General features: G+C 38.4%; 21 protein-coding genes and 1 long non-coding RNA gene across 36 annotated transcripts in view; 10 read left to right on the plus strand and 12 right to left on the minus strand.

The window, feature by feature from the left end:
* LOC131426477 (uncharacterized) overlaps nt 1-58,066 on the minus strand; it is a 125,014-nt gene extending 66,948 nt beyond the window's left edge. Inside the window, exons 1-4 of one of the 2 annotated variants that reach the window (XM_058589240.1) lie at nt 57,836-58,066; nt 38,825-38,901; nt 14,118-14,271; nt 12,842-14,020 (exon numbers count right to left, since the gene is read on the minus strand). In XM_058589240.1, the coding sequence (XP_058445223.1) occupies nt 13,252-14,020; nt 14,118-14,251 (903 nt within the window). In that variant the 5' untranslated portion in view covers nt 14,252-14,271; nt 38,825-38,901; nt 57,836-58,066 and the 3' untranslated portion in view covers nt 12,842-13,251. Of the gene's footprint in view, nt 1-12,841; nt 14,021-14,117; nt 14,272-38,824; nt 38,902-57,835 lie in introns of those variants that run through there. The other variant, XM_058589241.1, reaches the window with a different exon arrangement.
* A 200-nt stretch (nt 58,067-58,266) lies between these two features.
* LOC131426480 (DNA damage-regulated autophagy modulator protein 1) lies at nt 58,267-60,242 on the minus strand. Of its 2 annotated transcripts, XM_058589244.1 has the most exons (6): nt 60,032-60,242; nt 59,877-59,975; nt 59,638-59,759; nt 59,335-59,564; nt 58,979-59,269; nt 58,267-58,916 (listed from the first exon to the last, which is right to left on the minus strand). In XM_058589244.1, exons 2-6 carry the CDS (start codon nt 59,939-59,941, stop codon nt 58,842-58,844), a joined length of 783 nt encoding a protein of 260 aa, XP_058445227.1. In that variant the 5' UTR covers nt 59,942-59,975; nt 60,032-60,242; the 3' UTR covers nt 58,267-58,841. The 2 variants fall into 2 exon arrangements, with proteins under 2 accessions (XP_058445227.1, XP_058445226.1); XM_058589243.1 differs by having other exon boundaries at nt 59,877-60,242.
* A 3,025-nt stretch (nt 60,243-63,267) lies between these two features.
* LOC131425689 (uncharacterized) lies at nt 63,268-68,253 on the minus strand. The gene is made up of 5 exons (XM_058587764.1): nt 67,946-68,253; nt 64,491-64,615; nt 64,195-64,416; nt 64,044-64,142; nt 63,268-63,983 (listed from the first exon to the last, which is right to left on the minus strand). Exons 1-5 carry the CDS (start codon nt 68,040-68,042, stop codon nt 63,744-63,746), a joined length of 783 nt encoding a protein of 260 aa, XP_058443747.1. The 5' UTR covers nt 68,043-68,253; the 3' UTR covers nt 63,268-63,743.
* Nucleotides 68,254-71,119: 2,866 nt separating this feature from the next.
* LOC131426482 (26S proteasome non-ATPase regulatory subunit 10-like) lies at nt 71,120-72,070 on the plus strand. The gene is made up of 3 exons (XM_058589249.1): nt 71,120-71,353; nt 71,414-71,662; nt 71,714-72,070. Exons 1-3 carry the CDS (start codon nt 71,237-71,239, stop codon nt 72,041-72,043), a joined length of 696 nt encoding a protein of 231 aa, XP_058445232.1. The 5' UTR covers nt 71,120-71,236; the 3' UTR covers nt 72,044-72,070.
* Nucleotides 72,058-95,604, minus strand: LOC131426481 (leucine-rich repeat serine/threonine-protein kinase 1). Of its 4 annotated transcripts, none has more exons than XM_058589246.1 (11): nt 94,853-95,604; nt 87,753-87,947; nt 87,524-87,689; nt 79,988-80,147; nt 79,629-79,910; nt 78,989-79,480; nt 75,865-78,925; nt 74,643-75,797; nt 74,025-74,581; nt 72,662-73,967; nt 72,058-72,574 (listed from the first exon to the last, which is right to left on the minus strand). In XM_058589246.1, the coding sequence occupies exons 1-11, from the start codon at nt 94,907-94,909 to the stop codon at nt 72,230-72,232; spliced, it is 7,776 nt and encodes a 2,591-aa protein (XP_058445229.1). In that variant the 5' UTR covers nt 94,910-95,604; the 3' UTR covers nt 72,058-72,229. The 4 variants fall into 4 exon arrangements, with proteins under 4 accessions (XP_058445229.1, XP_058445228.1, XP_058445230.1 ...); XM_058589245.1 differs by having other exon boundaries at nt 78,989-79,501; XM_058589247.1 differs by lacking the exons at nt 87,524-87,689; nt 87,753-87,947; nt 94,853-95,604 and adding an exon at nt 86,517-86,835 and having other exon boundaries at nt 78,989-79,501.
* Nucleotides 95,605-97,687: 2,083 nt separating this feature from the next.
* LOC131426483 (phenoloxidase-activating factor 2-like) lies at nt 97,688-110,331 on the minus strand. The gene is made up of 4 exons (XM_058589250.1): nt 109,902-110,331; nt 103,335-103,459; nt 98,579-99,181; nt 97,688-98,520 (listed from the first exon to the last, which is right to left on the minus strand). Exons 1-4 carry the CDS (start codon nt 110,094-110,096, stop codon nt 97,884-97,886), a joined length of 1,560 nt encoding a protein of 519 aa, XP_058445233.1. The 5' UTR covers nt 110,097-110,331; the 3' UTR covers nt 97,688-97,883.
* LOC131426485 (mitochondrial import inner membrane translocase subunit TIM44) lies at nt 101,248-103,300 on the plus strand. The gene is made up of 4 exons (XM_058589251.1): nt 101,248-101,423; nt 101,515-101,616; nt 101,722-102,392; nt 102,451-103,300. The coding sequence occupies exons 1-4, from the start codon at nt 101,421-101,423 to the stop codon at nt 102,977-102,979; spliced, it is 1,305 nt and encodes a 434-aa protein (XP_058445234.1). The 5' UTR covers nt 101,248-101,420; the 3' UTR covers nt 102,980-103,300.
* A 48,153-nt stretch (nt 110,332-158,484) lies between the features above and the next one.
* LOC131428616 (ATP-binding cassette sub-family A member 2-like) lies at nt 158,485-163,353 on the plus strand. Its single transcript, XM_058592665.1, has 8 exons — nt 158,485-158,702; nt 158,757-159,066; nt 159,240-159,365; nt 159,433-159,541; nt 159,601-160,951; nt 161,006-161,052; nt 161,111-163,121; nt 163,188-163,353. Exons 1-8 carry the CDS (start codon nt 158,485-158,487, stop codon nt 163,351-163,353), a joined length of 4,338 nt encoding a protein of 1,445 aa, XP_058448648.1.
* Nucleotides 163,354-193,299: 29,946 nt separating this feature from the next.
* On the minus strand, nt 193,300-763,622 carry LOC131426486 (uncharacterized). 4 transcript variants are annotated; one of them, XM_058589253.1, is made up of 31 exons: nt 763,415-763,622; nt 762,579-762,873; nt 732,968-733,040; nt 600,459-601,768; nt 565,305-565,543; nt 564,275-564,568; nt 519,589-519,821; nt 518,929-519,530; nt 518,683-518,864; nt 518,418-518,621; nt 518,234-518,349; nt 518,024-518,162; nt 517,446-517,927; nt 516,532-517,385; nt 515,993-516,465; nt 496,394-496,864; nt 496,041-496,322; nt 446,178-447,549; nt 285,994-286,005; nt 244,810-245,042; nt 243,717-244,371; nt 233,184-233,513; nt 226,620-226,889; nt 218,762-219,136; nt 208,915-209,123; nt 208,514-208,849; nt 207,418-208,342; nt 199,695-200,000; nt 194,420-194,694; nt 194,198-194,353; nt 193,300-194,132 (listed from the first exon to the last, which is right to left on the minus strand). In XM_058589253.1, exons 4-31 carry the CDS (start codon nt 601,765-601,767, stop codon nt 193,902-193,904), a joined length of 11,565 nt encoding a protein of 3,854 aa, XP_058445236.1. In that variant the 5' UTR covers nt 601,768; nt 732,968-733,040; nt 762,579-762,873; nt 763,415-763,622; the 3' UTR covers nt 193,300-193,901. The 4 variants fall into 4 exon arrangements, with proteins under 4 accessions (XP_058445236.1, XP_058445238.1, XP_058445239.1 ...); XM_058589255.1 differs by lacking the exon at nt 763,415-763,622 and having other exon boundaries at nt 762,579-763,037; XM_058589256.1 differs by lacking the exons at nt 762,579-762,873; nt 763,415-763,622 and having other exon boundaries at nt 226,620-226,886; nt 732,968-736,023.
* Nucleotides 424,005-455,186, minus strand: LOC131426489 (uncharacterized). Of its 6 annotated transcripts, none has more exons than XM_058589260.1 (3): nt 431,082-431,314; nt 430,187-430,356; nt 424,005-425,134 (listed from the first exon to the last, which is right to left on the minus strand). In XM_058589260.1, exon 3 carries the CDS (start codon nt 425,064-425,066, stop codon nt 424,059-424,061), a length of 1,008 nt encoding a protein of 335 aa, XP_058445243.1. In that variant the 5' UTR covers nt 425,067-425,134; nt 430,187-430,356; nt 431,082-431,314; the 3' UTR covers nt 424,005-424,058. The 6 variants fall into 6 exon arrangements, with proteins under 6 accessions (XP_058445243.1, XP_058445244.1, XP_058445242.1 ...); XM_058589261.1 differs by having other exon boundaries at nt 430,187-430,402; XM_058589259.1 differs by having other exon boundaries at nt 430,187-430,421.
* LOC131426487 (uncharacterized) lies at nt 473,925-477,248 on the minus strand. The gene is made up of 2 exons (XM_058589257.1): nt 476,998-477,248; nt 473,925-476,347 (listed from the first exon to the last, which is right to left on the minus strand). Exons 1-2 carry the CDS (start codon nt 477,011-477,013, stop codon nt 474,129-474,131), a joined length of 2,235 nt encoding a protein of 744 aa, XP_058445240.1. The 5' UTR covers nt 477,014-477,248; the 3' UTR covers nt 473,925-474,128.
* LOC131426494 (uncharacterized) lies at nt 477,759-479,851 on the plus strand. Its single transcript, XR_009229100.1, has 3 exons — nt 477,759-478,980; nt 479,052-479,442; nt 479,516-479,851. It is a non-coding gene; the product is annotated as an uncharacterized LOC131426494 (long non-coding RNA).
* On the plus strand, nt 528,974-530,564 carry LOC131426491 (GDP-D-glucose phosphorylase 1). 2 transcript variants are annotated; one of them, XM_058589265.1, is made up of 3 exons: nt 528,974-529,243; nt 529,309-529,692; nt 529,769-530,564. In XM_058589265.1, the coding sequence occupies exons 1-3, from the start codon at nt 529,082-529,084 to the stop codon at nt 530,198-530,200; spliced, it is 978 nt and encodes a 325-aa protein (XP_058445248.1). In that variant the 5' UTR covers nt 528,974-529,081; the 3' UTR covers nt 530,201-530,564. The 2 variants fall into 2 exon arrangements, with proteins under 2 accessions (XP_058445248.1, XP_058445249.1); XM_058589266.1 differs by having other exon boundaries at nt 529,115-529,247.
* LOC131426488 (uncharacterized) lies at nt 660,187-663,808 on the plus strand. The gene is made up of 2 exons (XM_058589258.1): nt 660,187-662,347; nt 662,402-663,808. The coding sequence occupies exons 1-2, from the start codon at nt 661,490-661,492 to the stop codon at nt 662,639-662,641; spliced, it is 1,098 nt and encodes a 365-aa protein (XP_058445241.1). The 5' UTR covers nt 660,187-661,489; the 3' UTR covers nt 662,642-663,808.
* LOC131426493 (uncharacterized) lies at nt 706,385-720,221 on the plus strand. Its single transcript, XM_058589269.1, has 3 exons — nt 706,385-706,542; nt 719,648-719,970; nt 720,088-720,221. Exons 1-3 carry the CDS (start codon nt 706,397-706,399, stop codon nt 720,219-720,221), a joined length of 603 nt encoding a protein of 200 aa, XP_058445252.1. The 5' UTR covers nt 706,385-706,396.
* Nucleotides 720,262-721,354, plus strand: LOC131426492 (uncharacterized). The gene is made up of 2 exons (XM_058589267.1): nt 720,262-720,631; nt 720,700-721,354. Exons 1-2 carry the CDS (start codon nt 720,262-720,264, stop codon nt 721,026-721,028), a joined length of 699 nt encoding a protein of 232 aa, XP_058445250.1. The 3' UTR covers nt 721,029-721,354.
* Nucleotides 763,623-778,406: 14,784 nt separating the features above from the next.
* LOC131426025 (uncharacterized) lies at nt 778,407-788,792 on the minus strand. The gene is made up of 2 exons (XM_058588426.1): nt 788,769-788,792; nt 778,407-780,746 (listed from the first exon to the last, which is right to left on the minus strand). Exons 1-2 carry the CDS (start codon nt 788,790-788,792, stop codon nt 778,407-778,409), a joined length of 2,364 nt encoding a protein of 787 aa, XP_058444409.1.
* A 65,200-nt stretch (nt 788,793-853,992) lies between these two features.
* On the minus strand, nt 853,993-906,505 carry LOC131426495 (uncharacterized). The gene is made up of 3 exons (XM_058589270.1): nt 906,323-906,505; nt 905,468-905,603; nt 853,993-856,455 (listed from the first exon to the last, which is right to left on the minus strand). Exons 2-3 carry the CDS (start codon nt 905,483-905,485, stop codon nt 854,752-854,754), a joined length of 1,722 nt encoding a protein of 573 aa, XP_058445253.1. The 5' UTR covers nt 905,486-905,603; nt 906,323-906,505; the 3' UTR covers nt 853,993-854,751.
* Nucleotides 906,506-935,825: 29,320 nt separating this feature from the next.
* Nucleotides 935,826-939,198, minus strand: LOC131426496 (glucose-induced degradation protein 4 homolog). Its single transcript, XM_058589271.1, has 5 exons — nt 938,320-939,198; nt 937,879-938,046; nt 937,703-937,816; nt 937,507-937,625; nt 935,826-937,428 (listed from the first exon to the last, which is right to left on the minus strand). Exons 1-5 carry the CDS (start codon nt 938,464-938,466, stop codon nt 937,365-937,367), a joined length of 612 nt encoding a protein of 203 aa, XP_058445254.1. The 5' UTR covers nt 938,467-939,198; the 3' UTR covers nt 935,826-937,364.
* A 3,004-nt stretch (nt 939,199-942,202) lies between these two features.
* On the plus strand, nt 942,203-944,228 carry LOC131426497 (dynactin subunit 4). Its single transcript, XM_058589272.1, has 3 exons — nt 942,203-942,623; nt 942,682-943,865; nt 943,934-944,228. The coding sequence occupies exons 1-3, from the start codon at nt 942,495-942,497 to the stop codon at nt 944,154-944,156; spliced, it is 1,536 nt and encodes a 511-aa protein (XP_058445255.1). The 5' UTR covers nt 942,203-942,494; the 3' UTR covers nt 944,157-944,228.
* A 4-nt stretch (nt 944,229-944,232) lies between these two features.
* LOC131426498 (small ribosomal subunit protein uS11) lies at nt 944,233-945,393 on the minus strand. Its single transcript, XM_058589273.1, has 3 exons — nt 945,312-945,393; nt 944,815-945,061; nt 944,233-944,571 (listed from the first exon to the last, which is right to left on the minus strand). Exons 2-3 carry the CDS (start codon nt 945,049-945,051, stop codon nt 944,353-944,355), a joined length of 456 nt encoding a protein of 151 aa, XP_058445256.1. The 5' UTR covers nt 945,052-945,061; nt 945,312-945,393; the 3' UTR covers nt 944,233-944,352.
* Nucleotides 945,394-950,592: 5,199 nt separating this feature from the next.
* On the plus strand, nt 950,593-953,248 carry LOC131426499 (ER degradation-enhancing alpha-mannosidase-like protein 2). The gene is made up of 2 exons (XM_058589274.1): nt 950,593-950,805; nt 950,867-953,248. Exons 1-2 carry the CDS (start codon nt 950,687-950,689, stop codon nt 953,121-953,123), a joined length of 2,376 nt encoding a protein of 791 aa, XP_058445257.1. The 5' UTR covers nt 950,593-950,686; the 3' UTR covers nt 953,124-953,248.
* The last annotated feature ends 25,378 nt before the right edge of the window (nt 953,249-978,626 follow it).

The following is a 978,626-nucleotide window of genomic DNA, read 5'->3' on the forward strand; positions in this document are numbered from 1 at the left end:
CAGAGGCAACCGTACGGAATATCTGCTGCTGCTGCATACAAGGATCACTTCCGCGCCCGCCCCACACTAGACTGCCGAAAACTACGACACAGGCCTTGCGGACAGCCGATACAATCAACATGAATGTTGTTGACATCGTTCTACCAGATAGAAAGGACGACTATTTCGGTGCTATCTCTCGTTCACAGATAGCAAAATTTGCATGTGCTTGACAGCGAGCGAATGGCGTTGAGTGCTGGAAATTGGATAGAGCCAGCAGCATGTGATGGAACCGAAACACACTAGACCAAGTGCCGCCGGGAGGATGTCGCTATGATGAACCAACGGGTTCCCGAATAATCATGTTCTGTATTTGTAATGTTATAGCCAGCGTTTCGTATTTCTGATGTAGAGCCATTTTTTCTTTTTGTGATGGTTTATTCAAAATGGTAAAAAGTTACAGTGGAGAAAATTGGCGCAGAATTTCTAGCTGTTCGATGTGCCATAATGGCGATCAAGCTTGTCTGTTTGATTTTAATGAAGCAGGCTTTGATTTGTACAATCAATGTCAGTTTCTGAAAATCTGCAGCATGCTGCAATATTTTAATTAACCGTTCTGTCGACATTTTTGTTTTTTTTTTTTTATATTACGATGCATGCAATCAGGTTCTGCTTCAAAACGAGAAAAAACGCGTCAAATACTGCAAGTATAGCCAATCTGTTCCAGAATTTGCTCCAAAAGTAAAAAAATTATGTCAACTTTGTGATCGGTGATATCATTTGTAGCATTGGGCTCCAACTCCTCATATTAAAAATGGATCAACAATGGACCTCTGTCTGCCGGGTTTGTTGAACGAAAAAAATGGCATTCGGTACAAAGGTCTGTTTCAAAATCGGCAAACGAAGGCCCCGTGTTGGCCTCCCGTTGAACGATTGATTGGACTTTCATTGGACCAATGATCCAACGTATTGCACTAATGAAGGACCACCGTTGAACGTTTTTTTTTTTCTAAGAGGGTTGATCTAGACTGCCTTTTAAAAAGGCTATTTTTACCATTTTTTTTTTTGCAAATTATTGTAGTTGAAAAAAGACAAATCCTGCAAAATTGACAAAATTGTGGTGCAAATGGTGTTCACCAAATTAGTCTAATTTTCGAATGAAAAAACTCATACATTGGAAAAAGTCGAACTTTTAAAATTTTAAGTCAAATTACAGAGAACACCGTTCTTTATTGGAATGAAATTTTGTCCCAACACAGACATTTATGTTCCCTGCCAATCTTCCATATGTTGGTTTTACAAGATGATATCACAAAAGAACAAAAGAAAATTCTCATTCAGCGAATGTTGTGAGGTTATGTCATGTTCGCAGAGAACCTAATAACTCAATATCTTTTTTTTCTTCTTTTCTACCCTCTGTGGTTGCTATGAGGTATGAAGTTTGTGTTGATGAGAAATCGAATACAGAAACGGTAGTAACTGGAAAATCATGGCACTCTTCACCTTTTTGTCTCTTATTGTCCATGTTCACATGGAAACTGATGTCATTTGATACAAGGAGACGGTATGTATATCACGTCAAACATATGAAAGAAATGTTATCGTTGCACAATTATGTTGACATTTTGAATGTTCTCATTAACAAACCGACAATAGCGACCATTCAAGGAATGATTGATTTCTCCGAACGCCTGTATTTGGCGATAAATTCCAAATTCTCGGTAAATTTTTCAAAAGGGCGTATAGGCAAGTGACAGTTTCTCTTTAATCACTCTCTCTTTCGATTATTGTGATGTGATTAAAAAGATTTTCTTTGATATCACTATTCTGTTTGAAAGTCGAAAGTTTCAGGTATCACTTCGTGCAAAGAGTTGAGTGATAAACGTGGAAACCACTTGGTAATTAATAGAAGAGAAAGTAAACAAAGAGAAACTGTCACTTGCTTATACGCCCTTTTGAACAATTAACCAAAAATTATACTGTTTTGTTTATTGTTATGTACGATTCAGACGATCCGGCTTCTTCCGTCACCGTCACCGGAACGTCAACCTCCGTCAAAAGTAGTCAAATGAGTTTCCCCTTTGCGAATTCACACGATCCAGCAGAGATCCGGAACGTCAACGTCCGTCAACGGCAAGCTCCGTCAACATTTCTCCGAAAGAAAATTTGACGGTATTGAGCTGACGTTTTTTATGTACACGCTTAGAAAAAGTTACTCAGAGTTTGAGTACTAGTTACTCATTTTCAAATTATACATGGAAACGTCAAAAATTGAGTAGTTGTCATCAATGATGTTGAGTAACTCCTACTCTAAATTTGAGTTTAACGCAAGAACTCGTTTTTTTGTTACTATTCGCAAGATCAGTCTAAAAGTTGTAATAACCATTTGTAGCAACAGGTTGTATATTTTGTTAGTGAGATCGCGTATTTCGAGGGTGAGTCGCTCAACACAAACGGTGTTGTGTCTGCAAAAACCGGAATGATAAACTCCGTGTTGTGCTTTAGAATGGAAACGAATATGCTCAAATGTCATTTATGAGGAATAAGTGTATGATTGGTGCCTGAGCATAACTGACATGTATGTTAATTTGCAATTGACACACTACTCCAAGCAACCACCATTTGATATAGTATTGAGTTCAATTACTTAATATTTTAATACAATACACTCAGAAAAGGAGCATTTTTTTTGCAAATTTGGTATATGTGAAATAAAATTTCACTCAAAATTTGAGTGATAGTTACTCCAAATACAAATTATAAAACGGAATACTTCGACAAATTTTCAAGGACACATTTTGCATCGTGCGGTACACTGTCAGAGTGACAATGTACTTTAACGAGTTTTCTGTAAAACTAGCAACACTGAAGGGTAAGAACAAGTTCACCATAGTTACTGTTTATTATAGTGAAAAATAAATAAACAAACAGTTTTTATCTGATAATCAAGATCACAAGCGAAATGTAAGTTAAACAATAATCTAGAATGGTTAAGCCACCATGAATATACTACTAGCTGTATTGATAGTTGTAGATTCGTGGGTGTTTGTGTTCATTTTTCATCTTTTGTGCTAGTGCCGGTGATATTTAGACTGATTGTTGCAGTTTAATACAGTAACGATAAACATAAACAAAAAAGTTTGTTTTGCACCGTAGCAACTAGCATAAAGCGTTGCCAGAAACGACCTTCTTCCACATTTTCAAACTATCGCAATGAAAGGGAGTAATTTGCTAGGCTTACTTGTTCAGGCTGTGAACCAAATATTGGCGGTTCGTTTGTATGGGACTTAGGGGTATTATTATTTGTATTTGGTTACTCTATTTTTGGTACATGTACAAATAAAGTATTACTCAGTAAATGAGCAGATTTTACCCAAATATCGTTTCCAGTGGAAGAACTCAAATTTGAGTAACTTCGGAGTTACTCTAAATTAGAGTTGTTCCACTTTTTCTATAGATGAGTGAGATCTAACTCATTTTTGAGTAACTATTTTTAAGCGTGTACACAATTCAGTTGAATTTTTCAAAGTTCTCATTAACAAAACCGACAATAGTGACCAGTCGCTCCTAAAATACAATGAATGATTGATTTCTCCTAACGCCTGTATTCGATGATAAATTCAAAATTATACTGTTTTGTTTATTGTTAGTCTTAAAGTGACATTCATAAATGAGTGTCATTATCCGTGCTGCCAGTTACAACTTTTGGCAGTTGGACACGATATCGTTTATGATATGCCGAAAATACTTATATGGGACGTTATATTATCGGATATCAAGCTCTAATGTGAACTCATTTTACTGTGTACGAAACTACATTAAAAGTTATTCTTGAAAGAACTTTTCTTCGATAATTGTGAACGTCAGTTGTCTCACAACGGATTAATTTTCCGTTTAATAAGATTACGGCATGTGAATCCGTTCTTTTCATCTTTATTTATAAATTATCAGTACCCGGAGAATGTTCGCAGTCACAATATTGCCATGGTACGAGTAGAATCTCAGATTCTTCCAGTCCATTTGTAAACAGTCCCCCCCCCCCCTCTGTTCTGGTTCCGCTGGCTTCTTTCACGCTTTGCTTGATACAACCGGTACAACAGTATATGCAATTTCACAACAATGCTGCTGCTGCCTCGTTGCTAATGGGAGCCTCGTCAAGAGGGAGCCAGGCGCCGGAAGCACAACAATCAGGAACACGCGGAACAGCAGCCGATGATAGCTGGGAAAATTACTCCTATGTGGGAGAAAGTGAACGTAATAAAAATTTAAGACCGTAACTTAAAATCCGCTATTAATTTTCCAACCCGAGCAGAGACGGTGCTTGCAAGTCGAGCACGAGAGCAAATGAGATCCTCAAGCGCAACCCACTTTACTTGCCACTGGAGAAAGAATGGACGTGTTAGTCGTAAGGCAGGGCAGAATGACGATTTAATTTAAGCCTGGGAATGCGTTTCCCTCTGATTACAAAAGTTGATTAGGCTAGCTGCAGAATTAGCCTCTCTTGCCCCATCATGCTCTAAAAATAATAACGTTGAACTAGTGCCGGTGGTGGGAAAAAATATTGTTGAACATACCACCAGTAGAAGTTTTCTCAAGGATAACGTTACGTAATTGCTGTCGGTCGAGGTGCTGCTGCTGCTAGTGCTGCGTTTTAGTTCCCCTGCGGCTCACGCTGATGAGTTTTTCTCATCACGACCGACCGGGTCTAGGAAGGTGTAGATAAATCTTTTCGAGAAGCTTCTATGCCTTAGGCTTACAACCATTTATTAAAGGGAAGAAGGAACTGCCATTGAACAGTGATTAACCGGGTGGCTCCATCGGATGCCGGTTAATTCATTATTGATTTAGATTACCGCCATTTATGGCATCTATTAATAGTACATCTAAACGTCCCATATCCACTCCAGGCTGTCTGAAATCTGAAATTAAAAACCATATAGTCAAAAGTGAACTCTGAACTACCTCACAGCTGCAATTAGGCGTGAACCACGCCTAATTAAATTGCCCCACACTGGAAACCACCCGCTGCGAAATGGTCGCTCCATAGAATTATAAATCCATGGCCTATTTTGGGTTGCGGTTGCTGTTCATGCTGAGAGTGACTTTCACAGCAAACCGCAGAAGGCCGGGTTTTTTTATTTCGACCAACCAAAAACCAAAGTTTGACCGCTAGCGTGAAATGACGTTCAATCGACCGGCTCGGCTAGAGATTGGAATGAATCAGAATCGATTTGTTTATGGAGCGTAGTAATGAGAGTTGCGTATTTATGAGTTTTTGGGCCGGAAATAGTGACTATTCAAGTAATTGACTTGATTAGTGACTCGTGCTATGCTGTTAAAGTACTGCGGAACGACCATCGTTTCATGTGTAAGTTTGTTTATTATTGGAAACTGTTTGGAATTAATCATAGCTCAATTTGAAATTTCCCAGAGTCCTCTGATATTCAGCAATGGTACATCGAGCAAAATGTGAAAATGTGTCAGCTATCGTGATAGACTTCAAAGCACACAAATTTCTTCCTTTCATCGTGAAACCCTAAAGCGAATCAAAAACGCAATTTCTCGTAATCTCGTTTACGGAATTTATTCAATTTATCGCCACAAGATTGATTCAGAAAGAGCTCAGTTGTAGCCTGAATGGAGAAGTATCTTCTCCGAAGGGGTGGCCCCCCACTAACCAGAGGCCCCTTCCAGATATTCCGCACTATTCGAACAAAAGCGTCCGGGAAACAAAGGGCGCTTCTCCGGCACTCCCTTCTCATTAGTGTCGCATTAGTTTCTGCGTGTAAACCGAAACGTGGCAACTCGACGATAGCGTCGTGACAGCGACAGGAGCGCTTCGTGTAAACACGAGATACTCGCTTAGCCCTCCCCTGGCCTGTCCCCATGACTGAATGACTGTCTGGGGTCGGGGTGTGGAAGGACCAGTCAGTCGGTGAGTGCAAATATTATCACGAACAGCATGAGCTGCCTACAGTCAGTGCCAGCGGGAATGTATATCGACAAAAGGGATGCTCAAAGTAACTGTCATATAAATGAAAATTTATTTGCAACGGGTGGAATTGAGGAATCCTGTTTTCCCGGTGACTCGACGGAGCACACACACACACACACACATCTGCATGTTGTTCACTCCACAGCCTCGGTTTGGCGACAGCAGGCACAACGGAACAAATACGTGCCGGGCTTTGCTTCCGGGGAGAGGTAGTTTTTCGCCTAGGATGAAAAATTGATATTTTAAAGCTTCTGGTGCACCGTCAGCGGCAAACACCTGGCAACACTCGTTGCTATGGAGTTACACGATACGGGGAAAGTATTGAATAATTAACTTATTTCAGCTTAATTGTGAGTTTTTCGCACCATTTACTAGTTTCAACGTTTTCAGTAAGCGAAAAACAAGCCACCTAAAATACGGAACTTCATCACGAAAGTTGAAATTTGATGAACCTCATCCAACCTGTAGAGGAGTATAACTTAACATAATGTGCTTATTTAGTGCGAAACCATATAAATGTTAACTGAACTTCAAAACCCCCCATGCGATTCCTTCTCTATTGGGTGAAAAACACTTAATATTAAGTAATTTACTGGAAGCGTGTAATTCATATATCATCAATTCATATTTCACTCTCTATAAGTACAAAAATTGAGCATTATCAAAACAGTAAGGCAACATTCTAGAAAACTAGAAAACTTTTAGAGCCATTAGAACGGCTGATTTTGTGTGACGCTCTCCATCGTTGTTCCCTTTTTGTTGTTTTTTCATCAATGCAAACGACTAGCAGCTGTGACGTAATCGCTCTTGTCGGAGGCGAAGCTAGCTTTGCAAACGACACACAATACATCTGCTCGCAGTGGCGATAGAATCCAAACTGATCCCATTTTTGTTAAGAGGTTTCTTTTTACGTGATTTCGTCTGTAGCTTTTTCACTAATGGGCGGTCCAAACGGCTATAAAAGTAGCAGCATATAGAATTTTAATGTCGATTATCTCATTTCGGATTTGTATTTTATTGAAAGAAACTATCGGGATGCTGTACGGGATTTTTTCCTGTCTTTCAGAAGGACCAAATTGTGGAACTCACTACGATATTAAGCACTGTTCGGAACATTTTTCTCGAATGATTTGTTGTGCAGCAGCAGATATTTCGTTCTCTTCCTCAGAACGCGTTCTGATTGGCTGGTGTTGACATGGGTCAAATGAAACAGGTTTTCCAATAGTGTACTATTGAAATACTTCAATGCTGTTTTCTGTTGCTATACACGTTTGAGTTGAAAAATTTCGATTCTATTGGTAGTTAGATTATATGAATCCTTTCACAGATCACTGAGCTATGAGCTTTAAAATTACGAGAAAGGCAAACGCGCCTTATGAATTATTCTCTTTGATACTCGTTTATACCAAACATTTCAGAAAAGTTTAATTTTGAATTATTTGAGATTATGTCGCACAACTGAAAATTTTATCATAAAATTGTGATCATATTTGCGATTGCATGTAGCAAAAATTATGTTGATTCGTTAGATACAACAAGAGATATTCACGATCAAAAACTTATCACTCTCTCAGAGGGTACATTTTGAAAAAGCGCCCCATAGTAAAGTAAGTCATATTCACGACAAAAAAATATTGATGCCAAAAGTCTTAGAATTGCATGAAACGTCGAGTTTTAGTGTCATCTCGAAAACATTTTTTTTAAATCTACTTTTTGTCGGTTTCGTCACTTATACCATCATATCTCTGGAACCAGGAGTCCCAGCCATTTAATATTTAAACTTAATCAATGGTTAAACGAGCCTAAGTTTGTTAAAATAGGTTTAGCCATCTCTGAGAAAATTGAGCGATGAAAATATCTTCGAAAAGTTCACACACACAGACATTTCCCGATCTCGTCGAACTGAGTCGAATGGTATATAACACTATGAGTCTCCGAGGCTCCGTTCAATTCTAATACCTTTCTATAGAGAAAGGCAAAAACCTTATCGACGAACAAAAAATTTACTTCAAAAATTTAAAATCGATTTACAAAACGAAACTATTATTGATTTCGAAAGAATTTTGTCCCAAGATAGATAATAAGGTCACCTACCAACCTGATCTTACATTGAAGATGGGAACATTCAGTGAAAAAAAGTTTTTAAACAAGAACTATTTGTTGTCCAAAATGAGTTTTTCCTATCCAGTGTCTTTTTATTAAAAACTAACCTAAACTGAAAATCATAATCATACAAGATTCCAATGAATCTCAGTTTTGGAGAAAATTTTTGCCGAATACCCTGTTGCTAGTTGTCCGATATTTACAGAAAGCGTCAATGGTGGATAAAAAAAGTTTTTGTTAGAAAAACTTTTTTCCCTTTAAAGCGTCCATCCTACAACAAAAGGGAAGGTTGACAGTAAAAATAATTATCAATGTTGGGACAAAATTTCATTCAAATAAAGGTTAGCGTTTTTTTTACAAATTGACTAGAAATTTTAAAGATCGATTATTTTCAGTGTAAAATTCCTCGAATAGTATTTTTTCAGTATTTTCATTTGAAAATTAAACTTATTTTGAAAACATCACCAGCACAATGAATTTTTGCAGGATTTGTAATTTTTCTATCTTAATTAATTGCAAAAAATTGGTAAAAATGTCTAATCCTTTTCAAAAGATAGTCTAGATCAATTTTGGAAAAATAAAATGAGCAAAGTGGCTTTTTGTTATGGAGTATATGTGCTGCCAACTCCGAATACGATTTTGCGCGAAATTCGAATCCTACACTGCAAAAAAAATCTGTTTTCAAAACTTTTTAGTCAATTTACAAAACAAGAGCATCACTTTCGAATTCGATGAAACTTTGTCCCACCAAGGTAGGTTATTATGTTCCCATCCATACTGTTTTGTAGGCTGAAGGGGTAGTTCAGCCCTTTTCAAAAAATAGTCTAGATCAATTTTGGAAAAACAAAGTGACTGCAATATGACATTTTAGACAAAGTGAATATGATTTAGCGCAAAATTTGCCACATTTGAGTCAATTATAAAACGAAAAATTTTCAACAAACGACTTTTTCAAAAAAAATTTCAAGTATGTTTAATTTCCATGCGTATGGAAATTAATCATCATGTTCTGAAACCCCTTCCGAAAAACTTTTCTGGGTAGGCCCCTGCCTACATACCATCGGAAATATGACCGTCAATTTATGATAACATTTTTAGTTGTTTGACATAACCACAAACAATTCAAAATCAAAGTTTTCTGAAATGTGTAGTATCAACGACTTTCAAAGAAGAAAACTCATGACGAGTGGTTGTATTTCTCGTACCCGCGAGAATTCGGTTCCAGATACCAGAGCTTAAGATTGTCACGCATTCTCAATGAAAGAATCCAATCCAACAGCGTTCATATTCATTATTTTACTGTCTCGGTCGTAAATGACCGCATCCACAACAAACAAAGAGAGACAAAGCATTTTTGTCTCGCATTGAAACAACAGAGAGTATCGTCGCTCGTTCCTCTTTGATTGGACGAAGCCAAACTAACGTCTGCAGGGAGAATCAGTAGAATTTCAATTATTGTTCTTTCATCGAACCTCTATGGAAACCAAAAACTACTACAAATTCGAGTACCAACAGGTAAAAATCATTGTGAATCGTGTTCTGTCATTATCGGTTCTCAAAGCTTCGGTTGAATATCGACACGGCACAGTATACGATTTTCGCAACGGATTAGTTTCTGTTCGGAAATCAGATTTCGAATTCAGTTTCAGAAATCAGGTTCAGGTTGAGAATGAGTGTTGAATCAGAAGTTCTGAAACTTAAGACCAGAATCCAGGGCCAGAATTCAGATTCAAAATTATGTTGAATTTCCAGACTTCAGTTTTGATATGCATTCCACAATCCAGATTCAGAATTTCAGAATGCAAGTATAAAATTTGATTCCGAAATTCAGTTTCACAATTCTACAAGTGTAACTGAATTTCGGAGTCGAATGTTGGATCCGAATTTGAAAACCAAATCCTGGACCGGAATTCAGTTACCTAAAATCAGCTGCCAACCAAAATCCAGGTCCTGAGTTCAGTGCTAAAGTTCATGATCAGAATTCAATGCCGAACCAAGTTCCTGAGTTCAGTTCAATAATCCATTTTATTCGTATTCACATCATCCAGTAATGTCTCTGATATCACCCATCCACATTTTGTTGACGTGAATACGTCTTTTCTTTGACGTATCCATTCAACCAGAAATGAGCGGCTTCGTCACTGAACACAATTTTTCGATAAAAAAGTTGACCTTCCTCCAACTTTGCCAGCGCCCATTGATGATTAGATTGTAGACCAAACTTAACAAGTTTGACAATGAAACAAGACACGATTCGCGCGTGATCTGTCAAAAACAGTGTTGCCAAAAAGATACCAGCAAACAAAATCACCCTTCGGTTTATTTTGAATGCGAAATTTTGGAATGTTGTTTCGAAAGCAAATGAAGGTAAAACATTTTACCCATTTACCATTACATTTATTGAAACAACTGCGGTGTGCGTTAAATGATAAATGGTAAAAGACCTTTATCACTATTTTCCGACATACCAGAGACTTGGGTGATTCACATTGTTCAGATGCCTAAGCCCAACTCCTCTGGTAGAAGGTAAAAGTTAAGTTACTAGAAGATTTCTGCTTGCTTAAATGACCCTCTGTCACGTCTCACCTTTCCGTTCTATACATTCACATCCTTGCTCTTCCTTCTTCTTTCTTCTTCTTCCTTTCTGGTTGGCGTCACCTCACTTGAGATGACGCCGAATTGATGGCACAGCAACTAAGGCTATATTGCCAGTTAATTTTCGTTTATAGTCCAGTGGACTTTCTTTTCACTTGACTACAAGCGAAAATCTCGCTGTGTGGCTGCGTCGAATCGTCAAAGTACGGCTGAAAATCCTTTCTTTCTTGCGAAATACTCGAATTTTCCCCGGACTAACACGATGCAACGTGCTCACCTGTTGAGAGTTTCACCGGAAGTGCTCTTCCTTGAATACTATCATTCTATAATTTTCATTGTCTGTTTCTACAAAAAAATGGTCTCTGGTTAGGAGAATATCGCAAAAAGAAAAAAGAAATATTGACTACTAAACTTAGTCGTTAAGAAAAAAAAAGAGTTAAATGATGATAATTCCCATTATTTTATTAACGAACTAGTTCCAGTAGCCCATCAATCAATCCCACCCAATAATATCTGGAAGTCTTCAAACTTTCTTTCTCGGGCTCGAATTTTCCCAAGTGGCAAATCATCGTTTAGTTACACTCGAATAAATTAAATTCAATTTAATGCCATCGATCGATTTCCGTCCTGCCTGACACAAGGCGTCGTTTGCATATACCTTCCCAGGATATATGGAACTAGTTCAGCGGCTGTGATTGCCCCCCATCCTTGGGAGGGAGAAGATAATCGCTTTAAACCACCCGCCGCCCACTCAACAGAACAATCCGATTAGCTGAAGAGGCTGCCGTCGTTGATGTTTGCTGCTGTACAAGTAGGGGGGTGGTAGCCGACGGTGAAGTAGTCGACAAATATAACACCCCGTTCCAAATTTCGATTTCCCAGAATGGACTGGTCTCTGTCTGTTGGCGAGGCATCCCGGAGCAGGAGCCAACGTGGCCAATGCCAATGAATGGAAATAGAAAACAGAGTAAATAATTTTGCAATTGGCGAATTTCGTCTTGAACGTTACGAAGAACTCTTCCACAAATCTACGATTCTGATTTCAGATCTTTAGTAAAAATTTAATATAATTGTCAGTCAAGCACAACCCTGCTAGCACTTTCCGTCACTTTTCGACTATGTCAATTGACAAGCTGTTCGACAACAGCAGCTTGCCATCAAAGTAGCCTATGTGATCATAATAAAACAAAACTGAAAACTTTAATCAGCATTTTTGCTATCATTTTGTATTAGGAGATGACTTTTTTCGGTCATTCGTTACTCAAAAATAATTATTTCACTTAAATGGCCAACGTTTTGAAGAAACAAACCTTCGAAGCGTTGGAAATTAGCGTGAAACGGTAACATCATCCATAACTAGGAGAAGTACCTGGCTATTTCTTTTCTTTGTATACGTTTTGCTTACGATTAACTCAGATTAGACATCTTAGTTCCATCGCATGCTCCCTTCCCACACTTCCACTTCCCACTCCAATCGAATTTAAACAAAGAAATCTACAACAGATGACAATATGGCACCACCGCATTGTTCCTAGAGTCGAACTCAGTCAGTTCTCAGCAGATAGCAGAGAGTCACGAAGCAAAACCCGCAGTACAGGGAGGAATGATGCGTCTGAGCACAATTGAATTTGACATAGATTTATCGTGCCGCAGGTGGTACGTGACAGTCCGCACCAGATCGTTAGACAACCACATGGACCGCGCGTTAAAATCCTCACATCCTTTTCATTGATTTGGATTCCGAGATGTGTGAGATGCTATATTCCTGGTGTGTTGTGACATGTGAAACGTGACAGGAAACCTACCGCCATCGCTGGTCAGCTGGTCATTCCGAGGCATCACCTAGCTGAAAACGGTTCAACTATTACAGCCGCAATGGACAACCGAACCCAACCTCTCTGGCTCTGGTTTGATGTGAAAGAATCATCCATCATTCCCAATTTCCGGACCGTCGGACGTGTCGGTGGTCGGCAGTCTATGATAGAAGTAATGTGATCAGATGATTGACGAAGATTGGATAGAAGCAACAGCCTTTGTTGTTTGCATATTCTGAACCACTGTGCTGTCACTCAGCAGTCAAAGGGTTTCGTTGCTATGGATACCACAATCAACAGATCAATGTCATTCGCAAACTGGTGTTTCTTTCAGAATAAAATAACGTACGCATGATTGAGTTCGTTATAAATTATTTAATAAAACTTAATTGTAAAATTAAAATTCACAATTGTATAATGTAATACTGTTTCGATATTGTCATCTCCTGCTTATGTGCTATGCACCGATGTGTAGAGCACGAAACCTGTCCGGCAGTCCCTCATCCTGTGCCTTCGCTGATCCGCCGTTGCCATGTCATGGAACGTAACAAACCTAGCTGTCAAAGAGAAACTAGAAACTGGGAAGAAACAACTCACAAAACAAAAAGCAATGATCACAGAATAACTATCGACTAAGAAAAGACCCATAGAATAGAAATCTTTCGATGTGCAACTCCGATTGGGATTGAGCTAGCTTACAACCCATTCCTGTTACGTTTACATCAGTGTTCACAACACCACTTTGACCGGAGAATCATTCGACCCTCAGCCGATGGCCCACCCAAAACCCAAATACATACTACAGTTGTGATTGTCCTTCTTGATACGATCGCGCACTTCCGGTTCGATGAATTTCTCGTGCTTGGAGTTTTTGTCGGTGCTCAGGGTTTGCTTCAGTAGCATCTCTTCCACACCGGACGCTACCTTGGTGTTTTGGTAGGATGAAATTTCGCTCTCGAACTCCGTAACCACGAAAACCCATTTCGGAATTTCGAACCGGATCTGACACAGCAGATCACGAATGTAGTCGAACTCGTCGATGAACGTCTGGTAGACCTTGTTGCCGAATCGATTCGCCAGTTTCATCTCCAAGCGCCACTCCTGCTGCTGTTCGACGGCCGAAGCCGAAACAACGGTGGCCGACGGAGTTGTCGGACGATTGGGGGTTCCACCGTTTGCCGGTTTGGAGTTGATGAATGAGTCGTACAGCTTGGAAAGAATCATCAATCGCGAGTGGCTCGCCTCGCGTAGAACAGTCTGCTTGGTAAGTTTCAGTGCCGCCGTGACGTACTCGCGAACCTGAGTCTTCTGCTTCTGGATCACGTGATAACGGGTTGGATTTTCCAAGCGAGTCTCCACCTGCAGCACCTTCTTCGGCAACTCAATATCCATGTTCTCGAGCGGAAGTTGAACCGAGAACACCGACGACATTGGAAGCGGTGATGGACTTTTCTCATAACTCTTGAGCTGTTCACGAAACAGTTGCTGCTTGAGCTGAGTTCGCGATGAGCTGTTCAGATGCGGGAAGCTTGTTCTGCGAAATTTGATAACACAGTGTTAAAATCTTATCCTAGAGAGAGAGAGAATGAAAAACCAATCCCAAGCACCAACGGAACGGAACGGAGACTTACTGATCGAAAGTGGCGACCGTGGAGGACTGCAGGTCCTTGACCACGTTGATATCGGCCGACTTGTCCAGCAGGGAAAACGCATCGTCCTCGTAGCGACTGCAGTCGACGTCGACCAGAATGTGACAGTTGTTCATTGTTTTGGGACCGATCGAAGCTGCGAGATAAATACGGACGGTTTAACTTAGAGGGTTTTGAAAAAAAAGCTTAAAGGTTTGGACCCCTCGAAGCTTTCTAGGCTTCGAGAAGGTTTTAACACTAAATCTAACAAACAAATTGTTTAGTCTAAAATCCAGAGATGTACTCTGGTAAGAGGATTGAACATCGATAAAAACAAGTGACAGTCGGATGGTGCAAAATTTGGAACATACGACGGGTTAGAGGATAGTTCCCAATCCACTGTTATCCAAACAGTTTTGGACAGAGTTTCCTTCTATTTTTTGTTAAAATACAATAGCAATAAGTAACTATTTGGAGCGCCAAACTATTGTCGATACATTTTCTATACTCAAATTTATCAATTATTTAAAAAAATTCGAGCGAGGCTAAGCCGTTCGACATCTATTCTTTTATCTTCGAAAAATTTTGATGCATTAAAAAATACAGGGATTTATGGATTACGTCACATATAAGAAGTGTATCAAAAATAAGCTATCCACATACATTTGTGTTGTACACATGTATTTGTGATGGTTTTTTATGTTCAGATCACAGCATGCTGTGCGTTTGGCTGTCAGCTTTCGTTTGTTTACTTGTTTGTGCGGTTCGGATTCTGCGTTTTCAAAATGTCGCGTATTGAAAAGGAAATGAAAATTAAGGTTCCGGACACATGGCTAAGTGAGGATAAAAACATCATTAATCAGTTTTTGGAACACCTATTCTTTGGATGAGCTACCAGGAAGAGACAGCAAACCCGGTTTTTCCAACCCGGAACTGGACCAGAAAGTGGTATCTCTAATCATGAAGATCAAATCAATGTCAATACGTGATTTGGCCAAAAACGCAGGAACGAGTGTCGGAATGATCCAGCTTATCAAGAGGCGAAATCATCTGAAGGCCTACAAGAAGCAGAAATCTCGAAAAAAAAGTGTAGAATAGAAGAAGCGAGCAGCAACAAGGGTTCGGGAATTGTATTCGCGTCTTCTGCAGTGTCCCGATGCATGCGTTTTGATGGACGATGAGTCTTATGTAAAGGAGGACTCAAAAACCCTTCCAGGTTCACAGGTCGGGAAGGATGTGAGCGATGCGGACAGGTCGATTCAAGTGGAAAAATTCGGTCGAAAGGTACTGGTATGGCAAGCAATATGTTCCTGTGGTTTGAAGTCAACCATTTTTTGCACTACCGGAACTATGAATGCAGAAATCTGTCAGTCTGAGTGTATCCAGAAGAGATTTCTGCCTTCATAAAAGAAGCATAGTACACCTTCACTGTTTTGGCCGGATTTAGCGTCGGCTCACTATGCCAAAACCACTTTCAATTGTCTTGCGGAAAAGGGTATAAATTTCGTTAAGAAAAATATCAATCCACCAAATTGCCCACAGCTTCGGACCCATCGAACGTTACTGGGCAATCGTGAAGAGGGTCTTCAAGAAGACTGGTAAGGCAGCTGGGAGCATGCAGGAGTTCAAAAAAATTTAGGCTCAAGCGTCCAAAAAATGCGATTCAACACTTGTCCGGAACTTGATGAAGAGCGTTCGATCAAAAGTTCGAAAATTCGTGAAGGAATAACTTAAATTTCATCCGGTTTGCATTATGCTCAAGTTTAACCTCGTACAATAAAGGATCAATTTTTAGTTTGAATAAAATATCGTTTTTTATCATAATTTGAAAGAAAAAAAGCTAAATTTCGATACACTCCTTATTATTACATCTCTCGAACTGGAAATGCTTGCCTTAATCTTTCAAAATTTGATCAACATTTTTATTTTTTAAATAAGCCTAAGTTTACGAAATTCGTTGACTCAACTTCGAGACAATTCAGCTAAATGTGCGCTTTGTCGGATCCGTCACTTATACTATTATATATGCGGAAACAGATATGGCAGCCATTTGATATCCAAACGAGCCTGGACTTGTTCAAATCGACTCAGCCTTCTCAGAGAAAATTTAGCGGTTAAAAACAACGCGTTTTGTCGGTTACGCCACTTATACCGTTATATCTCCAAAACCGGAAATGACAGCCATTTGATCGTCAAGTTTGATTCACTATTCAATAGTAACTTCCAAACAAGTGTAGGTTAGTTACAAGTGGCTCAGCCATTTCTGGGAAAATTTTGATACGATTTGTCAGATACGTTACTTATACTATTATATAAACGGAAACAGATATGGCAGCCATTTGATCTTCAAACGAGCCTGGACTTGTTCAAATCGACTCAGCCTTCTCAGAGAAAATTTAGCGGGTAAAAAACGACGCTTTCTGTCGGTTACGTCACTTATATCATTTTATCTACAGAACAGAAATATTTGATTCTTGAACCAATGGCTTAACAGTAGCTTTCAAACGAGCATACGTTTGTTGAAATCAGCCATCTTCGAGAAAATGGAGCGGTAAAAAAACACGTTTTGTCGGTTACGTCACGTATGACACTATAGCTGCCGAATCGGAAGTGACAACCATTTGATATGCGAACTTAATCCATTATTCAAAAGCAGCTTTAAAACAAACCTAAGCTTGTTGAATTTGGTTCAGTCGTATCCGGGAAAATTGAGCGGTAAAAAAAATCCTGAAAAGTGCACACACAGACATCTTCCGATCTCGTCGAACCGAGTCGAATGGTGTATAATAATATCGATCTCCGAGGCTCCGTTCGAAAATCGGTTTACCAACAATTCTGTTAGCATACTTTGCAAATTATTAGAGAAATTTCGCTTTAAGCTCTTCCGTCGGTCGTGCATGGGCCCTAAGAAAAATTAAATTGCCATACTGAAAAATATTAAGAAATCAACGGTTCTCGTTTTGAGCAACGTTATACCAGGTCGTTACGTATTGAAATAGTTTTATCACACTTACACTTGTGTTCAATTGTGACAATTGAAATCTAGCAACGCATCAAAATTTTGCTCTTGTATCGCGAAAATCCGTCTTACTCGCATGCCATTTAGACGAACTTGTTGAACGTGACCGAATCAACTGGTATCCATATAAAATTGTTCTGGGAACGTAAGTCGACTACTAGAGAGACTGGATTGCGAGGAAAATCGGAAACCAGGGAGGCATAAACGTGAAAAAGAACGACCAGCTGTTTTAAATGGAACCCCATCCTCTGAATTTAAGATGTCGCAAGTGAACTAGAAGTGTCGTCTACAATCGAACATCGAACTAAAATATGAGTCGGACTGTCGACTTACATGAAGGTGGTGACCCCCATTCGTGACGATAAGAAAAACTAGCTGGCTAGAGTTGGATCGCGGAAGCTGTGCATGAAGATGCTAACGAAATTCTGTTGCATTGTACAAAAACGTGGTAAAACATACATCAAAATAGACAGCTTCCTGGAAGGAAATATCTTACGGTAACAGGAAGAGGAAAGGAGGTGGCAGAATTTTTCAAATACCAGAAAATTTATATACTGGAGTGCCTGGGGAAACGTACGTTGCCTTTCCTCAAGCAACACCATTGTTTCGTTCTGTTTTGGGCGGATTTGGCATCTTGCCATTGCAGAGAAAAGTTGCTATCAACGTCGTTTCCAGGAACATGAATCCTTCCAGCACGGTCGAGTTTCACCCACAAGCAAAACGTTGGGATGTTGCCAGGCGGAACGTCACGAAGATGCGAATGTTGTACAACAGGTAGTTCGCGTTTACTGAGAAGAGTAAGCTCGACAGAATATTTTCTCTTCAGTTTATACGAACTGAACAAAGCGGAGTTTCTGGTAGCCATGAACAAGACTGTTAAAATCTAAGAAATTCCAAGTTTTCAGAAGAACTTCTAGAAGTGAAGAGCTGCTCGGGTGTGGTTTGAACAGCTGCCTTTAATACCGCTAAATTTCGTATTCATTTCACTAAGAAGTGTAGGGCGGTTAATTCTATGAGTCAATTTATCAACAATCTTATAATCTGTGAATTCAAATAACATCGCTTGATTTTCGGTAGAAAACGAATGAAACTGCGTTGATGCCTTGGTTCTTTCGCAATCGTTGAAGTACAGCAAAAATATTCATGATCATCGATGGCTTTCTCGAGTGATTCCTGATGAAACACAACCTGACAGAAGACAGTCTCTTTGGAATGACTTGATTCACTGGAGTATGTTGTTATGTTGAGTATGTTAAAATCAAGCACAAAAACGTTCTTAATCCATCTAACAGTGAGATGATACTTTCTTTTATGAATTCTCATGTGTTTTTGCATGAATATTCGTTGTTAGTGTTGTCGTGTTGTTTGTTGACAAATTATTTTTAATAATTTATAAACGCATTCAGTTTGATTATTAATAATAAAAATTTCTGGTTTCTTCTACATTTTGAACATTTTTAGTACCTTTAAATTTTATCCCTTAAAAATTGTGGTTAGGAAAAACGACAATGTATAAATCAATCTTTTTTAGACATATTTTTGATTGAATAGTTGTTTGAGGCATATTTGAGTCAACGCCTGAGTTAAGGTACTATGGATTTTTTCTTGTTTCGATTACAGAGGTATAAACCATAAGGTCATTCGCCTCTTCGGTCTAGAAAAACTTTCTGACCTTATGTGCGCGGTTGAGAATCGAACCCAGGTGGGTTGCGTGAAATGAATTGACTTACCCATCACGCTATACCCGTCCCTAGTATGGAAAAATGTTCCATTTGACGAAGCGTTCCACTCGATATTACAGTGAGATTGGAAGCGTTACGTTAAGTTGAAGCAAAAAATCGTTGCATACGATAATTTCCTTTTGAGAGTTACAATTCAAATGAGTTTTGTGGAAATTATGAATGTATGAAGGTAAACGAGTTACGATGCGTTACTTTTTGTAAGTTATAGGTGTTACGAAGCGTTACATGCGTTACTTTTATGTGAGCGAAAGGCGTAACGAAGCGTTACATGCGTTACTTTTTATGAATTTTAAACGTTACGAAGCGTTACAAGAGCTACTTTTTTGTAAGTTATAGGCGTTACGAAGCGTTACTTTTTTTGTAAGTTATAAGCGTTACGAAGTGTTACATGCGTTACTTTTCTGTAAGTTATTGGTGTTACGAAGCGTCACTTTTTTGTAAATTCTAGGCGTTACGAAGCGTTACATGGGTTACTTTTTTGTAAGTTATAGGCGTTACGAAGCGTTACATGCGTTAATTTTTTGATTTTTCGTTACATGCGTTACTAGTCATGATCCAAAAACCTGCTTTCGTCGGTGAACGTAGAAAATGTTTTTTTTCTCTTATTAGAATGAGGCCCAGAAACAAAAGCAACAGAAAACTGACAACTCAAGGCTTGAATTGTTTTTCATCGGGGTTTGTTGAATGTCCAACTGTACGTAGTTCATCCCACCAACACCGGGTCCTGGAATGCGACTCAACCATCAGCACAGATGACATCAGTCATTCAACAGATAAGAAGTTTTCGCTTTTGAACAAACATCAACCTGATTGCTACTGCGACGCTACGTTCGAATGAAACACCTTCCTATCTGCCGAAAATCCACCGACGTCACTCTCCCAGGGTGGAGGGTGGCAACAAATCAAGCCTTTTTCATCTCATGCCCCAGGATGGGTAGAAATCGATCGATAAAAACACCGATGTGAGAACATTCACATGATGGGATGCTTCATCGTGCGGAGCGCTTGGAATCCGGGCAAGAAAACGATAGATAAAAATGATAAGGGAACACTATCGATTCTCCACTGGCCGTAGTTGGCTCCGGACGATGGTTTGATGGAATCAGAGAGAGAAAAAAGCTAAATGTGTTTGATGTAGCGTGATGGGACTGGGACAGATTTGAAATTAGTTTATGTCATTCGGAAAATTGGTACAGATTTGTGAGTTGTTTTTCAGTTTGAACCAATTGGCGTTTCATTCGACTTAGACCTCGCATTTTCTAATCTCACTACTGAGCTACAGAAGAATCTAAGTCATATTTAAACAGTCTACAAAAAGGGATATTCATTACTATGACAACGGTCTATCATCTCGTTTTAATGCAAAAGTTTTAGGTGCTAACCGATACGTAGGAAGTTTCCTAGGCATTTCTACCTAGTCTGTGAACCTTTCCTTTAGAGTATCTGCACCAATGGTTATCCTTACATTTTCTTTTACAATCAGCCGGAAATACCAAGATACAGTATTCAATTTCCCGAAGGTTTCACTGAAAAGTTCTCAAGTTTCTATTGGACAGAATTGGTACCGAACAGTAGTAGGCTGCGTCAACATCTAACAAGCTTCGATGTGAATACATTTGCCCTATACGGGTCTGCTTTCATTTCCACACTCCACTATCATCAGTCAATCCCCCTTCGGGAGGCAACAACGGAAACAGGCAACGACAATGGAGTAACAAGATATGGAATCCCTTGTTAACACAGGCCCAAGCGCAAAAACATGCACACATACGTGGTTCCCAGTGATATACGGTTACCCAACACTCGTTTCTCATAAAAAGCATCTGTAACATGAATTTACTCTGGCGCACCCCGCGGATGTTAATTCACTACGATGAAGAAGAAAAAGAAGCGAACGTTGCTTTTCCCTTCTTGGCTTCGGAGAGAGGTTCCTTTTTTTTGCTGTCCGGGAAATCAGAAGAAATTACAAATCAAATGCCGAAATGGTTAAACTGGGATTCCTGTGAGTGCCTACCAAATTCCAGAACGTTCTAACGATTTGACGTATTGTTTAACGGAGCGACGGTAGGCGATGTTTGCTTTGATCAACCCATGTTTTGTTTAAAAAGACCGCATTCTGATTTGATTCAAACGTAATTTTTTGAAAACCAGTTGGAATCCTTTTCGGACTGCCAAGATCCATGCCAGCACCAACCCAAAAAAAAATCAAACAAAGACCTGAACCGCAGCAGTGGGTAGCTAAGGCTGCTGAAACTGCAATAACAACAGTCGGAACGACTAATCTCATCACCCCGAAGAAGATGAGTCTGATAACAGAACCCGGTGCCAAACAAAGAAGACCATCAAACAAACCCGAAGAAAAGGATTTCATTGTTTTTTTTTGTTGCAAGCATTTTTTTTCTCCGTCCACACGGGACCGACTGTCATTTGGAATGAGTCTGAAGCCGGGATGAAATCATTAATCATAGGAATTTCCAGATGCCTTAGCATTTATTATCACATGGAAACCCTCGGCGGACGGCAGCGGGGTTGGCGAAATTGGATTACAAATGCGCACGGATGCGGAAGACAGTCTGATTATGGTCATTAGTGATTAATTAGGACCGTTTTCCAGCCACCGGGATTGGATATGCCCTTTTTTTCTTTGCTGTAGTATCTACACTTTTTTACGTTACACACGTGTTGATTCGTTAAGTAGATTCCAGAATTAAAAAAAAAAAACATGGGAATCTTCTTCTTCTTCTTCCTTTCTGGTTGGCGTCACCTCACCTGAGATGACGCCGAATTGATGGCACAGCAACTAAGGCTATATTGCCAGTTAATTTTCGTTTGTCCAGTGGACTTTCTTTTCACTTGACTACAAGCGAAAATCTCGCTGTGTGGCTGCGTCGAATCGTCAAAGTACGGCTGAAAATCCTTTCTTTCTTGCGAAATACTCGAATTTTCCCCGGACTAACACGATGCAACGTGCTCACCCGTTGAGAGTTTCACCGGAAGTGCATGGGAATCTTAAGCCTGCGAACTTGTCAAATGTCAATAAAAACGTAATCGTTTACCTGCAATCCCTCATAAACTGGATGTTGACAGGTGTTTTGCGGTCGTTATCAGAAAAAGGGTAATTGCATAATTCATATAATAATATCCGTTCTATTTGTGTGGTTCCATGTAATTAAGTACATTAGAAAAGTCGTGTTACTCCAGTTTTATACTATGTTCACACTATGAGTTAAAACAAGTTTTAACTCTGATTTCATGTTTTAAGCGAAATAACATGCGTTATTTCATATTCAGAAACGTCACATTAAAACATGTTTTCCCGAAATAACATGATATAATTGTCAGTAAAGCTAGTATTTTCAGTCACTTTACGACTATGTCAATTGACAAGCTGTTCAACAACAGCAGTTTTCCATCAAAGTAGCCATGTAATCATAATAAAACAAAACTAGAAACTGGTACCAACGTTGCCAGGTATACCGATTTCTCGGTATTTATACAGATTTTTGCCGTCTATACCGCAATACAGATATGTACTCCCGAAATACCGATGACTCACGAATCATACAGATAAGTACCGATTTTGGTTTTTAGCTTGAATAGACATGAGAAAAGGTTATCGTGGGACCTTTTTTTTGCTCACCTCTTGGTGACATTTTCTACTACTTATGTAGAAGTGACTCGGATACCGATATGGTACAGATAGATTTTTGCGCCGAATACAGATTTTTGGAAAAACGACCTGGCAACGCAGACTGGTACAACCACTTTTGTTTTTTAATTGAAAAATTACTTTTCTGATCATTTTCAGCTCAAAAATATTCGAAACGTTGGCAATAAGCGTGAAACGATAGTATCCTTCATAGCTAGGAGAGGTACCTGGCTTATTTCTTATTTTTCGGATGTTGTCAAAATTCTTTTTTCTTTCCTACCTGCGACTTGGGCATTTATGCAGTTTGTTTATAAACAAACTCAATACCAAGTAATATGTCATGCGTATAACATAATCTTAGTGTGAACAGTGCGGTTTTAACTTTATATTACTATCGTTAAAACATGTTATTTTCTGCAGGTGAGAACATAGTATTATGAGTCCTTATAATTTGCAAGTAATCAGAGCTTCTTCATCACAATAACAGGGTTGCCATATATTTTCATGGATTCTGTCACAGATCATAGGTTTTTTCACATTTAAAATGAAATTACTAATTTTAATGGATGTTCCGAAAAACTGACAGAATTGTTACACTGAGGAATAAGCAACTAAGAGTTTTACACCGCTAGAACATCATCAGAGATCAACTTTTTTAAGAAGTATCAAGAATGTATCATAACGGAAGGAAAATCAATCGGATTTTGATTGAGAAGAAAATTTAATTTGTATTCCCTAGACATAGAAACCACGAGTCGTTAAAATCGTCTATATATGTGATGTGATTAGTTTGTAGTATGGATTGGCTTATACTGAAAATATCTTTAAAATTTTTTGTGAACAGTTGGTACATGGAATGTTAATAACAAAACAAATTCTGAATTAAATTACAGAACCAAATTTACTACGAATAATGTAGGCAAAAAATAATACTTATTAATTACTTCACTACCCAAAACCTGAACTCAAATTGTAAATGAAAACGCATCGTATTTAGTTCTGAAGGTGAGTGGTGTATGATTTTAGAACTAAATACCATGCGTCTCCATCTGATGGTCGCTAGATCTGACTTGTCGCTAGAGAATATTACCTATTGAAACTGTAACGCTTATGGTTGATAGAAAAATGTTATCAATTTCAGTACAACAGTCACACCTACCAGGTAGAATTTTGCACGTCTTCGTACTAGAATTGCTCCAATGCGAGTGTTAAATTTTGAAAGTATGACGAGAAAAAACAAAAAAGCCCAAAACAATTTCGAAAGTTGGTGGATAGGAAGATTGTCTATAAAACTTCTAAAAAAATCTGCAAAGCTGTGAAGTCTGCTTACACGGAACCGCAAAATAACCTAATTTTCAGTACATTACACCGATTCGGGGGTTCCGTTCAATAACCTAATTTCAGGTAAAGTGGCTCTAGGTAGTTTCCGTAAAGAACGTGCAAAAATACTTAAAGATTAGTTATATCTACTCAATGGTAAGTTATATTTACTCCACAGTTGAGTCGTATTCAGGTTGATACAGTTTACTTAATTTTAGCTTTTTGAACGAAACTCTTGCCGTTGGGTCGTTTTGCTCTTTGTATTTTGACAACAATGGAAAGAGCGAATGAAAGAAAAGATTCAAAAGAACTTGTAATTATGTAAAAAGAAGTCAAATAATAGGTAGTTTTTATTTTCCGTGTATAAAAAAATCGGCAAATTTACATACAAATCTGCGAACTAGTCATCTGTGGTTCTTATGCACATTACTTCGATATTCTGTGGCGACTCCGTCGCATGCTAATTCCCGCTGAAAACCACAATACTGCACTGAAAATCATTTTTATCTATTTTTTAAGAGAAATCACGCATTGTCGGGCTCTTCTATAAGCTACCCAAAATTAGGCCGTTATCTGCTCAAACTTTGACTTGATCGTAAAAAATGGGAAGCGTGCTTTGTTATGGCATAACACTTTGGACAAACTAACATTTACCTAGATGAGGTCATCATTCGTTACCTAAAATTGGGGAGATGCACATTAACAGTTCGGCTGAAAAGTTCGAATCGTTTAATAGAAACACGCATTTTTTTGCCAAAATTCGTTTTTATTATTCAACATAATTGCCATCAGAGGCGATACAGCGATTATAGCGATCTTCCAACTTTTCGATACCATTTTTGTAGTACGATTTGTCCTTTGCCTCAAAATAGGCCTCAGTTTCAGCGATTACCTCTTCATTGCTTCTAATTTTTTTACCAGCGAGCATTCTCTTGAGGTCTGAGAACAGGAAAAAGTCACTGGGGTGCCAAATCTGGAGAATACGGTGGATGAGGGAGCAATGCGAAGCCCAATTCGTTCAATTTCAGCATGGTTTTCATCGACTTGTGACACGGTGCATTGTCTTGATGAAACAAAACTTTTTTTAAATTTTGTCCTTCAAACGCTCTAATAACGCTAAATAATAGTCACTGTTGATGGTTTTTCCTTTTTCAAGGTAGTCGATGAAAATTATACCATGCGAATCCCAAAATACAGACGCCATAACCTTATCGGCCGATTGTTGAGTCTTTCCACGCTTTGGGTTCGGTTCATCGCGTGCAGTCCACTCAGCTGACTGTCGATTGGACTCCGGAGTGAAGTGATGGAGCCATGTTTCGTCCATTGTTATATATCGACGAAAAAAATCGGTTCTATTTCGATATAACAGCTCCAAACACTGCTCAGAATCATCAATACGTTGTTGTTTTTGATCGATTGTGAGCTCACGCGGCACCCATTTTGCACAAAGCTTTCTCATATCCAAATATTCGTGAATAATATGTCCAACACGTTCCTTTGATATCTTTAGGGTGTCAGCTATCTCGATCAACTTCACTTTACGGTCATTGAAAATCATTTTGTGGATTTTTTTCACGTTTTCATCGGTAACACCCTCTTTTGGACGTCCACTGCGTTCATCGTCTTCGGTGCTATATGACTAGTACGAAATTTTGCAAACCACTTACGAATTGTTGCTTCGCCCGGTGCAGAGTCTAGATAAAACTCATCAAGCCATTTTTTTGGTATCGGCGGCACTTTTTTTCATCAAAAAGTAGTGTTTCATCAACACACGAAATTCCTTTTTTACATTTTTTCACAATAACAAAAGTAGCTTCACTCAAAATGCAATATCTCACAAACTAATAATCAGACAGCTGTCAAATTTATACACGTATCTTTTGAAGGTTGGTACTAACTGAAAATGGTATGGATTTAATTCTAGTGACGCCCTCTCATAGAAACGATACGAACTTTTCAGCCGATCTGTTAGTTGATTTTGGGAAGGTTTTGACCCGGGTAGCGACTGGTAAGAGTGTATGTCCAGTTATTACCCGCTGAGAAAGCGATTAGATTTTGTTGGCCGTTTGTTGAATTCGTTGAACGGAAAAAATAAGGCGCGGTTTAATGGTCTGTTTCAAAATCGGCAAACGAAAATCCCGAATCGTCCCCAACGTTGGACGATTTATTCGACAACGGTCCAACGTTTCGGACCAATGAAGGACGTCGTTTTGACGTTTTTTTTCTTACAGGGATATTAAGACCACCAGAAGCAGTGGTGCCAGATATATTTATTAACAAAATAAACTCAATTATTGAGTGAAAAATTTTGACCTAAAAAAGTGGAAAGCAGTGAATTGATTAATTAGCGGTAATTTGGAAGTTCTCTAAAAAAATTACAAAGCAAAAATAATTGTGATAATTTTTATAACAAAATTTTCCAACTTTGCAGGTTTTATCAGTTGATAGCCTAACATAGGTGCTTGGAGACAAGCTTTTACGCCAATTTCTTCAATTTACCATAAACGGTAATATGATTTTAATTCTACACTAATCAATTGCGACAAATTTTCGATAATTTTCGGGAGTACAACTTGCAGACCCATCATCTGTTTGTAGATTTCGACTCAGTGACACAAAATGAATTGTGACGGATCATGTTAGAATATGGCTTTCCAGTAAAGCTAATTAGACAGACTCGTGCGACGCTCAATAGATCAATCGTCAAGATAGCTGGTACGACATCCGATGCTTTCGTGACGTTAGATGGATTGAAGCAGGACGACGCGCTCTCAAATTTGTTGTTCAATATAGCGCTCGAAGATGTTGATACGAAGGTCCGGCGTGCAGAAAAACGGAGCCATAATCAATAAGCCATGCATGCTTCTTGATGTTTCGGAATACATTGATATTATTGGTATTGGATCGTAGAGCTGTGGAAGAGACTTTTGTGTCCTTCGAGAATGAAGCTGCGAGAATAGGATTGACGATAAACTACATGGTGACTGGTAGAGAACGGGACAGCCCAAACGGTCTAGGATCCGGGGTGGAGATTGATGGGGTAAGAAACGAGGTTGTGTCTTGGAACACTAGTGACATGCAATAATGATATTAGCAACAGGAAACATATATATTCCAGTACTCGGCTTTGAGAGAAAAATCCTGCACTCAGTAACCGGCGGTAAGGAACAGAACGGAGAATAATGGCGCAGACGAATGAATCACGAGCTGTACCAAGTATACAAAAATGCGGACATTGGAAGGCTTATAAAACACGGCAGGGCTTCAGTGGGCTGGACATGTAGCAAGACTACCGGAAGAGCGAATGACCTACGTGATACTCGGTGGCTAAGGGTCGTCAAGTTCGTTCGGTCATATTCCGGATACGGGATGTACATCATTAAAGTAAAATAATTAAGTAGTTTTTACCAATATCTAAAATAACAATTATCTATCTAGTAGGTGAATATGACATGAGCACTCACTACTTTTTTATCTATGAAACACCTAACTATTACTGGATTATGCATTGAATAGCTTCTAGAGGTCAGTCCATTGAAAACTACGTGAAAAGCAGGGTGAATAATATCCACATAACTTTTCACGTAACTATAATGTAATTATTTTTGTGAGTGTTATGGAATGAGCCATTATTCGGGCCCTATGTTTGGTTTTCCGTGAATAACTTTTCCTACCATCGCCAGATTGATTTGCGAAAACTTTCTTCTTCGTTAAATTTCATACAAAAATAACAAATACACTGATTTTTAGAGTCTGTACATTGCAAAATGTCCTTTTCCCCCATACTAAATCCCATACAAACTTTAAACTGAAAATATAATTTCAACGATCGAGCTAAAATTTTGCATAGTTACTATGGGGCTCTAAGAGAAACAACGAAAAGTTTGCTGAAGGAAGAAACTGAACCTTTTCATTTTTTCCCATACAACCTTGTCCCACCCTAATCTACACCCGAAAAAAAAAAGCTTATCAAAACTCAAACTCTTTCACAGATACCGGTTTCCATATCACAACGAAAGCTACTCAACAATCGCAAAAAAATGACAATTTACCGAATTTCCAAATCCCCAAACGTACCACTCCCGTTAACCTTTTCGATTCCCCGCCTTATCCCGTGGGAAGCCGGCATCGTTGGCATTCGCACAGTACAAACTGAGAAAAGTTCCTCCCGTCCAATTTCGTGACTACGTCAATAGAGTCGATGGTAATTTGTAAATCGTAAGCCTCGCCGAGCCCTCTGCTCTCTGGACCGTATCAGGTGATGTTCGGACAGACCACCCCTCCCCCCGGGATCCAAGGTGGGAGCTAGTAAACACCCATGCAATCCAAGTCGATGATTGGAAAAAGTAGAAATCCAATTTTACCCCACCGTTGGTCGGATGCAGTTTGTAGGGACACGTAAAGCCGTTTCGCATACTTGACGGTGTTCAGTGCTGGGAGACGATATATGTGTAAACGGAATAACTTTTCCAATAGTTTCACCATTACGTTGAATCGATGTTCTTAGTTAAAGAGGGTTAAACTTCTCAAACGGATCGGTTATATAGTTAGCTGGAATGAGTGTTTATGAAGAAATCGTGCCACCAATTTCTATTGTAAATTCATTCATTTAAATTGTTCTACCTAAGCTTTAAAATCCTCTGAAGACAACTATCCCAATGGGAATGCTGGTTGAGATAGGGAAAGACTTTAGTTAGATATCTAAATATGGTTTCCAACTCGACCGACATGGGAGGTGAATGAATTCTGACAAGTCAAATAAAGAATCTACCGTCCCTAATTCCGGCTAAACATACGCGTTTACTTGACCGTGCGTCTGACGGCGGCGAGGGAATGTGCCGACTGTAATAAAAATTTCTCACATTTTTGCTTCAACTCAACGTTTTTTTTTCCTCTTCTTTCACGTCCGACATCTGTTGCCGTGGGCTTTCTAGGGGGTGTACCGGGGGTTTGATCTGATCGGTTGGTAATAAAACCAGTACGTCAGTGCTGTCTCATCGGAGAAACCACAAATGCGGCCAGGCCAAGAGTGAGGAATTGTGTCGGAAAGTTGAGTTTGTTCGAGCGTAAAAATTTCCATCGTTATAAATTATTCAACTTTTGCTACCGATCGTTATGGCATTCCGTGTACATCTCTTGGAAGAAACTGGATATTCAAACGCAATACCTTTAACGATTTAAAAACCACTCATTGGTAATGTCCAGCAATCAATCCCTCAAATCATCCGATTTTCTGAGTAAACAGCTTATTCACTTCTACCAGGATTTGCTTTTTGACTTCTAGCGTCGCACTGACACTGGAACTGACAAGCTGGTCGACATGAAAAGAAACGTCAATATATATGTACTAAACATATAAACATCACCAGAAGCAATATAATCCGCATGAGAAGTAAAACTAAGCCAAGTGAAGCAAATCAGCTCAGCTGTTTTTTTTTGTTGGGGTCTGGAATGCTCGAAAAGCGCAATTCATCACGTTTCTCGTGTGATTGTGAACTGAAAGCACCATAACTGGAAGATATCTTGAAACTTTCGGCAGAGGGCGTCAAGAGTGATGCTTATAAGCCGCATCATCGCTTTTGGAAACGAAGTTGATTCTGACGATAGTACATTTAAAGTACGGCATAATATGCATGGACATTTCTTTCAAAGTCTCGTTTCTGAAAGATGGCAATCCTTGGAAAAGCTATTTGCATTAAAATTATTCACCATGACATTGAATGTGGAACTCTAACTGCTCTCCGGTAGAATGTTTATTTGTTTACATCATCTTGACAACTTTTTTTTTTTTTTTTTTCATAAATACGTTTATTTCATAGGCAATATACATAAGTTTTTCTTCGCCGTGGCATCCACAATACATAGTAGTTTAAACCTAATACATTTCGAATATCATATTAGTATGTTGGTACTCATTAGTTAATCTAAACACTGTTTTTATCAAGCGAGTTGCTATTTTAAATTACATTAAATAAAATACATTTATTTTGTACATGATCTTATAACTATTTCAGGATTGTTTGTATCAGTTCACCACTTATATTCAATATCCTATAGTTGGCTATTGGTTGAACTCATGGAAGAGAAAACAGTTTAACATAAAATAAAATTTAAATTGGAACTCCAATGGATTTAATGAAATGATAAAGAAGTTTCATGTATGGAAGGTCACGACAAGCAAGAATGTCGCGAACTGGGACATTGGATAGTCTACCTTGGGTACGCAAGGAATTTATTAGTTGAGATCTGACATCACGAAACTCCACGCATGTCCAAACAACATGGTCAATATCGCGGTAACCTTCGCCGCAAGCACAATGATTAGTCTCGGAAAGTCCAATTCGAAGGAGATGTGCATCTAACGTGTAGTGATTGGACATGAGTCTGGACATCACACGAATGAAATCTCTACTCACATCCAGTCCCCTGAACCATGCCTTTGTCGATATTTTAGGAATAATTGAGTGCATCCACCGACCCAGATCATCTTTATCCCAAGAAGCTTGCCAGCTGGCAAGTGTTCTTTGGCGAGACGCGCTATAGAATTCGTTGAAAGCAATCGGTCTCTCATAAATTTCACCCTCAATAGCACCACGTTTGGCTAAAATATCGGCTCTTTCATTGCCTGGAATGGAGCAATGAGCCGGAACCCAAACTATTGTGATTAGATAATTATTATTCAATATGTCGTTCAGACACTGTTTTATTTTACCCAAGAAAAACGGTTCATTTTTGCCAGCAGCGTTTGAGCGAATGGCTTCAATTGCACTCAGACTATCTGTGAAGAGGAAATAATGGTTTGGAGATAATGTGACGATTACATTCAAGCTATAATGAACTGCTGCTAACTCTGCTATATAAACAGATGCAGGTTCTTGAAGCTTGAATGAGGCCGAAACATTATTGTTGAACATACCAAACCCTGTCGCTTCTTCCATTCGCGATCCGTCCGTGTAAAACATTTTCTCAGAGTTAATATGCCTGAACTTACTTGAAAATATTTTTGGGATTTCCATAGAGCGTAGGTGGTCCGGGATTCCACGCACTTCGCGCTGCATGGATGTGTCGAAAAATAAAGTTGAGTCAGGTACATTTAGGAGGCTGACACGGATAGGAATATATCTTGAAGGGTTGATTTCCTGTGACATATGGTTAAAATATACTGTCATGAATTTTGTTTGAGATCGAAGCTCGACTAGTCGTTCGAAATTATTAATTACCATGGGATTCAGCACATCACATCTTATTAGCAGGCGTGATGAAAGCTCCCAAAATCGATCTTTTAATGGAAGAACTCCCGCCAGAACTTCAAGACTCATTGTATGTGTCGAATGCATGCAGCCTAAAGCAATTCGCAAACAACGGTACTGAATTCGCTCAAGTTTGATAATATGAGAATTTGCAGCGGAACGAAAACAAACGCATCCATATTCCATCACTGAAAGTATCGTTGTCTGATACAATTTTATTAGATCTTGCGGATGAGCACCCCACCAAGACCCTGTTATTGTTCGAAGAAAATTTACTCTTTGTTGGCATTTCGTTATCAGATACCTAATGTGTCCTCCCCACGTGCATTTGGAATCAAACCACACCCCGAGGTATTTGAAAGTCAAAACCTGTTCGATTATTCTTCCCATCATATGAAGCTGAAGTTGCGCGGGATCATGCTTTTTTGAAAAGACGACCAGCTCTGTTTTCTCCGCAGAGAATTCGATACCAAGATGAACAGCCCAAACGGACAATTTATCTAAGGTATCTTGCAATGGTTTTTGCAGATCAATAGCTTTGGATCCAGTAACTGAAACCACGCCATCATCTGCCAATTGTCTTAGTGTACATGGGGTTACTAGACAGCTGTCAATGTCATTCACGTAAAAATTATAGAGGAGCGGACTGAGGCATGAGCCTTGCGGGAGACCCATGTAGCTAATTCTGATTGTTGCCAAATCGCCATGTGAAAAATGCATGCGTTTCTCTGACAAAAGGTTGTGCAAATAATTATTTATAACCGCTGGGAGTCCATGTTGGTGGAGCTTGTCTGAAAGAACATCAATGGAAACTGAATCAAATGCTCCTTTAATGTCTAAAAATACAGATGCCATTTGTTGCTTTTGAGCGAAGGCAATTTGGATGTCAGACGAAAGTAATGCAAGGCAATCATTCGTCCCTTTATTTCTACGGAAGCCAAACTGAGTATCTGACAACAAACCGTTCGTCTCGACCCAAGTGTCGAGACGTCGTAGAATAATTTTTTCGAACAATTTTCTGATGCAGGACAACATCGCAATGGGTCTATATGAGTTGTGATTGGAAGCTGGTTTCCCCGGCTTTTGAATGGCGATAACTTTCACTTGTCTCCAGTCAGGTGGAACAATATTTTGCTCAAGAAACTTGTTGAACAATTCCAACAAACGTCTTTTTGCGAGGTCGGGCAGATTCTTCACCAAGTTGAATTTAATTCTGTCCAATCCAGGAGCGTTATTGTTACAAGACATGAGTGCTATGGAAAATTCCATCCTTGAAAAGGGGCTATCAATGGAATCATCATTTGAAGAAGACTCCCTAACAATGCTATGCGTAGGAACGGAATCTGGACAAACTTTCCTCGCAAAATCAAATATCCATCGATTCGAGTACTCCTCACTCTCATTTCCTACGTTACGATTCCTCATTCGTCTGGCCGTATTCCAAAGAGTGCTCATTGAGGTTTCTCTTGACAAACCTTCCACAAAATGTCTCCAATAGCTGCATTTCTTAACCCGAAGTATGTTCTTGTACTTGGTTTCTAAAACCAAGAATTTTTCAAAATTCTGAGGAGTTCCTCCTCCTCGTTTTAAAAACGTCTTGAAAGCATTTTGTTTCGCGTGTTTAGCATCTGAGCACTCTTTGTCCCACCAAGGATTTGGAGGTCTTCTGTTAGACGATGGACCAAGAAATCGTTTGGTTTGGGCTTGTTCTGCGGCCTCCAGAATCGAACAAACGAGGAAGTCATATTCTTCAAGTGGGGGAAGCTCTTCCATTGAAGTTAAGACACTTGAAATATTACTTTGGTATTTAATCCAGTCAATATTTTTTGTCAAATCATATGGAATATTAACTGAATTAGCAATGCCTTTGTTACTGCTAATTGAGATGATGATTGGTAAATGATCGCTACCATGTAAATCAGGAAATACTTTCCAGGTGCAATCTAGTCGAATTGAAGTCGAACAAAGAGATAAATCTAATGCACTTGGACGTGCAGGAGGTCTTGGGATCCGTGTCATGCTACCCATATTTAGTACCGTCATGCTAAAATTGTCGCAAATATTATATATTAGAGATGATCTGCTATCATTGTAAACGGAACCCCACATCATTCCGTGCGAATTGAAATCTCCTAAAATCAAACGTGGAGCAGGAAGGGCTTCGACAATTTCATTAAGCTGTCGTTGTCCAACTTGAGCTCTTGGAGGAATATATACCGAAGCAATGCAAATGTCCTTTCCTTTAATGTTTATTTGACAAGCAACAACTTCTATACTAGAAGTCGAAGGAATGTTTAATCTATAAAAGGAATAACATTTCTTAATTCCTAAAAGCACTCCACCATACGGGGAGTCTCTGTCGAGACGTATAATGTTAAAGTCATTAAAATTTAAGGCTATGTTTGATGTAAGCCATGTTTCGCACAAAGCAAATACATCACATTTTTGACTATGCAACAAAACTTTAAATGAATCAAGTTTTGGCATGATGCTTCGACAATTCCACTGCAGGACAGTGATTGAATCATTTGCGGCGGATGATAAATTATCCATCAAATGATACAAAACCTGAAAGAGCTGGCCATTGAGCTGATAACTGTTTCAAAAAAGTTCTAGCTATTGGAAGGAATGCTGTTATGATGGTCTTTAGAGGTTCAGAAATATTGAATGCAGCGAAAATCCATTCTACAATTTCCGAAAATTTCAGTAATCCTGTTGGTGAATGTGAAATGGAGCCCACTGGATTATTGTCTTTTCTTGAGCTAGTTCCTGGATTGGTTTGTGAATTTGACAAACCAGGAGGCACAGTTTTTGGTTTTAAATTTGGCTTTTTAGCTTTAACACGGGGATCTTTTTTTGAAGGTATAATTTTAGGTGTCTTTTTTGGTATTTTGTGGTTTGTTAATCTCCTCTTAACAGACCCTTGAGGAGTGACAAACGAGGTATCTTCACTATTTCCGTCAGAGTCAGATTCCTCTGGCTCCGCAAGATTTGAAAAACCGTTTTCGGTTTCCAAAGGGGAGACATGTATGACCGTTTTGAGCATTTCTGCATATGTGCGCTTAGACCGTGCTTTTAAAGAAAGCTTCATTTTGTCTTTACGCAGCTTAAATGCAGCGCACACTGAAAGATCATCATGAGGGCTTTCCCCACAATAAACACATTTTTCAACATCTTTATCGCAAAGATTATCCTTATGAGGCCCTTGACATTTGATACATTTGGACTTATTACTACAGTAAGTAGCTGTATGTCCGAATTTTTTACAGTTCGTGCAATTCATAACATGCGGTACGAAAAGCCGAACAGGAAGACGAATTTTATCGATATAGACATGGCTAGGCAATGCAGATCCGGCAAATGTTACGCGAAACGAATCTGAGGGACGATAAGACTTTTTTCCATCGACAATAGATGCTGAGTACAATTGTTTGCACTCGAGTATCTTAACTCCCTCAAGCATGGAGTTTTTAAAACGGCCAACTCCATTTTTAAGTAAATCATCTGCTGTCAGACTTGCTTCAGTCACAACACCGTCAATTTCTACCTCCTTCGATGGAATGTAAACTCGATATTCAATAGCAAATAATTTACAGGTTACAATATCGTTTGCCTGTTTCAAGTCGTTAACTACAACTCGAATTTTATCTCTATTAACCTTACAGATTTCTTTAACTTCAGAGAAATGTGATGTCAAATCCTTTGTAATTTGCATCAAGTTTAAAATCTTTTCTTTTTTTCGAAGATAGACTATCCATGGCCCAGTGGTACCCTGTGGATAATGTTTAGCCCTCGGAGTATTTAAACTTTTACTAGTATCCGGAATCGGATTCGGATGATCTTCCATGAGATCATCCATTACATTAAATTTTTTTTGTAAATTAATAATACCAAAATAAAAACTTATGTTTAGTAAAATTTCAGATATAAGAAATAAAAAATAAATTAAATTAAATCTACCTTGTAGCTGATGTCTCTGTTCCTTTATCGTGAAGAACGACGTGAAGCTCTTCCAACGATTTCCAATTGGCAGTCTTTTGCTGTTTCCAATTGGCAGTCTTCTGTCGTTTACTGCTATCTCAGTTGCTCTGCCGTCGTTGTGAACACCACTGCACTTGCTGTACCTGACCCCAGGTACAGTGCTTTTGCTCTTGGTGGCGATCAAATGCGATGCTTGCAGTGTAGCACCTCGCGATATATGCCGTCTCTTTTGATCCTACGCAGCGTACAAATTCAGGTACCTGGTAGATCAGCACTGGGTTGCTTTAGCACCTCTGTGCCTTTGCACCCCTTCGTCTTCGCACCTTTATGCGATGGCACCTCTGTGACTCGTCACTTCTATGCTCTCGCACCTCTGTGTCTCTACACCTCTGTGCGTATGAACGGGATGGCCTTCGTTGCTAGCTTTCCAGTCGGGAAACGCCCCGAATATTGCGTTTGCTATGGGCAGTTTAACTACCTGAAGCTTAGAATTGTCTCGGTAGCAGCCGTTAACTCACGAGCCAGTACAATCGAAACACAACCTCTTCGCTTGAATGGTTTTTACTGAATGATCTTGACAACTTTGATGACCCCGATTAACCGATAAATATATGCTAGTATAAAATTTATTACAGCACTATATGTATTCGAACTGTATTAGACAGAACTGAAACCGGATTGTTCGAACCAAGGTAGAGTTTCAGTTGAATATTCTGTAGTAATTTCGGAAATGTCTGAGGTAATTGATTGTTTAAATTGCAGCGCCTGTACAAAATCTGTGTACACTTCCCACAACATCATTGTAGATCGACATCGTTTTGGTGAGCAAAAAAAAAACATTTTCACTGTATCTAACTTGTCAAATAAAATATACACACTTAGAAATAGTTACTCAAAAAGGGTGGATAATGTTACAGGCATAACTGCAGGACGTGAGTACAAATAAATCTGACATGCTTTTTTCTCACTTCCAAATATCGATAAACGTTCGTATAAGTTGATTGATTGTGTGAATCAGTTCCGGAATCCAATCTAATTGAGGCGATTCAGTTGCGTCTAACGCACAAGAAGAAATCGATTTTCGACTATGGTATACTTTTATACTTGTCCAGTTGAACATCGGAACTGATATGTGCCTGACAAACTCAAAGCTGGCGTCCGAGTGCGAAAAAGACAAGCAAGGCGCTATGCATTTTGCTCATTGTTTCCAAATGTTTGGGAAAACTTGATTTTTGACTTATTTCTCGTTATCTCAAACTGTTGAAAATTTAATCATTGTGAGCTAATCGTATTTCTGATGGCACGAAGAAAGAATTATATTGCTGCATTTAACACAATTCGAGATATTCACGATTAAGTTCAACACATTCTTCTACGTAAGACGTAACGTCAAGATGAGTAAAATCAGGCCCTGTCAGCTTGGAGCGAAATCAATCTTCAGTTCAGAAACGCCATCGCACGGCATCACATTCAACATAGCATATCAATTGTATGAGTTCGCAGTGCAGTTATTTCGGCGCGCCCGAAGTTGACATTTCTCTCTCCTATTTCAATGTACGCGATTCGATGCAGTTTCCAATGATTTCTTCGGGAAATGTGAGAGCTGGTTGTCTTGTTAATGCAATGTCTTTGGTACAATCTACCTTGAACAATTCTAGAAAAGATTACCTCATCTATTACTCAAATTTTGGTTCTTCATTTTTAACTGATATTTGAGTAGATTTTGCTTGTTTACTGCCTAACTTTCAATTCATACCAAGTCTTTTTTTCCAATTCTCTGAATTATTTCTTAATTTTTACATCGCAATTTCCTTGCCATTTCAGCATCAACTTCTCCGAATTTTTCCTGTACTATACTCTGCCTTTTGTAATTACCATCAGAATTATGCGAACACAAGTTACCAAGCCTATTGCATTGATGGTATTGACAATAATTTTGTTTCGTGTAAGGGTCGCATATGTTAACAAAAATAAGTTTCATTTCAAGGGGCGAGTCGCTTAACACAAACTATATTGTGCCTCTAAAAAAAACACGTAATATACTCTGAGCCTAAGTGTGCCACTCTATGCCCCATGAAACAGCTACTTGTCAAAACCAACGCATTGTGTTAATGTGTGATTGGAACATTGTTCTAAGCGTCCTCCCCTTGTTCCATTTGCTTTTTCACATCTCGTCTTCGACTCTTTAGTAAATTAGTTAGTTAGTTAGTAAATTTGTAGTTATGCTGTAGCGCAATGTCTTTACAGGCATTAATTTTTGTTGTTTGCTAATTATTTGTCGATTTTGAACCATTGGTCCGGGGTTATTCAAATAAAGCTGAGAAATTTGGTATTTCATATGGATAGAGTGACTATAATCAGAGTGCCGACAGCTGTTCGTTTGGAATGACAGCTCCCAGTTCCAAACGAGCAAACGACCTGTCAATTCAATGTAAAGCTAATGGAATATTTTGAATTGTTGCCAACATTACGGATGATATGTCGTCACTCTGGTTATAGGCACTCTACATATGGACAAATTTTTAAATCTGGTTTGTTAGGGCATATTCAGGAGTGTTCTAGTTCTAGATGCATAATTTATGTCAGTTTTAAAATTTAAATTTAGAAATTACAACTAAATAAACTGGCTGCCCCAGCAGCGTTTTATCTGTGTTTCAAATATAGAAAAAATAGAACGGCAGTGTATACCAGTTTTAAATTTGACAGTAGAACTGGTGGAATAAATAAAACTAAAACGGATTGCTGGGGATACGTTTGTTTCAGTTTCATTTACATTATAGACCACCCATATGAATCTTGCAGCTGCTGAATTTGCTCTTAGTGTCTGTCGAAATGAGAAAAATATCTGGAACATTGGCAACTCTGCCCGCAACATCTGTGATTCTGGTGATTTTGCATACACTGCATCGGTGTGCGTAACAGAGACGTCAAATTGTTCAACATAAAAGTGGTTTGGGTGTTTTGTGAAATAATTCGCAGATCCGGCCGGATAAAATTCTCATCTAAACCATGTCCGATCTGGCGGAGTTGAAGAAAGCTATCGAGGAATACCAAAAGGTACTGCAGCAGAAACCTAACCCGGAGGATTACATAACGGATGAAGTCATCCTGGAATTGTTCAGACCCACTCAGCCGGATGGCGATCTTTCGGCAACACAAGCGGCGGTAGAAGTTGCCAAAACTTTTACCAACATCCGTCTACAGACCCTGCAGTTGGCGGATAAACTTGAGGAAAGGATGGATCAGTTGAGAACCCGTGAATTGCTTATTACTTTGGAGCAACACAAGATAGCGGATTTGGATTTGTCCTTCTTGGATTTGCAGTACCGTATGAAGAAAATTTCTGAACAAATGAATAAACAAAATAAATCATCCAATTTCAATATGGAAAACGGCAAATAAATTTGTATTCCGCATATGTTGAACAAGTCCAGTTGTTTTTTTTTTATTAGCTTCGACTCGTTAGCTTCCCACAAATTACGGTGTAATATTGATTTGAATAATACAATTACCACAGTCTCGAGTATTTTATGTTAAGAATCATATGTTTCTATCATAAAGTCTAATGAGCAAGGGTTGGATATTGAAATTAATGTCAATAATAATAATGTCAATCAATGTAATTTCTTTGTGTTCGTGATAGTTCATTAAGTTAGAGCCACGCTCCGCATATGATCATTTTCTGTATTACAAATGTAACAATCGATATAAATGTACAAACAAATTAAAGTACGAAGGAGTTTACCTACCTTTTGCTGCTACTCTGCTGAACTGTGAAATAAACGATGCTTTGAGCGAATTTCTCGGCGGAAGAAAATAAATGACTCTGGAAATAAATAGGAAATTGAACATAAGTAACGAAATTCGTGTTGGTGGCTGGATGTTGTATGCCACTTTGATAGTGGTGCTGATAGAAAATGGTGAACTTCAATTTGGTTTTTTGAATTTAATCTTAAAAATAATGAAATGCTAAATAATTTCACATTCCATTATTTTCAAAACCGTTATTTCTTGCGTTGTGAAGCACGATTTAAACATTTGATTGCGACAGTTATTTTCAATCTTCATTTATCTGTATTCGGTTCTGAGTTGTAGCTTGGTAATAGTCTCGAATCTCTATTGAGAGAATCTAATCTGATCAATTCAACTCAGGACTGATTTTTAAGCAGGGCGAATGTTTTTTTTTATACCTGCAATCGTTGTAACTCGGGTACAGTTGATGGTAGAAACCTGGTATCCAAGAAATTGTTCATACGTGCAAACCAAATGGTTTGTCATACTGAAGATGGGTGCAAAGTTTCATCCAAATTGAAGTAAATGCAGTTAACTTATAGAATCGCTCAGATGGATTTATTTTTCAATAAGTTTGGCACAGTAAATGAACTGATAATAAGTACTATAACCACAATACATAAAGCATAAAAAATACTTCGGAAAACACATAAGTATTTATTTAATTAGCCCTAAAACCTACACTTTTTTAGCGCTTAAAACTAATTATTATCAGTGTTTATCTACACTATATCACACTCGCAAATAGGCTTTTTTGAAAACCGTTAACCGAAGAAAATAGCCAAGGATGCCAAGTCATTTCGATCGTCCCACGACAAAAGGGCCTAACTGCAAATGACAGTTTCTCTCTGTTTACTTTTTCTTTCGCGATTTACCGAACTGATTTTATATTTGACGCTTTACTCTTCGCAAAACTTTCAAGGTAAAACTACAAGCTTTTAATTTCTATTGGAAAGTTTAGAGAATTTGCAATAATGGCTCCGTAATAATCAAAAGAGAAAGTAAACAAAGAGAGGCTCTCATTTGCAGTTAGGCCCTTTTGTCGTGGGACGGTCGAATTTTTAAAATAAATCTGTAATCGAATCACAAGGGGTCCTTACACGATCATTGAAAGTTTCATTACTAAAGAGTAATGTAGTTTTTAATGAACGTGTAAGGGCAGTAACGATGAATTCTCCATACAAATTTCGGATATTATTGCTTTAGTAATAATTGAAAATGACATTAATCATTCTAGTGTAAGAACCGCTAAAAATCAGTTTGTGCAAAATCTGTGCACACTGCCCATAACAGTTCTGATCGGAAGTGTTTTGGGACATCAAGTGGAGATAATTTTCACAATTTGAGAGTCGCGATGAGCATCAAAACATCGCAGTGTTTGGGGAATATTTCGAATCGGAATATTTCGTTTGAATGCGAATTTTTGCGTTCTGTAACTCGAATGAGTTTAAGTTTCCTAAATACATAATTTCCAATCCACGTATAAATGTGTTGGTGTGACTATTTTTCAGTGGTTGTATGGTGAATGCTACAATTTGCACGATCGATTTATATGTAAACACCACTTCAATTTAATATGCTTTTTCAAAATGTGGAAATGAGTACAGCACAATAAATGTGCAAAACACTTAAATCGGTCAACTCTTTTTCAATTGAAATCTATGTGGAAAACTATGTGACATTCACATGAAATGCATATAGAATCTAGAGGTAACGATATATCTGATCGTTTTTGCATAGTGCATTTCATATAAACGTAGCATGATTCGCACAGCTTTTACACTCATTTTATGAGTTAAGTGTTTATTTTCATGAATTTCATGTGTTCTACAAGCAGTGATAGATCGAATGCTTTGCAAATGATACTAGCGTGCAAATTATTTTCAGTGTAGTGTGAGTATATCTCGCAAATACTCAGTGAGTTTTGTCGAGCGGTGCCAATTATTGAAGACATCACGCGTTTTTTAAAAGTTGAGAAAGGCATAAAACCGTTTATGAAAATCTATAATACGTAATGGAACTGTTTTTACCTCAGTGTAAGATTGAACCCCCAACAAACTTTGACTTCGGCTCGCACACATTCTAGTTTCGTATAAGAATTGATCTGTGCACTCTGCATCGGTGTGCGTAACAGAGAAATCAAAATGCTCAAACAGGTGATATTTAAGTTATAAGGATTATAAAAATATATAACAAATTTTATCATTTTTTTTTCAAAATCGTTGAGAGTTTCGAACCACTTCACTTTCAATCAACAAACTGCAACGCGAAAACTCAAACCAAATGCACCTATTTCCGTCTTACCGTTTGAGTCAGTGGCTCAAACAGAGACAGCGGCAGATTTATGTATATGAGATGAAAACTGGAGCTGAGATTAATTACCATTGTCCTATATTTATATATTACCCATGGAAAATGAGGTTATTAATCGGACCAGCTGTGCAACGTATTAGACTAACGAAGGACTTCGGTTGAACGTTTTTTCTTACCGGGTAGCGAAGAAACATAAGCTTTACTTTATTTATTGCAGTTACGAATTCTCATCGAGTACAGAATCATCCAATCCAATTTCTCTCTAGTTTTATAGTTACAATTCGGAACTGTGAACGTACACGTCCAACTGTTCCCTCCAATATTTGCTCAACAGTGCCATCATAGTGCCAAGAAGATTCATTGATATAAAAAAAAACTCAAAAAAGAAACATCCGTTTTGGCATCTGCTTATTTTCGTCTGGTATAAAACTGATGACAACAGGAAATGGTATTTTGCCGAAATGTGACATTTATCGTGTAACTGATGATTAGGGCTAAAAAGTCAACTGTCAAAAGACATTTCAAATATCCCGCAGGGTTTGGATGAATGAAGCAGTGAAGATGAGTATACATGCTTCACGGCGTATGATATTCATGAATATACCTGCTTTATGAACCATGTCGCTTTTGAGGAAGCGTGAGCCTTGTTGCTTTATTGAAGTGGCTGTCCATGCACGAGAATAGAAGAGAGCGAACAATATTCACCCCTACTACTGTTTCTCCTTCTCTCGGTAAGAGAGAAGCTCTAGCCCCATAATTCACTGCAAGCAAATTAGCTTCACGGTGCAAGATAGTGATGAAGATTGAATATTCAGTTTTCGCTAGCAGACTGATGACTGGCTCTTAACTGTCGCATGTTTCTTCGAGGTCCGAACGCGATTCACATTTGTTTATACAGAATTGCACATACAGGTGTGCACTGCCACCGCTCGAGCGTTTATTAGAGTAAAGGTTTTGCTGTAATGGTAACATGTGTTTCTTACAGCTCTCGAAGCTTATAGCAATACACAATGAAAATTCAATGAAAAAATGTTCAACGCGGAATACTGATTAAAAGACTTATTTTTCATCCTACTGGTTGATTACCTATCATGCACTACTACGATTAAACCCAATTAAACACTATTCAGCAGGAATTTGATTTACACAAGTAACAAGAGTTCAGGAGCTAGTTTCTCTCTAACAGCCAGCAAACGAAGCGTTTGTTTGTTTTCAGTATTTGGTGAGATCACCAAATCGCCATTGCGAATTGCTTCGCTCCTGTTACTTCTGTTTATAAAATTCAAGTATAACTAAGAATTCTTACCCTCTACTAACTTGACACGAGTTGAATAAGTGATATGCAACAGTTTTCGTGGCAGAAAGTCATCATTAACAGCGTTCGCGTCGGAGAGCCAGTCATCAGCCTGTTAGCGAAAACTGAGTATATAATCTTCATCACTTACTAGCCCCGTGAAGATCGTTAGCTTGCAATGAAGTGTTTGTGAGAAGAACGACGTTCAGGACCACGAGAGAGCAAACTGTATTCACGGCTACTGTGCTTCATGAAGACTCTAATACCAGCACACAATACCATCTGTGCATATGTGGAATATATTTGCTTCCACTAGCGTTTTGTTTGTGTGGTTCTTTTTGGCTGGAAAGGCGTCCTCTTTGTGAGCGGTGGAATTGTTCGCTCACAATGCAATGGAAACTATATATTCATTCACCGGTGAATGAATATTCCAAACCCTGAATATCCGTTATGGATGATGCAACATCAACATGCCAGAATGTTAGTTGATATCCCAAATCCGGAAGGTCTTGTTTCGAATCAAAATGTAGAACCTAAGCACTGCTGCTTCTTTGGGGAGTTTGTTCGTTCGGTCTTTCATTTGTAAGTACGTGCTGTTTACTAGACCGACTTTCTATTCCACATTTGCCATAAGCAAGTTAGGGTGACCGGAGATGAAAAATCACGGACGACAAAAGATAATTGTGTACTGTACGGCAAGGAAGCTGTAACTAATGCAACTGATGAGTAGTGCATCCGGTGAATGTTGAAAACCTGCAGATACGAAGAAGCATTTGTAATCGAGTTATCAGAGGGCCCCTAGTGTACAGATTCGCAAATAGTTTGCACTCAGCATTCGTTTCCTACTCAGGCAAAGCTTCTTGGTACATGTAGACAGCAAGGGTCTAGGAGAATTATGCGATGTTGTTGTAAATCACTTACCTTCGGACCGGTTGGAAAATTTACCTTAATGAATATGTAGGTTTGCATAATGCTGTACCGCTAGAGCAAGGAAACTGGAAATTGGATGCTGATGATTTGGAATGTAAGAACATAGCACATAGGAATAGATAGTAATCGACAAATTAATTCGGATTTCAACGAAAAGGTGATGATGAAAGTTTCACTGAGCGTTCACCAGCACAAAGGAAATTGGTATGCGATGTGTCACTGCTGTAAACAGGAAATAGGTTTCACAGGAAATAATACGAACCAGCAAAGCAAAAACACTGACAACTGTTCATCAGGAAAGGACTAAATTTACAGTTTAGCAGTCAGTTCGTTAATTGTGTTCCATTTACGAACTATGGAAAATTTGAATAGAATTTAGCCTAGAGAAACTGACCACTCTAAAAATCAATTTTATTAGATTTTATTTTTTTTTCTAAAACATTGCCGGAGACGCTAACTCAGTATTTTCTCAAATCGTAAAATAAAAATATTGGACTTTCAGACAGCTGATTTGCAGCCATAGATGCTAAGTCGACAGATCGTCTGAATCTTAATCACGAATCAATTCCGACAGATTTCCGAATCAACCGGTTGTAGGCGAAATTCATTCGGAATCGGTTGTTGCACTGGAGTTGCAATTTATTCGGAATTCATAATGATTTTCACATGGATTTCCCAATGAAAATTTCTCGTCGATTCGGAATTGATTCGGAATCCATTCGGATCTGATAATATGGGAGGGCGTGTCTTACAAAAGCAATCACTAAAATAAAAATTCATGTTCGATTCACTTGAAAAATCACGTAAACTGGTTTCAAATGTCAAATTTGACCAAACGTCAAACAATCTACGTGAATTTCCATTGTGAAAAAATCGATTTTGAAAATGGCGAACAGTGGCCCTCAAAGTGTGAGTAGTGTAAATATTTGCGAGAAATGTTATTTCTTTACAATTTTTTACTACATCGACCGGACCTTTCCAGTATGAAAGTTTCCATGTGTTCGACTGGACCGAGTGCCTGCGTGAGTCCGGAAGTGTGTCCGTTCCTGTCGGATACTTCAAACAGGCAGTTGGTCCACCGAAAAACGAGTTCAGAATCGGTGTGAAGCTAGAGACACTGGACCCATGTAATGCGAACTCAACCTGCATCGGTAGTGTTGTGGGAGTTCTCGGATCTCGACTTCAGCTTCGGTTGGATGGCAGCAAAGACACCATATTAACAAGATAGCCAGCTCTCACATTCCCCGAACAAATCATTGGCAACATCTTTTTTTGCGAACATGGCGCCCTCAGGCGAGTCCGCATCGAATCTAGTACATAGAAGTATGGAAGAGAAATGTCAAATTCATGCGCGCCAAAATAGCAGCACTGCGCACCCATACAACTGACATGATATGTTAAATGTGATGCCGTGCGATGGCGTTGCTGAACTGAAGATTGATATCGCTCCAAGCTGACAGGGTCTGATGGCAGTGACAACAAAACGATTTCTGGAGGCTTGTCGTTTCGAGACCCCACGACAGTTGTTAAAACTGGAATAAATGTTTCATTTTTCATGGCATTTTTCATTTCCTAGATTTATATAAAAAACGGAAATCTCCTTTTTGACTTCAACCAGTATGTAAAATAGTAATTCTCTGGTATCTAAATTTGATATGAACTGATAGGTAAATGTGATATGAGCGGTACATCATATTTTACCTATGAAACACGTAGCTTTTACTGGATTATTAAACAGTTTTTAAATGCCAGTCCAATAAAACCTACGTGAAAAGTAGGGTGGAAAATATTCACATAACTTTTCACGTAACTATAACATGATTATTATTTTGAGTGTAAGCAAATCTAGCTTATATCCCGCTTGCACGTGCCCGGCAGATTTCCCCGCAGACACCTGGCAACGTCTGCAAGAAGGTTTTGCCGGAATGCTTTCATGGAATGCTCTTCTAGTTTTCAAACTTTCTGCAGATTTGTTTGTAAATCTGCAAATTTGTGAAATAAGCTGGAGACATGTTTTAGTTGCAGACTTTTGAAACTTATACTTGCTATCGACGGTGAGGTAGTCCACAAAAAGTATACCGTGACAAACCCAAAGACTTCATGACCATTCCGCCCCATTTAGCCTCCCTGGACCACTTCGGAGCACTCGTGACGATTTCAGTCTATTGTCGGTTAATCATTTTGGCGTATAATAATGGATCTAGACTTCGTCAAGAGCATAGCCGAACATGCTTCCGAAGTGCGCTTGTCAGTTGAAAAAGATGATTACTTATGAGTATTTAAAAAGAATGTTAGTGTTTCAAATAGCCTTAAAAAAGATTGCTGAAATCAAAGCAACGATATTGTACAATATACGTTGTTCACTCAAAACAAAAATTTGTGAGTTAAAAAACGAGAAAAAGAACACCGTTTACTAACCCGCTCGTGTTGTCGACTGTGTATGGATTTAGTTTTTACAATACGCGAGCTGAACTGAGCTGAACATTTATTTTTCATCATCTTCGACTACTACCAGAAGATTCCAAGCATTGAAATGCCGCTATATGAGATTCACGGCGAACACAATTGTTTGTTTAAACCGAGTAAAATCTCAAGTATTGAAACAAAGAAACACTTTTACTGATGAAAATTGTGGTTTTTACCAAATGCTCTTTGCGTGCTCATATATATAAACGTAAATCCAACCGAAAGTAATGAATGGAAGCAACACCTTCCAGTGGAAACCTTCACTGAAAAAAGGGGAAACGAGTTAAATAATTACCAGCAATAGCAACATCCGAATTGTGTCAGAATTACGGCAATAGTGGCAATGTTTCTGAAAAGGTTTCCTCGTATGTTTTGTGTTTTCAGTACAAAACAATGGGTTGGCTAACACTGGGCGACTTTCTCATGCCATGCATAGAGCGTTTCCATTGTGGAAAATGTCCCCAATTGGGTGCCATTTGTCAAAACTCCAGACGATCCCGTCAGCAAGATAGCCCCAATGTTTTTACCGGTGCTGTGTGAGGGGGGGTTGACTAAACTATAGTCTTCGGTACTAACTGACCAGGCACAGTAGGAATCGTTTTGAATGGGAACCTGCTGAGAACTGGTGGGGTTTTTATTTTGGGCCCAGAGGTGTTTCCCGTTTGCGCTTATCAGAATCATGAATCAGACAACAAAAGAATTAAATGAGCGCAGTTTTTCTGGGAAACAGAAAGATTTTTCCGAGATATTAATTTTTTCAATGCACTGAACGGCGCTTTAGCGGAGGTCTGGTGTAAATATGTTTTTTTTCTTATCAGATTAAAATGCAGATTCATCTTATTCGGTTTTAGGTAAATACACCTGTATATTTTCATTTTTTTATTTCGTAAACTACTCTGGATGGTGAAGTTATCATTTAAAAAAAAATCATTTCACTTCTTTCGTAAGAATTCAAAACCTGCACAAGAAAAGGTATGATTTTTTGTGTCTCTTTTGGGAATGAACTCACTAGTGACTATCTTGTTTTTAAAAGCATTTTTCGGTGGCTTGTTGAACCTGCACCAACGCTCTGTCTCGTGTGAGGTCCATTTTGCATTGAACCCTGCATGCTGATCAATACCGACGCCGGCTACGTCCAAATGCAGATCTGCTTCAGCGTTTCCAAATATTTTTCCACGACTTGTGCGACATGAGGCCGAACGTTGTCATGCAGGAGAATAACTTTATCATAATGTCTTCTTTGCTTGTATTCCGACCGTTCTTCTCGTGATGCACGGCTCAAACGCATCAATCGCTGCTTGTTGAGTCACTTCCAATAATTCTGCGAGCTTCTTTTGCGTTTGACTTTTCGACTGTTTGTGAAAAACAAGTCGAAGTAATATGAACTGAATATTAGTGACCAATGTTTAACCTCTTGAAATTAACTATATTTACAATATTAATAACAGCCAGAGCCTTCTTTTGAAGACGGACCGAACTAATTTGTACTCCCAATATTCCTCATGTATAATAGTGGAGCAGTCTAATAGGGAATCGACTGTTAGCAGAGATTTGTTGATTTGATTCGGGAAAATCCCTACTAAGCTGTTTAAATTTCCTGTCCCTGTTCGTTGACGTGAATCTTGTAGTGTTTGAGATGACGGTGACGGAATTATTTTGGATGCAACCATGAGATGCAAAAACTATTAGCTTTTCATGAAAAACGTATTTCATAAACCATACGTAGAACGTCTTTAAAAAAAACCGACAGAAACATCGATCAACGACCGACAGCAGTCAGTCATCTTCCCTATGGTATAAATACATAGTATCGAAATACGGCTGTTGCCCGCACAAAAGATAAAAAGGTCACCCCGAAGGAAATGCTGTTATCATATAAATTGGAACCAGGCGCAGATCCAACACTTGACAAAATATTTTCCATTTTTTTTTCTTTTTGCTCAACCTTTTCATCTCGTTCCGCAAATTTGCAACGAGGTTGATGGTGTTTGTTCTTGAATTCATGGATGGGCTCGGCCTCCAGTAGGACCGAATGAAAAAAAAATCAATAAAACAGATAAACGAATTCGCGTTCCACTATGAGAGAGAGAGAGAGAGAGAGATGATATTAATATTAAGCGATGTTATATACAGCTAGTAACCAAGTATCAATGCAGCTGAGATTGAAGGCGATGTTTTATGTGTCAGTTTAAAATAAAAGTAGGCAATGACTATTGATGTCAATATTGAAAGTTTCGACACCTAATTTTCAATCCTATTCTTCTGTCACTTTAGATGCGCTAATGGTGCAAAAATCAACTGCAACTAAGATTCAACTTTGAAAATAGTCTATAACTCTCGATTCATTATTCATACCGATCCGGCATCGAGCTTCCGAGGCACGAACGATACATTATTTTTGACTCTGCAAAATATGGTGCATTATGTGCCCTTCAGCACTGATGTCCGACTCCGGGATAGTCAAACTGGAGCCATCTGCTGTTTCACCCGATGAAGGCGGGGCAGATGAGGTAATACCAAAACTGCGGTACTGCGGGAGAGGAATGTGGTTTGCATCATGGGGTCGTCGCTAGCGCTAGCGGATATTGTCCTTTTGAGATTCCACCAATGGGGGAGGTACCCTACGGAGAAGTAAGGTTAAAGGCGCACACCCAAAAATACCAACATTCTTCCTCATCCATCGACACCGGGGTCCCCTTTCTTCATCAAGGCAAAGAACGTGTGACGGAAGTGGCATACGGCTCGTCATTGTTATTCGCCAGCATCCGGGGGGGAAACGGGGGGAACGAACGGACTTTTTTTTTGCCCTGAAAAGCTTGTATTGAACCATTTGCGGCTTATTTGTATTCATAAATGTTGACTGCCATCATCGATCCACAGGTTCGCCCTTTGTCAATCCTCATCAGTGAAGCTCAGTTGGGTTGGGTATGCATATGTAGGTTGAGTGGTCCTTCGGCGAAATGGCACTTTGCGTTCCTGTCCGGCATTCCGGTGAATGGAGGGACCACAGCACCAGTCAGTTCATTGGTATTTCCTGTGTCAGTACCCATCACGCCACGTACGGTTGGAACATCTGTGAAAGCTTTTATGGCGCGGGATTTACGTGTTCAATACTCATCCTTACAATACGGACATTGTGATTGCCAGTTGGGCCTGGCAGTCATCGGAACGAGACACTGACAGTGACACATGTGCGTTCGAATTTTATTTATTTTTTTCTTTCCTTCAATGTTGTAACAGTTCTGACACTTTTATTCATTACAAATGTATCAATGCATACTTCGATTTCTTAGACCCTTCACGTCTCTATTCCATTTTGTATGAGTTGCGCTATTTTATGTATTGCAGTTCGGAATAAATTCCGAATCGATGTAAACTCCAGTAGAACAACCAATTCCGAATGAATATCGCCACTATTCAATTGGTTCGAAAATGTATCGGGTTTGAGGGAACAAGCGTGTAAATTCATTTTCTTTTTCTCCGATTTTGAATGTTTTCGTGCGGGTTTTAGTTTTAAATTCGGATTGAGAATGAATATTTAGTTATATGAAATTTAAAAATCTTGAACTTAAAGCTTAGCCGGATAAACAAGAGGACTGGGAATATGATTTCAAATGCAATGCTTTTTATACTATGTTCATACTATGAGTTAAAACGAGTTTTACCTCTGATTTCATGTTTTAAGCGAAATAACATGTTTTACTTTTACGTTATTTCATACTCAGAAACGTCACATTAAAACATGTTTTCCCGAAATAACATGATATAATTGTCAGTAAAGCACAACCCTAGCTAGCATTTTCCTTCACTTTTCGACTATGTCAATTGACAAGCTATTCAACAACAGCAGTTTTCCATCAAAGTAGCCATGTAATCCTAATAAAACAAAACTGAAAACTGGTACCAACGATGCCAGGTATACTGATTTCTTGGTATTTATACAGATTTTTGACCTCTATACCACAATACAGATATGTACTAAAAAAAACCGATAATTCACGGATCACACAGATAATTACCGATTTTGGTTTTTAGCTTGAATAGACATGAGAAAAGGTTGTCGTGAGATTTTTTTTTGCTCACCTCTTGGTGACATTTTCTACTACTTATGTAGATGAGATTCTGATACCGATATGATACAGATAGATTTTTGTGCCGAGTACAGATTTTTGGAAAAATGTCCTAGCAACGCAGATAGGTACAACCATTTTTCTTAGTGTGAACAGTGCGGTTTTAACTTTATAAAAGGTGATTTTTTTGAGGTTAGGATTTTCATGCATTAGTATTTGCTCAGATTTTTTGAGGTTATGATTTTCATGCATTATTATTTGCTCAGTATGCTCTGACATTTCATCATGAATAGACTTACTAACGAGCAACGCTTGCAAATCAGTGAATGGGCCCTAGAAAAGTTGGCAGAAAATCCGCTTTTTTATCGACAAATTTTGTTCAGCGATGAGGCTCATTTCTGGTTGAATGGCTACGTAAATAAGCAAAATTGCCGCATTTGGAGTGAAGAGCAACCAGAAGCCGTTCAAGAACTGCCCATGCATCCCGAAAAATGCACTGTTTGGTGTGGTTTGTACGCTGGTGGAATCATTGGACCGTATTTTTTCAAAGATGCTGTTGGACGCAACGTTACAGTGAATGGCGATCGCTATCGTTCGATGCTAACAAACTTTTTGTTGCCAAAAATGGAAGAACTGAACTTGGTAGACATGTGGTTTCAACAAGATGGCGCTACATGCCACACAGCTCGCGATTCTATGGCCATTTTGAGGGAAAACTTCGGAGAACAATTCATCTCAAGAAATGGACCGGTAAGTTGGCCACCAAGATCATGCGATTTGACGCCTTTAGACTATTTTTTGTGGGGCTACGTCAAGTCTAAAGTCTACAGAAATAAGCCAGTAACTATTCCAGCTTTGGAAGACAACATTTCCGAAGAAATTCGGGCTATTCCGGCCGAAATGCTCGAAAAAGTTGCCCAAAATTGGACTTTCCGAATGGACCACCTAAGACGCAGCCGCGGTCAACATTTAAATGAAATTATCTTCAAAAAGTAAATGTCATGTACCAATCTAACGTTTAAAATAAAGAACCGATGAGATTTTGCAAATTTTATGCGTTTTATTGTTTAAAAAAGTTCTCAAGCTCTTAAAAAATCACCCTGTATTACTATCGTTCAAACATGTTATTTTCGGCCGGTGTGAACATAATATTAGGTTCACAATCGAACAAACAACTGTAGGAGGGAGATGCTTTTTCAATCCAATCGCATGATAGAAAGTTCCGTAGAAAAGTAATTAACAACGCACACACTCTCCTACACAAATGCTGCAAATCGTGATCTCTTGCTGCTACACAAACGAAACTACGCCATTGCAAGCGATAGAAGCACCGCACAGACGGATTCAGGAAATCTCCTAATGTTGGTCACTTCCAATCCAATAAAAACGCTTCCGTTCAAGAAGTTGATTGTTAGCCAGCTAGGACAGAATCAAACATTTTGGATACCACTACGAGAGTCATAGTGTTAACCAGTTTATAATTGGTTGGCAAAGAAATAAGCCGGTGCTAGACGAAATTTCGTGCAGTAACTTACTTTATGATAAATTCTTGAGATGTTCACTCAATTTGAGCTTGAATGCGTGCTTTCCAAAATTTCAAATTATTGAATTGAACTATAATGTTTTTACATTTTGGAAAAATCGGAAGTTAGTCTAAAATATTATATTCATATAAGAGAAATAATAATAATAATAATATTAATAATAATAATAATAATGATTATAATAATAATAATAATAATAATAAAAATAATAATAATAATAATAACGATGTTAATAATAATAAATAAATTTTTACTGTGATCATTTCCACTTATCTCCGTAACCGGAGTTCGTATCCGGATAAAACTCAATGAAAAAAGGGTGAACGAAGTATTTATTATTGGTATCCCAACACACATGAACTCAGAAAAGGAAGTTATTCAGCTTGACGATTTGAGTGAAATCTGAGTTTGTTAACCTGACTCAGTAGTGTAGTAATAAAAAGGCGGGTGTACGAATAAAAAATATTGTACAGGTTTTTTTTATGTTCAGGAATAACCTAGAATCGAATTTTGGGGCCGAATGCCGAATAATTCTGGACTTTTGAACTTGATTACTAAAATTGTGTTGTGGAGCTGAATTTGAGACCAGGATTCTGGTTCGGCACTGAATTCTGAACCTGAATCCAAGTACTCAACTCTGGACCTGGAACTGTGGCAGACCCTGTCAGCTTGGAGCGAAATCAATCTTCAGTTCAACAACGCCATCGCACGGCATCACATTCAACATATCATGTCAATTGTATGGGTGCGCAGCCCTGCTATTTTGGCGCGCACGAATTTGACATTTCTCTCCCCTACTTCTATGTATGATATTCGATGCGGACTCACCTGAGGGCGACATGCTCGCAAAAAAGGATGTTGCCAATGATTTGTTCGGGAAATGTGAGAGCTGGATATCTTGTTAATATGATGTCTTTGACTGTAGTTAATGGGTGTGAAAGGATTTCAGCTGTTTCCGATCAATGATTGACAGGTTGATGAATTGTGTGTTAATCTTTAAACATATGAAAATTTTACAACTTACCTACCTTTTCCATAAAATCAATTATTGAATTATGAAGTTACGCCCTCTTGCATTTTCCATGAAATTAGCTACAGGGCGCAGTTGCGAAAAATCTGCGTATGATCGGTAATTATGAAAAAAAAAATAGTTTCTTATAGCTATTTAAGTATCGCCCTCTTTCCCACTGACTGCATGATTTTTCAGTGCTAGAATTTTTCGCCTGAGTTGGGTGCTCGATCAATCCAATTCTGTATAAAATGTTCAAAACGACAAATGTAACAACCTAGGACAATACCACAGCCTGGGTAGAGATAATTATTCATTCTGAAAACCTTCTCCCCTTATAACATGCGATTATTTATAAAATGTTATATCAGCCAAAAATATAGCTCTGAATTCATTTTGATCATAATTGTTTAAAAATAAAACGTTTAATTGAAACAGTTTAATAAAATTTTTGGATAATTTATTTTTGCAGAGTTTATCAAACAGAAGTATCTAAAGATTTGGAGTTTTTCTCAAGCACAACCAACATAATCAATATTATCGTCCATATCACACTTTGTTATTTCAGGCTTTCTTTTTGTATCATCCAGTAATTGTTAAATGTACTCGTATACTTTCCACATTGACAGGACTTAAAAACAAATTGAACTTAAATATTATAAAAATTAATAATTTTAAATAGATGATCCGAAAAACAAAATATGCAATATCAAACTACATTGTTACCGATGATACTGATAACACTTTTTCTACCACCCTACAGTGATATTAATGTCAACAATTTGTACTTGCTTATGTCAATTTCAACCAATCACGAGCTGGCCCGAAACTGGTTCTCAAAGTGGATTAACAATTGTCAGGTCCTGTCCCATGTAACAATGAGAGATTCTCTTTGTTTACTTTCTCTTTCGATTATTACGAAATATTCCTGCTTTTTTCGGTAATTTCTTCAAGACAGAATAAAAGATGATAGCTTTAGTTATTATTATCGGTAAATAAAAAACGAGAATCTCTCATTGTTCCATTCGTCGTTTTGAACATTTTATACAGAATTGATAGTTACATTATAAATGTCATTCAATATTCGCTCATTTTATGAATGTGTTAGTGTAAAAGTCAGACGACTTACGCAATTTCCCTAGACTCCAGTTAAAGGAATGGATGATGCCTGACTAAGGTAGGCCTCCCTAATTTCCAGCGAATTTCAATAGTTTATGCTGAAATTCTAAGAACTAGTTCTGTATATCCGAAAAACTTGAAAACTTAAATTTATATGTTATATGTATTTATTTAAAAATAAACTGAAAATCAGCACGTAAACGTGTAAAAGCTAAAAGAAGACGAAGAAGACGAATTGACTATTCAGTCCGCATCTTCTCACTCAATTCCGACAGATTTCCGAATCAACCGGTTGTAGGCGAAATTCATTCGGAATCGGTTGTTGCACTGGAGTTGGAATTTTCACATGGATTTCCTGAGGAAAATTTCTCGCCGACTCGGAATTCATTTGGATCTGCTAATGTGGGCGGACTGAGAAATATTGATATTGACGCTTTTGTATGGAAAATTTCGCATTCGATCGAAATACACAATGAATTTATATATAGTCAGTTGTATGACAATTTTCATTCAAATTTAACTAAAAATCAGCTCGAAAACGAGTAAAATGGTAGAGACGGAAGAAGAAAACGAATAGAAAATTTAGTTCACTTACTCATTCAATTCCGACAGATTTCCGAACCAATCGGTTGAAGGCGAAATACATTCGGAATCGGTTATTGCCAGTGGCGTACCGAGGAAATTTGGCACCCAGGGCAAAATAGCAAAATAAGAGATTTGGCCGCCCCCATCGTTGGTTTTGTGACATTTTTCGCTCACCAGACGACTATGACCGATTCAGTGACGGCTGTTAAAACCAAAATAACATGAAACATTCGCCCGTCTTCTAGTAACTCTGCGCTTTTCGATAGAGATTTTTCGCTGCACATATCCACACCAAATTTCCTTTTGGGTGCTCAGTAATTATTTTTACGGTTAAGTATTGTGATTTATCCAATCCAATTTACAATTATCTGTCAATGAAGTACCGGATTTCGCAAATCGTATAAAAATATTACAGACTCATCACTACTGACATGATCTGTAAACTTCGAAATGTCATAACTTTTTCCCAATTCAGTAAAAGTTTGACCAGTTTTCAGCGAATCAATTGATGATGATGAGTGATGAAAAATATCAGTAAACATTACTGATTATATTGGCACATTGTTGCAAAGCCGATTAACCGGTAGCGATACCTGCCAATGAAAAATGGAACCAAGAAAAGAAGGATTCTTTCGGAAATATTCATATCGGCAGTAGTGATTTGCAACATTTCTATCGTTTATCCAATAGTACAAACAGATATCGGCAATAAAAGGACACTCGGAGTAGAAGAAATTCGATATCAATTACTACTACTTTTTTTAGTGTAAACTACGATTAAACATAAAAATCTTCAGAAATGTGTGAAATTAGGTAAGGTTAGGTTTTTTCGGATCAACATTTTTTTTAAACAGAAACCAGTGTAATGTTGATTTCTCAAGTACTAGTATGTATAGCGATCGAGGACTATTTATTTTGGATACTTTATGTTTTATTTCCAGGCATTTAAAAAATGGTATCAAACCAAGTTTAATGCTCTATTCTGAATAAACGGTAGATTTCGCACAATGAACTAAGATCAACATTACCACCTCAGAGTAAAAACTTTTCTTCAACTTCTACTATGATTTTTCAAATGAATTTTCCCGTTTTTATGAGAAATCGTTGAAAAGGTGGAGTAATTCGAAGTTTTTCTACCGATTTGACAGTTCTTGCTGAAAGTATCATCTCTAAACAAGCAGCGCCTCTACATCTCAGTTTTTCGACAATGCCAATCGGTGCGAATCATATATCAGCTGTTTTCCAAAGATGGACGAATCTTACAAAAGTAAACAAATCGGGTTTCTCTCTCCTACCAATAAATGCTTCAAAATCATACAATTTTGCCTAAATATTCGGATTCTACAAAAATCTCAATCTTACACTCAAAATAATAATCATATTATAGTTACGTGAAAAGTTATATGAATATTTTCCACCCTACTTTTCACTTAGTTTTTAATGGACTGGCATTTAAAAGCTGTTCAATGCATAATCCAGTAAAAGTTACGTGTTTCATAGGTAAAATGTAATGTACTGTTCATATCACATTTATCTATCAGTTCATATAAAATTTAGATACCAGAAAATTACTATTTTATATATTGGTTGAAGTCAAAAGGGAGATTCCAGATTTTGATATAAATCTATGAAATGAAAAATGCCATGAAATATAAAATATTCATTTCAGAAAATTGTCATATAATTCCAATGGCTTAAAGAGCAACCAATAACGTCGTGGTATCTCAAATCGTCCAGAAATCGTTTATGTTGTCACTGCCATCCAACCGAAGCCGAAGTCGAGATCCAAGAACTCCCACAACACTACCGATGCAGGTTGAAGTCGCATTACATGGTTCCAGTGTCTCTAGCTTCATACCGACGGCCTGTTTGAAGCATTCGGCAGTAGCGGGTAAACTTCCGGACTCACGCAGGCACTCGGTCCAGTTGAACACATGGAAACTTTCATACTGGAATGGTCCGGTCGATGGAGTAAAAAATTGTAATTAAATAACTTTTCTCGCAAACATTTACACTACTTACACTTCGAGGGCCATTGCTCGCCATTTTCAAAATCGAGTTTTTCACACTGTAAATTCACGTAGATTGTTTGACGTTTGGTACATTCACGTAAACCTTATGTGATGACTCTATTCATTTTAGGGGATGCTCGTATAACATTCATTTTCGTCACGTAAAATATTCAATTTGACATTTGAAACCATTCTACGTGATTTTTCAAGTGAATCGAACGTGAATTTTTATTTGAGTGTAGTAATACAAAAAACTATAAAGGGCAAAACTGTCGTTCCATTTGTTTACGTAAGTTTCGCCCTCCGTGTTCCATGACAACAAACGGGGCGATACTTCAATTGCTAGTAATGAAGGGCGAAACTTTTTTTTTCTTTATTTCAGATGGTTTCTGAAACTTTTACTACTGGAAATAGTAAATGAGACGATAAAGTTACTCGCAGATTTGTCTTAGTCGCGAAAACCAGTCAATTTCATGAAAAATGCGCAAGGGCGTATCTTTATAATTCACACAGGAAGCATAAAAGTAAACAAATCGAAAAAGGGCGAAACTTTTTCTATGTTGATTTATTCAGTGGATATAGAAAGTAACTGGTAAAATTTGCATTGCCTTTTGCCAATTCATCGACTAATCATAAATTGATCTGAGAATATACGATAATTTCTAAATACGATTTGAAACCAAAATCGAAACATTTATCGATGTTTTTCTCCTTTTGCTGTCAGTGTTGGATTCGCCGTTCTTTGAAAATAGCTGATATGTCAAACAGTTTCATTTTCGGGAGTCAAAACTTAGGCTGGCTTCGAGAAAACTACGAGAACGTACTCAATTCGTTATAATTCCTGTAATTTCGTGATAGTTAGCATGAGGTGGGTGTTCAAGGGAGGAGGGGTGGATGATGGTTCAAATGAAAAATTTGAAAGAAAAGTTCGTCATCCACAATATTGACACCGTAGAACAAATTCTGAGAACGAAGTATGAATTGTCAAATTGTTTGACCTTTTATATAATAAATATTCTACCCCCTGCGCACGGGCCTGGATTACTATATATGTGAAAATTAAAAACTATAGACAGTGAGTAAGTAATTTTATCAGAAAGAAATTCATTCGTTGAACGGAAATATTGAATGATTTTATTTTAATTTTTAATTTGTGTGCTTCCTTAGTTTTACGTGTTCTAAGTTAAATTAACCGAAAAACATAAATACTTTACAGTTCACGACGTTATTATATTTACAATTTGGTCTGCGCCAATAGTGAAGAAGGGAAACAAGAAGACTTTAGGTACAATTACCCTACATATAGGCAACTGTATAGGATCTTAGTTACGTTCATAGACTATAAACTGATGAGCCGAATGAAGGTGGTGGTAATTATTGCAATCTTGTTTCGAAAACATCCACGAAGAAAAAAAAAATAAACAATTACATAATCAATGCAGATGATGCGCATTTATGTGTTATGATTTAAAACGATCACCAGTATGTGTTATGTAGAGTGACCAGCTAATGATAAAAACGTCTGAATTGCGTCATTTCTCACGAAAAAACCAGTTTGGCTTTTGTTTTCTTTTGCATGTTAAGTGTTCCGCCATAGCACACATCTTCACTTGTATGTTGACTTACCTTATAAGAACTGAAACTTTTCAACCTTTTTTTTATCAATAAACCGATAGGTTTGATGTCTCCAACTACCGCAGCAGAATCAAAAACACTTTTAACAGGCCTAAATTTTCCCAACGAAATGAACTTGAAACAAGTTTGCTAGCTAACAAAAACCAAATCACGTCCGAACTCGAGTACAGTATGAGGGCACAAGAATGACACGAATGTGGTGAAATTCGCTCAATGTATGATTTTATCATGCGCAATCCATTAGCGTGGCGGTCGTCTCGCGCATCGCGCCTCAATCGGTGTTATCTAGTAAGCGGCGTTTTTTTTTGTTTTGATTGACATTCGTTCAATTCACCACTTCTCTTTCACAACGTGGTGAATATCGTCAACGCTTAGCTCACTCACTAGAGCACTAGCACTGGAGAAACAAAACTTCAGCGATATTTCTTTTTCTATGGCGTTTATATATTTTCAAACTTAGATATCTAAGACAAACCCAGTCATGCTTAAAAAAAACTGGGATTAGAAGTAATATCACTATACTCAAATTCATATGATATGCACAGGCTTACAGATAGCTAGGTCGGTTTAAATTATCGCTAAAGAAAACGGTCAGCGTGTGGAGAGCTTCCAGAATGGCAACCAGCATCAGCGACATCGACAGAGAGGCAACCTTGCGTGGGTCAAGTTTTTCCCGAAACAACTCAAACAACTGCAGCTCCGAAGAGCAGAGATCCAAACAGGAATCGTTCAAACCCACGGGAAGCTCAAACAGCCCAGTGCCGTCCAAGGTTTCGATTTGACTGTTGAATGAATTTTTAATATTGATGATACAGTTCAATCCATCGCAGATCCGTTCCACATTCGAAGCAGTATGCCGTTCCTGGTCTCTATTTTGTTTCAGAAGATGAAGATCGTTCAGACTTAGCGATCGTTGTTTATGGATGAACCGGGAAGATGGCGGAAGTTTTGCTCGGATGTCCAACATTGGAGATGATTCGGAAGAACTCGAAACATATCACGAATCGGAGCTAACCGGCTCGGTAATTACTGGTTCGTAGTATTGTGAATCTTCAACTTCGAGAAAAATTAACTGGAAGAAAAATAAAAATGTAATAACATCGTGTACTCGAACACACCGACTCGGTGACTTACCGGTGGATGATCCAGCTGCATCACCCGAAACTCGTCGGTGAACGTAAGAATGTAGAAGCAGAAAGCCGTCGCAACTATCCACTCGGAAATGGAGCTTGCCACATGATATTCCCAACCTCCGTCCGACGGATACCATTTTCGGGGATCGGTCCCATTGAACAAAATATGCGAAATAACGCCCGTGATGGAGACGATGATGAAAAAGATAGTGCATATAGCCGCGATTGCCAGTCGAATGTGAGCTTTCATCATCGAACCGATATACGGCTGCAGATGGTAGGAAATGTAGGCCTGAGAATGGAATCGTTTTTAGGATAGTACATTATAAATACTAACTGCTTAACTAAGTCACTCACCTGCATCCAATAGTAAACCGTACCAAGACCGAACGCAAGAAACGCACCTATGTAGTGCACGATGCGTACGTTCGTCTCCTGGAAGTTACCCACAATGCTGACACCCAAACATGAGCCCATACCGACCCAAAAGGCTCTTCCATTCAGCCGTTCCGTTCCCCTTTGAACATCGGGATGTCGCAGAGCGATTTCCTGGATTTGCCTAAAACGGACGTAGATGGTGATGCCCACTGGAACATGAAAAGATAAAACACAATGTTATACATTTCCTGGCGGTCATACTGCGCAGCATTTAGTACTTACGCAAAACACATCCCAGACTAATTAGTTGTCCGAAAACGCAACTTTCCGGCGAATAGGTAGCTGCATCGCTTATGTACGGCACTGTAGGCACAACGTGACCTTGCAGAACTGCAGCGATGTATCTGTTTCAAAACCGTAGGAGAATCATTGTATATCGGTGCTCTTGTTAGAAAGTCATTAAACTACACTCGAGCAATGATGATTCATGCAAGCCTTCATTACTTAACACAGATACTCACGTTCCAATGAAGGTAAAGTTGAAAAGTAAAAACACTGAGATTGGTAGCAGGTAAAGCTGGGACATTTTGGTATCTTCTAGCGTTTAGGAACCTGGAATTCTACAGGAAACGGGCAGTAGGGAAATAGAGTTGGGGAGAAAAAAAAATCCTTTTACTTTTGTCTAACACTCAAGATTTGAATCACAATTAATCACAAATTCGCATCAACCGAAGTGGATGCATCTCAAACTAGATGACTAATTGCATCATATTCGAGAGAAAATTGTACTGAAACAAGGCTGGAAAAATCCCCGGCCTATGTTATAAACTTCTAAACTGTGTATGTAATATTATTGTGCTCCGTTCTACTTCGATCTGTCAAACCCATCGCGATTCACCTCACAATTTGAAACCAAAATTATGTGAGTGAGGTAAGCCCCCATATCTGTACTAAAAAGCTGTCACCCCCAGACACAATGTTGCTAGCGGGTTTGAAAGCCAGCATAGAGAGTATCTTCTGGCACAAGTTTTTGTGTGGTAATTTAAATGTTTGAATTCCGTTTAACAGATTTGGTTTTAATGTTTCCAATTAGTTCGTAGTTGCATTATTATCTGAACTATCTTCCGATGCGAAACATGACCTTTTGCTTCGACGTTGCCTTACTTGATCGAATTTTTAGCATTATAGGGTAACGGCTCCAGCAGTCATCTCAAATACGAAAACGATTAGATAGAGTGAGATCGGCTGTCTCTGTTCGATAGATTGGTGTTAAGGAAGAAATGTAAAATGGTTCGCTTCGAGTTTTTGCGTCGCTATAACTGCAGTATAGTAATTTTCACTGGTGGATAACAAAGATCGCGATGCGAAAAGATAGCGACAAATGCCGCAAAGATAGCGAAACTGTCATTCGCCCTTCGAAATCACAAACCGGAGAAAAATATTTTTAAATTGACCGTCAAATGACAATCGTTTTTTGTAACCAGAATAATTATACAATGATACTTTGTATTCATCGACGTTTTTGTCTTCAAAACCACGCGCTTCACTCGAAACATTATCAATATTAACTATAAAAATAAACGACCATGAAAAAATTGTAAATCGTCTACTCTTGAAATTCAGTCATCTTTGACAGATACATACTTGTTGATGCTATAATTGAACAAACAAGTAATTCTTGTTGCTAGAGAATATTACCTTTCAGATCTGCAATTGTCTTTAATCCACCAGACGATTTATTTCTCTATTCGCTCTAATTCTTGATGTAAAAATTCTGTAACCTTCAGTACAACAAGCGGCGAAGGGGTTAAAACAACTGCCCAACTCCTGGGCAGAGATGCCGTGTCAATTTTTCACGTTTGCACTCCAATGCAAGTGTTAAATTTCATAACTATGACGAGAAAAATCAAACAAGATATCTGACGCAATTTTTAAAGTCTGTAAATATGACGACTGTATATAAAAGTTTCAAAAACCTGAAAAAAATCTGCAAAATTTGCAGTCTGCTTAAAAAAAGAAATCGGCGAATTTACATTTACAATTAAATTCGCTATTCTGCGGCGATTTCGTCGCATTCTATGCCACGCTGAAAATTACAATATTGAACAATGTTCGAACTATTTTTTAGGTGACATTGATTCCTAGAGCTGAAGCAAAGATATCATTGCAATTCGTTGATTGCAAGTCGAGTAATAGTCGAGTCGAGTAAATAACATGGCGACTCTACTCAGTTTTCAATTTTTTCAGAACTTCGTTAAGTAAAATTAAAAAGGCATGTCTTGATAGAATAGAATTTTCCACCTTTCCTTGAAACTTGAATAGAATAAAAGTCACATCTGACAAAAAAAGTGAGTTTTATTCTGGAGTTTAGTACCCCTATTGGAAACCGGTATAACCAAAGTCGGTTTGTTTAGCTATCATCTAACATAACCTAGAAATTAAAACAGTTTAGAGTCAAATTCTGACGATTTTCTACGTTTGTTTGCATCGTCATTTGTATATCGGGAAAATTATCGTGCAGTTCCTCGAGCAGTTCATGAGAATTTTTCAAGCATTTTATTGGACACTTTTTCAAGTAATTTTTCAAGGTTGTTTCGAGTAGTATTCCTAAAGTCTAAAACTGAAATTTTTGTCATTTTTAATGATGACTAAGTAATGATATTTCAAATTTGCGTAGAAATCATGTCATTACTGCACCATACATGTTCATTAAAATTATATCATTTTTTAATAATGACACTTTTAATGATCGTGTAAGGTCCGCTTTTAAACACTCTCTCTTTTGATTATGGTGATGTGATTAAAAAGATTTTCTGTGATTTCACTACTCTGTTTGAAAGTCGAAAGTTTCAGGTATCATTTTATGCAAAGAGTTGAGTGATAAACGTGGAAACCGCTTGATAATTAATAGAAGAGAAAGTAAACAAAGAGAAACTGTCACTAGCTTATATGCCCTAATGAAAAATCAACCGAGAATTCTGATAGCACGAAGAAGGAGTTATGTTGTTGCGTTTAGTACAACTCAAGATATTAGCGGCTCTTACACGATCATTAAAAGTGTCATTACTAAAAAGTAATGACACTTTAAATGATCGTGTAAGGTCTACGAGTTCAGTAATGACACGAGTAATGATGGAATTCCGGATTTTCCATCATTACCAACATTATTTCTTCTTCATCTTTTTTTGTGGAAGTGCTGAATGTCTTTAGAACTATACGCGAAAAAATGACAAAGTGTAGATTTAAATTGATAATATTTCATTAACCTTAACGTTTCAATGGCAAATCAAATTTATTTTCAGCTAAACGAAAATAAAAATATTGCTATTGCTATTGCTGGAGTAGTTACAAACACTCATCATTAATAATGAACGTGTAATGCTAAAAAGTAATGATGTACAGTAATGCAGTAATGACGAGCGTTTGAGCAGAAGTGTCATTACTTAGTAATGACACTTTTAATGATCGTGTAAGGGCCGCTATTCATGATAAGTTCTACTCATTCTTCCACGGGGTGATTTTTGAAAAGGTGCACCATACACTGAAAATCATTTTTATCTATTTTTTAAGGAGACATAACTCATTGTTGAGCTCTTCTATAAGCTACCCAAAATTAGGTCGTTGTCTACTCACACTTTGATTTCATCGTAAAAAATGGGTGCTTTTTTATGGCATAACACTTTGACTAAACTTACGTTTAACTAAATTTTGAGGTAATCACTCGTTACCTAAAATTGGGGAGATGCACTTTAGTTTATTTTGGGTAGGTAGCGGCTGGTAAGAGTGTAGTGAAGTAAGACAGTTGAACAAAACACCGGGTTCACGCGGTTTAGATTGGAGGACGCAGATTCTAAATTTATGTAAGCTGAGCTATTTTATTTCAATGAATGTTACATTATGCGGTATGAACAGTTAAGAATTTTTCCTAGGCATATTTTTACTATTACACCTCCAGAAACTAGGTATAAAAGGATATAATTGGTAAATGTACAGTTCGGTTCAAGGCGAGAAAAACAAAAGAATTTGCTGGTAATGGTCTACTAAGTTCGATGATATTGTGCATAGGCTTACTTTTAATTATTCTCCCTGGTATTTTAAATCTAGTTAACATATAACCTTAGCAAAAAATTTTATCTTTCAACTATTTAAACTATCTGCATTTGATGCAAAGCTTAACAACGAATAAACTAGCTCAAACGGAAATAATATTGTATCTATGTAGCGGAACGAAACAAATCCGGACTAGGTAATTTGGTCATCTATGGCAATTCAACATTGGAACACGGTCTCGGTAGTTTGACGAACTTCCCGTGGGGACACTGACTAGCCTGCGCTCGAGTATGTCGCACACTTGTTGTTCCCTTGACACTTTCCGAGTTTGCCCGCTGCTATTTTGTAGTCAGACAGTTTTTGATCGGAGGCAGTGAAGTACTACCGGCACCTCCTCCTCCTAAGCCACCACCATTCCCTGACTGCTGCTGATGGTGGTTGTGATGATGATGTTGATGATGATGATGTTGGTGTCCATGTTCCCGGGTGTTACTTTGCTGCGGCTGTTGCATGCACTTGTTGTGTTGACAGATCTGTTTCCGTAGTTCGGCTAGTTTCTTTTCCATATCTTTTTTACGCTAAAATGAGAAAAATCTTTTTTGAACATTATCAAATGGACAAGTTTTTTCCGTCCTTACCGAAATCTCAAACTCTAGTTTATCCTGAACGATGTGAATCTTCTTTCTCAAATCCATAATTCCTCTGACCAGGTGGTCTGCAGTGCTTTTCATATTCGCCTAGAACAACGGGAAGAATAGACAATTTTCAAACTAATCAGTGGAAACTCACCATAATTTTTAGTTTCTCAGGCGAATGGGGTAAACAGCTGGGGGCGTCTCCTTTCAAGGGACAATTTTCCGGCAATCGAGCCAGACAAGGTCGTCTCCGGCGACATCCCTCTAGGTGCCAAGTCACGTGTTCGATTTGATGCTGCAGTTTGGCCTTTTCCCGGCATAGGGCTTCACCCTTGGCCTGCAGCTCCTCCAACTGCCTTTTGCGTGCTTCGTCAAACTGGAAATGGTTGAAAAATCGAGTCCAACTAATATCGAATAACTTTTAGTGATACCGATAATATTACAACAAACCTTTGCCCGTCGTAGACTTTCCTCTTCTTGCATATCACGAAATTTCAGTGCCAAATTTTTGTAGTTTGATTCGATCTCATGGCGTTCCTTCAGAACGTTGTTGATTGCCTGTAACACGTTGATTTCTGAAAGAATGAAAAATTAGAAAATGTTTGGAACTTTCCATTGCCTCGTCAACTGAATTTATCACGACATGCCCTCTAAAAGTTATCTGAATCTCAGGCACCGTGAATGCTGTAGATTGCGTGGGACTACTAGAGAATGTTATGTTGTCTTTTTCAGAGAAGGATATGTTCTTGAAATGGAACTATCTAACTATTTGCAGAGAATGATAACTAAAACTGTATCATCTTTCAATCTGTTCTGAAAAAATTATTGAAAAATACAAAAATATTCCGTCATATGGTCCGTTTAAGCGGCCCTTACACGAGACAATATTATTGTCAATACAAGGAGTATTGACAATACTTTTGATCGTGTAATGGAAACTTCATTGGATTGACAAAAATATTGTCAAAAAATCAAAACCGCTCATCAATCCGACAATACTTTCTCTCAAGAGAGAAACTGTTAAATATGTGCAATGACCTCTTCTCTCAATATTTTAATATTCATTTGCAATATTTAAAGCGCAAAACGCTTGAATTTTTCGAAAAACTCGGACTCAAGTTATCAGGCCAATTGGATTGATGGTATTGATAATACTTTGGATTGACAATAATACTGTCACGTGTAATGGCTGCTTTACACTTCTGCTGGCTGCCAGCATTCTGGTGTCAGTGTACTGCCTTCTTAGGAAAAAACGTTCCACGGTGGTCCAATGATTGAACGTATTGAACCAACGAAGGACCACAGTTGAACGTTTTTTTTTTTCTAAGAGGGCAGTACACTGACACCAGCATGCTGGCAGCCAGCAGAAGTGTAAACGCTACAATAACTGAAAAAGAAAGCAAACAAAAAAAAGCGGTTAATTTTAAACTTTTGGTTAAAATCTGACACTTGAGTGGTTATTTTGTATCGAGTAGTTAAATTCAACTAAAACTGCGGCCCATTTCAAAGTTTGCCGGATGGAAAGTTATTTGGGTTTAATTTGCACTGGAAATAATGTTGACTAAAGAATTGATATTAGAATTTTCTTTGCAAGATTTTTTTCAGTGTCGAAAATAACAATCGATCTGTCAAAAATAACCATGCTCTCGAGCAGGGTTATTTTTGACAACATCATGTTAGCCGCTCGAGTGTCAGATTTTAACCAAAAGTTAAAATTAACCGCGAAATGTTTCGCAGCCTTACACCCTCATTGAACATAACTCAAAATTGAGTGACACACCACTCAAATTCATTAAAAAGTGCACGTACTCTGAACTTGAGTTACACCTATCTACTCATTTTTGAGTGAGGAACGAAACTGTCAAAATTTGAGTATATTTTACTCAAAATAAGGAATAAATATTTTTTTCAAAATTTGAGTTTTTCGCAATCAAAATAAATAATTTTTTTCTCGTTAATGTTTATATAAAAAGATTCCCTAATTAATATCATTCTTCTTTTTTCTTAAATAGGAAGGGCAAAAAAGTGATTGAAAGCCGTTCAATTTGACCGCATTGGAGTCAAAATTGAACGATTTTGATATGCTTATGTAGGATCTCTCACTTAGCATAATTGAAACCACAAAATTAGTATTGAACACATCTATGATTGGTGATTCTTGATTTCAAAAGCCGGATCTAGAAACGGTAATGAAAACGGGCGTATTCTTGCATTCTTAAATTTGATACGAATATTCCGATAAAGAAAACGCACTGAACTCCTAGAAGTATTTTTTTCACTCAAATGCTTGAAAACTCAACGCTTTCTCTAATTTTTCGAATAAATGCGAGAGAACTCATGGCCTTAGTCAATTTTACTCCAATCCATACTCAAATTTTGACATATTGTTTCAGTTTATGAATTTAAGTAATCGCAACTCAATCCATGAGTTATGTCCAAAGAGCGTGTAGGACATTTGCTGTATATATGTTTGCTCTATAATCTTTATATTCTCTGACAAATGCAACAACTGCAAAACTAAGTGTCAAGCATATAATAAAAAGTATATCCAATAAATTGTCAGTGACTTTTAAAAACACCGTACCAGCAAGTGATAGTTTCTCTTTGTTTATTTTCGCCTCTCTACTCTACCCATTAAACTAAACAAGAAATCATAAACTGTCAGTTGGTATTTGAGAATAATGAAAAAAAAACTGTCATTTGCTGATACACCTTTTGAAAATTAACTGTTTTATCAATTGGTACCAATTTGATTTGAAGCTAATTTGAATACACTTACATTTACAATTGAAGTGTCGAATCAAATGCGACGAAATTAAATGTAAACCACGTCATTCCAACGTTCAAAATTATAAATTGATTTGAATTTTCTTGAAGCTGGATCAAGGCAATCAAGTGCATAGCCCTAATGATCTCCCTTGACTTCCATGCCCTAATGATCTCCCTTGACCCTCTTACGCATGCCAAATATTACTACCGCAACCTGATTCCACGAAATACCTCCAGAGCAGGCAGTGTTCCCGGTGTGTCATTATGAGGCATTTCTCCTGTCATTTGCGAGTTAAAACGCAAATCCAGAATATCGAGTTGTTCCATAATCGTTGGGTGTTTCGTTGTTCCCAGCAACCGAAAACACAAGAATATTTATGACCCCATAACCCGATTTTGTGGCAGCACAGTTAAAACGAAAACGGAACGCTTTAGACAGCTATCCGCAAAAGAAAGGGGGGGTTGAGTTCGTATGTATCCCACATTACCATTTCAAAACGATTGCCAGCGATTTTCCTGGATGGAGCGGGAAATCGCTGCCCCGAGCGTATTACTACGAGGGGTTGGGAGTTCGTTGTCTCTGAACTGAACCCTCTGATCAACCGAAAGTAAACAAACAGATGAATACCATGTCCTATCCGTTGGGTAGGTTGGTGAGGGAAACATTCGTGTTTGGCTTTGTTCCGTCGAGCAGGGAAGCAAACACTGCGATATCCTATTTACAGCATGATTGTTGGATCAATGGTTCGCAATGTCGTTTATTACCATGCACAACACAGTGAAGAGGTAGACGGGAGCTTGTCTCCAGAAATTGTGTGCGAAACTCTAAAGTTTTGTCATTTGAAAAACTTGTTCTGCCTCAATCTGTTCTGAACTGGTGAGGGTTAGGACGAAGGACATTAATCGATACATTTATTCTTGTGTTATTATAATAAAACTCATAATTATCTTAAAGTGCAAAGTATTGGTGTGTAGGAAAGATGGATTTTGGGATTAAAAAGACTCAAAATCAAAGTATTTTTGATAAGCGTGCAAGTCTTTCAAGATGTAAAAAGTCTGCAGATAAACACAGTAATAATTATTTTTTGCAAAAAAAAATTAAAGTTTCTTGAGACAACAGGAAGGAGCAAACCTACTTTCTTCGTTTTTGCTGATTCGTTCCTTAATTTCTCCCAAACTGGCTGGCGAGAGCATAGCGTTTGTGGACGGGTGATTATCCCTTTCACAGAACATAGAACTAATCAATTCACTGCAAATTTAGGCAATTATTTCAGTGACACTTGAATCAACCTTTTCACTGGTTTCTATATTCACATTGTAATAAATGTTCGTCTATCTAGACGCACTCTGGATGAAATGTATTCGGAATAAGAATTGCATTCAACCTATCCTTAAACCCAATGTCCTAATTTTTCGTTTATTTAAACAACTGCACCGTGCGAAAATGTTCGATCGATTCGAAAGACAATGGCAGAATGAAATCTGGTTCGTCGTTGACGCGGAACCACTCCACCCCTGAGGACTGGGAATTGTTTGTTCGGTTGCCACATGGCGACCAGCTGGTACTACTCATCATCAGCTGTGGGCATGTCTGGATCACTGTTTTGATTCTGCAAAGCTAATTCCTACATTATGTTCAGTGAAAAACTTCGTTCTCATCCAGTGGGGCAAGATTTTCATGCACAAGATGCTTTTGTTCTATTTCAGCCATTCCCCACCCGTGGTTAGTATTCATTTTCTTTCGCGTTTCGTCTTCGACTCATTATTGCTGCAGTAGTTTAAATTAAACTGCTATCTCCACCCAGTAATTTAATTTAAACCGCTAAGCAGACGTAAAGTTCACTCTATTTAATAAGCGTCTTTTTGACTATTGCCATAGCGCAATGACTTTTCTGATGTCTTTAACGTACGTAATAGTTTAGTTACTCTGGCTTTGATTCTTGTTGGGCCTTGAATTTTCAAATCTACTACACTAAGAACTAGTATTGCTAAGCTTGGTGGACTCTGTTCAACTGCAAAGGGACAAAGCAGCTCAACATGAACTGTTACGCACTTACGAGTCGAAGACGAAGCGTAAAGAAAACTAAGAATTCTCCAGAATAGTTTCACAGCAAAAGTTTTTTTTAAATCAATAAATAAATTACTGTATCAATTTAAGCATATTTTTTACATATTTTTTCAAACACTCATACTTTTTTTAATCTCGGCAAAAGAATTGCCGATATTTGCACCGCCAAGTACTCGGTAATTATCTCGACAAAAGATAGAATTGCGTAGTTTCGGCACTCTACAATTTGACAAACATCAGTTATTACCGAAATCAACAAAAAGTTTACTATCTGTTCGGCATGACCGTTACTGAATTTTCGGAAAAAGTAACGAAGTGAGATTTACTAATTACTGAGCCTTCAGTAATTGAAAGTAAACATATTGATAATTGGGTATTAAGATTTCATTTTATTTCCGCATAAACATACAAAAATATACTTAACATTACTTATGTACGAGGACTAAGCACCGAATATGTTCAACAATAATTTGTAGTTACTTTACTTACTGAATAGATCGTAGATTCTCCCGTCTTCCTTTTGGACTTAAATCCATTTTTTTTCTTATGACCACCGGAAATTATCTCCGGAATATAGTAATTTTCACTGGTGGATAACAAAGATCGCGATACGACAAGATAGCGACAAAATGCCGCAAGGATAGCGAAACTGTCATTCGCATCGATTCAACCCCTTCGAAACCACAAACCAGAAAAAAATATTTTTAAATTAACCGTCAAATGACAATCGTTTTTATAACCACTCGAAACATTATCAATATTAACTATCAAAATAAACCACCATGAAAAAATTGTAAATCGTCTACTCTTAAAATTCAGTCATCTTTGACAGATGCTATTATTGAAATAATTCACCACGCTGAAAATCACAATATTTTGTCAGAAAATAACTGCGTATGGACAAGCGTAAATCTAAAACGTAAATGACAGATGTCTAGCCTAATTCCGGCAAAAGCTAACCGATATTCCGAGATTTCGGCGAATGCATTTGCTGATCTCGAGATAATTGTTAATCACCGATGAGTTCAGCATATGATTTTGCCAAATCTCGGCAAAAAGATGTGCTTTGCTGAAATATCAGTAAATCTTCTTCCTCTGATTTGCTCAGTGACAGTAAATCTACTTAACGAATCTCGGAAAACATAGTATTGATTACAGGAATTCAGTGAAATTGTGTGTTGCCGATGTGTCTCGGCATTTTACACACTAAGACTTGATTCCGTTGTTCGGTAATTTTTTTGAACTTACGGTAATTATTTGAAACATAATTTTGTAAATTAATATAAAACTTATACGGTGATTCTAAATAGCCGCCGAGTACGGTAAAAAATCAAGCCGTCTGTATGGTAAAATTAGCTTCTAGGTACCGAGCTACTGTGAATTTTGATTGTCGTGAAAACTAACTGTCAAACAGTTATGAAAATTTTCCGCAAGTGTTTTTCAATTGACCAAACGATAAAAATTCTTGACAGGCTCGTCGCATGGATTACGGTACAGATGCACATGTTTTTAATACATCAGTTATTTATCTAATTGCTGCCAACACATATTGTTCTGGTAAACTCGACGGATTGTGCAGTGTGCTGGAAAACGTTCATTATTCCGAAGTATCATTATTTTCTTAACTTTTAGCGGCAGCAACGTAAACTAATGTACTTTACTCGATTCAATGATAAATATTTAAATCCGAAAAACAAAATCGTCAACTGGAAATTTGGGGTGTTTCATGAAATCCGAAAATCCACTTAAATCCAGAATTTAAACAAAACTACCGAACCTTTCGTTAGACGATTTCATTTGGTTTACAGAACTGTTCGGTACTTGTTTGACAGTTCAACCAGATTTTTATTACCGAACGATCAGTAAACTAAAATTCCGAATTCTAAGAAAAGTTCTAAGTTTGTACTTTTAGTAATATCTGTATAAATCTATATTAAATTTAGAAAATCTGAATAAAATAGTTTTGTACTATTTATTCGCTATTCAAAACGATCCATCGTAGAATCATTGCAATGCAAAGTTTAAAAAATCGTTCAAGCTGAGCACTATTCATAGATTTCGAAAGACTTTTTGTTAGACTTTTTCCTGGATGTCAATTTTTATTACGAGTTAACGGTTTCATTTACCACGTGGTCACTGTTCTAAAACATAGTCACCTCAGCCATTAGCTGGTTCTGGTTCATGTCCTCACTCAACATTCACCACTCGTCAGGAGAGAGGAAAAGTGACAGCACTGTGGTTGTTTACATCCTAGTATAACCTTGAAATTATTTACACGAAAACTGATATATCATTCAGTATTGTTCAAATTTTTATCCTGTTAGGCAGATTTTAGTCGCTGAGCATTACAGTTACAACAATGACTCAACCTGCGGTTGGTGCGGAAATGCCACTACATGATCTCGCTCAACAGGACTACCACGTCCTGGAGGAAATGATTACCACAAAACCGACTCTCATTACCAAGAAAGATTCCGTAGGTACCGGTTGGTTTTGTTGAATTTTTCAATTGAATATATTTCATAATATATTCTAGAATGACCGTTTCCTAATGCATTGGGCAGCACTGCGAGGCCGAGATCTCCTGGTAGAAGAACTGCTGAAGAAAGCTCCGGAACAATTGGATGCTACAGACGATACCGGCGCTACCCCACTGATACTGGCAACACTCGGCGGTCACCTGGGTTCGGCTAGAATATTAGTCGCCAAGGGTGCCACAGTGAATCATCGCAACGGCCAAGGTCATTCGGCGTTACAATATGCCTGTTCCAAGGGCCATTTGGAAGTAAGTAGTGAAAATAATTTTTAGGAATTTTTATTCAAGACTTAATTACAGATTGTCAAATATTTAATTGAGCAAGGAGCTGACATCAATGTGAAAGATAACCGCAACGATACATCGCTTCATCGGGTGGCATCGCAGGGTCGACATGAAATTCTAAAGTACCTGCTGGAACATTCGGCGCACGCTGACTGTCAGAATGCCGAAGGAAACACTCCACTGCATCTGGCCTGTGAAGACGAACAGAACTCGTGTGCGATTCTATTGGTTGAACATGGAGCTCCCGGTAGCATTGAAAATAAAGAGAAGAAGACCCCGTTAGATGTTGCCCGGCCCGGGTTACGTCGGATTCTGAAAACTAAACTGGGAATCGGTGATGAGTAGTAATGAAGAAATCGTTTTTTTAAATAATTTGCAAACTGTTTATCTTTATTCAATCTCACATCTGTTGTTTACAATGAATTAGTGAAGGATAAACTGTCTTTCTAAATAATCTGAACATTGGGAACGTGTTGCCTATATGCTATTATTTGAGATCACAGAAAAAGTTTAAACATCTAATATAAAACTTTAAAATGGCGTCCAGTGTTCCGCTGTCCAGATCAGAGCATGCATGTTGTTCGATCGGTCTTTCAGTAGTGACTCTTTGAAGCGCTTGTCCTGGTTCGCAGCCGACGGAGTGGTTACGTGCCCGGTGGTAAAATCTGTGTACCGATCGATCAGTGACCGGTAGCCACGACCGATAGTGACCAACATCGGACTAGGACCTCCGTACAGCGGAATGATGCAACGGACGTCTTCTTCGAATGGGCGGAAAATTGTGATCGGTCGAAGGCTTTGCTTTTCCACAATGATGATGCAACCCCAGGTCGTACCGACGTACAGTTCTCCGTTCAGGGCTGCCATTGCACTGACCTATGGAAGTTAAAAAAAACAAGACATTCGAGATCAAAGATTCACAAAGAAAAGTAGAAATAAAACTCAAAAACAAAATTTCCCTACCTGACACTTTCCGGGACTGAGATGCTCATCGATCGCAATGCTCTTCAGGCTCTCCGAGCACGGTACCAGCTTCGAACAGTCCAACCGGTTCTCGATATGCTTCCCCGTCGAGTTCCACTGGTACAGAATACAACCGGGTGCCACATAGGAATAAACGTAGTCATCCGAGGCACACAGCAGTCCGACCGTCAATCCTCGCGTCGGCAGAGGAGCCGGAAAGTGCGTCAACTGATGCTGGCCCGAAACGTGCGAGTTTTTCAACGAAAACACATTTATTGCCCCGTCGGCATCTCCACACCACAGTTCGCAGTCGGTTTCGTTTTTCCATAGGGGACAGACGCTGTACAAGCGTTCCCCAGAGCCAAGTTCAGACAGTACGAAGCTACCTTCGGCAAGTACGTACGTACTCGGTACCAACGTCGAGTCCAACAGAAACAGGCGACCATTTTCTAGTCCAGCCGCGACACGATTAAACTTTTTCAGATAGACCAAAGCCACGACCGGGCACGGTTGTGCCGGTTCCAGAGCATAGGAAAACAAATGCGCGCAGTCTAACGCATTGAACGCATAGATATTTCCCTCGGCATCACCGACCCAGACAGCCTTTTCGACGATGCAGGCAGTGGTCAGTTTGATCTGTTTCACCTGATGAGGAGTGGCCGGATGTGAGTGGTATCCGCTTCCACTTCCAACCGTCTTCACGGGTGTTGTTATCAGAGGGCACAGTATGCGATGATACTGCTGCCAACCCTTAATCGAACCCAGCAGGATGTCGATGCGTGAATTTGAACACGGTAGCCACAGCTCGTAGGCCGAAACAACCGACTCGTCGTCTGTATTTGCAATCTGACATGCGATACCGTCCATAGTGTTTCCCGAATGGGACAGAGATATCACATCAATCAAGTGTGTGAACTCGGGGGCGCTCGCAATCGACACAATTTGACTAGCCGAGGGTCGAACCTTTGGCTGCTGGTCCCAGCAGAGAACCATCAGATCCAGACAGTAGGACGGAAAATGAGTTTCGCGTTGCGTAAGGACCGGACGACCGCCTTCCAGGATGCACTCCTTCACTGCTTCGTGACCTTCGAACGGTTGTCTCAATGCAATCAGTTCGTACAGGAACATACCGAACGAGAAACAATCCACCTTTTCCGTGTATTCTTCTTCGCCGTTATGACGCATAATTTCCGGTGCCATGAAGCCTTCGGTACCCCCGAATCCTTTGGAACCGGAAGGCAGTGTAATACGGCTAATTCCGTAGTCGGCTACCTTGATGTGAACTGCATTCGAAGGGTGATCGTCACTGAAAATCGACCAGAGTAGGATCAAATATGACAATTGAAAGCAAAGCTCTACTCACGTATGTGGTTCCGGGAACTCCCACACCAGAATGTTCTCCGCTTTAAGGTCTCGATAGATAACCCTTCGTCGGTGCAGATACTCCATAGCTTTAGCAGCTTGTAGAACCAGCGACTGGAAACAGTACGGACCAATGCGGGCTCCACTACGACGAAAGTGCCGCAGTACGGCATCCAGGGCCCCCTTCGGTGCCAAATCCAGTACCAGTGCCAACGGTTGCGTGCAAACCCCAACCAGTGGGACGATGTTCGGATGTCGAAGTGTTAAAAGCACTGCCAGTTCCTGTCGAGCGGTGCAGTACGCTTTGCACGAATGCTGCAGCGGATCACGCTCCCACTTCCCCAGAGCAGCCTTGTACGCTATAATGGCACTTTGTCGAGCTCGGGGTCCTGGCGCAACCGGTTGAAGCATCTTCATCGCCACCGGAATCACGGCTCGTGAACCCCGAGTTTTGCATGTCGCTTTGAAGACAAACCCAAAGGCACCTCGTCCCAGTAGCGGACCTCGGCTGACATCCTCGGATTTGATGAGATAACTTTCCGACAGGTCCATGAAATTCTACGGAATGAAAATGGGTTTAGATATGACGTTTCCCGTTAACGAAAGAAGCCACACTTACGACATCCGGTGTAATTCGGCTTAGTTCGATTTCTCCATGGATGGGACAGTTAACGGACCGTTTATCGTATGCCGCCAGGATGCACTCCTCCACCATCCACGAGTAGGACGGTGGTCCCGGTAGATCTCCAGCATTGACCAGAGGATGTCCCTCGATCGAAGTTGCCCGGGAACTATCGGCTGACTCTTGACCAACTCCGGAGTCACAGTCGGACCATCCGACCGAATCCTGCGACTTTCGAGCGGAAACCAGTTCATTCAAAATTCCTGGCAGTTCATTTAGTCCGCTCGGTTCACCGAATTCCGCCCTCCGATCGGCCCCCAACAATTTGTGCAGAGTCGGCCGATGTCCGTTTGCTCCTCCCGAGGTTGGTTTCACCTGTGATGGGAAATTTGGAACGTGGCGATCTTCACAGTCCCGGAGACACTTCGGACACGGTACCAAGCGGGTTACCAGAAAACGACCTTCCGAAGTATGTACAAACCTCGTACCCAGCGTTGGGTACCAATCCTCCAGCAGTAGATCGATATGGTCTACACTCAAAGCGAGCAGCTGCGTCACACATTGGATATTGGCTTCGACTTCGACTGCACTGAGCTCCACTCCGATTTCGTTTAGCTTTCGAATATTTTGACCGTGACAGGGAAAGTAGATCTCCAAGATGGAGCTGGAGGTCAGATCGATATCGCACCAAACTCCATCCTGCTTCAACTTGAACCGATTCATCGGATTACGATATGGAGAGTTTGGACAGGTCACCGAGATTTCTCTCATCTTGAAGACCAGCGTCGATCCACAGTACAAGGCAAGTCCGGTTTGCCAAACGGCCCAGTGAGAGTGCAGGTTCGCCAACTGACTGATGTCCGGATCGGATGCCACCTCCTTCGGAAGTGGATACAAACAGCGGATTGCTTCCACAACCTGATCGTCGGCTAGAACTCTGGTGATTAGCCGGGACCAGAATCCGGATGGAAAGTAGGACATGAGCAACAGTCTGGAAATTGATTTTTCTGGACGTGGCAGGGTCTGGATGTCGCAGGCACTGCTCATAACCGGCGTTTGAGGTTCCGAAATGATCGGTTCGTACGAAGGATAGTTCGTACTCAGCGGATTCCGGCGGGTACGCATGACCCAACCCCTGGATCGGGTTGCAATCTGTGAAGCAGAAAAAAAACAGATCTCGTAAATCACAAACGTAATTTGCATCTTGGCCGAATTTTACCTTCACGGTCACCACTCTCTCCGCAGTGCTGTCTTCTTCAATTGGTAACAACGATGGGATCAGAAGCGTCCGAGCGTCCCACGAAAGCGCCACTTCAAACTTGTTCAGTAAACTTACAATATAGCCACGATTATCGCTAGTTCCTAAACATGAACTTTTGAAAACGTGCTGCAAATCGTCCATCTTCATAACTCCAGTTCGAGCGAACGGGTTGATTTCTCGAACCGTTACCACATGGGCTAGCATATCGCACAGCCACTGCGGATCCAGGAAGTACAAATCTCGCAGCGTCGCGTCATCGTAGTGCAGCACCACTCCGTTGTCGTGCAGAAACATGGTAGCTTGGTTCAGCTCGGACCAGTCTCGGAACCCTTTGAAACCTCGCAGTTGCATTTCCTGTGTCACCATCTGACGATACCGTTCGGCATCCAGCACCGGATCGGCACCGAATTGTCTCAAAGAGGAGGAAATCGTTCCGACTACGTCTTCCAGTGCCAAATAACTTGCGGGGACTCGTTGATACAGTAGAGGTTCCTTGCATCCCGGTGGTCGAAGCGAAAACGCCGTATCGTAGATTAAATTCGCTAGTAGTTTGATGTTGTGACCTGTTCTACAGCTTACTTCAATCGAATCAAGAACCCTCGGTAGTCCGATCTTCTCCGCATCCGACACTGCAATGAATCGATCTCGAATCACCTGTTGCAGCTCTTCGGCTTTCTTGGCCGGTAACGTCTCCCCGACAGCATCGTAGTGTGTCCCAACAATAATCACCGGTGAGTTCGGTGCCCGTGCCTGAATATTTCCCAACCACTGCAGAACCTCCGCCAAACCCTTCCGACCATCGATAATACGCCACAGCACCAAATACAGACTTCGCTTGGACAGAAAATACTGATGCGTTGCGTAGTACTCCTTTTGCCCACCGAAGTCCCAAGTCCGAAAAACGACCGGACCGTGCGTCGAATGCCCTCGAATCTTCTTCTCGCAAACCCAATCGCCAATATCGACTCCGACCGTGGACATGTTTATCCCCCGACTAGTCTTTGTGTTGATATTTTTATGACCCATCCGTTTAGCCCAGTGATCGACCTGTTTCTTACTGCGGGTCGGTCCCTCGTTCCGTAACTGATCGAACAAACTGGTTTTACCGATTCCCTGCACTCCGACCACCATCAGCTTCATTCTGGCGTAGGGCCGAGCATCTTCGTAGACCGACTTCAAATAACCAATGATATCCATCGTCTTGTACTTCTTGCTGTCGATCATCGACCGCAACGGGTCCTGCAACGAACAGCCACGTGTGTTCAAATTCCACAACCTCGACAGCAGTCCCATGTGCGGTGGCAGCTCGGTCACATCCATGTTCCCACTGATGTTCAAAACGCTCAAGTTTGTCAACTCGTGAATCGAAGGTGGAATTTCCTTCAGTGAATTATTGCTGATGTCTAACATCGACAGATTGGGAAAGATTAGTCGAGACTTCGCTACCCCAATCAAACTCCACTCGGCATCCTCGGATTCACCGAGCGTAGTCACGTCGTCCGTCGACAGTTGAATTCGCGTCAAAGAATTATCTGCCAGAACCAGCGTTCGAAGGGACTCCAGCCGAAGATGTCTCCGGTGGACGCAGACACTTTTTAGTACAGCAGTTCGCAGGGACGTTATGTTGTTCGAACTGGTGGACGATTTGACCACGGTGACTTCGTTGGAGTAGGGTGTTCCCGAACTTCCGGTACTGCTGGCCACCGAACTCTTGGAGGAGTTTTTCTTCGGTTCCTGCGGATTGTAGCACATCAGATGCGGATCGGAAGCAGCGATTCGTGGTAAACTAGGCCAGCAGCTGATTTCGTTGTGTCCCAGGTCCAGCTGTTTCAGTGATGCTGGATAACTGGTCACATGACCCATCGAGCGAAGGCTATTATAGGACATGTTGAGACGCGTTAGATTAACGGCCAGACAGGGAAGGGCCAGCGGAATGCTGGTAAACAGATTGTTCGCAAGATTAAGACTGCTCAACTGGGAGACGGTGTGATCATTCTTGGAATCGGGTAGACGCAGTTCCTGATCGGTAACCTCCAGAGACTTCGACCAGATGTGATGTTTCACGATCTCCAGACTGGCGACGTTACGGTTGCGACTTAGAGAATCGATGTTCTCTTCGTAGGAGTACGCATGGAAGAGACATGCTTCGGTTACGGGTGAGGGCGGCTCGGTTGCGTCACTGGCGATATCGGCGACATTCGGAAGCGACGGGAGATCTTTCAGGAAGTTGAATGCGACGTTGAACTCTTTTAGCTTCGGAGACTTCCACAGTTCAAACGGAAGCTCCTGGAGTTTGTTGTTCGACACATCCAGGATTGTAAGGCTGGGAAGTAGGAAAATTCGAGGTGGAATGCATTCGAGGCGATTGTCCTGCAGGTAGAGTTCCTCCAGGACGGGACAGTTGTACTCCATCTGAGCCAATTTGGGAGGATATCGTTTTTGCTGTTGCTGCGATAAGTCGATATCCTCCGGAAGTGGTAGATTTTCCAAAGCATTTTGAGCTGCATTGAGATAGCGCAAACTTCCAAGGGTAAACATTTCCGGCGGAAGTTTGGACAGACAGTTGTGCGAAATGTCAATGCGGGTTAGTGCTCCAAGCGCAAGTTGGTGGCACCGTGGATGGCCTTTAAGCTTGGGATTACACTGAAGGACGGCTTCGCTAAGCCAAGACATTTTGATCATCGACAGCCGGCAATTGTTACTGTGCCAGTTGATCATGGTTGCAGTGCTAGGAAACAGGGAACTGTAGGTGAAACTACCGACCAGGGGCAGTGAGCTGTATTCTGCCTCTTGAGTAAGTGCTTTTTTATTGATTTTGTAATCCGGATCTGCGTGAGCTTTAATCGACAGAAGTCGGCAAATGATTTGTTCGTCCGAGTTTTGGATGGCGATGCTGAGTGCGATGGATTGATCATCTTTGGCACCGTATTTGAGTAGCAGATCAACCATAGCCAGCGATTTTTGACGGGTTGCTTCCGCCAGAGGAACATTCGAGAAGCCGTAGATTTCATCTGACATCCTGAAACAATGATAGAAAAAAATTCAATATCTAGTTTGCGTTTTGTAACATGCTTTCACTCACTTTGGATCGTTCTGATCATCCACCGCACGTGCGATCACGTTTGGATCGGCACCATTTTGGAGTAGGAGAGTTACCACGTCCAGGAACCCTCCTCGAACAGCCGCTAAAAGAGCCGTTTCTCGGGCGGCTCCACACAAGATATTCAGATCGAAAGGGCATCTGGTTTCGACATTTTCGTCTCTATCGTCACTGTGATCCTTACCCAGACTCAGCCGGGACATGATCGATTGAATGCCGAAGGAAATCCGTCGATTGGAAGGGCTCAACGGGTTCGCTGATGGACTGAGAGCCTCAGCCGCTCGGATCGAGTCGTCTGGATCTCCGTCACCGTCGCCCAAGCAATGACGGACACATCGGACTTTCCAATTCAGAAGCATCTCCACCAGCTGACGGTTTCCAAGCAGGCAGCTTACGTACAGTGCCGTCTGCCCTGTGACATCTTGAGTGTTGGGATCGAAGGCTAGACGCCACTCGAGTTCGCCGCTAGAATTTCTGCAAGATGGATTTTTGTGTCTTCGTGGTTAGATTGGGTTATGATGAGAGTGTTAATTACAAGGATCGGAATGGATGAAGGAACACAAAATGAAATCGATTATGATGATGGGAGTCACAGAAAAACAAAAACGTTGATCTATCTTACCGGTAGGAGCTGATTAGCTCTTCCGGATATGGATGTTTGATTAACAGTTCAACCACCGGACAGTGTCCGTTGATGCAGGCCGCGTGGAAAGGCAACCATTTTTCCACGGTTAGCTGCTGGACCAACACCGGGAACCGATGCAGTAGCATGGAAGCAACCTTCGTGTGTCCATTGTGAACCGCTGTGTACAGTGGTGAGTATTTCGTGACGGCATGGGCCCTTCCGTCAGCTCCGGCACCCAGTAGCAACTGTACGACCCTTTCCGATCCATTTTGGGCAGCACTAAAAATAATATTAAGTTTGAGGGATCAAAGCAACCGATGCGTTGGAAATCAAAGCAAAAACAATGGAAGACCTACATGAAAAGCAGTGTATTCGCTCCTCCCGGTGCCATGTTTACCAGAATTTCTCGCTCCGGACCGATGCTGTCCAGCAGTAACTGAACTAGGGTTTCATCCGATGCTGTTACCGCTTCACGCAGGCTTTTGTGCTTCTGCGACCGGATCTGCTCGCGGGTGTCTGTAATGAAGAGAGAGGGGAAAAAGCTTTGATTGGCGATTGAGAAAAAATTGATTTGTTCCTTCGGTAGAGTCGTCTTATTACCAGAAAATTCTCAGTTTGTCTGCTGTCAGTGCAGAGGTCTGTTTTTCGTTGTTGAAACGGACTTCGTTATCCAGCCGAAAATTTTTATCAGCTTGTTTTGACGTGAATATGTCATATGCGGAAGAATTGGTGGAACTTTATCGTGAATATCTCGATTTGTACTAAACGCAACATCATAATTCTTTCTCTATGACATCAGATATATGATCAGCAATTTATGATTAAATTTTCAACAGTGTGAAATAACCCTAAATAGATCAAAAATAAAGTTTTCTGAAACTTTTGGAAAAAATGTGGAAAACTCATCACGCTTGCTTGCTTTTTTCGCAGTCGGATGATGATTCAGAGGCAGTCTCTGTCCGGATGTTCAACTAGACGACTATAAAAGGCAAACCGTGCTCTAAAGTCGATCATGGAGCTAGGAACTGTCACATGAAAAGTGGGTACGGGAAATGTGCTGAGCCCTACAATACCAACTCTTCACAGCAATCCGCTATATCACAAAAAGATTCTTCCTCCCGAATCCCTCCTGGATAGGGCAATAATCAACCACAAGGAATGGATGATTTATTCTCTACTGAACAACTGATCGTCATTTTTGAAACAATGACGACAAAACTGCGAAACGGCAGAACGCGGTTTAGCCATAGGCAAGATCGTCATCGAATACGTTTAATAATGAGTTGATTGTAGTAAGTGAAAGCTATATCCTTTTAGAATCCGGAATAATAAAATCATATGTATCTCGGTAACGAACTGACGTACAAGTAAGGGTTTAACCGTTTAAATTCCGCTTCATTATTGCCAAAAATCTCTCGAACTGCGGGCAGTTGGGTGGATTTATGTTTGTATCGATGAAATCTCCGTTATTATCACGATACCACTGCACAGTGGTTTGAATCGACAAAAACGTGAACTTAATTCTCTAGCCGTTAAACCGTTGATCCGATATACATAGTTCCTTTGAAGAACTCATTCACAAAAATATATCTCGTAATTTGATCACAATAAAAATGTGCAAAGCCTACTACGATAAAAGTTCATTTCAACAACTTTTTTCCCTTAAGAGATAGAAAAACGATGTCTTCTACAAAGTTTTAGAACTTCTAACGAGAAAAAACTTTGCCGAAGAAGCTGTAGGTCTAACGCAAAAAGTTTCGGATATATGAAGCATTTTCGTTTGAAACCACTTAAAATCAATTTTTAGTACATAACTTTTTTCGCAATTATTTTCAGTGTCTACTATGTTCGAGACAATTACTAAAAACGTAAAATTACACATTTTCGTTGAAGACTGTGTACGGTTTAGCCTTTTCCCTAAAAAGTTATTTAACATTTAAACTTTTATATACACTAACTTTAACTACTAATAGGAAGCAGAGTCACAGACCAAAAGGTACATACATATACTTTTTGGAAAGCTTAAATCAAGTAATATAAAGTTACGAAGTGTGTAGGGTGGCTTTTTTAATGTGTGAATGAGACAACAAAATATAGAGAGCTTTTTTGACCATTTTCTTAAGAAAACAAAAAAATCACGAGATATTACCGACTTCAGTAGAAAATATAATAGAATTGCAGTAAGGCAACAGATTAGTTGCAAATTCGCTAAAACCAAACAAACTTGTTTTTGTTGGTTATTATTCTTTATTCTTAGTCTGTACACATTTTTATACTCAAGTTTAGGCATTTCTCTTTAAAAAAAATGTCTAGTCTCATAATTTACATAATTTGATTTGATACTTTACTGTATGTAACGTTGAACCACTCATGCATTTTATTGTAATATTATCATCGACCAAATGCTTCAGCATTTGTATTATCAACCAACTCTTTAGTATTCTTAAAAATAATATGCGGCGCTGCTCTCACCAACACCAACAGTGCATATTTGGAGCAGGAAATTTAATATAAAGTTACTTCACTGTGCTTCATTTGTCAATATACTGTAAAAGTAAAACTAAGCGTCAATTAAATAAACGGTCATATTCATTGAAATTAATGTATTCCAGTTTACTTTTACCTACATCGAGAATGGTTTTGAATCGAATTTATTCAACTGATGTTCATTTCATAGTACTATTTATTTAGAAATCGTGTGAATTTCATTATTTTTTCCAGTGTATGGCTTAGTTCATAAGAACGAATTTCGTATAACGACATGATTTCACAAAAAGGATTTAGCCTTTCAAGCAGGCTACACTTACACATTTCAACACATAAAAATTAATCTCAGAAGACTTAAATTTAAACGATGTTTTTGGGCGTGCTGGTAATAGTGTAAGATATCACCCTTGAAATGCATTGGATTGGAATTAAAAGAACGGATAAGGAATATTCTATTAACAGAAAGTAAAACTTGTCGAAATTTAATGAGAACGTTAACATGCTTCTTTAGTTTGATCAATTGCATACAAGAATGCATCATAAAATTATATTCAATCATAACACCATTGCACCAAAGCTACACTAACGACCGATTCCAATTTTTGAACATTTCCGACAAAGCTCCTTTTAATAAACCAAAAATAATCGTTTTAGTAAATGTTTTTGCTAAGAAAATGGTCAAAAAAGCTCTCTATATTTTGTTGTCTCATTCACACAAATTAAAAAAGCCACCCTACACACTTCGTAACTTTATATTACTTGATTTAAGCTTTCCAAAAAGTATATGTATGTACCTTTTGGTCTGTGACTCTGCTTCCTATTAGTAGTTAAAGTTAGTGTATATAAAAGTTTAAATGTTAAATAACTTTTTAGGGAAAAGGCTAAACCGTACACAGTCTTCAACGAAAATGTGTAATTTAACGGTTTTAGTAATTGTCTCGAACATAGTAGACACTGAAAATAATTGCGAAAAAAGTTATGTACTAAAAATTGATTTTAAGTGGTTTCAAACGAAAATGCTTCATATATCCGAAACTTTTTGCGTTAGACCTACAGCTTCTTCGGCAAAGTTTTTTCTCGTTAGAAGTTCTAAAACTTTGTAGAAGACATCGTTTTTCTATCTCTTAAGGGAAAAAAGTTGTTGAAATGAACTTTTATCGTAGTAGGCTTTGCACATTTTTATTGTGATCAAATTACGAGATATATTTTTGTGAATGAGTTCTTCAAAGGAACTATGTATATCGGATCAACGGTTTAACGGCTAGAGAATTAAGTTCACGTTTTTGTCGATTCAAACCACTGTGCACTGGATGACTTCCATGCTGTAGTAGCAACTTGCCAAATCTTCCCAAAAACTCACGGGAAAGGTAATACGCGGTTTTTGGATGCATTTTTCTTTGTACAGCTTCGAATCCATCGTCTTATTCGTCACGAACACTTTGGTCTTTCCTCCGCAGCTGCATATACCTTGCCAAATCATCAGTTTTTGGTAAATTTGTGCATAAAAGCAAACTTAAACTTCGCAGGAACATCTCCTCGTACCGTTGTCATTCAGAATTTTTGGCCAGGAAGCTGTCCGAAATCCGACCAGACGTAGGTTTCGTCGTCGATGAGCAGGCATCCTTGGTACTTCGTCAAAACCTGACAAAACTTTTGTTGACGAAGTTTTGCTACGTGTGCGTCATTGAAGCGAGATCTGGCTATTCTGGAGCATTAGATGTGGGAAAACAGAAGACATTAATAGGAACGGGCTCGTGCTTGCCAAAGACTACGAAGCTGCATCAACCAACGCGACTTTTCAGATCGGGAGTTTATTCTATTTTAGATATATTCATTAGCAACATCGTCATAGATAGCTCTCCGATTGTCCGATCTCTCTTCCGGGGACTTTCCAGTGATATTAACGTTGGGATCTTCCACAGAAACAGTGTCTATTCAACTGCGGAGGAACTATCATCGCACCGATGGGGTCCAATTTCAACAAATCCAACTTGGTAACATCGGTTTCCCATTAGATTCCCCGATAGAAATCGATGCAGCGCTATCATCCAGCATTCAACCACAGTCGCTCGTGATAGGACGGTTCCAGTACAACATATGCCAAGTATCTCTCTTCAAATTGACAATGTCACCAAGAAACTTAGCCGACTTCGAAACATCTACCGAATGCAGTATCAACGAACTGGCATTCTAGACAAGAAAACCACTGTTAACAACCTAACTAGGACAAAATTCTCCCACATTCAAGGCCCTTCTGGTCCTTAATGACGGTGCTTAAGAAAAAAAACGAAGTCTATAACTCCTCTGATGTCCATCCCGGACGCAGATGAAGGAATACCTTTAATCATACTAGTAGAGAAGGCAAATACGCTAGGCCAACAATTTCGGACTCAACATTGATAATCCACACGAAAGAGCCGTTGCCGATAGCGTAGCTGAAGTTGACCAATCAGACAGCTTAGTTTCCGAGGAAAGTCGAGTCACTGCGAATGATAATACTTTCAACATCGAGCAAAGACATTGGAATATTCGCTTATTTGTTCTCTTAGCTAAAATATTGAACAGATGCTGGGAGAGAATAAGATGGCTGTGGAATAAGCAGTCCCGGTTTGGCGGGCGGGACTGTGCGTTCGAGCGGGGCTCCAGCGCATTCCAAGTACGATTTTGAAGATGGTCCTAAATTTGTCCCTTTGGACAGGGAATAGTGAGGTACATGAGATGGCTTTCCTGGATCTTCCTAGAACAAACATTTGAACAATACTGCACGAAACTTGAAGGGAGGTACTCAGTCTCTGAAATACAATTACGTATTACGTTAAGGATAATTATAAGTAGGTATTGAACATTACTATGTAAATCAAGAGTAACTACAACACCTATAATTAATAACGAATCGTATGAACAACAGAGATGAAAGGCACAGCTTTAGTAGATGATACCCGCTCGATGTTCGCTTTTCCACACCTTCTGTCCCGTCCAACAACGCTCCTGTAGCACTACGACATCGAAGTTACGAGGATTTAGTTCGTCGTATACCTATATCCTATTATTGCCTGCAAAAGCTAGTGACTTGCAGTTCCAAGTTTCCAATCGTAGTTCTTATTTCGTCGCTTATGTTTATGCCAATTATTCCTGGTCGTATTATCTCCTATATTATTTGCAATTGATGTTTCACGGGTTCCAGCTAGAACGATGACGATCTCGTTGGTGGGGCTTCGACCTTGGATTTAGCCAGACGAGAAACGGCATTTCTTATTCAATCGCTAGATATCAGAACATATGCAGCTTCCACCGGGGTTGATTACTTGATCTCCGCAAAAGTTTATCGTATCCCAGTCTGTCCCACGTAGAGGTAAGGATAGGAGTTATGAAAGTGGAGGATAGTGAACCACAATTAGATCCATTAAGCGCCATATTTCAGTTAGTCATTCACCAGCACTAATCACACAATATTTATCAATTTGTTTTACCTTTTCGAGTCTTGTTTTGTCACAGTAAATTTGGATTAGGAACTGGGAATCACTGGCCAGTTTTTCAGACCGCGATAATCCCTTATTTAGGGCTCCCATGTAGTGATCAAAAAATCGGCTGAAACTAGGCGAAATAGATGACATTGTTCGCACCAACTCAGTTCTAATTGATTGTATTGAATTATCTTAACAAACGATGATTCCGTCTGCTAGATCTAATTAGGCAACACTTGCTTCCCTCCTAAACCCTCTTCGCCGCGAAGAAGGCATCCTACAAACAGCCATATTTGAGTCCGGGCCACCAAGCAGACAAGTTCAATTAGGCAACGTTTTGCGGTGATGATGCGTCAAAAGCGGATCGGTTCTGCGGTTGACTGCCGACTGCGCACGATGCAAACCTGCATCAGCCGGGTGGGTTCGATGAAGCATAGCAGACTAGTGATCACTTCCGTTCGGAACGGTGCAGGTAATTGATTGTTGCTAAAATGCGGTTGAGGATGGTTCGTTGCGAAATGATCCACCGAAGGGGGCTGTGGTTTTCTGATGAATATTTGATACGTGCGATCGGATACCGGTTGGATTTAGTTTTGAGCATCGGAACGGTAACAATGTTTGTTTCAAACACATTAAATTTCCAATTTTTCTTCCTCCATACGGTAGATGATTTCGTGAATCGCCCGCAGCATCTGCTATCGATTGGTCGATGGGTGCGGTAACAACGAGGAAAAATTAACGTTGCACCCACATCGAATGACCTGGTCTGCCGCCGTGTCACTGGCGGACGAAAGAAAAAAAAATCGATAACACTTCACTGTTCGTCTTCGCAGCACCACTTGTTGGGAAAAAATTTGCTGATTTGACACAAATTCATTCGGTTTAAAGTAAATTAACTTTACCAATGACAGTTTATTATCTAATGGTTACAAACCTGGGATTTTCCATGGTTCAATGACCTCATCCACAAAGTAGTCGCAAGCATCTAGGGCACGCTCGGCTCCGGATTTAGGCACCTCACGAAACTTCCAGGACATTTTGTGTGCCACTCAAATGACAATCAAACATATTTCCTCCGAAATTAGCAGGCCATGATAACACAACCTTCCCAAAATAACTAGTCTTTATAATGCCACGGTAACTATAGTAACTACGTTCTTGATCCCAGCTACGAGCGTTTTCAGCACCGTCGCAACCACCGAATCCGATCAGACTGTGCGTCAGCACCGAGAAAAAGAGCAACGAAGCCTTCATGCAAACGGAAAAATCGATAACCATCATGGGGATGATGACGGTGTCATCGCAAGGCGCGCTCCCCCTTCCAGTCCAAACACACACCGAGAGGAGCTTTCGGTAGCAAAAGCCGAACGACCGCGTGCCTCCCAGAGGTGGTGCAGCACACGAACAGTCACGTGGGATCACAGACCAAAACAAAATACAACCGCATGTAAACAATGATTACTGGATCGGTCGGGTGTGGATGACAGGTACGGTACGGTGGCGTAGCACGTGGTGCGCAGCTGTACATGCGCTTCCCGCTGTCTCGTCACCGTCGTCGTCGTCGTCGTCATCGTAGTTTGTTTTGATGATTCGGTCGGTCGGTCGGTGATGACGATGGGGCGACTGCATCAAGGGTGGATTTTCTTTGTTGGGCACTTTTTTCACTTTTGACAGAGCTGATTATGCCACTTTTTCTATGCACTTCGAAATGATCCACCGAGAAGTGGTGTATAAAAAACGGTTGTAAAAGTAGACAACGGTGTTAGTAGAACAAAGAACCTAGTCAACCGAAAGGGGGAATTGGTTTGACAATCAACACGTGCTTGCAGATTATAGCAAAAAAAGGGTTACTGAGATTATCAGAACACTAGTAAAATATTGTGACAATCGCAGCATTGCTGTTTTGATTGCTGTTTCCTGACATTTCATTTTTCTACTCACCCGCCGCTTGCTTCAGCAAACTAATACAATCCTCGTGTCCGCTGCGTTCGGCAAGATCCAGTGCCGTCAAACCGTTCCGATCTTTCGAAATGAATGACGCACCCGCATCCAGCAGTTCCTGAACATTCCGGACGTGTCCGTGTTCGGCACTTAAATGAAGTGCACTCTGGGAATCAAAACAAACAAAATAAACAAAATAATCGATTTATTTCACAGCAAAACCACTCACCTTACAGTCCCCCCGTGGTCCACAGGTGGCATCGATACTGGCACCGGCATTGATCAGCATCGGTAAACACCGGGAGTCGGCCGTGATGGCCGCAGCGTGGATTGGGGCCCGTCCCCAGGAATCCAAGCAGTCAATCAGATGGGTTTCCTCCTGCAGCAGGTCCTCCAGTAGCTCTACGTTGTCCCATAGTGCGGCCTTGAAAAGGGAAAGTTGACGATTAATCACCAAATCCAGTGCACGGTGCCAGTGGTGCACTGGTGTTCGACGGTGGTAAAGCATTTCCGTTCCGTGACCGGCGGTGGTCGCGAGTGAACTGATTCCGGTTCCCGACTCCGGGGATTAGGGTGACAACGCGAAAACGGATACGAGAGCGCTGGCTATGGTGAACAACCAGTGGAATGACCGATTACGGGGTTTTATTCACGGAAGCGACTCGAAAAAACACACTGACCAACATTTGATACCGTTTGGCACAAATTGGATTACGAAGAACGATTTGTGGAACTAAGCTGCATTGTTGTGACATTCAATGTTAAGCATCAGTTCGAAGTCAAAGGGTCAAAAGGGACATTGGATGTTTGGTTTGATTTACGTCCATACCCACGCCCACAGAACCACCATGGATAAGGAAAACATGCAAAAATAATCCATGGAATTGGTGTTCACTTATGTGGAAACAATTGGGATTAAGCCAATAAAACATAATTTTCTGTCATTTGATACTTTACACAATTCGGTGCGTAAAATAGGGTAAGGGCTCCCTATTACATCTCAGCTCCAATTTCCATCTCATTCCTTCACCTTATAACTTTGAACATTAATCATATCTTTAAACGTACCTGAACAAAACTGTGCAACGTTTTAAAACATTTATTCTAGGTTTTGCCACACTTTCCAATTGAAAAAAATAGTTTAAAAAAAACCTTCAACGATCGCTTTATTCATTTAAAATAAACTCACTTTTTCACATAATTACACCACTATTTAACGTTGGATGACTATAGTTAGTAATGTTCACTTTCCACTTGTTTATTCAACAATTAAAGACTTCTGAAATTACCTGATAAGCAATGAAAGCAATGAAGAATATGAGATGAAAATTTGCACTTAATTCACTTGATTGCGTTTTGTTTTCATCTCATTTCGTATCGCAGGGTTGCCAAGTTTTCTCATAATGTTAAATAAAAAAAAATTTTTTTTTCTTCTTTAAATTATCATCAACAAGTATTTTTGGTATCCGTGACATTAGTTTAATTATATTATTGATATTAATATATAAATAAAACTGTTTCGGATTCTAATAATACCAAATAGAGCGTGTTAAATACTAATCAAATAACCATTGTGGCAAATCTAGTTGCACTGGTTTCTTTCCGCTATACGTCACCATAACACTGTTAAATGTGTGTGTTTCATCGGCTGTGCACAGAGATGCCAGATATTTTCATAGAAAATATGTATCTGCTCTATCTGTTTTCACTAATAAAATGAATCAAATTCAAATTGGTTGTAAATTTTAATATAAATGTTTATCAGTGTTCATCATCAAACATTTGAACAAAAGATTTCCATTTTAACATGTGATTTGTCCGTTGATTAATAAACTTTTAAAGAAGTACTGCAATCAAATACTAATAGATACTCAGAGGGAAAAGTCTAACGTTTTACTTCTCACTTTTTATGAACCTTTACAAATCTGTATTAAATTTAGAAAATCTGCAATCTGATTTAACGAACGCGAACGCAAAAATCTACACAATACAGATAAATCTGTATGAATGGCATCTCTGGTTCTGCATTTTGTTTTTAGAAGGGCTAATGCCTAACTAGTAACAATTCTTTTTTTGTTTTTTTCAAGTTCTCCAAATTAACTGCATAGTAAAATTTTAAATTTGAAACGAAAGGTAATAAAAACGATCCAAAAAATTTTAAACGTCGAAATGATTCCAAACTGTTTTTTAAAATATCGTGTGTTGTGTCATAGTTAGCATTCGGCCCTTTTTAAGGAAAATTCTAACATTTTGAACCTGAGAGTGTAATAGTGCAATATTTTGGTTTTGATTGCTGTCGCCATTGCTAATTTATGGGATGAATAAAGGACCAACGATAGGATGAATATAAAACCTTTGAGATGAAATTAGGAGCACAGTAGTGAACATATCAGAAGGGTTTTAAGCTTTTTTTAATTATTATTTTAATTTCCAAGGAATGTGAATCAATTCTCCATGTGGAGCAAGGCGAATTGAGCAGAAATATGATAAAATCATAGTGATTTTAGTGGCAAAATCGGGTTTTTAAGGTAACGTTCTTACAAATAAGATGAAATAGGGAGCCCTTACCCTATATCAAAGACATCATATTAACAAGATATCCAGCTCTTACATTTCCCGAACAAATCATTGGCAACATCCTTTTTTGCGAGCATGTCGCCCCCAGACGAGCCCGCATCGAATCTTATGCATAGAAGTATGGGAGAAAAATGTCAAATTCGTGCGCGCCAAAATAGCAGGGTTGCGCACCCATACAATTGACATGATATGTTGAATGTGATGCCGTGCGATGGCGTTGTTGAACTGAAGATTGACTTCGCTCCAAGCTGACAGGGTCTGCCTATATGCAACTGGAACGGTAGATCAAAGGAGAAGGCACTGGCCGTTAGAAGCGTTGGTTGTTACATGTTCGAGCTGTGACCTTCTCAGCGACCGAAATATAGTGATACTGGCCATACAATTGTCTACATATTGGATACCATTTTTGTTCAGAACAGAAGGTCAAGTTCCACAACATTGGATGTGTTGTTACTCATAAACGCGTGTGTGTTTTTTTACGCGTGTAAGTGCCATTTGTTTATATGTCAGAAATTATTTTTCGGATCATTCATTTCGAGTTTGTACGTTGTGTTCCAAATGTTGCGAATTGAATTGAATACTTCTTGGTGCAATGAAAAAACTTGCAGTAGGTAATGTTAGAGACATAACCGCGAAATTGACGTAGGACTGCTGTCGACAAGGACTTTAAAATGCACTTTTAAATCATTCATTTCAAGTAAAATCATATTAGTTCTTTCTAGAAATACTTTGGAACCAAAGGTTACCATTTCTCCTACTTTCAACATAGTTGAAAATCGATTGCTTTTTGTGAGGCGAACGGCGCACAAAGTAAATCTGCCACTTGCTTGTGTGCTCTTCCCTACAGCACTAATGTACCGCACTGAGTGCAAATCGCGGTAATCACACTAAAATATGGACGACACTTATTCTGATTGAAATTCGATCGTATGAAATCAAATTAATAAATATGAGGAAATCGAATTACCTCTATGTTGGATTTGATATAGTTACACTGGAAAAAGTTATCAGTTAAATGATTTGATTGGTTCCGTTGTGTTCATACTTCGATGTATTTTCCTGGACTTGTTTGAAGCGAAAGCCGTTCTGCGAACGGTGCACTTAACAAATCTAACGGTGAAAATGATAAACAAAGTAGATCAAAAGCTCAACACCGCTTTTCCGATCGTCCGGCAGTAGAACCGCTCACAGTGCTGAATAATTCAATGCTGAAGCAATTTTTATGAAGGAACTTTCTTTTTACGTGATTTCGTTTGCAGCTTTTTGTCAATTTACGGTCCTAACGGCTGCGAAAATAGCAACATGCTGAATCTTGATATTATTTCATTTCGGATTAGCATATTTCAGCGAAAGAAACTATGCAAATGCTGTACGAGATTCATTTATGGTTTTAAGAAGGGCCGAATTGAATGGAATTCTCTACGATATTGAACGCTGTTCGGAGCATTTTTCTCAAATGCGAAGCAGCCAAATGCTGGTTTTATTCACACGAATTGGTACGAATTTCGCACTGCGAAAACTAGTCAAAGTATTCTAGACTTGCACTAAACTGATGATTTTTACCTTTAATTTGCAAAGAAGCAACCTTAATAGTTCTTTAGAGCTATCAACTGTTCATTTTCTTTTTATCCAATGCAAACGACCAGCAACTGGATGACGCAATCGATCTTGTTTGTAGCGAAGCTGAATTGGCGAACGATCCGAAACACGTCTGTTCACCCGGCCGGTTGATTCCAATCTCTGAACCAATTTCGTTTAAAAGCTTTCTTTTTACCAGATTTCGTTTGTAGCTTCTTCACAAATGGGGGCAGTCCCAGCGGTCGATGTTTTGATGTCGACTATTTCATTTCGGATTTGTATATTTCAGTTAACGAAACTATCAAAATGCTGTACGGGATTAATTTATTCTGGCTTTCAGGAGGACCAAATTGTGGAATTCTCTACGATATTAAACACTGTTCGGAACATTTTTTCTCGAACGCGATGCAGCCAAATGCTAGCTAAGCTTTATTTGCGTTCGTTTGGTGCGAATTTCGCACAGCGAAAAGTGCACATAGCTTATCGAGTTATTCTAGATTGGCACTTAGTTAATGATTTTTTACCATCGATTTGCAAAGAAGCAATCTTAAGTTAAGTTCTTAAGACAACATTTAGTCATTAGAATGGTTGATTTTGTGTAATGTTCCCCATCGTTGTCCACTTTTCGTTTTCTTTTTCTCCAATGCAAACGATCAGCAGCTGGATGACGCGATTGCTCTTGTTTGAAGCGAAACTCATAGAAGAACTAGTTGTTGTTTTTTCTGCGTTTAGGCCTGAAGAACGGAACCTAATATTCGTCATTGACTGAAGTACCAGTTGAATAAGAGTTGGCAGAGCTACGTAGATGGCATGCTACGCACTTCCGTTGTGTCTTCGTTCATAGATTATCATATACTTAAACTAGCAAACGGGCACAAGGGCCTTTTTATAGACTTGGTAGATTTTTTGCTTCGTGTTTGGACCTATTTTTTCACTATTTGAACAATGCTGGCGTTGTAAACGTGATATTAACAACAATTTTACGCCTTCTTCCATTCGTTTCATGAAGGAATTAAAAAAACGACAAGGATCAGCCCCATGGGGTTGTTCGAGCCATTGATGTGGAACAAGGTAACCAACATTTCTAATGATCGACATTTTTAATTAATCGCCACACTTTTGAATCCGCTAATGCACGAGAGTCTGCTTAACCGAACCGAACACGCGAACCCTGAATATAGACTCTATTTGTCGTGATTTGAATTTGTTTTGCAACCGACGAAATTACATCAATAGCCCAAATGTATGCAATTATATGTTTGTACATGCTTGCGATACGGATATCGATATTTAAGCTTCTCTTCGCCAAGTTTGTGTTCAAGTTTTGTATGCAAGCAGTTATTTTTATAGCGTTTCTCTACCATTACTACCATTCTGCGATTTCGATTGAAGCGATAAACTTTTTTTCATTATCAATCGAATTCATCTTATATAAATTAGAAATTAATCTTATGCACTCTAAATTTACCCTGGTGTAGTTGTCAATTTCTCAGGCGAAACGACATAACATGGAATTTTATCCGAGCTTGCATGACACAAGATCAGAGCATACCAATTAAAGCTTCAAATCGTTTTATAGCACTTTTTGTCTTGCCGTCCAGCAACAACCTACCTCTAGCATGCTATGGTTTGGCAAGCTATTTGTGGCTGTGGTACTATATCACAATTTTTCATCACAACTTCTTTCATGAACATCAAAATATGTCTCGGGAAATGTTTACAAAAACCACTTCTATACATGATTCGAAGTCACAAGAATTTTACTGGTAAAATGTTATAAAGTCGGTCCACGTAAAATCTCCGATTTATTTCATAATAAACATTTATTTTCTTTTTAGTTTCGAGGAGTTTCAACTCAACCAGAGCACAGTATTTCTCTAACGGGCGAAGTACTGGACAGTTTGGTTGATTTGCTGTTGTTGGTTCTTGTATCGTATAGGACGGATTTCGCTTAGTGACAAGAAGCCAAACCGGACCAAAGTAGACCTGCAGACTCGTGGCTTCTAATAATCGCAGTTGTCACATGAATTTATCGAGAGGTATTGAGTATATTTAATCTACCTAAAGCTTTGAAATGCTTTGATGTACAAAGCCGCGAATTCTAATAAGTGTTGAAAAAGTTTTCAAAACACATTTTCCCTTTTTTTTCTCTTGTTTCGCATTATAGATAATATCTGTCCTTCTGTTCTATTTAACAAATTGAAAGTAACAACATTACGAGCAGACAAATTCGCAAGAGCGACCCCGAAAATGAAAATCCCTTCCACGAACTGAGCAGTCCATCGCTCGAACAGAACCAAACCGTTGTTTACCAGACGTCGTCGACAATTGAATGAACAGCGAAGAAGGAAAAAAGATCCCAAGCAATTTACTCAACAAGCGAGCTACTAACGAACAAAACGATTCATAAACACGGTATTTGTGCGAGGTTGCATGCACGAGAGGATTCCAATTTACAATGTGCTTTGGTAATAATAAAATTGCGACAACCAACTTGCCAACAATCGCTGCGTAGGGTTCAATAAACACTGCTCAGTTGGTTTAAATCTAGTTTCACACGAGCCGCAATTTTGATTCTAATTGTTTCTGAAGGTAAATTCTTGTTTTTCAGATTCCACGGAACGCTTCGATGTAGCAAAATAACTATAAATTTCTCCAAGGAAATGAACAGCAAAACAACCCAACTAATGTAAACGAACTCCGGCTACATGGTCGCTACTTTATGGATTTTTTTTGGGACGTCAATCAACGTCGGCGGGCGTCACGCACCGACGCTTACTCGAAAACCTTCCAGGCCGATTTCGGTGCCTTTCACTGGCAATGATAAAGCGATTGAATTGAAGCAAACCTTTGCCAATCAATTTGCACTGAAAATAATAATCCTCCGTTCATAGCATATCAAAGTGGTTCGAACGATAATGTGGTTCTACAGCAGTGAAAACATGCATAACTAATGCGTGGTTTCATTGCAGCATAATCACAAACTCAAGCTTCGAATTCCGAACTAGCCTTTTCGGGTTGGGTAAGAAGAGCGACAGCAGCCACCAAAAGACAGAAAATCGATATCGCTCAATTGCTTTATGCTGCTCGGACCAGCCGAAAGGAGTTCAAGGCCTCACGTGGAACGCTTCCTAGCGAGGTGATCCGAAAAAAAAAACAAAATTATTTCATTACCTGATGCAGAAGCCTTCCGGGAAAGTCCTCGCCTTCCGGCGACGGAGTCGAAGTCATACTGACACAGCACCTTCACTCAATTTGGTCCAGATCTGTTGTTCCAGATCATAATTCACCAAGTTTTTCTTCTTTTCCGTCGAATTAAAAGCAAAGCAGCACTAACCCAGATCCAGTTTCATAGATTATCGGCAGTGCACGGGGATGGCACTGATGAAGGCGAAGATAATTTATGGCAGTTTCTCCCCTGGCTCCGGGCAGTTCCGATTCACCGATTCACACACAACCAGGCCGGAAATTACCATTTATAGCACTGGAGGCCAGCAGCAGTCAACCGATTCGTCCCGTAAATCGAAAAAGTTTGGTGTTTCGCTTCAAACCGAGCTCAATTACGTTAGTTGGATTCGATATCGCGAACTCTACGATTGCGCAGGTGTGAAAGAACTGAAAACTTTTCGACACCCATCCAAAGCACAGCCTTTCGGCTCTTTATGGTGGAGTGGATAAAGAGAAATGAAAAAACAACCGACCAACACGAACACCATCAGCCAATTAGTTTGGTTTGTTTTTTTTTCTCTCGCGGTTTTTAGGGATCAGTTTGTTTGTTTCGATGTTTTGTTGATACTCCACGAGACACCTGGGGAACGTTTACACTGCGAAACATTTTTCCGAACCTATTCGTCTGAGTTTAACCTGTTTAGCAGCGAAAAATTCAGAGCAAATCGATAACACAAGCCAACCCCAACAGGAGAGTTTATTACTTTGTTGGTAAGCAAACTGTCAGCTGTTTTTGACAGTAGTCATGCGCAATAAAGTTTACTTGCGATTTTTGCGTTTCCTTTAGACCAGGGCCGTACTCAGTGCAAACGAATGTACTTAGGATGCGAGCACAGTGATTCAAAATCCGACCACAAACAGAAATTTTAAATTAATCAAAGAATCACTTTAAACTCAATTATAGCGAGATGGACCGTTATCGGTCTCACCTGTCAAAAAGACATAGCAAAGAAAAAAAAACTCAATTATAGCGATTTAGAAGAATATCAGCCAACCGAACAGATTTACAAATGATATTTTTTTGTTTGGAAGGTGACGTTTATGCGAAGGTTTTAGAGTGTTTCACATTAGGAAAATTTATCGGAAAAGTGCAGGATTTCAAGAAAATTGCCAAATAATACCCCATTTGCTTTCACCACTCCATAGAATGCTACGCAATTTTCGACCGGCCAATTGATTTGAGATTTTGAGGAATTCGGCTTTTATTTCCTGTCAGTTAGGGAGGAAATGGAAAGTTTCAAACATTTTGTAAGTTACCGCGTCTATTTGAACCATCAGACGATCAGTTTGGGCGAACATTACTCGTCTTCTATTCCTAGCTTCATCATAATTTTGCCAATGCATTGTACACCTTTTTAGCCGGATAATTAAAAATTGTTGTTTTTTCTCGGGGAGCTGTTTATATAGCCGTTTTATATAATAGTATGATCACAGATGTGTAGTGCTTGAACAAGCCATCTTTAATACATAATACATCTAATGAAAAAAGTATCTTCATAACTTTACTGGCTTGAAAAACCTCTTGTGAAAGCGTTATTTTTAGAACAGCTAAAAATTACCTGTTTTTGAAAATGACACTGAAGCTCAGTAGACAGAAATCTATAGATTTAAGATAACCGAACATTTGATTAACTATTCACTAAAAGACGTAGACATAAACATACTGATTAAAAACACGTTACTTTTGCGAAAAGCACTGTAGGTGCCAAATGAACAGCTCACATGTTTTCGGATTTTGGTATTGTACAAATTATGTTCAAAACCGTCGAACCAAATTATTCATTTATTTTTTTAGTTACTAGAAATGTTTTAGTAGGATCACTATAAAAAAACAAATCGTTTATCAAGGCAGGTTATTTTAGGAATCGTGCTTTCCTTTAAATTCCAGATTTTACTCACAACGGATGCAATTATTGCAGTCGCTTAGCGTTGAAATTTTATTCGAAGACAACATGATTGAGATGTGTAAGACAAATTACCACCGTTAACTCAAACACCAAAACTGTTTATCTCTCAACATTATGGAGCTATTCCATTTGAATTCGAAGGATGTTTTTTTTCGGCTTATATTTTGCATAAGATTTTGTAAGTGCTTGAAATAATTTCCATCAAGAGATAATCTTTCAGCGATACGAATTTCGCCGGGACAGCAACAAATACAGAAATTAGAGGAGCAAGTGCAGAATGTACAGAACAAGTGCTTAGGTACAGAAACAGGTACAGAGTGTACACAAAATGAAAAAAAAAATACAGAAACAATCACACAAATTACAGGAACCAGTTCAGAAAATACAGATTCAGTAAGTACAGCAATAAGTACAAATTCGAAGGCCAATTCAAAGGTGGAAAAGTTTTTATTCCCCACTTCTCAATGATGCCCAATGATACGTCATTTGCATTTTACAATTTCCCATCCGTTTGGCTTTTCTGTTGCCGTCAATAAAGCTCAAAGGAAATCGTTAGGAGTTTGTAACGGGAATTAGCATTTTTTCACATGAACAATGTGCGCGTGTCGGCTAACCAGCTTTCCATAATTGACTTTTAAAAAATACATTCGGAATTAATAGGCAGGAAATGGTAATCGTGTGTACGACGAGTACGTGAAAGGCTACTTTCCTATCACGCTTTGTTCGTCAGTTTAGATGTAAAACTATTTGAAGAACGAATGGATCCAATTCTAAGACCAAACACATAATTGAATGTCATCTGAATAAAACTATGAAAAGACATTTCAATTGTACCAAAACACTATTTAACTTCAATTAAGCATTATAGTGAGTATTCAAATTTTGTAGAATTGTATAATGATATATTAATACCTAATGCTAGTCACCTAGAAGAGTATTTTATTTCTTACTGTTTAATTCTTATAGAGATATAAACGTACTAAAATCACACATAAGCCACACATGGCATTTTCAAACCGCTTTCACTTCATAGTTAATTTCACTTACCGCAATTCCTTTCCTAGTTTTATTTAAAATTTTATCTCAAAATACACCACATTATCATCTAATCCATCGATCTGCCTTCTAATCCATTCCACCTGAGCCGGCACAGATGCCAGCACTACGGGAAGACCCCGTCCACAGCTGACACCCCACGACATGAGACCGACCAGCACAAACGCACCATCGTGTTCGCATACGAGCGGACTCCCACCGGAACCTTTGCAGGAATCCTCGGCCGTTGTGCCACCAGCACAAAGAAAACTCTTGTGCATTTTGAATCTCCGCCCAAGGCTGGTATCGGACTGCAATCTGGGCTCACAATGTGCTTCTGGCAGCAACGGCATAGAAACAAATCGTTGAATTGATTCTTCCTGTTCGGGAGTACCCGGAGTTGCACCCCACCCGGTCAAGATACAATGACTACCGTAGAAGTTGTCCTCTTTCGAAGATGGTAGACATACATTAGCGACATTCGTAAGCGAATCATTCAAAGGAATGTTGAAAATCAGCACGGCTACGTCGTTGTACAACGATCCTGAATAATAATTCGGATGAAGGATAATGCGGTCCACGGTTCGAAGCTGCCTGGGAAGTTTCTCCAGTGTATGTCGGCGGTCCCAATCTCCGGCAATGATTCGGAAGTTACTTGGATCGTTGCGGGAACTGAAGGAAAGGAAATTTTGTTTATAGCTCCAGTTTTATTAGGAAATTAGTTTCTTACTTAGCAACACAATGGCCAGCGGTCACCACGGCTCCAGAGGTAATCAAAGCACCACCACATTTGTACAGAAAGCTGCCGTTGCCGATACGCTCTTCGACGTATATTGTCCAGGGGAACTCTCCAAAGCTGACCGTTCCGCTGTGATGAACCTCAACTCTTTCATCATCATCCATAAAATGAACACGACTCGTCAGCGGTGCCCTACGCTGACCGCATTTTTTCTCCCGTTTCCCTGGAGTTGGACGACTTGTTTTTGCCGTGGTTGAGGGTCTAGTCGTGGTTGTCGTTGAAGTTGTTACCGTTGTTTGAGATGGGATCATCTCAAAAATAAACTCAGCTTCCGGTTCGAAATCATCGTTGTTGAACTCTTGCAGAAGGGATGATATTTCCAATAGGATATCCGGTTTTGAGTTGGTTGGAGGTGGCATTGAAGCCGACTGAAGATCTGCGGGAGGTCGCAAGGGTAATCCACCAAGGGCAGCCAACGTGGGTCTCGGTGTAGGTTGGGTAGGCGGTGGTGGCAAATGAGGAGCGTGAATATTTACGAGCGGAATGATGTCTTTATGTCTGCAGCAAGTGTTTCCCGGTCCACAGAGAGCGTCTCTAAAGAAAAGGTAAATAAAATAAAACAGAAATAAGCAAATAATACTAACACACTTTGTTTTTTGGGGTTTTGTCTGAAAGTTGTTTTGACAGTGTAAAGTGACGTCTCTACTCAGTATTGTTTTGTAAATCATGAATGGTTAACTTCAGAACAACGATTCCAAATCGTGAAAATTTATTTTCCAAACCAGTACTCAATTAAAACTGTTTATAGCGCAAAATTCTCTTCAGTGATGAGGGGCATTTTTGGTTGAATGGATATGTTATCAAGCAAAATTACTGTATTTGGGGACGGGTATAGTGTGATGGGTAAGTCGATGCCTTTCACGCAGCCCGCCTGGGTTCGATTCCAAACCCCGCACATAGGGTCAGAAAGTTTTTCTGGCCCGAAGAGGCGAATGACCTTAAGGTTAAAACCTCTATAATCGAAACAACAAAAAAAACTGTATTTGGGCCAAAGATAATCCCCACGCCACTCAACAATTACCGATAAATGTACTGTTTGGTGCGTTCTATGGGCTGACGGAATCGTCGGTTTTTATTTCTTTAAAAATGAGGAAGGACGATGCGTTACCGTGAATGGAAATCGATAAAGAACCAAAATCATTTAATTTTTGTTTGCCAAAGATACAGATGTTGACGAAATGTGATTTCAACAGGATGGTGCCACTTGTCATACCGCGGCCGAAACAATCGACTTATTGGAAGAGCATTTCAACGACAGCATTATTTCGAGCAATGGACTGGTGAATTGTCTTCCGTTTGGTCATTGGTTTATGTGAATAAACCAGCAACGATTGATGCTGTGGAAACTAATATTCAACGTGCCATTGCTGAAATACGCCCTCAAATGCTTGAAATGAATGCTTGCTTGGTCGAAAATTACAGTTTCAGGATGACCTTTGTGCAAAATAGTTGTGACAGCCTGAAGAAGAGAAAATAAAAGAATATATTACATTTTATTTACGAGTTTGATTCTTTTTCCGAACGTAGAAATATATGATATATTCCTACTGATTGCATTCAAAGCAGACATGACACACACATAGTCAAGAAAAATATTATCAAAACGACAGTTTGTTCATAGCGTATCATGAATGTATAGATAAAAATAAGAATTATAACTTATCGCTTTGAAATAAATGCGGTTTTTGCGAAAGTCTCCATGATTTATGAAAATTATTTTTTGTGATTCATCGTCATTTTTGTATAAAACTATTTCGTGGCGTTAAAACTTGTGATTACGTTATGAAAATGAATCATGAAAATCCATCATATTTCCTCGTTTCTTGCGTTTCGAAGTTTATTTGATGTCAATAAAGGCTACGGCAAAGAATATCATAATAGCGGCCATGAAATTTTCTTTAATGCAAATTACACTTAACCTAACAAGCAATAAATCAAATAGCCCACAACAAATGTGTCATAAATGTACTTTAGAATCCTCAAATTTGCTCTGAGTGAAACCGTCATCCAGCACACACACCAAACTAGATTTATGAAAAAATTAACTGACAATAATGTTTCAAAGAAAATGTTTGAAAGAAAATGTAAGAGCGCTTGCGTGGTTTTATTCTAGTACAAATTGTTTTATTTTCAGTCCAGTTGTTAGTCTAGGTAAAGGATTTTATAGAAGCTTTAAAAACTATGATATTACTTGTCAGAAGACACTTATCACAGTTGTCATAAAACAGGTGATTTGTGATTGGAAAATCAATTAAAAACTCTTGAAAATTTCAATCAAAACCATAAAGCATTCGAATTGTTATTTCGGATAGGCTAGGCTAAGTTGATCATTAATTTTTTTTAAAACAGGTTACGGAACACTCTTTATATTTATCGCTATGCGCTTAACGAACACTGCATCGTCTGGAAGTCCTCCTCGAAATAATTGTTAATGCAATGCATTCCATATAACCAAATAAAAGCGAGTGATTTTGTAACAAAGGAAACACCACTTGCCCCATATTACCTATATCTGATGAAACGCAAATACGCCAACCGCAATGGCGCAGAAAACGCAACTATCGATTTGACAGTTCTCTCGTCCTCGCCTCGTTTGACGTCGGTTTATTTCATTATTCGTCGTCAACGTCGTGCGTTCGGTTGTTGTGTAAAATTATTTACGGTGAAAATGAAGTTTTGACCAGCAATTCTTCGTGTTTCGAATAAAATTCACTCTAGTTTATAGTCCGCGGACTGTAAGGAAGACCAACCGTTCCGCAGTCTCTAACTCAAAATGGTAAGTATGACAAATCCGTGATGGTCGACCTTGAGCAATGCGCTTCCGATTAGTTGCACTTTGAATTCTTCGGTTTCTTTCTCCATCACAGCAGCGATTAAGTAAAGCAGGAAGAATTGCCGTCCTCAGCCGGACGACGGCTTTGACTAGAACCACATCCCGCTTGCAGAATGTCACTCTCCAATGCACGGCGGTAAGTTTGTCGAGAAGAACATTAGTTTGATGATGTAATCATCGCCTCGCACTGAATCTGAAAGCTTGTGGTTTGAAAACAAAATCGATTTCCGCTCGTTTGCAGTGTTACTCTTCGCGGCGGCCAGGTTTCTTTTCCCAAGTGCTGGACAATATTAAGAACGAGATGGAGAAAAACAAGGAGATGAAAGATAATCTGAAAAAGTTCCGAGAGGAAGCCCAGAAGCTGGAAGAATCGGATGCACTGAAAGCAGCACGGCAAAAGTTTAACACCGTTGAGTCGGAAGCCTCCAAGAGTAGTGAAGTACTGAAGGAAAACCTGGATAAAATTCGGGGGAAGGTTTCCGAAGTGCTGGACGAAGCTGCTAAAACCGACATTGCCCGGAAGGCGGGTCGAATCGGTGAAGAAATCGGTAAAACCGCCAAAGGAATGGGAGAAACGATTGCCGAGAAGGGGCAGGAATTGGGGAAAAGCGGTGCCTTCCGTGGTATCTCGGAAGCCACCAAAGTAGTGCGCCAGGAAATCGACAGTCAAGGCATCGGGGCTCGAGTTTACCGGGCACCGGAACAGCTCAGGAAACGGATCGAAGTCAATTTGGCCGACGCGTCACGAATCTATGAAGCCAACACCGAAGCCCTGGGTATGGAGCTACACAAGGATAGTAAGTTCTATCAGAGTTGGGAGGATTTCAAGAACAACAATGCCTACGTGAACAAGGTACTGTCGTGGAAAATGAAATATGACGAATCGGAAAATCCCATGATTCGGGCTTCGAGGTAAGTTGGATTTAGACTAACAAGCGTCAGAAGAGAATTGATTAAAATTTTATCGCAGACTACTAACGGACAAAATGAGTGACGTGATGGGAAACCTGTTCTCCAAGACGGAACTGTCGGAAACGTTGACGGAAATTTGCAAAATTGACCCGAACTTCGAGCAGAAACAGTTCCTGCGGGACTGCGAAAACGACTTCATCCCGAACATTCTGGAGGCGATGGTTCGCGGCGATCTCGAAGTGCTGAAAGATTGGTGCTTCGAGAGTACGTACAACATAATTGCCACACCGATTGCACAGGCCCAGAAGGCCGGATTTTTCCTGGATTCCAAAATTCTAGATATCGAAAATGTGGATCTCGCCATGGGCAAGGTGATGGAACAGGGCCCGGTGCTGATCATTACGTTTCAAACGCAACAGATCATGTGCGTCCGGGGCAGCAAAAACAACGTCGTCGAAGGCGATCCGGAAAAGGTGATGCGATGTAATTACGTGTGGGTGATGTGTCGGGATCCGAACGAATTGAACCCCAAGTCGGCGTGGCGATTGATGGAACTGCAAGCGAACAGCACAGAACAGTTTGTGTAGGTGGCGGCGGTGGTGGAATCGAAGTGGTGTGAGCTATCATCGTGCGCAGACGGTTGTTCGTTACGTTGGTCTGCGTAGTTGTGGGATAGCACTCAGTACTCAGAAACTGTTCACCGACGACTCGTCGTTCCTGTCTCTGCTTTTATCACGTTTGTCAGAGTGGGAATTGGAATGTGGCGTCACCAAGCCGGAATCTGCTGTACCGTACCGCAGTGAGGGGGGGAACTAACGTTAAGATGTATTTTATTTGATAAATCATAGAGCCGTGAATTATGATAACAAATAAATGAGTTTTTTCATTTTTTTTGTTAAACGAGTAAATGGCGGGTGTTTTTTTTGTTCTGAACAATCTTACCTTCCCTGTTTTCCGTCAGTGGCGCTCCTGCAGCGTTCGCTAGGGACGCAAATGCAATCCGGTGAGTCGTCCGATGTCTCTGTGAAGGCGTTGTCTTGCAATCGAATAGAATCGAACTCGGTTTCCTGGTGAGAAAAGATAATATAATTATGTTTGGAACAACATCCTTGATGCAATCACAAATGAGAAGACAGTTTTTTTTTATTTGATAAACATGACAATGAACATTTAGAATAAAAAGTGTTCGTTTGATGAAACTACCCTGGGTTAATTTCAATTTTCTCAAGCGAAAACGATAGAAGTCATTCCGGTTCGGATCGGATTTCCAATTAAGGCATTTGAAGCCAATAGCAATCGGAGTTCGCGTGGCAGATTTGACACCTAAGGAAGGATGCTTGAAAACAAATTCGCTTACCAAACAAGCAAATAATGTGACAAAAACCGAACGAAGTTTTCTTCTGAACATGCCATAGAACTAAATGAAAATTCATTTCTGTTGCAATCTATCATCATGCCATTAATGCAGATTTTGCCATGATACTGTGCTTCTCAGATCGATGAATCATTTTCTGGATAAAACATCCCTAGACACCAAAAGTTCGGCTATAAGGGGATGATTCTTGAAAGTCACATTTTCTCAACCGAAGCACTTCGTCTTGAAACTTTATTTGATATCAATTTCAGAGAGTCATGAAAAGTTCGACAGGAATTGCTACGGAATCGCGCCGGCGTCCGGTGCTTCTCCGGTTTGGACAGCAGTGACAATGTGGAAAAGAATTGTCATGGACAGAGGACAATAAGAAAGTAAATGCGCGATGATGATCGATGTGCTAGAAACGGGTGCCGAAGAAAACTGCTCAAATACAAATCCGATGGATAAAATAATTTCGGATTGAAGATTTCGGGAAGAAATTAGATACTACGATTTTTTAGAACTTGAATTTATATTGTTATAGACAACTTCCGAAGCGGCTCATAAACTGGGAGTGGAAATTTTTGTTATGTTGTATTAGCAAAAGTGCGATTTCAAATGTAAATCCGTAAGAATTCTTTTGCTTAATTAGGTTTTTTACCGTCACTGCTAACCTCAATCTGATGAACACATTTAAATAGAGTTTAAATAGAGTTTCAAAACATTTGTTAACGATTCGTTTCATAGTTTTATTAAATAAAAGTGACTAGTTGTGAATTGTAAAGATGATTGTTTGAGATGTGTTCCTCGATTTTGTTTAAACTTGTTTGTAAACAGTACCGCTGAACGTCACGATAAAAAATTTAATTAGGTTTTGCACGATGACGAAACAAATGAACTGCCGATGAACCAAGTTCATCTTTGACAGTTGCCGTGTACTTGTTTTGTTTTGCGACTGTAAGTTAAAAATTGAAAAAAATGGCGAACAAGTGCCTGTTGAAAACGTATTCCACAGTGAAGATAACTAAAAAGATTGCCCTGTATGTGTTTCTAGCATCAAGGAGCGATATTAGGTTTTTTACCGTCACTGCTAACCTCAATCGGATGAACACATTTTGACAGTTCAGCGGTACTGTTTGTAAACAGACTTTTTTTGTTTGTTGACAAAATGGATGAGACTTTTTACGGTGCATAGGACCTAAATAGAGTGTTAAAACAATTGTTCACGATTGGATACGGTTTGATTTTGAGATTTATTGAATAAAAGTGACTATTTGCAAAGTGTATAGACGATTGTTTAAGATGTGTATTTCGATTTTTGTTTAGGCTTGTTTGCAAACAGTACCGCTGAACTGTCAAGGATGAATGCTTGTTCATTTGTGACGTCACGATAGAAAATCTAATTAGGTTTTGCATGAACATGACATAACCTCATAAAAATGAACAGAATGAACTTTTTTTGACAGTCGACGTGTACTTGTTTACAGTTTAAAAGTTCATCGTTCGAATGTAAAAATTGCAAGTCGCCTCACACTCAACAGATTCATACATATATCGCTCCTTGATGCTGGAAACACATACAGGGCAATCTTTTTAGTTATTTTCACAGTGGAATACGTTTTTAACAGGCACTTTTTCGTCATTTTTTCAATTTTAACTTGCAGTCGCAAAACAAAACAAGTACACGGCAACTGTCAAAGATGAACTTGATTCATCGGCAGTTCATTTGTGTCGTCATCGTGCAAAACCTAATTAGGTTTTGCACGAACATGACATAACCTCACAAAAATGAACAGAATGAACTTTTTTTGACAGTCGACGTGTACTTGTTTACAGTTTAAAAGTTCATCAGAAGTTCATCGTTCGAATGTAAAAATTGCAAGTCGCCTCACACTCAACAGATTCATACATAAATCGCTCCTTGATGCTGGAAACACATACAGCGTAATCTTTTTAGTTATTTTCATTGTGGAATACGCTTTTAACAGGCACTTTTTCGTCATTTTTTCAATTTTTAACTTGCAGTCGCAAAACAAAACAAGTACACGGCAACTGTCAAAAATGAATTTGATTCATCGACAGTTCATTTGTGTCGTCATCATGCAAAACCTAATTAGGTTTTGCACGAACATGACATAACCTCACAAAAATGAACAGAATGAACTTTTTTTTGACAGTCGACGTGTATTTGTTTTGTTTTGCGACTGCAAGTTTAAAATTGAAAAAGTGCCTGTTAAAAACGTATTCCACAGTGAAAATAACTAGAAAGATTGCCCTGTATGTGTTTCCAGCATCAAGGAGCGATTTATGTATGAATCTGTTGAGTGTGAGGCGACTTGCATTTTTTACATTCGAACGATGAACTTCTGATGAACTTTTAAGCTGTAAACAAGCACACGTCGACTGTCAAAAAAAGTTCATTCTGTTCATTTTTGTGAGGTTATGCCATGTTCGTGAAAAACCCAATTTAAATTAGAATGAACACAATGAACACATAAACAAACCACTGATAGCTGTCAAAATTGATTCTTTTTGTTAATTTTTGTGAGATTATGTCATGTTCGTGCAAAACCTAACTGACTATTCATTTTCACCCTTCTCTCTCGCGTGCAGTGAATAGTTCAGGGTTGTTCGAGACAGGTGTGAGTAATATTCGCACTGAAGATGGATGAATGAATTAGTTACACAAAGAATATGTGCAACATTGAAGGAAGGATGCTTGACAGTTTTCCTTATGAAGGCAATCGTTCGCCAGACAAACAAAGAATATGTTTGTTTCGAAATGTGTGGACTTTCAGCAGAACAACGTCGAAAAAATGTGTACAAATGGTGCACAGAACGCGGACTGTCACTGAAAAAGATAGCAAAAATGGAAGGAGTAAGTGAAAAAGCCGTGCGAAATGCAATCAGGAAGTTCGGTTAGGATAACGCCTTTGAGGATAAACCGAAAACGGGTCGAAAAAAAGGTCCTGATAACCCTCAGTTGGATAATCGTATACTGAAGCCGTTCGAGCAAAAGAAGGAGGTTTCAGTTCGGGATGTGGCCAAAAAAGTGGGCACTTCGAAGTCAAATGTTCTTCGTGCTAAAGAACGTTTGAATCTTCGAACCTATAAAAAGCAGAAACAACCAAAACGTAGTCCGAAGCAAGAAGCATCGGCCGAGGAGTCGAAAGCTGTACAATACGATTCTTGCTGGAAATTTGAACTGCATAATCATGGACGACGAAACCTACGTGAGTCTCGATTACAAATCCTTGCCGGGACCACAATATTATACGGTGCGAGAAGAGCAAGTGTTAAACCAGTCCGAGACATCGATTGAAGTCGAAAAATTTGTTAAGAAAGCTTTGGTCTGGCAAGCAATTTGTAGCTGCGGTAAGATTTCGAAACCCACTGCACTTTCATCACCACTGCTTCAATGAACAGCGAAATATACATCAAGGAATGTTTACAAAAACGAACGACTTCTACCCATGATTCGAAGCCACAAGGATCCTGTTGTTTTCTGGCCAGATCTTGCTTCTTGCCACTACTAGAAATCAACGGTAGAATTATATACTACCAAAAATGTCACTTTCGTCCCAAAAGACATGAATCCACCAAATTGCCCACAACTTCGACCAATTGAGGAATTTTGGGCATTAACGAAGGCACATCTTAGGAAACATGTCTCGGCAGCCGATACCATTCAACAGTTCGAAAAAGATTGGAAAAAAGTGTCAAAACTTGTCGCCAAGAAGTCTGTACGGAATTTAATGAGAAACGTTCGCAAAAAGGTGCGCCAGCTAGTCTACAATGGCTAAGTAGCAAATGTTGAGAATAATATTGTGTTGTTGTAGTCTAATATTATCAGTATATCGAAAAAAAATTGAATATCTAACACTTGTGAATTATTTACAGCGAAATCAAAGTTCGTCCATACTTTCTGGGACAGTCTTTATACTCATTCTTATTTGACCAATTTATGGCCGTAACACCACTTACGCATTCATCTTCTCGCTTTAATTTTCTTACTCATAAATCTCACAAGAATTCAATGATTTACTAATCACGTCATTCTTACAACTAATAGATTGATTTGATTCTGAATTGTAACACATCGGCTGAAAAGTTCGTATCGTTTCTATTAGAGAGCGCCACTAGAATTAAATCCATCAAAGGAACGTGTTGGACATATTATTCACGAATATTTGGATATGAGAAAGCTTTGTGCAAAATGGGTGCCGCGTGAGCTCACAATCGATCAAAAACAACAACGAATTGATGATTCTGAGCAGTGTTTGGAGCTGTTATATCGAAATGAAACCGATTTTTTTCGTCGATATATAACAATGGACGAAACATGGCTCCATCACTTCACTCCGGAGTCCAATCGACAGTCAGCTGAGTGGACTGCACGCGATGAACCGAACCCAAAGCGTGGAAAGACTCAACAATCGGCCGGTAAGGTTACGGCGTCTGTATTTTGGGATTCGCATGGTATAATTTTCATCGACTACCATGAAAAGGGAAAAACCATCAACAGTGACTATTATATAGCGTTATTAGAGCGTTTGAAGGACGTAATTAAAAAAAAACGGCCTTATTTGAAGAAGAAAAATGTTTTGTTTCATCAAGACAATGCACCGTGTCACAAGTCGATGAAAACCATGCTGAAATTGAACGAATTGGGCTTCGAATTGCTCCCTCATCCACCGTATTCTCCAGATTTGGCCCCCAGTGACTTTTTCCTGTTCTCAGACCTCAAGAGAATGCTCTCTGGTAAAAAATTTAGAAGCAATGAAGAGGTAATCGCTGAAACTGAGGCCTATTTTGAGGCAAAGGACAAATCGTACTACAAAAATGGTATCGAAAAGTTGGAAGATCGCTATAATCGCTGTATCGCCTCTGATGGATGAATAATAAAAACGAATTTTGGCAAAAAATGTGTGTTTCTATTAAACTATTTGCGACTCATTTGCGACTCATTGTCCACCTGTTAACAATTTTGAGTTTGCTACCCACTAAAAAAGAGCTAGAGCCCACCATTGGGGGCTGTAGGGACCACTTTGGTAATCACTTTGGTCTACTGTATTGACATTCAACTCACTGATGGTGTTGAAATGCCCCGGTAGTTTGTAATTACTGAGATGAAATTTCTCGGTAAAATTCTCACAAAGCATCAACAAATCGAGAAGCTTTAAATTCCACCTGCAAAATGGATCACAGCAAGAGCATTCTCGACTCCATTCTCATTAAGAATAAAATGAAAATGCTCAAGAAAATGAACTTCAGCGGTAATTTTTAAGCGCTAAGTATTTTTATTTACATTAACTCAAACCATCCGAAAATACACTGTTCGCAGTATGCTTTTGAATCCGTTGGTTAAATTACAGGAATATGTGGTGTGCCTAATGAAAACTTGTTTCACGATTATTTTTACCTACATAAGGAATGTTTACTTGCCATACGAAATTACCATTTTAAAACGTTACGGATGCTATGAAGAGGGGGTTTGACTTGCGATTTTCTGTCTTCCTTCTCAACCAACTGACACAATTCGAAGCATTAGATAATTATGATAAAATCAGCAGATAAAATAGTTCAATCAATTATATTTTAGTTGGAACAGCCAGGGCTACAAACAACAATTGCAATGTTGTGATCAGGGGGTTCTCCGTGCAAGGTTAGCTGGTTTCAAGCACCGTGCAACCGCATGAAGACAAAATTTGAATGTGTGAACACTGCTTAAACACAGCATTTGACAGTGAACTAGAACCAAAGAACCAAAATTTTCAGCTTCAAGCCAATTGTATGCAGATGACAATCCTGATGTCGAGAATCCTAAAATAATTTGTAAATTCTGGTCACAAATCTGTATAAGCTAACTCCATTCTTTAAAAATAATCAGACAATACTCCTATTGCAGTTTTACTATTTCTTGGCTGAAATTATGATCATAGAGGAATAAAAAAAATCCCCGGCTTTGTAATCACTCATCCGACGAGTAAACAATCCTTTATCACTAGCAAGAATCAAAACGCCTTGATCTTCCACACTACGTCACCTTGTAGACAGACACGAGAGAGTCAATAGCATTCCAGCAACTACCAATAATAACAAACAACTTAGTTACTTCAAGGAAATGCGCAATCGCACGGATCTTATGCACTCACATTGTTAACGACGATCGCTTTCACGTCCTTTTCTTCGCGGTATTCTTCCGCTTTCTTGACGAGGTTCTCGTTCTTCCACCAAAAACTACCGTCGATCTGTGCGTCGGCTTGAAAAACTGACCCTGGCGAACCAAGCAGGCTTTGACCGAACACTAGCACCAGTAGAACACGTGAGACGTGATTTGATGATTGCATTTTTTATTGGTTCGAAATTCGGTTCCACTTCAACGCCTACTATAACCGGAATATCCCGCGCGCGACGAACACATTTAGCGAAGTGGAGAACATCGGACGATTGCAAAACATATTTATTAACATTATCAGTTTCGTATGTTGCACCGATCGTCGTCGGTTGTTTCGCCATTCGTGTGTTTAGCAACGAGCACTAAGCGCTAGGAGCTATCTAGCCGATGACGCGCGCCATTGGTCAGAACTCTCGGGCCGCTTCTGCCGGTGGTGCATCTCTAATTAGTTGATGGTGATTTTGGAATTTTGATGCCACGACATGTCACAGTGAGGTGTTCAATGAACTTCGATCGTGAATGTGACTAGCAAATCCCCGGCAAGGTCACAGTCAGTCAGCTCTAGCCGGATTTCGAATGGTTTATTCATCTTCATAGAATAACAGTAGGCCTTGCTGCAGCAAAGAACGTTCTGCTCGGGTGCCGAGTGACTCGTAGTAGACTGCGGCAGGTGTTGCTAGTAGTTGGGGAAATCCCAAAATCACGCTCGTGTTCAGTAAGTGAGTGGTGGTTGCCGATCGAAGTTACGCCGACCCTGAACAGCTTCCGCAACGAGAACACTGCAAGCCTGTAGCCGGAGCCGGGGATCGAATGTGTAACGATCAAGTTTAGGTCAAGTGCCTAACGAAGTGTAAGATAATTACAAGATGTACGGTATTGACCGCAGCATGTAATTATTCATGATTGACTCATAACGTACTTCAAATGTTCGTTAAGTTTTAAATTCATTCATTGATTAAAAAAGTCAACACAAATTATTCTACAACTCTAGAACTACCTTCCTCAATCGCTTGAAATCTCAATTTCGTAATGCTGATGGTCCAAATTAAAATGGGCGATAAGTTTAATTCGAGTCATTTGCTGAACATTCTATAACTTTCCTTCGACCTACAACCATATCCCTACCGAGCAGGGCGACATCTTTCAGTAAGTTATTTCATTGAGTTTGATGAAATTAATTAAATTCAAACTTACGGAGCATTCACTTGCCAACTAACTGCGTGCCTTCTCACGGGATCTCGTATGTATGTAGAAACGATGTCATCCATAAATTTATTCAATGCGCTTCCGACCTTCGCTTTCAGCCAGGAAAGATACAGGATGTGAACATAATATAATGGCGTCAGCAAAAGTGCACATGATCCCAAAAGTTATGGCGGCTGGGCCAGGCTGCACGTTTCGGATTGCGTACACCCAAAATTGAACGGCACTACGAGTGTTTCGAAATATGCAAAGAGTGCAAAATATATGAAAGTAGATGAAAAAAAAGGAAAACTGATTTTTCGTAAATGATTTCAATGCTATTGGTTATCAAGTAGGTAAGTTTGACTAAAATTAGGACTCAATTCAAAATTCTAATGATCCTGTTCGTATACAGAGCAAACCGTGTTCCGAGGTCGTTTCATCGACCAGCCCCGCCTCATTGGAATATTTACATCAAATGGATTCGAAAATTATAGAAAGACTTTCGATCCCTTGCAATTGGCAAATAAGCAACGCGTATTTAGTTTATGTTCTTCAGTTTTGTATAAATAACGACTATTTTCCGATCTTACCAATACTGCAGTTTGCATCCAATGTCCTGTTTCTTACAAATCGTATCCAAATATTAAGTCTTCAGAACAAGCCAATTACATTCTTGGGATATAGTATTACAGTTACTTTTACTCATTAGATACGTTATATTTGAACTTTGAAAATTAAAGGATGAGAAGAAAATGGGAGTTTGTGGATAATGCTGTTTAAATAGAAGCACGTTGAAAAAAGATTGGATAGTTTAACGTTGATTTAAAACCATATTAAGGTGTTCAAATTCACAAAGCAACAGGACGACAAGCCGAAATAGTTGATCTATTTGAAAGATTTAAAACAATTTTTACATTTCATAGGAGTGCTTAAATACATTCCAGTTCACACCCTCTCATTCTGCTACTAACGCAGTCGGCGGTAGCACCCAGTTGACGCCGTTCTATTGACCGAATGTCATCATAGGCACACGAGAAGGCATGAGAAAGGAGCACTTAGTTATCTCACAACAAAAGTCACTAGCAGTCTATAAGGCACTGAAACTTTTCATTTGAGTCTCAAATTGTGAAAATCTTCCCAACCCCTGTCTGAGAAAATGAAGAGAGTCCGGTTTCTCAGTTTTTAACCACTATTTATGGGACTTCCGGAACATAATACCTTTCATTTGAATCGAAGTTTTTTTTTGGAATATCGGTCCAACCGTTTCTTAGAAATTGGTGTGATTTCCGATTTGGGTACACTCCTCAGAGCCGGGAACGAAGATTCGGTATGCCCAAAATCAATGTATTAGATCATCACCTAACTAAACCTGTTCAATTGAAGAACTATACGAGCAACTGAAAGTGTTTGGCTCGATTTTGCAGTATCTCTTGAAAATGCAATTTTTATACTTATGGTATTGTAAGACATTTCATTTGAACCTAAGCTTGTGAACATTTTACTCCGTTACTTCGTAATCGAAAGTCAGGTTAAAATTCAGTAGCATGCTACGGGTCTATAGGATGTTTTTTTAAGCTGATATGAAGAAAATCGGTGAAACGATCTCTTAAGAAAATCAACTGCACTTTATTTCAATTTAGTTTGCTCATTTTACTCCGTTACTCTCGAACCAACAGTTCGATCCGGGTGAAATTCAATAGCAGACTATGAAACCTTGCATTTGAATCTAATGGCGGTTTTGCTTGAAGAAAACCCCAACCCAGTTTCGATCTCAACTGCTGTCAAACGTATAGACTCCAAGCGAGAACAGTACAAGTTTGTAAAAATCCGTTTAGCCATCTCCGAAAAATTCAAGTGCACATTTTTATAAATACATATGCACAGACATTTTGTGTACTCGACGAACTAAGTCTACATACATAAGTCTATGATATATGACACTCGGCCCTCTGGGTCTCGGTTCAGAAGTCGGTTTGCACAGTGATTGCATAGGCTTCCTACATTAGAAAGGAAAAACCTAATTGAAAATTTAAACAAACCATTTAATTGATGAACTTTATTTATTCAGAGCAGAGCTGATATCTGTCATTATAAACTAGCAACATTGTACGATAAAGATTGGATCCAGCCCGGTGGCAACAATAAGGCGCTTCAGCTAGTGCTATCGTAACCAACATCTCAGTCCTTCGGGGCCATCAAAGCTAGCAAGTCAGTGAGAGCAAAGTAAACAAAATGAAGTAAAATACAACACTTCATTGATTGCGAAAGTCAGTATTACAATTTGGCAGCGCACGTTTCATATCGATATCACATTTATAATCAAACATAAAAAAATCAACTTTCACAGCTAAATATCACAGATATTTAGCAACAACGAACTTATATACTTCTTCGTTGTTTTCGTCTTTGCGGAAAAGATGATGGTCACGAAAACATGGCGGCCTAGCAGGGACTTGATTGGATCCCGCATGGGCATGGCTGCCAGATCACTGACTAAACGCTGCCAGTGGGAAAAATATGGCTGGCAGACATTCTGGTTCAGCGTTGCCATTTTCCCTAAAATGTGTATTCGGCGCAAAAATCTATCTGTACCATATCGGTATCAGAATCCCGTAACATAAGTACCAGGAAAATGTCACCAAAGCTCATTTGGGCGAGCAAAAAAAAGGTCCTCCAGCAACCTTTTCTCATGTCTATCCAAGCTAAAACCGGAAATCGGTATTTATCTGTAGGATCCGTGAATTATCGGTATTTTTGGAGTACATATCTGTATTGTGGTATAGAGGTCAAATATCTGTATAAATACCGAGAAATCGGTATACCTGGCAACGTTGTTCTGGTTACCGACTGTCTCACCGCTGCCAGACATACAACTCAAACGATACAACCGTATCCACCAGGATTTTTCCATATCGAATTCTTTGACATTTTCAATGAAGGTGAAAAGATGAAAACGCTTGGCTAACTAAGATACAGGTGACTATGTCCCGCATAGCGTTTTGCGCTACGCTTGTCGGCTGCTCGGCCATCCATGGAAGTTGACCATCAATGTCAATTTCCCTCTCTGAGCAGCCTAGATAGCCGTGTAGTGTCGGTAGCGGCTTCCCAACTGGCTAAGAATAACGCTACGGTCCACCTGTACCGGTGGTATAAGTCCACCAAACAGGTAAGCCGTGTGGCATCCGGCGGAATTATTTTTTACCAAGAATTGATCCACTGGTTTCCTGTTCCATGTCGTAAAAGGCCACAAAAATAGGAACTCCTAAGTCAAGGTGTATTTCCGTGCCGATGGCTGAATGGCTGCAGGAGGTTAAACAATGCAGTCGTGAACGGAATATCTTGGGATTTTCCCTTACTGTGTTAAGCGAAGCTCTGGCACAGTGGACGACTTCTTTCTTCGCAACTCGTGGGATTTAAATGATTAAAACATTTAAAAAAAATCCTTACATGGTTCGCTATAGGCGATTATAAGCCAATATATTTGGTTTCTTGTAGTTGTTGTACGGTAAGTGCTGGAGGTGGAGTGTTCCTTACTTTAATTGATAATGGTTAGAGTAGCACAAATCAATCTCCAGCATAAACGTACAGCAACTATGAATCTATCCAGACTTCTGCAAGAAGGTAAAGCTTCTTTAGCTTTGGTTCAAGAACCATATTTCCAAAAGGGAAACTTCTACGTTGGAAAATTGTTAAACCCAGTCTTTGTTGCCTTTAACAAGACCGGAATGACTAATCCACGTGAAATGCCTCGAGCATGCATACTTGCAAATAGTGCTCTCGATGTCTCTCTCATATCGGAGCTCACAACTCGGGATATTTGTGCTGTCACAGTTGGTATGACTACTGATGGCATAGACAGGAAATATGTCTATTGTTCGGCATATTTGCCGCATAACCAACCTTCGCCAAGCGATGACTTCAAAAAGGTTGTATCATACTGCTGCAAAAGTGATTTACCGCTTGTAATCGGCAGTGACATAAATGCTCACCATATCATTTGGGTCAGCACAGATATTAATTCGAGAGGCTCTGATATGATGGAATTTGTGAGCAGTACAAACCTGCACATAGTCAATGCAGGAAACCGTCCAACTTTTGCGAGATCTGGCAGAGAGGAGGTTTTGGACGTAACTCTCTGCTCTGATAGAATTGCGCATGAGTTGGTGAATTGGCTCGTCTCCGATGAGCTCGAACCTTCGTTGTCTGATCATAAGTACATATTCTTTGATCATTCAAACGTTAAATTTGATATTATCACATATCGTAATCCCAAATCTACAAACTGGGACCTCTATGAAGAGGGCTTGGCGACTAGATTTTACGGGTACCAACCAACAATTGAAACCCCAATTGATTTGGAAAATGTTGTCGACGAGACAAACTCACTCATAGTTGCAGCATATGAAGAGGCTTGTCCACTTCGGATTGTGCGAGCTACTAGAGGAACTCCTTGGTGGAATGCTGAACTTGCTAGACTAAGGAAACTATGCAGAAGAGCTTGGAACCACCGTCGCAGAAATGGGTCGGAGGCATTCGTGTTGGCTCGAAGGGCTTACAAAAATGCTCTTCGATCGTCTGAGCGAAGTGGTTGGAAAAGCCTCTGCACAAATGTCTCTAGTCTCAACGAGGCTAGCAGATTAAATAAGTTACTTTCGAAGTCTAAGGACTTTAATGTCAGTTTCTTAAGAACTTCAGATGGTGAACACTTGTCTGATGAAGGTGATGTACTTCACTATCTTTTTAACACTCACTTTCCAGGATGTATGGATCCATCACCGACAGCTCTTCCCGAGACTTTTTCAGGTAGTTACGATTCTTGGGCCCTCGCTCGAAGCGTTGTGACGATTGAATCGGTCAAATGGGCAGTTGAGAGTTTTGCTTCGTACAAGTCTCCTGGAAAGGATGGAGTTTTCCCAGTGTTACTGCAGAAAGGGTATGAACATTTCAAACATGTTTTGAAGAAAATACTTACTTTTAGTCTTGCGACAGGATATATTCCAAGAGCCTGGCAGGAAATAATTGTCAAATTTATTCCCAAAGGCGGTCGCGACACTTATGAGGAAGCGAAGAGTTTCAGGCCTATCAGTCTAAGCTCATTTCTTCTTAAAACAGTGGAACGCATAGTCGATCACTATATCAGAAATGTTAGTTTGGGCCTGCATCCGCTACATGGAATGCAACATGCTTACCAGCGTGGAAAGTCCACTACAACCCTGTTACATGATGTTGTGTACAACATTGAAAAAGCTTTCTCACAAAAGCAATCTTGCTTGGGAGTTTTCCTAGATATTGAAGGTGCCTTTGATAACGTGTCTTTCAATTCAATTCTGGAAGCAGCCCGTGGTCATGGCATACCTTCAAGTATCACAAATTGGATACACGCAATGCTTAGCAATCGACTTCTTTGTTCATCGCTTCGGCAAGCAGAGATTAGAAAGCTAAGTGTCTGTGGGTGTCCTCAAGGTGGTGTACTATCCCCACTTTTATGGAACCTTGTCGCTTATTGTTTTATTAAGGAAACTTAATAACCTTGGATTTCCGACTTATGGTTTTGCCGACGATTATCATATATTGATGACCGGTATAAGCATTAACACTCTCTTTGATTTAATGCAGCAAGCCCTGCGATCTGTTGAACAATGGTGTTGTCAGGTTGGATTATCTGTAAATCCGGGCAAAACATCAATGGTGCTTTTCACTCATCGTAGGATAATCACAGGAGCTCGTCCGTTGCAGTTCTTTGGTTCAGAGGTCACTGTGGTCGAACAAGTTAAATACGTCGGGGTTATTCTTGACTCAAGACTGAATTGGTCTGCTCACATTGACTTCAGAATTAAAAGAGCTTGCATGGCTTTCGGCCAATGTAGACGAGCTTTTGGAAAATCATGGGGACTCAAACCCAGATATATTCGTTGGATCTACACAACTATTGTTAGACCAATTTTAGCATATGGATGTCTTGTATGGTGGCAGAAAGGAGAAGTCGCGACAGTTCAGTCAAAGCTAAATCATCTCCAAAGGATGGTCCTAATGGCGATGACAGGAGCATTCACGACAACTCCTACTGCTGCTCTAGAGGCGCTACTGTGCATTAAACCACTACATGTGTTCCTAAAACAAGAAGCATTATCTTGTGCATATCGTCTTAAGGTTACAGGGCTTTGGAACAGTAACCCATTAGATTATGCTACCAGCCACACTCGCTTGTGGTCTCAAATGGTTACGTGGGATGAGTATTTACTCGCTCCTAGTGACCTAACTCTCACATGCAGTTTTCCTTTCAAAACATTCAATGTGAGCTATCCTTTTCGTGAGAAATGGTTGTCTGGTTGTCTGGAACGACAACTTGATGAACACATAGTTTGTTATACGGACGGTTCTCTGTTGAATGGTCGTACTGGTGCTGGTGTCTACTGTCGTGAAATGAGGCTGGAGCAGTCTCATTCACTTGGTAGATACTGTACTGTGTTCCAAGCAGAAATCTACGCAATTCTGTGTGGAGTACAATCGGCACTTCAGCAGAGGATCTGTGGTAAACGTATTTATTTTTGTTCCGACAGTCAGGCAGCCTTAAAAGCACTCAGTTCGAATGACTCACGGTCGAATCTAGTGATCGCATGTCGAACTCAATTTGAAGACCTCAGCATTTCAAATGCTGTTTACTTCTTATGGGTACCCGGCCATTCTGGTATTACTGGAAATGAATGGGCTGATGAGTTGGCTAGAGCTGGTGCAACGAATGATTTCGTTGGTCCTGAACCAGCTTTACCACTTTCAACTAGTTGGATAAAGCACAAGATTCGTTCTTGGGCTGTATCCAAACATGCCAGCTACTGGCGCAGCTTGCAAACTTGCGCTCAGACAAAAGCATTTCTACCAGATTTAAATCTGAAAATGTCAAAGTGTCTACTGCATTTCTCCAAGCATCATTGCAGTATTCTGGTCAGAGCTCTGACTGGACATTGCAAACTCAATTATCACATGGCTACTATTCAACGTGCTGAGTATTATTCGTGTGATTTGTGTGAATGCGATTATGGTACTTCATATCATCTGATATGTAACTGTCCCGCATTGACGCAGCTACGTATCCGGGTTTTTGGTTCTCCATACATGGTTGAGTCTGTGTATGCGGAGCTAAAATTGAAGGATATTCTCTCGTTTCTTACCCAATGTGGTAAGGAGCTATAGTCAGAAGGGTTCATCGTTCTTCCTGGAGTGAATGAATCCCTTCTGTATTTACCTTAAATAGGGTTTAGCAGATTGTTTGGCATCTTTTAGGGGGTGCCGAATTTATTTCTGCTCGTACATACTGCGAATCGTTCTGCATTCTTCCGGGAGTGCAGAATGGTGTCGCTTTTGTAAGATCTTCAAATCCTCTCGGGGGTTGGAGGTTTTATTAACAGCGGACTGTTCGGGACCTCGTAGAGGTTCAGAATTTACTTCTGCTTCCACTAAATGTGATCCTCAGCAGATTGTTCGGCATCCCTTAGGGGTGCAGAATTTACTTCTGCTTTTATGTGTTTTTGTGTCGTCAATTTTTCCCATCCTCCTAGTCCAACCCTTACCATTTCCTTTCAATCCTTCCCTCTTATATATCGGGAAAATGATGCTAAAAACAAATTGATGGCAAGGCACAAATCTCCAAATATCAAGGGGAACGTGCCATTTGAGCCAATTTGTTCTGATTCCTGATTCCTGATCCACCAGGATTTTTCCACATCGAATTCTTTGACATTTTCAATGAAGGTGAAAAGATGAAAACGCTTGGCTAACTAAGATACAGGTGACTATGTCCCGCATAGCGTTTTGCGCTACCTGGGCAGCCATGGCCACCAGACGGCTACCAAAATTGATTCAGTGACGGTTGTCAAATCCAATTTGACTAAACAAAGTCGCCTGTATCTAAGTTAGCCGAGCGTTTTCATCTTCTCACCTTCGCTGAAAATGTCAAAGATTTCAATGTGGAAAAATCCTGGTGGATACGGTTGTATCGTTTGAGTTGTATATCTGGCAGCGGTGAGGCAGTCGATCACCAGAATGTCTACCAGCCATATTTTTCTAGCTGGCAGCGTTTAGTCAGCCATCTGTCAGCAATGCGTATGCGGGGTTTTGCGAAATTGGATTTGACAGCCGTCACTGACACAATTTAGGTAGCCGTCTGGCGGCCATGATTTTGGGCATACTGTTATGCACTGACGTGTCAAAAACGAAACATAAAGTATACAGTTTTAGATTAGTTTGTGATTTATCTATACATAATGTAACTTTTGACTTCCGGTGAAACTCTCAACGGGTGAGCACGTTGCATCGTGTTAGTCCGGAGAAATTTCGAGTATTTCGCAAGAAAGAAAGGATTTTCAGCCGTACTTTGACGATTCGACGCAGTCACACAGCGAGATTTTCGCTTGTAGTCAAGTGAAAATAAAGTCCATTGGACTATAAACGAAAATTAACTGGCAATATAGCCTTAGTTGCTGTGCCATCAATTCAACGTCATCTCAAGTGAGGTGACGCCAACCAGAAAAGAAGAAGATAATGTAACTTTTATCTTAATTTTAGTGTCAAATCCTATAAGATAGTTCTGACGGAAAGGTTCAATTTATTCCTACCTACTTTTAATAGAATTTGTAAAAATCTGCATAAAATTTTGAAATCAATATATTAAATCTGTACGCACAGTTAAAAATCTGCCAAATACAGATTAATCTGTATAAATGGCATCTCTGCTTGGTACCGTTGTGTTTGTGAAAACAAGTTTCGAGTTAACGGTTTCGGATTCCTTTATCGTGATTCGTGTGCACAAAATTAAATTCAAAATAAGGTCCGGTTCGTGATCGCGTCGCGTTAGTTGGAAGCTGCAAGTTTGTCGTTAAGGTGAAATGTAGCGTCATAAAATGCGCGCAAAATTTTATCCGCTTCAGTTGAACGAACCGTCGCACAAAGCATATCAAGAAAAACGGACACATAGAAAGAAGAACTTTTTTCAATGATTGAGCGCAGTGGGATTACCTCTCGTTATTTTGGCTTGTAAATAAGACTGGACGGAATGGATTTTTGAGTCCTTCACACTATGAATATATGCTAATTCAATCGTTATTGTTAGTGATTACTCTTACACTAGAGCTATAAATCATGAGTAAATTTGAATGACTAACATGAGGTTATATGTATATGTATTGTCCAACTTGCTAACCATGTATATGACTGTTGTTTATCAATGTTTATCACATTGTTTGTATCACGATAATACTTGGATTTCATTCAGTAGCTTGTCAATGATGAAGTTATAGTTTTGCTATAAAAATTGCTACAATCTAAAATAATAAATGTTATACGATATCACACAGCCAGGTTTTATTGCTTCAGCAACATCAATGTATTGAACTCAACAGATATGGACATTATTAGCATTATAAATGACAGTTACTTAGAAAATAAACAACTTCTTACAATACCCATGTCATTATATTCTATTGTATTGTATTCGTTTTAATTTCAACACATAACCCAATACTGCTTAAATTCGTGTGATAATTTTATATGTAATTTTTGCTCACGATATAATGCCACCGTGCCCACCGTGCATTTCTCACACCACCTCAATACGAAACAGCACATCGCAAGCAATAAAAAAGATGCGGAAAAGTTTATGTAAACTTTTTCAAATTTCGGTTGTTTTAGCTAAAATTTTATAATTTTGAGTTGCATTTTCAGATTCTTTGTTAAATTTTGCTACAAACACTACTTTTCAGTTTTAAAATCATCCCCGTGGAACGGAACAGTAACCGTTTATACATTTCAAAAACTAATTACGGCTCGGCAAAGCAAAATTTCAAAATTCTAAGAATACTTAGTTATGATAAATTTGATTTCGAAAACTTAAGTGTTTTTGGTTTTTCGAAAATCGGTCTAGTTTTTGAATAATTGATCAAAAACGCGATTTTCGCATTCCGCTACATTTCACCTTAAATCCCGTGCTGACCCGGTCGTGGTTTTTTAAGAAACGTGTCACAAATTTACCAACATTTTCTTTATTAATTGCTGCTGCTAGTGTGAAGTTTGAAATTACACCCCAGAAAAAAAAATCTACAAAGTGCGTTTCCCGATCGTGCGCGTATTCGGTTTCTGGCCGCTGTTATTTTCGTTAGTTTAATCATTTTGTTGTGCCGGTTATCTACTGGAAAAAAATCAAAAAAAAAGGTAGTGTTCAGAATGCCCAAAAATAGTGAAAAAAAGTAAATGTGTCGTGCATGAAAATAGCGTCATTTGAAAAATCTGTGAAGAAAAAAGCTAATTCGTCTATTTGTGTGTGTGCGTGTGTTGGCTGCAATGAAAGCTTTCGATGCCGCGTTGCTTGCCAGCAAATGCGAAGGTGCTGAGTGCGCGATGTTTGTTTTCATGCGATGTTTTTTAGGCGGAAGTTATAAAATGAATATAGTTTTGAAGAAACGTAGGCAGATGAGATGCAGGAAAATCCGTATTTTTATAGTCTTATTCCTAACTTTGCGATGCTTGAATGTGGTGAGTATTTCAAAGAAATCATTTCAATTTCGAAAATTTGGGCCAACTGAATATTTTATTTACGAGAAATAATTCAAACCTTCGGTAGTTCTGTATAAAATGTTCAAAACGACGTATGTGACAATGAGAGATTCTCTTTGTTTACTTTCTCTTTTGATTATTACGGCACTCTAATGTCGTTTTCGTTTTTAAATTGCACTACACTGCCCATACTTGCATATCAGTCCCATATGGAAAATCGGCATGTCGAGAAAACGACGATTAAAATTTTATTTCCGATTTTTTTGATTTATTGTGCTACCTAATGTTAAATCATGGTATTATTACTTGAAATATCGGTAATACACCTTTACTATTCCAATATTGCAACAAATGAAATTATTGAAATTTGCACTAAATGGGACTGATATGCGAGTATTTTGCATATGGGACAGACATGAGTTGATATATTTTTTACAGTTTACTGAACAAACCCTCAACTTTTATTGCAATTTCTGAAAATATATTGAGGATAGATTTCATTCCTCAAGCTAACTCAAAATTGGCGAAAATCGATATGGGACTGATATGCGAGTATGGGCAGTACACCGGTGTAGCGAAAGCTGCACCTAAACCGTTCGTTTTTACCAATTGCACTACATCAGTGCTACACTTTTTCTGCACCGATGCCACTGTTGTAGCACTCATCAAAAGTTTGGTGTAGCTCTGTGCAATGGAATCGGTTATTGTAGTCAATGGTTACTGTTTATGTTTTTGTCATTTTTGTTCGTTTATTCATGCCTCAGTGTAGCACTGCACCGGTGTAGTGCAAATTAAAAACGAAAACGCCATAAGCAATCCTTCTCTCCAATCATTTACCGATAATAATAACTAAAGCTATCATCTTTTAATCTGCTCTGGAGAAATTACCGAAAAAAGCAAGAATATTTCGCAATAATCGAAAGAGAAAGTAAACAAAGAGAATCTCTCATTGTTACATACGTCGTTTTGAACATTTTATATAGAGTTAGCTTTTATATTTTTAAAACTTCATACCCATAATGTTGTGATCTCGGAAACTTCAGCGCCGCAAACCTTTTTCTGGTTGCCAGACAAATTTTGGGAAATGTCAAAAATATATATTTTTGGAAGGCGTCAAATATATTTACGTATATCTAAAATATATAGCAATGTTCAAGTCATAAGTTGAAAAAAAAGGATACAATAAAATAGAATTCTAACAATCTGCTCGGTTTTGGCTATAATAATTTGAAAACTCGAAATTCATGTGAATATTAAAAAAAAGGTATATGAGCTTCATCGGATTCGTCATTTTTAAAGTTGTAGTGTATTGTTATGAATAGCCGAAGTTTTACTACTCGTATTGTCTATGGAAACTACCATAGAAACGTATCATAATCAAATTTCAGATTGATTTCACCAGCAATGATAACTCATGCCATTTTTTTGGCCGGTTTGACAATGACACAAGACACGATTCACGCGTGATCTGTCAAAAACCGTGTTGCCAAAAAGATCACTCTTTAGAACACATTTCAAAAAACTTTTTATTGCAGATAACATGTGAATATTCGTACTTTTATAAGATTCCTAGCAGACATTTTTCATTTTTTTTTCTTCCGTTTGGCCCAGACCTATTCGATCCATATAGGTTATATTTCCATTGTATTATAAATTTCGATTTCTTGTGCGGTGAAAAAAAAATCGGCTGAATAGAAAAATGATCGAATTTCTGTAAATTCGACAAACAATAACAATCAACTGTCAAACAATGACCTCTTGGAAAATTTTATATGGGTGAAATTCGTGAAAAATAATAAAAAAATTGTTATTTTTTCAAAAATTTGATTGATAAAACAGAAAATGAAGTTTGCAAGGCATCTCTCGCCGATAATAACGTGAATAAGTGAAAAAATTGTTGCTAATTAGTTACGGTAGTTTTAAATTTTTCGCTCAGTATGTTTTTTGTCATATTTTAATAACTTCGTTGAATTCATACGAAGTTAACTAAGAACCCATCCTGAATAAGATTGAAAACAGGTCGGAACCCAGTAAATAATTTGTTGTTTATTAGTTGCTAATTAGTTACGGTAGTTTTTAAATTTGCATTTGCTCAATTTTGTTTAAATTTTTCGAAGTACTGCACTAAGTTCATATAACGTCCACAAAGCACTTCTCCCAAATAAGCTTGAAAGCAGATCGAAACCCAATGAATGGTTTTGTCCTTATTAATTAATTACGGGAATTTTGAATTTGCTGCTCATGTTTGCCTTTCTAGAAAGGTTACAATCACTGTGAAAACAGACTTTTGAACCGAAGTCCGGAGGGCCGAATGTCATATACCATTCGACTCAGCTCGACGAACTGAGCAAATATCTGTGTGTATGTGACAAATAATGTCACTCGATTTTCTCAGAGATGGCTAAACCGATTTCCACAAACTCAGATTGAAAGGAAAGGTCTGATGGTCCCAGTGGGGTCTCGTCCTCATGTGCACCTCGTGCACTACACAACCGGTCAAATTGAAGGAATTAACTGCATTCCCATCCGCATTCAATTATGCTTTAGATTCTCTTTTTATTCGAAGAAATCAGGTCGCGATTTTTATCCACAGTACAATATGCACATATTCTTTGTGAATTCGAGTACTTTGACTTGTGCACCGAAGCTGCGTATATTTACACAGATTTCATATACATCCAACTTAAAATTAATATCTCTTGTCGCAGTGTTAGTGTCCTTCCCGTGCACATAAGTTACTGCATAGAAGAAAAGGAATCACTCAGCTCAGCTCTGAGATTTGTTGTTTTCTCTGTCACTTTTGGCTCCGTGCGAACTTGTGTGCACACCTTCAGTGACTTATGCTTATGGCAGTTGAAAACAAATTGCTGTCTCAGTTGCAACGTTGCAACTCCTTATGTATCGATGCTACGAAATAAGTTCCCATCCAAAAGTAGATAGTTATTTCATTGTCTTGAAAAATACAAGCGAATATCCTTTTCTCAATCTTTAGTTTTCAATCACAACGTACTGTACTTTAATTCACAACGTATCTGATATTATACCACATAATCAGTGCACAACCCGTGAATTTTGTCACGAGACGCCACTGGATGGTCCCGAAGATCGCTATTGAATTTTATCTCGATCCGACTTCCGGTTCTAGAATTACAAGGCAATATGTGCAAATCTATGAGAAAATGCGCATTCAATTTTCTCGGAAATTTTTTAACCGATTTTTACAAACTAAAATGCAAATGAAAGGTCTTGAGATTCTTCAAAAAGTCCTCAAAAAGTTGATCCAAATCCGACTTCCGGTTCCGGTATTACAGTGCGATTAGTAAAAATTTTCAATTTCGCGAGGATTTTTTCACAAGCGATGGCGAAACGAGGTGTACATTTCTATAAAATTTACTGATAAATTCATCTAGTTGGCAGACCTTGTTAGTTTGTGTACTTTGGGACTACTAGTGCCCGGTTTCCGCTTCCGAACGCACCGGTGATAGTAAAGAAAAACTCCAAAAACGGAACTCAATTCGATTTCTAAGCAACGGTTAAACCGATTTTCACAAATCATGATTCAAATTAAAGCTCTCATTGTCTTTAAATATACTTTGAAATTTTATCAAGAACCGACTTCCGGTTTCGAAATTATAGGGCGATGAGTGTCAAAACATTCAAATCGACATTTAAAATGGCGTTGCAAAACTAGTACGCATCGGTACGTGCGGCTTTGCTCCGTTCGCAGCATGCTTTGTTCAATTTCGTATAGCGTGCAGGGTTGTTACATTAAAATTTTCAGCGGTCAAAAAGTTCAAAATGAGAATCACTCAATTTTCTCAAAGATGATTTGATCGATTTCCACAAACAGGCTCAAATATAAGTTCCTATAGTTTCATAGGTTGCTGTTTAATTTCATCCGAAACCGACTTCCGGTTCCAGAACTATAGGGTAAAGTGTGTTCAATCATTCAGTGCGACGATGCAAAACAAAGAAAAATTCTTATTAACTTGACATAACTGTTTACAAATTGAAAAGGTTATGAATATAAGTAATATGAAAATGGCATCATTACACCACTAAAAAAACCAAAATAATTTTTTTTTCAATTTTCTTTGAGTACTTCGCTTATGAACTTCTGTGAAGTTTACGAAGTATTCAAAAGAAAAATTAAGCAACAAATTCCAATCCACCGTAGCTATTTAGCAACTTATTAGCAACAAACTATCCACTAGATGATGATTTGCTTTCAAGCCTGTTTCGAAAAAGTGTTTCGTCAATTTCATATGAACTTAGCGAAGTACTCGAAAAACTACAGGGTCCGGCACTCGAAGTGTAACCAATTAAAAAGGCCATAAATTCAGTTTGGAAAATTACTTTTACTTAATTCAAAGTACAAAATGTGTAAAAATAATCCAAAATTCAGAATCAAATCGCTTTTGCTCGATATGACCACCTTTTGCCTTGACTTGATGACTTGAGAGAGCGAAGGAGTTGCTTCGTTTGGCCGAAAGCGGTCAATTTCCGAACATTGTATTTTCTGATGAGAAAATTTTTCCAATTGAGCAATTCGTAAACTCTCAAAACGATAGGGTTTATTTGACCAACCGTTCATACGAGAATTTGAGTCATCGATTGGCCACCAGGAGGCAGCACCCGCAACAGATAATGGTTTGGGCCGCTGTAACCGCAGATGGGCGCTCTCCAATCGTTTTCATCGAGCCTGGCGTCAAGGTAAATGCGACATATTATCGGGAAAGTATTCTGGAGGTTGCTTTGAAGCCGTGGGCAGACAAACATTTCGGTGGCAGACCATGGACGTTTCAGCAGGACTCGGCACCGTCTCACAAAGCTCGAGTGAACCAAGAATGGCTGAAAAAAAAACGTTCCGAACTTCATCACGTCCACACAATGGCTCTCGAATTCACCAGATGCGAATCCAATGGATTATTCTCTTTGGGCCATTTTGGAGAGCAAAGTCCGAACTAAAAGATACACCAGTCTCGAGGCGCTGAAAAAAGTTATTGTCTGCGAGTGGGCCAAAATACCTGCAAGTCACATTCGGCCAAACGAAGCAACTCCTTCGCTCTCTCAGGGCAACAAGTCAAGGCAAAAGGTGGTCATATCGAGCAAAAGTGAATTGATTCTGAATTTTGTATTATTTTTACACATTTTGTACTTTGAATTAAGTAAAAGTAATTTTCCAAACTGAATTTATGGCCTTTTTAATTGGTTACACTTCGAGTGCCGGACCCTGTAAAAACTGAATTGAGCAACAAATTCAAAATTACCGCAACTAATAAACAACTTATTAGCAACAAACTATCCACTATTTCACGCTTATTTAGCAGAGGTGCTTCGTCAAATTCATATGAACTTAGCTAAGTACTAAAAAAATTTAAAAAATGAGCATCAAATTCAAAATTACCGTGACTAATTAGCAACCAATTATTTACCTATTATCGGCAATAGGTGAGGTATTGTTCAGCTCAGCTCATGTTCATGATTGAACAGTTACTGGAGGAATAAAGAGAAAGGTAAAAATGATTTCTTGAACATTCTATGAGTGTATTTCAGAAAACTTGAATATCATTTAACGATAGTCAAGATCAGCAATGCTTAAAATTAATAGTAGTTTATTTTAGTCGCGGAAAAACTCGGTTCCAGTGCCTTCAGTCCTATTGCTCACTACTCCATACAGTTTCTGTCGTCCCGTAAGCCGTTTATGACTGTATCCAACTAGACACGAAGGCAAACTGCACGCTTGCAGTTTTATAAGTTATTACTGAGCGGAACTGGAGAAAAGTGGAACACTTTGATCCCCGTATGCTTTGGGTGTAACTTTTTCACGACATCCGGGGTGAAACGATGCTGCCAATTTGGAATGCTAGCGTGATGTTTGTGGCAAAGAATCTCACCTTCACTGATAGCCCGTATAAGCTAATTATATTTGAGAAACTTACACCGGCACCGGGTGTGCGATATTTGACGATGACGATGCTGGAGATGTGAACGATAACAGGAAGAAGTAGTGCACATTTTCATTCATTGCGCGGCGAAGACGCGCCGAGTCCCGGAAAGTTGCTGAGTCCTAAAGACACTAAACTACGTGCTCCTTCTTCTGGCGGTCGGGTTTAAAATTTATGACTTTTCTGATGTCTGCTCCATGCATGAATTAGATTACAGTGTGTACGCACTTGAAAGCAGGGCACTGATGGCAACGATGCCAGCACCAGAAGCGGATGGTCGACCCGGCGGCTGATGTTGCAAATTTGCACAACAACAACAAAGGAAGCAGCAACTGCTGTCACCACCACCACCACGACCAGCAGCTCTTTGACTGAATTTCCCCGGCAAATGATGATGATGATGATGATGCTTACGATGCTCGGTTGTGGTCCCCACTTCAGAGGGATATTTAACTTCTCGACCATGATTGTTGTGCTCGGCAGGAGAACTCACTCTTGGCTGTGGTTTCCCTGTGGACACTTGCACTGCCAACCATGAAGCTGTGTTTATTCGGTTGATTAATGACAGTTCTTTCGAACCGCAGCCGCAGCTTGCTGCGATGAGCACAGAGTGGAGTTTTATTGACGTTGCCAATCAGCTGCAGACATTTTTTTTTCTCTATCAGATTGGTCGCAATCGCATTTTGAATTAAAGGTTGAGATTGATTAAAAGAATATGCGAAAGATTAGCACACGTTTCTAGGGCCTTGCTTATTTGAACCCTCGCCAAGTTTGGGCAAGAACCAATTTAATGAAATAACGAATATGAGCGTCTAACCAACGAACGAACCATAAAGGATTATAATAAAGTGTCGACCGAGAGAGCTATGGGGAGAGGGGGGGGGGGGCGGATGGGGTTCAACGAAGGGAACCACAAATTGCCATATTTACCAGCGATAAAACCAACCATTATCAGCCATTATTGTTTTGCCGATGTGCTTCACCGAAGGCGGCGCTCTGACGACGGGGAGCTCTGAGATTTTTCCGAGCGTTTTCTTTGCGGTTCACCACCCGTCGTCACCGGCGGCAGTCGATAAGGAAACCAGCGAACAAGAGTCATTCATATAAAAGCATGGTTTTGTTTGGAAGGAATCAAGGTATGTCCCGATAGAACCGTTCACCTTTCGTGCACTACGAAGGGTGGAGGGGGGACACTTTGCATAGTTCGAGGTCATCAGCTCGATTGAAAATAATCGTTACCGTGGTTGCTCTATTTTTAACCTTCATTTATTTGTGAACTGGGAATATCTTTCGGAAAGTTACCACCCTATTTGGGATGGCATCTGAGCTGTGAATAGACGGAGAACAGAAGAAAAAAAACCGGTACTTAAATAAGATAATTACTGTTACTTACGACACACCACACACAACTTTAGACTGACCCGAGATTCAGCAACAGTGACCGAGTGACCATAAAACGAGGTCCCATTTATAACGGTCAGCTCGTAAATAATGAATGCAGACTGATGGATTTTGTGGTTTGCCTTCGTGGTACTGAAAAGAGTCATTATTCAAAATGTGTTTTAATACCCAATAATCTAAGGCGCACGATAAAATTTTACAATAAATGAACTTGTTATGATACCGCATTACGGTTTTTTGTCGGGAAATGGTGTAAAGTTTTGGCTGTCATGGACCCAAGGAAGCTATTCTTTGTTGTGGATATCGTTTACCAGGGTGGCAAGTGACCGGGAAAATCGGGTAAAATTCGGAAATTTGGTTTCACCGGGAAAAATATTACTAGCTCACATATGAGTAACAGTTGTTAATGTTGCATAATGACTTTTTTTTCAACAAGTGAAAAGTAGAAGACAATACCCAATTTTGCGTTTGAGCAAGATGTTCAGTAAAAGTGTTGAAACCAACTTATTGTCCCATACAGGTTCTATGTTGAACATTCCATTGGAAATTGGACTAACACCCCATGTCTTGTCCAACGATTTTTAACGGTTAGTTATTGGTAGATAACTTGAAAGTTATTGGTAGATGATCTGAATGTAGGTCACCATCACGTCGGGGTCACCAGTGAATTAATTTTTGGATACAGGAGAGCTTTCGGAGCACACCTTTTTCACGTGGCACAGGATTTGTGCTACTGTTAATTGAATTCATTTAAGGTTAGTTTAAACTATTGAAATGTACTAAAACTATAGGCGTTAGTCTGCTTCTTATTTGCATATATAATCTTAGTCATAATAGTATCAGGTGTACAACTTTGCTTCCGCCGTTTTCCGATAGGTGGCTGTACCGGCTGAGGCTGGTCAAAATACATAGATGATAATACCTTTAAAGTGAGTGTGTACAGTGCCTAACGAATTGTCATCACCGTTTCTGTGACAGTTGTTCTTGTTTTCGTATTATTCACGCTCGAAAATGTCTGTTTATGTGCCCAACTCTCGCCATTTGCCGGAAGTTTTACTTTTCTGTTACAATTCGAAAAAAATGCAGCTAAAGCGCATCAAATGCTCTCAGAAACTTTCGGTGATGCTGCTCTGAGTAAAAGAACGTGTCGGGAGTGGTTTCAAAGTTTTAAAAATGGTGATTACGATGTCGAAGACAAACATGGTGGTGGAAGAGAAAAAAACCTTCAAAGATGAACAACTAGAAGCATTGCTTGATGAAGATTCGTGCCAAACCCAAGAAGAGCTTGCCGAATCGTTGGGAGTGAGTCAGCAAGCCATTTAAAAACGCCCCAAGGCCCTGGGAATGATTCAGAAAGAAGGAAACTGGGTGCCGTACGAGTTGAAACCGAGGGACATCGAGCGTCGTCTAGTTGTACGTGAGCAACTGCTTTAAAGACAAAATCATAAGGAGTTTTTACATCGAATCATAACCGGTGATGAAAAGTGGGTTCGATACGATAATCCTAAACGCAGAAAATCATGGGGAAAGCTATTTCGTCGAAGGCAAAACCGAATATTCACAGCGCCAAGGTTATGATTTGTATTTGGTGGGATCAGCTCGGTGTGATTTACTACGAGCTCTTAAAACCGGGTGAAACCATCACAGGAGATCGCTACCGAACGCAACTGATGCGCCTTAGTCGCGCGCTAAAAGAAGGCGGCCACAATATCAAGAGCGACATGGCAAAGTCATCCTCCAACACGACAATGCTCGGCCTCACGTCGCAAAAGTGGTCAAAAAGTACCTGGAAACGCAGAAATGGGAAGTCTTGCCTCACCCGCCGTATTCCCCAGATGTCGCCCCTTCGGACTTCCACCTATTCCGTTCAATGGCACACGGCCTGGCACATCAACATTTTCAATCCTTTGAAGAGTTGGAAAAATGGATTGCTCCATGGATAGGGTCAAAAGAGGACTCCTGCTTTCGAGCCAAGATCCGAAAATTGCCGGAAAGACGGGAGAAAGTTATCGCTAGCGACGGACAATACTTTGAATAATACATCTGTAAGCACTTTTTTGCAGTAAAGCTATAAGTTTTGAAAAAAACGACGGAAGCAATTAATCCTGATAATTCGTCACGGATTCCAGTTACAACGACTCGCTGCTTCCCTCAGGAAACACATGAGGAACAGGAGAGAAAAAATATGTAAGATGAAAACTATATTTCAAATAAACCGTTATTACAGCTTTAAGCTGTCGGTAATGAAAAAAACCTGTTTTAATCTACCTATTGGTTTAATGATGCCTTTCTCATATCAATCATACTATCATATATAGTACTGTGGTATTCTTAAAAAAAATTTCCTTCGATTCTTGAAAGAATAACTGACATCGGTTGTAATAAAAAACTATCAATTGGAGAAGATTTGAGGTCGGTTTAGAAGTGTTTTTTGCGGTATCTCGCCCTTTTCAGTGATGGTATAACATTTTTAACACATTTTACCCTATATTTCCGGATCCGGAAGTTGGATTTAGGTTAAATTCAGGAATTACGTATGGGACCGTAGGACCTTCCATTCGAATCTAAGTTTGTGAAAATCGGTGGCGCCATCTGTGATAAAAGTTAAAAAAACATATTAGTTTTTTTGCACATTTTACCCCTTAACTCCGGAACCAGAAGTCAGATCAGTTCAAACATCTCCGAGAAAGCGAGTGACAATATTGGTCACACACAGACATTTGCTCAGTTCGTTGAGCTGAATCGAATGGTATATGACATTCGGCTCTCCGGGTCTCGGTTGAGAAGTCGGTTTTGAGAAAGGCAAAAAGGATGACATGACTTATGTACCTTAGATATGTGTATATCTAATGATTTTAAATTGAATTTATTTACATGAAAATTTAAAACTTTTGGTCTGATAGGCTATTGCACTATGGTCCCAAACGGGAAATTAGCGTGACAAAAATATTTTCACTACTAAATATTAGTTTTTTGTAGTTGACGTCTTCACAAAAGTTGTTTGTAATCAAATGGTGCTCCTTTTGATGAAAAAGGTTACTAGGGTGAACCTTATTTAAATTGAAATCTGAACACTAACTTTCTTAAATAAACTCACAAATGATACAATAAAGTTGTAGGAAATTTTATTGCGAGCAACTTTCTTAAAAAAAGCACCTCTCTAGCTTTTCATTTGATCGAGTTACATCAATTTTCCCGAGTAAAAGTAGGGTGGCTCCTGAAAAATCTTTTTCTTTTTATGAAACGATGTATGGAAAAGTTGCCTTCAGGAGAGTTGTTGATATCTGTTTAAAGTTTGAATTTTTTGTACAGATTTACTGAATCAAGCGACTGCCGATTGGCAATATTTGGGATATGAGGTAGGTAAACGAATAGGTTTAATAATAACAAAAAAAGAGTAAAATAGGCTTGAAAAACGATCATGTCTTGGTGAAATATTTGATGGTGTCATTTGAAAACAAAGGGTGTAGCCGGGTAAGCATATAAAAACTGCCCCCCAAGTTGAAACTAAATCGATATAAGCTGTTTAAAAGGGTTTGTATTAAAGATGATTTTCCCAAAATTTTAACTCTTCAGCAAAAAAAGATTGAAAAAATCAGGAATATTTTAGATATTAAGAGCAACTTTTCTGATTTTTCTGAAATTTGAGGAAATGTATCTCATGTAAAAGCAATGTTCAAAATTTTCGAGTTTTTTATTCGCACTTACAATTTTGAGATCACTCTAAGTTTTACATCAAAGTAAATTACACTGTATTATTTTCAGATTTTTAAAAAATGTGTACGGGTTTAATATCAGACTTTTAAAAAAACAAACCAATCGAAAAACCACGCGTCTCGATCAAATTATCATCCGAGGGAGACGCATGGTATTTAGTTCTAAAATCATACATCACATGCTATTAGAACTAAATACCATGCGTTTTCACCTACAACGTGAGTTCAGGGCTTGGTTATTGAGGTAATTAATAATGATAAAAGATTTTCATACCTGATATTTTTTACACACGCTCGTATGCCTGTCTTGATTTAGCTAGCAATAATTTAAGGAAACAGTTCGTTTGCATAGTTAGTTTAGAGTTTTTAATATACGGTTTATAGTTTTTATTTATGAACTGTGGTAAGTCACTCTACACGGGTAAAAATCCGTTTCCGGTACCATGATTTTTTGATCATGAAATCATGAACCAAACTTCATGAGCAAAATGATTGATATCATGAAAATTTTCATGAAAGATGTGTTATTGTTCATGATATCAATGGTTTTGATCATGAAATCATGACTTATTATTCATGATTTCATGATTTTTAATCATGGTTCCGGCAATAGATGTTTATCCGTGTACATTTGTATTAAATTTATTGTATTCAAATCAAATAAATCAACAAATACTTTTTGGCCAAAAAAACCGAAATCTAAAAATTGAGAGTTGTGACCGTTAGTTGATAGGTATTCCCGATTAAAAGTCAATTTTCTTAAGTCTACCAACATTCTGTATCTCATCTGCACTTTGCCGCAGATGATTCACAATCCTTCATCCATCTACAAGTGCTTAGTTTTTTGTACGATAAATGGAAAACTTCTCGCAGTAGAACACTGTGCTCGGCCAAAGTATAGTTTTTGACTCTGTATATTAACCGGGAGCAGCAAGAGAAAGCACCGGAGTAAACTTATTCTAATCGTTCGCACTGGGGAGAACTGGGAAAAACATTCGAAATGAACAAAATTGAATATTTACTCCACTTTCGTTCGATTGCCTTTTTCTTTTTTTTTGCTGTTTCGGTAAAATTATTTTCCAATTCTGTGGTTCAGTGCTGAAAAGTAACAGAACAGAAACTATGAAATATTCAAGTAACATGTTTGGCCCGAAGCTGATGAAAAGTACAACAGGGAAAGTTTTCCCGGAACATCTAGAAAAAAAAATCTTGTGAAGATACGCCTTCTCAGATGTAACAGATATTCAATCTATTCTGAAATTTTTCGAATTATTAATTGTGTCATTTGTGGATTTACGTCACCTATAAACATCATAATTTTTTGCAGTGTAGTCTTAGTAGGCCGATGAATAATATTTTGACACTGCGTTCGCTTCAACGCGTATAGTGGAAATACGATCGTCGTTGTAAACATCACAGTTCTGTTTTTTTCTTCAAACAGAAAAAAAAACAACCCGTTGGTTTCGTTCCGTTTTTCCTATGGGAGCCGTCCTGTTCGCGATGGCACTGGCACTGAACCTCTTGCAGGATCAGCTGAAAAGAACGAACAAAAAACAAACAACTAGCACGAAACGGACAGAGTTCGGAATTCAATGGGAAGTGAAATTTCCACATCAAATTCATTATTTCGGTGCATGGTTTTTCACTCACGGACTTTTCTGGCAGTTGCAGAAAGTGGAAACCAAAAAAAAAGGAGAAGAAAAAAAACCTATTCAAAATACAAAACAACCGGGTACTCAACAATGCATAAGCTTCGCTTGGAAGCGTTAGCTTGGAATTATGAAAAAGTCAGACGGACGTCTCAATGAGTGGAGGCCTGTGTGTTGTTCTGACACGGTGCAAAAGTGTGGAATGGATGCAAGAAAAAAAAACAGAATTAAAACAAAAAATGAACTCAGACTATACAATCAGCATGTTTTTGTTTACACACACACTCGAACAAAATGCAACCCCGAAAATTGTTTTCCACCTGTTTCAAATGACTTCGTTCTGGTCGCGCCGGCAGAAGCCGGAATTCCCAAACGAAAGTTCTGTAGGGAGAGAAAATGTTTATCATACAACTACAAACGGAACATCGAGTTTGTTGCTATTGTATCATTTATTTAACTCCGATTAAGTTTATGTTGAAATTGTCAGCAGCGTGAGTTTTTCAAAAATAACTCAAAGTTCAAGTTTCTAAAATGTTTGGTATGAACGAGCATTAGGGTAAAATTCAGTGCCAAACTAAGACGCGGAAAATTTCAATTGAACGACGAATCATCGCACAAAGCGTATCATGCAAAACCGACACATAGATTTATTTGGTGTGGTGGGAAGCCCCAAAAGCTCAGGTCGCGCGCTCATATTCATCTTTTCTCAATTGCATTAAGCTTCTAAATACTGAACCTAGATTCGGGAACTGAACAAATATTTATTGAGCCCCGGCTTTAACCTAATTGTGGTCGTTGGCCGGGGTGGAATGCTAAAGTAGAATACAGAACCTGGATTCAGGTCCGCCTGAATTCTGAACTTAATTTAAGGTTTAGAATTTAGTTTCAGAATTAAGTTTCAGAATTTGAAACTGAGCGTCCTGAACTGAATCCTAATTCTGGATTCTGGAACGAAATTTTTGAAAATGGATTCTTGACGAGAATTTTGAACTGAATTTCGTTCTGAATTCGAAACCAGAACTCTGATTTAGGCTTTCAACATCAGCTCTGGAACAAAATTCGGGATATATTAAATGATATATCTGAACTCCGAACCTGAATTTCGGAACTGACTTCTGCTGAATCAGAATTCTTTACTTCAGTTCCATAACATAGTTTCTGAATTCAGAGTCAAAATTCAACTCCTACATTCAGTTTCAGAATTCAAGTTCAGATCTGCTGCATGCTGGAACTAAATTCGGAACTTGGATTCTGAAACTAGAAATTGGAATTAAATTAATTTTATTTATTTGAGTTCAAGTTCAAAATTCAGTTTCAGAACCTAATTTGGAACCTGTAAATTGAATTCTGAAAATGAGTTCAGTTCCAAAATTATGAACTCTTTGTTTGGATTCCGAACCCGATTTTTGCAACTGAATTCTGAGCCTGTCCAAAGTTACAAAGTTAGTTAATGAATTAAGTTTCAGTTTCTGAATCCTGGTCCAGAAATTAGGCTCTGACGTAGATAAATAAAGTTGTAAGCATCGGATAAACTCCGCAAACCGGTTCTTTTCAGAATCAATAAAATATTCCCAAAGGGCTATGCGAAGTGTTCCTCCATTCAGTATGCAAATCTAGATAAAATCATACTAAATGAAAAATGTATGTCGTCAATAAGTCATACTTTTCAGTTCGTGCTCGCATCTCAGCCAACGCAGTCGAAAATCGTTTGCGGTCGAAGCAAAAGAAACAAAGACAATACAGTGCAGTGAACAATAGAGTGTACGGAATGGTCAAATACGATTTAACAAAGCCTGAAACTTGGCCAACAAGGCCAAATTCAATTTGTATAGATTTCAAGCGTTGCAAAGTTAGACCAGCAGCAAATGAAATTGAAATCTTACTTAAAGAACGAATGCATCTAGACGCTAATAATGTAACTAAGATTCAATTCAACAAGGCGTCTAACTGTGTGTACATTATGTTTAAACGTGAAAGCGATGCAATTGCATTCGCTTCGGTTAACAACGAGGTGCACAGCGTTGAGTGTGACAACATTAAATACAAAATTCCTGTGCACATGGTGGACAATGCCATACAAGTACGCGTGCATGACCTCCCCCCGCAGTCCAGCGATGAGTATGTTCGGGAAACTATGTCGCAGTACGGTGAAGTTCTTTCCATCGAAAGGGAAGTATGGCGGAATTTTTTTCCGGGTATCCGGAATGGCGTGCGAGTGGTACGTATGCAACTACGTAAAGCAATTCCATTCTACATCATTTTTAATCAAGACGGGAAACATCCGTGTAAAACGCTGATTACGTATGAAAATCAACTGGTTACATGTCAGTTTTGTGAACAACCTGCACACTACGGCAAACCTTGCACTGAAACTGCAAAAACAAACAAAACAAACAAAAACAAGGACAACCGCTCAACAACGGAAACTAGTGAGTGCAGTGCTCCTGTTTCAAAATCACCTTCACCATCTAACCAAACAGCAACTGCAGCCAATGTACAACAAGGCGCTTCTACAGTAATTAGCAACGAGATCAAGACTGCGAATAACAAGGAAAACGAAAAGAAGACGGAAATCAACAATGCCACCGATGCGTCAATGGACGACGAGACGAGCCACGAACAAAGTGCCCCTCAATCCTCGCAGGAGGGAAATGGAAGCTCCTCTCCCCCTAGAAAAAGGGTGACAACGAGATCGAATACAAAGAATTTTTTATTTAAAAAATCGGCTCAATCGGCCACGTAAAGCTTGTACGCAAATAGGCCTGAATAAAGATGTCTTTTAAATAAAAAAAAAAGTCATACTTTAGTATAGATGAACCGTTACAATTCTGGAAACGAAACAGTGAAAGTGGCAACATTCACACAATCGACAAATACGAACGATTATCGATACTCGCAAGTGCGATTGAAACATATTAGTTTTACTCGTATTCACGTCCTCCAGTTATGTCTCTGACATTACCCACCCGCCTGTTTTGAGTGTAAGAAAACAAAATCGCACTAAATCGTGTGTGCATTTGATTTTCTCGAAGATTCACCAACTTAGATTCAAATGAGTCCCTTGGTCCCTTAGGGTGCTATTTAATTTTACCCGGATTGAACTTCCGGTTCGGGAGTAACGGGGTTAAATGTGCAAAAAATGAAGAAAAAGTGTACTCGATTTTCAAAGAGATCGTTCAACCGATTTTCTTCAACATAGATTCAAATTAAAGGCCTTATAGTCCCATAGGGTCCTATTGAATTTCATCTGAATCCGACTGCCGGTTTCGGAGTTACTGAGTTACATTGCAAAATCAATTTTAAAAGTGCACTTGATTTTCTGAGAGATCGCTTATCCCATTTTCACAAGCTTAGGCTCAAAATCGGAATTACAGGCTGAATTACAATTCTTCAATTAGGCAAGTATGGTTAGTTGATTGCCAAATACACTAAGGTCTTTTTTATGCAGTTTTTTATTCGACTTTTTTATGCGAATTTTCAGGGTCATGCGGGTTTTTTTTATGCGAAATTTCAGAGTTATGTGGATTTTTATGCAACTTTTCAGAGTTATGCGGTACGTAAACTCGCATAAAAAAGACTTCAGTTTTACGTTGATTTTGGGTATACCGGATCATCGTTCCTAATTCCGGAAGAACCGGAAAATGCTCCTGTACTACTTCTAAGTTCTTCTGAAATTTATTCAAAACCGTTTCAGTTTATAGGTTATGCCAGTTGCTGGTCAAATGAACCGATTCCAACTAAACCGGTTCCGGTAGTACTGGAAATAGTAGTCGAAAACTCGAAAACCTGTTTTAATCTACCAAGTTCATCTGTGGTATTCTTCAAAATAATTTTCTTAGATCCTTGAAAAAATAACCGGAATCGGATTGTTTGTGGGTCTATTAATAATGACTACCGAGCTGGAAATAGTTTCGAGGCCGGTTTAGAAAATTGTTTACGTTTTTTATGTTTCGCCCCTTCAAGTGATGGTATAAATATTTTAACATACTTTACCCTATAATTCCGGAACCGGTAGTCGAATCCGGATGAAATTCAGGAATTTCGTATGGAATCACACGCGTTTATGAAAATCAGTCAAACCATCGCCGAGAAAAATGAGTGAGATCCATTTGGGAAGATATGGCCTCTATTTTCGGTACCTCCGGAGTTGGAAACCGGGAACCAGGATAGCCGAAACAAGCTGATGATGACGTTCGATTAGAATAGTTTTGGGACCAGTTTAGAAAAAAATACGTTTTTTGTTCCGCCCACTTCAATGATGGTATAAAATTCTGAACACACTTTACCCTATTATTCCGAAAGCAGAAGTCAGATCCAAATGAAATTCAGAAGTTTGAAAAAGGACTCTCAGTTATAATCAATGCTTTTAAAACTTGTAAGATTAGTACCTGCATTTTCATTTTGTCGTGAATACGACTTACTTTACTATGGGGCGCCTTTTCAAAATTTACCCTGTATAAGAATGGGTAGAACATTATCGCGAACATCTCTTGATGTACTCAAGCTAATAACATATTTTTTTCTACAATCTATCGGAAATAACAGATTGGCTGAAAAGTTCGTATCGTTTCTATGAGAGGGCGCCACTAGAATTAAATCCATACCATTTTCAGTTAGTATCAACCTTCAAAAGATACGACCTTTTTTTCGACCCGTTTTCGGCTTATCCTCAAAGGTGTTATCCTCACCGAACTTCCTGATTGCATTTCGCACGGCTTTTTCACTTACTCCTTCTATTTTTGCTATCTTTCTCAATGACAGTCCGCGTTCTGTGCACACAATTTTTCGACGTTGTCGTGCTGAAAGTCCACGCATTTCGAAACAAACTAATAAAAACGAATAAACAACTGCACAAGTGGTTAGAGAAGAGTGTGAACAACAGGACGCAGCCATACAAATTGACAGATTCTGAACTATTGCGAAATGGCAGCGGTTTTTGGTTGCGTCCATACTTTCTGGGACAGTCTTTATTGAACACCTGTCATCACCAGTGGCGTCCCGAAAAAATTTGGCGCCCGGGACAAAATAAGATTTGCCGCCCCCATCGTTGCTTTAGTGAGCAGAAAAATGTTGAACTGCGGGAAAATGACCTGGATGAGCAAAAAAAAAGGTATCAAGGATTGGTTTGCTGCCCCCCTAAAAACGTTGCATCCGGAGCGAATGCCCCCTGTGTGAAATTACTTAACACTTCTTATAGAATTGAAAGTAGATAACACTATTGATTTGATTCATCAGAACCAAATGTATTAAGATCGAAAATAATCCCGTTTGAAATTATCCATTCGGCTCTGAACGCAGATTTTGCAGATGACAAAATCGACTTATCAATTATCAAGTTTCAAGTTCCCATTCCGGTGTAATGTAATCGTATAAGTGGCACATCCTACAGGCCGCTCAATTTTCTTGGAGATGGTTCAAACGATGTAGTCAATCATAATCTTATTCGGAATGAGCTTCAATACGGACTCGGATCAAACGTCATCGCTCATGCATAGCCATAGACTACAATCTAAAGAAAACATGTACATTAATTTTTAAAACACCGACTCACACTGAACAAACCATGTAATTTTGCGTTTCAATAGATAGCACATAAAAGCAGCATTGCAATTCACTTAAATTTCGAAACCGGAAGTCGGATCCAAACAATCTTTTGTGGAATTTTGTATGCGGCCACAAAACCATTCAATTTGAATTTAAGTTTGTGAAAATCGGTCCCACCATCTCCGAGAAAAAATTGTGCAAAAAATGGTACATACACACAGGGCTTTTTTGTGGGGGCATGCAGCGCCCCTAAAGAAAATTTCGAAAATACCACAGTGACTCATCTGGGCATTTTTCAGTTGATCATATTTATCAATTCGTAAATGAATCTAACCAGACCAACAAATCGGAATAATGTTGACACCGATCTAGATAATATCGTCCCAGATTTTTGCGTTATCAACCATTTGGAACATTTGGAATGTGGCTACTTTTTTTAAGTCGTCGCTTGTTTGACTGCTTGAAAATGTTTCAACACTCATTACCTTGTAGGTCAGGAACCGGGAGTCGGTTCCTGATGCAATTCAGGATTTTCGTATGGATCTATAAGATCTTTCATTTGAATTAAACTCTTCTCATTAATACTGCCCATATCGTAGCAGTTACAACGAGAGAATGCGAGAGAGAATTTTCGCAGATGAACTTTGTAATGAATTTTTTTGGCATTAAAAATGCCTTACTCTTCACTATATGGGGCCGGGTGTCAATTAAAAGTTTCAAAAATAGTCGCGTAACCTTTTTGTGTCATAATTTTGAACGTTAATAACTCGGTCATTTGTTGATGGATTGTTATAATTTAACAACCAATCGATTCGGAAACTTTTAACTTAAACATGTATGACGACGTCTTTTCAGTATTTCAATAGCATACTATTGAAAAAATGGTTGGAACTGACCTATGTTTTTATCCACCAATCCCTGTTGTGCAAAATGACGTCAACTTCTTGTTCGGCATAGGAGGCTTTGCGTCATGCATAAAAAACACCGTATCGTTATGCGTAGTATGAAGAGAAATCTATAAATATAGGCTGCACAATATTTCTTTGCCTAGTTGATGTTTGACTGTGAATGAAACAAGTAGCTTGTCCAGTGAGCTGATGACTGGATTGTTCACTTGACGGATTGTCGCTTTTGCATTATGTGTTGGTGAAATTTCCTGTTGTCTGTGCAACACTGTGTTCGCTTGAGTATCTTATGTATCATCTAGCTATTGAAAAACCGAATCAGCGTGGTTTCCGATTCTTTTGAAATATCCCATGTATTTAGCAAATTTTTGGTCGATTTTGCCATTAAAAATGCCTTACACTTCGCTTCCCGAGGCTGGGTGTCAATTTAAAACATGTCATTTGTTGATGGATTTATATAATTCAACAACCAATCGATTTGGAAACATTTAACTTAAACTTATGAGATAACGTCATTTGAATATTTCAATTGCATACCATTGAAAAATTGGTTTGAATTGAGTATTTTATTTTGGTTTTCTGGTAACTGTCAGGCCAATTTTGAATTATCGGCGATAGATTTTTGGATCTAATGTGCAGCGCTTGTTTCTCGATGATTTGTTAATGGATTTTCCTAATTTAAATGATTCCAAAGATTCGATATTGTAAGCTTCAAAATGTTTTAATTTGGCAGCGGATCGGTTTGCATACTTAAATCTCCATTACCATAAGAACAAAACGGTGGCGCGCAAATGGATTCAGTATAAAGTTGTATTCATCTTTTTCATTGAATGTGACTGACAAGTTTTGTCCCACCAGGAATTAAACGAAAATTATCATCATAAAACAAAATAGTTTCATTTGTTCAGGTTTAAATCTTTAGGTTGTTTGTACCTAAAATTGAGCTTTCAAGTAACTTTGAAGTGTAGTGAAGTTTAGTGTATCATCATCATTATCATCTTAATTTTTGTATTTATTATGAAGACCCTAGAAACGTTTCATTTTTAATGTTATTGTGCTCGGTCGTGTCTTGAATACAACCCTCTAATTTTTTAATTTAAATAACTACACTAAAACATCCTTGATCCGTCCATCGATTCCGCTTTATTCTATAAATAAAACAAGAGTTTTCCGGTTGAAGAGTGGTCAGTAAATTAGCCAATACTGCCGTGGGGAGGAGGTTTTTCAGCGCATTTTCAAACTCCGCTTTCCGGCGTTGGTATCCCGGGTATCCGGGGCCATGGGAGAATGTGGCCAAATAAACCGCTGCAGCATCATTTGATTAAATGAACATTTTCCCATCCCTCTCCCGATCCGAGCGATCGAGTGCATCCTGATACGGTCGGCGGTTGGGGGTTGTGTGCTGACGGGACTATGATTACAGGATATTTTTTCAGGTGCTATCTCCCTGGCACAATGAAATTAAATGAACCTGGTTGGAGCTGACCCGAGCAGCCGTCGGCGGGGCACAAAACTCAGAAAAAAAAGCTCGATATAATTTTCCATGTTGGTGGCGCCACAATTTCCACTGGATTCGGTCCCCGAAGCACCGCCGTAAATCGGAGCTTGCCCAACCGAGATAAACACAAACTCATGAAAATCTACCCGCAGTATATTTCAGCCAGAGAACGTAAAATCTCGTACAGATATGTCATCCTGTCTGGTTTATTCCATATCACCTGACAGAAATACATTTTCGTTTATTTTCATTTTTTTTTGTTGCTTGCTGCGCCAGACTATTCCAAAGTAGTGCATTATAAATCATTCGACGAAAAGAAAATAAGACTCCCACCTGACGTACCGCACCGTACAGGAGTTGTTTACGTTTGAAAACCAGACATCTATGTGCCAGATGTGACCGCAGGGGAGATTCGGCGAAAATTTTAATACAAGAATTAAGACAACATTATTCAGATTTTCGAAATGTCTCAAAACAAAACAAAAAACACCGCGCGGTCCCCATTCGGTGCAGGTGTGCGGGTTGTGTGACAGGCGGCAATTCCATTACCAACAACCGCAAACTGTCAACGGATGAGAAATTGAACGAAAATTAATGTTCTAGCGGGTGCATCGTTTGTTCTAGCCGGACGCCGTTGTCGCACTGACCGTCCGTCCGTTCAACCAAATGGGTCTGGAAAACGGAAGTAAACCACCGAACAGTTTATAGTCGAGACACTTTATCAATTCGCTAGTTTTCTGTTTTTTGCGGTCACCTGCTCTGTCGACAAATTGCCTTTGCTGCTTCACGTTTACCCAGCAACATATGCAAATAATGGTGGCGGCGATATAGTGGCGCGATTTGGCTGACATACGTCAGTTATATTACACTAATTTTCAAGCCGGAGGTAATTCTCGTAGGTTGTCGTTCAAGATTCGTTGTTTTTTTTTTTCTAGAATAGAAAGTTCCATTGCTTTCAACAGGATCGTGATGTGATGACTAAGCCACGTGAAATGCCTCGTGTGAGTCATTTTTCATGACCGAGCTACGCGGTTGCGTAGCTCGGAAATCAGGTCCAAGCCACCGAAAGTTCCACAATTACTTACAACATTCACTTTCTTACTGCTTAAAAATTCACGCAGAACTTTTGAGAATTTGAAAGTACAGAACAAAAATTTAACGTGAAACTTTTGGCAACATGAAACACAAGAAATATGATCAACAATTCATGATTAGATTTTCAACAGTGTAAGATAACCATAAATAACTTGCTTGCCTTTTTCGGGCTAGAACAACAGTTTCCAAACGCTCAGATTGTGCTCTGAGAACCAGAAACAGAACTAGAACTTTTAGAATTCAAATTCTAAGTTCAGCTCCAGAATACGGGTGCAACAGATAAAACTGAGACTCTGGAATAGAATCCTACTTCTCGATCCTGGAACTTGGTTTTTTGACTAGATTTTGGAGCTGTCATTTCAAGATGCGGATCTCGGAACAAATTTTCAGATCAGATCGGAACTCCGAGCCAGAATTTTCAAACTGACATCTGAACCTGAATGCAGTTCCTAAGTGGAATTGAATTCGGAACTTGGGTTCTAGAACTAGATTTTGGAACTAAAGTTCAATATTTTGGAAGTTTCAAGTTCAGTAAACTGTTCTAGAATTAAATTCGGAACCTGGGATATGAAAATGAGTTAAATTCCAGAATTGTAGAACCAGATTCTTGAACTGAATCGATCTCGATCGATCTGGATGAAGCCCGGTGAACGACCAAAAGTTTAAAGCCGGGGCAAAATAAATGATAGTAATAATAATAATAATAATGATAATAATGATTTGAATTTCTAACTCAAATTTTTCAACTTAACTTGGAACTAGTCCCAGGTTCCGAATTTAGTACTTTAATTCAGTTCTAGTCATACTTTAGTATCGATGCACCGTTATAATTCTGGAAGCGAAGCAGCAAACGTTGCAAAATTCACACAATCAGTTAATCAACTAATACGAACAATTAACAGTTCGGCTGAAAAGTTCGTATCGTTTAATAGAAACACACATTTTTTTGCCAAAATTCGTTTTTATTATTCAACATAATTGCCATCAGAGGCGATACAGCGATTATAGCGATCTTCCAACTTTTCGATACCATTTTTGTAGTACGATTTGTCCTTTGCCTCAAAATAGGCCTCAGTTTCAGCGATTACCTCTTCATTGCTTCTAAATTTTTTACCAGCGAGCATTCTCTTGAGGTCTGAGAACAGGAAAAAGTCACTGGGGGCCAAATCTGGAGAATACGGTGGATGAGGGAGCAATTCGAAGCCCAATTCGTTCAATTTCAGCATGGTTTTTCGTTGTTGTTTTTGATCGATTGTGAGCTCACGCGGCACCCATTTTGCAGAAAGCTTTCTCATATCCAAATATTCGTGAATAATATGTCCAACACGTTCCTTTGATATCTTTAGGGTGTCAGCTATCTCGATCAACTTCACTTTACGGTCATTGAAAATCATTTTGTGGATTTTTTTCACGTTTTCATCGGTAACAGCCTCTTTTGGACGTCCACTGCGTTCATCGTCTTCGGTGCTCATATGACCAGTACGAATTGTTGCTTCGCCCGGTGCAGAGTCTGGATAACACTCATCAAGCCATTTTTTGGTATCGGCGGCACTTTTTTTCATCAAAAAGTAGTGTTTCATCAACACACGAAATTCCTTTTTTTTCCCTTTTTTTCACAATAACAAAAGTAGCTTAACTCAAAATGCAATATCTCACAAACTAATAATCAGACAGCTGTCAAATTTATACACGTATCTTTTGAAGGTTGGTACTAGCTGAAAATGGTATGGATTTAATTCTAGTGGCGCCCTCGATACGAACTTTTCAGCCGATCTGTTATTGATACTCGGAAGTGCAAAAGAAGCATTTCAGCTTTGTTCGCATTCACGTCCTCCAGTTTTGACTCTGACTTTACCCACCCGTCTTTTTTACGTTTCCACGCATCATTTAAAATTGAGTAACTAGTACTCAAACTCTGAGCCTGTGAGAAATCACCACTCAGTCCACCAATGAGAGACGTTTCCACCGGGCAGAACCTCCCACTTAGAAAGCGGTTAGATTTTGTTGGGCGTCGAGCGTTTGATGTACGGCTTACTGGACGAAATACTCGTACAGTTGTTTGTTTTCCCACAATAATAATGTGAAAATTGGGTGCTTTCTCCACATAAAAAAAATGTTGTTATTTAATCAGAAGTAGAAATATTCTACAGGTATGTAGTGTTTTTTGAAAAAATAGGTAGTTAGTAACTTCCACAAGCTACGGGGCTTCCACTCCTCACATTGAAAATGGTTCAATAATGGACCTTTGTCTGCCGAGTTTGTTTAAAAAAGAAACCCTAATGAGTAATTTTAAAAACATAACCGTATGACGTGAGTACGAATAAAAGAATCGTTCGGTGCTAAACATTGTAGAGTGCAATACGAAAAAAAAATTGTTCCTGGATTTTTTGTTTGTTTCGATTATAGAGGTTTGAACCTTAAGGTCATTCGCCTCTTCGGATCTGAAAATCTTTCGGACTCTTTGTGTGGGGTTGGGAATCGAACCCAGGTAAGCTGCGTCTCCATTTCCTGGATTTATTACTGATCAAAGTCCAAGTAGAGATCCGGATGCTATTGTATCTGGATCTGGATCTGGTCCGGTTCTAATTCCAGGTTCAGGATTTGGATGTCGAACTCCTAGGACGAGGCTCTGGATCAGTAATATGGTAAATCTAGGTTGCAAATCCAAGTATAAGTTCAAATCCAAATCCGTAAACAAAATTTGCGCTAGACCCTGAATTTAGAATTGGCAATGAATTCTTTGAATTCTGGTACTGAATTCCGAACCTGAATTCTGAAACTGGTTCCTAGACATGAATTTTGGACTTGAGTTCTGAAACTGAATTCTAGAAGCGAATCCTGGAGTTGAAATTGAAATTGAGCTTTAGAACTGTATTTTCAACTGCGATGCCATTTTCGAATGAATTCCTTAAGGAGAGTTTTACATCTCATTCGAACGGCAAAATAACAGAAAAAAGCAATTTGAAATCCAAGTTCATGTAAAATTCTCGTTTGGCAAGCAATTTGTAGCTACGTACTGAAAAGTAATGCTACGATAACTTTTCTACAGGGTCCGGCACTCGAAGTGTAACCAATTAAAAAGGCCATAAATTCAGTTTGGAAAATTACTTTTACTTAATTCAAAGTACAAAATGTGTAAAAATAATACAAAATTCAGAATCAATTCACTTTTGCTCGATATGACCACCTTTTGCCTTGACTTGATGACTTGAGAGAGCGAAGGAGTTGCTTCGTTTGGCCGAATGTGACTTGCAGGTATTTTGGCCCACTCGCGGACAATAACTTTTTTCAGCGCCTCGAGACTGGTGTATCTTTTAGTTCGGACTTTGCTCTCCAAAATGGCCCAAAGAGAATAATCCATTGGATTCGCATCTGGTGAATTCGAGAGCCATTGTGTGGACGTGATGAAGTTCGGAACGTTGTTTTTCAGCCATTCTTGGTTCACTCGAGCTTTGTGAGACGGTGCCGAGTCCTGCTGAAACGTCCATGGTCTGCCACCGAAATGTTTGTCTGCCCACGGCTTCAAAGCAACCTCCAGAATACTTTCCCGATAATATGTCGCATTTACCTTGACGCCAGGCTCGAAGGTCTGAAGTTGGTTACACTTCGAGTGCCGGACCCTGTATTCAAGAATCTGAAAGATTATCGAAACCGTGTGCCTTTCGCGAAGGGTTCTGTCCTTCCAAGGTCTGACTTGGCAAATTGTCACTATTCGAAGTTGTCTAACATTACGATGACGTCACTGTGATACTAATTTAACAGGGGTGCCTTTGATTTAAGGGTTCATTAAACAGGAAAAACCAATGGAGAACGATGGAACTACAAATGACGAGAAGTCTTTCAAGCACAAAAACAAAATTATAATTGTCAAAAAAAAGCGGGTGGGCGATGTCAGACACATAACTGGAGAACGTGAATACGAATGAAAATGACATGAAAAATTACATTAATAATAACGACGTTGTTCTGCTGAAAGTCCACGCATTTCGAAACAAACTAATGAAAATGAATAAACAACTGCACAAGTGGTTAGAGAAGAGTGTAAACAACAGGACGCAGCCATAAAAATTGACAGATTCTGAACTATTGCGAAATGGTAGCGGTTTTTGGTTGCGTCCATACTTTCTGGGACAGTCTTTAAGCGAAAAGGTAGTTTCTATTGCCAAAAATAAGACGGGTGGGTAATGTCAGAGACATAACTGGAGAACGTGAACACGAATTAAATTGACATGCTTCTTTCTCATTTTAGAGTATCAACAATCGTTCGTATTTGTTGATTGTGTGAATTTTATAACTTTTACTGTTTCGTGTTCAGAATTGTTACGGTGCCTTCATACTAAAGTATGACTTTTTGACGACAAACATATTCTACCACACAAATAGCGCTGGAGAGTGAAATTCATACTGCCATTTATTTATCTTCAAAGCAAAGTCTTGGCATTACATTTCTTTTGTGGAATTTTACTGACACTAATAAGTATCCTTCCAGGTCGGAACTCGAAATTTTTTTATCCACACTAGAACCTAAGTCAACTGGATCTGAATTCAAGAACGGAATTCGTAACCTGGGATTGGCTCAGAATTCAGTTGCAAAACTCAGTTTCGAAATCCAGGTCTAGAATTTCGGTAATGAATTTAGTTTTAGAATTGTAGAACTGATCTCATTTTTAGAATCCATGTTCCGAATTTCATTCTAGATCTGAGTTCTGAATTTGAATTAAGGAACTGAGTTCAATTTTTAAATTTAGTTTCGAATTCAGGTTCTTAATTCTGGACATAATTTCTGAAACTGATTTTACGAATTAAGATTTAAAACTGATTTCCGGAAGTGCATTCTGACATTGCATTCAGGATTTAAGTTCTGGTTTGGAAGTCAGCTACAAAACTTAGGTTCGGAGTTCAGATCCAGTATTTATGTTCCAGAATCTAGATCTAAAATTCAAATTCATTGAATTTTGTTCCAAAATTGTGCAGTTCCTGAATCAGAATTCTGGATTCCAATTCCTAATGCCTTACTTCGGAAAAGACAAGCAAGCTTGATAAGTTTTCCCTCTTGTTACCAGAAGTTTAGGGAAATTTTATTTTTGAGTTGTCTATGGACATCTCACACTGTTGAAAAAATGGAATCATAAAATGCTGAGCATATTTCAGATGGTATGGAAAAAGAGTTATGCTGTTGAGTTTAGTATAACTCGAGATATTCACGGTTGAGTTCTACCCTTTCTTCCACAGAGAGAATTTTGATAAGGCACCCCTTAGTAAAGTGAGAAGTATTCACGTCAATTACATTTTTACATGATTGAAGACAAATGAGGACTATTTCGTTATTCAAAAGCTAGATAAACCTATATCCGACTCCAATTAGGCCGATTGATACACGGTAGGTTTAGGTTTATGAAACGGTATAATATCAATATTTTGATGCCGATCTCCTCTCACTAAGAGATTTTTGCAATGCTAGGTAAAGATGGAAATTGTTAGGTACCAGATCCGGACAGTATGGTGAATGCATGGAATCTTCCCATCACCCGAAGTTTCTTACGAGCCACTATAGACTTTGTTTGGACGGAACACGACACCTAAAAGAATAGGCCAATTCTAGACGATTTTTGCAGTTTAATAGCTTCAAACGATTCCGCTGTATCCGATAATCTTTTGAAATTGACTTAGGTAAAGTGAACTAGAATGTCAATTAAAGACTGGAATCCAAAATTGCTGACTGTGGCCAAATCGACCATGACCAACGTTTCAAAAGTGTTTGGGGAGCGTCTGTCGACCGCCAGGAAGCTTGGAAACGGCGGCAATCGTAATCCGGACGTGACAGCGACGACGAAGAAGGTAGCGACGTAATATGAGTGGAATACTATCAGGAATCAGAACAAATTGGCTCAAATGGCACGTTCCCCTTGATATTTGGAGATTTGTGCCTTGCCATAAATTTGTGTTTAGCATCATTTTCCCGATATATAAGAGGGAAGGATTGAAAGGAAATGGTAAGAGTTGGACTAGGAGGATGGGAAAAATTGACGACACAAAAACACATAAAAGCAGAAGTAAATTCTGCACCCCTAAGGGATGCCGAACAATCTGCTGAGGATCACATTTAGTGGAAGCAGAAGGAAATTCTGAACCTCTACGAGGTCCCGAACAGTCTGCTGTTAATAAAACCTCCAACCCCCGAGAGGATTTAGAGATCTTACAAAAGCGACACCATTCTGCACTCCCGGAAGAATGCAGAACGACTCGCAGTATGTACGAGCAGAAGTAAATTCGGCACCCCCCAAAGGATGCCAAACAATCTGCTAAAACCTTTTAAGATCAATAGAGAAATGATTCATTCACTCCAGGAAGAACGATGAACCCTTCTGACTATAGCTCCTTACCACATTGGGTGAGAAACGAGAGAATATCCTTCAATTTTAGCTCCGCATACACAGACTCAACCATGTATGGAGAACCAAAAACCCGGATACGTAGCTGCGTCAATGCGGGACAGTTACATATCAGATGATATGAAGTACCATAATCGCATTTACACAAATTACACGAATAATACTCAGCACGTTGAATAGTAGCCATGTGATAATTGAGTTTGCAATGTCCAGTCAGAGCTCCGACCAGAATACTTCAATGATACTTGGAGAAATGCAGTAGACACTTTGACATTTTCAGATTTAAATCTGGTAGAAATGCTTTTGTCTGAGCGCAAGTTTGCAAGCTGCGCCAGTAGCTGGCATGTTTGGATACAGCCCAAGAACGAATCTTGTGCTTTATCCAACTAGTTGAAAGTGGTAAAGCTGGTTCAGGACCAACGAAATCATTCGTTGCACCAGCTCTAGCCAACTCATCAGCCCATTCATTTCCAGTAATACCAGAATGGCCGGGTACCCATAAGAAGTAAACAGCATTTGAAATGCTGAGGTCTTCAAATTGAGTTCGACATGCGATCACTAGATTCGACCGTGAGTCATTCGAACTGAGTGCTTTTAAGGCTGCCTGACTGTCGGAACAAAAATAAATACGTTTACCACAGATCCTCTGCTGAAGTGCCGATTGTACTCCACACAGAATTGCGTAGATTTCTGCTTGGAACACAGTACAGTATCTACCAAGTGAATGAAACTGCTCCAGCCTCATTTCACGACAGTAGACACCAGCACCAGCACGACCATTCAACAGAGAACCGTCCGTAAAACAAACTATGTGTTCATCAAGTTGTCGTTCCAGACAACCAGACAACCATTCCTAACGAAGAGGATAGCTCACATTGAATGTTTTAAAAGGAAAACTGCATGTGAGAGTTAGGTCACTAGGAGCGAGTAAATACTCATCCCACGTAACCATTTGAGACCACAAGCGAGTGTGGCTGGTAGCATAATCTAATGGGTTACTGTTCCAAAGCCCTGTAACCCTAAGACGGTATGCACAAGATAATGCTTCTTGTTTTAGGAACACATGTAGTGGTTTAATGCACAGTAGCGCCTCTAGAGCAGCAGTAGGAGTTGTCGTGAATGCTCCTGTCATCGCCATTAGGACCATCCTTTGGAGATGATTTAGCTTTGACTGAACTGTCGCGACTTCTCCTTTCTGCCACCATACAAGACATCCATATGCTAAAATTGGTCTAACAATAGTTGTGTAGATCCAACGAATATATCTGGGTTTGAGTCCCCATGATTTTCCAAAAGCTCGTCTACATTGGCCGAAAGCCATGCAAGCTCTTTTAATTCTGAAGTCAATGTGAGCAGACCAATTCAGTCTTGAGTCAAGAATAACCCCGACGTATTTAACTTGTTCGACCACAGTGACCTCTGAACCAAAGAACTGCAACGGACGAGCTCCTGTGATTATCCTACGATGAGTGAAAAGCACCATTGATGTTTTGCCCGGATTTACAGATAATCCAACCTGACAACACCATTGTTCAACAGATCGCAGGGCTTGCTGCATTAAATCAAAGAGAGTGTTAATGCTTATACCGGTCATCAATATATGATAATCGTCGGCAAAACCATAAGTCGGAAATCCAAGATTATTAAGTTTCCTTAATAAAACAATAAGCGACAAGGTTCCATAAAAGTGGGGATAGTACACCACCTTGAGGAAAAACCCAAGATATTCCGTTCACGACTGCAATGTTTAACCTCCTGCAGCCATTCAGCCATCGGCACGGAAATACACCTTGACTTAGGAGTTCCTATTTTTGTGGCCTTTTACGACATGGAACAGGAAAGTAGTGGATCAATTCTTGGTAAAAAATAATTCCGCCGGATGCCACACGGCTTACCTGTTTGGTGGACTTATACCACCGGTACAGGTGGACCGTAGCGTTATTCTTAGCCAGTTGGGAAACCGCTACCGACACTACACGGCTATCTAGGCTGCTCAGAGAGGGAAGTTAACATTGATGGTCAACTTCCATGGATGGCCGAGCAGCCGGCTGGAATACTAACCTCTTCATCCGGGATGTCGCTGACAAGCAAAATTTCCCATACTACCGTGCAGCGGGCCATGAAACGAGTCGGATTATCGACTTTTAAGAAGGTGAAGGTGGCAAACCGAGATTATAAACAAAACACGTCGGCAAAGTAGTGATCCCGAAAGTTGTATACGAAATAATAAGCTCACAAAGTTCGACTGTGTCGTCATGGAGGACGAAACGTATGTGAAGGCGGATTTTAAGCAGCTTCCAGGACAGAAGTTTTATACCGCATCAGGAAAAGGGGACGTGTCCGAAATTTTTAAAACCATAAAACTATCGAAGTTCCCGAAAAAAAACCTCGTCTGGCAGGTCATATGCACGTGTGGTCTGAAAAGCGGCATTCTTATTACAACGGAAAACACTCAACCAAAAGATCTACGTCCAGGAGTGCTTGAAAAAGCGGCTGCTACCATTCCTGAAGAAAAATAAAAACCTGTGCTTTTCTGGACGGATTTGGCGAGCTGCCACTATGGTAAAAAGGCAATCGCGTGGTACGATGTGAACAACATGGTTGAGGTACCCAAAGACGTTCCACGTGTTGCATATAATCCGAGATGTCAGGTTATACAATAAGTATAGCTAGCAAAACGAAAAGATCGCGCCAATTTTCTAAAGTCTGTAATTTCTGACGTTACATGTTAACTAAGAAATTTGATAATTCACAGTCAAATTTACAGACTTGGCATCTCTGCATATCACTGAAAATTTTTCACGGTTTGTCGTAAAAACTAAGGTGTCAGTAACTGAACACCTTGGGGTGCTGCTAACAGAAATGGTAGACATTTTGAAAATTACTGAAAAAATTTAGTTATGTAAATTTTGATAGCATCCGATATTAAATCACGAAATAGATCGATTCCACATCATATATATTCAATCCACTCACCTTTTCGATTGATGTTTTTCAATTTATGATACTATAAAAAACTTTTGTGTTGATTTTCACGCAATTGAAATTTGTTTTAAGCGCAGCAAAAAGTATGGTATGGTCTTAAAAAAGTATCGATTCTTGTCAAATTAGACAAATTTTATTGTTGTTTGTGTTGTTTATTTTCTACCAAAGAAAAGGAAAATTGTTATCATTCTATTTGCAGGACAAATTTTGTAGTCTTTTTTTGAAACAAGTAACAAACAAGTCATGAGATTTTTCATGCTAATGTCTGTATATAAAGTGATTAATTAAAAACTAGCAACACAGTCTAAAATCTGGGTAAAAAATGCTGTCAAAAAACACACCGAACCAAGGATGCCAGGATCACAGTTTAATCTGTGTTTAACAGATTTTCAATTTTCTGCACAGATTTTAAAAATGACACAGATTTTCACACACTCAAGCAAATTGAGTAGTAAAAATCATAAGGCAAATCTTATGATGCATCAAAAATCACCAAAATCATAATTTCATAAGATTAATATGAGCAATATACCTCTGCAACATACATCTCATCTATCACTATAATAGTTTTCATACGAACAACATATGAACTCCACAATATATGAGAGAAGTTATGTTTGTTATAGAAATTTCGCACAATATTCCTAAAAAGTTCGTATGAATTTCATAAGGCGTTTTATTGGAATTCCAATTTTCGTGATTTCATAAGGCGGCCTTATGATTCGCTTACGATATTCTTGTGGCTAAAAACCATACGAAATCATTATGAAATTCCATATATTTTTTGCCTGAGTGCAGATTTCTGAAAATGATCACAAATTTTCACAGATTCTGGGAAGAATCACAGATTTTTGAAATCGAGCACAGTTTAGCTCCAAAAAGTACAGAGCGGTTGAGAAAAAAGATATAGAGCGTGTTGGTAGTGAGACCTTTTTTTTGTTTTTTTTTTGCTCACCAAATTGATTTTGATCTGCTGTTATGGTACGGAAAACGGAACGGGCACAGATTTTCACAGTCAGGTTTTTGGCTTGATCACAGATTTTTGTAAAAATGACCTGGCATCCCTGCACCGAACGTTTGATTGCCTTCCCCTTGGGAAAAAGAATCATCCTTCATGGAACACCAGAGCTGTATGAATTTGAAGTCAGAATTGTACGATTTTGAAACACTCGAACCGCACTGGCATACTCAGTTGTCATATGTCATTTCTCACGGGAGCCAGAATTACACCTGTCAAGATTGTACCGATGTAATTTGCTCGATTTCGTCCAACGAGACAGCCACCGGTCGGATGTCGTCTTAGTAGGAGGCATGTAATAAAAGCATCGCTCAAACGCCTGTCAAGAGGAATCAAATTTCGCACACCGTTTTAATTAAGACAGCCGCACCTTGGGGAAATCTGTTTCATTATATCCTTCTGGAAAGGGTAGGTTGGAGTAAAACAATCACCGCATGAAATAAATGTTCAATAACTTGAGTTGAAAATGGGATTTGTTTGCTTCTGCTTTGGTAAGTGAAATATTAGAAAATGCTGTAGAACGAAAGCTTGATTCCTGTGTTCGGTTGGAACATTAAATGCGACAGTGTAGAAAGAAAATATAAATTGCAAATAGTCTATGTTGGATTTTTTCCTATTCTTAATTCAACATAAACGGCTAGCTGTCAAACTGTGTCAAAAGCTCATTCTGCAAAAAGAAAAAATCACAAATCCTTATGACATAACCCCTGACACAGGGAACTGTACTGGCACAAATCTTCCATCACCGTGTCCACGAGGGAATGGCATCCAACCGTCCTCGGAAGCGCGAAGATAGCACATCAGAGGTGCTTCCGCTTTCACTTCCAAATGTGTCAGAATGCCGTCAGAACCGATGAGTCGTGCACTGACTGAATGGACAAGGACAGGCGAGGACACACTCTCACACATACACTCACACAAGAGCGGTACCCTATCTGAGCGAATCGGATTATCATCAGCTGTCCTGGCGTGGCTGGGGGTGGGGGTGAGAGAACGATGGTTGTGTTTCAGTGTCAGATGGCATAAATCACTGCCAGACTACTACTCCCCGGATGCGACTTACCATTTTCGTTATGTTTAGTGGCTTGTTGTTGTTATCGACTCATCGTTGCTTCTGCTGCTGCTGCATGAACGAACGCAGTATGGGAAATGTGGAAGATTATTGTTCATATTTCAGCTGTCACAATTTACTAGATTTAGTTTTGTTTCATATGACAGCTTATTACATAGAATACTGCAAGAATTCCTTTACACAGTTGAGAGCGCACCGTCGATGTATATTTTCAACACAAATCATGACCGAACAACATTGTGTTCTTGACACTCAACGGGTTATCGTCATAACGCCCGAAAGCGTTTGGCGATTTAATGCAACACTGAAAAACTACTCTCCGCCTCCTTTGTTTCACGTTATTACCCAATCAAATTAGATGCTGTTCGTAAATTGTTTACCACAGGCAGAATATGATTGGATTATAAGTCTAAATTCCGAAGTTCCAGCATCAATCCGGTTTGATTCCCATCCCTGATCATGTGAGTGAATCGAATCAGCGAATGGACGAAAAATTTTCCTTCCGAATTCCTCGCGGAATTCATAACCAAATCCATATGCACGCGAACTCGAGTGCAACAATTTTACCCATCGTAATCGACTGACTAAAAAATTCCGATCAGATTCCAATGAAAAAAAAAAATATACCCATTTTCGGTTCGTTCCATCATTTGAAACTGGATAGTAAGTCTCCCAATTTTTTACACATATTCGCTATACCCATTATTAAAAATAGGATATTAATCCATTATCAGCGGCCCTTACACGAGAATTCTTTTTGTCATTTTTAATGATTTGATAGAAAACTCGTCATTACTGCACCATACACGTTCATTAAAATGATATTATTTTTTAGTAATGACATTTTTAATGACTCGTGTAAGGGCCGCTATATGAATTTTCCAAGTTTTGTCGGAAACGGGTCGAATAATACACAACATGGGTACTTCAATTTAACCGTGTAGATGTCTACACCAGAGATGCCAGACCTGCAGATTTATCTGTAAATCTACAGAATTTGTGTATAGTTCTGCAGACACGGTTTGTTACAGACTTCTTTCGCAGACTTTTGAAAATCAAATTTTTCGCAGACTTTCGTCAAAATTGGAGGCAAATCTTATGATGCATCGAAAATCACCAAAATCACCATTTCAAAAGATTAATATGAAAACTATTTCTCTATTATAATGTTTAGGGCTCTGCAATATAACACATGGATCAATAAGTCCCGAGACTAAAAATGGAAACAACATTTTTTTTTGCAAAATTTTTGTTTATTCATCAACACAATCACCTTTTAGGGTGATACAATGGTTCCAACGTTTTTCCTATTTTTCAATACCATGTTTATAAAAAAAATTATCTTTCGCTTCAAAATAAGCTTCAGTTTCAGCGATGACCTCCTCATTTGAGCCAAATTTTTTTCCCTGGAGCATTTTTTTAAGATCAGCGAAGAGCCAGTAGTCACTGGGGGCTAAATATGGCGAGTATGGGGGGTGGGGAAGCAGATCAAAGCCCAATTCGTTCAATTTCGCCATTGTTTTTATCGACTTGTTTTTGTTTCATCGAAAGCAATCCCGGCACCTACTTGGAAAAAACCTTTTTCATGCTCAATTTTTCATGAAGGATAGTAAATACACTTCCATATGATATCTGTGTCATCTCAGCAATCTCACGGAGCTTCACTTTACGATCTTTCATTATAATTTTTGTCACTTCACTCACATTTTCCGGTGTAACGGCTTCCACAGGTCTACCCGAGCGTTCCGCGTCATTTGTGTCGGTACGACCACGTTTAAACTCGGCGAACCACCGACAAATCGTTGCTTTTGATGGACAAGAGTCCGGATAACATTTTTCAATCAATTGTTCCGCTTGCAGGTTTTTTAACACATTAAAAAACAATGTTTTATCAATACACGAAACCCGGTTTTTTCCATTTTTTAAACAAACTACAAAACGACTTTACTCCAACCTCGATAACTCAGCTGTTTCTGGTCGGATCGACTTAAAATTTTGACCCGTTTCAAGCAAAGGTTAGTACTCTAGAAAGACGTGGTTACTGGTTTACTACGAGCGCCATCTCTGCTTTAGTCTCGGGACTTATTGATCCATGTGTTATATTTCATTTATCACTATTATAGTTTTCATACGAACAACTTATAAATTCCACAGCATATGAAAATTTCGAATGAATTTCATAAGACTTTTTATTGGAATTCCAATATTCGTGAAATCATAAGGCGGTCTTATGATTTGCATACGGTATTCTTGTGGCTAAAAACCATACAATATTCTTATTAAATTCCATATATTTTCTTATAGTTCAGCCGACTATAAAGCCAGTTGGACCAGCTGACAGAATCGTGCCTTGATCTGTGCGACTTTTTGGCTACTGAAGACTGTCCCAGAAAGTATGGACGCAACCAAAAACCGCTGTCATTTCGCAATGGTTCAGAATCTGTCAATTTTTATGGCTGCGTCCTGTTGTTTACACTCTTCTCTGACCACTTGTGCAGCTGTTTATTCGTTTTCATTAGTTTGTTTCGAAATGCGTGGACTTTCAGCAGAACAACGTCGAAAAATTGTGTACAAATAGTGCACGGAACGCGGACTGTCACTGAGAAAGATAGCAAAAATGGAAGGAGTAAGTGAAAAAGCCGTGCGAAATGCAATCAGGAAGTTCGGTGATCCTGGATATAGATCATCGATAGAAGTCGAAAAACTTGGTAAGAAAGCTATGGTCTGGCAAGCAATTTGTAGCTGCGGTAAGATTTCGAAACCCTTCATCACCACTGATTCAATGAACAGCGAAATATACATCAAGGAATGTTTACAAAAACGACTTCTACTCATGATTCGAAACCACAAGGATCCTGTTGTCTTCTGGCCAGATCTTGCTTCTTGCAACTACTCGAAATCAACGGTAGAATGTCACTTTCGTCCCAAAAGACATGAATCCCCCTAATTGCTCACAACTTCGACCAATTGAGGAATTTTGGGCATTAACGAAGGTACATCTTAGGAAACATGACTCGGCAGCCGAAACCATTCAACAGTTCGAAAAAGATTAGAAAAAAGTGTCAAAACTTGTCGCCAAGAAGTCTGTACGGAATTTATTGAGGAATGTTCGCAAGAAGGTGCGCCAGCTAGTCTACAATGGCTAAGTAGCAAATGTTGAGAATAATATTCTGTTGTTGTAGTCTAATATTATCAGTATATCGAATAAAATTTGAATATCTAACACTTGTGAATTATTTACAGCGAAATCAAAGTGCGTCCATACTTTCTGGGACAGTCTTTAACAGTTTCTTTCACTGAAATATGCAAATCAGAAATGAAATAATCGACATCACAATTCTGTGTGTTTGCATTTTTGTTTTACTATCATTTGTTCCGCGTTATTTAATTGAGCTGTCGTCACTCTGACTCGATTTTCAGTTCAACAACGTTAAAACTAGGTTCGAAACTAGCTTCAAACAAACGGTTTGACAGCAGTTAGGGTGGAAACTGAGTTAGGTTTGGCTTCAAGCGGAAACGACATGTGTGCTTAATTGGATCAGATCATAGCAACCCGCTCCGCGGCAAAAAAATTGATTGTTGACATTTTCACCTGTTTTTATTTGCAATGTCGTCCTTGCGGGAGAAATTTCTTTTGCTGCTGTGGAAAAAATTCCTGATATACAGAAGACATTACATTCGAACATTAGTTGAATTGTTGCTGCCACTGGTTTTCAGTTCGGTTGTCCTCGTGCTGCCTTTGGTGCCGATTAAAGACCCGTTGTTTCTACCGTTTGTTTCACAAGCTTCGCTGGATCTGAGTTCCAACAACTTGACAATTTTCCCGTAAGTGGATGTCTTTCATGTTTCCAGATATACTAACGCTTCTGTTTTTTTTAGAGCCGGAAAGAAGTTTTTGTACTTTCCGCGAAACAACTTGACCCAGGAAATTCTGCAGGAGGCAACCTCGGTATTGGGAATCGACGGAGCTGCTGGGTTGAGTTATGAAAATGAGTTAGAAGGTCTGTTCGATACTCGTTTCGTGGCTGCCGGTATTGTGTTTGAAAAGTTCAATCCGAAGGTGGTATCTTACGTTTTACGGTACCGTAAAACATCTGCCCGCGAGCTTCTGGCTGCGCAGCTAGCTATTTCGAATGCAATTGTACGAAGATTAGTTCCGACTGCGGTGATTCCACCAATTTCCGTCCGGGTAGGAATGTCCGCATGTGCAGTAGAGTAAAATTCTAACCGGAATTGAAGTCATTTCCAGAGTCCGGAAGTTTTCCACTTTCCAAGTTGTACGGTTCAATTTTGGGATTTATAATATTGATGGCATACACGTACGGATTTACCAACGCCGTTCACGAAGTCCTCGACAAAAAGCAACGGGAACGCAAACAGATCATGAAGATCATGGGATTTTCTTACGGCATCCAACGGGCGTCTCGGTTTGTAGCGCTGGTGATCATGTTTTCGGTTTCCGCGTCAATGATTTTGTATCTGTTGATGGTAGGATTTAAGTTGAGCTGAAATTCTTCTGTTGACTTCCGTAATATTTTTCTCTGTTTGGAAGTAGATTTCGATGACCACACACTCGAATTGGTTGCTGGTTTGGATATTTTTACTAGTTTACATGGTTTCCATTGTTTGTTTCTGTTCGCTGATCAGTGTGCTGTTCAACAACGGTACGATATTTCTAGGTTAGGTACATTCTTATGATTTCAACTGAAGTGATTCGTTTCAGGGACCACCGCAGTGGTAATGGCAGCAATCGCATGGTTTTTATCCGGTTTTCCTGCCATTGTCAATCATTCGTTTACCTGGAAATTGATGGTTTCTTTGCTGTCAAACTCAGCAATGATCTACGGATTGCACGCTTTGCTGCATCACGAATCGAATGGAGTCGGTATAACTTGGTCTACCTGCTGGGAGGGCACAAGTCCCACTGACCGATACAGTTTCGCAGTTTCCGTTGGAATGATGCTACTGGATTCTCTGCTCTATATGGCGACCGTGCTTTACCTGGAACAAATCCGACCTGACGCCTTTCGAGTACCGAAACCTTGGTATTTCCCGATACAGTGGTCCTTCTGGAAAAGACCAATCCACAAGCGAAGGGTGGTAAGCTGGATGGAGCCACAGAAATCTCCCTATATTCAACAGGATCCTAGCTCTCGAAAAGTTGGGATTCAGATTCACAACCTTCACAAGATCAACCAGCGAAATTTGGTGGCAATTGCTGACTTCACACTGAATTTGTACAGAGACCAGATCACGGTGCTAGTTGGTCACAACGGAGCTGGTAAGAGTACTTTGATATCGATCCTGTCGGGGATGGTTTCGCCTAGCTCCGGAACTGCCCTGATCAACGGTTACGATATTCAGGATGCTACCGAAAAAGCGCAAGCCTCATTAGGATTCTGTCCGCAGCATAACGTTCTATTCGATGAACTAACGGTTTCGGAACATCTGCGGTTTGCTGCCAGAAGTAAAACATTATCCGATTCCAGTGTGGAATCCCGCTATGCTTCTCTACTGGGTTTGGTAGACGAACTAAACTCTCGCTCCGATACGCTGTCCGGTGACATGAAGCGGAAACTGACCGTAGGAATGGCCCTGTGCGGAGGATCCAGTGTAGTTTTGCTAGATGAACCAACCTCTGGAGTCGATCCGGCGACTCGCAAAGCGATTTGGGATTGTCTACTGCGGGAGAAAACCGGTCGCACGATACTGCTCAGTACGCATTCCATGGACGAAGCTGAAGCTCTCGGTGGTCGGATTGCGATCATGGCGGGTGGAGAATTGACGGCCGTTGGATCACGGTCATTCTTGAAAAAGATGTTCGGCGTTGGATATCGGCTGACTTGTGCGAAAGCAGCCGATGCCCAGGCCGGCAAGTTGCTTAGTGTTCTACAAACATTCATCGGGGACTTGGAAATAGATGCCGAAAGTGACAGTGAAGTTTCGTTTGTACTGAAACAGGAAACTGCAGAAAATTTTGAGAAAATACTTAGAACACTGGATTCGCAGCTGGAGGCTTGTGGTATGACAAGCTACCGAATTAGTTATGTGACATTGGAAGAAGTTTTTCTGAAGTAAGTTGAACTGTCTTAGCCGAAAAGTTCCATACTGTAGACATTGCTTTTCAGGACCAGTTTAGAATCTCTTACAACGGAACGTGATCATCGTCAGTCATGTAAGTTTAAACATTGGAGCCGGAAATAACAATTTGAAATCAATTTCTTTTTCGACAGACACCACTAAACCTGAATTGCTGAAAGGTTTTCGTCTTGTGCTCAGCCAACTCTGGGCACTAGTTCTCCGGAAATGGCTTTGCATTAGCCGGGCTTGGCCAGAACTAGCTGTGCCCACTATGCTTCCAGTGATCTGCCTGTCGCTTCTGTTGATGGCTAAAACCAAATATCCATCGGTACGCTTCTCCGGCGTTGGTCTGGAGAATCACTTGGACGAATCGTCGGTTATCGAAGAATACAGGTCCCAGTTTCCTAGCGATCAGTTATTCAATTTTTCAGACCACAATCTGGAATTCGGTGCCACGTTTACCGAATTTGAGTACACGGCCTGGTTTAATGGACGGAACAGTGGACTTGCCTCGATATCTTTGAATCGTATTCACAATGCAATCTTGCGTTCCAAGTGTTCCGAGTGTAGATTATCGGTGTACCAACAGACGGTCCCATCGGAAAAGTCGGTCCGACGGCTTGACCCGAATCCGTTCCCAGACATCAGCTTAACTGTAGCGACCATGTTCTCAATGTCCATCGTCGCAGCTACGTTCATCCCGTGCTACATTCAAGAACGAATCGATCAAGTCAAGCTCCTACTGCGTCTAACCCGTGTCTCCTGCGGCCTTTACTGGATTGCGAACTTTGTATTCGACATACTGCTCTTCATGGTTTCGGTTGTACTGTTCGTGATTACCTTAATCTATTTCGATGTTCCCGACTGGTCCGATAGACGCGAAATCGTTGATCTTCTACTGATATTTGTCATGTACGCAAACGCATTTCTTCCTCAAACTTACCTACTGTCATTTTGGATCGATACCCCAGGTTCCGGATTTGTCTGTTTGCTAATGCTGAATTTATCCGCTGGGATATTTATCCCACTTGCCTTAAAGCTGGTGACATACTTCCCGTTCGAACCCGACAGATATCTAAGACTCTTACCTAATTTCGTTCTGTTCGGAGTTGCAATCAAATTTGACAACGCCGCGCGATCGAAGGAACTATGCGACGTCGTCAATCCAACCGATTTCATTTGCAGTGGCTTGATGTCCGACTTTTCGAGCTTACTGACAACTGGAGCATTTTGCTGGACGTTAATCGGTTGTCTTGAACAAAATCTACATCGAAGACTACAGTGCCCGAGACCGGTTCGTTCGATTGCCGGTAATCTACGCGGTGTTGATTCGGATGTGCTTGAAGAAAGACGACACGTCAGCCGAATGACTGTTTCTGAAATTGGTCAGCACAGTGTGGTTCTGAAACAGTTGAGTAAACGTTACGGATCGGTCGAAGCGGTACGGCGTTTAAGTTTGGCACTGAAGTCCGGTGACTGTTTCGGTTTTCTGGGTAGTAACGGAACTGGCAAGACAACCGTCTTCAAAATGCTCGTCGGCGATGAAAGCATCTCCTCGGGAGAGGTCTGGTTCAGCGGAACCGCTGGGAACCAATTCGAAACGTCGATAGGCTATTGTCCACAGTTTGGTGGCTTGCAGGGTTACCTCACTGGGATGGATCATTTTCGAGTATTCGCACTGCTCAACGGAATTCGTAAAGCCGATCGGATCGAAACAGTTTCCGGACTGGCTGAAGACTTGTCTCTCTGTAAGTATCTAAATGAGTGTACGCTGAATTACAACACTATTAGCAAACGAAAGCTTAGTGTTGCGCTGGCATTGATGGGTCCTTCAATAGTTTTGCTGGATGAACCAAGCAGCTGTATGGATCCCAAGTCCAGTAAACAGTTGTGGAACGTCATTCGCAATGTCCGTGATGCAGGAAAGACCGTAATTCTGGCCACTCAAAGAGTCGACGAAGCTGAAGCACTTTGCACGAAACTGGCTTTTATGGTCGGTGGAGAACTGAAATGTCTCGGATCAATTCAGCATTTAAGCCGCCGATTTTCGGAAGGTTTCACAATCGACATCCGTATGATGAAGGCGGATAAATCAGTTCTACTTGATCGAATAGCCAAGGTAAAAGCATTCATCAATCGCCGCTTCAGCAACGCACAGATGAGGTAATGTTTTTTGTTTATTTCTTCCTTCTATTAAACAATCACACTTTGAGAGGAATTCCGTTTCAGGGAGCAACAGGCAGAATATTTAAACTTTTTTGTTTCGAAAACAGACCTGAAATGGTCAATAATTTTCGGTATCATGGAAGCATCCAAGCAACCACTGAAGATTGAAGAATTCGCCTTCAGGAAGATTAGCTTGGAGCAAGCGTTTTCGAATTTGATGATGGATTGAAAAATAAAACGGATTCAAATGTTTTTGACTTACGATGATTTTATACGATTTTGACGTCGTACTTTAAACGATGGTGTTAATTTTTTGTTGAGTCCGAAGAATATGCTTCATTTTTGGTAGGAGCATAGGATCTTTTATTTGAACCTAAAAACGTTTTTTGTAAAAACATTTTCGCAGACTTTCAAAATTTACAAACTTTTTGAATCGCCGTTGCCTGTTTTGTTCAGTAAACTGATTCCGTGAATCATATTTTATAGCGAACTTGAATACCACAGACTTTGTTTTTGAATTCACAGACTTAAGATATTCGCCCTTATTCTGAATAACGACGTATTGATTTTTCGATCGAATGTAGTTCGATCGAATCATAGCTACCTTTGATTTTGCTAGCGTTATGGGGAATACAAATGAAATACGAGGGAAAAAACGATACGACGTTATTCAGAATAAGGGCGATTAAAAAACTACCATACATAATACTGTGGCATTCTTCAAAATAATTTTCTTCGATTCTTAAAAGAATAACCGAAATCGGTTTGTTTGACCGTCTACTGATAAAAACTATCCGCCCTTATTCTGAATAACGTCGTATCGTTTTTTCGCTCGTATTTCATTTGTATTCTCCATAACGCTAGCAAAATCAAAGGTAGCTATGATTCGATCGAACCACATTCGATCGAAAAATCAATACGTCGTTATTCAGAATAAGGGCGATCACCTGGAGAAAATTTGAGATCGTTTTAGAAAACTTTTTACGGTTTTCACCCTTTTCAGTGATGGTATAAAATTTTTAACACGCTTTACCCTATATTCCCGGATCCGTAAATCGGATCCTGATTAAATTCAGGAATTCCGTATGGGACCAAAGGACCTTTCATTTGAACCTAAGTTTGTAAAAATCGGTCACGCCATCTATGAGAAAAGTTAAAACAAATATTTTCATTTTTTCTGCACATTTTACCCACTAACTCCGGAACTGGAAGTCAGATCCAAATGATATTCAGGAATTCAGTGTGAGACCAAAAGGGCTTTCATTTTAATCTAAGTTTGTGAAAATCGGTTAAGCCATCTCCAAAAAGATTGGTGCACTTATTTTCACAATTTTTGCACATTTTATCCCATAACTCCAGAACCGGAAGTCGGATCCTAATAATATTCAGGAATTTCATATGGAACTACAAGACCTTTCATTTGAATCTAAGTTTGTGAGAATCGGTTTTGACAACTCCGAAAAAAGTTGGTGCACTTATTTTCACAATTTTTGCACATTTTACCCCATAACTCCGGAACCGGAAGTCAGATCCAAATGAAATTCAGTAATTTAGTGTGGGACCTAAAGATTTTTCATTTTAATTTAAGTTTGTGAGAATCGGTTTTGACATCTCGGAAAAAAGTTGGTGCATTTATTTTCACAATTTTTGCCCATTTTATCCCATAACTCCAGAACCGGAAGTCGGATCGTAATAATATTCAGGAATTTCATATGGGACTACAAGACCTTTCATTTGAATCTAAGTGAAAATGTGAAAATCGGTTCAGAAATCTCCGAGAAAAGTTAGTGCAAAAAAAACGTAACATACAAACATACGCACATACACACTCACAGACATTTTGCGTACTCGACGAACTGAGTCGAATGGTATATGACACTTGGCTCTCCGGGCCTCGCTTCGAAAGTCGGTTTTCACAGTGATTACATAACCTTTCTATGAGAAAGGCAAAAAGACGGGTGACGTCAAGAAACATAACAGGATTGTGTGAATACGAATAAAATGTATGGTTCAATTTCTTTGATATCAAATAATCTGAATTCTGGATCTGGAATTTAGAGATCGAATTTCAGGGTCGATTGTTAGAACTGAATTCTGGTGCTCATTTTTGATGCTAGAATCTGGAACTGGCTTCTAGAAGTGTATTCTAGTTTGTTGAACTGATCACGGTATCTGTGTTGTGGAAATGGATTTTGGAACTGAGTTCGAGATTCTGGCTCGACACTGAATTCTGAAACCAATTCCAAGTAGTCTGCTTCTAAATTTTAGTTACCTAGGTTCAATCCAGGATTCAGTTTGCAGGATCTAGAATTCAGTTCAAAAATCCATATCTAGAATTTAGTGGAAAAATCTTCAGAATTTAGTTTCTGAACTCAGTTACGAACTGTGGACCTGAATTTTGGGACCAAATTTTAAATCTGTATTATGAAACTGAGCTCTGAATTCTGGAACTCTACTCTGGCCTTAAATTTCGGGTGAGGAACTGAAGGAAGTTGAAGCAAGCTGCCTTGTAGTGCTTGGTGTCATCAACTAGATATAGGGTTATAGGTTTAGTTTTATTTATTAGTTTTTATTGTTAGTTTTAAGCCTTATTGTATCTGTTGGATCATTGTAATCTGTTGATACGAAAGATGAGGAGGTTTTATGCCTGCTGGAGAGAGAGATTGCCAAATTTCATCTCCATCGGGCTTTTCCCTGCTCCCAAAATAAACAAAATAAATAAATTTTGACCTGAATTTTGAGAATAAAAAAGAAACTCAGAACCAAACTCAAGAATTATATTATGGACCGTGATTCTGGTCCCAGTTCGACAACGAGGTAGTTTAGAACGAATGAAGCATAAAATTTCTATCTCTTTGCCTTTCTCATATAGAAAAGCTATGCAATCGCTGTGAAAACCTACTTTACAACCGAGGCCCGAAAGGTCGAGTGTCACATACCATTCGACTCAGTTCGTCTAGACAACAAAATGTGTGTGTGTGTGTGTGTGTGTGTGTGTGTGTGTGTGTGTGACAAATAATGCCACTTTTCACTAACTTAGATTCAAATCAAAGATCTTACGGTCCCATACAAAGTTCTAGAGTTTCATTTGGATCCGACTTCCGGTTCCGGAATTACAAGGAAATATGTGCAAAGGGCGTGGCCGGCTTTGCATATAAAAACTGCCCCCAAACAAAAAAAAATGATATACGCTGTTTGAAGGGTTTATATTGGAGATGATTTTCCCAAAGATTTAATCCTTTAACAGCCGTATTGGTGGAGTTAGGGTGGTCTTCTGATTTAAATTTGATCATTTTATTTCAATTTTTCAAAAACTATAAGGCAAAAAATTTAAAAAAATCAGGAATATTTTAGGAATTATGGAAAACCTGTCTGATTTTTTTTCAGAATTTTTCAAAATGTATTTCATGTGAAAAAACATTTTCTTTTAATCGTATTCACAATTTTGGTACCACTCTAGATTCAACATAAAAAATAAATCATTTATCATATATTACGCTATAAAATTTTCAGATTTTTAAAAAATGTGGACGGGTATAATATCAGACTTTAAAAAAAAAAAATCATTCGGAAAACCATGCGTCCCCATCAAATTGTTATCATTCGATAGAGACGCATGGTATTTAGTTCTAAAATCATATATCACATGCCCTTAGAACTGAATGCCATGCGTGCGTTTCCATCTGCAACTTTAGTTCAGGGCTTAAGGAAGAATTTCCATAAGGAAGGACCAGTGAGAGAAACATGAATCAGAACTTATGAATTGATAAATATTTAGGTTATAATATACGGTTTAAAGTTTTTATTTATGAACTGATAAGTCATTCTACATTTATTTTACATTTATTGTATTCACATCAAATAACAACTATGGCCCTTATTACCGTTCTCACTTCCACTTTCACATTCACTTCACCTACATGTCACTTCACTTGATTTTCCTTATTACCAGTATCACGCATAGTGAAGTGATCACTGTGGTGGAAAAACTCATTTTTTCAACAAAATGTTGGTGGCGTGATGTTCATAATGGCATCAAGTTCATCCAAATAATTACTTTTGCCTTTGAAGCGACTTCCGTACTGAGGACCTAAATTCACTTCACTCGATTTTCACCGTGAAGTGATACCGATAATAAGGGCATTATTATCGGTAAAATAAAGTGAAGTGACATGTAAGTGAAGTGAATGTGAAAGTGGATGTGAGAACGGTAATAAGGGCCTATATTTAGTAAAAATATTCTAAAGGACAATAAAATTATAGTTTTTTGCAGAAAAAAATATTCCTAGATACCAAGCGTAAAATCAAGGAAAATTCGAAACGAAGGGAAATCTAAAAAACTATCAGATTGAAGGTAAAATGTTCGTCGACGTTATGTATCACATGGTATGAATAACCAAGTTGCCTGAAATTGCTCAACAAGACTGCTAAAGTTTAACGGCTTAAGCGCGGATAAGGATACAAGAAAAGTAATACGTCACTATAAGAAATTAATCAACGGCGTATATACCCCCGTTTTTCAACAGCTACTTGGAGATCCACATGTCATACCTGGTCTCAAATTGTAGATGGAAACGCATGATATTTAGTTCTAAGGGCATGTGATAAATGATTTCACAACTAAATACCATGCATCTCCATCGGATGATGACAATTTGATGGAGACGCATGGTTTTCCGAATGATTTATTATGTTATAGTCTGATATTATACCCGTCCACATTTTTTTATATCTGAAAAATTTATAGCGTAATATACTCATAAATGATTTATTTTTGATGTAGAATCTAGAGTGGTACCAAAATTGTGAGTGCGATTAAAAAAAAATCGAACATGTTGAACTTTTTTTCACATGAAATACATTTTGAAAAATGCTGAAAAAAATCAAAAAGGTTTCCTATAATTCCAAAACTATTCTTGATTTTTTTCAATTTTTTTGCCTTAAGGTTTTTGAAAGATTTAAATAAAATGAAAATCAGAAGTACCACCCTAACTCCACCAATATGGCAGTTGAAGGGTTAAAATTTTGGGAAAATCATCTCCAATTCAAACCCTTTCAAACAGCGTATATCAATTTTTTCCTGTTTGGGGGCAGTTTTTATATACACCCTTTATTGGAAAAAGCGCACTTAATTTTCTCGAAATAGTGATAGATAATAGTGAAGAAAATCTCCAAAAACGGAACTTACTTCGATTTCTCAGCAACGGTTAAACCAATTTTCACAAATCATGATTCAAATTAAAGCTCTCATTACCTTCAAAAATACTGTGCAATTTCATCCTGATCCGACTTCTGGTTCCGAAATTATAGGGCGATGAGTGTCAAAACATTCAAATCATCATTCAAAATGACAATGCAGAACTAGTACGCGACGGTGCGTGCGGCTTTGATCCGTTCGCAGCGTGCTTTGTTCAATTTCGTATAGCGTACAAGGTTGCCACAGTAAATAGACATTTTATGCAATCTCTTGAACAATTGACTAGCGAAAATTGGCCCAGAGTGTTCTATATCATTCGACACAGTTCATCCAATTGAGCAATGTATGTATGTGTGTGAGTATGTGTCAAATAATGTCACTCATAAAGTAAAAAATCTCTTAGTCCCATAGGTTGCTATTGCATTTCACACCGTCATTCAGAGCAAAGATGCAAAAAAGGTTAATATTCTTCTAGATTTGGCTTTAAAAAGATTCAATTTGTAGGCTATATTAGTTACTTACTAACATCCTGCCAACATCGCTATTAAGTCATTTCGTCGTAAGCCATTTCATCGAATGGTTCATTTCGCCCGCGACCATGAATTAATCTATGAGAGTCAATCGAGTTTCAGAAAAAAACACAAAAATCGGTGGTTGAAAATAGAATAAAAATATTTTCTCATCACATTATTAACATCCTTAAACAGTCCATAATAATCCTGCACGGCAGTTCATCATCTACCCTAGCAAGAGAAACCACCAAGACCAAGCTGCCAAACCCGTATTAAAAAGTAACAACTTTCTTCCAGCAAAGTTCAACTTCTGAGCCCGGTAAAGTCCAGTCCAGCCGAACTTTAAACGAAACCTCTCTCCCACTGGGAATCGTGATGATTTCGAACCTAGGGCCCAGCCCCGAACGATCCCACCGAAAAGCGCCAATAAAATGCTTTCCTTTATGCACCATGGCCTACTCGATGAGTAAATAAATAATCCACCGAACTTTATGAAACTTCACTTCCCCTTGTTGCCATTGTTACGAACCCTTGAAATTGCCTCGAAAGCCAGACGAGGGCCGATGGCGGGTGGCTTTGATCGGTGGTTAGAAATCGGTAGAGAGAGAGCAAAAAAACACCGAAAAAGTTTTGAATTGATACCGTATATCAAATTTGGCTAGTCCGCTTTGTTCATTTCGGCCCAATTTAGCATACGGACAGGTTCTGCCGGAATGGAAATTGAGATGACATGTGTTACGGGTGTGTGTGTTTTATGTGCACGTCTTTATCGAATTGTTATTGGTTTTTATGGGAATATATTGATGTTTTTTTTTAACTTTCGGTTTACACGACTTTTTAACAATGTGAAAAGTGGTTTGATATGGATGATGTAATATCAGAATCTAAATTATATACATTACAGTTCTGCAGTCTCCTTATAGACTAATTTTATTCCAAGCAATGAAATTTTTCTCCAATCTTTAAATTCGGTGGAAATACAAATAATTCTGCACCCCTGTTCGATACTAACTAACTGATTCACGCTTCAATATCAGTATTGAATTCAGTTGCATAATAAATACAGAATACATTTTATTGGATTGATACGAAAGATTTCATGAAACTTACTGGTATGCATGCACGAAGCATTTCAAGTGGTCAATTAGCCCTCGGTGGTAAAGAGTTCATCATGAAACTGAGTTCGGTGGAATTTACAACGGGACAGAAGAACCATCGTGTTATTCTTGTCGTTTTCATCTGACCTCAACACAAAATGCCGTCCAACTGTTGGAAGTTGGAAGCTTTAAACCCAAATTTTTAGTACAGGAACTCGTGACTTGTCTTCGATGTGGGAAGCATACATGACACGTTGCTTCCATCTGACAGTTGCTTACCGATGTTTCAACTTCCAATATGATCCAAGAAATCTGATATTACTGTTTGTAAAACAACTGCAAGCGCCATCTTTTGTAGAACACTGGAAACTTATTTCGAGATCCAAATCTTCCGGTCGAAAACAAGCTATCAGCTTGAATCGGTATCGTTACAAATGTTTTACGTTTGATTGATTGAAAAAAAAAAGGTTGTTCGCTTATACGTTTTTTGACAGGTTATCTTAATCCCAGCGAAATTTGCTCAAACAATTTACAATCGCTTTCGATACATAATTTCGCATCACGGTCAGCCGTTAAATTTTGAAATAGGTTGTACTTTTAGTCAAATAGCTATCGAGATGTCAAGTTTCGATCAAAACGCTTTACATTGACGTATTATAAAGACTGTCCCAGAAAGTATGGACGCACTTTGATTTCGCTGTAAATAATTCACAAGTGTTAGATATTCAAATTTCATTCGATATACTGATAATATTAGACTACAACAACAGAATATTATTCTCAACATTTGCTACTTAGCCATTGAAGACTAGTTGGCGCACCTTCTTGCGAACGTTTCTCATTAAATTCCGTACAGACTTCTTGGCGACAAGTTTTGACACTTTTTTCCAATCTTTTTCGAACTGTTGAATGATTTCGGCTGCCGAGACATTTTTCCTAAGATGTGCCTTCGTAAATGCCCAAAATTACTCAATTGGTCGAAGTTGTGGGCAATTTGGTGGATTCATGTCTTTTGGGACTAAAGTGATATTTTTGATAGTATACCATTCTACCGTTGATTTCGAGTAGTGGCAAGAAGCAAGATCTAGCCAGAAGACAACAGGATCCTTGTGGTTTCGAATCATGGGTAGAAGTCGTTTTTGTAAACATTCCTTGATGTATATTTCGCTGTTCATTGAAGCAATGGTGAAGAAGGGTTTCGAAATCTTACCGCAGCTACAAATTGCTTGCCAGACCATACCTTTCTTACCAAATTTTTCGACTTCAATCGATGTCTCAGGCTGGTTTAACACTTTCTCTTCTGGCACCGTATAATAATGTGGTCCCGGCAAGGATTTGTAATCGAGTTTCACGTAGGTTTCGTCGTCCATGATTATGCAGTTCAAATTTCCAGCAAGAATCGTATTGTACAGCTTTCGAACCCTCGGCCTGATCGATGCTTCTTGTTTCGGACTACGTTTTGGTTGTTTCTGCTTCTTATAGGTTCGAAGATTCAAACGTTCTTTTGCACGAAGAACATTTGACTTCGAAGTGCCCTCCTTCTTTTGCTCGAACGCCTTCAGTATACGTTTATCCAACTGAGGGTTAGCAGGACCTTTTTTTCGACCCGTTTTCGGTTTATCCTCAAAGGTGTTATGCTCATCGAACTTCCTGATTGCATTTTGCACGGCTTTATCACTTACTCCTTGCATTTTGCTATTTTTCTCCGTGACAGTCCGCGTTCTGTGCACCAATTGTACACCATTTTTCGACGTTGTCCTGCTGAAAGTCCACGCATTTCGAAACAAACTAATGAAAACGAATAAACAACTGCACAAGTGGTTAGAGAAGAGTGTAAACAACAGGCCGCAGCCATAAAAATTGACAGATTCTGAACCATTGCGGAATGGCGGCGGTTTTTGGTTGCGTTCATATTTTCTGGGACAGTCTTTACTTCCCTAGCAGTATAATGAAACATGCTTTGTGATTGAATTTTTATTTTTGTTATGTTTTGAAAATGTTGTAAGATTTCGTTCTCCCGTACACAATATGCGAAATCGAACAAAGCACGCTGTGTGCTTCGTTCGCAAAGGCGGTAGTGTTTTCTGTTTCCCTACCAGCACGTACCGATGCGTACCGGTTTTGCATCGTCTTTTTGTAGGACGTTTTTAAAGTTTGGACACTCATCGCTTTATAATTTCGTAACCAGAAGTCGAATCTAGATGAAATTGCACAATATCTTTTAAAACAACGAGAACTTAAATTTGAATCAAAATTTGTGAAAATCGGTTAATCCGTTGCTGGGAAATCGAAGTGAGTTCCGTTTCGTAAAATTTTTCTTCACCAATGTCGATGCTTTCTGAACCGGAAACTAGTAGTCCCGAAAAAGGAATTTGCACCTCGTTTTACCATCACTTGTGAAAAAATATTCTTGAAATTTGAAAGGTTTTCGATTATCGCACTGAAATATCCAAACCAGAAGTCGTATCCGGAGCTACTTTTCGAGGACTTTTTCAGAATTTCAAGACCTTTTTTTCGCATTTTAGTTGGCGAAAATCGGTTGAGAAATTTCCTAGAAAATTGAGCCCGCATTGTTTCATAAATTTTCACATATTACCTTGTAATTCCACAACCGACAGTCGGATCGGGATAAAATTCAATAGCAGTTTATGGGATGTATAACGATTTGAAAGAATGTCAACAAACCTTTTTATAATAATTTTGAATTAAAAATTATTGATAACAGAATTTTGAAAAAAAACACTTGGCATCGCTGGTTGAAAAATGATTAAGTTCAGTCGATCGAGAGAACTTATTTTAAATTGAAATTTTGTTAGTACAAACAATGTTAACCTTCATTTGTTGTGGTGAAAACCGGGCTAAAATAAACAACTAACTTTATTTACTGTCACTCAACATTAATCAACTGAAACAAATTTGGTTTTGATAAAAAATATATAAACATAATATACCAGGAGCCAACAGCATTCATGAAATTCACTCGAAACAGTTCACAGTCGAGTCCACCTGGTGGTAAACTGCTAAATGAAATTATTACTCTGATCCTTTTCCCCCGCACTTATCATTGTTGTTATCAAATTAAGCATTCACAAACAAATCAGTATCAGCTTCTGTAGGTTGAATTAAACCCGTCAGTCATTCGGAATGATGAGGGGGGGGATGGCTCACCACCGGACCCCACGTTAAGTCCCCCACAAATTGAACACAACCGCATTCCGTGCCGTCCAAGAGAAGCGATCCTTTTGCTCTCTGCCAGGTCCTGGCCTTCAGAGTACGGCAGACAGGCAGGCAAAATTTTCCTACCCGAAGCCGAGAAATGTAATTTGTAGATTGTTTGCCGATGAAGTTAACACAATGCTGCTCGCTGTGTATATGCAAATTTCATCCCCAAGCGAGAAGGTTCTGGTCCAGTTTCGGAAAGGCGTGAGCGCCTCCGTGTCCTGTCGATGGTGGTGCAGAATTTAGCTGCAGACTTAGAGCGTTAATTTTGTGTATTGCTGACGAAACGTTCCCGTGGCAACCGCTCCGAAGGCAAATCGACGGTTCCCGGTCAGACACGGTTTGCAGTAGGCGTTGGATGATATTTTTGAAAAAAAAAAAACGGAAAAAACGGCTGACGTCTTCCCTTGCCTTTTCGGTGATGGGGGATGATTTGAACCAACTTGTTCCTTACTAAAAGTTAATTTGAAAGTTTTTTTTTTTGCGGGAGGTTTTTCCGACCCTGCCGCCCCAACTACGTTCAGATGTCCAGCTTCCGTCGGAACCACAACCAACCATAGATTGTAGTCGTTATCGGTTAGGAACCAGGGCCAAGGGTTCGTCAGCCGGTTTGGCCAACCGCTTCTTTTCGCTATCCGAGCATGCTTTCGTTCAGTCGTATAACCTCAGGCGAAATGCTGGTGCTTTTGCTTCTACTTCTGCTGCTGCTGCTTCTGCTGCAGATGATGATGAATATTTAGTAAAGTTTTATTATACGAATATATTTTACATAGCAACCGAGTCTGTGCAGGCGGGCGGGCGAGCCCCCTCGGGTCTCTTTCTTCCCAAACTCGACATTCATAGATAAGCAGAGCTGCATTCGTTTGGCGATGCCGGCACCTTCCAGAGTTACGTCTATTGGCAGGGCAAGTGGGGGCAAAACTAGCATTATACGAACGAGCGGAAATACGCGAACTGTTGTAAGATGTTCGTAACGAACCCGCCGGAAGCTGGATGAAAATTGCGAATAAATGACCTTTTCTGTTCAGTCACTGGTGTGCAAATTGAATGAAGCGTCTCGGAGCAATTAAACAGTAGTAAATCTACTACTGCAAGGCAACAGCAACGTTTGACGTTTATTCAGCTGCGTTGACCCAAAGAAGCATCCAAGTAAGCCAGCTGTTTACAATTTGGTAGTTGAAAGTTAACGAAATGGAAATGATGATGTCTATTTTTCCTTAATTGATCACATTGAATTGCCAATGGCCAACTCCAACACTCAAGTAAATTGAGTAGTGAAAATCATAAGGCAAATCTTATGATACATCAACAATCACCAAAATCATAATTTCATAAGATAAATATAAAAAATATACCTCTGCAATATACATCTTATCTATCACTATTATAGTTTTCATACGAACAACTTATGAACATCACAATATATGAGAGAAGTTATGTTTATCATAGAAATTTCGCACAATGTTCCTAAAAATTTCGTATAAATTTCATAAGGCGTTTTATTGGAATTCTTATTTTCGAGATTTCATAAGGCGGTCTTATGATTCTCTTACGATATTCTTGTGGCTAAAAATCATACGACATTATTATGAAATTCCATATATTTTTTGCCTGAGTGAACGACTTTTGCTCTGCACTGTTCAACGAGCAATCCGACTTGATACGCTCTAGATCTAGATAATTCTAGTGAACATCTTACAAGTCAGTTTGTAATTCTTTTTATAAAATGATAACCAGTTTGAATCAGCTAAGTAAAGCATTGTCAACATGCCAAAAATTTTGATCTGTAACAAAGAATGAATAATTTTCCTATTGGCAAAAATATCGATTATAAAAGTAGTTTGGATGTAAATTGAATGACTAAATTGACCGTCCCAAACAACATGCACAAATGTGTCTCCCTGATATTAGTCAATTAAAAATACTCATGGTTTATTACCATACATAGCTAGTGCCTGTTTTACTAGCGAACAAAGCGTTTCGTAAGCCCACTGCACTCAACCTCTGGAAATATCCCGTATTCATATGTGTCGGTTTTGCACGATACGCTTTGTGTGATGATTCGTTCAATTTATGCAGTTGGAATTTTGCGAGTCTTAGTTTGGCACTGAATTTCTCCTCACTGCTCGTTCATACAAAACATTTTAGAAAACTAAAATTTTGAATTATTTGTGGTTATCTAACAATATTAAATTTTTTTATCATAAATTGCTAATCATATTTCCATATTATGGTATAGAAGAATTTTAATGCTGCAGCGTTGAATACAACAAAAAATATTCGCGATTAAGTTCTACCCATTTTTAGTACAGGGTAAATTTTGAAAAGGCGCCCCATAGTAAAGTAAGTCGTATTTACGATGATCACTATGATCATTCAGTTCCTAATACTATAAACTAGCTCTGGAAAAATGATCATTCAAATTTATCGGGTCGATTAAAAGGGGAGCGGATCATATCGCCGAAAGCCATTTCGCCGAAAGTCGTTTCGCCGAATGCCATTTCGCCGAAAGTTGTTTCGCCGAATGCCATTTCGCCGAAAGTTGTTTCGCCGAAAGGGTCATTTCGCCGAAAGGGTCATTTCGCCGAAAGGGTCATTTCGCCGAAAGGGTCATATTGCCGAATGGGTAATTTCCCCGTAAGGGTCATATCTCCTGCATGTTATGTCTTCTGTATAACTGATGTGGCGCAGCCACATAACCGAAGCCAAGATGGCTCGGCGGCACAAAGCCGCCGAGCCGACGCCAGCTGAGTCGGCCGCCGACCCGCCGTCGGAAGCGGCGGCCTCTTGCATACAAACCTGTAACCGCCTCGTTTGCCCGGTCTACTCAAAGCTAGGTTTCTTTGCTTTAGTTTGGTCCGAACGAGCGGTAGCGAGGTCGGACAGCACATGAACCAAAACGATGTGGCGTAGCCGCATTAGATATTTTTTCATTTTCACTTAATAAACGGAAAATACCATCTACATTTGCCTGGTAGATACACCTATGCAATTGCTTTGGTGCTTACTAGCTAATAGTCAACAAGTTTTCTTGGGAACTACTTTCTGAGGTTCATGAATCAATCTTTATTCAAGAGTACAACAGTCAATCATTATTCAAGAAGTACAATGGTAGGTCAACAAAACGGGCGTTAAAGCTATCATCTTTCGTTTGTCTTTAAATTAAATTAATTCTAATTACGATTTCAAGACGATTTCAGGATTCGGCGAAATGACCCTTTCGGCGAAATGGCTTTCGGCGAAATGGCATTCGGCGAAGTGACCCATTCGGCGAAATGACATTCGGCGAAATAACCCTTTCGGCGAAATGACTTTCGGCGAAACGGCTTCCGGCGAAATGGCTTTCGGCGAAATGGCATTCGGCGAAGTGACCCATTCGGCGAAATGACATTCGGCGAAATAACCCTTTCGGCGAAATGACTTTCGGCGAAACGGCTTCCGGCGAAATGGCTTTCGGCGAAATGACCCTGATCCGATTAAAAGTTATAGTCGAAAACTTGAATGTTTTCTTCAAATGTAAAATATTTCAATACTATGAAGACATTCAAAAAGGCAAAGTCCTGTGTTTTGAGATGAAATTCAAAAGTTTCGTATAGAACCATAAGACCATTTATCTATATCTAAATTTGTAAAAAATCGGTAACGCCATCTCTGAGAAAAGTGAGTCAGTATTTTGAAATTGGAATTTTTACTCTAATCACCTCATAATTTCGGAACAGGAAATCGGATTCAAGTGAAAATCAGAGGACTATTTATTTAATCTCAATGTGTAAAAATCGGTCGCGCCATCTCTGAGAAATTAAAATTAGTATCCATATATTTGGTTATTTTAGGCCATAACTCCGAAACCAGAAGTCAGATTCAGGCAAAATTCAGGACTTTTGTATGGGTGCACAGGACTTCTTCTTTAAATCTAGGTTTGTGAAAATCGGTTAAGCTATCTCCGAGAAAAATTGGTGCAGTTATTTTAAAAAATTGTTTACACATTCTACATCATTTTTCCTGAACAGGGAGTTGGATGCAAATAATATTCAGGAATTCCGTATGGGATCACAATACCGTCCATTGGAATCTAAGTTTGCGAAAATCGGTTTAGCCATCTCCGAGAGAAGTTAGTGCAAAGCAACGTTACCTACACACACAGACATTTTGCGTATTCGGCGAACTGAGTCGATCGAATGGTATATGTTCAAAAGTTGGCATAGCCTTTCTATATGAGAAAGGTAAAAAAATATGCAAAAGCTTACGAGATTATCGCGGAAATTAAAGTCTGCTAACAAATAATGTTTTGGTTACCGTTTACGAACTTATTCAAACCAAGAAACAGAAACTAAGCATATATTCCACATTTCTTCCAAAGCTGAACTTCTGACGCAGTTGATTAAACACACTCAATTTTTGTAGTTTCTTAAACACATTATATTTTTTCGTTGAAACTTTTTGTCTTACTCATTTGGAAAGGGGGGAGCGGATCGTTTCGCCGAATGCCATTTCGCCGAATGGGCCAATTCGCGCGAAAGTCGTTTCGCCGCAGAGGTCATTTCGCCGAAAGGTTAATTTCGTTTACATCACATATTAAATTAGAAAACTGCAAATTTTGGTAATTCATCAAAATTGTCTATTTGTTTTTTTTGTCTTCTGGACAATTGATGTGGCGCAGCCACATAACCGAAGCCAAGATGTCGGGTCATAGGCGGCGGCCTCTTGCACACAAACCTGTAACCGCCTCGTTCTATTAAAAGCTAGGTTTCTTTACTTCAGTCGGTGTTGAACAGTCGTTCGCACCGCACGCGTATAGCTCTTGGCTCCTGGAATTTTTTTTCTGGCTACCTAGAGTTTCATTGATTCAAGGCTTCAGTCTTTTTCAAGACTACCTGAATCACTAACTAAGTGACTAAGTGATACAAAGAGTGATATTAGAGTGACTAAGAAATTAATCAGCCTTTTTTAAGGCTAGCTAGGAGTCTAATCGAAGACTACTTTAGCCTAGTTAATTTAATTTAAAATTTCATTCATTTCAAAAATGCCTGCGTCCAACCGGAAAGGCAACAAGCCTAAGGCTAAAAATAATTCAATACGGAATAAATCACAATCCGTTATTCAACATTTATCTAATAACATTCACGATCTTATAGAATCTGAATGTAAAAATAAAAGACAACGGACGGATTTCCCTTCCGCTGATCCTATGCCGTCTAACAATATTTACGAGATTCTTCCTGAATCCGATTGTAGCGACATAGAAGAAAATTCTTCAAAAATTCCCAAAATGGACGCTTGTCGTTCTGGGAAGAAACATCAATCTATGCCACCAGTGACGGTGATGATTTCCGACTTCAAAGCATTCCGTACTGAGCTTTCTACTTTTCTCCCGGAAGTAAAAGTCTCATTTCAAATCGGACGAAGAGGAGAATGTCGAGTCTTGGTGGATGGATTGGAAGATTACGAACGTCTTATTCGATATTTGTCCGAAAAACTTCATAAATTTTATTCATATGATATAAAATCAGACAGACCCTTCAAGGCTGTCTTGAAAGGCTTATCAAATGATCAAAGTATTGATGAAATTAAAAATGAACTAAAAGAAGTGCTTGGTTTTGCCCCTTCCCAAGTAATACTTATGAAAAAAGGGCGAATGGTACTTCTAAACCACGCTCTGGAATTTCCCATGAACTTTACCTAATACACTTCAATCGAAGTGATGTAAACAATTTGAAAACTTTAGAAAAAGTACGTTTCATTTCCCACATTAAAATTCATTGGGAACATTATAAACGGCATAATCGTATTGCAAACTTAACGCAATGTCGTCGTTGCCAAGGCTTCGGCCATGGAACCAAAAATTGTCATATGGATATACGGTGTTTGAATTGTGGTAAATCACATTCGAAAGACGTTTGTCCAATGAATGAAACCACTGATAAATTTTCATGTTCAAATTGCGATGGAAATCATAAATCCAATTATTTGAAATGTCCTGTCAGGGAAAAAATTTTGAACGCTCGTTCGCTTAGACAACAAGTCAAATCAACGACCTTAAATTTACAGAACATACCTGAAAAACAAAAAACCGTTACAAATGCCACGCCTAATTATACTAAGGCACTGATTTCTTCGAAACAAAAAACAGGTACGCCTGCCAATTCGTCTTCTAACGAAAACAATTTATTGACAGGTAGATCGACTTCGTCATCATCTTCTTCTAATGTCAGTTATGCTGGTATATTAGGTAGAAAACTACCTCCTATTTCTTCTAATGTAAATAATTTTAACGAAAACAATTTATTAATAGGTAGACCGGCCAAATCACCTTCTTCTAATGGCAGTCTACCTATCAATATTCCTTCAATGCCATTCGCTTCTTTAAATGAAGTCGATTTAGGCGATATAACTGAAAATAAAATGATCTACCTACAAAATCAACTTTTTCAAATGATCATCCGAATGAATTCGACTTCATCACTTTTTGAAGCATTTCAAATCGGATGGCAATTCGCAAAAAATATTATATTGAATTTAAAATTTAACAGTGATGTTAAATAATTATTTGAATATTTTAAATTGGAATGCTCGATCTTTGAAATCGAGTGAAGATGAATTTTATAATTTTCTCGAAGTTCACAAAATCCATATTGCCATTGTGACAGAAACTTTTCTTAAACCAAATGTCAAATTGAAAAGTAATCCACATTATGTGGTTCATCGATTTGACAGGTTTACTGGAATGGGTGGTGGAGTTGCCATTTTTGTCCAACGGCAAATTAAACATCGAATTTTACCTTCTTTCAATACTAAAGTTATTGAAAGCTTGGGAATCGAAGTTGAAACCATTCATGGAATTTATTTCATCGCTGGAGCATATTTGCCATTCCAATGCACCGGCGAACAATTAAATTTCTTTAAAGGCGATTTGCAAAAACTTACAAGATATCGATCGAAATTTTTCGTAATAGGGTACTTAAATGCTAAGCATGTCCAGTGGAATTGTAGGCAAAATAACAGTAATGGTAAAATACTTCATAATCAACTCTCAGCTGGTTACTTCACAGTTCTTCATCCCAGTAATCCTACTTGTTTCTCTTCCGTGAAAAACCCGTCTACAATTGATCTGGTTCTAACAGATCAAAGTCACATTTGTAGTGAACCGATTACACATGCTGACTTAGACTCAGATCATCTTCCAGTAACATTCAGACTTTCCAACGAAGCTATAATTAATCCAATTAGTTCTATTTTCAACTATCATTGAGCTAATTGGTTGGATTACAAATCTCACATTGAAAATCATGTGGATCATGAAACTATTTTAGAAAATTCTGCGGACATCGACACAGCAATTGATAATTTGAATCATTACATTATCGAAGCTAGAAATCTTTCAGTTCCCAAAGCTCAAACTAAATTCAATTCTCCTATCATCGATGACAATCTTCAACTGCTCATTCGGTTGAAGAATGTTCGTCGACGACAATATCAACGTTCTCGTGATCCTGCTATGAAAAACATAGTTAAGGATTTACAAAAAGAAATTAAACATAGATTTACTTTTTTGCGAAATGAAAATTTCGCTAAAGAAGTTGAACAAATTAAACCATATTCTAAACCTTTCTGGAAACTTTCTAAGGTTCTTAAAAAACCTCAGAAACCAATTCCTGCTCTCAAGGAAGGAAATCAAATACTTCTTACAAATGGTGAAAAGGCTCAAAAACTTGCTCAGCAGTTCGAGAGTGTCCACAATTTTAATTTAAACGTTGTGAGTCCTATTTAAAATGAAATCTCACTGAAATATGATCATATTTCAACCCAAGTGTTATCACACGATGACATTATTGAGACGAATTTTGATGAAATTAAATCAATTATTAGAAAACTTAAAAACATGAAGGCTCCTGGTAATGATGGAATTTTTAATATTCTTATTAAAAATCTTCCCGATGTTGCCTTGAAACTCCTGGTTAAAATTTTCAACAAGTGTTTTTCATTAGCTTACTTCCCAAAAAGATGGAAAAACGCTAAAGTAATTCCTATCCACAAACCTGATAAAAACCCAACAGAAACATCAAGTTATCGCCCAATTAGCTTACTTTCTTCTATCAGTAAACTTTTTGAAAAAATTATCTTGTTGAGAATGATGACTCATATAAATGAGAATTCAATTTTTTTACCAGAGCAGTTTGGATTTCGTCATGAACATTCAACTACTCATCAACTTGTCAGAGTAACGAACATGATAAAATCAAATAAATCTTCTGGGTTATCCACTGGAGTTGCTCTTCTAGACATAGAAAAAGCATTCGACAGTGTTTGGCACAAAGGTTTAATAGCAAAAATGTCTGATTTCCAGTTTCCTATTTATTTGATCAAAATGATTCAAAATTATTTAACTGATCGTACTCTTCAGGTTAGCTATCAGAATTGTAAATCTGAATTGCTACCCGTACGAGCCGGTGTTCCGCAGGGTTCGAGTGTAGCTCCAATCTTGTATAATATTTTCACTTCTGATCTTCCAAATCTACCCGTTGGTTGTCAGAAATCGCTATTCTGTGACGACACAAGTCTATTAGCCACAGGTAGAAATCTAAGAGTGATCTGCAGTCGCCTACAAAGAAGTTTAAATATTTTCAGTGATTATCTGTCAAAATGGAAAATTAAACCAAATGCAGCAAAAACGCAATTAATTATCTTTCCTCACAAGCCAAGAGCTTCTTTTCTAAAACCAAACAATAATCACATTCTCAAATTGAATGGCTTGGAATTGACATGGTCTGATCAAGCTAAATACTTAGGTTTAACGTATGACAAAAAACTCACTTTCAAGGATCACATTGAAGGAATCCAGGCAAAGTGTAATAAATATATTAAATGTTTATATCCTCTTATAAACAGAAATTCTAAGCTCTGTCTAAAAAACAAATTGTTAATTTATAAACAAATTTTCAGACCAGCCATGCTTTATGCGGTACCAATTTGGTCAAGCTGTTGTTCCACCAGGAAGAAAACGCTTCAAAGGATTCAGAATAAAATTCTGAAAATGATTTTGAAGCGTCCTCCCTGGTTTAGTACAAATGAGTTACACAGACTCACAAATATAGAACCATTAGATGTAATGTCACATAATATTATAAGCAAATTCCGACAAAAATCGATGCAATCTTCAATTGAATCGATTCGCTCTCTGTATTAGTTAGTAAGTTAGTATATAAGTTCCTTTTCCCCATTACACAATACAAGTAGGTTTAGAATTTTCCCTACACAAAAATCTCAGAATTGCGGAAGCAAATAATGTCCTCATGGTAATAACCAAATCATATATATAATAGGGCTGAAAAGTCACCACTTGTGGCTGAACACCCAATTTAAATCTTAATAATTTAATTTTAACTCATATTCCAATAAATAGTTATTAAAAAAAAAAAAAAGGTTTCTTTACTTCAGTTAGGTCTGAACGAGCGGTAGCGAAATTTTTTCATTTTCCCTCAGTATACCGAAATACTGCAAACAATTGCCTGTTAGATACTCTTATAAGGTCAATAAGTTTCTTAGGGAATACCGTTCTTAAGATTATGAAATAAAAAGAAAATAAAAATATCATTCAAGTCTCTCTGGATTATTTCAGAAGGACGATTCTAGTTCAACAAAACGGCAGGAAACATTGTCATTTTTTATTTGTCTTTATTTCGAATCAATTCCTATCACGATATGAAGACCATTGAAGAATTCGACGAAATAACCCTTTCGGTGAAATGGCTTTCGGCGAAACGTCTTTCGGCGAAATGACCCTGATCCATAGAAAGGTTGCAATCACTGTGAAAACCGACTTCTGAACGGAGGGTTTATTTGGGTTTGTATTCCGACTTTCGGTTCCGGAATTACAAGGCGATTTGCACCAAAAAATGAAAAAAAAATTGTCGCTCACCTTCCTCAACAGATGCCGTGACCGATTTTTTAATTTAGATCCAAACGAAAGGTTTTATGGTCCCATAGCTCGCTATTGAATTTTATCTTTATCCAACTTCCGGTTCCGGAATTACAAGGCAATATGTGCTATTCTATGAGAAAATGCGCAATTTGTAAATACAAATTTTTACAAACTAAGATGCACATAAAAGGTCTTAACATTTTTTAAGAAGTCCCCGAATCGTTGATCCAGATCCGACCTCCGATTCCGGCGTTACAGTGCGATTAGCGAAAATTTTCAATTTCATGAGTATTTTTTCACAAGCGATGACGAAACGAGATGCACATTTTTATAAAACTAGTTACTTAATGGATATATAAATCTACTTTGGGACTACTAATCCCCGGTTTCCGCTTCCAAAAGCACCGACAATAGTGAAGAAAATGTTCAAAAACGGAACTCACTTCGATTTCTCAGCAATGGTTGAACTGATTTTCACAGATCATGATTTAAATTAAAGCTCTCAATGTCGTAAAAGATACTGTGCAATTTCATCCAGATCCGACGTGCGGTACTGAAATTATAGGACGATAAGTATCAAATTTTTCAAACTATCATACAAAATAACGATGCAAAACCGGTACGCAGAAGAAAACAACACCGCCTAACACACAGCGAATTTTATTCAATTTTGTATAGCGTGCACGGTTGCCACATTTAAATCTATATTAACTTGACATAACGGTTTACAAATTGAAAAGGTTATGGTAGTTTAAAACCAAAGAAAGTTTTTGATTTTTTTAAGTTCGAAAAAAAATCTTGACAGAATCCTCTAGTGATGTTTTTTTTTTTTTGAAAAATATAAGTAATATGAGAAAGGCATCATTGAAGTCAAGTAGTTCAAATTGAACTGCTTAGTGCAAACTTAAACGGTTCAATTTGAACCGCTAAGCAGTCGTAAAGTTAAAGCTTCCTGCAAAACACTTTTTATCGTGCACCGAAGTGCCACGTCTTTACTAACGTGCCGAATTCAGGTATGGTCATTTATTTATTTATGGCATTAACTCCCGTAAACGACCCCAAAGATTTAAACTAGAACAATACGATCGTTCGAGGTAAAGACGTTGGAAGACCGTAAAGTTCAACGGGTAGAAGCAGGAACTTTTTTTTAATTTATGGTCGAAGTGCTCAGAGAAGCGAAACAAGAATCCGATATTCTATAATCGATACTATTGACGTTGGTCATCGAATAGTGGAAGAGGCTTTTCTGCCTATTAATACGAGCTTAGAACTGGTTATAATCTCGGCAACGATAAAGTGATTGGCAGAGAACGGGACAGTCTAGATGATATTGGATATTGTCATGACATATCTTAACCAAGAATCGAGAGAGAGAGAGAGAGAGAGAGAGCAATAATACAAAGCTTTTACCAGAGGGAAGACAGTGAGGTAACATTGAAGGTCGTTTGAATAGTCACCACTTGAATCTAAACCGAATACATTGAATAGCAAACATGCACCGAGAGAAAGAGAGATGAAATACAATCCTTTAGTCATCTTTCACTCCGGAAATGTGAATGCATTATATTTATCCGAATGATAAAGCGGCTCATTCAAGCGAGGTTTATTGCAAATGAAAACGACCTTAGAAATGTACGACCCGAGTATGAGCAGAAATCCTTGAGATGGGTTCTTCAGGGCAAAAATGTTTACCTCTATAGATTCCAACAAATACAAGTTTTGATTTAGTAGAGGCTGCACCACCGGTCAATGGGAGATGATAAATTTAATAGACAAGCAAATAACGCAAAATTCTCATTAGTTTCGATCTTCCCCACATGAGACGAAAGTTTTAAACGGGAAAACTTCAACAGTTCACAATCAATTTTTTCCCCGTAAATTTCCACACCATCGAATCATTTTAAATTGAACCCTGCACGAAAGCGATGGCCCTGCCGTTTCGAAAAAAAAAAACAAAGAACTCGGCCCCGGTTTCGAGACCCGAGGCGAAACATTTACATAATAGTCATGCGATCCGCAAACATCTCGGCGAGGAAACACAGAGTGCCGTCATAAACTAAAAACGCTTAATGTAAAAGCTTTCCACCCAGCCAACCACCACCCACCAACGCCGGTTTGGCCGGCCGCGGGGCAGACACGCGGACGGAAGTTAGTCTTACGATTGCAATGAAAACAAATCCTGCCCGGAAAGTTGCACAACGTGCAACCGGGAAATACGACCTGCACGTGATGTTATTACTTACCTTGTTTTCTTCTGCTTCATTCGGGCGCCACAGGATCAAGTGTTGCACCGCACTGCACTGGCGGCGGTCGGTGGTGACGACGTTGGCCAGGGACAACACCGTTGTGCCAACCATAGAACAAACTCCATCCGCAATAAATAGCTTAGTTGTAGAAAGTCCCAACAAAGATAGCCCCCCGACATCGGTTGAATCGATGCCAATCGCGTCGCTTTTTCGCTCGCCTGCTGCCGCCTGCAGCGCCTACTGTGTGTTTGCTGCAGCAGCAGATGGAGACGGAAAACTTTTGCTTTACTCGTTTGTTCGACTCGGTTGTTGTTTGAGAATGACAGCACTTCTCTGTCGGGATGCTTTGCTTGCTTGTGCTGCGACGGACGGCACGCTGGCTGTGTGCTGTGTTCCCTAACCAGTAAATAAGGGATAAATTTCTTGATGTTATATCATTATGTTATGACGCTACTGGAAGATGCGAGTTTGACATCAGTTCAATGTTCTGCATAGGATTCCAAACCAATTAAGCTTAGTTTGAAGCAATGACAATCGCGCAGTAGGCATTCAACCATTCCAAAGTAATAAAAAAAAACGTGCTTAATCCATCTAGCAGTGAGATGATACCTTTTTTTTTATCATCCACATGTGCTTTTTGTATAAATATTCTTCGGTGTTTTAGTTCTCATGACATTATTTTAATGACCGTCGTTTTTAACGGCTATTTGAGATTTTAATCACTCATTACTCGAAATGTCGAAACTGCAAATCGGATCGAATTTGAATCTAAAAATGTGACAATCGATTAAAGTTTACGGTTATTTAAGGTTCCACCAGAGCCTGTGTTCAGGAACCAGCATAACCCAAACCGATTCATATGACCATATGACTCATACATTGCAATAGTTTTGAGTCCAACTTTAAAGCTTTTCGGGATTGTCATCTTCTATATCGGTTTGAATTTCAAAAATTCATCATTCTGTAATTCCAGAATCGGAAGTCAGAATTGGATAAAATTATTGTTTATTGTGGAGCAGGGAAAAGCCCAGTGAAGCTAGTTTAGTTAAAACTTTCTCTCCAACAGGCATAAAACCTCCTCATCTTTAGCATCAACAGATTACAATGATCCAAATGATACATAATACACAATAACTTAAAACTATAACTTAGAAATTATACAATGATGAGAGAAAACTAATACTATATATAACTGAGAAACAGCTTTTTTAGAACATTGGGTCAGAATTCGTAAAATCGCCCAGAAAAAAATTATTTTTTTTTTCTTGTTCTAATCCTGATAATTTAGATCTATTTAATCATTAAAATGACTTGCCAAAAGAAACGCTCAAAAAAGTTTTGTTTGTACAAGTTATTGCAAATTGAAATTTTGTGTCACTTTTTCAACAAAACCGTGCCATTCTTCAACGAATAAACATATTTGAATGAAACTTTGACATATCACAGATAATACAATAAACTCAGACTTATTGTATAAAAATCATGAAAAATAATTTTTTTTCATATTTTTTTTGTGCAATTTCTATAAAAAGATGATTTTTTCTCATGTTCTGCGCCTTTGAAAAATCGAGAAAAAATATCATAATATGTAATAATCTTCAAGGAATCAAAATCCGTTGAAAAAATTGTGGAGCGGCGATTATTTTATAAACTATGACGAAAACAATGTCTCGCGGCATGATACTTTCGCACGCGCCTGATGTTTCGCAGCGCGCGTTTTCCATGAGCGTTGATATGGGGATCTTTTTTCTATTCACAGATGATGAAATAATGGAATCGAAAATTGTTTACATACAGTGAACGATATTTCATCTTTATTGTCAATTGTTAAAATTTATTTTATCTACAGTAGTTCATGAACGAAAACGTTGTCGGAGTTCGATATTTCTTTACATGCGATTTTCGTAGAGTCTACTGGTTGAAATGAATGATACATTCGTGTACCTTTAACAGTTTTAGCTTCCGTAAAACGAGTTTTTAATGCTGCTTGTTCATTTTTGTGATCGTCTTTAGAACAAAACTCGAAAACTATATTCTCAAAAGCATTTTCTGCCCACTGAAATAACTGATAAGGTGTTGATATTTGATTCTCGATAGGACGTTGCAAACTTGCGCGAGAGGCTAATCTTTTCACGGTTCCCCCTACTCCGTCACACGCACCCTTTCCGTGTGATGTCGCAAAAAAATGCCACTCGGCTTCAATATCGAAATCTGTTTTATAATGCAGAAGATTTGTAAAATTATACTTGTTTTTGTATTGACCTGCACAGCCGTCGGAAAAGAAGAATATCTTTTTGACATTCTCGCTTCCAAAAATGAAGTTCAAGCAATCAATCATCTTTCTGTTAAACAAATGCACTGCGACTGTATCATGCTTATTTTCTTCTGAGATAATTACGAAACATTCGTGAACAACTTTCGTCTCAACTTTGTGATAAATAACGTACGGGTGTAATGTTGCTTGATCGTTCGACCAATGGTAAGATTGGACTGCGTCTTGAATCTTAAAACTATAGTTTTCTGCGAAATCTAGTGTTACCAAAAATTCTCCATCCTCTAATATGTCTTTGAAAGTAGTCAATTGTTTCGCCTGGGTTTTGGAAACATAATCATGTTTCAGATACGTCTACAAATTCTGTTGTAAATTCTCAAGAAACTCGTCACATTTTTCAACTTTTTCAACTAACTCGCACCTTCAAAGCAAAATTAAATTCCGATGTTATGATTATATGTAATATGATATTCGGCATTTAAAATACTACATGAAAATAAATTAAAATTTCACCTATCAGTAGAAGTCCATTCTTTGAAACGAATTTCAACAACCCCTTCGGTTCTGAAGCGATCAGCAATATTTTTCAATAACGATGTGAAATCTGGACATTCATCACATTTTAATAAGCTGCAACACTCTTTTGGATCGGGACACATAATATTACTTGTCAAGTTAGCGATAGTATACGTTTGGCCAGTTGATTGTAACACGAAATTTAACCCATGAATTTTGAGTTTCATGTTTTGGTGAACTTTGCAGACGCAAACATTGTGGCTACCACTGCAACCAACAGGTACACAATTGGCTGGCCTCAACTTTGTGAATTTTGAAACACTAATTTTTATGTCTCGATATCTCTCTAAAAATTTAACGTGCAGATCTTTGATGTTGGATAGAAGCAATCTTTTTTGAACACTTTCCTTCTTCCCATTCATCATTATGGAAATACAATCCTTTTTTCCGGGCATAACACGACTGCATTCATCAGACTGATAGAAACTTATTATTTTTTCGACGGTAGTACTCGGTAATAAAGAGCGACGAATCTTTCGACTAGGCATTGCACCATATCCTGACGATTTGAGGATTTTCAGAGCAGTTTTAGCCATGTAATTCGTTACACCTAGCATTCTTTGAATTTTTTTTGTATTCCAATCGATTGGCACGGTGGTTATGATTGACAGTTTTTTTTTGTGAGCACGTTTCTTTAGATAATGCAGTTATTATCTGTTTTGCCGTCGCAAGATCTCTTTCAAGGTCGGATGATTTTTTTGGTTGTGCTGTTTTACTTTCACTCAAAATAAATAATTCTGAAAATGATATTAAACTCGTGATTACATATACGTAAAGAGAGTAAAATTAAATCAAGTTCATTACCGTCAAAATCAGAGTCATCCGATTCACTACTAGTAGATGTTTCTTCATCAGATTGATATTCTGAAATGGGAACTGATTTTTCTTGCAAATTCTGCAAGGGAACAGCGACATTCTTCTTTTGAATTTACATGCGGCATGTATTGCACACATATTTTCCGACCAAATTTGAAAAACACCTGTTCCAAGTCACCGTAATTTTCCTGAGGCCGGTATAAATACGATTGTGTCTCGACAAATTGAAGGGGTTACAGCACGCGTGTGGCGCAGGCATTCTCGAAAACAGGAAAACAGGAGTGAACAAGAATTGCACATGCACGAGCCAGTTGCTCAACTTTCTCCCAGTTCGAATGTTCAATAACACACACATTCACAGAGCATCGGTTCTTTTTCTATAGGCATCGGTTCTTTGTTCGACGGTGTGGATTTGGACGATGCCATAAGCAAATTCATACTCGTGATAGTAGTTTGCTTGTTCGGTTCGGAACGAACACGTTCTGCGTGTCTTTTAAATGTACACGAACCAGCAGACTCGCATGTAAAGAAATATCGAACTCGGAAAACGTTTTCGTTCATGAACTACTGTAGATAATATAAATTTTAACAATTGATGATATATCGTTCAATGTATGTAAACAATTTTCGATTCCATTATTTCATCATCTGTGAATAGAAAAAAGATCCCCATATCAACGCTCATGGAAAACGCGCGCTGCGAAACATCAGGCGCGTGCGAAAGTATCATGCCGCGAGACATTCTTTTCGTCATAGTTTATAAAATAATCGCCGCTCCACAATTTTTTCAACGGATTTTGATTCCTGAAGATTATTACATATTATGATATTTTTTCTCGATTTTTCAAAGGCGCAGAACATGAGAAAAAATCATCTTTTTATAGAAATTGCACAAAAAAAATATGAAAAAAATTTATTTTTCATGATTTTTATACAATAAGTCTGAGTTTATTGTATTATCTGTGATATGTCAAAGTTTCATTCAAATATGTTTATTCGTTGAAGAATGGCACGGTTTTGTTGAAAAAGTGACACAAAATTTCAATTTGCAATAACTTGTACAAACAAAACTTTTTTGAGCGTTTCTTTTGGCAAGTCATTTTAATGATTAAATAGATCTAACTTATCAGTACTAGAACAAGAAAAAAAATAATAATTTTTTTTCTGGGCGATTTTAAAAATTCTGACCCCATTACGAGAATGATGAAGGTCAAATACATTGCAGCAATAATTAAATAGGCGGCGCATACTAGTCAAAGGTTCGTAATAACCGTAGTTAGTTCTAGATGAGGATATTCTAAGAAATGGATGGACACGAAGAGTACGGCGATGAATATCGAAGTGTAACAATTGTAGAAGATTTGGACAGTCTATGCGAGCTTGTAGTAAATCACCAACAAAATGTCCTTACAGACGTCACGTCGAACAGAGAACAAATCTAGGTAAATCAGCTTGCAACGATCTTCGTAGCTCGGATGGGTCTCTCCACGGAAGACGACGAAGTGCAAAACGGATTCAAGTCGTAGAATGTATCGAAGGTAAAAAGGTGACTAAACGACAGATGCATACTCTTGAGTCGAGCGTATTAAGCTACAGTTAATTAATTTTGTCTTTGTCGATTTGGCCTTTTTGAGAAACCGATTAAGCGTTGAGAAACGATTCGATACTGGAACCGGAATTCGAAAATCGGTGTAGTCGAAGCCAGATAAATTTACCTGAGTAACTTTATAGTTCACATTTGTTTCAAAATGTTTGAATATCAGTGTAACAGTTCGGCTGAAAAGTTCGTATCGTTTAATAGAAACACACATTTTTTTTTGCCAAAATTCGTTTTTATTATTCAACATAATTGCCATCAGAGGCGATACAGCGATTATAGCGATCTTCCAATTTTTCGATACCATTTTTGTAGTACGATTTGTCCTTTGCCTCAAAATAGGCCTCAGTTTCAGCGATTACCTCTTCATTGCTTCTAAATTTTTTACCAGAGAGCATTCTCTTGAGGTCTGAGAACAGGAAAAAGTCACTGGGGGCCAAATCTGGAGAATACGGTGGATGAGGGAGCAATTCGAAGCCCAATTCGTTCAATTTCAGCATGGTTTTCATCGACTTGTGACACGGTGCATTGTCTTGATGAAACAAAACATTTTTCTTCTTCAAATAAGGCCGTTTTTTTTTTTAATTACGTCCTTCAAACGCTCTAATAACGCTATATAATAGTCACTGTTGATGGTTTTTCCCTTTTCATGGTAGTCGATGAAAATTATACCATGCGAATCCCAAAATACAGACGCCATAACCTTACCGACCAATTGTTGAGTCTTTCCACGCTTTGGGTTCGGTTCATCGCGTGCAGTCCACTCAGCTGACTGTCGATTGGACTCCGGAGTGAAGTGATGGAGCCATGTTTCGTCCATTGTTATATATCGACGAAAAAAATCGGTTTTATTTCGATATAACAGCTCCAAACACTGCTCAGAATCATCAATTCGTTGTTGTTTTTGATCGATTGTGAGCTCACGCGGCACCCATTTTGCACAAAGCTTTCTCATATCCAAATATTCGTGAATAATATGTCCAACACGTTCCTTTGATATCTTTAGGGTGTCAGCTATCTCTATCAACTTCACTTTACGGTCATTGAAAATCATTTTGTGGATTTTTTTCACGTTTTCATCGGTAACAGCCTCTTTTGGACGTTCACTGCGTTCATCGTCTTCGGTGCTCATATGACCAGTACGAATTGTTGCTTCGCCCGGTGCAGAGTCTGGATAACACTCATCAAGCCATTTTTTTGGTATCGGCGGCACTTTTTTTCATCAAAAAGTAGTGTTTCATCAACACACGAAATTCCTTTTTTTTCCATTTTTTTCACAATAACAAAAGTAGCTTCACTCAAAATGCAATATCTCACGAACTAATAATCAGACAGCTGTCAAATTTATACACGTATCTTTTGAAGGTTGGTACTAACTGAAAATGGTATGGATTTAATTCTAGTGGCGCCCTCTCATAGAAACGATACGAACTTTTCAGCCGATCTGTTAGATATCTTTGAGAAATCGTAGTTCGAATGAAATTTTTGGGTACATTTCGAATCGAAAACTGGATGCCACTAAAACTGAAATTAGTTTATTTGGTTATCAACTATCCAAATCTGCTAACCCGATAAACCTGATTAATTTATGTGAAATGGACATTTTTATACTACTTTTACACACTGTATCACCAAAACCGGAAGTAGGATCTGACTGAATAGAAAGATGTTTTATAGAATCTTAAAACTTTTCGTTTGAATCTTAGATGATTCTTAGATTTCATTTGAATTTTAAATCAGTTCAGCCATCTACGAGAAAAATGAGTTGAGCAATTTTAATTTTGTTTCACATATCATCCTGTAGTTCCGGAACCAGAAGTCGGATCCAAACATAATTTAAGAACCTCGTTTGGGAGTACACGACTTTTCATATGAATCTGAATATGTAGAACACGGTTGAGTCATTTCCTAGAAAATTTAGCGGAATTATTCGTCACACACGCATTCGCTGATCTCGACGAACTGATTCGAATGGTATATGGGTGTTATGTTCTTCCAGCTTTTATTGCTGTAAGTAATTTAAATCAATATAATTATGGAATTGCTTTCAACTCGAAAAATGCTGCCATCATCTGGTTTACATATGGCATATTCGAACGATTATGTTACCAAAAACGAACCGTGCTAAAATCGGTCCGAGGCAAAATGCCATGAAAAAGTATTCTGTAGTCTTTTTGGTTCTTAGAAACAATTGTCTAAAAAATCGTGTTCCACGTTGCTCCCAAACATTACTTTGTCATTCAGCGTTCAAAACTCTTACTACTGGAAAAAGGCGAAAAGTCGCGTACACAAAAGTATCGATATCTCCGTTAAAAATTGACGGATTTTGACAATCTATGGCCTGTTGGATAGCTATTACCGTGCGGAATCGAAGTCTAAAATAATATTCTGTTTTCAAAGCGAATTGTGACAGATATTGTCAAAAAACTGAAAATTTTGTCATCAAACTTCGTATAACTCAAAAAGTAAACATCCGGTCCCAAAACCATTCAATAGGTACAGATACACACATACACACACACACACGATGAATCGATTGGTATATGACATTCGGCCCTCCGGGCCTCGGAAAATTTTTCTAAAGTTTGAGCGAATTCTATACCTATTTTTCATATATATGAAAAAAAAGCAAAAAGCAGAGATGTCAGACTTACCGGGTTTGTTTCTTCTTCTTTTTTCATCTGGGGACGTGATACTAGCACATACTATACCAGACCATCGGGATTCGTAGAAACAATAGTATCCTTTCATGTGTGTATTATATTTTAATAGACTCTTCACAGGCTTGACAGACGAGACAGATTGAACTTGGGATTGGAAACTTTGGTTTCCGACCGGAACAGCTCCTTAATTTTGAAACAACTTCTGTTAACATTTTCTGCGCTGGGCTTAAATTCTTTCTCACAGATTCTTGCTATGATTAAACTTACTTTTTGGTATTTTCTGGTAAAAACAGTAGTTTCAGAAGCACATCTGAACCTTCAACTAGATATTTGCTATTTTTTTTTGTTTTGTTTTGTTTCAAATTCATTCGCTATGATAATAACTTACTAGACTTTCGGTAGACAACAAATGCGATCCGTTTCTCCCTAATGGAATATCCCGTCGGAGAACTTGTGTGGTTTTTTGCTCGCTTGATTATGTCAGTGTGAGTTGATTGATGAGAACTTACTTATCGACTATCGACTTTTATTTCGGTGAGAGTTTTAAATTCTACTGCTAAATTTCCAAAACAATGGACCGTCAACGTCCTGAGCGTTACCACCGAAGTAGGGATTACAGAAACCAAACCAAAAATCAGAGAGACATTTGGTAGACGTACGACTTTACTGCTCGGGAAACTCCGGAAGTTCCGGTTGGTTTGATTTGTTTTGGACTTTTGACGGAGTGTCTACTGGCTGATTCACCTCGTCCGGGGTTTGATCGAGAGAATAACTTGAAATGGCAGCTGGCGGAACTGATCGACGTACCAAACGGAGACTAATCGATCCTCGAATAATACGCAGCAGGTCAATGATTTGGGCGGTAGTCATCGTTTCCACGGATTCATCGTTAACCTGTTGACCAGTAGACAATGATTCCCGTAAGTAGATTTGGGCCAGCTAGAACATGTGGAACTTACCATAATAACATGATCACCAACTCGCAGTCTTCCATCCTTGGCGGCTACACTTTCGCTGTAGATAGCTCTGATCACCGTCCGGCCACTGATCGGATCCGGTGCTAAACTGAACCCAAGCCGACTGTTCCAGCGTTTGTTGAGCTCGACGGTGAAAATCTGAATACAGGTTGCAGTTAGACCTATTATTTTAATCTCTGATCCAAGCAGCGATCAACAACTTACCTTATTTCCATCACCGTCGGTTCCACAGTCAACCGATTCCAGTTCCCGTTCGGTAGTCGGTGTAGTCGTACTGGTTGTACCCATGGTGGCCAACAGGCTGGACTCGACATCGGGAGTGCCGTGCGTTAGAGTCGTCCCATCGCAGCTGGACAGAGTTTCAGACGTCTCGGTGGTTACGGAAGACGGAGTACCATCGGTTCGTCCATCCTGGCTTGGGGTTTCTTCCTCGTCCGAGGTCAGGGTGGCTCCTTTCCACTTCATGAGACTCATTTTTCCTGTGGAAAAAAAATGAATACAAATCCCTATATTCTTGTGCGACTACAAAACCTAAACGATAAATGAATAGATTAAAAAACTATTCTCAGCCCAATACTCAGCTATAAAATCGAAAATGGAGCATACGTATGAAGAATAATTTGTACCGAAACTTACGTAAAAATAGATGAAATGTGAAGACTTAGTTCAAGTTCTAAACAAAGTTCTAGAATACAGGACTAGAATTCAGGTTTAGAATTCAGGTTTAGAATTCATGCTCATAATCCATGTTCAGAACTTAGTTCCAGAGTTAAGGGTGACAATTACAGTTACTGTGTAACTTCAGAAATCCGCGTAAAAAACCGCGTATCTTCGGAAATCTGGGTAAAAATAACCGCTTAACTTTAGAAATTCGCGTGAAGAACCGCGTAATTTAAGAACTCCACGTAACAAAACTGCGTAACGTCAGAAATCAGCCTAAAAACCGCATTACTTCCGAAATCCATGTTTAAAACGCATACCTTCGGAAATTCGAAAACTACGCAACTTTGGACATCCACGTAATAAACACGTAACTTCGGAAATTTGTGAAAATCCGCGCAAAAAAACCCATGGCTTCAGATCTTCGTTTAAGAAAATTGCGTAAAACAATCGCAAAATTTCGGAAATATGCGTGATAAAACCGCGTAATTTACATACAATAATACATTTTCAAACCGCCTAACTTCTCATAATCCGTGTAAAAAATACGTAACTTCAGAAATCCGCGTAAAAAAAGTGCGTAATTTCGGGAATCCGCGTTAAAAACCGCATTACTTCGAAAATCCACCTTAAAAACTCGTTATTTCGTAATTCACGGGAAAAATTTGCTAAACTTTGGAAATCCGCGCAGAAAAATACGCATAACTTCCGATCTCCGTGTAAAAAAAACATGTAACTTCGTAAATCCGCACAAAGAAACGCGAAAAAACTTCGGAATTATGCGTAAAATAATCGCTTCCCTTGAAATAAAAAACAGCGTGAAAACAACGTACCTTCGAAAATCACGTAAAAAATTGCGTAACTTAATCCGCGTACAAAAACCCGTAACTTCGGAAATCCGCGTGAAAAAACTGCGTAACTTCAGAAATTTGCCCAAAAAAAACTTCGGAAATTCACGTGAAAAAGCGTAACTTTGCAAATTTACCGAAAAAACTACGTAACTTCGAAAAATGGCATAAAAAACCCATAACTTTGAAAACATGCGTAAAAATATGCACTTTACTTGACTAAATCAGCATAAAAACAGTGTACGTTTGAAAATTCACGTAAAATAATCCGTATGATTTCGGAAATCCGCGTGAAAAATGAGTGAGTTTGGAAATCTGCGTTAAACAAACCACAAAACTTCGGAAACATGCGTAATAAATAAAGACTGTCCCAGAAAGTATGGACACAACCAAAAACCGCTGCCATTTCCCAATGGTTCAGAATCTGTCAATTTTTATGGCTGCGTCCTGTTGCTTACACTCTTCTCTAACCACTTGTGCAGTTGTTTATTCGTTTTCATTAGTTTGTTTCGAAATGCGTGGACCTTCAGCAGAACAACGTCGAAAAATTGTGTACAAATAGTGCACGGAACGCGGACTGTCACTGAGAAAGATAGCAAAAATGGAACGAGTAAGTGAAAAATCGTGCGAAATGCAATCAGGAAGTTCGGTGAGCATAACACCTTTGAGGATAAACCGAAAACGGGACGAAAAAAAGGTCCTGCTAACCCTCCGTTGGATAAACGTATACTGAAGGCGTTCGAGCAAAATAAGGAGATTTCAGTTCGGGATGTGGCCAAAAAAGTGGGCACTTCGAAGTCAAATGTTCTTCGTGCTAAAGAACGTTTGAATCTTCGAACCTATAAAAAGCAGAAACAACCAAAACGTAGTCCGAAGCAAGAAGCATCGGCCGAGGAGTCGAAAGCTGTACAATACGATTCTTGCTGGAAATTTGAACTGCATAATCATGGACGACGAAACCTACGTGAGTCTCGATTACAAATCCTTGCCGGGACCACAATATTATACGGTGCGAGAAGAGCAAGTGTTAAACCAGTCCGAGACATCGATTGAAGTCGAAAAATTTGTTAAGAAAGCTTTGGTCTGGCAAGCAATTTGTAGCTGCGGTAAGATTTCGAAACCCACTGCACTTTCATCACCACTGCTTCAATGAACAGCGAAATATACATCAAGGAATGTTTACAAAAACGAACGACTTCTACCCATGATTCGAAGCCACAAGGATCCTGTTGTTTTCTGGCCAGATCTTGCTTCTTGCCACTACTAGAAATCAACGGTAGAATTATATACTACCAAAAATGTCACTTCCGTCCCAAAAGACAAGAATCCACCAAATTGCCCACAACTTCGACCAATTGAGGAAATTTGGGCATTAACGAAGGCACAACTTAGGAAAAATGTCTCGGCAGCCGAAACCATTTAACAGTTCGAAAAAGATTGGAAAAAAGTGTCAAAACTTGTCGCCAAGAAGTCTGTACGGAATTTAATGAGGAACGTTCACTAGCCAGCTAGTCTACAATGGCTAAGTAGCAAATATTGAGAATAATATTCTGTTGTTGTAGTCTAATATTATCAGTATATCGAATAAAATTTGAATATCTAACACTTGTAAATTATTTACAGCGATATCAAAGTGCGTCCATACTTTCTGGGACAGTCTTTAAAACCGCGTAACCTAAAAAATCCGCATAAAAAACGCGCAGCTTCGAAAATTTACATGTAAGCCGCGTTACTTCGGAAATCCGCACAAGAAAAGCGTAATTTCGAAAATCCGCTTTGAAAAACTGCGTAATTTCGGCAGTACGCTAAAAAAGTCCTCAAAACTTTAGAAATATGCGTAAAAACTGCGCAACTTAAAATCCGCGGATCTTCGGAAATCCGCGTGAAGAAACTGCGTAACTTCGGACGTTCGATATTGCATTAAAAAAAACGTGTAAAGAAGGCGTCAATGTTCGTTCTAATATAAAATTCCTGAATTCAGTCCCAGAATTCAAAATCAAAATTCAAAATTCATTTACATAATTCCGGCCTTCAAATTAGTTCCGGGTTAGGAATCCAGTTTAGTTAAGAATTCAGTTCCAGAATCCAGGTCCAGAATTCAACACCCGCATTCAGATCTTGAATTCTAGGTCAGAGCTCTAGAACGAGATTTTAAAATTGATTGAATTTTCTCAGCATTTCTTTGCACCAATCGACTAAAGGCTTTTTTGAGCGATTGTCAATTTATGCGGGATCCAACGTGAACAAATTTTTTTAACTACTAAATGTTCATGCAAAAAAAAAATCGTATAAGCTTATCACACTAATGCGCAAGGCTGCGTCCATTTCACGGTACGTCATATGGCGATCTTCCATTATCAGATTTTTAACAGCAACGATATTTTCTAGCAAAACAACTGGCTTTCGAACGACATTTTTTTAATTCATCGGTAAGCGAACTACGACCACGATTGAATTCGTTATACAATTTTTTTACAGTCGCATAGGATGGTGCTATACTGCCAAAAGTCGAACTAAGTAGTCTTGATAATTCATGACGAAAATCGTAATAATTATTCCACGAAAATGTTCACGATTCAATTCCATTTTTTTACTAAATTTAAATTTGTAAACTCACTGTAAACAAAACAAATTGCGCTCAAATGACATAATGTTCTGAAAATGGTAATGGTTAAAAAAAAATCAAACCTTTTTGATGAAAACGTCAAATCCACCGGAAAGCACTTAATGTTGCCAAGACTAAATACATAAGTAACAACCTACGTATTTCTAAATAAAGAACAAAATCAAAATAAAGACCACATAAGCTAATTTGTTCGATGAACACGCTAGGTTCCCCTCTTCCCCAATTAACAAAGTCATTACATTTAAGATTTTTATAATAGTTTAACACTCTTACTTATGCGACATCACCATCATATGCTTTTCGTTAACATCCGCAGAAAAAAAGCAGTGTTCCACCCTGGAAATTCTATTAGTTTATTTCTCAATATTCACTAAATCCATTCGTCATGACCGTAATGAGTTTCCACTGGAGGTAATCAACTTCGTCGTACGGATACGTACTACCGACTCCCATTTCGTTGAACAGTCACAACTCACACAGTGTACCGTTCGCTCAATAGAAATACTTTCAATTATATCATTATCGTTCCATTCAATTAACAGTCAAGAATGGCACCGGGATTGGACCGGAAACGAGGGCATCATCTCGCATTCCATCCCGTCGTCGTCGCCATCGTCATTATCATCATGATGATCAGCATCAGCTTTCGCAGTCAGCGAACACGGTGGTGAACGAACGGACGCCGGTGTCGAAAACTTCAGTACGATTTCTCGCCCGCCAAAGATAAGCGACATCATTTAAATAAATTTACAATCGGTAGCTCTGCTCTGCTGCTGCTGTGACAGCAGTTTTTCTCCGGCACCAGCCGAAACGAGGGTGCTGGTGGTGGTGGTGGTGGTAAGGAAAACTTTTTATCGCTTCCTAAAAGGTGACGGTGCCACAAATCCTAGGCTAGGCATCGGCATCGGCAGTGGAAGATAGTTTTCAAATGGATTCGAAAATTTGTGGTTAGACGAAGGAAAGTGGAAGCGGAAGTCTTGATGAAGGTAGGTAAGGCTGAAATGAGAGAGCGCCTTGTGAAGTTGTACCCAAGATCAGCAAACAAATTCAAACAGGCGCTCGCTGGGATATGATTGGAATGTATTACGGAAAAGTTTCCCCAGCATTGCCGGCTTGGAGACTTGCAACCAAGAAATACTTTTTAACGAGTTTATTTGAGAAGGTAGCTCAAATAGACGGGCCAAAAGGGAAGGATGAAAAATTAAAAGTTTTCCTTTCGATCTGTAGGCGGCGTAGCTATCGTGAAAATGGTGGAACTGTCACCGGCGGATTTGTCTCAATTCGTTGGACTGGAAAATAAACTAGAGAAGAAAATTATAGTGAGGGGGAACTAAAAAAAACTTACCACCTTTTTCGACGGCATCCACCACCTCGCTCGCGTTGTGTCCGGTATCCTTCAGTGGCACGTGCACGGAAGAATACAGCGGTGATTTGTGTGCGAAATGTTTCACGTAAATTGCGTCCGTCGAGTCCGCATTCAGGTCATTTTCCGTTTTACACGCCACCAGGAATGTTTCGCATGGAAGGCTTATGAACTGATCGTTCGTCCCCGTGGCCAGGTTGCCACCAGGGTTGTTCAGGGCGTACTGCGTTGGAGCATCCAGGGCGTCATTGTCCAGGTTGTTCAGTTCGTACGCGTTTGTGTTGGCCACTGTTCGAAAGGGGGAAAAAATTATATCATTCGAAGTCAAACCTGGGAGAGAATTAGGGAGTGTATCGAAAGTAAGCTATCCACATACATTTGTGTTGTACGCATGTATTTGTGATGGTCAGCTTTCGTTTGTTTACTTGTTTGTGCGGTTCGGATTCTGCGTTTTCAAAATGTCGTGTATTGAAAAGGAAGTGAAAATTAAGGTTCCGGACACATGGCTAAGTGAGAAGGGTATTAATATGCGAAAATTGGCGAAGCGGTTTGGAATTCATCATGCCAGTGTTAAAACCATCATTAATAAGTTTGGGGAACACTATTCCTTGGATGAGCTACCAGGAAGAGGCAGAAAACCCGGTTCTTCCACAACCAGAAAGTGCAGGGTTGTTGCGCTCGCGCGGATTTCGCGATTTTCACGGATTTCGCGATTTTCGCGCGGTTTCTGCTCAGATTTTGATACGATGGAGCGGATTTCGCGCGAATTTTAAGAAACATCGTTTCACATCTGTGAATCATTTGTTAAAAAAAAGTTTTATGAAGCCCCAAAATCTGAAGATGTGCGAACGTTTCAGCATTGACGAATTTTCACTTTGATAAAACAAAAAATGACGAGGAGGCGGCTCTAGCAAATACTTTCTTCAGTAGACAAAACTTCGATTTTATGCTCTTCGATCTCGAGTTGGACAAGAAAAGAAACGAAGAAAAGAAAGTTCAAAACGTTTATCTAGTGCTGGACCCGACGGGATTCCATCCGTGGTGATAATAAATTGTTTAAATAGTTTGTTGGTTCCACTATCCAACATTTTCAATTGCTCTTTGCGTTTTGGAATTTTTCGTGAAATACGGAAGAAATACTATGTGCTTCCAGTTACAAAAATTTCCAACTACCGTACTACTTCCACAAACCTACACTTCCGTACGTTCTTTACAAGCACGACTACAAGTAGATTCTATATACACTGAAGTCTTTTTTTACGCGAGGGGATACGTGCCGCATAAAAAAATCGCGCATAAAACCGCGTAACTTCGGAAATCCGCGTAAAAAAACATCAAAATGGAATTTTTTTGAAAGGCTGATTTCTTAGAAATGCATGAAACGTTCAGATTTGGTGGGATCTCGAAAAAAAAACAATTTTTTTGTGAAAATCGAGAATTTGAGAACTAGTAACTTCGGAAATCTACGTAAAATGGTAGAATATGGTGTAATCTAAAAAAAAATTGTAAAAATCGACTAGGAAGTTAGAAAAATTTTGAGATTTCCGAAATCGAAATTTTTTTATGCCAAATGTCTTAGAAATACATTGAAAATGGTCGAAAAGTGTCAGAGAGTTGATTTAAAATAAATTGGAATGACACCACATGCATTTCTAAGACAAAACAAGAAAACCTTGCAACTTCGGAAATCCTCGTAAAAAAACTTCGTAAAAAACGCGTTAAAAGTACCTCAGTGTACACCGATTTCTCAGCTGCATTCGACAAAATCAATCATCACATAACGATCTCCAAGTTAAGTAGACTGGAATTTATTGGATATTTTTTTAATTGGCTTCGATCATATCTAACTGGTCGTGAAATGATACTGAAAATAGGAGACTATACAACCTCACCATTTGCTGTTTCCTTTAGAGTTCCTCGAGGAAGTCACCTTGGACCGTTTATATTTTTATTGTATCTCAACGATCCAAATGTTTCGATCAAGTGAAATGAAACTATCGTTCGCCGATGACTTTGAAATATTTTATATAATCATAGCTGCAACTGACTCAGAGTTCAAACTAAGTAGTGTAACATCAACAAAATGGTTTGAAATGCCTCTTGTCAAGTTCGACTATGATATTTCGCAAAACTATACTCGAACGCGCATCGTCTGTTAAGGACCTGGGTGTTCTTCCATGTTCCATGTAAAATTTCAAGGAGCACATAGTGTTTACTATCTCCAAAGCCTCTAAGTTGTTAGGATTTATTTTCAGCGTTACTAAAAAATTCTATGATGTACATTGCCGGTAAGCGCTTTAGATCGCTCAACTCTAGAATATGCTGCTGTTATCTGGTCACCTTATTACCAAAACGATATCAAACGCATTGAAGAGATTCAATGTAAATTTGTCCGATTCACTCTCCGATATCTTCCATGGAGATATCCTTATTTCGATTTTTTACCTGTCAGTCGCGAAGGCGGACGTTTGTAAGGCTGGTTTTGAGGCAGACCTACTTCAGTCGCGAATTACCATTTCAGCAGAAATGTTACCGATTGCTCTGAGCTATTGCAATTGTTACAATTAGACATTCGACGTCGTAATCTTCGAACCTATATTTTCTTCGGATTCTCTATATTAGAACCAATTATGAATATAACGACCCCATTGCCTGCGTGTGCCGCATATTTAACTCATTTATTTCGGCTCTCATTTATCACGCAATGTTATCGTTCCTCATGTTATTGTCTCATTAAATTCAGTTACTATAGAAGTAACAGATTTAAGGAAGTGTATAATTTGGATGATTGTAATCTGTTCATGCAGAAGATGAGGAGGTTTCATGCCTACTGGAAAGTAAGTTTGGCAGAAACTAACTCCAGTACGCTTTTCCCTGCTCCAAACAAAAGAATAGAATATGAGAAGGAAGAAAAAAAAACATTCGGAGTAAAATTCGACAACAAGAGAAGGCGCTGTCTCAGAAAACAAAAGTTAAACAGGAGGCGATAAATAATTGAAACTGAAATTATGAAGATTAAATCAGAGCATCCTGATGTGATCTACCTTAAAATTCTTCTTACCGAGAAGGGAAAGCTTGCCGAGAAAGAAGATCTTGAACCAAAAAAAATGTCTTCGCAAAAATCTTTAACTTCTTTCAAAATCACAAAATTGTGGGCAATTTTATTTTCGCTTTTACATTTTCCATATATCAGAGAGTATATATCAACTTTAAGAAAAAGGAGAATTAGAATGAAATCTTTTTCATGGGGTTTCTCAAAGTGACGTGTTGTATCCGGACTTATTTCTTGTGTTTATATGACATACTCATGCAGATTTTTAGATAATATTCAAGGGAGGAAAGTAACATCTGCATAAAAATAGTGGTGTAAACGCTTCGCTCGAATATCTCGCGTTTTAGTTTACAACTTCGCGCGGATCTCGCGCGTTTTAGTTTTCGACTTCGCGCGGATTCCGCGCGTTTTAATTTTGAAATATTTCGTAACAACCCAGAAAGTGGTATCTCTAATCATGAAGAACTAATCAATGTCAATACGCGATTTGGCCAAAAAAGCATCTGAAGGCCTACAAGAAGCCGGAAATCTCGAATCAAAGTGTAGAACAGAAGAAGCGAGCAGCAACAAGGGCCCGGAAATTGTATTCGCGTCTTTTGCAGTGTCCGATGGACGATGCGTTTTGATGGACGATGAGACTTATGTAAAGGAGGACTCAGAAACCCTTCCAGGTCCCCAGTACTTTATTGTCGTCGTTGGGGAGTGGAAAAATTCGGTCGAAAGATACCGGTATGGCAAGCAATATGTTCCTGTGGTTTGAAGTCAACCATTATTTACACTACCGAAACTATAAATACAGAAATCTATCGATCTGAGTGTCTCCAGAAGAGATTGCTGCCTTTATATAAGCAGCATAGTACACCTCCACTGTTTTGGCCGGATTTAGCGTCGGCTCACGATGCCAAAACCATTCTCAATTGGCTGGCGGAAAAGGGGAATAAATTTCGTTGAGAAAAATATATCAATCCACCAAATTGCCCCCAGCTTCGACCCATCGAACGTTACTGGGCAATCGTGAAGAGGGTCTTCAAGAAGTAAGGCAGCTGGGAACATGCAGGAGTTCAAAAAAATTTGGGCTCAAGCGTCCAAAAAATGCGATGCAACACTTGTCCGGAACTTGATGAAGAGCGTTCGATCAAAAGTTTGAAAATTCGTGAAGGAATATCTTTAATTTCATCCGGTTTTCATTATGCTCAAGTTTAACCTCGTACAATAAAAGATCACCCTTCCGTGGCTTGTGGGCTTGACGGTATTGCAAACATCATCAGACACAATCAATTACAGTTAGAATTTAGTATAGATATATGTTACAGCTTTAGCTTAATTATTGAATTTAATGAATGAAATACGAAACGACTTGAATAAGATGTTGATTGCATTACGCTCCAAACATCAGGGGCTTGGAGAGGCCGGTAGGGACTCTCTTTCAGTGTACCTGTGGGGCGACGCGAGATTGTCGAGAACGAATTTCAACGACGGCTAGTCCACGTCATACCAATACATGCGCGAGCCTGACGCTTCATCGAAGTCGAAGAAAAAAAAGCGAGGTGGGTTATGTCATAACCGGATGGCATGGCATACGAATAAAATGAATTCTGGACCTAAATCCTGAAATTCAATTTTGATGATAGACTCTGGAACTGAATTCTGAAACTAAGTCCACGAATTGAATTCTGAATCTAGATTGTTGAGCTGATCACTGAACCTGAGGTCTGTAACGGAATTCGAAACCAGGATTCTTCGATAGTCCGATCCAGGATTCTATTTTCAAAATCGGATCCAGAATTTAGCTTCGAAACTTAGTTGTACAATCCATATCCGGAATATAGTTCAGAAATCTTCCGAATCTAGTCTCTGAATTCAGTTACACTTCTAGAATTGTAGAAGTGAGTTTTGTATCCTAATTCTAGACCAGCATTCTCTAACTGAAACCTGGTTCTGGGAAGCATTTTAGAAAAAAATTCTGGAAATAAAGCTGAGTTTTAGATCTGAATTTGATCCAGATTTTCGGGCTGCAGTTCCAGAACTTGAGGTTCAGAACTCAATTTCCGAACTCTGAACTTAAATTATAGATCCGAAGCCTGGGTAGGAGTTTTGCAATTGTACTCTGGCCTAAACCTCAATTTCAAATCCAGAATTCTATTTCAAAATTTATATTCAAGTAAAAAAATTTCTTTTCCAAATTTTAGCTTTAGTCTAGGTCTAGAACCAAGATCCTGATCTATGTTCCAGATTTCGGGTCCATAAACCAGGCTTAGAATAAAATTCTTAAATTTGGACCAAGTTCCAGAATTCTGGATCTCTATTCTGGAATATTAGATTTTGATTATGAAAATGAAAAATAAAATCTGGTCTTGGATTTTTAAACCAAATTTCAGAACTGAACACTAGAATTGGATTCTTGACCTGGATTCCGATCTGAACTGAATGAAACAACTACGCAGGCTTGAATAAAAGAAGCATCAATTTTTTACCTTTTTCACTTACCAAATATGAAATTTTAATATCGAGTTATTTGTGGTTATATTACTGGAAATTTTATCACAAATTGCTGAAATTTCCGATGACGTGTAAAAAAATTATGATGATACGTTGAATAAAACAAGAAATATTCACGACAAAAACCAATCTTCCAGAGGGTAAATTTTGAAAAGGCGCCCCAGAGTAAAGTAAGATGTAATCACGTCAAAAAATGTTCCATCGGTGACGGGTATAGCGTGATGGGTTAGTCGATGTCTTTTACCCAGCCCACCTGGGTTTGATGACCTTAAGGTTAAAGAATCTATAATTGAAAAAAAATATTCGGTAGTAATGGGAATTGACTTCAATCTGTTGCGACCTAAAGTATCGATACTAACAGTATCGCTCTGATGTAATATCGATACCAAAAATACCCGATTCTCGAAAGAAAGTATCGATACTTCAAAGTATCGACTCGGTATCGGACATCCCTAGAATCAGCACAAAAAAAACAGTGACCAAGTGGGCACCATAGCCTAGGATCGTCTGTGTGTTGATTTAAAATGGAAGCTCATAGAAGCAAATCTTGTCAATGGTCCAGTGTAGAACCGAAGCAAGGACTGCTGCCACTGTGACTACTTACAAAAAAAAGCCTGTTTTAATCCACCTAGTGGTGTAATGATGCCTTTCTCATGTCCATATAATATTGTGGTATTCTGTTCAAAATTTTTCTCTTCGATTTTTGAAAGAAACCAAGAGATTGTTTATGCATAACATACATAATAAAACAGTGCTTTGATTGCGTAAGTCATCTTTAAGAAAACGAAATTGGGTCACTATTATATGCACTTTCGGCACCGGAACCCGAGAACCGGTATAACCAAAGTCGGTTCGTACGGCCACCAACTAACATGACACACAAACTCTTCTAGTACGCACTCTGAATTACGATTTAAATGTTTGTTGCATCCGAAAATATTTTATGTGACGGTGTACAATATTAAACACACTTTACCCCATAACTCCGGAACCGGAAGTCGGATCCGGATGAACTTCAGGAATTCCGTATGGGACCGGAAGACCTTTCATTTGAATCTAAGTTTGTGGAAATCGGTCAAACCATCGCTGAGAAAAGTGAGTGAGATCTATTTTGGTATATTGGACCACGGATCAGGGTCATGTCGCCGAAAGCCATTTCGCCGAAAGCCGTTACGCCGAAAGCCATTTCGTCGAAAAGGTCATTTCGCCGATTCCTGCAATTGTCTTAAAATCGTAATGGGAATCGATTTAAAATAAAGACAAATTAATGATGATAACGTTAACGCCCGTTTTGTTGACCTACAATTGTACTTCTTGAATAAAGATTGATTCATGAACCTCGGAACGGAGTTCCCAAAAAAACTTGTTGGCTATTACCCACTAATCATCAGAGCAATTCCAGCAAATGTATGTGGTATTTTCCGTTCACTAAATAAAAAAATATCTGATTCGGCTTCGCCATCGATTTGATTCGTGTGCTGTCCGACCTCGCTACCGCTCGTTCGGACCTAACTAAAGCAAAGAAACCTAGCTTTGAGTAGACCGGGCAAACGAGGCGGTTACAGGTTTGTATGCAAGAGCCCGCCGCTTCCGACGGCGGATCGGCGAAACGACTTTCGGCGAAACGACTTTCGGCGAAATGGCTTTCGGCGCAATGACCCGCTCCCTATGACCACTATTTCCAGGATAGCCGGAATCGGTTTGTTTAGTTGCCTACTGATAATTACTATCGATTTGTGTAGTTTTGAGACCAATTTAGACATTTTTTTACGTGTTTTGTTTCGCCGGTTTAAGTGACGGTGTACAATATTGAACACGCTTTACCCTATAACGCCGGAACCTGAAGTCGGATCCGGATGAAATTCAGGAATTCCGTATGCGACCGTAAGACCTTTCAAAATCGGTTCAACCATCTCTGAGAAAACCTAGTGACACACACACACACAGACAGACAGACAGACAGACATTGCTCAGTTCGATGAACTGAGTCAAATGGTATATGACACTTGGCCAATTTTCACTAGTCGGTTTTTCAAGTAATTGCATAACCTTTCTATATGAGAAAGGCAAAAATAAAATATCGTTTTTTTTTCATAATTTGAAAGAAAAATTTGTGGATAGCTTATTTTCGATATACTTTTTTAAGAATATTACCGGAAAACTGGAACCGCGGTTTACGCGATGACATCGGTGTACTCCCACTTTCACCGGCCAGATCGAGAAAGTTAGGCCTTTTGTGGTGATCACCACCACTGTCCTGGTCATCGTACAAACTTTCGGCGTCGATCTCCTCATCCCGGTAGTACAGATCGTCCAGATTCGGTGGTGGTGGTGGTGGTTTCACAGCTGTTACCGCAGTTCCACCGCACGATCGGCACGATGTACTGTGGAAAACCCCCGGCGGGACCATTTGATGATGAGCCTGATGGGGGGAAGGAACGTAGGAACTAGCTTGACTGACGATGGTGGACGTTTCCGAGTCGGAATAGTTGGAGGTTGTTTCACCACCGGAATGCTGGTATCCGTGATTGTCGTACGATCGTTTCGACTGTTGTTGTTGTGGAAGACCTCGGCGCAGTCGACGCGGTGAAGCGTTACTGGACTTTACCGATGAACTGGTCGATCCATCGCCACCCGAATTCGGAGTTCCGGCCGTCTGCTTTCGATAGGCAATATCCGTCAGCAGGTTCAACGCTTCCGGGCGTAGGTTTGGCTTCGGTCGACCGGAACCACCATGTCCCACGGTGGAAGTGGATGCCGACGAACAAAGTCCTCCCAGAGAACACTCCAATCCGGTGGGGGACTGTGCGGACATCGGTGTTAGCGAATCGTCCCGATAGAGTCGTAGCTTCACCACGTCGGCGGCCTGTCGCAAAAATATCACAGCTTCTTCGTGGGTCATCTGTGCCATCGGGACATTGTTAACGGCGACAATTTTATCACCCGGTCGGATCCGGCCATCGTTTAGGGCCGGATCACGGACCAACGCCCGGACACAATGACCGAGAATAGATTCATCTTCCTTGCGCAGCGTGAAACCCAGCGATCCCTGCTGTTTGGTCAGGATGATTTCGAACTCCTGTTGGTGGGGAAAGAGAAAATATAGTGTAAAAACCTAGTTCCGCCCCACCGGAAGGGCTAAACGAGAACTAATGTCATAACTTTCCGCTCAATAGGAGACATAATTTTCGGAATCGTGCCCGGTATTAAACTAAGCTAATCTCGAGTGCAGCCCTCTCAAACTACTCACCCCATTAAAGTTGGCGGAATCCAGGGGCAGCGGCACTCCACCGTACGGAGCCGTACAATCCAACGTTTGCGGTCGATAAATATAGTGCTGCTGTTGCTGATAGTAATGAGGCATCATCATCATTTGCTGCTGTTGTTGCTGCTGCTGTTCCGTTTGTAACTGCAGCAACTGGTGCGATTGGAGCTCACCGCCGCCACCGGGCGGAACCGGAGCATTCCGTTGGGGTGGTTTCGGGGGTTCACTCGGGGGCGATAGTTTCCGGTATTGTTCGTCCTGCGGTCGGCACACCGTCAGTGTTACGTAGTTCGGTGCCGTTCGTAGAACTTCCAAGGCTTCCTGAAATTTAATAGCATTCGGTTTAGTGTCCCATGCTGTGCCCCCCGGGGGTGGTTGAAACTCACGTAGTTGGTTAGCCCGGACAGTGGAATCCCGTTGGACTCGAGCAGAATGTCACCCGGTTGCAGCATTCCGGTGGCCCACGCCGCTTGGTGGGGAAACAGTCGTTTGATACGGATCAGCCCGGGAAAGGGGGCGGACGAATCGGACCCTCCGGACACCGAAAGACCGAGTCCGCGCGTTCCCTTCGGTACCTGCACCAGAAATACGGACTCTGAAAAGAGCGACACAAAAGAGGTAGTGTTAAATCAATTGTCCAATTTAAATTGGGGTCATAAATTGGGGGCAGAGGGATTATTTTGTCATTTTAATTGCGTTTCTCGGTGATTCGCTGGCTGATGACAAAGCAGGTTGTTTGACTGTTTGACTTTCGCCTTGCGGCAGGATGTTTGCTGTTTGTTTCCATTTTCGGCTTCGACCGGAGAATTTAATTACGGAATTTTGCGGGTGACACAGAGTCAAGCAGTATTCAAGCAGAACACATCTGCTTCATTTCAAATTCGAAACCCGTTGCCATAAACAGACCGGTTCCACATTACAAAAGTGTCTCAAGTTCAAAGTCTCGAGAGTCGTTAAAATGCTTTGAGCACTGCAATAAAACGGGGTACTCATCGGTCTTTCCGAGAGGGGAGGGGGGTACAAAATAAGGAAGCTCACATCATAAAAAAATCTGCAATTGCCTCCCTTCTGTGGAACGAACCGGAACCCGGTGTACAAGTGGCCCAGACGAGGTCATGAATAATTTGAGTCTAAGGACCGTGTGCCGGCGCACCACCGTCGTCGTGTCCTTTCATCAATTCGCTCGCGCTCCACTTGGTACTGTATTTTTATTCAGTGCAGCAGACATAGCATGGGCTGTGGGGGCGCACAATAAAGAATGGCTCGAAGTTTTGCCTCCTCGGTGGAGGTTCTTTGAACAAAACAAAATAAAAAAAAAGTGCGAATTTCACATCGCGTGGGGAGGAAGAGGAGGCTTTTATGATGTTTTGCTCTTTGCCGCTATCATTTCCGCGTACTCGGATCCAGCATCGGGTCTCTCCTCGTTCGTCATTACGTTGTGAATAATGAGCGGCGCCCGTGAGTGAATGTGCCTTCAAATTACCGTTGGTTGCTGCGATGCAAAATGTAGTGCGCCGGCTTTCAGATGAATAATGAATAAAGTTTCACATCGCGTCGGCTTGTTGCAATGCATTTTACGAGGCAGAATGCTTCCTAAGCAGCTAAACTGTAGTTTTAGTATGAAAGCGAAGTTTGAGTGAACCAGATTCAATCAATGTAAGAATCAATGCGGCCGCAAATTTGCACTCTAGACGATAACGACGATGACAACAAACTGCTTTTTGACATATTACCACAAACGAATTTCCAGACATGACAGTCACGATCTTTTTTTGGCACACATCTACGGTCCTCCGTGAAACTGGCACCAATGGTGATAAATTGGTTGCACTGATGAGTTCCCATCATACATTCATAATGCAAATGTCAAACCGTGAGAACCCTTTCGATTCGGCAGCTCATTTGTATATATTGAGATTTTATGGCACACTTTGGTTGAAATGATAACAATGCAATTAATCTCGCGCTCCACCAAGCGGTGAGTGCGGTCATTTCAGAAGGTACCGGGAACGAACCACATTTTTTAAAAATATTTATAAGCACGTACATGTCTTTATTATTTATCTTTGATATTACATCACCGAGTAGTGCAAAGAAAACGGGTTTGATCTTAGCAACCATGTTTCGCTCTCTGTCTCAGTGAAAATATTTATGTTTTCTCCGAACTGACGATTTACCACGTGCATTAATAATTCAAAAGCTTTACGATCCGATCAACAAATTGAGCCTTTCCTATTACTAAATATCGTAGTTTCACTTCTCCGAATTATCTACTAATACAATAGATTTGTGTCGCTTTTAACCAGTCTCTGTCGTCTCCCTGCACACGGATCTCCTCTTTGGAGCATCACGAAATTTGCCTCTCCTCTTTGGAGCATCACCAAAATTGCCTTTTTCAAATCGTTGTAACTCGGAAACCGTTAATTGTACAAAAATGGCGTTCCGGAAGAAGTTGTAGGGAATCGATTGGGCACTCTAAAAAAATATACACTGAAAAATTTTTTGATTTTTTTTTCTCAATAATTTCAAAATAATCCGAAAAAGTTAAATAAAAAAAGCATGGTTTTAATTTTTTTTTTGATAATTTTTATTTTAAAGCTGTTTGATTAAACCTACAGGTTGATGGCTATCCCATCCGTGCCTTGCGAAAAATGAAGAAGTTACAGCTAAAACAATTTAAAGATATATTCGAAAATTTCAAGTTCTCGTTAAAAGATAATCATTTAAACAGTAGAATATTATTCTACAGTTTAAAGGCAATAAATTTGTTCATGATATGCTTTCTTCTAAAAGTAGCTGTTCTTGAGATACTTGGATATTTAATTATAACATCATTTTGTATATTTCCATGAATTGTTTATTTGCTTGCTATGGATCAGGGTCATTTCGCCGTAAACCATTTCGCCGAAAGCCGTTTCGCCGATAGCCGTTTCGCCGAAAGTAATTTCGCCGAAAGGGTTATTTCGCCGAATAACATTTCGCCGAATGACATTTCGCCGAATGGATCACTTCGCCGAATGCCATTTCGCCGAAAGGGTCATTTCGCCGAATCCTGAAAACGTCTTGAAATCGTAATGAAAGAATTGATTTAAATTAAAGACAAACGAAAGATGATAGCGCTAACGCCCGTTTCATTGACCTACCATTAGTTCCCAAGAAAACTTGTTGACTATTAGCTACTAAGCATCAAAGCAATTGCATAGGTGTATCTACCAGGCAAATATAGGTAGAAATTTCCGTTTGTTAAGTGAAAATGAAAAAATATCTAATGCGGCTACACCACATCGTTTTGGTTCATGTACTGTTAAACCTCGCTACCGCTCGTTCGGACCTAACTAAAGCAAAGGAACCTAGCTTTGAGTCAACCGGGCAAACGAGGCGGTTACAGGTTTCTATGCAAGAGGCCGCCGCTTCCGACGGCGGGTCGGCGGCCGACTCAGTTGGCGTCGGCTCGGCGGCTTTGTGCCGCCAAGCCATCTTGGCTTCGGTTATGTGGTTGCGCCACATCAGTTATACAGAAGACATAACATGCATGAGATATGACCCTTTCGGCGAAACGACTTTCGGCGAAATGGCTTTCGGCGAAACGACTTTCGGCGAAATGGCTTTCGGCGATATGACCCGATCCCTAGAAAAATATAAACTGAAAAATTTTTTGATATTTTTTCTCAATAATTTCAAAATAATCCGAAAAAGTTAAATAAAAGAAAAAGCATTTTTTTATAATTTTCATTTTAAAGCTGTTATTAAAACCTACAGATTGATGGCTATCCCATCCGTGCCTTTTGAAAAATGAAGAAGTTACAGCTAAAACAATTTACAGATATATTCGAAAATTTCAAGTTCTCGTTAAAAGATAATCATTTAAACAGTAGAATTTTATTCTACAGGTTAAAGGCAATAAATTTGTTCATGATATCCTTTCTTTTAAAAGTAGTTGTTCTTGAAATACTTGGATATTTAATCATAACACCACTTAACCATGAATTGTTTATTTGCTTGCAATATCTACATGTACATGTACATGAATAATTCTTCATTATATTTAAGGTTTTATTTATGTCTGAAAGCTCCGCCTCGCAGTACAAAAACAGATAAAAATTTTGCAAGTCTCTGTAAATTTAAATCAATGTATAACATTGATGCTGAGTGGCATTGAAAAAGGAAATACTACCAGCAGAGAATATATTATACACTGAAGTCTTTTTTTATGCGAATTTACGTACCGCATAAAAAAACCGCATAACTCTGAAAATTCGCATAAAAAAAACGCATAACTCTGAAAATTCGCATAAAAAAAACCGCATAACTCTGAAACTTCGCAGTAAAAAAAACCGCATAACTCTGAAAATTCGCATAAAAAAAGTCGCGTAAAAAATCCGCACAAAAAAGACCGCATAAAAAAGACCTCAGTGTATAGCGTTATTGGAGCGTTTTAAGGCTACATTTGCAAAGAAACGACATGACAAAAAAAAATCTTGATTCATCAAGACAACGCTCCGTGTCACAAGTCAATCAAAACAATGGCAAAACTACATGAACTGAACTTCGAATTGCTCCCACATCCACCGTATTCGCCAGATTTGGCTCCTAGCAACTACTGACTGTTCGCAGACCATCCCTTTCCCCAGTAAGAAATTCGCACGAATGAAGAGGTTATCGCTGATACTGAGGTCTATTTTGAGGCAAAAGATAAATCGTTCTACAAAAGTGGCGCTGGAATGAGGGAGATACGTTGATGAATAAAGTCAATTTTGATCCATAAAATCGTGTTCTCTTTGTTAGGCCCGAGACTTTTTAGCCCAAGTGTTTTGTTTAATCGCACTTTATTTAATTTATTTCGTAGTTATAACATTCCGGGCTAGACTGATCCAAAGCCCTAAGTATTCTGAACATTTTTCTGACTTCATTTAGATATTTTGGTTTGAATGGGATGATTTTTTAAACAATGATTTGGAAAAAATATCATGCCGCAGTTCAGTTGAGCACAAAACTGTTTGGAAAGTACGTTATTTTGGGTGTCTCTGTCAAAAAAAAACGCATTTCCTAGATTATAAACAAGGAACTTTATAAAAAAATTGCTATTTGCTAAATACTGTCCCAGAAAGTATGGACGCACTTTGATTTCGCTGTAAATAATTCACAAGTGTTAGATATTCAAATTTTATTCGATATACTGATAATATTAGACTACAACAACAGAATATCATTCTCAACATTTGCTACTTAGCCATTGTAGACTAGCTGGAGCACCTTCTTGCGAACGTTCCTCATTAAATTCCGTACAGACTTCTTGGCGACAAGTTTTGACACTTTTTTCCAATCTTTTTCGAACTGTTGAATGGTTTCGGCTGCCGAGACATGCCTCCTAAGATGTGTCTTCGTTAATGCCCAAAATTAGTTAGTTAGTTGTTTATTTTAGCCCGGTTTTAACCTATCGGTCATTCACCGGGGGAATGCCCAAAATTCCTCAATTGGTCGAAGTTGTGGGCAATTTGGTGGATTCATGTCTTTTGGGACGAAAGTGACATTTTTGGTAGTATACCATTCTACCGTTGATTTCGAGTAGTGGCAAGAAGCAAGATCTGGTCAGAAGACAACAGGATCCTTGTGGTTTCGAATAATGGGTAGAAGTCGTTTTTGTAAACATTCCTTGATGTATATTTCGCTGTTCATTACAGCAGTGGTGATGAAGGATTTCGAAATCTTACCGCAGGTTCAAATTGCTTGCCAGACCATAGCTTTCTTACCAAATTTTTCGATTTCAATCGATGTTTCGGACTGGTTTAACACTTGCCCTTCTCGCACCGTATAATATTGTGGTCCCGGCAAGGATTTGTAATCGAGTTTCACGTAGGTTTTGTCGTCCATGATTATGCAGTTTAAGTTTCCAGCAAGAATCGTATTGTACAGCTTTCGAACCCTCGGCTTGATCAATGCTTCTTGTTTTGGACTACGTTTTGGTTGTTTCTGCTTCTTATAGGTTCGAAGATTCAAACGTTCATTGGCACGAAGAACATTTGACATCGAAGTGCCCACTTTTTTGGCCACATCCCGAACTGAAACCTCTTTCTTTTGCTCGAACGCCTTCAGTACACGTTTATCCAACTTAGGGTTAGCAGGACCTTTTTTTCGTCCCGTTTTCGGTTTATCCTGATTGCATTTCGCACGGCTTTTTCACTTACTCCTTCCATTTTTGCTATCTTTCTCAGTGACAGTCCGCGTTCTGTGCACCATTTGTACACAATTTTTCGACGTTGTTCTGCTGAAAGTCCACGCATTTCGTAACAAACTAATGAAAACGAATAAACAACTGCACAAGTGGTTAGAGAAGAGTGTAAACAACAGGACGCAGCCATTAAAATTGACAGATTCGGAACCATTGCGAAATGGCAGTGGTTTTTGGTTGCGTCCATACTTTCTAGGACAGTCTTTATGCAGCAAAATACCACGATTTCTTGTATATTAAAACATAAAATTAATTCTACATAAATAAACATTGTCATAGTTACGACGCATGTAGCGATTTCTACGCTTGTTATTTTGTTTCAAACTGCAACTGCAACTAACGGTGAAACGAGTTCATCGATGGGGTCTTATTTGAATGGTATATGAAAAATCATTAGACCATTCCATATTGAGTTTATCTTTAAAGAGAAGTTTATCTTTAAAGGATTTGACATATACATCAGCGAGCGCAAAGAAAACGGGTTTGATCATAGCAACCTACACTGGACGACCGAAATTAGCTCTGCGCCTAATTCGTATTACTGTTTTTGAATTAGTTGATTTTAACAACAAATTAATAACTATGAAATTAGTTAAAATTGAGAATTTACTTTGCTTTTATTTTTAGAGAATGTGTTTAGTTGGCGAATATCCTGGACACAAACCAGCAATATTTCAATACAACACGAACTTCTCATTGGCAACTAATTTTGTTATTAAAATAAATAAAAATATGTTTCTATTTATCTATCACCATCATTACTGAAGGACAGTACAAAGAAAACAAAAATGAAATTGGTTTTATTAACAAGTTTGTTAGCCAAAAACTCATGAGAAGTGTCAAAGCAAAACAATCGATTAAAAAGCTAAAAAGGACAGCCTTGTTGAAACTGCTTGCAAATTGTTTTGATGTTTTTCGCATGTGTTATGATATATCCATATATAAATTTCTAAACCGATATGTAAAAATTACGTAAACTTTCAGTAGAAAATGTTTTGATTCAGAATTTGTGCGCATTTGAAGCGATTGTGCGTAATAATGTTTTTACGTGGAACATTGAAGTGAGTTTTGAATGTTACATGCTAATTGTATATGTCAAATGAAATTTTGTTTCTTCCAACCTTCCGGGCTACGCCATCCGGTGTACTACTTGTATTCGGTTTTTGTTTTCCGAGTGCTCAAAGTTTTCAGTGAAAGAGTCGAATAAAGAAAAAAGTGATTTAGAAGAAAAATTTTCAAAAAGTTTATGTCTCGTTTATGTCTTTTTCTCCAATACAACATCGTATTTACACCTGCCAATATAGAAAAGACAACCGCGACATAAATTCATTTCAGCAGTAGTGTGCCATCTAGTGGCTAGTAGTCATTACGGTGTTAACGTTTTTTCGGTAACATTGCGCCATATAGCCGCAAACTGCAGAAGCCAATTCAACCATTTATGTTGGTTGAAAACAACGTTTTATTTCTCTAATTCAATTAAAAAATTAGTTGAATGGAAATAAAGTGTGCCTTAGTTAAGAAATGACAGCACGTTTAATTGGTGAATTCAACTAAAAAAATAGCCATTTTAACAAATATTTTTTTATTATTAAGAGAATGAGAATTAAAAAATCTAAATTAGCAAAAGTAAGATTTTTTTTAGTTGTCTTAAAAAATAACTAACTTATTTTTTCACCAAAATGCCGATTTCAGTCTTTCCGTGTACGTTTTGTTTTCTGGTACACTGAGAAAAAAGAAATTAGGAGTTTCATAAGACTATGACATATGAATTAACTGTAAATCAATTTCATTAGGAGCTGAAGATTTTCATAAACAGTCTTATGATTTTCACAATTTTTTATCTACGGATGATATAATTATTCGCTCTATATATTTAATCAATAGTCCCTTATGTGAAAATGTCATAATTTCGACTTATGATTTCATAATTGACAAAAATGCGACCGAGGAAGGAAGTTCGGATCCAAGCTCTCCGGTTACTTCAAGACAGTCCGAAATAATAAAAGAATAATTCTCATATATTTCATCATTCCAGCATTGAATCCAACTGTTAAAATTTCCTTTGGAGAGGATATTTCGAAGAAGTGCAATGCACCATATCATAACGAAAAGGGAATAAATGTTCTTTTGATCAAGGCAAAACGATCAACTTGTATACCCTAGTCACGTGAAACACGAGTCATCGAAATCACAAATATATGTGTTGCGAATAGTTTGCAGAATGAAAATATCTTCAATGTATTTTTTAAACAGTTGGTACATGAAGTATAAATAAAAAAAAATATTTTCAATTAAATTGCATGGCAAAATTTACGATACTTATAAAATGATTATCATGAAACGTGACCAACGAAATTCATTCAAACATTTTTGTAAATTTCATAAGACTAGCTTATGGATATCTGGAATAGAAGTCATGAAGAATTTCCCCTCTATATCATAAGACAAAATTGTGAAATACGTTTATAATCCTTATGTCTGAAAGTCATAATTCGTTCCTATGACTTTCGAAGACCGTTTTGCCTAAGTATAACAATCTGATGTTGTTGATAATCCATCATCAAAAAAAAATTTTTTTGCGCAGTGCCGCATTAAGAAATCCTTGCAAAGGAATTAGAAAATATTTTTATTTTCTCAACTATTTACAATTGGTACTTCGTATTCGAAAATCTTAAATCGAAAATCGGATTTCAAAGCTAGCTAGCAGAGCTTCAATCTCAAAACTCTTGCTACAATTTATTGAGTTTCAAACCAAATCTCCACTCATCTAACGACCTGTTTAGTTCTAATTATTTCCGCAAACAGACGGAACCACCAATGCAAATACAACAAGTAGCACTACTTTTCAAAAACCCTTCCCTATTTTGGAGTGGCGCTCAAGCAGCCAATCATCCGTACCGTCAAGGTCAAAACGTCCGTCTAACGTTCCCGATGGTGTTGCAACCTCTTAAGCTGCAACTGCTTTAGTTTAGTAGCTCGGTCTAGTGTTCACAAGTAACCGCTTCACAATACTCAAGCTAGAGACTATTATGTTACAGGAAGACCGCTCCTGAATCACCACCACTGAAGAGGACCGACCAATTATTGTTGTACACTGGCAGAGCAGCCCGAGTCCGGTTTGGGACCGGACGGAACAAAAACGGCTCCCGGCGGGAGCTTCGGGTAAAGTGGTGCGGGTTTTCCCATCCTGCCCAGACCCATGTTGGCGGCAGTGAAATGAATCTCCGGTTTGTTGCTCCCCGGAAGACTAGAAAAGACTAGTACCTTTCGTTTCATTGTGGAACTTAGCCTTCCTGAATGCTACGTCAGTGAAAAGATGCTTCGGGAGAGTGGTGAAGGATCCAAAGTTGGTTCGATTTAAATTATCATCAGTTACCTGTCAGCCGGTTGGACGATCCCTCGGTCGGAACGAGAAAAGCAATTGAAAGTGAACGAACGAACGAACGAACGGGGAGTGAAAGCCAAAGACAGGGTGGCAGACATCCTTGTCAAATATTGTGTCGTCCGTCGGAGGGATGCTGAATTGGTTCCATTATGTTGTTACAATCACTCCCGACCCCCTCCCCGGAGGAATAGCAGCATCCCCGGACGAGGACGAGGAGTGATGAACGAGCAGCAACGGAATGTCCACAAGATGACAAACATTTGCCTCACGACACGTGGTCAAAAGGGCGCCCGGGGGTTGGAACGTTCCAAGCAATTCAGTTCAGGTGTAATTGTTTGGATTTCATTGTACGGCGTGTCGGATGTCGGAAAGTTGTCTGTCCGAGTCTCCCGAGATTTGAGAACGAACAGAACGGAACGAACGTCCGCCCGACGAAGGATGTGCTACTGAAAGTTTTATGCATAAATTTGATTTCAAATAACAAATCGCAGTAGCCTAAGAGACCCCAACGATGTGGGATGACAGTTTTCCGGGTTTCCCAGGCAACAGAGTAACATTTGACATTTGATTAAAAATAACATTGTGTGGGATTAAATTCTGTTCCGTCAATTGAAGTTACCTTTGGTGATGAAGCTGTATTCGGCACTGGCAATCAGACTCGTGGCCGCCTTCTCGTAGTTCCAGTAGCGCTGCAAATCGTTCGGCTCGATTGCACTGACCGGAAGCTGCTGGGATGATGCCAGAATCTCGTTGTACTGGGCTTCGTGCATCAGAAGCAGTGGCGGCGGCAGTTCGTCCTCCGGGGAGCGTTCGCTTCCGTAACCCTGATCACAGCCGGCATCGGCCGTCGTTGCCGTCGTCGTCGTTGTGCTGCTGCTACTGCTGCTGGTGTTGTTGTTGCCATGGATGTTCTGGCCGGTAGACGTTCGCAGAAGGGGCAACATCAGCTGATGGGGGGTTCCATTACCGAGGGCCAGTTCCTCCGAGTTCCGGTCTGGTGAAAGAAAAAGATAGATCGGGTTTGAAATTTTAATGGATTCGTTCGAGCATGTAAACCGAAAATTCGAAGGCTTCCTCGTAAGATTACCCATTTCGGAGCCCCAAGTGGGAAAGCAAAATGACCGCATTCACAGGAAATCCTTACGATTTTTGCTGTTCGGGTTTTTGGTTCGTTCGAGCACAGAATTTCATTAGGACCAATGTGAAGACTTATTCATGCATCTGTGGTTTCCATACGAGATCATGATGGCTAGCAGAACTAGAGCATTATTAAAGAGCATGTTTTAATATTCAAACGGTGCGGAGAAGAGATCGGTTTCTCTACCGTTCTTTCACAACGTTGTTGTGGTCGACCAGGAACTACTAACTCGAAAGAAAAACAATGCATCTCGCCTTAAACCATCCCATCTGACTTCCCGGTAACTTTCCCAGAGGCGATTTACGACCGGTGTACTGACAGTTATCCGTCGGATAAGGCAGCTTTAGCACAAAACTTACGAGCTTTGAAGTTGCTTTCATTCCACTTTTTGCGCCACTTGGTGGACGACTAACTTAGTCGTCTCGCAACGACACGGCTAATGTTTTGTCTAATAAATTCAACTAACCCGAAGGAAGGAAAGTTTTCCATATTTGGCTTCAGTTCTTCCGGCACCTCTGTGGTGGTGGGCTGTACCTGGCGGCATCTGGGCCAGGGATGAGCACCTGTTTTATTTCTATGTGTTTCTGTTAGCTGCAGTTTTGTGTTAAAATCGGTGCAGTGGATTTGGCATACCCAACAGTGTGTCCCGAACCACCACACAGACGAACAGTAAACAGAAGGTTCATTATTCAGCCTCGGTTCAGGATTTTCTTTGCAATCCACTTTGAAACTGGGTCATATATGGATCAAGTTGAAATCTCGGAATAGAATGCATAGTTTACGAGTTTTACAAGTAGGCTTTGGATTGTTGGATAAAACGATTGTCTTTCACACGCAGCCTACTTGAGTTTGGTAATTAATTTTACGTCTGCTTAACAATTTATGTTGAACCGCGAAGTTGCTTTAGCAGTTCAACATAAAGTGCTTATGCACTGATGAGTCGACGACGAAATGTGAAACAAAATAAAATAATTTGATCAGTATCTAACACGGAAAACAGATTGAAAAATAGGCTTACGATACCCTGTCCACGTTGAATTTCAGGCACTAGAATAATCAAAGTAAAATAAAAATTACAAATAACTCGCATAGTGGCAAGAGACCAAGTCAAACCAAAAAACTTGTTTAAATTCACCTAGTGGCGTAATGATGTCTTCCTCATATTACTTATATTTCCAAAAACATCACTAAAAGATTCTGCCAGGAATTTTCTTTAAACTTGAATAAAATAAAAAACTTTCTTTGAGTATAAACTACTATCACTTTTTCAATTTGTAAACAGTTATGTCAAGTTAATATACGCCCTTATTATGAATAACATCGCATCGATTTTACGATCGTATTTCATTTGAATTCCTAATAACGCTAGCAAAATCGAAGGTAGCTAGGATTCGATCGAAACACATTCGATCGAAAAATCAATACGTCGTTATTCAGAATAAGGGTGATAGTTTTTTATGTGGTACGCAATACAAAATTTAAACAAAGCACGTTATGTGCTTTGTTCGCAAAGGCGGTAGTGTTTTCTTTTTCCGTATTTGCCCGTACCGATGGGTACCGGTTTTGCATGGTCATTTTGTATGACGGTTTGAAAGTTTTGACACTCATCGCCCTACGGTTTCGGAACCGGAAGTCGGATCTGAATGAAATTGCACTGTATCTTTTAAGACACTGCGAGCTTCAATTTGAATCATGATTTGTGAAAATCGGTTTAACCGTTGCTGAGAAATCGAAGTGAGTTCCGTTTTTGGAGCTTTTCTTCACTATTACCGGTGCTTTCGGAAGCGGAAACCAGGGACTTGTAGTCCTAAAGTAGATTTATATATTCACGCATTTCTAAAGTTTGTGAAGCAGTTTTTGAGCATTTCTCGAATAGTTTTCCAACAGTTTTTGAAGATCTTCTAGAAACCGTTTTTTTTGGCAGCTTTTCGAGTAGTTTTTAACAGTTTTCGAGCAGTTTCAAGATTTTTTTTCAACTAACAGTTTTTCCAGCAGACTTTTTGAGCATTCTTTCGAGTAGTTTGTTTACCATTTTTCGAGCAGTTATTTCGAGTAGTAGAAGTATTTTTACAACATCTTATCAAACCGTTTTTTCGAGTGGTTTTCTGAAGGTTTCATGCATTTCTAAAGTTTGTGAAGCTGTTTTTGAGCATTTCTCAAATAGTTTTTCAGCAGTTTTTAAAGATCTTCTAGAACCATTCTTTTTTTTCTCACAGTTTTCTGTGCAGCTTTCCGAATAGTTTTCGAACCGTTTTCGAGCAGTTTCTAGATTTTTTTCCAATTAACAGTTTTTTCCCAATTAACAGACTTTTTGAGCATTCTTCGAGTAGTTTGCTAACAGTTTTTCGAGCAGTTATTTTGAGTAGTAGAAGTATTTTTACAACATCTCATCATACCGATTTTTTCAAGTGGTTTTTTAGGATTTCACGCATTTCTAAAGTTTGTGAAGCAATTTTTGAGCATTTCTCGAATAGTTTTTCAGTAGTTTTTTAAAGACTTTTCTAAGAACCATTCTTTTTTCTCACAGTTTTTTGTGCAGTTTTCCGAGTAGTTTTCAAACCGTTTTCGAGCAGTTTCTAGATTTTTTTTTCAATCAACAGTTTTTTTTTCAATTAACAGACTTTTTGGGCATTCTTCGAGTAGTTTGTTAACAGTTTTTAGAGGAGTTATTTCGAGTAGTATTTTCATCCTTTTTTGAGCATATTGAAAAATTTAAGTATTTTTTCGAGTAGTTTTATAACAACCTTATAAACAGTTTATTTGGAGTAGTTTTGTTCATCAAATTTTAAGGGTTTAATAAGTTTTTCGAGCAGTTTTGAGTATTCCTCGTGTAATTTTTTTATGTTCTTCTACAAATAGTTATATATGTAGCTTTCAAGCAGTTTTCGAGTAGTTTTTAAGCCGTTTCGGGCAGTTTTTAGAATTTTTTCCAATTACCAGTTTTTCCAGCAGCCTTTTTTAAGCATTCTTCGAGTAGTTTGTTAACAGTTTTACGAGAAGTCTTGAACCAGTTTTTCGAGCAGTTATTTCGAGTAGTAGGAGTATTTTTTAACAATTTGTAAAGCCGTTTTTCGAGTGTTTTCAGCACTTTTTGGAGATCTCCTAAAAATAGTTTTTTCTCGCAGTTTACCCAGTAATTTTTAGACCGTTTTCGGGTAGTTTCCAGAATTTTTTTTCGAGTTAACAGTTTTTCCACCAGACTTTTTGAGCATTCTTCCAAGTAGTTTGTTAACAGTTTTTCGAGCAGTTATTTCGAGTAGTATTTTCATGTGTTTATGAGCATATTAAAATGTTTAAGTATTTTTTCGAGTAGTTTTATAGCAACGTTATAAACGGTTTATTTGGAGTAGTTTTGTTCATCAAATTTTAAGCGTTTAATAAGTTTGACGAGCAGTTTTGGGCATTTCTCGTGTAATTTTTTCAAAGTTCTTCTACAAACAGTTTTATTTGCAGTTTTTGAGCATTTTTCCAAGTAGTTTTAAAATCGTTTCAAGTAGTTTCTAGAGTTTTCTTCCAATTAACAGTTTTTCCAGCAGATTTTCTGAGCCTTCTTCGAGTAGTTTGTTAACAGTTTTTCGAGATGTCTTCGAACACTTCTTCGAGTTTTTATTTCGAGTAGTATAAGTTTTTTCATAACAGCTTATCAAGTCGTATTTTTTGAGTGGTTTTTTAAGATTTCACGCATTTGCAAAGTTTGTGAAGCATAGTTTCCGAATAGTTTTTCAACAGATCTAGATACAGTTTTTTCTCGCAATCTTCTATGCCATTTTCCGAGTATTTTTTAAACCATTTTCGAGTAGTTTCTAGAGTTTTTTTTCCAATTAACCGTTTTTCCAGCAGACTTTTTTTAGTATTCTTCGAAAAGTTTGTTAACAGTTTTTCGAGCAGTTATTTCGAGTAGTATTTTCATGCGTTCATGAGCATTTTAAATTTTTTTAATTGTTTTTCCGAGTAGTTTTATAACAACTTCGTAAACAGTTTATTTGAATTAGTTTTGTTCATCAATTTTTATGCATTTAATAAGTTTGTCGAGAAGTTTTCTTCTACAAACAGTTTTATTTGCAGCTTTTTGAGCATTTTTCCGAGTATTTTTTAAACCATTTTCGAGTAGTTTCTAGAGTTTTTTTTCCAATTAACCGTTTTTCCAGCAGACTTTTTTTAGTATTCTTCGAAAAGTTTGTTAACAGTTTTTCGAGCAGTTATTTCGAGTAGTATTTTCATGCGTTCATGAGCATTTTAAATTTTTTTAATTGTTTTTCCGAGTAGTTTTATAACAACTTCGTAAACAGTTTATTTGAATTAGTTTTGTTCATCAATTTTTATGCATTTAATAAGTTTGTCGAGAAGTTTTCTTCTACAAACAGTTTTATTTGCAGCTTTTTGAGCATTTTTCCGAGTATTTTTTAAATCGTTTCAAGCAGTTTCTAGAGTTTTCTTCAAATTAACAGTTTTTCCAGCAGACTTTTTGAGCCTTCTTCGAATAGTTTGTTAACAGTTTTTCGAGCAGTTATTTAGAGTAGTAGGAATATTTTTTAACAAGTTGTAAAGTCATTTTTTCGAGTGTTTTTTTAAGATTTCACGCATTTCTAAAGTTTGTGATACAGGTTTTTGGGCATTCTAAAATAGTTTTTCAACAGTTTTTGAAGATCTTCTAGAAACAGTTTTTCTCGCAGTTTTCTGTGCAGTTTCCCGGGTAGTTTTTAGGCCGTTTTCGGGCAGTTTCCAGATTTTTTTCGCATTTACAGTTTTTCCACCAGACTTTTTGAGCATTCTTCCAAGTAGTTTGTTAAAAGTTTTTCGAGCAGTTGTTTCGAGTAGTATTTTCATAAGTTTATGAGCATATTAAAATTTTGAAGTATTTTTTCGAGAAGTTTTATAACAACTTCATAAACAGTTTATTTGAAGTAGTTTTGTTCATCAAATTTTAAGCATTTAATGAGTTTGTCGAGCAGTTTTGAGCATTCCTCGTGTAGTTTTTTTTTGAGTTCTTTTACAAACAGTTTTATTTGCAGCTTTTAAGCATTTTTCAAGTAGTTTTTAAACCGTTTCGGACAGATTTTAGAATTTTTTTTCCAATTAACAGTTTTTCCAGCAAACTTTTTGAGCATTCTTCCGAGTAGTTTGTTAACAGTTTTTCGAGAAGTCTTGAACCAGTTTTTCGAGCAGTTATTTCGAGTAGTAGGAGGTTTTTCTAACAGCTTATCAAGCAGTTTTTTTTAAGATTTCACGCATTTCTAAAGTTTGTAAAGCAGTTTTAGAGCATTACTGGAATAGTTTTTCTATAGTTTTTGAAGATCTTCTAGAAACAGTTGTTTTCTCGCTCTTTTCTGAGCACTTTTTAAACCGTTTTCGAGCATTTTCCAGAATTTTTTTCCAATTTACAGCTTTTCCAGCAGACATTTGAGCATTCTTCGAGTAGTTGCGACAGTTTTTCGAGCAGTTATTTCGAGTAGTATTTTAATCTGTTTATGAGCATTTTAATTTTTTTTGTATTTTTTGCGTAGTTTTATAACAGCTTTGTCAACAGTTTATTTGGAGTAGTTTTAGTTATTAATTTTTATGCATTTAATAAGTTTGTCGAGCAGTTTTCAGTATTTCTCGTATAGCTATTTTTAGGTTCTTCTACAAACAGTTTTATTTGCAATTTTTGAGCATTTTTTCGAGTAGTGTTTAGGCCGTTTCGAGCAGTTTTTAATTCTTTTCCAATTAACAGACTTCAGAAACTATCTTCGAGTAGTTTGATAACAGTTTTTTGGGATGTCTTAAAGCGCTTGTTCAAGAAGTTTTGAACTAGTTATTTCGAGTAGTATAAGTGTTTTTATAACAGCTTATCAAGCCGTTTTTTCCAGTGTTTTTTCCTTCTAAAGTTTTTGAAGCAGTTTCTGAGCATTTCTCGAATAGTTTTTCAACAGTTTTTGAAGGTCTTCTGTGAAGTTTTCCGAGTAGTTTTTATACCGTTTCGAGCAGTTTTTAGAATATTTTCCAATTAACAGTTTTTCCAGCAGACTTTTTAAGCATTTTTCGAAAAGTTTGTTAACCGTTCTTAGGGAACTGTCCAAAAAATCTTTTAACAGTTTTTCGAGTAGTGTTTTTACTGAATCTTAAGCATTTCAATTTTTTAAATTGTGAATTTTGAAAATGCACCCAGGTGAGTATAGAAAAGAAAGACGTAGTCTTACGTCAAAAACAATCTATTTGTCTATTTGCGTTGTGGGCCGTTCGACTTGAACCGTGAATTTTTGCAGAAAGCATGCCATTGCGCACCCATCTTTTTTGACATTCAAAATTTTAACCAGAACTTGGCGATGTCTGTTGAGATGTTTCATTCGAGCTTCTCTGAGCCATTGCTCACCGAGTAGTTTCAAATGTAAACTAACTTTCTATCAACCTCTCGTCAGTTCCAAGAATCCTCCACCAAAATTGCCATTGGGGACTCGACTGATTGGTGTCAGCTAGAAAATTGATCACTACCAGACGACAGAGAACTGCTGAAAGCTGCAAGCAAACAAACTTATTCCTAAGCTTCTTTCTTTGGTCTTAAAAAAACGCTACCGTAGAAACAGCAAGTAGCTTTGCTGTCATCACATATAAATTTAATCATTTTTCCTCAGACACCGATCATAGTGTAGCTCACCGCGAACCAACAAACGCTCCCGCGTATCGAGTTCATGTGCGCTGTGCAAATAGTAGCTCCGAGGAACAGTTCGCCACCCCATTCACGACGACAACGAAGACGACGACGGTTGACGGATTGAGGGGGAAGATAATAAATTCCCGCTCAGCTCTGGGTGCCGGTTAACCAAACCTTCCAACTGATCTAAACTCAGAAGGCAATAAGCGCAAATTGTGTGGAATTTGCGTTGCACTCCATAAAAAATCGATTTTATTTTCTGAGGTCCGCTTGTCTGTGGTGATGGTGATGGGTGAGGTTCAAATAGAAGCGCATCCCGCATCAGCTGGGTATGCATGAGCAAAATGAGCGCTTTGACTTCAAACCCGCTCCACCATCACCCACATCGGCAATGATTTTGCACATATTCCGTTGTTTAGTTATTCATGAAATGATTATTGGTGCAGCAGCAGCAGCAGATGCAGAGCAGACGATGCCTGATGAGATTCAATCTCATCACATCTAGTAGAGCGTGGATCAGAATATAGCAATCTCCAACTTTGTTCGTAATAAGTTATTAAGTAAGTCAGTTGATTAAAACTGAATAGCTTCCGCCCCGTGATTCATTACCGTTTGAAAAAGTGCAAGAAGAGACGGAAAACATTGGTGACCTACTATTACCAGAAAACATTTTGACAAAAATAAAAAAAACAAAAATTCTAAACTCACCTCCTGGGCAGCGAAAAGTTCTGCTTCCGAGTGCGGTAGACGAAATGGTTGAACCTTTCCCACTGGAACTGGAGCAAAATGGTGAACTTTGCTGATATGTTGGTGGTGGTGGTTGTTGTTGTTGTTGTTGCTGCTGCTGTTGTCGGCTTACAAAAGATCCATCTACACTCAAACAGTCCGGGTCGGCCAAACTGGACATGGTCACATATTCCGGTTGCTGTTGCTGATGGGATGCCAGGACATTCTTTAGGTGCGTTTGGAGAAACTCTGCTGAAACGGAGAACAATTTAAACTACATCATTTTAACGCGATTCAAAAGTTTCTTCAAACAAATTCAATTTAAGTTCGACACTGTTTTTTTTTGTCAATACAAATTTGCAGCACACAACGAGACTGACCCAACAGCCCAGAGATTTCCGCCCTGAATGCACCATATGAAGATGATAACAATGATCAGTACCCGACAGAAACAACAATCGATAGCCATTAATTATGACCCAAACAATGTACTTCAAGCGTGACGAGAACAAGCTTTTATGGGAATGGTTATCAACATTTCCCCCGGTGAATTTTCCTGGATGGCTATTGTAAAACATCCGATTCTCCAACCCAACCCTCCTTCTTCCTTTTTCCAAGCCGACTGGTCCGATGGTTGCAAAATTAGTCCCGGTATTCGATTGGGTTGGGAGATGGGGACTAATTAGTTATTGAATTTTGCAGCTACGGACGTACGGACGGTGACTGTAGAGTTGAGTAGCTCTGACAGTTTGTTCGATACGCCACAGAAATGTTGTGGGAAATTTTTTAATTCTATTTTTAACTTCATTTAGCCATCAAATTAATATATGAGAAATAGACGAATAGAGATTCCGAAAGTGTATGTAAAAAATCCGAGACTCAAAAATCAATACCTAAAAATAGAAAATAATGAACAGACAACAAAAAACAGAAAACCGAGGTAGAGAACAGGCAACGAGAGGATCAAAGTAGAACGTTAATAGTATAAGGAAAAATAAATAAATTAGGGAGTATATAATAGAAGATAGATTGTAGAAAACGGAAAGTAAAAAGTGGGAAGTCGGAAACGGAAAGTAGAAAAAATATAGTAGAAAGTGGAAAATCGGTAAGTGGAAAGTAGAAAGACGTAAGCGTAGAGTAAAAAATGGAAAGTGTAAGAAGAAAAATAGTAAGAAGAAAGTAAAAAGTGCAACGCAGGAAGTGGAAAGTGGAAAATAAAAGTAGAATAAAAAAGGAAATAAAAATCAGAAAGTAAGAAGTAAAAAACGGTAAATAGAAAATGAAAAATTAGAAACAAGACAGTAGACAATACGAAGTAGATAGTAGAAAGTGAGAAGTAGGTAAGTGGAAAGTAGAAAGAAGTAATTGGATAGTAGAATATGGAAAAATATAAGTAGTGAGTGGAGAGTAGAAAGTGGAAAGCAAATAGTAGAATGTGGCAAGTAGAAAAAACGATAGCAAAGAAAGGGGAAAAATGGAAAGTAGAACAAATTGGGAAATAGAAAGTGTACTTATGAAAGAATAAAGATGGTATAAGAAAGTAAAATAAAAATAAAAATAGCGATAGCAATAAAAAGTAAAAAACAGAAGATGAGAAGTGACATGTAAATAGTATAAACTAAAAAGTGGGAAGTAGAAAACGGAAAAAATGGTCAGTAGAAAGACGACAACAGAAAGTTTGAAAGTGAGAAGAAGTAAAAGAGAAGTAGAAAGTGAAAAGTAGATTGAAGACAGTAGATAGAAGATAGAAGAAAGGAAAAAGTAGCTAAGTGGAAAACAAAACGAAGTAAGCGGACATTAGAAAATAGAAAGCGTAAATAGAAAAGTAGTAAGTGAAAAGTAAAATGTAGAAAGCAGATAGTAGAGAGTGGAAAATAGAAAACAGATAGTAGAAAGTTGGAAGTAGGAAGAGGAAAGTAGAAAATGGAAAGTAGGAATAAGACAGATAGTAGAAAGTTGGAAGTAGGAAAAGAAAAGTAGAAAGAAGACAATAGAAAGTAGAAAGTGGAATTGAAAAACGCAGAAAGTATCAAATTTAAAGCAGAAAATGGAAAGTAGGTGAAGAAAGTAGAAAATAGAAAGAAGTGGAAAGTAGAGGGAAAAATGTTGAAGAACAAATAAGAAAATAGAACGTATTATGATGCAAGTATAAAAATGCTATCAGAAAGCAAAATATAGCTAACAAAACGTTAGAACTAGCAAAAAGACGCGCACAGTAAAGGCAGATAAAGTCAATAGCAGAGCGCAGAAGGTGAAAAGTGACATATGAATAGTATAAACTTAAATATATAAACTAAAAAGCTGAAAATAGGAAGTTGAAATTAAAAAGTAGTAAAAGAAAAGTTAAAAGTAAAAACCAGATAGTAAATAGTGGAAAGTGGGAAGTAAAAAGCGGAAAGTAGAAAGAAGACAGTAGAAAGTAGAAGGAAGATAGTAGAACGTGTAAAATAAAAATTTGCTAGAAAAATGGAATTAAGAAGCGGAAAGTAAAAAAATAACAAGAAGACGCGGACAGTAAAGTGAAAAGTAGAATGTGGAAAGTGAAAGTTAAAAAAGTTAGAAGTAGACAGTAGAAAGTAGTAGGAAGAAAACAGAAGGTAAAAAGTTGAACGTACAAGGAAGAAAGTACAAAAAAGATCAAAGAAACTGCTAAATAAAAAATGCATAAACTTGATAGATAACATTAAAAACAGATCGAATAATGTAAAAAATTGCAAGAAGAAAACAGGACGCAGAAAGTAAAAATGAAACATAAAAAAATGGAAAGTAGAAAGCAATACAGTTTAACAGAGAAAGAAGAAATTTAAAAAAAATAGAAAGATAAATGGATAAAGCTGATAGCAGAAAGTAAAAAGTAGCAAGAAGAATATATACCATTGCAAGAAGGAAATAGGACGCAGAAAGTAAAAAATAGAAAGTTGAAAATAGCAAGCAAAGTAGTTGAGCAGAAAAAGAAAAAATTAAAATGTATAAAAATGATAGCAGAAAGCAAAACATAGCAAAAATAATATAGGACGCAGTTAAAGAATGAAGTAAAGAGCAGAGAAACCAAGGTAAAAAGGAAGAAGGTAGAACACGAAAGTAGATAGTGGAAAGTAGAAAACCGGTAGAAGAAAGTGAAAAGTTGACGGCAGATAGTAGAAAGTGGAAAGAAGTAAGTAATAGATAGAAAGTAAAAAATGAAAAGTAAAAAGTGAAAAGTAGGAAGCGGAAAGAGGAAAATATAAATAAAAAAAAAGACAGTGAAAAGTATAACTTGGAAAGAAGTTAAGTGGAAAGTAGAAAGAAGTAAGCGGAGAGTATAAAATGGAATGTGGAAAGTAAAAAGTGTAAAGCAGGAAGAGGAAAGTGAAAAGCAGATAGTAGACAGTTGGTAATAGGAAGCGGAAAGTAGAAAGAAGACAGTAGAAACTAGAAAGCATTAATTCATAAGTAAAAAGTGTAATGTAGAAAAGTGAAAAATATGAAATGGGAAAAGAAAGATTTAAACAGAAAAAAAGAAAGTGAAAATAATGAAGCGATAAGTTGCAAGTAGTAAGAACAAATAAGAAAGTAGAAAGCATTATGATGCAATAGCAATATAACAAGAGGATGCTGACAGTAATAAAAGTAAAGTAAAGAGCAGAAGGTGAAAAGTGGAATATAGATAGTATAAACTAAAATTTACAATCTAGACAGTATGTAGTAGAGAGCTGATAGAAGAAGTGAAAAGTTGAAAGCAGATAGTAGAAAGTGGAACGAGGTAAGTAAAAAATGAAAAGTAGAAAGTGAAAAGTAGGAAGTGCAAAGGAGAAAGTGGAAATAAGAAATCAAAAAGTAGAAAGCAGAAAATAGAAGGTTGAACTTAGGAAATGGAAAGTGCAAGTGTAAAACAGAAAATGGAAAGAAGAGGACGAAAAGTAAAAAGCAATAAGTTGAACATAGACAATAGAGAGTAGTAAAAATAAATTAGAAAATATAAACAAGAAAGTAGAGAGTAAAAAGCTGAATTTAAAAAGAAGAAAGTATAAAGTAGATATAATAAACCAAAAAAATCCAAAGTAGAGAGAAAGGAGCAGAAAACTGAAGCAGAAAGTGTCTTGAATCTTGAATCAATAATAATTCATAACACAGAAACAAACAATAAAAAATCAAAACATTAATTTTTATAAAATCCAAAATCTTAGCTGAAAATGTGAAATATGAAAGCTTTCTAGTTCCCACTTTTAACTTCCCGATTTATTTTTCTGCCTTCCGATTGCAAATTCCTATCTTCACAGTTTTGAGTTCTACGTTCTGCGTTTTTTATTTTCTTATTGCTTTCTGCCATCGGAGTTCCACCTTCTCCTTCTTCTTTAGGCTTTTCGATTGCCCTCTAATTTGCGTTCTGGTTTCCGTTTTCTGTCGTTTTTCTACCTACTGATTTCTGTCTTCTGATATCTGCTTTTTATTTCTACTTTTAAGGACTGATTTTAGGCTTTCAGATTTTTAAATACTGAATTTTTAAATCACAGTCGGGTTTTGTTTGCTGTTTTTTTTTCTGTGATTTTTGCTTTCTGCTTTGGTTCTCTTTGGTTTCTAATAACTTCTGATTCTCTTTGTTTTCCTATTCTTCACTGTCTTATTTCTGCTTTCTGATCTCCGCTTTCTGTTCTGTGTCTTCTGTTGCTTTAATGTTGTGTGTTACTTGCTGTGTTCGGCATTTTGCCGTCATTTTTCTGGTTTCTCTGTTTCTCTTGCCTTTTCACATTTAGATTCTGATTTTCAATTGCTGATTTCTGATTTTTTTTTATTCTGCTTATTGCATTCTGCCTCCAGCTTCTAGTTTTTTTACGGAAGCTGTTCTGACTTTTTATTTCTGATTTCTAATGTCCTGATATCATCTTTCTGCATTCTTATTTCCACTTTCTGTCTTTTTTATATCAATTGCTTTTTGTTGTTCGCCTTTTTACGTTTTGCGGTTAGCTTTGCTTTCTGTCTTAAATTTCGTCTTCTAAGCTTTTTGCTTTCTGTCTTAAATTTCGTTTTTTTGTTATCAGCTTCCGACTTTATTTTCTTTGCTTTCGTATTTCTGCTTTACTCTGTCGAAATTCAGATATCCGATTTCTGATTTTCGATTACAGATTTCGGTTTTCCGATGTTCTTTCTTGCGTTTTTACTTTCTTCTTCATTGTTTTATGTCACTTGAGCCTATTTGTTCTGAATATTGATCTCTGATTTTTTCTTTCTTAAGATTTTCGCTTAAAGATCTCGGATTTCGATTTTCGCGTCTCAGTTCCCCCATTTTTTCTTTTCTTTTTAGTTCTGAACTATGATTATTGGATTTAAAAACTTTTCTACGTACTTCTTTCCACTTTCTATTATCTGTTTTCAACTTTGTACTTCTACTATGGGCTTTCTACTTTCTTGTTCATACGTTTTCTTATTATTATTGCATTCGAACTTATTTTAAATTTTTGCTTTTACATATCACATTTTTTTCAGTTCTAATTTCGGATTAAAAAAAATCTTAATTATTTATTTTTGATTTTTTTTTATCTCTTGTGTAGATTTGTAATCTTACACAGCAAAGTCAAAACTTCAAATTTCAAATCCATTGTTCAGATATTGCTTAGATTCTCATCTGAAGAGCGGATGGGATTACTTCTTCCCTGTCTGTTTCGGAGCGGAACCATTTATGTGCCAGTCTTTTTCGAATAATCTTCTTTCGTGCTAGACTTCTTGATCCTCCGGGCCGTGACCGAAAAGCGGACTGCAGTTAGCCCCGGATGTGGTTTTCTCATTCAACCCGGGACCGGCGTGGAGAGATTCTCCAAAATAAATCCTCTAAAAGGGCGTATGTTTTTTTTTTCGTTCAACATCTTCCTGGAATTCAGATCCAAACCACCCGTGCCCAATTATACCTTACCCGTCGGGATAGTCATCCGTTTTTTTTTTGTTTTTTTTTTCTTTCAGTCCGCTGCAATCCCGTTTCAACAAAACCGGTGGACGTGCGGAACTTCGTTTGAAGCCGTGCTGAAGGTATTTTTACACACTACGCGCAACCTAACACAATTCAGTCTTGTTTTTTTTCCGGTCGGCTTGGATGTTATCAAGCAGGCCATGCGAAATTCTTTTTTGAATTCGTGATTGCCATCTGAAAGTTTTCACCTACAGCTACCGGAGCTGGTGGTTTGAAAGTCACGTGTAAAGCGTGTAAACTGGGAAAAAAATATCGCGGGGAAAAATCTTCTGGCTCCGAACCGAACCGAAAAGTAAATATTTTCTCTTGTCCTGGTCTTACTCCGCCGGTGTTCCGCCCTGATGCGCTCGTTTTCGGAGAATTGAATTCACGGTCGCATTGTTTGCTGCCAGCTGATGGGTTATCATTCCACGTGGGATGTTGTTTTCCCTTCCCCAACCGACCGAAGGGTTTTGCTATTCGAGGCACGGAATGTTCCGGTGCTGCCACAAAACGAAGTTGTTTGCCAGCGGCGGCCCAAAAGAAAGTGCAAATTTTTGGGCTTTCGCTCAACCGTCGAGAGATCAACCACTAATTGGCTACCCGCTATTTGACGAAACACCTACCGTTCTGTTTGAAGACAGCCTCGCAGGCATCATCCGCGTCCAGGTGATTCGGTAAGCTGCCGCAAAACTTGTTCCGATCGTGTTGGCCTATTCCGATGCCGCCGCCGCCATTGTTACTGCTGGTCGGATGACAGTCATCATTGGCACCACTGCCGCCGTCCCCAGAGCCATTGACAAGACCGGAAAAATTCCCTCCCGGAGCCAGATCCGGCGGAACGTTGGTTTTGATTCCCCCGATCAGATGGTTGTTGTTGTTGTTACTGCTGCTGTTGTTGTTATTGTTGATGTACTGATACTGATACGATTGGGTTTGGTCCGACTTGAGGTTATCTGTGGGGGGTGGAAAAAGTTTTCGGTTAGTCGTTATAGTTAGGGAAAAAGGGGTGACGTAAGCGAAACACTAAAGCAATCAAGGGAGGCTTTGAGAAATGTTGGGCTAAAACTTTGTGATTGGGCATTGTCAATGGAATCAGGCGTTGGAAGTGAATATTCGAGCTGCTAAGGACCCAATTAAGGGATTGTTGGATCGTTCCGTTTGTAGTAACTCAACACAACACACAGCAACAAACACGAATCCCAGAGAGAAAGACATTCGTTGGAATTGTTTGACTTTCTTCCGTTCTTTACTGTCGGAGAACCGACTGCCGAGGGCTGAAAGTCAGCCGGCTTCCGGATGAAATCCGGGAGAGAGAGAGAGAGAGAGTGGTGGGAAAAAATTCCCAGACATTACCATGGTAATCGTATGCAGATCTCATCACCATCTCGGGCCAGGACTCGGCCAGCTCTGCTGGTGTCGTCAGCTTTTCTCGTTGGTTACTGTTGTTGTCCTGAATATATATATATATATAGATGTACACTTTTTTGTTCGACCAACACGGACCAACCACCGGGGAGAACGCGACGCAGTTGGCAAACGAGAGCTTAATCCAATTGAAAACAACGGTTAACGAGCGTAGAACTTTATGACGGCGAATGTGTTCTGGGGCCGAGTTCCATTTGTTTGCGGGGGGAAATTTAAAACAGGAAAGAAAAACAATGTTTCGTATTTTACTGATTAAGTTGTTGAGGTTCTGATTTTGGTTTTCCCCCCTTCCGGGAGATTTTCCCTGTAATGGATGCGATTCGGAACTGACAGATCGAGTCTCAGCAGGCCATGCCGTTTTGATAGTAAATAGTAAACAAATTGAAACTTTGGAACTACTCGAGAAAACCCTAAGAGTTGGGGACCTGATCCATTTTACTGAGAAAATATTAGCTTTCTTTCTCCAATAAGTGAAAAAGTCGCCCATGTTCCCATAACGGACCATAATCCAGATCCCTAATAAACAATTCAGGTATACAATTCGGGTCCAGATTTCCGGTCCTGAATCTAGAATTCAGATTCAGAATCTAAAATCCAGCACCCAAATCCTAGTTCAGGATTCAGGTCAACAATGCTGGTTCCAAAGGCAGGCTCACAGAATTCAACCCATATTTAGGATCCAGATCTAGAATTTAGGATTGGGATCTAAGTTCAGAGTCCGAATTGAGGTTCATAATTCAGACCAAGAATTAAGGTTTAGGACTCAAATTCAGGACTAAAATACAAATTCTGAATCCAGAACTCAGGTCCCATATCCAGGTTTAGAATACAATTCAAGATCCAAAGGTCAGGTCAAGAATCCAGACCCGCTGTTCAAGTCTACGACCAGAATTCAAGTATTCCTTAATTTCAAATTCAGGTCCAGAATCCAGGTTCCGAACTCAGATCCAAAATCCAATGCCAGTTTAGAGTTCAGAATCTAGGTCTAGAATTTAAAACTGGAATTTAGGCTCAGAATCTTTGTTAAGGTTCGGAATTTAGATTAGGAATCTAAGGTACGGAACTCATGTTCAGGGCCAGTATTTTGGTTTTCTATGTCATCCAATATTAGAATTCAGAACCATAATCCAGATCCCAAATCAACAATTCAGGTCATGGATTCAAATCGAGGACTAGAACTCAGGGTCAAGACTTACGTCTCAAATCCAGGCCAAGAAGGAAGAGTTCAGATCCCAAATCCGGGTTTCAGGTCTCGAATTCAGATTTCAAGTCCAGAATTCAGTACCCGAATCCATGTTCACTATCCAAGTTCATGATTCAGGTCAACAATACTGGTTCCGAATTCAGGTTCAGAATTCAACCCAGATTTAGGATCCAGGTCTAGAATTCAGGATTGAAATTTTGAACCAGAGTCCGTGTTCATGTTCAGAATTCAGATCAAGAAATTTGGTCAAGGGCCAGAATACAGACTCCGAATCTAGAGCTCAGGTCCCGAATAAAGGTTCAGAATACAGATCCAGAATTCAGTTCTAAGTCCAAAGGCCTACGTTCAAAATTCATGTTATCCAATTTCAGAATTCAAGTTCAGAAACCAGGTCCATAGTCCACAATTCAGGTCCCAAATCGAGAATCCAGGATACCTAGCCTTGGTATCACATTCCTGTAGTGGAATTTGACCTTCTGTTTCAACAGACCCAGGTTGGCGGTTCAATGCATAGGACGCTGGTCTTACAAGCCAGTTGTCGTATGTTCGAGCCCCGACCTGGAAGGATTCTTAGTGTCAGTAGGATTCATAGTACTAGCCATGTAATGATTCTGTACACTAAGAATCGGCTGCGAAGTCTGTTAAACAGAAAGGCCAAATTCCACAAAAGGAATGTAATGCCAGGACTTCGCTTACCATTGAAAAAGGAGAGCTCCGAAACAAAATAACACCAAATACTTTTCATAAATTATTTTACAGAACGATGAAGTGTGCCTTTTTTTCTTCGCACAGTATATGCCGTGTTTGCTGTTGACCAAAAACGAGAAAGTGTTGCTGATTCTGAGCGGCGCTTGTCCATGTTTAAACGTAACAAACCGGAATTTTTGCGTCGATATGTGACAATGGATGAAACAGGGATTCATCACTTCACCCCGAAATCAAAACGATCGCTGTAAAGGTTATGGCCTCGGAATGTTGAGATGTGCGGGATGAAATATTTATCGACTATCTTGAGAATCTTGAGAATGGAAATACCATTAACAGTGAATATTATATAGTGTTCGTTTGAAGGCTGAAATTGCAAAGAAACGACCGCATAGGGCAAAGGAAAAAAATTTCTTTCATCAAGACAACACACCGTCACAAGCCAATCAAAACAATGGCAAAACTACATGCATTGAACTTCGAATTGTTCCCACGTCAACCTTTATTCGCCAGATTTGGCTCCCAGCGACTACTGGCTGTTCGCAGGTCTGAAAAAAATTGCTCGACGTTAAGAAAATTCGCACGAATGAAGAGGTTATCGCTCAAACTGAGGCCTATTTTGAAGAAAAAGAAAAATCGTTCCACAAAAGTGGTAAAGACTGTCCCAGAAAGTATGGACGCACTTTGATTTCGCTGTAAATAATTCACAAGTGTTAGATATTCAATTTTTTTTTTCGATATACTGATAATATAAAACTACAACAACAGAATATTATTCTCAACATTTGCTACTTAGCCATTGTAGACTAGCTGGCGCACCTTCTTGCGAACGTTCCTCAATAAATTCCGTACAGCCTTCTTGGCGACAAGTTTTGACACTTTTTCCCAATCTTTTTCGAACTGTTGAATGGTTTCGGCTGCCGAGACATGTTTCCTAAGATGTGCCTTCGTTAATGCCCAAAATTCCTCAATTGGTCGAAGTTGTGGGCAATTTGGTGGATTCATGTCTTTTGGGACGAAAGTGACATTTTTGATAGTATACCATTCTACCGTTGATTTCGAGTAGTGGATCCTTGTGGCTTCGAATCATGGGTAGAAGTCGTTTTTGTAAACATTCCTTGATGTATATTTCGCTGTTCATTGAAGCAGTGGTGAAGGGTTTCGAAATTTTACCGCAGCTACAAATTGCTTGCCGACCATAGCTTTCTTACCAAATTTTTCGACTTCAATCGATGTCTCGGACTGGTTTAACACTTGCCCTTCTCGCAATGTTTAATATTGTGGTCCCGGCAAGGATTTGTAATCGAGTTTCACGTAGGTTTCATCGTTCATGATTAGGCGTTTTAGTTTTCAACTTCGCGCGGATTTCGCGCATTTTAATTTTGAATTTTTTCGTAACAACCCTGAAAATTTGCTTTTCGCACTTGATCTTTGTTCGACGCCACCTTCGATCTAAAAGCTAAATTTGTTTTACACAATGTCCATCAGTTCGACCACAGAATTCTAGTATGGCTCCAAATTTCAGTGTTATACAATATATCATAGAAATTGTACATTTCAGTCGGTCGGGAATAAAACATAGCTTATCGAAAAAAACTTACTTCACTAAACCCTTCCCAGGACACATTTTACATAACGGCTGGGCCCACAGCTGCAAAGTAATCATCATCCACGTCCAGCGCCAGCTGCGTTCGTTTGGAAATCGTCGCAGTAGGTGACAATGCAAAAAACAGGGAAAACCTTATCACAAATGACAGTCGGAAATGTCATCCAGCTCTAGCAGTAAATCGATTCCGTGGAAAATAATAAATTTTTCCAAAGCACCATCCGCTCACCAAAACGAAGTAAAACAATGGCACAAGAGAGCAACGGAAACAGATGATGGCGGTGCAAAGGACGAGCAAAAAAAAAAGAAAGCTAATTTATTTCAAATCGTCTATTTACTCTTCCGCGCGTTGGTCTCGCGGGTTTCGTGTGTTCGGACGGAAGCTGGTATAGAAATAACTTGAGAGCACCGAACAAAGCGTCTCCCGGTGGAGTGGTACTTAATTTTGTTTTATCTCGAAACAAACGATTCCCGGCGTTCCACTCAAGCAAGTCAAGCACAGCAAGCAAGAGGAGGAAGGGGTCGAATGGAAATTCACAATCAATTCCACCTTCTACTTGGCAGGGCTTATTACGAAATGCCAAATGAATGAATGAATGAACGAATGCCGAAGCACGCAATATTGGACGAGGAAATTGTAATCGGCTGTTTGATGAAGATGGTTCCCATCATCGTCACTTGGTTTTCGGGTGGGAGTCAGATTGGGACGGGACGGGTCGGATCCGGTCGGTCCGGTGTTCTTCGATCGGCATCAGAGTCCATTCAAAGTGGACAATTGTTACTTTCGGGTGCTTTATTTGCTCGTTAACCATTATACCGCAGCTTATCCCGGGGTCCACGAGGATGGAAAGGTCTAGAAGATGGACTTTGTTTCCTTGCTTTCGGTTGGTCGGATAATTTTCGGTAATGCCGGTCTCGGTCCATTCGCCGAAATTGAGAATCATCTTAATTTGCTATCATATGACGCGGCTCGTTTCGGTTATTTTTTTTGTATTTTGTTCCCAGTTCCCTGAATGGATCCAGTCGACCCGATCACGATTCGTAAGTTTTAATTAAATTTGCACTACGACCGGACACTCTCGTTTGGAATATTTTACAAGCTACCGTGCGTCTCCGTGAGGTTGCTTGCATTCGGTGGAGCAGGCAAATGGCAAAAAAAAATGGTAAACACATTCAGTTCCTAGCAAAACCAGCTGTTTTACGGTTGAATCCCACCGCGAACCAACTTCCGACGGAAAAGTGCAGCTGCCCGGGGCAAGTTTTAATATTAATCCTTTAATTTCAATTTAACTCCTCTTATTTACGAGGAGCAACTCCGAACGAGGTTCGAAATGGCAAATAGAAAAGCGGTCTCCACGTGCATCCGATGGTGGAATTTGCTCACGTACCCCGTGCCAACGACGACAACGCAATGAACCGGAAACCGGTTCCGCTTAGTCGGGAGCTTCGGTTACTTTTTGGTTCGAATTTGGGACACCGACCGACCGACAGACCGACCAACCGACGGACGGCATCTGCTTCGCGTTGCGTGAATCTCGTAGCAGGCGTGGGCTTGTCTCGTGTAATTAAATTACAATATTAATTAGCACTGGGGTTGGCAGAGTATCGGGGTTTCGGAACTCCAGGCAATGACAACGAGTTGCTGAAAATCCAGGCAAGCTTCGAGATTTGAGACTGTTTTCGGTTTGTTTTTTTTTTGCCATCTAATCGAATGCAATTTTTGGCATTTTTTTTTTGTTCAAACGGAATTGTTCAAATTCCGATTCAATAGAAATTTCACAATAATCAACAAGCAAACGATCACGATTGGTTATTTTGTACACTTATTTAAATTTTCGAAAAAAAGCAGAACTTGAGACCGCATGTTTTTTTACGGAAATAAAATGATTTCCCAGTACCGAATAATGTGCGTTATTTAGAGTACCGCAAAGGAATCGATTTAGTGCTCATAAATATTTCTTATTTTTTCGTTTCGTCTTCCACTTACCAGTGCATTAGCAGTTTATATTAAACTGATACTGTCACTTTACGGATAGTACTGTTTGCAAATCATTTTTTTTTGCAACGAAACGGTATTTCTAGTGGTTTATCGTTAAGTGGCGTTAGCAGCTCAACATATATGAATTTAGAAACTGAACTCAGGAACTGGATTCTGGTTGGCAGTTGATTTTCAGTTACTGAATTCCGGTCCGGGTTTAAGTTTTAAAATTCGAGTCCGAAATTTGGCAACAAAATTCAGTTACACTTGTAGAATTGAGAAACTAAACTTAAGAACCAAGTCTTAGACCTGCATTCTGAAGCTGAATTCTGAATCTGGTTTATGAAATGCATGTCCCAGAAAGTATAGACGCAACCAAAAACCGCTGCCATTTCGCAATGATTCAGAATCTGTCAATTTTTATGGCTGCGTCCGGTTGTTTACACTCTTCTCTAACCACTTGTGCAGTTGTTTATTCGTTTTCATTAGTTTGTTTCGAAATGCGTGGACTCTCAGCAGAACAACGTCGCAAAATTGTGCAGAAATGGTGCACAGAACGCGGACTGTCACTGAGAAAGATAGCAACAATGGAAGGAATAAGTGAAAAAGCCGTGCGAAATGCAATCAGGAAGTTCGGTGAGGATAACACCTTTGAGGATAAACCGAAAACGGGATAAACGTATACTGAAAGGCGTTCGAGCAAAAGAAAGAGGTTTTAGTTCGGGATGTGGTAAAAAAAGTGGGCACTACGAAGTCAAATGTTCTTCGTACTAAAAAACGTTTGAATCTTCGAACCTATAAGAAGCAGAAACAACCAAAACGTAGTCCGAAACAAGAAGCATCGATCAGGCTTTGTACTGCATAATCATGGACGACGAAACCTACGTGAAACTCGATTACAAATCCTTGCCGGGACCACAATATTATACGATGCGAGAAGGGCAAGTGTTAAACCAGTCCGAGACATCGATTGAAGTCGAAAAATTTGGTAAGAAAGCTATGGTCTGGCAAGGAATTTGTAACTGCGGTAAGATTTCGAAACCCTTGATCACCACTACTTCAATGAACAGCGAAATATACATCAAGGAATGTTTACAAAAACGACTTCTACCCATGATTCGAAGCCACAGGGATCCTGTTGTCTTCTGGCCAGATTCTGCTTCTTGTCACTACTCGAAATCAACCGTAGAATGGTATACTACCAAAAATGTCACTTTCGTCCCAAAAGACATGAATCCACCAAATTGCTCACAACTTCAACCAATTGAGGAATTTTGGGCATTAACGAAGGCACATCTTAGGAAACATGTCTCGGCAGCCGAAACCATTCAACAGTTCGAAGTTCGAAGATTGGAAAAAAGTGTCAAAACTTGTCGCCAAGAAGTCTGTACGGAATTTAATGAGGAACGTTCGCAAGAAGGTGCGCCAGCTAATCTACAATGGCTAAGTAGCAAATGTTGAGAATAATAATCTGTTGTTGTAGTCTAATATTATCAGTACATCGAATAAAATTTGAATATCTAACACTTGTGAATTATTTACAGCGAAATTAAAGTGCGTCCATACTTTTTTTTTTATTTCGTCAAGCAAATGTAGACTACATGTAAATGGTTTACAATGTTTACTTAGATACTACGCATTATTTCTACGACTAAGCTGTAATTTCATTTCATTTTTGGACATACCAAGGTCAAGATATTCGCAATATTGATTGTAGTGGCGCATTATACGATTGATTGGGCTATATTTTGCATAATTTGTTCTAGTGTTTCTTTCTAAAATTAATTTCCTGGTTCGTAATTGACGGCTAGGTGTATAAAAATTTAGTTGCGATAATAAAGAAGGTGATTGAATGCGTTGAGAAATAATGTCGCTGATAAAATAAAGCATTGCAAGGTCACGGCGTTCTTTAAGTGTTTGAATATTGATGAGCATGCAGCGTGCTTCATATGGTGGTAAAGGAAATGCTGTCCAGTTTAATTTACGAAGTGCATATAAAAGAAATTGTTTTTGAATAGATTCGATGCGCTCTTCGTGAATAATATTGTATGGATTTCATACTAGGCTGCAATATTCCAAAATACGAGATTACGCCTAAATCTCTTACAATTTTACATTTTTCTTACAAGTTGATTTCCTAGATGTATGTTTGTGGATATAGTTTCATTTTTCGTACTGAAAGTTATTGAGTTACATTTTTTCACATTGAGTTGAAGTAGACTTTTGCAGCACCAAATGTGGAATAGATTGATTTCGTTCTGGAATATTACAGCGTCGTTGATATTTTTTATTTCCATGAAGAGTTTCATGTCGTCGGCATATATAAGCACTTTCAGATTGTTGAGTATGAAGGAAATGTCGTTTATATGTAAAATGAAAAGGAGAGGCCCTAAGTGAGAACCCTGAGGTACGCCAGATGTTACATTAATTGGTTCAGACAGAATGTTTTGGAAGCGGACTACCTGTACACGATTCGTTAAGTATGATTTGAGCCATTCAAGAAGAGTATGTTTTATGCCATATTTTTGTAGTTTGTGTAGAAGTAAAGGTATGTCAATACGGTCGAAGGCTTTGCTAAAGTCAGTGTAAAGAGTTTCTACGTAGTTTCCGGCGTCCATTGCATTCAGAGTGAATGTCATAAATTCTAAAAGATTTGTTCTAGTTGAGCGGCCTTTAAAAAAGCCATGTTGTTTGTTTGTTATTACATTTTTAAGTTGATGAAAAAGTTTTTCGTTTGCAATTTTTTCAAATAATTTTGGAATGCATGAGATAATGGCTATTCCACGGTAGTTCCGAATGTTAGATTTTGCACCAGATTTAAATATTGGTACAAGAAAGGAAGATTTCCATGCTTTAGGAAAAGTACATTTATTAAGTGATAAGTTAAAAAGTAGTTGTAGTGGTAGTGTAAGTTCTTCAGCAAGATTTTACAAGTCTTTACTTGTATTTACCCTTGAATTTCTAATTTGCACCCGTATACAGAAAATAAAGATGTGTTCCACATCAAAAGAGTTTTTTTTAGTTTTGCAGATATTTACGCAAATTTCCGCGTAAAAAGAGACCTCAGTGTACCGATATAATATATCCCAATTTGTTGTATAACGTTCGCTGTTGTTTCGATCTTCAGTGGTTGTTATTGGTTAACTTAGTTGTATTGTTGTTTCTGTAATAAGCAGGGGTACGGCTAAACTGACATTTAACCAGTTGATTTTCATAGGTTACCAATGATTCTCCGCAAGTACAGGACGCCTTGTCGTAAGATGACGTAGGAAGGAACGTGAACAATTTTTTATGTATGAAGCATTTTATCCAAATGTTTTACCAGTAAAAACCGACAAAATAATATAAGACTAACTTTCAGGAAGCATATGTTGCACACAGAAAAAATTAATAACAAATTTCAGAAACACCAGATATATGCCACTCCGAGAGCTGGTGTTCGGAATCGAATACAATGTTTTAGTTTGTTTTAAATTGATCAAAAATCCATCCCCAGTTTGGAATGCCCAAGGCAAAATATGTTTTTTTTAATAAAATCCTATCAAAAGCAGCGGTGGGAATAACCAACGATAAAAAGTTGAGAACCGGTCAAATGAAAAGTTCCGAGGGAACAGCTGCAGGTTACAAACACACACACACAGTCAAACATACAGGTAAGCTGAAACGAACTCCCGTCGGATCCATCATCATTCGGAAAAGTTGAACTGTTAAATTTAATCACTGTTGCTGTTTAGCTTCTGTTTCCGCACCAACAAGCTTAAGCGCGGTAATTTAATTACAGTTTGGCAATTTCCGGTTTTGGATTTCAGTCGGTTTCTTTTTCTTTTTGCTTCAAATCTGCAATACGTTAAAATCGAAGTCCCTCGGAACCTTCGACGCCGTCGAGTTCGGTGAAATGGACGAAATTGAATTACATCAATTCGACACCGCGTCCCGTCGTGCCGGGCGCCGCGCGATGGCTGCTATTTTCGAGCACGTGGAACAGATTGGAAAACTTCGACCGGACCTGATCCGGTCCCGGTCCGGGTCCGGGTTTTATGCGATTTGATATTTTTTTTCTGTCCCGATTTTCGCATAATAAAGGCGTTATTTTTTCGTCCTACCCAGGCCGATCGTCGGTCCCGGAGGGAGAAATTCTTTCGAAAATAAAAAAAAAAAAGAACACGGAACATTGAATTTTTGAATGTCACTTCACTTCAAAAGACTGCTAGTCGAGTAAAATTAGTCTATAAACTTACCAGTCGATTGTGCCCGCCGGCCCGTCAATCCTTTCTCGTGATGCCGGGATACGTTGGATCCCATGATGGTGGCGATATTTTCACTACTATTAATCCCAGTAGGCTTAATTAAATTCTCTTCGTCGTCGTCGTCGTCATCGGCAACATCATCGCAACCGTCGACGTCGTCGTCGTCGTCGTCATCCAACGAAGCGCGGAGCACTAGATCGCTGTCCGGAAATGGGCGTTGATGGTCCGAAATCAGTTCGCTTAAGCTTCTACACTCAATTTCATTAGCACTGGACTTTGGCTGTTCGTTTTCGACTAGCAGGACAAACTGAGTATGGTAATTACCAGAGTTCGGCAGTTGATCTTCTTCTTCTTTTTCTGCTGCTCCCCGTTCCTCCCGCAAGCAACGAACCTTTTTACTGGGTACTTCACTACCGGAGTCCTGCTGCTGCTGCTGCTTCTGACTGAGTGGCACTGATGGCGTCGATGGCGAATGCCGCGGAATGGCACATTTGTTTTCACTACCGGCACTGGAAGTGACCGCGAAATTACTCTCACTTTGGTTTTGGTTTTTAGTGGTTTTGCAGTTCCTTTTATGGTGAGAGCTGGCGCTGCTTCCGCCGGCGCCTCGGAGCGACGCCAGACGCTGGACTAATTTGAATAGGACCTGTGCGAAAACAAAAGATGGGCTGGATTAGAGTTTGAGCAATTGGACCTGGTTCTGGTGTTGTGGCGTGAATTTTTATTCAAAACTAAATTCTAGTTGAGGGCAGAAAAAAATGTGCCTATTGGAACTGTTTCGTTAACGAGTTAAAGTCTTATTATTAGTATTATTTTTTTTTCAACACAGAAACAAGACAAATATTGAAAACTAAGACAGAACTTTAAATTAGATATTTTCTTTCGACCGAGAAAATGCTCTATCAAAGGACCCGTAGCTAAAGTACCTACGATTTCATTATTTGCTCAATTGATCAGATATCGCAAGTTACATTCACAACCATACACAATCATCGACCTCTTCGTTTGTTCCCTATCATTAACCAGATGTCGACATTTGAGCTTAACACAGAACCTTGTAGAACCACCCCTGTAGAACGCTCACCTGATCGGTTGCTGCGACGGTTCCGGCCAGAAACGATGACGACGATGAAGAACCGGAGCTGCTATGCTGGGACTTTCGGCACTTTTTTCCGGTAGATCTGTACCAAGCACCGATGGAACAGGGATTGCGTTTCACACCACCGGCAGTTTTTCCAGCAGCCGAAGCCGAAGCGCCGGATTCGATGGCGATCGCTGGCGCCTGCTGCCAGTCACTATCGGCGATTATTTGGTCACCTGAGCGGAAAGAGATGGTAAACATGTAAAAATATGTAATCGGGTTTATTTTCAAAATGAATTAATGATGATAATATGAGTTTTTGCAATGATTAAATGGAAACATATATTAAAGAAGCCAAATGAATCGCCGAAAAGATGTTTTTATTTTGGAAAAAGATACACTGAGAGGCAGGACTCGAACCTGCGTTCTTATGCAAACCATCCAGAAGCGTTTTCCATTTCCGCCACCCTGAGCTATGATAGATCCCATTCATTTGGCTTCTTTAATGTATATTTATACTTAATTATTGCAAAAACTAAATTTAGTTATGGCAACTTTACGTCAAACCAACTGAGAAACAATAAATCGTTAAAAACAATTACGAAATTTAATTTTCCGTAACAATCTGCTTCTGGCAGGAAAGGGCAGACTATCAAAACAGTCTTCATAGGGTCTGTCGCTGACGATAGCCAGGCAGCGACTGGCACAGTAGAGAAGCAGCGATGCCAGATAGTAATAGTGTCATTTCCGTAGATTGGCATTTTTCTCGGAAGCTCGCACGGTGAAAAGCTTTTTTTTTTTGCTCGCCTGACAAAACTAGTTTCCGTAACAGATCGGCTGAAAAGTTCGTATCGTTTTTATGAGAGGGCGCCACTAGAATTAAATACATACCATTTTCAGTTAGTACCAACCTTCAAAAAATACGTGTATAAATTTGACAGCTGTCTGATTATTAGTTTGTGAGATATTGCATTTTGAGTGAAGCTACTTTTGTTATTGTGAAAGAAATGGAAAAAAAGGAATTTCGTGTGTTGATGAAACACTACTTTTTGATGAACAAAAGTGCCGCCGATACCAAAAAATGGCTTGATGAGTGTTATCCAGACTCCGCACCGGGCGAAGCAACAATTCGTAAGTGGTTTGCAAAATTTCGTACTGGTCATATGAGCACCGAAGACGATGAACGCAGTGGACGTCCAAAAGAGGCTGTTACCGATGAAAACGTGAAAAAAATCCACAAAATGATTTTCAATGACCGTAAAGTTGATCGAGATAGCTGACACCCTAAAGATATCAAAGGAACGTGTTGGACATATTATTCACGAATATTTGGATATGAGAAAGCTTTGTGCAAAATGGGTGCCGCGTGAGCTCACAATCGATCAAAAACAACAACGAATTGATGATTCTGAGCAGTGTTTGGAGCTGTTATATCGAAATAAAACCGATTTTTTTCGTCGATATATAACAATGGACGAAACATGGCTCCATCACTTCACTCCGGAGTCCAATCGACAGTCAGCTGAGTGGACTGCACGCGATGAACCGACCCCAAAGCGTGGAAAGACTCAACAATCGGTCGGTAAGGTTATGGCGTCTGTATTTTGGGATTCGCATGGTATAATTTTCATCGACTACCTTGAAAAGGGAAAAACCATCAACAGTGACTATTATATAGCGTTATTAGAGCGTTTGAAGGACGAAATTTAAAAAAAAACGGCCTCATTTGAAGAAGAAAAAAGTTTTGTTTCATCAAGACAATGCAACGTGTCACAAGTCGATGAAAACCATGCTGAAATTGAACGAATCGGGCTTCGAATTGCTCCCTCATCCACCGTATTCTCCAGATTTGGCCCCCAGTGACTTTGTTTACGGATCAGTAGATTTTTTTTACGGATCCGTAGATCCGTAGAAAATGTTCGAATCCGTAGATCTACGGAGATTTCCGTAGATCTGACATCGCTGTAGAGAAGGCCACAAGCGATTATAAATATACTCTCCTACTCAGTGCTTGAGCGGAAAACAGGTATAGAGCGAGAAGACTAGTGTTTGTTGTCTGATGAACTGAGAAGATGTTTGGATATAAGGGGTACCGGTCGTGAGGCGGCTAACTGAGATGTTATTATGGAAATGTGTCTATCATAGCTCAGGGTGGCGGAAATGGTAAACGTTTATGCACGGTTTGCCTAAGAACGCAGGTTCGAGTCCTGTTTCTGAGCGTATCTTTTTTTTTTAAATCAAAAAATCATCTTTTCTGTAAGTTTCTCATTCCATTTGGCTTCTTCAATATATGTTATTACTTGATCACTTAATCATTGCAAAACTGAACTTAGTTATGATGACTTTACGCCAAACCAACTAAAAATCAATAAACCGTTAGGTGGCGTTAGCAGTTCAACATAAACTGCTGACGCACTGATGAGCTGAATGCGAAACGTAAAAAAATGAAAACTAGTTATGTGCACTTTAGCACAAAACGGTACACATGAGGTACCAAACCCCTAAATGAATAAATCGATGACAAAACAGAAAATAACGATGAAATTTTTCAAATACTTCTGTAGAATGCATCCTTTTTGTAAAATAACTAGCATTTATTTTCTTAAATTCATCAACAGTATCATCTGATAGTAGACAAGAGATGATTATTTCCTTAATTTTACAAGCCCTTTCTCGCTTGAAGATATATACAAGCGACTCGGATGGTCGCCGTTTAGTATTCTTCCGAAGCAAAATTGACGAATGTTTCAATCTGGAGCAAGTTTTGGCACCTGTAGAAATGACCTTCAGGTTAGTTTTTGGGTCGGGTTTCAGGTTCAAATACCCTACCCTTCTCTATAGGCTGCATAGGAAAGGGTAGAAATCGCTTCTTTGAGTATCTATTTATTTATTTATTTATTTCGTCAAGCAAATGTAGATTACATATAAATTGTTTACAATGTTCACTTACATACTACGCATTATTTCTACGACAAAGCTGAGATTTAATTTGATTTTTAAACATAGTAAGGTCATAATATTCGCAGTATTGATTGTAATGGCGCATTATTCGATTGACTGGACTGTATTTTGCATAATTTGTTCTAGCTTGTTTTTCTAAAAATAATTTCCTGGAACGTAATTGACGGCTAGGTATATAAAAATTTAATTGCGATAATAATGGAGCTGATTGAATGCGTTGAGAAATAATGTCGCTGATAAAATAAAGCATTGCAAAGTCGCGGCGTTCTTTAAGTGTTTGTATATTGATGAGCATGCAGCGTGCTTCATATGGTGGTAAAGGAAATGCTGTCCAGTTTAATTTACGAAGTGCATATAAAAGAAATTGTTTTTGAATAGATTCGATGCGTTCTTCGTGAATAATATTGTATGGATTCCATACTAGGCTGCAATATTCCAAAATAGGTCTGACATATGTAGTGTATAATAACTAATAGTACTGTTGTTGTACCGTTGAATTCCACTATGTTATATCACGTCATTACACTCTCACAAAGTCACTATTTTCACAGTCACTATTTTTCCGAAAGTGTATCAAACGTTATAATACAGATACGTATTTCGGAATGCTATTTGCATCCTTCTTCAGTGTATCGGTTTTATAAGTTTACTGAAGAAGGATGCAAATAGCATTCCGAAATACGTATCTGTATTATAACGTTTGATACACTTTCGGAAAAATAGTGACTGTGAAAATAGTGACTTTGTGAGAGTGTAATGACGTGATATAACATAGTGGAATTCAACGGTACAACAACAGTACTATTAGTGACAACATTCTACTAACAGCTCAAACAGAAATTTAGTGAGTGTATAATAATTTAATTGTGTATGGGTCCTGAAAGTTATGACTGAAGCGTTTAATAAAGCCCAGCATGCTATTAGCTTTATTGATTATGGTATTGTAGTGTTCCACAAAAGTGAGCTTGGAGTCTAAGATTACCCCTAAATCTCTTACAATTTTACATTTTTCTACAAGTTGATTTCCTAGATGTATGTTTGTGGGTATAGTTTCATTTTTCCTACTGAAAGTTATTGAGTTACATTTTTTTACATTAAGTTGGAGTAGACTTTTGCAGCACCAAATGTAGAATAGATTGATTTCGTTCTGGAATATTACAGCGTCGTTGATATTTTTTATTTCCATGAAGAGTTTCATGTCGTCGGCATATATAAGCACTTTCAGATTGTTGAGTATGAAGGAAATGTCGTTTATATGTAAAATGAAAAGGAGAGGCCCTAAGTGAGAACCCTGAGGTACGCCAGATGTTACATTAATTGGTTCAGACAGAATGTTTTGGAAGCGGACTACCTGTACACGATTCGTTAAGTATGATTTGAGCCATTCAAGAAGAGTATGTTTTATGCCATATTTTTGTAGTTTGTGTAGAAGTAAAGGTATGTCAATACGGTCGAAGGCTTTGCTAAAGTCAGTGTAAAGAGTTTCTACGTAGTTTCCGGCGTCCATTGCATTCAGAGTGAATGTCATAAATTCTAAAAGATTTGTTCTAGTTGAGCGGCCTTTAAAAAAGCCATGTTGTTTGTTTGTTATTACATTTTTAAGTTGATGAAAAAGTTTTTCATTTACAATTTTTTCAAATAATTTTGGAATGCATGAGATAATGGCTATTCCACGGTAGTTCCGAATGTTAGATTTTGCACCAGATTTAAATATTGGTACAAGAAAGGAAGATTTCCATGCTTTAGGAAAAGTACATTTATTAAGTGATAGGGTAAAAAGTAGTTGTAGTGGTAGTGTAAGTTCTTCAGCAAGATTTTTTAAAAATATTGGTGGTATACTGTCCGGTCCGGGTCCTTTTGAGGCGTCTAAGTTTTTCAGTGCTGTCGAAATGTCATGTTCTGATAGATAGTTTACAGAGATGGAGTTGGAAAATGCAGGTATGAAAGAGAAGTATTCACGGTCACGGTCAGTTTCTGAATAAGATGTATATACTTCTTGGAAAAAATTTGCAAAGTGATTGCAGATTTCTGTACTATTTTTCCCTACATGTTCGTCGAGGTGCATTTGAGATGGAAAATTGTTGCTTTTTAGTTTAGTTTTTGTGTAGTTAGAAAAGTTCTTAGGGCAAGTCTTTATTTCGTTTTCAATTTTGCGGTTATATTCTTCATGTGCTGTGTTAATGGTTATTTTAAGTTGATTGCATAGATTTAAGTAATTTTGAAGATGAGCGTCACTTTTTTCTTGTTTGTAAGTTTTGTGTGCTTTTTGTTTCCTATTTTTCAAATGTTTTAGTTGTGAATTGAACCATACAGGTAATTTGCTGTTATGATTTTTTCTTCTTCTTTTCATAGGCAAAGTTTCGGCTAATATTTTGTTTATAATGTGATAAAATTTGTTTGCTTTGTTTACTTCGACGTCGACATTTCCTTCTGTACTCAGTATGTTCCGCCAATTTATTATACTTAGTCTACACTTGACTACTTCAAAGTCAATTTTATTGTATTCCGGCACTTCCTCATATTCCAAGTCGTAGGGAAGGGATGCATTGTGTGTAAATAATGAATATTCAATTGCGGTGTGAAATGCTTCATTTTTCCATAATGGCAGGTTTGATGCATTCACACAAAAGTCTTCTGTGCAATTTGTGAAAAGAAGGTCTAAATATGCGTTTTGTTGATTTTTTACGGAGTTTACTTGATGTAGACCAAAATTAGAAATTTTGTCGAAAAAGTAGTGCAATGTTTCGTTTTCTCCTACGACTGGAAGTAAGATTGATTCATTTTCAATGTCAGAAATGAAGTCCGCATTACGTTGATTGAAGTCGCCAAAAATATTAAGCTTTACTTCAGGTTCCATATTCGAAATAATTGTGTCTAAAGATTGAAAGAATAATTCAAAAGAGAATTTGTTCGCATTTTCGGGTGGGAAGTAGACAGAGCAGTAAATATGTTCTTCTCCCAATATTGAGACTTTGGCCCATACATGCTCAAATTCTTTATATTTAGGAGTAATAATTTCTTCAGAAGTAAAGCAAGAGTTAATGGCTATAAGGACTCCACCTCCAGATTTTTTCTGACAGAGAGATAAATTTCGGTCGTGCCGAAATACGTTAAAATTATTTCCAAATACTTCTTCGCTTCTTACACTTTCATCCCAGCTGCTTTCAGTTCCAAGGATTACGTCGAAAGAGGAGGTTATTAAATTTTGGTGAATTTCTTTCATTTTGGCCGGGCTTTTCATGCGGTTGAAATTTTGGCAATAGACCAAAATTTCAGTCACATTTTGTTTGTGAAGCGAAGAAGTTTTTGAGAATTCTGGAATACTTACATTACTAATTCTTGTTTCTATTCCTTCGTCAAAGGGCGTCGTTATTTCCGAAAATTCGGCCTTGTAAAATTGTGTTCGGCTTCCCGGATTAGTTGGAGTCGGCGGGTACGTTCACTTGTCAAAAATTTCCCATAAGAGTCCAGGTCGGCCAGCGCTTCCTTAGGTTTCATTCCATATTCCTGATGCACTTCGATGAAGATTCGTAGGAGGTGGTCAGGTGTTGTTGGAAGGCCTTCTGATGCTAATAGCATTTTTATACTAGTTGGTGTCATACCCTCGATGCATACTGTAGGTTGTTGATTTTTCATGTATGACAAATACAGACGGACGACGTGCATTATTTTCGGGTCACGAAGCCTTGCTTTTAAGAAGCGTTCGTCGCCATTTGCAGATTGTGAATAGAGATGGTCGGGTATAGAAATTCTTATACCCGAACCCGACCCGTACCCGAGTGATCAGCAAAAAAAATTACCCGTACCCGACCCGTACCCGATTAAAAATTTAAAACATTACCCGTACCCGACCCGTACCCGGTCAATAATAAAAAAAAATTACCCGTACCCGACCCGTACCCGATAAAAAATAAAAAATTTTACCCGTACCCGACCCGTACCCGATTAAAAATTACCTGTACCCGTACCCGACCCGAATGAGTAGTAAAAAGTTTACCAAAATTCAGGATGGAAAAAATAAAGTGTTTTAGATAGCGAGCTAGATAGAGCGTATCAGGCTCTAGTTTGTAAGTAAAATACATTAAAATGCTTGTGTACATTTGTACATATAAATACACTGTGAAGCATGAATAGATTTCCAATGTCTTTGGAACTTTATACTCATTTACAAATGTCAACAAAACGGGAGTAATATCTACTCAAATTTTTCGAGAAGCTTATTGATCCAAAATGTCGTAATACCCGTTGTATTCAATTTTGGGTAAGTATGGTTTTTACGGAACAGTGCGACTTTTGATCTAATTCTTTAGAACCACAAGTAAGCGTGCTCATTATCTTGACACACAAATAAAAATTCACATTAAAATCACTTGAAAAATCACGAACATCCCCTAAAATTAATAGAGTATCATCGGTTCGTTTACGTGAATTGACCAAACATCAAATAATTCACGTGTATTCCCGGTGTGAAAAATTCAATTTTGAAAATGGTGAACTGTGAGGTGTAAGTAGTTTGAACATTTGTGAGACATTTTTTATGGTTACATTTTTACCTTTTTTTATAAGTATAAAAAATAGGTATAGAATTCGCTCAAACTTTCGAAAAATTTTCCGAGGCCCGGAGGGCCGAGTTACATATACCAATCGATTCAGCTCAACGAACTGAGCAAATGTCTGTGTGTGTGTGTGTTTGTGTGTGTGTGTGTGTGTGTGTGTGTGTGTGTATGTGTGTGTGTCCGTATGTGTGTTGTCAACTAAGAGGTCGAGATCTCAGAGATGGCTGGACCGATTTTGATCAAACTAGTCGCAAATGAAAGGTCTCCCCGTCACCCAGAACGCTATTGAATGGTTTTGAGATCGGATGTTTACTTTTTGAGTTATATGAAGTTTTATGTCAAAATTTTCAGTTTTTTGACAATATCTGTCACAATTGACCTTGAAACCAGAATGTGTTTTCAGACTTAGATTCCGCACGGTGATAGCTATCCAACAAGCCATAGATTGTTAAAATCCGTCCATTTTTAACGGAGATATCGATATTTTTGGGTAGGACATATTCCAGTAGTAGGAGTTTCACGCACTTAGTGATAAAGCGATTTTTCTGAGCAAAGTGAAACACGATTCTTTATACTGTTACATACAATTATTTCTAAGTAACAAAAAGACTGTGTATAGCATCTTTTTTCATGGTAATTTGCCTCGAACCGATTTTAGCACGGTTCGTTTTTGGCAACAATAACAATAATAAACGTTCGAATATGATATATATAAACCAGATGATGGCAGCATTTCCGAGTTGAGAACAATGCCATGATTAAATTTATTTAAACTACTTACAGCAATAAATGCTGGAAGAACATAACACCCATATACCATTCGAATCAGTTCGTCGAGATCAGCAAATATGTGTGTGACAAATAATTTCGCTCAATATTCTCGGAGGTGACTCGACCGTTTTCTACAAATTCTGATTCATCTGAGAAGCCGTATACTCCCAAACAAGCATCCTGAATTTCATTTGGATCCATTTAAAATAATATAACTAATTTTGCTCGTAGTTGGCTGAATCGATCTAAGATTCAAATTGAATCTAAGAACCATCTAAGATTCAAATTGAAGGCCTTAAGATCCTATAAAACATCTCGCTTTTTACTCAGATCTGACTTCCGGTTTAGAAGATTCAGGGTGATTAGTATAGAAATGTCTATTCCACGTAAATTAATCAGGTTATCGGGTTTGCAGATTTGGATAATTCATAACCAAATGAACTTATTTCAGTTTTAGTGTTTTTCAATTTTTGATTCAGAAGGTACTACGATTTCTCAAAGATGTCTGCACTGATTTTCAAACATTTTGATTCAAATGTAAACTGTACAGCTCCTTAGGTGAATTTAACTGACTTCGGCTACATCGATTTTCGAATTCTGGTTCCAGTCCGAATCGTTTCTCAAAGCTCACTCGTTTTCTCAAGAAATGCCAACTCGAATTTCAAAAACGAAAATTCAAATTAAAGGACTTACGGTCCCATACAAAATTGGTCAATTTTATCCGATTCTGACTTCCGATTCTAGAATTACAGAGTGATCAAATTTCAAAATTCGAACCGATGTAGAAGGTGACAATTCCAAAAAACTTGAAAGTTGGACTCAAAACTATTGCAATTTATTCGTTTTTGGCCATACGAATTGGTTTGGGTTATGCTGGTTCCTGAATACCGGCTCTGGAAGTACCCTAAATAACTGTAAACTCTGAAGTGAAACTTACGTCGACATTTCATGGAATGTTCAATCAACTGTCACAATTTTAGACTAAATATTACAGGGTAATGAGTGATTAAAATCTCAATTTGCCGCTTGAAATGACGGTCAATAAAATAATGCCCTGAGAACTAAAACACCAAAGAATATTAATGCAAAAAACACATGCGGATTGATAAAAAAAGGTATCATCTCACTGCTAGGTGGATTAAGCTCGTTTTTTTACTACAAAGCAAAATGAATTATGATTTTGATTTAAATTAATCTATCAAATATGCCCGTTTTGTAAGCCTCACAAACCCACACCAACGATGTTAACGGGAGCTGGTGGTTTTTACAGCCATTGAACTTCTGTTCCACCTCTCTTGGAACCCTCAACGAGTGAACACGGTGAAAATTTGAGCATATCGCGTGAAAAGATTTTCACCCGTACTTTTGCGACTGTCACGTATCGAGATTTTCAGTGAAAAGAAACGTAAACTAACTCGACGTCAACATTTCAAAAGGGCCTAAAGAGTGTAATCGTCACATTATCTCCAAACCATTATTTTCTTTTCATAGATAGTCTGAGTGCAATTGAAGCTATTCGCTCAAACGCTGCTTGCCAAAATGAACCTTTTTTCTTGGGCAAAATAAAACAGTCCCTGAACGTCATATTGAATAATAATTATCAAATCACAATAGTTTGGGTTCCGGCTCATTGCTCCATTCCAGGCAATGAAAGAGCCGATAGTTTAGCTAAACGTGGTGCTATTGAGGGTGAGATTTATGAGAGACCGATTGCTTTCAACGAATTCTATAGCGCGTCTCGCCAAAGAACACTTGCCAGCTGCTTCTTGGGATAAAGATGATCTGGGTCGGTGGATGCACTCAATTATTCCTAAAATATCGACAAAGGCATGGTTCAGGGGACTGGATGTGAGTAGAGATTTCATTCGTGTGATGTCCAGACTCATGTCCAATCACTACACGTTAGATGCACATCTCCTTCGAATTGGACTTTCCGAGACTAATCATTGTGCTTGCGGCGAAGGTTACCGCGATATTGACCATGTTGTTTGGACATGCGTGGAGTTTCGTGATGTCAGATCTCAACTAATAAATTCCTTGCGTACCCAAGGTAGACTATCCAATGTCCCAGTTCGCGACATTCTTGCTTGTCGTGACCTTCCATACATGAAACTTCTTTATCATTTCATTAAATCCATTGGAGTTCCAATTTGAATTTTATTTTATGTTAGACTGTTTTCTCTTCCATGAGTTAAACCAATAGCCAACTATAGGATATTGAATATAAGTGGTGAACTGATACAAACAAACCTGAAATAGTTATAAGATCATGTACAAAATAACTGTATTTTATTTAATGTAATTTAAAATAGCAACTCGCTTGATAAAAACAGTGTTTAGATTAACTAATGAGTACCAACATACTAATATGATATTCGAAATGTATTAGGTTTAAACTACTATGTATTGTGGATGCCACGGCGAAGAAAAACTTATGTATATTGCCTATGAAATAAACGTATTTATGAAAAAAAAGGGCCTAAAAACAATTGACAGATTTTCTTTGTTTACTTTCTCTTTCGACTATATCTGCGTTATTATACAAACGTTCGTTACATATTTGGTAATGTTTGAAACATGGAGATATTATCTTTCATCCTACACGAATACTTTGTAGGTACACGTGAAAATTAAGGAGATATTCACAAAAGAGAAAGTAAACAAAGAGCAACTCTCATTGGTTTATGTGCCCTTATGAAATGTTGACATCGAACTGGCAATATAGCTCAACTTGCTGTGCCATCAATCGGTGTCATTTCAAGTGAGGTGACACCACCCAAAAGTGAAGAATAAGAAGAACTTCTATGCAGATTTTCTGAAATAAATATTCATGTTTTTATGGGTAGAATCCTAATGATTTATATGTAAATTTTGAAAATCTCCAACCAATATTTAAAATAACAGTTTTCTGGTATCTAAATGTGATATGAGTACTACACTCCATTTTATATATAAATCAAATAATTTTTACTGGATTGTGCATTAAACAGCTTTAAAATGGCAGTCCATTAAAACCTACGTGAAAAGTAGGGTCTGACCGCAACATCTTAGAGCTAAGGCAGTGTGTCTTATTAAATATGTTATAAAAAAGTAGGGTGGAAAATATTCACATAACTTTTCACGTAACTATGATTGATCGTTTTTTTTAAATGAAAAAAAAATGTTTTTTTCTGGAAAAAGATGCCAGTTTTCAGGTCTGGTTCTAGGCGCGAATGTCAAAACCCCTTGAATCAAATTGTTTATTTTTCGGAACAACTGTTTTGCAATAAAAAATTCTCGTCAACGTGTAAACATATTTATGTGAAGTACAAATGGTCGGGTAATCGATCAGAAAAAAAAATTTACCCGTACCCGACCCGTACCCGAGTAAGCAGTAAATTTTTTTTACCCGTACCCGACCCGTACCCGATTGAAAATAAAATTTTTTACCCGTACCCGACCAAAAACCCGTCGGGTACGGGTCGGGTTTCGGGTAAAATACCCGATACCCGACCATCTCTAATTGTGAAGTAAGACGTACAATGGGAGGACGCATTGGATCAATTTCGAATTGGCTGTCTGTATTCATGTCCTGTGATATTGCAGACGTATTTATGTTCTGTGATATTGCAGATGTGGGTGGGGCAGCTTTGATGTCATTACTTCCTAAGACCGGAGTAGTGTTGTTTTGAATACTTCTTGTTCCTTTGTAAGGGTTGATTGTTTCACCTTTTTGAAAATTTATGAATTTTGAGGCAATATCTGCACCTGGATTCCCGGAGAATTGAACCCGTGCAGCTGCTAGTAAGTCTTTGTCCAAGGGTAAGGTATATTGTAATGACACATTATTGTTATTGTTGTGGCAGGTATTGTTACTATTAGTGTTCAAGTTGCTGTTGTAGTGCACATTATTGTCGTTGTTGTTGTTGTTGTTGCTGCTGCTGCTGTTGTTGTTGATGTTGTTGTTGTTGTCGTGTTTGCTGTTGTTGGTGTAGTTGTTGTTTTTACTGCGTATACTGTAATTTGTATTATTTTGCTGTTTCCGCTTCCGATGTTTTCGTCTGATGTTTGCTTTTTCTGCTTGTTTTTCTTGCAGTCGTCGAGTGCGCTGTTTTTTGTCATACTCGCTCCAGTCGCATTTCCATATTTTTTTGCTGCCGATGAAGCGCCAGCCTGACGTGACTTCCGAGTCAGCTTTTTCTTCCGGTGAAGGTTCAGCATACTGGGCACTGATTCCCATTTCTTCAGCAATACATGGATGAGCTTGAGGGACTTGCTCTTTATTCATTATTGCTTCATTGCACAGTGCTTTGATGTCGTCCAAAAATTCTTTCGATGATAAGCTGCATGGTGGGTCGATACTTTTTATTTCATTAATATTTGTTTGCACGCCGTCAATTTTGTTTTCGAAAAAAGTAAACACTTTTTCAAGGTTTACTTCTGTCTTAGTGGACAGTTGCTTGTTGGCGGTTTTTATGTCAGCTAAAAAAGTTTCGTCGCGTTCATTCAAAAGTGATGAAATGCGATTTATGACTTTACTGGCCGCGTTGCATGTATTAATGTTTACATTTTTTATGTCCGTTTCTAGCTTCAGCAAAAGAGATTCCATGCTGTCGAGAGCGTCATGTGATACTTTCATGCTTTTTATTTGTGCGAATAAAGCATGGTTTGCTTCAATTTGGGCACGGACTGTTTGGTTCAATTCCTGCTGTTGATGAATAAGTTTTTTCATTTGCAGTTCTTCGGCAAATTCCTGCTGACAGTCAATACAGAGAGGTACCATGAAGGTCCTTAATAATTCTTCGTGGTTTCTCTGTGTTCCCACGCAGGCTGCATGAAATTTTCGATTGCACTTTCCGTGACACTTCCAGAGATAGCGATTGTCGTAGACAGTACAATTACTAATTCCGCACTTCTCCATGTTTACGCGACGGTATGTTAAAAAATGATTACTATTTAAAAAAGAGTGCCTACTTGCACGTTTGCGTCGAAATAAAAAAGTTTAAAAAAAATTATAAAAATATTTATATATATATATATACGCGCGCGATATACTGCGACACGAGTCCCGTGAACACGTCCGTTCGGTTGGACGGATGGACAAAGAAAAAACTCCTACACCGTTCCGGTTGTGATGAAGCTGTGGCATATGTTTGGCGTAGTGACTAGATGCCAATTCAGGCCAGAATAGTGAGGAAGTTTTATGATTGCGTAGGAAATTAAAGCCAGATTTATTCTACCTTCGCTTAGTTTGAACGATCGGCAGCGAGGTCGGGCAGCATACGAATAAAACCCGATCCGTTGAAACTGCTTGGGCCTGACCCGTACCCAGGATTTCGTTTCGTGAGAGGCCCACAGATAACAAATAAAACGTCTAACTGATGATTATTTATTTGAAAAGTTCTAGTTTCGTCTAACGACTACAATTAAAGGAAGGAAGTAAATAAAATATAGGTGCGCCTTTAGTACCTTTTGTATCTTGGAAGTCTAAGTGCAGATTCAAAAGTACAAATCAATTAAAAAGAATACTATAATACACTAATACTTGCTGTCGATGACGTTATTTTTTTCGATATAGTCCACGAATAGTATAGAATAACAATTACAAAGAACCCTTTTTATGACCTCTCCGCTCCATTTAGCCTCCTTAGACTGCTTCGGAGCACTCGTGCCGTCTTTAGTCCATTGTTGGGTAATCATTCTGTTCTCTGGCTTATAAAAATGGATTCAGATTTCGTGAACATCTTCGAGTCTGCATCAGCATAACCAAATATGCTACCGAAGTGTGCTCGCGTTAGTAATTTTATTCCTCAGTAATATCTCTTTCATCTGTAGGATATTTCTCAAACTGTGGTATTTGCGCTCAATACTAATCTTTTGGGTGTCTGTTAGCTTGCGCAGCTTCATTTTCCCTTTTTTCCAGCATTATTTCATTTAGTTTTAACATTGTTCTTTGTAACTGCATCGGCGGGTTTCATTGGTAGAGCAGTTTTGATCATCACGGTCTCGAAACTAATATTTCACGGTGGAATTTGAAGGAACCTCACTATGGTTATTCGTTTTTTGTCTCTCAAGAATTTAGTAAAATAACGAACATATTTTTTTAAATTTTATGATAAGTATAAAAAATTAATGCGCAAAAAATATACATCAAACCAATCGGAGAAAGTGTCTGATTTCGGGAGGGGCCCCTTTTGTGTACGTGCCTGGCTTGGGCGATGAGTCAACTTTCAGCTTATGGTTATCAGATGTACAACTAGGCTTCCGCCGTTTTCCGATAGGTGGCTGTACCGGCTGAGGCTAGTCGAAATACATAGATGATAATGCCTTTAAAGTGAGTGTGTACAGTGCCTAACGAATTGTCATCGCCGTTTCAGTGACAGTTGTTCTTGTTTTCGTATTATTCACGCTCGAAAATGTCTGTTTATGTGCCCAATTCTCGCCATTTGCGGGAAGTTTTACTTTTCTGTTACAATTCGAAAAAAATCTGCAGCTGAAGCGCATCGAATGCTTTCAGAAACTTACGGTGATGCTGCTCTGAGTAAAAGAACGTGTCGGGAGTGGTTTCAACGTTCTAAAAATGGTGATTTCGATGTCGAAGAATAACATGATGGTAGAAGAGAAAAAACCTTCAAAGATGAACAACTAAAAGAGCTTACCGAATCGTTGAGAGTGAGTCAGCAAGCCATTTCAAAACGTCTCGCTAGAAGAAATGCGACCCCAATATCAAGAGCGACATGACAAAGTCATCCTCCAACGCGGCAATGTTCGACCTCATGTCGCAAAAGTGGTCAAAAAGTACCTGGGAACGCTGAAACGGGAAGTCTTGCCCCACCCGCCGTATTCCCCAGATGTCGCCCCTTCTGACTTCCACCTATTCCGTTCGATGGCACACGGCTTGGCAGATCAACATTTTCGATCCTTCGAAGAGATGGAAAAATGGATTGCTTATAGCGTCAAAAAAGGACTCCTTTTTCGAGCCGGAATCCGAAAATTGCCGGAAAGATGAGACAAAGTTGGACAATACTTTGCAAAGTTGTACACCTGATAGTTTTTGGATTAGTATCATCAGTGCAGTAACAGTTTGTGTTAAACTGCTAATGCCATCTCACGGTTCAACGTAAATTGCTGAGTAGACAAAAAGTAAATGCATTTTGCAAATCGCAACTGCTTAGCGGTTCACACTGAGGTCTCGTTTTACGCTGGGAATATGCACTGCGAAAAAAAAAACGCGTAACCTTGGAAATCCGTATAAAAAAACCGCTTAACTTCAGAATTCCTCGTAAACAAATGTAACATGAAACGTCGAGATCAAATGCAATCTAAAAAAAAAAATTTTTTAAACGAAAATTTTCTACGTGTCAAAAAGATGACTTTAAAAAAATCAGGGATAACAAATGATCTCGACGTGTAATGCATTTCTAAGACAAAAAAAGAAAACCGGATAACTTTAAAATTCGCGTAAAACTTTCGTTTAAAAAACGGCGTAGGAAAAGACCTTAGTATATTTTGAACTGTGAAGTGGCATTAGTAGTTCAACATAAACTGCTAGAAGGATTCTTAGTGTCAGACGGATCGTAGCACCAGCCACTCAATGGTTCTGGACGCTAAGAAGTCTGTTGAAACAGAAGGTCTACGTTCCACACAAAAAAATGTAATACCAAGGCTTTTTTAAACTGCTAAAGCACTGATGAGTCGAAAACGAAATGTAAAAAAATTAAAAAAGTCATATGCGCTTAGCAAAAACTGGTACCACGTGATTTTTTTTCTTCTGAGACGTCTAAAAGTGATTCGAAAAAAAAAGCGTTAACTGTACGTTTGCTTAGCGGTTTATGTTGAACGGCTAGATCAGGGGTTCCCAAAGTGGTCGATATAGACCCCTTGGGGGTCGATATCCTTTTTGCGGGGGTCAACGGAAACCAAAACTTATTATGGGGGTCAACGAGGTCTAGAAATCGACCGCCTATTGCGTGATATAAGTTGTTATTTAAAATATTCAAGCTAAAAAGTTGTGTGTTTATTTGACCATCCGCAGAAATTGGTAAGTATTTTACATTAATATTAAAAAAGTAAGAAATTGAACTTTCAAAGGAATTTACTAATGGGGGTCTGAGGCCTAAGTTAATTTTAGTAAAGGGATCCATGACCCAAACTAGTTTGGGAACCCCTGGGTTAGATGGTATTAACACTTCAACCTAAACTGCTAATGCGCTGATGAGTAGAAGACGAAACGTAAAACAAATGGAAATATTCTGAATAAATTAAATCTAGAGAACATATTTTTTGAAAAATAAACATGTGGGCAATGAGTTTATCCCTGTTTTCAGGTGGGTTATCACCAATTCGACAAAACCGTACTATCGAACAGTAGTTGTAGCACATTAGAATGTGCCTCGATTTATAGAACATTCAAGGATGACCCTGGTTCGAAGACATTATGTTCTGCTCGTGTATCAAACCAAAAATGTCTCATGTCTGAACAATTTCTAAAATCCACTATAAATCTTTCCATCCATCCATCCAGTTTGACTGCATCCATCATTTTTCATCGCAACCCGTAAACGATGACAACGGATAACAACAACACTTCAGTTTCCCCGGGTTCGGTAGGTAGGTGAGGCAAAAAAAAAGGTATACTAGTACGAGTACTCGTCTGGAAATGCCATTCTTCAACACAATACAACAATCAGCTCAACCCAACTCAACTCCCTCTCTTCCCGGTGTTCGCTTGTGTAGTTGTAGTTAGTGGCGAAGCGAGAGCAATCGTGACAAGTCGCAACAATGTTTTCCGACAAAAGTTCCGACTCGCTTCTGGCGTCGATCCAAGTTGGCTGTTCGAGGTTTGTCAACGAGTGACAGAGAGCAAAGCACTATATAACTATATATTACCTTTTCTTTGCGTTTCGTCTTAGACTCGTCAGTGCAGAGCAGTTCAAATTGAACTGCTTATTGCAAACTTAAACAGTTCAACTTGAACCGCTAAGCAGACGTAAAGTTAATGCTATTTGCAAAACACTTATATACTTGGTACCGAAGTACCACGTCTTTCCTGACGTGCCGAACGAAAACGTTGTTTTCGGCTTATTCTGGCCGATGCAGGTATGGTCATTTAGGGGTTATCCTATGTTTGTGCTTAGGGCTGTTGAACTGTTTAAGTTTGCAATAAGCAGTTCAATTTGAACTGCTCTGCACTGACGAGTCTAAGACGAAACGTAAAGAAAAGTAAAAACGGTTATGTGCCCTAAGCACAAACATAGGATAACCCCTAAATGATATATATTACCATTTCACAGATTTGTTTTGATTTGAAATACGCGAAATGAACCAATTTGCACAATCGACGGGCAACTCTTCAGATCGGCGAAAAAAAAATCCAATCTCAAATTGACCGTAATAACCGCCACACTAATGAAAGTCGATTCCACTTCAAACATTTCGGCATCGAAATCGTCCACACAGTTTAGACTAGGATGTCGTCATTCGTTCGTTCCATGTTCTATGGTCGGTCTGAATTAAGTCTGTGAAAATTCGTGCAGGAATCGAAGTAGGCCCAAACAAAAAAGCACCGAACGCTCTCTTCGGTTGTGATGGTGAAAATCAATCACCCAAAACGCAAGGCTTGCTTCGATTCGATACAGCCGCAAAAAGCCCTTGAGCGAAGTTCGCCTCCCCACAGAAGACGTTTTTGGTGGTCGTTTGGTGATTGATTTCGTCAGTCCTCTACCGGCAAGCGATGCCAGATCTACGGAAATCTCCGTTGAACTACGAATTTCGGGAAATCTAAATGGTCTACGGATCGGTAAATAAAATCAACGAAAATCCGAAGTCTTCTACGAAAATCTACGGATTTGACTAGAAAAAAACTTGTAAATTCATGTCTTCTGCGACCGATATATTCGAGCGACAAAATGTGAAATCTGTCATTTTATGCATGACGTTCTATTGCATTCAGTCATTTTTGGCTTTGCGTTACCCGCAAATGTCATAATTTTTGCTTTGTAGATTCATAGTTTACATGTGAAAATACTAATGGAAGTTTTAGCTCGAATCATGGTTTTCGACGATGTTTTAACACGTTTCGCAACAGATCGTGTAAAATTTCTGAAATAAAAATTATTCTTTACAAAAATAACTGCAGATAATTGTGAAATTGTTTTCTGGTAAGGTAAATTTACAATTCTGGTTTCGACACTGCATATGAAAATAGCAAGCTTTTCATTGGCTTTTTTCCATGAGTTTTCATTTTTTAGACGCTTTTATAAAAACTGCATTCGAGATGTGTTATAGATATTGACTGATTTGATACCGTTTAACCGTTTAAAATTTTGTAGTTCTGAAAAGGACCATTCGGTTTCGAAAGATTGCGTGTGTTTGCATTGTAGGAATTAGAGTGGCAGTATGAGACGGTTTTCTAAATAAGTTCTTCACGTTACTTCTGGGGTCTTGAAAAGGACCGTTAGTGGCTTCGGAGTTCTGGAAAGGACTATTTTGTTAAGGATGATTTCGTTTGAAGAATGGCGCCATTCCAAGTCATTTATAAGCTTGAGCCTTGAGCTAGAAGAAATAATTACATAAACGTAATTGTAACACAAGTCGTACAATCGCTCATATATGTCAAAATTTTATAAATATTTGAGTAAAAGAAACTATCAAAATGCTGTACGGGATTCATTTCAGAAGGGAAAAATTGTGGAGTTCTTTACGATATTAAATACTTTTTGAACATTTTTCTCGATCACGAAGCAGCCAAATGCTAGCTTTATTTGCGTTCGTTTGATGCGAAAGTGACACAAAACTAATCAAATTATTCTCGATTTGCTAAACTGATGATTTTTACCTTCGATTTAAAAAAAGTAGTCTTAATAGTTCTTCAGTTCACATTTGAAGCCATTAGAAGGTCTGATTTTGTTTAATATTCCCCATCGTTGTCCACTTTTCGTTGTATTTTTTGCCAATGTAAACTAGCAGCAGTTGGATGACGCAATCGCTCTTGTTTGAACCGAATACCTTCTACCCTTATTTCTATATATTCTGTACCTATTTCTGTACTGTTTGTATATTCTGTACGTTCTGTTTATTGTTTCTGTACTTGTTCCTGTGCTATCAATACGTTCTTAGCCTGTTCGTTTACTCTCTACAATTGTGTATGTTCTCTCTTCACATGTTCTAATACTTTTTGCACTTGTTCATGAGCTTCCTGTATTTGTTCCTGTACTTTCTGTATCTGTATCTCTACTTCTTACGCTTGTTCAAGGACTTTTACCTGTACCTTCTGTACCTATTCCTGTAGTGTCTGCATTTGTTCCTGAATTTGCTGTGTTTTTACATGTACCCATTCCTGTATTCCCTGTACCTGTTACTATACTTTCTGTATTTGTTCCTGCATTTCCTGTATTCGTTCCTCTACTTTCTGCACTTGATCTTGTACTTTCTGTGTTTTTTTTCATGTACCTTCCGTACCTGTACCTGTACTCTCGGTATCTGCTGCTGTGCATTCTTCACTTGTTCTTGAACATCATGTATCTGTTCCCTTGTTCTTTTTGCATTGTGTAATGCACTTTCTGGATTTGTACTTACTATTTTTGTACATATTTCTGCTCTTCTTGTACTTGTTCCTGTTATTTCTATTTAACTTTCTGTACTCTCTGCTCTTGCTCATGTACTTTCTGTATTTGTTCTTGTACTTTATGTACCTGTACTTGGAAAAAGTTTGTTTGTGCACCCCTAAGTTTATGCCAGGTGCACATACCCATATTGACTGATACGTGCTTCTAGCATAAATTTTGGTGTAAAAAAATTTCTTTCCCATTAAAATTACCACAATCTGTACAGCCAAAATTCGTTTCGTCCGAGATGTCAGTTTAGGCATTACACAAGTGTTTTGCAAATAGTATTAAATTCACGTTTGCCTAGCGGTTTATGTTGAGCCGTCAGGTTGCGCTAGCAGTGCAACAAAAACTGCTACGCACCGATGAGTCAAAGACGAAATGGAAAATCGGTCAAAATGGGTATGTGCGCCTAGCATGAATTTAGGGGCAAACAATTTTTTGCTCTTTCCTCTTCAAATAAATAACCATTATTGCCTTTTTCATATAGAAAGGTTATACAATCACCCGAAGGGCCAAATATCATATTCCATTCGACTCAGCTCGACGAGCTGAGAAAATCTCTCTATGTGTGTGTGTGTGTGTGACGTTTTTTGCACCAACATTTTTCGGATACGGTTGCACCGATTTTTACAAACTTAGATTCAAATGAAAGGTCTTGCGGTCCCATACGTAATTCCTGAATTTCATCCGGATCCGGAAATATAGGGTAAAGTGTTTTAAAAATTTTATATCAGCACTGACAATGGCGAAAAACCGTAAAAAGTTTTCTAAATCGACCTCAAATCTTCTCCAATTGATAGTTCTTATCAGTAGACGGTCAAACAAACCGATTTCGGTTTGAAGAATCGACGAAAATTATGTTGAAGAAGGCCACAGTTTTATATGTGATAGTATGATTGAAATGAGAAAGGCACCATTACACCACTAGAGGGATAAAAATAGGTTTAGCCTTTTTCTATAGAAAGGTATTAAATTGCTGGAAAAACCGACTTTCGAACGGAGCCTCGGAGACCCATAATGTTATATACCATTTGACTCAGTTCGACGAGATCGGAAAATGTCTCTCTCTCTCTCTCTCTCTCTCTCTCTCTCTCTCTCTCTCTCTCTCTTCTCATCTCTCTCTCTCTCTCTCTCTCTCCTCTCTCTCTCTCTCTCACTCTCTCTCTCTCTCTCTCTCCTCTCTCTCTCTCTCTCTCTCTCTCTCTCTCTCTCTCTTCTCTCTCTCTCTCTCTCTCTCTCTTCTCTCTCTCTCTCTCTCTCTCTCTCTCTCTCTCTCTCTCTCTCTCTCCTCTCTCTCTCTCTCTCTCTCTCTCTCTCTCTCCTCTCTCTCTCTCTCTCTCTCTCTCCTCTCTCTCTCTCTCTCTCTCTCTCTCTCTCTCTCTCTCTCTCTCTCTTCTCTCTCTCTCTCTCTCTCTCTCTCTCTCTTCTCCTCTCTCTCTCCTCTCTCTCTCTCTCTCTCTCTTCTCTCTCTGTGTGCGTGTATGTGCTCTTTTCGAAGATATTTGAACGCGTTCAATTTTGTCAGAGATGGCTGAACCGATTTTAACAAACTTGGGCTCGTTTGAAAGCTACTGTCGGGCCATTGATCGAACTCGAAGACTTTTGGTTCCGGAGATATGATTGTATAAGTGACGTGACCGACAAAACACGTTGATTTTTATCGCTCTTATGTATATAAGGGTGCCAATATTTTGGGATCACCTCTAATTTCATAAAGCGCCAGTGCTCAAAAGTTTAAGCACCTCGAAAAATGTCCTCAGCCAAAATTTGAACTAAATCGGACATGCTCGGCGGTTAAGGTTTGACAATTTTCGATCTTGAAAGAGCACCAATGGGGGGGGATGTGGGGCGGGCGAGTACGTGAAATTTTCAAAATCGAAATTTTTTTTTTATGCTGAAACTCTTAAAACTGCATGAAACGTCGAGATTTAGTGTCATATAAAAAAATTTTTTTTGAAAAAATCAGCTTTCTGGGACTGGGAATTATGATTTTTTTATAAGTCCCAAAAAGTCGATTTTAAAAAAAAAAATTTTTTTTCGAGATGACACTAAATCTTGACGTTTCATGCAATTCTAAGCCTTTTGGCATCAATTTTTTTTTTCGATTCCGGAAATTTCATGTATACCACCCCTCCCCCCCTTCCTCCTATGGTGATTTTTCAAGATCCATGAAAATTCCACTAAGTGGACTAAGAAGGGTTTTTTTCAGATTAACATCACTGTGCTCATACAAATAGGCAACGCAAATGTAAAGCACTAGTTTGGAAAAATGATGCTGACTGTGTGACACTGAAGCATGCTTTTGTGAACTATTCGAATCAATTTTAATCAATTGGTGTTAAAATTGGTATCCGAAATTATTTAATGAAATATATTTTCATGAGACTGTTATGAAAGAAAAGAAAGGCATTATCACACCACTAGGTGGATTAAGAGGCGTAACGAATGCTTGTTGTGGAATATGGCGTTCGTGCTCTAACAGACGCAAAAAGCAAAAGATCGCTTAAACAATTTAGAGATAATGATTTTGATGTGAGAAATGGAGAACATGAAAAACCATTAAAAAGTTCGAAGACGCCGATGAAAATGATACTTCTAGTCAAAAGCGAGTGGCAGCAGCAATACTAAATGTTGTTGTACAAAAAAATTTCTGACCTTTCAAAAGCCATGAGAAAAGTCCAGAAGTGTGGAAAAGTGTCCAAATCAAAAACACTTGTGAAATGTAGCTTCAAAGACACGAAAGAAAATCAGTTTTGCATCTGATTGTACCTGGAGATAAAAAATGGTTTTTTACGAATCCCAAACCATCAACATCCAGTTCGATTTGGCAAAAAGGTTTAATGGGATCAAAAAGGCTCATAAAATCTGGTGAAACTATTAATACTAATCGCTACCGACAACAAATGATCAATTTGAACCATGAATTGATCGAAAAACGACCAGAATGGGCCAGAAAACACTGCAAAATAGTGACATCTCGTGTGTCTATCTGACGTCTCGTGTGTAAACGAGTGACGACCGACTATTGGCCGTCGCAGAATTCTGCCCGCTGTGTTCACCAGACTTGGCCCGTCTCGACTTCCATTTGATTTTCATCGATGGGATACGCAAATGGACTGATAAGGCAGCAAGTCGAAGTCGAAAATTGGGTGTCTGCTTGGTTTGCTTCAAAAGACGAACATTTCTATTGACTTGACATCGATAAATTTCCAGAAAGGTGGTCAAGATGTGTAGAAAGTAATCCCAGTAGATATAAAATCATTTGTTTTTAAATTTCCTTTCGAAACTTACCTCGATTTCAGTGTTCAAGTGGGCAACGCAGCCTAGTTTCCTTAGACAAGAAGTGAACAACTAGTATTTGACTACGGAATTACCAGAGTTACAATCTGGCATCGCTGCCTACTAGCTATACAGTAGGGATGGTACTCGGAAGGCAAAGTATCGATACCTAGGGTATCGGGATACCGAAATTTTGGGAATCGATACAAGGTATCAAAAGGCAATAAAGTATCGATACTTGTAAGTATCAATTGATACTTGCACAGCAATCATTTCAAAATAGTATAGGTGAATGAATTCGCGACTTTTGGTCCATGTCAAAGATTATCCGCACGCCACTTTGTGTTGGAGCCATGATGATATTTTCTCAAAAATGTTCATGTCAAAACCTTTATGTCGATACATGAATACTACACTAAAAGCCAATTCCTATTGCCATTACGACGGTACCGAGGACAGACTGAACGGAAGCACCAGGCTCGCGCATGTATTGGTATGACGTGGACTAGCCGTCGTTGAAATTCGTTCTCGACAATCTCGCGTCCACGTCCACGTCTACGTCATACCAATCCATGCACGAGCCTGGTGCTTCATCGAAGTCGAAGAAAAAAAAGAGAGGTGGGTTGTGTCAGAAACATAACCGGATGGCATACGAATAAAATGAATTCTGGACCTAAATTCTGAAACTCAATTTCGATGCTAGACTATGGAACTGAATTCTGAAACTAAGTCCAAGAATTGAATTCTGAATCTAGATTGTTGAACTGATCACTGAAGCTGAGATCTGTAACTGAATTCGAGACCAGGATTCTTCGAGAGTACGATTCAGGATTCAATTTTCAAAATCGGATCCATAATTCTGCTTCGAAATTGAGTTGTATAATCCAGATCCGGAATATAGTTCAGAAATCTTCAGAATCTAGTCTCTGAATTCAGTTACACTTCTAGAATTGTAAAAGTGAGTTTGGGTCCTAATTCTAGACCAGCATTTTCTAACTGAAACCTGGTTCTGGAAAGCATTTTTGATAAGAATTCTGGAAATAAAGCTGAGTTTTAGATCTGAATTTGATCCAGAGTTTCGGGCTGTAGTTCCAGAACTTGAGGTTCAGAACTCAATTTCCGAATTCTGAACTTGAATTATAAGTCTGAATTCTGGATAGGAGTTTTGCAATTGTATTCTGGTCTGAATCTCAATTTCAAATCCAGAATTATATTTCAAAATTTTCCAAAAAAATCCAAAATTTTCTTTTCTAAATTTTAGCTCCTGAGTCTAGGTCTAGAACGAAGATCTTGATCTATGTTCCAGATTTCGGGTCCATAAACCAGGCTTAGAATAAAATTCTTAAATTTAGTCCAAGTTCCAGAATTCAGGATTTCAATTCTGGCCCTGGATAGAATATTAGAACTGGATTATTAACACTCCTAATACCAAGCTTAAAAAAGTTACGCGAAGCACCAAGCCTCAAAAAAAGTTGGAACGGTAACTTTGAGGTACCATAGCTCAGTTGTTACTTGACCAATTTCGATAAATTTTTCACCCTCGAATTTTGTGAAGTTTGTAGATTATTTTAAGTATATCATTATTGGCAATCTTTTAGGAAAAACTAATGAAAATCTGATTTTTCCCGTTCCAAGTTTTTTTTTCAAGCTCAAAATGTGCCCTATCTGCATTAATGCGGCACCTGCATCGCGAATCGGATATTGAGAACTTCAACTTTACCGAGTCATAACTTTGTTGTTAGTCAACCGATCTTCAAAATTTGTTCACCATTGGAAAGGTACTATTTCCAGAAATAAAATGCACTGAAAAACACGAAAAATAGGGTTATCTACCCAAAGTTATAATGAAAACTGTAGATAGATGACCTAAGAAAAGATGAGACTTTTTACTATGATCGTAAATATCTCGAAATTCAAAGCGATGACCTATATATTTTTATACATCATTCGATTGCTAGTGATACCATCTACAATTTTCGCTCAATTACCATTCCTACACAATCAGAAGAAAACATTGAGAAATCGATAAATTGATAAATATATATGAATTTTTCATTTTTTTTCACATGTTTGTATATAACTCGAAAATTAAAGCGATGACATGTACATTTTTTTGATTCAAAATATTGAAATCATTACCAGAAACAATGTATTGATGATCAAAATTATATATCCGTTCAAAGAATATCAAGAAATTTGGTACAAATACAGAGAATTTGTGTTATTGGGAAAATTTTGCCAAACAACATGAAATCAAAACTTTTAAATTTTATGACATATATTTTTGTATTACTTTAGTTGGAAATTTATTATAAACAAAATTTACAAAAAAACTGAAACTTGGATTTCACTGAAAATTTTAAAATTTTTAGTAAATAACCTAAAACTCTTAAAATATTTTTGTATTGGACAAACGATCCAAACAACTTTTATGCACAACCCAAACGCAGTTGATAACTACCAAAATTCAGATTTTGTTGTAGGTTTGTTGTAGAATCTCAAAAAATAGGTAAAAGATCGGAAATTTTAAAATTTCCGAGTTAAATTGCATTGCACAGTGGTCCGGATCCACAATTTAGGGGGACAAAAACATTTGTGGCTTAACCTTATACTTTAAAGCTATGATATCTTCAAAGCAAATGATCAATGAAAGATAAGCCATATTTTGATGTACATGGTATTAGGGTGGCTCTTATTATTAAGGTGATCCAAAACTTATTTTCCGGATGTATTGAGATAGAGGACTGCATTTTTCGGCAAAACTGTAGATAAACTTATATCGAGCAGCTTTGCTGAGGACATCATAGTAGTATCTGCAACGGTTTTAGTGTTACAGCTATTTTTAAAGAGCAACTTAGGGTGTTCCTCAAAAAATCAGATTTTTTGCTCTAGCATTTATATTTTTCTCTTTTCGTATAGGTATCTTTGAACATCTTTTAGAGTTTGTTAAAACCAATTTTTTAATGACTGGCGTGTTCAGGTAGCGTTTTCTGAACCGAAGTTATGAGCAAAACTAGTTCAAAAACAGGTTATTTTTAAACTGCTATATCTAACATTGAGGAAAACGAAAAAAATCCGTTTCTTGTATTTGACAAAAAATATTTTCGAGCATGTTTATAAAAAAAGGCGGAGGTGATATTTTTTTAAATTTTTTTTTTGAATTATGTTCATACATTGGATTTTTTCATTGAAAAATATTCGTGTCAGTCATTTATTAGCTATATAAGGTATTTTTGTCTTCTAAAGTGTCAAATTAATTCAAGTGCATATTCGGGAAGAAATCGTTCTGCATTCTTCGGGGAATGCAGAATGGTGTCGCTTTTGTAAAATCTCTAACGCCTCTCGGTGGTTGGAGGTTCTATCAACCGTGCATTTTGGCACCTGCAGATCGTTCAGCATCCTTTCGGGGATGCAGGACGACTTATTTCTTTCTGTTTTGTGCTGTTTTCCCACCTCACCCAATTCTCAATTCCCTTCCATGTTCCTTTTATCCTTCCCTTCCCTTCAGGAAGTTGATGAGAAGCTACGCAAGGCACGAATCTCCAAATAACTAGGGGAACATGCCACTTGAGCCAATTAGTTCTGATAACATAGGTGCAGGGTTTCATTCAGTAAAAAGCATTCAAACGAAGAGGTTGTTTTTCGAGACGAAGACAACTGTAAGCTGCAAATAGATTGGTTGGTAGGTGCTAATCGCAAAGGCTTCTGCAAAGCCAATATTCGGGGCGATTCCAGTTTCATAAGTGCCTGAAATAGTGGAACTCACTTCGCTGAGAAAGATGGCCTACCCGATCTGAGAACTGTTTCATTTTGTAGGTTACACTAGTTCATGCACTAGCTTTCATGTTTTCAAAAATCAAACAAAACTGTTTGAAGAATACATTTTTATATGAGAATAAGAGAGATATGAGAAAGGCATCATTACACAACTAGGTGGATAAAAACAAGTTTTACTTAATTTCGTATGATTTTTGTGCTAAATTCGGAATTCTACTTTTTCTAAATTGTTTACTAATAGAAAATTCAAATAATTTTCGAATTCTATACATTCCGAAATAATTCTAAGTTTGTGATATTTAAATTCTAATATTCTATCGATTATAATTGATGTCGTTTAGGATAGCGGAAAATTTAAGATATATTTTTTTGCTCTTAATTGCTAGTAAAACAAAAATCAAGCAATATTTATTTTTAAATTTAGTTGGTTTCTTTGGCCATGGGTTAGTATATGGATTTCGTATAAATTTACGTTCTATTTCTTTTTGTACAAAGCCATTGAAATAATTTAAAATTTCCGTGTTGTCACAAAATTTATTTTATTAATAGAAACAAATTCTACGTCTCTTTGAAACAGATGAAATCAAAACGGATTCCAATATTTTCACTTTGATTTGCAGAAACGTTGGAACGCAATATATATTAGAAATTTTGAAATTTCCGATCTTCTACCGATTTTCTGAGATTTTACGGAAAACCTAAAACAAAAAAACCCAATTTTAGTAGTTAACAATTCCGTTTGGGGTGTGCATAAAAATTGTTTAGATTTTTTGTCCAATACAAAAACATTATTATTTTTAGAGTTTAGGTATATTTACCAAAATTTTTAAGATTTTCAGTGAAATCCAAGTTTCAGTTTTTTTGTAAATTTTGATCATAATAAATTTCCAACTAAAATAATAAAAAAATATATGTCATAAAATTTCAAAGTTTTGATTTGTTTTTTTTTTTTGGCAAAATTTTCCCAATAATAGAAATTCTCTGTATTTGCACCAAATTTCTTGAGATTCTTTGAACGGATATATAATTTTGATCATCAATACATTGTTTCTGGTAATGATTCCAATATTCTGAATCAAAAAAATGTACATGTCATCGCTTTAATTTTTGAGTTATATACAAACATGTGAAAAAAATAGAAAAATTCATATATATTTAAAAATTCATCGATTGTTTAATGTTTTCTTTTGATTGTGAAGGAAAGATAGTTGAGCGAAAATTGTAGCTGGTTTCACTAGCAATCGAATGATGTATAAAAATATATAGGTCATCGCTTTGAATTTCGAGATATTTACGATCATTGTAAAAAGTCTCATCTTTTCTTAGGTCATCTATCTACAGTTTTCATTATAACTTTGGGTAGACAACCCTATTGTTAGTTTTTTTCAGTGCATTTTATTTGTTGAAGTAGTACCTTTCCAATGGTGAACAAATTTTGAAGATCGGTTGACTAACAACAAAGTTATGACTCGGTAAAGTTGAAGTATTCAATATTTTCTATGCGACGTTAATGCCAAAGGAAAGAAAATTGGAAAGCAGATAGGGCATATTAGGCGCGTGAAAAAAACTTGGAACGGGAAAAATCAAATTTTCATTGGTTTTCCTTTGCCAATCGTCTGCTACAAAGTTTTGGAATCAATCTACGAACTTCACAAAATTCGAAGGTATAACATTTATTGAGATTCGTTGAAAAACAGCTGAGCTATGACAGCTCAAAGTTACCGTTCCAACTTTTTTTGAGGCTTGGTATTTGGAGTGTTAAAATGAAAAATAAAATCTAGTCTTGGATTCTTGACCTGGATTCCGATCTGAACTGAATGAAACAACTACGCAGGCTAGAATAAAAGAAGCATCAAATGTTTACCTTTTTCGCTTACCAAATATGAAATTTTAATTTCTAGTTATTTGTGGTTATATTACTGAAAATTTTATCACAAAATGCTGATCATGTCTCCGATGACGTGTAAAAAAATTAGGATGATACTTTGAATAAAACAAGAAATTTTCACGAAAAAACCGCTCTTCCAAAGGGTAAATTTGTAAAAGGCGCCCCATAGTAAAGTAAGACATATTCACGCCAAAAAATGTTCCATCGGTGACGGGTATAGCGTAATGGGCTAGTCAATGTCTTTTACTAAGCCCACCTGGGTTCTATTCTCAACCCCGCACATAGGGTTAGAAAGTTTTTCTGACCCAAAGTGGCGAATGACCTTAAGGTTAAAAACTCTATAATTGAAACAAAAAAAAATATTCCGTAGTAATGGGAATTGACTTCAATCTGTTGCGATACTGTAAGTATCGAGACCTAAAGTATCGATACTAACAGTATCGCTCTGATGTAATATCGATACCAAAAATATTCGATTCTCGAAAGAAAGTATCGATACTTCAAAGTATCGACTCGGTATCGGACATCCCTACTATACAGCCTATCTACCAAAATCGATTACTTCCCGCAGGTCCGACGACGACAAAAAAATAAACGATAACCAATTCATCCGGCTCTGGATCCAATATTAGCAGCCTCGGCCAACTAATATTAGCCTATTTATTCATCCGGGTCGGCTGCGAGGAAGTGAACTCATTTTTCATCGGTCCAAGGTCAGGTCAGTCACATCATCGAACCTTTGGGCGGGCAGCAGTTGGATTGGTGTCTATTTTTAAAACTTTGCCCATTCCGACCCATGCAAAAGCCCAACCATAAGCAAGGAAGCAATCTTCCAATTCCGAATCTCGATGCCGCAACTTCCGAATGAATGCGGAATGAAGCAGGAAAACTTTCTAAACTTCAAGCGAAAACAAGTTAACCTATCGACGGCAAATAAATCACGACCGCACGATGAAATATGTTCCGAAATCGGTTTAATGTCCCGGAATAGGACTCGTCTTCAGGGCAGGGGAGGGCGGAATGGTTCTTCGTCATCCTACCGGCGAAGCGAACAAACAAACAAACAAACGAACGAACGAACGAACGAACGAACGAACATTCCCGGCAAGCAGAGAGAAATCGCTGACACTCGATTCCACCAAATGAATTGGTCCAATTGGGAGGATGTGTCTTCTATCGAGGAACCGCATTGCACCCGTTCCGTCGATGCTGCTGTCGATGACAGGACGCCATTTGTGTGTTTGGCTCCGGAACTGGAACACGATAGTGCGCTGATTTATTCTACTGCTGAACAAACAGCACTCGTGAGGCTGTGAGGCGACGACGATGACGACGACGAATGGCAACCTGGTGCCGAGGGTGCCCGAGTGCCATGCAATGCGTCTATGCAATCTCGTGACTGACTCCCCAGGTTCGTCATTATTGTTCAACTTCGGTAAACAGCGATCAGTCAAGCGAACGGGAACCCGGTTCCCGGTTACGCAAACACCGTGACGAGTCGCGAGAATCGGGATGCCGAATACCGGAAAAATACGGTGAATTGATGGACTTTGTTGCAATGTTTTTTTTTCTGTTCGACTCCCGAGGTTGCCGGTGTTGATTTTTCTGGGCACGCATTGTGCCCTTTCTTTCAACTGAACACAATTCATGGCCTACTTTGTTTGTTTATTCTGCGAAATATACGCGTGGAAAAATGTAACGTGGTCGGAAAATACTTCGAACAAATTTTCAGTTTTGATTTTCAAACAGCTTCTAATAAAGCTAATTATTTCACGTTTCGGCAGCAATGTTTCCTCTTTCAGTTCCGGCTAAGACAAGACCTGACAACTGGGGGGGCTGGTTTTGTTCCATTTTTATCAAAATCAGCCAATCAGGTACTGAAACATTCAGCTGATTTTTACGTGTAAGGGAAATCAAAGCCGCGTTGAATAAAATACAAACATTCAATTTTTCCTTGCGTTTCAAGGTAAAATTTAAATTGTATTTAGTATTTTTTAATTTTATTATAACTGCTATTACTATATAGCTAAAGTATTCCCCTATAGAAAGAATTTACTTTTACATTCTTACTGCTTACACTTGATTTTAGAAACCTAGATTTAATATACTTTCATTGCAAGAGTTGGATTTATAAAGGGACTAATTGGAATTATAAATTGAAACAGTAAAACTTAAGCCGAAAAAATAACAAAAAACATAATTCGAATGCAAGTATAATCACTCGATAAGTTTGAGAGCGAAATCGTTTTGTTGTTTGAGTGAACGGTGATAATTTGACTTCTGCCGCTTGCACATCTCAAACCTGTTGTCTCTGAATGAAATTTCAGAGCATTGCGACAGTAACAATTGCTGCATCCGTCGTGAAGATAGAGATTCACGTTTCTTGAACTCTAAGTAAATTTCGAATCCTAAATTGACCTGGCCTGTTCATTTGGCGCGCTACTTCATTACGCATATGGTTCGAAATAGTGGAGCACATGGATCTAGTAGGCTTAGTAAAATTTGCACACAAAACACAAACTTATCAGCCGCTACCTAATTTTGGGTAGAAGCCTATTAGTGCCATTTCGAAAAAAACATTTTTGAACAAACCGACTTTCTGGGACTAGAAAGTCATCTAAAAAATTTTTTTTGAATGAATTCTCAGGACTTAAAAAAAATTTGATTTTTTTTTTATGCCAAATGTCTTAGATTTACATGAAACGTCAAGAATTTGTGAAATCGAAAACAAAAATTTATTTCAAAGTTCTTGAATTGTTTGAAACGTGGCGATCTGGTGTTATCTCGAAAAGGTTTCATGCGATTATAAGACATTTAACATAGAAATTTTTTTTTCGATTTCAGAAAAATAAGTTTTACTAAGTCTCAGAGTCGATATTTCTAAAAAAAAATTCTTTTCGATATAACACATAATCTTGACGTTTAATGTAATTATAAGACATTCGGCATCGAAAAAAAATTTTTGGATTTCGGAAATCTGAAAATTCAAAATCCCAGAGAATCGATTAAAAAAGAAAATTCGAGATGACACTAGATCTCGACGTTTCGGACAATTCTAATGCATTTAGCATCAAAAAAGTTTGTTCTATGATTTTGGAAATCTAAGTCCCAGAAAGTCGATCTTTAAAACAAAAATGTTTTTCTGGATGACACTACATCTCGACGTTTTATGCAATTCTAGGACTATTACTATTAGGACTATTAGTATCAACAAAAAATTTTGGATTTTGGAAATTTCATGTGACAAATCTGGCACCACTGTAACCGAAACGTAATCCAGCAGTTGAGATATGCTATGTTGAAATAACGAATAGAATTGAAATATTGCTTTAGCGTATTTTTTGTTATTGTAAAATCAACAGCCATCAATTGATGTATTGGTCCATTTTTTTTGCATGGTTTGTTCGCTGATGGTTTGCAATAAAGATATTTCGATTTCTTAGAGATCAAGATGGTAGGTAACAGTTTAGTTTAGACAGAAGTGCACTGAAATCTATGTGATTATTAAAAATTGTTTGTTTTTTTTTTATGATTGAATGTTAAGTCCCTAATTCTTTCGTATTTTTTCAACTGTTTGACTTCCTAGAGCAAGAATCAAGTCTGGTGTGTTTCGTTTCTTACTGAATGTTATTCTACTACATTTTTTCACATTTGGTTGAAGAAGACTTTTGTTACACCAAGTAGAAAAAGAAAGAATTTCTAAAAAGATTTTCATATCGGAAATGTCGTTAACAAACAAGCAAAATAAAAGTGGGCCTCGATGAGATCCCTGAGGGACGGCGGAACAGACGTGAAATACGATCGAATGCTTCACTGAAGTCTGTATAAAGAGCTTCAATGTGATTTCCCTGGTCCAGGTAGCGATCAGGATATAGTGGATAAATTCCAGTTAATTAGCGGAAGTGGAACGTCCTTTAAAAAAATCATGTTGTATGTGAGTAATTCCATTTTTTTTATTTAACTGAACAGCTTGCCATTAACTATCGCTTCAAAGAGCTTCGGACTGCATGAAAGAATGACAAACGTCCGATAGTTACACGTGTCTACTTTTATTTTCTCTTTTGTACTTTTTATGTGGTATTTTTTTTACGATTTGCTCGTTATCGCAAACAAGATACTTTGAATTATTTTGTCGTCTAATTTTCTTCAATGGAACATCTTCAATTATTATATCATATATAAGTGTGTAAAAAAAATCGACAGAAGTTTCGACATTTACTTCGTTTCTAAGGAGTTCTTACCAATCTATTTCTCATAGCTATCATAATTTGCTGAGTGATAATCGAAAATCTCGTCCGACTGAAAATTTTGCGTACTCGACAAGCTGAGTCGAATGGTACATGACAAAGTCGGCTTTCACAGTGAAAAATGGAAAGGTAAAACATGCGAAAGATTCCGAAATGAAGCTCACTGCTACACACAAAGTTAGATTACAACGCGTGTCTTCATAAGTTGCGAGTCAATTACTTTTATCGTTCTTGCGGCAGAAATACGCATTGTTATAGCAAAGTGTTTCGGAAGATAAGTTGAAGCAGTGCAAAAAAGGTCTTTATCTGTAACAACTATATAGAGTTTCTGAAAAACAAAAAAGAAACAGATTTTAGATCGGAGCCTCCCAGGTCCACAGTGTTATATACCATTCGACTCAGCTCGACGAGATAATAAAATATCTGTCTGTGTGTGTTGTGTACATCCTCCTACACTTTTTCTAACCGTTAAATTTGCTCATCAATCTGATGCTCGTTTGAAAACAAGCTACTGTTTGGTCAATGGTCAAATTAAAAAAGAAATTATTCGATTCTCAGTTCTCAGTTAACAAAGAAATTCAACAATCATAATTCCACAGCGTACGAATTAGAACAGTAAAACCAAGGGGAAATCAAGTAAAACAGTTTCCAACAACTGTCACTACCGGCTTCATCACTGCGAATCATGGGGAACCGAATTTTTCCTACCCACACAGTCACCTTTCCATCTCATGGCTCAGCTAATCCGCCCATTCATCCGGGAGCTTATCTCAACTTCCAGCTGACTGCTGAAAATTATTGAATGTACTTTTGATTTTTTTTTCAATTCTAGTTCCGACACGCTTTCACAGTAGCGGTAAAAAGCACCTGCATAGCCCGTGTGTATCCACAGTCGATTCTGTCCCCCCCCCCCCCATGTCAGCGAGAGCAGTCAAGCTGTCACTAAACTAGATTGCTTCCGAATCCTGTGACACAAACTGTCACACGATGATGTCGCTTTTCAGCGGGAACCATTGAGGCAAACCGAGTCAAAGGTTTCATCTAGTTTTTTTTTTTGCTGTATCCTCACCCGCACGTAATCCCACGTAATTTTCTGACAAGTTGTCATTTCTCGCGGTCAGGTGGTGCCTCTGCCGGCGGTAGACCACACGTTGAGAATGTCGGTCTGTGTGTGTGTTTGTCTTCATTCCATTCCGGGGAAGCTTTATGCAGATGCAATCAGACCCACTTCACTTCACTGCTGCACAGGTAGGTAAGGTGAGGGTGGGTGGGTCATCCTTTGCTGAAGGCACCACCACATCAGCCGCCCGGTTTCCAGTCCGGTTATTTTGGCTATTTCCAGCCACTTTGTAAAGTGTCATGTTCATGTGGCAATTTTTCGGCATGATTTATGAGGTAAACTGTAAACGATAAAATATTTGTCAGGGGCAGCAACATATTCATGATTCACGAACACACGAACCCCCTGGAGGGGTGGTGTTTGTATTACGGCATAAAAACGTGTCCTATGAGTCCCTATAAACAACTGGCCTGGGGTTGTTCCGGCACGGTTCAAGGTGTAATACTTGTATCGTTTTTGAATTTAGCTTCGTTCATATATTCGAGCGCCTGATAATTCGATTAAATGCGAATTTGAAAGTAGTTTCAATGAGTTCTAGTTTTTTTTTTTTTCATAAATACGTTTATTTCTTAAGGCAGTTTACATAAGTTTTTCTTCGCCGTAGCATCACTTTTACATAATATTCTTATCCTAATTTAATTCTAACATAGTCACAACGTTTTAAATTTATTACAACATATTCTCTTATAGCTTAAATATCATCTTAGGTAACTCGTCATTAATTATGAAATCTACTCGGAAATATTATTTGAACCAAACTATTAACTTCTATAAATTATAAAATAAGCTGTTATTTTCAGACATTTTGTTGATAATTTCATAAACTGTTTCGAGTTTGTTTGTATCATTACATAATTTTTATTCTAATTTAGCTATTGGTTGAACTCATGGACGCAGCTGGGATCAGAACTAAGTCTTAAAAGGGGCCTTTATTAAATTGAAACTGTGAGTTCTAGTTCGACACGCAAGTTTTTTGTTCCATGAAAAATTGTGATTTCATCACCGTATCATAGCTGGTCGGTTATTGTTGATCTATCTATGATGATTTTTTATTCAAAAACTGATACTCTAAATCAGTGGTTCCCAAACTTTTCTGGTCGAATGCTCATTTTAAATATAATATTCGTGAATTATCATTTTACAGTTAACTCAAAATTTTAATATAAAATAGATAGATCAAATAACAAGTTCTTTAGTTACCGGGAAGTTTTCTGAGTTGTGTATCATCACATCCACAGTAGTTCAGTTGGCAGAACGATTTCCCAGAACGATTCGATTTGTAATTTTCGATTTCGTTTTTTTTTCTTCTATTGAGTCTGTCTTTCGGTTGGGCAATAAAGACTGTCCCAGAAAGTATGGACGCAACCAAAAACCGCTGCCATTTCGCAATGGTTCAGAATCTGTCAATTTTTATGGCTGCGTCCTGTTGTTTACACTCTTCTCTAACCACTTGTGCAGTTGTTTATTCGTTTTCATTAGTTTTTTCGAAATGTGTGGACTTTCAGCAGGACAACATCGAAAAATGGTGTACAAATGGTGCACAGAACGCGGACTGTCACTGAGAAAGATAGCAAAAATGGAAGGAGTAAGTGAAAAAGCTGTGCGAAATGCAATCAGGAAGTTCGGTGAGGATAACACCTTTGAGGATAAACCGAAAACGGGTTGAAATAAAGGTCCTGCTAACCCTCATTTGGATAAACGTATACTGAAGGCGTTCGAGCAAAAAAGGGAGATTTCAGTTCGGGAAGTGGCCAAAAAAAGTGGGCACTTCGAAGTCAAATGTTCTTCGTGTTAAAGAATGTTTGAATCTTCGAACCTATAAGAAGCAGAAACAACCAAAACTTAGTTCGAAACAAGAACCATCGATCAGCCCGAGGGTTCGAAAGCTGTAGAATACGATTCTTGCTGGAAATTTGAACTGCATAATCATGGAAGACGAAACCAACGTGAAACTCGATTACATATCCTTGCCGGGACCACAATATTATACGGTGCGAGAAGGGCAAGTGTTAAACCAGTCCGAGACATCGATTGAAGTCGAAAAATTTTGGTAAGAAAGCTATGGTCTGGCAAGCAATTTGTAGCTGCGGTAAGATTTCGAAACCCTTCATCACCACTGCTTCGATGAACAGCGAAATATACAGCGAGGAATGTTTACAGAAACGACTTCTACCCATGATCCGAAGCCACAAGGATCCTGTTATCTTCTGGCCAGATCTTGCTTCTTGCCACTACTCGAGATCAACGGTAGAATGTCACTTTCGTCCCAAAAGACATGAATCCACCAAATTGCCCACAACTTCGACCAATTGAGGAATTTTTTGGCATTAACGAAGGAACATCTTAGGAAACATGTCTCGGCAGCCGAAACCATTCAACAGTTCGAAAAGGAAAAAAGTGTCGAAGTCTGTACGGAATTTAATGAGGGACGTTCGCAAGAAGGTGCGCCAGCTAGTTTATAATGGCTAAGTAGCAAATGTTGAGAATAATATTCTGTTATTGTAGTCTAATATTATCAGTATATCGAATAAAATTTGAATATCTAACACTTGTGAATTATTTACAGCGAAATCAAAGTGTGTCCATACTTTCTGGGACAATCTTTAGATCTGTATTCTGGTCCTGAACACTGGATCTATGGTTATCGAACAAGGTTTCTGAATCTGAACCTGAATTCTGGACTGAGATTCTTTATCCAGATATGGATGAGCTTGAAGCAGATATCAGTACTTGAACTCGGAACATGGAACTGGATTCTAGACCTGGACCGGGATTGTTCTGGACCAGAGTTTTTTGTTTTCAGAATTTTCAGACAGAGTTTCTGAAACTAAACTTTGAACCTAGACTGTGGACGTGAGTCTTGACTAGTATTTTGCTCTTGGACTGTTAATTTGGACTGGATTCTGGACCTGAGTTGTCTAGTCAATCAATTATAAGCTTGAACTGACTAATTGACAGAGGTTCTAATGATACATAGAACAGGTTTCTGATCCCCAGGGTCCCCGACGAGTTTTCTGGATCTTAATACTGAATCTTGACATAGATTTTGAACCAGAATTCTGCCTAATTTGAATCAGAAATCTGCACTTGGATTCGAATTCTAGACCTGAACATAGTTTCTTAACATGAACTACTGACATATATTTTGAGTCTAAATCTGGAGCAGGATTCTACACCTAGATTCAGGATTTTAAACGGGAGCGGGTCATTTCACCGAAAGTCATTTCGCCGAAAGTCGTTTCGCTTAAAGGGTCATTTCGGGTTTATGCAATTACGTTGATGATTAGTGGTTAATAGCCAACAAGTTTCCTTGGGAGCCCTGTTCTTAGGTTCATGAATCAATCTTTATTCAAGAGTACAAGAATCAATCCCTATTCAATTGTAGGTTAACAAAATAGGCGTTCACGTATTATTATTAATTTGTGTTTATTTGAAATCAATTCCAATTATAGTATTAAGACAATTGCAGGAATCGGTGAAATGACATTCGGCGAAGTGATCAATTCGGCGAAATGTCGTTCGGTGAAATGATCCTTTCAGCGAAATGACTTTCGGCGAAACGGCTTTCGGCGAAATGACCCTGATCGATTTTAAACAAGATTTTTTACTATGAAATTTTGACATGCACCAGAATCGTGAACCTGGAACTAGATCCTGATTTTGGATTCTGAGCCTGAACCGGGAATCAGGAACAGAACTCTGGGCTTGGATTCTAGGTCCAAATTTTGTCCTTTGATTCTGGATCTGAGTTCTGTACCTGCATTCTAGATAAACATTCTAACCTTGGATCTGAACGTTGCCTACAAGATACTCTTCCAAATCCTTTGCCGTCGTCTATCACCGATAGCTAAGGAATTCGTAGGGTCATACCAAGCGGGATTTACTGGAGTCCGCGTCACTACGGATCACATATTCGCGATAAGACAAGTACTCCAGAAGTGTCGTGAATACAACGTACCCACGCATCACCTATTCATTGACTTCAAAGCGGCATACGACACAATCGATCGAGAACAGTTATGGCAGACCATGCACGAATACGGTTTCCCAGATAAACTGACGCGATTGGTAAACGAAACGATGGATAGAGTGATGTGCTACGTCCGAGTATCTGGGGACGCTCTCGAGTCTCTTCGAATCTCGGAGGGAGCTACGGCGAGGTGATGGACTCTCTTGTATCTTGTTCAATATTGCCCTGGATGGTGTGTTTCGAAGAGCGAGGATCGACACGAGTGACAAGATCTTCCAAAAGTCCGTACAGCTTTACGGCTTCGCTGACGATATTGATATTGTGACACGTAATCTTGAGAAGATGATGGAAACATACATCGAACTAAAAGCTGAAGCTGACAGAAGACCAACGCGCCCTTAGTGGTTTCGAAAGAAAGGTACTTAGGATCATCTATGGCGGAGTGCAGATGGAAGACGAAACGTGGAGACGTCGTATGAAACACGAATTGCAAGAGCTGCTAGCAAAAACCAACCATCGTACGGACAGCTAAAATCAGTCATCTACGATGGGCTGGGCATGTCAAAAGGATGTCGAATCTAATCCGACTGGGACAAGAAGAAGAGGGGCGCAGCAAGCAAGGTGGATCGATCAAGGTAAGTAAAGACTGCCCAGAAAGTATGGACGCACTTTGATTTCGCTGTAAATAATTCAAAAGTGTTAGATATTCGATTTTTTTTCGATATACTGATAATATTAGACTACAACAACAGAATATTATTCTCAACATTTGCTACTTAGCCATTGTAGACTAGCTGGCGCACCTTCTTGCGAACGTTCCTCATTAAATTCCGTACAGACTTCTTGGCGACAAGTTTTGACACTTTTCCAATCTTTTTCGAACTGATGAATGGTTTCGGCAGCCGAGACATGTTTCCTAAGATGTGCCTTCGTTAATGCCCAAAATTCCTCAATTGGTCGAAGTTGTGGATAATTTGGTGAATTCATGTCTTCTGGGACGAAAGTGACATTTTTGGTAGTATACCATTCTACCGTTGATTTCGAGTAGTGGCAAGAAGCAAGATCTGGCCAGAAGACAACAGGATCCTTGTGGCTTCGAATCATGGGTAGAAGTCGTTTTTGTAAACATTCCTTGATGATGATTTTGAGATCTGAGTGCAGAATCTGAATTCTGAACCAAAATTCGGGACTTCGATTCTGGACCAGAGTTCTTAGTCTAAACTTGGATACTGAACTTGGTTCCAGATTCTGGACCAAAACTTTTGACAGTTTTTGTTAAACCTAGGATTCTGGAAAATAATTCTCACCCTGGACTTGGACTTTGGTTCTGGGCCAGAATCCAGAGCGAATGACGAAGTTTTGTACCCTGAAACTAGATCCTGAACCTTGACTCTTCACCTAAAATTCTGGACATAGTTTTAGAAAATGAACCTGGATTCCTGAGTGGATATCGGGATCCGAATCCTGGGCCTGAGTTCTAGGTCTGAGGGTTCTAGACTTGAACCTGACAGGGATTCATAGATTTCCGTGACCTGAATTCTAAACATGAACCTGGACTTCAGTTTTGTACATGTACTCTTATCCCAGACCTAGATTCTGAATCTGAATTCCTGGAGAAATGTTGGGTCTAAACCTAAATTCTGATCCGGGAAGTAGGATTCCGGACCACAATTCTGGATTTGAACAAGATTTTGGACACGAATTCTGAAAATTCAACAGGGATCCGAGGCATCCATCCATGATTCAGAATGTGGACCTGGATTTTGATTAACATTCCTGTCTTTTCTGAGAGCCACGTACCACATAGTCTTCTGAACCTCTCACATCTTCAATCATTTTTCTAGTTTTAAAATTTTCTTTTTCAATTCAATTTCTAATATTTTCATGGAAACATAAAGCCATTCATCATATCAAAAATCGATCATCCTGTCGACGCACCGCTTCCGATTGGCCGGAATTAAAACAAAAAGTGCTGACAAAATAGTTGCTGTAAAATTGCAGTGTATTTTGCTTTCACACATTGGCATTGGCATGCGCGAGATGAAGCGGATGAAAAACGGGATAAACCACCCCCTTGTCGCTTCCCACCGGTGGAATCCTGCCCGGAACCAGTAGTAAACATGTTAATGAACTGCATTCGTCGACAGCTGTTGGGCAAAATGCAATACATTGATTCCCATCTGAGCGGCGGGGGTTTCGATCCCGTGATTGATGGAGACTTGGCTTTGGGAAAACCATCCGAATCGATATCCCGATTTCCCGAAGAGGAGCTGTGCTGGTTGAATGCAACGAAACGGAATGCTCAAATGGAAAAATGATTGATGAATAAATTCTTCATGGGCACTTCTCATCCTTCATCCTACATCGGAGCCATCTTGCGAGAAAATCAGTTAAAAATTCTTTCTCAGCACTACTGAGTGTGTGTGTGTGTGTGTGTGATTTTTGCTATCCATCCTAAAACGCATCTGGGTCATGCCGATTTCAACCGAATTGTTTTTTCCATTTTCCATGCCTCCCAAAACGAACGGACATCGAAAAAAAAAACACCGAACAGATCCAGTTCGGAGTGGTTTTATCAACGCTTTAGCCCCGGACTCGTACGACCATCAATACGTACACGAATAACACTGCTCCGTCAATCGAAGAAAATTAAATCGGACGGGCAAATCACCCGAGCGGCACCTTCCACGGAATCCGGGACGGAGCTTTTCCGGCAAGAACGAGCTAAGTTCTGTTTCCTGCGACGAATTGGGAATTGAGCAAAATACAGATTGTGTGTGTGTGTCCACACACACATTTTTGTCCCCATTTTAGCGAAAACGACGATGTTGGCGAGTGTGTCAATTCCGGTGGTTGTCAATAAAAAAACGGAAGAAAGTTTAAAGTGGTGATTTTGTTCTGAGAATCTGCTGGGACGAGTATCGCTTTTCACTGTAAATGTCTTCTCTAACGACCCCTTCCAGATCCAGAAGCAATTCCCGCTGGAAACGACGTCAGTACTTACGCGTTCGCCTTCGAAAGAGCTCTTACCGTTGGGTTGTCCTGAAATGAAACAAACAAATAAAAAAAAAATACAGTTAGCTTAGATCTTCTGACAGGCACAGGCTTATCGGTTGATTATCAGCTGATTTTAGTCTGACACACGGGCATTAAACGCTTATTAATAGATTGGAGCTTTCCGGATCGCAAAGCGCTCGTGGAAAAACGGAAAACAGCGACTTTCGCAGTGGCAATTATCAATTCGTAAACACATCGTCAACGACATTCCGTCGGGGTAAATATTTGATTCCCCATTCCGTTGCTTTTGGGGCCCTTGGGATCATAATAAGCATCGTCGGATCCAATTAATTTTCGCTGTTAATTTCAAGCCCAATTAATTCTGATGATCTAGATTATCTGCATTTGACTACTTTTTATGTTTTTTTTCCTGAGTAAACTTCACGAGTTAGATATATTAGAACCATATTCAGAACTGTTCGAATAGATGTGAAAGCAATACTGTACGGATTGCGGTGCAAATTGTACCTTTAATAGTCATTCAGAAGACTATTGGTCTTCTTTTAAGAAGAAAATCGTTTTTTTCGTTTGGAAAATATTGAACCGAAACGATTGAAGTAATGGTATTTTCCACACGAAAAAAACGATTTTCTTTTTAAAAGAAGACCAATAGTCTTCTGAATGACTATTAAAGGTACAATTTGCACCGCAATCCGTACAGTATTGCTTTCACATCTATTCGAATAGTTCTGAATAGGGTATCCAGGGGGTAAGATTCCAGAAATCATTTTGAGTTGAATAAAAGTTTATTTTTGTAACAAGCCAAAATAGTATCTTGGTAGAAAAGAACTGTTTGAAGAAGCTATGAAATCCTAGTTTCTGTGAAACGCTCGCACTTTGGACTTGATATTCTTCATTAAATTCTGCACAGTTACTCTTGTGACTTTCCTGGTGGCAGCTGTGCAGTTTTTTTTTTAAATCCTGCATGTTTTGGGATACTGTACCTTCCTTCCGAAAGTGCCGCTTGACAATTGCCCAATACCTTTCAATTGGCCGAAGATCCGGGCAGTTCGGTGGGTTGATGTCCTTTTCCACGAATTGTACATTATTTTTTTACACCCACTGTAGAACGGAGTTGGCGTAGTGGGCTGAAGCCAAATCCGGCCAGAAGAGAGGAGGAGCCTTATGCTTTCTGTACAGTGGCAGCATTCTATTCTTCAAACATTCTTCCTCGTACACCTTGGCGTTAATTGGGCCCTTCGTGAAGAAAATCGACGACCGCAAACCACAGGTACAAATTGCTTGCCAGACCAACACCTTCTGCCCAAACTTTTCCATCGCCACCGTGGTGTCAGCGTCGGCCAGGTCCTGGTACACCAATTTCGTCGTCGGTCAGGATGCATCCGTCTTTATTCTGTAGAATCCGGTTATACTTGGCCTGAACTTGCTGTACCAGGAACTTTTTCGACACCTTCTGTTTCTTGTACGTTTTCATGGAGTTCCGAACTTTGATCCGTTGAATCATCCCGATGCTGGTGTTGAACTGCTTGGCCAAATCCCGCGTCGACGCCGATGGGTTTTCCTGATGTACTCAACCACTTTTAAGTCCCGGCCGGGCTGGCTGGGACCCGTTTTCCTACCGGATCGGGGCAAATCCTTCATGGAAAGGGTCTTACCGAACTTCTCGATAATACTTTTGACACTGGTGTGGTGCACTTTCACCTGTTTTGCAATTTCTTTGTACGTGACACCACTTTCTGAGCACCAAGTATGCAGAATTTTCTTTCGCGTTTCCGGATCAATTCGACTTGTCATTGAAACGATAAACCGTACCGAAACCAATCGATTGCGCAGCTGTTATTGACATGTAAACAAACATGTCACCGCAAAACACGCTGCAAAAAATTAGGCCTTTTCAGAGTAATAACTGTTTGAAGGTTGCTAACTACTTATCGGTACACTCCTTAGTACATTTTGTTCGTTGAGGGTGTTTGAAGGGAAGCAGATCATTTTGCCGAAAGCCGTTTTGGTTCTGTCGAAAAAGCCGTTTCGTCAAATACCGAATACCATTCCAACCGTTCCGACAAAAGTTGTTTCGATCAAAGCCATTTCGTCGAAAGCCGTTGCGTTAAAAACGGAATGTCATTTTGTCGAAAACCATTTCGACCGAAGTTGATTCGGTTGAAGCCGTTTCGCCGACAATCATCTCAACAGAAGAGCCATTTCGTTGAAATCCATCTTGCCGAGAGTCGTTTCTTTCAAAACCGTTTTTTCGCCAAAAGTCATTTCGACGGAAGTTATTTTGCTCGAAACCACCTTGTCGAAAGTCATTTGGTGAAGGCCATTTGGTAGAAAACCATTTTGTTGAAGTCCATTTCGTCCATCCAACAGTTAATGTCGCTTTTCAGAACCACTCATTTCTTCAGTAAGCAATGTTAACGGACTTCACGAATTTCACTTGAATCGTTAAACCTACGATTCGAATGTTATTCCCTCATGTATCTATCTATCTATCTATCTATATATATAAAAATGCAGAGATCATTCTTTGTAATCGCATCACGTGAGAACGGATGGACGGATTGAGATGATTTTTTTTTTGTTTGATCAGTTTTTACCCCCACCGGGTTCGTACATCAAAAAAATTAGAAAAACTTACCGGAAAAGTGGGAAAAACCAATAAAGTTGTTTTGTATGGACAATGGAATTTTCCACTAAAAAAGTCGTCAATGGTTGCTAGATCATTGATGGGTGTTTGGCGCATAACGAGTTGCATAAGTGTTTGGCCGTCGAAGAAAGGAATACTAGATCGTTGAAAGAATCATTTGGCGCGCAACGAGTTGTTTTGTGTGAAGTGCATGCTTGATTCATGTGGTTCGTCATTTCGAGCTACGTGTTTAATTGGGTATCAACATTATTGCTTGCCAAATGATTTAATGATGGAACGCTTATGAGTGTTCTAGCTATACCGTAAACATGATCAAAAGTTCTGATACTGTTTACCAGAAGATGCAGTTAGATGTTTATTGTTGGCCATCGTAGGCGTGAGTTGATCAAATCACCTTATAAATAGAACGATTTTTGTACGAATCAATGATAAGATGCTGCTGTTTAAATAATGAGATCAATCATAGAGGTTTGCTTTGAATTTAGCATGCTGAAGTTCGTTCGCGTCGGGTGAATTCTGGTGGATTGAAAACCATTAGTTGTGAGATTTTATGCATTGACTCGAACGATAAGCTGCATACTGGTACAATCACTCCTCATCTTCACTCCTCTATAACAGAAGAACTGCACATTATTTTCATATAAAACTTTCTGATATAGATTCTCAGTGCCGAACTCCACCATTCATTAATTGTAGGTGGGGTACTAAACAAAATTATGTGGTGTTGACTAATGAGACGACTATTGATAAAACAATTAAACGAATGCAGTGTTCATGTAAAAGTTAATCGATACAATATTTAAAAGAATGGTAACTTGAACTTTCGAATGTCCAAGAATTACTCATTTTATCATTCGATTTTTTAACAATATCAAACTAACCATAGTACTCAAGGAGGAGTAAGGATTTGTAGATAAAGTGCGGAAAAATTCGACATAACACGGTTCATTTAAGTAAGAAGAAGATTTCTCGCATCTAAACTTTTACCGTCTACCAGAGAAGTCGAACTTAGCGATGCGAAACATCCGAGTCTCTGATATGTCAAAAATTTACTAAATAGTTACTGACTGACCAGAAGACATAAATTAAAAGTAAAAATAAAGCTTTATCGCTAAATTGATAATCGAAATTTTTTCCTGTGATTGTAACGCTACAAACATTCATCAAACACGATAAAATAATATCACCAGGCTAGCGAAAAATGACGAACTACAAGTCGCGAGTTAGCTTTTGTAAATTTGAATCAATTTAAAGTAGTCATCTCAGTTATTTTTGCTTCACTTTTTATTCCATATGTCGAAACCATAGCTTGAGAGAGATCAACAATCACTATTCGATGCACTGACTCAAAAGATGACGGCGATCGCTTAATTTTTGCGTAACAAAAGCTTTTAACATATTCACAATTTTGTTTTTGAATTCATCGTAGCCAAGTAATCAGTGAAATAACGAAAATATACATTAACAGTATAAGACGTTTGACAATTCTACTGTCCAAAAACATAAATTCAAAAAAAAAAATTCGGGCGAGACGAAGTTCGACGGGTCAGCTAGTTTATATATATTTTTCGTATTATTTGAGCAGGAAAATTAAAGGTTTCCTCATTCAAAGTATCGGCCTTTGCGACCATAGGTGATAATCTGGAGGGGCTAGGTCTGGTGAGTAAGACGCATGTGACAGCACTTCCCGCTCGTATTACTATCTATCTGCTCCCGGAACGGTTTGCATACGACAACTGGCTTGACAAATTGATATAATTGACTGTCCCAGAAAGTATTGGCGCAACCAAAAACCACTGCCATTTCACAATGGTTCAGAATCTGTCAATTTTTATGGCTGCGTCCTGTTGTTTACACTCCTCTCTAACCCCTTGTGCAGTTGTTTATTCGTTTTCATTATTTTGTTTCGAAATGCGTGGACTTTCGGTCGAACAACGTCAAAAAATTGTGTACAAATGGTGCACAGAACGCGGACTGTCACTGAGAAAGATAGCAAAAATGGAAGGAGTAAGTGAAAAAGCCGTGCGAAATGCAATCAGGAAGTTCGGTGAGGATAACACCTTTGAGGATAAACCGAAAACGGATCGAAAAAAAGGTCCTGCTAACCCTCAGTTGGATAGACGTATACTGAAGGCGTTCGAGCAAAAGAAGGGTGTTCTTCGTGCTAAAGAACGTTTGAATCTTCGAACCTATAAGAAGCAGAAACAACCAAAACGTAGTTCGAAATAAGAAGCATCGATCAGGCCGAGGCACAGTGGTTCGAATCAATAAAAACGTGGACATAAATTAGTAGCTGCCAAACCGTTCTTTTAATGCATATAGTTGCTTTGAAGAAATTATTTACAAATATATACCGCGTAATTTGATCCTATCATCAATTGTTCATGGCCTACTTTGACAAAAAATGTAACCATAACTTTTTTTTCTGAAGAGATAGAAATTTTCTTTCTTCTACAAAGTTTTAGAACTATTAAAAATAATTTACTTTGTCAAATATACCAAAAGTCTAGGTCGCACCGTTTCGGATATACAAAGCGTTTTTATGGCAACCCCCTTAAAAACAGTTTTTTATTCATAAATTGTTTCGAGTTATTTTGTTATGCATACTTTGTTTGGAATAATTTTAGAATTTATAAAATCGAACATTTTTGTTGAAGGTAGTGCATAGGTTTGTTCTTTCCTGGCAAAGTTATGCAACATTTTACCTTTTTTTTACCTAGGATAAAACCTTGCACCGAAGCGAAATATGCAACTTTATGCAGCTGATTTGTACAAAATTTGTAGGAAAAGATGTGCCCAATATCATACAAAAAAATCTAAGTGGAACTCGGTGGAACTTTTTTTTTAGGTCTTTTCAAAGTTAGTTTTAATTACTGAATTATGGCAACCCCCTTAAAACTAGTTTTCTAGTCATAACTTGTTTCGTGTTATTCTTTATGCATACTTCGTTTGGAATAATTGTAGAAAATATATAATTTCATAATTTTGTAGAAGCAAATGCATAAGTTTATTCTTTTCTGGGAATTTTACCTTTTTTTTACCTAGGAAACCTTGTGCCGAAGCGAAATATGCAGCAAACTTTAATAATACTTAAAAGGAGAACATGTACCTTATCCAATTTATTTTCCAATGAGAATATCTTGAGTGCTCTTTGTGTGACTCATTTTCACTATGGCCATGCTGAAACCATGAATGGTTAAGAAACAGAGGGCGTCACGCGTCTGCTATTTCTGTTACTCGCTTTTGCAGTGAGCGTCGCACGATCAACATCTCGTCTTAAAAATCGTGTTGCTTCGCGATAACTCAATTTATTTACACGATTAAACATGGAATCTTTTCGTAAAGGTTTGTACTTTAACAATACTTTATCATATTTTGTCTAGAAAACATTTTTCCATTTTTTAAATATGTGTTGAAGTTTTGATAATTTTTCGGATTTTCAATAATTAAAACTAAATTTGAAAAGGCCTAAAATTGCATATAGTTCCACTTAGATTTATTCTAATATTGTCAATTGTAAAAAGTAACAAACTAAAAATCGCAACAATTTACTTAAGTTGCGCGTGCAAGCACGAATTATGCGTGTTTACGCGCGTCCAGACTGGTAGTCGGAAATAGGATAGAAATATCTTTCATATATTTGCATACGTGCATAGCATGTATAGTAATAATCCATGGGGTATTCCACACAAAGCCTTTTTTCAACAGCCTGTACAATATAACAAAGATACAAAAATTCGTCCAAGGCATAAATGTACGGTTTTACCTATTTTTATATATATAAAAAATAGGTATAGAATTCGCTCAAACTTTCGAAAAATTTTCCGAGGCCCGGAGGGCCGAATGTCATATACCAATCGATTCAGCTCGACGAACTGAGCAAATGTCTGTGTGTGTGTGTATGTGTGTGTGTCTGTATGTGTGTTGTCAACTAAGAGGTCGAGATCTCAGAGATGGCTGGACCAATTTTGATCAAACTAGTCGCAAATGAAAGGTCTCCCCGTCACCCAGAACGCTATTGAATGGTTTTGAGATCGGATGTTTACTTTTTGAGTTATACGAAGTTTTATGTCAAAATTTTCAGTTTTTTGACAGTATCTGTCACAATTGACCTTGAAAACAGAATATGTTTTCAGACTTAGATTCCACACGGTAATAGCTATCCAACAAGCCATAGATTGTTAAAATCCGTCCATTTTTAACGGAGATATCGAAATTTCTGACTTTTCCCTTATTCCAGCAGTAGAAGTTCTGAGCGCTGTATGGCAAAGAAAGGCTTGGGAGCAACGTAAAACACGATTTTTTATACTGTTACATACAAGTACCAAAAAGACTGTGAACAGCATTATTTTTCATGACATTTTGCCTCGGACCAATTTTAGCACGGTTCGTTTTTGGCAACATAATCGTTCGAATATGACATATTGGAAAGATGGCAGTACTTCCGAATTCTGAACAATTTCATAATTATATTGATTTAAACTGCTTACAGCAATAAATGCTGGAAGAACAAAACACCCATATACCATTTGAATCAGTTCGTCGAGATCAGCAAATGCGTATGTGACAAATAATTTCACTCAATTTTTTACCTTATTTTCGACGATGACTCAACCGTTTTCTACAAACTCAGATTCATATGAAAATTCGTATGCTCCTAAACAAGGTGGATCTGACTTCTGGTTCCGGAACTACAGGATGATATGAGAAACGAAATTAAAATTGTGTAACTTATTTTCCTCTTAGATGGCTGAACCGATCTAAGATTCAAATGAAATCTAAGAATCATCTAAGATTTGCTGATTTGAATAGTCGACAACCAAATAAACTTATTTCAGTTTTAGTGGTATTCAGTTTTCGATTCGGAAGGCACCCAACAATTTAACTCGTACTACGATTTCTCAAAGATGTCTATACTGATTTTTAAACATATTGAAACAAATGTAAACTAATCAGGTGAATTTGTCTGACTTCGGCTACACCGATTTTCGAATTCCGGCTCCAGTATCGAATCGTTTCTCAAAGCTCAATCATTTTCTCAAATAAAGCCAAATCGAATTTCAGAAAAAAATTCAAACTAAAATAAACTTATAGTCCCACACAAAATTAATTAATTTTATTCAATGCTGACTTCCGATTCTGGAATTATAGGAGGTTGAATTTTTAAAATTCAAACCGATATAGAAGATGATAATCCCGAAAAGCTTGAAAGTTGGACTCAACACTATTGCAATTTATTCGTCATATGGCCATACGAATCGGTTTGGTTTATGCTGGTTCCTGAATACCGGCTCTGGAAGTACCTTAAATTACCGTAAATTCTAAAGTGGAACTCACTTCGACATATCATGAAAAGTTTAATCGATTGTAACCTTTTTAGATAGAGTAATGAGTGATTAAAATGTCAAATTGCAGCTTAAAACGACGGTCATTAAAATAATGTCATGAAAACCGAAGAATATTCATGAAAAAAACACATGCGGATTAATAAAAAAAGGTATCATCTCACTGATAGGTGGATTAAGCACGTTTTTTTCTTAGGTTTCAAATAAGCGATTCCATAAAACAATACGATAGCGTGACTGATACTGATTGATCGAATGCAATGCGACTAAGTGACATATTGTAATGATTTATTAGGTAACATTAACTACCTAGTTGATTGATTAGGTTGTAAAAAGTATTGGGAAAAGTTACTCATTTAAATGCTAACTTTGTAGTAGATACTTAGGTAATACAGATAAATTCAATGTAGGTAAATAAAAAAAAACTGTTTTTAAAATAAAGCGAATATCTCAAAAAATATTTTTTTAAATTATTCATATCTTCAGCAAAAATACTTGAAATGTTTTTTTCTTTAAAATGAGATAGAAAAAAAAATTTTTCGTCATAAACAAAATTATTGTTTTTCGAAATCGGTACCACCCCCTTAACAAAAACTAAGGTGCTACTTTCAAAAGAAGCGTTATATAATTTTGTAAGACTTCTTCGAAGACACGTTAGCTCTTAAAAATCAGTGAAATTAAAGACTTTTGACCGTCTTTTTCCAGTTTTGGACCACTGTGCGCCCTCTGTTTCTTAACCATTCATGGTTTCAGCATGGCCATAGTAAAAATGAACACGAATAGTACTCAAGATATACTCATTGGAAAATAAATTGGATAAGGTACATGTTCTCCTATAAGTATTATAAAAGTTTGCTGCATTAAGTTGCATATTTCGCTTCGGCACAAGGTTTCCTAGGTAAAAGAAGGTAAAATTTTGCATAAATTTTCCAGAAAAGAATAAACTTATGCATTAGCTTCTACAAAATTATGAAATTTTATATTTTCTACAATTATTCCAAACGAAGTATGCATTAAAAAAATAACTCGAAACAAGTTATGACTAGAAAACTAGTTTTAAGGGGGTTGCCATAATTCAGTAATTAAAACTAACTTTGAAAAGACCTAAAAAAAAGTTCCACCGAGTTCCACTTAGATTTTTTTGTATGATATTGGGCACATCTTTTCCTACAAATTTTGTACAAATCAGCTGCATAAAGTTGCATATTTCGCTTCGGTGCAAGGTTTTATCCTAGGTAAAAAAAAGGTAAAATGTTGCATAACTTTGCCAGGAAAGAACAAACCTATGCACTACCTTCAACAAAAATGTTCGATTTTATAAATTCTAAAATTATTCCAAACAAAGTATGCATAACAAAATAACTCGAAACAATTTATGAATAAAAAACTGTTTTTAAAGGGGTTGCCATAAAAACGCTTTGTATATCCGAAACGGTGCGACCTAGACTTTTGGTATATTTGACAAAGTAAATTATTTTTAATAGTTCTAAAACTTTGTAGAAGAAAAAAAATTTCTATCTCTTCAGAAAAAAAAGTTATGGTTACATTTTTTGTCAAAGTAGGCCATGAACAATTGATGATAGGATCAAATTACGCGGTATATATTTGTAAATAATTTCTTCAAAGCAACTATATGCATTAAAAGAACGGTTTGGCAGCTACTGATTTATGTCCACGTTTTTATTGACTCGAACCACTGTGCGAGGGTTCGAAAATTGTACAATACGATTCTTGCTGGAAATTTGAACTGCATAATCATGGATGATGAAACCTACGTGAAACTCGATTACAAATCCTTGCCGGGACCACAATATTATACGGTGCGAGAAGGGCAAGTGTTAAACCAGTCCGAGACATCGATTGAAGTCGAAAAAATTGGTAAGAAAGCTATGGTCTAGCAAGCAATTTGTAGCTGCGGTAAGATTTCGAAACCCTTCATCACCGCTGCTTCAATAAACAGCGAAATACACATCAAGGAATGGTCACAAAAACGACTTCTACCCATGATTCGAAGCCACAAGGATCCTGTTGTCTTCTGGCCAGATCTTGCTTCTTGCCACTACTCGAAATTAACCGTAGAATGGTATACTACCAATAATGTTACTTTTAAAAAAATGTATGTTGAACATTTCTCAATAAATCTAAATTTTTCTGAAAAAACAACTTTTTCGTCTATCGCGCTCCCATATTTACTCATAGTGCAATAAACTTCCTGAGTTGTAACTTACAACATATCAAAAAATAAAAATATTGAGATAATCCCTTTTCGAGAAAATTGGTACTGAATTGATATTTTCATGATGGTTTATTAATGTCATTCTCATAAAGGGTGTTTTTTTTCTAGAGCTTGCTGATTTGAAATTTAATAAAAAAAAACACATGGCATGTGTGAAATGAAATGTTCAAAAATTTTTTTATTCGGTCACGGCTATTTTTCACAAAGGTCATTCTGGAGGTCCAATTTCCGAGCACTTTTTCAAGCATTTGAGGGTGTGTTTCAGCAATGACGTCAAATCACACGAACCAATTCACCGATCCATTTCTTTTGTCGCTGAAATGTTCTTTCAATAAGTCGATTGTTTCGGCCGCAGTAGGACAAGTGGCACCATCCTGTTGAAACCATATTTCGTCCACATCCATGTCTTGAAGATTTGGCAACACAAATTCATTGATCATAGATCTGTATCGATTTCCATTTTCAACCAAAAATGCGCCTCATCACTGGAAAAAAATTTGCGCTATAAAATGTTTTAATTGAGCATCGAGTTTGAAAATAAATATCATCAACCTCTCTTAGCCCCCTATCGAAAGACGAAACGGGCTAGTATTGTCGTTCCCATTATGTGTACTTGGATCACTGAAGTTTTCTACGTAATATGGACCAACAGTGATAGTTCGTATTGAATCTGCTTCCGGATTTCAACTGAATATTCTAACAAGAAAAGAAATGGGGATCTCAGCTTCTAGATGATATTTCTTTTTATTTGAGTAATAGATAGATAGATAGATTGCATTGATACTTTAATTAGCCTCAGACTCAAACTGCTTCCAAAATCAATATTTTTTTTTTCGAGATAGTTATCTACCTGAATGGCCATAGAACGACCTAGTTTCCTGTCCATCTGTTAATTAACCTCATTTACTATTATCGCCTTCGGGAATGCAACCCGTTCCACCCGTTCGAACGTTTTCAAACCACTCCAGAGTCAAAGCTACGAACTAACCGAACCAATCAACGAGTAAAAAGAGGAAAAAAAAAAACACCGAAAATGACCATCGAATTGCAATCCTTTCCCTCTTCATCCAGCACAAACAAAATGGCAAAAAATAATTATTTTGGCAAGTTGCTAGGGAGTGCTCTTAAGTTGAAAAAAAAAACCGACTGACGTGTGTCGGGTTTACGTTCAGATGAGTGGGCAGAATCGATATCTCTAGTCCGGACTCGGGCTCTCGGACAAACCGCAACGCAGCAGCACACAGATGTTTTCGAACAAAAGTGATTCAATCGAGTTTCGAGTTTTGCAAGTTTTCAACTCAACGATCAGAATGCAGATAACATTTCTCCGATTATGCAAGTCGCATTTGTTGAATTACCAAGCTCGAACCGGTGAACGATTTTCTGCACATTTCTGCAAGCCTATTCAAATGTCAGAAACCCCTTTTTTTATTGTTGCATCAGCCACTTGCACTCTTCTTACCGGGAAGTGTAAACTTACCCATCAATTGCCTGCCCAACCTGACGTCTCATGTGTCGTGAGAAGCAGAGTGAAACGAATCTATCTTCGCCCGGTTGTCTTCGCTAGTCAGCAAGAAAGAAAAGAGATGTGTGTGTGTGTGTGAGGTGCGAGAGAAAAAGTAAAGTGTTGTAATAACAATCAGCACGTTGAAACCGGCAACCGAAGCCCGGTGAGAAGTGCAAAGAAAACAACAGAGTCTGCTTAGAGTCGTTTCTTTTGCCCACTCGAGTGGCAACAATTTTGGATCAAAGAGCGAAAGTAATTAGAACCGTAAAACCTGCCCGGCTTGCCGGAAAAGGCGGGCGAGGGTTAAAAAAAAGTAACATTGACATTAGCAGACTTTAGGCAATGATTTTAGTCACCATACAGTTGAAATCCGACACGACAACAGTCGGGCCTACTGATGTCCCGGAAGTAAACGGATTTCGCCTACCTGGATTTTCTTTAGAGCTCATTTTCACACGCACGCACATGCCACCGTGTATGATTTCAGCTTCATTAGCTATTCATGAAAGCATTTTACCAGTCTTGGATTGCAGGTCGTTTCTTGAAGGCAGCCGGCGGAGATTAAGGTTGCAGATATGCCTCCCGGCTGTTGCGAACAAGTAGTTCGAATTTATGAACTTCGTTCCTGGGTTTTGTTTTCGTCGGAGCCCGCGCGGCGCTTCGCAACACTGAATCCACCCACGCGAACACCCCATTTGTGGGGTAATTGTGGCGCGATAAAAAAGTACAATGTGCTCTAAAATTAGTGAATTGGGCGAACACACGAAACGGAGTTGATTACCGATTCAGTGTGAGTGTCACGGGAGGTCACATCCCCGAAACAAAACAAAATAAAAAAAAAACAACAAAACAGAAAATGTAAAACAATGCACACAATTCCCAACTGGGCAGGGCACGGTGGATAATCGATTTTGGTGTTCGTTGGTGGCAGGCAGGAAAGGTTTCGATGGGTGAGATGTTTTCCAGTAATTTTCCGGGTAGATAATTGGATCGGTGGCGCACACAGAAAACTATGTGAAGATGAATCCCAGCTTGGGTTTCGTTTGACAGCACATTGCAAAATGTTGCGTTCGTGTGGATGAGCAGTTACGAGGCTTTTTAGGACAATGAGAAAAAGTTGTCAGATCGAAAACATTCGTCGTCGTAACGCAAAGCAACAGTAAAAATTGACCAGAAACGAATTCTTGTTAGCAGAATATCAACACTTCTTGACTACATGAGGACTGTCCCAGGAAGTATGGAGGCTTCTGTTTCTGCAATGATCTCTGCATTCGACGAAAACTTTTTTCGCTGGAGAAACCTTTTAAGGATTGGAAATAAATAATAGTCACTGGGGGCCAGGTCCGGGAAATACGGGGGATGGTGTACTAATCCGTACCTCAAATCATTCAATTTCACCATTGGTTTTATGATTTTTGTTTCATCAGGACACCAGACGAGGTCTTTTTTTATAGCTTGATGAAAACTAGAACTCGTCGGACACGATCAGCTGTTATTCAAACACTAGTGGATAGAATAGTAGCTTTCGAACGAGTGTAAGTCTTTCGAAATCGATTTTTTCATCTTCGAAATATTTTGGTTAACTTGAAAACCACTGGGATTTTGTCGGTTACGTCACATATATTATTGCATCTGTCGAATCGAAAAAAAAACTCAATCGAGAGTTAAGTCACTTATTCTATTATATCTCTGAAGCCGGAATAAGAAGACAACCATTTAATTTTCTAACTTGATCCACTATTCAGTACTAGTTTTGAAATAAGCTCAGGTTCGTTAAAATCGGTTCAGCCATCTCTGAGAAATTCGAGCGATAAAAAAACAACGCGTTCTGTCGCTTACGTCCTTTATACTATTATATCTCTAGAGCCGGAAGTGATAGCCATTTGAACTTCAAATTTGATTCAAGATTCTATAATAGCTTTAACAGATCGGCTGAAAAGTTCGTATCGTTTCTATGAGAGGGCGCCACTAGAATTAAATCCATACCATTTTCAGTTAGTACCAACCTTCAAAAGATACGTGTATAAATTTGACAGCTGTCTGATTATTAGTTTGTGAGATATTGCATTTTGAGTGAAGCTACTTTTGTTATTGTGAAAAAAATGGAAAAAAAGAGATTTCGTGTGTTGATGAAACACTACTTTTTGATGAAAAAAAGTGCCGCCGATAACAAAAAATGGCTTGATGAGTGTTATCCAGACTCTGCACCGGGCGAAGCAACAATTCGTAAGTGGTTTGCAAAATTTCGTACTGGTCATATGAGCACCGAAGACGATGAACGCAGTGGACATCCAAAAGATGCTGTTACCGATGAAAATGTGAAAAAAAATCCACAAAATGATTTTCAATGACCGTAAAGTGAAGTTGATCGAGATAGCTGACACCCTAAAGATATCAAAGGAACTTGTTGGACATATTATTCACGAATATTTGGATATGAGAAAGCTTTGTGCAAAATGGGTGCCGCGTGAGCTCACAATCGATCAAAAACAACAACGAATTAATGATTCTGAGCAGTGTTTGGAGCTGTTATATCGAAATAAAACCGATTTTTTTCGTCGATATATAACAATGGACGAAACATGGCTCCATCACTTCACTCCGGAGTCCAATCGACAGTCAGCTGAGTGAACTGCACGCGATGAACCGAACCCAAAGCGTGGAAAGACTCAACAATCGGCCGGTAAGGTTATGGCGTCTGTATTTTGGGATTCGCATGGTATAATTTTCATCGACTACCTTGAAAAAGGAAAAACCATCAACAGTGACTATTATATAGCGTTATTAGAGCGTTTGAAGGACGAAATTCAAAAAAACGGCCTCATTTGAAGAAGAAAAAAGTTTTGTTTCATCAAGACAATGCACCGTGTCACAAGTCGATGAAAACCATGCTGAAATTGAACGAATTGGGCTTCGAATTGCTCCCTCTTCCACCGTATTCTCCAGATTTGGCCCCCAGTGACTTTTTCCTGTTCTCAGACCTCAAGAGAACGCTCGCTGGTAAAAAATTTAGAAGTATTGAAAAGGTAATCGCTGAAACTGAGGCCTATTTTGAGGCAAAGGACAAATCGTACTACAAAAATGGTATCGAAAAGTTGAAAGATCGCTATAATCGCTGTATCGCCTCTGATGGCAATTATGTTGAATAATAAAAACGAATTCTGGCAAAAAAAAATGTGTGTTTCTGTTAAACGATACGAACTTTTCAGCCGAACTGTTAAAACAAGCCTAGGGTAATTTGAATCGGCTTAACGAAAAAAACAACACATTTTGTCGTTTACGTCACTTATACCATTACATCTCCAGAAACGGAAGTGACAGTCGTTTGATTTTTAAACTTGATCAAATATGCTATAGTAGTTTTCAAACGAGCCTAGGCTTGTTAAAGTCGGTTTAGTCATCTCTGAAAAAAATTAACGATAAAAAAATTGTTGAAAGGTTCACACACATATACTAAAGACTGTCCCAGAAAGTATGGACGCATTTTGATTTCGCTGTAAATAATTCACAAGTGTTAGATATTCAAATTTTATTCGATATACTGATAATATTAGACTACAACAACAGAATATTATTCTCAACATTTGCTACTTAGCCATTGTAGAGTAGCTAGCGCACCTTATTGCGAACGTTCCTCATTAAATTCCGTTCAGACTTTTTGGCGACAGGTTTTGACACTTTTTTCCAATCTTTTTCGGACTTTTGAATGGTTTCGGCTGTCGAGACATGTTTCCTAAGATGTGCCTTCGTTATTGCCCAAAATACCTCAATTGGTCGAAGTTGTGGGCAATTTGGTGGATTCATGTCTTTTGGGACGAAAGTGACATTTTTGGTAGTATACCTTTCTACCGTTGATTTCGAGTAGTGGCAAGAAGCAAGATCTGGCCAGAAGACAACAGGATCCTTGGGACTTCGAATCATGGGTAGAAGTCGTTTTTGTAATCATTCCTTGATGTATATTTCGCTGTTCATTGAAGCAGTGGTAATGAAGGGTTCCGAAATCTTGCCGAAACTACAAATTGCTTGCCAGACCATAGCTTTCTTATCAAATTTTTCGACTTCAATCGATGTCTCGGACTGGATTAACACTTGCCTTTCTCGCACCATATAATCGAGTTTCACGTAGGTTTCGTCGTCCATGATTATGCAGTTCAAATTTCCAGCAAGATTGTATTGTACAGCTTTCGAACCCTCGGCCTGATCGATGCTTCTTGTTTTGGACTACGTTTTGGTTGTTTCTGCTTCTTATAGGTTCGAAGATTCAAACGTTCTTTAGCACGAAGAACATTTGATTTCGAAGTGCCCACTTTTTTGGCCACATCCCGAACTGAAATCTCCTTTTTTTGTTCGAACGCCTTCAGTTTACGTTTATCCAACTGAGGGTTAGCAGGACTTTTTTTTCGACCCTTTTTCGGTTTATCCTCAAAGGTGTTATCCTCACCGAACTTTCTGATTGCGTTTCGCACGGCTTTTTCACTTACTCCTTCCATTTTTGCTATCTTTCTTAGTGACAGTCCGCGTTCTGTGCACCATTTTTCGGCGTTGTTCTGCTGAAAGTCCACACATTTCGAAACAAACTAATGAAAACGAATAAACAACTGCACAAGTGGTTAGAGAAGAGTATAAACAACAGGACGCAGCCATAAAAATTGACAGATTCTGAACCATTGCGAAATGGCAGCTGTTTTTGGTTGCGTCCATGCTTTCTGGGACAGTCTTTAACCGACTTTTTCCAATGCCGTTTGAGCTGAGCGAATGCTATATAACACTTTGGATCCCCGAGGTTGCGTTAGTAAATCGGGTTTTCTAGCAATTCTATTACCTTTCCATAGAGAAAGGCAAAAAAACGAGGATCAATAAATGTGCATAGCAGCTAGTGTCACTTGCGATGCGAGTCCCGCGCAGCTCCAATGCTTTTCGTTTGGATGATTCCGCTCATGATCAGAAGCAACTGATTTTGAGAGAAAACACTAACTAAATGACAACTGCACTCAACTTTCTGTGAGAAGATTCACACCTGTAGAGAACATTTCATTTGGTTTGATGCAACCACACTTGATGATGCGATTTTATTTTATTTTGATTTCCGAAATAAAAGTTGGTTGTAGTTTTCCTTTTTTTATTGTTCGACATTCGATTAACTCAGTCGAACCGCAGAATTGAGGTTTTATTCAATTTTTGTCACGTTCTCCAGTAGAAAAACCATGAAACTCGACAAATGAGTAATTAAATGATGACAATTTTCTGTGGTTTTGCCTTGAACCGAGTGATTTGGTCTCGGATCCCATCGAGCACAAGTTGAACAATTTACGAGCTCGATTAAGGAATTCTGACACTGACGTAATGAAAATTCTCACCGTCGAAAATCCTTGAATTTGCGTACTGTACCGGTCTTCCTGGCGTACACGAACGATCAAACGTACGGCGATAAACTTTTATAGGATGTTCGTTAGAACCAGACTCGTTTAGCACATTTCCCGATCGCAGCAACTGCGTGTCGCCGCCATCAACTGTTTAAACCTTTAATTTAGCGTGCCGCAAAATTGCCACAGCCAAGGAAAGGTGTGGGGTGTGCTTCGAAACAAAAAATCAACACCGTGCTCCGTCACCGTGGAAACATGCTGACAGGGACTTTCGAATGAAATTTCACATTCTGTCGGTTTTTATCACAATCAGGAATCGTAGAAAATGTTAATATTTTGCGTTTTTTTTAAAGCTCGAATTCCGTTTTCAACTGTCGATTCACAATCACTTGAATAGAGAACGTGTCAACCATTCGATTAGTGCAGTCGCGTTATTTTCCGGACCGGACCAACCGGAAGTTCCGTTTCAAGTGGATATCGCAATTAAAGCCGAACAACAAATGGTTAATTTCCTGCATCAGTTCTCACACACCGAACCGCCTACGGGGCACGCTTATTGAATCACTTGATTTGATTAACGAACTGTATCCAATCAGTACCAATACATTATCAGCTCGCTTATCGTGCCGGTAAACAATGGAGTGGTAAATTATCACATGTAATTACAGGATCCTTTACGGTCTGCCATCGACGGCCATCGAAGTCGTGTCCATTGCAGGCACGGCCGGATCCTTGTTTGATTGGTTTATCCAGTCGCTGGATACGGCAGATCATACTTCCTAATGTGAAAATAATCACCACTTATTATGAATTCGATTGACGTGGCGCAAATGAATCAGTTGTCGAAAGCAAAGCCTACTGCTATTGAAAATGAGGCAAACAAAGGCTTCAATATAAAGCTCTAGTGATTTAATATCTGGACACACTGTTTATTTTAACTGTGACGCATTTCCTCCTCCAAAACAGCTGGAATTGTTTTGAATCTTTTCCTTTTTTCAGAGGTGAAAATTTCGTCACGATTCACTTTGTTTTGATGAAGGTCGCGAACCGAAAATAATTTTGGGAAGTCCTCGAAAACTCGAAATGGCTAAGTTAAAAAATCGCGAATTCATTGAACCGTTTTGATTTCTGTCGACACGATCACAGAAACAATTGTAGGGGAATGAAAAATCAGTAGCTACATTTGAAGTTGTTGAGAACGATTAGCGCAAAACCTTGGGGACTTGTCGCCAAGAAATTCCACGGCAGCCACTCGGAAGGATTCGTCTGCAAGAAAATGTTGGCTCTTTTGGAGCCAGTATGCAAGAATTAGGGTCATTTCGCCGAAAGAGTCATTTCATCGAAAGTCATTACGCCGAAAGGGTAATTTTGCCGAAAGTTATTTCGCCAAAAGCCATTCCGCCCAATTTTTCATTAGTCTTAATATCGTGATTGGAATTAATAAAATGAAGACAAAAAAAAACAATTATTTGAACTTCCGTTTTGTTGACCTACAATCGTACTTCTGAAATGATCCAGAGACCTGAATCATTTTTGGATCCTTAGAACGGAATTCTAAAAAAAACACTTGTTGTCCAAATCTTTCGGCGAAATGGCCCTTTCGACGAAATGACCCTTTTCGTCGAAATGGCTTTCGGCGAAATGGCATTAGGCGAAACGACTTTCGGTGAAATGGCTTCCGGCGAAATGACCCGTTCCAAGTATGCAACCAGGACAGAGCACTGAAGCAGAATCTTTTGGCCTAGAGAAGCAAAGCAAAGTCTTGGCATTACATTCCTTTTGTGGAATTTGGCCTTTCTGTTTCAACAGACTTCGCAGCCGATTCTTAGTGTACTGAATCATTGCATGGCTAGTACTATGAATCCTACTGACACTAAGAAGCCTTCCAGGTCGCGGCTCGAACATACGACAACTGGCTTGTAAGACCAGCGTCCTATGCATTGAACCGCCAACCCGGAACTAAAGAAGTACTTCCGAAAATTGTACAATGTGGCTCTCATGAATGACCCTAGCAAATTTGAAATGGTTTTTTTCGATGAATTTCAAGAAAACTATTGATCTGGCAAGGTATTTGCAGTTACTGACAAAAAAATCTAAGTTTTCGTTACAATTACGTTATGGATTCCGAAATGAACAAGTAGGAGTGCACAAAAAGGCATATTTGACCGTTCAGTTTATCCGAAGACTCATTGGAGAGAAGGCTTACCCTAAGAAAATAACAGGTGTATTCATATCAGAGAACAGGGAAACATATTTTCTCATTCTTCACTGACACTGCGAAACATATTTTTTGATTCCTTTCTTATATATTTTATACATTCTAAAAATCATATCATACAATGAATACAAGTTTTTGCTTAACAATTTGTTTACTGTTTCAAAAACAAATTTGCTTATATGGTAACAATCCGCATGAACGGATTACCATAAACCAACTATACCAGATATCGTCAAACGTTAAGGAGTGTGGTTTGGATGATACATGGAATAGGTTAAAAATTATCCCGTTTTTTTTAAACCGCTGTATTTCGAGAACCGTAGCATGTAGCAAAATTTGAATTAACATATTTTTCTTTGGAAATTTAGCATTCTTTCATAAAATTTTGTTGAAAAATATAGAAAAAATGTTTGCCATGATTTTCAAAAATTTGCATTATTTTGAAAATATGTAACTTTTTCGAATATTATCTCTATTCTAAAAATTTGACGGTATTTTACTTTGGACTAGATATTTGAATTTTAGGTGTTCTTTCGAAAATAAAAATCAAACAAAAAATTTTTGTCAACAATGCTAAATTTTTTACATAGTGCTTATAATTACCTAAAACATTTCAGAAGACACCAAATCGATTGGACCCACCGTTTCTGAAACATATATTATTGAAAATTTGTTTAGGATTTTTGCTTAGTCTCTCTTCAAAAATAAGGGTAGATTAAATAACGATTCTGCAAAATTTGAGCAAAATTTACGGTGAAATTGCTCAGTAGAGTAAAATGTTAAAATAAGTATAAAAAGGTCAGAGTGTATGCACTTCGAGAACACTGAGAAGAAGTTTACTGAAAGCTTTAACTATCGAAAGGCTGATTTAAAATCGATTAACAAATTTCATCTGCAAATAGCTAGAATTTGATAATGGAAAAGCCTTCCGAAAAAGCCTACAACGGATAAACAGTAAGCCTAAAAAGAAAAGTTTTCAAGATTTTAAGAATGAAACATAATGTAGTGGCAAAAATACGTGCCTGGAAGTGGTACAATGTAAATGTACGATAAATTCACAAAAAAAGTTTATGAAATGGCATGGTATTTGCAACTCCGGTAAAAAAAACCTGTTTTAATCCATCTAGTGGTGTAATGACTCATATTACTCATAACATCAAAAATATTACTGTGGAATTCGCAAAACACAACTGTTCATTGAATTGAAATAGGAAAGTTTGTTCGGACTTAACCACCGGCACGGTATTACTCTGCACTACCGAATGTGAAAATTTCATATGTTTTCAAGTGAATTTCAGTTCATTGACATTCGTTTATTCTTTCGGTCGTACTGATCATAAAATAGCTATAATTTTTATCAACCGCAGCACCGTCTTTTTTACCAATATCACACACTAGTAGCAGACATCTGTAACCGTTCCGATTTCTTCGTAGCGTGTACGAAATAGAACAAAGCACGCATCGTTTGTTTTGTGTTTTTTTCTTCTTCTCTCGGTGTGGTACGTATTGTCATTCTATATGGTGATTTAAAAACTTCGACACTCATCGCCGGAAGTCGGATCCGAATGAAATTTCACGGTAGCTTTAAAGATAATATAAGCTTTAATTCAAATCAAGACATGTGAAAATCGGTTCAAGCATCGCAGAGAAATCGAAGTGAGTTCTATTTATTAAGTTTTTCTGCACCACTTTCGGTGCTTCCGGAACAGGAAAAGGGGGAACTGGTAGTGCCGAATTATTCTTTAATACCCACAAACTAACAAACTCTGCAAATTAGAAGAATTTATCAGACAGTTGTTTTAGGTTTGTTCCTGTTTTTGACCATCGTTCGTGAAAAAACACTAATGAAATTGGTAATTTTCCAACTTATCACGCTCTAGTTCCGGAACCGGAAGTCGGATCTGGATAAAATATTCTAGAAAATTTTCAGGAAACTATAAGACCTTTCAATTGAATCTTAGTTTGTAAAAATCGGTTGAGCTGTTTCAGAGAAAATTGAGTGCACACTTTTTTTCTAATTTTCGCATATTACTCTGTAACTCCGGAACCGGAAGTCAGATCCAAATGAAATTCAATAACAACCTATGGGACCATAAGACCTTTCATTTGAATCTTAGTTTGTGAAAATCAGTTTAGCCGTCTCCGAGAAAAGTGAGTGCATATTTTTGTTACATACATACACACACACACAGAGACATTTGCTCAGTACGTGGAGCTGAGTCGAATGGTATGTACGTATATTTTCTTCGTGAATGTGGAAAAATGTACGTAGGTTACGTATCTCCCGCGTAAAAAGGACCTTAGTGTATTGTACAAGTATATTTGATTCAATTATGCATCAAAATCTGATACGGATTTTTTATGTGCTTAAATTAAAAAGTCTTAGCATGAAACGTCGAAATCTAATGTCATCTCAAACAAAATTTTGAAAAAACAACTCTCTGGAATTCGTGATAAAAAAATCAATTTCGGAAATCTCAAAATGCCACAGTCGATTTTTTTTAAAATAATTTCTTTTCGAGACCACAGACGGACACCACATTTGGCTTAAAAAATTTCCCTATGGTGATTTTTCAAGATAGAAAATTTCCAAGTTTTTGCCCATATTCGTCGTCGTAAGTCGTGTTTGGAAACATTCCTTGATGTATATTTCGCTGTTCATTAAAGCAGAGGTGATGAAGGGTTTCGAAATCTTACCGCAGCTACAAATTTCTTGTCAGACCATAGCTTTCTTACCAAATTTTTCGACTTCAATCGATGTCTCGGACTGGTTTAACACTTGCCTTTCTCGCACCGTATAATATTGTGGTCCCGGCAAGGATTTGTAATCGAGTTTCACGAGGGTTTCGTCGTCCATGATTATGCAGTTCAAATTTCCAGCAAGAATCGTATTGTACAGCTTACGAGCCCTCGGCCTGATCGATGCTTCTTGTTTCGGACTACGTTTTGGTTGTTTCTGCTTCTTTCTTCAAACGTTCTTTAGCGTTCTTTTTTAGCCACATCCCGAACTGAAACCTCCTTTTGCTCGAATGCCTTCAGTATACGTTTATCCAACTGAGGGTTAGCAGGAGCTTTTTTCGACCCGTTTTCGGTTTATCCTCAAAGGTGTTATCCTCACCGAACTTCCTGATTGCATTTCGCACGGCTTTTTCACTTACTCCTTTCATTTTTGCTATCTTTCTCAGTGACAGTCCGGGTTCTGAAAGTCCGCGCATTTCGAAACAAACTAATGAAAACGAATAAACAACTGCACAAGTGGTTAGATAAGAGTGTAAACAACAGGACGCAACCATAAAAGTTGAACCATTGCGAAATGGCAGCGGTTTTTGGTTTCGTCCATACTTTCTGGGACAGTCTTTAGCGTACATTAATTGAGCGAAAAAATCGGTGTGAAATGGCTTTGTTTGAAGCATATGAGCATCGATACCATGGATAAAATCAACGGTTCAGAGCTACAATTACTTGCCCATCCACCTTGTTCTCCTGATTCGGCTCCCTTGAACTATTACCTGTTCCTAAACCTCAAACCATCTTTGAGAAATCTATATGAGTTTCGTATTGAAATTTTAGACCACTACTTTCGTAAACCTGAAACCCTGAAACCAGTATAGCCAAAGTTAGTTCGTATGGTCATCAACTAATGTAACCTAAAAATTTAGAAGATGTTTTCCGTTTTCCGTTCGAATCGAAGTAAGGGAGCTATCTCGGACCACTTCTCAAAATCTATCACATCATCACAAGTCTGGTGAATTGTTGTGCTCTAGAAATGGACGTTTAGAAAGTAAACGTTGAGAAATGTAGTACAATATCCTCCTCTCGGTCACAGTCATAAATACTGATAGTTACAGTGAAAAAGTTAAAAGTGTCTGTAAAAAAACACCGGTAAAAGGTGCACCGAAAATGATAAAAAATGATAGATAAAAAAAAAAAATAATGTTACTGAAGATGTAGGACATCTTCAGTAACATTATTTTTTTTATCTAAGGGCCCCTCTTGAAACAAATTCCTGGATACGGGCCTGCTTTACACTACAACGAACGAGTAAATAGTATTACCAATCGTCACTAAGCGAACCCATTGTCGCAGATAACTGCGATCCTCCCGAGTATAAATAAACATCGTTAAAGTACAGCAAGATGATCAAAGGCCCGAGATGCTTCCCTGCCCTGCTGAATGCCCGATGTCGCCAAAAAGCCTTTCGAAACATAAACGTAACATCCACTAAATTTAATTTGTAAAATTTGCCACGAGACGCCACTGATTTTGTACCATTTCTGTCGCCAGCTTAAAGTTTTTAAACATTCGGATCCTTTGACTTTAGAGTTGTGATGTTTACAAATTTATGGTAGGATCCTCCGGGTTCACAACGCGTACAAACTTTCCGGAACGCACATCCGCAAATCGATTATTTTGTCTGTCAAACGACGTACAGCCTATTGCTGCATCCACCACGTCACAGTTTTGTAACACGATACGGACAGCAAAATTTATTTGCCACCCAGCAGAAAGCCGACAGCAGGCTCATCACACCCCGCTCGGTCCCTTCCCGTTCCGTCCCGTAAATAACCTCAATTTTCCAACGGTTAAATTCCGTTCTTGGCGCAAACCCTGCAGCGGGGTGCAATTCATGTTAAACCCGGTGCCCTTGTAACTGGACCGGACCTCTACAGCAATAGAAGACAGCGTATCCGATGCGGACACGGCAAAGGGAAGCGATTTTACATCTCGCATAAATAAGCAGTAAATTCCGACACGCAGCGCGCCGAGTAAAGCCGACACCGAGTGCAGCATAAAGGAGGAAACTCTGCTTCCGACCTGTACTGTATGAGCATCGAGGCATCCCGTCAGCATAAATCAAGAATAAACCTGGTTGGACTGGACGAACGCTACCGCCGGCCGGACGACTTCCGGGTCAGTTGAAGTAGCATGCCTTGGAAACCCGACGAAGGAAAAGTTGAAACGAGGATGTCAAACTCGGACACGGACGAAGGGAGAATCTTTCTTCATCACCATCATCGCAGCAGGCTGTGTGTGAAAACATATTCGCATCGAATCAAGACCTGGCACAATTATCTGTCAATCCAAAGCCCACCCACCAGGATCATTTCCTGGTGTCCTCTTCTGGTCAGTCGGAATAAGTGCCGTATTCTGTATTTGTACAGTTGTATACTGAATCGGATTTCCATCGTAAATAACGAAAAATCCCAAACAGCAACATACGAAAAACGCCTGATGGCAGATGAAAGCAAGCGGAAATTGAATGAGCTGTACGATTCTGAACATGACACATCTTAACCGGACCATTCCGTATGTCATCATTTGACAGGGATCAGGATAATTTACTACCGATGTTTGCTGTCCTTATTAACATTCATATTGGATTGTGGAGAAAAAAAATTCTCATTAAACACATTGCAAACAACGCCGAATGCAGCTGTCCAAAAACCGAGTGGCGAATGAAGGCTTCCAGCACCACTACCAAACGAACCGTTTTCTAATGTCGTTTACGTTTTTAAATTGCACTACACTGGTGTAGCGAAAGCTGCACTGAAACCGTTCGTTTTTGCCAATTGCACTACACCAGTGCTACACTTTTTCTGCACCGATACCACTGGTGTAGCACTCATCAAAAGTTTGGTGTAGCTCTGTGCAATGTAATCATGTATTGTAGTCAATGGTTACTGTTTATGTTTTCGTCATTTTTGTTCGTTTATTCAAGCCTCAGTGTAGCACTGCACCGGTGTAGTGCAAGTTAAAAACGAAAACGCCATAATATAAATTCCATCTGCATGTACGCATCGTGAAATTTCTAGTCAAAGAAGATGAAGAAAAAACAATGAATAAGTAATCGAGCATTGCCAAAACCGGCGGGCGGTAGAAGGGAAACTCCCGAGGGTTTGTTGCTGACCGTGAGGAGTGGAAACATTGGAGAATGTCTGGAGCAAATTTATGGATCTGAGTTTTCAAAGGCCACTCACTGAAAGCAATTCCGTTTTCAGTGGGACAAAAAAAAAACAATTCGGAAAATTCGGTCACGAATAGCAAATAATCCTCATTTGAATTTGTTTAATACAGCCAACACAACTGCTCTGTAAAGTGAAGTGAATCGGTTTCGCGTTCCGGTTGGAATTATAATCTAACGAGCTACCAATGTACCGGAGCTTAACGTAGAGTGGAAAATAAACGGTTCAATGATGCTTCTTTGTGGAAACCGTTTGTCATTTCTACTGTACTTTGGAGTTTGGAGTCGATTTTATTTGCATTATTATTTGTACTGTTGTCCAGTATTCGCAAGTCTCGGAAGTGCAAAAGTTTCTTGGTGCCGGATGTGACCGAATTTTCGTGCATCTTTGAGCAACTTGATGAAGCTGAATAAACATCGACCTGTTAACTTTGTTTAATTGAATTTGTCTTACATTTGCTATTCAGTGTTGATTTAATGAGAGGAAAACGCTCATTTTTTTCTCGAACTGATAAGAACCTGTGTTTGAATTCCGGATCTTGCAAATTGATTGCAATTGTTTGCTCCAGTAGAACAAACTTGTTTAAAAACTACAAGGATCAGCCCCATGGGGTTGTTCGAGCCATCGATGTGGAACAAGGCAACCAAAATTTCTAATGATCTACAATCAAACAGTTCAATCAATCGTCACACTTTTGGATCCGCAATTGCACTAGAGTCTGCTTAGATTGATCTGTATTAGGAACCAACACCGAACATTGTTTGTTTTATAGCCGACGAAATTACACCAATGTCCCAAATGTATGCAACTATATCTTTGTACATACCTGCGATACGTTTGTGATATTAAAGCTTCTCCTCGCCAAGCTTGTGTTTAAGTTTTGTATGCAAGAAGTTATCTTCATAGCGTTAAGTTTCTTAACCATTCTGCGATTTCGGTTGAAGCGATAAACTTTTTCTCATTATCAATCGAGTTCATCTTATATGAATTAGAAATTAATCTTAAGCACTCAAAATTTACCCTGGGGTAGATGTCAATTTCTCAGGCGAAACGAGCTTGCATGGCACAATATCAGAGCATAACAATTAAAGCTTCAAATCGTTTTATGGCACTTCTTGTCTTGCTGTCTAGCAACAACCTACCTCTAGCATGCTACGCGTAGGACTGAAACGTTAGCTATAATTTCGGTTCTATTTATAGATTCGCGTGCTTCCAACAGCTTCGCTTTTGCATCGATTGACCAATCAGAGCAATGCTTTTCCTTTGATATATCGCTTACTCCTTCAAAACCGTCGTCTTTGGCAGGGAAATCCAATATGCCGGAGATTTTTAGCAGACAAAATTGGACACTACTCGCTACTAATCAAAATTTCAATCATTTACAATTGAAAATACGTGGCTTGATACATTGAAATCTAATCTTAGAAATATTTCCAACCAAATAATGAAATAATATTAATAATTGATACAAAATATACTTAGCTGTAAGTCTTCAAAACCTGACCACATTTCTACGTGTATTTTTCCTTGAGTTTCTCATTTGCACCCCTATATAGAAAATAAAGATGTGTTCTACATCAAAACCACTGTTGGACTGTACATCAAGTTCGAAGATCAATCGTCTGTCACCTTTGGTTTGAGAGATAGAATATACAACAAACAATCGTTGTCGTCATGAACAATATTGATTTTCGTACGCACGTGAAGTATCTTGTGTACGAGCAGTGCGCTAACGAAACACAACATACGATGGGACTGATTTCGCTTCAAAGATTCACCAAACTCATTCCTCACTATCACGCTATCGAACAGCGACGCCCAATCGAGCAGTGCCACACATATGCAAATTGGAATAATGCGGTTCAACTTTGGAAAATTCTCTCCAATTTACTGGTTTAGCTTGGGAACAACGGTTATCCGGTTATCCGGTTATCAATATGGGTAGATTCATCAAACATAGCAATCATCGTTTGGCTCAAAATACTTCTGCTGAATGGAAGCTGATGAGCTCAAGTTATTTTCTGGTTCATTTTATTTGTGAGCTCTAGTTGAAGGTTGAAAATTGGGGTATGGAAGTAAGAAACTGATAGTTGTAAATTGGAAAATAGAAAACGGAAGTTCAAAATGGAAAATTAAAAATTAGTCACAGAAAATCGAAATTATGGTAACAGTTGACAGTTGATAATAGAAAGTTGAAAGCTCTAATTCGAGCTCTGAACTTTGAGTTTGAGAAAAAAAAATTATTTTGAATAACGACGTATTGATTTTTCGTTTCATGTTTTCTACCTTTCATTCTATATTACCTAATCATATTTCCGCTTTCGACTTCCGTCAATATGTGTTTATGCGCCATTTTCTATATTCAGTCTCCAACTCATACTTTCTATTTTCTTTACCCATTTTAAGACTCAATTTACTGTCTTGTTTTCCATATTTGCTTTTTTTTTGTAAGTTTTCGGTGTCACAAAGCGTAACATGCATTACTTCTATGTTAGTAAAATCTGTTACGAGGTGTTACTGGGATACTTTTTTGTATGTTATAGGCATTACGAAGTGTTACATGCGTTATTTTTTTTACGTATAATGACGTTACTTTTTTGTTTGTTAAAGACGTTAAGAAGCGTTACATACGTAACCTTTTTGTATGTTAAAGGCGTTACGAGGAGTTACATGCGTTACTTTTTTGTATGTTTAAGGCGTTACATACGTTACTTTTTTGTATGTTATAAGCGTTACGAAGCGTTACATACGTTACTTTTTTGTATATAATAAATTTAAGGCCATCGTCCAAGTACCATGCGCGCGAGTGGTTTTAGGAAATTTTCGATGTAAATTTTGAAATTTATCTTCAGGGTGAAAATGGCTAGAAAATTCGGATGATTTTCCGAGTCTTATCAAAAATAGCACAGAAAAAATGAGCTTTTTTGTAATCTTTCACAATCATTTGAAAAAATAATTCGATGAAATGATTTTTTTTTCAAAAAAAAGGCGGGTGGGTAATTTCAGAGACATAACTGGATGTCGTGAATACGAAAACAACTGACATGTTCCTTAACACTTCCGAATATCAATTAGTTGATCAATTGTATGAATTATGCAAGCATTCCCCTTTTTCACATTTTTCGCAAAAACAAATAAGGCTTCACTTGATCTCCATTACTGTGAATTTCACACAACTAAAAATGCACAAATCTAACCAAACTGTTCTAGATTTGCACTAAATTGAGGATATTTTCCTTCGATTTGCGAACAACAAATCCTAATAGTTCTTTAGAAAACTTTTAGAGCCATTAGAACGGCTGATTTTGTGTAATGCTCTCCACTCACTACGATATTCAACACTTTTCGGAACATTTTTCTCGAACGATTTTTTGTACAGCAGCAGATATTTTTTTCTCTTCCTCAGAAAGCGTTCTGATTGGCTGGTGTTGATATGGGTCAAATGAGACAGGTTTTTTTAATAGTGTATCAATACTCCAATGCTGTTGGTATACACGTTTAAGTTGAAAAATTTCGATTCTATTGGTAGTTAAATTATATAAATCCTTTCACAGATCACTGAGCTATGAGCTTTAAAAATACGAGCAAGGCAAACGCGCCTTATGGATTATCCCCTTTGATACTCGTTTAAACCAAACATTTCAGAAAAGTTTAATTTTGAATTATTTGAGATTATGTCACACAACTGAAAATCTTATCATAAAATTGTGATCATATTTCCGATGGCATGTAGCAAAAATTATGTTGATTCGTTAGATACAACAAGAGATATTCACGATCAAAAACTTATCACTCTCTCAGAGGGTAAATTTTGAAAAGGCACCCCATAGTAAAGTAAGTCGTATTTACGACAAAAACCTTATGCTGGCAACAAGGATCACATTCGGACACATTTTTGGAAAACCTTTTCACGCTTTTCATGGAAAATCAACGAATTTCATATAACCGATTTCGTGGAAATTTTTGAAATTCGTGGAATTACTATGAAAAGCGTAAAACAGTTTTCCAAAAATGTGTCCGAATGTGATCCTTGTTGCCAGCATAAAATTTTTTTGAAAAAAAATTCATTCCATCGAATTATTTTTTCAAATAATTGTGAAAGGTTTCAAAGAAAGCTCATTTTTTCAGTGCTATTTTTGATAAGACTCAGAAAATCATCCGAATTTTCCAGCCATTTTCACCCTGTAGATAGTTAAAAGTATTTCAAAGGTCTGCATGTTTTTGGTTTTGGCAAATTTTTTAAAATTTCCATCGAAAATTTCCTAAAACCACCCGCGAGCATGGTACTTGGACGATGGCCTTAAAAGTTTTAAAGCCCTACACGCGTTTTTTTATGTAATAGATGTTATAAAATGTTACTTTTTCATGTTCAAGGTGTTACGAAGCATTATCTGCGGTACTTTTTACTATGTAGTGAATGGCGTTTCGTGCATTTTTTTTGTGAGTTATATGCGTTATGCGTTACTTTTTTGTACGTTTAAAGCATTACGAAGCGTTACATGCATTACTTTTTTGTATGTCATAGGCGTTTCGAAGCGTTACATGCGTTACTTTTTTGTATGTTATAAGCGTTACAAAGCTTTACATGCGTTACTTTTTGTATGCTATAGGCGTTACATGCGTTACTTTTTTGTATGTTTAAAGCGTTACGAGGCGTTATGTGCGTTATGCGTTACTTTTTTGTAATTTTTAGGCGTTACGAAGCGTTACATGCGTTACTTTTTTGTATGTTATAAGCGTTACAAAGCGTTACATGCGTTACTTTTTGTATGCTATAGGCGTTACATGCGTTACTTTTTTGTATGTTTAAAGCGTTACGAGGCGTTATGTGCGTTACGCGTTACTTTTTTGTAATTTTTAGGCGTTACGAAGCGTTACATGCGTTTCTTTTTTGTATGATACAGGCGTTATATGCTTATGCTTTAATTTTTGGCACGATTAAACAGGTCACATGCATTACTTCTTTGTATGTTATAAGCAGAGCTAATAAAAGTCATTTTCATTGACTCAAAATAGACGAAAATGACGAACAATTACTGTCACTCTCAGCTTCGCTTACAAACGCTGAGAACGAAATCCATGTCCAGTCAATGACATAAGCGGGAGAGTAGTTTCAAAATTGTGTTTTTTCCTTTCATTTGCCCTTTCAGTCATTTGCTGTTTTTTAAGTGAAAATTCCATAGTATGCAGTGTCGATACTCAACCGAAGCTTTGAGAATCGAAAATGACAGGAAAAGGTTTCACAATGACTTCTACCCGTTGGTGTTCGAATTTATAGTAGTTTTGGTTTCCTAAGAGGTTCTGGGATGTAATTACTTCGATTTGGCATATGTTAGTCACTTTTTATATCCAAGCGTCACAGATTTTCAATACATCGATGACAGAATGAGAATTGAAATTCTGCTAATGCTCTCTGAAGACGTTAGTTTGGTTTCGTCATGTCATAGAGGAAAGAGTGACGTTGGCAATTATGCTCTCTCATTTTTTCGATGAGAAACGAAACTGCTTCGCCTCTCTTGGTTTGTTCTGGGGTCGATCATTTACGAATGAGACAATAAAATAGTGAAAATGAGGCTATTGGATTGGATTCTTTCATTGAGAATGCGTGACAATTTTAAGCTCTGATTATAAGCATTACGAAGCGTAATTTTTTTGTATGTTATAGGCGTTACGAGGCGTTACATACGTTGCATTTTTGTACGTTTAATGCGTTACGAGGCGTTACATGCATTACTTTTTTGTATGTTAGAGGCGTTACGAGGTGTTACATGCATTACTTTGTTGAAATTTATAGGTGTTACGAAGGGTTACATACGTTACTTTTTTGTACGTTATAAGCGTTACGAAGCGTTACATACGTTACTCTTTTATGTTATAGGTGTTACGAGACGTTAGATTTTGTATGCTTAAAGCGTTTCGAGGCGTTACATGCGTTACTTTATGTATATTACGAGGTGTTACATGCATTACTTTTGTGAATGTTACGTGTTAGGTGTTACGAGGTGTTAGATGCGCTACTTTCACTGTAAGTTCTAGATGTATGTTAAACGAATTATTTTTTTTATGTTATAACTGTTACAGAGTTACTTTTTCAAATGTTACGAAGCATTATCAGCGTTAGTGTTACGTCAATGTCAATGTTACGAGATGTCTCGTGCATTACTTTTTTGTGAGTTATGAAGCGTTACATGCGTTACTTTTTTGTGAGTTATAAAAGTTACGAAGAGTTACTTTTTTTTTGTAACGTATGATGAATGTTATTTTTTGTATGTGACTAGTACCGCTTCCTGTTTTATTTGCTTTGATTTATGATTTTTGTTTTTTATATTTGGTTCTAAACAAAATATTTTTTCATTGCATTTTTCATTTCCTGTTTCCTGTTTACAATTTTTGTTGTTTTGATTATATTTCTCATGTTATGCTTTTTGTTATATTTCATGTAGTTGATTTTCTATTTTGAGATTTTATTTTCCATTTTTTCTATTGCCTACGTTTTCAGTTTTTCGATTTATAGCTCTTTATTCCACTTCATATTATTTGTCTTGTTTTTTTTTGCAACTCTCATACTTCAATATAAATATATAACTATATATTCTAAATTTCTTTTTCTAAAATTTTCTACATTATTTAATGAAAATCTTATGTTTCTCTCAATTGCGTGAATGGTAATGATTTTTATTTGTTACAACTGTCAATTTTTTTCCTTTCAATATGTTTTTCAATTCTAATTACACTTTCATTCATCGATTTTCAGGGCATAATTATCCATAAAAAATTTTCCAGGTCACATTTTCTATTAGGTTTATGTTTTTGAGGCTTCAATTTTCTACTTCTGATTTCTTGTTTTATGTTTTCATGATTTCATTGTTTATTAACGTTTACCTGTTCCCCTTCGTTCTATTTTCTTGTATCTAGTTTCTATCTATAATATTCAAACTCTGTTTCTGTAGTAAAATGTTGTTTTATATATTTCATGCGTTATATTCAATATTTAATATCTTTATACAATGTTCGTTTTTTTTGTATTACGGTTACTTTTTACTCTTTTGTTCTCTTGTGCCTGTTCACTGGTTTCCCATATTACGCATATTTTATATTTAATGTAGCAGATTTTTTATTTTTAGATACCGATTTTCATATTTCATATTTTCATATCATTTATCCTGTGTTTTTAGTGATTTTTTTCCTTTTACATCTTCGAATTTCGTTCTTTTAGTATGTTTTTCAATGCTATTTAACTGCTTTCTTTTATTGATTTTCAAAGCGTAATTTTCCATTTTAAATTTTCCAAATCACGCTTACTATTAGGTTAGGTACAATTTTTTGTGGCTCCAATTTTCTACTTCTGATTTCCTGGTTCTTTATTAATTTTCATGTTTTCATTTTTTTATTAACATTCAACTATTTCCTTATAACTATAGTTGCACTCCGTTCTATTTTCTAGTCTCTATTCATAATTTCTATCTTTTATTTTTGTAGTAAAATGATCCCGATATTTCATATTTTACATTTAAACCACCCAATGGAATTTATCATCCTACGAAATATTTCTACAATGAATTTTCACATCCAAATATGAAACATCAGAACCAATCGCTATCGAACACAAAATCCAAACCATAAATGAAAATTAATATTTACCCATGTTCGATTGATCCGCTTTTCGGTTGCCCTTGGTTGTTCCAAATGTCATACCAAACCAACTGCAGACGAGGCTGAGCGCAGTTTGGTATCCAGTTGCCACCAGGTAAATCACCTAATCCTCTTACTACTTTTGGTTGCTGCTGTTGTTGTTCGTTGATTGATTTATCAGCCGAAGCACGAACGAACAAAGAACCGAACCACCACCAGCCCAAAAATCACTTCACTTTCGTTTATTAAATTTTTCTCTTCGATTTCCTCCTATTGATTAATTTGCTGCCCTCTAGTGCCAGAGTAAACACAAGCCTAGTTGAAACACACGCACACCTTGTTTCTGGCTCACGTGATCGGATCCGATTGAAGAAACGGGAAGGTAGGAAGGAAAACATGCGAGAAAATGGATTTTTTGTTTTCATCATGGGAAAATAGACGGTGCAGTTTACGTGGTTATGCGATTAAAAAAAAAAAAAAATAGAATCTGATGAGTAGCAATTAAAGGCGAGTGGTTTATGACAGATTCCATTCGAATGACGTTTTGACAGTTCTGCCCGTTGACGGAAGTCTGTTCGATCTGTGGTTACTTCGATCACTAAATGTTACATGAGCGTATCCCCCTCGAATTCGGATGTGCTCTGATTGTTTTTGTTTTTATTGTTGTGTTGTCGTGACTTGATTGAATTATCTCCGAACTCGATGAATCTTTTCCAAAGTATTGTTTATTTATTAAATCGATCATGAACGTGGCAGGCGTGGAGGATTTCCGGATGGATGATGACCCAAAACCGAATCCATTGACAGAGTCCGCTTGGGTCGGACAACACACTCTCATGGGAAATTTTAGTGTGAATCAGGTTTGAACATCGCATGCGAAAGAAAAGTGCTATGGATCATTACGCACGGAGAGACCAAAATCAGCTTTATGACGAAATAATTAGTTGGTTTTCTGGATTTTGTTGGCTATTGCTTAGTAGAACCAAAAAAAAATCCTGTCCCAGAAAGTATAGACGAAACCAAAAACCACTGCCATTTCGCAATGGTTCAGAATCTGTCTATTTTTATGGCTGCGTCTTGTAGTTTACTCCCTTCCCTAACCACTTGTGCAGTTGTTTATTAGTTTTCATTAGTTTGTTTCGAAATGCGTGGACTTTCAGCAGAACAACGTCGAAAAATTGTGTACAAATAGTGCATAGAACGCGGACTGTCACTGAGAAAGATAGCAAAAATTGAAGGAGTAAGTGAAAAACCCGTGCGAAATGCAATCAGGAAGTTCGGTGAGGATATCAGAATAAATTGGCTCATAACGGCACGTTCCCCATATTTTCGGGGATTTGTGCCGAAAATATTCGGTGAGGATAACACCTTTGAGGATAAATCGAAAAGGGGTCGAAAAAAGGTCATGCTAACCCTCAGTTGGATAAACGTATACTGAAGGCGTTCGAGAAGGAGATTTCAGTTCGGGATGTGGCCAAAAAAGTGGGCACTTCGAAGTCAAATGTTCTTCGTGCTAAAGAACGATTGAATCTTCGAACCTATAAGAAGCAGAAACAACCAAAACGTAGTCCGAAACAAGAAGCATCGATCAGGCCGAGGGTTCGAAAGCTGTACAATACGATTCTTGCTGGAAATTTGAACTGCATAATCATGGACGACGAAACCTACGTGAAACTCGATTACAAATCCTTGCCGTGACCACAATATTATACGGTGCGAGAAGGGCAAGTGTTAAACCAGTCCGAGACATCGATTGAAATCAAAAAATTTGGTAAGAAAGCTATGATCTGGCAAGCAATTTGTAGCTGCGGTAAGATTTCGAAACCCTTCATCACCACTGCTTCAATGAACAGCGAAATATACATCAAGGAATGTTTACAAAAACGACTTCTACCCATGATTCGAAGCCACGAGGATCCTGTTGTCTTCTGGCCAGATCTTGCTTCTTGCCACTACTCGAAATCAACGATAGAATGTCACTTTCGTCCTAAAAGACATGAATCCACCAAATTGCCCAAAACAGCGAAACACAAGATCTCCCCGTTTCATGCAATTCTAAGACATTTGGCATGAAAACAAAATTTTCGATTTCGGAAATCTCAAAATTTCGAATTGAATTTCTTCAAAAAACACTAGATCTCGACGTTCCAGAGTCATTTTTTTTCTAAAGAAAAGTGTTTCGAGATAACACAAAATCTCGGCGTTTCAAGAAATTTTCAGACTTTAGGCACAAAAAAAATAATCAATCTCAAAATTTCCTGTCGAATTTTTTCAAAAAAGAAAAATACGAAATGACACTCGATCTTGACGTCTCACACAATTCTAAGGCTTTCGGCATCAAAACAATTTGTTTCGATTTTAAAAGTCCCAGAAAGTCGATTTAAAAAAAATTGTTTCCAGACACTAAATCTCGACGTTTCATGCAATTATAAGATTTTTGCCAAAAAAAACCGATTTCGGAAATCTCAAAATTACCAGTCGATATTTGCCTAGAAAAAAAATTGTGGGACGATACTAGATCTCGCTGTATCAGACAATTTTAAGGTGTTTGGCATTCAAATATTTTGGAAATCTCATTTTTTTCCCAGTCTCAAAAGTTAATTTTTTATAAAAGAAATGTGCCTCGAGGCAACAAAAAATCTCGGAGTTTCATGAAATTCTAAGTTTTGGCGCCAAACAAAATTTTCAATATCGGAAATCTCAATATTATAAGTCGAATTAAAAAAAAAATGATAATAAATAAATAAAAATCGAGATCACATTAGCAGGGTTGTCACGATCGCGCGATTTTCGCGGATTTAGCACGATTTCTGTTAAGATTTTGATGCTATGGCGCGGTTTTCGCGCGAATTTCAAAACACAACATTCAACATTTGTGCATCATTTGTTCGAATAAAAAAAAGTTCTTTGCAAATTTTTGAAGCTTGTGAGTTCTATGAAACCCTACAAAATTAAAGATCGGCGAACGGTTCACCAATTAGTCGAGCTGGCCGAATTGGTGAATTTTCACCTTGACAAACCAAAAATTTACTGGAAGGTAGTTTTTTCAGTGGACAAAATTTCGATTTTATGCTCTTCGATCTCAAATGATACAAATTGCTATTTCAACAGAGGAAACCAGGAATTACAAAAACTTTTCGATTAAATTCGGGATCATTTTTGAATTGACTTCGATCTTAGCTATGGTCTAATGAATGGTAATGAAATGATAGTGAAAATAGGAGCCTGTACAACCTCACCATTTGTTGTTACATCTGGAGTTCCTCAAGGAAGTCATTCTGGATCGTTCATAATTTTATTGTATCTCAACGATCGAAATTTTTCGATTAAGTGTATGAAACTATCGTTCGCTGATGACTTTCATATTTCATATTTCAAAATGGTTCTAAATGCCACTAAATGCTCCGTCATCTCTTTTAGTAGCAAAAAGTCTGTATTCGAGGTTCGATCATAATATTCCACAAACTGTTCTCCAATGCACATCGTCTGTTAAGGACCTGGGTGTATTTTCTGGAATCCAAGTACCGTTTTAAAGAGCTCTCCAAAGCCTCTAAGCTAATAGGATTTATTTTTCGCGTTACTAAAAAAAATCTCTGATGTACATTGCTCTGTATTGCGCTTTAGTTCGCTCAACTCTCGAATATGCTGCGATTATCTGGTCACCTTATTACTAAAACGAAATCCAACGCATGGAAGCGATTCAACACAAATTCGTCCGATTCGCTCTCCGACGTCTTCCATGGAGATATCCTTTAAACTTACCCAGTTACCATAACCATTGCAAACTGATTGGTCTCGATTTATTATTGTCAGTCGCGATGTCAGTAAGGCTCATTTTGTGGCAGACCTACTTTAGTCGCGGATTAATTGCTCCGAGCAATTGCAATTGTTACAATTTGGCATTCGACGCCTTAATCTTCGATCATATTCCTTTCTTCGGATTTCCTATGTTAGAACTAATTATGGATATAATGAGCTTATGTTACTGTCTCAATAGATTTAGTTACTATAGAAGCACTAGATTTAAAGAAATGTATCATTTGGACGATTTTTTAATCTATTGATGCGAAAGATGAAGAGGTTTTATGCCTGCTGGAGAACAAGTTTGACACAAAACCCTTCATCACCACTGCTTCAATGAACAGCGAAATTTACATCAAGAAATGTTTACAAAACCGACTTCTACCCATAATTCGAAGCCACAAGGATCCTGTTGCGAAATAAAAGTGCGTCCATACTTTCTGGGACAGTCTTCAAATCAGGTCATCCTGATGTGGTCTACCTGGAAATTCTTCTTACCAAGAAGGAAATGCTTGTCGAGCAAGAAAATGTTGAAGCAAATAAAATGTCTTCGCTGTAATCTGTTTAACTGCTTTCAAAATCACAATTGTAAGCATTTTTATTGTCACTTTAACATTTTCCGTGCATCAGAGAGTATTAATTAACTAAGGACATCGGAAAATATGAAGAATAAAAATGAAACCGTTTACATGGAATTTCTCGAAGTAACGTGTTGTATGCGGACTTATTTATTGTGTTCATATGACAAACTTATGCAGATTTTTATATTATATTTAAGTGAATTTTCAAGTTCTGCGGAAAGTGTCACCTGCATAAAAATAGTTGTGTAACACTTCGCTCGAATATCGCGCGTTTTAGTTTTCAAGTTCGCGCGGATTTCGCGCGTTTTGATTTTGAAATTTTTCGTAACAACCCTGCATTAGATCTTGACGTTTCAGACAATTCTAAGACGTTTGGCACAAATCCAAAAGTAGAATTATGAATTAGTCGAAGCACCAATTTGTTTCTTTCCGTGCACTAACGTTCGGACTTCAAACAGAAAGGACAACAAAATTGATTGGTTCCAACCAACCACTTCGAGCTTACATCGGCTTCAATCCGACGGCATTTATGACGGTTGGGTCGTAAAATAAGTAATCTATAAGTAGTCTACTGTGCACAGGGTTTGAATTGGAAGGTTTAAAGAAAACAAAAAAACAACGCAAAGGCGGAGAGGACGAGAAGAAAAGTTGTTGATGAATCATAACTGCGGACAAATATTGGATATCTTCGGCAAACATTCGCTGCTGACGGCGACCATATCATTTTTGTCTTGCTAAGCCAACCCAATCACCCAATGTTCGATAGATGAGTTGACATCACTCCAAGTGTTTTGCAACCCAGTAGTAGTAGTAGTAGGCTATCGGATATTGTGTCAAAGCACAGTAGGCCTTGCTTCGGAGTGAAACAAATTTAGAACACGGGGTGATATCATTGCACAAAATTTGAAAACAAACACCCATTGCGGCACATTGTCACTCGAGTGCATCGTTTCGAATAGCTAAATATAGGCCCGAGGGGTTCACCACTAATGACTACAGCCATGAAGTTGGAAAAACCACAATCGTATCGAATCACTTGAGGTGGAAAATCACAATATCGTCTCGTAACCAAATTCGAGTAAACCACAGCTCGTCTCGTCTCCCGTCCCGTTGCCGTCCTTCGAATGGGTAAATAAATCCACTCAACATTGTCACCGCACGGCCTAACTCTTGACTCACGGCGAAAAAACGCGCGCGGTGCCGAGAAACTGGACCTTGATTCTTGATTTACACTGAAAAAAATTCCTCACTCGCGTTCTTCCGCTCGGCAGCAATTCTATCAGCTGTCATCAACAGGAACGGGAAAGGGAAGGGGAAGGGGAATGCGAACTGACTGCTTTAGACACAGCTGACTACGCACGCGCATCGCCGTGAGTCACGTTTCCCTTTCCGCACTTTCTTCTTCCGCCGCACAAACAAAACAAAGCAATCAACAAACCAACCAACAAACCAACCACCGATTCGCTTTTAACCAAATAATTTTTTCCCGACCGTTCCGAACGGCGTAAGCGGTCTAACTGTTTTCTGACAAGCCGGTTCAGGTTTTCAGGTTTTTTTTGCGCACGTCTGGGTGGGTTTGGCTGCAAGTTGCTGCACTCTGCCATCCGATCGGACGATGCGAGGGCGCCCACGCCGCACTCTCATTTTGCTCTCACTCTCTTTCTCCTTCTCGTCATGTGCAACTTGCATTCCGTACCACACACACACACTCTCTCGCGTGCAAAAATTCAGTTCCAGGGCCGGGTTTTTGCTCGATAAGCTCGATATCCATGAAATTCAGTCATTAGTGACGGGTGCCAAGCAAAAAAAAAAATAACGCAAAACAAAGTATGCGGCAGGCAGCAAATGCACCAACAATTGGGTTGTGTAGCAGCCGGGTTCGAATTACAGAAACTGTGGTTACCTTGGTTAGACAGCCAACCTAAGCCGCCTTCGATAATAATTTGAGTGCTTTAGTTTTGACAAACCGGTGGACGGTTGGTGAGTTTCGTGGGTTTTGACTGGTTCAAAGTTATCTACAAAACTAGAGATATAGCGAAAATGTATATTTTAGAAAAAAATTCAGGCCTACCAATTCGTGGATCTGCTCTACTATTGAGCTACCCAAGAAAAGCCTGTCTTAGAATGAAGATATATTTTGACAACTAAAATGGCTCAAGCCATAATCCGAACTGTACTGAACAATCTGATTGGGTTGCAAACAAGTCAACTGAACAATCTTGAACAGGTGTTTCATATCCTCGAGCATCTGATTGTGGTTTATTATCACATCATTCCAAACCCCATGAGAAAGTACCCCATCATTCCATACCTCTGTCCCAGAAAGTATGGACGCACTTTGATTTCGTTGTAAATAATACACAAGTGTTGGATATTCAAATTTTATTCGATATACTGTTAATATTAGACTACAACAACAGAATATTATTCTCAACATTTGCTACTTAGCCATTGTAGACTAGCTGGCGCACCTTCTTGTGAACGTTCCTCTTGGCGACAAGTTTTGACACTTTTTTCCAATCTTTTTCGAACTGTTGAATGATTTCGGCTGCCGAGACATGTTTTCTAAGATGAGCCTTCGTAAATGCCCAAAATTACTCAATTGGTCGAAGTTGTGGGCAATTTGGTGGATTCATGTCTTTTGGGACGAAAGTGACATTTTTGATAGTATACCATTCTACCGTTGATTTCGAGTAGTGGCAAGAAGCAAGATCTGGCCAGACGACAACAGGATCCTTGTGGCTTCGAATCATGGGTAGAAATCGTTATTGTAAACATTCCTTGATGTATATTTCGTTGTTCATTGAAGCAGTGGTGATGAAGGGTTTCGAAATCTTACCGCAGCTGCAAATTGCTTGCCAGACCATAGCTTTCATACCAAATTTTTCGACTTCAATCGATGTATCGGACTGGTTTAACACTTGCCTTTCTCGCACCGTATAATATTGTGGTCCCGGCAAGGATTTGTTATCGAGTTTCACGTAGTTTTCGTCGTCCATGATTATGCAGTTCAAATTTCCAGCAAGAATCGTATTGTACAGCTTTCGAACCCTCGGTCTGATCGATGCTTCTTGTTTCGGACTACGTTTTGGTTGTTTCTACTTCTTATAGGTTCGAAGATTCAAACGTTCTTCAGCACGAAGAACATTTGACTTCGAAGTGTCCGCTTTTTCGGCTACATCCCGAACTGAAACCTCATTCTTTTGTTCGAACGCTGGCGTCAGATTCTTGTCCACACCGAGGATGCAAAAAACGAAGCATCGCACAAAGAGGAAAGCGCACTTCTTCTCAGTGTCGAATAGACAGCATTTGAGTGTGTGCTTGTGGTTAAAGCAGCTGGTGCGAGTGAAACACATTGTCTTCGCATGAATCGCTCACACGCGCTCTCGTCTAAATACACCCAAGTGACCACTGGCGCGTGATGGTGAGCGAACACTTCTGTGAACTTCAATTAAGAGAGAGTAGATCTGGCCTTGCTATGAAAAATTTGCAAGGAAAACCGAAAATTTTACGATAAATTGTTTTATTTTGCTGATTTTGCGTGTCCACGCTTCTTCTACGCAAACCATACAGCAGAGTGCTCACCGGCCTGTACTCCCCTGTGAAAGTATCTGCATCCACCTCAGAGAATTTATTAGCTAATGCTCTAGCACTTTGGTGCGATTCAGTGGAAGAGGTAAAAGGAAATAAACAAACGCACTCATGATGCGTGCACACTTACACAACAGCGGTGTATAAATGTGAAAGAGAAGAGCTCTCGTTGAAGTTGTCAGTGCGAGGGGAGAAATTTTGCTTGCTCTTCGTCACACAGAGGTGATGGACATCTCTGTATACGTTTATCCAACTGAGGGTTAGCAGGACCTTTTTTTCGACCCGTTTTCGGTTTATCCTCAAAGGTGTTATCCTCACCGAACTTCCCGATTGCATTTCGCATGGCTTTTCCACTTACTCCTTCCATTTTTGCTATCTTCCTCAGTGACAGTCCGCGTTATGTGTACCATTTGTACACAATTTTTCAACGTTGTTCTGCTAAAAGTCCACGCATTTCGAAACAAACTAATGAAAACGAATAAACAAAAGCACAAGTGGTTAGAGAAGAGTGTAAACAGCAGGACGCAGCCATAAAAATTGACAGATTCTGAACCATTGCGAAATGGCAGCGGGTCTTGGTTGCGTCCATACTTTCTGGGAAAGTCTTCAAAAAAAAACACTATTAATTGAATGTACGAATTTATAGAAAACCTCCCGACAGAAATTTCATATTTTAGTAGGAAGCACATATTAATACAAAACGCAATAAAATTGCAACGTATTCTCTGCAGCCGGCTACCCAGAGCAATAGACACATGATAATATTATTCGAAAATTTACTAACAAACAAACGGTATTGATCAGCATGCAGGGATCAATGTAGTTTACACAATGTGAAACTACGTACTATTTCCAAGCAAGTTTGCAGGGTTAATTGGCTCTGATCAATAACGGAGTAACAACACAAGAAGGGGTTACTAATGCTAATGCTATTAATTATTTTTGAAAAAAGAATGTACATCAGTTTTGAAAAAGAAACAAGGCTTTTAGTGACAAACTCTATATGTTTAGTATCTTTCATTAAAATCTGACAGGATGCTACCAACTCCGAAAATGATTTGGAGCGAAATTCGTCTCTTGTAAATAGAGCAGTTAGTTTTTATTTTATTATTTTACGCAATGCGAAGCGAATTGGAACTCTTTTTTTGTATAAAAGATATTTTTATTCAGGCCTATTTGCGTACAAACTTTACGTGGCCGATTGAGCTTTTTTGTATTGGATCTCGTTGTAACCCTTTTTCTAGGGGGAGAGGAGCTTCCATTTTCCTCCTGCGAGAATTCAGGGGCAGTTTGTTCGTGGTTCGTCTCGTCATCCATTGCCGTGGTATTGTTGTTGATTTCGTTGCTAATTGCTGTAGATGTGCCTTGTTGTACATTGTTTGCAGTTGATGGTTGGTCGGATGGTAAGTTGTTAACTGCAGCTGGTGTACGTTGTTCTATAGGGGATACGTTGGATGGTTTCGTTGAAGTGGATACTTCCCTGTTGTTGTTGACTGTCACAGGTGTACTGGGGTTGATGGGAAGGAAGCACCATTGTCCTTTGGTGTGGTTGTCTCCTTGTCCGGTTTATCACATGGCTTACCGTAGTGAACAGCTTTTTGGCAATATTGACATGTGGCCATCTGATTGTCATAGGTAACAAGTGATTTGCACGGGATTCTTGTATCTTGACCGAAAATCACATAAGAAGGTAATAATGTATGCGTAATAATCGTACACCATTTAGAACACCGGGAAAAATATTCTTCCACTTTTCTTTTTCGATAGAGAGAATCTCTCCGTATTGGGACTTAGTTGTGCGAATATATGAATCGGTGACGCTTGAGGGAAGATCATGCACACGCACTTCTATAGCACTATATTCCGTATATACTGGAATGTTGTACTTAATATTTTCGTGTTCCACATAGTGCACATTATTATTGTCTTTTGCGAATTGAATTGCATCCAATTCTTCATAAAACTGGATGTAAACAACATTATTTGTCTTATTGCATTGAAGTAAATACACACGTTTAATGTCAAGATGCATTTGCTCCTTAAGCAAACCTTCAAGTTCTCGCATCGAAGGTCGAATTTTGCACTGCCAGAAGTCAACAACAATTGTATTCTTTCGTGTCGGCGGTAGCTTTTGTTCGATTGGTTCACTCATTTCGAGGTCGTTCTATTGTTCACTACACAACACTGTACTTGGTTTCTTCCGTCCCGAACGTAAGCGGTTTTGTTTTATCGACTGACTTGGATGAGATGTGAAAGCGAACTGTGAATTGGAACTTCTATAGCTAACCATCAGGATTATTGGTGCAGAAGCACTTCTCGTTTCGCCGGTTTTCCTGTACAAAGAGCAGGTCAAAACAGCGTCTGACTCGGGTCCAAGATGGCGGTCACATCACATGCAAGGGTTGATATCAAAGCCAAATAGCGAACCGGAAACGTAAAACAGCAAGTATAATAATTAAAAAAAAATCAACAAACAACTGTCACCGAAAATCATCATTATTATTTTGACCCATGTTTTTGTTATCAAACCCACACAACAGTAGGCGATGAAAAAATGGAAGGTTTTTTTTTCGAATCCCAATCTTTCATTTCCATGGTGACCAATTTGCAATTCTGGTGAACGAAAAACAACAAGTTCTCACGAGCCAATCAATCGGCCTAAATTGAAATCGAATAGGAACAGAATAGCAGATTGCTGACACCGGAAAGTCTAGCAGCTAGACGCAGACGTAGCTTAGCTCGTAAATGTCAAACCCATACGCGCGGTGAAGTGTGGTGAAATCGAGCGGTAAGTATTGAGGCGCTTTCGCAGCCCATCGGAATTCCGCAATGAACAGCATTTAAAAGTCAGAAACAATTTCAACAGTTTCGACCGGTGAAGTGTGTATGAGAAACCGACCGACGAGCCCGACGTGGAGCGGGGAGCGGGAGAATTTTCCTTCTCAATCCTGGTGCCACCACCAAGTGTCTGCTTCTACACAACGCTAGATGACTTTTCACATTGTAAATATGTATGAACAGAGATGGAAGAGGAAATGGCTTTGGTGGTTTGATGGTGGACAACGCTCCGGACAAAGTTTTGTGCATCCTCTTTTTGTCTCGTCGTTCGGAACAACGAAAGACTCGAGTGACTCCAAAACGTGAACAAACGTCAGCCCGAGACCGACCTACCCCAACAAATCCGGCCGCCTGAAATTGGACTGCTGAATGAGCTCTCATCTCTCTCTGTCTGTCCATTATCTGAATCCGACTGGGACAGCAGCGGTTCCGATATTTCTCTTTTATTTTCTGCATACACTTCCACTTACCGGATCTTTGCGCAGCCTACTGAGGTCTCAAAAACTTCAAGCAGAGTGCTCTCGGTGGTATTCACCGCGTCACCTTTCGACCCCTCCCCCCACCCCGGGGGCTTTTATGGTGTGCGGTAAAATAGTACGGCATGCAATTGGCATCACGCAGGGGTAGAACCGGACCAACCATAGACTAAGTAGACCTGTCTCTTTCTTCGTCGAATCGCTAGACTGTCTGACGTTTCTCACAGCAGTTTCTGCCGAGTCTAGTCAATCTGTGACAACGAAGGCACATGGCACATGCACCGTTTGACTGCCGCCTGCCTGCCTGTTCGCTGACCTATGAAGTGAGAGCATTATTTATGAAGCTTTGACACTCAGCGGAACTGACCGGCACTCCGAGGAGGTGGAATGAAGAAACATTCCATGTTTCTTTTTTCCCTCTCTCTCTCTCTCTCTCTCTCTCTCTCTATCTCAGTGTGTGTGTCTGTCTCCCCCTGTGCTTAACGAACTCGGCCGTCGGTTTGGGTTGGGCTGTTTGAATGTTAAAATGCCAACAAACAATCGGGCGCCACACGAAAAGGAATTTGCAGCAGTGCCGCTGGACCGACACCGAATGGCACTCTCTCAGTCGGCCTCCAAACACACTTTCCGGTGGTATGTTCCGCAATTGATGCAACATTTCGTACGACCACCGGACGGGTTATCGATCAATTCCCTTCTCTCTTTGCTTTCGAGGCACTTTTCGGCACCTATTAGGCCGGACGTTGCCGCCATTGGGATTGGGATCGCTTCGGAGGATTTAATGCTGTCAGAGTTGATTGCAGTGAGAAAGAAAGAAAAACTGGGTCACCAGATGCAACTTACGTGACAATGTGGTTGTTGTGTTTTTTTTTTACAATTTTTCCAATGGCGGACAACTTTTCAGGTTACCAGTGTCAGTGTCTCGGACCTGGAAAAAGCTGCCGGACCTACGAAAATCGCACGAAACAGAAACTTTTTCAATATATTCAGTCACCCTTTACTCGGTTAGGGTTCGTAGCTGAAGCAATTTAAGGATAGGTGTTTTCAAACAATTCATTTATAATACAAAAGCAGCAATTCCATGAGAAAAAGATATACCATCTCTCAGAAGTTCGTAATACTTGGTACTATCGTTCGCCATCGAGAAATATTAGACCCATATTTTTGCCAGTAGGTTGATCATTTCCATGTCACGGAGGATCAAAAATTCATAACTTGGTAATCACCATGTTGTCTAGAAATTCCAATAGTTTCAAGGAAAAATCCAGAAGCGAAAAAAAACTTGTAAGTTTGGAAGGGTTTTTGCGGTTTTCATGACTTGTACATAGAGGGCACTACACTGAGGTCTGTTTTTTTAAATCAACTTTGGGAAAAATTTTAACATTTCCGAAATTGAAATTTTGTTTTGATACCAAATGTCTTAGAAATGCCTGAAACTTTAAGTAAATTAAAAAAAGCGTCTCTGAGACTTAGAGAATTTTAGACCACGTAACTTCGAAAATCCACGTAGAAAAAACCGCAAAATTGAGGAAAAAGTTTTTTTTATACCAAATATCTTAGAAATACATGAAACTTTCAGATCTGGTGTAATCTCAAAAAAAATTCTCAAAAAAAGTTGTTTTTTAATCGTCTTTGTGAATCGAATCGGAATCGAATAATTTTTTTTATGCTTAATGTCTTAGAAATGCATGAAACGTTCAGATCTGGTATAATCTGAAAAAAAAAAAAATTTCTGTAAAAAGTTTTTTTTTAAACGGAAAATTTCGAGAATTCCAAAATTGAAATAAAAAATTTTTTGATACCAAATGTCTTGAAAATACATGAAACATTACGATATTGTGTAAACTCAAAAAAAAAATTCTCTCAAAAAACCTTTTTCGAAAAAAACGACGGAAGTTCCAGTTATTTAGAGGTTTTCCAAATCGAAAAATTTTTTTGATGCCAAATATCTTAGAAATGCATTAAGGAGTGTATCGAAAATAAGCTATCCACAAATCTTTGTTTCAAATTATGATAAAAAACGATAGTTTATTAAAACTAAAAATTGATCCTTTATTGTACGAGGTTAAACTTGAGCATAATGAAAACCGGATGAAATTTAAGTTATTCCTTCACGAATTTTCGAACTTTTGATAGAATGCTCTTCATCAAGTTTCGGACAAGTGTCGCATTTTTTGGATGCTTGAGCCCAAATTTGTTTGAACTCCTGCATGTTCCCAGCTGCCTTACCAGTCTTCTTGAAGACCCTCTTCACGATTGCCCAGTAACGTTTGATGGGTCGAAGCTGAGGGCAATTTGGTGGATTGATATTTTTCTCAACGAAATTTATACCTTTTTCCACAAGCCTACAAGAGTGGTTTTAGCATAGTGAGCCGACACTAAATCCGGCCAAAACAGTGGAGATGTACTATGCTTCTTATATAAAGGCAGCAATCTCTTCTGGAGACACTCAGATCGGTAGATTTCTGCATTTATAGTTCCGGTAGTGTAAAAAGTGGTTTACTTCAAACCACAATAACATATTGCTTGCCATATCAGTACCTTTCGACCGAATTTCTACACTTGAATCGATCTGTCCGCATCGCTCACATCCTCCCCAACGACGACAGTAAAGTATTGTGGACCTGGAAGGGTTTTTGAGTCTTCCTATACATAAGTCTCATCGTCCATCGGACACTGTAAAAGACGCAAATACAATTTCCAGACCCTTTTTGCTGCTCGCTTCTTCTGTTCTACACGTTGTTTCGAGATTTTCTGCTTCTTGTAGGTCTTCAGGTGAATTTCGCCTCTTGATACGCTGGATCATTCCGACACTCGTTCCTGCTTTTCTGGCCAAATCACGTATTGACATTGATTTGTTCTTCATGATTAGAGATACCACTTTCTGGTCCAGTTTCGGGTTGGAAGAACCGGGTTTTCTGCCTCTTCCTGGTAACTCATCCAAGGAATAGTGTTTCCCGAACTTATTAATGATGGTTTTAACACTGGCATGATGAATTCCAAACCGCTTCGCCAACTTTCGCACAGTAATACCCTTCTCACTTAGCCATGTGTCCAAATCCTTAATTTTCACTTCCTTTTCAATACGCGACATTTTGAAAACGCAGAATTTCAACCGCACAAACAAGTAAACAAACGAAAGCTAACAGCCAATCGTACAGCATTCTGTGATCTGAGCATAAAAAACCATCACAAATACATGCGTACGACACAAATGTATGTGGATAGCTTATTTTCGATACACTCCTTAAACGTCGAGATCTGGTGTAATCTTAAAAAAATTTATTTGAAAAAAATCGAAAATTTTCAAACTATCAAATTTAGGATAACACCAAATCTCGATGTTTTATGCATTTCTAAGACAAAACAATTTTTCGTTTGATGCCAAATGTCTTAGAAATACACGAAACAATAAGATATGGTGCAACGTAGTTTTTTTTTCTTTGAAAAAGAAAACAACTTCGGGATTCGGAGAATTTGAGACTGCGTAAGTTCGGAGATCTGCATAGAAAAGAAACCGAAAACTGAAGATGATGCCAATTTTTTTATGCAAAATGTTTAAAAAAATGCATGAAACGTTTAAACATGGTCTAATCACAAAAAAAAAGTTTGAAAAAAAACGACTTTGTGACTGAGAATTTCTGATCGCGACAAAAAAACCCGTAAAATTGAAGATTTTTTAGGATCCCAAACGTCTTAGAAATGCATGGTATATTCAGATTAGGTGTAATCTCGACAAAATTTTTTTTTATCAAAAAAAAACTTTTAAAAAATTGTTTTTGGAAAAAAAATTTGAGATTTCCGAAAACGAAATTTATTTTATGCCAGATATCTTAGAAAGCATGGAACGTTCAGATCTGGTGTAATCTAAAATAATTGTTGTTCTCAAAAAAAAATATTTTTCTCAACCAGTTTTTGAAACATTTTTTTTTATGCCAAATGTCTTAGAAATGCATGAAACGTCGAGATGTGGTGTAATCTGAATTTTTTTTTTGAAAAAAGCAGAGAGTCAGAGTTGTGATATAAAAAAAATCGGGATAACACCACATCTCGACGTTTCATGCATTTCTAAGACAAGAAAATCGGATAACTGAAAATTCGCGTAAAAAACGCGTTGCTTCGGAAATCCGCATAAAAATTACGTAAAGAAGGACCTCATTACATTATATATTTTTAATATTTTTTTAAATTTACCAAAAATTATAATTCAAAAACCGTAAATTTCGTTTGGCTAATTTTTTTATATGTTATGTGAAAAAGTTCAAATTTTCAAAAAAAAACGTAGTGCCCTTTTTCCACAAACCGTGAAAACTGCTGAAAATTTACACAACTGTCGCTTTCAATCACAAAAAAAAAATATTTTCGCATATTTTCTGGAAATTATCAGCATTTTTTCAGAACCTATCCACAAATTAAAAAAAAAAAATCATCGACTAAGTCACTCAAAAGTTATGATTTTTTTATGAGCATGGTTGATAAATGCATGATTTAAAATTTTTCTAAAATTATAACTCAAAAACGAAAAATTACATTTTTAATTAAATTGTTTGAATTTGTTATTTAGAAAGGTGTAAATTTAAAAAAAAATATACAAGAAAGTAGCACCGCCTTACACTAACAGTTCGGCTGAAAAGTTCGTATCGTTTAATAGATTCAGCGATTACCTCTTCATCATCGCGTGCAGTCCACTCAGCTGACTGTCGATTGGACTCCGGAGTGAAGTGATGGAGCCATGTTTCGTCCATTGTTATATATCGACGAAAAAAATCGGTTGTATTTCGATATAACAGCTCCAAACACTGCTCAGAATCATCAATTCGTTGTTGTTTTTGATCGATTGTGAGCTCACGCGGCACCCATTTTGCACAAAGCTTTCTCATATCCAAATATTCGTGAATAATATGTCCAACACGTTCCTTTGATATCTTTAGGGTGTCTGCTATCTCGATCAACTTCACTTTACGGTCATTGAAAATCATTTTGTGAATTTTTTTCACGTTTTCATCGGTAACAGCCTCTTTTGGACGTCCACTGCGTTCATCGTCTTCGGTGCTCATATGACCAGTACGAAATTTTGCAAACCACTTACGAATTGTTGCTTCGCCCGGTGCAGAGTCTGGATAACACTCATCAAGCCATTTTTTGGTATCGGCGGCACTTTTTTTCATCAAAAAGTAGTGTTTCATCAACACACGGAATTCCTTTTTTTCCATTTTTTTCACAATAACAAAAGTAGCTTCACTCGAAATGCAATATCTCACAAACTAATAATCAGACAGCTGTCAAATTTATACACGTATCTTTTGAAGGTTGGTACTAACTGAAAATGGTATGGATTTAATTCTAGTGGCGCCCTCTCATAGAAACGATACGAACTTTTCAGCCGATCTGTTACAAACCGTGAAAACCGCTAGAAACTTATGCAATGGCCGTTATAAACCACAAAATTCCAACTTTTTCTATCTACACATTTTTCCTAGAAACTATTGACCTTTTTAGTCAAACATATCCAAAAATTGAAAAAATCGGTTCTCTGGTTATCAAGTTATGAATTTAGTAAAAAAAAGCCAAAACGAAAGAATAAATTTTTCTACCCATCGTAACATAAAACTGCTTACTCTAATGACAAAATGAAAAATACGAGGTCGTACATCTTTTTCTCATGGGATTGCTGAAAGAATTCAACATTGATGAGCCGATGCCGAGAGAAGGGGATCCGTTTAAATATTCGCGGCTCTATACATTTACATTCACAATAGGATGACAATAGGATGCTTGTGGCTTCGAATCATGGATAGAAGTCGTTTTTGTTCCTTGATGTATATTTCGCTGTTCATTGAAGCAGGGGTGATGAAAGGTTTCGAAATCTTACCGCAGCTACAAATTGCTTGCCAGACCATAGCTTTCTTACCAAATTTTTCGACTTCAATCGATATCTCGGACTAGTTAAACACTTGCCCTACTCACACCGTGTAATATTGTGGCAAGGATTTCTAATCGAGTTTCACGTAGGTTTCGTCGTCCATGATTATGCAGTTCAAATTTCATTCAATTCTTGTACAGCTTTCGAACCCTCGGCCTGATTGATGCTTCTTGTTTCGGACTACGTTTTGGTTGTTTCTGCTTCTTATAGGTTCGAAGATTCAAACGTTCTTTAGCACGAAGAACATTTGACTTCGAAGTGCCCACTTTTTTGGCCACATCCTGAGCTGGAAACTTCTTCATTTGCTCGAACGCCTTCAGTATACGTTTATCCAACTGAGGGTTAGCAGGACTTTTTTTTCGATCAGTTTTCGGTTTATCCTCAAAGGTGTTATCTTCGCCGAACTTCCTGATTGCATTTCGCACGGCTTTTTCACTTACTCCTTCCATTTTTGCGATCTTTCTCAGTGGCAGTCCGCGTTCTGTGCACCATTTGTACACGCATTTCGAAACAAACTAATGAAAACGAATAAAAAACTGCACAAGTGGTTAGGGAAGGGAGTAAACTACAAGACGCAGCCATAAAAATAGACAGATTCTGAACCATTGCGAAATGGCAGCGGTTTTTGATTTCGTCCATACTTTCTGAGACAGTCTTTAACATCTTAACACAATTACCGCTCATTTATGCTCGTTTAAGGGGCGGATAGGATCTAACACTTAAACCCCTCCAAATGAGCTTGTAAACAAATCGGAACCCAGTCAATAGTAGGATGGATAGAGGAACAAATTCCAAATTACCGTAACATATTCGCAATTTATTAGAAATAAACTATCCATTGGGTTTCGATTTGTTTTCAAGCTAATTTGGGAGGGGTGCTTCGTTAACCTCATATGAACTAAGCGAAGTACTAAAAATTTAGCAAGAAATTGAGCAACAAATTCAAAATCACTCTTACTTCAATTGAAATAAACAAATAGGGCATTCTTTATAACACATTTCTTTGTTCGTCGTTCCGGTAGTGTGAAACTTTGACTTGCTCGACCACAGCTGGATATTTCCTGCCAAACCAAATATTTTTGTTTTTGGGAAACAGCCTTTTTCTTCGTCCTGAAATGCTCCTCTGCGCCATCCCGTTGAAAGGAAGATACCGGAAAGCGATATTTGAAGTCGTTTCAAAGACCAATATAGCAACTTTTGATTCGATAATATAGTTTAAAATCTCTTAAAATAATTTTTTTTCCCAGACGAGTTTTAAGAAGTAAAGTAAGTATAAGCGATTTCAACATGGCGACTTTTGATCAGTCGATATTCTTTGCAAACTTTACATGATTATTTTCTAAACGGATTCGAAGAACAAGTGCCGGAAAACGTTACTTAAGGTCGTTTTCGAATCCAAGTTTTCGAGATTTCTTTGATAAACCTCAAAGACGAATATTTGAAAAACGAAACTGATTTGAACTTAAACGTCAGAATGCCGGAAGACGACGTTTGAAGGCATTTCTGTTATTTGGAATTTACTTAACAGTCTACGACTCAAGAAGATTAAGAGCGGGGTAAAATGAATGAAAAAATCAATCGATTAAATTTACGTTATATTATAATTTACTTCGTAAAAATATTATTACTAAAATCGTATCCTTTCAAACAGGAGTGTTTCATGTGTTTTTATTTTGCAGAACAATATCCGTTTTACAAGTTAAAATTTGATTCGCAATGCATTCCAAAAAGTTTATCCTTCAGGTGGAACGATGGGAACGGGAATGATTTTACATAAGCAGAGCACTTTTCATCGAATCATCTGCACACAAAACTACAGATATCAGAACGTGATCTGTTTGAACGAAAAAAAAAAAATAAATCTCGGTTGATTCCAAAAAAATGAATTTTCCTGGAAATTTTTCCCATTGATCTGGAATTTTATTTATAGGAGTTTCAAGAGGAAAAACAACTGTTTTCCGTTAGCTGCACCGCAGATCTTCCAACGAAATGCTATTTGGAAACTTTTGCTTCGATCCCGCGGGCTGTTACTTCGAACTGTTTCTTCTGCCTCCTTCTCCTCCTGCCTTTAGGCTGCTTGGCTTCCATCATCGGGAAGGGAATCCCGTCGGAACTCTCGAGGAAGAAGTTTTTCCTCTCCGCTAAACTGTTGACTGGTGGAATGTTTGACTTATTGTTTTCCTTGCCTCACATGGAAATGGACGAGTTTGTAACGGGTAAAAGTTAGCAGGAAAATCGATGGAAAGTTTTGAAACCGTTTGAGTTACGACAGGCTGGTTGATGTGGGAAAACAAATTTTCTACAATTTAGCGAAAAGTTACAGCCGTTTGCTCCGTCGATAACTAATTACTTCGTAATCATCCATCGAAAGGTAAACTCAGCAAACGAGCCGCCAACTTTTCCATCGTTTCCAAAGACACAAACCATCAAAGCAATCCACTTTATAAATTAACAGACAAAATGCGAAAGACAAAATAATCGTTATTATTCTTCGTCTCGAAACCATACGGAACGACAACAACAAATGTTCCGAGTTCCGCCCGGTTGCGGTAAATTTGGTTCCGTCGAGTTGTTTTTCCCTCTTTCGCCGGCTGTTGGAAAGCCGAGTTTTCCCACCGATTGCAGCCACATTAACTTACTCAAACTCAAACGACGCCGCCGCCGCCGCCGCAGTCACCTCTGCCATCACACCGTCAGCTTGCTTTGCATATTCATTCAGTCGTTCAATTAAATTAAATTCAGATCCATAAGGAAAACAAGCAATCAAAACATATGGAGAGTAAGTGCGGGTACGGATGCGGCTGTGTGTGTGTGCGCACCGCGAAACAGCTCCGGGTACTTCAACAAATTAGTATAAGATGAAGTGAGTTTTGTACTTGCGGGCCCAACTCCTGTGGGATCCCGGAAACCGTGCAATCGTATTTCATATTTCGGTTGTGTGTTGTTGAACACCAGTTTCAACAAATCAGACTACTGATACGAATTTAATTAGTTGTTGTTTGGTTGTTTATCAATTAGTCTATTTGCTACAGTAAATTGTGCGAGTTCGAACGGAATCAGTTAATCACACTAATATTGTGCACATTAGTTCAGTTATTCGATCCCGCTATCATTGGAAAATCGTTTCAACAAACATCCAATAACGGAGTTGGAGGTCAATTAGTTCACTGCTCGCATCATCATCCATGTATGTCCATGAGGTTGCATTCGAGGGAAATGTAAACGGCCTTGTTCAACATCGATGAATTGAAAACGTTTGGAGCATTTGTGGGTAAAAAAAATCAATAGACCAAAAGTTAGATCCACTTTATTGCCCGCCTTTTGAACAGCAAAAAAAAAGTTTCACATAACGCTTCTCTTTGTGTAAACAAAGTACGTCTCTTTTTCGGTTCCAAAATACAACTACAGATTCGAGTTCTAGAATTTAGTTTCCTAATCCAGGTTCAGGATTTATGTTAAGATGTCTAAAAACCAGATGCAGAATCCACGTCTTGAATACAGTGGAAAAATCCAAATCAAATCAATCTCCAAAGTCAAGCTTAGAATTCTGTTCCAGTTTCCAGGCTCAGAGATCAGTTCGAGACTCTAGGCTCCAATATTCATTTTCTGAATCCGGAAATCCCAGAAGTCAGTTCCTGAATTTAGTTCACCAATTTAGTTCTACAACTGAGCTATAGAATCCGAAATTTAGTTGCAGAATCCAGATCCAGATTTCAAGTTAAAAATTGCAAAAATCAGTTTCAAAATCCAGGTTTTTCGGAGGACTCTTGAATTCAATCGCAGAATCCATCTCCAAACATCCAAAATTCGAATTCATAATTCATTTTCAGAGTCTAGGTGCCAAAGTCAGTTCAAAAATTCATATCCAGAACTCATTTCCTGAATCCGGATCCAGAGATCAGTTTCCGAATTTATTTCATAAATTTAGTACTAGCAATAGTATCCAGAAATCTGAACCAAAATCCAGGTCAAAAATTCCAGAAACCACTTTCAGGTCGAGAACTCAGATCCAGAAATCAATTGCAGAATCCAGTATTTATTTCAAATAATTCCTGCCAAACTGCGAAACCTAGTTCTAGAATTTAGTTTCAGAAACCAACTTTAGAACTCAGATCAAGGTTTCCGAAAGCCAGGTGCAGAATCCAGGTCTTGAAAACAGTTGCAAATTCCAAGTCAAGGAATCAGTTCCAAAATTCCGGCTCCGAAGTCAAACTGAGAATTCAGTTCCAAAATCAAGTTTCAAATGCAAATTGCAGAATTCACTTCCTGACATTAGTACCACGCTTCTGGTCTAGAATCCAGTTCCAGAATACAACCGCAGAGTCCAACTCCAGAATTTAGTTTCAGATTCCAGTGCTCAGGATTCAGGACAAGCAAACTGCAGAATCCAGATCACGAAATCAGTTCCAGTCTCCAAAGTCAAGCTCAGACTTCAGTATCAGAATCCAGTTCCAAACGCAAATTGCAGAATCCAGTTCCACTATTCATTTTTAGAGTCCGGGTTCAGAATTTAGTTGTTGATTTTTTTTATTTATTAAGGAGTTCTTGAATTTAGTACTTGAATTAAGATGTAGGATCCAGAATTGAGTTCCAGATAGGATCCAGATTCAGAATCTAAAATAAGAATTTCAAAAACCAGATCTTTCGGAGGTCGCAGAAACTAATCACAGAATTTAGTTCTAGAATTCATGTCCAGAATTCAGTTCCTGGATGTATTTTACGTATGCAGTACTATGAATATCATCCTTAAATCAGTGTCAAAATCTAGGTTCAATATCCAGAAATCACCACCCAATTTCTAGGTTCAGAATCCAAGTGAAGATTACCAAAAAAAACAGTCTTGGAATCTAGTTCTCTCGGAGGTTTTAGAAGAGTGCAATAGCAGAATCCAGTTCCAAAAACTTGATCCAGAGCTCGTGACCACAATTCATTTCTAGAATCGATTTACGAGTTTAGTACTAGTAATAGAATCCAAAAATCAGCACCAAATCCATCTAAAGAATCCAGGTTAAGAATTCCAAATACCAGTAACGGAGTGCAGGCCGAGAACTCAGAACCAGAGTTTAATTTGCAGAATCCAGGTCCAAGTATACATTTAAGTACTCAGATGATGAATTCAGCTCCTGAATTTAGCATTTTTAGAATTCTAGAATCCAGTTCCAGAAGACAATCCAGTACTAGAACATAGTTTCTGAATCCAGGTATTGAAAAAATCAGGTTCAGAATCCAGATCATATACTCAAGGTTCCAAAACTCAGTTCTCGAATCTAGTTTACGAATTTAGTTCCGGAATCAAGGTATAGAACTCAGATCCATAATTGAATTGCAGAATCCAAAAATCCAATTCCAGTGTTAAATTCTAGAATCCAGCTCCAAACCAGAATCAGAATCCAGAGCCTGAATTCTGCAACTGAGTTCGGGATCCGAATTTTTTGAATCCGTATTCTGGAACCAAAATCAGAACTTAATTTATGGACTTGAATTCCGCAACTTCTGATTCTGAATCCAGTCTATAATCCAAGGACTCAATTACAGAGCCCCGGTCCAGAATCCTACTCAAAAAACCTAGCTCCATAATCCAATTTCCGAATCCTGAGCCAGAACTCAAGCACTAAATTCATTTCCAGTTTCAGAATTCTGTTCCAAATCCACTTCCAAAAGAATCCAGGTTCAGAATACAGTTCCGGAATCCAGTTCTCATAGCCCACTTCATAATCCAGGTGAAGAATTTAGTTGCAAGATCCAGGTTTCGATTCCAGAATCTGAAACTGAGTTCGGAACCTAAATTTTGAACCTAGATTCATGAACTAAAATCTGAGCTAGAATTCAGGAACTTCAGGTTCGGAATCCAGTCCCAAATTCCCTAATCTTAGCCTAAGCCAAAACGTATTGTCAGAATCCTGGTCAGACTTCATGCTCAAAATTCAGATCCATAATCTAGTTCCAAAAGGACTCAGGCCCAGAACACGGCAAATCAAGAATTCCAATCCAGAAAGTCCGAGCCCAGAAAACTGTTCTAGAATCCAGCTCCAAGATCTTGCTCCAAAATCCAGTCCCCAAATCCAGATCCAGAAATCAAATATTGAAATCATTTCCCGAATCTAGTTACAAATCCAGGATTCTGTTTTCAGTTTTAAGCTCAAAATTGAGCTCCAAAAAAAAACTGGTTCAGAATCCATCTCCAGAACCCTGTTCTCAAAACCAGATCCATGATCCAGGTCAAGAATGCAGTTCCAGAAACCTGGTTCAAAATTCAATTCTTGAATTGAGATTCAGATTTCAGAACCTGATTTGGTAAAATCGATGCCAAAGTAGGAAAAAAATCTTCTAAATTGGACTCAAAATAGTTAGATACTGAGCAAACGAATCGATCTCGGATTCCAGTTCTAGATTCTGGAAGTACCAAAAACTCAAAAACGGAACTCACTTAATATTCTCTCAGGCGGCAGAGTTGATTTTCACAAATTCATATGAAAGGTCTTCTCATTTTTATCCGTAGGCTATTATTAAATTTCGTCCGGATCCTACGCGTCCCGGGGTGACGGTTCAATGCATAGGGCGCTGGTCTTACGAGCCCAGTTGTCGTATTTTCGAGCCCCGACCTGGAAGGAGTCTTAGTGTCAGTAGGATTCATAGTACTAGCCGTGCAATGATTCTGTACACTAAGAATCGGCTGCGAAGTCCAATTCCACAAAAGGAATGTAATGCCAGGACTTTGCTTTGCCGGATCCGACTCCCGGTTCCAGAGCTACAGAGTGATTGAGTTTAAAATCCTTAACCGTCATTTAGACCGACGAGGCAAAAAACGGAAAATTCCTTTTTATTTTATCTCAAAATTCCTTCAATTTCAAGGTAGGTTCGGTGCTGACAAAACGAACCGATTTCCGTAATACCGGTTCCCAGCTTCCAGTTCCGGAGATGATGGTCAAAAACCTTAAAAACGGAACTCACTTCATTTTCTTTTCCGAAGGTTACTATTGAATTTTTAAACAATTTAAACGCGCACACTTCTAAACGGAGTTGCTTCACTGTTTTTGCCATCGCGGTTTGAGTTCGACTGATAGAACTGTCAAATTTTGTCTGCTGACTCATGGGTTACTAACATTGATGACTTCATCGATAAGAGTGATCCACAGCGTCTCAGAAACAATTAGCATAACTATAACAATAATAATAAAGATAACAAAAAATTAATAAAAAGTAACTAGTAATAAGTAGCAACAAAAAAAAAAACAGTAACAGTAAAAATTGCAAAAATAAAAAAGTAGAAGACAATCGCATAGTTTTCAGACAGGGACATAGACAAAGACTACGAATAATACGAAGGTGAAGACTGAAAATAGAGACAAAGAAGAAGAGAAAATCCGAAACGGAGAAGGAGACAGAGATAGAAACAAAGACAGAAATCAAAACGAATACGAAACCCGAAACTGAAAATTGAAAATTAAGAGTTGAAAGTTGAATACGGATATTTGAATTTCATAAACTGAATATTTAAAACTGGAAATAAATAATCGGAACTCAAAAACTGGAAACTAAAAATTGGGAATTATGAATTTAAAGCTGAAAAAGTTGAAACTGAAAATGGAAAACAGAAAACTGAAAACAAGAGACCCAAAATCGAGATCCGGAAACTGAACAACGGCAACAGAACATCAGGAACCGATAAACGAAGCCAGAAAACAGAAAACTGTATCCCGAAAACTGAGATCCGAGAACAAATAATCGAAAAGAAGAAACTAAAAGCTGAAAATCGGAACTCTGAAATTGAAATTTTCAAGTGATTTCAATTCCAGAATTCGAATACTGAAAAAAAGACAATTGGAAATCGATGACTGAAAACAAGAAACTGAAACTGAGAAACCACAGACTCAAAACTGAAAACCGAAAACTCAAGACATAAAACCCGAAAACTGAGAAACAAAAATTTAAAGCGGATAATTGAGAACTGTAAATTAAAGACCGAAGACGTGCCATTTGAGCCAATTTGTTCTGATTCCTGAAAACCTGAAAGCATAAAATCCAAAGCGGAAACTCAAAAACTGAGAAATGTAAAACTGAAATCCGAAACTTAATACTGAAAATCGGAAACTGAAATTCGAAAATAAAATATTGAAACAGAAACACCAAAACTAAACACTGAGAACTGAAAACCGTAAATCGAATGCTGAAAACGAAAAACCAAAAACAGAAAAACCGCAAAATTGAGAACCGATAACAGAAAAGTAAAATGCAAAAGAATCCGAACATTAAATACCGAATACATTGAAGTCTTTTTTATGCGAGTTTACGTAACTCTTAAAATTCCGCATAAAAAAGACCGCATAAAAAAGATCTTAGTAAGTCTTTTTTATGCGAGTTTACGTACCATTCGCATAAAAAAACCGCATAAAAAAGACCTTATTGTATTGTGTATTGTTAACTAAAAGTAGAAAACTGAAAACCTAAAACTGAGAACTGAAACTAATACTGTGTACCAATGCTTTAAAACAGAGAACTGGGAAGCGCCACCTGGGAACAGAAATACGAAAACGGAGAACGGGAAACCGAAAACTGAAAACTGATTACCGAAAAACGAAGTACCGACAATTAACAACAAACAATCGAAAACCGGGCCGGTTAACAGTATTACGATGAACAAAACTAATGAACTGACGAAAACTGGAAACCGATATCTAAAACTTGAAAACCTGAAACTAAACACTAAAATAGTGAGAACTGAAAATCGAAAATCGGACACTAAAAACGGAAAACTAAAACAAATAACTGAAAAAGAACACTGAAAACAAAAAAAAAACTAAGATCTCAGCCGAAAACCGAAAATTTCAAACAGAAAACGGAGAATCGAATTTCACAAACTTGAAACAGAAAACTATAAACTAAATACTAGAAGAATGAGAACTGAGAAATCGAAACCGGACAGCAAAAACGGAAGATCAAAACTGAAAGCCAAAACCCAACAACCGAAAACTAGATACTGAACATTGAAATCGGAAAACAGAATAATTGTAATCCGGAAATCGAATATCATCAAACATAAAATTGAATACAAAAAACTAAAAATTGAAATCTGAAGATCTAAAATTGAAAACAGATAATTAAAAACTTAATGTTACCAAAATGAGAATTGAATAACTGAAAACTTCAAACAGAAATCTGAAAATAGCATTCTGAAATCTGAAAACAGTAAATCAAAAACTGAACACTGGAAAATGAGAACAGAAAAAAGAAACCGGAACCAAAAACAGAACTAATAACAGAAAACTGAAAGCTAAAATCGAAACATATATCTAAAAACTGAATAGTAGAAAAATTGAAACTGAAAAACGAAAACTGAAACAAAAAATCAATAAAACAAAAATTGATAACTGGTAAACTGAAAGCTTTAAAAATTCAACTATCGCAATCTGGATACTGAATTTTGAAAACTGAAATCCTAATACTAAAAATTGGAATCCGTAAACCCCCAGAAACTCCAGACATAAAACTGAAAACAGAAAACTATAAATGAGAGTTTAACAATAAACCAAAAACTGAATGCTAGAAAAATGAGAACTGGAAACCGAAAACGGTTACCAAAAAAACAGAAAAACAGCACTCATAACTGAAAGCTAAAGACTGTCCCAGAAAGTATGGGCGCAACCAAAAACCACTGCCATTTCACAATGGTTCAGAATCTGTCAATTTTTATGGCTCCGTCCTGTTGTTTACACTCTTCTCTAACCACTTGTGCAGTTGTTTATTCGTTTCCATTAGTTTGTTTCGAAATGCGTGGACTTTTAGCAGAACAACGTCGAAAAATTGTGTACAAATGGTGCACAGAACGCGGACTGTCACTGAGAAGGATAGCAAAAATGGAAGAAGTAAGTGAAAAACCCGTGCGAAGTGCAATCAGGAAGTTCGGTGAGGATAACACCTTTGAGGATAAACCGAAAACGGGTCTAAAAAAAGGTCCTGCTAACCCTCAGATGGATAAACGTATACTGAAGGCGTTCGAGCAAAAGAAGGATGTTCTTCGTACTAAAGAATGTTTGAATCTTCGAACCTATAAGGAACAGAAACAACCAAAACGTAGTTCGAAACAAGAAGCATCGATCAGGCCGAGGATTCGAAAACTGTGCAATACGATTCTTGCTGGAAATTTGAACTGCATAATCATGGACGACGAAACCTACGTGAAACTCGATTACAAATCCTTGCCGGGACCACAATATTATACGGTGCAAGAAGGGCAAGTGTTAAACCAGTCCGAGACATCGATTGAAGTCGAAAATTTTGGTAAGAAAGCTATGGTCTGGCAAGCAATTTGTAGCTGCGGTAAGATTTCGAAATCCTCCATAACCACTGGTTCAATGAACAGCGAAATATACATCAAGGAATATTTACAAAAACGACTTCTACCCATGATTCGAAACCACAAGGATCCTGTTGTCTTCTGGCCAGATCTTGCTTCTTGCCACTACTAGAAATCAACGGTAGAATGGTATACTACCAAAAATGTCACTTTCGTCCCAGAAGACATGAATTCACCAAATTGCCCACAACTTCGACCAATTGAGGAATTTTGAGCATTAACCAAGGCAAATCTTAAGAAACATGTCTCGGCAGCCGAAACCATTCAACAGTTCGAAAAAGATTAGAAAAAAGTGTCAAAACTTGTCGCCAAGAAGTCTGTACGGAATTTAATGAGGAACGTTCGCAAGAAGGTGCGCCAGCTAGTCTACAATGGCTAAGTAGCAAATGTTGAGAATAATATTCTGTTGTTGTAGTCTAATATTATCAGTATATCGAATAAATTTTTAATATCTAACACTTGTGAATTATTCACAGCGAAATCAAAGTGCGTCCATACTTTCTGGGACAGTCTTTATACTTCTTATGTTTAGTAAGAGTGTAATTTGTTAGAGACTGCAATTCCATTTCTCGAATCGGACGCATTCAAAATTCGATATTTCAAGTTCTATTTAACAGTAACTTGATAGATTTCTTGAATAACCAAACAAATTAATATTCCGACCTGGTCGACTGGAAGGGTCCTGTCAAGGACGCAAATTGACTTTCGTCAAACACATTTAGTCCGTCGGTCGGTTTTCCAGACCAAATCTCATCCTCTTCCGGGGCAACCTCGAGAACATATGTTTGCGGTTTCGATGCTAATTACAATTCATTAGTTGGAAATCAGTCTTCGGTCGCAAAGTGAACAGCCCAGAACCCTACAAGGAAATTGGTCTGTACCGTTGCCGGTATTGCGGTTCGTTCGTTCGGTTCATACTCTCTACGAAACCTCCGCTTGATTGGATTTTACACACGCTGTTTACTACAACTGCTACACCTTCCCCCGTCGATGACGATGGCGAAGATTTTAGTCACTACACCTTCCTGCCTTCTTCGGCTTTCTCAAATTACAACGAACCGGAATGTGCAGTGCGATTCCGTAAGATGATCGACGGTCCGGGATCAACGTTTAGTTGCTAATGAATTTCAATTAGCACGATTAGAATCAGTCCTTCTCGAGGAAATCCAAGCGATCAATCGGAGAGGAGCTTCTACTTTAAGTAACGATTTTCTTCTTTTTTTGTGTCTGTGTGAGACGAGAACCTGGAACTGGAACGGCTTCCAACTCTTGTAATTTAGTTTGCGTTTCATTTTATGCAAATTTTTCCTCCTCACTATCCTTTCCACTTGTGATTTTTTTCTTCTTTTCAACAATGCATCCATCCCTTTTCACTGTCGACCGGTGTCTGTCAGTCGTTCCAAAAATAAAAAAAGGGTCAATTTCAGGGACGAACTTGCTTTTGCAGCGCATAACATTGACCGACTTTCCCGGCTAGCTTTTGTCGAACGCTTGGAAATAAGTTAATTATAAAGTCGTTTTCACTTGCTGATTTCAGTATCCTCTTCGCATCGATGATCTAATTTATTTCTTTAGCACCTTTTTTTTGGCTAAACTGAACCGACCCCAGCTGGTCTACGATTTCAACGTTGATGTTGCTGCTGGTGCTGCTGTTGCTGATGATGATGTACTACGAATGCAAATTAGATACCAGGTTTCTTCTCGTTTTTCTCAGGAAAGTTCGGAGCGATGGAAGAAAATAAAAAAAACCATTTTGCACCTGAGTTTTCAAAGTTCTGCCACTTACTTTCCCATGACGATGATGATGGCACTTGGCATAAAATTGCCGGTGGTCGGTGCCGATAGGCCAGGAAATTTATGACTGTTGAATCGTAAAAGTAAAATCGTCTACGGACGGCTCCAAATTTCAATCCATTCCGAAAATGGAAAAGTTTGAAAATTTCTGCAATTGGTGAAAACATTTAGGAGAGTTAGTTGCTAATTAAATTTCAAAATTAAGCGAATTAAAAAATACTTAGTACGATTATTTTAGTTATTGAAATTTTTCCAAACGTCGACTCATCCAGCTCGCTCCAAAAAATACCATACTAGAAGTTTCTGGGATTCTAGAATGACCTTAATCGTCAATTTTCAACAAATTTTCACCCTACCCGAAAATGTTTAGTTCACAAAGAAAAATCGACCAAACGAATGACATTATTTTGAAACCTTTAATGACTCTAGATGAAAATTTCCTATGTCTATTCATCGAGCCCGCGTTCCATAAACGGATGGAGGTGGTGATCATGGATTATAAATACACTGAAGTCTTTTTTTATGCGAGTTTACGTACCGCATAAAAAAAAACCGTATAACTCTGAAAATTCGCATAAAAAAACTGCATAGCTCTGAAACTTCGCATAAAAAAGTCGCATAAAAAAGAACTTAGTGTACTTGAATTGTCTAAAATATCGACAAAAATGCCGATTTTTCATGGGTTTACCTTCACCCATACTGACGAAACTACCCATGCAGCATCAATCATAGTAACCCATGAGTTAGCACACAAAATTTGGCAGCTCTATCAGTCGAACTCTAACTGTGACGAAAACAACAGTGAAACAACTCCGTTCAAAGGTGTGTTTAAAAATTGGTGTGTTTAAAAATTGAATAGTAACCTTCGGAAAAGAAAATGAAGTGAGTTCCGTTTTTAAGGTTTTTGAGCACCATCTCCGGAACTGGGAGCTGGGAACCGGTATTGCGGAAATCGGTTCGTTTTGTCAGCACCGAACCTACCTTGAAATTGAAGGAATTTTGAGATAAAATAAAAAGAAATATTCTGTTTTTTCGCCTCGTCGGTCTAAATGACGGTTAAGGATTTTAAACTCAATCACTCTGTAGCTCTGGAACCGGGAGTCGGATCCGGCAAAGCAAAGTCCTGGCATTACATTCCTTTTGTGGAATTGGACTTCGCAGCCGATTCTTAGTGTACAGAATCATTGCACGGCTAGTACTATGAATCCTACTGACACTAAGAATCCTTCCAGGTCGGGGCTCGAACATACGACAGCTGGATTGTAAGACCAGCGCCCTATGCATTGAACCGTCACCCCGGGACGCGTCGGATCCGGACGAAATTTAATAATAGCCTACGGATAAAAATGAGAAGACCTTTCATATGAATTTGTGGAAATCAACTCTGCCGCCTGGGAGAACATCAAGTGAGTTCCGTTTTTTGAGTTTTTGGTACTTCCGGAATCTGGAACTGGAATCCGAGATCGATTCGTTTGCTCAGTATCTAACTATTTTAAGTCAAATTTAGAAGATTTTTCCTACTTTTGCATCGATATTACCAATTTAGGTTCTGAAACTGAATTCTAGAACTGAATTCCAGAATTGAATTTTGAATCAGGATTCTGGAACTGCATTCTTGACCTGGATTATGGATCTGGTTTTGAGAACAGGGTTCTGGAGATGGATTCTGAACCTGTGAACCTGCTTAAAACTGGAAACAGAATTCTTGATTTGTAACTAGATTCGGGAAATGATTTCAATATTTGATTTCTGGATCTGGATTTTGGAGCAAGATCTTAGGGCTGGATTCTAAAACAGTTTTCTGGGCTCGGACTTTCTGGATCGAATTCTTGATTTGCCGTGTTCTGGGCCTGAGTCCTTTTGGAACTAGATTATGGATCTGAATTTTGAGCATGAAGTCTGACCAGGATTCTGACAATACGTTTTGGCTTACACTCCAAAAAAAAAAATTGAATTTTACATGTGACTTAATCCCTCATACGATGTAATTTATAAAGACCTAATTTGTCAAGTGACGGAAAATTTTATTTGTAATGACTTAATGTTAGATGAGCTTGAATTTGACTGGTTTCGAATGTAACTTGCGTTCTGCTAGCAGGTGCGATTGTATGAATTTAAATGCACCATTTTCCAGCCAAGCAGATGCATGCTTCTGTGGCTCAGTCGATTAACAGACGTACATGCGATCCAATGATTCTCGGTTCAAGTCGCGGCGGTTGCTATCAGTATTCTTTTTTTATTTCAACGAATTTCATGTCATGGAGTTTTAGACACAAAATTAAATTTTCTTCCACGTGAATTTGCGTGAACTGCGACGCTCCATTTATGTGCATCTAATAAGATGTAAAATCACAGGGATTTTTTTAAGTGTGTAGGCTTTGATTAGGGATTTCGGAACTGGATTCCGAACCTGACGTTTCTGAATTCTAACTCAGATTTTAGTTCATGAATCTAGATTCAAAATTCTGGTCCCGAACTCATTTTCAGATTTTGGAATCGAAACCTGGAATTCTTCACCTGGATTATGAAGTGGGCAAACCTTAACAAAATAGCAAAATTTGTTTCCTCCGATAAACCACGCATGGTGTGAATTGATTGAGAACCGGATTCCAACGTGAAAAAAAAGGTACCGTTTAAATATTCGCGGTTCACATTTACGCCCTAAAGGGAGGGGATAACACAAGCAAAATAAAACAAACATGGAATGAAACGCTTCAAAGATGCTAATTTCAACATGAATTTGACCATTTCAATAATAAGAAAATCTTAATTTGAGTTCTTTGAATTTCATTTCTAAATATCTCGAGAATGGCTACGTTTATGAGAAAAATCTGTATAAACCATTTTAGTGCCTTTGATCTGTAGAACTACATTCCTGTGTTTAAATGACTATTTAGCAGAAAAAAAATGAAGTTTTGCAAATACCTTTGCTTTAGCTGCGATGGACCATCTGTCATCGATTAAAATAATTTTTGTTAGATTAATTGACCATTTCAGTGCCGATTTGCTTAATTTAGGTAAATAATCTTTGTGATTTAATAATTGATTATTGAAAGAACCGATTTATCGGTTACTACGATGTTTAAAACTTTTGACATTTTCCTCGCATACCAAATTGAATATTGCTATATATAAAGGAGCAAAAGTCACATCTGTCTAGGGTTAATCGTTTTGTCGTTTCACTCAAAACTAAATTCATTGATTTTATTGAATTTGCCGGATTGATACTCTCAAGGGAATTTTACTTCTTAATTTCTAAAAGACTATAGTGAAATTTACGTCAAATGTTGGTTTTAATAACACGAGAAATAAAAATACCGGATTTACATAAACGATATAAAATAATGTACGCGACTCTTACTTAATTTTCCCAAACTTGGAAAAGCATTTATTGTTTTTTCAGAGTACAATTACAATGTTAGAGTGCCTAATCGAAGCGAATGAAAGTATATGGAGACTTAAGTACAGAAAAAAATGTAAACTCGGGTTTGCTTGGAACGTTTGGGTCATTTTAAGTGACGTTTCTCCGTAAAGCAAGGGTCATCGGGGTATCAATCGGCATAACGAATAAACCTAGACAGATGTGACTATCATCCTATTTTTCTCTCTTTCCCGGCTAACTAGTTGAAAACTACGCCCGGGTTGGCGATTCAATGGATACGTACAGCACTATTCGACTCCGCCTTCGGGAAAAATTGAAAGATTATAGAAATTCAAACCAATCAAACAACCTCAACGAACAAGTAACGAAATTTACTTCCATTGGAATAAACAAATTGGGCATTCTTCACTGTACATTTCCTAGTTTATCGTTTACCGGTAGTGATGAAAGCTTTTGCTTGCGCGACCTCAGCTGCATATTGCCTGCCAAACCCAATACTGTTTTTTTTTTTGGAAAACTACACCTTTTTCCTCGTCCTGAAATGCTCCTCTACGGCGTTCCGTTGAAAAGAAGATACCGGAAAGCGATGTTTGAAGTCATCTCAAAGACCAGTATGGTTACTTTCGATTCGATAATATAGTTTAAAAGCTCTTAGAACGAGGTTTTTTCCCAGACGGATTTTAATAAGTAAAGACCCGTTGTTAGAAGTGATTTCAACGATTCAAGATGGCGAATTTTGATCAGTCAATATTCTTTGAAAATTTTTACAACATGCCGGCCAACGTTACTTAATGTCGTTTCCGAGTCCATCAAGATGGCGAGCTCCATTATTTTTAGGTTTCTTTAAAAACTCTCAAAACACGAATATTCCCGAAACTGATTTGAACATAAACGCCAGAATGCCGGAAGACCACGTTTGAAGGCATTTCAAAGTCAAAGATGCTGACTTGAAAAGCGCAAGTTGTTGAAAAATGGAATTCAAAGTTGTTCTATCGATACTCGACTAAACCGAATACAACATGGATATTTTCGGTGGAAGTTTAAAGAGCAGATGTCTTAAAACGAACATTAAAAAAACTCTTTTGTTTGGGCTTCACTTAACAGTCTACGTCGAGAAAATTAAAGCCGGGGTAAAATGAAAAATCAATTTAAAAAAATTACGTTTATTTTTGGAATTTACTTCGTAGAAAGAATTACTACAATCGAATACTTCCAAACAGGGGTTTCATATGATTTTTTTTTTATTTTGCAGAACATTATCCGTTTTACAAGTTGAATTTTAGTTCGCAATGCATTCCCCGAAAAGCTTGTCCTTCAGGTGGAACGATGGAAGCGGGTATGAATTAACATAAGCAGAGCACTTTTCATCGAATCATCTGCACACTAAACTACAGATATCAGAACGTGATCTGTTTGAACGAAAAAAAATAAATAAATCTCGGTTGATTCCAAAAAAATGAATTTTCCTGGAAATTTTTCTCATTGATCTGGAATTTTATTTATAGGAGTTTCGAGAGGAAAAACAACTGTTTTCCGTTAGCTGCACCGCAGATCTTCCAACGAAATGCTATTTGGAAACTTTTGCTTCGAGGTGGGGAATCCCGCGGGCTGTTACTTCCAACTGTTTCTTCTGCCTCCTCCTCCTTATTACTAGTTACTTTTTATTAATTTCTTGTTATCGTTATTATTATTGTTATAGTTATGCTGATTGTTTCTGAGACGCTGTGGATTACTCTTATTGATGAAGTCTTCAATAGTTCAAGTTTAAGCTGTTGCAATGATTTCTTTATTCTGGATTCGAAATCAAGGTTGTTAAAAACTCCTTTTTTTATTCTTAAAATAAATTTGTTCCTGTTTTCAAAGACTATGAATAATTGAATTTAATCTCTTAGAAATACCACTCTCCGCATCGCAATCAGAAATAATTGGAAATGGTAATGGTTTCTGTATTCGTTTTCTAATTCCGCAATAAATAGGTTATCATTTTTTTTTCTTCTTTTGTATCGTCTTAATTACGAACATGTTTTCTCAATCGTTTTATTTTTCAACTACTCCAACTGACTGTGCAGTCCGGGATTGGTTTACTTTCTACCGTTTCAGAATCATACCCTTATCAGCGCATTACTTTCACATTTAAACTCTTACAACCGTCTAGACAACTGCATCCCAACCCTTCTTAGAAATGACAACCCTTTCACGATTATCATTATCTTTTTTTGTATTCGACTTTGCTAGTCTAGACACTTGAACGAGTACCGTTGACTCGAAGAATAAACTCGACAACAGTGTTTTTTTACTTAAGTAAAATCATTTCTACGAGAAAATAACATTTGATTCAGGTAAATTCGTAAAACCGAATCTAAACCAGAATGAAATCCAAACGAACGGGTCACCAACGTAACTTCCAGGCTCCAAAATAAAAAAAAACTCCAAGTGCCAGAAAAATAACACCCCACAACAATGACGTTGACGACAAAACAATTGGAATCTACATGCTCCAGCCGTCCGTCAACCGATGTCAAACCGGAGAGCTGACGGCACGGGCAGTAGGCTTTGGAATGCGGTACATGTTTGCTTGAAAGGAGCTTGGTGACAACCTTTTCGCCCCGGCCTACTACTACTTAGGGGTATCGCTGTGACAGGTATCCGATTGCGTCACATAATCGCTTCTACGCGGAAGCCGCTGCTCTCCAACGACCCGGGCAAAATGATGTCGACGGTTGAGGACCGATGGTAAGCGGAGATTATTGCTGTACGGTTTTCGTCGCTTTTTTCTCGTTCCCAGGAGGCCGTGCGAGACAAGCTCGGGATCTTTTTTTTTTCTTCGGTGTAATGCTTCGAATGTAAAGTAGGCTGGTGCACCGACCGACCGAACTCTCACCAGGAAGGGATGTTCGTTTCGGGTTTCCGCTTTTGTGGGAAATTCGAAGAAATTCAATTTTCTTGAGGGACAGCAGAGAACCATAAATGGATTTGGATTTGGGCAATTGAAAGTTGGAAATTTTTAGAATATTTAATTTAAAATAGCCACAAATCGAAGCAAAACCCCTAATTAAAACCCAGACCCCAAGGAACCGTTCTCCGTTGTCCTATCATGAAAAATTATCGCAATGAACTTATCAAAGTTAGCCGCATTCCTAGCACCACGGGATTCAATTTGGGACCGAACTTTTCACCAACAACGCCTCATTATTCCGGCTCGTATGACCCCCCGGATTCATCAAACCCGGGTGGGAAGGAATTAAATTACAATGTTCGTCCGTCAGGAGCCTCCCCGATTGTTGGATCACTCTTCAGGCGAATCCAAAACGCAAACGAACTTGATTTGATTTCCGTGTACATTCGGGGACCGGAAATCCCATTCTGTCGGATTCGCTCCGTCCAATTTCATTTCGTATGAGTGAGAGGACATTCGGCAAATCATAAGTCATGAAATTTTACGACCCTTTCGCTTTGCCTACGGTCGAGGAGCACTTGTCAGTGTTCCTATACATGACTGTTGAATTAAGATTCAATCAAGATATGCGACCGAAAAAAGAATCGTACCAAGCGAAAGAAAGAAAGAAAAAAAAAACGAATAAGAAAAGCCTCCGAACACATTCGACTTCCGGCTCTTGTAGGCTTTGCCAATGATGTGGAAATATTTATGAGGTTCGATACTGTTCGTCCAGGTTCGTCTAACCGCAGCGTAGAATCCGGTGTAAGTTGCCTGATTCTGATAGGGACCAAAAAAAAAACGAAAAGAAAAACCTCCATGGCAGAAGAAACACTATGCTAAGCTGCTTAAAGATGCAACCAATCGTGAAACTATCCTTCTGGTGTTCGATGGGATTTCGATTCGGGCCAAAAAAAAAAAAAAGAGCTATCCTTTGTGATCCTTACTGAGGCAGATTGATAGTTCGGAATGGAAATTGAACGATTTGGTTGTGTGCCAACCGTTTTGAGAGTGTATTTATTGAACCGGTGTCAGAGCTGTCTTGAATTCGAAACAATTTTGAACGCGTATAACTCAGTCATTTGTTGATGAATTTACGAAATTTAACTAGTGATAGATTCAGAAACACATATTGCAATAGTACACTATTGAAAAGTCGGTTTGAATCGATGTATGTTTTCACGAGCCAATCACAGTATGCCATACTGATGTCATTCTCTTGATTTCTCTAACACGGTCGACGATCGTTGCTTCACACCACGCATTTCATTCATTCAGTAGCAGTTCTGCTTCGGTTGGTATATGCATGAAAATAAATACCTCACCGTTGTGCACAGTATGAACTTTCACACCGAACGGAATCTATACATATGTGCTCTGTCACATTTGTCTGCTCAGTCAACGTCTGCCTTCATGCAAAAGCGGATGGATGCAATATTTGCTTTGTCATCCGATCGATGAACTGTTGGCGAACTGTTCGGTTTTCAGTAGGCGGATAGCATTGCTGACGAGTAGCTACCTGAACAAAATAGTGACAAGAAACGCTGGCGAATTGAGCTCACCACCACCCAAAATTATGAATTTGGGACTTGAATTGTAGACCTGGACTTTGTACCGGAATTCCTGGACCTGAAATTTGAACCTGAAAGTAGATTCTGGACCTGAGTTCTGAAACTGCAATCTGAACCGGACCTTGGACCTGGGTCTCGGTTCTGGACGTGAAGCTTTGTACCAACTTGGTTGTTGGACCTGGACTCTGGACCTGAGTACCGAAATAGGATTTCAAATACCAGAATTTTGGACTTCGTCTCTGGGCCTGAATTCGGAGTCTGGATTTTTGAACCTGGACCTGTATATAAATCTAAGACCGTGATTCTAAACCTAGACCTGCATTCTGAACTAGGATCTGGTCTAATTTTTGACCTGGATTCAAAACCGGAATTCTGGACCTGAACTCTGAAACTGGATTCTGGATCTGGACATAAATCTGAATTTTTGATCAACAGCTTGGATCTTGGACCTACGCTCTGGACCTGCGTACCGAATTTGAAATTCAATTCTGGACCTTGATGTGGACCTGAATTTAAACTTTTGAACTGAGTTGTGGGCCGCCCGAATTCTGCAACTGGATTCTGGACTCTGAATCTAGAATTGTATTCTGGTCCTGGATTGCGGACTAGAATTCTGAATTAGGACCTCGTCTCTGGGACTGGCTTTTCGATCTGGATTTGGAACCTAGTTCTGGATTTGAATTTAATACCGCGATTCTACACTTGGACCTGAATTCTGGACCCCGAATTTGAACCAGGAGTTGAATTCTGAACTTGGATCTGGTCTGATTTTTGGAGCTAAATTTCGGACCTGAATTCGAATCCGGAATTTAGAACTTAAGATCTGAGCCTGGAAGTACGTTCTGGACCTGATTTGTGGAAATGGATTCTGCACCGGGCTCTGGATCTGGATTCTAGACCTGAACTTTTGATCAACAACTGTAACCTTGGACCTGGACTCGGGATCTGAATACCGAGCTAGGAATTCAGTTCTGGAACTTGATCTGGACCGGAATCCTGGACCTGAATATGAACTTTGGAGCTGAGTTCTAGGTCCGAATTCTGAGTCTGAATTCCGAATCTAGAATTGTATTCTGGACATTGATTGTGGATCAGAACTCTGAATTGGGACCTCGTCTCTGGGCCTGGATTTCTGGACCTGGACCTAAATATGAATTTAAAACCGTTATTCTATACCGGTTCAACAACTTGTATCTTGGACCTGGTTTTTGGACCTGAGTACCGAATTTGGAACTTGATCTGGACCGGGATCCTGGAGCAATTCTAGACCTGGACCTAAGCTTTGAACTCGGATGTTGAGCCTGAATTTCGGACCTGGGTCGATAAAGTGGAGGGTGATCTCAGAAGCGTCCGTGCCTTGAGTGGCCATGGACCGAGTTATGTGGAGACGTATTCTTGATACAACAAAGGACACCCCAGGCCTATAGCTGTTAGGTAAGGCAAGGTATCCTAAACCTGGGTTCTGAATCTGGATTCTAGACCTGAAGTCCGCGAACCAGGTTCTGAAATCAGCCGACAAAACACGTTGATTTTTACCGCTCTTATATATATAAGGGTGCCAAAATTTTAGGATCACCTCTATTTTCCTTAAGCTCTAGTACCCAAAAGTTTAAACACCTCGAAAATCTCGACGTTTCATGCAATTCTAAGCCTTTTGGCATCAAACATTTTTTTTCGATTTCGAAAATTCCATGTACTCCCCCCTATGGTGATTTTTCAAGATATATGAAAATTCCACTAAGGAATCTCTGTCTATTTGGAATAGAGCTAGTGATTAAAATTGCTCTTTTGTGAGATTGAAATCTGAACTTGCTCGACTAAGGAAACTTTGTAGAAGAACTTGGAATTACCGTGACAAAAATGAATCGACTAGTTTCGAATCAACTCCAAGGGTGAGTGCGCTTCGATTGTCTCAGTAAATTGGATCGAAATGTACAAATGTCTAATCTCAACGAGGCCAGCAGATTGATTAAATTACTTTATCTATCAACCATTCCAGACTTTCAATTCTGAAGCTAAGAATTTGAGCAATCAGCTTTAGAAATTGTCCATCAAGTAAAATGGGGTGAAAAAAAATTTAAGTTGAAGTCGGTTCTTTCTCGTTTCATAATATTTTCCAATATGAATTGATCCGACTTTACTCCGATAACCCAAAGCCTACTGTCACAGTGCGGTGTCATAAATATCAGGAAACCGAAGGCAAATTGCAAAAACCAATATCTAATCACAGAACGCCTATCTCGTAGTTGGTTTGTGAATTATATTTCTGAACAAAACTAATGAACAAAGTGTCTATTTGGACCTAGCAAGAGGAAATAATGAATGAACCTTTGCTCAAGCAGTGAGACTTTTGCTGAAGAATTCCCCTATTGGGAAGAAAATTGTGCGTTTCTTCTATTTCTGATAAAAAGAATCACTACTGAATTATGGTACCATAATTCCCGGTCGACCGATCTACAATAAATTACTGCGTGACAAAAATGCCGCACTGGACTAAACAAGATTTTTTTGTTCCGAACGTCACTCTTGTTTGTGCTTCCCACAGGAACATACAAACCGGAAAACTTTTCCAAAAGATATCTTAAAATTGATTGACACTCTCACAACAGAAAAACAAACACCAAATCTGCGCCTTCGAACGTTTCCCCATTTATCACCCAAGCAGAACGCCATGCCACTGCACGATTTTTAAAACTCAATATTGCCAACTAATGTTCGGTTATTTTTTTTTCTGTGAGAGTGGAAAAAATCGGCTTTCACCAAGACGTTCCGAGCTGATTCTAGCTGGCAATCATAAATCATACGCCTTCTATACTGCTGTCCCAAACGTCAAGTGAAAAGAAAAATTCGACGACCGACCGACTGAGTCTTCTGAGGTTCCACCAACTGATCGGTAAACTGAACGACAAACCACGTCCGTGTTCATCGTCCGGAAACGGAAAAGAAATTGCCATCCCTCGAAGTTTGAAGCCGAAAAACCAACACCGTCGAGAGCTGCTGCTGCTGCCCAATTCGACTCGTCTCCAATGCCGGTACATGATTTATGCGTTTTAAATTGTGTGTTTTCCCATTTTTTCGTTTGACCCCAAGGTCCAGGCATTGTTGTGAACATCAGATCTCAAAGTTTGCTGTGCCACGGAAGGCGACGCTTGATCCGGTGTTCTTCTCTAATGCGTGTATGAGTGGGGGGTGTCAGTCCAACGCATCCCGGTGACACATTTCGTTGCACATCAGTCAGGCTGGTGTAAGCCGGCATTTCCGAGCTTATCATCGAAGGTGGGTTCTGTGCTAGTTTAGTCCAAGGACAATCGTTCCAATTGTGAAACGGAGCTTGACGGAGGTCCGTTTGGTGTGTTTTGGGGAGCCCGTAGGGGTGTTTATATTGTGGGTAACCGAATTAGGATTCTATTTTGCACATTATTAGTCACCTTAAAGCTACAGTTATTTAATTAGACTACTTGAAGAAACTACAAACTTTTGAGTTTACTCCGTCCATTTACAGACCCTTTATTTATTTCAACCAACAGATCTTTTTTCAAAATTATGTTGTAAATTTTCAGATCACCAGCAAATGAAAGCTGCGACCCGTTCAGAAAAAAATAACCATCGTTAAAGTACAGCAAAAACATCAGTGGTCCTAGATGACTGCCTTGTGGGATTCCTGATGAAGCACAAAACTCATCAGATATACAATCGCGGCATCTTGACGGCAAGCCGTCGGTCGCTTAGGTTCGTCTAGTTTAGCAGAGATCCGTGTAAATGACGTCTGTACCGTAACCTACGAACACACAAATGCCATGTAACATAATTCGTAAGCGACAGAAGATTTGTAGCAGTAGAACGTTTTGGCATGAACCCATATTGAGTCTGGACAATATACTGGTTGAAATTTGGCTCAAGAACGGTAATTTATTCCCTTTTTTACGAGCTGGAAACATAAAAGAGGACGTCCACGGGTTGTGGAATATTCCGGTAGTTAACGATATGTGGAATAAAGACCAAAGAGGTGCTGCTAATCTGGCAGAGCATTTTTGCAGAACAATCGCCGGTATACCATCTGGTACTGAAGTTTTTTTTTATGATGCTAAAAGTCTAAGAATTGCATGAAACGTCGAGGCTTAGTATCATCTGGAGAATTTATTTTTTAAATTCGATTCTGGGACTTTTGAGATTTTTTAAATTGAAAATTTTTTGATGTGGATCACATCTTTATTTTCTTTATAGGGGTGCAAATCAGAAACTCAAGGAAAAATACACGTAGAAATGTGGTCAGGTTTTAAACACTTACAGCTCAGTATATTCTGTATCAATTATTATTATTTCATTATTTGGTTGGAAATATTTCTAAGATTCGATTTCAATGTATCAATAAATAATTGAAATTTTGATTAGTAGCGAGCAATGTTCTTTTTTTGTCTGCTAAAAATCTCCGGCATGTTGTTTTTTCCTGCCATACACGACGGTTTTGAAGCAGTAAGCGATATATCAAAGTTAAAGCATCGCTCTGATTGGTCAATCGATGCAAAAGCGAAACTGTTGGAAGCACGCGAATTAATAAATAGAAGCAAAATTATAGCAACAGTCCTACGCGTAGCACGCTAGAGGTAGGTTGTTGCTAGACAGCAAGACAAAAAGTGCCACAAAACGATTTGAAGCTTCAATTGGTATGCTCTGATCTTGTGTCATGCAAGCTCGGATGAAATTCCATGTTATGTCGTTTGACCTGAGAAATTAACAACTACCCCGGGCTAAATTTTGAGTGTTTAAGATTAATTTCTAATTTATATAAGATGCACTCGATTGATAATGAAAAAAAGTTTATCGCTTCAACTGAAATCGCAGAATGGTAGGGAAACTTAACGCTATAAAAATAACTGCTTGCATACAAAACTTGAACACAAGCTTGACAAAGAGAAGCTTAAGTATCAAAATCGTATCGCAAGTATATACAAAGATATAATTGCATACATTTGGGATATTGGTGTAATTTCGTCGGCTATAAAACGAACAATGTTCGGTGTTGGTTCCTAATCAAGACCAATCTAAGCAGACTCTCGTGCAATTGCGGCTTCAGAAGTGTGACGATTGATTGAACTGTTTGATTGTAGATCATTAGAAATTTTGGTTGCCTTGTTCCACATCAATGGCTCGAACAACCCCATGGGGCTGATCCTTGTAGTTTTCATGCCAAATATTGCACGAAATTTTGTCAAAATAGCACTAGATCTCCATGTTTCATGCAAGATGTTCAGCATACGAAAAAAAAAATTCGATTTCAGAAATCTCAAAATTCAAAGTCAAGAGTTTTTTTTCGAGATAACACAAAATCTCGACGTTTCATGTAGTCGAATTTTAAAAAAAAGGGTCAAGATGACACTAGACTCTCGACGTTTCTTGCAATATATCTGCATATCTGCCTTTTGAGTTTCGCTTCAAACAAGAGCGACTGCGTCATGCAACTGCTGGTCGTTTGCATTGGAGAAAAAGAAAACGAAAAGTGGACAACGATGGGGAACATTATACAAAATCAGCTATTCTAATGGCTCTAAAATCTAAATAACTCTTAGGAAAACTTCTTCGCAAATCGGAGGCAAAAATCATTATTTCAGTGCGAATCTAGAATAATTTAATTAGTTTTGTGCTATTTTCGCAATGCGAAATTCGCATAAAACGAGCTTTAGCCACTAACGGTAAGTAACCCAAAAGTAACGTCAAAGACGAAACGTAAAAATAATTAAAATGGTAACGTGCCCTAGCACCAAATTTGGCTAACCGCTGCTAAATGGCCAAACCTGCATCGGCCAGGAACAGTCGAAAACACGTTTTCGTTCAGCACGTCAGGGTGTTCTGATAGTAACAGAAACTTTACGTCTGCTTAGCGGTTCAAATTGAACTGCCGAATTTATCACTAAGCAGTTCAATTTGAACTGCTCTGCACTGGTGAGTCAAAGACGAAACGTAATAATAATAGTAAAGAACTTACTTAGACAAGCGGCCTTAAACTGCCGCTCTAATTCCTAGAATACAGTCGCAATCTTCCGAAACCGAATTGTTCTTTTCAGGACTACAAAATCTCAAACGGTCAAACGGTATCAAATCAGTTAATATCAATACACATCTCGAATGCAGTCCTAAAGACTGTCCCAGAAAGTATGGACGCACTTTGATTTCGCTGTAAATAATTCACAAGTGTTGGATATTCAAATTTTATTCGATATACTGATAATATTAGACCACAACAACAGAATATTATTCTCAACATTTGCTACTTAGCCATTGTAGACTAGCTGGCGCACCTTCTTGCGAACGTTCCTCATTAAATTCCGTACAGACTTCTTGGCGACAAGTTTTGACACTTTTTTCCAATCTTTTTCGAACTGTTAAATGGTTTCGGCTGCCGAGACATTTTTCCTAAGTTGTGCCTTCGTTAATGCCCAAATTTCCTCAATTGGTCGAAGTTGTGGGCAATTTGGTGGATTCTTGTCTTTTGGGACGGAAGTGACATTTTTGGTAGTATATAATTCTACCGTTGATTTCGAGTAGTGGCAAGAAGCAAGATCTGGTCAGAAGACAACAGGATCCTTGTGGCTTCGAATCATGGATCGAAGTCGTTTTTGTAATCATTCCTTGATGTATATTTCGCTGTTCATTGAAGCAGTGGTGATGAAGTGTTTCGAAATCTTACCGCAGCTACAAATTGCTTGCCAGACCATAGCTTTCTTACCAAATTTTTCGACTTCAATCGATGTCTCGGACTGGTTTAACACTTGCCCTTCTCGCACCGTTTAATATTGTGGTCCCGGCAAGGATTTGCAGTTCAAATTTCCAGTAAGAATCGTATTGTACAGCTTTCGAACCCTCTGCCTGATCGATGCTTCTTGTTTCGGACTACGTTTTGATTGTTTCTGCTTCTTATAGGTTCGAAGATTCAAACGTTCTCTAACACGAAGAACATTTGACTTCGAAGTGCCCACTTTTTATGCCACATCCCGAACTGAAACCTCCTTCTTTTGCTCGAACGCCTTCAGTATACGTTCATCCAACTGAGGGTTAGCAGGACCTTTTTTTCGACCCGTTTTCGGTTTATCCTCAAAGGTGTTATCCTCACCGAAATTCCTGATTGCATTTCGCAAGGCTTTTTCACTTACTCCTTCCATTTTTGCTATCTTTCTCAGTGACAGTCCGCGTTCTGTGCACCATTTGTGCACAATTTTTCGACGTTGTTCTGATGAAAGTCCGAGCATTTCGAAACAAACTAATGAAAACGAATAAACAACTGCATAAGTGGTTAGAGAAGAGTGTAAACAACAGGACGCAGCCATGAAAATTGACAGATTCTGAACCATTGCGAAATGGCAGCGGTTTTTGGTTGCGTCCATACTTTCTGGGACAGTCTTTATACTTTCGAATTCGAATTGATAGCTGATCAATTGCGTGAATTGTGAAACTATTGACGTCGATTATCTCATTTCGGATTTGCATATTTCTTGGAAAGAAAAAACGCCTCTATCAAGATGCTGTACAGGATTCATTTCTGCCTCTTAGAAGGAACAAATTGTGGAATTCTCTACGATATTTAGCACAGTTCGGAACATTGATCTCGAACGATTTTTGCACTTTTCACGAAACAAATCAAACTATTTTGGATTTTCACTAATTTGATGATTTTCATCTTCGATTTACGAAGAAGTAATCTAAATAGTTCTTTAGAGAACATTTAGAGCCATTAGAACGGCTGATTTTATATATTGTTGTCCACTTTTCATTTCTCGTTTTCTTTCTCTCCAATGCAAACGACCAGCAGCTGATGCAATCGTTCTTGCTTGAATTGAAACTAGCTTTGTGTACAAATCGACACATCCGCTCGCAGTGCCAAATGATGCGAAACTGGTTTAATGCGTTTAATCTCGCCTTGACGACCGGAAGGCAAATGAGAACTACGACCTGAGCGTTTGAGGTTTTTAACCACGCAGAAGGGACACTCTCCAATGCCGCTGGTTGAATACGTCTTCTCGCCCCGACGTCTGCTTCCATTCAACGCACAAGAAGAAATGGTCGATTTTCGACCACGGTTCCCCTTTTATAACGTTCAAGCGAAAGTAAAAAGTTTTTCGCGAACAATTTTGAGAAAACTTAATTTCCGAGTTGTTTGTGGTTATCTCACACTGTTCAAAATATTATCCTAAATTCCTGATCATATTTTTGATGAAATAGTGAAAGAATTATATTGCTGCCATTAATACAAGTCGAGATATTCACGATTAAGTTCTGCCCATTCTTCCATATGGCTGATTTTGAAAAGGTGCCCCATAGTAAAGTAGGTCGTATTCACGACAAAAACAACGTGTTTTGTCGGTTAGGTCACTTATATCATCATATCTCCGGAACCAAAAGTCACAGCCATTTGATTTTCGAACTTTATCAATGTAATATGCACTAACTTGTCTCCAAGATGGCTCAATCGATTTTCACAAACAAAAAACCCAAACGAAAGGTATTCCGGAACTGCAAAAAATACTTCTATTTTTGGCTAGAAAATATTCCGATTTGTAGGTTATGGTAGTTTACACCCGAAAAAACTTTCTTGTTTCTGTTCAATGAGTAGTTTTTATTTTCTGAAATTACTCCACTAAATGAAATTAAACAGAATTTTATTTTTATTGGTCGCCTTCACCGGTTTCACTAACTGTTCTCCGTTGGTAAGGTTTTTCTGAGACAAATTAAACCAATTACAGATTGGAAAACTCATAGCACGTTTTTTGTTTCAATAGTAATGAACCGAACATCTTGACGAAGGCTCTGCTGGTCACAATTTCTTTTTGAGTTCTATTCCCATCTATTATTCCAAAAAAAAAAAAGGAAAATGATCCTATCACCATCAGTTGGTTGCTCTTCGAGCTATTCTTCCTGGAAGGGACCTTTTTCTGAAAGAAATAAAACTTCAATTACACCAATAGTCGATTAAGAAACTCATTAAACTCTCGGGAGCAGTTTTAGGTAGACCGAAAATCGATCCCCCCCCCCCCCCCCCCCTTCCTTGGAGCTCCATTAACCTGCCACTAATGCATAGCCGACAAAGTTTCGCCATCAATTGTAATAATTTAGCGAAGCAATAGAACAACGCAGCAAGTGCAGAAAAAGTAATAACTATTTGCGTAAGGAATTAAAGTGCAAGATTTGCCTTCCTTCTCGTTCGTTCTGCAACAGATGCATTTCCATTTCCGTGGCGGGGCGCGCATTGCACCATGACCATGATAGACAGTGTTTGCTCGTTGGTCACGACAACGGGGAGGTTGTACGGCACTCTACGAAACTGTAGCGTTTATGCAGTGCTGGGTGGGGATGCTGGGTGAAATTTGCTGCAAGCGAAGAAAATTTATTTCAACATAAATTCACGTAACTTTATCGAGACTCGGCCGGGTGCTCGGTTTCTTCCCAGTCTTCTCCTCACTCCGCAACCAAAACGATGGGTCCGGTTGTTCTATTCCGAAACTCTCATCCTTTAAGAAGTGAAGGCATTTCTTCGACTTCATATTAAATTCTTAGAGCGCTACTGCTTCAACTTTGGATAGAAGGGCGCGGCACACACACGCACACCCCACAACCAAGTAGGCGTCGTTGTTTGATGTTACTTGTTATCCTGGCAGTGCTGACAGAATAGACGACGACGGCGACGACGGAAACCCCGGGTTTAGAAAATGTGAGCTGAGAACATCCCATTCAGTTGCTTTTCCGCTAGCGTCTACCGGCTTCGTCTACAGTTCCAGGAAATAAATGTCAGCTGCAAATAAGGATTATTTCCGCCCTCTTTACCACTCCCCGGTTGTACCGCGCCGGTCGTTAGTGAAGGGAAATATTCTGATGAAAAACGTGAAAGGCGTGGGAACAAACAGCCCGTAAGGTTTTTGGGAAGCAAATTTTAGCGGAAGGTGATCCAGAAAATACCATTCGATGTAGCGAAAGTCGCTTGCTGAAATTTTAGGTTCGGCTCGTTTACCAAATCTGGACAGGCATCGGGGCGGATGTTTAGTGCGAAAGAAAAGCCGAAATAGGAGATTAATCTGGTGTCATAAAATTTTAACTAAGCTTCGCTGTTGGTTTGTTGTAGGACCTTCGAAAATTAGGTGAGCCTAGAATCAGATGCCATCAACGTTTTGACTGGGCGGCCGGTTCGGGGTGGGGGAGAGAGAGGATTAATTAATGACCGACATGATGAGCTTTTAAGTGATTTAAATTATATGAATTAGCTACCATTTGTACGGCTCAGTAAATAAAAACCATTACACGAAATCCAAATCCAATGAAAATCAAAATTCGATTAGTTCGCATTTGCTATGCAAATGAAATCCATACCATTTAGCGTACGTGTCGTCACAAAAGCGAATGACTGCGGTCGAATGCCAACTCTACTAAAACTAAACGTTGCAATGCAAATGTAAAATAATAAATTATGAAATATAATGTTAACAAGGGATCAACACTAAGTGCATGCCGTTCGTTCAATGGGCAAAAATCCATAAAAAAAAGAGTACAACCCATTTGTTCAGCTTGTGGGGGTCATCGGCCCTCGTTATTTATGACAAATGGTTTTCCGTCGTTTTCCTCCATGCGGACTACGCTTCCCCCCCATCGAGAACCGGTCGTTTTTAACAAGCGGAGATGAGTGCTTCATTTAAATCATCAATGGACAAACCGACTGAACATCCAGCTATATTTTGTTATTTGTTGGAATAATTTATGAGGAAAATGCAATCTTGTGACGAGTTGGACAGCAATTTCCACTGTTTTCCCATCCAACCTACGGACGGACTGCTACAGTCCGAGTTCGAACCAACGGCCCCGAGCCAACATCGTCAGTTACAATAATAATTTTAAGTGCTGTGGACGAGACCGAGATGGACGAGGAAAAGTTGTACCGAGGTTGGTCCAGTTAGCCAGTGGCACCACTGGGATCAATTCCGGGTAGTTGTTTTGATAGTCAGTAGAATGAAAATAAGTGATCTGTCAGCTGAGTGATGGGGTAAAATGTAAAATTCCTGCATGAAATTCCTGTGTCAAAGCGAAAAAGACGGGTGGGTAATATCAAGAACATAACCGGATGATGCGAATACAAATGAAACAAGCTCATTACTGATATTGATAATTTTTTGTATACAGAAGATTCATCTCTCCAGTTCCGTATTACCTGGAACTAGAAGTCGGATTTGAATAATATTCAACTGCCACCGAAGGGAATGTAAGATCTTTCATTTGAATCTAAGTTTATGGAAATCAACTATACCTTCTTTGAGTAATCGTTCTCAAGTACTTTTGGAATCGGGCACCAGGAACCGATAAAGACTGTCCCAGAAAGTATGGACGCAACCAAAAACCGCTGCCATTTCGCATTTTTATAACTGCGTCATGTTGTTTACACTCTTCACGAACCACTTGTGCAGTTGTTTATTCGTTTTCATGAGTTTGTTTCGAAATGCGTGGACTTTCAACAGAACAACGTCGAAAAATGGTGTTCAAATGGTGCACAGAACGCGGACTGTCACTGAGAAAGATAGCAAAAATGGAAGGAGTAAGTGAAAAAGCCGTGCGAAATGCAATCAGGAAGTTCGGCGAAGATAACACCTTTGAGGATAAACCGAAAACGGGTCGAAAAAAGGTCCTGCTAACCCTCAGTTGGATAAACGTAAACTGAAGGCGTTCGAGCAAAAGAAGGAGGTTTCAGTTCGGGATGTGGCCAAAAAAGTGGGCACTTCGAAGTCAAATGTTCTTCGTGCTAAAGAACGTTTGAATCTTCGAACCTATAAGAAGCAGAAACAACCAAAACGTAGTCCGAAACAAGAAGCATCGATCAGACCGAGGGTTCGAAAGCTGTACAATACGATTCTTGCTGGAAATTTGAACTGCATAATCATGGACGACGAAACCTACGTGAAACTCGATTACAAATCCTTGCCGGGACCACAATATTATACGGTGCGAGAAGGGCAAGTTTTAAACCAGTCCGAGACATCGATTGAAGTCGAAAAATTTGGTAAGAAAACTATGGTCTGGCAAGCAATTTGTAGCTGCGGTAAGATTTCGAAACCCTTCATCACCACTACTTCAATGAACAGCAAAATATACATCAAGGAATGTTTACAAAAACGACTTCGGCCCATGATTCGAAGTCACAAGCATCCTGTTGTCTTCTGACCAGATCTTGCTTCTTGCCAGTACTCGAAATCAACGGTAGAATGGTATACTACCAAAAATGTCTCTTTCGTCCCAAAAGAAATGAATCCACAAAATTGCCCACAACTTCGATCAATTTTGGGAAGGAAATTTGGGCATTAACGAAGGCACATCTTAGGAAACATGTCTCGGCAGCCGAAACCATTCAACAGTTCGAAAAAGATTGGAAAAAAGTGTCAAAACTTGTCGCCAAGAAGTCTGTACGGAATTTAATGAGGAACGTTCGCAAGAAGGTGCGCCAGCTAGTCTACAATGGCTAAGTAGCAAATGTTGAGAATAATATTTTGTTGTTGTAGTCTAGTATTATCAGTATATCGAATAAAATTTGAATATCTAACACTTGTGCATTATTTACAGCGAAATCAAAGTGCGTCCATACTTTCTGGGACAGTCTTTATCGCTAAAGAGATAATCGAAAGGAATAAAAGCCTTCGTTCATATTTCGATGCTGAATTTTCACCAAACTTCAGTTTCGACATCGAAGTGATTTGTGCAAGATTTAATTATAATATTTTCATCAATGCAAAAATCTCTACTGAATAAATTTGCAACTGAAAAATAATAATTGCGATATTTTCGATGCACGTAGGGTGATCAATATGAACAACAATTTTTTTTCCATATTCCAAATAGTAATTATAGCGACGAAAGGGTGTTTTAATTCCAGCTGATTGATTACGCTGAACTATTCAAACTTAATAAAACGCTGTTTAGCATGTCTCTAAATTACAACAGACGCAGCTTTCGAATTATGGAAAGAACCCTTCTTAAATTGAAAGTTCATTTGATTCATTCGCGAAAAAATCAGTTCAAGAAATTTTCTAAAAAACTCAGTGACTTCCGAAATTTTCATTCATGAATCAAGCATCCACAAAACTCTGAACCTCGAAATTCACAAGTGATTTTCTGGGTCAGCGAAATTTGAAGACGAATTTTCACTCACAAAAATATCGCTAAAGAGATAGTCGAAAGGGAGAAGAGCCTCCGGTGATATTTCGATGCTGAATTTTCACTACGCTTCAGTTCGACACCGAAGTGATTCGTGCACGATTTAATCATAATATTTTCTTCAAATAAAAAATTAAATAAATCGCAACTGAGAAATAGTGATTGCGATGTTTTCGATGCACGTAGGGTGATCAATATGAACAACAATTTTTTTTCCATATTCCAAATAGTAATTATAGCGACGAAAGGGTGTTTTAATTCCAGCTGATTGATTACGCTGAACTATTCAAACTTAATAAAACGATGTTTAGCATGTCTCTAAATTACAACAGACGCAGCTTTCGAATTATGGAAAGAACCCTTCTTAAATTGAAAGTTCATTTGATTCATTCGCGAAAAAATCAGTTCAAGAAATTTTCTAAAAAACTCAGTGACTTCCGAAATTTTCATTCATGAATCAAGCATCCACAAAACTCTGAACCTCGAAATTCACAAGCAGGCCCGTACCCAGGATTTCGTTTCGGGAGGGGCCCACAAATATGAAATAATGCGTCTAAGTGATGATTATTGTGCCTTTAGTATTTTTTGTTTTATTTTTCATTGAAGAAGGATCTTTATCTATCTATCTTTTATCTATGTGTCAAGGGGAAGGGATCGATTTTTACATTTCTTCTAGTCCTAGTCCCATTGCTTGGATTAGACTTCTTGTTCCGGGAAAGCTGAGTGATGAGTATTAAAACCTTTCAATTTCAATGGTGTGTTCTTATAAGCCACGATGTAAGAAGGAAAAAATATTTCGAAACTATTCAGTAAGCTCTTCTAGTTTTGCCAAATTTGTTGGTTTCTTCGAACAGATGGTCAAGCCGATTTTAACAAATTTATATTCAAATGAAATGCCTAATCAATCCCACGTGATCCTATTTAATTTCATCAAGTCAACTTGCATGTCTGGATCAGAGATGCCTGCAGATTTGTTTGTAAATCAGCAGCTTTATAAAATAAGCTGTAGACATGTTTCAGTTGCAGACTTTTAAAAACCACGTTTTTAGAAGACGTTTCGAAAAATTTACCGATTTTTTAAATTGCCGCGATTTTATTTTTGTTCGCTATACCAATTCCGTGCTTCATTCTTTGAAGAAAATTTGGAGTTCGCGGACTTTTTTTCGAGTTTAAATTTTTGAATATATTTGAAATTTTACAGGGTGATGAGTATAAAATTTAAAAATAAAGAAAAATTTTCTTAGTAGCATTCAAAAACTCTAAAACGGAACTCACATAAATTTCTCAGAGCCCACACCGATTTTCAATCGCTCCAATAATTCACACTTATACTTATATTACCGAAATCAGTAATGTCCTGTTCTCTGGCGTATAATAATGGAGTAAGTCAACGGTAACCAACCGACACCATCATCATCAGCATAGACGAACATGCTTCTGAAGTGTGCTCGCGTTCATCTTTTTTATCCTGAGTATGCAAATGCAACATCCAGCGGCAGGACATCTTTTTCATTCGCAGAATCTTGCTAAAACTATGATATGTTTGCTCAGTACTAGTCTTCATGGCACTTTCTGATCATCCAGTACCATTTCCTTTCTTTTTGACATTGATTGTAATCACTGTGAAACCCGACTTTTGAGCCTCGAAAATAAATTCGATTGCAAAAAGAAGCAGGTTATTGAAAACTGGTTGGTAAGATCTTTTAATTAGCACATCTTGTTAGTGGATAACCAAAAACTCATTTCTGTTCCCAAAATGAAAATTTCTTTACTTCGATTTCGGGAGGGGCCCGGGCCCCTTCGGCCCCCCCTCTGGGTACGTGCCTGTTCACAAGTGATTTTCTGGGTTAGCAAAATTTGACGAAGAATTTTCACCCACAAATATATCGAAAGGGAGAAGAGCCTCCGATGATATTTCGATGCTGAATTTCCACCAAGCTTCAGTTCGACATAGTGATTATAGCGACGAAAGGTTGTTTTAATTCCAGCTGGTTGATTAAGCTGAAGCTGATAGAAGTAACAGAAGTGCAGCATTGTCAGCGACAATCAATATTGCATTGGAAGGTGGTAGGCACGATCTTCCGAAAGTCCGTACAACTTTTTGGCTTCGCTGACGATATTGATATTTGTTACACGTAACCTTGAGAAGATGACGGAAACATACATCGGACTGAAAGCTGAAGCTAGGCGTATCGGACTGGTCATATATGCGTCAAAAATAAAATACTAAAGAGGAAGAGGCTCTAGAGAAGAAACACTTAGCCTCCCCCCACGAATATTGATAGACGGTGACGATATCGAGGTGGTTGACGAGTTCGTGTATTTGGGCTCACTGGTGACCGCCGACAGCAGCAGAGAAATTCAGAGAGTTTTTTAGTTTTTTTTAGCAGGAAATCGTGCGTACTTTGAACTCAGAAAAACCCTTCGATCGAGAAAAGTACACCACCGCATGAAATTGACCATGCTAGGTAAGTAAGCGATATCCTGCGCTCCTGTTATTTCTGCATATGGTATTTAAACTAAATTGGGTTATATTTTTAATCAACTGCATAACACACTTTGTGATTGGTTATTTATTAATGTTATTATTATTATAACTAATAGTCAATCACTGCACTTGCTGCTTTTGTTGATGATACTATTCCATCACCACGGTATTGCTGAATAAACTTCGAATACATCACCACTACTGATCCACTGATCAATAGAGCATCAAATTGTAAGAGCATTTTTGTTTTCCATTTCAATCACTTTACGCGCACTGAACATTTTCAGAAAGGTTCAGTTTTTATTCATCGGCAAATTTATTCATCGTGTATTGTGCAAAGGGTTTAGATATAACGGCTATGAAAATTCATTTGTCGAAAATCATCTGTTCGAAAATCATATCAGTTATGTTCAATTTGTGAACTTTTTTCTTAAATCTCACCGAGGAGAATGTACGTTAGTGAACTTTTCACAAATGATTTTTTACCAAACAATTTCAGTGAGAATCGCGTTTGCAAAAAAAAATCAGTGTTAAACTTTTCTTTAGGGAGTTTTCTGGTCGATGTTTTTTTTTTATCTGGAAATCACTTTCAGTGAAAAATTTCAGTTGCAAATTTCGAAATCTAGATTTTTCCCCAACACTGATTGTGAGCTTATCAAATAACCTTCAAACGAGTGTAAGTCGTTCGAAATCGATTTTTTAATCCCCGACAAATTTTGTACCATTGGAAAACACTAGGATTTGTCGTTTACGTCACATATAGGATCTCATCTCTCGAACCGGAAATGTTCGCCATTACTTTTTCGAATTTGATTGACATTGTCATAGTCAAATAAGCCTAAATTTGTCGAAATTTGTTGAGTCATCTTCGAGAAATTTTAGCCGATAAAAAATGCGCGATTAGTCGGTTACGTCACTTATGCTACTATATCTTCCGAACCGGAAGTGACAACCATTTGATTTTCGAACTTACAATTGTTACACTTGTCTGTCTTATGTTTCTCCAGAACCAGGGATCAGATCAAAAGGCGGGTTAGGTAATGTCATAGACATATCTGAAGGACGTGAATACAAATAGCCATTTTTTTTATTTCACACTGTTGAAAATTCAATCATAAAATGCTGACCATATTTCTGAAAAAGAATTATGTTGATGTGTTCAGTTCAACAAGAGATATTCACGATTAAGTTATATCCAACAACTCTCCTTCAACAGGACGATTTTTGAAAAGGCGCCTCATAGTAAAGTAAGACGTGTTCACGTCAAAAATGTTGCTGAGATTTTAACTTTCTATTCTATTAGAATATGAGTTTATATAACAATTTGTTCGACAATCTCTCAGCGAATTGAGATTTTGACATGAATAGGTCTTAGTTTCCTATGGCACATCTTCTCAAAATTCACCGTTTGGAAGGTTGGGTAAAACTTAATCGTGAATATCTCGAGCTGTTCTGAATGCAACAACATAATTATTTTTTCAGGTTATTAGAATTATGATCAGCAAGTTTTGAAGTAATTGATTTTTCAACAGCAAACGGTAGTCTTAAATAACTCAAAAGTTAAATATTCTCGAACATCTGAAAAACAAATCACGTTTGCTTGAAATACATAGGGCCAGAAAGTATTTCTGACCCGAAGAGTCGAGTGACCTTATGGTTAAAACCTCTATAATCGAAAATAGTAGCATCAATTTGGCCCATCAATAGTTTTCCTGTACTTGCAGATCTGAATATATATTTTTCTTTCCTAAAAGTGTGAACAAGCCTACATTCTAGTGGCAAGACAAAACAGATGTCATTGTAGAACAGAGAGAATAGCAAAGGTCCAAGATTGCTACCTTGAGGCACGCCCGACAGATTCGGGAAACTATTTGACTCACAATTTTCAAATTTTACATTTTGAATGTTTCCGATGCACCTAGTTAACGAGTTTTCGGCAATAGGAGACTAACTAGGTCAAAACTATTGAATTAAGATCTGTATAAGTGTTTTGCGAACAAGTTGCAAATTCCACCAGGTAAATTTGAACATTCATTTGCAAAAGTCATGGTAGAAGAAATACCTATCTCCTTGCGTTTACTGTTTCCGAACAACCAGAAACGTTTTGGATTTTGTTTAGGATTGACTTGTGTCTGTAGAACATGTCTAGAATATAGCAAGTGGTTGTTGCTGGCGAGAGTGAATTCCTACTCAGTTGTAGGATTGCGTCGATTTCTGAGTGTCGAAGTGCACCTGTTATGAAATATGGAAAAGCCCGGTGGAGTTATTTGCTGTCAAATTTCCTCTCCAACAGGCATAAAACCTCCTCTTCTTTTGCATCAACAGATTACAATCATCCAAATGATACATTTCACTTGAACATAGTATTTCAAAACTAACTAAAACTAATTAGATAGTAACCCTGGGAACAATTTTTTGACATCGTCGTTTCGTGAGAGATTAAAGTCGAATGTATTGGAACAGTGGTAGAATATTCGGCACATGCTTGCATTTGGCATGGTAACTTGAAAGGTTCCAAGGGTATCCCCAAGGAAGCCGACGCAGAGCGAATCGTACAAATTTTCGTTGGATTGCTTCAATGCGTTGGATATAACAAAACTATTTGTGCTCCATGAAATTTAACTTTGAATCCACGAGGACACCAAGGTCCTTCACAGACGATGTACGTCCCAGAACAATTTGTGAAATATTGTAGTTCAAAACCATTCTGTTAATATTACACCAATTAGTCAAATTATTCAACCGCTTTTGTAGGAACTCTGCGTCAGTTGTGGATTTGAAAACATGAAATAATTTGAAGTCATCGGCGAACGATAGTTTCATGCACTTGATCGAAAAATTTAGATCGTTGAGATAAAGTAAAAATACAAACGGTCCTCGGTGACTTCCTTGAGGAACTCCAGAGGTAACAGCGAATGGTAACGAGGTACAGTCTCCTATGTTCACTATCATTTCGTGACCAGTAAGATATGATTGAAGCCAAATTAGAAATGACCCGTTAAATCCTAGTCTCTTTAACATTGAGATTGTTATGTGATGATTAGATAGAATCTACTTGTTGCCGTGATTGTAACGAACGTATGATAAAGGAAGTCTAGGATAATAAATGTGTAGACGTCGAACGGTTGGGCAAGTATTCTTCCATACAAGACCAGGTTGATTGTAATCTCCAAATAGCAAATGGGAAGTAGAAGGATTGCAATGCAGAATCAAAAAGCGTGATTTTGTTACTTGCCAACTCGTAGTTTAAGTTATATGTATCAAGTATCAATTAACCAGATAGGTGCTTCTGTGGCACAGCCGATTAAATTGTGTGCTTTGTGATCTGATGTTTCTCGATTCAAGTCGCACTGTTGCTATCGATCTATATAATTTTCAAATCACACAATTCTACATGTTTTTGAATATAAATTTGTGTAAAATATGACACTCCATTTATGTGCATTTTATTAGATGTAAAATTCCAGTTTTTTCGAACTATTACATATAATTGGGTTTGTGCGTTAGACGAGAGCGGACGTCCTCGTGAGGGCCTGTATGGAACCCTTTTATCTAAATTTGTGAAAATCAGCTCCGTCATTCCCTAGAAATTTGAGAGAGAATATTCGCCACCAGAGCTAATAAAAGTCATTGTCATTGACTGAAAAATAGACGAAAATGACAAGAAATCACTGTCACTCTCAGCTTGTTTTTTCTTTCATTTGCCCTTTCAGTCATTTGCAGTTTTCAGTGAAAATCCCATAGTATGCAGTGTCGATATTCAACCAAAGCTGTGAGAATTGAAAACGACAGAAAAAGGTTTCACAATAAGTTTTAACTATTGGTGCTCGAATTTGTAGTAGTCTTGATTTCCAAAGAAGTTCTGAGATGTAATTACTTCGATTTGCCATAATTTAGTCACTTTTTATAGCCAAGCATCACATATTTTCAATACATCGATGAAAGAATGAGAATTGAAATTCTGCTGTTTCTACCTGAAGAGGTTAGTTTGGTTTCGTCTTGCCACAGAAGAAAGAGTGACGTTGGCAATTACACTCTCTCATTTTTTCGATGAGAAACGAAAATGCTTCTTCTCTCTACGTTTGTTCTAGTGTCGGTCATTTACGAAAGAGACAGTAAAACATTGGAAATGAGACTGCTGGAATGGTTTCTTTCATTGAGAATGCGTGACAATTTTAAGCTCTGTTCGCCACACACACCGATATTTGTTGGTCTCGACGAACTGATTCGAATGGTATATGATACTCGGTCCTGCAGGCCTCGGTTCACAAATCGGGTTTTATAGTGATTGCATAGACTTTCTTTATGAGAAAGACAAAAAACAATCTTTGCTTCTTGTTTTTTTTTATTTCTACAATCTAGACTGGAGAATGTTCATCAACGCAATCGTCGAAATTTTGACCATCTACGAAAATAGCCCACTGTGTGCTCTATCCGGACTAGTCTTTTGACTCTAGGCGAAGCAAATTTTTTATTGTTCGCTACATTAAATGCTAAATCGAGTGTATGTGTGTGTCTTGTGCGAGGCTACCGCCATAGGTGCTACCGACATTTTCACGTTATTTTCCAGTGAAGTTTACGGCCTTCGCCGTCGTTTCGCACGTCGATGAAGCCGGTAGCGCAAAGATCCACCGTTGTTGAATCACTTCGGCAAATGGAAGTGGGCTTTTTTCCGGTCTCCTGCCGTCGAAAAGGCAAATCACAGCCACCAATCATAACGGATTCTTGCTTCTAGTCGAGAAAAAAAAGCAGGTGCTTCGGGTGCTCTACTCCGTGGCGGATGAAGAAATTTACACCGTTCCAATATTGATATTTATGAGACGTATATGAGATGATGATGCGGAAGAAAGCGTTGAACAGCCGAATTAGGTTATATTCAAGAGGAGATAAATTGATTTCGAAGATGGCGGCATTCGACAGGATGACACCTGATTTGAATTGCAAACGAAAACAAGGCTGCCAAAAAATAAAAAAAAAACACGTGCGCCTGCTTTGATCTGTCGTCTGGTGATGGAGACTCTTGGTGACTGGTAGCAATGACATCTCATCAGCATGATAATAGATCTCTGCAGTGCAAGCGAGACCATTTTTTTTTTTCGTTCGGCTACGTTACTCCTCTATTACGTGAAGCCTACGGTCTACTGGGTAGCTGTCAATTTCCTATCTCAATCCACTTAATCTAAACGAGGGTGGCAGCATCGAGCCGTGACCTCGTTTAAGTTTGGGTTTCAGGAGTTTGCCACTTAAAATGATACAGCGGTCAGGATATGCTTAGTTTTGCTCAAATTATTTGGGAAACAAAAAGGAGAAATTTGCATTTTACGCTTGAATGTTCCTAATTCGAAAAGATTCTGACCAAACTTCTACTGTCCACATTTTTCTCATAATTCTAATAAAAATATTCCACTTGTAATATTTTTAAACTTGCTTTTTACCACTGCCAATGAAAGTCGCCTCCCAGACGCAGTTGGCTTTGACAAATCGATCCATTGAAACACGACAATGACCAGCGGACATTGCCACTCACATACACAAACACACCAAGCAACGTTCCGATTGTTTATCCCTTTTTCGTAGCCAGGCAGTACATTCTGGTATTGGCGAAAAAAAAAACCGACGGCAATGGCGACAGCAGCTGCAGCGATAAAAGCATCGGGATTATGACCGGAATAAATTATGCAACCGTCGTTCTGTCGTTGGAATGAATGAATAACAAAACAAAAAAAAACAACAACAAACATTTCCAGTCTGGGTCCCTTTTTTTCCAAGGCTACCGGTGATGTCCTTCGGAATAGTTATTTAGTAGTTTTGATAGTTTTTTTTTTTACTTTTACTCAGTGCATTGCTCGTAGTAGCCGTCTTGTCTGTCGTCTGTTAGTCGGTTAGCGGGAATTCCTTAAAAATTTTCAATAGCTACTGCGATCGTCTTTCGCTTCGTGGGATGTAATGAAACGATACCATTTTATATACTGCAATAACCTCTGCAATCGAGAAGTTGATTGAATGCCCAGTTCAAATTTGATCCGGCACCGAAGCTCGATTGTTCCCGAACCAAGAAACATCGAAGTCGAAGTAAATAAAATAAAAACAGGATAAAGGGCTGTCACGGAAAGAAAATTGATTTCTCCCCTACTTCTTCTTCTTCTTCTTGAAGTGTTGAGTCCCGGTCGGTTCGGTTAGGGCGTTGGGAATATCAGCAGCCAACCGGTGGAAAGACGGAACAATTTTGAATATGGAAAAATCGACGGCAATCCGGGTGTGAAAATTGAATTTCCCTTTTCAATTTGTACTGCCGAAGAACGCTTTCGGGCAGAAAGGAAGTTGCCACGCTTGTGTTGTGGTTGTTGGCTTAGGTGAAAAAAGAAAAAGAAAAAAGAAATAAAACCGGAAGCCCACACAGGTGCACACTCGGTTGTTTGCGACTTTTGTGGTCACGAAGTGATGAATATAATTTTGGTATTATTCAAAACACTTTCTACGAGATTATTGAAAAACTTGGGATGCTTATCGGAGAAATGTCGACAACAAGCAAGTCAAAACATAAGGCACTGGTCTTACAAGTCTATTGGCGTATGTTTGAATCCTGACCTGGAAGGAATTTTAGAGTCAGTAGGATCCAGTTTCACACAAGACAAGTTTTTGAACTGCTTAATGCAAAACTCGGCAGTTCAATTAGAGCTGCTAAGCAGACGTAAAGTTTCTACTATTTGCAAAACACCTTTTGTTTAGCACCAAAGTGCCATTTCTAAACTGACGTGCCGAGCGAAAACGGATATTTCAACGACACTTTTAGAAATGAATCAGTGAATTGGCCTCCGCGCTCGTGTGATTTGATGTCACTCGATTATTTTTTGTAGAGACGCGTGAAGTCATCGGTTTATGTGGATAAACCAGCTACGATTGATGCTTTGGAAACCAATATTCAACGTGTCATTGCTGAAATACGTTCTCTAATGCTTGAAAAAGTGGTCGAAAGTTGAACCTCCAGAATGACCTGTGTGAAAAACAGTCGTGGTGGGATCCATTTTTGAGTCTATGGCTGCTTCTCGTTCGTGAAAACTGCTCCGAACAGTGTTTAATATCGTAGTGAATTCCACAGTTTGGTCCTTCTGAAAACCAGAAATGAATCACGTACAACATTTTGATAGTTTTTTTCGTTGAAATATGCAAATCCGAAATTAAATAATCGACATAAAAATTCTGTATGTTTGCTATTTTTGTGCCTTTAGGACCGCCCATTTGTGAAAAAGCTACAAACGAAATCACGTAGAAAGACAGCTCTTAATCAAAATTGGTTCAGTATTGAATCAACCGGCACTGTGAGCAGTTCTGCTGCGGGACTTTCTCAAAGCCAGTTTCGTTTCTAATAATAGCGATTGCGTCGTCCTGCTGCTAGTAGTTTGCGTTGGAGAAAAATACAGCGAAAAGTGGACAACGATGGGGAACATTATACAAAATCAGCCCTTCTAATGGTTCTAGATGTTAACTATAAACTATAAAAATAACATCTCTGCAAATCGAGGACAAACGTCATTAGTTAGTTCAAATCTAAAATAATTTAATTACGATTATATTTATGTAATGATTTCTTCTAGGTCAAAGCTAAAACTTACGAATGACTTGGACTGACGCCCTACTTCTTGGAATAAAGCTTGCTTCATTTAGAATTGGAACAAACTTTTGCTCATATTGTGGCGCTCCTGGTGGAAGGATTTGGAAGTTCCTGGAGCCCACGTGTCGGGAATTTTGTCAGCTTCACGTATGATTTTTGACATTCCGCAAGTCGAATGTACTTTGTAAACAATCAACATGGAAGCCGAAAGCAGGGAAAAAATGTGCACAGTTATTTGGAAAATCCATTATGGTCTGCATCTAGGCTAGCTAAACATCTGAAATGGCCCAGAAATACCGTATGGCGCGTTATCAAACGGTATAAGAAAACATTGACGACGATCCGGAAGCCGATTGAGAGGAATCCTAATCTGTCGGACCGTGATTTGGCCAGAAAATTCGGTGCTGCCCATAGTACCGTGAGGAGAACTCGACTCCGGGAAGGAATCAAGTCGTATCGAGCTAGCAAACAGCCAAATCGGACCATAAAATAGAATAGTGTGGTCAAAATTCGTGCTCGGAAACTATATGACCAGATGCTGACCAAGTTCGACGGGTGTCTTCTGATGGACGATGAAACCTATGTCAAGGCTGACTTCGGACAAATCCCAGGTCAAAAATTTTACTTGGCAACGGCTCGGGCACAAATTTGCAAGAAAATTTATGATTTGGCAGGGCATTTGCAGCTGTGGCATAAAAACGAAAGTTTTCGTTACAAATAAGACAATGACATCGGAACTATACCAAAAAGAGTGTCTCCAAAAACGATTTTTGCCGTTCATTCGTTCCCACGACCATCCCGTAATGTTTTGGTCAGATTTGGCAAGCTGTCATTACAGCAAAGTCGCTCAAGAATGGTATGCAGAGAAAGGGGTCCAGTTTGTTCCGAAAAATCTTAACCCACCCAACTGCCCCTAGTTCCGCCCCATTGAGAAATACATAAATCATGAAGAGGAGACTCAAGGCGAAGGGAAAGGTTGTCAAAGACATCAATCAGATGACGACCTGGTGGAATAAGATAGCTAAACCGATGGATGAAAAAGGTGTGCACCGCCTAATGAGCCATGTTACAGGAAAAATTCGAGAATAATTTTATCCGTATTTTTTTCTTAAAAGTATGAAGAAAACGCTACACTTGTATAAAAAAATATCTTGAATTCAATAATAAATACAGGCAATTGTCTTGGTTTCAATTATATCTGAAACAAGCTTTAATATCGTAGTGAATTCCACAGTTTGGCCCTTCTGAAAGCCAACAATGAATCACGTACAAAATTTTGATAGTTTCTTTCGTTGAAATGTGCAAATCCGAAATTAAATAATCGACATTAAAATTTTTGTGCCGTTAGGATCGTCCATTTTTTAAAAAGCTACAAACGAAATCACGTAGAAAGAAAGCTCCTAACTAAAATTGGTTCAATATTAAATCAATCGGCACTGTAGGCAATTCTGCTGCGGGACGTTTGCAGAGCCAGCTTAAAACACGAGCGATTGACCTGCTGCTGGTCGTTTGCATTGAAGAAAAATGCAACGGAAAGTGGACAACGATGGAGAACATTATACAAAATCAGCCCTTCTAATGGCTCTAAATGTTAGTTAAAGAAATCTAAAAAATGTTTCTCTGCAAATCGGATGCAAACATCATCAGTCTAGTGCAAATTTAGAATAATTTGATAACGATTATATTTATATGATGACTTCTTCTAGGTCAAGACTCAAACTTACTAATGACTTAGACTGCCGCCCCACTTCCTAGAATACAAACGCAAACTTCCGAAACCAAATGTTTTTTTTTTGTTTTTCAGGACTACAAAATCTCAAACGGTCAAACAATATTGAATCAGTTAATAGCTATACACATCTCGAATGCAGTCCTACGTCCATCTTACGTTTATGTCTCTGACGTTACCTACTCTAAGTTTTGTCACCAGTTCATTTATCTGTTTCTCGTTAAAACTGCTGTTCTGAACAGTCTAAATTAGTGATATTGAATGTCATCGAATGAATCTGATTTCTTTAGTTCGAAAAAGCTAAACACAAATAAGTCCCACATTATCTTGTTGTCATATCATTTGATGTTCCGTGAACCAGCATAATTTTTTGTCAGACTCGGAATTGACTCTGTCTCATGAGACGAACAATAAAACCGCACATCCCGATCGATGAAAATGTATTCGTACGATTTGAATAACCTCATCACAGGCCCTAGTTCCCAAGAGGACCACTCCAAATACTTAATCGCAGTAGGCCTGTTCCGATTTTGACAATTGGATTCCAGCTATTTTTTTTTTTGGTTCAGTCCCCATTCCGAACACGCTTACCTTTCGTCGTCGGATGGAAACCTTCGGTGAGTTGCTCGGTCGCTCCTGTCACCACCGACGACAACAACAACAACAGTGGGACGGTTTGTCAGAATACCGTTGGGAAGTTAACGTAGAATAAGCGACCTACCTGGAACGGAGAAAAAGTAGAGGAGAAAGAAACATTAGAAAAACTGACTGGGGCTGGACGGAAATTGATTCCTGGTTGGAATTGAATTGAAACTGCGGACAATCGGAAACCTAACTGGAATGCGGGTTTTGGATTGAACGTAACAACACGAAGCAGACTGACAGTCCGCCAGCCACGGGTTACTTAGATTGCAATTTTCTATTTTCCTTTTGGGATGAGTTCAAAACGCACATTGTATCAAATGTCATTGCTATGACACCGTCCCATTGCATGGCATCCTTCGTCGGTCCTTGGATTAGCTAGGGACATACCGACCAGGGTTTATCGACAACAGTAATCAACTTCAACAACTCATACCAAATTGACAGACGCTTGATTAGCGAATGGAAGCACGCCAGTGACAGTAAAAAAAAACAAGCAAACTCATCGCTCATGCGGTACTTCGTTTTTTTTTTATTGCGCAGTCAATTGAGGGGTTCTCGAAACCAAATTGACATTTCTCACATGAATGGTGAATTCCATTGCGAAGCGAGCCAGGAATCAAATAAAAGCGGTTGTCATCGACATTTTTTTTTTTTTCGAAACGAGTTGACGATGACGACGAATCCTAAATTGAGTTTGCACCTCACAGTTTTAACGGTACGGTTTAATCACACCGAATCCTCGAAGCAACCTGTTTCTATCCTGGAGATTACACCCGACTTAATTTCCCATCGACACGCAGTCAGTCGAATCGAGTCGAGTGATCAACATACCAACGGTGTCATCCATCGCGCGGTGGAGGTGACAGCAACGCATCGAACTGACACTTATCCGTCATGCTACGATTGGTTGAGTGCGCACTCACTAACACACACACACACACAATGACACAGAAATTTCACGTGGCTGCCTTTGATCGATTCATGCCGAGCTTGAGCTCGAATATGCGTTCAATACGTAATTCAATACGAGAATCGAGAAATTTGCATGAGCAGTGAATTTCAATATACCTACTTCCATTAGACTGCAGCGTTTCGAATAAAACCGACGGCGGCGGCGACGACCGCGAATGAAAATGATTTTAACGGTTGGGAAATGTTCACACAAATCTAGCATAATCCGTATATTCGATTTAGATTTATCGAAATGCATGCAATTCTAGGATGTGCACCACCACCACCACTTTGAAGTGTACTTTCATTAATTCTGTGCGGTTTAACGAGATCGGTTCCCGGTTTAATTAAAATATAAAGTTTAATAACTAGAAATCGATCGACCGACGTTTCGAAACGATCTGCGGCAAGCTTTAGAGCATGTAAGAATTTTGTTTTCCCAGTTTAATCAGCCACAGTTTTTCACATAATGCGATAATACTTTTTTTTTATTATCGTTCATTGCTTAGTTGAAGTTGAAGTTTTTATTGCTCCTCAGAAACATTTTCAACGTTGTAATTTCATTTTTTTAGGAAATGCCAAACTTTTCCTAACATTCCCTAGCATCATCATTTCGACACTAAAACGTCAGTTGCACAACATTTCTCGAGTGCGTGATTCTATTCGATGACATGCACCACGCTCAACTGTAACCCGACTGCAGTGACGGGTAGCCAAATCTAGCCAAAACTTTACACGGTCTTAGTGTGCTTTGGTGAATCGTGAAATGGGTTATTTCTAGGTACTCTTTTTTGTTAAAATCAAAAACTGCAATCATTTATCTGCAGCTGAGAATCACTTGCCAGATCAGAATTTTTTTTATGGATTTAAAAAAAAAGTCGAATTTATTGTAAGTATTTCGCTACATAATTCATGTTTCAGAGTCTGATTTCGAAGCCTGTTGGCGAGATAGGAACGATAGTATTAACATAGACGGAGCTTCCGGATTTGGTCTTTCCATTTGTTTATGGCTATGATAGCATTAGAGCATTCTGAATTTCCTCTTCTTGTTCTCAACATCTCCCAATGCAGTTGCTGATCGTGACAGAGTTACAATTTCCAACACAATCATCCTGAATCTCGTAAAGATTTGGCTAGGTATGGAACAATAGTCATGAGCAATTCTGTGCCAAATCGTTCATAAATGGCCATAAATTCTAACACGACACCATTCGATTTGCATGAAACTGTGCATGTGTGGTCGGTATGGCAAATAAAGTATTTTTCACTATTTGATTTTACGTTTCGTCTTAGACTTATGTTGAAACTATGTTGTTGGCTTGGGATATTACACCTAAGTGTAATATCAAAACTGACGTCCCGAACGAAACGAGTTTCGGCTTGCTTGCCGTACAGATTGTTGCTTGTTTCGTTCGGGACGTCAGTTTTGATATTACACTTAGGTGTAATATCAAAGAAGTGTTTTGCAAATAGCATTAATTTTACGTCTGCCTAGCGGTTTATGTTGAACCGTCAGGTCGGAGGTAGCAGTTTCAACATAAACTGCTACGCACTGATGAGTCTAAGACGAAACGTAAAATTAAATAAAATTGGCTATGTGCACCTAGCATAAATTAGGGAGTAAAAATGTTTTACCTCTTAAACTTACCTATTTTCCACTAGTCTAATGATTTTTTTCACTTAAGACTAATTTTTGAAAAGGGCGTAAGTGTTTTAAGCAGCATAATTTTTTTAAAACAATTATAACTCGAAATCTATAGATTCTGCGAAAATTTTGTCTAAGAAGAAGTTGTGGAGAATCAATTGAATTTTCAAACAAGAAACCTGTTTTAGTCCACCTAGTGGTGTAATGATGCCTTTCTCATATCAATCATACAATCATATAAAATACTGTGGTATTCTTCAAAATAATTCGATTCTTTAAAGAATAACCGAAATCGGTTTGTTTGACCGTCTACTGATAAAAACTATCAATTTGAAAAGATTTGAGGTCGATTTAGAAAACTTTTTAAGGTTTTTCCCCATTTTCAGTGATGGTATTCAATTTTTAACCCACTTTACCCTATATTTCCGGATCCGGAAGTCGGATCCGCATGAAATTTAGGAATTACGTATGGGACCATAGGACCTTTCATTTGAACCAAAGTTTGTGAAAATCGGTCGCGCCATCTATGAGAAAAGTTAGAACACATCGTTTTTTTTTGCACATTTTACCCCATAACTGCCGAACCGGAAGTCAGATCCAAATAATATTCAGGAATTTTTTATGGGACCTCAAGACCTTTCATTTGTATCTTAGTTTGTGAAACTCGGTTCAGCCATATCCGAGAAAAGTTAGTGCAAAAAACGTTACATACGCACATACACACACATAGACATTTTGCGTACTCGACGAACTGAGTCGAATGGTATATGACACTCGGCCCTCCGGTCCTCGGTTCAAAAGTCGGTTTTCACAGTGATTGCATAACCTTTCTATATGAGAAAGGCAAAAACACACGGAAAAAAATCCTCCGATTTTTCAAAAAAAAATTATTAAAATTATTTTTTTCAAAATTCTTAGTTATTTCATCGTAAGATTTTTGCCTTTCCCATATAGAAAGGTTATGCAATCGCTGTGAAAACTAACTTGTAAACCGAGGGCCGGAAGGCCGAGTGTCATAAACCATTCGACTCAGCTCGACGAACTGAGCAAATGTCTGTGTATGTGACAAATAATGTCACTCGATTTTCTCAGAGATGGACTAACCGCTTTTCACAAACTCAGATTCAAATGGAAGGTCTTATGGTCCCATAGATTGCTATTGAATTTCATTCCAATCCTACTTCCGGTTCCGGAATTACCAGGCAATTTGTGCAAATCTATGAGAAAATGCACACTCAATTTTGTCGGAAATTTCTTAACCGATTTTTACAAACTAAGATGCAAATAAAAAGTCTCGAAACTCTTTAAAAAGTCTCTGAACAGTGCGATAAGTGAAAAAATTTCCATTTCATGAGAATTTTTCAAAAGTGAAGACGAAACATAGTGTACATTTTTATAAAATTTTATTTAATTAGTGGATATATAAAACACTATTTTGGGACTAGGTTTCCGCTACTGAAAGCACCTATAATAGTAAAGAAAAGCTCCAAAAACCGAACTCACTTCGAATTCTCAGCAATGGTTAAACCGATTTTCACAAATCATGATTCAAATTAAAGCTTATATTGTCTTAAAAGATATGGTTCCTACTTGCATCCAGATCCGACTTCCGGTTCCGAAATTATATGGAAATGAGTATCAAAACTTTCAAACTATCATACAAAATGATGCAAAACCGGTACGCATCGGTACGTGCTGGTACGGAAAAAGAAAACATCACCGTCTAGCTTTTTTCAATTTTGTATAGTGTGCAGGATTGTCACGTTTACATTTATATTATGGCTTGCATGTCTTTTTTCATCTGTTCCAGAGATGTTCTCCGTTGTCGAAGAATTCCATTGAAATTAGGTCTTAAGATCTACAGAAGCTACTTTTTGATAATTTTTTTATGCTGTTCATAGTCGTGGAGCTACATACTGCTTACTAGCCTATTTTTAGGTTTTTTTTTTTTTTTTTTTTTTTTAAAATAACTATTTATTGGAATATGAGTTAAAATTAAATTATTAAGATTTAAATTGGGTGTTCAGCCACAAGTGGTGACTTTTCAGCCCTATTATATATATATATATATATATATATGATTTGGTTATTACCATGAAGACATCATTTGCTTCCGCAATTCTGAGATTTTTGTGTAGGGAAAATTCTAAACCTACTTGTATTGTGTAATGGGGAAAAGGAACTTATATACTAACTTACTAACTAATACAGAGAGCGAATCGATTCAATTGAAGATTGCATCGATTTTTGTCGGAATTTGCTTATAATATTATGTGACATTACATCTAATGGTTCTATATTTGTGAGTCTGTGTAACTCATTTGTACTAAACCAGGGAGGACGCTTCAGAATCATTTTCAGAATTTTATTCTGAATCCTTTGAAGCGTTTTCTTCCTGGTGGAACAACAGCTTGACCAAATTGGTACCGCATAAAGCATGGCTGGTCTGAAAATTTGTTTATAAATTAACAATTTGTTTTTTAGACAGAGCTTAGAATTTCTGTTTATAAGAGGATATAAACATTTAATATATTTATTACACTTTGCCTGGATTCCTTCAATGTGATCCTTGAAAGTGAGTTTTTTGTCATAAGTTAAACCTAAGTATTTAGCTTGATCAGACCATGTCAATTCCAAGCCATTCAATTTGAGAATGTGATTATTGTTTGGTTTTAGAAAAGAAGCTCTTGGCTTGTGAGGAAAGATAATTAATTGCGTTTTTGCTGCATTTGGTTTAATTTTCCATTTTGACAGATAATCACTGAAAATATTTAAACTTCTTTGTAGGCGACTGCAGATCACTCTTAGATTTCTACCTGTGGCTAACAGACTTGTGTCGTCACAGAATAGCGATTTCTGACAACCAACGGGTAGATTTGGTAGATCAGAAGTGAAAATATTATACAAGATTGGAGCTACACTCGAACCCTGCGGAACACCGGCTCGTACGGGTAGCATTTCAGATTTACAATTCTGATAGCTAACCTGAAGAGTACGATCAGTTAAATAATTTTGAATCATTTTGATCAAATAAATAGGAAACTGGAAATCAGACATTTTTGCTATTAAACCTTTGTGCCAAACACTGTCGAATGCTTTTTCTATGTCTAGAAGAGCAACTCCAGTGGATAACCCAGAAGATTTATTTGCTTTTATCATGTTCGTTACTCTGACAAGTTGATGAGTAGTTGAATGTTCATGACGAAATCCAAACTGTTCTGGTAAAAAAATTGAATTCTCATTTATATGAGTCATCATTCTTAACAAGATAATTTTTTCAAAAAGTTTACTGATAGAAGAAAGTAAGCTAATTGGGCGATAACTTGATGTTTCTGCTGGGTTTTTATCAGGTTTTAGGATAGGAATTACTTTAGCGTTTTTCCATCTTTTTGGGAAGTAAGCTAATGAAAAACACTTGTTGAAAATTTTAACCAGGAGTCTCAAGGCAACATCGGGAAGATTTTTAATAAGAATATTAAAAATTCCATCATTACCAGGAGCCTTCATGTTTTTGAGTTTCCTAATAATTGATTTAATTTCATCAAAATTCGTCTCAAAAATGTCATCGTGTGATAACACTTGGGTTGAAATATGATCATACTTCAGTGAGACTTCATTTTCAATAGGACTCACAACGTTTAAATTAAAATTGTGGACACTCTCGAACTGCTGAGCTAGCTTTTGAGCTTTTTCACCATTTGTAAGAAGTATTTGATTTCCTTCCTTGAGAGCAGGAATTGGTTTCTGAGGTTTCTTAAGAACCTTAGAAAGTTTCCAGAAAGGTTTAGAATATGGTTTAATTTGTTCAACTTCTTTAGCGAAATTTTCATTTCGCAAAAGAGTAAATCTATGTTTAATTTCTTTTTGTAAATCCTTAACTATGTTTTTCATAGCAGGATCACGAGAACGTTGATATTGTCGTCGACGAACATTCTTCAACCGAATGAGCAGTTGAAGATTGTCATCGATGATAGGAGAATTTAATTTAGTTTGAGCTTTGGGAACCTATTTTTAGGTTAGTTTGCGGATGTTCTCCGTCATCCAAGAACTCCATTAAAAATGGGTCTTGTGATCTACAAAAGCTATTAGAAGCTTTTTGATAAATTTTTAATGCTGTTGATAGTCGTGGAGCTACATACTGCTTACTAGCCTATTTCAGGTTAGTCTGCGGATGTTCTCCGTCATCCAAGAACTCCATTGAAGAAAAGGTTTTAAGATCTACAGAAAGAATTAGAAGCTACTTTATAATTTCTTAATGCTGTTCATAGTCGTATAGCTACATACTGCTTACTAGCCTATTTTTAGTTTAGTCTGCGAATGTTCTCCGTCATCCAAGAACTTCATTGAAAATAGGTCTTAGGATCTACAGAAGCAATTAGAAGCTTCTTCATAATTTCTTAATGCAGTTCATAGTCGTGGAGCTACATACTGCTTACTAGCTTATTTTAGTCTAGTCTGCGGATGTTCTCCGTCATCCAAGAACTCCATTGAAAATAGGTCTTAAGATCTACAGAAGCAATTAGACGCTTTTTGATAATTTTTCAATGCTGTTCAAAGTCGTGGAGTTACATACTGCTTAATAGCCTATTTTGAGGTTAGTCTGCGGAAGTTTTCCGTCATCCAAGAACTCCATTGAAAATAGGTCTTGAGATCTACAAAAACAATTAGAAGCTTTTTTATAATTTCTTAATGCTGTTCATAGTCGTGGAGCTGCATACTGCTTACTAGTCTATTTTTAGGTTAGTCTGTGGATGTTCTTCGTCATCCAAGAACTCCATTAAAAATGGGTCTTGTGATCTACAGAAGCAATTAGAAGATTTTTGATAAAATTTTAATACTGTTCATAGTCGTGGAGCTACATACTGCTTACTAGCTTATTTTAGTCTAGTCTGCGGAAGTTTTCCGTCATCCAAGAACTCCATTGAAAATAGGTCTTGAGATCTACAAAAACAATTAGAAGCTTTTTTATAATTTCTTAATGCTGTTCATAGTCGTGGAGCTGCATACTGCTTACTGGCCTATTTTTAGGTTAGTCTTCGGATGTTCTCCGTCATCCAAGAAGTCCATTGAAAATAGGTCTTAAGATCTACAGAAGCTACTAGAAGCTTTTTAATAATTTTTAATGCTGTTGATAGTCGTAGAGCTACATACTGCTTACTAGCTTATTTTTAGTCTAATCTGCGGATGTTCTCCGTCATCCAAGAACTCCATTGAAAATAGGTCTTAAGATCTACAGAAGCAATTAGATGCTTCTTTATAATTTCTTAATACTGTTAGAAGTCGTAGAGCTACATACTGCTTACTAGCTTATTTTTAGTCTAATCTGCGGATGTTCTCCGTCATCCAAGAACTCCATTGAAAATAGGTCTTAAGATCTACAGAAGCAATTAGATGCTTCTTTATAATTTCTTAATACTGTTAGAAGTCGTGGAGCTACATACTGCTTACTAGCTTATTTTTAGTCTACTCTGCGGATGTTCACCGTCATCCAAGAACTTAATTGAAATTAGGTCTTAAAATCTACAGAAGCTATTCGAAGCTTCTTTATAATTTCCTAATGCTGTTGATAGTCGTGAACCTACGTACTATTAATAGCATGTAGTATCACGAGTTTGGACCGCGTACAAGGTAAATCTGAAGGTCTGTACTCCAAGTAGTTTTTGGATGAATCAACTGTGGTAAATCAAGTAATGGTTATCATATTTTATTACCTACAGATTCGAAAGGTCTGCCGCCATAGAAAATCAATGCGACCAACACTTCACTTCTGTCAGGTAATGCTTTTGCCAATTTGGTCTTTCAATTCAATTACCTCGACGATAAGAACTCAATGGGAATGAAAACAGAATCACTTGAAACGAGGTACTTTACTCTATAAACTTGGATGCCATCGTATTTTTTTTTCCTTTATGTGCTATCAATGTTTGGTAATGTTCGAACATCGACACTGGTTACAACATTCCTCAAGCAAATACCTACCCTCCCCCTCTTCCTCTCTAGCCCCGAACTCACTCACAAGAGAATAAATACTTGTGTCCGAAAAAGGAGCAGCAGTTGGAGAAAATCATTATTGAATTACACAATCCCAACCGAAGGTGATCCGTCCGTGGTGGCGGCAGTTCGTTGACAGAAATAGGAGAGAAAAAAAACCTGAAAGAATAAGAAGACACACGTATTCTCGTACCACACGTAAGCCCTTAAACGCTCGTAAAAACCTTTGCTCAAGTCGTGTCACGTGCGCCATGTTCGCTGTACTACTTTCCCCTTTTTCCGAAGACTCGTGTCATCTGCTGCCGTCTCATGCCACAGTCCTTTTTTCGTTTTTCCTCCGGCAACCGACAATGGGTGGCCCCCGGCTTGGAGGATGTTCGAGAATGCATCCATCTGCTTGTGCTTGTGGTTGCGCCCGGACACGTCCTAATCGAACACTTGCGCCCGGGTGTTTACTGCCGGTGTGCTACGTTTTTCGCTCATTATCGTTCGAGGAGCATCGCTTTGTTGTTGCTCGTTTCATCCAACAGCAATGCCGAATAGTGAGCTAGGATACTAATTTCCAGACTAAATCATCCTTCAAATGCTCATTTCGCGACCGAATTTCATTCGCAGTTGACCCACTGTGCGCGTAATCCGGACGGCGGCCCCATCGAACCGGTCGTAAATTGGTTGTCATGTTCTCGACGGACTCGACGCGGGGGATGGTGATATCGATTCGGTTGCTTTGAAGCCGGCACTTTCTTGTACCTGATTTATTAACACCATTTGCGTCCGTCGGATCGGATCGTCCGAGACCCGGAGTCAGACCGGAGGGGGGTGTGTTGGAAAAACCGACACCGGAGAAGGTTCATGATTTCAATCTTCCAGTCCGGTCGTTTCAGTGTGAAACTGAACCAACCAGAGTCGGTGCCACGCTAATTGCCGTCGATCATCGTCACTTAGCTGACCAACGTTCCCCGGCTGGATTCCGGTGAGGTTGCGGTCTTCCCAAACCGCTTGAAACTGATTCAGGGCGCCCAGAAACAAACAGAAAAATAACTTCCCAAAAAGTTACCCCGCATCGCATCGCATCGCATCCCAAAAACTTGTTTACTTTGATCTAATATTTCAATGACTCCGAACAAACAACAATCCATTGAATCACTCAAACCGAATCGACCGTCAATTTCCGGCCAATTGAATCGGAATGGGTCCCTCGCCGGTGATGATGCTGCTGCTGCGGCTGCTGCTACCGTCTCTTGCCCCTCTTGTTCGGACCAACGGAAGGAAAATGGATTTCCGGAAATGTGAAGAACAGTACGAGGGCATTATTATACTTACAGCTAGTCAGGGACGAGGGACCGGACGGTCGGGAGAGGTGTTATGTTTCATCTTTATGAAATTTCCTCTCGATTAGATCGCTCGGGGCAAGGGCAGGGGCAGCGCGTCCAATCTCGTTTAGGATTGTTTTTCTTTACTGGACCGAACTCGTTCTTCGTTGCCAACATTTTGTTTTTTAGAATGAAAGACACCCGGCAAAATCTCTAATAATATACGAAAAAAAAAATCTAAACGTTTAATTACGACATAAAACTCAAATAAGCCAAACACACTAATATTAACGACTGTCCCAGAAAGTATGGACGCAACCAAAAACCGCTGCCGTTTCGCAATGGTTCAGAATCTGTCAATTTTTATGGCTGCGTTCTGTTGTTTACACTCTTCTCTAACCACTTGTGCAGTTGTTTATTCGTTTTCATTAATTTGTTTCGAAATGCGTGGACTTTCAGCAGAACAACGTCGAAAAATTGTGTACAGATGGTGCACAGAACGCGGACTGTCACTGAGAAAGATAGCAAAAATGGATGGAGTAAGTGAAAAAGCCGTGCGAAACGCAATCAGGAAGTTCGGTGAGGATAACACCTTTGAGGATAAACCGTAAACGGGTCGAAAAAAAGGTCCTGCTAACCCTCAGTTGGATAAACGTATACTGAAGCCTTTCGGGCAAAAGAAGGAGGTTTCAGTTCGGGATGTGGCCAAAAAAGTGGGCACTTCGAAGTCAAATGTTCTTCGTGCTAAAGAACGTTTGAATCTTCGAACCTATAAGAAGCAGAAACAACCAAAACGTAGTCCGAAACAAGAAGCATCGATCAGGCCGAGGGTTCGAAAGCAGTACAATACGATTCTTGCTGGAAATTTGAACTGCATAATCATGGACGACGAAACCTACGTGAAACTCGATTACAAATCCTTGCCGGGACCACAATATTATACGGTGCGAGAAGGGCAAGTGGTAAACCAGTCCGAGACATCGATTGAAGTCGAAAAATTTGGTAAGAAAGCTATGGTCTGGCAAGAAATTTGTAGCTGTGGTAAGATTTCGAAACCCTTAATCAGCACTGCTTCAATGAACAGCGAAATGTACATCAAGGAATGTTTACGAAAACAGTGTCTGAACGACATATTGAATAATAATTATCAAATCACAATAGTTTTGCTCCGTTCCAGACAATGAAAGAGCCGATAGTTTAGCCAAATGTGGTGCAATTGAGGGTGAAATTTATGAGAGACCGATTGCTTTCAACGAATTTTATAGCGCGTCTCGCCAAAGAACACTTACCAGCTGGCAAGCTTCTTGGGATAAAAATGATCTGGGTCGGTGGATGCACTCAATTATTCCTAAAATATCGACAAAGGCTTGGTTCAGGGGACTGGATGTGAGCAGGGACTTCATTTCTGTGTTATGTCCAGACTCATGTCCAGTCACTACACGTTAGATGCACATCTCCTTCGAATTGGACTTTCCGAAACTAATCATAGTGCTTGTGGCGAAGGTTATCGCGATATTGATCATGTCGTTTGGACATGCGTGGAGTATCGTGACCCAAGGTAGACTATCCAATGTCCCAGTGACCTTTCTTAAATGAAACTTCTTTATCATTTCATAAAGACAATTGAAGTTTCAATTTAATAATTGACCCTTTTGAGGGTTAGTTCTGACTCCTACTGCGTCCATTAGTTCATCCAATAGCAAAATTTTAATAAAATTGACGAGCTGATAAAAACAAACTCAAAATAGGTTACGAAATCAACAACAAAATGTATAAAAATTTCAGCTTATTTTATAATTTATAGCAGTTAAAATAAGTGGAATATGTTTTTTTTTGCAAGTTAAAATAAGAGGAATATGTTTTATTAAACTCAAATCGTTGTGACTATATTAGTATCATATTAGGATAAGAATTCTATGTAAAAGTGATGCTACGGCGAAGAAAAACTTATGTAAATTGCCTTAAGAAATAAACGTATTCATGAAAAAAAAGATCAATATTTGAAAAACTCGAGTTTCTTCGACCAAAAATCGAAGAATACCAGAGTCGGAGAGCTCAAGATTAGACCAGCCCGAAAGTTCTATAGATGAATAACAGTCGAAGAATCCAAGTCTTTCCCACTTGAAGAGTTCAAAAGACGAAGAGCTCTTGTGTGTATCAAGAATCGAAGGGAGTAAGAATCTCTTGAACCAGTAATGGCACTCCCAGAGCTCAAGCGAATAATTCATGACTAAAAGAATCAAACAACTCAAAAGTCTCAAAGAACCCGAGAGGCCCAAGTAAAAGAATCTCAGAAGTTAGGAATTAAAGACCCAAGAGCCAAAATCCAAGACCTGGTGAGGGCAAAACATCAAAAATCGAACTGTCAGGCAACCGAAGTGTCCGATAGCTCAACGGACGAAGTATGAAATAAATCTTCAGCAGGTCCTACGTGCTGATGGGCACGGCATAATCGAGCCGTACATAGTGATTGATGTTCCGTGGAGAGGGATCTGTTTGAATGCGTTAAAAATCCCACTTATTGGAGCGGAATGGCTTCGAAGACTGTGAACTTATACGTATACGAAACTGTCGTCTCTGTTAGGGAAATCCATGATGATGGCTTAGAAATTTCGGTTTTGTTCGTTATTAATTGATGTTACGACAAAAATATATAGTTATACTTAGTCGAATCGACTGTTTGTGTACGGGTTTAATTTCCATACTTTGAATTCTCATCTCAATATAGAATACGAAAATGTAGTCCTACGTCAAAACGAAGTTTTTCTTGAGTAAAATCGATCCGGATTTTACAGTTTTACAGTTAAATTCTAGAATTGCTCATTTGTTTTGTCGAAAGTTTCGTTTACAAGTAAAAAGTCAAGCTTTACACCATACTGCAAAGCGCATTGAATGAAGAAAGTTGCCGACGTTGGACCGACCAACAAATGCAACAACTTTAGATTCGTTAGTGCGGCGTGACCACAGTCAGGATCATCAACCGGGCTTGTTTTTCCTTCGGTCGAAAGGATAAAACGAAAGCGGGAATCCAACATGTTGTTAAACCGATTCCTAGGTGCCGAGGAGGGATACAATGACAACTTCATCTGTCTCTCCCAGTCAAGTTAAGTGCAAGCCCGTCGGTATCCTTCGAACCGATGCGCGACCTACATTACTGTCACGACGACGACGACGACGACGACGACGAAAACAAGGATCAGGAACCGCCGTTTTACGCGTTGTTCCGATGGAAAGACCTTCGAAAAGCGAGACCTCCTCCATCAGCGAGCAGCATGATACCAACCAAGATAGAGCTGTCAGTCTGACAACTGTTTTGTCACCGTCGCCAACGGTGCGTGCATAGGCTACTATGTTTGCATGTGTGTGAGAGAGTGTTCTAGCAATGTCGAAAATTCTCGAATAGTTTCTGGATAAAATCGAGACTAAAATAGATTTCGATGGATGCAACTCACCTTCGCATGACAGAAAAAATGAAACCGTCATTTTTTTTTATTCCAACTCCCCTTCACCCTTCGACAAACAGCTGAACCCGACAGTTGATTTAGGATGCTGGTCTAGTTCCCGGAACACGCAAAAGTCGTTTATCTGAACCTTTTTTTCTGCTCTCTGCCTTCCCTGACCAGTTGTCATCCATTTTTTTTTTCTTTCTTGCTAAACCAACACCGCCTCTGATTCCGGCTGCTCTGCAGCCCTTGACTGCTCTTCTGTCAAGTTCAATTCATCTTCGGTTAGAAGTGATAATTTCCTATAATTTACACCGCCTGGCGTTTCCCGGCCATCCAAGCCGCCAGGACCCCGGCTTGAACAAAAAGCCTCTTGCATAACAACGGATGTTTTATTTTTTTCCCCCTGCTCACAAATGAAATAGTAGGCCATGTACCGAAATACGAAACGTGAGGCGTGAGGCAATAATTTCAGTCGGCGTTCTCGAGAAAAGTGGGCAAAGAATGAGAGAGAGACAGCAGTTATGAAAAAGGAAAACACCAGCCCTGTCATGTTGAAGTTTGAAAATCAATAGAAAATGCATTAGCCATCGGACGTCGGACCGACGGACGGACGAAAACTCGGTCGAGCTGTGATTGGTTGTGTTTGCTGCGGATGACACAACATGAGGACCGCACTTCAGCAAAAGACGCAAGCAAGACTCACGACTGAATTGGCAAGGTCTCGGGGTTTGAAGAAGAAGAAGAAGAAGAAAAAACCCGGGACGATGAATGCCGAGAGAAGTGGCTGGCTGGCTTTCCAGCACTGGGGAGTTCATTATTCTTTCGACATTTATCCGTTCCGTTTTTCACTCAATTGGGGCGGTATCGGAACAAGGCGATGCGATAAGAAGGCGCCCAGGAAAACTTACTGCACGGAAGACACGAGTACGGAGGTAATCAGGAGAACGGTATACTAGAAAGTGTCAGCTCAAGAATATTATTTCCATGACGTTGATTGAACCAATTTGATTTCGAATCGAAAAGAAAATGGCCAATAATAATAACCTAGATCCTATTAGTATGTCCTCACCAGAATGCATGCATTTAGTTTGCAATATTTGAAGTCATTTATTGTGTTGGGAAGTTTTTTTATTTGTCTTCAAAACAAACCGTTCTGCTCGGTAAGAACGCAGAAGCAATAATGCTTTTATACCCTCTACTCAAATGATTGATGTCCATAATGATGTGACAAAACTCGTTTGAGTGGAGATAAAACTCAAATGAATTTTGTTCGTGGTTTTATGCTCAATATCTATGATATTTGAGCAATTCTAGCGAGAAGTCATAGAAAATAGGTGCGTGGATAATGCGACAGACATAATCGGATTTAACTGTTGAGCACATTCTGGACCTAAATCTTGAACAAGAAGCGCGATTCTGGATCTGAGTTCTGATCCCCGACTGGAAATTCAAGACTTGAATACTGGACCTAAATTATGAATGAGGATTTTTGACCTGAATTCCGATACTCGATTGTGGACTTGGATTCTTCAGATGGGTCTTGGATTCTGGACTCAAATACTGGACGTGGATTCTTGACCAACATTTTGAACATCGATCTGAATCCTTGATCTGAGTGCTAGGCCTGGACCTGAATTCTGACCCTGTATCTGTGTATTTTGAGCCTAGATTCGGGGTCTGAGTTCGGGATTCGGAGTCTGCATTCTGGTCATTCTTCACTTGAGTCCTGGACTTCAATTCTTGATATGAATTATAAACCTTAATCCGTATTTTGAGCCTAGATTCGGGGTCTGAGTTCGGGATTCGGAGTCTGCATTCTGGTCATTCTTCACTTGAGTCCTGGACTTCAATTCTTGATATGAATTATAAACCTTAATCCGTATTTTGAGCCTAGATTCCAATCCTAAATTTCAGACCAGTGTCTTGAATCTGGGCTGAATTCGGAACCTGAAACCTGAACTTGGGAAGTGAACCTGGATTCTGGTTTCGTAACTTGAATTCAGGATTCAGGTATCCTGGATTTGGTACCTGAACTCTTGATTCGGGACCTGACTTTCGGACCTAAATCTCTACCTTGAGCTCGGAGTCTCGATCTGAATTCTGTACCCGAATACTGTCCCTGTATTGTGGATTTGGGACCTGGATTCTAAACTAGAATTCTAGAATTGGGTGACCTGGAGGACAGGAATTCTGAACGCAGACCTATGAATTATGAACGTCAGTCCGTATTTTGAGCTTAGTTTCCTATCCTAAATTTCGGACCTGAACCTGAATTCTGAACTTAGGTAGTGAACCTGGATTCTGGATTCGGCTACTGAATTCTAGATTCAGGTAACCTGGATTTGAGGCCTGAATTCTAGATTTGGGACCTGACTTTCGGACCTAAATCTCTACCTTGAGCTCGGAGTCTCGATCTGAATTCTGTACCCGAATACTGTCCGTGAATTGTGGATTTGGGACCTGGATTCTAAACTTGAATTCTAGAATTAGGTGACCTGGAGGACAGGAATTCCGAACGCAGACCTATGAATTATGAACGTCAGTCCGTATTTTAAACTTAGTTTCCAATCCTAAATTTCAGACCTGAATCTGAATTCTGAACTTGGGTAGTGAACCTGGATTCTTGATTCGGGTACTGAATTCTAGATTCAGGTAACCTGGATTTTAGGTCGAATTCTAGATTTGGGATCTAACTTTTTGACCTATATCTTTGCCTTGTGCTCTGGCTCCGAATACTGTACCTGAATTTTAGATTAGGGATCTGCATTCTGGACCATGATTGTTTCGGCGAAATGGCCTATCCGACAACATAACCTGTTTGTCATAATATATCTGATGAAATGATCCATTCATCAAAATGACATTCGGAAACTTGGACTGTTCGGTAAAACAAACAGCTTGGTAAAATTAACGATTTAACGAAACAGCTTTCAGCGAAATTGCTTATTCAGTACAACGGTCAACTCCGCAGAGAACCCCATGCGACAAAAATATCCTAAGAGCCTTTATCAACCAAATGACCTACTAGGCAAAACGGCTTATTTTTTAGTGTCATTATCAAACTAGCCATGCAGTATTTTGTACGCTAAGAATGGCCATGCAGCCTATTGAAAAAAGGATGGTCAAATTTAACACAGGGAATGTAACACCAAGGCTTTGCTTCGGCTTATTCAGTAAAATTGTCCATTCAACAAAATGGCCTAATCGGTAAAAAAGTCTCTTTGGCACAATAGATTTTTGGTCGGTGGTCTATTGGACTAAAAGGTTGCAGTGAAGAAGTCGCACTTAAACCATCGAAAAAGTTCCAATAAATCGATTGCATTTGGAATTCCGTATTGTCGTTAATTGGTGTCCTCGAATACGACCAAAACACCGCTTGTGCTCTTGTCATGCAACAATAATGCTTCTAGGCTAAGCAGGACCCATTTGGGAAAATAATCTTTTTGACTCTGCGTTTAGTCAACACGCTTTCCTAGAATGATGTTTTCTCTACGAGAATGGAGACTAGTGTGAGTTATCAATATTTAAAAACTAGGAAAACCTAAATCCGATCACATTTCGAATCTTTGGTCTTTGGTCTGAATCGTTGGGACGAGACTAATGACATTTTATTTTCATGTGTTTGTACATATCTTTGTTACACACGATAATAATTGATGTTTTCAAAATTGTTTCACGAAATCAATTAGGAAACAAAATATTCTGTTCATCGGTCGGAATTGTTCCCACGAATACGGCGACGGTATTTCGTAACGACAATATTCGATCCGAGCCTATTTCGTTGTTGAATTGATTCGAAAGCATATTGCAAAGTTAATGAAATTTGTTTCGAAACCGCGACAATATTGAAAAGTTCCATCGCAACGTAGGCTCGGACCTCAAACAGTGTTGGTGCACGGTTATTCATCCTGGCCAGAGAATTCCGAACGCAAAGTTCCCGATTATAATGAACCTATTATCGTTTCCCGTGGGACAAGCCGCCGCGGACAAATTGCTTCGTACGTGTGCCCAGCGAAAGTTGAGCCAACCAGCCGCCGGGGAAATTATCACGATTTCATTTCCAGCCAGCTTCTAGCACTCACGGGGGGATTGTGTGCGTCTATTTGTGTGTGTGTGCGCGTTAACGTGTTTGTACACCTGGTGTATAATTTTCGCCGTCGCGTTTAAATAAATTGCTCCATACAAACGTGGTGCGCGAGTGTTTTTCAAACAGAACCGTGGACGGCAATTACCCGGAAGGGAGGTGTAGCAGTAATCAGACATCCATTATCGAATGAGAACAAAAAAAAACACGCACACACAGCGCCGCTTTTCTGGGATACGACGAGGTCGTTCGTTCTGGCTCTCGAATCCACTCGAGAAGCATGGCTGGCTTTCAGAGCGCGAATATAAAGCCCAGTCTTTTCCCGGTTGTGATTGCCGGGGATTACCTCGGAGGATGAGGGGGAAGGTGTGCTGGTAGAATACAACGACAATTCGAACTAAGTGGTATCCAAATGGATTTGCGTAACAATTGGGTCTATTTGGAAATGAAAGTTCGCTGATTAATGAATAGATTTTTTTTGTGTGATTGCATTGAACTATGGTTATTTTTAATTCCGTATTCGAGATTGATTTTCATTCAATTCAATTTTAAATTTTTTTCTTATGCTTCAACTATAAGCCTCCCGTATAACGAGGGACGGACTTCACCAAATTCACATCACAAATGCTGTTTCACGAGGTTCAGAACAAAAAAAAAACACCAACCACTTTCGAACGTAATCCGAACATCATCGAACTCATTTCGGATTGAGTCTGATGGCCCTTCTTATCAGTGGAAAACATGTTGTTTTCGTTCATTTCGGCTGGATTCTACGACCTTCGCCATACGAGCACAGGCCGCAGTGGTTGTTCCGGGTCGCATATAAGTTACGTACTTAGTCCCATTCACGCACGCACGTATGCACACAAACACACTCACATACACATCCTAAAGAGGCTTGGTTTCGTTTACGAAATCACGATAAAATGTTTTACTTGATCGTAAAATATGGCCTGCTGACGTTCGGTGTTGTATTTCTTTTTTCTGTGTTCCTTTTGACTTTGTCATGTATGGAAATAATTTGCAATCATTACGAAAGCCTTCTTCGGAAACCCAAACTCAGAGGGTTTTTTTGACAGTTTACTTTTTTTTTTGCTTCCTGCTCGGTGGCATAATAGCTCAACATAAACTGTTACACACTGATAAGTCGAAGACGAAACCGTTAAGAAAAATAAATACCAATATGTGCACTAAAAATTGTCCCAGAAAGTATGGACGCAACCAAAAACCGCTGCCATTTCGCAATGGTTCAGAATCTGTTGTTTACACTCTTCTCTAACCACTTGTGCAGTTGTTTATTCGTTTTCATTAGTTTGTTTCGAAATGCGTGGACTTTCAGCAGAACAACGTCGAAAAATTGTGCAGAGAACGCGGACTGTCACTGAGAAAGAAAGCAAAGATGGAAGGAGTAAGTGAAAAAGCCGTGCGAAATGCAATCAGGAAGTTCCTTTGAGGATAAACCGAAAACGGGGCGAAAAAAAGGTCCTGCTAACCCACAGTTGGATAAACGTATACTGAAGGCGTTCGAGCAAAAGAAGGAGGTTTCAGTTCGGGATGGGGACAAAAAAGTGGGCACTTCGAAGTCAAATGTTCTTCGTGCTAAAGAACGTTTGAATCTTCGAACCTATAAGAAACAGAAACAATCAAAACGTAGTCCGAAAATCGTAGTCTGGAAATTTGATCTGCATAATCATGGACGACGAAACCTACGTGAAACTCGATTACAAACCCTTGCCGGGACCACAATATTATACGGTGCGAGAAGGGCAAGTGTTAAACCAGTCCGAGACATCGATTGAAGTCGAAAAATTTGGTAAGAAAGCTGTGGTCTGGCAAGCAGTTTTTTAGCTGCGGTAAGATTTCGAAACCCTTCATCACCACTGCTTCAATGAACAGCGAAATATACATCAAGGAATGTTTACAAAAACAACTTCTACCCATGATTCGAAGCCACAAGGATTCTGTTGTTTTCTGGCCAGATCTTGCTTCTTGCCACTACTCGAAATCAACGATAGAATGGTATACTACCAAAAATGTCACTTTCGTCCCAAAAGATATGAATCCATCAAATTTCCCACAACTTCGACCAATTGAGGAATTTTGGGCATTAACGAAGGTACATCTTAGATTGGAAAAAAGTGTCAAAACTTTTCCCCAAGAAGTCTGTATGGAATTTAATGAGGAACGTTCGCAAGAAGGTGCGCCAGTTAGTCTACAATGGCTAAGTAGAATATGTTGAGAATAATATTCTGTTGTTGTAGTCTAATATTATCAGTGAATCGAATAAAATTTGAATATCTAACACTTGTGAATTTGTCTTCAGCCACAAGAATAAGGGCACAAGAATTGGTATTAATTTTCAAATAGTTCCAATACATAGATTTTGTTGTAGAACAAAGTTTCACACAAAATTAAACAGATGGATCCAATAAATCCAGATTGATTCCGGTAATCTTTAAAACTATTCTTAACACTCACGTTCTTTAATCGGTACACTTCCGCAATTGTGGAATAGGGATCTGGATTATGGACCTGAATTCTAGAATCGAATGACATGGAGGACGTGATTTCTGGACGTAGATTTGAACTTGAGTCCCGAACCTGAATTGATCTGAATTTTGAACCTTAACCTGGATTGTGAGCCTGGTATTCCAGTTCTGAATTCTGAATCTGGGCTGGATTCTGAGCCTGAATTCTGAATATGGACAATGAACCTGGATTCTGGACTTGACAGCTAAATTCGGGATTCGTTTGCCTAATTTTTGATTCGGGATCTGAATTTTGAACCTAAATGTGAGTCCTGAGTTGTGGTCCTCGATCTGAATTCTGGACCCGAATTTTGAATCAGGAACCTGGGTTCTAAACCTGAACTCTAGAATTAGTTGACCAGGAGGACATGATTTCTGGATGTAGACTTGAATACTAGACCTAGATATTCGACCTACCCTTGGCTAGAACCGAGTTCTGGATCTTGATCAGTATTCTGAACCGGTACCTAAGTTCTGGATTCGGAACCTGTGGAAAGTTCTGGCCCTGAACTTGAGTCGCGAACCTAAATCCTGATTCTAAATTCCGAACCTTTACCTGGATTCTGAGTGTAGATTCCAATCCTAATAAGTAGACCTGGATTCTGAACCAGTATTGTGAACCTGAGTTCTGAACTTGGACAGTGAACCGAGAGCTGAACTCTGGATTCGGGAACTGTATTCTGGATTCGGGAGCTGAGCTCTGGATTTGAGATCTGAATTTTCGAATCGGGAATTTTGGACCTGACTTCTAAGCCTGGATTCTGAACAAATATCTGAACTTGAATTTTGGATTCTGAGCCTGAATCCTAGATTTAGATTCTGGATTTGAATTCGGGACGTAGAATTGAGTACCGGACCTAGATTCTTGACTTGACTTTAGACCTGGAGTCGAACTTGAGAGTCGAACCTAAATTATAGATCTGAATTCTGAACCTTAATCCGGATTGTGAGCCTGGTATTCCAGTTCTGAATTCTGAATATGGACAATGAACCTGGATTCTGTACTTGACGGCTAAATTCTGGATTCGTCAGCCGAATTCTTGATTCGGAATCTGAATTTTGAACCTAAATATGGGTCCTGAGTTGTGGTCCTCGATCTGAATTCCGGACCCGAATTTTGAATCAGAAACCTGGGTTCTAAACCTTAGATTAGAATTAGATGACCTGGATGACATGATTTCTGGATGTAGACTTAAGTACTAGAGCTACCCTTGGACCTAGAACCGAGTTCTGGATCTTGATCAGTATTCTGAGGTTGGACCTGAGTTCTGGATTCGGAACCTGTATTCTGGCCCTGAACTTGAGTCCCGAGTCTAAATCCTGAATCTGAATTCCGAACCTCTACCCGGATTCTGAGCCAACATTCCAATCCTAATATCTAGACCTGGATTCTGCACCGGCATTGTGAACCTAAGTTATGAACTTGGACAGTGAACCGAGAGCTGAACTCTGGATTCGGGAGCTAAATTCTGGATTTGAAAGCTGAGCTCTGGATTTGGGATCTGAATTTTCGATTCGGGAATTGATTTCTGGACCTAAATCTTCAGAACAAATTGGCTCAAATGGCACCTGAATCCTAAACCTGGATTCTGAACTTGAATTTTAGATTCTGCGCCTGAATCCTAGATTTAGATTCTGGACTTAAATTCTGGAAGAAGACTTGAGCACCAGACCTGGATTCTTGACCTGACCTTTAGACCTAGAGTTGAATTTTGGATCTTGATCAGAAATCGGAACCTGAGTTCTGGATTCTGGCCCAGCACTTGAGTCTCGAACCTAAATTATTGATCTGAATTCTGAATCTTAACTCGGGTTGTGAACCTGGTATTCCAGTTCTAAATTCTAAACCTGGATTTAGAATCTGGGCTGTATTCTGAGCCTTGGATAGTGAACCTGGATTCTGGATTCGGTAGCTGAATTATGGACTTAAATCTTGGCCCTGAGTTCTGGTCCTACATTCTAAATCCTTCGATCTAAATTGTGGACTTGAGTTATGAATCTGAATTCTGAGCCAGAATTTCAGAGTAAGCACTTGGATTTTGAATTCTAGAATCGGAGTCTTGACGTAGTTCTGAATATTGGATCTGGTTTCTTGACCTGAATTTTTTCACCTAAACCCGAATTCTGAACCTAGATTCCGGATCTGAGCTGAGATTTTGAACCTAGATATCTACTCTGACCGTCAATTCTGAATTTCGAACTGAACTCGGAGTTAGGCTTCTGGATCTGGATTCAGGACGTTTTTTTTTTTATTCATTAATAATATATTTAAAGGCACACTGCTAATGCTCTAAGATGCCAAGAGTATTTTCTTATCTTGATTAACGACTAACTTAAAACTAGGGTATTATCATTATGGTAGTGACGTATTCCGGTCGCAATGGTCGATTCTGGCAGATTCAGTTGCAGTTGCAGTTGGCGATCGGCAATGGTCGATGGATTGAATGTAATACGAGTGTCTTCCAGATGACGATTCTACGTGGGTCCGCGAGAAACACCCCCAGGCCACGGATACCCGTCGGGTGGTCCGCATGTTGGTCATCGATTGGAGCAGTTTTCCGTGGACGATGATGGTGATGTTACCTAAGAGATTGAAAGAAACATGGAAAAGTAATTTTGTGGAAAACGGAGTGAAAAAAGGGAGTATGGGAACGAATGACTGAATACGACAAAGATCTAATTAGTTGACATCGAGATGGTGGAGAAACGGAGGAAAAGGGAACGAAAAAATTAGTGACAGCAAAAAGATCTTGTTATTTTCGACAGAGATGGTGGACAGACTAGGGATTGGGAGAATCGGGCGAATGTTAGTCTCGAACCTATAGGTGAAGATTATTCTTAGCCTCGACAAGAGAGAGGATATTACGAGTTACACTTGTATATTAATGTGTTTAAGGTACTGGTATATTAGAAGCATATATAAACTATCCCGACTCGCCAACACATCCCGAACCGGAACCTCAGGCGGTCTACCTCGGGCCCTAAGGGATTCCAGTAGCTGCGACCTGACGTCACGATACTCTACGCACGACCACACGACATGCTCGATGTCCTGATAACCGTCGCCACAGGTGCAGAGACCGCTCTCCGCGAGTCCAATACGCCGGAGATGTGCGTTGAAGGTGTAGTGATTTGACATGAGCCGCGACATAACACGAATGAAATCGCGACTCACGTTCATCCCCCTGAACCAAGGTTTCGTCGATACCTTAGGGATAATGGAGTGTAGCCATCGTCCCAGTTCGTCATTCGTCCATGAAGTTTGCCAACTTTCGAGAGTTTTCTGACGAGAGATTCTGAAAAATTCATTGAAGCATATTGGTCTTTCATAAATATCACCTTCTAATGCGCCCACTTTAGCCAATGAGTCTGCCTGTTCATTGCCTGGAATGGAACAATGCGAAGGGACCCAGACTAACGATATTGAATAAGACCGTCCAGATAAAGTTCTCAAATGTTCCCGTATTTTCCCCAGGAAATATGGGGGATACTTTCCTGGCTTCATTGCCCGAAGAGCTTCTATTGAGCTTAGACTGTCCGTGACAATGAAGTAATGGTCTTTGGGCAAGGTTTCAATGATCTCAAGAGTGTACTGAATGGCAGCTAGTTCTGCGACGTAAACTGAAGCTGGATCACTGAGTTTGTAAGAAGCGGTGATGTTTTGATTGAAGATGCCGAAGCCTGTGGACTCGTTGATGTATGATCCGTCAGTGTAGAATATCTTTTCACAGTTGACTGTTCTGAATTTGTTATAAAAAATATTGGGGGCCACTTGAGGGCGTACGTGATCCGGAATTCCACGAATCTCTTCTCTCATGGATGTGTCGAAAAATACAGTGGAATCAGAAGTATCCAAGAATAGGACACGGTTGGGCACAAACGAAGAAGGGTTAATATTCTGAGCCATGTAATCAAAATACAAGGACATAAAACGGGTCTGAGAATTGAGCTCGACAAGCCTTTCGAAGTTTTCAATCACCTTCGGATTCAAGATTTCGCATCGGATTAGCAATCGATATGAGAGATCCCAGAATCGGTTTTTCAACGGTAAGACGCCCGCCAACACTTCGAGACTCATCGTATGAGTTGACTGCATGCAACCTAAGGAAATACGCAAGCAACGATACTGGATTCTTTCCAGCTTGATGAAATGAGTGTTCGCCGCGGATCGGAAGCAAAAGCATCCATATTCCATAACGGACAATATCGTTGTTTGGTACAACCTGATCAGGTCTCCTGGATGGGCACCCCACCACGATCCGGTTATCGTACGAAGAAAGTTGATTCTCCGTTGGCATTTTTGTTTCAGATATCTAATGTGACATCCCCAGGTGCCTTTGGAGTCGAACCAGACCCCGAGATATTTAAATGTGAAGACCTGAGCTATGGTTTCACCCCCTAGTTGAAGCTGTAATTGTGCTGGTTCTCGCTTCCTTGAAAATACAACTAGCTCAGTTTTCTCCGTAGAGAACTCGATACCCATTTGAAGAGCCCATGTCGACAAGTTGTCGAGGGTATCTTGTAATGGTCCTTGGAGATCGGCAGCTTTGGGTCCTATAATAGACACAACGCTGTCGTCGGCAAGTTGTCTTAGCGTGCAAGATGTGTTGATACATTCATCAATATTGCTTACGTAAAAATTGTATAAAAGGGGGCTTAAACATGAGCCCTGAGGAAGACCCATGTAACTGAATCGTATTGTCGACAAATCACCATGCGCGAAATACATGTGTTTCTCGGACAATAGATTATACAAAAAGTTATTCAAAATTGGTGAAAGACCATGCTGATGCAACTTCTCAGATAGGATGTTTATGGAAACTGAGTCAAAGGCCCCCTTGATGTCGAGGAAAACTGACGCCATTTGTTCTTTACGAGCAAATGCCATTTGAATTTCTGTTGAGAGCAACGCAAGACAATCGTTCGTTCCTTTGCCCCTGCGGAAACCAAATTGTGTATCTGAAAGCAAGCCATTAGTCTCCACCCAATTGTCAAGACGAAAGAGAATCATTTTTTCGAACAATTTCCGGATGCAGGAAAGCATAGCAATCGGCCGATACGAATTGTGATCGGAGGCTGGTTTTCCTGGTTTTTGGATGGCGATCACTCGCACTTGTCTCCAGTCGTGTGGGACAATATTACCCGTAAGAAACTTGTTAAATAAATTCAACAAGCGCCTTTTCGCAGGGTCAGGGAGATTTTTCAACAAGTTGAATTTAATTCTGTCTAGCCCCGGGGCTTTATTGTTACACGACAAGAGTGCGAGTGAGAACTCTACCATCGAAAACGGTGTTTCGTTTGTATTTGATGTCGCGGCGCGGGTGGTCTTCTGTTCCGGAACAGAGTCTGGGCATACTTTTTTAGCGAAATCGAATATCCAGCGGTTGGAATATTCCTCGCTTTCATTCGTGGCGTTTTGGTTGCGCATTCGTCGGGCTGTGTTCCAAAGAGTGCTCATCGATGTTTCTTTTGATAATCCTTCAACAAACCGTCGCCAATAACCAAGTTTCTTTGCTTTGACTAAGTTCTTCATTTGCTTGTCTAACGCCGCGTAATTCCGATAATTATCGGGTGTTCCATTTTTTCTGAACTTTTTGAACGCTAAAGATCTTTCCGCGTTCAGTGATGAGCACTCTTTGTCCCACCACAGGTTAGGAGGACGGATGTTGGTTTTCGCGCCAGGTACACGTTTCGTCTGAGCTTGAGTCGCGGTGTCGAGAATCAAGTCAGCCAACAACGTGTACTCCTCCTCCGGAGGAAGTTCTTGTGTTGATTCTAGTTTCTCAGATATCGAATTTGCGTAGTATTTCCAATCAATATTTCGTGTGAGGTCATACGAAAAATTGATTGTCTCCGATGGTCTTAATCCGTAGGCGATTGAAATTACGATAGGTAGATGGTCGCTACCGTGGGGATCGGGGATCACCTTCCACGTGCAATCCAACCGTAGCGAGGTCGAGCATAAGGATAAATCCAGCGCGCTTGGTCTTGCTGGTGGTGCGGGAATCCGTGTCATTTCTCCGGTATTCAAAATAGTCATATTGAAGTTATCGCAAAGATCATAGATCGCGGTTGATCTGTTGTCATCATGAAGACAACCCCATCCCGCACCGTGAGAGTTAAAGTCTCCTAAAACTAACGTCGGTGCGGGAAGAAGTTGCATGATACTGCTGAGCCAGTGGTACCCAACTGAGGCTCTAGGGGGAATGTAGATGGAAGCAATGCAAAGGTCCTTGCCTTTCATTGTGACATGACATGCGACAACTTCAATACCTGGTATCGATGGGAGGTTAATTCGATAGAAGGAGTAGCACTTTTTGATCCCCAAAAGTACTCCTCCGTAGGGATCGTCTCGATCCAGGCGAATAATGTTAAAATCGTGGAAGTTCAGGGAAACATCAGAAGTTAGCCAAGTTTCGCACAATGCAAATGCGTCACATTTCAGATTATTCACAAGAATTTTAAAAGAATCTATTTTTGGGATGATACTTCTACAATTCCACTGTAAAACAGTGATTGAATCCGTGACCTCGGTGGATGAGTTAGCCATCGAAGGATACGATCGCTGAAAGAAGGGGCCATTTTGCAGTCAACTGCTTCAAAAAAGTTCTAAATGTAGGTATCAAAGCCATAAACAGGCTTTTAAGGGGATCAGAGATATTGAAGGTGGTAAAAATCCAGTCCACAACATCAGAGAATTTTATGAGCCCAGCACCCAGCTGATTCTCTGTTGGGTTTTCAGGGGCACTTGGGGATTTTGGTGTCCCGGGAAGTGGTGGGAATTCCTTCTCAGAATTGAGTTTTCCGAAACCAGGAACTTTTTGCTTCGGAGCTTTTTCTCCACTACTCCTAAATATAAATGTTGGAGGCCCATCGGAAGACATCTTCGAACCCTTACTTGGGAGCTTATGAGAGGATTTGTTTACTCTTTTTCTAAAGCTATGAGGGACCGCCGAAGATGTACCTTCCAATGGGTCGTCAAACTCGCTCTCGTCAGTTGACAAGCAGGTATAGATGTTCGTTGATTGTTTAGGGGGTGTGGCAGTCTTGAGCATGTCAGCAAAGGAACGCTTGGAGTGTTCCTTCAGGGAACGCTTCATGTTATCCTTGCGCATTTTGTACGCAGGACATGCCATTAGGTCATGCGGACCCTCCTTACAGTAAAGACACTTTTCAGTGCGTTTACCGCAAGAGCCATCCGCATGAGACCCCCCACAGTTAGCACAACGGAGTTTATTGCAGCAATGGGATGTTGTGTGTCCCAGTTGCTTGCAGTTGGTGCAGTTCATTAAACGCGGAACAAAAAGACGAACAGGGAGGCGCACTCGGTCCAGGAGGACGTAGTTAGGTAAAGCCGAGCCAGCGAAGGTCACCCGATACGAGTCTGATTGGGGATATGATTTGGTACCATCCCCCGCGATCGACACTGAATGCAATCGCTTGCAATCCAGTATCTTTACGGTCTTAAGTAAGGGGTTTTTAAAGCAACCCATCCCGTACTTAAGAACGTCTTCGCATGTCAAACTGGCATCGGTGACCACGCCGTCAATCTCGACTTCACGAGCGGGGATGTACACACGATATTCCCGCGTAAAGAGCTCGCATTGAACGATCTCGTTAGCCTGTTTTGCACTGGTTAACGAGACCCTAAGCTTGTCTGGGCGCACCTTGTCGATACTCTTAACGGTAGAGTATCGCTTTGACAGTTCTCTCGATAATTGAAGAGTGTTCAATTTTTTTCCATTTAATTTGGGCCGGAAATAAACCGTATACGGTCCGGCCGGGAGTGCAAGTCCGTCGGGATAATTTTTAACGCGGGGTTTGTTGCTATTAGCAGTTGTATCCATTTCATTATCTGGTGGATCAGGATTATGTTTCTCAATGTTTATCATGACACGGAATTGTATCCGTGCGGGTAAGAGATCTGGGGTACTATCAGGTAATTTAAACGACAGATAAAATAGGAAAAGAGAATATTACTTATCTTAAACAATAGCCACCAATGCCTGGCCTTGGTTAATCGGTGTGCTCCGTAGCAAAGCTCGGCCGCTGGGGCCACGCGTTGATTGAATTGTAACTGTGCCCGTGTGCAAAAAAACCTCTAGGAGGAAAAAAGCACACAGCACCGGGTCACGGCACCACTCCAAACGTTCGATCACTATTTAAAGTCTACAGACTTGCACTAGCACTTGAAATCGCCTAACGGTATTGTTTCTATTGTTTCGTGTTTGTCTGGTACACTGCTCACAGTAACAAAAGATTAATCTTTGATTGACCTTGAAGCGGATTAGCACGGCTATATACACACTTGCTCTACCACGAATTAGCATCCGAACGGTACGACGGTCGCGTTAGGATTCAGGACGTTGGTCAGTATTTTGAAACGAGATTGTGGACCTCGAATCTGTACCTGGACCAGAATTCGGAACCTTTTGATAGTGGTCCAGGATCCTGGAGCTTGACTAACTGACTGTTTATGGATTCCGGGTCTGTCTTCTGGACTGGGGTTCTCTATTCGGGTCTTCGATGTATATTCTTGAGTCCCTAGAGAGTAAAGTCTACAGTTTTGAGTCTACAGTCTCGAGTTCAGTTTTTAGTACAGTGCCTAAAGTCTTGAGTTTAAAGTCTACAGTTAGGTGTTTTGAATCTAACGTGTATATTCTTGAGGCTGGGTTCTTTAGAGTGTAAAATTTACAGTTTCAAGTTCACAGACTCACGTTCAGTGTCCTGAACCTATGGTCTTGAGTCTTAAGTCTAGAGGGTTAAGATCTGAATTTTTTGGTCCTGAGTCTTGAGTCTACAATTTAAACTCTGTACCTGAATCTGAGTTCTGAACCTGGATTGTGGACCATGGCTGACCTTGACCGACTGAAATGACATGTTTATAAAACAACCTTCTGAACCGGGATTCTGAAGTTGAATTCCTAATTCGAACTCTGATACTGTGATCGGGATCTAGAATGGATGAAACGGAAACACTGATGGAGAATTCACCGGCAAAGGAAGTTCTCACAACGTGGGACACCCGGATAGGACCTGAGGTTAGTCTGTTCGGTTAGAACATGGTTTCCGGTTCACTGGCGTTCCGGTGTTTCTAACCAAAGTTGATGCTTTTCACGCAGTTTCAGAAAGAAGCTAATTACCTTGAGGCTAAAGACCGCTTGATGGGCTCTTTCGAGAACCAAAAACGTTTTTTTTCTCAAATTTAACACATCACAATAAGGTAGCAACATGAGCCCTTAGTTTTTCATGTTATACACCAGAGACTAAATTCCGGGAATTTTTTTTTTCGTGGAAGTCCCACCTCATTTTGGCGTGGCAACTTTCATTCCAAACAAATAAGCTCTTCCAATTACCGATGTCTCTATTCATAATACCTGCCTACCTGAAGCCGGAACATTTAACGAACTCCATTCTACCGGCACTGAAAGGCATCGACTCGTGAAATGAGCTGCCAGGAGGGGGCTGGCGGTCAGCAACCTGTTTCCTATCTCCGAACATTGATCGATTCTCGCGACCGTGGCAGGAACGAGCACTCGATGGAAACAATTAGCTGTCCACTTTCGGAATTGTGGTCGGATAGAATCAACGACGACGACGACGACGACGACGAGGCGAGTGGTGTCGAAACAGGAAAAAAAAACGATGATCACAAAAAAAAAAGAATGACATTCAGTATTACCCTCGTTCCGAGTCCCTCAACTCATTGTCCATACCGGGTTTATTGTCTTCACTCTCACCATGCTGTCATGTTCATCATTCTCATCGGGCATCATCAGCATCATCGCCACCGAGGGCCGCCCGGTACCCGAGGTCAGCAGTTTTCGTGTCGTGTCGTGCCGAAATTGAATTTTTCTGTTCCAGCTCCGGCTAGGGACGTTTTGGTTTTGGTTTCGTTTTTTTTTTGTTATTTGTCATTTCGGTAGTCGCCGCTCCCCGGGTCGGTAGGGAATTTTCGCAAGAGAAAACCATTTTTCATCATTTGATTAGTCAGCTGACGGTGCAATTTGTTTGTGTGTCTGATGACGGAAAAGTTTCCCCCCAGAGCAGAAACAGCTCCGGCAGCGTTCGGATGGTGATTTCTTGAATGGAAGGCTGCTTAACAATAGTGTATATCGTGTAGTTTCAGGAAAATTGGAAGGTGACGTAATTTGCATTCATCGTCTATAAAAGTTAGTATCAACCATTGATTGTTCAGTGGTTGTTCGTTACAACTTTCACTGAAAGATGGTTTTTCGGTCAAGTGAATATTTATTTTTCGTTAAAGGTTGACGTTTCGAAGGAATATCCCTTCATTTTCAGGGCAAAGCTGCAAAAATTTTTGTCAAGGTGGATTGTGTAACGAAAAATATTTGTTGTTGTTTTGCCCTGTGAAGAGGAAGGCATTTTTCTTCGAAACGTCGGCCTTCAACGCAAATTAAATATTTTGTAAAACAATATTTGACTAAAAAACCATCTTTCAACGAATGACAACAAAGCGGTCGTACCGTTTCCGTGACAACTAACAAGAACATCATCAGTTTTTTTTATGTTTTCTCGGTGTTTCGTCCTCGACTCGTCAGTGCCTAACAGTTAACCTTGAACTATGATGTCCCCTAGCATTTCACAAAAAACCGCTAAGCAAACATAAAAGTTTAACTTCTACTTGGGCTGCAACTTTATGAGATCGCACTTACGAATCGAAGACGAAAAGTAAAGAAAAACTAAATCGATTATATACCCAAAGCACGAAATAGACTAACCCCTTAAACGTAATCGTAGGAGAGAGGTGCCTCACTAAGCTCATGTTCATCTTTTCTACCGTTCGTATTCGACTATTTCACACTGAACCGCTCAACTTGAAACAGTTCAGTTTTATGCGTTAAGTTCAAGATCAAATGCTAAGTGGTAAAGTAGTATAAGTATGACTAGATTAGGTGGTTAAATTTTACCCTTTATGTTTAAAATCCGCATAAACAAAATACTTTCTCAAAATTCGAAATTTTATTCGATTATCCCCATGTTTTATGAAATAAAAAATAGTAATTAACGTTAACTTTGACATCATTCATTCAATTTATTTCGGTTTTAATATTAAAATGCACGAAGCTTGGCTTTAACCCCAATCCCAGTCCTTACGACGACCTAAGAATCGAGTTTTTTTTGTGTATTATCCTATACTTTCTTTTTTCATTCACAATAATCACACTAGCTTAGGTTGTTTTAGAAGGTGGTCCAGTATTTTTCTATTGGGTGAAGTTCCGAAGTGGGATTGCAGATCTTGTGGCACGAAATGGTACAACTTTCTATTACCACGCTCTAGCACGTCATTCGTGTAGTGGCATGATGCCAAATCCCTCCAGAATACAACAGTGACACCAGATAAGTGAAGGATCACAGTTTAAACTATAATTTTATTTAGATAAGAGATAAGCTGTGTATATCATCAAATTTTCCATACAAAATATATGGCGCAATGATGACGATTTGCGACTAGAATTTTAAATAGTATTTCATTTTATTACACTATGCACTATGCTATCCTGCTCATTTCTGCCCCTTAGGAGTTATTTTCAATTGTTAAACGCGGTCGATAATAAAAATCACAGAAACAGGGGCTAGACTTTTATATGATGAAATGATTCTACTATTTTTTTTTATTTCATTTTATTAATTTAGAATTTTTATCAATAAAATTTCTTTTGAAACAGCAGTTTTCATTGATCTGAGTCATTTGATAAAGTTTTATCTAGAATGTATTATTCATTTGGTAAGTAGGAACTTTTAAATCTTTCGAGCTAGCACCTCTTCCTGTTTTTCTCTGTTTCTCGAATTATCATATTATTCTTTGAAAAAAAAAAATTTAGGCTAGTCGGATGAACGAGTAGTGTCATGATGCCAAATCCGGCCAGAAATTCATCGGACCGTCGTGAACCTTCAGGAGAAGGATCGGTCTTCCAAATAAGCCAGTTATAGGTGTACTCCGACTTCCGGAAGTACAAATCGCTTGCCCAATTAAAAACTTCGACATTTTCTGTGGCCAGAGGTTTTGGGGAATACCACACTTATCCTTAGCATTCACACACATATTTCCTGGATTCTGATTGATATTCGCCTTCACACATGCCTCTCGTTATCCTTTATTTCGTTTCGTATTTGCAACCGTATTCTGTTTGTTGTCACGGTCTGAGAACTTTTGAACTTAGTCCAACTCGAGTTTAGGTACTCTGCTGGTGAAATGTAAAACTCACAACTTTGGCAGTTACGCGTGCAGTGTGGCATGTGGCACCGTTCTGTTGAGAACGCATTTCGGTTGAGTTCAGTTCAGTTTCCTTCTTAGCAATAAAAATGTCCTATATTCTGGGCTTCATCATCTTTGAAGAAATCATGCCGTTAGTTCATAATTCATATCAAGTCTATGTTATGCGTTTTTTTTTTTTCAAAATAATGTGTTTTTCATACGGATTTTCGAAGTTTTACCTATCGTCTGCATTTTACTCCATGTCATCGGAAATAAGGCTTGTCCGGTTCGAAATCTGGACCCCTCTAAATACGTATATCTCTCGAAATACTTCAACGCGTGAAATATTTCGCAGACTGATGATGGTATGTCTGTTCATTGTTCAAAATCAATTTTCGGTGATACTACAAGCTTCTAGATCGAAGATAGCGTCAAAAGAAAAGCAAATGCGAAAAGCGATTGTGTGCGATCGCAATGGAAATCCGGATCTGTCAGAAAGAAAACTTGTAAAAAAGCTTGACTTTCCAGCGAACATCGTCCATATCGTTCTTAAATCTTTCGATGCACGTTTGACAACAGCCTGGAAGATAGGGTGCGGAGCAAAAACGGATCTCAGGAACAATCAAAAGGGTGCGAAAGAGAAGCAAAAATTGCAGAAGAGACCAGATCTTGCGGTACGTATTGTGGCTAGAGAAATAAAAATGTCACCAACTTTCGTGCATACTTTCAAGCACCGGTAGAGGTATGAAGTCGTTCAAGGTGAAAGCGGTGCCGAACCGTAATGATAAACAGAATGTGATGGCTAAAACCCGGGCTAGCAAGTTGTAACGCGAATATTTGACGAAGTGATAATGGATGATGATAGACATTAAGCTACTTCCCGGAATGTCCCATAAAAATATTTGGTTTGGCAAGCGATATGCAGTTGTGGTCGAGCATTTCATCACAATTTTTGCAGTAAACAAGGAAATATACCGTGAAGAATGCTTAGAGAAGCGATTATTACCATTCCTACGCTGCCCTGACGCTCCCTCACTATTCTGGTCTGATTTGGCATCTTGTCACTACGTTAAAGATGTTTTGGAATGGTCCATGTTGTATCGAAAGAGGCGAATTCACCTAACTGCTCGATCGAACAAACGTTCGTAGTTTCTGCATGCAGACTAATTTAGTAACTGTAATTCTTTTATTGTGCAATTTGCAATTCGATTTTTTCAGAATTCTGAAATCATTAAACACAATAAATACTCTAAACTTTTTCTAGAAGACATTGAGCGCTAATAGAAGAGAAAAATCAGCAGTAATCAAAATTTTGAACTTCATTACCTCTAAAAAAATCTGATCAAGCAAGCAATTTGTAGTTGCCGGAAAAATCCTCATTCTTATCTATCTGTTTAAAAAATTATTGTATTACAACTAAGAGAGCCCGAAGCATGAAACTTCCAAAGCACAGGAAGAAAGTCGATTATATTTTTAGTGCAGAACAATGATACCTGCAATCATCCCAAAAGGGAGCTCAAGACGGCGGTCGTTCTCGACGACAAAATTCCATCTTCTATTGTCAGGTACTACTGCCAACATAAACAAAAACAGAAGTGGTATACCAGAGTAGTCAGATATGATTGGTGTTCATCAAATAACTTCTTGCATTGCGACAAAAATTTTATTCTCTGACTGAGAGCAGGTCGGTACTACGATGGAACAACAGAAATAATAACAACGAAGTTGAAAGTGGCTGTTGAAAGGGCGCACCGTTGAACGATGCACGGAAAGACGAAAATTGATATTTTAAGCTATTTTCTTTGGTTCGACTGGTGATGTGTTTTTCAATCAACAGTTTCCTACAATGCGATCAATTGGAATCAGCAGATTTTTGGTTGTCAAACAGTTAAATTTTACCCGTACATCGACTTTCCGTGCTAGACGCTCCAACCGAAACGGGAGAACGGGATCCAAAAGGTAAACAGCCCTACACCGATTGTTCCTCCTGAATGTCACTTTGCATTGTCGATTTAATGCCGAGGGAAAAGTTATTCTGTGGGAACCTTTTTTTTATTTTGGCAAGCGCCAGTCGTTTATTTTGATTTGCTTTCCGCGGATTTGCTCTGCTTTGGTATGCAAGCTTTGTCGGTTTGGAAAGTACGACTGAAAGTGCTAAAATATTGGCTCCGGAATCCCCGTTCTTTTCGGCACGGAAACTGTTGTTCTGTTTGATTACGTTTTATGTGTGTAGTGGCACGGTTCAAAAATCCAGCCAACGAAGACGACGGCGAGGTGATTTGACTTTCTGGTAATTGCTTCACACTGGCTGGCGCGCCGCTGTAATAAATTTCCCGAGCTAATCTGCTTCGGGAAATCTGCCGCCACTCGGTTTCTCAGCCAACTCCAAAGCTCAAAGTTTCGAAGCTTTCCCCCTCTCTAGGAAACTGCCGACATCAGATAAGAGTAAACAAACTCCCTCCCAGAAGTAAGACGACGCGTGCGGTCTTTGGCGCCGTTGGCTTGTTGAAGATTGGTGCAAATATTTGTTCAATTTCCTCCCCAATTTTTGGCGGAACAATTCGGTAAACAAACACTACGAAGGCTGTTCTGCTGCTGACGGCGATGATTGGAGAAAGGGGAAGACGGGTGGTGGGGGGAGGAGAGAAAATGACTTCCGTTCAGGAATTCCCCGGCAACACGTGGAACAGATTAAACATTACATTCTTGTAAGTGTTGATCACTTGTGCTTGTACACACTGTCAAATGCGACTAAAGAATTCAGAATTGAATACCGAGGTGACACCTTTTGAAACATTATTGACTGAAAACAAGTTTTCTGTATCTGATTTTTTATGATAAAATTCTGAAATCTTAAAATTAAAATGAGATTGAAATTTCAATTTTGATTATTTTAATAAATTGTTATTTTCCGACTTTCCGTGTTTTTAAATCTATACATAATTTGGTTTGATACCTAATTTGAGATTTTTCTAATTTTAAAACTTGTTACTACAACAGAATCTTAACGTTTTGGCGTGATGATTTCTATTTTTTTTAAGTTCTACTAGTGATGACATTCCGGCCGTTCCGATTATTCCAAGAAGAATGCTTGGCATTTCTATCGCCGATTACGAAAATTTTAGAACGATATTATGTGTTCTGTTCCGAAGCTTCATGCACTACTTAATAAGCCGTAGTTCCGGTGCATTCGGAGGATTGAAATCCTTCGGCACAAAGTTGATCTCATTAGCCACTCATTACTACTTCAAAACAACTTTCGAGAAATGGCACGAGTCTAAATCCAGCCAGAACAGCGTAGGACCACAAATGGAGTGCTCTGCTTCCTACTTGAGCAAATTGCTTGCCAAATCATGTATTTTTTTTGGCAAAATTCGACGTCATCTGCGGTCTTACTTTTTCTTGAACATCAAATTCATGATAAGGACGTTTTTTTTGCGTCTTACAGGAAAACTTTACTCAACTGCAGTTTTTTCACCACATCTCTACAAAACTGTTTGGATTCCTCTTTAAAGTTTGAACTACTTTGAATCTATTCTGGTAACGTTTTTCCCTCTGATCAACAGTTAAACGCTCGGTGTATGGATTTCAAGCATGAGTTACCGAAGGTTATACAATGCCCAGTTTCCTGCCGGTGGCACCGAAGAGAACCGGATCTCAAAGGTACGTGTGCAGAATTTGTTTTACGACCCAGCAGTTCTTTCGACTTAATTTGTCATTAATACTGACTTTTCGCCCAAAAAAAAAAATCGGCTGAAGTGCATGTATTATTTTCGTGGGAAATCAATCAGACATTTGTAGAATGAGTTATTTAAGAAGAACCGACTCAAAGTTCGAGCAATGGCTCATTCCTTAATATAGTCTAGCAACACTGCTACTAGTGGTCGTAATATGATTTGACTTTCTTTTATTCTGCTATTACGATTGGCCGGAGTTATTGGATGTCTTCACGACAGTTTCTCAGCTGAGTATGAAGATTATTTTGAATTGACAAACCATGTTCCAATACTAATGGTAACACTTCATGCCACAGAACAAAATGAGGAGCAGATGATGGACAGAAACCGACACCAGTGCTCCAAAGTGGTCTAGGGAGACTCTACGGAAATTGAAAAGATGAGACGGTCTTTCTTACATGAAGCGTAACAGTAACTGTTTTTTAGCAAAACAATGCAGTGACACACAAGAGCACTGAAATCAACGAATTAGGACTATAATTGAATTCCCTTCCCACCTTCTGCGCCCGTTTTGGCTCTTTCAGACTATTATCTGTTTCTACACCTCCAAAGTTGGTTCAACAATAAAATGTTTAGCTCACGGCAGACCATCGACACCCTTACTTTTAATTGCATGTCTAGAAATAGATGAAATTATGAGTGAAGCTAGTTTAGAGTGTATGCACAATTTCTTCACAATCTGTCATGGTGTTATCGAGATGACCGTCCAAGAACAAGAGCTTGGACAAAAAAAAATCGAGCGCAATTGTGTAAAATACTGAGAGGTTTCACAGATGGATCGCGAAATATTGGGCAATTCGACCATGAACCATGTGGTAAAATCGTTCGAGGAGGATCCAGGCCTCTAAGCGGCGAGATTGCAGCGAAAGAAAGGCAAACGCTATCCAAACCAGAGCTTATAAAAGTAATTTTAACTGACTCAAAATAGACGATAATGACAAAAAATAAATGTCACTCCGAGTTTCGCTTGCAAATGTTGAAAATCCATCACCAGTCAACGACACGAGTGGAATGGTAGTTTCAAAATTGTGTTCTTTCTTTTGTACATCATTTCAGTCATTTTCGGATTTTAGTGAAAATCGCTTACTGTGCTGTATCCGATATTCAACCGAAGCAGTTTTGAGGGGTATTTACTTTGATTTATCATATTTTAGCCACTCATTATATCAAAACTTCATAGATTTTCCCTACATCGAAAAAAGCATGAGAAGGAGAAATTCAGCTGATTCTCCCAGCAGACGTCGTATTGGTTTCGTCTCTGTCATAGGGGAGCAAGTGATGTTGGCATTGATACTCTCTTTTGTTGCAGTGAGTGACGAAAATGCTTCGTCTCTCTTCGTTTGTTTTGGATGCAAGCATTTACGATTGAGACAATAAAAACCCTTCTTAATCCACCTAGTGGTGTAATAATGCCTTTCTCGTTCTTCAAAACAGTCTCATGTATTATTTTTTTATCTTTTTATTAAATAATTTTTGACACTAATTCGAGCTCAATTTTGACACCAATTAATTCAGATTGATTCGAGTGGTTCACAAAAGCATGCTTCAGTGTTTATGTCAAACAGTCAGCATCATTTTTCCAAAATAGAGCTTGACATTTGCGTTGCCTATTTGTAATCAGTGATGCTAATCTAAAAAAAGCCTTCTTAGTCCACTTAGTGGAATTTTCATATATCTTGAAAAATCTCCATAGGGGTGGGTACATGAAATTTCCGAAATTTTTTGTGCCAAAAGGCTTAGAATTGCATGAAACGTCGAGATTTAGTGTCATCTCGAAAAAAAAATTTTTTGAAAAAGTCGACTTTTTGGGACTTAGAAAAAATATGAAAATTTTTCTAAGTCCCAGAAAGTTGATTTTTTCAAAAAAAATTTTTTTTGAGAGGACACTAAATTTCGATGTTTCATGCAGTTTTAAGAGTTTCGGCATCAAAAAAATTTTCGATTTTGGAAATTTCATGTACTCCCCCCTATGGTGCTTTTTCAAGATCGAAAATTGTCAAACCTTTACCACCGGGCAGCACCCCTTAAGCATGTCCGATTTAGCTCAAATTTTGCATGAAGGCTTTTTTCGAGGAGCTTAAACTTTGAAAATAGAAGTGATCCAAAAATTTTGGCACCCTTATATATAAAAGAGCTTTAAAAATCAACGTGTTTTGTCGGTTACGTCACATATACAATCATATCTCCGGAACCAAAAGTCACAGCCATTTGATCTTTGAATTTGATCAATGGCCCGACAGTAGCTTTCAAACGGGCCCAAGTTTGTTAAAATCGGTTCAGCCATCTCTGAGAAAATTGAGCGCGTTCAAATATCTTCGAAAAGTGCACACACATACACACATACACACACACAGACATTTTCCGATCTCGACGAACTGAGTCGAATGGTATATAACACTATGGGTCTCCGAGGCTTCGTTCGAAAGTCGGTTTTTCCAGCAATTCTAATACCTTTCTATAGAGAAAAGCAAAACCCTTCTTAGTCCACTTAGTAGAATTTTCATAGATCTTGAAAAATCTCCATAGGGGTGGGTACATGAAATTTCCGAAATTTTTTGTGCCAAAAGGCTTAGAATTGCATGAAACGTCGAGATTTAGTGTCACTTCGAAAAAATTTTTTTTAAAAAAAATCGACTTTTTGCCCCGACAGCAGCTTTCAAACCAGCCCAAGTTTGTTAAAAACGGTTCTGCCATCTCTGAGAAAACTGAGCGCGTAGAAATGCAATGCGTTTTGTCGGTTACGTCACTTATACAATCATATCTCCGGAACCAAAAGTCACAGCCATTTGATCTTTGAATTTGATCAATGGCCCGACAGTAGCTTTCAAACGAGTCTAAGTTTGTTAAAATCGGTTCAGCCATCTCTGAGAAAATTGAGCGCGTAGAAATACAACGCGTTTTGTCGGTTACGTCACTTATACAATCATATCTCCGGAACCAAAAGTCACAGCCATTTGATCTTTGAACTTGATTAATGGCCCGAAAGTAGCTTTCAAACTAGCATAGGTTTGTTAAAATCGGTTTAGCCATTTCTGAAAAAATTGAGCGCGTAGAAATACAACGCGTTTTGTCGGTTACGTCACTTATACAATCATATCTCCGGAACCAAAAGTCACAGCCATTTGATCTTTGAACTTGATTAATGGCCCGAAAGTAGCTTTCAAACTAGCATAGGTTTGTTAAAATCGGTTTAGCCATTTCTGAAAAAATTGAGCGCGTAGAAATACAACGCGTTTTGTCGGTTACGTCACTTATACAATCATATCTCCGGAACCAAAAGTCACAGCCATTTGATCTTTGAATTTGATCAATGGCCCGACAGTAGCTTTCAAACGAGTCTAAGTTTGTTAAAATCGGTTCAGCCATCTCTGAGAAAATTGAGCGCGTAGAAATACAACGCGTTTTGTCGGTTACGTCACTTATACAATCATATCTCCGGAACCAAAAGTCACAGCCATTTGATCTTTGAACTTGATTAATGGCCCGAAAGTAGCTTTCAAACTAGCATAGGTTTGTTAAAATCGGTTTAGCCATTTCTGAAAAAATTGAGCGCGTAGAAATACAACGCGTTTTGTCGGTTACGTCACTTATACAATCATATCTCCGGAACCAAAAGTCACAGCCATTTGATCTTTGAACTTGATTAATGGCCCGAAAGTAGCTTTCAAACTAGCATAGGTTTGTTAAAATCGGTTTAGCCATTTCTGAAAAAATTGAGCGCGTAGAAATACAACGCGTTTTGTCGGTTACGTCACTTATACAATCATATCTCCGGAACCAAAAGTCACAGCCATTTGATCTTTGAATTTGATCAATGGCCCGACAGTAGCTTTCAAACGAGTCTAAGTTTGTTAAAATCGGTTCAGCCATCTCTGAGAAAATTGAGCGCGTAGAAATACAACGCGTTTTGTCGGTTACGTCACTTATACAATCATATCTCCGGAACCAAAAGTCACAGCCATTTGATCTTTGAACTTGATTAATGGCCCGAAAGTAGCTTTCAAACTAGCATAGGTTTGTTAAAATCGGTTTAGCCATTTCTGAAAAAATTGAGCGCGTAGAAATACAACGCGTTTTGTCGGTTACGTCACTTATACAATCATATCTCCGGAACCAAAAGTCACAGCCATTTGATCTTTGAACTTGATTAATGGCCCGAAAGTAGCTTTCAAACTAGCATAGGTTTGTTAAAATCGGTTTAGCCATTTCTGAAAAAATTGAGCGCGTAGAAATACAACGCGTTTTGTCGGTTACGTCACTTATACAATCATATCTCCGGAACCAAAAGTCACAGCCATTTGATCTTTGAATTTGATCAATGGTCCGACAGTAGCTTTCAAACGAGTCTAAGTTTGTTAAAATCGGTTCAGCCATCTCTGAGAAAATTGAGCGCGTAGAAATGCAATGCGTTTTGTCGGTTACGCCACTTATACAATCATATCTCCGGAACCAAAAGTCACAGCCATTTGATCTTTGAACTTGATTAATGGCCCGAAAGTAGCTTTCAAACTAGCATAGGTTTGTTAAAATCGGTTCAGCCATTTCTGAAAAAATTGAGCGCGTAGAAATACAACGCGTTTTGTCGGTTACGTCACTTATACAATCATATCTCCGGAACCAAAAGTCACAGCCATTTGATCTTTGAATTTGATCAATGGTCCGACAGTAGCTTTTAAACGAGTCTAAGTTTGTTAAAATCGGTTCAGCCATCTCTGGGAAAATTGAGCGCGTAGAAATGCAACGCGTTTTGTCGGTTACGTCAATTCTTCCGTCTGATTCGTCCTAACAAACAAGGAAGCGAACCGGACTTCATATCTTCAAGTTAAGGAAGATGCCTAATCGAACTCATAAACAGAATATGGTAACGAAACCCCTTACCGGAATAGTCCTAATAGACGACGTGTTTTTCGTTGGCAAGTCCCACCTGAATGTTCCGATAAATTAGTCAAGAATTCAGCAACCCGTTCACAAAGACCAGCACCATCAACGGCCAAATATATGAAGAAAAATGCTTCCAGAAGCTGCCTGCTGCCCTTCCTCCGGTCCCACGAATGTGACACTCTGTTTTGGGTTGAACTGGCATCGTGCCACTATGAGAGACCGGTGATGGAACGGTGAACTTCGCCCAATAGAAAAATTGTGGGCGATTATTATCAGCGCGCTCCGAAAATCAGAGAAAGGTTTTCAAAACCGACAAATTTGATGGGTAGCGAAAAGTCCAAGGTGCAGTCAAAATTATTCTCCGAACAGTGAAGAAAGCTTCATGGGTTATTGATTTTTACTAGGTATTTCTATTGTCAAACTCATTCAAACTTTATCTGCGCTTCGCAGTTGTTCGCAACCATCAAGTGTCAAGGTAGTCACTCAATAAACTAAACATTCAATCAAACTAGCAAAGGACCAATTTCCGGTTCTAATCCTTGTCTGTCATCGTTATCGCTTTTGTCGTATTCCGTTCGGTCCCGACTGCCGATGAAGCGACCTAGCTCTACACCTAGACGAAGAATCAGGAGGCAGGAGCAGCACAGTTTTCTTCGCACAGTTTTTACCGAGGGACATGACAGGTGCAAAAGTTTTTACGTGTGTGTTCGTGTGCTCCGTGTGCACCGGAAAGTAAGCAGTTCTTTGTTCTTGTCTTATAAAACGACGAGACGAGACTGTTTATCATTTTATCGTTGTTGGTGGGATTAAAAAACGCTTTCTAGCATCGAAAAAAAAAACGGCACACCATGCCAGTGCGTGACGGGTCAACTTGTTTCGCATCGTATCACAGTTTCTGAGCCAAAACAAAAAACCAGCGGAACGGGGCAAAAAAATACAAGTAAACTGGTGTCGTCACTGAATTTACACCCGGGATTTGCTTGTTGTTTTTTTACGAGCCGAAAATATGGCGAAATATGGGAACCAATTTGTGTTGTCATCAATTGCCAATGAAATATGTTTTTTTTCCGGATCGGATTTGGAACAGTAAAAAAATCAAGGCCTACTAACGGAAAAGTCACAGTTGATTGGCAATTCTGCAGTCAACTGGCGCCTGAAGCGCTGCAATATTTGCAACAATCGATACAACTGTTGGAACAGCTTCGAGAAAAAAAAGAGGGAATCAACGAGCAACGGAAAGGACGTGATATCTAGGCTGAATGTGTGAGTTTTTGTGCTTTGTTTTGTTTTTAGGTGAATATGACGTGCGAGGAATTCAAAGTTCGTGATGATGCCGATTATGATTTTGCTAGTTTCGTGCCTGTGTGCAGTCTATATATTTTAAGTGGCGTGTGCGCGGCAGGGCAAAACTAAACGTAACAACATTAAACATAGTTTATGTATTTCAGACCACGCTAGGTTAGAGCATTTGATTTCAGGGTAGTATCAAGCTGGAGCGATGATGCCGGCTAGTGTAGGACCGCTGGGGTCGACGTTGGACGACGACTGTGACCGGTTGCTGCTGCTCTGCCTGTTGCAGTTGCAAAAGTTGCCGGGAACTATCCAACGATTGTTGGATGCGAAGAAGCGCCAGCGACGATGTTGAATGTGACGTTGCCAGACCTCTCGACGATCGTCTTGTTGGACTGCTGGAATCGCCGGAACAGATGTCACTAAACTGAACCTGTCGACGTTGCTGTGATGAAGCCCGGCGAGACCGGTTGTAGAAACTTTCCCCGAACCCCGTTGACGCGGCTTCCGTGGTTGCCGTGGATGGCGATTTCGATCGGTCATCAACGGTGGAAAGTGATGATTCGGATCGGGCTGCGTCTTGACAGATATGATCAACTGTGGCCTGATCAACATTCGTTTGCTCCTCTTCAAAAGACAGTCTCGTTTCTTGTGACGTCGAATCAGGGGTTGAAGCTAAAATTTCATGAGAAATCACAGCAGGCTTTGTGCTGTTTGTTTCGCTCAATTCGCTTCCAGGTATTTCTTCTTCCTGCATTTTCCCCGACGTGGAATCAACTGATGACGGCTCCTGTATTGACATGTCCAACATGTCCTCCACTACCTCCTCAAGCAAAGGAATTGAAGTTTGGCTTTTAGTTTGAGTCGAATCTTCCGCTGCAACAGAAATCTCTTCGCTCTCGTCCAACTGAGGCTTGTCAAACACCGAAGTGGCTCCCGGTAAGTTTTCAAACGCCCCGACTTCACAGTCTTCCTCTCTGATCTCCGAGTGAACTGTGATCTTTTCACCGATCAAATTGTCCGAATCTTCCTCTACGTACCGCCGAACGGACTCGCAAAGGGGTCGATCCAATGCGAACGGTGACGGTTCCTCTCCGACGGATGGTCCCGAAAGTGTCGACAGTGAAGTGGAGGATGATTTAACTGACAAACTTTCAGGAATTGCTACTTCTGCTGCGGCTGCTGCTACCATCAGTTTAGACTCTCCGGGCAGTGCTGCCAGTATTCCCGCAAAAGTGTGCCGGCCGACATCGGATGGTGCTGTGAAAAAAGAAAACGACGCCAAAAGAAAGCAAATTTTGAGATTTGTTAGAATCGGTGCCACCCCCGGATCTGATTGGGTCACAAAGCCTCGTGCAATTTTTTTTTACAGCTCGGCCATCACATCACAGAGTTCAGACGGGTTAGAGTGAATATTAGGGCTTGTCAGACAGGCGGTGTTGGTTAGTAAAAGCTGGCGAAAAAAAAAAATGGAGAGCTTTTCAACATGCCATTCGCAAAAACATTCCGGTGAACAATAGGGAAGAGCCAAAGAAATTCCGGTCCCCGCAAACGGAATTCGCTTCTCGCCGGGGTGACTTGAAGTGTGTGTGTGTGTGTGTGTCGAATCGAGTTCGTATTTCTGCGTCGCATCATCAAATCCAGAGTTGACAGATTATATGATGAATGAGGTCTAGGGTGCCGGGTGCTTCGTGAGTTTTGTTTACGGAAAATTTGCGATACGGCTGAATAGAAGCGACAGAAGCAGTCACAATTAATCAGCAGTAATTTGTCACACTTCCACTCCAACGCAACGCGCGGTGGTCCTTCAGGCAAGTTTTATGCCTGTTTCCGGGACACGTGGACGACTGATTACGTGTTCGTTTGAATTCGTTTGAACACGTGATTAATTAATGTGCTTTTTCGCACAACTGGGAACTTGACCGAGGGGTCCTGGCGACGAAACTAGAAATGCGCGCTCAATCGGAATACGCAAATAACCTATTCCCGTGCTCTCCGCACAACCCGTGAAATCGATTGAACATTCGACATTCGGTCCAAAACAAAACTATGAACTAGTTTCCTCCTGTTCGGTGCCGGTTGATCGGTTCGTTCGCAAACGCGTCAACCGAAACAGAACAGAATGCACTCTGCCCTCGCCGCCGGAGCAAGCAAATACCGCGCCAGCTGGTTGGTTGGAAGGGTAAATATTGACTGATTGCGAGAGACTAGGGGAATCAATCGGTCAATAAAACGGATGGTTTGGCTTGTTAGCGCGGATGTGTGGTTTTTTGTTTCCATCCTTTTCTTGCTTTCTTTGCTGAACCAACATTAGCTAGCTAGATGCGGCTGTTGCTCGAATGTGCCACTGCATAGCAAATAGGAAAATAATGCGCATCGGGATGTGACGGAAAATAACTGATTGAGTTTCTAACACAAAATGTTCACGAGAAAAAATTGCCAGGAAAAAGGGTTCAGAAAAAAATCTCGAAATTTTTCAATAATACACAACAGTTTGGCAAGCTATTTGTAGACGCTGTTTGGAAATTGTTTTTTTTTTTTGGGGTCTTTTATTAGGATCCAAACTACGAGCTATTTGAACTTCTTTATTTCTACTGCATTGAATGAGGAAAAATTGATTTTTACAGTGAAAACTTGTTTAAAGACTGTCCCAGAAAGTATGGACGCAACTAAAAACCGCTGCCATTTCGCAATGGTTCAGAATCTGTCAATTTTTATGGCTGCGTCCTGTTGTTTACACTCTTCTCTAACCACTTGTGCAGTTGTTTATTCGTTTCCATTAGTTTGTTTCGAAATGCGTGAACTTTCAGCAAAACAACGTCGAAAAATTGTTTACAAATTGTGCACAGAACTCGGAGTGTCACTGAGAATGATAGCAAAAATGGAAGGAGTAAGTGAAAAAGCCGTGCGAAATGCAATCAGGTAGTTCGGTGAGGATAACACCTTTGAGGATAAACCGAAAACGAGTCGAAAAAAAGGTTCTGCTAGCCCTCAGTTGGATAAACGTATACTGAAGGCATTCGAGCAAAACAAGGAGGTTTCAGTTCGAAATGTGGCCAAAAAAGTGGGCACTTCGAAGCCAAATGTTCTTCGTGCTAAAGAACGTTTGAATTTTCGAACCTATAAGAAGCAGAAACAACCAAAACGTAGTCCGAAACAAGAAGCATCGATTAGGCCGAGGGTTTGAAAGCTGTACAATACGATTCTTGCAGGAAATTTGAACTGCATAATCTTGGACGACAAAGCCTACGTAAAACTCGATTACAAATCCTTGCCGGGACACAATATTATAAGGTGCGAGAAGGGCAAGTGTTAAACCAGTTCGAGACATCGATTGAAGTCGAAAAATTTGATAAGAAAACTATGGTCTGGCAAGCAATTTGTAGCTGCGGTAAGATTTCGAAACCCTTGATCAGCACTGCTTCAATGAACATCAATATACGAAATATACATCAAGGAATGTTTACAAAAACGAACGACTTCTACCCATGATTCGAAGCCACAAGGATCCTGTTGTCTTCTGGCCAGATCTTGCTTCTTGCCACTACTCGAAATCAACGGTAGAATGGTATACTACCGAAAATGTCACTTTCGTCCCAAAAGACATGAATCCACCAAATTGCCCACAACTTCGATCAATTGAGGAATTTTGGGCATTAACGAAGGCACATCGTAGGAAACATGTCTCGGCAGCCGAAACCATTCAACAGTTCGAAAAAGATTGGAAAAAAAGTATCAAAACTTGTCGCCAAGAAGTATGTACGGAGTTTAATGATGAACGTTCACAAGAAGGTGCGCCAGCTACTCTACAATGGCTAAGTAGCAAATGTTGAGAGTAATATTCAGTTGTTGTAGTCTAATATTATCAGTATATCGAATAGAATTTTAATATCTAGCACTTGTGAATTATTTACAGCGAAATCAAAGTGCGTCCATATATTTTGGGACAGTTTTTAAATGATGTAAAGGAACCTAGCTTTGAACCTAGTATATTTGAAAGTTTTAAAATTTTAGAAATAGTACTTTCTGACGTCGGATGTCTTAAAAATTCATGAAACATCAAAATCTGGAGTTGGCTCGAAAATAACCTATTTTTTTAAATATTAACAAAGTAATTTTTCTAGATTCCAGAACCGATTTTTTTCAAACATTTTCTTTCGAGATAACATCAGATCTCGATGGTTTATGAATAGCTGAGACATCTTTCATTGAATTCGATTTACGAAATCTCTACCAGTCGATGAAAAAGATCTCGTTCCGACGTTGACGTTTCAGGATTTTCTGAGACATCTGTCAAAAAAGTATTTGTCCGAAGTTATGCGAAGGGGACGGGTGTAGCGTGATGGGTGAGTCGATGCCTTTCACGCAGCCCGCCTGGGTTCGATTCCCATCCCTGCACATAACAGTTCGGCTGAAAAGTTCGTATCGTTTAATAGAAACACACATTTTTTTGCCAAAATTCGTTTTTATTATTCAACATAATTGTCATCAGAGGCGATACAGCGATTATAGCGATCTTCCAACTTTTCGATACCATTTTTGTAGTACGATTTGTCCTTTGCCTCAAAATAGGCCTCAGTTTCAGCGATTACCTCTTCATTGCTTCTAAATTTTTTACCAGCGAGCATTCTCTTGAGGTCTGAGAACAGGAAAAAGTCACTGGGGGCCAAATCTGGAGAATACGGTGGATGAGGGAGCAATTCGAAGCCCAATTCGTTCAATTTCAGCATGGTTTTCATCGACTTGTGACACGGTGCATTGTCTTGATGAAACAAAACTTTTTTTTTCTTCAAATGAGGCCGTTTTTTTTAAATTTCGTCCTTCAAACGCTCTAATAACGCTATATAATAGTCACTGTTGATGTTTTTTCCCTTTTCAAGGTAGTCGATGAAAATTATACCATGCGAATCCCAAAATACAGACGCCATAACCTTACCGGCCAATTTTTGAGTCTTTCCACGCTTTGGGTTCGGTTCATCGCGTGCAGTCCACTCAGCTGACTGTTGATTGGACTCCGGAGTGAAGTGATGGAGCCATGTTTCGTCCATTGTTATATATCGACGAAAAAATCGGTTTTATTTCGATACAACAGCTCCAAACACTGCTCAGAATCATCAATTCGTTGTTGTTTTTGATCGATTGTGAGCTCACGCGGCACCCATTTTGCACAAAGCTTTCTCATATCCAAATATTCGTGAATAATATGTCCAACACGTTCCTTTGATATCTTTAGGGTGTCAGCTATCTCGATCAACTTCACTTTACGGTCATTGAAAATCATTTTGTGGATTTTTTTCACGTTTTCATCGGTAACAGCCTCTTTTGGACGTCCACTGCGTTCATCGTCTTCGGTGCTCATATGACGAGTACGAAATTTTGCAAACCACTTACGAATTGTTGCTTCACCCGGTGCAGAGTCTGGATAACACTCATCAAGCCATTTTTTGGTATCGGCGGCACTTTTTTCATCAAAAAGTAGTGTTTCATCAACACACGAAATTCCTTTTCTTCCATTTTTTCACAATAACAAAAGTAGCTACACTCAAAATGCAATATCTCACAAACTAATAATCAGACAGCTGTCAAATTTATACACGTATCTTTTGAAGGTTGGTACTAACTGAAAATGGTATGGATTTAATTCTAGTGGCGCCCTCTTATAGAAACGATACGAGCTTTTCAGCCGATCTGTTAGGGTCAGAAAATTTTTCTGGCCCGAACAGGTGAATGACCTTAGGGTTAAAACCTCTATAATCGAACAAAAAGTTATGAGTTTTTCAATGCAATCATCTGTTTTTTTAATGTGAATTTTCAACGCGGCACGTTGAATCCTGCATTAAGAAAAGACCTAACTGTATGCTGCAAATGTCTAAGGAACACACTTTGTGACAATCTGGCAACCCTGCAGAAGGCTGTCCTGTGTAGTTCTCCGTTATATTCTATGTTTGATCTGGTGGGCAATATTTTACTGATAATCCGATTGATTAGTTAGGGTTTGCATATATCAATTTTTTAGTTGTAATCGTATTAATGTTAGTCCGGTTATATCTCTGACATTACCTACCCACATTATTGTTTTTTGGCGGCACTAGATCGACATAGTAGAGAATAAAGTCACTTGATTTGAGTGTATTCAAGTCATCTATATTCGCTTTACACTAGTCCAGGGCCAGTGCAAAACAGAGTAGGCCGTTAAAAACGGTAAAAGTTACCATGAAAATAATGATTCGCGTAACTTTACTCAAAATGAGAATTGAAATTTAGGGTCAATAAAATCAAGTCTAAGTTAGACCAAAAAAAAAAATAACTTACTTTCAGCAATCGATTTGTGGCAAGCCGCTGCTTCCAAACAATTTAAACACTTCTATTTCCAGTGTACACTGAGCACGTTCAAAGCGAACTGGATAATTCATTATTTTCCCGCAACTTAAAACTATATTCACATTTTGCTTCACTCATGGGCGCATGCATAATAAAAAACGCTTACAAATGGAAAATTCTTTTGCATTAATGCTTGCACCATTAATTCTATACACCGGGCACAAAACTAGTATCAAATTACAATATCATACATTTTCGCTTTTGCAATTTCACTCTCCTGGTGAACGGCGCACATACACACACACACACACACACACACACACACACACACACACACACACACACACACACACACACACACACACACACACACACACACACACACACACACACACACACACACACACACACACACACACACACACACACACACACACACACCGCTATTGACGATCGTCACTCATCATCGCTCATGATGGCACAGAGCCCTGTTGGATGATGATATGGTAAATAAGAAGCACTGAATGAAGAAACTTAATCGGGTCGACTTTTATTTCCGATATTTCCACTCCGTTGGAGCTTGGAGACTTTCCCGAATCGAATTACACATTATTTCCATTATTTATTGCGATTTCAAACTCACAGCCTACTGACAAATCATAGAAAAAAAACACCAAACTCGCTTATCATTCGCTTCCACAACCGGCAGGCAGGCAGCACTTTCTGTGATTTCTGTTTGACACCAAAGCAAAGCGTCGGTCGGACGTGTGAGGTACGTGCCCGAGCCGGCTTGGCATGCGGCTATTCTGTTCCTCTTGCTCCAACTAGCTTCCACCAGGGGAACTGAACCGCATCCGATTCACCTTTGCTCGTTTGTTTCACTTACTAATAAATCAATAGCTAGCGCGCGCGTCCTGTCCGCGCGCGGCTTTAATCAACGGAACGCGAATCTGCAGTAGTAGTATCTGGGCCAGTTTTTTCATTCCCGACTGTCGACGGTAAAAAAAAAATAGAAAACGATAAGACAATTACACCTGATGATAAACCGAACGCTTCCAAAGTCCCGAACGAACTGAGCGAGCGGGCTTCGCCGTGTTGGAAGCTAGAACTCCCCAGCTAGAAGGGCTTGGCATGGTTCGTTTCGGTTCTATTGGTATTGGGTGGCAGCACTCAGCAGCACAGCAAACCCCGAGCCCGAATGATTTTGCCAAGGCAACCGAAAGCGACCAAACAATCAACGACGACCAGTAGTCGATGACAGTCACTCAGTTTTGGTAGTAGATCACATTCGCACGGAAACGGTGCCATACGACGACCGGTGACGAGGACACGGTCTGATGAGTCCCTTTCATTTCTCAGCGCGATATATGCAAACGTGCACGGCAGAATGAACACCGTTATTATGCACGTGCTTCTACTGGCTGGTGGCTCGAACGAATCAGCCGATCAAAACAAAGAACCGGCGATTAGTGCAGGCAGAGTGTTCATTTCTGTCAGTCGGTCGGAGTGCGCGCGTCTGTTTTATGCCGTTGCTATGCCAAACAACTTGCAAGCGATGAGTGACGATTCTCGTATGCGGGTTGGAAGGAAGGACGCGGATTGGAAAATCAAAAAAGCGTAACAAAAAGCTTACGGTTTTCCCTTCTGTTCTGATGTTGGCGGTTTCGCGTCGGTGGTACGGTTCTGGTTCTCCCTTCCCTTCCCTTCCCTTCGAGAATCACCAGCCGAGATTGGTTGCACCCGGTCTGTTGTAGACTTCGGTTCCGGTGGCATCTAGTGCGGAACGATTCTGTTATGATATGTTATGAGTTCGCATTCTTGGGATCGTTTCGTTCGTGATGTAATGCAACTATTGTTTGAAGTCAGTTACATTCCAGCGTGTGAAACAGATTTGGAGGGCGCTTCATTTTTAGCTTGTTATGTTTGGAAAGAAAAATTCAAAAATACCATTATAGAACTGAATTTTTTGGGGACGACTTCGTGCTTATTCCTTAAAATTTGATTATTTTCAAACATCAAATCATTTTGAATATGAATATAACACACTTTTGTACCCGTGCATTTTCGAATTCGATGAAACTTCAGAATATGATAATCTGAACCACTTTATTGGGTGGAGTCACTCCACCAGGATGGCAAGTGACCAGAAAAACCGGGAAAAGGTCGGGAATTTCGTTTCACCGGGAAAAACCGGGAAAAAGTCGGGAACTAAAGTGCAAATCCGGGAAAAAAATTATTGAACAATAGAACGACCTCGAAATGAGTGAACCAAACGAACAAAAGCTACCGCCGACACGAAAGAATACAATTGTTGTTGACTTCAGGCAGTGCAAAATTCGACCTTCGATACGAGAACTTGAAGGTTTGCTTAAGGAGCAAATGCATCTTGACAACGTGTGCATTAACTTCAATGCAATAAGACAAATAATGTTGTTTACATCCAGTTTTATAAAGAGTTGGATGCAATTCAATTCGCAAAAGACAATAACAATGTGCACTATGTGGAGCACGAGAACATTAGGGACAACATTCCAGTATATATGGAAGATAGTGCTATAGAAGTGCGTGTGCATGATCTTCCCTCAAGCGTCATCGATCCTTATATTCGCGCAACTATGTCCCAATACGGAGAAATTCTCTCTATCGAAAAAGAAAAGTGGAAGAATGTTTACCCCGATATTCTAAATGGCCTACGTTTGTTACGCATACACTTGAAAAGGCCTATACCTTCCTATGTGATTTTCGGTCAAGATACAAGAATTCCGTGCAAATCACTTGTTACCTATGACAATCAGATGGCCACATATCAATATTGCCAAAAAGCTGTTCACTACGGTAAGCCATGTGATAAACTGGACAATAAGACAACTACACCAAAGGACAGCGGTGCTTCCTTCGCACCAACCCCAATCAACCCCAGTACACCTGTGACAGCCACCAACAACAATGAAGCATCCCCTTCAACGAAACCATCCAACGTATCCCCTATAGAACAAAGTACACCAGCTGCAGTTAAGAACTTACCATCCAACCAACCAGCAACTGCAACCAATGTACAACAAGGCGCATCTACAGAAACTCTCAACGAGCCCAAGACTACAATCAACAAGGAAAACGAAAAGAACACGGAAATCACACACAACACCGACGATGAAGCAATGGATGATGAGATAAGCCGCGGACGAAGTGACCCCCGATCCTGGTTGGATGGAAATGGAAACTCATCTCCCCCTAGAAAAAGGGCGACTACGAGATCCAATAGCAAAAAAAAATTTTTTTAAGTAACAAAAATATAAGCCAATCGGCCACGTAAAGCTTTTACGCAAAAAGGCCAGAATAAAAATTTTATTGCAAAGCAAAACAACAATACGTCGAACGGATGCATTTGCTGAATTTCTAATTAATCTATATATATATATATATATATATATATATATATATATATATATATATATATATATATATATATATATATATATATATATATATATATATATATATATATATATATATATATATATATATATATATATATATATATATATATATATATATATATATATATATATATATATATATATATATATATATATATATATATTTATATATATATATATATATATAAATGCAGAGATTATTCTTTGTAATCGCATCACTTAAGAACGGATGGACGGATTTACATGATTCTTTTTTTTTTGTTTGATCAGTTTTTACCCCCACCGGGTTCGTACGTAATAAAAATTAGGAAAATTTGCCGGAAAAGTGGGAAAAATCAATAAAGTTGTTTTGCATGGACAATGGAATTTTCCGTTGAAAATGTCGTCAATGATTGCTAGATCAACGATAGGTGTTTGGCGCATAACGAGTTGCACAACTGTTTGGCCGTCGAAGAAAGGGATACTAGATCTTTGAAAGAATCTTTTGGCGCGAAACGAGTTGTTTTGTCTTGAGATTTCACATGCATGCTTGAATCATGTGTTTCGTCATTTCGAGCCACGTGCTTAATTGGGTATCAACATTATTGCTTGCCAAATGACTCAATAACGGAATGCATATGTCTGTTCTAGAAAACCGCTGTAGGAAGGAGAAAAAGTTCTGATATCGTTTACCAGTTGATGGATTGTGTGTAATGGAGTTAAATAAATAATATTGATCATTTTGAGCGCGAGTTTACCAATTAGAAAATTTTTGAATGAATCTATGAAAAGATTGTTCTATAGAAGCGTCAAACTAATAGATTTTCCTTGCATTTTGCATTTAGCGCACACAATAAGTGGCAATTAGATAGCAATGATCAATATGATTATCATAATGGATTTATGCTGCCATTTTATATTTCATATTCTGAGAAGAATGTTCAAATTGGTAAGATCAATATCAAATTAAAATTTAAGCGACGTCTCTCTAAGGAACCAAAGTTCCACAGTACCTGACAGGCCCGTGTGGGGTTTTAAGAGACGGTTCAAGGGACATTTCAAAAGAACGGGAACAGGGGGTGGTTCAAGAGGTGGGGGGGGGGGGGATTCAAGGAGGGTGGAAAGTCAAGGTGTTGAAGGCGCACAAATTTGAAAGAAAAGTTAAAGTACTCTATTGTTCATGGAACCTAATGTTGAAAAATCTTCCATTGTGGGTATGGGGGGAGGGGAATTTAAAACCTCTATACCCCCCCCCCTGCGCACGGGCCTGGTACCTGAACAACATCCACTTTATTAGAGCCCTAAAGTACGCGTGGCACTTTTCGGAGCCCTAAAGTACGCGTGGCACTTTTCGGCAACTTGAATATTCCAAACAAGTTCTGAGAAAACTTTCTCGCTGCTCAAAAACTTTTTAATTTTGGTGATATTGCTTTTTTAACTAAAGCGAATGTGTGTCGAATTCCGTTTATTGTAGGTTAAGTAATCAGAAAAATAATGGAGATAAACGTTAACTACTTAGTCGTTTGACAATTCTGCTGTCCGAAAACATAAATTCGAACAAATAATTTTTGGGAGAGACGAAGTTCGACGGGTCAGCAAGTCTGTATATATAAAAATGCAGAGATCATTCTTTGTAATCGCATCACTTAAGAACGGATGGACGGATCTACATGATTCTTTTTTTGTTTGATCAGTTTTTACCCCCGCTGGGTTCGCACATCAAAAAAATTAGGAAAACTTGCCGGAAAACTGTGAAAAATCCATATTAGTGGATGCATTGTGTACAATGTGGATAAATAATGTTGACTATTGTGAGTTGAACATATCAACATATAGAACGATTTTTAACGAATTAATGACAGGATTCTGCTGCTGAAATAATGAGGACAAATAAAGAGATTTTCCTTTCATTCAGCATGCTGAAGTTCATTCAGCCGCTTCGAGCAAATTTTTAAGGATGGATTACAGGATGCTTAGGCTGCTTATGACATCATGAGATTTGTAAGCTGCTTAAGCCAAATCATTCCATGTTTCGAACTTTGTATTACTTGACCAATTACCAAATGTAAATCGTGAATACCATATCTGGAGGAGAAATCGTGGCATTCAAAAACCATTACTACTACTGTTTTATGCATTGGCTTGAACGATAAGAAGAATACTGGTATTATCACACCTCATGTTCACTCCGCTAGAACAGAAAAATTGCACATTTTTTCATATAATTCTCAAAACCGAACTCAGCGCAATTCGTTAATTGTACATAGTACTAATTAAAATGATGAGGTAACTCAACTAATGAGACGACTATTGATACAATTATTCAACGAATGCAGTGTTCATGTCAAAGTTAATGAGTGCAATATTTAATAAAATGATAATTTGAGTTTTCGAATGTTCAATACTTTCTTATTTCATCGCTAAATTGTTAATCGGAAATTGATCCTGTGATTGTCATGCTACGAACATTCATCAAACAAGATTAAGTATTATCATCAGACTAGCGGTGAAGCAGCTAATGGACAACCGCTCAAAAAAGGTTTATTCCTTCCGATAATCCATTATTATTTACCATTAATTTTTTTATAGTACTCAGTCTACAATTACAAACGACAAGTCGCTTTTGGAAATTTGCGGAATCAATTTCAAGTATTCATCTTGGTCATCTCTGCTCCACCGTTCATCTCATATGTCGAAACAATTAGTTTAAGGTTCTACAAACAATCATCGGGAAACAGCCATTGTTGAAAAACGCAATGGCAGTTTTCTCCACTATTACTTGATGGACCGAAGAAAACATCGTTTATTCAGAAAAAATGTGCTAAACAAATTGATATTTCTGTTTTTGAATTTCTGCTCGAAAACAGCTAAGAAAACTACGTTTTGCAACAATGGCTGTTTTCCTGGAAAGGTGAATTGCCCCATAAGAGAGATCTACATTCTCTGTTCAATGCACTGACTCAAAGGATAAAATGGCGATCGGTGCATTCACTTAATTTTTCCGTAACAAAATCTTTTAACATGTTCACAATAATTTTGTATGACATTTCTTTTTCGGGCCGAAGTTAATGTGTTGCATACGAATTCGTCGTAATTCGTTTATTTTAGGCTAAATAATCAGTGAAATAATGGAAAGAAGCATTACCGTTTGAAAATTCTGCTGTCAGGAAAGATAAATTTAAAAAATAATTTCAAGCGAGACGAAGTTCGACGGGTCAGCTAGTTTCAGAATAAATTTGCATAATATGATTGCAAAAGAAATGTTAGGTACCATGTTTAAAAACATTATGAAAAATTCTTAGGAGGCTTCATGTTTTTGAGTGGGTTAATGATTGTCCTAATTTCATCATTATTTGTCTCAGTAATGTCATCTTGAGACAATACTTGTGTTGTAATCTTGGTATTGATTTCAATAGGATTCACAAAATTTAAAAAGCTGTCGACTTTGACCTTGTCCACCGTTTGCAATGAGTATTTGATTTTCTTCCTTTGAGAGATGAAATTGGTTTCTGAGAGTTTCTAAAAAACCTTAAAAAGGTTTAGAAGGTGGTTTGATTTGTTCAGTGAATGTTTAATGTTTAATTTATATTAAAGAAGGATTTCATAGTAGGATTCACAAGAATGCGGGTGTTGATGTCGACGAAGAATTAAACTTGGATCATCTCAGTCACTAGAGGCATAGATTGTTGTTGTTTTTCCAGAGCGACAAGAGTCTATTTTAAGAATTTTAGAAGGATTTTGTTCTGTTTCGTATCGTATCGTATATGTTGTTAAATGAAATCTGGAGGAGAACTGTTTCTGGTTCATTTTTAACCTTAGGTATACTTTTTTTTAAACTATACTAGGCTAATATAGTATTGGAATACATTAGAGATGGGCAATCCGTTCACGAACAGTTCAACGAGTTATTTCTCCTCGAAGAGTGAGTGAATTTGAGTTCTTTATTTAAGAATGATAGTTCTCTATATAGAAATGAAAGTAATCGAATTCTTCGAGGATGTTTACAAGTTAGTTGCGTTTTCGGAATGTTTGCTGGTACGAGGAATCTGGTAGAAGTTACATACATTCGTGACCTTTGATAACGCATAAAAAAATTTAAACGATGAAAAAAATCATCATTTTTGCGAATTTTTTCGTTCAACAAAATAAATTCAAATGTTTTGCATGATAAAAAGCATCATTCGAACAACATTTTGTAATTTTTTCGTGGAAAAATATTGAGAAATAAGTCGGTGTAGAGATATTTTTGAGGACGCTTCTTAAAAATCACTATCCACTGTATCTCAGCGCAGACTAGTCAGAAGTGAACAAATGACCGCAGCATAGTTAGAGAAGAAGTTTTTCTAGACCCCAACGTTTCTGTTTGATTTTTTTGAATTTTTTAAATTTTTGGTGGTTGTTCAAAGTGAAAATTACGATTTTTCACGAAAAAAACGCCAGTCTGTAGCTGTAAAACCTCCTCAAAGTAACAAACAACGAAAAGGAAAACGTTGGGGTCTGGTTTTTTATATGTAGAAAATGTGTGCAAAATTTGAAAAAAAAAATGGTTCAGTAGTTTTTGAATGACGATGGACACGGACTTTCAAAACTTGCTTTCGAGAAAAACGCGTTTAAAGTTTTTTGTATATAAAAATAAATGGCAACAATTAAATACTCCAGGGAGCCAGTAGGGTCTAACATTTTCAAAAAATCATATTTTTTCTTTTATAATTTATAATTCTAATGAAACAATTCAAGAATGTTTTGTCAAGTTTTGAAGTCAATCGAAGTAGGAATCTTGAGCCTGTGCGCCGAGCTATTGCTTCTTCGTAGCATGAGATAGCCATAGATAAAGGTCCATAACTTCCAGAGTTTCGTTCGTGAAAATTTCACAGAATCTTCTTGAAATGTTTTACTATAAGACAATATAAAGAAAATAATAAATAGTTTTTCAAAAGTGTTAGACCCTACCCGCCCCTTAAGCAAATCCTAATACTCTCGAACAAAAACGTTTTGAAAGTCTTGTGGCCCAGCGTTTCGTTGGTAATGCTATTAGTTTTTAACTAACGATATCTTCTATCTTCTATCTTCTATCTTCTATCTTCTATCTTCTATCTTCTATCTTCTATCTTCTATCTTCTATCTTCTATCTTCTATCTTCTATCTTCTATCTTCTATCTTCTATCTTCTATCTTCTATCTTCTATCTTCTATCTTCTATCTTCTATCTTCTATCTTCTATCTTCTATCTTCTATCTTCTATCTTCTATCTTCTATCTTCTATCTTCTATCTTCTATCTTCTATCTTCTATCTTCTATCTTCTATCTTCTATCTTCTATCTTCTATCTTCTATCTTCTATCTTCTATCTTCTATCTTCTATCTTCTATCTTCTATCTTCTATCTTCTATCTTCTATCTTCTATCTTCTATCTTCTATCTTCTATCTTCTATCTTCTATCTTCTATCTTCTATCTTCTATCTTCTATCTTCTATCTTCTATCTTCTATCTTCTATCTTCTATCTTCTATCTTCTATCTTCTATCTTCTATCTTCTATCTTCTATCTTCTATCTTCTATCTTCTATCTTCTATCTTCTATCTTCTATCTTCTATCTTCTATCTTCTATCTTCTATCTTCTATCTTCTATCTTCTATCTTCTATCTTCTATCTTCTATCTTCTATCTTCTATCTTCTATCTTCTATCTTCTATCTTCTATCTTCTATCTTCTATCTTCTATCTTCTATCTTCTATCTTCTATCTTCTATCTTCTATCTTCTATCTTCTATCTTCTATCTTCTATCTTCTATCTTCTATCTTCTATCTTCTATCTTCTATCTTCTATCTTCTATCTTCTATCTTCTATCTTCTATCTTCTATCTTCTATCTTCTATCTTCTATCTTCTATCTTCTATCTTCTATCTTCTATCTTCTATCTTCTATCTTCTATCTTCTATCTTCTATCTTCTATCTTCTATCTTCTATCTTCTATCTTCTATCTTCTATCTTCTATCTTCTATCTTCTATCTTCTATCTTCTATCTTCTATCTTCTATCTTCTATCTTCTATCTTCTATCTTCTATCTTCTATCTTCTATCTTCTATCTTCTATCTTCTATCTTCTATCTTCTATCTTCTATCTTCTATCTTCTATCTTCTATCTTCTATCTTCTATCTTCTATCTTCTATCTTCTATCTTCTATCTTCTATCTTCTATCTTCTATCTTCTATCTTCTATCTTCTATCTTCTATCTTCTATCTTCTATCTTCTATCTTCTATCTTCTATCTTCTATCTTCTATCTTCTATCTTCTATCTTCTATCTTCTATCTTCTATCTTCTATCTTCTATCTTCTATCTTCTATCTTCTATCTTCTATCTTCTATCTTCTATCTTCTATCTTCTATCTTCTATCTTCTATCTTCTATCTTCTATCTTCTATCTTCTATCTTCTATCTTCTATCTTCTATCTTCTATCTTCTATCTTCTATCTTCTATCTTCTATCTTCTATCTTCTATCTTCTATCTTCTATCTTCTATCTTCTATCTTCTATCTTCTATCTTCTATCTTCTATCTTCTATCTTCTATCTTCTATCTTCTATCTTCTATCTTCTATCTTCTATCTTCTATCTTCTATCTTCTATCTTCTATCTTCTATCTTCTATCTTCTATCTTCTATCTTCTATCTTCTATCTTCTATCTTCTATCTTCTATCTTCTATCTTCTATCTTCTATCTTCTATCTTCTATCTTCTATCTTCTATCTTCTATCTTCTATCTTCTATCTTCTATCTTCTATCTTCTATCTTCTATCTTCTATCTTCTATCTTCTATCTTCTATCTTCTATCTTCTATCTTCTATCTTCTATCTTCTATCTTCTATCTTCTATCTTCTATCTTCTATCTTCTATCTTCTATCTTCTATCTTCTATCTTCTATCTTCTATCTTCTATCTTCTATCTTCTATCTTCTATCTTCTATCTTCTATCTTCTATCTTCTATCTTCTATCTTCTATCTTCTATCTTCTATCTTCTATCTTCTATCTTCTATCTTCTATCTTCTATCTTCTATCTTCTATCTTCTATCTTCTATCTTCTATCTTCTATCTTCTATCTTCTATCTTCTATCTTCTATCTTCTATCTTCTATCTTCTATCTTCTATCTTCTATCTTCTATCTTCTATCTTCTATCTTCTATCTTCTATCTTCTATCTTCTATCTTCTATATTCTATCTTCTATCTTCTATCTTCTATCTTCTATCTTCTATCTTCTATCTTCTATCTTCTATCTTCTATCTTCTATCTTCTATCTTCTATCTTCTATCTTCTATCTTCTATCTTCTATCTTCTATCTTCTATCTTCTATCTTCTATCTTCTATCTTCTATCTTCTATCTTCTATCTTCTATCTTCTATCTTCTATCTTCTATCTTCTATCTTCTATCTTCTATCTTCTATCTTCTATCTTCTATCTTTTATCTTCTATCTTCTATCTTCTATCTTCTATCTTCTATCTTCTATCTTCTATCTTCTATCTTCTATCTTCTATCTTCTATCTTCTATCTTCTATCTTCTATCTTCTATCTTCTATCTTCTATCTTCTATCTTCTATCTTCTATCTTCTATCTTCTATCTTCTATCTTCTATCTTCTATCTTCTATCTTCTATCTTCTATCTTCTATCTTCTATCTTCTATCTTCTATCTTCTATCTTCTATCTTCTATCTTCTATCTTCTATCTTCTATCTTCTATCTTCTATCTTCTATCTTTTATCTTCTATCTTCTATCTTCTATCTTCTATCTTCTATCTTCTATCTTCTATCTTCTATCTTCTATCTTCTATCTTCTATCTTCTATCTTCTATCTTCTATCTTCTATCTTCTATCTTCTATCTTCTATCTTCTATCTTCTATCTTCTATCTTCTATCTTCTATCTTCTATCTTCTATCTTCTATCTTCTATCTTCTATCTTCTATCTTCTATCTTCTATCTTCTATCTTCTATCTTCTATCTTCTATCTTCTATCTTCTATCTTCTATCTTCTATCTTCTATCTTCTATCTTCTATCTTCTATCTTCTATCTTCTATCTTCTATCTTCTATCTTCTATCTTCTATCTTCTATCTTCTATCTTCTATCTTCTATCTTCTATCTTCTATCTTCTATCTTCTATCTTCTATCTTCTATCTTCTATCTTCTATCTTCTATCTTCTATCTTCTATCTTCTATCTTCTATTTTCTGTCTTCTATCTTCTATCTTCTATATATAAAAATGCAGAGATCATTCTTTGTAATCGCATCACTTAAGAACGGATGGACGGATCTACATGATTCTTTTTTTGTTTGATCAGTTTTTACCCCCACCGGGTTCGTACATCAAAAAAATTAGGAAAACTTGTCGAAAAAGTAGGAAAAATCCATAAAGTTGGAATACTAGATCAGTGGAAACATTTATTTGGCGCACAACGAGTTGTTTTGTGTGGAGATCTCACATGCATACTTGATAAACGTTATTCTTCATTTCGAACCACGTGCTTATTTAGGTATCAAAATTATTGCTTACTAAAGAATGTGTGTAATGGAGTCAGATTAATAATATTGGTCATTGTGAATCAATGAAAAGTTTGTGCTGCAAAAGCGCTAAGGTCAAACTAAAAGATTTCCCTTACATTTTGCTTTCGAATGATTTAGATTACAGGAAGCGCACATAATAAGTGGCAATTAGATATCAATATTCAAGATGGATTGAGACTATTTCTCTACATTGTATACGACATCGTCAATCTGGTAGATGATGCTACAAGAACTGCCTGCTGCCTCTCAATGCATGAACCGTGAAAAATTATTCTACATTTTTTTGCTCCACCTCAGTATAGTCAGTATTTCACGGCCCTTACCAAAATAGATATAGTTTTGCAACAATCGGCGCTGTGGGGAATTTCCCAAGAAATAATCGTAATTTGACAATTATCCCAGAAAATCGAACCGGTTGTTTGGCACGCATCGAGTTGTTTTGTGTGGAGGTTTCACATGCATACTTGGTCCACGTGATTCTTTATGTTGAGCCACGTGCTTAATTGGGTATCAAAGTTATTGCTTACCAAATGACTTAATGACGGAATGTTCAGTCATATGTTCTAGAAAACCGCTGTAGACAGGCGAAAAAATTGTTGATATCATTTGATGAATTGTGTTCAATGGAGTCAGATGAATAGTAACATATTGGTCATCGCGAGCGCGAGTTTAACGAATCAGAATATTTTGGATAAATTAATGAAAAGATTGTGCTGTAGAAGCGCTAAGCTCAAAGATTTCTTTGATTTAGATTACACTAAGCGAACATCATAAGTGGCCATTAGATCAATGTTCAAGATGATTACCATTATAGAACGAGAATGTCATTTTATATTTCATATTCTGTGAAGAATTTTCAAATTGGTAAGATGAATATCAAATTGAAACCTAAGCATCGTCTCCCCAAGCAACCAAAAGTTCCACAGTACCTGAAGAATATCCACTTTATTAGAGCTCTAAAGTACGCGTGGCACTTAACAGAAGTATTTCACCATTTCACATTAATCGTTGGTTATACAGGGTGATTTTTTAAGAGCTTGAGAACTTTTTTAAACAATAAAACGCATAAAATTTGCAAAATCTCATCGGTTCTTTATTTTAAACGTTCGATTGGTACATGACATTTACTTTTTGAAGATAATTTCATTTAAATGTTGACCGCGGCTGCGTCTTAGGTGGTCCATTCGGAAAATCCGCTTTTTTATCGACAAATTTTGTTCAGCGATGAGGCTCATTTCTGGTTGAATGGCTACGTAAATAAGCAAAATTGCCGCATTTGGAGTGAAGAGCAACCAGAAGCCGTTCAAGAACTGCCCATGCATCCCGAAAAATGCACTGTTTGGTGTGGTTTGTACGCTGGTGGAATCATTGGACCGTATTTTTTCAAAGATGCTGTTGGACGCAACGTTACAGTGAATGGCGATCGCTATCGTTCGATGCTAACAAACTTTTTGTTGCCAAAAATGGAAGAACTGAACTTGGTTGACATGTGGTTTCAACAAGATGGCGCTACATGCCACACAGCTCGCGATTCTATGGCCATTTTGAGGGAAAACTTCGGAGAACAATTCATCTCAAGAAATGGACCGGTAAGTTGGCCACCAAGATCATGCGATTTGACGCCTTTAGACTATTTTTTGTGGGGCTACGTCAAGTCTAAAGTCTACAGAAATAAGCCAGTAACTATTCCAGCTTTGGAAGACAACATTTCCGAAGAAATTCGGGCTATTCCGGCCGAAATGCTCGAAAAAGTTGCCCAAAATTGGACTTTCCGAATGGACCAACTAAGACGCAGCCGCGGTCAACATTTAAATGAAATTATCTTCAAAAAGTAAATGTCATGTACCAATCTAACGTTTAAAATAAAGAACCGATGAGATTTTGCAAATTTTATGCGTTTTATTGTTTAAAAAAGTTCTCAAGCTCTTAAAAAAATCACCCTTTATTTCTTTTTTGGGCTCAAGCGAATGTGTGTCGAATTCCGTTCATTGTAGGCTAAACAAAATAATAATGGAGAGAAACTTTAACTACTTAGTCGTTTGACAATTCTGCTATCCGAAAACATAAATTCAAACAAATAATTTTTGAGCGAGACGAAGTTCGACGGGTCAGCTAGTTTTTACATAAAAATCGACCTTGAGAAGCGCAGTAGCCACATCAGCAACATTTAAAATTTGAGTTCGGTGAGAATTGTTCTTTCACAGTCTTGGCAATGCCTACTGTGGTGATTTATTTTCTTTTCTTTGCATAACGCTCTAGTTTACTGCAACTTTAACAGTGTCAAAATTGTGTTACGTTATTACGGGATCATATTGCAAAAATGTGTTTTCGTTATATAAAATTTCATCCTGGGAGACTTTCGAAATAATAAGCGTTATGTTATGCAGTTCTTATTCTACTGAAAAAAAATAAGTTGGTCTGTTTGAATCTTACGTATCTTACTTAGCAAAGCATTTAGGTCACACACTACGCCCAGAATTTTCTCTTTTTAATTACTGGATTCTTTAGCCTGTGTCATAAAATCAGTTGGAACGGAATTCCTTCTTAGTCTTCTTGATAAATGTTTGGTGTTTTAAGAACTATTCATGAGAGTTTTCTGTATTACATAAATGGGTCAGAAAAAATGGTAGGGAAGTAGGGCTTGTAAGGTTTAGGAAAATCTTTTTTTTTTACATTTTCTTGCAGTTTAACATGGACTTGGACATGGTCTCGCATCGGGTCGGATCGGGTGTATGATGGTTCTGTGTGTGTGTGCCTAAATTTCCCAATTGAAGTTTTGAGAAAAAAAATCTAAGCGCGTTTTTTCTGAAAACCAATTTTTCTAAGTTCGTGAACACGATCCTGCAAAATCTACTGAACCGATTCTTCTGAAACTTGGAACATACTTTCTTGGTATAAAATCCTCATCATATGTTCATTTTGCAGAATCAAGTTTTGGTGACACTACAAGCTTTTAGATCGAAGATGGAATCGGGAAGAGATCTCGTGCGAAAAGTAATTGTGTGCGGTTGCAATGAAAATTCGGATCTGTCAGAAAGAAAACTTGCAAAAAAGCTTGATTATCCTGCAAACACTGTCCATAACACTCCTAAATCTTTCGATTTACGTTTGACAACAGACAGGTAGGCGGAGAGCGGAACAAAAACGGATCTCAGGAACCACCAGAAGGATGAGAAGATGTAGCAAATATTACAGAAGAAATAAGATTTTTCAGTACGTATTGTATCTAAAAAAGTGAAAATCTCCAACTTTCGTGCATACTTCCAAGCACGGGCAAGGTATATGAAAACTACCGAACCGTAATGATAAACAGAATCTGACGGCTAAAACCCGGACTCGCAAGTTGTTCTCCTGCATGATAATGGACGATGAAACTTATGTGCTAGAGCACTTTAAGCAGCTTCCGGGAATGTCTTTTTATACTGCCATGCAAAGAAACGACGTAGAGGAATATTTCGACGAAGACGAAGAAAAAGGTCGTTTCCCAAAAAAAAATGATTTGGCAGGCAATATGCAGCTGTGATCAAAGCAAGCCAAAGCTTCATCACTACCGTAACGATGAACAAAGAAGAATGCCGTGAAAAATACCTACAAAAAGCACGAATGTTACCGATTCCTACGCAGTCATGAGGTTCTCTTGCTACTCTAGCTTGACTTGGCATCTTGTCACTGCTCCAAAGATGTTTTGAAATTTGATGTTTTTTGAGAGAACTCTCTCAATATAAACAACAAGCTACAACTATAGAAAAAAAATCGAAAATTTTGGACAGAAGCGGATAGGTAAATTAAAGTCAAGAGAGTTGATTCGAACATTGAGGCTGGAGTTTGAGTGGAACATTGTAGCTATAGAATGTTGCATTTGCTACTAACATTCCTAGGTTGAGGATGTGAAGGATCTGCCATCTCTCCGGTTGGCGGGGGAATCATGTATTAGTTGTTTTTGTAAAACAAAAACCATAAAATTTTACACCGAACCGCATACAAACAGCAAGAGCACAATCGATTTTTTTGCTACTCACCGTTTGTTTCCTGCTGCTGCTGCTTCCGATTGGTCGTCTGGTACGGCTTCGTGCTGCCCGTAGCATCATCTATCGCATCGTGCCGTCGAAGTTTTGCTCGTCCCCGTCGCTTCAACGACCCGAATCGGGTCTCGGCTTGTACTGATATACTGTTTTGTTTTTCCTGTTCCTCGGACGAGGATGAAAAGTACCCCGGTGATGTCGTTATCGTTCGTGGAGAGCTGCGATGTCGACTTTTTCCGTCATACCCACTGGGATCACTGCCGGCACTGGCACTTCTACGTGAGCGTCGTCTTCGCTGCTGGGTCGTCGTTCCGGGTTGATCAGACTTACGTCGGTACTGCGCCGGTCGCTCCTCGCTGACATCCGGGAGCGTGTGTGACAGCATGACCTTCGAAATCATCGCATCGATTTCGTTGATGGTATTGTCGTAACTGGACTCCGGAAAGTCCGTCATGACGATACGTTTTTCAATGGGTGATTCGTGGCGCTTCTCGTCCTCCAGCTGCTGCTGCTGCTGTTTTCGACGGCGTAAACTTCGCTGAGTGTGGAAACTTTCCTCGCGAACCATCAAAGTGCCGGCGTTGCTGCGAACCAGTTTGTAGATTTTGGATTTGTTTTCCGCTTTCTTGGGCTCTTCCACGATACTGATCTCTGGAATAGTTGGTGGTGCCGGCGATGGAACGATGGGAACCGGAACCGGTTCCTCTTCGGTCGAACTCTTGTATAGCTCACTGATTCTACCGAGAATTGAACTGGAACGGGTGGACATCGATTTGAGCACTTTCTTCTTCGGGGCATTCGGATCCGCCGATACGCCGATTCTGCGCACTTCACTGGCTGATTTACTCTTCTGGATGGGACAAATTTTACCGGCACCCCCATCATCATCATCCTCCTCGGCACGAAACTGAAGGAAACTGGTCGGCACCTTGTAACCCAGGCCTTTGTTTTGCAACTGCTCGAATACATCACTCAAATGCTCACTGGAGGTAACGATTTTCTCCCGAATCGATGAAGTTTGCGATCGCCGGTAGCGGTTTCTGCGATCCTGTGAACTTCTCGATTGCTCGGAAAGCTCATCCGCCGTCTTCTCACTGTTCACCACACGATCCGGTTTATCGAGTTCCGCCATCAGCTGCCCGGTCCGGCTATCGAACAGCTGTATCTTCGGGAAGCTGATGGCAGGCGATGAACTCGATGTCGTCAGTTCCCATTTCCAGGATTTGGGCCTTTTCAGGGACAGCCTCAGCAAATTATCCTCCCCGTTTGCCATGGAATTGTTGTAGTTGGAATCACTTCTGTCCGGCACAAGTCTTCCTTCTCCATTGCCGACGAACGCCGACGACATTCGGGCCGATTCTGACTGGACCTGCAAATTCGAAAAAAAAAGAAACAACCCATCAGTCCGGTGCGACCTGCCGAACGACACTGAACCTGACCATCGCTGACCTCGCCCGTATATTTTAACACCGGTCCAACACCCCAAAAATAAGCTGTTATTGTCGTCATCGCGTCGACACGTAGCCAAAAGTTCACGGCTCGAAAGTGTTAGAGCCGAAGCGCTTCATTTTTCACTGTCATCATTGGTCGTGATGTTTTTTTCCTATTTTTCTGATAATCGTTAGGCCAGTGACAGTTTGTCTGAGAAAGCAGTTTTTCATTACCCCTCTCCCAAAACGTCTTAGCTGCTAAAATTCCCCCCTGTGTGGTTGTACAAACAAATAAGTTTTACTTTCGAGTGCTCAAATTGAGTCTAAATCGAGATAAAATCACATCAGAACAAAGTCGCCGACATCGACTGGGACTCGAAACGATACACATTTTCCTAGCTGTGACCTTGTCGGTTGATTGAGGAAGTCGCGCACTCCACATGACGTTTCCACTCTGGCGCTTCCAGTATTTTAAGTCAACTGTCGAAGTAAAAAAAAATTCGATTTGTTCTAGAATAGGGTAATTTCATTCATTATTTCATTCACTCATTCAGACTCACCGACGAAGAACGATACACCGCTATCAAACGAAGGAGATATATTTCATCTTTTGTTTTTTTTTTTATCTAATTTTAGTTTATTTTCAGAACAAAACGATCATCCGCACGCCATTCATACCTCCGCAGCAGCAGCAGGTTTTTTTGGGTTGTTATTTTTAGGTTAGATTTTTTCTACTGTTTTGCTGTTGTGCAGACGACGACGGCTTACTTGGATCGACGCCAGCAGTAGGCAGATGATGCCGATGGTGCGAAGATTCAACAACAAATCGACCGATCCGACAGGTACAAAACCCTCCGGACACCTACCTACGCAGCCCCGGATCGATGCAACACGGTAGCAATCGAAAAACCGAAAGCGGCGGCTATTTTCGGCGGGTGTGAAAGTTGTTGTTGTTGTTGATATTGCAGACACGTAAAGTGTAACTTTCTTACGGGGTTCCCTGGCTGTCCGAAACAAGGTGAAACTTTGTTTAAATTCGTTTCATCGAGAAAGATGAGAGATCTCTAGATCTTGATTCAATAGGTTCAATAAAAATGACAAATAGACAAGTCTTCCATCCGTTATTATTGGAAACTACACACTAAACTTCGTTCTGGATTTTTTTTTGCATCCTTTGACGTGTTTTGAACAGCCGAACTACCGAACATTTTTACTCTACCGATGGTTCTACTGAGCACAAATAAACGTTTGTTGTCAGAGCACAGTACCTCAAGGTACCCCACTGTGATGAAACGTTATTTTTTACTGAAAAAAAATCAGCTGCCTTCAAATTGGAATAAGTACTTACAGACGACGGTATGAAATGGAAAGCAGCTGTTCCATAAGTGAGTCGAATGGTATGTGACACTTGTTTCTTCGGGTCTGTTGCGTAGTATTTCTATTTGAGAAGCCAAAATAACCTATGTATTGTCTAAAGAGTGTACGCAATCAAATTGCACCACAAGAAAATGCTCGGCAAATTTCACCCATGCAACCATCTCATCATCTCCAAACTTTCAGTGAACCAAATCAAAGACATAATTTAATTGTTTCTATGTTCGTTTCATTTAATTTTCAATACCATAACTACTCATAAGGTTTTGAACAAGCGTTTTGGGGAATTCATTAGCCTTGTACCAATCTAAAACATATTGCTAGTAATGGTACGAGGCCAAATCCGACCAGAAAAACGTACGACCTTAGAAATGAACGAAAACGGATTTAGACTGTTTCCGGGTGTCACAAATGGAGTGCTCCGCTTTCCACATGAGTAAATTGCTGGCCAAATCATGTATTTTTTGGCAAACTTTAACATCTTCGCTCAGACTTGTTTAGGTTCTTCCTGATAGCGTGAATAACCGCTTGTGATCTTTTTCAGCACACGGAGATCCATTTTTGGTTACTTTTTTTTCCATTCCGATCAACATTTGAACGTTCGTTGTACCAATTCAAAACACGAGAATGATGGGCACTATCTTTTGAAAATTATATCATTTCGACTCAGTGCTGATAAAAGTTTCTGAATGTTTTCAACAAAATTATGTGCAAAGTAATTTCAAACAAATTTGCAAAATGTATCATGAGTAAAATTCATGATATGAGGCATTTTTCTACGTGGATCTCTTAAGGTGAAATGTAGCGGAATGCGAAAATCGCGTTTTTGATCAATTATTCAAAAACTAGACCGATTTTCAAAAAACCAAAAACACTTAAGTTTTCGAAATCGAATTTAGCATAACTAAGTATTCTTAGAATTTTGAAATTTTGCTTTGCCGACCTGTAATTGGTTTTTGAAATGTATTCCGTTCCACGGGGATGATTTTAGAACTGAAAAGTAGTGTTCGTAGCAGAGTTTCACAAAGAATCTGAAAATGCAACTCAAAATTATAAAATATTAACTAAAACAACCGAAACTTGAAAAAGTTTACATAAACTTTTCCGCATTTTTTTATTGCTTGCGCGCTGCTGTTTCGTATTGAGGTGGTGTGAGAAATGCACGGTGGGCACGGTGGCATTATATCGTGAGCAAAAATTACATATAAAATAATGACGCGAATTTATGCAGCATTGGGTTTTTTGTTGAAATAAAAACTAGTTGAATACAATAAAATGGGTATTGTAAGATATCGTTTATTTTATAAGTAACTGTCATTTATAATGCTAATAATGTGCAATTCTGTTGAATTCAATGCATTGCAAGGTCTTGGTATTACATTTATTGTTGAATATGACCATTTGTTTCAACAGACTTCGCAGACAAGGAGTGGTGGAACAGTAATGGGAGAATACTGAATCTACACCAGGAAAATGTCTGGGTGTGGAAGTCTTAGAATTACATTCCTTTTGAGAAATTTGGCCTTTCTGATTTAACAGAATTCGCAGCCGACTCATAGCATAGCTTCGATTACATGGCTAGTGCTACGATCCTATTGACACAACATAAATAATACTTTCTACTTATTCGAAGATGATAATGAAAGTCAATTAGAATGGAATATATTGGCATTGAATGTATTCGATAAGTAAATTCGACCGCGCTCTACCATGCATGTCAAGTAAATACTTTTACGTAAATTCTATCTCATCGGCGGGAAGGGCCTGGTGAACGACTGACAAAGATATCAAAAATACTTGAATGTTCTCTTGTCTTCAATCGTTCTTTTGAAGGAGAATCCATGCTTGCTACTAAACTCAGGCATATACATGGTTAGCTGACCAACTATATACATATACATTTAACCTCATGTTAATCATTCATAATTACTCATGATATATAGCTCTAGTGTAAGAGTAATCACTAACAATGATGATTGAATCAGCATATATTCAAAGTGTGAAGAATTCTAAAATCCATTACGTCCCGTCTTTTTTACAAGCCAATCATTGAAAAAAGTTATTGTTTCTATGTGGCCGTTTTTCTTGGTACGCTTTGTGCGACGGTTCGTTCAACTGAAGCGGATAAAATTTTGCGCGCATTTTATGACGCTACATTTCACCTTAAAACCAGATTTTTACCCCTTAACAATCAAGGGAAATATGTTTCCCTTCTAAAAAATTCGTTATAGATTCTTCAATTACTATTAAATCGATGTTGTTTTTACTGAATGTTAAAGCAAACCTATTTTCAAGGCGACAAATGTGTTCCTGAACGAATAAGTAAAAAGAGCTATCAATCTTTATTGCACTAAAAAAGTTTGTGCAAAATGACGTTTAAAAAATAGAACACATCTTCATAAATGTGTTATGTGCAACGTCCACAAGTACATGAAATCCTTTCGTAGAATGCCATAACTGACTATTTATTTAACCATTCTTTCGTTGTTATCTAGCGAATTAAGGGTGAGTAGTGGTTCGCTATTCACGCTTCCGTCCATTGGTTCGTCATCACTGTTATTGTCGGAACAATCGTTACTTATTTCACAGGTGTTGGGTAAGTTGTTAACTGCAGCTGGTGTACTTGTTCTATAGGGGATACGTTGGATGGTCACAGGTGTACTGGGGTTGCTTGGGGTTGGTGTGAAGGAAGCACCGTTGTCCTTTGGTGTGGTTGTCTCCTTGTCCAGTTTACCACATGGCTTACCGTAGTGAACAGCTTTTTGGCAATATTGACATGTGGCCATCTGATTGTCATAGGTAACAAGTGATTTGCACGGGATTCTTGTATCCTGACCGAAAGTCACATAAGAAGGTACAGACCTCTTCAAGCGCATGCGTAACAAACGTACGCCATTTAGAATACCGGGGAAAAAATTCTTCCACTTTTCTTTTTCGATAGAGAGAATCTCTCCGTATTGGGACATAGTTGCGCGAATATAAGGATCGATGACGCTTGAGGGAAGATCATGCACACGCACTTCTATAGTACTATTTTTCATATATACTGGAATGTTGTACATAATGTTTTCGTGCTTCAAATAGTGCACATTGTTATTATCTTTGTTATTGAATTGCATCCAACTCGTTATAAAACTAGATGTAAACAACATTGTTTGGCTTATTGCATTGAAGTAAATGCACACGTTTAATGTCAAGATGCATTCGCTCCTTAAGTAAACCTTCAAGTTCTCTTATCGATGGTCGAGTTTTGCACTGCCTGAAGTCAACAATAATTGTATTCTTCCGTCCCGAACGTAAGCGGTTTTGTTTTATCGACTGACTTGGATGAGATGTGAAAGCGAACTGAAATCAAACCTTGACTTTCGTTCCAGAATTCAGAAGTTCTGAATTGGAAATCGGAATTTAAATTAAGGCACTGAATTCAGTTCCAAGCTCTAGTCAAGAAACCAGTACCGAAAATCTAGAATCCAGAATCTAGAATTAGGATTCAGTTCTAGATTCTTAGTTTTAACTTTTGAATCTGTATTCTGGAAATAAATTCTGAAACTGAAACCTGAAACTTAATTCAGTTCAGTTTCAAAATTCAATTCTGGAATTCAGTTTCAGAATCCAATCCAAATGAGGCTTCAAACCACGCAATAAGTCTCATTTTGCTACTGCTGGTTGAAGGCGACTCCTCACCACGACCTCTGTTATGGTTACTGTTGGTGGGAGATTCTCACCACGACATCCTGTCCCGTCTAACACATTAGAAAAATGATCATTTTTCGAATATAGTTTATATCTTACAGTCGTCCAGTTGAACATCGGAACTAAGACTGCTTTAAAACCGTAGTCTAAGTGTGAAAAAGACAAGTAAGCACAATGAGTTTTCCTCGTTGTTTTCAAAAGTCTAAGAAACTAAATTTTAAGTTATTTCTGGTTATCTCACACTGTTAAAAATTTTGGCATAAAGACTGTCCCAGAAAGTATGGACGCAACCAAAAACCGCTGCCATTTCGCAATGGTTCAGAATCTGTCAATTTTTATGGCTGCTTCCTGTTGTTTACACTCTTCTCTAACCACTTGTGCAGTTGTTTATTCGTTTTCATTAGTTTGTTTCGAAATGCGAGGATTTTCAGCAGATCAACGTCGAAAAATTGTGTACAAATGGTGCACAGAACGCGAACTGTCTCTGAGAAAGATAGCAAAAATGAAAGGAGTAAGTGGAAAAGCCGTGCGAAATGCAACCAGGAAGTTCGGTGAGGATAACACCTTTGAGGGTAAACCGAAAACGGGTCGAAAAAAAGGGCCTGCTAACCTTCAGTTGGATAAATGTATACTGAAGGTGTCCGAGCAAAAGAAGGAGGTTTCAGTTCGGGATGTGGCCAAAAAAGTGATCACTTCGAAGTCAAATGTTCCTCGTGCTAAAGAACGTTTGAATCTTCGAACCTATAAGAAGCAGAAACAACCAAAACGTAGTCCGAAACAAGAAGCATCGATCAGGCCGAGGGTTCGAAAGCTGTACAATACGATTCTTGCTGGAAATTTGAACTGCATAATCATGGACGACGAAACCTACGTGGAACTCGATTACAAATCCTTGCCGGGACCATGATATTATACGCTGCGAGAAGGGCAAGTGTTAAACCAGTCCGAGACATCGATTGAAGTCGAAAAATTTGGTAAGAAAACTATGGTCTAGCAAGCAATTTGTAGCTCCGGTAAGATTTCGAAACCCTTCATCACCACTGCTTCAATGAACAGCGAAATATACATCAAGGAATGTTTACAAAAACGACTTCTACCCATGGTTCGAAGCCACAAGGATCCTGTTGTCTTCTGGCTAGATTTTGCTTCTTGCCACTACTCGAAATCAACGGTAGAATGGTATACTACCAAAAATGTCACTTTCGTCCCAAAAAACATGAATCCACCAAATTGCCCACAACTTCGAACAATTGAGGAATTTTGGGCATTAACGGAGACACATCTTAGGAAACATGTCTCGGCAGCCGAAATCATTCAACAGTTCGAAAAGGATTGGAAAAAAGTGTCAAAACTTGTTGCCAAGAAATCTGTACGGAATTTTATGAGGAACGTTCGCAAGAAGGTTCGCCAGCTAGTCTACAATGGCTAAGTAGCAAATGTTGAGAATAATATTTTGTTGTTGTAGTCTAATATTATCAGTATATCGAATAAAATTTGAATATCTAACACTTGTGAATTATTTATAGCGAAATCAAAGTGCGTCCATACTTTCTGGAACAATCTTTAGTAGAGAATAACGGTGGCAACATCGAATAATGTAACTGTAATATAAATTCACTTAACCATGAGAAAAATATCTTATAAAGTACTGTAGAGGAAGGCACAAACAGTAGCAACTTCCGATTTTTGTTTTGACAATTGTAGCATTATTTCATTTCGTTCCAAGCACTCAAATGAAATTTGGTTTACATTTTCATACCAATGCATCGCGAATCAGTCACTGTTCGATTTGCATGTCATTGTCAATTGAGGAGGCGAATTTAAATTGATTTTTGGTATTATTTGATACAAATAGTTCGGTACAAATCGAGCAAATCAAATTTGAACCGTCTTGTACCTTGATAAATAAGCACACAAACAAGCACGTCTCACACGTCGTAAACATCGCAAGATCTACATCAAAGCAACCCGGTCTGGATTCGTCAGATTCCGTCGTTTTCGATGACGTTTCACTAACCCACCCAACCCAACAGTGGGTGGTTACCTCAGTTCATCAATCAAACCAGACGAGGGATGTTTTGTATCAGTGCTGTTCGATTTGAACGATTTTTTTTTGTCTCATCACAATTTTGGCTACACCAACCTGTTTTCGAATGGTCCTCCGACACTGACTCCGTAGCAGTACGATTTTGGAGTCTGAAATATTTCAATTAGATGAACTGTCCAGGATCACCGATGTGTCCGCGCGATGCGTGGCCAGTCCTCTGGTTGACCAGTTTGGCCACGGATTCCGGCGAAGCCAATTAATTGAATTCCGTTTCTGAATTGACTGTTTGATTGATGACCGAACATCAGTGGTCTGACAGTCAAATGTTTGGTGTGTGCTGTTTTCCTACCGAACGAAACGAAGGATCAACGAGGGTGAATCACGTACGCACACACGACGCACCCTTGCACCGATACCGTACGGAACGAAACCGATTCACGCGAAACGTCCGCGTCGCGGTCAATGGTGTGACTGAACCGTCGTTCCCAGTCGAGTCGGAGGAATTTGTGCGCCTGCGAAAAATTCTCACCACCTCGGCTGCTGACCGAGGACGAACCTGAGATGGATTCGGTGTGGGAGCAAATTGAGACTGATGCTGGTTCAGAATACGGTTGTCCAATAGGGAAATTTTCCACGAATGAACTGATTTTACGTGACAATTTATCACATTGTGGCATTTTTTTTCATTATTCTCAAAATAGCAGTCAGATCTAAGCAACCATCGTTGGCAACGCATAAATATCACCCTATTTGTAGGCAAACGTCGGACTGCGCAGCGCCAGCTGAAACATCTCTCTGCTGGGCACATTGACAGATGGATTATATTCCCTCATTTTCTCTCATATTTTTTGGTTGCTCAGGTCAAAAATATTCTCCCGTCGATTCAAAAAAAAAAAAACGCCTCTCGCGCACCATTCGGGACGGAAAATTTGTTACCAACTGCTGAAGGCCAAGTGTAACGATGTTTTCTTCTTTTCCATCTTCATCGGAAATTGGATTTTGTTTGTTGTTGAAAATTCGTTGCCAGGGCAGCCAGAAGCAGCTACCTGTCATGTAAAATAGAAACAAAAAAAAAGACTTCGCCTCACAATGCCAATGTTACTCATTAGCGGTTGTGCACTTTTTCGACGAGGCCGGGAGGGAATATGCTTCCTCGCGCTCTAAGCGAGTGCGCCAATATTATTGTTTTGGTCCGTCGGGCGGCGCATTTTTCCACCGCCGCCGCCATCACCTTTTAGAGTTTATTTTTGGAGCCGATTGTTTACATTAGGAAGTTTTCTTTTCACGGTTTCGCATCGGTTTTCGATCGTGTACCGTTGGGGAATGTGTTTTATTTATTTGCGCCAACTTGGTGCGAATTGTTGGTGGGCATATTTTCGGAATCATGGAACAAAGTTCGTGCAGGAATGAGTTTTCGCAATGAAATTCGAATGGCCTAGCAACCACCCGTTCAGTTGATGCGGAATGGCTCCACGGTAAAAATTTATAGTTCCAAAATCGTGGTGTTTGAAATGAAATATTATTTTGCTTTTCGATGAAACTAGTTGTCATTGAATCACAAACTGATTGAAATCGTTTTTTTTTCTTAGATCTAGATAAATCGCATTTAGAGTGTACTGTGATGTGCGCCGCGTGTGTTTACTAGAGGCGTGCAAAACAGCTCATTTTGGTGAACAGCTCCGAACCGATCAGCTCACCAAAGTGAATCGATTCGATGTATCAGCTCATCAGCTCTTTCAGTTTGAATTTAAGGTTCATTTTGTGCGTCATTTTTCTTATGCACCGGTTATCTTTCATATGCATGATCGAAATTGAATCATTGATTTGAATGCAATGCGAATTAACTTATCTTTAATTGATGTCGACTAAATTGAATCTCTTAAAGAGCCGAAGATTCGATCAGCTCGTAGGATGTTCCCTTCGTCATAATTTAGTGAACTGGGTAGCAAATGAGTGAGCTGGTGAGCTGCGGTTCTTTTGAAAAGAGCTGTGAGCTGTCAGCTCACTTCAATGATTCGATTCACTGGAACAGCTCAGGAGCGAATTGCCCATCTCTAGTGTTTACTGTCATTTGATAGCCACTCACAAATCGCATTTGCACGTAGAAGACATTATCGAAATTACCAAAACCTTTCTACGAGTTTGATTACTAAATAGACATTTTCTCGAAGAATTCTATAGCTTTGGAACCATGTTTTGTGTTCAAGCTGCAGTGCAACCTAACACAGAATTTTGCGGTCTTGCAAATCAGTCCTAACAGTTGGATCAAAATCTAGCGTCGAGATAGCTAGCTTCCGTTGCATTTGTGACGTAAGATGGATTGAAGTAGAGTGATGTGCTCTCAATTTGTTGTTTAATGGAGCGCTCAAAGGAAATGGAACCATCTTCAACAAGTTTCACATGCTTTTTGTTGATCACAGAGCTGTGGAAGCGGGCTTTGAAGTTCGATAGACCGAAAATTCTACAAAGAAGAAGTACATGGCGGCTGGTAGAGAACTAGTTTGTCAACAAGATCGTATATCTTAACGCACTAATGACATGCGATAAAGACGTTTATTGCGAGGTAAAAAAATCTATACATCTTGTTTCCCTATACGGCCATAGTTCATGATCATGGAAGAGAGTACAAACAAACAAGGCTTATAAAACACGGCAGACTGCAGTGACATGTTGCCAACTGATGGTCGAAGGTAACAAGTGCATTACGGGCAATCCTGGTGTCCTGACCGAATGTAACGTAAGAAGGTACACTGAGGTCGCGGGGGATACGTACAGCGTAAAAAAAACGTGCAAACAAAACTGCGTGACTTCGGAAATCCGCCTAAAAAAATCGCGTAACTTTGGACATATGCGTAAAAAACGCAAAACTAAAGAAAAAATTATTTTGATGCCAAATATCTTAGAAATACATGAAACGTCCAGATCTGGTGTAATCCCAAAAAAATTTTTTTTAATAATTTTAATTTAAATTAGGATTTAGAGAATTTGAGACCACGTAACTTCGGAAATCCGCATAGAAAAAAACTGCAAAAACGACAAGAAATTTTTTTTTTATGCCAAATATCTTAGAAATGCATAAAAAAAATTGAGATCTGGTGTTACCTAAAAAAAATATTTCTTTTAAATCGAAAATTAAAGAGTTGACTTAAAAAAGGTAAAAATTAAAGGTATCATGATTCCATACAAAACTGCCAAATTTCATCCGGATTCGACTTCCAGTTCCGGAATTATTATATGGTGATGTGTGTTAAAAATTGGATACCCGTCACTCGAACAGGCGAAACAAAAAACGTGGTCAAGTACGGTTTAACAAAGCCTGGAACTTGGTCTACAAGACCAAATTAAATTTGTATAGATTTCAAGCGTTGCAAAGTTAGACCAGCAGCAAATGAAATTGAAATCTTACTTAAAGAACAAATGCATCTAGACGCTAATAATGTAAGTGAGATTCAATTTAACAAAGCGTCTAACTGTGTGTACATTATGTTTAAACGTGAAAGCGATGCAATTGCATTCGCTTCGGTTAACAACGAGGTGCACAGCGTTGAGTGTGACAACATTAAATACAAAATCCCTGTGCAAATGGTGGACAATGCCATAGAAGTACGCGTACATGACCTTCCCCGCAGGCCACCGATAAGTTCGTTCGGGAGAATATGTCGCAGTACGGTGAAATCCTTTCCATCGAATGGGAAGTATGGCGGATTTTTTCCCCGGCATCCGGAATGGCGTGCGAGTTGTGCGTATGCATCTACGTAAGGCAATTCCATCTTACATGTTTTGTGGTCAAGGTGGAACACATCCGTGTAAAACACTGAAAACCTATGAAAATCAGCTGGTTACATATCAGTTTTGTGAACAACCTGCACACTACGGTAAACCTTGCACTGAAACTGCGAATAGAACATCTTCAACTAAAGACAAGGTCAACCGTTCAACAACGAAAACTAGTGAGCGCAGTATTCATGTTTCACCATTAAACCAATCAGCAACTGCAACCAATGTACAACAAGGCGCATCTACAGCAACTAGCAACGAGCTCAGGACTGCGAACAACAAGGAAAACAAAAAGAAGATGGAAATCAACAACAAAACCACCGATGCGGCAATGGATGACGAGACGAGCCATGAACAAAGTGCCCCTCAACCCTCGCAGGAGGGAAATGGAAGCTCTTCTCCTCCTAGAAAAAGAGTGACAACAAGATCCACTTCAAAAAATTCTTTATTTAAAAAATCGGCATATTCGGCCACGTAAAGCTTTACGCAAATAGGCCCGAATAAAAATATCTTTAAACAAAATTAGTTCCCGGGAAATGGACTAAAATCACTCTGGACGAAAAACACGAACGCGAGTGCAATCAATTCAACTGCAGAACTGACTACCGATAGGCCAGCTGTTGAAAAGTTCTAGAAAAAGTTACCGATTTCGGTGAAAATTGTGTACCATCGGAAGTTTACTCGACAGTAGCGAAACTGGCCAAAACTCTGTTCGGGCCTTGCGAGAATAGTAGTATGAATAGTAGAATGCAATCCAGGCAAACCTCTTCTCTATGGAATTTGAAGTTCTTTGACTTATTTGTAACGAAAGCTTGAATTCTGATCGACCGTAGCTGTAAATCGCTTGCCAAATCAGAGGTTTTCTTTCTTTAGAATTATTGAAACATAATTTATTCTGGTCGAAATTATCTCAATTAACATGCTGTATATATGAGCTACATCAGAAATGGTTTAGGGCGCGGATCACACTGTCGAAAAGCCGGGCAAAATATTAAAAAGTTATGTGTTATTCTGCATTGTTATATTTTTTCTAACTTGCTCATATATTTAAATACAGGGTCCGGCACTCGAAGTGTAACCAATTAAAAAGGCCATAAATTCAGTTTGGAAAATTACTTTTACTTAATTCAAAGTACAAAATGTGTAAAAATATTACAAAATTCAGAATCAATTCACTTTTGCTCGATATGACCACCTTTTGCCTTGACTTGATGACTTGAGAGAGCGAAGGAGTTGCTTCGTTTGGCCGAAAGCGGTCAATTTCCGAACATTGTATTTTCTGACGAGAAAATTTTTCCAATTGAGCAATTCGTAAACTCTCAAAACGATAGGGTTTACTTGACCGACCGTTCATACGAGAATTTGAGTCATCGATTGGCCACCAGGAGGCAGCACCCGCAACAGATAATGGTTTGGGCCGCTGTAGCCGCAGATGGGCGCTCTCCAATCGTTTTCATCGAGCCTGGCGTCAAGGTAAATGCGACATATTATCGGGAAAGTATTCTGGAGGTTGCTTTGAAGCCGTGGGCAGACAAACATTTCGGTGGCAGACCATGGACGTTTCAGCAGGACTCGGCACCGTCTCACAAAGCTCGAGTGAACCAAGAATGGCTGAAAAACAACGTTCCGAACTTCATCACGTCCACACAATGGCTCTCGAATTCACCAGATGCGAATCCAATGGATTATTCTCTTTGGGCCATTTTGGAGAGCAAAGTCCGAACTAAAAGATACACCAGTCTCGAGGCGCTGAAAAAAGTTATTGTCCGCGAGTGGGCCAAAATACCTGCAAGTCACATTCGGCCAAACGAAGCAACTCCTTCGCTCTCTCAAGTCATCAAGTCAAGGCAAAAGGTGGTCATATCGAGCAAAAGTGAATTGATTCTGAATTTTGTATTATTTTTACACATTTTGTACTTTGAATTAAGTAAAAGTAATTTTCCAAACTGAATTTATGGCCTTTTTAATTGGTTACACTTCGAGTGCCGGACCCTGTAATATAAATTTTGAGAATAGTTAATTGGATCAGTTTTTTTTTTACTTTTGACAGAACTTAGAATGTTTCTAAGTACGATATTTTTTTTTCTTTAGTTGACAAAACTGTTTACAAATAGAAATTCAAATTTGAATTAAAATTTTTCTGACATAATCCTGTAGTGGCGTTTATGAAAATATGAGTAATATGAAAACTTTTATGAAATTGAGGAAGTTTAATACTACTATTACTAAGCAAAATATATAATCCTAACTCATCTTTTTCGTTTTCTTCCAAAACTACGAATAAAAGTGAGTTGTATCGATTATTGCACGTTTCGAATCGTGCAACACTCAAACAAGTTTGACACGTCGGATTGTCGCCGAAACTAACAGCCTACTGAGACTTCAGGGTAATGTACCACGTGTCAAAAGTTACTTTTCGCTTGGACACTTTGCGGGAACGCACTGGAGGACGCGTCAGTTAATCGAAAGAAATAAGAACACAAAAAAGAAGAAAAAACAACACGAAACAATCTCTAGCCGGTGGCTGGAGGCGAAAGCGTGCTGCGAATATGATTTACGACATTTCATTGGGTAACTTTTCGCACCAACAACTGCGGTAACGCGGATGGGCAAAGCTTGAAAGCTAGTCAGCGGGAACAAAGTTGGTGACATTTGTTCCCGAAAAAAGGAAGTTCTCAGCCGGTATCGTACAGCCTGGAAATGTGCGTATTTATGAGTTTGTTTGCCCCTCGTGGCCATCATGACTGGCCATTTGGCACGATTTGGCATCGCCAAAATGAAGAATGATGTCTAAATATAATGGAACTTAATGTTGGCTATTTAATATTCTGGTTTGCGCTCGAGTTACGTTGCCGTTGCCATGGATATTCCGGAGGATGGATATAACATTATTTCTGTGACACTTTTTTTTGTTTTTGGTCGGATGTTCTACAGGAATTTAGGCCCCGACGGACTGACCGCTTGATCAAAATTGAAGGTGATAAAACAAATTATGTTTGTGAAAGTGAGTTTGCGGTTAAAGTTTTTGATCCTGTTCAGTTCAAAAAGTGTAATTCAAACTTAACTCAAAACGGCTGTTCGTGTTCAGTGTCGTTAATCAATTTAAGTATCTTTCACCCCCAGCAACAACCACCAACAGGATTGATAGCGAAATAGTATGATAATCATCGATAATGGCCTATAACAGGATCACTGATCCCTTTCTACACTTTTTCCGCGAAGACAACCGGACGAACCATCGCCGGCAAAGAGAAACAGGCACCAGTCGGCCGGAACGGGTCGTAATATGAAGGATATTAATCAAGAGGAGTCGTGATTTTCCATCAGCTTTACACGCCTTGTCTCTCGTTTGCCATTTCCCGGCAGTAGCCGGCCGTAGCCTGCTCTGATCTGCTGGCTCAATTTCCGCAAGGTCTGACAGAGTGACTAGACGAAGGGTGGGGGAAGAGTGACTTTTTCTCCGAAATGGTCGTAGTATGCCATGATGGGTGGAAGCGTCATACTCTGAATCCGCCATTGCATTTGTGACTGTTGTCCTAAGGGAAAGTGTTGGATGTCGGGAATTTTTCACATTTGAATGCAGTATCGCCATTCCTTTTCGGATCGGGAATCTCTTGCAAACAATTTTGTCGCCCTCATTTCGAATTCCGAACAGCTTCTTTCATCAACTTCTCATCACAAATTCATATTCCACACTCAAAACATGTTTCTCGGAATAAACTTCTGCTGGGCTATAGCCGGTAGCCCGTCGTGCTTCGCTTTGTCACTTGGGAACTTATCGATATTGTTCGTAGCTAACCTAATAATTCAGTTTGCCGTTCCTTGCATCTTCTTATCACGAACCGACGGCTCATTCATTATGGCACAACAGTGAACCCGAGCTCCATCGTCAGTGTGCTGTACCCATTTTTGCATGTAATCTCGTTTTTATTTTATCTTTTGTCAACGAGACATATTTAATTGACACTGAACCCTGTTTCATTTGGGATCCAAGATGAGCCAAGTAGAAGATTGCCTTATGCAGATCTGCCTCCTTGTGAATTCATGCACCTTTGTTTTTTTTATGCTTAAAGTTTTAGAAATCCATGAAACGACGAGATCTGGTGTAATCTCGAAAAATATTTGTTTTGAAAAATGCCAAAGAGTTGACGTGAAAAAAAATTGGGATAATAGTAGATTTCGACGCTTCGTGCAAACAAAACAAGAAAACTACATAACAGTTCGGCTGAAAAGTTCGTATCGTTTAGTAGAAACACACATTTTTTTGCCAAAATTCGTTTTTATTATTCAACATAATTGCCATCAGAGGCGATACAGCGATTATAGCGATCTTCCAACTTTTCGATAGCATTTTTGTAGAACGATTTGTCCTTTGCCTCAAAATAGGCCTCAGTTTCAGCGATTACCTCTTCATTGCTTCTAATTTTTTTACCAGCGAGCATTCTCTTGAGGTCTGAGAACAGGAAAAAGTCACTGGGGGCCAAATCTGGAGAATACGGTGGATGAGGGAGCAATTCGAAGCCCAATTCGTTCAATTTCAGCATGGTTTTCATCGACTTGTGACACGTTGCATTGTCTTGATGAAACAAAACTTTTTTCTTCTTCAAATGAGGCCGTTTTATTTTAAATTTCGTCCTTCAAACGCTCTAATAACGCTATATAATAGTCACTGTAGTGGTTTTTCCCTTTTCAAGGTAGTCGATGAAAATTATACCATGCGAATCCCAAAATACAGACGCCATAACCTTACCGGCCAATTGTTGAGTCTTTCCACGCTTTGGGTTCGGTTCATCGCGTGCAGTCCACTCAGCTGACTGTTGATTGGACTCCGGAGTGAAGTGATGGAGCCATGTTTCGTCCATTGTTATATATCGACGAAAAAATCGGTTTTTATTTCGATAGTACAGCTCCAAACACTGCTCAGAATCATCAATTCGTTGTTGTTTTTGATCGATTGTGAGCTCACGCGGCACCCATTTTGCACAAAGCTTTCTCATATCCAAATATTCGTGAATAATATGTCCAACACGTTCCTTTGATATCTTTAGGGTGTCAGCTATCTCGATCAACTTCACTTTACGGTCATTGAAAATCATTTTGTGGATTTTTTTTCACATTTTCATCGGTAACAGCCTCTTTTGGACGTCCACTGCGTTCATCGTCTTCGGTGCTCGTATGACCAGTACGAAATTTGCAAACCACTTACGAATTGTTGCTTCGCCCGGTGCAGAGTCTGGATAACACTCATCAAGCCATTTTTTGGTATCGGCGGCACTTTTTTTCATCAAAAAGTAGTGTTTCATCAACACACGGAATTCCTTTTTTTCCATTTTTTTTTCACAATAACAAAAGTAGCTTCACTCAAAATGCAATATCTCACAAACTAATAATCAGACAGCTGTCAAATTTATACACGTATCTTTTGAAGGTTGGTACTAACTGAAACTGAAAATTAATTCTAGTGGCGCCCTCTCATAGAAACGATACGAACTTTTCAGCCGATCTGTTAACTGCGAAATTCGCATTAAAAAACGCCTATCATCGGAAATTCGCGTAAAGCATCGCATAAAAAGATCACAGTGTACTCTAATAAAAATCCGTTATTGTCAGCCATTATAACGAACATGTTCGTATCTCGTGCCTCCCCGTAGGTCTATGGTTTTTGGTCATTTCATCCAGCGTCAGCTGGATTTGGTCAGATTCTGCGTTAGTAGTAAAATGAGAAAGCGCAAATAAAGACTGTCCCAGAAAGTATGGACGCAACCAAAAACCGCTGCCATTTCGCAATGGTTCAGAATCTGTCAATTTTTATGGATGCGTCCTGTTGTTTACACTCTTCTCTAACCACTTGTGCAGTTGTTTATTCGTTTCAATTAGTCTGTTTCGAAATGCGTGGACTTTCAGCAGAAAAACGTCGAAAAATTGTGTACAAATGGTCTGTGCACGCGGACTGTCACTGAGAAAAATGTCAAAAATGGTAGTAGTGAGTGAAAAAGCCGTCGAAAAAAGGTCCTGTTAACCCTCAGTTCGATAAACGTATACTGAAGGCGTTCGAGCAAAAGAAGGAGGTTTCAGTTCGAGATGTGGCCAACAAAGTGGGCCCTTCGAAGTCAAATGATCTTCGTACTAAAGAACGTTAGAATCTTCGAACCTATGAGAAGCAGAAACAACCAAAACGTAGTCCGAAGCAAGAATCATCGATCAGGCCGAGGGTTCGAAAGCTGTACAATACGATTCTTGCTGGAAATTTGAACTGCATAATCATGGACAACGAGACATACGTGAAACTCGATTACAAATCCTTGCCGGGACCACAATATTATACGGTGCGAGAAGGGCAAGTGTTAAACCAGTCCGAGACATCGATTGAAGTCGAAAAATTTTCGTAAGAAAGCTATGGTCTGGCAAGCAATTTGTAGCTGCGGTAAGATTTCGAAACCCGTAATCGCCACTGCTTCAATGAACAGCGAAATATAAATCAAGGAATGTTTACAAAAACGACTTCTACCCATGATTCGAAGCCACAAGGATCCTGTTGTCTTCTGGCCAGATCTTGCTTCTTGCCACTACTCGAAATCAACGGTAGAATGGTATACTATCAAAAATATCACTTTAGTCCCAAAAGACATGAATCCACCAAATTGCCCACAACTTCGACCAATTGAGTAATTTTGGGCATTTACGAAGGCACATCTTAGGAAAAATGTCTCGGCAGCCGAAATCATTCAACAGTTCGAAAAAGATTGGAAAAAAGTGTCAAAACTTGTCGCCAAGAAGTCTGTACGGAATTTAATGAGGAACGTTCGCAAGAAGGTGCGCCAGCTAGTCTACAATGGCTAAGTAGCAAATGTTGAGAATAATATTCTGTTGTTGTAGTCTAATATTATCAGTATATCGAATAAAATTTGAATATCTAACACTTGTGAATTATTAACAGCGAAATCAAAGTGCGTCCATACTTTCTGGGACAGTCTTTAGGATTGCTTCCTGCAGTCTTTCTGAGATCGCGAAATAGTCCTCCAAATAGTTAGGAAAGACTGGTGTAAAAAGATAAATTGTAAACTTCTTTTTTTGAGTGTGAATTGTCTAGCATAAAGCTTGCTTCAAATAGAATTGGAACAAAGACAATTGCCTGTATTTCAGTTATTTATTATTGTATTCAAGATCTTTTTTTATACAAATGTAGCGTTTTCTTCATACTTTTAAGAAAAAATACGGATAAAGTTATTCGTCACGGTTTTGAAGGAATTCTCGAATTTTTCCTGTAACACGGCTCATTAGGCGGCGCACACCTTCTTCGTCTATCGTTTTAGCTATCTTATTCCACCAGATCGTCATCTGATTGATGTCTTTGACAACCTTTCCCTTTGCTTTGAGTCTCCTCTTCATGATTGCCCAGTATTTCTCAATAGGGCGGAACTGGGGGCAGTTGAGTGGGTTAAGGTTTTTCGGAACAAACTGGACCACTTTCTCTGCATACCATTCTTGAGCGACTTTGCTGTAATGACAGCTTGCCAAATCTGACCAAAACATTACGGGATGGTCGTGGGATCGGATGAACGCCAAAATTCGTTTCTGGAGACACTCTTTTTGATATAGTTCCGATGTCATTGTCTCATTTGTAACGAAAACTCGTTTTTTTGCCACAGCTGCAAATGTCCTGCCAAATCATAAATTTTCTTGCAAATTTGTCGGCAAAAACAAATTTAAATTTGGCTGGAACATCCCCCCGAGCCGTTGCCAAGTAAAATTTTTGACCTGGGATTTGACCGAAGTCAGCCTTGACACAGGTTTCATCGTCCATCAGAAGACACCCGTCGAACTTGGTCAGCACCTGGTCAAATAGTTTCCGAGCACGAATTTTGACCACACTGTTCTATTCTGTTTAATGGTCCGATTTGGCTGTTAGCTAGCTCGATACGACTTGATTCCGTCCCGAAGTAGAGTTCTCCTCACGGTACTATGGGCAGCACCGAATTTTCTGGCCAAATCACGGTCTGACAGATTAGGATTCCTCTTAATCGTCTTCAAAATCTTACCACGCAATTTCCGGTCGTCAGTTCGACTCCGACGATCGGCTTGAGGGTTCCGAATCGTCGTCAATGTTTCCTTACACCGTTTGATAACGCGCCATACAGTAGTTCTGGGCAATTTTAGCTGTTTAGCTAGCATAGATGCAGATTACATTGGATTTTCCAAATAACTGCACAATTCTTTCCCTTCTTTCGGCTTCCATGTTGATTGTTTACAAAGTACAGTCGATTTGCGGAATGTCAAAAATCATACGTGAAGCTGACAAAATTCCCGACGCGTGGGCACCAAGAACTTCCAAATCCGTCAACCAGGAGCGCCACAATATGAGCAAAAGTTTGTTCCAATTCTAAATGAAGCAAGCTTTAGGAGTCGGAAAGTTGCGATGCTTTAGTCAATTTAATGTTTGTTCTGAGTTAAACAGTTCGACAACTCAAGGAGTGTTCAAATTTTTGCCTTTCTCAAACAGAAAGGCTTTGCAATCTCTGTGCAAACCGACTTTTTAACCGATACCCGGATGGCCGAATGTCATGTACCGGTCGCCTCAGCTCGACGAACCAAGGAAATGTCTGTGCGTGTGTGTATGTTTTTTTATTCAATATTATAATATAATTTTAAGACACACTGCTTAAGCTCTAAGATGCCAAGGGTATTTACTAATCTTAACTACGACTAACTTAAAACTACAATAGTATCATTATGTAATGTAGTATCGGGGTAGCGGATTCTCGAGAATTCTGCTTTCAGCTGGCGATTGGCAGTGGCCGGTGAATTGAATATTGCATGAGGGTCTTCCATATGGCGTTGGTGAATATCCATGTGGAAACAACCCCAGGCTACGAAGGCCCGGCGGGTGGCCCGCATGGTGGTCATCGACTGGAGCGGTCTTCCGTGGGCGGTGATGATGATATTGCCGAGGAGAATGAAAGAGAAGTAAATATTGTGGAAAACGCGGTAAGAAGGGGATGTGGAAACAAAATGTCTGAAAACGACAGAGATCTAATTAGTTGCCATCGAGATGGTGAAGAGGCAGGGAAGGGGGAACGAAAAGTGGGTGTATGTTTGTGTGTATGAAACAAAAATGTGCACTCGATTGCCTCGATGATGGCTGAACCGATTTTTACAAACTTAGATTCAAAAGAAAGGTCTTTTGGTCCCATAGGTTGCTATTGCATTTTACCCGGATCGGACTTCCGGTTCGGTAGTAACGTGGTAGAATGTGCAAAAGAATGAAGAAAAAGTGCACTCGATTTCCTTAGAGACCGCTCAACCGATTCTGTTCAACGAAGATTCAAATTAAAGGTCTTATGATGTCATAGGTTGCTAATGAATTTCATCTGAATCCGACTTGCGGTTCGAGAGTTACGGGATAAAATGTGCAAAATGAACTAAAAACGTGCCATCGATTTTTTCAGAGACCGCTCATCCAATTTTCACAAACGTAGGTTCAAATGAAAGGTCTTACAATCCCATATAATCCTTCAAAATTTTCAATTTCAAGAGCGTGTTTCGCCTTTCTCATATAGAAAGGCTATGCAATGCACTGATTTTCACAAACGTAGATTCAAATGAAAGAGCTTACGGTTCCGTAACCTGCTATTGAATGTCATCGCGATCCAACTTCCGGTTTAGGAGATACAGAGTGATATGCCGCAAAAATGTTTAAACGAAACAAACCGGAATTTTTGCGTCGATATGTCACAATGGATGAAACATGGATTCACCACTTCACTCCGAAATAAAAACCATCGTCATTGGAATGGAACTGTCGAATCTCATCCATCCAATGGAACTGTCGAATCCCAAAAGCACAACAATCGGCTTTATTGCTCGTTTCAACGTCGGATCCAAAAAAAATCTTCAACTCAACCCTGAACACTTTTGGAACTACGTGAACGAACAGAGGAAAGAATCAGGATTACCGACCTCAATGAGACTCGACGGCATTGAAGCATCTACCACGCTTGGAATTTGCGATTTGTTTCGCAAACATTTTAGTAGTGTTTTCTCTGAAGAACATCTAACTGATCAAGGAATATCTCTTGCGGCGAATAATGTCCCTCTTCGTTCTCCAATTGGATGTCATCCTATTATCTCAACTGCTACTGTGAGCTCAGCATGTGCCAAGTTAAAACGGTCATCTAGTGCTGGACCCGATGGAATTCCATCTGTTGTAATCAAAAACTGCTCTGGCAGCCTATTAGTTCCACTATCTATTATATTCAACGTTGCTCCTTACGTTCAGGAACTTTTCCTGAAATATGGAAGAAATCCTATGTGTTTCCTGTTTATGAAAAAGCAAACAAGTGTACGGTATACAACTACCGCGGAATAGCAGCTTTATACGCCGTATCTAAGCCGTTTGAAACTATAGCTTTGGATTTTATAACACATAATTGTTCTAACTACATAATTGAGACTCAACATGGTTTCATGTCGAATCGTTCGACGTCTACAAATTAAGTATCCTGTACTTCCTTTATCATACGTTCGTTACAATCACGACTACAGGTAGATTCTATCTACACCGATTTCTCCGCTGCGTTCGACAATATTAATCATCAAATAACAATCTCAAAGTTAAATAGACTAGGATTTAACGGGTCATTTCTGAATTGGCTTCCCTCATATCTGGTCGCGAAATGATAGTGAAAATAGGAGACTGTACAACCTTACCATTCGCCGTTACCTCTGGAGTTCCTCAAGGAAGCCACCTTGGACCGTTTATATTTTTACTTTATCTCAACGATCTAAATTTTTCGATCAAGTGCATGAAACTATCGTTCGCCGATGACTTCAAATTATTTCATGTCATCAAATCCACAGCTGACGCAGAGTTCCCGCAAGAGCAGTTGAATAATTTGACTAACTGGTGTAATATCAACAGAATGGTTTTGAACGCCTCCAAATGCTCCGTCATATCTTTTAGTCGCAAACAGTCTATAGTCAGTTTCGACTATAATATTTCACAAATTGTTCTGGAACGTACATCGTCTGTGAAGGACCTTGGTGTCCTCCTGGACTCTAAGTTAAATTTCAAGGAACAAATTGAGTTTACTATCTCCAAAGCCTCCAAAGCTGCAAGGATTCGTTTTCAGCGTTACTAAAGAATTCGATGATGTAACACATGGATCAATAAGTCCCGAGACTAACAATGGAAACAACATTTTTTTAGCAAATTTTTTATTTATTCATCAATATAATCACCTTTTAGGATGATACAATGGTTCCAACGTTTTTCCAATTTTTCAATACCATGTTTATAAGAAAATTATCTTTCGCTTCAAAATAAGCTTCAGTTTCAGCGATGACCTCCTCATTTGAGCCAAATCTTTTTCCAGCATTTTTTTAAGATCAGCAAAGAGCCAGTAGTCACTGGGGGCTAAATCTGGCGAGTATTGGATGTGGGGAAGCAGATCAAAGCCCAATTCGTTCAATTTCGCCATTGTTTTCATCGACTTGTGGCAGGCTGTTTTTGTTCCATCAAAAGCAATCGCGGCACCCACTTGGAAAAAACCTTTTTCATGCTCAATTTTTCATGAAGGATAGTAAATACACTTCCATATGATATCTGTGTCATCTCAGCAATCTCACGGAGCTTCAATTTAGATCTTTCATTATAATTTTTGTCACTTCACTCACATTTTCCGGTGTAACGGCTTCCACAGGTCTACCCGAGCGTTCCGCGTCATTTGTGTCGGTACGACCACGTTTAAACTCGGCGAAACACCGACAAATCGTTGCGTTTGATAGACAAGAGTCCGGGTAACATTTTTCAATTACCAATTTGTTTTTACCCATTAAAAAACAATGTTTTATCAAAACTACAAATGACTTTACTCCAACCTCGATAACTCAGCTGTTTCTGGTCGGATCGACGAATTTTGACCCGTTTCAAGAAAAGGTTAGTACTCTAGAAAGACGTGGTTACTGATTTACTACGAGCGCCATCTCTGCTTTAGTCTCGGGACTTATTGATCCATGTGTTAAATATTGTGGAAAACGCGGTAAAAAGGGGGTGCGGGAACAAAATGTCTGAAAACGACAGAGATCTAATTAGTTGCCATTGAGATGGTGAAGAGACAGGGAAGGGGGAACGAAAATGGTTTCATCTGAATCCGACTTCCGGTTCGAGAGTTACGGGATAAAATGTGCAAAATGAACTAAAAACGTGCCATCGATTTTTTTCAGAGACCGCTCATCCAATTTTCACAAACGTAGGTTCAAATGAAAGGTCTTACAATCCCATATAATCCTTCCAAATTTCATTCGGACACGACTTCCGGTTCCGGAATTACAAACTGATTGGTATATAAATTTCAATTTCATGGGCGTGTCATATAGAAAGGTTATGCAGTGCACCGATTTTCACAAACTTAGATTCAAATGCAAGAGCTTACGGTTCCGTAGCCTGCTATTGAATTTCATCCTGATCCGACTTTCGGTTCCCGAGATACCCAAAAATAAGGAAAATATATGCACTCACTTTTCAAAGAGATGGTTGAACCGATTTTTACAAACTTAGATTTAAATAAAAGGTCTTATAGTCCCATAGCCTGATGTCGAGTTTCATTTGGATCCGACATCCGGTTCTGGAGTTACAGGGTAATAAGTGAACATTAAGTACAAATTTTTCTCCGAAATGGCTTGACCGATTTTCACAAACTGAAATTAAAATTTCATGTGTTTTTTTTTTTCATAAACGATGGCAAACACAAGTACAAATCCCATAAAACTGACTGATAAATTCTTTGCTAAATTCATTGTAAGTAGACGGTCTATCAAAATAATTTCGGCTGTGCTAACGCAACTTTTGTTATTTTCAGAACAATGGATAAAAAAACAATTTCGTGTTTTAATTTTACACTGCTTCTTGATGAGAAAAAATACCGTTGAAGCGAAGCAATGGCTCCGCCCCATCGGAAACAACAATGAAACGTAGGCGGTAACACCAGAAAATATTTAAAAAAATCCACAAAATCGTTTTGAATGATCGAAAAGTGAAGTTGCGTGAGTTAGCTTACATCGTGAAGATATCAAAAGAACGTGTTAGCTTTATATTGCATGACCATTTGACTATGAGAAAGCTCTATTCAAAGTGGGCCATGTGTTTGTTGTTTGGTCATGTTTAAACGTAACAAACCGGAATTTTTGCCTCGATATGTGACAATGGATGAAACATGGATTCACCACTTTACTCCGGAATAAAAACGATCGTCATTTGAATGGACAGCAACTGGCGAATCTGATCCAAAGAGCCCAAAAACACAACAATCGGCTGGAAAGGTTATGGCATCGGTATTTTTGGATGTGCGTGGTGTAATATTTATCGACTATCCTGGGTAAGGAAATACCATTAAGAGTGAATACGATATAGCATTATTAGAGCTTGAAATATAAAGAACTGACCGCATATGACAAAGAAAAAAATCATCAAGACAACGCACTGTGTCACAAGTCAATCAAAGTAGTGGCAAAACTACATTAATTGAACATCGAATCGCTCCCACATCTACCGTATTCGCCAGATTTGGCTCCCAGCGACTACTGACTGTTCGCAGACCTGAAAAAAATGCTTGCCAGTAAGAAATTTCGAATACGAATGAAAAGGTTATGGCTGAAATTGAGGCCTTTTTTGAGGAAAAAGATAAATCGTTGTACAAAAGTGGTATTGAAATGAATAAAGTTGATTTTGAACCAAAAAAATCGTGTTCTCTTTGTTAAGCCCGGGACTTTTCAGCCCTAAACAAATGGAACTATTCTCCACAAGTGATTCGAACCAAACTGGGTACAGCCACGAAACCAAAATCAGATCCGGACCTAAACCAAAACACATCCTTCCATTCCCATCCAAATTCACGAACTGACCGCCAAGCGAAACACCAATCGAATCAAACTCCCAGTCCCAGTATCCACTGTTTTAGATCTCTTTCAAAGGTTCGGCAGAACAGCTGTTCCAGTGCAGTGCCGAAGCGGTGAGTTTGCGCACGTTCCGAGCAACTGAGTGCCATCGGTGTGAGTTCCTTTAAACAATCATCACCAATAAAGTGTGAATTCAAACGAGTCGCCTTAAAGCAGGCAACGGGAGATGCAAAGGTCAGTTGGTTGAACTTCAACTGCGGTACGGTCGACCGTCCCCAGATGGACCTACCGCACTGATGGGTTGAGAAAAGAGCATAAGTAGAAAAAGAAAAAAAGGAATCGGGAAACTAGTCGAAAGGGGTTTCTTATCGGATGAGAGATTGGTACACTTGAAAGAGATCCGCACAGCCCATCCCTGCGAGCGGACCGAGATGAAAGGCCGCTTTTATCTTCGTTCACATGCTTTATGCCGTGATTTCTGGTGTCTGCTCGGGAAAGCCAGATTGGGGGTCGGATTTCGCACCAACTGAGGAGTTGAAAATTGAAATTTAATTAATTCGAATCAAAGGAGCTTACCTACGTGGGGCTAAAATGGTTTGGTCTTCAATCGCATTCACGGACTAATCGAGCAAGCTGGACTGGATGAAAGATCCTTTTCTGTTATAAATAATTTACGCCTCGTGCAACTCGGTGCTCCTTTCGTCCAAAGCAAATTCAAAGAAAAAGGCCTCTGATTAAATCGTGGCGGTTCGTTCGGGGTTGTGGAGCGCGAAATTTGCCGGAAGGGAATGAAAAATTCAAATGTAAACTTTTGGCAGCGACACGATTCACCCGCAAGGAAACTTACGGAAGCGGCGCATCCGCCTTCGTGATCCGGGAGGCGTAGGTGAAACCTGTAGCCAGTACATCCAACAAGCGCCGGCAAATTAGTTCCGCTTCATACCGAAACTTGTCAAATCAACACAACTATTGTGAAGACGACGGTGCGAAGACGGTTCGGTTGAACTTTGCACCATTCCGAGTCGAATGGAAGTTGATTAACGAGCAAACTTAATCGTGCTAACGCTTGGCGCGGTCAAATGGAACCTACCATACATCATCAGTAGTTTATCTAGGACACGGGGAGCGGTAGGAGGCGAATCGGAAAACTTACCGTTACTTCGATTCCGTCACGAACTAGGTCGAAACCAGTGCGAAACAGAAAACTGAAATAGATTTGAAAGAATACAAACTAGCTTACCGTTGGATGGCCTGAGGATGGCGAAAAAAAATATATGACAGTCAGCCAACCAGCCGAGCGAAATCTTGTCCAACGACGAAGATAATTTTTCATCATCAAACGTTGATGGAATTTCCGGTTTCGCCCATGACGGACAGGTAAGACGACGGTGACGTCGGTTCATTTCTCTTCTTTTTTTTGGTTCCCAAGGACATTTGCAAATTAATATTAAAGTAGTTCAATTATGTACCAGCAGATGCGGACGGATTTTCTTTCGTTAGCTCTACCAAGAAAAGCAATTCCGGCCCAGATTCAATAAGAAGAGATATACTTTGCTAAAACACTTGCGACTGAACTGCTGCTTCCGGTTGCTCACTTTCTTCTCTCTATACACCAGTAAGTATGTAAGTAAGTATGTATGTATGTATGTTTGTATGTATGCATGTAAGTAATTCGATATATTTATACATCATAATCTGCTGCTCGATTGGCAGAGGGATTGGCGGATCGGGTGACTAAATTATCACGACCCCTTCCTCGTTGTAGCAGTCGGCGTGAAAGTCGTAAATGTTGAACGTTCGAAGGGGCCGTGTTCGCAACGGTTCCACCAGTGTTGCCAGTGGTTCCACCGGAGCTACGGCTTTCCCGTCACTGCTACTACTACCGTCGTTGTCGGTGTGACCGAAATCGTCGAACTTGTAGTTGACATAGCGTCTGATCGGAACCGTTTCCGGTTGAATGTTCGGTTCCGTCGTCGCACGCTTGAACGTTTCACCCACGATGAAAACACTGCCATCACTAGCGCTGCTGGTTCCACTTCCAATTGTGGCTGTGCCGGGTTCACTATAGTTAGGTTGAGTATTGTTATTGAGATTACACGGGATATGGTCGTTACTGGATTGGTTATAGGTTCTATAATAGCCGAGACCGTTTTGATTCGTCGTCGTCGTCATCGTCATCTTTGGTGGTTCGGTTTGCTCGGTAAAACATTTTCCTACATCAGTACTGTTAATTACATTTAAAGGAAGCACTAAATTATTGTTGTCCACGTCGAAGGATCGCGACGGTGATGGCGATGTGACGTATCGGACTCGCTGTAAGTGTTTATCGTCTTGGATCTGAACCGTACTCTTCGTCGGCAGGTGATCCACTGGCGGGGAACGGGGAGGCGGCGGCGACGGAACCGGAGGCTTTCCTTCCGAATCAAACGACGAGGACGAGAAACGTAGATTGGACTTCCGGTTGATGTAGACGATCTGATCGTTCAAGGTCACATTTTTTCGTATGCTTTCGAGTGGTTTACGATCCCCGTCGAACATGGTGTCAAACTCGTCGAAGTCCGCGCTGGGTTTCTTGAAAATATTTACACTTTCCATGGAATCCTGTGAACTAAATCGGGCTCTACCGCGTTCCAGAGCTTCCAGCTGCTTGTCAAACTTCTCGACCAGAGCGAACCGTTTCGACAGAGACTCACTCGAGTGTTGCTGATGATGCATTTCAGCCAGCACCGATTGTTTGCACTTGACCGGTTCTTCGTCACTTTCCGATAGAAACTCATTGAACCACTTCCGTTTGAGGTCCGAACTTTTGACCGTCTCCTGCAGAACTGCTGCCAATGGTTTGAAATCCGCTTCACAGTCCCTGGCACTCACGATCGGTTCAACTTTTCGGGTAATAAGTCTTTCCACTTTCACACTTTTGGGAACACTCTTCGGCTTCACCTTCTCCTGTCGTAGCGCAGTTACGCGAGTCGGAAGCGGAACCATGTGGGTAATTTCTTCACTCTCCGTACTGCCGCCGCCGCCGCCGCCATTGGCATGGTAACGAACCTCAATCTTCTCGGAGCCATTATCGATCGAAAAATCACTGGCCAATCGTAGCCGCCCTCGGGTCATCTTCCGAACTCGACCGAAATCGTCCAAATCGCTCTCCATACTGGAGCTGTACTTCAATCCGGACCGGGTAAAACCTCGTGTCCCATTCCACGATCTAATCGGTAGTTCTTCCGCTTCGTCACTGTCGCTTTCCTTTCCCGCGGCGTACCCCTGCTGCTGCTGCTGCTGCACCGTCAATATGTTATCCGCCGATCGAGCTCTCCTGCCGCTAGCGATGTCCCGAGCTGACGGCGGAAGCCACGGTTGTTGTCGCCGATCCAGGTTCTCCTTGGATCCCCGCTCGGCAATCCGGAACAGCTCGCTGCGGTTCCGCTCCAGCATTTGATCTCCCAGGTAAATCGTTGGCGGTTGGCGTTGCTGGTGTTGTTCCAGTTCCTGCAGTCGCTTCCGGAACCGTTTCCGCCGTGGAGGCGGTTCTATCACATTACGCTTGCAGGGGGAAAACTTCTCATGAACCATCACTTCCGAATGGAAGCTACTACCGCTACTGCCGACCGTCGAAATTCTTCTCGGAAGACTCAAGAGAATCCCACGCTTTGCTGCACTTCGATCGCACTTCAGTGCGTACAAACCGTAGTTCCCGGAGGGGGTAGTCTTGACCGTTGCCGAGATGGTCGAGATCTCCGATCGTTTCCGTGAGTGTCCCTTGGCAGTGGTTCCGACACTCGGAACCGTCACCGGTGCTGGTCGCGAAATGCTACCGGAAGTTGAGGAAATGACCGTTCCGACGTGTCTGCTGCGGGAGGCCAAACTGGTCAGTTGATTCAGATTGAGAATGGAGCCTCCGTTCCAGTGTTTTAGTTTTCTCAGCTTAGGCATCCTCAAAGGCGGCAGAAGACCTGTCGATTAAGTGCGATAGAAAGAGAATGAGAGTTATGTCGTTTTCGTTTTTAAATTGCACTACACCAGTGCTACACTTTTTCTGCACCGATGCCACTGGTGTAGCACTCATCAAAAGTTTGGTGTAGCTCTGTGCAATGAAATCGTTTATTGTAGTCAATGGTTACTGTTTATGTTTTCGTCATTTTTGTTCGTTTATTCATGCCTCAGTGTAGCACTGCACCGGTGTAGTGCAAATTAAAAACGAAAACGCCATTAGAAAGTTGTTGGTGTGTGAAGATACAGTAAATTTAATTTACAACAGACGTTGGCCATCATTCGATGCCCCCCTCCTCTCTGTCGAAGCTCGCAAGAAAACCACCGACTAGAATGATAAAGTTTTAATTGAAATTGTTCAATCGATTTTACACGTCTTGAGGCATGTTGTTTCAAATTTTCACAAACTCTTCGGACAGAAATCGAACGAAACCCACACAGCCTACTTACTGTGTTTCCAACAAACAAACAAACTGACATGTCATCGATTTCGGCGGCAATGAACATTCAATCGAACGACTGCTTTGATCGAGAAAAGAAAAATCCACGTGATCCGTCGTTCTCGGCCCAGTTAATCCAATTACCAGTGAGGGGGAGGCGACCGGAAACTTACTTTTAATAAAATCCATAGCTTGCTCGCATCGGTCACCGCAAACCCGACGGCATCATCTGTCGCAACACCAGCAGCCGCGACTTCCAACGAAGCAATTAATCCACATCAAAAAAAAAAACAAAGAACCCGTACGGGAATGGAAGAAGGTTGGTTGCGCGAAGTCTTCACCGGACCGAGACAGAGAGAGAAAGAAAAAGTCTGTCTGGACGGACAGGATAAGAACCACTCGATTTTGCACTCTAAACCACACTGGCTGGCCACTGGGTGGATTTTGGGTTGGCTCGGCAACACACCGTACTAATCACATTAAGATATTACGTTACGTTGCCCGTCCGGGACCCCGGTTTCTCGACCAGCATTCGGTTGGGAAATGCACTGTTTTTCTCTGCGGGTAAATTCATCGGGCGGCACTGTACCGAAGAGCGGTGTAATGGGTTTTCCTAATATAGGAAATTACTGTGTTGTTGTTTTGTTTTTTTTTTCGTATTTTTTTATTTTACAATCCACGAAGCTATCCTTGCATTGGCCTGCAGTGGCGTCGGTCTTCGGCGAAACAAGGCTGGGTTCAAACGAACCACGTCATGCACACAAATTTTTTACACGTTCAAAGATAACGAGCAAAACTGGGTCAACTTGACGCATTTTTGTTTTCAATCGTGCATTGGGAAAAGAATCATCATATTCCTCATTTTTGGTATGAGTGCGACTAGCATCATACCTAACGTTTGATTTTGACATTTTTTCTTCTGTTGTGAGAATTACATCTAGACAAGTAAAAAAACAACAAGTCTAAATTTTGCTCGCGTATCGTGAAAATCCGCACTAGTCGCATGTCAAATTGGCGCGAAATTATGAGTGTAGCAAAATCAACCGTCACCAGCCCAGCGTAATAAAAAGGAATCGGAGTGTGTTTGACGACAAAAAAAGTCAAAAAATGGGACCCAACTCCAAGCTCATCCAAGCTGTCACAAGCAAGCTGGAAGTGTCGTATACAACCGTTTCGACTATCGACTTATCAGCAAGTAACTCGAGGTTTCTAACCGTGACGATTAGTAACATAACTGGAAGAAACAAGGTCGAAGTTCACAAAGAAATATCTTGTTTGGCAGGCCGCCTATTACTATGGCTTCAAGAACGCCATTTACATCGTAACTGGGATCATTAAACAAGAAAATTTTGCCTGAATCTGTTGTCTTTTCGCAAGCAACACAATTGTTCCGTTCTGTTTTAGCGACTGAAACGGCTAAAAACTGCTTTTTTTAATCCGTGGTAGCAAATAAAGTCTGTCCCAGAAAGTATGGACGCAACCAAAAACCGCTGTCATTTCGCAATGGTTCAGAATCTGTCAATTTTTATGGCTGCGTCCTGTTGTTTACATTCTTCTCTAACCACTTGTGCAGTTGTTTATTCGTTTTCATTAGTTTGTTTCGAAATGCGTGGACTTTCAGCAGAACAACGTTGAAAAATTGTGTACAAATGGTGCACAGAACGCGGACTGTCACTGAGAAAGATAGCAAAAATGGAAGGAGTAAGTGCAAAAGCCGTGCGAAATGCAATCAGGAAGTTCGGTGAGGATAACACCTTTGAGGATAAACCGAAAACGGGTAGAAAAAAAGGTCCTGCTAACCCTCAGTTGGATAAACGTATACTGAAGGCGTTCGAGCAAAAGAAGGAGGTTTCAGTCCGGGATGTGGCAAAAAAGTGGTCACTTCGAAGTCAAATGTTCCTCGTGCTAAAGAACGTTTGAATCTTCGAACCTATAAGAAGCAGAAACAACCAAAACGTACACCCTTATTCCTGATTACGACATTTCGAATTGATTCGATCGAATCGATCAAATTCTATTATTGATTTCGATCGAAGAAATCCGTTATTCGAACATCGCTCGTTTAAAATTTCAACTCTAATCTCAGTAACGTTTGACTCCAAATAAATCGCTTTCCGTATCCAAGATACGAGATTTTCACGTGGCGGAATCAACATGTAAGTGATTTTTGTTTTGTAGCTATATTATAATTTTTTTCAACTTAAATTCATGTTTTCCATGGATTCAGTAAAGGTAAAATTTACATCGAAACAACAATTCGCGCAAATGATAGCGTTATTGGAAACAAGACCGGATGTTACAAAAGGATTTTCGAAGGTGAACGTTGCGCCTTTCTGGAATCCCTTGGCAACGGAATTAAACAGTTTGGGACAGCCTGTCAGAGACACAACAGGGTGGAAAAAAGCAAGTTTTTAAATTTCAATTATTTCATTTAATTATAATTCCTCACTTTTCTACATTTTAGGTGTGGTGTGATTACAAGTCGAACCTGAAGAGAAAACTGGCCCACAATTCGAAAGAGCTGCGTGCCACGGGAGGCGCACCTAACAAAGTGATAGAGATTTCTGAATTGGAGGAGCAAACTGTTGCTCTGACTGGTCTCAGAAACACAATACAAGGTATGTAAAACACATTGTCATATGGTGCATCTAATGACATTAGATAGTCGTGATAAGCAAAACTTGGTTGTAGACAACGGATAATTCTAATGACAATGCGGATGAGGAGACCACTTGTTCTAAACCAAAACGGTTGAAAATATCGACCCTGGATTTGCTGGAACAGCAAGCTGCTGAACAAAAAAAAATACCACGAAACGCTGGTAGACGCTCTTAACAAAATTCATATCAAAATGGAAGATTATGGATATAATATGAGAAGAATCTACAAAACATTGGATAGCATGGCTGAAACACAAAAATTAAAACTCGAAGAGCAGCGACGCCACAATAAAGCACTAGAAACAGCATACAAAGAAATATTACAGCTAAAACGAGAAATACTGGAAATGCAAATAAATTATATAGATGACAAATAATAAGAAAACTATCTATTTAATAATTTAAAATAAATTTTAAATGAAAATTTCAAATATAATCCAATTAAATTTTATTACGGTAAACTACAAAATTGTAACAGCTGTTCGTTCGGTAATTACTACTATTACGATATAAAATGCTTTACCCAACAAATATTATTTTACCATTTAAAAAAAAATTGAACTGATTTATTTAAAGAAATATGCAACAGTGCTAAGCTCATAGTAAAAATTTATGTGTTTATTGCATTCGCATTTATGTGTCGTCGTATTGATGACAAACGTTATGCAGGGCACAAGCAATATTAACTATACTGGCTGCCTTCTCTGGAGAGTAGCGTAATAGCCGGGCACCTAATATGCATCGAAATCGATTTTTAAGAACACCAATAGTTTTTTTCGATTATATTTCTTCCTTTACTATGCCTAATGTTGAAATCGCTTTCAAAGCTACCATTTTCTGCAGCACGATATGGAGTAACCAGCCATGGTTCGGTTGGGTAACCTACATCGCCTGAAACAAGTTTGCATTAAAAAACTAAACAATCTTCACGGCAATAAAGTTTACCAAGAATATTACTATTTGTATCTCCGTTTCTATAGTTCCTTTCAAAGAATTGACGAGCAGAGCTTATTCTCCAGATGTGAGAGTCGTGATTAGATCCTTGAAATGTTGCATCAATAAATCGATTTTTTTGTTGGTAATCACACATCTTCAACATTCAAACATGATTAAAATTACATTATTTCGGCGAACTTCATTACATTTACTCACGATTAAAGCTTTTTAACTATAATATCCTTTCCTATTATAATATAAGTTTTTGTCTTTACCTGGAGGAATTAATTAAACCGTTGTTTAGATCGATGCTGAGTTATAACATAGTCCTCTATTATTCTGGGAGCGTACAAACAAATAATACTATTTAAATACGTTCGTAACAAAGCACAACGATTCCGCACCTTTCATCGAGAACAGGAAATTTGAATATCGTCATCCATCGAATGTGGAGTTGCTCTCTGCCGTAGAGGTGATCATGTTGCATTCCTGGTTTCGGGCCCAACCCCAGAAAGTAATCAAGGGTTTCAATGTTTTTATTTGGTTTTTAAACAACCGAAATCCAATCTAAAGTTGAAGATCGGCTGGCTGAAGAGCTTGAGCGACCACCCCTGGTTGCTACTCCGTTACTGATCGGGATTAGCTGAAATTGTACAAGGAATTTCTAGATGATCCGACCTGGGACTGGCAAATCATCCTTCAATGTACATCTTCTGGTAACCCCAGAATTCATTGATCAGTACCGGCGCCGGCCACATATTCAATAAATCATCAAGTCATTTTAAGTCACTAAACAAAGGACCACAGATATCGTAGTTATGTTATGCAGAGTTATGCAAAGTGAAAGATACTCGTTACAAAATCAAGTTTCACAAGTAGCTCGATCAAATTTACAAGATAGATGGGGGACGGGTATAGCGTGATGGGTAAGTCGATGCCTTTCACACAGCCCGCCTGGGTTCGATTCCCAACCCCGCACACAGGGTCAGAAAGTTTTTCTGGCCCGAAGAGGTGAATGACCTTAAGATTAAAGTCTCTATAATCGATACACAAAAAGATAGATGAATCCACTGCAAGCTCCGGTTTTGAGTAAATAATGTTGTTATTGATGTTCATACATATTCAACAAAAATTGGATGAACAACGTGGATGTCATTCCATACAAATAGTTATGAAGTAGACGTAAAAATTGGAGAACTATCATCAGAAGAGAAATTAAGTAAAGAGAAACTGCCGTCTATCGATTTAACAAATATCATTCTTCGAAAAACTATTAAAATCAAATCGAATAAATAAATATCAAAAAAATATATATGAAAAAAAAACCTAGGAAACCTTTTCTATTCCTATCGTCCAAGTCTGATTATATGATTAATTAATCCTAGTCTGCTTGAGAAAAATTGAATTTTTCAAGTTCCAGAATCGCGACAACGACGGATTCCGACGCCTAAGGCACCTTTAAAAAAGCCTACATGAAAAAACACTAGAAATACAAGTCTCAGAGAGTCGATTTTTCAAAAATTTTCGAATCTGGCAAGCAACAACATTTTTTTCTTAATGCTCTGAGTTATGCGGCTTCATTTAATGCGAATTTCCAAATTTATGCACATAAACATGACTTGAGAGAATCCAGTTCAGTTCAACATGACTATTAACAGTCATCCAAACGGTTCGGAATCTGTCAGCAGGTAGTGAAGTATTTATTACGGAAGCCATCGCACAGATTATGTAGAGGGTAGCATTGAAAAAGAATAATACTAAATCGATTTGAATACTTAGCTTTTATGCTCATAGCCAGGTCCGTTCGAGCTCCGAGAGTCTTCCTTGTAGTAAAATCTCCCAAAAGAAAATAACGTATTCTTCACTACACTAGCTAAACAAATTAAGAGACACGCATTGGAATAAACCGTTTAGGATGTTTTTCAATTAATAGAAAAACTAATTTTCAATAAAAAAAACTTGACACGAAAATTTTTGACATCCAACTTTGGCAAGGCCTACTGCTCTCTTGAAGATCGGCTGGCTGGAGAAGCTCGAAACTCAAAACTTAACTCTTCACTGAATTTTCAATTTCAATATTTCCAGTTTATAAAACTGAATGAAAAAAAAAACATTCCAGAAAATCTTATGCGAACACATCTCTAGAAAAACTGGGAAAACTGCTCGAAAAAACCACTTAAGAATACTGCTGTGTTTTCTTTTTTGTGGAGTGCTTGATGAACAAATAAGGGAATAAAAGTCATCAAAAATTAAACTTATCTCCTAAATCCGCAGCATTGAAATCACGTATTTATTATGGAGTAAAATTCCAGTCGAACGTTACTAATAATAGTAATGACATTTAAAACGAGTGATGTTCAAAAGACAGAATCGCTCGAACGAAATCGATCATGCAGTTTGGTCGATTCGATCGAAGTAACACGAAACGTTATAATGAAAAACAGGGGTGTTTAGGCAATACTGTTTGTTAACCGTCAATCGAAACGAGAATCTCGAACGAAATCAATAATTGAAATTTCGAACTTGATCGAAAGTATGCTTTCGAACGAATTTCAAAAACGAAGTTATTAAGAATAAGGGCGGTAGTCCGAAACAAGAAGTATCGATCAGGCCGAGGCTTCGAAAGCATCGATTGAAGTCGAAAAATTTGGTAAGAAAGCTATGGTCTGGCAAACAATTTGTAGCTGCGGTAAGATTTCGAAACCCTTCATCACCACTGCTTCAATGAACAGCGAAATATACATCAATGAACGTTTACAAAAACGACTTCTACCCATGATTCGAAGCCACAAGGATCCTGTTGTCTTCTGGCCAGATCTTGCTTCTTGCCACTACTCGAAATCAACGGTAGAATGGTATACTACCAAAAATGTCACTTTCGTCCCAAAAGACATGAATCCACCAAATTGCCCACAACTTCGACCAATTGAGGAATTTTGGGTATTAACGAAGGCACATCTTAGGAAACATGTCTCGGCAGCCGAAACCATTCAACAGTTCGAAAAAGATTGGAAAAAAGTGTCAAAACTGTCGTCAAGAAGTCTGTACGGAATCTAATGAGGAACGTTCGCAAGAAGGTTGAGAATAATATTCTGTTGTTGTAGTCTAATATTATCAGTATATCGAATAAAATTTGAATATCTCGCACTTGTGAATTATTTACAGCAAAATCAAAGTGCGTCCATACTTTCTGAGACAGTCTTTAATACCACTTCGATCTCACCACTCTACAAAATTTTACGCCTTTTTCGACCTGGCCAAATTAGGTGAGTAAAAGTACTTTGAAAGGGCTTCTCGTGGAAATTCGACTACAATCATTCATTTCAGGAACATGATCATAGCGAGGCACCTCTCGTCGATGATAACGCAAATAGGTGAATTATTTTTTGTTAATTAGTAACTGATTAGCTACGGTAATTTTGAATTTGTTGCTTTTTTTTTTTAATTTTTCGAGTACTTCGCTAAGTTTATATAAATTTTATTGAGTACCTCTTCTAAATCAACTTGAAATCAGATCGATACCCAGTGGATGCTTTGTTGCTTATTAGTTGCTGATTAGTTACGGTGGTTTTCCGTTGGTTGCTTCTGTTGCTGTGAAATCTTGATTCTTTTAAGAAGCCCAATCGTATAAAACTTTCGAATTTCAAGATTCCTTATATTATAACGAAACTCAAATTTTCAATCGTGCCTAATTCTTTACAGTATATTACAAATGGACACAGTTGCAAAGTACAGAAAATGTTGTCTGAAATTTGGCTCAAAACTGCTTTAAATTGATGTTTATATCAGTTGAAGAACCAATTTGAGCCATGTCGGTTCCTGATTCCCAGTTCCGGAAGTACCGAAAAAACATGTAAAAAACTCTGAAAACGGAACAGACTTTATTCTTTTTATTTAATTTCAATAAAAAGTTTTTTTCTGTCGACTTACTTTACTTTACTTACTTGGGGTGCCTTTTCAAAATTAACCATTTGGGAGAATGGGGCAGAACTTAATCGTGAATATCTCGACTTGTATTGAGGGCAGCAACATAACTCTTTCGCCATTTCATCAAAAATATGATCAGGAATTTAGGATATTATTTTGAACAGTATGAGATAATCACAAACAACTCAAAAATGGAGTTTTCTAAAACTTTGAGAACAACGCGGAAAGCTCTTTACTTTTGCTTGGGTTTTTCGCGCAAGGACGACGATCTTCAACTGACTACGTATAAAAGAGGAACCGTGGCCGAATTTCTTCTTGTGTGTTGGATGGAAGCAGACGTCGTGAGAATGATTTATCATTTGCTTTCCGGTCGTCGAGGGAGCGATATTATCAACCAACAGCGACGGAGAGTGCACCTTCTGCGTGGTTAAAACCTCAAACGCTCAGGTAGCAACTCTCATTTGCTTTTTGCAAGCCGAGACTCTGGGTCTGCTCTTAGTTCTAAATTTAGTTCTTGAACTCAGGTCCAGTTCCATTTTCCAGAATTCTTCTGTTCGATTCTTTTTAGAATCATAATAATACCACAGACTAACAGACAGGACACTCAAATTAGATTCTTTAACCATATAAACGGTCATTTCGAATATTCCTTTATTTGGGACAGTACTCGCATATGTCATGATGGCGCTACGTTACCCTATCAAATACATCCTGTCTGTCATCTAGACTGTGTTTTTTTTTTTCATTTACCTACCGAGTTGCCATTCATACAGAATTATCTGTAATGTATTGATTTGTATACCTCCATGCGATTTTCATGCAGGATACAGATTAATTACATATTGCCAAAACTATATACAGAATTGTGCCTACTTCTAATCCTACAACGCAACACAAAATCGAACCCGTTTTGTTACAATATTTACTTGCTTCTGGTCTGCCGTCACTTAATTTCGGGTGAAAATCACCAACACAATCAAAAATAGTCTAGATGAACAACGTTGAGTAAAATAAATGTTTACCTTCCAACATCGCTAAAAAAGTTAAATATATTATCAACGTAATCCAATAATTTATTGTGACGATTCATTATCAAATATTTTGATGAAATCAGGCAACCCTGAAAGCAGCTGATCGGTGTTGACAAACGAGGGGAAACCAACTAGTTAAAAAACTTTTACGTAACACAAGGGGTGTACCGATAGTAAATAGTTCGCGCAGTACAATATAGGTGGAACTAGTGCATCACGAAAAATGATTTTTATAAGAATTTACTCATACTGTCATGTCTGTTAGTCTGTGATAATACTCCCAAAGAATTATGTGACATTTTACTGTACTCTACGCAACCCATTTTGGTAGTCGTGGCGAGAAATCGTCTTCAAGCTTCAGAGCTTAGTTCCGGAATATGGGTTTAGAATTCAGAGCCTGCGTGCTGAACTGAATTCTGGAAAAAGATTCCGGAACTGATTTCAGTTTCGAAATTGTAGTCTCCTAAAATCCAACCGAATTCTGAATCTGTTCTATGTTCTGAATCTAGTTCTTGAGTTTAGGTCCAGTTCCTATTTCCAGAATTCTTCAAATCGGTTCTTTTGTCCTGAATACGACTTACTTTACTATGGGGCGCCTTTTCAAAATTTACCCTGTACAAGAATGGGCCGAACTTTACCACGAATATCTTTTGATGTACTTAACCCAACAACATATTTTTTCCTACAAGCTATCGGTAATATGAGTAGGAATTCGTGATTAAATTTTCAACAGCGTGAAAAAACCCTACAAATAATTGAAAAACAAAGTTTTCTTAAACTTTTGAAAAAAATTCATCACGCTTGCTTGCCTTTTTCGCATCCGGACGACGGTTTTGAGGTAGTCAGGCACATATTAGAATATACTGAACAAAAAGAAAAAATTTTTGAATAAAACTGTTCATTTCTTTCATTGCTACAGACGAAACTGGATGTCGAGGTGAGGTTTTCCCACCAACATCAGTAAGAACCAACCAAGTATAAAGCGTGAAACGCTCAGGTCATCTTCTCATTTGGACTTCAGTCGTCAGGAGGAGCAGTCGGCAATGAAAGTAGACCTTTTGCGTGGTGTAAAGCCTCGAACGCTCAGGTCACAGAGCCAGTTTTCAGGATAATTTGATAAGCTTTGTGCAATTTTCGTAGTGCAAAATTCGCAACAGTGTTTAATATCTTAGAGAGTTACACAATTCTAGTAGTGAAAAAGAGGAAAGCTTACACAATGCATACAATCGATCGACTAATTGATATTCGAAAGTATAAAAAAATCGTGTCAGTTTTATTCGTATTCCCGACATCCAGTTATGTCTCTGACATTACACACCCGTACTTTTTTTGTAGAACCCTTTAGTAAATCGATTCAAAAGAAAGAAAGGAAATGCTACAATTAAAATCTTTGCCCCTTATTGTCCCGCTTCGCTAGGGCGCCACTGTCATCTTCTGTCTGCAGCAGTTAAAAAAAGGTTATTCTTTCATTATCTATCGCAACTATTACGTTTGCGATCGAGCTTCTTTTACTGGCATTAGAACGACTCAGAACATTGATTATCACTTCGAAGAAAAGAAATGGATGAGGTTTATCTATTGGGAGTGCGATAAGCAGTTCATTTATGTTGCAATCTAATTTGAACTGATCATTCCTTGTTTGTTTTTAATGAAATAACTAATTCCCAGTCAGGAGCTGACGAATAATTCGTTCGTGAGCGCTGGATGATGTTCGGTAATTGAATCATTCTAACAGATCCGGAAGACGTTTTGCACGTTGCTGCAGTTCCGGGCAGCAGCACTCAAACGCCAACACTAACTACCCTAATCATTAGAGTGCAGTTCGTTGCAACCGATGCACTTCACCTGGGTCAGTGAATAAATGAATCAATCTTTGCTTTCCTTTACTTACTAATTTCGACGATGACGACGAAGACGATGACGATTGAAGTAACAACGGACAGTCAAAGCAAATCAAATGTAAGCTAATTGTAGTCCTGATGGACGTGCGTCGGTTCGTCTGTCATACGACAAACAGGCAGGCAGGACAGAAAATCGATTCCGGGAAAAAGAAACAAGGAATCATCGGCTCGAAATGCTAAGCTGCTGCTGCTGCTGGAAGCCCCGAGACCGTGTTGATACACGACGTAACTAGCTTGATGAACCGTCGTCGTCAACACAAAAACGATGGGGTCAGCACTCGGTTGTTGTCACGATTTGGCTTTAAGGAAGCATGATGAAACCGTTTGTAACATTTCCGAGTTCTATTATAGTCCAAGCAACAACAAAAAATCGAATGTGAGTGAGTCGTTTGAGCATTTTATTCGATTCGATTAAGGACGTTGTTACGAGCGAATTTATGGCCGCCATCACAAACGATTATAGGCGGGAGTGGATTGCTGTCCGAAAAGCAGAACTCGGTTGGATCGCAATCGAAATCGAATCGATTTCCCACGAGAACAAACCAAAAACTTATTATTCGAAGTCGCCATCCAAGTGCCATTTTCATTCATAAACAGTTTATGTTAACTGTCTCATCAATTTCCGATTGCCACTGACTCTCTTTCTGTCTGTCTGTCGGTCTGTCGGTGGAAGTTTGGCAATCGTTCGATTTTCCAAAAGTGGGCAGTGGGACGACAACTCGCTCGTATCAGGATTCCACTTAATGGACCTTCAACCGAAGTCCATTTTTATCATCGCTTACGATTCGTGTTCCTGTGCTTCAGCTCAGGCCAGTAGCTGTGCACATGTGGAGAGAAAAAAAACAACAACATCATCATCATGATCCAAACAATAAGGGAAAACTTTGGCTAGTCTTTAAGTGCTCACACGCTTATGTTTTGTTTTATTTCTGTTGCTTCGTTTGCCCCTTCAAAAACAGCAGCAGCCACTTTCCAGGCATGTGTGCAACAGCAGCAGCAGCAGGAGCACACCGTCTTCAACCGGCGGAACAGTGCAGCAGAAGTTCGAAGCCATCAAAGTTGCACGATGCGATATGCTTCGGTCCGGCTTAAAGAGCTTATATACCCGGAAATGGGAAGTCGTAAAAACTAACGACAGTTGCCGCGCGGTGATATCTGTGTTAAATTGCACTTTTCTTGAATTGTCTTTCTACGTCCCGTAATCCGTTGCGCCGTGCCAGTCAGCAGCAAACACGGGGAACTTTGGGTTTGACAAAGGGTCTCGGGGACACATCCGAAAGCAGTTGAAAAAAAAATTGAAAGGCAGTAGTGGTGGAAGAGAAGTACACCCACCTCGCTACTGCACCGACGGGGTGACGTTTTATGGAAACGCACGGTTGATTTTATCTGTCCTCTTATGGACCGGTTTCGTCCGTGCCGTAGTCCACTACGTTGATTTTATGCCGCGATGGCAGATCTACGGAAGGATTAAATGATAGTCAGTGATTCTGAAGACATGTGAAAATACGGAAAGTGTCGATATGAGTCTCGTTTCTTGAGGGCTTATTTCACTAGATCTGGATGCAGTCTGAATGCTTGAAATTTTTCGTTGATTTTGCTCTGAGAAAGAGAATCTATCATACATAGTAGAATATTTTCGTGCGATTTGAAATAAAAATCTGTTTGAAGAAGTGCAAATCCCGCTTCTTGACAGCTTAATGTCGTATCAAATTTTCATACCATTACAGGGAAAAAACAAAGTAACCGTAGGTTTTTTTTATGAATATTTTTATTTCGGCTCACTTGCGTGGGTCATAAAAAAATATGTGTCTGTCTTTCTCATAAATAAAGGATATGCAATCACTGTGAAAATCGACTTTTATACCGTTTTCGTTTATTGATCAGAGCAGTCCGAAAGCTGACCCAGAGTCGCCCAAACAACGTTTGATATGTTTGTTTTAGCAACCTGAGGTCGCTCTAGATCGGACTCCAATCGCGTAGTTTCGCTCTGAAAATTTTCTCGGGTCGCACCACGCATCCATGCGAGTTTGTTTATTTTTTCTTTTTTTCATGAGTTGTTGTTTAGGGCGCGTACCACGTGTTCGTTTTACTCGGAGTCAGAGTAGCCCGCGTCTAAGTTCAAAACGAAAACGGTATTAAACTGAGGCCCTAAGAGCCGAATACTCATATGCCCTGCGAATCAGTCTGTCTGTGTGTGTGAGTGCAAAGAATATTTCGTGGATGGCTGAACCGATTTTTACGAACATTTTTTCACATAAAAGGTCATAATTTTTTCATAGAACGCAATTAAATTCTACAGGGTGATATGTTGAAAGAATATGCACTCAACCGATTCCAACAGATTTTGTCTTGTTTGGAAGTTCATATTAAACAATTGATCAAGTTCGAAGATCAAATGACTATGACGTCTCGTTCCGGAGATATAATGGTATAAGTGACGTAGCCGACAAAACGCGTCGTTTTTCATAAGGAGTGTATCGAAAAGTAGTTAGCAACATTGATTATTGAATGAAAAACTATTTTAATCCACCTACTAGTGATGTAATGATGCCTTTCTCATATTACTCATTACATCATAAATATAACCGTAAAATTTGCAAAAACAACTGTTTATTGAATAGAAATAGGAAAATTTGCTCGGACCTAATCTCACAAACTCTATAAATCTTGCTAACCCTGTAGTTCCGGAACCGAAAGTAGTATACACAACGAATTAAGAAATTCCGTATGAAACTGTAAGACTTTTCTTTTGAACCTATAAATTTGTGAAAATCGATCCAAGAAAAGTGAGCAAGATCCTGTTTGCAGTTTTTAATCACTATTTCCAATTCTTCCGAAACCGGATTCAGATAAACGGAATAGCCGAAGTTGGTTCGTTTGCTACCAGCAAATATGACCTACAAATTGGAACAGTTTTGAACGTAGTTAAACCTATACTTACTTATTTCGATTAAACCAATTAAACGAAATCTAACAAATGAAACGAACCTGCGTTTCTGTTACTTCTGCATATGTTAATCAATCTAAACAGCGTGAATCAGCAGCATAAAACATGTAGTAGGATTATTATTATTATTATTATTATTAACATCACTACACAACGTGTACGAAATAGAACAAAGCACGCCTTGTTCGTTTTGTGTTTTCTTCTTCTTTCGGTGTTGTACATATTGTCAATCTATATGGCGATTTGAATATTTTGACACTCATCGCCCTGCAACTGCGGAACCGGAAGTCGGATCCGGATGAAATTTCACAGTAGCTTTAAAGACAGTATGAACTTTAATTCAAATCAAGATTTGTGAAAATCGGTTCAAGCATCGCAGAGAAATCGAAGTGAATTTAGTTTTAGGAGTTTTTCTTCTCCACTTTCGGTGCTATCGTAGTGCCGAATTAAGTTTTCATGCCCACAAACTAACAGATCGGCTGAAAAGTTCGTATCGTTTCTATGAGAGGGCGCCACTAGAATTAAATCCATACCATTTTCAGTTAGTACCAACCTTCAAAAGATACGTGTATAAATTTGACAGCTGTCTGATTATTAGTTTGTGAGATATTGCATTTTGAGTGTAGCTACTTTTGTTATTGTGAAAAAAAAAATGGAAAAAAAGGAATTCCGTGTGTTGATGAAACACTACTTTTTGATGAAAAAAAGTGCCGCCGATACCAAAAAATGGCTTGATGAGTGTTATCCAGACTCTGCACCGGGCGAAGCAACAATTCGTAAGTGGTTTGCAAATTTCGTACTGGTCATATGAGCACCGAAGACGATGAACGCAGTGGACGTCCAAAAGAGGCTGTTACCGATGAAAACGTGAAAAAAATCCACAAAATGATTTTCAATGACCGTAAAGTGAAGTTGATCGAGATAGCTGACACCCTAAAGATATCAAAGGAACTTGTTGGACATATTATTCACGAATATTTGGATATGAGAAAGCTTTGTGCAAAATGGGTGCCGCGTGAGCTCACAATTGATCAAAAACAACAACGAATTGATGATTCTGAGCAGTGTTTGGAGCTGTTATATCGAAATAAAACCGATTTTTTCGTCGATATATAACAATGGACGAAACATGGCTCCATCACTTCACTCCGGAGTCCAATCGACAGTCAGCTGAGTGGACTGCACGCGATTAACCGAACCCAAAGCGTGGAAAGACTCAACAATCGGCCGGTAAGGTTATGGTGTCTGTATTTTGGGATTCGCATGGTATAATTTTCATCGACTACCATGAAAAGGGAAAAACCATCAACAGTGACTATTATATAGCGTTATTAGAGCGTTTGAAGGACGTAATTAAAAAAAAAACGGCCTTATTTGAAGAAAAAAAAAGTTTTGTTTCATCAAGACAATGCACCGTGTCACAAGTCGATGAAAACCATGCTGAAATTGAACGAATTGGGCTTCGAATTGCTCCCTCATCCACCGTATTCTCCAGATTTGGCCCCCAGTGACTTTTTCCTGTTCTCAGACCTCAAGAGAATGCTCGCTGGTAAAAAATTTAGAAGCAATGAAGAGGTAATCGCTGAAACTGAGGCCTATTTTGAGGCAAAGGACAAATCGTACTACAAAAATGGTATCGAAAAGTTGGAAGATCGCTATAATCGCTGTATCGCCTCTGATGGCAATTATGTTGAATAATAAAAACGAATTTTGGCAAAAAAATGTGTGTTTCTATTAAACGATACGTTCTGTTCAGCCGAACTGTTAACAAGCTCTGCAAACTAGAAGAATGTATCAGACAGTTTTATGGGATTTGTACCTGTTTTTAACCATCGTTCGTGGAAAAATACTAATAAAATTGGTAATTTTCCACTTATAACGCTTTTGTTCCGGAACCAAAAGTCGGATCCAGATCAAATGTTCTACGAATTTTCAGGATGTTGTAAGACCTTTCATTTGAATCTTAGTTTGCGAAAATCGGTTGAGTTGTTCCACAGATAATTGAGTGTAAACTTTTTCTCAAATTTTCACATATTACCATATAACTCCGGGACCGGAAGTCACATTCAAATGAAATTCAGTAGCAAACTATGGGACCATAATACCATTTATTTGAATCTTGGTTTGTGAAAATCGGTTCAGCCATCTCTGAAGTAAGTGAGTGCATATTTTTTTTCATTTTTTGTTACATCATCCTATATCTCCGGAACCGGAAGCCGGATCAGAATGAAATTCAATAGCAGGCTATGGGACTATGAGACCTTTCATTTGAATCTTTGTTTGTGAAAATCGGTTCAGCCATCTCTGATAAAAATGAGTGAACATTTTTGTTACACACACACACACACACAGACATTTGCTCAGTTCGTCGAGCTGAGCCGAATGGTAAATGACATTCGGCCCTCCGGGCCTCGGTTAAAAAGTCGATTTTCACAGTGATTGCATAGCCTTTCTATATGAGAAAGGCAAAAAGCGAAAAAAAACATATTTTGACATCAGTTGTCGATATATTGTAGAAAAATTACATTTTTATGCATTTCACTGATTATATTGAAGAAAATCCTAGTTTCTGTGAAACGCTCGCACTTTGGATTTGACATTCTTCATTAAATTCTTTCATGTTTTGGGACACTGTACCTTCCTTCCGAAAATGCCGCTTGACAATTGCCCAATACCTTTCAATTGGCCGAAGATCCAGGCAGTTCGGTGGGTTGATGTCCTTTTCCACGAATTGTACATTATTTTTTTACACCCACTGTAGTACGGAATTGGCGTGGTGGACTGAAGCCAAATCCGGCCAGAAGAGAGGAGGAGCCTTATGCTTTCTGTACAGTGGCAGCATTCTCTTCTTCAAACGTTCTTCCTCGAACACCTTGGCGTTAATTGGGCCCTTCGTGAAGAAAATCGACGACCGCAAACCACAGGTACAAATTGCTTGCCAGACCAACACCTTCTGCCCAAACTTTTTCATCGCCACCGTGGTGTCAGCGTCGTCCAGCTCTTGGTAGACCGATTTCGTATAATATTGCGGTCCGGGCAGCGCTCGAGTCTTCCTTGGCGTAGGTTTCATCGTCGAACAGGATGCATCCGTCTTTATTCTGTAGAATCCGGTTATACAGTTTTCGCGCTCTTGTTTTGGCCTGAACTTGCTGTACCAGGGACTTTTTCGGCACCTTCTGTTTCTTGTACGTTTTCAGGGAGTTCCGAACTTTGATCCGTTGAATCATCCCGATGCTGGTGTTGAGCTGCTTGGCCAAATCCCACGTCGACGCCGATGGATTTTTCCTGATGTACTCAACCACTTTTAAGTCCGCCCCCTGTGACTTTTTCCTCTTCCCCAGACTCAAAATTCCATTGATTGCAGGGAACGCGTTTTGAGACCATAGAGACCATAAAAGAGAATTCGCTGCGTGAACTAAAGGCCATACCTTCGGCGGCCTATGAAACTTGTATGGAAAATTGGATCAAGCGTTGGCATGCATGTATTGCCGCAGGAGGAGAGTACTTTGAAGGCGATAATAAAGAAATTTATTAAAATTTGAAATTTTGCGTTTTTTAATAAAATTCCGGTTCTTTTTTGATCATAAGGTATACGAGGTCTGTTCAAAAAGTTCCCGGAATTTCTTAATTGCGCGCGTCTGGAGAGTCCGGTGGTCAAAACTTTTTTTTTATTGTGTTGGTACATATGTCCCTAATGTATGGTGAAATTTTCAGCTGTATTCATTGTTTACATTCTGTCTTGTAGCGGCTGGTGTAGACGTGTTTTTTTGAACTCGGCGATTTTTGTTAGTTTAAACAATGGAAGAATTGAAGAGTCAAAGAATTTATATTAAATTTTGCGTGAAAAATGAAATAAAGTGTAACCAAGTGTGCGAAATGTTACAGAGAGTGGTATAAGCGTTTCCAAGATGGCCGCGAAGACGTTGAAGACGACGAACGCTCCGGTCGACCCAGCACGTCAATAATCGATGAAAATTTGGGAAAAGTGGAAAAAATGATTATGGATGATCGCCGAATCACTATTAGAGAAGTTGACATATCAGTTGCCTCATGCCATCATATTTTTTCAAATGTTTTGGGCATGAAACGAGTGGCAGCAAAATTCGTTCCAAAACTGCTGAATTTTGATCAAAAAAACAAACGCATTACCATCGCTCAGGAGCTGTTAAACGACGTCAACGACGATCCAAATTTACTTGAAAGGGTCATAACTGGTGATGAAACATGGGTGTACGGTCATGATGTCGAAACAAAAGCACAATCGTCCACGTGGAAGCACCCAACGTCACCAAGACAAAAATCGCCGAGCTCAAAAAAACACGTCTACACCAGCCGCTACAAGACAGAATGTAAACAATGAATACAGCTGAAAATTTCATCATACATTAGGGACATATGTACCAACACAATAAAAAAAAAATTTGTCCACCGGACTCTCCAGACGCGCACAATTAAAAAATTCCGGGAACTTTTTGAACAGACCTCGTATAATTGCGGAGAAAAAACAGGCTTTGAAATGGAACCTCTAAAAATCAATAGTTTTTGAAATATAACTGCCGTTAATTTTTTTCGGAGGTGACTGAAAAGATGTCAACAAACTTAGGCTTAGTTTTGGTAGATACTATAGGGTCATTGATCAAGCTCGAAGTTCAGATGGCAGTCAAATCCTTATCCTATCCCATGACAATCGTGTGATCCGCATAGACTAACTAACTAGATCCGTATTTTCACATGAAAATGAAAACCACGAACTAATGTTGACATAAATTTCATAGTAATTTTTAGATCCGAATTCTTAAGAACAAACAATTTTATAAACTTCAATAAGAAAGCATCTTGTTGCTAGCGGGAACTTCCTTTATTCCAACCATGTTTTGTCTTAAAAAAACGAATTATTTAATTAATACAGTACTATCATCACTTTTGTTACAATCTTCATTCTTCATATGATGTGGTTATTTTTTGAGAAACAAACGCCAAAGAAAAGTATAAAGCATACAACTGTAAGAACGAAAATATGTCTTGACAGTTCGAAGATACACACAAATTAGAAATCGATCCCAACTCCGCTAGGAAAAAGTGTTTATTTACGCTAACTGATCCAGTTTCACGAATGAATTTTCGAGCGGAAACAATTTGACCTCCAGTCATAATTTCCTAGCCTAGCTAGGTTAACGCAGCACCCAGTTGTGCAGTGGAATTTCGCGAGCTCCGAGAGGCGATTCCCCCCCAGCGTGGCTAAAACTGCAAGTAATGCCGAAAACTATACTGCAAACTTTCACAAGCGTGCAATAGAAGAAAAAAAAAACAGAACAACACAACACTTACCTTCCCCAGTTTATTAACTAATAAGTAAAGACGAACAAACAACTGGTGGATGAGTTAACAAACTGAGGGTAGGTAGAAGAACATACCGGACAGTGAGAAAGAACAAAATAAACACAAATTACGTTTCCATCACGGAGAAGTTTCCGCTTTTAATTAATTATAAACTATCTACTCCTGTTTGGAGGTTGCTTCGGAACCAATATGTTCCCTCTGGGAGCAAACAGGAAACTGTTTACTTAAAGCAGGAAGGATGAAACACAAAAAAACTAAACCTAATCAGCTATAGCAAAGCGAAACTCCTAACTAAAATAGAAACATGTTTTCCATTGCTTACAAAGCACAAAACAGCCAGAACAAAAAAAAAGTTACTCTCTTACGATCTAATATTACACATAATTATTTCTCAACACAGCGGAGAGAAAATAACGGAACACATACACGAAAGAAAAAACACAGAACTAAGATTGGTAGAAACTAGATAAAGACCTGCCCGTCCTCGGATGCGTTGGATAGCGATAGCTGGACCTTTCCGCCACTGGTGGGACGAACCGGCAGCATCGTGCGCAGACAGTCCTTGGCCGGAGTAACGGGAAAGCGAACCGGGCCGCAGTACTTGCGGGACGATGACAATGTTGCCGAAGAAGCCGCCGACAGCACAGCAGGGCCCATCGATTTCGGTGGTGGCAGAGATTTTGGCTGCGATCGCCTGGACGATCCGCTGGACGAGGTGGGACTGACCGAAGCCGGTTTGGTGTAGACTTGCAGAATCTGTGGGTTAGTTAGTATGGGTTAGTTTTTCTTTCCCAGCAAGGCGTTCAAGAAGCACAAGATTCGGATACCTTTGGCAGATCGGGCATACTCTTCGACGGACTTAGCGTTCCACCGAAGCTTCCACCAGGGTTTGTCGTCGTTCGTAGAATGATATCCGGTACGTTTTTGCTGTGGTGGTGATGATTTTGATTCGGATTCTGCTGTTGGTAAAATGATCGAATAGCCTCGAAATGATTGCCGATGTCATCGTACGGTTGCTGCGAAGGAGGAGGTCCCTGTTTCATTCCGTTTTTAGTATAGGGTGAGGAATGCAGGATGGCTTCCAGCTTCGTCGGGTAAATATCGGCCAGTGATTCCGACTGGCAAACACCGTTCGGCGGCAGCTGACCGGTGCTGATGTTTAACGTACTGGCACTGAGCGCCGGTCGGTGGTAAATTTGCGACAGCACCAGTTCCACAGTTCGGCCTGTGTTCTGCAGTACGGCGAGGGATTCACTGTACGGTAGGTTCAGCAGCGAACGGCCATCCACGGCGATTATCTGGAAGTGAAAAGAAAGCATTGATCAATATTAAAATTTAAAAAAATATCTCAGATGAAGTTGAAATTCATGTAGACTAGTTCAGCGGTAGAGCTAAAAGTTTTAGCACCTCAACAAAATTCCTATGCAAAATTTGAGCTAAATCGGACATGGGTAAGAGGTGACCTGCCTGACGGTCATAGTTTGAAAATTTTCGATCTTGAAAAATCACGTTAAGGGGAGGGGGGAAAAACAAATGCCTTAGAATTGTCTGAAACGTTGAGATTTAGTGTCATCTCGATTTTTTTTTATTGTATGAATGGTCTTATGGTCCCATAGATCGCTATTGAATTTTATCCCGATCTGACTTCCGGAATTACAAGGCAATATGTAAAATCTATGAAAAAATGCGCACTCAATTTTCTTGGAAATTTTTCGACTAATTTTCACCAACTGCGATGCAAATAAAAGGTCTTGAAATCCCCTAAAAAAATGATCCAGATCCGACTTTTGGTCTACTTTGGGACTACTAGTCCCTAGTTTCCGCTTCCGAAAGCACCGGCAATAGTGAAGAAACGCTCAAAAAACGAAAATCACTTCGATTTTCAGCAACAGTTACATTACATACGATTCTAACAAATCATGATTCAAATTAAAGCTCTCAGTGTCTTAAAATATACTGTGCAATTTCATCTAGATCCGACTTTTGGTTCCGAAATTATAGAGCGATGAGTAAAACTTTCCAACTGTCATACAAATACAAATTGATGCTAAACCGGTGCGCATCGATACGTGCTGGTACGGAAGAAGAAAACACCACCGCCTAGCACACAGCGTGCTTTGTTCAATTTTGTATAGCGAGCAGGGTTGCCACATTTTTTGTATAGGCTGGTTGCCACATTTATATCTATATTACTTGACATAACTGTTTACAAATAGAAAAGGTTATGGAAGCCAAAGAAAGTTTTTAATTTTATTCAAGTTTGAACATAAAAATCTTACAGAATCTTCTGGTGATGTATTTGAAAATATAAGTAACATGAGAAAGGCATCATTACACCACTAAGGTAGATTAAAAAAGGTATTTTTGTAGAAAAAAAGTACCGATTCGCGAAATTCATCTAATATTTACAACTATAGAGTCCATGTGGGCATCATACAATTAAATGCTTGGATTCTAAACTCGAAATCCGGGTTTAGAATTCAGTTGCAAAATTATTCAGGTTTGGAATCCAGATCAAAAATCATTCTTAGGATCCCGAGTCCGATTTTTTTTTCTAGAATTATAAAAAACTGATTTTCAAAATCCAAGTTCCAAATTTAATACTACAACTGAATTCTAAACCTGAAATCCGAACAACTTAATTCAGTTTTTAAATCTAGCTCCAGATTCAATGCTCCGAATTTAGTTCTAGCATGCAGGTTCTGGATTCTGAAACTGAATTTAAGAATTAAACTCAGAAACTGAATTCAGGAATTAATTTCTGATTAGAAAGTCACTTCTAAAATTCAGGTTTAGCGTCCAGATCTAACATTTAGTTCTAGAATCCAGGTCGAAAATTTATATCCTGAATTTTGTTCATGAATTTTAAGGATGAAATCTTAAATCAGAATGTTGTATTTGAATCCCGAACATAAATTATGGAGCTGAAACAAGTTCCATAATTTATGTTCGATTAGGATTCAGTTCCAGAACCAAAGTTTTAAATTCTAAATCTGAAACTAAATTCTGGAAGTAAATTCTAAACCTGAAACCAAGTCCAAAATCCAGGTTTTAAATTCATTTCCTGAATTTAATCCAATATTCAGTTGCCTGCTACTGCTGGTTGAAGGCGACTGCTCACCACGACATTCGACGTCCGAGCTTCGACCTGAGCGTTTGAGGATGTTCAACAACGTCCAGTTCGGTCTAACGCAAAAGAAATTAATAATTTTTTATCAAACTTTACCTTTTCTACTGCGTTACTTTTTAGTAGATTGTAGATATTAACTTGCGTTGCGTAACGATGCATTACTTTGTAATGAGTTACGGATACGAAACATAAAAAAGCAATCGCACTTTTTTCCATTATCATATAGAAAGGTTATGCAATCACCGGGAAAACCGATTTTTGAACCGAGGCCCGAAGGGCGCACACACACATACAGACATTTTGCGTACTCGACTTAGTTCGTCGAGTACGCAGAATGTCTCTGTGTGTATTTGAAATATTTTTTTGCACTCTTTTCTCGGAAAACCGATTTTCATGAAGTTAGATTTTAAAGAAAGGTCTTGAAACCCCACACAAAGTTCCTGAATTTTATTTTGATCCGACTTCCGGTTCCGGAGTTAGTGTGATCAGTGAAAAAAATCTTATTTCTAATTATATCCTTATTTTTCTCAGAGATGGCGTGACCGATTTCAACAAACTTAGACCCAAATGAAAAGTCTTATGGTCTTATATAAAACTTCCGAATTTCATTTGTATCAGACTTCCGGTTCCGGAATTATAATTTGATGTGTGTTAAAAATTGGATACCGTCACTTGAAGCGGCGAAACAAAACACGTAAAAAAAATTCTTAACTTGCCTCGAAACTATTTCAATCGGTAGCAATTGTCAATAGACAACCAAACAACCTTTTTTTACACACACTTTTTTACACTTCTTGTGTAATAAAAAAGTGTTTTGCAAATAGCATTAACTTTACGTCTGCTCAGCGGATTATGTTGATCCGGGGGTTCGCGTCAGCATAATCTGCTGACGCACTGATGAGTCGAAGACGAAACGTAAACTTAAGAAAATGGTTATGTGCACCTAGCATAAATTTGGGGGTAAAAACAAGCTTTTTCCCCTTCAAATTACCACTCTTTTATATCATTTTACTCACATAAAGCCATCAAAATTGTTGAATAAATGAGGAATTCGCAAAAAATCATTACAAAGTTTGTGACAGGGTGTTCCACGAAAAATTTCGAATTTAAAATGCAATAATAAAAACCCTGTTTTAATCCACCTAGTGGTGCAATGATACCTTCCTCATATTATTCATTTTTTATATTTTACAGCTGAATTTCCCCGAAATGCTACACTTTAAAAAAGTTTAGGAAAGAAATTTTAAGATTTCTGTTACACATTTAAATTTAAGTTGGCGAAAATCTCTTCAATCATATGTGAGAAAGTGAAGTGAGTTCTATTTTATCACATTTGATTCTTATTGTCGGTACTTCCGAAACCGAAAGTTGGATATCGCCATAGTGACAATCACTTCATTCAACCATACACTAATTAGACCTACATTTTTTTTTGAAATTCTCTATGGCGATATGAATTTAAAAAAAATGTGCCTGACTTGGATAAAATTCAGTAGATCAATCATGGTACTATCAATGGTTTGTTTGGTTGAAGGCTTTCATGGTCTGCATGCTAGAGAAATCAACTAGCCAAGTGACATTATTTCCACATTTTCGGTACATGTTACCCTGTAATTCCGGAGCCAGAAGTTGGATCCCTTTAAAATTCCGGAAGTTTGTATGGGACCATGAGACCTTTAATTTAAATATAGGTTTGTGAAAATCGGTTCAGCCATCTCCGAGAAAAATGAGTGACAATATTTGTCACACACACCCAGACATTTGCTCAGCCCGTCAAGCTGAGTCGAATATGACATTCGGTTCAAAAGTCGGTTTTTGCAGTGATTGTATAGCCTTTCTATATGAGAAAAGTAAACACGGTTTGATAGATTTCAATGTTTATACATTTATTTGAAAGGGTAATACATGAAATTTATTGATGAAAAATGTTTGGTTTCAACAGGACGGCGCTACGTGACTTACAGCCAACGAAACTATCGATGTTCTGCGAACAATCTATGAAAATAGAATCATCAGTTGAAATGGTGATGTGAATTCGAACGAAATTATTTTTCCTTATAGTTTCCTTATATTACATTTTGGTGGGGAAAGGGTTCCAATCAGCTTTTTACAGCCCTGTCCAAAATGTATTGCCCTCCCCGTTAATTTGTATCAGGCCGAATTAGCGCATGCGCGCCATATAAACGCCTCTTTCAATATGAGGAAATTATATTATTACCCAACAGTTTCTATTATTTATTCATGTTGGTTTCCTTACCTTTGGTCATAGTTTATATTCTGTTTTACCTTAATTCCAGTGTTCTATTCAATTGTGTTTCGTAAGTGTCTTTTGTTGTCCTTCTATTTTATTTCCATTCCGTACTTTTGCTGATGTTATTTTATTCCCTGAAATGTAAAAGTTATGTTTACGGATCGTAATATGTGAACTGTTCCTCGTCTACGTGGCGAATTTTGTCGTCATCTACAAGATAATTCTACAGTCAAGAAAAAAAATCAAATGAATTCATTGTTACCAGTAACAACTCACTTCCGTTTTTAATAAGAAAATAAATGCTCACTGTTATAGTTTGTCTCACGCTTGTTTAACGAAGAATTAATGTCGTTTTATTTTCGATCGATTAGATATCGCGAACATTCGCAAACAAACATTGGTCCTTCTGATCCGGATACTAAAGAACCGTCATCATGGATGTACTGTTAAATAAAAGAAACATCACTTTCGAGAGACTTCGAAGAGAACACGCTAGCGCGAAACAACTTTGTGAACAGGAACCACCCGGGTTTGAAATTCATGATCGGCTTCGGAAATTATCAGACCTGGAGGAACATTTCGAAAGGATCCAAACAGAAATCGAAGAAGCATCATTGCCAGACGATTTGTCATCGGCTTTGAATATTAGGACAGATTTCGAAAGGCTATTTTATGCAACAAAAAATTTGTACAATGCATTATTGACGACGGGAAGAGATGACGCAGCCAGTGACGTAACAATTGCTGATCCCGGTAATGATTTAAAACAAGCAATCCGTGTACTTCTTGAAACGCAAACAGCTTTGCTCACCAGACAAGCTGCAGCTTCAACGTCCATAGAGGAGTTAGCTGTCCAGCTCCGAGGAAACGCAACCGAACCAATGGATACTCAATTGCCGTCATATACTCTACCGATATTTAGAGGTGATAGGAAGCAATGGGCTTCATTCAAAGATTTGTTTTCCACCAGTGTCGACCGTAAAAATCTTACAAACGCGCTAAAACTGCAAATTTTAATTACACACTTGGAAGGTGAAGCGAAGAGCCTTGTAAGTAACTGCGCTATTACTGATGCAAATTACAAGCAAGTTTGGGATACTCTAGTTGAAAACTACGACAAGCCTAAATTCGCCGTATCGTGACTTGTGCAAGAATTCTGCGATCAACCTTTGATCAAAACTCCAACCCTTGCTAACCTTCGAAGACTCGTATCTACATCAGACGAGGTAATACGCCAGTTACACGCAATGGGGGAACAATACGAAACACGAGACCCTTGGCTCATCCATCTATTACTCAAGAAACTTGACGATAGCCTGCGATCCCAGTGGGCTCAGCACATTGTAGACAATGATTATCCGACGTTCAACGAATTGTTGCGGTTCCTCAAGCGAAAATGTGATGCATTGGAGACTTGCGCTGCTTTTGGTACAAAGAGTATTGATTACATGAAGCGTGATATATGGAAAGACGAGCGGGTAAGTCAGATTCCAAAGAAGGAAGTTCGAAGCTTAACAGTGGTTCAAAATGTTCCATGCCCGATGTGTACTGAGGATCACACAATTTATCAGTGCAATAACTTCAAGGAAGCAAGTGTTCAAGAACGACGAGATTTAGTTCAAAAGGCAAAATTGTGCTTCAATTGTTTAAGATCGAATCAAATGACGAATGATGTCAATCAAAGTCAGTGTGTCGAAATCCGGACTGTAAACAAAGGCACCACACACTACTGTGTCAAATGGAATCGAACGCAACATCCAATCAAAGTGAAAAGTCCCTGATGGAAATAAAAACAGAAGATAATAATATTCAGCAAATGCACTCATACTCAACCAGTCCTAAAACCAATAGTCCAAAGTATGTTGTAGGAACATTACCCACAGCTATTGTACGAATTAAAGGAAAGGATAAATACTACGAGATGCGCGCCATGATCGATTGCGGTTCGCAAGCTTCGTTAATTACAGAAAGTTGTGTTACACGTCTTGGATTACATCGAGCCAATGGCAACATTTTAATCACTGGCGTTACTAACTGTGCATCGGAAACCACAAGAGGTGTGGTGAACTTAGAAATCTCTTCGCGTTTCAACTTCAACCCTATTATCAACACAAGAGCTTACGTATTGAACAAGCTCACTCGTAATTTACCACAGCAGAAAATCGATACTACCAGTTTGAAGTGCTTGGAATCATTGCCGTTAGCTGATCCTGGATATGATACACCAAGTAAGATCGATCTTATTCTTGGCGTTGATGTGTTTCTTTCAATTCTAGACGAAGGAAAGGTTAAAGATGATTTCGGAATGCCAGTAGCGGTAAACTCACTGTTCGGCTGGTTGGTTGCCGGTCAAATCGGTAATTCGTTTACTATTCAATGCAGTACTGCTGTCATGAATCTTTACACCGACATCGATGTTTATTTATTATTTATTTATTTATTTATTTATTTATTTATTTATTTACTATTATTGTGTCCATCGGATACAAGATCTAAATGGACAATTAGAGTGGGAAAAAGCCCATTTGAGTTGAACTCGTTTGTCATTCTCAAACGGGCGCAAAAACCACTATCTTTTCAAGAACATAAACGAAAGTAATGAAACACAATGTAACTTAAAGCTAGTATCACAAATGTCACTAATAATATAACTTAAAAATTCAAATCACATCGGATCGTTTCAGTTTTTTCGCGAAATGACTAGATGATTCACCAAACTCGAAAAGATCCTCAACAGCGGTGAAAGTTCGAATGGAAGCAGTAATCGGTTCATTAAAGCCAAAACGAGTTCTGTGAAATCTCTGCTGAAGCAGTGATGTATTCCGCAGTGTCCTATTCGGTATCCGAAAATTTACTACAGAGCGTAATTCAGGAGCATCAATTTCCCCATTGATCAGTTTTGCAATTAATAATGCTTGTTGAATTTTTCGGCGCCGATGAAGCGTATCGATTCCTAATAGTTGACATCTATCCTGATACGGGGGCAGATTAGCAGGATTTTGCCAAGGTAAGTTTCGTAATGCCAGACGAACGAATCGTTTTTGAACTCTTTCAATGCGTATGCTCCACGAAAGTTGATAAGGAATCCAAACTACTGAAACATTCTCTAGAATAGGCCGGACAAGTGAACAATACAAAGCTTTCAAACAGTGAGGATCTCTAAAATCCTTGGCGATTTTACTGATAAAGCCTAATTGACGTGATGCTTTTGAGATGATCTGTGATCGTTGTAAATCAAATGATAATTTTTCATCTAGCAGTATTCCCAAATCGCGAACCTGGGTAACTCTAGTCAAGACTGAGCCATCGATGCGATAGTCAAATTTAACAGGTCTCAGAGTACGGTGAAACGTGATCACCTGACATTTTGCGACGTTGATTATAAGTTTGTTTCGACTACACCAATCTACGAACGATTCAAGTGCATTTTGCAACCGCCAACAATCCTCCACAGTGCGAATAACGAGGTACAATTTCAGGTCGTCTGCATATGTCAGTTTGCAATCAGTTCCCAAAGCAAATGAGACATCGTTGAAATATAACACGAAAAGCAAAGGTCCTAAATTACTGCCTTGAGGAACTCCTGAGTTGTTAGAGAAAAGTGATGATGAACTGTTGCTCAATTTTACTCGTAGAACTCTCCCGGAGAGATATGAGCTCAACCAGGACACAAGATGGGCGGAAAATCCGAGACGAGATAATTTGCTTAGAAGTATTGTGTGGTCAATTTTGTCGAAAGCAGCTTTTAGATCCGTGTAAATGACATCCATCTGAGCTTTAGCTTCCATGCTGGCAATACACTTTGAAGTAAGTGTTAGCAGATTTGTTGCAACTGATCTTCCTGGCATGAATCCATGTTGATCGAATGATATATAATTCCTTGCTCGATCTAATATAGCACTACTCACAATAATCTCGAAAAGTTTCGATGAAGCGGAAAGATTAGTTATGCCACGATAGTTTACAACATTACGACGATCGCCATCTTTGAATATTGGGCAAATGTAGGATTGTTTCCATATCCGTGGGAATTTAGCTTGCTCAAATGATCGAGTGAAAATAACACTTAGTGGTCCAGCTAAAGCGTCAATACAGCGACGTAAAATAACAGCAGGTAAGCCGTCGGGCCCAGGAGAAAATGAACTTTTCAGTTTTTTTGCAGCGCATTGGACCAACTCCGGGGTAACGATGAAAGTGTTTAAGTTTATCATGTCAACTGGAACATCCGAAACAGCAGCTTCCGTATCGCTACTTGAAGTGAAACTGCTCGAAAAAACACTAGCGAAATGCTTGGCAAACAGCTCACACGATTCCGAAACTGACACAGCCGTCTCATCGCCAAGAAATACATTCGAAGGTACAGATGAACTTTTTCTTTTTGAGTTAACAAAACGCCAAAAACTTCTTGGGTTGCGTTTCAGTTTAGTCTGCGTACGGAGTACATATGATTTGTATAAACTTGCATTGAGAGCACGGTAGGCATTAGCCGAGTGATGAAAATTACGAACGTTAACAGCATTTCGTAGACGATGCATTTTTCGCTGATATGAGTTTCGCTTACGTTTTAATTGTCGTAGTTCCCAAGTGCTCCAAGCTGGGGTGACAGATGGTCTGAGGCGAGGTACATTTTGATCAAGCCAGCTATTTATTTCAAAGCAGAAGATTTCTGCCATAACATCAACTTCTCTGGTAGCAAACAATAAATCCCAATCTACATTGCTTAAATAAACGGACAAAGCAGAAAAATCCACCAACCGGTAATTCAATGGGCGCATGGCACCGCTATCATCATTCCTTGTCATATCGGTGTTATCGGCAATTGTGTTGAAATGAATTTCAAGCGGTGGGTGATGGGTGTCCACGGGAAGCAGCGGGGTAGGGCTACGATCGACTACACAATCTTTCGAGCAAAACACAAGATCAAGTGTACGGCCAAGTGAATTATACACAAGATTCTTCTGACCAAGACCTAGAAATTCCATCCCATCGAGTAATGTGTGGCTAGCATATGGCAACAGAGAACTACTGCAAATAATACTAGTATCGTTTTTTACCCACTGCATTCGCGGCTGATTATAATCCCCACACACGAGAACTACATCCTTATCCGAACATTTCTCATGCAAGTCGTTCAAAGAGGCAATATGCTCATTGACTACGTTCACATCCTGGCTTCGATCTGGTGGAATGTAAATTGCGCATAGGACTAGATTTGTACCTTTAATTTTTGTAGAGATAGATATTTGTTCCAAGTTTCGTCCGTACGTTGTGTGTATCATTCTGCTAGAATATTGATGAGCCACAGCGATCAGCACACCACCGAAGCGTGTTTTATTACTATTTATTTGAGAACGGTCGCAGCGAAACACATTATAGGCCGTTCCAAATAACTGAAGTGAGGAAATACAATCGTCAAGCCCAGTCTCGGTCATAACAATAACGTCGATATCGCATTCAGCAGAGTTCAGGAACAAGTCATCGATTTTTGTTCTTAATCCTCAACATTCTGGTATAAAATCGAAATAGAGTTGGCCGATAGTTGCTGCAAAGGGCAAACATTGAATGCAGATAAACCAAATGAATCGTGTAAATACTCGCCTCTGGTGGGAGCCCTGGAGCTCCCACCGTCCGCTGAAATTCGTGTTGCATTCAAACAATTGCCGCCAGTGTTGGTGTATCTGCAGGATGATCGCTGGAGAAATTGATCGGTTGTCTTTCGATGTTTTTTGAAAACTCAACAAATTCTCTAAACAATAGACCAGTTGGCCAACATGCAGCGTTTAGTGCTTGTTGTTTGTGTACTGGATCCAGACCAATTTTGAATGAGATGTAAGTTAACCTTGATGAGTCCGTTCCTTTGGGTACTAAACGAATGGTATCAAAGGGAGCATCCAAATTTAAACACCGAGTGACTATTTTCTGTACATCCTCGTTACTGATAAGGGGATGAAATCCCGATAAATAGAGCCAGAATCTAGGCTGAGCTGCAGGAGGTGTAATGAAGGGAACAGAGAGATCACCAAAATCAATTTGATTAGTTCCGCGATCGGCACCTGGGCGAATAGCTTGACCATTTTCACCACGACGACGTTTTGCACCTATTGGCCATATCGGATTTCGTACAGGCGGCTTAGGAGTTGAAACATTGGAGATGCTATCGACTTTTTTGCTAAGCACTTCAACAATATCGGTCAGTTGCTGTATCTGTACATTGATATTGCTTTTGCATGTACTGGTGGATGTCGTATTTGGATTAAGATCAGCCAAATACGCACAAATGCTTCTACCATTTAGCATGTCTCTGCACTTCGTGCAAATAAACACCGCTTTACCTTGAGCAAACATATCTTTGCATGAGCGAAGATTGAAACCACAACAGTTTTGACTGATGTGGAACGGAGTTTCGCATAAGCCGCAGCGTACTGGTTCCAAATCGTTGATTTCATGGTGACACTCTCCGCATTGTTCTTTTGCCATGTTTGTTTTGATCAAGCTACGTTGATGAGCTGATGATTATATGACGCAATTGACTGGTATTGGTGCTAACGGTCGGTTGTACGCCAAGAACACAACAAGTTGGCCGAAAAAACAGCAAAATGCGTAGATGCGGTAGAAAACCAGACGAGTGTTTGAACTACTAACGATACCAGATGCACTGCCGGACACGATGGAATAAGAACGGATACGATATTTAGAATTTTACACTATAAAATCGCAAAATACAATGACTACGAGTCGCTTTCAAACTGTATCAGTTGACAAGGTTGCCAGGATGTTGACCGCACTTTACGTCAGTTTTGGGAGATCGAAGAAATCGTGAAACCTAAGCATCTCACTGTGGAAGAAAAAAAGGCTGTCGAAATATTTCAATCAACACATCAACGTGATGATGCAGGAAGGTTTACAGTTCGCTTACCAATGAATGATTCTTCATTAACGCTTGGAGAGTCATTGCCAGCGGCAATTCAACGCTTGAAGGCAATGGAGAGAAGGTTTAGTTCGGATCCAAACTTCAAAAACCTATATAGTGAATTTATGACCGAATACCTGAGGCTCGGTCATATGGAACGTGTACCGACAGATGAAATCAATATCGCGCCAGACAAACGATACTATCTCCCCCATCATGCCGTTTTAAAGGAGGATAGCTCCACATCTAAACTACGCGTTGTTTTCGACGGCTCATGTAGGACCTCAACGGGTGTTTCCCTAAAAGAGAAGCTGCTGGTCGGACCTAACGTAAACGAAGAACTTTTTGTCGTACTCACTCGGTTTCGGAGTTATGCCGTCGCATTCACCGCAGATGCAGAAAAAATGTATCGTCAAGTGAACGTACATAAAGACGATACTGATTTCCAGCGAATCGTATGGAGATTCGATCCAACTCAACCAATCGAGCATTATCGACTATTAACCGTCACCTACGGGACTTCCTGTGCTGCGTACCTTGCTATGGAATCATTACGACAAGCAGCTAAAGACAGTCAGAATGAATCGCCCATCGCGTCAGAGAGAATAAGGAAAAACTTCTATGTTGATTACCTTTTGTCAGGGGCTAATACACTCGAGGAGGCGATTAGGTTACAAAATGAAATCATTAAAATCACATCGGCTGCAGGTTTCAACCTCCGGAAATGGTCATCAAACATTTCACAACCGAGTACAATTCCAGAACAGTTCATACCTCTTAAATTGTCACCAGAAACAGAATATGTTAAAGCACTGGGTATTCATTGGTCTCCATTGGACGATTCATTTAGTTACCGTTTAAAACTAAACATCCATAACCAAAATACCAAGCGTAAGTTGTTATCGGACTCAGCCCGATTATTTGATCCTCTAGGATGGATATCACCCGTCATCGTTCGAATCAAAATATTATTCCAATCACTATGGCTCACTGACTTGTCATGGGACGATCCTCTACCAGTAGCCATTGACGACGAATGGAATAGAATTAAATTTACCCTCCATCTGATTGAAGGCATACATATCCCACGGTGGATAGCAAACCATGATGGTCGAATTGAGCTACACGGTTTTGCTGATGCGTCGGAGGTTGCGTACGCAGCAGTTGTTTATGCTAGATCGATTGATAGCAACGGAATAGTAAACGTGTCACTAATAGCAAGCAAAACTAAGGTTGCCCCAATTCGGCAAGTATCATTGCCGAGATTAGAACTAAATGCAGCAGTTTTATTAACTGAGCTTTTAAAACGAATACTTAAGGCTTTCGATCATCTGGAGATTCGTGTTTATGCCTGGACTGATTCTATGATCGTACTCGAGTGGTTGTCATCCCATCCTAGGAAATGGAAAACATACATCGCCAACCGAACATCAATGATATTGGATCTGTTACCTCGTAGCTCGTGGAATCACATACCATCTGCAGATAATCCGGCGGATTGTGCTTCGCGTGGCCTACTTCCCGCAGATCTAATTGATCATGTGCTGTGGTGGACCGGCCCAACAGTTTTGTACAACAAAAATGAAATGTGGAATCAAGAATCCGTTATTACAGCGTTCAATGTATGTAAACAAGATAGTACAGTCATTTGTTCATCAACAACCACCCTAAAGGTGTCGAACTTCAACGTAGAAAAGTACCTCCTGAATCGTTCTTCATCTTTGCTGTTCATAAAGCGAGTCCTGGCTTGGATAAATCGATTCAAGAATAATGCGTCAGCGAAGCTGACAGGATTGTCTGTATCAAATGGAAATTTGAAGTTGGTAGAAATTCAGGAAGCGGACACCCAGTTAATACGTTGTGCACAACATGACCAATTCAATGGTGACCTCGATCGTATACATAAAGGATTGGAACCCTTAGACAAGCAACTAAAATCAATTAACCCATTTTTAGATGGCAACGGCATAGCCCGAGTTCTGGGACGGTTGCAGAATTCGCAATTATCTTACGATAGGCGTCATCCAATAATTTTACCCAAGTCCCACCGATATACACATTTGTTGATTTCATATTTACATGTGCAAAATCTTCACGCAGGCCCTACATTGTTAATCGCATCCCTTAATCAACGATTTTGGATTTTGGGCTGTCACGCAGCAGTTACTACTGTAGTTAATAATTGCGTTAAATGTATTCGGTGGAAAGCTAAAACAGCTAAACAACTCATGGGAAGCTTGCCCTCGGTCCGAACGTGTGAAGGAAGAGCATTTCAACATGTTGGAATTGACTACGCCGGGCCACTTATTCTTCGTGCCAGCTCCTTGAGGTCGTCTAAAACTATTAAAGGTTATATTGCAGTTTTCATATGTTTAGCTTCTAAAGCTATCCATTTAGAGGCTGTTACGGAGCTCTCAACAAATGCATTTATTTGTGCCTTGAAGCGTTTTTGTGCTCGTCGTGGTGTGCCATGTCAAATATATTCTGACAACGGTACTAATTTTGTTGGTGCAGATCGGCAACTTCGTGAGAGTTTGAAATCTGAGAGTTTTGACGCTAGTGTTAGCCAGTATCTCAACAACTTAGGAATCAAATGGACATTTATCACACCCAATGCACCTCACATGGGAGGGCTGTGGGAAGCAGCTGTAAAAAGTATGAAGAAACATCTTCGAGTCGTCCTTGGAAATGAGATACTCACGTACGAAGCTTTATCAACTATTCTGGCTCAAATCGAAGCATGCCTCAATTCACGTCCGCTTTGCGCCCTATCAACATCGGTTGATGCTTGTGAAGCATTAACTCCTGGGCATTTCACCATTGGTCAGGCCCTGAATCTAATACCTGAACCTTCCGTATTGAATATAACTGAAAATCGTCTTGATCGTTATCAAAGGCTTTGTCGATATGTCGAAGAATTTTGGGATCGATGGAAAGGCCAGTTTCTAGCGACACTTCAACCAAGAAGTAAATGGAGAGGTGTGCAAGCAAACTTGAAGATTGGTGATTTGGTTATAGTTAAAAATGACAACACTCCTCCAGCGTATTGGGAGCTCGCCAGAGTTATAGCAGTCCATCCCGATCGAAATGGCATCGTTCGCAATGTCACTCTCAGCAAAGGCCAAACGGAGTACCAGCGACCCATACACAAGCTAGTGGTTTTGCCAAGAAATTGAGGCTAGCGCCTCAAGGTCGGGAGCGTGTTTACGGATCGTAATATGTGAACTGTTCCTCGTCTACGTGGCGAATTTTGTCGTCATCTACAAGATAATTCTACAGTCAAGAAAAAAAATCAAATGAATTCATTGTTACCAGTAACAACTCACTTCCGTTTTTAATAAGAAAATAAATGCTCACTGTTATAGTTTGTCTCACGCTTGTTTAACGAAGAATTAATGTCGTTTTATTTTCGATCGATTAGATATCGCGAACATTCGCAAACAAACAAGTTAGTTGTATGCAATGGTCTTTTTATTCTTACCGATGTTCCATTTTGTATCTAAGATTTCCTAAGAGTGTTAATTAAATTATTTTCCAATTTTTCAGCTCCACATTTATCACATTTGTTCCTGCTTTTCTTGAGTATCTTATTCTTTATTCCGAATTTCTTGGTTATGCTCAGTCATCCATTTCCGAAAAAAAAAAGAGAGACGAAAAAGGATTAGTGTTTTTTTAATGACATCTTTGTACGGCCGGTCATGATGGTTTGATGGAAAAAAAAACTGAGAACATGCATTTTTATTTAAATTATATTGACCCTTGGGTCCCATAAGTATTGCTACAACATGTTCACATTTAGTTGTCTTCAGTTGATCCTTGACAGTGGCAAGGCACAAATCTCCAAATATCAAGGGGAACGTGCCATTTGAGCCAATTTGTTCTGATTCCTGACCCACAATCGAAATGCATCACTACCAATTTGGTACAACGCACTCAAAGGCACGGTAAAATGTATATTGTATATATACACAAAAACACATACATACACACACAGTCACACACATACACACATGCATACATACCCACATGTATTCCACACGCAAGCATTACAACATTCAGTTACTATTTCTACTCTGATAGATCCTAATTAAAACTAGTGTGCCAATAGTCATCTCATTAGTAGAGTCACCATGTTATTTTAGCGATCACTCGACTTTTAATAATTGATTTGTGATAAATACAAAGTCTTTGCATCGTCTCTAAGAAGCAATAACGCATAGCAGTAGTTCGGAAGTGGTTCAATACTTCTGTTTTAGCGAAGCAAAATGCTCCAAATTTCATGTTACTTCTTAAAATAATCTATCAAACAGAGATAACAGAGCTCACTATAACTAATAGTTCTCGTATATGAAATGACTAATGGATTTGAGATGAATGGAGGTACTGTTACCCAATTTCTATCTCTTCTAATGATCGATCGTTAGTCCTGAGCTGAAACGGTGGCCTTTATTACCATTCTTGCATGCACTAACTCTTACATTTCACTCACATATCATCTCACCCATCAGGTCCCAAACGATACATCCTCACAATACAAACTGGATGAACATCGTTTGACAGCTATCAGTGGTTTGCCCATTGGTTAAGTCATTATTATTCCGTTCTATTTTACAATATTCTATCTCATTCCACAGTAATCCATTGTACACAAACCACCAATAAACGTCAAATATGGACTCGATTCACCGTTCACCTGTTGTCATCGTGTGAAACCCAATTGGGATACGTTCACTCCACTTAACTTCTACTTCTATAACACTGGTTATAGGAACCGGTAGTATGAAAATAAAACATAAAAAGAGCTCAGTTAAGCCCTACCGGCCTCTCCAACCCCGGATGTTGGAGCGTAATGCAATCAACATTTCACTCACAATCGAAAGGTATCATAATATACGGTTTGATACAACGCATACATACATACATGTATAAATATATACAGGCACCAAGGCATACTGACGTACACACATATATACATACATATACACACATGTGTACATACATATACATATTTACAAATATGTATTTCACACGCAAATATTGTAACATTGATTAAATAGTAAATTCTAATAGATAATAATTAAATTCATTGTGCCAATAGTCATTTCATTAATAGAGTCACCATATTATTCTTCCGATTACTCGACTTTCAATAAATGAATTGTGATGAAATCAAATACAAAATCTTTGCTTCATCTCTGATAAGCAATACCGCATAAAAGTAGTTCAGAAAATGTACGATATCGCTGTTATAGCGACGCGAAATACTCCTAACCTCATCTCACTCTCGAAGTCAATCTATCGAACAGACAAAACAGATCTCGCTCTAACCAACTTCACTCACATATCACCTCATCCATCAGATCCCACACGAGCACGACACAACCTCACAGAATAAACGTCAAATATGAACTTAATTCACCATTCAACTATTCCGTTATCGTGTGAAACCTGAGTGGGGTACGTTCACTTCGCTTAATTTCCACTTCACATCGGTAATAAGGGTCGGTAGTATGAAAATGAAACATAAAAAAGAGCTCAGTTAAGCCCTACCGGCCTCTCCAACCCCGAATGTTGGAGCGTATTGCAATCAACATCTTATTCAAATCGTTTCATGCCTCACTCAATAAACTCAATAATTAAACTAAAAGTTATATCACATATTTATATTAAATTGTAACAATAATTAATCGTATCTGATGATGTTTGCAATACCGTCAAGCCCATCAACCACGGAGGGAATTCGAACGAAATTATTTTTCACGAAAAATTCATGAATCCACCTTTCAAATATATAACCATTGAAATCTATCAAATCGTTTTTTTTTTGCATTTTTAAATACGATTTTTTTCTGAGACACCCTGAAGTATGAATTAATGAATACTGCAACAAGTAGTTGAACATGCGTATTCGTAATGTAAGGTGTGTCGGTGAATATTAGAATTTTATGGTGACTATCAAAGCAAAATTGATTGAAAATTCTACTAATAGACGCAAAAGGTGATTTATTAGGTAATATATTGATTCTACGTGAGTTTTATTACATTGAGAGTTAGGTAGATTTAACGTAGTGAAAATCGCATCCATGGATCAAATCTGGAAGGTGGAGATTCACTTTTCTGGACTTTTAGCAAAACTATGAATTATTGAAGAACCTGTCCACGTTGTTATTCCTTCTAATATCTTTTAATTTGTATCTGAAATTCCTTATATTGTTTTCGAGTGTCCATACAGGACTTTTCTATAATTTGGTGTGACGATATTTAACACAATTTATATACCTGAAATGGATTTAGAAACCATGCATCGCATACTGTACAATAGGGGTCTATTCTTAATTAAGCATGTAGTTCGAAATAGTGAAGCACATGGATCAAGTAGGCTCAGTGAAATTTTCTCGTCAAACAGCTCGTCGGCGGCAAACGATTTTATTAATGATATAGTAAGTATATTTTGCTCTTAAGTGGGCAAGCGTTGCACAACTCGATACGCGATGAGTGGAAAATTTTTAATTTTATACAAAACAGTTTTCTCGATTTTCCTAACTTCCCCGATGATTTTTCCTTATTACTTCTACACTTTATTGTAGAGGAAGTCAAGGCGCGGATAACATAAAAAAAAGAATCGCGTAAATCCGTGCAGCCATTCTTGATTGATGCTCGTAAATACATTTTGCAATTTTTGTAATAGAAAGGCTATTTATGGCTCTCAACATTAGAAAAAAAAACCTGTTCTAATCCACCTAGTGGTGTTATGATTCCTTTCTAATATCTTGTTTCATGCATTTCTAAGAAATTTGACAACAAAAAAAAAACTTCCATTTTGCGGTTTTTACTACGCGGATTTTCGAATTTACGCGGTCTCAAATTCTCATGAGCATGAACTTAGCGAGGCACCTCTCGCCGATGATAACGCAAATAGGAAAATAATTTGTTGCTAATTAGTTGCGATAATTTTGAATTTGTTGCTCATTTTTTTTTTATTTTTGAGTACTTCGCTAAGTTCATATAAAGTTAGCGAAGTACTCAAAAACATTAACAAAATGAGCAACAAATTCAAAATTATCGCAACCAATTAGTAACAAATTAGCAACAAATTATTCAACAGGCTTCGATTTTTTTTAACATTATTTGGAAAGAGGGCTTCGCTAACTTTATATGTAGTTGGCGAAGTACTCAAAAAAATAAAAATAAATTGAGCAACAAATTCAAAATTACCGTAACTTATTAGAAACAAATTATTCACATATTTGCTTTATCATCGGCGAGAGGTGCCACGCTAAGTTCATGCTCATCAAATTCCCTAAGATCAAGTCGGTTTAAAAAAAAATTGTGATTACAACAGATCTGGATTACAACAGATTTCATGCATTTCTAAGATATTTGGCATCCAATAATTTTTTTTCGATTTTTGAAATTTGGTGATTTTTCAAGATGGAACTTTTTCCAAATTGACCACCGTGCAATATTCGATTTAACTAAAATTGAGGTGCTCAATCAATTGAGCACGAAAATAGAGATGACACTTTTTTGCACCCTAATTACCAAAAAAATAATTTTCATTTGAATCTAAGTTTATGAAAATCGTCTCAGCCATTTTTTAGAAAATTGAGTGTACGTTTTACTATGAAAAAAAAATTGAGATGACACTAGATCTCGATGTTTCAGACAATTCTAAGGCATTTCTCATCAATTTTTTTTTCAATTTTAGTGATCTCAAAATTTGTCTAAGTCGAATGTCGATTTAAAAAAAAAACGAGATAATACTAATGTCGTTTTTGCTTGAGAAAATTGAAACTGACCCATAGTAGTTTCATTAAACAAACACTTTTCACGAAACTGTGTTGGTTTCGCACTTAGCAATAGGGATTTGAGCAAACCTGATATAAAGACCAGGTTCGAAACTATCTCGATTTTCAGTTCAATAATGTTGAAACTAGATTCGAAACTAGCTTCAAACCAACGATTTGACAGCAGTTAGGGTGGAAACTGGGTTGGGTTTGGCATAAAGCGAAAATGACATATATTAAAGCAATATATAGGAAATCCCACAGGATATGGGACAGTTATGCGTAGAAAAGCAGTATTGAAAATCAAAACTTTTTGAATTAGTGGAAACACCACCAGTCGCAACCCACCTGATCGCCAATCCGGACACCGGCCCGGGCACCGGGTCCACTCGGTACCAGATCCTTCACGTACACCGTATTGTCGTTGCCCTGCACGATGCTGATCCCGAGCGTGTACCGTGCACCTCTGCCATCATCCCCGCTGCTACCGCAATCCGCTATGCCACCGTCGGAGCTGAGATCATCGCCACCGAATGCGACCAGACGGGGACCGCCGCTGCCGTTTCTCCGTTGGAACAGAACCGATTCCTGGCTGCGCGATAGAAACGATCGCTTCCGATTCAGCAGTTGCGTTTTCGTGATTTGTGGCTGGTGATTTCGCTCGTTCGGATTAATGAAATCTTTCACCACTATCACGGACGTCAGAATGCGATCGTTGATTGCTGCACTGCAGCTCAGATTGTTGAACTTCTCCAGCAGCGTGTCCGAGATGGTTTCGTTCGGTAAATCGAAGTGACTGCTTTCGCCACGGATGTTTGATTCTAAGGAGAAAAAAAAGATCAAAATTATTAGAAGTTCTTTTGTCAGGATCCTCAATCGTAACCCACGTATCACACAGGCTTTCGGCGACAGAGTCTCTTCGCTTCCCCCGACGGATTTCTCATCAATCTTTTCCATGTAGTACATCGAACCCATGCTACTCTTGACGGACAGAGCGTCATCCACGCTACTCTCGATCAGCTGTCTGGGATCAACCCGCACAACTCGATCGTAATCGATCAGCATTTCATCGTCTTCGTTGAAACTTCCGTTGGCCAGATTTTGGTAGGAGTTGGCACCGCTCAGCGGATTGTCGTACAAATTGTCGAAGGATTTGTTCAGAAATTGAGTTGAAAATACTCTGGTACCCATCTTGACCCGGTTCCGATTCATGTTGTACGATTTGGAGGAATCGTCCGGCGACAAACTTAGCTCCGAAGAGGCCGGATAAATCGCAGGTGAACAGGACGAACCACTCCCCAAGGCCGGATTCTCGTTTTCTTTGTTCTGATTCTGTTGGTTTGCGATTTCGACGGTTTCGTTCAGTGCCGACGACGGCGGAGCACCTTCGACCGAGGATTTCGAACGTTTGAGCAGGAACTTTTGGCGCAATTTTGCCAACCGGTTGTCATTCAGCATTGACTTTTTGAGATTCCGCACCCGCAGAGCGGTAGTCTTCAGGGGTTTATCAATTTTGTCCACATGTTTAACATCGAAAGCAGCTTTTTCATCCACCTCGGCCACGGTCAGTTTCGGTTTGGCGGTTCCTTTGTGATCCGTTCCCGATGCCACCGTCGTTCGACCGGGTTCGACAATCGGAATGTTCAATTCGCCCGAAAGAGCCTTAATCGAAACGAACGAATTACGCAGTTTCATGTAGAATTTGTGGTGCTCCGAGGCAAGGTTGAAGGCGAAGTAGCTCCTGTGGAATAAATTGAAATGTTTACATTTACGAACCCTAGAAAATCGACTTGCATCTTACTTCCGACCATCCATTCGCAGTTTGTACTTGATCCGGGTTTTGTCCTTCGGATTCAGACTCTCCGTGCGACGAACCACCACACAAAACACGTGCTTCGAGAAGCAAATGTTTTCAATCTCCAGCCAATCGAAGAACGCATACAGATGCCGCTGGTAGCAGTTTTTGCTGTTGTTAAACTCCTGCTGAGCTCCCCGGGGATTGAACTTGAGATTCCGCTCGAAGATGGCCACCCCGCTCAGTGAGATGGCCACGTAAACCTCCAGCGTAATATTTTCGTCCGTTGTCCACGAGGCACTGTACAGATGCAAACCGTACTCCTTCAGTTCCTGCACGTACCGGATGAAATTGTGTTCGGCTTCCAGCTGATGCAGTCCGCGCTTGCAGAAGTGCGAATTGCGCAGGTACTTTGCCAGTTCCTTCTTCTTCCGGTACACTTCCTCCGGCAGGTAGTGCGAAATGGTAAAGTATTCGTTGTATTTCATCTGAAATCGAGACAGGAAATTAAATCCGATCAGTTTCCATTAGTTCCAACCAACTGGCAACGGAAACATTTCGTGAAATATTTCCCATCAACTCACGTGCTCTTTAAAGCTTCCAACTTCCACCTGAAGCGCCAGGCCACCCAACGTGATGAGGTCGTCCTCGGAGCACAGAACCTGCCTCTCGAGGATGCTTTTGCGCAGCTGCAGATACAGCAGATGTCGCGATTCCAAACAGCTGAAAAATAGGAAGAGATGCTTTTTCGTTTGAGAAGCTACCCCCAAAAATACGCCCAGAAAGCTACCAACCTGACACCGCGTAACGTCGGCAGGAAGAACTTTATCCGGAGATAAAGCGTAAAGACAATGTTTTCACCCAACGCGGCGGATTTTTTCGATGTATTGACCCAGATTTGCGGTGCGACCTGTTTGAAATGTAGAACCATCAGAACCGAACCGTCGTCATGGAACCGGTGAACGTGACGTGACTTACCTTGTAGACTTTGAGTTCGGGTGGTAGAAAGACAAAATCACCTCCGATGAGGGCACAGAGTCCAAGGAAAAAATTCTCCGACAGTTTTTCCATCCGAATGATGGCCTCGAAGACCTGTTTGGCAAGCGTCGTGGTGGGATTGCAGATGATATTGACCTTAGTTCCGTTGAGCATCAGAATCGTCACCGTGCGGCGATGCTGCGTCTGAAATAAAATCAGCTCAAATCCATGATTCAAAAGAGTACTAAACGAAAAACCACGGTACCTTAGCATCCGTGAGATCGATAACTTTGGGTACACTGTTGGCATTCCGGACAAACTCCGGTCCTTTGGACGATTCTAGGTCCAATGTTTCGATTCGACTGCTGGATTTCTGCAACGGATAGTCGTCTCTTCGTCGATCCACATTCGGTAGATTTGTCCGCTGAGTCAGTGGGGCTCCCAAATCTACAAACATAAAGCATAACAATTATTACTACCATTCATTCCCCAACAGATCCCTAAAACTCACTCGGCATCGACGTCGCATTGAAGCTCATCTCGTCAATCTTCCGATAGAAATCGGTTCCGCCACCGCCGCCGCCGCCGCTATCGATCAGATTCAGCTGATTGGTCGACTTGGACGGAACCAGACGGGTATTGCTGCGAAGTAACCGTCCCAGTGCCTGCTGCTGTTTCTCCACTTCCGCCATCTTCACCTCCACCATGGACACATCGATCGTGTTTCGTCGCAGGTCGTTCCGTTTGCGCATCATCTCGGCATTGTGGCGTCGGCGAACGACATGCAACTTTTTCGGATCCCCTTCGGTTCCGGCCGTTGCCCGGGTGCTCTTGGAGTAACCAATCGTGGCATAGTTTCGCACCGGTTCCAACCGGTTGATGGTGGTTGGCTCTGCGGTAGGTCGCGGTAGCGAACGAAACTTAGCCGCCCCGGTATCGGGTTCCGCTCGTTTCACCCGTAGATTGGCGGTGGAACCGAAATAGCGAGCCTGTTCCAAATCGTGACCGCTGATCGTGATACCGTAGTTGATCGGAACCGATGCGGTGGCACCGACCTTCCGATGGACCTCCAGTTCACCGTGATCCGAACTGCGACCCGAATCGGTGTCGCTTCTAGAAGGAAAACAGGAGAACAGTTAAATGGTTTTTTGTCACAAAATAGAACACTCACTTTTGCTCCTCGTAACATTCGGTGGTGGTGGTGGTCAATGGCTTAAGTTGCGGTGGTTTTGCGGGTGCTTGAAGCGGTGCTGGTGGTGGATGAAGAGGAGGAGGAACTGCTACAGGTGCCTGCTTGACCTCGATTCGCGTTGAAACGGATGCGACGACCTCCCTGAACAGATCGATCACCATGTGCGAGAACGGTTTGTACAGATGGTGATTCTTGCAGTAGTCGGAGATGATCTGAAGAAAAAATACGGAAAACAAAGAAAAATTAGTATCGAAAAACAATTTTTTTTAAATAAAATTGTGGTAATTTTGGATGCAGCAAGACAAAATAATGGAAGGTATTTTGTTTTGTCAAAACAGTCGATTGCGAATCCTGATACTGTTGGTTTCGGCAGTTTGCACGCTGATTTGGTCATGTTACACAGGTATTCTAGATGTAACACCATGAAGGCTGTAATCGCATATTATCGAAGCAACCGTCACCATCGTCTACATGGTAGAATAATAGATAAGTAGTAAAGAAACTGTTGATGCTTCTGACAGTCAAGGGGAAAACAATGAATTATGTTCTACTTATAATCAGCCATTGTTGAACACGCAAAAGCAGTTTCAGGGTGGCAAGTGAATTAGCGATTTCAATTTCCCGGTTTTTCCCCGGTTTTCCCGGTGCGCGAGACTAAAAATTCCCGGTTTGTTAACATGTCCAAAAAAACATCGAGAGTTGAGAAATAAGTATTTTCGGGTATCTCCTTGGAACTACGATTAAAACTCTCATCCACAGTTTGTCTAAACGAACTATTCAATCTTTTTCAAGACTACCACTGAATCAGTCTTTTAAGGGCTATCTGGAAAATCAGTCCTTCTTAAAACTTATGCAAGTTAGGAGTGTATTCTAGAAATGGGCAAAACCGTTAATTTCAAAGAACTGTTGAAAACTTGATAGTTGTGTCGAATGAATTAGTTCTATTGAACCGTTCTTTCGTTTTTCTGAAACTTTGTATGTTTTTTCGAAAATAATATGAAAGCTATAAATTATAAATTGTAGTTAACAGATTCAATAATAATAAAGTCTTTTTGCGTGTGTTTGAAAACTATTCTATTGAGAAGAACAGTGAGCTATCATTCTTCAATAAAGAACTCCAGTTTATTCAATCTTCGAGGGAAACTAGTTCTGTTGGACCGTACGCTGACTGACCATTTCTAGTGTATTCCATTTTTTTTTAGTTTGGTATGGTATAGAGTTAGAAATTAAAAATGAATGAACTAAAGCACAGCACTCCTCCCTCAAACCCGACTACCTCTAACAACCTGTGGCGTCTCGTGACAAAATTTACGGGTTGTGCACTGCTTATATGGTATGACGACGTTGCAACTGAGACAGCAATTTGTTTTCAACGACCATAAGCATAAGGCACTGAAGCCTCTCCTGAATGTGTGCATACAAGTTCTCACAGAGCCTATTTGACCAGTTGTGCAGTGCACGAGGTGCACATGAGGACGAGAGACCATTGCTAACAACATATACGATGTTCTTTCAGAGTTGGGTTTTGGCGAGAAAACAAAATCCTTCTAGAATTCTTAAAATATACGCTTGTCACTTTTGAAAAACAACAACAATGTATGCCTCTAGTGACTGAGATGATCTAAATTTGATTCTCCTATCATCGACACTGAACAGGCTCTTCCGAACTCTGAAAACCAATTTCAACTATCAAAGAAGGAAATCAAATACTCCTTGCAAACGGTGGATAAAATGAAAGTCGACAGCTCTGTCGATTTTGTGAATTCTATTGGAATCAATTCCAAGAATACTAAACAAGTATTGTCACAATTTGACATTACTGAGACAAATTTGAGTGAAATTAGGGAAATTATTGGCTGGCAACTAAAAACACGGCCCCTAAGATTTCTTAAAAAATTTATCAAACAAACATGTTACTTGATGTTACTTTTACCATTATGCATACTTATTCTGAAATTTGAAGAAAAGCATTAAAAAAGGTGACAGTTCCTCTTTCTTTACTCTTTTTTTCGATTATTACGGTCCTATAGGCAATCATTCTATCTTACACTTTGCATAGAATAACGACTGAAACTATCAACTTTCGATCTGCTGTTAAAAAAATGTGTGAAAATACTGTAACAATTGAAAGAGAAAATAAACAAAGAGAAACTGTCATTTGCACTTGGAATCTTTTCTAATATTTGTCGAGATTTAATAGAAATCCAGCATAAGTATCCAAATTATCCTTATTTTTCATCATGAGCATTCATTGTGCTGTTATTGATGCCAACTAAGAAAGCGCTTATTGAATTAAAATTGCTGAGGTGTTGGCACCATTTTCAATGAATTGAACCTGTCAGAGGAAAATAAGAAGTTTCAAAACTTGTACTGAACTCCTAGCTCAAACAAAAAACGGCCTTCATCTTTTCATTTGTTGTATCAGGAAAATCATGATGCTGAAAATCGTTACTAAGATTAGGACTAGTAAATTTTTTCCCGGATTTGCACTAAAATTCCCGACTTTTTCCCGGTTTTCCCGGTCACTTGCCACCCTGCAGTTTTCTCCGCTACTACTTGATGAAACTACAAACAACATCAGTTTATTTAGAAACATTAATTTCACAAACTGGTATCTCTCTTCTAAGCAAGCGATGCGACAAATCAGTCGTATTTATTTAACTGTGCTGTTCACAGTTACTTTTTCTGAGGAAAATAATTTGAGTTCAAGTATTTGTACATTAAACTCTGAGCAGCTGGCTGCCGAGAGTAGAAAATATGTTAAATAGTGCGTCGACTGTTTATCACATAATTTCGTCAAATTTCAAACAAACTTTTGGGCCTAGCAGAAAATTTCCTGCGATTTTTCCATGTTTCAGAGAATTTGAAAACAGAACAGATGAATGTAAATCGGGTTAGTAATTGTAATCATGCTCTTTTTTCAAGTTCAAATCATACAAAATGGATAAAAAATATTCACTTCCACTTTTTCCACAGTGAATGTGAATTTCCAGACTTTGCATTTGACTGTTTCCATTAATTATTGATTCTAAAATCCTTAAACGGTCATATAAATTGTGTAAACTTTGCGTCGGCTTAGTGGTTCAATTTGAACTGCTTTAAGCACAAATGAGCCGAAGGCGAAACGCGAAGAAATCGAAACGAATTATGTACTTTCTGTACAAACCAAGAACCCCTAAATGTTCTTCCATTAAGTTTTACATAGTCTCTTTGGTCACTTTTATATAACTGCAAATCGTCTATTTGCCTTGAATTGCCTTCCCCAGACAACTGTCTTTCGTATCTTCTACAGATTCCGCTTGACGAAGGCTCAATATTTTATTAGCTTGGGAACTCCCTGGACAAACAAGGAGTGTATCGAAAATAAGCTATCCACATACATTTGTGTTGAACGTATGTTTTTGTGATGGTTTTTTATGCTCAGATCATGCGTTTGGCTGTCAGCTTTCGTTTGTTTACTTGTTTGTGCGGTTGAAATTCTGCGTTTTCAAAATGTCGCGTATTGAAAAGGAAGTGTAAAGTAAGGTTCTGGACACATGACTAAGGGAGAAAGGTATTATTATGCGAAAATTGGCGAATCGGTTTGGATTTCAACATGCCAATGTTAAAACCATCATTAATTGGTTTGGGGAACACTATTCTTTGGAAGAGACAGAAAACCCGGTTCTTCCACAACCCGAAACTGGACCAGAAAGTGGTATCTCTAATCATGAAGAACAAATCAATGTCAATGCGTGATTTGGCCAAAAAAGCAGGAACGAGTGTCGGAATGATCCAGCGTATCAAGAGGCGAAATTACCTGAAGACCTACAAGAAGCAGAAAATCTCGAAACAAAGTGTAGAACAGAAGAAGCGAGCAGCGACAAGGACCAGGAAATTGTATTCGCATCATTTGCAGTGTCCGGATGCATGTGTTTTGATGGACGACGAGACTTATGTAAAGGAGGACTCAAAAACCCTTCCAGGTCCAAAATACTTTACTGTCGTCTTTGGGGAGGATGTGAGCGATGCGGACAGGTCAATTCAAGTGGAGAAATTTGGTCGAAATGTACTGGTATGGCAAGCAATATGTTCCTGTGGTTTGAAGTCAACCATTTTTTACACTACCGGAACTATAAATGCAGAAATCTATTGATCTGAGTGTCTCCAGAAGAGATTACTGCCTTTATAGAAGAAGCATAGTACACCTCCACTGTTTTGGCCGGATTTAGCGTCTGCTTACTATGCCAAAACCACTCTCATCTGGCTTGCGGAAAAGGGTATAATTTCGTTGGGAAAAACATCTATCCACCAAATTGCCCTCAGCTTCGACCCATCGAACGTTACTGGGCAATCGTGAAGAGGCTCTTCAAGAAGACTGGTAAGGCAGCTGGGAATATGCAGGAGTTCAAAAAAATTTGGGCTCAAGCGTCCAAAAAATCCGATGCAACACTTGTCCGGAACTTGATGAAGAGCGTTGGATCAAAAGTTCGAAAATTCGTGAAGGAATAACTTAAATTGCATCCGGTTTTCATTATGCTCAAGTTTAGCCTCGTACAATAAAGGATAAATTTATAGTTTGAATAAAATATCGTTTGTTACCATAATTTAATGGCATGAAAAAAACGAGAGGCCGGGTCCGACAGATCTATGATTTGATGTTAACCAAATACAAAAGTTGCGTTGTACAGAACGATGAAATATATGTGAAGGCTGACACTTCACAATCTATCGTTTGGCAAGCAATCAGTCAACCATTACATTAACCTCAAAAAGTTCTTCAAAATTGCCTGTTGCCATTTCTAATGCAGCATTCGTGAAAACTCCCTGTCTCAAACTGATTTGGCATCTTGCCACTACAATAATCAGTTCACCACATATGTATGTAACATTGATCTGCTAGAACCAGATTAATTGTAGAAGGATTTCTCTTGTTGGGCTACTCGGAAATAAAACTTGCGGAATTCGTACTTTCTACTCATTTTCTGGTTACTCCACGAGAGCATTTAGAGCCCTATTAATAAAATAGATCGTTTATTGCCTAAGAGGTACTCGCCCATACTCGCATATGAGTCCCATATCGATTTTCACCAATTTCGAGTTAGCTTGAGGAATGAAATCTAATATAATATCAACTCATACCTGTCCCATACGCAAGTATCCGCATATCAGTCTCATTCAGTGCAAATTTCAATAATTTCATTTGTTGCAATATTGGAATAGCTAAGGTATATTACCGATATTTCATGTAATAATACCATGATTTAGCATTAGGCAGCACAATAAATTAAAAAAATCGGAAATAAAATTTTGATCGTCTTTTTCTCAACATGCCGATTTTCCATATGGGACTGATATGCAAGTATGGGCAGGACATTAGAAAAAAAAATTTGCACTTTAGAATAGCCCGACGTGGCAGAACAACGGTTTTGTTCAATTTTAGGTATTTGTACATCTATGATTTCAAATTGGATTTTATAGGATGAGCGAGAATTGAATTTTCGGCATTAAAAATGCCTTACTCTTCACTATACGTGGCCGGGCGTTAATTAAAAATTAGAAAGCTATCCGCGTTAGAATGTTTGTCATAATTTTGAACGCTAATAAACTGGATAGATTACTATAATTTAATTACCAATCGATTCGGAAACATGCAATTTAAACATGCATGGTAACGTCGTTTCAGCATTTCAATAGCATACTATTGAAAAATTGGTTAGAATCGACCTATGTTTTCACTAACCAATCACGGTATGGCAAATGATGTCATCCTATTGATTTTTCGTGCACGGTCGACGGTTTCGATCGTTGATCTGCACCTAGAATTTCATATAGTAGCAGATCTGCTTCGTTCGGTATAGGTATAGTATTTACGTCATGCAAGAAAAGGTATCGTTCCATTCGGCATCGCATGAACGTTCGCACAAAAGGGAATCTGTAAATATATACCACCTTACAATTTTAACTTTAATCGACAGTCAGTCGCCAACGAAACAGGTAGCTTGTCGTTCGCTGGATGCTTGCTTTTTGTGGTGTGTCATTTTCTTCCATCTGCTGCACACCCGTGTTCGCTTGACTATATTGAATCTGTTGATTCTACGGGAACTAGCAGATCAATTCCGAACTTTTGGCGATAGATTTTTTTTATCCTAATTTGAAGCGCTTGTATCTCAGTAACTTGTTGATGGATCTGCCACATTTAACATGTGTGCAGTGCGACCTAATATGTGTTCGTTTGTGTGGGTGTTCACTGTGGAGGATTGTTGGATGACTTGAGGAAAACTGAAACTGAACACCAATAACAGTTCGGCTGAAAAGTTCGTATCGTTTAATAGAAACACACATTTTTTTTTGCCAAAATTCGTTATTATTATTCAACATAATTGCCATCAGAGGCGATACAGCGATTATAGCGATCTTCCAACTTTTCGATACCATTTTTGTAGTACGATTTGTCCTTTGCCTCAAAATAGGCCTCAGTTTCAGCGATTACCTCTTCATTGCTTCTAAATTTTTTACCAGCGAGCATTCTCTTGAGGTCTGAGAACAGGAAAAAGTCACTGGGGGCCAAATCTGGAGAATACGGTGGATGAGGGAGCAATTCGAAGCCCAATTCGTTCAATTTCAGCATGGTTTTCATCGACTTGTGACACGGTGCATTGTCTTGATGAAACAAAACTTTTTTTTTCTTCAAATGAGGCCGTTTTTTTTTTAAATTTCGTCCTTCAAACGCTCTAATAACGCTATATAATAGTCACTGTTGATAGTTTTTCCCTTTTCAAGGTAGTCGATGAAAATTATACCATGCGAATCCCAAAATACAGACGCCATAACCTTACCGGCCGATTGTTGAGTCTTTCCACGTTTTGGGTTCGGTTCATCGCGGGCAGTCCACTCAGCTGACTGTCGATTGGACTCCGGAGTGAAGTGATGGAGCCATGTTTCGTCCATTGTTATATATCGACGAAAAAATCGGTTTTATTTCGATATAACAGCTCCAAACACTGCACAGAATCATCAATTCGTTGTTGTTTTTGATCGATTGTGAGCTCAGGCGGCACCCATTTTGCACAAAGCTTTCTCATATCCAAATATTCGTGAATAATATGTCCAACACGTTCCTTTGATATCTTTAGGGTGTCAGCTATCTCGATCAACTTCACTTTACGGTCATTGAAAATCATTTTGTGGATTTTTTTCACGTTTTCATCGGTAACAGCCTCTTTTGGACGTCCACTGCGTTCATCGTCTTCGGTGCTCATATGACCAGTACGAAATTTGCAAACCACTTACGAATTGTTGCTTCGCCCGGTGCAGAGTCTGGATAACACTCATCAAGCCATTTTTTGGTATCGGCGGCACTTTTTTTCATCAAAAAGTAGTGTTTCATCAACACACGAAATTCCTTTTTTTCCATTTTTTTCACAATAACAAAAGTAGCTTCACTCAAAATGCAATATCTCACAAACTAATAATCAGACAGCTGTCAAATTTATACACGTATCTTTTGAAGGTTGGTACTAACTGAAAATGGTATGGATTTAATTTTAGTGGCGCCCTCTCATAGAAACGATACGAACTTTTCAGCCGATCTGTTAAAACTGTTGACGATTAGAAACGTCTCAATACTCAATATGGAAATTCGAATTGTGCTTGAATTATATATTTTTTCGAATGTCACTAGTCTCAAACTAATGTTTCAAAAATATGCGTGCGGCCCGGCAAGTAGCTCTAGGACGGGCACTGCCGGACGAGGCCCGTGCAGGTGGTAATGCTATGGGATTAGGTTGCGATTGCGCTAGTCTTTAACAGAAATCTATTTACGAATGGAACAAAAAAAAATTATAAATACTTCTTGAACTTGTTCAAACATTGTTAGATAAAAAGCGTACTGCAAAATGTACGGTTTTTTACAATCGATGTATTGTATTTTTCCATTTTTACGCAGAATATATGAACGTTAAAAATGGACCCAACATCACGGGAAAAACTCCGATTTTAAAAATGAGCAAAACTTCTCGGATCATGATCGATTTGGACTGATTTCGCTGAAATTTAAACGTAACGCACTTGTCGTTGTTGGGTATAACTTCAGGCGTGTTTCTGCTACGATAGTAATTTTTGTAACATAAATTCAGGCGTTATGTTTTAAAATATGAAGATATCAAATATGAATTGAATGGAATGGTGTGATGAACGTATTTTTTACGCGACATTAACTAATGTCTCAAATGATGTACATTTGAATAGCAAAACAGTGAACGTACGACGACGTACTTCTTTTAATCAGAATCATTAACAATTAAAATATTATGTTTTTGAAAAACGACGACGATTAAAGTAACGCGTTTACTTGCGTTCATTGCTCCAGTTTTGATTTTGTGTTTCAGAATTTAAACGTATAAACGAACAATAAGAAAAAAAAAAGGTAAAAACACGTGTGAATCAAACCTCTTAACAAGAAACTCTATGTCGAATATTTAAAATGGTTAGGTGAATCAATACAGCTTGTGTTGTTATATGTTATCTATGAAATAAATTAACCAAAGTGGTTAAACAAATTATATTTCTGATTTTTGTTTAGGAATCAGAACAAATTGGCTCAAATGGCACGTTACCCTTGATATTTGGAGATTTGTGCCAGGAAGAGGGTTCAAAATGATATCCGGGTAGAAAATTGGAGTTACGAGCTTTGAAGGAAATACATTCCTCAAGTAACGCATTTTCGAACCATGATTAACTTTCATGGGAGAAGAGTTATTGCGCATGGTTTCATGAGAAGTTAAAATGATTGGTTTCATGATTTTCTAATCATGACAGCAGTAACGGATTTCTTCCTGTGCACCATTTTATAAAAAAAAAGCAAATAAGGACACTGCTCGCTATTAATGAGAACTTCAATCACATGTAAAATTCAAAATAAGTGATGTCGGCCTTCCAAATCGAAGCGTAGAAATATATCAGATCAGTAGGCAAATAACATTACTAATCGGAAAGAAATTGCTGTAGCTGTGAATTAAAAAAAAAACCTGACTTTACTTTCCTTAAATTCTAATTTGCAATTGTATATAGAAAACAACGATGTGTCTCACACATCGAAACCAGGGAGCGCCATTCAAGGGTTGTTCGGGTGAATTCTTGATGCCAACAAGAGCGATTTGTTTCTTATGACGCAACAGTTGCTGACTACGCGCATTCACTGACAACTATTGCAGTTTATTTTGCAAGACGTGTAATCAAACACGTGTCTGAAAATAACCTATTATTAAACACGCGCACGAATGAGTGTCGCTCACGCGAGCATACTCCATTCTCTCTTTCTCTCGCAGTTTCATCCGTCAAAAGCGTCCGGAGAGAGTAACTCAGAAACAGTGACGAATGTAAACAAATCAAGCATCAAGAAGCTCTCGTAGTGCAATCCAAGTTGGCGGGGGCTAGTATAAAAGAATCGCGTAACTAACAATTGAATCATAACAACCAATCGGATCCTACAATGGTGGAGGCACCGCAGCGATTGGAGGATATTCCAAACGTGCAGCAAATTCTGGAATCTCGGTGGTCTTCGTTGCACGGTCAACCGGACGGCATCTTTCGTTACCAGCTGACAATCGAACGCGAGCGAGTGACAGACGGAGAGTACAGATTTCTAATGCAGGTAGGTAGGAGAGAAGTGCAAGTGAAATATTTCCCCTTTACCGCTGCTTTGAAATGTTTCACCAGCTTAACCGCAAACGAATGACGGAGCGTCGGAAGCCGGACATCATCGCCGTTTTGCAACCACCGTTCGATCCGAACCGTTTCAATTTCAACCGTGTCGACCCGCGAGAAGTGCTACTGGAGCTTCGAATCGGCAATAATCTCATGTCTTGTCTGGTCAACAATAGCCCGCTAACCGAAAACCATGTGCTGCTGGTTCCGGACCGAGAACAGAATCTACCGCAAGTCCTCACTGAAAGCAGCTTGCATGCGGTCGTTCGATTAATGCTTTCGTTGGAGGATCGCAACTATCGGATAGGATACAACAGTTCCGGTGCCTTGGCCTCGGTAAACCACCTTCATTATCATCTGCTTCTCATCCGGCATCGGTTGTACGTGGAAAAAGCGGTAACTACTCTCGTCCCCTCTTTCCTGCCTGTCTCAAACAGACCAAAATTAAACATGTTCCATTTATCCACCGCAGCCGCTCACTCTCCTGGGATCGCATCTGTACCGACTAGACAATCATCCTGCCAAAGCCTACTGTTTCGTACTGGAAGATCACGCCGACAGCAAGCCGTTCACCGCCGGAATCAGCCGTCTGATAAGCATCCTACTTTCCGCCGACATCGCTCATAATCTGCTGCTCACGTGGGACACCCGGCGAACCGGCCTGCGAGCGTTGATTTACCCCCGCCTGAGGATATGTGAAAACAAACAGGTGTCCCCTTTTAACGTGGCCTGTTCCGAGCTGAGTGGCTTCGTGCCGCTTGGCGATGAGTCCGATTTTGAACGATTAGACGAGCGTCAGCTGGAGGCGTTCTTTCGGGAGGCACAAGGCACCGACCTGTACGACCGCCTGGATTCGCTGGTGCTACAGGGAATGGCAAAGCATACCGTCGGAGGCGTCGTGTGAACCACACGCTCAAACTCAAAGTAGAGACGTACGGGGGGAGGCGGACGTGGAACGAAGAAAAAGAAGGGTGCTGAATAAATTATTGCGTTGGTGGGCGGCGAACGTATGATAAATGGATTTTCACCGTTTATTGTTTTGACTTGCGGAAAACCGAATGTTGTCACAAATGGTAATTTGGTGGGCGTGTGTGTGAGAAGGATGAGTTTGTGAGTTAGGAAAGGCGAGGGGAGGCGGGCATTAGCTTTTAATCGTGTTTGTTTGGATTACGATTTGGAGGGGATGGGTTCCGGGCTGTCAACAGAGGATAATTTTCGATGGAATAAAGAAGCTTCGGCTTTTGTGACACGGGGCTCCATTTACCGGACCGAGGTTGTTCTGAATTATGAAAGAAACATTTCATTCACGCGTAAAAATGAAAATTACACATACGAGTATAAATGTAGACAGTTATAGTACACAGTTCGAAAAAATCTTGTGATTTTTCATCTTATAAGATGCACATAACTGGAGCGTCGTATTTCACACAAAATTATATTTAAGAACATGCAAATTTGTCTGATTTGAAAATTACATGGCTTAAATTTGAACGAAATAAAAACAAAAGATTGATAGCAACAGCGCGACTTGAGCCGAGAAACATTAGATCACAAGCACATCGGTTACTCGACTAAACCACAGCGCTCATATCTGTTCATTAATTGATACATATAAATCCATACAGCGGCACTTGTTAGCCGAGTATAAATTACACTCGAAGCGTGTAAAATTCTGTGCGAGTGGAATATTGCGCCATTTGAAAAATCAAATAGTTGTGAAATGTATCGTTTGTAGAATTCTGTCATCTGTAAAATAAATATTTTTTTTTCTGTGTAGCTCAAAAAAGGGAACAGCTATAGAGTGATAAATAAGTCGATGCCTTCCACGCAATCTGTCTGGGGTTCGATTCCCAACTCCAGCACATAGGGTCAGACTTTTTTTAGCTGAAGAGGTGTATGACCACAACAAGGTTAAAAACCTCTACGATGAGAATAAAAAAAGTTAAAAAAGTTACAAAGAATACATGTACTAAAGACTGTCCCAGAAAGTATGAACGCAATTGAAAACCGCTGCCATTTCGCAATGGTTCAGAATCTGTCAATTTTTATGACTGCGTCCTGTTGATTACACTCTTCTCTCACCACTTGTGCAGTTGTTTATTCGTTTTCATTAGTTTGTTTCGAAATGCGTGGACTTCAGCAGAACAACGTCGAAAAATGTTGCACAGAACGCGGACTGTCACTGAGAAAGATAGCAAAAATGGAAGGAGTAAGTGAAAAAGTCGTGCGAAATGCAATCAGGAAGTTCGGTGAGGATAACACTTTTGAGGACAAATCGAAAACGGGTCGAAAAAAAGGTCCTGCTAACCCTCAGTTGGATAAACGTATACTGAAGACGTTCGAGCAAAAGAAGGAGGTTTCAGTTCGGGATGTAGCCAAAAAAGTCAAATGTTCTTCGTGCTAAAGAACGTTTGAATCTTTGAAGCTATAAGAAGCAGAATCAATTAAAACGTAGTCCGAAACAAGAAGCATCGATCAGGCCGAGGGTTCGAAAGCTGTGCAATACGATTCTTGCTGGAAATTTGAACTGCATAATCATGGACGACGAAACCTACGTGAAACTCGATTACAAATCCTTGCCGGGACCACAATATTATACGGTGCGATAAGGGCAACGGTTAAACCAGTCCTAGACATTGAATAAAGTCGAAAAATTTGGTAAGAAAGCTATGGTCTGGCAAGCAATTTGTAGCTGCGGTAAGATTTCGAAACCCTTCATCACCACTACTTCAATGAACAGCGAAATATACATCAAGGAATGTTTACGAAAACGACTTCTACCCATGATTCGAAGCCACAAGGATCCTGTTGTCTTCTGGCCAGATCTTGCTTCTTGCCACTACTCGAAATCAACGGTAGAATGGTATACTACCGAAAATGTCACTTTCGTCCCAAAAGACATGAATCCACCAAATTGCCCACAACTTCGACCAATTAAGGAATTTTGGGCATTAACGAAGGCACATCTTAGGAAACATGTCTCGGCAGCCGAAACCATTCAACAGTTCGAAAAAGATTGGAAAAAAGTGTCTAAACTTGTCGCCAAGAAATCTGTACGGAATTTATTGAGGAACGTTCGCAAGAAGGTGCGCCAGCTAGTCTACAATGGCTAACTAGCAAATGTTGAGAATAATATTCTGTTTTTGTAGTCTAATATTATCAGTATATCGAACAAAATTTGAATATCTAACACTTGTGAATTATTTACAGCGAAATCAAAGTGCGTCCATACATTCCGTTCCGTTAAGAACAAAGTCCGTTCCATTTACGGAGTTTTAGACCACTATTTCCTGTACTTCCGAAACCGGGAACTAGGAGCTGATATAGCCAAAAGTGGTTCGTTTGGCAAACAACTAAAACGAACTCAATTTGAAACAGTTTTGATTACTGTTTCTGGTTTCCGGTATGCATACCAAAATATCTAACATATCATCCTACAATTCCGGAACCGGAAGTTCAATCCGAATGAAATTCAACAGCATTCGATGAGATTGTAAAGCCTTTCATTCGATTCTAAGTTTTTTTTATATCGGTTCAGTCTTCTCTGAGAAAATTGAGTGCATATTTTTTTGCACATAACAACCTATAACTCTGAAAACGGAAGACGGATCCGGATAAAATTCAATAGCGTACTATGAAAAAGTTAGACCTTCCATACAAATCGAAGTTTGCAAAATCCGGTTCTGTCTTCTCCGAAAAAAATCAAGTGCATATTTTTTGCACATCCGCACATAGGTATTTTGATATCTCGACAAACTGATCGGAATGGTATATGACACTCGGAACTCTGGCTCACAGCAATTCAAGACGAATTTCACAGTGATTGCATATCCTTTCTATATGGGAAAAGCAACGCGTGACGAAAGAATAAAGTCGATATAACAAAACGGAAAATAAGAAATAAGTTTCAAAATTTACAACAACAACACAACTATTCTTAACAGATGGCGCATCGATTGGTTGAAATCATTTAATTTTGGGCGAGAAATTCGCAGTATCCGTCACTTGAACATTTTTTAGTGTCGCGAATCAGCATTATTCAATAAATGACACTTTTAACAGTTCTCACTAAACGACGCACACTTGCCATAGCTGCACTATCACTCAAAATAACGGTTTCGATCAATTACTTTACTATAAGCCGTTTGATACAGATTGAAATCTGCCTTATTTTTTAAGAGCAACACTTGTCGTTTTTGCTTCATGTCAAACCTAACCCAGTTTGTTTTTGAGGCTAGTTTCGAACCTAGTTTCAACGAAGTTGAACTGAAAATCAAGTCAGTTTCGAATCTGGCTTTAATATCAGCTTTGCTCAAACCCCCGATGCTAATTGTGAACCCAACACAGTTTCGTGAAAAATGTTTGTTTGATGAAACTACCCTGAATCAGTTTCAGTTTTCTCAAGCGAAACAGACACCGCTCCGTACTCCCAGTGATGCCATTTCTTCCCGCCTATAAAAACATTTGTTGTATATTGAAATAAATTCTAACGCGAATTTCGGTTCATTTTTGATACAAATTCATTGTGGTAGATAACAAAAGTATGCTTCAGCGGTTACGTCCAGCGTTGCCCGGTTTCCAGAATTATCTGGCAAATGCCAGATTTTTCTCGCTTCGCCAGACACTCTAACTAACCAGAGCTTTTCCCAGCTTTCACAAATTTTACCAGATATTGTCAGATATTTACGCTCCAGACGATAGATGGTGAGACCTTTTTTTACTTATGAAAAATAAAGCCCGGTCAAAATTTCCTTGTAACTCTCGTTACGTTACATATTCGGCAACATTCCTTGAACCAAATGTATTGAAAATAATACATTCGAACTTCCGGTTCCGGAGATGCTACTGATCAAATCTGATTAATATGTGCGTATAGAAAATTGTGCTATTTGTCGTTTGCGTCACTTCTACGATCATATCTCCGGAACTGGAAGTGTCAGCCACTTGTCAGATCTTCGAGCTTGTTCCACAATTCAATAGTAGCTTTTAAATGAATGAGCTTATGGAAATCGATTCAACAATCTCCGAGAAAATTGAGCCTATAGAATAAATCTTCGAGCTTAGCCGAATGGTAGATAACACTAGGATCTTCGAGGTTCCAAACGAAAGTGGGATTTTCCAGCAAGTCTGTAACTTTTCTATAGAGAAAGACAGAAAAGTTTTGATAGTAAATTTTGGTCGGTAGTAAACGATAACAATGGCAAGATTAACAGATAAAATTATAACATTAGAAAATTGAAAAATGAAAAGGTTTAAGAGTAAAGCAGACATAAAATTGGGTGAAGGGAACTCGGAACGGAAATACTAAAACGATAAATATTAAAGGTAAATAGATGAAAGGGTGAAAAGATTCAAAATAATAAATAATGGGATAAAATAAGACAAAATAAAAAAAAAACAATGATAAGGTTTAAATATGAACAGATTGTAGAAAATAAGATGAGATGAATATGTGTACTAAACAGTAAAACTTTTAAGGGAACAAATCAGAAAACAGAAAAAACGTATCATTTAGGGATTTTGGTATCTCATGGGTACCGGTTTGTGCTAAGTGCACATGACCATTTTCTTATTTTTACGATTCGTTTAATCGACTAATATTAAATCGACTAATATTAAGTGCATTAGCAGTTTACATTGAACTTTCAATGTCAATCAATAGTTCAACATAAACCGCTAAGCAGATTGAAGTTGATACGTTTTACATACACACTTTTTGTACCGAAGTGCCGGAAGAAAAAAACTTTGTGTGTTATTCAGGGGCTTTGGAGATATCTGGAAGGCGAAACGCAAAAACTAAAAATCGATATGCATGTGCTTTTAATCAATTCCAGAATTTTCAAGGTTACAAGTTTTAGATTTTTTCAACTTGAATTATGGGTAATTTATACAGAATGACAAAAGACGCACAGCAAATTCATGAAGCGACCTTCGTAATAATTACAATTCAAGTTCATGTAGCTTCTATTACATCGAATTCAAGTCTTTTTCCTGATTGAAATTTATTTGGAACTATTGCAAACGTACATACAGTTACTAGGAATGTTGTTTTTTTTTTAATTTTTTATAATGAAATAAATAAAGCTATGCCAATTTAGAATACGGAATAATAAATTCATCTGTATCTCGGTAACAAGTTGTCGTACAAATATGGGTAATACATCAAAACAAGGGTAATTCACTGTACTTTAGGGAAAAATATCAATACAAATTATTCCTCTTCGGTTCTAATGAAAATTCGCACTTTCTTCTTGATTTCTTACATCAAACGCTTTTGGAGTCAACTTTCTTGGCACCTTTGGATTTATGTTTTATTGATGAAATCTACTTTATTATCGCGATACCACCGGGATGGCTTCCCGGTTGTAGTGGCAACTCGCCAAATCTTACCAAAACTTCACGACACCTTCATGGGCTTTGATGAAAGGTAGTACGTGATGTTTGAGGCATTCTTTCTTGTACTGCTTCGAGTACATCGCCTTATTCGACACGAACACTTTGATCTTTGTTCAGCAGCTGCAAAAGCCTTGTCAAATCATCAGTTTTTTTTGGCAAATTTGTCCATAAAAGCAAACTTAAACATCGCAGGATCATCTCCTAGTTTTTTGTTTACTGTGCATTCCCCTATGCATTTTTGCCTTTCTCATGTAGAACCGAGGCCCGGAGGTCCGAGTGTCATAAACCATTCGACTTCCGGTTCCGGTATTACAGGGTGATGTGTGCAAAAAAAATTAAAATAAGTGCACTTACTTTGCACAGAGACGGCTGAACCGGTTCTCACAAACTCAAATACAAATTAAAAGTATAATTGTCCTATACAAGGTTCCTGAATTTTATTTTGATTAATTAGTGAAAAATTCTCATCTCAAATTACTTCCTCACTTTTCTCAGAGATGGCGTGACCGATTTCATCAAACTTAGATTCAAATGAAGGGTCTCAAAGTCCCATATAAAACTTCCAAATTTCATCCGGATCCGACTTCCGGTTCCGGTTTATATGGTGAAGTGTTTTAAAAATTAGATACCGTCACTGGCGAAACAACACTTAAAAAAATTCTTAATTTGCCTCGAAACTATTGCAATCGGTAGCCATTGTCAATGGACAACCAAACGGGAGCGGGTCATTTCGCAGAAAGCCAGAAAGGGCCATCTCGCCGAAAGGGTCATGTCTCCTGTATAACTGATGTGAAGCAGCCACATAACCGAAGCCAAGCCAGCTGGCCTCTTGCATACAAACCTGTAATCGCCTCGTTTGCCCGGTCTACTCAAAACTAGGTTTCTTTGCTTTAGTTAGGTCCGAACGGGCGGTAGCGAGGTCGGACAGCACATGAACTAAAACGATGTCGCGTAGCCGCATTTGATATTTTTTCATTTTCACTTAATAAATGGAAAATACCACATACATTTGCCTGGTAGATACACCTACGCAATTGCTTTGATACTTAGTAGCTAATAGTCAACAAATTTTCTTGGGAACTCCGTTCTGAGGTTCATGAATCAATCTTTATTCAAGAGTACAAGAATCAATCAAGAAGTACAATTGCAGGTCAACAAAACGGGCGTTAACACTATGATCTTTCATTTGTATTTATTTTAAATCTATTCTAATTACGATTTTAAGACGATTTCAGGATTCGGCGAAATGGCTTTCGGGGAAATGGCATTCGGCGAAACGGCTTTCGGTGTAACAACTTGATTCCGGCTAAGCTGGATCTCGTTTTCTGATTGCGGAAGCACCGGAAATAAAAAGTAAAATAATGTTTAAGCTCGCCTCAAAACTTTTCCAATCGGTAGTCATTGTCAGTAGATGGCCAAACATTAATTTGGCTCTCCTTTTTATTGGATTTTTGATGAACGACTTATACTTCACTTATACCGGTTCCCAGATTCCGGTTTCGGAAGTACCTCTTTTCGTTTCCTCAGAGATGGCATAACCGACCTGAGTACTGTCTCACTCTGTAGGTTATACTAGATTATGGACAAACCTTTTTGTATTTTAAGAATCAAAGAACATTATTTTTAGGAATACCACACATTTATATTTGAGAATATGTGAGCCGTGAGAAAGGCATCATTACACCTCTAGGTGGATTAAAACAGGTTTTTTTTAAATGTTATACTCAGTCCGTCAGCCTCGAAAAATTCGACTCGTGCCATTGCATTTCATTCGAATTATAGATGCGATTTCGGAGAAACGGATTGATTTAGCGCAAACAATAATTTAAAGAACCGGAACCTGTAAACTTGTATTGTCAGGAAAATTTACAATTTAGTTCTTCCACATAATTTTGCCAAAAATTTCTCATCGAATGAAAATATGACTAGAAATCGCTGCATAGAGAAAGTTTGAAATCTTTCCGAGTTTGTTACGCAAATGATTTATTCTGGGTTGTAGCGATGCCGAAGTTTTTCTCCCCTGTCTGAATTAAATTTAGCAGAACCCAACCAGCCCCGTTTTAAATTGCTGTGAATCAAGACGACACTCGCCAAGCCGATGCAGCAGCAGGCAGTAGCATGAAGGCAGAATTTGGGTTTGGAAAATGAAACCCGTGAAGGTTAGGAAGTTTGCAGAAGTTTAGGGCAAGCGACGTTGCTCTGATATAATAATTATGCTTGCGACGGGGTGTCCTGGGACCGCTAGCCCAAAAACCATCCGGAATAGTTAGATTAAAATTATCTTGTTTTTTTTTCTCAATTTGATCGCAGGACGAGAAAGGAGCCACCAAGCCATCGTCGATTCTTGCTATGAAATCGAGCGAGGGGAAAGTACATATTTTCTGATCGAGGACATCCTTTAAAAGAATGCCAATATTCATGAAGATTAGAAGAACCGAAATGAAAAAATGTTATATTGAATTCTTTAACCTAAAAGCACTATGGCATCTGTCATAATCACTGCTGAAGATGAGACGTACATAACGACTTCGGTATGAAGGTCAAGCTGCTACTGCAAAGTTTCGGTATTCACTAATTTTAACACAACGTGTAATGCCTCGTGCATGCATTATTTTGCCTAAGTTTTAAATTTTGAGATAGCTTTTCGGGAGAACTTGCTACAGTTTATCTAACAATGAGATGATACAATGTAGGTCTAGGACAAGACCAGTGGATGGAAAATCAATCGACCGAATGCATTTTCATTCAAAAGCTCATCAGTTGAATCTCTTCACAAAACGAACACCCTGTGCGCATTTGCCGGCATTTGGTCTTAAAATATGGAATAATTTTCCCTCCTCAAAGTATGCAGTGAATTATGCTTTCCGAGGTTGATCTACGGTGCAACTTCGACATCGACACAACCTTCAAACTATAATAATTTTCCGATAATCCGACAGACTTTGGCAGTAAAAATGCCATCGCCGATAGCCACTCAAGTGCCGGTAAAAGTTTCTCTAGTGACTGCCAATCGGCAGAATTCCTTCCTCCCATCTGCTTCAGTTCCATAGAGCTGTGTATGAATCGTGGTGAATGGAATGCAACATCCCGTCTCTCGCCCCGTCAACTTTTGCCCCAAAGCACTGACAACAACCCCCCCACTCTCTCCCCCGCACTAGGAAAAGTACGATAAAATTATTGCATTCTTCCGGCCTGAATCACATCGTCGTCGTCGTCGGCACCCTGGCAAGCATCCAAGAGGAGAAGAAAAGTTGCACTGGTGACACTACCGTCCGAATGTTTGCCAACCTCTTTGATAAACAACTCAAATCCGTGTTGCCAAACTTTTTACTTCGATCACATTCCTCACAGGCTTGTTCTGTTCGCTTTGATGGTGTGAAAAACTGAGCTCTCAAGGCCTACTTTGGGAGACGACACACTTGTGACAGTTACAGAAAAGCTTAGAAAGCCCATCACTCAAAACAACAACAGCGGCAAAAAAATATATATGTCACTACGAACAAAAGGAAAGCAGGTTCTCAGCTCAGTTCTTGAGGACACTCGCGCGGGCTAATCTTGCCAACACGCGCGCTGCTAAGCTTGAAACAATGTCGTCGTACGGAAGGAAACTGGCAAAAACAGTCCATGTTTTCAAACGTTTAATGACTTCTTCGGTGAAGTGGCCAAGTCACTTCTCGTACTCCTCCTTTTAGGCTGCAAAACAGTAAACAAGCCCTCAATCCTCATCATCCACAAACATACTTTGAAACTTTAAAAAGTGAGATAGGGGAAAAAGTTTCGTGTAAAAATCCTCCGGTTGGTTGCATATTTGCACATTCTCACTCCTTGCTGGCTTGACGATGCTAGAAGACGGGGGAGGAGGCCGGGGGGACAATACGCACTCATGACGTTTGTTTTGTACGCCCCTCCCCTCCCACGTACACTCGGTTGGAAAATGCTTTCCGGTTTTGTTAATGCTGGAAAAGGTGCCATCTCTTCATTCGTTTCTCTAATGCTAATTGTGAGCGATGTCGGCCGCGCGACGAAAAATAAACCGCTTTAAAGCAGTAGGCGGTGTGTCTCATCGTTGAGGAAAATTCAAATTTCAGGTAATAGGAGGCGTACTGAAGAAACAAAAAAAATTACAAGCGCTGACTAAATCTCTGCTGTAATCATAGCAGGTCAATTTTCATCTAGATTTATTGCCCGGTTTTGGTCTTGGCAGACTTGGGTCTGGTTATCATGATGCTGTCCCTGATCTTAACGGGACTTCTCGGTAGGCGCCCAGGTACAGTAGCTGTAGGAGAATAATAAAAATATAAAAAAAATAAAACAAGAAGAGGACCGAAATTTACATTCTTCCGACTATAAATCATGGCTAAGGAGGGTGACTGGATCTGGGGCTGATGGAATAAGACAGAACCCGTGGAGAGATTCGTCAAGATCTTTAGAAGGTTTAACCAATTAGGACCGGTTTTTTTTCCTGATGCAAATTAGCGTCGGTTAAAGTATGCAAATTGTATCCCTTTTAGCGGCCCGCTACTAAACTGTTGAATGAGACTACTCAATGGGGTAAAACTGTATAGCAGAGTAGCATTCCGATTCCGATAACAAACGCTATAAAACACAGGACTGATCGAAGCTCTATATAATCGGGTTTTCCTTTTAAGCTTGTGTTTCCCCACATCCAGAGTGATTTAATTGGTAGAACGATTTTTACGCAATGGAAAAGGTTGACGGTTCGAGTCCTGTGTCTGGGATAATTTTGTCGTGAATACAACTTACTTTACTATGGGGTGCCTTTTCAAAATTAGCCATATGAAAGAATGGGCAGAACTTAATCGTGAATATCTCGACTTGTATTAATGGCAGCAACATAATTCCTTCACAATTTCATCAAAAATATGATCAGGAATTTAGGATAATATAACCAAAAACAACTCAAAAATTAAGTTTTCTCAAACTTTGAAAACAACACGAAAAACTCTACTTTCGCTCGAGTTTTTCGTACAACGACGACGATTTTGTGGTAGCCAGGTACATATCTTCAACTGAACGTTATAAGAGGAAAATCGTGGTTGAAAATCGATCATCTAAAGCCTATGACGGTGTTTAAAATGAAACGACATAATACGGACAAAAAGTTTAGTGATCAACTGTACCTGATTCATCTGGAGAAGGGTTCCATCACCATGAGTCAACTGAAAACGATTAAATTGTTATTTCACATAATTATCGAATGGCAAAAGTATAAACCGGTACATCGAGATGTCACACAGTGCACGAACTGTTTAAACTACGGCCATGGAGCGAGGAATTGCCACATGAAAAGTCGGTGCGGGAAATGTGCCGAACCACACAATACCAACGATTCTAGATGAAATCGCTGTAAAATGTGTGAACTGTGATGGCGACCATCCATCTACCAGCAAATCGTGTCCCAAACGTGCTGAGTTCACAAAAATTCGACAACAGGCGTACCGCAAACAATCAACGCGCAAGAATGTTCCACAGAAGGATGAAGTTAATTTCCCACGGCTCCCACCGAAGAGGGATATTCCGAATTTGCCGCCACTTCCTCGCAGCAATCCAAAGACTTCAGCCGCTGGATCTCAAAAAGAATCTTCCTCAAGAATCCCTCCTGGATGGGGCAATAATCAACCACAAGCAAAGGATGACTCTGGTGATTTATAATCTGCTGAACAACTGATCGTCATTTTTGAAACAATGACAACAAAACTACGAAACTGCAGAACGCGGTTAGATCAAATCAACGCCTTAGGCAAATTCATCATCGAATATGCAATATAATGAGTTGGTTATAGTAAATTGGAATGCTTGCTCACTCAGGAGCAAAACTGCTGAATTGTCCGACTTTCTTCAAGAGAAGAATGCCGATATTGCTATTTTAACTGAAACTCATCTTAAACCTGAAATTTCTATTTTTATTTCCAATTACAGGATTCACAGGCTCGACAGGGCAACTACCAGAGGAGGGGGAGTTGCCATTGCCATTAAACGATCCATTCAGCACAGGCTTCTGTCAGCCTTTAAATTGCAACTCATAGAAGCCATCGGAATTGAGATTACAACGACGATGGGAGCCATCATCATCATTGCAGCATACTGCCCCAAACAAACCAATCTTCGAGATGGTACGTGTGCAACATTGAAGCGAGATCTGGCTATGCTCACTCGACGGCAGAACAAATTCATCATTGCTGGGGACCTGAACGCACGGCATGATTTGTGGGGAAACAGAAGACAGAATCGAAACGGATTCGTACTTGCCGAAGATTACGAAGCTGGACAATACAACATCTTCGCTCCGAATCAACCAACGCGACTTTCCAGATCGGGAGTTCATTCCATTTTGGATATATTCATCAGCAACATCGCCATAGGCAGCTCTCCGGTTGTCTTCAACGAGCTCTCTTCTGACCACTTTAAAAGTAATATTGACGTTGGGATCTTCACCAGAAACAGTGACTATTCAACCTCGGAGGAACTATTATCGCACCGATTGGGTCCAATTTCAACAAATCGCCGACCAACATATTAATATCAATGTTCCACTAGATTCCCCGATGGAAATCGATGCGGCCCTATCTTCCTTCCAGCATTCAATCACAGTCGCTCGTGATAGGACGGTTCCAGTACAACATATGCCGAGTTCCTCTCTTCAAATCGACAGTGTCACCAAGAAACTCATCCGACTTCGGAATATCTACCGGAGGCAGTATCAACGAACTGGCATCCTAGATAGGAAGACTTCTTATAACAACTTAACTAGGATAATCCAGGAAAAGAATATCTGAGCTTCGCAACAGGAACTTCCAGCAAAAGCTTCGAGAAATTCTCCCACATTCAAAGCCCTTCTGGTCCTTAACGAAGGTGCTTAAGAAAAAACCGAAGCCTATTCCTCCTCTGATCACCCCAGGACGCAGCTGAAGGAATATCTTTAATCACACCAGTAGAGAAGGCAAATGCGCTAGGCCAGCAGTTTGTGTGTTCTCACAATTTAGGACTTAACATTGTTAGTCCACATGAAAGAGCAGTTGCTGATAGCGTAGCTGAGGTTGACCAATCAGACAGCTTGGTTCCGGAGGAAAGTAGAGTCACTGCGAATGAGCTGATGGCTTTTGTGAAAAAATCCAAAAATATGAAGGCCCCCGGTTTCGACAACACATTCAACATTTAGCTGAAACATTTGAGTACTCGCTCATTTGTCTTCTTAGCTAAAATTTTTAACAGGTGCTGGGTGCTTGGTTACTTCCCTTCAAAGTGGAAGTTAGCTAAAGTTATCCCAGTTTTGAAACCGGGGAAAGATCCTTCCTTTTCCAAGAGCTATCGGCCCATCAGCTTACTCTCTGCCCTATCCAAGCTGTTTGAAAAGTCAATACAAAGGCGAATTCTTGCTTTCGCAGATGAACAGGATATATTTCTGGAAGAACAGTTTGGGTTCCGGAAAGGAAGATCCACCATCCACCAACTCACAAGGGTTAACGTCATCCAGCAAAACAAATCAGTGTTCAAAACGACTGCCATGGCAATATTGGATATTGAAAAAGCATTCGATAATAATTTTCCCATGTATCTTACTAAAATTATCAAAAATTATCTTGCAGCTAGAGCATTCCAGGTTTCTCTGAATAATGCACTTTCAGAAAGATTTACTATTCCTGCTGGTGTACCCCAGGGAAGTATCCTAGGTCCCATTCTATACAACATTTTTACATCAGACATCCCACCTCTTCCGGGTGGTGGTGTTCTGTCACAATTTGCTGATGATACTGCCATTCTTTACAAAGGTCGTGTCATTAATGCTCTGAAGAATGAACTACAGACAGGTCTGGACGCTTTAACGAAATATTTTACAAGCTGGAAAATTGTGATCAATGCAGCAAAAACTCAGGTCATCTTGTTTCCACATTCAAGATCTCCAAAACTTGTTCCATCAGACGAATGCCGAATACGATTCGGTGATGAGGTCATCCAATGGTCCGACGAAGTTATCTATCTAGGACTCACCTTTGACAGACATCTGATATTCAGGTCACATGTTGACAAAATCGTTCAAAAATGCAATTTGGTCCTTCTAAAAGGCAGAAATGAATCCTATGCAGCATTTTGATAGTTTCTTTCAATGAAATATACAAATCGACGTAATTCTATAAGTGCCTATATGTGTAGCCGTTGGAACCGTCCATTTGTGAAAAAGCTACAAACGAAATCACACAAAAAGAAACCTCTTAAGAAAAATTGATTCAGTTTGGCATCATGTGGCACTGCAAGCGAATGTGTTGCGGTTTGCTCGCAAAGCTAGTTTCAATTCAAACAAGAGTGATTGCGCGTCATACAGCAGAGCTGCTAAGTCTAAAAGACAGAAATGAATCCTGTACACGGTATCCATCGGAATTCCAACTCAACTCGTCACTCTCCATCGCGAACGCTTTCATAAAAGGTTCTATTCAGAGCCACCATTATTCTATTATAGAGAACTATACTGTTTATTACATAATATTCAATTGTGTCTCAGAATGTTTAATGTAACTAATCTGTACTTTAGTCTAGGTGCATCGTTTAAAATTCTAGTAGTGAAAAGGGGGAAAGTTTCACAATTCACACAATCGATCAACTATCAATTCGAATTCGAAAGTATAAAAAAATCATGCCAGTTTTATTCGTATTCACGACACCTAGTTATGTCTCTGACATTACACACCCGTACTTTTCTTAGAGCGAGAATGAACCGCTTATGTAGCATTTTTCAGTTTCTCCTTCGTTGGGCACAAATGTCATGCCAAACAAAGCAAAATTAATCGTTTTCTTCAAGAATACTGTATTTAATTAATGAACTAACAAGAACAGATTGTCGTTCCTCGGCAAAAACACTTATATTGGTAGAAATATTTTAACGGTCCTATAGAAAACACAAAAATTACGACGAAACGTTGAAACCATTAATGGTTCTGAAGTGGAGCATCGCATACAGGGTAACCTTTTTGCCTTTTCTATATGGAAAATATATATGTAGAAAGGCTGGGAAAACCGACTTTAGATCGGATCATCGGAGATCCGTAGTATAAAATACCATTCGACTCAGCTCGACGAGATCGGAAAATGTTTGCAAGTGTAGTTACAAAGTTTGAAGATCAAATATCGGACACTTTCGGTTCGGATATGTGCCGTAGTGATGACTAACCTTACTTCATTTCTAAACGCTCCATTTTCTCACATGACTCATCGAATTTCGATAAATTTAGGTTAAATTAGGCTGAATTCAGATCCAAAATCTAGTTTCTGTGTCCACATACCGAATTCAATTTCAGCATGCTTAATCTGATTTCGGAAAATGAACTCAGAAACTGGTTATAGGAACTACATTCTGAAACTGAATTTATGAGCTAAACTCGAAAACTGAATTCAGGAATTAAATTCAGGTTAAGGAGTTAATTTCAAAATTCGGATTCGGAGTTTAGATCTAAAATGTTGTTCTAAAATCCAGATATGGAATTTATATTTTGAACTTTGTTTAAGAATTCTGAATTTTGTTCCGAAATGAGAATTCTTGATTACGAATTCCGAACTTGAAGCACTTCCGTTCAAAGTTCTAGTCAAGAAACCAGTTCCGAAAATATAATTCCAGAATCGAGAGTTAGGATTCAGTTCCAGAGTCTTAGTTCTAACTTTTGAACCTGTATTCTGGGACTAAATTCTAAACCTAAAGTTAAAGGCTTTATACTACACAGAAGGTCTGTTTTGCTGCTGCTGGCTCAAGGCGACTGCTTGCCACGACGTCCGAAAAGCGAATGAAACCACAACTTAAGAATCAAGAGTAAAACCAGTTAACTTATGTTGGTAATTTGTGTATTACGTACATTTTTTTTATTTAAATTTGTTTTCGATTAAAATAAAATTATCGCACAGACTATTACTATACAACTACTATCATTAACCTAACATTAATATTTTAATTTTAAAAGCGTTTTTGTTCATTGTAAAATCAAATAAATGATAAACACTATTGAAGCGATGACAACAAACATCCATAGGATTGTTTTGACCGTACTGTGTGCGATGGACTGATCATCGAAGAAAGTCTGTTCTCCGCAATGATCTTCCAGGAATATTAAAATGGAATCTCTCCAAAAGCGCTGGGCAATCGATGTTATTTGATAGCAAGTCGAAGGACAAACAGTCGCTGAAGGAAAACTCGTCTGTTTTGTAGTGTAGGAAGATTAATCAGAGCGCAGCGATTTTCGTAGCTAGGTAATTGAAGACGGTTTTGCCATGGAAGTCGTCGTAGTGCAAATCGAATGAAACATTTTTGAACTCGTTCGATTCGATCGATGTGGACGTTGTGGTAGGGTGCCCAGATTATTACTCCGTATTCCAAAATACTGCGTACTAAAGCGTCGTACACTGTCTTTAGGCAATACACGTCATCAAAGTCTCTGGTGTTGCGTTTGATAAGTCCCAAAACTGCGTAAACCTTTGCCGTAACTAGAGATAATTGTTCGGTGAAACGAAGCTTACGATCAAGGACGATGCCCAAATCTTTGACAGCAGCAACGCGTTGAATTAGAACAGCCATCATAGAGTATACCGTTCTGTCACACCAGTCAATTTCTGTCACACCAGTCAATAACTTTGTCAACGTCCATTTGTAAGGCACAGCAATCCACAAGGCATACATTACTTTAGGCGACGATGATTCTCTACATAGGTCATTCACGAACAGTACGAAGAGTAGTGAACCTAGATGGCTTCCTTGGGGAACACCTGATATAATGTTGAAAGGATCAGAAAGAATAGATCCTACACGAACTGAGGCTATGCGATTTGTGAGATACGAAAAAATCCAATCTGTCAGCCAGTCGGGATTTATTTGGTACGTATGTCATAGATCTATGTATTCATATATGCAGTGCAACGAGTTTATCAAAGTGGCTTGCACGATTCAGTTTCAAACAATCTTTTTTAACGCAACACTCAATTCATCGACCACTGCCGATCGCCATTACGATTTACGAGAACCCGAGACGACATAGTCAAATGATACTATTATAGTTTTAAGTTAGTCGTTAAGTAAGATTATAAAATACCCTTGGCATCTTAGAGCTTAAGCAGTGTGCCTAAAATTATATTACATTATTGAATAAAAAAATCTTTTTTAACAATAATTTATTCTCAAATGAATGTTAAGCCTGACATTTTGGATGAAATATCAGTTTTGATCAATTTTTCACCAACGTTTGATGGAAAATTGCTTACATTTTATGAATGTAGATTTTAATTCTTTAATAAAAAAAAGTTAGCAACACTGCGCTTCAATGCATTTGTATTAGATGGCGTTACACAAAATAAACAAAACTAAATATTTTCTGTTACAAAAGCAGTTTTCGGGAAAAATAAATAGTTGTACGACAACATGCCATTTCCATTGCCTTTCGTGTGTTAAATTGAAGGTTCCTATTTTGCGGGTTTACTTATAGAAGGTATGTAAATTTTTATATCGCATTAATTTCTGCAAGAGGAAATCCATATAGGAATGTGTTTGTTGCTAATCAAATGTGTAAAGTAAGCTCAAACTGAAATAATTTTTCTCGATCAGTTTCAAGGAAAACGGAAGAGTTTTACGCTAAGATTTTCGCTTTTTTTGAATTGCAATTTTAAGCAGAATGAGCTGATTGGTTTATTTTTCAACCATATGGAAGATTTATTGATTAAAATCAGGAAAAGAAGCGCCGAAATTTGTTTTTACGCACACATTGTTGACATTACTCATACGCTTGCAAAGAGTCTTGCTCCTTAAACGTTTGAGGCTTTTTACCACGCAGAAGGTATGTTGTTTTGGCTATTGGTAGAATATCCTCACCACAACGTCCGGTCCCGTCTAACGCACAAGGAGAAACGGTCGATTTTCGACCGTGGTTATCCTCTCGTGAACTCGTCCATTTGAACATCGGAGCTGATTTGTGCCTGACTACTTTAAAATATTTAGTTATGGTTGTCTATCTTACAAGGTTTAAACAAAAAAATAATCATAAATTGCAGATCCTATTTCTGCTGGCACAGAGAAAGAAGTATGTTGTTGCCTTTTGTGCAACTCGAGATTCATTTCTACTCATTCTTCACCAGGGCGAATTTTGAAAAGGCTCCTCATAGTAAAGCAAGACGTATTCAGGTAAAAAAACACTTAAAACTTGCTTCAGATAAAATTGGAACAAAGACAACTGCCTGTATTTCAGTTATTTATTATTGAATTCAAGATCTTTTTTATACAATTGTAGCGTTTTCTTCATACTTTTAAGAAAAAATACGTATAAAATTATTCGTCACGGTTTCGAAGGAATTCTCGAATTTTTCCTGTAACACGGCTCATTAGGCGGCGCACACCTTCTTCGTCCATCATATTAGCTATCTTATTCCACCAGGTCGTCATCTGATTGATGTCTTTGACAACCTTTCCCTTTGCCTTAGATTCTCCTCTTCATGATTTCCCAGTATCTCTCAATAAGGCGGAACTGGGGGCAGTTGGGTGGGTTAAGGTTTTTCGGAACAAACTGGACCCCTTTCTCTGCATACCATTCTTGAACGACTTTGCTGTAATGACAGCTTGCCAAATCTGGCCAAAACATTACGGGATGGTCGAGGGATCGCATGAATGGCAAAATTTGTTTTTGGAGACACTCTTTTTGGTATAGTTCCGATGTCTTATTCGTAACGAAAACTTTCGTTTTTTGCCACAGGTGCAAATACCCTGCCAAATCATAAATTTTCTTGCAAATTTGTCAGCAAAAACAAATTTAAATTTGTCTGGAACATCCCCCCAAGCCGTTGCCAAGTAAAATTTTCGACCTGAGATTTGCCCGAAGTCAGCCTTGACATAGGTTCCATCGTCCATCAGAAGACACCCGTCGAACTTGGTCAGCACCTGGTCAAATAGTTTCCGAGCATGAATTTTAACCACACTATTCTGTTTTATGGTCCGATTTGGCTGTTTGCTAGTTCGATACGACTTGATTCCTTCCCGGAGTCGAGTTCTCCTCACGGTACTATGGGCAGCATCGAATTTTCTGGCCAAATCACGGTCCGACAGATTAGGATTTCCCTTAATCGTCTTCAAAATCTTACCACGCAGTTTCCGGTCGACAGTTCCACTCCGACGATTAATTTGAGGCTTCTGAATCGTCGTCAATGTTTCCTTATACCGTTTGATAACGCGCCATACGGTAGTTCTGGGCAATTTCAGCTGTTTAGCTAGCCTAGATGCAGACCACAATGGATTTTCCAAATATCTGCACAATTTTTTCCCTTCTTTCGGCTTCCATGTTGATTGTTTACAAAGTGCAGTCGATTTGCGGAATGTCAAAAATCATACGTGAAGCTGACAAAATTCCCAACACGTGGGCGCCAAGAACTTCCAAATCCGTCCACCAGGAGCGCCACAATATGAGCAAAAGTTTGTTCCAATTCTAAATGAAGCAAGCTTTACTACTACTTTGTTTCTGTCATCCCGGTCGCGAGGGGTTTATTTTTTCGACTATCTTGAACGAGCTATGAAAGCAAACTAAAAGTATTGAAGTTGTCCCAAATAACCACAACTCCACACAACACTTACCGGAAAGTCGTCTGATGAGTCGTCGTCCTTCCGGTAAGTCGGTGAAGAATCAACAGTTCTGTATTCCTTGATTTAAATTCTTCCCGAAAAGCAATGATGGTCTTTATACTGTTGAAATGCGTAATTTTACTTGACATAAATTCTGAAGTACCATTCTCTGAGCAATTCTCATTAGATAATTAGCAATAAAAAAAAACTAGATGAAATCGGCAAAGTGTACAGTCGGCTAAGAGCCGTCGTTTCAATGTAACTGTATTCTCCACCAAAAAACTGAATGCTTGCTCAGATAAATCTGCATGAATGACAATTTTCGAAGTTGAGTCCTGCAGGCAGTTAATCAACGTCACCAGCTTCAGATTTGTAAACTTGCATCACTTGCACGAACCTGCAATCATCGTAGTAGGCTATCGCAATTTAACACTGCGCCTATGCCTCCTATGATTGTGGCTGTATGCGTTTTTTTTTCATTTCGGTCTCTATTTAACTGACAACCTGTGCTCTGTGTTCGTTCATTTTTGCCTTTCTCTATAGAAAGGTATTAGAATTGCTGGAAAAACCGACTTTCGAACGGAGCCTCGGAGACCCATAGTGTTATATACCATTCGACTCAGTTCGTCGAGATCGGAAAATGTCTGTGTGTGTGTGTGTGTGTGTGTGTGTGTGTGTATGTGTGTGTGTGTGTATGTGTGTGTGTGTGTATGTGTGTGCACTTTTCGAAGATATTTGAACGCGCTCAATTTTCTCAGAGATGGCTGAACCGATTTGAACAAACTTGGGCTCGTTTGAAAGCTACTGTCGGGCCATTGATCAAGTTCGAAGATCAAATGGCTGAGACTTTTGGTTCCGGAGATATGATGGTATAAGTGACGTAACCGACAAAAATCGTGCTATTTGAACGCGCTCAATTTTCTCAGAGATGGCTGAACCGATTTTAACAAACTTGGGCTCGTTTGAAAGCTACTGTCGGGCTATTGATCAAGTTCGAAGATCAAATGGTTGTGAGTTTTGGTTCCGGAGATATGATCGTATAAGTGACGTAACCGACAAAAAGCGTTGTATTTGAACGCGCTCAATTTTATCAGAGATGGCTGATCCGATTTTAACAAACTTGGGCTCGTTTGAAAGCTACTGTCGGGCCGTTGATCAAGTTCGAAGATCAAATGGTTGTGACTTTTGGTTCCAGATATATGATGGTATAAGTGACGTAACCGACAAAACACGTTGATTTTTACCGCTCTTATATATATAAGGGTGCCAAAATTTTGGGATCAACTCTATTTTCGTAAAGTTCTAGTGCTCAAAAGTTTAAGCACCTCGAAAAAAGTCTTCATGCAAAATTTGACCTAAATCGGACATGCTTAAGGGGTGCTGCCCGGTGGTAAAGGTTTGGCAATTTTCGATCTTGAAAAAGCACCATAGGGGGGAGTACATGAAATTTCCAAAATCGAAAATTTTTTTTGATGCCAAAACTCTTAAAACTGCATAAAACATCGAAATTTAGTGTCATCTCGAAAAAAAATTTTTTTGAAAAAATCAACTTTCTGGGACTTAGAAAAATTTTCATATTTTTTCTAAGTCCCAAAAAGTCGATTTTTTCAAAAAAATTTTTTTTCGAGATGACACTAAATCTCGACGTTTCATGCAATTCTAAGCCTTTTGGCATCAAAAATTTTTTTTCGATTTCGAAAATTTCATGTACTCCCCCCTATGGTGATTTTTCAAGATATATGAAAATTTCACTAAGTGGACTAAGAAGGCTTTTTTAGATTAGCATCACTGTTCTCATACAAATAGGCAACGCAAATGTCAAGCACTAGTTTGGAAAAATGATGCTGACTGTGTGTCATAAACACTGAAGCATGCTTTTGTGAACTACTCGAATCAATCTGAATCAATTGGTGTCAAAATTAGTATCCAAAATTATTTAATAAAAGTATGAAACATATTTTCATGAGACTGTTATGAAAGAAGAGAAAGGCATTATCACACCACTAGGTGGATTAAGAAGGGTTTTTTTTATCTTGTTTTCATGGCAAGCCACGTTTCCACATAAAGGCTAACATCCGATGTGTAACAGCTGATGATATCCGGACGAGTTCAACTCGTTATTTTCTAAAGCCTCTAGGAGGAATGCGATGCGCCTGCCATCATCGTTGGTCACGATGTAAACGATTACAGGTGGTGACATTTTTGCGTGGGGCAGAAAAATTTAAACACCTGACCTGGCATCATCAATTTTAGTTTCAATCACTAAAACACTTCCCACCACTATTGCGAACTGCATCTTTTGTTGGTGTTTAGGCGTCATATTTCAAATCCAGCGAATGAAGACCAACTTTTACAAATGCGTCGTGGCTCGAATGGTTTGTTCTTTACTAAACAAAAGTGTACTCCTTCATTCAACGCGCTTCGGCAGAGGGCTTCCGTTGTGGGAGATTGAAACAGGACCGAGTTGTTAACTTATAATTATATTCCAAAAAGTAAGTTTAATTCACTTGATCTCATCTCAAAGTTTAAAACTAGACCGAAGCGTGCAATGAACGCCTGTTGGTGAAATATTAATTAATGAAAAACTATTAAATATAACCCTAAATTATGGGTTACTCATTTTTCATCTACCGCAGGTAGAACAAAGAGGGCATTTTTAATTATTACGTTAGCTCAACGTCGACTAGAATTCATCCCGATGTGATTCTGACATGAGGTTACAGGTTTTGTTTTGCGAAATCCGATCGAACACGGTTGGCCATTTCTGTTCAAATCTGCGCTTGGCTATTTCCCTTTTTTCGCATGACTCTTTCCCCTCCCCGAAACCCTCCCACTCACACAAACAACATTCGAAAATCGCAGCATGCCATTGTGAGCGAAATGCCGAAAGTGTCAAAAAATGAAATTTATTGCTTCATCGGTTGGAATTTCTCATGCACGAAATATGCTGGCTGATCACAAACAACAACGGAGAAAACAATGGCAGTCGGTTTTTGTTCTAAATGCATCAGAGCTTTGCTTTCACCATATCACGATTGAAATTCCAGGAAGGAAGAGGGGTTTCCCAAGTAAACCACCACCACTAGTATCTGATAAATATTTACGCCACATTTTGGAATGTTAGGTGAAGACTCAGCAAAAATGTAGCAAGAATGTATTGATCGGCTTCCCAGTATCAATCGTAAATGTCATTCCAGAACTCCATTTTGATCGAAAATGCATCATAGTTGGCTAGTCGCCAGTTGCCGTCGGGTCATTGCTCATCCCGAAAGTATGCAAATGTTCTCATGTCGGCTGTGACAGTGAAAAATATTAGAGATTACCCATTGGAGCGTTTTTGACATCCGTTCGGTTCGGTCCTAATCCCAAAATTTATCATGGGTCAATCTCCCAGGATGCATCTTTTCTCTCCAGCAAACTCGGAAAGGAATGGTTCATATGGCAGTGAGAATAAAAATAGTGCCAGTACGGATGAATAAACTGAAATATTTAAATAAGTTACGGGGAACTTACACACACCTACTCAATGAAGTAGAAGCAGTTGGGGTAAAAAAAAACACTTTAAGGTTCATGAAATTAATTTTACTTTAGCAAACCAAGTCAGCCAACCGGAAACACATATTTGCTTTCTAGTTTCGAGACCTAGTTTAACAAAGTTTCAGTTTCTAACACCATCAAGTCATGTGCTAGGCACCACCTTTCTTATACTACTTGCACCTGTCCCGAATAGATTTCTCTAATAAATGATTCATCGATCGTTTCGGAAGAAACCAATCCTGGATAGAAGCTCTGCAACTATCGGCTGAATTTCATTCGAATCGTACTTCCGACTTCGGAAGAGTTTGATAACGTTTATTATAATGCATTATAGAACGGTTTGGGATTTATAATCAGTTATAAGGGCATTTCAGTTATACATTGAATGTTTAAATTGACTGTCTGAAACAACATGCACAAATGTGCCTTCCTAATGTTAGTCAATTAAAAATACTCATGGTTTATTAGCATACATAGTTGATGTCTGTTTTACTAGCGAACAAAACATGTCGTAAGCCCACTGCACTCAACCACCGAAAATTTACCGTATTTCTATGTGTCGGTTTTGCGCGGTACGCTTTGTGCGATGATTCTTTCAATTCATGCGGTTGGAACTTGGTGCGACTTATTTTGGTACTGAATTTCACCTTAATGCTCGTTCATACCAAACATTTTAGAAACCTTCAATTTTAAGTTAGTTGTGGTTATCTCATACTACTGAAAATTCGATCATAAATTGCAGACCATATTTCCGAGGATATGGAGAAAAAATTATGTTGCTGCGTTAAAGACAAGGAATATTCGCTATTAAGTTCTACCCATTTTTGTACAGGATAAATGTTGAAAAGACGCTTCATAAAGACTGTCCCAGAAAGTATGGACGCATTTTGATTTCGCTGTAAATAATTCTAAATATTCAAATTTTATTCGATATACTGATAATATTAGACCACAACAACAGAATATTATTCTCAACATTTGCTACTTAGCCATTGTAGACTAGCTGGCGCACCTTCTTGCGAACGTTCCTCATTAAATTCCGTACAGACTTCTTGGCGACAAGTTTTGACACTTTTTTCCAATCTTTTTCGAACTGTTGAATGGTTTCGGCTGCCGAAACATGTTTCCTAAGATGTGCCTTCGTTAATGTCCAAAATTCATCAATTGGTCGAAGTTGTGGGCAATTTGGCGGTTTCATGTCTTTTTGGACGAAAGTGACATTTTTGATAGTACACTGTTCTACCGTTGATTTCGAGTAGTGGCAAGAAGCAAGATCTGGCCAGAAGACTACAGGATCCTTGTGGCTTCGAATCATGGGTAGAAGTCGTGGTGAAGCAGTGGTGATGAAGGGTTTCGAAATCTTACCGCAGCTACAAATTGTTTGCCAGACCATAGCTTTCTAACCAAATTTTTCGACTTCAATCGATGCTTTCGAACCCTCGGCCTGATCGATGCTTCTTGTTTCGGACTACGTTTTGGTTGTTTCTGCTTCTTATAGTTTCGAAGATTCAAACGTTCTTTAAGCACGAAGAATATTTGACTTCCAGGGTTGTTACGAAAAATTTCAAAATCAAAACGCGCGAAATCCGCGCGAAGTCGGAAACTAAAAACGATTTCATTTTTATTCTCCATCTTTTTCGATGCCCTTAGTCAAGAAGCAAGACATTTTGCAAACGTATGAGTAATGTCAACAATATGTGCGTAGAAACAAATTCCGGCGCTTCTTTTCCTGATTTTAATCAATAAATCTTCCATATAATTAAAAAATGAACCAATCAGTTAATTCTGACTAAAAATGCAATTCAAGAAAAGTGTCTTAGTCTAGAACTCTTCGGTTTTCCCTAAAACTGCTCAAGAAAAATTATCTCAGTTTCAGCTTACTTCTACTGACACATTTGATTAGCAACAAACACATTCCTATATGGATTTTCTCTTGCAGAAATTTTTCTCGTAGCTTCTATAAGTAAACCCGTAAAATAGCAACCTTTAATTTAACACCCGAAAGGCAACGGAAATGGCATGTTGTCGTACAACTATTTATTTTTCCGGAGAACTACTTTTGTAACAGAAAATATTTAGTTTTGCTTATTTTGTGTAGCGCCATCTAATACAAATGCTTTGAAGCAGTGTTGCCAACAATTTTATTAGGGAATTAAAATCTACATTCATAAAATGTAAGCAATTTTCCATCAAATGTTGGTGAAAATTGTTCAAAACTGATATTTCATACAACATGTCAGGCTTAACATTCATTTGAGATTAAATTATTGTTAAAAAGATTGTTTGAAACTCAATCCTGCAAGTCACTTTAATAAACTCGTTGTACTGCATATATCAATCTATGACATACGCACTGAATAAAATGTACGTAATACACAAATTACCAACACAAGTTAATTTGGTTTACTCTTGATCCTTAATTAATATGTATGGAAAATGTCACAGTGCTTACAATTGTGATTTTGAAAGAAGTGAAACAGATTTCATCGAAGATATTTTTTTTGCTTCGAGAATTTTTCGCTCGGCAAACATTTCCTTCTTGGTAAGAAGAATTTTTAGGTAAACCACATCAGGATGATCTGATTCGCTCTTTTTAATTCCAGTTTCCATTATAATAGCGCCTTCTTCTGTTGTCAGACTTTACTCTGAATGTCTGAGGAGAAAATCATCTTTTATTTTTTTATTTGGATCAGGGAAAAGCCCACTGGAATTAGTTTCTGTCAAACTTGTTCTCCAGCAGGCATAAAACCTCCTCATCTTTTGCATCAATAGATCAAAATCATCCAAATGATACACATCCCTAAATCTAGTGCTTCTATAGTAACGAAATCAAATGAGACAGTAACATAAGAAACGATTACTTGATAACATTACGTGATAAATGAGAGTCGAAAGAATTGAAACATTTGTTAAATATGCGGCACATGCTAGCAATTGGCTCGTTATATCCGTAATTAGTTCTAGCGTAGGGAATCCGAAGAAAAAAATAGTAAAACTACGACGTCGAATGTCAAATTGTAACAATTGAAAGCTCTATGTGCTCTTTAAAATTTAACTTGGTTTCCAGAACAGCCAGGTCCTTAACAGACGATGCGCGTTGGAGAACAGTTTGTGGCATATTATAGTCGAACTGGAATACAGACTTTTTGCTACAAAAAGAAACGACGGAGCATTTAGTGGCATTTGAACCATTTTGAAATATGAAATATGAAAGTCATCGGCGAACGATGGTTTCATACACTTGATCGAAAAATTTAGATCGTTGAGATACAATAAAATTATGAACGGTCCAAGTTGACTTCCTTGAGGAACTCCAGATGTAACAGCACATGGTGAGGTTGTACAGGTTATAATTTCATTACCAGTTAGATTTGATCGAGGCCAATTAAAAAATGATCCGTTTAAGCTCAGTCTACTTAGCTTGGAGATCGTTATGCGATGATTGATTTCGTCGAACGCAGCAGGGGAAGTTGAAAGCTTTGGCACGGATCCAAGCTGAGTCTCTGATATGTAGTCAGAGCAACTATGTGCTATAAAATCCAGAACTATAATTTCAAACAGCTTCGATACAGCGCACAAAGCAACAATTCCCCGGTAGTTGTATACTATACCCTTGTTCACATAGGATTTCTCCCATATTTCAGGAAAAATTCCAGAACGCAAAGAACAATTGAAAATGTTGGATAGTGGAACCAACAAACTATTAGAACAATATCTTATCACCACGGATGAAATCCCAGAACTTCTTCGTTTCTTTTATTGTCAGACTTCGCTTCGTAAGCATGTCGTGTAAATTTTGCTTTAAGAATGCGATTTAGATCATACAAAAAATTTGTTACCATATTATTGAAGAATCGCATTCCATTTATTACGTTCTTTGCATTATTGAATGTATTATCATTGAGACGATATCTTCCATCTGACATCAATATCCTTGAGTGCATAATGTTGAAATAGCAACTTGTATCACTCGAGATCGAAAAGCATAAATTCGAAATTTTGTCCACTGTAGAAAACATTGGCTAGAACCGCCTTCTAGTAAATTTTAGTTTTATCAAGGGAAAATTCGGCCATCTCGACCAATTGCTGGAACGTTCGCCCATCTTTAATTTTTTAGGGGTTCATAAAAACTCACAAGCTTCAAAAATTTGCAAAGAATTTTGTGGAATAATGTTTTTTTGAAATTCGCGCGAAATCCGCGCCATAGCATCGAAATCTTAGCAGAAACCGCGTCAAATCCGCGAAAATCACGAAATCCGCGCGACCGTAACAACCCTGGACTTCGAAGTGTCCACTTTTTTGGCCACATCCTCATTGATAGTTTATATTTTTTATGTTATATTTCATCATCAAAACTCAATCCACTTCGTGGGTAACAAAAATCTGATTAGGATAGTTTTCGTGTCAACTACCTTCGACAAAAATCTACCCCTTCGTAGAATCCTTTGAGTCGTCCATCTCTTCCTCGAAGTAAAAGTAGAATAAAATAATGGGAGAAATCCAACTAATTAAAACCTTCCTCTGATATTCCGCATCCTTTTTGCTCTCCGGACTGCTAGTCTACGGGTAGGAAAAATAAAACCCTTCCTCTTGTGGAACATTACGCCGCTACTGACATATGTCACCTTAACAAAAATTGGAATGCAGAACCCTCATTTTTTTGATGTATGTCACAGAAGTATTTCTGGTTCTGGTCACGTGACATTTTCTGTGGCGTTGGAAACCGACCCACATCCAAAGCCCGCCAAGTGCGACGCTGTATGACATAATTTGCCTCATTTAAAGAAACCATTTATTTCCATCTTCTAGCTGAGAACAAGTGATGCTCTCATAGATGTCTTAATTCGGTGCAAAGTGCTGTGACAAGTGACGCAAGTCCACGCGGGACTGAATTCATCCAAGTAGGCCTGCATCTAGTCGTGGAAAATTTTACCGGTCGGAACAACAGCAGGCCCATTGAAAGCGAGAAGCTGCATGAGTTTGTTCAAAATTGTGCACTTCACTAATTGAATCACAGGAGTACTACTTTTTTTCCTAGATTTCCGGGTTTGCAATGGTTTCTTGAGCTTCCTATCAGATTGTGGAATTGTTTGACGAAAAATTTTTATCACAAATGGCCTGCACTATCAGTCTCTTTGTTATTCTACAGTCATTAGATTGAAAAATATAAACCGACAAACTAAAATCGTTGATATTATGACACGTAACTTATGGATGATGACGGAAATATACATCAGACTGAAAGTCGAAGCTACATAAATATACGAGGGGGAGAGGTTCTGAAGCAGAAAAACTACGCTTCTTACCTCGAAAATTGATAGACGGTGAAGAAATCATACTTTATCTCCAATTTTGTGGAATTGTAGTATACAAGCCTACGCAAAATTAAAGCTGAATCGGAAATTTTTAAACTCGTGGTCCATCTTTTAAAAAACATTTTGTTCCAATCGAAAGACCGGTTGCAGAGTTAAGTGTTCACGAGTGTGATCGGTTTTTATTGGTATGAAGACTGTCCCAGAAAGTATGGACGCAACCAAAAACCGCTGCCATTTCGTAATGGTTCAGAATCTGTCAATGTTTATGGCTGCGTCCTGTTGTTTACACTCTTCTCTAACCACTTGTGCAGTTGTTTATTCGTGTTCATTAGTTTGTTTCGAAATGTGTGGACTTTCAGCAGAACAACGTCGAAAACTTGTGTACAAATGGTGCACAGAACGCGGACTGTCACTGAGAAAGATAGCAAAAATGGAAGGAGAAGCCGTGCGAAATGCAATCAGAAAGTTCAGTGAGGATAACACCTTTGAGGATAAACCGAAAACGGGTCGAAAAAAAGGTCCTGCTAACCCTCAATTGGATAAACGTATACTGAAGGCGTTCGAGCAAAAGACGGGGGTTTCAGTTCGAGATGTGTCAAAAAAAGCTAGTCTATAATGGCTAAGTAGCAAATGTTGAGAATAATATTCTGTTGTTGTAGTCTAATATTATTAGTATATCGAATAAAATTTCAATATCTAACACTTGTGAATTATTTACAGCGAAATCAAAGTGCATCCATACTTTCTGGGACAGTCTTTATTTGTTTAGATTAGACTTCCATGTCCGGAGTTACGGGTTGGTAAGATTGATTGACTATAAAATTCTTATTACTACCCTAGCAATGCCTTTAACATAAGTTTTACCTAGATCCAACTGCCGGTTCCGGAGTCACATCATCGTCTGTCGTAAATCAAGCTAGTGACCACTGGTAGTAAGGCTTGTTTGCGACTAAATATGGGCAGTCGTAAATACGTATATCTCTGGAAATGCTTCATGAACGCGTGAAATATTTCACAGACTGATGAACGTATGTCTGTTCGTTGTGTGAAATAAATTTTTGGTAGTAATACAAGTTTTTAGATCAAAGATGGCGCCGAAAGAAGAGCAAGAGCGAAAAGCAATTGTGAAAGTTCCAATCTTTCAGCAGTGCTGCCAACTATACCGATTTTTGATACAGATAAATACCGATTTAGTCCTCACCATATAGGTTTTTCGAGATAAATATTGTACAGATTGATTTTTCCGCCAAATACAGATTTTTGAAAAAAAAAATAGTTGGCCGCTCTGTCTGTCAGTAAGAAAACTTGCAAAACAGCTTGGTTTTCCTGTGAGCACTGTTCTTAACGTTCTCAAATCCATCGATACGCGTATGACAACAGCCAGAATGGCTGGACACAGAATAAAAACGGATCTTTCGGTACGTACTGTGACAAGAAACATAAAAATTTCTCAATCATGCGTACTTTTAAGTACCGGCAAAGTCGTCCAAGATGAAAACTGTACCGAAATGTGACGATATACAGATTGTGACGGCTGAAATCCGGGATCGCAAGTAGTTTCGCGAATATTTTACGAAGTTTTCCTGCCTAATAATGGACGATGAATCTTATGTGCTGAAAGATTTTAAGTAGTTTCCAGAATACTACAGTTTTTTTATACTGCCATGCAACGGAACGGCGTAAAGGAGCATTTCAGGACGAAGAAAAAGACCCCGTTTTCCAAAAGAATATTTGATTTGGCAGGCAATATGCAGCTGTGGTCGAGCAAACCAAGCTTCATCACAACCGAAACGGCGAACAAGGAAATACACTGAGGTCTTTTTCACGCAGGGGATGCGTACCACGTAAAAAACACAGAAACCGCGTAACATCGGAAACCCCCGAAAAAAATCGCGGAACTTCGCGTAAAAACCGCAGAACAAAAGAATTGTTTATGTCAAACATCTTAGGAATGCATGAAACGTCCAATCCTGGTGTAATCTGAAAAAAAAATCGATTGGGACGAAATTGAAAAATATTTCTTCTGAAGCCAAATATCTTAGAAATACATAAAACTCCCGGAAGAATGCAGAACGATTCGTAGTATGTACGAACAGAAGTAAATTCGGTACCACCTAAAGGATGCCAAACAATCTGCTAAATACTGCAATGATGCTTGGAGAAATGCAGTAGACACTTTGATATTTTCAGATTTAAATCTGGTAGAAATGCTTTTGTCTGAGCGCAAGTTTGCAAGCTGCGTCAGTATCTGGGCATGTTTGGATACAGCCCAAAAACGAATCTTGTGCTTTATCCAACTAGTTGATAGTGGTAATGCTGGTTCAGGACCAACGAAATCATTCGTTGCTCCAGCTCTAGCCAACTCATCAGCCCATTCATTTCCAGTAATACCAGAATGGCCGGGTACCCATAAGAAGTAAACAGCATTTGAAATGCTGTGAGTCATTCGAACTGAGTGCTTTTAAGGCTGCCTGACTGTCGGAACAAAAATAAATTCGTTTACCACAGATCCTCTGCTGAAGTGCCGATTGTACTCCACACAGAATTGCGTAGATTTCTGCTTGGAACACAGTACAGTATCTACCAAGTGAAAGAGACTGCTCCAGCCTCATTTCACGACAGTAGACACTAGCACCAGCACGACCATTCAACAGAGAACCGTCCTTATAACAAACTATGTGTTCATCAAGTTGTCGTTCCAGACAACCAGACAACCATTCCTCACGAAGAGGATAGCTCACATTGAATGTTTTGAAAGGAAAACTGCATGTGAGAGTTAGGTCACTAGGAGCGAGTAAATACTCATCCCACGTAACCATTTGAGACCACAAGCGAGTGTGGCTGGAGGCATAATCTAATGGGTTACTGTTCCAAAGCCCTGTAACCTTAAGACGGTATGCACAAGATAATGCTTCTTGGTTTAGGAACACATGTAGTGGTTTAATGCACAGTAGGGCCTCTAAAGCAGCAGTAGGAGTTGTCGTGAATGCTCCTGTCATCGCCATTAGGACCATCCTTTGGAGATGATTTAGCTTTGACTGAACTGTCGCGACTTCTCCTTTCTGCCACCATACAAGACATCCATATGCTAAAATTGGTCTAACAATAGTTGTGTAGATCCAATGAATATATCTGGGTTTGAGTCCCCATGATTTTCCAAAAGCTCGTCTGCATTGACCGAAAGCCATGCAAGCTCTTTTAATCCTGAAGTCAATGTGAGCAGACCAATTCAGTTTTGAGTCAAGACTAACCCCGACGTATTTAACTTGATCGATCACAGTGACCTCTGAACCGAAGAACTGTAACGGACGAGCTTCTGTGATTATCCTACGATGAGTGAAAAGCACCATTGATGTTTTGTCCGGATTTCAAGATAATCCAACCTGACAACACCATTGTTCTACAAGAAGAATGCCTAATGAACCTACCTAGCTATAATTCCTACGCAGCCATGACGCTCCCTCGCTATTCTGGTCTAATTTGGCATCTTGTCACTACACCAAAGATGTTTAGGAATGGTATAAAGTGAATGGAGTCCATGTTTTACAGAAAGAAGTGAATTCACCTAACTGCCCGGTGTGCTATTGGGCTCTCGTGAAGAGAGAACTTCAATATATACAAGCTAAAATTATAGAAAAATTTCGAAAATCTTAGAAAAAAGATAAACACATCGGTTGCAGTCCCTAATGACTGGAGTAAACTCAAAACTGAGCAGTCTTTTTAAGTAACCGTAATTAGTTTTGAGGTGACTGATAATGCACAATTATATGCATAAAAATTGCATCTTGCATTGAACCTACAGCAAATTTGTTTTATTCCAAATCTTATCTGTCCAGATTTTGTCGCGAACAAGCCTTACGCAGATTTATTTTAAGAGTGAACTTCAACTACGACTATATTAAGGAGTGTATCGAAAAGTAGTTAGCAACAATGATAATTGAAAAAAAAAACATATTTTGACATTAGTTTCGATATATTGTAGAAAAAATACATTTTTATGTATTTCACTGATTATATTGAAGAAAATCCTAGTTTCTGTTATACGCTCGCACTTTGGACTTGACATTCTTCATTAAATTCTAAACAGTTACTTTTGTGACTTTCTGGGTAGCAGCTGTCCAGTTTTTTTTAACTCCTGCATGTTTTGGGACACTGTACCTTCCTTCCGAAAGTGCCGCTTGACAATTGCCCAATACCTTTCAATTGGCCGAAGATCCGGACAGTTCGGTGGGTTGATGTCCTTTTCCACGAATTGTAAATTATTTTTTGACAACCGCTGTAGAACAGAAGTGGCGTAGTGGGCTGAAACCAAATCAGGCCAGAAGTGGCAGTGGCAGCATTCTCTTCTTCAAACATTCTTCCTCGTACACCTTGGCGTTAATTGTGCCCTTCGTGAAGAAAATCGACGACCGCAAACCACAGGTACAAATTGCTTGCCAGACCAACACCTTCTGCCCAAACTTTTCCATCGCCACCGTGGTGTCAGCGTCGGCCAGGTCCTGGTACACCGATTTCGTATAATATTGCGGTCCGGGCAGCGCTCGAGAGTCTTCCTTGGCGTAGGTTTCGTCGTCGATCAGGATGCATCCGGTTATACAGTTTTCGCGCTCTTGTTTTGGCCTGAACTTGCTGTACCAGGGACTTTTCCGGCACCTTCTGTTTCTTGTACGTTTTCAGGAAGTTCCGAACTTTGATCCGTTGAATCATCCCGATGGTGGTGTTGAACTGCTTGGCCAAATCCCGCGTCGACGTCGATGGGTTTTTCCTGATGTATTCAACCACTTTTGAGTCCCGGCCGGGCTGACTGGGACCCGTTTTCCTACCGGATCGGGACAAATCCTTCATGGAAAGGGTCTTACCGAACTTCTCGATAGTATTTTTGACACTGTTGTGGTGCACTTTCACCCGTTTTGCAATTTCGTTGTACGTGACACCACTTTCTGAGCACCAAGTGGTGCAGAATTTTATTTCGCGTTTCCGGATCAATTCGACTCATCATTGAAATGATAAACCATACCGAAACCAATCGATTGCGCAGCTGTTATTGACATGTAAACAAACATGTCACCCGAAAACACGCTGCAAAAAATTAAGCCATTTCAGAGTAATAACTGTTTGAATGTTGCTAACTACTTATCGATACACTCCTTAATCCCCGGATTTTCGATTACGGAAATCCCGTAAAAAGTGAAAAGAGTCCGGAATGGAATTCACTGTTGTTCATTTCTAGACTAAAACGGATTTCCGGTTCCGGAGTCACATAGGCATAAGTGCTCTATATTGTAACCAGTCATATGAGTATCGAAAAGTATTCCAGCCGTTTTTTTTTATCATATATAAAATGACAGTTTGTATGAATACTAGTTTCTTTTATTTCAAATGTCGAATCGAAACAAAATTTAACGCAAAATAAATCCTTTTCGCAAGGCCACCATTCATCGCTCAACTCGTCGTGTCGAGCGGAAACAGTGAATAAATGAATGAATGAATGGTAGATTGCAAACCACTTCAAGTATGTTTTCATGAATGCGTAAAAGTGGACCGGATCTGTTCACCGGGCACACCGTAACCAGGAGGAGATCAGCGGTACTAAAGCGGTTGTTTTGAACCCGACATTTTCACGGCTCGTTAGGTTTCTTTGAAAGCTTTTCAACAAGGATACCCCGCAGAGTTCCATGGCAAGCAACACAGACGGAACACAGAGATTCTTTCGAAGTCGTTTGTCCCCTTCCGAAGATTCAAAGGTACTGATCACGTTTGTTCCGGTCATTAATTGTGTTGGGAAATCTTTTTGACGCTCTGTTAGAAAGGAGAAGAAAAAAACTATTCCGTTTCGCTATCGGGATTCGAAAGGCGGACAGCTTTTTTCGTATTCGAAATGGCACCGAATGGGAAACTATTAATCGTAGTAAGCTGTGGTGATAAAACAATGGACGTTTTAATGAAGATGTCAAACGATTCGACTATTACTTACTTTGGGCGGGTGACTTTCAATATGTCGAGACTTCGAATTTATCCCCGGGGCGGGGAAATCTAAGGGTTCAACATAGTTTCAATTTTTACGTGAATTTAAATTCATCATGGCGAAAGTCCCATTATTCTATCATAACAGAAAAAAAAACAATAAACTACTCACATCCAGCAGAAACATCAGACTGGCCCGCTTGTACAGATTGGCTTCGCACATGGCCAGCACAACGTGGTCCAGCGGTGTAAGTCCGTCTTCGTCGGCACTGTCCGAAGCATCCGCATGTTTTTGCTGCTGTTGTTGTTGTTGCCGAATCCCATTTATTATATCGTAATTTTCCGAAGCCGCCGTCAGTTCTGCCGAAGCTCCTCCTTTCGCTGCCCTTCCGGAAAGGCGACGATAGTTGACCGAAAAGGATGAGATAGTTTTTTGCAGCGTCACTCCGAGCGAATAAATCCACATCTGTGTGTTCCGCCGGCCGGCCGGATGGGGGTTGATATAGCAGTTTGACGTGTTTTCCATCAGTAGTTACAAAGAGGGGGGTCGGTGGCGGTGGCGTTGACGGCATCGTCGTCATCGTTAGCAGCAGCAGCAGCATCATCACCGTCAAAAGTCAGCAGCAGTAGTCCCGAGCGATCCGGTGGAACAATTTGCATGAAAAGGAAAAGAATAGCCAGGGCAGAGAAGAACGGATTGAGTCACATGCAAAATTTAATTAAATTTACTTTTGATTTATTATTCGTAGCCCTGACGTGGGGTGGGTCGCGTTATGATGAAGTGGTAAAGTTTCCCGCTGGGGTGAGGAAAGCGGAAACTTTGAAGTTAGTCACGGATTAATTTAGTATGGAAGAGCGCGATGCAAGCGACGAAGAGCTGACAGTTGAATCAATCGCTGTCTTTCACCGGGCAATAGTGTGCCATGATTTTTGGCCAACCAGAAATAAAAGACTGAATGAAAGAAAGAAATTTCATAAAAGCTTCTTCTACTTTGTCGTTTTAGATTTTCAGCTCGCGGCGTAACGTTGTTAGTGTCAATCTGGATTCACTTTGAAATCGGTTCTCGAAAGACGAGTAGCTAGCTCTCTCGGTGTCTGTTCCTGATAATCGAATTTATTGTTTTGTGGGTGCGTGTTTGTATGTGAAAAAGAACAAAACCGTCCCCGTCTGGCTGCGTTTTGTCGGAAATCCGAAATCTCACCTTCTCTATATCCGACTCGGAGAAGTTAATCTTTTTGCCGAGACTGTTGACATACTCCGGTGACAGGTAGCTCTTCATGTCCAGGAAGGGTCCGGCGGCACTCGGCAGCTGCGATGTTGCTTGCTCTTGAATCAGTGGCTGCTGGACCGACACCAAATTGAACACGACCCGACCGCGGGACGTTATCTGCAGTCCGGTGGGCGAAATCAACGGTCGAACCTTCGTTATCGAGGGGGTGTCTGGAAGTAGAAAGATGTGCTGTAATTAATGACGGTTCGGTATGTGGAAGAATGGCTTTTGCCCTTCAGAACAGTGTAGGCGACATGAAATGAAATCAGTTTCTTAATGTTTTCTGGCTACGAAAGGTCACAACATTCCCGAAATTTATGGGAATATCTTCGTATTGGAATTCGGTCGAAATTAGTAACAAACATTAGTTTACATAATCATTCGTATTCTTTCAAGCTCAATAAAAATAGGGGGGCATGCAGCGCCCCTTTTCCATACTTGAGATACCATAGATATTTTTTTCCATCAAACGAAACCAACTGGCATGTAAAGCTTTGAAAACTTCTGATGTGAAATTATTTTTGCTTTTCTCATAATTCGATCACTGTGAAAACCAGCTTTTAATGAAGGGTATTATTGTACCATAGAGAATGTTTTCAATTTCATATGGATCTAACTTCCGGTTCCGGAATTACAGGGTGGTGAGTGAAAAACAGCAAATTTAATAGTTTACTTTCATAGGAGAAATCGAATATGGGCTGAAAAGATAAAAAAAATCATCACCTGTACCCAACCTGAACCCGGCAATTTTTATGATACCAGAATCCATCTCTACTATGCTGGTTCCCGGAAATTGGTCCAAAACCTCCAAAACGGAACTCAATCACTTTTCTCCGATTTTCTCGAACTTCGATTGAAATGAAATGACTCACGGTCTTTTACCAAATTCCTGAATTGGGTTCGGATCTAACTTCTGGTTTTGGAATTACAGGGTGATAAATGTTTGAAATTCCTAGTCGTCATAAGAGAGAGACGATGTAAAATAGGGAAAAAACTGTTTTGCACGATTTAAACAACCTAATCATTGCTCTAAACTGTTCCAATGATTACGTCGTGTAAATTCTGGACATACAAACAAACTTCGGTGCGAAGTACCGGAAATAAGGATGAAAAACCGGAAATAGGGATAAAAAAACGGAAATAGGTATAAAAATCTCCATAACAGGACTCACTCACTTTTCTCCGCGATGGATCATCCGTTTTTTTTAACAAAAGGCTCAAATAGAAGGTATTCCGGAACTACAGGGTGAAGTGTGCTTAAAATTTCGAGCCGTTATTTTGACCGATGCTGTAAAAAAACGATAGAAAATTCGAACAAACTTTCCTGTTTCTATTTAATGAGCAGTTTCTTCAACAACATCACAGTATTATTTCTGATAAATGAGTAATATCAGAGAAGCATCATTACACCACTAGGTGGATTAAAATAGGTTTTTCAATTATACTGATGTAAATTTATTCGATTCCATCCACAAAACATTCTACAGATTCCGTAAAATTGAATAAATTAGGGGGCATACAGCGCCCCTGATCATTAACAAAGATAACGATATAGATTATTATTATAACACTGAGGTCAGTTTTCACGAGTAGGGTAACAAAGGTATTTTTCCATCAACGAAATTAACTTGCAATTGAAGCTTTGGAAACTTCGGATGTGAAACTATTTTTGCTTTTCTCATCAAGTAAGGAGGCTACACAATCACTGTGAAATCCGACTTTTTATGAAACGCACTATTACCCGCAGAACTTTTTTGAATTTCATAGGAATTTGACTTCCGGTTCCGAAATTACAGGGTGGTGAGTGAAAAACTCTGCAAATTCATTAGTTTACTTTCATAGATGAATCTGTAAAGATGCGCTAATTTTTTATAAAAATAGTAAATAAACTCCTCCAGTTCACAGATCTGGCAAGTTAACGACCAAACAAACTGGTGTCGGATATACCGTAGGGACGATCGCGTGTGCAATTTCTTCAACCGGAACACCACACGTTTTTTTCAGAGCAAATTTCGGTCGACCAAATCTAAAATACTGGTCCCCGGAATCCGGTTCCGAAAATAGTGGTCAAAAACCTGGTAGTGGTTTTTCGAACTTAAATTCAAAGGAAAGGTTTTCATTTGTTAGAATCTGACTTCTGGTTTTAGAATTACAGGGTGATGAGTGCTTAAAATTCATAGAAGGAAAGGCCATGCAAATTCCGGACATACCAACTAACTTAGGTTATATCTGTCCCCAAAGATCGGTACCGAAAGTACCGGTAATAGGGATACAAATCTTCAAAACATGTCTAATTCACTTTTCTCCGAGAAGGCTAAACTGATTTTGTTTCAAAAAAAAAGGCCCAAATAGAATATGTATTTATAATTTCAAACCGTCATCCTGACCGATGCTGTAAAAACAGTAGGAAACCCGAACAAACTTTGTTGTTTCTATTTAATTAGCAGCTTCTCCAAGAACCGATATGTAATATTAATATTACTGATAAGATGAGTTGTATCAGAGAGGCATCATCACACCACTAGGTGGATTAATACAAGTTTTAAATTTATATTGGTGTAAATTTGTTCTAATCCATCCACAAAACATTTTACAGATTCCGTCAAACTGAATAAATTAGGGGGCATGCAGCGCCCCTGCTCATTAACAAAGATAACGATATAGATTATATCAACAACAGCAGTGAAAGAAAAGAAGCCGGTACACTGAGGTCAGTTTTCACGAGTATTTATGCCATTTCTTCACAAGGATTTCTGAAATGTTGCTGTTTTTCACGCCGATTTCCGAAGTTACGCGGATATTCGAAGCTACGCAGAATTGCGAAGTTACGCGTTTTGTTTACGGGGATTCCTGAAGTAACACGGTTTTTTAACGTTATGTTCCATGCTGTACGTATTCCTTACGTGAAAAAAACTTCGTTTAATCCACCTAGTGGTGAAATGATGCCTTTCTCATATTACTTATACTTTTAGAAAAATCATTAGAATATCCTGTGAAAAAATTCAATTTGTATGTAAACAGTAATGTCAAGTTAATAAAAAAAATTCTTTATTTTGCATCGTCACACGAAAAGATGGTTTGAAATTTCAAACACACTACACGAAAGAACGATAAAATTCAATAGCAACTATGGGACTGTGAGATTTTTTATTTGAGCCTAAGTTTGTGAATATCAGTCTCCTCATCTCTGAGAACAATGAGTGACATTATATGACGCATACCTACACACCTATATACATACATACATACACACGCAGACTTTGCTCAGTTCGATGAACTGTGTCGAATTTTCATAATGTCGGATAGTAAAAACAATTGATTGCCAATTACATCACAATACGCTCTATCTCTAAACAAAAAGTAGCAGTCATTTTCTGGTTCGATTTGATGACTGTCATTTCGTTGCGCTTTAATTTCTTACCATTTTCATCAATACAGAAATTTGATCCCCCGATACAGATTTACAGATTATTCTACTGAAAAGGATAGATTTAAATGTGACAACGCTGAACGCTATACAAAATTGAACTAAGCACGTTGTGTAATTCGTTCGCAAAGATTTCTTCTTCCCGGCCAGCACGTAACTGTTTTGCATCGTCATTTTGTATGACGGTTTGAAAGTTTTGACACTCATCGTCATATAATTTTATACCCGGAAGTAGGATCTGAATGAAATTGCACAGTACTTTTTGAGACAATAAGAGCTTTAATTTTAATTATGAATTGTAAAAATCGGTTTAACCGTTGTTGATAAATGGTGTTTTCGGAAGCGGGAACTGGAGACTAGTAGTCCCATCTGAAAAAATACTCATGAAATTGAAAATTGTTCACTTATCGCGCGCTGTAGTACCGAAACCGGAGGTTGAAAAACTTTTCAGAGTCAGACCTTTTATTTGCATCTTAGTTCGTGAAAATCGTTTGGAAAATTTCCGAGAAAACTGAGTGCGCATTTTCTCATAGATTTGCACATATTACCTTGTAACTCCGAAACCGGAAATCGGATCAGGATAGAGTTCAATAGCAATCTATGAGACCTAAGAAACTTCATTTGAATCTGAGTTCGGTGAAAATCGGTCAAGCCATCTCTAAGCAAAATGAGTGACATTACCTAACACGTACACACATACATTTTGTGATCTCGACGAACTGAGTCGAATAGTGTATGGTAACGCACAAAATATCGATTATTTTTTCGTATATAGAGTCCAAAATGCTACGCATCTTTCTTGAAGTAACCAGAAAAATAACCTGAAAGTACGAGTTCTTCAAAATGAGCTCTCCTCCGCTCGTTGCTGGTCAGTTTTATTTCCAAATAGCCCAACTAGTTAATCTTCTATGGGAAATCTCTTAGCAATTGTTCTAATGAAAGCAGATCATTGTCACATTCAAATTTTTCATTACGAACTTTCATTGTGCTGTTATTTATAACAACAAAGAAAGCTCTGATTTGATTTAGAACTCCCTTAAAAAGATCGTCGGACGAGACATGAAGTGTTGGCCCAATTTCCAATAGATTGGTCAACACAGAACCTGTATGGGACATTAACACTTTTACTATATTTCTCGCTCAAGCGCAAAATTTGGAGTTACCTTCTACTTTCCACTTGTTGAATAAAAAAAAACAATGATGTCGAAAATTGTTTCTGAAATTTGAGCTAGTAACATTTTTCCCGAGCTTGATTTTTATTTCAAATTTGTTTTAAAATGTTTGTGATATATAATGACAACTGTTGAGGAATGTGCAGGTGTTGCCGAATTCATCAGGTGTACAACTTTGCTTCCGCCGTTTTTTTTCCAAAGTTAAAAACTTCATTGCGAAAAAGTGCTTACAGATGCATTATTCAACTTTCTCCCATCTTTCTGGCAATTTTCGGATCCCGGCTCGAAAAAAGGAGTCTTCCTTGAAGCAATCCATTTTTCCAACTCTTCGAAGGATTGAAAATGTTGATCTGCCAGGCCGTGTGCCATCGAACGGAATAGGTGGAAGTCATAAGGGGAAACATCTGGGAAATATGGCGGGTGGGGCAAGACTTCCCATTTCAGCGTTTCCAGGTACTTTTTGACCATTTTTGCGACGTGAGGCCGAGCATTGTCGTGTTGGAGGATGACTTTGTCATGTCGCTCTTGATATTGTGGCCGCTTTTCTTCTAGCGCGTGATTAAGGCGCATCAGTTGCGTTCGGTAGCGATCTCCTGTGATGGTTTCACCCGCTTTTAAGAGCTCGTAGTAAATCACACCGAGCTGCTCCCACCAAAATACAAATCAACACCTTAGCGCCTTGAATATTCGGTTTTGCCTTCGACGAAGTAGCATGCCCTGGCTTTCCCCATGATTTTCTGCGTTTAGGATTATCGTATCGAACCACCGGTTACGATTCGATGTAAAAACCCCTTACGATTTTGTATTTGAAGCAGTTGCTCACATACAAATATACGGCGCTCGATGTCCCTCGGTTTCAACTCGTACGGCACCCAGTTTCCTTCTTTCTGAATCATACCCAGGGCCTTGAGACGTTTTGAAATGGTTTGCTGACTCACTCCCAACGATTCGGCAAGCTCTTCTTGGGTTTGGCACGAATCTTCATCAAGCAATGTTTCTAATTGTTCATCTTTGAAGGTTTTTTCTCTTCCACCACCATGTTTGTCTTCGACATTGAAATCACCATTTTTAAAGCGTTGAAACCACTTCTGACACGTTCTTTTATTCAGAGCAACATCACCGAAAGTTTCTGAGAGCATTCGATGCGCTTCAGCTGCATTTTTTTTTTCGAATTGTAACAGAAAAGTAAAACTTCCCGCAAATGGCGAGAATTGGGCACATAAACAGACGAATAATACGAAAACAAGAACAACTGTCACTGACACGGCGATGACAATTCGTTAGACACTGTACACACTCACTTTGAAGGCATTATCATCTATGTATTTTGATCAGCCTCAGCCGGTACAGCCACCTATCGGAAAACGGCGGAAGCAAAGTTGTACTCCTGATAGAAAAGCACGTGATTATTTACACCAATAATACACTGAACTTATTACTTAATAAGCTAGTAATACTTGTTTTTAAAACGTTTTGAAAAAGATTTGAAAGATAAATGCAAAATCACGCAATATGATACCGGGGCATTTTTTAATTGCATAACAGTTTTCAGCGCAAACTAAAATTCCAAAAAATGCAAAAAAGAAACAAAAATTATCCAGATCCAAAAACAAAACACTCATTGGAAAATATCGTTCCGACTGTTTTTGAGACGTGGTGACTGAAGTGTTTGCGATATTGTTCTTTTGAGACTTAATCAAGTTTAGTAAGTAAGGGGGCATGCAACGTCCCTGGTTCATCACCATAACATTTGAAAATATAGGAGAGACCGGGGCTTGTTGACCTAGTTTTGCTTTCGGAATTGCTATACCCTTTCTGGTTAGACTTTTTAATGGTTATTAACAATCAAATGCTGCGAAAGAAATCGACCAACCAACCCCAGGGTCGGGGTTGGTTGGCCGAGTTTGAAACACATCAAATGCATCAATGGCAAAAGTTTATTAGTAAAAAAAATGTTAGCATGCACCATTTTGTATTATGTTAGGTATGTAAAAAAACTTCCCTGCTCACTTCTTAGTTATTTTAGACTTAGTTCCGGCAACACTTTCACTAATACTTTTTTCAGCTCTCGCTTCTAGTTTTTCCTCCTCCAGCTTACGTATGGTTTCGTTTTTCTCCTCTTCGAATGCTGCTTTATTGAGGAATCGGTACAAATTTTGAAAAATTTGCTCGCCTTGGAGAGAGGTCTGACATTTTCAGGATGGCTTACTTCAGCAGCAGATTCTATACTAATGGACGAGTTTTGTTTGGGTTTGGGTCAATCAGCGACAAATCCTGTCAGGAATTCTAAATGTCAATTTCTATTTCCATGACATTAGAATGTCACTCTCGTCTACCTTAGATGCTTGAAGCAAACCTACTGATCAACCACTGTTAATTTTACAAAACATGTTTGAATTGTTCCACATCAACTTGAACAGCTTGATGATATTGCTCATACGAAATTTCATCAAGATTAGTATGTAAGGGGGCATGCAACGCCCCTGATTTCTAGTCAGAGCAATTTAAATGAATTTAACTAGATAATTACTCTCTCCAACGAAATTAGTGAATGAGTTCATTATTCAAACTGATAACTTATTCAGAAGCTTTGATCCTCCTACGAATCGGTTTATACAATCGTCTTCGGACAAGTTTCGTATACAATTTAACCCAGTAACTATTCCTATACAAAAACTCTAACGATTGCCATAACAAAGAAAGGTCCAAATTGAAACAAAAAATTTCATTTCATGTAATTTCACTGTTAATTTTTCCCAAGATAAACACATGATCAGAAACACCAAGGAAAAAAATTCTAGACCAGAAAATAGCTAATTAATTAAACTGCTATCTGTGCCCACGGCAACGTACCATAAATGTTTGCATTCCCAGAAATTAGCAGACAAGCTTCTAGGCGCTACACAACACCGAAAAGATTCTGTGTCGTGCAAAGATACACAAAAAATTCGAACGTGGCATTTGTTTATTTTCATTTGACCGACCACCTTCTTCTTCGTCCGTCGCCTGCTTGGATGCCGCCGTCGAAGCAGCGAATGGTCGATTTGACGCGATGGGCTTCCGAAGTTTGCTACTTCCAGGAGAAATTAGTGTGTGAAAGTAGATAAACGTCCCAGATGTCCCCCTTTCCTCTCTCTCTCCCATGCTTCGTTTCTCCCATCTCGAACCTTCTAGCTAGCACTAAGTAAATCTAATAAGGAACAAGCGTCTCGGCTTTTGCAGGATTTCATTGAAGATGGCAGCAATCAAAGATGATGCGATTACGCGAGTAAATTTGCGCTTCATCAATTTTTGTCGGGTGTTGAGATAATCAGTATTTTTTTTTCGTCTCCTGTTGTCTGTGCTAATTATTTTGAAGCGACGCCACACTTTACCTAAATACCTAAAAATTCCTTTCGATGAAGAAAAGGTGTCCATCAAGCTGTGACAGACCAGAGGAGGAGCCCCGTGAGCAACAGGTACGTTAAAAAGCCATTTGTCACATCGTACCCTCAGGGGGTTTCAGTTCTTTTTCCCCATAAATGCCTCGCATCCGATTCCGATTCTCAACAAATTTCCAACGAAACATATCAGTATCAAAAGCTATCCAATCAAAATATCCGTTTCAGGCATTTACTTTGATGATGGCGGAAGAACCGAAAAGACGAAACCTCTCCGCCGCCTGTCTCCTGCCCTGAATCGAAGAACTTCGTTTAAAGTTCGATTTTTTCAGATACGGTAACACATTTTTGCGTCATCCTCGTCCTTGGCACGTTCATTCATTGTCCTCAGGCGAAAGAAGTTCGCGAATTCCCTTTCGGTCGGTTACGACGGGAGCGAGAAGAACTAACAAATCGTACTAACATATTTCTTTATTAGCCTCTCCCCCGAGTCACGCTAGACAAACACCTATTGTAAAAATCAGCGAAACACGGAAGAGGAACGAAACCGTACGGACCGAAGCCATCCATCCCGGGACGACTCGAGACACCGTGTGACACCTCATTTCCGGTTCAGTTAGCTGGCGGCATACGAAGTTTGTCGTTCGATGATGGGTCGTCGCGCTCCCGCCGTCGTCCTGCGGTCGGGTAAGAATGGGAAGGAAGGTGTCGAGGCGAAAAATGTCATCCAATTCATTGCACACCGTATAGTGAGTGGGCTGGATGGTTGACGCGGCAGACAGAGTGTTCCCTGTCGTAGATTTGCCCGTGTCACTCGCAAAATTTGTGTCGAAGGGAGGAAGGAGATAAAATAAGCGAACCTACCACGTGTGTGACTGATGGAGCTGCTGCTGGTGGTGGTGGATGTAGTCCCCGGAAGTTTCCAGTAAATGATGACGGAAATTACGTACGAGTTGTTGGGAACGGCGCGAACTTGGTTTCTGCTGGCAAGCTTTGGGCGGATCGCAATCTCTTCGGTTTTCCCGATTCAGATTGAAAATTGAAATGAAACTATTTAGAGCAATTTTTGCGATATTAACGTTAGCTCCCGGAAGTAGCATGATTCGTTCGACTGATGCGAATTCCAGTTTAATTTAGAATGGAATATTACTTTAGTGTTGGTTTTTACAAGTGAATACCGTTTTTTTTTACATCGTCGCTCCGAACGATGGCTTGATTTTTTAAGCCCATTTCATCCTGTTACTCTGGAACCGGAAGTCGGATCCGGATGAAATTCAATAAGAACCTATCCCTACGAGATCACAAGATCTTTCATTTGAATCTTTGATTGAAGAAATTAGTCTAATCATCTTGGAGAAAACGATGACTTTCAATTCTGTTCTATTGCTAATCGTTACTAAATTATCAGTTAAGAGATCTGTCATTTAGAGGTTTCGGAACCTTGTGGGAGACCAGTTTGTGCAAAGTGCGCAGGACTAAGTTAATATTTTTACGTTTCATCTTCACCTAGGTGCACGAGTAGTTTATATTAATCCGCTAATGCCACCTCAGTATCTTATTAGCTAACAGATCGGCTGAAAAGTTCGTACCGTTTCTATGAGATCCATAACCATTTTCAGTTAGTATCAACCTTCAAAAGATACGTGTATAAATTTGACAGCAGTCTGATTATTAGTTTGTGAGATATTGCATTTTGAGTGAAGCTACTTTTGTTATTGTGAAAAAAATGGAAAAAAAGGAATTTCGTGTGTTGGTGAAACACTACTTTTTGATGAAAAAAAGTGCCGCCGATACCAAAAAATGGCTTGATGAGTGTTATCCAGACTCTGCACCGGGCGAAGCAACAATTCGTAAGTGGTTTGCAAAATTTCGTACTGGTCATATGAGCACCGAAGACGATGAACGCAGTGGACGTCCAAAAGAGGCTGTTACCGATGAAAACGTGAAAAAAATCCACAAAATGATTTTCAATGACCGTAAAGTGAAGTTGATCGAGATAGCTGACACCCTAAAGATATCAAAGGAACGTGTTGGACATATTATTCACGAATATTTGGATATGAGAAAGCTTTGTGCAAAATGGGTGCCGCGTGAGCTCACAATCGATCAAAAACAACAACGAATTGATGATTCTGAGCAGTGTTTGGAGCTGTTGAATTGCTCCCTCATCCACCGTATTCTCCAGATTTGGCCCCCAATGACTTTTTCCTGTTCTCAAACCTCAAGAGAATGCTCGCTGGTAAAAAATTTAGAAGCAATGAAGAGGTAATCGCTGAAACTGAGGCCTATTTTGAGGCAAAGGACAAATCGTACTACAAAAATGGTATCGAAAAGTTGGAAGTTCGCTATAATCGCTGTATGCTGAATAATAAAAACGAATTTTGGCAAAAAAATGTGTGTTTCTATTAAACGATACGAACTTTCCAGCCGAACTGTTACAGTGGTTTCGAATATGTAACGTAACTAAATAGCAACTAACTGGCAACAAACTAGACTCTGGGCTTCGATTCGTTTTCAAGCTTATCTGGAAGAGTGCTTCATTCAATTCATCTCAACTTAGTTGAGTACTCGTAGAAATAAAAAATAAATGAACAACAAATTGCAAACCATAATAACTAATTTGCAACTAATTAGTAACAAACACATCCACAAGGTTTTGATTTGCTTTCAAATTTTTTTAGGAGGGCTACTTCGTTAATTTCATATGAACTTATCGAAGTATTCGAAAAAAAAACTATTCAACAAATTAAAAACCACCGTAACTAAATAGCAACAAACTAGCCTCTGATTTTCGATTTGTTTTCAATTTTTTACTGGAGAGGTGCTTCGTTAACTTCACATGAACTTACCAAAGAACACTGACGTCTTTTTTAAGCGAGTGATACGTACCGCGTAGAAAAACCGCGCAAAAAAAACGCGTAGCTTTGGAAATCCACGTAAAAAAACCTCAAAATTTAAGAAACTTTTTTATGCCAAATATTTAAGAAATGCAGATCTGGTGTAATCTCAAAAGAATTATTTCAAATCAACTTTAGGGAAATTTTGAGATATCCGAAAATGAAATTTTTTCAAGCCAAATGGCTTACGCCAATTCACAGCGATTTCGGTTTTCAATCGCTTCAATAATGCACACTAATACTGGCTGTTTTCTGATTAGAGGTAGTCCTCCAAAAGTATACTATGCCGATCCCAGAAAACCGACATTGTGATCTTTTCATCCCATTGAGACGCCCTTCGCGGCACTCGTGCCGCTTTGAAACTCTCAAGCTGACTGTCTCAGTCTGGTAACGCCTACAACTCACACAAAAACTAACGCATGTCACGTTTCGTAACGCCTGTAACCATTGACAAGTAACGCTTCGTAACACTTGTAACTTACTAAAAAGTAACGCATGTATCGCTTCGTAACGCTTGTAACTTACAAACGAGTAACGCTTGTAACTTACAAACAAGTAACGCTTGTAACGTCTGTAACACACAAAAAAGTAACGCATGTAACACTTCGTAACACCTATGATTCATTCGTAACACCTATAACTTACAAAAAAGTCAGCTTCGTAACGCCTATAACTTACATAAAAGTAACGCATGTAACGCTTCGCAACACCTATGATTCACAAAAAAAGTAACGCATGCAACGCTTCGTAACTTCTATAACATACAAAAATAGAACGCATGTAACGTCTATGATTCACAAAAAAGTAACGCATGTAATGCTTCGTAACACCTATAACTTACAAAAAAGTAACGCTTCGTAACACCTATAGCTTACATAAAAGTAACGCATGTAACGCTTCGTAACTTCTATAACTTACAAAAAATTAACGCTTCGTAACGCCTATAACTTACAAAAAATTAACACATGTAACGCCTATGATTTACAAAAAAGTAACGCATGTAACGCTTCGTAACACCTGTAGCTTACATAAAAGTAACGCATGTAACGCTTCGCAACACCTATGATTCACAAAAAAAGTAACGCATGTAACGCTTCGTAACTTCTATAACATACAAAAAATTAACGCTTCGTAACGCCTATAACTTACAAAAAATTAACACATGTAACGCCTATGATTTACAAAAAAGTAACGCATGTAACGCTTCGTAACACCTATAGCTTACATAAAAGTAACGCATGTAACGCTTCGCAACACCTATGATTCACAAAAAATGTAACGCATGTAACGCTTCGTAACTTCTATAACATACAAAAATAGAACGCATGTAACGTCTATGATTCACAAAAAAGTAACGCATGTAATGCTTCGTAACACCTATAACTTACAAAAAAGTAACGCTTCGTAACACCTATAGCTTACATAAAAGTAACGCATGTAACGCTTCGTAACTTCTATAACTTACAAAAAATTAACGCTTCGTAACGCCTATAACTTACAAAAAATTAACACATGTAACGCCTATGATTTACAAAAAAGTAACGCACGTAACGCTTCGTAACACCTGTAGCTTACATAAAAGTAACGCATGTAACGCTTCGCAACACCTATGATTCACAAAAAAGTAACGCATGTAACGCTTCGTAACACCTATAATTCACAAAAAAGTAACGCATGTAATGCTTCGTAACACCTATAACTTACAAAAAAGTAACGCATGTAACGCTCCGTAAAACCTATAACTTACATAAAAGTAACGCCTATGATTCACAAAAAAGTAACGCATGTAACGCTTCGTAACACCTATAACTTACAAAAAAGTAACGCTTCGTAACGCCTATAGCTTACTAAAAAATAACACATGTAACACTCCGTAACGCCTATAACTTACAAAACAGTACCGTTTCGTAAAATGTAACTTCCTTAAAAGTAACGCGTCGTAACTCGTTCACCGCAAGAAGCTAACCCGGCTTTTAGCATTCATAATTTCCACAAAATAACTCATATGATTGGTAATCCTCAATTTAAGAAAATTCAACATTCCCTAGCTTCTTTAACTTGACGTAACGCTTCCCATCTCACTATAATATCGAGTGAAACGCTTCGTCAAATGTAACATTTTTCCATATTGGGGGATGAGTATAGCCTGATGGGTAAGTCGATGCTTTTTGCGCAACCCGCCTGGGTTCGAGGCCCAAACCGACCTGTGAACCGAGACCCGGAGGGCCGAGTGTCATATACCATTCGACTCAGTTCGTCGAGTACGCAAAATGTCTGTGTGTGTATATGTGTGTGTATGTGCGTATGTATGTATGTAACATTTTTTTTGCATCCACTTTTCTCGGAAATGGCTGAACCGATTTTCATGAACTTAGATTTAAATGAAAGGTCTTGTAACCTAACCCCACACAAAGTTCCTGGATATTATTCGAATCCGACTTCCGGTTCCGGAATTACAGGGTGACATGTGCAAAAAAAATGAAAATAAGTGAACTTTCTTTTCTCAGAGACGGTTCAGCCGATTCTCATAAACTTAGATTCAAATGAAAAGTAATATTGTCCTATACCAAGTTCCTGAATTTCATTTTTAACCTATTTCCGGTTACAGGGTGATTAGTGAAAAAATCCTTATTTCAAATTACTTTTTTACTTTTCTCAGAAATGGCGTGACCGATTTCAACAAACTTCGTTACGTATATAGCTTCAAAAACTACACCACTTTTTTATTGTCATTTATTTTACCCCGGTTTCATCCTCCATTTTATGTTGTTTTGACTCTGCTCTGCTTTGTACGGCCTACCGCTGCGTGCTTCGTTGGCAGTGGAGTTTTGACCATCACGTAGCTCTCGAAACCTCTATCTCACGGTGTAAAATATAGGATCAACAGCCCCATAGTATTCCTGAAACATTTTTTGTTTCTGTTTCTGATTTCGGGAGAAGGCAGTGCCCGGGCCTCTCACACAAAAGTTTCGAACCGTGTATATTTTTGTTGAGATCAAGCCTCTAGCTGGCCCAATACCGAATTTCATTACAATCTATCCATTACTGTTTGAATAACAGCTGATCGTGTCAGTTCCATTTTCCATCAAGCTACGGAAAAAAACGAGTTTTGTGTCCTGATGCAACAGCAACGGTGAAATTGAATGATTTGCGGTACGGATTGGTTCCTCCATACCCCGTATTTCCCAGACCTGGCCCCCCGCGACTATTATCTTATTTGATTGTACGTTTCGTCTTAGACTCATCAGTGCGTAGCAGTTTATGTTGAAACTGCTACCTCCGACCTGACGGTTCAACATAAACCGCTAGGCAGACGTAAAGTTATTGCATAAATTAGGGGGTAAAAATCTTTTACCTCTTAAACTTACGACTAGGGTAACGGCTCCCTATTTCATCTGAGCTCCTGTTTCCATCTCATCCCTTCACCTCAGTACTTTGAACATGAATAATATTTTAAAACCTACCTGAACCAAACTGTGAAATGTTTTAAAATGATTATAAAAGCTATTGTCACACTTTCCTTTTGAAAGAAATGGTTTTAAGTACTTCGGTACTTAAGTACTTTTTCGCACAATTACACTACCATTGAATACTGGATGACTTCATAATTAGTAATGTTCACTTGCTAAAGGGTGATTTTTTAAGAGCTTGAGAACTTTTTTAAACAATAAAACGCATAAAATTTGCAAAATCTCATCGGTTCTTTATTTTAAACGTTAGATTGGTACATGACATTTACTTTTTGAAGATAATTTCATTTAAATGTTGACCGCGGCTGCGTCTTAGGTGGTCCATTCGGAAAATCCGCTTTTTTATCGACAAATTTTGTTCAGCGATGAGGCTCATTTCTGGTTGAATGGCTACGTAAATAAGCAAAATTGCCGCATTTGGAGTGAAGAGCAACCAGAAGCCGTTCAAGAACTGCCCATGCATCCCGAAAAATGCACTGTTTGGTGTGGTTTGTACGCTGGTGGAATCATTGGACCGTATTTTTTCAAAGATGCTGTTGGACGCAACGTTACAGTGAATGGCGATCGCTATCGTTCGATGCTAACAAACTTTTTGTTGCCAAAAATGGAAGAACTGAACTTGGTTGACATGTGGTTTCAACAAGATGGCGCTACATGCCACACAGCTCGCGATTCTATGGCCATTTTGAGGGAAAACTTCGGAGAACAATTCATCTCAAGAAATGGACCGGTAAGTTGGCCACCAAGATCATGCGATTTGACGCCTTTAGACTATTTTTTGTGGGGCTACGTCAAGTCTAAAGTCTACAGTAATAAGCCAGTAACTATTCCAGCTTTGGAAGACAACATTTCCGAAGAAATTCGGGCTATTCCGGCCGAAATGCTCGAAAAAGTTGCCCAAAATTGGACTTTCCGAATGGACCACCTAAGACGCAGCCGCGGTCAACATTTAAATGAAATTATCTTCAAAAAGTAAATGTCATGTACCAATCTAACGTTTAAAATAAAGAACCGATGAGATTTTGCAAATTTTATGCGTTTTATTGTTTAAAAAAGTTCTCAAGCTCTTAAAAAATCACCCTTTACTTGTTTAATTAACGATTTAATACTTCAAAAACTACCCGACAAACAATAAAAGTCTTTAAAAATATGAGATGAAAGTTTTTCACTTAGTTCACTTGATTGCGTTTTGTTTTCATCTCATTTGGTTTGGCAAAGTTGCCAAGTTATCTCATAATGTTACAAAACAAAAATTGTTTTTCTTCTTCAAAATCTCATCAAAAAGTATGTTTTTTGGTATCCGTGACATTAGTTTAATTATATTATTGATATTCATATTTAAACTAAACTGTTTTGGCTTCGAATATTACCAGAAAGAGCGTGTTAAATACCAATGAAATAACCATTGTGGCAAATCTAGTAGCACTGGTTCCATTCCGCTATACGTCAACATAACGCTGTGAAGTGTGTGTGTTTCATCGGCTGTGCACAGAGATGCCAGATAATTTCATAGAAAATATGTATTACTTTGCATAGAAAGTTTATATCTGCTCTATCTGTTTTCATTAATAAAATGATGTTAAATCTGTTTTTACTAATAAAATCTGTTAACATCATTTTATTAGTGAAAACAGATAGACCAGATATAGACTTTCTATGCAACGTAATACATATTCTATGAAAATATCTGGCTTCAAATAGTTCAAATTGGTTCCAAATTTTAATATAAATGTTTGTCAGTGTACATAATCAATTATCTACATAAAAGATTTCCACTTTAACATGTGATTTGTCCGTTGATTAAAAAACTTTTAAAGAATCACCGCAATCAAATACTAATAGATACTCAGAGAGAAAAGTCTAAATTTTTACTTCTTTCTTTCTATGAACCTGTACAGATCTATATTAAATTTAGGAAATCTTTACAAAATCGGTACTTTGATTTAAACCAGTATGCGAACGCAAAAATCTATACAATACATATAAATCTGTATAAATAGCATCTCTGGCTCTACACTTTGTTTTAAGAAGGGCTAATGAATAAATAGTAACAATCACAGTTTTGTTTTTATTTAAAGATTACCAATTTTACTTTTCAGTAAAATTTTAAATTTAAAGCGAAAGGTAACGGAAACGACTGAAAAATTTTTAAACGTTGAAATGATTTCAAACTGGTTCTAAAAATATCGTATATTGTCTCATAGTTGGCATTAGGCCGTTTTTAAGAAGAATTCTGACATTTTGAACCTGAGAGTGTAATAGTGGAATATTTCGTTTTGATTGCTGTCGCTATTGCTAATTTATAGGATGAATAAAGGATCAACGATAGGATGGATAAAAATCCATTGAGATGAAATTAGAAGCAGAGTAGTGAACATTTCATAAGTGTTTTTTGTTGTTTTATGAACATTATTTTAATTTCCAAGGAATTTGAATCAAATTTCAATGTGGAGCAAGGCGAATGAAGCAGTATTATAAAATAGTTATAGTGATTTTAGTGGCTAAATCGAGGTTTGAAGGCGACGTCCTTACAAATGAGATGAAATAGGGAGCCCTTACCCTATTATCTATTTCCAAACCTGAAAACGTTTCTCCAGGGAAAAAAATTTTCGTCGAATTCTGAGGTCATTGCAACGCTCTAGATGAAGATTATACTGACGAATCGAAAGGTCGTTTCTTTCTTTGTTAGGCCCGGGACTACTTATTCCATGTAGTATTGTTGCGGTTTTCATATTTTATTGTAAAGCTTTAATCATCATCGTAAATAGTTTAATTGAAGTAACTTGAATTTCTATCGCAATTATTGTGATTTTTTACATTTTGTTTAGTAATACCATTCTAAATAAGTATGACATGTTTCTATTGAAAATTATTTGCGGAACATAAAATTTGAAATGTTAACAAAATAAACAAGAATTCAGCGCTTCTAAACCACTTCCTAAATTTTCCAGAAAAAAACGCTTTTCCTAAAACAACCCCATCATCCGGATCCTGTCTTCCGAAAACAGAGCAAGCATTCCAGAAAGCTTCCGCAAACAGGCAAGGCAGCTCGAGTAAATATTTCTCTTCATTCCGTAAACGCGGTTTCGAAGGAAAATGCGCTGCCGCTTCACCTCCTCTCTGGGGAGCTCATTTATATTTGATTAGTGGATCAACCGCGAACCGAGTGAATGGGTAGTAGTAGGACCCTCTTCCTCTTTCTCTCTTTTCAAGTATGAAACATAATCCATTTTCCGCGTAATGACTTCTTCATCGTCGTGAAATTCGTGAATTCAAGCTTCGTAATTTTTAGTTAATCAATTCCCATGCCCGGATGATTTCCTCTCATCTTCTTCTTCTTCTCTCTCTCTCTCTCTCTCTCTCTCTCTCTCTCTTTCTCTCTCTCTCTCTCTGTCACATCCATCCGAGCGGACCAAAAAATCCCATCAGTCCTGAGCTGAGAGCAAAATGATTGATTGGGATTCACGTGGCCTAATGCAAATAAGCGTCCTTGTTCTCGTGGAAAGTGCGGGGGGGTACGATTAGGTAGAATTTTACGCTTCATTCGGTGGTGAGTGTCTTCATTCGAAGTCCCGCACAGTAGGTAGTAGTAGGCTTTGCCTGTCTGTCAATCATGTTGTCGATCCTAGAAATTTACTCATTCGAGCTGAGGTCGGTCGTTTGGTCGGTCGGCAGAGGAGGAAGATGGATGAGGAGGAGCCACGCCAGTATATTCCGAGCGGATTCCGAACACACATTCACAACATTCTCCATCGTTGTTTAATTGGATCGGATTTGCATATTGTCGTGTTTTAGGTTCCATTACGATCATCCGTCTGTTCTGCGTGCTGTGCGAGAGTTGTGCGTTTGGTTGGACGAGGATTCCGTTCTGCGAGGGATGATGATGGTGATGATGATAATTGAATAGTTTTTCAATACGGGATAGGGGTTATAGGTCAATTACGGTCGAAGTGATACTGTAATCTCTGTAATGGATCTGTTGGCCGGTCTGCGCGTCGGACCGAGAGATTCATTGAAGGCCACCGGGTTCCATTATTTCCTCCATAATTTATGTTAGTTTATGCAATTGGTTGACCCAACAGTACTCTGAAAATAATTTTCAACAAATAACTTTTACGTAACTCGATAGAATTTATTACGTGTTTTCGGTTTCATACTCGCAGTGTACGGTCGTGTCTAAACCGAACTAATTATCATGATTAAAGTTAAACTTTAAACACGACACAGGCAGGACAATTCGAAAAACTAAATTTCTGTGTGGGAAATTTCTCAGATTTCGATTCGTCCCACATCCGGCTACGTTGTTGTAGGTGGTACGGGGGGGTTCTCACCCGCGATAATTGCTATCCTGTTGGCGCTTTACACTGTTCAATACCGAACCACCATTCTCCAGGAAACGTTAGTCAATTGTTAATGAAATTGTGAAATCTGAAACGGTTTACTTACTTTTTTTTAGCTCACATTTCGGAAAAAAGTTTGACAGCCGAAGCTACATTTTTTACTCTAACAATGAAATTTTCGCCTACTACATGGCCTCCATTGATCAATCAATCAGACTTGCGAATTGCCTGATTATAGCGAAGCAGGCGACGAACTATGGATCAAAATAAAAGCAGATGTTGGAAGTACGCCCCCCTAAAAATGTCGTCCTCCCACGAAGAAAATTTATATTGATACCTAATCGATTAAACTGATTTGTGCGGCGGTGGTCAGGAGGGTTTGTTGTCGATAGATCCATTTCCGTGATTAAAAACACGACAAAGCAGAACCGCCGCAATTTTCTTAGCAAAACCATAATTTTGCGGTCAGTAGTTTTTGGAGTAACGAAACCCGACCAAATTATTATCCCGACCCAACGCTTTGTGGTACTTGTGGTGACTTGCTTTTTGCTGGTACAGAGACCCACACACACACACACACACACACTCATTCGGGTAATGTTTTCGTTGGAAAGAGGAATTTTCCCGGTTGAGTTGATTGACTTGGTGGTGCGTAACAAAATGTATCCTTTCTTTGATTGCATTGTTCAATAGTGTCATTCAGCGTGGAAACGTATTGTCATTGTTTCGAAATGCTTCAAGAAATGGCAGACTTCAGGAAATCATAATCCAGAATGTAGTGAAGTTGAGAAAATTGTTTACTGTTTTTGAGGCTGTTGTTTAGATCGTTGATTTAGATTTTTGAGAATCTGGATTAGCATTAGCATTGAAGACCGTCCGTGTGTTGCTATTCCGTTATTTATCAGAAACAATTAAGCTTGTGAAATGTTTTTCTGAAACGCATGCTGATCAATCCTTTGTATTTCCATGTGCGTCACAGGGAGGGGTTGTTTGTTAGTAAATCGTCGAATAATATTATCATGTGTTTATTGCTCTGGGTAGCCGGCTACCGAAAATACGTTTCAATTTTAAAGCGTTTAGTATTAATATGTGAGTTTCCTACTAAAATACGAAATTTCTCCTGAAACTCGTAAAACTCCGGACAGCCGGCTTAAACTTAGCGTTTAACCTGATGAAAAATAGATCCATTGATCAAGCGTTCCCCGAATAATCGACGGAGTTTAGTCTAGCCCAATTTTAGTCAGGAGAAATATAATAAAAAAAGTGAAATATCTCTAAGGAACGATCTCATCAGTATCCTGTTTGTCCTATTCGCATTGCTGTAAAAAAACGCGAAATGACACACCACTACTGAAAAAATAAAATTGAATAAACACTCGCGTATGGGTTTGCTGCAAACCAATTTTAGATTTTCAGCTTGAATCACATGATTGACTTGTAAATTTTCACACGTTCTATATATCTGATAACACCGACAATAATCTACAGATGGCGCTTCGATCGGTTGACATAGTTTAATTTTGGGCGGTAAATTCAACACAAACTTGCCACAGCAAACACAAACTTGCCACAGCTGCACTATCACACAATATAACTGTTTTGACCAATTACTTCACTATTAGTTTTTTGATACGCATTGAAATTAGACTTTCTTGAATAACACTTGGGCCCCGCATCGTACTCCCAGTACTCCTAACTCTCGTCTTCAATTTTTGAGAATCTGGATTAGCCTTCATAAACTGTGTAGTACAAGTTCAACCCAGTTTCACGTTTATTTCAATAGACTGGAAGCAATTTGATATGCATGAGTTACTAACGTTGTTTGAATATGATATGCGACCAAAAGGTATGTTTCATAGATTGTTAAGATTACCAGAATATAAATTGATAGAAGTTAAAATTCATTTCGTTAGAGGGGTAAACTTGTCGAATGTAGGGGAAAGACCGAGGCTATTATGCGCAGTGGTGACATCTATGGTTATTTTGTTAATCCCAATGAAAATTAAAATTACAATACCTGAATAAACAGTTTACGACGCATGACTAAGGTTTTAAAATAAAATATGAAAACTGCAAAAAAAGGATCAAAAAATTGCCAGAACTTCAAACAACATTAAGAGTTATAAGAAAAACTTGTTTTAATTCACCTAAGGAGTGTATCGATAAGTAGTTAGCAACATTCAAACAGTTATTACTCTGAAATGGCTTAATTTTTTGCAGCGTGTTTTGCGGTGACATGTTTGTTTACATGTCAATAACAATATTATCGAGAAGTTCGGTAATACCCTTTCTATGAAGGATTTGCCCCGATCCGGTAGGAAAACGGGTCCCAGCCAGCCCGGCCGGGACTTAAAAGTGGTTGAGTACATCAGGAAAAACCCATCGGCGTCGACGCGGGATTTGGCCAAGTAGTTCAACACCAGCATCGGGATGATTCAACGGATAAAAGTTCGGAACTGCCTGAAAACGTACAACAAACAGAAGGTTCCGAAAAAGTCCCTGGTGGTTTGCGGTCGTCGATTTTCTTCACGAAGGGCACGATCAACGCCAAGGTGTACGAGGAAGAATGTTTGAAGAAGAGAATGCTGCCACTGTACAGAAAACATAAGGCTCCTCCTCTCTTCTGGCCGGATTTGGCTTCAGCCCACTACTCCAACTCCGTTCTACACAGTGGGTGTCAAAAAATAATGTACAATTCGTGGAAAAGGACATCAACCCACCGAACTGCCCGTATCTTCGGCCAATTGAAAGGTATTGGGCAATTGTCAAGCGGCACTTTCGGAAGGAAGGTACAGTGTTCCAAAGCATGCAGGAGTTAAACAAAAAAACTGGACAGCTGCCACCAGGAAAGTCACAAAAGTAACTGTGCAGAATTCAATGAAAAATGTCAAGTCCAAAGTGTGAGCGTTTCACAGAAACTAGGATTTTCTTCTATATAATCAGTGAAATGCATAAAAATGTAATTTTTCTACAATATATCGAAAACTGATGTCAAAATATGTTTTTTTTTTCGCTTTTTTATTCAATAATCAATGTTGCTAACTACTTTTCGATACACTCCTTAGTGGTGTAATGATACCTTTCTCATATTACTTATATTTCCAAAAATATCACCAGAAGATTCTGTCAAGAATTTTTTTAAAATCCTGAATAAAATAAACTTTCTTTGGTTATGATATGTAAAAGTTATGATCTAACATAACTTTTCAATCTGTAAACAGTTTAATTAACTTGACATTTAATAAGAATTTTTCTTTATTTTACATCGTCGCACTACATGATTAAACACACTTTACCCTATAGATCTGGAACCGGAAGTCAGATCGGGAAGAAATTAAACAGTAACCTATGAGACTATAGGAACTTTTGTTTGAGCCCAGTTTGGTGGAAATCGATCAAATTATCTCTGAGAAAATTGAGTGAATCTCGTTTTAGACTTTTTGACTACTTTTTTCGGTACTTCTGGAACCTGAAACTTGGAACCAGTATAGCCGATGACGGTTCGTTTAGTAAGTTACTAATATAACCTACAAATTGAATCAGTTCTAAGCCAAATCTAGAAGAATTTTACCCTTTTTTGCATCGTCGCTCTAAATGACGGTGTGCAATTTTAAACACACTTTACCACGTTAATTTTCTTCTTTTCCTGTATTATTTCTAGTTCTCCATTATATGTTTTCTATTCAATTTCATTTTTTTTGTTTCTTGTCTTCTAGTTTGCTGTTTTATATTTCTTATTGGCTTTTGTTTTCATTTCTTTGTGCAGTAAATTTTCTAAATTCTATTTTTCAATTTTATTTTTTCGTGTTCCGTTTGAAGTTAAAATATCGAGATTTTAAAATTCGATGAAAACTTTACATTTTTAATTGTTTACATTCCATATTTCATAATTCGTTTTCGATTCACGTTCATTCCCCGTTATCTTTTCTTCTATTTTCAATGTTCTGATTTTCTTTTTTCATTTTCCTATTTATGTTTGTTCGTAGCTTGTTTTCTATTTTTCTGTATTGTTTTTGTAGTATTTGCTTTTTCCTTCATTTATTCTGTTATCTATTTTGCATATTACATTTTCCAATTCTTATATTTTCTATGTTTCATTTTCAATTTCATATTTCCCATTTTCCTTTCAATGTTTAATGTTTTATTCTCCTTGGTCCATTTTTCATTTATCACATTTCATTTTCACGATAGCTTTCCCATTTTGGTTTTCAGTTTTCCATTTTCGTATTTTTTACCACTTTTAAATCCGAGGCCCGAAGGGCCGACTGACATTAACCATTCGACTCAGTTCGTAGAGTATGCAATATTTCTGTTTGTGTCTCTGTGTCTGTGTGTGTGTGTGTATTTATGTATGTAAAAAAAAAGTGCACTCGATTTCCCTCGGAGATTTTTAAAAACTTAGCTTCAAATGAAAAGTCTTGGTCTTAGCTTGCAATTGAATTTTACCCGGATCAAACTTCCGGTTGGTGGTTAGAGTTAATTTTACAAAAAAAAAACAAAGAACAAGTACACTCGGTTTTCTCTGAGATCGCGTAATCGATTTTCTTCACCTTAGATTCAAGGCCTTATACCAAATACAAATTATAATACGGAATACTTCGACAAATTTTCAAGGACACATTTTGCATCGTGCGGTACACTGTCATGATACACTGTCAGAGTGACAATGTACTTTAACGAGTTTTCTATAAAGTTAGCAACACTGAAGGGTAAGAACAAGTTCACCATAGTTACTGTTTATTATAGTGAAAAATAAATAAACAAACAGTTTTTATCTGATAATCAAGATCACAAGCGAAATGTAAGTTAAACAATAATCTAGAATGGTTAAGCCACCATGAATGTATTGATATTCGTAGATTCGTGGGTGTTTGTGTTCATTTTTAATTTTTGTGCTAGTGCCGGTGATATTTAGACTGATTGTTGCAGTTTAATACAGCAACGATAAACATAAACAAACAAGTTTGTTTTGCACCGTAGCAACTAGCATAAAGCGTTGCCAGAAAAGATCTCCTTCCACATTTTCAAACTATCGCAATGTAAGGGAGTAATTTGCTAGGCTTACTTGTTCAGGCTGTGAACCAAACATTGACGGTTCGTTTGTATGGGACTTAGGGGTATTATTATTTGTATTTGCTTATACTCCCATAGACTGCAATTGAATTTCATTTGAATCCGACTTCCGGTTCCCGAGTGATGGGGTGAAATGTGTCAGTTTTCACAAGCTTAGGGTCCTATCGAATTTCATCGCTTCATAGTCCATTATGAGTGTTTGCATCTAGATTAAACTGTGAAAACAGGTCAACGCCAAACAACTGGGCTGGTCTATTATTGACAAATAGAAAAAAAAAATCAATAATTCTAGCTACATTATTCCTCTTCGAAAACTTTTACAAAATTTCAACATTACGTAAGACACTCATTCCATTCGCCCATTTGTCAACCGAAACAAAAGCCTTCTGAGATGAATTTCGCGAACAATCGCAGTCGCGCTCAATGGACTGGAATGGAACCTTTGATTGATTGCATGAACCGGAACGAAACGACGACAAACTCCCAAGCTCTTTCAGATCGCCGTACATGGATGATGATGATGGAGTACAGTGACATTTTCGCTACTTTGTTACGGGCAAAGCAAAAAAATCCTATTCGGAAAAACACACAAACGCTTTCGCGGAACCGGAAATCCGACCTTCTCTAAAATTGCACCATAACCAATCGGGTTTCGAGTCTCATCCAGTAGCCAACAGCAAGAAACTTGCAATATGTTAGAAAATCAGGTGTGGTAAACAGGTGTGGCAGAGAGACGGCAGAAACTAACAAGGCAGGAAGGGAAAAACTCATTACCGAACGCATTCCGAACCAACGACGATGCGCCATTTACAACAAACAGACTGAACAGAAAGTTCGGGAAGTTCGGAAAAACTTTTCCCAATCACTATAACCGAAGCTGCTTTTTGCTGATGGATAATTTACGTTGCGATTAATATCCTGCATCCTTCTGCTGCCGTCTTTCGATGGTGCTTTCTCTTCAGCCTTCACCCACCCGAACCATGCGTGAATCCGGGAATCCGCTTTTCGATTTTATTCGCTCAGGAACCGTCAAAAAGCTTCAGGGAAAGAATAATGACAGAAAGCAGCAAGGAAGAAAAAAAACGCGCACACACACACCCAGCCTGCTTCGGTTCGGTTTCGCCGATTAAAAAAAAAATATGCATCGAGAAAACTTTTCCCTTGGTTTGTTGTTCCCGTTTCCGCGGCTCGCGGTACGGAACCCACAAACTTTCCGCTTCGCATCGCATCACATCGCATCGGATCGCATCACAGTGTCGCGCGGATGCCGGAACGAAAACGCCGGCGGAGCGTTGCCGAGAAAAGAAATAAAACGGAGACAAACATGCTGGCTACATTACCGGACGAGGATGATGGTGATGGTGATGGCGATGATGATAATGATGATGACGTCTACGACGACGACGACGTCAACAATGACAATATAAACTGGAATGAGCAAAGTGCATTATTAAGGATGGCGAAAAAAAAGTTTTCTTTTCAACAGGAGGGAGGAGGAGGAAGGCACATGTCAAAGCATAAAAACCTATTTTAAGATTGGAAACTGTTGCTCTTTGCTCAAGCGAATGGAGTGAATTCACAGCTGGGCTACCATGCGACTCCTGCGCGAGCCTCAGAAAGGTCGATGGAGACGTAGGTAGTTTGTAGATGTTTTTTTTTTCAATTTCTTTTTTCGATTAGCCGACGTGCCAGCCTGTTGAATACAGCAAAAAAAAAAGGTTATTCACTGATCACAACCTTCCAATAAATATCGTCCGGTTAGGGTCGAAGAGCGGTCCCAATATACCATTATTTTAGGAACTCTAATGCTGATCCAGGGTAAATCCAGTCTGAAAAAGAAATTTCCCGTGCCGGGTGGTTTTTTTTCCCGTCATCCTTTCAGCATCCGCTGGAAAGTATAGTAAAAACAAAACGAAATATAAGCACCTGTATTCGACCAACAGGCCTTCAGTTTCAGTATCACCATCATCAGTATTCTGCTGTTGGCAGAGCGAATAAAACACGGATATCCGGACGAACGGAAGGGGTGTTAAACGGATTAAAGCTTCGGGGGGCCAGAAATCTGTGGTTTTATATTGGTTTTCTGTGGTTGCCAACAAAATTAAATCGGCACATTAAGAATCGAAATAGAATTACATTTCCGACGATTGAAAACAATTTTCTAGTTTCCGTTTTCCATCGGGATCCGCTAGAGGAAAGCTTTAACAGGGCACTGACCCGAATTTAAATAGACGAAACGAATCGATTCAAGTTTTAATTTATCGTCATCTATCTAGATAAGAAGATGACAGACGGACGAACGAATCGATCCTACCAAGTTTCCTCCAATCTTCCACTCAATCAATGGCTGTTGGTATGAGAGAACCACATTTCAGAATCGACCGAGTGACCGAAAGTGTGGCGCGTTCATGTTCGTTGAGTTCAGTCGGTTGAGTAGAAGTTGAGGTATTTTTTATTCTATTGTGTGGCCCCCCATATCGCAAACTACATTTACAATTATACAACACACTCATCGACCCCACCTGCGTCTTCATCACTCAGTGGGTTGATATATATTTCTGGTTAGAAGGACTAAAAACGTGTCTAATCCACCTTTTTTATCATACAGTATGTGTTTTTCGCGTGAATATTCTTCGTTGTGTGTAGTTTTTATGAAATTGTTTGAATTTTTTTTTAGAAGGTAGAAGTTTTCTGAAACCTTTAAATTATTTCTTCCAATCTAAACGTGCGACAATCGATTAAGCATTCCATGAGAGCAATTCCAGGAATGAGTAGACGAAAAAGTGACAAAATCAGAACCGAACTTCTCCGATTTGGATGAAACTTTGCACATAGCTTCAGTATGGCAAACCAGAAGTTTTGAACCGATGGAGAGGTCAATCCGACTGATTTTTAAAAGGGACGTATGTATTTTTGCATTTCACAAAAATTGCCTTTTTCAAATCGTTGTAACTCGGAAACCGTTAATTGTACAAAAATGACGTCCAGGGAGAAGTTGTAGGGAATCAATAGGGCACTCTAAAATATACACTGAAAAAAAATTGATTTTTTTCTCAATAATGTGGGTTTCCATTTTTTTTTTTGATAATTTTTATTTTAAAGCTCTTATTAAAACTTACAGATTGATGGCTATCCCATCCGTGCCTTTTGAAAAATGAAAAAGTTACAGCTAAAACAATTTACAGATATATTCGAAATACCAAGTTCTCGTTGAAAAATAATCATTTAAACAGTAGAACTACGTCAAAACCAGGGTGGCAAGTGAATTAGCGATTTCAATTTCCCGGTTTTTTCCCGGTTTTCCCGGTGCGCGAGACTAAAAATTCCCGGTTTTTTTTTAACATGTCCAAAAAAACATCGAGAGTTGAGAAATAAGTGTTTTTCGGGTATCTCCTTGGAACTACGATTAAAACTCTCATCCACAGTTTGTCTAAACGAACTATTCAATCTTTTTCAAGACTACCACTGAATCAGTCTTTTAAAGGCTATCTGGAAAATCAGTCCTTCTTAAAATTTATGCAAGTTATGTATTCTAGAAATGGGTAAAATCATTAATTTCAAAGAACTGCTGAAAACTTGATAGTTGTACCGAAAGAATTAGTTCTATTGAACCTTTCTTTCGTGTTTCTGAAACTGTATGTTTCTTCGAAAATAATATGAGAGCTATAAATTATATTTTGTAGTTAACAGATTCAATAATAATAAAGTTTTGTTGCATGTGTTCTACCAATAATCATTCTCTTTTGTATACATTTTCAAAGTTCGTGAAATTCTACCAGATTACTCAAACCAGCAAACGTTTCGAAAGACTATTCTATTGAGAAGAACAGTGAGCTATCATTCTTCAATAAAGAACTCCAGTTTACTCAATCTTCAAGGAAAACTAGTTCTGTTGGACCGTACTTGGACTGACCATCTCTAGTGTACTCCTTTTTTTTAGTTTGGTATAGTATTGGGTTAAAAATTAAAAATGAATGAGCTGAAGCACAACACTCCTCCCTCAAACCTGATTACTTCTAACAACCAATGGCGTCTCGTGACAAAATTTTCGGGTTGTGCACTGCTTATACGGTATGATATCAGAACCGTTTCGACGTTGCAACTGAGACAGCAATTTGTTTTCAACTGCCATAAGCATAAGGCACTGAAGCCTCTCCTGAATTTGTGCATACAAGTTCTCACAGAGCCTATTTGACCAGTTGTGCAGTGCACGAGGTGCACATGAGGACGAGAGACCATTGCTAACAACATATACGATGTTCTTTCAGAGTTGGGTTTTGGCGAGAAAACAAAATCCTTCTAGAATTCTTAAAATATACGCTTGTCACTTTGGAAAAACAACAACAATCTATGCCTCTAGTGACTGAAATGATCCAAATTTGATTCTTCTATCATCGACCCTGAACTGGCTCTTAAGAACTCTGGAAAATCAATTTCAGCTGTCAAAGAAGGAAATCAAATACTCCTTGCAAACGGTGGATAAAATGAAAGTCGACAGCTCTGTCGATTTTGTGAATCCTATTGGAATCAATTCCAAGATTACTAAACAAGTATTGTCACTATTTGACATTACTGAGACAAATTTAAGTGAAATTAGGGAAATTACTGGCTGGCAACTAAAAACACGGCCCCCAAGATTTCTTAAGAAATTTATCAAACAAACATGTTACTTGATGTTACTTTTACCATTATGCATACTTATTCTGAAATTTGAAGAAAAACACTAGAAAAGGTCCTAAGTGTAAATGACAGTTCCTCTTTCTTTACTCTTTCTTCCGATTATTATGGTCCTATAGGCAATCATTCTATCTTACACTTTGCGTAGAATAACGACTGAAACTATCAACTTTCGATCTGCTGTTAAAAAAATGTTGGAAAATACAGTAATAATTGAAAGAGAAAACAAACAAAGAGAAACTGTCATTTGCACTTGGAATCTTTTCTAATATTTGTCGAGATTTAATAGAAATTCAGCAAAAGCATTCAAATTATCCTTATCTTTCATTATAAGCATTCATTGTGCTGCTGTTGATGGCAACTAAGAAAGCTCTCATTGATTTAAAATTGCTGAAGTGTTGGCTCCATTTTCAATGGATTGAACCTGTGAGGGAAAATAAGAAGTTTCAAAACTTGTACTGAACTCCTAGCTCAAACACAAAATGGCCTTCATCTTTTCATTTGTTGTATCAGAAAAATCATGATGCTGAAAATCGTTACTAAGATTAGGACTAGTAAATTTTTTCCCGGATTTGCACTAAAATTCCCGACTTTTTCCCGGTTTTTCCCGGTAAAACCAAATTCCCGACTTTTTCCCGGTTTTCCCGATTTTCCCGGTCACTTGCCACCCTGCAAAACGAATAAACACATGTAGAATCAAAGAATAGTGCCAGTTGACTACCTACTTACAACCAACGTACGTACCGGCAAATTGCTTACCTAAATTTTACCTGTTTCACATATAAATAGCTATGCATCGTAGAACAGATATCAGTTTATAACAAATCTCTTCGAAACAGTTACAATACTACAATATGGTTTTCCCAGCGGTCCCAATATACCATTATTTGTAAACCTTTTCCTGGTTTTGTGTGTTTCGGAAATTTTTTCCAATTAACAGAAACCATAATTGGAAAATTAGAAGCTCAAAAGTGCAAGGTTAAATTGAGTACCACGTTAAGCATTTGTGATCGCTGTCGTAGGCGGGCTTATAAGGAAAGTCATACGTCGGAAACAGAAGGGCAGTCAACAACGGATGCACATCCATACACATTGCAATACGATTTAGAGGAAATACCTTCAGCAGCTTCAATCAACTCAGCATCTTCTGAAGCATCGGTCTCGGCGGAGTATTCAAGAGCACACAACATTGAACTCTTCAACAAGGGCATCGCAGGAATCAACGTGTCTCCGATATCAATGAAGAAAACCCGGAATGTTCATTATCCTCGTGCAAAATATTTGGATATTTCAAGAGGTATAAAAATCATGAGTCACAAGTATATCTAATTTTTCGCAAAAATATGCTGCAAATTCTTCTACTGGTTTGACAAATTTCTCTAGATTACATCTGTCAGTAGAAAAACATTGTTCAAATCTTATCTCAGTCAAATCACGTTCCTCGAAATTGTCTAAAACGTCTGTTATGTCAACCAGAACTTCCAAGCAACTTGCAGTGTTTTGGTCTTAATGCTGCAAATGTACAAAATCCAATATTTCGATCTGAAAATTCCTCCTTATAACCCAAATAAATTTCTTTCGTTTTTGTTTGCGTTCACACTTACCATTCATTTTGACTTTGACGCAATCTCTTGAACCCGGCATTACTCTGCTGATGGCATCGCTGTCGGAATATTGAAGCACCTCGTTTTCTATCGTTTCGTTCCTGCTGCGTCCCGTTTGTTTCTTGGCTTTTTTTTCGTCCGTTGATCCTCTTGCCTCCGACACAATGTATTTGTTCATCATCATCATTTGTTCGCCTTGAATTGGGTGGCTATTTTCTCCTTTGACCACGAGTTTGGCAAGACTGACAACAACTTTTTCATACCTAGTGCAATCAGCATGAAAACTGCTCTATCATTTTAGTAATCCCTTCATCCAACTCTGCTGATTTCGTTTTGAGTAATTCTGGATCTTCTTCATCCGCCGGGAACCCGAATATTTGCTTTTGTATACCTCTTGAAATACGACAGCGATCACAAATGCTTAACGTGGTATTCAATTTAACCTTGAAATTTTGAGCTTCTAATTTTCCAAACAGAAACCATCTGTTAATTGTCAATTTTTTTTAAGTGTATATTTTTTTTAGAGTGCACAATCGATTCTCTCCAACTTCTTCCTGAACGCATTTTTGTACAATTAACACATGGATCAATAAGTCCCGAGACTAACAATGGAAACAACATTTTTTTTGCAAATTTTTTTTTTATTCATCAACATAATCACCTTTTAGGGTGACGCAATGGTTCCAACGTTTTTTCCAATTTTTCAATACCATGTTTATAAAAAAAATTATCTTTCGCTTCAAAATAAGCTTCAGTTTCAGCGATGACCTCCTCATTTGAGCCAAATCTTTTTGCCTGGAGCATTGTTTTAAGATCAGCAAAGAGCCAGTAGTCACTGGGGGCTAAATCTGGCGAGTATGGGGTGTGGGGAAGCAGATCAAAGCCCACTTCGTTCAATTTCGCCATTGTTTTCATCGACTTGTGGCAGGGTGCATTGTCTTGATAAAAAAGGATTTTTCTCTCTGCATGTGCGGTCGTTTTTTTTTGCGATTTCCTCCTTCAAACGCACCAGTAAGTCAATATAATAATCACTGTTAATCGATTTACCTTTTTCGAGGTAGTCAATGAAAATCACGCCATGCGTATCCCAAAAACTGACGCCAATGACTTCGCCAGCTGACTGCTGCGTTTTCGGACGGCTTTCGCCAGCTGTGCGCCACTCAGATGACTGCCGCTTCGACTCTGGAGTGTAGTGATGCCAGAAATTAATCCCTTACAGCATTTTGATAGTATCTTTTACTAAAATATTGAAATCCGAAATGAAATAATCGACATCAAAATTCTCTCATAATTTAATACCCAAAGAACTATGCGAAATTTTACTTCGCTATACTGTATACGGCCTATTTTTCAACCAGTTGTAGTTTGTAGTAAACTTTCTGCAGATTTGCTATAAAAAATGCATAGCACCGGCTCAGAAGCCATTCATTTCGAATTTGACTGTCGTTGTCATCGTGTTCATTATGGTGCGATCGAGGAATCTCCAAGCAAAATACAAAGCTTGTTTCCGCAAGCGGAAGAAGCAGGAGACTCCAACAGAACTCTCAAAATCTGTGAACACGATAAATCAGATAAATTTTTGTGAAATTTGTACACTGATTATCACTGGATCTGATTAACAAGCAAGCAATTTTTATGGGACCTTAAGACGGTTTATTTTAATGTTAAATGGACGAAATCGGTTCAGTCATCAACGAGCAAAATGAGTGACATTCAGATGCGTATACAAGGGGAGGGATTTAGAGGTCCAAACCTCTCCCGAAACTAAAAAAATTGTTACGAAAACTTTTATCTATGAATATGACGAATTTCGCACCAACTCGATCAAATGAATGATACTTTCTGGACATGTAGACTTTGTGCCAAAAAGTTACTTTGCGTACTTCATTTTTTTTTCAACATTGATTCAGACTGTCTTTTGAAAAGGGTTAAACATTTTAACCATATTTTTCCTAGAGCTATTGACGAAAATAATAAATCCTACAAAAAAGTGTTATACAAGTCATTTTCACAAAATTATCAGGTGTACAACTTTGCTTCCGTGCCGTTTTCCGATAGGTGGCTGTACCGACTGAGGCTGGTCAAAATACATAGATGATAATGCCTTTAAAGTGAGTGTGTACAGTGCCTAACGAATTGTCATCGCCGTTTCAGTGACAGTTGTTCTTGTTTTCGTATTATTCATGCTCGAAAATGTCTGTTTATGTGCCCAATTCTCGCCATTTACGGGAAGTTTTACATTTCTGTTACAATTCGAGAAAAAAAATGCAGCTGAAGCGAATCGAATGCTCTTAGAAATCTTGCCGAATCGTTGGGAGTGAGTCAGCAAGCCATTTATAAACGTTTCAAGTCCCTAGGCATGGTTTAGAAAGAAGGAAACTGGATGCCGTACGAGTTGAAACCTCCTCCAATACGACAATGCTCGGCCTCACGTCGCAAAAGTGAGTAAAAAGTACCTGGAAACGCTGAAATGGGAAGTCTTGCCCCACGCGCCGTATTCCCCAGATGTCGCCCCTACTGACTTCCACCTATTCCGTTCGATGGCACACGGCCTGGCAGATCAACATTTTCAATCCTTCGAAGAGTTGGAAAAATCGATTGCTTCATGGATAGCGTCAAAAGAGGACTCCTTTTTTCGAGCCGGGATCCGAAAATTGCCGGAAAGATGGGGAAAAGTTGTCGCAAGCGACGGACAATACTGGTACAATACTCGTACAATCTGACACCTGTTCTACAACAATTATATTTTCCCATAATTAAATCACACTCACTGAATACTATACGCAGATAAAAATATTTACTTCTATTTTCATCAGTGGCGTCTCGTCATCATTTGCACCTCGTGCACTGTACAACCGGTCAAATTGATGGAATAAACTGCATCCTCATCCGCATTCAATTATTTTATTCATCCCTTTTCCATGCACATGAGTTACTGCACATTTTCAAGAAGAGAAGGAATTAATCAGCTCTGAGATTTGTTGTTCTCTTAGTCTCGTATGGAACCTGCGAAAACCTGTATGCACACCTTCAGGAGAGGCTATAGTGGCTTATGCTTATGGCAGTTCAAAACAAATTGATATCTCAGTTGCAACGCCGCAGCGGTTTTAAAGTTCGGGGTTCGGCGCACTGCAAATCTGTCAATAACATCATTATTGACAGATTTGCAGAGCGCCGAACCCTTCTATTGTACCGATTATATGAAATAAGTTCAATAAAAAATTCTCATCCAAAAGTATATCGTTATTTCAAACACGAGCGAATATGAATTCCATCTTTTTTTTTACTTACAAAGAACTGTTACATCTGATATCACACCACATAGTAAGTGCACAGCCCGTAAATTTTGTCACGAGACGTCACTGGTTTTCATGCACATATTTGGAGCAGGGAATTGAATACAAAATTACTTCTCAGGTCTCTATTTTTCAATATACTGTAGAAACAAAACAAGGCGTAATTTGAAATATGCGATGATATTCATTGAAAAATCAAGGCATTCGAATTCACTTTTACATCGATGATGGTTGTCAATCAGATTTGTTATTCAACCTGTCATTTTTATAAACCAGAGAATTTTCTTCGATTTCGTTTTCAAAATATCTCTTTCATGAGGATTAGAAAAATAATAAATTTGGCGATGGAGAACCCAGACTAATTAAAAAAAAAAGTGTGTATTCTCGTGAATTATCTATTTTATCGATTTAGTTCCTGATATATCTCGAATATAAGTGCATTTAGGAAGCAGCTTCCTATGAGATTTTTCATTGAACTTAGCTACTTGACTCAACTTGATTACCTACAACTTCTTCCTAGACATATTTTTTCTAGTCATAATTGTTGAATATAATGTGGCTAAAAACACATACTCCCTTTTCAAAAATTTGTCTTGAGTGAAAATAACGTTTGCTATAACGAGCACACTTGCAAAGTTTCATGCAAATCGCAGGGGGTCGTGCCACCAGTCAACCGATTCCGCATGGAATTGCTCATCTCCGAAGATAAGAATTTTTTGTATTATTTATCTGCTTATTTGCTCAGTTTAGACCTTCCGGGGAAGACGAAGTTCGAAAACTTCGGAAAAATACTTTTACTAGAGAGAAAATCGATCTCATTACTGTCCTGTGAGGCTTTAGGTTGATTAACAGATCGCATCTTCATCCAAAAAACAAAAGCCACATCATTTTAAAATTCCAAACATATGTTTTTCAACGCCTACTCATCAAGCCCAAGGTTACCAAGCCCAGAATAGCTGCTGGTTTTCGTATGTGACCAACGTCTTTTGAAGGTGTGAGCCGCTTTTGCACAATATTTAATATGATGTCCAATGTTAGTATTGTGTTTAATGTACTTGTGTTGCATACTTCAGTCTTGAAAATATTTGGCTAATCTGAATGAATTGACTGTACACAACAATTTTCGTACATAACAAAAAAAAAACTGCAAAATGGAATCAAATTCGACGAAATTAGTTTTACTGTTTTGTCCTCCAAACGGCACCCAAATCTCACTCACGTCACAGGTACTAGCCTTCAAGGTTCGTCTTGTACTTCTGCAACGAACGAACGGGAATGAAAATATTCCAATCAACCAAATTCCGGCCAAAAGCAGATTTCGACCGTTCGCTTTGAGGAAATCCGCCTCCTGTCTACCTTTTCTCCTTCTGGTGGTACGCAACCGGCGGAACGGAAGTAATTTCGAAAATATTTTCCCAGTTACTGTCGTTACGGGAAGCTATGTGTCAAATAAAACACTTCAGGTGCGGGCCTTCTTCCGTCAGCCTCCCCCCTCCCCATCAGACCAGTTCGGGTCTACCGGAAAAGTACACGCCTACCGAGTTCTATGAATTTCAATTATTTTTGCAAACGTCGACTGACAGCATCCAACACCGCAAACACATTGAAACACATACACACACACTTAGCCATAACACGACAAGTTGACAGACGGTCGAATTTTCACACTCGAACAGCTTCGCAATATCAACCTGGAATTCTTGGGTAGCACAACGGCTCTCTCGATGGATGAAATATAGCGTCACTTACCGGCCAAAAACAGATCCTGCAGCGCTTGGACCGACTGACACAGCAAAGCCCAGCCTTCCGGTTGACTGATCCTCTTCAGTGCCACCACATCGGCCAAGTTGACGTAACTGAGACAGTAGCCACCACCACCGGTGAACTTGCCATTTCCTGTTCCACTGTCGCAAACTCCTCCTCCTCCGCCACCACCCGATGATCCAGGAAGTCTTTGATTTGGCTCATTGTTTATGTTTGCATGCTGCGACTGTTGCTGATGAAGATGATTATGATGATGATGATGATGTTGGTGCTGTTGCTGCTGATGTTGGTTGTTATGACGCTTACTGCTACTATGGTTACTATTGCTACTTCTATTACTATTATTACTACCACAGCCTGCTTGATTCTGTTGGAGTTGTGTTTGATGTTGTTGCTGCTGCTGTTGTTGTTGCTGTTGTTGTTGTTGATAGTGCTGGTAAGTACCGACGGTGCCTACGATTGCAGTGGCCGCCGTGGCCGTCGAAGAAGCGGTCGAAGATGTACCGGATTTGGTACTCCGCAGTGAGTCACGCTCATCGCCACTTGCACTGTCGGGAAGAGGATTGCTTCCGGTGTGTTTTTTCCGTTGTGGTTGTTGCTCTTGCTGTTGTTGTTGTTGAAGTAGAAGTCTTCGTTGCTGCTGTTGGGCCCGGCTGCTAGCCAGCTCTAGGAATTCGGTGCGCAAAGCCTCGATCTGCCGAGCCTGGTGGTTCTGTTTATTGTTACCGCTGCTGGCAGCACTGTTATTGTCACCGTTCGGAATACTGCTAATATTGTTATACTTATACTGAAGATAAGGCCCTCGCGGTAAAGTATTATTCGTATAGGCACCGTAGGTCGGTCTTGGCCCGGCCTTCAGCTGTTGCGGTTGTTGTTGTTGTTGCTGTTGTTTCTGATGATGATTCGGGTGGCCACTTTGATAGACGATCGGCCTCGACGACTGATGATCCGTCCTGGTTCCGACGGTTTCATTCTGATTCCCGTTCAGTCTTTGCTGCGGGGTGACCTCCGCAAGCGAGGGCGGCGAAATCCGCTGCAGGGCCGGATTGGAATCACCGCGCACCAGATGGAACTGCTGTTGCTGTGAAGTGTGGCGTTGAATCTGGTGGAGACCACCGCTGGATGATGGTCGCGGTAGAGTTGCCGCATGTGTTATGGCGGCTGCGGAATGAGAAACTGCTAATGAAGATGAACCGGATGAAGTTGGTTGTGGTGGTGGTGGTGGTGGCGGCGGAGGTGGAGGCGGTGACTGTGGTGATGATGACGACAACGATGACGACGACCTGTGATACATTCTGGAAAAGAAATGGAAAAGAGTAAAGGATTTAGTGATGTGTGTTGGAAAATTTCTCAATAGCGAATTTCTTCGACGGGAAATTGTCAAAATTGAACGAATCTCGTGAAATGTCTCATGCGTGCATACATGCAAGTGGTACTACCGGAACATCTCTTTATTCTGAACTCACAAAAAAATTGTGCTGTTCAATCTGGACTGACTCTCAATTTTATAGACAGCCCATATGACTTTTATTCGCTACATTTATTTCACCATTCACCGTTTAGTGATAAGTACTTTGCCATCTATAATCATCAGCAGTGATGGGAATACTCGTCATATAATCAGGGACAGGATAGACATAAATTTGGGAGGAAATTGAATTACTTATCAGTCTGTAATTCCGGAACCGGAAGTTATATTCGAATAAACTTCGAGAGGGTTCAATGGCATTGTAAGATGTTTCATTTGAACGTAGCCTTGTGAACATTGCTCGGGCAGTCTCTGATAAAATCGAGCATAGATTTTTTACATTTTATACATTTTCTTGCAGATGTTATCCTGTTACTCCGGAACCGGAATTCGGATCCAGATGAATTTAGTTGTCTCGAATATAGTAGTCATTAAAAACAATCGCGAATAAAGTTATAAAAATAAAGGTTTTTCCCGTTAGAAGTTCTAAATCTTTGTAAAGGAATTCGTTGAACTTTTATCATAGTTGGCTTTGCATATTTTTTATTTTGATCGAGCTATATTTTTGTGCGTGAGTTCTATGAAGATACTATGTATATCGGATCAACGGTTCAGCAGCTAGTGAATTAAGTTCACGTTTCTATCGATTCAAACCACTATGCGCGAGACCTTTCATTTCAATCTAACATAGTGAATCGAGAATCCAGGCTCAGGTCCAGAATTCAAGTTCAAATCCAAAATTTAAGTATTTCGTAAATATCGTAAATATTTTAAATATCGAAAATATCGTAAATATAGTAAATATCGTAGATATCGTAAATATCGCCAATATCGTAAATATAGTGAACATTGTAAATATCGGATATATGGAATATACCGTAAATATCGTATATAAAGTAATTATCGGAATATATCGGAAAATATCGGTAATAGTGTAAATATCGTTAATATCGTCAATATCGTGAATATCGTATAGAAAGTAAATATCGGAAAATATCGTAAATATCGTATATAAAATAAATATCGGAAAATAATTAAATATCGAAAATATCGTAAATATCGTTATAATAAATATAGCAAATATCATTAATATTGTAAGTATCGTTAATATCGTATATATCGTAAATATTGTAAAAATCGTAGATGTCAGAAAATATCGTAAATATCGGAAAATCTCGTACATGTTGTTATTATAGGAAAATATCGTCAATATCGTAAATATCGTTAAAAATGTCAATATAAGAAAATATCGTCTCAATATCGCAAGTATAGTAAATATCGTAAATATCGGAAAATATTGTCAATATAGCAAATATCGTAAAAATCGTGAATATCGTAAATAATGTAATTTTTGTAAAATCGGAAAATGTCGGAAATATCGTTAATATCGTCAGTATCGTTAATATTGGAAAACATCGTCAATATTGTAAATACCGTTAATATCGACAATATCGCGAATATCGTGAATAACGTTAATAATGTAAATATCGGAAAATATCGAAAAAATCGTCAATATCGTATATACAGTAAATATCGTATATGTCGTAAATATCGAAAAATATCCTCAATATCGAAAATATCGTGATAATCGTGAATATTGTAAATATCGGAGAATACTCTAGAAATCGTAAATATTGTAAATATCGTAAAAATCGTGAATACCGTAAATATCGCGAATATCACAAATATCGCAATTATCGAAAATACTTTAAATATCGTAAATATAGGAAAATATCGAATAACATCGTAAATAATGTGAATATTGTAAAAATGGAAAATCTCGGAAATATCTTAAATATCGTGAATAATGAAATATCGGAAAATATCGTAAATTACAATTTACCGAAAAATTTCGGAAAATATCGAAAAATATCGTCTATATCGTAAATGTCGTTAATATCGTATATGTTGTAATATATAATTAATATCGTAAATATCGAGAAATATCGTATGTCGTAAATATCGGAAAATATCCTCAATATCTTAAATGTCGTGATAATCGTGAATATTGTAAATATCGGAAAATACCCCTAACGTCTCAAAATATCGTCAATACCGCAAATATTGTGGAGTTAATATCATAAATATCGCATATATAGTAAATATCGTAAATATCTGAAAATATCGTCAATATCGTAAATATCGTAAAAATCTTGAATGCCGTAAAAATCGTGAATATCGCAAATATCGTAATTATCAGAAATATTCTAAATATCAGAAAATATCGAATAATATCGTAAATAATGTAAATATTGTAAAAATCGGAAAATCTCGGAAATATCGTTAATATTGGAAAACATCGTCAATATCGTAAATGCCGTTAATATTGACAATATCGAAAATATCGTAAATATCGTGATAATCGTGAATATTGTAAATATCGGAAAATATCGTAAAAATCTCGAACACCGTAAATATCGTGAATATCACAAATATCGCAATTATCGAAAATACTTTAAATATCGTAAATATCAGAAAATATCGAATCACATCGTAAATAATGGGAATATTGTAAAAATGGAAAATCTCGGAAATATCTTGAATATCGTGAATAATGAAATATCGGAAAATGTCGGAAAATATCGTAAATGTCGTTAATATCGTATATGTTGTAATATATAATCAATATCGTAAATATCGAAAAATATCGTATGTCGTAAATATCGGAAAATATCCTCAATATCGTAAATATCGTAAATATCTGAAAATATTGTCAATATCGTAAAAATCGTGAATACCGTAAATATCGTGAATATCGCAAATATCGTAATGATCAGAAATATTCTAAATATTGGAAAATATCGAATAATAATAATAATATCTGACGATATTTACGATATTTGTAAATATCGGAAAATCTCGTACACATTATTTTAGGAAAATATCGCAAATACCGTCAATAACGTTAATATAGTCAATATAGGAAAATATCGTCAATATCGCAAGTATAGTAAATATCGTAAATATCGGAAAATATTGTCAATATAGCAAATATCGTAAAAATCGTGAATATCGTAAATATCGTGAATATCGCGTAATTATAGGAAATATTTTAAATATCGTGGATATCGGAAAATGTCGAATATCGTAAATAATGTAAATATTGTAAAAATCGGAAAATCTCGGAATAAATAAATACCGTTAATATTGACAATATCGAAAATATCGTGGATATCGTAAATATCGTGAATAGTGTAAATATCGGAAAATATCATAAATATAGGAAAACAAGAAAAATCGCCAATATCGTTAGTATAGTAAATATCGTAAATACCAGAAAATATCGTATATATCGGAAAATATCGTATATTTTGTAATATAGTCAATATCGAAATTATAGGAAAATATCGTAAATATCATATATGTCGTAAATATCGGAAAATATCCTCAATATACAAAATATCGTGATAATCGTGAAAATTGTAAAGATCGGAAAATACCCTAAATATCGTAAATATCGTGCATGTCGCAAATATTGTAGAGTAAATATCGGAAAATATGATAAATATCGTCAATATCGCAAATATAGTAAATATCGTCAATATCGTAAAAATAGTGAATACCGCAAATTTCGTAATTATCGGAAATATTCTAAATATCGTAAATATCGTAAAATATCGAATAATATCGTAAATATAAATAAATAATATAATATCGTCAATATCGTTCATATTGGAAAACATTGCCAATATCGTAAATACCGTTAATATTGACAATATCGAAAATATCACGAATATCGAAAATATCGTGAATAATGTAAATATCGGAAAATGTCGGAAAATATTGTAAACAATGTAAATATTGGAAAATATAGATAAATATTGTCAATATCGAAAATATCGTGAATATAGTAAAAATCGTATATGTCGTAATTATCGGAAAATATTCTCAATATTGTAAATATCGTAAATATTGTAAATATCGTCAATATCGTAAATATCATAAATACCGTAAATACCGCAAATATCGTAGATATCGTATTCATCGTAAGTATCGTAAATATCGTCAGTATCGTAATATCGTAGATATAGTAAATCGTGAATCATTGAGTCCGGAATTCAGAGCCAGGACAAGAATCTAGGTTTCAAACTCAGATCCAGAATTCAGGTCTAGAATCCAGTCCAGAATACAGGCCGAAAATTCCGATTCAGAATTCAGGTCCCACATCAGCATTCAGTTCTGGAATCCTGGTCTAGGTTAAGAATGCAGGTTCAGGTCCAGAGTTCAGATACAGGTCCAACATCTAGGTTCAGAAATGAGAATCGTGGTTTAGAATTCACGTCTAGTATTCAGGTTCGGAATCTAATACAAGGCCATTTTATTGTGATCAAATCACTACATATATTCTTGTGAATGAGTTCCCTGAAGGAACTATGTATATCGGATCAACGTTCCAGCAGCTAGTAAATTAAGTTCACTTTTTTATCGATTCAAATTCATTTGAGTCTAACATTGTGAAAATTGGTTATGCGATCTGTGAGAAAATCGAGCGCATTTTTTCAGTTTTTGTTCATACTTTTTACCCCGTTACTCACGAACCAGAAGCTCGTTTTGGATAAAACTCAATAGCACAATTTGAATATTTCACTTCATAACGAGTTAGTATAATTGAAAACAAGAAATGTGTTATTCGACATATTTCAATGAAACTAGAGTTTTGAAAAACAAACGGTCATGCATGTAACCAAAAAAGTCACGCCTGTAACGCTTCGTAACGCCTATAACTATAGGCCTATACAAAATTTCCCATTTCCCATCTCACTACTATCCAAATAGTTCTCAACCGAAGCCGCGACTATGGCCGAGCGTTGTCTTGATGGAAAATTACGGATCCCTTCTTTCTCATCCAATGCTCATTTGAAATAAATCATTAGAATATTATTATGAAAACAGCTTATTTTTATGTCTCTCCGCTACATTTTGGAATGTAAAATTATCGATCAATAACTTTCAATCTTAAGTCGTACCGAATTCAATTTCCAGTTTTTGGAACGAACGCTAGATTGAAATTGCTTTTGAATGGCTTTTCGTGTAATACAAAAAATACAACATAAATAATATCTTTCAATCTTTTGTTCATCGACGTTTGTCATTCGACTATCTTTCGTTCGACATTTAAGGATATGTTTCCAGCATCGCAGCAAGATTCTCTTCGTCAAAATTTCATCTAGCAATACCTCCAAAGACGTAGTCCTACGTCAAAACATAGATGGCAATTTGCGTAAAAGTGTCTTTCAGTCAAACTCGAATCTAAAACCTTCTCTAATCAGTGGCAATTCTCAGTCTTTGAGCCACCCCGAATACAACGAACTGCTTACTCAAACTTGGTACATTCCAGAATAACTCAAATAGTAGAGCATTTGCAAGGATCGGAAAAGACGAAATAAAATTGTAAATGTCACGATTGCAAGTAAGATTTCAGCATATATATTTACATGAATCGTTACTTTGAAAAATCATGTTCGGATTACAAACTAAGGACAAACTACTAAAGCATTGCCAGATTCCTTCAGACATTACCGACATCCGGTTTCAGTTGGCCTGTGAGAAATGCATACACCAACACACTCAAAACCAAACAGTCTCCTGAAGCACACTGTTCTTTTGTGTGGAAATTCGAAAATGAATGACCCACCCGATTGGCAGAGGGATTAGCCCGATATCACGTTCGTGTCGGTCCAGTCCAGTTCCAGTTTCCATTCGAACGAATCAATTCCCAGAATTGCCTGTCTTTCTCCCTTTCTTTTTCTCTCTCTCTCTCTGTCTCGTCTCGTGCAGCAGCCGTCAGGATCTTTCAGCGACCGGAAATTTCCGATCGAATTGAACCTTAAAAATAGTCATCGCGCACTGATGCGAACTCATTTCGAAGCGGAAATGCATTCTCCCTTCGGCCGTTCCGATCGATTCCGATGGGTGTTGAGTTGAGGGTGGTTGGTTGGTTGGTTGGTTGGCTGAGTTCCAATATGTCCGAACGACGCGTGTTCATCGACGGACACCCGACGTGCGCTGGACAGAATGGTTTTGAATAATATATGCTTGAAATGTTTTATTTTTGCTCATAGCGTGCTGCAACGGAAGCTGATAAACAAAACACGCACCCACTCAACCGTTCACACACACACACACACACACACACACACACACACACACACACACACACACACACACACACACACACACACACACACACACACACACACACACACACACACACACACACACACACACCAACATACCAACACAGATTCTTTCATAATTGGGCTGTCGAGACCCGATTCGGAGCAGTAAATTGAATTAAATATGGCACCCAACGAGAGAACGGTCGCTAGACTGGACGCCACTAATTAAGCGCAGATTTTGCCCTACAATAAAGCTAAATTGAAATTCTCCGGGCTGTCGGCAAATTAACCCTCAACGAATAAGTTGCGATATCGGTTATAGGATAAGTAGGTGATGGACGGGGAAAAAACGGAACGGGATGCGGATTGTTTTTTTTTTGCTACGGTGGAGTAGAGATTTTTTTTTCTGTGTCGGAAGGCACATCGCCGGGAACAAATCTCGCTTTCGGTATTTTAGTAGCCTCTGTTGCGCAGTTTTTTTTTATTTTCGCTCCTCTCACAACTACGCGTAGTTGTTAGCAAAGTAATTAAAAACTATGACGCGCAGTAGTCGAGGGGCTGTGTTTGCATTGGCAGTTGCAGGCTGGCTTTCGGTTGAACGGAGTTCGAAACAGGAGAAGTAGAAATGCAAATCCGTGCATAAATTACGATGCGGGTACAGAATTTGCAACATTTTGATGGAGACGACACGGTGTTTCAAATTTGTGTGAAGGACAAAAAAGTTATGAATTTCATAGGTGACGTTAATCATCTTATGCCTTAATTCATTAGAGCGGAGTTCTTGAAATTACTGAATTTTACAAGAATGCTTTAAATGTGTCTAATTTTTCCAGTTTTTCAAGCATGCGAGAAAAACTTTCACGTTTCAGCACTAAGTTTTAAATTTCACGTTCTATGTTTTAAAGCAGGGATTTGAGACTCAAGTTTCCAAAAACCCTTGTTTCGAATACTTAATACCGAGTTTATTGTTTTTAGTATCGACTTTAAAATTCCAACTTTTGAATTACAAGTTTTAAAAAGCAAGTCAAAAGTATTACAAAATCCGAGTTCCAAGTTCCTAGTTTAAGTTCCAAGCTTGAAGTCTGGGTTGCGAGTTCTAAGTTTCAATTCCGAATGTCCAGGTACCTCGTTCCCAGCTCCTAGCTCCAAGTCCCATCTCCAAACACCAAGGACAGAGCTCCATGTATCAAGTTCCAAGATACGAGTTTTATGTTTCGAAATTCTAGTTCAGAGTTCGAAATGAAAATTTCAATATTCACATCTCATTATTCGTAAACTTACTTGCGAATTTCGAATTTCTAAAATTCTTAAAGCCCTCGGTGAAATAAATTGATATACATGCAAAAATTCTAAACGCGAGTTAAACATACAATTCAAAAATATTAAAATCCATAATCTGAAAATTCGAACTCGATAGTAATTAACGGTTTATACTAAAAATTTGAAGTTTCGGACTCTAAACTCAGATTTAGCATTATTAAAAATCTAAAAGCTAACAGTTTACTGTTTTTCTCCAGTATTGAAAATAAAACATTCGAAGGTCAGAATTTCGATTTTAAAATACATTAATTCCAAAATCGAAGTTACAAACTCAAATGGCAAAGTGGTGAATGTCAAAAGTAGAGAGTCAAAATAAAAAACTACAGAATCTGAATTCATAATTCAAAATACAAAAGTCAAATCAAAACACGATTCGAAACTCCAAATAGAAAAAAAATTCTGAAGCCAAAATTCCAAATTCAGTGATAAAAAACTAAGCTTTGAGATTCAAAATTTAATTACTATCTGGGCTATAAAATTCCAAACTAATTGAAAAAGTAACAAGAGCAAAAAATTAAAGGGTAAAAGTTAATAGTTACAAGTTGAAATTTATAAGTTAAAAGTCAAAAGTCAAAAGTTAAAAATCAAAAATCAAAATCCATAAGTCAAAAGTCAAAAGTCATAAGTCAAGGCATAAGTCAAGTAATAGATCAAAAGTTAAAAATTGAAGTTAAAAGTCATAAGTCATAGGTCATAGGTCATAAGTCATAAGTCATAAGTCTTAAGTCAAAAGTCAAAAGTCAAAAGTCAAAAGTCAAAAGTCAAAAGTCAAAAGTCAAAAGTCAAAAGTCAAAAGTCAAAAGTCAAAAGTCAAAAGTCAAAAGTCAAAAGTCAAAAGTCAAAAGTCAAAAGTCAAAAGTCAAAAGTCAAAAGTCAAAAGTCAAAAGTCAAAAGTCAAAAGTCAAAAGTCAAAAGTCAAAAGTCAAAAGTCAAAAGTCAAAAGTCAAAAGTCAAAAGTCAAAAGTCAAAAGTCAAAAGTTAAAAGTCAAAAGTCAAAAGTCAAAAGTCAAAAGTCAAAAATTCAAAAGTCAAAAGTCAAAAGTCATAAGTCATGTCAAGTTATAAGTTAAAAATTAAAAATCAAAAGTCATAAGTCATAAGTCATAAGTCATAAGTCATAAGTCATAAGTCATAAGTCATAAGTCATAAGTCATAAGTCATAAGTCATAAGTCATAAGTCATAAGTCATAAGTCATAAGTCATAAGTCATAAGTCATAAGTCATAAGTCATAAGTCATAAGTCATAAGTCATAAGTCATAAGTCATAAGTCATAAGTCATAAGTCATAAGTCATAAGTCATAAGTCATAAGTCATAAGTCATAAGTCATAAGTCATAAGTCATAAGTCATAAGTCATAAGTCATAAGTCATAAGTCATAAGTCATAAGTCATAAGTCATAAGTCATAAGTCATAAGTCATAAGTCATAAGTCATAAGTCATAAGTCATAAGTCATAAGTCATAAGTCATAAGTCATAAGTCATAAGTCATAAGTCATAAGTCATAAGTCATAAGTCATAAGTCATAAGTCATAAGTCATAAGTCATAAGTCATAAGTCATAAGCCAAGTCATGAGTCAAAATTTAAAAATTAAAAACCAAAAGTCATAAGCCATAAGCCATAAGTCAAAAGTTGAAAATCAAAAACCAAAAGTCATAAGTCATAAGTCAAGTTATAAGTAAAAAGTTTAAAAAAATTAAAAATCAAAAATCTAGTCATAAGTCAAGTTATAAATCAAAAGTTAAAAAATCAAAAACCAAAAGTCATAAATCATAAGTCAAAAGTCAAAAGTCAAAAGTCAAAAGTCAAAAGTCAAAAGTCAAAAGTCAAAAGTCAAAAGTCAAAAGTCAAAAGTCAAAAGTCAAAAGTCAAAAGTCAAAAGTCAGAAGTCAAAAGTCAAAAGTCAAAAGTCAAAAGTCAAAAGTCAAAAGTCAAAAGTCAAAAGTCAAAAGTCAAAAGTCAAAAGTCAAAAGTCAAAAGTCAAAAGTCAAAAGTCAAAAGTCAAAAGTCAAAAGTCAAAAGTCAAAAGTCAAAAGTCAAAAGTCAAAAGTCAAAAGTCAAAAGTCAAAAGTCAAAAGTCAAAAGTCAAAAGTCAAAAGTCAAAAGTCAAAAGTCAAAAGTCAAAAGTCAAAAGTCAAAAGTCAAAAGTCAAAAGTCAAAAGTCAAAAGTCAAAAGTCAAAAGTCAAAAGTCAAAAGTCAAAAGTCAAAAGTCAAAAGTCAAAAGTCAAAAGTCAAAAGTCAAAAGTCAAAAGTCAAAAGTCAAAAGTCAAAAGTCAAAAGTCAAAAGTCAAAAGTCAAAAGTCAAAAGTCAAAAGTCAAAAGTCAAAAGTCAAAAGTCAAAAGTCAAAAGTCAAAAGTCAAAAGTCAAAAGTCAAAAGTCAAAAGTCAAAAGTCAAAAGTCAAAAGTCAAAAGTCAAAAGTCATAAGTCATAAATCAAAAGTCATAAGTCATAAGCCAAGTCATGAGTCAAAAGTTAAAAATTAAAAACCAAAAGTCATAAGTCAAGTTATACGTCAAAAGTTTAAAAAAAATAAAAATTAAAAAAAGTCAAAAGTCAAAAGTCAAAAGTGAAAAATTAAAAGTCAAAAGTCAATAGTCAAGTCAAAAGTCAAAAGTCAAAAGTCAAAAGTCAAAAGTCAAAAGTCAAAAGTCAAAAGTCAAGTCAAAAGTCAAAAGTCAAAAGTCAAAAGTCAAAAGTCAAAAGTCAAAAGTCAAAAGTCAAAAGTCAAAAGTCAAAAGTCAAAAGTCAAAAGTCAAAAGTCAAAAGTCAAAAGTCAAAAGTCAAAAGTCAAAAGTCAAAAGTCAAAAGTCAAAAGTCAAAAGTCAAAAGTCATAAGTCATAAATCAAAAGTCATAAGTCATAAGCCAAGTCATGAGTCAAAAGTTAAAAATTAAAAACCAAAAGTCATAAGTCAAGTTATACGTCAAAAGTTTAAAAAAAATAAAAATTAAAAAAAGTCAAAAGTCAAAAGTCAAAAGTGAAAAATTAAAAGTCAAAAGTCAATAGTCAAGTCAAAAGTCAAAAGTCAAAAGTCAAAAGTCAAAAGTCAAAAGTCAAAAGTCAAGTCAAAAGTCAAGTCAAAAGTCAAGTCAAAAGTCAAGTCAAAAGTCAAACGTCAAAAGTCAAAAGTCAAGCGCCAAAAGTCAAAAGCTAAAAATCAAAAACCAAAAATCATAAGTCATAAGTCATAAATCAAAAGTCAAAAACCAAAAGTCATAAGGCATAAGTCAAGTTATAAGTCAAAAGTTAAAAATCAAGAATCATAAATCATAAGTCAAGTCATGAGTCAAAAGTTAAAAATCAAAAATCAAAAGTCATAAGTCATAAGGCATAATTCAAGTTATAAATCAAAAGTTAAAAAATCAAAAACCAAAAGTCATAAATCATAAGTCAAAAGTCATAAGTTATAAGTTAAAAGTGAAACATTAAAAGTCAAAATTCAAAAATCAAAAGTCAATAGTCAAGTTAAAAGTCAAAAGTGAAAAATTAAAAGTCAAAAGTCAAGTCAAAAGTCAAGTCCAACAGTCAAAAGTCAAGTCAAAAGTCAAACGTCAAAAGTCAAAAGTCAAAAGCTTAAAATCAAAATCCAAAAATCATAAGTCATAAGTCATAAATCATAAGTCATAAGTCATAAAACATAAGTCATAAGTCAAAAGTTCAAAGTCAAAAATAAAAATTAAAACAGTAAAAAGTAAAAAATAAAAAGTTGAAAATTAGAAGTTAGAAGTTAAAAGTTAAATATTAAAAGCCAAAAGTTAAAAGTCAACAGTTAAACCAAAATTCTACGTTCGGAGTCAAGATTCAAATATAATGCCAAATTCTAAATTTGAAAGTCAAAACTCAATGATCAGAATTCAAAATTCCTGATTAAAAACATTGAATTCATTGACCATACCTGCATCGACCAGAAATAGTCGAAAACACGTTTTCGTTCGGTACTTCAGAAAAGACATTGCACTTCGTTGCAAAACAAAAAGTGTTCTGTAAGTAGCAGAAACTTTACGTCTGCTTAGCGGTTCAAGTTGAACTGCCGAGTTTAGCACTAAGCAGTTCAATTTGAACTGCTCTGCACTGATGAGTCAAAGACGAAACGTAAAAATAATGAACTCAAAGTTTCAAATTCAAATTTAAGCTGAGAAGTTTTAAATCTGAATCAAATACGGGAGGCAAAATTCGCGGTATTTCAGTGTTGAATTTCGTCCTCGACTCATCAGTGCACTAGCAGTTTAGTGTCGAATTGCTAACGCGTCAGGTGGCGTTAGACAAAGACGAAACATAAAAATTAAAAAAAAATAGTTATATGCACTTGAAACATAGCGGTACCCATGCGGTACCAAGGTCTCTAACTAATAAAAAAATTACAAAAAGGAACATTCTAAATCCGAAACAAACTCGATTTTAGAAATTTAATCAAAACCAAAACCCAAAACCTGAATTTCGGAGTTCGAGAATTTTCGAAATCCGAAATTTTACATCAAAATTTGAAATTCAAAACTCTACAATCGAACTTAAAATTTTGTACAGAGTTAGATCAAGGAAATATGTTGTTTTTTTGAAAAAGATATCGCGTACAGGTGGCCACCTTTGGCCTTGAATACAAAATGTGCCATTTTTCAGCGTTCTCACGTCGTATGTTGTCTTTGAAACCGTTCTCCGATATGACTCGTCCGGGGAACAATGGTCATAACAAATCGATTGCTTGTTGAGCTGTATGACATGTTGCACCGTCCTGTTGAAACCAGTAGCCATTCAAACCATTTTCGCGAACTATGGGCATCACAAAATCATTTATCATGGCTCGTTAACGATCGCCATGAACAGTTTTCCTTGCTCTGTCATCGTCTTAGAGAAAATAGGGACCAATCACCATATCCGCACAAACACCACACCAAACTGTAACTTTTTTGTTGTATTGATTTTTAATTACCTAGTTGAGGGTTTTTAGTGGCATAGAACGGACAATTTTGCTTATAAAAGCATCCATTTAACATGAAATATACCTGGTGTGGTTGGTTTTCACAATTAGGAAGTTATTTTGAATGTAAAGCTGAACAATTTGTGTGTTTTTTTTAACGGTGTGCACTGTTCCATGGTAAAATTGTCTTGGAATGACGCTTTTAACGCGGTATATCATTAGCCGATCTGATAATTTTGTCAAAAGTTATTAGGTTGTCCGATATGACCATTTTAAAAGGGCCATCCTGTATTTCAAATGTATTATTTTGAATTTAAAATAATAATTTTGAATTTTAAAAACAGAATTTGGAGTTCGGAACTGAGTTTCAAATTTACAGCTTTGTTGTTCGAATTCCGAAATTCAAAAATTTAATTTGTCTCGCGTCTGAAATGAAAATTTTTAAGTTTTGAATAATAAAACGTTAACTAGCATTACATGTGCTACTTTGTAGAAATTTCACCTCTAATTTTACAAAGTATTATAAACGATTCGACTTTCTCATATAGAAAAAAAAACACATTGGAGTCAGATTGTAATTGCTGAAAAGTAACTTTTAAACTCAAACCAGTGTAATTCTTCGTGGAATCATACACCACGTGCAATGCTTCGTGCATGCAGTCATTTATCCGAGTTGCAAATTAGAGGTTTGGTTTGTTTTCAAATATGCCCGACGTTGGCGGCCTTTTTTCAAGGAAAAACTACAGTTGTAAAGTTTATTCAAGATAGAGTTGTTAGGGAAAACATTTTTTTTTTTCAAAAAACAGTTTTTAGTGCATTTGGGAACTCACTTATCATTGTCGTCTTTGTCGGTTTTCGGTTGGTATCAGGTGTACAACATTGCTTCCGCCGTTTTTTTTTTCCAAAGTCTAAAGCTTCATTGCGAAAAAGTGCTTACAGATGTATTATTCAAAGTATTGTCCGTCGCTAGCGACAACTTTCTCCCATCTTTCCGGCAACTTTCGGATCGTGGCTCGAAAAAAGGAGTCCTCTTTTGACGCTATCCTTGAAGCAATCCATTTTTCCAACTCTTCGGAGGATTGAAAATGTTGATCTACCAGGCCGTGTGCCATCGAACGGAATAGGTGGAAGTCAGAAGGGGCGACATCTGGGGAATACGGCGGGTGGGGCAAGACTTTCCATTTCAGCGTTTCCAGGTACTTTTTAACCACTTTTGCGACGTGAGGCCGAGCATTGTCGTGGCTGGGATGACTTTGTATCGATTATCGGATTATAGTATCGAACCACCGTTTACGATTCGATGTAAAAACCCCTTACGATTTTGTCCTCGAAGCAGTTGCTCACATACAAATAGACGGCGCTCGATGTCCCTCGGTTTCAACTCGTACGGCACCCAGTTTCCTTCTTTCTGAATCATACCCAGGGCCTTGAGACGTTTTGAAATGGCTTGCTGACTCCCTCCCAACGATTCGGAAAGCTCTTCTTGGGTTCGGCACGAATCTTCATCAAGTAATGCTTCTAGTTGTCTTTGAAGGTGTTTTCTCTTCCACCACCATGTTTGTCTTCGACATCGAAATCACCATTTTTAAAACGTTGAAACCACCCCCGACACGTTCTTTTACTCAGAGCAGCATCACCGAAAGTTTCTGAGAGCATTCGATGCGCTTCAGCTGCATTTTTTTCCGAATTGTAACAGAAAAGTAAAACTTCCCGCAAATGGCGAGAATTGGGCACATAAACAGACATTTTCGAGCGTAAAAAATACGAAAACAAGAACAACTGTCACTGAAATGGCGATGACAATTCGTTAGACACTGTACACACTCACTTTAAAGGCATTATCATCTATGTATTTTGACCAGCCTCAGCCGGTACAGCCACCTATCGGAAAACGGCATAAGCAAAGTTGTACACCTGATAGTTTGTTTTAGTCAATGTTGTCCAAATTTTTCATTTCATTTTATTTAGTCGTTAAAGGAGTTTAATGTGACCTTTTATATTTTGACTGTTTCTTAAATTCTCCGTAGATACATTCTTACCAGGATAATGTTGAACGGGTTTCTCTAGTAAGGCACAAATCTTTTTTTTATCAAACGATCCAGATCAGTACCGTAAGTCGCTGTTCATAACAATCTAGATAAAATGAGCTACTTGAGCCTGAAGAGGCATTTACAGCTTGCAAAGTAATTTCCATTACGCCGCCTGAAGTCCCCTCTCGAGAGCACCGTAACAACAGCAACGATAATCATACGGATAATGAGTTTCATCGTAGAACCTTTCGTTTTCCGCTGTCCACCTTTCCGAAATGGGGCTGCTGACGCGCGGGCGAATCTAGATGGCCTCTGTCTGACCAAGCTGAGCACTCTCCTGGTCTTCTCAATAACGTCAATCGTCGAACCGTTCCCTCCCACTGAACATGGCGTATTAATTGATTTACTGGACCGAGCAAATGGCTCTTCCGATTGAAGTGTTCCAATTCGGAAAGAAGACAGAATAAGACATGCCGACAGCGCTGGATGCGGAAGTCGGCCACCAGGCCGAAGAACCGGCAAACGATAAATCTTGAACAGTGCGCGCCATCGAAACTAATTTAATTCATACTCACGGGAAAGTCATCTATCTTGAGAACGGAAGCTCGGAAGTACAACAATAAGCTGTGGGAACCGGCTGCACTTTTGGAGAGGGAATGGTCCAGGATCACGCCCAGGCCACCAGCGATAATGATTCCAACACCCGGCCCGGACGAGTGGACGACGGAAGGAACAAAGGAAGCAAGCGAAAGCGTTTGTTGGTCCCTCCCTCCGCCTGCCATTTCCTCCCGTCCAGCTTTCAGTCATTCGATAGACGAAACATAATTTGCTAACAGCTTCCCCCTGGTGGAAATTCACACACACACACCAGCTACGATGACGGTGATGCCATTGCCGTTGCCGCTGCAGGCAAACTCGAAGCACCTATTCACCAGAGGATAATCCGAGAATCCAGCCACCTTCCGGCGGATCTCAACGAGAGGAAATTTACGGGAAAACTTGTTCTGATTCGATCCCGTCTTAAGTCACGTAGTGTTCCTGGGAATAAACACAAACCTCTCCGGGCTCAGGTTGAGGAGGAGGAGGAGGAGGGTGTTTGGAAATTCGCACTCCGAATGACTTTCTATACTTCACCCAGCCACAACCGCAGAACCGAACAAGCAGACCGTTGCCTGCCTTGCCGAAGAAGAGAATAACAAGTTGCACCGTTCAACAGAATGGAAAAATTAATTAAATTGCATTTTATTACATTGGCTGTGTGCTCTATGAATGAAGCTACTGTCGAGGTCGGGAGAGTCGGTTCCCGCGGAAAAACGGAAAGTTGGATGCTGAGTGGGGGTGGTGGAGGCGAGCCATCGAATGAACGCGTGATGTATTTTTACGTGGCACAGGCAGTTTGCGGGCTGTGATTAATTTAATTTTCGTTTGAAGTTCACAAGTTGAAGGCAGTCTGGAGAATGGAAGAAAATGGGAAGCCAAAAATCTTGTCGTGGAAATCAATATTTGGCTATTCAACAAAAGAAAAACATCGATTATATCAAGGAAAACTGAAAGATTGCTGCAAAAATCAACTTGCCACTGAGCAACCCCTCGTTAACAGAGAGAGAGAGAGAGAGAGAGAGAGAGAGAACGAGAATCCGTAATTCCGTAACCGTGCTCCAGTGGTTTTCCGGACGTGAACGAAGTCCGTCCTCAATCCGCAACGTAGAAACACATTCCGTGCTAATTCTCGCTTCATTTGAGTACCGCATTCCAGGGTCGGCTTAACCTCGTCTTCCGGGGTGCATGTTGCCGAGCTGTACTATTTCCACTGTTTCCTCGATTTGTTCGCCCCCTTGAATAGCCTCGTGCCTCGTTCCGTTACAGTCAAGTCAAATGCAACATGAACGAACGAATCCCAAGTTCCCTTACATGAAATACTTCAATCCGTCCCTTCGGTAAGGCTTTAAAATATCTTCCTTCACTCTATCCGAGAAGCGCCTTCTACGGCAAACGCAGGCGATGATAACGACGACGATGACGCGACGTCGGTGATGCGATGGTGCCGATGATAATGGGTCTGATTCAGCAAATATCCTGTTCCTTCGGTGTACATTTTGCTATCGTGCGTCGTCACCGGAGATGGTAATGCCACGGACCGGATGTTATTCCAGAGCAATAGAAACACCACCAGTTTTTCGCTACCTCGCCGAAATAGAATGCGACGTTTCGTTGTGACTTTTTCCTCTGACGAAGCACTTTGATGATTCTGCAGAAAAAGTCACGGGAATATGATTTGACTAAACTACAAATTGTTCATGGTCATGTTCAACTCAAATGATACCTGTAGTAACTGCAAACCAGAGCTATTTTAAGTCATTTTCATTGACTCAAAATAGATGGAAACAACGAGAAATTAATGTCACTCTCAGCTTTGCTTGCAAACTATGAGAACGATATCCATGTCTAGTCAATGACATAAACGGAACGGTTATTAAAATTGTGCTCTCTCTTTCATTTGCCCTGTCAGTCATTTGCGGTTTTCAGTGAAAATCCATAGTATGCAATGTCGGTATCCAACCGAAGCTTTGAGAATCGAAAATGACAGAAAAAGGTTTCACAATGACTTCTACCCGTTGGTGTTCGAATTTGTAGAAGTTTTGGTTTCCAAAGAGGTTTTGGGATGAAATTACTTCGATTTGTCATATTTTAATCACTTTTTATAGCCAAGCGCGTCACAGATTTTCAATACATCGATGAAAGAATAAGAATTGAAATTCTGCTGAAATGCTCACTGAAGACGTTAATTTGGTGTCGTCTTGTCATAAAGACTGTCCCAGAAAGTATGAACGCACTTTGATTTCGCTGTAAATAATTCACAAGTGTTAGATATTCAAATTTTATTCAATATGCTGATAATATTAGACTACAACAACAGAATATTATTCTCGACATTTGCTACTTACCCAATGTAGACTAGCTGGCGCACCTTCTTGCGAACGTTCCTCATTAAATACCGTACAGACTTCTTGGCGACAAGTTTTGATACTCAACCTTTTTTGAACTGTTGAATGGTTTCGGCTGCCGAGACATGTTTCCTAAGATGTGCCTTCGTTAATGCCCAAAATTCCTCAATTGGTCGAAGTTGTGGGCAATTTGGTGGATTCATGTCTTTTGGGACGAAAGTGACATTTTTGGTAGTATACCATTCTACCGTTGATTTCGAGTAGTGGCAAGAAGCAAGATCTAGCCAGAAAACAACAGGATCCTTGTGGCTTCGAATCATTGGTAGAAGTCGTTTTTGTAAACATTCCTTGATGTATATTTCGTTCATTGAAGCAGTGGTGATGAAGGGTTTCGAAATTTTACCGCAGCTTCAAATTGCTTGACAGACCATAGCTTTCTTACCAAATTTTTCGACTTCAATGTCTCGGACTGGTTTTTATTACTTGCCCTTCTCGCACCGTATAATATTGTGGTCCCGGCAAGGATTTGTAATCGAGTTTCACGTAGGTTTCGTCGTCCATGATTATGGAGTTCAAATTTCCAGCAAGAATCGTATTGTACAGCTTTCGAACCCTCGACCTGATCGACGCTTCTTGTTCCGGACTACATTTTGGTTGTTTCTGCTTCTCATAGGTTCGAAGATTCTAACGTTCTTTAGTACGAAGATCATTTGACTTCGAAGGGCCCACTTTGTTGGCCACATCTCGAACTGAAACCTCCTTCTTTTGCTCGAACGCCTTCAGTATACGTTTATCGAACTGAGGGTTAACAGGACCTTTTTTCGACGGCTTTTTCACTCACTACTACCATTTTTGACATTTTTCTCAGTGACAGTCCGCGTGCACAGACCATTTGTACACAATTTTCCGACATTGTTCTGCTGAAAGCCCACGCATTTCGAAACAAACTAATGAAAACGAATAAACAACTGCATAAGTGGTTAGAGAAGAGTGTAAACAACAGGACACAGCCATAAAAATTGACAGATTCTGAACCATTGCGAAATGGCAGCGGTTTTTGGTTGCGTTCATACTTTCTGGGACAGTCTGTACAGAGTGAAACAGTACTCGGTTAGGTCATCTCTGAGGAAACGAAAAGAAGTACTTCTGAAACCGAAATCTGGGAACCGGTATAATCGAAGTTGATTCGAGAAAAGTGACTTCCATTTTTGAGTTTATGACTTCAATCTTCGGTCCTTCTACAAAAACCCAAGAACAAGGAAACCCAAATTAATGTTTGGTCGTCTACTGACAATGACAATGAGAATTTTTTTTACATGTTTCGTTTTGCCACTTTAAGTGACGGTATCCAATTTTTAACACACTTCACCATATAATTCTGGAACCGTAAGTCGGGTCCGAATGAAATTAGGAAGTTTTGTATGGGACAATGAGACGATTCATTTGTATCTAAGTTTGTTCAAATCGATCACGCCATCTCTGAGTGAGAAAAGTGAGGAAGTAATTTGAAATAAGATTTTTTTTCACTAATCACGCTGTAACTCCGGAACCGGGAGTCGGATCAAAATAAAATTCAGGACCTTGGTATAGGACAATTGTACCTTTCATTTGAGAAAAAAAAGTGCACTCATTTTCATTTTTTTTGCACATATCACCCTGTAATTCCGGAACCGAAAGTCGAATTCGAATAAAATTCAGGAACTTTGTGTAGGGTTACAAGATCTTTTATTTGAATCTAAGTTCATGAAAATCAGTTCAACCATCTCCGAGAAAAGTCAGTGCAAACAAATGTTACATACATACATACATACACAAACATACTTACATACAGACATTTTGCCTACTCGACGAACTGAGACGAATGGTATATGACACTCGGCCCTCCGGGTCTCGGTTCAAAAGTCGGTTCTCACAGTGATTGCATAACCTTTTTGTATGAGAAAAGCAAAACTAATTTATTAAATAGTACAAAAGTTATAAACTGAATTTTATGAAAAATAAGAAAAAATAATGAAATCAACACCAAAAACCAAAGGTCACAAATCAACAGAAATGGAAACCGCGAATCAAAAGGAGGATACCTAATTGAGTAAAATGAATTGTATAAAAAATGGAATCAAATAAAAAATCAACAGCCAGAAGTAAAGACAAAATTTAAAAGAAAAATATAATCGGCAAACAGTTCCGATTTTAGTCAAATACTGAAGAGCTAAAACTGTAAAACAAGGATGGCTTTTTTCGTATCAAAGAACGTTCACTGGCAACTCTTCAACGATTGAATCAGTGCCATCAAAGAGAGTTGGAAATCATTGCAACAACAAAAACCCGGCATGGCTCATTTAACATAGAATCGACACCAGTGCAAGAGCGAATTTCTCTAGATGACCTGTCTGAGAATCAACGGCTAGCACGCTGCTGTGGGGATCCTCTCTGAAGCAACAAACGGTCGCTTATTCTCGTTTCGCGCAACAATAGTATGAGAATCATCGACTCGATTTTCTGCGATAATTGTTATTTTGCGATACTCTCTTGGGAAATTCCACACAGCAACGATCATTATCAGACTGTAAATTTTTTTGAGGGCCGTGAAATACTCAGAGTATGAAGTGGAGCGAAGGAATGTAGAAAAATTCTCTCGCGGTTCATGCATCTCTTGTTCTTGTAGCATCTTCTACCGGATTGAAAATGTTGTATACAATATAGATAGCAATATAGTAGCTTCTGTCAAATTTTCGGCAATCAACAACGCTGCTGTAAAATTTAAAGAAATAAAGTCATGAGTCATGAATAAAAAAAATTAATTCGAAAAGTCCTAATTCAAACGTTAAAAATTTACAGTTCACAATTTAAAATTCAAAATGCAAAACAAAAGTCGAAAACTAGAAGTTCAAAATCCCAGTCTGAGTTTTCGTTTCCAAAGTTCAACATGAACATGAAAAGTTATAATTCAAAAATCGAGAGTCCAAAGACATTAGCAAAAAATGGAAATCAAACGAAAATCAATGTTACGAGTGAAAACTAGATAGCCAAACAAATGAAAAAGAGAAATTCGTAGATCAGAAATCAATAGTCAGTCACAGGACAAAGTTTAAAACCCAAGAGTTCATAACCAGAACATTGAAATTTCAACCGATAAGGATGGCATCGTCGTGATTTATTAAGAAAAAATATATAAAAAAAATTTAAATTTCAAAGTAGAAAATAGAAATGACAGGAAAACGACGAAAGTCAAGAAAAATAAGTCAAATATAGAAATAACAAAGTAACGAGCCACGACTACAGCCTAAAGCCAAACATCAAGAGACAAAATAAGAAGTCAAAAGTCAAACGGCCGTCGAGAAATAAAGAGTGATTTTTAAGAGGATTCAATTTAAAAAAAAATATTGAAAAAATTGATGAAATCTCAACAATTCATGCAAATGTTGGCCGCGGCCCCGCTTTAGATGACCAATGCACAAGGTCCAATTTTGGCACACACTCTCTCCAACATATCGGTCGGTATTTCACGAATAAATGCTTCAATGTTGACTTCCAGTGCGTAAATCGTTGCTGGTTTATTCATCCTTGCAGGCATGCACTTTAACATGGCCCCACAAGAAATAGACCAAAGGTGTTAAATCACACGATCTAGGCGGCCAACTGACGGGCCCAAAACGTGACAAAAACTGTTCACCGAAGGCGGCTCTCAATTTGGTCAATTTGGTTTCGCGTGCCGTGTGGGATGTGGCACCGTCTTGTTGAAATCACATGTCAGACATGTCCAATTCCCAATGTTGGGTAGAAAAAAAAATCGTCAAGCGTGAAAGTCCTAGTTAGTAGAACAACACGTTCAATATTATAAGTGAAAATTTTAAAAACAAAATTCTATTTAAAATCAGTAGCATAAAGCCACAAATCCTAGATTTATTATCATTAGGCACAATAAATTTGTAAAAGAAACCGAACAAAAAATCATTGGTTAGAACGCAGTAAAATTGAAAGTGAAAACAAAAGTTGAGTCGAAATTTGAAAGAAAAAAAAATCAGTAAACAGTCACTACAATTTCAAATACGAAGAATGCAAGTACCTAAAAGATTTGTCTGAAATCTCTGAAAATCCACACATAAAAAGTAAGATGTTTATACAGAGAAAAAGTTATAAACCACAAATCTATTTTCAGATACCTGAAATTAAAGTTCTAATTTAGCAACAAACATCTGACATGAAGTCAGATAATAAAAATTAGAAAAATGAAACTTAGATATCAAACGCAAAAAATTAATAGTCGAGAATAAATAACTCTGCAGGTCAAAGTTCAATATCAAAATAGATAGAGTTTGAAGAGTGAAAACGGATTGAGTTTGAAGAGAAAAAATGTAAGTCAAAATATATGACAAAAAATAAACAAATGAAAGAGGAAATAGAAGAAGTTATAAACTAAAGTCTGAAGTCAAAATTCATAAGGCAAAAGTTAAAAAATTAGTATCAAAAGTCAATGGTTATAAGATAAAACCAGAAAGTCAAAATTGGAAAAGAGAAACTAAGAGTCAGATAATAAAAGGCAAAATTAAAAGTCTACAGGCCAAAGTTTAAAATTAAAATTCAAAGACGAATACAAAAATACAAGTGTTGAACAAGACAAAGGACGAAAACCAAAAAATATAAGTCAAAAGTTGTGACTCAAAGGCAGAGCAGTAAAGTTTAACATCAAAAGTAAAACATAAATTGTAAAGAGTTTAAATGCCGTCGAAATGCTAAAAGCCAAAAATTTCTATAGAAATATTAAGGAGTGTATCGAAAATAAGCTATCCACAAATTTTTCTTTCGAATTATGATAAAAAACGATATTTGATTCAAACTAAAAATTGACATACAAAAGGTTAAACTCGAGCATAATGAAAACCGGATGAAATTTAAATCATTCCTTCACGAATTTTCGAACTTTTGATCGAACGCTTTTCATCAAGTTCCGGACAAGCTTGAGCCCAAATTTTTGGGAACTCCTGCTTGTTCCCAGCTGCCTTACCAGTCTTCTTGAAGACCCTCTTCACGATTGCCCATTAACATTCGATGGGTCGAAGCTGAGGGCAATTTTGAGGATTGATATTTTTCTCAACGAAATTTATAAAAAATTTTCTCAACGAAATTTATATAAATTATTTATATTAAATCCGCAAGCCAATTGAGAGTGGTTTTGGCATAGTGAGACGACGCTAAATCCGGCCAAAACAGTGGAGGTGTACTATGCTTCTTATATAAAGGCTGCAATCTCTTCTGGAGACACTCAGATCGATAGATTTCTGCATTTATAGTTCCGATAGTGTAAAAAATGGTTGACTTCAAACCACAGGAACATATTGCTTGCCATACCAGTACCTTTCGACCGAATTTCTCCACTTGAATCGACCTGTCCGCATCGCTCACATCCTCCCCAACGACGACAGTTAGGTATTGTGGACCTGGAAGAGCTTTTGAGTCCTCATTTAGAGTTATGTCCATCAAAACGCATGCATCCGGACACTGCAAAATACGCGAATACAATTTCCGGGCCCTTGTTGCTGCTCGCTTCTTCTGTTCTACACTTTGTTTCGAGATTTTCCGCTTCTTGTAGGTCTTTAGGTGATTTCGCCTCTTGATACGCTGGATCATTCCGACACTCGTTTCTGCTTTTTTGGCCAAATCACGTATTGACATTGATTTGTTCTTCATTATTAGAGATACCACTTTCTGGTCCAGTTTCGAATTGGAAGAACCGGGTTTTCTCCCTCTTCCTAGTAGCTCATCCAAAGAATAGTGTTCCCCAAACTTATTAATGATGGTTTTTACACTGACATGATGAATTCCAAACCGCTTTGCCAATTTTCGCATAGTAATAACTTTCTTACTTAGCCATGTGTCCAGAACCTTAATTTTAACTTCCTCTTCAATACGCGACACTTTAAAAACGCAGATTCCGAACCGCACAAACAAGTGAACAAACGAAAGCTGACAGTCAAACGCACAGCATGCTGGGATCTGAGCATAAAAAACATGCGTACAACACAAATGTATGTGGAAAGCTTATTTTCAATACACTCCTTAATTGTCGACTGAAACAATCAACCAAAAAAAAAGCATCGGCTTACATACTAAACATCACCTAAACACTTGAATGTAGTTTTTCCGAATAAGAACAAAAAATTAAAATCCCAATGACGCCCCCTCTTCAATTCCCAGTCCCACATGGTACTGAACCGAATTAGGGCTCACGATGAAAACTCATACCGACCGACAGGCAAGTGCAAATGGAGTGACTTGTCAAATGAATCGACAGAAATGGTTTTGCGTCGAGTATTCCGGATATCCATGAGGGCAACGAACGAACGAACGGACCTGATTGTCTTTCGGTGCTTCTAAACAGACATGTAACTCTGGAGGAAGCCTACTATGATATCCTGATTGGTGGTCCAAAATCCACGGGAAAGACAGGGTTTTGGGGCTTCAGTAGTCCCACCGTCCCCCCCGATGTAAGATGAATTGAGAACGTTGCAATGTCATTTCTCATCCGGCAGCTGCATAATATTCAAACATGAAGGGAGTACAGATTGGAACTGACGTTCCGATGGTGCAATTTATGAAAGTTATCCCCACTCGAGGTTAGAGCTGGAATGACAAAGTGGCACACGACACACACGAGGATGGGGCCGGAAAGACATTCGGGAAATGGAATCTATCTGTTGCAGGTGTTAGTTTCTGGATTCGACTTTGATGATTCTATATGTCTTCCGGACGCCACGTCGGCTAGGGTGGCTGGCTTCTAGGGGGTTCGGAAAAGCTTGCTAAACAAAGATTCTGTACCATGTTTATTGAATTTGAATTTTCCCATCAGAAAAGGATGATGGAAAATTGTTTTTTTTACAGCCTGCCGTATCAGACAGGATAGGGCCTCCTCCCTTTTCGAAACTGGAAAACATTTTCCCAGCACCACCCGATTCCAAACTCATCCCGACGGCTATGTATATTGGAATGGAGATTAAACTGTAATGGATAGAAGAATAGAGCCGAGCCGGAAGCGATATTCGAATATTAAACCCATCCTCTCTTCTTCCTCGATGATGCGAATGAACGCCCCAGTCGAGACTGTCACACACTACTCTTCCTCTGTTCTGCTTCGGAAGCAGTACGAGATCTTCGGAGACTGAATTTTCAAAATTGGCTCAAACATTTGCTTGCTATTGTAATAGAATATATCCTGCTGATTCGATGGGACTGTTAACTTGATATGAAGTCATAAATTTAATTAATTTATGACTATCCTCTCATATCCGGGCCCCACACATGTCACTCTTTTCGTTGGCCAAGTCAAACAAAAAGCGATTCCGCTACTGGGGACTACTGCTTTCGGATGAATGAATCCGGCTCGAGAAGTAGTAGTCCACTCTAGGGAAGGATTGTTGTTGAGTAGAGAGAAGCCTAATCCTCTTTGTGTTTTTGTTGGCAAATCTTGTGCAAATCCACTCAAGTTGCAACTTTAATTGCGGTTAAAACCTGGTATGCAACAATGTTGAGAAGCTTTCTACTAAAAGGAGTATGTCCTAAAACATAATAGTTAATGAATATTTAGATTGTTTCATGCGGATTATAAATACCACTTGACTGCATATTCAGGCCACGACATTCACATGTAGAGAAACTGGGTTTCTGATTGATACTCTTCTCTTACCTGAAAGTAGAAAAAACAAAAAACTGCATTAATTTAAATTGTATTTTGTGATGTGATGTGATGTGATGTGAAGTGAAGCCACCATCAGTTCAAGGACTTGCCAGTGGATGCGGGTAGACTTAGAGTAGCCCCGATATGACTCATCCATTCACCTTCTTACTATAGCTGTTACCGAAAAGCGAACAAAAAGGGTTGGGCGGATACGTAAGTAGAGTCACTTACTCGTATTCCGCGGGAATAAAAGATGCTCTTCCAACCATAATATCCAGTGCATGGATGAAGCATATCGGTATACATGCTTGAACCCGCCTTATGGTTTGTTTGAGAAGGGCGCGTCAGACTCATGTCAAACCTTCAGAAGAAAACAAGTTTCCTTCAAGTGACGACTTGGGCTGGCTATCCACAATCCCTCGTCCAGTCATCAATTCGTCCGATACCCTGATGCTCCCTCCTCTTTACGCCCCCGTGCAAAATATTTTATATTGATGAATACAATGAAACATAGTGTAATGAAATTAATATAACATAAAATGATATAATAGATTACAAAATAATATAATATAACATAATATACTATAATATATTTTAATTAATTATAATATAATACAATGTCATACAATATAATATAATATATTACAAAACACGATATAAAATAACAGTTAATGTAGAGTGTCAGTTATGCTCTTCTATCTTCGCAATACTGCAGGAAGTAGAATATTTCTCTTCTAATAACAATAATAATATCTACATCTATAAAAATAATATATGTTATTATTATTGATGACAAATTAATAATAATAACAATAAATATAATTATGAAAATAACAATAAAAAACAATATAATATAGTACAATGAATTATATAATAAATAATAGAATAAATAAAATGATATGTTGCGATATGCTATGATATTCTATTACTTGAATTTATATGTCATTTCTCATCCTCTCATTCTGCCATCAACGCCTTCCATAGACCATTTGTCACCACAGACACACGTGTAGGCATGAAACAGGAACCAGTGAGAACCAAGCTCACCTTGTGACGACCTTGATATTTAATTGAAAGTTACTTTAAAAATGATAACTTATAAGGAAAACAAATTTATATTTTGCGCAGAGGTACGTAGTACTACTCATAATAAACCCTATAATATAATATAATATAATACAACATAATGCAATACAATAAAACATAATATAATAGAACACAATATAATATAATATAATATAATAAAATATATTATAATATAATACAATATAATGTGATATAATGCAATGCAGTATAATACCATACAACATAGTATATAATAACATAAAATAGTGTAAGACGATAATATATGAAATAATATGCTATGATACAATATAACAGTTAATGTCGCAGTGTAAGTTAAGTTACGCTCTTCTAATAATAATAATAATAATAATAATAATAATAATACATAAACAACACAATTATATGTTGTAATATACTATGATAAACACTGCACTTTAGGATGGGCTTCAACCTACAAGCCATTTCGCACCCTCTCATTCTGCTACTAACGCAGAAGGCGATAGCACCCAGTCGACGCCGTTCTATTGATCAAATGTCATCATAGATGCTCGGGGAGGCATGAGATAGGGACTTGTGAGGACTTAGTTATCTCACCATTTGACGACCTGCATTAATTTAAATTGTATTTTTCTCATAAAATCTCAGCAAAATCAAATGACTATTATAAAAAAAATTATTGTGAAAATCAATGAAACTGGCTCAAAAATATTCGCATATAATATATCTCGCAAAAATCACTAAATCAAGAAAAAAATAAAATGAGCAGAAAAATTAATCAAAGCTAATAAGAATAGAAGAATAAAAGACAAATAAAGTAAGAATAAACCAGAAAAAGACAGTGGCAAATTGAAAAAATTAGGAGACCACAAATAAGACTGCTAAACTGATATAATAATTACCAGGGAGAACCCTATTAAACCGTTCGAACTGTTGACGTAGGACTACACAACTATTGTCGAAGGAAGGCACTGCTAAAATTTGTTCTGAATATTCTAGCAACCGTTTTCTTGTGCTTCATTTAAAATACCACTTACAATCTTTGGAAAACGGCCATTGTTGCAAAACGCAAAAGCAGGTTTTTTTTTCCTATTATGACATTTCGTCTTCGACTCATCAGAGCATTAGCAGTTTATGTTGAACTGCTGACAGTAAGCAGAACTTTCAAAACCGAGTGTTTTAATAATTTTACAACCCTTTTTTCCTGCACACAATTTTTCACAATTTGAATAAAAAATTAAAAGCTCACAATATTTCTTGATACATCGCCTTTAACTCGTCAGTACTTGAAAAGTTCAGGGTTGAACTGCTGTGCCACTTAGCAGTTCAGGCGTGACATTCTTTCAATTTTTACTATTTTGACTATTTTTGTTATTTTAACTATTTCCTTAATTTTTACTATTTTCACTATCTGTATTAGTCTGGCCTATTTTACTGTTTTGGCTATTTCTGCTAATTTTTTAATTTCTATTCTTTTTACTATTTTTACTAATTTTACTATTCCTACATTTTTCACCTTTTTGACAATATTTATTATTTTTTACAATTTTCACTAGTTTTAATCTTCTTACTATTCGTACTAATTTTACAATTTTTACTTGTTTCGCGGTTTTCACTATTTTTTTAACTATTTTCACTATTTTTACTATTTCAACTATTTTCACCATTTTTACTATTCTTACTTTTTTACGATTTGCATTATTTTTATTTATTTTACAATTTTCTTTTTAAATTAATCTTTTTTAATTTTACTTATTCTACTGTTTTTATTATTATTGCAGTTTTCACTAATTTTACTATTTTTTTTAACTATTTTTACATTTTTTACTAGTTTTAGTATTTTGATTAATTTTGTAATTGTACTAAATTTACTATTTTCACATTTTTACCATTTCAACTATTTTTGCCATTTTTACTATTTTAAAATTTTTACTTAATTAACTTTTTTTGCTAATTTAACCTTTTCTATTCTTTTAACTAATTTGAATGTTATTTTAATTTTTCAATTTTTACCATTTTCACTTGTTTTCAAATGTTTATTATTTTTGCAATTTTTACTAGTTTTAGTATTTTAACTAGTTTTTCTGTTTTTAATATTTTCACTATTTTTATTTTTACTAATTTTACTATATTTTTTCATTGTTTTTTACTTATACTAATCTTACTATTTTTACAATTTTTACTATTTTTGCCATTTTTACTATTTTTATTATTTTCATTACTATTTTTACTTTTTTATAATTTTCACAATATTTACTATTTTTACTTATTCTACTTCTTTTGCTATTTTACTTATTTTAATGTTTTACTATTTTTCGAAATTTCACTATTTTTATTCTTTTTACTATTTTCACTGATTTTATTGTTTTTATATTTTTTTACTGTTTTCATTATTTTAACTATTTTTACGATATTCATTATTTTTAAAACATGAGTTATTTTAACATTTTTTCACTTTTTACTAGTTTTAGTGTTTTGACTATTTTTGTATTTGTACTAATTGAACTATTCTTACTATTTTCACTATTTTTACAATTTTTACTATTTAAACTATTTTTACCATTTTTACTATTTTTTTGCTTTTTGCCTTTCTTACATAGAAAGGTTATGCAATCACTGTGAAAACCGACTTTCGAACCGAGGCCCGGAGGGCCGAGTGTCATATACCATTCGACTCAGCTCGTCGAGTACGCAAAATGTCTGTGTCTGTGTGTGTGTGTATGTGCGTATGTGCGTATCTAACGTTTTTTTTAACTAACTTTTCTTAGAGATGGCTGAACCGATTTTCACAAACTTAGATTCAAATGAAAGGTCTCGAGGTCCCATAAAAAAATCCTGAATATTATTTGGATCCGACTTCCGGTTCGGGAGTTATGAGGTAAAATGTGCAAAAAAAGAAAATATGTGTTCCAACTTTTCTCATAGATGGCGCGACCGATTTTCTCAAACTTAGGTTCAAATGAAAGGTCCTGTGGTTCCATACGTAATTCCTGAATTTCATGCGGATCCGACTTCCAGATCCGGAAATATAGGGTAAAGTGTATTAAAAATTGTATACCATCACTTAAAATGGGAAAAAACCTTAAAAAAAATTCCAAATCGACCTCAAATCTTTTCCAATTGATAGTTTTTATCAGTAGACGATCAAACAAACCGATTTCAGTTGTTATTTTAAGAATCGAAGAAAATTATTTTGAAGAATACCACAGTATTATATATGATAGTATGATTAATATGAGAAAGGCATCATTACACTAGTAGGTGGATTAAAACAGGTTTTTACTGTTTCCATTACTTCAACTATTTTTAACATTTTCACTCGTTTTCAGATATATATCATTTTCATAATTTTTACTAGTTTTAGTAAATTTTAACTTATTTAACTATTATTTTAATTTAGTTTATTTTACTCTTTTTACTATTTATGCAATTTTCACTAATTTTCTATTTCTATTCTTTTACTAATTTTACTGTTTATACTGATTTTACTATTTTTACCATTGTACTATTTCTACTATTTTAACAATTTTTACTTTTTTTCCTTTTTTCTATTTTTAACATTTTTACTATTTTTACTATTTTATTTTTTTTCTATTTTTAATATTTTTACTACTTATTTTACTGTTTTTACTAAATTTATTAATTTAACTTATTCTACTGCTTTCATTACTTATGATATTTTTGTTATTTTTACTAATGTTATTATTTTTACTCTTCATTATTTTATCAATTTTCAATATTTCTATTACTTCCACTGTTTTTGTTCAAAATTTCATCACTTTAAGACTTCAAGACTCTAAGACTAAATTTTCAAAGTATCTCTATAATGAATCATTTGGGGCATATACAGGGTTGTTACGGTCGCGCGGATTTCGCGGTTTTCGCGGATTTTCGCGGATTTGGCGCGGTTTCTGCTAAGATTTTGATGCTATGGCGCGGATTTCGCGCGAATTTCGAAAAACATCATTCCACAAAATTCTTTGCAAATTTTTGAAACTTGTGAGTTTTATGAAACCATAAAAAATTAAAGATGGGCGAACGTTTCAGCAATTGATCGAGATGGCCGAATTTTCCCTTGATAAAACTAAAATTTACTAGAAGGCGGTTCTAGCCAATGTTTTCTACAGTGGACAAAATTTCGAATTTATGCTTTTCGATCTCGAGTGATACAAGTTGCTATTTCAACATTATGCACTCAAGGATATTGATGTCAGATGGAAGATATCGTCTCAGTGATCATACATTCAATAATGCAAAGAACGTAATAAATGGAATGCGATTCTTCAATAATATGGTAACTTCTATAATATTGTTGCTTTGTGCGCTGTATCGAAGCTGTTTGAAATTATAGTTCTGGATTTTATAACACATAGTTGCTCTGACTACATATCAGAGACTCAGCTTGGATCCATTCCAAAGCTTTCAACTTCCCCTGCTGCGTTCGACGAAATCAATCATCGCATAACGATCTCCAAGTTAAGTAGACTGGGATTAAATGGATCATTTTTTAATTGGCTTCGATCATATCTAACTGGTTATGAAATGATAGTAAAAAAAGGAGCCTGTACAACCTCACCAAGTGCTGTTACATCTGGAGTTCCTCAAGGAAGTCGTCTTGGACCTTTTATAATTCTATTGTAGCTCAACGATCTTAATTTTTCGATCAAGTGTATGAAACTATCGTACTTTCGTATTTCATATTTCAAAATGGTTTAAACGCCACTAAATGCTCCGTCGTCTCTTTTTGTAGCAAAAAGTCTGTATTCAAGTTCGACTATAATATGCTACAAACTGTTCTCGAACACGCATCGTCTGTTAAGGACCTGGGTGTTCTGGAAACCAAGTTATATTTTAAAGAGCACATAGAGCTTTCAATTGTTACAATTTGACATTCGACGTCGTAGTTTTCCTATTTTTTTCTTCGGATTCCCTATATTAGAACTAATTATGGATATAACGAGCTCATTGCTAGCATGTGCCTCATATTTAACAAATGTTTCAATTCCTTCGACTTTCATTTATCACGTAATGTTATCAAGAAATCGTTTCTTATGTTACGTCTCATTAGATGTAGTTACTATAGAAGCACTAGATTTAAGCAAATGTATCATTTGGATGATTTTGATCTATTGATGCAAAAGATGAGGAGTTTTTATGCCTGCTGGAGAACAAGTTTGATAGAAACTAATTCCAGTGGGCTTTTCCCTGATCCAAATAAAAGATGATTTCCTCCTCCGACATTCAGAGTAAAGTCTGGCAACAGAAGAAGGCGCTATTATAATTGAAACTGATATTAAAAAGAGAGAATCAGATCATCTTGATGTGGTTTACCTAAAAATTCTTCTTACCAAGAAGGAAATGTTTGCCGAGCAAAAAGATGTCGAAGCAAAAAAAAATATCTACGATGAAATCTGTTTCACTTCTTTCAAAATCACAAGTGTAAGCATTTTTATTTTTACTGTAACATTTTTCGTACATCAGGGAGTATTAATTAAGGATCAAGAATAAACCATGCAGTGCAACGAGTTTATTAAAGTGACTTGCAGGATTGAGGTTCAAACAATCAGTTTTAACAATAATTTATTCTCAAATGAATGTTAAACCTGACATTTTGTATTATATCTCAGTTTTGAACAATTTTTCACCAACGTTTGATGGAAAATTGCTTACATTTTTTTATGAATATAGATTTTAATCCTCTAATAACAAAAAGTTGGCAACACTGCTTCAAATCATTTGTATTTGATTGCGCTACACAAAATAAGCAAAACTAAATATTTTCTGTTACAAAAGTAGTTTTACGACAACATGCCATTTCCATTGCCTTTCGCATGTTTAATTAAAGGTTCCCATTTTACGAGTTTACTTATAGAAGCTACGAAAAAACAAGGAAATTCATATTCCTAATCAAATGTGTCAGTGGAAGTAAGCTGAAACTGAGATAATTTTTCTCGAGCAGTTTCAAGGAAAACCGAAGAGTTCTGGACTAAGACACTTTTCTTGAATTGCAATTTTAAGCAGAATGAACTGATTGGTTTATTTTTCAACCATATGGAAGATTTATTGATTAAAATCAGTAAAAGAAGCGCCGGAATTTGTTTTTTACGCACATATTGTTGACATTACTCATACGCTTGCAAAAAGTCTTGCTTCTTAACTAAGGGCATCGAAAAAGATGAAGAATAAAAATGAAATCGTTTTCATTGCGTTTCTCGAAGTGACGTGCTGTATGCGGACTTATTTATTGTGTTCATATGACAAACTTATGCAGATTTTTAAATTATATTTTAGTGAATTTTCAAGTACTGCGTAAAGTATCACCTGCGTAAAACTAGTTGTCTAACGCTTCACTCGAATATCGCGCGTTTCAGTGTTCGACTTCGCGCGGATTTCGCGCGTTTTGATTTTGAAATTTTTCGTAACAACCCTGCATATAATCAAAACATTTAAATTTTCAAACATTGTATTTTTTCAAGAGCAATCCAGTTGTCTTAATAACGACAGAGACGAAGTGACTTGTAGTACTTCTGAGTGCAAAAAAAAATCAAGATTCATAAAGCGCCTTACCTCTACACATCGTGAATCGGCCCGTGGCACTCCTTGATGTCGGTGTCCTTAGCTCGCACGTAACAACACGGGGGAACCGGATCGACACCGGTTCGTTCGATTTCAATCTGCACGTAATCCACACCGGGTGTATCCGCGGTCACCCCCGGAACTATCTGCGTCTGCAGTGCACTCGCTAAGTCGCAGGGATTCTCCAGCAGACTGAACTGACTAGCACTTCGCTGTTGTTGGTGGTGGTGGTGGTGCAGCTGTTCCTGTTCCAACTGTCGCAGCAGGTGCTGATGTTCGGCACAGCAAGCACAGAACGGCGGCACCAACGGCGTGGACACCAGCACCGGTGATTCCTTCAGACTTAGAACCTCCTCCAGAGCACAGTCGACGAGTAGATCCTCCCCGCTGGAGACGGGACTGTGGAATCGATGATTCCCCACGGATACGTCGGCGGCACTGAGCAGCGAACCGACGCTGTATCTTCGGAAACGCACCGTCTCACCCGTGCAGGTTGTCGTCGTACCGCAGCTGGCTTTGACACAACCGGCCTTACCGTTACCACCATTGAAACCTTTCGCCGAACCTCGAATCGCACTGAGCGAAGGTGGGGGCAGATAATACACCAAACAGGTCACCCCGACCAGAAATAGGAAAAAGATAAACACTATGTCGAACATGAGTAGCGAGTTCAGGGTCATAAACTGCATATCTTGAACTGGGATATTCGAGGCACAGGGGCCTGCTTTATTGGGGGTCTTCCGTGACCTCCGATTTACTCCGTTCAAATCGTCATACACCGCTCCGTCACTGTTCTACGATGCCCTTGTTGAACACATTCATCGAGTCGGTTTCGTTTCGATTTTTTTCCTTATTTGTCACTTTGTTAACTGTTAGTTGCTGCGGCTAATGATCTGTCAAGAAGCGGTTTCGGTTCGGTTATCAACCGCCTGCCGGCGGGTGTAAAGTTCGTAGCAGCACATAACGGTGGATTTGTGAACATATTATTTTCTTTTTGTGATGAAAAATGCAACCCCGACCATCAGCCTTGACTCTCAAATATTTAATAAGAATATGAATTTTTCTTCACATATCTTCCCACCGGCGCTGGGGTTCATTGGCAATTCCAGTAAGTCTTCAAATTCCGCCGCCTTCCCAATCCCCTAACCCGGCAGGATGATGACAGCATCAGCTGGGTTGAAGACCAGAGTGTGACGTGCTGCTGCCGAACGGTGGGTGCGATTCTGGTAGGGGGGAGTAAATCGATTATACAGTTTTATGAAATGGAAAAGTGACACAGACGAGACAGGAGAGAAGTCTAATCACGGACGGAAAATAATAACAACAACAACAACATCAATAACAATAACGCCTACAGTGACAATATTGAAACGACATTGACTCATCTAGGAGAAACGGGGGGACTCTCGGCTGGGGTTGCGTTTCTTCCGCCCCTTGAGACTGGAAACCGAGGAAATGCCATGGAATAAGAAATTTACTAATATTGACACTGTGGAAATTACTATCTGCCTGTTGGTTGTTGGTTCCCTGGGTACTGCTTCCAGACCCGGAGCGTAGTTTATCGAGCAATAGAAAATTGCTAAGTAGATTGACTTCCTGATTGTGTTACGATTGGGTAATGGAGTTTTGATGGATGAGGACAGAAGGGTTCACACAACCCGATCAAGTTAAATAAGTGTACGATTTGAGATAGGCGAGTTTTAAATTTGAACCTTTTCCCAAAACGTCAAATGTTAATTAAATTTAAAAAAGGCGGGTGGGTAATGTCAGTGACATAATTAAATGACGTGAATACGAATACAATGGATTGTTGAAAGGATCACTGGACATCCGTGTTCTGAAATTGAATTCGAGATCAGGATTTTGGTTCGGCGCTAAATCCTGAACCTGAATCCTAGTCTGCAACTGAATTTTACCTACAGAATTACGATCCAGTATTCAGTTTACAAATTTTAGATCCATAATTCAGTTCCGAAATTCAGTTCTAAAATTACAATTGTGGAACTGAATTTCGAAACCACATTCTAGATCTGCATTCTGGAACTGAATTCTGGGGTCCTGAATTTCGGTCTGAAGTTCCTGAGCTTCAGATTCAGAACTCAGTTTCGGAATTCTTTCAAATCAAAAATTCAGATCCAGATCTTGAATCAAAACCCGTAACCCAATTCCAGATTACAATCCAGGTCCGAATCGCTCAGAATCCAGGTCCGAAATTCGACTATGGCTTTGGATTCTGGACGAACTTTCTAGATCTGGGTTCTGAAAATCTTGAATTTCACATCTGAGCTCTAGAATTGGATTCGGGTCTTAACTGAACGAGTCAACTACGCAGGCTAAAATGAAAGTATCAAATTTTTACCTTCTTTACTTATCAAACATTTTAGAAAATTTTCGGGTTATTTGTAGTTATTTACTACTACTAACAATTGTTTATCATATCTCCGAAGACGTGAAGAAAAAATTGTGTTGATACATTCAAAAAAATACAAAAATAAAATTCACAATCAAAAACTTATCACTCACACTTATAATACATTTTGAAAAGGCGCTCCAAAGTAAAGCAAGACGTATTCACGGAAAAAGTGGGTGGCTAATGTCAGAGACATAACCGGATGACGTGAATACGAATGAAACTAACACGTTTCTTCACACTTCTGAATATCTAAAATCGTTCTCATAAGTTGATAGGTCGTATGAATTGTCCAAGGTTTCATTTCTTTAATTACAGAATTGTAACGTAACATTGTAAGTAGTGTATCAAAAATAAGCTATCCACATACATTTGTGTTGTACGCATGTATTTGTGATGGTTTTTTATGCTCAGATCACAGCATGCTGTGCGTTTGGCTGTCAGCTTTCGTTTGTTTACTTGTTTTTGCGGTTGAAATTTTGCGTTTTCAAAATGTCGCGTAGTGAAAATTAAGGTTCTGGACACATGGCTAAGTGAGAAGGGTAATACTATGCGAAAATTTGCGAAACGGTTTGAAATTCATCATGCCAGTGTTAAAACCATCATTAATAAGTTTGGGAAACACTATTCTTTGGATGAGCTACCAGGAAGAGGCAGAAAACCCGGTTCTTCCAACCCGAAACTGGACCAGAAAGTGGTATCTCTAATCATGAAGAACAAATCAATGTCAATACGTGATTTGGCCAAAAAAGCAGAAACGAGTGTCGGAATGATCCAGCGTATCAAGAGGCGAAATCACCTGAAGACCTACAAGAAGCAGAAAATCTTGAAACAAAGTGTAGAACAGAAGAAGCGAGCAGCAAAAAGGGTCTGGAAATTGTATTCGCGTCTTTTGCCGAATGCATGCGTTTTGATGGACGATGAGATTTATGTAAAGGAGAACTCAAAAACCCTTCCAGGTTCACAATACTTTACTGTCGTCTTTGGGGAGGGTGTGAGCGATGCGGACAGGTCGATTCAAGTGGAGAAATATATGTTCCTGTGGTTTGAAGTCAACCATTTTTTACACTACCGGAACTATAAATGCAGAAATCTATTGATCTGAGTGTCTCCAGAAGAGATTACTGCCTTTATAGAAGAAGCATAGTACACCTCCACTGTTTTGGCCGGATTTAGCGTCTGCTTACTATGCCAAAACCACTCTCATCTGGCTTGCGGAAAAGGGTATAAATTTGGTTGAAAAAAATATTAATCCACAAAATTGCCCTCAGCTTCGACCCATCGAACGCTACTAGGCAATCGTGAAGAGGGTCTTCAAGAAGACTGGAAAGTCAGCTGGGAACATGCAGGAGTTCGAAAAAATTGGGCTCAAGCGTCCAAAAATGCGATGGAACACTTGTCCGGAACTTGATGAAGAGCGTTCGATAAAAAGTTCGAAAATTCGTGAAGGAATAACTTAAATTTCATCCGGTTTTCATTATGCTCAAGTTTAACCTCGTACATTATAGGATAAAATTTTTAGTTTGAATAAAATATCGTTTTTTATCATAATTTGATGGATAAATTTGTGGATTGCTTATTGTCGATACACTCCTTACTTAGTACTACAAATTTACAGATTTTTGCCCAAAATGAAAGAATTGGGCATGTCTGACATGTAGTTTCAACAAGACGGTGCCACATCCCCCACGGAACGCGATCTCAATTTGAGTAAATTGAGAGCCGCCTTCGGTGAACAAACCGTGTGGTTTAACGCCTTTGGTCTATTTCTCGTGGGGCCATGTTAAGGCTCATGTCTACGAGGTTAAACGAGCAACGATTAACGCACTGGAAGCCAATATTGGAAGTTGAAGAGAGAGTGTGCCAAAATTGGACCTTACGCATGGGCCATCTAAAGCGGAGCCGCGGCCAACTTTTGCATGAAATCATCTTCAAACATTAAATTATATGTATCGTTCTATAGATGTCAATGAAGATTTCATCATTTTTTTCAAATTATTTGTTTTTTTTAATGATTCTCGGTTTAAATCCCAGTCGTTACCAATCGCTTTTGTATGTTTTCATTAATTTCTTAGTCATACAATTTTCAAATCGTCAGTAAAATTGACTTTTGTTACAACTGATTCAATGGATCATTTTAACCGGTTTCGTTCCTTAGAAATCGATGTTTTTTTTTACAGGGGGCCTTTTGATCAGTACTTCCGAAGTTTTCAACTTGGAAATCGTTGACCGGAATTACTAAAATTATTTTCTTTGGCCATCAAATCGCAATTTTATTAAACAGATGGCTTTACTAACCAGATCTAGACAATTTACTCTGTTTTATAGTGTCGCCAAATGTCTTAAAGACTGTCCCAGAAAGTATGGACGCAACCAAAAACCGCTGCCATTTCGCAATGGTTCAGAATCTGTCAATTTTTATGGCTGCGTCCTGTTGTTTACACTCTTCTCTAACCACTTGTGCAGTTGTTTATTCGTTTTCATTAGTTTGTTTCGAAATGCGTGGACTACAAATGGTGCATCGAACGCGGACTGTCACTGAGAAAGATAGCAAAAATGGAAGGAGTAAGTGAAGGCGGAAACAACCAAAACGTAGTCCGAAACAAGAAGCATCGATCAGGTCGAGGGTTCGAAATCTGTGCAATACGGTTCTTGCTGGAAATTTGAACTGCATAATCATGGACGACGAAACCTACGTGAAACTCGATTACAAATCCTTGCCGGGACCACAATATTATACGGTGCGAGAAGGGCAAGTGTTAAACCAGTCCGAGACATCGATTGAAGTCGAAAAATTTGGTAAGAAAGCTATTGTCTGGCAAGCAATTTGTAGCTGCGGTAAGATTTCGAAACCCTTTATCACCACTGCTTCAATGAACAGCGAAATATACATCAAGGAATGTTTGCAAAAACGACTTCTACCCATGATTCGAAGCCACAAGGATCCTGTTGTCTTCTGACGAGATCTTGCTTCTTGCCACTACTCGAAATCAACGGTAGAATGGTATACTACCAAAAATGTAACTTTCGTCCCAAAAGACATGAATCCACCAAATTGCCCACAACTTCGACCAATTGAGGAATTTCGGGCGTTAACGAAGGCACATTTTAGGAAACATGTCTCGGCAGCCGAAACCATTCAACATTTCGAAAAAGATTGGAAAAAAGTGTCAAAACTTGTCGCCAAGAAGTCTGTATGGAATTTAATGAGAAACGTTCGCAAGAAGGTGCGCCAGCTAGTCTACAATGGCTAAGTAGCAAATGTTGAGAATAATAATCTGTTGTATTCTAATAATATCGAATAAAATTTGAATATTTAACACTTGTGAATTATTTACAGCGAAATCAAAGTGCGTCCATACTTTCTGGGACAGTCTTTAGAAATGCCTAAAACGTTCAGATCTGGTAAAACAACAAAAAAAAATTTTTCGATCGACTTTGGAAGTTATTTTGAGAATTTGAGACCGCTTAACTGTGGAGATCCGCGTAGAAAAAAACCGTAAAATTGAAGAAATATTTTTGTTCTGATGTCAAATGTCCTAAACATTTATGAAATGTCGAGATCTGGTGTAATCTAAAACTTTTTTTTTCATATTAAAAATTTTCTAAATGTCAGAGAGATGACTTGAAATTTTTTTCGGGATAACACCAGATCTCGACGTTTCATGCATTTCTGAGACCCAACAAGAAAACCGCATGGCTTCGGAAATCCGAGTAAAGAAAACCGTTTGTTTCGGAAATCCGTATAACTTCGAAAATCCGTGCCGCGTAAAAGATGCATAAAAACCGCGTAAATGCAGTTTTCGTGTTACAACGAATTAAAGAATATGCATGAAAAAAATAATGTTGCTGTTTTGTAAAAATCATTCTTGGGTCGCATTGGTTCATTCATCTATGCAAAACCAAACTCTTAGGGCAGATGGGAGTAGTGGTCATCGCTAACCGATGATGGATTGAGGACCAGTTTGTTCACACATCACATCTTGGTCCATTCTGTCTTCGTTGTTGTTTTGTTATGGCAAAAGTCATAAAGAAGCGTTTTTCGTACATATTTATTTATCACTGAACGGAATGTATCAGTAATGCTAAATAAAACTAATCGTTTCCGCCGTTTCAGTGTCTACCAGTTCAACATGAACTGCTAGTGCCACTTAGCAGTTCAACTTGAAACATCGATAAAAAATGATTTGTATCTTCTGTTGTGTTCAGTGAGAAAAACATTTTTTTCCGGGTAAAAATAAAAACAACACTGAAGCAAAAGGAAACAATTTTAGCCACAGTCATTTTTTTCCTATACCTTATGATCAAAAAAGAACCGGAATTTTCATTTTAAAATTACCGCGCTTGACCAATCGGTAAACTTTTATTCTCTCAACGTTGGCAACACTTTTATACACATTCTGTCAAATTTTGACGCATATCGTACGATTAGTTTTTGTTTGGCGTCAATACAAAGAAGTTGAAAAATTTTCGTGTGGCGATTTTTATAATGGATGAAAATTTAGATGAAATGCGTGCATCAAATTTTGTGTTGCAAATGGATTTAAGTGTTCCGTATTAGCTCCTTACGAAATCCAATAAATCAACTAAATGAATCAAATTGGATTCGTCATTTTCCCAATCCCGCTTCCCGGTTGTGAGCGATTTGCCGATGACGGATGTACTACTTTATAGCAACCGATGGCTCGTTCTCCCGTTCGCCATCGGTTTTCTAACTGGGCACTTGCTTGTTAGAGGACACCAGTTTTCCAATAAGCTTTCATTCAATTTAGTCATGATTCGCATCCAGCTACGAATCCGACACGGGCTCTCTCTGTGGTTCCTCTCTCTCCAGACACGATGCGGAACGTGGTTAGCTGGTAATTGCATTCGATGTCCTAACAACCGATTGCGGCGATGACGATGGGATGCAGTTTCCGCCTCGGCAAAATTGTAGCCATTTTTTCAGCCACATCCCTCTCCCCCCGTCCAAAGGGTCCCTCCTTCCCACCGAACACTTCAACTTTTAAACTTGTCAACCGAAAACGATATTCGCTGTTCTACGAGGTTTCGGTGCGAACTCCATCATCTGCTGTGACATCGCAAATAAAAGAGACATGGGAGCCTGTTCAATTTTCGCTCCCTTTACCTGATATCCCTTCTTCTTCGTTCTTCCCCCACCTCAAACCCGCAAATCCGGAAGACGACTAAGAAAGGGGTGAAAATTGAACATAAAAATTCGCTTTCGGTTCGCACCGGGTGTCTCCGGTCGTCTCCATCTCGACATCTTAACTCAGTGACAGAAAATGTGATAACATTGGGCCGCTCGCCATCCCCCCTCTAACAACAGCCAACCGGGTGACGACTCACCGAACGACGAATCTCATCAAACGAACGAAAATCGACTTTTGGGACTGAGTATCCAAGCACGGTGTAACACCTTTCGGGTGACTTTTCTATGTCGGATACCTTCGGGGTTGTGGGAAAAAAGGCCCAACAACAACAACAACAAAAAAAGCGTCCCGTCAATTGAATTCTGGTTTCATTTTTATCGTTCTGTCTCGATTCAAGTTTCACCAGGACCAATCGCTGTCGGTTGTTTACTTTGCTGCCTACTGCTACGGTTTGGGACGACGACACACGATGGGAAAAGTTATTTGTCTCGTTTTGTTGGGATTAAAAATCACTGAGCTCTGGAAAAGCGACACGAGTCTGGTGTTGGTTTAAGGGACCGCCGTAGACTGTAGACGGGTGACAAACAAACTGCCTAAACATGGATCATTGAGCTTGCCAGTTTAAACGCTCTTGAGTTCAATAATCCTGGCAACTGAACGCCCGAGAGATTAGGATTCGATGAGTTTTTGTTGTGACGTTTTAGAGTTCAATATTAGAAAATTCTTGAAAACAATAATCAATAAGAATTTGGCAGTCTGTACTTTATTTGACCCAAAAACCTTTTTAATTTCATTTAGGGCTTTTGGTACCTCAAAGGTACGTGACTATTTTCATTTTGCTGTACATTTCGTTTTCGACTCATCGGTGCATTAGCAGTTTATGTTAAATTGCCAATACCACCTCGCGGTTCAACACTAACTGCCTAATACTTTGATGGGTCGAAGACGAAACGAAAAACAAAATTAAAATAATCATGTGCGCTCAACAATAAACTGATGCCCTTGAGGTAACGAAAATCTAAATAGCAATAATAAAGCTTATTTTCCTTTGAGGCATCAGTATAGACATTGCACTCAGATGCAAACAAGTGATTTGCGAAAAGCATTAAAAGAATTGAACCACGAGCAGGTATTAACAGTAAATTAACAGAGTCGAACATAAACCGCAAAACTGACAAAATTTCATTCTTGCAAATCATTCTGGATACTACTATTATTTGCGAAGCCGCTGTATTGGCACTAAGTGCTTTCCCCATATTGTCGAGTTCAGCACAGTCTGCTAATGCAGTGATGAGTCGAAGACGAAACTTAAAAATATGAAATTAGCAGATTTTATAATTTTTGATTCACGATCTGAAAAATTGGTTAACTTCAACTTGACGTATGTTATTCTATCGTTCATTAAAAAAAATCTGTACACCCCTAATTCTAAAGATGAGTACACTGAGGTCTTTTTTACGCTTTAAATACGGACCGCGTAAAAAAACACACGAAAAAAAAGTGTAACTTCGGAAATCCGTGTAGAAAAAAACCGCAAAACAAGACTTTTTTAGTAATATACTGAATGTCTTAGAAATGCATGAAACTCCCAGATGTAATCTCAAAAAAAAATTTTTTTTCAAATCGACTTTGAGATTTAGAAAAATTTTGAAATTTCCGAAATCAAAAAATATTTTTTTGAAACAAATCGAAAATTTTCTTAGTGTCAGAGTTGACTTTAAAAAAAAATCGGGATAACACCAGATCTCGACGTTTCATGCATTTTTTTAAACAAAACAAGAAAACCGGGTAATCACGTAACTTCGGAAATTCACGTAAAAAAACCGCGTAGCTTCGGAAATCCTTGAAAAAAAAAAACAACGCATAGCTTGGGAAGTTCGCCTAAGAAAAATCACGTAAAAAACCGCGTAAAATAGACCTCAGTGTATGTATAGCAAGCAGTATGTCTACTGTTTAGTTTTGGAGTTTGCTCTTCAGTTGTTAAAAATTCGGCTCGCACATTACAAAATTTCAATCTATTCGCACGCCGAGTTGTCGAAATTGTTCAATGAAGCCAAGCCAACTGACACTAACGTAATAAAAGTATTTAGAGAACGTTTGTCGGTAGCCGAGAGGACTAAATCTAAGAAATTTAATTTACAATTACACGAACACGATTGATGCCGAAATGAATTAACTCAGCGTCATCCAACAAACTGCCGTCTGTCTGTCACATGAAAGCGCGTTTAGAAAATCAATCCATGGATCGAAGTAATTACTGGTTTATAAGGTATTTAAGATGCCCAGCTTCACTCCGTGTCCGGTCCAGCCCCGGTCTCTCAACTATTGGTTTTCGGATTTAATAAATTCACATTATGTTTTGAAATATACAATTTCTAAATTACATAGTTGGTTTTAATTTTCTAACAATATTCTTTCAGAATCGAGCTTTAGCGACATAGATCGAAACTTCAAAAATGGACGCTTGCCACTTCGAAAAACCAACAACAATTTATGTCAGCAATTTCAAAGCAACTCGGACTGAGCTTTCTTCGTTGCTTACGGAAGTGAACGTGGAAAATTCAGTTCGATGGGAAAAATATTTATTTATTTATTTATTTTTCTCTAATTCATCCGACAATAAAAGGTCTTAATGAATATAATGTAGTCAAGTTATAAAATAGTGGAACGTAACACTTTCTGCGCAAATTTATGTGTAGGTTCGCCGAAATCGAAGAGATGTTCAACAGTCCCAAATGTTCTGATGCATGCTGTTATCGGTTCATAGAATCCAAACGTCGTTCGGTGAAATCTCGGTTGAAGTAAACCAGTAGAACGTAGCGATCGTTGTGAAGCACGGAAATCAAGACTTCGAAGAGTCAATATCGCCGTTTACTATTTTCGCAACAATAATTGCTTGCTGAATTTTTCTGCGCCGTTCCAGTGTGTCCAAACCAATCAGACGGCAGCGATCGGGATACGGTGGAAGATCTAGCGGATTTTGCCAGGGTAGATTCCTTAGAGCGAATCGAACAAATCTTTTCTGCACACGTTCAATTCGTAAACTCCAAGCTAGTTGATACGGACTCCAAACTATGCTAGCATTTTCAAGTATAGGCCGAACTAGCGAGCAGTATAATGCCTTCAAACAATATGGATCCTTAAAATCACGTCCGATCTTAGCAATAAATCCTAATTGTCGAGTCGCTTTTGTAATTAATGTGGAACGATGTAAATTAAAAGTTAGTTTGGAATCCAACAAAACACCAAGGTCATTAACACGATCAACTCTTTGAAGCGTTTGTCCGTCAATTTTATAGTCAAAAAGTAATGGATTCAAAATTCGGTGGTATGTTATGACCTGACATTTTGCTATGCTGACTATAAGCCAGTTCCTTCGACACCAGGTAACAAATTCATCCAGAAGCTTTTGAAGACGCACGCAGTCGTCAATAGAGCGTACCTCAAGGTAAAGTTTCAAATCGTCGGCGTAAACTAATTTGCAGCCACTATCGAGCAGCAAAATAGCGTCATTAAAAAACAGCGAGAACAGAAGTGGACCCAAGTTGCTGCCTTGAGGTACACCAGATATGTTCGAGAACGAGGATGACATACAGGAATCAAGCTTGACTCGTAAGACTCTACCACTTAAGTAAGAGCAAAGCCAGTCAATGAACTTTTGTGTTGCGCCCAGACGCGATAACTTGCACAAAAGAATACGGTGATCAATTCGATCGAATGCCGCTTTTAGATCAGTATATACGGCATCAATTTGTACTTTTTCCTCCAAACGTGAAATACAGGTCGAGGTAAAATCCAGAAGATTAGTACTGACCGAACGCCCGGGCATAAAGCCGTGTTGATCAACTGAGATGTAATGTTTTGTACGAGAGAACAACTCATTGCTCACTATTATTTCGAAGAGTTTTGATGCAGCAGACAAATTCGTTATACCACGGTAATTCCTTACATTATTACGATCACCGGTTTTGTACACGGGAAACATATAAGACTGCTTCCAAATTGTCGGGAAGATTCCTTCCTCAAATGATCTGTTGAATATCAAGCAGAGAGGAACGGCTAAAACAGTTGCACAGTTGCTGTAGACTGCTGCTGGTATACCATCAGGCCCGATCGAGAATGAACGTTTCAATTTCTTTGCCGCTGCAACAACCATATCAGGAGTAATATCGAAAGTGTCGATGTGCACTAAGTTCTCAGGAACATCCAACGCTGCAACCTTAGCTTCGATATCAGAGGCAGTATTTCCAGCAAATACCGAAGCAAAGAACTTTGCAAACAAGTCGCAAGTCTCCAATGTTGATTTGGATACAACACCATCGTAACAAACAGATGAAGGAACTGATGAAGATTTACGTTTAGAATTCACAAAATTCCAAAAATGTTTGGGATTCCGGCGAAGATCAGTTTGTACCCGCATAACGTAGGCTTTGTATAACCCCGCATTCAACCTACGATAGTTTTCACTAGAACTTTTGAACATTCGTAGTGTTTCAGAGCTATGCCATCGACGATGTTTACGCTGCCAAACATTGCGAACCCGTTTTAATTCACGCAACCTTACTGTGGACCAAGGAGGATTGATGGGCCGTTTAACGAATGGTAAATTTGAGCTAAACCATTGAAGTAACGCATCGCAGAAAACGCTTGCCATTTCATTAACATTATCGATCCCTTGTAAATATGTCCAATCAACATTCCGCAAATGTTCTAGTAAAGCAGTAAAATTAGTTTTACGATAATTTAACATCCTCGATTCATGAATAGGCTCCGATTGCCGTGAATTGTTCACACAGTCAACTGGCACCGAAACAACTAGAGGCGGATGATGCGGGTCGACGGGTAACAGAGGAGCAACACTACGCTCAACGACTAATTGACGCTCTGAAGAGCAAAAAATTAGATCGAGTACTCGCCCGAGATGGTTTCTTTGTTGATTCGCTTGACAAAGATTCAAATAATCCATTCCATCGATCAGTGCCGTACTTGCAGCGGGTAGCAAAGAGGAACAGATGAAATGTTCTTCCTCATGCCGTTGATTCCATACAATCCGGGGCTGGTTGAAATCGCCGCACACTAAAATAATATCATTAGCAGAACCTTTACTGCACAGCTCAGAAACAGTTGAAACGTGTGCATCTATCAAATCGACGTTTTTGCTTTTATCAGGAGGAATGTATATACCGCATAGAAACAATTTTATTCCACGTACGGTAGCGCTAGCACACACTTGTTCAATAGAGTGTCCATTCCGCGTTTCGATGATAGAGCTGGCATATTTTTGTGAGATGGCAATTAATACGCCACCAAATGTTGATTTCTCACTATTTGCTGAGCTGCGATCGCAGCGGAAGACGTTGAAGGAGTTCCCAAACAGCTGCTGGGAGTTGATACGGTCGTCGAGTCCAGTCTCAGTTAAAATGATTATGTCAAAATTACAATCAGCTGTTGTCAAGAAAATTTCGTCGATTTTTGTCCTCAAGCCACGAACATTTTGGTAGTACACCCATATTTGTGCCTCGTCTTGTTCCTCATGCTGCAACGCGGGATCATTTAGTGTAGTGAAAGAAAAATCAGTTGGAAAATACTCGCCTCTGGTGGAAACCCGAAGGTTTCCACCGTCCACAGTACAGCGCACGGAAATAGATTTATTTAATAACTCTCCGAACTGGTGGGAAGTACACGGCGATCTAAGTTTTTTGGCAGATGCACGAATTCCCGGAACAAGATTCCGACGGGCCAAGATGATGGGTCCAATGCTTTAGTTTTTAAGCCAGGCTCCAATCCAATTTTAAATGATATAAACGAAAAGCCGGTAACATCCTGCCCTTTTGGCACAAGCCGAACTAGATCCATTGGTTCTGTTACATCCAAGCAGCGAGAAATAATTTTCCGTACGTCGTCGTCCGTGATCAATGGATTGAGGCCAGAGAGGTAAAGCCAAAACCTATCGGCATTTTTTGCAACATTACGTACCGACAGATCGCTTAAATCGATCTGATTGGTACCACAATCGGTAGGAGCTTGAACGTTATTATTTCCTTCTGTTCGGCGACGCTTTGCACCCCTTGGTGTTGCTGAGTTTAGCGTTGGCCATCTAGGCTGAGCAGACGACATACCGTCAATTTTTTTATTTAATGCAATTACGGCTTCTGAAAGCTGCTGGACTTGCGCAGGCAATTGGACTAAATCGCTATGCGAGTCCGGCGACACTGTTGGTGCTTGTTGAGTCTCAGTAATATAGGTGCGAATGCTTCGACCATTTAACTCTTCTCTGCAAGCGGTACACAAGAGAATAAGCTTACCTTGGGTAAAGGCATCTCGCAAACCTCTAGTGTTTATGCCACAACAGTTTTGGCTGATGTGCAAGTAGGCATCACAGAAGCCGCAGCGCATCGGTTCGATGTCGTTCACATCGAGTTTACATTCGCCGCATTGTTTTTTATCCATCTTGTTGTCTCCACTGCTTCGTGATGCACGGATGGTAGATAGCGAGACAGTAAGAACTTAACGAAGCCAGATACAGATGATAACAATGAAGTTGCTTGGCGCGTAAACGAAAACAAATAACCAGGCACTTTATCAAAAATGACACTGGGATTTCTGGCTAGATACAACACAACCAGGTGGTATTTCACGCTAGGATTGTTCCGAAGAGTCTTCCAATAACGATTCACGGGTTCTCGGTTCCGAAACGAGAGTTTAACAACGATAATTTTGAAATACTTTTTGCGCTCAACAATAGTAAACAAACTCAAACTTAACGAAACAAATATAAACGGACTGCGAACCAAACAGAATATATACCGTCATTGCCATGGCTTCGACCGACAACAAATTGCCATATCGACATACTATTTAAATTGTGGTAAATGCAAACAAGTCTATTCAATGACCGAAATCCTCAGAAGAATTTACATGCTCTGATTGTGATGAAAAACATAAATTCAACTATTGAAATCCATCTAATCCAAATCCAATTTAAAATCGTTCTTCTGCCACGCCTGGCTTTTCTAAAACACCAATATTTTTTCTAACGTATCTATCGATCTATTTCTTCCTAATAGGGTCCTGAATGCTAGTAACTCGTAACCAGTAACCAGAAAAATAATCAGAAAGTACGAGTTCTTGATATTGAACTCTCTGCTGGTTTTATTTCCAAATAACCCAATTAATTTATCTTCTATGAGAAACCCTTTTACAATTGATCTGACTCTAGCAGATCAATGCACCATTTTTAATGAGCTGACTTTGATTCAGATTATCTACCAATTGTATTCAGGATTTCAAAATTAGCAATGATTAATTCAATGATTTATGTAATCTACCACCACCATAGTATTGGCGACAAGTATTGACACTTGAACGGTTTTTTGGATCCGTGGACTGCTGTTAAATATTATCCGATTCCTACTTTCGGTTTCAGAACTACAGGGTGAGGAGTGTTTAAAATTACAAATTGTCATTTATAAAGGATGAAAAAACGAACAAAAATCTTCTGAATTAGGCTCAAAACAGTTTAAATTTGTAGGTTTATCAATTTTGGCTTCTATTCAAGTGTCAAAAAAAGTTTTTTATGCAAAAAAAAATAAAATTATGTTTATACGATTATGAATGAGTATGAGTAATATGAAAACTGGGGACGGGTATAGCGTAATGGGTAAGTCGATTCCTTTCACGCATTCCGCCTGGGTAGTATACCATTCTACCGTTGATTTCGAGTAGTGGCAAGAAGCAAGATCTGGCCAGAAGACAACAGGATCCTTGTGGCTTCGAATTAGAAGTCGTTTTTGTAAACATTCCTTGATATATATTTCGCCGTTCATTGAAGCAGTGGTGATGAAGGGTTTCGAAATTTAATCGCAGCTACAAATTGATTGCCAGACCACAGCTTTCTTACCAATTTTCTCGACTTCAATCGATGTCTCGGACTGGTTTAACACTTGCCCTTCTCGCACCGTATAATATTGTGGTCCCGGCAAGGATTTGTAATCGAGTTTCACGTAGGTTTCGTCGTCCATGATTATGCAGTTCAAATTTCCAGCAAGAATCGTATTGCACAGCTTTCGAACCCTCGGCCTGATCGATGCTTCTTGTTTCGGACTACGTTTTGGTTGTTTCTGCTTCTTATAGGTTCGAAGATTCAAACGTTCTTTAGCACGAAGAATATTTGACTTCGAAGTGCCCACTTTTTTGGCCACATCCCGAACTGAAACCTCCTTCTTTTGCTCGAACGCCTTCAGTATACGTTTATCCAACTGAGGGTTAGCAGGACCTTTATTTTCGACCCGTTTTCGGTTTATCCTCAAAGGTGTTATCCTCACCGAACTTTCTGATTGCACTTCGCACGGCTTTTTCACTTACTCCTTCCATTTTTGCTATCTTTCTCAGTGACAGCCCGCGTTCTGTGCACCATTTGTACACAATTTTTCGATGTTGTTCTACTGAAAGTCCACGCATTACGAAACAAACTAATGAAAACGAATAAACAACTGCACAAGTGGTTAGAGACGAGTGTAAACAACAGGACGCAGCCATACAAATTGACAGATTCTGAATCATTGCGAAATGGCGGTTTTTGGTTGCGTTCATACTTTCTGGGACAGTCTTTAGGGTCAAGAAGTTTTGCTGGCCGGAAAAGGCGAATGGCCTTAAACCTCTATAATCCAAATAATAATATGAAAAATGCATCATCACACCACAAGGTGGATTAAAATAGGTTTTTCAATCTTATAATTAACTTTTCGCCTTTCATTCAACAGTGCATTAGCAGTTTATGTTGAATTGTTAAAGCCATTCAACGATTCAAGTTAAACCGCTAAGCAGACGTAAAGTGCCGACAACCAGTTATAGTACCGAGCTGCAAGCATACAAGCTTTTCGTCATACGCCGTTATTTACAACATAATCTATAAAAAAAATATTCGTTTCCCATCTCATTTTACAGCAAACACAATTACTTCCATATGTGATGCGTTCCCGTTGCTGCAGTCTTGTAACTCCATCATGACGCTTGGGACCATCAGAAAACATTACAAATATCCACAACCCACCACCCACCGCCACCACCCCCCGCACATTATGCCTCAGGCTCAATTTTAAAAGAAAGAAATGGTTCTCGCTTTCTTTTCATAGTTGCCTGCCTGGCATCATTGCGCTCCGTTAACAACTTTCCGTGCCATCACTTCCAGAATATGGACTACGACGAGCTACGACCGTCGTCGTCGTCCCAAGTGCGTAACTGTGTCCGTGTGTTTGTTTACATGTTTGCCGAGTGTTTTCAATCAAATAAGGAAACTCTCCGGCATGCTTCGATACTGGAAAACGGTGTGAGTGTGTGGAATCAACTGGTGCGGTATGACAAATGATAAGGATTTTTTTACATTTTGCCTGTCATCAAAAGAACTTCATGAGTTCCAACCAAATTGACCACTTCATTCGTTCAGTAAGGAAAGCAGAGGCTGGCAAAAAAATGGTTCTGAATCAGAAACAGCACTTTATCTCCACCGCCGGATTGCTGACTGATGATTGTAAAAAAAACCGATCCCGAATCAACTGGCGAGGCTTTTTCCCAGTTTCTACACACTACTACTCTATTCAGACTCCCCCCCGGTGGCATGCAGGCAGGAATTATGGAATTATGGTGGCATGCAGGCAGGAATTATTAGTGGAAGCTTTTCAATCGCGCCCCCTTGCGGCCTCATTTCCGACGCGCGCGCCTCCGATTGAAGGCAAGCATTTAATGAATAAATGTGTCCCCGGGCTACGATAATGTTATCAACCTCGCTATCTTTCGCTGTGTTTGCAATTATGCTTCGGTCCGTTGCGCGGATTGGTGGGGGGTGGGGGAGGGGGAAAGGAAAAGTGCGACTAGAAAGGACCATGGGTGCGCGCTCGCTAGCTAGCTGACACTGGCAGGTTGGGTCCGCCGTTGTTGAGCGATGTCGTCTACTACCCAAAGGAAGCGGCAGCAGGATCCGGCAGGATATGTCACGTTTGCAATTTTCAAGTGTTCGTCTCTCCGGGCGGGCTTCGACTGGGGACATGCATATATGCGATAACGATTGGAATATGACTGGTAATAGCAGGGACTCTTCTGACAGTGCGCGATAGCAAAGTGAAGAGTTCATTGCCCTGCTTCAATTCATTAGTTCTAGCTTCAACCGGATTATTATTTCATTATTTCAAAATCACTGCATTGTAAAGTGTTGTGGGAAGTGAAAATAAGTTCTGACGTCAAACAGGCGTAAAACTAAAACCTCATACGTAACAAAAATGACCATGAAAATTCACACTAGCAAGCCCTCATATTTCAACGAATTAAATATTCTGCCTTACTAGCGGCGGTCCTATCAGTCCCATGGAAAGGAGTTCCGCCAGCAGCGATTTTTCCACGCTGTCACTTTCATCACCGGAACATGTCATAGCTAAAAGTTCAAACGCTTCAAAGCGATCGAAAACGTTTCTTATCGCGGAGCAAAGAAAGGCCATGGATTCAACTGTTCACAGTTTTAGCTTTGAAATTGTCATTTTTCAGTCCGATTTTGAAAATTGTGTAAGGATTTTTTTTTTTACTTTCTAGTGAATTTTCTAACGACTATTTTCAGGACAAAACTCTAAAATCTGGTTACCTTAATGCAGACCAGATCAAGAGAAATATGAATTGTTTGAAATAATCGGAATGAGATTTGTGACCGGTTTGTGCAAAGTATCATACACGTGTTTCGCGCTACTGAATCAGGTTGCCTTCTGGAATGTATTCTCACATGCGGCAGAGGAGAAGGTTTCGAGTTAAGATCAGATTTCAACTTTTCGTGCGCTGCTGAGAAAGACGCAAACCTAATGTATTTTCTCTTTCATCGATATAGTGTCATTAAATCACATTTTATTCTTGGTGATAATTTCTGACACGAATTTAGTCGATTGTTGACAGAAATTCATTCAGATTGATTCAGTGAGTAAAAAAGAAACGGGCTACAGCGATTACGTTACATATTCGACAACATTCTCGAAACCAAAAGCATAAACAACATTGAACTTAAGGTCATCGTCCAAGTACCATGCGCGCGGGTGGTTTTAGAAAATTTTTGATCGAAATTTTGAAAAAATTGACAATACCAAAAACATACAGACCTTTGAAATACTTTTATCTATCTACAGGATGAAAATGACTGGAAAGTTCGGATGATTTTCCGAGTCTTATCAAAAATAGCACTGAAAAAATGAGCTCTTTGTAATCTTTCACAATTATTTGAAAAAATAATTCGATGGAATGAAAATTTTTTTTTTCAAAAAAACCTTATGCTGGCGCAACAAAGATCACATTCGGACACATTTTTGGGAAACCTTTTCACGCTTTTCATGGAAAATCAACAAACTTCATATAACCGATTTTGTGGAAATTTTTGAAATTCGTGGATTTTCTATGAAAAGCGTGAAAAGGTTTTCCAAAAATGTGTCCGAATGTAATCTGTGTATCACAAGGTTTATTTGAAAAAAAAAAACATATGTCATCGCATTATGTTTCCACATAATTGTGAAATATCACAAAAACACTCATTTTTCAGAGCTATTTTTGATAAGACTCGGAAAATCCTCCGAATTTTCCAGCCATTTTCACCCTGTAGATAGATAAAAATATTTCAAAGGTCTGTATGTTTTTGGTTTTGGCAAATTTTTCAAAATTTCCATCGAAAATTTCCTAAAACCACCCGCGCGCATGGTACTTGGACGATGGCCTTAATGAGAAAAAAATTGCAAATAGAAAAAACCATGAAATGTCGGTTACGTCACTTATACGATAACAAAGAATTTTTCACTGTGAAAACTTTTTTATTCTTCTAATCTCCATATAAGGAGTGTATCGAGAAGTAGTTAGCAACATTGATTATTGAATGAAAAAGCGAAAAATAAGCATATTTTGAAATCAGTTTTCGATATATTGTAGAAAAATTACATTTTTATGCATTTCACTGATTATATTGAAGAAAATCCTAGTTTCTGTGAAACGCTCGCACTTTGGACTTGACATTCTTCATTAAATTCTGCACAGTTACTTTTGTGACTTTTGTCCCGGGTTGGCGGTTCAATGCATAGGACGCTGGTCTTACAAGCCAGTTGTCGTATGTTCGAGCCCCGACCTGGAAGGATTCTTAGTGTCAGTAGGATCCATAGTACTAGCCATGCAATGATTCTGTACACTAAGAATCGGCTGCGAAGTCTGTTGAAACAGAAAGGCCAAATTCCACAAAAGGAATGTAATGTCAAGACTTTGCATTTTACTTTTGTGACTTTCCTGGTGGCAGCTTTCCAGTTTTTTTTAACTCCTGCATGTTTTGGGACACTGTACCTTCCTTCCGAAAGTGCCACTTGACAATTGCCTTATACCTTTCAATTGACCGAAGATCCGGGCAGTTCGGTGGGTTGATGTCCTTTTCCACGAATTGTACATTATTTTTTGACAACCACTGTAGAACGGAGTTGGCGTAGTGGGTTGAAGCATAATTCGGCCAGAAGAGAGGAGGAGCCTTATGCTTTCTGTACAGTGGCAGCATTCTCTTCTTCAAACATTCTTCCTCGTACACCTTGGCGTTAATTGTGCCCTTCGTGAAGAAAATCGACGACCGCAAACCACAGGTACAAATTGCTTGCCAGACCAACACCTTGTGCCCAAACTTTTCCATCGCCACCGTGGTGTCAGCGTCGTCCAGGTCCTGGTATACCGATTTCGTATAATATTGCGGTCCGGGCAGCGCTCGAGAGTCTTCCTTGGCGTAGGTTTCGTCGTCGATCGGGATGCATCCGTCTTTATTCTGTAGAATCCGGTTATACAGTTTTCGCGCTCTTGTTTTGGCCTGAACTTCGACGCCGATGGGTTTTTTCCTGATGTACTCAACCACTTTTAAGCCCCGGCCGGGCTGGCTGGGACTCGTTTTCCTACCGGATTGGGGCAAATCCTTCATGGAAAGGGTCTTACCGAACTTCTCGATAATATTTTTGACACTGGTGTGGTGCATTTTCACCCGTTTTGCAATTTCGTTATACGTGACACCACTTTCTGAGCACCAAGTGGTGCAAAAATTTTTTTTCGCGTTTCCGGATAAATTCGACTCATTATTGAAACGATAAACCGTACCGAAACCAATCGATTGCGCAGCTGTTATTGACATGTAAACAAACATGTCACCGCAAAACACACTGCAAAAAATTAAGCCATTTCAGAGTAATAACTGTTTGAATGCTGCTAAATACTTATCGATACACTCCTTAGAGCGACCCATCAGTCTTCCAACATTTTTAAACCCTTTAAATAAAAGATTCGTTAAGGTCTTCAAAACAGGTTTTCGTTTCTGCAATGACCTCAGCATTCGACGTAAATTTCATTCCCAGGAGAAACATTTTCAGCTTTGGAAATAGATAATAGTCGTTGGGGGCCAGGTCTGGAGAATACGGGGGATGGTGGGCCAATCCGTACCGCAAATCATTCAATTTCACTGTTGCTGTTTTATCAGGACACGAAACTCGTCTTTTCCATAGCTTGATGAAAACTATACCTTTTCTGACACGATCAACTGTTATTCAAACACTAGTGGATAGATTGTCATCAAATTTGGTATTGGGCCATCTAGCGGCGTGTTCGCAACAAAAATATACACGGTTCGGAACTGTTTACGTCGTTTCTGTGAGAGACCTGTAATCAATAGTAGCTTTCAAGTGAGCCTAGAATTGTTGAAATCGATTCAGCCATCTCTGAGAAAAAGTCGCGAAAAATTGCGTTTTATCACTTACGTCACTTATACCATTATATCTCTGAAATCAAAAATGACAGCCATTCGATATTCGAACTTCATTCGCTTCTCGAGACTAGTTTTCAAACGGACCTAAACTTGTGAGAATCGGTCTAGTCATCATCTCGATAAAATTGAGCAGGGAAAAATGCGTACTGTCGGTTGCGTCTCTTATACCATTATATCTTCGGAACCGGAAGTGACAGCCAATTGATATTCAAACTTGATTCACAACCCACTGCATAAAAACAGACTTTAGTGTAGATGTGGGTAAAGTATGTCTTTCGATTTCCCATCGATTCAGTTATCCTGACTGTTCGGAAAACGTTCTTCGAATATTTTTATGTGTCACGAGAACCTGTAAAATAAGGTGCATGCAAGTGGGAAAAATAAACCAAATACAGCCAGACACCCTTTAACCACTTAACGCTCATGGGGAAATATATTTCCCTTCTATCAAAATCGTTATCGATTCTTCAATTATTATTATATCGATGTGTTTTTTTACTGAATGTTAAAAAACCTTATTTCCAAGGCGGCAAATGTGTTTCTAAACGAATAAAAAATAAGTTTGTGCAAAACGGTGCGTAGAAAAAAGAACACATATTAAATTTGTTATGTGCAACGTCCACTTGTGCTAAACAAGTACACGAAATCGTTTCGTAGAATCCCATAACTAACTACTATTCTGAAAATTAAAGCAGTTAAATCAATAAAAATAAAATACGATATAATAAACAGAATTCTTTGTATATTTATTTCTAAGGATCATCGGGAAAAATATTTCTCATAAAATTATAGAAATTTTGTGCACCCTGCTATGTTTTTCTGGTGATTATGGTCGTGGAAGAGTTAAACGACAAACAGCACTATTTTCTATCCGTTCGATTTTACATGTCCTAATTTGAGTTGATTTCAAAAAATGACAAACACTTCCGGTTCCGAAGCAAAAAACGATCAAATCAATCGACTAGTACACGTCAGTTTTATTCGTATTCACGTCATCCAGTTATGACTCTGACATTACCCACCCGCCTTTTTTCGTTCGCTTAATTTTCATTGTGCTACCTGTACTAGTTTCGACAATTTTAGGCTCGACCACTGTTGGATCATTGATCGAGCTCCAATGGCTAACAGTTCCGGTTCTGAATCTATAATGGCATAAGTGACATATCCGACAAATAAACCCTTTTTTGTCCGCTCAATTTACTAGCTAGAGAGCTAGCTGAACCGATTTGAGTGGATTCGGGTGTATTTGACAGCTACAATGTGGCCACAGACCAAGTTTCGAATATAATCGTAGAAGTGACGTAACCGACAGAGTGCATATCTCTCCATCCGTACAATTTTCTTAATACACCCAATCCTCCATTTACGAACATTATATATATGAATGTATGTATGTATGTATGTATGTATGCTTAAACACTCACCCGTCTGTATATGTGTATATATTTATACATAGAAATGATCGCATTTACTTCACCAATATTTATATATAGTAAGAAGTATAAATATTTGCACACATGCTTAACATACGTATATTAGTACATATATGCATATACAAGGTACGTAAATCGAGGTTTGAGTGTAAAGGCTTAACCGATTTGGACCGGTTAGGGTCATTTGGCGACTACATTTTGACCTCGGTAAATCCGCTATCAATATTTCCGTACATTTTACCGATCTTCGGAAACTTAGGTTCAAGTGAAAAGTCATAGAAATCTACCGAATCTGATCTCCGAATCCGTAATACATCGCAAACATCACTCGTTTGAATAAAGTTTCATTCATTTGTGATTTGAATAGTCTATATAATTTACTTGCATATGGTTTTTTCGTCTACCTTTCTCTACCAGAAAGAGCATTGTAAATTCGTCTTTGTTTTGAGTGTTGTCAATATTATGTGTTGTTACGCCGGAGCTTTTTTCACACTGGTATAAGTCAGTAATGAATTATGGCCGGCGTCTTGCAGAATGGATTTTATTCGGCCTATAACTTCAACAATTAGTGAAATTTTGGGACATGAATCATAAAAGAATATCCGTTCATGAGCTTCTATATTTTCGCAAAGCATCAAATTGAAAGAGCTGAAGATAAAAATGCACAAAATCAACTCATCAGAACCAGGAATGTTTGACATAATTCTCAAAAACTCGATCAGACATCATTCCAGCTTACAAATAAGCTTAAGTTTATCGAAATTCTTTGATTATTTTCGACAAGTTAGAGCCGGTGAGAAAAGTGCAGTTAGTCGATTACGTCACTTATGCGGAACCGAAAGTGACAACCATTTAATCTTCAAACTTTATCAATAACCCAATAGTAGCTTTCAAACGAGTCTAAGCTTGTTAAAATCGGCTCAACCATCTCTGAGAAAAAATGAGCTGTAAAAAAACAACGCCGGTTACGTCACTTATACCATCATATATCCGAAACCAGAAGTCACAGTCATTTGATCAATGGCCCAATAGCAACTTTCAAACGAGCTTAAGTTTGTTAAAATTGGTTCAGCCATCCCTGAGAAAATTGAGCGGCAAAAAGATCGTTAAAAAGTGACGGTTTCGAATCTCGTCGAGCTGAGTCGATTGGTATGTAACACTATAGGTCTCCAAGGTTTCGTTCGAAAGTCGGTTTTTATAGCAATTTTAATACCTTTCTAGAGAGAAAGGTAAAAATAAATTATCAATTTGGTTACATTCCTTACTTTGAAGAAAATTAAAAAAAAAATTTTCCGCTTCATGTTGAAAGACTTGAAAGCATGATTTAAACCGAGATTTATTTTAATCAGCCTCCGTTTAAAATGGCAAATTTGATCCCACCACTATACAGTCATAATTTAATTAATAAGCACTTATAGATTGAAACATTGTTATTAACCAAAGAAACAGCTCACTTGGACAAAACAATGCGCATATCCCGCGTCTAGTGAAGTGTCTGTTAATTAGATCCATAGTTTTTTATATACACTCTAAACAATAAAGCAAGTATTAGTACTCAGACACGTCTCTAGCATCAGCTATTACAACACAATTTGCACCATTTGAAATGTCGAAAAGCCTACAGGGTGGGCCATTTAAAGTGGAAGCATCGTTTGACAGAATTGTCAGATCGACTAATGACAAACCGCGTTAAAAGCGTAATTCCAATTACCATGGAACGTCACACGAGGTACATTTCAAGTTAAATGGATGCCTAAATAAGCAAAATTGTCGGTCCTAAAGACTGTTCCAGAAAGTATGGACGCAATCAAAAACCGCTACCATTTCGCAATGGTTCAGAATCTGTCAATTTTTATGGCTGCGTCCTGTTGTTTTCACTCTTCTCTAACCACTTGTGCAGTTGTTTATTCGTTTTCATTAGTTTGTTTCGAAATGCGTGGACTTTCAGCAGACTAACGTCGAAAAATTGTGTACAAATGGTGCACAGAACGCGGACTGTCACTGAGAAAGACAGCAAAAATGGAAGGAGAAAGTGAAAAAGCCGTGCGAAATTTAATCAGGAAGTTCGGTGAGGATAACACCTTTGAGAATAAACCGAAAACGGGTCGAAAAAAAGGTCCTGCTAACCCTCAGTTGGATAAACGTATACAGAAGGCGTTCGAGCAAAAGAAGGAGGTTTCAGTTCGGGATGTGGCCAAAAAAGTGGGCACTTCGAAGTCAAATGTTCTTCGTGCTAAAGAACGTTTGAATCTTCGAATCTATAAGAAGCAGAAACAACCAAAACGTAGTCCTAAACAAGAAGCATCGATCAGGCCGAGGGTTCGAAAGCTGTACAATACGATTCTTGCTGGAATTTTAACTGCATCATCATAGACGACGAAACCTACGTGAAACTCGATTACAAATCCTTGCCGGGACTACAATATTATACGGTGAGAGAAGGGCAAGTGTTAAACCAGTTCGAGACATCGATTGAAGTCGAAAAATTTTGGTAAGAAAGCTATGGTCTGGCAAGGAATTTGTAGCTGCGGTAAGATTTCGAAACCCTTCATCACCACTGCTTCAATGAACAGCGAAATATACATCAAGGAATGTTTGCAAAAACGACTTCTACCCATGATTCGAAGCCACAAGGATCCTGTTGTCTTCTGACGAGATCTTGCTTCTTGCCACTACTCGAAATCAACGGTAGAATGGTATACTACCAAAAATGTAACTTTCGTCCCAAAAGACCTGAATCCACCAAATTGCCCACAATTTCGACCAATTGAGGAATTTTGGGCATTAACGAAGGCACATCTTAGGAAGCATGTCTCGGCAGTCGAAACCATTCAACAGTTCGAAAAAGATTGGAAAAAAGTGTCAAAACTTGTCGCCAAGAAGTCTGTACGGAATTTAATGAAGAACGTTCGCAAGAAGGTGCGCCAGCTAGTCTACAATGGCTAAGTAGCAAATGTTGAGAATAATATTTTCTGTTGTTATAGTCTAATATTATCAGTATATCGAATAAAATTTGAATATCTAACACTTGTGAATTATTTACAGCGAAATCAAAGTGCGTCCATACTTTCTGGTACAGTCTTTATGCCACTGAAAACATCCTCTATACGTCCAAAAAGTTACAGTTTGGTGTGATGTTTGTCTCTAATTTCTTCCAAGACGATCGAGCCATGATAAATGGTTTTGTGATGCCCACCATTGATTGTGAAAATAGTTTGAATGGCTTTCAACAGAACGATGCAACATGTCATACAGCTCGACTAACCATCTATTTGTTACGAGCATTGTTCCCCAGGATACGGATACGAGTCATATCTAAAAAAGGGTGAATTTGACTGCCTTAAGGACTGCTTTTTTTCGTTTCATGGAATATACGGGAAATAAAACTTGCGTCGATTTTTCAAACAAACGGTAATGAGAAAGACATTGCTTGTCTACTAGGAGGAATAAAATGTCGTTTTGTTGTGTTCAGTCATGATTGTCGATTTTTTTTCATGATTGTCAACTCTCAATTGTTAATTTTTAATTCATAATTCATGAAGCACGCTTCACGATTCTAGATATTTCATTCATAGCTCATTGTATCAAGATTTATGGTTCTTAATTCACGATTCTCAGATATTTACTTTTATGTATCGATTTTTCATTATCGATTCCAAAATTTTTGATTTTTAATGAGTCAACTTTTCATTCCCGAACCACTCACTGCTAGAGGGATCGATCGCGTACTACTGCGAATGCGAATCTGAAATAATTACATACTATAGCACAATCCAATCGATTTTTTACACGTCAGACTCAAAATCACGAATCGAACTCGGGTGTCCAAGTTGAGTCATTCGTTGTCTGGAATCCAAACAGGTTGGGTTACATTTCAATTCAGGATCGTGACGATGTCTAATTTGATTTTTCGGATCAAGAGATTGTTCCACCGTGCGGTTCGAGTGGTGGACGATGAGCGGAACTTTTTCCTTCCGACGGAGTATTGCCTGATAGCTGGAGGTAAGTGGAAAATTTCATACTCATTTGGCTGTGGTTCTCAACCAACTGTTTTCAGGAATCCAAAATTGGCTGAAAAATCCTTTCTTCGTGGGACTTTTCCGCATCTATCAGACCATGTTCGTCATACTGTATGGTATTTGGCTTGATCGGTTGTCGGTCGGGTTAACCGCGGGACACATTTCGGCTCAGTTTTTTGCAACGATGAAATTTGTGTGCGGATATACGACACTGCTCTGTCAAGCTGGGATTATTCGGTGCTATCAAAATGATTTGGCAACAGTGCGGAACTATTTGAAAAGGTATTTGGACAGCGATCATAATGAACAACGCAGAGATTCGTACGATTTGATTCGGAAGTTTACTTTCTTCATGAGCATGGTTCACCTGAGCTGTGACACCGGAGTCTTTCTGTTGGGACTATACAAGAATCCGATACCGAAGAATTTGATGGGAATATGCTGGTGGATAGATTTGCTTTTAAACGGTACGAATGTCCTATGCAACCTGTTGATATCGGCAATGTTCGTTTCCGTGGTTACCATCATCAACAACTACATGATAGCGTTTCAGACCGAATTGAAGAACATTGCCGCTGAACTGGCAACCATTTTTGATCGCGTCGATCGAGATGTTGAAGCGGCGGTCGATCGTTACGAGGCACGATTGAAGCGGCATCCGAACAAAATTGAGTTGTTCAAAGAGTTGCAATTTTTGACCGGTCTGCAGCGAGAATTGCGGACCATTGCCGAAAGACACAGCGTCCTGTTGAATTACCTGGAACAGCTGAGAACCTTCTTCAGTTCGATCTTCTTCTGTTTGTTCTACGGAGAACTGATGACCATGGGAAGTGCGCTGTTCGTCATCCGAACTCAGACAATAAACCTCAGTTCGGGGCTTCTGACTGGCTTTGCTTTCTGCGTTTTGTTCGAGTGCTACTGGTTCTGTCGAATGACGGACGATTTGAACGATGCGGTGAGTTTCATTTTTTTCTAAATCACTTTTTTTAAATTTTATTTTGTTCGACAGAACGAAAACGTCGGTGACACCCTGTACGATCTGGGCTGGCATACGCGTTTGCGCTATCGGGTGGAACGTCAGCGAGACTATCGGGAGATTCGCCAGTCGATGCTGATCGTGATGATCAGTGCTCAGAGCGATTTGCGCATCAGCTGCGGAGGGTTTTTCAACATGGCGGCTACGGCTTTCGCCGAATTCATGAATCTACTTTATGATATCGTGTTATTTTTGTTGAGCGTAGTTTCGTAAGGCGGTTAATGTGTTAACATTCGTAGAGTATATTTAAGCAGTTGATGTTCACAGTCGTATTTATTCCAGCACTAGTAGGAATGTCAGAAACGGCAAAAAGTAGATCACACAAACATTGTTAAATGATTATAAGTGTCTTAAATTAAGAAGCAAATAGATTTCATTTCCTTCTCTTTCTCTCTTCCTTCGAGACTCAAATCTTTGTCTTTATATCCTTTCTAGTGTATTGGAATAAACGGTGTGCACGAAAAAAATGGCACTCCGAAGCCTGACCTTTGAATCGTATGATTGAAGTCTGTTTTAATCATGAACATGAACTTAGGTGAACAATGTGTTGCTAATTAGTTGCGATTTAGTGACGGCGGGTTTAAATTTATTTCACCTCTGCTAGATAGGCATCTAATTAGGCAATAATTTGTTGCTAACTAGTTGCAAATTAGTTACGGTGGTTTTCAATTTGTTACTCAAATTTTTCGGTTGAATGCTTTTCTATGTTCATATGAAGTGAACAGAACATCCCTGCTTAATACGTTTGAAAAAAAAAGCGGGTGGGTAATGTCAGAGATATAACTGGATGTCGTGAATACGAGAAAACTGGGACACTCCCATCACTTTTCCGAATATCAGTTAGTTGATTGATTGTATGAATTGTGCAAGCTTTCCCCTTTGTCACTAATAGAGTTTGAAGCGATGCACCTACAATTAAAGTACAGATTAGTTACATTGAACAGCTACTATTCTACAACTATATATTCCAAACTTGAAACAATTCCTTTTTAATTTGCTAATATGGGAGGCTAGGTATGACAAATTTGTAGTTTATTTTTATTGAAGCTATGAAGTTCGAAGATATCTGATTCTTCTTGAAATTTCAGTACGAGACAATTGCAATGGCCTGGTCTGAAATGTATCGACGATCTTCGGAATGCAAGAGTAATTTTAATAATAATAATAATAACATTAATAATAATTATAATTATTATAAAGATTAATCTGTATATATGGCAACCCTGTTTCGCATGGCATATTTTCACACGACCCCATACTAGTATAAAGATGTATTCAACATCGGCACTTCCACTTTCGCATTGCCGTTCGTAATTGAATGTGTTAGTGACGGTGCAAATTAGTTCCATCTTGATGAATCTTTTGGTAGGAAATATTGAGATCTGAGATGGTTCTCGTGTGTGTCTTGTTTCGGCGACAGTTGCTCGGAAAATGGTAGGAAAGCGACAAAATTCAACTAGTTCTTTATGATTATCTTTAGCACTGAAAAGTGCTTCGAATGTGCCTTGCTGGACTTTTTGGCTGCCTTTCTACCGGTTTTCGGTGCCATCGTGCTGACGATGTCACGTACGTTCAGAGTAGCTGCTTTAACTTAAATGACGCTATTTCTCACATCACACTTCATTTTATACCTGCTACTGGCAGCGGCGTTACGGACAGCCTCTTTGCCAAAATTCCTTTCCTGTTCGCAGAATGGGAAACAGTGAGACGACAGGTCCTCGATGTTGCACTGGTGTGTGTCTTGTTTTGGGAACAGTTACTCAGCAAATGGTAGGAAAAAAGGAAACACTCCACTTTTATATGGATGCTCTTGTATAGATGCAGACATCTCGCGTTCTGAGTGGCTGGTGCTGTCATGGGTTAAATCGAACAGGTTTTTCAATAGTGTACTATTATGATTATGATTATTTTCAATAGTGTACTATTGAAAAACTTCAATGTTGTTGCAATACACGTTCAAGTTGAAAATTTTCGATTCTATTGGTAGTTAGATTATATAAATCCTTCTACAGATCACTGAGCTATAAGCTTTCAAAATACGAGAAAAGCAAACGCGCCTAATGAATTATCCTTTTTGATACTCGCTTATACCAAACATTTCAGAAAAGTTTAATTTTTAACTATTTGAGATTATGTCACACAACTGAAAATTTGATCATAAAATTGTGATTACATTTCCGATGGCATGTATCAAAAATTATGTTGATTCATTAGATACAACAGGAGATTTTCACGATCAAAAACTTATCACTCTCTCAGAGAGTAAATTTTAAAAAGGCGCCCCATAGTAAAATAAGTCGTATTCACGACAAAAGAAACCCAGTAAACAATTAGTTGCTAATTAGTTCAAATTTGTTGTTCTTTTTTTAGTACTTCGCTAGGTTCATATGAAATTAACGAAGTACCCATCCTGAATAAGCTTGAAAACATATCAAAACCTAGTGTATAATTTGTTGCTAATTAGTTGCAAAATAGCATCGAAGGTTTTTAATTTGTTGCTCATTTTTTTTCTAGTGCTGCGCTAATTCCATATGAAATTAACGAAGCACTCCTGAGTAAGTTTCAATATAAATCGAAACCCAGTGTATAATTTGTTGCTAATTAGTTGCGAATTAGTTACGGAGGTTTATAATTTGTTGCAAATATACCATTCGACCGAGCTTTGTTGAAATATACCATTCGACCCAGCTCGACGAGTTCATAAAATGTGTATTTGTGTATGCTTCTTTCAAAAATTTTGTTATCTCGAAATTTTTAATGTGGAACACATTTTTGTTTTCTATATAGGGGTGCAAACTAGAAACTCATGAAAAATACATGTAGAAATGTGGTCAGGTTTTGAACAATTACAGCTCAGTCAATTTTGTATCAATTATTAATATCATGTCACCATTTGATTGGAAATATTTCTACGCATTGATTTGAATGTTCATAGCCATTTATTTTTAATAGTGTATCATTGAAATGTTGATTAATAGCTAGCAGTGTCCTATTTTGCATGCAAAAAATCTCCGGCATACCGGATTTCCCTGCCATAGTCGACGGTTTTGAAGGAGTAAGCGATATATCAAAGGGAAAGCAGCGCTCTGATTGGTCAATCGATGCAAAAGCGAAGCTGTTAGAAGCACACGAAGCTATAAACATAAGCAAAATTATAGCTAAGGTTTCAGTCCTACACGTAGCTTGCTAGAGGTAGGTTGTTGCTATACAGCAAGACAAAAAGTGCCATAAAACGATTTGAAGCTTTAATTGGTATGCCCTGATCTTGTGTCATGAAAGATTGGATGAATTCCCATATTATGTCGTTTCGCCTGAGAAATTGACAACTACACCAGGGTAAATTTTGAGTGCATAAGATTAATTTCTTATTTATATAAGATTAACTCGATTGATAATGAGAAAAAGTTTATCGCTTCAACCGAAATCGCAGAATGGTAGTAATGGTAGAGAAACGCTATAAAAATAACTACTTGCATACAAAATTTGAATACAAGTTTGGCGAATAGAAGCTTAAATATCTATATCTGTATCGCAAGCATATGCAAACATATAATTGCATACATTTGGGCTATTGATGTAATTTCGTCGGCTAAAAAACAAATGCAAATCATGACAAATATAGTCTATATTTTGGGTTCGCGTGTTCGGTGTTGGTTCATAATAAAGACTAATCCGATTCTCGTGCATTTGCGGATTCAAAAGTGTGACGATTAATTGAAAATGTCGATCATTAGAAATTTTGGTTGCCTTGTTCCACATCAATGGCTCGAACAACCCCATGGGGCTGATCCTTGTAGTTTTTTCGTAAATGGCTGAGCCGATTTCATCAAACTTTCACTCATTTGAAAGCTACTTTCAGTGTGTGGGTCAAGTTCGACGATCGAAATGGCTGTCGCTATCGGTTCTGAAGATATAGCTATAGTTTTATGTTGGGTAACTGACAGAACGCATTTTTTCTTCTCTCCGCTTAATTTTCTTGGAGACGCCTAATCCGATTTTTTCAAACTTGATCTTGTTTGAAAGCCAGTCTTGGGCTGTACATCATATTCGAAAAGCGATTGGTTTCAGATATATAATGGTATAAGTGACGTAAATGACAAATCCCGTTTTGCTCTCATCCACACAATACACTGAGGTTTTTTTTATGCGAATTTTCAGAGTTATGCAGTTTTTTATGCAAAGTTTCAGAGTTATGCGGTTTTTTTAATGCGAATTTTCAGAGTAATGCGATTTTGTATGCGAATTTTCAGAGTTATGCGTTTTTTTTATGCGGTACGTAAACTCGCATAAAAAAGACAATTTATAACAATTTAAACAATTTATAATAATAATTGTTTCATTTAATATTTAAATTCTGTGCAAAATTCCTTATTTATAAGTGAATGTTTTACTATTTTTCATAAATTTTTGGAGCAATTATAGATACTTTTTGTCAAAGTTTGACAAGTGGATATCTATAATTTAGTTTTTAAAACTCCGGTTGTGGTTTGTTCTTTCGAATCGCTATGTAATTTTGTTTGCGGGTTTGACAAGTAAGTTTATGCCACAATAACACCTAACTTGCATTTAGAAATCCTAGATGGCCACAAACAAGTTCTGGTGGATTTTTATAATATAAATAAGTTTATGAATTATTTGAAACATTGCAGGTTAAAGACCGATTACGATGCCATTAAACATCGTAACCGGTCTTGTTCCCTACACAACCCTGTAATTTTTTGCTCTCGTGTTTCTGCCTTATAATTGTGAATTTTGCAAGCTTTCAGTGCTTCACTAGCAGAGATGTAATGGTGTTTCAGCCTTATAATTTTACCGTTACAACACTGCAAGTAAAGCATTGAAAGTTTGCAAAATTCACACACTCCATCAACTAGTACGTACGATTATCGATATTCGGAAGTGTGGAACACGTTAGTTATATTTGTATTCACGTCATTCAGCTATGTCTCTGACATTACCCACCCGCCTGTTTTGCCAAATATCTTGTTATACTGTCTTCGAAAAGGTCAAACTTTGTGTATGAACTTTTTTCCTTTCAAATATAACCATTTGAAAATTTAAAAAATCCTGAAAAATATTCTTTATCGAATGCTACACAGGGTGCTTCAGTTTTTATGTCGGTTTTTTTTCCATGATTTCCGCGATATTTTTTTCGGATATGCACGTTGAGTTAATACAATGGAAGGACTGTTTTCGATGTTAAGTGTCACTATTTCAGCGCGTTGTTTCGGTGTGAAGCGATCCATGGCAAAAATTGTACTGAAAAGGCCGTTTCCAAACCATATCTGATGCAATCGCTCGGTTGGTAAATGTTAAAGTTGCTCAGCGTTTACCTACCGACATAAAAGATGGAACACACTGTACACTGAAAAAACTGAGATTGAATTACTAAAAATTTGATTACCAAAAATTTGATTTTAAATTACTAAAAATCTGATTTTGAACAAATTTTGTCTAAACATAGATGAAAACACTACCTACAAACCGTTAATGCTTTGCCAAATGGGCACTGTTAAGGAAATATTTTTTATTTTCAACAAAAACTTTCTCTAATTCCAAAGAGATTTTTTTCCAGTGTTTTACATTCGAAAAACGAAACTAAACTAATCATCCAAGAAACGAATGAAACTCAATTCTTGAAAAACATTTCACAGAATATTTTATCGCTAGTTGCTCGAAGTTTGCGAAAAGTGTCAGTACTGGACGTGTTCCAATCAGAAAAAACGTTTTTTTTATTAGAGTTCTCATCTTGCAATACATGAACAATTGGTAGGAAACATAATTACCTAGCTTGGCACAAAATTGTATCAAAATCTAACTTTCTGAACTTGTAGATTTTGTCATAAAAAGCAACTTCGCATGTTTTGTTTTTTTTCAAAATTTATCTAGATTGAACTAACTTTTGAAAAGGGCGTATTCGTGCCAATGTTTTTTTCAAATAGTTATAGTCGAAAAATGACAAATCTTACAAAACAATTAAGCTAGTTAATTTCACGAAATCATTAACATTTTCTTATAAAATTATACTGGAAAATTCCACTGAGAAAAATCTGGAAATATACTGGAAAATTCCACTGAGAAAAATCGATTTTAAAAATAAGGTCGATTTAAAAAAAAACCTTTTTTATGAAATTCTATTTCAAAATAGGTAATAATTTGCTCTACTGACAGTCCATATAAAGCGAAATGTGTACTTTGAAGGAGAAAAGTACGGGTGTGTAATGTCAGAGACATAACTGGATGTCGTGAATACGAATATGACACGCTCTATTTATGCTTCCGAATTCGAATTGGTAGTTCATCGATTGTTTGAATTGTGCAACTTTCCCCTCTTTCATTACTAGAAATTTAAACGATGCGCCTAGACTAAATTACAGATTAGTTACATTCAACATTCTGAAACGCAATTAAATATTATGAAATAAGCACTATAGTTCTTTATAATGAAAAAATGGTGACGATTTGAGTTAGTTCAGCACGCAGACTAAATTCTAAACCCATATTCCGGAACTAAGCTCTGAAACTTGAAGACCGCCATGACTACCAGAATGAGTTGTATAGAGTACAGTAAAGTAAATTTCCGCATAATTCTTTACGAGTATTATTATGGTTCTAAAAAGAACCGAATAGAAGAAGTCTGGAATAAAGAACTGGATCCTGAGTTCAAGAACTAAATTTAGAACCAATAACAGACTCAGAATCCAGTTTCAATTCTAGAATTGCAATTTCGAAACTCAAATTAGTTCCGGAATACAGTTCCAGAATCCAGTTTCAGCACGCAGGCTCTGAATTCTAAACCTATATTGCGGAACTAAAATCTGAAAATTGAACTTCTCGTTATGACTACCGAAAACCAAATGATGGCAGGTGCTCTCTCCGTCGCTGCTGGTTTAACTCCCGCGATGGCAGTCTGCTCGCCTTGAAGGCCAGCAAGCGAATGAAAGTTGCTACCTGAGCGTTTGAGGTTTTAACCACGCAGAAGGCGCTCTCTTCGTCGCTGCTGGTTGATGGTTTAACTCCCACGACGTCTGCTCCCATCGAACGCACGAAAAGAAATGATCGATTTTCACCACGGCTCCCCTTTTATACGCATTCAGTTGAAGATATGTGCCTGACTACCTCAAAATCGTCGTCCTTGCGCGAAAAACCCAAGCGAAAGTAAAGAGTTTTCCGCATTATTTTGAAATTTTGAGAAAACTTAATTTTTGAGTTGTTTGTGGTTATCTCACACTGTTCAAAATATTATCCTAAATTCCTGATCATATTTTTGATGAAATGGTGAAAGAATTATGTTGCTATCATTAATACAAGTCGAGATATTCACGATTAAGTTCTGCCCATTCTTCCATATGGCTAATTTTGAAAAGGCACCCCATAGTAAAGTAAGTCGTATTCACGACAAAAAATTAAAGACAATGTTTTCCTTCATTTAGGGGTTTTGGTACCTCATGGGTACCGGTTTGTGCAAAAGTTCACATGACTGAATTCATTTTTTTACGTTTCGCCTTCGGCTCATCAGTGCAATTTGAAGATTATGATGATCTGCTAATGCCACGTCACCGATCAACATAATCCGCTAAGCAGACGTAAAGTACTTGCTATTTACAAGTCACTTTATTTACACCGAGGTGTAAGGTCTTTCCTGGCGTCCCGAAAGAACGAAACAAACTGACGGTATTCTGACCGCCAACAGGTACCAAAACCCCTAAATGACTACAACCTGTTGGGGGTCAGAATCGATTTACAGAAGAAAACCATTTTTGATATGAATAAAATTTTGTCCCAAGACAGGAAATTATTTTTCTTACCAACCGTCCATATATTGCAAGATAGACACATAAAAAAAAAATTTTCTAATGAAAATCTAAGAAGGTTCTGCGTTAGCGCGAAATTTGTCTATTGCGTTTAAAAGAGGAAACTATCGGAATTCGCTGAAATGTAATCAAAGAGAAACAATAAATATTTAATGCAGAAAAAATCGGAATTCGCTAAAAAATGTTTCTGATCTGGCAGGCGATTTTCGTACGTGGTTCAATAAAGACTGTCCCAGAAAGTATGGACGGAACCAACAACCGCTGCCATTTCGCAATGGTTCAGAATCTGTCAATTTTTATGGCTGCGTCCTGTTGTTTACACTCTTCTCTAATCACTTGTGCAGTTGTTTATTCGTTTTCATTAGTTTGTTTCGAAATGCGTGGACTTTCAGCAGAACAACGCCGAAAAATTGTGTAAAAATGGTGCACAGAACGCAGACTTTCACTGAAAAAGATAGCAAAAATGGAAGGAGTAAGCGAAAAAGCCGTGCGAAATGCAAGGATAAACCGAAAATGGGTCGAAAAAAAGGTCTTGCTAACCCTCAGTTGGATAAACGTATACTGAAGGCGTTCGAGCAAAAGAAGGAGGTTTCAGTTCGGGATGTGGCCAAAAAAAAGTGGGCACTTAGAAGTCAAATGTTCTTCGTGCTAAAGAACGTTCGAATCTTCGAACCTATAAGAAACAGAAACTCCAAAACGTAGTCCGAAACAAGAAGCTTCGATCAGGCCGAGGGTTCAAAAGCTGTACAATACGATTCTTGCTGGAAATTTGAACTGCATAATCATGGACGACGAAATCTACGTGAAACTCGATTACAAATTCTTGCCGGGACCACAATATTATACGGTGCGAGAAGGGCAAGTGTTAAACCAGTCCGAGACATCGATTGAAGTCGAAAAATTTTCGTAAGAAAGCTATGGTCTGGCAAGCAATTTGTAGTTGCGGTAAGATTTCGAAACCCTTCATCACTACTGCTTCAATGAACAGCGAAATATACATCAAGGAATGTTTACAAAAACGACTTCTACCCATGATTCGAAGCCACAAGGATCCTGTTGTCTTCTGGCCAGCTCTTGCTTCTTGCCACTACTCGAAATCAACGGTAGAATGGTACACTACGAAAAATGTCACTTTCGTCCCAAAAGACATGAATCCACCAAATTGCCCCAACTTGAGGAATTTTGGGCATTAACGAAGACACATCTTAGAAAACATGCCTCGGCCGCCGAAACCATTCAACAGTTCGAAAAAGATTGGAAAAAAGTTTCAAAACTTGTCGTCAAGAAGTCTGTACGGAATTTAATGAGGAACGTTCGCAAGAATGTGCGCCAGCTAGTCTACAATGGCTAAGTAGCAAATGTTGAGAATAATATTCGGTTGTTGTAGCCTAATATTATCAGTATATCGAATAAAATTTGAATATCTAACACTTGTGAATTATTTACAGCAAAATCAAAGTGCGTCCATACTTTCTGGGACAGTCTTTAGTCCCTCTCATGCATCTCTTTTGGAACAATGTACGGGTGTAATTGACAAGGAAGATTGCTTTAAGAAGCAGCTCTTATACCTTTAACAAGGAAGCACATATAATCGACTCTGTTTTGGCATGTTCTAGTATTCTGTCACTGCGCTCGAAGCGTATTGAAAAAGCAATGTCTTGGCATTACATTTCTTTTGTGGAATTTTTCCATTCTTTTTCAACAGACTTCGCAGACGATTTTTAGCATTCAGAACTATTTCATGGCGTTCCTTCTTACACTACGAATCCTTACATGTCACGACTCGAACATACGGCAACAGGATTGTAAGGCCTATGCCCTATTCATTGACCCGCCAATCCGTAACAACGTATAAGAAGGGTACCCGAATAAAAAGCGATAGCAAACTTCTATCAAAGTAATAATTCATTTTACTATCATTGCTTTTTTTATTGAAATGTCAAAATAATGCTTCAATGCACTTGCTTCGCCGTTATTCCGAAATTTAGATAATAAAATTTATGTAGGTGTAAGACCAACGTATTCTTCAAATTGTTAGTCAATTCTGATAACTTCTGGAGAAGTTTTAGAAACCCCAGTGGCGCCTTGTCCTCGTGCACTGAACAACCGGTCAAATTGATGGAATTAACTGCAAAACATCACAATATGCACAAATTCACCCTAAGCTGACAGCCAAACGATCTTTTCATATCGCATTCCCGGACCCAATACGTGGCGCTGAACTCGGGTACTTTGCCTTGCGCACCTATATTGTGTATATTTTTCGTATACATCCAACTTTAAACTACAAGTATCTCTTTTCGATGTGTGGGTGTTTTTGCCGTGCACATGAGTTACTGCACAGATTTAAGAAGAGATGGAATTATACAGCTCAGCTCTGAGATTTGTTGTTCTGTAAGTCACGTTTGGTTCTGTGAGAACTTGTATGCCCACTCTCAGAGGCTTCAGTAGCTTATGCTTATGGCAGTTGAAAAAAATTGCTGTCTCCAAAGATGCTAGGTTCACAGATTCTGAATATGCTAACACTGATTTTAAAAATGACAGATTTCGGAATTCAATCACAGACTGACAATGAGCTCTTAAAAGTCTTCAAATTACTAGAAAAAGTGCGTTACAGAGCAAACCTTTTTTTTTTTGCTCAGTCTGATTTTTGGTTCGAACATAGATAAAAAAACCTTTCATCCTTGGTTGACTCAGTTGCAACATCGAAGCGGTTTTATTGATGACGGTATTAATAGATTTGCATGACGTGCATAGCGCCGAATTCTTCTACTGTATCGATGATACGAAAAAAGTTCAATAAAAAAAGTCCAGTCTAAAAGAATAGCGAATATTTCATTCCTTAATCTTTAGTTTTCACTTACAACGAACTGTTACAATTGATATCATTCCATATAATCAGTGAACAACTCTTACATTTTGTCGCAAGACGCCACTGGCTATTTTAGCTTAATCGAATATCACTTTAAGTTCTTGTGCTAATCGGACAAATGTTATAAATTATAACTCATTAGTCTTTAATGAAAATAAGAAAAATCCGATAATCGGTTCAATTTTGGTGCGTAAATAATTATGTGACATTTTTATCGAATACACCCTTTAATTTAAATCGCGAACAAGAATTCGTCTGAGTTACAACAGACATTCCTCTGATACAAAGTATGTGCATTCAACAGAAAAGAGCTAAATAGTAGCCAAACATATACAAATAGTTTAAATTGATGACAGTTTTTGAAACAAACCAACCAACACCACATGCAATCCTATACGACCCAATCCGACCCAACAACCGGAAGCAAACACCCACAAGACGTTGGTTGAAACATTTCCGAAGCTTACGCAACAACCAGTTGCTGAGCGAGGAGTCACCCCCTTCAAACTTTTGCGGTCTACTTTGATCCAACGAAACAAGCCCGCAAACAATAGTTCAACATTCCAAGCGTAGTTGTGCGCAGTAATCCGATCAATTTGAGAGCATTTCTCAATGACCAATCCACAAATCCACCGAACAGTGCAGAAGAAACCGGGGGGTGGGGGAAACCCCACGTCTTTCTAGACAATCATTTTTTTTTCGATCACATAATCAACCTTTTCAGTTGTCTGCCTACATGCATGCTAGTCCTTATCTGTCACATCACAGATCACAGATAAAACAGGACCCCGTCACTTGTTGGTAGCACAAACTAGAACAGAACGGACCCGTAACTTTCAGCTTCCACAGGGAGTTCAAAACCGGACCCCATCCGCGGAAGAAACCGCGTTTGGACCGTCAATCGGTAGGATCGAATGGGCTCAGCTTTTCGCCCCACGATTACAACAACCAACGATTTCCGATTTCCCTTTTCGCTGCACGAAGTCACGAATCACGAATCACAACGACCGAGAGCAACGGTGCCCAAGCGCGTCATCTCAGTTCGGTGGCCTCCGCGGAACTGTTGCGCTAGCATCCCTCAACAGACTCTGTTCTGTTCTTTTTTTGGTCGGGATCGGGAAACTGCAAGGATTCTGCCGCTGCTGTTGGCGTTCAATGGCCCCTCTTTCCGGTCGTGGTTCGAATGCCGGTTCGGAAGAAGCTCCTGGACTGGTTGTCGAATGAGAACCGCACCAGCAGAGTTGGCAACGTTTTTCTCACAGAGGTTCACAACTTTCTCGGAGGCACCATGGTTGAGATTGTTTCGTCGTTGTGCTCTCTTTCTCTTGGGTTCTCTCCGCTCGTGGTGGAAGAGATAGAATGGATTACATTGGATTTTCTCGTGAGTTTTATTTCGTTTCTCGTGTTAGGACGAGAGAAAAGTTGATGAATAACGAATAGAGGAGATGGTCCTACATTTGATGAACTGTCTTAGATCACATGTGAACTATGACGATTGTTTAAATTTCCATTTGAAAAAATCTCATTCAGGTGTTTTTGGTACAACTAGGGTAACCGAATTGTGATTAAATCATATGACTTTTTGACTATTATTCACTTTTCGTCTTTGACTCATCAGTGCATTAGCAGCTACCACACTAAGTAGACGTAAAGTCAATTCTATTCAAAACAAGTGCTTGCAAAATGCATTGGCTATACGTCTACTTACAACTTTTCATTGAACCGCAAGGTGAAATTAACAGTTCAAACTGCGAAAAGAAAAAGAGTAAAAAAAACCTGTATTCATTTACCTAGTGGTGTAATAATACCTTTCTCATATCACTCATATTCTTTCACAAACTACTGTACACTAAACGACGATTGGAAATTCTTTGCACTCAGCTTCGTATAATTCCGATTTGTAAGTTTTGTTTGTTGACGCTTTAAACGACGGCTTGAAAATTGAAGCACTTATCAATTAGTAATGTTGAAATCGGAAGGATGCAAATCAAAAATTCGAAAAATAAAACCATTCAAATAGAGGTCATATTTTGAACATCTCGAGCTAGACCAAGTTTAAACAGTTTTCGATATCATTACAATTATCAAAGCAAAGCCTTGGTATCGCATTCCTTGACCTGCAGTTTCAGCTGACTTCGCAGCCTATTCGTACCGTACCGAACCATTGCATGGTCTGTGCTACGATCCTACTGACAATAAGAATCCTTCCAGATCGGGGCTCCAACATACGAAAATTGATTTATAAGATATTGAACCACCAATCCGGGCGATCATTATACCTACTGCTTGAAATTATTCTAGTGATAAAATTACATAGCTTAAATAACTGGTGGTCGAAAATTCAATAAATAACGACAATTTCGCTTTGCTTTTCACATAGCACAGACGCTATTATTTGAACAGAGCCGTATATGCCGTAAAGATGGTTCCTGTGCACATCAGCAAGTGAACTTTCTGCGGATTGATTTTATGCGCCGTTTAATGCTTCACACGAGAAGAGTTTATTTTGGATGATCATTTGTTTATTCTGGATGACCTTCATCATAAAAAGCTGGATGGTTTTGATCAACCAACACAAAAAAATAAACGGTCTATTTGGCCCTGAATTTAGCACCTTTTTTCAATGTATTTCGGTCGAAAGTGTATTTCGCATAAATACAAATAAGAATGCATGGAAATCTAAAACACTGCTGCCAAATCATTTAGAACACACAAAAAACAGTGCTTTCGATAAAAACTGTAGTCCATCGTCAAATATAAATATATCGTTTGTCAGGCAATCTGTTCCTGTGGCTTGAAGGAATCTACCAGTCTGAGCGACCACCTCAGGACTGGGACTGACAAATCATCCTCCAAGGTACATCTTCTGATAACACCAAAATTCATTAATTAGTATCGGCGCCGGCCAGCCCCAAACGTAGATCGTCTAAGGAATGAAGAGAGATGTTAGTCCAAAACTTTTTATTACTAGAAGCCGTATATACTACTGCGCACTTTATGAGTGTCACGGTATAAACGAGTGAAAAGGATTTAGACAAAATAGTTTATTATAGTGACGAGAGCTCTATTTAATAGATAAAGTACGTGTATTAGGTCTTCTATAGATTATTTCAAACTATTCTTATTACAAAGCAAAGGTCAATAGACTTCAGGCGCGTCCTAATTGCTCATTATTTCCACTATATTATGATAATTTATTGCGAGGAATTATTAATTGGTTACGTTGAATGATCTAGGCAGCCGGCTACCGAGAAAACCCATTAATTTATTACCATTAAAAATGGAACAAAAAAAGTATTTTCCTACTATTCAATATACCAATGTTATTTCTGTTATTAAAATTGTAATAATAACGGATTTTCACGATAGTTGATTTCTATCGTCCAATCCATAATCCTGAAAGATAAACATGGAAGAAAAAAATACGAAATAAAACTTTGCTCAGAAGCTTGAAAAAAAAACCGTTGGATGAAAAGTATAATAGAGCAACTAGATGTAGAACCTTTAAAAAAATTAATTACTTGGGGGAAAATAATCTCCTTCAATTGTCTTTTACGACATGGAAGAAGGAATCCAGTGGATTTATTTTTTGTAGTTTTTTTTTCCTGCCGGATTCCACACGGCCTCCGGAACCGGAAATCGGATGAAGTTAAACAAAACCTCTTCTTAATCCATCTAGTGGTGTGAGGATGCATTTCTCTTGTTATTCAAACAGTCTCAATGAAATATATTTATTTCGTTCTGACACGAATTTGAGCTGATTTTTAACACAAATCATTCAGATTGCTTCGGTAAGTTCAGATGTCCCGGGCTGGCGGTTCAATGCATAGGACGCTGGTCTTACAAGCCAGTTGTCGTATGTTCGAGCCCCAAACTGGAAGGATTCTTAGTGTCAGTAGGATTCATAGTACTAGCCATGCAATGATTCTGTACACTAAGAATCGGCTGCGAGGTCTGTTGAAACAGAAAGGCCAAATTCCACAAATGGAATGTAATGCCAAGACTTTGCTTTTTGATAAGTTCAGACAAGTATGATTCAACGTTTTCGTTGCATACTTGAACACATTTTCAAAGCCAAAAGTACGGCGTCTTGTCGGTTACGTCACTTCTACGATCATATCTCTGGAATCGAAAGTATCAACCATTTGATCTTTGAACTTGATCCACAATTCAACAGTGGCTTTTAAACGAGCCTAAGATTGTTAAAATTGGTTTCGGCTTCTCCGAGAAAATTGAGCGGAGAAAAATATGCGATTTGTCGGTTGCTTCACTTATCCCAATATATCTCTGGAACCTGAAGTGACAGCTACTAGATCTTCGATCTTATTTCACAACCCAACTAGTAGCTTTCGAACGAGCCTACGATTGTTAGAATTGGTTCCGGCCTCTTCGAGGAAATTGTGCGGAGAAACATTTTTTAAAAATGCACACACATACCAACACTGAGTCGATTGGCATATAACACTAAGGGGTTTCCGGAGTTCCTATCAAAAGCCTGTTTCTCCAGCTATTCCGTTACCCTTTCTACAGAGAAAACATTCCACTTACAAAGAAAGAACTAAGTCTGGGACAAGTATAAGATAACAAACAACTATAAGAACGAAATCGTGCTTTTGTATCATTTTTGTTTTATAGCTTAAAAGACGGTTCGGATTTTTTTTAACACTTATCACCATGCAATTCTGGATGCGGAAGTCGGATCTGGATAAAATTCAACAGCAGTCAAAATAATAATATGTTTTGGGACTTTGAGACCATTGCACAGTGGTCCGAAACCGAAAATTAGCGAGACAAAAATATTTTCGATATTGAATTTTTTTTTTTTGCAGTTGGTGTCTTCACAAAAGTACTGGCGTAAAAGATCATTGGGGTCGTCCATGTTTGGATTGAAATCTGCATTCTAACTTTCCTAATTGAATTCAAAAATTATTGCATAACAAAGCAAAGTTGAAGGAGATGTTATTTTGAGACACTTTGCTGAAGAAACCATCTTCCGACCTCTTTATTTGATCGAGTTGTATTCATTTTTCGGAGTAAAAGTAGGATGGCACTCTAAAAACTACCTTTTTTGTTCAAACTTTCACGAGAAAATCAACTTGCGAAGATTTACAAAGCAAACTATTGCTCAACTAAGGTTTTCAATATAAGCTACCATTCGAAAGTTATGATTGTTTTTACTTCAAAAACTAGTCACCCTTTTATTATAAATATTCAACAGATGTCAGATCGATAAAAACTAATCTTATACGGTTTCTGAAAGGTCATAAAAAAGAAAAATTAAAGACCGATCTGGGAGGGTGTTATTTTTGTAACTCATTAATATGTTCAAATTGGCTTACGAAAAATCGAAAAAGTCATATAACTCTTAAACGCCAAAACGTAACAACATACTACTTTCAGCAAAACGATAGTTTCAAATGATCCCTATAAGTGTCCTCTGCATCATTTTTCCGAAAAATTGGTCGGTTCCTGTTCCTGCTGTCAACTGTTTTTTTCCAAAAATCTGTATTTGGCAGAAAAATCTATCTGTACAATATCTTTCTCGAAAAATCAAACATCGATTTAGTGCGGAAACTGATTTTCGACCAAAAAAAAAAAAGATCGCTCGACCTGGTTTACCCCTATGGAGACCAACACAAAAACTGAAAATCGGTATTTATCTGTATGAAAATTGAAATATCGGTATTTTGAGAGAAATCGGTATAGTTGGCAGCGCTGGTTCCGACCAACCAATACATCTACGCGTCGGCAATTCGGACAAAGAGGGAAAAATGAATGTCGGGTAGGTTCTGATCGACCAATTGTGAATAGACCTTAACTCTCCGCGTTGCTTTCGAGCCAAATCCACAGTTGATTGCTTTGATTCATATTGAGAGCTTTGAGAATTTTTTTTTCGGTATAATCGAAAAAGAAAGTCAACAAAGAGTAACCCTTTTTGTCGTGCGACGATGGAATAAATTTTTCTTGTATCACAACATTGTAGGTATAAAGTTTCAAAAACGTGAAGGCTAATTGTAATTTTAAAATGAAGGATTGAATTATTTCTTGAAAAAAATAATCATTCAGTGGACGTTCATCTTTGTTACAGTACTTTGGTTGTTCTGTTTCTTATTTCCTATCTGTATCTTGGTGTTCACTGATTTAGTGTCATTTGATACAAATAGTATTCGGAAATAAATGAATACGACGGTGAGGTAGAAGCTCCCAGTCAAGTGGTTTGATTGTATCCTTCCTGAATTTGAAACTGATTTTGATTTGACTCTGCAATATGTTTCTTCAAATGCAAACATAATTCTAATGCTTTCCCCAAATCATCTCTTTCTAATACAAAATTCGACAATTTTTAAATGATGAAAATATACGATGTTGTATATTTGATATGTTTAGCAGATGTCATAACCACAAAAAAATTGAGATTCTTTCACATCATATGTGTCTTAATGCTAACATCATACGGGTATATCTTCTATTACTAAAAAAATCCAGAGTGGCACCGAGATCGAAAGCGTGAAAAAAGATGTTTCGAAATTGTTGAGTATTTTTCACGCAACAAATACATTTTCAATAAATTGTAAATGGAGTGGTAGATTCAAAAATCAAATACAATGAAAATCGATAGAATCATCCTACCTCCGTAAATATGACAATTAAAGAGTTGAAATTTTGGGAAGGTTGTTTCAAGTCCAAGCTCTTTCAAATATGGTATAACGGTATGAATTCGTTCTGGGCAGAGTTCAGATTTTGACAGATCCACAATTTTATTACCAAACGCTTTGTAATCAATTCAATTATCGAACTAATGAACGGACGATAAGCTATTGGAAATTCGGTAAATATTTACAAAATCTAGAAAAAAATTCAAATAAATACATTTTCTGTTACCGTTCAGCATTTTTTAATTTGGAGTAGTTAATACTTTTTTCATTAATTCATTATTTAATTTTTCATAATTATTTCATCCAAGCACAAAGCAAAACGTTCCAGTACTATGCTTCTGGAGATAAGAATTCTACGAAATATGCGATAAGCTTCATTATTTCGACAGGAAATGACGACAGTGACAACGCAGTTCGGTGAGAAGTTAGTACACGTGGTTAAGCGATAGAATTGGGGTTAATCGATTTCGATCGATTTTAAGTACTTTTTTGTAAAATAAACAATAGTTGTATATAAAACTAAAGAGCCACAGCACCATATACAAAGAGCCTTGGGCTATTCCCGGCTTCCTGTTCCTGGAATAGTGGTCATATACTCAAAAATGGAACTCACTCACATTTCGTAGAGGTCGCTTGACCGATATTCACAAATTCAGGTTCGAATAAAAGGCCAAAACTCCTGAGCCTCTGAACTTTGCGCGGATGCAAGTGTTTAAAATTTCATTTTTGCCATTTCTAAAATTATAAGAATTTAAAATTTAAACCCTCGTTTAAAGTACGATGGCCGAATCATATAAAATCTTATAAAATTGACTAAAATCAATACAGCTTGTAAGTCATGTTAACAGATGGTCATTCGAACAAACCTCATTTACACCGGTTGCAGAAGTACCTGCAATAGCAAAACTGTTTCATTTTATTGGTTGTTGGTTGTGCTAATTGATTTTTTTTTGTTTTCTTTCAAAAAGTAATAAACATCATTTCGAAGAATACCATATATATAAGAATGTGACAGTATGAGTGATACGAGAAAGTCATCAATACACCACTAGGTGGATTAAAACAGGGTTTTTATTACTATCTGGTTTCTACACATTAGAAAATAATTGATAACGAAACCAACCCTCTTGGGGGAAAACCACGTGTACTCACTTCTTATACTGGTGCTGGAATGTTTTGCTTTGTGTTTGGATGAAATAAACAAGTTTTTGGTTGTCATAGAATCTGTGGCAGACAACTTCTGCACAACAGTTTCAGAAACAGTCAAATTTGTCTGTACAGTCATCAACTGTTTGTCTGTCGACTATGATCACACTGTGATTACATTGTCACAGATAATCTGCACACTTTGACTGTATACAGATGGACAGTCAAGCCGATTTTGACTGCTTGCAGACAACTGCGAACCGATTACACTATTATACAGTCAAAATGCACAAGTTTGTGCAGATAAACTGGCTAATGTAATCGTACCTTTAGTACGGATTTAAACGACAAACTTGCTGCTGCTTCAAACCAACGCTATAACAAACTTAAATCGAACCGGGTTTCTTTCTAAAAAGCGAGATGCGCGAGCACTTGCAAACGTTTGCAATCAAGTTCCGGTGAACAGTGATTTTTCATTTGCTTTGAGCTGATAGTCGGAAATAACAATCCAGTACTCACACTTATTAGCGGCCCTTACACGATCATTAAAAGTGTCATTACTAAAAAGTAATGGCACTTTTAATGATCGTGTAAGGTCTACGAGTTCAGTAATGACACGAGTAATGATGGAATTCCGGATTTTCCATCATTACCAACAGTATTTCTTCTTCTTATTTTTTTTGTGGAAGTGCTGAATATCTTTAGAGCTATACGCGAAAAAAATGACAAAGTGTAGATTTAAATTGTTAATATTTCATTAACCTTAACGTTTCAATGGCAAATCAAATTTATTTTCAGCTAAACGGAAATAAAAATATTGCTATTGCTATTGCTGGAGTAGTTACAAATGCTCATCATTAATAATGAACGTGTAATGCTAAAAAGTAATGATGTACAGTAATGCAGTAATGACGAGCGTTTGAGCAGAAGTGTCATTACTTAGTAATGACACTTTTAATGATCGTGTAAGGGCCGCTATTTACCTTCGAGATAACGAAACGCATACGTTCAATATAAACACACCATATACGATCAACTGAAACCGGAACAGAAACTCGATTTCACACAACTATCGTACCACTTCGGTACCGAGCACTCATGAGCAGCGTTGCCAGGTTGCCAGATTTGTCTGGCAAATGCCAGATTTTTCTCGCTTCGGCAGACACTCAAACTAACCAGATCTTTTGCCAGATTTTCCAAATTTTCCCAGATTTTCCAAATTTTCCTAGATATTGTCAGGTTTCGCTAGATCTTTACGGTTTTTGACCTCTATACGATAAATGGGGAGATTTTTTTTTAAATTTTTTTGCTCACTGAAAGTGAAGCCCGGCAAAATTTCCTTGTAAAGGGTGATTTTTTAAGAGCTTGAGAACTTTTTTAAACAATAAAACGCATAAAATTTGCAAAATCTCATCGGTTCTTTATTTTAAACGTTAGATTGGTACATGACATTTACTTTTTGAAGATAATTTCATTTAAACGTTGACCGCGGCTGCGTCTTAGGTGGTCCATTCGGAAAGTCCAATTTTGGGCAACTTTTTCGAGCATTTCGGCCGGAATAGCCCGAATTTCTTCGGAAATGTTGTCTTCCAAAGCTGGAATAGTTACTGGCTTATTTCTGTAGACTTTAGACTTGACGTAGCCCCACAAAAAATAGTCTAAAGGCGTCAAATCGCATGATCTTGGTGGCCAACTTACCGGTCCATTTCTTGAGATGAATTGTTCTCCGAAGTTTTCCCTCAAAATGGCCATAGAATCGCGAGCTGTGTGGCATGTAGCGCCATCTTGTTGAAACCACATGTCAACCAAGTTCAGTTCTTCCATTTTTGGCAACAAAAAGTTTGTTAGCATCGAACGATAGCGATCGCCATTCACTGTAACGTTGCGTCCAACAGCATCTTTGAAAAAATACGGTCCAATGATTCCACCAGCGTACAAACCACACCAAACAGTGCATTTTTCGGGATGCATGGGCAGTTCTTGAACGGCTTCTGGTTGCTCTTCACTCCAAATGCGGCAATTTTGCTTATTTACGTAGCCATTCAACCAGAAATGAGCCTCATCGCTGAACAAAATTTGTCGATAAAAAAGCGGATTTTCCGAATGGACCACCTAAGACGCAGCCGCGGTCAACATTTAAATTAAATTATCTTCAAAAAGTAAATGTCATGTACCAATCTAACGTTTAAAATAAAGAACCGATGAGATTTTGCAAATTTTATGCGTTTTATTGTTTAAAAAAGTTCTCAAGCTCTTAAAAAATCACCCTTTATATAGTAGACCCAGACAAATCCAGATAAATTATTGAGTTTTGACAGATTTTTGGAAAAACAACCTGGCAACTCTGCTCATGAGTGTAAGTTCGGGTGCGATGAAATTCGCTGTTCGGCGTTTACGGAACAGGGTGTACCGGCTGAAGAAAATATCGAACAATCTTTGGTGAAGTGCTGCCAGGAAGAAAGTAAATCACAAGAATTGATTTGTTAAACTCAAATATGAAATTCAGAAAAAAGGATTTGCAACATTTTCTTTTGTTTATTCAATAATACAAATTTATATAACAAATAAAAACGAGCTAGAATTTTTTATGGTGAGCTTGGTTTTCATTTGATTGATAACCAAAGCCAAATAGCCACTTACTAAATAAAATCTATACTCTCCGGCTACAGCGAAAAAAAAAAACTACAGTATATTACTGCAGCAACAAAGTTCACAGCAAACAATCATCAATTTACAACATGACGCGTTGTAAATCATCCGGTTTCCACTTTGACGCACTTGTCAAACAAATCAACCGCCGGTTGGTCGACATTATCTTCAAAGCGAAATAGTAGTAACGAGAAACGGTTTGAATGTTGATTGTTTATTTTGTTTTTTTCCCCCTGATGCTGTCAGTTCTATCAAAATCACGCACAGCAAAACTTTCATCACCGAATAAATTTCGCACTTGTCCTACCAAACCCCTCACCCCTACCGTATGAAGCAATGAATCGGAACACAACAGAAGCCTACTACGACCGACCAAAAACCGACTACATCATAATGAAGTGTGCGGTGGCTTCAATTGGCAGCACCCCGAGTACTCGCAGTACCAAATGGCCGTAGCCAGGAGGGCACTTCGGTTGGGGCGCGTGCGAAATGCGTTTATGAGCGCGAATTGTTTGTCTGTTTGCGCTGATTGAAAGTTAAAATTGAACAATTTTTCTTTCTTCCATTTTTGGTCATTACTCGTTGCTTTGCTCGGTTCGTTTACGCCCGTTTTTCGGATTGGTGATGCGTGGGAATCGGAGTTTTCGTTTTAGGCTTCTCTGTGTGTTGGAGAATTTCAGGCTAACTATATTCAATGGTTGAACGGTTAAATAATTCGATTTAATTCATTTCAATCTAGTTAATGGATTTGAAGGGCCCCGAATCGATCGATTTTTTCGCCTTCAGGCTAGGCAGCCGGCAGTTGCAAATCCAGAACAAACACTGCCCGACCTTGAGATCTTTATGACTTGTTGAGCTTCTGGGGTCTGTCACTTCTGGGCCTCCTTCCGACATTCTGCCAGCAATTGAACCGTTTAGCATAAACATCCTTCCGACAACCGATGGAGGCGACAACAAATCCGACCTTTTGTTATTTAGGAAACGGTTCGATGGATGCAAAAAAGAAACTGGAATGGGAAATGTTTTCACTTTCTGTTCACGTCGTTTAGGCAGTCTCTACGGTTCGACCACCCGATTTTCATATCGATATGCGTGATTTTGGTTATTCCACCGGCACAGGATGGGAAGGATAAAATCCGTATACCGACGAAGAGTGGAACGTTATCCGTGACCAGTAGTAAACTCGGGCAGGGAGCGTCATTCGGAAGTGTTGTAGTAATTTGTATTCCGACTGGGTCGCCCACTGAAACATGATCTTAAAAATATTGAATGGGTTGAGGAGAACGTGAGTGGAATTCACGATTTCTAGAATTGTTCAGATTCAAATCTACTGCATGATTGTACATTCAAAAAGTTTAAAATTCAGATTCACGAGCTTTGTGTTTGATAATTCCTTATTGGCTCTGGATCTCAATTTTCTTTCCCACCTTGACCGCTTGACAATTCTAATTCTCAAACTCGGCTGTAATTCTGAAATCGATTGAATTTAGGAGAGTAATTCTGAAGATGGTCCAGTGCCGAAATGAGTGTGAGGCGAGTGAGGCGATCACCTGGATGTTGGGGCCCGAAACTTAATGGAATTGGTAAAAATTTGTTGCACGATTAGTTCATTAAAAATTAATTTCCTGCGAATTTTTCTGGGAGAACTATTGTACTGTTACATAAATCCGATGAGATACCACCGTAATCATAATCTTGCAAGTCCCTGTTGGATTGTCGTGCTTCTGCTGGTGTCTACTGGCGTGAAATGAAACTAGAGCTGTCTCATGCACTTGGTGGATACTGTACTGTGCTCCAAGCAGAAATCTACGCAATTCGTTGTCGGGTACAATCGACACTTCAGCAGATGATCTGTGGAGGGCTTTTTAGGCACTCAGTTCGAATGATTCACGGTCGAATCTAGTGATCGCATGTCCAACTCCAATCAAAGACCTCTGCATTTCAAATACTGTTTACTTCTAATGAGTACTCAGCCATTCTGGAATTACTGAAAATAAATGGGCTGATGGCGATGCTTGAAAACTTGCGGTTAGGCATAAGCATTTTTATCAGATTTGAATCTGAAAAAGTCAAAATGTCTATCGCATTTTTCCGCATTTTTTGCAGTATTCAGATCTGAACTCTGACTCACATGACCTCTATTCAGCGTGCCTAATTTTATTCGTGTGATTTGTATGAACGCGAATACGCTAGTTCATAGCATCTGATGTGTGTAACAGTCCCGCATTGTTGCAACTACGTATCCGGGTTTTTGGTTCTCCATACTTGGTTCAATCTGTTTATGGAGATCTTAAATTGATGGATATTGTATCGTTTCTTACCCAATGTCGTAAGGAGCAATGGTCAAAGGGGTTCATCGTGAATTGTGAATCGTTCGGTATTTTTTTCCGTGAAAAGCAGAATGGTGTCGCTTTTTGTTGGTACCTGTAGATTGCTCAGCATACTTTCGGGGAGGCAGAACAAATTGGTTCTTTTTGTTTTGTACCGTTTCCCCACCTCATTTACTTCATAATTCCTTTCCATGTTCCTCTTATCCTTACCTTCCCATCAGGAAAATGATGAGGTCATTTCGCCGAATGGGTAATTTCGAATACATCATATTATTATTTTTTTGTGTTATTATGCCTCCTGTACAACTGATGTGGCACAGCCATATAACCGAAGCCAAGATGACTCGGCGGCATTAAGCCAATTAGCGAGCGGTAGCGGTAGCGAGGTCGGACAGCACACGAATCAAATCGATGTGGCGAAGCCGCATTAGATATTTTTCACTTATAAACGGAAAATACCACCTACATTTGCTTGGTCGATATACCGATACAATTGCTTTGATACTTAGTGGCTAATAGCCAGCAAGTTTCCTTGGAAACTCCGTTCTGAGGTTCATAAATCAATACAAAGTACAATTGTAGGTCAACAAAACGGACGTTAACGTATCATCATTCATTTGTGTTTATTTTAAATAAATTCCAATTATAATATTAATACAATTGCAGGAATCGACGAAATGACCCTTTCGGCGAAATGACACTCGCCGAAGTGGCCCATTCGGCGAAATGTCATTCGGCGAAATGATCCTTTCGGTGAAACGTCTTTCGGCGAAATGACCCTGATCCGCCACGGCAAGGCACAAATATCCAAATTAACTAGAGGAACGTGCCACTTGAGCCAATTATTTTTGATTCTTAGTTCTCATGACATCATTTTAATGACCGTCGTTTTAAGCGGCAGTTTGACAAAGCGTGTGACAATGGATTGAACATTCTATGAGATGGCGAAGTATAAGTTCCACTTTAGAGTTTTTCGTCTTTATTTACGGTACTTCCAGGAACTAGCATAACCCAAACAAATTAATATGATGAATAACGGGCAATAAAAACTCATCACCCTGTAATTCCATAATCGGAAGTCGGAATCGGATAAAATTCACGATTTTTTTTTGTGACTATAAGTCTTTTAATTTGAATTTTTGTTTATGAAGTTCGATTTGTCCTTTCTTGGAGAAAACGAAACGACGGAATCGGAATGCGAAAATCGGTGTAGCCGAAGTCAGTTAAATTCACCTTAAATTCACATTTGGTTCAAAATTTTTGAATATCGGTGTAGACATCTTTGAGGAATCGTAGTGCGAATTAAATTTTTTGGTACTATCCGGATCAAAAATTGAATACCGCTAAACCTAAAATAAGTTTATTTGATGATCTCTGCAAACCCGATAAACCTGATTAATTTATGTGAAAAGGAGGTTTTTATTCTAATCACCCTGTGTCTACTAAACCGGCAGTCGGATCTGACTGAAAAGCAACGATATTTCATATGAATCTTAGCGGGTTCTTGAATCACAGATCGCTTAAGTCATCTACGAGAAAAATGAGTTATATTTTGTTTTGAGTTCGTTTCATATATCATCCTGTAGTTCCGGGACCAGAAGTCGGATCCCAATGAAATTCAGGAACCTTGTTTGGAAGTATACCACTTTTCATATGAATCTGAGTTTGAAGAAAACGGTTGAGCCATCTCCGGGAAAATGGAGTGAAATTATTTGTCACACACGCATTCGCTAATCTCGACGAACTGATTCGAATGGTATATGGGCGTTATGTTCTTCCAGCATTTATTGCTGTAAGTAGTTTAAAACAATATAATTATGAAATTGCTTTTAAACTCGAAAATTCTGCTATCATATGGTTTACATATTCGAACGATTATGTTGCCAAAAGTGTGAATTGATAAAGGTTGAGATTAAGATTGCTTTATTTTTATCAGTTCGTTAACTTATATAGTTTATTCTCTCCTAGCCTAGCTAATTAGTTTTTACAATTGGGATTACTGAGAATCCGGGAGGAGGAGTTAGAACGCGCAGTGTAAATCGGGTTTAACCAATGGGACTCGTTGTATCGTGTCGGCCATTGTATATTTTGTGGGTAAGAGAGTGAGTGTTAAAGCTTCTTGATGGTGTGATACGGAGAGGAGAGGGCGATAGCATGTTGGGTTATTCTCGTGAGTGTCGGTTAGAGTTAGTGTGTGCTCTTGAGTTACTGTTATTCTAGGTCATGCTGGTTGGTATTCAATTGTGGGACATGAGGGACGTGAAGACGAGGGAAGTGACACAGTCTGTTATATGTTTTGTGTGTTCTGCTTTTTTCAATGACATAACATTTGAAACTTGATGCTTCCTTGTTTCTGTAGTCGAATTTTATGACCACGGTGTTTCTTTATCTGGGTCACCAGAACGAGCAAGTGTTGATATTTTAGTTGCCTTCATGTAGGTAATGTTTTTATTTTATGTAGGTTTTTAGGTTTTCGTGGAAGGGTGCTTTTACGGGTTTTTGTTAAGAGCGTGTGGTCTGGGGTGTGTGAAAGATTTAGTGTTAAAGGCTCAGTCGCTTTATCATACAAAGCTTAAAACTCCTACTGCTGGGGAATATGAGGAAAAGTCGCTTACACAGAAATATCGATATCTCCGTTAAAAATGAACGGATTTCAACAAACTATGGCTTGTTGGAAAACTTTCCCCATGTGTAATGAATGTCTCGAAACATATTTTGTTTAAAAGGACAATTTCGAAAGATATTGTCGAAAAACTTAAAATTTTGACGCCCGCACAAGTTTTGACGCAACGAATCTGAAACAGAAATAAATGCGCTTCTTTTTTTTTTTCATAACTACGTTTATTTCTTAAGGCAGTTTACATAAGTTTTTCTTCGCCGTAGCATCACTTTTACATAATATTCTTATCCTAATTTAATTCTAACATAGTCACAACGTTTTGCATTTATTAAAACATATTCTCTTATTACTTAAATATCATCTTAGGTAACTCGTCATTAATTATGAAATCTACTCGGAAATATTATTTGAACCAAACGATTAACTTCTATAAATTATAAAATAAGCTGTTATTTTCAGACATTTTGTTAATAATTTCATAAACTGTTTCGAGTTTGTTTGTATCATTACATTATTTTTATTCTAATTTAGCTATTGGTTGAACTCATGGACGCAGCTGGGATCAGAACTAAGTCTTGAAAGGGGCCTTTATTAAATTGAAACTCCAGTTTTCTTTATGAAATGATAAATAAGTTTCATGTATGAAAGGTCACGACAAGCAAGAATGTCTCGAACTGGGATATTGGATAGTCTACCTTGGGTACGCAAAGAATTTATTAGTTGAGATCTGACATCACGATACTCCACGCATGTCCAAACCACATGATCAATATCCCGATAACCTTCGCCACAAGCACAATGATTAGTCTCGGAGAGCCCAATTCGAAGGAGATGTGCATCTAACGTGTAGTGATTGGACATGAGTCTGGACATCACACGAATGAAATCTCTACTCACATCCAGTCCCCTGAACCATGCCTTTGTCGATATTTTCGGAATAATTGAGTGCATCCACCGACCCAGATCATCTTTATCCCAAGAAGCTTGCCAGCTGGCAAGTGTTCTTTGGCGAGACGAGCTATAGAATTCGTTGGAAGCAATTGGTCTCTCATAAATTTCACCCTCAATAGCACCACGTTTGGCTAAAATATCGGCTCTTTCATTGCCAGGAATGGAGCAATGAGCCGGGACCCAGACTATAGTGATTAGATAATTATTGTTCAATATGTCGTTCAGGCACTGTTTTATTTTGCCCAGGAAAAACGGTTCAGTCTTGCCAGTCATGTTTGAGCGAATGGCTTCAATTGCACTCAGACTATCTGTGAAGAGGAAATAATGGTTTGGAATTAATGTGACGATTACACTCAAACTATAATGAACTGCTGCTAGCTCTGCTATATAAACAGATGCAGGTTCTTGAAGCCTAAATGAGGCCGAAACATTATTGTTGAACATACCAAACCCTGTCGCTTCTTCAATTCGCGATCCGTCCGTGTAAAACATTTTCTCAGAGTCAATATGCCTGAACTTACTTGAAAATATTTTTGGGATTTCCGTCGAACGTAGATGATCCGGGATTCCACGCACTTCGCGCTGCATGGATGTATCGAAAAATAAAGTTGAGTCAGGGACATTTAGGAGGCTGACACGGATAGGAATATATCTTGAAGGGTTGATTTCCTGTGACATATGGTTAAAATATACTGTCATGAATTTTGTTTGAGATCGAAGCTCGACTAGTCGTTCGAAATTATTAATTACCATGGGATTCAGCACCTCACATCTTATTAGCAGGCGTGATGAAAGCTCCCAAAATCGATCTTTTAATGGAAGAACTCCCGCCAGAACTTCAAGACTCATTGTATGTGTCGAATGCATGCACCCTAAAGCAATTCGCAAACAACGATACTGAATTCGCTCCAGTTTGATAATATGAGAGTTTGCAGCGGAACGAAAGCAAACGCATCCATATTCCATCACTGAAAGTATCGTTGTCTGATACAATTTTATTAGATCTTCCGGATGAGCACCCCACCAAGATCCTGTTATTGTTCGAAGAAAATTTACTCTTTGTTGGCATTTTGTTATCAGAAACCTAATGTGTCCTCCCCACGTGCATTTGGAATCGAACCACACCCCGAGGTATTTAAAAGTTAAAACCTGTTGGATCATTCTTCCCATCATATGGAGCTGAAGCTGCGCGGGATCATGCTTTCTTGAAAAGACGACTAACTCTGTTTTCTCCGCAGAGAATTCGATACCAAGATGAACAGCCCAATCGGACAAGTTATCTAAGGTATCTTGCAATGGTTTATGCAGATCAATAGCTTTGGGTCCAGTAACTGAAACCACGCCATCATCTGCCAATTGTCTTAGTGTACATGGAGTTACTAGACAGCTGTCAATGTCATTTACGTAAAAATTATAGAGGAGCGGACTGAGGCATGAGCCTTGCGGGAGACCCATGTAACTATTTCTGAGTGTTGCCAAATCGCCATGTGAAAAATGCATGTGTTTCTCTGACAAAAGGTTGTGCAAATAATTATTTATAACCGCTGGGAGTCCATTTTGGTGAAGCTTGTCTGAAAGAACATCAATGGAAACTGAATCAAATGCTCCTTTAATGTCTAAAAATACAGATGCCATTTGTTGCTTTTGAGCGAAGGCAATTTGGATGTCAGACGAAAGTAATGCAAGGCAATCATTCGTCCCTTTATTTCTACGGAAGCCAAACTGAGTATCTGACAACAAACCGTTCGTCTCGACCCAAGTGTCGAGACGTCGTAGAATAATTTTTTCGAACAATTTTCTGATGCAGGACAACATCGCAATGGGTCTATATGAGTTGTGATTGGAAGCTGGTTTCCCCGGTTTTTGAATGGCGATAACTTTCACTTGTCTCCAGTTAGGTGGAACAATATTTTGCTCAAGAAACTTGTTGAACAATTCCAACAAACGTCTTTTTGCGAGGTTGGGCAGATTCTTCACCAAGTTGAATTTAATTCTGTCCAACCCTGGAGCGTTATTGTTACAAGACAAGAGTGCTATAGAAAATTCCATCATTGAAAATGGGTTATTAATAAAACCATTATTTGGAGGAGATTCCCGTATAATGCTCTGCGTAGGAACAGAATCTGGGCAAACTTTCCTAGCAAAGTCAAATATCCATCGGTTCGAGTATTCATCACTCTCATTGCCCACGTTACGATTCCTCATTCGTCTGGCCGTGTTCCAAAGAGTGCTCATTGAGGTATCTCTTGACAAACCTTCGACAAAATGTCTCCAATAGCTACATTTTTTGGCTCGAAGTATGCTCTTGTACTTGGTTTCTAAAACCATAAGTTTTTCAAAATTCTGAGGAGTTCCTCCTCCCCGTTTTAGAAACGTCTTGCAAGCATTTTGTTTTGCGAGTTTAGCCTCTGAGCACTCTTTGTCCCACCAGGGGTTGGGAGGCCTTCTGTTAGTCGTTGGCCCAGGAAAGCGTTTAGTTTGGGATTGTTCTGCTGCCTCCAGAATCGAACAAATGAGGAAGTCATATTCTTCAAGTGGAGGGAGCTCTTCCATTGAATTCAAAATATTAGAGATACTACTTTGGTATTTAATCCAGTCGATATTTTTTGTCAAATCATATGGAATACTAGCGGAAGTAGCAATGCAATTGCTACTGCTAATTGAGATGATGATTGGTAAATGATCGCTACCGTGTAAATCAGGCAGTATTTTCCAGGTGCAATCTAGTCGAATTGATGTTGAGCAAAGAGATAGATCTAATGCACTTGGGCGTGCAGGAGGTCTTGGGATCCGTGTCATGCTACCCATATTTAATACCGTCATGCTAAAATTGTCACAAATGTTTTGTATTAAAGATGATCTGCTATCATTGTAAACGGAACCCCACATCATTCCGTGCGAATTTAAATCCCCCAGAATCAATCGTGGAGCAGGAAGGGCTTCAACCATTTCATTAAGCTGTCGCTGTCCAACTTGTGCTTTTGGAGGAATATAAACCGAAGCTATGCAAATATCTTTGCCTTTAATGTTTATTTGGCAAGCAACAATTTCTATACTAGAAGTTGAAGGGATGTTTAATCTATAAAAGGAATAGCATTTCTTAATTCCCAAAAGCACTCCACCATACGGAGAGTCTCTATCGAGACGTATAATGTTAAAATCATTAAAATTTAAAGCTATGTTTGAAGTAAGCCATGTTTCGCATAAAGCAAATACATCACATTTTTGACTATGCAATAATATTTTAAATGAATCAAGTTTTGGCATGATGCTTCGACAATTCCACTGCAGGACAGTGATTGTATCATTTGCGACGGGTGATAAATTATCCATCAAAAGATACAAAACCTGAGACAATTGGCCATTGAGCTGATAACTGCTTCAAAAAGGTTCTAGCTATTGGAAGGAATGCCATTATGAGGGTCTTTAAGGGTTCAGATATATTGAATGCTGAGAAAATCCATTCAACAATTTCCGAAAACTTCAGTAATCCTGTTGGTGGCTGTGAAATGGAGCCCACTGGATTATTATCTTTTTCTGTACTAGATCCTGGATTGGTTTGTGAATTTGACAAACCAGGAGGCACAGTCTTTGGTTTTGACTTTTTTTGTTTAACACGGGGATCTTTTTTTGAAGATGAAATTTTAGGTGTCTTTTTTGGTAATTTGGAGGAAGACTTCTTTCTCTTAACTGACCCTTGGGTAGTGATAAACGAATTACCTTCACTATTTTCGTCAGAGTCAGAGTCCTCTGGTTCCTCTAGATTTGAAAACCCGTTTTCGGTTTCCAAAGGGGGGACATCAATGACCGTTTTAAGCATTTCTGCATATGTGCGCTTAGACCGTGCTTTTAAAGAAAGCTTAATTTTGTCTTTGTGTACTTTAAATGCAGTGCATACTGAAATATCCTCATGAGGACTTTCTCCACAATAAATACATTTTTCAATTTCCTTGTTGCAATCATTATCTTTATGAGGCCCTTCACACTTAATACATTTTGATTTATTACTACAGTAAGTAGCTGTGTGGCCGAATTTTTTGCAGTTCGTACAATTCATTACATTTGGAACAAAAAGCCGAACAGGGAGGCGAATTTTATCGACATAGACATGGGACGGCAACGCAGACCCGGCAAATGTCACTCGAAACGAGTCTGATGGGCGATAAACTTTTTTTTCCTCTTCATGAACTACTGAGTACAGTTGTTTGCACTCCAGTATTTTCACACCCTCAAGCATAGAGTTCTTGAAACGACCAACACCATGCTTGAGTAAATCATCTACCGAAAGACTCGCTTCGGTAACAACACCGTCAATTTCGACATCTTTGGAGGGTATGTAAACTTTATACTCTTTATTGAAATGTTCCGAAGAGACAATATCATTCGCGTGTTTCAAATTATTTACCACAACACGAATTTTATCGTTATTTACTTTTATGATCTCTTTGATTGAAGAGTATCGTGATGTCAAACCTTTAGAAATTTGGTAAATGTTTAATGGCTTTGATATACGTCTGAAAAAGACTATCCAAGGCCCAGAAGAGCTCTCCTGATATTTTTTCGTTCGTGGGGGTATCGGATTCATGCTAGGATTTACGTCCATGGATTCATCCATTACATTAAAATTTTTAACTAAACTTTAAAATAAAATTTGAAACCAACACTACACAGTACTCAATCAAAAGGAAAAGAAAAAACTTCTACCTTGAAATTGTTGTCTATCTCCGTTGCACTGCCGTGTAGATCCTCGTTGCTCTAGATGTTCTTGTTGGATGCTGATTGTTGGATGTGATGCTACTGCTACCTGACATCCAGCACCACTCGATTTCCGATTTACTTTTGTCTTCGCCAGCTGCAACCAGCGCAGGTCACCGGTGTATACCTGCGTGTTGTATGGCAGTGGAAAGACCGAGTTGTCTTGTCTCCTTCTTCCTAGTGCTCCGCACCGATATGCTTCTGCACCGAAGTGCCTTCGCACCGGTGTGCCTTTGCACTCTCCTGCTTCTATGTGCCTTTGCACTCTTCCTCTTCGATGTGCCTTTGCACTCTCCTGCTCAGCACTTGTGGCTGTATATTGCGGCCTGGGTAGAGTTTGGGAAACGCCCTTTGTTGTTTCCTTCACCAGCTTGGCCCAGCACTAGGGCTCTCTTATGCAGCACGACTATACGTTTTAACGGCTGCTGCCAACAGGTCTCTACCTGTAGTTCAACCGTTGTCGTATTTAACGCGTGTAAACCAACCAGCGTTATTAAACTGTACGCTTCTATACACAACCTTCTCGGTTGAACGGCTATTACTGAATGATAAATGCGCTTCTTGTCATTTTATACAAAAAGTACGATGAATAACAAACCATATTTTTTTAAAAATACTTTTGTAAGAATCGCCTTTAATTCAATTTGCATCGATTAATTATAATTCTTATTTTTAACTATACATGAGCTGAAAAGTCTCATACCTAACACATAGATGGCGCTAGTCACCTTTAAAAGAAAGCTGAAAAAATTTCATTATATTCTATTCATTAGTTTGTGAGTTATTGTGCTAACAATGACGCTACTTTGTTATTTTCAGAACAATGAATCCAAAACAATTTCGTGTTTTAATTTCACACTACCTCTTGATGGAAAGGAACACCGTTCTAGCAAAGCACTGGTTTGAAAAGTGTTATGGAGACTTCGCTATGAGAAAGCTCTGTCCGAAGTGGGTTTGCGCGTTTGCTCACTGTTGACCAAAAACGAGAACGTGTTGATGGCCATGGCAGTTTTTGGCCATGTAGAAACATAACAAACCGGATTTTTTGCGGCGATATGTGACAATGGATGAAACATGGATTCATCACTTCACTCCGCAGTTAAACCGATCGTCATCTGAGTGGACAGCAACTGGTGAACCTCGTCCAAAACTGGAAAGGTTATGGCCTCGGTATTTTGGGATGTGCGTGGTGTAATAAAGGGTGATTTTTTAAGAGCTTGAGAACTTTTTTAAACAATAAAACGCATAAAATTTGCAAAATCTCATCGGTTCTTTATTTTAAACGTTAGATTGGTACATGACATTTACTTTTTGAAGATAATTTCATTTAAACGTTGACAGCGGCTGCGTCTTAGGTGGTCCATTCGGAAAGTCCAATTTTGGGCAACTTTTTCGAGCATTTCGTCCGGAATAGCCCGAATTTCTTCGGAAATGTTGTCTTCCAAAGCTGGAATAGTTACTGGCTTATTTCTGTAGACTTTAGACTTGACGTAGCCCCACAAAAAATAGTCTAAAGGCGTCAAATCGCATGATCTTGGTGGCCAACTTACCGGTCCATTTCTTGAGATGAATTGTTCTCCGAAGTTTTCCCTCAAAATGGCCATAGAATCGCGAGCTGTGTGGCATGTAGCGCCATCTTGTTGAAACCACATGTCAACCAAGTTCAGTTCTTCCATTTTTGGCAACAAAAAGTTTGTTAGCATCGAACGATAGCGATCGCCATTCACTGTAACGTTGCGTCCAACAGCATCTTTGAAAAAATACGGTCCAATGATTCCACCAGCGTACAAACCACACCAAACAGTGCATTTTTCGGGATGCATGGGCAGTTCTTGAACGGCTTCTGGTTGCTCTTCACTCCAAATGCGGCAATTTTGCTTATTTACGTAGCCATTCAACCAGAATTATGTAGACCATAAATCGGGCGTAAAGCGCGAAACACATTTCGAACCGAACACTGATTTTGGTAATAAAATTCAATGATTTGCAAGCGTTGCTCGTTAGTAAGTCTATTCATGATGAAATGTCAGAGCATACTGAGCAAATAATAATGCATGAAAATCATAACCTCAAAAAATCTGAGCAAATACTAATGCATGAAAATCCTAACCTCAAAAAAATCACCTTTTATTTATCGACTATCTTGAGAAAGGAAGCGTTTGAAGGCTGAAATTGCAAAGAAACGACCGCATATGGCAGAGAATTTTTTTTTGCCTTATCAAGACAACGCACCGTGTGTCACAAGTCGATCAAAACAATGGCAAAACTACACGAATATAACTTCAAACTGCACCGTCAACCACCGTATTCCCAAGATTTGGCTCCCAGCGACTTCTGGTTGTTCGCAGACCTGAAAAAATGCTCGCTGGTCTAAACAATTTCGCACGAATGAAGAGATTATCGCTGAAACTGAGGCCTATTTTGAGGCAAAAGATAAATCGGTCTACAAAAGTGGCATTGAATGGAATGCTTGCGTTGCTCTTGATGGAGATTACGTCGATTAATAAAGACCCCGCAATGCAGTCGTCCTTTCGGTCGTCGTAAAGATTGGGTAACTAACTCCGGTAGGAGCTATGGTCGTATATTGACAGAGAAGGGTGAAACGAACGACTGTTCTCTATGTTAGGAGTGGCTCAAAACAGCGTCTAATCCGGAGCGGGCGACTGAAGAAAAAAAAACATGGTGTCTCGATCGCTATAGCCAAGATAGAAAAAACGAAACTTAAATTCCGTATTCGGCTATACTTTTTGGAATGTGAGAGATCTATAAACACTAGTTTCGCAGGGAATGCTTCATCAGATAAAACGTTCCGTTCTGTTACGTAGCATGTCAAGGAACAAAGCCAGTTCAAAGCAGAAACTCCAATCTAAGTGTTAGCTCATTACCGAAGGCTTTGACCACCGCATTGGAAACTTCATTCATTACCGTCGACACCTGAATCGATTCCAAAACCATAAGCAGTCAAACTGCAGGCAAATTTCGCGCATAATTTCGATAGACACCCAAACACTGCAATCGAGTTCGAGTCGCTTTCGAACCCAAGAAAAAAAAAACACCTCAACAGCAGTACCATAATAATTAAGCTCATCCAAAACAAACGAATGGCGGCGCATGCAACCAACCATCGAAAAATCATTCGCCTAAAACCAATACCTTTCGAGTGGCGTCAATCTTTTTGCTGTAACCTAATTATTATGAAACCAATTCCGCATGTGGGAAAAATTCATACGTGGCGGCGCGTTCGAGTGCGGTCGGACCCGCTCTAAACAAAAAGTGTAATATTACATCGCGTCTGCCGCAGCCTACTGTGCCAAACCACCATCGCCTCCACCGCCACCACCGTGCAAGCGGTGGAAAAATCCTTGTCCATCATCCATCGCGTAGTAGGCGGCGAGCAGTGTGCTTAGTCAGGCTTTCCACAAGCTTGGGCGAGCGATTGCACGCGAGGTTGCGATGTTTTCCGCGCACCGACCAACATAATCGAGCAAAGGCACAAAGATTGCGTTTAGACGGTAGCGGGGATGGGTTTTCTACTCATATAATTTTACGTATTGAAAGACGATTCAAAATTTGTCCAATAACTTACCACCTGAGGGCACACCACATCGCACCGGGAAGCTCAACAAGGACCGAGTCACGTAGCAATTGCATAACCTCCGGCTTATTTGTTTTCAGCTGTCAGAATTCAGTCTACTTGGATCGGTTCGAACTAGGAGCTTACCTGTAATGGGAGAGAAACAGAAGAGAGAAAAAAAAAGAAAACTCGTTTAGTATTGCATTTTTTTCCTGAGGTGACACTAAATGCCAAGTTTATAGCCTGACACGTCTGAAAAGTATCGCTTCAATTTTTCTTTTTTTCCCCCGTTCTAAACCCTCTCTCAGCTTCCTTTAGTGTTACGACACAGAACGGATTCCGTTATGCAGTTTTTGCTGCTATCTCTAAGCCCCTACTTTCTACTCGTTTTTTTTGTGTTCCGCAAAGCTGGATAGTTTCAAATCTCATCTCAAGAATTCCAAAGCATATGTCCTTGCTTCGTGTTTGTGACGTGAAGCGGTATGGGAGGTTCCAGGTGTCGCCCCAGCGCACGATATCCGCATATCAGATCAGTTTCTATTTTTATTTTGTTCGGTTTCATTTTGTTTGTCTCGGAGTGAATGATTCAGTCGTTTGCCATATTTTCCTCCTTCCGGCAACGGAAGAAACTACCATTTAATCTCCTACTTATGGGGGATGGTTGCCACAATTTCTTATCCCCGGAGGTCCAGGGTTACTCCAATTCCTTCGGAATGCAGTTTTATCGCGTTTGGGAAAGAAATTAAGAAGTTACTAAACTGTTATATCCGACAATAGTGTTATATCGAAAAAAAGGCCTAGCAAAAAAGGCCGAAACGTCGGATAGTTAATGAGAGAAGTCATTGAAGGTTCTATTTACAAGGTTAGGAGAAAAAGCCATTGTAAATTGTCCCTTCATAACTGTCATATTTGAAAATAGTGTTATACCGAATAATTGTTCTTGAAAAAAGTTAACAAAAATGGCCGAAACGTCGGACAATTTACAATAGAGATAAGTTATATAATTTAATTTATGTTGGAAAAAGTTAAAAAAACGCCGAAACATCGGACAGCTCAAAGAAATCTTTGAATAACTGTCATATCTAACAATAGCGGCATATCAAAATATTTGACTTAAACAGGTCCTCTTAAAAACAGCCGAAACGTCGAAAAGTTTACTGAAGAACAGCAGGAGCGACGTGGTGGATTAGTTTTTCTCTAAAATGACCTCCAGCAACGTCCGAATCGTCGGACAGTTTGAAAAAGAAATCGTTAAGAAACTGTTATATCTAACACAAGTGTTATATCGTTATATATATTTTTCATGAAAGACACACAAAAACGACAGAATCATTGGACTTTTAATAAAATTAGTCGTTTTATAACTTATATCTATCATATCTGATGCCAATTAGTTTTTCTTGAAAAACAACAAAAATAACCGAAATGTCGGAGAGTTCAAAAAAGAAGACTTTTAATAACTTTTAATCATACAAAAATATTTGTCTTGATAAAAAAAACCTCCACAAAAGCGACTTTTAGATTAGTTTTCCTTGAAAAGGATCACCAATAACACCCGAATCGTTGAATAGTTTTGAAAAGAAATCGTTCAATAACTGTAACATCTGGCAATAGTGTTGTGAAGAAAGATTTTCTTTAAAAAGGACTAACAGAAACGACCGAAACGTTACAGGTAACAAAAAAACTACCATTCCTTAAAAAAGCCATCAACAAAACCCGAATCGTCGGACAGTTTGGAAAAGAAATCGTTAGGAAACTGTTATATCCGACACAAGTGTTATATCTTGTGATTTTTCTTGAAAAAGGTCACCAAAAACGGTCGAAATGTCAGACTGCTCAAAGAAGAATAACTATTTTTTCATAACTGTCATATCTGACAGAAAGAGACATACAAAAATACCCCTGAAAAACAGCCCAAACGTCGGAAAGTTTGCAGAAGAACAACAGCAGCGACACGCAGATTAATTTTCCTCGGAAAAGGCCATCAACAACGCCCGAATCGTCGGACAGTTTGGAAAAAAAAATCGTTGAGAAACTGTTATATCTGACACAAGTGTTGTTTCGAGTAATTTTTCTTGAAAACGACACACAAAAACGACTGAAAATCTGATAAGATAATTATGTAAATTATTTTTAATTAAAAAAAAACAATAAAAATAACTGAAATATCAGACAGTTCAAGGAAGTATTTGAAAATTGTCATTTTCGACGATAGTGGCATACAAGAATATTTTTCTTGAGAAAAAAACCCTCAAAAGCCTAAACCTAGAAAATTTACGAAAGAACAGCAACAGCAGCGACATGCGTATTAATTCCCCTTAAAAAGGCCACCAACAAATCCCGAATCGTTACATAGTTTGGCAAAGAAATAGTTTAATAACTGTTATATCTGATAATAGTGGCATACAACCTTATTTTTATTGAGAAAAAAATACCCTCAAAAACAGCCGAAACGTCGAAATGCAGATCAGTTTTCCGTAAAAAAAAGGCCACCAACAACGCCCGGATCGTTGCACAGTTTTTAAAAGAAATCGTTAAGAAACTGTTATATCTGACAATGGAGTTATATCGAAAGATTTTTCTCGAAAAAGGTCAATAAAAACAGCTGAAAGATAGTTCATAAACGAACTCGTTTAATCACTATTATACTGAATGGTTTTGCTTGAAAAAGGTAAAATACGATCGAAACGTCGGACAGTTCAAAGAAGAAACCGTTCGATAACTGTCATATCTGACAGTAGAGGCAAACAAAAATTCTTTTGTTGAAAAAAATACCACCCAAAACAGTCGAAACGTCGAAAAGTTTACAGAAGAAAAGCAGCAGCGACATGAAGATTAATTTTCTATAAAAAATGATCATCAACGAAACCCAAATTGACGAACAATTTGAAAAGGAAATCGTTTAGAAACTGTTATATCTGATTATAGTGTTGTTATATCGAATGATTTTTCATGGAAAAGACCAACAAAAACGTAAAAAAACAACCATTGTAAATTGTCCCTTTATAACTGTCATATTTGAAAACAGTGTTATACCGAATAATTGTTCTTGAACAAAACAAAAATTCAACAAAAATGGCCGAAATGTTCGACAGTTTACCATAGAGATAACTGTTATATCTGACAAGAGTATTATACCAATAAATTTATCTCGAAAAAGGCAAAAAAGCGACTGAAACGTCAGACAGTTTATAAACGAAGTCGTTTAATCACTGCTATATCTGATAAGAGTATTACACCAATTAATTTATCTTGAAAAAGGCCAACACAAACGACCGAAACGTCGGGCAGTTCAAAGAAGTTTTTTAATAACTGGCATATCTAACGATAGCGGTATACAAAAATACTTTTCTTAAAAAAAGATCCCACAAAAACAATCGAAACGTCGAAAAGTTTACAAAATAACATCAGCAGCGACAGGCAGATTAGTTTTTCTGAAAAAGGATCATCAACGAAACCCGAATCGTCGAACAGTTTGGCAAAGGAATCATTTAATAGCTGTTATATTCGACAATGGAGATATATCGAAAGATTTTTGTGAGAAAGATCAATAAAAACAGCCGAAACGTCGGAGAGTTCATAAACGAACTCGTTTAATCACTACTCTATCTGATCAGAGAATTATGTCAATTATTTTTTCCTAAAAAACCAAAAAAAAAAATACAGTCGTACAGTTCAATGAAGAAGTCTTCAAATTACTGTCATTTCATATTTTTCTTGAGAAAAAATTCCTCAAAAAAACCGAAACGAGGAAAAATTTAATTTTCCATGATCGGACAGCTTTGCAAAGAAATCGTTCAAAACTGTTTTATCTGACAATAGAGTTATATCGAAAGATTTTTCCTGGAAAAGACTGAAGAAAAAGCCTCCGAAACGTCGGGCAGTTTATACAAAAAGTCGCTGAATAACTGATTTGATATTACGTTTCGTCATTGACACATCAGTCGTAGTGCGTGATATTTAATAACTGTCTTATCTTACAATAGCGACACACAAGATACTTTTTTTTAAAAAAGACTCCTTCAAAACAGCCGAAACGTCGAAAAGTTTACAAAAGAACAAAAAACTTTGAAAAAGACCACCACCAACATTCGAAACGTTGCACGCTTCGGAGAAGAAATCCGTTAGTTACTGTTATATCTGATTATAGTGTTGTTATACCGAATGATTTTTCTTGAAAAATATCTACAAAAAACTACCGAAACGTCAGACAGTTAATAAAAGAAGTCGTTTAAGGTTCTTCCTAAGCTTGTAATTAGGAAAACAACCATTGTAAATAATTTTCCTTAAAAAAGGTCATCAACGAAACCCGAATCGTCGGTCAGTTTGGAAATAAAAATCGTTCAGAAACTCCGATATAACCGACTGTTATATCAGACAATTTATAAACGAAGTCGTTTAATCACTGTTATATCTGACAAAAGTGTTATACTGAATGATTTTGCTTGGAAAAGGCAAAAACGATCGAAACGTTGGACAGTTCAAAGAAGAAGCTTTTAAATAACAGTCATATCTGACAATGGTGGCATACGAAAATACTTTTCTTGAAAAAAATATCACTCAAAAACAGCCGAAACGTCGAAAAGTTTATAAAAAAAACAGCAGCAGCGATATACATATTAGTTTTCTTTTTAAAAGACCCCCAACAACGTCGAACACTTTAGAGCAGAAATCCTTTAGTAACTGTTATACCCGATTATAGTGGTATTATGCCGAATGATTTTCCTTGAAAAAGATCTACAAAAAAACTACCGAAACGTCAGACAGTTCAAAGAAGAAGTATTTGAATAACTGTTATATTGGACAACACAAGAATTTTTGATCGAAAAAAGATTGAGAGGCAACCCGAATGTCTAAAAGTTTTAAAAAATGTAGTAACAGCAGCGATATGCTGACAAATTTTCTTCGGAAAGGCCACCAAAACGTCCGAAGCATAGGAACAATTAATAAAAGAAGTCGTTTAAAAACTGTCATATCTGAAAACATTGACTTGCAAAATTAGTTTTCTTGAGAAAAATCCATCTAAAACAAATTAAACAAATCGTTTAATAACTGTTTCATCTTACAAAAGTGTTATACGGATTGATTTTTCTAGTAAAAGGCCAACAAAAACGGCTGAAACGTCGGACAGTTGAAAGAACAATAACTGTCATATCTGATAATAGTGGCATACAAACATATTTTTCCTTAAAAAAAGGGTCTTGAAAAAGAAATCGTTTAATAACGGTTGTATCGGACAAAAGTGTTATATCGAATGATTTTTCCAGAAAAATGGTAAGCAAAAGCGGCCGAAACGTCGGACAGTTTTTATTGGATTTCCGAAATTACGTTGTTTTTTAACGCAGGTTTCTGAAGTTACGGGATTTTTAATGCAAATTTTCAATATTGTGCGGTTTCCTTGTTTTGTCTTAGAAATGCAAGAAGCGTGGATTTTGTTTATTTAAAAAATAGCATTTGAGAGTACATCAGATCTAGAAATTTGGCATAATCTTTTTTATCTAAGTCCCAAAGTTGAACTGTTTCTCGAGATAAAACCAGCTCTCGATTATTCATGAATTTTTGGAAGACATTTGGTAACAATTTTTTTTCTATTGTTTAAAAACTGTTACATCTGACAAAAGTGTTATATAGAATGATTTCTCCTGGAAAAGATAATCAAAAAAATGGCCATAACGTCGGTCAGTGTATGCAAGAAGTAGTTTAATAACTTCCATATCTGACAATAGTGTTATACCGAATGATTTTTCTCAAAAAAGATCTACAAAAAACTACCGAAACGTCAGACAGTCAAAGAAGAAGTATTTGAATAACTGTCATATTGGACAACACAAAAATTGTTGTTCGAAAAAAGATTGAGAGGCAACCCAAAAGGCCAACAAAAACGGCAGAAACGTCGGACAGTTAAAAAACAATAACTGTCATATCTGAGAATAGTGGCATACAAAAATAATTTTGCTTAAAAAAGGTCCTTGGGAAAGAAGTTGTTTAATAACAGTTTAATCTGACAAAAGTGTTATATCGAATGATTTTTTCTGAAAAAGGCAAGCATGAATTTTTTTTATTTAAAAAAATAGCATTTGAGAGTACACCAGATCTCGACATTTGGCAAAATCTTTTCTATCTAAGTACCACAGTTGATTTTTTTGAACAACTGTTTCTCGAGATAAAACCAGCTCTCGATTATTCATGAATTTATGGAAGACATTTTTTTCTTGATAAAGGTCAACGAAAACGGTCAAAATGTCATCTCTGACAATAGCGGCATATAAAAATAGTTTCTTTGAAAAAGGTCCCCAAACACATCCGAAACGTTGAAAAATTTACAAAAGAACAGTTTACGCAGCAGCGACATACACGAAACGTGTGGTATACTTTACTGGAGAAGACGTTTAGTAACTGTCATATCTGACAATGGTGACATACAGATTACTTCTGCTTGAAAAAGAGTACCAAAAACCGGGTTCGGCCGATGGAAAGTTTATAAAAGAAGTCATTTTATAGCAGTTAGATCTGACAATAGTTATATCCCCATTATTTTCTCTGAGAGAGAAAGCTCTCCAACAACGGTCGAAACGCCGAGCAGTTTACAGAGAGTGTCTTTTAACAACAGTAATTTCTAACAATGGCGATTGTTTTTCCATGAGAAAGACCAATGAAAACGGCCGATACGTCGGACAATTTAGAAAATAAATAAAGCAAATAAGTCGCTTAATAACTGTTATAACTGTTATAATACAGTTTTCCTTGAAAAATGCTGTCGAAAATGGTTGAAACATCGTACAGTGAACAAAAGAAGTCGATTAATAACTGTTATATCTGAAAGTAGCCTCAAAAGAGATAATTAAGAGCAACCGAAACGTCGGGTAGTTAACCAAAAAAAGTCGTTTATATTATTATATCTGACAACAGGGAAATGTTTTGTTTGAAACACGCCACACGGATTTATTTCGTTATTCCAGTGAACTCTGATTATCAGTTTCCCAAGACTTACGTACTTCTTACGGAAGTACGAAACGCGAATGTTGGAGCCTCCACCGCCATCAATAAGTTTCTTGAGCACGGAAAACTTTAACAACACTGTTACCTCCGGAACATAATCCACATTATTAAACGCGAGCAGGAGATGTTTGACTAAACTTTATTGCATCATATTCCGGCTGTAAGATGCTCTGAGCTGCATTATCAGTAATCGAGTTCAGCTTCTGTATACTGAAACTGGATTCGGGAACTGAGTTTTGAATTGGGTCCTGGGACTGAATTTTTTAAATTTACTGGATTTTGGTCTACCTGAATTCCGACCTTGATGTCAGGTTTAGAATGTTTTTTCAGACTTCTGTTTCCGAAGTTAGTTCCATAGTACAGGTACAGAATTTAAAACTATGACTCTGGAACTGAAAACAAATTGTATTTTTGTTCGAAACAACTCGAATCGAGAAGTCTGATTTCAACTTCAGAATTCATTAACAAAATTCAGGATTTCAGTTTTTGATCTGAAAACTGCTTTTTGAATTTTTTTTTTTTTATTTTTTTTTTTAAGTTTACGTTTCGTCTTCGACTCATCAGTGCGTCAGCAGATTATGCTGACGCAAACCCCCGGATCAACATAATCCGCTGAGCAGACGTAAAGTTAATGCTATTTGCAAGACACTTTTTTTTTGTACACATGAAGTGTAACGTCCAACCTGACGTCTCGAACGAAACAAGTTTCGGCTTACTGGCCGTACAGATTGTGGTAATTTGAAGGGGAAAAAGCTTGCTTTTACCCCCAAGTTTATGCTAGGTGCACATAACCATTTTCTTAAGTTTACGTTTCGTCTTCGACTCATCAGTGCGTCAGCAGATTTTTGAATGTTAGAACATTGAACCGGAATTTTGCAACTGACTTCTGACCCAGAATTTAATTTTTGCATTAAATTTCAACCTTTGCAACATGGATTCGGGAATTAGATTTTAAGTTAAGGTTAAGAATTTAAGTTCAAAATTCAGTTTAAACACTAGACTCAGAACATGTGGTCTGAAAATGAGCTCAGTGTGAAAGAAGCTTGTCAGTTTTATTCGTATTTACGTCCTCCAGTTAGGTCTGTGACATTACCCACCCGTTTTTTTTTTTCAAGAAAAAACATGTTAAAACAACTTTTAAAATAATTTTTTATCTGATTACCAATCATTTTATTGGGCCAAATTCCGCAGTGACAATTAACGCTCAAATTGAAGCCATCTTTCAGTGATAATTTATTGAATACAAACAAAAAAACCCAATCCAGTAGTCGATTATCCCATCGATAGAACACAAATCAGCAAACATCCGAACAAAGCTAATCGTACTATCAGTGTTTGGGGGAAAAAAATCACTCCAAGCCAACCCTCGTGGGATCGCAACGGGAACCGGCAACGAATGATTGAATGTAGGACAGCAGTGAGCAGACACCGGTGGAAGGGCACCGTAACCTAGCTAACGTATGTAATCGTATTACGTAAGCGGATTAGAAGACAGAAAGAAGGGTCAAACACTGTCCTGACTTGTCGCTGCTTTCTCCCTAACGGTCAGCAAATGAGTGTTTGAATGGCTTCTTCCAGGACCAGGACCAGTACACTAAACACATGCAGAGCCCACATTACACAACCGAACAATTAAATCCTGCATGGATGGGGCACGTTGTCAGTGTGCTCGCAGGAAGCTCTGCGGTTGGACGTCGTCAGTGGTTTGAGTTTGTACAGTCCGGAAAAATCTTCTGCAATAGATTGAGGTAAGAACGGCCTGATGGCTTCGGCAGTCGGCTGCCGAGAGACGTTTAAAGCTGTTTTCTAAAATTGGCCGGTTCATCTTGTCTAAAGTGCAATTTGTGCCGGACGTCGTTTTGAATAATTACAATATGAACTTCTCTGCTGGTACAGCCCGAAAGATAGTGGTTTCCTTCCCGGTGACCTAGCGCGTGGTTCTGTCAGTGCAGTGCCCACAAATCGGGGTGCGAAAATATGACAAGCTGATGATAACTTCGGGCCCTCCGGAGCTGAGTGCGATGGCGATAGTGAACATATGGAAACAAAAGTTTTTAATAAGCTGTGGAACTTTGCAGACCACTCAACACGACGGTCCCCGAAGGCTCGCCTGTGAGTGCGAATGTGGTGTGTGTATGTGTGTGTGCGCTTATGTTTCCGTCTTACTAATGGCAGAAATGGTCATTGGCCTGTTTTATCAGACCCATTCCAGTTCTCTCGACAGCATCGAGAGGAGTTTTTTTATTTCCCTGGAAAATTATTCTTCCTACCTCCCATCTTTGGCGAGGCAAGCAGGCCGCAACAGTAGGCTTTGTTTTACAACGAAGCAATTTGAAATTTGTGAATGAACAACAGCAGGCTGGCAGTGGTTTTTATAAGCAGGCCATGCCGAATGAACTGTTAAGGGCCAGATAGTGAATTCCTTGCGATGACAAGCGGTTGGGATTCCAAAATAGGGAATTTCGCGGTGTCATCTTCGATTGACATTATTTGCATTTATTTTGCATCACTGGCTAGCTACTAGCAGGTTCAAAAATTTTCAATCAAAGATTTTTTGATTTTTTGTGGCGATCAAGATTTTTCTATAGATTTTCGATTCAACATTTCATATTATTATAGAATTACATGTCGTATACATTTCACGATAGTCATTTTCCGCCACTGGAAAAAAATCTTACAATCAGTGGCGTCTCGTCCTTATGTGCACCTCGTGCACTGCGCAACCAGTCAAATTGAAGGAATTACCTGCAACCAAATCCGGATTCAATTTTTTTGGAGGGATCTATTTATTATTCGATGAAATCAGGTCGGATGGTACCGATGATACCGAACTTGGATACGCACCTTCTAGAGAGGCTTCTGTGGCTTATGCTTATGGCAGTTGAAAACAAATTGCTGTCTTAGTTGCAACGTCAAATCGGTTTTATTGACAGATGTTCAACGTGCTAAGCACTAAATTCTTCTATTGTATTGATGATAAAATAAATTTAATAAAAAATTCTATCCAACAGTATATTGTTATTTCATTGTAATGAAAACACAAGCGAATATTCATTCGTCAATCTTTAGTATTCACTTGCAACCAATATCATACCACATGCTCAGTGCACAACCCGTAAATTTTGTCACGCGACGCCACTGCCTACAATAATTTCTGATTTCAGGCCTTAAATAAACATGTCTTCTGTGCAGTCTCTTCATAAACTTTCTGTCATAGAAAATACTTCAACAAAAAGTTTCAATACATTGTAACTTTCCATTCATATAAATTTAAAATGAGCCGCAGTTCTAGTTGAATTTAACTACTCGATAAAAAATAACTGCTCGACTATCAAATTTTAACTAACAGTTAAAATAATTTGCTAGATGGTCCACGGTCTAAAGTGGTACGTTTCGTCGGTTACGTCACTTATACGATCATATATCCAATACCGATTTGAACCCATTTGAACATAGTCTGTGACCAAGTTCGATCAAATCGGTTCTGTCATTACTAAGAAAATTTTGCGGCTAGAGAAAGTGCGGTTTGTCGGCCGTTATGTCACTTATAGTATGGTATCTCCGGAACCGGGAATCGGGACCCAACTTAACTTAAGAAATTAACCCAATAGTAGCTTCCAACGAGTCGAGAGTTTCGATTCGGTTCAGACATCTTCAAGAAAATAAGAATTGATAAGCACACCTGCAAATTGCCTTTTACGACACTTATAAGGTTAGATCTTCAGAACCGGGATGACCCTTCGGAATAAAAATATAGAAAAAACGCCAAACCGAATCTTACACTCAAAAAAAAAAAAGTTTTCAAGTCGATTTACAAAAAACCTAATTTTTATTTTGAATAAATTTTGTCCCAAGATAGGTAGTTATGCTTCCTACTAACCGTTTATACATTGCACAGTGGTCCGAAACGGGAAATTAGCGTGACAAAAATATTTTCACTATTAAATATTAGTTTTTTTGTAGTTTGTGTCTTCACAAAAGTTGTTTGTAATCAAATGGCGCTCCTTTTGATGAAAAATGTTACTAGGGTGGTTCTCATTTAGATTGAAATCTGAAATCTAACTTTATGAATTGAACTCAAAAATGATTTTGTGGTACAATAAAGTTGTTGGAAATTACATTTTGAGCAACTTTGCTGAAAAAAGTACCTCTCTAGCTTTTCATTTGATCGAGTTACATCAATTTTCCCGAATAAAAGTAGGGTGGCTCCTGAAAATTCACTTTTTTTTGTTTTAACTTTTTTGTGAAACGTTCTACGGAAAAGTTGTCTTCAAAAGAGTTGTTGTACTAATCATTGCGCACAATTTTGTTCAAGCAAGCTTTTCATTTTTTGGGTTTCAGGAAGTGCTTTGACTTACAACAAATCTATTTTCGGCTGTAGTTTTTGTCTGTCTCATTTCTCGGAAGGACAATGTATGGAACACTTGTAGAACTAATTTGATTCTATTATTCTGCTGAAGGAAGTATGTTGATACGTTAAGGCGTTTAAGAGTTATGCAATGTTTTTGAGTTTTTTTAAGGTATTTTTAAAACTAATTTAAATAAGTTAAAAAAATAACCCAATTTTCTCTTAAGTTTTTACTTATATTATAATCTTTCAGGAACCGCATAGGATACATTTTTATAGATCTGGCATCTAATGATGGCATCTAATTTATATTTGAAGCTTGACTAGTTTTTGATGAAAAAATAATTATAACTATTTACTGGTAGCTCATATGAAAAAGCTTGGTTGAACAAAAATTGTGCGCAATGATTAGTACAACAACTCTTATGAAGACAACTTTTCCGTAGAATGTTTCACAAAAAAGTTAGAACAAAAAAAGTGAATTTTCAGGAGCCACCCTACTTTTATTCGGGAAAATTGATGTAACTCGATCAAATGAAAAGCTAGAGAGGTGCTCTTTTCAGCAAAGTTGCTCAAAATAAAATTTCCTACAACTTTATTGTACAACAAAATCATTTTTCAGTTCAATTAAGAAAGTTAGACGTCAGATTTCAATCTAAATGAGAACCACCCTAGTAACATTTTTCATTAAAAGGAGCGCCATTTGATTACAAACAACTTTTGTGAAGACACAAACTACAAAAAACTAATATTTAATAGTGAAAATATTAATGTCACGCTAATTTCCTGTTTCGGACCATAGTAGGATGGATTTCAAGAAAAAAAACTATATTTTTACAAAACCTGAAATTATTTTGTAGTATTTTTTTTTATCGAAAACTAAACTAAACTAAAAGTCATAATCATCCGATATCCTAAGGGAACTCAATTTGTGAGAAGATTTCAGAGAACACTCTAACGCTGGTTGACCCATATTTGCCAAAAGTGTTAGTACTGGACGAGAAAAAGTTTTAGTTAGAAGATTTTTTTTACCTTAAAAGTTCCCATTTTACAATTAAAGGAAGGATTGGTGGGCAGAATAGTTACCACCGAATTTTTGGAAGATTCTTGGATTTTTGTAGGATTTCTCAATTTCGTCTAGAACCATTCGGAAAACAAAACATTGGGAGTTAAAATTAATTTAGTCAACTTTTTTTGGGGTCAAAAATGCAGTCATTTCTAAAAAATATTAAAAGATATATCGTACTTTTCCCATCTTTCAGTCAATTTTCGAATTCCACCTCGATTTCTGCGAAAGAACTAAACTGATGACCTACTAGATCGCGCTGCATTCGTGGGAGCAACCAGTAATCAAAAGGAGCAGTGTCAGAAGAATTCGGCGGGTGCGGCAAAATGTCCCATTTGAGCGTTTCTAAATATTTTTTCCACAAATTTTGTTTCTGCAAGCTCTTTTTGCGTTTGACTCGGATCTTCATCGAGCAATGCCTCTAACCGTTTGTCTTAGATTTGTTTTTTTTTTGGTTGTCCAGAGCGAGGTCTGTCTTCAACACTGAAATCTTCATTGTTGAATCGTCGAAACCATTTCCTACATGATTTATCAGTTGGATCATTATCACCATAAACATCCAGAAGCATTTGATGCGCTTCAATTGCACTTTTCTTCCAATTAAAACATAAAACTAAAACTTTCCGCAAATGCTGTTTAATTACCACAAAACTGCTAATAATTAACACAGTGAAAAACAATTTTTTAAAAATGGACCGAACCAATTTGTACTTCCAATATGTTTGGCCCTTTACAAAACACAGTCAAGATATATTTTGAAGAAAAAAAAACAAAGTATTCAAAGTGGTTCTTTATGACAAAATCTACGTGTCCGGAAAGTTTCATTCAAATCTGAGGAGGCTGCTGCCAACTCCGAGTACGATTTGGCACGAAATATGATTAATTAAATCCTACAGTGGAAAAAAATTGGAATTTCGTATCAGATCATAACATAACTATCCTGTAATCGGATCCGGATGAAGCTATGGAGTTTTTTATGGGACAATAAAACCTTTAATTTGACCCGGAGTGTGAGAGAATCGGTTCCGTCATCTTCGAGAAATGTTGATGGACATTTTTTAATTTTTTTTCGCATTTTATCCGATAACTCTGGGACCGGTGGTCGGATCCGGTTAAAATTCAGGAATATTGTATGTCACCAGAGGACCTTTCATTTGAATTTAAGTTTGTGAAAATCAGTGTACCATTCTACGAGAAAAGTTAATTTTGTCCCTTTTCAAAAGACAGCGTAGATCTGTTTCCCGGAAATATCCAGAAAGTTCTGAGAGAGTGCGGTTACCTTTTGTTCGAATTTCGTTAATTAGATAAAATTTTGATTTCCCTATCAACTGAAAATGAGACGTGAAATCTTTTTTCTTTAAAAGAAAATCACTTTTCCTAGCTGATAACTGATGAGGGGTCGAGAAAAAAATTCCTTCATGATCGTACAGAAAATCATGTAGGGAATGTCAATCATTTTTAAATAGCAAGGTTGTGTGTATTTGCCGGTTACAGGCTTTCAACTGGACATGCAGGCCGTAAAAAATCCCCATTTATTACCACGCATCACTAGTGTTCCAATATATTGGCCGATTCAATTTTCTTCGTTGTCCTCCGAAGACCTCTCCCACAGCTCTTCGATCAACATCAATAACATATTGACGGTGCAACATGTCGAATAGTTATTGCCATACTTTTAATTTCATTAAATCGTACGCTGTACTAAAATAATCAACAGATACTTAATCAACAGATACTAAATCAAAAATAATCTGAAGACGATGAAAAATTAGTTACTGACAGGAAACATTTTCTATCAGTGCATCCAATCATTATATTTAATGAAACTATATTCTTACCATCGCTTTGTTTCGGATGGTTTGTTTTTCGTCAGAAATAGATCTATTTGCCACAGACCAGTTCGTATAAAACTAATAAAGTGACTTCAATTTAGCTATGATTTTGTTTTGTTATTGTATTCTGTCCACCGTAGCTGATTGAGATTGAGATTGAGTCCGTCACGTTGCGTCACAATCAAAACAAAGAACAAAAACAAAACTTGTCTATTTCCGTTCGGTTCCGTATTGCGGGACATGATCGTTCCGCCGAGAAGTGAGTGAAGAACAGGGCTTCGGAAAAAGTTTTCCCCGGTGCTCAGGAATGTTTCCATGCCAGAAGTAGAAATCGCTCGGTTTCAGATAAATGTACGTAATTTGTCAACACAATTGGGAAACTGTGTCGGAACCGAAATGGAATCCCGTTTGAAGCTGTTTGGTGGAACTCGCCAACCAAAACAAGGTTTCTAGACCAACTCCGAGGCCGTTTGGTCAACGGCTCACCGTTTTCCCGAAGCGAACGAGCGGCGGAATCGAAGCGTGAAAGTCTCGCATCAAACGGTTTGTGGAGGAAAAATCCGATCACAATTCACTCGATGCAAAGGGAGAAAAACCGCCTGCTTGGTTCGAAGAATTTGAAAGGTTTCAGGATGCGAAAAGTGTCAAACTAGGAACCATTTGTCATCCAGTTGAAGTGTTGGTCTCGAACCAGGTACCGAAATTTGTAGTTTGATTTTTCCTGTATTATCATCGCCAACCCACCCACCTCCCTCCCTCCCCCTCCTCTGAGATAGGAAGCAACAATCATCACGGTCCAATTTTCCATCACATTGATTTCGTATCCGTAAACAGCAAACCATTCAACCGAAAGTTCCTATCGATCCGGCTGCTCCACACTGCGCTCCATAATAACGCAATTACGACGGTAATTATCTCTTCCGACACTTTGGACTGCTCTAACAACGTCAATTAAAAAAAAGGGGGGACTGCGGACAACGCGGAAGCTGCACGGGGGTTGAAATTTGATTGTTCTGATTCAGGTACCTAATTAGGGGAATGTCCTTTTGATTTCACGGTCGATGGTGGGTGGTGGTGGTTGTCGATTGAGTGTAGGCGAGACCAACCTGCATCGATCTTTAACATAATTTTCCACGTGATTTTAAAGCGGCGCCCATTATCAGTGGCCTCCTCTCCGTCGGTTGTTCGGCTTTTAATTAACGGCTTCCTCATGCCGCGTTTGTTGCTACTCTCTGGGGGGGGAGGCAGATAATCGGTTGAAACTATTTAAAGTGAGGATTTTTTCTTCTTCTCTTAACCGAAATGGGTTAAAAGTTTGGAACCGTTAATTTGCTTGTGGGTTAAAAAATAAGAATCGGAAATTATAGACAATTGAGATTGGATTTCACTGGTTTAATTGATGCAAGCTTATGCGAGCTGGAAATGCTGTTATAACATCATATTTTCATGTCTATAGTTGGATTCAGTATTGTTACAATACCTTTCTCTAGCCACATTTAAATAGTGTCATAATTACATTTATTATTTATATAGGGAAATATGGGACAGTTATGTGTAGAACGGCCTTGTTGTGAGCCTATCAAATAACCTAATAGCAACTTCTAAACGTGTCTAAGGCTTTCGAATTCGAATGCGCGTCCAAGAAGTTTTGGAGCACTGAAAAACACTACTTTGTGTCGGTTAAGTCATATATAAGATTATATCTCCCCGAACCGGAAATGTTTGACATAATTCTCTAAACTAGATCAAACAAAACACATTGCAGCTTTTAAATAGGCCTAAGTCTGTCGAATTTCGTTCACTATCTTCGAGAAGTGTGAATCAATGAGAAAAATGCTGTAAGTCGATTGCGTCATTTATGCCATTATGTCTCCGGAACCGCCTTACTTTGGCCAATTTGTTCTTCGAACTTGGTCAATGGCCCAAATAGTAGCTTTCAAACGAGTCTAAGATTGTTGAAATTGGTTCAGCCATATTTGAGAAAATTGAGCGGTAAAAAAAATTCGTTCAAAGGACATTTTTCGATCTCGTCGAGCTGATTCGAATGGTATATAACACACTATGGGTCTCCGAGGATACATTTGAAAGTCGGGCTTTGCAGCACTTCTATTAGCTTTCTTTAAAGAAAGGCAAAACGGACTGCGGGATACAAACAGTAATTATTTTTTTGATGCCAAATGTCTTGCAAATGCATAAAACGTCCTAGTCTAAAAAAATCTAAAGTCTAAAATTCAAAAAAAAATTTTTTTGAAAAATAAATCGACTATGGGACTCGGAAAAATTTTGATATTTCCAAAATTGAAAATTTATTTTCAATGCCAAATGTCTTAGAAATGCATGAACCATCGAGATTTTGTCTAATCTAAAAAACAGTTTTTTTGTAAAAAACAAACGAATTTTTCTAAGTATCAGAAAGAAACAAAACAAAAGAACCAGATAACTTTAAAATTTCACATAACTTCGGCAATCCGCATAAAAAAGACCTCAGTGTAGAAGTTCTAACAGTGTTAAGCAGAAAGTAGTCTAGATCAAATACAGGGTGTCCCACAAATAATTTCGAATTCAAAAATGCAATAATAAAAATAAACGGTTTGATAGATTTCAATGAGTATACATTTATTTGAAATTTTCACGAAAAATAATTTCGTTCGAATGACCCCCACCGACTGGCTGGGCAGTATCCAATCCGGTTCACCCAATCCCCAGAGAAAATAATCCAGCGGCGTCAAATTGCAGCTTCTCGGAGGCCAATTCACATCACCGTTTCGGCTGATTATTCGATTTTCAAAGATTGTTCGTTGGCTGAAATGAAACATTTTATTTTGAATAAATTTCATGAATCAACCTTTCAAATAAATTCTATCAAACGAATTTTGTTATTGTAGATTTTTTAAATCCAACATTTTTCGTAAGACACCCTGTACTTTGAACAGTCCGACTCGCTTTGTTTGGTCCTCTACTGAAATTGACTATCGAATTGAATAATTTTGAGATATGTTTGGAAATTTTCTTACCATTTGTTGCTTCATCACTTTGAGTGACGGTATAAAATAGTTTAATACTCTTCACTCTGTAATTTCGAAACCGGAGCTCGGATCCGGGAGGAGTTTCGTATGATACCGGTCATTTGAACCTTAGTTTGTAAAAATCAGTCTGAGGAAAGTGACTAAGTAGTTTGAATTTGAATTTGTTTCTTTTTTCACTAATCACCCTTTAATACCGGAACCGGTAGTCAGATTCGAATAAAATTCAGAAACTTTGTATGGAACTACAAGACTTCTCATTTGATTTGGGAAGTTTGTTAAAATTCGTACAGCCATCTCTGAGAAGCTTGACCAAGGGGGGTTTTAGGGGTTCAAACCCGTCCCGAAACTTTAAAAAATAATTATGCTATGAAAACTCTTCTTGAGAAATATGACGAATTTCGTGCCAACTCCATTTGTTGTGCCAAAAAAATGCCAATCCAAAATTGATCAAGATTGTCTTTTGTAAAGGGCTAAACATTTTTAATCACATTATTGTAGGGGTTTTCGGTTTGTACACAAATACACATTTCGTTTCGATTTCTTCGCGTTTCGCCTCCGGCTCATCATCAGTGCTTAAAGCAGTTAAAATTGAACCGCCATCTCCGCCTAACAGTTCAATTTTAGGAACCAATTTTTTTTAAGAACCGATTTTAAGAACCAATTGCAATATTCTTAGCGCATCTTAAGACCTTTCAGTATAATCTAAGATGGTGCAGCCATCTCCGGAAAAAGTGAGTAAAAATATTTGTCACAAACACACACTCACACTTACACTTACACACACATACACACACACTTTCTCAGTTCGTTGAGCAGAGTAGAATGGTACATGGCATTCGGGCCCTCCGCATCGGGATTCGTTTCAAAAGTCGGTTTCCAGTGATTTTATAGCTTTTCTATAAGCAAAAATCCTTATTGAGTCCTACACTGAAAAAAATTGTCTTTAAAACATCAAAATCGAAAAATAACCTTTTCTGATTTTGACAACATTTTGTCCCCGATATTAGCAAAAATTATCAGTCTGGATCAGAAAAAGTGTTTATAAGAAAAAAAATTTAACCCTTAAAATGCCCATCTTGCTACATATATGAAGGGTTGACAGGGATCAAAATTATCTATGTAGGGACAATTGCCTTCAAATAAAAAATGGTGTTTTTGTATCATTTGACCTCAAATTTTCAAGATCGAATTTTTCAGTGTTTCAGGCTCGATAAGTAACTTTTTCAGTATTTTCATTCGAAATCTTGCTGGAAATTTGAACTGCATAATCATGGACGACGAAACCTACGTGAAACTCGATTACAAATCTTTGCCAGGGCCACAATATTATACGGTGCGAGAAGGGCAAGTGTTAAACCAGTCCGAGACATCGTGTGAAGTCGAAAAATTTGGTAAGAAAGCTATGGTCTGGCAAGCAATTTGTAGATGCGGTAATATTTCGAAACCCTTCATCACCACTGCTTCAATGAACAGCGAAATGTACATCAAGGAATGCTTACAAAAATGACTTCTACCAATGATTCTAAGCCACAAGGATCCTGTTGTTTTCTGGCCAGATCTTGCTTCTTGCCACTACTCGAAATCAACGGTAGAATGGTATACTACCAAAAATGTCACTTTCGTCCCAAAAGACATGAATCCACCAAATTGCCCACGACTTCGACCAATTTTGGGATGGAATTTTGGGCAATAACGAAGGCACATCTTAGGAAACATGTCTCGGCAGCCGAAACCATTCAACAGTTCGAAAAAGATTGGAAAAAAGTGTCAAAACTTGTCGCCAAGAAGTCTGTACGGAATTTGATGAGGAACGTTCACAAGAAGGTGCGCCAGCTAGTCTACAATGGCTAATTAGCAAATGTTGAGAATAATATTCTGTTGTTGTAGTCTAATATTATCAGTATATCGAACAAAATTTGAATATCTAACACTTGTGAATTATTTACAGCGAAATCAAAGTGCGTCCATACTTTCTGGGACAGTCTTTAGCTGCATAGCATAGCTGTGATTAAAGATATGTTAGAAATAAGTAGCGATAACTTACAAATGATAATTAGTTCAATGTTTATGTTATAAAGAAACATTGCGGTCACCTTGTTTTAACCAGTGTAACGTAAAAAACATGTTCGCGCTCTTGTTACAAAATAGTTGGGCTAAGTGGTATCAGAACTAGTTACGGGTTGCTACGATGGAAGTCAAATAAACTTATTTTCAACTAGTATCTAGAAGCATAGTTGTGATCAAAGATTTAGCTTATAAATTATAATTAATTGAATATGACGAAAAGATGTGGCGATTGAAAACCTAAATAACTATTTCGTAACTAGTCATGTTGGGAAGAACTATTGCTGTCACCTTGTTTTAACCAGTATAACATAAAAAATATGTTCATGCTCTTGTTGCAATATAGTTTGGATTAGTCGTATCAGAACTAGTTGCGAATTGCTACTCGGGTAGTTACAAGAGATATACAGGATCAAGAACTTATCAGATAGTAAATATTGAATAGGCGTACTCACGACAAAAAATGCCTACTTGTCGTGTAACAATAAAGCTCCGGAGTGCAACAGAATCAAATCAAATTAGTTGAAAAGTATGCCTAACTCTGAACTCATTCAACAAGTTCCATATTATTACACACGATTAGAGGTTAGTGAGAATCATCGCCATTAAAAACATCAGGGTTTTTATTGTTTTTAGTGCAGTATTTTCGAGCTGTTTCTCAAACTGTTTCAACTGTCTCTCATTTCCTAAACTTGATAATAATCAATTTTTAAAGAATTTCAAACGCTCAATCGATTAATACATGTTACATGCATTTTGCAAATGGCAGCTTTTCCAAAGCCATTTTTCGAGAAATTTTCTGCGTTTTTACACATCTTTATTTTCTATATAGGGGTGCAAATCATAAATTCAAGGAAAAACACACGTAGAAATGTGGTCAGGTTTCAAACGCTTACAGCTCAGTCTATTTTGTATCAATTATTGATATTATTTCATCATTTGATTGGAAATATTCCTAAGTTTCGATTTGAATGTATCAAGCCACGTATTTTCAATTACATATGATTGAAATTTTGATTAGCAGTGTCCTATTTTGTCTGCTAAAAATCTCCGGCATACCGGATTTCCCTGTCCTAGACGACGATTTTAAAGGAGTAAGCTATAAATCAAAGGAAAAGCATCGCTCTGATTAGTCAATCGATGGAAAAGCGAAGCTGTTGGAAGCACGCGAATCTATAAATAGAAGCGAAATTATAGCTAACGTTTCAGTCCTACGCGTAACATGCTAGAGGTGGGTTGTTGCTAGACAGCAAGACAAAAAGTGCCATAAAACGGTTTGAAGCTTTAATTGGTATGCTCTGATCTTGTGTCATGCAAGCTCGGATGAAATTCCATGTTATGTCATTTCACCTGAGAAATTGACAACTACCCCAGGGTAAATTTTGAGTGCTTAAGATTAATTTCTAATTTATATCAGATGAACTCGATTGATAATGAGAAAAAGTTTGTCGCTTCAACCGAAATCGCAGAATGGTAGGGAAATTTGACGCTATAAAAATAATTGCTTGCATACAAAACTTGAACACAAGCTTGGCGAAGAGAAGCTATAACAAATACAAATCAAGACAAATAGAGTCAATATTCTGGGTTCACGTGTTCGGTGTTGGTTCCTAATAAAGATCAATCTAAGCAGACTCTTGTGCAATTGCGGATTCAAAAGTGTGACGATTGATTAAAAATGTCGATCATTAGAAATTTTGGTTGCCTTGTTCCACATCAATGGCTCGAACAGCCCCTTGGGGCTGATCCTTGTAGTTTTTTTGTAGAATTTTTCGTTTTTTCAATAGAACTATTTGAAAAAAAAAGTCAAAAAAGCATGGCCCTTTCCAAAAGACAGTCAAATATGGTAATTACACCAGAAACCGTGGAAAAAATCAATCGAATTTTTGAAAGCCATAGATAAAAACTGCGTGTGATAGCTGACATCTTGAAGATAATAAATATCATACACTATTTTGCACGAGCATTTGTCTCCCCGCACTGTTTCAAGTTGTTTCACCGAAATAAACCGGCTTTTTTGCAACCGTATGTGACAATGTACGAAATCGGGATCCATCACTACACTCCGGAAAAAGGGCGCCCAAAAAGGCAAATGAGGGCCGGTAAGGATCACAGTATTTTTGGATGTTTTTCTAGCGACGCTAACTTTAACCAATTTATGCGTTTGAAGAACAATAAACAACTCTAAATGAAGCAGAAAAAAGTGGTCTTTTATTTAAGACAATCAACCGTATCACAATTCGTTCGCTACCATGACGAAATGTCTTAGGCCTATTGAGCTTGGAATACCTGCCGCTTTCACCATATTCGCCGGATATGGCCCTCTACTAAAAGAAGGAGATTGTACTCAAACAAGGAATTCATCGCAGAAACAACGCTTATTTCGAAGCGAAAGATAAATCGTTCTAAGTAATTAAGTAATCATTGCACTGGTCCCAGCAAACAATCCTACTCCACCAAAACATCAATCGTTTTTACCCCGTTTTTTTCGTATCTATTTCTATTTCTTTCTCACAGGACCGGAACAGGATTACAACACTTGCTCACCCCCCTCTCGCACTGTCCGAGAGTACGAACGCAACGCAATAGCCAACAGGTCGAATGCTTGACTATGCCTTCCGGTGGCAATAAAAAGCCACCCCACAACAAAGGATCGGGTGGAGGCAAAGGATCAAAAACCAAACACAACAACCATCCGCTGAGTGCGACGGCTGCCGGCAGAAATCCCGTCGGTAAAACCCACCAGCCGTCGCAGCAGAAGCAACAGCAGCGGGGCCATGCGGTCGATTTAGACGAGGAACCCAATTCCGGCTTTGGTCAATATTTACGATCGCCCGAAGGTAGGTCGGTTTGGTCTGGTCTGGTCGAACAAGCTTGTATCTACTATTCGCGTGATTTTTGTGTTTTTTTTTGTCTGTTTTTGTTTCCTTTCCTTCATGACATTCACGGCATGACAGCGGTCGGCATGATGAAACTGTTTGTGATCGCCAACACCGTGATGGTGTTTTTTACCATGGCCTGGCCTCAGGTGCAGCAGTCCTTGCTGGTGCTAAAATCGTTGGTCCTCGGTGACGACGAGGAAGAGTTGTAAGATTTTTTTTTGGTTTTTCATTCAAAGAAAGTTCCCCAAAATGTTGCTGCTCGCCTTGAGAAGCTTTTTCTTCGTGGCCGTCATCATCGGCTACAGTTCCGGCATCTGGCGGCTCATCAATGACTACTTCCGGCAGGAGTTTAAAACTTTCCTCGATGAAGAGGTGAAAAAGAATCAGTATTTGCTAATGGATCCCGTCAAGATTCAGGAGGCAGCGGCCGCGGCAGCAACGGTGAGTCCACCCAAGATTGACAAAGCGACGAGCGAAGTGATGCAGCAACCGGACAGCAAGGAGGCCAAACAATCATCCGGTTCGGTGACCACCAACCGACTGCTGGACGAACTGATTGTCAGTTTCGGGCGAATGTTCACCTCACGGAACGGACTGGGACGGATGACGCCGGAGCAAGGTTTGTTCGCATTGAGCTTGAGGTTCGACTCGATTCAGTGTCGTTTTTCTCTCGTTCGTTGTTCACAGGATCTAACCCATCGGGCAGTAGGTCAACAGTCGAGGATAGCCGCCTTCCGGAAGCGATGGCGGCACCCGCTGTGAAAATCGATACCGAAACAAAGACCAACGAGGGCGTTAATGAGATTTTGCAAACTTCCTCCACGTCGCCATCTCACGGCGAAACGGGTGACGAATGGATTAGCTATTGGAAAAGTAGGCGGGGAAGTAGCCTGCCCAGTGATGCCGATGGTGGTCACTACTGTAAAGTTAGCCCGTCGTCATCATCGGCGTCGTCGTCATCGGCAATGGAGGAAGGCGTCGGTTTCGCCGGTGACGGTGATTGTGAGCTGACGTAGTTGAGTGCTTTTTTCCGGAACAGAGCGAGTGACGTGATAAGGTTAAAAACTGTGAAACATAATTGAAAACAATTTTGAGTGTACGGGGACGGGCGAAGTCAATCGCTCTTTAGTCGTGGCGAAAGTGCTTTTATGTTGAACTATTCGGATCAGTGACGCGAGAGAGAAGAACAACTTTTACAGGCCGTTGTTCGGTAATTTTTTGTGTTAGCATTAAGCAGAGACTAGGTTAGTGAATGTACGATAATTGTAGCATTTGGATATAAATTTTAGTTACGTACTAGAATAGACAAAAGAAATAAAAATCTAGTAATTTTATCACTTAATTTATCTGATCTGTTCGAACTCAGTCAGATTTTCCTTGTACTCTAATTCACTGTACTCTCGCGTTTCGGCATTCGCGCTTCGTGTACAGCCTGTCTTGATTGCTAAGACTGTACACGAAGCGCGAATGCCGAAACGAGAGAGTATGCTTACAGCGTGTTGGAGTAAAGATTTTCACCACGACGAACAACCACAATTAGGTCAAAGCTAGGGTTAAATATGTTAAGTAGACAAAAAAAAAATGGGGTAAAATGAGAAAAACGTAAAAAATAAGGAGTAAAATAAGTCAAATTAAGGATTTATATCCTTCGGTTGTTTGACAAGACATTGCCATAACTAGCTTAAATTTTTGGCAGTAAAAAAAGTAAGAACAGTAAAGAATAACATATGGGTTGAAAACTCTTTGGTTTAATAAATTTTTTTTTGGTTAGGAACAGAATCTGGACAAACTTTCATCGCAATATCAAATATTCATCGATTCGAGTATTCCTCACTCTCATTTCCTACGTTACGATTCCTCATTCGTCTGGCCGTATTCCAAAGAGTGCTAATTGAGGTTTCTCTTGACAAACCTTCGACAAAATGTCTCCAATAGCTAAATTTTTTGGCTCGAAGTATGCTCTTGTACTTGGTTTCTAAAACCATAAATTTTTCAAAATTCTGAGGAGTTCCTCCTCCCCTTAAGTTACGAAGTTACAAGGTATATTTTTACCCGGATTTCCGAAGTCACTGTTTTTATACGCGAACACCTTCTTATGCGGATTTCCGAAGTTACGCGGTTTATTTTGAAGTGGTTTTCAAAAATTACGCGTTTTTTCACGCAGATTTCCAAAGTTACCTAATTTATTTGCACGCGATTTTCCGAAGTTATTCGTTTTTCAGGGGGATTTTCGAAATCACTCGTTTTTTTTTCACGAAAATTTCTAAGTTACGCGGTTTGTTTTTACGCGGTTTCCGAAGTTACGCTCTTCTACACGTATTTTAAAGGTTACGTGTTTTAACGAGGATTTTCGATTTTACTCTTTTTTACGAGACTTTCCGAAGTAACGCAGTTTTTTACACAGTTTTTTTGAAGTTACGCATTTTTACGCAGTTTACTGTGAAAAGTTACGTTAATTTTTTGCAAAGATTTCTTATTCTTTTTACGCGGTTTTCCGAAGTTATTTTTACGCGGATTTCTAAAGTTACGCTTTTGTTGAACTCGGATTTCCGAAGTTTCTCGTTTTTTTACTCGGATTTCCGTTCCTCGTTTTTTTTACACGGATTTCCGGAGTTCTTCGTTTTTATACGATGGTTTACTACGTTACGGGGTCTTCGGAAGTTACGCTTTTTTACTCGGATTCCCAGAGTTACATGTTTTGTATGAGGATTTTTGAAATAAAGAATTTTTAAGAGGATTTTCGAAGTTACGAAGTTTTTGAGTTACGCGTTTTTAACGAGGATTTCCTAAGTTTTTTCGAAGCTACGCGGAGTTTCGAGATTACGCGGTTTTGCTACACTCGGATTTCTGGATGTTTTTACGAGGATTTCCTTAGTTACGTGGTTTCTCGAAGTTATTTTACTCGGATTTCCGAAGTTACGCTATTTTTTTTTACTCGGACTTTCGAAGTTACACGTTTTTTTACGCGGATTTCAGAAGTTAGTTGTGCGATACGTATTCTCCGCGTAAAAAAAGTCTTCAGTATAGTTATGTTAGATAATTAGTATTTATAGGAAAAAGGTTTTCCTTAAATTTCAGCTCTAAGATGCCAAGGGACAAAAAATTGTTCTTGTCTAGTACTGATGCTTTTTGTAAATATCAGGTAAATAGCATTCTGTGAAAGCACCTCAAATACTGAGTTTCATTGAATTTACAACTTTCAGTAAACACACTAAACATTTATCCTACGTAAAACAATAAAAGGTTTTACTTTTAGGTAAAAGAATAGTTTTACTTTAGGCGAGAGGTATTTTCGAAATCGTACAATTGCTTGTACGTGATATTACCAAATACACATATCGGCAAACATGTATCAACAGGCAATCTGGCAACACTGAAGAGACGAAGTGGAAAAAGAGCGTCCCAGAAACATTTTTAAAAATTACGTATTTTTTTACAGCACGCACTCACGTAATCTCTGGCAACCGAAATCGAGCTAACTAATCAACCCGATCGGGCCTATCTTAGGAAAGCTATCATCCCTGTTCGGTTTGCATGGTAATTTTCGGGGTTGCATAACCTCATCGCCCCAACGGTATTTCGAGCTTGGAACTGACGTTGACGGGTGCGAACGAAACGGTTCCGGTTTCATCCCCGGTTCGGTAGCGTTAAAACGGCGAGGCGCAATCGAAGAAATGAGATAAAAAGCAAAAAATAAAAAAAGACGACAAAAAAAAACCCGGTCGATGCTAATGCGGAGAAAACGGCATCGCAGCAAACCACGCGACGACGACGACGACGGTTATGAAGATAAAACCGAATCAAAACAATAACATTTTCATGGAGCTCTTAGATGAAGAAAAAAAAACAAAAAATTTAGACAGTTGTCGAATTTAACACTGCGCGAGTGGAGAATTTCTTCCCCGTGCATATTTTTTGAAAGTGAAAATTTGCCCAATTAATTCGTTGGCGCGCGTTGGGGTAGCGGTGCGTCTCTCTCTTTCTTCTTCTCTCTCTCTCTCTCTCTCTCTCTCTGGCATTACATATGAACTATTGCAAGCGAACAATTTAATTACTAACAAGAGGATGGCTGCTATTCATGAATAACGCACGGGAATTCGTCATTAGGTTAGCTAGCCGTCCGTTTGGAACTGTAACAACTTTCTTTCCGGGTTATTCGGATGCCTCACATCCAACGGAGTTTTTCTCGTCGTATGTTTCACTGGTATGTGGATTTATGATACTACCTGGGCTACCTAACTAGCCGTTGAGGTATTTGATGACGTAATGGTAAGCTTTCTAAGTCCACCGAAGGTACGCTAATCAATGCTCTTGGACTTAAACTTCCATACGATGGAATTATTTTGTGATCAATTCTTTGATACATTTTTTGAGATTGTCAAGATGAGCTCATTTAACAACAATTGTAATTTGTGAACAAATTATTGACATCTTCGACTCATCAGCTCATTAGTAGTTCATATTGAACCGAAAGCTCTTTTTAGTATTTCATCACAAACCACCGAACAAACGTCGAAAGTTCAACTCCTCTGTGGGTGACATGAGAAAATGTTTTCGCTTTCATCTCTAGCTTCTCTTCAAGATTTTCCGAAAATAAACCGGAATGATATTTAATCATGAAACAATTATAAGTGTAAATTAGTGAAAGTTGCAGCCAAAATGGTAAAATGTTAACTGGAAAAGCTTAGTCAATCGCGCCGAGCCAAGTCCCGTTTTTTTTTCAAATATAAATTTAATTAGTGAGTTCCGCTTCTGATTTTTTTCTTTGTATACAAAGTTTTGCCTTCATTTAACAGCGGACAAACTTACTTCAAAAGTCAAGGCTGAATTATTATCGAAAGTCAACCGTCACTAAGACTAAGCGCAACATTTCAAACGCTAATTTGTACCATCATTTTAAATAGTTGGCCATGAGCACCATAATCCAACCATCCGACGAGAAAAGCATGGTTATTTTGTTGCGGTAACAATGGAAACGATTGTGTTTTGTTTGTTCATTAGTATAATTATCTACTGAATACCTGATAAGTAAATGGGAAGGTCATTGTTGTTTATTAGAATCTATAAGAAGACCCTCAGTGGATTATCTCTGAACGAAAAAAAAAAATGAAATAAAATGTATCTCAAGGTTCGACTTACCACATCGGAAAAAACGGTCATTGCTGAAAAATACTAAAACATTTTGCACCTCTGTCGTTGAATGGGAATTCATTACGAAATATCGATTCCTTTAAGTTAATTGTTTTGAGTTTACAATGTTTTCTTACGAAAATTCATCAAGCAACTGCTTCTTCGATTTGAAACAAAAACTGTTTTCCGAAGACTGTAAATTGCACCCTAACAAGTGCCAAAATCATGGTAAAGTTACTTTAAGGTTGCACATAATCAAGAATTTTAATGTCAAATGAATGTTGAGAAGTGAAATTAAATTCTGATTTTTTTACTTCTTAGAACAAAAGGTTATTTCGCATTGGCCTCGCAAGCCAGTTGTAGCTTCGACTTGGAAGAACTGTTAGTGTTGGTGAGATCGTAGAACTAGTCATGCAATTATGATATTTCGCATCAGAATGGTATTTTCTGACCATTTATAATCATAATCCTACTCTTTTGAGACAATAGCAACAATTTTCATTAATTAAAACAACCAAACAGACACAACATATTTTGAAGGTCTTTATCAGGCGAACGATCGGAAAGAAAACAGATCAAAAGTTTGGTTTGTGGGTGCTTACTTGCGATGTTAGACCGCGTGGATGAAGTCTAAATATGTCCTAGAGTCCCAGGAAGTCAATATTTTTAAAAAATCGAGATGACACTGGATTTTAGAAAACAATTGACTTTGGAACCCCAATTATTTGTGCGGCTGTTGCAATTATTAAAAAAAAAAGCGGATGAAAAGGTACGAACAGACAAAACATGTTGATGACTTTCCTATAAGTAGGAAGTGGCCAGAATGACGTTTATAAAATACGCTAATGTGATAGAGCCGATGTTTAGGAACAACCCTACTTTGTGCCTGCTCGAAACCAAGATTGAATTTTGACAGAGAGTTGTAATGTCTGTCTCAACATGATTAGGAGACGTTTACAAAAAAAATCAGATTACCCAATGCAAGCCATGTTAAAAAAAATAACATCTGAAGTGAGCGGAGAAGCGTAATGATTGCGATTTTTCGCAATTGAAGCAACTTTTCACCGTGGGATCGAATGAAGCGTGCCTGGTTGGGAAACGGTACCGATTTTATTCCGGTCACGGTCAAATTTCTTGTAAACCCCTTTTTATGTTAGAGAGAAATTCTCATAGTGGAGAATCGGTTGATTAGCACTTTTCTCGCAGAATGTTAATACAGCGAAAATTTTCGAAAATTTACAAACGAGTCTGTAAATCTTTACGAATGTGTGTAAATATCTTGATTTCAGGAGTCTGAAAAAAAGTTCGCAACAAAAACATGTCTGCAGCTTTTTTTTTAAATCTGAAGATTTGCTGACAAATATGCAGACGTGGCAACTCTGTAATTACTAGTAATAGTAATAGTAATAGTAATAGTAATAGTAATAATAATAGTAATAGTAATAGTAATAATAATAGTAATAGTAATAGTAATAGTAATAGTAATAGTAATAGTAATAGTAATAGTAATAGTAATAGTAATAGTAATAGTAATAGTAATAGTAATAGTAATAGTAATAGTAATAGTAATAGTAATAGTAATAGTAATAGTAATAGTAATAGTAATAGTAATAGTAATAGTAATAGTAATAGTAATAGTAATAGTAATAGTAATAGTAATACTAATAGTAATAGTAATAGTAATAGTAATAGTAATAGTAATAGTAATAGTAATAGTAATAGTAATAGTAATAGTAATAGTAATAGTAATAGTAATAGTAATAGTAATAGTAATAGTAATAGTAATAGTAATAGTAATAGTAATAGTAATAGTAATAGTAATAGTAATAGTAATAGTAATAGTAATAGTAATAGTAATAGTAATAGTAATAGTAATAGTAATAGTAATAGTAATAGTAATAGTAATAGTAATAGTAATAGTAATAGTAATAGTAATAGTAATAGTAATAGTAATAGTAATAGTAATAGTAATAGTAATAGTAATAGTAATAGTAATAGTAATAGTAATAGTAATAGTAATAGTAATAGTAATAGTAATAGTAATAGTAATAGTAATAGTAATAGTAATAGTAATAGTAATAGTAATAGTAATAGTAATAGTAATAGTAATAGTAATAGTAATAGTAATAGTAATAGTAATAGTAATAGTAATAGTATTAGTATTAGTATTAGTATAAGTAACAGTAATACTAATCCTTAAGATTACCTACCTTTTTGATAAGTAACAAACTTTACTTACTTAAACTCATTCAAATATAAAATGGTTTTTCTGTAAATCGACTCAAAATTTTCAAATCAGGTTTCGATAAAACCACACTGGAAAATAAATTCAGTTTGGACAAGAAAAAGTTTTTGTTGAAAATTGGGTTTCCCTTAAAAGTGCCCCTCTAACATAGTAAGGACTGTTGATAAAGAAAATATATATTTCTATCGAATCCTGAGACAAAATTGAATTAAAATCAAAAATGTTGTTTTTTAATCGAAAGTTCAAAATTTGTATGATCGATTTTTTCCAGTGTAATATTCGATTTGGAATTATGTTCTGTATTTTTTCCAAAATTTAAATAATTTTGTGAAAATCAATAGCACAAATCGTTTTTGTAGATTTCGTCATTTTTCGACAATAACAATTTGAAAACAATAGTGAAAAAACGACCCTTTTATAAACGACAGTCTTGATAAATTAATAAAAGAAACAAACGAAATATGCAGTGATTTTTTTGTGATAAGCCTACATGTCCAGAAAGTTGATTTAAAATCTCAAAAGGTGCTGCGAATTCTGATTACAATTTGGACTGAAATTCGTCCTATACTTATTACTCTTTTACTCTTTTACTCTTTTACCCTATTACTCTTTTACTCTTTTACTTTTTTACTCTTTTACTCGTTTACTCTTTTACTCTTTTACTCTTTTACTCTTTTACTCTTTTACTCTTTTACTCTTTTACTCTTTTACTCTTTTACTCTTTTACTCTTTTACTCTTTTACTCTTTTACTCTTTTACTCTTTTACTCTTTTACTCTTTTACTCTTTTACTCTTTTACTCTTTTACTCTTTTACTCTTTTACTCTTTTACTCTTTTACTCTTTTACTCTTTTACTCTTTTACTCTTTTACTCTTTTACTCTTTTACTCTTTTACTCTTTTACTCTTTTACTCTTTTACTCTTTTACTCTTTTACTCTTTTACTCTTTTACTCTTTTACTCTTTTACTCTTTTACTCTTTTACTCTTTTACTCTTTTACTCTTTTACTCTTTTACTCTTTTACTCTTTTACTCTTTTACTCTTTTACTCTTTTACTCTTTTACTCTTTTACTCTTTTACTCTTTTACTCTTTTACTCTTTTACTCTTTTACTCTTTTACTCTTTTACTCTTTTACTCTTTTACTCTTTTACTCTTTTACTCTTTTACTCTTTTACTCTTTTACTCTTTTACTCTTTTACTCTTTTACTCTTTTACTCTTTTACTCTTTTACTCTTTTACTCTTTTACTCTTTTACTCTTTTACTCTTTTACTCTTTTACTCTTTTACTCTTTTACTCTTTTACTCTTTTACTCTTTTACTCTTTTACTCTTTTACTCTTTTACTCTTTTACTCTTTTACTCTTTTACTCTTTTACTCTTTTACTCTTTTACTCTTTTACTCTTTTACTCTTTTACTCTTTTACTCTTTTACTCTTTTACTCTTTTACTCTTTTACTCTTTTACTCTTTTACTCTTTTACTCTTTTACTCTTTTACTCTTTTACTCTTTTACTCTTTTACTCTTTTACTCTTTTACTCTTTTACTCTTTTACTCTTTTACTCTTTTACTCTTTTACTCTTTTACTCTTTTACTCTTTTACTCTTTTACTCTTTTACTCTTTTACTCTTTTACTCTTTTACTCTTTTACTCTTTTACTCTTTTACTCTTTTACTCTTTTACTCTTTTACTCTTTTACTCTTTTACTCTTTTACTCTTTTACTCTTTTACTCTTTTACTCTTTTACTCTTTTACTCTTTTACTCTTTTACTCTTTTACTCTTTTACTCTTTTACTCTTTTACTCTTTTACTCTTTTACTCTTTTACTCTTTTACTCTTTTACTCTTTTACTCTTTTACTCTTTTACTCTTTTACTCTTTTACTCTTTTACTCTTTTACTCTTTTACTCTTTTACTCTTTTACTCTTTTACTCTTTTACTCTTTTACTCTTTTACTCTTTTACTCTTTTACTCTTTTACTCTTTTACTCTTTTACTCTTTTACTCTTTTACTCTTTTACTCTTTTACTCTTTTACTCTTTTACTCTTTTACTCTTTTACTCTTTTACTCTTTTACTCTTTTACTCTTTTACTCTTTTACTCTTTTACTCTTTTACTCTTTTACTCTTTTACTCTTTTACTCTTTTACTCTTTTACTCTTTTACTCTTTTACTCTTTTACTCTTTTACTCTTTTACTCTTTTACTCTTTTACTCTTTTACTCTTTTACTCTTTTACTCTTTTACTCTTTTACTCTTTTACTCTTTTACTCTTTTACTCTTTTACTCTTTTACTCTTTTACTCTTTTACTCTTTTACTCTTTTACTCTTTTACTCTTTTACTCTTTTACTCTTTTACTCTTTTACTCTTTTACTCTTTTACTCTTTTACTCTTTTACTCTTTTACTCTTTTACTCTTTTACTCTTTTACTCTTTTACTCTTTTACTCTTTTACTCTTTTACTCTTTTACTCTTTTACTCTTTTACTCTTTTACTCTTTTACTCTTTTACTCTTTTACTCTTTTACTCTTTTACTCTTTTACTCTTTTACTCTTTTACTCTTTTACTCTTTTACTCTTTTACTCTTTTACTCTTTTACTCTTTTACTCTTTTACTCTTTTACTCTTTTACTCTTTTACTCTTTTACTCTTTTACTCTTTTACTCTTTTACTCTTTTACTCTTTTACTCTTTTACTCTTTTACTCTTTTACTCTTTTACTCTTTTACTCTTTTACTCTTTTACTCTTTTACTCTTTTACTCTTTTACTCTTTTACTCTTTTACTCTTTTACTCTTTTACTCTTTTACTCTTTTACTCTTTTACTCTTTTACTCTTTTACTCTTTTACTCTTTTACTCTTTTACTCTTTTACTCTTTTACTCTTTTACTCTTGTACTCTTTTACTCTATTACTCTTTTTTTTCACAAACCGATTTGTCAACAATCAGAATTAGCTACATGGGTCTCATGTCTCAGTTCGCTCCTCTATAATTTTTACGTGAATGACATCGACAGCTGTCTAGTAACCCCCTGCGCACTAAGACAATTGGCAGATGATGGCGTGGTTTCAGTTACTGGACCCAAAGCTATTGATCTCCAAAAACCATTGCAAGATACCTTAGATAACTTGTCCGTTTGGGCTGTTAATCTGGGTATCGAATTCTCTGCGGAGAAAACAGAGTTAGTCGTCTTTTCAAGAAAGCATGATCCCGCGCAGCTTCAGCTCCATATGATGGGAAGAATGATCCAACAGGTTTTAACTTTTAAATACCTCGGGGTGTGGTTCGATTCCAAATGCACGTGGGGAGGACACATAAGCTTTCTGATAACAAAATGCCAACAAAGAGTAAATTTTCTTCGAACAATAACAGGATCTTGGTGGGGTGCTCATCCGGAAGATTTAATAAAATTGTATCAGACAACGATACTTTCAGTGATGGAATATGGATGCGTTTGCTTTCGTTCCGCTGCAAACTCTCATATTATCAAATTAGAGCAAATTCAAAATCGTTGTTTGCGAATTGCTTCAGGCTGCATGCATTCGACACATACAATGAGTCTTGAAGTTCTGGCGGGAGTTCTTCCATTGAAAGATCGCTTTTGGGAGCTTTCATCACGACTGCTAATAAGATGTGAGGTACTGAATCCCCTGGTTATTAGTAACTTCGAAAAATTAGTTGAGCATCAATTTTAAACAAGATTTATGACAGTATATTTTAACCATATGTCACAGGGAATCAACCCTTCAAAATATATGCCTATCCGTGATAGCCTCCTAAATGTCCCTGACTCAACTTTATTTTTCGACACATCCATGCAGCGCGAAGTGCGTGGAATCCCGGAACACCTACGCTCGATGGAAATCCCAGAAATATTTTCAAGTAAGTTCAGGCATATTGACTCTGAGAAAATATTTTACACGGACGGATCACGAATTGAAGAGGCTACTGGGTTTGGTATATTCAACAATAATGTTTCGGTTTCATTTAGGCTTCAAGAACCTGCATCTGTTTATATAGCAGAGTTAGCAGCAGTTCATTACAGTTTGAGTGTAATCGTTTTTCTTGGGCAAAATAAAACAGTGCTTGTACGACATATTGAACAATAATTATCAAATCACAATAGTTTGGGTCTCGGCTCATTGCTCCATTCCAGGCAATGAAAGAGCCGACATTTTAGCCAAACGTGGTGCAATTGAGGGTGAAATTTATGAGAGACCGATTGCTTTCAACGAATTCTATAGCGCGTCTCGCCAAAGAACACTTACCAGCTGGCAAGCTTCTTGGAATAAAGATGATCTGGGTCGGTGGTTGCACTCAATTATTCCTAAAATATCGACAAAGGCATGGGTCAGGGGACTGGATGTGAGTAGGGATTTCATTCGTGTGATGTCCAGACTCATGTCCAATCACTACACGTTAGATGCACATCTCCTTCGAATTGGACTTTCCGAAACTAATCATTGTGCTTGTGGCGAATGTTACCGCGATATTGTTCATGTCGTTTGGACATGCGTGGAATATCGTGATGTCAGATCTCAACTAATAAATTTTTTTGCGTACTCAAGGTAGACTATCCAATGTCCCAGTTCGCGACATTCTTGATTGTCGTGACCTTACATACATGAAACTTCTTTATCATTTCATTAAATCCATTGGAGTTCCAATTTAAATTTTATTTTATGTTAGTCTGTTTTCTCTTCCATAAGTTCAACTGTAATGATATTGAATTAAAGTGATGAACTGATACAAACAAACCTGAAATAGTTACAAGGTCATGTACAAAATAAATGTATTTTATTTAATGTAATTTAAAATAGCAAATCGCTTGATAAAAACAGTGTTTAGATTAACTAATGAATACCAACATACTAATATGATATTCGAAATGTATTAGGTTTAAAGTACTATGTATTGTGGATGCCACGGCGAAGAAAAACTTGTGTATATTGCCTATGAAATAAACTCATATTTTTTATTGCCTATGAAATAATTCTCATATAAAATATTCAAGAAGATATGAGTAATATGAGAAAGGCATCATTACGCTACTAAGCGGATCAGAACAGGTTTTCACTTGATATGTTTAGCAAAGTTAGGTTAAAATTGCGACTTTTTTTCGCTGTGAATAGTAAGATATAAAAGAATCCTTTGAAAACTGATTGTATTTCTCACAAACACAGTGAATTGATTACCCGACAGCTCCGAATGTGTCGAACATCTTTTTTGCCTTTTTCATAGCACGGATTCCTCACTCATTCGGAAAACCAACAGGCGCCCCACTCTGAACGGACAACTTTGTTACTCAAAAAACTGCATTCAACAGTTTCCGTTTTCTAAAGTGCTGTGCTGGAATCAGAGGAAAAAAAACAAACACGTCACGAATGCTGTTTTTATTGCAAAACTTCCAGTGCCAGCAGTTTCCAAAAAGCATCGGAAGAGGATAGAACTTTCCCCTTTTCCACACATTTATGGTTTCCGGTTGCAAGTTTGCATGTTCAACTGACTACTGTTCGGGACTAGAAACGACAGACCATTCAGCAACCAAAATTCGGTAGTTGGCAGTAAAATTATTGTCAGTTACTACTCACCTGATAATACTGCAGTTTGTTTCGTTTCCGGTCAAACTGTCTGTTCGGTGTTATTTTAATCCATTGTGTTGCACTGCGAAAAGTAAAATCAAAATAAAATGTGTTATTAATTGTGTTCACGCGTGAAGCTCTTAGAATAATCGATTGGTGCTCCAGCAAATTTGTCACTCGAGGAAGCCACTTGGACCCTTCCAGTCTCTTACTATACTATACTGACATTGTTTCCCATTGCAAACTCTGACAAAGTTCATCACACCATACTTGAAGACCACAATTAACCGAAAATTTCAACCGAACCTGACACAACCCTCCGGAAGCACACAATTTCGGTAATTTTACCATTGAATGCACTCCTCCTCACTTCTTCTTTCAAGGTGAAGACACTACCGAGCAGAGGGTGATTGTTTAACGAATATTAATCGGTTCCAACGGTTGACCCTGTCGGTGCTCGGGTAGGACCGATTTAGCAATTCAAAATTGCAGCTAACAATCGGTAAAGTACCCAGTGAGCCCACAAAAAAAAATATAGTCGTGGGGATGTCTCGGAATTAAACAATTCCGAACGGTGAGAAATCACTGGGGCTGGCATCGGCAGAAGCAACAGCAGTAGCAGCAACAGTAGGCGCCGATGGGTAGATCAAGGCTAAATACATCGCACGCTTCGATGGGTTTCACCTTCTTCGGGTTTCAGGTTTGAAACCCGTGAACCGAACAGCACCGTCGGTGAGCGTTTGCGCATTGAACTTGCTAATGACCGGCCGCCCAGTTGAAGGGTAATTCGGACGGTTGCCGTAAATTAGGGGATTGTTGTTTTGAACTGCATGTCGAGGTTAGTCATTTAACTTGTTCGAAAGTCAACCGCGCAATGCGCAGTTCGGAATTCTCATTGGGAAATGCTTCGTGCGTGCATGCAATTAAAAACTGTAATCATGGTGCAATGACCATGCGGATCACAACTAGCTAACCGAGAGAACCGTGTTAAAAGTGCGAAAATTTGCACCTTTCTTGTGTTTTATGATCTAGCGGTGGCAAACAAAATCCAGTTAACAACAAAACGCAACGTTGATGATGATGATGCTGATAAGAGGAAACGAGAACGAAAGAACAACACCGGGGAACGGTTATTTCTGTGCGCGGTTGTTTCGGTCGAGGGTGAATGTGGGTCAATCTCAGGTGAATTATTAGCCATTTGCGGATAGGATAGTGCCAGTAATTAATTGATTCATACTCGACCGACCAGCCGAGGTCAGCCGTTATTGTTCCGATTGTGCAATGGAAGTCTAATTTTTTGCATTACGGTGTTCGAGACTAAAGCGATGCGGTAGTGGTTTGCTTCAATCGAATGGAATTTGATTCAATATTGGTGGTCATATTTTTACGGTTTTTGAGACAAAAAAGTTGAATGCCATTTTCCGTGAAAGTTCAAACTGTAAAAAAACAGTTACGTTTAGGCGATCAACATTAATCTGTCATTTCTGTACACAACTTCTGGCGCAACTTGGAGCGCTTCTACGCATGACTCTTACAATGAATGAATTTTGTCACTCAACAAAAGTGAAATTTATATCTATTTGCATTGTTCAAGATGAACTGTTAAGTTGCACTTACGGTTCGGCTTAAACTGCTAGGCACGGAAAATAAAAGACGAAATGTACAATAAAATTTCCGGGTACGGGTTTTTTCCCGTACTGCAAGAGCAAGACAAAATAAGCAAATGACTATTATTACGTTTATTTTTATTTTTTTTGTTTGACATCTATGTGTCGATTCTTCTCGATTCTTCTTGTGTTACATTAAAAATTGCTGAGAATAATAATAAAAAAAAACAGCAGAAACAGCTTATATTCGAAATGTAGTTTTTGTTGAGCTCATTTTTATCCTTTGAGTGTAATTTACCTGAAAAATACTCTCTGCAAATCAGAAGTCCAAAAGCTACTTAGACTGCTAAGGTCATTAAAAAATACTGTGATTTGTTTATTCTTAATTTTGGTTGTCATTATTTTCAAGACACTGAAACTTGTGTGTGAGTGTAAGTTGAAATTCAACAGTTTAGTAGTTATGCTAGCAATTACGAATTTTCCGAAAAAGTATCCCTCATAAACAGCACTCGTTTCTGCAAATCTACTCCAACTTTTGGAACTGCTCTGCCATTGAGCTACCCTGAAGGTGCCGAAAAAAAAATAGCTCAGATAATATGTTAAGGTCTTAAACGTAGAGCCACCTCGAGCTATATTGAATAATATCTAACGAGGAAAACAGATTGTTAAGAACAAAAAAACAATGACCTGCGAACACAGTTATGTAAAGAAAACCGCGAAAAAGCTACCACAGAGATGGGACTCGAACCCGTAGCTAGAGGCCCTATTCGGGGAAATTGTTTCGTCAATTAAACTACCCTTCATGTGAAAACACATGAAGAACAGCCTAATTGAAGCCAGAAGAACCATAGCTACGGGTTCGATTCCCGTCTCTGCGGTAGCTTTCTCGCGGTTTTATTTCCTCGTTAGACTATGATCAAGCTTAATAGTTTAGTAGTCATTCTAGCAATCATCAATTTTTCTAAAAAGTATCCCCCACAAACACCAATCGTTTCTATAAATCTACTCCAATTTCTGGAACTGCTCTTCCCATGGAGCTACCCTGAAGATGCTGAAAAACAACAGCTTAGAACAAACCCGAAGAAACCGAATTTAGTGTAAACTGTACAATGTAATGGATTCCACTTTTTGGATGGACATGAACTTCAAGACCTGTGTGAATTTGATTTTGACATTTGCCCTTCATTTGGGGAAAATGGCACTCACGCAAAAGGGAGAAACTTGTCAAAATTTTGCTCGCGCATCGCGAAAACTCGGAACTACTCTCACGCCAAATTGTCAAAATTGATTAATAAAACCCGGAGGCCGCAAAAACCGTTCCAAAAAAGAGAGACCAACTGTTTTAAGTGGGAAACCCTGTAGCTTATCCACCCAAGCTTTCGAAAAGAAGGACTGTCGACGTACAAAAGTGTAGTGACTAAATCGGAACGATAGGCAAAACAAGTCGTTACTGTAAGCATTCACAGTTGAAACTGTGCAGCTCATCGACCATAATGGGAAGCACAATCTGACTGGCGTTTTAGAGTGACTAAAACAAGATTCAGAGTGGCGAAATGGTAGCGCGTATGCACGGAATGCATTAGAACGCAGGTTCGAGTCCTGTATCTGAGCGTATCTTTTTCCAATAAATCATCTCTTCTGTTAATTTTTCATTCATTTGGCTTCTCCAATATATGTTTCCGCTCAGTCATTGCAAAACTGAAGCGCAATATGTTTCATAGCAGTAAGGACTGTACTCGAAAAAAAAATCTACTGACAAGAAAATTGCAACAGGTGCCAGTCATCTTTCCATACTCGATCGCTTATGGTGTCGGTCGTTGTGTACAGCGTGCTGAATTGACCGCACCCACAGATCGCCTGCCACATCAAGTTCTTTTTGGAAAATCATTCGTCCGAACATTCTCCATAATTGTTTGCAAGAGACACTCAGGCGTGAGATTTATCGATAGGTTTTGAAGCTAAAACTAGACGGGAGGTTGTCCGGTGATTGTAAGATATTAAAATTTTCTGTTTTCTTCTTATTCAATGCATACAAATATTGTGTCAAAATTTAGATGAGTATGAACTTAGTGAAGCACCTGTCTCCGATGGTAACGCAAACAGGTGATTTTTATTTTTTTCTTATTAGTTGCTAATAAGTTACGGTGGTTTTGAATTTGTTGTTCATTTATTTCGAGTATTTCGCTAAGTTCGTATGAGGTTAACGAAGCATTCCTCCTAAAATAAGCTTGAAAACAAAAAGGAAACCCACTGGACAGTTTGTTGCTAACAAGTTGCTTATAAGTTACAGTAATCTTGAATTTGTTGCTCATTTTTGTCGTGTTTGAAGCTGGCTAAGCTTGAAATCAAATTGAAACCCTGCAGATATAACTGTAGGTGAACCTAGGGAAGTACTCAAAAAATAACACAAAATGAGCAACAAACTCAAAACCGTCGTAACTTATTAGCAACTAATTAACAACAAACAATCCACTGGGTTTCAACCTAAACAGAGACTACATTGAATAAAATAAACTTTTTTGAAAATTCGTTTTTCCTATTCCATAGGGAATTACTGTTCACTCCACTAGTACAGCACGTAACAGCAGGTGCCAAAATCCTAAATCGAGAATCACGAATTGTTATGTAAATCTATATTTTTAAATTTCAAAAAACAAAATCATGAAAGATAAACGGTTGAATTAGGAAGCGAAAAATTTAATATGTGAAAAGACGGAAAATTTCATTTGTCAGAGTTTGGGACAAAATTTTCCTATTTTGGAGCGAATTTCTCTCAAATCAGAATTGGAGTTTTTTTGTGAATCAGCTTTAAAATTTCAATACCAATTTTTTCAGTGTTTTTTTTATCAAATCAAACAAATTTCGCGCCACATCGTAATCCGAGTTGGTGGCGTCCTCTCCGATTTTAATGCAATCGGAATGTAAACTTTGTCACAAAAAGCCACTTTGCATGATTCGTTTTATTCTCCAAAATTGATCTAGACTGTCTTTTGAAAAGGGCCAAACTTTTTTCCCAATTATTTTCAAAAAATTGCTATCGAATAATGACATATCCTACAAAACAATGTTGTTCTAGTGATTTATCCAAAATCTGTCATTTTTGAAAATAAAATGCCGAAAAAACTCCATATCGAATACTACACTGAAAAAGTATTGAATAAAAAATTTAAAGTTAATTTACTAAAAACGCTGTTCTGGATTTTGAAGAGATTTTGTTCCAAAAAAATAACAAAACCTAAAAAATGTGCTGTACTGGTTATTTATCCATAATAAGTAAAGTTTTCGAATACTGATAAATCTAAATACACTAAAAAAATAAATAAAATTTAAAAAATTAGGTCCATTTACAAAAACGCTGTTTTTGATTTTTATGAAATGTTGACCTAAAAATATATGTTGTACTTGTGATTTATTCAAAATCAATCAAGTTTTTGAATGAAAATACTGAAAAAATTCTAATCAAGTCCTACACTGAAAAAAATCGATTTAAAAAATTGAAAAACTGATTTACAAAAAACTCTGTTTTTGGTTTTGATAAAATTTTGTCCACAAAAAGATGACAAAACCTACAGAAATGTGTTGTAATAGTGGTTCACCGGAATTCAGTTAAATGTTTGAATAAAAATAACGAAAGAAAATCCAAATCGAGTTCTACACTGAAAAAAATTGTAATAAATTATTTAAAGTTGAGTTTTTTGATTTGGATGAAATTTGGTCCCAAAAAAATAACAAATCCTAAAAATATGTGTTGTACTAGTGGTTTACCCAAAATTAGTCAAATTTTTGAATAAACATACTCGAAAAAATCCAAAACGAAAAAATGATTAAATTAAAAAAATTTAAGTCGATTACCAAAAAGCAAAGAAACGTTTTTGATTTGGATAAAATTTTGTCCAAAAAAAATCAAAACCTACAAAAATGTGTTGATGTGCAAATCGAGTCCAACAGTGAGAAAAGAAAATTTCATTAAGAAATTTAAAGTCGATTTACAAAAAAAAAACGCTGTTTCTAAATTTTTATGGAATTTCGCCCCAAATATAACCTACAAAAATGTGCTCTACTAGTGATTTATCCAAAATCAGTCAAGAATTTGAACAAAAATACTGCAAAAAAATTCAAAAGAGAATCCAACACTGAAAAAATTTTGAATTAAAAAATTGAAAGTCAATTTACTAAAAACGCTGTTTTTGATTTTGAAGAGATTTTGTTCCAATAAAATAACAAAACCAGCAAAAACTTGCTGTACTGGTGATTTACCCAAAATCAGTCAAATTTTTGAATACTGATGAAACTAAATACACTCAAAAAATAAATTGAATTAAAAAATTAATTAAAGTTTCAAAAACGCTGTTTTTGATTTTTTCGAAATTTTGACCCAAAAAGAGGACAAAACCTAAAAAAAATGTTGTACTAGTGATTTCACCAAAATCAGTCAATTTTTTGAATAAAAAAAATAATGAAAAAATCCAAATCGAGTACTACACTGAAAAAAGTCGATTTAGAAAAAATGCTGCTTTTGTTTTTAATGAAATTTTGTCCCAAAATAATTGACAAAACCTACAAAAATGTGTTGTACTAGTGATTCACCCCAAATCAGTCAAGTTTTCGAATAAAAATACTGAGAAATCCAAATAAACTGCAAAAAAAAATTAAAATAAAATTAAAGTCGATTTACAACAAACAATACTTTTGATTTTGGTAAAATTTTGTCCGAAAAAAATATTACAAAAATGTGTTGTACCAGTGATTTACTCAAAATCAGTCAAGATTTTTAATAAATGTAGTGAATAAATTCAAATCGAGTCCCACACTGAAAAAAAAAACAAATGAATTAAAAAATTTAAAGTCGATTTACAAAAACCACTGTTTTTGATTTCGAAGAAATTTTGTCCCAAAAAGATGACAAAACTTACTAAAATGTGTTGTACTGACCACAAGTCAAGGTATTGAATAAAAATACTAAGAGAAAAAATTGAACTCCAGTTCCACACTGAAAAAAAATTGAACTCAGAAATTTATGTTAGATTTATGAAAAAAACTCTGTTTTTGATTTTTTGAAATTATGTCCCAAAAAAAATAACAAAACCTGCAAGAATATGTTTTACTAGTAATTCACTCAAAATCAGTCAAGCTTTTAAGTAAAAATATAAAAAAAAAAATCAAAATCGACTCCTACAATGAAAAAAAATGAATTAAATTTAAAGTCGATTTACAAAAAACACTGTTTTTGATTTTGATGAAATTTACTCAAATGTGTTGTACTAGTTGATTCTGTCAAGCTTTTGAGTAAAAGTACTGAAAAAGTCCAAATCGAACTAGTTTTACACTGAAAAAAAATTGAATTGAAATATTTAGTCAAAAAAATTTGAGCTATTGAATTCAATATTTAAGTACGATTTAGTGATTTTACCAAAACCAATCCAAATCGATTTTGATAACATTTTTATACAAAGATAGTTCCATATTAACTGTTCATACATACATACAAAAATCTAATGAAACTCAATTTGTGAGGAATTTTATCAAAAAAACTTAAAACCAACTTTTTCGGATTATTTTGTAATTATTGAGAAATTTTTTTCAGTTTATATTTTTTTTAGAGTGCCCAATCGATTCCCTACAACTTCTTTCTGAACGCCATTTTTGTACAATTAACGGTTTCCGAGTTACAACGAGTTGAAAAAGGCAATTTTGGTGAAATGCAAAAATACATCTGCCCTTTCTAAAAACCAGTCGTGAGTCGGATTGACCTCTCCATCGGTTCGAAACTTATGGTTTGCCATACTGAAGCCATGTGCAAAGTTTCATCCAAATCGGAGAAGGTCGAGTCTGATGATCTGCTAAGCATTTCTGGAATTGCTCATTGGAAAAAAAAAACTTCTCTCAAATCTAAAATGGTTTTTTTTTGTTGTAAAACGACAATAAATTTTCAAAACCGACTTTTTCCAGTGTAGAATTTGATAAATCAGATTTCGCGCCAATTCGTGTTCGGAATTTGGCAGCACCCTTTCGAATTTCAATTAAACCTTATGGGAATGTAGATTTTGTCGCAAAAAGACACTTTGCATACCAAGGTTTTTTTTTCAAAAAATCATCAAGACTGTCTTTTCAAGAGGGCCCAAGTTTGAAAAAAAAAATTTAAAATGATTTTAGTGTTCTTTCAGTTTAGTTTAGTTTTCGATAAATAAACACTAAAAATTAGTTGGGACAAGCCCAAGTTTGAAAAAAAAAATTTAAAATGATTTTAGTGTTCTTTCAGTTTAGTTTAGTTTTCGATAAATAAACACTAAAAATTAGTTGGGACAAGTAAAATTTTTAGTTAGAAAAACTTTGTTTTCCGTGAAGGGCTCATTCGCAGTGTATGAACGGAATGTAATTATCGATCTTGGGTCGCAATTTCATCAAAATTAAAAACAGGGTTTTTGTTGTACATCAACTTTAATTTTGTTTATTTTATTGCAGATCTGTTGTGATTTCAATATTTTATTCGAAAAATAAATAATTATGTGAAACTTTCTGGTCGAATTAGTAATTTTTTGACTTTGATAAAATATGACAAAAAGTTTGTCTCTTTTCAAAAGACAGTATGCAAAAAGACTTCTTGTGACAAAGTTTATATTTCCAAAAAGTTTCATTAAAATTTCAGTGGATTCTGCCAACACCGAGCACTGATTCGTCGTAAAATTTGTTTAACACTCCTAATACCAAGATTAAGAAAGTTACGCGGAGCACCAAGCTTCAAAAAACGTTGGAACGGTAACTTTGAGCTATCATAGCTCAGTTGTTACTTGACCAATTTCGATAAATTTTACACCCTCGAATTTTGTGAAGTTTGTAGATTATTTCGAGTATGCCATTATTGACGATCGCTTAGGAAAAACTAATGAAAACCTGATTTTTCCTGTTCCAAGTTTTTTTTTCAAGCTCGAAATATGCCCTATCTGCATTCATGCGGCACCTGCATCGCAAATAGGACATTGAGATCTTCAACTTTACCGAGTCATAGCTTTGTTATTAGCCAACCGATTTATTTGTTCACCATTGGAAAGGTACTACTTCTAGAAATAAAATGCACTGAAAAAAATGAAAAATAGAGTTGTCTACCCAAAGTTATAACGGAAACTGTAGATAGATGACCTCCGAAAAGGTGAGACTTTTTACAATGATCGTAAATATCTCGAATTTCAAAGCGATGACCTATATATTTTTACACATCATTCGATTGCTAGTGGTACCAGCTACAATTTTCGCCCAACTACCATGCTTGCACTATCAAAAGAAAACCTTAAAAATTCGATGAATTTATAAATATATATGAATTTTTCTTTTTTTTTCACACGTTTGTATATAACTCAAAAATTAAAGCGATGACAGGTCGTCAAATGGTGAGATAACTAAGTCCTCACAAGTCCCTATCTCATGCCTCCCCGAGCGTCTATGATGACATTTGGTCAATAGAACGGCGTCGACTGGGTGCTATCGCCTTCTGCGTTAGTAGCAGAATGAGAGGGTGCGAAATGGCTTGTAGGTTGAAGCCCATCCTAAAATGCAGTGTTTATCATAGTATATTACAACATATAATTGTGTTGTTTATTACATCATGTATTATTATTATTTTTATTATTATTATTAATATTAATATTAATATTATTATTATTATTATTATTATTATTATTATTATTATTATTATTATTATTATTATTATTATTATTATTATTATTATTATTATTATTATTATTATTATTATTATTATTATTATTATTATTATTATTATTATTATTATTATTATTATTATTATTAGAAGAGCGTAACTTACACTGCGACATTACCTGTTATATTGTATCATAGCATATTATTTCATATATTATCGTCTTACACTATTTTATGTTATTAAATACTATGTTGTATGGTATTATACTGCATTGCATTATATCATATTATATTGTATTATATTATAATATATTTTATTATATTATATTATATTATATTGTGTTCTATTATATTATGTTTCATTGTATTGCATTATGTTGTATTATATTATATTATATTATAGGGTTTATTATGAGTAGTACTACGTACCTCTGCGCAAAATATAAATTTGTTTTCCTTATAAGTTATCATTTTTAAAGTAACTTTCAATTAAATATCAAGGTCGTCACAAGGTGAGCTTGGTCCTCACTGGTTCCTGTTTCATGCCTACCCGTGTGTCTGTGGTGACAAAAGGTCGATGGAATGCGTTGATGGCAGAATGAGAGGATGAGAAATGACATATAAATTCAAGTAATATAATATCATAGCATATCGCAACATATCATTTTATTTATTCTATTATTTATTATATAATTCATTGTACTATATTATATTGTTTTTTATTGTTATTTTCATAATTATATTTATTGTTATTATTATTAATTTGTCATCAATAATAATAACATATATTATTTTTATAGATGTGGATATTATTATTGTTATTAGAAGAGAAATATTCTACTTCCTGCAGTATTGCGAAGATAGAAGAGCATAACTGACACTCTACATTAACTGTTATTTTATATCATGTTTTATAATATATTATATTATATTGTATGACATTGTATTATATTATTTTGTAATCTATTATATCATTTTATGTTATATTAATTTCATTACACTATGTTTCATTGTATTTATCAATATAAAACATTTTGCACGGGGGCGTAAAGGGGAGGGAGCATCAGGGCATCGGACGAATTGATGACTGGACGAGGGATTGTGGATAGCCAGCCCAAGTCACTTGAAGGAAACTTGTTTCCTTCTGAAGGTTTGAAATGAGTCTGACGCGCCCTTCTCAAACAAACCATCAGGCGGGTTCAAGCATGTATAGCGATATGCTTCATCCATGCACTGGATATTATGGTTGGAAGAGCATCTTTTATTCCCGCGGAATACGAGTAAGTGACTCTACTTACGTATCCGCCCAACCCTTTTTGTTCGCTTTTCGGTAACAGCTATAGTAAGAAGGTGAATGGATGAGTCATATCGGGGCTACTGTAAGTCTACCCGCATCCACTGGCAAGTCCTTGAACTGATGGTGGCTTCACTTCACATCACATCACATCACAACTCAAAAATTAAAACGATGACATGTACATTTTTCTACTCCAAAATATTGGAATCATAACCAGAAACAATGTAGGTCATCGCTTTGAATATCGAGATATTTACGATAATTATAAATAGTCTCACCTTTTCTGAGGACATCTATCTACAATTTTCATTATAACTTTGGGTAGACAACCCTATTTTCGTTTTTTTTCAGTGCATTTTATTTCTGGAAGTAATACCTTTCCAATGGTGCACAAATTTCGAAAATCGGCTGACTAACAACAAAGTTATGACTCGGTAAAGTTGAAGTGTTCAATATTTTCTAAGCGACGTTTATGCCAAAAGGAAAGAAAATTGGAAAGCAGATAGGGCAGATGGGGCGCGTGAAAAAAAAAACCTGGCACGGGAAAAATCAAATTTTCATTGGTTTTCCTTTACCAATCGTTTGCTACAAAGCTTTTGAATCAATCTACGAACTTCACAAAATTCGAAGGTGTAAAATTTATTGAGATTCGTTCAAAAACAGCTGAGCTATGACAGCTCGAAATTGCCGTTCCAACTTTTTTTGATGCTTGGTATTTGGAGTGTTAATCAAATTCTACACTGAAACAAATCGGTTGTAAAAATTTTAAATCAATTTACAAAAAAAAAACATTTTTTATTTGAGTGAAATTTGTCCCAAGATAGGTAATTGTTCCTGTTCCTTATGAAATGTCAAGATATTGCAACTTGCAAGATGGGAGCTTTGAAGAAGTTTCTAAATAAGATTTTTTCTTGTCTGGCACTGATATCTTAAAATCTGAGAGTGCTGCCAACTCCGAATACGATATGGAGCGAAATTCGTCTCATCAACAAACGAAAAGACGCATCAGTTTTTTTGAAAATAACAGCCAATGGCATCGCTAGGCTTATGTTAATCAATCAACAATCATTTATATGTGTCACTGAAGATATGAGAACATACAGAAAAAAACCTCGGCTCATTGTTTCCCCATGTTTGTTCAAGCAGAGATGAGATATATTAAATTACCGAGCGTTGCCTGAAACCACCGGAAGTTCGAAAACGAAACACGTGAAACAAATCTGTTGTCTGCTCAAGCTTCATCCGGTGAAGGGTTTATTGCAATCACGATTTTATTACAGACACACGGCAATCGTATAATCAATTCTTTTGTACAATGTTTCTTCGACATTCTCCCCCCGTACAAAGTTTGAATTACGGTCGGGTAAAAAAAATGCTTCATTTAATTCCTTGTAAAACGAGAATTAATTTACATTTAGTGTTGTCCTCGCCGGAATAAAACTGAGAAAAAAACAGGAATTCCCGTGAAGAGATATAAAAAACAGGACAAACACAAAGAGAAGCGCCATTAAAATGGGCCAAGAATTCAATTAGTTTGCACACATACTCAACTTCCTCAAACGAACCAGTGAAAAAAAAAACCTTTTTCAAGCCGTAAAGCAGAGCTGAAAGCCCGAATGTAATGAAATTTCGAATGCACAAATGTGATGACCTGGTTTTTTCAGGAAGTCTTCAACGTTGCTTCGCTAACTGTCAAACTAAATGAATGTCACGCCACGGCACACTCGGATCGCACACACTGTAATGAGTTCTTTTATTATACCGCTGTTAATTCACTCTCACTTTTCTTTTCACTCGGCTTTTTTCACTAAATAAAGAAAACTCTCTTCTACATAGTTCAACAAAAATAGTTCATTTATATTTATTCTTCTGTTGTATTTAATTCAATCATCAACTTAATCAAACTAGACTTCTCTCCTCGCTATCCCATCCAACTTCTCTTTTTTTCCTCTCCTATCTCCTACCCCGGTAGAGTGGAAAACCAACTAGGGGTGCCACAACACATTCTATTACCGGAAGCAAAGCTTGACAAGTGCGGTTTCCACAGCCTACTTACAAATGCTTACTAATCTAATTTGGAATAATATTGCAGGGTGGTCGATTTGTTGCAACCGCGATTTCACAACGCTCATATTCTACCGTATTATGATTGATTGTTTACCGGTTCACCGAATCTCCGGCTCGCCAATCAGTTCGATACAATAAAAAGAAAAACCGCTCGACCAGTTGGACACAAATTGGAAAACAATTACACCCCATAAGTGGCCGCCTTCTCAGTGGAACGCTTGGAAGCACTTGTCCGCGCTCGAAGGTTGCCGTGGTTCTTTCCTCCTCCTCCTCCTCCTTCTCCTTCTCCTCGGAAAATTGCACTGAACCGATTTTCTTCCAAGAATCAAGTTCAACTTTCACAAGCACCATCATCATCATCATCCGCCGAAGGGGTTGCGAAGGCAGTCAAGCAGGGTCGATGATTATGGCCAATCAATGTCGTTTGTCGATTTCATCCATAATGTCTCCGTCGACTTGAATGAGACAGGCAAGCGAGCGAAACCAGTTCGAAACCATCGATTGGTACCATCTTCCGTGCCGCGGTGTGTGTGTGTGTGTGGTAAGCGGCGAGTTGTGGCGCCCGAGCCCGTTAACCGCACCGCACCACACAACTCACCGATCGGGCAGTGCGACGGAATGAAGATGTCAGTGATCCGCAGCCGAAAAGTGATAGTGAAATCGATTCGAGAAAATTATTTGACGTACTTCAGCACGCCATTGAAGACGGCCTTGCTGAATACGAAAAACAAAACGGATCTTTCGACACCGAAGGCGATGCAACCGGCGGCCTGGCGGTTCGCACAAAATCAATAACAATGACTCAAAATAAACACTGTTTGATTTACACTGCTCGAATTGCGTATCTTCGACTGTTTATCCAGCAATTAGTACACTTTTCGAAGGTTGTTTAGCGGTTTGGCGATAATTAGGCGAGTTTGTGGTTAGGACCAATTCAACTTTTTTAGATTTTCCTCACGTTTCGTCTTTGACTCGTCCATTAGCCGCTCAAACTTTTTTTTCTCTCGGATCATTAGTTAAGAAATTGAGCTTCGGTGAAGTTCAATTAAAATGTTTCACAAAATAAATTTTCACGTCTGTTTAGCGGTTTGAGATGAACTACTGTGTTACATCAGCAGTTAAACTTGTTATGCTTTGCCCTGATCAGTCGAAGACGAATAAAAAAAAAAGGCGGGTGGGTAATGTCAGAGACATTACATGTCGTGAATACGACTTACTTTACTATGGGATGCCTTTTCAAAATTTACACTCTGAGAGAGTGATAAGTTTTTGATCATGAATATCTCTTGTTGTATCTAACGAATCAACATAATTTTTGCTACATGCCATCGGAAATATGATCACAATTTTATGATAAGATTTTCAGTTGTGTGACACAATTTCAAACAATTCAAAATTAAAATTTTCTGAAACGTTTGGTATAAACGAGTATCAAAGAGGATAATTCATAAAGCGCGTTTGCCTTTCTCGTATTTTTAAAGCTCATAGCTCAGTGATCTGTGAAAGGATTTATATAATCTAACTATCAATAGAATCGAAATTTTTCAACTTCAACGTGTAAAGAAAAAGCATTGAAGTATTTCAATAGTACACTATTGAAAAACCTGTCTCATTTGACCCATGTCAACACCAGCCAATCAGCACGCGTTCTGAGGAAGAGAACAAAATATCTGCTGCTGTACAACAAATCGTTCGAGAAAAATGTTCCGAAAAGTGTTGAGTATCGTAGTGAGTTCCTCAAATTGGTCCTTCTGAATGCTAGAAACGAATCCCTACAGCATAGTTTCTTTCAATAAATTATGCAAATCCGAAATGAAATAATCGACATTCAAATTCTGTATGCGGCTATTTGTGAGCAGATGTATTTTGTGCAGATGCAGATGTATTTTGTGCCGTTTGCAAAGCTAGTTTCGCTACCGACAAGAGCGATTATGTCACAGCTGCCAGTCATTTGCATGGATGAAAAAGCAACGGTGGAGAGCATTACACAAAATCAGCCGTTCTAATGGCTCTAAAAGTTTTCTAAAAAACTATTAGGGTTTCTTGCTCGCAAATCGAAGGTAAATATCCTCAGTTTAGTGCAAATCTAGAACAGTTTGATTTGATTTTTGCACTTTTCGTTGTGTGAAATTCACAGTAATCTAGATCAAGTGAAGCCTTCTTTATTTTTGCGAAAAATGTGAAAAAAGGGAATGCTTGCATAATTCATACAATTGATCAACTAATTGATATTCGGAAGTGTTGAGGAACATGTCAGTTGTTTTCGTATTCACGACATCCAGTTATGTCTCTGACATTACCCACCCGCCTTTTTTACAACAGTTATAGTCGAATAATGACAAATCCTACAAAAAATGTGCTGCACTAATGATTTCCCAAAAGTAGTCAAGTTTTCGAATGAAAATACACTGAGATCTTTTTCTACGAAGTTTTATTTTACGGTGCTTTTTTTACGCAGATTTCCGAAGTACCCCATTTTACGAGGATTTCAAAATTTACGCGTTTTTTTATGTTATGCGTTTATTTTACGTTTCGCATTCAGCTTAGCATTAGCAGATTATGTTGAACAGCTAATGCCACCTCGTGGTTCAACACAATCCACTAAGCAGACGTTAAGTATTTGCTGTTTACAAAGCAATTATTTGCACCGAAGAGCAATGTCTATCATGACGTGCCGAAAGAGCAAAACAAATTGACAGCATACTGGCCATCAACAGATTGTAGTCATTCAGGGGTTTTAGTACCCCATGTGTACCGGTTTGTGCTAAAGTGCAATTTTCTTGTTTTGTCTTAGAAATGCATGAAACGTCAAGAATTTTTTTTTTTATGTAAATTCTCCAACACTCGATTTTTTTTCAAAAAAGTTTTTTTTAGATTACACCAGATCTTGACGTTTCCTAAGACATTTGGCATCCAAAATAATTTTTCGATTTCAATTCGTCTCAAAATCGAGATAACACCAGATTTATTAGGATCAAAAATGTTCTCAATAGATTTGTGTTCTTTTTTGCATGGATTTCCGAAGTTACGCGGTTTATTTTGTTGCGGTACGTATCCCCGCGTAAATAAAGACTTTAGTGTACTGAATAAACTCCAAATCCTATACAGAGAAAAAAATCAATTTTCAAAATCAAGAATCGATTTACGAAAAAACGGCCCAAGATTTGTGAATATATTTTCTACCAATTGTTGATACATGGCGAGATGGACACCTTTGAAGAAAAACAGATTTTCTATCAAATTTTTTTTCTGGTCCAGGCTGTTATATTTTGCAAATATCATACCAACAGCTATAGAGTATTCTGTAAAATCCCCACACAAATTGAGTTACATTGAATTCTTGGATGATTATGATTTTCAGTGTAGTTTAGTTTTCGATAAAAAGACACTAATCAGTTAGGACAGAAAAAAGTTTTTGTTAGAGAATCTTTTTTTTTTGTTTGAAAGTGTCTGTCATGCAACGATGGGTTTGGGAAAAAAAATCATCAAAATCAAAAATAATGTTTTCTTGTAAATTGATTAAAATTTTTGAAATCATTTTTTTTCCAGTGTAGGACTCTATTTGGAATTTTTTCGGTATTTTTATTCGAAATTTTGATTGATTTTGGTAAAATTACTAATGCAACACATTTTGGTAGTATACTTATACTCAGCTTCGACTTGTTAGTACATAACAGTTTATGTTGAACTGTTATGCCACCCAGCAGTTCAACATAAATCGCTCAGTAGGCATGAAGTTTTTGCTACACGTAAATAATTATTTCAGTTTCTACTGCCACTGGTTCGATGGTTAGAGTCACAAGTTTGTTAGACTTGTTTGCGTCAAAGCTGGACTAATGGAACTTGGAATAAATAAATTTGCTGCTAGTTCAATCCAAGATGCATTATTAGTAATCTGAAAACTAAATACAGTTACTTAATTAGGCTGCATGAAGAAATTACAAGTTCACTCCACCTTTTGAGTTTTCTCGAGCATGTGCAGGCTTTTCTGCAATCGTTTCAGCTGCTTTTGTACAAGATTTCCGAGATTTTTCAATGGTTGTTGTTTATATAGAGAGAGTTCTTTATTTACGAGATCCCAATACCACTCGATAGATCGCAAATCTGGGCATTTAGTTGGATTCGCCTCTTTCAGTACAACGTAGACTCCATTCGCGTTATGCCATTCCAGAACATCATTGGCATAGTAACAAGATGCCAAATCAGCCCAGAATGGCGAGGGAGGCGTCATGGATGCGTAGAAATGGTAACAATCATTTCTTTCGTCATTCTTCACGGTATATTTACTTGTTTACCGTTCCGGTAGTGATAAAGCATTGACTTGTGAGACCACAGCTGCATATTGACTGCCAAACCAAATATTTTTTCAGGAATTTTTCGTCCTGAAATGCTCTTCTACGTCATTCTGTTGCATGCCAGTATAAAAAGACATTCCGGGAAGTTGCTAAAGGTCTTCTAGCAAATAAGTCTCATCGTTAATTATTAAGTAGAAAAACTTCGTCAAACATTCACAATACAATTTGCTGCCCCGCGTTTTTGCTGTCACATTCTGTTAATCACCACAATTCGGCCCAGTTTTCACCTTGAACGACTTCATACTTTGCCGGTGCTTGAAAGTATGCACGAAAGTTGGAGACATTTTCAAGTTGAGTCAAAAGTTGCGTGTCGAAAATAGAGAACCAAAAATTGTGAAAATCGAGGTAAGAATCGAGAGTCATAAGTCGAGAGGCAAGAATCATGAGTCGAGAATCGTAAGAGAATCTAGAGCTAAGTTTAGAACATTTTGAAAATCAAGAAGAGATTTTAGATACGAAAATCGACAGTCGAGAATCAGCGATTAAGTGTAAATCGTCAAATGTCGACAGCTAAAAATCAAGAGTCAATCAAGAATAAGGATTAGAATGCAAGAATCAAGGATCAAGTGAGAATCAATAATCAATGGTCGAGAGCCAGGAATGGAGAATCCGAGAGACATGAATTGAACATCAGAGTCAAGAATCGAGCGTCAAGACTCGAAGGAGATTCGTCGAACATTGATATCAAGATGCGAGTAAGAAACAATCGAGAGTCGAAAAGGATGAGTCGAGAGCCAAAAGTGAACAATCCGAATTGGACGTTGAGAGTCAAGAATCGGTAATCAAGATTATGTCACAATGGAGATTCGTCTCCGAATCGGAAGTTCAAGCCGAAAGTCTAAATTCAAGACGCTAGTAAGAATCGAAAATCAACTGTCGAGAGTAGAGAGATTAATCTCTCTGAAGAATCCGACAGACAAGAATTGAACGTTGAGAGTCAAGAATCGAGAGTCAAACATTGAAGGAGATTCGTCTCCTAATCTAAAGTTCAATTCAATAATCAAGAGTCAATTCTAGAATAAAGACGCGAGAAGGAATCAATAATCAACAGTCGAGAAAAACGAGTCGAGAGCCACGAATGAAGAGTCCGAAAGACAAGAATTGAACGTTGAGAGTCAAGAATCGAAAGTCTAGAGTCAAGAATCTAGAAAGTCTAGTTGAAAGTCTAGAGTCAAGTCTCGAAGGGGATTCGTCTCCTAATCGAAAGTTCAAGTCAAGAATCTAGAGTCAATCAAAAATGAGGATTAGAATGAACGAAGCAAGTAAGAATCAATAATCAACGATCGGGAGTCGAAAGCCAAGAATGAAGAATCAAGAATCGTCAGAGTCAAGAATCGAAAGACAAGTCTTGTAGGAGATCCATTTCTTAATAGAAAGAGCTTAAATCAAGAATTAAAAATAAATTCTATAATAAGGAGTTTGATTGCTAATATCTAGACGGGAGTACGAACCGATAATCAACGTTCGAGCGTCGAGAAAAACAAATCGAGAGCCACGAATGATGACCCTGAGGGACTAGAATTGAATGTTGAGAGTCAAGAGTCAAATTTCGAAGGAGATTCGTCCCCTAATTGAGAGTTTAAGTCAAGAATCAACAGCCAATTCTAAAATCAGGAGAACTAAGACGCAGGTAAGAAACAATAATCAACGGACGAGAGTCAAGAGTCAAATTTTGAGGGAGATTTGCCTCCTAATCGAAAGTTGAAGTCAAGAATCAAGAGTAAGAATCAATAATTAACGGTCCTAGAGTCGAGAAGAACTAGTCGAAATTCAGAAATGAAGAACACAAGAATTGAACTGTGAAAGTAAAAAATCGGGAGTGAAGAGTAAATGCTCTTAATCGAAAGTGAAGAGTGAATGCTCTTAATCGAAGAGACGAAAGTTCAGAACCAGGAGTCAAGAACCAACAGTCGAGCGTTAAAAAACAGGAACCTAGAGTTCATCGGTTTATGTGTGATACACGTGCCCATGCCTAAACCTAGTCCTTATTGTGTGCTGATGGAACGATACACCTCGTGCCCACGGAACACTTTTACGACATACGTGAATTCGGTTTTTCATAAAAACTTTTTTCACAGCAGCCCCGAAATCAATGTTAGAAGAACACATTCCTGACACCTGACTAAGACAGACTTAGGCGGATAAATTACCAATCGATCGGATGTGGAAAGACTTCCACGTGGTGCGAAGATCACTCTACAAACAAAAAAATTAAGTTAGAAAGTAGAAACAACCGGCACCAGTTAAATATGCTCTTCGTTGTCGCCACTCGTGCTCGAGTATCAGTGTGAAAACTGTTTTGAATTTATGGTGAAATTCAAAACTAACAGCTTTTCTTTTTTTCCTGAGTGCGGGTGAAACCGTTGTTGTTGTTATTGTTATTGTGGTTATTGCAAGCAAATCGTAAAGCCCCATAGAAAGTCCACTCCATTCCACCACCTAACGCATTCGGAATCGGAATCGCAATCGTTCGAGTGTTCGGCTGCGGTAGATCTTGAAAAAATGAGTAGCCATTCTCGCTGCACCGTCGATGGTGATTTCATGATCGATAGTGGATCCGTAGTGGAGAAACAAAAACAAAATTTGGTATTTTTTTCCGTTTGTTGCGCACTTATCGTGGCCCAGAAGCATCGGATCTCGACTCGGAGGGTTTGCGAATTGAAATTAAAAATTCTTCGCTTTAAAACAACATAAACGGTGGAAATATACTTTCCAAAAACCGGTGGGCCTTCTGGCGGGTGTCCTTTTGGCTTTCCCGGAGTCTAACTGGGCCATCGAACGAAAAAAAAAAAGGTCATCGTTTTTGATGGACACCCGGCGGCGGCCTTCGCCAATTACCGGAATTAGAGAGGTGTCGGTTTTCCAAAATAGCCTTCGCTGCTAGTTTGGTACGGTTATTTAGTTTTTTTCTTTTCAATTTCACTCGGCCAAGAGGGGGTCCGTTTCGAACGGTTGTTGCTCCCACTTGGCTGGCTGCTGCCTCTTCGGATACCAACAACAACCGCCCAGTAATTTCTCGCTTGGGTACCATTTCGCTTTGTGGTTTATGTTTATGAGCATTTTGGAGTTCACTTTACACAAGTGTGTATTAATTACTTGCCGACAGTTCGCACTGCCAATGGTGCGCGATGGTGCAACCGAAAAGTGGTTACGATGATGATTTACCGCACACCAGCCGACCACCGGACCGTGCCGGAGGAACCACCAGGAACCAGATATCAGGCAGGCAGCTCAGCAGCGGGTAGCACGAGGATGGCCGGCCGTGTTGTACAACATTTTCCTCGGTTACAAGGAAAATGCGTTCCACATGTTGCACACGCCAGTTCGCACGGTCGATATCCGTGATATTGCTTGCTTGCGTACTTGTTTTGCAAATATCGATGATTTCCTTGCACCAACCAACCAACCAACCAACCAACCGGGGCTGGTTGGCGATCATCGCGCTTCCTGAACTCGAACAACGCACGTTTAAGCAAACAAAAAGGCGAATTTCGCGCTGCTTTCGGTCACGCTTTCCTCACCGCAGTTCGAGGACTCGCATTTTCGCATCGCAGTAAGCCATGGCGACGAAAGTGTTCCCAGCCGTTTCCATGAGCTGGAAACAAAAACTCGCAACCATCGTCTAGGTAGCCGTTAACGCCCGTTTGAACGTCCGTTTGATCTGTGGCGTCGCTCGGTGCCACTGAACCGACAATGTATTGGTTTCGTAGGTAGGTAGGTAGGCTGCAATGTTTATGTTTACGAATACACCTTTTTTTTTCTTCTTGTTGTTGATGTTATTATTGGCTAGCCTCTCCATCCTCCATCCTCTCTTCTTCTTCTTCTTCTGCTTTGGCCAGTGTGTGAGGTACACGAGTAGCTCCGTTTTGGATGGTGTTGCCTCCACCACGTTTTGTTTTTACGGTTCCAGCTTCTCTCCTATTCTTTTGCGATGTCTTTCATGGTTACCAATTTCTTTCACTTCCTTCCATGGTTTGCCAATTTATGAACCAGTGTCAATTTGTGAAAATTAAACACTGATCCATTGGAGGTCATTTGCGAGAATTTAGAAACAAAAATAAATTACCATGGAGATCGTCCTCGGGGGTGGGGTGCCGAATTCAAATCACTCTCGAAAGCCACTCGAAAGGCTCAGAACCCTTTTCCTCCAATCTGGTGAGTGGGTTTTTTTTTTCTTCTGTTTGTTTCTTCCACCACCACTTCAAATGGTAATGATCGTGATGGTTCACCTCAGCCCTCGAGTACCTGCTTCCTTCGGCTGGCTGGTACGGTCCATGGACACCGTGAATGGAAAGGTTCTGATGCCGACGACTGGTTATGAATTCGAACTCAATTTTCCTCATCCTGTGTTGTTGTGCGTGGTGTTTCTGTTTGACCTCTTTGTTTCTTTTAATCCACGATGGTCCATCCGTAATGGAAAGTTCACTCCCGTGGCATCATAATTCACGTTTTCCTTCTGGTTCGATCCATATGCGCTAATGCCTCTTACTTTTGTAGTACGGACTCGAATGTCTGCGAAGAATGATTCAACTTTGATTGGTTCTATTATCCAGTCTTTTTTTTAAAGCATCCGATTATCCAACGTTCGACTCCGAGCTCCGGCCAGTTTCGCAAGTGCTAGAAGAGGTCGGTATTGGCAACGGCCCACTTGAGATTCGGTCGGTTGGTAGGTACGTAGTGGGAGGATGGTCGATGGAAAAGCGGAAGAAAACATGTACCCGGTCTGGGCAAACTGGTTTTCACTGCGGTCGGACCTCCACGGAATCAAACAAACAACTTGATGCGCGTTACTCGTTCCGTTCGTGTGTGTGTACCTTTGGAAAGCCAACGCACGTGAGTGCGATTAGCTTGGGTTGGTTTGTTTTCTTTTTAAGTTTTATTGCTACATTTTTTTATTTGGACGAGTTTTGGGGACTGTAACGCTTGCTCGTGAATTGGGTCGCGTTATGACCGATTGTGCCATTGCCAAATATGAACTGTTTTCAAAAACAAGTACTCTAAACGTGGTGATGAGCAATTACGTGATCGATTGATTATATTCGTCATTTTGGAGGGAACGGCACGGGACGGATATCGCTATCGGGTGAATGACATGGCCAGTTTTCTGTAACTTTGACAAAAAAAATAGAAGATTAATAGGTTTTAATTTCCAAAAAACAAGATTTTAGGAGAATTGCGATTTTATTTCAATTTGCGAACTAGAGTAGAATCAACCAGTTTGTGTTGAGCTGCTGGTTGGCATACCAATTTAACATGAACTGTTATTCACTGAGTTGGAGACAAACCGCAAATTGTGATGAAAAAAATCAAGAAATTGGTTACATTAGTAGCACGAAATCAAATTAATTTTCTATTGAAAACTATTAACGTAGGGCTGCACGACTATTGAGCCGAGCTGAAGTAGACCGCCCGAAGTTACACTTCGTGATTGACCGAGTGAGTGAAAATGCACAATTAAACAAGAAAACGATGCTTGGAAGTAGCTTACATTATCACTATGCACATTCTTATTTCGTTTCGTGCCGTACCAAAGCTATTCGATACGAAATAAAAATCTCTTCAGCATCAGTGATGTAAAGTGTATATGGAAATTTGTAAAAATCTTGGTGAAACTACTCAAAACTGATCGGTTCAGCCATCTCCAAGAAAATTGAGCAGAGAGAAAAGATGTGCATTCTGTCGGTTGCGTTACTTATACTATTATATCTCAGGAACCGGAATTTGATGATCAATGATTCAGTAGTAGTCATCAAATGAGCCTAAGCTTGTTAAAATCGATTGAGTCAATGAGCGCAGAAAAAATGTGCATTTTGTCAGTTGCATCAGTTATACCATTACATCTCAGGAATCGGAAGCCAGAGCGAGTTGATCTTCGAACTAGTTCAGTGACTCAGTAGTAGCTCTCAAACCAGCCTTATGGAACTCGATTCAGCCATTTCTGATGTAATTGAACGGAGAAAAATCTTCGAAAGGTTTACTCACACAGACATTTTCCGGTCTCGTCGAGCTGAGTCGAATGATATATAGCACTAGGAGTCTCCGATCAGCGCTTCTATTACCTTTCCATAGAGAAAGGTTGAACGTTTTCCAAATATCTGAATTTCTTGGCGCCCTAGGCGGCCGCCCATTTTGCCTACGCCTTTATCCGGCCCTGTTCATCGTCATAATCAGTTCTCCGTGCAATATTTCGGTTGTAATTGTATTACTTTTCGATTGAGTTTCTATTACACCATTAAAAATATTGTCAATAAGCCCGGTATTGACAATACTATTGTCTCGTCTAAGGACCGCTATATTTTACGGTTATGAATTGGAAATGTACTGGTTGATCTGCACAGCACGTAAAAATCATGTTAGTTTACGTCTCGATAGATGCACATAAAAGGAGCGTCGTAATTTATCTAAATTTACATCCCAAAAGATGTAAACATGTGTCATGTCAGTAATTCTATAGCAAATTTAACAGAATTTGACATTAAAGCAGACACAAAGCTCACATTTAAATGTTAAGCGATGTGATATCATGTCTTCACTCCCAAAAATACAGCATTTTTAGAGTGTGTACTATCGATTCCGTTCACAGTTATCTGTCAATAAACTACCGTATTTCAGTAAATCCTAGAAAAATATTACGGAACATACGTTTTTATTTTACTGACATGATCTGATAACTTTGAAATGTCATTACATTTTCCCAATTCAATGAAAGATTTCCCATTTTTACCTTTTTTATAAATATAAAAAGGTATAGAATTCGCTCAAACTTTAAAAAAATTTCCGAGGCCGAGCTGAGCCGAGTGTCATATACCAATCGATTCAGCTCGCCGAACTGAGCAAATGTCCGTGGTCGAGATCTCAGAGATGGCTGGACCGATTTTGATCAAACTAGTCGCAAATGGAAGGTCTCTCCATCACCCTGAACGCTATTGAATGGTTTCGAGATCGGATGTTTACTTTTTGAGTTATACAAAGTTTTATGTCAAAATTTTCAGTTTTTTGACAGTATCTGTCACAATTGACCTTGAAAACAGAATATGTTTCCAGGTTTAGATTCCGCACGGTAATAGCTGTCCAATAAGTCATAGATTATTTAAATCCGTTCATTTTTAACGGAGCTATCGATATTTTTGTGTAAGCGACTTTTCGCCTTATTCCAGTAGTAGGAGTTTTGAGCTCTGTATGACAAAGCAAAGCTTGGGAGCTACGTGAAACACTTTTTTTATACGGTTACATACAATTGTTTCTAAGTACCAAAAAGACTGTGTACAGCATCCTTTTTCAATACTTTTTGCCTTGGACCAATTTTAGCACGGTTCGTTTTTGGCAACATAATCGTTCAAATATGACATATGTAAACCAGATGATGACAGTTGAAAGCAATTTCACAATTATGTCGATTTCAACTATTTACAGCAATAAATGCTGTAAGAGCATAACACCCATATACCATTCGAATCAGTTCGTCGAGATCAGTAAATGCGTATGTGACAAATAATTTCACTCAATTTTCTCGGAGATGGCTTAACCGTTTTCTTCAAACTCACATTCATATGAAAAGTGGTATACTCACAAACAAGTGTAACTCATTTTTCTCGTAGATGGCTGATAATGGCTAAGATTCAAATGAAAGAATCCTATAAAACATCTTGCTTTTTAGTCAGATCCGACTTTAGAAGATACAGGGTGATTAGTATAAAAATGTCCATTTCACATAAATTAATCAGGTTTCAGAGGCGGACAGAGTCTAAAACTTTATTTATTTATTATTTTCTTTATATTTTCTTATAGTATAACATTTCAAGAATATTCTGTAACATTTTCAAGCCTATTGGAAAGAGACTCTCGAAGTTATGGACCTTTATCTATGGCTATCTCATTCTGTGCAGAAGCAAGAGTCTACTTCGATTGACTTCAAAACTTGACCAAACATGCTTGAAATGTTTCATTATAATAAATCATAAGACAAAATATGATTTTTTGAACACTCCCTGGAGTAAAAAATTGCTTCCGTTGATTTTATGGACAAGAAAACTTTAAACGCGTTTTTCTCGAAAGCAGGTTTAGAAAGTCCGTGTCCATCGTCGTTCAAAAACTACTGCACCAATTTTCTTCAAATTTAGCACACACTTTCTACATATAAAAACCAGACCCCAACGTTTTCCTTTTCATTGTTTGTTACTTTGGGGAGGTTTAACAGCTACAAAATGGCGGATTTTTTCGTGAAAAATTGTAGTTTTCACTTTGAACAACCACCAAAAATTTAAGAAATTAAAAAAAAAATCAAACAAAAACGTTGGGGTCTAGAAAAACTTTTTCTCTAACTATGCTGCGTTCATTTGTTCACTTCTGATTAGTCTGCGCTGAGATACAGTGGACACCGCAAATCATGATTTTTAGGACGCGTCCTCAAAAATACCATTTCACCAACTTATTTCTCAAAAATTATCAACGAAAAAATTACAAATTGTTGTTCAAATAATGCTTTTTATCATGCAAAACATTGGAATTTAGACCCAATGTTTAGACCCTAAAGTTTGTGCTAAAGTGCACACGACTATTTTAAATTGGTGTCCATAACGGTGTCGATTATTACATACATGCGTTATTTTTTTGTGACAGTTCGGCTGAAAAGTTCGTATCGTTTAATAGAAACACACATTTTTTGGCCAAAATTCGTTTTTATTATTCAACATAATTGCCGATACAGCGATTATAGCTTTTTTTTTTTTGGTTTTCATCGACTTGTGACACGGTGCATTGTCTTGATGAAACAAAACTTTTTTCTTTTTCAAATGAGGCCGTTTTTTTGAAATTTCGTCCTTCAAACGCTCTAATAACGCTATATAATAGTCACTGTTGATGGTTTTTCCCTTTTCAAAGTAGTCGATGAAAATTATACCATGCGAATCCCAAAATACAGACGCCATAACCTTACCGGCCGATTGTTGAGTCTTTCCACGCTTTGGGTTCGGTTCATCGCGTGCAGTCCACTCAGTTGACTGTCGATTGGACTCCGGAGTGAAGTGATGGAGCCATGTTTCGTCCATTGTTATATATCGACGAGAAAAATCGGTTTTATTTCGATATAACAGCTCCAAACACTGCTCAGAATCATCAATTTGTTGTTGTTTTTTATCGATTGTGAGCTCACGCGGCACCCATTTTGCACAAAGCTTTCTCATATCCAAATATTCGTGAATAATATGTCCAACACGTTCCTTTGATATCTTTAGGGCGTCAGCTATCTCGATCAACTTCACTTTACGGTCATTGAAAATCGTTTTGTGGATTTTTTTCACGTTTTCATCGGTAACAGCCTCTTTTGGACGTCCGTTGCGTTCATCGTCTTCGGTGCTCATATGACCAGTACGAAATTTTGCAAACCACTTACGAATTGTTGCTTCGCCCGGTGCAGAGTCGGGATAACACTCATCAAGCCATTTTTTGGTATCGGCGGCACTTTTTTTCATCAAAAAGTAGTGTTTCATCAACACACGAAATTCCTTTTTTTCCATTTTTTTCACAATAACAAAAGTAGCTTTACTCAAAATGCAATATCTCACAAACTAATAATCAGACAGCTGTCAAATTTATACACGTATCTATTGAAGGTTGGTACTAACTGAAAATGTTATAGATTTAATACTAGTGGCGCCCTCTCATAGAAACGATACGAACTTTTCAGCCGATCTGTTAAGTTATATATCTTACGAAGCGTTACATTTCTGCAAGTAATGGGTATTACGAGGCGTAACATGTCATTTTTTGGTAAATTATAGGCGTTACTTTTTTACATGTTTCAAGTGTAACGAGATGTTTTGTGTAAGTTTTTGGTGTTACAAAGCGTTACATTTTTGTATGTTACAGGTGTTACGAAGCGTTACAAGCGTTACATTTTTGTTCGCTATAGGTGTTACGAACCGTTAAACGAGTTACTTGTTTGGAGGTCAGGTGTCGCATTTCATGCGTTACTTTTTTGTAAGTTTTTGGTGTTACGAAGCGTTAATTTTTTTGTATGTTTTAGTTATTACGAAACGTTACATGTGTTCTTTATTTGTAAGTTACGAAGCGTTAAGTGCGTTACATTTTTGTATGTTCTAGGTGTTAGAAAGCGTTACATTCGTTACTTCCTTGTAGGTTATACGTATTACAAGGTACTGATGTTTACAAATTGCAATGTCGGTGAAACTGATTGATCAGGTGTAAATACACTCTCAAATCAGGAAAGGTTTGAATGCATCTAAATTTCTCTAACTTTTACACAGGTGTCACTTTCAAACTGAAAGTGTGAGATGTGTGTTTCTGGAAGAGAACGGTTCACGTAGACCATTTCATACAATCACACCAAGTATTTCTTTACGAAATACATGTAGCTCATGTTCCCTGGATGCGTGTTCAACACTAGAAAGCCCAAAGCTTAGTAAAGACACAAATTGATCAACAGCAGTCAAAATGATTGTAAAAAAAAACTGTGACAAAATAACTAAAAGCTAGTGCAGTGTGCCTTAGTGCATATATCGTTAAATAAAGAGTTAGAAAAGATCACAGAATTTTAAGCAATCCTTTTCCCCTAGAAAGTCCTCTTTTGACGCTATCCATGAAGCAACTCTTCGAAGGATTGAAAATGTTGATCTGCCAGGCCGTGTGCCATCGAACGGAATAGGTGGAAGTCAGAAGGGGCGACATCTGGGGAATACGGCGTGTGGGGCAAGACTTCCAATTTCGGCGTTTCCAGGTACTTTTTAACCACTTTTGCGACGTGAGGCCGAGCATTGTCGTGTTGGAGGATGACTTTGTCATGTCGCTCTTGATATTGTTGCCGCTTTTCTTTTAGCGCTGCTCCCACCAAATACAAATCATAACCTTGGCGCCGTGAATAATCGGTTTTGCCTTCGACGAAGTAGCATGCCTGGGCTTTTCCCATGGTTTTCTGCGATTAGGATTATCGTATCGAACCCACTTTTCATCACCGGTTACGATTCGATGTAAAAACCCCTTACGATTTTGTCTTTGAAGCAGTTGCTCACATTCAATTAGACGGCGCTCGATGTCCCTCGGTTTCAACTCGTACGGCACCCAGTTTTCTTCTTTCTGAATCATGCCCAGGGCCTTGAGACGTTTTGAAATGGCTTGCTGACTCACTCCCAATAATTCGGAAAGCTCTTCTTGGGCTTGGCACGAATCTTCATCAAGCAATGCTTCTAGTTGTTCAACTTTGAAGGTTTTTTCTCTTCCACCACCATGTTTGTCTTCGACATCGAAATCACCATTTTTAAGACGTTGAAACCATTCCCGATACGTTCTTTTACTCAGAGCAGCATCACCGTAAGTTTCTAAGAGCATTCGATGCGCTTCAGCTGCATTTTTTTCGAATTGTAACAGAAAAGTTAAACTTTAAAGGCATTATCATCTATGTATTTTGGCCAGCCTCAACCGGTACAGTCACCTATCGGGACACGGCGGAAGCAAAGTTGTACACCTGATAGGAAAGCAGGGCCAAGACCGAAGCGGATACAATGCGAAATTTTCCAAAGTTTCATCGACGAGGACATTCAAGACACCGAAGCAGTTGTTAGGATGACAAAATACCAATACGACAGACGCACGACTCAATGATTGACTGGTTACCGGGTGAAGCGCACACTTCCTACCCAAGTGACAAACTCTCTGGCGAACTTGCAATAGAAGTTATTCGTATCTTTCGTTGCAAATTGATAACCGTAAAGGAATCTGTCGCTTGGGTTACATGCTGGAGGATTTCCTCCTTCGTTACTAGTGTTCATTTGGGCACCATAGCCTAGTTTATGGAAAGTGTGGAGTGGTAGATGTTCATAATCTGATCACTAATTGTATTGGTTACGTCAAAAGTATGAAATAGTTTCGGAAATTTATTATTATTCTAGAAAACTCTTTCTTTATTTTGCATTTCAAATTAAATTAGACTGAATTTTTATTTGAGTGTAGAAGTACTGAATATTCCTGGTAAAGTCTTTGGCTGAGTATGAATTCTTGTAATGCAAGAATTTATCTCTGAACAAATAATTCAACTATTCATATCATGAAAACTGCCATTGACACGACTTTTGAAAACCCATAACTATGAGTGACAAAGTTGAAGCTTGATAATCACCATCGGAAAAAAAATCACCTGAGCAAAACTTTTCATGTAAGCGAAATATTTCGGAGTCCGATGCGAGCGCCTACTGCGATTCTTCTCCCTAGACAACTGAGAATCAACAATCGATGTATCCAGAAATTTGTCAGAGAATTTTATATTTTGAAAATCAAACCCCCTGGACCAGCACCCCGACGCTACAGTTTAAATATCGTTCGACGCAAACAAACACCTCCCGCATTTAAAGCGGCACCCAAATAAACACAATCATTTCCTACCGCTAATGCGGGCAGGATTGATCGATCGACAGCCCAATTGATTCTTGACGTGGTGGTTGAAACAAAAAAGAGCAACACATACTCCGTCTCTCACTCCACCATTCAACCGTAAAACTGCACTTAACCAATCCCATTTTGTTGCCTTTCCCATACACGTTTTTTCCCTCCTCCCCGACCTTTTGCTTGTAGCACCCGAACACCCACCGAGAGACAAACCTACAAACTGTTGAAAACAGTTGAAACTGACTAACCTTTAACGTTTCGTGTTGCCTTTCAACTTCGCACCTAGGCAGCCGAGAGAACTGCTCCAAAACTGTGCGACTTTAATCCAATTATACCAAGGGGAAGCTCCTTTCACAGCACGTGCAACCGATCAATTCTTCAGACTTTTTATTCAAACAAATTTTCTCACTAATCTTAACACACACACACACACTTCACCCACTTTGTCTTTATTTTCGCACGCTTTGACACAACGAACTCTGTCGACTCTTCTTTCTTCTCTATCCTCCCGTTTATTTTATTTTTTTCGAACTGACTGAGGCGCTAAAACGAACACATTACTTTTCTCTTACGACTGACTCTCTGCTGCCACACCAACGGCTGATTTTTCCCTTTTCACATTCAAACGAAAGAACTCTTCAGTAAAGCACTAAACTTTAATTACTTTCATCTGCTAATTATTCCGATTTTCTCCTCCACATCCGAACGCAGCGAAAAACGGTAATCCAGGCTTACTGCGATAAACCGATAGCCGACATCGGTGAGTTGTTTTTTTGCCTTTCTCTATAGAAAGGTATTAGAATTGCTGGAAAAACCGACTTTCGAACGGAGCCTCGGAGACCCATAGTGTTATATACCATTCGACTCAGCTCGACGAGATCGGAAAATGTCTGTGTGTGTGTGTGTGTGTGTATGTGTGTGTGTGTGTGTATGTGTGTGTGTATGTGTGTGTGTATGTGTGTGCACTTTTCGAAGATATTTGAACGCGCTCAATTTTCTCAGAGATGGCTCAACCGATTTTTGTTTGTTTTTCAAACTGCGCAGCGAGCGGAGAAATTCAGACCCTTTCACTCGTTTTGTTTACCGACTGCAACCGGAGTAATTTTTCGAACGATCGATCATCCGTCAGAACACGAACCCGATCACGGAACGCGCTAATTGAATGAACAGTCACTACCTTCACGTTATTGCACAGCGAAAACAAAAATGATAACCACAAAATTTAAACTGACAACTTCAAAAACAAAAATTGAAAAAATCGAAAAACTAACTACCGACTTCCAACCCGTTTGAAGCCATCCGACCGTTTGACCGTGCAGTTTTCAAAAAAGCAGACTTAACTCTCTTGCGTCTTTGGTGGTGTGCTGAGCTGATCGTGTCCAGTAAGAGAGAGAAGAGCGAAGGAAGAGAGGAATGTTTTTTTTTGTTGTTGTCTTGTCACTTCGCTTCGTACCAAGCCTCCTTGGATGCGATTGAATAGCGGCCCTTACACGATCATTAAAAGTGTCATTACTAAGTAATGACACTTCTGCTCAAACGCTCGTCATTACTGCATTACTGTACATCATTACGTTTTAGCCTTACACGTTCATTATTAATGATGAGTATTTGTAACTATTCCAGCACGGGGCTTGTAACCAGAATAACTTTCCCTCAGCAATTAAAGAATATTAGCAATATTCTTTATCTTCGTTTAGCTGAAAATAAATTTTATTTGCCATTGAAACGTTAAGGTTGGTCATTTCCAGATTTTTTTTTCACGTGCAGTTCTGAAGAGCAGGGATGCCAGGTCATTTTTACAAAAATCTTTGATCAAGCCAAAAACATGTCTGTGAAAATCTGTGCCAGTTGCCCGTACCATAATAGCAGATCAAAATCAATTTGGTGAACAAAAAAAAGGTCTCACTACCAACACGCTCTGTACCTTTTTCCTCAACCAATATGTACTCTGTACTGAACCGACTTGACGTTGCATATTGGGCGTTGAAATTCCATGTCAAATTATAAAGTCATCAATTTCAAACTAGATAAATATATGGAATTGCAATTCAATTGTGGATAAAAAAAACTATGAAACTTCGTCGTTGAATTGACTGACAATCTATTGGAATAACATCTTTTATCATCATTTTGTTGTAAGAATTTCATTTTATTACTGAATACAGATTATTACAGATATTTTATACAAAGAATACAGATTTTCTATGAAAATATCTGGCATCTCTGAATACAAATGACGATATTCAGCACTTCCACAAAAAAATAAGAAGAAGAAATAATGTTGGTAATGATGGAAAATCCGGAATTCCATCATTACTCGTGTCATTACTGAACTCGCAGACCTTACACGATCATTAAAAGTGTCATTACTTTTTAGTAATGACACTTTTAATGATCGTGTAAGGGCCGCTAATGGATTTTCGAGTAAAAACGTGCTCTTTCGTTGAATGGTGCTTAGAGTGGCTCAAAATTTGATGGATTTGTTTTTCGGAAAAGGGATTTTGAATGAGGTTTGCAAAGGATCGTAGCGATCTTTGACAGATGATTTTCCGGACCAAATTGTTCCACGAGGTTTCAAATACTTGACTAAATATTCTATTGAACAATAATTATTGTCTCCAATGCTGACTACATTAAATTCATTGAATTGGCCACCACCGCAGTGGTCATCCTAATGCACTGAGCCAAGCGTCAATTTTAAAACATTATTAACTTAAAAGAGCCAGAGAGAGAGAGACAGAGAGTGGGAAAGATTGAGAAGAGCAAAATAAAGACGCAAAACATGCAGTTCTCGAAAGAAACTGGTTTTTGTTTACAGTTGCATTTTTCTTTGTGCACCATTTCGTGAATGGTTGGTAGCGCTGCGCACAGAAATATTGACGCACGGTCTTCGATGGCTGATCTAGATATGGCTCGACATTAACTGACCTAGAGGCTGTGCCTTGCCTATCTTTAGGATGAAAATGAATGAATCGTCCGTCCTTATTTCAAGCATTTGATAATAGGGTACACTGCCGGTGGCAAAAGTTGGAATAGCAGGTTCGAAATATAACCACGGGAACAAATTCAAAAATCGAAAGCAGTTCAATGCACAAGCCCTAGAAATTGATTAAAAAATTTTTTTTGTGTAAATTTCGTATGAAGCCATCTAATTTGACTGAAAATTGGCACAACATATCAAATAATAATGAATAATATGACAATTGTAATATAGTAAAACCAAATACAAATAATAATACCCCTAAGGCCCATATAAAGGAATCGCCAATGTTTGGTTCACAGCATGAACAAGTAAGCCTAGCAAATATCTCCCTTTCGTTGCGATAGTATGAAAATGTGAAAGGAGATCGTTTCTGGCAACGCTTTATGCTAGTTGCTAGTAGTTTTGCTACGGTGCAAAACAAACTTGTTTGTTTATCGTTGCTGTATTAAACTGCAACAATCAGTCTAAATATCGCCGGCTAATAAACCGAGAAGCTTTCGAAATGGTAATGATATTCATATTTCTATTCTTCTTAAATTTAGTATTATGTATTTCAGTATACAGAATTTATAGATGCTGTTCTATTAGGGAAGTGGGCTTTTCGTATTTTCATGGACCAGTTCAAATTCCATCATAAGGAATCATGACGATGCTTTACAAAATATCAAACTGCAGGAACAGGAATTCAGTAAATAACACTCAACTCCGTCTGCAAATATACAAGCTCATAAACAAATAATATATATAAGCTGCGCGCGATTCTTTTACCTTCATCTCTCCAGTTTTACAATACCTCGGTTAAGATTATAGTTCTTCTGACTTCGCTTGTGTTTACATATTTTTCACTATAATAAACAGTAACTATAGTGAACTTGTTCTTACCCTTCAGTGTTGCTAGTTTTATAGGAAATTCGTTAAAGTACATTGTCACTCTGACAGTGTATCATGACAATGTACCGCAAGATGAAAAATGTGTCCTTGAAAATTTGTCGGAGTACTCCGTATTATAATTTGTATTTGGTAAAACCTCAACCAAAGCTTACTTCGATTGACAAGAAACATCCGCTTCATTCGTGATCACAAATCAGTTGTTTTTCAAAGAAGGGGTAATCTTACAAAAATCGAGTTTCTCTTTCCTTCGAAAAATGCTTCAAAATTTCGAAATTTTAATCTTAGTAATGCAAATAACTAAAAAGGGCGAGACTGCTATTCCATTTGTGTTCGTAAGCTTTGGCCCTCGTGTTTCATGCCAACAAACATTGCGATACTTTAATTGCTGGAAAGGAAATGTGAAACTAATTTCTTTTCGTAATTTTAGATGGTTTCCTAACTTTTTACTACTGGAAATAATAAATGAGCTGATAAAATTGCCGGTGGTTTTGTTGAATTTCAAATAACAAGTATTTAAATTAGCATGAACATGTAAACAAACTGTAATTTCCAATTATTTAACGATTTAGGCAGTGGAACATCTCGCGAATTACGTTTAGTTAAAATTTGACAGTCAAGCAATTATTTCCCTTCGAGTAGTTAAATTTAACTAAATCTGCGGCCCATTTCAAAGTTTGGCGAATGGAAAGTTATTTGGGTTTATTTTTTACTGAAACTTCACTTTGAAAAAAATCTCCGAGGAAAACTTACACGCTCGTTTACATTAACTCTCAAGTGGGCTCAAGTGTACTCACTTTTGTTTATTTAGTTGCGATGTCAAAAAGTGAGTAATATTAATTTGGAAAACTGAATAACTTTTACTCAGTTTCTAAATTGACAACAAATTTTACTCATCATGCTTTGAAAACGTTGTTCGAGCAAATTGTGGAAAGCTTGATCGTGGAAGCAATTACAGCTTGTCGATGAATATCGGAAGAGCTTCTTGTAAGTATCGGACCGTATCCCGGTTTCCCCACCGTAATTGTGAGGGTTGATTCTATTCCGTCAAAGGTAAGTTTGAAGTTATTCGACAAGAATTGTAAATTTATTTTATCGATACCGTGGCAAAATAAAATTTGGTTTAATATAGCACATATTGTTGCTTTAAACAAAAAAAAAACTAGACATTTGGATTTTTTCAGTAGATTAGTTTGTTTCAACAAATAATTTGATGAAAAACAACAAATATTGTACTTGTGCGTACCTGGCAATTTCTTGACAATCAATTTCATAGTAAATTACACTTGTAAATGCAGTTTAAAATGAACTAACTTTATATAAAGAGAGTTGGCATTCTAATTCCAATGTGTATCAGGTAACTTATAGTAAAGTAATTGATCGAAACAGTTATTTTGAGTGATAGTGCAGCCGTGCAAAAGTCTGTTGTTTAGTAAAAAGTGTTATTATTGAACATTTCTCATTCGCGAAAATGAAAAATATTCCAGCGACGGAAACTGTGAATTCACCGCTCAAAATTAAACGACGTCAACGATGCGAATTTACCGCCAAAAATTAAATGACATCAACCGATCGAAGCGTCATCTGCATATCATTGTCGGTGTTATCCGATTTAATTAGAATGTGTGGAAATTTACAATTCAATCGTAAGATTCAAACTGAAGATCTAGAATTGGTCTACAGTAAACCCATCCGCGAGTGTTTATTTTATTTTATTTTTTCAGTAATGGTGTGTCATCTTGCGATGCTTACAGCAATTCGAATAGAAGAAGCAGGATACTGTTGAAACCGTTCCTTAGAGATATTTTTTCTTATTTAAAATCTTTTTAAATTTCTCCTGACTAAATATCGGGTTAGACTAAACTCCGTCGATTATTCGGGGAACGTTTGATCATTTTTTGTCTTCGGGTTAAACGCGTGTGTAAAGTTTATAAGCGTGCAGATATTTTTTTTGCCACCGTGCTTAACTAGAACGGATGTAATTGTAGTTTAGACTGCGAGGAGCAGATATGCTAGATCTGCAGATTTGTCTGTAAATTTGCAGATTTCGTGTGTAGTGCTGCAGACATTTTTTGTTGTGCAGACTTTTGCACACTTTTGAAATCGAGCGGTAAAATTTACAGACTTTTGAAATTTCCGCAACCTCTTTTTTTTGCTCGCCAAATCAGTTTTGCATATCATACTTTATTGGCACATTGTCGCAAAGCTGATTTACCGGTAGCGACACCTGCCAATGAAAAATGGAACCAAGACAAGTAGGATTCTTTCGGAAATTTTCATATCGGCAGTAGTGATTTGCAACATGTTTATCGTTTATTCAAAAGTACAAATAGATATCAGCAATAAAAGTACATTCGGAGTAGAAGAAAAACAATTTCAAAGTGATTACTACTACTTTTTTTAGTGTAAACTACGATTAAACATGGAAAATCTTCAGAAATGTGTAAAATTGGGTAAGGTTAGGTTTTTACGGATCAACATTTTTTTAAACAAAACCCAGTGTAATGTTAATTTCTCGAGTACTAGAATGTATAGCGATCGAGTACTATTTATTTTGGATACTTTATTTGTTATTTCTAGGCATTTAAAAAATGGTATCAAACCATCAAACCAATGACCAATGAACCAATGAATTTGCCCGTTTTCATTAGAAATCGTTGAACAGGTGGAGAAATTGGAAATTTTCCTACCGATTCGACAGCTCTTGCTGAAAGTATCATCTCTAAACAAGCAGCGCCTCTACATTTCAGTTTTGCGACAATATGCCAATAGAGAAACTGCTGCCAGCAAGACATAACTTGCTGACTGAAGATTATTTTTCAGATTTACAGACTTTTCCCATCCAGTCTGCAGATATTCGAAATTTTTACCTGGCATCTCTGGCGAGGAGAATCCATTTTGTATTTTTTTTCTAATCAATCACGGGAAACGCACGGGCGGTCAACTAAGCGAAGCTTTGAAATGAACTAACTTATTATTTCGTTATTCTGCGGCGATTCCGTCGCATTCTATGCCACTCTGAAAACCACAATAGCGTAAAGAAAAAAAATTCCCATCCGTCAAACTTTCCCGCTTGTGAAGAATTTTGGCAACTGGCAGAAGCCTGACTGCATTCCGGCTGATGTCAAAATTGCCCAGATGAAATTGCGTCATTCTCTCGCCAGACGTGGCGCTCTGATTCGTTTTTTTTTGTTCGACTTTCTTTAATACTCGTCAATCCTGCGTTTACATACGAAAAAACAGTTTTGCGACGAGATAAATTTGGGTATTTTAAGAGATCAAGAATTACATATCATGAAAGTAACGGGTGTTTTTTTAGGAGGTTTGTGTTTTCAATTGAAGTAACTTTTTTGTCTGAAAGTGTGAAGTGACTTCTCTACTCAGTAATGTTTGGCAAATATTCATAAATAGGGTAACTCAAGAAAAATGCTTCCAAATTTGTTTTCAAAAGCAATGTTCAATTGAAACTGTTTATAGCGCGAAATTCTCTTTCCTCGTGAGGTGCATCTTTGGTTGAATGGATACGTCAACAAGCAAAATTGCCTATTTGGAGCAAGGATAATTCACACTCTATTTATGAATTACCGATTCATCCCGATAAATGTACTGTTTGGTTCGGTCTATGGGCTGGTGTAATCATCGGTCTTTATTTCTTTAAAAATGAGGAAGGACGACGCGTTACCGTGAATGGAAATCGATACAGAACCATGATCTATAAATTTTTGTGGCCAACTCGGCAAGATGTGGACGAAATTTTTATATGTTTTGATACCAATGGAATTAGCCAAGGGAAAAAATATTCAAAACAACTCAAAATGAAGTAATAATTATTCAAATAATAGGTACTTTTCAATGCCAGCGTGGATTTGCTTCAACTATATAACTCATAGTTTTTGGCTGCGATGTTTTAGTCGGTTTAATGTTATTTTGACTGTTCGGTACTTCGAATCTTCAGCTCGAAACGACAATGATCGAATGTAAAACGAAGGAAATTTATGAACCCGTCAAAATGAATAAAATATTCATCAAAAATAGTTTGAACAGCTTCAGGCACTGATGAACCAAAGACGAAACGTGAGGTAATCGAAATAAAATATGCGTTTTTTTACAAACCAAAGAAAATAACCAAATGCTTAAAATATATATGGTAAGCTGATAGAACTTCGGATATTTCAATGAATTACAAATTTTTATATTGATACCATTATTTTATATTGATTTTCTCCGCTAAAAAGCTACTCACCCGCTAAAACCCAAACAGGTTGCACATTTTTCTTGGTCTGTCATTTTTGACTCCGACTTCGCGTCCAGTAACGACAGCAACGTTGAATACGACATCAAATCATGGCATGCTCCGTGGTGTAGATTTCCGCGTCAAAACTATTGTCCCGCGTTGTTGTTGGAATGACACCTCTGTGTGCAGCACGCAGAGTGTGGATTGAGCAAGGAAAATTCAAATCATGTGAAACCGTGCGTCCACCGTCACACCGTCGAAGCTTGTCCTATTCATTTCGGTTGCGTTGTGCCTAGGTGACTGCATCTCGTTGCATCAAATATCGAGAGAGTGGTGAAAAATCACTTTTCTGTGCATAAATCGCCGGTCGACAACGGGACAACAACGACAGCAACGATAAGAGCTGGGGTGAAAAAAATAAACAAAAACAACCAACCCCAAACGACAGATTGTGGTGTCTTTTCGATTCCAACATATGCGGAAAATGCGATAGAACAATGTTCAACCGGTGGCCTCCGTCGTCAAAATTATGAAATTGGTTTCCACGATGTTGGTGCGCGCGCTGCTGGGTGGCTGATGGGAAAAACTCCCACAGCCTTCGAGGGCGCCGAAAGCGGACGAAGCCAACGAGCCAACGTGGGACGTAAGCTGCAACAATAATATTAAGTTGTAGAAACAGAAGCAGCAACAGTCTGCATCTGGCTGGGCTTCGGTGGAATTTCGTTGAACGCATGTAAAGAGTCGATTTATGGGTGGCAGAAGGTACACGATAATGAGGTTCGTTTTGTGGTCCGGCAGTAGGCCTTGCCGATTGTGACGTTTGAGTAGCTGGTAAAAATTGTGATTGCAAAGCCTACTGATAGTCGTGTGAGGTTGGTCAACTCAAGGGAGGCCTGTCATCGAGACCAATGATCGGTCGGCGTGAAAAGCGACCAGATCGTTTTTTTTTTGCACGGATCGGACTCCTCTGTTCGAAGAAACGTCATGCAAATACGAAACACGTCAACGACGACGCAAGGTGTGTGTCTGTGAATTACGGAACGGAATAACAGAACGAACAGATGCTAATTAAAGGTTTCCCACAACAGTTTGCACCGAGTCGGACGAGAGTCGCCCGAAGGTGATGTCGTGGTCGGAAATTTATTTCGATATCTAGCGTTTATTTTCGCATTTGTTTGCCATTGGTGTGTTGTGTTCCATATTTAGGGCGGAAAATCTTTACAAAACTCCCTAGGACTACGTAAATCGAAGATTAGCACTGCTATTACAGTTGCCTACACTTATTTATGTTCGTTGGGTTCAATGAGTTTTGCAGACTGGCCGGGTGATTCGCTATGCTTTCAATTTTCTTTTGTTTTGGTACGATTGATGGTAGGGAAGAGTCTGGACAGTTGCGGAATTGAAACTGTTGGACGGTTGGTTCATGTTTGTGGGTGGGAAACTTTATTGGCAGTTTTGTATGTTACGTAATTGGTTGAGGACTTGTTATTATGACTGTGACGTTACGAAGAAATATAGAGATTTTGAACTGTTTTGTCGCGGAAAACTGCAATTTTTAACGGACCTGCTTTTTGGATAAAAAAAGGAATTTCAAAACTAGTCAAACCGTGTTTTGTTTGAGTAATTTCAATTTATCTAAACTAGAGTGCCTATAACCAGAGTGACGACATCTCATCCGTAACGCTGGCAACAACTCAAAACGTTTAATCCGAAATGTTAGCAGTTTCGTTCGCTTTGTATTGTATTTGACAGGTCGTTTGCTCGTTTGGAACAAAGCTGTCATTCCAAATGAACAGCTTTCGTCACTCTGGTTTAAGGCACTCTAATCTAAACATTGTACTTAACAGCCCTGTTGAAAAATTTCCGTGTTAGATATTTTGCTAAAAATGATCCTAGGCGATCGCGTGCATCAAACGGCTGTCAAAAATGAAATTTCGAAACTGTTTTCAAAACACCTACACAATACTGCTGGATTCCTTTCCCTGTCCCAGTTAGAAGGAATAGAAAATATGATTCGAATAAATTCGGCAACCATGCATTGAAATCGAACTTGAAAGTACAGAATTAGGTTTTGCACGAACATGATATAACTTCACAAAAATGAATAGAATGAACTTTTTTTGACAGTCGACGTGTACTTGTTTACAGTTTAAAAGTTCATCAGAAGTTCATCGTTCGAATGTAAAAATTGCAAGTTGCCTCACACTCAACAGATTCATACATATATCGCTCCTGGATGCTGGAAACACATACAGAGCAATCTTTTTAGTTATTTTCACTGTGGAATACGTTTTTAACAGGCATTTTTTCGTCATTTTTTCAATTTTTAACTTGCAGTCGCAAAACAAAACAAGTACACGGCAACTGTCAAAGATGAACTTGATTCATCGGCAGTTCATTTGTGTCGTCATCGTGCAAAACCTAATAAGTTCCGCGTGAACTTTCTCGCTGCTAGAGAAAACACGTGGTAATTTTTGACAGTTCGAAATACAGAACCACCCACATTATCAGATCCGAATGGATTCCGAATCAATTCCAACTCCAGTGCAACAACCGATTCCGAATGAACCGGTTCGCCTACAACCGGTTGATTCGGAAATCATTCGGAATTGAGTAAGAAGATGCGGACTGAATTGTCAATTCGTCTTCTTCTTCTTCTTTCCTAATTTTGCACGTTATCGTGCTGATTTTCAGTTTATTTTTGAACGAAAACATTATATAACTGAATATACAAATTTAAATCTTCATGTTTTTCGGATATACAGAACTAGTAAATAACCAGTTCTTCTTAGAATCCCAACATAAACTATTGAAATTCGCTGGAAATTAACAAAACGGCCTACCTTAGTCAGCATCATCTATTCCTCTAGCTGGAGTGTAGTGAAATGGCTTAAGTCGCCTCAATTTCACACTAACACATTCATAAAATGAGCGAATATTCAATGACATTCATAATGTCACTGTCAATCAGGTTGATCGAGCAGCCAACTCAGGCGAAAATTCTAGCACTGAACCGATCGAGCACTAAAAAATCATGCAATCGAGTAAGAATTCATTGCTTATTCCGTCATTTCGATAATGTGGGCAGTTCCGTGTCAGAGATGCCAGGTCTGCAGAAATGTCTGCAAATTTGCAGATTTTTTATGAAGTGCTGCAGACATTTCTTGTTCTAGATTTTTCTGCAGACTTTTGAAAATCGAGTTTTTCGCAGACTCTCATCAAAACTTACAGACTATTCAATTGTGTGTCATACATTATTTACAGATATACATTTACAGACTGTTGCAACCCTCTCTGAAGATATTTTAAATTTGTACCTGACATTTATGTTCCGTGTGAACTTTCTCACTGCATAGAAGGTTGGTTGGAAGAATATCCACATTTCAATCTTATTTACCTCATCTCAGATCTCGTTTTCATTTTCGCATACAGGATTCACTAATACCAAATGAAATTGGGCCTAAATAACGAAGGAAGAACGAGAGAATGATGCAACTTGGGCAGCAGCCGGAATGCAGCCAGGCTTCTGTCAGTTGCCAGAATTCCTCACAAGCGAAAAACTACTCATCAAAAATCTATCGGGTATCTGTCTTCTTTAGTTGAAATTTGACGGTTCTCTGATTCTGAAAAGGTTCCGAATTGTGTGTCTGTGAAAAATAGGAAAATATACCGATACTCGATAATACCATTTTTACTCGCACTAACCGCGGTGTCTAGCCGCCTGACAGAAACCCGCTTGATAAGGATTCCGGCAGTCAACCAAACTTTAGGTAAATCCCAAATTTTCATCATGGAATTTTTATTCGACGGTTCGTTTTCTGAGTGAGCAATCACACGATTGATACTGACGTCTTAAATGTTATTAAATTTTTTTCGTCAATCGGATTTGAATTGAAATTCATTCCGAACTGGTAATGTGAGTGGGAACGTTTTCTGTGGGATCCCGCTTTGAAAGACTTCCGGTAGTCGGATAAAATCTTGCTAGATTTCGAAAGCTATCGCCCTCATTGTCTCACAGACGGACTGAGTAATGAATTCTTCCTCGACTGCTCGTTTCTGATCAGCCGAATTGACAGTGACATTATAGATGTTTTTGAATTTTCGCTCATTTTACGAATGTCAGAGTCAAAGTCAGGGAACTTACGCCATTTTATTACTCCTCAATTAGGGAATGGACAATGCTGATAAAGGTAGGCTTTTTGTTGATTCCTAGCAAACTTCAGCAGTTTTTGCTGGAAATCTTGGAAGAAGTGGTCATTCACTAGTTTTTCGACTTGTTTTTGCTGACATTCATCAAAATTCACAGATTTCGCTAACCCAATTCGGTGTATCATACTTTGTTAAAGTACCCAACTATCCCTTCTGCTATCACCGTGCTGCTCAATTGGCAAGCTTTGAACTAAGTAATGGAGAAAATTTTCAGATTTTGCTTGAGAATTTGGAAAACTTGCCGGTTTTATATATTTTTTCTCATGCATGTACGATTCGTTACGAAAATCGATAATTATTAATTCAGTAGCTATGTTCGATTGATATTTATGAAGAAACCGTAAGATGAAATATTAAATTCGAAGAAGTGAGGTTGGATGCTGTTTTCCTATATGATTTTTTTTTAGTTTTTATGGTTGGATTTAGAGATTAATTGATAAACTAGGACCAAAATTTGGTCTATTCATCTGTTTACTCTTGTCTTATAACCAAAATCAAATCTGTGTGTGAACTGATAATTGCTAATTTCATTCAACCTACGAAATAAAAAACAAACAAATCAATAATTTTTTTTTTCATAGGTTTGATGACAACATGAGAATAATCAATTTTTACCCATATGTGTAAGGTTATGCCATCTGCATTTGTCCAAACTCTAGTAAATTGAAAAAAAATCGTCCAAAATTTCTCGAAATACAAGAAATATGTCAAAAGAATCACACAGGTTGGATTCTTTGATACAGAAATAGAAGATAGCAGCCTTTTTTTCGAATTCCCATACTCTTTCAACCCTGTCTGAAGCTGTTTGAAAATTTTAACTGGCATCTCTGCTGTTTTGTCTTTTGTGTTACATTTCATTTTTGTCATATAGATTTTTTCGAAGGTAAAATAAATAAATGAAATCAAACTTTTTTTTTCTATAAATTAATGAGTCGGAAGATAATTCTCGGTTGATTTTTCAATAGGGCGTATAAGCCAGTGACAGCTTCTCTTTGATTACTTTCTCTTCTATTAATTACCAAGCGGTTCCCACGTTTATCACTCAACTCTTTGCATGAAATGATACCCGAAACTTTCGACTTTCAAACAGAATAGTGATATCAAAGAATATCTTTTTAATCACATCACAATAATCGAAAGAGAGAGTGATTAAAGAGAAACTGTAACTTGCTTATACGCCCTATTGAAAAATCAACCGAGAATTTTGGGCAGGTTCCCACTTGTATGCGGCGGGCAGATTTCCCCCAGACGGCTGGCTATGTCTGCCAGAACATTTTTTTTTTGGCAAAACTCTGGAAACAATGCAACAACCGTTTCTGGCAGAGAATTTCGCCTAGCGGTCATTAACGGTTCTGTTTCTGTCGGATTTTTGCCATACAAGATTGGCAGAACCGGGTTGAATCGGTTTCACATTATTAGCGTCTTGGTTTTATTTTTTCAATAAAAAATACATACGAAAGGCAATAAGTTATTGCTTTTCATATATACTAATTATGGAAAATTTTAACATTACTTCTCACTACCAAACATACTTATTTTAATCTCATTTACCTCGTCTCAAATTTGTTTTTCTGTATGTACATGCGGGATTGTCGAATATCAAATGAAGTCGAATAAAAAAAGAAAAACAGGAAAAGAGAAATAAACAAGACACATACGGCGAGATAATGACGTAATTTCGCCAGGACAATTTTGACAGCAGCCGGAATGCAGCCAGCCTTCTGACGGTTACCAGAATTCCTCACAAGCGTGATATAGTTGTTCAGCTTTTGGCGAAAGTAAGTGAAATTGTTCTCACTTTAGAGTAACATTGAATGAACGTGTACCGATAGCTTGACGAATATCAAATGAAGTCGAACAGAAGAACGAATTTGTAAAAGCCGTCCGTCGTAAGAATTACGCAATTCTGCCTGCAAAGTTTTGACAGCAGCCGGAATCTTTCCAGGTCTCAGTCGGCTGCCAGCGTTTCTCCCGAACGGGTGTCTTCGCGGACGGGTCCCGCTTGGCAAGTTTTCCGGTAGTCGGCATAAATATGATTAAATGTCGGTAGCTATCGAACGCGCTTGGAAACAATTCTGGCAATTGTTAAAATGGTTTGAGCAGAATTGTGACATTTTCTCGCCAACTATAGATTCATATTCACTGAATTGCGATTTGCGAATATCGTACGATAGGCTCTTTCAAAAGTTACAAAATATAAAGCTCATTACTCGCTGTTGTTATAATATTGTAGATTGGGCTTCCATTCGAGATCCTATCGATGATTGTATACATGTGAGTTGTATAGCCAAGTCAAGGGCTCTCAAACTTAGCAAATAATACGAACAAAAACTAAGCTTGATAACGAGAAGAAAGAAACAAAAAATATCGAAATAAATGAAACCAATGTTGCCTTCTTGCTTGGTAAAATTCGCTAAGAAACAACCGTCAATAATCACAATGATGGCAACAGCATTGTTCCCAGAGCAGAGCCGAAATGCGACCAGAATGTCGGTACAAATTTCTGAAAGAAGCCGTCAGCACAGAAAACAAATATATAGGCTCACATATAAACTGTGTGTAAAATTTTCTCATTCAGTGTGGCGAATAATTGCAGATGTCACCACCATCGACACTATGTTGGGTGTCACTTTCTCGTGACAGATACTACTTTGAATGCTAAATTCACTTCACGCTCGGTTTTAGTTTTGCTGGTGGTTAAAATCACAAGTTTGTTTTTGTTTTATTCCGATTGAATTCACTGTCTATAACACATATAGAAGTTGTCTTTTACACTTAAGGAAAATGTATTAGAAGTGTTCAAATAATTGTAGTTAGAATCGTTCTGGAAGGGGGAAAAAAGCTGTTCACAGACAAGTGACAGTAAATACTGTAAAGTACTAATAAAGATGATTTAGCTGAATTCCTGGTTGATTTTTCAAAGGGTCGTATGGATAAGTGACAGTTTCTTTTTGCCTGCTTACTATTCTATTAATTACTAAGCGGTTTCCATGTTTTCCACTCAAATATTTGTATAAAATGATACCCTAAACCTTCAACTTCCAAATAGAATTGTAAAATCTACGAAACCTTCAAAAATTCGCGTCACAATAATCGAAAGAGAAAGTAAACAAAGAGCAACTATCACTTGCCCAAAATGCTCTTTGAAAAATCAACCGAGAACTGCATCACTCAACTTCTATTTGATTTTCGTGAAACTACCGAAATTTAACTTTTGAGAGTACCCAATGAGAGAACGTGTCTAATTTCGGTAATATCTCAGAATATATTTTGAATTTGACAACTCGTTTCCCTTCAACGGACAGCTGTCGTCACTCTCCATACAATAACTGTACATAGCTTGGCTGTCCGCCGCCCACTTGGACCGTAGTCAAATGGTGAACAAATCGATCCACCATTTTTCTTAGATTCACATGAAATTAATCACATTCAATTTCAGTTATTAATTAGGCCAATTGTGAAAACTAATTCTGAGATTACACCGTACCATCTGCAAAACATCTCGCCCTTATCGTCTAATAGCTTCAGAATGTCAAAACAACAAAAATGCAAACCTTTGGAATCAAAATTTTCACCTAATATCTAACAATCTCGCTACACTCTAAACGGAAACACAGTGGAACAAGTCACAGCTATCTACAGTAGTAAATGTCGATCGACGCAAGTCGAATAAAGCAAACATTACAACACTTTCTACACTCTACGGTCATCGTCTGTCTGTCTGTCTGTTTGCTCCCGTCAAACAGTCTTACCTACCCTTACTTATTCTTCACCCAGAATTTGCACACTCCGCACCGGTTTCTTGCTGTACACGGGAACGGCAGGCGTTGACTGTGGTCTCGGTACGGAACCAGCCGGGATCAGTCCACCAGCGCCACCACCGATTCCGCCGAACCCACCACCGATGGCCGGTTCGGGTTGTAGCGCCAACAGCAGCATACGGTAGAGCAGATCTTCCCGAACCTCCGCAGGAATCTGTTCCGCCGGTGACAGTTGCTGCTGGGCACCACCACCGTTCGAACCTTGGTAGTCATGATCGATTCGTGGTGCGTACTGTTGTCTCCTTCGTTGGGGGTAAATTTGATTGTCCGGTTGCTGTGGATAGTCGGATCCCGATTGCTGAATACCATTGGCACCCGAAGCTGGGCCGGAAAATTGGCGGTTACCAGTTGAAGGACTGTACAGAGGATTCTGGTAGCGGGGATCATAGTAACCGGCGTTGTAGAACGGAGGTCGAGGAATTTGTGCCGGATAGCCTCCACCGGCTCCGTATCCACCGGGAATGAATGGTGGGGCTAGCGATGGCCCTCCATAGTAAGGATTTGTGTAACCTCCGAACCGGTAGGCTTGTTGCTGTTGGATTTGCTGGTGACGGAATATCAGCAGTTGGAGAATTCGTTCAAAATCTCGGGTAGTGAGCGGTCTTTCCGGAAAGTCGTAGTATGGACTGACAGGCGATTGGTAAGGATTCCGATACGGATTGTAGGGGTATGGAACCGGGTAGGACTGTTGTGGATAGCTGTGAGCGTTGGGGACGTTGTTGGCGGTGGGAGGTTCTTGCTGAGTCTGCGTGTACGGTGGAGGACCTTGTGGTCTCCTTTGTTGTCGATAAGCTACACTATTGTCCTCTTCGTCGATCGGGTAATTTTCAGGCTGTATTGGCAATGGGCCTCGACCGGAAGCATCTTTGTAGAAAGGTTGTTCACCTACGGGGAAAGCTCTACCTTGCGGACCAATTCCCAAAGGTACTCGATATCTTTCCGGTCGATCCTGAGCAAATCGGTAACCTTCTCTGGGTCTGAATTCAATCGGTCTTTGTCGATAAACCCTACGTTCATCTTCAGCAGCTTCCGTAACTTCTCGGTTAGAATTTGCCGGAATTTGGGCTGCAGAATGTGGCATATCGGTTACATAGCTATTCTCCGAGGAAGGTTCCGTAGCCGGTTCGTACATAACCGGAGCTGGTTCTTGTTTTCTGGTCTGTTTAACATACACTCGCTCTGTAGTCGTTTCCGGTCGTTCGCTGGTCAACAGTTGCTGAATTTGGGCGGCCCGTTGACGAGCTGCAAGTACGGCAGCCGGAATACGGGGCGCTGGAGTTGTGGTGTAAATTGGTCTCAGACCCGGTGGTGTCGCAGCGAATAAGTTGGCTATCTCCTCACCGGCCGATTGGCCGTACACAACTTGTTGTTGCGCTTCGTACTGTTCTTCGGAGTCCTGCGGTAACTGTCTCCGGAGAAAGTTACCCCGAACAGGCTTTCGCTCCGGTTCTCGCTGCCTGAGTGAAGAAGATTTGGAGTAAATCTTGGTGATGTGTTCACTTTCTAGCTTTTCCGGTCTTGCTAATTGTTCGACTGTTTTTGACATTAATGGCAGAGCAGTTGGTCGAATTATTAGCAGCGGTTTGGATGAGTGAATCGAGCTGGAGCTATGACTAGAGGCAGTGGTCGGTTCGGAATGAGGGGAACTGGTTTCCGTAACACGTGACATTGGTCGTTCCGTTGTAGAAGTCACGTGAGGTCGTTTACGTGGAATGGTCTGAATAACACTGGTTTTCTGGGGCATTGCCGTGCTCGAATGATACGAAGCTGGTCTACGGGTTGTCGGTGCTCCGATATAACTTCTGTTGAACTTAGGAGGAATGTGAACAATATCTTCGGTAACCGGAGCTGGCATCGTAGTCTTGATCCCCGTGGCGTTATGAGCGTTATAGGAAACTCGTTGAATGTCCCCATTTTCATCGATATACCCATAGGTTCCCTTGATGTTCCCCAGGACATCCCGGCTTTCGATTTTAAACGTCCCATCTTCTGCCTCGTACCCAACCGTATACGAACCGTCACTGTTGTACCGTCTAATCTGCTTGATGATTTCCAGCTTTTTCGGATCCTTCGTTTCCGCTTCGCTTAGGTCGGACTTTTCGCTCACCATTTCCGGTTGGTCTCCGGTTTCGGCCACCATGTCGGCGGCAGCCATCGTTGTCTGTGTCGTTTCCAGCTCGGCATCCGTCGTCGTAATCGATACTGCTTGCACGCTGGTTGGATGTCGACTTATGCCGATGCCCACCGCTATCATCAGAAAGATAATCAACCGGGTTGATATCTGTGAGGAGTAGAAAAGAAAAGAATAATGAGAAAAATGGGTTTCCTTTCGTAGGCTTACAAATGGTCTAGATTGTATTGTATCCGGTTTCGTTTTAGTTATTTTGAGCTGCAGTGTTAGGTAAAATGGAACAAAATGAGCAACATTGACTGTAAATCGATATTCTGTAATCCAACATTGCCGTATTATGCAGCTTCTTATAACCATCCGTAAATAATATCCACTGCTTCCACCGAGATTCCGGAATGTATGCTAATTTTACCGACAATCGGTTTGACAACTGTCACCAATTAACGTTTGTCGATTTCGCGCCGCATTACGTCGTAAGTACACACCTACTTTGTAGCAGCAAAATAATTTTCTGTAACTAATTCAGTAAAACATCGTTTGCCGTAAATGCAGTAATACGCAATAAATACTCAAGCGTTCATTAGTTACATCGCTATGATTGAAATTTGAGTAAAATGCTGCCATTTATTTAAGTATTAGTTCAATGAAATTTACAACGAAAAAGATAATTATTTACTGATTTTTCTGTTGATATTTTTACAGGTTTAAGTTACGGAAACGTAAGCTAACAGTTTTTGATGGATGTATTTGCTGATATTTCAGATCGGCAAACTTTAGCAAAATTTCTCCGAAACTAAAGACTGTCCCAGAAAGTATGGACTCACCTCGATTTTGCTGTAAATAATTCACAAGTGTTAGATATTCAAATTTTATTCGATATACTGATAATATTAGACTACAACAACAGAATATTATTCTCAACATTTGCTATTTAGCCATTGTAGACTAGCTGGCGCACCTTCTTGCGCACGTTCCTCATTAAATTCCGTACAGACTTCTTGGCGACAAGTTTTGACACTTTTTTCCAATCTTTTTCGAACTGTTGAATGGTTTCGGCTGCCGAGACATGTTTCCTAAGATGTGCCTTCGTTAATGCCCAAAATTCCTCAATTGGTCGAAGTTGTGGGCAATTTGGTGGATTCATGTCTTTTGGGACCGAAGTGATATTTTTGGTAGTATACCATTCTACCGTTGATTTCGAGTAGTGGCAAGAAGCAAGATCTACCAGAAGACTACAGGATCCTTGTGGCTTCGAATCATGGGTAGAAGTCGTTTTTGTAAACATTCCTTGATGTATATTTCGCTGTTCATTGAAGCAGTGATGATGAAGGGCTTTGAAATCTTACCGCAGCTACAAATTGCTTGCCAGACCATAGCTTTCTTACCAAATTTTTCGACTTCAATTGATGTCTCGGACTGGTTTAACACTTGCCCTTCTCGCACCGTATAATATTGTGGTCCCGGTAAAGATTTGTAATCGAGTTTCACGTAGGTTTCGTCGTCCATGATTATGCAGTTCAAATTTCCAGCAAGAATCGTATTGTTCAGCTTTCGAACCCTCGGCCTGATCGATGCTTCTTGTTTCGGACTACGTTTTGGTTGTTTATGCTCCTTGTAGGTTCGAAGATTCAAACGTTCTTTAGCACGAAGAACATTTGACTTCGAAGTGCCCACTTTTTTGGCCACATCCCGAACTGAAACCTCCTTCTTTTGCTCGAACGCCTTCAGTATACGTTTATCCAACTGAGGGTTAGCAGGACCTTTTTTTCGACCCGTTTCCGGTTTATCCTCAAAGGTGTTATTCTCACCGAACTTCCTGATTGCATTTCGCACGGCTTTTTCACTTACTCCTTCCATTTTTGCTATATTTCTCAGTGACAGTCCGCGTTCTGTGCACCATTTGTACACAATTTTTCGACGTTGTTCTGCTGAAATTCCACGCATTTCGAAACAAACTAATGAAAACGAATAAACAACTGCACAAGTGGTTAGAGAAGAGTGTAAACAACAAGACGCAGCCATAATAATTGACAGATTATGAACCATTGCGAAATGGCAGCGGTTTTTGGTTGCGTCCATACTTTCTGGTGCAGTCTTTAAAACATTTCAAGAGACAAAACTATGATTATAAGCAAAGATAAAGGCAAGTTATGGGCCTTTATCTTTGCTTATCTCATACTGCGAAGAAGTAAGAGCTCGGTGCACAGGTCCAAGATTTCTGCTTCGATTTACTTAAAAACTTAACAAAACATTCTTGAATATTAATGTTTAATTATTAAAAAATACAATATAATTTTTTTTTGAAAATTTTAGACTCTACGGGCTCCCTAGAGTAATAGATTCTTTCCTTCGATTCTATAGACAAAAAAAACTTTAAACGCGTTTATCTCGGAAGCAGGTTTTGAAAGTCGCGCTGTTTGTATCGATCTTTTGTTTTTTATTTTACTTCACGCCTTGTAACTTCCGGACCCCCACAATATTACATGTTTTAGAATATAAATTTGAGTGAAATTCTACGCTCCACTTATGCGCATCTTAAAAAAATGTAAAATCACAAGATATTTTCGCTTTCATGAACGTTTTTCTAATCGAAAATTGTTTATCTTCATGAAGGATTATTCGTCAAGTTTGAAATTTTCAAGTGTTATGTTTAGATGAAAATGCGTAATTCGTGTAACATGTAAAAAAATAGGAAAGGTATCTGTTCTTTAATAAAACGAAAATTCAATGACAACTATGGCCTGCTGTCGACAAGGATGTCAGGTCATTTTTCCAAAAAATTGTGATCGGCCCAAATATCAGTCTCTGCACACTTTCCAACGCTCGGTCAAACATACATTTTCAATGTGCTTTCCCTCGCAGTTTTCTCTGTTTCTGTTTTCACGCTTATGAAAAGTTACTCAGAGATTGAGTAATAGTTACTCAAGTTCAATTGCAATATGAAAACGTCAAAAATTGAGTAAACAGCATAACAAAGAATTGTAACAATCTCAATGTGATTATCAATAAATGTGAAAAAAATTTAGATGTACTGAACATAAAATGCAATAATTTTTTGTTTATAGAAATATTGTAGATTATCAATATTTCTATAAAACAGAAAATTATTGCACGTTATTACATCGAAACAATGTATTGAGTACATTACATCAACTTAACTGAATACTGTATATGAAAATCATAGTTTATTTTAGTGTTAGACGCTAAAACATTTACTGAAAAATAACATCTGTTCTTCCGTGGCGCTGCTCGTTTTGTTATTTTTTACTTGACATTTGAAAGCTTACAGTGAGTCCAATGTGTTTGGAAGTGTTGAAAATCAGAAATAATGTGCGTTTTTAATTGAGTTAGAAAAAGGGTATTTAGTAAAACACGTAGGCTGTCGAAGTAATCGATTAATATCTCAAATAATCGAGTAGTATTTAATCGATTAGTTTGAAACTAATATTCGATTATTAAGCTAATCGAATAATTTGAAAAATTCAATAACAATAATCGAATAATTAATCGAGTAATCGATTAATAACCCAGATAATTGAGTATAATTAAATGGTTTAAGTTATCGAGTAATTCGAAAAATCCGACATCGCTAGTGACGGGCGCACCTCCACTTCCCTTTCAACGAAAGGGAAGTGGAGGTGCGCAAAAACTAAACGAACGAAATAATAAATAAACATAGTAGGCTGAATTATATACTCATCAATAGAGCAATTTTCACGCAAAATTTGAGTGATAATTTCTCAATTTTGGCTTGTGTACAAAAAAAAACATTACTTATGTCGTTTTCGCTTGATGCCAAACCTAATCCAGTTTCCACCCTAACTGTTGTCAATCCGTTTGTTTGAAGTCAGTTTCAAACCTAGTTTCAACGTTGTTGAACTGAAAATCGAGTCAGTTTCGAACCTGCTTTTTATATTAGGTTTGCTCGAACCCCCGTTGCTAAGTGCGAACCCAACACAGTTTCGTGAAAAGTGTTTGTATGATGAAACTATCCTGGGTCAGTTTCAGTTTTCTCAAGCGAAAACGACATTAGTAAACGAGTAAATTATACACAAACCTCAAGAAGAACTAGAGTTACAGATAGGGTAACTGAGGTATTTTGGCCCGCTTTAGGATCGATTTTATTTTGGCCCACTTTGTAAAAATATCCACCAAATGTTTGAATATCTTTGAAAAATCCTTCCGCAATAGGTAATTTAATGTGATTAGCTTCAAACTGATGCAACATGGATTACCTAAGATCGATTGAATCCATATAGTTTGTTAGGTGGGCCAAAATATATGAAGTGGCCAAAATACCTCTGTTACCCTACTAAGGAGTGACTAGAAATTAGATTTGTTCCACTTTTTCTGCAGAGTCAAATCTTTCTCATTTTGAGTAACTTTTTATGAGCATATTTAGTCCGAACTAGTGTCAAATCGCACTGTTTTTTTTAATAAGATATGTTGGTTTTCAGAGGGGCATAACAAGTCACGGACCTTTTCGCTTTCTGTTGTATTGAAGTTGATAGCATTTCGACATCAACCATTAGAACGAATGGAAGAATCGTCTGATGGAACGAGGGCAGCAACGAATTCTACAAGTAATATTCTCTAACGACAAGAACCATTTGATTGATAATTAAAAACATCAACAATTATACATCTATTAAAGACGACCAAATTTTTTGAGTAGACAATTTTTTTGTCGTGAATACGGCTTATTTTACTATGGGGCGCCTTTTCAAAATTTACAAATCTCAAATCAACATAATTTTTGCTACATGCCATCGGAAATATGATCACAATTTTATGATAAAATTTTCAGTTGTGTGACATAATCTTAAATAATTCAAAATTAAATTTTTTGAAGTTTTTCAATAGTACACTATTGAAAACCCCTGTCCGATTTGACCCATTTCAGCACCAGCCAAACAGAACGTGTTCCAGCGATATGAAAGCTGAATATTTCACTTTTTGTAGTAAGTAAAAGTAACATCGGGCCCGAGCACACAGCGTTACTACACCAGAAGTGTGCTAGCTGAAGTCATCAGTCGTTATGGGAGCGCTGCTCAGTTAGGTTGTGGGAGCAACATCGAAAACTTCACAGAAGCCTGCCAGCTGAAGTCATCAGAGTACAAGCCAAGAACCATATCGTATCTAAATGCAGATCTTGTTGCTCGTGACAATTCAAAGCACTTTTCAGTGCTACAGCATATCATTAGGAATTAATTGAAATTTCTCTATTTCGTACCAAAAACATCAGATTCATCAAAATGAAAGTAGTCAAAATTTACACCGTCACTAACACATTCAATTACGACTCATGCAATGCGAAAATGAAAGTATTGATGTGGAACACATCTTTATACTAGTATGGGTGTCGTTTGGAAATATGCCGTGCGAAACAGGGCTGCCAAATGTACAGATTAATGTGTATTTTTTATTTTCTGAAAAATACAGATTTAACTGTTGCGAAAGGAAAGAATTTCTTAAAACCGCTGATAATCCACATTTGTTTAAAAATTGTTTGAAGCGAGCCGGAGTCAAGATCCGATTTTGATTGTAAGCCGACATGGTATGTTTATGCTAAATTTTTCTATCCTGTCTGGCATACTTTTTAATATAGTTATTGATTATAACGGTTCGTTTACTTATATTGAACATACTTCTGATGTTGTTTGTTTTTCAAGAGTTATAATAATAATGAAATATTAAAAATACTAACAATTATAAGATGTTACTGTTATTATCATTGTTGATTTTCCTATATTTTGAATTCGTGCCAGAGCTTTTATTATTATTATTATTATTATTATTATTAATATTATTATTAATATTATTATTATTATTATTATTATTATTATTATTATTATTATTATTATTATTATTATTATTATTATTATTATTATTATTATTATTATTATTATTATTATTATTATTATTATTATTATTATTATTATTATTATTATTATTATTATTATCATTAGGAAAGCTTGCGTAATTCTCAAAATCGATCAAATAACTGGTAATCGGAAGTGTGAAGGAACCGTGCCAGTTTATTTCGTATTCACAACATCCTGTTTATGTCTCTGACATTACCCACCCGCCTTTTTTTTCCTTTGCAGTTTATTTTCATAGTTAAAATTGATCATGTATCGAGTAGAGCACGAACCTTGGTAGACAAAGACGTCGATTAATACAAAGAATCATTGTAGAATTATTCTGGCTTTAAAAGAATTATACAATTCTTCTTTCTCGGCGTTAATATTTTTGTACATTTTCGCAGAAAATTACACCTTAGCTTTAAATATACAAGAATTAATTGTGATTTGGCAACGTTCATTCAAAGTACCCCGCGGCTCATTGCGACATCACTAGTTATGATTTATGACACGAAGCCTGTACTAAAGCGAGTCAAAAAAATTCATCCCCATTCAAATTACGCTTTGTAATTTGTCGCTGTCTTTCCGTTAAGTGTACGATGCGTTCCAATTTACTCTCGGTCTTGTTCTTCATTCATTTTGAAGAAAATCGAAAGTATAAAAAAACTAGTCGTTCGATGTATTTTACTTGATAAATATTGTTTGTATTCATTTGGCTTGAAATCAAAGCGATGCAAAGTCAGGGTACTGGTGGATCGATTCCCAACTTTGTACATCTTAAATCTGAAGTGTTCTCTGCTATTATTTTAAAAATTCATCCCCAAATGTTGTTCTGTTGAAACTCGTTCTTCTATCTAAAGATTCTTGCATAGTTTGCGCATTTTAGGCATAGATAAGATAGTAGCATTTAAAGTATTTAATTTATAGTCTTTAACGTTGATGCAACAGCATAAGCCAAATTTTGATTTCAACTTTCAAACCATCCAGAGTGATTGAAAACCGATTTGAGATCACAATACCGATAATGAACGACTCCGGGCATCTCCTTCAATCCGTGCAGAATTGCTCTGCCGATTGAGCTACCCTGAAAGTGGGAAGGCAGTTACACCTCAAAGCGCATCGATTGAACTATTCACCGTACATGTACGCTGTGTCCTCTGCCTAGCGAGATCACTATAATCATTGGGTTTATTCCACTAACTTAACCTAAGATATTCAAGGGCTGAATATCAGCATGGAAAACATAGTTGGATGAAAGGAAACATCAGTGGGTTGAGTGACTCCCTTATAGGTACTATTCTTCCACTATCCCTCATTTTTCGAGAATAAACTGTTAACTCGGGTTATCAGTTTTAGAAACATCTTCACCGACTCAGATCATATTTCCACGGAGATTTTCGACATCCTGAGATCTCTCACCAGCTTTCCGCTCCACATAACCCACCGCCGTTTCGACAGTGGCAATCCATTTCGAAACACGCTTCGAATTCCAACCACCGAAAGTCCGTTTCCACACTCGGCTCTGCACATTACTCATTCATTGCTGCCACGAGGCCCACCAGCACCGGCTATCTTCATCGGTGGTCGGAGGAGGCCACTATCAGCAACCAATTAGCACGTAGATGATGATGAGTCTTTTCGCGCCGCATTACACCCTACACCCACCGCCGTTGAAAGAGATTTTCCCTCGGCAATCAACCAGCTCGAACAAAAGCGCATAGTTCCAAAACAAATATGTCGAAAACGTTTTTCTCCACGCTTACACACGACGAAGACCTTCCGAAGACCTCCATCCGACACTAAACTACACGCGCCATCCGTATCATGCTCAAGTAGCATTAGATTAGAAGCAACATGGTTGAATAAAATAAAAACAGAAGGCAAAAAACGAAACACCGCGCGGCTTTTCAAATGTAGTTCAGTTCACATGGACCTCGGGCTGGGTCGGTAGTTCATAAGTTAACCATCCACCAATTTAGCAACCCGGCATCGCTCAGACTCCGAAGCGCAGAGGTGTTCTGCAATTGTTTCTTCACTTATCACACTCTTATCCATCCATGTTCCTATTTGGTTTTATTCTTCTGTTCGTTTTTTCTCAATAAGCTATTCAACCAATCAAATTTGACACAAGCCACGAGTAATTCTCGAATCACACACTAAGTTTGTTTTTTTAGAAAAGCTGATTGATAACGTTCGAATTTGTTTCACCATTTGACAGTTTGAAAAACAAAACATCACCGCACACTGCGATCCTCAGTAAACCGACACACTAATTACACTCATTCATTAAAAGCCAATTAGGGCTCACCTTCTGATGAGATACAGATCCCATCGTGCCTGTGCGTGGCTGACTGCTTGGTTGGTTGATTCTGAGGGCGATGAGGTCTTCTGGTTCAACTTTGATGAAAAAATCCGTTAATCACTCACTAATGGGTGCGTGGATAATTCGCGATGCGCACCCACGCCAATAGTAAAAAAAAAAAACACACACACACCCGTACGCGTCCACGGTTTTACGAACTTCGAACCGGGCCTACTACGACTATGTAGAGCAGAACGAATCCGAACAGAGAGAAAAAAAACAAACTCGTCGCCAACGCCAACGGCAGGGTCTTAAGATGAAATGAGTCTGCAGGCGTAGGTGGCAGGTCGCTATATAGCATTTAGGGGTGCCACCACCCCTTCGTGACGTAGGGTCCAGCGCCGAATGAATCGACATGCGGTTGGTTTTGAGATACTAGCTAGCAGTCAGATGTTTTGCTGTTTTCTTTGGATTCTGCTTCGAAATGATAGCATTTGTCAAATGAGCTTGATTTTGAGCCGGTGCAATTTTTGGCGGGAGAAAACTATGTGAGTTTAAGGTGTTTTTTTTTGTGATTGGTTCATTGTTATCTTTTTGTTCCGCATCTCGCATCTGTGACTAGCTTGCTTAGGCTTGTGATGATCATCTATTCGGGAAGTGACAAGCTGTCGTGTAATTTTAAAAGGCAATGTTCTAAATTGTTGTCCTACACAAATTTTGGTTATAATTCAGTTTCAGTTAATGCATTCTATTTTGAACCTGATTCATGATGAAGCCAAAAATAAGAATTGAATTTTAGCATTGTTATATACCTGTTGTGTTGGTAGATTAAAAATAGGATAGCTTTGGGAGTGGTCTTACCCGATCACCAAGTCCTAAAAAGTTCATAACAAAAAGCTATTTCCGAAGCAAGTGCTGATATAAATCTTCTCTCGTTAGTAGTTGGAATAGAAAAATTTTCTAACAAGTATCAAAATGAGAAGTAGTTCAGATAAATGATGATCGGGTAAGGAGGTTTAATCGAATCGAACTTGAAATATTCAGAGCACTTACTTTGCTAAGCGAAAAAAAAGTCCCTAACTGTCGTGTAACAATAAAGCTCCGAGGCTAGTAAGAATTAAATTTAACTTGTTGAAAAATCTGCCTAACGCTGCTAATGGGCCCTTATAGAACTCATTCAAAAAGTTCCTTTAGTGTAACGTTATTACACACGATTGGAGATTAGTGATAACCATCGCCATTAAAAACTTCAGGTTTTTTATCGGTTTTATGGCAGTATTTTCGAGCAGTTCTTCGAACCGTTTTTATCGTCTTCATAGATTTTATCGTTTTCATCGTTTCCGTCGTTTTGATTGGTTTTTCATCAACCATCATTTTCATCAACCAACTAATACTCATTTTTAAAACTTGAATACAATAGAGTTTTGATGTTCCAAAGAATTTCAAACGCTAAATTTATTGAGTTATAGACTTTCGAAAAAATTCTTTACGTTTCATCGTGTAATGAATATTACATGTATTTTCTTTGCGTGATTTATAAGTGTAAAGAGCATAAAAATAGTAGCTTTTTTAAAGTAGTTTAAATTTATTTTTTAATTCCTTTTATCAAATCAACTCTAGCCGTTAGCAGCACGTTTTCAAAACATCAAACACATAAATGAGTTTTTGCCTTTCTTATATAGAAAGGTTATGCAATCACTTGAAAAACCGACTAGTGAAAATTGGCCCGGAGGGCCAAGTGTCATATACAATTCGACTCAGTTCATCGAGCTGAGCAATGTCTGTGTGTGTGTGTGTGTGTGTATGTGTCAAATAATCTCACTAGGTTTTCTCGGAGATGGCTGAACCGATTTTGACAAACTAGGATTCAAATGAAAGGTCTCGTGGTCCCATACGGAATTCCTGAATTTCATCCGAATCCGACTTCCGGTTCCGGAATTATAGGGTAAAGTGTGTTCAATATTGTACACCGTCACTTAAACCGGCGAAACAAAAAACGTGAAAATTTTTCTAAACTGGTCTCAAAACCACACAAATCGATAGTCATTATCAGTAGGCAACTAATCAAACCGATTCCGGCTATCCTGGTTCCCGGTATCCGGTTCCGGAAGTACCGGAAATAGTGGTCATATATACCAAAATGGATCTCACTCACTTTTCTCAGCGATGGTTTGACCGATTTCCACAAACTTAGATTCAAATGAAAGGTCTTCTGGTCCCATACGGAATTCCTGAATTTCATCCGGATCCGACTTCCGAATCCGGAGTTATAGAGTGCGTACTAGAAGAGTTTGTGTGTCATGTTAGTTGGTGGCCGTACGAACCGACTTTGACTATGCCGGTTCTCGGGTTCCGGTGCCGGAAGTGCATATAATAGTGAACCCATTTCGTTCTCTTAAGGATGGCTTACGCAATCAAAGCACTGTTTTATTCTGTATGTTATGCATAAACAATCACTTGGTTTCTTTCAAAAATCGAAGAGAAAATTTTTGAATAGAATACCACAATATTATATGTACATGAGAAAGGCATCATTACACCACTGGGTGGATTAAGACAGGTTTTTTTATGTTGTCATGAATTTAAAACTATAATTTTGTCGACAATTAGTTATAGACTAACGAAGAACATATTTACGTTTTATCGATGCGTAAATGTTATATGCACACACTTAAAGCCAATTCTCGAGCTCGGTATAGTAAAATGCCGAGACAGATCGGCAATACCCAATTTTGCTGATTGTTCAGTGTTCAATATTATGTTTTCCGAGTTTCGTTGAGTTAGTATACTGATTTTTCTGCATTTCAGCTCATCTTTTTACCGAGATTTGGCCAAATGTTGTGCTGAACTAATCTGTGATTAACAATTAGCTTGTACCAGCTTTTGCCGATATTCGGCAAAACAACTGTCATTTACGTTTTACATTTTCGCTTGGCACTAGGCAGTTATTTTTTTGATGAAATATCTCTTCTGCCGAACATTTAGTGAAGATTATGCCGAGTAGACCGAAATTTTTGTTGCTGACGATTTCGGTAATAACCGACGTTTGCCAAATTTGAGATTACCGAGACTCTCAGCAATTGATGAGTAGTTTTATGTTCTCATGAATTTTAAATATTAATTTTGCTATGAGTTATAGACTAAAGAAGAACATATTTACGTTTCAACGAGTAATAAATGTTACATGTTGAATGAGCATTTAGAGCTTTTTTATCGCTTTTATAGTTTGATGAATTTTTAACATTTAAATCGTTTCACCATTTGAATCAAATAAACTGTAGAAATTTTTCGAGTACTTTTTCCAAACAGTTTATATCGTTTTTACCTTTTTTATAAAGAAAGGTGTTGCAACCACTGTAAATATTATTCGAATCGGTTCGTCTAGATCGAAAAAAATCTGTGTTCACGCGTGTATGTGATAAAATTATGCACTCACTTTTCCCCGAGATGACTGAACCCAGAGCTTAAAATTGTCACGCATTCTCAATGAAAGAATCCAATCCAACAGCCTCATTCTCAATATTTTACTGTCTCATTCGTAAATGACCGACACCAAAACAAGCGAAGAGAGACGAAGCATTTTCGTTTCTCATTGAAACAAAGAGAGAGTATAATTACCAACGTCACTCTTTCCTCTATGACAAGACGAATCCAAACTAACGTCTTCAGCGAGCATCAGCTGAATTTCAATTCTCATTCTTTCTTCGATGTATTGAAAATCTGTGACGCTTGGCTACAAAAGTGACTAAAATATGGCAAATCGAAGTAATTACATCCCAGAACCTCTTTGAAAACCAAAACTACTACAAATTCGAACACCGACGGGTAAAAGTCATTGTGAAACCTTTTTCTGTTATTTTCAATTCTCACAGCTTCGGTTGAATATCGACACTGCATACTATGGGATTTTTTTTACTGAAAACTGCAAATGACTAAAGGGGAAATGAAAGAAAGAACACAAATTTGGAACTACTGTCCCGCTTATGTCATTGACTGGACATGGATTTCGTTCTGATAGTTTGCAAGCGAAGCTGAGAGTGACAGTAATTTCTGGTCATTTTCGTCTGTTTCGAGTCAATGAAAATGACTTTTATTAGCTCTGGCTGAACCCAATTTCACAAACCCTGAGTTTACATATAAGGCACTACTGCCCCATAGAAATTTCTTGAATTTCACATGGATCCGGCTACAGGTTCCAGAATTATAGGGTGAGAGTCATGTCTCAAAAATAGTAAATACATTCCTTAAGGGCTGAGGACAGTATTGTAAAGTGGTAGGTTTTTTTTTGCAATTTTCCCGTTTCAAATTAAATTTTCTTGGAAACGGTGCAGAATATAGAAAAACTCACCTGACAATGTCTTCGAAATTCAGTTGAGAATATTCTGTGAAATTTCCAGAATGATTCATTGAGTTTAGCGGTCGTGTTGTATTTTTTTCTGACTGGAGAACTGTTGATAATTGGAACGCTCGGAAATGCATACCTCTACTTGTTCATCGAATATCTCGGCTTTGAAGGCTTGTATCATAAATCTACCGTGACAAAGTCTAGACAATTTAGTTTAGATGCGATTAGTACATAAAAACATATGTTATCGCGATAAAAATAAAGTCTTGTATTTTTCTGTGAAACAAAGTCAGTTTCAATGCATCCGCCAATTTTTTATTGCTTTGGTTTCCTGATAGCATTCTGAAAAAGGAGAGAGAAAAAAAATTGGCTCGACAAGGCTGCCAGACATTCAATCTTTGTGGAAATTTAATATTTTTTCATTGTTCATTGGAATCATGTAATGTCCAACCCATACGATAGATTAATGTGATAAAACTTCCCATCAAAACAATAAAATGTATGCTGGCAACCCGGTACAGTTTGCTCATATACGAGAGAGTACAAGAGAAATACGATGCGCCAAGGGAATTGAGCGAACCACGTGGTCGATTTAAAACTCAACACACGACCCTCTGTCCTCAGACCTTAAGTTCACACGTCTTGTAAGTTTATGACCACAAAAACCACAAATTGAGCTCAAAACTATTTCAATTGGTAGCCATTGTCAGTAGATGGCCAAACAAATTGATTTCAGCTATACTGGTTCCCGGTTTTCGATTTCGGAAGCACTGTAAACAATGGTCATATACTTTTAAACGGAACTCATTCATATTTTTTTAATACGTATCGTGGCAGTTCGGAGATGCGACACAGCCAGGCAACATTCATTTTGCGAAATCTGCCGCTCATGATTTTTTTTTGTATCAGTTATCAGTTATCAGTGTAATATTATGGCACAGATTCTCCGCTATCAGTCGAATGTTTTCAATGTTCGGTGCATTTGTCTGTGGTAGAACTTTCGGCTCACAATGTCTCAAAATACTGTGTTCATTATCAGTAGCTAAAAGTGGGTCCACTGAGAATGAATAATAGCTCAACCATTTTGGCACGAATGCTAAGAATGGTTGGCATGAATGTTTTTTTTCACTTCACCCGTCGTCTGGACCACAGCCACCTTCAATTGTTCCACCCATCATTTTGTCGCATATAAAATGTAAAATTCAGAGAACAAAAAAAAATATAATAACAAAATTTTAACTACCGTGGGAACGCGGTTTTGCACTGATTCTATTGTTCTGCTTTTGCGTACTGCGCCTAGAAGTCAACCATCGGCCACATTCTGGCCAATCGCGGGCGGCTGACGCCAACAAGTGTTTTGTCGACCCCGTAAAGAATGAAGAAATTAATCTGCATACATTCATGTCCCCTTTTGTAGCCCACCCCCCCCTTCTCTAAACCGGTAGTATTGTTTCACTTCGTCGGGGGTTGTTTATTTCCGTTGCTAGGACAACCAGCCGAACTATTCACGGAGACCATACATTTCAACGTAAGCACCCTTAAACGTACAGACCTTGTTGGGAAGTGGTACCACTGAAGATTTTTCAACCTTGAAGTCGCCGGATGCGACCAACAAGGAATTCCTGGTTCGGCGGTTGGTTTCGGCACTGCTGAGTTTCCTTCATATTTAATATATTTTATGCTGCCATTGTTGTTGAGAAATTAGCTACAAGGGTTTTGCATAAATCTCACAATTTTTTTTATTTCTATTTGTATCAATAAAAACCTGACTGCTACGGTTAACCGCCATACTGACATATGTCACATTGATTTCTTGGAGAAGACTACGATAGTGATAAATTTGTTCCATGTTTACTCGTTAGCGAAAAGTTTTCAAACACTACAACTGATTTCAGAATACTTGACGATTGCGACACTTACCGGACATCCGCAGTTTAACGAAGATATAATCCAACACAGAATGCAAGTTTCAACTGGGGTAAAAGCAAACTTTGCCCTGTCGATTGTCTCGTATTTTCCCACCAATTAAGAAAATCGATTATGGTTTTCCGCTCCGAAAATCGAGCAATGTTTTGTTCCGATGTGTTCACTTGCATCGATCCTGGCGCCATATTTGGTTTCGTGTGAAAGTTACAAACTCTTTCAAAAATGGTTTTTCTCTCCACCATCCATCAGCGAAATTCGCATACACACCAAACTTCTTTTTCGATGTTTAGTAATTATATTTACTGTTATAAATTGTAAAACAATATTGTCACCGGATGATCTGTAAAATTAATCCAATTCATAGTCATCTGTCAATGAACTACCAGGTTTCGGTAAATTCAATAAAATTATTACAGAATATTCGCTTTTATTTTACTGACAGGATCTGATACCTTGAAATGTAAACTTCAGTTCAGTAAAAGAGTTTACCGAGTTTCAGTGAATCAATTAATAATAATGAAGAACTTTAGTAAGCATTACTGACTACTTCAGTGAGAATCAGGTCATATCTTTTTTTTTTTTGTTTCAATTATAGAGGTTTTAACATTAATGTCATTCACCTCTTCGGGCCAGAAAAACTTTCTGACCCTATGTGCTGGATTGGGCATCGAACCCAGGCGGGCTGCGTGAAAAGGCATCGACTTATCCATCACGTTATACCCGTCCCCAAGTCATATCTGTTAAATTGATTTATTTTCAGAAGTGATAAAGTATAAACAAAGTTAAATAATAAAGACATGTACGTGCATATGAATATTTTTGAAAAATGTGGTTCGTTCCCGGTACCTTCTGAAATGACCGCACTCACCGCTTGGTGGAGCGCGAGATTAATTGCATTGTTATCATTTCAACCAAAGTGTGCCATAAAATCTCAATATATACAAATGAGCTACCGAATTGAAAGGGTTCTCACGGTTTGACATTTGCATTCGGAATGTATGTGCGCCAAAAAAAGATCGTGACTGTAATGTCTGGAAATTAGTTTGTGGTATAAACTTAGTCTAGCATCGAGTAAATTTTACGTGAAACGCTCAAATCGTTATAATTCCTGTAATTCCCTGATGATAAGAAATGGCGTAAGTCGCCCAACTTTTACATTGACACATCCATGAAATGAGCGAATTTTCAATAACATTTATAATGTCACTGTCAATCGAGTTGATCGAGCACTCCGGTGAAAATTCTAGCACTGAAAAATCGTACACTTGAGTAAGAATTCATTGTTCATTCCGTCATTTCGATAATGTGGGGAAGTTTGATTTGACAGCTCAATAATTAGTTTTCGACACTGAAAAAAATCATTCAAAAAATTCTAATTTCAGATTTTTAGAAAAACTTTTTTCTGTCTGTCAAAGAAAATATTCCAATACAAAGTTTCAATATATTGTCAAACGACGTAAGTTTTTCTCGAAGTTCTGCTCATGTTCCCTGCATTGCAAGTATTATACCACTTGATATCGTTTTATTTTCAGTGAAAAATAAACCCAAATAACATTCCGTCAATCTTAAAAATGGATCGCAGTTTTAGTTGAATTTAACTACTTGACAAAAAATAACTACTCAACTGTAAAATTTTAACTACAAGTTAAAATAATTCACGAGACGGTCCACGTCCTTAATTTGAATTATTGGGACAGTCAAATGTCAAATTTAAAAATGGCAAGGCTGAAAATATTTATTGACCCTACGATTTTTAAATATTTTACTTAGTATCGAATGTTATATATAAGGGAATAGCGACGGTGTTTTCTGTATTGGAAATCTGAAGGAAACATGGTCAGCAATATTGGATTTCCGTGATCACCTGGAAAGTCCATAATGAGTTTTTAAATGAAATTCTTTATATTTGAAAAAAAATTAGATTGACACCAGAATGACATTAAAACAACGTTTCTTCATATTTGCTGCAGATTTTTTTTTCTGTATTCCGGAATAATAAATAACAATCCTAGAAACGCTGCTTTTTATTTGATTATGCTTACAGTGGGGCCGGTTATTTGGGAAACTCACCAACATTTGTTGTTACGTTGACAGTGCTCCGCATACCATAAAACGTGTCCATCGAAATTTGACCGAGTATTGCGTATTATAATTTGTATATGCTAGAGCACTCCTGAAAATGCTCTAAATCCGATTTTGGATAAAAATTTGGTTCACCAATTACAAAGTAATTTCTCCTTAGGGGAATTTGTTGAACTATTTAGTAGAATCGATCCTAAACGGTTCTGTCAGTCTTGTCTGACATTATTCTGGCCGAAAAAAATGCGTTAAAACCGCTAGGCCAAAATCTTTGTTTAAGGTCAGAGGACAGAGGGTCACGTGTTGAGTTTTAAATCGACCACGTGGCTATCTCAATTCCCTTTGCGCATCGTATTTCTCTTGTATTCTCTCGTATATGAGCAAACTGTACCGGGTTGTCAGCATACATTTTATTATTTTGATGAGAAGTTTTATCACATTAATCTATCGTATGGGTTGGACATTACATGGATTCCAATGAACAATGAAAAAATATTCAACTTTCACAAAGATTGAATGTCTGTGTGTTTGGCAGCCTTGTCGAGCCAATTTTATTTCTCTCTCCTTTTTCAGAATGCTATCAGGAAACCAAAGCAAAAAAAAATGGCGGGTGCATTGAAACTGACTTTGTTTCACAGAAAAATACAAGACTTTATTTTTATCGCGATAACATATATGTTTTTATGTACTAATCGCATCTAAACTAAATTGTCTAGACTTTGTCACGGTAGATTTATGATACAAGCCTTCAAAGCCGAGATATTCGATGAACAAGTAGAGGTATGCATATCCGAGCGTTCCAATTTTCAGCAGTTCTTCAGTCAGAAAAAATACAACACTTCCGCTAAACTCAATGAATCATTCTGGAAATTTCACAGAATATTCTTAACTAAATTTCGAAGACATTGTCAGGTGGGTTTTTCTATATTCTGCACCGTTTCCAAGAAAATTTAATTTGAAACGGAAAAATTTACGGTACTGTCCTCGGCCCTTAAAACGTTTTTTGAATTGTTGCAAGACTTCTAACGGAGTTCTGCTAGAATGTTGACAGAAATGTGGTTTACACTTCCGATATCTTTCAAACTAATTACTGCGTGTTTCTTGTGTCATTTTTTTAAAGTTACTTCTCCCGTACTACCTAAATTCCTTTCCCATTTTCCGATCAGAAAAATGACTTCCAGTCTGACTGGAATTCTCATATGGACTATTTGTTAAACTCAAAATGGCAGCTTGGCGAACACATAATACGATCGTCGCTATTTGGCAGTCACATCACTCCAAGTTTTTTGTTTTGTTTTTGACAAATTCTGTAATTGTTTTGTTTTTGACAAATTCTGTAATGCAGTGCCAAAACATTCCTTTCCATTCCTACACAAACAAAGTAGGCATTGGTTAAATGATGTGAAACTTGAACTACGAAATAGAATATCTCACTCTCGGAAACCACCACACCGGTAGACGTATTACACTGATTTAGTGTAACTTACGATTTCCAACAATGGGGTCTCTAGGAATATTCAATTTGTGATCAAAGGTCAACCCGAGTGGACGCTGGTTTAGACACATTTGGTTTGAACTGCGGCGGGAACTAGCAAACGATTTGAATATCGAAACGTCGGTGGTCACCGTCGGACAAAACAATACGAGCGTGCAATTTTCGGACCTCGAAGCGAAGGGTCGTTCTGCAAGATTACTATCAATTTGTTCGTTATTCTGCGGTTTTAGGTTTTAATCTACCCAGAGATTAACCATTCAAGATCACCGGCCGCCGCCATTGACGGCTGTGACGAGCGTAGTTAATGCAGAGTAAACTAAGTGGGTACTCCGAGCAGCGGTGTTGACAAACGACCACGAATGAGGGTCCAAAGGGTGGTGGAGAGGCCCAAAGTTAAAGTCTGAAAACGATTCCAGCACAAAACAACACCCACCGCAGCCAGCTTATGCCGGTAGCGCACGGTGTTTGACAGATTGAACACAATGGGGCTGGTGTCGCGGTAAAATTGTACCCTCCGTTGTAGTTCCTTGGTATGGTCTTGTTCGCGACAAGGTTGGGAAAAAACAACATACCCATACGCGCTACGCGGTCTATTCTTTTACGTTTAATATGCGAAATTTTCCGATTCCGCTGGAAACGATCTCCGCTGGAAACGATCTCCGCTGACCGGGTGTTGGTTGTGAAACGGACTAGAACAAAAGCTCGACCTCGTTCGGCCAGTTTAATGCCCGCTGTGTGACGTATTCCATGCGATTGACATCCAACCGAAAAACAAAGCCTACTGGCGCTGTGTGTACAGGAAAAAAAAACTAATTTGTCATCAGCAATTCAATTCGGTGCGAAAAGAGAAATAACGCTACAACCCAGTGAAATTTGTAGACCCGCATAAGTCCGATCATCGGTCCGATTATCGGACCGATTGAGCACGATATGGGGCCGATTGTAGCGCTTCGATCGGCCCGTCATCGGACAATTCTGCACCATTTGCATCAACCGCGTCGACCTAAAATAGTTTTATGTTTACATTATGTATCGCTATAGAAACAGAGCGAAGTAACATCAAACAAGGCATTTTCGAGCCGACGTATCCCCGATAGGGTGTGAAATACATTCTTTTGTTTCGATCATAGAGGCTTTAACCTTAAGGTCATTTGCCTCTTAGGGCCAGAAAAACTCTGGCCCTATGTTCGGAGTTGAAAATCCAACCCCGATATATCCCATCCTCTGCGTATCAGACATCCGCTCTCTGCTTTGGTATTTCTTCACTCTTTTGTTCTATCGATACACTATGTAAGCTTGAAACGCAGTCAAAAGCTTTCTTGCACGATGCGTCCGATGCTCGGATTTACTGGGAAATCACGTCGGCCCTTTTTCGCAAAAGTTTTGACATTTGAAATCTATTAAAAGTTAACGGTTTATAAATAATAATCAAGGCTGTCGTGAGTTGAGCTTATCGCAAACTTACATCAGCGACTGCAAAACTTTACACGTTAAGTGTTACCTAAAACAACGAGTGATGGAAGCTATCGCAGCTGTCACCTGAAAAAATATAGTTTACAGATAAAGACATTACTCAATTTCCGGTCTTCTTCGATAGTAACATCTATTTTTGTTTGTCGGCTTTTGTGAAGGTCATGCTAATCTGATACCGCAAGGTCAAAAGGTTTAGTGAAATTGGCGTGAAATTCAAACCTACAACCACTTGAAGCATCGATCTATGATCATATCAACCAATTTCAACAAACTGCGGTGCAATATCCTTTCACGACCCCGTGTTCAATCTGTTCATCTGACCGTACCTTCGCGTTCACTTTCGTTATCGACAACATCCAATCTGGTACCCCGTTGACGGTTTATGAAAAAATGATCAAGTATGAATTATTTATAATTGCTTTACAGCGAGGGGAGATTGCAGTAGGCCAATTTTCGGTTTTATTTTTTGCTTTGTTTTGGTTTTTTGCTTTGGTGCTGAGCAAGAAATTCTTCGACGAAAACTTTTCAGAGCATGACAACCCACAAGAAACAGATGAAAGGATCCTGATTCAGTTCGTTACAGTGTGTCGGACTAATCAATTAGGAGATTTCGATACAGATTTGTTTCGAATTTTTGATCGCTACGAGAGATGGAGCCCAATTCTACGCCAACTGAAGGGTGAATTGTACACATTTCCGTTTGGAAATCAATCGTAATTGTTTCAATCGAGATGGAACAGAAGTTGCGTTGCAGTAGATTACAAACATTGTCAACAATTTGATTGTCGTCTGTCACACCGCATCCGAAAACTTGAACTTGAAACTGTTGCTATGAAACAAAGCAAGCCATGATTGAAACATAACAACCGTAGTTTGAATAGGCCCCCAAATCTCGGCTGAATAGACGAATCGGTCACGGACTTTTGGGATTGGCCTCGAATTGGTGCGAAAATTGTCGTTACTTAGCGGGGTCTTTAATACTTTGTGCTTCGATTTACAGCTGACTTCGAACTAGATTATTGAAGCAATAACTTCGTTACTATTCATTAGTGTGGGAGTTTCCGTTCTTGCTTTGCCTTGGTGCTTGGGTGATGTTTGGTGACGGTGAATCGGGGGCCTTGTAGTTCACCGAGTTCTTTTGACAACTGTGCACTTGGAGAACGACGCCATCGAAAATAATTGGAGCATTGGAGTCTCGTGTTCGATTGCAAACTAACAATACATGCAGTGACGGAATCGTACTTCGTTCAAATCTCTCGGATACGATTCAATTCCGGCACGGTGACGCATAGCAGTTCGTGTTGAACTGTCACGCCACTCAGCAGTTCATAGCGAGGTAAAATTTCTTTTGTTATGAACTCAAAAATCAGATGTTGTAAGTAGTTTGCAGTTTTTGAAACAAATCGATTTGAACTTTCAAATCATTAAAGTAAAAAGAGTTGGGATTTTTCATGAGGACCTTTCTAATCACAAAAGGCTGAACGATTTCTAGAAAGATGCTAGATTTTATTAAAAGTTATTATGGTTCCATCGGCTGTTGTTAATTTATGTTTGACCTGACTTTTGGTTTCTGAATTGCAGGGTGATGTTCGCTAAAATTTTAGTTTTGTTCAACGTGTTCTTATAAGAGAAAGGAAACGGAATCCACAAATCAGATTATCAATGCCGTCCAATTAGTAGGTCTACCTTAAGTTGTACTGATTTAAATTTTCCTCAGTTAAATCTTTTTGTTTTCTTAATTTAAATACCATTTATTCAAAAAAAAAATTTGAAAAAGTTTGCATTGCTTGAAGAGGAGAATAGAAATAAGATGTTTCTTGATTTTAAACTGTCGAAAATGCATCCTGGAATACTTAATATTTATGTATAGTATTGAAAATAACAACTATCGCCCGGTGAATGACAGCAATTAGGTTAAAATCGGGGCTAAAGAAACTGTCTATTCAATTGAAAAGTGTGTCCGAATCCGAAACGAATTTCGAGACGAGGTAAATGAAACTGAAATATGGGTATAAACATAATGGTAGTGAGCAAAGTTATTTGCAATAACACTTTCCATAATAAGTATAAATGAAGATCAATAACTTGTTAATACTTTTTATTGAAAAAATAAAACCAAGGCGCTAAAACTGTGGAACCGATTCAATGCGGTTCTATCCGTATTGTATGATAAGAATCTGGCAGAAACAGAATCGTAATAACCGCTAGGCGAAAACGGTTGTTGAATTGCTGCCAAACTCTTCCCTGATATCTAGCAGAATACCGGTCAAAATGGCTGGCAGACAGATCCCGTAGTCTGGGAGGATATCTGTCAGCCGCGTACAAGCGGGTCTGACTGATATTTGCGGCGAGCACCCACATTATCAGATCCGAATCTAAGACAAGACCTGACAACTAGTTTCTTATTCTTCCTTCCGAGTCACTCTTCTCGTCTTCTCCGCCCTGTTGAATAAATACTAACTGCCTTTTTTATTATTATTGGAAATCTATCGGAATTGATTGAGAAGATACGAAATGAATTGTCAATTCGTTTTCTTCTTATTCTTTCCCGATTTTTTTTTGTTCTCAGGCTGATTTTCAGTTTATTTTTAAATAAAAAATTTATATAACTGATATATTTTAATTTAAATATTCAAGTTTTTCGGATATACAGAACTAGTAAATAACAAGTTCACTTTAAATTCCAGCATAAACTAATGAAATTCACTGGAAATGAACAAAAAGTCCTACCCTAGTCAGCATCATCCATTTCTCTAGCTGGAGTGTAATAAAATGGCCTAAGTCGCCTAACTTTTACACAAACACATTCATAAAATGAGCGAAAACTCAATGGCATTTATAATGCCACTGTCAATCATGTTAATCGAGCACCCAACTCAGGCGAAAATTCTATTTGGGTTTATTTTACGCTGGAAATAATTTTAACTAAAGAATAAACTAAAGATATTAGAATTTCCTTTGAAAAGTATTTTTCAGTGTCGGAAAATAACCATCGATCTGTCAAAAATAACCATGCTTTCGAGCAGGTTTGAGTTGCGATTACTCAAATTCATAAACTGGAATTATATGTAAAAATTTGAGTACAGATTTGAGTAAAATTTACTCAGGCCATGAGTTCTCTCGCATTTATTCGTGCATCAGAGTAAGCGTTGAGTTCAGGGATGTCAGGTTTACAGATTAATCTGTGTTTCACAGATTTTGAATTTTCTGCACAGATTTTAAAAATGACACAGATTTCTGAAAATGATCACAGATTTTCACAGATTCTTGAATACATCACAGATTTTCACAGAGCGTGTTGGTAGTGAGATTTTTTTTTGCGTGGTACGACCTTTTTTTTTGCTCACCAAATTGATTTTGAACTGCTATTGGGGTACGGAAAACGGTCACAGCTTTTCAACAGGTTTTGGGTTTGATCACAGATTTTTGAAAAACTGTCCTGGCATCCCTGGTTGAGTTTTCAAACATTTGAATAAAAGAAATACTTCTTGCAGTTTAGTGCGTTTTCATTCTCGGAATTTTCCTATTGAATTTAAAAATGCAAAACTCGTTTTTCGTTGCCATTTCCAGTCTTTGAAACCATGAATCATCAATCATAGATGTTTTCAATAGAAATTTTGTGATTTCAATTTGCTAAGGGAGAAGTTCAACATAAGGGTATTACAATCGATCAAAATGAAACGGTTTTGAATCACTTTTGTTGTGCTTCTCATTTAAAAGTAAGAAGAATGACGTTAACTATTCCATGTATATAAACATAAACGAAGAAGAATTTCTTTATTTTGAGTGAAAGGAACTCAAATTTTGAGAAAAAATATTATTTTCTTGTTTTGAGTGAAAAATATTCAAATTTTGACAGCTTCGTCCCTTAATTCAAAAATGAGTAGATAAGTGATAACTTGAGTTTAGACTACGTGCACCTTTTATGAAGCAGCCGAGCACTAGACTGGCAGACAGCCGCAGTCCGTTGCTTGACGATTAACAGTCCTCAGCATGATTTCCAAATAAAATTCCGAATCAAATTCAACAACCGATTCCGACTCGGTTGTTGCATTCGATCCGGAATCCACTGGGAAATCATGCTGAATTCCGAATCAAATTCCATACGAATCAACTTCCTGGCATCACTGACCCTGATTCGGACAACCGGCGATTAATGTACGATTCAGACGATCCGGTTTCTTCCGTCACCGTCACCGGAACGTCAGCCTCCGTCAAAATTAGTCAAATGAGTTTTCCCTTTGCGTATTCACACGATCCAGCAGAGATCCGGAACGTCAACGGCAAGCTTCGTCAACATTTCTCCGAAAGAATATTTGACGGACTGTGATTATCGCACACATGCACGATTCATATGATTACGGTATTGAGCTGACGTTTGTTATGTATGTATTCGGTGTCAAGATCCCACTCTTAAACGAAATATACCACATATAAGTAATTAAACTTATCAGTAGATTTGCAAAGTACGTTAAGTTGTTGAGTGGAACTGATTGTATTGTTTTTTCCTCTTTCTAGTTAATTTTGAAAGTTATTTATTTGATTAAAAGGTAGGAAAACAACAGATCGATTGGCTTCAAAAGCTCCCAGATTTTGTATTAGTGGAATAAAATTGTGCGAAACTAAGTTCTTCAAATTCAACGTGTTAGAAAATGACATGACGGACACGGATAGGAAACCGGATCGTGTGAATCAGAATGACGGTGACGGACGGTGACGGACGTTGACGTTCCGGTGACGGTGACGGAAGAAGCCGGACCGTCTGAATCGTACTTAACGATTAACTATGGTTTATCAATGTTTCTTGGTTGAAGTTTGCATTTCGATGTTGTTTGATGAAAAATGAGAAAATTTTTGAATTAATTTTTCCAATTTGCTTTTAGTGTACATTTTAAAGGAGTGTTGTTCGAAACATTGTATATACTGTAATACTGAGTAGTTATTTACTTGTTTTTATTGCAATTCGAGGCGAACCAGAGGAGAATAATTTGATTACGCAAAACGTGTTGTGAAAAACCGATGTTAATAGATTTTTGAAAATGGCAGTACTGTGAATATTATTTCGATGATGCTAAGAAAAATACAATGAACAGGTGTAAACCATTTGAATTTTTTCGGAACTGTACCGAACAGGTTTCAGAATAGGAAAAATAGTTGCAGGTAATTATGTGGTACCTTTTGACTTGAATCGAGTGTCTTATCCCGATAGAAATAGTTTCCATTGTCGAAACTGCCGGAATTCATGTAATAAAGCATTCTGCAATACTTGATTAATTACAACAGGTAGTAATTTACAAGATAGAACCATCAGAGACCTTGCGGCTCCATTAAGCTTCGAAGCGTTCACGTTAAACCGTTTGCGATCGTTGTTTCATTTTCCGTTTGGTCCAACCGTTTGCACTTTCGTGTCTGTGTTGATTCAAAGTTCAGCAAAGCTTTCGGGATGGCTTTGCTGCAAGCAGTTGCTGAAAACGCCGCGATCCACACTGATACTGAGTTTAGCTGAAACAATCCGTACGTCGATGGATCAGCATATGCATTTGGATTTTCTGGTGCAAAATAGTCGATTTCATTTTAATGACAATAACTCTTTCGATGAGAGCTATAATGTCTTTGCATAAATGTTGTCTTAGTTCGCACACCACGAAAATAAAGTAGGCGATGCTCACTAGGAGAAACTATCATCGTCAAAGTAGATATTGACAGGTGTTTGGTTCACAAAGGTCTGATCTAGTGAACCACTTCCGGTGGAGCTCTCAATGTGTGAGCACGTTGGTTCGCGGACGGTGAGTTAGAAGTTCGAATAAGGGTATCGAGATGGAATTATAGGAATTTATGAATCAAAATACAAGGAATTTCTTATATAAAACGATAATCTGGATCATTCGGTAAGGATCGAAATAATCACACATGTGCTAATAGCAATCAATCTGTCCAAAGTATGTTACCAAGCCATAAATTAAACGTATTGACTTTATAATTCGGTTATGTTTACACCATTTTTCTTCGAGGACAACGAACGTCAGCCAACAAAAAACCAATCTGCATTCCCCGAGGACAGACAGTGTCGTATGCTACCGCATTTAAAGCCGGTATGCCGTTGGTATGGAGGTCTACATTCAACAAGCTTACCACCGTTTCGCTTCCCCGCCCCCGCCCCCGCCCCCGCGTGGTTTTGAACGGTTGGCTACTGGATTTACAGGTTGCAACTCTCTGCGAAAGCACAAGAAGCTGCAATTTCGGCCAGAAACCCACTATTAAATAATATCGCTAATACCATGTGATCTGCGCTTCCATTTATAAAATGGTTCGCAGTTTGCGCCTCGTGCGCGAATCTCGGCTTAGGTTGGAAGCAGGAGCAGAGGGAAGTTTTTCACAGCCTACTATTGCGAACAAAATGCAAACATCGCACCGGAGGAGGAGGAGGAGGAAAAACTGCCGCAGCGCTTTCACGCGCGCCGCGTCCAAGTCGAATCGAAGAGAGTGAAAACTCTTCTGCGGCGGCATTAGTTGTGCAGTAGGCTGTGATTCGCGTTGTTACGTCATATGAAGGTTTTAGGTTTGCTGCATTTTTCGTCGATTTGGTTTTGCGCACCAATAAAACCGGCATCCAAACAGATCCGATCGATGTCGGTTAGTGGTGGGCAAGATCAATACGGTGGGTGAAGAAGAGGCGTTCGGGAGGTTCGCCGAGTTGCGCACGGCAATCGATCAATTTTCGATTAGCTGTCGGTGGAATTTGCGTGGATTTTGCGTTAATGTTCACGATTTAATTGATTGATGAGGTGTGAGTCTCGGTGCAGTCGAATGGTTAAATAATTGAATCAATTCTCGGGTAACACCTGGATCTGAATTCTCGATTAAAATTCTGGAACGAAACTGCAATGGAATTTTGCATTCTGGAACTGAATGCTGAAATTGAGCCTTGATTCAAAATCTAAACTCTGAATGAGTATTCTGAAACTGAGTTCTAGTTTTGGATTCTGGGACTAAATTCTGAAATTCAGTTCTGAATGTGGATTCTGGACTCCTTGGACTAACGAATTGTCATCGCCGTTTCAGTTACATTTGTTCTTGTTTTCGTATTATTCACGCTCGAAAATGTCTGTTTATGTGCCCAATTCTCGCCCAGTGTGGGAAATTTTACTTTTCTGTTACAGTTCGGGAAAAAATGCAGCTGAAGCGCATCGAACTTACGGTGATGCTGCCCTGAGTAAAAGAACGTGTCGGGAGTGGTTTCACCGTTTTAAAAATGGTGATTTCGGTTTCGAAGACAAACATGGTGGTGGAAGAGAAAAAAGTACGGATGTGTAATGTCAGAGACATAACTGGATGTCGTTAATACGAATATGACACGCTTTATTTATGCTTCCGAATTCGAATTGGTAGTTCATCGATTGTTTGAATTGTGCAACTTTCCCCTCTTTCATTACTAGAAATTTAAACGATGCGCCTAGACTAAATTACAGATTAGTTACATTCAACATTCTGAAACGCAATTAAATATTATGAAATAAGCAGTATAGTTCATTATAATGAAAAAATGGTGACGATTTGAGTTAGTTCAGCACGCAGACTAAATTCTAAACCCATATTCCGGAACTAAGCTCTGAAACTTGAAGACCGCCATGACTACCAGAATGAGTTGTATAGAGTACAGTAAAGTAAATTTCCGCATAATTCTTTACGAGTATTATTATGGTTCTAAAAAGAACCGAATAGAAGAAGTCTGGAATAAAGAACTGGATCCTGAGTTCAAGAACTAAATTTAGAACCAATAACAGACTCAGAATCCAGTTTCAATTCTAGAATTGCAATTTCGAAACTCAAATTAGTTCCGGAATACAGTTCCAGAATCCAGTTTCAGCACGCAGGCTCTGAATTCTAAACCTATATTGCGGAACTAAAATCTGAAAATTGAACTTCTCGTTATGACTACCGAAAACCAAATGATGGCAGGTGCTCTCTCCGTCGCTGCTGGTTTAACTCCCGCGATGGCAGTCTGCTCGCCTTGAAGGCCAGCAAGCGAATGAAAGTTGCTACCTGAGCGTTTGAGGTTTTAACCACGCAGAAGGCGCTCTCTTCGTCGCTGCTGGTTGATGGTTTAACTCCCACGACGTCTGCTCCCATCGAACGCACGAAAAGAAATGATCGATTTTCACCACGGCTCCCCTTTTATACGCATTCAGTTGAAGATATGTGCCTGACTACCTCAAAATCGTCGTCCTTGCGCGAAAAACCGAAGCGAAAGTAAAGAGTTTTCCGCATTATTTTGAAATTTTGAGAAAACTTAATTTTTGAGTTGTTTGTGGTTATCTCACACTGTTCAAAATATTACCCTAAATTCCTGATCATATTTTTGATGAAATGGTGAAAGAATTATGTTGCTACCAATGATACAAGTCGAGATATTCACAATTAAGTTCTGCCCATTCTTCCATATGGCTAATTTTGAAAAGGCACCCCATAGTAAAGTAAGTCGTATTCACGACAAAACCTTCAAAGATGAACAACTAGAAGCATTGCTTGATGAAGATTCGTGCCAAACCCAAGAAGAGCTTGCCGAATCGTTGGGAGTGAGTTAGCAAGCCACTTCAAAACGTTTCAAGGGATGATTCAGAAAGAAGGAAACTGGGTACCGTACGAGTTGAAACCGAGGGACATCGAGCGCCGTCTATTTGTATGTGAGCAACTGTTTCAAAGACAAATCGTAAGGGGTTTTTACATCGAAACGTAACCGCCGATAAAAAGTGGGTTCGATACGATAATCCTAAACGCAGAAAATCATGGGGAAAGCCCGGACATGCTACTTCGTCGAAGGCAAAACCGAATATTCACGGGGATTGAATTCTGAATTTGGTTTCTAGAACTAGATTCTGACCCTTGATTCTTGAACTGAATTATGAACCTGGGTTCTGGAGCTGAGTACTGAATCAATATTCAAAAACTGACTCTAGATTTGGATTCCAGGATTAAATTCTGAAATTGAGTTAAGAATTTGTATTCTGGAACTGAATTGTGAACCTGGATTCTGAAATTGAACTCTGGAACTGGGCTCTGGAACTGAGTTCTGAACCTGAGTTCTGAAACTGAATTCTGATCCAGTATTCAAAAACTGAGTTCTGGATTTGGATTTTGGGACTAAATTCTGAAATTGAGTTCAGAATTTGAATTCTGGAAGTGAATTCTGGTCCTGTGTTCTGAAGCTGACCTTGGATAAATAAATCTGGATTCTGGAATTGAATTTTGAACCATGATTCTGGGATTGAGTTCTGAATTTGGTTTCTAGAACTGGATTCTGACCCTTGATTCTTGAACTGAGTTATGAACCTGGGTTCTGAAACTGAATTTTGAAGTGAAATATTTATTTATATTTGTATTTATATCCAGTTTTAACCTAGTTGCGGTCTTCCGCCGGGCGGAGTGAAACTTGATTCTGGAGTTGTATTCAGGATTACACTGAATTTTAGTTTTTGATTCCACGACTGAATTCTGTAATTGAAACCGAAACCTGGAATCTGAAACTGAGTTCTGACCCTGCATTCTGGAACTTAATCCTGAAACGGAACTCTGGATAACTGATTTCAGGAATTGAATTCTGAACCTGGACTGGAGTCTGAAGTTGATTTCACGGCCTAGTTACTGGAACTGAGTTCCGAATCTGAATACGGCTACTAACTTCTGGTAATAGATTCTGGAACTGGATTCAGAATTTGAGCTCTGGAACTGAAGTCTGAACCTTAACTCCGGGGTGGAACTCTAAATTCGTTTTCTGGAACTGAATTCTGAACTTGAACTTTGAAAGTGAAACTTGATTCTGGAGCTGAATTCAGAATAAGTATTCTGAAACTGAATTCTAGTTTTGGACTCTGAGACCTAATTCTGAATCGGGAATCTAGAACTGAATTCTGGAGTTCGGGGTTTTAATTGATTTCGGAACCAAAATTCTGGGAGTAAAACTTGATTCTTAAACTGAATTCTAGTTTTGAATTCGGGGACTTAATTCTGAAACTGGATTCTGCAACTGCATTCTGAACCTGCATTCAAAAATTGAGCTCTAGATTTGGATTCTATGACAAAATTATGAAATTGAGTTCGGAATCTGGATTATGGGACTGAATACAGAACTTTTAATTTTACAACTGAATTCTGAACCTGAGTTTTGAAAGTGAAACTTGATTTAGGAGTAGAGTTCAGAATCTGTATCCTTACACTGAGTTCTGGTCCTGGATACGGGAATTGAATTCTGAATAACTGATTTCTGGAATTGGATTCAGGAATTGAATTTTAAACCTAGGCTGAATTCTGAAGTTGATTCCACGGCCTAGTTACTGGAACTAAATTCCGAAGCTGAATACTGGAATTGATTTCGGGTCATAGATTCTGGAACTTAATAAGGAATTTAAATTCTGGAACTAAAACTTGAACCTGAATTCTGGAATTGAACTCTAAGCTGTGATTGTCAGTACACTGAAGTCTTTTTTTATGCGAATTTACGTACCGCATAAAAAAACGCATAACTCTGAAAATTCGCATAAAAAAAACCCGCATAACTGAAAATTCGCATAAAAAAGTCGCGTAAAAAAACCGCATAAAAAAAGACCTCAGTGTATTTCAAACTGAATTCTAGTTTTGGATTCTGAGACTTGATTCTGAACCTGGAACTGAATGCTGATTCTGCATTCTAGAGTTGAAATTGGATTCTGTAATTAAAGTCTGTACCTGGATTCTGTAATTAATTTTTGTGGTCTTGGGTTCTGGAATTGAGTTATGAAACTGAATCCTGAACATGGATTTTTGTGTCCTGAATCTGAGTTCTGGAACTGAATTCTGAATCAGTATTTTTAAACTGAATTCCAATTTTGGATCCTGGAACTTGATTCTGGTCCTGCATTCTAGAGTTCAAACTGATCGTGGAACTAAATTTTCAACCTGGATTCTGTAATTAAAGTCTGTGTCTGTATTCGGTAACTGATTTCTGGGGTCCTAGATTTTGGAATTAGGTTAAGAAACTGTATCATGAACCTGGATTTTCGAACTTAGTTTTGAACCTTATTTCTGGAACAGAATTCTGAAAGTGAAACTTGATTCTGGAGCTAAAATCAGACTTAATATTGAATTCTAGTTTTGGATACTGGGATTTGATTCTGAGCCGGGAAGCTGGCACTGAGTTCTGGTCATGGAATTTAGAGCTCAAACTGGTTCTGGAGCTAAATTTTAAACCTGGATTCTGTAAATGATTTTTGTGGTCTGAATCCTGAATCTGGATTTTTGAATTGAGTTCTGAACCTGAGTTCTGGAACTGAATTCTGAAAGTAAAACTTGATTTTGAAGCTGAATTCTGAATCAGTATTTTTGAACTGAATTCTAGTTTTGGATTCTGGGACCTAATTCTGAACCTGGAACTAAATGCTGATTCTGCATTCTAGAGTTGAAATTGGATTCTGTAATTAAAGTCTGTACCTGGATTCTGTAATTGATTTTTGTGGTCTTGGATTCTGGAATTGAGTTATGAAACTGATTCCTGAACCTGGATTTTTTAATTGAGCTCTGAACCTAAGTTCTGGTACTGAATTCTGAAAGTAAAATATGATTCTGGAGCTGAGTTCAGAATCAGTATTATTAAATTGAATTCTTGTTTTGAATTCTGGGACTAAATCCTGGTCCTAGATTCTAGAGTTCAACCTGGCTGCTGTAATTAATGTCTGCATTTGAATTCTGTAACTGATTCCAGTGGTCATAGACTTTGGATTTGAGTTATGAAACGCTATCCTGGAACTGGCTTTTTGAACTGAGTCCTGAACCTAGATCCTGTAACTGAATTCTGAAAGTGAAGTTCGATTCTGAAGCTGAATTCTGAATCAATATTCTTAAACATGAATTTTTGTTTGGAACTGGGATTTAATTCTTAACCGGGAATCTGGAACTGAATTCTTGTCCTAGCTTGCAGAATTAAAATTCTAGAACTGAATTTTAAACTTGGATTCTGTAATCGAAGTCGGTACTTGGATTCTGTTATTTATTCATGTGGTCGTGGATTTTTTGGATCGAGTTATAAAACTGAATCTGGAACCTATATTTGGAATTGAATTTGAAGCTGGATTCTGGAATTGAATTCTGAAAGTGAAACTTGAATCTGAAGCTGAATCTAGAATCAGTATTCTTAAACTGAATTCTGGTTCTATATTGAATTCTGAGTTGAAACTGATTTTCAACCTGTAAATGATTTTTGTGGTCTTGGATTTTGGAATTGAGTTATGAAACTGTATCCTGAACCTGAATTCTGAAAGTGAAACTTGATTCTGGAATAAATTCTGTAACTGTTTTTTGTGGATTCTAGAGCTGAAACTGATTGTGGAACTAAATTTTAAACCTAGACTCTGTAAAGGAAGAGAATTCTAAAATGACGTCTCGTTACTTCGTGCAATGGGGGAATTTGTGGGAATAAACTCCATAACTATCTACCATTAATTTATTTTTGGATTATTTATTCATAATCTTGTTTCCTGTTTGAGAAAACATTTTGGCACTATTGGACAACAATCCGAGCATCGAAAGAAAACCCGGTTCCGGGCGGCAGACGACCATGAAGCTCCAAAGGAAGCTGAGGAGGAAGACCAAGGTCGGTGCAACCTGGTGAACAGAAACATACATGTGAGGGAGCAGCTGTTGCGTCCGCTGGTTTCGGAGCTGCAGGCAATGAGTTCATGTGGTTTCGGAGCTGCGAGAGAAATTCATTTCACATACCAAGTTCCCTAAGAAGGTGCTGCTGTGGCTGACAATCTGCGAGAAGGGGATGTCAAAGGCGCTCTTCTTTCGTTTCGGACTGGCCGTGAACGGGGAAATTTATAGTACGAAATGCCTACCGGAAGTGTCGTCGTTCATCAAGCATTACCATAAGGGTGAAGACGTGATATTTTGGCCGGATCCGGCGTCGGCCCACTAGTCGAAGCAATCGTCCCAAGTCGACGAACCAACGTCAAGAATTTCTGGGCCAGTCTACCTATTTCTGGGCGTAAGTATTACTCCAACAACTTTGTCGCGAAAACTGAGAAGGAATTTATGAATAAAACTAAGAAAGAACTCAAAAACATGCCTACTCGCGAGGGCGTGGAATTTTGGTTTGCAGGTAAGCTAACTTAATTACCTTCCATGAGAAATTTATCAAAAGCAATAATCTGTCTTATTTTATAATCGAAGAATCACTACAACGATTGCATGATGTTCGAGTCGTGGCGGTTCAAGAAATCTAATTGATGAAGCTGAGTTTGGGGAATCTCACTTTAGCTACAAGCAACTTTTCAATTTCGAGGCCATCGGAACTCGTTGATGATTGTGGGAATAACGGAAACTTTTGCACAATCGTTTCTGGCGGTTTATGACCCTGCTTTGGAAGAACTTCTTACAAAACCTGCCCGTTTCATTCGATATCTGAGCCCTAAAATTCAAACAAGAAATAATTGGACTCCTAGCTCAGACTGTGGAAGACGAAATCGTCAAAAATATGCAAGAAACCCCGTCTGCTCTTTCGTAACGGATCGAACTTAGGATATAACTAAAACTGATCAAATGAGTCAAATTTTTCAAATATGTGAGAATCATCAAAAACGAAAACGGTTTTCTGCGATTTGGAAAATAGTCGACAATCAAACGGCGTCTGGAATCAGAAATGAAAAAAAAAATGAATTTTTTAAAATGTCACGAACTTTCAACCAATTCTTGATTTACAAGAAAAAGTGATGGTGAATTCTGAGAAACGATTAAACAAAATTTACGTTTTCTTTGCTAACAGTATAAAAAGATGGGAGATATTTTTGACTACTCTCTTCGAAAATTCTTAGTTAAAATCGAGAAGACTCTGAAGAAGAAAGGCTATCTGATGGAGAAACACAATTCCGTGTAAAATTTCAACACTGGAACTAGTTTTCCATATACGGACTCAATCAAACAACCATTTGGAAGAGAGAGAGAGAGAGAGAGAGAGAAACTTGCCAAAACCGTTAAAAACTTGTCGATTGTCATTCGCCGTGCCTATGATGGAAAGTAATTGCCTAAATTCACAAACAATGCACCGGATCAAACCCAACTGGAACGAGTAGGAATCTGCGTGTAACGAATTCCATCGTACTGCGGAGGCAGTGGACGCATTTTACGATCGATTTTATTTATTTTGTTAGACTGTCCCCGTCGGTTGATCGGTCACTCAGTTACGGTAGCACACGGTCCCGTGCAGTGAATACAAATTTCTTGAAGTGTTTCACACGCAGTTTACGTAATCTTTGTTTGATCAACCCTGTGTTCACCTGTATGCGCTCTCCGGACTCTCCGTTACAGTTGCTGGTAATGCTGTAAATGGATAAACCTTAGCGATTGCGACTTACGACTTGCCTAAATCGTACCGAGGTTCGTTTAGCCACCGATCTGAATCGGTTTTCAATAGTACACCTAAAAGTGAATTTGTTTTGGTTAACGTGTTTTCTTCACTTCTGTCGAATTGGTTCAATCCAAGCAACCGCTGCTGCTGCAACCTTCAACAATTATATTCTGACAGTTGAAATATGATGGCTGGCCGCACCCAGCAGCAACAACAACAACAACAACAACAAAACATTATCGCCTGGCCCTTCGAGAGTGTTGAAAGTCGTTAACAATATCCATTTAATTGAATAACCACCACACGTGAATTGAAAACCAGAATGTCCCAACCGAAGGCCTCAGTCGGTGCCACCACCGCCGCCAAGTCAATAACCGCCGGCCAGCAGACCGGTGACGTAACAGAAAGATATCAGAGCATTTTTATTACACACTTAACAGTTTTCTTGTAAGCCTGTTTTCCACGCTGTTGTCAACCCGGCCATATTCGGGCCTGATCCAGTTATCAAATAAGTATCTCGCTCGAGAACCGGTCCAACGCAGCGCCATAATCCACCCGGGGGCCATATTTATCGGTAAACTGTTCTCTCGTGCTTAAACTGGTTTAAAGTGCGAATTTAGCATGCCAAACTGCGCAATTACGCCGTGAATTAGCACATGCTGGACCAGTTTTTTTTGCGAAGAAATTGGTCCGCGATTTGCGCTCGGTATTAGCTTTTTGAATATTCATCAGTTGGTTTTCTGAGAACCATGTAAATACATCGGTTCTACCATTTAAAAATTGATTAATCAATCCGTAAATAGTTGCTATTAAATGGACCGTGATTCTCCTTTCGAAAAAACAAAAGTCTCGAAGCCCGAAAATCAGTGAAGCATCAACCAAATCGCTTGGCATCCAAACCGACGGCTTTTGAGCTGTCACGCGAGGGGTAAAAAAATCTTGACGTTTTGGCCGTCACTCGTCTGGCGGCGGCCTGGCAAACCGATGCAAGAAGCGTAAAGTTAAATTATCCATCACATCGCCCAACAACTCCCCGTGGCAATCAACTACCTTGAACTTCAAACAAAAAAAAACTTGACTGCAGTTTGGGTTCTCTTGCTGCGTTTGCCTGTCCCAGGAAACACGTTAATTTGGTTCGGAAATAATTTGATTTGACGTTTCTTGTTATCTTTCTCAGAACCTCAGACTAGCGAATTCGAATCGCAGCAGGCATCGTTTTGTTGTGACATTTTAATTTGGGTGACAAGTATTTTTCTTTTTAACTCGGGCCAAGTTTCATGTACCAATCGATTCAACTCGACGAACTATGAGAAAATGTCTGTGGGTGTAAATCTCGGAGATGGCGGGACCGATTTTGACCAAACCAAGCCATTGGATTTTGTTTTTGGTTACTTTGTAGAAATTTGCAGTTTTTTGACAATATCTATCACAATAGGACAATATCTATCAATTTGACAATATCTATCACAATTCATTAATGTTCCTCGCCGTTCCCCGATTGGCCCCCATCCAATCATAACGACAGCTATGATTGATAAAGTGTGTTCTAAAATGAAACTACCTTCTAACGCTGGGCCCGATGGTATTCCTTCTCTGGTATTGAAAAAGTGCTCGAACAGCCTTCTGATTCCACTGTCGATGCTGTTTAATATCTCACTCAATTCAGGAACTTTTCCGGATATTTGGAAAACATCATATATTTTTCCGGTTTTCAAGAAGGGAAATAAAGCTGATGTATCTAATTATTGTGGGATAGCCGCACTATGCGCTGTGTCTAAGTTACTTGAGAATATAGTTGTGGACTTCATCAAGCATAACAGCAATAACTACATCTCGGAAACACAACACGGTTTTATGCCAAAACGATCAACTACAACGAACTTATTGTCTTATACATCTTTTATAATTCGATCCCTACAAACACGCCTTTAAGTTGACGCTATCTATACGGATTTCTCCGCAGCCTTCGATAAGATAAACCACCAAATTGCAGTTGCTAAACTCGAAAAACTTGGATTCAGTGGATCTTTACTCAACTGGCTTCAATCATATCTTATTGGTCGGGAAATGTTAGTGAAAATCGGTAAATACACTACAACACCGTTTGCTGTAGGTTCTGGAGTCCCCCAAGGCAGTCACTTGGGACCATTTTTATTCTTGCTCTACCTCAATGATCTCAACTTTCTAATGAAATGCCACAAACTATCTTTCGCAGATGATTTTAAGCTATATCATCTAGTAAGATCGCCCGACGACACTATATTTTTACAGTCACAGCTTGAATCATTCGTGAACTGGTGCAACGACAATAGAATGGTCCTAAATGCCTCGAAATGTACTGAAACGAGAGTCTACCGTTAAAGATTTAGGTATCATTCTTGATACCAAGTTGAATTTCAAAAGTCATATCGATTATGTGATCTCTAAGGCCTCTAAGCTTTTAGGTTTCGTCTTTCGCATTACTAAGAGCTTTATCAATGTACATTGTCTTAAAGCATTATATTGTGCTCTAGTCCGCTCGACGCTTGAATATTCAGCTGTTGTCTGGTCACCCCATTATCAAATCGACATAGATCGGATCGAAGCTATTCAACATAAATTTATTAGATTTGCCCTGCGTACCTACCATGGAGATATCCTACCAATCTTCCTAGTTACATAGCTTATTGATCTTGATCGGTTATTCGTTCGTCGGAATGTCTCCAAGGCAACATTCAACAACTGTTCCAATGTCTTCGACTTTCATTTATCTCGAAACATGATTAAACGATTGTATCATAGCCACCTGTCAGAGTAGGATTTGTCTGGAACCGTTAATATTTTATTTTCATTCAACCCCCATTCCGTCTTTCCATCATCTTCATTTGAAACTAACTAGATTCGCTCGCCTAAATTAATCTGGTCGTTACTTCCTCTTTTTCCTGTCTTCCACCATCCATTTTTATCACTAATTAGATCTACATGCCGATTCTAACCTCGTCGTTTTTTTTCTGTCTTCCACCATCTTTTTGATAACTAATTAGATCTACAAGCTGATTCCAACCCCGTCGTTGTTTTTAATTTACCTAATAAATTTTCTCCTCTCTCTCACCTTCTAAGTAAGAGTTCTAATACTGTTATGCTTGGTGTCATCAACTAGTTATAGTGTTATAATTTTAGTTTTAACTGTTAGTTTTGTCGTGAATACGACTTACTTTACTATGGGGTGTCTTTTCAAAATTTACCCTCTGAGAGAGTGATAAGTTTTTGATCATGAATATCTCTTGTTGTATCTAACGAACCAACATAATTTTTGCTACATGTCATCGGAAATATGATCACAATTTTATGATAAAATATTCAGTTGTGTGACACAATCTCAAATAATTCAAAATTAAACTTTTCTGAAATGTTTGGTACAAACTAGTATCAAAGAGGATAATTCATAAGGCGCGTGTGCCTTTCTCGTATTTTTAAAGCTCATAGCTCAGTGATCGGTGAAAGGATTTCTATAATCTAACTACCAAAAGAATCGAATTTTTTCAACTTAAGCGTGTATAGAAAAAGCATTGAAGTATTTCAATAGTACACTATTGAAAAACCTGTCTCATTTGACCCATGTCAACACCAGCCAATCAGAACGCGTTCTGAGGAAGAGAACAAAATATCAGCTGCTGTACAACAAATCGTTCGAGGAAAATGTTCCGAACAGTGTTTAATATCGTAGTGAGTTCCACAATTTGGTCCTTCTGAAAGGCAGGAATGAATCCCGTACAGCATCCGGATAGTTTCTTTCAATGAAATTCAAATCCAAATGGAAATAATCGACATTAAAATTCAGTGTGATGGTATTTTTATAGCCGTAAGGACGGTAAAAAGAAACCTCTTAACGAAAATTGGATCAGTTTGGATTCTATCGCCACTACGAGCAGATGTATTTTGTGTCGTTTGCAAAGCTAGTGTCGTCTCCGACAAGAGCGATTACGTCACAGCTGCCAGCTGATGAATAAACAACGGTGGAGAGCATTACACAAAATCAGCCGTTCTAATGACTCAAAAGTTTTCTAAAGAACTATTAGGATTTGTTGTTCGCAAATAAAAGGTAAATATCCTCAGTTTAGTGAAAATCTAGAACTGCTTGGTTAGATTTGTGCACTTTTCGCTGTGTGAAATTCACAGTAATCGAGATCAAGTGAAGCCATAATTCATACAATTGATCAACTAATTGATATTAGGAAGTGTTAAGGAACATGTCAGTTGTTTTCGTATTCACGACATCCAGTTATGTCTCTGACATAACCCACCCGCCTTTTTAATTGTAGTGTTAGGCCTAAATGTATCTGTTGGATCATTGTAATCTGTTGATACAAATGATGAGGAGGTTTTATGCCTGCTGGAGAGAGAGATTGCCCTGCTCCAAATAAATAAATAAATAAATAAATAAATTGACCATAAAAATTATATATTGCTTCAAATTTAGATTCCTTAACTTAATACCAATCAAACAAACCATAGATTATAAGAATCAGTCAACTTATAACGGTGATATCGATACTTTTGTGCAGTCGAATTTTGCACCATCATCTATTATTGGATTTTGAACGAAGTGCGATGAATTTTTTCTGTGTGATTGAAAGATTCAAAACAGCACTCTTTAGCATCGTATTTTGGCTCGATTGGTGTTTTAGCACGGTTCCTTTTCGGCAACAAAATTGTTCGATTAATTTTAACTTATTGAACGAAATTCTAGCTAATGGGCGATTTTGTTTTTTTTAGTTTGACAAAAATGAGAGAGTGAACGAAAAAAAAAGATTACAAATTAACTCAAAATTAACTGAAAAGAAGTCAACGAAAATATAGTTTTCATTTTCAGTGCATCATTTCACTCTGCTTTATATTATTCTCATATCATTCCGTTACGTTCTTTGTCATTCCAGAGTAAACAATCCACCGATAGCTGCCAAAGATGAACTTGATTGTCGTCATTGTGTCAAATCTAGTTGTGATTCACATGTAATAGGAAAAACGAGGAAATCGGTAGGTTGAGTCCCAATGACCAATTGCCAGGCGAGTTGCACAAACAAGGAGAAGAGTCACTGGCTAGTGCGTTGCACTGGATGATTTCTAGGATTTGGGAGGAGATTCTAGCGCGGGAATGGATGGAAGGAGTGGTATGTTCCACCTACAAAAAGGATGATAAACGAGACTGTTGCAATTACCGCGAAATCACATTGCTGAACACCGCCTACAAGGTACTCTCCCAAATCGTACGCCGTAGTCTATCATAAACTGACGCGATTGGTCAAAACAACGATGAATAGAGTGATGATGGAAGCATACATCGGACTGAAAACCGAAGCTAGGAGCTGCTGGGAGAACCACCCATCGTACGGACAGCTACGATGGGCTGGGTATGTCATGAGGATGCCGGACGGCAGTCCAGTGAAAATGGTTCTTGAATATAATCTGATTGGGACAAGAGGAAGAAGAAGAGTGCAGCGAGTAAGGTCGATTGATCAAGTGGAGGGCTATCTACAAAGCATCTGTGCCTTGAGTGGTTGGCGACGGGCAGCCATGGATTGAGTTATGTGGAGACGTATGCTTGATACAGCAAAGGACATCCCAGGACTATAGCTGCTAGGCAAGGTAAGTAAGTTTGTTGATAGTCCTTAACGGTGTATTCCCCTTCCGGCGAATCTGTCAACGAGTGGCGCACAGCGTCATAGCGAAAGTCTCGGGAGCCCTTGAACATGAATTTCTTGTCGTTTTCGCTTGAGAAAACTGAAACTGATCCAGGGTAGTTTCATCAAAAAAACACTTCACGAAACAGTTCGAGCATACCTGATATAAAAATCAGATTCGAAACTGACTCGATTTTTGAAACAGTTTCTGACCTAATTTGGGCTTATTTTTGGTACCAATTTATTCAGGTTAATTCAATGATGTAATATTTCCATTTAGAAGTGACATGCGTCAAGTATATTTCAAATTCCCAAGACGGTAGTCAATCGATTTGAAGCCAACCGAATCCCCAAGCGTATTTTGAAACGCGATAATTTGTAATTTGGCCGGTGGTTACTGAGAGAGAAATATGGAGCTATTTTAAATGAAGGCCAACAAGTCCTAAACTAAGGTGCTATGGTAATGATAAACTAAGACGATAGTTTTTCTTTAATTCATATTTAATTATTTTCGAGTGAACTGATTCTTACGAATAACTGTAGCTCTGGTTTAGTGATCCTAGGTTTGTCTTAAGGTTCTGTAGCTACTCTGATCATTACAGTTCCAAGACAAATTTCGAACTTGTGTTGACTTGATCTCCTATCTCATATCTGGATATCAGAGTATAGTAAACTATTTCAACTAAAAATAGCTAAGACAACCAAGACGTCTGAATCGAGAGACCTATTCAGGCTATAAAAACGTGATTAATCCACCTAGCAGTGAGATGATACCTTTTTTATCAATCCGCATGTGTTTTTGCATGAATATTCTTCGGTGTTTAAGTTTTCATTACATTATTTTAATGACCGTCGTTTTAAGCGACAATTTGAGATTTTAATCACTTATTACTCAGCAATGTCGAAACTGCAAATAGGACCGAATTTAAATCTAGAAGTGTGATAATCGATTAAACATGCCATGATATGTATGTTCCACTTTAGAGTTTACGGTAATTTAAGGTACTTCAAGAGCCGATATTCAGGAACCAGCATAACCCAAACCGATTCGTATGGCCATATGACGAATAAATTACAGTTTTGAGTACAACTTTGAAGCTTAATTGGATAAAATACATTATTTTTTTGTATGTATTTATAAAATTGATTAATTTTGTATATAAGTTTATTTTAATTTGAATTTTTGTTTCTGAAATTTGATTAGGCTTTTTTAGAGAAAACGATTGAGCTTTGAGAAACGATTTTATACTGGAACCGGAATTCTAAAATCGGTATGGCCGAAGTCAGATAAATTCGCCTGAATAGCTGTATAGTTTACATTTGTTTCAAAATATTTGAAAATCAGTGAAGACATCTTTGAGAAATCATAGCATGAATTAAATTTTTAGGTGCCTTCTGAATCGACAACTGAATACCACTAAAACTGAAAAAAGTTAATTTTTTTTATCGACTATCCAAATCTGCTAACCCGATAAACCTGATTAATTTATGTGGAATAGACATTTTTATACTAATCACCCTGTATCCCCGAAACCGGAAGTTGGATCTGACTGAAGAGCAAGATGTTTTAAAGAATCTTGAAACTTTTCATTTGCATCTTAGATGATTCTTAGATTTCATTTGAATCTTAGATCGGTTCAGCCATCTACGAGAAGTATGAGTTACACAATTTTGATTTCGTTTCACATATCATCCTGTAGTTCCGGAACCAGAGGTCGGAACCAAACATAATTCAGGAACTTTGTTTGGGAGCATACGACTTTTCATATGAATCTGAATTTGTAGAAAAGAAATTCTCCGAGAAAATTGAGTGAAATTATTTGTCACACACGCATTTGCTGATCTCGATGAACTGATTCGAATGGTATATGGATGTTATGTTCTTCCAGCATTTATTGCTGTAAGTAGTTTAAAACAATATAATTAAAAAAAAATCTGCCATCATCTGGTTTATATATGTCATATTCGAACGATTATGTTGCCAAAAACGAGCCGTGCTAAAATCGGTCCGAGGCAAATTGTCATGAAAAAGGATGCTGTACACAGTCTTTTTGGTACTTAGAAACAATTGTATGTAACAGAATGAAAAATCGTGTTTTCCGTTGCTCCCAAGCATTGCTTTGTCATACAGCGCTCAAAACTCCTACTGCTGGAATAGGGGGAAACGTCGTTTACACAAAAATTTCGATATCTCCGTTAAAAATGGACGGATTTTAACAATCTATGGCTTGTTGAATAGGTATTATCGTGCGGAATCTAAGTCTGAAAACATATTCTGTTTTCAAGGTCAATTGTGACAGCTACTGTCAAAAAACTGAAAATTTTGACATAAAAATTCGAATAACTCAAAAAGTAAACATCCGATCTCAAAACCATTCAATAGCGTTTTGGGTGACGGGGAGACCTTTCATTTGCGACTAGTTTGATCAAAATCGGTCCAGCCATCTCTGAGATCTCGACCTCTTAGTTGACAACACACATACAGACACACACACATACACACACACACACACACACAGACATTTGCTCAGTTCGTCGAGCTGAATCGATTGGTATATGTCATTCGGCCCTCCGGGCCTCGGAAAAATTTTCGAAAGTTTGAGCGAATTCTATTCCTATTTGTTATATATATAAAAAAAGGTAAAAAGGCGGGTGGGTAATGTCACAGACATACATAACTGGAGGACGTGAATATGAATGAAACTGACATGCTGCTCTCATACTTCCGAATATCGATAACGGTTAGTTATTGTTAGTATGTTGCGTGAATTTTGCAATTTTCAATGCTTCGCTTCCAGAATTGTACCGATGCAACTATACTAAAGATTGACTAATTGACGACAAACATATTCCATCACACAATTAAATAACATTTAACAGCTTTTTTGTTAATTTACATAGTTGAGGTAAACTTCGTATAATCTTTTGAAAATTTAATTTTTTTTCACGTTCACATTGAACTGTTTAATGCTAAACTCGGTAGTTCAATTTGAACCGTTAAGCAGACGTAAAGTTTCGTGCCGGACGACGTTTCGACTTTTTTCTGACCGATGCAGGTTTGGTCATTTTGGGGGTTATGCTTAGCGGTTCAAATTGAACTGCTCTGCACTGATGAGTCAAAGACGAAACGTAAAAATTTTACAAACGGTTATGTGCCCTAGCAAAAAATTTGGCTAACTCCTGAATGACCCGTGGGAATATTTTGATTGTTCTAAAACTATTCGATTTGCGGAATTTATCGAATGTTTTTTGCCATCTTTTAATTTAATTTTTGAAATCTGAAGCTGGATACAAGAACTAAATTCGAAATCAGAGACAGGTTCAGAATTCAATCGAAAAATTCAGGTTCGGAATCCAGATCAAAAAATCAGTTCAAAAATTTAATTTTAGAATTATGGAATTGACCACATTTTCACATTTCAGGTTCGGAATTTAGTTCTAGAACTGAATTCTAAACATGAATTTCTTCGAACGTTGATAAAGGTACTGAATTCAGTTCAAAAAAAGACGGGTGGGTAATGTCAGAGACATAACTGGATGTCGTGAATACGAAAACAACTGACATGTTCCTTAACACTTACGAATATCAATTAGTTGATCAATTGTATGAAATTGTATGTAGAATTTGAAACGATGTACCTAAACTAAAGTACAGATTAGTTACATTTAACAATCTGAAACACAAATATCATGAAATAACCAGTATAGTTCTTTATAATAAAATAATGGTGACTCTGAAAAGAACCTTTTATGAAAGCGTTTGTGATGGAAAGTGATGAGTTGAATTCGAATTCCGATGGATGCCGCTGACTTCCGGCATCTAATTCCAGGCTGAACTGTTGTACGTGGGTGCGATACTGATATGGTTGGTGTAGGTGTAGCGTTTACAACCGATCATAATCTTCCAATAAAGAAAACACTGATCCAATTTTGGTTAGGAACTTTCTTTTTACGTGAATTCGTTTGTAGCTTTTTCACTAATGGGCGGTCCTAACTGCTATAAAAAAGACCGCATACAGAATTTTAATGTCGATTCTTTAATTTCGGATTTGCATAATTTATTGAAAGAAACTATCAATATGCTGTAGGGATTCATTCCTGCCTTTCAGAAGTACCAACTTGTGGAACTCACTACGATATTAAGCACTGTTCGGAACATTTTTCTCGAACGATTTGTTGTACAGCAGCAGATATTTTGTTCTCTTCCCCAGAACGCGTTCTGATTGGCTGGTGTTGACATGGGTCAAATGAAACAGGTTTTTCAATAGTGTACTATTGAAATATTTCAATGCCGTTGCTCTACACGTTTAAGTTGAAAAATGTCGATTCTATTGGTAGTTAGATTATATAAATCCCTTCACAGATCACTGAGCTATGAGCTTTAAAAATACGAGAGAAGCAAACGCGCCTCATGAATTATCCTCTTTGATACTCGTTTATACCAAACATTTAAGAAAAGTTTAATTTTGAATTATTTGAGATTATGTCACACAACTGAAAATTTTATCATAAAATTGTGATCATATTTCCGATGGCGTGTAGCAAAAATTATGTTGATTCGTTAGATACAACAAGAGATATTCACGATCAAAAACTTATCACTCTCTCAGAGGGTAAATTTTGAAAAGGCACCCCATAGTAAAGTAAGTCGTATTCACGACAAAATCTAGCTCCAGAATGCATGTTCCGATTTTAGTACCAGGATGCTGGTTCTGAATTCTGAAAATGAATTCTGAAACTGAATGCAGGAATCAACTTCTGGTTAAGAAGTCAAATCCATATTTCAGGTTCGGTGTTCAGATCTAGATCGAAAATTCATATACTGAATTTTGTTCATGAATTTTGAAACTGAAATCCTAAATCAGAATTCTGATTTCGAATCCCGAATAAAAATTAAGGAACTAAATTTAATTCCAATGTCTAGTCAAGCAACCAGTTTCAGAGAGAGGAACTAGGATTCAGTTCCAGGGTCGTAGATTTTAATCCTTAACCTTGTTAATGTGGAACTAAAGTCTGAAACTAAATTCTAAACCTGAAATTAAGTCCAGAATTCAGGTTGCTCATCGTTTTCCAAATTTTGAGAAAACTTAGGTTTTGAATTAGTTATGGTTATCTTACAATGTTTAACATTCAATCACAAATTTCTGATACTATTTCGGATGGCATGTAAAAACGAATTATGTTCTTACGTTTAGTGCAGCTCGAGATATTCACGATTAGGTTCTATCCATTCTTCCACAGGGCGAATTTTGAAAAGGCACCCCATAGGAAAGTAAGACGTATTCACGTCAAAATTCTTATTTCTTCCGAACAGACTCACATACTAATCAAAGCATTATAACAGCATATTTAGCAAAGACATGCGTGCTCAATTAATAAAAATAAGCACATTACTATTATTCCGTGCAAATCACTTGTTACCTATGACAATCAGATGGCCACATGTCATTATTGCCAAAAAACTATTCACTACGGTAAGCCATGTGATAAACTGAACAAGGCGACAACTACACCAAAGGACAACGGTGCTTCCTTCCTGTCTTTTCTAGAATTTGAACGTATCGAACACCTGATAGTTGCCAAAGTTAAACAGACAGTTTAGCGATGGTGCGAACCTTTTGTAATTAGCGTAATAAATTACAACACAATTAGATAAAATGATGTTTGAAACGTCAAGCCGGATCAAACACACTTCAATATGACTCATGACAACAAACACCACCGTGTTGAAGGTCGTACTTCAACATTTGTATTCGATCGAAGCAGGCGACAATTCGACCTTGCAGGGTGCGCGGTTCCGAGAGGCCGTACGCCGCCCTGCTGACCACTGTGACCCGGTTGCAATTCATGATAAGTGGTCGAATTTCGCCACTACCCCCAGTAATACTGACTCGGAAAGGTGTGTACAATCCACTCACACACACACACACATACCCGTTATGCACTGTCTTGTAGCGATTGCCATCTGGTATGCCAGCGGCAAAAACTCATTAATCCGGATTCCGAAGCCATTCACGGTTAACGCGTGAGTCAGATCGGCCAGGTGAGCTTCGAACCTCCCTTCCATTGCCGGGGTGAAGCCGGATTCCGACGAAATCGGTTCAAAGCCAAACAAGCTCTACATTTTGCCCTTAATGTGATACCCGCGACAGTAACAATTGAATTGTGAGTGTGAGAGTGGGAGTGGGAGTTGCAAGCTTGCAGCAAATGCAAGCTCGTGGACGATGGTGGAATACGCGCTACATTCAAACCCGCCGCCGTCGAGTTGCGCGATAAAAATAATAAAAGAAGTCAATTCGAGAGTCACACAAGGTCGGCTGGAAGGCGGTCCGAGATTCAATCAGGATTGTCTACTGCCGCTGCTGTTGCTGTGGCGAGTGCTTTCATTTATGGAAATTGGTGACAGCAACAGCCAACCAACTCTCATAGATCAATCGCAGTATGCCTAGGCTTTGTTGAATTATGAAACCCAGTGCTCAACAGTGCTTTCATTGTATCCGATGGCAACGGCGGTTTCCATAGATCAGTGCGAAAATCAGCCTACTATCGATGGGGTGAACGAAGAAAAAAAAACACAAACTCGCCTCGGCTCACAACTAAACGTCAGCGAACACCAGTCTTAGATTCGACACCCTCTCCTTGCCTCTCTGATTCACTGAGCAGGTGATGAAATAGCAACGGACCCGCCCTGCAGCGTAATTGGCATGCCCCGCTCAAACGACGTTCCGAAGGAATAAGAATTTGTTTAGCAACCAGATAAAGACCGAAATGTGCACCAAAGCGGAGTCACGATGCAGTCTAGATTTTTGTGGTTGTATGCAAAACAATGCCCCATTCCAGACAGCCGGGACATTGCAACCGGGCAGCTCAGTATGTTTGCTTTTGCTATACACGTTAGGCGAGTGATTAATTCACCACATTTTATTACCTTTCGGCTTAAGGTCAGAACAAATTATGGCCCCCGTCAACCGTCGACCGTCGTCGTTATTCTTTGAGCTGGGAACGTCCGGGTGTTGTTTCATCGTTTTAATCGCAAACCCCATACCAAACTAGATCAAAGTCAGCCACTGATCAAATCTTTTGTGGAGGGGACACTTCTCTTGGTCACATGTCAACGGTGGAACTTTATGACAGTCAATTATCGTGATCGTAAATATTCCCAAACTGTCAAACAGTTTTCGATTGTCATAAAGTGATCTTTTTTTTCGCAAATGTCAACCGCGTCTCTATTTTTGTCGGACCGGTAAAAAAAACGAACCTGATCGTGATCGTGAAGTTGGTTTCTTGCGACCAATTCATCACCAACCGAACCGTCATCAGGGTGACAAGCGGATGGATGGATGGATAACACAGTGGCTGAAAATAGGATTGGGACTCTTATCTGCGGACACGCGGATTATCATAAAACTGATGAGATTTGTTAGTTTTTCTCGAAAGATCAAACTTGTTCGGTGGACACACCATACTGTCATCGTTCTTCTAGTGTAATAAAATCAATTTGATATAAAATTCTTAAAAGCTCCATATAAGCTGAAGGTTGTCGCGTTAGACGTCCAAAGTTTTAATATTATTCATGATTTAATCGGTCGACAAATTGTGGAAATTATGCCCACTTTTCGACAAAAACAGAACGCAAATAGTTAATATAGACGGTAGACCTCCCGCACAGAGGTTTTATGAATTCCCGAAATTGATAGTTTCATACGCCGTATCAGAGTCTATAATACATAAGAATCACTTCAAACGACTTTTGTTTTTTTTTCGATTCTATACACACGAAATCCCCGATCCGTAACGGGCTGGGGTCTAATAGGAGACTTTTTTTTTTAGCTATCCCTTCGAGCTTTTAAGAATAGTCCAATTGGGAATTTTTTTTCTTACATGTTATTAACCGTTCTTCAACACTGTAAGTTGTAGTGAGCTCAATTCATACGCGTTTCTCATCGCTTATTCTCATTAGCGGAGCTTTCATTAAAAGTGTTCCGCTTAGTTGTTTGTAGTTTCCTTCATTTCACACGCTTGCTTTTACTAACGAACTAATTCATAATTTAAACGTAGTTTTCTAATGCATATTTATTTATTTATTTATTCATTTGTTTTCCATCTGACCTATGTTGGTCTTCATGAAATAGTGTATGGATGGAAAATCCCATTAGAAAATCAGCAATCTTCAAATGCGCGCAAAAACCCATAATCTTTTCTACTTTTTCACAAACATAAATGCTTACATGAATACATTTTCACAATCTTAAATAAGTAATAACTATTTAAATAACATATACGTCTTATAAAATTCGTTAGGTCTAAAAAGCTTATTATCTATTGAAGTCTCTTAAGCCTATTTTTGAAAACGGTACTAAAGATTGTCCCAGAAAGTATGGACGCACTTTAATTTCGCTGTGAATAATTCACAATTGTTAGATATTCAAATTTTATTCGATATACTGATAATATTAGACTACAACAACAGAATATTATTCTCAACATTTGCTACTTAGCATTGTAGACTAGCTGGCGCATCTTCTGGCGAACGTTCCTCATTAAATTGCGTACAGACTTCTTGGCGACAAGTTTTGACACTTTTGTCGTGAATACGACTTACTTTACTATGGGGTGCCTTTTCAAAATTTACCCTCTGAGAGAGTGATAAGTTTTTGATCGTGAATAACTCTTGTTGTATCTAACGAATCAACATAATTTTTGCTACATGCCATCGGATATATGATCACAATTTTATGATAAAATTTTCAGTTGTGTGGCATAATCTCAAACAATTCAAAATTAAACTTTTCTGAAATGTTTGCTATAAACAAGTACCAAAGAGGATAATTCATAAGGCGCGTTTGCCTTTCTCGTATTTTTAAAGCTCATAGCTCAGTGATCTGTGGAAGGATTTATATAATCTAACTACCAATAGAATCGAAATTTTTCAACTTACACGTGTATAGCAAAAGCATTGAAGTATTTCAATAGTACACTATTGAAAAATCTGTCTCATTCGACCCATGTCAACACCAGCCAATCAGAACGCGTTCTGAGGAAGAGAACAAAATATCTGCTGCTGTACAACAAATCGTTCGAGAAAAATGTTCCGAAAAGTGGTGAATATCGTAGTGAGTTCCTCAATTTGGTCCTTCTGAATGTTAGAAACGAATCCCTACAGCATATTGATAGTTTCTTTCAATAAATTATGCAAATCCGAAATGAAATAATCCACATTAAAATTCTGTATGCGGCTATTTTTATTGCCGTTTGGACCGCCCATTAGTGAAAAAGCTACAAACGAAATCACGTAAAAGAAAACTCCTAACAATAATTGAATCAGTTTGGATTCTATCGCCAATGCGAGCAGATGTATTTTGTGCCGTTTGCAAAGCTAGTTTCGCTTCCGACAAAAGCGATTACGTCACAGCTGCCAGTCATTTGCATGGATAAAAAAGCAACGATGGAGAGCATTACAAAAAATCAGCCGTTCTAATTACTCTAAAAGTTTTCTGAAGAACTATTAGGATTTGTTGTTCGCAAATCGGAAGGAAATATCCTCAGTTTAGTGCAAATTTTGAACAGTTTGGTTAGATTTTTGCACTTTTCGCTGTGTGAAATTCATAGTAATCGAGATCAAGTGAAACCTGAATGTGGAAAAGGGGAATGCTTGCACAATTCATACAATTGATCAACTAATTGATATTCGGAAGTGTTAAGGAACATGTCAGTTGTTTTTGTATTCACGACATCCAGTTATGTCTCTGACATTACCCACCCGCCTTTTTTCCAATCTTTTTCGAACTGTTGAATAGTTTCGGCTGCCGAGACATGTTTCCTAAGATGTGTCTTCGTTATTGCAATTGGTCGAAGTTGTGGGCAATTTGGTGGATTTATATTCTTTTGGGACGAAAGTGACATTTTGGGTAGTATACCATTCTACCGTTAATTTCGAGTAGTGGCAAGAACCAAGATCTCGCCAGAAGACAACAGGATCCTTGTGGCTTCGAATCACGGGTACAAGTCGTTTTTGTAAACATTCCATGATGTATATTTCGCTGTTCATTGAAGCAGTGGTGATAAAGGGTTTCGAAATCTTACCGCAGCTACAAATTGCTTGCCAGACCATAGCTTTCTTACCGAATTTTTCGACTTCAATCGATGTCTCGGACTGGTTTAACACTTGCCCTTCTCGCACCGCATAATATTGTGTTCCCGACAAGGATTTGTAATCGAGTTTCACGTAGGTTTCGTCGTCCATGATTATGCAGTTCAAATTTCCAGCAAGAATCGTATTGTACAGCTTTCGAACCCTCGGCCTGATCGATGCTTCTTGTTTCGGACTACGTTTTGGTTCTTCTGCTTCTTATAGGTTCGAAGATTCAAACGTTCTTTAGCACGAAGAACATTTGACTTCGAAGTGCCCACTTTTTTGGCCACATCCCGAACTGAAACCTCCTTCTTTTGCTCGGACGCCTTAAGTATACGTTTATCCAACTGAGGGTTAGCAGGACCTTTTTCGATCCGTTTTCGGTTTATCCTCAAAGATGTTATCCTCACCGAACTTCCTGATTGCATTTCGCACGGCTTTTCCACTTACTACTTTCATTTTTGCTATCTTTCTCAGTGACAGTCCGCGTGTTGTGCACCAGTTGTACACCATTTTTCGACGTTGTTCTACTGAAAGTCCACGCATTTCGAAACAAACTAATGAAAACGAATAAACAACTGCACAAGTGGTTAGCGAAGAGTGTAAACAACAGGACGCGGTCATAAAAATTGACAGATTCTGAACCATTGCGAAATGGCAGCGGTTTTTTATTCCGTCCATACTTTCTGGGACAGTCTTTATAAACATATAAAAATATAAAAATACAAAAAGTAAAAAAAGTGCAAAAAGTACAAAAGTACAAAAATACAAAGTACAAATATGCAAAAGTAGTTGAACAATATTTTGGATTTGATTGCCTGAAAGTTTGAAAATGGACGGTTGAATGGATGAATTTTGCGGAATATTTTCTTGTGATACAATTTGATTCCGTACAACTCAAGTTTCTCCTGCAAAAGAGATAAAGCGTTTTCGACAAGAACCCAAGGCCATTCAAAAATATGACAAATGATTGACAGGTTGCTGAGCTTGGGGCTGATCACAAGCGAATTTTCATAAGTTAGGAACTGGTTTTGAAACCATATTCCTCTTGTGATAAAAGTCAAAAGTGTGGATTACAGAATCCAAACCCTAATCCATCAATCGAAAAATCAATCGTTTGTTTGATCCCATTAGACTGAACTAGCTCCTGTTCAAGGCCACGCGAGGTTGGTTACTTTCTCACACACGCACACGCACGGGTAGGAGATTGTGAAGAGCAAAATCGAGCACCGATAATGACAGTGATTTGCCAGTGAGATCACACACTTCTAGCGTGTTGCCGAATCACGCATCGATTAGTCACCCGTTTACGATCATATCGTCGTCGTCCGCCGTGGCACCGGCGGTTATTTGTTCGGTTAAGAGAACGCCCATTGCCCCGAAACCGTACCTCGGTACCTGCGTCCTTTCTAATAAATTCAGTTCTACCGAGATCGAAATGATCGCGGGAAAGGCACCGTTCGCTGAGTCACCGTGTGCGCGCACACGCGGATCGTTCAGTTGAAATGCCAAACCAACATCGTTGCCACCACCTATGCAAAAGGTCGGACTCGGTCGGAGAGGCCAAAGATCCGTTCGTTCCTTACCTCAGCACATTTGCAACCTCACTCGATTCCGAAACGATTCCGATCCTATTCCGACGGTAGAATCCTGCCGCGTTCAAGGCCGTTTGCGTTAATCTGAATCTGCGTTCCAAAGTTGGCGGTCATCAGAAGTCACTACACCGAAACTAATTAATCACTTCGGTCGATCCGTGCAAACTTCTCTTGTCTGGCCTGGCCTGGCCTGGCCAGTGTCTGTCAGTAGAAGAAGGAGAAAAAAAAGCAGTCAAACCGACCAAACACTTATCCTGAAGAGTCAGACAGCATGCCATGATAATTGTGAGATTAGTGCTGTTAGAATAAAAAACGTAGAGGGCCCTTGATGTTGCGCCGTTGAAGCAGGGCAAGGAAGGACTTAAGAGTTATGAGTGATTTGACAAAATTTAACAAAATGTTTCACTCGGTGAGACTTCGTTAGATGATCAGATCAGTGCACGCCGTCGTTTTGGTATGCCGCTGTGCCGAAGATTGACTCCAACCAGGGGCTCAAAGTCACAAAATTCTCGAGTGCGCGCGCGGTGAGTGAGGAAATGTGGTCAAGCGGGGCACCAAAAGCTGTGGCAAGTTGATCCGCCAGTAAATTTTATCAGCTTCAGCGAGACATCAGTCCGATCAGGCTGTTATGAATATCGTAGCAGGCCATTTCGAGGTTTGAATTTATTTCAAACTGCTGTCAATCGGCTCGGTGTCCTCGCGTGCCAGTCTGGTTTTACGTTCCAATATTTGCCGCTTCGGAGAACGACGGGTGGAGTTGGTCAGGCCTCTCACTGAATGTGACGATATGTCAGCCGTTCCAACAGTAGCTGCATTTTGTGTCGTTGAACACCGTGGGGTAGGTACATGTTATTAAATCTAGTCAATTCAAACCAAACAAACTCTTGAATATATGCAATAACAAATTGAGCTAACTGTGATCTAATAAGTTCAGCGGTTCGAAAAAACTGGTTTGCTCTGGTTGCCACACAGACGGTGCACGACTCTCACTCGGTTCCTCGGTTCCTTACGACGCTTGCTTTTGCAGCCAGAAGGGCTCTGTTCTGTTGCGGTTTCTCCGCCGGTATTTTGGTTTATAAAAAGTACGCGATTTGGTTGCGGTTGTCAAACTCTCCGAATCAAATCTTGATGATTGATCGATTAAGTCATTAGTCACTCATATTCTGTGAAGTGAAATTGGACTACAAATTAGTACGATTCTATTGTGCTACCGTTCCCTTGGCTTCGGATTATGAGCCTTTGGGTTAAATTGGTTGTACGAGGGGGTGATAACTCCGACTCCGAGAGCAACGCTGACATCTATATCGATTTTTGACCTCTAAACCGTGATACAGATATGTTATCCAACAAATTTACTGTATATTTTTTTCATTTTGTTGCGCTGTTAAGGAAAATCCTTACGAGAAATTGGAAGAATTCGACGGACATATCGCTGACAATTTGAAATATGAGGAAACTCTGTGGAACAAGGCAGAAAGAGGAGGAAGCAAACAGATCTTATCGGAAGTTGATGAACGTCGACAAAGTACGAAATAACCCGAAAATAGGCGTACCGAGATTGACGGAGGAAGTGTCTCAAGATATTAACCGACCTGTTTCAACTGAAACTGTTCGCCGTGTTCTTCGGATGGTCGGGTTGCCTGTAAAAAGCCATTCATTTAAGGAGTGAATCATAAGAAACGTCTTGAGTTCGTCAAAGCCCACGTAAACAGACAAAAATCAATTATTTTGGATCTTATGGCAGACAAATTGTTTGAAGAGAGGCGATTACAGAACTCAAAAGATTTCAGACCGACAGTGAAACATGGTGGGGGCAGTGTTATGTTGTTGGGTTGTATAGCAGCCTCAGGAACAGGAACCCTGGAGTTTATCGTGCGAAATTTGGACAGAATTCTATAATTCTATAACATAACCTAAAACCAAGTGCACAAAAATCAGGACTGTCATTTGGATATTGTTTCGAATAGGACAATAACCCAGAACACACTTAAACGGAAAACAAAATAATCTTGCCCAAAGAAACTAGTGGACGCAATTCTCACAATTTGGCAACACTGCAGACGACAGCAACCGTACAGGAATCGATTCCATTTTATTTGGTCTTCGATCAGCTATCAAACTGAATTCCAAATTGAACGAAGATTGGATTTGATTGGAGGTGCTTCAGACAGACGATTCGTCGTTAGGTGGTTTCAAGTTAGTCGTTTTGCAAGAGTGTACTGTTTAAAATTCGCACACACTCAAGTTGCTCTAACTTTCAATCATCTTCAATTAATTGAATAGATTTTATCAGGTGCGCATAAGTTTTCAAAATGGTAACGCAAAAACGGTTCGAAGAACATCTGATAGTGGATCGGAAGTAAACATCTTGGCAAAAAAGTACGGGTGTGTAATGTCAGAGACATAACTGGATTTCGTGATTATGAATAAAACTGACACTGACAGAAAATTTCGCATAATTCTTTGGGTATACAATTATTGTTCTGAATAGAACTATTATTTTGTTTCGGATTTAAATATTTCAGTGAGAAAAGTTATCAAAATGCCGTACAAGATAAATTTCTGGCGTTCAGAAGGGCCAAATTGTGTAATTCTCTAGGATATTAAACACTGTTGCGAATTTTGCACTGCGAAAATTGCACAAAGCTTATCAAACTATCCTGAAAACTGGCTCTCTGACCAGAGCGTTTGAGGCTTTACACCACGCGAAAGGTCTACTGTCATTGCCGACTGCTCCTCCTGACGACCGAAGTCCAAATATGACTTTCACGCTCTATACTTGGTTTGTTCTTACTGATGTTGGTGGGAGAACCTCACCTCGACATCCAGTTTCGTCTGTAGCAATGAAAGAAATGAACAGTTTTTATTCAAAGATTTCTTTTTCTATTTGTTCAGTAGATTCTGATATGTGCTTGACTACCTCAAAACCGTCGTCCGGGTGCGAAAAAGGCAAGCAAGCATGATGAATTTTCTTCATTATTTCCAAAAGCTTTAGAAAACGTTGTTTTTCAATTATTTATGGTTTTCTCACACTGTTGAAAATTTAATAACGAATTCCTGATCATATTTTCGATAGCTTGTAGAATAAATTAAAGTAAAGTAAGTCGTATTCACGACAAAATTCGCCAGGTCAATTACAAATGCGTAGTCAAGGGCCTTTAAACGGAAACCGAACGCCTCAGTTTGAGATGTGGCTAAAAAGTTGCACGTGAGCAAGACTTCCGTGTAGAAGTCCACGAGCGTTTAAGGTTCAGAAGTCCCGAAACCGTGACTAGAAGCAGAATACGGTCGCAAGAAGACGTGCCCGAAAGGAATCATACTTCTGTGTGATGCATGACGGAAGATACGTGATGGCGGACTGCAATCAGATTCCAGGAAACCTATATTTTACTTCCAAGAATGAGTGTTTTGCTCCCGAGAACTTCCGAACACAGAAAATGTCGAAGTTTGAAGTTGCCAAGCGATTTGTATTTGCGGTAAGCGGAAGGTTCACGACGACTCGACGATCTTCTGGTCGGATCTGGCATCATGCCACTACACGGCGAAAGACAAAATTAATTAAATATGCAGCATACCAAAACTAACCTCAATTGTTTCTTTGTCATGTAAGAAAATAGTCGCGTAGCCGAAAAAAAAAAGTGGTAGATATAACGACACACGTTTGCTTGCCGCCAGAGTGTTAATTTCTCTGAAAGCGGCGTCGACCAATAATTTGAGGGAAAGTAACTAAATAGGCGACCATACTAATTGTTAAAAGATGATTTAGCATCACATGGTTCGAAAGGTTTTCTAAGCTTGTATAGAAGGTAACTTCAAACAAACACGTTAAGGGCATGTAAGATTGTGAATGATCGAAGGAGTTCTGTAAATTCTCGAGAAATACTTGTTTTTCGACAGCCATATTGGGTTTCAATAACTGTTGACGTATACAATTGTAGTCAAAATTGTCGTGTTAATTTTTGTTTCGCATATTCGGGGAGAATTCTATTATATCTATATAGAATATATAGATATATCAAATAGAATAAAATTGTCATGTCTTGAAAAATTGGTCATTTTTTCTGGATGGTTTTTCGAATTCTGACACAAATGCTTCTTGAAGATCGTCAAAATGTGAGATAATAAAGTGCTCACAAGCTCCTATCTCATGCCTTTTCGTATGTCTATGATGATATTTGCGTTAGTAGCAGAATGAGAGGGTGCGAATTGGTTTGTGTGTAATAACTGATTTGACATGCCAACGTAAAGTATTTCGGCTTTAATTTTTTGTAGAAGTTATTGTAAAATTATTTTTTTTGTCATTTTTTGCCTTTCTCATATAGAAAGGTTATGCAATCACTGTGAAAACTGACCTTTCAACCGAGGCCCGGAGGGCCGAATGTCATATACCATTCGACTCAGTTCGTCGAGTACGCAAAGTGTCTGTGTGTGTGTATGTAACGTTTTTTTGCACTAACTTGTCTCGGAGATGGCTGAACCGATTTTCACAAACTTAGATTCAAATGAAAGGTCTTTAGGTCCTATAAAAAATTTCTGAATATTATTTGTATCCGACTTCCGGTACGGGAGTTATAGGATAAAATGTGCAAAAAAAAAGAAAATATATGTTCTAACTTTTCTCATAGATGGCGCGACCGATTTTCACAAACTTAGGTTCAAATGAAAGGTCCTGTGGTCCCATACGTAATTCCTGAATTTCATGCGGATCCGACTACTGAATCCGGAAATTTAGGGTAAAGTGGGTTAAAATTGTATACCATCACTGAAAATGGGGAAAAAAATTGTAAATCGACCTCGAATTTTTTCCGGTCAAACAAACCGATTTCTGTTATTCTTTTAAGAATTGAAGAAAATTATTTTGAAGAATACCACAGTATTATATATGATAGTATGATTGATATGAGAAAGTCATCATTACACCACTAGGTGGATTAAAACAGGTTTTTCTTTTACAGATAGCAGATAGTACAATAAAGTTAAACTTATTGTATAAAAATTGTCTATTTCCATAATTATGTTATACAATAAGTTTAAGTTCATTGTATTATCTGTGATCTGTGAAAGTTTCAATAAAATATGTTCATTTGATAAAAAATGACATGCAACTTAAAGAAAAAACTTTTTACTGTGTTTCTTTTGGAAAATAATTTTAATTATCAAATAAAACAAAATTATCAACACTTGAACAAAAAATAAAAATCGTATTTTTTTCTGGGCGATGTTTTGAATTATGCATTTTTGTAAATTTCTTATTTTTATTTGTATATGTATTTGTATTGAGCTTTGTGAAGCTATTGTTCAAGAATTTCAGTGTCCTGAAAAAGGCCGTTTTGATTGTTTGTATTTGGCGTTTACGAATCACACATAACGCAAATCAATTAAATTCTAATGCTGGTTGCGTAAAGAGGTTCTTCTGTTTGAGTATTAAATTCTAGTCTATAAAAAGTACATTTTGAACTTATTCAATTAAACTGGTTGAGTCTATTAGAGAAAGCCATGGTAGCATCTTGAAGAACAAGGAATATAAGGCATGGTAGGCAATTAATTACATCAAAATAAAAGCTACAAAAAATTAACCATAATTAAACAAAACCTGTTGTTTATTTAAGAATAATAGGTGCTATTTTTTCTGAAAATTCTCGAACTTTCTGTGGTATACCCGCCGTTAGGCCCGCGGTGACTATTCTTCATCTTGTCTTGAAATCATCGGTACCATTTGCTTTCTTCTTAGCTTGGTAGAGTTTCCGCCTAACTACAGCCCTACTAAATCTCTACTGGACGAAATTATGGACAGTTCGCTAAGTGACAAGAGGCCAAATCATACCAAAATACAGCCGGGTGAGTCGTGGCTTCTGAAAAAAAGGCAGCAACCGCTTTCGCAAACATTCTTTCTCATACACATTCTTGTTGATAGCGCCGGTAGAAACGAAATTTTAGGATTTTCGACCACAACTACACATGGCCTGCCAAATCAAATACTTTTTCGGGAGTTTGGATACCTACTTTGTCCAGAAATGCTCGGCATTGGCGTTCCTTCGCATTGCGGTATAAAAAGCCAGACCCGGAAGCTCTTGGAAGTCTTCGAGAACGTATATTTCGTCGTCAAATATGGTACAAGAAATCTGTCGAGTTTCAGTTGCCATATGAGTGAAACGTTTCGGTGATCCGTGAAATGTGAATCCGTGACAGGCGTACATACTTGAGGTCGAATAATCTGAACATAAATATTTATTCGTCCATGGTTCGAAACAACACCCGAACCGCGTGTGACCGCGACATACTAAAATAAGTGAGAGTAAGTGCCTTTGGTCACATTATGCCTACGATTCCGTATGCGCGCGCCATGCTTCCCTTTAACCGTGGCCTTACCGTACATGCTATAACCAGACACACTGAAAACCTGAGCCCAACACTGTTTCCTCTCCACCGCCACCACCATCACCAGTCCCTTTTCTCATCCTCATAACTGGACTATTAAACTATCTAACATATTAACTCGAACAACGGACACCACCATGGGTTTTGAATGCACTTTCACTTTTGTTTCCTAGCGAGATGCAATTTTTGCATATGGAGCAGCAGTTGCTGGGAAAACCGCTGAACACCCTCCTCCACCGAGAGTACCGAGAGAGAAGCCCGGAAAACATCTCCTCCACGGTCGTGGTACGGTGCGGTGCGGTAATAATGCGCCGTTGACCGAATTGTTGTGCGAAACTGTGACTTTCTTGCATAAGTGCGTGTGAGCACCCGGTTTTTTCTTTCTTTCTTTATTAAAACTGAACCCCTTGGGTGAAACTACAAGTCTAGCTAAGTCACGGTACAACCCGACCGACCAACATCTGGCAGTCCGGTTCGACGACGACGACGACCCGAAGTGACCGGTTCCACGGTTTACGAGCACTCTGGGGACTTCCTAGTTGTTGCTGTAGGAAAATGAGTTGATCGCATGCATGGTTGTTCGAAGTTCTTGAGTTTTCATGTTTTTATAATGTGTTAGCTTCAATCCGACTCTTCACTATTAATAGAGAGTCTTCCTAGCGACGTGAAAACTGTCAAAATTTGCTTCTGTTGTGATGTGATTGATTGTGATGATTTACTCTTTTGCGAACTGAAAATTTTCGTTCAAGGATGAAACTAAATGAACGTAATATTAGGATCACAAGAACATTGATTATGTACGGCTGTATCGATGTTTCCCAAAACAAATTCATGGTTTACATTGCTTTCGAAATGAGATCTAGCCGATTACTTCTAAGGTGGAAGAATATAAGTCAGCGCAATACAAATGTGACATTGATCTCCAAGAACTAGATCTATTGTAGAAGGGTTTCTCACAGAAGGGGCTATTTGGAAATAAAACTGGCTAAAACCAGCGGAGGGTTTATCATGAAGAACTCGTACTTTCTGATCATTTTTCTGATTACTCCACGAGAGATGCCTAGCATTCAGTATCTTACTAGAAAAAGGCGGGTGGGTAATGTCAGAGACATAACTGGATGTCGTGAATACGAAAACAACTGACATGTTCCTTAATACTTCCGAATATCAATTGTATGAATTATGCACGCATTCCCCTTTTTCACATTTTTCGCAAAAACAAAGAAAGCTTCACTTGATCTCGATTACTGTGAATTTCACACAGCGAAAAGTACACAAATCTAAACAAACTGTTCTTGATTTGCAGTAAACTGAGAATATTTCCCTACGATTTGCGAACAACAAATCCTAATAGTTCTTTAGAAAAATTTTAGAGCCATTAGAACGGCTGATATTGTGTAATGCTCTCCACCGTTGTTTTTTTCCCAATGCTAATGACTGGCAGCTGTGACGTAATCGCTCTTGTCGAAAGCGTGCAGACGACACAAAACACATCTACTCGCAGTGGCGATTGAATCCAAACTGATTGAGTTTTTGTTAAGAGATTTCCTTTTATGTGAATTCGTTTGTAGCTTTTTCACTAATGGGCGGTCCTAACGGCTATAAAAAAAGCCGCATGCAGAATTTTAATGTCGATTATTTCATTTCGGATTTGCATAATTTATTGAAAGAAGCTATCAGGGTGCTGTACGGGATTCATTCCTGCCTTTCAGAAGGACCAAATTGTGGAACTCACTACGATATTAAACACATTTCGGAACATATTCCTCGAACCATTTGTTGTACAGCAGCAGATATTTTGTTCTCTTCCTCAGAACACGTTCTGACTGGTTGGTGTTGACATGGGTCAAATGAGACAGGTTTTTCAATAGTGTACTATTGAAATACTTCAATGCTTTTTCTATACACGCTTAAGTTGAAAAAATTCGATTCTTTTGGTAGTTAGATTATATAAATCCTTTCACAGATCACTGAGCTATGAGCTTTAAAAATACGAGAAAGGCAAACGCGCCTTATGAATTATCCTTTTTGATACTCGTTTATACCAAACATTTCAGAAAAGTTTAATTTTGAATTATTTGAGACTATGTCACAAAACTGAAAATTTTATCATAAAATTGTGATCATATTTCCATGTCGGCATGTCGCAAGAATTATGTTGATTCATTAGATACAACAATAGATATTCACGATCAAAAACTTATCACTCTCTCAGAGGGTAAATTTTGAAAAGGCACCCCATAGTAAAGTAAGTCGTATTCACGACAAAAATGGGTTGTATAGAGGTACAGTAAAGTAAATTCCACATAATTCTTTAGGAGTATTATTATGGTTTTAAGAAGAACCGAATAGAAGTCTGGAATAGAGAACTGGACCCTGAGTTCAAGACCTAAATTTAGATCCAATAACAGACTCAGAATCCAGTTTCAGTCGCTGCTGGTTCTCGCCTTGATGGCCAGCAAGCGAATGCGAGATGGGACCGGAGCGTTTGAGGTTTTAACCACGCAGAAGGTGCATTCTCCGTCGCTGCTGGTTGATGATTCCACTCCCACGACGTCTGCTTCCATCGAACGCACGAAAAGAAATGATCGATTTTCGACCACGGTTCCCCTTTTATACGCATTCAGTTGAAGATATGTGCCTGACTACCTCAAAATCGTCGTCCTTGCGCGAAAAACCCAAGCGAAAGTAAAGAGTTTTCCGCATTATTTTGAAATTTTGAGAAAACCTAATTTTTGAGTTGTTTGTGGTTATCTCACACTGTTCAAAATATTATCCTAAATTCCTGATCATATTTTTGATGAAATGGTGAAAGAATTATGTTGCTACCATTAATACAAGTCGAGATATTCACGATTAAGTTCTGCCCATTCTTCCATATGGCTAATTTTGAAAAGGCGCCCCATAGTAAAGTAAGTCGTATTCACGACAAAAAAAATAGATCGATATCTTGTGCGTTTGTACAGCTATCATTTTTTTTTTTAAATAACTATTTATTGGAATATGAGTTAAAATTAAATTATTAAGATTTAAATTGGGTGTTCAGCCACAAGTGGTGACTTTTCAGCCCTGTTATATATATATATATATATATATATATATATATATATATATATATATATATATATATATATATATATATATATATATATATATATATATATATATATATATATATATATATATATATATATATATATATGATTTGGTTATTACCATGAAGACATCATTTGCTTCCGCAATTCTGAGATTTTTGTGTAGGGAAAATTCTAAACCTACTTGTATTGTGTAATGGGGAAAAGGAACTTATATACTAACTTACTAACTAATACAGAGAGCGAATCGATTCAATTGAAGATTGCATCGATTTTTGTCGGAATTTGCTTATAATATTATGTGACATTACATCTAATGGTTCTATATTTGTGAGTCTGTGTAACTCATTTGTACTAAACCAGGGAGGACGCTTCAAAATCATTTTCAGAATTTTATTCTGAATCCTTTGAAACGTTTTCTTCCTGGTGGAACAACAGCTTGACCAAATTGGTACCGCATAAAGCATGGCTGGTCTGAAAATTTGTTTATAAATTAACAATTTGTTTTTTAGACAGAGCTTAGAATTTCTGTTTATAAGAGGATATAAACATTTAATATATTTATTACACTTTGCCTGGATTCCTTCAATGTGATCCTTGAAAGTGAGTTTTTTGTCATACGTTAAACCTAAGTATTTAGCTTGATCAGACCATGTCAATTCCAAGCCATTCAATTTGAGAATGTGATTATTGTTTGGTTTAAGAAAAGAAGCTCTTGGCTTATGAGGAAAGATAATTAATTGCGTTTTTGCTGCATTTGGTTTAATTTTCCATTTTGACAGATAATCACTGAAAATATTTAAACTTCTTTGTAGGCGACTGCAGATCACTCTTAGATTTCTACCTGTGGCTAACAGACTTGTGTCGTCACAGAATAGCGATTTCTGACAACCAACGGGTAGATTTGGAAGATCAGAAGTGAAAATATTATACAAGATTGGAGCTACACTCGAACACTGCGGAACACCGGCTCGTACGGGTAGCAATTCAGATTTACAATTCTGATAGCTAACCTGAAGAGTACGATCAGTTAAATAATTTAGAATCATTTTGATCAAATAAATAGGAAACTGGAAATCAGACATTTTTGCTATTAAACCTTTGTGCCAAACACTGTCGAATGCTTTTTCTATGTCTAGAAGAGCAACTCCAGTGGATAACCCAGAAGATTTATTTGCTTTTATCATGTTCGTAACTCCTACAAGTTGATGAGTAGTTGAATGTTCATGACGAAATCCAAACTGCTCGGGTAAAAAAATTGAACTCTCATTTATATGAGACATCATTCTAAACAAGATAATTTTTTCAAAAAGTTTACTGATAGAAGAAAGTAAGCTAATTGGGCGATAACTTGATGTTTCTGCTGGGTTTTTATCAGGTTTGAGGATAGGAATTACTTTAGCGTTTTTCCATCTTTTTGGGAAGTAAGCTAATGAAAAACACTTGTTGAAAATTTTAACCAGGAGTCTCAAGGCAATATCGGGAAGATTTTTAATAAGAATATTAAAAATTCCATCATTACCAGGAGCCTTCATGTTTTTGAGTTTCCTAATAATTGATTTAATTTCATCAAAATTCATCTCAATAATGTCATCGTGTGATAACACTTGGGTTGAAATATGATCAAATTTCAGTGAGACTTCATTTTCAATAGGACTCACAACGTTTAAATTAAAATTGTGGACACTCTCGAACTGCTGAGCAAGTTTTTGAGCTTTTTCTCCATTTGTAAGAAGTATTTGATTTCCTTCATTGAGAGCAGGAATTGGTTTCTGAGGTTTCTTAAGAACCTTAGAAAGTTTCCAGAAAGGTTTAGAATATGATTTAATTTGTTCAACTTCTTTAGCGAAATTTTCATTTCGCAAAAGAGTAAATCTATGTTTAATTTCTTTTTGTAAATCCTTAACTATGTTTTTCATAGCAGGATCACGAGAACGTTGATATTGTCGTCGACGAACATTTTTCAACCGAATGAGCAGTTGAAGATTGTCATCGATGATAGGCGAATTTAATTTACTTTGAGCTTTGGGAACTGAAAGATTTCTAGCTTCGATAATGTAATGATTCAAATTATCAATTGCTGTGTCGATGTCCGCAGAATTTTCTAAAATAGTTTCATGATCCACATGAATTTCAATGTGAGATCTGTAATCCAACCAATTAGCTCAATGATAGTTGAAAATAGAACTAATTGGATTAATTATAGCTTTGTTGGAAAGTCTGAATGTTACTGGAAGATGATCTGAGTCAAAGTCAGCATGTGTAATCGGATCACTACAAATGTGACTTTGATCTGTTAGAACCAGATCAATTGTAGACGGGTTTTTCACGGAAGAGAAACAAGTAGGATTACTGGGATGAAGAACTGTAAAGTAACCAGCTGAGAGTTGATTATGAAGTATTTTACCATTACTGTTATTTTGCCTACAATTCCACTGGACATGCTTAGCATTTAAGTCCCCTATTACGAAAAATTTCGATCGATCTTGTAAGTTTTTGCAAATCGCCTTTAAAGAAATTTAATTGTTCGCCGGTGCATTGGAATGGCAAATATGCTCCAGCGATGAAATAAATTCCATGAATGGTTTCAACTTCGATTCCCAAGCTTTCAATAACTTTAGTATTGAAAGAAGGTCAAATTCGATGTTTAATTTGCCGTTGGACAAAAATGGCAACTCCACCACCCATTCCAGTAAACCTGTCAAATCGATGAACCACATAATGTGGATTACTTTTCAATTTGACATTTGGTTTAAGAAAAGTTTCTGTCACAATGGCAATATGAATTTTATGAACTTTGAGAAAATTATAAAATTCATCTTCACTCGATTTCAAAGATCGAGCATTCCAATTTAAAATATTCAAATAATTATTTAACATCACTGTTAAATTTTAAATTCATTATAATATTATTTGCAAATTTCCATCCGATTTGAAATGCTTCAAAAAGTGATGAAGTCGAATTCATTTGGATGATCATTTGAAAAAGTTGATCTTGTAGGTAGATCATTTTATTTTCAGTTATATCGCCTAAATCGACTTCATTTAAAGAAGCGAATGGCATTGAAGGAATATTGATAGGTAGACTGCCATTAGAAGAAGGTGATTTGGCCGGTCTACCTATTAATAAATTGTTTTCGTTAGAATTATTTACATTAGAAGAATTAAGTGGTAGATTCCTACCTGTTATACTAGCATAACTGACATTAGAAGAAGATGATGACGAGGTCGATCTACCTGTCAATAAATTGTTTTCGTTAGAAGACGAATTGGCAGGCGTACCTGTTTTTTGTTTTAAAATCGAAGAAATAAGTGCCTTAGAAGAATTAGGCGTGGCATTTGTAACGGTTTTTTGATTTTCAGGTATGTTCTGTAAATTTAAGGTCGTTGATTTGACTTGTTGTCTAAGCGAACGAGCGTTTAAAATTTTTTCCCTGACAGGACATTTCAAATAATTGGATTTATGATTTCCATTGCAATTTGAACATGAAAATTTATCAGTGGTTTCATTCATTGGACAAACGTCTTTCGAATGCGATTTACCACAATTCAAACACCGTATATCCATATGACAATTTTTGGTTCCATGACCGAAGCCTTGGCAACGACGACATTGCGTTAAGTTTGCAATACGATTATGCCGTTTATAATGTTCCCAATGAATTTTAATGTGGGAAATGAAACGTACTTTTTCTAAAGTTTTCAAATTGTTTACATCACTTCGATTGAAGTGTATTAGGTAAAGTTCATGGGAAATTCCAGAGCGAGGTTTAGAAGTACCATTCGCTCTTTTTTTCATAAGTATTACTTGGGAAGGGGCAAAACCAAGCACTTCTTTTAGTTCATTTTTAATTTCATCAATACTTTGATCATTTGATAAGCCTTTCAAGACAGCCTGGAAGGGTCTGTCTGATTTGATATCATATGAATAGAATTTATTAAGTTTCTCGGACAAATATCGAATAAGACGTTCGTAATCTTCCAATCCATCCACCAAGACTCGACATTCTCCTCTTCGTCCGATTTGAAATGAGACTTTTACTTCCGGGAGAAAAGTAGAAAGCTCAGTACGGAATGCTTTGAAGTCGGAAATCATCACCGTCACTGGTGGCATAGATTGATGTTTCTTCCCAGAACGACAAGCGTCCATTTTGGGAATTTTTGAAGAATTTTCTTCTATGTCGCTACAATCGGATTCAGGAAGAATCTCGTAAATATTGTTAGACGGCATAGGAAAAAATTAAGGATGGGCGAACGTGTCAGCAATTGGTCGAGCTAGCCGAATTGGTGAATTTACCTCGATAAAACCAAAATTTACGATTCTAACAAATGTTTTCTTCAGTGGACAATATTTCGATTTTATGCTCCCCGATCTCGAGTGGTACAAATTGCTATTTCAGCAGAGCTGTTACCAGGAATTACAAAATATTCTCGATATATGTGATTGCGTTTCCCCATTTCAATGCGGAATCGAATGAAGATTTTCGCACTCAAAGATATTGATATCTGATGGTAGATGTGAAAACACATTCAATAATGCAAATAACTTAATAAATGGAATGTTATTCTCCGATAATATGGTCCTAAATTTTTTGTGTGATAAAAATCGCATTCTTAAAGCAAAATTTGAACCACAGGCTTACGAAGAGAAGTTGGACAAGAAATGAAACGAAGAAGAAAAAGTTAAAACGTTCATCTAGTGCTGGATCTGACGGGATTCTATCGGTGATAAGAAATTGTTCTAATACTTTGTTGGTTCCACTATCCAACATTTTCACTTGTTCTTTGCGTTTTGAAATTTTTCCTGAAATATGGAAGCAATCTTATGTGAACAAGGGTATAGTATTCAACTACCGTGGAAGTGCGATTTGTGCACTGTATCGAAGCTGTTTGAAATTATAGTTCTGGATCTCATAGCGATCTCCATGTTAAGTAGACTGCGATTTAACGGATCACTTTAGAATTTGCATCGATCATATCTAACTGGAGTAGGAGACTGTGCAACCTCACCATTTGCTGTTATCTCTGGAGTTCCTAAAGTAAGTCACCTTGGACCGTTTATAATTTGATTGTATCTCAACGATCTAAATTTTACGATCAAGATCGATAGTTTCATTATCGTTCCCCGATTACTTTAAAATATTTCATATAATCCAATCTGCAGCTGACTAAGAGTTCCTACAAGAATAGTTGGATAATTTAACTAGTTGATGTGACATCAACAAAATGGTTTTAAAAGCCACTAAATGCTCCGTCATCTCTTTTAGTCGCAAAAAGTCTGTATTCAAGTTCGACTGTAAGATTTCACAAACTGTTTTCGAACGCGCGTCGTCTTTTATGGACCTGGGTGATCTTCCGGATTCCAAGTTAAATTTTAAGGAGCACATAGAGTTTACCCTCTCCAAAGCCTCTGAGCTATTAGGATTTATTTTCCGCGTTACTAAAAAAATCTCTGATGTACATTGCTTGCAAGCTCTGTATTGCGCTTTAGTTCGTTCAAGTCTCGAATATACTGCTGTTAACTGGTCATCTTATTACCAAAACGATATCCAAAGCATTGAAGCGATTCAACGCAAATTTGTCCGATTCGCTTTCCGACGTCTTCCATGAAGATATACTTTAAATTTTGCGGCAGACCTACTTCAGTCGCGAATCGATTGCTCCGAGCTATTGCAATTGTTACAAGTAGACTATCGACGTCGAAATCTTCGAGCCTATTTTTTTTTTCTTCAGATTCCCTATGTTAGAACTAACTATGAATATAACAAGTCCATTGCTACCATGTGCAAGAAATCGTCTGATTAGATTTAGTTACTACAAAGGTACTAGATTTAAGCAAATGTATCATTTGGCTGGTTGTGATCTCTTGATGCGAAAGATGAGGAAGTTTTATGCCTGCTGGAGAGCAAGTTTGACAGAAACTAACTCCAGTGGACTTTTTCTTGCTCCAAATATAAAAATAAAAGGAGGAAAAGAAAGGCATTCAGATAAAAAAGCGACAACAGAAGACGCTGTCTTAGAGAACAATAGCTAATCAGAAGGCGATAAATAGTTGAAACTGAAATTAAAAAGAGTAAATCAGATCATCCAGATGTGGTCTGCCTTAAAATTCTTCTTACCGAGAGAAAAGCTTACCGAGCAAGAATATGTGGAATCTGTTCAACTTCTTTCAAAATCACAATGGTAAGCAATTTTATTTTTTATTTAACATTTTCGGACATGCGGACTTATTTGTTGTGTTTATATGACACATTTATGCAGATTTTTAAATTATATTTAAGTGGATTCTCAAGTTTTTCGGAAACCATAACCTGCATAAATATAGTGGTGTAATGTTTCGCTCGAATATTGCGCGTTTCAGTTTTCAACTTTGCGCGGATTTCGCGCGTTTTGATTCCAGAATTTTTCGTAACAACCCTGCAAATATAAAGCTTGAATTGAATGAATATTTGAAAAAAAATTGTTTTAATCCACCTAGTGGTGTACTGATGCCTTTCTCATATCATTCATACTCGAAACCCGAGAAGCTCTACAAACTCTACTAGTTTTCAATCAAATTTTTTTACGTTTTTTTGTTTGGATATAAAATTTTTAACACCAGTACCCCATAAATCCGTAACCGGAAATCGGATCCAAATGAAATTTATATTTTTTGCATAGGACCATAAGACCTTTAATTTGAGCTTGAGTTTGTTAAAATCGGTCACGCCATCTCTGAAGGAAGTGAAGATATGAGGCCGGTTGTTTTAGAGGGCTTTTCTCACGCTACAAAGCTGATTTTCTCAGAAATGGTGACGAATATGCAAAAAACCAAAAGACAATTTCTTAGAAAATTAGTTTAGATTATTCTGTTAAAATTTCAGAATGAACCATTGACTTTAGCGATCTAGAAATTTTGTTTTCTGAAGAAAGAATTGCATAGCTGAAAACGGCAACTTTCAACTTGTTTTTTGAATATCTCGCCTTTAAAGGCATGCATCAAAAATCTATCCTGACAATGTATAGATAATTTAATTTAGATGCGATTAGTGCATAAAAACAAAGGTGTTGTCGCGATACAAATGAAGTGAATGTTATATTTGTGAAACTAAGTCGATTTCTATGCACGCCATTTTCCTGCTCCAGTTTCCTGGTAACGAAAAATGAGAGAGAAATAAAATCGGCCCAAAAAGGCTGCCAAACAAACGGTAGCTTTATTGAATGGAGACACATTGTATACTAATATATGTCAATTCCATTCGACCGATAGATGTAGTCAAACTTGTAACCGAAAATATCGAAACTTTTCTGGCCACCCGGCCCATCGAGAGTAATTTTGCACATATGCGAGAGAGCATGGATGGAAATGTAATACGAAGAGCGAGAGACGTGGTTGATTCAAAACATATACGCGACCTACTGGCCTCAGCCCTCAAACACCCACACTCAATAATGTGTATGACACACGGTCCTAGAATAGGGTAGAATCGCATCCGTTTAGTTTTACCTTTCTCATATAGAAAGGTTATGCAATCACTGTGAAAACCGATTTTTTAACCAAGTCTCAAACAGTGTTGGGAAAAAATCAAATTTTCAGACAAAAAAACAGGGTGGCAAGTGAATTAGCGATTTCAATTTCCCGGTTTTTTCCCGGTTTTCCCGGGGCACGAGACTAAAAATTCCCGGTTTTTTTTAACATGTCCAAAAAGCATCGAGGGTTGAGAAATAAGTAATTTTCGGGTATCTCCTTGGAACTACGATTAAAACTCTCATCCACAGTTTGTCCAAACGTTCATCTTTTGAACTAGCAGTACCATCCAGTCCAATGTATTCCATCTTTATTTTGTCTTTTACTTCGCCAGTACCTTCGATGTAGCAATAGGATTAAAATAAGAAACATATCTCTCCAACGGTGATGAAAGTGATCAGTCTTGAGTCTTGATCAGGAATGAAGCATCAAAATTCTTGCAATTGTCTTGAAAAATCAACACAATTTATTTAAATAGCAAAGCCTTGGTATTACATTCCTGTTGTGGAATTTGACCTTCTGTTTCAACAGACTTCGCAGCCGATTCAGAGTGTAAAGAACTAGTGCAACGATTCTACTGACACTACGAATCCATCCAGGTCGGGGTTCGAACATACAACAACCAGCGGTTTGTAAGGTTTGTAAGACCAGCGCCCTATGCATTGAACCGCCAACCCGGGACAATTTATTTTAACTTCTTGCTTTTTCCAAAAATGTTCGTAAGCGCAGTTTTCACATCATATTCGACGATTATTGGTGGTGTTTTGTAGTTTTCCAGAAATATCATCAGTTATTTGAGAGCCTAATGATAAACAATTAAATTTAAAGTCTTACAATTAAAATTAAAACAACTATTTTTTTAACTATTCAATATTTTTCAAGACTACCACTGAATCAGTCTTTTAAAGGCTATCTGGAAAATCAGTTCTTCTTAAAACTTATGCAAGTTAGGAGTGGATTCTAGAAATAGGCAAAACCGTTAATTTCAAAGAACTGTTGAAAACTTCATAGTTGTACCGAAAGAATTAGTTCTATTGAACCGTTCTTTCGTTTTTCTGAAACTTTGTATGTTTCTTCGAAAATAATATGAAAGCTATAAATTATATTTTGTAGTAAACAGATTCAATAATAATAAAGTCTTTTTGCATGTGTTCTACCAATAATCATTATCTTTTGTATACATTTTCAAAGTTCGCGAACTTTTACCAGATTCCTCAAACCAGCGAACGTTTCGAAAGACTATTTTATTGAGAAGATTAGAAAGCTATCATTCTTCAATAAAGAACTCCAGTTCACTCAATCTTCGAGGAGAACTAGTTCTTTTGGATCGGACTGACCATCTCTAGTGTATCCCAATACTTTTTTAGCTTGGTATAGTATAAGGTTAAAAATTAAAAATAAATGAACTAAAGCACAACACTCCTCCTGCAAACCCGATTCCTTCTAACAACCAGTGACGTCTCGTGACTAAATTTACGGGTTGTGCACTGCTTATATGGTATGATATCTGAACCGTTTCGACGTTGCAACTGAGACAGCAATTTGTTTTCAACTGCCATAAGCATAAGCCACTGAAGCCTCTCCTGAATGTGTGCATACAAGTTCTCACAGAGTTGACAGTTTGACCAGTGCAGGTGCACATGAGGACCATCACTAACAACATATACATAACATAACATAACATAACATATTTTGTAGTAAACAGATTCAATAATATTCCTTTCAGAGTTGAGTTTTGGCGAGAGAACAAAATCCTTCTTCAATTCTTAAAATGTACGCTTGCCACTTTGGAAAAACAACAACAATCTATGCCTCTAGTGACTGAGATGATCTAAATTTGATTCTCTTATCATCGACACTGAACAGGCTCTTCCGAACTCTGAAAAACCAGTCTCAGCTGTCAAAGAAGGAAATCAAATACTCCTTGCAAACGGTGGATAAAATGAAAGTCGACAGCTCTGTCGATTTTGTGAATCCTATTGAAATCAATACTAAGATTACTAAACAAGTATTGTCACAATTTCACATTACTGAGACAAATTTTGGTGAAATTAGTGGAATCATTAGCTGGCAACTAAAACACGGCTCCTAAGAAATCTTAAAAAAATTATTAAACATGTTACCTGATGTTACTTTTACCATTATGCATACTTATTCTGGAATTTGAAGACAAACACTAGAAAAGGTCCTAAGTGCAAATGACAGTTCCTCTTTCTTTACTCTTTCTTTCGATTATTATGGTCCTATAGGTCCTTCTATCTTACACTTTGCATAGAATAACCACTGAAACTATCAACTTTCAATTTGGTCTTTAAAAAAAAGTTGGGAAATACAGGAATACGTCGTACTAATTGAAAGAGAAAATAAACAAAGAGAAACTGTCATTTGCACTTGGAATCTTTTCTAAAATTCTTTTGAGATTTAATAGAAATCCAGCAGAAGTATCCACATTATCTTCATTTTTCATTATGAGCATTCATTGTGTTGTTACTGATGGCAACTAAGAAAGCTCTTATTGATTTAAAATTGCTGAAGTGTTGGCTCCATTTTCAATGGATTGAACCTGTGAGGGACAATAAGAAGTTTCAAAACTTGTACTGAACTCCTAGTTCAAACACAAAATGGCCTTCATCTTTTTATTTGTTGTATCAGGAAAATCATGATGCTGAAAATCGTTACTAAGATTAGGACTACTAAATTTTTTCCCGGATTTGCACTAAAATTCCTGACTTTTTCCCGGTTTTTCCCGGTAAAACCAAATTCCCGACTTTTTCCCGGTTTTCCCGATTTTCCCGGTCACTTGCCACCCTGAAAAAATCATCGATCAGAAAGCTCACTAAAGAAATGTTTACTACCGATTTTTTGCAAACGCGATTCACACTGAAAATATAAATGGTAAATTTTTAGCTCTTGCAATTTGATGCTTTGTTGATAAGTGGATCAACAGTGGTGATGTATTTTTTCAGCAATACCGTTGTGGTTGAGTAATATCATCAATAAAAGCAGCAAGTGCTGTGATTATTAATAGTTATAATGATGATAAAAACATTTATAAAAAAAAAACAAATACAAAGCATGTTATGCAGCTGATTAAAAACTATGACGAAATTAAGCTTAAATACCATACGCAGAAGTGACAGGAGCGCAGGCTATCGCTACGTCAATTCAAACGCTCCGCCTGCTGTGTGTTCGCGACATGCAAAATATTGCGCTCCTGTTACTTCTATAAAACAAATTCATGTTAAAAACCTGCGTTTTATTGGGTTTAATCTAAAGAGTGCATGAGTCCAAATCAACCAGCTGGAATTGAAACAGTCTTTCATCGCTATAATCACTATTTGTTGTGTGGAAAAAATATTGAAGTTCATATTGGCCACCCTATGTGCATCGAAAATATCGCAGTCGTTATTTCTCAGTTGCGAATTTGTTCAGCAGATATTCCCTAATCGATGAAAATATAACTAAATCCGTGTCGAACTGAAGCGTAATGGAAATTCAGCATCGAAATACCATCGGAGACTTTTCTCGTTTTTGATTTGTCGTCGTCATGTTTCGCTGACACAAAAAAATCACTTTTGAACTTCTAAGTTCAGAGTTCTTTGTATGCTTGTTTTATGGATGAAAATCTCGGAAGTTATTTTTTTCATTCACTGATTTTTTTTAGAAATTTTCTTGAATTGTTTTTTCACGAGTGATAAAGAAATGAACTTTTTCCGATCAAAAATATGCACTCGAATTTCTCGGAGAGGACCGGTTTTCACTTAGATTCAAATGAAAGGTCTCTCGGCCCCATAGCCTGCTATTGAATTTTACTCGGATCGAACTTCCTGTTCGAGAGCAAAGACCGCTCAAACAATTTTCGCAAGCTTAGGTTCAAATAAAAGGTATCGTGATCCCATTGAATGCTATCAAATTTCATTCTGATTTGACTTTCGGTTCCGGAATTGGCAGGCTGATAAGTATAATAAAATCATTTTCAAGGCCGTGTTCTTAAATATGACACTGAAAAACCGAGCAAAATAGTTTCAACAGGTTTGGTTAGTGGACGACCAAATACACTGATTTTGGGTAGACCGGATATTCGTGCCCGGCTCCAAAAGTACCGAAAAAAGTGATCGTGTACTCCAAATCGGAAATCACTTCAATTTCTCAGAAACGGCTGAACCGATTTTCACAAACTTAGATTTAAATGAAGGTATTATGTTCCCATAATTAAGTGTAGAATTTTACACAATACAAGTAGGTTTAGAATTTTCCGTACACAAAAATATCAGAATTGCGGAAGCAAATGATGTCCTCATGGTAATAACCAAATCATATATATAACAGGGCTGAAAAGTCACCACTTGTGGCTGAACACCCAATTTAAATCCTAATAATTTAATTTTAACTCATATTCCAATAAATAGTTATTAAAAAAAAAATTTGTAGAATTTTGTCTGGATCTGATTTTCGGTTCCGGAAGTGAGAGCGATAATGCAAAAAAAGGGTAAATTCTTCTAAATTGGGCTCAAAATTGTTTCAATTTATATGTTGTGTTCGTTGCTGATCAAGCGAACCGGTTTCAGCTATGCCGGTTCCCAGTACCCGGTTCCGAAAGTCTCTGAAATAGTGATGAGAAACGCAAAACGGAACTCCCTTAATTTTCTCCGAGAGAGCTGAGTAGATTTTCACATATTTAGACTCAATCGGACTCATAGTTCAAAATTTTTATCATCATGTACAGCAAAAATGCAAAAAAATCCTATTAACTTGGCTCAAACCTTTTTATAAATGTGAAAGACTCTATACTAGTCTATATCCAAACAAATTTGTATGTTCTTTTTTCAGTTTCGGTGCAACGACTAGAGTTTCGATCAAAGATTTAAAACTAAACATACACTTACCATTGAGTAGAAATAACTCACCTTTCAATATATATTTTTCCAGTGCCTTATGGAAACTACTTAGAACCTCTATACCTAAAATAAGGTTATTTAGCGAAATCCCCAAATTAGGTTAAAATTACTCAAAATTAGGTAGTTTTGCGGTTCAGTGTAGCAATTATCGAACGCCTACTATGTTTTCTAATGTGTGAGTAACATGATCCGTAAGATTTGTGATCGTAACAGGACAACTTCAATTCTCTGACTGTGTGATACACTTTAAATAAAAAAAAAAACACGTGCAAATAATTTTTCAAAATGTTTTTTTATTTGTTCATTTATTTATTTACTCAATTCGATATTGGCATTTGTTTCTCATATGGTAAACATGATTAACCCTAAGATAAGTAATATCGGAAGGAGGGGGGGGGCCTCCTGATTTCAACTTTTTATTGTCATATTGAATTGATTTCCAAAAAGCCCGCCGCCAAATTTTTCGCATCGTTCACTCCCAAGCTAAGCAACTGACAGCGCCGGTTAACTGTCACACCACTGGGACTTGATTCATTTTCTGTTAAACTATCTTTCTTATTTTTTTTTTTCGAACGGCGAACGGGCTGGGTTCTATCTGGGAGAAACAAACAAAAAATCTGCTTATTTACAATAATCATCATTTTCATTCTTAGCAACTTAAACAGTAGAAAACTAAAACCCTTTCACGGTTTTCCTCGTTTTCGCAACGTGTTTTCACGGGGTCATATATTTAAAGTCTTATTACGATCGGAAAGAATGGAGACACGGAGCTAACAGAGATGGACGGAAGTTGTGAAGGAAATTAAATTAGGACTGGGAATCGTAGGGGGGAGGGGGTCTCGGACCTGGGGCACTCAGAAACTCAGCTTTAAATTAATACTTAACTCGACGAGACAAACAAACAAACAGAAGAGAAAAAAATTAAGTAGATGGCTTCGCTTCGTAGACTACAAAACTAGACAAAACACAAAACCCTAGCTTCCCCTAAACCGGAGCAAGCACTAGGGATGAGCGGGACTTAGAGAACTGAGGCTAGTACTCGATGTTGTGACCCCGCAGGAAGGCGTCGATCTGTCCACCGGAATGACCCTGCGGTTGGACGAAATAGTACTGCTGTTGGGGCTGTGGGACACGATGGATCTGCGGGCTGGAAGCCTGAAAACGGTGCTGGGGACCCTGGGCTTTCTTGGCCGCTTCCAACCGGTCGGCACGGAGTTGATTCTGCTGGAGTTCCAACTGCTGGGCGAACAGTTGCTGGCTATTGATGAACTGCAGCTCGTTCTGTTGCTTCTGGTAAATCTGCTGAGGAATCTGAACCTGGGCGGGAGCGGGTTGTGGTGCCTGGCCACGGTACAGAGGGCTTTGCTGCTGGAGCTGCTGTAGACTGACTAGCTGCGGTTGCTGATGTTGCTGATGCTGGATGGGATGCTGAACGTACGGTTGAATGCGATGATTCAGCTGGAAGTCACCGTCACCCTGCGGAAGCTGCTGATAGAGGGCAGTATCGTACTGGCCAGTTTGCGGATCGAACACCAACTGCGTCTGATAGATGGGATTGTTGGTGACCTGTTTCGGCGTAGAGGATAGTGCCGGTCGGGATGGAGTGGTGGATGGGATTTTCGTATCCTGTTGGAATTTCTTGAACTCGGCGTCAAAATCTAGCGGTTGTCGTGTTCCACCGAGGATTCCGGTGCTTTTGGAGGTTGAGAAGAAACCACTGATGGTCGGAGTGGTCGTATCCGGACGGTAGGTTGTTGGCGGTGGCTGGGTTTGAAGTGTGTTCTGTGGGGCTAGCCGGTATACTGTTTTCGGAGTGATGTTAACCGGAACCGATTGGGTAGGGGTGTGATAGACGTTGTTGTTGGGGGTTGTACTGATCACTTGGACACGTGGTCGCTGTGTTACCGATTGGGGTTGCTGACTGACAAATGGACGAGCAGCTGGACGAACCCGCTGACCGATTTGAACCTCCTCCTCGGACTCTTCCTCGTTGTAAGCGTTGTTGTAGTTATTCTGGAACACGGTTGTGGTTGGACGAGGTGTGGTGTTGGCCGGACGCGTTGGAATTGGCCGTGGAGCCGATGGTCTTCTGGGGTAGTTTTGTGGGACATTTTCGTTGGATTCTTCTTCGGACTTTTCCTCTTCTTCGCTACCCTCGGGGTTGTTTGGGTCACATGGATTTCCAGATACGTAGGTGAACTCACGTTTGTTACCGTCTGGATCGATGTAGCCGTACTTTCCGCGTACTACACAGTCGGTACCTCGGGTTTCTTCCTTGAACGATCCATCGGCAGCTTCATAGCCGAAGGTGAATGAACCGTCATCGTTGACTTTGTTGTAGTTGCGGATCGTTTGTACCGGTGGTGGTCTCGCTTCCGGCACCTTACTACGGGGGGACAGTGGAGCAGCGGTGGTCACTTTCACTGCCGGTCGGTACGTGTCGGCACGTGCCCTGGGAGTTGGTGTACCGTACTGACCATTGTACTCATCTTCACTGGCCACCAGGACCAACTGACGGGGATCTTCGTCGTCTTCGCGGGCCTGCGCTCGGTAGTACTGGATCGCTTGCTGGGCACGATTGTCCTGCCGTTCGTCCTCTCTGCTATCGTACTCGGCACTATCCGGCTGGTGTTGTAGCACTCGTGGACGCACCCGCAGTCTACGCTGGTCGTGCTGCTGCTGCTGCTGCGGTTGGGCTGAATGTGCCAGGACGGCTAGGCCGATCACCAGCAACCACTGAAAAATGTAGAAGAAAGCGGAGAAAGAAACCAATTAGTTTAATTGCTATGTGGTAGCTTTGTAATTAATTCCATTGTCTCGGTTAAATGAGAGATAAATTATGCTTTAGCGTTAGCTACCAGGTAAACGTTGACATGATGAATATTTATGAGGCGTGTTGCAAAAGAAAACGAGGATGGTTTCTCAGCACAGCTGATAAAATCACAATTTTCAAATTTGCTTGATTTGAATCTCAGAACACGTGACGAAGCCATGCTGCTTAATTTTGCAAATGTAAAATCAAGACCGGATCGGGTGCAACCGAAAGTGATTGAACCCTGGGAAACTCGGAACGGAACAAGTAAATCACTGTCTATTCCACAAAGCATAGTACCTATAAATAACCGAACCACCGGGAGAGGAAGCTGACAGCTGTTTGCACCTTCGTCGCTTCCATTGTGTGATTCACTCGCAGCAGGCTGGGCGGGGGGTCAGAAGAGACCCAGTCGACCAAACGATGAATGAAACCGGCATAGTAGGCGAATTTTGATCCGAGATAATGGTTTGGGTTGTGATGAAGAAAAAAAAAACCAAAGGTAAAAGTTAAAAGAAAAAACGGCAGCACCCGATGTGTGTACGGAACTGTCAAACGTTTGTCATCGGGGAGCGTTGAGAGGATGTGCGTTCACACTCATGAATTATTTATTCAATCCATCACCCGACGAGCAGATCGCTTGAAAACATCCCATTGTGGGATGATGCTGTAGGTGGAGAGGTGCAAGAGCTTAGCGATTAAATTGATTGCTGATAATATGATGGAATTAGTTTCGGGTGTTTGCGAAAGAAATTGATCGCGAGGTGTGAATTAGCATATTGTTAGCAGACAATAAATTTTTATTCGTTTACAGTAGCTGCGTTGGTTTTTTTTTGTCGTGAATACGACTCACTTTATTATGGGGGCGCCTTTTCGAAATTAACCAGTGATTAATCGCAAATATCTCCTTTTCTCCATATCAGCAATTTATGATTAACTTTTGAGTAGTATGAGATAAACACAAAATTGAAATTTTCTACTATGTTTGATATGAACAAGCATTGAGGTAAAATTCAGTATCAAAAAAAATCATATTCACGCATATAGCGAATTTGTTTACTCTGTTACAGACAAAATCTTTGGCATGATGATAATTCTTCAGTTCACTGATACCAATTATGCATAATTTTATATGAGAACTAGAGATGGGCAAAAGAGTTCATTTCAAAGAACCGTTCAGTGATGCAAAGTTCTATTGAAAGAACTAGTTCTTCAGAGCCGTTCGTTCGTTCTTTTCATAGTTGGTTTGTTTGTTCAAAGACAAAACGAGAACTTAGTGTTGTTAGGTTAGGCGATCAAAAAAAAAAAGATCCCGCGAATTAGAACTGAGCTTTCGTGATGCAGCTTTCTTATTACAGAACTACCGTTCCCGAAAAAAGGTTAAGCGAGCATAAAAAGGTGCCACGACTTTGAACTGAGGAACTACCGTTCTCGAAAAAAGAACTACTGCTCATTCACTCTTTCAAAAGAACTAGTTCTTTTGAACCGTTCGCGAACGAATTGCCCATCTCTAATGAGAACTGAAGAATATTCAAACAAGATATATTGAATTATTCACTAAAAATATCTAGTTTGTGAAGTGCATATCATATCAGTATATGAGTGAATAATATGTTATCATTTCTCATGAACATCCATTTATCCTCTGGAGGAGTGATACAGGGTCCGGCACTCGAAGTGTAACCAACTTCAGACCGCTCGCGCAGCTGACGCACGGGCATCAGCTCTCTAGAAATTTGCTAAATGGCAGTTCGGAGTTGTATTGTTTACAAGCGCAAGAAAGCATTTTGCCAAAAGTGAACGCGAAAAAAAAAATCTGGACTTGAGAGAGCGAAGGAGTTGCTTCGTTTGGCCGAAAGCGGTCAATTTCCGAACATTGTATTTTCTGACGAGATCGAGCCTGGCTTCAAGGTAAATGCGACATATTATCGGGAAAGTATTCTGGAGGTTGCTTTGAAGCCGTGGGCAGACAAACATTTCGGTGGCAGACCATGAACGTTTCAGCAGGACTCGGCACCGTCTCACAAAGCTCGAGTGAACCAAGAATGGCTGAAAAACAACGTTCCGAACTTCATCACGTCCACACAATGGCTCTCGAATTCACCAGATGCGAATCCAATGGATTATTCTCTTTGGGCCATTTTGGAGAGCAAAGTCCGAACTAAAAGATACACCAGTCTCGAGGCGCTGAAAAAAGTTATTGTCCGCGAGTGGGCCAAAATACCTGCAAGTCACATTCGGCCAAACGAAGCAACTCCTTCGCTCTCTCAAGTCATCAAGTCAAGGCAAAAGGTGGTCATATCGAGCAAAAGTGAATTGATTCTGAATTTTGTATTATTTTTACACATTTTGTACTTTGAATTAAGTAAAAGTAATTTTCCAAACTGAATTTATGGTCTTTTTAATTGGTTACACTTCGAGTGCCGGACCCTGTAAGTTGTTTATATTGAATATCTCTTGTTTTATTCGACGTTCAATATACTTTTTTCACCACGTAATCAGAGGGTGGCGATTTATCGATAGACCGATAAATATAATTCAATGTTTAAAGATGATTTCATGCAAATGTTGGCCACTATTCCGCTTTAAATGGCCCATGCGAAAGGGTTAATTTTGGCACACTCTCTCCAATATATCGACCGGTATTTCACGAATAAATGCTTCAATTCTGTGCGTCAATCGTTGCTGGTTCATCCACGTAGACATAAGCCTCAACATGGCCCCACAAGAAATAGTCCAAAGGCGTTAAATCACAAGATCTAGGCGGCCAATTGACGGGACCAAAACTTGAGATAAACTGTTTACCGAAGGAGGTACTCAATTTGGTCATTCTTTCGCGTGTCGTATGGGATGTGGCACCGTCCTGTTGAAACCACATGTCAGGTATGTTCAATTCTTCCATTTTGGGCAAAAAAATCGTCAATCATCATACGATCGCATTCGCAATTCACCGTCAAGTTTCGTCCAGCGTCGCCTTTAAAGAAGTACGACCCGATGATGCCACTGGCCCATTATCCACACCAAACAGTGACTTTTTTGCATAGTAGCTCTTGCAATGCTTCTATGCTGGTCTTCACCCCAGATGCGAAAATTTTGCTTGTTGACGTATCCATTCAAGCAGAAATGAGCTACATCACTGAACACAAATTTTCGATAGAAAAAGAGGATCATCCTCCAACTTTGCCAGTGCCACTTTATGATTAAATTATAGACCATACGACGATTAATGATTAAATTATAGACCAAACTGAATAAGTTTGACAAAGACACAAGACACGTAATTCACGCGTGATCTGTCAAAAACAGCGTTGCCAAAAAAAAACTAGCAAAAAATCACCCTTTATGATCGACAATTTGTGATAGAATATTCAGTAGTATGACAACCAGTACGGTAAAATTTTATTTTCAATCGAATAATATAAGATGAAAATGAAATTTATGGCCGCTGACCGTCAGCGTATCCCTACTAATTCATTTTGCTGCCATTTTCAAGTGAAGCTCCCAGAATTCATCGTCAGTTGAATAGTCGTACCTAGTCATTTGAAGTTTTGCTTGCTCGGTTTCAAGTGCCAAGTAGTCTAGCTGCTTCATTGCCTTCGCTATTAGTAGTAAGCAAGTTCGAACGAATAGAATTATAAATGGAGTAAAGTATTAACAATGAAAACTGAAGGAGAAAACAATTAATTTATGTGTATTCTGTGATTGACATTTCAGCGATCTGGTTTCTTAAACCAATTAGAATGTTTACATGAACCTCATTTGAAGGCCGCTCTCACACTATTGAAAGAGATATTTTGTTACTTCAAGAGATCAATTGACGGTGGTTAAACTGAACCTCGATTGAAGAGAAATGAATGATGAATTGAATGCTAACCGTTCGTGCCGTCAACAAACATTGTGTGTGTCAGAGAGTGAAGTTTACTGCAGTAGAGAGATCGTCAATGTGTCCCACATTCAGTTTCAATTGAATTGAATGAAGTTTTGCTGCACTGATGACAACATCAAATAACACGTTACCAATTAACGTTTTCTTAAAAGCTTAAAAGCTTTGTTAACTAAATGAGTTACAAAAATTTAATGCATTATTTATTCTAGCCTGCGTAGTTAACTCGTTCAGCTCAGACCAGAAACCAGTTCAAGGGTTCAGTTCTGAAATTCAGTTTCAGAATTCATGACTCAGAATTGATTTTTTTTCATTTCCAGAAGCTTCGATCTAAAATTCAGTTCCTCGTCCAGAATCGAGTATCATAATTCTGGAACTGAAACCGAACTTCAGAACTTGATTCTATGCCGGGACTTTTGAACCGAATTTTGGATCTGAGATCAGGATATTGATTCGAGACCTGAATCAGAATTTTGAAACTGAATTCCGAAACTAAAATAGGGGCTCAGACCAAAATTCAGCTCTAAAATTCCTGTCCGGAATTCAGACTTAGAACACAGTTTCAGAATTCTGAACCAGAAGTTCTTGAACTTCAGACCGAAATTCAGGAACAGAACTCAGATTCAAAATTAATTTGTATTTCACTAATTCAGTTCCAAACTGCATTCCAGAGTTCAGAGTTCGAGACCAGTATGCAAGTTTAGAATTTGGTTCCAAAGTTTAGTTCTAAAATTGTCTACAGTGTAACTGAATTTAGGAACTAAATTCGGAAGTTTTTTTTAACTAAAATTCAGCTGCGGATTAAAAATCAGGTCCAGAGCTCAGTGTTTGGATTCAGGTTCAGAATTTAGAGCCGAACAAAAATCCTGAACTCGAATTCAGTTCTACAACACTGGTTCAGTGATCAGTTTAACAGATCAGAATTCAGTTACCGAGCTCAGGTTCAGAATTTAATTCCCTAATCTAGCATCCAAATCGAGTTTCAGAATTCAGTTCTAGCATTAGTTTCTGGAATTCCAGTTCCAGAATTCAGATTCTTCAGCGTTAAATCCATTTTATTCGTATTCACGGCATCTCGGCAGTTATATCTCTGACATTACCCACCCACCTTTTTTTATTGATCGTTTGGGTACAAATTTACAAGCTTCAGTAACTCCTTGAAACTGATGATGGTTCATTTCTGACCACCTAACTCTATACCGATTCTGTACTCTGAGTTTTATATATGTATTTGTTATTTCAGCTTAGCTTAGCTCAACTTAGTTGACCGCCCGTGATTGATCAGAAACCGGTGGAAATTGCATATTTAACCAATTACATGATTCTTGGAAATAGTAGATCATGCTCAAGGTGCAACCTTAACTGGCTTAGGAAATGAATACTTATTCCTAATAATCGTCTGCTTTATAATAACCGAAATGCATTGGCAAATTTCTAACGAAATGTCAGTTTTTAGACTTATAGTTTTTGTTCCTCAATCTCTAGGAAGCCGGTTACCGCGAGAGAAATATGCAGTTTTATAAATTAAAGGTCAATTAGTCCTAAACTGAGGTGCTATAATAATGATAAAAAAGATGATAGTTTGTTTATTCGAAGTTATGCTTGATTATGTTCGCACTTTATTATGCTCTGTAGCTACTCTCATGCTAACAGTTCCAAGACTTGTGTTGTCCTGTCCTCCTGGCTATCGCAGTAGATACCTAGACAGCTCAACTAATTCAACTAAAAATATCTAAGACAACCAAGACGTCTCTCGGACAGATTCCTAGTTAGTCATTTAGATACTAAACAAAACATTAAAACAGCATAGCAACAGTAAGAAGTTATGCGTGCTAGACCTAAAAAATTACACATATTCAGTATGGAATCAATCGGCACTGTGAGCAGTTCTGCTGCGGGACGTTCGCAGAGTCAGTTTCGCTTCAAACATTCGCAATTGCGTCATTCTGCTGCTGGTCGTTTGCATTGGAGCAAGCTACAATGAAAAGTGGACAACGATGGGAAACATTAGGCAAAATCCGGCTTTTCAAATGACTACAAATGTTATCTAAAGATGTTGAAAATCAGACATAAAAATCTTCGGTTTAGTGCAAATCTAGAATAATTTTTATTGTACTTTCTGCGGTTTTTTTATGCAAAGTTTCAGAGTTATGCGGTTTTTTTTATGCGAATTTTCAGAGTTATGCGGTACGTAAACTCGCATAAAAAAGACTTTTGTGTTTTGGCTTTGTGTACTTTTCGCAGTGCAAAATTCGCACCAAAAGCGGGCGAATAAAGCCGGCATTTGACTGTTTTGCGTTCGAGAAAAATGCTCCGAACAGTGTTTAATATCGTAGCGAATTTCACAATTTGGTCCTTTTCAATGCCAGAAATGAATCCCGTACAACGTTTTGATAGTTTCTTTCAATGAAATATGCAGATCTAAAATAAAGTGAAAGATATCAAAATTTTATGTGTTGCTATTTTCGCCTTTCTCTATAGAAAGGTATTAGAATTGCTGGAAAAAACGACTTTCGAACGGAGCCTCGGAGACCTATAGTTTTATATACCATTCGACTCAGTTCGACGAGATCGAAAAATGTCTGTGTGTGTGTGATAATTTTACCGCTCAATTTTCTCAGAGATGGCTGAACCGATTTTAACAAACTTAGGCTCGTTTGAAAGCTACTGTCGGGCCATTGATCAAGTTCGAAGATCAAATGGCTGTTACTTTTGATTCCGGAGATATAATTGTATAAGTAACGTAACCGACAAAACGCGTTGATTTTTTACCGCTCTAATGTATATAAGGGTGCCAATATTTTGGGATCACCTCTAATTTCGTAAAGCGCTATTGTTCAAAAGTTTAAGCACCTTAAAAAATGTCCTCATGCAAAATTTGAGTTGAATCGGACATGCGTAAGGGTTGCTGCCCAGCGGTTAAAGTTTGAAAATATTCGATGTTTTAAAAGCACCATAGGGCGGAGTACATGAAATTTCCGGAATCGAAAATTTTTTTGATGCCAAAAATCTTAAAATTGCATGAAACGTCGAGATTTAGTGTTATCTCAAAAAAAAATTTTTTTTTAAGAAAATCGGCTTTCTGGGACTTTTTGATATTTTTTCCAAGTCTCAGAAAGTCGATTTAAAATTCGAGATGACACTAAATCTCGACGTTTCATGCAATTCTAAGACTTTTAGCATAAATTTTTTTTTCGATTTCGAAAATTTTATGTTCCTTATGGTGATTTTTCAAGATATATGAAAATTCCACTAAGTGTACTAAGAAGGGTTTTTTTTAAATTTTCATCACTTTTCTCATACAAATAGGCAACGCAAATGTCAAGCACTAGGTTGGATGCCGACTGTGTGACATAAACACTGAAGCATGCTTTTGTGAACTACTCGAATCAATCTGAATCAATTGGTGTCAAAATAGTATCCGAAATTATTTAATAAAAGTATGAAAAATATTTTCATGAGATTGTTATGAAAGAACAGAAAGGCATTATCACACCACTAGGTGGATTAAGAAGAGTTTTTGTGGTACGAATGACGAAGAAAATCAGGAATAAACCTGTCGAATGTTGGACAGACCTCGAACTCTCGGGAACATAATCAATGCATCATTGCGATCCAAGACGAAGACGATCGTCATTTTCAACTAGTCGGAGTGATGTGCAGGTACCACAATTGTTGGTTCAAGGAGCTCAGAAGCACCAAGGAAACGGACGCTTGTATCGTGTCGGATATTTCAATCCATTCGACAGGGTTTTTTTGATATCTTGAATGACAGCACTCCCCCATTAGAATCGTGAACTTTTTGTCTAATTATCATGAAACGGCCGAAGGCAGTAACAGACAGCCTGTTGAAACACAGCCTACAATAAGATCAAACCAAAATTGTGATCTTGTAATGCCGGATGGAATCGGAGATTTTCCAACGCGCTCAATTCAATCTCCACCGTGCGCCGAAGCACCCGATATGACTTGGTAAACAATGGCGGTTGCGGTTGTGGCTATCTCGGCGGTTCAATCTATCTTTCAGCCGGTTCAGGTGCGCGCAATTTCAACTGCCTGCTCAATGATGGTGGTAAGCCAAGATTGTTCCACCCCGATAAGTCAATAATAGCAAGGAAGCTCTTTTTTGTTTGTTCATGTCTACTCTCAATGCAGAGCTTGGCAATAACGCGTCAAACAAAACAGTGAATCCACCAGGAATATTAGATTTTATGACAGTAAATTGTTCTGACTTCCAAATAAACAATTATCAATAATCGTCCTTCTCACTTTCACATCCTGCCTGGCATTATCGTGGCCGATGTAATAAGTGACTCGATTATCACTCGAGCCTTCACTCGATTCCGAAGCAGCAATCAAAGCAAATTACGACCGTGCAATTATAGTCGATTCCGTATCTCGTACGATTCCCCTAGCTTCTATCTAGAAAGTTGTCAACTCATTAGTCAGATTCGCAATCCTTCTTCCATTGCCTCGTCGGGATTGGGAATGACTTGTTGGCGTTGACGCCAATCAGTTCCAAACAAAATTACCATCCGTTTTCGCATTTCCCCCCGGGACGGCGTATTGCACCTGAAAGCGCACCGTCGGTTGTCATTAATTACTCCAACCCGTGCTGTGAAGTCACATCAATCCAAGGCCTTTCATGTGGCACAATTTGTGGGCGAAATTATGTGCAACTTCAGTCACCGACTAATACCGACCACCGGGGTATTATAATTCCTTCCACAGCGAGCTAAAATTGGCCGACAGTGAATACAAGCGCACTCAACACGGTGCAAATTTCCGAGCTTCCACCCTCCTTCCCATTCCATATGCTTTCAAGCCCGAGAATAAGGCTGTGTCGGTGGAATCCATTAAGGTGAAATGACGACAATTATCACTCACTGCTTCGCTCACTTCCTTCACCTTGCCGTGACGGCCGTCCGGAGATCCTTCCAACGATGACGCCATTGATTTACATCTCAATCTGATAGTGTTACAGGAAGTGTGTTTGATGATCCATTGAAATTGCTCCGACGATGCAAATGCTGTTGCAGTGTCAGCAGCAGTTCGTAGAATTGTTTGCGTTGCTAGAGAGTGTGGCTACGTTGGCAACCGCATCATGCACAATGCCTACTAGTATCCATTTCATTTCATTTTAAACGCTTTGAACTATACACAAATCAATGTTTTGTTTGAGAACAATCGAGAATACTTCATATTGGACTAAACATCAATGTCCGATTCTCTTTGTTTACTTCATCATCGCGCGTGAAATATTTCGCAAAAGCATGAACGTATATCTGTTCATTCAGTAAAAACAATTTCTAGTGATACTAGGGTTAGGGCTCCCTATTTCATCTAATTTGCAAGAACGTTACCTTAAAAACCTGATTTAGCCACTAAAATCACTATGATTTTTTCATATTTCTGCTTAATTCGCCTTGCTCCACATGGAGAATCAATTAACATTCCTTAGAAATTAAAATAATGTTCAAAAAATCAGCTAAAAACACTTCTGATATGTTTACTACTCTGCTCCTAATTACATCTCAAAGGATTTTTATTCATCCTATCGTTGGTTCTTTATTCGTCCTATTAATTAGTAATGGCGACAGCAATCAAAACAAAACATTGCACTATTACACTCTCAGGCTCCGAATTTTTCTTAAGGGAGTGTATCGAAAATAAGCTATCCACAAAATTTTCTTTCAAACTATGATATAAAACGATATTTAATTCAAACTGAAAATTGATCCTTTATTGTACGAGGTTAAACTTGAACATAATGAAAACCGGAAGAAATTTAAGTAATTCATTCACGAATTTTCGAGCTTTTGATCGAACGCTCTTCATCATGTTCCGGACAAGTGTCGCATTTTTTTGACGCTTGAACCCAAATTTTTTTTGAACTCCTGCATGTTCCCAGCTGCCTTACCAGTCTCCTTGAAGACCCTCTTCACGATTGCCCAGTAACGTTCGATGGGTCGAAGCTGAGGCCAATTTGGTGGATTGATATTTTTCTCAACGAAATTTATACCCTTTTCCGCAAGCCAATTGAGAGTGGTTTTGGCATATTGAGCCGACGCAAAATCCAGTCAAAACAGTGGAGGTGTACTATGCTTCTTATAAAATGGCAGCAATCTCTTCTGGAGAGACTCAGATCGGTAGATTTCTGCATTTTTAGTTCCGGTTGTGTAAAAAATGGTTGACTTGAAACCACAGGAACATATTGCTTGCCATACCGGTACCTTTCGACCGAATTTCTTCACTTGAATCGACTTGTCCGCATCGCTCACATCCTCCCCAACGACGACAGTAAAGTATTGTGGAAGGGTTTTTGAGTCCTCCTTTTCATAAGTCTCATCGTCCATCAAAACGCATGCATCTGGACACTGCAAAATACGCGAATACAATTTCCGGGCCCTTGTTGCTGCTCGCTTCTTCTGTTCTACACTTTGTTTCGAGATTTTCTGCTTCTTGTAGGTCTTCAGGTGATTTCACCTCTTGATACGCTGGATTATTCCGACACTCGTTCCTGCCTATTTGGCCAAATCACGTATTGATATTGATATACCACTTTCTGGTCCAGTTTCGGGTTGGAAGAACCGGGTTTTCTACCACTTCCTGGTAGCTCATCCAAAGAATAGTGTTCCCCAAACTTATTAATGATGGTTTTAACACTGGCAGGATGAATTCCAAACCGCTTCGCCAATTTTCGCATAGTAATACCCTTCTCACTTAGCCATGTGTCACGAACCTTAATTTTCACTTCCTTTTCAATACGCGACATTTTGAAAACGCAGAATTTCAACCGCACAAACAAGTAAACAAACGAAAACTGACAGCCAAGCGCACAGCATGCTGTGATCTGAGCATAAAAAAACCATCACAAATACATGCGTACAATAAAAATGTATGTGGATAGCTTATTTTCGATACACTCCTTAAAAATGGCCTGATGCCAACCATGAGACAACACACGATATTCTTAGAACCAGTTTTGAATCAATTCGACGTTTAAAAATTGTTGGGTCGTTTCGTTACCTTTCGTTTTAAATTTAAAATTTTACTGTACAGTTAATTTGGTAAACTTAATTAACAACAAAACAAAAAAGAAATTGTTTTTATTTAGGCATTAGCCCTTCTAAAAATAAAACGCAGAGTCAGAGATGCCATTTATACAGATTTATCTGTATTGTATAGATTTTTGCGTTGATTTAAATCAGAGTGCAGATTTTATACAGATTTTCTAAATGTAATACAGATTTGTTCAGGTTCATAAAAAGTGAGAAGTCAAAAATTAGACTTTTCTCTGTGAGTATTACTATTACTATTTGATTGCAGTAATTCTTTGAAAGTTCATTAATCAACGGACAAATCGCATGTTAAAATGGAAATCTTCGCAGATATTAAGAATTATCTTTTAACATCATTTTATTAGTGAAAACAGATAGAGCATATATAGACTGTTTATGCAAAATAATACACTGAAGTCTTTTTTTATGCGAATTTACGTACCGCATAAAAAAACCGCATAAAAAAAAACCGCATAACTCTGAAAATTCGCATAAAAAAAACCGCATAACTCTGAAAATTCGCATAAAAAAACCGCATAACTCTGAAACTTCGCATAAAAAAAGACCGCAGAAGGGCAAACCGCATAACTCTGAAAATTCGCATAAAAAAAAACCGCGTAACTCTGAAACTTCGCATAAAAAAAACCGCATAACTTTGAAAATTCGCATAAAAAAAGTCGCGTAAAAAAAAACCGCATAAAAAAAGACCGCATAAAAAAAGACCTCAGTGTACATATTTTCTATGAAAATATCTGTCATCTCTGTGCACAGCCGATGACACACACACACACTTAACAGAGTTATGTTGACATATAGAGGAAAGAAGCCAGTGCTGCTGGATTTGCCACAATGGTTATTTCATTAGTATTTTAGATGCTCTTTCAGGTAATATTCGAAGCCGAAATATTTTTTTTTGAAATATAAATATCAACAATATAATTAAACTAATGTTACGGATACCAAAAAAATACTTGTTGATGACAATTTGAAGAAGAAAAACAATTTTTTTTTGTAACATTATGAGAAAACCTGGCAACTTTGCGGAACCAAATGAGATGAAAACAAAGCGCAATCAAGTGAATTAAGTGAAAAACTTTCATCTCATATTTTTGAAGACTTTTATTGCTTATCGGATAATTTTTGAAGTTTTTAATCGTTAATCAAACAAGTGTCAAGTGAACATGACTAATTATGAAATCATCCAGCATTCAATAGTAGTGTAATTGTGCGAAATAGTGATCATGTTTTGAGACGAATCGTTTAGTAGATATTCAGAATCAACAAAACGAACTGTAAATCTTGAGACAAAAATGTGTCCTGAATCGAAAAGTGAGTTTGTTTTAAATGAAAAAAAAAAACGATCACCGAAGAATTTAAAACCAGTTCTTCCAATGGAAAAGTGTGGCAATAGCTTGAATAATCATTTTAAAACATTTTGCCGTTTGGTTCAGGTAGGTTGTAAAATATTATTCATATTCAAAGTAATGAGGTGAAGGGATGAGATGGAAATAGGAGCTCAGATGAAATAGGGAGCACTTACCCTACAAGCCATACCATGGTATCGAAACAAAAGCAAAAGTGAAAAGCAATTGGGCACTGTTGCAATGAAAATTCGGATCTGAAAACAAAAAAACTTGCTAAAAACTAGGTTATCCTGCAAGCACTGTCCGGAACGTTCTTAAATTATTCGATACACGTTTGCCAACGGCCAGCAAGGCTGGAAGCGGAACAAAAAACGGATCTCGGGAACCACCTGAATGTTGCAGAAGAGACCAAATCTTTCGGTACGTATTGTGGCTAAAAAAAATGTTTTCAACTTTCGTGCATAGTTTCAATTCAAGAAGAAAACTGTACCGAACCGTAATGAAAAACAGAAAAAAAGGTCAAGTTTCCCAAAAAATATTTGTTTTGGGCGGCATTATGCGAATGTGATCGAGCAAACCAAAGGAAATGAACCGTGAAGAATGCCTAAAGAAGCGCAGTCATTCTGGTCGGGTTTGGCATCTTGTCACTACATCAAAGCTGTTCTGTACCGAAAAAGTCAAATACACTTAACCGCTCGGAGTTACGACCTATCGAGCGGTATTGGCATCTCGTGAAAAGATAACTCTCTCAACATAAACACCAATCTACACCTATAAAAAAATTGTTGTATTTTAGAACAAGCCTTAAACTAAATTGAAAGTATCTAATAATCCAATAAAACTCGATTTATGAGGAAATTGTACAGAATACTCTCTCGCTAGTTGAGCGATATTGGCATGAAAGTATCAAACTGGACAAGAAAAAGCTTTAGTTAAAAATGTGTTTTCCCTTGAAAGATCTTATCTCAAAATACATGGGCCATTAGTGGGGAACATAATTAGGGGAGAGTGTTCGGTTACCGGCACCCGTTTTCTTTTAAGCTTATAACTTCTGACTAAGTGCACATTATGCAGACATCTATACATCAATGGAAAGCTAAAGTCCCTAGCTAACAACTGAATGAGAAACTAAGTTGATTCAACCGATTGAAAAAATTTTATTATCAATTTAGTAAAGTGATAAATTTTGGCCATTTCAAAAAAGGTGATCTGTTACCGGCACCACAAAAAATTTAACTAAAAATGGAAAAATATAAGTAAAGACGGCAGTTATTCACGGAAAAAACAGATTGTTTTCTTTTTGGAAGCGTTTTGGACAAAAATCTTCATTGTCTGATGGTGACTTCGCCTTGGCACTGTTGGTCGATGATTTGGACGGTGTTCCACTTTTTTCTTAGCCGGACCATCTGCTGTATGAGCAGCTGAATGTTTGGCCAAAACTTTGACCTGCTTTGTCTCGACAGCAGCCTGCATATCACGGACAATTTTTTACAAAACAAATCTTTGGGTGCGAAAATTTTGATAGCAACCGGTATTAAATCACGAAATAGATCGATTTCACCTCTCACCTTTCCGATTGATGCTCTACAATTTATGATACTAGAAAAAAACGCAGCAAACAGTACAAGCGTCTGTTTGCTTCGCAATTCGGCACAAAAAGAACGTGCTGCCATTACACACACACGCACACATGACATTTGTCGGAATGACGCTATCTGCTTTCTGTCAAAAGTTACGGTGGGATGCCGGCAACCGAACATCTTCCCCTACATATCTTGGGTCAGAATTTCATCATAATCAAAACTGGTGTCTTTTTTTGTAAATAAATTTTTTTCAGAACTGGATTCGATTAGTATTTTTTTCGATATTCTATTCAAAAATTTTGATTTTGATAACTAGTACTTATTCTGTAGCTTTTTATTATTTTTCGCTAGAACCCTCTTAAAAAATTCAAAAAGTATGACTTTTTTCTAAAAACTGAATTATGAAAAAAGTGTACAAAGTGGCTTCTAGTAGCCAATGCTACATGTCTAGAAAGTTTCATTAAAATCTATGAGATTGCTGCCAACTCCAAATATGATTTGATACGGAAACCGTTTAATCGAATCCTACACTGAAAAAAAACTGTTTTACAAATTTAATGTCGATTTACAAACAAAAACATCATTTTTTATGTCTATGACATTTGTCCTAAGATAAGTAATTATGTTGCGTACCTAACATTCATACATTGCAAGAAGGAATATTTGAAAAAAAAAACTATTTTTTTCAGTGCAGGTCCCATTTTTCGATCTTCCTGCTATTCTATTCTTATGCTCTTTTATTTTTACTTTTTCGATAAAAATAACGAATCTAAGCATTTCATCGGACGTTTCGGCCTACTAAGGGGTTCGGTCATCCTCAGCGTCTATCTTAAAACACAGATTTGTCAACTAAGCTAATTCTGTACACTAAATTTTTACGCTTTACTTACGCGTTACTTTGCGTTCTCTCTCTCTTTATCTATCTTTTCTGTTTTGATCAAATAGGTTTTAATTTTATCAACTAGTCCGTTCTATGCTGATCTAAACTTGATCGAATCTCGTTTGAGATTAAACGTGTTCGATTCTTCTCTGTTTTATTTACGATGCATCTCAGCTGTTCGGCGTGTGTCAGTTCTTTGAATTTCATCTAAAATTTTAAATTTTCTTAAAACTGTATCTAGAAGCTTTATTCGACCATTATTCTCCAAGTCAACAGTAAATTGAAGTTGCTGATGAAAACTTTTTTGTATTCCTGATCTACTTTCCTGGGCTTCTGTTATTCTATACGTTTATTTCTGTTATTCATATTACTTAGTAATTATTAAAGCCCTTTTTGGCATCATTTCAAGTGTAACATTTAAGCAATATTATCGCTCTTTTAGTCTACTTTTACAATATTTTGTTTTTTTTTTTTTAGTTCACTGCTTCTTCTTCTATTCTCCACTCTTTGAATTCTTGCCTCTCACTTCCGATTTTTTTCTTAACTTTTGTTTTTCTGATTTCATGTATTTTTACAAACAATCTATCTTCGTGGGCCTTTTTTGATCTACTTTCTGTTCTCATACTATTGAGTTATTTTGCTTAGTGTTTGTTTTGGTATATAAATTGTTTTTGACCTTGTTCGAAAAACCAATCAGCTTTTATTGAAAACCTTGGTTGAGCAAAATTGTGCGCAATAATTAGCTTGGCAAATTTTGGTAAGACGCTTTCCTCGTAAAACTGCTCACAAAAAATGTGATTTTTCGAGAGCCACCCTACTTTTACTCCGAAAAATTGATGTAACTCGATCAAATGAAGAGGTCGGAGAGGTGGCTTCTTCAGCAAAGTCGCTCAAAACAAAAATTCCTACAACTTTGCTGTAAAGTGCAATAATTTTTAAATTCAATTAAGAAAGTTAGAATTCAAATTTGAATCCAAACATAGATCCGTTACATCAAAATATGAGCCAGTTGAATACAAACAAGTTTTGTGAAGACACCAACTAAAAAAAAAAAACAATATTCAATAGCGAAAATATTTTTTTTTTCACTAATTTTCCGTTTCGACCCACTGTGCAATGGATGACGAGACGAGACACGAACACAGTGCCCCTCAATTCTCGCTGGATGGAAGCTGTTTCCCTAAAAAAAAGCGGGTGAGAACGAGATCGGATATTAAAAAGAAAATATGTTGACTAACAAAAAAAACGGCTTAATCGGCTACGTAAAACTTCTACGCAAATGGGTCTTAATAAGAAATTTTTTAATAATTTATCAGTAGATTCGTTATCCTTTAGAGACGGTCATCAAGGATGTCAACTTTTGGGTGCTTCTGTGATCATTGCGCCAATCATTCTCTCGCGTTAGCCCCGCCTTTTGGTATGTGAATAATGCTTATTTAACGGGAGATTTTTTTTCTGCAGTTCGCATCCGTATTAAATTAAGTCGCCCTATGTGCATTTATTCGGAAGGGCAATTTCAATCCTTTGCTTGGTATTTCGAACAAGATTAAGTTCCCACAAAGAACAAAACGACTATGGAATAATTTTGTCGAATTTATGCCTATCCGGTTTTGTCTCTGACATTAAGAAGTGTATCGAAAAGTAGTTAGCAACATTGATTATTGAATAAAAAAGCGGAAAAAAACATATTTTGACATCAGTTTTCGATATATTGTAGAAAAATTACATTTTTATGCATTTCACTCATTATATTGAAGAAAATCCTAGTTTCTGTAAAACGCTCGCACTTTGGACTTGACTTTCTTCATTAAATTCTGCACAGTTACTTTTGTGACTTTCATGGAGGCAGCTGTCTAGTTTTTCTTTGAACTCCTGCATGTTTTGGGACACTGTACCTTCCTTCCGAAAGTGCCGCTTGACAATTGCCCAATACCTTTCAATTGGCTGAAGATCCGGGCAGTTCGGTGGGTTGATTTCCTTTTCCACGAATTGTACATTACTAACTACTTATCGATACACTCCTTACCGACCAACCCTTTTACAGTTTAATTTTTTTTGATGATCCTTTATTAAGTAAAACAATTTCAAAGGCAATAAATTACAAGGAAAACGCCTCACAAAAGAGATGGGTTTCATCTGGTCGTCAAAAGGTGAGATAACTAAGTACTCACAAGGTCCTATCTCAAGCCTCCCCGTGTGCCTATGATGGCATTTGTGGTCAATAGAACGGCATCGATTGGGTACTATCTGCGTTAGTAGCAGAATGAGAGGGTGCGAATTGGTTCATATATAATAATTCATTTGAAACGCGAAAGTTATTGAAAACTCTTCAAATAGGTCAAGTATTTCACCTAGAGGTCATATTGTTGAAGCGTAATAAACCTCTCAATGTGTCATTTAGGGGTTATCCTAAGTTTGTGCTTTACCGTTTTTACTTTTCTTTACGTTTCGTCTTAGACTCGCCAGAGCAGAGCAGTTCAAATTGAAACTTGCTTAGTGCTAACTTAAACAGTTCAACTTGAACTGCTCTGCACTGACGAGTCTAAGACGAAACCTAAAGGAAAGTAAAAACGGTCATGTGCCCTAAGCACAAACTTAGGTTAACCCTTAAATGAGCATACCTGAATCGGCCAGTGTCAGCCGAAAATAACGTTTTTCGTTCGGCACGTCAGCAAAGACATGGCATTTCGGTGCCAATAAAAAAGTGGTTTGCAAATAGCATTAACTTTACGTCTACTTAGCGGTTCAAGTTGAACTGCTCTGCACTGACGAGTCTAAGACGAAACGTAAAGAAAAGCTCTTAATAAGATTTAAAATTGTCAACTTGCTTCATAAAAACCGTCTGTAGCATTCCTTGCAATTTATAAATTAGTTTATTTTTATATCATTCTTATATACTTATAAGACATATAAAGCAAAATTCGTCTTATGAGTAAGAATAACTGTTTAGTACATACTATTTTCTAAGGGTGTAATTGGCTGGTTCAGAAGAACGAAGGTTCGGAAGGTTTCGATACGGTAAGGAACGAAACATTGAATGTAAACTAAAGTGTGGATAAGATTGGAAAATGTTAATTATTGATAAAAAACTGAAGACTAAATACACTTGGATTACTTGCCAATTGCAAGGAATCTAAAGTATTTCTGTAATGTTTGAATCGATTTGATGCAAACATTTCATTTAGGCGGGGCTGATCGATGGAACGGTGATCTCGGAACACGATTTGCTCTATACGAAATCGAAATTCGATTGCGATTCGAACACCTCCATGAGTCCTGGATTAAAGTTATTTGCATGTATAAACAAGCCAGGCAGTGGAGCTATCTTTTTCATCCTAAAAAAAACAGAAAACCAAAATGTTGTAGTTTAGACTAAAAAATGAGTTGCAGATTCTCATCTACTATTTGGAGTCGAAATCAGGGTTAATTTTGAGCTTCATCATCATCATCATGATCACGGTCGACTACAGCCAATTTGAGTGACAGATCGCCGGAGGAATGACCAGGGACGGGTCAATCCATTAGCAACTCGCTGCTAAGATGCCTTCGGTTTGCCAAGATCTCCATTACACCGACGATCGACTGCGACCGACATCCATAAAAGGAATCGCGGCGACAAAATTACCAACGGAGTTCCACAGTGGTTTGTCACAGGCGATGAAATGAGAGCGCGGATCGATGGTTTGGATGTTTTTTTTTGCGACCGAAGCACTGCACTTAATAATTTACTAGCTTACTTGGACGGGTCCATCTTCGGTAGTGTTTGACGATGATGAACTGCATTGTGGAGTTAGTTAATGTCGACCGAAGGCCGCCGACCGAGCTTGGCACAGCTAATGATGAAGTGCTGCACCGATATTCACGTACACGTTTATTGCGTTTCGCTGACCCAAATGAAAATATTACGAATCTACGATTGTTGTGGCAAGATGTCAAATCCGGCCAAAACTGTCTGCGTCTGGTCACCGAGGAAGTTCAATTATTTGAGAAGATATCCAACATAAGATTGATTCATAAACCAATTCGAACGACAGTACCAATTTACTATGGTAAATTAATTCAACCCACAACCTGAGAACTTGAACTTTAATTACTTGGGCTCCGAATATAACCGCAACCAGTCATCCAAAATCTCACGAGAAAAAAGCTCATCATTCCCACAACAACAACAAAAGCATCTCATTACTTGGTTAAATACGAAATTAAATCGCGTGAACTCCGAAACGCAAACTACCCATCTCCCAAACTAATTCATGGTCAAGTGCGAAGGGGTCCAAGTGTTCAGTTCGTTGAGCTCTCGCGGCGTTTTCGGTGGGTGCGCACCACGGACCAGATTTGATTCCTCCCCCCCCCCCCCGCAAGACGCGTGTGTATTTTCTCACGAAGTTTCCTCTGTTTTTTTTTTTGTTTTACTTATTTCGACCAGCGAAAACCTGAAAACAACGGCGGAACTCGTGCTCGACATGCAACCTGTGCAGCACGGAGCTGAGACTGTCGGTCGAATCTCACGGATCGGGCTGCCGTGAGGGGTGTCTGCATTTCGCAACGCTCGATCTCGTCATGCACACGGGATTAATGGCAGGGGGGGTCTCTCTCTCATACGCTGCCGCTTCTGCAATGCAGTGTTTTTAATAGTGCTCGGCTACGGTTGAGTGTTATTCAAATCGAAACAGCTGATGGGAAGATGACTACGGTGGTGACGACGACGACGACGACAACGATGAAGACGAAGAACCGCGGACGGTAATGTGCTGTTATAAACGAAACAATTCCATTCCAACAAATTGAGTAAGTTTTAAATTGAAACAGAATAAATTGGTTAGCTTTTTAAAAAAAATGCGGGAGGTAAAGGTCAACTGTGTGAAATAATTCGCGTGCTCTGGTCGGTGCGGTGTTCATCAGTATAGAAAAAAAACGCTGCTTCCATTGAGGTGTCATGCTTTCGGCAATAGACACCACCGCGTAGAATCGCAGTAACCTATGATTATGAGATGGAAAATTTAAAAATCCAAACAAGAATCCTCTACGGGAACCACCATTTGACCAGCTCTCATCCAAGATGGCGTGGATTTCTCCGACTAATTGACCTTTTCATCGCAGCCGGTTATCTCATCGCGAAACGGGCTGGCTGTCAATTCTGACATGCAGCAAACCACGAACATGTTTCAAAACAAATTTATCTCGCGTTGCATCCCGCAGCTCCAAACAGGGCAAACAACAACAAGGCTTGGAGTGGAGCCGGTTTCGATCAATTTTTCCCACATGCCCGTGTCTTCTTCTTCTTCTGTACAAATCGATACGAAAATGAAATCTTCGTGCATTCGGCAAAACCCACGTCAGAAAACGGGTCGCATCTTCGCAACGCACGACTGCGGCGTACCGATGGCAGATACTCGGATACAGATTTCAGCTCCTCAGCACACGTTCGGTTTTGACATTTTCCGTACCGAAGTGTTATTAATTACCGAACCTACGTTTTTCCTCTCATCGACCGCCGTCTCCAGATGATTGGCCTGCGGTACTAAAACACACTCGCACACACGAAATTGGAAAATTAATAAACTTTGCAATAAAACAACAAACCACTGAGTGACTGAGGGCTTCCTGTTCAGGTGATTGCTAATGAAATCAATTTCCGTTGGTCGTAAAAATCACATTCGGAACAGCAGAAAACCACCTCAACCCCTGGACGATGTGTCCAACCACAATCGCAAGCGATGTGCTTGGGAACGGTTTTTTTTTTCAGTGTTTCGGAAATTCACACAGAAAATGGAGTGTCATATTTTGAATTTTTATCGTTTTTTAATTTATTTTTGACGTGACACTACGCAATTTTTGTCAACCTCTTGCAGCAGCTTTTCAACTAGTAATGTCAAATTTCCTGTATCTTATTGAATGCTTAGACGTCTGTCAGCAATATGACATCAGTGAATTAGTGTATTTCGCGTATTTTCAAGAGTGAAGCTATAGAAAGTTTTAAATATAATAAATTATGTTGGTAGAAAGCACTAAAGACGAGACGAGTATTTAGGCATTATCTTATTATTGAAAAGGCAAAATAATGCTTCAATTTTGCATAATAGCTTGTTTTACTAGTATTCCGAAATTTAGAGATAATATAATCGATTTAGGTATAAGACCAACGTATTTAATGCAAACTTTGATAACTTCCAGATAAGTTTGGGATATTTTTAGTGAACTTAGTAAAAAACCCAGAAAAACTCACATTTTGTGTGGTATACCTTTTGATTATAAAATGTACAAAAATACTGAAATAGTTACAATAGAAATATACTTTTTCAAACCGTCAATTATGTTGTCCCAAAGATAATTCGAATGCATTTCAAGTTTAGTCACTGTATTCTACATTTTAATGTTTCTGTGCTGTCCATACAGGTGACAATTTAAAATCCATAAAAGACGTCACGGGTGTTTCACAAAACGTGAACTTTTGTGACAGGGGGAAGGGGATAGGGCTGTTGGAATGTGACGTCCAATATTTGCAATGAGCGCAATTTTTGAATTTCCTAATTATATTACTGCTTTGCTCTATTTCCTGAAAAAACGTGTATTTGTTGATGTAAAAGCTTCTTCTTGTAAATTCGGAAATGAATGATGCAGGAAATCATTTCTGTTGTGATCAGCAAAAGTGCACGGAGGGGCGAATAAATTAGCAAAATTAATAAATTTTGCCTAATATGAGTTAAAAAAAGATGCCTTCAAGCGGTTTAACTTAAGTTATGCACTGACAATTTTAGTCAATGTATATGAGTTTGGGTGCGCCGATCGTTTGTAATTAGGAATTTTTTTACTTTCGGAAATCTAATGATAGATAATAAGCAGATGCGGAATATAAACCACACAAAGAATAAAAGAATTTCAAAAAGTTTGCCCAATCGGTCGCTCGAAATTTAATGCTTCTTTTTTTTTTTCATAAATACGTTTATTTCATAGGCAATATACATAAGTTTTTCTCCGCCGTGGCATCCACAATACATAGTAGTTTAAACCTAATACATTTCGAATATCATATTAGTATGTTGGTACTCATTAGTTAATCTAAACACTGTTTTTATCAAGCGAGTTGCTATTTTAAATTACATTAAATAAAATACATTTATTTTGTACATGATCTTATAACTATTTCAGGATTGTTTGTATCAGTTCACCACTTATATTCAATATCCTATAGTTGGCTATTGGTTGAACTCATGGAAGAGAAAACAGTCTAACATAAAATAAAATTTAAATTGGAACTCCAATGGATTTAATGAAATGATAAAGAAGTTTCATGTATGGAAGGTCACGACAAGCAAGAATGTCGCGAACTGGGACATTGGATAGTCTACCTTGGGTACGCAAGGAATTTATTAGTTGAGATCTGACATCACGAAACTCCACGCATGTCCAAACAACATGGTCAATATCGCGGTAACCTTCGCCGCAAGCACAATGATTAGTCTCGGAAAGTCCAATTCGAAGGAGATGTGCATCTAACGTGTAGTGATTGGACATGAGTCTGGACATCACACGAATGAAATCTCTACTCACATCCAGTCCCCTGAACCATGCCTTTGTCGATATTTTAGGAATAATTGAGTGCATCCACCGACCCAGATCATCTCTATCCCAAGATGCTTGCCAGCTGGCAAGTGTTCTTTGGCGAGACGAGCTATAGAATTCGTTGAAAGCAATCGGTCGCTCATAAATTTCACCCTCAATAGCACCACGTTTGGCTAAAATATCGGCTCTTTCATTGCCAGGAATGGAGCAATGAGCCGGAACCCAAACTATTGTGATTAGATAATTATTATTCAATATGTCGTTCAGACACTGTTTTATTTTACCCAAGAAAAACGGTTCATTTTTGCCAGCAGCGTTTGAGCGAATGGCTTCAATTGCACTCAGACTATCTGTGAAGAGGAAATAATGGTTTGGAGATAATGTGACGATTACATTCAAGCTATAATGAACTGCTGCTAACTCTGCTATATAAACAGATGCAGGTTCTTGAAGCCTAAATGAGGCCGAAACATTATTGTTGAACATACCAAACCCTGTCGCTTCTTCCATTCGCGATCCGTCCGTGTAAAACATTTTCTCAGAGTTAATATGCCTGAACTTACTTGAAAATATTTTTGGGATTTCCATAGAGCGTAGGTGGTCCGGGATTCCACGCACTTCGCGCTGCATGGATGTATCGAAAAATAAAGTTGAGTCAGGGACATTTAGGAGGCTGACACGGATAGGAATATATCTTGAAGGGTTGATTTCCTGTGACATATGGTTAAAATATACTGTCATGAATTTTGTTTGAGATCGAAGCTCGACTAGTCGTTCGAAATTATTAATTACCATGGGATTCAGCACATCACATCTTATTAGCAGGCGTGATGAAAGCTCCCAAAATCGATCTTTTAATGGAAGAACTCCCGCCAGAACTTCAAGACTCATTGTATGTGTCGAATGCATGCAGCCTAAAGCAATTCGCAAACAACGGTACTGAATTCGCTCAAGTTTGATAATATGAGAATTTGCAGCGGAACGAAAACAAACGCATCCATATTCCATCACTGAAAGTATCGTTGTCTGATACAATTTTATTAGATCTTGCGGATGAGCACCCCACCAAGACCCTGTTATTGTTCGAAGAAAATTTACTCTTTGTTGGCATTTCGTTATCAGATACCTAATGTGTCCTCCCCACGTGCATTTGGAATCAAACCACACCCCGAGGTATTTGAAAGTCAAAACCTGTTCGATTATTCTTCCCATCATATGAAGCTGAAGTTGCGCGGGATCATGCTTTTTTGAAAAGACGACCAGCTCTGTTTTCTCCGCAGAGAATTCGATACCAAGATGAACAGCCCAAACGGACAATTTATCTAAGGTATCTTGCAATGGTTTTTGCAGATCAATAGCTTTGGATCCAGTAACTGAAACCACGCCATCATCTGCCAATTGTCTTAGTGTACATGGGGTTACTAGACAGCTGTCAATGTCATTCACGTAAAAATTATAGAGGAGCGGACTGAGGCATGAGCCTTGCGGGAGACCCATGTAGCTAATTCTGATTGTTGCCAAATCGCCATGTGAAAAATGCATGCGTTTCTCTGACAAAAGGTTGTGCAAATAATTATTTATAACCGCTGGGAGTCCATGTTGGTGGAGCTTGTCTGAAAGAACATCAATGGAAACTGAATCAAATGCTCCTTTAATGTCTAAAAATACAGATGCCATTTGTTGCTTTTGAGCGAAGGCAATTTGGATGTCAGACGAAAGTAATGCAAGGCAATCATTCGTCCCTTTATTTCTACGGAAGCCAAACTGAGTATCTGACAACAAACCGTTCGTCTCGACCCAAGTGTCGAGACGTCGTAGAATAATTTTTTCGAACAATTTTCTGATGCAGGACAACATCGCAATGGGTCTATATGAGTTGTGATTGGAAGCTGGTTTCCCCGGCTTTTGAATGGCGATAACTTTCACTTGTCTCCAGTCAGGTGGAACAATATTTTGCTCAAGAAACTTGTTGAACAATTCCAACAAACGTCTTTTTGCGAGGTCGGGCAGATTCTTCACCAAGTTGAATTTAATTCTGTCCAATCCAGGAGCGTTATTGTTACAAGACATGAGTGCTATGGAAAATTCCATCATTGAAAAGGGGCTATCATTTAATGCTTCTTGATGTAATAAAAATTCATTCAGCAATACCATGTTGGCGGAGTAATATCAATAAAACCAACAAATAACATATATACCTGTTCAATCATAAAGCATGTCAGGCAGCTGGTTAGTTTACCCTGTTTAGCTTGAATATCATACACAGAAATAACAGCCCGGGTAGGATGATTTGCAAACCAATCATCTCAATGGTAGAAAATAACATTATTTAGTTTGAAATAAAAGTTAGAATATCAAACATTATTGCAAAGTCTTCATGAGAAAATAGAAATAAAATATAAAATTCTGCCATTGTAACATCAGAGCAAAAGCAAAACATTTATAGAAGACGAATTTTTCAGTAATTTTATTTTCTAGCTTTGAGAATAGTTTATCATAAGAATTTCTCTTATCTGATTCTGATGCAATTTATTCAATTCTATTTCATTTGAAAAAAAAATCACTGGATCAATTGTACTTAATGAAATTGGTATGCCTCATCAATAACGAAATAAGATATAATAACAAATCTTGATGCTAAATAGATATTGTCTAATCTATCAAGAAGATTCCTTCGATGAAACATCAAGAAAATATGAAGTATTGTTATGACAGCACAGGAACATCAATACAACATATGATGGTAAAATTTGTTATTATTTTGATGTTTGCTTACTGCACCAGGAGTGCAGGTTTTGCTACGGCAATTCGAACGAGTCTTTCAAACGCAGCGCCTGCTGTGTGCTCAAACCCTGTGCTCCTGTTACTTCCATAAATTAAATTCATACATCATCTTAAACATCATCATCATCAGCATCAACCAGCTGGAAATAAAACGTCTTTTGTCGCTCTAATAACTATGTGGTGCGAAATATTTTTTTAGACTAATTTCGCAAGAAGCATTACTATTGCGTAGAGAATGCTGTCAAATTAACAATATCAATGTGACTACGATCCAAAATTATTATTTTCATGAAACTTTCATCTAGCATTTATTTCACTTAATCTAGTATTCATTTGATTGCGAATGAAACAAAAATCGAACACGGGATGCATCAAACGAGAATATATGTTGAAACTACGTAACGTTGCCGTAACGAACCCGGTATTTTCCCCAACTCTGTTGATAAGGAGTGTTAAAAGAGCATTTCCCAAAGATACAAAATTGACAATGTTCCATGATTTTGGAAAAGTCTCATTGACATGCGTTATCCTCAGTTATAAATTCCTGTAGGATTGCTGTTGTTACTAATTTTCACACCCCTCGGCGGGGGATCAACGATTTCAGACATAGATCATCTTGATCATATGTGATTTTCCTCCACCAACAACAAAGCTTATCGAATCATTTAATGATTGAACTTACATGAATCAAGAATTATTTTAGCTCAAAATCACTAGCGATTTTGTGTGACGGAAGATCAGTACCGATTTTGATCGATGTGATTTAAAGATAACTGATCAACTGATCTTGAAAGATCAGATCAGAAGTGATCTTAATTGGCAAAGATCAAAAGCGATCTTCTTCGGCAGTGATCTTGATTTGATGAGGTTTTGAATTTTTTTTTTCAGCCCTGTATGCTACACTAAGGAAATATTACCCCTTAGCTGAAGAAATAATATATCTGAAGGCCCCTAGGAAGATTAAAACAGATGATTTAAATGTTTCATCAATTCCAATCAAATTCTTTTGTTAAATTATATAATTGATATTAATAAAATAATTGCGATGGTGTAATAAATGTAATGTAATAAATCGATTTCTCCCTCATATTTGTATGGTTTGTCATACATATTGAGTATATATTGAGATGAATTTTATTTTTTTTTGAATTCGTGACATGTGACATAGGGGGGTGGGGGGTCTTTGCTGTTGTGACAAAGGGGGGGTGGGGAGTCAAAAATCGCCAAAAAAAAGCGTGACGTCTTTTATGGACAGCCCCTTAAGCTATTTTAGCTCCTTATTCAACCTCACGAATATATAAGCACTTTTGCTAGTAGGAGACAAGGGCATAATGAGGTATGCTTCAACTATTTTCGTCTGATCGGGAAGTGTTATGGGTAAATAATCTCCGCTTATTACTGCAGCATTATGTAAGACAAAAAAGCATCGGTTGGAAATTGGGTACCATACGAATTGGAGCCGAACCCTTGTCGAAAGATGATGTTGTTTGCGGAATGCTTTTAAGAGGCACAAAAAAAAACACGTAGCTTCGGAAATCCGCGTAAAACATCGAAAAAGTATAGAAAAAACATATAGTATAGAATGTTATCAAAAATTCATGAAATGATCCGAAGTTATCTCAATAAAAATTTGTTTAAAAAAATCAACTTTGGGACTTTTGATTTTCGGAATCAATTTTTTTTATGTCAAATATTTTAGAAATTTTTGAAACGTCGAGATCTGGTGTGATCTCGAGAAATATTTGTGTTTAAGAATTGACCTAAATAAATTCTGGATAACACCAGATCTCGACGTTTTATGTATTTCTAAGACAAAATAAGAAAATCACGTAACTCCGGAAATCCGCGTAAAAAAAAACTTCTTAACTTCGATAATCAGCTTTTTAAAAAACCCTTAGAAACCACATAAAAAACGCCTAAAAAGACCTTACTGTATAAGATAACCAAAAATAAATTGAAAAAACTTGTATTCGCAAACTTTTGAGATCGACGAATATCAAGAAGGAAAACGTACGTTTTTGCGCGATTTTGGTGTCAGCAAGCATTATATGCGTTACTTTTTCCAAGTTATAAGTGTTACAAGGCGTTACATTTTTGTATGTTATAGGCTTTACGAAGCGTTACATGCGTTAGTTTTTTTTAAGTTATAAGCGTTACGAAGCGTTACCTGCGTTACGTTTTTGCATGTTATAGGCGTTATAAAGCATTACATGCGTAATTTTTGGAGTTATAGATATAACGAAGTGTTACATGTCTTACTTATTTGTAGGTCGTAAGTTACGAAAATGCGTTCTACTCTGCTTATCAAGATCGAAATTAAACACTGCTGATATTGACTGTAAACGCATAATGATGCAAATATTGGAAGTAGAAAATGATTGGGTCCGTATTTTTTTTGAGATGAAAAAAAATTTATTTCAAAATGAAACGAATTTGAAGATTAATTAAAGTATCGTCCATCGCTAGTTAGTACTTTTTCCCACCTCTCAGGCAATTTTCGAATTCCAATTGAGGTGACCCAAGTTTAATGCCAATTTTCGGTTTCTGCGAAAGAAGCAAACCGATGACCTCCCAGATCGTGTTGCATCTGTGGGAACAACCAATAATCTGAATGAGCAATATCAGGAAAATACGGCGGGTACGGCAAAATGTCCAACTCGAATGTCGTTTCCAAATATTTTTTCGCGACATGAGGCCAAACGTTGTCATGCAGGAGAATAACTTTATCATGTCATTGCGACAGTTTTTCTCGTAAATGCACGTCACAAACGCATCAATTGCAGCCTATACCGATCGCCTGATTGTAGCAGCTCATAGTATCAGGTGTACAACTTTGCTTCTGCCGTTTTCCGATAGGTGGCTGCACCGGCTGAGACTGATCAAATACATCGCCATTTCAGTGATAGTTGTTCTTGTTTTCGTATTATTCACGCTCGAAAATGTCTGTTTATGTTCCCAATTCTCGCAATTTGCGGGAAATTTTACTTTTCTGTTACAATTCGAAAAAAATGCAGCTGAAGCGCATCGAATGCTCTCAGAAACTTTCGGTGATGCTGCTCTGAGTAAAAGAACGTGTCGGGAATGGTTTCAACGTCTTAAAAATGGTGATTTCGATGTCGAAGACAAACATGGTGGTGGAAGAGAAAAAACCTTCAAAGATGAACAACTAGAAGCATTGCTTGATGAAGATTCGTGCCAAGCCCAAGAAGAGCTTTCCGAATTGTTGGTCAGCAAGCCATTTCAAAACGTCTCAAGGCCCTGGACATGATTCAGAAAGAAGGAAACTGGGTGCCGTACGAGTTGAAACCGAGGGACATCGAGCGCCGTCTATTTGTATGTGAGCAACCGCTTCAAAGACAAAATCGTAAAGGTTTTTTTATCGAATCGTAACCGGTGATGAAAAGTGGGTTCGATACGATAATCCTATACGCAGAAAATCACGGGGAAAGCCCAGGCATGCTACTTCGTCGAAGGCAAAACCGAATATTCACGGCGCCAAGGTTATGATTTGTATTTGGTGGGATCAGCTCGGTGTGATTTACTACGAGCTTTTAAAACCGGATGAAACCATCACTGGAGATCGCTACTGAACGCAATTGATGCGCCTTAGTCGCGCGCTAGAAGAAAAGCGGCCACAATATCAAGAGCGACATGACAAAGTCATCCTTCAACACGAAAATGCTCGGCCTCACGTTGCAAAAGTGGTCAAACAGTACCTGGAAACGCTGGAATGGGAAGTCTTGCCCCACTCGCCGTATTCCCCAGATGTCGACCTTTCTGACTTCCACCTATTCCGTTCGATGACACATGGCCTAGCAGATCAACAGTTTTCAATCCTTCGAAGAGTTGGAAAAATCGATTGCTTCATGGATAGCGTCAAAAGAGGACTCCTTTTTTCGAGCCGGGATCCGAAAATTTCCGGAAAAATGGAAGAAAGTTGTCGCTAGCGACGGACAATACTTTGAATAATACATCTGTAAGCACTATTTCGCAATAAAGCTTTTAATTTTGGAAAAAACGGCGGAAGCAAAGTTGTACACCTGATACACAACACCAAATTGGTCCCACCAGATGCACAACATGACTTCGAACCATGATTATTCGATTTTGGTGTTGATGCTGAGGTCGATGGCAACAATTAACTTGTCATAGTGTAGTATTTTTTCTTCTTGGGATTATTATAGAATATCCATTTTTCATTCCCAGTAACAATTCGATGTAAAAAACCCTTTGGAATCCCGTATGCTCGCAAGTGAAAAATCGCCTTTCAATGTCTCTCGGTTTCAGTTCATAAGGCACCCAACTGCCTTGCTTTTGAATCATTCGCATGGATTTTAATCGTACAGACAACAGCTTATTATGCAAGCTTCTCTTGCGTTTGACTCGGATCTTCATCGAGTAATGCCTCCAACTGGTTGTTTTCAATACTAAAATCTCCATTCTTGAAACGTCGAAACCATTTTCTACATGATTTATCAGTTGGAACATTTTCACCATAAGCATCCACATGGATTTGAAGCGCTTAATCGTTAAGGATAGTTATTGTAATCAACAGTCCCAGCACAGTTTCAATCACAATAATCGGGGAATGAATCCAGATTCTACCTTTCTTCGAGACATGTTTTCAGCTGTTCAGTAAAAATCTGTCAAGCATGTGGGAAGTTTTACAATATTTCTGTACTAAGAGCACTTTAGCACTTATAATGACTCCATCACGCTAAACAGTTCTAAAGCTAGAAAAATTGATCCAATTTGAGATCTGATCAAACACCAGACGATGATTTATTAGGCTTATTAGTGCCACCCAATTGATCAACGTTTATTCAACCTTGATCTTCAGCGAAAATCTCCTCTGTTGCGTCAAGGATATCCCTCGGTCCAAATCTAATTCATCTAATCGGTGCAATTTTTTCCCTTCCTTTTGTGTCGTACATATCACAGTCTCGTTCCCACCCCTTGGGCTACTATTTACGATTACCGTCGTCACGGATTTCCATCGGTCGGCCTGTCGAACTTGGCCGACAAAAGGCAATCGCAGCATGCGGTGGTGCCATGCTCGTATATATTTATCTGGTTAACATTGAAAAACACCACACCGACATTTCAGAGCTGAAGGCAGTAAACGATGAAGAGCCCTCGGGCAGCCCAAATTTTAACGACCGGCTAAGGTCGCGACGCGAGAAATCAATCAAAACTGTTGTTGAATTTGAGCTCCTGTTGCTTATCATTGGCAGCACCAAGCCGCTAAACGCATCTTAACTGGTGATGCATTGAAAGAATAGATCCGGATTCGATACAAGATTGAATTTAAACAGATTGACCTTTAGATTGTGAATTGGCTTACGACCATTAAATGATTATCTTTTCATTTGTTATTGATCCAATTGATTTAACTATTTAAAAAAAGGAAAATTAATATTCGTTCCGACTGCTAGGTTTGAGACTAGCAGAAAGGATATAATATCTAGATATTCGTCTCAAAGAGCTTTCTGGGACAGTAAAAAACGCTATCTGGTAAGAAAACCCAACCCCGCTGAGTACTGGCTACAGAACACCTATTTGTCTCACTTGATTTAGAAATTGGTTTTGACAGCGATTATATAATCCTTGGTTATTTATTGGTTCTTTTCAGAACCAACAATTTTGACGTGAATACGTCTTACTCAACTATCGGGCGCCTCGAAGTTTGTGGATTATTTTAAGTATATCATTAAAACAATGAAAATGTGATTTTTCGCGTTCTTAGTTTTTTTTCAAGCTCAAAATATGCCCTATCTGCATTTATGCGACTTCAGTATCACGAATAGAATATTGAAAACTTTAACATTACCGAGTCACAACATTGTTGTTAGTTAACCAATTTTCAAAATCAGTTCACCATTGGAAAGGTATACTAAAACAAACGAAAAATAGGGTTGTCTACCAAAATTATAATGAAAACTGTAGATAGATGACCTCATTACAATGATCGTAAATGTCTCGAAATTCAAATCTATATATTTTACACATCATTCGATTGTTAATGATACGCCCTTCCACCTCTGAAACGACGATAACATCGAAAAAGTAAAGGAATTTGTGCTCGTACCGAAAGAACTGCATATTTTGGCCAAACACGAAACGAAAATCATTGCTCACACACACACCGTATTCACCAGATTTGACCCCCTGTGATTTTTTCCCATATCCAAAACTAAAATATCCACTCCGGGGAACGCGCCATGACTCGATCGAGGACATAAAAAGTAATTCGTTAAAGGAACTGAAGGCCTATAGCAAGTGTATGGTAAATTGGATTGACCGCTGGAATGTCTGTATTGGTTCAAAAGGAGCCTATTTTGAATGGGATGTTTATTCTTAATTCAGTCCGGGTCAATTTTGATCAGAAGTTATGTTTAACATTTCATGAAAATAACCAGCACAATTGCTATGCCTTAAGGGGCGGGTAGGGTCTAACACTTTTGAAAAATCATTAATTATTTTCTTTATATTTTCTTATAGTAAAATATTTTAAGAATTTTCTGTGTAATTTTCAAGCCTATTGGCATGAAACTCTGGAAGTTATGTACCTTTATCTATGGCTATCTCATTCTACGAAAAAACAAGAGCTCGGCGCACTGGTCCAAGATTTCTACTTCGATTGACTTTAAAACTTGGCAAAACATTCTTGAAATGTTTCATTATAACAAATTATAAAAGAAAATATGATTTTTTGAAAATTTTGGACCCTACGGGCTCCCTTGAGTAATAAATTTTGAAAGTTCGTGTCCATCGTCATTCAAAAACTTCTGTACCAATTTTGTTCAAATTTTGCACACACTTTCTACATATAAAAAACCAGACCCCAACGCTTCCTTTTTCGTTGTTTGTTAATTTGAGGAGATTTTACAGCTTCAAAATGGCGGATTTTTTCGTGAAAAATCATAGTTTTCCCTTTTTTTTATTCAAAAGGTATTTTTATTCAGGCCTATTTGCGTACAAGCTTTACGTGGCCGAATTAGCCGATTTTTTAAATAGTTTTTTTTTTTTTTTAAGTGGATCTCGTTGTCACTCATTTTCTAGGAGGAAAGGAGCTTCCATTTCCCTCCTGCGAGGGTTGAGGGGCACTTCGTTCGTGACTCGTCTCGTTACCATTGCCGCATCGGAGGTTTTGTTGTTGATTTCCGTCTTCTTTTCGTTTTCCTTGATGTTCGCAGTCTTGAGCTCGTTGGTTTGATGGTGAAACAGGATACTGCGCTCACTAGTTTCCATTGTTGAACGGTTGACCGTGTCTTTGGTTGAAGATGTCCTTTTCGCAGTTTCGGTGCAAGGTTTACCGTAGTGTGCAGGTTGTTCACAAAACTGGCATGTAACCAGCTGATAGGTAATCAGCGTTTTACACGGATGTGTCCCACCTTGACCACAAATTATGTAAGATGGAATTGCTTTACGTAGATGCATACGTACCACTCGCACGCCATTCCGGATACCGGGGAAAAAATTCCGCCATACTTCCCTTTCGATGGAAAGGACTTCACCGTACTGCGACATATTCTCCCGAACGTACTGATCGGTGACCTGCGGGGGGAGGTCATGAACGCGTACTTCTATGGCACTGTCCACCATGTGCAAGGGATTTTGTATTTAATGTTATCACACTCAAAGCTGTGCACCTCGTTGTTAACCGAAGCGAATGCAAGTGCATCGCTCTCACGTTTAAATATAATGTACACACAGTTAGACGCTTTGTTAAATTGAATCTCACTTACATCATGAGCGTCTAGATGCATTCGTTCTTTAAGTAAGATTTCAATTTCATTTGCTGCTGGTCTAACTTTGCAAGATTCAGACTTTGTTAAATCGTACTTGACCATTCCGTACACTCTATTGTTCACTGGCGTATCGTCTTTGTTTCTGTTGTTTCGACCGTAAACGATTTTCGACTGTGTCGGGTGAGATGCGAGCACGAACTCTCCAGTTTTCACTTTGATCAACCACCAAAAATTAAAAAAATTAAAAAAAATCGAACAGAAACGTTGGGATCTAGAAAAACTTCTACTCTAACTATGCTGCTTTAATTTGTTCACTTCTGATTAGTCTGCGCTGAGATACAGTGGACATCGCAAATCATGATTTTAAAAAATTATCTTCAAAAATACCTCTTCACCGACTTATTTCTCAATATTTTTCCACGAAAAAATGGCAAAATGTTGTTCGAATGATGCTCCTTTTCGATCACACTGTTTCTTAATGGGAAAAAATACCGTTGAAGCGAAGCAATGGTTTGAAAAACTCCATCAGAAACAACAATAAATCGTTGGTTTGCTGACTTCAAACGTGGTCGTAGAACGCAGTGAACGTCCAAATGAGGCGGTAACATTAGAAAACATTAAAACAATCCAGAAAATCGTTTTGAATCATCGAAAAGTGCGGTGAGAAAGGTCTGGTTCCACGTTTGCTTACTGTTGACCAAAACCGAGTATGTGTTGATGATTCTGAGCTGTGTTTGGCCATGTTTAAACGTAACAAACCGGATTTTTTGCGTCGATATGTCATCACTTCACTCCGGAAACAAAACGATCGTCATCTGAGTGGACAGCAACCTCGACCAAAGCACCCGAAAGCATTACAATCGGCTGGAAAGGTTATGGCTTTGGTATTTTGGGATGTGCGTGGTGTAATATTTATCGACTATCTTGAGAAAGGAAATACTATTGAAATTGCGAAGAAACGACCGCATAAGACAAAAAATTGTTTCATCAAGACAACTCTCAAGTCAATCAAAATAATGGCAAAACTACATTAAATGAACTTCGAATGGCTCCCATATCCACCGTATTCGCCAGAATTGGCTCCCAGCGACTACTAGCTGTTTGCAAACCTGAAAAAAAAGCTCGCCGGTTAGAAATTTCGCACGAATGAAAAAGTTTTCGTTGAGGCCTATTTGGAGGAAAAAGATAAATCGTTCTACAAAAGCGATATTGAAAAAATGATTGCGTTGCTCTTGATGGAGATAAGCCCGGAACTTTACAGGGCATGTGCTAGCTGTACAAGAAGTGCGATATGAGAATGATATCGTTTTGCTTTATTTCCTTGTCTAGTTTTCCGATCAACATGAGTTTCAATGTGAGTTACGAGGGTTCAGCTAGTCTATTTTATAGCAATATACAAAGTAATCAACATTTTTAAAGATGTTTTCAACATTTCAGACCCACAAGTGCTAGCAATCTAGCAAAAAGCCGTACGCCTAACACGCCGGTTTGTGTTTCGAAATGCATTTTCCGGACACCATCCTCGAAACTTGCTGTCGAAGAAGAGAAGGGGGGGGGGGGGCGTACAAAGCAAAGAATAGACCATTTTCATATCTGCTTTCAAGTTTGATACTTCAACTCGTGCGTTCGTAAGTCAGTCAAGTTCAATACAAACAGTGGCGAGAAGTGGCTGAGGTTTCTGCTGCAGAATTCTCAGGCTCTTACGCAAAGGAGGCAACTGAACACTAGAGTTCCGCCCATTGAAGCCACTCTCGATAGTTGAATAATCAAGATAATTCCAGATTCCGGATTGCGTCACAAACAACAAAAACCGACAAGCATAAATTTCCTCTCATTTGGCAGGTTCAAAACAATAAACATACCTACTTCTGGTGTTGTTGTTGTTGTTGTTGTTCACCAAGCTAATCACATACAGACCCCGATGGTGGTTGAGGTGGTGGTGAAAATCCCATGCTCGAGAGAATAGAAGAGGAAAAAACGCCATGTCTTTGTCTGGTACATACGGGCCAAGTTGGTGGATGTGGGAAAGATTGCCATTCATTGATCCAGAGGTGCATACAGAGACAGAGAGACACAAACACCGACTGGCATGGAACTCTGTTGGCCCGAAAGTCAGCGCAAAATTCTCCACTTATTATGATGAATATAGCTTTGCCCTCGATCCCTCTCCGGCCCGGCACAACCGGTCCATGTCCATGTTCACTAGAGAATCACACGGGGGAGACCTGACATAACCGTGTGCAATTTTTGCTCCGTTCCATAAACCGAGTCGAGTTGTATTTTTTTTTCTGTGGTGGTTTGCCTCAGCAAATATTTCTTCCACCCGCAAAACGGTGTCATGTTGGCCGGCCGCGAAGAGCGGAGCTCGGACACGTCATGATCTGGACTTGTCCCTCCCCCGCCCCCCTGGGTCTGTAGGTCGTGTAAGCTATTACTATAAAAGATACATTTTTCCTCGTCTCATTATTATTACCCACCATCGGGCATCGTGCGATCAGCCGCCGATTATAACATCGCCGCACACACATATGGTTTGCGTTGGCTTACGATGCAGCAGACACTTTCGCTTACCCTTAGGATTTTACCACCTTTGGTTGGGATCCATCTCGACGAACGAACTGATGTTCTTCCAAATTGTGGCAATCTTGTCCGGTTCGATTCAGCAAATTTTGTTCTTACCTCGTCGACAGTCCGAACCGACAATCACAGTAAAACAGTTTGAGTTCAAATTAAACTTACGTGTGTCTTCTCTTGACAGCAACCTCGGCAGCAGCAGCACCTCCGGAGGTGGTAAATTGCAACTTACAGCATGAGGGAAAACACCATCTGGAAAACAACTTCAACACGTTCTCTCATCACTCGACTGGAAGCAGACTTCTCGATAGAAGCAGCAGTCGAGCAGCGCACTGCCATTTGTACACCATTTGCCAGCGGGCTCCGTCGTTCGGTTGCTAAATTACAGACTAGAATTTTCCTGTACTGCAAACGCTGACATTGACAACACAACAGCAGCAAAAGCAGCAGCAGCAACAGTCTGTCGTCCCTGGAAGCTGACTGGGAAAATTGGTACAAATTGCCGGACATGATTCCACCACCACCCACCCGGTCGGATGTTGTAAGGTATCACTTTATTGCACTGCATTCTGTTTAGATTCTTTCAAATTCTACATTCATTTTCAGTTTTCTAATCACCAAATCACTTCCACGAATCACTAGTTGGAATGCGCCGTAAGTACCTCGCTCTACATCTAGATTGTGATGTCTGTGATAGTAAGCCAGTGGCAAAGCTTCTCGTGTCTAAAACAGGAAAGTGAACGGCGAATACGACACAAAAAATGTCACCAAGCATACCTCCATACATCAAACAACGACAAAAACCACTCAGCGGATCATTTCCTCCTCTTTCGAAAAGCCATTAATACGATGGCAAACTGCATAATTAATGATAACACAAAGCACCCCGTCCACGGTAATGAGAGTTTTATGGTCGCCATCATCCTGCCCGGCGGCAAACAGAAAACAAAAAAAAACAAAAGCTTCGAATGGTGCGAATAGAAGAAAATTCCCCGTGTCAAAGCGTGTCCAAACAATTTCAGTTGCGTTCGGAAGACAATTCCCCTCGTATCGCTATATTCACCATTCTTCGTATCGCTATATTCACCAACCGAAGCCATGCACTAACAAACACAACAGGTTGAAGACGAACATGCTGAGTCAGGAGTTCAGGACTTTGTTTTTAATTTCAATTTTTCATCGCAATCCAAACCTTCCCTCCCCCCTCTGGACGGGTTCGAGTTATGCTACTTTGCGTTTTCAGGAAGCTACTCGAATCGGTCGGTTCTTCTCGAGTTTCATCTCGGTGCTTCTCGTCGTGCTACATCAGATTCAGCTCCATCCAAGTAGGCAAGACTCATCATATTATAAATCATTCACTCGGGGGCTCTTTCTGTCTGTCTCTCGCGGTAACCATCTTCACCACACTCGTTCGCTCATGGCCTGCTATGAAGCGAAATGCACCGCTCAGCACATATTCGCATGCAGAGCCACAAGTTGACTGTGGACTGTGAGGCTGGGAATCGCGCGTGGGGAGGGGGGGGGCGAACCGGGAGTTGTTGTTGGTTGTTCCTCTGTCGCGTCGTCGTCATCGTCGTCGTGGTCGTCGAACGTCGCCGCCGTGTGGGAGAACCGTGAGAATTTGTTTACATTTTGTGGCTGTGTAACTTTCAGTTTTCAATCGAAGAAGACGCTGACGGGTGGAATCGAAGAAGACTGAGGCAAATGGCTAAAACCGCACCGCATGCTATAGGTTACGATAATTAGTGTGTACTAGGTTGGCAATGGCACGGCACAGGTGATTAAGAAGATACAGGCAGGTGATACACAGGTGAAGGAGGAAGCAAGACGGCCGCCGCCGTCCGAGTTTGGACGATTCTCAACAACTTTGTGATTGTGCTTAGATTAATCAGTGCGCTGGACGCCGGTAATCAGCAATCGTACAGAAGAAGATGCGGGGCCTCTCCGGGGGTGGTCGATCAGCGGTCAAGGTCTGAGAGAGTGTTGATTTGAATATTGGCGTTGGCCGGAGAAGCCGGGTTTTGTGTCTAGATGCAACAGTTTACGGTGATGGAACGGGGAAACTACGTTGATTTGATAATGTTAATGGTAGAAATACTCTTTTCAGTTATAAGATTGAGTATTTTCAAGTATAAGTAAATTACTGTTGACGTAGGACTATACAACTATGTACAAGCAAAATATTTTAATCATTCTGCCCGTCTACAGGACGCAATTCCAGAGGTCAGTTTATTTTTAAGAAACGCCATAATGAGAGCCATTTAGTCCGAAACACTCGAATTCATGTGGAACGTGATGGGCCTGAAAAGGGTCGTTTTGTTTAATTGATAGTATAGTCTATGTATATCTTACCACTAGTACTGCACTACTAATTGATAGAGATTAGGGCTTGAAAACAACGTTAATGCTAATAAAATGAAAATATAGGAGTGCATTTCAGTAGAAATAAAATCATGAGATCTTCGGGGGCACCGGTTGAAAAAAGTAGGGGAGATTCGGCCTTAGGCCATTTTGCACTTGATATTATTTTAATAACTTTAAATAGAAGGTATTTAAAAATTCCGCAGACTAGAGAAGTTTTAGTATATCACCTTACCTCCATTATTATTTTTCATTGTTTTTTAATTTATACATCAAAATTTACCTTGAAAATTTGTTGACATTTGGCCCAAGACACCCTCTGAGAACATGTGCCTTGGGTTACGACTATCAGCAACAGTCATAATTGAACTTGTTTCAATTGATTAATGAATGAATAATTAATAGTACCATTCAAAGTTTTGAATATTACTCTCCATAGTAAAGACAAAACATATTGAGGTAGTCGATTTCTTTGCGGTTCGCCTTTGGCTCATCAATGCTTTAAGCAGTTCAAATTGAACCGCCATCTCCGCCTAACACTTTAAAGATAATTCCCGATGTGCCGTATCCTGTCTGACATCTCGGGCGTAAACAGTTAAAGTGTCACATAAATTGTGTGAACTTTGCGTTTGCTTAGCGCTTAAAATTAAACTGTTAGGTGGAGATGGCGGTTTAATTTAAACTGCTATAAGTACTGATGAGCCGAAGGCGAAACGCGAAGAAATCGAAACTAAATATGTACTTATTGTACAAACCAAAAACCCCCTAAATGTTTATTAAGGTAATATTTGTTCATAAATTCATATTTTTACTAGAAGTAATATCGTAAATTACTTTTTTTAACTGATTGAGGTTTTCTTACGTTTTTTGTCCGAAATGGAACATTTCAGGGCCATCACTAATTCTTTATCTTTTTTCTCTGTTCATGAGCAGTGGCCCCAGGCAGCCGATTGTTCATTTCAGGATCATTATTTATGAAACGTTTTTCGCAACATTCGAATGAAATCTCTAAAATCGTATGCTCTGATCAGTGTTGGAAAAATCATGATCAGAAAAAATTCATTTTATTATCACTCATGAAAAAAATAGTTTAAGAGAATTAAAAAAAATCATTGACTGAAAAAATTACTTCCGAGAGTTTCATTCATGAACCAAGCATACACAAAACTTTGAACTTCGAAGTTCACAAGTCATTTTTTGTGTCAGCGGAAACTTGATGACCCACAGAAATATCGCTAAAGAGATTATCGAAAGCGTAAAGAGTCGCCGATGATATTTCGATGCTGAATTTGCACTACGTTTCAGTTCGATACCAAAGTCATTGAATTAGTTTATTTTCATTATTAGACAAATCTCTTCTGAATAAATTCGCATCTGGGAAATATTGACTTCGATATTTTAGGGTGTAGGGTTGTCAAATTGAACCAAAATTTTTTTTACGCACTTCAAATTGTGTTTGCGACAAAAGGTTGTTTTAATTTTAGTTGGTTGATTACACTGAGCTATTTAGATTGAACCCAGTTAAATGTTATTTAGCATCAATTTGATTTAAAATAGTAACAGGAGCGCAGGATTTTGCATGTCTCGAAAACACAGAAGGCTCAGTGTTTGCGTTGGAGTAGCGATATCCTACGCTTCTGTTACTTCTGCGTATGATATTTAAAATAAATTGGGTAATATTTTTAATCAACTGCATAACAGGCTTTGTGATTGTTTTTTTTATATTGATGTTTTTATTATTATTAGAACTAATATTTAATCACAGCATTTTCTGCTTTTAATGATGATATTGTTTAATCACCACGGTATTGCTAAACAAACTTCGAATACATCAGCGCCATTGATACACTTATCAAACGAGCACCAAATTGCAGAAGCTAAAAATTTAGAATCTTTGTCTTTCATTCTAACCATTCAATATATTCAATGTGTTCTCCAGCGAACTTTCCACAACAGTTTTTTTTTGCCATGTGAGATCAGTTCCAGTGAAAATCGCGTTTGTAAAAAAAAAATCAATAATGAACATTTCTTCAGTGAGTTTACTGATCGATGATCACTTGTGAAAAATTTCGGTCGAGATTTTCGAAATTCTGATTTTTTTTTCAACGCTATCAATTTTATTATTCACTGTAAAACTGATGATAAAACCTTACATTCTATCAAATTAATGATAAAAAAATCTTGAAACCAAAAATTTATTTTTTTTATCACGAAAATGACGTTATATTTTTTTGTCCTGAATTTATGGGGCGCAAGAATAGGCAGAACTTATTCGTGAATATCGCTTGTTGTACTTAATCCAACAGCATAATTTTTGCTCCACGCTATCAAAGATATGATCAGCAATTTGTGATAAAATTATCAGTAGCTTGAAATAAGAACAAATAACTCAAATTTAAAATTTTCTAAATATTTTGCTATCAAAGAGAAAAACTCATGACGCTTGTTTGCCTTTCTCGTGCTCGAACATTGCATTTTCGGGTTACCAACCTGGTAGGTATAAAATGTATAAATCATTTACTGAAGTATCAGAAAATTTATTATTAAAGAACTTTTTCATATTTTCTTCCATTGAATTTATTGTAAATCGTACCATGTGTACTTCTACAGGCGAACAATGTACCGTTACAATTCTGGAAATAAAGAAATGAAGCCTTGCATTTGCAATGACTGAGCGGAAACATATATTGGAGAAGCCAAGTGAAAGTAAAACTAACAGAAAAGATGAATTTTTGGAAAAAGATACGCTCAGAGACAGGACTTGAACCTGCGTTCTTATGCATTCCGTGCATACGCGCTACCATTTCGCCACTCTGAATCTTGTTTTAGTCACTCTAAAACGCCAGACAGACATAGTAAAACGTACATCAAACATGGTCTACGTCCTGACCGTCACCCGACCGATACCTTCTATCCAAACATCTTCTCTGTCCATCAAACACTAGTCCTCTCGCTTTATACCTATTTCTCCGATCAAGCATTGAGTAGGAGAGTGTATTTATAATCGCTTGTCACCTTCTTTAATGGTGCCAGTCGCCATAAGGAATCCTTATGAAGTTGACTAAGAAGATTCAGGAGGACAACGACTCGAACCATCGAACGCCTCGAAAATACCTTTTACTGTCCCTCCCGATCTCCTGAATCCTATTGAAAATTTCTTTGACATGATGAAAAGTAAACTTGTAGGAAATCCTACTCTCAATTTAATGCAGATATGCCCTAAAATTCTGAAGATTTGGCGACTACGCTGAAGACCATCACTTCTAAAGTATGCCTCGGAAGTGCCAAACCGTTCTCAGTGTTATATAGAGAATAATTGAAATACATATTTTCATTACGTTCGAAATGATTCCTTTCTACTGAAATTTGGATCCATTTGATCAGCTCCAGATGACTAGGGTTAGTCCACGAAATAGGGACGTTGTTGTTGGCAGATGAATAAAAACTTTCGTATCCAGACACTCATAAAAACCATCTTTCACATTATCGGGTTGATCGTGGTTAGTTAATGCGTATACGTTGATAAAGCTATAGTTGAAGAAACTGTTCTTCCCTCTCAACCAGCAGGAACAATCTTCTATCGGTTTCTGCTTGATTATTATTATTACTTTATTGAAAAAATCTTAGTATTGTTTTCAGAACTCGTGTCTGATATAAATTTTATGTTACGTTAAAGTCAAGTCTTCATTTCAACAGACATTAATTTTTCTTATAGTCAAAAGTTAATGCAATTTTGACTAGTGTTTCTAAGAAAAACAAGTGTCTTCGCTCTCCACCATACAGGACAAGCCTAATTATAACTCATTCCGAGCATCGAAGAAGCGACGAATTACAGCGGTTAAAATAAAGTTCGATTAGCTTGGAAGCCTGATTTCCACCTTTCTTCTCGGTGCAAGCTCGATCTCACACACTGGACACGACACCGTTCACTGAGTTTACGACGGTAGGCTCGCGTAATATGGCGGCGATGGCACGGCAGTCGGTCTAATTCCCCAAGTCTTCAATTGCATCAAAATTGCACGTCTGTGCCAATCATCGCGCACTAATAAGCCATTTCTATTCTCACCATGGCAATTTCCCAAACACAGTCCATTCAAGCTTTCGGCATGGCCTACTGGCAGCAGCGCTGACCAAGTAAAAGTAATTGATTTGATTTTGATTAGCGATAAAATCATCACCCGTGCCATCAAACCAGCTGCCCGCAGTTGGCTGGTGCAGAAAGTGAAACGAAAGCAGAGAAGATGACGACGAAAAAGGGAAACCAACTGGCAACATTATCCGCAACGTTTACAGCCGTTGCGTACCATCTTACGTAATCGCACATCAACCGCCGTTGCCGCAACCTGCATCTGCCTGGGCTGAGATGGAAAAGAGAACAACATTCCCATGAGAGGGGAACCGGTTCCCGTGTAAAAGTTTATCCCTTTCGCTGGGCTCGGACTGTGCAATCCGACGAGATTAAGGTCAAGTGTAATTGTTTCCTTGCTCGAACGATGCCGGTATTTTAAAGGAATTTAACGAGCAGTTCCCGGTAGTTGCTCTCTTTTCACCGGGAAGTAATCAGAGCCTTCAAATTAATGGCAATTTCCTACAAATGAAGGTATTTTTTCATACCGAGTGACACCGCCGTAAATTTCAGTGCATTACTCTATTCTGGCTCCCGGGGAATAAAGTCCCAGGACAGGACAGGACAGACAACGGATTGAGTCATTTTGTACCACTGTAATGCGGCAGGCCGACCGAGGAAACAAGATAAATCATGTAATCGTCATCTCTGGTTTTTTTTTTACGGTTGTTCGGAATTTTATTTCATTATTTTCTACCCACCCTGAAGCGGCATCTAGTTGCGAAAAATGCAAATAAATAATCTCAGCCGTAAATCAATTTGACGCCTCTCAATCATCATTGATTTATTGTGACTGCCCCGACGACGACGAAAAGGGCGAATGGCGAATCGGGTGGGCGGTAGCAGAAGCGCGAACCATTGTTCGGAATGAGTTGACACTTTGTTACGCCTGATTTCACTACATCAGGTGATTACTCAAATCGTTGCGGTTGTTGTTGTTGTTGTCCCGGGGGGAGCGGCTGTTATTTTGTTGCACTTTGCAGTTCGGGTTATTTGATTCAATTTATCACCTTATTGTCTTGCTCGCCTACAGACATGAAAAGAGTTTAGCCTGTGCTGTCGAACTCCATTTGTCAGTCAAAAGACCCGCGAGCTATCCCTGATTTGTTCAAAGTTCAAATGAAAGGTACGACATCACAATCAATCATCAGAGTTTTTCATGAAGATCAGTTTATCGGTTCCGGAGATATATGAAGTTGGGTGTGATCGAACTCGGAATTTTTCTATGTATTCCCAACAACCTAGAATGGTTTTGAAATTCGATCAGAGAATCCTATTCTTTTATAAGTACAACTTATCTCCGAAACCGGTAGTCGGAACTGAATAATACTCAATAACAGACACCTGGGTGAGGCTATTAATTTGAATCTAAGTTTGGTAGAAACGATTCTGTGATCTCTAAGAAAAATGAGTTTTAATTATACACAGCTATTGTAGCTCTCTTCGAATTGAGTTGCCACTTGCAACTCGATTGGGATTCAGAATAAAATGTAATCTTTTCAACTTTCATATGCATAACATTTCATATGTAAAAAACGTACACTTACTTTTCACCCTCTACTCGCATTCATATGCATATTCTAGTCGAAAAAGTTGGATGGGTAATGTCAAAGACATACCCAAATTGACGCGAATACGAATAAACCTAGTTCACTTCGGTTGCACTCTCGAATAACGATAATCGCAGTAATTGGTAGATTGACTGTATAAAGTGTGCAAGCTTTCATCTCTTCGTTTTGCTAAATTTAAGAGTTGTTCTCATGCTTAAGAACTAATTATTAATCTCAAATATATCCTAACGCACAACGAAATAATAGAAATCATTTTTGAAGTGACTACGAGTTACTTTAATTTGAGTCGCATATCAAAATTTACCGTGTGGAATTTACCAAGTTGTCAGTCTTTGATAGTGAGTATCTCAAGTCTTTCTCCATGACATCGAAAATATGATCAGCAATTTATGACCAACTTTTTAGTAGTACGGCAGTATTCGCCATACCATTAGTATCACCAAAACCGCCATCCACGTCTAATGAGTTTTTTCTTCTTCATCTTTCTATTCAATCGTGCTTGCGATCTTGCTAACGTGAAAGAAATATTTCAGCCCGGTTATTTTAGGAATAAAAAAAGCTTCCTAATAAATAAGTTGATATTTTACCATTCTGTCTAATAGTACTGTTGTTGTACCGTTGAATTCCACTATGTCACATCATTACACTCTCACAAAGTCACTATTTTCACAGTCACTATTTTCACGAAAGTGGATCAAACGTTATAATACAGATACGTATTTCGGAATGTTATTTACATCCTTCTTCAGTGTTTTTTACTTGTCACTTTTTATGAACCTGTACAAATCTGTATTAAATTTAGGAAATCTGTATAAAATCTGTACTTTGATTTAAATCAGTATGCGAACGCAAAAATCTATACAATACAAATAAATCTGTATAAATGGCATCTCTGGCTCTACACTTTGTTTTAAGAAGGGCTAATGAATAAATAGTAACAATTACATTTTGGTTTTTATTTAAAGTTCACCAAATTAACTTAACAGTAAAGTTTTAAATTCAAAGGGAAAGGTAACGGAAACGACCGAAAAATTTTTAAACGTTGAAATGATTTCAAACTGGTTCTAAAAATATCGTGTGTTGTCTCATAGTTGGCATTAGGCCGTTTTTAAGAAGATTTCTGACATTTTGAACCTGAGAGTGTAATAGTGGAATATTTTGTTTTGATTGCTGTCGCCATTGCTAATTTATAGGACGAATAAAGGATCAACGATAGGATGGATAAAAATCCATTGAGATGAAATTAGGAGCAGAGTCGTGAACACACCAGAAGTGTTTTTAGCTTTTTTATGAATATTAGTTAAATTTTCAAGAAATGTGAATCAATTCTCAACGTGAAGCAAGACGAATGAAGCAGTAATATGAAATAGTTGTAGTGCTTTTAGTGGCTAAATCGGGGTTTGAAGATGACGTGCTCACAATTGAGATGAAATAGGGAGCCCTTACCCTGAGAGAATATTCTACTAACAGCTCAATCAGAAATTCAGTGATCATTCTGTGTTTTGTATTTTTGTTTTCGTTAGCCCCGCCTTACGGACTGTAAACGTGTAATGATGCAAATATTTAATTACAGCATTTTCATTTCGTTACTCTCAGTATAAATTTAACTCAAATCGCATGCAGCTTATCCCAGCTCATCGCGGGTTCAACGCATAGGGCACTGGTCTTACCCAAGCCTTTGGCAGCAATTATTCTCAATTCTCCAAAAAAAGCAGCAGAGCAATGTGTTGAGAACCAAAACCATTTTATGTTGAGAACCAAAAACCATTTTATGAGATTTGCTTCCATTGGGTTAATCGAATCTACAACAGAAGAACCAATCAAGAAATTTGATTCTGTGATTTTTTTTGCCCTCGTAAGCTGCTTCGAAAATGTCTAGAAAGCGTGTCAGTTTTATTAGTATTCATGTCATTCAGTTATGCCTCTGATATTACGGATCCACTAATTTTCTTTGATGACAAGAGAAATTTAATAATGTCTGATACAGTTATAACTTACTTGTTTTTGCTTCTGAGCTATAGTCACAGACAGAGATATCCATCTTCTCTGTGTGACGAAGAGCAAGCAAAATTTCTCCCCTCGCACTGACAACTTCAACGAGAGCTCTTCTCTTTCACATTTATACACCGCTGTTGTGGAAGTGTGCACGCATCATGAGTGCGTTTGTTTATTTCCTTTTACCTCTTCCACTGAATCGCACCAAAGTGCTAGAGCATTAGCTAATAAATTCTCTGAGGTGGATGCAGATACTTTCACAGGGGAGTACAGGCCGGTGAGCACTCTGCTGTATGGTTTGCGTAGAAGAAGCGTGGACACGCAAAATCAGCAAAATAAAACAATTTATCGTAAAATTTTCGGTTTTCCTTGCAAATTTTTCATAGCAAGGCCAGATCTACTCTCTTTTAATTGAAGTTCACAGAAGTGTTCGCTCACCATCACGCGCCAGTGATCACTTGGGTGTATTTAGACGAGAGCGCGTGTGAGCGATTCATGCGAAGAGAATGTGTTTCACTCGCGCCAGCTGCTTTAACCACAAGCACACACTCAAATGCTGTCTATTCGACACTGAGAAGAAGTGCGCTTTCCTCTTTGTGCGATGCTTCGTTTTTTGCATCCTCGGTGTGGACAAGAATCTGACGCCAGCGTGTATCACTCTGGTGAAATGCCATCTCTGGTCACAGGTTTGAATTTAATAAACCAAATAAAAAAAATTAACCTCAAAAATTTTGATATTATTGCTTAAAGTAGTTGAATATTGTACCATAAATTTTCGCTTTTCTGTCTGCCAATTTTTTTTTTCAGTGTAGAACTAGATTAAAAACATGTCCAATATTTTCACTCGAAAGTTTGACTGATTTTGTGAAAATCACTAGTACAAAACTTTTTAGTAGGATCTGCTATTTTTCGACAATTACTATTTGAAACAAAATTAGTTGAAAGTAAAATCTAGATCAATTTGGGAAAACCAAGTATACAAAATATTTCTTTATGACAAATTCTACCTGCCCAGAAAGTTTCATCAGAATCTGAGAGGCTGTTGCTAAAGTTAAAGTGAAAAGGAGATGTCGAAATCCCGTGCAAAATACTCAATTGTTGGAGTATTTTCGGAATCAGACTTGACGGAACAAATGACACGGATGATTCAGAGCAAATCATAAAAAAACACGAATTTACTCGCATTTGGATGTACCTAATTGTGGAGACAATAACCTCTTTTTTAGAATTCCACGTTGGATGATTGCACAGGAAGAGCTTGCGAATTGAACCACGCAGCGGCCGTGCAAAGTTTGTACACGAACGGAAGGTCTGTGCAATTGGTCGTGTTGGTCTATCCAAATCTCTCGGAGTCGTGTTTTCCGTCACCTTTTTCGCTAGTTTTTTGTTCTGTCATTTCAATTATTATTCCTTTTATCAGACGAATTTCTCGTTGATTACTGCTAAAATCTAGTGTCCAAGATTTGGTTCCGGAAAACGCATTCAGATTTTTTTGTTGAATAATTTGCTTATACAAGGCGAAACCGCCACCTTACAGCGGCCGTGCAAATTCTTAGCTTGTACTGAGACTCCAATTCAATTTCAATCTGCCTAAAATAGGTTTCACATTCAAAGTAGTTTTATTGGTAAAAACGATTTTCCCGGATAGGAGAAAATAGCAGATTTAAGACCCGTCTCTGCGTTTACCGATTTTCATTTTAGCTATTTCAATCGTCAGTCCTTTTTTAGACTGTTTTCTAGAAGACTACAGATAAAAGTTAATGTACAAGATTAGGTTTGACGTTCCAGTTAGAAAAGAAATGGTTTAGTTACTAATTGTTCGAAATATCGCGTAGTTTAAAAATCCTATTTTTTGCGTTATTCCGAAACACAAATCGGAGACAAAATCTTAAATTCTGAAGGATGATTCCGGAAGTCAATACCAAATTTAATAGAAATAAATTATCCAAAATATTTTCCACTTTCAATTTTTTTTACCATTTACCATTTTATCCCTGTTTTGACGGTAGAATTGATGTCGATCAGTGAAATTTTTGTTTGAACTATCGTCCCATTTTTGCTTTGAGATAGTAGAAATGAAAATGCCAACACTGTGAATTGAAACCACGTAGCGGCCGTGCAAAGTTGAACATGCGCAGAGACTCTATTTAGCCTTTAGGTTGTGTTTCCCACAATTGCTATTTCATCCATTAATCTCTTTTCTAATTTGATTTCTCCCTTGGGTGAACTGATGAAAGTTCAACTTGTTTCAAGACGATTTAACAAACTCAAAAAATGATCGTACAGCTAGATGAAATTATCATGTGATCTTTTTTTCTTTTTTTTTTTTGCACATCTTGTTGTATGAGAAAATGTTTCGTAGTATAAGGACCACAATTAACTCAGAATAAATTTGAATTGAATTCTGGATCAGTTCGGGTTCATATCTCATTCGACACTATCGAAAATCAGAAACTAAGACAATACAGTGCAATGAACAGTCTACAAAAGCCGAAACATTGGCCTTCGCGATCAAACCCAATTTTTACTGATTTCAAATGCGGCAAAGTTAGACCAGCCAGCAGCAAATGAAATTAAAACCTAGTTAGAAGAACGAATTTCTCTAGCCGTGAACAGGATAGGTACCGTTGGACGACGATATCTGTTTAAAATAGGCTGATTCACGTGGCCACGGCTCAACTGAGGAGATGGCCTCAACCAATATATACTCGTATTCACTGCCTAAAAATTCCTGATTTGGCGAGCGATTGGCAGCTACGGTAAAAAAACTCAAATTATTATTTCCAATTAGTCTTGGAACTCGAAGCTCTACAAGGAAGAGTGCCTAGAAAAGCACATTCTGGCATTTATCGAAGCACACAAAGGCCCTATAAGATTCGTGAAGGAGGACTTTGAGTCGTTCCAAGTGGTCTCGGTTCAATTGAGGAGATGTCTTTGACGGATATAAATTAATTTGTGCCGACAACTCTCGAACACTTGAAAATATTTGATTTGACAAACGATTTGTAGCTACGAACCAACTCGAATTTCTACAAGGTATATTTTATTTTTCATTAAAGCTCTCCAAGGGTTGTAAAAGTTTGACCTGATTTGGTTATCTGGCACTTCGATCGATAGTCTTCAGTGGCAGTGCCGTGAGCAAATTTAGAAAACAAACTTCCTACCGATTTGGAAACTGAAGGTTGCAAAAATTTTAGAAATGTGAAAAATTTATACAAAGAGAATAGTATTATGCGCAAATATCCCACAATTTCAGAAAAAAAATCCGATCATCTTTGAAAAAAATCTGTGCGGCTGGCAACTCTGTCTACTCATATTGGGAGTTTCGTTATTATGAGAATGCCACAAGTAAAAATGTCAGAAAAAAATACTGATGAGAGTAAATTCCAAAAATTCAAACTTTTATCGTGGCAACACAAAATAAATAGAAAAAAGCTTACCGTTTTTTGAATTCCCATATCGACAAATCCTCTGTCTGCTTTTCAACTGCTTCTACTCCTCTCCCGTAGAAAATCGTTTTCCTCGAAACAAACCCGCCTACTGTTTTCCGCACTATTCGAACCGCGATCAACTCTCCTAATAGAGAAAAAAAACAACAGAAAAAGAAACCACTGTAAATGAAAGTGTCCAACTGACTGAGCTAGACTCATCTGTCACTGTTCCACGCAACAACAACAACAACAACAACAACGACAACAACAAGTGGGCTGAAGTTTCACTTTCAACAAAACCCGGAAAACCAACGAATCGAAAATTTTGATTGAAACTAGCTAATCAAAAAAAAAAAAAGAAGCAAAATGCTTCTACACTGCTAAACCGATAATAACCGATGCCTGTCGCGTCCCGAAATCACTTTTGCTTTCCGTGTACGACGGCAACGACGACGCGTTTTCATTCAACTCCTGCACCACCCGATATTACAATTCCAATCCCGTCGCTGCTCACCGAACAGCCTTTTCACCGGGAGACTTTGATCGATCGATCGAGCACCGATTTCAACACACATTCAGTTTTTTTCCCCTTTGCACTTGCATTTTGTACCTATCTTGCCATTTTCTTCTGGTGGCTGTCCACTTCTATTTTATTTCATTGTTGCTATTGCGAATCAATTATTATTCAGCACGACCCGTTGTTTTCAGTCCGTAATTCAGGTCATATCCTTGTTTTGCCTGGTCCGGTTCCGAACGTTTCTTCACCTTTCCAACAGGCAATTCGAATCCTGCGATCACAACACCCGCACACAATCAGAAAACACACAGAAGTACACTAATAGAATTGGAATGAATGGGACGTACCACAAATCCGGGGGCGCGGGAACGGTTTTTTTGTTGTGCCTACTCCAACAACTCTTACTCGCGATCGAGTAACGCTAATCCGTACTCGGGGACGATCGTTTGCAAAATGACTTTAATGACCTATCCTGCACAGTGTTTTATAACCTTTTTTTCCCCCGCAGCACGAGCCCATTCAATCGATCGCCACCAGCCTACTGTGTTTCTATATGGGTATCGAAAAAAAAGTCCCAGCAGTAAGTGAGCGCGAGATTTGAGCGCGCTAGAGCTACGTGAGAATTCAAGACCCCGTGAGGTCTCAGCATGCGCCGGCGGTTTGGCGAAAGATCTACTAAGGCTGCTGAATGTTGGTAGCGCAGAGAACGCGAGAGCGGTTACTATAGGGAAGGAGAGAGTGTAGAGTAACGAGAGAGATTTTGAGCAACACTTAGTACATTCATCGGGACATCCTTTCGGTATCCGTTCGGAATGCCGGAGTCGATTGGAATTCGACGCAATCAGTTTCGGCCGTTTGCTTGCTCGATTCCGACGATTAGTTTCAAACCGTTGAAGCCCTAATGATTATTAGTAATAGTGTATGTCGATAAGCATCCATCAAATTTAAAACGAGTGGACTACATTGAACCGAAAATGGTTCACTTCCGCGGCACCAATCACCAGAAGCGTAGATAAATGTAGAGCTTCCTGGTATAGGCGTCTTTCTTGTGTCACACCCAACCATTCTCGGGCTGTCTGACACCTTTCCGCTGTACTTTCACCTCATTAGTGTAGATTGTAAATTGACGGTAGCCGAGTTAGAGATGGAAACGTCCCAAGAACCACCGCGTCATTCAATTCAATCACCTCTCAAACCAAACCAAACCAAACAAAAGAAGTGAAATACCAACCAACTCTATTTACTGCTGATAATCAAGCCGATGTCGATCACAATCGAACGGTTACCGACCGAGTGCCCAGAGAAGACAATGGCATGTCGTCGAGGGAAAGCTTATCAACCCGGGGTACGGTTCGTCTCCGGCAGCAGGAATTGCTAGTGATGATCAACATATAAACGCCCGTAACAATTTCATGGTCCACGGACACGATTTATGGGGCTTCGTTCGACCATCATGCAAATAAGAACCAATACCCGTCATCGTTTTGGTGAATCCTAATTTGCTTGGCGTTAAAAAATTGAAAGGGTTGTTGGAAAAATCACTACCCAATAGTTTTACGAGATTTTCGGAACTCGTTCGTTGAGCCCGTCTACCGACTAAACGGTTGCTATCGTAGTAGGCTCTCTCTCATGCTAGGTGATGATACTGATGGAAATATGAACTGTCGAAGACAAGAGTCAATCTTCCTCTTCATCTTCTTTTTGTCTTTCTCTATAGAAAGGTTAATAGAATCGCTGGAGAAACCGACTATTGATCGAAGCTTTGGAGACCCCTAGTAATACCATCTGACTCGGCTCGACGAGATCGGAAAATGTCTGTGAGTGTTGTGTTTTTTCCATACACTCAAATGGCTTAAGAAAATCTTTGAAACGGTAGAAAATGTGGTCCATTTCCATTATTTTACTCTACAAGAACCGGAGAAGGCAGGAAAATTCCTTTTAGAGCATCTGGATAGGGAAGACAATTTTTGTGTATTAAAACTACTCAAAATGGCGAAAATATCGAGCATCTTCCGAGAATGGTTTTTAATTGATCAGGAAACTTGTCTCAAGTGCGTAAACCTCAGATACTAGGTGAATGTTTAATACTCAGCTATACATAAACATATAAATTTGTCGGCTGCTCGGCCATCCGCCTGTACCGTTGGTATAAGTCCACCAAACAGGTAAGCCGTGTGGCATCCGGCGGAATTATTTTCTACCAAGAATTTATCCACTGGTTTCCTGTTCCATGTCGTAAAAGGCCACAAAAATAGGAACTCCTAATTCAAGGTGTATTTCCGTAAAACCGAATGGACTGAATGGCTGCAGGAGATTAAACAATGCAGTCGTGAACGGAATATCTTGGAACCTAGTCGCTGATGGTTTGTTAAGGAAACTTATTAACCTTGGATTTCCGACTTATGGTTTTGCCGACGATTGAGGAGTGTATCGAAAAGTAGTTAGCAACATTGATTATTGAATAAAAAAGCGAAAAGAAACATATTTTGACATCAGTTTTCGATATAGTGTAGAAAAATTACACTTTTATGCATTTCACTGATTATATTGAAGAAAATCCTAGTTTCTGTGAAACGCTCGCACTTTGGACTTTACATTCTTCATTAAATTCTGCACAGATACTTTTGTGACTTTCCTGGTGGCAGCTGTCCAGTTTTTTTTTTTGAACTCCTGCATGTTTTGGGACACTGTACCTTCCTTCCGAAAGAGCCGCTTGACAATTGTCCAATACCTTTCAATTGGCCGAAGATCCGAGCAGTTCGGTGGGTTGATGTCCTTTTCCATGAATTGTACATTATTTTTTGACAACCACTGTAGAACGGAGTTAGCGTAGTGGGCTGAAGCCAAATCCGGTCAGAAGAGAGGAGAAGCTTTATGCTTTCTGTACAGTGGCAGCTTCTTCAAACATTCTTCCTCGTACACCTTGGCGTTAATTGTGCCCTTCGTGAAGAAAATCGACGACCGCAAACCACAGGTACAAATTGCTTGCCAGACCAATACCTTCTGCCGTCAGGGCAGCGCTCGAGAGTCTTCCTTGGCGTAGGTTTCGTCGTCGATCAAGATGCATCCGTCTTCATTCTGTAGAATCCGGTTATACAGTTTTCGCGCTCTTGTTTTGGCCTGAACTTGCTGTACCAGGGACTTTTTCGGCACCTTTTGTTTCTTGTACGTTTTCAGGGAGTTCCGAACTTTGATCCGTTGAATCATCCCGATGCTGGTGTTGAACTGCTTGGCCAAATCCTGCGTCGACGCCGATGGGTTTTTCCTGATGTACTCAACCACTTTTAAGTCCCGGCCGGGCTAGCTGGGACCCGTTTTCTTACCGGATCGGGGCAAATCCTTCATGGAAAGGGTCTTACCGAACTTCTCGATAACATTTTTGACACTTGTGTGGTGCATTTTCACCCGTTTTGCAATTTCGTTGTACATGACACCACTTTATAAGCACCAAATGTGCAGAATTTTCTTCCGCGTTTCCGGATCAATTCAACTCATCATTGAAACGATAAACCGTACCGAAACCAATCGATTGCGCAGCTGTTATTGACATGTAAACAAACATGTCACCGCAAAACACGCTGCAAAAAATTAAGCCATTTCAGAGTAATAACTGTTTGAATGTTGCTAAGTACTTATCGATACACTCCTTAGTTTCCCATTTCCTGTTTCGGAAGCCCGGAAGCACCGAAGGTAGTGAAGAAACACTCCAAAAGTGGAACTCACTTCGATTTCTCAGCGATGCTTGAACCGATTTTCACAAATCTTGATTTAAATTAAAGCTCATATTGTCTCAAAAACTACTGTGAAATTTGAAGCCATGTTTGGCTATGGTGATGCCGATTCGGTTTGAGTTTTGGTGCCGGTTGGAAGCTGCCAAAGTAAGTATGATTTACTAATTGAAATAGATTCGAGGCTCGTTAACAAGACTTTTTGTGTTCTTCACGAGTTGAAACAAGGTCCGATAATAGATTGTTAATCCTTATTATCTTTCTCCGGACAGCACCAGTCTCTAGGTCGGGTGGAACCCGGCGGAAAAAAATTTAGCCTAAAATAGATTCACTGGGTTACTGTTTCGATATCATAAAATGTGACAACTAAAGGAGTTTCCCTTTTCCTAATTTCAGTTACCATATTTTTTTAGTGTTTCAAATTTGGTTGTTCTTTTCCATTAAACTATCCCTTTGTCCAACTTACAACTCTTTGTAAAATATTTTTTTCTTAATTTTGCTAGAGAATTTTTTATCTAGTTCTTTCAGTTTCTATAAAATAGTTCTAATTGACGAAATTCTCTCTCTCTCTCTCTCATCTCTCCATTAGAATCACAATTAATTCTACATTAATGGAGCATAGCAGTTCACGCAAATTTACGTGGAAGAACATTCAATATTCACCCTCATTCTTGTTTACGGCCGTATGCGATACGTTCGAAAGTATAGCAAATTCGTATTCCCGTTTACGTTCGAATCAATCACACTTTTAAACATCGTACATGCATAAAAACAACGCCCATTCAACTTTAAACTATCAGTTCTGGTACAGATTTGAGTTGTAAATAAAAATCTTTGATATCATTTGTTATTTGACTTGTTTTTTTCACTGATTTTGTATCATCATGTTTGCTTACGTCCGTATCGACCATACGACGAACACATGCTTTCGAACGAATGCGAACAAGCCATTCTTGTTTTCACTCGAACGTGTACGTACGCCACTCCTGTGCAAAAGAAGGATCGGTAGCACAGGTAGTTTTTTAAGGAAGATTCCAAGCATCAAGGAAGTGACGAATGCTACATAATAAATAAATATCGTACTCAGGACCAATTTTATTCAAGTCGGTAAATGAAATTTTCAAATTAAACTTCGTGCAAAGTAAAAAAAAAGCATTTGATATTGCAGTCCGATCAGTAGTATCTGCGAAAAATATGTTGTATTTTTCTTGCAATTTTGTCATGTTTTCAATAGCCTACATATTTATTTCATTGGTAAAATCATGCATTTAATATAAAAAAAATCATGTTTACCCATGGTGTATTTTCCATAAAGTACTTAATAGATGCAAAATTAATGCGTAAAAACTTTGAACCTCGCATATATTCAAAGGCTCCCCACAAAAAACAGCATTTTACTATACTGCTATGCTTTCTAAATGATTTATGCAAAACACAAATTTATGATTTGATTACAAATCACCTTTAGATTCGAAAATAATTTTGTTAGAGATCGGTTAAACTTTTTTCAATGTGTTCGAATCGTTGATTCGCAACATGAAACTGACGAATCGAAACCACGGCATTTCGTCTATTCGTCCGTAAACGGGAATGGGACATTTCGTTCGTACGAATGATGTTCGAACACACGTTTCGTTTGAAACTAAAATGGCATACATTCTAGCGTTTCGCATATGGTTAATCACATGAATTGGACTGATTACATCAAGGCTTAGCATTTATTTTAAGAAGTTTACTGATATTTGAATATTTTGTGGCAAACGAGTCGCGTTCGAATTCATTCGAGTGAAAACAAGAATGGCTTTTTCGTATTCGTTCGAAAGTACCCGTTCGTCGTATTGCGGATACGGACGTAAACAAGAATGAGGGTGATTGTGTCTAAAACTCCATGACATGAAATTCGTTAAAATAGAGAAAGAATACTGATATCAACCACCGCGTCTTGAACCGAGAATCACTGGATCGCAAGTAGGCCTGTTAATCGACTGAGCCATGTATTTAAATTCATACATTTGGATGCATTTAAATAAATTCATTTGACAAATTAGTTCTTTTTGAATTACATCGTATGAGGGATTAAGTCACCTGTAAAATTCAAGTTTTTTTTTGGTGTGTAGAAACAACAAGTATCGGACTGACATTCCTTTCCTTTCTCAGTAACACAGCCCTTTGATCGTGCTCGGCGTCTCTAATGACCATTTAATGGAAAGTTTTGAGTGAGTTAGCATACACTGTGATAATGATTAGCTACCCCCAGGCATTATTTTCTCGGTTAATTGGGCGTTTTCATTCACTCGATCAATCACGAAGTGCAATATCAGCTCAGCTCTTCACGAGTTGAAACCTGGGAAGCAACGTTGGACCATTCATTTTCATGCTGTTCGTGAATAATCTATATGCAGTGAATTTTCGTAATATACGAGGTCTGTTCAAAAAGTTCCCGGAATTTTTTAATTGCGCGCGTCTGGAGAGTCCGGTGGTCAAAAATTTTTTTTATTGTGTTGGTACATATGTCCCTAATGTATGGTGAAATTTTCAGCTGTATTCATTTTCAGGACAGTTTCAGGAATAATGCAAACATGATCGCGCAAATGATCTACCGTTCAGCTGGAAGCTTCCTACCACGGAAGGAAGCCATAATATCAAAATAGCGCCGTCATTAATGAACTGTGTCCGACGTTGCAATCGGTGGACGGGCGTGTGTGTGTTGTGATGATTATAAAGGCAAAACAAAGAAACAAAAACAATGAATTGGTCATACCCTTTCCGCTGATAGCGCCGTTGGTTGACTAGCATTACCATGGTCTTCAAAGGTTGTAACGAATGTAAATCATCCCGAATCGCGGAGACTGTGGCAACCTTTCACCGGTTGACCCGGTGATACACTTTTACTCCGTGTCAGCACAACAACAGTGGGTAATTGTTTCACTTTCATTTCTTCTTTCGGACGGTGATTAATGTCAATTTGTCGATGAGAACGGTTTGTGTCAATCATAGCAACCTGGTTCCAGAGATGCGTCTTGTGTCGTTTTCACTTGAGTTGAGCTTTCCAACTAATCTGCCGTCGGACCGTTCGTTTGGAGACGGATTGAAACCTACACAGGAACAGAAATTAGCTGATTAATTGTCGGTTTTTAACATAATTGTTGGTGATTCTGTTCGTTCGTTTACCGCCTCCATTGTTGTCAGAAAACAGAAAATAAATCCACTCAAAAACTAAAGTTCCATCAAAAATCTAGTGCACAAAATTAACGATTGAGAAGATGTAATTAATAGAACCATTTAAACTAAATCATTATTGGTGGATTGTACTCGATAGTGTTTGATAAACGATCCACGAAAAACCAATTCTCCAAATTGATCTCAAACGTGACACAATCCGAAACGATCCAGATTATCTAGCAAGTGAACGAGTTCGTAACGACGGTTGAACTCATGGCGATAATCTGCTGTCGGACCAACGAGAAAAAAAAAACCCATTCGGTGGTAAATTTCTGTTGCAAAATCTGTTATCGAATGCGAATAAAAAAAAATAAAAACACATTTTCACAGCCACTTCAAAGAACAAAACAGAAATCGAAAAACACTCATTCATAACTCAATTAATCGATGGAACCATTTCGCCACACGCCGCTGGGGCCCGATTCCTGCAAATGGTTTAATTCAATTACAAAAATTAAAATTAAGCTCGCGGTTCGCACTGTTCGTGGCCCGTGCTCATCGCACCATCGGTGAATTCGGAGATTCCGCGATTATCCGCCACCTGGGGCAGGCGGGGCGTGTGCCGTGATGAATGTGAACCGCAGAAAAAAAAGAAAAACGAAAAAAAAACATACACAAAACAATCACAGTAGGCATAGAGCGATTCGGCGAGAAACGATTCGATCGAATTAATTTACATGGTCTCTGACCGGGTGGCAACCGCAGAAACTCTGTGCGAGTGAACAGTCATTGTTCGACGATTATTGCATTGCGAAGGGTCAATAAAAGTGCTGGCCGAATTTGAAATTTGGATAACGACGATAGACGACGTGAAAGTATGCATCGGCAAAGGGTAGGGCGAAGGGTAAAACGAAAATGTTTCCAACCACCCCATTAAGTGATTCCCGCAATCAATTTGTAGTCACGTGGTTCAAATTTTTGAGGAGATTCGAGGTATTTTAGCTACCGTCGCCATGGCGTCGATAAAATATGTTTTTATAATTCATAAGGAGAATTCCTAAAGCTAAACAGAACCAGAGTAATGGATAAATAGCTACGATGTTCAACTAAAATTTGATCAATTAGTTTGAAAATATTATTCGTATAAAAAAAATTATCGAATGATTTGAAGCAACCAATAATAACGATCGAATTATAATCGACCAAATCTTAATCGGTTAGTTCCGAAAAAAGACTGTTTTCTATGAGTCTTCCTCAATTTTCTGCATAACTGGCAACCGTGCTTACCAATTTGACAACGATCAGAAAAAAGCAAATTTGTTTCTTTTGACATTTATAGACGTCAGAGTTCTGTCACGTCAGAGCGCTTGCACTTATGATCACACTTTTGGCTCATCCAAGTGTATGATTTTTCATAAGGTTTTCCAAAGAAAAATGAAGAATCAGTATAAAGTATAAATGATTCAAAATTCAACAAAGTTTTAAAACCCGCTTTACAATCAATGTTAAATTTATTCTGACGTGTGTCATAGTAAGATCTTAGATCATCTAAGATTTTATTTACACCTGAGGTTTATTTTATTTACGTTTGAAGCTTTCTCTGAATTTAGCAATTTTTATTCGCTTTCATTTTTATCGTGAATATATAGATAAACATTAAAATTATAACTTCTTTTTGTGTATGTGTTTTCAAGCAATGGCAGACTTGAATTTTTCCTTAATGCGAATTACACTTAACCTAAAAGTAATTATATAGCAATAAACCATTACATATGTGTCATAAATATACTTTAAACCCAGTCAAATTGGCGATACGTGAAACTGTCATCCAATGAACATACACATATTGACACGAAACTAGTTTTGTGAAAAAACTGAATTCACAAAAATGTTTTAAAGATGATGTTTGAAAGCAATATTGGCAATGACTGCATTGTTAAATTTTCGCTCCGGTTATTTTATTTTTGGTGTGTTGCAATGCAATTAAAAAAAAACTAATGGTAAGACCAAAATATTGTCATGAAAAAGGTTTTATAAAAGCTTCAAAAATGACCCAAAAACTATTATATTACTTTTTAAAAGAGGAATTGATTATAGCTGTCATGAAACAGGTAGTCATTTCTGAATTAATTACAAAACGCTTATGAATTTTAATTAAAACTTAAAAGCATCCGACCTGTCACTTGGGTATATATTATTTGTACATAGCATGAAACACTACTGGGGATAGTCCTTCGGATTTGTACGAGCTGTTGACGTAGGACTAAACAACTATTGCCAAAATCACTGTTAATTTTTGTTTTGAACAGTTAGGTATCAGTTATCTGTTGTATTCCTCATATGCTTATTTGAAATATACTTTCGATAAAATGCTGACATTTTTTGTACGAACTTAGATGCATAATGTAACTTCCGTTCAAAATCATCCAGCACTCGAAGATCGAGGCTGTCCTGTCTCGAAAAAGCAGTAGAACTCGGTCAAAAATTATTGCCTTTCATGCAAGGTGAACGGCGCATAAAAATTTACAGAAGGTTCATTTTCCGAAACTGTGCTATGCGAAAAGCAAAGTGATCGTAAAAAATTGTCATCTCTGTTAGGAGAAGCTGTGAGAACGGTTTGGTAAACAGGGGAAATTATGCATTGTTCTTCATTAATTGAAGTTTCGACCACCAATTATCTATAATTATAATATAATAACATAATCAATTATGATGTTTTATTTTTATTGGCACGACTCATGATAAAGTTCATTAATTGCAAAAATGAGTTTTTCCGTTGCTTTGTATCAAAATATAATGATCAGAATTTCAAAAAACTAAAAGAAGAAACCAGATCACTAAATAAATTATTCATTCAATTAAAAAAAATCATTCAACAATTTTGGATTGAAACGATGCTTAAAGTTAGCCGTGATATAGTTTTTCAGTGCTAAATTTGCTATCTAATTTAAAGACTGTCCCAGAAAGTATGAACGCACTTTGATTTCGCTGTAAATAATTCAGACGTGTTAGATATTCAAATTTTATTCGATATACTGATAATATTAGACTACAACAACAGAATATTATTCTCAACATTTGCAACTTAGTCATTGTAGACTATCTGGCGCACCTTCTTGCGAACGTTCCTCATTAAATTCCGTACAGACTTCTTGGCGACAAGTTTTGACATTTTTTTCTAATCTTCTTCGAACTGTTGAATGGTTTCGACTGCCGAGACAATTGGTCGAAGTTGTGGGCAATTTGGTGGATTCATGTCTTTTGGGACGAAAGTGACATTTTTGGTAGTATGCCATTCTACCGTTGATTTCGAGTAGTGGCAAGAAGCAAGATCTTGCCAGAAGACAACAGGATCCTTGTGGTTTCGAATCATGGGTAAAAGTTGTTTTTGTAAACATTCCTTGATGTCTATTTCGCTGTTCATTGAAGCAGTGGTGATGAAGGGTTTCGAAATCTTACCGCAGCTACAAATTGATTGGTTTTTGATTGCATCCATTCTTTCTGGGACAGTCTTTATTGCAACTTTTGTTATGAATTTCTGTTTTCGGACCTCTGTAGTTATATCAAATTCAACAATAATTGTGATACAAACGTTTCAAAATCTGTTACAAATTTGTTCCCGCTAGAGACTGTTTTGTTATGATTTTTGTTATTCTAACAGCCAAAAATATTTCAAAATTTGTTACAAAATATTTCTGAAATAAATTACTTCAGTTGTTATAATTCTGTTATTACCATCTGACCGGGTAGGCAGGAAAAGTAACGAAAACAAAATCTCAAATAGATTTGCGATGCGACGTGTAGTGATTGCTGGTGGATGGGTTGCCATAGAGATATGACTGTTATTGAACGGTGTAGCGCCCGAGTACAGCGAAGCTTGCTCGGTTCTTCTGTTCGACTAGACTCTTTCTTCGTGTGTTTCACATGCAGGGTAGTGCAGGCAAATCCATGATGCAAGCTAGCTACGGGTTCGAGTCCTGTTTCTACGGTAGTTTTTCCGCGGTTTTCATTACATAGTTGGATTCGCATGTCATTTTGCCAAAGTATTTCTCTTGTTACATACTTATTAAATTCAAAACTAAACTCAAGTCTCAACAAGACTAAAACAAATCATTGAATGACGTAGTCCTACGTGCTATGTACACATTTCATAAAATTTGGACCTCCCAAATAGCAAACTTTCGGAAATGACAATCCCTCCCAGAGAACAATTTTTTAGTGGAAGGAGAACCATCTCAATGAGCAATTCAATCACGAAAAATGCCCTTTTCATCCAAGCTGAAGTTTAGAAATGAACAAACACTATAGATGTCGTATAAATCAGTTGATTTTTTTACTTTCAGAAATTCTAATTTTTGATCTTTGAGAATTTGCTTTTTGGCAGATCCAAGAGTACATCCACAATCGAAAAGAGGGCATTTCTTGCTCATGAAAAAGTAATTGTTACGGTCGTCGCTGAATGGCGGTCCTGTATTCTAAGCGGCAGTAGAGTTGCCCTTTCATGTTAATAAATAATAGTGATTGCGGCGGTATCTCATCAGATTTTACTTACTATTTTGAAATCTCATCTAATTTGAATAATTTTTCTGAAAAAAATCGAAGGAAATTAATTTTTTTAATAAACTAATTGTAGTTTTTACCAATTTCATCATGTTATAACGGGTGTTGGAGCACGAGGCGGTCGCCTCAACCTCACTACGGCTCTGTACGATTCTGACAGATTTAGTATATCATTGTCACGAAAGACAGTTTATTTTGGTATTGCAAATGACGGTGTAAGAATATTCTTTTCGAAAAAAGACCATAATTACCACAATAGGATTGCAATAATGGAATTTTATCCACCGGAATTCCGGTTCTCAACCTACATGTGCAAATTGCCTGCCAAACCAGATAATAATTATTTTCTGCTTAATCACAATAAGCTCTTTTCAGTGGCCGTATAAAACTCTTGTTCTGGTAGCTAAATGAAATCCACCTTGACGTATGTTTTAAAGTCTATTATGACACGATCAAACTTCGTTGATAGTGTCATGGATAACTCATGTGCTTTTGTTTTTGCCGTGGTGATTTGAATTTGAAAAATGCACCCAGATGAGTGAATAGCAAAGATAGACGTAGCGTAGGAAAACTATTCATTATTTCAAATAGAAGAAATAAAAATTAGAATACAATAAATTAAATTTTCCTAAGGATCCTTACATCGAACAACAACTTCACAGACATTGACAATACGGAAGACAAGCACAACTGAAAATATCGGATGTAGTTTTTGCTTCAGTTGCCCGCTACAAAGCTTCATGATAATAAACTAATTAAACAGTGCCTTAGCCTTAATCGTCTATTTATTCGTCTTTTCCTCCTACCTTTGATGCACACGAGACATGGTTATTTTCTGAAGCCGCCGAAGTATACCAATTGCCGGAGTTATGTCAGCGTGCACAACCAGAGCCAAGGAGCGACAAAAAGGAATCACTCAAGTATTGCCTCGTGCGTGGCTTTCTATCCCATCTTGGAGTTCACAATTGTCTGCTTTACTCTAGTTGTGACGGGTGACGGACCAAAATCCTCGTAACGCGCCGTGTAGCCCAAATTAGGCTGACGGTGATGGTGAGGAGGATGACGGCGATGATGATGATGATGGTCCACAATCGAACCAAGCGAAACTAATTAGAGCAGAAGCGCAACGAAAACTACCAGAGCCTACTGAGGCCTTACACCACAATGCACATACGATCATGGTTGCACGTGGAGCCATCACTGCAGTAGCAACAGCAACAGCAGCAATGGGCTCCTTTGATGGGACGAAAACCGTTTCAACTGTTATGACAGAAACTGCAATTATGCAATGTCAAACATGCGAAAGGGCCGCACAACAGTCGAATCAAAATGGGCTTGATTATCCGGATTTTGAGGTTAGTTTAGTCATTGATACTGTCGTTAGCAAGCCGTAACTCAATTGGAATCGATTTTTCAGTTAATTTGGGAGAGGTTTGTTGCAGTTCAACCGAGCAATCATACGGTCCTACGGCGGACAGTTCCGATTTTTTTTTTCATAAATACGTTTATTTCTTAAGGCAGTTTACATAAGTTTTTCTTCGCCGTAGCATCACTTTTACATAATATTCTTATCCTAATTTAATTCTAACATAGTCACAACGTTTTGCATTTATTAAAACATATTCTCTTATTACTTAAATATCATCTTAGGTAACTCGTCATTAATTATGAAATCTACTCGGAAATATTATTTGAACCAAACGATTAACTTCTATAAATTATAAAATAAGCTGTTATTTTCAGACATTTTGTTAATAATTTCATAAACTGTTTCGAGTTTGTAACAGTTCCGATTGATTGGGCGCAAAATTGGTTATGCCATTTACAACTTCCCCTCGTGTGCCGTTCGACGTTTATAGGAACTGCCGCATCACCGGTGTGTTACGACGAGATATACCGTTTACGGAAGCCGAAACAGTGGACGAAAGTAAATTTTAATTGTGGCTCGTCAGTTTGACGGCACTAATGTGCCGAATGATTTTGCAGAGCAGTGCGGTGTGATCCAATTGTAATTAGGTGATAGATCCGTTGTTCCGTAACTTTGATGGATGAGCAGGGCATTGCATTGCATTGCAGTAACAGCAAGATGTCAGTGTCGTAATCGATCAATGTGCAATCGGATTTCAAATTATTCGTCCTTTATCAAGCAATCCATCGGAGTCTCGTCACGCATCAGGTAGCTGACGAAATGCGAAATGCGTATGGGTGCAGCAGTAACCCCTTTCTGTGGCACGTTCTGTTTGGACTTATGACCTTCGAATCTAGTAAACAATTTGTAATTTGCGATTTCTACTAATTCCATCACGCGCATTTACCTACACGGCACGTGAGACCCTCACCGAACCCATACGAAAGAGTGATGCGTGATTCGCATTGACCGCAGGTCTGAGTCACGCCGGACAAACATTTGCCAATTGGGCCCGTTTTAAATACAATGCCCTCCTATATAGATGGTTTGGATGGAATACAAAACCAATGACCGACCAGGTCAGGTTGGAAATTTCTATAATCCTGACTACCGTGGACTTTGCCGGCTCCATGCACACTGCAGTAAGTTTTCGTATTCGTTTAACTCCATTTTTCGTTGATTGGGAAGGCTTCCAAAACCTGGTATGACCTCTGTATCCATTCCGTGTACTTTCTGTTAAGTGCACTTGATAAGACTATTCGAAGGTACATTTCGCGATCTCAGCTTCTAACTAGGCTGCCAACTTCTACTTCAGACCGATACGTAACGTAACCTTTGTAACTTGAAAGCTTCTTCGATGTGTGAAGTACTTAGTAGTGTAGTCTTGTCTAGAAAACGAGAAACAAACAGCATAACCGAAAGGACTTTTGATTAAATGCTCAACTAAAGATTCCCGGGTTGGAGGATGACTTCCACTATTCTCTGATACCCCGACGACAGATTTTCGGTGCTTGGTCACGATTCAGTCAGTCTAGCATTCGGCGGCTGAATTGACAGAAGTTCTCTCGATACTATCCATGCTGGATTCGACACCGACACCAGTCAGGTGTTAAGGTCGGAGAGAATCGCAGTAGGCGTGTACGCCGGGTGTAAAATTATTTCGCTCCTGTCAATGTTTTAGAAGGGTTGAATTTTTGCATATTTTCTTGTAAATTAAATTAATTTGCTACCATTTGAAAGTAGTGATTTTCTTAATTATAATTAGTGTTGTGTTGTGAAGTGCCGAGCTCAAGGGAAAAAATAACAAATGGTTGGGTAGGACACCCTGACGACGTCGTATACCGAATATTTTTTTAATATTTATCTTCCACACAAAAAGGTTTTAGAGTACTACAAGTAAATACCAAAATTGTGGTTGTCAATCGTCGCGGAAACTATGGCTGAAGAATTCGTTATTCCATTCCGAATCAGACTAAACAAGCCGCACGGCATTGGGGTCCATTCTTCCGTCAATAATTTCAAAATGTATCCGTAACCTTAGATAACCGTAACTTAAAACCGCAATATTTTGCACCACTTTTCAGAACGATAAATTTCACACATCTGACGTTTCCTAATCGGTCACAGAAATTGTAATGCTCGCTTCCACCGGCCCAAAGTAGAACTCATTGACATCTGCGGTGGATAACTGATACCACCGGTAAATGGCACCGGAACGTTGCCAATATTCGCCTCAATGACGACAGATCATTTGACATATAAGTGTGTGTGTGTGTGTGTGTGTGTGATCGCATTAAGACTTCAAAAAAATGTTGCTGCATGCTCTGATTGAGGGAATCGAGAGACCTTTAAAGACCCACCAGCCAGCCACTGGCACAAGTGGATGAATCCACGGATTGAGCAGGCAATTTCGCTACCACCTTCTCTCCCCTTCCCCTCTGAGCAGCCGTGAGAAGAGCCCCGGCACCCGGTTTGGGTATCTGCTTTCAATCGACGTTATTGTCAAAGCGAAATGAGATCCATCTGCGGTTGGTGGCTGCACTCGTCGTCGCGGTGCTCCGATGGTGTGAATGCACGATGGCATGCGAAGTAGAGCAAAATAACATATGAGCAATCGAGCTATTACCTAATGTTGTGCAGCAGGGTTTTATTATTTTTGGGATCACTCAACAAAACTTTGCAGGTAGAGAGCAGGGATGAACAAAACAAAAAACAGCGATCGTTTGGTCGAAAACAATGACATTGTAAGACGTGTAACAGTCTTACACACTCACCGTAAGTTCAATCTCGAATAAAATCGTTTCGAAATTTTGTAATTTCAGTTGGACGGAATTGTCGGCTCAATGTGAATTCATAGCCAACATAAAAAGTTAAATTGCTGAGTCTCCCGATGGTAATGATTTCTACCAGAATGGAATTCGAAAATTACAACACTGTTTTGATACTGAATTAGAAGAGTTCAGTTTTCTGCAAAATAATGCTGAAATCCACGTCAACAAGACTCCGAAGCTGTCCTGACGTGAGTCGTATTGACAAACTTTGAGGTATTTTCGCTAGACTAGTGCAAAGTGGAAGACGCCAGTTTGAAATGGTTCTAAATCAGTTGTTCCCAAACTATTTTGATTGACTACAGACCCAGTAATAAACTTTGACATTTTGTGACACAGGCTTTTTGAGAAATTAAGAAAAAACTGGATCACTCTCGAATTCTAATAGATTAAAAAAAAAGCAAAACGTTATTTTCATAACATTGCAAGGCACTTGCTTGAAGATATAATAATTGACAAATACTCAAAGATGATGACAAATTAACCGAAATTATTCAACGTACTTATAATACGCCTGAGATATTTTTTGAAAAAAAAATTGAAAATGCTTCCTAAGGAGTGTATCGATAAGTAGTTTGCAGCGTGTTTTGCGGTGACACGTTTGTTTACATGTCAATAACAGCTGCGCAATCGATTGGTTTCGGTACGGTTTATCGTTTCAATGATGAGTCGAATTGATCCGGAAACGCTAAAATAAAATTCTGCACACTTGGTGCTCAGAAAGTGGTGTCACGTACAACGAAATTGCAAAACGGGTGAAAGTGCACCACACCAGTGTCAAAAATATTATCGAGAAGTTCGGTAAGACCCTTTCCATGAAGGATTTGCCCCGATCCGGTAGGAAAACGGGTCCCAGCCAACCCGGCCGAGACTTAATCGTACAAGAAACAGGTGCCGAAAAAGTCCCTGGTACAGCAAGTTCAGGCCAAAACAGGAGAGCGAAAACTGTATAACCGGATTCTACAGAATAAATAAATAGATGCATGCTGAACGACGAAACCTATGCCAAGGAAGACTCTCGAGCGCTGCCCGGACCGCAATATTATACGAAATCGGTGTACCAGGACATCAACCCACCGAACTGCCTGGATCTTCGGCCAATTAAAAGGTATTGGGCAATTGTCAAGCGGCACTTTCGGAAGGAAGGTACAGTGTCCCAAAACATGCAGAAGTTAAAAAAAACTGGACAGCTGCCACCAGGAAAGTCACAAAAGTAACTGTGCAGAATTTAATGAAGAATGTCAAGTCCAAAGTGCAAGCGTTTTACAGAAACTAGGATTTTCTTCAATATAATCAGTGAAATGCATAGATATTAAATTTTTCTACAATAAATCGAAAACTGATGTCAAAATATGTTTTATTTTTCGCTTTTTTTTTATTCTAATATTTTCGATACACACCTTATGTCAGGGAAACATCAAAAATATTCGAGATCAAACAGTTTATTTAATTTTATTAACATCTGGACCCATGATAACTGAAAACGACATATTGTCCCGTTGTGTGAACGCAATAATTCGCCAAATGTCGAAATAAAGTCCTTTTGAAAAGATGCCTAAAAGCACATTCGCCCTGATTCTGTATTTCGTTCGAATCGGATTGTTTCGATCGAATGCGAAATTTTGCATTCTGTAGATTGATCGAGTTCGAGTTTTCCATACAAAAGCATCACTCGATCGAATTACAGAATGCAAATTTTTACATACGTTCGACAAATCCGATTCGATCGAAATACAGAATAGGGGTGAATATTACTGCAGATCATCATTATTTGCCTGTTGTTGAGTAAGATTCGAAAATTGTCCTTCGTGAAGTCATATTGCGCTTATTTTTAAATATGTTCATGTAAATGTTGCTTTGGTCGTAAAGAAACACAACTAATCGCGTTCCAACTAAAAGTTGACTTCATTGAATTTAGCGTACAAATATGCTATGTACGCTATGTCGCATCTTGCACTAAATAAAGCTTGCTTCATTTAGAATTGGAATAAACTTTTGCTCATATTGTGGCGCTCCTGGTGGACGGATTTGGAAGTTCTTGGCGCCCACGTGTCGGAAATTTTGTCAGCTTCACGTATGATTTTTGACATTCCGCAAATCGACTACTTTTTAAACAATCAACATGGAAGCCGAAAGAAGGGAAAAAATTGTGCACAGTTATTTGGAAAATCCATTGTGGTTTGCATCTAGGCTAGCTAAACAGCTGAAATTGCCTAGAAATACCGTATGGCGCGTTATCAAACGGTATAAGGAAACATTGACGACGATTCGGAAGCCTCCAGCCAATCGTCGGGGTGGAACTGCCGACCGGAAATTGCGTGGTAAGATTTGAAGACGATTGAGAGGAATCCTAATCTGTTCGGTGCTGCCCATAGTACCGTGAGGAGAACTTAACTCCGGGAAGGAATCAAGTCGTATCGAGCTAGCAAACAGCCAAATCGGACCATAAAACACAATAGTGTGGTCAAAATTCGTGCTCGATTTATGATTTGTCAGGGCATTTGCAGCTGTGGCAAAAAAAAACGAAAGTTTTCGTTACAAATAAGCCAATGACATCGGAACTGTACCAAAAAGAGTGTCTCCAAAACCAATTTTGCCGTTCATTCGATCCCACGACCATCCCGTAATGTATCGGCCACATTTGACAAGCTGTCATTACAGCAAAGTCGTTCAAGAACGGTATGCAGAGAAAGGGGTTCAGTTTGTTCCGAAAAACCTTAACCCACCCTACTGCCCCAAGTTCCGCCCTATTGAGAAATACTGGGCAATCATGAAGAGAAGACTCAAGGCAAAGGGAAAGGTTGTCAAAGACATCAATCAGATGACGATCTGGTGGAATAAGATAGCTAAAACGATGGACGAAGAAGGTGTGCGCCGCCTACTGAGCCGTGTTACAGGAAAAATTCGAGAATTCCTTCGAAACCGTGACGAATAATTTTATCCGTATTTTTTCTTAAAAGTATGAAGAAAACGCTACATTTGTATAAAAAAAGATCTTGAATTCAATAATAAATAACTGAAATACAGGCAATTGTCTTTGTTCCAATTCTATCTGAAGCAAGCTTTACAACTAGCAAGTCCGGGTTTAAGTCGAATAATCTGATTTCTTTTGCAATATTTGCTTCGTCTTTGTGTCCTTCTGGTGATTCCTGAGATACGCCTTTGTTCTGCTCTCAACCGTCCTGGCCTTTGTCAAACATGTATCGAATAATTTAAGAACGTTATGAACAGTGCTTGTAGGAAAATCAAGGTTTTTTGCAAGTTTTCCTACTGTCATTGCGACCGCACATAATTGCTTTTCGCACTTGCTGCGATCTGAAAGCTTATAGTAATTGTAGTTGATTTTACACAAAGAACAGACATACGCATCAGTCTGCGAAATATTTCACGCGTTGAAGTATTTCCAGAAATATGCGTTTTTAGGGGTATCCAGATTTAGTCACGAACAAGCCTTAGTTGCTCAAAACCGAAAGTTTCAAAACCCTCTGAGAGACTTGTTTTACTACGATTAATAAACTACTCAATATATTTCTCAAAGGACGGGAAAAGTGCTCATAGTCCTCAGCCCATTGCCATGATTATGACAGAACGGATACTGCCCACTGATATGTGGAAAAAATGAAATATCCTAATCAAATCACCCATGATTGGTGGCATGTATGTGTGCATAGATTGCAATGTGTATTAAATTAATATTTCTGTTTACCCTGTCCTTTGGCTCAGAAAGGGGAATGAAATCATGGCCTCCATACACCGTCCAAAGTCTGCACACCTAGTAGTTTGATTGCATGTTAAATGTAGCTCTCTCTTAGATTGCGTTATACTTTCTATAACATTCGTTACTTTCACTCAGTTCCTCACTGATGCTACACTTACTCATCAATCATCATTCATATCTCAATATGGGGATGCAAAAAATACAAAAAAAAAGATAGAAACAATCAGAGGGAATTAGAAAAGTTAGTGTTTGTAGACCAATAATTTCGATATCATTTCTAGATAAATTAAGTAGTAATCTTCAAACACAAAAGACTATATAAAAAAGCAGAACCAAGACCGAAGTGGATAAAATACGAAGCTCCATTAACGAAAACATTGAAAACACAGAAGCAGTTGGTAGGATGACAAGATACCGATACGAACCGATACGATACAGACGCACGGTTCAATGATTGACTGGTTACCATGTGAAGCACATTTCCTGTCCAAGTGACAAATTCTCTGGCGAACTTGCAATAGAAGATACTCGTATCTCTCGTTGCAAATTGGTTACCCTAAAGGAATCTGTCGCTTGGGTTACAAGCTATCCTATCGTCTCGATAGACGGGAACCTAGTGTTCATTTGGGCACCATAGCCTAGTTCGTCCGGTAGGGAAAGTGTTAAGTTTTGAGGACCAAGCATTTTTTTTTTTCTAAGCGTGAGAATTTGGTAGCATCTTCACCGCTTAAGATTCGCATCACCACGGGGTTTACCATTGCATTCAAACGTGATCGTGGGAAATCCTATCTCACCAACTTCAATCCTATAATCTATCCCACCGGCAGACAACGTTTATCTGCAGATGGTGGGTATCGCGATGTAATTACACGCGACGAAACCCACGCATAATTGTGTTTGTACTTGAACTGAACTGCACCGGAATGTCATTTTCGGCCCAGAACTAGCTAAGTAAACGAAACAGACCCAATTCAATGCTAATCGTGTTGTCGTTTGGGACGATCGCGCGCTGCACAGACAGACGCTAAAAATCTAACCTTGAATTTAGAGCGCAGCAAGCGGTGACACGTTGCGATTGGTAATATGGGCGATGTTTTGACGTTTAGCAGGCAGATAGATATAGAAGAGTCTATCGTTTTCGTGCTTATGATGTTGCCATTTGTTTAATTGCCACTTTATTGAGCTGAAGTAACCGCCTACGCCTGCCTGTGTTTGGTCAAAATAGGGGAAAATTTCAAACAGGTATGACTAATTGCTGAAACCTTTTCTGGGCGTGAATGGTTTTTGTTGGTTTTAACAGCAATTTGGCAATGTGCAACCGCTAATCAGAAAACCAAATTTCCTTGCATAAATTTCTATTGCATATGCAATGCGGTTGTGTTATTGTGTTCAGTGTTGGCTCCAAAATTCAGTCATATCGTAACCATAATGATAATAACAAAAAGAAAAAAAAAACTGTTTCTACACGTGCATGAATTAGTGCTAAATAGCTAACTCCCTATTGGCAACAGCTTTTACTTGAATTAGTCTTAAAACAACACTGTAACTTTCAGGTCGAGTTGAAGCCGCTGCAAGCGCTGCTAGATTGGTTTGTTTTATTACAACAATAACATATGCTGCTCCGTTGCGGTACATTTAACAATTAAGTAGGTGAATCCAATCCCGATGTACTTAAATGTGTGTATGCTGGCTGTTAACAACAGGTTGTACCTACAATTGGACTGGTGGACTCGAGTTGCAAGACAAGAAAAAAAACGTCGACTCAGTTGGACACCACGTAGTAATATCGGGTAAAAAATGGTACGCATGTTTTGATTGTTTATTTGTCTAGAAATAGTTAACATAAGTTGAAACCGCAGTACGTTCTTTTTAAAAAATCGATTGTGTACCAGCATGTAGACTTGACTAATATTTGCTGAACTGTTCCAAACATGACTAAATTAACCAAATATGATGAGTTGTACGCAGTTCAATTTATTTCTAATAACTTTGTTGAGTTGAAAATGCTGAAAGTAGTGCTATGTTCTGAGGCTACTTTGATAAAGGGAAAGCTCGAATTTACAGCTCGAGCAAAATGCTTTCGTTTCGGAAGCGCCTCTCAGATAAAAAACCCTTCTTAATCCACCTAGTGGTGTGATAATGCCTTTCTCTTCTTTCGTAACAGTCTCATGAAAATATATTTCATACTTTTATTAAATAATTTCGGATACTAATTTTTACACAAATTCATTTAGATTGATTCAAGTAGTTCAAAAAAGCATGCTTCAGTGTTTATGTCACACAGTCAGCATCATTTTTCCAAACTAGTGCTTGACATTTGCGTTGCCTATTTGTAATCAGTGATGCTAATCTATAAAACCCTTCTTAATCCACTTAGTGGAATTTTCATATATCTTGAAAAATCACCATAGGGGGGAGTACATGAAATTTTCGAAATCGAAAAAAAATTTTTGATGCCAAAAGGCTTAGAATTGCATGAAACGTCGAGATTTAGTGTCATCTCGAAAAACAAATTTTTTGAAAAAGTCGACTTTTTGGGACTTAGAAAATATATGAAAATTTTTCTAAGTCCCAGAAAGTTGATTTTTTCAAAAAAATTTTTTTTTGAGATGACACTAAATTTCGATGTTTTATGCAATTTTAAGAGTTTTGGCATCAAAAAAAATTTTCAATTTTGGAAATTTCATGTACTCCCCCCTATGGTGCTTTTTCAAGATCGAAAATTGTCAAACTTTTACCACCGGGCAGCACCCCTTAAGCATGTCCGATTTAGGTCAAATTTTGCATGAAGCCTTTTTTCGAGGTGCTTAAACTTTTGAGCACTAGAACTTTACGAAAATAGAGTTGATCCCAAAATTTTGGCACCCTTATACAGGGTGATTTTTTAAGAGCTTGAGAACTTTTTTAAACAATAAAACGCATAAAATTTGCAAAATCTCATCGGTTCTTTATTTTAAACGTTAGATTGGTACATGACATTTACTTTTTGAAGATAATTTCATTTAAATGTTGACCGCGGCTGCGTCTTAGGTGGTCCATTCGGAAAGTCCAATTTTGGGCAACTTTTTCGAGCATTTCAACCGGAATAGCCCGAATTTCTTCGGAAATGTTGTCTTCCAAAGCTGGAATAGTTACTGGCTTATTTCTGTAGACTTTAGACTTGACGTACCCCCACAAAAAATAGTCTAAAGGCGTCAAATCGCATGATCTTGGTGGCCAACTTACCGGTCCATTTCTTGAGATGAATTGTTCTCCGAAGTTTTCCCTCAAAATGGCCATAGAATCGCGGACTGTGTGGCATGTAGCGCCATCTTGTTGAAACCACATGTCAACCAAGTTCAGTTCTTCCATTTTTGGCAACAAAAAGTTTGTTAGCATCGAACGATAGCGATCGCCATTCACTGTAACGTTGCGTCCAACAGCATCTTTGAAAAAATACGGTCCAATGATTCCACCAGCGTACAAACCACACCAAACAGTGCATTTTTCGGGATGCATGATCAGTTCTTGAACGGCTTCTGGTTGCTCTTCACTCCAAATGCGGCAATTTTGCTTATTTATGTAGCCATTCAACCAGAAATGAGCCTCATCGCTGAACAAAATTTGTCGATAAAAAAGCGGATTTTCTGCCAACTTTTCTAGGGCCCATTCACTGATTTGCAAGCGTTGCTCGTTAGTAAGTCTATTCATGATGAAATGTCAGAGCATACTGAGCAAATAATAATGCATGAAAATCCTAACCTCAAAAAAATCACCTTTTATATATAAGAGCGGTAAAAATCAACGTGTTTTGTCGGTTACGTCACTTATACCATCATAAATCTGGAACCAAAAGTCACAACCATTTGATCTTCGAACTTGATCAACGGCCCGACAGTAGCTTTCAAACGAGCCCAAGTTTGTTAAAATCGGATCAGCCATCTCTGAGAAAATTGAGCGCGTTCAAATACAACGCTTTTTGTCGTTTACGTCACTTATACAATCATATATCTGGAACCAAAAGTCACAACCATTTGATCTTCGAACTTGATCAATGTCCCGAGAGTAGCTTTCAAACGAGCCCAAGTTTGTTCAAATCGGTTCAGCCATCTCTGAGAAAATTGAGCGCGTTCAAATATCTTCGAAAAGTGCACACACATACACACACACATACACACACACACAGACATTTTCCGATCTCGACGAACTGAGTCGAATGGTATATAACACTATGGGTCTCCGAGGCTCCGTTCGAAAGTCGGTTTTTCCAGCAATTCTAATACCTTTCTATAGAGAAAGGCAAAAACGTGGGTGGATAATGTAACAGCCATAACTGGAAGACGTGGATGCCTACAAAACTGGCATGCTTCTAGTATACTTTTTCGAACTATGGAATAGGCTCAGAACGCAGTGCATGGATTTGGTTCTGAACTGTGAACTGAACTCATTTGCAGAATATAGAAGTTCCAGAACTTAATTCTGTACTTGCATTTCTAACCCGAATAAAGGAACTGGATTCAGTTTCAAAAGTTTACTCCAGAATCAAAGGTCTGAATTTAGTTTCAGAATGCAGGTTATAAATTCTAGAAACCGAATTCAGGAGTTAAATTCTGGTTCAGAAGTAATTTCACCAAATCCAGGTTTGGAGTTCAGATCCAAAATTCATATTCTAAACTTTGTTCCAAAATTATGAAGCTGAAATCCCAAATCAGAGGATTCAAATTCCAAATATAAATCAAGGAACTTAATTCAATTCCAAAATCTAATCAAGGAACCAGTTCCAGAATCCAGAATTAGGATTATGTTTCAGAGTCTTAGCTCTGATTTCTGAGCCTGGAATCTGGAACTGAGCTCTGAAACAAAATTCTAAACCTGAAAATATTCTGAATTCAGTTTTAGGATTTGTTCCAGAATCCAATCCAAAATTCAGTTCCCGCATCCACATCCAGTATTCAAAAGCTGAATGCGATTACTGATGATCTGTTGTTGCTGGTTGAGAAGGCGACTGCTCGCCACGACATCCGAAAGACGAATGAGAGAGCGACTAGAGACGTTTGAGACTTTACATCAAGCAGAAGGTGTGTTGTTGCTGCTGTTTGTGTGTGCGCGATGAATTTTTCTCATTGTTTATAAAAGTTTGAGAAAATGTAATGTCGGAGTTATTCATGGTTATCTCATATAGTTTAACATTCAATCATAAATTACTGATCAAATTTCTGATAGCATGGAGAAAGAATTCGCCCTTATTCCTGAATAACGTCGTATCGACTTTACTATCGTATTTCAAAATTCGTAGCAAAATCAAAGTTAGCTAGCATTCGATCGAACCACATTCGATCGAAAAATCAATACGTCGTTATTCAGAATAAGGGTGATTATGTTGCTGCGTTTAGTACGTTTAGTTCTACCCATTCTTGCATAGGGTGAATTTTGAAGAAGCGCCCCATAGTAAAGTAAGACGCATTCGCGTCAAAAATCTACTCAACTTGGATCAAAATTGTTAGTTGGTTGCGTGCTCGTTTTGGTTTACTAACTTTCGGTTCCGGATGTTGCGGTCAAAAACTCCCAAACAGGTTTTTATAAATGATAGACTGTATTCCAATGAAAGGTTTCACTGATTGCTATTCAGTTTCGTCCGAATCTGGCTTCTAGTTCCAGAAGTACAAGATTATAAATAATTTTTCTACATTTTCTTCGATAAGAGTCCGAGATTCCGATTCGTGTAAAACGGAAAAAAATGTGCCTCCAAACTTTTCCAATTTGAAGTGTGACTAATTAAGAGAAACACTGTTTTTATTAAAAAATCGATTTTATTCATCAACGTAATCTTCTTCAGGAGCAATACAATCATTCCAACGTTTCTTTAGCTTCTCAAAACCGTGCTTGTAGAAGGACTTGTCTTTCGCCTCTAAATAGGTTTCACAGCCAGTCATTGTTGCTTCATTTGATTAGAATTTCTTACCGAGCATTTTATGAGATCAGGGGTTAGCCAATAGTCACTGGGGGCCAGATCTGGACAGATACGGTGGATGAGGAAACAATTCGAAGTGTAATTCGTTCAATCCACCCATCGTTGCCATCGACTTTTCAGTCGGTGCATTGGCAGTAGTTTTATCTTAGATATTCGCTAATGATTGTTTTTCCATTCTCAAGATAACAGTTCGGCTGAAAAGTTCGTATCGTTTAATAGAAACACACATTGTTTTGCCAAAATTCGTTTTTATTATTCAACATAATTGCCATCAGAGGCGATACAGCGATTATAGCGATTTCCAACTTTTCGATACCATTTTTGTAGTACGATTTGTCCTTTGCCTCAAAATAGGCCTCAGTTTTAGCGATTACCTCTTCATTGCTTCTAAATTTTTTACCAGCGAGCATTCTCTTGAGGTCTGAAAACAGGAAAAAGTCACTGGGGGCCAAATCTGGAGAATACGGTGGATGAGTGAGCAATTCGAAGCCCGATTCGTTCAATTTCATCATGGTTTTCATCGACTTGTGACACGGTGCATTGTCTTGATGAAACAAAACTTTTTTCTTCTTCAAATGAGGCCGTTTTTTTTTTAAATTTCGTCCTTCAAACGCTCTAATAACGCTATATAATAGTCACTGCTGATGGTTTTTCTCTTTTCAAGGTAGTCGATGAAAATTATACCATGCGAATCCCAAAATACAGACGCCATAACCTTACCGGCCGATTGTTGAGTCTTTCCACGCTTTGGGTTCGGTTCATCGCGTGCAGTCCACTCAGCTGACTGTCGATTGGACTCCGGAGTGAAGTGATGGTGCCATGTTTCGTCCATTGTTATATATCGACGAAAAAAATCGGTTTTATTTCGATATAACAGCTCCAAACACTGCTCAGAATCATCAATTCGTTGTTGTTTTTGATCGATTGTGAGCTCACGCGGCACCCATTTTGCACAAAGCTTTCTCATATCCAAATATTCGTGAATAATATGTCCAACAAGTTCCTTTGATATCTTTAGGGTGTCAGCTATCTCGATCAACTTCACTTTACGGTCATTGAAAATCATTTTGTGGATTTTTTTTCACATTTTCATCGGTAACAGCATCTTTTGGATGTCCACTGCGTTCATCGTCTTCGGTGCTCATATGACCAGTACGAAATTTTGCAAACCACTTACGAATTGTTGCTTCGCCCGGTGCAGAGTCTGGATAACACTCATCAAGCCATTTTTTGGTATCGGCGGCACTTTTTTTCATCAAAAAGTAGTGTTTCATCAACACACGAAATTCCTTTTTTTCCATTTTTTTCACAATAACAAAAGTAGCTTCACTCAAAATGCAATATCTCACAAACTAATAATCAGACAGCTGTCAAATTTATACACGTATCTTTTGAAGGTTGGTACTAACTGAAAATGGTATGGATTTAATTCTAGTGGCGCCCTCTCATAGAAACGATACGAACTTTTCAGCCGATCTGTTAGTTGATGAAGATTATACCATGTGCATCCCAAAATACTGAAACCATAACATTTCCACCTGACTGTTGTACCTTTGGACGCTTCGGACGTGGTTCACCGGCTGCAGTCCACTCAGATGATAATCGTTTTGATTACAAAGTGAAATGATTGATCCATGTCTCATCCATTGTCACATATCGGCGCAAAAAATCCGATTTATTATTTGTAAACATGACCAAACACTGATCTAAGTCACCAACATGTTGTGGTTCACTTTGTAAAGAAGCGTAGTAACGAAATTCGGGATCCCTTATAACGGAAGTCTTTTCCAGTGGGACTCCACTATATGTTAAAAACTAATTGCATTTCAAAACATGAATAAATAGAATCTTAGCGGACTTTTGCATGAAAATTATATTTGTATTTTCAGTGTTTTATCTCCTAGTGTATATTTGTGTCTTGTTTTCCGCTAAGACTGATTGCCTCCACTACCAGGGGGCTCCAAATTGAATCTTTTTAATGTGGAGGAGAGGTGGGCAGATAAAAAAATTCTCGTGGTCAATTGTTCATGCATCATTGTAAATACACTGCCTTCTGATATCTTCAAGACCTCAGCTATCTTATCAAATTTCAATTTACGATGAGATATAACTAATTCGTCGACTTTTTTATGTTTTCTTGAATAACAACCTCAATTGGATGATCAGAACGTTCAGCATCATCACTTTTAAATTTAGCAAACCGGAATGATTTTTGAAACCATTGCAGATCTTGCAGTTTTTTTTTTTCATTTAAAAGCAATGATTAATTACCACTCAAAATTGTTTTGAATCCATTGTTTTGAAAATGATAAAAATAGCTTCACTTACAAATGGCTGTCACTATTTGCTGACTAATCGAATCTTTTGGATGTTGGTACTTCATAAAAGCTATATGGAGTTGACAATGATTGCGCGATCTGTGTGTCAATTACACGACTTATTGAGTGACGTGTTAGTTGATGGACATATAAATTTACTTTGGCTAGATCGGTTTTCGGTTTCAGGATCCGGAAATAGCTGCCGAAGACTTCAAACCGAAACTCACATCGTTTTCTCAGAGACGGCCTGTGGTTTGGGAATAGTTCGAAGAAGCCGGCTTACACCTAGATCCCTCACACATGTTGTTCTATTGATCGCTGTTTTACCAAGGTAGTAGTTGTATCTTAAAGGAACTTTTTTTTTCGTGTGCGTTTCGATTTACCTCGCACCACTTTGAAAAAAAAACACTTCTAGTTGGTGTTGAAGGAAAAAGACATCCTCGATGCTGCGGACTATTTCGAAAATGTTTAAGATCTCTAGCGAAAGATAAGCATGGACATTCCAAAGAAAGATTCACATCGTTGAAAAGCAGGAGGAAGATCAGGGTTCAAAGATGGCTGCCTTGTGGAATCGACGATTAAAGTGATATGAATGAAACCAGTGCATCATCTTGTTATTTCTAGCAGGACAAGGACAGAGAAAGAAGGAACCGGAGATATTAATAGAGGAGATTGCAGCACAAAACAATTGGATCGCAGTGATAATTCTAGATTTTCCATCCCGTTTATCTACAGGAATAGCAGACAGGACCCGTAAAAGGTTTACAAAAGTTGATAGGCTGAGCTGATTTGAGTTGCGTTCATAGCTGCCTGGCTTTCCAAACAACAATCAATTCAATCATCTCCGATAACTTGTTGGAAAGCAGCCTGTACTCCGCAGATAATCGCAGAGGTTTTTTTTATTTAAAAGGCGGTGCATAAACTACCAAGTGAAGCAGATTGTTCGAATCTCATTTCACGGCAATAGACACCAGTACCGGGTCGACCGCCCAGCAAGACATTGTCAGTATAACGAGTTTAATATTCTTCAAATTAGCGCTCCTACTAAACATTCTCCATAGTTCAGAGTTACTATATTTACAATTTTATCGGAGTAATGCTATGAACAGTATAATTTTTTATAATTAAGCTCTGCGGAAACATTTTTGAGGTCGTTGTTCTAATTCTTTTGAGGTCTTGTTCTAATTCTAATTCTAAGTGTAGTACTTGGAAGTTCATTGGCTTTCAAAGAGTAAATGCTTCAGTCGTTTGAACGAACTATTTGACTTTATTGTGGTATTTTGAAGCTTGCTTCAGATAGAATTGGAACAAAGACAATTGTTCTTCGGAACAAACTGGACCCCTTTCTCTGCTTACCATTCTTGAACGACTTTGCTGTAATGACAGCTTACCAAATTTGGCCAAAACATTACGGGATGGTCGTGGGATCGAATGAACGGCAAAATTCGTTTTTGGAGACACTCTTTTTGGTATAGTTTCGATGTCATTGTCTCATTTGTAACGAAAACTTTCGTTTTTTTTTGCCACAGCTGCAAATGCCCTGCCAAATCATAAAGAGTCGAGTTTTCCTCACGGTACCATGGGCAGCACCGAATTTTCTGGCCAAATCACGGTCCGACAGATTAGGATTTCTCTTAATCGTCTTCAAAATCTTACCACGCAGTTTCCGGTCGACAGTTCCACTACGACGATTGGCTTGAGGCTTCCGAATCGTCGTCAATGTTTCCTTATACCGTTTGATAACGCGCCATACGGTATATCTGGTCAATTTCAGCTGTTTAGCTAGCCTAGATGCAGACCACAGTGGATTTTCCAAATAACTGTGCACAGTTTTTGCATCTGCGAGTTTGGGGCTTGAAATTCAGCGTTCGATCGCTCCCTGGGATTTGTAGTTCCATGTGCCGAGCTTCCAATTTTAGTTCTTATTTCGTCGCCTAGGTCGTAGTCGATCTTTGGATATTTTTCCTTGATATGGACATAATGCTTCTAGTTGAGGCATAAATCGACGTTCTTCGTCAGCCAAACTGACTGCAATGAAAGAAAATATGGGTTTACAGAGCTTGCGATCAGAACCCGAAACTGTTCCTTACCTGTATGAATTTATTACTGACGAAAACAAAGGTATTCGAAGAAATTCCCAAAATACATAAAGGGAAACGGTTTTTTTTTTTTGGTTTACCGCGCTGCACTCACGCGGAATCATTTTATTGAAAATATATATATTATGTATATTTGTGTATTCACGTTTCTGACCCAAATTTGTTACAAGGGAAAAGTACAACTATAATATTTAGTATGTCTAGTAATATCATAATAATGCCGGGCGAAAACTTTTTTGTCAAACCCATTCGCGGTCAGCACGAAACATTCCGCGTTGTATCTTTCGTCCCTTCGATCGGCCGAAATCCCAAATTTGAAAACAGAGTACCCAGGTAGTCCACAATGATGGTGTTGTTGATGGTGGCGATTCGAATTCGAATCCAGCGAAACAATTGGACTGGGACAGTAAGAAAAGTAACAGAAAATGCACTAATTCCTACACCTTAAACACCGCCTGCTTTGTTCGTTCTGCGCCATTTTTTTTTTATTATTTTGGGATGGTTACGTACACGGAGACGTCTTATCGTAAAACAATTAAATTTTCTCGATTCCTAGTAGTTTCTAAGATTACGAAAGCTATTAAATAATCCGTACAGTTAACAGAAAAAATGGCATTTCAGGTAAAATATTCAGTTAGCTTATTATATCAAGAAAGAACCTCTCTACAGTATTTTTTTTTTGCTTGTTTGTTTTTCTATAGACGCTACAGCAACACTACGAAGTGCAGTTCATTTGCTTCTGGATTTTTGGGTTCAATGAACATCTTTCGAAATTTTAACATTCCCAATATTTGATGTCGTTCTTATTGCAAAATATGTTTGTGTTCCTGTTCTAATTGCAAATATATTAAGGTTTTCGTTGCTTCTCTGCTTGAATACCGGAAGGTGCACCCCGGGTTTATTTCTTATTTAAACTGTGTCGATTTTAAACAAAATCCACCGGCCACGATTTCGTATCCGAGTGTGTATAGAAATGTGACAAATCATCAGTCGTTTCATGTTTTAGTAGTAACGATTGCATGGAGTTTGTGAAATCAAAAAGCAAAAGCGGATTTAGAACGTTTTTCGGGAAGGTCTTCCGAATCGCTATTCAGCCGAATGCTTTGAAAAAAAACTGTTGAATCTCAATTGTGTAGAGTAGAACAACTAGCAAACGAAAGCTGATTTTTTACATGAATAACAGTAGCTGTTGATTTTATTATGTTAAACGAAAAACAAGGGAAATGTGAAGCGATGAAGGTGACATTCTACTCTACACCAGGATTCGTACAGTTTTTGTTTCGCTGTTTAGTCAAATTATGCTTCGTAACATAAACAATGCGTTTTCTTCTATAGCTAAGCAGTGTCACCAAGCGAGATGGCACTATCAATCCAAATAATTTACTTCATTTTCGTTTTGATGTTGCATTTGCTCTGCATTGCTACTGATTTGTTTTTGTTTTTTCACCTTCCTCTTCTTCTCTTTTAAAGACTAAACTACTAGATTAGATAACATCGTTGAAGGTGTTATAAAAATAAAATGGGGTTTAAGTTTTGATACTAATATCTATCAAAGCGCGGATTGTTGTTGTTTTTCGCTATCGAGTGGCATTCCGGATCTGTACTTACTTGATTTGATTTATCTGAACTCGTAAATCTGTATGCAAGACTCCGGTACATGTTCAAGCTTCAGAGATTGGTACCTTCGCACAAAAAACAAGCAAAAAAACACGGTTAGTCGGTGCTACGCACTCAACAAAATCAACAAACGCTCTACGAACCATTCAGATGACCTATGATAGTAGTATCCTTCCATAACCGCCCGCGACTTCTGGAAGCAGATATAGTAGAACCCAGCAAATGATGCTCCATTGATGTCCTTAATTTTGTGGTCAGGTACCTAAAGAAGAAAAGAAAAAAAAAAGCACAATAAACACTGCCTTTCCGATCCTTCGACTGGCAAAACAAAAAACCTACCAAAAAGTGCTCCTTCCATCTCATAAAAACGTAATCGCTCTTGTGCAGTTCGTCGTAGTCGAAATCGTCCGAATTGAAAGTTTTCTGATAGTCTAAAAAGGCGTCAAATTTTCCCTGGAAAATTGCCAACGAAAAAAAATTAGTCGCTTGCAAAAAAAGAAAGTAAAGCAGCTTACGAAATGCTTCCTATCGACGTCCTCGTCTGCATCCCATTTGCGGGTCAGGAAGGGATACTTCTTGGAAATTATCTCCCCATCGAAGAAGGTCGTCAGCGTGGGGAACTCAAATGTCAGACCGGTGATCTTCAGGTAGCCGCAAAGATACGAGTTTGCTTCGTCCACATGCTGGAAAAAATTGAAAATTACAGTTGTCAACTTGCGTCGATGCTCAATCAACAATCAAAGCAACCACTGATTTGTAATGTGCGTTTACCAAGTATTACCCTGGCAACTGTTGCAAAAAAACTCAATCTACATTTTTTCAATTTCGGATATCAACATTTTCATAGAAAAAAATCAGAACCCCTAGAAACAGCTATAATCCCATCTTTATGTAATGAAAGAAAAAAAAATCAGCTTCTATCAGCTCCCGCTTGCCCTTTCCCTCTCTTTTGTTACCTGTAGCACCACTTCCACGTCGTAGGAGTTCCCCTTGGACTTTTGGTAACCGCGAAATTTCGACCCATTGTACAGCAGTGACTTGGTGACACCGAGCTGCTTGGAGTTGTTTGGCGGGGGCGGTACGATGTCCACCTTGACCGGCATGCTGTCTCTGGGTGGTGATCGCGATCCGGATCGAATGCTACCGCAGCTGTTGGTACTGCTTCCGTTTCCACTTCCGGTCCCGACCGAGTCGTCTCTCCGTTCGCCACTGGGGTTCGGATCCCCACCGTTCACAGTCGGTGCAGCTGCTTCTTCGGCCACGACAGCTTGCTCGATGTGAAGCGCTGCGTCGTCGTTTTGTGCAATCGCCAGTAACAGATCACCTGCTACCAGCTGCTGCTGCTGCTGCTGCTGTTGATCCGGGAGAGGATCCGTGGAGCAACCCTGCTGCAGGTGTATTTCGAGCTGATGCTGTTGCTCGGAAGATTCCACTCCGGGCAGCTGGTGGTGCAGCACAACGGCGGAAGTAGACGATGACGACGACGAGGTGTCCGATGAGGACGACACACTTTCTCTTTCCGTCCGCTCTTCCGCCTGCTGCTGGTCTTGCTCTGCCTGGGGCTTTATCTTGACGGTTTCACGGGGCACTCTCCGGGTGTCCCGAATGACGGTATAAACACAACCGAACGAACGATGCAAATGTTGGGCGTTTTTTTTTCCTCTCGAAGACGTAAAACTATTACGACGAATTTATCACGTCCGAAAATACACGCAATACCGAGAACTGCATTTGCTGCACCTCTCGATAAGGGCAATATTTTTTTTTGCGATTGTGACGGATAAAGAAAACGAGCCTGATTTTGATACGAGTTTTGATCTGCAGCTGCTGTCAAATTCGATTAAGAATGTGCCTCATCGGCCCCGAACACCGTTTCGTTTTCAGTGTTCGTTATACACTCAACAAAAATAAGCTCATAGTTACAAAAAAAGAATTTCGGCTGTTATTGAAATCATAAACTCAGAGAACAGACATCCTAGTACCCGTAAAAAAATAATCCATTGATTTTACAGCACAAACAATTGATTCACAATTAGATCTATGGGTTACAATACATTTTATTGTATCTGGACAAGATTGGTTTTATTTCCAACGATTCAATATATTGTTTCTACGATTCTACAATTGAATTTATTATACACGTGGTGTTTCAAACAATATGCAAACTTTGATTGTTTTCCAAGAAAACATGTATGAGAAAAATTTATGATTTGAATTGTTACGATACTTAACATACCTATACCAAGCATGTTCACAATTAATTGAATAGTGTCTAACAATTAATCAAAATATTTTTCAATGGTCAAAGCAAAATTGTGGAAGGGTTTGTAACAGCAAATCGTATTGTTTTTCTACAACATTTTTTATTCGGGTAGTGATTTCAATGTGTGCACAAATTTAAAGGTTTTTGAGGTTATTATGAAAAAAAAATTGCTAGAAACTATAACCCAGCTTAATATCTTATATGCGGCTACATTTGCGAATTGGTACGGTCTTGTTAGTGAAATTTCATGAAGAACAATACAATGAAGAATCTTGGTTCTGACACACTAATAATGATAGAACATGAATTTTCTAACACGAATGTACACCCCTATTCTGTATTTCGATCGAATCGGATTTTTTCGAACGAATGTAAAAATTTGCATTCTGTAATTCGATGGAGTTATGCTTTTGTATGGAAAACTCGAACTCGATCGAGTTACATAATGCAGAATTTCGTATTCGATCGAAACAATTCAATTCGAACGAAATACAGAATAGGGGTGGTAATATTTTCGCTTCAACAGATGCTAGTATAGTTGATTAGTAAATCATGATTGAAGTTGATCCGAGCAACCAGAAGTTTCGCAATTAATTAAAATAGCCACTTTCTTGCTGCTTAAGAAAACACGTGGCAATTTTTGATAGTTCGAAGTACAGAACAAGTTCCGCGTGAACTTTCTCGCTGCTGAAGAGTACGCGTGGTACTTTTGGCAACTTGAAAGTGCAGAACAAGTTCCGTGTGAACTTTCTCGCTGCATAGAAGCTGATCAATGCATTCTAGAAGCAGCTTAAAAGTTTGTTCGGCTGCGTCGCGCGAACTTTCAAGTATGGATAATTAAAAAATGGGCTGCTTAGAATGCTATTGATAAACTTTGAAAGCTGCTTAAGCCAAATTAGTCCCTTTTATCCGAACTTTTGGTTAGATGGGGAAGCTCGCTTTTCCTTGTATTTTGACAGATAAAATAGCAACCATCATCTTCGCACACGAACGCCTCCAGTGGTGAGACAACCTCTGATTAGCCGTTTCGCCGATGTTTTCCAACAAATATTTAAACGAAAGCCAATTTACTGAATGTAATGTATTGAGAAACTAGTAGTAGTTAGCTTGCATTTTTTCTGGTTTCAGAGTTATGACGAAAAAGAAATGTTTTTACACGCTCGTTCAATTTTTCATTCAAGTGAATAATTTGCTTATGTTCATATTTTAGGATAGTTTATGAATAAAGATCCTGTAGGGATCTACGGAGAAAGGTAAGGCTCTTGGAATCGAATTTGTATCATCAGTAACGAAGAATTCCAGTTGCGAAACTTGATTTGGTCAGGTTGATTTAAAATGCCGTTTACCGTTTGAGACGCTAGCTAAGTGTATGATTTTTTTAGTGTAAAGTGGAAAATATCTTGTATAACGTTTGTTTTTTTTTTTTTGTGATGGTGATAAAAAAGCAAATAATTGCTTTTAATGAATTTCCTATGGAAGGTAATTATTTAAACTTACGGGCAAAACAAATCTACGCCCGTTTCCCCACACTTTCACTTATTGTAAAGCCGAAACCATAAATTTTTGTTGACGCTAACAGAATCTTGGTGATGACAAAGTGATAAAGACAGAACATGATTTTTTAACACGAATATTTGCTAGTCTAATTGATTCATAAATCATTGTTCAAGCTGAAATTTACAAGAACGCTTCCAGAAGTGAGACAAAGTTAGATCACAGACTAACAGACGGGACACTCAAATGTCAAAAACGAGTATTATTTTTAAGGAAAACTTAATAACTTTCACAAAACAAAGCTTTGGCATTACATTTCGTTTTGTGGAATTTGGCTTTTCTGTTTTAACAGACTTCGCAGCCGGCTAATAGCATACAGAATCATTGCATGACTAGTACTACGAGCCTACTGACACTAAAAATCCTTCCAGGTGCGCGGCTCGAACGACAATTGGCTTGTAAGACCAGCAAATTTTACTCGTCATGCATTAAAAACGTTGAGCGAGAAAATGTTGGAGAATTTCTTGCCAGTTCCGGACCAAGTCTCGATTTTCGCACCGCAGTGATGAGTAGCCGAATTATGTTCCGTCAAAGGTAAATTAGTAGTAGTTTGACGAAAAATGTGAAAATGTTTGTTCATTCGAGCTGATTTTCCCTTTTCTAGTACTGAGTAAATATTACTCAGAATTTGTCATATGTATGGATTCATGCTTTAAGCGAACACGACATTACTGTGTAGATATAACAAACCTTTTCATATATGAAAACTACTTTAGGTTATTGAAGGGAACTCCGAAATTACGTGAAAAGTAATCAAAATTAGGTAGTTTTGCTTTTCCGTCTATTGACTTTTTCACAGCCCGGTGGCAACAATAAGGCGCTCCAGCTAGTGCTATCGTAACCAACATCTCAGTCCTTCGGGGTCATCAAAGCTAGCAAGTCAGTGAGAGCAAAGTAAACAAAATGAAATAAAATACAACACTTCATTGATTGTGAAAGTCAGTATTACAATTTGGCAGCGCACGTTTCATAACAATATCACATTTATAATCAAGCATAAAAAAATCAACTTTCACAGCTAAATATCACAGATATTTAGCAACAACGAACTTATATACTTCTTCGTTGTTTTCATCTTTGCGGAAAAGATGATGGTCACGAAAACATGGCGGCCAAGCAGGGACTTGCTTTTTCATGACAAGCCTCACTGGCCAAACAGTCCATATGCTTGCCTTGTCTCACCGATAGCCGTAGCTGGTTACCCTATACTACAGTTTTCCAAACAAAACACTTGCAGATGATTGACATTTGACGTGTAAAAAAGAAATTAATCGTTTTCGGGCTGAAAAGTTTGCGAAGCCATCCGCCGACATAATGTCGTTTTTCATGCTTCCCAGTACCGTAGAATATGCTTGCGTTTGTGGGCTGCTGAATCCGCTTACCAAGCTCTACTTCTGCCGTTACTGCTTGAAGCTCCGATGTGGATACTGCGTTTGTCATGAGGTAAAAATTTCCGATGTTTTTTTTTCATATTTTATGATACTGATGACGTCACCCGCAGGTTGATTCCCATTTCTGTTCCAACTGTCTGGAGAATATTCCTTCGTCGGAAGCGAAAATTCGAAAAAATCGGTGCAACACGTGCTTTAACTGTCCAAGCTGTCAGCATACGCTTTCAGTTCGTGCTTCTAGCGCGACGGTTGCCGAACCTCCTGCTTCCGGAGCAGATGATGTTAAAAAAGCATCTACACCAGAACCCAGTGCTGTTTCTGGAAAGCAGGTTACACGTAAGATGTACTATCTAGCCTGCTTGAACTGTCGCTGGAGTTCGCGGGATGTCGGCATTCCGGATCAGACCGTAGCCACCGGGCAGTGGCCAGAACCGGAGTATTCAAGTGCAACGAGATTCGCGCTTCTACTGGAACATTATCAATCGGTAGTTTTACACGAAAAACAAGAAAAGCAAGAATTGTGGCGTCGCAAAACACCAAAGCAAAGCAAGTTTCCCAGTTTAACCGATCGAACCGGTTTGACGGTTTCGATGATACGTCGTCAGATGGGATGGTCCGACAGTAAAACACAGATTAAGGCAACCCCGTCGCCGATTAATCGATCCGTTGCAAGCGAACAAGTAGACGAACTCCCGGCGGAGCTTCTGACTAAAGAAATCAGTCTGAAGAACATCACAACTCTTCAGCAACGTTTGGCACAACCAGCCAAACAACCGTTCACGGTAAATAAGCTATTTCCACAGCACAAACTGCTGTCGATTAAACGCTCTCTGCGTTGCCGACAATGCGATCACAATGTTATCAAATCGGAATACAATCCGAGTTCGATCAAGTATCGAATTGCGATGTTTGCTTCTTATCACGTTCCGGAAGTGCGGTTTGTAAAGTGCGACCCGCTTGCGATGGGCCAAGATTCCGTTCTGTTGTTGAAGATTGTCAATCCAACCATAAATGACATGACCATAACGATTATGGAACTGCCTACCGAAACGGAAGAGCAGCTGATGATTGAAGAGCTGAAAATCGCTGCGGAAAACAGTACCTCTTCCTCGTTGGTCATCAGCGGGCTGAGCACCAGCTTGGCAAAGCAAGCAAATCTGCTGGAGGATCCCCGGATGGTCGCACAGAAAGTTAACGGAAGCTTTCGATTGCCCGATTCATCGTTTGTCATACATCACCGGGACGACTCGGCCGAGTTTGACGAGGTGATTCAGTCGCAGCAGGAGGATCCAAGGTAAGTGGGAAACCAAAGTTGAAATAGTTCAGATCGTGCTAATTTGGACATTTTTTCTTCATTTGTAGATTCATAATTTGGCGGAAGGCGAACCAAGTGGCACTCAAACTGGCAGTTCAACCGAACGAAGGTTGCGTCGCGGGTGAAGAAATTTGTATCGGCTTTTCGCTGCAGTATACCTACGTAAATACAGTTTCTGATAAGAGCAACACTCCAACGAAAGGACCACAGAAACAAGCACTCACAACCAGAATCTACATCAAACTTGGAAAGCTAATCGCTTCAGCTTAAAACTCATTGATCATTAACCGTTAATTATTTATCCAACCGAAAGCTTCAATAAAGTTTCTATCATCAAACAAAGCAGTTTCACTTTTTTTTCATTATTTTTATTCCCACATGATTTTCAATAGCAATAATTGTGAAAACAGTTCACAATTGGAATTCCCCTCCGCCGATCAGCAGTGAACAAAAACAAATGAACAACTTACAAACGACGACCACGGCGACCTCCCTTCCGGCGGGTGGAATCCGATGGGATCGGCGTAACATCTTCGATGCGTCCAATCTTCATAGAAGAACGGGCGAGAGCACGAAGAGCCGACTGAGCACCCGGTCCAGGAGTTTTGGTTCGATTACCACCGGTAGCTCGTAGCTTAATGTGCAAAGCGGTTATTCCCAGAGATTTGCACTTTTCGGCAACATCCTGTAAGTAAAAACGAATACAAAAATCAATCAAATCGCTCCCCCAGAAAAAAGGTTGCTTGTTTGAATGTCCCCTTCGTGGAAAATCTTAAGCCTAACGAATGGACGGCTTCAGACCTGTTAATGAAGGGCTTGTACTCTGGCACCTGCTGAAAGCCTTCCGAAACATCCGCGGCAGAACCGCCCGTAATGGAAGGATCATTTCAGGTGCATATTTTTAATCAAAAATCACAGAAAAACCTACCTGAGCAGCCAACATAGCAGCATAAGGTGAAGCCTCATCACGGTCAGCCTTCACCTTCATACCCCCGGTGACACGGGAGATGGTTTCCTTACCGGACAGATCCGTGACGTGCACGAAGGTGTCATTGAAGCTGGCATAGATGTGTGCCACTCCGAATACCACCTCGCCTTCGCGGACCTGCGGGCCCAGCGAAACTTGCACTTCCTCTTTGACGGTTTTGTTCTTACGTGGCGGCATTTTGTTCCAGCTGTGGGCAAAATAATGAAAAAAAATCACTCGATTTCGAATGGAGGTTATGCAGTAATATATGTGACGTCTGTCGGTCGACCGTGCGTGGATAGCAGTAAGGATTTTTACATGATTTTCCCCACGAATGGAGCGCGGAATTAATTCACATTCAACCGGAATTTATTTAGTACGCTATTTGTGAACAGTTTATCACTAAACAACTATTAAAACAGATGCATTTTCTTGGAAAAAACTAGATTTAACTTTACCTAAAAAATTCACTGTTTTGCTTGGGACAAACGGAAGTATAGAAAAGGCTCGATGACGATTGACGTTTAGCCAAACGGCTTTTATTTTATCAGAACCAGAGATGCCAGGTAAAAATATCTACGGACAGGGTTCAAAAATAAACTGGTAAACTTGTAACAAAGTTTGCTAAATTCAAGTTATTCATGCAGTATGAGGCACGGAATCGGTGTAGCGAGCAAATAACGACCATGATTTTAAGTCCAAAAATTTTTACGAATGTCTGTTAAGGACATGATTATCAAAACCGGTCTGTAGCTTATTTTCGAAATCTATTAATTTACAGACCAATCTGCAGACCTGGCATCGCTGTTAGGAACTGTCAAAATTTGTACCATTAGTATAGGGACAAAAGGAAAATGGAACACATCAAAAAGGCTTTTCCGGTTTGAATGTACACCGAAAAAAAACTGCCTAATTTTTACTCTTACTTAATTTCGAGCTGTGTTGAATCTTCCAGTAAAGTAAATTAACCATCGATTTTACAGCATAAAAATAGATTCACAATTAGATCTATGGGTAACAATACATTTTATTGTATCTTGACAAGAATTTTTTTTTATTTCCAACGACTCAATATATTGAATTTATTGTACACGTGGTGTTTCGAACAATATGCAAACTGTACATTTAATTGTTTTCCAAGAAAACATGTATGACAAAATTGTATGATTTGAATTGTTACGGTACTTCACAACCTATACATTCTATTGTAAAAAGCATGTTCACAACCCAAGTAACCATATGCATTTTATCACTGCACATTTACAACTCTATTGTTAAATTGTTTATGTATAATTACACAAATCCTACATACTTTAAAGCAAAGTGTATTAAATTTGCATTCAAAATGTAACTGAGCATTATTTTACAACAACCTTCCGCCGTGCTATATATCGACATTCAATGCTATATTTTGGAGCAACGAAACTTCAATAAGAACTATAAGAGTAATAAGTAATAAGAGTAATAAGTAGTAAGAGTAACAATCAGAGCTAATAAAAGTCATTTTCATTGACTCAATTATAGACGAAAATGACAAGAAATTACTGTCACTCTCAGCTTCGCTTGCAACCTATGAGAACGAAATCTGTATCCAGTCAATGACACAAGCGGGAGAGTAGTTTCAAAATTGTGTTTTTTTCTTTCATTTGCCCTTTCAGTCATTTGCAGTTTTCAGTGAAAATCCCATAGTATGCAGTGCCGATATTCAACCAATGCTGTGAGAATCTAAAATGACAGAAAAAGGTTTCACAATAACTTTCACCTGTGCTCGAATTTGTAGTAGTTTTGGTTTCCAAAGAGGTTCTGGGATGTAATTATTTGGATTTGTCATATTTTAGTCACTTTTCATAGCCAAGTGTCACAGATTTTCAATACATCGATGAAAGAATGAAAAAAAAATCTACTGATGCTCCCTGAAGACGTTCGTTTGGTTTCGTCTTATCGTAGAGGAAAGAGTGACGTTGGCAATTATACTCTCTCTTTGGTTCAATGAGAAACGAGAACGCTTCGTCTCTCTTCGTTTGGTCTGGTGTCGGTCATTTACGAATGAGACAGTAAAATATTTAAAATGAGGCTGTTGGATTGGATTCTTTCGTTGGGATTGCGTGACAATTTTTAGCTCTGATAACAGTACATTAAAATATTTTTCAATGGTCAAAGCAAAATTGTGGAAGGTTTTGTAACAACAAATCGTAATGTTTTTCTACGATATTTTTTATTCGGGTGGCTTTTCAGAAAAATCAGCAAACATTTCGCGCGTTTTTGTGATAACGGCCAATCCACGTTTGGATGAAATTGCAGGTGAGCTGTGAAAAATAGAGTACACTGAAGTCTTTTTTTATGCGAGTTTTACGTGCCGCAAAAAAAATCGCATAAAAAACCGCATAACTCTGAAAATTCGCATAAAAACCGCATAACTCTGAAACTTCGCATAAAAAAACCACATAACTCTGAAACTTCGCATAAAAAAACAGCAGAAGGGAAACCGCATAACTCTGAAATTTGCATTAAAAAAACCGAATAACTCTGAAACTTCGCAAAAAAATAAACCGCATAACTCTGAAAATTCGCATAAAAAGTCGCATAGAAAAAAACCACATAAAAAAGACCGCATAAAAAACGACACCAGACGAAAGAAAACACGTTTCTCTATCGTTTACTGTTATGACTTACTTTAAACAAGTACCTAGCCTTTCGGAATTCCTCTTCAAAGTGAATGTTGATTGGTAGCTTATTGGCCGTTATCACAAAAAACGTGAGATTTCAGAAATAAATTTGTCATAAAGTTTTATGTTGAAATTCAGAAATGCATTATCTTGTAATGAAAATAAAACTTACTTATTTACATTCATGAAAATAACATTAATTACTTTAGCACAAACTGTGTAAAAACGGACATATAGGGCCATCCAAAGAGCAATGCGCTCTAAACATTGTCTGAACATAAACAATATTTCACGGCTTTAGAAAAAATTGGGAGGGATTGTGGGCGATTATTGGACAAGCGAAAGTGTAGAAAGAATTGCGCAACATTAGCGGGTTAAGAAAAGTTTAGAAGAGATTGTGGTAAAATGCGCAAAAATGAAAAAGTGCACTCGATTTTCTCAGAGACCGCTCAACTGATTTCCTTCAACTCAGATTCAAATCAAAGGCTTTCTAGTCCCATAGCCTGCTATTGGATTTCATCTAAATTCTACTTCCGGGTCCGATGCACTCGATTTCGATTTCGAATCGGTTCCGAAATTACAGCCTGATAGCAGAGATGGCATTTCACCAGAGTTATACACGCTAGAGTCAGATTTTTGCCACACCAAGGATGAAAAAAACGAAGCACCGCACAAAGAGGAAAGCGCACTTCTTCTCAGTGTCGAATAGACAGCATTTGAGTGTGTGCTTGTGGTTAAAGCAGCTGACGCGAGTGAAACACATTCTCTTCGCATGAATCGCTCACACGCGCTCTCGTCTAAATACACCCAAGTGACCACTGGCGCGTGATTGTGAGCGAACACTTCTGTGAACTTCAATTAAAAGAGAGTAGATCTGGCCTTGCTATGAAAAATTTGCAAGGAAAACCGAAAATTTTACGATAAATTGTTTTATTTTGCTGATTTTGCGTGTCCACGCTTCATCTACGAAAACCATACAGCAGAGTGCTCACCGGCGTGTACACCTCTGTGAAAGTGTCTGCATCCTCCTCAGAGAATTTATTAGCTAATGCTCTAGCACTTTGGTGCGATTCAGTGGAAGAGGTAAAAGGAAATAAACAAACGCACTCATGATGCGTGCACACTTACACAACAGCGGTGTATAAATGTGAAAGAGAAGAGCTCTCGTTGAAGTTGTCAGTGCGAGGGGAGAAATTTTGCTTGCTCTTCGTCACACAGAGGAGATAGACATCTCTGCCTGATAGGAATAAAAATTTTAATTCCAGTAGCATGTTTTTATGTTCTCATTAGTAAGTGTAGAACTTCATCCAGAATTCCGATTTCGGAATTATATAGTTAATTATGTATGAAATTGCAACCCGTCTTTAAGAGCAATAATGCAACAAAAATCCAAATTTGGCTCAAAATTGTATCTGTGGTAATTGATGGTCAAACTCTGCAAAACCAACAAATTTTAGCTATGCCGGTTCCCAGTTCTCCGTTGCGACAGTACCGGCCATAGTGGTAAAAGCACACAAACAAAACTTTCTTCATTTTCTCAGAAACGGCTGAATAGATTTTCACAAGTTTAGATTTAAATGAAAGGTTTAATGGCTTCATAGACTGCCGGTGACATTTGTTCGGATGTGACCTCCGGTCCCTGAACAACAGGGTGAAGCGTTTTTATTTTTTTTTGTTTCGATTATAGAGGTTTTGCCTTTCTCATATAGAAAGGTTATGCAATCACTGTGAAAACCGACTTTTAAACCGAGGCCCGGAGGGCCGAGTGTCATGTACCATTCGACTCAGTTCGTCAAGTACGCAAAATGTCCCTGTGTGTATGTGTGTATTGTGGTCCCATACAAAATTTCTGAATATTATTTAAATCCGACTTCCGCTTCCGGAATTATGGAGTAAAATGTGCAAAAAATTGGGAAAATAAGTACACCAACTTTTTTCGGAGATGGCTGAACCGATTTTCACAAACTTAAATTCAAATGAAAGGTCTTTAGGTTCCATGCTAAATTCCTGAATTTCATTTTGATCTGACTGCCGGTTCCGGAGTTATGGGGTAAAATGTGCAAAAAAAATGAAAACATGTTTTCTAGCTTTTCTCATAGATAGCGCGACCGATTTCCAAAAACTTAGGCTCAAATGAAAGGTCCTGTGGTTCCATGCGGAATTCTTAAATTTCATCCGAATCCAACTTCCGGATCCGGATATAGGGTGAAGCGTGTTAAAAATTTTATACCATCACTGAAACCGTAAAAAAATTTCAAAATCGACCTCAAATCTTCTCCAACTGATAGTTTCTATCAGTAAACGGTCAAACAAAACAATTTCGGTTATTCTTTTAAGAATCGTTTTTTTTATTCAAGATTCAAATAAAAGATTTTCGAAAATCCTTAGTAATATTTACTAAAACATAAATTATACGAGAAAATGGTATCATTACACCACTAGGTGGATTGAAACAGGTGTTTCATCTGGTGTTAAAATTAATGCACATTTGGGGATCGTTATCCAGCAATTCCTCTTAAAAGTGAATATTAACAGATGATTTATTGGCATTTATCATATGTCGTTTTTGCTTGATGTCAATTCGAATCCAGTTTCCACCCTAACTGCTGTCAAGTCGTTTGTTTGAAGCCAGATTTTATTCTAGTTTCCACGTTATTGAATCAAGTCAGTGATTTTTATTTTGGATTTGTTCACACTCCCGTTTGCTAAGTGCAAACCCAACACAGTTTTGTGAAAAGTGTTTGTTTTATGAAATTACCGTGGGTCAGTTTGAGTTTTCTCAGGCGAAAACGCGTTAATTCGAGTAATTTTTTTCTAAATCCGCGAATTTTCATCTCACCCTGTTGACGCACGCTACGCCCTATCGTGGAAAAAGTTCAGAGCTAACTTTGTTTTCAGTATTTTGTTTTGCTTGGACCGTTGACAGTTACCTCATCTACGATGCAATCGTGTCTCTGTTCTTGCACGGCTATGGACAGTGCGACCAGACTTACAGTTTCATGACAATCTTGTAAAGATATCTATCGATTCGCACCCTGATTCGCACTGATTAATAATTTGTGAGGATTTTTCACTGTCGAAAAATACAGTCTGGCCACTCGGGTTTCGGATCAGAATTGTAAAATTTGTGTTCGAATTTCGTTGAATTCATTGTGATTTTGAGAAGTATGAGATGTGTCGAGACGGCCGTGAAAAGTTGTGCTATACTTTTTCTTCTGTGTGTATTCCTAATTCAAAATGTTTCCGGTTTGCGGAAGTACACTAAAGAGGATATGATCCGACTTCGGTAAGGAATGAAAAATCGTCCAATACGACTCAATTGCATAGGGTTTTTTCGCTTACCACAGGGAAGAGGTACGTGCCATGTTCCAGCATGCCTACGATGGATATTTGAAGTATGCAAGTAAATACGACGAACTGCGGCCGTTGTCCTGCGATGGAATTGACACCTGGGGCAGCTACTCGCTGACGTTGATTGATGCCCTCGATACGCTAGCCGTCATGGGAAACTATTCCGAGTTCCGACGGGTGGTGGGACTGTTGGAACGAAAATCATTCGACAGTGACATCAACGTGTCGGTGTTTGAGACAAACATCCGGATCGTAGGAGGACTGATCAGTGCCCATTTGATGAGCCACAAGGCTGGTGTTGAGCTGGAATCGGGTTGGCCGTGCAGTGGGCCATTGCTTCGGTTGGCGGAAGATGTGGCAAGTAGGCTCCTGCCGGCGTTCGAAACCCGAACGGGGATGCCGTACGGAACGGTTAATCTCAAGTATGGCGTTCCGTATGGGGAAACCAGCGTGACTTGTACGGCTGGAATCGGTACATTCATTGTCGAGTTTGGGGCACTGAGTCGCTTAACGGGAAAACCGATTTACGAGGAAGTGGCATTGAATGCACTGTACGCTCTGTACAAACATCGATCCTCGATTGGACTGTTCGGGAATCATATTGATGTTCAGACCGGTCGTTGGACGGCACAGGATGCCGGGATCGGTGCTGGTGTGGATTCATACTACGAATACCTGGTCAAAGGGGCAATCATGCTCAACAAACCGGATTTGATGCACATGTTCAACGAAGGACGAAAGGCAATCGATAAATATTTGAAGCGAGACGATTGGCACGTCTGGGTTAGCATGAACAAAGGGCAGGTCACACTGCCAGTTTTTCAGTCACTGGAAGCCTACTGGCCCGGTGTGCTAAGTCTGTTCGGAGACACGAGTGTGGCGATGAAAACGCTTCACAATTATCATACGGTTTGGAAGCAGTATGGATTCCTGCCGGAGTTTTATAACATTCCGAATGCTGAAGCCGGAGCGAATCGAGAAAACTATCCCCTGAGACCGGAACTGATCGAATCGGTGATGTATCTTTACCGGGCAACCGGTGATCCGTACTTGCTGGAAGTGGGAGAAGATATCCTGCGCAGTATCGAGCACAGTGCCAAGACACCCTGCGGATATGCGACGATCAAAAACGTTCGCGATCATCACAAGGAAGATCGGATGGAGTCGTTTTTCCTGGCCGAGACAACCAAATATCTCTATCTGCTGTTTGATTCGGACAATTTCATTCACAACGATGGCCGAATGGGCACGGTTATCGGAACTCCGCACGGCGAATGCATAATCGATGCGGGAGGGTACATTTTCAACACCGAAGCCCATCCAATCGATCCGTCAATGCTTCGCTGTTGCCATGAACTGCCCTATCAGAATCTGTTTGCCGACTACAGCCGTGAGAAGTTCGCCGGGGAACGTTTGGATCTGAGCCGTACCCGTGAAATGGCTCCGATGGAGGAGATTCCAAAAATGGAAAACGTGTCCGTTGTGGAAGCCCAACTGGAGGATTCCATCCCGACGGCTGTGCTGGAGGAACTGGGAGCTAAACTAGCCGAAGCTAGACAGGCTCTGGCAAAGAAACGTCTCGAGGAAGCATTTAACCGGGCGCAGGAATCACTTAAAAAACAACAAACCGAATCCGTCTCTAAACCGGACATGAATGTAACTGCGACGGATGATAGTTTGATAGTGCCGATCAATAAGCAATCGGATGCGGACGACAGAATTTCGCCAACTCCTATGGTAGACGATTCCGAACGGATGACCACGGTCAGTCTTACGGCTTCGGCTCGGGATCCGGATGAGAAGAGTTCCGTTGCACAGACGATGCTAAACGAAAGTCAGGAACAGTCGGATATTGTGATGATAGGCACTGGGTCCGCTATTCCGATGGAGGAACCACCAACAACGACGGCGGACGTGGACGAGGAGGAATCAAATCCGGCCAAGAAGTTTTTCTCCGACAACAGTTCGGTTGATGGTGACGGTGATCATCAGGTGATTCCTCCCACCGTTTCGGACGACCATCAGCAGATGCAGAGGTCCAAAAATGTCAACAATACGATTGCCGACTTCGTTCAAAACATGTTCAAAACAAAGGTGTACCATAAGACGAAATTTGAGCCGGATGAACTGCTCCGTCGGATCAAGGAAAGTGGTCACCACCGGAACAGCAGCTGGGCTAGCAACTACGGGCTGTTGACGTGCAAGGCGCAACCCTTTCTGCAGAGGATAACGCTGTTGGGGGAATTTTTCTAGGTCGCGAAAAATAAACTGATGTACGAACTGCAAAAAATTCGGCCACACAGCTACTTACTGTAGTAATAAATCAAAATGTATTAAGTGTGAAGGGCCTCATAAAGATAATGATTGCAACAAGGAAATTGAAAAATGTATTTATTGTGGGAATAGTCCTCATGATGATATTTCAGTATGCACTGCATTTAAAGTACACAAAGACAAAATTAAGCTTTCTTTAAAAGCACGGTCTAAGCGCACATATGCAGAAATGCTTAAAACGGTCATTGATGTCCCCCCTTTGGAAACCGAAAACGGGTTTTCAAATCTAGAGGAACCAGAGGACTCTGACTCTGACGAAAATCGTGAAGGTAATTCGTTTATCACTACCCAAGGGTCAGTTAAGAGAAAGAAGTCTTCCTCCAAATTACCAAAAAAGACACCTAAAATTTCATCTTCAAAAAAAGATCCCCGTGTTAAACAAAAAAAGTCTAAACCAAAGACTGTGCCTCCTGGTTTGTCAAATTCACAAACCAATCCAGGATCTAGTACAGAAAAAGATAATAATCCAGTGGGCTCCATTTCACAGCCACCAACAGGATTACTGAAGTTTTCGGAAATTGTTGAATGGATTTTCTCAGCATTCAATATATCTGAACCCTTAAAGACCCTCATAATGGCATTCCTGCCAATAGCTAGAACCTTTTTGAAGCAGTTATCAGCTCAATGGCCAATTGTCTCAGGTTTTGTATCTTTTGATGGATAATTTATCACCCGTCGCAAATGATACAATCACTGTCCTGCAGTGGAATTGTCGAAGCATCATGCCAAAACTTGATTCATTTAAAATATTATTGCATAGTCAAAAATGTGATGTATTTGCTTTATGCGAAACATGGCTTACTTCAAACATAGCTTTAAATTTTAATGATTTTAACATTATACGTCTCGATAGAGACTCTCCGTATGGTGGAGTGCTTTTGGGAATTAAGAAATGCTATTCCTTTTATAGATTAAACATCCCTTCAACTTCTAGTATAGAAGTTGTTGCTTGCCAAATAAACATTAAAGGCAAAGATATTTGCATAGCTTCGGTTTATATTCCTCCAAAAGCACAAGTTGGACAGCGACAGCTTAATGAAATGGTTGAAGCCCTTCCTGCTCCACGATTGATTCTGGGGGATTTAAATTCGCACGGAATGATGTGGGGTTCCGTTTACAATGATAGCAGATCATCTTTAATACAAAACATTTGTGACAATTTTAGCATGACGGTATTAAATATGGGTAGCATGACACGGATCCCAAGACCTCCGGCACGCCCAAGTGCATTAGATCTATCTCTTTGCTCAACATCAATTCGACTAGATTGCACCTGGAAAATACTGCCTGATTTACACGGTAGCGATCATTTACCAATCATCATCTCAATTAGCAGTAGCAATTGCATTGCTACTTCCGCTAGTATTCCATATGATTTGACAAAAAATATCGACTGGATTAAATACCAAAGTAGTATCTCTAGTATTTTGAATTCAATGGAAGAGCTCCCTCCACTTGAAGAATATGACTTCCTCATTTGTTCGATTCTGGAGGCAGCAGAACAATCCCAAACTAAACGCTTTCCTGGGCCAACGACTAACAGAAGGCCTCCCAACCCCTGGTGGGACAAAGAGTGCTCAGAGGCTAAACTCGCAAAACAAAATGCTTGCAAGACGTTTCTAAAACGGGGAGGAGGAACTCCTCAGAATTTTGAAAAACTTATGGCTTTAGAAACCAAGTACAAGAGCATACTTCGAGCAAAAAAATGTAGCTATTGGAGACATTTTGTCGAAGGTTTGTCAAGAGAAACCTCAATGAGCACTCTTTGGAATACGGCCAGACGAATGAGGAATCGTAACGTGGGTAATGAGAGTGATGAATACTCGAACCGATGGATATTTGACTTTGCTAGGAAAGTTTGCCCAGATTCTGTTCCTACGCAGAGCATTATACGGGAATCTCCTCCAAATAATGGTTTTATTAATAACCCATTTTCAATGATGGAATTTTCTATAGCACTCTTGTCTTGTAACAATAACGCTCCAGGGTTGGACAGAATTAAATTCAACTTGGTGAAGAATCTGCCCAACCTCGCAAAAAGACGTTTGTTGGAATTGTTCAACAAGTTTCTTGAGCAAAATATTGTTCCACCTGACTGGAGACAAGTGAAAGTTATCGCCATTCAAAAACCGGGGAAACCAGCTTCCAATCACAACTCATATAGACCCATTGCGATGTTGTCCTGCATCAGAAAATTGTTCGAAAAAATTATTCTACGACGTCTCGACACTTGGGTCGAGACGAACGGTTTGTTGTCAGATACTCAGTTTGGCTTCCGTAGAAATAAAGGGACGAATGATTGCCTTGCATTACTTTCGTCTGACATCCAAATTGCCTTCGCTCAAAAGCAACAAATGGCATCTGTATTTTTAGACATTAAAGGAGCATTTGATTCAGTTTCCATTGATGTTCTTTCAGACAAGCTTCACCAAAATGGACTCCCAGCGGTTATAAATAATTATTTGCACAACCTTTTGTCAGAGAAGTGCATGTATTTTTTCACATGGTGATTTGGCAACATTCAGAATTAGCTACATGGGTCTCCCGCAAGGCTCATGCCTCAGTTCGCTCCTCTATAATTTTTACGTAAATGACATTGACAGCTGTCTAGTAACCCCATGTACACTAAGACAATTGGCAGATGATGGCGTGGTTTCAGTTACTGGACCCAAAGCTATTGATCTGCATAAACCATTGCAAGATACCTTAGATAACTTGTCCGATTGGGCTGTTCATCTTGGTATCGAATTCTCTGCGGAGAAAACAGAGTTAGTCGTCTTTTCAAGAAAGCATGATCCCGCGCAGCTTCAGCTCCATATGATGGGAAGAATGATCCAACAGGTTTTAACTTTTAAATACCTCGGGGTGTGGTTCGATTCCAAATGCACGTGGGGAGGACACATTAGGTTTCTGATAACAAAATGCCAACAAAGAGTAAATTTTCTTCGAACAATAACAGGATCTTGGTGGGGTGCTCATCCGGAAGATCTAATAAAATTGTATCAGACAACGATACTTTCAGTGATGGAATATGGATGCGTTTGCTTTCGTTCCGCTGCAAACTCTCATATTATCAAACTGGAGCGAATTCAGTATCGTTGTTTGCGAATTGCTTTAGGGTGCATGCATTCGACACATACAATGAGTCTTGAAGTTCTGGCGGGAGTTCTTCCATTAAAAGATCGATTTTGGGAGCTTTCATCACGCCTGCTAATAAGATGTGAGGTGCTGAATCCCATGGTAATTAATAATTTCGAACGACTAGTCGAGCTTCGATCTCAAACAAAATTCATGACAGTATATTTTAACCATATGTCACAGGAAATCAACCCTTCAAGATATATTCCTATCCGTGTCAGCATCCTAAGTGCCCCTGACTCAACTTTATTTTTCGATACATCCATGCAGCGTGAAGTGCGTGGAATCCCGGATCATCTACGTTCGACGGAAATCCCAAAAATATTTTCAAGTAAGTTCAGGCATATTGACTCTGAGAAAATGTTTTACACGGACGGATCGCGAATTGAAGAAGCGACAGGGTTTGGTATGTTCAACAATAATGTTTCGGCCTCATTTAGGCTTCAAGAACCTGCATCTGTTTATATAGCAGAGCTAGCAGCAGTTCATTATAGTTTGAGTGTAATCGTCACATTAATTCCAAACCATTATTTCCTCTTCACAGATAGTCTGAGTGCAATTGAAGCCATTCGCTCAAACATGACTGGCAAGACTGAACCGTTTTTCCTGGGCAAAATAAAACAGTGCCTGAACGACATATTGAACAATAATTATCTAATCACTATAGTCTGGGTCCCGGCTCATTGCTCCATTCCTGGCAATGAAAGAGCCGATATTTTAGCCAAACGTGGTGCTATTGAGGGTGAAATTTATGAGCGACCGATTGCTTTCAACGAATTCTATAGCTCGTCTCGCCAAAGAACACTTGCCAGCTGGCAAGCATCTTGGGATAGAGATGATCTGGGTCGGTGGATGCACTCAATTATTCCGAAAATATCGACAAAGGCATGGTTCAGGGGACTGGATGTGAGTAGAGATTTCATTCGTGTGATGTCCAGACTCATGTCCAATCACTACACGTTAGATGCACATCTCCTTCGAATTGGGCTCTCCGAGACTAATCATTGTGCTTGTGGCGAAGGTTATCGGGATATTGATCATGTGGTTTGGACATGCGTGGAGTATCGTGATGTCAGATCTCAACTAATAAATTCTTTGCGTACCCAAGGTAGACTATCCAATATCCCAGTTCGAGACATTCTTGCTTGTCGTGACCTTTCATACATGAAACTTATTTATCATTTCATAAAGAAAACTGGAGTTTCAATTTAATAAAGGCCCCTTTCAAGACTTAGTTCTGATCCCAGCTGCGTCCATGAGTTCAACCAATAGCTAAATTAGAATAAAAATAATGTAATGATACAAACAAACTCGAAACAGTTTATGAAATTATTAACAAAATGTCTGAAAATAACAGCTTATTTTATAATTTATAGAAGTTAATCGTTTGGTTCAAATAATATTTCCGAGTAGATTTCATAATTAATGACGAGTTACCTAAGATGATATTTAAGTAATAAGAGAATATGTTTTAATAAATGCAAAACGTTGTGACTATGTTAGAATTAAATTAGGATAAGAATATTATGTAAAAGTGATGCTACGGCGAAGAAAAACTTATGTAAACTGCCTTAAGAAATAAACGTATTTTTGAAAAAAAAAATAAACTGATGCAAAATGGAATTTTTGTTCTGTTAACTGGCGATGACTGACTAACATTGTTATTATCACAAAGTTAGGAATAGCAAATTTTGGTGAGACGGAATTCGGAACAAAATATTTTCATTGACAAAAAATTAAACTGTTATCAAATGAATCAACAAATATGTACGTGAAATGAATCTAGGCTACGCCACATTGGCCAGGAATTGAAGCACGGAATCAGAAATACGACACGGTAAGACACAAACTCGACGTTCGTAGCTCTGCGGAAAGTGTGGAAATAAAACTCTTCCTAATCCACCAAGTGGAGTGATACTGCCTTTCTCTTGCCATTCAAACAATTTCATTGTACAGTATTTTTGACACAAATTTATTTACAAAATTGACACAAATTCATTCGAAATTGTTCAAATTGATTCGAGGAATTCCCGAAAGCGTTTTGAAATCTGCATTCGAGCGCACAGACATTTCCGATCTCGTTAAGCTGAGTCGAATGCTGTATAGCATTAAAAGGTCTTCCGAGCTCCTATCGAAAGTCAATTTTCCAGAAATTCTATATTCTTTGTATAAAGAAAGGTTATAAATTTTACTATAAGCTGTTTACATCAGTGATTCCCAAAGTAGTCCCACTAGCTCAGTTTTAGTGGGTAATAAACTCAAAATTGTTTAAAAGGTTGGCAATGAGTAGTGGGCTTCGTCACCAACAAAAATTTCTCCGAGAAAGACTCGGAGCAAATAAATTCATGACAAGTGTGTGTGTAGGATACGTGGGAAACTATTCAATGAATCAAAGTTTTGAATAAATCATTGCTAAATTCAATCCAGGATCAAGCCAATATACAATTATTGTGTAATTTACAAGAAAAAATAAACATGAGCAGATGAAAGCGATTGAAAGCCGGCCAAACAAAAATTAGTTTGAATAGATCAAATTGTTTTATTGAAAATTTAAATCTATCTATATTTCAAGTCCACTCATACAGAATACAGAAAAAAATATACACTCATGAATCTTTTTAGTAGATGATTCTCGGTTGACTCCTTCCATGATGTTTTGTACAGCCCACCCGTTCTCTGATGCCAGTTTGTCTGGAACTGCATCTCACTGACAACAGTCTGTTGTCTGTTTTTGAGTTTGCGCTTGACAATTTCCTAATATATTTCTATTTGCCGGAGCTATGGCTTGAAAGTTTTGGTTAAAAATTCTGGTCGCGATTTAAATGTCAGCTCAATGTATTTGAAAAAACTCTTTTCCAATAAACGTGAAATATTCTTGTTCAGGAAACTGTTTAAAAACTGAAAGTCTGGATGTAGCTAGTTTTATCTAGATTTTTAGCGATGTTCGGTTCTAGACAACATTTCTTGGATGGACAAGTTGGGGTTCCGCTGGAACGAGTTTTCGACATTTTTGCGAGATCCGGCTTTCAATTCCCTCCCGTTCTAGACTCATTGGCTGACGACGAACGATCTCCGAATACTTTTTTTTTTGCATTATACTAACAGTTTGACCTTTTGGCGAGCGAGTAGTACGGATTTTCGCGGTGAACAAGCAAAACTTTGACGTGTCGCTAATCTTGCTTCAATACCATTTCACAACTGAGAAGCCGAATATCAAAATCAAACCGTAGGCACGATGCTTGTTTAGGTCGAATGCAACATAGCGTACTCAAAATTTGTCCTCTAATTTCGATAAGGTCAGCTTGTAGTTGAAAAGCGATCAATTTAATTAAGCCAAAAACTTTTGGACTTCTCATGAAAAACTTTTAAAGTTCAAACGCTACCTGAGATACCGTGGGTTTACACATTCTGCGTATCTCGCCCAACGATACTTAGAATTTTTTCTGACAAATTTTCAAGAGTTAACGATATTTTTAATTTTGATATCCCTTTACAAACTAACGTCAGATTAAAATTTACAAGCTAATTGAGCTAAGAACTTATGTCTATGTTTATGCGAGATTTTCAATTTTTTTTTTGAGTTAGCACTTCATTGCCAAGTTTTGTTCAGGCCTATGAAACATTGTTGGCGAAAATATTGACACGATTTCTTCCTCATATCCTATCGAACAAAGATGCAATGTAGTTTCGATTACCAAACTGATTGATTGTAGGTTTAATTAAAACTAATAAACAATATCAGCTTCCGGGTCTGGTTTTCTATACCACAATGCGAAGAAACGCCGTTGTCGAGCATTTCCGAATAAAGAAGTTATCGAAATTCCCGAAGAAGTACTTGATTTGGCAAGCCATATGTAGTTGTGGACGAAAATCTAAAAGTTTCGTTTCTACCTGCGCTACCAAGAAGGATCTGTACGAGAAGGAATTTCTGTGTATGCGGTTATCAGGAGCTACAATTTTTTTGCTATTTTGGGCTGGTTTGGCCTCTTGTCACTATGTAAAATTCGTGTAATGGTCAAGGGAAAAGAGGTCAAAAACGGTCAAATCAACCAAACTGCCCAAAATTTCGCCCAATGGAGAAGTACTGGACTCTAGTTAAGCGGAAATTGTTTAAATCTAAGGAGAAAGCAAATGAGGGCGACGATTTCAAAAGTAGACGGAGAATCGTTACCTCGAGCCTATGTCACTGAAAACCCTCAATTAATTGAGGATCAGCCTCTATACGACCAAAAAGTTACACTTTGGTGTGGTGTTTGTACGAATACGGTGATTGGTCCCCATTTTTTCCAAGACGATGATGGAACAACGAAAACTGTTTATGGCGATCGTTATCGAGATAAATGTGTGATACCCATTATTCGTGAAAATGGTTTGAATGGCTACTGGTTTCAACAGGACGGTGCAACGTGCCATACAGCTTGACTAGCAATCGATTTGTTACGTCCATTGTTCCCCGGACGAGTCATATCGAAAAACGGTGATTTTGACTGGCCCCTGAGATCATCCGATTTGATGCCACCAGAAATTTTTTGTGGGGCTTTTTGAAATCCAAGGTTTACGCTGATAAGCCAAGAGCCATAGCTCAACTCAAAGACTCAACTCAGGACAAAGACAAAGACAATGAAATCACCGAAAAAAGGGCACATTTTGTACTCAAGGCCAAAGGTAATGCCATTTTCAAAGAATCGATGTGAAAATAAACAAACATGTTTATGCATATATTTTGTTCACAAACAAAATTGCAAATGGCCCACCCTGTACAAGTTTTTAGATTCAAGATGGCGTCTGAAGAAGAGCAAGTGCGAAAATCCGAACCTGTCAGTAAGGAAACTTGCAAAAATGCTAGGTTTTCCTCTGGAAGCACTATCCATAACGTTCTTAAATCTTTCGATACTCGTTTGACAACAACCAGGAAGGCAAACGGTAAACGAGTTACGATGCGTTAATTTTTTTGAGAGTTACTAAGGCGTTACATGTGTTACTTTTTCGTGAATTATAGGCGTTACGAAGCGTTTCATGCGTTACTTTTGTGTAAATTATAGGCGTTACGTAGCGTTACATGTGTCACTTTTTTAAAGTTATAGGCGTTACTAAGCGTTACGTGCGTTATTTTTTTGTGAATCATAGGCGTTATGAAGCGTTACTTTTTGTGAGTTATGACGTTACAAAGCGTTACAAGCGTTACTCGTTTGTAAGTTACATGCGTTACTTTTTATAAGTGTTGGGTGTTTTACACTGTTAAAAATTAGACATGACATATATTATCGAAACGAAAACTTGTATCTAATTATGAAGGGAAATGAGCATAAATATTATTCCAGTGAGTTAGTTGTTTTATTCTATCCATGAAGGAATTATTAGTTCTTTTGTTGACATGAGAGTATTCACATGATTTATCGGTTTCAATAGTTGAAGTGTTATCTACAGCCACGTACCCAAAGGGGAAGAGCGGCGAGGGACCCTGGCTCTCCCGAAATCAGTAACAGTAACGAAAAAGTTTGAGTAATATTATGGTCCTGTAGATTACACCGTGAGATAGAGGATTTAAGAGTTACGTGATGGTCAAAACTCCACTGCCGATAAAGCACGCAGCGGCAGGTCCTACGAAGCAGAACAGAGTCAAAACCACATAAAATGGAGGGTAAAACCGGGGTAAAATAAATGACAATAATAATAATAATACAAAAATTGTACTCGACGACCGGAAAGAGAAAGTGCACGAGCAATGCCTTAGTTAAGCAAGATTATGCAGATGAGAAAGATATCCTGCCACTGGATCACGCACCTTTTTGTTTAGGGCTAGAAAGACGAACGCAAGCGTACTTCGGGTACACGTTTGGCTGAATCCATTATTATACGTCCGGGGAACAGATTGATTACCCGACAATAGACTGAAGTCAACACGAGCGTTTCGAAGCGGAACGAGTTCCTCGAAGAGCTCCTCAATGAGACGGAAAGATCAAAATGTCGGTTTTCTGGGGTCGACATTGTATACTTTCTAAGGACTATCTCAAATCAGAAAAAACCTGTATGAGCATGTTAATGAAGACCGAAATCGCTGTGAAATAGCCTTACATGAAGTACACGGGCATCACTACCATGGTTAAAATCAACGGTTTCAACGGTATCAATTCCTCGGTCATCACCTTCGTTCACCTGATTTGGCTTCCTCGTACTATTTATTATCTGTACTCAAACGTTAATTTATCTCTGAGAAAATTTATGTGAGTTTCGTTTTGGAATTTCAAACCACTACTTCCGAAACTTGAAACCGAAACCTGTATAGCCAAAGCAAATTTGTATGACCATCTACTAATTCCGTTCTCCACGAATCGGCTGTGCTACTCTATGCAGTGAATTGTCGTCATTTAAAGTAGGAATCTGATCTCAGAATATAGGGCATCATCAAAAGTCTTGTGGATTGTTGTGCTATAAAAATATTAAGAAGGTCTTAGATATGTGTTACAGAAGTAACATGACAGTGAACGTAAAGAAATGTAATACAATAACCTTCTCTCGGGCACAGTCACAACTTTTATTTGAATGCTCCACAATGACAGTTCCAGTGAAAAAGTTTAAAGTTTCTGTTAAGAACGCCGGTAAAAGTCACACCGAGTATTAGGTACATAATTACTCTTCAGTGACATTATTTTTTTATCTGAGGGCCACTTCCGAAGCAAAATCCTGGGTACGGGCCTGACCAGTAAATAGAAAAATAAAAATGTCTCCAACTTTCGTGCAAACTTCCAAGCACCGGCAAGGTATGAAGTTTTCCTGCGTGATAATGGGCAATAAAAATTATGTGCTGGAAGACTAGGCAGCTTCCCGTAATGTCTTTTTAACGAAACGGCATAGCCGGAGTATTTCAGGACGAAGAAAAAGGTCAATTTGTCGAGAAAAAACGTTTGGTTTGGGAAACAACATACAACTGTAGTCAAACAAGGCATAGTTTCATCACTACCGGAACGGTACATATGGGAATATACAGTGAAGAATGCCTAAATAAGCGATTGTTACAACTCCAACGCAGCCATGTGGCTCCCTCGCTATTCTGGTCGGATTTGGCATCTCGTCACTATACCGAAGATGTTTTGGAATGGTATAAAGCGAATGGAATCCATGTTGTACCGAAAGTGACGAATCCACCTAACTTCCTGGAGTTGCGACCTATCGAGCGGTAGAAAAAGGTTGGAAATCTTGTTAAAAACATCGGTAAAAGTCACACCGAGAATTTGGTACATAAGTAACCTTCAGTAACATTATTTTTTATCTGAGGGCCACTGCCGAAACGAAATCCTGGTTACGGACATGACCGGTGAATAGAAAACTTTCGCGCATACTTTCAAGCACCGGCAAGGTATGAAGTTTTCCTGCGTGATAATGGACGATGAAACTTATGTGCTGGAAGACTTTGGGCAGCTTCCCGGAATGTCTTTTTATACTGTCATAGAATGGAACGGCGTAGAGGAGAATTTCAGGACGAAGAAAACGGGTAATTTTCCCGAAAAATGTTCGGTTTGGCAAGCCAAATGCAACTGTAGTCGAGCAAGTCAGCATCGGAACGGTAAACGAAGAAATATACCGTGAAAAATGCCCAAAAAAGCGATTGTTACCATTCCGACGCAACCATGACGCTCACTCGCTATTCTGGGTGCATTTGACATCTTGTCACTACGCCATAGATGTTTTGGAACGGTATAAAGCGAATGGAGTCCATGTTGTATCGAAAGAGGCAAATCAACCTGCACGGGGTCCCGGTGTTGAGCTCTCGTGAAGAGAGAACTCTCTCACTATTAACAACAAGCTACAACTATAGACAAATTTCAAATATCTTGGACATAAAAGATCGGCTGAAAAGTTCGTATCGTTTCTATGAGAGGGCGCCACTAGAATTAAATCCATACCATTTTCAGTTAGTACACACTTAATTTCGTTCGGTAATTCTTGCCTCTTTTGACGAGTTTTGAACAGCCGAACTACCGAATATTTCCATTCTACTGATATATCAGCACAAATGATCATTTGTTGACAGCAGTACTCAAGGTACCGCAGTGATAAAGGATGAATTTTACCGATAAAATCACCTACCGAGATTTGAACAGCTGAGGTCGGTAATCCAATTTAAGTGTGTACCAACCTTCAAAAGATACGTGATTTTCAATGACCGTAAAGTGAAGTTGATCGAGATAGCTGACACCCTAAAGATATCAAAGGAACGTGTTGGACATATTATTCACGAATATTTGGATATGAGAAAGCTTTGTGCAAAATGGGTGCCGCGTGAGCTCACAATCGATCAAAAACAACAACGAATTGATGATTCTGAGCAGTGTTTGGAGCTGTTATATCGAAATAAAACCGATTTTTTTCGTCGATATATAACAATGGACGAAACATGGCTCCATCACTTCACTCCGGAGTCCAATCGACAGTCAGCTGAGTGGACTGCACGCGATGAACCGAACCCAAAGCGTGGAAAGACTCAACAATCGGCCGGTAAGGTTATGGCGTCTGTATTTTGGGATTCGCATGGTATAATTTTCATAGACTACCTTGAAAAGGGAAAAACCATCAACAGTGACTATTACATAGCGTTATTAGAGCGTTTGAAGGACGAAATTTCAAAAAAACGGCCTCATTTGAAGAAGAAAAAAGTTTTGTTTCATATAGACAATGCAACGTGTCACAAGTCGATGAAAACCATGCTTGAATTGAACGAATTGGGCTTCGAATTGCTCCCTCATCCACCGTATTCTCCAGATTTGGCCCCCAGTGACTTTTTCCTGTTCTCAGACCTCAAGAGAATGCTCGCTGGTAAAAAATTTAGAAGCAATGAAGAGGTAATCGCTGAAACTGAGGCCTATTTTGAGGCAAAGGACAAATCGTACTAAAAAAAATGGTATCGAAAAGTTGGAAGATCGCTACAATCGCTGTATCGCCTCTGATGGCAATTATGTTGAATAATAAAAACGAATTTTGGCAAAAAAATGTGTGTTTCTATTAAACGATACGAACTGCACAATTGAATCAATAAAAAACACATCTTGGATTGAACTACCAGAAATTTTTTTTAATTCAAATTTAATCTGTCAGATTTTGTCGCGAACAAGCCTTAACATCTTCATAAAATGTTTCTATTGGACATAAAATGAAAATAAAAAACGATTTTGTTGAACCTAGTAAATTTTTTGTTTTGCTGCTATTATTTTGATTTCCGAAATTTAACGTGGACAGGACTTATTTCGGTGTAAATAGCATTATCTTTACGTCTGGTTAGCGGATTATTTTCAACCGTTAGGTGACGTTAGCAGTTCAACATAAACTGCTAATGCACTGATGAGTCGAAGGTGAAACGTAAAATTAAGAGTGATTGTATGTTATTTTCCGTCATATCTTTTTAATTTCCATTATTTTTGGTACTATTCCGGTATCTCTACCAACCAAAATATACTTAAAATTTTCACTAGACTGTCATATTCTAACTAAAAAATGATTCTGATCTCAAAAAACGCAACGAGCGATAAAAAAAAACTGAATGAAAGTCATAACTTCGGGCTGCATGGGCAGTTCGATACCGGTGAAAAAGTACATGCAAGACAATGGGCAAATTTAACGCCCATTGCACGCAAATTTGAAATGATCCCAACCCCTCAACAGTAAATCGATTGTACTTCTGATAAAAGCCCAATCTTTCGATCAGCATCGGATGCGCACACACACACGAAAAAATAACAACAAACGACCAAAAGAAAGTGTTGCAGCACAACCCAAAACAACGCAAATGATTCGCCTCGCATCAAGCAAATGCCCCGTCAACCGAATCGACGATGGTGACTTGATCCGCCGTCGCCGCCGCCAACTTGGATTGTGGCGTGCATCCAGCGGTGGCTTCGATCATCGCACGGCGAGTGCGTGTTTTTTTTTTCTTTGCTCTCACTTTCATGTGGATGCCTCTCGACGATCCCGTCGTCGTGTACTGCGCGATCGAGACCGCGATAAGGAAAGTTCAATCACTCTGAATGTTATTTTTTGTTGTTGTTGTTGCCTTCCTTCATTTTGCCCATTGTTGAAAGTTTCGATTGACGACGACCCGTCGCTTGTCGTTGAAAGTGATCATTTTTATGGAGGGAAATTTTTGGCATTTCTGTTATTTAATTTCCTTACCTTACCACAAGCCGAGGAAACCAGCCGCCAACTTGAACGACTTGAACCGGTTGATCGCATTAGCATTCGCACAGGCACCGCATCGCATCGCACTAAAGCCGATGCAAACGAGTTCGCTTACTAAATTGCGATTTTCGTAACAGTGTAATGATTTCATTTCTGCTGCTCGCCATTATCCAAGCCCAGTCAGGCAACTAATGCAGACCCGGAAAAAGATAGTTGATCATGTTCCTAGAAGTAAAAATAGAAAATACAAAGTAAACCCTTGGTACTACATTTCAGTGCGGGACTTGACTTTCTATGTTTCGGCAGGCTAGTGCTAGGATCCTGCTGTCTCCAACGGTCCTTTTCCTTTTTTTGCTATCAAAATAAATTAGGAAGAAATTTTCATTCATGCAAAGGACGAAGCTCTTGGAAATTGACATCCAATTAATTTACGGTTACAGTCGAAGATCGCTTGCCAGATCATAAATCACTAAAGTCAAGTGGTGTCAAAAAGCTGAAACATGTTTTTTTTGCAATTCCAAGTGGACTTGTACATCATTAGGGCATATAATTTATCTTGTCAAACGTGATTATAAAACCAAACGTAACGGATAGAGTGTAAAACGATAACGAACCGTTTCCACCCATGTGCCGCCTGATACAACCAACTTATGCGTTCCGATAACTGGTTCCCACAGAGTAAGGAATAATGTTTCAGTCCATATGGGACATGAATATGCATGTTTTGGTTTTTAAATTTACACATCGAGGGATTTGAATACTGTACGAAAATCATCATAACACGCTATAGGAACTCTACCCCTAAATAGCTACTTGAGAACTACATACATTGTATTGGGCAAACAACTTCACTCTTTATTTTTTTTTCTCTTTCGATACCAGCAATGCCATATGCTGCTCAATTTTCTTTGTTCGGTTAATTGGAAAGCTTTTTTTTGTTCTATCAGAACATTGTTTCTTAGTGCGTTTATGAATTAAACGTACATTCTGGAGTGGGTGATTGCCTTGCTTTTTTGAAAGAATATGGAATTGAAAAAAAAACCGACGCATGATCGGAATCCCGGACACTTCTAGAGGTATTTCTGAGAGAGACAATACTCCGTAATATGATTCTTAAATAAGTCTGCTATCTTGAAATACTATTAGAACAATAGAGCTCGGATTGGAATGACAGCAGCTACGTTTAATGATACATAATAATGTGAAATAAGTGCGATTGAAAAATTAGAACGGCTTCACTCTTCAACTGATTTGCTATCATAATTTTAGGCAGTTTTGATACTTCACCGTTGCTGAAATCAAAAAATACTACGAGAGTGCTTGAAGAAACCAAACCAAACATGGTTGCTAAGATCCAAATGAAAGGTTTTACGGTTATTTGAAAATTTCTAGAACATTTAATCCGAATCCGTCTTTCGGTTCCGGAACTTGGTCAAAAACAAGTACGAATCCCATAAAAACTGACTGATAATTCTTCTAATTTTCAGAACTTGTAAGTTTGTAGATATATGAACCTAATTTTGCACTACTGGTCTTTCGTATCCTGTTCCGGAAGCACCGGAAGTAGTGAAGTAAAACTCCAAAAGTATAACTCACTTCGATTTCCCAGCGATGCTGGAACCGATTTCTACAAATCTTGATTTAAATTGAAGTCGAAACATTCAAATGGTCATCTAAAATAACGATAAAAAAACCGGTGTGTGCTGGCACGGAAGAAGAAAACACAACACGCCTTGACGTGAGATGCGCACAACTTTGAAGAAAACGAAAAGCAACACCGAAGCTTGGGTTTGGAAACACAAACGAGTCTATCGGCACCGTAAACACATGACCAGGAGTTTTCAATCGCCTCTAACAAACCAGAATCATCGTCTGTTTGTAGACTTTAAAGCAGCGTACGACTGAGTGAAACGTCAACCGTCAAGATAGCCAGTACGACATTCGATGCTTTCGTAGCGTTAGATAAATTGAAGCAGGGCGACGCGTTGTTCAATATAGCACTCGAAGATTCGGGAAACGGATCAATAAGTTTCACATGTTCCTTGGTTTTGCGGACGATATTGATATTATTGGTGTGGATCGTAGAGCTGTGGAAGAGGCTTTTGTGCCGTTCAAGAAAGATGCTGCGAGAATAGGGTTAACGAGGCGTGGTTGTTGACGAGTTCATATATCTTGGAACACTAGAAGGAAACAGATATTTGAGTACTCGGCGTATGTGAAATAAAAATATGAATCACGAGCTGCACCAAGTACAGAAACATGGCGCCATTGGAAAGCTTTTAAAACACGGCACACTACAGCTGCACATGTAGCCAGAATGCTAAAGACTGTCGTAAAAAATATGTAAGCAACCAAAAACCGCTGCCATTTCGCAATGGTTCAGAATCTGTCAATTTTTATGGCTGCGTCCTGTTTTTTTTTACACTCTTCTCTAACCACTTGTGCAGTTGTTTATTCGTTTTCATTAGTTTGTTTCGAAATGCGTGGACTTTCAGCAGAACAACGTCGAAAAATTGTGTACAAATGGTGCACAGAATGCGGACTGTCACTGAGCAAGATAGCAAAAATAGAAGGAGTAAGTGAAAAAGCCGTGCGAAATGCAATCAGGAAGTTCGGTGAGGAAAACACCTTTGAGGATAAACCGAAAACGGGTCGAAAAAAGGTCCTGCTAACCCTCAGTTGGATAAACGTATACTGAAGGCGTTCGAGCAAAAGAAGGAGGTTTTTAAAGTCGGTATGTGGCCAACAAAGTGGGCACTTCGATGTCAAATGTTCTTCGTGCTAAAGAACGTTTGAACCTTCGAACCTATAAGAAGCAGAAACAACCAAAACGTAGACCGAAAAAAGAAGCATCGATCAGGGCGAGGGTTCGAAAACTGTACAATACGATTCTTGCTGGAAATTTGAACTGCATAATCATGGACGACGAAACCTACGTGAAACTCGATTACAAATCCTTGCCGGGACCACAATATTATACGGTGCGAGAAGGGCAAGTGTTAAACCAGTCCGAGACATCGATTGAAGTCGAAAAATTTGGTAAGAAAGCTATGGTCTGGCAAGCAATTTGTAGCTGCGGTAAGATTTCGAAACCCTTCATCACCACTGCTTCAATGAACAGCGAAATATACATCAAGGAATGTTTACAAAAACGACTTCTACCCATGATTCGAAGCCACAAGGATCCTGTTGTCTTCTAGCGAGATCTTGCTTCTTGCCACTACTACCCAATCAACGGTAGAATGGTATACTACCAAAAATGTCACTTTCGTCCCAAAAGACATGAACCCACCAAATTGCCCACAACTTCGTCCAATTGAGAAATTTTGGGCATTAACGAAGGCACATCTTAGGAAACATGTCTCGGCAGCCGAAACCATTCAACAGTTCGAAAAAGATTGGAAAAAAGTGTACGGAATTTAGTGAGGAACGTTCGCAAGAAGGTGCGCCAGCTAGTCTACAATGGCTAAGTAGCAAATGTTGATAATAATATTCTGTTGTTGCCTAATATTATCAGTATATCGAAAAAAAAAAATTGAATATCTAACACTTGTGAATTATTTACAGCGAAATCAAAATGCGTCCATACTTTCTGGGACAGTCTTTATATGAAGTTAACGACGAACCTCTCCTTAGTAAGCTTGAAAATGGATAATCTGTTGCCAATTGTTGTTAGTTACGGTTTCTGGTTCCGGAAGTAGGAGTCTAAAACTCCAAAACGAAGCTCACATCGTTTACTCAGAGATGGTTTGAGATTTGGGAACCGATAATAGTTCGAAGGAGCCAAATCTGGGGAACAAGGTGGACGACCAAATCGATTGAAACCCTAAACCGTTTATTTCAACCATAGTATCGATGCTCATATGCTTCATATAAAATCATTTCACAGCGATTTTGTTCTTCAATCGCTCTATTAATATACGCTAGTACTTGCATTTCTGTTTTGAAATAATCCTCGAAACGTATACCATGACGATCCCAGAAAACCGACGTCACGACACATTTCCGACCCATTGAGCCGTATCGGTTGGAAGCACTCGTTCTGATTTCAGTTCATTGTCGAGTAATCATTCTGTTCTCTGACGTATAATAATGGATTCAGCCGAACATGTGTTCGAAGTGCGCTTGCGTTCATCTTTTTAATCCTAAATAAGTATGTGCGGGATCCAGCGGGGAAATATCTTTCTCATCTGCAGAATTTTACCCAACTATTCAGTTGAAATTTTATATTAGGTGTACAACTTTGCTTCCGCCGTTTTTTTTCCAAAATTTAAAGCTATATTGCAAAAAACTGTTTACAGATGTATTATTGTCCGTCGCTAGCGACAACTTTCTCCCATCTTTCCGGAAATTTTCGGATCCCGGCTCGAAAAAAGGAGTCTTTTTTTGACACTATCCATGAAGCAATCCATTTTTCCAACTCTTCGAAGGATTGAAAATGTTGATCTGCCAGGCCGTGTGCCATCGAACGGAATAGGTGGAAGTCAGAAGGGGCGACATCTGGGGAATACGGCGGGTGGGGCAAGACTTCCCATTTCAGCGTTTCCAGGTACTTTTTTACCACTTTTGTGGCCTAAGGCCGAGCATTGTCGTGTTGGAGGATGATTTTGCCATGTCGCTCTTGATACTGTGGCCGCTTTTCTTTTAGCGCGCGACTGTGATGGTTTCACCCGGTTTTAAGAGCTCGTAGTAAATTGTTATTCATCTTTGAAAGTTTTTTCTCTTCCACCTCTTGTTTGTCTTCGACATCGAAATCACCATTTTTAAAACGTTGAAACCACTCCCGACACGTTCTTTTACTCAGAGCAGCATCACCGTAAGTTTCTGAAAGCATTCGATGCGCTTCAGTTGCACTTTTTTAGAATTGTAACAGAAAAGTAAAACTCTAGGTACGTGCCTGCTTATAACCCTGTTATTCCGGAATCAGAAGTCAGATCTCGATGGAATTCAATAGCAGGCTATGGTTAAATTTGTGAAAATCGGTTCAACTCCGAAGAACTGAGTCTAATATTGTATAACACTGTTTGTCTTACTATATGAGAAAAGCAAAAATAACAAATTGAATTAAAATGGTTGGCCCAATATCGCGAACATTTCCTAACAACAGTAGATTCTCGGCTCGAAGAACTTTGATGGAAATCACGTGAGCAGTCGAATTGCCCAAAGAAAACCAACGTTTCGCTTTTTCATTTCTAAATTTTTCGTCCGGTTTGTGACCTAATCCCGATAATGCCTCCGGTTAGTTAGTAGCAGCGCATTGATTAACCAACATCACCGTGTCGGAGGCAAGCGCGGAACCAACGCCGAATGTTGTTTGGTCCGTGTTTAGTCGAGCGGAAAAATAGCGCAACACCGTGCCAAGTTGTTGGATGTAGGGTCTTTTTTTTTTCGTTGTTACTTCGGAGCATTTAGCGAAGAGTTTAGGTCTTTGAATGGCCCAGTGGCCTTGCGTGTGCATTGCAACGCTGTTCGACGGATCAAACCGCCGCCCGTGCCTTTGCGGGGTTGTTTTTATCCGTTGGGTAAGCGCGCACCCGCTTCTAACGACAATCGCCGGGCGCAGCAGGCGGAGAAATTGAATCGATTTGTTTTTGGCTCGTTTGATATGCACGATGGAACACACGCGCGTGAGAGTGAAGAAGCAAAAAAAAACAGAGAGGCAAATACCGAAGTGAGAGTTTGAAGTTTTTGCTGTCACCGAAAGCGTGTAATGAGAAATCTTGGAGACCGGTTATTCGAATGGAATTTTCTCGTTTACGCGTGTTTTTTTTTTTTGGAACCGTGATAACGGCTCGGTGGTAAAATTGGTCCAGTCATGATCCGATCCGCGATTGGCCACTTAAATATCTGATGTGTTTTCCTCTCGTCAAATTGGAGTACGTATAATCGGGTCGGTTTGACTTCGGCAGATTCGATAACTTTTCTTGTCAATTTTAGACACGCAAACACGAAGATTGTTTAGTTCAAAATTACCAAGTAAGTTGATTCAACGAATGAAAAATTTTCGTTCTCCCCTTTCTGGAACCGGTTGAAGAACCGATCGATACACGATCTTCCACACATTCTGGAACCGGCAACGGTACACGATCTTCCACACATTCTGGACGACGATTACCTCGATACAACCCGGTGCGGTCGGTTTACGGTACAGGTTTGCAACCTGGCAAAAACATCTCTTCAGAACGGTATTTCCATGCCACCATAATCGGACGTGATCACACGAGCAAAAAAAAACAAAAAGTTCCTCTGTATGTTGCCGAAACGCTGGTCGAGTCCGGTCATTGCCACCGCAGATCCCGGCCCCGGAGCTCGCATTCCCGTTTTAATTACTGAAATTGTTTTCCCGGGAGTTGTGAATGGGCTAATTTGCCACCCGTATCTCCATAGAAACAGACAACTGGCGGCTTGAATACAACCAGGCAACAACAACAAAAAAGCGAGCTGCAGTAAAGAAAAAAAAATAAAAGAAAATAATCGAGAAATGATCTATTCAAATACAAAAGGCAATTCATTTAAGTTCACCTCTTAATCCACATACGGAAAGCGCGCACGCGGCTAGAACCGTATCGAACCGTGGTTCAAAATTGAAACCGGCACATTCACAGAACCACGAGCAAAAACGAAAAATAATACCACGGTGAAGATAGCATTTTAACCCAGTTATAATTTTCTATTCGAAATTGGTTCCGTGTTAATGGATGAAGTTTTTTCGTTCGACGCTTTGCGAATGTTAAGCGTGGATTTACCCGGATTAAATTGTTTTGCCATTCGGACGATTTATCCACTGGTCAATAAAATTGACCAGTATTTTAATCTAATCGACTGATTTATTTTCTCTTCGTGTTCTATACCTTTTTTGTTGACACTCTTTCACCAAGTAACAAAATGATTTCATTGGTTATGACACAGGTAACCCATATATAGGCTTGCATAAGGAATGAGTGTAGAATCACATATCCATTTACAGGGCACAACAATAAGGTGGTGATATTCTGAGATTAAACAACTACAATTCACCGCATAAATCATTTACGAATAGCATGACAAGCAGTGATCCTAGATGGCTTCCTTGTTTTGAAAGATTCTTCTTGACAGGCATCAAAACTATTCCAATTTGTATGTCATATCAGTTACTTTTAGGTTCAAATTTCATCAACGGTTACACGCCGACAACAGAAGACCAACTGAATTTGCATCAGCCTCGCCAAATAGGTTTCCGAAGATCGACCACGTTCATCTGTATTGTTCTGAATAAAAAAGAACGAAATAAATTTAAAATTTTCACAGGTTTTTGAAAAATTGTGTTCGAACCTATTCATCTGTTATCTGTCCCAAGTAACAATTCGAATGCCTTATGGTTATGATTATAATTTATAGGAGTTTTGTAATTATGTTTTCAATCACTACCTGTTTTATGACAACTATAATAAGTGTCTCTTTTAACCAGTAATATCATAGTTTTCAAAGCTTCTATAAAACCTTTACCTACACTAACAACAGAACTAAAAATTAAACAATTTGTACTAGGATAAAACCATGCAAACACTCTTAACATTGGTAATTTGAAGGGGAAAAAGCTTGCTTTTACCCCCAAATTTATGCTAGGTGCACATAACCATTTTCTTAAGTTTACGTTGCGTCTTCGACTCATCAGTGCGTCAGCAGATTATGCTGACGCAAACCCCCGGATCAACATAATCCGCTGAGCAGACGTAAAGTTAATGCTATTTGCAAGACACTTTTTTATTACACAAAGGAGTGTAACGTCTAAACTGACGTCTCGAACGAAACAAGTTTCGGCTTACTGGCTGCTGACGCACTGATGAGTCGAAGACGAAACGTAAACTTAAGACTCTTAACATTGCTTTCAAACATTTTCTTTAAAACATTATTGTCAGTTAAATTCTTTCATAAATCTAGTTTTGTGTGTGTGCGTGTTCATTGGATGACAATTTCACTCAGAGCAAATTTGAGGGTTCTAAAGTACATTTATGACACATTAGTTGTAGGTTATTTGATTTATTTGCTTCTTAGGTTAAGTGTAATTTGCATTTAAGGAAATTTCATGGCCGCCATTATGATGTTCTATACCGTAGCATTTATTGATATCAAATAAACTTCGAAATGCAAAAACGAGGAAATATGATGGACTTTCATGATTCGTTTTCAGAATGTATACACAAGTGAATCACAAAAAATAATTTTCATAAATCATGAAGACTTTCGCAAAAACCGCATTTATTTCAAGGCGATTATTTATAATTCTTATTTTTAACCTTAGATTCACGATAAAAATAAAAGCGCATGAAGTTTTGACGTTCGAAAACAGCCTCAAACTCGTAAAAAAATCTAATATATTCTTACTGATTGCATTCAAAGTAGACATGACACACACATAGTCAAGAAAAATATTATCAAAACGTCAGTTTATTCATAGCGGAATTCATTCCTTCCAAATAAATTTAATGATGATCGTTTCAAAATTTTCTAGAATTTGGAGTTTTAAAGCAGGTTTATGCTGATTCTTCATTTTGATTTATAAACCTTATGAAGAATGGTCCACTTGGCAGGAACATTCTCTTATAGAGGTTTTCAGTAGGCTTTTGTGAAGTTTAAAGTTTTATTGCAAGATTTATTGTGTAGCATTGAAGACAGCTACAAGTATTTATTAATATTAAAAATGTTACTTGGGGTGGCTGCCCGTTTTGTAAATTCTGTACCATGGATGGTTCTCAGGATTCTTTCGTAATATTGTTATAAATATTACATATTTTTAATTGACTATAAGTATACACAGCAGTTCCTTGAGAAAAATAATACGATTTCTCAGATCCTTCTCCATAAAAAAAAATGTTAGACCGGCATTTTTTTTATTTTAATTTTTCCATTGAGATGATCATTTTCATGTGAGGTTGGAACAAAAAATCACTTTTTTTAAAACAAAACCTTTTTCGAAAATTCAAAACTTGGTAACCACTGAACCGATTTTTTGTTAAATTTTTGAATGTTTTCTAGTAATGCCAATGGTTTTTAGGAAAAATGCGCTAATTGTAGAAGGCGCCATATTTTTTTCTGAAAATTTAGTCTGTTTTATTAACATAACACATCAAAATATTAGCGAAGTGACGTCTTCCATTCAATACGAAATTACAACAATTTCCATTGCAAGAATTTTTACATATCATTTTTTAAAAAGATCGACTAAGTCGTTCAAAGGTTATATTTTTTTTCAAATAAGTATAATCAATAAATGCATGACTTGAAATTTTAAAAACCCTTCTTAATCGAAATCGAAAAAAAAATTTGATGCCAGAAGTCTTAGAATTGCATGAAACATCGAGATTTAATGTCATCTCGAAAAAAAATTTTTTTTTTGAATCTACTTTCTGGGACTTAAAAAAAATATCAAAATTTCCCAGAAAGTCGATTTTTTCAAAAAAAAAAAATTGTTTTTAAGATAACACTAAATCTCGACGTTTCATGCAATTTTAAGATTTTTGGCAAAAAAAAATGTCGATTTCGGAAATTTCATGTACTTCCCCCTATGGTGCTTTTTGAAGATCGAAAATTTTCAAACTTTAACCGCTGGGCAGCACCCCTACCCATGTCCGATTTAGCTCAAATTTTGCATGAAGACTTTTTTCGAGGTGCTTAAACTTTCGAACAATAGCGCTTTACGAAATTAGAGGTGATCCCAAAAGATTGGCACCCTTATAAAGACTGTCCCAGAAAGTATGGACGCATTTTGATTTCGCTGTAAATAATTCACAAGTATTAGATATTCAAATTTTATTCGATATACTGATAATATTAGACTACAATAACAGAATCTTATTCTCAACATTTGCAATTTAGCCATTGTAGACTAGCTGGCGCACCTTCTTGAGAACGCTCCTCATTAAATTCCGTACAGACTTCTTGGCGACAAGTTTTGACACTTTTTTCCAAGCTTTTTCGAACTGTTGAATGGTTTCGGCTGCCGAGACATGTTTCCTAAGATGTGCCTCCGTTTATGCCCAAAATTCCTCAATTGGTAGAAGTTGTGGATAATTTGGTGAATTCATGTCTTTTGGGACGAAAGTGACATTTTTGGTAGTATACCATTCTACCGTTGATTTCGAGTAGTGGCAAGAAGCAAGATCTGACCAGAAGACAACAGGATCCTTGTGGCTTCGAAACATGGGTAGAAGTCGTTTTTGTAAACATTCCTTGACGTATATTTCGCTGTTCATTGAAGCAGTGTTCATCAGTGGGTTTCGAAATCTTACCGCAGCTACAAATTGCTTGCCAGACCATAGCTTTCTTACCAAATTTGTTGACTTCAATCGATGTCTCGGACTTGTTTAACACTTGCCCTTGTCGCACCGTATAATATTGTGGTTCCGGCAAGGATTTGTAATCGAGTACATAGGTTTCGTCGTCCATGATTATGCAGTTCAAATTTCCAGCAAGAATCAGCTTTCAAACCCTCGGCCTGATCGATGCTTCTTGTTTCGGACTACGTTTTGGTTGTTTCTGCTACTTATAGGTTCGAAGATTCAAACGTTCTTTAGCACGAAGAACATTTGACTTCGAAGTGCCCACTTTTTTGGCCACATCCCGAACTGAAATTTCCTTCTTTTGTTCGAACGCCTTCAGTATACGTTTATCCAACTGAGGTTAGCGGGACCTTTTTTTCGACCCGTTTTCGGTTTGTCCTCAAAGGTGTTATCCTCACCGAACTTCCTGATTGCATTTCGCACGGCCTTTTCACTTTCTCCTTCCATTTTTGCTATCTTTCTCAGTGACAGTCCGCGTTCGGTGCACCATTTGTACACAATTTTTCGACGTTGTTCTGCTGAAAGTCTACGCATTTCGAAACAAACTAATGAAAACGAATAAACAACTGCACAAGTGGTTAGAGAAGAGTGTAAACAACAGGACGCAGCTATAAAAATTGACAGATTCTGGACCATTGCGAAATGGCAGCGGTTTTTGGTTGCGTCCATACTTTCTGGGACAGTCTTTACTACGTGCATCGTCATTCGAATACAGTTTTGTGATGATTGTGGTTTCTGAAATCGGAACGAAAGAATAGTATTTCTGTGTGCCTGGAATCATTTTGGTATCCTTATAAACACTACTCCACTCGGTCACACCCCGTTTATATTTTTTTTGTGACACGTAACAAGAAGACATGGTCGTGAATGCATCTCGACGTCTCTGCTCTGCCCATTCATATAATTGTTTTGCAGTTGTGATTGGGTGTTCATGTAGTTTAGCCAAACTTTCTCGTCGTGCCATTCGCTTTAAATTACTCCCGAGTGCATCACATGGTTCTTTACCATGAGAAGTTGCAAAAAAATGCAACTCAACATCAATGTTATACATTGATTTAAATTTACAGATACTTGCAATTTTTTTTCTGTTTTTGTACTGCGAGTCAGCTCCGTCAGACACAAATAAAACCTTAAATATAATTAAGAATTATTCATGTACATGTAATAATTGTATATCTACAATGATTGTATATTGTAGCAAATAAACAAATGATGGAAATATAAAAAATGGTGTTATAATTAAATATCCAAGTATCTCAAGAACAGCTACTTTTAGAAGAAAAGATATCATCTACTGTTTAAATGATTATCTTTCAACGAGAAATTGAAATTTCGAATATATCTGTAAATTGTTTTGGCTGTAACTTCTTCATTTTTCAAAAGGCACGGATGGGATAGCCATCAATCTGTAGGTTTTAATAAGAGCTTCAAAATAAAAATATCAAAAAAAAAATTAAAACCATGCTTTTTTTTAAACTATTTCGGATTATTTTGTAATTATTGAGAAAAAAATCAAAAAAATTTTTTCAGTGTATATTTTTTTAGAGTGCCCTATCGATTCCCTACAACGTCTTTCTGAAAGCCATTTTTGTACAATAAACGGTTTCCGAATTACAACGATTTGAAAAAGGCAATTTTTGTGAAATGCAAAAATACATGGGGAGAGGCATTTTATACCAAGAAAGTATGTTTCAAGTTTGAAAAGATTCGGTTCAGTAAATTTTGCAGGATCAAGTTTACGGACTTCGAAAAATTGGTTTTCAGTAAAACGCGTTTAAATTTTTTTTCTCGAAAA

The sequence above is a fragment of the Malaya genurostris genome, chromosome 1 (assembly GCF_030247185.1).
Source record: "Malaya genurostris strain Urasoe2022 chromosome 1, Malgen_1.1, whole genome shotgun sequence".
Taxonomy (NCBI): domain Eukaryota; kingdom Metazoa; phylum Arthropoda; class Insecta; order Diptera; family Culicidae; genus Malaya; species Malaya genurostris.

Bases quoted from the DNA above. Each gene is read 5' to 3' on its own strand.
- LOC131426491 (XM_058589265.1), top strand. From the start codon at position 529,082: ATGGTGGAGGCACCGCAGCGATTGGAGGATATTCCAAACGTGCAGCAA. The intron at 529,244-529,308 runs GTAGGTAGGAGA...ATGTTTCACCAG, and splicing joins AGTACAGATTTCTAATGCAG to CTTAACCGCAAACGAATGAC. The intron at 529,693-529,768 runs GTAACTACTCTC...TATCCACCGCAG, and splicing joins GGTTGTACGTGGAAAAAGCG to CCGCTCACTCTCCTGGGATC.
- LOC131426481 (XM_058589245.1), bottom strand. From the start codon at position 94,909: ATGACTTCGACTCCGTCGCCGGAAGGCGAGGACTTTCCCGGAAGGCTT. The intron at 87,948-94,852 runs GTAATGAAATAA...TCCCTTTTCAAG, and splicing joins CCGGAAGGCTTCTGCATCAG to GCCGCACTATGGGACAACGT. The intron at 79,502-79,628 runs GTAAGATAGATC...CTAACCACGAAG, and splicing joins GAGCTAATCAGCTCCTACCG to ACACAAAAATCCATCTTGCA.
- LOC131426493 (XM_058589269.1), top strand. From the start codon at position 706,397: ATGCAGAGCCCACATTACACAACCGAACAATTAAATCCTGCATGGATG. The intron at 706,543-719,647 runs GTAAGAACGGCC...TCTTTCTCACAG, and splicing joins ATCTTCTGCAATAGATTGAG to GACCGGAACAGGATTACAAC. The intron at 719,971-720,087 runs GTAGGTCGGTTT...ACGGCATGACAG, and splicing joins ATATTTACGATCGCCCGAAG to CGGTCGGCATGATGAAACTG.
- LOC131426486 (XM_058589253.1), bottom strand. From the start codon at position 601,767: ATGTATCACAGGTCGTCGTCATCGTTGTCGTCATCATCACCACAGTCA. The intron at 208,343-208,513 runs GTGAGTAGTTTG...CCCCACCAACAG, and splicing joins ATTCCGCCAACTTTAATGGG to GAGTTCGAAATCATCCTGAC. The intron at 200,001-207,417 runs GTAATATTCTTA...CCTTTCGAACAG, and splicing joins ACCGCGGTTCCAGTTTTCCG to TGGCCAACACAAACGCGTAC.
- LOC131426483 (XM_058589250.1), bottom strand. From the start codon at position 110,096: ATGCAATCATCAAATCACGTCTCACGTGTTCTACTGGTGCTAGTGTTC. The intron at 99,182-103,334 runs GTAAGATTGTTC...CCTTTTCTTTAG, and splicing joins ACTGACGGAAAACAGGGAAG to AGACGCTCTCTGTGGACCGG. The intron at 98,521-98,578 runs GTAAGAAACTAA...CCTTTCCTTCAG, and splicing joins GCTGGCCATTGTGTTGCTAA to TTCCCGCAACGATCCAAGTA.
- LOC131426025 (XM_058588426.1), bottom strand. From the start codon at position 788,792: ATGGGATCTGTATCTCATCAGAAG. The intron at 780,747-788,768 runs GTGAGCCCTAAT...TACTCCTCACAG, and splicing joins GATCTGTATCTCATCAGAAG to ATATCAACCCGGTTGATTAT.
- LOC131426498 (XM_058589273.1), bottom strand. From the start codon at position 945,051: ATGCCGCCACGTAAGAACAAAACCGTCAAAGAGGAAGTGCAAGTTTCG. The intron at 944,572-944,814 runs GTAGGTTTTTCT...TTTTACTTACAG, and splicing joins CTGCTATGTTGGCTGCTCAG to GATGTTGCCGAAAAGTGCAA.
- LOC131428616 (XM_058592665.1), top strand. From the start codon at position 158,485: ATGTCGTCCTTGCGGGAGAAATTTCTTTTGCTGCTGTGGAAAAAATTC. The intron at 158,703-158,756 runs GTAAGTGGATGT...TGTTTTTTTTAG, and splicing joins AACAACTTGACAATTTTCCC to AGCCGGAAAGAAGTTTTTGT. The intron at 160,952-161,005 runs GTAAGTTGAACT...ATTGCTTTTCAG, and splicing joins TTGGAAGAAGTTTTTCTGAA to GACCAGTTTAGAATCTCTTA.
- LOC131426496 (XM_058589271.1), bottom strand. From the start codon at position 938,466: ATGCCGGTCAAGGTGGACATCGTACCGCCCCCGCCAAACAACTCCAAG. The intron at 938,047-938,319 runs GTAACAAAAGAG...AATTTTTTCCAG, and splicing joins ACGTGGAAGTGGTGCTACAG to CATGTGGACGAAGCAAACTC. The intron at 937,626-937,702 runs GTAGGTTTTTTG...TTTCTTCTTTAG, and splicing joins GATGGAAGGAGCACTTTTTG to GTACCTGACCACAAAATTAA.
- LOC131426492 (XM_058589267.1), top strand. From the start codon at position 720,262: ATGTTGCTGCTCGCCTTGAGAAGCTTTTTCTTCGTGGCCGTCATCATC. The intron at 720,632-720,699 runs GTTTGTTCGCAT...CGTTGTTCACAG, and splicing joins ACGGATGACGCCGGAGCAAG to GATCTAACCCATCGGGCAGT.
- LOC131426489 (XM_058589264.1), bottom strand. From the start codon at position 425,066: ATGGTAGCAGCAGCCGCAGCAGAAGTAGCAATTCCTGAAAGTTTGTCA.
- LOC131426482 (XM_058589249.1), top strand. From the start codon at position 71,237: ATGACTCAACCTGCGGTTGGTGCGGAAATGCCACTACATGATCTCGCT. The intron at 71,354-71,413 runs GTAGGTACCGGT...AATATATTCTAG, and splicing joins TCATTACCAAGAAAGATTCC to AATGACCGTTTCCTAATGCA. The intron at 71,663-71,713 runs GTAAGTAGTGAA...ACTTAATTACAG, and splicing joins GTTCCAAGGGCCATTTGGAA to ATTGTCAAATATTTAATTGA.
- LOC131426488 (XM_058589258.1), top strand. From the start codon at position 661,490: ATGTTCGTCATACTGTATGGTATTTGGCTTGATCGGTTGTCGGTCGGG. The intron at 662,348-662,401 runs GTGAGTTTCATT...TTTGTTCGACAG, and splicing joins CGGACGATTTGAACGATGCG to AACGAAAACGTCGGTGACAC.
- LOC131426485 (XM_058589251.1), top strand. The intron at 101,617-101,721 runs GTAAGTTTGTCG...GCTCGTTTGCAG, and splicing joins TCACTCTCCAATGCACGGCG to TGTTACTCTTCGCGGCGGCC. The intron at 102,393-102,450 runs GTAAGTTGGATT...ATTTTATCGCAG, and splicing joins CCCATGATTCGGGCTTCGAG to ACTACTAACGGACAAAATGA.
- LOC131426499 (XM_058589274.1), top strand. From the start codon at position 950,687: ATGAGATGTGTCGAGACGGCCGTGAAAAGTTGTGCTATACTTTTTCTT. The intron at 950,806-950,866 runs GTAAGGAATGAA...CGCTTACCACAG, and splicing joins GAGGATATGATCCGACTTCG to GGAAGAGGTACGTGCCATGT.
- LOC131426480 (XM_058589244.1), bottom strand. From the start codon at position 59,941: ATGTCCCAGCTTTACCTGCTACCAATCTCAGTGTTTTTACTTTTCAAC. The intron at 59,270-59,334 runs GTGAGTGACTTA...TTCCATTCTCAG, and splicing joins CGGTTTACTATTGGATGCAG to GCCTACATTTCCTACCATCT. The intron at 58,917-58,978 runs GTAAGTCACCGA...TTTTTCTTCCAG, and splicing joins TGCAGCTGGATCATCCACCG to TTAATTTTTCTCGAAGTTGA.
- LOC131426497 (XM_058589272.1), top strand. From the start codon at position 942,495: ATGTCGTTTTTCATGCTTCCCAGTACCGTAGAATATGCTTGCGTTTGT. The intron at 942,624-942,681 runs GTAAAAATTTCC...CGTCACCCGCAG, and splicing joins GATACTGCGTTTGTCATGAG to GTTGATTCCCATTTCTGTTC. The intron at 943,866-943,933 runs GTAAGTGGGAAA...CTTCATTTGTAG, and splicing joins TCGCAGCAGGAGGATCCAAG to ATTCATAATTTGGCGGAAGG.
- LOC131425689 (XM_058587764.1), bottom strand. From the start codon at position 68,042: ATGTTCTGTGAAAGGGATAATCACCCGTCCACAAACGCTATGCTCTCG. The intron at 64,616-67,945 runs GTAGGTTTGCTC...TCATTCTTTCAG, and splicing joins AATCAGCAAAAACGAAGAAA to AAATCAACGTGTTACAGGCA. The intron at 63,984-64,043 runs GTAAGGACGGAA...TTCTCATTTTAG, and splicing joins AACTAGAGTTTGAGATTTCG to CGTAAAAAAGATATGGAAAA.